The sequence below is a fragment of the Schistocerca cancellata genome, chromosome 1, assembly GCF_023864275.1.
Source record: "Schistocerca cancellata isolate TAMUIC-IGC-003103 chromosome 1, iqSchCanc2.1, whole genome shotgun sequence".
NCBI classification, from domain to species: Eukaryota; Metazoa; Arthropoda; class Insecta; order Orthoptera; family Acrididae; genus Schistocerca; species Schistocerca cancellata.
The window spans coordinates 565,914,651-567,068,083 of NC_064626.1; the positions used below are offsets into that span (position 1 = coordinate 565,914,651).

Here is a 1,153,433-nt window from a genome sequence, read left to right on the forward strand (position 1 = left end):
ATCACACTTTGTTTCTCCAGATGGTTCGCCAGCACAACATATGAGATAGCAGAGTGTTCCTTGATCCATAATAGAACGACACGCTTACACTGGCTTTCATACTAATAGATCAACTTGTTTATCGAGCAATTAGCGATCAGCGTTGGAGTTCCGTAGCTGCTTTTCTAGGTTTTCCAGTTCACTTATTTCCTTGTTCTCAAGCTTGAAGTACAGAGAGGCAACTTCCCTCTTCTTGGATTTTCTGCTGACAGAAATTCACAATGCAACACATGTAGCAGAAATGAGATACAGTTTTACTTGTGGATTTAATTAAGTCTCCAGCGACGGAAGCGGCCAGCCGCTTGGCGCGCCAGGCTGAGAGGGGCGCCATAGGCGCTAAACATTGGTCCGCAAGCGAGTCTTTCGCGAGATCATTGCGAATATATGGTTAGGAGCCGCTACTGGCTTCGGTATCAAATACTGTCCTAGTTAGTAAAAGCGTATCCGAAATACAAACTTTTCAATTCAGTCCCACCTAGTTGGATTCAAATCTCATCTGAGACCTACCCAAACAAGAAATACAATCCAACTTCAGCACGTCACATGCTACAGTTTACTACCAACATTTGCAGGGAACTCTGTACTCGTCTCTGCAGTGATTTGCGAGTTTTTTCAGACTCCCCCAGCTCATCTTGTAAATCTTGACAAAACTGTACAATTCACTACCCCAGTTCTTCAACCGTACCAACTGGAGTGCTATAGACTGCACTTCTGAGATGATCCCAAAGAGAAAAGTCCAGTGGATTGCGGTCATATGACGTTGAAGACCAAGGTACAAGCTGTGCTCAACCTGCCCATCTTGGATCATGTTGGCGCATTAGACACTCTGTCAACAAAACGTGCCTGTGTCCTACCACGCACGTACCACATTCTCCAACGTCGCACAGTGCCGTGGGTGAAATTTCAGCCCAATTGGATGGAGACTTCACCGAAAAGTTTACATTTAAAATATTTTTATAATAGCTAGGACAATATTTCATACTGAAATCAGTGGCATCTCGTAACTAAACATTAGGAATTATCTCACAAAGTGCTTGTTTGTAGATCTATGTGTTTTAGACCGTTTCTGCTTCCATCACCATATACTTTTAGACGTACCAGTTTTCTCTATTAATTGTGATTCACCATGTATATACAGGGTGATTCCATGATGATGTTACAAACTTTCAGGGTTGATGGTCAAGAGCAAATGCATCTATTTGAGGTAAGCGGTCGTGGTCTGGGAACGACTGAGTCGAAAGTAATAAGCGAGAATCTTTCTCATGGCTGTGACAACGGAATACATGTACCGGTGCTGTTGTTGCTAAGACTATAGAATAAACAACTTTCGGGTGGTAGTATCGACCAACAAAAGAAAAAAAAGTCTGTACACATGGACTCTAAAATGCATATCTTAGGAGCTATGAGCACTTGTTCAACTTCAGTACTGTGAAACACATCTCTTCTGCAGCAAGTTCTTTGGTTTCCATATTTTGGAGGGGTAGTACGGACCAAAACAAGAAAAATGTCCAGTAAATGTTGTTGTTGTGGTCCTCAGTCCGAAGGCTAGTTTGATGCAACTCTCCATGCTACTCTGTCCTATGCAAGCCTCTTCATCTCCAAATAAATACTGCAACCTACAGCCTTCTGAATCTTCTTTCTGAAGTCGTCTCATGGTCTCCTTCTACGATCCCCCCCTCCCCCCCCCCCCACACACACACATTTCCCTCCAATACTAAATTAGTGCTCCCTTGATGTCTCGTAGTGTGTCCTGTCAACTAATTCCTTCTTCTAGTCAGCTTGTACCACAAATTTCTTTTCTCATTAATTCTGTTTAGTACCTCCTCATTAGTTACGTGATCTCCCCATCTAAACTTCAGCATTCTTCTGTAGCACCACATTTCAAAAGTATCTGTTCCCTTTCGGTCTAAACTGTTTATCGCCACGCTTCACTTTTGTACATAGTTACACTCCTGACAAATACCTTCAGAAAAGTCTTCCTAATACTTAAATCTATATTCGATGTTAACAAATTTCTCTTCTTCAAAAAAGCTTTTCTTGCCATTGCCAGTCTACATTTTATATCTACTCTACTTCAGACATCATCAGTTATTTTGCTGCCCAAATAGAAGGCTCATCTACTGCTTTAAGTGTCTCGTTTCATAATATAATTCCCTAAACATCATCTGATTTATTTCGAATACATTCCATTATTCTTGTCTTGCTTTTGTTTATGTTCATCTTATATCCTCCTTTCAAGACACTGTTCATTCCGTTTAACTGCTCGTCCAAGCCCTGCCTGTGCCAGGATTACGATGTCATTGACAAACTTCTTCAAATGAGAATGCAGGCCTGAAGATAGCAAGTAAGAAACTTGCTGAAACATTGCCAGAGAACAACACTTTGACTCGGCTGTCAACCCGAGAAGATTTTATCAAACTTCTTCAAAGTTTTTATTTCTTCTCCCTGAGATTTAATTTCTACTCCAAATTTTTCATTGTTTTCTTTTATTGCTTGCTCAGTGTACAGATTGAATAACATTGGGGATAGGCTATACCCTGTCTCACTCTCTTCTCAACCACCACTTCCCCTTCATGCCACTCCAGTGTCATAAATGCCACCTCGTTTCTGTATAAGTTGTAAATAGCCTTTCGCTCCTTGTATTTTATCCCTGCTACCTTGAGAATTTCAAAGAGAGTACTCAAGTCAACATTGTTAAAAGCTTCTCTAAGTCTACAAATGATATAAACGTAGGCTTGCCTTTCCTTAACCTATCTTCTAAGATAATCCGTAGGGTTAGTATTGCCCCACGTGTTCCAAACTGATCCCCCCCTAGGTCGGCTTCTACTATCTTCTCCATTCTTCTGTAAAGAATTCATATTATTATATTGCAACCAAGACTTATTAAACTGATAGTTCGGTAATTTTCACACCTGTCAGCACTTACTTTCTTTGTGAATTGCAATTATTACATTCTTCTTGAAATCTGAGGGTATTTCGTCTGTCCCATATATATTGCACACCAGATGGAAGAGTTTTGTCGTGGCTGGCTCTCTCCCTTTTTAAAATATTGTTTTCAAGTTCATCTCCTTTGTATAGACCCTCTATACACCCCTTCCGCCTTTCCCTTCTTTCCTTAGGACTGGTTTCCCATCTGAGCTCTTTATATTCAAACAACTGCTTCTCTTTTCTCCAAAGGCCTCTTAAATTTTCCTGTAGGCGGTATCTATCTTTCTACTATTGAAATATGCTTCCAAATTCGTACATTTCTCCTCTAGCCATTCCTGCTTAGCCATTTTGCACTTCCTGTCGATCTCATTTTTTAGAAGTTTGTGTTCTCGTTCATCTGCTTCATTTGCTGAAATTTTAAATTTTCTTTTTTCGGTAACTAAACTCCGAATCTCCTGTGTTATCCAAGGATTTCAGCTAGGCCTGGTCTTTTTCCTGTTCGATCCTTTGCTGCCTTCACTATTTCATCTCTTGCAGCTTCCCCTTCGTTTTCCACACTGTTTCTTTTCCCCTGTTCTACTCATCCATTGCCTAATATTCCCTCTGGAACTTTCAACAGCCTCTGGTTCTCTCAACTTATCCAAGTCCCACCTCCTTAAATTTCGTACCTTTTGCAGTTCCTTCAGCTAAAATCTACAGTTCATAACCAATAAATTGTGGTCAAAGTCCACATTTGCCCTTGAAAATGTCTTACAGTTTAAAATCTGGTTCCGAATTCTCTGTGTTACCATTATATAACCAATCTGAAACCTTCGGTTGTCTCTAGGTCTCTACCACGTATAGGACACCGGAATTCGACAATGAGAAAAGAACGAGAAGGAAAAAAATACTAGGTGAATATGGTCGTCCGGTAAACACATGCTTAAGAGTTATGAGCACTTGTTCAGTAGACGAGATGTGTCATAATAGTGAAGATGAGCAAATGCTCATAGCTGTTAAGATATACATTTTAGAACCCATATTTACTGGCCTTTTCTCTTGTTTTAGTCTGTACTACCAGTTCTGAAAGTTTCTTGCCCTGTAATCTTAGCAGCAACATTACCGGTACTCCACTGTCGGAAGTACCAGAACAATTTTCTCTTATAACTCTCGACTCGATCGTTTACGAGCCATGGTTTCTTATCTCATATTTATACATTTACCTTTCTCCGTCGTCCCCTACTGTTTCCAACGTCATCAGGGAATCACTCTATACAATAATAAAGTTCTTCCTACGTATATTGTTTATAGATATACAAATAATAAATCTCATATGACTCACAGCTTCATGCAAATGTTCTCATCTGTCGCCATTCTAGTGATGGTCGGACTGGTTTAAACTGGTACTGTTACCAGTAATCGAAACCAGGTCCTACGTTTGAGAGGAATTATTAGATTCATGAAACGGGCAAAATGAGTATGAGCCCAAGGGAAGGTATCTCAGAGGTGCCAAATTATATGTTGCTTGTGTGGAAAAATTTTCTCTAACTGGCGCTAATGAGTTGACATTACCAGCACTAACTGTAACTGTGCATATGCACTATGTGCAACAGCTTCTGCACGATGGTGAGCTGCCTCCTTGAAAGTTCCTCTCATTGTCAAGAGCGTGTTTCAGATCTTCACATGACAACTCACAGAAAACATTCTTTTTCGGTCAGAGTGTCACAACACTCTGTGAAGATGCCATATGTAGACTTAAATGCACTCAACAAGAGAGTCGCAATGAAATTGAAAGACTCGGTGCAGTATTAGAGTTTAAAATATCAATAAGTGGCTTCAGTTGTGAATTATTAATCCAAGTGTTCCCATACTCAGGCAATGAGAGTAGTGTAGCAGATGTAAGAAACCTGCACCGCCGCTCTAGGCAAGGTCCTAGTCAAGGTTATTTAAAAGGGAGGTTGGGCCCGAAGCTAAATCGGCTGTGATTGGCTGGCGCAGTGACGTCACTGTAGGAGCAAAGCGAGGCAGCGTCTAGCATAGCAAGCGACTCTTATTAAAGACAAGCAACTATTTATAACAGCAATAATTTCTCAAGAACTTATTGGAAGAATAGTGCCGCTGTCTTGATTTCCGCTTCTGTGCTGCTGCTGCTTTCTGCATTTTAATGCTTCATATTGAGGAACCGCATACGAATGAAAAGTCGTGTTCTGACATACAGTTTTATAACTTGTGAAGAAAACTCCGAATATTTAGTTTTGACAGCAGTGCATATTGTTTTCACTATATTTTTTTCCTTGGAAATACTATCCAATCCATTAACTTCATTAAAAATTAGTTCAACCTGAGACCTTATGTAGCCACTCATCTATTGGAACTGTAAGCCCACCGCGAGATAGGGCTTCAATCCAACCACAATTTTCATTTTTTGGAGGACTTAAAATATCACCAGACAGCGTTCCCAGTGTGTTCTCACAGTTCTTTGCACGATATGCAATGTAGCCAGCCAGGTAACGGAGTCCTTCTGCAGAGCAGTCACATCCCTTTTTGACAGCAGATTCTTCTCATGCAGTTTGAAGGGGAAAGTTAATATCTTGTAGCTCTTTTTCACCATCTATCATTTGCAATGCTTCGCTCACGTCGAGCAAAATTCCTGTGAAGAGATGTGACGTCAAAAATCCGTCACACCCATCTACCTCTACTGATGTGTCACTTGACAGAGGAATATCTTGAGCTTTGTGCCCCAGCAGTAATAGCCGTAATCGATATTTTACTTCTGTTGGAGAAGGGTTCAAATGGAAATGACCAATCCCTCTTATCTGTGAGAAAAAATTTTCCAGTGCATCCTGGTTCAATCTTGCAGTCAAAATATATGTCATTTGTAGTGGCTGAAGGTCTGAAAACAGACCAAATAATGACCGAACTGTTGTCATTATGCCTTTCTGGAATGGGAGCAGGTGATTTTTATTCCCTAAGCGCATTTTTTCGGCATACGTATACAGTTTTCTTAACAGTCTTTCTTGAACACCCTTACGTATCCCATAACAACATGATAATGCATTCTTGTTGTACCTCCGAGCATTCAGAATGTCAAATGCTTCGTTTGCTAACTGAAAAAGAATTGCTGCTTCCTCTTCTTCAGGCATTAGGTACTTTATGGCTTTAGCTATGGTAACCGAAAAAAGTTGCATTACCAAATAAACCCTTGGACGCTCTCTCCCCTTAACACTGAGGTGAAGCTGTGACAGTTTAGAACACAACTTCATTTCATTCCTATCTAATGCGTGCAGTCTTTCTACAATAGATTTATTAACAATTTTCTCACTTGGAAGCTTTAGTCCGTCATCCATAAAATGGTTTCTCATTAATTTAAACAAATGTGGAACACCTGAAAACAACCAGATTCGTTTCTTTTCACACTGCGGATTGGAAACGCAGAAATTTGTTTCTGTCACACTAAAATCTTTCCATACAGATCGATTTTTTGTTCCAAGGTCGTACACTACCGCAACAACATCGTAACCAACATCTTGTACGGAGCAGATAATACTATTTAACCGATCAGCTGTTATATTTGTGTCAAAATCATAGTAAATAGGCTGCTTCCATTCAGAAAACAAACCACGTACCATAACAAAAAGCACGTTAGTGTGTGGCCCTACAACACGATCTTCAACAGGATTATAAGCAATATTGCTCAAAAAATGGCTCTGAGCACTATGGGACTTAACATCTTAGGTCATCAGTCCCCTAGAACTTAGAACTACTTAAACCTAACTAACCTAAGGACATCACACACATCCATGCCCGAGGCAGGATTCGAACCTGCGACCGTAGCAGTCCCGCTGTTCCGGACTGCAGCGCCTAGAACCGCGAGACCACCGCGGCCGGCAAGCAATATTGCTATCTACATTCATTTCGTCGAATGATAGCACACACACACATTCAGTTTTTGTCAATACAGATGAGTGGGCTTTCATTAGTTGCAAAACATCTGTCAGCACGCCAGGAAAGCATCTGAAAGAGCGTGACGTCCATCTCCTAAGTGCTGACAGTCCTGGAAGTGGGAAACCGACTTGATTGCTTGAAAACAAATAACACTTCCTAGACACAACACGAAGTGTAACCGCTTTACAAATATCTTCCCTTTCCCACTTTGTTCGTTTTTTTCCACTCAACAAGCAGTTTATCTGTGTTGTTGAAAACAATTTGCCTACTATTTGAGTCACTTTCTCCTCCACTTGCTTCTTTTGACACTTTTGTTGATATTTTATTTTCTCACCACAAGTTTTCACTTTGAGTTTCAAGCACTTCTCACTATACCTGAGGTTTGCACACATAGCTGTCAGTCTGTGGTTCCTGTATTCTATTTCTTCTATACGTTTACAGAGTTCGCTGACCTGTTTACTATCAGTGTCACAGTCATTTCTCGCTGTTGACTGGTCTATTTTTCTTTTTTTCGGAGACATGCTAGACAGATGCTCAATTGCATTTTTCATTGTCTTTTTTGCCTGTAACTTGTCTGCCCTATTTGGAGGAACTACACTACTGGCCATTAAAATTGCTACACCAAGAAGAAATACAGATGATAAACGGGTATTCATTGGACAAATATATTATACTAGAACTGACATGTGATAACATTTTCACGCAATTTGGGTGCATAGATCCTGAGAAATCAGTACCCAGAACAATCACCTCTGGCCCTAATAACGGCCTTGATACGCCTAGGCATTGAGTCAAACAGAGCTTGGATGGCGTGCACAAGTACAGCTGCCCATGCAGCTTCAACACGATACCACATTTCATCAAGAGTAGTGACTGGCCTATTGTGACAAGACAGTTGCTCGGCCACCGTTGACCAAACGTTTTCAGTTGGTGAGAGATCTGGAGAATGCGCTGGCTAGAGCAGCAGTCGGACATTTTTTGTATCCAGAAAGGCCCGTACAGGACCTGCAACATGCGGTCGTGCGTTATCTTGCTGAAATGTAGGGTTTCTCAGCGATCGAATGAAGAGTAGAGCCACAGGTCGTAACACATCAGAAATGTAACGTCCACTGTTCAAAATGCTGTCAATGCGAACAAGAGGTGACCAAGACGTGTAACCAATGGTATCCCATACCATCACACCGGGTAATACGCCAGTATAGAGAAGACGAATACATGCTTCTAATGTGCGTTCACCACGGTGTCGCCAAACATGGATGCGACCATCATGATGCTGTAAAAAGAACCTGGATTCATCCGAAAAAAATGACGTTTTGCCATTCGTGCACCCAGGTTCGTCGTTGAGTACACCAACGCAGGCGCTCCTGTCTGTGATCCAGCGTCAAGGGTAACCGCAGCCATGGTCTCCGAGCTGATAGTCCATGCTGCTGCAAACGTCGTCGAACTGTACGTGCAGATGGTGTTGTCTTGCAAACGTCCCCATCTGTTGACTCAGGGATCGAGACGTGGCTGCACGATCCATTACAGCCATGCGGATAAGATGCCTGTCATCTCGACTGCTAGTGATACGAGGCCGTTAGGATCCAGCACGGCGTTCCGTATTACCCTCCTGAACCCACCTATTCCATATTCTGCTAACAGTCATTGGATCTCGACCAAAGCGAGCAGCAATGTCGCGATACGATAACCCGCAGTCGCGATAGGCTACAATCCGACCTTTATCAAAGTCGGAAACGTGATGGTACGCATTTCTCCTCCTTACACGAGGCATCACAATAACGTTTCACCAGTAAATGCCAGTCAACTGCTGTTTGTGTATGAGAAATCGGTTGGAAACATTCTTCATGTCAGCACGTTGTAGGTGTCGCCAACCTTGTGTGAATGCTCTGTAAAGCTAATCATTTGTGTATCACAGCATCTTCTTCCTGTCAGTTAAATTTCGCGTCTGTAGCACATCATCTTCGTGGTGTAGCAATTTTAATGGCCAGTAGTATATCATCAGCACCTGAATTTCCACTAACACTGTAAACATTTCCTGGTATATTCACACTCGGCACTGTGTCTGGTTTAAGCATTTTCTTCGGGGGAAGATTAAGAAGCTCTGCCCGCAAGTCACGGAGATAATCATCTGATGTGAAATGTAACGAACAAACAGTTTACGTCGCAACATTGAAGCCATCTTTTCATGGTACTTCATTATCCTGACCTTATTCACTTTAACGTCTTTTGGGAACGAATGATAAATTATATCCGTGCCTTTTGTCTTTCTGCTGTACGACAGACTCCCTGTTACAGCACACCCAGGCATTTTAAAGCAAAACTTTTACGAAGCACCGCAACAACACCACAAACTGAAGGAAACAACACTACGACACAACTGGCGCCTCGACACAACGTGCTCCTACGCTCCTGTGCTGACGTCATGCGCAGAACGACGAAATATTCGTAAATCTGCACAGGCCATTTGCCCTCCCCCCCTCCCGCCATTAAGTGTCAAGTAAATGTTGTGTGAATGTGACGACTGTTGCGTGTAAACTTGTATTTGTGTTGTTATGGATGAAGGGAAGGGACAGGGTGAAATTCGGTGCCGGAGCACAGCCTGCTCCTCTCGGAATAGCACCCAAGAGTATCGCGGAACTTAGCTGGCGAACAATCGCGGAATGAGCATTTCGCTCACATAAATTTCGAAACACTCGGTATTTTGTCAACAATGCCTAAAGGATTCTCGTTCGCTCAGTAACTGTTTCCTATACGTCTCCACCCGTGCAAACTATTGTCGATAATTCAGCATGCGGATGTCGCTCACAGAGGTTATACTTCGTTCATCGTAAGAATAACACAAAATCGATGATTGGTCAGCAGCCGTAGCTCTCATACACTGTTGTTGTTCCGCTGTTGGAAGTAGGTCCAACTTTTGTACTAGATATCTTATTTAGTACGTCACTATAAATGAAACTTCAAGACAGTCTGGTGTATTAACAGCCATCAACGTTTTTCTTAATCATACTTTAGCTACGTAATTTCGGTTTCAAAAATCGTGTACAACGCAGTCTCTGTAAGCGCTATTTGGGCTCTGATTGTCTCGCTATTCATACGTACCGTGAAAATAGACGGCGCTACATTGTGCTTCGTAGTGAAACACGCGCGCGGAACACCGTTAATGGTTAGAAATCTGTTGTTCTTAACGTTTTTCACAAGAACATAGAGAAATACCAGCTTTGAACGTTTTCGAGAAACACTATCTACCAAATACAAGGGTGACCATGGCAATTATTTGCGTGGCGTAATCGGTACTGGCATTGATTGACACGGTGGTGAACGGCGGTCCGAAACCCGTTGTGGGTTACAATTTTTTTTTGTTCGGTTTGAATACCTAAATCATTTAAATATAAATTTCATCAAAATATGGAAATTAACTCATACTTAACCATCATTTTTAATTAAAAAAATGCACGTCTTCTAGTTCTAATTACATATCGCACGCAAAATTCCGGTTTAAATTGCAAATACACATTCTTAATTATCGATATTTTATAAAAGATTGTTAACGATTGTCGAAGTTAAGAAAACGTTACACAATTAATTTTTTTGGAGAAAAATGAAAAATCAAATACTCTTAGTTTGAATAAGCTCATTGTTTTGTAGGACAGATGTGGTCTCACACAAACCAGAATGATGAGCGTCGTAGAAATATGGGAAAAATTTTCACGGCGTCGAGCACACTGTACAAAAGCTGCCTTTTAACAGTTGTCCCCTTAACACTGCAATCCGGATCCAACAGAATCGATTTCGAACCAAGTTAAGTGATTTGTCGCGAGAAATAAGAAGACAAGCTGCCAAACGTACTGGAACTAATGGACGAAGATTTGTGAAACTCATTGCCAAACTATGGCGAAATGCAGAACAGCACGTCATAAAAGAAGGGGCGGAAATGTGGATTTTTTGGTGACTTGGGATTCTGTTGCTGATCGCCTCGTTATCAACGTAGCAGTACAGAAATGTATTCCTCGGAGTCCGCGAAAGGAGTCCATCGATTACCAGACGTCTGACTGCAATACCTCCACTGGCTTCAGTGTTTAACTACTTGGCAAAATCCCAGCAGTGCGCTTTTACGCTGCACGTAACTCATCCAGAAAAATTACCCTTGTTAAAGTCAGAAATTTTCATCATTCTTGTTGTTAATTATAATAACATGTTCGCTAACACCGAGAGCATATTATGTTTTCCGTCCGATCGCCTAAGAAACGTATCGCATGAATTTTACCATTGTTTTCCATCTGTTTAAACATTAAATGACGTTCAAAGATACAATCTCAGCTCGTCTGTTTTTACGTCTTTACTGCACCTGTTCACATCACTGCAGGTTAGTTTGATCACTTGCCTGGCCAGTGCTGTCCAAGTTAAATACTGTTGCTGTTACCCCGAATTGTCGCTGAGCCAGTGTGCGCGTGAAGTACAGCATAAAACGTATCCTCATCATCGTACTTGACGGTACTCCAGACAGCTTGGCTTCCGCTACATGTGAAACGAAACCCAGTGAGGTTCCAGCAAACGCGGGTGTACATTGCTTACATGAGGTTTGTTCTTGTGATGAACGGGGTTAGGTCGGTCATCGTCTTGAGGCAATTAGCTCATCCATCGATTGTCGACGTACTGTGAGTCCAAAAAGTATTCGTCTAGTTGTAATTTTTTTTAAAAAACTAATTATATGTCACATGAAAGGAAGGGAACATAAAATGTGAACATCCAGTCATATGCAACTAACGTTGGTAAGTATTTTTATTGATGGACAAGGAAATAAATACATCCATAGCAATAACAAATTTGACAAAATGGAATTTTTTTAAAAATTTACAATCTCAAAATATGATTTCAATTACAAAGATTAATATTTAGTGGGGTTTTCCTTTGCAGCTATTACTGCTTGTAGTCGTCTGGGCGTCGACTTGACCAAATTTGCCGTCAGAGGCTGGAATTTTGTCCCATTGGTATTGGAGTCCTTCTTTTTGGTCTCTCTTGCTAGAAATGTCTTCTCCTGATGCTATCTTCCAGTACTTTCCAAATGTGTTCCATAGGATTAATGTCTGGGCTGTGAGGAGGGGTGTTAAATTGTTTTGGGGTATTGTACAGGAGCCACAGCCTTGTAGATGTAGATGTAGAGTTAGAGCCATATTCTTTGGGTCGTTATCTTGTTGAAAAATGTAATTTCCTTGCAGACCTAATTTTTTGGCGCTAGGATTCAGATTGTCCTTTAAAATGTTGATATACATATGGTGATCCATTGTACCTTTTGTGAAATGTAATTTTCCAACACCTGCAGAACACGTACAACTCCACACCATCAGGGAGCCACCACTGTGTTTAACCGTTGGCACAAATCTGCGTAGCAACATCTCCATATTCTTCTTACGCCGCACGATTCGCCTGCCATCCAACCCGAATACGTTATATTTACTCTCACCAGAAAATATTGCTCTATTCCAGAAGTCTTCCGTTTTGAATCTATGTTCCATAGCAAAATGAAGACGTTTCTTTTTATTCTGTTCACTGATCCAAAATTTCTTGCGCGCTACCCGGCCCTGATACCCTCACGTTTTGAAGGTATTTCTGATTGTGTTGGCACATACCTTCTTTCCCCTAGACTCTAACTCCCCAGCCGTCTTAGGAGCGCTGATTTTAGGTTTCTTCTTCATTTCCATCATGATAAATCTCACGTCTGCGTCAGTCAAAGTATGAGGGCGTCCGGTACGTGGTTGTTTTCTTAATGATTTTGTTGCGCAAAATCGTTCTATTATCGACTGACGCGTCGATCTAGGTCTACCGACTACTTTAGCAATCTCGTAAGAAGATTTGCAGTCATTATGTAAGCGCAGAATAAGTTTCCTTTCGATCAGCGTCGTCTCAGTACCCTTACGGCCCATGGCGCTAATTGCACTGAATCTGCGCCGTTCAGAACCACGACAGGCGATAGAGTGGGGCCGCGCACGGTTGACTCTAGTGTGTTTACCAATGAAACTGAAGTTTCAGGTGCTGAAAACCCTAGTGGTATATGTCAAGTCTGTCCGTGACGGAAAAATCGGAAGACAAAAAATGCATCTATTCATCGTCAAAAATGTTTGTGTGATGAACATGCTGTAACATGTGACATGCGCGAAGCTCCGATAAGTGACAAAGATTAAATCAAAGAAGTTAAATAATAAGAAACAGTTTGTTTCTTTTTTCATTTTTTTAATTAGTGTCTTAGAAGACTGGCGATTTTAATTATCCTAAGATTCTCACCAACAACATAGATATGCTGACTGTTTTGTTCTGCAAATAAATGTTGTAAACGGTAAAATGTGAGTGTCTTATCATAAAAATAACAAAATACGTTCTAACTTACACATATTAGGTACATTTCCGACTGTTTGTTGAGTGTGAGCAAATCGCTCGACGCGCAACCGATGGTGTTGACTTTTAAAGGCGCGTGTTCTCGCGGGTTAACCTCGTCAATCGAGGGGCGGATCATCAGTGTAACATAGCCTCACTCCGTAAGACACTGCCAAGTCGTTTGGAATTGAAACCCGGGCAATGACGCGAAGACTGTTGATCAGGAACCTTACGCCATCGCCTCTGCCCATTTTGCCCTCAAAACAATGGCATGAAAATTTTCCACCACCAAGATTCGAACCAGCTTATCTCCAAGATGTTCCACAAACAAGGATGCTTTAGTGATCACGGGTCCGCAAGCGGGTTCGAATTAGCAAAATTTGACATAATGGGAAGGATATGTTTTAATTTTTCTTATGAACTATTTTGAATACTTCTATACCATGACTGTAAATAACGTACAAAATTATTTATACGTTATCTTTTACGACTAATTGCTACTACACCTATCCTATCTACAACGATAACGAAAAATACACCCCCTGTTGCAGGCTGCCACATTCCACAGTCAGGCGATTTTGCAGGTCCTTCCTGATCAAACGTTAAGTTTTCTTAAAACGTATTGAAGCAGGAACTGACATAGCAATTGCGAACTAGAAGTGTGTTGTACAATTATTGCTACTTAAGACCAAATCTAAGCTCTTTGCGTAAGAATACTGTGGTGACAACAACGTTTTTGAAGCATAGCGGTTTCTGTATTAACGGTGTCGGCTTTACAGTGCGGATTAGCCCGCGTGGGACATGGAGAGCCATCTAGCGAGAAAGTTCCACACAAACGGCACTGCAGCGACCTCTGCGCTTTATGTTCGCTGCGGTAATACCTCGTGGTCACACAAACTTTCCTCTTTCTCCTCCATTATGTAACAAAGAGACGTAACAACCTGCCATGCACAGGTAAAAGTAGGAGATATTCCCACGGTTGACTTAAGGTTTCCGTGACGTTGAGAGGCAGCTTCCTGTTGTGATCCGCACCGCACGCTTTCTCGTAATAGACTAGCTGACGGCGTCTGCCAGCAAGAAAATACGTCGGAAGTACTACGCACTCCCCTAACACAGAGTTTTGGTAGAAACACAAATGTTGTACGTAGCCTGACATTAATGAGGCTATCATTCTAACTGAATTATTTGTTGCAGCGTTTCTCGAGTTGTTTGAACTGGGATGAGCGTTACGGAAGACACTCTGCTAGACATTCCTCTCATCGCTGCCCTACAACAATATCGTGATTAATGTTTACAAATGACTAAAACTGAAACTCCACGACCAGACTTGCAGACCACGCGGACCGGCCGCCGTGTCATCCTCTGCGATGTGGCGTCAGGCGGAAGCACTAGCCAAGGTCATGAGATCAGCATACTGCTCTCCCGGTCGTTACCAACTTTCCAGCCATTGCTTCTCACTCACGTAGCTCCTCAATTGGGATCACGGGGCTGAGTGCACCCCATTCCAGTTCTACCGGCGAGATAAAATCCCTAGCAGTACTGGTAATTGAACCAAACGTGCTGACCAGTCGGCGAACGACTGGTGTTTTAAGCCATTGTAAAATATCAGTACAGCTCAATACAATGAAACGTTATTTAAATGTACTTTAGTTGTTTATTATGAGTAATAGGTAGCAGAAATAAGACATATTTCTTCATTGTCGCAATTAGTATTGAATATTTTATAATCCCACAGTATCTGTAAGACACCATGGAAACGAAAACTGTTAGTTGACCAATAGAGGTTGACGCAGAGATGAACGTGAAGGCCTAGTGCAGACAGACATACTGAAAATTATGGGCAAATACAGCTGCTGCTACTCATTCTTCACATGGTACAGATTACTTAATTAGGTTATTACAACAGCTATAGACAGGGTGTAACAAAAGATATGGCTAACTTTCAGGAACCATTCCTCACACTTAGAAGAAGAGAATATGTTATATGGACATGGGTCTGGAGAAGATTTATTTCTGTGTTAGAACCTGGTATCTACGACTCTTCAACAGATGAATCACGGGAAGAACATAGAAAAAGAACGTAGCAGCACAGTATGAAACACTTTCCTGGATGAAATGTTCAAAATGTCCTCGGTTAGCAAGGATATATACGTACATCAATCCGCCATCTCATTGAATCCGTGATGGGCTGAATGAGTTTAGGTCCAGAGAGCAAGGATGCAAAGGAATTGGTCCACCTTGGGATGCCACCTTTCAAGAAACCGTATGCTGAACAGCTTCTCGATCAAAAAAATTAAGAAAATGCTAAAAGTTTACTACAGATAACATAAGTAATTTAACCAATTTGTTGTACCTATAATTGCTAAAAATTACAATTTAGTTTTAATACTGTATTAACACAAAGATAAAAAAGTCTTTTTCTTTTCATTCTTATTTCTAATGTTTTGGATTTGCCATTTAAACATGAAATGAATTCTTAAACGAACGTTTACAGGCAATATAGTTAGTTCAGTACAAAGTTCACATAAAAAAGAGAAAATAAAAATCTTGAAGAAAATGTCAACAGTAAAATGATCACTGTTTTGTATTCTGAACACATATTTTGCGTTGCTCTTTGCTGCTTTCAGTAGTCCTTCACTGTCCCCTTCTCTTTCAGAAGATTCAAGAATTCACAACATCTATTAAAAAGTTCACTTTTATTTGACGTTCTCTTTTCACTATGTCCATGGACATCCGATTTCTTCTTCTAACCACTGGTACTTCATCATACTGAGGATTCTTTCAGCAAATGAGTTACTAGTAGGAACTGAAAATATGTATGATGTAAGCCTAAACAACTAGAAATGGAAGAAGTCAACTGTGGTCAGCTGCTTAAAGAAATCTTCTTAAATCTGGTCTTCTGCTGTCTTTTATCAATCATCATATGCATTCCGGAAATCGCAGAATTCAGTGTATAACTGTTCATCCAGCATGAGATTCAGTTTGTTGGTAACCATTAAAACATACTACCATTGCAGACGAAAATATTCTTGTTCTTCAAGCGAAAATCTAATAAGCAGGATGAAAACATTGTAATGAACGGGACAAGAAAGATTGTGCATCATTTTGGAAATTCAACCTCTGTGATTTTGGTATTCCTTCCACGATTTCGCGAACTTTTTTTTTTTAAGAATTTATCCTGTCCTCCTCAACAGAAGTAACTGAACAATTTTCAGTTTTCTAATAGCAGTTTCAAACAGGGGCAAGATATGCTGCAGTATCTGAATTTTCTGTTTCTTGAGCATCATGCTCCCCATCTGATGTCATAAACTGCCAAAATCAATCTTGAACAATCTTCCTCGCCATTTGATATAAAATGACTTGATGACATGCCAGTCAGTTGCAGCAAGTGGCGAGAGACATCTTGTACGGACGTGTAATATATCCTTAAACTCTATCTCCATAAACTCTGAAAATTCTCTCAGTGACTGAACACTTGATGGAGAGGAACCAAATTCACTGTATATTTTGACAGCTAATGCCTCTAAATCATAATGAAACGTTTTAAGACCATGTTTTAAAGTATTTTTCATTACATCACAGTTGCAAGTAGCTCTCTACATGGGTCGATTCTCGTTTTGCAGACGAAAATCGAATTGTTTTCTACTTTAGTTTCCTGGACCATTGGCAACATGATATGCCCTTATTTGATTCAGATGAAAGCCACTGCATCCTGTGATGTTCTTTATTGCTTGATGAACGTCTTTGTGGGTTTCTTTGGTGTCTTCATAAGTATCTAACAGTCTCTGACATATCTACACTCCTGGAAATTGAATTCATTGTCCCAGGAAGGGGAAACTTTATTGACACATTCCTGGGGTCAGATACATCACATGATCACACTGACAGAACCACAGGCACATAGACACAGGCAACAGAGCATGCACAATGTCGGCACTAGTACAGTGTATATCCACCTTTCGCAGCAATGCAGGCTGCTATTCTCCCATGGAGACGATCGTAGAGATGCTGGATGTAGTCCTGTGGAACGGCTTGCCATGCCATTTCCACCTGGCGCCCCAGTTGGACCAGCGTTCCTGCTGGACGTGCAGACCGCGTGAGACGACGCTTCATCCAGTCCCAAACATGCTCAATGGGGGACAGATCCGGAGATCTTGCTGGCCAGGGTAGTTGACTTACACCTTCTAGAGCACGTTGGGTGGCACGGGATACATGCGGACGTGCATTGTCCTGTTGGAACAGCAAGTTCCCTTGCCGGTCTAGGAATGGTAGAACGATGGGTTCGATGACGGTTGGATGTACCGTGCACTATTCAGTGTCCCCTCGACGATCACCAGTGGTGTACGGCCAGTGTAGGAGATCGCTCCCCACACCATGATGCCGGGTGTTGGCCCTGTGTGCCTCGGTCGTATGCAGTCCTGATTGTGGCGCTCACCTGCACGGCGCCAAACACGCATACGACCATCATTGGCACCAAGGCAGAAGCGACTCTCATCGCTGAAGACGACACGTCTCCATTCGTCCCTCCATTCACGCCTGTCGCGACACCACTGGAGGCGGGCTGCACGATGTTGAGGCGTGAGCGGAAGACGGCCTAACGGTGTGCGGGACCGTAGCCCAGCTTCATGGAGACGGTTGCGAATGGTCCTCGCCGATACCCCAGGAGCAACAGTGTCCCTAATTTGCTGGGAAGTGGCGGTGCGGTCCCCTACGGCACTGCGTAGGATCCTACGGTCTTGGCGTGCATCCGTGCGTCGCTGCGGTCCGGTCCCAGGTCGACGGGCACGTGCACCTTCCGCCGACCACTGGCGACAACATCGATGTACTGTGGAGACCTCACCCCCCACGTGTTGAGCAATTCGGCGGTACGTCCACCCGGCCTCCCGCATGCCCACTATACGCCCTCGCTCAAAGTCCGTCAACTGCACATACGGTTCACGTCCACGCTGTCGCGGCATGCTACCAGTGTTAAAGACTGCGATGGAGCTCCGTATGCCACGGCAAACTGGCTGACACTGACGGCGGCGGTGCACAAATGCTGCGCAGCTAGCGCCATTCGACGGCCAACACCGCGGTTCCTGGTGTGTCCGCTGTGCCGTGCGTGTGATCATTGCTTGTACAGCCCTCTCGCAGTGTCCGGAGCAAGTATGGTGGGTCTGACATACCGGTGTCAATGTGTTCTTTTTTCCATTTCCAGGAGTGTAGAATTGCGCTCTGTCAAAACTACGGTTCGGTAGTTTTGGTATACTACGTAAATGACATAGTAAATGGCAGGATTATTGTCAAATTGATTCCATATTTTTAGGTTTCCAGAAAGCTTTTGACACCGTTCCTCGCAAGCGACAGTTGTCTCAGTTGTGTGACTGGATTCGTGGTTTCCTGTCAGAAAAGTCACAATTTTTACTGTTATGATCAAAACGAATTGCAAAATGATTTAGACAAGATATCTGTATGGTGCGAAAAGCAGCAATAAAAAAGTGTGAAGCCATCCACGTGAGCACCAAAAACAATCCGTTAAATTTCAGTTACACGATAAATCACACAAATCTAAAGACTGTGAACTGAGTTAAATATAGTATTTAGGGATCACAGTTACAAATAACTTAAACTGGAACGATAACACAGATAATGTTGTGGGGAAAGCAAACCAAAGACTTCTATTTATTGGCAGAATACTTAGAAAATGCAACAGGTCTACTAAAGACTGCTTGCACTATGCTTGTCTGCCCTATTCTGGAGTACTGCTGTGTGGTGTGGGGTCCACATCAGATTGGAATGACAGAAAACATCGAAAAAGTTCAAAGAAGGACAGCTCGTTTTGTATTAACGCGAAATTAGGGAGAGAGTGGCACGGATGTGATACTCAAATTGGGGTGGTAGTCATTAAAACAAAGGAGTTATTGCTGCGGCAGGACCTTCTCGTGAAATTTCAGTCACCTACTTTCTCCTCATAGTGTGAAAATATTTTGTTGACGCTCACCTACATATTAGGAAATGATCATCATAATAAAATAACAAAAATCAGAGCTCTCACGAAAAGATTTAAGTGTTCGTTTTAATAGCGTGCTGTTCAAGAATGGAACGGCAAAGAAGTAGCTTAAAGGTGGTTCGAAGAACCCTCTGCCAGGCACTTAGTTGTGAACTGCAGACTAATCATGTAGATGTAGATGAAAATGGGGATAGAAATAAAGTATTGGTATCATTAGTAGGGAAAGAATGTGTTTCAAGAGAAACTGGAAGCCGACGATCTCTCTTTGTTTTCTTGTTCGTTTGGTTGTTTGTTTATTAGAACCACACATCATTCACCGTTCCTCCATATTTTATTTTATATCTTTACAAAATATAAATTGCGTTTTGTAAGTAGTGGATGTTCGTGGCTCTCCTAACTTCTGCGCTTCTATGTAACCAATTTTTTATGCAATTACAGTTTACATGCACAGGTGTAAAAAATATATATAAATATTATTGTTGTTATTTTGTACTCAATAGAACGGTCTTCATTATGAGCAAAGCCAGGAGTTTCCTGTTATTACTGATAAACGCGAAAGTGATTTATGAAAAACAGGAACATGTTTTACATGCGGTCTCTGTAAATCCATCCTTATACTTGGCAAGTGGTGATTGAAGGGATCACTGTGTCAAAAATCTACGGATACCAGTCAATAAATGCTGGAGTCTATTTTGACTGGATCAGAGGTGGGAATCTTCCTACACGTCGGTCAGATGCGCTGAGAGTGGCGTAATATACTGCCGAAGCCGGTTGCTCAAATAAAATAACAATTGGAAATTTAGGCGTTTGAAAGGTGTTTTGATTCGACATCGTTTTACATAAGTTCGTTGGAGCACTGAAGTAATGTCTGATATATTTTTGTTTTGCGGTTTTTTAATTTTACCTTTTTGTTGTTTTCATTATTTTTACAACACTGAAAGACGGCGGTGCCTTCCGGGCACCCACTGCCGAGGTAGAACCGTTAGGCACCTCCCCTTTTATTTTGTTTAGGCGATTATCATACAGCTTCATTTGCCCTTTGTGTATCTATATTCTCCCTGACTGATATTAATCTGATGGACTATTAGGGTTAGGATAAACCACTGATTGATCTCACAGTACTTGCATGACTTGAGTAGCAGTAGTAGAATTAAACTATAGAGACAGATTTTTGGACGCTGGAGGTGACCATTGCATTAGGGGCAGCCTTAGAACTTTCCTCGAGCAGGAAGCGAATTCGAGGATTCCTTTAAGCTAGGTTTACACTAACAAGTCGCTTGCAGAAGTTATTGCTACAAGTTACTGGGAGCCGCTTGCAGCTGTGTTTGCACAGCAGCGCAGGAATTAAGCAAGATTCTTCCGCAAGTTCTTTGGCAAGAAACTTGCTTCAACAACTTGCTGATACTGTTTACAGATGCTTTCAGTACCACTACGAGTGTCAGTCGAAGTATAAAATGACAAGAAGGCGGGCGATATATGCTGCAGCTCTTGTAATTGTAATGAAAAACGTGAAAAATAAAAAGAGAAGTATTTGGGTTAGAGAGTGAATAATGAAAAGATCGCATAATGGTGCCTATAATAACCTTTTGCAAGAACTTAGTGTCGAGAGCATGAATACTTTTGAAAACTTTTGCAGAATGTCCTCAAATGATCTGGAGTATTTGTTGACGTTAAATAGCACCCGTCATATCAAAACAAGACACAAACTTCCGTACTGCTATTTCAGCAAAGGAACGTTTGCTAGTCACTCTACGATTTATAGCTACAGGTGAGCTACGAATAAAATAGGCATTTCATTTATTTATGTGAAACATACAACCAAAAAAAGTTTGAATTTTGAAATCTTTTCTTTGTAGGAGACTCATACAAGTCCCTAATGTACTTGTTTCATATTCCCGTCAGCACGATATGTAGAGCCATTTTTGACGTCTTGAAAAGGGAAAATTATTTGAAGGTATGTGAAAACACAACAATGAAATTAAATTTGTTTTGAAATAAACTGCATTTTGCAGAATGATATGCTTATAAAAATGTTTTTTTTTTCTAATGCTCATAAAATGGAAAGTGACGAGCTACTTAAATAGAACATGTAATAATTACACATCGTCTTTTTCTAGATTCCTAAAGCAACAAGCGAGTGGATAAAGTGGCAAAGGGGTTGTGTCTGCAAGTTATGCTACTTTCTCTGTAATTCTTTCACAGATGAGTCGAATATCGACGAGATTTCATTTAATGTGCTCATCTTCTTCATTCTATCCTTAAAGTCCCGGTTATGCACGTTCCGTATTTCGGGGTAGCTCTCCACGGTTTCAATAAAATGTTCTGTATCCTGCTTCATCCATTCCCGTTCCTCCTCCATTTCTGAAATTTGTTTGCATATAATACGTAAGACGTTAGCATAAAATTAAGTCGCCACATTAAGTAAAATGTTAAATATGAGTGTTATGCAGACGACATACTTCCTATAACTTGTGCTTCCTACTTAAAGGAAATAGAAATACATCCCAAAAGCTGCAAGTTACTTGCAGATACTTCTTCCGTGGTGTTCACACTGGAAGCGGAAAACGTGCAGCAAGTCACTTCCGCAATAAATTGCTAGGGTCGCAAGTAGACTTGGCGATATGTTTACACTCGCAAATCGCGCGGCAAGTTCCTCCGCGCTAGTAAATTGCTGCAATAACTTGCTAGTGTAAACCGAGCATTACGGAGTGGGCCGTGGCCACGGCAGGGCAGTGGTTTATGGGCCGATATGCTGGCGGTCAGCCTTATTGCGCTGTTGGCCAAGCAAGAGGATGGGAACGCCGTGGCTGAATGCGAAATGACACTTGTTTAGAAACTGGCGGCGCCGGTCATCGTAACGCCGTGTGCGGATGCAGGTAAAGCGGCGTCGGGCTGGCGCCTGGCTAATGCGTTTATTACAAGAACAGTGTATCCTGTGAGACGGAACGTCGAATTTCTCTGGATATAGCCTTTCTTAGATACCGCCCATTAAATCGTTTTATGGACAAGACGGAACTTGTCTTCACTAGGAAGCTTCCCTCATCTTCTGAAATGCGCCGGGGGTTTGGGCTGCATGACCTTCAGGCATTTTGTGCTGTTTTTTCGGAGAACAAAACATGTACTGCACTGCAGTGATTGGGTGAGGAGGATCGGGTCTCCTTGGTGGAAAACATGATTGGCACAGTAACCACTGCTAGGCCATGATAGGTTTATTTGATAACATTGGGGGCGGGGAGGGGGGGGGGTGACCTAGCAAAAGGGAGAGAGGAGGATTTGCTTCTCGACCGTCGCAGAGTACAGTCGCAAGAGCTCTTCCATTTCTACGGAGAGAGCAGTTAGGCTCGTTTCACATTGGGACACTTGTGACGGTCACCGGTGACGGTCACTGATAGAGATACATTCGTTTGAATTACACCGGGACACTGCACTGAGTCACCGAGTCACGGTGACCCAGCAGTGACTCACCCTCGCCACATGTGACGGACACCGACACTGTGTTCGCTGCGGTCACCGCCGGACATGCATTAGCTTGTATTGGAGTGTTCACACTGGGACACCGATCACAGACACAGCAGTGAAGAGTTGCCAACAGACAGGCAGCCGTTGCTGAGCCCAGTGGTTCTCCACACAGTGCAGCCATGAGTTTAGAGTTCATCAACACAGAAGATTTTATAAGTGAAGTAGAAAGTCGTCCCGTTATTTGGGATATGAAAAGCGATGACTACAGTAACAAAGTCATGAAAATGAAAGCGTGGCAAGAAATTATTACGAAGTTTGTGCCTGATTTCGATGAAAAGAGCATAGGTGAAAGAAACAAAATTGGTAAGTTCTATATTCTTTTTTCACTTTAATACCGTGTTTTTCGGACCACAAGAATAGCGAAATATATTTTTTACCCCTGTACCAAACTAGGAGGTTAATAACCTACAAGGAGAATGCTATCCTTCACCCCTTTTCTTTTGCATTACCAATAGCAAGTGTACTGTTATGCAGTCTCAATGCGAGAAGAATGGACAAAATGGATGAGCGCAGAAACCATGTACTCACTCCTACAGGGCTAATGAAAGTAAAATAAAATAAATAGTTTTATTTCAACATTTTCATAACAAAATTAAGGGTACGTCTTTTCGTAGTCTAATAAGGCGCTCCGCCCTATGGTCCGAAAAATACAGTTAAAATATTATTCAAAACAACGATAATTTACGCTTATGTTGTTACTATAATAATGAATTTTATTTATTTACCATAATGCTATTGACTTACAAGTTTTTGACACCCGAATGAGAACAGTGCTCGTGCTCGGGTTCTGTTCAATTAGGTACACACAACTGTAATACAAAAAAGTGCATTGTAATTATAATTTTAATTGCAAGTTTTAATCAGTTCAGTGAACGCAACAGCATGGTTTGTTACAGTTAACATGGTAATAATTGAACACTGCACATTTCAAATACAATTCCAATGAACATTTAGGTCTAACGACATTAATGTTCACATAACATTTCTAGCACTTAGATTTTTTGCAGCTGCCATGGCACTTCGCCTTCAGGGCTGATGAAGTAGTTTGCGAAATCTTCTCTGATACCGTTCGCAATATTTCCTCCACGGACCAAGCAAGGTGACATGTCTTGCAATCCCTGAATAGTTAACGTATCCTCAAACTGTATTCCATCACGAACACGCACAAAGTTATGGAGGAGGCAACATGTCTTCACAATAGACTCTGCCAAATCTAATTTAACATCCAGTGGTCGATAGAAAATGCGCCACTTGTTTGCAAGAATTCCAAAAGAACACTCGATGTACCTTCTAGCTCTGCACAGTCTATAGTTGAACACACATTTTTTAATGTCTAAATACTTTCCACCATAATGGAGCAAAATGAATTTTGACAATCCGAAACCTTCATCTCCTACTAACATGAATGGCATAGGTCTTTCAAGCGATAATGACAGTTGTTTTGGTGCAGGTAAATCTAGCGTACCATCTTGTAGTTTATTATTTAACACTGTATTACGAAACACAGTTGAGTCGGACGATTTCCCATATGCTCCAACGTCTATAAATAAGAATTTGTACGTCGAATCAAAAAAAGCTAACAACAGAATGGAAAAATAGTTCTTATAATTATAGTAGAGTGAACCACTGGAAGTGGGTTTTACAATTCTGATGTGCTTCCCGTCCACTGCACCCACACAATGAGGAAAGTTCTCTCATGGAATCCTTCAGCTGAGACAAGCCATAGATCTTTCGAGAGGTCGGGAAAACATTTTGACTTCATTTTACGCCATATGGCAGAGCAAACGTCTCGTATAATATACGAGATAGTTGATACTCCAATTCTGTACTGAAAATGTAAGTCCATCATGGATGATCCGGCCCCCAAGTACCTGTAAAAAAAAGATAAAGCATATGGAGCAAAACTACAAAATTATGCAGGTTACACACAAGCATACACACGCACGCACACGTAGACATTATAGATAACCAGCTGAAACACCCGGCAACTATAATTTTAATAAATGTTAATAATTGTACTATGCCTATAACTTTCGCGCAAGTGACAAAGTTTCATCGCAATCGGATGAACGGTACGGCTGCGCATAAAATACGAACAAAACCAAACAAACATTCATTTTTATATATTAGATATCACAATACTATGGTGGTTTTTGTTTGTTGCAGGGACAATCCTTCAAAGGAAATGGAAGAGCTTAAGGGCCAGTTATACCAGAGAGTTATTAAGGCAAAAAACAGAAAATTGTGGTTCTGCAGCAACTAGTAGGAAGAAGTATATCTACTTCGATCACCTGCGATTCCTAACAACTGACTGTAAGAGCACTACTTCTAGTATTGACAATGATGATGATGAAGACAGAAATGAGTTTGATGAAGGAGAAAATTTAGAGCAGGAGGCACGTGAAAAAACTGCTGAGCGACGGCAAAAAAGGCCACGTGAAAAGAAGAGTCTTGAAGAAGAAGATATCCTATATAATATTTTGAAGGAAAAGTACGCCAGAAAAGACAATTCATCACAGCAAGCCGACGAAGATAGCTTGTTTATGCAGTCTTTAGTACCTGAATTAAAAAAAAAAAAAAAATTACGCCCGCATCTCGTGGTCGTGCGGTAGCGTTCTCGCTTCCCACGCCCGGGTTCCCGGGTTCAATTCCCGGCGGGGTCAGGGATTTTCTCTGCCTCGTGATGGCTGGGTGTTGTGTGCTGTCCTTAGGTTAGTTAGGTTTAAGTAGTTCTAAGTTCTAGGGGACTTATGACCACAGCAGTTGAGTCCCATAGTGCTCAGAGCCATTTGAACCATTTTTTAAAAAAATTACCCAGTCATGCAAGGCTGAAAGTGAAATCAGATTTGGTGAATGTCATTATTAATGCCCAACAATATTACAGCGCTTCTGCTTCCTCTTCGTCCCAAATAGGATTTGCGCCGGTACCAAATTACGCTACGGGGGATCCGCATCACGACCGTGCATATCATGGAACAGTTCAAGGCTACACTGGAGGACAGTCGAGGTTGTCCGATCAGTTACCAGCTGTGTGCTCGCCAGCGGCCTCCGGGTACAGTGACGAGTCCTTAATACACTTTTCAACAGCACAGGCAGAGAAACAATGAACTTAAAACTATCAGTGAAAGTTTTACAATATTTTGTAATGTATATTAATACCAGTTAAAATCTGTAAAATGTGCTTTCAATAAAATAAAATAATACTACAGTACCTACCTTAATGTAAGAGCAAGTTTTTCCTCTGGTGAGATAGCCTTCCTTAGTATAGTGTCTTTTCCTGTGATTGCTTCTTTCACATTTTCTAGTAGTTCATCAAATGAAGTTTTTGACATTCGAAAATACTGAAAAAACTTCTCAGATTGTCTCAGATCGCCATAAAGGGTGTAATACAATCCTTTCTCCAGCCGATCACGTAGCAGTGGATGTATGTGTAATGAACGTTTTGTCTTCATTCTCCTCCTCCTCCTCCTCCTCATTACAAGTACTAACAACAGTTCCTCCTCGCTCGAGTCCATTTCACCAACTAATCAGTTGGCAACAGCTGCAGTGTGGGACACCAGTGACCCAGGAGTGTTCGCCACAGTCACCGGTGACCGTCACCGGTGACCGTCACAAGTGTCCCAGTGTGAAACGAGCCTAAGTGGTAATGATGTGCGGACACCCGAGCGAAACTTTATATTTTCGCGGACGTGAGACAATCACCGGCGGACGTGGGATCATTTCCCACAGTAAGACGCTTCGGCAGCGCCAGCATCCTGACTAAGTCTCGTCTTTCACCGGCTATACTGGTAACGTTGCGCAGCTTCGACAAATTCATAAGCCTAACAATCGTTTTCACGACCATCTTTTTTCATAGCAGCCTTGTACTCGCAGTAGTCATTCCCAGAGTCCATTGCATGCTTATTGTACCTTGACGCGAGAGACCAATCAGTGGAACGGCACAGCAGCGTGTGCTTGCCTAGATTGGCACCCTTCCACTCACAGTAGCCAGTCTCATTTACACGTAAATTCCGGTTGGGCTCCCCTGGTCTATTGCCAAGCAACATGAATTCGTGTTAATGAAATGTTACTCAGTTGAAGTTTCTGTTTATATATTTGTTCTCTCTTGACTTTGATGTTAATAAATCTCTTTGTGATACCGTAGGTCCTTGTTATTAATTTTTGAACGACACCCATTCTGATTACCTACGATGTCATTTATTTTGTTGTGGGTCTGAAGTAACTAAATTAATTTTATGTCTAGTTAGTCAACTCAGGGGTGATACACACAGGAGCCACTGTTTAATGTCAGATTTCCTTGCTCTATCGATAAATGTGCCACCTCTTGGATATGTTGGTGACGACTTTTAAGTCGTTTGGCAGACGGAGATCTGCCGCCACCATAGGCTAGCTTGCAACAATCCCTTCTGCTTCATGTTACAAAACAACAATTTTAGAATAAAACATGAATTAAACATTGAAAGGTTCAATTTTGCTATAAATACTGTTTACTTTTAAGTAACAGACAGGAGGATAACTACGTAAAACAAAAATGTTCCTAAGGCTATGTAGCCCTTTATATATCCTCACTCTATATCTATAGAGTTTACTGCTTTCGGTTTTTAGGGAAATCTAGCAAGACACTGAACGCATACTTAAATAGAGAAACTGTTATGAGGTAACGCCCAGTAGATATGCAACACACCTAATGTACAGATAATGGGGGTACGACCTTAACTGACCGAAGCTACACTACTGGCCATTAAAATTGCTGCACCACGAAGATGACGTGCTACAGAAGCGAAATCTAACCGACAGGAAGAAGATGCTGTGATATGCAAAAGGATTAGCTTTTCATAGCCTTCACATAAGGTCACACCTACACGTACTGACATGAGGAAAGTTTCCAACCGATTTCTCATACACAGACAGCAGCTGACCAGCGTCGCCTGGTGAAACATTGTTGTGATGCCTCGTGTAAGGAGGAGAAATGCGTACCATCACGTTTCCGACTTTGATAAAGGTCGGATTGTAGCCTATCGCGATTGCAGTTTATCGTATCGCGACATTGCTGCTCGCGTTGGTCGAGATCCAATGACTGTTAGCAGAATATGGAATAGGTGGGTTCAGGAGGGTAATATGGAACGTCGTGTTGGATCCCAACGGCCTCATATCACTAGCAGTCGAGATGACAGGCATCTTATCCGCATGGCTGTAACGGATCGTGCAGCCACGTCTCGATCCCTGAGTCAACAGATGGGGACGTTTGCAAGACAACAACCATCTGCACGTACAGTTCAACGACGTTTGCAGCAGCATGGACTATCCGCTCAAAGGCCTTGACTGCGGTTACCCTTGACGCTGCATCACGGACAGGAGCGCCTGCGATGGTGCACTCAACGACGAACCTGGGTGCACGAATGACGAAACGTCATTTTTTCGGGTGAATCCAGGTTCTGTTTACAGCATCATGATGGTCGCATCCGTGTTTGGCGACATCGCGGTGAACGGACATTGTAAGCGTGTATTCGTCATCGTCATTCTGGCGGATCACATGGCACTTTCAACAGTGGACGCTGCATTTCAGATGTGTTGCGACCCGTGGTTCTACCCTTCATTCGATCCTTGCGAAACCCCACATTTCAGTAGGATAATGCACGACCGCATGTTGCAGGTCCTGTACGGGTCTTTCTGGATACAGAAAATGTTCGGCTGCTGCCCTGGCCAGCACATTCTCCAGATCTCTCACCAATTGAAAAGTCTGGTCAATGGTGGCCGAGCAACTGGCTCGTCACAATACGACAGTCACGACTCTTGATGAACTGTGGTAACGTGTTGAAGCTGCATGGGCGGATGTACCTGCACATGCCATCCAAGCTCTGTTTGACTCAATGCCCAGGCGTATCAAGGCCGTTATTAGGGCCAGAGGTGGTTGTTCTGGGTACTGATTTCTCAGGATCTATGCACCCAAATTGCGTGAAAATGTAATCACATGTCAGTTCTAGTATAATATATTTGTTCAATGAATACCCGTTTATCATCTGCATTTCTTCTTGGTGTAGCAATTTAATGGCCAGTAGTGTACTATGAAAACCACTGTACTCGACGCTTACTTATGAAAGTCTACTCTAACCTGTGATAATTTTATAGCTTTAGACATATGATGTTAACATCAAAGTACTGGGGTGCACAAGGAAAAGTTTTTATATTTCGTCGATTTGAAGCATCTGAAACGCACTGGTTACTTAACTATCCAATAATTTATAATTCCATAGGCAGATGTGTATACGGCACAATGCGGGTGTGTCCCGAGTCCCTTTACCCAGGATCGTGGGTAGAACTTTAAATTATGGGACAACTCCGCCGAAAACTGGATGGATGGCAACCTTACATCCGCCTCTACGTATTCATTTGTCACTGAATCTTTTATTTTGAAGCCTGTGAATATTAACAGTGAAATGAGGAAGAGCTGAAATGAGGAAGAGCTCTATCGTGCACGAATTGCATGTATTGTTGCCTTCAAAATGGTAAATCTTCTTATAGAACAGGTAGAATATTCTGTAAAAAAGCATGATAAGTTTCTACGTCGAACCTGGCTGGGAGAACAAGAGGTCGTAACAAAGTCACCAACAATGTCGGCCAAACGTTGACAATCTGTGTTGATAACATGATTGCACAATTTCGCGAAGTTTCTCAACAGCCAATATCTGTTGACTATGAAGATCTACTATCTGATCACGTTAAAACGAATATGCGACCAGCACAGTGAGCGGTTGACACGTTGAATGAACCACTCACGGAAGTGTGTCCATGCAGGAAAATCATCTGCTGGAAGTGCCTGCACACGCTTTACATGGTACATACACAGCAGGTTCTCATGTAGCACTCTACAGTCATGTAGTCAACATCACTTGTTGCAATTAACCGCCTTGGCACCATCTTTCGTGCTCCACGCACGAATAAAACGGAAAGGAACTTTAATAGAGGGTATAATGGGAAGTACATTGTGCCATGCATTTCATAGTGATTTCCAAAGTACAAATAGAGGGCTGTTTGAAAGGCATTCTACTTACATGAAAGCCACATTTTAGTTACTAAATTACAATTTCCTCAGGGACAGACGCAGCAACGCCGAGTATGTGGTTATTGGATCACCAGTCAACAAGATCTTAGTCGCAAATCAAGCTTTAATACTGAAGATGGAATGCAAACGATCTTATACAGAGTCCTTCATCAGTGACATCGTCATTCAACTAGGTCCAGAGCAGAATGTTCAACAAGAAGCATTGAGACCCACTGAACTATCTATAAAAAGTGTCCAAGCGTTCAAAGTTGTTCAAGCAGGTAATCACAGTTTTCTAGATACAGCACTGAAGCTCCTCTCTATGCTAGCAAAAACAAATTTTGGTTTTCTAGTTGTGACTCTGATCGTCGTCAACATCGTTCCAGTAGCCATTCATACAGCCACAGTCGTATCCCCTGCTGTCTGTTCAGAGACCTGGATCGTTTTCAGAAGCACATTGGAGCAAGCTGCCCACACTGTATCCGTACGAGTTTTGTGGAGCCCATTTTGAAATAAATGTGGCTAGTGGTGATACATACTCTGTTCCCTTACGTACATATGGCCCAGAAACCACTCTATGATCTTAACTAAAATTTTACTTAACAAGGGACAGAATACATTGTTGTAATGGTTTATAGGTCACAGTTCATTTTTATTCAGTTCAGGAAATTTTGTACATATGGTGGTACCTAGCAGTTGAATAGTTACATTTCCACTTTTACATCCACCAAACAGTAGTGAATACAATCATTTGAACATCAAACATTGGAGCCAATAGGCCAGTGCATCACTTACCACTTTCTGGATCCCCAATAGGAGGAATTCCTAAAAATCGTTTACGTATGTTAGATGTCCCTTCAAATGAAGGTCACTGTATACCCCAGCAAATTGCTACGGCCTCTGAGTATACATCAGTTCTCAAACATATTGGAGCCAAGCAGGACGAACATTAGCAACTGTTTCTGAGACAAAACTGCTGGATGAACACCTTCACTGTCATGGAACACAGCTATACACCTAACAAAACTAACTAAATGGTTAGATAGATAGCAGTGTCAGCTTCTGTCTGAGATTTAGTAATTGCGCTGACTGTCATAAAAAGGGCTGCAAATAGGAGGTCCAGGCGGATTGTTGGCAGGCAGGTAGATGGTACCCCATATACGAAATGATTACACTTTCAACTTTGAATGATCAACATTAATGCACTACACAGCCACAAAACGTACACGTCAGTATGGCCTCAGGCACTCATAATTGTGAATTCAAACATTCAGATATGATGGCATGGAGTTGTACAGGTCGTAGATGTAGTCCTGTGAAACCCCATTCCATGCTGCTTGCACCTGAGTATGCAGTTCCCACAGATTGGTGGGTGGAGTCCTAATGTGGCAGCAGTATGAGGACAAGCGTTGTTGTGTTGAAATAGGGTACGGGTGTGGTTGTTCATGAATGGCAGAGCCATTGTTTGTAGGACCTCTTCCCCATATAGTGCAGTTGTCATTGAGCCTGTTAGGAACACTAATGGAGAATGAACACCAGAACATATCTCTCCCCTCACCATTATACCAGGCGACCAGTCATGTGATGGGAGACCACAAACTACCTTTGTGACACTCTCCACTGCAGCTCCAGATATGGAGCCGGTGGTTGTCACTTCCGACGCAGAAGAGGGAACTATTACTAAAGATGACCTGCTGCCATTTTGTAAGGCCCCATGTCTGTTGTCGACACCAGGTGAGTCAGGTGCGACTCCTTTGGGAGGAGAGGGGATGGGGGGGGGGTCGTTGTCATAATGGTCGGTGGTTGGCCAGTAGTACTAGCATTTACTGGATGTTTAACAGAAGACAGAACAGCTCGCTAAATGGCCACTATCACTGCTGTCAGATTTGTTCGTGCCTGGTGGACAATTCATCAATCTCCCCTCCTTGTGGTGCATGTGGGACATTCAGATCCTACATGTCATCCATATGTGCCTTCCTGTATCCATTGCTGCCGACAATGGGCAATGCTGGTGTCCATATGGTTCGAGCAGCCCCTCTTGAACTGATCTAGCTGGCCACCCTCCTGTCAGACATGTCACCTGGGCATGGATCCCAAGCAGGTGATGCTCTGGTGACACTACCCGCTGTCATACTGGCCAGTACAACTGTTGGCTGTTATGTCAGCTGAAGAGGATGGTGTCACAATGCACCCACACTCTCAGAGGAGCCAACCATACAAAGTTAAACATGATATGGCTGATGGTGTGCAACCACCCAGTTTGCAACCGATCACTAGGACCTTCTGGATGCAGCTTTTTTATGGCAGTCACTGTAATACACTGGTGTCCAAAATTAAAGCAACAAACTGTTACTTCCCCATACTGTATCTGATTCACGATATAATCATACAATCTGTCAACCAGATGTCTGTACGATCTTGTTCTGCACGGAATATGTCATTCCAGTCAACAAAAAGCCATACCAATGATGACGTTAGGGCATCTTTGAAACGAGGTAGTGTTTGCCAGGTAGTCCCACATCCACAATCGCTGTGTACGCAGTCACAGACGGTGCAATATGGCACAGAGAAGATGTCTAACAAACTCTCTGCCTTGGAGGACCATAACAAGAACGGAAGCAGGCCAGTCGCAAACTGATGTGGCCGGATGGCTTAGTGTGAATCGGTCTGTTGTTTCTCGGATTTGGCGACGTTTTACAGAGACCGAAACCTGTATCCTGAAGGCCAGGACAGGGCTGATCACCTGTGACTTCAGAAGAGAGGACCGTCATTTGGCTGTAAAGGCACGACACTAAGGCCTTAGTACTCCACGGCAACTAGCGTGTAAACTCGCAGCATCCACTGGACATGTTATATCGAGGCAAATGGTGAGCAGAAGGCTTTGGAAGAGTGGCCGTTCTTGTCAGAGACTTGCTGTATGTCTACCTATGACACATCTTCGCTGGTCTAGAGTGCAGTCATCAACATCCCACCTGGGCAGTCGAACAGTAGGCCAATGTTATTTTCACATATGAGTCCCGATTTAGTCTGGAGAGTGATTCCCGATGGATTCGCATCTGAAGGAAACGTGGAACACGATTTCGGGACCCAAGTATTCCAGAAAGAAACGGATATTGAGGAGGATCCCTAATGGTGTGGACAGGGATTATCTTGTCCACTAGAACACCTCTTAATGAAATTGTACAGGTGAATCAGTAAGGTGTGCTTGTTACAAGGTGCTGTGGGCATAGAATCTGTACTGATGGACGATAATTCCCGACCTTGTAGAGCGCAGGTGGTTGATGTTTTCCTGGAAACAGAAGATATTGCAAATATGGCGTGGCCTACTCGCTCTCCCGATTTGAATCCCGTAGAGTATGCCTGGGATACACAAGGGGGGGTGGGGTGGCTTGCGTCAACAACACACACACCCATGCCCAAAGGAGGACTCGGACCTCCTGTGGGAGGCGCCACGCAATCAGTGACATGGTGCCTCTAACCGCTTGGCCACTCCATGCAGCACTTTAATATCACCTGTTTATACTATTTTGTAGCAAAATAACAGCGACCTTGTAAAATTTCCATTTATTGCTTTAGTTTTGGACTCCAGGGTAGTACACAGATGGTCAACTTAGTGCTTAGTCTGTCTACGTCATTTAATGTCCCACATCCTACAACCAACAGGCCACAGAGACCTTATGATATGGTGGCTGCATCTCATGAACACCTCTGAGGACCCATGACCTCAGGGTCCATTTGGATCCGCCCTGCATCTTCATCGTTATCTGATGCTAATGTAACTGGAATCCCAGTATTGCCATGGCCATCCCCAAAGCAGCAGATACTGTGGGATTCAGTGGCAGCCATCCACCAATATGATCCACCATATTCTGCCCAGTCACACACACCCACATGTCCTTTCCTACTGAGAAACTGGCACAGTGTTGGCAGATTTCGACTGCATATGCTGATGGCAGAGAAAGGGAGCTCATACCCTGTGTAACGTGCAGTACATTTAAAAGTAGAGTAACTGCGTGAATGTTTGCTTTTCTGTCTGATAGTATATGGCACTAAAGCATAGTATTCAAGTTGTAAGTTATAGTAACATTATCTTTAAAGTAAATGACAAAGCTGCGGGTTTGGTCTTTTGCCAAAATAAAATAAGTGTTAACTGACTGCTCATCAGATAGAAAAACAAATGCAGTACAAAATATATATTTCAGTTATCGTATTAATTTCAATGAATGCAGCAACTGGCAATATCTTTCTCATTGAAGTAATAACAAGATAACTAATTATGTTTCTTTTCAGATAAAAAGAAAATTTACCGGAGTGAATTTAAAGTGCTTGGGTTATTTATTATGAGACTATGCTAAAAGTCTTTCCATCACTATTATCAAATGATCAGCAGCAAAATGGCGGGGAGGGAGGTAATTGTAAAATGGCCATTCATGGTTTTATAATATTTCACATCACACAATAAACAAAACAAAAAGGCAAGCAAGATTTAGATTTAGCTCATATAGTGCCTTTGGATTGTACGGAATTATGAACAAACAACTCTGATATCACAGATCAAGACTTCTAGACGTGATATACTAATTTTCCTCGGTGGAGACACTTTAGTTACTCTACAAATAGGTCTGTTGCCATTCTGATGTCACTCTATTCATTAAATGGTTATCTACATTTTTATTTCTCTTTTTATAATGGCCTTTTATTATTTCTTATTGTTATTTTTCACATTATTTCTGTTTTTGGCTCTTGACGGCATGAGCAGGTGTTGATAGGAATATCTAGGGTTACTAAGTTATTTGTTTTTTTTTCTCACATGTACATGTCGTTAAGCATTGATGCCAACTGTGATACTATTACAGGAATAATAAAGACAAGTTTACACAGTACCTTTACATATTCTGAATGCCAGTTAACTAAAGATTGTTAGTTTTTTACACAGTGTACAGTAACAACTCTTATTGCTGGGTTTTTCTATTTGTGACATTGAATCTGGAATTTACTCTGGATTATTTTCTTTGCTTTGTCACACCATATAGTAAGGTCCCACAGAAAACCAGAGATAACAGAGAAGGGCCTTCAACCTCACAAAGCATTTAATTATTTCACGAACAATAGTTTCATTACTGTATCTTGTGAGAAGAACTTTCATTTGTAACATATTGTAAACATATTGTAAAATGGTTATTCATAATTTTATATCATTTCACATAATGCAAGAAGCGAAAGGGATGGGCGACAAAGATTAAAATTTTGTGTGCATAGTGCCTCTGTATTCTAACATGAACATCGGCAAAGATCACTAACATCACAAATCATAACTTCTCAACACAATAAACCTCACCTGATCATAAGAAACGGAATATTTTCTATCTTTCGAGTGTTTGAACCATGATATTGTCAAGAAAAAGTAGAAATATTACAGAAAAGACACTGAAGGAGGTCCATGGTTTTTTATCACATGTATAGGACAGAAAATAGAAGGATTTATTCTACAGCTACATTATTTTATAAAGGTCTCTCGTTTGTTTTGCACTGTTTTGTACGTTTTTTTTTCTTTCTGTGAAAAGTTACTTTTGCTTTCTGGTATGTACTTTATGTGTTTGATAATAACTTAATAACTGAAATTATCAGTAACAGCAAATAAAAAGACATTGAAAAATAAGCCTTTTGTTGGGTAATGTTAACTTTCAGAATACTCATATTTATACTGGCTGAACACCCCTATACAATAAAACAGAAAGCACTGTTGTCAGTTCCCTGTTTATGATATAGCAGTAGATGTTTAAATATGAAGGGGTTAGACATAGGTTCCCACAAGAATGATGCAAATGTATCTGTAAATGTGCTGGATGCAGTTTGCTTCCTCTGCTCCCTGCATTCCTCCTTCAAGAGCGAACGGGGGCAGCTTGATATTTACATTCTTCGCAGTTTAAATTATTGGTGCAGGATGAACTTTATACATAGACTGATTCAAGGTGAAGGTTTGTGTATATAATCTATTACTGCTACACCAGACAAGCTATCCCACTGCCTTTCAGATAAACCTCACTGTTGCCCTTTTAGGGGGCAGTTAAATTAAATATATTGTCTTTCCTTTTGCTTTATTTATTTAGAATGCATTTTCCTGAGATCCTTACAAACATTATTTTCTGTTTTCTCTCCTTCATATAGTTTAAAACAAGAGATATGAACATCAGCAGTACTGTAATTGTTAACATTTTATATGCACACCAATACTGTCCAGCCATTGTACAAAAATACTTCTGGCTAAAGAAAAAGACTAGTAAATTGGAAAGGAATTTAGGGTTCCAAAATGTCTTTGCAAGATAAACATTGGAACATTATCGATCAATACAACTTAACATCATTAATGAAAAGTATTTTGTTTCCTGGAACATATTCATAGGATACTTAAAAGAACTACTGCCTCTAAAAATTAAGCTGTGTAAGTAGTTTCAATGGTTCTAGATCGTGGGTTACAAATAGAATGAGAGTATCATCTAAAGGAAGCATCATGTGACATTGTTGGTGACTGGATTAAATAACATTACAACTTGTATTGTAAGATTTGAAGCAAAGTCATCATCACATCAAAATAGCAGTAGTAAAAAGTGAAACAGGGAAAAGGAAACAGGAATATTGTAAATAGCAGTTTATCTTACAAACTTTGTCAAGAACATCCACTTGAAGTTTGTCCATTAATAAACTCTTTCATTGTTAGGTCCTTAATTCTGGTACTAATTTCGACTTTTTGTGTTATGGATGGCACCTCATACCCTCAGTGTGTGGTAATGGATTAATTGAAGTCATATTGCATTCACATTCTATCTTGTGTGAACATACCACCATTTGAAATTGACATCATCAGCCATTCAGTTTTGTTCCGTTCATGTCTAGTGTGGGTCGGACTTGTAAGGCCCATCCACATACAACGATCTGTCTGTGAAGACACAAGTTCCAATCTACTGCTCGCCTGCCATCTGTTGGACTAGAAAAGAAATCTCAGTGGCAAGTAACTAGACTGTAACAACCTCAAAATTTATTTCATTTACTCAGAAATTCATAATGGAGGAAATTCTGTTAGGACCTATGTTGATCAAAAAAAGACTAACCAGAATGGTCTATACAGTGACAACTTAACTGAAGGCAGTTTTCTCGAGTGCTGCAGAGTGAACCCGACGACTGGTGTAATTATTTGCAATTGGATTTGGAAACATATCATTGTTTTTGAGCCACATAATTGTTTGTAGAGTATAGAAAAATACTTGCATGAGGAGAGCAATTACCCTACAGAGTTGCTGATGCTGACGTTAAGATTCCTGGCAGCAGGAAGAGGCTCCAAGAAGCTAGAACTCTCTACTGCAGTTTCGAAACAAGCAATGACTGCAATCATACCCAAACACAAGAGAAGTTATGTACACTGTCCTGTAGAACGATTTCATGAAGGCAACTAAGGGACCTCAATTCTGTAATACATCAATTCTGGCAAGCTTCTGATAATATTTTTATTGTTTTAGACGTGTTTGGAACTTAGTGTATAAGGTGTGGCCAATGATCTATATTCTAGTTTCTTTCTGAGTCAGAATTTTCAATTCGCTGCCTGAAGGCTACCAACAATCTGTTATAGACTCTTACACCAAAATATGAAAACTCCATTCTGAACTCTAGACAGGGATTAACAGTGTATCTCGAAAGTTCCACTTCCAGTACGGTGGTAGTGTACTCTACAGGTCACCTGCAATTGACTCTTTTTATAAACCATGTATTATTTTGGAAGTAAAACGAGTATAAGAATCTCTATGTCCCTGAAGGCACTACTGCAAGATCTTCCTATCTGTGTCATAGCAAGCCTAGATTTACTTCAGGAGGGGTTGAGCTGGTACTACAAAATGCATAAATATTAGTTAACTTTAGTCAAGCAGTTTAATATCAAATGCTTAACTTGGATGCAATGCGTTCACACATGAATGACAGTATAAGTAGCTATTTCTGTCGCTGAACATGATAATATTACATTATAACACTGAATGAAGTTACATTTAACTATAGCCTTTGATGCAGAGTTAATAATCCTAGCACAGAAGTATGATGCTCATTCGTGACTGTGTCTGACAGCGGCTCTTTTAGCTTGTGGTCCCATTGTGGGATACTGTAACCTGGGACCTCACTCTTTACTCAAGTCTAGAAAAAGCAAATCTCAGTGCCGTTCAGGTGAGCCAATCGGTTGTGCTAGGCTAGCCTCAGGTTTGTAGTTCGATGTGCTTTCTGGTATCAGAGATCAAAAGCTTATAGCAATATTCTCTGTATCATTCATATGTTTTGGTCCTTGTGTTTTTTTATATTAGTACAAGTCACATTTGAAAATGAGAAAAGTAGTTGCAAATTGTACACTACAAGATATGGCAATAATAAAAGTTTACATCACTGAACTGTCTGATACAGGAATGCTAATAAAAATTTTCGTGAAAATTAAAGATATATACAAATGCCTACAACTTTTTTTCTTTACCTCAGGAAAGTGAAAAATCAGCTGAGACACTAGGGAATACAGGTTTCTATTTAACTTGCATGGGCATACTACAGATTACATTGCAAGCTCAATCTCAGTGACTTTTAATCTTGAATGTCTCAGACGTTGCTACCCCAGAAAAGTATGAAAAAATTGTATTGTCACAACATTCTCCTACCCACATACCAAATACTACGCTTCTCATGTGTGTAATTTATACCAAATTTCATCAAAATCGAGACAAATGTATTATACAATTTATTTATTTGGACAGTGTGATATAGAATTTCTCGTTTACTGTATATGCAATTAAAATATATAGAACATATTAAATTTTACAAGTTTACAAACCATATCAAAGAAACATATTCTCAGCTACTTTGTAATGGTTCTTGCCATAAAAAATTGGCTTTGACGGTTTGGTTTAATCTTCTAACTCAGTATCATTAGCTGTGACAATTTTCTTTTGCATTTCATTTATAAGCAAAAACATTAATGGCAATCAGATACTAAAGACAGTTTTTATTCTAAACTCACACTGTTGTACAAGTGTAGTCTCAATATCAACAATCCTGAATTCCTGCAACACAGTTTTCGATAGTGCTGAGCCAACCATGCAATATTTTTTGAAAGAATACATGCCCATTTGACTGTATATTACTGTATTTTTTGGCCATCATGTCGTTATCGAGTTCTGTCCTAAAATCAGGAATATGCAAATAGCAAGAAACATAGGAAAAAATTGAAATTTTAAAACAATACATTAGATGCAACTTGATATAAAAGTAAGAAATATACATTTATTTCTTAAACCATTAACATTACATTGCTGTGTCCTGTGCAGGACAACAAATTCACCATTCAACACATTTCCTTAACATTGATATAAATGGTACAAAACTAATAACTTGCAGGAATGCAGCATATTGTTGCACCAGCATGTCATGTCTTGTAAAATCAGGCCAAAGCAAGTAAACACAAGACTATTGCATGCCTTTAAAATGTAACTATGAAAGTGGTATCAAAGAATGTAGACTCTAGAAGAACTGACACAATGAAATGTAGAAGTATCATAGATATAAGCTTACTAGTGTTAGGTATCTTCTGACCATATGTGATTAGCTTTGAAGGCAGCATTATGAATAATGATCTTTGAATTTACATGTAAACATCATATTATTAATAATATGAAGTGAACATATGTTATGTACCATGAAGAAACTGAGGACAGTAAGGAACGGACGAAATAAAGTACAGAAGGCAATGAATTGCACTTAATGATATAGTAAGTGCCAATAAAATACAAAAAAAGTGCTAAATATAACAAAATGAGTGAAAAATTGGAGAGGGGAAAAGGGAAGATAGGAGTATACAGGATGGTTCACAAAGATATGCAACTATTTTAATTTGTTGTTCTACAAGTAAAACTAAAGAAAAAAGTTCATATAAACATAGGTCTGCAAATGTTTAGTTATGGAGTTACTACTAATAAAAGATTTTGCCTGAAATTTAGCAACTTCGCTACAAAGCCATTGCAAAACTGTACAAGGTTAAAGTAAAGTATGATTTCCATTTATTTTGTTGTTATTGGTCTGATGAATCTAATAAAACACATCCCAGACATGCATCTGCAGTGTAAGATTGAGAAAGAGTAGAAAGTGAAGAGTGTGACTGGAAGGTTGGGAAGGGGGAGGGGGTTGGAGGGGGAAGAGTGGCCCAGCTCTAGAGATCAGTTGGTGGAATGGATAAGTAGGAAATGTAGTGTTAGAAATAGGTATATTTTGTGGGAGGGTAGAGGGGAGTGTAGAAGGAGAGGTTTGGATGATGGAAACAGCAAAAGAAACATGAATAAATATTTGATTGACTGTTAAAGTTGGGTAGATCAGAGTGGGGATGAAGGGGTGGGAGAAGACTTGGGAAGGGGGGGGGGAGTCAAGAAATTATAATGGATACAATGATAAGCAAAGAATTGAAAGCTTGGGTGAGTACAAAAAGAAACTACAATGGACACAATGATATACATGGAGTTTGCAGAAATAGGAGGCAGGGGAAGAAGAGCAGTCCAATGGATTGGAACTGTATAGTAATGATGATGGGGGGAGGGGAGGGTAAGGGATAAGAGAAATGGAGTTGGTGAAGGAAAAGGAAGGGTAGGAAATTGGGGACAGTGGTGTGTGATAGATGAGGGGAATTGGATCAAAGGGTGAGGAATAAGGTGCACCTTTGCAGTGATTTTACCAGACATGACATGCTGGTGCAACACTGTGCTGCATTCCTACAAGATGCTGATTCTTTTTACCATTTACATCAATGTTAAGCAACTGTGTTGAACTATGTATTTGTTATCCTGAAAAGTAAGAAGCAAAATGATATTAATGTTTTAAGAAGTAAATGCATATGTCGTAATTTTATATCAACATCTATTATTGTTTATAAATAAAAATTCAGTTTTTTACTATGTGGCCTACAATTTGCATGTTCCTGCTTTTAGTGTTGTTCTTGATAATGGCATAAAAGCTGAAATCTAAATTGTACGGAAGAAAATTACAGTAAAATGTAATCAAATGGCGGTGTATTCTTTCAGAAAATACTGCAACACAGTTTGCACCTTACTGGCAATGTCTTCACTGAAAACGTCTTGAGCAAGAAAATTTCCTATATCATCGTTACTGAGGTTACACACTATAAAACCAGTTTGCCCAATTTTCCAAATATTTCAAACACTGAAAAAACCTGCATAAACACTGTCTTGCGATTATCTTGCTCTAATAATAGAGACATTAAGCTAACTGGATTATACCAGAAACCTTGCAAAGCTGTTTCTAATATCCAGTCCAGTGCAATACATTAATAAATATTTCTGCGCCTCCATGATTGTGAAAAATAATTGAAACAGTTTTGTGTTACTCAGAGATTCAAGAAGCTGAAAGAAAGGTTACAAAAAAAAAACAAAGCTACTCACAAACTGCAGTACCTGGATATGACCTTCTTGCTAGAAGTACCTAAAACTCTGCTACTTAAATATCAAATTCATTGCCCATTCTGTTGACACAACCATCGGTGAAAAACACAGGATTCATCTGTATAGTAGTCCTATGCAGTCAGAAATATATAGAATTAGTCATTTAAGATAAAAAGAATTGGAACACTTTTCTCATAAGACTACTCATATTTTGGGGAGAATATGAACTTACTGGTACCTATGTTTTTAGTTATGGTATATATTCCCCAGGAATTATTGTAAAGGCCTTTATTACTGTAAACTGCTGCATAAATGGAGGCACTTCGACATGTTGTGAAGATTCTAGCAATGTACACGAAATTAAAAACTTCAGTAGTTAGCAAACAATTTTGAATTTCGTGCAGGATGAAAAAAAATAGCCCCTTATCCTGAAGGTGAATGTAAAGTTCTGGCGCCTGTGCTAGGAGCTGTAGACCATGACCAGTCCAGTGCATCATATTGGTACCAAGAAATAAAGCCTACATTTTTATACTACATTTTTATGTAAGATTATGACATAGGTCAGTACTGAGTGAAAGCGTGCTAACAATCCCTTTTGTAGATCAACATATTTCTAAGTGAAAAGCAGGCAGAACTGATCATTTTGATTAAGTTATACACACACTAGTGTCATCTCAACATGATGAAATGATTTCTGCCAGTAGCATCTAACAGAAAAACTGTCTAAAGCTCTGTGTTAGTACCTACAGTAATTTTACCCAGTTGTCACTTGTACACTTTTTGTCATGTAGAAAGTGAATAGAGTCCAAAACACAGGTTATAGTTCACGTCATTTACAGGATGAAACTTAAACTATGTTTCGTATGATCCATCTTCATTGGAATCAATCAGAAAGTAGAAGGTGTCAAAATAATATTTCATGGTCCCTGGCTCCAGATCGAACAGATCTCTACTTTGTTTGGCTGATATCCTGTTTGCCATAGCGCCAAATGCTCATAATTTCTTCATTAAAGAATTATAAGCAGCTGTCTTCTTATGTCGATCACTGTATTCCTTGTTCTTAATTTTCTTCAACATGTGTGACTACTATACATTTCAACAAAGTCAGCAGTGAACTCTGTAGGACACCTCACGTGTGTGCGCCATTTTAACACACACACACACACGTGCGCGCGAGCGCGCGCGCTCGCATGCACACTCGGCTGATCAAACAGTCTACTCAAACACATTTCACGCCCCAGATTTATGGTGATCTTCGGTTCATATGCTCAAAACTCGAACTCCAACTTCGAGCTTTGCGGACGTCTAAAACTTGCACAAGCGTCCTGTTCACACGCAACGATCTTTCTCCTCAGAAGTGGCGTATGTTGATTAGTGATTGCCTAGACTACAATTTTCCGATATCAGTGTTTTCTGTGAATGTTACTTTTCAGTATCTGTTATTCTTAACTGTGATTTGTCGCAGTTAAGAATCGCAGTTAACGAATCCAGGTCTCGTATTCCTCTTCCCCAAAGCTACAGACCAGTCTCAATTGTTCCAATATTCTCAAAGATATTTGAACCACTGATACACACACACACACATAAGCAGTTTCTTTGAAAAACTCAATATCGTATGTAGCAATCAGTTTGGTTTTCGCAAAGGGAAAAATACAACAGGGGCCATCTTGGTAATCATTGACCAAACCTTAACAGCTTTTGAAAACAATAACATGGTATCACTGATACTATGTGACCTAAGCAAAGCTTTCGATTGCATTCCTGTTGACGTACTACTGGGGAAACTAAAGTTTTATGGGGCGAGAGGGAGCACTTTAACTGTGATAAATTCTTATTTAAGTAACCGAAAACAATTCGTTTCACTCAGAAATGTAAATTCTTGGCGTAATGGAAAGCAGCACAGGTGTACCACAAGGGTCTATCCTTGGACCCTTCTTCTTCATTGTAGCTATTAATGATTTACCTAAAAACATTGGCCACCCTGTCGTGTGTTATGCTGACAATACAACACTACTTACCACACATCAGAACATTTCAGATCTGAATAACTAACAAAAGAAACACTTGATAAGGCCCTGGACTGGTTTGCTGCCAATAAGCTCCTGTGCAATCCTGATAAAGGCCAACAACTTTTAATGGGAACACCAAATGAAGTAGGCAATAAGTCGGTAAAACTCTTAGGTATTCACATTGACTCTAAACTGTAATGGGAGGAACATGTCAATCACGTATGTGAAAAAATATCTCGAGTGGCATACCTTATCTTGAAACTAAGGGAGGTAGTGAGCTTAGAGTACCTTAGGATGACATACTTTGGGCTGTTCCAGTCACATATTTCACATGGTCTGATTATATGGTGGCACTCCATCATATCAAGAACATCTTGAAATTACAAAAAAAATTCTTATGCATAATATGTAAAAGAGGTCATAGGGAGCACTGTCGTCCTCTTTTTTTCCAGACTCAGAATACTCACAATTATAAATTTGTCCATCTACATGTCTGTACTCTATACTAAAAATAATATTTCAGAATTTATTACAACAGGGGAAATACATGAACACAACACCAGGGCTAAGGGTAATTTAGGCATACCGCAACACAGATTAGCAAGAACAGGAAATTCACACAAAGTAAACCCACTCAAAATGTTTAATAAACTGCCAATTCATGTTCAGTCCAAGGATATATTTTTTTAAAAATTAAGTAGTACAGCTGGCTGTCAGATCATCCATTCTATGACATTAAAGAATTCTTTAAGATGCCTGGGGAGGATATTAGCATTTAAAAGTTGTCTGTAGTTAAACATATTATTGTGTGCTGTGGTTAATCGTATGTAATTACATAGTGTATACAATAAACAATACGATAGTATATTATATTACATTATAGTAAAGCTTATTGTATTAACTTTTAGAAGCTATCCTGATGTAATTTGGTACACTGCCATGCTTGAAATGTATTCTATAATGTACAGGGCTATTACAAATGATTGTAGTGATTTCATAAATTCACTGTAGCTCCAATCATTGACATATGGTCACGACACACTACAGATACGTAGAAAAACTCATAAAGTTTTGTTCAGCTGAAACCGCGCTGCAGGTTTCTGCCGTCAGAGCGCTCGAGAGCGCAGTGAGACAAAATGGCGACAGGAGCCGAGAAAGCTTATGTCGTGCTTGAAATGCACTCACATCAGTCAGTCATAACAGTGCAACAACACTTCAGGACGAAGTTCAAGAAAGATCCACCAACTGCTAACTCCATTCGGCGATGGTATGCACAGTTTAAAGCTTCTGGATGCCTCTGTAAGGGGAAATCAACGGGTCGGCCTGCAGTGAGCGAAGAAACGGTTGAATGCATGTGGGCAAGTTTCACGCATAGCCCGCGGAAAATTGGCTCATGCCACAACTGGAGACCGACAGCGCCGACTTCATCTTTCAACAGGATGGTGCTCCACCGCACTTCCATCATGATGTTCGGCATTTCTTAAACAGGAGATTGGAAAACCGATGGATCGGTCGTGGTGGAGATCATGATCAGCAATTCATGTCATGGCCTCCACGCTCTCCCGACTTAACCCCATGCGATTTCTTTCTGTGGGGTTATGTGAAAGATTCAGTGTTTAAACCTCCTCTACCTAGAAACATGCCAGAACTGCAAGCTCGCATCAACGATGCTTTAGAACTCATTGATGGGGACATGCTGCGCCGAGTGTGGGAGGAACTTGATTATCGGCTTGATGTCGGCCGAATCACTAAAGGGGCACATATCGAACATTTGTGAATGCCTAAAAAAACTTTTTGAGTTTTTGTATGTGTGTGCAAAGCATTTTGAAAATATCTCAAATAATAAAGTTATTGTAGAGCTGTGAAATCGCTTCAATCATTTGTAATAACCCTGTACTGACACTTGTTTATTTTATTATTCTCTATGTACTAGTACATCCTGTATGACGAAGCCAATATCGTTGTAAAATGATCTATGGTGAATAAAATTATCAATTCTTGATTGCTATTTCTGTGGCTTCTGCGATTTCTACGACTCTTGCTACTTCTGCAGTTTCTATGACTCCTGCGATTTCTGCGCATCCTGTGATTTATCACCGAATGAAAAAGTTAGACTTGTCCACACAGAAAACTGCATCTCAACAAAAGTGTCATTAGTAAGTATGTGTTACATTTGTTCCTCCGTTGGCTTTAATTTTGTATTAAAGAAACAATTGTGAAAAAATTAATAGTGTAATTAATATATAAGAAGTTGTACAGTACCGTAATAGTTCGTGTTTAGAAAGTGAATTCTAATGTATTGTTATGTTCACAGGTACCCAAACTATGTTTGTCACTCAGTATAGCGATAATTCAATATATCAATGTCAACATATCTGGAGAAATTGCCTCTGCATCTTTAGACTGTCTTTGTCAGACGAGAGGTTAGTTTCTAAGTGTTTCGATGTATTTAATTACTTAAGTAGTGTTGCATAAACTTGTTTCCCTTTTGTGATTTTTATAGAGATTTTTTTAGTTTAACTGAAGTTTTGTGTTGTAACATAAGCAATTAAGGAATTTATAAATAAATATTTATAATGAAAGTAAAGTAAATTAATTTTCATGGATAAAATTGAGTGGTATCCATTTGGACCCCACAACACCATTTATGATTCTAAGAAGTCACCACTCCGTTTGAGGGTTGAGTGAGATCGTTCTTGCAAATGTGAAACGTCCCCCATTGAGTGGCTTTCATTACAGGAAATATTAGCAATACTACTCTGCCAGTTACATTGCTTGTAATTAGTAATAGCAAAAAATGTTTAATAATCCTCGTGATTTTGCAGACGCAGTTCCGACTCTGAAAACTGGTTGCTGTATTCAACTATCCACATCAAGGCTCTTGAGAGAGAATCGTGAAGATTCAAGACAACTCTTAGAGGATTTGCATTTTAAAAGTGCCATAATTATGAAATAAGTAGGCCGAATGAGTGATTAAACTGTGTTGAATTGAAGTTATTATGCGATTTTAAAGGAATGATAGTCGGCGGTGGTGGCCGAGCGGTTCTAGGTGCTTCAGTCCAGAACCGCGCGACTGCTACGGTCGCAGGTTCGAATCCTGCCTCGGGCATGGATGTGTGTGATGTCCTTAGGTTAGTTAGGTTTAAGTAGTTCTAAGTTCTAGGGGACTGATGATCTCCGATGTTAATTCCCATAGTGCTCAGAGCCATTTGAACCATTTTTTTTTAAAGGAATGGTAAATGTTAAATACAGTGAGTGAATAATGAAAATCTCGTTTCCCTCGTGTTAAGCCGTTCTATACCCGTAAATTTTCCGCCATTTAATTACTGGCAAACAGTTGTTGGGGAGTGACATGCCCCCCACTCCCTCTTTTCCCCGTAATCTGGTTGTGGCGACGCTGATCTGTAACACAGCACAAGGTTTAGAGTATGCGTTTTTAGGCTGTTGATATCAAAGTGGGAAGTACGGATCTACCATTTAAATCAGGACTAGTTAAAGTGCAGCACTTGAAAGTAACACCGGAAAAGCTTACTTGTGTAGGTGACCGTAGTGTCGGCAAAAGGTTCTTGTGTGTGCAGTTGGCATGTAGAACACTAGGTGTAAAATTTTTCTTCTTGAACGGTGTCGGAACAAAAGTGAGGCGTTCATATGACTCAATAATATTGTTTTCGTTTCATTACACTTATACATATGTCTGAATTCTGCTGTGTTAACATTGCAGACCTGTAGGCATGAGGAGTATTAACCACAACTGTCATTTTGGAAGCAGAATCAAACACATTTTTATAGGTTAATTGTCTCTAAATGATATTTTCAGGAGAAAAAATTCAGTTATGCTTCTTATTGATATAATACATTCAGAGTCACAGCCATGTTTAGCCAACCAAAATTGGTGCTGAATGTGCACGTTGTCATTTAATATGCACATAGTACATCGATCTCGTCAGGGTCGAGGTTCTTATAACGAAGTACAAACGTCGGTCAACAGATGGCACTAGGCAATGAATGTTAATTGCGCTTTTTAGTCGCAACTTGCGACGTCTAGTTGCGGTTTGTCACAGAAATGGCAGTTGGACTCGATAGTGAATCGCAGAGAAAGAGCGTAGTACGAACTTTGGCCAACGGATGGCACAGTTAACTGCGCTTTTTAGTTGCTATTGCGACTTTTAGTCGTGACTTGTCACTGAAATTGCAGTTGGACTCGATAGCGTATCGCAGACATAGAGCGTAGTACGAAATTCGGCCAACAGATGACACACGGCGTTGAATGTGAAAGATGTGAAATGCTACTTGCGACTGCTAATTGTAACTGAAATCGCAGTTAGATTCTGTAAAGTTGTTATTGTGATATCTGTGACTTTTCAATCACTGTGATTTCTAACATGCCTATTTCCTGCCTACCCCTAGCGCTGATGTTTGCGCAAACAGATGTAGCTTATGGACGGGAATGTATAGATACTTCGAAGTTCCAATTGTCGCCAGAAATTAATAAAAAAATCGTTTTCCACTGAAACCCCAACTGAAAAGTAGTAATTTGTTGGAGCAATGTATGTACAGTAAACGTATTTCGTTTATGAACTTGCTACAGCAATGCAATGTAAAGCTGTTGTGTTGTGTTATATTGGCAGCAGTGTAACGCATACCAGGCCACGAATGGAAAAGGGATGTTTTGGATGAGAGGTTGAAGGTACTAAAATGAAATTATTTTGGGGGAAATGTCATAAATAAATATATTTTCAACATTTTAGTAAATGTCCGCGCCTGACAAGATAAAGAGTTATAACGGTATATAAGATATAAAAGAACGAAAGTAAATAATCGCCGATCTAATTTCAGTTTTTGCACACTTAGGCTACTTGAAAGAATATATCAAATAAAATCTAAAATATTGTCATGCTTTGTACTAATTGGATTGTACAGGACCAAGTCAGTATGCAACTGTCATACACGGAATCCATTTACTAGAAAGTGGATTATAAAACTATCTTTAGTTTTGGGCAGCGTGACTTACATTGCATAGCCTAGTAATAATTGGAAATGGTTTCTGGACCAATTCGTTCACGGTTCCAAAGATTTTAAATTCATTGACAACGAGACTTTATGTCTCCAGATGTGGTAGATAATAATTTGATTTCACCCTCTGTCATGTAATTATTACAATATGTTGCCATGCCATTTCTTGTTTTGCTGTTAGTATCCTGAACATTCCCTCTGGCATCCTTTAACAATAAATTATTATTTCTGTTGTAAATTCTTTTTTGTGGTGTGATTGTGTGGCATTTGCCCTGGCACGTGCATTCTATTTCTTGTAGGAATAGCAATTTGTTCAGAGTTCTGCCCTTTGGAAGGAAAGAGAATTTGTTCAGACAAGGTGGCAACTTGCTCAAAACCCAGGCTAAGAGGGACCCAGCTTGTATCACCTTATGTAATCCTCACAAATTGAAAAGCAGACAACAATAATCTCACAGGAGTAAATTCAACAAAGCACTCAGCCCAACCGGCTCAGATTTCTTTCAAATTTGGTGCTTTTAGTGATCCAAATAAGAGATATAAAACTACCAATTTGTGGAGTTATATGACAATTGTGAAGGAAGTTCCAGGTCAATGAAACTTATATAATTGAAAAGCAGATGAGTAAAACTTTATATTGACATGCAACATGGTGGGTTTCAAACTATTTTCGCATACAAGATCATTGACCTTAACCTTGATCTTGAATATGTGAAATGCCCCTTCTTCAATTTTTTTGAAAAACAAAAAGTTGTATTGCTCCATAATGTTACTATAAACATGGTAAATATCAAGATGGCACCCTACTGGCCTCATGCCCAAAATTTATTTCATCTATGTCACTACACTAACAAAATATAGTAAGCAGCCACATACCTGTTCCATTCCCCTCCCCTTCCTCCCAATATTCTGTCCAGTTGGTGAACATTTCTTGCAGTGAACAGCTAGTCACAGAGACTTTTCGTCAGCCAAACATCATTAGCTTGTTTCATGGATATACGCAATCTGCAGTGTACAGTTGCTGTAGTATTTAGTAGCAGTTTGTGTATATATAAATCTAAATAGTATTTTTACAATCCATGTAAAGGAGAAAGTGACACAAGAATACAGAAGAATTTGAGGAATGCTTGGGAGTGGATAGTAAAAAATGTCCAAATGTATTGCTAGGTGGAAAAATTTGCAGCAAATGTAGCAAGCAATATCACAAAACCTGCCAATCCCAGCAGGTCTTGCCTTAGCTGTGCTAGGTACTTCCATGGAAAATTTAAGTGGAGATGAAATAGTAACAGATCTGGCACTTGACTCTTTAAATACTATCCCTCAGTCTTTAAGTGAATCTCCTGTGAAGAGGAGGCAGCTTCACAGTGAGATAAAGTACCCAAAGCAAGTACTGAAAAGGTTGCCTCTGTGTTGGAGCATACTTATACAGTACAACAAGGAAAAAAGGAGTATGAAAGAAGTGGAGAAAGAGAAATCATAGCTCAGCTGAAAGGCAAGTTTCACAAGTCGGACTGTATGTATGACAAAATACAAATTTTGATACTATTTCCAAAGAGCTAGAGTGTAAGGAAAACCATGAAAGAATTTTCTGCTTCAGATTAGACAGTCCGAAGAGTAAAATGGTTAGTAGCAAACCATGGTATACTAGTAACACCAAATGCAAAGTCAGGTAAGACATTGTATGAGAGAACTGTTCAGCATGTAAGTGGTTTTCACTATGATCATAATGTGATCTGTGTGATGTTAGGAAGAAAAAACTGTCTCTGTGAAAGAAATGGAATTAGAGTACATACGCAGAAGCAGCTAGTGTTGCATAATCTTAACAAAATATGCATATTTCAGAGATACATACCCAGAAGTAAATATTGGATTCTCAACAGTTACAGAGTTGTGATCACTGTGCTGTATTCTTGCCAATGCCAGTGAGACCCATTCTGTTTGTAGGCTTCACACCAGAATTTAATATAATGGTTGAAGGATGGAAATTGAAAGAACTAACAAAGTATGAAGAACACAAATTACCATTGTACATGCATTGTGTAGTATTTGTTACATGCAGTCCTGTACCTCCAATATGTTTCTTAGGCACATGTCCTTATTGTCCGAGGGTGACAAGACAGACTGATCATCTTTTTGAGCTGTTTGCTACAAACTGCATTGACAAAATTACATGCAAGCTTGGTTAACAACAAATAGGGTAGTTCTAGAGACTAGCAAAATCAGTAGATGATTTCATTGAGGTGTTTCCATCAAGTTTATGACAGCTCCTGCTACACTTTATTTATCACCTATCAGCAGTCACAGTTTTTTAAAATCACTAAAGAAGAACATAGAGTAAGTGAATATCTTATTGTTTGTGATTTTGCAAAGAATTGCTCCTTCACCATTCATGATGGAGTACAGGGATTTCATTGGAATAGTTCACGCATTACAATTCACCCGTATGTTGCTTACTACAGAGACACAAACGCTAATGAAGTACGCCATGTGTCTTATGTGGAAATATCTGTCTGCCTTCAGCATGATACAGTTTGTGTGTATTCTTTCCAGCACAATTTCATCAATTTCTGAAAATGTAACTTTCCAACTCCAGAGCACATTTATTACTTTTTGGGTGGATGTGCTGCTCAGTTAAAAAAGCTCAGTAATCTGTCATACCATCAGGGATATTTTGATGTTTCAGCACATTGGTATTTTTTTGCCACAGCACGCAGTAAAGAACCTTGTAATGGGGATGTAGGGACGGTAAAGAGATTAGCCACACTTGCCAGTCCAAACGACCTCATGAGAACGATATTTTGACATCACAACAGTAGTTTCAGTGGTGCAAAGGAAATGTTCCTTCGTATGTGTTCCACCATACATCGGCTTCCCATATGATGAAGAAGTTGCCAAGGTGAAGCAACATTTCAAGAATACAAGGATGATTCCAATTACCCATAAGCTTCATTGTGTAATATGTATTAACAAAGGTATTGTAAAAACAAAGACTATTCTGCTTCCTTAGTAAACAGAGAAGAGTCAGTGATTGCTATGGTCAATTAAATGTTGTTAACAGACATACATGGATTTGTTGCCTGTATGTATGACAGTCATTGGTGGGTTACACATGTGTTGAAAATTTCTGAAGCAACAGATGAAGTATAGGCCAGTTCCTTGCACCCACATGGACCATCTCCATCATTTGCGTTTTCTGCCAAAACTAACACTTGTGTTGTTAGAAAATGTGATGTGCTCACAATACTGGATCCAGTGTCACAACTGGAAGGACATACAGTCTCCCTGCACCATATCTGGTGAACATTAACAATTTTATTGGAGAATTGTGAGATGAGATTTTACCACATTTTATTACCTTTCATTCAAGCTACACTGTAAGTGGTTTGTAAAACCACTAAATAATATAAACCGTGCTTTTTTACAACATGACGTATGAATTGCTGTTTTTAATAATTTGTGTTTCATATTCATTTGTTACCTTCTGCATTTTGATAGTGTACTGATGATGATAAAATAAATTTTTGGGCATGATACCTTTAATGTGCCACCTTGATAATTACCACGTTTATAGTAACATATTGAAGCCATACAACACTTTTTTTTTTCTTCAAAATCATTAAAGATGGGTTGTTCTGAGATATTCAGGATCAAAGGTGAAGGTCAATGACCTTGAATGTGAAACTTCTTAGAAACTCATCATGTTGCATATCAATGTAAAGCATTACTCAATAGCTTTTCAGTAATACAATTTCCGTTGCTGTATCTCGATTAGTACCAGAATTAAAGTAATTTATGCTGAGACAGACATACATAAATTTCGCACAATTTCCAAAATTTGCACCCCTTTAACTTTCTTCACAATTGTTGTACACCTCTGCAAATTGTTGGTTTTCCACCTCTTATCTGGCTCACTGAATGCACCAAATTTGAAAGAAATCTGAGATGGTCAGGTTGAAAATGTGACTTTCCTTTAATAGGATTGAAGCTCGCTTACATGAACTCGTAATTAAGAAAAACTTTTCATCTAAGAAAGCTGGTACAGACATTCTGATTTGGGTCTTCTCTCATGTTTCCTCATAATTCTAGGCAAATGCTGAGACAGTGTTTTCTGATACGCTATGACTGACATTTTTGCTTTCCCTTGACTGTTATTAAGATTTTGTCAAATGAAGCTATATCTTGTTTATTGTTATTTTAGTTTGTCAGTTTACAGTTCAATATTTTATTATTTCAAATGTTTTTGTTGTGGGTGTATTATGATGTGATATGGTTCACTGTGTGTCTCGCAGAGCACAAATGAAATAAAAATTAAATAAAACTACATCATTTAGCTATTGCCAAAGTTATGTTGATGGGTGATTGTGCTGTGTATACATTATTTCAATAAATGAAACTATGATGTAATTATGTAATTCTTTAGACTTTACCAGTGATTTGTTGACATCTTGAGATGTTGGCTACCCTGCCGAATATCAGCATTGTTCATCAGGTGGCCATCTGATGAATCATGTTGTCAGAATATCGTGTATGAATGATACTGATATCCAGCAGAGTACCCGACATCTCAAGATATCAGTAAAACTATACATCGATCTTGCCAAAAGCTGAGAAGTGACTCTGGGTCCTCAGAAAAGTATCCTGTCCTCTGTGATCCAATCTGGATGCTCAATAGATAATGATGAACATAATAGTGATGAACATTGATGACTGATTTTTATTTTCTTTATGTGGTTGTTTATACGTCATTGAAGGTTCAAATATGCTTCATGGCACAGAGCATGGTTTAACTTGTTCATTCATTACAGGACTCCTAAAGTTGCTCTTCACCTTATGATTTTACATGATGTTTTGTCTTTGTTCCAGGTGCTGCATTCTACTTTCACTGTGTTTTGAGAAAGTCAAATAAATGACTCTTGGGAGAAGAAAAGATGCCAAACCCGAGGACAAAATCATACTTTTAAAAATGAAAATAATGTGACAGTTTTGTGCACATACAACAGGTGTAAATCTGTGAATAATGACAATTATTATAGAAAGACTTTTGCACCAGCACAGATGCACACTTTGAAAGTTGCACATTCGTGTTAACTGCACTGTAAAGAATATGAAGTGACACATATTGTTTCTTTGCTAAATTAGATACACAGATTTTGAAGTTGTTTGTAGTGTAAGGTTTGACACAAAAAATAATACCAGAGATTTCAAACCACAAATTAAGATTGGATAAGAAATGTCAGAAATGAATGAATGCCATTGTGTTAACTGCTGGACAGTGATAGCAGATATACAGAAAAAGATAGTGACTCTTGAGCTTACACTAGTGACATTTTCTCTTTCAATGGGAAAAGATAAGATGACAGTTGTGTAAAGAAAACAAAAAATAGGCAGTTTGTATAAAGAACCTAGTGTCACTCGAAAGCCCAGGATTGACATATATTAAGTGCAATGTGGAAGACTGATGAAACAATAGCTACTAACAGGCGAGAGGGAAAATCCAGAGTACTGACAATAAGTTCCAAGCAGTTAATTCATTAAGGATGAGAACTAAAACCTGGAATCATAGTAGCAGGGCTTTGAAAAGGAGGGGAGAAGGGGGGGGGTGATAAGGGGCAGGTATGAAATAATAAAGGAGATTTGGAATTCTGATTGCATACTGAAAAATTGAAGGGGTAACAAAGTAAGGGCAATTGAAGATAGACTGATGATAAAAACTATGGGAACAAGTATGTGTTGGAGTACCAGTTATTTTATATAGCATTCAGAGTAGAAGGAATGTGATGGGGAAAAGGAATGGATTCATCTTGAATGAGCAACAGAAGTGGCTTTTAGAGCCACCTACATTACATTCCAGAGCACATTCAACAGCAGGATATCTAACATTGACTGTGTAAACATTTTGTCTGTGGATTTTCACTTATATTTGGAACTGGATTTTATCATTTTATCACTACTGAAATATAGGATTTTATCACTACTGAAATATATAATGAAACATGCTGGACATAAGACAAACTTGACTATTCTTGCCATAATCATAATGATAAAATTGAAAAAAAAGTAGTTAACCTTTTTTCTGTGGTCGCCCTCTTGAGTAGATTAGTGTCTAAATGTGTGCTCAGTTATGTGATAACCATCAGCATTTTTTGAGATGATGGTGCCCCAGTGACCATACTGTGCTGTTTCAGATTGTTATGTTCTGCTCCATCACAAGAGTGATTTATGTACATTTTTCCCAAATAATCATCTCAGCACTGTACTTTATGAATATATAGGTTGACCAGAAAATGTGTGAAACACTTGTAGGGCTGTTGCAGGGGAGATTGTGCTGAGATGTAAATGTTAAGAAAAAAGTTGATATGTTGTGCCATTTCCAAGTTATTTAGCATGAAGTTAGCCAATCAGGTCATTGTGTGCTCAAATTGGAGTTTCAGCTAACCAAACTAAGCACTCATTGGGCAACACAACCACCCCTATCCCCTCAGCAGACCACTTGAATGTGAACATGTGTCTTCCCAATTGGCTAATTTCAATACTAAATAACTTGTACACAGCATACCTGCTCTGCAACATCCCTACAAGTGTTTCGGGCATTTTCTGATCACCCTGTATATTCATGCCCCCCGTCTTTATCAATTTCAAGGAGAAGTTTCTGTCTTGAAGGAATATTTTCATGGGTTTATTGTCTGCCATTTTTAGTTTATGGTTAATACATTGCCAGGGCCAATTTAAGGCCCAAGCAACACAAGCTGATATTTGTGGTGCCAAATTGAGAGGGGTATGAAAGGCACCTCAACTATAAGATTTCCATACAGGACATATCACAATTAGTAGTGGCCGCTTGTGGCACAAAGATGAGCACCAGAGTCGTCCAAGTGTAGGATATGTATAAAATGCGTATCACAATTAGTAGCAAAAACTGACACAGGTGAAAGTGTAAGAGGGAAAAAAAGGGGGAGGGGTGAGGAGTGCCAAATGATAAGTTGCTTATGTGGAAAAATGTTCTCAAACTGCCCCTGTGCATTGCTTATCTTAAAAAATATGTACTCACATAACTAACTATCATTTCTTTTCACTAAAATGACCAGAAACTCATTAGTGAAAGTCCAATAGATAACCAGAACCCTGTTGGCATTCATTCATAAATTTCTTTAGTGTTTTAGAAACATTTGGGACCATTGAACTTTGCAGTGTTTACAAAGATCCACAAAAGTAAGTTACAGACAGTTGCAGCCAAACTATGCGAAACATGCCTGGAGCCAAATGAAGACATTTAGAAACTAAGTGTCCCCAGAATGAGCCACGTTGCCAGTACAAACATTTAAAGAGATCGGTTAGAAATGTGTAGTCCTACATGCAACAGATGAACTGTAAAAACTGTGCTAGCAATGATGATGACTGTACGCGAAGGTACTCCTCCAGCAGGCAAAGTGAATTACTCATACAATCCTGAAACTGTGCAACAGTGAAAAGGTTGATGGTCTGCAGGTACTTTTGCAGAAGATTACCAAACTTGCTGCTGGAAGGTATTGCACTACTTTATGATTTACAAGATCACGAATGTGCAGTGAGAGGCAGAGAGTAGTCAGTTACCAGTCACACATTCCATGGAATGAAGTAATCCTGGATACAAAAATTGTACTAATAGATGACATAGGCAACTGCATTATTATATTAAATTCAAAAATATTATGGAAACCAGAAAGAGTTATCAGCTGTGCCTAAGTTGTGCAATAACTAGAAAAAAGGATTAACCTTCCAGAAACTTTGCTATCTTCAGGAAAATTGAAATACAGCAGTCTCTGCTTTAAAAATGTAAGTCTTCTTTTATGGAAACATGGCAGTATTGTGGAATAGTGGTAAAAGGTGTGACATGCATATTGATAAAATATGGAGTGACATGCACTCCTACAACAGTTGTTGCCAGAGTGATGGTGGTAGTGAGTGTTCACGTGTATTTATGTTGGCCAACACATCAGATGAGTTCATAATACTTACTGGAGGGTTAATGGATTATATGATACTAAATCTAATTCCATGTGCCATGAGGAGATGAAAAGAAAAAAAGGTTTTAAGTGGCCTCTATTGAAGCTGGTAAAAGGATCACTGGAACACAGTGAGGACATGACAGACTAAAATGGTAAATAAAGGAGCCTCATCCAATTCATATAAATATGAGATTCAGCCAACTTAACCAAAAATACGATTAAACCATAGCTGTTAGTTTTAGTGGAATGAAATTGGCTGTAAGCTGTATTTCAGTTCAATGAAATTCTGGAAACAAAAAGTGCCTTTTTATGATTGCTTCCACACCACTGTTATCTACATTCAATAAACTTGATATGGTGATAGATGTTAAATGGAGCTTGGTGGAAAAACAATTAAAAAAGCAAACATGCCATGAAGGTAATGACACCAGAAACCATTAAGAAAGTTACTGATCATTACTGGAAGGCAGTCATTGTCCCCATATAGGAAACTGTGAATGTGTACGTGAAGAGGAATCCATTGATGAAAATTTCTACAAAAGACATAAGAATCAAAGTGGAATTTGCAGATAGAGAAGAAAATTTTGATAAACAGGAACTGTTGTGCTAACAATGTAGGACATACAATCCTAGGTGCTGAAAGAAACTAGTTCTTCAGATGTAAAAATGGAAGGAGTAAATGTAAGGCCTCACTGTACAGTTGATGCTCTGAGTTGTCAACAGGCCTGTAAAAGAGACTAGGGTCATTTCTAACTTTTGGACGAATACTTCTTCAAAGCTGACAGAATATACCAGCACACCTACATTCTCCTGGCTGACTGTATTGTGCTGACAGTGCAGCTCAGATGTGGCTTTTGGCTGTGTGGGGCAGAGTGGACAAGGGGAGAAATATGGCAGGGAATAAGTGGAAGGGTTCGAGAAGGGTAGCTGACAGCTGGGAGGGAGAGGAATGTGACATTGGTGAGCTCATTCTGTCTGTAGACACTTGCACAGGTCACAGTGAAGTGAAGGTGTGTTGGAAGGGAAGATGGAACAGAGGAAGAGGGAGACAAAAGTGAAGAAGATGTGAGAGAAGTTTGAATGAAATTAGTGTCATGGGGCAGGGGTGGAGGTGAGTGAGGGGCAGAGGCTAGTGGAGACTGAGGCCAGAGAGGTTGCAAGATCAAGGGAACTGTGAGTGCAGTTCCCATGTATGTTACTCAGGGAAGCCTTTGTTAGGATGAAGGATCCAAGTGGTATTGGTTGTGAAGCAGCCATTGAAATCACAGATGTTGTGCTCAGCAGCATGTGTTGCCATTGTGCAGTACATTCTGCTCTTGGGTATAATTTTGAGGTGGCCATTCATTCATTCATGCTGCAGTTATATCCACCTCTCTGCTGTTCTGTATCCCCCTCCCAATCCAATCCTCCAAATCCTTGTGTGTGGCACACAACTCCCCCCACCAGCAATCATAATGAGCTCACTGTTGCCACATTCCTATTCCTTACAACTGCTGCCTCTCCTTCCCCCATTTCAGCCTCTATTTCCCAATCTTTTCCCCTACTCCCTCCCACTTTTCTCCTCTTGCTCATTCCACCCAGCACAACAGCTCGCACCAGTTGTGCTTCTGTCTGAAGACATAATTACGGAAGTTCTGCATACTAGTCTGTCCGGTAAGGGCATCTTCATCTCTGCATAATTTCTACAACCTACATCCAAATGGATCAAAGTACCATACATTAATCCCTTCATTACAAAACTGATGATATTTTTTATGCCTCCTGATGATATTTTTTTATGCCTCCTGATGTCCTATCAATGTATCCCTATCAATGTATCCCTTCAGTTCAGTACCTCCTCATAGTTATCCAGTCTTCCCATCAAATTTTCAGTATCCATCAATAGCACTACATTTAAGAAGCTGCTATTCTCTTCTTGCCAGTACTGTTAATCATCCACATTTCACGTCCTAACACTTAAATTTATGTGTAATGTTAACAACTTCTTGTTTTCCAAACTGCTATTCTTGCTGCTGCCAATCTGCATTTTATATCCTCTCTACTTCGGCCCTCGTCAGTTTTTTTGCTGCCAAACAGTGAAACTCACCTACTACTATTAGTGTTCCATTTCCTAATCTAATGACCTCAACATCTCCTGATTCACTTTAACTACATTGCATTACCCTTATTTTACTTTTGTTGATGTTCGTCTTGTAACCTCTTTTCAACTGATCTTCCAAATCCGTTGTCACCTCTGGTAAAATAATGTCATCATCAAAGAGTGAATTCCCATTAACATTGTCAAAAGCTTTCTCTAAATGTACAAATACTATAAATATTGGTGTGTTTGTCTTCAGGCTTTTCCTTAAAGGAGCTTTTACCACATTTTCCATTCTTCTGTAAATAATTCATATCAATATTATGAAGCAATGACATATTAAAGTGATAGTTTTGTTATATTCACACCTGTTGACATCTGTCTTCCTTCAGATAAGAATTGTTACATTCTTGATGAAGTCTGAGATATTCACCTGTCTCATATATCTTGCGTACTAGTTGGAATAATTTTGTCATGGTATGTTTTCCTGAGTGCCTCAATAATTCTGAGGAATGTCACCTACCCCAGGTGTCTTGTTCCAGCTTAGATCTGTTAGTGCGCTATTGAATTCTGCTTGCAGTATCATACCTCCATTCTCAATTTACTTCTTCTTTTGTTTCTACAATATTGTCTTAAGTTCATTTACCTTAAGCCCCTGTATCACAAAGCCATGCAAGCCACCCACTTCAGCACGGTTTACAGTTCAGGGAGAGGAATGTAGTATTACAGAGTATTTACATTTTCAATCAATAAAGTAATTTCTTCGAAGTTTTTAGCATGTCTAAGACCTTTAGTTCCTTATACATTGTTATGACTTTATGCAGGACAATACAGTGAAAGGTTTTCATTACTGCCCTACTTCTTATTTGCACTGTATATGCAAATAGTTGCCTATCTCTCATTTTCAGTCACAACATAGCACATTTTCCATCATTGCCTCACATGTACTTTGCTTATTAAACTAAACATCATCACTGTGGTCCTGATCAGCTGACAATGTATGTAGTGCTACATTATGAAATAATGCATGTAGTGTGTGCGATGACAGAGAGTGAGAAATAAGTGAACAGTGTAGCACTAGACTTTTACATTACAGTATTCTTTGTGAAACTATTGTACACTAGGGATAAACCAAATGAGTAAGCAATGTTTCAAAAAGACTGCACTTGTATCTGGGAGGGTGGAGGTTCCAATCTCCATCTGGTCATTCTGATTTAGGTTGTCCTTGTTTTCCCTAACCAGGGTATTTTTTTGTTCTTAAATTGTATACCACAACATGTCCAATGTCCTCGTAAAAATGGTATGTGGATAAATAAAACTACTACTGTAGATACACATACATCTCCCCAAATAAAAAATATCACAAGCCACTATTATTATTGACAGTGTGTGCAGTTTAGGCTATATACACAAATTTGTATTTGTTCTCTGCACTGATTTTAATTAACAGCACTTCATTTGTCGTATCGTCGTTTGAAGCCCATTTTTGGAAGCCTTATTGTTTGTAGACCCTGGTCACCAAGTGCACAAGTTCAGTCTTGCTCTAGGCACTGATCATTCTTAGCTGGAGTATTAATTTGGTGTACACATTTGTAATCATATTTGCTCAGTAAAATATTTTTCAGCGAGGTCCTTTTTTAAAAAAGAAAGAAAATTGTAATGTAGTGACTACCGTTCTCCCTTCTTGTGCGATCATTTCACTAGATGGTGACAAAGGACAATGTTTGTGTGACTGCTTGTGCAATAACCATGTGTGAAAGTCATTGAGGCAGAGAATCTTCCATTTTGATAATTTTTTGCAACCTCCTCCCATGAAATTAAGTATATGTTGCGATTTCTGCAGGTTTAAAGTTCCTGCTGTAGATACCTTGCTTATTGTGGAGAAATCCTTCTACATAATTGTAAAAGGCATATTTTGTGAATTATTAATTAGCAATTCATTGTGGTTCGCTGTGTTAAGCTTAAAAAGTCTCTGAATGTGTTTCCTTGTTTTTCTCCTTTATAGATCCTACAGTTCATGATTCTACAAAGTGTTGCTGCATTTTTTTCACACATTGCTACTCCCTGTGCCCTCCATAAGTTTGCAGTTAGTATATAAGCTTTGAAATCTACACTGTGTTGGAAGTTATTCATGCTACTGTTTCTAGGTTTGCTGGAAAGTTTCCAGTCAATTTATTGTTTATCATTCTGAACACTTTCACGTACATTTCTATTGTGATTGTGGGATCTCTACTCTGTTTCGATATCTACAGTTAAGAACTACCTGTGTCCTTGGAGTGATATACTTGTTCATTTTAAACAAGAGAAGTGGTACCATTGGTCATATAAGATTACAAAAATTAATTTTAGTCACTGTGTGACCATTTTCAGAGCTAAAAAAGTATAAGACATAAAATCAGACATGAAGACAGACAGGAAGACCACATTACAAAACATAGGCATAAGTCACATTGGGTAGATTACAATTACGATGTATTGTAGGTACCAAATATTAAAGTCTTGAAGACTTGTGTAATAAAACACGTATTACAGCTTCAGCATGGTGTCAGTACAAGACATAGAATCTAACGAAAAAAATTTGAACTGAGCTTGCAGCTTACAATCATACTCCAGTGCAACTTTTACTTAATTTTCCTGGCCTAATCCTATTTCCAGTGGTCGCCATGTTAACTCAGGATTTGGCAACATAAGTGGTAGAGGGTGATCAGATTGCCATGCCCCCCTCCCCAATATGGATGGAATTTGTGTACCATATCTGTCTGTAACTAGTGTTATGCCATGGGAAAGTGTGTAAACGTGTTTTCTAAATGTTTGCAAATTGTGCAACTGAGGCATGACGTAAGTACTAGCCTGGTGTTCACCTAGTCTAATGTTGAAAACTGCCTAAAAACTATATCTACACTGTCTAGTACAGCAGCCCTCATCATTAAATCTGTTGGACAGGACCAACATGCCTCCCTGAATACTGGAAACAGCATTCTAGCTATCCATGCGGGTCATTGCTTCATTCTATCATTTCCTGAGACTGGTTTGATGCAGCCCTCCATGCTACTCTATCCTGTGCAAGCTTCTTCATCTTCCAGTACCTACTGCAGCCTACATCCTTCTGAATCTGCTTAGTGTATTCATCTCTTGGTCTCCCTCTACGATTTTTACCCTCCACGCTGCCCTCCAGTACTAAATTGGTGATCCCTTGATGCCTCAGAACATGTCCTACGAACTGATCCCTTCTTCTAGTCAAGTTGTGCCACAAACTTCTCTTCTCCCCAATCCTATTCAATACCTCCTCATTAGTTACGTGATCTACCCACCTTATCTTCAGCATTCTTCTGTAGCACCACATTTCGAAAGCTTCTATTCTCTTCTTGTCTAAATTATTTAGCATCCATGTTTCACTTCCATACATGGCTACACTCCATACAAAGACTTTCAGAAACAGCTTCCTGACACTTAAATCAATACTCGATGTTAACAAATTTCTCTTCAGAAACGCTTTCCTTGCCATTGCCAGTCTACATTTTATATCCTCTCTACTTCGACCATCATCAGTTATTTTGCTCCCCAAATAGCAAAACTCCTTTACTACTTTAAGTGTCTCATTTTCTAATCTAATTCCCTCAGCATCACCCGACTTAATTCGACTACATTCCATTATCCTCATTTTACTTTTGTTGATGTTCATCTTATACCCTCCTTTCAAGACACTGTCCATTCCATTCAACTGCTCTTCCACGTCCTCTGCTGTCTCTGACAGAATTACAATGCCATCGGCAAACCTCAAAGTTTTTATTTCTTCTCCATGGATTTTAATACCTACTCTGAACTTTTCTTTTGTTTCCTTTACTGCTTGCTCAATATACAGATTGAATAAGATCGGGGAGAGGCTACAACCCTGTCTCACTCCCTTCCCAACCACTGCTTCCCTTTCATGTCCCTCGATTCTTATAGCTGCCATCTAGTTTCTGTACAAATTGTAAATAGCCTTTCGCTTCCTGTATTTTACCCCTGCCACCTTCAGAATTTGAAAGAGAGTATTCCAGTCAACATTGTCAAAAGCTTTCTCTGAGTCTACAAATGCTAGAAACGTATGTTTGCCTTTCCTTAATCTTTCTTCTAAGATAAGTCATAGGGTCAGTATTGCCTCACGTGTTTCAACATTTCTACGGAATCCAAACTGATAGTCTCCGACGTCGGCTTCTACCAGTTTTTCCATTCGTCTGTAAAGAATTCGCGTTAGTATTTTGCAGCTGTGACTTATTAAACTGATAGTTTGGTAATTTTCACATCTGTCAACATCTGCTTTCTTTGGGATTGGAATTATTATATTCTTCTTGAAGTCTGGGGGAATTTCACCTGTCTCATACATCTTGCTCACCAGATGGTAGAGTTTTGTCAAGACTGGTTCTCCCATGGCTGTCAGTAGTTCGAATGGAATGTTGTCTGTGGTGTCACCGCCAGACACCACACTTGCTAGGTGGTAGCTTTTAAATCGGCCGCGGTCCGCTAGTATACGACGGACCCGCGTGTCGCCACTGTCAGTAATTGCAGACCGAGTGCCACCACAAGGCAGGTCTAAAGAGACGTACTAGCACTTGCCCCAGTTGTACAGCCGACGTTGCTAGCCATGGCTCACAGAGAATTACGCTCTCATTTGCCGAGACGATAGTTAACATAGCCTTCAGCTACAATTACTACTACCTAGCAAGGCACCGTATTCAATTGCTATAATACTTCTGTATCATCAAGAGCAATGTTCTACAAATGTGGATTAAAGTTAAGTATTCCAGAAGCTACGTACTTTTCTTTATAGCATTCATTACGTATCCTGTTTCAGACCTCACGCCAGACTACTTGAATTTAACGCGTGCATTTCGGCCTTCTCTAGCTATACAACATTGTCTACTCCCGGGGCCTTATTTCGACTTAGGTCTTTCAGTGCTCTGTCAGACTCTTCACGCAGTATCATATCTCCCATTTCATCTTCATCTACCTCCTCTTCCATTTCCATAATATTGTTCTCAAGAACATCGCCCTTGTATAGACCCTCTATATACTCCTTCCACCTTTCTGCTTTCCTTTCTTTGCTTAGAACTGGGTTTCCGTCTGAGCTCTTGATATTCATGCAAGTGGTTCTCTTTTCTCCAAAGGTTTCTTTAATTTTCCTGTAGGCAGTATCTATCTTACCCCTAGTGAGATAAACCTCTACATCCTTACATTTGTCCTCTAGCCATCCCTGCTTAGCCATTTTGTACTTCCTGTCAATCTCATTTTTGAGAGGTTTGTATTCCTTTTTGCCTGCTTCATTTACTGAATTTTTGTATTTTCTCCTGTCATCAATTAAATTCAGTATCTCTTCTGTTACCCAAGGATTTCTACTAGCCCTCATCTTTTTACCTACTTGATCCTCTGCTGCCTTCACTATTTCGTTCCTCAAAGCTACCCATTCTTCTTCTACTGTATTTCTTTCCCCCATTCCTGTCAATTGTTCCCTTATGCTCTCCCTGAAACTCTGTACAACCTCTGGTTCTTTCAGTGTATCCAGGTCCCATCTCCTTAAATTCCCACCTTTTTGCAATTTCTTCAGTTTTAGTCTACAGTTCATAACCAATAGATTGTGGTCAGTTTTGTGGCGGCGTTCGTAGCGACAAACACTTCGCTGTAGAAACGTCTTACGAAGTCACCGCCACACTTTTAATAGCGGGCCGACCGGTCCGCTGGAACAGTGAACAGAAAGATGAATACCCAAACACTCTGATTAAATAAAAGTCGGTACTTATCTTTATTAATGAAGATACAGAAACACAGTAGTGAACTCCGTGTCTACAGAAATCTGTCTTGTTCGAGTCGGAGCGGCTAGGTCAGCGTCGGCTGACGACAAACAACAACTCTGCTGCGATGAACACACAACTGACTAGCAAGTACACAAATCGGTGGCAAATATACCACTGAGCGGCGAATACAGAACTGTCCTAGTGCTTGCGACTCCAGCGCTTAAGAAGCCAGAAGCCAGCGGTGGCGCGCGCAGACTTGCGGCGATTTCCTGTATCGCTGGCACTGCTTATGCGGACGGCGTCCGGACTTTGATGCTGCCAACCTTTTGGCAGCGGGCTCGGTTGGCATTACTGGCTAGGATATCACTCCTCCCCCCCAAATCGCCGCACCGTCATTGAATAATGACGTGGCGAGCGTCGACGGCGGGGGAGGGGTCTGGCCGCAGGCGTAGCAGAAGAGACCGGGGCGGAGACTGTTGTCGGTGGCAGTCCCCGGTCCGCACCCCAGCATTGGCTGCGCGGGGCCTCGGGAAACACCGACTGAAAACCGAGGTCAGGGTGCACGCCTGTGACCACGGGCGCAGCTTCTGGTACTGGACGCGACGGGGCGTCGGGACCCACGAAGAGAGGCAGCGTCTCCTGACGCTGCGTCGACGGCTGCTGAGTGGGCGCCGGACAAGGCGCTGCGGTGTCATACTCCTTGGGGGTGCCCAAGGAAAGCGGCTGCAGGACAGGCTGCACAGCTACCGCTTGGGATGGCGGCCCGGCTGAGGGGTCGACATCCATCTGCTCCGAAGGCGGTGGCGACTGAAGAGGGACCGCAGGAGCCGGAGCGACCACCTGGGGCGCTCCCGGATGAAGCTGCGCGGGAGGCATCAACGGGACAGGCTGTCGGCGTGGTAGCGGCGACAGCTGCTGCTGCTGCCCTGGAGTCGGCAGCAAAGTCGGAAGGCGCGGCTGGAACCCGCCGCGGACCAAATCTGTGGACAAAGAATGAGCGGCAGAATCCGGGCGGCCAGCGCGGCGCAACTGGTTCTGATGCCTCCTGTGCACCCCAGTAGCACCTTGAACAGTATAAAAACCGCGACCCTGGACACGTATCACGGTGCCTCGTTCCCAACGACGGCGACCGTGATAAACTCTGAAAAAAACGGCGTCGTTGCGCTGAAAACGCGTGCGATGCTCAGAAGCGGCGGGTCGATCCGGGGGGTGCAACAACCATAGTAGGGTGCGATGACGACGGCCGTGGAGAAGCTCCGCAGGCGAAGGGCCGTCGCGTGGCGTGGTCCAGTACGACGACAGGAACGTGATGAGGGCCTGCCGACGAGAGTGCGTAGCACGAAGGCGGTCCATATGATCCTTGAATGTGCGTACAAAACGTTCCGCTGCACCATTCGATTGAGGGTGGAACGGCGGAGTAAGAACATGGCGAATGCCATTGGCAGAACAAAAACTTTCAAATTCAGCAGAGGTAAATTGTGGACCATTGTCCGACACTAAAACTTCTGGAAGACCCTCAATACAAAAAATTGAAGTCAACGCCTGTATAGTTTGTGCAGACGTTGTAGACTGCATGGGCACAACAAACGGAAAATTACTAAATGCATCTATCACAATGAGCCAACGAGAATTCCAATATGGACGAGCGAAATCAATATGGACTCGCTGCCAGGGACCGGCAGGGCGTGCCCACTCAAAATAGCTTTGAGGCGGAGCAGCTTGGTGTTCGGCACACGTCGAACAATCTGTAGACATCTGCGTAATCTGCTTATCAATGCCGATCCATGTACAATGACGGCGGGCAAGCTGCTTGGTGCGGACCACTCCCCAATGACCTTGATGCAACAAGTCGAGGACCTTGGATTGGAGCACTTGGGGAACCACTACACGAAGCTGGTCATTCTCGGTGCATAACAGCAAAACTCCTTGTGAAACAGTCAACAGATGACGTTGCGGATAATAGCGACGAACCACAGGATCCGATATGGCCTTTGCCTTGGACGGCCAACCACTTTGAACAAAACGTAATAGTAAACTCAGATGAGGATCCGTAGCTGTCTCACGTGCCACCTGACGATAATCAATCGGAAAATCCCGGAGGGATTGATGCTCATCGGTGTCAATCTGATGGCAAGAGTCTTCAGAGGAATCGAAGACATCATCTGCAGCAATCGGCAATCTAGAAAGCGCGTCAGCGTTTGCATGCTGAGCTGTAGGGCGATACAGTATCTCATACTGGTATTGTGATAACAAAAGAGCCCAACGTTGTAGTCTCTGAGCAGTCCGCTGAGGAACTGGTTTAGACGGATGAAACAGTGACGTCAGAGGTTTGTGATCTGTTACTAAATAGAATGGTCTACCATAGAGGTAGTGATGGAATTTTGTGACACCGAACACAATAGCCAACGCTTCCTTGTCCAATTGGCTATAATTACACTGAGCTTTGTTGAGCAATTTAGATGCGAACGCAATAGGACGTTCGGTGTTACCGACTCGGTGAGACAACACAGCACTGAGGCCGAAAGAAGAGGCATCACAAGCTAACACTAGAGGCTTGTTTGGGTCGTAATGGACCAGACAACGATCATTCAATAAAGCCTCTTTAAGCTGCTGAAAGGCTGATTGGCAATCAGCTGACCACACAAACGGAACATGCTGACGGTGGAGACGATGCAACGGTGCAGCAATCTGTGATGCATTAGGTATAAACCTAATATAATATGTCAATTTGCCAAGAACTGCTTGCAATTCATGCAGATTGCGAGGGGCGGGCAAATCACGAATAGCTGCTAAATGTGACTGGGAGGGATGAATGCCTTGAGCATTAATAACATGTCCCAGATACTCCATCTCCGTAAGGAAAAATGAACATTTATCGATGTTGCAACGTAGGCCTGCCTGAGACAACACTGTAAACAAACACTCCAAATTACGGAAATGTTCAGCAGGCATCCGACCAGACACAACAATATCGTCTAAATAGTTGCAACACGATGGCACATTAGCCAGAAGTTGTGACAAAAAACGCTGAATAACAGCTGGAGCTGACGCACAACCAAAAGTCAAACGCAGAAAACGGAACAACCCCAACGACGTGTTTATGACAAAATACTGTTGTGATTGCTCGTCGAGGGGCAATTGCAAATATGCTTCACGGAGATCAATTTTGGAAAAGAACCGAGCTTCCCCTAACTTATCCATCAGCTCGTCCGGTCTAGGCAAAGGAAAAGAATCAATGACAGTCTGAGGATTAACTGTCGACTTAAAATTAGCACACAAACGTAACTTGCCAGACGGTTTCTTTATAATAACTAAGGGAGAAGCCCACTGGCTCGCTGAAACGGGTTGAATAACACCGTTGTTTTGCCAACGACGAAGTTCATCTTCTACAGGTGCCCGGAGGGCGTGAGGCACTGGACGAGCACGAAAAAATCGAGGCTGAGCATTATCTTTTAACGTAATATGAGCGGCAAAGTTCGCAGCACAACCTAGTTCGTCGTTAAATATATCACTGTATTGTTTACACAAATCGGTTATGCTGTCTTGAGGAACAACAACAGAATTAATTTGCAACACATTGTCTTGGATAGACAGGCCAAACAAGTCAAAACAGTCTAATCCGAAAATGTTTACACTGTCTGTAGCGCGGAGCACTGTGAATGAAACTGTTTTTGTATTGCCATGGAATGTGGCTGGCACGCTACATACACCTAACACAGGAATTTGTTCTTCACTATAAGTAGCCAAAGAATGTTTTGCCGCTGAAAGTTTAGGGCGGCCGATAGCCGCATACGTAGCACTATTTATTAGAGTCACAGACGCACCAGTGTCTAATTGAAAATTGAGGGTCATATCCTGGATGCGTAGCTTCACAAATAGTTTATTACACTGTCTCTGGATCGGTGCAGTGGAGTCGGAAGACACAAAATCAGCACGTTTAGCGCGTGTTCGCTGCTTACGACAACTCGTGGGTTGGGCGGGTGGAACAACAACTCCCGCTTCACTTGCAGTCTGTACATTACTTTTTACAGCGTTTGAATTGTGCTTGGGTCGCATAGCAGAGGGCTGGGTGGGTGGCTTATTGCGAACAAGTTTATTACCCACACGAACCGTGGAAGAGTCTTTAAACGCGACCTTCTGGGCGGGCTGGCTTTGAATAACATGAATAGCCATGGGCTGGGCAGCACTAGAATTGTTCTTGCTTTTACGCAAACAAACAGTCTGGATGTGTCCTTTCCTTTGACAAAAGTGACAAACCGCGTTTCTTAACGGGCAACGTTCACGAGGATGAGCAAGAACACACTTAGGGCAAGACTTAACTCTATCATTTTGCACACGCGGCCGACGAATGTGTTTAACATGACGCGGCCGGCTAGTGTTTACAGTCTGACTCAGCCGGTGGGGCCGCGGGCGTGACATAACTTGCTTAGCACAGGCAATTTGAGAAATACATGGCTGATCTAACTCACACTCAGCATAGTCAAAAGTATCTTGGGCTTCAATGATGTTCATCACAGTCTCTAATGACGGGTCAGGCAACTTTAAGATAGCAGCACGAATACGAGAATCTGCAATGTTTTGAGTAATAGCGTCTCGTAACATGACATCACTGTAGGAAGCTCCACACACACAATTAGATCGGCACTGACGGGTGAGGCCCCGTAAATCTGTTAACCACTGTTTATTAGATTGATGTGGCAGTTTCTTTAATCTGAAGAACTTGAATCTGGCTGCTGCCACATGAACTCGCGACTCGAAATACTCAGCAAGCTTGTTAACAACAACGTCATAGTCTAAAGCTTCTGGCTTGGATTCCGGGAACAACTTACAAAGTAGTCGATAGACTTCCACGCCTGCAGTGGAAATTAAATAAAGCTGCCGCTCATTACCTGTGATTTTGTAGACTGTTATGTGCGCTTGCAACTGCGCGAAATATTCTCGCCATTCTTCTCTTGATGCATCAAAAGCACGGAAAGGTGGTGCTGCCTGTGCTTGTTCCTTTTGTGTTGGTGGATTAGCCGCTTGTTTGGCGATTGCTTCCACCAGACTTTGTATTTGCTGACTCTGTAACAAGATCAACTGTTGTAATTCGGCAGACATAGTGAACACAAATTAAACCAGCCCCCAAAATGTTATCTCTAAAATTAGTATAACAAGAAACAAGTTGAACCAGCCCTGCACACGAGTTCGGAAGTCCTCGTCGCCAGTTTTGTGGCGGCGTTCGTAGCGACAAACACTTCGCTGTAGAAACGGCTTACGAAGTCACCGCCACACTTTTAATAGCGGGCCGACTGGTCCGCTGGAACAGTGAACAGAAAGATGAAAACCCAAACACTCTGATTAAATAAAAGTTGGTACTTATCTTTATTAACGAAGATACAGAAACACAGTAGTGAACTCCGTGTCTACAGAAATCTGTCTTGTTCGAGTCGGAGCGGCTAGGTCAGCGTCGGCTGACGACAAACAACAACTCTGCTGCGATGAACACACAACTGACTAGCAAGTACACAAATCGGTGGCGAGTATACCACTGAGCGGAGAATACAGAACTGTCCTAGGGCTCGCGACTCTAGCGCTTAAGAAGCCAGAAGCCAGCGGTGGCGCGCGCAGACTTGCGGCGATTTCCTGTATCGCTGGCGCTGCTTATGTGGACGGCGTCCGGACTTTGATGCTGCCAACCTTTTGGCAGCGGGCTCGGTTGGCATTACTGGCTAGGATATAACAGTCAGAGTCCACATCTGCCCCTGGAAATGTCTTACAATTTAAAACCTGGTTCCTAAATATCTGTCTTACCGTTATATAATCTATCTGAAACCTTCTAGAATCTACAGGGTTCTTCCATGTATACAACCTTCTTTCATGATTCTTGAACCAAGTGTTAGCTGTGATTAAGTTATGCTCTGTGCAAAATTCTACCAAGCGTCTTCCTCTTTCATTTCTTAGCCCCAATCCATATTCACCTACTATTTTTCCTTCTCTTCCTTTTCCTACTGTTGAATTCCAGTCACCCATGACTATTAAATTTTTGTCTCCCTTCACTACCTGAATAATTTCTTTTATCTCATCATACCTTTCATCAGTTTCTTCATCATCTGCAGAGCTAGTTGGCACATAAGCTTGTATTACTGTAGTAGGCCTGGGCTTCATGTCTACCTTGGCCACAATAATGTATTCACTATGCTCTTTGCAGTAGCTTACCCGCACTCCTATTTTTTTTTTTTCATTATTAAACCTACTCCTGCATTACCCCTATTTGATTTTGTATTTATAACCCTGTATTCACCTGACCAAAAGTCTTGCTCCTCCTGCCACCGAACTTCACTAATTCAAAATGCTGAATGTATTGTTTAATTGTTTCTGATATTCTACAGTTGAGTTTGTTTCTGTCCAGCTGCGTGTCTAGTTTTACTGCAATATATATAATATTGGTTTTAATTTTCTTACTTACAATAAAGTCTATGCCTGGATTTCCTCTCAGCTCTGTTCCTCTATAATAGAACATATCATTTAGAGAATGTGAACATCAAAGATTTTCTTGTGGAAGATGTCACGAAGTCTCAGTATGACTTTGTTGTAACTCATGTGAAGAATAGACACAAGTTAAAATTTTTTGTCATGCAAAATCTTATAAAGGAAGAGCAGTGATTGTATAGTACACCAGCATTTCAAGATTTAAAAACAAGTGGAACTTACTTGTAATCCTAAATTATCCATTTCTTCTTTTTTGTTTACAACGAACATTATGGTATTTTTTGTATTCATGTTCAGACACATTTACTATAATAAATGACATAATCTGTTTAATTATGAAATTTAATTTTTCCCTCACTTGTACTATTCTCTTTCAGTTGTACAGTGTGCACGCCTTCTTGTAAAAAAATGTGAATTACTATTTTGTGAGCAGTTGGAACATGTCTAGACAGAAAATACATATTTGTTATTTCAAAACTGTGAAAAGTATAGGCAACAGAAATGGTTGTAGACACACTATGGAATTGGAAGGGAGCTGTTAGAAGTGAAGTCAGAGATTTTTGTCATCATAACTATGGAAAGCTATTTGTGGGAGAAGAAAAGCCTTGATTTAGTTATGGAAAGAGAACTCGATAAATAAGTCTGACTCAAACAATATGAATATCAAATGAAAAGTTAAATGTTTGATGGTCATAAGAACTGCAAGACTGTACAAGTATTTTACAGCAGGTAATGCAGATGAAAAAGAAAGAGAGAAGATGTAATCATAATCATTGTGGTAATCATCATTTTTCATGTCTATTGCAGAACTTAGACCACTTCCTAATTTCCCTGGGCGTTATGAACTTGTGATATGCACTTGTGGTGATTGTGCATATTTTAGTGCCATTTATCCACCTTCCTTTAGATTGTCAACTTTGAAATGCAGCAAAGAACTTTATTGGCTCACCTGCTCTCCATTTAACTGGCCCTGTGCCCTCCTAACTTCATTTTATTCTTATAGCAGACACAATTGATTTAGTAACTTCTTCCATTAGTTGTTGAAATTTACCTTCACTTGACTAAAAAATTAAAATGTCATCATCCAGAGACAGTTGAGTTATTCTTTGTTTTCCACTGTTTTTGTGGATCCGGTAATTCCTCTAGAGCCACTGAGAATAGTTTTTGAGATATGGGATCCATTGCCTGACTCCTCTTCCAGTTCTGAATTTTCCACTAATCCTGATTAAATCCAATTGAAATTATAGCACTGTTGTGTGTACAATATACTTTATAATGTACTAACATAAACTGAACCAATTCACTGTTTTCTCAAGGTGTGTTAGTGCAAATATAGATAATAATGTATGCAATGCCAGGTGACAGAGAGGTAAGATACAGTATCAGAGAAAGTTGGATGAGGTACAATTCATGTTTAAGAAGAAAATCTTAGGAACAAGTGTTTGGTCATGATATTGCCTGAAGAACATCTTATTTACCGCAATGGTAAAGTAAACTTTTGATTTTTTTATTGTTGCTGGTAAAAATGTGGATTTAAACTTTAACCCTGCAACTGCTCTGGATGTGTTAATGTGCAGACCTTTTTACCCGTCCCTGTGTGCTCTGAATGTTCAGAGCACACAGAGACAGGTACAAAGGCACGCGTGTTAACACGTCCAGCAGTTAAAGGGTTAATCACATAACTGAATATAATAGGTACATCTTTGAGAATTGTTGTCCCACTCGAGTAAATGTTGTCATGTGTTTATTGTTACAAGAAGCTTTTGTTCGAAGCACATGTACATGTAATTACAGACTGGCAGGAGGTGGTGATGACCACATGTGGATGTGAATGAAGTGTCACCCCATGTCGGTTGCATTATATGTATCATGGTCCCCATCTGAATTCTTCTAAGAAATGACTTTTTACTTAGCTAATTGCTGAAAGCATTCAGGACAAATAAAACATTGTACATTTAATCCAGTAATTTTTGCTGTTTTCATTTTATCTCTCTTAGGCTAAATGTTTTTGACAGAGTAAGCTGCAGAATAACTCTAGGTACAATTGAGAGAAGTACTAGTTTTGTATATTGCTGTAATTTGGACAGAATCATGGATTTTATAGTGCACTTATTCAATAAAGTTTGCCAGAATATAGGAATCCTCTTAAATACTTTACTGCCAATACAAGAAAGAGGATTTCAAATTATATACTTGCAGAATTATTATGTTTATCAGCATACTGCAGGTAGTCAAAATTTAATCTGATACAGCTTGAGCAGTGCAAGTTAGTATTATTGCATAACTAGTCAATAGATAGGATTGTAGGTACACTATTTAAGACATGGGACAGATCTTTGATTATATGTCGCTTTTGGTATCAAGAGCCAGTATCCCTTACTCTGTATAAGAATTTTATGCCAAGTTGTACCAAACTGTAAGAGATCGTAATGACAAGATCACTTAGAAATATGTGGAGGGTCATTGTCTGTGAGAACTTAAATGTGATCTATTTGTTAGACAGTAGGCTGCTGATCATGCTCCACTAGGGTTATTTTGGTGCAGATTTGAGGTATTCCCCACTGTAAAATTCCCACCAAAATTAAAGTGGCATAACACAGTTCTCATTGGGAACTGCTTTTTAAATCACATTTTCTTTAATAAGTTACATACTGATGTCATAGTAAAAATTTTGCCTGTCAGCAACAGCAAATAATAACAGTGAAAAAACATCCTATTCAGTTGGGTTTAGGAGTGAAAGAAAAATATTATTTGAAAGAATGTGCTCTGAAGAAAAATGGACAGCTTAAAACCTGAGGAATAATGTTCACTTTATTGATTGTGTGTAACAGCCCCAGGCACGCTTATACCTGTCATCCTCACTCTTATCGCGGTTTTGACACAGAGTAACTTTCACATGATATTTCACTGCCAAGTAACACAGCTCAATGTAGTATGATCCTTACATAGAAAGAACTGCTACAGTATAGTACAGAAACTAACTGAAGAAAATATACAGTGAGGTGAATAGAAATGGCACTTTTATTGAAAGACAATAATTACACTGAATTTCGTCACAATTCATAATGGTTCCCTGAAAATTACAAAAGGTGGGACATTGTTTTTAATAGGATGTGTATCACCACATATGGCAATGCAGAATCTGCAGCATGTTTCCAAGCTGGCCAGAATGCTGGTACATAGTTACATTCATCCACCAATGCAACTGACAGCTGCTGGATGATTGGTGGTGCATGCAGACATGATGCATTATGTCTCCCCCAACACATCCCCTACATTTAAGGTGGGGGAACGGGCAGGCCAGTCCAATCACCATTCACTGAGAATCCTCTCATTCCAAGAGATATTGTTTTTATCCAGTACTTCAAACAACATATTAATTCACAGAGACCACTATAAGCCATCTGTATACTGGCAAAATCAGCGTTTTATTACTATCAACATTAGAGTTACGCAGAATTTACATTCCAAAATTCAGGCAATTAGATAAATTGTAGAAGTAGCGGCTAACTGGGTGCTCTTTTGCTTTGTTTTTGAAAAATAGTGTGATTTCAGTTTGCTGTCTGATGTGTTTTAGTAACCTGTTACAGCCATTTGCAGCAAAGTATAAAACTACAGTCTGAAATCTAGATAGTTTGGCATAGTTGATGGAAATTATTTTTACTTTTAGTATTGTGGCTTTAAACTGTGGAGCTCATCCTAAATTCACCCTCATTATTAAACAGAAATACAGTTAGGGAATATATGTACTGACATGTAAACGTAAGAATCCTGAGGTCCCTCAGGAGGCTTTGCAAGAAGATTGTTATTCAGTTTTACATAGTAATATTATTGCACACGTCTGTGGAATACTTTCTGACCTTAGCTGCATTGGTCCAGAAGATTATGTCATAGTACAGTATTGGTTGGAAGTCTAGCACTCATGTTTGCAGGTCAACATAGTAAGAAAGATTTGTAAGAGCAAAGCAGGCAGATCTGAGTTTATGGTTATCATACCCAAATGCTGGTGCCACCTCAGTTTTTCATCTGTATATCTGTGAATGTCACACATGGTACCTCATCCAGTTGGTTTCTAGTTTTGGTACCTACCAGCCATTTTAATACCTTTGGAATTATGTAATATGAGTTTTTGTCACATTAAGGGTTACGCTGTTAACTGTGAACCAGCTTAAGCGTATTCTATTATTCTCTTGACTGTGTCTAATATACCAGGTAAATTATTTAGTTAAGTAAACAAAAGAAGCATGGTAAGCACCAAATATTGTGGGGTACCATACTTAGTGTTTACTCACTCAAAATGTACCCATATTCCTATCATTTTATTTGAAAATGTGACAGTTTCATACTATTAATATACTAGAATACCTTGTATTCCATACTGTTTTAATTTCTCTAGTAGTATCTTATAATTTACATGATCAAAGTCTTTAATATTCTCACAGAAAATGCAAACATGATATTTTTCTTGTTTAATTCTACTAGAGCTGAGGTATTTGACAATTGTGTGGTGAAAACTGATTTTTTTCCAATGTCACAAGCTGCTGAACAATTTTAAGGGAAATGGCATGATTGATGCTGGTCTCTAAATACTGTATGTGCACCATAATTTAAGTCACCACTGTACATGTTGCAGGCACCTCCTAGTGTGGGTCATTGAGTCTTCAGAACACTTTCCGGAAGTGACTGTTGTGTCTTTTGAGCACAGCCTAGTACTGGGCACAGTATATTGTGCTGTAGCCATAGAAATGTCAAGAGTCTGAGTCACCGTTAGGCAGGGATACAAGAAAAGCTGACTTCATGTTACCATCGATTGCTTTTTCAATAGAGAAGCCTTTAGGCAAACCATATTGAGCTATTATTAAAAGGTTATTCCCAGACAGATAGTTCAGTATTCAGTTGTAAACTACTTTTGCAAATATTTGTGAATATAAAGTAAGATGGGAGATAGTGCTAAGTTGTTATCTCCTTTTTTATAAGTGCATAGTTCAGCCTTTCAGGAAATGTCCCTTGACTCATTAACTGACTACAAAGGTAACTTGAAAGGGTGTTGGGGGGTGGGGTTACAGTGCCTGTACAGTACAATGTAGTCAAAGTAACATGTAACATATATATAAAAGTTTGCCCTGTAAAAAATCCACTCGAGTGAAGGTTCTCTCTCTCTCTCTCTCTCTCTCTCTCTCTCTCTCTCTCTCTCTACGTGAGAGTTCTTGATATTTCTACTTCTTTAATTTCCTTTGGTGTACCTGTCAGCAGCATTAACTGCTTTGTGGTGTGCATTATGTTACAGATTTTTTTCTGTCCCCACTTAGCATGTGATTCATTATGGTAAACTGTGTGCATGAGATCTTGTTTGCACAGTTCTGTTTCTACTAGTGGCAGCCCAGCAGAGCATAAAGCAGTAAAATATGTGTGACATACTTGTCTTTTAATTTTTGTGCACTACAATTACTATCCTTTATAATATTTAACACAAATTAATACACTTCTTATTGTTTATCTTTAATAAATCTTCCATCCATTGTAGTGAGGAACTTGAGAGTTTTCTTATCTGCACAGTGTCCTATGGACACATGTCATGTATGTGTAGGTGTGGCTGATGCACAGCAGATTTCAGTTAGGAAGTCTGTTGCTTCAGAAAAGTAGGAAGAAAATTCTGCTGTTAGGTAGCAGTCATGAAAGAGGTGTGGGCCAACTTCTGCAGGGAAAATTAGGTGACAGCAACCAGGTCACAAACTTTTTCAAGCCTAGTGCTTCTCTCATCCAAGTGATAGAGGGCATAGGATCTTTGTGTAAAGGTTTCACCAAGGAGGATCATGTTGTATTAGTGGGTTGAGCAGGGAACAGCATCAATAGGGACCAGGGCTGCAGAATTGAGAGTGACCTGATAAAAATAGCATCAGCAACAAACCATACTAATGTTGAGTTTGTGCCTGTTTTTAAGCAGTACGATCGATCCTAGTTGAACAGCTCTGCGAAGACGGTCAATATGGAGTTGGATCGACTGCTTCGGGCTGGTGCTGGGTCAGTGATTGGTTTGGTTCCTGTTGGTACTATTGGTAGGTGGGACTTTACTTCTCATGGCCTGCATCCCAATAGAATAGGGAAGGATATACTGGGTAGGTTGATAGCAAATTCTTTATGGGGGGACACTGCAACTCGTGGAGGTAGTTCTTTTTTAGGTTAAGCTAATTATCTACACATTCAATATTGAAACAAGGTGTATCTGAAAATGTTAAGCATAATACTTGTGAAGACAAAAAAGTAACAGTTAATTTACTACATCAAAATATCAGAGGTTTAAAAAACAAAATCAATGAATTTCAGATCTGTTTAGATGAGTACAGTCTACAAATCCTGTTGATATTATTTGTATTTCTGAACATCATTTAGGTAGTGAAATTGAAATGCTTAATATGGAAGGGTATACCTTAGCTTCAAAGTATTGTAGAAAAGAGATGGAAAAAGGAGGAGTTGCCATTTATAGTAGAAAGGGTCACAATTACAAAAACATTTACATTCTTAAATACTGTAGTGATCAGCGTTCTGAAGCATGAGCCACACAAGTAGAAATACACAAAAGAAAAATAATTATAGTCACAATATACAGGGCTCCAACTAGTAATTTACAGCTATTCACTAAACTGCTTGATGCAGTAATAAATTTCTTAACTTCTAAAAATAATGAACTCATACTAAGTGGAAATTTTAATTTAAATTTTCTGGAGGATAGTTACTCAAGATCCATACTAGAGTCTCTTACCATTTCTTATAATCTCATCCCCTTAGGACAGTTCCCAACCAGGGTTATGGCTACCAGCAGCACTGCTATTTATAACATTTTCATAGATACTACCACACTAGCAGATCATATTATAAATCCAATATTTAATGGCCTTTCAGATCATGATGCCCAGTTGTTTACATAGTGGGGTCTGATTCGACTAATAATGGGAAGTGGGAAACTATATGAATAATAAATCAAAGAGGAATTGAATGTATAAAAACCTGTTTGAGGAATACAGACTGGAAAGATGTATACAATTCAACTGGGATAAATGAAAAATATAACTGTTTCTCTAATACGGTCACAGGTCACATTGAAAACTGCTGCCCTAAGAAAGTAATCAAAGCAAATAAATTAAATGTTTCAAAACCTTGGATTACAAATGGAATAAAAGAATATTGCAAAGCAAAAAGAAGACTGTACTTAATGTCAAGGGAAAACAATGACTGGAGAGCTAAATCACATTACTAATTATATTGTAAAATTCTGAACAAAGTAATCAGAACCTCAAAATGTATTTATTTTCAAGAAAAAAATAAATGCCTCTAATAACAAGATAAAAACTATATGGAACATAGTAAAAAGTGAAACAGGAAAACCTAATCAGGCAAATGAGGAAATTATGTTAAATGTAAATAATGAGTTGATTAGAGATACCTCCAAAACTGCAGACACTTTCAACAACTTTTTTTCTTTCAGTAGCAGACAACTTCGGTTTGCATAGTTCCTCAGAAGACAGCTTAAAATATTTAAAAAATGCATTTCTGCAGAAGTTTGACAAAATTTCAAATATATCCTACCTCACCGAAAGAGATTTATAATATTATTAGCACTCTTAAAAACAAATGTTCCTGTGGTTATGATGAAATCAGCACTACCATAATTAAATGTTGCTCCTCAGAACTTTGTAACATACTGAGTTACTTATGTAATGAATCCCTCCACAGTGGTACTTTTCCAGATAGGCTTAAATATGCTATTGTCAAACCATTACACAAAAAATGAGACAAATCATCAGTGGAAAACTTCCATCCAATTTCATTACTGGTAATATTTTCTAAAGTGTTTGAAAGGGTTACGTGCAATAGACTTTATAAACACTTAGTACAGAAAAATGTTCTCATTCGCAATCAGTTTGGATTTCGGAAAGGATTGTCAACTGATCAAGCTATATTCACTTTTACAGATGATATATTAGAATTAGTAAATCAAAAGTTATGTCCACTTGGAATATTCTGTGATCTAGCTAAAGCTTTTGTTTGTGTTAAGCATGATATCCTTATACCAAATTTAAAATATTATGGGATAATAGGAGTAGCAGGCTCATGGTTCTCATCCTATCTTTTTAATAGAAAACAGTGTGTGTCTGTATCAAGCTTACCACATAACAATAGTCATTCAAAATATCAAACCATCAGACAAGGGGTGCCCCCAGGGCTCTATTTTAGGTCCATTGTTGCTTTTATTATATATTAATGACCTTCCATATGCAGTGTCACAAAATGCAAATTTTGTCTTATTTGCAGATGATACAAGTATTGGTATAAAAAACAATACCCGTGATCTCACTGAGCAATCAGCTATTGAAATATTTGTAAGTATCAATGGTTGGTTCTAGAGATGGGCAAAACTGTTCTTTTCAGGGATTGGATCAGAACTGTTCACTCCCTGAAATGAATTAGCTCTTTTTCATGACTCACCACTCATTTACAATAGAAAATAAATGGAGGGCACATTGCCCTTTAAACTTGGTTTATTCCAGTACTATACCTGTATTTTGATCTTATTTGATCCTATTTTGAAGTAACACAGATAATGAGTAAGAATTTTGTATTGTTTATTGAAATTTCCACGATATGACAAAGTTTTGGATTATTGATTTATTTTGCACTATCGTGGTTTTTTGGGTGATCGGAAAATGTTGTAACTTGAGATTTACATTAACAATATATTTGGCTATAATGTATTAAAATTTCATTAACCTCATACAAATACATCGCAAGCCATATATTTTTAAAGTGAACGTTTCCTTCCGAAGACGCCTAAAATCGCAAAATCCGTACCAGAATAAGAAAAAAAAATATAAATTTGACTGTAAAACAAAAGTGCTGCATATAGCCTTACGCAGAATAAAACAAGGAAAATATTGGTGTATCACATTTTGCGATACGTTTATCGGTTCGCTCGTAATTAAAGCGTAAATTCGAGTGTCCATAATAAAAATCCTATAGTAAGAGGAGTCGTCAGGAACCTAATCTAATCAGTTTAAACAAAGAAAAATAAAATAAAAACAATTGATGTATACATAACATAATAATGTAATATACATAGCGGTATTACTACGAAGAACAATATCCAGTAGAGACGAACTCCGATGCAGAGGCGCTGAGTCGAGCAGGTCGAGCCGCGAGCTGTATTACTGCGTGAGCTGAGACCGCAGAGACCAGAGTGACACCTGAGTCGCTTTTCTCAACGCTCTGGCTAGAGTCGAGACGGTGGGGCGAGCGTTGAGCGGGCGAGTTCCGTGGGTGGGGGGGAGTGGTGAACTCACCCGCTCCGAGACAAATCGTCCGTTCCCTTGCGAGCAGGTTGTTGCAAGTAGTTCCTATGTTATCCGCTAGGTGGCTCTCTGTCCTGTTGCTCGCATCAACTGCCCAGAGGGCAGGACGTGCGACTGAAACGATCGCCGACAGAGTGCGATGCGAAGTTACGCTGCGCCAGACACTGCAGGCGGCAGACGACGCACAGAGACAGCACGGCATATGTGAAACACAAAATCCAATGGGGCACTGCACAATGCAGGCAGCCAAGGTAGAAGCAGGGCAGAGGCCGGTGCTGGCTGGGTTGTGTGGCGTGCACTGTGCTCTGACCAGCAGAGGTGCTGCTGATATGCTCCGTCTCTCTCTCTCTCTCTCTCTCTCTCTCTCTCTCTCTCTCTGCCGTGGGAAACGTTTGGAGCTACCGTTCTTTTTTTCTGAATCACTGATTGTTCACTCCTTTGAAAGATGCAACTCTATGCATTAGTTCAAGAGCGGATCCCCCATCTCTAGTTGGTTCACAGCAAATGGATTGTCACTGAATTTTGACAAGACCCAGTACATACAGTTTAGTACCTCACAAAGAATACCTGACCCTATAAGTATAATGTATTCAAACAATGAAATTAAAGTTGTAGATGGTGTCAAATTTTTAGGGTTACAAATTGACCACAACCTAAATTGTAAAACCCACACTCTGGACTTAATTAAATGCCTTAGTTCAGCATCATTTGCAGTACGCATGATAGCAGAAATAGGTGATTTAAAAATGAAGAAGTTAGTTTATTCGGCCTACTTCCATTCACTAATAAGTTATGGAATCATCTTTTGGGGAAACTCCTCTCACATAGAGAACATTTTTAAAATTCAGAAATGAGTCATTAGAATTATATCTGGTGTCAGTCCTAGATTATCATGCAGAGACCTCTTTAAGAAACTTCATATTCTAACTACTACTTCTCAGTACAAAGTGCAAAACATGATTATAACACCAGAACCAAAAACAATCTGTATAAGGACTATAAAAGCTTAACACTAGTACGAAAAGGAGTCAAATACATGGGTACTCATATATTCAATAACTTACCAGAGCATATCAAAAGTCTTGTAAGCAATAAAGATCAGTTTCAGAGTGAATATTAAAAAAAAAAAAAAATCACTTTTACTTTTTCCACATCCCAGACACTCCTCTCCAAGGGATTGATGGAAAACGATAAAAGTAATGTACCGTAATGGACCTGATTCCTAGACAACAAAAAGGTAGTGATTATCACTTCTCAGAAGATGAAACAATGGCTCTGAAGCATGAATGTCAAAACCACAGTAAACAAAGTAGGAAAGAGTACCAACAGTTGGTGATGTCTTACCTCAAAACGGTAGACAGTCTACAATTGGTCACATGGGAATTCAGAAAGATACAGCAATTATTCCAGTTTTTTCTCTTAAAAATCTAAATCTTAGCAAACTGAGAAACAGTTTTTGTAAAATTACCTGCACCTAATGAGTACCCCCAATGGAGCAGTAAAAAGTAAAGAAAATGTAGTTCTATATTTTATAACTGTTAGTTCTTTAATGAAGGAGGAGAAAGGAATAGGTTTTGGCAGGAGAAACAAGTCACTCAGTCCCCATAATGTTAGGCACTCATCTGATGTGAGGACAAGAGGAGAGGAAGATCAAAAGAAGAAACAGATTTAATTGCTGCAACTCTTCTATAGGACTTTAGTAGCAACAAACTATAGATAGTGTATGTATCCCAGCAACAAAATGTAATTGTCCCAACAATAAAAATTTAATATTTCCTAACAAGAAGCATATGGTATCTTTCCGCATCAGAAGTCTTTTCTGCTGAATATCACAGAAAATGACTAAATCAGATTTGAAAACTACCCTACTGTTTCCCAGACAGTGCCATTATAAACAGACATCTTATGTTCTCAATGTAACATTAAGTACACAAAGAAATAACATCTTTCTTAAATTCCACAGCTAACCAGTGATTATGTCTGACATGTTGCTGACCAAAACATTTTTTAGGGCATGGCATTGTGTCACTGTGCTATGCTAACCAAGCAACATAACACTTACCTCTGATTGCGTCCTATAAGCAGCTTCCAGACATCAGCAAACAGAGGTGGGATTGTTTAGCAGAAACTAATGTGTCCAAAACTATAGCTAGAATTTTGAGCTGGTAGGAATTCAGCTGGAAACCTAGAGGAGATTCTGCAGGTGCTTCTAGAGAACAACTAGGTTTAACATAAGAAGATTTAATACAACAGATTAAATTATCTGTGGGTTCACTTGGTCAGTTGATGACTTAGTGAAGAACTTATTGAAGAGTGAATACAAGCACACTTGTTACACATTTAGTCAATCCATGTTTGAGACTATGTTAAGAATAGAACTAACTGATACCTAAATTCACTAGATGCTCAGGCAAGACTTAGATGGGCAACATAGCCATGGGCTTACCTAAGCAAACTCATAGGCCCCGTATCCTCTCATATGATGACTTTGCATCATTACTACTATCCCTTAACTTCTTAATTATTATCTCCTGACTTTCATAGTCTCCACTGCTTCTTCTGTAATAACTCCTTACATCATGATTCTTAACTCAAAACTCTGAACTGCAACTAACTCTTAGATTAATACTCTGCTTGATGCCAGTCATGCCTTGTCCATAAAATCCATGGCACATCAGGAGATGTTCATGGAACATCTTGTGTATTCAGAACATTCCTCGGAAAGTTCCATGCTTATGTCACATATCGCCTTTACCAAGTGCAGCCACTTCTGCCTTTGCCAACATTATCTTATTTCATGAGTCTGTTAAACACAGAGTGCTGCTTCTGCCAGTAATACTATTTGAAGTACTGCTCAACAGGAGTTTGCTCTGGAGAACACAGTAAATATTCACAGCTCTTACCCTGGTTCCTTAACCCTTAACTACTATGGGTGGTCTCTCATACTGCTACAGTTTTTTGTCTTCAGATATTTCACACACCGCTGTGAAGCAAAGTAGACTCTTCTGTGTACCTTCCTATTGGATGGCAAGCTAAATTTACCATAAATCTGGTATTATTGCTGCAATTTGTTTCTCATTTTTGGACCCCTGGATGTCTCACTGATGTACCATAGTGTTTGTTTGTCATGTTTTTGTTGAAAGTTATCATTTCTCCACGACGAGAAATGTTTTCTATGTGAGATGGATGCGTGTGTTCAAGAATGCCTCAGTGAATTCTCAGATGAAAAGTTTGATGACTGTAATAGTTACACTGATTTCAAGTATTTAGTTATCACAATACTAATTCGGAGAAGGAAACTGAAAGTGAAGAAGATGTGATAGGTGGTCATGATGGAGAAGCATACTTCTTTGGTAAGAACAGAAAGATGTTTTGGATAGAGAAAACAGAATCCACTAACTAACATAAGAAAAAGGCAACTCAACATTTTCTTGCAGCTGCCTCGACTACAAAAGATTCCGAAAAGTCTCAGAGAAAACTTGCTGTTTTGGAGACATCAGCATCAAATACGGAAATACTGTTTTGAAAAATGAAAAACCCCAACCTTTTGTTGTCTTTGTTTGAAGTGGAAAACAAGATATCTGTGTCAACAATGTGGTGTTCTAATTTGGGTGAAGAATTGTGGGAGGGTCTGCGTGAAATGCGTGCAGACTAAAAGCAATCAGAATTCGATTCAGGGCCTCAGAAGAATACATAAGGTAATTACTTTCTTCTTGATTTTTAAAATAAAAATTGGGCAAAGTTTCTTCTTTGGTAGAATTATGGGGTGGAATAATCACTCTAAGGGTGGAATGATGAGTTGTTAACTCAAAGCTGATTCCAAATCCAATTTGTCTCAACTGAAATGTGCTTTTCCACACAGTTATATTGTGAATCTGTGATACCATCACTCTGATGATAATCTGTGAGTGAGTAGAGAGATAACTATGTAGTGTTATTTTAGTAATACATGAAATAAAAATAAGCTGCAAATTTTGCTTTTTTTAGTTTTTAAAGTGTTTGAAATTCTGCATTATTTAAAAAATTCAAATTCCCATAAAGTCTGTTTCCAAGAAGTGTAATGAACAACAGGAAGTAATGAAAATATATATTCACCAAAACGTTGGTTTTATACGTAAAAAATAAATAGGCAGTCAGAGAGATCCCTCTCTAGTAATTTTGTTCCTATCAACATTCATAGTAGCTAAGGATTAAAGGGTTGTTATCCCTGAGTACACAGGAGACAGTTCGTTGCCAGTGAATCTGTATTACACTTCCACACACTTGATTTGTGTACTAATGCTTGTCATCATTAATTTTAGAAATGCAAATATTTTGCATATATGTGGCAATGAATATTTCTGTTCTTGTGTATAATGACTCATTTGAAACCATAAATGACTTAACTTTTGTCAGTGTTGGTATTGTAAATAATAATTCCATGTGGCTCAATGAGCTGGTGTATGTCTTTAAATTTGAACCAGTTTCGGTTGCTTGTGTGTCATTAATCTATTCTAATTGTAAAACTGGAGAAAGGGGGCCTACTGTTTAACAAAGAATCCAAACCACATTTCGTTTCTGGTGAATCTTCTCATGATTGAGAGTTGAATGCTATGTTAAAGACAGACTGAAAAAACCAAGAGTCCATCCCATGCTCATTCTATTTCCAGGCATGCAGTTTCCTGCTAGACCATCAAGCCCGACTTGGTGTTGTAAAGAAACATATAATGTGTGTGTGTGGGGGGGGGGGGGGGGGGGGGCACAATATCCTGCCATCAGCAAATTCCTGTGGCACCCACCATGTGAGAGTTACAGTATATGATGTGTACGGTATGTTTCTTGGGGGACAAGGAAGAGGAGGAGGAGGAGGAGGGGGGCTGGGGGGGGGGGGGGGTGAGAGGGGGATACATAGGATATGTGACAGACATATATGTGCAGCTGCAGGTATATTTATGCTTGTAGATATGTTCTGTAATTCACACATTCATACTCCCATATATTGACATTTCAGGACAAATTGAAGAAAAATATAATAATGTCTCTATTCAAAGCAAGGGAACTGTGGTCAACACAATGTGGTGCTGATGAAACATTTGATCAGACAAGTATTACAATTGCCAGTATTGAAGGAGCATCAGAGAATATAATTGTTGGCAGTCACAATGGTTTTCTCTACATATTCCAGCCTTCCACAGCAAAATCAGAAGATGGAAAATTCATTGGATACAAACCTTGTGATCTCCTCATTGAAACACATCTTGCACATCCAATTCTGCAAGTGTGTGTAGGAAAACTTGTTTCGTAAGTATTTGTCTTGTAATTTACAGTGTGTTATTTCAAAGCAATAACATGGTAACTTACTCTGCAGGCTCTGACTAATTTGTAGTTATTGTTGTTTTTCTCAAAATGTTTAATATGGTACTTTCTCGAGCACAATTTTTGAACTGGAAAAGTTCAGGACATTAATTTAGGATACTTTAAGACTTTATTTTGTCAAGTTCTTGGACACTGATGTTGCAGAATGGAGTGTTTTGATATGATATGATTTTTGTTGATCTCAGTACTAATGGGTGTCCCACTCAAACCTCCCTGATTTCAAAGACCCAGGGAAAAAAACCACAGTAGATGTGACAATGAAAAATGCACCACATTGTAGAGCATCTCAAAGAATTTATTTATTTATCATCAATACACCTCTGCATGTGAACCAATTTTAGCATGAAGAATATTGAGTGTATATTCAATTTCTTGACAAGTTCTTTGTAACATTTCCTCTGTTATTGTTGCAATCACATTAGTGATACGATGTCAGAACGTGGGAATATTGTCCACTTTGGTCACGTGCATGCGGTCGTTCATGAATCTCCACATGAAGAAATCAAGTGGCATAGTGTCGGGTGAACGTGATGGCGAGGCAGTGGGTCCTCTGCATCTGATCCAATGATTGGGAAATTTCCTATCCATGAACTTGCAAACAGTCATTGACAAATGCGACAGAGCTCCATCTTGTTGAAAAATGATGTTGGGTTGCAAGTCTTCTATCTGAGGGCACTCAAACTGCTCCAGCATGTCCAGATACGCTGACTCATTCACTGTTTGTTCCACAGAGAAGAACTGACCAACAATCCTGTTGTGCATTAGCCCACACCAGACGTTTAGTTTAGGGCTATCACGAACATTTTCAATGAGAACGTGCGGATTTTTTGAACCCCAAATCTGAACATTATGCCTATTAACCCTCCCTGATAGATGAAAGGGTGCCTCATCTGAGAATAAATGTCTTTCCAGGAAGCTGGCATCCATATCAATACACTGCAGCATATCCGCAGCAAATTGTTGTTGGTGTGGTTTGTCGTTTGGCATGAGAAGATGCAGAATTTGCAATTTGTAAGCATACATATGAAGACGCTGGTGAAGTACTCAATGCAATGTTGATTGAGGTACATCAAGTTGCCTAGCTGCTTGACGAATTGACAATATGGGCTTCTGAGAAACATTTGTCTGATGTCCTCCACTGTCTCTTCTGAAACTCCATAACTTGCACTTCCAGAATGTTTCAGAACACCTCCTGTTGCCAGAAACTTCCCATACCATTCCTTAGTTGTTTTCACATTAGGTGGATCACATTCATACAGATGACAATAATTTCTTTGCACAGTAATCGGCAATTTTTTTTCTGCATACCACACTACTGCTTGCGCGCACTGCTGTGGAGATGCCATTTTCACTTCAGGTGACCGTGCTGCACTCTGGCGACGATTCTTGGCACTTCTGACTTGGGTATGTAAATTCTTTCAGATGCTCTACAATATGGTGCATTTTTCATTGTCATACCTACAGTGGTTTTTCTCTCCTGGTTCCTTGAAATCGGGGAGGTTTGAGTGGGACACCCCATACTGTCGTGTGTTGCTACACAAAAATAAGGGACAAGTCACAATTATGACTTGTATCAATATTATAATTAACTCAAAATATTGAAAACAGCAATTACATCTGTAGAGTGAAATAAATCAGCAAAAACCTTGTGGTATATAAGAAATCTAGTTTTGCACCTGTTACTTCACTTGCATAGACTGTATGGCCTGCAGAGATTCTTTTTTTTTTTTTTAAATCAAATTTTTATGTTGGTCACAAATTGCAATTCCTTCTAAGCTTTCCACACTAATTAAGGCCATATAAGCATGGTCTTTTCTGAACATACTTTTGACCAAAAAGCGATTCTGGTTGCTGGAGTCCAAAGTTTTTGTTAGTCATGCCTTTTGCATTCGTGTCAGATAATTTCGTAGGAATTTTCATCCCCTAACAAATAAATTCTTTATATCCAACCAAGAAGTGAAACACCAATTTTCATATATATTTTTTTAATATAACAAAATATTTTCTTAAACTTTATTATCCATTGTTGCACTTCATTAGGGGTTGAATTTCCAGAAGCACTGAAACATGTATTTTTTTTATATTCTAATTGAGAAGTCAAAGACCAATCATCATAGATGTAGCTGTAGGGAGTTTTTTAGTAATTACTTATTTTCAAAACAACTTTCTCTCTCAGTTTACCCCCTTAGTGCTGAATTTCCAAAAATGCTCAAACATATACTTTTTATTTTCTGATTGAGATGCCAAATACCAGTTTTCGTAATTCTAGCTCCAAAATTCCCTTAATAGTGACATACTTTCAAAAAGTCTTTCATCCTCTATTTCACCACCTTAGGAGTGAAATTTTGGACAATCGTTTCTTATTTATTTATTTATTTAGCGTATGGCTCATAACATCACAGTAAAAATTACAGAAACAACACGATTTAAAAAAAAATCACATATGTATAAATAGAGCAATAAATAACAGTTTGTATATAAGGACACCGCCAATTGTAAAGTTACACTCACAGAAGACCAGTCACAAGCAGACGTCCAGCTTAGATAGTAAATAGTCGATTGCCTCTTGGGTCGCCATTAGGAAATCTTTTGGGTCACCCTCGTATGCCCTTAGTGGGCATTCCTGCACGATGTGTTTGACCGTCTGTCTCTCAGCGCCACAGTCGCAAGCGGCCGAAGGAAGTTTACCCCATCTGTGTAAGGAGTCGGCACATCTCCCACAGTTGGTTCTGATGCGATTAAGAGTTGACCAAACTTTGCGAGGGCAATCAAATCCTTTTGGTTTACTAAAGATGCATGGCATACTGTGGCAGTTTACTACTGTTCTGCTCTCCCATTCCTCTTTCCATCGGTCATTTATTTTGAAGTTGGTTTGGTGCAGAGCCTGTGCGGTCTTTAGTGGAGGATGCCTAGACCGGAGTCGGTTTCCTTGGATGTCGTGAGTATCTTCATGGATTTGTAATTGAGGGTTGGTCATGATTTTTTGAAATTCTCTAACCAGAGCGTGTTCACGGCGCAGGTTAGGAGGGGCTATGTTACTGAGAACAGGCAGCCACACTGTAGGAGTTGGCCTGATTGTGCCTGATATAATACGCATTGTTGCATTAAGTTGGCTATCTACCATGTGTGTGTGTTTGCTGTTGAGCCACACTGGGGCACAGTATTCTGCCACTGGATACACCAAGCCAAGTGTGGATGTTCTTAAGGTAGATGCTGTGGAGCCCCAAGTGGTGCCACAGAGCTTCTGCAATATGTTGTTGCGTGTTTTAAGTTTCGCTGCAGTTTTCGTCAGGTGTTCTTTGAATGTTAGTGTCCTATCTAGGGTAACCCCAAGGTACTTTGGGTGTTTGTTGTGATTTAGTAATTTCCCGTCTAGATAGACTTGTAGTTCTCTGTTGGCCATTTTGTTGTTCAAATGGAAGGCAGATACTTCCGTCTTTGTAGCACTAGGTTGTAGCCTCCATTTTTTAAAGTACTCGCTGAGAATCCCTAGGTCACTCGTAAGGATATCTTCGGCAGTTTCTATATTTCTGTGGGCTGTTGCTAGAGCCCAGTCATCAGCATAACCAAGTTTCTTAAACTATGCCTACAGTATAAGATACATACTCTCTCTAAACTTCAAATTTCTATCCTTGAACAGTTTGGGCTGGGTAATAGCGACTCAATGAATCAATCTGATTCTATTTCTACCTCTTAGCAGTTGAATTTCCAAAAACAGTGAAACATGTATTTTCTCATCTCTTCCCAAGAAGCTACACACCAATTTTCATAGACACAGCTTCAAAAATGCTTTCACAATGAAATATTTCCATAAAAACTTTCATCCCCTATCAGCCCCATAGGAGCTCCACTTCCAAAAAACACTGAAACACATTTTTTTTATTTGTAACCTAGAAGTCAAATATCATTGTTCATTGATGTAACTTTAAAAACACTTTAATAGTTTTTTTAAATAATGATATATTTTCAAAAAAAGCTTTCACCAACTATTTCACCCCCACAGGGCTAAATTTCCAAAAATGCTAAAACTTTTATTTCTTTATTTCTGACTGATAAACCATATACCAGTTTTGGTAGGTGTAGCTTCAAAATTGCTTTAAGAACAATATTGTTAAAAAAAACTTTCATCCCCTATTTCACCCACTTAGGTTTGGAATTTAAAAAAAAAAAACCTTCTTACGGTCAGGACATTGACTTTTATATACAGAGATCTTTGGCATGGCTATTTTAGATTGGCATTCATAAATTCTGTTTAGCAACAATTCTTTTGGAGCTACATTTTTAGTTTCACCTTGAATCCTTCTCTATCTGACATTAAACTTTCAGGTAGCTTGTTGTGCAGTGGAACCCACATCTTCCTTATGCTGCTTTGACCTTTACACAGCCACTGACAAATTATAGATACATCATTGAAATGAAGGGTCTGATAATGGTGGATGTCTTTATTTTTTATAAAAACATGTAAATGTTCATGAATAAAACACACTGTTTTGTGACACACTGTTTGGTGAATGCGAATATAAAGCATGTGGGCAGGACGTTGAGCTGCAAAATAGATATTTAGTGGTGGAGGAGAGAAGAACTTGTCTTATTTTCTTAACCATTCTTGTATGCATGTTAAGTCTCTCCCTGTGTGAGATGCCCCAAAAGTATTACAATAGATGAATACTGACTATACTAGTTGACAAAGTATGCATATTTCAGTGTTTTGTTGTCACAGACTGCACTCAGGATGGTAATGCATAGTACAAACTGCTTAGTCTATTTATTAACTATTTTTATTTATGTCCTGCTGTAGAGTGTCATCTATTTACACTTTGAGGAATTTAGTAGTCACCTCTTGGTTTATAGACACATTTTCACCATCTAAAGTTGTCTGTCCTTGATGAATTTATATGTCGTGGGCCAAAATTTATATACACAGTTTTGTCTTTATTCAGCAACAGTTTGTTTGTGTTTAATCACTTTACCAACTTGTAGTTTCTATTTGAAATCAAGATATGGAGCTCATTAACACAGTGATTTGAATGCACTATTTGATGTCATTGCCAAACATTACTGGTAGATATTTCTGAATGCTTTAGGACAAATCATTGATAAATGTAACAAACATAAGTGGACCAAGTATGGAACCATTAGGAATGCCTGACCATATGACTTGTTCCTTGCTCCAACGTATGCTTCCAGCAGTTTTTGAGATGTGCTCTACGAGACTGGTGCAAAACCAATCATTGGATTTTCCACTTATTGTGCATTGTAGCAGTTTCTCCAGAAGTAATTCATGACTGACCATACTGAAAGCTATTGTGAGATCGAGGAATACTCCTGTTGTATGCTTCTGTCATTGAGTTCACTGTAAACTTTATTTGGAAATGAATATAGGATCCCATTTATTGATCTTCCATTTCAAATGCCAAATTGATGAAGGGTCAATAAACAGTTGGTTTCTAGGAACTTAATAACACATTCATATACTGATTTTTCAAGAACCTTGGGTATGCTTGATAAGATTAGTATGGCTCTGTAGTTATTAACATCACTCCCTTCATCCTTTTAAAAGAGAGGAACCTCTTTTGCTGCCTTGAAAATTATATTTGACAGGATATGGGAGACATGATGTCACATTTATTTGAGAGAAGATAACTGATATGCTATCAAAACCACAAGAGATTGATCTCTGCTGTATTTCACCTGGTATTATTTAAATTTTTCTTAATATGATTCGCTACCACTTTAAATGAAGTAGAACATCAAATGCCTTTTTTTATTATTGCGTTACAGACTAGTTTTAAATGTGTTATTAATGCATTTCTTGTTTATTCAATGTCTGTTCCTAATTTATGTATTCCGTATTGTAAGAGTGACACAGTCTGTTGAGTAATGACAGGTGAGTGATTAAGATGTGATAATAAATTCAAATAAATCATGAGATAGTGTTTTTTTCAGCTGCTTGAACACCAGGTCATAATGAATCAGTTTTACCCCAGCACTAATGCAGATAAATAGACCACACTAAAGAGGTTTGATGTATCATAACTTCTTAGCAGATTATGTTAATTATTAGGGAAGATAATTAATAGGTATGAATTTTTTGACACTCAAGAAAAGGAAAATAATAATAATAATAATAATAATAATAATAATAATTTTTCAGCACAGACTTCTTGGAAACCTCATGCAGTATGCTGATATCCTTGCCATGCTGCCACATTTTATAATTTCCCTTTAGAATGCACATCCTTCATCTTTTTGCTCCTTCTAAGTAAATGAAATGGCTTTTGAATTATATAATTACTTTCTTCTTAACTTTGTATTCTGTGTCTGTTACTACAGGGGTTCGCAGAATCTGCAGATAGGTATTTTGCATCCTCAGAGTGTTGCTGTCTATAGTCTCATAACAAGACATGGTGCTGCAGAGCATGGTATGTATCTTTCATTGGTCAGTTAATGACATCTTATATTGAGTATTTGGGTAATATTAAATAAAGGAAGCAGTAAAAGTAACCACTCCGTACATGCAACTCGATGGGGTCCAGAAGCTTAGCAACATTTTCACAATTGCTCATCTTTCTGTCAACCACTCAACACCTGAACAATACACTATTTGGTTATATATGCATTCTATTATCTTTTATAGTTGACACACTTTTTGTGTGGCATCGGATGTTAGTATTCTTTTGCAATCTACTCACACCATGCGATGAATATTTTTGTTGCAGCATTTTATATTAAAGTAAAAACTGTTCAGAAAATAACAGCTAGGGAGACATTTTTTACATGTCTAATTTTGGCTTTTTTCCAGGTGATCAAAGAAGTTTGGCATTGGCATATGAACACCAGCTACGGCGATCAGCATTTAATATGGTCATTGGTCCATTTGGTGGTGCAAGAAACCGTGATTTTATTTGTGTACAATCTCTTGATGGAGCTTTATGCTTTTTTGAACAAGAAACTTTATCTTTCATACAGTTTCTACCGAATTTCTTATTGCCAGGGCCAGTCGTATATTTAGTACAATTAGACGCATTTGTTACAGTCTCTTCACATCTTCATATTGAATGTTACAGGTATGTTATTAATTCAATTTTAATCTTGAAGTAGCATTAACTTGAGTTACTCTCTCTCTCTCTCTCTCTCTCTCTCTCTCTCTCTCTCTCTCTCTCCACTTAAGCTCTGTTGATGTTACAATTATGTTTCTCATATGTCTGTGAAATTATTTCATTGTGGTATTATAGCTCCAACTCGGGACACAGCATTTTCCCCTACTTTGGTGGAATTAAATCTATCCCATTCTTTTATGCTGTTCTTGTTGCCACCCTGGCTGACTCATATATAAAATGAAAACAGAACTTAAGAAGTGGCCATAATATCATTAAACTATGAGTCCTCCCCCCCCCCCCCCCCCACACACACACACTAAAGCAAATCAAGAGATACAACTACATAAACAAACAATGTTTCCTTTTCTCTCACTTAGTTACCAGCAACTTGCTGAAAGAAGTAGAATCAAAGATCAAGATGTCCAAGAAGGGAGAAAATTGGTTGCAGAGTGGTCGTACAATCTTGGAGAAGCTGTTATTGATATTGAAATAGTTTCGTGGACCTCTCATGATGACATAGTGGTGCTGGGTGAAAGAAACTTCTTCTGCGTACAGCAAAATGGTGTATTAAAGTTTATGAAGAGATTAGAGTACAGACCATCCTGCTTTTATCCATATATAGCTGGTAAGTAAGAAGTATTTTTGCGTCGCTGAAGCACTTGATCATTGTGTTCAATGGCATTATGAAAATTCTGCAGTACTTTGTCAATGACCCCTGCTTTATTAATTTACAAATGTACAGTAAGTGATATTATTGCATTTAAATGTGTCCAAAACATACCATGCAGTTATTACACTTTAAAATAAAGATATTATCACACTTTTAAACAAGGCAGTAATCAGCCACAGGCTTCAAGAAATAGAAAAATGTATCCCACATGCATTTGTCTCCATGCTCTCATTTAGCTTGTATATCCAATATTGTAGTGATCTGACAGTAAAGTAACTTATTAAGTATCTAAATCATCATGGAAATATAGAAAATTCGACTGTGGTTAATTTTGGGATGATGTTTTCGAATTTTAACAGAGTTAACGCCAAAAATTATAGTATACTTCTGCACTGATTTCAAAAATCGGTTGTACCCAAAAGTCACTTGTTGAAGAAATGGTTTTGATTTTGCGTTGTACATATTTCTATGTAACAATTGTTGTTAGAAAAACTGACAATTTATGGTAGATTAGACATTGATTATTTTCAATGCAAAACACACCACCACAGTTTAATCTGGTTTTCTGCTATATAATGTTTGCAGTAGTGAGGCATACACTTCAGGGATATGTAAGAAATATTGTACAAGGTCTTTTCAAAAAATTCTATACTTTGTCCACAAAATTTTTCTACACTTACCTTTCAGTTATTGTGTATGGTCTCCTTTGAAATACTAACCTCCACAATCAATACACAGCTCCAAATGTCATTTCCACTTCCGAAAGCAATTTTGGTATGCCTCTTGCTGGATCATGTGAAGCACCATCTGTGAATTTTTTTTTATGTCGTCTGTGTTTGCAAATCTTTATCCTTTCACCAGGGTTTTCTTCTTTGGAAATAAAAAAAATTCCACAGGGCCAGGTCTGGAGAGTAAGGAGGATGGGGCAGCACAGTGATTTCATTTTTTATGCAATAGTCATGCATCAACAGGCATGAATGTAAGGGTGCATTATAGTGATGCAAGAGCAATGAATTGTCTCACCACATTTCAGGCCGTTTCTTTCTCACATTTTCTTGCAGGCATCACAACATGTCCCAGTAGTACCATGATTAACAGTTTGTCTCTGTGGCATGAATTCATGATGAACTAATCCTTCAAAGTCAAAGTCAAAGGAAACTATTAGCATGGCTTCAACATTTGATCTGACCTGATGTGCTGTTTTTGGTCCTGGAGAACCTTTCTTGATGCATTGTGATGGCTGAACCTTGGTGTCAACATCACATCGTGTAGACCCACATATCATTGACAGTTATGATTCTCTTAATGAACACATCATTCTCATTTGTGCAGTCCAAAAGCTTTTCAAAGATTGTAAGGTGAAAGTCTTTTTGGTCTTGAGTCATGAGCCATGGGACAAACTTGGCACCAACATGTTATATTCGAAGATGCTATGTCAGGGTTTCATGACATGATCCAACTGAAAAGTAACATTCTTCTGCAATCTCTTAGGCAGTTATTCTTCAATTGGCATTCACAGTTTTGTTGATGTTTCTGACATGAGCATCACCAGTAGACATCAAAGATTTTCCTGAATGACGGTCATCTTTAACTTCCGTCCAGCCATTTTTAAACTGTGTGAACCATTTTTAACACTAAGTAAAGCTTAAGCACTCATCACTGCAGGCTTCCTGAATCATTTGGTGTGTGTCTGTAAAGGTTTTCTCGAGTTTCATGCAGAATTTAATGCAGGCGCATTGTTCTTCTAACTCTGCCATCTTGAAATTTACGAACTGTACAGCACAACATTCTACTCGATATAGCACTGATCAATAACTAACAGACATACAACTATGAAACTTCCAGCAGTTACACATTAAACACAGGCGTGTGCAGGGATGCCAATCACATGTCACTCTAACACACCATTGACGTGAAATTATGAATGTTCAGGAACTTTTGAACATATATCATAAATAAAGTTAAATGTGCTTTGTCCAATACTACTGAGCAAGATGGCACAATGGTTAAGTCACTGTGTAGTGTTTCTTTGCCTGTCTGTCTGTCTGCCTACCTTTTCAAATTGCAGGTAAGCTATAAAAAGACAACTAACTCTTATACTTCACAGAAGAGGACCAGAAAAATTCTACTACTTGAAGACCCAACAGTCCCTTTAATATTATCTTTATCTTTACAAATGATTCATAGCTTAACTCTTTGGCATAACATGACACACCTTAATGTTCTTCTCAGGCCTTTAAAATTTGTTCATATGCTAATAGATTTCCTGTGCTGTATTGGCTGTATCCCTCATATACCTATACAATCAGGCCTTAGACTGTTTTATCTAGGATACAGATACATCAATGTTGCATTTAGCTGTTCCATTCCACACTAAATATTGCTGTAACATTTCCATTTACCCAATAATTTCTCTTTTCCTTTGGTCTTGTTATGGTTTCCAGATCATAATGTACCCTTCTCAATATTCTTTTCTGGAGTTGCAGATTCAGTGACTGTTTTTATGAAAAAGCAGAATGCAGTAAATATTATATTTTTATCACTTTGAAATGAAATGCAGTGTATGTTATTTTTTCTGGTATAGGAATATATTCTTTCATCAGTATTACATTCTACTTATCAGAGCCAATTAACATGTGATCATTCCCTTTTCTTCAAACATTTCTCTACGAATTAGAAATTGACAAATATTATTTTTAAGAAACAAAGAGCAGAAGTTGCATGCCATTTTGAAGTGCAGCATTGTATGATCTTTGGTCTGTGGAGCAGGAGTAATAATGGCCAGTGTATGTGCCACAGTGGCTGAACTTCAGTCAACAGCACACTCACTTGTCCCCATGAAAATAAAAAATAACATCCCAGGATCAATTCTTACAACCACAAAAATTGTTGTGTATTAAAATACAAAATTTGTTAACTTCACTATAATTTACTGAATTACAAAACATAGCAAAAATTGCATTAAGTGGTAGAAGTATGGGTGTCAGCATCTGCACTCATATTTTGAGAGCAGAGGTTCAGATCCACATCTGAATATCTGTATTTACATTTTCATCACTTTCCCAAAATTGTTTAAGACTGGTGGTGCAATGCTTTCTTCAGAAAGGATAAAGCCAATTTCCTGCCTCAGCTGCAGCTTGTGCACAGTTTTTTTTCATATTGTTACTGTCTTTTAATGTAAATGTAAGTGGTTTATGTCTTTAGAATTTATTTATAAAGAGAGCATCTTTGTTAGTGAATAAATTTTTAAAATACTGAGCTAGAACAATGAAGAATATATTCCTTTTAATGTTAATGTTTCATGGATTCAGTCATAAATTTACTCTCAGTAAGACAATATTATTTTCAGACAGTATCAATAGATTCCTTTTCTTAAACAAAATTTGAATTTCATTTTTACTTAACAAGTTAATGCCATGGTTTAGGCGCTGAACTGATATACAGGAGAAGCAATGTTCCAATCGCTGTCTCACTATCCAGATTTACGTGTCCTGTTTTCCTAAATCAGTTACAGCAAATGCCTGGATGGTTCCGTTGGAAACGATGTGACCAATATCTTTTCCTAACTTTGTGCTATTCAAGCATGTGCTCTTTTTTCTGGCAGTCTCATTATTGATGAGGCTGTCAGACTGTTGTGCTTTGTGATAGACAGGAAACTAACAATGAACAAACACACAGTGTATGTGTGCTCCAAGCTCTCCCGTGTAATATACCTTCTGAGGAGGTTAAAAGGTGTATTGAGTGACCAATATCTCAAAACAGTATATTATGCCCTATTCCATAGCCACATCAATTATGGCCAACTGTTATGGGAACATTCTGCAGGTTGTAAGGATGTGCTAATTCTACAGAAAAAAGCTCTCAGAATAATCACATCAAGCAAAAGACAGGAGCACTGCAGGCCTATATTCAAGCAGTTAGGAATCATGACAGTCTTCAGCCGGTATGTGCTTTTATGCCTCATCAGCGTGAAAGAAAACCAAGGAGTCTTCAGCATGAGGCAAGATATACACAATCACAATACCCATAACAAAAGGAGCATCAAAATACCTAGGTGTCGACTTGATGGGAATGCAAGACAGCTTTCAGTGGTTGCCCTAAAGATGTTCAACTCACTGCCTCAAGAAGTGCAATCCCTGCTGCTAGGAACATTCAGAAGGAGAGTAGCACAGGACCTGAAAGAACGCCCATTGTACTCCATTGGTGAATTCTTTAATAGTGACCAAAGTGAATGGACAAACAAATATTGTTTCTATTAAGTATAAATGTCTTAATTTTGTGAATTTTTTAAAATGTATATATGTAATTAATCTTGACCGCAGTCTGTCCAGTCATGACTGGTAAACATCACAGATCTAGTAATAAAGTAATAATAAAGTGATGGAAAGATGACTCCTCATCTTCCTTCTTCTTTGATCTTCATTTTAATACTAATGTTTGATATGAGATACTAGCATATTCTACTAAATTAAAAAATATATCTACTATCTGATTGGTACATTATCAACTATGTGTTGAGTTCCCTAAGATACCTGACAACAAAAGCCACTGCACTGGACAAGTTTTTTTTTATCAAAATTGTTGATTGATATAGTCACTAATGTTTTAAAAAATGTTAGAACAACATTTTGAAACTAATTCTTTTGTTGCAAACAATTTTGATATAGTTTCTATTTTCTCCAGCAATGCACTGAAAGTATTTTTTTATTGTCTATGTAGTATTGCTGTAACATTTCTATTTACCTAATATTTTCTCTTTTCCTTTGTTATAGTTTCCACAATATAATGTTTCCCCCTCAATATTTTTAACAGAACCTTACTCAGTACTGCTCTGTGCCAGTCATTTCTGTTTCTGCTTTTATAGTTATGAACATGTCTACTTAGATTAGAGGACAGCAGGAAATGTAGATGAGCGTAGATGAAGGCAATAGTTCATGGAGAAGTCTGAAAGCGGTCTTTTTCTAGCAGTGGCTAACAAACAGATGATGCTGATGGTTCCATAAGAACAACTGTACCAGGGCTAACAAGCACATTAGTTTAGATACTAGAGTGTAGCTTTTATATTGTAAATAGTACTGCTTTGTTGAGTTAAAACAGAGACTGGAAATAGGTGCATGTAAATTGAAAGTGTAACACACACAGTGGCCAAAGATGAGAGAAGGGAGAGTCTTAAATTTCAATCAGCAGAGATGCATTGAATCTTATTGTTTAGTCCATTGCCATTGCTGACTTCCATGATTAATAATAATCATACATGGTTCTCAATGGTCAACATCTCCCATTATTCATATTACAGTTTCTTGTTGTAAAAATGACTGTTTCACTGTAGGTACACTTTTCTAGAACAGCACACAGTATCTTATTTAGGTCTAGGTAGTTAAGCTACAGGACAAATTTCGACATTCATTCATCTATGTATTGTGTTCTGGAGATTTTACCATGAATGACAGCATTTGAGATTGTGGTAAGATTCAAGGAACGCATCAATAAAAATAGCCAGTCTAAATAACTTCTGAAGCTGTATTAACCATTAAATATAATTAATAATACTCTGTTTCTACAAAAAGAGGAAAAAAATAAAAGAAAAGAATCAACATGTTAGATTATCAGCAAAACATCACTGCAATGATAAAAGTTTTTCTAATTATATTATACAGTTGCAATTGGTTTACTACTGTACACTTAACATTAACATTAACATGAGTACAATGGTTAATTTCTAAGTATAACAGCTGTCCACCCTCTTTAAGAATGCAAGTCTATTTACTTTTTACAGTATAGCCTATCATACTACTGAGAGAGATTTTCAGCTGTCAGATAATTTACAGACTTAGCTAATAAAAAATGATTTTAAAATTGCAGGAATCTCTTTGGATGATCCAAAATCTACATAGAAATTATTTGATGATGGGATTCTGTTTATTCAGTTCATCAGTACTTACTAAGAACTAGGGCTAATAAGAAGTAAAAATATAGGAAAGTAAGTGTAGATTTATGGTTTTTTGAAGAGTTCTCTGGTAGATATTCAGATATCCAAAAATGTTATCATTTTTAACTCTTGTAGGATAAATAAGTCACTTAATTGGCTTTAGCTGATCAGCAAAGAAGATAATTGCACCACCCAAAAGAAAAATATGCAAACCAACTTGGAATTTCTGTCTGCAGATCAGAATAATGTGAGATACCTCTAAATGCAAAGCTTCCTAATCTGAGTGCTTTTTAACATCATACCATATTTCACTAAGCATGTAAAAGAATTACTATTGTGCAGGCTGTTACAGGAATGTTTCCATGATGTTGAGGCTAGTGAACATGCACTGATAATCATGCCATTGAACAGTCTAAAATCAGTATCAACATCGTAAAATTAATACAAAATTTTGTTCTGTTTATTTTTAGAATCCAGTGGCAAACTAATGGTCCTTATTGGGACTGAGATGAATACTTTGTTAATTTATGAACAAACCACTCTTCGTTGGTCTTGTCAACTTGTTGTGTGCCCTCTTGCTGTGAAGAAGATAAATTTGCAGGTACGTAAGTTAAGTGATACTGTACGCTGCATAAAAACATTGTAAAAACCATAGAATAAAAGTATTCCAAAGAAAATAATGCTTACTTACCTACCAGTTATGAAAAAGTGGTTATATCTGAAGCTACGAGGTAATTTGTAGTTAGGAAAACAGTTGAAACTCAAGATTTTTTAATTTACTGAATTTATTATTGTTAATTGTTATTTATTGTGACAATACTTTAAATATGTTGGATGGAGAGTATCAAATAAAATATTAAATAAGTCTCTAAGTGTAATTTGTTCAAACTATTATCCATTGAGAAATGATTGACCCCTGGTTTTGAATTCCTATTCTGTCTACATCTCGTGATGAATCTCAGTATGTTGTACCTTGCCAGAATACTGAAAATGTTTACTCATATTCTGTATGTGAATATTATATTTTGGTTTAAAATGAGGTGATATAAATGAAAATATTAATGAGACAGTGTGTTTTAACAAACGTATTTGGTGAGAGTCAACTTTGAAGACTCATAGAGCCAGACTACAAATAACTGTACAATTTCCTTTTCATAGCTTAAAGACACAACCATTCTTTATTTGCATGTGGATTTCCATTGTTTTTGATGAGGCATTTCACTGCAATAGTGTCAAATGCAAGACACTACGACCGAGCTTTCCATAATAGCTAACACAGTGACCAAAAAAGGAGGGTAAATCTTGAAATTTTGTTTGTTAATTCAAATATCATTACTAATGAATAATCCCCACATTTGGAAGTTATGAATCTGTAAAGCAATTGTATTACTGATTGCAATTGATAAGAAGTTGTGGTGGAGATCAGTTGTTGTACCTGTATATTGCCAATGTTGTTATGTAATGTAATTGGATAGATAAAAAATCTACTCACCAAGTGGTGGCAAGAGAAAACTTAATCTTTATATGTTTTCCCCTTTCACTGCTTAGTCAGGAGATGTTTTATCCATCCCATTACATTATATTTTCAAAAAATGATTATTTGCATAAATGTTGTAGTGTGCTATAAATGCCCCTGCCAACAGCAAAGAGTGGCAACTTTGTTTTATTCTTCCAATACAGCACTGCAATGCTCAGTGAGTGTTATGTGTATAGGTCAAGAACCTGGCGTTGAAAATAAGTAAAATGAGAAATATCCAGAATTAATCTTTCACTCTGCTGCAGAGTGTGTGTTGTATTTGAAACTTCATAAAAGATTAAAAATTTGTGTAGTGCTGTGATTGTGGTTGTGTTTTAACTCAAAACATTGGATTTTGTGGGCCATATTTTTACCAATTGAGCTATCAATACATGAAGCTTTATGTGGGGGTGCCCGAAAAAATTTTTGTTTTTTTAAAGCTATATATTTTCAAATTATCTACAAAAGAACCTTATCCCCTTCAAAATACTCCTAATTACAAATAATATATCTGCCCCACCACTGCTTCCAAATTTCAAAACATTTTTTGTAGTTATCTTCAGAAATGGCTGACAGCTCCTCCCTCATTTTTTTCTTGACTTCTTCCATGTTGTCAAATCGGTGTCCTTTCATGCCCCTTTTCATGTGTGGAAATAATAAATGTTGCACAGAGCCAGGTCAGGCAAATAAGGTGCTTGGGTCAGTACCATACCATTTTAAGCTAAAAACTGTCTAACAGAGATCGCTGTGTGTGCAGGTGCTTTGTCGTGGTGAAAGAACCAGTCTCCTGTCTGACACAAATCAGGTCTTTCTTGATGAACACCATTCTGCAATCTTCTTAAAATTTCCAACTAAGTTGATTAATTGTCTTTTGACAGTCTGTGTGCACAAGCTCTCGAATTTTTTCAATATTTTCGTTGATTCGGGCAGCTGATGGCCGTCCAGAATGATATTTGTCTTCAATCAATATGTCGCCATTTTTAAATTGAGCAAACCACTTGTACAGTTGAGTTAGTTCCATTGTGTCATCTTGGTAAGCTGTTTTTAACATCAAAACAGTTTCAGCAGCATATTTACCAAGTGAATGAAAATGAAATGTCGTGTGACGAGGGCCTCCCGTCGGGTAGACCACTCGTCTGGTGCAAGTCTTTCGACTTGGCGCCACTTCGGCAACTTGCTCGTCGATGAGGATGAAATGATGATGATTAGGACAACACAACACCCAGTCCCTGAGTGGAGAAAATCTCCGACCCAGCCGGGAATCGAACCCGGGCCCTTAGGATTGACAGTCTGTCGCGCTGACCACTCAGCTACCGGGGGCGGACATTTACCAAGTGGAAAACAAAATTTTACAGCTGTGCATTGTTCACTTAATCTTGCCATCATAAAAAATGAAACAAGAAAAAAAACAGCACTAGCAAAAACAATCACTACAGATGAACAAAACAAGCCAGGTCAGCAACAGAGGTGGCACTGAACTGGCAATGAGTTGCAATATACATGCCTAGCGGCAGAAATGTGTACTACCAATCTCCACCCATGGCAATGTTATTCCAGTTTTTTTTTTTGGATACCCTTTTGTATTTCCACTATCACCCTCTCTCCTACATTCCAAACTTCCCAGCTTTTGAGACTAGCACTTCTAGAAGTGAAGTTTGGAAGACAGGAGAAAAGTGCTGGTAAAACCAAAGCTGCGAGGGCAGGTCATGAGTCATGCCTGGATAGCTCACTCGGTAAAAGTATTTCTCATGAAAGGCAAGGTTACACATTTGAGTCTTGCTTTGGTACACAGTTTTAAGCTGTCAGGAAGTTTCAAATTGGGAAACTGTTCATGTATGCTCAATACACAAGTGGTTATCAATAAATGAATGATGAAATGTGTTGTGCATGTGTAGCTACAAATGAAACGTCATTCTATGATGTGTAGCAATGAGCTGGAAGCAAATTTCTGGGACAGGTTGATAAATTAGGAAAAGAAAAAAGCTACCTTATACGCTTTTGCTGCTGTGAGAAGTCATCCTGGTATTGTACTCAATCTACTTGAATCGGCAATTGTTCTGTAGCCTTGATAGAACAGTGAGCTCTTTGTGCATATCAGTTTATGATTTTGCCTCTGTGAATCACTGAATTCCTCCAGAAAATTTGGAGAATTCTTTGTAGAACAGAGCAGTGCAACTGGAGAGCATCATATATCATAAATGTCTTGTTTTTCTCTAGTTCTTGATAAGAACCTGTTGTGTCTCTACCAGCCATGGTACACAATATTATTTTCAGAGGGTACATGACACCATGCAGTAACAGTTTGACACTTCACATACAGTGTAGTCAGTCTCCTCCTAGATGGCACTGATATTACGAACTACTGTAAATTTTTCACACAAGATATTCACCTGCCAATAGTTACACTGTGTTGTGATTCGCCGATCATTCAAAGCGCCGGCACGCAATTACGCGCGTCCTCTATGTACGGCGATGTCTGCCAGCCATGCAGCAGCTGCGCCACCTAAGCGGCCAACCGAGCAGCGGCCGCTAGACTGGGACTCAGTGCTCATTCAAATGCTAACGTGTACACATGTCTTGCTTGTCAACTTACTCTGTGACTTATATGTGTTGTGTCGTTCTGAAATATATGTGTTAAACTTGACATTATAACACACTGCTATAACCAAGAGCACTGAAACCCAGAAATATTCTTCTGGATCCACTAAATCATTCACAGGATGACATTCATATGCCAAGTGCATGATTTAAGACACTGCATTCTCACTCTCAGCAGTTAACCTGTTCTCAGTTATCACCAAATTCCAGCAGTTCTTCATTTCTACAGTTGCCTACAAGTTATCTACAGTTCCAACCACTTTAAGTCATTGGACAGTTTATGCTGAGTGTTGAACATTACTCAAAGTAATAGTAAAAGTGTTCACTTATTGCGAGACTAAACATAATCTCTTAAAACTGTAGTTCATGGGGTACTCCAGTTTGATTAGTTAGTAATCATCTACAATGTTAGGTTAGGTGCAGTACTTTACATCAGTGCCACGCCCTTCTCTGCAAGCCACTCTGAGTATATTTTGATGTACCTTATTTCAATAACTGATTGTTATTGTTTCTTAGGTGTTGCCGTGAGATTCTGTTTTAAATATCTTGGCCTTTGAATAGCTTGTAGCTAGCATGCAAGCATTCCACTTACATTTAGCTACTGGTATCTGTGGCAGGCACTCTTTTTAATACCACTTTTACATTGCTCACCTACCTTAGGTAAACAGGACCCAAATAAGTTCAATTATATTGAAATGTCAGTGTGGCACAGGCAGTCACAAAAGTTTCATTTCTTTGTGCAGTACACTCCCAAAAATGGAATTCTTGTCATCTGAAGTGCAGTCACTCATGTTGTGTGGCTCAGTATAGTCCCCTGAGATTAGAAGGAAACACCAAATCATTCAGTAACTTCATGATACCAGCTGTATTTTTTGTTATAAGGGTCCTGAGTTACAGCAGTCACCAATCTATTGGGTAACTTTTTAAGAATTCCCCTGAACCTTTCTTCATAATGACTAACAATGTTCTTAAAATGTATCACATTTTTGCCTAGTAAAACATAAACAACCAATTTGCACACACCCATCTTTTTTTCAATGTGGGACATTATAAATCTCTTCCCATAAATACTCTCTGAATTCCACTTTTCTAGCCATTCCGCTCTTGAACATTTCCTTGGGTGTAATCATATTGGTTTTTTTTGAGGCATAAGGCATTTTTTGTTTCTGCTTTCTGGAATGATTTGGACTCTGCTAAGTCTCATCAGTGTAATAAGAGTCCATCCAATGTTTTTAATTTCCTACAAAAATGCATATACACTGAAGCACCAAAGAAACTGGTATAAGCAGGCTTATTCAAATACAGAGATATGTAAACAGCCAGAATATGGCGCTGCAGTCGGCAGTACATACATAAGACTCCAAGTGTCTGGCGCAGTTGTTAAATTAGTTACTGCTGCTACAATGGCAGGTATCAAGATTTAAGTGAGTTTGAATGTGGTGTTATAGTTGGCACATGAGCGATGCAAGGCAGCATCTCTGAGGTAGCGATGAAGTGGGGATTTTCCCATATGATGATTTCATGAGTGCACTGTGAATATCAAGAATACGGTAAAATATCAAATCTCCGACATTGCTGCAGTCAGAAAAAGATCCTGCAAGAATGGGACCAACTATGACTGTAGAGAATCATTCAACATGATAGAAGTGCAACCCTTCCACAAATTGGTGCATATTTCAATGCTGGGTGATCAATAAGTGTCATCAGCATGTGAACCATGTGTTGTGGCACTTCTGTGTGATCATGGGGTCCTACACAATATTAGGCTGCTGTACCAGTTCTTCTGGCTCTTCAGAGAGAGAGAGAGAGAGAGAGAGAGTGTGTGTGTGTGTGTGTGTGTGTGTGTGTGTGTGTGTGTGTGTGTGTTCAAGAGCGGAATGGCTAGAAAAGTGGAATTCAGAGAGTATTTATGGGAAGAGATTTATAATGTCCCACATTGAAAAAAAGATGGGTGTGTGCAAATTGGTTGTTTATGTTTTACTAGGCAAAAATGTGATACATTTTAAGAACATTGTTAGTCATTATGAAGAAAGGTTCAGGGGAATTCTTAAAAAGTTACCCAATAGATTGGTGACTGCTGTAACTCAGGACCCTTATAACAAAAAATACAGCTGGTATCATGAAGTTACTGAATGATTTGGTGTTTCCTTCTAATCTCAGGGGACTATACTGAGCCACACAACATGAGTGACTGCACTTCAGATGACAAGAATTCCATTTTTGGGAGTGTACTGCACAAAGAAATGAAACTTTTGTGACTGCCTGTGCCACACTGACATTTCAATATAATTGAACTTATTTGGGTCCTGTTTACCTAAGGTAGGTGAGCAATGTAAAAGTGGTATTAAAAAGAGTGCCTGCCACAGATACCAGTAGCTAAATGTAAGTGGAATGCTTGCATGCTAGCTACAAGCTATTCAAAGGCCAAGATATTTAAAACAGAATCTCACGGCAACACCTAAGAAACAATAACAATCAGTTATTGAAATAAGGTACATCAAAATATACTCAGAGTGGCTTGCAGAGAAGGGCGTTGCACTGATGTAAAGTACTGCACCTAACCTAACATTGTAGATGATTACTAACTAATCAAACTGGAGTACCCCATGAACTACAGTTTTAAGAGATTATGTTTAGTCTCTCAATAAGTGAACACTTTTACTATTACTTTGAGTAATGTTCAACACTCAGCATAAACTGTCCAATGACTTAAAGTGGTTGGAACTGTAGATAACTTGTAGGCAACTGTAGAAATGAAGAACTGCTGGAATTTGGTGATAACTGAGAACAGGTTAACTGCTGAGAGTGAGCATGCAGCGTCTTAAATCATGCACTTGGCATATGAATGTCATCCTGTGAATGATTTAGTGGATCCAGAAGAATATTTCTGGGTTTCAGTGCTCTTGGTTATCTACTGCAGTCTACTGCAGAATTTGGACTTTTTCTGCCAATATGTCATTTCTGTATTGTTGTTATTCTCTCCAGGACTGCTTTTCAGTTCATTCAAATAATTCTCTGCAGTATGTAAAAGAATAATTGCTTCATATTCATTAGTGATACATTCCTTCTGATAGTCAGTGTGAATGCTTTATTTTTTTAGTTGTGTCACACAAAATATGCTACATTCCTCTTTAATTCTGCAGATTTTTATTATCTCTAGGATCTTAAAGGAGTTCTTGCAGTCCTATCAGAAGATGGCTTAATTCATTGTTGCTATCTTGGAACAGAGCCATCACTGTTTATTCCACCACCTTTGGAAGTGACAGAAATTAATTACCAGGAAGCTGGCAAGGAGCTGGCAGAACTGCAGAAAATCATTAATTCTTATAGCAAGGACAGTAGTAAGTATACCTTTATGCCTCATTTTTCAACATAATTCTATTGCTTTGTACATTGAATAGCACGCCTGTATTGTGTCATATACAGACTAAATGAAGCTAAACAAGATTCCTAATGTGAATAATCTCTAACTGCTCTTAAAATATGCACCCTAACTACATGAGTTACTTTTGAAAATAACCATCCTACAAAAAACTTATGATGTACAGGAGACAAAATGTGTAAACGAACTGACAAAAATATTTTAAAGGAACTATTTATTTAAAGTTTTGAAACATGGAAGAATAACAACCACTTAGTGGATGAAATAATGGATGTAAATGAGTGGACACAGTTTTAATTAATCAGGAAATTACAAGAATATTTATCTTACTGTTTGCAAAATATACAATAAAGCAGCAACCTGAACAGCACATGTCACAATATGTAGACTATAAGATACTCAAAATGTAGAGGTAATGAGCACAGTATGTTCTTTCTAAAAGCAGTCTGGTCTGTCACCTACCATATTGAAAGTGGATATCACATTGACATAGGAAGTTATGATAGATGTAAGCATACATTGTAATGGAGCAAAAGTGTTGTTGTTATTGTTGTGGTCTTCAGTCCTGAGACTGGTTTAATGCAGCTCTCCATGCTACTCTATCCTGTGCAAGCTTCTTCATCTCCCAGTACCTACTGCAACCAACATCCTTCTGTATCTGTTTAGTGTATTCATCTCTTGGTCTCCCTCTACGATTTTTACCCTCCACGCTGCCCTCCAGTACTAAATTGGTGATCCCTTGATGCCTCAGAACATGTCCTATGAACTGATCCCTTCTTCTAGTCAAGTTGTGCCACAAACTCCTCTTCTCCCCAATTCTATTCAATACCTTCTCATTAGTTATGTGGCCTACATCTAATCTTCAGCATTCTTCTGTAGCACCACATTTCGAAAGCTTCTATTCTCTTCTTGTCTAAATTATTTAGCATCCATGTTTCACTTCCATACATGGCTACACTCCATACAAAGACTTTCAGAAACGGCTTCCTGACACTTAAATCAATACTCGATGTTAACAAATTTCTCTTCAGAAACGCTTTCCTTGCCATTGCCAGTCTACATTTTATATCCTCTCTACTTCGACCATCATCAGTTATTTTGCTCTCCAAATAGCAAAACTCCTTTACTACTTTAAGTGTCTCATTTCCTAATCTAATTCCCTCAGCATCACCCGACTTAATTCGACTACATTCCATTATCCTCATTTTACTTTTGTTGATGTTCATCTTATACCCTCCTTTCAAGACAGTGTCCATTCCGTTCAACTGCTCTTCCACGTCCTCTGCTGTCTCTGACAGAATTACAATGCCATCGGCAAACCTCAAAGTTTTTATTTCTTCTCCATGGATTTTAATACCTACTCTGAACTTTTCTTTTGTTTCCTTTACTGCTTGCTCAATATACAGATTGAATAAGATCGGGGAGAGGCTACAACCCTGTCTCACTCCCTTCCCAACCACTGCTTCCCTTTCATGTCCCTCGACTCTTATAGCTGCCATCTGGTTTCTGTACAAATTGTAAATAGCCTTTCGCTTCCTGTACTTTAGCCCTGCCACCTTCAGAATTTGAAAGAGAGTATTCCAGTCAACATTGTCAAAAGCTTTCTCTGAGTCTACAAATGCTAGAAACGTATGTTTGCCTTTCCTTAATCTTTCTTCTAAGATAAGTCGTAGGGTCAGTATTGCCTCACGTGTTCCAACATTTCTACGGAATCCAAACTGATAGTCTCCGACGTCGGCTTCTACCAGTTTTTCCATTCGTCTGTAAAGAATTCGTGTTAGTATTTTGCAGCTGTGACTTATTAAACTGATAGTTTGGTAATTTTCAAATCTGTCAACACCTGCTTTCTTTGGGATTGGAATTATTATATTCTTCTTGAAGTCTGAGGGATTTTCACCTGTCTCATACATCTTGCTCACCAGATGGTAGAGTTTTGTCAGGACTGGCTCTCCAAAGGCCGTCAGTAGTTCTGATGGAATGTTGTCAACTCCCGGGGCCTTGTTTCGACTCAGGTCTTTCAGTGCTCTATCAAAGTCTTCACGCAGTATCATATCTCCCATTTCGTCTTCATCTACACCCTCTTCCATTTCCATCATATTGCCCTCAAGTGCATCGCCCTTGTATAGACCCTCTATATACTCCTTCCACCTTTCTGCTTTCCCTTCTTTGCTTAGAACTGGGTTTCCATCTGAGCTCTTGATATTCATACAAATTGTTCTCTTTTCTCCAAAGGTGTCTCTAATTTTCCTGTAGGCAGTATCTATCTTACCCCTAGTGAGATAAGCCTCTACATCCTTACATTTGTCCTCTAGCCATCCCTGCTTAGCCATTTTGCACTTCCTGTCAATCTCATTTTTGAGACGTTTGTATTCCTTTTTGCCTGCTTCATTTACTGCATTTTTATATTTTCTCCTTTCATCAATTAAATTCAATATTTCTTCTGTTACCCAAGGATTTCTACTAGCCCTCGTCTTTTTACCTACTTGATCCTCTGCAGCCTTCACTACTTTATCTCTCAAAGCTACCCATTCTTCTTCTACTGTATTTCTTTCCCCCATTCCTGTCAATTGTTCCCTTATGCTCTCCCTGAAACTCTGTAAAACCTCTGGTTCTTTCAGTTTATCCAGGTCCCATCTCCTTAAATTCCCACCTTTTTGCAGTTTCTTCAGTTTTAATCTACAGTTCATAACCAATAGATTGTGGTCAGAGTCCACATCTGCCCCTGGAAATGTCTTACAATTTAAAACCTGGTTCCTAAATCTCTGTCTTACCATTATATAATCTATCTGAAACCTGTCAGTATCTCCGCACTTCTTCCATGTATACAACCTTCTTTTATGATTCTTGAACCAAGTGTTAGCTATGATTAAGTTGTGCTCTGTGCAAAATTCTACCAGGCAGCTTCCTCTTTCATTTCTTAGACCCAATCCATATTCGCCTACTGTGTTTCCTTCCCTCCCTTTTCCTACTACCGAATTCCAGTCACCTGTACCCATGACTATTAAATTTTCATCTCCCTTCACTATCTGAATAATTTCTTTTATTTCATCGTACATTTCTTCAATCTCTTTGTCATCTGCAGAGCTAGTTGGCATATAAACTTGCACTACTGTAGTAGGGGTGGGCTTTGTGTCTATCTTGGCCACAATAAGGCGTTCACTATGCTGTTTGTAGTAGTTTACCCGCACTCCTATTTTTTTATTCATTATTAAACTGACTCCTGCATTACCCCTATTTGATTTTGTATTTATAACCCTGTATTCGCCTGACCAAAATTTTCTAACCTACCTGCTCGATTGAGGGCTCTGACATTCCACGCTCTGATCCGTAGAACGCCAGTTTTCTTTCTCCTGATAACGACGTCCTCCTGAGTAGTCCCCGCCCAGAGATCCAAATGGGGGACTATTTTAGCTCTGGAATATTTTACCAAAGAGGACGCCATCATCATTTAACCATACAGTAAAGCTGCATGCCATCGGGAAAAATTACAGCTGTAGTTTCCCCTTGCTTTCAGCCGTTTGCAGTACCAGCACAACAAGGCCGTTTTGGTTAGTGTTACAAGGCCAGACCAGTCAATCATCCAGACTGTTGCCCCTGCAACTACTGAAAAGGCTGCTGCCCCTCTTCAGGAACCACACTTTTGTCTGCCCACTCAACAGATACCCCTCTGTTGTGGTTGCACATACGGTACGGCTATCTGTATCGCTGAGGCACAAAATCCTCCCCATCAACGCCAAGATCCATGGTTCTTGGGGGAGGGGGGGGGGGAGGCAACAAGTATGGACAATAATTCAAACAACTTTTATAGAAAACATTCTGTGCCCAATTTCTAATTTCCTTGTATGCACAAACAAGTATTGTATGATTTGTTTAGCATTTTTATGACTTTAAAAGCATAGAGAATTGTGGGTAATTACATGAAATAAGAAAGTAAAATATACATACAACAAAATAGAATATGAAATATGCAAATGAATACAACTTTAAAAATGTAAGCCAATTAAAATTCCGGATATCTGCCATAGTCCTACATTGGCAGATGATATAGGCCAACAATATGATTTAGGTAAGTTTCTGAACATAATAAGAAAAAATCCTGAAGCAGACAGACTAAGGAAAGTCCATTCATTGTGAGATTGCCCATTTGGCATTGGCGTATAAGATGTCAAATCTGAGATGGAAGTACCAGAGGGTCTCTATGTAGACAAAACAGTGAATATTCACAATCTGTTAAATGTATGGTGAATATTTAAGAAAGTGAATGTCATTGCAGATTGTTCTTCAGCTACATACAATACTGAATGAGACTACTCATTAAGGATGCACAGCGTAGCAAGTATCAGAATGGAGCTGCCACAAGACAAGGGCTGGGGAACTTAAGAAATAGCTTCTAAAGGTTGCGATGAATGGAGATAACATACCATTCATATTAGTATATGTACTATAATCTACAGATGATGTTTGGCTGAGGGGGTCAAATGGGATAATTCATGTATATAACCCATGGATACGTTGCCATAATGCATATTTTACAATTACTGGAAGACGTAGTTGTATTCAGCCAAATCAGAAGCATAACTAGTTTTGCACTGAGTCCATTCTGTATTGATAAAATGGAGGAATTTGTGGAATCAGCTTTGTATGACTTAGTAGCTGCTCACAGCTGTGTATTTATTTGGTCAAAAAATCATTTTTAATGCATTGTTTATTCATATGATATAGAGCAAGGGTAAACATAATTAATTTATGATTACAGTAGTCATTGTGATTAAATGGTCAACACAATCAAAGAGCATAATAATATAAACTGACATACTACATTGCCTCTGCGTATGACAGTGGTAGTTATTAAGTGAGACGACATGATCAACACAAAGTAAATTATAATATGAAGTGACATAATATGTAATTAACAATATTTGGTAAATGAGGCTTACTGACTATGATCTTTCAGAAATTCGGAGACAGAGTAGAGGCAGTGGTCAAGCAAGAACTGTTCCAACTTTACCTTAAATATATTTAATGTCAGTATGGATTTTAAGTAAGAAGGTGTATTGTAATATTGTCACAGAAGAAGCCGAGTAGCACTGTGGTGTAGTGGTTATGATACTAAACTGTTGCTTGGAGGGTCCTGAGTTCTAAAGCTCACCTGGAGTGTACAATTTTAATTTCTATATTCGGTTTGAGTACATTCTAGAAGTATCCACAAATGTCAAGAATCATTGTACTGGAATGTTCTAATGTTCTGTAGCTGTATATATACTGTATGTGTTCTGGCCAGAGGCAGTTTGCTCCGCACTCTTGTATGTGCAAGTGCTGAGTAAACCTTCGTTAAGTGACGTTAGTGTTTGTCATTCATCTAATTACACCTTCTTCTATGTGACATTATTCTGGTGGAGGCGCTGGATATTGGAACTTGCGATAGCACACATTATTGATGACACAGTGGCTCCCATCAGGCCACGACAGAGCTGTCGTTTACATGGCAAGAAACCTGAGTTCAAGCCATATTCAACAGATCACAATCTATCAGAGACAGAAGAAGAAGATGATGTTAATGATGACAGCAACTGTGTACCACACATGAGACATTCTTTCACGTTCTCTGGTGACAATGGCCAACATCCAAACAAGTGGCTGAAGGTATATGGGCATACAGTGAAATTTAACAAATGGGATGACACCGTGTGTTTGGCTAATGTATTTTTCTACTTGGAGGGCACTGCCAAACAATGGTATGAGAATGACGAGGAGAAATTCACAAGCTGGGAAGTATTCCATGCAGAACTGCACAAGTGTTTCAGTGACACACAACAACAGAAGTGCAAGGCTGAAGATAAATTAAAGTGCAGGGCACAGCGTCCAGGAGAAACTACAGCATCCTACATTCAAGACATCTTGGAGCTGTGTAAAATAGTGGATCCTAGAATGAAGGAGGAAGTTAAGGTTGCATATCTCATGAAGGGTGTCGCTGAGGACATGTGTCAAGCACTACTCCTGAAGGAGGTTTCGACAACAGATGACTTCATAAAATGGTGCCAGTATATCGAGGCAATACATCAAAAAAGAACTACACACAAGAAGTTTGAATGGCTTCCAAACATTGTATCAATGTCTGTGATGGAGGAAGCAACTGATTTCACAAGTGTTCTTCGTCAGATAGTGAGAGAGGAAGTTCAGAAGGCACTTGGATTGCATGGCAAGCAAAAAATCGAGACACTTCAAGGGCTCATAAGGAAGGACGTGGAGCAAACATTGAACCCAATCTCTCATCCTTCATTTCCCTTTAAAATGGTGAAAAGTTGAGACCCAGGCAGAGTTACGTTCCTACAATGCTGTCTGAGGAACCTGTTTTGGCACCAAGGAAGACTGATGTCTAGAGGACCCAGAATAACCAGGCAGTATGTTTCCACTGTGGACAACTGGGACACGTGGTGTGCTTTTGTCAAGAAAGGCACGCCAGAAGACAGCAGACAGTTCCTAGCCGACACCATCTCCGGGACGACAAAGATGAACAAGAAGATGTGGGTGCAGGATGACGTAGGTCACCATCGCCACAAGCTAGCCGCTGGAGAGGATGCTCCCCCAACACACTGATCCAGGTCTCCATCACCAGTTAGAAGCTCCAGCCAATCATCTAGCTACTGCAAACTGGAAAACTAAAGGGTGAGACCTCCCTTGGAGGTAAGGCCACCAAAGAGAAAAATCCTCTGCCGTCGATCACTACAAAAATTATAGGAAACTACGTTGATATCCTCATGGATGGCCAGCCACGCCAAGCTCTTGTGGACTCTGGAGCATCATGTTCAGTCATTTCGGAGAAGTACTGTTGCCAGTTGCAGAAAATCGTATTTGTTGACAGCAAAACATCTCTGCTGAAGGTGGATAATGGGAAATATTTAAAACCTACAGGAAGATGTACAATTTGCGTGGGTATAAGTGGCCATACACATCCCACAGAATTCATCATCTCACAAGAGTGTATCATGGCGTCATTCTCGGATGGGACTTTTTGAAAGCTTCTCAGGCAATTAAAGATTGTGGTCGCTCAAAGATTATGCTAGATGAGACGAGATACTGTGACAGGAAGATGTGCATCTGAGTGTGTGAAGACTATGTGTGCTGCATGAACTGATCATTCCTGCAGTCAGTGCTAGATAGGTAACTGTCATGTGTCAAGCCATGCATCAACCCATGGATCTTGTAGTGGAATGTAAGAGAAGCATACCACTGAAGAATAACTTGGTCATCTCAGCCTCCGTTGTCTCATTTAAGAGTGGATTCGGTGAATCGTGGATAGTTAACTGTCACCGAGAAACGCAGATTGTTCCAAGGTGCATGTGCATAGCAAACACTGAGCCATTAATTGAGGAACAGCTGAGCATCATAGAAACCTACCATGCTGTCTGTGGGCGAAATTAGTGGTAACAGTATGAGACAAGATCTTCTAGCTTGACTATCGCCAGATCTCACTAAGGAACAACAGAAGAAGCTACTTGCCATTCTTCATGAGTTTTCTGAATGCTTCAATCTGCAGGTGAAGAGCAAATTAGACAAATCAATGGTGAAGCACCGGATTAGCACTGGAGACCATCAACCAATAAGCCAGACAGCATACTGTGCGTCAGCAACGGAATGTCGAATAATTTGCGACAAGGTAGAAAAAATGATGAAGAATGACATCATTCAGCCTTTGCAGAACCCATGGTCATCACCAGTGGTCCTCATCAGGAAGAAGGATGGCAGTTGACACTTTTGTGTTGATTACAGGAAGCTCAATAAGATAACTAAAAAGGACATTTACCCTCTTCCATGAATTGATGATATACTAGATTGTCTGAAGGGGGCTAAGTTTTTCTCAACCATGGACATATACTCGGGATACTGGCAAATAGAAGTAAATGAGACTGATCATAAGAAAACTGCATTCATCGCCCCTGAGGGCCTGTATGAGTTTAAGGTAATGCCATTTGGTTTGTGTAATGCATCTGCAACTTTTGAACGGATGATGGATAATATTCTAAGTCACCTGAAGTGGAAAATTTGTCTTTGTTTTTTAGATGACATTATAGTGTTCTCAGAGACATTTGATGAACACATGAAGAAACTGAGGGCTGTTCTTAAGTGTCTCCAACAAGGCGGACTGAAACTTAATCCAAGAAGTGTCTCTTTGGAGCAAAAGAAATCAAAATACCTGGACACCTTATGTCAAATGAAGGTGTGTGGCCAGACCCAGAAAATGTGAGATCTATAACGGAATTTCGTATTCCTAAAAGTATTAGAGATGTGAGAAGCTTCCTTGGATTATGTTCTTATTACCATCGTTTTGCCAAAGACTTTTGTATCAAAGGTAGCCCACTCCAAGAATTGTTAAAAGCTGATGCTAAATTTATCTGTGGTGGTGCTCAACGAGATTCTTTTGATGTGCTGCGAAAAGCTCTGACAAAGTACCCTGTACTTGGTCTATATGATGAGAGAGCACCTACAGAACTACACACAGATGCCAGCGGGTATGGGATTGGTGCTGTTCTGGCACAGATTTCAGATGAAAAAGAGAGGGTTATAGCCTATGCTTCTTGGACACTTAAAAAAGCTGAGAGAAACTACTCAACTACAGAAAGAGAATGTCTTGCTGTGATCTGGGCCATGTGCAAATTTCGACAGTATCTCTATGGAAGGCCATTCACAGTTGTTACGGACCATCATTCACTTTGTTGATTGACAGGTCTTAAGGATCCAACAGGATGACTTGCCAGGTGGGCAGTACGTCTTCAAGAGTATGGCATTAACATAGTGTACAAAAATGGAAGAAAACACCAAGATACCGACTATCTCTCAAGAAACCCTGTGCAAGACCATCAAGACTTTGATGAAGATAGTGACTGTCTCCCTACACTCCAGGATCTCTCTGCTGACCACAAGAAGGACGCCAAGATATCTTAAATTATGCTTGCCTTAAATCGGTCTGAGGATGTGAAAGGAAAATTTAAGGTAGTTAATGGATTACTTTGCAAGAAAAACTTTGATACGTTTGGAAAGAGGTGTCTATCATTGATTCCTAAACAAATGCGCTTAGATGTTCTACAGAAATTCCATGACACACCTGAGGCTGGACATTTAGGATTTATTAAGACATACGATAGAATCCACAAGAGATTTTTCTGGCCAGGTTTACTTAAGAGTGTCCGTCACTATGTGACACACTGTCAAGAGTGCCAGAGGAGAAAGTCAGTTTCTCAGGAACCACCTGGTTGGCTCGTACCAATTCCACCAGCTGAAATGCTTTTCCAGCGTGTTGGGATTGACCTCCTTGGGCGATTTCCAATGTCTGCTAGTGGCAATAGATGGATTATTGTTTGCACTGGTATCTGACATGCCATGCCATTACAAAAGCTGCGAAAACAGCTGAAGCATTCTAGGTCATCAAATTCAACATGGAAGACATTGTATTAAAACATGGTGCCCAAGGTCGTTTATTACTGACCAAGGCAAAGTTTTTCAATCGAATCTTGTGACAGAGATAAACCGTTGGTGCAACATTACTCATCACATGATGACTGTCAACCACCTGCAAACTAACGGGCTTACTGAATGCCTTAATAAAACCTTGGCTGACATGCTATAAATGTTCGTCAGTGTTGAGCAGAGCAGCTGGGATGAAGTGCTCCTTTCATGATGTTTGCCTACAACACCGCCAAACAAGACACCACAGGATTTACACCATTTTCCTGGTGCCTGGGTGTGAGGTGACTACGATGATGGACACTGTGTTTCTGTTACAGCCTGATGACATGGACAATGACTACATTGGCCAGGTGCTAACCAGAGCTGAGGAAGCTTGGCAGTTAGCTTGGCTCCCCACGCTGCAGGCTCAAGAAAATGATTGCTGAAAGTATGACGCGAGCCACCTTGCCTGGATCTTCACTTCTGTTTGGAAGGTTGGCCTCTCTGAGACTTGGACCTTATAAGGTAGTAAAACAGTTTTCTGATGTTACTTATGAAGTCGAAGATTTTGACCCCGACACAAGACAATGAATGATCAGAGATACGGTCCATGTCCTTCGAATGAAGCCCTACAAGGATCCTGTAACCCAGAGTAAATTCGTAGCTCCAGCAACAGGCAACAAGCAGAAAGGTCACAAAGAGTGTAGTGTCAAAAGAAGTTCTAAGAAGATTCATGCCAGGGTGAGAATCAGTCATCAGGAGTCAGAGTATGCAGGACCGATGACTCGTTCCTGGACTAGGAGGACATAACACCAAGGCGCTGTTCTCTTAAGGAGGGAGCAATGTCACAGAAGAGTAGCACCGTGATGTAGTGGTTATGATACTAAACTGTTGCATGGAGGGTCCTGAGTTCAAAACTCACCTGGACTGTACAATTTTAATTTCTATATTTGGTTCAAGTACATTCTAGAAGTATCTATAAATGTCAAGAATCATTGTACTGGAATGTTCTAATGTTCTGTAGCTGTATATATACTGTATGTGTTCTGGCTGGAGGCAGTTTGCTCCGCGCTCTTGTGTGTGCAAGTGCTGAATAAACCTTCATTAAGTGACGTTAGTGTTTGTCATTCATCTAATTACACCTTCTTCTAGGTGACAGTATAATACACTCCTGGAAATGGAAAAAAGAACACATTGACACCGGTGTGTCAGACCCACCATACTTGCTCCGGACACTGCGAGAGGGCTGTACAAGCAATGATCACACGCACGGCACAGCGGACACACCAGGAACCGCGGTGTTGGCCGTCGAATGGCGCTAGCTGCGCAGCATTTGTGCACCGCCGCCGTCAGTGTCAGCCAGTTTGCCGTGGCATACAGAGCTCCATCGCAGTCTTTAACACTGGTAGCATGCCGCGACAGCGTGGACGTGAACCGTATGTGCAGTTGACGGACTTTGAGCGAGGGCGTATAGTGGGCATGCGGGAGGCCGGGTGGACGTACCGCCGAATTGCTCAACACGTGGGGCGTGAGGTCTCCACAGTACATCGATGTTGTCGCCAGTGGTCGGCGGAAGGTGCACGTGTCCGTCGACCTGGGACCGGACTGCAGCGACGCACGGATGCACGCCAAGACCGTAGGATCCTACGCAGTGCCGTAGGGGACCGCACCGCCACTTCCCAGCAAATTAGGGACACTGTTGCTCCTGGGGTATCGGCGAGGACCATTCGCAACCGTCTCCATGAAGCTGGGCTACGGTCCCGCACACCGTTAGGCCGTCTTCCGCTCACACCCCAACATCGTGCAGCCCGCCTCCAGTGGTGTCGCGACAGGCGTGAATGGAGGGACGAATGGAGACATGTCGTCTTCAGCGATGAGAGTCGCTTCTGCCTTGGTGCCAATGATGGTCGTATGCGTGTTTGGCGCCGTGCAGGTGAGCGCCACAATCAGGACTGCATACGACCAAGGCACACAGGGCCAACACCTGGCATCATGGTGTGGGGAGCGATCTCCTACACTGGCCGTACACCACTGGTGATCGTCGAGGGGACACTGCACGGTACATCCAAACCGTCATCGAACCCATCGTTCTACCATTCCTAGACCGGCAAGGGAACTTGCTGTTCCAACAGGACAATGCACGTCCGCATGTATCCCGTGCCACCCAACGTGCTCTAGAAGGTGTAAGTCAACTACCCTGGCCAGCAAGATCTCCGGATCTGTCCCCCATTGAGCATGTTTGGGACTGGATGAAGCGTCGTCTCACGCGGTCTGCACGTCCAGCACGAACGCTGGTCCAACTGAGGCGCCAGGTGGAAATGGCATGGCAAGCCGTTCCACAGGACTACATCCAGCATCTCTACGATCGTCTCCATGGGAGAATAGCAGCCTGCATTGCTGCGAAAGGTGGATATACACTGTACTAGTGCCGACATTGTGCATGCTCTGTTGCCTGTGTCTATGTGCCTGTGGTTCTGTCAGTGTGATCATGTGATGTATCTGACCCCAGGAATGTGTCAATAAAGTTTCCCCTTCCTGGGACAATGAATTCACGGTGTTCTTATTTCAATTTCCAGGAGTGTATAACTCCAGTATGATACAATCCTCTTTTGCATAAGTGTGTACTTACTGTGTTTAGTTCTAGGTTCAGCTTCCACATAGTTTCACATGCATGTGTGTCATAATTATGTTTGAAGATGTTTTCTTTTTTTAATATGTTGTGGAATCCCCCCCCCCCCCCAAAAAAAAAAAAAAAAAAAAAAATCTGTACATCAGTAGGAATGGTGTACTACCATGGTACACTGTTACCACCACTGAACAGATTGTATTTTGAGTTAGAATCCTAACTGCATATGTTAAGTATATTCAGTTTTTTATTTAAATTGTTAAGGTGCATCTCCCACCTCAAATCTTCCTGAATATATATGCCTAAAATTTTTGTATGAAGCATGTTTGAGACATTTTTTTCCTTCAATGGTGAAAACGAGTTTGAAAAATGGAGGTTTTGCATGGTGTAAAAATTAACTGCCATAGTTTTTTCAGAACTTGCAACGAATGCATTCGTCCTGAACCACTGTGCTAAGTTATGCATAACCAGTGTTACAGTTCCTGCAGATTTTCCACACTGAGTGAATTATTTAGAATATTAGTGCCATCTGCAAAGAGTACTGTGGTTCCAACACACATTTTATCAGCCAGGTCATTTACATAGAGTAGAAATAAGACAGGTCCCAGAACTGATCCTTGTGGAACTCCTTACTTGCTTTTTTTGCTCATTACTGCAAGAAATAGAAACACCCACCAGGGAAGCCGAGAGCACTAATGCATTGCTTCCTGCACTCAGGTAGGCACACTAACCACAGATTGAATCTACCCAGCAGATTAACAATGAGGGCAGGTATGCCAACCAGCCTGGATGCAGTTTTTAGGCGGTTTTCCACATCCTGCTAAGTGAATACTGGGCTGGTCCCCACATTCCACCTCAGTTACATGACTCACAGACATCTGAAGATTTTCGCACTATTTCATGGCTTACATTAGACGCAGACAGTTGGGGTACGCTACTTACATCCCAGGGGGTTCAAGGTGGCGGCAGGAAGGGCATCTGGCCACCCTCTGCAACTAACACTGCCAAATCCATAATAACAAGACTGACCCTGCGTTGCAGCGTGAAAAGGCCTAAAGAAAGACAGAAACTGCAAGAAATAGAAAAGTTGGGTGTTTCACTGCCTTTGTATTTTATTTCTGTAATCTGTTGACAGTTATTGAGGTATCACTGTGTGATGTTCTGCCTTCTTTGCTTTATTTCTTCATTGATCATCCTCAGTGTCGACTTACCGTTGCTACACTGGATGGAAAATGGAGTGTGGAAGTAAAACACTGACTGCTTTAAATGATGTAGCCGGCAAGTGTTCATTTGTGTTTCACAATATTTTACTGTCACTGTCCACCCCCCCCCCCCCCCTCCCCTCCCTGGTTGCAGCCAAACGTCCACATACTGCTTCAATAGTTTACTGTTGTACATCTATGAGAAGTTAAAACCTAACTCCCCCCCCAGTTCATAAGTCTTGCAAGATATTGCGGTATGTGTTGAACAGATACTGTCATTGTTTTAGCCTAATTGTTTTACACTTATTTCCCAGTTAAGTTGAAGCATTTTTGTGGTTCTAACCAACACACATTTCTTGTCTGAAACTCGGCCATGGACTGACTGTCTCAGGACTGAAAATCAGGCCCTTATATATCCTCACAATAATAGGTACTGAAACTACACATTGTTCAAAGTTAAATTTACAAGAATTACTTCATTCAATTAACCGAATACATCGAAAAATTGGTTCTTTTTAACAGTCTCTTCTACTACAAGAGTTAAGCTGAATTATTTGTTTAAATCATGAAATTAACATATATACTTACACAAACAAAACTTTTGACAAAACTAAAAATTACTTGGGAATTAATTAAGGGCTGGCTTTGCTAACATGTTTTCGACTAGAACCAAATAGATACTTTAAGAATACTAGCATTTCATCTTCCAAATGTTTAAAATTAGTATAGACTTTATATTTGTTTATAAGTCAACAATAGAATTTAAGTTACAAAACAATTACTGATTTCACCCTATAATGAAAGTATTAACTAGGAATAGTCAAAATAAATTATAAAATTGATTACAGACATAAAACTAAACACAAAATTAGATCTATCACATCTTGGCACAGTGTTACACCGTCCGGGTTATCTGGATACTTCCCTCTGACACCAACCTATCAGAACTCCGGAGATGGGAACTTGCCCTTCAATATATCCTCTCTTCCCGTTACCCATCAGGCCTCAACCTCCACTAATTTCAAGTTGCCGCCACTCATACCTCACCTGTCATTCAACAACATCTTTGCCTCTGTACTTCCGCCTCGACTGACATCTCTGCCCAAACTCTTTGCCTTTACAAATGTCTGCTTCTGTCTGTATATGTGCAGATGGATATGTGTGTGTGTGCGCGCGAGAGTATACCTGTCCCTTTTTCCCCCTAAGGTAAGTCTTTCCGCTCCCGGAATTGGAATGACTCCTTACCCTCTCTCTTAAAACCCTCATCCTTTCGTCTTTCCCTCTCCTTCCCTCTTTCCTGATGAAGCAACCGTGGGTTGCGAAAGCTTGAAATTTGTGTGTGTGTTTTTTATTGTGTCTATCTGCCAGCGCTTTCTCATTCGGTAAGTCACAGCATCTTTGAAGGGCTTGCAGTTGGTGTATATCACGAACTGTCTCACCTCATCCTGCAGTCATAAGTACTTGATTGCTCTATAAGTGACAGCTTGTGTGAAAAATAAGCCAGCAGCTGCCATGTGTTGTTCACCCAGCTGCACCAACAGCTGATTGACTGGCATCCAACAGCTGATTGACTGGCATCCAGCACAAATGCCAGTGGAGCTCCAAGCTTGGGCTGCACCAGCAGTGCTACTTGTGCTAGGTTCTTTATGGTTGCTTCAAAACCCATACTCATCTCTTCAGTTCACTGCAGAGGAGAACTGCTTTTAACCTTTGGACCAGCTAGTGCTGCATTCAATGGCATCTGTTGTTCAGCAGTGCCTGATGAATGATGCTGGCGCTAAAACCTGATCATTCCTAAGCATCTGTGTAGCTCTTTTATTGTAGTCAGCTTTGGTAGCTGCAGTATGGCTTCAGCCTTCTTAGTGAGTGGTAGTGAACCTGATGAAGATATTCGATGACCCAGGAATTCAACTTCATGTTGTCCAAACACACATTTCACTGTGTTCAGTACCATGTTGTACTTTTTGAAATGCTCATAAACTTCTCTCAGGTGCTGGTGTTGTTGATCCTTGGACAGTGAAACACCAATGTACCATCCAAATAGGCAAAACAAAAGGTCAATCCACAGTAGACAGAGTCTGTGAACAGCTGCCAGGTTTGTGCAGCATTACATAGGCCTAAAGGTCATAAACTTCTTCTCATACAAGCCAAACAGCACAATAACCATGCTCTTTGGAATGTCCTCTGTTGCCGTGGGAATCTGGGTATATGCCTTTGCATGGCCTGTAACACTGAATATAGTGGCTTCATGCAGTGCATGATAATTGTTGTGTGGCTACTGTGGGCCTCAGCACCAGTACAGACAAGGAAGGAGAGAAGTTGTGATGGCCGGTGGCAGGAATTCAAAATGATCTTATGCATAACACTTGCAGAGTAATAGAACATTTTATTTCTAAAAGGGAAAACACAACTTAACTTCTCATTATGAGGTGGTTTGATGTGATTTCTGTGCCTCCTACATGCAATTACTTTTACATGCTATTACTATTCCCAGAATGCAGGCTAAGTATGGTCTTCCTATTACTCAATACTGATGCTCTGGAAGTCTGAGACTGAATTGGGCCCAACCAACGATGGGCCACTGGCTAAGTCAGCGCTTACAGGGGGCGCTGAACTCTGTCTTCCTGGAGGTATGGCACTGTCCGCTATTTCTATTGGCATGCCAGTGAGCATCTTCTTGATACCATTTCATGGTGCTGTGCTGGTCCATGTGCAGTTGATGCTTTAGGACTGCACAGTTATAACCTCTTAATAACGACATTGGGTAGTGATGAAGCCCAGATCATGAGTTAAGCACTCTGTAATTGTCACATGGTCGCCAGGCTCCTCCCCTTTTGCATACTAAATGCAGTGTGGATATCCATGGGCTGCTGGATGTTTGTATGATGCTTTCAGACAACATCGCACTGGTGAGGCAGCGTGGAGCCAATCTTCTTGGCTGGCAGGACCCAGGCTGTAATTTTTATATCATGTACCGTATCATGCATAACTTGCTGTGGTGTGTGTGGAGATCTTGTTAATGTAGGGAACTCACACAGCAGTGGGCAGCATTCCTTGTCCACAACCTGTGTTACCTGGATGTTGTACCTTCTGGTATCACAATGATCCCCAGTGGCCATAAGTCTGATAATATTGTCGACTGGGTGGGCCTTTGCTATATCCTGCAGGAGCTGGCAGTGAACCAGGAAATCAGCACCTACAATTGCTTTGGCCACTTCTACTACAGTGAAATTCCATGTGAATTGACATTTGAGTCCCAAATCCAATTCTTCACACTATGTGTCGTATGTCTCAATTGCTGAATTACTTGTGACGAACAAGCTAAATGCAGCAGGCAGTCTGCAACAGTGCAGTGACACTCTGGGCAGCATACTAGGGTAGATCCTGTCTCTATTAAATACTTCTGGCCTGATACTCTGTCAGTAATAAATAGGTGCCAGGATGTAGTTGGGTAGTCGGTGGCACCTATGACCAACTGCCGTTTGAATTTGGGTAGGCACAGGGGGATAGTGCTTTTTTTTAGCCTGCTCTCTAAATCTTCTGTGGACCAGCAAGTTGCCGGACCAGCATCTGATACAGATTGAGTCTAGAAACAGCTCCTAGATCACTTGCAGATATGTTCTCTGTGTGCTCAGTGCATTAACTTGGTAGACAAGTCATTGTAATCTGTGCATGAGATGAGAAGGTTCATTTATGTGCCACTGCCAGATATTGTGACTGCACTAACTTGTTTGGAGCAGTGGCTTCTTGGATGTAGACAGTCACTTCTGTAACAGGGTCCTGAGACACATCTATCCACGACACAACAATCACCTTTTCACCTTTACCTGCGGCAGCAAGCATCTGCTCCATAGAGAGCATAGGAGATTGTCGGCACTGTTCCAATGACCACCTTTCTGTGAGGTAATGCAGGAACTGGGATGTTTTCTGTTGCCTATGCCTTCCTGAGTCAGCACTTGTTTGATATAGTCTTTCTGCAGTGGCGCAAGTCTATGAATAAGCCCAGTCTTTAATGTTTCATAGTCATTCTCTGCTGGTGGAGCCACAATTATATCCTGAACTTCAGAAGCATAGCTTTGATCGAGCTGACTCACTGTCAATGCAGATTTAGTCTCATCTGCTGTAATTCCAACATAGCAAAAGCTGGCCTTGACCTGGGCAAACCAGAGAACTGCTTTATGCAGCCAAAACAGTGGGAATTAAATACCCAGTCATGGTACTACAAGCAGTTCCATCCTGTAATAAATATAACTGCGGACCAGTCTTCTCAGTGTTGATCACATCAGGGTCACCACTGATGAGAGTATTAGATTGTGTAGTGCTACCCATACTTAATAAGTGCTCACACACTGAGAATAGGCTTTAACAGATGTATTAATGCAAAGTGACATAAGGAAGAGAATCAGTTGCTATAGGTGACTTACCAATATCAGCAAGCAGAGAACAGAATAAACATCAAGTAAATGTGTTACATCTCCAGGCAGTAACTAATGAACATAAACACAGTACTCCAAGCAGCAAACACAAACTTGGTGGTTGACATAATTCATTTCTCACTGCACAGTCACTCAAATAGTGCCACAACTACATCTCTGGAGTGTACAAACAGACCTAATGTGCATGACCACAGCAGTTGACATGTGTAGTGGTCACTACACACTAATTATCAACTAAAATGCCCAACAAATAATCAGTAAACTATTAAATACTAGCCATCTGAGGTAGTATTGCAGAGATTTACAGAGAGCCAAGTGTGTTTGGGGAATAGGTAATACAATGGTGCTGACATTTCATCATTGTTATGCATCACATGAGAGGGGAAACTAAGTATAATGATGACATAAACAAACTGTCCACTGAGTATGATAGTAGATGTCTGAAGCAGACAAATAATGGAGGATGTTATTGTAACAGAGAGCAAATGAACTGGGTGTAGAATAAACCAAATGGAAAATATGGATAGTTCTTGATTAAAACAAACAAGGACAATCCCAGTCTGCTCTGTGTGTATGTAGTCTGTGGTCTGTGTGTTGGAAGGGGGGGGGGGGAGGAGGAGAGAGAGAGAGAGAGAGAGAGAGAGAGAGAGAGAGAGAGAGAGAGAGAGAGAGAGAGAGTGTGTGTGTGTGTGTGTGTGTGTGTGTGTGTGTGTGTGTGTGTGTAGGGGGGGTATCACCACTGGTCATTGTCACAACTACTTAGGCTTATTTAACTCTTCTGCTTCTTTTTCTTTCTATAATATATTAAGCAACACATTGAGTATGTGTTATATAAACTGAACACATCCCAATCCATCCTATTTAGTAGCATCCACTAAGGATCCACAGTGACTTTGGCATATTGATTTATTAGTAAATAGTCTGTTTCTTTTATTATATAAGTGTGTGTAACTCATAAATATCTTACAGCAATCACACTAGCAAGTGGCGCAGCAGAGCGTGAAGTTTGTGTTGAAGTGAACATGAATTCCCGACTAGAAACAACTTCACATGAACATATGCTGGGAGCAGGGATTGATCCTCCTGCATGCCAAATTTCTGTCCATTTACGTCCACATGTGCCTCTTAATAAGGTGCAAGTTGCAGTCATAGTACAACCACCACTGGAGGCCTCCCAAGTTTCACACACTGTCAACAGCCTGTGTGAGTAAGAGTATAATTAAAATATATATGTGATACATAATTGTTTAAATTGCAGTTGTTTCAAAGAAGATGCCTTTTTTGCATGCTGCACATTGAAATTTTTATTTTTATTTATCCACCCAGACATGTTTCACCTTTTTTACAAGGCATCTTCAGTGGGTGTCCTGAAATATTACATGATTTGTCCATTTTTACAGATAGGTTATGGTTTCACATCTAGGTTATATGTTTAAAAACAGTTCCTTAACTTTTTTATGAATTTGAATGGTACTTACAGGTAACTTCTAATTCATTGCATCTAAGTGCTTTCATTTTTGACAAAAGCTTGCAAATGGGAATGTAACTTCCATATCTGACCTGTAGGAAATGTTGATGGTTACATGTGGTTCATTACATACAGTTTTCATCAGTGATATACCTGTTGCTATTTTCAATGTGGCATTGTTTTGATTGTGACAATATTCTTTGGAGAAAATGTGAATCATGGTAAATATATACTAACATTTGTGAAAACTGCAAATCCCAGAAATAATGGTTTGGATGGATCCAAACTTGAAGGATGTGTAGAAAAAGTAATTGGTTAAGATGGCATACCCATAAGGCCCAGCAGCACCATAAGTTGGTGCATCACATAACTTATTTAGTAAAGAGCCAAAAAATGGGGATTAATGCCAGTTTATGTCATTGATGTTGAAATGTAAAGTATTACCACATAAATGAGATAAAACAGTGCAGAATTATCAGTTTTCAGAAAACGAGATTGCAAGAACAGAACATTTCAGCTCACTCTGGGCATGCTACTACAATGATGCTGTGTTTAAAATCAGTGGACAAAAGAGAATCATGCTAAGTGATGGGTAAAAACAGGGCCATACAATGTGACCACAGTTTGGGAGACTGTAATCTTTTTGCATAGCAATAACAGACTGTATAACTTCATCCACAATGTTAGCTCAGCACTGCAGTAGATTTGGACTTGTTTGCATTGATAGTCTGATGTCACATGTTGTGGACAGGAATTATGCCACATTTGATGTGTTCCACTGTCCAGCCTATTTGCATATTTGTTGCCACTTAGTATCATCGAGAAATGTACCACAAATGTGATAATTTATTTCTCACAAAATGATATTAAATTTTGAGTTTTCAGGAGAATGTTCTACACATCTGGGTACTGCAAGTGGTCTGTTTTGATAATAGATAATTGTGTAGATTCCAGAAAAATGACTGTCAGTTTTCTGTGGGTCATACAGAGGAAATGCAGAAATTTTGTGTTTTCAGGAGGATGTTCCACACATCTGGGTATTACAAGTGGTTTTTTTGACAATAGATAATTATGTAGATTCCAGAAAAGTGACTGTTAGTTTTCTGGAGGATATACAAAGGAAATGCACCTTTGTAATTTTAATTTCATAAGAGAGTCATAATTTTCTGTTACCATTTACAGGCTGCCTTGGGCAGCCGCTGGTGAAGTATCAGTGCAGCAGCAGTGCAGTAGTGAGTCACATATTTAGCTTTCATATTTGTTTTGTAGTTTGATTCTTAATTTCTTTCCAAGTGTTTGTGCGCTTGTGTATTTAATTACATAAAATCCTTGCGTATTCTCGTATTTGAGAGGAGTAATATTGTTTATTGATAGCTGTAGAGTATAAATTCGCGGAGTTGTTAGTCAGTTGTTTGTTTTGGACTGCCAGTGTACTTTTGACACAGCTCAGTGAGCCTTGAGCAGCCACTGGTGAAGTATCAGTGCAGCAGCAGTCCAGTAGCGAGTCGCAAATTTAGCCTTCATATTTGTTTTGTAGTTTGATTCTTAATTTCTTTCCAAGTGTTTGTGCACTTGCATATTTAATTACATAAAATCGTTGCATATTCTCATATTTGAGAGGAGTAATATTGCTTATTGATAGCCATAGAGTATAAATTCGAGGAGTCGTTAGATATTAGCAGTAGGATGGATAGGGTGTGTGCGTGCTGTGTGCGGGCGCAGGAGGAACTGGCTGCGGTTTGCAAGCAGCTGAGCGTGCTGTTGGCCATGGTCAGCCGCCTTCAGGCTGCTGCCTTGAGGTGCAGCGACGGTGGAGGCTCTGGCACGTCACTTGAGACACCCCAGGTGTCACTTGCTGTGTCCGCTGATTCAGCCGCTGAGGCACCTTCTAATGTACCCGGTGCATTCGGGCCACCCTCACCTCAGGGTGAGTGGTGGACTGCAACGTGTTCGCGTCGCTCGAGGCAGAGGGCCAATGTGGAGGCTAACCTGTTGGCCATGCCTGTTCATCCTGTCAGTGGGCAGGTGGCTGCTCATTCAGCATGGCCCGTGCAGGCACACGGGGGCAAAGGCTTGCTGGTTATTGGGAGCTCCAATGTTAGGCGGGTGATGGAGCCCCTAGGGAAATAGCGTACAGGGCTGGAAAGAAATCCAATGTGCACTCGGTTTGTCTGCCGGGAGGCCTCATCCAAGTTGTGGAGGTGGCCTTGCCTGCAGCTATCGAGCGTACGGTGTGCAGTCGTTTGCAAGTAGTTGCTCACGTCGGCACCAATGATGCCTGTTGCTTGGGTTCTGAGGCGATCCTCAGTTTGCACAGGCAGCTAGTGGATTTGTTGAAGACTGCTGGCCTCGCATGTGGGGTGCAAGCAGAGCTCTGTATTTGCCGCATCGTTCCTAGAGTGGATCGGGGTCCTTTGGTTTGGAGCTGAGTGGAGAGTCTCAACCAGAGGCTTCGTCGACTCTGTGACAGTCTTGGCTGCAGATTTCTAGACTTGCACTATTGGGTAGGGAATTGTAGGGCGCCCCTAGATAGGTCAGGGGTGCACTACACAAAGGAAGCGGCTACTCGGGTAGCAGAGTACTTGTGGCGTGCACATGGGGGTTTTTTAGGCTAGGCAGTAGTGCGAGGTGTCCTGATGAACACTCACTAGTTGGTGTGCAGGCAGGGAAATCAGGACGTGCTCAGTGTAAAGACACTTCAGCTATCAAGATATTAGCAGCAAATTTTCAGAGTGTTTGGAATAAAGTTCCTGAATTTACTGCCCTCCAGGAAGCGTGGGGCACGCAAATTATTCTCTGGACTGAAACATGGCTGAACCCTGAGACAGGAAGTTCTGAAATATTTAGTGAGGGTTGGAACGTGTATCGGAAAGATGGATTAGACACCGTAGGAGGTGGTGTCTTCATTGCAGTTGACAAAAATATTGTGTCTACTGAGGTCGAAGTAGATTGTGATTGTTAAGTTATCTGGACACGTTTAACAGAGCTAGGGGAAATAAAGTTAATTTCGGGGTGTTATTACTGGCCACCAGGTTCCACTGTGACAGTTCTACAATCATTCAAAGGGATTCTACATTCTGTATCGCAGAAGTACCCGGATCATGCTATATTAGTCGGAGGCGACTTCAACCTACCTAGTATAGACTGGGATGTCTATGGATTCATTACAGGTGTTACAGACAAGCCGTTGTGTGAATTACTTTTGAACACATTATCCGAAAACTGTCTTGAGCAGCTAAATCGACAGCCATCACGTAATGGAAATATTTTAGATCTGGTAGCCACGAACAGACCAGACCTCATCAACGGTGTCAGTGTTGAGACAGGGTTTAGTGATCACGATGTTGTCATTACGACTATGGTTACGAAAGTTAAAAAGTCAGTCAAGAAGGCTAGGAGAGTATTCTTACTAGAAAGAGCAGATAAGCAGTTGTTAGCATCCCACTTAGTAAATGAATCAACTTTATTTACTTCCGGTACGATGGACGTGGAAGAATTATGGTCAAATTTTAAGCACATTGTAAATCACGCATTGGACAAGTATTTGCCGAAAAACTGGGTTACGGACGGAAAAGATCCACTGTGTTTTAATAGCGCAATTTGGAGAATGCGCAGGAAGCAAAGGCAGTTGCACTCACGGTACAAGAAAGATCGGGAGAATGAGGACAGGCAAAAGTTAGTAGAGATTCGTGCTGCTGTAAAAAGAGCGATGCACGAAGCATTCAACCACTACCACCATCATACCTTAGCAAAAGATCTTGCTGAAAACCCAAGGAAATTCTGGTCTTATGTAAAATCAGTAAGTGGGTCGAAGGCTTCCATCCAGTCACTCACTGATCAGTCTGGCCTGACAGTGGAAGACAGCAAAACGAAATCAGAAATTTTAAATTTAGCATTTGAGAAATCTTTCACACAGGAGGATTGTACAAACGTACCGCCGTTTGAGTCTCATACAGATTCCCGTATGGAGGACATAGTGATAGACATCCCTGGAGTTGTGAAGCAGCTGAAGGGATTGAAAATAAATAAATCGCCAGGTCCTGATGGGATTCCAGTTCGGTTTTACAGAGAGTTCTCTATTGCATTGGCTCCTTACTTAGCTTGCATTTATCATGAATCTCTTGCCCAACGTAAAGTCCTGAGTGACTGGAAAAAAGCACAGGTGACGCCTGTATACAAGAAGGGTAGAAGGACGAATCCTCAAAATTACAGACCAATATCCTTAACATCGGTTTGTTGCAGGATTCTTGAACATATTCTCAGTTCGAATATAATGAATTTCCTTGAGATAGAGAAGTTGCTGTCCATGCATCAGCACGGCTTTAGAAAGCATCGCTCCTGCGAAATGCAACTTGCCCTTTTTTCACTTGATATCTTGCAAACCATGGATGAAGGGTATCAGACGGATGCCATATTCCTTGACTTCCAGAAAGCGTTTGACTCGGTGCCCCACTGCAGACTCCTAACTAAGGTATGAGCATATGGGATTGGTTGCCAAGTATGTGAGTGGCTCAAAGACTTCTTAAGTAATAGAACCCAGTACGTTGTCCTCGATGGTGAGTGTTCATCAGAGGTTCATCTGGAGTGCCCCAGGGAAGTGTGGTAGGTCCGCTGTTGTTTTCTATCTACATAAATGATCTTTTGGATAGGGTGGATAACAATGTGCGGCTGTTTGCTGATGATGCTGTGGTGCACGGGAAGGTGTCGTCGTTGAGTGACTGTAGGAGGATACAAGATGACTTGGACAGGATTTGTGATTGGTGTACAGAATGGCAGCTAACTCTAAATATAGATAAATGTAAATTAATGCAGATGAATAGGAAAAAGAATCCTGTAATGTTTGAATAGTCCATTAGTAGTGTAGCGCTTGACACAGTCACGTCAATTAAATATTTGGGCATGACATTGCAGAGTGATATGAAGTGGGACAAGCATGTAATGGCAGTTGTGGGGAAGGCAGATAGTTGTCTTCGGTTCATTGGTAGAATTTTGGGAAGATGTGGTTCATCTGTAAAAGAGACCAGTTATAAAACACTAATATGACCTATTCTTGAGTACTGCTCAAGTGTTTGGGATCCCTATCAGGTCAGATTGAGGGAGGACGTAAAAGCATTTCAGAGGTGGGCTGCTAGATTCGTTACTGGTAGGTTTGATCATCATGTGAGTGTTACAAAAATGCTTCAGGAACTTGGGTGGGAGTCTCTAGAGGAAAGGTGGTGTTCTTTTCGTGAATCGCTACTGAGGAAATTTAGAGAACCAGCATTTGAGGCTGACTGCAGTACAATTTTACTGCTGCCAACTTACATTTCGCGGAAAGACCACAAAGATAAGATAAGAGAGATTAGGGCTCGTACAGAGGCATATAGGCAGTCATTTTTCCCTCGTTCTGGTTTGGAGTGTAACAGGGAGAGAAGATGCTAGTTGTGGTATGAGGTACCCTCTGCCATGCACCATATGGTGGATTGCGGAGTATGTATGTAGATGTAGATGTAGAACAAAACTGTAAGAGAAAGAGTCAAATTCTTCATTTATGTGAAGGGAGAAATTAGCTTGGTTATGTGATGGTCATTCAATAAAGTATTGCAATTTTGTACTGAATAGAATAGAACAGAATTTATCCATCTTTGAACATTTTACATGTTATTGTTACAATTATTTACAAATAATGCTAAGAGACATGCTATACATAAAAATTTAATGATATTTACATCAGTGACACTTTGTTACATACAATCTGAAAATTATATATGCAGTTACCTTGATTTATTACAACTTAGTATGTCAGTCATTATGTCGCTTAAATCTGATACCTCATACTCTTTTGTGGAGTGGCATGCTTCCTTCTTAAACCATTCTGCTAGAACAATCTTAAATGTAATATAGGGAACAGACTGGGCAGTTTTTGGGAGTCTATTGAAAAATCTGGGGCCTAGCTAGATATTTGTGACAGTTGTGAACCTTGGCTATCCTACTGTAGGGTAAATCAGTTGGTTGTCCAATTCTTATGTTCATTTATAGACATCCTAAGGTTAACATTATTTAACTTCTCTTTAACACTGAGAAGGAAACTACACATACTGATCTGATAGTCTACTGCTTCAGATACTGTTACAGTCAATGACAAAAGTTATAACCAAAAATTAATAAATAATCCTTAATGAAATACAGACTGATCAAAACTTTTTGCCCAACTTCAGTATGGTGAACAATGTGTATGACATGAATTGAAAGGCATGCAAAGGTCCTACATTCCCAGACCAGGTTCTTCATCCAGATAGAATCCAGAGACTGTAACAGATATGTAAATATCATCACTGTCATGCTGAGTGGCAAAATATAGTGTTTTCAGGCAGGTCTTGCTTCAGTCTGTCCTGTAGCCATGGCTCCACACCTGGTGTACTGCTATTCACCAGTCTGCATTGTTCATCATCATGACAGAGAAATGCCAAGTATGAGGGTGCAGTGTTGGGTACAACATGCAGTCTCAACTGTTATGTACTGAAGGTAATCTGCGCAGGATTCCTCTGTTCAGAAGGTTGTAGAGACCTAGCTAATTCCTCTCTTTCAGGCAACTCCATATGTTACATTTCTGCAGGACACGTGGCGAGGTATGTGCAAACCTGCTTCAAAGAGCGCCACTGTGCTGCTATGCCATACATATTCATCTGACATTTCACCCACTGAACACATGTGGAATATGGTTGGTCAGCAATCTGTTTCACTCAGTCCTCCAGTGCCAAGTGTTGATGTACATTTTTGTAGCCCTTATCATTTATGTATGAATCTAATCTGTGCTGTAGAGTACATTTCAGTCACATCTATCCTTCTTGCTTGTGCAATTTTCACAAACGTTAATGTGATATGGTGCAAGTCCTTGTAGGATAGGCCTATGCTTTACATGTTAATCACATTTAGTTTGCTTGCTAAATGTGAAAAGAAACCAAAGTTTCCTAGTTTAAAATGTTATAATCACATATGTGCACTAGACTTGACTAAGGGGGATCAGGTTGTTATAGCTGGAGGGATTGGGAAGATTATTGTTATATTTCAATATAGATGGTTATTTCAATATAGATGGTGACTTTGACAGGATTACTACTGAGACCACTACTGTTAATTCTGTGCAGCTGTTTCAGCATTACAAACAACACCATCTTGACAATGGGGTGTGGAAAATTAATATAGGACATGAGAGGATGCTGATGACTGCTGACAAGGCACTCTTTTTGGAAGTGCCAGTTGAGAGTATCCTTCAGTTGTGATATGATAGACACTATCTACACCTGAATAAGATGGGAAGGGATTGTTGGTTAAGCTTATAAGTGACAATATTTATTTATTTTATTTTTATTTATTTATTTATTTTACTATCCATCTTTAGGCATTAAAAAATGAAATTGATGTCGTCATTTTTGTACATATACAGTTTACATAACTAACAGAAATGGTGTAATATATTGTAGGTCATTATTGTCTAATAAGATACAAAAATTTGTCCTTGATGCTGCACAAGGTATTTGCATTATATTTACATGTATAAGTTTAATCTAAGTGAAACTATATTAGTACCGGTACTTAAGATCATCTTTAGAGCACATTATAAACTCTTCTATTGTATAAAAAGCTTTTCCTCTAAGCCATTTCTTTGTGACACCTTTAAACTCATTCAGTGACACATTATATGCCTCTATTGGCAACATGTTAAATAGTTTTACTCCCATGTACCTGTAACTATCTTGAGTTTTCTTTAGTCCAGCAACTGGGATGTCAATTTGCTGTTTTATACATGTGTCATGGTGATGGATAGATTGTTGTAGTTTGTGAGTGTGTTGGTTTTCTTTTGTGTATCAAACAACTTAGTATAAAGAGGGCTGCAACTGTTAGTATTTTTAGATTTTTGAAATATGGTCTACAAGACTCATTATTTCTGACTCCATGGATGCATCTGACTGCCTTCTTTTGCCAAATGAAAACTTGTTTTGCTCCGGGTGAGTTTCCCCACAACCAAGTGGCATATGTTAAATGGGTGTGGAAAAGGGCATAGTATGCATTGAGTAATAACTTACCACTAACACATGACCTTAGTTTACCCAACAAATATGTCACACATGCTAACTTAGTGCAAATATAATCGGTATGACTCTTCCACGTTAATTTTGAGTCAAGATCCCAAGTAGTTTTTAGCTGAGACAAATCAATCTTATCACTCTTAACACACAAGCTGAAGAGAATATTTACAGTTTTATCATGATTTATATGCAAGTCATTGAGTTGGAACCACTTGATGGCTGCTCTGAGATGAGCCTCACTTTCCTCGTTTAATTTTCCTAAATCTTTCCCTGCTGTAACAAAAGTTGTATCATCTGCATAGAGTGTGGATTTACATAACATGGTGCTGGGCAAGTCATTTACATATATTATAAAAAGTAAAGGTCCAAACACAGGGCCTTGTGGTACACCCTGCATGATATCCAAGACATTTGACCTCAAATTGTTAAAATGCACAATTTATTTTCTGTTGCTTAGATAGGATCTGATCAGAGATAGTTCTGAGCCTCTAATACCATAGCAGTGCAGGTTTTCTAGTAGTATCCTGTGACTGACAGAGTCAAATGCCTTGCTGAGGTCCACAAGAGTGGCATTAACTGATAATCCTGATTCGAAAGATGACAATATATATGTAACAACATCTTCAACTGTTTTGCTGTTGACAGGCCGGACCTGAAGCCATACTGAGAGTTACTAAGAATATTATTCACAGACAGATGTTGACTGATGTGAAGCTGTATGCAATATTCCACTACTTTTGATATGATGGGTACCATGGAGATTGGACGGTAATTATTAGGACAAGACTTGTCACCTTTCCTGTACAGTGGAGTAACGAATGCCATTTTTAAGGATGAAGGGAAACAGCCACTGACAAACATCCGGTTCATAAGATAACAGAATAGATGTGCTATTACATCTGCTATTTTTTTTATTACAAAATTGGAGAGACTGTAAATGTCTTCTGATTTTGAGTAACTTAATTTTGCTATTGCAGTTTTAATATCTGTTACTTTTACTTCTTTCCAATTAAACACAGGAACCATATCCTAAAAATTTTGTAGAAATGAATTTCTATTATTTGAGATATGGTTGTTGTCACATTTATGGATATGTTCATTTGCAGCTCTGTTATTCATACTGGCAGCATTAATGAAGAAGGCGTTGAAATCATCCGGTGTGATACAAGCATCACATGAATTATTTTTGTTAACATCTTTATTTCTACCCAGATGAGTCTTGATAACAGTCCAGGCTGCTTTGCATTTATTTTGGGAATCTGTGCTCACTCAAAACCAAATTCTTTTAGAGTGCCCATTTATCTTAAATGTAATATTCCACTCAAAAGTATTGATATATCAAGACATTGTAAAAACCAAATATTTGAAAAATGTGTACAAGAGTTTGAATTTTCAAGGAAAATAAAAGGTTTCAGTTATAGACCTCTACAGATCTTCCAGTTTTCTTCTCAATGCTTGTGCTGTGCTATGATCACACCTTAAGAAAGACATGAGTGAAGTTTGTGTGGCGCGTTCAATAACAATTTCATGACAGGTTCTCCAGAGATAAGAATGTTTATGACTTTACGTGGCTCTTACAACCTGGTACAGTGTACTTTGCAACCAGAGTTTAGGGAAACAGCAGTTCAATCATAGATAATATCTTCATAGATTGTTCTCTAGTTGGTGGTCACAGTGTGAGTAAAATTAGTAATGGTTTGTCAGATTGTCATGCATAGATAATAATACTGAAAGGAATCAAGGCAAATTCATGTCCTAAAATAGTTAAAAAAAAAGAGTTAGAGATATGAATCAGATTTCAATTATCATGTTCTCTGATATCTTTTTTACCTCTTTCTCATTAAAAATTACTGACAGTTATGTAATACTAATAAGCAAACAGTTTGGATAACTTAATGTCATTAGAATATATGGAGAGTTGCTACATTTATTTATTAAATTATTTATAACGGTATTAAAATATCATGTAGGAGCAAACTGGATGAGTATCGCATTATGGACAGAGACAGATCAATTACAAAATTTCACTACAGAGGGTGTTGCAGAGTGGTTGAAAATGTCACCAGACAGTCTAAAAAATGCATTGTGCCAAGAGAATAGATAGCTCTCAGAACAAAATGAAAACAATATGGTCAATCGTGAAACAGGCATTGAGGCAGAATGTGAGTGCTCACATACTACTATTGTAGAATAGTGTTACTGTTGAATGAACCTATGTTCCAACAGAGTTGTGCAGAATGTTTAATAATCATTTCCTCTCAATAATTAACAACTTGTATAAAAATTGTTTTGGTACTGGTATTGTATTGTATTGTATTGCATGGAAATGGGGACCTAGAAATGACGGAGAGGCTTCGTCCCCGCCACAGTCCTCTGTGGTTCACAACCCCACAACAGGCTACAGCAGTTCACTCACCTCACCGCCACCCCACACCAAACCCAGGGTTATTGTGTGGCTCGGCCACCAGTGGACGCCCCAGGAACATCTCACACCAGACGAGTGTAACCCCAGTGTTTGCATGGTAGAGTAATTATGGTGTATGCGTATGTGAAGAAAGTGTTTGTGCAGGAATCGCTGACATAGTGTAACTGAGGCACAATAAGGGGAACCAGCCCACATTCACCAAGGCAGATGGAAAACTGCCTTAAAAACGATCCACAGACTGGCCGTTACACCGGACTTCAACACTAATCCGCCGGGCAGATTCATGCCGGGAACTGGCATATCTTCCTGCCCTGAAAGCAGTGCATTAGACCACACAGCTAACCAGGCGGGCGTGGTACTGGTAAATATGCAGAAATCTTAACAGTGGGCATTCTGAGACAATTATGTCACATGGAGCTACAAATAAAGTTAAAATTTAATCAGTTATTAAACCAATAAGAAGTAAAGCCTCCCATAGATATGATGAAATATAAAGTAGGATTATGAAGATCAGTGCACTTGTAAAACGGGCTGGTTAATACCGTAGCTAGCACACTCTTCTTCAAATATTATTCCACTACTTGCTATTCACACTGCATTCATCATGACACTGAATAATCAAGCCCAGATTTAAATTTCAACTCAAGTTATTTACTGTTCACTTCTTGTTAACACAACATTATCCACTATAAACAGCAATAATAACAAAAACTTCATGAAAATACTCATTTATGACTGTCCATGCCATCTTCACATGACAGCTCCTCCTTCCTTTATTAGACCTCCAAAAACTGCTGACAACAATGCTTATGGGCGGAACTCACGTGAAATCAAAGACCTCCCAAAACTTAGCAACTACAAAGATATTACAAAACCACATGAAAAAGCATATTATATTAACATTGCATGTGAAGATTCATACTGTTGGCAGCCACTTGCAATGTTTCACTACCCCCTCATTTACTTTCAGTTTGGACTATTGCAAATAGGACACTGTAAAAGTCAGTGGAAAGAAACATATTTCGCAACTACCATGGAATAACACTGAAGTGAAAACAATCCACATACTATGTGTCATACTGATGAAAAATAGCGTGTAATACCAATGAAACTTTGAATAAAATATTCTACCGATGTTTGAAATTTTCCAAATACTTAAGTCTCTTCCTAGTACTTCACCCAATTAACAATTATACATACCAAATGCACAAAAAATAAATACATCCATGCTTTCTGAACTCTAATTTCATACCCCTTCCAGCACTTCAAGAACATGAAATACAACCAGCAAAGACTAACACTGGCATTAGTTTGTGACCCATGATAACGTAGATGAATAGAAAACTCACTCGCCCATGCTAGTTACTTCTTAACCAATATTACTAGTACAACGTATAAACATTACATTATACCCTAAACATGTGATGAGTTGGACCCCTTAACAAAACAGGTAGAGTGTGCACAAATAAAACTTCCTATACCCATCAAATCCCCCTTCAAAATTAATTCATGCAGTACTTCAACATTCCTCAATTCTAACAAGGTAGCAAAATATGAGAGGTGTTGAATAAGTAGATGTTTTTCTCAGCCATTTTCAGCTGATAAAATGCAGAATTTGTTGAGGGACATCATGGAATATTCCCATCTGTAGTTTCGTGAAGTTCCAGAAGGTGGTGACTCTATATGTATCCAGTCTCCTGTGTGTCTGCCAGCCACACACAGCATTGTTGGAATGTGCAGAGGTGATTGACAGATCACAATCAAACACCTCACCACACAACTGGATGTCTCTGTTGGTATTGCTGACACAGTCTTCCACCAGTTGGGGTACTCATAGGTGTGTGCCCACTGGGTTCCATGCCACCTAACACAAGACCACAACAAGCAATGGAAGACCATCATTTCAGAATTGCTTGTGCATTATGAGGCTGATTGTGACAATTTTTTGATAAATATTGCCACAGGGGATGAAACATCGGTTCATCACTTTGAACCAGAAACAAAATGGCAATCCATGGAGTGGTGCCACACCACTTCTCTTCCAAAGAAGATATTCAAAGCAGCACTCTCAACTGGTAAAGTCACAGCATTGATCTCTGGCTCTCTGAAGGGGTTATTCTGTTTGATTTCCTCCCTCATGGTGCAACGATCAAGTCAGAAGTGTATTGTGCTACCTTCAGTAAATTGAAGAAATGACTGCAGTGTGTTCATTGCCCAAAAATGCAAATGAATTTTTCCTCTTCCATGACAACACAAAGCTTCAAATAAGTCTGTGAACCTGAGAGGAGCTCACAAAACTTCATTGGAGTGTTCTTCCTCATCCACCCTGCAGCCCGGATCTTGCACCTTCCAGTTTCCATCTGTTTGGCCCAGTGAAGGATGTGGTCCAGGATGATGATGAGATTACTGATGCAGCAAGACATTGACTCTGATGTTGACCAGTAGAGTAGTACCATGTAGACATACAGGTCCTCCCAGTAATGTGGCATAAGGCCATCAGATTGAACGGTGATTATATTGAAAAGTAGGATTTTATAGCTGAAAGAGTGAGGAATAATATGGTGTATTGGAATCCTGAATAAAACCACCCTGCTTTCAGAAAAAAGAATGTTGCATTACTTATTTAATGCACCTCATAAATGTGTGGCTGCTAATGATTATCACATTAGTAACAAATTATCTTATAATTTACTAAAAGAAATCACAGAGTCAGTTAAGAAACTACTACTCTTACTTATTCTATTGAAAGCTTCTTCCCCCCTTTTTTCACATATGGTTCTAATAAATGATATCAGATTAACCTCATTGGACCACAGTTTCAATCAACCAACATCTTTCCTTTTGCTGTTTTGCTTTACATGACTTATGCCATCTTGAAACCCTTGCTGGTACACCCCCTCCATGCAGACTTCAGCAACCTGTTCTATTTCATCTGACTATCTCTCCAAAGATCCAAATTCCAGTCCTTGTACCCCAAAGGAACTATCTTTCCTCTCATCTAAAACTACATCTTCAGCTACCTGGTTATTCCTATTTGCTGATGACCCTAACTCCTCCTCCCCTTTTGCAACCAAAAGAACTCTCCACTTCGTTTCTACTCTGCTTTCAGTCATTATCTTATTCCCTATATGGTCTTTCGAATTTCCATTTCTTTGTGGCTCTCTCTCCAATCTCACTCCTGCCTGAGCCATGGCAGGAGCTATTCCCAGTTTCCCAGGCCCACTCAGTTGAGATGAGGTTGTCCCTCACTCCTGTCTGGATGTCCAAGGTCCATATCCATATTTGGTGATCATCGCCTTCTGGTTTAGCAGCCTCTGCCCATCATTTCTATTATTCACTTCCACTCAGTTTATTCCATATTGCCCTCAGTCACCTGGTCCATTTGATCTATCAAACATGTGTACCAGCATATCTCATTTGGGAACCATTTGTACCTACCCAACATAATGATCATGACCTTGCTGAACTGCATCCTGCTGCTCACCATTAGACACCTGCATACATCAGCACTGCCATCTCCATGGCACTCCTACAACTGTTTCTTGTTTAACAACCTTCTGTCCTTGGTCTGTTTCATTCATACATACATTGTCACCTCTCACATCCATAGTGACCAATTTCAAGTCCTACAAGCAGCTACACACTGCTTTGCTGTACTGTGTCACATCTGCTGTTCATTTACTGCTGATATGCCACCTCGCACATTGAAATGGTTGTAGTCATGATGGGTGCAGCAGACAAAAACATGCTATTTGTGCAGGTGCAAGTTTGCTCACACAGGATGCTGTGATGGTTCCCAAGGTGCCTTGATTGTTGCAGCCAAAATCACAACATGGCATCTCTGTGCATGCATACTAGGCTCACTCACACTGCTGTGAAGAATTTGAATATGGCAGAACTGCAGCAGCTATATCACTCCGTCCATGACACAAGTGCACTAAGTACTCGGAGCTGCTGACTGTAGCATATTGGCTACACTCATGGTGTCACTCAGTTGCATTAGTGTTCACATTTCACTGATTGAATAATTGGGCCTTATCTCTTATGTTTCTTGTGTTCCTTTATTAAACCTAACAGTTTGGTCATGTCACCAAATGTAAACTAACTGGTTAATATAGTAGCTAGCTTACTCCCTATCAAATAATATTCACTGCTTGTTGTTCACACTGCACTCATCACAACAATGAACAATCAAGGCCAGATTTAAATTTCAGCTCAATTTATTTATTATCACCACTCATTAACACAAAATTATGCATCATAAATGGCAATAGTAACACAAACTTCATGAAAATATTCATTTCTGAATGTCTACGCCATGTTCATATTACAACTCCTTATCCTTCTGTTAACGTCCAAAACCTACTGATAGCAAAGGTTATGCACTGAAATAACATGATGTCAAGGACATGCTAGAAACTTATTGACGACAAAGATATCACAAAACCATGAAAAAATATTGCATTAACATTACAAGTAAAGATTTATACTGGAGGCAGCCACATGTGATGTTCCACTCCATATATTATTTCTGTACTCAGTCATGTGTGGAGGGGATTCCAGGCATCGAGAATTGGTGCTACCAGTGTGTTCTGCTTGCTGCCTCTGTTGCTTTTACATCAGAATGTTTCTGTCATAGTTTTGCTAATGCCACATCCTATGCGGAGCTCAGTTGGAAATCACTGTACCAGTTACATCTGCGTGACTACCTTGCAATTCCGGGTTAAGTGCCTGGGAGATGGTTCATTGAAACACCTTCAAGCTATTTCTCTACTGTTCCACTCTCAAATAACATGTGGAAAAAGCAACTTCTCTACCATTCCACTCTCAAATAGAACATGGGAAAAATGCACACTTAAATCTTTCTGTGTGAACTCTGATTTATCTTATTTTATTATTGTGAATATTTTTCTAAGTGAGTGCAAGCTAAATATTTTCACATTTGGAGGAGAAAGGTGGTGATCGAAATTTGGTGAGAAGATCATACCACAGTGAAAAATGTCTTTGTTTTAATGATTGCCACCCAAAATTGTGTTTCATATCCATGACAATCTCACCCCTGTTCTGTGATAGTTCAAAATGAGCTGCCCATCTTTGAACTTTTTCAATGTCCTTTGTTATCTGCTGCAGGACTGTGCAGCAATACTCCAGAAGAGGATGGACAGTCATGGTGTGGGCAGCCTCTTTAGTAGATCTGTTGCATCTTCTGAGTGTTCTGCCAATGAAACACTGTCTTTGGTTCACTTTCCTCACATTATTATCAATGTGATCAGTCCAATTTAAATTATTCATAATTGTAATCCCTAAGTATTGAGTTGAATTGCCAACTTAAGATTTGCTTAAGTTATCATGGTACTGAAATTTAGTGGATTCCTTTTAGTACTCAGTGTGAATGAGTTCACACTTTTCATTATTTAGAAGAAATTGCCACTTTTTGCTCCATACAGATATTTTATTTATATTATTTTGCAATAGGTTTTGAACTTCTGATGTCTTTGTGAGACGGTAAATGGTAGCATCATTTGCAAACAATCCAAGAGTGTTGCTCAGATCATCTCCTAAATCATTTATGTGGATTAGGGACAGCAGAGGGCCTTTAGCACTTCCTTCGGGAATGCCCGATTCTATTTTACTATAACTTTCTGTTAATTTCTATGAACTGCAACTTTTCTGACAGGAAATCACAAATCCAGTTGCACAACTGAGATGACATTCCATAGGCACACAATCTGCTTAGAAGTCACATGTGAGGAACAGTGTCAAAAGCCTTCTGGAAATCTAGAAATATGGAATCAATTTGAGATCCCCTGATTGTAGCACTCATTGATACTAGTAATAAGGGTATTTAATACAGCAGATTACTCCTATTTCCTTTCTTGAGTATTGGTGTGACCTGTGCAACTTTCCAGTCTTTGAGTATTAATCTTTCATTGAATGAGCAGTTGTACACTATTGCTAAGTATGGAGCTGTTGTATCAGCATACTCTGAAAAGGACCTAATTGGTATACAATCTGAATAAGAGGATAAGTGATTGAAGCTGCTTTGCTACACCAATGACATCTACTTCTATGTTACTGATGTTGGCAGCTGTTCTTGATTCACTTTCTGGAACAATTACTTCATCTTCTTTAGTGAAGGAATTTCAGAAAACTGTATTTAGTAATTCCACTTTAATGGCACTGTCATCAGCAATATTACCACTGCTATCACACAGTAAAGGTATTTTTTGTGTCTTGCTGCTGGTGTGCTCCACGTATGACCAGAATCTGTTTGGATTTTCTATCAAATTTTGGGACATTGTGGAAACTATTAAAAGCATCACACACTAAGGTCAGCACTAAAGGTTGAGCTTCTTTAAAACATTGCCAAGCTTGGAGATTTTGTGTTCTTTTGAATTTGCATGCTTTCTTCATTGCTTCTGAACTGTTTTGTATACCTTGGGGGATCAGCACCATTTCTTGTTAATTTATTTGGTGTATATCTCTCAATTTCTGTCTGTGCAGTGGCTTTGAATTTATGCTGCATCTTGTCACACTTACATAGTTAGCTTGGAAGGAGTGGAGACTGTCACTCAGAAGAATGTCAAGTGAATATTTATCTGCTTTTTTAAATAGATATATTTTGTGTTAATTTTTGGTGGATTTGAATGTTACAATATTCATTGCTGCTACAAAGACATTGTGGTTACTAATCCCTGTATCTGTCATGGTGCTCTCTATTTGCTTGGGATTATTTCTTGCTAAGAGGTCAAGTATGTTTTCACATCCATTTACACTTTGAGCTAGTTTTTGAACCAATTTTTCAAAATAATTTTCAGAGAACACATTCAGTATGATTTTAGGTGATATTTTATGTCAAACACCAACTTGAAACATGTACTTAGATAGATGTAATGAACAATTTATTTCCACTGCCTCTTTGATGACTGAATCCCAGAATCCAGTGGCACCTTTCAGTGTTAAAAAACAAACAAGTGTTGTTTCTTGATTCTGTGCTCTGACTCCACAGACTTATTGCTTTTCACAAGGTGAATGCTTCTCACATGTTCTGAACATTGCTGCGAGATACATTGCTGCATCTGGCCAGTTTTTTGCTTGCGTCACTTCCAACTGATGCTGCCCCTGTAGCCCTAGTTGGTCTTTGACTGACCCAAGCCCAAGCTTATTCCTAATTTTAACGGTTGAGAGGAAAATGTTTGTTATCTTGCGCTTCTCCGTTATCCTGGCAATCTTAACTGTGGCCACCCCTGCGTATGAAGGGAATACCAGGTGCTGTATTTCTTCTTCTGGATTGTTTTTCTTCCTTCTTCTTGCTTGACTGGAGAGCATGTCTTATTCATGTCTCTGAATAGTTGTTTTTGCGAAAGATTTTGTTCAGGCTTTCCTTGTAGCATATGACTCATGCTCTGTGTACCAGGGTGACCAGGGTGGTGAGCACAGATGTGTGTTGTAAAGGATGTTGGCAACTATTGTGGTTTAGGCACAGGTCTGTGTATGTCTGTCCCAGTGGGTGATCAGCATTCTTATTTATCTATTTTCTTCCACATCCATTGTGAACCTGAGATCATGTATGCTATTAAGGTCCCATGGGAATTCTTAACTTTTCTTCACCATGTGCCCAGACCACAAATGTGTCACCCAAATACCTGTAGAATGTATTTGGTTTTAGGCACATGGTTTTGAGAGATGTTTCCTCAAAATGTTCCATATGTGAGTTAGTGATGCCTGGTGCTAGAAGGGATCCCATGGCAACTCTGTCTGTTCATAGAAATTTCCACCACAGTGGAATTAGGTAATGACAAATGTACATTAAAAATTTATGAAATTTATTGACATCCTACTCCCATTTCAGAGCACCATTCTATCCCCATTGCACTCCTCATCAACCCTTCATAACAACCAGACTGTGCTTTGCTCTATGTCTTCCAAAACTCCCTCTCAAAACATTCCGCAAAACACAGAATCTAAAGAAACCCAAAACACAGTTGTCAACCTATCCATCAAAAACCTCAATCTACAGAAGTTCCAGTCCTATCTAAAAGCATCGCCTTCAGCTCTACACCAAGGTTAAACCATGCTGGAGTTGTCAAAGACCTACTCTCCTCATGATCACTACAGTGGAAACACTTATTTGCTGCCAATCCCTCCAACCAAAGCCAAATTAATTCCAACACTGAATCTAATTCATACCACCATCCAACAGTGACCTTCCCCCCTCTCCCACTTAAGCACCCCAAGCACACAAACCTCTCAACAGAAGAAAGAGCAGCCATCTGCAGCCTCCAGACAGTCCCTGCAGACAAAGATTCCATCAGTGTTGTGATGAATTGCAGTGACTACCTGACAGAAATCATCTGCCAACTGTATGTCTCCTCCACCCAAAAGCTCTTTCATATGATCCCATCCCAGAAGTCAAACATAACCACCAGTCTCTACTCAAATCCTTAGACCCATCCCAGAATGTTCCTCCTGAATCCATCTCCCTAAGACATCAATGACTCCTAGCACACCCACCTTCTAAATAATTCCCAAGATCCATCAACACAACAATCCTGGATGTTCATTGCAGCTGGTTATTGTGCTCCTTCTGAAAGAATCTATCCTGTCTTTGACCAATACCTCCAACCAATTGCTTGTAGCCTAGCCTCCAACGTTAAAGAAACAGACTGCTCTCTTCACAAAATCTTGACCATCATCACCCCAATACTGCTTGGATTCTCACTCACCACTGTTGATGCCACCTTCTTATACACAATTATGGTGCGAAAAGTGGCAATTGGCACTAAACAAAGAAAAGTGTGAGGTCATCCACATGGGTACTAAAAGAAATCTGATAAATTTTGGGTATATGATAAATCGCACAAATCTAAGGGCTGCCAATTCAACAAAATACCTAGGAATTACAATTATGAGCAACTTAAATTGGACAGACCACATAGATAATATTGTGGGGAAGGCAAAACAAAGACTGTGCTTTGTTGGCAGAACACTTAGAAGAAGCAACAAACCCGCTAAAGAGACAGCCTACATTTCACTTGTTCATCCTCTGCTGGAATATTGCAGCATGGTGTGGAATCCTTACCGGGTAGGATTGATGGAGAACATTGAAAAAGTGCAAAGAAGGAAAGCTCATTTTGTGTTATTGCACAATAGGGGTGAAAGTGTCACTGATATGATAAGCGAGTTGGGGTGGCAGTCACTGAAACAGAGACGGTTTTCTTTGCGCAAGATGTATTTACGAAATTTCAATCACCAACTTTCTCTTCCGAATGCAAAAATATTTTGTTGACACCCGCCTACGTAATGACAAATGATCATCATAATAAAATAAGAGAAATCAGAGCTTGAACGGAAAGATTTAGGTGTTCCTTTTCCCATGCACCATTCGAGAGTGGAATGGTAGAGAAGTAGTAGGAAAGTGGTTCAATGAACCTTCTGCCAGGCACTTAAGTGTGAATTGCAGAGTAACCATGTAGATGTAGATGTAGATCCCCTATGCCCATGGCCTTGCTGCTATCAAACACTATCTTTTCCAAAATCCTTTTGACTTGAAACTATCTGCCTCATTTCTTGTACATCTAACCAGTTACATCCTCACACATAACTACTTTTCATTTGAGGGGAAGATATATAAATAAATACATGACAGATCCATGGGAACCTTCACGAGATCCTCACATGCCAGTCTATCTATGGGCCATCTAGAGCAATCCTTCCTAGTGTCCCAAAACTCCAAACCTCTTGTCTGGTTCAGGTTCATTGATGATATCTTTGTGATCTGGACCCAGGGCTAAGAAATCCTATCCTCATTCCTCCACAGCCTCAAAACCTTCTCTCCCATTTTCTACACCTGCTCCTCCTCAGTCCAATGTACCACTTTCATGGAACTAACCTCCACTTCTCTGATGATTCCATCCATACTATTGTCTGCATCAAGCTCACTAACCATCAACAGTACCTGCATTTTGACAGAGTCATCTTTGCCACTTTGAAAAATTGCTCCTAGCCTAGACATTCCTTACACACCTGTAATACTCCCATCAGTCCCAAGAAGCAGCTGCAAAGATCACCCCTCTCAATCAACCAATATCATCCCAGACTGAAGCAACTGAACCACGTTCTTCACCAGGTCTATCATCATATCTGGGAATCAGGGACATCCTACACACAATCCTTCCCACACCTAGTAAAGTTTTATTCCGCTGCACACAGCATCCTGTACCATCCCTATGCCACTCTTCCTCCCAACCCCTTGTCACAGTAGTCATGTCCCTGTGGATGACCCAGTTTTAAGCTCTGCCTGATTTCTTCTCCCAGTGCATTCTGTAACAGGTTTATCCTATCCCATCAGATGCAAGGACGCTGATGAAAGCAACCATGTCATATGCCAGCTCTGCTGCAATTTCTGCACAGAGTTTTATGTTGTTATGACTGCCCACCAGAATGAATGACCACGTCCAAACTGTGGCCATGAGCAGAGCTGGACATCCAGTGATGGAACACACTGCTGAACACAACATGATCGAGTTGAATCAATGATTCATAACCAATACCAAATGGATCCTTCCCTGCAGAACCAGCTTTTCTGAACTACCAAGACAAGAGTTACCTTACAGCACATCTTTCATTCCTGCAATCCTCCTGGCCTCAATCTTTGCTAACCTACTTCAGCCTCTACCCATAAGTTTCCAATCCCCCCTTCCTTTGTCCCCACCCCCTCCTGATCCACTCCTCCATACTATTGTCATAATTCACCGCACAAACTCACCGGCTCCAGTGCTCATGTGTCACATTCCTATTTCATGTATCTGCTCTCTCTCCTTTCCTTCCATGCATCTGCTCTCTCTCCCTTCCCCACTCTTATCCCACACATCTGCTGTGTTCCTATGAGCCAGTGGCCACACATCGCAACTCTCCCTCCCACTTCCTGACTCTTTTCTCCCTCTACACTCCCCAACCAACTCAACCTCCTCCTCCTCCTCCTCCCCCCCCCCCCCCTCCCACAGTCTACTTGCTGAGCTGCATTCTCAGGATTGTGTGTTCATCCAGCACAATGTTTCTTGGGAATATCACATTCAAGATCTTGTGCAAAAACTGAATGCTGCTAACTTCATCATAAGAATGAACTCAGTTGTCTCTACAATGAAATGCTAAGACTTATTTAGTTTGCTTACTGTCACTGTATTATCATGTTTGGTATCATAGTTTTGGGACAGCTGTATGAACTCGTCAAGAATATTCTTAGCTCAATAAAGGTTGGTCAGGCAGACCTGCTTGTGAGCTCATGAACTTTCTGTAGGCCATTGTTCAGATGTTTTAGAATTTTAACTTTGCCAAGCCTGTACATACAGTTCACTATGGAAATAGCTATTGATAGTATTGACTCATTCAGAAGAAACTGCATCAATCATTCAGTGAACATTAGACCACAAACAATTTGCACTTACCTAACACTCTGTCAAGTACTGTTCAGAAAGGCGTGCACTATTCAAAATGGTTTCATTTTCAAAATGCTTCCAGCAGAACTGAAAAAATGGTTGCTAAACCCCTAATTTTTAGATCTAAGTTGGAAGATTTTCTTGTGGCTCCCCCTTTTCTGTGCAGGAGTTTCTTGCAATAGCTGACAACTATTCTCAGTACCTATAAGAAGCTATAAAGCTAATCGGTAGAGTGAACACTAGAATCTAAGGATTTCATGAGATTTCCTCTGCAGTAATAGATTTATTACTGGTAGGTTCAAAAGGCATGAAAGTGTTACAGAGATGCTTTGGGAACTCAACTGAGGATCACTGGACGGAAGGCTGTAGTAATCAAGTAATACACAAAACCGATCCAAATCGCACAAATAGAGCTTTATTCATAACCTGTGCACAATAACAAAAAGCCTCTCAGGACTCCACAAGACACAGAACAACAAATGTGCATGATAAAAACTAGAATAGCACAGAGAAATCAGTCAGTGCTACTTTGTGCATACATATATGCGAGTCACCTGCAGATGGTGCAACAGAGACTGCACCACATGTGCGCCTCCCACAGGCAGGCTCTGGCTGCCGGCCCTCACTGATGCAGTTGGTGGCCAATTCAAACACACACGCATCGACACCACACTCAGCACATTCACATGCATTAGTATCAGGATACTTTCCCTTCTGCGAAGTGGGTGCCCAGGTGACAGAGGAGATGCCAGTGGAACAATGAGAGAATACATACTTTGGCTCCAAAACAACAGCAGCCAGTGCTGATGGAGGAGAAGGACAAGTGCTGGGCAGCCATCAGAGCACAGGGCCGGAATGCGCAGGAATGCAGGCGTGCCTGAGGGTGGTGGGCCCACGTGATGCTGGACAACAGCATTGGAGAGGAGGGTGCCATTGCCATCTCTGTGTTGTGATCAGCAGGCAGGTCCCAGTGTAAAGGACACAGTGCTGGACCCACTGGTGATGATGGGTGCGGGAGCTGGTGCAGGTGGCCCAACCAGAACAGCAGGCTGGGGCAATGGATCTGAGGCTGAAGGAGGACTGGAGCCTGTCACCGGGAAGTTGGAAACCCAGGGCACCACATGTGGAGGAGGCAGCCAATGGGACAGGCGCAGCTCCACAGCAGGCAATGATGGGTTCGAGGCAGAGGGTGGCGGAATGGGCTGTGGTGACAGAGGCCACAACCAGGAACCGGTAGCTTCCAGCAGTGAGTGAGGGTACAACTGACCAAAGCAGCATGCCACCAGCCCATTGGCCATACAGACATCACAAAGATGGCATCCCCAGTGGAGGACAACAGCAGCTAGTATCCACTTGGGCTGGTGACCAAATCCACATGTCCACACCGGCGATCCCAGCACAAAGTGGCTAGATGAACCCAACTGTGGCAGGTGTGATGCAGACGACAGAAGGTGGAGGTGTGTACATGGCTGTCAGCTGTGAAGCAGCTCAGTCTCCACTGCCCCATAGGCATGAAATGATAGGAGCTCAGAAAATAGGAAGGGCATTGTTTGATGAAGAATCAACAACAGAATTTTAATTTGGGACTTGAATGTGCACACTAGTCATTCTGCCTTCCCATCTGATTGAGGGTGGAATGGTGGAGCCATAATGGATGAATGCCCTGACTGGAACTAAACAGTTGGAAAATGTTAGAAACTAAATGGGGTCAATTATTGGAAATTAAGCTACAAGGCAACCCCTCAATAGCAAAAACCCTCAAGCATGTACATATTGTGATTTCTGCTGATGTCGACACACACCACAGGATGTAAGGGAACTGGGAAAATGCATCTACAACCAAGAGCCAATAGAAATTCAAGAAGGAACCCACAAAGTCTACATGAATGCTTTCACTTGGCTGGTGGGCAGCGGGCCAGGGGGACAGGGATACCCTGGAGCTGCATGCTATTGGGCACATTGCTCACAAGCTGCAACAAAACAGACAACTTCGCCATCAATCCCTGGACAAAAAATGTGTCTCGTAGACAACATTTTAGTGCGCAAAACACAGTGGGAGAGTGGTCTTCCGTGGACAACAACAATACACATCAAAAACAGTGAGGAATACCATAAGGCAAAATAGTCGTGCAGGGAGTCCGAAGCCTACCTGGCGGTTTATCTGGCCAGCCCTGTTCAACAATCTGAACCACCAGGTGGAGAACCAGGTCAGCAACAATGGCATTTGTTACACGTGAGCTCTTAGTTGGAAAACCCTCGACTATGGCCTGTGCTTCAGTATTAATATGGAAGCAAAGCAATACTTCATTATCAAAATCAGGATCAGGACCCACAGGAACACTGGCATGTTTACACATAGATCAAAAATGGATTTATAATTATAGCAAGACAAGAGCAGCACCCAACATTTTAGGTAGTGTGCTGTCTTGTCAGGCAAGGAAATGTGTGGGTGAAACAAGGAAACCAAAAGTTTATGGTCAGTAATGAGCTGAAACTTGAACCCATACAAAAAACATGAAATTTCTGGAGAGCCTCTTTTTCCAACTGAGAGTAATGCTGCTGGGCCACAGTGAGATATTTAGAGGTGAAAGCAACAGGTCATTCAGAGCCATCAGCATACTGATGCTCTAGGACTGTGCTGAGGCAATCCTGTGAGGTGTCAGCTACTAAAACTATGTGCCGGTATGGACAGAATGAAGCTAAACAAGAGACTGAGAGGCGTTTGGATTTCAACTTTTGAAAAGCATATTTACAAGCCAGGCACCACCAAAAAGGTACATTCTTGCATAAGAAGGCATGTAATGAATGCACCACTGTTGGTGCCTCTGGCAGGAATTTATTGCTGTAGCCTATCTTCCCTAGGAAGGCCTCAAGTTCCTTTGTGGACAAGGGGTGAGGCATAGATGTAACAGCGGAGATGTGGTCTGGTGGAGGGCAAACCTCAGCTCGCAAGACCTTTAATCCCAAATAAACAATAGAAGGTTGAAAAAACTGAGATTCATGTGGTTACACCGTAAGACTGTGGACTGTAAGACAGAAAACAAAGTGCACAAATTTTTCAAATGATTGACCATGGAGGAGCCCATGACAAAAATACATCTAGATAATTAATGCAGTTCAGGACAGGCATAGTCACTTTCTCTAAAAATAGTTGGAAAATAGCAGGGGCGCTAGTCACACCAAAAGGAAGGTGCAAATATTGGTAGAGACCAAAAGGAGTATTCAAAACTAGAACTCCCTAAGACTCTTCATTCACAGGAACTTTAGACAAATCAGGTTTAGAAAAGTACTGGCCACCTGATACCTTTGCCAACAGTTGCTCCTAGCATCAGAGAGGATACGTGTCCATGATTAATAGCACGTTGACAGTAGTATTGAAGTCATCACAGAGGCAAAGTTTCCCAAATGGCTTCCAAACTATGACCAACGGAGATGACCATTCACTAGCCATAACAGGTTTAACCCTTCTAGAGATTGAAGCCTATCCAATAAGGTACCTGATCAGAAAGAAGGTGAACTGGATCAGTGATAGTAGATCAAAATGCCTGAAATGCATCGATCCCAAACAAGCTCTTAATGCCAGTCTCAGCAACAACCAAAAATGTAATGGAACGAACCACTGACTTGTAAGAGGCAGATACCATAAATTGTTCCAACAGTACAATGTTCTGCTTGTTGTAACTGACCAGCTTCTGCGCAATCAGTGTCAATGGCAGTGAACCTTAACTCACATAGGTTTGAGAATTCAATAACATCACTGCAGCACCTGTGTCGACCTGTAGCTGGACCACTTGGCAAAAAACACTTAACCCGATGAACAACTTTTGGGAGAAGTCACAAGCATTGGAGTCATACAGTTTGCATCCATTTCCATTTCCTGAGCAACCTTTGGTGAACAACACATGAAGGGAATGTAGTCTTTCTTCTGGCAAGCATTACAAGTAGCACAGTGCTTAGGGAACACCTAACATTCATGCTGGGAAAAAACAGAAAGGACAAGACGGAAAAGGGAACATTGATGCTGGTGCTGTGGCAGTCGCAGCTGTTTGGTTCAGCCTTGGTCTGCTTGGCACTGGGCCTGCATGCTTACTGCCACCACAGCCACTTCCACATGCAAGCTGTCTGTTGTCCTAGTGTTGTCCTTGTGACACTACTGCCACATCACCCCATGCTTCAATTTGGTCATTCACTGCAGAGAAACTTCAAAGGATTGTGCTATTTGCAAAACTTCTGCCAACTTGGGTTTTTCATAGAGTAAAGCCTTCTACTGCACTTCCTTGTCTGGAGCTAAACAGATAATTGTGTCATGCACCATAGAGTCTGCATAAGAGTCATTATGGGCATCAGTAACAAATTGACTCTTACAGCTTAGACTGTGAAGTTCAACTGCCCAGGCCCTGTATGGCTGGTTTGGTTTCTTGCGGAGCCAATAGAATTCATCTTGTGCTGCTATGACATGCATTCATTTGCAATAGTAGCTGGACAATATGCTGCACATGTGATCAAAAGTAAGAACTGCCAGTTCTTGTAAAGGGGCAAGGTGACACAATAATTGGCACACCATACGTGGAATCTATGAGAGAAAGAAGGCTTTGCAAAAATTCAAGTCACACCAAAAGCCAAAAAATGCTGTGTGATTTATTTATTTATTTTGTAAGTTTCCCAATTCTCTGGCTGAATCATCATACAGAGGAAAAGTGGGTGGATGAACCAGTGGAACAGTATCCTGTCTGTTAATAGAAGCCGACAAAGTGATCACAGCCAAAGTAAGCTGTTCAATAAGGTAGCAATGTGTTCATACTGGGTAAACTTGATGAAATTCCACTTGAAGACTGCAATTGCAGAAACTGTTCCAAAACCATCACCAGTTGTGTAGAAACCAAGTAATACACAAAACTGATCCAAGTCACACAAATAGGGCTTTATTAATAACATCTGCACAATAATGGAAAAGACTCTTGAGACTCCACAAGACACAGACCAACTGATGTGCATGGTACAAACTAGAACAACATAGAGATATCAGTCAGCACTGCACTGCACAGATATACGGTATGTGTGAGTTGCCTGCAGATGGTGTGGCAGAGACTGCACTGTGTGCATGCCTCCCATAGGTGGCCTCCAGCAGCCAGCTTGCTCTGATACAGTTGGCAGCTGATTCAAATAAACATACACAGTGACACTACACTTGGTGCACTAGTAGCAAGACACAGCAAAAGTGACATTCTTTTTTAGGAACACTATTGAGAATATTTAGAGAATCAACATTCAAAGCTGACTGCAGAAAAATTCTATTGCTGCCAACATAAATTTCGATATGAGATATTAGGGCTCGTATGGAGGCATATAGATAGTCATTTTTCCCTTGCTCTATTTGCAAGTGGACTATAAGATGGACCTTAATTTTTAAGCAATTTTTTAAAAAAATAACATTTTTACCATTTTTATTATTAGGCTGCAAAGCCTGAAAAAAAGTTGTCAGCTTATAAAACCGAACTGACATTTAAAATCCCTGAAAATCATCATCTACACTCTCTTCTTCCTCTTTGTAATCATTGTTGTGCTCTTCATATATAAGATGGTCTTCACTGCCATCAAGAGCATTACTTATGCCGCACTTCTTGAAAGATTTAACAGTAATGTTTTCTCTCACTCTAGACCATGACTCTTTTACCCTTAACACACTTATTTGATTGTTGGTCATTTTAAAGCTCCCTTCAGCATGAATTCATGTTAGGTTTCATCCATCATCCATCTGTTCCATTTCTCTCTCACATGCACTTTAAATGGTGTATTTATTGAGACATAGTGAGGTTGCAATTGTGGAGTAAGTGCTCCTGGAATAACAGCAAGCTCTGTATTTTCCTGTCTCAGTTTCTTTCACAGAATTTTTCGAATGTCTACTTAACTGATCTAGCACAAGAAGAGAACTCTTCCTCAATAAAGCTTCTGAATCGCTGCAACTCATGTTTGTCACATTGGTGCACTGCTGCTGCTGAATGAATCCAATGTTGCCAGATAGAATAGGTTTCCCATGACATTGAATATATGGATCTTTTCAAGACTGGCGGGAATTTAAAATCAAACACTGGATATTTTTTATTGTTTTTGAGTATAAGATGCATCTGAATTTTGGAGGAAAATTTTTTTGAAGAAAAATCTGCATCTTGTAGTCCATAAAATACATTATTTAGATGTAGATGTAAACATGATAGTAGGAACCAGTAACATGGAAAAGAGTAATATGGAAAATTGTAGCACATATCAACTAGCTTGAAGTGAAAACAAAAGACAACAATGTGAGGAAAAGGTAAGATGGATACTGGGAAAAAAATGACAGGTAACTTTCATTCTAAGTAGGTACATTTTACATTGTCCTGTTTCACTTCACCCAATATTCATGTGTGACACTGCAGTGCATTTGTAATGCATTTATGCAGGCTTGACATGCTGTCAAGTGGAGAAATTCGTGACAAATGAATTACTAATATTTCTTTCACTGCAGTCTGCTGTCATGCCTTTTCCACAATGATAACCGGATTTGTTCAATTACAAGAGATATTCAGATCAGTAGTAATTATAGAGTAACAGCACAGCAACTTTTCTTTTGATGAGTAGTAATCTGTCTTCATATAATGCTGTATTCTTCTGTAAAAGCAATACTGGTTATTTAAAGACTAAAAGAACAAATAATAGATGTGTATATTACACACGGTTATGGTCTGCTGAGGAAATCTGTGGCATTTCATATTGATATTACAGGTACTGGTGCAATTTTCACTTGGAAAATATTTCGCTTTGGCATGGGGAACATTTAAAGCTTAAAATAGCTAATGTCTTTTGCCTGTGAATTCATATACTTGTTGAGCTTAAAGTCTTTCTTCTTGTCAGCATTATTAATATTTGTTTCAGTGAAACTCTCTTTCCATTGAAAAGTTGCAATCATAATTGGCTACTGCTTCAGTTTCTTGAAAGCCATGCATAGTATATAAACACAAAATGGGAAAAATCTAAGAATGCTGAATTATTTAAGGATACCTTCATAATTACAATCACCATTTCTGAGAAACACTTTTTTGTTATATGGTCTCTGCTTGTGAAATTGGACATGACTGTTTCTTGTGGCCAAATAACAGAGCCTCATATTACTGTAACCATGGGACACTATATTTCAAGAACATCCTTTATGTCACTTTTTCTCTGACAGATTATTACAGTCATGTCCACTTAGGCCTCACGCAAGATTATTTTTGTTTCAGGTGCAGAATTTCATTGGACGACATATATATATTTATCTCAGCCGGGTGATGTCCCTTCTCTGGAGATGAGAGTTGTTACTTCATATGTTACAAACAGCAGGAGCATTCCACGCATCTTGCAACATTTTGCACAACTTCCACTAAAGCTTGTAGCAAAGCCATGTGCCCCAGAAAAAAATGCTGAATTCAAAATAGCAATTAATTCAAATCTGCCTATTGTTGAACCCCTGGTACTTTTTCCAGGTAAGACTGAGAAATTATCTTGTTTGTCTTATAAAGTTACAAGCAATTCAGAGATAACTCAAGGAGATTTACATTTCTAATTTCAGAATTTTCATTTGAAGATTCAGGACCTGAAACTGTTTCTAGTGTTGGATTTGCACCATGTTTTTTGGAAAAAAATATAGTCACAATCTCTACTGTAAAATCTTTGCAACAATATCATCTTCAGTGCAATACATTTTCATCTCTGTGCCTTTTTGTATACCAATTGGTGCACAGACTTAATAAGCATTTTGCTAAAAACAAGCAGTTCTCATGTGGCTACACTTCATCATTACCTCTGCAGGAGCTGTTTGAGGCCATAGAAGCTCGCTTCAGATGTAGAAAGGAATCATTTAAATTAGAGGCAAGTACTTCTTAGGAAAATTTTGTACTCATTTTTAATTTACTATTACTATTTTTATACTTTCAATAAGAATAAGTTATATTGTATATTTGTTACCAATAAATAATGTCCAGAGAAAATCAGAATATGAGTCCTATCCAATTGTTCCCGAAATTTGTATGACTCGCTCTTATAAATCATACTACAATCAAATGCCACTAAGAGCATTGTAATACATGTTTCATGTGTCAGTATGCCTAGCAGCTTTGATCTAAGTGGATGTGTTTATTGTTGGGGGATGGTTTTTCACTGTGACATTTGCTTCTATTTGTGATTTTACAATGACTGACTTGAGAAAACAACCTTGCTGTATCAAGTTCTGTTTTAAACTCTGTAACACATTCTTAGAAACAAACAAAATGTTAGTAATGACAGTTTGGGCCAGGGCCAAATATATGACTCCTCATCATCATCAGAATTTAAGACTGATTATGCCTTTCAGCGTTCAGTCTGGAGCATAGCCCCCTTATAAAATTCCTCCATGATCCCCTATTCAGTGCTAACATTGGTGCCTCATCTGATGTTAAACCTATTACTTCAAAATCATTCTTAACTGAATCCAGGTACCTTCTCCTTGGTCTGCGCTGACTCCTCCTACCCTCTACTGCTGAACCCATTAGCCTCTTGGGTAACCTTGCTTCTCCCATGCGTGTAACATGACCCCACCATCTAAGCCTGTTCGCCCTGACTGCTACATCTATAGAGTTCATTCCCAGTTTTTCTTTGATTTCCTCATTGTGGACACCCTCCTGCCATTGTTCCCATCTACTAGTACCTGCTACTTTCATATCCGTAACCTCAACCTTGTTGATAAGGTAACCTGAATCCACCCAGCTTTCGCTCCCATACAACAAAGTTGGTTGAAAGATTGAACGGTGCACAGATAACTTAGTCTTGGTACTGACTTCCTTCTTGCAGAAGAGAGTAGATCGTAGCTGAGTGCTCACTGCATTAGCTTTGCTACACCTCGCTTCCAGTTCTTTCACTATGTTGCCATCCTGTGAGAATATGCATCCTAAGTACTTGAAACTGTTCACCTGTTCTAACTTTGTTCCTCCTATTTGGCACCCAATCCGTTTATATTTCTTTCCCACTGACATTACTTTCATTTTGGAGATGCTAATCTTCATACCATAGTCCTTACATTTCTGATCTAGCTCTGAAATATTACTTTGCAAACTTTCAATCGAATCTGCCATCACAACTAAGTCATTTGCATATGCAAGACTGCTTATTTTGTGTTCACACATCTTAATCTCACCCAGCCAGTCTATTGTTTTCAACATATGATCCATAAATAATATGAACAACAGTGGAGACAGGTTGCAGCCTAGTCTTACCCCTGAAACTACTCTGAACCATGAACTCAATTTACCGTCAACTCTAACTGCTGCCTGACTATCCATGTAAAGACCTTTAATTGCTTGCAAAAGTTTGCCTCCTATTCCATAATCTCATAGAACAGACAATAACTTCCTCCTAGGAACCCGGTCATATGCCTTTTCTAGATCTATAAAGCATAGATACAATTCCCTGTTCCACTCATAACACTTCTCCATTATTTGCCGTAAGCTAAAGATCTGGTCCTGACAACCTCTAAGAGGCCTAAACCCACACTAGTTTTCATCCAATTGGTCCTCAACTAATACTCGCACTTTCCTTTCAACAATACCTGAAAAGATTTTACCCACAACGCTGATTAAAGAGATACCTCTGTAGTTGTTACAATCTTTTCTGTTTCCATGTTTAAAGATTGGTGTGATTACTGCTTTTGTCCAGTCTGATGGAACCTGTCCCGACTCCCAGGCCATTTCAATTATCCTGTGTAGCCATTTAAGACCTGACATTCCACTGTATTTGATGAGTTCTGACTTAATTTCATCCACCCCAGCTGCTTTATTGCACTGCAATCTATTGACCATTTTCTCCACTTCCTCAAATGTGTTCCTATTTCCATCATCATTCCTATCCCATTCTACCTCGAAATCTGAAACATTACTGATCGTATTTTCACCTACATTGAGCAACTCTTCAAAATATTCCCTCCATCTGCCCAAGGCATCCACAGGATTCACCAGCAGTTTTCCTGACCTGTCCAAAATACTTGTCATTTCCTTCTTACCTCCCTTTCAAAGACTGCTAATTACACTCCAGAATGGTTTTCCAGCAGCTTGACCCATAGTCTCCAACCTGTTTCCAAAGTCTTCCCAAGATTTCTTCTTGGATGCTGCAATTATCTGTTTGGCTTTGTTTCTTTCTACAACATAATTTTCTCTGTCTACCTGAGTTCTAGTATGTAGCCATTTTTGATACGCCTTCTTTTTCCTTTTACAGGCTGCCTTGACTGTGTCATTCCACCAAGCTGTTTGCTTCATCCTACTTTTACACACTACTTTTCCAAGACATTCTTTAGCCACTTCTAGTACTGTGTCCCTGTACCTTGTCCATTCCTTTTCCAATGACTGTAATTGACTACATTCAACTAACTGGTAGCTTTCTGAGATCGCTGTTATGTACTTGTGCCTCATTTCCTTATCCTGAAGTTTCTCCACTCTTATCCTCCTACATATGGACCTGACCTCCTGCACTTTTGGCCTCACAGTCCCAATTTCACTGCAGATTAAATAATGATAAGTGTCATCAAAGAATCCCCTGAATACACATGTGTCCCTCACAGCCTTCCTGAATTCCTGATCTGTTATTATATAGTCAATGACAGATCTGGTTCCCCTGCTTTCCCAAGTATACCGGTGAATGTTCTTATGTTTAAAAAAGGAGTTTGTGATTACTAAGCCCATACTGGCACAGAAATCCAAGAGTTTTTTTCCCATTCCTGTTGGCCTCCATATCCTCTCCAAATTTACCCATAACCTTTTCATGCCCTTCTGTTCAATTTCCAATCTTGGCATTAAAATCACCCATGAGCAGAACACTGTCCTTGTCCTTTACTCTAACAACTACATCACTGAGTTGTTCAGAATATGACTGTGAAAGATCATAGGTGGATCATCCACAATATCTGGTGCTGTCCTATGATGGCTAAGGGAGGATGTGAGAAGGAAACATCCAGAGAAATGGTGCATGAATGATTGGGTCCTTCATCATGACAATGCGAGGCCACGTACAACTTTCATCATGCAGTAGTTTTTTGGTAAAAAAACAACACGGCAGTTCTTCCTCATCCATTGTATTCCCCTTTCTTAGTTCTGTGCTATTTCTTTCTGTTTCCCCTGTCAGAAATGAAGTTGAAGGGATTAAAATTTGGCATGATAGAGGAGGTCGAAGTGGAATTGCAAGTGATGCTGAACACTCTGAGTAAAAAAGATTTTCAGGATGCATTCTATTCATGGCAGAAGCACTGGGATTGGTGTCTGAGCTCCCAAGGGGACTATTTTGAAGGTGACTGTGGCAAATAAAAATCTCATATGGTATGATTTTATTTAACCTTCAGGTAGCATCTTGTAATTAAAGATAAAAGGCTTCTATGTCAGTTACTTATACTTTCAGCAAATGATACATGCCTGTCTTAAGCAGTGTTACAAAGTGTCACTTACAGTACATAAAAGGACATAGTTAATTATATAAAAAGGAAAAATTCACTTGAGAAAATCATAAAATTATGAGATGGCATTGCTAACCAGTACTTATATTCTGTAGCTCAGTGGTCAGCATGTTGGGCTGCTGTGTGGAAGACCCAGGTTCACCTTCTGGTACTGCCGTGGATTTTTCCTTGGTGATAGGGCTGGAATGGGGAACTCAGCTTTGTGATGCCATTTCAGGAGTTACTTGAATGAGAAGTAATGGCTCCAAGGACTAGAAAGCTGATGCCTGGGAGTGCATTGTGCTGATCCCATGCCCCTCTGTGCCACATCCAAATGACACAATTGGTAGAGGATGATTTGTAGTTAGTTGGTACCTATTGGCCCATCTGTCCAAAATGTGGAGCTTTGCTTTTTGCTTCACCTATTTTCATTAAGTGACTTTCTATTACTGGCAATATATGCATATAAAAGTACATGAAACTAGCTTGGATTTTGACACTATTAGTTTCTTTGTTTGGGAGGAAAGAGGTAAAGGTCATAGAGGAATTGCAGGCCACTCAGACCTTAGGGTGAGAGAAACCCACATATTGGTCCTCATTTTTGTATTTATATAGTGTTATCACCAAGTTATTTACATCTACACCCACAGTCTGGAAACCATAGAGAATTGCATGGCAGGGGTTACTTCCAACTGTACCAGTTCTTAGGGCTTTTTCCAATTCCATTCACATATGGAGAATGGGAAGAATGATTGCTTATAAGATATCAGTTATAAATACATTTTTATTTACAATAGAAGACAAATTTCATTTTAATTAATTGTAAGGATATGAGCTCCAACTCTACAGTCAGATCCACTAGATTGTGGCCTTGCTTATCCATGAGATAACTGCTCTTATTATTGATGGTAGGAGAAATTTTCATGCTGAAATCTGATTAGAAAGGAAGTGGCACCATGCAAATCCTAAGATATGACACTATGTAGATCCTGATCACCATACTGTGACACAAAGTCCCTGATTATATTTCAGGTGTTTTCACAGAGCCCTATGAAGTAATGCACAGGATAATGTTGATGATTCTCTAACAGTCACTTGATTCTATTGGCCATTTTGAGAGAAGGAAACTTTTTTATATCACACTATTCATTCCTTTAATTCCATCTTCATCCACAATGACACTGCACTTTCAACCCTTCACAAGCACTTACTGTACTAAATCTGTGCACACTGTAAGTGTCATGGTTCTTCATTGTCATCAGCTTCAGTCACAATTATTTCTCTATTTTAGAAAATTGAGGAGTAAAGAAAATGATTTAGGGAAAAATGGATGCTTGTGGTCTGTGCCAGACATTTGAGAGTACAGAGGTAAATATTTCAACATCTTTTGAGAAAAGTGTGAAGTACATAAATGACAGGATTACGATGATGAGGACATAGTTTCACAATGGCACAAAATATACAATGCAGATCAAAATTAAAACAATGAAGCTGCTGGATACATTGAAAGTCATTTCTATGGCATGATACAAAAGTGACCTAAACAGATAAATGCAGATATATGGGGCAGGCAGAGAAAGAAGGTTAACTAATGTTACATTTGGTGGTGAATGATGAAACAGGTTTGAGAGTTCATGATAAATAGTTCTGGGTGTGCTTCCTAGCAGTCATTATCCATTTTGCAGATGTGGGGTGAGGAATGAGGAATGGGGGATGGGGGATGGCTGATGGCTGCCCTCCCTTGCCCCTCACTGAGGTAAACCCTCAGTGCCATTGAAACATTTGAAATTAATTTGGGACAACATTTTTGAGAAAAGAGAAGATTAGGACTTACTGTCTCTTCAATGATGAGGTTATTAATAATGTAGCACAAGCTCAGATAAGATAAGGATTAGGGTGGCCAGTTACCTGGAGCTCGTTACACCTCAGGGTTCTAAAAATAAAGAGGTGAGAAACATGTGAAGACAGGCACTATGTGGATATCTAATGAGTTACTTAGAAAATTTCTGGGCAGAAATTATAAGTATTCTTGAGTCCTCTGTGTATCAGTCTCATAGACATTGTGAAGATAAAAGTAATAATGACTTGCACACAGGTAGACATTTCAGGCTCCATTCATGAATAAAATGGAATGGAAAGTACTTTAATATTTACCATAATAAAAAGTATCCTTGCTTCACATTTGATAATCGCTCAGAGAGCACAGATGGAGATTACAAGATCCTCAGAGATTTCTTTGCTCATTCTGATTACATTGGCTGTCCCCACATGTAATTTATGTGGGAAAAGAAAGTAAGAGTAAGGTTTGACATCCTACTATTGATGTGGTCAGTAGACACGTTCACAATCTCAGACTGGGGAAGTAAAATTTAGAGAAACCATGTGAAACCTAAACTTGATTGGCTGGATGGGGATTTGAATCCCAATCTTCCTGAATGTGAACCCAGTGCCTTAATCACTGCACCACAATGATTGGTAGGATTCATGTGGACATTGTATGAACACCTTCATATTCTCAAGAAACAACAATGAATTTTGGACTACCATCAATACCACAGCATATAATCTGTATCTTTATGGCAGTAAATGAAGCAATACTATCTCATGTGGAGGTTCAGATATTTATTGATGATGCTATACTTTTAACCACTGGGACGTTCTGTGAAATTTGGAGTATTTGTTTGGCACTTAGTTAAGAGTATATGTGTACAAATAAACCTGTTTTAGGCTATTGTTTCATAATGTCACATTGTGTTTGTGGAATTCCAATATAGCTACAGTCTGAGAAGCAATTGTTTTATTCTAAGTGGAGTATTTGCTGTGATTATTGTACATGACAAGCTAAAACTGTATGTCAGACTGGTATTCAAATCCAGGCCCCATCTTTCATGGGCTGTGTTCTGTCAACCAATATGCCATCCAAGCACACTTGACAGACCAACTGAAAGCTTCAGCTTTTCAGACCTGTTTCTGATTTTCTGCTGTACTCTGGGGAGGAACTTGTGATGACAATTTAAGCTTTGAGTCAGTTTGTGATGTGCACTTGAATAGCGTAGTGGTTGCTAGCATTCAGCTCGTGGAATAGATCTGAATCCTAATCCAGTACACAATTTTAACTGGTTACATACTATCACAGTTACATTTTGTTTCACACTGTTCACCATTTTGGGTGCAACAACTTGGATATTGAATTGTATTAATTATTAACTTATGAGACAGGAAGTATGCCAGATCTAGACTCAACCTTGTTGTTGATGTCATCATTGTCATCTTCAGTGTGAAGACTGGTTTGATATAGATCTCCACACTAGTCTATCCTGTGCAAGTCCCATCATATTTGCATAATTAATGCAACCCATATCCTTTAACCTGGTTACCATTCTCATGCCTTAGTCTCTCTCTATCTTTTTTACCCCCACAGTTTTTTTTCCATTACCAAATTTCTTGATGCCTCAGGAAGTATTCTGCCTCCTAATCTCTTCTTTCAACCACCTTATGCCACAATTTTTTCTTCTCCATTTAAGTTCAGTACTTCCTGATTAGTTATTTGATCTACCTGTCTAGTTTTCAGTATTTTTCTGTAGCAACACATCTCAAAAGCTTCTATTCTAATTTTTTTATTCACATTTTGCTTTGTATCCTAAATTAGCAAACATCAGTCTGGGAATCATAAAATTGGAAAGCATATTTTAGGCAACTCAATATCAGATTCATGACAATGCTCATCCAGTTCTAGGTGACATATTACAAGATAAGCAGTGTTCATCACTCAGAGATTTATTCTTGACATTTTAAAAGCACACTTTCCAAGAAGAGACAAGCAGCTCATAACTTCCTTCCATACACCTCTTGAAAAATGAACACATCTGTAAAATCAGAGAAGTTTGAACTCTTGGAGAGGCTTACTGACAAATGTTCTCACCTTTCATCAATCCTAAATAGAAGAGGAAATGGGGGAATGATAGTGGAATGTACATGACATACCCTCAACCACACACCATAATATGGATTGTAGCATATAAATGTAGATGGTGGTGATGATTCTAGTTCACACAACCAGCAGGGACAGAATACACAAAATGTAATGTGTTATAAGGTTCACAAATAGCTAAAATATACAATTGTTATCACCATGGCAAAATAAAGTGATGCTGTGATATCAGAGTGAGTTTACAACAGAAATGACTGTAATAAAGGCTGTTTTTTATTCTGATAGCTACATACAGGATATAAACTGAAAGTAGAATGCTTGGCCTACATTTCTTTTAATTATTTTACTGCATTTGAACTCTGTGTTTCTCATTAGCTGCTATTACATACGCTAGTAGCCTCTCCAGTGTGAATGTTTCTTTCAAAATTATTCATTCATATAAGTAAAATAGCTACATTTAATAGAAGTGGTAATTTTTCCTGACATTTTCCTTCTTTATAGTAAAAATTATGCATTACAGGAAGATCTTGCGCGAAAAGCTGCTCAGTTTAGAATTGTTCAACGAAGACTTCTTACTAAGTTTAAAGATAAAATTCTAACACCAATGAATAACTTGGAAAATCTTCTGAAAGACACATATACAAAAATTTTAATATCTACTGATCTTCTGGAAGAAAACCAAAAAAAGTTGAAGTATTTGAGTATTCAAGTTAGTTGTTGTGTACGACTACTACTTTTCCTTCTGAAGTTACAAAATCCTTCTTCACAGAACAATGTAGACGATCTTGAATCAGCACTCAGCTGTTCAGTAAATGATTCAGATGATCAGGTATGTATACATGTTTTACTTTGTTCCTTTGTTGTAAATGCTGGAATGGCCATTTTTATAAGATTATGTCCAATAGTGTACTGTGTAGCAAATAATTAATTGTTTGATGTTGTACTGATGGATCCTCCAATCACTGACATGGCTGGGATACAAATTTGTATGCTAACTCCCATTCAGAATAATCAGTCAAGAGTTACCTTCTTCATTTTTTATAGGGCTGGGATGAAATAACTGATGCAGCAGTGTCATACTTACTTCGAACATCACTGGCAAAATCTGTGAAAGACCAACAGCGATCAGCACCAATTTCTCTAGATGCATTGCAGGATATAGCAAGGGTTAAAAAACATATTTCAATGGCTTTTGAGAGAACCTGTAGAGGTAGTCAACTTCCAGGGAAGAAAGAACATAATGTTGAATCAAGCACTCTCCATGTTGGAATTAGCCCTATACCAGAGGCTACTGAAATAAATGAAGATGATGAAGGAACAATACCAAGAGGTTCTCAACTTGCAGAGAAGAAGCAATCTAATTTAGTACCAGGGACACCTGCTGGCCTCCTGACAACAAGACGAGCCAAATTACAACTGCCTGCCATTCCAGGTATGCTTTGATCTTAGGAACAATCTTTTTTTTTTAAGGAGGTGGCAGCTGCAGATGGATGTGTGTGTGTGTGTGTGTGTGTGTGTGTGTGTGTGCGCGTGCGTGCGAGTGTATACCTGTCCTTTTTCCCCCTAAGGTTAGTCTTTCCACTCCCGGGATTGGAATGACTCCTTACCCTCTCCCTTAAAACCCACATCCTTTCATCTTTCCCTCTCCTTCCCTCTTTCCTGATGAAGCAACCATGGGTTGCGAAAGCTTGATATTTGTGTGTTTTTTATTGTGTCTATCTACCAGCGCTTTCCTGTTTGGTAAGTCACAGCATCTTTTTTAATATATATACACTTAAATCAACAAAAATAATCAATTTTTGAATGTATAGTGTAATTGGATAGATAAAAAAATCTACTCACCAAGCAGTGGCAGGAGAGCACACATGTAAAAGGTATTAAAGTTCCTTAGCTTTCAAAGCCACTGGCTCCTTCTGGCAGAAAGGTTGAAGGGAAAGAAGAGGGGTGAAGGAAAAGGACTGGTGAGGTTTAGGAAAAGAGGTCACCCAGAACCTGAGGTCAGGAGAAGGAAAGACATTGTTGGGTCTTGATGGTTGGAGACAAAACATCATTGTTCCAGGTAGCCTGCAAAAACCAGTTCGCCGATGTTGGCCACTGATGAAACACGTATACGACTGGAGTTAACCCCGTCAGTTTCAGTTAATGCCTGAAGATGGTGCACTGAAGCACCAAAACTGGTAGCCATATAACAAATAACATTGTAAGGATGGCTGTAGGTGTTCCATTTTATTAAACTAATGCATTATGGCATCCATTCTAAATGTTACAGAGAATTGTAACTCTAATCATTTACATACGTGCTGATGGTGTGTATTTGTACAAAGTTACATTGACATTTGACCATGTCTTTCTGGTTGCTTCCTCTTTGTATGTGTGTGTGTGTGTGTGTGTGTGTGTGTGTGTGTGTGTGTGTGTGTTGCAGTGCACCTGCAGTAAGTGAAAGTCTTTGGACTAACAAAACTACAAAACTAGAAAAGCTGTTGATGATTTAATGTTTAAGTAATAAATCAAATAATATATATGTTCTACCATGCACTAGCACTAGCAGAGTAGACAGTCTCAGTATTTATATAGGAACCACTTGATTCAATTCATTTGACAGTGCCAATTGTTTGAAATTGCCACTGAAGTCCATGGAGATGTGTTTTTTTTTTTTTTTTTTTTTTTTTTTTTTTTTTTTTTTTTTTTTTTTTTTTTGCTATATAGAAGGAAAAACCTCTAGCAGCATGTTCTAAAATTATATGATTTATATGATTGTATTGAAACCTATTAGCAATGCCAATTACAAATTTGGAGCCATTGTAAAGAAAACTTACTAACATGGAACTCTTACCACTTCACCTATAATATTTCAAGGATAGATAACAGACATTTTGGGAGATAAAGCTCCATGTTAGAGACCTTGAGGAAACCCTTCCATCACAGATGTTTGGACAATGGGAGAAGTGTGTAAAATTATATCTAAGAGCAAGAAAACTTTTTGGATGTGCATTTGCATTAATGAATAAATATAGACTACTGAGAAAAGAAATAGAAACATCAATCAATGTAGCTGATCATATAGTTAGGTCCATTTGCCTACAAAATTGTGTCCTTTCCTATTGATGACAGTATCACATAGAAGCTGAACAGTTTTATAAAAAAGTGGATTTGCAAAAATTTAGTATGAGTTTCAACAGGGATTGCACATTAAATCTGAAGACAGTCAGACATTATTTGGTCAAATATTATGTTAAAAATTCAGCATACATATTATTGATGTATACTTATCATTAATCTTTCAAGATAGCATCAAAAATCAAAAAATGATGCTTTTATAGTTCTGTTTGGTTTATCAGTTCATTGCAAATGAAACAATACACTTCATAATTCAATATAATTTGTAATCACATTTGTCAGCTGTGCTATACCACATTGTCATAAATTCCATAACATGGAACTGATTCACAAGCAGTGTCAGCTGCTAGTCAGTTGCTAGTGATCAGTATTTCCGTGCATTTTCAGTCTGGTGAGGACACTTACAAAAAATCTGGTGAGGACACTTAAAAAACACACACACACCATCAACTCGTGTGATAAAACCATATTCGGTAATGAGACTTGTGCAAAGAACTAAAAATCCATTTTAAATTATAGGCTCTCACAATCAAGGAGGGTCTACTTTGTGCCCCAAAGTGAAGTTTTGCAAATATTTTTTGCTTCAGAGTTGATTAACTCATAAGTGACAGAATGTTTAATAATCAGTGCCTGCTGCATTCATAATATGCTGTGAGATGCCTTCCTTGAAGGGAAAAAAATGTATTTTCAATATTCAGAAATTCAGAAAAACTACTAACAGAAAATGTGACATCATTTGTGGTTAGCAATGCCTTTGGAAACACTGAAAGCTTTACGGAATAGAAGATTTTACTGAGTACTTTAGTAGCAGTTTTGACTCAGTACCAAGGCAAACAAAACAAATAATCAGACCAGACCAACAGAAATGAAAACAAACTATGCTTCTTCTTAATATTGTCATATTAATAAATTGTTACGAAATTATCATAATAAATAAAGTATTCCAACTTCATTGTAGTTTCGGCAATCCTGCAGCATCTAATCTCCCACTATTCATGGCATTAGCAGCTTTGTATTGATAGTATTTTTAGTCATACAACCTTGGATTTCTCACACTAATTCCATGGTACATGTATCATCAATTTTGAGCTGCAAAACTGCCAAAGAATGAGGCAAACAGCAGTGACAGCAATCCCAATCATGCATGAATCATCTACATGATCGCTCTGCTATTCACACTTAAATGTTTGGTGGGGGGGGGGTTCATAGAACTACTTTTGTTTTTGATTTGGGGGGAGTGGTTCATAGAACTACATTTGAACTATTTCTTGACCATTCTACTTTTGATTAGCACGTGGGGAAAATGAAAACCCATATCTTTCCGTGTGACCTCTGATTTCTCTTATTTTATAATGGTGGTTGCTTCTTGCTATGTAAGAGGTAGCAAGAATATATTTTGGCATTTGGAGGAGACAGTAGGTAATTGAGCTTTCATAAAAAGATTTTGCCACAACCAAAAACACTGTTGATTTAATGATTGTCAACTCAACTCAAATAAAAGAACACTGCCTCCCTTATTTTGTGGTAATACAAAATGAGCTGCTCTTCTTCTAGCTTTTTCAATGTTCTCTGTCAGTCCTATCTGATAAGAATCCCATACTGTGTAGTAATACTCCAGCAGAGAGGATCACAATTAATATATATTATTCCATACTGGATTTGGAGTGATTAATTTTTAAAGTGTTAATTATACCAAGTAATTATATTTTTGGGGTGGAAGAAACAAATAATGCTCCATCTTTGACTGTGAAATTTTTATTATTTAAAAATGAACTGGTCTGTAGAAAAAAATAACAATTATAATATTCTGAGACTGAACATCCATACTTCTGTTGCTTCCAGATGGCAGTCAGTATAAGACTGACTTCAAGAAACCTGCCACTCTTCAGGTGTCTTCTCTGGAGAAAGACAAGCCACCCGAATTTCCACCTGAACCTCTAGAGAATATAAAAGTAACGCACACAGCAGAATCTCCTGAAGAAGATGATGATATCTGGTAACCATATATTGACAACAAATGACTGAACATCTTTACTTAGAATCTAAATGGCATCAAGCTTGACAAATATGGGAAAACATGCATACATGAGGGCTTTTATTAGCAGAACTCATTATGTCTGTGTTGTACATTTGATGAGTTTTTATACATTCATTATTAGAATGCACTGTCATAAATTTATTCAATATGTATCAGTACAAAATTTGTATTACACAAACTATAAAATGTTCCTGTAAAGGTCATAACATAACTACCAAGAAAATTATTATTCATTGTTTACTACAGTTTTTCAGCATATTGTGGTTATATTTTCTGAGATTTATATGTTCATCCTTATTAATGAAGGAAAATATGAATACATCACCAGGACTTTTCAACAAATAATTTCAGATAATGTTGGTGAATTAGATATGAAACCATCATTTTACACAATAAAGAACTTGTACTGTAATACAGTAGTTTAATTTATACAACCAGACCTAATAAACATTTGGTGGTATTCTGTTCTATAAGTTGAATTATGTCCTGATTCTCCCTTGTGCCCATCTCCATATTTCCACTACTATTTTTCCCACTATCTATATATAATTTTAAGATATTGAACTTGTCTAATTTAATCTAGTATACCTTCCTGTTCTGTATAACTTATCATAATATATATTTCTGTTTTCTTACAGCTTTGTATTCATTTTTACTCCTCACTTTATTGGTCTATGATTACTTAAAATTTTGAAAATATTTTGGGGCCATCAGGTCCTGCTTAAGTGCTTTAAAAAAATATATAGTCCGTTTAATTTTTAGTTCTATTTAGGTCTTGCAATGCCCATCTGCTACTTGTTTTCTTCTGGAACAATGTTTCCATGTTGGGGCAAATTCTACTGATGTATGACATTTATAATATCTGCTATAACACCTACAGTTACCCAATGGAAAGTCATTATTTAATTTTACCTTTGTTTTTAAGTGCTTTAAGCTATTTTGTGGTAGAAAGTACATTCATTTATCACTCTTAATCTTTGTGGAGATCTTATACATCACCTTCAAAATAGACTTGAACATCTTCCATGGAATACCTTCTGTTTACTTTTAAAACAGCCCTTACAATTTTGTCATATTTCTTCAATATTTTAATTTTCTTGTTTACAATGAATTCTCCACCTGAATTTCCTCCTTGGTCTATTCTTCTGTAATATAATATATCTCAAGATTTTAATTTTTCTTAGTATTTTAATTTTTCTTAGTATTTTAATTTTTTCCCCATACCTCTGTTAACCCTACTACAAGCTATTTGAATGTATTTAATTCCTCTTTTATCAGGCATAGTTTCCCAACTGGTGTAGCACATGCCTGGAAACCAAAAGGTCATGGGGCTGAAGGCCATTTCATCCATGGTTTTTTTCAGTCTGCCTTTACTTTTTAGCCCTCACTTCTGAACCATGTGAAGAGTTGACAGGAATGACATATAGCTTGAATTTCACTTTAAACTGTATTCCCCCTTTCCCCAATAGGGATAATGGGGTAGGTTGGTGACACGCAAGTTGCTGAAGTGGCATCCAATTGAAAGACAACATGAAATTGTTATTATTACTACTCTTGTGACTCTGAAAGCCTATATTTACAACCAAAAGTTCTTCAATGTATTGTCCCTAAATAAAAAGTGATAAAGCAGTTTGGTATCTAAGGTCTATTTTAATGTTTGTGGTGGACATCCTACTCAAAATTCCTACCCTCATTTTCCAAAGTGGTGTTCTGTTGCCCACCCAAACTACACAACTTCTTGGTCCATCCCAGTGCCACTCTTGTTCCCAATCCTAAACCACTAATGTCATTCTCCTGTGGACAACTTAAGTGCTGGGCTTGTACCATAATAACCAATTTAACACCTACTATTGCAATTGTCACAGGAATTTCCTACCCCATCAAAGGTAAGACCATGTGTAAAAGCTGCCACGTCATCTAACATTTGTATTGAAATTAATGTCCAGTTTTCTATGTGGGTATGATAACCAAACATCTGTCCGCAAACTTGCCAATACCAAATTTTGGCTAACCACGATTTATCACACATCTGCTGAAAATTTTGCACAACCATTTATCAAATACTTCGAAAGCTGCTTAACATCCATGCTGTTTGGATCTTCCTATCCTAGAGCAGCTCCTCTGAACTGTGCAAGTGGAAACTGTCCCTTCAGCACATCTTCTGTTCTCACAAGCCATGTCGTCTCCACTTTTGGCCGTCACCTTCCCATTCCCTTGCTCTCTTCTCACTCCCTTGCTCTCTTCTCACTCCCTTGCTCTCTTCTCACTCCCTTGCCCTCATATTTTCCTCTCTTAACATTTTTCAACATGTTTCACCCCATCTCATTATTCTATTCTCCTTTCTGCCTGTTTTCTCTACATTCTCATGCTTGAGTTCCTTAGATTTGTGTTTATACCTCACAATAGTTCATTACTGGCCTCTGGTACCTACTGTGTCAGGTGTCCAGAGGAAGCAAATCCAAAGGATAGAGGTCTGTTTATTGTCAGCAGTTCAGATGTGGAGTGAATACTGATACCTTTCAGTGAAACGTCAGCAAGGGATGAAGAAACGCTAGGTGAACTCAGTGTGTGTGTCTGGGAGACCCATTCAATATGTTGAAGAGACTATTCCAGCAGCCACCAAGAGAGCAGTCTGCAACCAACTGCAGATTGTGGTGCATGTTGGAACAAATCATGCCTGTCATCTGGGCTCTAGGTCTTACTTGGATCATTTCAGTGACTAGCAGGTACAATTTGAGAAGACCATCCTTGCTGAAGGAGTTTCAGTGAAACTCACAATTTGCAGCACTGCCCACAGAATGCATTGTGGGCCCCTGGTTCTGAGTCAGGTAGAAGGATTCAACCAGAGCCTTTCTGTGACAAGTTAGGCTGCAACTTCCTAGACTTATGACACAATGTTGAGAACTGTAGGCTACCCCCAAGTGGATCAGGTGTGCACTATACATCAGAGGCTGCTACACAGGTGGCTGAGTGATGAGTGCACACAAGGTTGGTTTTTTTTTTTTTTTTTTTTTTTTTTTTTTTTTTTTTTTTTTTTTTTTTTTTTTAAGGCAACTCTCATCCAGTCCAGGTAACGATCGCTGTAGGCGATTTGGAAATGTTAGTGTAAGACCCAAAGAAATACCCTTTATAGCTGAAAGTATTAAAATCCTTGTGATTAACTACTAAAGCATTGGCAATGATATGCCAGAGTTTGAAGCACTCCTAAAAAGCAATGGAGCTTACATAATACAAGGCACAGAGACCTACTTAGAACACAAAATCAATACTAGTGAGCTTTTTAGACAAAATTTAAGTGTGTATGAAAAGGATAGGCAAATGGGAAGAAGGCGTGTTGCATTTGTCACAGTAGACAAGACACTCAATTCACAGAGATAGAAATTGAAGCTGCACGGGAGATTGTTTGGGCAAGACTAATTTTCAAGGGTGGACATAAACTTATAATTGGATCCTTCTATTGACCACCAAACTTATCTCTAGACGTAACCAAAACCTTTAAAGAAAACCTCAGTTTGCTAGTAAACAATTTTCCCAATATTACTGTCACCATTGGAGGAAACTTTAATCATACAACAATCAACTGGGAAAATTACAGTTTTGTAAGTATAGGGTGCGACAAGACACCCTACGAAACATTACTAAATGTCTTCTCTGAGAGCAGGTTGTTCAGAAGCCCACTTATGATGAAAATATATTGGTATAATGGCAACAAACAAATATGACCTTTTTGAGGATGTCCACATTGAAACTAGTGTCAGTGATCATGACACAGTTTTGGCAATGATGATTAGCAAAGTGCAAAGAGCAACTAAAACAAGTAGAAGGATTTATATGTACAGAAAACTAGATAAAAAGAGATTAGTCCCATAGTTCAAGAAAGAATTAGAAACATTCATCTCTGGAGAGGATCATGTGGAAGAACTGTGGCTCGCATTTAAAAGAATAGTTGACGATGCACTGGATGGACATGTACCCAGCAGAACTGTTCATGATGGGAGGGACCCTCCATGGTGTACAGTCACTGCAAAGAAACTTCTAAAGAAACAGAGATTACTACATGAAAGGCATAAAACAAAGCGTATAGGCTGTGGATAGAGAGATGCTGAATGAAATAAATTTGGCTGTCAAGAGTGCAATGCATGGAACCTTCAATGATTACCATAGTAGAATATTATCAAAAGATCTCTCACAAAAGCCAAAGAAATTCTGGTCACATGTAAAGGTTGTTAGGAGTTCTGAAGTTAGTGTCCAGATACTTAAGGACAAGGGAGGAACTGAAACTAGGAGCTGCAAAGCAAAAGCAGAAATACTGAACTCCATTTTCAAAAGTTCTTTTACAAAGGAAAATCCAAAGGTATTGTGCCAATTTAATTCTTGCACTGATGTAAAGATTAGTAATATAGATATTAGTGTCAGTGACGAAGAGAAACAAATGAAATCTGCATCTACATCTATACTCTGCAAACCACTGTGAGGTGCATGGCAGAGGGTATGACCCACTGTACCAGTTATTAGAGTTTCTTCCTGTTACATTCACATATGGAGTGTGGGAAGAATAATTGTTTGAATGCCTTCAGTGTGCATTAATTGTTCTTATCTTATCTTCACAATCCCTATGTGAGTAATACATAGGGGATTGTAGTACGTTCCTAGAGTCATCATTTACAGCCAGTTCTGGAAACTTTGTTAATAGACTTTCTTGGGATGGTTTAAGTCTATCGTCAAGAGTCTTCCAGTTCATTTCTTTCAGTGTCTCTTTGACACTCTCCTGTGAATCAAACAAATCCATGACCATTTGTGCTGCCCTTCTCTGTATACGTTCAGTGTCCCCTGTTAGTCGTATTTGGTACAGGTCCGACACACTTGAGCAATATTCTAGAAATGTTCGCTCGAGTGATTTGTAAGCAATCTTCTTTGTAGACTAATTGCATTTCCCCAGCATTCTGTCAGTAAACCAAAGTCTACCACCTGCTCTACCCATGACTGAGCCTATGTGATCATTCCCTTTCATAACCCTACAAAGTACTACACCCGCATATTTGTACGAGTAGGCTGATTCCAACAGTGACTCACTGATATCATAGTCTTAGGATTACACATTTTTTTCATTTTCTGAAGTGCACAGTTTTACACTTCTGAACATGTACAGAAAGTTGCCAATCTTTGCACCACTTTGAAATCTTATGAAGATCTGAACGAATTTTATGCAGTTTCTTTCAGATAGTACTTCATTGTAGATAACTGCATCATCTGCATAAAGTCTGAGATTAATGGTAATGTTGTTTGCAAGGTTATTAAGATACAACATGAATAGCAAGGGTCCCAACGCACTTCTCTGGGGCATACCTGAAGTTACTTCTACATCTGGCAAGTAGTCTTTATCCAAGTAACATGCTGTGTCCTCCCTACCAAAAAGTCCTCATTCCAGTCACAAATTTCACTTGATGTGATTGTACTTTTGACAATAAGTATAGGTGTGGTACTGAGTCAAATGCTTTTTAGAAATCAAGAAATACTGCATTTAACTGACTGCCTTGATCCAAAGCTTTCAGTATGTCTTGTGAGGGAAGCATGAGTTGGGTTTCACATGATCGATGTTTTTGGAATCCTTGCTGATTGGCATTGAGGAGCTCATTCTGTTCAAGATACCTCATTATGTTTGAGCTCAGAACATGTTCTAAGATGCCAGTGATATTGGATGGTAGTTTTGCAGATCACATCTACTACTCTTCTTGTAGACAGGTGTGAACAGTGCTTTTTTTTTCGAGAACTGGGCATGGTTTTTTGTTTGAGGGATCTACAATAGATTATGATTAGAAAAGGGACTAACTCAGCTGCAAATTCAAGACAGAATCTGACAGAGGTTCCATCAGGCCCTGGAGCTTTGTTTAATTTTAAAGATTTCAGCTGTTTCTCAACACCACTGACACTAATATTTACTTCATTTATCTTTTCAGTGACATGAGGGTTACAACTGGGGAAGCTCTCCTGGGTTCTCCTTTGTAAAGGAACATTTGTAAATGAAGTTCAGCATTTCACCTTTTCCTTTTCTACTCTTAATTTCAGTTCTTGTCTCATTCGCTAGGGACTGGACACTAACTTTGGTGTCACTAACAGCCTCTACATATGACCAGAATTTCTTTAGGTTTTGTGAAGTATCATTTGATTGCTATGTTAGTAACTGAAGGCATCATACACAGCTCTCTTAACAGTGAAACACATTTCATTCTGCATCTCTCTATCTATAGCCCTCAGTTTTGTTTTACACCTATTATGCAGTAATCTCTGTTTCTTTAGAAGTTTCTTTACAATGACCATATATGATGGAGGGTCCCTCCCTTTTTTAACAACAATCTGTCGTAGATCTCTTGAGCAAGAAACTGTGCCGTGTAGTTGGAAGAAAGCATACATCACACCCATCTGCAAGAAGAGTAGCAGAAGAGATCCACGAGATATCCTTGACATCTAATTGTAGAATCTTAAAACATATTCTGAGTGCAAACTTAATGAGGTATCTTGAACAAAATGGCCACCTCCATGCCAGCCAGTGTGGATTACAAAAACATTGACCATGTGAAACCAAACCCTCACGTTTCTTAGTGGCATCCTGAAAGCCATGGATCAAGACAGTCAGGTAGCTACAGTATTTACTGATACAGAAAAAGCTTTTGCTCAGTAGCAGTTCTACACTTATTTCTGAAGTTATAATTGTATGATGTATCAAGCAAAATTGAGGATTATTGGAGGGAAGTACATGGCGGTGTGAATGGAATAACAAGATATACGATGTGAAGAAATAGCACACCATTTGCATTAAAAAACAATTTTTAATGGAACCAGTGTGCTATTTCTTCACATCGGCTTCCTTCAAAAAAGTTGCTGAAACTGATGAACAAAAATCTAAATGACAAGATTTATCTTTGCGGTAAGCGGAGACATGTGAGGGAAAATGCTGGTGTAATCGGTGCTTGACATTACCAACAGAAACTGCAATGTTTAACTTCACCATGCAATCTACTAGGTTGCTGGTGTTTGCAAAAAGGAAAGAAACAAGGAAGTCAACATGAAATGTTCCAGATAAGTCCGATATCTGACAAAATCAGACAATGGACCCACTGGACACTTTCTATTGTGGCATTTACATGCAGTTACCATTGCTGGCAAAGTGATTATCACAAAGTGTGAAGTGCATCATTTTCCTTTCAGTTCTTGGTCAGAGGGAGATAAGCAGGTTGATAGCTTGTTGATGCATAGAATATCTAATAATAAATCACTTTTTAAATATACAGCTCTAAAACTGGCAGTATGTTTACAATGTGCAGCTGGTATTTTTATAGGCTGGTACGTTGATATTTCTTCCATCAATATATTGATAATTTTTTTTCAATATACTGACAGCTGACAATGATATTTTTTTAAATATTGATGTATTGGATTCCTGATATTTTTAAATATATTCAACAGCCCTATTCCCATTATTCATCTACACAGGAGCCAGTGCCCATCCTCATTTTTTATTTGTTTGTTAGTCTAAATATAATCAGAAATAAGAACATTGTATTATGTTGCTCTACATTAAGAGTGTTTGTATGCTTTCATGATTTGCTGCCCCTGGGATAATGTGGACGTGTAATCCATCACTGCTCAAGCCCTCCATTACCTGGACAAGACTTTTTGTAATTACTGGATTGGTAAGGCAGACACATCCAGTGATCAGCATAATTGTTACAACTCACTTTTTTTCCTTTTCTTACTGTAGGTGTATGTCAAGTCATTCATGTCCAAATCCCAATTTTATTCTGAACAGGATAGGCTTGCCAAAATACTAGCTACCAACTTGTTTGTGAGCTTTTGGAGCATGATGAGTCACATGTGAAATTTGATACAAGTGGTGAAGTGAGTGGTTGTCATTTATAACAGGTTTCCTCATCAGTATGGGCAACTCTGTCAATGACATTGTCATGTAGAAGAAGGTGTAAGTAGATGAATGGCGAACACTAACTTCACATAACGAAGGTTTATTCAGCACTTGCACATACAAGAGTGCAGAGAGAACTGCCTCTGGCCAGAACACATACGGTATATATACAACTACACAACATTCCAGTACAATGAGTCTTGCCATTTTTTGATACTTCTCCAGGGTGAGTCATAAATGAAGAAAAATATGTTGGAGACCGCACGCTGCTATGCGTAACACGTGACGCACCATTGTTAATTTTGTTCTCCTCGGTGTACTGTGTACATAAAACAAAAACACCTGTTAACCATTGGATGAGATACCGATGAGCCTCACAATCACAACATGTCATTCACCCATAGATACAACACATGACACACCAATGAGCTGATGTGTATCTGCCAGCGTTTGAAAGATACGAGAAAGAACAAATCCCATCGTAATGTATGTGAAATTGTATCAGAACTTGTGAATCACATGTTGCCAGTGGTAAAGGAGTGTATAGTCCCATGTTAGGGAATGTGTGTCCTGTAAGTGGGAAGACTGGTCAACGGCGGAAGTAAAACCGCGGCGCATATGAGGTGTTTACAACACCTCTGCGCTGCTCACTCTGCCTGATACTCGCCGTGTTGACAGCTGGTAACAGCCATGTCACAGTGTTACTACAGAACCATGGCAAGTTTCACAAACGAGGAATATGCTGACATCCACCTCACCTAAAGGCTTGCAGATGGAAGAGCTGATGTTGCAAGGCAACTGTATCACGAGAGGTTTCCTAGCCGGTGCCTTCCATCCACAAAAACGTTTTACTCTGTCGACAGGCGCTTGGGGGAGTATGGTGCATGTGTAGCGCCTCCAGGATTTAGTGGCCATGGTCGACCGTTGATGTATAGTGTGGATGACAAAGAAAAAGTGTCTACAAACTGTTGTGGTGGACCAAACAATAAGCACCAGGTCTCTCACCACTTTGGTCAGAATGTCACAATCTACTGTTAGGCGAGTACTCCGTAGAAACCATTACCATCCCTTTCACATGCAGAAGGTACCGGCATTATTGCCAGAAGACTACCAGAGGAGGCTGGACTTCTGCAACTTTATCCTACAGCGTCAGACCCACGACCAGCATTTTTCACAAACAATACTAGTCACCAACGAAGCCTATTTCACGAAGGAGGGTATAGTGAATTCGCATAATTGGCACAAGTGGGCAGAAGAAAACCCCCACAGCACAGTGATATGAGGGTACCAACAATGATGTGGTGTCAATATCTGGTGTGGTATTATTGATCACCATCTCATAGGGCCACATGTGCTACCACAAAGGCTTACAGGAGAGCGGTACCTGCATTTCCTGGATGCTACATTACCGGAATTGTTGGAAGACGTTAGTTTGGCCTCTCTATGAACATGTGGTACATGAATATGGCGCCCCTGCTCACTTCAGCGACACAGTGTGATGCGACCTGGACAATGCCTTACCTTCAAAATTTGATCAGTCATGGAGGCCCTGTAGTATGGCCAGTAAGACTGCCAGACCTCAATCCACTGGATTTCTTTTGTGGGACCATCTAAAATCTGTGATTTATGAAGGAGAGATTGTTGATGTCAACACCCTTCAATGCAGAATACAACATACCTGTGATATTATGCAAAGAGATACAGACATGTTGGATCGTGTTCAGCAATCCTTCCTGCGAAGAGTTCAACTTTGCCACACACATCATGGTCGTCATTTCAAAGAGTACTTATAAACTGCCACTGCAGCTTCTGGTCATGTGTTTCTATGTTAGTTTTCACTTGTACAGCTATGTTGTATTCGTTTGTATTAACTGCCACATACCTGTGTAGTTGTATTTTGTATTCGGCATCTATGTACTCATTTCTTAAAACTAAGTCTGGGACACAAAGACCAAATTATAAAATAAACATGTACAGTAGTGCAGCCCCTCCTCATGTTCCTTTCCTTATGCCAACTAGCCACGATACATAATACTGGCCAGCGTAATCGGTACGAGATAGATATGGGCACTGTCATTGCTCGCAGTGTCATGCAGACCGTCATTAGACGCTGCATGCCTCACCTTCTCGTGAGCGGCTAGACTACCTACAACATTTGCATTGTTGTTGTTGTGGTCTTCAGTCCTGAGAGTGGTTTGATGGAGCTCTCCATGCCACTCTATCTTGTGCAAGCTTCATCATCTCCCAGTACCTACTGCAACCTACATCGTTCTGAATCTGTTTAGTGTATTCATCTCTTGGTCTCCCTCTATGATTTTTACCCTTCGCACTGCCCTCCAATACTAAATTGGTGATCCATTGATGCCTCATAATATGCCCTACCAACCGATCCCTTCTTCTAGCAAGTTGTGCCACAAATTTCTCTTCTCCCCAGTTCTATTCATTACCTGCTCATTAGTTATGTGTTCTACCCATCTAATCTTCAGCATTCTTCTATAGCACCACATTTTGAAATCTTCTATTCTCTTCTTGTCTAAACTATTTATCATCCATGTTTCACTTCCATACATGGCTACACTCCATACAAATACTTTCAGAAACAACTTCCTGAGACTTAAATCTATACTTGATGTTAACAAATTTCTCTTCTTCAGAAAGGCTTTCCTTGCCATTGCCAGTCTACATTTTATATTCTCTCTACTTCGACTATCATCAGTTATTTTGCTCCCCAAATAGCAAAACTCATTTACTACTTTAAGCGTCTCATTTCCTAATCTAATTCCTGCAGCATCACCCGATGTCATTTGATCACATTCCATTATCCTCATTTTGCTTTTGTTGATGTTCATCTTATATCCTCCTTTCAAGACACTGTCCATTCCATTCAGCTGCTCTCAAAGGTCCTTTGCTGTCTCTGACACAATTACAGTGTCATTGGCGAACCTCAAAGTTTTTATTTCTTCCCCATCGATTTTAATTCTTACTCCAAATTTTTCTATCGTTTCCTTTACTGCTTACTCATTATACAGATTGAATAACATCGGGGATAGGCTACAACCCTGTCTCACTCTCTTCCCAACCACTGCTTCCCTTTCATGTCCCTTAACTCTTATAACTGCCATCTGGTTTCTGTACAAATTGTAAACAGCCTTTCGCTCCCTGTATTTTACCCCTGACATCTTCAGTGTTTGAAAGAGAGTATTCCAGACAACATTGTCAAAAGCTTTCTCTAAGTCTACAAATGCTAGAAACATAGGTTTGCCTTTTCTTAATCTGTTTTCTAAGATAAGTCATAGGGTCAGTATCACCTCACGTGTTCCAACATTTCTACGGAATCCAGACTGATCTTCCCCGAGATCGGCTTCTACCAGTTTTTCCATTCGTCTGTAAAGAATTCGTGTTAGTATTTTGCAGCCGTGGCTTATTAAACTGATAGTTCAGTAATTTTCACATCTGTCAACACCTGCTTTCTTTGGGATTGGAATTATTATATTCTTCTTGAAGTCAGAGAGTATTTCGCCTGTCTCATACATCTTGCTCACTAGATGGTAGAGTTTTGTTAGGCCTGGCTCTCCCAAGGCTGTCAGTAGTTCTAATGAATGTTGTCTACTCCTGTGACCTTGTTTCAACTTAGGTCTTTCAGTGCTCTGTCAAACTCTTCACGCAGTATCATATCTCATATTTCATCTTCATCTACATTCTCTCCCATTTCTATAATATTATTGTCAAGAACATCGCCCTTGTACAGACCCTCTATATACTCCTTCCACCTTTCTGCTTTCCCTTGTTTGCTTAGAACTGGGTTTCCATCTCAGCTCTTTATATTCATGCAAGTGGTTCTATTTTCTCCAAAGGTCTCTTTAATTTTTCTGTAGGCAGTATCTATCTTACCCCTAGTGATATGTGCCTCTACATCCTTACATTTGTCCTCTAGCCATCCCTGCTTAGCCATTTTGCACTTCCTGTCGATCTCATTTTTGAGACGTTTGTATTCCTTTTTGCCTGCTTCATTTACTGCAGTTTTGTATTTTCTCCTTTCATCAATTAAATTCAACATCTCTTCTGTTACCCAAGGATTTCTATTAGCCCTTGTCTTTTTACCTACTTGATCCTGTGCTACCTTCACTATTTCATCTGTCAAAGGTACCCATTCTTCTTCTACTGTATTTCTTTCCCCCATTCCTGTCAATTGTTCCCTTATGCTCTCCCTGAAGCTCTCTACAACCTCTGGTTCCTTCAGTTTATCTAGGTCCCATCTCCTTAAATTCCCACCTTTTTGCAGTTTCTTCAGTTTTAGTCTACAGTTCATAACCAATAGATTGTGGTCAGAGTCCACATCTGCCCCTGGAAATGTCTTACAATTTAAAACCTGGTTCCTACATATCTGTCTTACCATTATATAATCTATCTGAAACCTAGAATCTCCAGGGTTCTTCCATGTATACAACCTTCTTTCATGATTCTTGAACCAAGTGTTAGCTATGATTAAGTTATGCTCTGTGCAAAATTTTACCAGACGGCTTCCTCTTTCATTTCTTCCCCCCAATCCATATTCACCTACTATGTTTCCTTCTCTCCCTTTTCCTACTATAGAGTTTCAGCCACCCATGACTATTAAATTTTTGTCTCCCTTCATTATCTGAATAATTTCTTTTATCTCATCATACATTTCTTCAATCTCTTCGTCATCTGCAGAGCTAGTTGGCATATATACTTGTACTACTGTGGTAGGCGTGGGCTTCATGTCTATCTTGGCCACAATAATGCGTTCACTATGCTGTTTGTAGTAGCTTACCTGCATTCCTATTTTCCTATTCATTGTTAAACCTACTCCTGCATTACCCGTATTTGATTTTCTATTTGTAACCCTGTATTCACCTGACCAGAAGTCTTGTTCTTCCTGCCACCGAACTTCACTAATTCCCACTATATCAAACTTTAACCTATCCATTTCCCTTTTTAAATTTTCTAACTTACCTGCCTGATTAAGATATCTGACATTCCATGCTCCAATCCGTAGAACGCCAGTTTTCTTTCCCCTGATAACAACATCCTCCTGAGTAGTCCCCACCAGGAGACCCGAATGGGGGACTATTTTACCTCCGGAATATTTTACCCAAGAGAACGCCATCATCATTTAACCATCAGTAAAGCTGCATGCCCTCGGGAAAAATTATGGCTGTAGTTTCCCCTTGCTTTCAGCCGTTCGCAGTACCAGCACAGCAAGGCTGTTTTGGTTGTTGTTACAAGGCCAGATCAGTCAATCATCCAGACTGTTGCCCCTGCAACTACTGAAAAGGTTGCTGCCCCTCTTCAGGAACTACACATTTGTCTGGCCTCTCAACAGATACCCCTCCATTGTGGTTGCACCTGTGGTACCTCTATCTGTATCGCTGAGGCACGCAAGCCTCCCCACCAACGGCAAGGTCCATGGTTCATGGGGGAGGGGGGATGGACACTTGCATGTGCAATCTGTACCCTTGGCCGATGTCGGCACACAGTAGCACCCAAAAGTCCACTTCATATTCCCAGATTTTTACCATTCAATTGCACTGTCATTTATTGACACAGGAACATGCGGAGAACGAATTTATATTTTTAGCTCAGTGTGTGACAATTTGTATGACATATTTTTCCTTATTTATGATTCACCGTGTAGAATGTACTTGAACCAAATATAGAAATTAAAATTTTTCAATTCAGGTGAGTTTTGAGCTCACAACCCTCCATGCAACAGTCTAGTCTCATAATCACTACACTACAGCGACTGTGCTACTCAGCTTCTCCTGCAACACTGCACCCTCCTTAGGAGAACAGTGTCTTGGCGTTACATCCTCCTAGTCCAGGAATGAGTCATCAGTCCTGCATACTCTGACTCCCGATGACTGACATTCGTCCTGGCAGTGATCTTCTTAGAACTTCCCTTGCCGCTACAGTATTCATCACCTTTCCACTTGTTGCCTGTTGCTGGAGCTTTGAATTTACCCTGGGTTGCAGGATCCTTTTAGGGGTTCATTCAAAGTACGTGGACCATATCTCTGATCTTTCGTTGTCTTGTGTCAGGGTTGAAATCTTCAACTTCATAAGTAACATTGGGCAACTGTTTTACAAACTTATAAGGTCCAAAGAAGCACCCGAGGAGCTTCTCAGAGAAACCAACCTTCTGAACAGAAGTGTAGGTCCAGACGAGGTCACCAGACTGGTACACAACAGGGCACTGACTCGCGTCATACCTTCGGCGGTCGTTTTCTTGAGCCTGCAGCTTGAGGAGTCAAGCTAACTGCTGAGCTTCCTCAGCTCTGGTTAACACCTGGCCAAGGTAGTTATTGTCTGTGTCATCAGGATGTAACAGAAACACAGTGTCCATCGTCGTCGACACCTCACGCCCATGTACCAGGAAAAACAGCGTAAATCCTGTGGTGTCCTGTTTGGAGGTGTTGTAGGCAAATGTCACAAAAGGTAGCACCACATCCCAGTTGCTCTGCTCACCATCGATGAACATTGATAGCATGTCGGCCAAGGTCTTATTAAGGCGTTCAGTAAGCCCATTAGTTTGAGGGTGGTACGCAGTCGTCATGTGATGAGTAATGTTGCACCGATGGTTTATCTCTGTCACAAAATTTGATTGAAAACTTTCCCTTGATCCGTAATTAATGACCTTGGGGCACTGTGTTTTAATACGATGTCTTCTACGATGAATTTGGCTACCTCGAATGCTTCGGCTGTTTTCACGGCTTTTGTAATGGCATAGCATGTCAGATAATCATTGCAAACAATAATCCACCTATTGCCACTAGCACACATTGGAAATCGTCTGAGGAGGTCAATAACAACACGCTGGAAAGGTGTTTAGGCTAGTGGAATTGGTATGAGTCAGCCAGGTGGTTTCTGAGGAACTGCCTTTCTCCTCTGGCTCTCTCGACAGTGCGACACGTAGTTACAGACACTCCTAAATAAACCTGGCCAGAAAAATCTCTTGCGGGTCCTATCATATGTCTTAACAAATCCTAAATGTCCGGCATCAGGTGTGTCACAAAATTTCTGTAGAACATTCTAAGCACATGTGTTTAGGAATCACTGGTAGCTACCTCTTTTGAAACAGATCAAAGTTTTTCTTGAAAAGTAATCCTTTAACTACCTTAAATTGTCCTTTCACATCCTCTGACCGATTTAAGGCAAGCATAATTTGAGATATCTTGGTGTCCTCCTTCTGATCAATGGAGAGATCCTAGAGTGCAGCTTGACAGCCATTATCTCCATCAAAGCCTTGATGGTCTTGCACAGGGTTTCTTGAGAGACAGTCGGCATCTTGGTGTTTTCTTCCACTTTTGTACACTATGGTAATGTCATGCTCTTGAAGATGCAGTGCCCACCTGGTGAGTCATCCTGCTACCACATCTTCTTGTTTATCTTCGTTGTCCTGGAGTTGGCATTGGCTAAGATTGGTCTGCTGTCTTCTGGCATGGGCATCATCAAATATCCACCAACTTTCTCAACAATAGTGCACCACATTTCCCAGTTGTCCGCAGTGGAAACATACTAGTTGGTTATTCTGGGTCCTCCAGACGTCAGTCTTCCTTGGTGTCCAAGCAGGTTCCTCATGCATCATTGCAGAAATGTAACTTCGTCTGGGTCTCGACTTTTTCACCATTTTAAAGGGAAATGAAAGATGAGAGATAGAGTTCAGTGTTTGTTCCACTTCCTCCCTTATGACCTCTTGAAGCGTCTTGGTTTTTTGCTCGCCGTGCAATCCAAGTGCCTCCTCTCTCACTACCTGACGAAGAACACTTGTAAAATCAGTTTCTTCCTCCATCACAGACATCTATACGACATTTGGAAGCTGTTCATACTTCTTGTGTGTAATTCATTTTTGAAGCATTGTCTCGATATACCAGCACCATTTTATGAAGCTGGATGCTCTGCCCTTATCGTTCTGTGTTGCTGAAATACTTGTGCAGTTCTGCCTAGAATACTTTCCAGCTTGTGATCTTCTCCTCATTGTTCTCATACCGTTGCTTGGCAGTGCCCTCCAAGTAGAAAGATAGGTTAGCCAAACACACAGTGTCATCCCATTTGTTAAATTTGGCTACACGCTCATATACCTTCATCCACTTGTTTGTATCTTGGCCATCGTCACCAGAGAACGCGGAAGGATGTCTTATGTGGTGGCACACAGTTGCTGTCATCGTAATGTCCTCCTCTTCTTCTTCTGTCTCTGATAAATTGCGATCGGTTGAATATGGCTCAGACTCAGATTTCTCGCCACGTAAACAGTGGCTCTGTCATGGCCTGATGGATTGGGTGCTAATGACCATTGAAGTTGTGCGCCCTAAAAAAAAAAAAATGGCCTGATGGGAGCCACTGTGTCATCAATAATGTACTGTATCACAAATTCCAATACATAGTGGCTCCACCGGAATAATGTCACGTAGAAGAAGGTGTAAGTAGATGAATGATGAACAGTAACTTCACTTAACAAAGGTTTATTCAGCACTTGCACATACAAGAGCCTCTGGCCAGAACACATACGGTACATATACAGCTACAGAACATTCCAATACAATGAGTCTTGCCATTTGTGGATACTTCTAGAATGTACTCGAACCGAATATAGAAATTAAAATTTTTAAGTTCAGGTGAGTTTTGAACTCACGATCCTCCATGCATCAGTCTAGTCTCATAACCAATACACTATGGTGACTGTGCTACTCAGCTTCTTCTGCAACATGTTCCAATTATCTTTGTGTTCATTAATTCATTTATGTGCAATCAAATCCTTTTCATAGTTATTTTCTCTTATCCCTACCTTTCTCCCTTTATATGCTTCTCCTACTATTCACATTTTTTGTATGTTTAAAATCTCACTATAATAGAATTGTGATAAGCATTGTGCTAATAGACAATGATGGACAAAGGAAAGGATTCTGGTATTTGTGTCAACAGACAGCCAATTAGTTAAAGTCTAAATCAGCATAGAAGGCCCAACATTTACAACCCACTTGCTTAGCATTGAAACGCATTATTCACTCGTGTCATCTTTATATCTGTACCTTACTACTTTAGCTGCTGAGAGAGCTGAAGTGCCACAGGGCTGTCCCTGTCTAACTTCTAGAATATATTAAATAATAATGGAAAATGGTGATTGTTATAAATCTGGATGACATTTTGTATTTATGGTTGTTGTCTGTATAATGTTATTGCCTAAATTGTTTGTCAAGTTTGGAAAAGGATCTCTTATCTGAAGTGTCAGATTATTGAGTACCAAACTGCTAAATGAGATGGTTCGTCAAAGTGGAAGCCTTCTCATAGAGAGATTCTAACTTCTTTTTAATGTAGTAACAGATTCACAATTCACCCTAAGTAGTCCCAAATATGAGCGTTTTTCATGAACTGGTCAGCGTCACCTATGGTACAGAGGATTCTAGTGTGCAGTGACTGCAGCTTCTTGAGGTAAGAATCAGCTGCCATGGACCACACCTCTGATCTGTAGAGAATCGTTGGAAGGATGATGCACCTGTAAAGCCATAGATCATCATAATTGTTAGCCCTCGGTTCTTGAGAAGTAGATACAAGTGACTGAAAGCAGCACAACCTCTATTTCTGGCCCCATTAATGTGTTTAGCAAAGGTGAGCTACCTTTCCAGAAAAAGGGTGATATAGGTTGCCGAGATTCTCCACATTATGTTTCTGCCGCCCATAGAAATCTGACACTCTGTTAGGGTTATTTTATTTGCATTTATTTTGATCTTCCAGACATTACATCAGTTAGTGATCTCAACCGGGTGTTGCTGCAGTTTTCCTGCAATTAAATTTACATGATTCTGCTCATATATACTGCGCAATTTCTCCACCTGCCAATTATGGCACATTGTTAGTGCAGAGCATGTACAATATGGGATATGGGGCCCAGAACTGAGCCCTGCAGGACCCTAACCACAGCCTTCCTCACTGTGCTAACATGTTTGCCACACCTGATGTAATACTGCCTCCCTGCCAGGAATGAGGCAGTCATGCTGATCATGTGTCTAGGAATGTCTAACTGGGATAGTTTGTAAATTAAACCATCATGCCCGACTTTATCAAATGCTTTCTTGATGGTGAGAAAGACTGTTCCTGTGCTGTGTTTCCTATCTCTTGCTCTGCTTATGTGTTTCCACCAGATGCAGAGATTGGTGGGTAGTGCTACATTCTGTATAAAAGCCAAACTGCTCAGAGGTGGTGATGTTACTGTCTTTAAGGAACTGAACAGGGGCTCTGAGGATAAGACAATCCAATAATTTACCAAGAAAGGAAAAGATTGGAATGGTTCTGTAGCTTTGGAAAAGGATGGGGTTTTTGTTAGGTTTGGGTATGGTTATAATCTGAGTAGTTTTCCATGCAGGTGGGAAGCAGGTTAAGAAAAATCACAGGTTATAGATTATGGTGAGGTAGGTGATTGCAGGAGGGTATAGATGCTTCAGGTTTGGGACACAAGCCTTGTCAGGACTGGAGAATTTGTTGTATCCTAATTGTCTGATGTATGATCACACAAAGCACTCAGAAACAGCTGTGTGAACTCTGTTTCCGGCCTATTCTCTCTCAACTGAACCACTCATCTGACTGTTATTCTGTCATGCCTGTCACACGCTTCATCTTTGACTGTGACTCAAGTGATATCACCATTACTTCTGCTTTCTCCTCTCCTTTGTACACTAGTCCATTTTCTCCTCAGGAAGTCACGGGAGTAGCCTTTGGCAGTTTCATAATCCTCCATACTTGGTTTGTGACTTGTTCTGCATTTATGAAGCTCTCTTCCCAGCAGAGGCCTCTGTGCTCTGTAGCTTTTGCTTTATCTGGCCTTTCAATTGTCTAAGCACGCAATGATCGGTGGGGTAATGGTAACACCGGTAGTCCTTTCTCATGCACAGCTTTGCAGCTATCACATCCCAGATATCAGGGGGTGGGTCCCTTTCCACTAGGTTTGTTGGTTGCCCTGGGCTTATCTCTCAAGCAAGGTCTGAAGGATGTTTGTAAAGTACTTAACTGCTGAGTCTACCTCTCTTTTGTCTCACATTTGTGTTATGACCTCCAGGTGGTGTCCTACCAGGGTATTGTGTTGCTCCCAGTTAGTAATGTAGCCATTCTTGCCATCATCTGGCCTACATCTACACACATACTCTGCCAGCCACCATACAGTGTGTAGTGATGGCTATCCTGTGCTATGACTAATTACTTTGTTTCCCGTTCCACATGAACAGAGTGAAAAACATTTGTGTATACACCTCCATATAAGCCCTAATCTCTCTAATCTTATTTTCTTTGTCCTTACATAAAATGTACATTGATGTCAGTAGAATTATTCTGCAGTCAGCCTCAGATGTCGGTTCTCTAAATTTTCTCAATAGTGCTCATCGAAAAGAATGTTGCCTTCCCTCCAGTGATCCCCATTTGAGTTCCCAATGCATCACTGTAATTTGTTTGTTGTTTGAACCTACCAATAACAAATCTAGCAGCCTGTCTCTGAACTGCTTCGGTGTCTTCCTTTAATCCAACCTGGTGCAATCCTAAATATATGCACAGTACTCAACAATGAATTACGCTAGCATCCTATTTGTGGTTGTCTTTACAGATGAACCACAGTTTCCTAAAATTCCCTAATAAGCCAGTCAATCATTCATGTTCCCTAAAACAATCCTTACATGCTTATTCCATTTCATATTGCTTTGCAACATTGCTCCCAGATTTTTCATCGATGTGACTATGTCAAGCAGCACACTACAAATGTTGTATTTGAATATTATGTGTTTGTGTTTTCCTACTCATCTGCATTACTTTACATTTTCTACATTTAGACCTAGTTGCCATTTATCACACCAACTATAAATTTTCTCTAAGTCATCTTGTATCCTCCTACAGTCACTCACCAATGACACCTTCCTGTACACCACAGCATAACCAGAAAACAGCCACAGGCTGCTGTTTACCCCGTAACCCCGTACACCAGCTCATTTATATATAGACAGAAAATACCAGTTGTCCTATCACACTTCCCTGGGGCGCTCCTGATGATACCCTTGTCGCTGATGAACACTCACCATCCAGCATTATGTTTCTTAAAAAGTCTTCAAGCCATTCACAGACACTATGTGATCAAAAGTATCTGGACACCTGGCTGAAAATGACTTAAAAGTTTGTGGCGCCCTCTGTCAGTAATGCTGGAATTCAATATAGTGTTGGCCCATATCTAGCCTTGATGACAGCTTCCACTCTCACAGGCATATATTCACTCAGGTGCTGGAAGGTTTCTTGGGGAATGGCAGCTGATTCTTCATGGAGTGCTACACTGAGGAGAGGTATTGATATCAGTCAATGAGGCTTGGCATGAAGTCAGCATTCCAAAAAATCCCAAAGATGTTCTATGTGATTTAGATCAGGACTCTGTGCAGGCCAGTCCATTACAGGGATTTTATTGTTGTGCATTATGAGCTGGTGCTCAATCGTGTTGAAAGGTGCCCTCACCATCCCCAAAGTGCTCTTCAACAGTGGGAAGCAAGAAGGTGCTTAAAACATCAATGTAGGCCTGTGCTGTGATAGTGCCATACAAAACAACAAGGGGTGCCAGCCCCCTCCATGAAACACAACCACACCATAACACCATCACCTCCGAATTTTACTGTTGGCACTATGCATGCTGGCAGATGACGTTTACCAAGCATTCACCATACCCACATCCTGCCATCAGATTGCCACATTGTGTACCATGATTCATCACACCACACAACATTTTTCCGTTGTTCAACTGTTCAATGTCTATGCTCCTTACACCAAACGAGGTGTTGTTTGGCATTTACCAGTGTGATGTGTGGCTTATGAGCAGCTGCTCAACCATGAAATCCAAGTTTTCTCACCTCCTGTCTAACTGTCATAGTACTTGCAGTGAATCCTGATGCAGTTTGGAATTTCTGTGTGATGGTCTGTATAGATGTCTGCCTATTACACATAATGACTCTCTTCAACTGTCGGCAGTCTCTGTCAGTCAACAGACATGGTCAGCCTGTACACTTTTGTGCTGTATGTACCCCTTCACATTTCCACTTCACTATCACATTGGAAACAATGGACCTAGGGGTTAGGAGTGTGAAAATCTCACATACAGGTGTATGACACAAGTGACACCCAATCACCTGACCACGTTCAAAGTCCATGAGTTCTGCAGAGGCCCCATCCTGCTCACTCACAATGTCTAATGAATACTGATGCCACTGATATAAAGTACCTGCCAGTAGGTGGCAGTAAAATGCACTTTATATGAAAAACGTATATTTTTGCGGGTGTCCGTATACTTTTGATCACATAGTGTATGTGTGAACCTATTCCGTATGCCTGTACCTTCATTAACAGTTCACAGTGTGGCACCATGCCAAATACTTCATGGAAATCTAGGGATATGGAATTCTCCTGTTGCCCTCCACCCATATTGAGTATAGGCCAAGCTGAGTATCGCACAAGCAATGCTTTCTAAAACTGTGCTGATCTGTGGACAGAAGCTTTTCCCTCTCAAGGAAATTTATTGTGCTCAAACTGAGAATATGTTCAAGAACTCTGCAGCAAATCAATATCAAGGATATTGGTCTGTAATTTTGCAGATCCGTTATTTTACCCTTCTCATATACAGGACTCACCTGTGCTTTTTCCAGTCGCTTGGAACTTTGTAATGGTTGACAGACTTCAATAAATGCAAGCTAAGTAAGGGTTCAATGTTGCAAAGTACTATTTATAAAACCAGGACCTGGTGTCTTATTTGCTTTCAATGTTTTCAGTTATTTCTCAAGCCAGGGATGCTTTTTACTATGTCCTCCATGCGGGAGTCTGTGTGATGGTCAAACAAGGGTATGTTTTTATGCTTATCCTGCATGAGTGGTTTCTTAAATGTCTCTTTTTTGGACATTGGCATATTGCAGGACAACTCAGCTGTGGTCTAAGTCCAGCTCATAGTGGACTGTGATTGCACTCTGCCATAGCAGCTCCTTAGAAAGGAAGATATCTGGTCTGTACAGTGCATAGAAGGGGACACAAGTAGGTTCCTAAGGAGTGATTACTCTTAGTGAGGGACCACTTTTGACAAACCACCTCAATCTCCTCCCACCTTCGTTTCTACACTATGGCAGCCCCAGTCACCGTGTTTCTTTAAGTTTCTTGACTACGTTGCTGAGATTAAACCCAGCAAATACTTCTCTAATTTCTTTAAATTCCCACATCAGGCTTGTGAGTTTGCTACCTGTGCTTGGAGGCTGCTGCGTTGTTGTCGCTATGGGTTCAGGAATGACACTGGCTGTGCTGCCATCAGGAGTGGTAGCACAGGAAGGTGGGGATATCAGTGGTGGGAGTGAGCCCATCTTTGTTGCTGCTGGAGGGGGTGCCATAGTTGTAGCATGAAGGGGAGGCCCATGGATTCTGTCTGGGCAGAAGTGCTGAGAATTGCCCTGGCTGCAATGAGCAGAAACTGTACCTTTCTGCAGTTTGCTGGTCAGATGCAGCATTAGGAATGGAGGCTGTTTCCTGTTGCCTCTGGTAATGTACCAATCTTCGGTATGCTTGGCAGCCTCGGTAATTTGCCAGATATTTGCCTTCACAGTTTGCACAAATAGGAACTGTCATCTTTTTCTTCTTGCATAGCTTAGTCAAATGTGGATCTGTGCACTTTATACACTTTGGTTTCAAAGTACAATTCTGGCTGGTGTGATTCAAACGTGGACAGCAGTGGCACCATCCTAGATCCTAAGGCTTGTTTTATTTTCCTATCCTGAACCAGAAGCTAAAATAAATCTGACACTGAAAACTCTCTTCAATTCATCATTGTCTAAGGGTACAGGATGAAAGTTTGGTTCTTACCTATTCCAGTCTCCCTCTTCCTCTTGCAGAGTTGGTTTGGAGAATTGGTGCACATTTGTGACCTCAAACCCTTCCAACACTAGTGAAGCCTATATTCTGCTGGGATCCATATTGATTGGTAGATCCTTTATAACCAATTGTAATGCCTGCTTTGGTTCCACTGTGTACAAGTAGAACTTGGTCTCCTGCATTTTAAGCTCCTCTTTGCCTTTGTCGCAGTCTTCTATTGTCTCCTCCTGAAACTTCATTGTTCCAGGGTGGTAGACTGCTGTAAGCCACCCTTTCAAAATCCCTGCAATTCTTTGACTAGAACAGTGATCCCCCAGGTCAGGTAGACTACGAGGGTGGTTTGAAAAGTTCTCAGAATGTAATAGAAAAAAAAGTACTTATATCACTGAAACTTTTCTTATTTTTCAATGTTGTTTCCTTGTAGATTAATGCAGTTGGTCCAACGATGTTCCAGTGCCTTGACATCATCTCAAAAATGAGTTTCCTCCAGGTCCGGCTATCAATTCTTTGTTTGAAGGGAATCTTTATCCACCAAGAAAAATTTTCAGTTTTGGGAAGAGAGTGGCAACAATTCATACCTTAGTTTGTTTAATGTGTGTAGGCGTGCATCAGGAGTAGTGGCACCCATCTTGAAGATAATTTGTTAATTTCTTATTCTTCAGTTAAAATGTGATATACCCTTTCAGATGACATCTGGCAAGCATGAGCAATTTCACGCACTTTCAATCGGCAATCCTCCATGACCATTTTGTGAACTTTTGCAATGATTTCTGGAGTAGTGACACATCTTGGCCGACCACTGTGTGGATCATCATCTAAGCTCCCCCGACCAAATTTAAATTCATTTCTCCTCTTGGCAACTGTTTAATATGAAGGAGCAAAGTCCCCCAGTGTATTCTGGAAATTGGCATGAATGTCCTTTGCTTTCATACCTTTCTTTACAAAGTACCCGAATCTCGACTTTTTTCCATCTTCAAAAATCACTACGCAGGAACAACAACAGAGCCACCTCACTGCCACAGCCCTCTTCCAAGAGCACTGATGTGGCATGTGTTTACAGGCAACAAACAGTCCAGTGAATATCATGTGAACAACTCGTTGTGCTAATGCTGACTTCTCATGGTGATTCCGAGAACTTTTCAAATGACCCACATATTATCACCGATACCCACTACTTTTTTCATCTCACTACCTGCATCTCTCCTTCTCCACCTGCTTCCACATTTTCCAGGGCAGAAAATGAGTTTGCATTTGGCATGTTGACTACTATGTTCCCCTTGCTATCCTGTTTTTTTTCCTGTATATCCTTCACACTCTCATCAATCATGAGTCTACCTCCATCCTTCAAACTGTCTGCTTCCTCTTGTACTGATGCCTACCCTCCTTGTCAGAGTTTTCCATTGTCTTTGTCACCCTATTCAAGTTGTGTGCACTCTTGCGAGTTCTGAAATGGACTTTGCTTGTGGATTCCCATGATAAACATGACAAATACATATTATCTGTCACAAGTTTTGCAGTGCCATCAGAGTGCACTGGTTGATGCTTGGTTCTCACCTTTATATGTTAGGTATTCACATCAGAGCCAGTACCTAAAGCCTCAGCAGATGCACTGTCCTGCAAATACCCTATACCTTGTGAGGTGTAGGGAGGATTCCCCATGGAGGCAAGGAAAGAAAAGGGTGTGAAGCAGTGACTTCAAATTGACCACCTCAACTTCATAATTCCCACCTGCAGCCTCCACATTTGTCAGTATACTGGCAAGTGGCAATGCTACATTCACAAAATGTAAATCTTTCAGGCTTACGAATGACAACTTTGCTCCAGGATGATCATGAAACACAACAATTTTGCCAAATATGATATGGTAACTCCCAAGGGAGAGCCCTAAGGCAGCAGTATGATGGTTAACACATTCTGCAAATGCATCTGCTGTGTTTGGCAGTCACTCTGCATCTTAGAACCTTCTCTGGATCTTCTTTTCTCTCCAAGACAACAGCAATATCATATGCATACTGCAGTATGTCTATCTCCTGTCAATTAATTTTGATCCTCAACTCTATCTCCTGAACTTGGTCCATAGCTTCCTGGATATAAGTACTGAATATAACAGCAGAGAGAGTGTATCCTTGTCTCACGCCTTTCTGCTCTCATTCCTTCCACAGGGCTCTTCTGTCTCCCCTATCTTTCTCCTTATGACTTCCCTTTTTTTCCTCCTACATACTCTTACTGCTTCTCTTCTCTTTTCATTATATAGTGCTTGCTGATCTTGTGTTTCACAGTAACCATTTCAGATTTGCTTCCTTTTCCTGTTCCAGTGCCATCTACATTCATCATCATATCATTCTTCATTTATAAGTCTCCTTGTTTCCCCCAGTATTTCACATGCTGTTGACAAAATGGTATTTTTAACAGAGTTCCATTCTTTGCCTATATGGTCTAGATCATCTTTTGTATGTACTTCTGCCTCAGTCTTTTTGATGCTCTTGAACAATAGATATGTCTTTCAGTTGTTCTATATTCCATTTCTTTACTCTGGTACTACAGTACTTCCGCTGACAGCCATAGCATGTTAATGCTTCATTTTGACTGATACTACATAATGGTCAGAATTGGAACTAGCTGCTTGGAAAGTATGCACATTTTCCATATCAGATGCCCACCTGTTTGATACCAATGTATGGTTCACTTGTCCTGATATCTTTCAGGGCCCTTTGCATTTATTTTTTCTTGGGAAACAAATAGTTACTGCTTTTGGCTTGTTCACAGAAGCAAATTGGGCAACCCTCATACTGTTATTACTAGTTTCATCATGCAGACTTTCCTCACCAAATACATTTCGGAAATGTTGTTCTGAAGTTTGGCTGTGATTTGGCAAAGCCCAATAAATGTGATGTCATGAGAATAAATATAATTTTTATTATGGTATGCATTTTATGTATATTGGATTTCATTGGGAGCTTTAAGTCACCATTTTGAAAAGCATTTTTGATGAGCAGTATCGATAGGATCAATATTTCCACCAGCCCGACTATAAATTATCTGATTACCTAGATTCAAAGCTTGAAAATTCCTATCAGCTAAATGGCAAGTGGCAGTGTTCACTGTAAAGCTCCGTGACTTGTAGTAGTGTACCGGTATTGTAAATAGGCCTCTCTTGTTAATATGATTATTTTTAAAAATACCAAATATTTAGCTACCAATAAAAGATAAATAGCTGCTATTTAATATAACTGAAGAGCCAGCAACTGTTTTCAGAGTAGTGGTTCTCCTTTGTATTTGCCCCCCCCCCCCCCCCCCAAAAAAAAAAGAATTATTTTTTGAAAACTATATATTTTCAAACGGTTTAAAAAACAAACTTACCCCTTCAAAATACTCTCCATTACAACTAATACATTTGTCCCAATGGTGCTTCCACTGTTCGAAACATTTTTTGTAGTAATCTTTAGAAACTGCTGACAGTTCCTCCCTTGTTTTTTTCTTTACTTCTTCAGTGTTTTCAAATCGGTGTCCTTTCATGCCTCTTATCATGTGTGGAAATAAGAAAAAGTCACACAGAGACAGGTCGGGCAAGTAAGATGCGTGGGGCAGAGGCACCATGCCATTTTTTAGCCAAACACTGTCTAACAGAGATGGCTGTGTGTGCAGGTGTAGTGTCGTGGTGGAAGAACCAGTCTCCTGTCTGCCACAAATCAGGTCTTGTTTGACAAACACCATTGCGCAATCTTCTTAAAACTTCTCTGATCAAGGATCAATTGTCTGTTGACGGTCTGTGAGCACAAGCTCCAAGTTTTTTCAATATTTCCATTGGTTCATGCAGTTGATGGAGATCCAGAACAAGGATTGTCATCAATCGACATGTCACCATTTTTAAATTGAGCAAACCTCTCGTACACTTGAATTTTTCCCGTGGTGTCATCTTGGTAAGCTGTTTTCAACATTAAAACAGTTTCAGCAGTATTTTTACTGAGTACTGTCCACCTAAACTTGCCATCACAAAAAACAAAACAAGAACAAAACAGCACTAGCAAAAACAGTCACTGCAGATGTACAGAACAAGCTAGGTCGACAACAAAGGCAACACTGAACTGGCAATGAGTTGCGCTGTAAATGCCTAGCGGCAGAGGTGCATACTACACAAGCTCATCCCATTGAAGTGTTATTTATTTATTTTGTTTTTTGGGTACCTCCTGTAAGGACAAATATCACTGGGCAATATAGTTACAGTTTATCGTTAATACATTAAATGGATAAAGTTTATATGAGTTGCTTGCCTTTGGTAATGTACCTTTTCACCTTGGCTCCTTCCTATACCCTAAATGTCCTTCTTGATGGATGGATGGATGGATGGATGGATGGATGAATACCCTGTTCCAGCTGAGATTCAAACGTTGATGCTCAGCTTTCATCTCATTATGTGCTTATATTCCACTTGAAATCTATTGCAACATAGCACATTCATCTGCGCATGAATAGTGAGTCATATATAGGCACACAGATAACTGTATTAACTTTTGAGTATTTGCTCTTCCTTCAACCCCCCCCCCCCCCCTTGCCCCCTCCAAACACACAATACACAGAATAATAATACTTAAATGGTTTTTTTTTCTTGTTAGATGCAAAAATTATACTTATCGAGTGACAATTATCAGCAAAAGATGCAGACAAGGTGAAGGAAAAGGATCCAAATTTTAATATAGCAAGTTGGAATGTGAGAACACTGCTTCAGTATAGCAAACTAGGAAACCTAAAACTTGAAATGGAATGACTGGAAATTGATATCCTAGGCATATCGGAGATGAGATGGCCCCAACCAGGTGATTTCTGGTCTGAAGACTACAGAGTCATTCACATCAGAACTGACCAAGATGGACCAGGAATGGGAGGAGTTGGAATAATTTTGAGGAAAAATTATGGCTCACGTGTCAAGGGATATGTGCAATATAGCTCTCAAATAATACTAGTTAAACTTGAAACTAAACCGAAGGAGACTGTGATAATACAAGTGTACATGCCAACTTCCAAAGAAGAAGGTGCAGTCATTCATGAAATATATGAAGAAATATGTAATGCAATGAGAAATGTTAAAGAAGATGAAAACCTGATTATCATGGGGGACTGGAATGCGATTGTGGGTGAAGAACTGGAGGACAGAATTGTTGGCAAATATGGACTTGGAAGAAGAAATGAAAGAGGAGATCAACTAATTGAGTTCTGCTCAAGGCACCAGTTAGTTGTTGCAAACACACTTTTTCAACATCACAAATGAAGAAGATACACATGGAAGGCTCCTGGAGTCCTGAGGAGACAGCAGATTGATTATATTCTAGTGAAAGCATGTTTTAGGAACCAGGTAAAAGATTGCTAGAGCTATCCATCTGCAGACATAGGCAGTGACCATGACCTGGTCCTGATGAAAAGTTCACTAAGATTCAAATGTCTGAAAAAGAAGACAGTAAAACTTCAATGGGAACTAAAAAAACTGAAAACTGGGGGACTGGCAAAGCAATATGCTCATGAAACAGCCAACCTAGCTACGAATTTTCAGCATGGTGGAGTAAATGAAGACTGGGATCAAATTAAATCTGGTGTATACAAAGCAGCAGAAAAGATAGTTGGAAAAGCTAAACCCAAAAACAAGAGGAAATGGATTACAGCAGATGTTATTGAGCTTACAGAAAACAGGAGATTATATAAAAATGCAACTGATGAACAAGGAAAAGCTGAATACAGAAGACTAAGGAATGTAGACAGTAGAGAAGCTAGGCAAGCAAAAGAAAATTTTCTAGAGGAAATGTGCAGGGAAGTGGAAGAAAATATGCAACATGGAAGAACTGATTTAGCCTACAGAACAACAAATAAATTTTTAAACAAATGCAAAACAACACTCTCAGGCACAATAGAAAATAAAGAGGGGAAAATGCTGTGTGGTAAAGACATGGTGAAGAGGTGTAAAAATACAGTGAGGAGTTGTATGCTGGAGCACCTTTTTCAGAAGAAGTAATAGGAAGAGAGGAGCAAATAGATGAAGATGACAAGGGAGATGACATTCTGCAAGAAGAATTTGACAAGGCTCTAAAAGAACTACGGGTCAACAAAGCAAGAGGTATTGATGACATCCCAGCATAACTAATAAAAATGCTGATGACAGCATGAAAATAATGCTGCTTAAACTTATTAGGTCCATCTATAACACAGGAGAGATACTGACAGACTTCCAGAAATGCATCATTGTTCCTTTAACAAAGAAGGCAGCAGCTAAAAAATGTGAACAGTACTGAACTTTAAGCCTAATATCACATGCATCAAAAATTCTCATAAAAATAATTCTGAAAAGAACTGAAAAGAAGAAGGTGGAGGATACACTAAGTGAAGATCAGTTTGGTTTCAGAAGGGGATTGGGAACAAGAGAAGCGATTCTGGCACTGAGACTCCTTATCAAAAAGTAATTACAGAAAAATATACCAACTTAAATTGCCTTTGTAGATCTTGAAAAGGTGTTTGATAACGTTATCTGGCAAGAGATGTACAGAGTGCTGAGGAAATGTGGAATGAAATACAAAGACATCCGTGCGATATTCAGTTTCTATAAGAATGAGGTGGCAGTGATTAGGAACTGTCACTTGAAACGAGAAGCAAATATTACCACAGGGGTAAGACAAGGATGCACTCTTTCTCCTCTTATATTCAACTCTTACATCCAGGAAGCTATAGACCAAGTTTGAGAAACAACTGAGGTGGGGATCAAAATTAATGGCCAGAAAACAGACATGCTACATTATGCAGTTGATATTGCCATAGTCACAGAGTAAAAGAATATCTAGAGGAATTCCTCAGAACAAATGAAAGGATTCTATGCAATCAGTATGGAATGAGAACAAACAAACAAAAGATGTAAGTGATGGTATGCAGTACAGAAGCCGAATATGAACCTCTGAGAATGAGAATTGGAAGAGAGGAGCCAAATCACAAGGGATGGTAGAAGCTGGAAAGAAATTGTAAGCAGAATAAAACAGGCCAAAATTGCATTTAATCTGAGGAGGAACTTATCTCCAGTAAGAACATCAATCTGAAAATAAGGAAATGTACCATGAAAGCTTTTGTTAGCTTAGCATAGATCATGAATGATGGATGTAACATGTATGTGGAAATGAAAAGGAAGGCAGACAGAAGACAGAAAGGGCGCTCTGCTGCAAACCAACTATGCTGCAAACCAACTAAACTAAAAGAAGAAGAAATGTGACAGCCAACATATGCCTGAACAAAGGATGACAAAACATCAGCTTGCAAAAACATAGATTCCACAACACACAAAGGAGAGGACAGGACTGGCGTAAATGCAATTATACAGCCTCATTTTATATTAACACACTTATTTAATTATTTACAAAATAAATGTCCAATACAATAAATATGTTTTGTATTACAAAGCAAATTCCCCACTGAGATGAGTGTAATACTTTTGTTACACATTACTCGTTAAGTCTCTGCAGGTAATATCAAGTAGTTTTCATTTCTGTTAATATCATGTACCAAATTATCCATTTTTACCTCACAAAGACAGATGATGAGCTGTACAGATTTGCAGTACAGTGCAATGTGTAAAAATTATAATAAAATGTAGTCGAACACCTAAAATGTAACAGAAAGAAGGAAGATTTGGGTTTACTACCATGTTGATGACAAGGGCATTACAGTTAGAGCACAGGTCAGTGATGGAAAGGAAACAGCCGAAGTCTTTCAAAGGAACCATCCCACTATTCCGTTTAAGTGATTCAGGGAAATCATGTGAAAGCTACATCTGGATGGTCAGATGGGGATTTGATCTCAATCCTTCCAAATATGAATTCAGTGTCTTACCACAATGCCACCCCACTCAGTAAATGTGACAGAGCCAGTCATGTAAGTCTATGTATGCAGAAATTTGCTGTCAGTGCTGTTCTGAAAATGAAATAATTTATTTTCAGTGGAATGGTGATAGCACTCAGGGTATGTATGAATGGACATGTCTGGAGAATGAGGCATATAAAAGAAACAGTAAGTTCACAATACACGTATTAATGAGACAGTAGTGTTACTATCATCGAAACTCTTTTCACGTCTGGTGTTCATGCAGTCATTACATGTCTGTGGGAACATGACAGATATCTCCCTATATTTCAAAATTTTACTCATGATAATGTTCGCAAAACAGCATTATTATTTTTGGATGTTAACAAAAAAAAGGTTGTTACTCTATATTTGTTTTAATTAAATAAGTTCACAATACACATGTGTTAATGAAATAATAGTGTTATCATCATTGAAACTTTTTCTCTTGTCTGGTGCACTTGCAGTCATTGCATGTGCCTTACATATACCATCAATAATTTTGATACACAAACACTCAGTATATTTCTAGTATCATATGTCTGTGGTTCCTGGACCTATTCCCATTCAGATTTTTCTCTCTGAGTGAGGCACTATTTTCTTGGACATATATTTATTTGAAATAATTCTTTGAAAGCTTGCTGTTATCTAAGACTGATCCCATACCAATTAAATGTATAAATATCTAAAACAGCAACGACTTTAAGACAGAAGTGCTTTACCCTCAGGTGGCGAAATGTGTAGTACTGCTGACAGACACATACAAAAATCTAGCAATCATGTCTCGCATACTATTTTTCTCAACTGAATTTGCCTTTGATGCAATTGATTAAACATCAAGCAGAGGTACTGTAATGGGGACTTCTTATTCAGATTTCATCTCAGGGTGTGTAGTCATGAATGAAAACTTAATACAGCAAAATAATATTTATATATCTGCTAATATGAGAAAAATAAAGCAGTGGAAGAAACAAATATAGTAAGTAACTTGATGTCTGATATATTGCACTTGGCCAGAATGTAGAAGGAATTGGGAAAAACTAAAAAGAAAGAACATGGCAGTTCAAGAAAGTAATCCATATACAGGTAATTATTGTCACTTTAAGACTACAAATGAAGTGGTGAAGGCAGCAGAGGATCAAGTAGGTAAAAAGACGAGGGCTAGTAGAAATCCTTGGGTGACAGAAGAAATACTGAATGTAATTGATGAAAGGAGAAAATATAAAAATGCAGTAAATGAAGCAGGCAAAAAGGAATACAAACGTCTCAAAAATGATATTGACAGGAAGTGCAAAATGGCTAAGCAGGGATGGCTAGAGGACAAATGTAAGGATGTAGAGGCATACCTCACTAGGGGTAAGATAGATACTGCCTACAGGAAAATTAAAGAGACCTTTGGAGAAAAGAGAACCACTTGTATGAATATCAAGGGCTCAGATGGAAACCCAGTTCTAAGCAAAGAAGGGAAAGCAGAAAGGTGGAAGGAGTATATAGAGGGACTATACAAGGGCGATGTTCTTGAGGACAATATTATGGAAATGGAAGAGATTGTAGATGAAGATGAAATGGGAGATGATACTGCGTGAAGAATTTGATAGAGCACTGAAAGACCTAAGTCAAAACAAGGTCCCGGGAGTAGACAACATTCCATTAGAACTACTGACAGCCTTGGGAGAGCCAATCCTGACAAAACTCTACCATCTGGTGAGAAAAATGTATGAGACAGGTGAAACACCTGCAGACTTCAAGAAGAATAGAATAATTCCAATCACTAAAGAAAGCAGGCGTTGACAGATGTGAAAATTACCGAACGGCTGCAAAACACTAACGTGAATTCTGTACAGACGAATGGAAAAACTGGTAGAAGCTGACCTCGGGGAAGATCAGTCTGGATTCCGTAGAAATATGGGAACACGTGAGGCAATACTGATCTTACGACTTATCTTAGAAGCTAGATTAAGAAAAGGCACACCTACGTTTCTAGCATTTGTAGACTTGGAGAAAGCTTTTGACAATGTCGACTGGAATAATCTCTTTCAAATTCTGAAGGTGGCAGGGGTAAAATACAGGGAGTGAAAGGCTATTTACAATTTGTACAGAAAGCAGATGGCAGTTATAAGAGTCAAGGGACATGAAAGGGAAGCAGTGGTTGGGAAGGGAGTGAGACAGGGTTGTAGCCTCTCCCCAATGTTATTCAATCTGTATATTGAGCAAGCAGTAAAGGAAACAAAAGAAAAATTCGGAGTAGGTATTAAAATCCATGGAGAAGAAATAAAAACTTTAAGGTTCGCCGATGACATTGTAATTCTGTCAGAGACAGCAAAGGACTTGGAAGAGCAGTTGAATGGAATGGACAGTGTCTTGAAAGGAAGGTATAAGATGAACATCAACAAAAGTAAAATGAGGGTAATGGAATGTAGTCGAATTAAGTCGGGTGATGCTGAGGGAATTAGCTTAGGAAATGAGACACTTAAAAGTAGTAAAGGAGTTTTGCTATTTGGGGAGCAAAGTAACTGATGATGGTCGAAGTAGAGAGGATATAAAATGTAGACTGGCAATGGCAAGGAAAGCGTTTATGAAGAAGAGAAATTTGTTAACATCAAGGATAGATTTAAGTCTCAGGAAGTCGTTTTTGAAAGTATTTGTATGGAGTGTAGCCATGAATGGAAGTGAAACATGGACGATAAATAGTTTGGACAAGAAGAGAATAGAAGCCTTTGAAATGTGGTGCTACAGAAGAATGCTGAAGATTAGATGGGTAGATCACGTAACTATTGAGGAAGTATTGAATAGGATTGGGGAGAAGAGGAGTTTGTGGCACAACTTGACAAGAAGAAGGGATCGGTTGGTAGGACATGTTCTGAGGCATCAAGGGATCACCAATTTAGTAATGGAGGGCAGCATGGAGGGTAAAAATCATAGAGGGAGACCAAGAGATGAATACACTAAACAGATTCAGAAGGATGTAGGCTGCAGTACGTATTGGGAGATGAAGAAGCTTGCACAGGATAGAGTAGCATGGAGAGCTGCATCAAACCAGTCTCAGGACTGAAGACCACAACAACAACAAGACTACAAATAATATCTACATATGATTTGACAATCAGCAGCTGTATGAAATATTATTCCAAATTATTCATGTGAATTTCATGAGATCAGTGGCAATACAGATGTATAGCCCAATTGCGACATACAAAAATTTTTGCCGGGCTGTAACTCAAACCCGGATCTTCCACTTATTGCAAGCAGTTACTGTAACCCTTTTGGCTATCCATGCAGGCTCCCCAACCCAATCCAAATTTCCATATGTCATTGTCTGCTTCCTTATATCATAGCCTTATGTACATCTCCCTTTAAGCTCACAAAATTACTTGATTCCCACTCAGAGAGAACGACAACACAAGAACTCAATCCATTTTCATTGTCATAAGCCCCATCTCAACTTACGACACAAGGGGCATTCAAGAAGCAATGAAACACATTTCTTTTTCTGAAAGATGGTTAGTTTTATTCAGTATTTCAATATTCTTTTGGCTAACATAATCTCTATTCAATGTGATGGCTTTACCCAATTTAGTGGGAGGGCCTGTGTGCCCACATGGTACCACTCTACCGTCGACGATGGAGCCAATCATTTGCTGCATCATGTACCACTTCCCATGGGCCAAACAGATGGAAATTGGAAGGTGGGAAATCTAGTTTGTAGGCTGGATCCCATGAGGCACACATCTCTGAGTATCCCAACTGCTGGACTAGTGTGTCAGAACTACCAACAGAGATGTCCAGCTTATGCAGCAAGGTGTTAGACTGTCATCTGTCAGTCATCTTGAATGAAAGTGTCCACATGTTCTAACATAGCAGGAGTTACAGCTGTATGCAGCCAGTTGGCACACAAAAGATTGGACAGATTTGCATGACCTAGTTGCAATAATAACAGATACCGCAACCAATCAGTCAACATGCTTCCGTTCACTGTCAGGTCTCTGCAGATGTAACTCAATGACAGCTCTCTGCTTGGAATGGACCTCTGTTACAGTTGCCAATTTTGAAGACTATGTATAGTGCCACCACCTATCGGAACTTCATGAAACTATAGGGGCTGAAACGGGAATATTCCACGATGTCCCGCAACAAATTCCACTTTTTTTTTTTTTTAAACCAAAATTGGCTGAGAAAAGAAAGTGTGTTGCATTATATATCGAACATCCCATATGTGAATTTCATGGCATCAGCTGCAGTGAATATAGATATTACACAAATTTTCACATGTTACAATTGAGTAATATGCTTATATCCATTGCAACTGATATCAAGAAATCTGAATTCAGTGAATAGTTTGGAATAATAATAATAATATATGTATGATGATAAAACACTACTCATCAAATAGATGCAGTGGACAAACACATAGAAATGAAGGTAAAATGATTAGCTTTCTGACTAAAAATCTGAAGAAGTTTTAGTTGTACATAAAGTTCATCTATTCAGCTGCTCAGTGACCATAATGTCACCACACCAGCAGATAACAGAGAGAAGGTTGAAATACTGTATTCAGTATTCCAAAACTGTTTCACTGTGGATGATCATAATGTTGTTCCTCCTTACAATCATTGCATGAATGCCGATAAGGTAAATATAAGTGATCGTGGAACATGAAATGAACTATAATCACTCATTAGTGCAAAGGCACCTGGCCCAGATGAGTGACCAGTGAGATTTTACAGAGGTTGTATGAAAGGATTTGTTCCCCTTCTAGCAGTAGTTTATAATAGGTCATTGGAAAAATGAAGGACACCAAGTGATTGGAAAAAAAAGCACTGGTTGTTCTGTGTTCCAGAAAGGTTGTCGAACTGATACACTAATGCCTATACTGTTGACATCCGTATGTTATTGAATTATGGAACATATTTTGTGTTCATGCTTTATGAGATTTCCGGAGAACAAAAATCTCCCCTATAAAAACTAAAACGGATTCCATACACAGAGCTCTGGCGAAACACAACTTGCTACATTTGTCCATGAAATCCACAGGCCTTAGAAAAAGGGACCCAGGATGGTGCCATGTTCCCTGACTTCAAGAAGATATTCAGAACAGTTCCACACTGTTCTTTAGTGAACAAAATACAAGCTAACTGACTATCAAACTAGATTTGTGACTGGATTCAGGATCTTTTAAGAGATAGAACTCAATTCTTAATGGGACAAAATTGACTGATGCGAAAGTGATTTCTGGACAACCCAAGCGAGTGTTATAGGTCCTTTAAAGTTCACAATATATACATATAAATGCTCTGCTAGATAACATTTGAAGCTTCAAAAGGGTTTTTGCAAATAATACTGTTGTATACCGGTAGCTGGTATTGCCAAATCACTAGTGAAATACCCAAAGCCTTGTGCAAGAGTGATGATTTGTGCAGGGACTGGCAGTTGACCCTGAATGTAAATAAACGTAATATTTTGTGCATAACTAGATGAAGATATACATTACTGTTCAATTACACTGTTGCAGAAAACTCAATGGTGTAATGCAACAGACAAGATTCAGCTGTTGTAATTTTTGTCATGCCCCCCCCCCCCCCCACCCCCGAACGATACAATGTTTCCAGTGGAGTTACTATTACTGTAGGGAGTTGAAGCACTAATTTATTTTTAATGAAAATTTACATATTTGAGTATTAATAATTAAAGAGATTGATTATGAAATTTAGGATAAAAACACTTTGCACTTAACAAAACAATTTAGTTAAAATGTAGTTTTATTTTAAACTGAGCATGTTATCACATATAAATCATTTTGTACAAGTCTTTCTCATTGTAAATTAGAAAAAATATTAATTAAAGCAATACTGCAAGCCACCCACCTAAACAGCAATGCATGTTAACACACCGTTTCTGGGTGCAGGGAAGCGCTCTGACCCCAGACTGAATCCATCTGGCAGATTAATAACGACGGCTGGTTTTCTGATAAGCCTGGAGGTGGTTTTTAGGCTATTTATGACAACCAACTAGGTGAATACATGGTTAGTACCAAAGTCCTGCCTCAGTTAAATGATTTGCAAAGGTTTAGAAAACATTTGCACTCTTTCACAAGGGATAACACTGTACACAGACAGATGGAGTATGCAGATTCCTCCTGGGGGGAGAAAAGGGGTAGCGATAAAAACGGCATCCAGCCACCATCTAGCACTAAAACTACCAAATCCCAAATTTAACATGTTGACCTCTTGAAGATATGGATAAAGACAGGAAAAAGAAGAATAACAATACTGTATGTACCTATATTGTCAAGATTCTATAGAAGGGCCAAAGAAATTAGTGGCAATTCAGTGCAGCTCAGTTGTTAAAGTTAGTTAGTTGTAAGTTTAATCATGTCAATTATCAAGTTGTAATGAAGATGATGAAAGCAGAAATATCACCAATAAAGGAAAATGTTATGTAATTTGTTTGTCAGAAGATTATTTATGAAGCAAAATTCTCCACGATCATATACATAATTGGAATAATGTTAAAAGACCTCCCAGGGCATCTGAAACAAACAAAACTGATTTACTAATTCGATCAACAATCACTGACATCTCTGATTAATCAAGGTAAGTGTTTGTACATCTACAATAGTTTAATGCTACAAAACTTTTTATGGTTGTAAGTATCTCTGTACGAACAAGAGAATGTTACAATTTATGAATTGAAACTTTCAATTTATTTATATCATAATTGTGAGCAGGAATGTTCCACTGGAAACAGTAACTACTGTAAAATACCATGGAGTAATCATCTGCAGCAGCCTAAACTGGAATGACCAAATAAAGCCAACTGTGGGGAAAGCAGATGATCAGGTTGAGATTCAATGAAAGAATCGTAAGGAAATGTTATTCATCCACTAAGTAAGTGGCATACAAAACACTCATTCAACCCATTACTGAGCACTGGTCGCTAGTCAGGGACCTCTACCAAGTAGGATTACAGAAGAGAGAGAAAAGATCCAATGAAGAGCAGCACATTTCTTCGCAAGATCACATAGCATGAGAGTATTTTGCACATACTCAACAAACTCAGTAGCAATCACTAGAAAGGAGGAATTTTTTGTCAAGAAGAGGGTTTACATTGAAATTCCAAGACCATGTGTTCAAAGAAGAGTTGGGCAACATACTACTTCTTCACTCATAGACAGTCATTCTTCCCATGCACCATTCACGAATGGAACAGAGGAGGAGGAAAATGATAGTGGTATCAGAGGTACCCTCTGTCCCACGACATAAGATGTTTTGTGGAATACAGATGTAGATAAATAATTCTGCAGAGAATGTGTTTGTGCACAGGTGTGTGTGTGGCCCCCTTCCCCCTTCCCACACACCAACACACACACACACACACACACACACACACACACACACACACACACATTCTCTCTCTCTCTCTCTCTCTCTCTCTCTCACACCATTAAAATTGCAGCTCCAAGCAATAAAGATGAAATTATCATGAAATGCACTACATGTTTGGATATGCAAATGATTAACATTTTAGTGCAACCACATGAAGTGTGCAGGAGCACCACTATCTGCATTCAGTGATACTGATGCTCATACTGGTCAGGATCCCACTGTCATCATGTGAACGTGGAACTGATGGATTTAGGATGATCTCAAAGGCTCAACACAAATAGTGCCCAAGTGCAAAGACATAGTTTTTGCTTGCTACTTCAGGACCACAGCAGCAAGACAAATAATCACACAGGCAGTGCAACATCATTTGGAACACCAAGGGTTGTCAGCATGGTGACCACTATGGTGGCTTCTCTCAACACCGCAGCAGAGAGAGGTGTTCTGAGAGTGGTACAAACAACAATAACATTGGGTATAGAAGTGTGAGTTCTCGTTCTGTTACAGCATCATGATGGACATATCCATGTGTGAAGGCTCTGAGGAGAACAAATGTTGTCAGAATGCATTTCCTCATCATCATATAGGCCCAGCACCTGGCATGATGGTATGGCATAGCACTTGGTGCAGAGCATGTTCACCTCTGATTCCCACTGATGTTAATTTGCACAGCAGCCATTATATTTCTGTCATCTTAAGGCCAGAGGCAGTGCCCTATCTTCAAAGTCTCCACAACATTTCCTTTCAACCAGAGACTGGTACACCACCACTCACCAGCCACATCAGATGATGAACTGCAACATAAGAGGAGAAATAACAAGGGACAATCTACCCATATTTATCATCCTAATTCTGTTCAACTTGAAGTCCAGCCAGGTTAGAGCCATTTCTGCTGCCAGATGTGAAAGCTTTATGTACTAAATGTCATACCCTATATATTGCCAAATCACTTAAAACTTTAATCATGTATTTTTACTACTTTAACAACAAAAATAATCAGTTACTGACAATATAATGTAATTAGATGGATTAAAAGACCTACTCACCACGCAGTGTCAGACAAAAAGGTTTAACTTATGCAGGCTTTCAGAGCCAGTGGCTCCTTCTTCCAGCAGAAGAGCAGAAGAGTTGAAGGGGAAGGAAGAGGGGAGAAGGAAAAGGACTAGAGAGACTTAAGAAAATGGGTACAGTTCAGAAAAGTCATTCTGAACCCTGGCTCAGGAGAGACTTATTGGACGGGATAAGATGGAAAGATTGATTGTTGGAGACTGCACCAGACCAGATTTGAAAACCTGAGAGCTTGCAGCTGAAAGTTAGGGAAGTATGCAAGACAGAGATTTCTACTAAAACTTGTGCATTAGTTAATAAGAGTGAAAAGCTATGTGTATTGTATGTAACAAACTTGGGAGGGGGGTGGCAAAAAAGAACAGATCAGAAAATGAAAGATGTAAAAAAGTAAAATGGAGTGAAGAAAGAAGTAAGTTACTGTGAAGAAATGGTGAGATAGAAGGAATTAATGCAAATTAACACCAAAATCAAGGACCTGCTGTAGTGCTAGATCCCACCTGCGAAGTTCTGAGAAATTGATATCTAGGGGAAGAATCCAACTGGTGTGTGTGGTGCAACAGGCATGCTCTACAAGAGGATATTGTATGTTGCCAGTGTACATCTACTTTCTATGCCCATTCATCCTGACTGATAACTGGATGGTAGCCATGCTGAAGCAAAAGACTGCAAGTGTGTTTACATAACAGCTGGTATACGACATGTGTCATTTCATAGGTGGCTCTCCCTTTGATAGTGTTTTGCCATTACAGGGCTGGTATAGGTGGTGGTAGGAGGCTGCATAGGGAAAGTCTTGCAGCGAGGATTGCCACAGGTGTAGGGGCCATAGGGTAGGGAGATGAGTACAGTAGGAGCACAGGGTCTGACAAGGATGTTGCAGAAGTTGGGGCGACAAAAAGCTATTCTAGGTGTGGTGGGAAAAATCTCAGACAAAATGGATCTCATTTCAGGGCATGATATTAGGAAGTCATGGCCTTGTCAAACTAGCTGATTAATACATTCAAGACCAGTGTGCCAAAACAAGCACTGTATCATTTGAGAGATACAAAGGCACGCGAGTGAGCTGGGACTTACCCCAGGTCACTGCTAGCAGCACCACATCACCATGCGATTGTGCCTAGCACACAAGTATCGCACCATAATTAAGAATGAAATTAAAAGTTAAAGTTGTTTTTCACACTTTGTCAGAATGTGCTTTAGTATTTTAATGTTTAAACTGTCAAAACTCAGATTGATCAGATGAATATCTTTCCCTAAATACATCATTTTAAGAAAAACTAAGTGGTGCTAAATAATGAAGCTAGGAACCCAAAAATTTTGCCAGAATGTGCAGATGCATGTCAAAATTAACTGGTACAAGTCTCAAAGTGATTAAAGCAATATTGTGGTCAGAATCCACATTTTTAAGAAAAGTAAAAGGCGCTAAATATTAGATATAGGAATATGAAAATTTGTATGGAGCCTCAGTTTAGTATAAAAATATTAATTATGTAACCCCATTGAGCTACCTCTAATAGTTTTTGAGTAATTTGCTGAAAACTAAATTTGGAACAAAACTTCCTTATTTGTAGTAGATTAAGTATCTGTTATATCAATGCTAGAAAGTTTTGGATACAGCACAAGATGAAACCTATTAAATAATAGAACTATAACAGTTTCTAGGCCTAGATGTAAATAACAACAAATACAAGATTTCTTAAAGTAGTAGTTCAGAGGTCATGTTCTACCGTCAGTTCCGTTCTGAAAATTCTAGATGGCGAAGTTTAAATGCAGGTGAGCTAAAATTTTTCTGTGAATTTAACCAACTTAACTACATTCATACAAAAATTATGAAGATTCTAAATTAATACACAACTGTGTTGTAAAATATTGTGTGTCCAAAAAAGAAGCCATTTAGAGGCTGCTACTGTGGGCACAGAGTGGATAATTGCAGATGTTCTCTTGGCCATTCACTGTGCTATGAATACAGCCCAAGAGGCAAAACTGTTCTTCACATCGCACCCAGCTGCTGTATGATCCACATCAGTCAAATGCCAGAGATGCCTCAGATGACATCACAGACTGCAACTAAACCAATGTTTTTGGTTCAGATAGGAAGTGAACTTGCGAGGACTGTACACCATCCTGGACTGCTTAGATTTCATGGAAGTAACTGCTAGTGTGCCACCTGTAATGTTAACAAAGCTGTGTGGCAAGTGGTGACAAATATTTTCCACTTTTGTGGGGAGCAATTATTTTGATTATCAGAAGTCAGGGCAAAAAAACAGTTTAATAGGAACTTATCATAGAGGTCACCTCTGAACTGCTCATAGTGCTCTTTAGGATAGAGAGCTTTATTATTAGTATTAACATAATGAATATTACAATGTCGAGTGTGTGAAACTTTACAAAATATATCTATCAATTAGAACTCGAACTCTTCATTTATAATTATAGTCCTGTTCCTGCTGAGCAAATAGAGGATAGAAACATTTCTTTCAGTGGGCTGGAAAAGAATGTGGACTTGCAGACTGGGAACTATGGTCAGTATGTTCTCCATCACTTTCTGGCTGACCACAGAAATAGTTTCCAGGCTCTAGTAAAAGATGGCGAACAATAGTCTAATAATATTTCAAACTTACCTATGATTGATTATTATTATTATTATTAACCTGCTGCCCCACACCGGGATAATACTGAGTGACAAGTGGTGTGTTCTGAAGTTGTTTTTTTGAAGAGATCAGGAATATCACGATTAGGCATGATGGCCTGGTAAATATGCATTTGAAATAGGCTGATGGGGTAATTACATCCAGTGAAGGTTGAGGTGAGAATGATGGTATATTGCTGTGAAGAGCCTGCATCCAAACAAATATCTATGCCTCAAATGCCATGGCTGTATGGGAGAAAATGTTTGACATGGAAAGGTTCACAACTGTCAAAATGTAAGTACCGTTGTTTGTTAGTAGGTTTAATATGGACAGAAGTGTGTAGCTGGCATTCCTTGACGATGAAATCAACATCAAGGAAAGTAGCATGGGATTCGGAATACGACATTATGAACTTTAATTGGGAGAAGGTATTTAGGGATCCAAGGAATTTTAAAAGGTCAGCCTCACTATGAGTTCATATGTCAAAGGTGTCATCAATGTATCTAAACCAAACCAGGGGCTGAAGGCTTATGGATCCCAGGAAAGCCCCCTCCAAACGACCCATGAATTGTTGGCACAGAAAGAAGCCATCATGGTTCCCATGGCCATACCCCTGATCTGTTTGTATGTCTGCCCCTCAAAGCTGAAGTAATTATTGGTAAGTAGCAAGAAGGATCTCATAGGTTTGGAATCAGGAGGGTGCTGACTGACCATATAAATCTGCTGCTGAACATTTCCTCAGTCAGCACCCACCTGATTCCAAACTTATGAAATCCTTTTTCCACACCTTAATAAAATTTATACTTATCAACAATTACTTCACATTTGAGGGAAAGACATACATACAGATCAGCTGTACAGCTATGGGAACCATGATAGCTCCTTCCCATGCCAACCTCTTTGTTTGTCACTTGGAGGGGCTTTTCTGGGATCCATAAGCCTTCAGCCCCTTGTTTGGCTTAAATACATTGGTTTAGATACATCTTTGGCATGTAGACTCATGGTGAGGCTGATCTGTTAAACTTCCTGGACTCTCTAAATACCTTCTCCCAATTAAATTTCACATTCTCCTATTACAAATCCCATGCCAATTTCCTTGGTATTGATTTCATCATCAAAGAATGCCAGCACACACTTCTATCCACATTAAACCTACTAACAAACAGTGGTACTTACATTTTGACAGTTTTGATCCTTTCCATGTCAAATATTCCCTCCCACACAGCCTTGGCATTTGGTTCGGATGCAGACTCTTTACAGCGATATACCACCATTCTCACCTCAGCCTTCACTGGATGTAATTACCCCATCAGCCTAGTTGAAAAGCATATTTCCCAGGCCATCACATCCAGTCCTGATACTGATCCCTTCAAAAGCAACTTCAGAGCACACCACTCGTCACTCAGTATTATCCTGGTCTTGAAGGTATTAATCAACTATTACAACAAGGCCATGACTTCCTAAAATCATTCCCTGAAATGAGATCCATTCTGTCTGAGATTCTGCCCATCACACCTATAATAGTTTTCTGTTGCCCTCCCAATCTCCGCAATACCCTTGTCAAATCCTATGCTCCTCCTGCACTCATGTCCCTACTCGATGGCTCCTACCCCTGTAATGGTCTCTGCTGCAAGACTTGCCATATGCACCCTCCTATTACAACCTGTTCCAGCCCTGCAACTAGCAAAACATATCCTATCAAAGGGAGAGAGCTACCTGTGAAATGACACATGTCAATACCAACTGTTATGTAAACACTGTTAGGCGTTTTACATTGGCATGACTACCCCCCAACTATCAGTCAGGATGAATGGGCTTAGGCAGAGGGAGTATACTAACAACACACAATATCCTGCTGCAGAGCATGCTCACAACATGACAGTTGTGACCTCGGTGCCTGTTTCACCGCACGGGCTGTCTGGATTCTTCCCCCATACACCAGTTTCCCAGAACTCTGCAGGTGGGAACTAGCGCTACAGCATGTCCTTGATTCTTGCCACCCACCTGGCCTTAATTTCTTCTGTCTCAGCATTTCTTCACAGTAACTACTCCTATCTTCACTCCATTTTACTTTTCTACATCTTTCATTTTCTGACCTGTCCTTTTTTTTGCCATCTCCCCTCCCAAGTCTATTACATACAAGACACTTAGCTTTTCACTCTTACTAACTCATGCACAATGTTTTAGTAGTAATCTCCGTCTTGCATATTATGCTGACTTCCACCTTTAAGCTCTCAGGTTTTCAAATCTCATCTGGTGCAGTCCCCAACAATCAGTCTTTCCTTCTCATCCTGTCCAGCAAGTCTCTCCTGAGCCAGGGTTCGGGGTGACTTTTCTGAACTCTACCCCTTTTCCTAAAACTCTCCAGTCCTTTTCCTTCATCCCTCTTCTTTCCCCTTTCAACTCTTCTGCTAGAAGAAGCCACTGGCTCCAAAAGCTTGCTTAAGTTAAACCTTTTTGTGCACGTGTTCTCCTGCCACTGCTTGGTGAATGGGTACTTTTATCCATCCTATTACATTATTTTTACTACTTTACTGCATATGTACAACAAGTAAAGTTTCATTATTTGCTAACCTTCCTGTTACTGTAGCTTTAATACTTTCCTAATTTATGGGTATTTTACAGTATTTAAGTAACTGGTATTTTTGTACAGTTTGAAATCTATATCTGTTAACACCTAAGGGCTGAGGATGACATGGCGGCTGGTCAATACCCTTGGATCTTCATGGATTGTTTGGTTGGTATTTGTTTGTTTGTAACTTGTATGTAGATATGTCTGAAGATGAACAAAATATCTCAAAAATATGTCACTATATAATGAAATAATACATGAATATGATGACAGCAGTAACATCACAATACAAATAACGCCATGTGTGTTAAAAGAATTGTGTCTGTTTTCACAGAATTAAAAACTAAGTTAATAATCAAATACAATTTTCTACTGCTATCCCACTTATCCATAAAAGACAAAGCAAGATAGCACAGCAATGACATGATGGACTTCAATTGAGGAATCCCATGGTTTAAAAATTGGATACAAAATGCTCTTTCATGGAATTTGACTTACTTTCATGACAAATGTTTAGCCAGTTCTGCCCTTAATCCCTGTGAAGCATCTCCAATAAATAACATCATTGCATTCTGCTCCAGCTGTAAGTGGTTCATAATGACATGAGCTGTTGCGTCTTAATACAGGTCTAGAGAATATTCTGTTCTAAAAAGAATGTGACTATGTTTTCTTTTCTTACACAACTCTTTACATCTTTAACTTCTTTTTGCTCAATTAGTACTGTCAAGGTATTAAGTAAGTCACACAGAAATCAACACACTCATCATGAAAAGACCTCCTGAAAGCTGTTCACTTGATAAACATGCCTAAAAAATTAAAAAAAATTCACCTCTCTCTGTTATAAACCACAAATTTTACAGTTCAAGTTTGCAATTCATTTGAAGTATGATTAGTAAAAAGACATGAGCTGCTGCCTACAGCTGTAGAATATATTAATTTACGGACAGACAATATTTTTAAAATCCCTAGCTGACAACTGTTGTAGGTAAACACTCTGTGCCTCAGACCATCATTAATGAATATTTTACAGATTACTTGTATGGATACATTTTTAATATTGCCATTAGGTTACAAAAAAATATCAATACTGACGTCAACAAATATACACAGTAAAAAATGAGTTTCACTTCATGGAGAAGCCATTTTTTTCCTTTTCTTCTTCTTGCTGTGCTTTATAAACTGAAAATTAAACAAATACAATTGCTTAAATAGTGCTGTTAGTGTTACACAACACAGTAGACAGAACAAATATTTTAACTGATGTGTGAACCATTAACATTAACAGTCAGTTTCTTTAGCATTATACTTTTATTCACGCAGATTAGATTAGATTAGTACTTGTTCCATAGCTCATGAATACGACACTTCGTAATGATGTGGAACATGTCAGGTTAATAAAAGGTGTCTATACAAGATATTACATTACACACAAAATATTACATGACACTTAATCTTTTTAATTTTTTGTTTTGTTTTTGTGAGGGTTGGGGAAATTACCCACTTACTACATCCAAAAATTCATCTAATGAGTAGAAGGAGTTGACATTAAGAAATTCTTTTAATTTCCTTTTAAATACTACATGGCTAGCTGTAAGACTTTCGATGCTATTAGGTAAGTGCCCAGAGACTTTTATGGCAGCATAATTTATCCCCTTCTGAGCCAAAGTTAGATTTAACCTTGAGTAGTGAAGATCATCCTTTCTCCTAGTGTTGTAGCCATGTACACTGCTATTACTTTCGAATTTGTTTGGATTATTAATAACAAATATATATATATATATATATATATACACACACACACACACACACACACACACACACACACACACACACACACACACACACACACACACACACACACATATATATATATATAAACAAAGATGGTATGACTTACCAAACGAAAGCGCTGGCACGTCGATAGATACACAAACAAACACAAACATACACACAAAATTCTAGCTTTCGCAAACAACGGCTGCTTCGTCAGTAAAGAGGAAGGAGAGGGAAAGACGAAAGGATGTGGGTATTAAGGGAGAAGGTATGGAGTCATTCCAATCCTGGGAGCGGAAAGACTTACCTTAGGGGGAAAAAAGGACAGGTATACACTCGCGCGTACACAGACACATATCCATCTGCACATACACAGACACAAGCAGACATTTGTAAAGGCTAAGAGTTTGGGCAGAGATGTCAGTCGAGGTGGAAGTAAAGAGGCAAAGATGTTGCTGAAAGATAGGTGAGGTACGAGTGGCGGCAACTTGAAACTAGCGGAGGTTGAGGCCTGGTGGATAACGAGAAGAGAGGATGTCTCGTTATCCGCCAGGCCCCAACCTCCGCCAACCCCAAGCTGCTGCCACCCACACCTCACCTGTCCTTCAACAACATCCCCGCCTCCCCACCTCCACCTCAACTGACATCTCCGCCCAAACTTCCCGCCCCTACAAACGTCTGCCTGCGTCTGTGCATGTTCGGACGGACACGGACACGCGTGTGTGTGCGAGCGCACACCCGTCCCTCCCTCCCCCCAAGGCAAGTCCCCCTGCTCCCGGGACCTGAACAACTTCCCACCCTCGCGCCCTCAAAACCCACATTCCCCCCCCCCCCCCCCCCCCCCCCCCCCCCCCCCCCCCCCGACGAAGCAGCCGCTGGCCGCGAAAGCCAGAACCCTGTGTCCATGTCCGCGTCTGTCCGTGTGTCCATCGACCCGACAGCGCCCCCGCCCGGCAAGTCTTTGGTAAGTCACATCATCTTTGTTAACAAAGATGGTGAGACTTGCCAGGCAGGGGTGCTGACGGGTCGATGGACACACGGCAGACGCGGGCATGCACGCAGGGTTCTGGCTTTCGCGGCCAGCGGCTGCTTCGTCGGGGGGGGGGGGGGGGGGGATGTGGGTTTTGAGGGAGAGGGTGGGGAGTCGTTCCGGTCCTGGGAGTGGGGCGAATTGCTTTGGGGGGAGGGAGGGACGGGTATGCGCTCGCACACACACGCGTGTCCGTCCGCACATGCACAGACGCAGGCAGACGTTTGTAGGGGCGGGGAGTTTGGGCGGAGATGTCAGTCGAGGTGGAGGTGGGGAGGTGGGGATGTTGTTGAAGGACAGGTGAGGCGTGGGTGGCGGCAGCTTGGGGTTGGCGGAGGTTGGGGCCTGGCGGATAACGAGACATCCTCTCTTCTCGTTATCCACCAGGCCTCAACCTCCGCTAGGGATAACCTTCGTAACCTCTTAGTTCATCCCTATGAAATCCCCAAACCACCTTCCCTACCCTCTGGCTCCTACCCTTGTAACCGCCCCCGGTGTAAAACCTGTCCCATGCACCCTCCCACCACCACCTACTCCAGTCCTGTAACCCGGAAGGTGTCCACGATCAAAGTCAGAGCCACGTGTGAAAGCACCCACATGATTTACCAACTGACCTGCCTACACTGTGACGCATTCTATGTGGGAATGACCCAGCAACAAACTGTCTATTCGCATGAATGGACACAGGCAGACAGTGTTTGTTGGTAATGAGGATCACCCTGTGGCTAAACATGCCTTGGTGCACGGCCAGCACATCTTGGCGCAGTGTTACACCGTCCGGGTTATCTGGATACTTCCCACTAACACCAACCTGTCAGAACTCCGGAGATGGGAACTTGCCCTTCAGTATATCCTCTCTTCTCGTTATCCACCAGCCCTCAACCTCCGCTAATTTCAAGTTGCCGCCACTCATAACTCACCTGTCTTTCAACAACATCTTTGGCTTCCACCTCGACTGACATCTCTGCCCAAACTCTTTGCCTTTACAAATGTCTGCTTGTGTCTGTGTATGTGCGGATGGATATGTGTGTGTGTGTGCGAGTGTATACCTGTCCTTTTTTCCCCCTAAGGTAAGCCTTTCCGCTCCTGGGATTGGAATGACTCCTTACCCTCTCCCTTAAAACCCGCATCCTTTCATCTTTCCCTCTCCTTCCCAATTTTCCTGACGAAGCAGCCGTTGTTTGCGAAAGCTAGAATTTTGTGTGTATGTTTGTGTTTGTTTGTGTGTCTATCGACGTGCCAGCGCTTTCGTTTGGTAAGTCATACCATCTTTGTTTATATATATATATATATATATATATATATATATATATATATATAGAGGGAAACATTCCATGTGGGAAAAATATATCTAAAAAGAAAGATGATGAGACTTACCAAACAAAAGCGCTGGCAGGTCGATAGACAAACAAACAAACACAAACATACACACAAAATTCTAGCTTTCGCAACCAACGGTTGCCTCGTCAGGAAAGAGGGAAGGAGAGGGAAAGACAAAAGGGTATGGGTATTAAGGGAGAGGGTAAGGAGTCATTCCAATCCCGGGAGCGGAAAGACTTACCTTAGGGGGAAAAAAGGACAGGTATACACTCGCACACACACACATATCCATCCGCATATACACAGACACAAGCAGACATTTGTAAAGGCAAAGAGTTTGGGCACAGATGTCAGTTGGGGCGGAAGTACAGAGGCAAAGATGATGTTGAAAGACAGGTGAGGTATGAGTGGCGGCAAATTGAAATTAGAAATTAGCGGAGATTGAGGCCTGGTGGATAGCGAGAAGAGAGGATATGCTGAAGGGCAAGTTCCCATCTCCGGAGTTCTGACAGGTTGGTGTTAGTGGGAAGTATCCAGATAACCCAGACGGTGTAACACTGTGCCAAGATGTGCTGGCCGTGCACCATGGCATGTTTAGCCACAGGGTGATCCTCATTACCAACAAACACTGTCTGCCTGTGTCCATTCATGCGAATGGACAGTTTGTTGCTGGTCATTCCCACATAGAACGCTTCACAGTGTAGGCAGGTCAGTTGGTAAATCACGTGAGTGCTTTCACACGTGGCCCTGCCTTTGATCGTGTACACCTTCCGGGTTACAGGACTGGAATAGGTGGTGGTGGGGAAGACCTAGGCTGTAGGGAAGGGAGCGTTTGATGTGGAATGGGTGGCAGCTGTCATAATGGAGGTACTGTTGCTTGTTGGTGGGTTTGATGTGGACGGACGTGTGAAGCTGGCCATTGGACAAGTGGAGGTCAACGTCAAGGAAAGTGGCATGGGATTTAGAGTAGGACCAGGTGAATCTGATGGAACCAAAGGAGTTGAGGTTGGAGAGGAAATTCTGGAGTTCTTCTTCACTGTGAGTCCAGATCATGAAATTGTCATCAATAAATCTGTACCAAACTTTGGGTTGGCAGGCCTGGGTAACCAAGAAGGCTTCCTCTAAGCGAGCCATGAATAGGTTGGCCTACGAGGGGGCCATCCTGGTACCCATGGCTGTTCCCTTTAATTGTTGGTATGTCTGGCCTTCAAAAGTGAAGAAGTTGTGGGTCAGGATGAAGCTGGCTAAGGTAATGAGGAAAGAGGTTTTAGGTAGGGCGGCAGGTGATCGGTGTGAAAGGAAGTGCTCCATCGCAGCGAGGCCCTGGACATGCGGAATATTTGTGTATAAGGAAGTGGCATCAATGGTTACAAGAATGGTTTCCGGGGGTAACAGACTGGGTAAGGATTCCAGGCGTTCGAGAAAGTGGTTGGTGTCTTTGATGAAGGATGGGAGACTGCATGTCATGGGTTGAAGGTGTTGATCTACGTAGGCAGAGATGCGTTCTGTGGGGGCTTGGTAACCAGCTACAATGGGACGGCCGGGATGATTGGGTTTGTGAATTTTGGGAAGAAGGTAGAAGGTAGGGGTGCGGGGTGTTGGTGGGGTCAGGAGGTTGATGGAGTCAGGTGAAAGGTTTTGTAGGGGGCCTAAGGTTCTGAGGATTCCTTGAAGCTCCGCCTGGACATCAGGAATGGGATTACCTTGGCAAACTTTGTAAGTAGTGTTGTCTGAAAGCTGACGCAGTCCCTCCCACCACCACCTATTCCAGTCCTGTAACCCGGAAGGTGTACACGATCAAAGGCAGGGCCACGTGTGAAAGCACTCACGTGATTTACCAACTGACCTGCCTACACTGTGAAGCATTCTATGTGGGAATGACCAGCAACAAACTGTCCATTCGCATTAATGGACACAGGCAGACAGTGTTTGTTGGTAATGAGGATCACCCTGTGGCTAAACATGCCTTGGTGCACGGCCAGCACATCTTGGCACAGTGTTACACCGTCCGGGTTATCTGGATACTTCCCACTAACACCAACCTGTCAGAACTCCGGAGATGGGAACTTGCCCTTCAGCATATCCTCTCTTCTCGCTATCCGCCAGGCCTCAATCTCCGCTAATTTCTAATTTCAATTTGCCGCCGCTCATACCTCACCTGTCTTTCAACATCATCTTTGCCTCTGTACTTCCGCCCCGACTGACATCTCTGCCCAAACTCTTTGTCTTTACAAATGTCTGCTTGTGTCTGTGTATATGCGGATGGATATGTGTGTGTGTGTGTGTGTGTGTGTGTGTGCGCGAGTGTATACCTGTCCTTTTTTCCCCCTAAGGTAAGTCTTTCCGCATGGAATGACTCCTTACCCTCTCCCTTAAAACCCATATCCTTTTGTCTTTTCCTCTCCTTCCCTCTTTCCTGACGAGGCAACCGTTGGTTGCGAAAGCTAGAATTTTGTGTGTATGTTTGTGTTTGTTTGTGTGTCTATCGACCTGCCAGCGCTTTTGTTTGGTAAGTCTCATCATCTTTCTTTTTATATATATATATATATATATATATATATATATATATATATATATATATAGGTCGATAGAAACACAAACATACACACAAAATTCTAGCTTTCACAACCAATGGCTGCTTCGTCAGCAAAGAGGGAAGGAGAGGGAAAGACGAAAGGATGTGGGTTTTAAGGGAGAGGGTACGGAGTCATTCCAGTACCGGGAGTGGAAAGACTTACCTTAGGTGGAAAAAAGGACGGGTATACACTCGCACACACACACATATCCATCCACACATATACAGACACAAGCAGACATATTAAAAGGCAAAGAATTTGGGCAGAGATGTCAGTCGAGGTGGAAGTGCAGAGGCAAAGATGTTGTTGAATGACAGGTGAGGTATGAGTAGCGGAAACTTGAAATTAGCGGAGATTGAGGCCTGGTGGATAACGGGAAGAGAGGATATATTGAAGGGCAAGTTCCCATCTCCGGAGTTCGGATAGGTTGGTGTTAGTGTGAAGTATCCAGATAACCCGGACGGCGTAACCCTGTGCCAAGATGTGCTGGCCGTGCACCAAGGCATGTTTAGCCACAGGGTGATCCTCATTACCAACAAACACTGTCTGCCTGTGTCCATTCATGCGAATGGACAGTTTGTTGCTGGTCATTCCCACATAGAATGCTTCACAGTGTAGGCAGGTCAGTTGGTAAATCATGTGGGTGCTTTCACACGTGGCTCTGCCTTTGATCGTGTACACCTTCCGGGTTACAGGACTGGAGTAAGTGGTGGTGGGAGGGTGCATGGGACAGGTTTTACACCGGGGGCGGTTACAAGGGTAGGAGCCAGAGGGTAGGGAAGGTGGTTTGGGGATTTCATAGGGATGAACTAAGAGGTTACGAAGGTTAGGTGGGTGGCGGAAAGACACTCTTGGTGGAGTGGGGAGGATTTCATGAAGGATGGATCTCATTTGCATTTGAAACGTGGGAAAAATATATCTAAAAACAAAGATGATGTGACTTACCAAATGAAAGTGCTGGCAGGTCGATAGACACACAAAATTCAAGCTTTCACAACAAACGGTTGCTTCATCAGGAAAGAGGGAAGGAGAGGGTAAGACGAAAGGATGTGTGTTTTAAGGGAGAGGGTAAGGAGTCATTCCAATCCCGGGAGCGGAAAGACTTACCTTAGGGGGAAAAAAGGACAGGTATACACTCGCACACACATACATATCCATCCGCACATAACACAGACACAAGCAGACCTTATATATATACCAAACAAAAGTGCTGGCAGGTCGATAGACACACAAACAAACACAAACATACACACAAAATTCTAGCTTTCGCAACCAACGGTTGCCTCGTCAGGAAAGAGGGAAGGAGAGGGAAAGACAAAAGGATGTTGGTTTTAAGGGAGAGGGTAAGGAGTCATTCCAGTCCCAGGAGCGGAAAGACTTACCTTAGGGGGAAAAGAGGACAGGTATACACTCGCACACACACACATATCCATCCACACATATACAGACACAAGCAGACATATTGTGTCTGTATATGTGTGGATGGATATGTGTGTGTGTGTGTGTGTGTGTGTGTGTGTGTGTGTGTGTGTGCGCGAGTGTATACCCGTCCTTTTTCCCCCCCTAAGGTAAGTCTTTCCGCTCCCGGGATTGGAATGACTCCTTACCCTCTCCCTTAAAACCCACATCCTTTCGTCTTTCCCTCTCCTTCCCTCTTTCCTGATGAAGCAACAGTTTGTTGCGAAAGCTTGAATTTTGTGTGTATGTTTGTGTTCGTTTGTGTGTCCGTCGACCTGCCAGCACTTTCATTTGGTAAGTCACATCATCTTTGTTTGTAGGTATATATATATATATATATATATATATATATATATATATATAAAGAAAGATGATGTGACTTACCAAAAGAAAGTGCTGGCAGGTCGATAGACACACACACACAAACAAACATATATATATATATATATATATATATATATATATATATATATATATATATATATATTTTTTTTTTTTTTTTTTTTTTTTTTTTTTTTTTTTTTTTTTTTTTTTTTTTGTGAGGCTACAGTGAAGATCTCTAGCTCTTTAAATAAGTGTCTGCAGGATGATCTTGGATGAGCTCCAGCAATTATTCTGATTACACGTTTCCGTGCAATGAACACTCTTTTACTCAATGATGAGTTACCCCAGAATATGATGCCATATGAAAGCAGAGAATGAAAATAGGCGTGGTAAGCTAATTTACTCAGATGTATATTGCCAAAATTTGCAATGACCCTAATAGCATAAGCAGCTGAACTCAAACATTTCAGCAGATCCTCAGTGTGTTTTTTCCAGTTCAACCTCTCATCAATGCATACACCTAGAAACTTTGACTATTCTACCTTAGCTACCAATTTCTGATCGAATTCTATATTTATCAATGGTGTCATTCCATTTACTGTGTGGAATTGTATATACTGTGTTTTGTCAAAGTTTAATGAGAGCCCATTGGCAGAGAACCACTTAATGACTTTCTGAAAAACATTGTTTACAATTTCACCAGTTAATTCTTGTCTGTCAGGTGTGATAGCTATACTTGTATCATTGGCAAAAAGTACCAGCTTCGTGAATATAGAATGGCAAGTCATTAATATATATTAAGAACATCAGAGGACCCAAGACCAATCCTTGCGGCACCCCATTCTTGATTGTTCCCCAGTTTGAGAAATCACCAGTTTTTTGCATATTGTGTGAACTACTTACTTCAGCTTTCTGCACTCTTCCAGTTAGGTATGATTTAAACTATTTGAGAACTGTCCCATTCATACCACAGTACTTGAGCTTATCTAGAAGTATTCCATGATTTACACAATCAAAAGCCTTTGATAGATCACAAAAAACCCCAACGGGTGACTTCCGGTTACTCAGAGCATTTAATATTTCATTAGTGAAAGTATATATAGCATTTTCCGTTGAAAAACCCTTCTGGAAACGAAACTGACATTTTGTTAAATCTTCATTTTTACAAAGATGTGAAGCTACTGTACAGTACATTACTTTTTCAAGACTTTTGGATAAGGCAGTCAGAAGAGAGAATTGGCGGTAGTTGTTGACATCAGACATATCCCCTTTTTTATGCAGTGGTTTAACAATGACATACTTCAGTCTATCTGGGAAAATACCCTGCTTCAGAGGGCTATTACATATGTGGCTAAGAATCCCAATTATTTCTTGGGAACAAGCTTTTATTATCCTGCTGGAAATGCCATCAATTCCATGTGAGCTTTTATTCTTGAGAGAGTTTATTATCTTCCTAATTTCAGAAGGAAAGGTGGGTGGAATTTCAATTGTATCAAATGGTGTGGGTAAGGCCTCTTCCATTAACTGCCTTGCTTCTTCTAATGAACATTTATATCCTATTTTCTCTACAACATTTAAAAAACGTTTTTGATTTCCGGTTTGTTGTTTATCAAGTTTCCATTCGCTTTGATGGTGATGCCATCATCCTGTACTCTTGGTTGCCCTGTCTCCCTTGTAATAACATTCCGAATTGTTTTGATTTTGTTATCAGAGGTATTAATCTCTGACATGATGCACATGCTTCTGGACTTTTTAATAACCTTTCTTAATGTAGCACAGTAGTTTTTATAATATTTGGCTGTTTCTGGGTCATTACTCTTTCTTGTTGTTAGATACAGTTCCCTTTTGTGGTTAAAAGATATTTTTATTCCTTTAGCAAGCCAAGGTTTTTTGCATGGTTTCTTATAATTAGATTTAACTACTTTCTTGGGGAAACAGTTTTCAAATTCTCTTACAAGTGTATCATGAAATAAGTTATATTTTTGTAATTAGCATCGGGTTCCTTGTACACCTCATCCCAGTCTAACTGCTGAAGATTTTCTCTGAAATTTCTAATTGTTGAGTCATTCATTGAACGCACAACTTTGGAGGGCAGTTTTGAATTACTGAATGGAGCTATGTCATATACTATAACTAACTGAGCATCATGATCATAAAGCCTATTCTCAACAGGACAAGAATTTATGTTTTTAAACCTATCTTGGTCTATAAAAGTGTTATCTATCAATGTGCTGCTGTCCTTTACTACCCGAGTAGGAAAATTAATGACAGATGTCAAACTGAAAGAATCGAGCAAGACTTCCAGGTCATTCTTCCTATTACAATCTTTCAGTGAATCAACATTGAAGTCCCCACAAATAACAATTTGCTTTCCCCTATCTGACAGATAGCACAACAAGGCATCCAAGTTTTCCAGAAATAAATGAAAGTTTCCTGAAGGGGACCTATATACTGTTACAATTATAAAAGAACCCTCCTTCAGTTTAAGTTGACAGGCACATGCTTCTATATGTTGCTCTAGACAAAACTTTTTTGTATCTAAGCTTTCTACACAGTGATAACTTTTGACATATATGGCAACTCCTCCTCTCACCTTATTCTCTCTACTCATATGTGCAGCTAGTTTATAACCACTGATATTTACCTTTTCCATATCAGACACAATGTGATGCTCAGACAGGCATAGTATATCTATTACATTATCAGGTTCAATGTCATCTAACAAACCAGGAGCTCATCAAATTTATTCTTCAATCCCGGAATATTTTGGTGAAAAATGGTAACATTATTTTTTACTTTACTTTTGTGAGAATCTACTTTTTTTCTTTAATCCACCAATATTTTGGTTAAATATGGTAACATTATTATTTACTTTCCTGCTGTGAGAATTTTGTGAGTTTTGGACCTCTTTAGCACCTGCCTGTCTGAACTTCTCATTGGACATTGATATTAGTCTAAAAAAGAGGTAGATCCATGAGTACTAGTGTCCCCTCTTATGGATTTTGCAAACAACCCTGCCAGTTTACCCTTCCCTTTCCTATTGAGGTGTAGGCCATGCCATGTGAAATCCCCCCTATCAATAGCCTCGACAGGAACCAATCCAATGTCTGACAGCGTGGCTGCCCTACGCAACTGATCCAACTCCATATTTACCCTCCTGATAGAGCAGTTCAACTGGGGCTGATCATGCCGCACGAAAGCAGGCACCCGCCCAACATTGGTATGGGTCATTGCTGAGGCTATTTTCACCAGGTCACACTCAATACTGTAGCCCTGATCCCTATCAATACTGTTTCCCACTCCACCCACTATCATCACATGATCTTGCTTTGTGAAACCCTTGCACAAGGAACCTATATCCTCTACCACCTGGCTAAGACTTGCACTTGGCTTGAAAAAGCTTGTGACCTGGTACCTGTCACCTAATTTTTCCTGCAAAATCTGGCCCACACCTCTTCCATGGATGCTACCTAGCAACAGAACTTTCCTCTTACTTTCTACTTTTTCTGAAACAGTTGGTTTCCTAGTGAGATTCTGTTGCATCTTAACTACATCTACTTCTACTGGAGCCTCTACCTTACTTAACTGTGGTAGGAAGGCAAATCTATTAGTTGTGCCAATTGGGAAACTGTCAGACACTGTCCTCTTTCTGTGGCCCCTGTTCCCAGCTATCACTTCCCACCGATCTTTACCCTCCTCCCCCCTTAACCTCTTCAGTTCCTCCCTCACTCTGTCCAAATCAGTCTGAAGGGCTCTTATTTTCTCCTCCTGTTCAGCTATAATCCTATCTCTTGAGCAAACCCTGCAAAAGAATGGAAGAGCTTCATTTGCTTCCCCAATTCCCATGCTGGTACAATTTCCCCAATAAAACCATCTGTCACAACAGCTGCACAAAACCCCTGAACTAACTTTCCTATGGCATCTCACACTCTTAGTATCCATGGTAGTTTGGAAATTAGTTAAGAGATTTACTAAGTGATAATGCTAATATATTAAATACAGATGCAAAAGGACACTAAATATGTTTTGGAAACTAATATGTAAGTAAACTATTACCAAATGCACTTAAATTTGTGGTATAATGCTAAATATGCACGATCAAAAATTAGGTCTAAACAGCTGAATGTAACCAAAACGAACTTTTTGCAGTAAGTGGAAGAATACTTAAATAAAAGAAAAACCTTTAATGGTGAGCTTGAAAAGCACCCTAATGATCATATTTAATCAGTTGAACTACAGTAAATGCACTTCCACGCAAAAGTAAATAGCAAGGATTTAATATATCTCATAATTATCTGGTAACAATATAACAATACACTGTTTTCAATAAATGCTTTGATTTTGAAGCACCAGCAAAAATCTGTAAATTTTTTAAGTTCTACACAGATTTACAAATTTCCACCATAATGTCCCCATTTCTTCTTGGGCTCTGCAGAATTATTGTCAGTTTCCAAAAATTTAATGTCACCTCAGAAAGAAAAGTGCAAGTTGTGACGATTTTACAGTTTGAATCTATCATGAGGATGTAAAGAGACTTCAGATATCTCAACTGGAAGTGAGCAGAATAAATATATGAATAAAAGAATGGTGAAGGTTGTATGTGGAATAAAAGGACCAACCCATCACTGATTTGTACAACCTACTACTGGAGGAAATTATGGTCAGCTGACAGACAACAAAATGTAGGCAATCATAATGCTATGGCATGGTACACTGATCATACAAAGTAGCCTCCTAAGAGGATTTACCTGCTCATAATTTCAATTACTTTGCCTTCACACTTACCAAAAATGCACCACCACCAGTGATCTCTATACTACAGAGGTGGAAAACTGTGGTCTAAGAGCTGCTGGTAGGAAATGCATCATTCACATACTACGTGTGAAAAATTGTACTTTGCTATAGACTGAAATGTATGTGCACTTGCAAATGTTAATCTTGGTCTCAACTTAAAGAGTACCGTACCCGTGCATATCATTTAAATGCTGGAAAATCCAGAACGAAATAACGACAATATTATGAAAAGGGTAGATTGCTGCTCACTATATAGAGGAGATACTAAGTCACAGACATACACAACAAAAAGACTGCTATGCAGTTGATCTTTCAGCCAAAAGGCCTTCTTCAAAAATAGAAAACACACACACACATACACACAACCACACAACACACATCCCCACTGTCTCTGGCCACCAAGGCTAGACTATGTACAGCAATAGCATGTGATGAGTGAAGCAGTCTGTGGGTGATGGGGGTAAGGAGGAGGCTGGGGCAGCGAGGGGGAGTGACCGCAGGGTAGGGGTGCGGGAAGGTGTGCTGCTGCTTGTAGGAGTAAGTATTGAGAGCATTGACATGGTGGGGACAAGATAGGGCTGCTACGTGCTGTTGGGAGATTTGATGGGCACCCATGGCCATTGCACCTGTAGTGACAAGCAGTCCCTCTCTAAATATGTATGGAAAGAGTCTCACTGAGGCCTTCAAAGACTGAAATTACACTCCCAATCTTGTACAGAAACAGATCTCCCATGCCTTGTATCTCCAATCACCTAACACCTTCCACATTCCACATTCCAATTATCCAGCCACAAAGGAGCATTCCCCTTGTGACTCAGTATCACCCAGGACTGGAGCAACGGAATCACATTCTCCACCAGGGTTTGGACTATCTTTCATTATACTCTGAAATTAGGAATATCCTACTCACTAGCCTTCCCACCCCTCCCACAGTAGTATTCTGCCACTCACTAAACCTATGAAATATCCTTATCCATCCCTAACCTCTCCTTGCTATCAACCCTTGCCTCATGGCTTATATCCCTGCAATGGACCTGGATGCCAGACCTGTCTCGTGCATCCTCCCACTGCCAGCAACTCCAGTCCTGTCAAAGGCATTACCTACCTGATCAAATGCAGGGCTACCTGTGAGGCAGTCATGTGATCTACAAACTAATTGGAACCACTGAGCTGCTTTCTGCATGGGCATGACAACCAACAAGCTATTCTATCTGCATGAATGGAAACTGACAAACTGTGGCCAAGTGACAGCTGGACCACCTAACTGCTGAACATGCTGTCCAAAACAATGTGCTTCACTTTATTGACTGCTTCACAGCCTGCATCATCTAGACTTTTACTACCAACACCAGCTTTTCCAAATTGCACAGCTGGGATCTCTCACTACAATATATCCTATGTTCCTGTAACCTCTGGGCCTCAATCTTTGCTAGTACCTGTCCTTCACCTACTTATCCCCTTCCCTGCTCCCACTCCAGCACTTCATAGCCTTCTATTCCACCAATGCACCCACTAGTCTTTTTTTCCTCCTCTACCTCTCTCCTTTTCTGCTCCTCTCCCCTGCCCCTCATTCTAAACTCCTAACTGAACCTAGCAACCCTACGCTGTCTCCATCATGTTCCTGCATGCCCTACAAGCAGCAGTACACCTTTCCCCACTCCTAGACTGCTATCCCTCCCCTACCCACTCCAGCTGCCTCCTTACCCCCCCCCCCCCCCCCCCCCCCCCCATCTACAGACTGTTTATCCTGTCAGGTGCAGCTGCTATAGGCAGTTGAGTGCACAATCTGGCTTCAGAGGCTAGAGACAGCAGTCACATGTGTGAGTCATGCTTGTGTGAATGTGTTTCCTACATGAAAATATGGCCTTTTAGCCAAAAGTTCAAACTTACAGCAGTCTTTTTGTTGTGTCAGTCTGCGACTCAATGCCTTCTCTACATGGTGTATACATCATTTGCAATTTTTATTATCAGTACCATCATGCCTAAGCAAATGATATTCCAGAGCAGCTTATGTTGTCAGGTGGACTTGATTTTATGAATTAAACATACTTAAAAGTTTGGCTAATTTAGTATTTTTTAATTTCTACTGCATCACTTGGTATTATTTTGCACAACTGTACTAACGGGTAAAAAGTAAGTGAAAATAAAGCAGAATCAGTTTCATGATGAGTTGTCACTGTCCAAATCACATTCAAGTTTTTAAATAATGAACACTTTCATTTCGGTTCAGAGAGTACAGGGTGTTTGATCAAAAAATCAAACTGTATTGTAGATGCATTATGGTTGCCTCTATTGACATGATGACTCTATAGTACCTACGGCAGGCGATATTTGAAGCATGCCTAACAGATAGCTGGCAATGAGACAATGTTGTCTTGAAATCAATTCTACTTACACGAGATACACATTAAAATAAAACAAAACAAAATACAGCTGTAATTAAACAGACTTTCATTGGAGTATACAAAAAACAATTGAAAGTCTTATGGATATTTGGGATGCAACCAACTCCATGAAAATACCTAAAATATGTTCAACAGGTGAACTGTCAGACATGCAGCCTAACAAAGTAATGAAACTCTTCATTATTTGAAAGTAGGCTTATAGACTCATCACCACATCTGATCAGTCACTTTATAACTACAGTGTGACATGCAGGATTGCCTGAAAGAGCCAGTTTATTGAGGTTTAAAATCTACATGATGCAGCAGTTACCATTCATATGTCCCTCAATAGATGGTAGACAATATCTCATGGTTATCCAGTGGCCACTCACAACATCCCACTTGTCATCTGTCTATTATGCCAGGATGCCAGATAGCAAGTTATCATATTAGCATCTAACATGTATATGAATGCCACTCAGTACACTAATGACAGTATTCACATGCCCATTGCAGTGTGAGGAATTAGTGGTTTCTGGACAATGGGAGATAACATAATGGCCTGCAGCCCAGCAGTCTGACTTAACCAAATGCCATCAAACTAACTGTCACCACAGACAGGTTCACAAATCTTTGCAATGCTCCACCATCAGTGTCTGTAATGGCCATGTATACAAGATGACAATAATTTATTCCTGTGGTCACATTGTATGGCCCACTAAATGTGCTTTTTGTGTGTAACCCTCTTTTATCCACTATTTCCAAATATACATCAGTGCCATAAAAGAACATGTCATGGTATTCCAAATCCATTTCTCAGAGACCTATCATTATGTCTCTTTCAATCTTACTCTCACATTAAAATTTCACCCCTTTATGTTAACAAGTCATACTGGCACTAGTTTTCACATTTTCACTTTGGCAATCTTCACTGACTTAAACTCAGTGTTCCTACATATTTCTACACAATGAGTGGAATGCCTGTGCACCTTCCACAATCAGGCATTTGATTTAATGTGGTGCAGTGGCAGACTAGATAAGTGTCAGATTACAAATCCAGAGATCTGGGGTTCAGTCCTTCAACTGTTGGTATGGATTTTTTTTCTGTACTTCTTTCATCTCTGGAAATGATTTTTAACATGAAAAATGCCAAGTTGCACTGTGTTTTGGAGCCCATATTAAATTGTAGGTCACATACAGCTGGCTGGGTACAGTTCACATCTCAGGAGGAGGAAAGGGCTTACAGTCTCCAGTAGGACAATATGGTGTACAATGCCAACACTGAGTTGAGGATAGCTTTACTATACTGTAATTTAAGGATATTCTTGTCTGTAACATACCTGAGCAGTTCTTGAAAATTATGCCAGGTGTAGCTGTATAAGTCAAGTGACATTTCAGCTGCAGTTGCACTGCATCTACATCTACATACATACTCTACAAGCTGCCACATAGTGCATGGCAGAGGATACCCTGTACCACTACTAATCATTTCCTTTCCTGTTCCACTCGCAAATAGAGAAAGGAAAACACAACTGTCTATATGTTTCCGTACAGGCCCTAATTTCTCTTATCTTCAAGGTCCTTACACGAATGTACGTTGGCAGCACTAGAATCAGTCTGCAATCAATTTCAAATGGCAGTTCTCTAAATTTGTTCATAGTATTTCATGAAAAGAACACTGCCTTCTCCCCAGGGATTCTCATTTCAGTACACAAAGCATCTTTGCAACACTCGAATGTTGACTGAACCCACTGGTAACAACTCTAGTAGCCCGCTTTGAATTGCATTGATTTCTTTCTTTAATCTGGTCAGATGAAGATGTGAAACACTCTAGCAGTACTCAAGAATGGCTCACACTAGAGTTCTATATGCAATTTCCTTTACAGATGAACCATACTTCCTCAAAATTCTCCCAACAAGCTGAAGTTGAGAATTCACCTTCCCTACTACTGTCCTTACATGGTTATTTCACTTCATATTGCCATTCAGAGCAAGCTGTCATTCATAACATCAGCTAGAAATTTTGTTTAAGTTATCTTGTACCCTCCTACAGTCACTCGAAGATGATACCTTCCTGTCTACCACAGCATTGTCAACAAACAACAGCCGCAGACTCTGCTCACCCTGTCCACCATCCCACCATCAAGAATAATGTACTGGTGTCTGTTATTTAAAAAGCTTTTAAGCTGCTCACATATCTGAGAACCTATTTCATATTCTTGTACATTTGTTAACAGTCTGCAGTTGGCATCACATCAAAAACTTTCAGGAAATCTAGGAATACGGAATCTGCCTGTGTCCCTTCATCCATGGGTCACAGGGTATTGTGTGAGAAAACGGCAAGCAGAGTTTCACATGAATGATGATTTCTAAATCCATGCTGACTTGTGGACAGAAGATTTTCTCTCTCAAGGACATTTATTATATTCAGACTGAGAATATATTCAAGAATTATGGAGCAAACTGATGTTAAGAATATCGGTGTGTAATTTCATGGGTCTTTTCTTTTACCCTTATTATATATATGGAATCACCTGCACTTTTCTCCAATCAGTTGAGATTTTGAACTGAGCAAATGATTCATGATAAATGCAACGTAAGTAAGGGGCCAATGCCATATTCTCTTGAAAACTGATGTGGGGTTCTAACCAGACCTGGAAAATTTATTTGTTTTCAACTCTTTTCAGTCGCTTCCCTACATGAGGGATGCCTATTACTAAGCCCTTAATACAGGAGTCTTCTTGGCGCTCAAACATCAATTTGATCCTCCTGCATGAATGATATCTTAAGTGTGAAATTTAAAACTCCAACTTTTATTTTGCTGTCTTCTACTGCCACACCAGACTGGTCAATGAGAGACTGGATAGAAGTCTTTGACCCACTTAGTGATTTTACATAGGACCAGGATTTTCTTGAGTTCTTGGAAAGATCTTTTGCTAAGATATGATAGTGGTGGTTGTTGTATGCTGTTCTCGTTGATCTTTTCACAGATGCATGAATTTCTGTTAACTTTTGGCTGTTGTCATTTGCATATTCTCTTTTGAATTGAGAGTGCAACAGTCTCTGCTTCTTTGGCATTTTCCGAGTTCTGTGATTAAACCAAGATGAGTCTTTTCCATCATTAATCTAATTCTCAGCACATACTTCTCCAAAGCACAATTTATAATCCCTTTAAACTTTTCCCATGATTCCTCTGTGCCCATTACATAGGAACTAAATGATGCCCATTCACTGTCTTAAGTGGGATGCTAACAACTGCTTATCCACTCTTTTTACCAAAAATATGCTCCTAGCTTATTTGATGGATTTATGAACTTTAGTAACCATCATCACTATGATGACATTATGATCACTAACCCCTGTCTTTACACTGACAACCTGTATAAGATCAGGCATGCTTCTAACTACAAGGTCTAAAACATTTCCATAGCATGTGGCCTGTCAAACTAGCTGCTCATGACAGTTTTCAGAAAACATGTTCAAAAGTACTTTACAAGACTGCCTGTCTGTAGCACCTGCAATGAATCCAAAGATGTTCCAGTCTACACTTGGTAGGTTAAAGTCACCTCCAACTAACATAGCATGATCTGGGTGTTTCTGCACTACTGAGCTAAGACTAATTTTGAATGATTCTAAAACTCTCATGGCAGAATCAGGTATTCAACAAAAACATCCAATGATTAATGTGAGTTCACCTAGACCTATTACTAGGTCATACTCAATTTCAACCTGGATACACTAAATATTTTTGTCGACTGCAATGAACATTCTCCCTCCAATAGCATCTAACCTTTCTTTTTGGTATACATTCTACGCCTTGCTAAATATTTTGGAGCTTTATTCTTTGGGTTGTAGCATCTTGATTCCGAGAATAGCTTGAAGGTGACAACTTTCCTGGAGGGCAATAAATTCAAGAAGTTAACTATAAATACTTCAGTAATTTATTATTAAAATTTGATAGTCAAAGTGGCTTTATTTACTTGAGGTCTGATTTCCCTCTCTGCATATCTATTGCCAAGCATTCATTAGAGACCACAAACTACCGCCTAGCCTTAAAAAAAAATCATTTGCACTCAACAAGTATTCTACTAACCAAATAGCTGCCACCTTTGTGTAGTGCCCTCCTGACCTATCAAAGGGAGCCAAACAATTCTCTGCCCCAAAACACATGTCCAGAAATTTGCAGCCAAGACTATCAAAGAATTGACAGAGCCATTAGTTGAGATGACCCTTGCTTGGCTCCAAACCAAAGGATCTATATCAATTCTGGGAACGATGTTGCAAATTGTGAGATCCTCCTGCACTGTGTGATTGAGATCAGCAGTCATCATCATCTTCGCTAGCCACTCATATGAACTGAGGGTGGCCTTAGATCCAAGTGACTGATGTTGATGCTGGTGACGGGAGCCACAACTCGCAAATGACGGCACCACGCACGCTTGATGGCTGCAGCAGGGCCTCTTCCATATCTCAGTTGAGGCCCACTGGTAGACATACTGAGTGCACATTGGTTTCCTTTCTGACCCTGGATGCTATTTCCATATGGGGCTGCATAACGTGCCTAGCATTGGAGCTTCTGATAACTAGCGAACCCCTCCCTCTGTGTGCCTGCTCAAACCCTGCTGAAGGAGCAGCTATGTGTCCAGTCACAGGGTGAACTGGCAAGGTGAGCAAATATACTCCATATTCGTGTATATTAGAGAACTTGAAGCGTTAAAGTACATTTAAAGTATGTGATGTGTTATATCACATGCTGGCAGGAATCAATTATATGTGCCTGTAGGCTTTCCCGGCATGAACTATTGAATAAGGTTTCTCGGGTCTCCAGCCGGGTGATAGCGTTGATATCTCGCGACATTTCGGGAAGTGTCATACTCCCTATGGTGAAGGTAGATCCCCTGTGTGGGGTACACTGGAAGATGCCTCGGCAGCAGAGCCCAAGGGCATATATTGCACTATTATCAGCCATCAGATGCACTTGACAATTCTTTGGGGGGCAGAGAGCTGGTTACACTGGTAAAAATTAGGCACCTTCTCTACAATTTCACTGGAAGAAGACCAGTACACCACCTGTATAAGAGACATTCTGATTATGTTTTTAATTCTCTTGCCTCAGCATGGCATAAATATGAGATAGCTCTACATAGACTATTCAGTGTGGCCTTATCTGACTTGTACAAAACATATGTCAATATGCAGAAGCTCTGTGCTCTTTCCCAGTTATAATGCTAGGAGTTAAATATCATACCTCAATAGGGCAGGCCTCCCCATTTTATGGAGATATGTTTACAATTAATATTTCTACTTCTCATACAGTTAACAGTATTCTTCCGTCCTTGAGTTTACAGACGGTTAATTTTCAGTATGAATGTCTAATAAGGTACGTGCAGTTCTTTCTGCGCATGTGAGGGTAGCTTTTTGATAATCTTTGCACCACAGTACAGAACCCACTATTAAACCTAAACAAGGGGATAAGTCTACAACAAGTTTATTTTTCTGTCTTGTATTGTGTTTGTATGAATCACACCATGTTTGAAACCATCATGTCAATCACAGCTTATAGTCCTTCCATCACTTTCCTGTATTTTAATAACCAAATAAAACTATTTTGCCATGCATGCCTTGCTGCCATTCTTCCCCAGATGAATAAATTGCTTCAATTACAGAACAGTGAGTTATACATTCAGTTAACTGACTACTCTAATTTCACTTGCCAGCACAAATATAATAATACCAGGTAATTATAATTAAGGTGGATATACTCAAGGAGATCTAGTGCAGACTGTAATCATTGTATGGCAAAAAACTTGGTAGATATGCCAATGTATTAAGACAGACTGATTTATGCTTGAACAAAATTGGTTCCAAGTTTGGTCACTAGATGCAAATCTGGTGCTATACAGCATCTTGTCAATGTCTCCAGTTCTCATATTGAACAACCTGTGTTTAAGTGCTGATTAATTATAAAACAACATAATGCCTTTCCCACTTGTTTGACCTTTTCTTCCCATATCCCACTCCCAACCCACTACATATGGAAACATTTCTACACGTCTTTCTTGTGCTCACAGTGCCAGATTTGCATCTGGTGGCCAAAATTGTACTTAATTTTTCTCCAGTATAAATCAGCTCCACATTAACACATTAGAATATCTATCAAGTTTCACTGCCATGTTTTAATTACAGCCCACAATGGATCTGAGTAGCTGCACTTTAGTTATAACTACCCAGTAGAATGGACAGATGATTTTAAATATCATTTTTACATTTCTCTAGTACTACAAAACACTAAATAAAAGCGTATGATCCATTTTATTTTATGTAAAGAACATTTTGATCCACTAACCTGCATTGTATTTTCAAGTGTAACAGGTTGATAATTTTTTGATAAGTTTCTTACAGCTGTACAATATGCATTATACAGAGTGTGATGGCTGTTAATCAAATATTGTGTTATATTGACTTGTTCCATTAAACTTTTATCCAGGAAGCTAACTGCAGGATCAGGATCCTTCTTGATGGGACCTACGGAACATGATGAATGAATGAAAAAATGAACTCTTCATGTTTCCAGTACCTACAATGGTTTAGAATGACAAAAGCCAGATAGCAAATAATATTATGTTATTTACTATGAAACCTAACTGATGAAGTGACTGTAACCAAATAATGGCAGAAAAAAGTTCTTACCAAATGGCTTTGGACTAATAACGAACAAAACAAATATTAATAAATGCAAGAATGTTTGATAACAGATCTACTGCTAGAAAAGAAAGGGTTGAATGAGATCAATAATTAGACTGGAACATTGTCAGAGACCTTGAATGAAATGAGAAACAGTAAGACAAGGCAAAACTGAATACAGTCAATGAAGAACCTGAATTTCTTGTCAATAATAACCTGAGAGAACTGTTGTCAACATGTTAGATACAACTTTTTCAAAAAGGTACGAACTCTGGTCGCTTTTACTCAAAGATCTTTTTTTTCATGAAGGTGTGGACTCAACCTATGAAAAAGTGTAGCAAACTTTACTACCTTGCAGACTGGAAACATACAGATATTTATTAATGTTTCATTTGTAGTAATGTGGAAAGGAAGAGCACTAGTGTCCAGATTGGTTTTGCTTGGCTAAACTATAACATAAAATACTGGATGAAGTAAAATAAATGAAAGACTGTGCATAAAACATTAAATATTATTGCTACAAAGCACATTTTATTAACTTTTAACAGTTCAGTATCTCCACTGGGATGTCTAGGAAAGGGATTACTTCCATATTTCCATAGGAACTGCGCGCTATAAATTTTCATGCCTTTTCATTTGGACCAACAAACTTCTACATCAAGTTTTATTGAAATGAAAGACAGTAAACATGGCCAGTTGACATGGAAGAACCCTCTTAATGTCATTTCTACCACAGACAAATCTGACTCCTACTTTACACACACACACACACACACACACACACACACACACACACACAGTGGTGTTACCACTCACCAAACTTAATTGCGGTGTACCTTCCAACCAAATGACCTGGATAATAACATAGTAATTTCATTTTTAATACATCACAAACACTATAAAAATGTTTCCATAAATATATTGAGTATTATTTACTATTATCTGAGTAAGGAAACAATTTCAAAACATGATTCTTTAAATTCTAGTGTGAGAACCAAAGCAAAATCACATATTGCTAGCTCTAATGGGAAGAGAGGGTAGAATAAACTGATCTTCCCAGTAAAAAATGCCATAGTTGCGAGTGTCTTGTGCTTGGGTGTGTTATTGCGATTTTGAAGCTGACCGCAGAATGATTTTATTGCCACCATCACACATTTCACATAAGGAAAACAAACATAAGAGAAATTAGGGCTCATATGGAAGCACACAGTCAGTCATTTTTTCCTCATTCCACTTGCAAGTGGAAGAGAAAAGGAAATGAATAACAATAGTAGAAGGTACCAACCCCTTCACCCCCCCCCCCTCCCATGCACCATATGATGGCTTGTGGAGTATGTATGTAGATGCAGACGTACAATGACAAAGCCATGAGCAGATCCACTGTTATTCTGAGTACTTTGCTGTGTCTGGCAATTTAAGCTGTTTCATGCTATAGGTTGTTGTTCTATTTCGGTATGGTATCGGGAAATCTAACTCCTGCCATCTGTTATCATCCAAATCCTATCATACAGTTTAAGATAAATTTCTTAGTGTTGATTATTTGGACTAGCACTCAAATGCCAAGGCACAAATTCCACACCAATACAATGTGTTCTATTTCACCATCATATCTCCAGGTAAATGTTACAGCTAATAACAAGTCTGTCCCCAAGCTCGTGGATTAGAGGCAGCATATTCATGGTATATTGTTTTGTTTGTGACCAGTAGCTTTGGACACTCATTAACTTCATTTGGCTTCTGATCTGCTCTGAAAGGAGTTTGCAGTTTCAAAACAGTTGTTTAACTTAGAGATAATCTCCAAACAAAACAGCTTCACAGATCCTAACAGTTGTTTACATAAATGATTTTTTAAAATATAATTTTAAGGAAAAGCTAAGCTAAAAGAATGGCTCTGTAGCACACAACATTCCCTCAGAACTGTTGATATCCTTGAGCCAACCAGCCATGACTAAACTATTCCATCTGGTGTGCAAGATATGTGAGATGGGGGAAATGCCCTTAGACATCAAAAAGAATATAGTGATTCAGCTCCAGAGAAAGCAGGTGCTGATAGGTGTGAATATTACCAAACTCTCTGTTTAATAAATCATGGTTGCAAAATACTGATACAAATTATTTATGGAAGAATGAAAAAACTGGTAGAAGCGGATGTCGGGGAAGCGGAGTTTGGGTTGCAGAGAAATATTGAAACATGTGAAGTAGTACTGACATACAACTTATCTTAGAAGTTAAGGACCTACATTTATAGCATATTTAGAATACACTCTCTAAATTTCTATCAGCAGCCCATGATCTTGTGATTAGCATTGCTGACTCTTCAGTCATGGGGGCCCAGGTTCAATTCCCAACCAGATTGAGAATTTTCTCTGCTCGGGATTGGGCGCATGTGTTGTGCTCATCACCAGTAATCATTATTGACATGCAAGTCGTTGAAGTGGTGTAGGTTTCAAAACCAACCGTTTATTGGCCATGTTACTCTTTATTTGATCTGAATACAGACAGGTACGTCAATTACATTAACTAACACTGGCACTAACATTTACTTTAGATTAAAATATTGTTAGGAAAAGTAGTCACTTAGATGCTTCATAGCTTGAATTCTGATTAAACCTCTATGCAAGTATGCAATATTTGTTGACAGTAATATGACAAGAATGTCATCTTTTTTTTCTTTGAAATGTAAGAGGGGCAATGAAATTAAGAATTCATGAATAGTAAAGAGCAAGGTCCTCATTTACTACTCTCCTCTGATTGCTGAAAACAAACAAATCTTCCAACCTAACAGAACCTCACAAACTTACACAGAAACTCACAAATTTTGCATCTTGGTTAGGAGACTAGAACAAATCAATTTGAATGCTCTGAATGAAGGAGCTTTAGTGAATAAAGAACAGAGAGACATATTTTTATCAAGAAAACAATTACATAAGTTTGCAAGCACTTCAGTGTATAATTATGAATGTGTGCTAGAAAAATCAGACTCAGAATTTTGCTCCTGTAAAAATGTGTAAGTAAAGGAATAATGGGCTTTAAATGCAAGTCTACTTACACTATAGAAGTGTGAGTGCTGATCCAAAATTAAGGATATGGTTTTGCACGAAATGTAAAGGCAAGAAATTAGCCCTGACTCTGAATGGAAAGGACTACATTGGCACAGTTATCTCAGTTTTAATAGACAAGAAATCACTAGTAATACAAAGGTTACTTAAGCATGATCAATTGAGTGAATTAATTATAATTAAGTGTATTAGTGAAACCAAGTGCCAAGAAATTAGAGACATGACTCTTACTCACGAAAGTGAATGCATGAGGTACTGTAAAAAATATTTGAAAACAGCAAAAACTGGTATGATATGTAGCCAACGCAAACAAATTTTTATTTTTGGTGGGCTAAGATGGATTCTTCAGTGAAAAATAATTTAAATTACATTCAGCAGTGGAAATGGGAGTCAAGCAGATCTTGTTCAGATACTGGTAAATGGTTTGCACCTCGTCGCACTGTGAAAGTCAATTCTGTAACCAGGCGTGTGTCTTACATTCCACTGAAAAACAGTTATGATGTCCTCAGTGATATAAAGCCACAAAAACAAGGTACATCAAACTACCTCCAAAAAAACAGTGACACAGTGATTATTAATGAAGAAACATAAAAGCAACATGATGTCCCATGAGTTTTACAAGACAATGACACATGATTTCAATATTATCAGAAAGCAAAACAATAGAAAAAACTTATAGTTCTTGGTGATAACCCTGGACATGACCTGTCTATTCACATAAATGTAAAAAATACTGTGAATGCAATGCGATTCATCAAGCCAGGTGTGTTGATTGCTGATGTTAGTAAACATGTATGGATTTTATTGTCTTGTCTGGTAGCTTAAACGACATTTACGCAAAATAGAATGCATTCTGCCTGTTCAGAATTAAAGAAATATCTCAGTTTCCTAACACACACCAATGTACTACTATTTAACATTCCACACAGATATGACCTACATCAGTGGTCCTGCATAAACCAGGAAATTAAACAAGCAAACAAAAAGATGAGAGAATATGCAAACACTTTAAAAATGTGTCTATTATGGATGTAAACAGGGTAGGCCATGGATTCCATACAATACATGAGTTACATCTAAATGGGCTAGGGGAGAATTTGCTAGCAAAAAAAGCACAAACAAAATGATCATTTTCAACACAACCCATCAACTAATGCTTCTACATCCCATTTTTTAGAATAAACCACTGCTGGACTACACCACAAAAAACCCAATGTGTTACAGGTAAAGAGGCCCAAACAAAAGCTAGGAAATACAAAGAAGAGAATGTGCCTCAATGTACTAAAAATGAGACAATTCTGCTTCACATCAATGTGCAATCACTCAGGGGTAAACTCAATGAATTACAATACTGGATTGAACAATCAGCTGCTGCATATCCAGTGTTAATGAACATTGGTTAAATAGTTCACCTATGGCACTGTATGTCCCATCTGGATACCCACAGATCACGTTATTGCAGAACAAATATTGCACATTGTTGGGTATCAGTCTATGATACAAACAGTCTACATATAAAGCATTCAGTTATAGATGTTAATAGTCTGTGTCTAAAAGGTATATCTGAAGAAGCAGCAGCAGTGGTACTACACACACAAAAATTGTAATTGCATCACTCTATCATACACAATGAAGTGATGAAAAAACATTCATAGATAACTCAATATGGTAATATTATTAGTTTCACAATGCAGACATCACAAACTTCCCACAGTCAGTGACATTAACATAGCCATAAGAGAAAAAGGAAAGTATGTATTTCACTTAATAAATACGATAGAGTCACTTAATCTCTACTGCATCAATGAACAACCCATGAGGTTAGAAGTATACTTAGACAATATAATGACTAATAAACAGAGACTATGCAGAATGCAGTGTGGTTAAATCAGGACATCTGATCATGAGAGACTATTTCTACAAATAAGATAATAACTCTCTGAATGTACTAAAAGTTTTGTAATGTACAGAGTACTAAATAAAAGTATCAAACATAAGATAAAGGAACTAAACTCAGTGGACTGGTCCTATAAATTGACCACTGAGAGAACTATTGATGACTGCACTGCTTTGTTTCTAGACATTGTTCAAAGAATATTAAAGAGCAATTGTCCCACCATCTATAAGAAAGATCTTAATAACACTAAATGCAGACCACAAAACACTAAAACATAGTGTAGACAGTTGTTGTTATTGTGGACTTCTGTCCAAAGACTGGTTTGATGCAACTCTCCCTGCTACTCTATTTTCTGCAAACCTCTTCATCTTCAAGTAACTACTGCAACCTACATCCCCCTGAATCTGCTTACTGTTTTCATTTCTTGGTCTCCCTCTATGATTTTTACTCCCCATGCTTCCCTCCAGTACTAAACTGGTGATCCCTTGATGCCCTAAAATGTGTCCTACCAACTGATCCCTTCTTTTAGTCAGGTAGTGTACCACAAATTTCTCTTCTCCCCCAATTCTATTCAGTACCTTCTCATTAGTTACGTGATCGACACATCTAATTTTCAGCATTCTTCTGTAGCACCACATTTCAAAAGCTTCTATTCTCTTCTTGCCCTAAACTGTTTATTGTCCATGTTTCACTTCCATACATGGCTATGCTCTATACCGATATTTTCAGAAAGGACTTCCTGACACTTAAATCTATACTCGATGTTAACAGATTTCTATTCTTCAGAAGTGTTTTTCTTCCCATTGTCCATCTACATTTTATATCCTCCATACTTCGATCATCATGCATTATTTTGCTTCCCAAATAGCAAAACTCATTTTCTACTTTGTCTCATTTCCTACTTCCTATTTCTTCAGCGTCACCTGATTTACTTCGACTACATTCCATTATCCTCGTTTTGCTTTTTTTGATGTTCGTCTTATATCCTCCTTTCAAGACACTGTCCATTCCATTCAACTACTCTTCCAAGCCCTTTGCTGTTTCTTACATAATTACGTCATTGGAAAACCTCGAAGTTTTTATTTCTTCTCCCTGGAGCTTAATTCCTACTCCAAAATTTTCTTTTGTTTCCTTTACTGCTTGCTCAATATGCAGATTGAATGACATTGGAGATAGGCTACAACCCTGTCTCACTTACTTCTCAACCACTGCTTCCCTTTCATGCCATTCTGCTCTTATAACTACCAACTGCTTTCTGTACAAATTATAAATAACCTTCCGCTCCCTGTCTCTTACTCCTACCACTCTTTTAATTTGAAAGAGAGTGTTCCAGTCAACATTGTCAAAAGCTTTCTCTAATTCGATAAATGCTATAAACATAGGTTCGCCTTTTCTTAACCTACCTTCTATGAGAAGTTGTATGGTCACTATTGCCTCGCATATTCCTGCATTTCCACGGAATCCAAACTGATCTTTCCCGAGATCAGCTTCTACCAGTTTTTCCATTCTTCTGTAAAGGATCTGTGTTAGTATTTTTCAGCTGTGGCTTATTAAACGGTTAGTTCGGTAATTTTCAAACCTGTGTCAGCATCTGCTTTCTTTGGAAATGGGGTTGTTATATTCTTCTTGAAGTCTGAGGGTATTTCACCTGTCTCATACATCTTCTTTGCCAGATGGAAGAGTTTTGTGTTGGTTGGCTCTCCCAAGGCTACCAGCAGCTCTAACAGAATGTTGTCTACCCTGGGCCTCCTTTTGACTCAAGCCTTTCAGTGCTTTGTCAAATTCTTTTCGTAGTATCATATCTTTCTTTTCATATTCCTGTAAGTCCTCTTCCATTTCCATACCATTGCCCTCAAGTGTGTCTCCTTTGTGTAGACCCTCAATATACTCCTTCCACCATTCTGCTTTCCCTTCTTTGCTTAGGAGTGCTTTCACATCTGATCTCTTGATATTCATGCTGGAGGTTCTATTTTTCTCAAAAGGTCTCTTTAATTTTCCTGTAGGAAGTATCTGTCTTACCTCTAGTGATATATGCTTCAACATCCTTACATGTGTCCTCTAGCCATCCCTGCTTATCCATTTTGCACTTCCTGTCGATCTCAGTTTTGAGACATTTGTATTCCTTTTTGCCTGCTTTATTTACTGAATTTTATATTTTCTCCTTTCATCAATTAAATTCAATATCTCTTCTGTTACCCAAGGATTTCTACTAGACCTCATCTTTTTATCTACTCGATCCTCTGCTGCCTTCACTATTTCATCTCTCAAAGCTACCCGTTCTTCTTCGACTGTATTCCTTTCCCCTGTTCTTGTCAATCATTCCCTAATGCTCCATCTGAGACCCTCTAAGGCCTCTGGTTCTTTCAGTTTATCCAGGTACCATCTCCATAAATTCCTGCTTTTTTGCAGTTTCTTCAGTTGTAATCTGCAGTTCATAACCAATAAATTGTGGTCAGAGTCCACATCTGCCACTGGAAATGTGTTACAATCTGGTTCCTAAATCTCTAAGTGTTATATAATCAATCTTAAACTTTTCATTGTCTCCAGGACTCTTCTATGTATACAACTTTCTCTCATGATTCTTAAACAAATTGTCAGATATGAGTAAATTATGCCCTGTGCAAAATTCCATCAGGCGGCTTCCTCTTTCATTCCTTTCTCCCAGTCACCTACTACTTTTCCTTCTCTTCCTTTTCCTACTATTGAATTTCAGTCCTCGATGACTATTATATTTTCAGCTCCCTTAACTACCTGAATAATTTCTTTTGTCTCGTCATATATTTCCTCAATCTCCTCCTCATCTGCAGAACTAGTTAGCATATAAACTCATACAACTGTGGTGGATGTGGGCTTTGTGTCCATCTTGGCTTCAATAATGCATTCACTATACTGTTCATTATAGCTTACCCATGTCCCTGTTATATATTTACTCATTATTAAAGCCACTCCTGCATTACCCTTATTTTGTATTGTATTTATAGCCCTGTATTCACCTGACCAGAAGTCCTATTCCTCCTGCCACTAAACTTCACTAATTCCTACTACATCTAACTTTAACCTTGTTAAGTTTTCTAACCTACCTGCCTGATTAAGGGATATGACATTCCACACTCCAATCCATGGACTGCCAGTTTTGTTTCTCCTGATAACAACATTGTCCTGGGTAGTCCCCACCCGGAGACCCAAATGGGGTACTATTTAACCTCTGGAATATTTTAGCCAAGAAGATGCCATCATCTTATAATGACACAGTAGAGATGCATGCCCTTAGGAAAAATTATGGCTGTAGTTTCCCCTTGCTTCAGCCTTTCATAGTACCTGTACAGCAAGGCCCTTGTGGTTGATGTTACAAGGCCAGATCAGTCAATCATCCAGACTGTTGCCGCTGCAACTACTGAAACGGCTGCTGCCCTCTTCAGGAACCATGCATTTGTCTGACCTCTCAACAGATACCCCTCCATTGTGGTTGCACCTATGGTACGGCCACCTGTATCACTGAAGCACACAAACCTCCCTACCAACACCAAGGTACACGGTTCATTCGAGGGTTGTGTATGTGTGTGTGGGGGTGGGGGGGGGGGGGGGTGGGGGGTTATAGACAGAGACTGAATATAATAAGAATACTGGTTCCTACAGCCAAAGACGGATCTGTTAAAAATGGTGAAGTTAAGAAAATATATGCAAAATTCAAAGATGTCTACCAAACTGAGATTAAGAGAGTCAAGTGCGAAGTAAATGATAGCTACAGCAAGAAATGTCATTAAAAACGAAATAAACCAGTTCAAAAATGACAATACTGTTACCACAGACTGCAATGTACTAAACAAATACTTTATAAAGTGTACAAGCTGTCATCATTCAAGCTCCTACAATCACCGTTACGCTCCACATGTTTGAGAAAGGAGAAAGACACCTCCCCAGTAATTACAGACCTCACTCATTTGTTCCAATTGCATCAGAAATAATAGAAAGCTGTAGATGTTAACAAATATATGACTATTTTGAAAATAATACTGAATGCAAACCAGTATAGCTTTAGATCAAATATGTCAACACTAAAATCAGTCGGAAATCTATTACGTATTATATATGAGGATACTGAAAAGAGAGATGCTACATGTGCAGTACTTATAGACTTGAACAAAGCCTTCAACTTTGTGTCATGTAAGACTGTATAAATAAAATTATCTCACTACAGCATTAGAGATAAAAGATGAAATATAGTTAGAACCTACCTATCTTGATAGGCTACAGTTAGTGTATGCAAATAATCAGGCATCACAGTTGTTGAAAATGAAATGTGGAACATCACAGGGGGCAGCTCTTGGATCCTGTCTCTTCATTGTGTATACAGATAATTTCTTGAGTCACATACTAGGTGAGTATGTGCTGTAATCTGAAGACATCACAATGCTAACAAAAGGCAAAAACTATCAAGATATTCAAAATTATAACAGAGAAACAAACGAGTTGACTAATCACTGGCATCTGGCCAACCGGCTATCCATCCATTCTCAAAACAAAAACAGAAGAACTTTATTGCAGTCTCAGAGCAATTAGGTCTGAGAATAAGAATGTGAAATTACTTCAACTTGTGACTGATACAAGACTGACATGGGATGGACACATAAATTACTTAAGCAGCACACTGGCAAGAGCTTTACTTTTGTTCCATAAATTAAGACAAAATGTCAGTAAGAATCTCCTACTTTACTCTTAATATGTGTTCTTCCACTTACACCAACAATGTAGAATACTGTTGTGGGGAAATGCACCAGAGTGAGCTTACAGCTCTCAATGGCAGAAGAAAGCTGTTCCATGTATTCTGGGTCTGCCTCCCAGAGAGATTTGAAGAAGTCAGTTTAGAACACTTCACATAACAACATTCTTCAGCCTTTACATCTGCAACTGTCTAATTTATGCTAAAGAAAACACAGACTAAGAAATAATGTTCATTTGCACAATACAAAAAATTGCCGCATGATACATTTACTGTTCTCTAGATTCTCACATCTGTAGTAGCCATAAACAGACCTTAAATTCTTCAACCAACTGAAAAGAAAAGCAGCTCAATTGACTCAATGACACAAGTTCAAAGAAGTTTTAGAAACTGAAATGAAACAGTAAGAATTTTACTCAGTTGATGAATTCATGGAGAGTGATTTTCGAGAATTGTGCTTCAGGTAGATGTTTTTATCAGTAGAATCACATGTAATAATCACACAATTAGAATTATGCATTTATAAACATGTAAATAAGTATACAAGTATCATCAATCAACTAGCTATAAGTAACTGAAAACTGTAAATGTATGTAACTGATATATAATTTAATTAAGCATGTACATATGTGTGTAAACAAGTATTCCAGTAACTATATATGTTTCAATAAGTATATTAGCACCTGGGATTGCCCTACTACCAATATGTACTTTTATTAATTCACAAATCTGTTGTATTAATTGTCTTAACTGTATCTTATATGTTGACACAGCCAGCTGTATCAAAATATACTGAACATTCTGTAATGTTGTAGCGTAGAAATGTAATTTCTTAAATGAGATAATCTTTGTGTTACACCAGTTCTCCAGTTTACTTATATCATCCTAAAGTTACCATAACTATTTAATAATCTGAAAAGACTACACTAACAGATGAGCAATTACCATATGTTTTCTTTTGCAAGAGTTACATCATGCTGATTACTTCCTTCTACAAATCTACTAAAAGAAAGACTGAAGAATTCGTACCTTCTGAATACCCATGAAGCAAGTAATGGTAAACAAATAAACTATACGGTGATAACAGCACATCTTTCTCTGCAGTTGTGTTAGAAAGATGAATATTGTTTATGTGATGTACAAAGTCCAAGTTAATATTTGTCTGTGTTGATTTGCTATTGCAATTACAGTAAGTCTTATCTGCTTGAGTCTTACACTGTTTTTTAAAACTTTTTTTACATTTGGAGCACAATGCTGAGATTGCACTGTGCAAATGACCATCTGTTACACTGTTTGATGCCAGAGCAGCGACATTTTTATCATCTGTATTCTGTGTTACACCATCACCTGCGGTAACGGAAGACTCTGGAGTTACCACTGAGTCCAGGTGTAAAGATTCTCTAATATCTATATGAAAAGAACTGGAAATATCAGGAACTTCATAACTTGTTATCTCAGAGTTACTTTCAAATATTTCAGTTCTTACAGTCTCTGGCTCTCCAGGTAGCTTCTCTTTGTTGCTCAAGAGATCACAATTTATTTGTTCTAATGATTCATTTTTGTTTTGCTTTTGACAATATTCTACTGACTGAGACAGTTCCTGCACTTCTTTCATTTCGTCTGTTAGGTATAAGTCAACTTTTTTAATTTCATTCATGTTCTTGGAGCAGACAGATGTTTTATCAACTGCTGAGGTGGAGTTAATATGTGTATGATCACCTGAATCTGTGGGATTATCATTTGGCACTATATTCCTGCATAAATTGTCAATAGAAACAGATGTATCAGACGCACTAGGTTTGTTGTTTACTGATATCTTCAATGGAGGAGACAAGGTCTCATTTTTCTGAGCAGTTACCTTTTCGGCATCAGATTGCTTCTTCCGTGAAATGGTATTTCTGTCCCTACAGGCGTTTGGAAAAGAATTGGTAATCAACTCAGTTTTAGAGTCATCTGAATAAACCACGTCAGCATCATCAACGTTAAGGTCAATAATAAGTGTTCTGTTACGTGGACGTGTATCAGATGATGTGACATTACCGTTTTTCAATGATGCTCGACCGCCAGTCTCTTCGGCCTTCTGAAGACAATGTTTTGATGCCTCAAAGTATGTTGTCAAATCCTGTTGTCTACCTCTTGGGCCGGTGTACACAGGGATAACAGATTTGTATTGTTCTATATCAGACTCACTATTTGCTTCCACCGACTCACTGTTTGTCAGTACAGATGTCAAATTTCGGTTAGTTTTATATTTTACTTCGTACTTCTTTAATTTTTGAAACGCTAAATCGCTGCGTGACATCTTCTTATTCTTCGTAGCTGATATACTGGGTTCATAACAACGGCTTTGATGAAAATCTGTCATCTCTTCCTGGTAATTTCTAGCAGCAATTTCTCTTTTCTGTGCTTTATGGTTAAACTGTGTTTATTTCCACAAACCATTCATCCTCTGCATGAATGGAGGAGGCGTAGTGCTTTATATTTGGATGCATTTAAAACTATAGGAATTAACGCGTTCAGAATGGACACGCTGATCTAACACGGATGTTACCAGTTTTCATCACTTCAGTCTGTTCACTAAATCTCCATTTTCAACAAACATGTGACACTGAGGTGTGAAGCCACGCTACCTTGCGGCCTGCGGGAAGCCGTTTCCATGGCAACCAGTCAATACGTGGACAAGACTCGCCAGCTAGCACACAGATGATAGCATCTGTGATAATCGGAAACCTTGACGCTGTTTCCTCAGCGTGGTTCCCTCTGATTGGTGCACGCAAGCTAACCAATGGCATAGGCCCATCTGTCTGGGTGCTGCGTTGTATGTGAGGCGAAGGAAATTGCGGGTGTTGGTTGTATATTTCTGTGTACGTTGTCAAGTTTGCATCGGGGTGGCGAGTAGGTTATAGCATCCTCCGCAATGAGGTTCCTAGTTTTAGCATTCGCGTTTTTAGCGTTTTCGGAAGTTAATAGTGAAGTTTACTATGAAGAGAAGTTTGCTGACGGTAAGTAACGGGATAACTTACCGCTTGTCACGTTATGACAAATCTATCATGTCTTTACATTTTCTATGATTTCCTCGTTATTTTTCGTAGTTATAGTTTACCACTGACAATATTTTATTTGCCGTGTAATAGAAAAATACAGAATTTTTATGACTAATGTGCAGATTCGTGGGAAAGCAATTGGGTGTACTCGGAGCATCCGGGAAAGGAGTTCGGCAAGTTCGTCCGTAGTGCCGGCAAGTTCTTCAATGACCCTGAAGAAGATAAAGGTAGGAACCCTTATTTTACGCAAAGAATCTATTTAAAATTTTCAATTTTTTAAATTTTGCATGTGACAATTTTCTTTATTTTTGCAGGTATCCAGACATCTCAAGACGCGAGGTTCTATGCACTATCCACGAAGTTCAAGCCATTTAGTAGTAAAGAAAAGCCGCTGGTTATACAATTTACAGTGAAGCATGAACAGAACATAGACTGTGGCGGAGGATACCTTAAAGTTTTTGACTGTGGTTTGGACCAGAAAGACATGCACGGTGACTCACCATACCTTCTTATGTTTGGTAAGTCCAATCCGGCATATGGTACCCATTTCAGGAAGAACTCGTGCACAAGAGCTTTATTTTACATTTTATTTTCTTAGACCGTCACTGCATTCCGTATTAGTTTATATTTATAAGGACATTATTAAAACACGAAAAGTAGATATTAGGTTTAAATGACACGTTCTAGTGTATTAATCAAGGGGCGGGAACATCGTTGCTGGAGATAAACACCTTTAGCAATGTCAACAAATCTTATTCCATGTGACTGCCATCATGGCATATTAGTTTGCGTAGATAATTGGTGAAGCTCACTTGCAAGCAGATTTGAAAATAGCAGAGCTAGTTATTAATTTTTCACTCTTCAGTTTTAATGCTGTGAGCAGAATTTATTGGAAGAAAAGCAAAAATGAAAGTAATGGAAACTTATTTCCAATGAACCATTAAATTTGTACCTTCCAGACCATGCACACAAGAAATAATTGGAATCTTCAGGGATAGGATTGTTTTAGTACTGATTTCATGTTCTCTTGCTGTACTGCTGGTCACATTACTATCCCTGACGATTTGCTTGCTGTTAAAATGAGATGGATTTAGTTTTTGAAAGTGTAGTTTTATTTATCAGAATCAAGGATTTAATGTATGAAAGCAGTTAAATTTATATTTGGGCATTCTGTGAGCCTGCAAAATGTTTTATTAGTGTTATCCACTATGAAAATCCAAAAGTCCTTGAAGACCATCAAGTAAGGTGCATTGTGTGTTTTGTGTGATGCTCTTCCTAAGTTCTGGTTGTACTAATTTTACTGTGCAGCAAATATGTAGTATATTGGAAGAATAGGTAATATGGAACAGTTGTGTGGAAAAAGACACATTTGGCAGTATTGTCTGTATAAAATTAATCAAAACTTCCTTTTATAGGTCCTGACATTTGTGGTCCTGGCACTAAGAAAGTTCATGTAATCTTTAATTACAAAGGAAAGAACTTGCTAATCAACAAGGAAATAAGATGCAAGGATGATGTTTACACACATTTATACACTTTGGTGGTTAAGCCTGACAACACATATGAGGTATGTTTTTGCATTGAAATTATTTTAGTTAACCTCACCCATATATCAGTGTTTCGGAAGTAATCACTAAAATGATTTGCCTTCCAAAGGTGTTAATAGACAATGAGAAAGTGGAGTCTGGAGAACTAGAAGCAGACTGGAACTTTCTGCCGCCTAAGAAGATAAAAGATCCAGAAGCAAAGAAACCAGCAGACTGGGATGATCGTCCTACTATTGATGACCCTGATGACAAGAAACCAGACGATTGGGACAAGCCAGAGCATATTCCTGACCCTGATGCCAGTAAGCCAGAAGATTGGGATGATGAAATGGATGGTGAATGGGAACCCCCTATGATTGACAACCCAGACTTCAAGGGTGAATGGAAACCTAAGCAAATTGATAATCCTAATTACAAGGTAAGATACTTTGCACCTAAATCAAATGTGAGGGCCATGATTTCATATGAAACTATCAATGATGTGCTGGGATGATCGCTTTATTCATGCCTAATAAATGAGATTTTAATTTCTTGGGCATGAGATTCATTCTGTTATAGCTATTGTTCATTGTTTTACAAAGTGAGTGTAAGGTATTTCAAGCTGCTTTAATATATTTATTCATAATTGTCTTTAAATTTATGTGGCACAAATTTAATTTTCTTATTTTATATAGGGGCCTTGGATTCATCCTGAAATTGACAACCCTGAATATTCACCAGACCCAGAATTATATATGAAGAATGAGGTTTGTGCTATTGGTTTTGACTTGTGGCAAGTAAAATCGGGAACTATTTTTGATAACATTCTGATAACTGATGATCCAGACCACGCTAAACAAGTGGGAGAAGAATTGTGGAGGCCCAGATCTGTAAGTGGAATTAAATATTTATTTTCTGAGGTAACACTGTACACACTGTTGTGCTTACATAATTCTGTTCTTGTTCAGGCTGGTGAAAAGAAAATGAAAGAGCAACAGGATGAAGAGGAAAGGAAAAAGAGAGAAGAGGAGGAAAAGTCTTCCAAAAAGGATGAAGAAGATGACGAGGATGAAGATGAGAATGAGGATGAAGATGACGATGAAACGAGTGATCCTCCAGAATCTGGTGAAGAGGTAATACTAGAAGTGTTAGAAAAAATATTTAAATGTAAAATGTACAGGCTTTTAATACAGGGCAAGTCGGGAGGAAAGGTGCATGCTTTGAGGGGTGGTAGTATTAGTGATTCTGAACAAAAAGGAAAGAATGGTTTCAGAGATAGAACACATTTAATGTCACTTTTGTATGTTTTTCTTGACTACCTAGAAAACCGCACACTCCAGCGAAAACGTGTTGCAGTACCAAAATTAAACTATATTAAATTTCCTACAAAAAAGGTCCTATTCATTTTTTTGCTCTAGAACTAATGATTTGTGCGAAGAGAGCATGAGAATGTTGAAAAACTTGCTTGACGTGCATACACTGTTTTGAATGTGTTTTTGTACTGGGACATGTTTTCATTGGAGGGTGTGGTTTTAGTGTTACTCAAGAAAAGCATACAAAAGTGATATTGAATGAGTTCTATCTCAGAAACAAATTGGAATAGGGCATATGTCCATATGAAGTTTTTTTGTTCAGAATCACTAATACTATCATTCCTCAAAGAACATACCTTTCCTCCCGACTCACCTCGTATAGTTTGTAAACTGAATTTGATTATTCAACGAGTTTTCCTTCTTTAGAAGTTATTTATTTCCAACCAGCTGTATGTTTTCTTTTGCATATCTACGTACATACTGTGAACGACAGTTTGGTACATGGTGAAGGGTACCTTGTATCACTACCAGCCATTTATTTTCCTGTTCACCTTACAAATGGAGGGACAGCAGAATTACTGTCCATATACTCCATACGGGCTGTAATTTTCCTTATCTTCATGGTCCTTCTGCAAAAGTATGATGGCAATAGTTTTGTTCTGCTGTCAACTTGGTGCCATTTCTCTAAATTTTCTAAAGAGCCTTCTGCAAAATAAACGTCTTCCTTTCAGGAATTCCCATGTGAGTTCACAAAGCATCTTCATAATAGCGCTTTGATTGAAACTAGTGATACTAAATCTAGTAGCCTGTCTTGAAGTGCTTCAGTGTCTTCCTGTTCTGGGATCCCGAACACTCACAGTAGTAAAGTGTGCGTTGCACTAATGTTCTGTATGCATTTCATTTACAGATGACCCACACTTTTCTAAAATTCTCCCAATAAACTGAAATTGAACATTTGCCTTCCCTGTTACCTGATGTGCTGTTCCATTTAATCACTCTGCAATGTTACATTTAGGTATGTAATAGATGTGACTGTGTGTCAAGCATCATACTATTAATGCTGTATTTGGACATTGTAGGGTTGTTTTTCCTGCTCATCTGCATTAACTTGCATTTTCTTTTTTTACATAAAGAGCAAGTTGCCATCACATTGACTAGAACCTTAGTGCGTCACCTTGTATCCTCTTAATAGTCAGTGACACTATCCAGCACACCAGAGTCATCAGCAAACAGCTGCAGATTGAGGCTCACCTTAGCCATCATTAATGTATGTAGAGAATTAGTGGTCATCTCATACTTCCCATGAGCATACCTGAAGAGACCCTTGAGACATTGACAATGTATTAGGTTCTATAATTTAATCTTAAAGCCACTCCCATGTCAGGAAACCTATTTCATATATTAATACCTTTTAGTCTGGAGTGGGTTACTATGTCAAATGCTTTCAAGAAATCTGGGAATATGGAACCTGTGTGTTGCCCTTCATCGAAGTTTGCATGAGATTGTGTGAGAAACGGGCAAGCTGTTTTTTTTTTTCACATGAGTGATGTAAATGTATATGGATTTGTGGGCAGAAGATTTTCTCTCCCAAGAAAATTCATTATCATCGACCTGAGAACACAGTCAAGAATTCTACATCAAATCAATGTTAAGAGTACTGTTCTGTAATTTTGTGTCAGTTATTTTACCCTTCTTATATTGACAGGGGAAGGGGAAACTGTTGGGTGGAGGGTGTGCAAACAGTGGGTGAACTCAGGAAGATTACGGGTGCGAAGGGTGTGCGTTGCAAGGACAACTCCCACCTATGTAGTTAAGAGTAGCTGGTTCTGGAGGGAGGGATTTAGGTAGCACTGGTTGTGAAGCAGCCATTGAACTGGAGTATGTTGTCCTCAGTACTATAGTGGTGGTACTGTATGGTAAACTGTTCTTGGCCTCAGTTTGTGAGTCACCATTTACTCTGGTGGTCAGCTGCTTGGTGACTATCCCCAAATAAAATGCCATAACTGAACTTGCAGCAGAACTGGTATGACAGGCTGCTTTAGCAGGTGGTGCTGCCTCTGTTGAGATAGGACAAGCCTGACAGGACTGGAGTAGGATGTGCGGTGTCTGTGAACTGGGCAGTTCTCTTGCATCTAAGTCTTCCATAATTGTATGACCACTTGGTGTATCCTTGTCATACCTGTTCCCATATTTAGGTTATTAATGTGTGCACGAAAGATGGAATGTAGTGCAGTTGAAGCATATTTTTGTCTGCTAGTGTTGTTTTCAGGCTGCTGTGTTTGTAGTGTAAATCAGTTAATTCTGTTCTGCATATATACTGTACAAATTTCAGCATGCATAGAAAACATAATTAAGCTAGTCAGTGTCTCAGCAGTTTGAGTGCTACTGGAAGTATCCAACCACTCACACAGTATGCTGTGTGAAAAAGTGTTAGAGGACCCCCTCCTCCCGTCTTCCCTTCTGCCCACCATGAAAGCTGTTGGGAGATAAGAGTTAACAGGTGCTTAAATCTTGTCCAGGCTAAAGTGCACTTATTCACCATTGCTCTTGTGTTAGATGCTGCTGTTGACAATTCATGGTCATTGTTTGTAGCTAGTCTGGTGATAGTATATGGTAGCCAGTATGAATATCTGTCTCTCTCTCTCTCTCTCTCTCTCTCTCTCTCTCTCTCTCTCTCTGTGTGTGTGTGTGTGTGTGTGTGTGTGTGTGTGTGTGTGTGTGTGTCACAGCTTCTATGGTCACTTGCAGCAATGACATTTATGATCTTGGTTGTCACAAATATTTGATTTTCCTAGCGCAATTTCTGATGGAGATACAGTAGCCCCTCTTACATCGCTGTGAGTGAAATAAAAAACCAGCTAACATAATTGGCAAAGCAAAAGGAGTTATGAACAAGCGATGCGGTTGGTTATCCACACCTGTTTAATGATTTATCCAATTCACTTCTCATAATTCATCACCAGAGATGTTATTAATAGCAGCACGCAGTGGAAGAGCTGCAAACACCTTTAATGCACTTTTGCTGTTGTACATGTGGAATTGAAACCAAAATATTATATAAATTGGTATTGCATATCGTTTTGTTTGATTACTAACTTTGGCACAGCCCAGTCCATATAGGCATGAAGTCTTAAGACCTCTACATTTTTGTGTGCATCTCCCTCTTTCTTTCTCTTTCTGGCCAGCTGCTGTATCGTAGGGATAAGAGTGGGAGGGAGAGAGAGAAAGTGAAATGTTTGGTAACTGTCTGTTGAGATAACAAGTGCTTAGACAACTTGTTGGGTGGCTTATTTCTAACAATTATTCCTCTTTTATTTTTTTGCAGGACTCGCACACTCATGATGAGTTTTAATTGAAGTTGCAAAGACTATTTCAGCAAAAGTTTTTCTATTACTGACAGCTTGATATGCAACTTAGAAAAGATGTGATCTTTTTTTCTGATGAAGTGGAGGAAGAAGACTGCTAGTGACAAATATTGACTGTTATTAAACATTAATTCCATGGAAGTAATAGTGAGTCAGTTGTGTAAAGTTGTGATTGAAAGTTGTGTTCTAATGCATTCAGCAGGTAGTGTGATATAGGTGACATACTAATATTCATTGAATAATTGTGTAAACAATCTGAAAATACATCTTTGTATCATTTTTAATAAATGTGATCTGTTTCCTACAAATTTAACAGTATGTGAAGAGCATTTCTCAAAATCAAGCTTCGTTCATGCTGAGGTCAATTCAGAAGTATTATGTTGGCATATTAGAATTATTTATTTCTTTTTGGTACTGCAGTTGTGAACATTTTGTTTAAAGGTGTTAAAGAGTTGTGAATTGTGTAGTTATTGAAATGGATAAGCAATAATTTCACAACTATGTCATTTGTGAATAGCATATCATTAGTGGGTTGAGTTTGTTATGGCCGTCTGATGTTGTTGTTTTAAATATGTTTTTGTACTATTTTTTGTGTGTGTGGGTGACTTCTCATATGTTTTCACTAAGCAGCACATTCATTGTCATGGTTATGAACACTGTAATGCCGTATGTGTGTTTTTGTTATGGGCTGCCTTTTGAGACACATTAAACAAAATTTACTTTCAGTTTTTAGCATTTTGATTATACTTAATGCTTGTATTATTTTATGGAATGTAATTGTTTGATGTAATTAAGTTCTCATCTGTGGCAAACATCAGTGCAAATTTCTGCATGTAGTCAGTTCGGCAGTGATTTGAAGAGCTTAGACACAATGTCAAATATCTTCACTCATTGGTAAATGTCGGTGACATTCTACACCTTAACAACAAAAAGGATTTGTAGTTGATTCAGAACTCATTTCCAATAAGAAAATGATAGTAATGACGTTTACCAAAATACCTTTTGGAAAAGGATTTTCTTGAAACTTTTCTCGGGCATAACACTATCCTTAATTAATATTATCAAAAGTTTGTAAATTCTACTCACATTTATATCTCCTCCGAGGATATGTTTCTCTTATTTTTATGTTGAGAGTACCTAAATGAGAAATTTTCACCACAAAACTAATAATTTAGGCTTCTTTACCATGTAATATAATTTATTGCCTTGAAATTGTTAATGTGATTTTTGGTTTTGAATCCTCTAAACACATTAGATATCTCCACAGCAATGAGAAAATTAACTAGTTTGGAGAAGTTACAGGGTATGAGAAAATCTGTATTGAAAGTTTCATTTTTTGATGTGTGTGGAAGTCATAAGGACATTGTTTCATTCTTGTGTAAATAGTGCCCTAGAAACTGTTTCAGTGCAAGAGTTTCATCTGTATGTCATTTGCTAATTGAATTAGTAATAAACTAATTGATATTGTGTTTACACCATTGAGAATTTTAAGAGCACTTGGTGTTCCAATTTGAACTAGAATTTCTTTAGTTAATAGATTAAAGACAAAATGTGCACATCGACAGAGTAGAACACTGACATGAAGTAAAACAATATTGCTTAATATTTTTTCAAAGTCCATAATCGATCCAAAGTTAAATAAAAACATGTTACATAAATGGAAACACAACACAGGAGGAATACGTAATGTTCTTGGCTTTTCTTTAGTGGTAAGTATTAACGTACGTGTGGATACACATGTGAGTTTGCAATAGTATTTCTTGAATTAGAATGTGATTGAGGCTGTGGTGTCACTCATGTTGGGATATTGCCCAGCAACTGTTACATTCCTTTTATTGTCTCATTTACAGTTAATTCCATAGTACTCTTGGTCAGCTACATATATTACAGAGAAGCTTAAATATTACAGTATGGGGTATTTGTTGGTAAATGGTTTTTGCCATATTTCTCCAAAATGATGCAGAGAGTAGAATTAAGAATACCAGGGAATGTCCATAATGAAACAGCATCTTTGGACTAGGGAATAATCACTGCAGGTGTACCACAGGGATCAATATTGAGTCTGTTTGTGTTGCATATAAATGCAGCCAAGAAGCAGAAATAGTTCTCCTTGCTGATCATGCAAATATTATAATCAAGCCTAACAGTAATGTCAGTGTTTGAAAATGTAAATATCATCTTGAAAATATACTACTATTCAAATGCAGTCATAATACTTAGAGGAGAAATTATTTACAGTATCCATTACTCAGCCTTAGGGTGGGGGACAGAAAGGAATGAAGTTATTCAGCTGAAGGGGGGGTGGGGGGGAAACAAACAAAACTTCCAGACAGCTTCTACTTCGTGGAAACTGTTTGAGTGCGTGTGACATAGTTAAGCATAAGACATTGTATACATGTAAAAAAAGAAAAAATCTAAAAACCTGGAGAGTGGGAGTTATTTAATGTAGTAAAGTATAACCACGTGTATGTTAAGAAACCTCAGATCATGTAAGTGGGCAGAATGTTTGTTTTTTATCCTGAGGCAGTGCACTCTTATTGTAAAGTAGACTAATTCTAAATCATAGGAAGAGGTCACAGTTGTGATATGTGGAACATGAAACTGACTGAATGTTCCAGCCAGAGTATGCAGATCATGAAGTAGGCATAAGGCTTCTAGATTTCTAAGCTCCTTATGCAACAGTCATCAGTTTACTTGTTTTACAGCCTGTCAACTAATTCATAATATGGTAGAAAGTTGTAATAATATACTCTGAAATCACCGATTAAGGTCTTCCCCTCACTGCTGTAAGTCAAATATAGCAATATAACTGTCTTCACAGTATCCACCAGTATAACTGGAAGAAAAAAACTATTTTTTGAGAAAATGGAATGTAAATGTTAAGCAGTCTTATCTTGGCAAAAGAGAAATGCTGCAAAAGGAAACAAAAGTGCACACACCCAGTGTTTTGTTCTTGGTGACTTTCTTGCTTAATTATGTTGCATGTAGGAGTGAAAACAAGAGCTGTGTCAGGTGTGAACTCTGGTATCTTAAAACTTTTGTAGGGCTACTCCCTACACTAAGCACTGAAACTCGTGCTGATCACAGCATTCAGGGACTAAGTTACATATGTTTAGATGTATGCAGGCTGTTTCAAAGTCTTTGTGACAAACATCTGTGTATGATAGATCATGTCACCATGGAGTAACTCTTGTTAGAGACAAAGGATGCTTCCTGGTGAGTAGGTGTCATTTAAGACTGGTTAAATTCCTGAGAGGCAACGGGGTGTAGACACCCGGCACCATTTGTTTGCAGAGTAGCACATGAAAGGTGGTAGACTGAACAAAATTGAAGTTGCTGAATGTTGTTTTCTACTTAGACAAACTTTCATATGGTTTTATTGTTGGAAAAATTACTCGTTTACTGGTGTAGAGTTAGCAGACCATCTAGTTAAGTGTAATCATTATCCTAGGGTCGGCAAATACTAAACAGTGCTTATGATCGCTGCAAATTGTCAGCAAATATTGTCTCCAACAAAAAATTATTCTCCATCATGTGACTGTGATGTCACCCCCAGTCACTTGTGCAAAGACTTTGAAACATCCTGTATATACTCCGTGGAGTTGCCCTTCATGTATACGATAAGAGTTCACAAGTGAGCCATGCTAAATTGTTGCTTATCTGCTTATGTTGCTACACTTACCATTTGGCATGCAGTGAATTGTGGAAGGTCTTGGTCATAAATTAACTTATTGACATGTTTAGAGTCATCATTGTACATAGAATAAAGTACCAAAACACCAAAGTGGACATGTAAGATATTTAAAATCACTTGTGCATTTGGAGCTAGGTGCGTGCCTCTTTCCCGATTTTCATTGATACAGGGAGAAGTTGTTTGTGTACAGGAAGAATGAAAGCTTCTTTTAATATCTGCAGTGCTGACAGGAATACGTAATTTCAGAACTGAAGTGTGAAAGTTGGTTGCAAGTATGCATTGATAACTCTTCTAGTACTATGCAAGAATACAAAGATTGGACATTATTTTGCATGTAGTGTTGGGGCTGTGAAAACCACAGATCTGTGTTTTAGCCATAAATGCCTCCAGGTAGCTAATGTTCTGGCACATGATCTATATGACGACTCCTGAAGTAGCTTTTTCCGATTTTGATTCTTGCTATTTTGAACAAATGCTGAGTCTCTAACATCCTCCCAGAATTTTATAAAATGTTTGAGGAATGATCATATGGTTCTGTTAATGTCAGTCAGTGTTCATTTGTTGTCTTTGCAAGTTGTCATGACCTACATGGAATGTCATAATGAGCTCTCTTTGTAAGTTTAACTTTTTGCGTAGTGGAAGCCTGTCAAAACATGTACAGTAATTAACAGCATAGGAGTTCACTTGCTGTTTTGGTGAAATGACATAAGAAAATACCAGACCACTAACTGAAACATGCAGGCTTCAATCTTATATTTATCCTAGAGTTTTTACTGAAGATAACTTTTAAAAAAGTTGCTTTGAACATGACAAAAAAATACATTGTTATGTCTCTGGGTGCAAGTATTTTGTGAGGCAGTTGTTAGTTACACTACTCTTGTACACTGCAGTTGATGTACAGTATGGTGCTTAATTGCTGCAGACTTCTGTTGGGCCTAACATAAATGTGAACAAATAACAATCTGTTAACATGGTTAATGTGCAGGTAGCCATAAGGTGCAATTATTGAAGGTGGTAATCAAATTAGGTGTGCCACAGTTTTTACTTACCTTCAAATTCGCCATAACATTGACACACGTACTTGGTACAAGAGGGGAAAATATCCTTCAGTGCATGTCACTGCGCTGCATTATGACAGTGTTGTTTGACAATTAGAGCATAGCTATTATTTGGAAAAGGACTCGCTCGTCTTTCGCTAGACACCACAGAAAGCATAGAGTTCCTAATAAATGAGTTTCAGTTGACACAAAAAGTAGCTGGAGAGAAACATTTACTTCCTTAAAAAGACTGCTCCTAAGCATAATTCATTAAAATGTTTCAGAACACTAAATATTTATGTATTTTGTACCATTATCTTGTGTATCCTTCATTAACATTTTAAAAAGTGATGTTCTTTTGTTTTACAATTACTTTATCATTTGTTTCACAAGCACTACTGTATGCACAACTACAATAAGAATTCCAGAATGAGATTTTCACTCTCCAGTGGAGTGTGCGCTGATATGAAACTTCCTGGCAGATTAAAACTGTGTGCCGGACCGAGACTCGAACTCGGGACCTTTGGCCTTTCGCGGGCAAGTGCTCTACCGACTGAGCTACCCAAGCATGACTCACACCCCGTCCTCACTTGCTTTGAAAAGGTGGTAGAATTCCATTGAGTAGTTTGTCTCTTATAGATACACACTGCCACTACACAGTGTCTAAGGATATGCAAGACACAGTAATGACTGAATTCAAAGGCGTCGGTGCATTGCCATCCAGATATACAAAGTCTGGAAAACCTATAATTTCTGCAGTCTCTCTCTTTCTCTCCTCCTGCCTCCCCACACCCCCACCCTCCATCCACTTCTCTTTTTTTAAATAATAAAATGAGTCCAATCTGACATGAGTTGAAATTAATGTGTGCCTGAGGCACTTCTACTACTGAGTCATCTCTTCTTTTAATAGTTATGTACATTTTTCTTAACTTTTTTCCATTTACATATCATATCATTTTATAAATTAAAATGAATAAGTAATAAAGGGGTTCAAATATCATAATAAGCTTTTGTTCATTCTGCTAAATGGCTGGTGAAGGAAACTAACTAGTGGATATGATTTAAACTAGAGATTGTCTAATCTACAATCTCTTTGTGGAACATACTTTCTCTTGAAACAGAACAGAACATTCAAGTGAAATATTTCAGCAACATCTTTCAGCTTTACAGTAGTATTGATAATGCTTTTGGCAAATCTTTACTTCACAGAAGTGTATTATGGAAATGATGTAATTTAATTATTGCGGAACAACTGTTACAGAATTTTTGAGTTGACTTGATGTCTTTAATACTCAAAAAGAATAGACTAATGTGTTACAAAATAAATACATGGACAATACCAGTGATCATGTGTTATATTCAATAAGAAAAATTGCTATAGCCTTCAGCTTTGCTGAAGTGTACAAATATTTTGGTAAAACTTGTACTCTGTGGGAAGTGTACAGTCGCTGGGATGCAAAAATTAAACTGGTGGTCCTGTGACAATAGTAGTCTGTATTGTTGTAGGCATGGTGGAAAGTACCACCAAATTTATTTGTAGCCACTAATAAAAGGAAACATTCATTTTAAGTAATGGTAATTTGTTTGTGTCATGTACTAGAAGCTGGCTTAACTTCTTATTGAAAGGAATTGCATTCTACCACTGTTTTTAAGATTTATCTGTTTTATTCTTCATTTTAAGAACCCGTCTCTCCCTTAATTGAGGCTCTCTACACCATTTTACGTATGAATTTTAAATAGTATACTACATTGAAATTTGCTGCTGTCCCCACTGCTCAGACGAGTGGACCAAGTTGTAGGATGCATCCCACAGACTTGTTTGTGAAGTGCACAGGGGATCCAATGATCTTAGAATCCACACATAATATGTTGTTGCTATTGGAAATGTTCCCTGTCGAGGGCAACAATTGGGCAGTTGGTTCATGTTTAAAAAAAAGGGGGAGGGGCATTTTTCTTCTTTTTGCCAGTGACACAAATGGAATATCTGCATTGATTTCATATTTAATATGAACAAACCAGCTTGTTTAAAATGACTAGTGCTATATTATCCATGGGTAGCCAGATACCAGTGCACCCGTGAGAGAAACAGTGCCTACGCAGGATGGGAAGAACATTTGTGGATGGGCCTCAAACCAACGCTGGAGTCGAGTGAGAGGGATGGCCGAATGGCAGACCTAACACAATAACAAATCAATAGAGACTTATGCAACAACTAAGTGCAATGAACTTTCGACACAAAGCTGTCAACAGGTCAAATATGAGCCACAATTCAAATTGAGATCAAAGAATACCAAATTCAAAGTCATTGACGAGTAGTCAGTAGTGCATCAGAGATAGTAATGAACACTGCCAAACAAAGAACACGACTGACTGAACAGTCGAGGTGCAGTGGTACTTATGCGTGCATTCATGTCTAAGGTGGTAGTGCACTCACTAGGCAAGTGCAGTGCTGTGGCAACACTATCCTCTATTGTCCGTTGAGGTCCATTTGCTCCAACAGGCATTCAACTTCCACACAGCCCCGATACCAGATTGGATGGACACTACCATTGCTTGCATCCAAGCTTTAGCACTCCCATAAGGGTGTGACCACACCGCCATGCCAGGTTGTAACTCCAGGACAAACGAGAGTGAGGTTCCAATGGCAATGGTGTCAGCAGATGATGGTGATGGAGGAACTCTACGGGGCTATGAATGTTCATTGATGTGGTGTGGTAAGTGCTCAAAAACAAAGGAAGGCTGCAAATTGTGGGCCATTGTCGGAGACCAATGTGTGAGGCAACAGTGGTAAGGGTGGCTTTGGCTGTAGTGGATTCCACGCATATGACACAGGGATACTTTGAATAAGCATGTACAATGAGTAACCACATAGAACTCAAGAATGGGCCTACAAAATCGAGATAGATGCAGTGCCAAGGGATGCGAGGAGTAGGCCAGGGCGCAAAGGACTGAGACTGATGGGGGGGGGGGGGGGGGGTGCATGTTGTGCTGTGCTGGGGTCAGGGTTTTGGATGCATATGCTGTTCAGAACCATCCCCATTCCAGTGTGCCAAGACCACTCTGATACCATAGGCCAGGGGCGAGCAGGAATCCTGCACGCGTGCAGCTAACGTGTTCTGCGTGCACACAGGGGCAAGCCAGCCACCCGCTTATCTCCCCTCCCCACCATACCGTCTCTCCACTCCTTCCTCTGTAATGCGGTTTGTTTCCTAGCTTGCTTTACTGAATGAAGGACTAAGGTTAGTAGGAGTGCTTGAAAGAAATCATGGTTTGAAAGAGTGCCTTTTACCTACGATACGTTTTATTTAATTATCACAAGTGGAGTTTACAATACGTTTAATGTCTCGAACAAAATTTCTACATACAGACAAATGCAAACAATTATGTAAATTTTCATCACTGATGTTTGCTCTTAACCGAGACTTATTAATTTTCATAACAGAAAAAAAAATCTCTCTCAAACGTATGTCGAGCCAAACACTGAAATTATCTTCACGATGGAGACGAGTAAACTCTTGCTGTGGAAAGTCGTGATAAAAGTCTATTACACATCTTGCCTAAAGGAACTTGTCTCTCAGATGTGAATTACACTGTAGATCTATTAATTCCATTTGCAAATTGGGATGAATATCATCTACAGAAACAGCAAATGGTCTCGAGAACCAGTCAAATGCTTGGGATAAATATGATATATCCCCAAATCGCTTGAGAAATTCCTCTTTTATTGCACTAAGTACGGAAACATATTCTTTGCAATTCTGTTCTCGCACAGTAGACAGAGTAGGGAAATGGACTGTGTTCCCTGATGAGAGCTGTCTTTCCCACAGATCAAGCTTGCACCTTTTCAACCATTTCACAAATTAGCTGATTTTCTCCTTGTAAACTTGTGTTCAGTGCATTCATGTGTCCCGTAATGTCCACTAAAAATGCAAGGGCGGCAACCCACTCTGGATCTTCTAACTTGGGGTTGTACCTTCCTTTGTCCTTTAAGAACTGATTTATTGGTATTCTCAGCTCAAAAAATCTTTTAAGTACATTACCGCAGCTAAGCCAGCGGACTTCACTGTGGTAAGGTATGTCACCATACTCTTCCCCAATTTCAGCCAAGTATGTGTGAAACTGTCTTTGTGTAAGCCCATGGCATCTCAAATAATTAACTGCCCGAATAATGATCTTGCCATATGTGGACACATCTAGAGTGTATTCAACCTGAATATAGAAATTAAAATTTCACAGTTCAGGTGAGTTTTGAACTCACGACCATCCATGCAACAGCCTAGTGTTATAACCACTACACTACGGCGACTCTGCTACTCAGCTTCTTCTGTGACAATATGCAGGAACTTGTATCCAGTGGCAACACCACAAATATCATAATCAGATATTTTCCCAATCACATTATCACAAACTTGTGTGCTTGATGTGTAACAAAGAGAAAATAGACATTTTCTCAATACACTGATAGATACAAATTAATATATGTTCAAATAGCTGCTACTTGCTTACTTGATGTTGATCAGGTGGGAACAGGAGGCTGTGGTTTGATTAATATTTTGAAACACTACACACCCTTCCTTTGAGCCAATGACCTCATGTTTTGAAATTAGTACATAACTGACAGCTTGTTTTTGTTATAGTTGTTGTGGTCTTCAGTCCTGAGACTGGTTTGATGCAGCTCTCCATGCTACTCTATCCTGTGCAAGCTTCTTCATCTCCCAGTGCCTACTGCAACCTACATCTTTCTGAATCTGCTTAGTGTATTCATCTCTTGGTCTCCCTCTACGATTTTTACCCTCCACGCTGCCCTCCAATACTAAATTGGTGATCCCTTGATGCCTCAGAACATGTCCTACCAACCAATCCCTTCTTCTGGTCAAGTTGTGCCACAAACTTCTCTTCTCCCCAATCCTATTCAATACTTCCTCATTAGTTATGTGATCTACCCATCTAATCTTCAGCATTCTTCTGTAGCACCACATTTCGAAAGCTTCTATTCTCTTCTTGTCCGAACTATTTATCATCCATGTTTCACTTACATACATGGCTACACTCCATACAAATACTTTCAGAAATGACGTCCTGACACTTACATCTATACTCGATGTTAACAAATTTCTCTTCTTCAGAAATGCTTTCCTTGCCATTGCCAGTCTACATTTCATATCCTCTCTACTTCGACCATCATCAGTTATTTTGCTCCCCAAATAGTAAAACTCCTTTACTACTTTAAGTGTCTCATTTCCTAATCTAATTCCGTCAGCATCACCCGACTTAATTCGACTACATTCCATTATCCTCATTTTGCTTTTGTTGATGTTCATCTTATATCCTCCTTTCAAGACGCTATCCATTCCATTCAACTGCTCTTCCAAGTCCTTTGCTGTCTCTCACAGAATTACAATGTCATCGGCGAACCTGAAAGTTTTTATTTCTTCTCCATGGATTTTAATACCTACTCCGAATTTTTCTTTTGTTTCCTTTCCTGCTTGCTCAATATACAGATTGAATAACATTGGGGAGAGGCTACAACCCTGTCTTACTCCCTTCCCAACCACTGCTTCCCTTTCATGTCCCTCGACTCTTATAACTGCCATCTGGTTTCTGTACAAATTATAAATAGCCTTTCGCTCCCTGTATTTTACCCCTGCCACCTTTAGAATTTGAAAGAGAGTATTCCAGTCAACATTGTCAAAAGCTTTCTCTAAGTCTACAAATGCTAGAAACGTAGGTTTGCCTTTCCTTAATTTTTCTTCTAAGATAAGTCATAAGGTCAGTATTGCCCCACGTGTTCCAATATTTCTATGGAATCCAAACTGATCTTCCCTGAGGTCAGCTTCTACTAGTTTTTCCATTCGTCTGTAAAGAATTCGTGTTAGTATTTTGCAGCTGTGGCTTATTAAACTGATTGTTCAGTAATTTTCACATATGTCAACACCTGCTTTCTTTGGGATTGGAATTATTATATTCTTCTTGAAGTCTGAGGGTATTTCGCCTGTTTCATACATCTTGCTCACCAGATGGTAGAGTTTTGGCAGGACTGGCTCTCCCAAGACCGTCAGTAGTTCCAATGGAATGTTTTCTACTCTGGGGGCCTTGTTTCGACTCAGGTCTTTCAGTGCTCTGTCAAACTCATCACGCAGTATCGTATCTCCCATTTCATCTTCATCTACATCCTCTTCCATTTCCATAATATTGTCCTCAAGTACATTGCCCTTGTATAGACCCTCGATATACTCCTTCCACCTTTCTGCTTTCCCTTCTTTGCTTAGAACTGGGTTTCCATCTCAGCTCTTGATGTTCATACAAGTGGTTCCCTTATCTCCAAAGGTCTCTTTAATTTTCCTGTAGGCAGTATCTATCTTACCCCTAGTGAGATAAGCCTCTATATCCTTACATTTGTCCTCTAGCCATCCCTGCTTAGCCATTTTGCATTTCCTGTCGATCTCATTTTTGAGTCGTTTGTATTCCTTTTTGCCTGCTTCATTTACTGCATTTTTATATTTTCTCCTTTCATCAATTAAATTCAATATTTCTTCTGTTACCCAAGGATTTCTATTAGCCCTCATCTTTTTACCTACTTGATCCTCTGCTGCCTTCACTACTTCATCCCTCAAAGCTACCCATTCTTCTTCTACTGTATTTCTTTCCCCCATTCCTGTCAATTATTCCCTTATGCTCTCCCTGAAACTCTGAACAACCTCTGGTTCTTTCAGTTTATCCAGGTCCCATCTCCTTAAATTCCCACCTTTTTGCAGTTTCTCCAGTTTTAATCTACAGTTCATAACCAATAGATTGTGGTCAGAGTCCACATCTGCTCCTGGAAATGTCTTACAATTTAAAACCTGGTTCCTAAATCTCTGCCTTACCATTATATAATCTATCTGATACCTTTTAGCTAACAGCTAACATCTAACTAACAGCTTAGTGCCAATGAAATTGAATTTAATGACTTATTAGTGCCAAGTATGCATCTAAAATGTCATGTTTTGTTTGTTAAGTGACAGATGAAAATATTTAACTATGTATATGATTGTAATCCCATGAAAATGCTTTGCATGTACAACAAAATAAATATTTTTTCTTGACAAAAGGTATTAAATACACTGTATGCACTCTACTCTTTTCAACTTGTTAGTAATTTACAAAATTTCTTGTTTCATTAGGTAACATGAACATATTTGGGTTCTTGCATTAATAGTTGTATGAAAAGTATTAACAAAAATCTGCACTGTCCATGCTTGATATGTGTGTATGCATTCACTAATCTCAGATAGTATGGAATTTCTAATTTCTCTAAAAAATCTAAGCAAATTTATAAGTTAGTGGTACTTATCATCTTTACGCCCTTCTTATTAATTGTAGTAGGATTACAACTTTTGGTTTTATACCTGTCTGAAGAATGATACGTAGTAAATGTGCCCTCCATGTATTTACATTATTCAACAGGTCACTATAGGAATAGAATTCTAGTTACTCTACAAAAAGTTAAACAGCACTCTGGATTGTACATGCTTACTCTCTATTGTCTCTTAAAAACGTTCATAGTAATATCAGGTACTGATAGGTGTGAAAATTACTGACTTATCAGTTTAATAAGTCACGCCTGCAAAATACTAACATGAATTCATTACAGATGAATGGAAAAACTGGTTGAAGCTGACCTCGGGGAAGATCAGTTTGGATTCCATAGAAATGTTGGAACACATGAGGCAATACTGACCCTACAGCATTTGTTGACTTAAAGAAAGCTTGTGACATTGTTGACTGGAATACTCTCTTTCAAATTCTGAAGGTGGCAGGGGTAAAATACAGGAAGCGAAAGGCTATTTACAATTTTTACAGAAATCAGATGGCAGTTATAAGAATTGTGGGGCGTGAAAGGAAAGCAGTAGTTGGGAAGGGAGTGAGACAGGGTTGTAGCCTATCCCCAATGTTATTCAGTCTGTATATTGAGCAAGCAGTAAAGGAAACAAAAAAATTTGGAGTAGGAATTAAAATACACGGAGAAGAAATAAAAACTTTGAGGTTCACTGATGACATTGTGATTCAGTTAGAGACAGCGAAGGACCTGGAAGAGCAGTTAAATGGAATGGGAGCAGTGGAACGGAATGAACAGTGTCTTGAAAGGAGGATATAAGATGAACATCAACAAAGGCAAAACAAGGATAATGGAATGTAGTCAAATTAAATCGGGTGTTGTGGAGGGAATTAGATTATGAAATGAGACACTTAAAGTAGTAAATGAGTTTTGCTATGTGGGGAACAAAATAAATGATGATGTTCGAAGTCGAGAGGATATAAAATGTAGACTGGAAATGGCAAGGAAAGCGTTTCTTAAGAAGAGAAATTTGTTAACATCGAGTATAGATTTAAATGTCAGGAAGTTGTTTCTGAAAGTATATTTGTGGAGTGTAGCCATGTATGGAAGTTGAACACGGACGATAAATAGTTTAGACCTAGACAAGAAGGAAATAGAAGCTTTTGAAATGTGTTGCTACAGAAGAATGCTGAAGATTAGATGGGTAGGCCACTTAACTAATGAGGAGGTATTGAATAGAATTGGGGAGAACAGAAATTTGTGGCACAACTTGACTAGAAGAAGGAATCGGTTGGTAGGGCATGTTCTGAGGCATCAAGGGATTACCAATTTAGTATTGGAGGGCAGTGTGGGGGGTAAACATCGTAGAGGGAGACCAAGAGATGAATACACTAAGCAGATTCAGAAGGATGCAGGTTGCAGTAGGTACTGGGAGATGAAGAAGCTTGCACAGGATAGAGTAGCATGGAGAGCTGCATCAAACCAGTCTCTGGCCTGAAGACCACAACAACAACAACAGTAATCTGAGCACATTACACACTCCATAACTAAATCCTAAATACAATTTAAATAGGTTCTTTCTTCAAACTATCATGGGAATTATGCATTAGGTTGACAACATTTTTTTGTTAAATAATTTTTTATCTGTAATGAATATTCAGGTGCATTTTTCATTCAAACAATACATCTTTAATGTCAAATAGGAGACAAGCATAGTCATACTCAATATCTCACAGGAAAAAAATACAAAACCATTGTGTCTCGAAGAATACTTAACTTCTATTCCAGAAGCATACTTCTTTCAGTCTTTCACAATCTGTTTTGCAACATATATGTGATAGAATAACAAGCAGTGGACAATTGTCTGATTCACCTAAAAGAGTATTAATCTATGATTAATGCTATTTTGAAGGAACAAATTAAACATCATATGTTCCAGCAATGACAATACCTCAGACTCAGGTATCAGGCACTTATATAGCGAGTCACATGGCATTACATGTGTACTTGTGTAAGTATGTGTTTGCCTGTTTAAGAGATCTACATCTACATTTATACTTTGCAAGCCACCCAACGGTGTGTGGCGGAGGGCACTTTACGTGCCACTGTCATTACCTCCCTTTCCTGTTCCAGTCGCGTATGGTTTGCAGGAAGAACGACTGTCTGAAAGCCTCCGTGCGCGCTCTAATCTTTCTAATTTTACATTCGTGATCTCCTCGGGAGGTATAAGTAGGGGGAAGCAATATATTCGATACCTCATCCAGAAACGCACCCTCTCGAAACCTGGCGAGCAAGCTACACCGCGATGCAGAGCGCCTCTCTTGCAGAGTCTTCCACTTGAGTTTGTTAAACATCTCCGTAACGCTATCACGGTTACCAAATAACCCTGTGACGAAACGCGCCGCTCTTCTTTGGATCTTCTCTATCTCCTCCGTCAACCCAATCTGGTACGGATCCCACACTGATGCGCAATACTCATGTATAGGTCGAACGAGTGTTTTGTAAGCCACCTCCTTTGTTGATGGACTACATTTTCTGAGGACTCTCCCAATGAATCTCAACCTGGTACCCACCTTACCTACAATTAATTTTATATGATCATTCCACTTCAAATCGTTCCGCACGCATACTCCCAGATATTTTACAGAAGTAACTGCTACCAGTGTTTGTTCTGCTATCATATAATCATACAATAAAGGATCCTTCTTTCTATGTATTCGCAATACATTACATTTGTCTATGTTAAGGATCAGCTGCCACTCCCTGCACCAAGTGCCTATCCGCTGCACTTGGTTCTGCAGAGATCCTAATGGAACAGCATTGGGCCCAGTGGCAAACTGCTTCCACGCAACTGTCATTTTGGAGTTTGCTTTCCTACATCACTCCTGGTATAAAGAACCTAATAAAATACCAAACTACATATGTAGTCAGTTTGTGTTATCCCTCTACCACTCTTTGGCTCATTACTTTTTCCACTATGTTTAGGACACTACAGGTCTTGTAACCTCATGAACTGCTTTACTATTTATTTGACTCCATACTGATACCAAAAATGTTCATATATTCACCCTGAGGCCTGCTGACCTATTACTCAAACATGTACCAGACATATTCATAGTCACTAAGGTCCTTTGTGACCTAGTAAACTCTTTTCCTAACTCAAACATTCATCTAAATTCGATTTGGTTAATGCATCTCTGTCATAACCACAAACAGTCAGCGCTTCATTCCTCTATCAAATTATCAGTAAAAAATTGACAAAATTATAAAATCCTTCCCAATTAAAATTAACAGCCAGCAAAAGACCTACAAGAAAACAAAAGATACCTTTACACTTTACTGTTATACTGACTGTTATCTTGTGGTGAGGGTCATTTTGTTTTTCAGACTGAGTTCTTCTTGTGTACTTCACTGTAATTTTGTACACTTGAAACACTGTACAATCCTTTAACAGTTTTGCTTCCTGGATCTACTAACAGTAAGGCTTTAGGGTGAGGAATTTCAATCGCCTTCTATGGTCCTTTCTAGAGATGAAAAAGTTTTCCCACCTCTTACTAAATTTCAAACTTCATCCATGCGCCTGACCATAACCTTATCTCCAACTTGGAACTCAAGTTCCATGGCAACTAAATTATAATTCCTTAATCTGTTTTCAGCACTATTTTAGATTATCTTCTACTATCAGTGGGCTGAAATGTATATTTACATAATTTACTCTAGGCCACTTTAACATTGAAAGTTGCTATTCATCCATTATATACTTTCCTACAATTTCTGAAGAAATTAATCCTGTACTTAAATGAGACATTCATTTAAAATATAGTTTCAAATTTGACAACATGTCCACCTACCTGATGTGTCTCTCCAAACAGTAAGTGCGGTGAAGTCTATCCAGCTCTTTCATAACTTCGCCTTGCAAGATTTCTTTAAGGATGGTATTCTGAAATCATCACATGTTTCACATTATGTCTTTCTAAAAATATTTTAAAATATTTGCTACTGCACTGACTTCCACTAGTTGACAGAAGATATTTTGGGGTACTTGTTTTAACAAAATAATCCCGTTTGAGACACCTGGAATTCTTTTGATGGTGGCTGTCTTTAACAAGTACAATAAAAGATACTTAGACCAATAATCAGTTATTACAAAGATATTCTTCAGTCTATTTATTACTAATCTTTACATGTTATACAGGTAGAAGTAATTGTATTTAATCATATGCTGGATACATTTCCTAATTCTGAATTGTCCATACGTTTAATGAATGCACTTGATTAACTTATTTGCTACATGACTTGGAACACCAACTTGCCATCTAGAACACTGAATATTACAGTGCCAGTATAGGGTTCCATAGTATGAGGTATGGCTGTTAAACAATGAGACTGTGAAGTTAAAATCTTCTGGCTTATTAGGCCACGTCATGTTTCTTCTAAAATGATCAATGTTCCAACCCCTTCCTCAGGATCTTCTGGTGTCCACTACTGCTAGAACACTGTCAGAGACAAGTGTCACGTCCTCATATAAAGGGGGAGTTTTCACGCGTTCCTGCTGTAGATTGGATAGAATGACGATGGGCCGCCAATGGTATCCACAGGAGATTAGCTAACAATGCCCCTTCTTCTGCATCAGAGTGGTAATATTAGCCTATGACTATGGCCCACCAATGGTAGCCATACAAATTTTAACCAATACTATCACTTCTCCAGCAAAAACTCATGAAAACTCCCCCTTTAAAAGAATGATACACTCATCTCTGACAGTGTTCTAGCAGTAGTGAACACAGAAAATCCTGAGGAAGATCCCAGCAGAGGGGTTGAAACATCGATATTTTAACTTCAGTGACAATGGCCACGAAAGCCTGCAGAATTACATAATGAGACTATGCATCTATTGCGTAGGAGCATGGAGGAATACTGATACTGGAATTCAGTTGACATTGAACCTTCAAGAGCAGAGACTGTTGGTTTCATCTTTCTGTCTGCTTTGGTTTGCTTTTGAGCCTTGGCTGTGCATTATGTTGTTCTGTAGTAATCTGTGAGCATGGTGAACTTACAACTCAAGCACTGCATTACCCTCAAAACTCTCTGTGAAATTAAAAAAGGCCACCAATGGGATGTTTTCATATGTCAAAAATGGCACATATGGTTTTCAGTAGGTACAGAAGGGAATGAAGACGACGAACAACCAAGTAAATCTGTGAGTTCAAGAATCAAAGCAGATGTTCAGAAAATTAATGAAATTGTGCAGAACAACTGACATCTGAGCATTTGGATGATTGCAGATATGATGAATATGAACAAAGACACAGAAAGACAAAGTTTGCATGATGTTTTAAACATGACAAAAGCTTGTGCTAAAGGTGTTGCAAAAAACCTCCCTCAGGAACAAAAAGGCCATCAGAAGGACATTTGCTCTATGGTCATGGAATGACTCAATGAAGAACCAGAGCTGCTCACCAGTGTCATCACATGTGATGAAACATGGATCTTTCAATATGATGCAGAAACAAAGCATCAATCAATGGACTGAAAGACTCCTACATTGACAGGAAAGAAAGAAGCACGAATGAGCAAGTTGAAAGTGAAGACGATGTTGATCTTTTTTTCCAATATCAGGTGTGTTATCATGACCAAATGGGTGCCTGAAGGTCAAACCATTGATCAGAAATAGTATAAAGAAGTCCTAATCATGATGAGGGAGAGAGTAGGGAGCAAAGACCAGATTTTGGAAGAACAACACATGGATTCTGCAGCAGAACAACACACCAACCCACAACGCCATATCTGTGAAACTGTTTTTAATGGAAAAGTGCATTCCTGCACTCAAACATCATCTACATTCAAAGGATCTGTCCGACTATGACTATTATCTGTTCCCAAAAGTGAAAAATGGATTGAAGGGAATACAGTTCCAGTTTGTTGGAGATGTAACAGTAAAAATGGCAGAATTATTAAAGAATTTGGCAATGGGTGACCTACAGCATTGCTTTGAACAATGGAAGACATTCAAGCAACAGCATATAGTCAGTGGATCGGCATATATTGATGGACATAAAAGTTTCTTTTAAATTTCTTTGCAATAAATCATATTTCTGACAGTAGACTTGTTATTGAGTTGCTGCACCTTATCTAGTAACCATTTACTGTCCTTATCTGCGGGTAAAGTGTTTTCTTGTATTGACTGAATAAACACATTCCATCTGGAGTCTACCAACTATTTTCTCATGATCACTGGAGCTAATTTCCTTACTCATTTTTTATGGTCATTTACCTTTGTAAATCAATTTCTAAACATTGTGCTAGGCCCAAATGTATCATGTAGATTTTCAAGACCTACAGGTAGCCTAGAGAATCTCAGAACTGAACTCCTGTAAAATAATACTCTTCTCATTAATTTGTTGTGAAGTAGTTTGCTATTCATGAGGAAGATGATCAGTATACACTACAGTTTTATTGCCAAACAGAAGAGAACAAAATAATTCAAAGCTCCAGTCGACTGCAAGTACTTCTCTCTTGTTTGTCGAATACCATAATTGATCTCATATTCATTTAATGTTTGACTAGCAAAATCTGTGTTGTAGTTGTCCCTTGCATTATACTCTTATAATTCAACCTGGAAGGCCTTGCATACCAGTCCGTAGTTCAAAGCATGAGTTGAAATCTTGAATACTTCACCCAGGTAAGGATGGTGTAACAATTTTGCATTCAAAGGTCCTCCTTGATTTAATCAAAAACCTTACTTTCCTCTTCACCTGAGAGCCACTGAGATTTTTGTTTTCATAAAATCTTAATAGCTGAATTATTGATGTGATTCCTAGATAGATATCTAAAAGTATTAACTGTTCCTAAAAAGGATTTTAGTTGCCATTTGTTCTTGGGATAATTACATTCAGCAATTGCCTCTACTCTCAGTGGATACGGTCAGGTTCCTCCAGTGTCTGTGTCACGTCCCAAAAATTTAATCTGTTTCCTTCCAAATGAAGATTTAGATAGTTTTATTGTAGTACCTTTGTGATATCATCCAAAGATTGCCATGCTACACCACAGTTGGCAATGCACATTGATACCACATTCATTAGCGATGTGTTGCTGCAACCCGCAACCATGAATAGGGGACGCTAAAGAAGACATACCTCTCTCTCAGTACAGCAGTGCCCTTGCATGGAGGTCAATATAGAGCCAAGCATGGAAGTGCTCTGCCCCAGTTCATGATCTCAGCTGAAACAATCAGCATCATCAAATTATTAAAGTCGCAGACAGAAATGTACCTTTTGTAAATGTTGAACACTGTACTTGAAGAGAAGAGTTTGTTAATTGGGGGAATGATGTTTTAACAGTCAATGACAGTTGTAAATTATCAAACATTCCTGTGGCAAAGGATTGTATTGAGTTATGTAAATATTTTTATTTATTCATGTAATGAACTGAACTAATATTTTGTATGTTGTAACTCCAATGAGCCATCTCCCAGAGTAGTCAAAGAACCTACAGTTTTGGATGGATGAATGTAGTTTTGTCTGGTCAAACTACCTTTCTGTTTGAACTTTCCAAACTCTTCTTGTATTAAAGCAGTGCGATCAGACCATGTTGTAAAGCAATGTGATCAGACCATGTTGTCTAAATAATAAGATCATCAACATATAGAATAATTTTTTGTAACAGTGTGTTACTTATTGTTAAATCTAAAGCTCACATGAACACAGATACTGAGACATCTAAACCAGAAGGAGAAACCTTAAACTGATAAAATCACCCTTTGAATAGAAAAGTTTTGTAGGTTCATGATTCAGGATGGAGTGACACTTGCGAGTAACCAGTGGTCAGGTCCATAGTACTGATCTACTTGACACCATTCAACTTGGCCGGTATTTTTTCCACAGGAAGGTGTTCGTCCATTTCCTTTTCTTTTATCTGATTTAGTATTCTTGCATCTAAAAGTAAGTGCACCCCTCCACCCAGTTTTTTAACTGCTAATAAAGGATTGCTATACTCACTATGTGGTCTTTAGCTTATTCTTTGTTCTAATATCAACAATGTAGGAAAAGATAGATTGCTGCTTATCCTAAAACAGAAACATTAAGTTGCAGACAGGCACAATTAAAAGACAGTTCCACAAAGCTTTCAGCCGCAGCCTTCATCAGCAAAAGAGAAACACACACACACACACACACACACACAAAGCCAAGCACACCTCACACACACATGAATGCCAACCCCGGCTTCCATAGTGTATGAATGGTGTGTGTTTCTCTTTTGCTGATGAAGGCTGTGGCCAAAAGCTTTGTGTAAGTGTCTTTTAATTGTGCCTTTCTGCAACTTAATGTTTCTTTTTTATGGTAAATAGCAATCTGTCTTTTCCTGCATTGTTGATACTCCTACCTGGAGTTTCCTTGTTTGATTCCTTGTCCTAAAATTTTCTCAGTTTGAACAGCTACAGATTCCTTTAGTGACACAGGTACAAGATAAGACTTTCTGAAAAACAGTGTACTGTCTTCAACTTTAAGTTTATGCTCATATCCTTCTATGTGGCTTGGTCATTTGGAAAAAGTTTCCTTGTATTGGTACAATAACTTATGTAATTTGGCCTGTTCTTCCTGGGATATCTGATGATATCCTCTTACTTTGCTGGCTATTTGATCATGGCACAATATGTTAACTGGTTCTATTTTATTCATACCTTCTGTGTTATCTCTTCCCTGCAAGAGATTTGTAGTTGCACACAAATGAACATCCTCACTTACTTTGTTTCTAACCACTTTAGTCTTTATGAACAGGACAGGTTTGTTGTCCCTGGAGAAGGCAGATTAAAGGTTGTTGTTTAAAATACAATATCACTCCTTGTTTATTTAACTAATGTAATCCTAATAACAGAGAGATTTTCATTTGTGGAACTACAGTGTGTATGTTGTACATTCCCCAGTATGAAGGATAACAAAACTTCTTCCCTGACCATTTTTCCTGTACATCCCATTAGTCCCACTATCTGGACTCCTGTAACTGGCAAAATAGAACATTGTTTTCTCTCTTTTCCCCTCTAAATAGTTATTATCTATTACTCATATATTACTTCCAGAATCCAGAATAATGTGAATGGTTTCTCCCTGTACTTTGCCTTGGATAATTGGTTTAACATCACACAGATTCTCTGAGCTACCACCATGGCATTGAATACTGATTTAAAGATAATACAAACCAGACTTGATATAGAGGATAAGAATATCTCAGTAATGAGGTTACTTTGATTACTCACAGATTAATTAGTGGATGCATGGCTAACAGCAGAAGATCTCAAGGAAGCCATCCACCATGCAGTACAGTTGCCAATTTTACTATTGCCAACAAACTTTACATTCATATCGATTCAGATCCATAAACAGTTACCAGAGTCACCACAATTAATCTTCCCTCCAGATAAGGAATACTTGCTGCAGTACTATAACTTAGCTGAAGTACTAGTGGATACAAACAACGTAAAATTACAAATTCATATTTCCTTCCCGGTGATTGGCTAAATAGATGTCTATTACTGTCACACAATGCACTCCTTCCCAGGGAAGTGGGGTCAGCTTAACCAGCTTAACAAATTTGTGCAATTTTGAACGTGTCAAGTATTCCTAATTTCCAAAACATTGAATGCTACTGCAGTAATGACAGCTGCAGAATTAAGTAATTGCATACATGAGCAATTCACCATGTGCCATCACATGTCACTAAAGTGAACACTGATAATTATGAATTCAGCAATTTTTTGGGCAAAACAAAGTCTCAAATTGCCCGCATGACATACTAACTGCTACACCAAATTTTTTCCAGCAAGTAGGAGAAAACTGGCTTTACACAGTTAACCAACTGACCAATATCTTTCCACACCGTTTCAACAATGGTGCCTCTACTACAATTGAACACGTTGAAATCTGTGGTATTGGAATGATAGTTAATGACACATTATGTTCTCTCTCAGGCATAAAATTTTACTTACCTGCACCCATAACTGGTTCGATCATTGTCCCCTCATCATACCCACTGTTTTACTGTCCAGAAGCACCTGGTGCAACTACTGGTGCCTCAAAATTTGTCTTATCTAAACAACTCTCTTGATTCCTCCATCCTGCAGTCATTAGATGTTCTTATCAATGGCCAACAAGGCAAGACTGATGCCAATGCTATGATGCAACATATTGTACAGTTGAAAGAGGAGCATAAATGTGAATTTCTAGAACCTTCTTGTTCATAATTATACTTTGTACTGCTTTCCTGTGTATCAGATGAAAACCGAAGATGAACAATAACATATCACTACATCAAATTCCAGTTGGATGGCTACGAAAATCCTGAGCATACATGTGTACTGCTAAAATGTACATAGACATAATTGTTGCACGCTACTTCATTGTATTGTTACTGATCATCATTTTACCATATTTCTAACATTACTTTCAGAAGTTCTGTAATGCTGATGTATTTCAAGCTATTACATAAAGCATGTATTGTATAATTTTCCTGACAGACTACGATTTCTTTTTGTTTCTTGTGTGTTAGTCATTTGTAGATTGGCATAGGAAAAAACCTGAGGATGAATTTTTCTGTACCAGGGAGGAATGTAGGGTGTATAATAATTGTGTGTTATTTATGGTTGTGTATAATTATCAGATTAGATTAATACTAGTTCCATGGATCATGAATACGATATTTCATAATGATGTGGAACGAGTCAAATTTTCCAATACATGACATAATTAAGTTAATTTAACAACATACTTAAGTTAATATAACAACTTTTTCATTTTTTGTGTTTTTTATTTTTATTTATTTTTTTATATTTTTTTTTTTAATTTATACAAAAAAATTCCTCTATGGAGTAGAAGGAGTTGTCATTCAGAAATTCTTTTAATTTCTTCTTAAATACTTGTTGGTTATCTGTCAGAGTTTTGATACTATTTGGTAAGTGACCAAAGACTTTAGTGCCAGTATAATTCACCCCTTTCTGTGCCAAAGTTAGATTTAATCTTGAATAGTGAAGATCATCCTTTCTCCTAGTATTGTAGTTATGCACACTGCTATTACTTTTGAATTGGGTTTGGTTGTTAATAACAAATTTCATAAGAGAGTATATATACTGAGAAGCTACTGTGAATATCCCTAGATCCTTAAATAAATGTCTGCAGGATGATCTTGGGTGGACTCCAGCTATTATTCTGATTACACGCTTTTGTGCAATAAATACTTTATTCCTCAGTGATGAATTACCCCAAAATATGATGCCATATGAAATCAACAAGTGAAAATAGGTGTAGTAAGCTAATTTACTAAGATGTTTATCACCAAAATTTGCAATGACCCTTATTGCATAAGTAGCTGAACTCAAACGTTTCAGCAGATCATCAATGTGTTTCTTCCAATTTAATCTCTCATCAATGGACACACCTAAAAATTTGGAATATTCTACCTTAGCTATATGCTTCTGATTAAGGTCTATATTTATTAATGGTTTCATACCATTCACTGCACGGAACTGCATGTACTGTGTCTTATCAAAATTCAGTGAGAGTCCGTTTACAAGAAACCACTTAGTAATTTTCTGAAAGACAGTATTGACAATTTCATCAGTTAATTCTTGTTTGTCAGATGTGATTACTATACTTGTATCATCAGCAAAGAGAACTAACTTTGCCTCTTCATGAATATAGAATGGCAAGTCATTAATATATATTAAGAACAACAAGGGACCCAAGACTGACCCTTGTGGAACCCCATTCTTGATAGTTCCCCAGTTTGAGGAATGTGCTGATCTTTGCATAGTATGAGAACTACTTATTTCAACTTTCTGCACTCTTCCAGTTAGGTACAAATTAAACCATTTGTGCACTGTCCCACTCATGCCACAATACTTGAGCTTGTCTAGCAGAATTTCATGATTTACACAATCAAAAGCCTTTGAGAGATCACAAAAAATCCCAATGGGTGGTGTTCGGTTATTCAGATCATTCAAAATTTGATTGGTGAAAGCATATATGGCATTTTCTGTTGAAAAACCTTTCTGGAAACCAAACTGACATTTTGTTAGCACTTCATTGTTACAGATATGTGAAGCTACTCTTGAATACATTACTTTCTCAAAAATTTTGGATAAAGCTGTTAGAAGGGAGATTGGACGGTAATTGTTGACATCAGATCTATCCCCCTTTTTATGCAAAGGTATAACAATAGCATATTTCAGTCTATCAGGGAAAATGCCCTGTTCCAGAGAGCTATTACACAGGTGGCTGAGAATCTTACTTATCTGTTGAGAACAAGCTTTTAGTATTTTGCTGGAAATGCCATCAACTCCATGTAAGTTTTTGCTTTAAAGCAAGTTTATTATTTTCCTAATTTCAGAGGGAGAAGTGGGTGAGATTTCAATTGTATCAAATTGCATAGGTATGGCCTCTTCCATTAACAGCCTAGCATCTTCTAATGAACACCTGGATCCTACTATATCCACAACATTTAGAAAATGATTATTAAAAATATCAGAGTTGCTGATTTCAGACATGATACACATACTTCTGGATTTTTAAATAACTTTTCTTAATATAACACAGTAGTTTTTATAATGTTTGATAGTTTCTGGGTCACTACTCTTTCTTGCTGTCAGATACATTTCCCTTTTCCGGTTACAAGATACACTCCTGGAAATTGAAATAAGAACACCGTGAATTCATTGTCCCAGGAAGGGGAAACTTTATTGACACATTCCTGGGGTCAGATACATCACATGATCACACTGACAGAACCACAGGCACATAGACACAGGCAACAGAGCATGCACAATGTCGGCACTAGTACAGTGTATATCCACCTTTCGCAGCAATGCAGGCTGCTATTCTCCCATGGAGACGATCGTAGAGATGCTGGATGTAGTCCTGTGGAACGGCTTGCCATGCCATTTCCACCTGGTGCCTCAGTTGGACCAGCGTTCGTGCTGGACGTGCAGACCGCGTGAGACGACGCTTCATCCAGCCCAAACATGCTCAATGGGGGACAGATCCGGAGATCTTGCTGGCCAGGGTAGTTGACTTACACCTTCTAGAGCACGTTGGGTGGCACAGGATACATGCGGACGTGCATTGTCCTGTTGGAACAGCAAGTTCCCTTGCCAGTCTAGGAATGGTAGAACGATGGGTTCGATGACGGTTTGGATGTACCGTGCACTATTCAGTGTCCCCTCGACGATCACCAGTGGTGTACGGCCAGTGTAGGAGATCGCTCCCCACACCATGATGCCGGGTGTTGGCCCTGTGTGCCTCGATCGTATGCAGTCCTGATTGTGGCACTCACCTGCACGGCGCCAAACACGCATACGACCATCATTGGCACCAAGGCAAAAGCGACTCTCATCGCTGAAGACGACACGTCTCCATTCGTCCCTCCATTCACGCCTGTCGCGACACCACTGGAGGCGGGCTGCACGATGTTGGGGCGTGAGCGGAAGACGGCCTAACGGTGTGCGGGACCATAGCCCAGCTTCATGGAGACGGTTGCGAATGGTCCTCGCCGATACCCCAGGAGCAACAGTGTCCCTAATTTGCTGGGAAGTGGTGATGTGGTCCCCTACGGCACTGCGTAGGATCCTACGGTCTTGGCGTGCATCCGTGCGTCGCTGCGGTCCGGTCCCAGGTCGACGGGCACGTGCACCTTCCGCCGACCACTGGCAACAACATCGATGTACTGTGGAGACCTCACGCCCCACGTGTTGAGCAATTCGGCGGTACGTCCACCCGGCCTCCCGCATGCCCACTATACGCCCTCGCTCAAAGTCCGTCAACTGCACATACGGTTCACGTCCACGCTGTCGCGGCATGCTACCAGTGTTAAAGACTGCGATGGAGCTCCGTATGCCACGGCAAACTGGCTGACACTGACGGCGGCGGTGCACAAATGCTGCGCAGCTAGCGCCATTCGACGGCCAACACCGCGGTTCCTGGTGTGTCCGCTGTGCCGTGCGTGTGATCATTGCTTGTACAGCCCTCTCGCAGTGTCCGGAGCAAGTATGGTGGGTCTGACACACCGGTGTCAATGTGTTCTTTTTTCCATTTCCAGGAGTGTATTTTTATACCCTTAGTAAGCCATGGTTTGTTACAAGGTTTCTTACGAGTATATTTAACTATTTTCTTGGGGAAGCAGTTTTCAAATGCATTTACAAAAATGTCATGAAATAAATTATATTTTAAATTGGCATCGGGTTCACGGTACACCTCATCCCAGTCTAACTGCTGTAGGCTTTCCCTGAAATTTGCAATTGTTAAATCGTTGACTGAACGTACTACTTTGGAGGACTGTTTAGTATTGCTGAATGGAGCTATGTCATATATTGTAACTAGCTGTGCACCATGATCAGAAAGACCATTCTCAACAGGCTGAGCATTTATCTGGTTAAACTTATCTTGGTCTATAAAGAAGTTATCTATCAGTGAGCTGCTATCCTTTACCACCCGAGTAGGAAAATCAATAATGGGTGTCAAATTGAAATAACCGAGTAATACTTCAAGGTCATTTTTCAGAGAATCTACATTGAAGTCCCCACAAATAATAATTTGCTTCCCCCTGTCTGACAGACAGCACAACAAGGAGTCCAAATTTTTCAGAAATAGATTAAAATTTCCTGATGGGGACCTATATACAGTTACAATTATAAATGTGCCTTTATTTAATTTAAGCTCACAGGCACATGCTTCTATATGTTTCTCTACACAAAACTTTTTTGTTTCTATACTTTTTGCACAATGATAACTTTTGACATATATGGCAACTCCTCCTTTCTCCATATTTTCTCTCATTACATGTGCAGAGAGTTTATATCCACTTACATTTACCTTATCCATATCAGTAACAATGTGATGCTCAGACAGGCATAGTATATCTATTTCATCCTCAGCTTCTAAATCTTCTAAACAAACCAGAAGCTCATCTATTTTATTTTTTAAACTCCCAATATTTTGATGAAATATACTTACATTATTTTTAGTTATACTTTTATGTGAACCTTTCCTTATTCTAACATTTGCAGTACTCTCCTGTCTGAGTTTCTCATTGTGCTTAGGCCTAGTTGCTATACCAGTGGTCACATGGTGTTCAGAGAGGCAGATTATGTCAACTGGGTTGGGTGACTTTAATTCATCAATGCAATTACCTAGGACTGAGATACAACTTGGTGGAGATAAAATTTCTGGTGATTGGTGAAAATTTATAATTGACAGCTGTGATTGGTGATCCAATGTGATATAATTGTGCTGTTTAATTTCTTTCCTAAACTGAAGATTTGTTTCAATCCTGACCTCTCGTAGAACTTGACATCTTTCTGTCTTACCTATCCTAAAAAAGGTGCTGCTCCAACACCTGTAACCACTGGTATTTTACCATTCATGGCAGTGCCTCCCCCCCTTAAATTTCCTGCTATTACCCCAGCCAGTTTCCCCTTCCCTTTCCTGTTGAGATGTAGGCCGTGCCTGGTATAGTCCCACCTACTGAGAGAATCAACAGGAACCACACCAATATGAGCCCCCGCACCCGACTCAAGCAGCCGTTCCAACTCCAAATTAACTCTCCCAACAGAAGAGCTCAAATGAGGCTGGTCATGGCGTCTCAGGACAGATACAAATTCAACATTGGTGTGTCTCGATGCCGATGCAATCTTTACCAGGTCACACTCTATGCTGTACCCAGGATCTCTGTCGATGCTGTTCCCTGGCTCTCCCACAATAACCACGGTGTCTTCCCTGGTAAATCCTTTACAGAGTGAACCTAAATCCTCTGTCACCTGATTCAGACTATCACTTGGTTTGAAAAAATTTGTGACCTGGTATTCTGGTCCTAATTCCTCCTGTAGAATTTGTTATTCATGGTTGTTCAAAGCAGAGATCCAGCAGAAAAATAAGTAAAGGCTTATTATAGGTGATGTGAACATTTGAGAGACTTTGACACGTTAAGCCACAATATTCAGAAATGGCAGCAGTCGAACAAGGAGGCTGATGACCAGCGGGGCTTGGACAGCAGCAGTCAACACTGTGACATGCTGACAACCAAGCTGATGGGCAGTGCCTCCAAGAAGAACAACAACCAGCACAGTTCACACATCAACAGTCAATGCTCCAGGAACTGTCATTACACCGAACTCATCTGTGTGACACACCTGGTGATGGGAAGGAGGATGATAGGGCAATGCCTGACCACACTGGCATAGAGGTAAAATGAGGAAAGCTGGCATTTGTCTCGACTTTGGTCACATTTCTGCCCAACATGAGAAGTATAGATCATAGAGTCAGTCACAATCCTAGAAACTTCACGACATTGGTGAAAATACCGACTAAATACCTCCAACAAATGGGCATGAGGGTGTCCTTTTGAGGGGAGAAAGAAGAGACAAAGAAATGTTGCTTGGATAGATGGACTGACAGTTAGTCAGTGGACGTCATACTTCACTGCAACAACTTAGCTGCTATGCTGCTCAACAGAAGAAGATGTTGGTACCACACCAATAGATCAACATAGAAGATGCCATCCCAGATGTTGCCAGAAAGAAGTTCATGTGGTACTTACCCAGGTGGCTGGTGAGGACAAAGGGACTGCAGCCTCACCAAATGAGTCACCTGTGAGCCTTCAGATTGACGAACTCCACCACAAGATGCCAAACTTGAGGGTTGCTAGTTCTATTCAGGGACGGAGCTGTCTGTGCTACTCTGTAGCTGCTTTTTAACAATGCAACAAGCAAATTCACAAGGAACAGATGAATGGAAGAATACACTGCCCAGCACTCTGCTGCAACACGAGCTGTTACTGCATCAGTGGTCACTGGAATCTCCACACTACAACTTTGCACCGCACTGCTGCCACACAGAATTAAGTGAGCTAAAACACAATGTATTACTCTCTTTGTTTAAATGGTCTTATGTGTCAATAAATCACTGGTAATGGAACCACCAATGTTTCACACACACACCTCACCCATTGAGCCAAGGGAGGAACCCATTCCACACCCACAAAGTGTCGCTTCCTCTCCTGCCATCCCTGACAAAATAATGGCCTTTGCTCCCCTCTGTCACTGGTGCTCAATATCTAGTGCCACAGAACACTGACCCACTACATTGGAAATGTTCAGTACAACTGCTTACATACAGAACTTAAGAAGCCTCTGTCCTCTTCTTTGTTTCTTTTACTCATTTATGTATGTTCCGTGGATCCATACAGCAGTAAGCAATATGATTATTACCATTACAGTTCAAGGTTGGCTTGTTCAGAACAGTTTGACACATGCAATTGTTATACCACAGGGCAATCAATTCCGTAATAAATATGCAGTAAAAATACATTTTCACGCCAGTGACTATACGAAAATAAGCTGATCTATAGAAGATACATACCTTAACACTTGAAAAACTTGAAATTCTTTTGCTACATCCTTTCTTTGGTAAACATTCATTCACAAATTCACAGCAGAGTAGAATGAGTGATTCAAGAGAAATAAGTGTAGTTTAGTTTTGAAAAAGGACTTACTACTCCTTGAATTTTTATCCTTATTGGGAAGAAAACTGAAAGCTTTTGCTCCAGCATACTTAGCACTTCACTGCCTCTGGAACGGAATTTGTGATTGGTAGTGTATGTAATCCTTATATCTATAGTTCATGCATGTGGACTGCTGAGTTGCTTTCAAAGAGACATTGGTTAGTTAGTGTGTTATTTTCATGTTCCATGAATTATTGGTACAGTTAATCATAATGATACAGAATGAGTAATTTTACATTCACATTACACATTCATTTATAAATATGGTTACAGGCTGACAATTTACAAGGTTTTCTTCAATATGGACTTAAATGAGCACTTCTCACAATGAAGCACATAACAGAAAAAATGTAATAATCAGTGGTAAGTATTCCCAGCTGACTAATCACTTTGTAAGAGGAAGTTCTTGGACTTCTTTTACAAATTATTCTAACCACTATTTTCTGAGCCAAGAAGTTTTGTTTAGCACGAGAAGAGACACCCCCCCCCCCCCCCCCCCAAGAAGATAATTACATATTATATGATCGAATGCACCTAATCAAAATACCCTACCATCATCATCATTTACTGTCCAGTAAAGGAAGCACCCTTAATGCAAAAGCAGTGAGCTCAATCTCTTCACAGTTTTTGGTATGTGACGTTCCCAGTTTAGCTTGTACTTTAAGTGAATGCCCAGGGACTTTGCACTGTCAGCTCTCTTGAAATACTGGTTATTGAATGTCACTTTCAATTCATCTGGATTTACTTATGATAAACTGTTATTGGTAACTAACATTGATGAATTTTCTGATACAATGCTTGTGACATTTGCAAATATAGTAAATTTACATTCATCACCTTTCTCAAAATCTATTTACTATCACACCATCTTTTCTTTGTCATATATAGAAACTACATTCTCTCTTACATATTGCATCAATTCCTTGCTGTATTTTCTCTCTTTTAGCATTACTGGCTTGTGATTTTGAAATGTAAGCCTTCACATCATTCTTACCATTAGCCCTATTTAAATTTTGAAAAACTATTTTGACTGAATTACACATACTAGCTCAATCATTCACTAACCACCATATCCATAACTAAACCACTGGATTATATATCAAGACACAAAGGAGTTAAAGACATTAGCTGCCAGTGGGTGTTGATTTATGTCACTTGTGTCTTGATTCACAGTGGCTGCTGGATCAAAATGGTGTCTGTTCTTTTGGACATGTCCAAAAGAACAAATACCACATATATAGGAAAATAAAAGCATTTGCAGAAATTGTTGTTATTACCATGTAGTTTGTTAATTAGAAATATTGGCCTTCTTCTCCTTTTACTTCAAATTAAGTTATATAGTGCAGTGATCATGATACTGACTTGTAGTCAGGGGAAATAGAATCTAACAATCTAGATTTAAATTTTCTACTTTTTCTTCAATTAAATTAATGTGAATTTCAAGATGGTTCCTATGAAAAGAACATGGATGATTTCTTTCCATTCCCTGTTCTATCCAAAGTGTGTACCATTTCTAATGACTATGTTACCAGTAATGTGTTAAAACACTAATCTTACTTCATTTTACTTTGCCAAGTTTAACTTAAATCAAAATATAATCTCTTCCTGCATATTAAGTTCCCAACAGCATTCAGATATCTAACTTTACATATTGTGATTTGTATAAGACTAGTTTACTTTTTGGTCTCCTGAGTATGGTACCCAACCAAAAAAAGGCTAAAGACACTAAAAATCATGCAGGTAACTATTCAGAGGAAATAAAATTCTACATTTTCTGTATGAACATATGTAGTAGTGATCCTCATATCTCCCACAGGAATCTGTGACAGCTGCTATACTAACAAATTAATTTTGCACTTGTGCAGCAAACAAGTACACCACTATTCCATAAAGGAAAATTCCGTCCTGGCATCAATGAGGATTGAGATACACAAAAACAATAATAGATGTAGAATAAATTCAAAATATCAATAAGAGACTAATTGATTGAGAACTTCTATACTATGACTCTGTGAAGGAGTTTCTATGAAAACAAAATTATACTACCATTTGATGTTATCTGTGTGAAGTTTTCTCAATAATAAGATGTTAAGCAATATTGACTAATGCTGAACAAATTTGTATTCGATGTAAAAAAGTTGTGAAGTACTCAAAGAGTGGATCAATGTCTATTGTACAGAGCACAATACTAGATTTACAGTATCATTAAGCCAATCTCATCAATTTCAAAGCATATTTCTTTCTAAAGGAAAGTCACAATTCAATTACTGATGCTAAAAGTCCATGAACTGAGATCAGTGTTTTATCATTCTTAACACTAAATGGGATATTTTTATGGCAATGACTTTATGTATTTGCTTGTTCGTTCTTTCAACTCCTATACATGCTTGATTGTTACCAAGACCTAAAGAGAGAGCCACAAAATATGTAAGTCCCTGTATACACAGACCTCTCCAGAGTGATTCTATAACATAGAATTCTCTGGCAGCTGAGCTGAGTAATAATGCTATTTTATAAAATTTTCAGTCGAGTCAGAAATAGGGTCTCCTATAGTAGCTAAATGGATTAGGCTACTTTTTCACATAAGTTCACAGTTATTTATTATGTGGAAATGTAAGCTTCTTGAATGAAAGTGGACTCCTATCACAGTAGATTAGATTAGATGAACTTGTTGTACAAGCTATACATAGGGAGGAGAACCTCTAGGATGTAGAACATGTCAGAAAAATAAGAATATATAATAAATATTCACAAATAGAAACAAATATGGTGATGTACCTTCCATAGCTCCTAAGTGAAAGAGTCCCCATGGACAAGAAATAAATAAATAAATCTTAAACATATTTTCATTTAAAAGGTAGTAAATAACTTCTCACAAAATATGTGACTGTTCAATACACTGATGTACGTATGACAATTCTTAAGCTATTGTAGCTGTGCATGATCAAATAGAAAAATCATTACAAGGGCTACATTACTGCACTGAATTTGTACAGAAGTCAGATTGTCCTAATACTCACATAATTAATATCATTAGCAACATATCACATCAGCTGGTTCTACCAAGAAATGGAGCAGAAGGAGTTGGCCCTAATAACTCCTTGAAGCTCCTCTTAAATGGAACTGTATTACTAGCTAAACATTTAATTGCTGCTGGTAAGTTATTGAAAATGTTTGTTCCAGAATAACGCACACTTTTCTGGACCAAAGCAAGTGACTTCAAATCTTTGTGAAGATTATTCTTATTTCTGCTACTGATTCCATGAACTGAGCTGTTGGTTCAAAAATGAGATATATTGTTAATGACAAATTTCATTAAGGAATAAGTGCATTGGGAAGCAGTAGTTAAACACATGGTTCCTGAAACAGGTTTCTGCTTGATGTTCTTGAGTTCATACAACAATTAATTATTATTTGTGGAACATATTTTTAGATCCAGAAAACTTTGGCATAGTTTGATGATTTACCCCAAAAAATAATCCCATATGGAATGAAAGTACACATAGTATATTATTTTTATATCACCTATGTCTGACAAGATTCACATCAGAAATAGAGATTTGGTTAGGTGCTTTAACAGTTATGTGGTATGCTCTTCTGAGATGAATTTTTTGTCAAGTTCCAACCACAAAAATTTAACACTGTTATCTTCTATCTGTTTGTCATAATATTTTAAGTACACTCTTGTGAGAAAATTCTAAACTGAATTAGCATCTTTTTTCATAGGTTAATAACAAATAATTGGCTAGGAACCATTTATTAATGTCTGTAAAAATTTGACTAATCAATCTTTCTAAGACCATAATTGATTTGGTATTTATGCAATGTTTGTGTCATCTGCAAACAAAACAAACTTGTCATCTGATTATGTTACAGACGAAAGGTGCTTGATATAAACAAGAAAAAGTAAGGGCCCTTAGCTCAAACCTTGTGGAACACCACATGTAATTAGGTGACAGTTGGATAACGTCTGACATGCTTCTTTCCTAATGACACCCTATGTTTCCTGTCAGAGATATAGGATTTGAACCAATTTGCGGCATTTCCTGTTACATTGCAGTATTATAGTTTACTTAAAATGATATTGTAATTTTCACAGTCAAATGCTTTTGACAGATCACAAAGTATATATGAGTAGTCTGTAATTTACTGTCTATGGATTTAGTACATTCTCACTTATCAATATCAGACCTCTTTCGACTGTGACAATATATTTGTTGTTGTTAGATGGTTAAGAAGCTTACTGTATATTACCTGTTCTAAATTTTTTAGAATGCTGGCAAACTGAAACTGGGGAGAAATGTGTTTGTATTTTTTTACCTCTTTTCTTAAACAGAGGCTTAATTTCAGCGTATTTCAACCACACAGGAAATACTCCACTGACAAATGACTGGCTACACAGAAAAATTATGTTCCTAAACCAAGAAGCACACACTTTAATTAACTTTGTTGGTATTACCACAACCACTAGAATTTTTGATTTTAAAGATTTTATGGTGGACAGTACTTCTACTGACGTACTGAGTGGGATATTGACGTTACTGAAGTTATTTATATTGACTGGTCTGAGATATACCATGGCCGTATCTAACGAACCTGGCAACGCCATCCTCAGTACGGTAGCAGTCATGAATTGCTTGCTAAAGAGTTTTGTAACACTGCACGCATCTGTTACTCATTTACCATTTACTCTAATGCTATGTGCTCCTATTCATTTCTGCTTCTACCAGTTTCCTCCTATACTATGTCTCATAGTGTCTATTTTATTATCTGATGGACCGTAAGAAAATAATAGGCCTATATTTGATTCTCGATTTATACAGGATATACAACTTAATAATTTATTACTATATGTTTGTGAACTAGTTCATGATTCGATGACAAATTGCTGTGACAGATCGGTGGCTACACCAGCAACAGCAGTACTTTTGCTTGCCGGACGAAAGGAGCAACGCCGACTTTCGCGAGCTTCCGCAGTCACTTCAACCACGTGTCTGCTGGCGCGCCAAGCGGCAACCTTCGGAACTGGCAACGGGACAGCGGGAACGCTAGTTCAGATGAACAGCGCTCGCTGACCGGACAAGTCGCTGGAACATCTGTCAGTTTATGTTTTGTGCTAAACTGTCGCTTGAGTAAATCGTGCGTTCGTTTTCACATAAATCCATAAGAGAACGAAGTTGCTTTCCAGAATAGTACGTGTCATCGTGCGCCGTCTCTATTACTCCTCAACCAGTTGTTTTTCAGTGATTTTTGCTAGAGTGAGTATTAATTTACTATTCTTTTTTCTGCCAATACATGACGAAAATTATTGCTTTTTACTTTAAAGATTGGAACTTTATGTTTTCCCTCTTTTCGTGTTTCGTCATCTTTGATGTACTTCAGTCACCCACAAGATGCGACCGACAAAACTGTTGACGAGTATGACAGCCAAGTTTCCGGTACTTTTGAGGGAAGCTTTTTTGCTAACGTGATACTGTCCTTTTCTGTTCAACTGCCACAACGTTACCCCCTTTACTTCGAGTCTATTTCTAATAGTGATATTTGCGCACTGTCTTGTTGGCAGCTTTGTTGCTGTTGTCGCTTAAATAAAAAGGCCTTCTTTCGGTAACAGCCTTACCTTTATGTTTCACAGTTTTAGTGGAATAACAAAAGAAAAAAAGCGTCAAATTATTGTGATCTGTGATCTATTTGGAGCGCAATGTTTGCGTGCTTATCATTGTTGAGCAGATTTCGAAGAGCAGCGAGAAGTGCAGAAACCCTTCAACATCTTTCTAAAAGGGAAGTGCTTGGATATATACGTACAGGAATAAGTACCTATAAGCCGAAACGAAAGTTAAACAACACTGCGACTGTTCGTCGTTTGAAATTGTAGTTCGTCAACTAACGGGAGACACCCCCCTGACGTTTGAAATTTTAGTGGCTTTGCTACTTCTTGTTACCATGACAACTGAAGAATAGAACAGATTAATATGTTTCATTTACTGCTCTTGTTTAAAACTTTTGTTGGAGGATACTACGGAGTCATTATGAAGTGCACCCATTTCTTGCTTGTCGAGGAAACCTACCTGTGTGGTCTAGCACTGTTAGATTTTTCACACCAGGCCTTAAAATATGTATTTCGTAGTAATTTAGCTACAATAAACGCGCTAACTTCAATTAATTTTTTTCAACATTTTATTGACTGTTTGCTGCAGCTTCATTTTAAGTCAGTCCTGCATGGGGCTACTCCGTAGATTGTGTTGTAAGTATCCCCCTACAAACAAGATATGTACTTCCACGGAAGACTGCTGAGATAAATGATTCTTTGGACTATTCCTAGTGACGCAATATTGAGCTTTAGATGTGGACCGCAAATCTAGGATAAGGGACATTACCTGTCAAGTGTGAAACTTTTTGTGGGTATTAAATTGTACCTGAATATTTTCTCGACTCCGTGATGCGCCTCCACCAAAACACCAACTGGTTACTTTACGTATAACTTTTTCCACAGGTCGACGATCCTATGTGGTCACTTCTTATAATGACTAATATAAGAAGCGTGGGTATCGTTGTTCACTGACGGAAACCTTGTTTTCGCAGAGTAATCAAGGTACTAGATGTAGATGCTGCTGCAGTATACCTTTTTTAATCTGAGAAAGGGGGTGGGGGGAGAATTGCCATTTTTAGGAGCGATGTTTTCCGTACTCATCGTTCATACATGGTTTGTACTCTAGCTTTTGGTCCGGTTGACAAAAAACCATAAACAGCTGACTTGCACGTATTTCAATGCTGACTAGCTGTGCCTCTGACGGGCAATCAGTTACTCACTTGGGAGTTGACGAGCTCTTTAGATGACATAGTGCATATGCACTATGTGACCTGGTCATAGTGGGGCAAAATTCTGCCCAAAATATTAGGAAACTAATGAATACAGTTGGTGATTCGTCGTTGACAGATGTGTGTCTCATGTGCTTTAGAACAACAACTTGGCTTTCGATCTGAATCCTTTACTTCTCGTACGTCGATGGGTGGGGAATTTGATTTTCTCCCGACTGGCGAACCTATGTCGTTAACGATGGCAACATCACGTACAACTGCGTCCATAAAACAACAATGCACGTCACATTCACGTACGATTATAAGTCCGCTTACGACGGTACTCGGACACATGTCTATGGTTACCGGCGAAACATGCTGGTACATACTGACAGACGTGTAGGCAGACGGAGTAGGCCTGTTTCTAGAATAAATTGTACAGGTCCTGTCTAAAGGTATTGTCTATTAATCTGTACAGACTTGCACTGTAAAATACAGAAATCTTTTGAAGGGCCGTTGGAACGCAACCTAGTAATCAACAAGTTAGTTTTGTAGTAGCCTATACTGATGCGATCACCCCACTACATTATTGCTTACTGCGGTCGCCACGATTCCGCACGAAGTATGTGATTTCATTGAACACATGCCATGCGGTATCGGTCGAAAGCAATAAGCTAGCCAATTCAGTCGTTACGTTCATTTGTGCTCTCCGTAGCACTAGAAACAGAACTCCAATAGAAAGAGAACTTGTCTAAAAAAATTTCCGAAACACTAATTATATGTATGTAATCCATATAAAATGTGTGTGTGTGTGTGTGTGTGTGTGTGTGTGTGTGTGTGTGTGTGTGTGTTCCACGGCTCGACCACTGAACCAATTTCAGCCCAAACTTCGAAAAACATCCCTGTCTGGCAACAATCGTTGTGAGGGGTAAGAGCCAACTACCTGTCATAGTTTAGGAGATTGACTTCATAAATAATGAGACGCGTGAAAAACTGCCGCTTCATGCATGACGTTTAAATTTATTACCTCTGTTGTACTAACTCTGTTCGCAACAAATTTCGCATATAGTATCCACATATACCGCTAAATGCACATACAAATTATATCACGGTACCACACACAGTTTAGGAGATATGACCTCACGAACACGTAGACGCGTGCAAAACTTACTTCTTTGATACCACCTCTTTTCGCAAGACATTTTGCAAAAAGTATCCACACACGCTGCTGAGAGCACTTACAAAATTACGTCGTTATATCACACATATATCAGGCGATATGACGTAATAAACACTGAGATGCATGAAAAAATACTGCATCGTGCATAAAGTGCTAATACATTTATTCTTTACTACCAAGGCACTGCTACAGTCGAGTCAACACAAGGAAATCCCTAACATCTGGCAGCGTTTTTGACAGCTTTCAGCTTGGAAGAGAAAACGGCTGTGGGCGAAAACAGTAGCCGTCTACAGAGCTATGAAGAGGTGTTGCCAGAGACGTTTACAAAATCGCGTTGTAGAGACGCGAAGCAGTTGCGCCCAGCGTACAGAAACTGTAAGTTTCTAATACAAAATTGGCAAAATGAATACCCGGGCAATGCCGGGTTTGTCGCCTAGTGTAATGACAAATCGTGCGGCTGTAAGTCTTTAACTGGACGCCACTTAGGCCATTTACTTATAGGGGTGGGAAATACCGACCGGTTAAAACCGATAATGGTATTTTGATTCAGAATAACCGGTATTTTTCGGCATTTGTTTGTTCTCTGTTGTACAAGGTGTTTTTTTTTATTTTTACTAATAACCCACTAAAACAACCGAAATATCAATTACTCATAGCAGCAGAGCTAAAATTCTTCAATTTTTAAATAAGCCTTTTTTTTAAAAAAAGGAGTAATTTTTAATTGTAAAATATTGCGTTATTAAAGAAAAGGGGAAAATAGATCAATACTATTGTAACAACACCGTCAATAGAAAGGAGCAACAAACGCATTGTGGAAGAACTGATACAGCATTGCTGAGACAATGATGTCCCTGTTGCCGTTAGTCGTGGCTTTCGGTAAGCGTTTACGTGTGTTAGCCTTGCTCCCGCCTGATCGTCGGACATCAATTCTATTGCAGACCGGCACCAACCCTAGTCTGAAAATATTTTTTCGAAGTGACGTAGCCAAGAAGCACAATGCTTCATTTGCTTTCAGAAATTAAAGGTTTATCTGCCATATCTATGAAATAATAAAATACGAAGACAATAATGGTAACAGCAATAAATTAAAAACTTACCAATTCATTCACAGTATACAATAAAAATGAAAGTAACTGATTTGCTGCCCGTGTCTACGTAATATCCCTTTATGTTTACCTGCTTGTAGCCATTGAAAACAAATTAACACGAGAAAGTGTTTACCCTTTAGCAGTGACTATTGGTTGGTTCAAATGGCTCTGAGCACTATGTGACTTAACTTCTGAGGTCATCAGTCGCCTAGAACTTAGAACTAATTAAACCTAACTAACCTAAGGACATAACACACATCCATGCCCGAGGCAGGATTCGAACCTGCAGCAGTGACTATTCGTTATGCCCAAGTAGTGGTATGATTCCCGATCACAACAGTTTTTAGCAGAGTTTCAAAAAATTGGAATCAGTAGGAGGATACCGGTGACGTTTTTATAGTATTCAACCACTCGTGACTTTTCGAGAAAAGCAGTGAACGGTGGACGGACTACGTTTTCTTTCATTTGCCTCCTTGATTTAATGTTTTATTTCTATGTAGCTTGAAATTAAGGGAGTCAAAATTTTTTCAATCTATGTTCGATTGTCTCGCGGTTCTAGGCGCTCAGTCCGGAACCGCGCGACTGCTACGGTCGCAGGTTCGAACCCTGCCTCGGGCATGGATGTGTGTGATGTCCTTAGGTTAGTTAGGTTTAAGTAGTTCTAAGTTCTAGGGGACTGATGACCACAGATGTTAAGTCCCATAGTGCTCAGAGCCATTTGAACCATTTTTATGTTCGATTTTTACCTTTTTTTGCGGGAATAGTAGGAATAAGAAACTGAAAATCGATTATTTCAGAAACTGATTATTTTGAGCGGTTTTAAGAGATAGGTTAAACTGGCGTGGAACAAAGCCGATATAACCGAAACCGGGTTGTTTAAGTAATAACAGCCATCCTTACTTGCGTGTCCCTGGTCTACCCCTTTCACCCAGGTGGGGAAGAGGACCTGTAGTTTGACTTGGAATCGTAGCAACGTGTCGTTCCTAGTGAATCCTCATATCACTGAGGTTCGAAGGCTAGGCACGCTCTTCACCACCAGATCACCACGCCCGACCTAATACTACATGAAAGTGGAGCACGATAAACATGGAACTGTGGTCCCCCCGTAGTCACTGAATCGCTAGGTTGCGCAGGTGTATGCCACTCGACTCATTTTCGGAAAGATGGCTGTTCAGATTCCTTTCCGGTCATTGAGATTTTATTTTGCGTTATTTCCGTAAAACAGAGAAAGGCAAATACCGGAATCGTTCCTTTGAAAACGGCGCGGTCGTTTTCCGTTCCCATCTTTCCGCAGTCCAAACATGTGCTCCCTTTCTGATAACCTGATCGTCGATGGTACGCTGTACCCTGCGTTTGTTCTTTTTCTTCCTTCTGATCTCGCTCTAGCGATGCTCATTTAGGCTGTTTCCCCTACACCATAACTAGGAGTAGCCGGCACTGCATTTAAGGTCTTGCCATAGCCATATGATAATAAGAGAATGCGGCGTACAAAATTTGGAGCAGTCATAAAAATAAATGCATAGCTCAGGGACTTCGTAGCAGGGTAATATGAAGCGCATATCTTCTTCGCCTTCAGGATTTTGTTTTCTATAAACAAATTTTTTTTAGAAAGAAGGGAAAAACCGAAGGCACAGTATTTTACTAGGCACGATCCTATGGAAGATGGTACGCCGTTGATTTCCCCTGTCCTTTGCTTTGACTCACCCAGTCAGTTTCAGCGTGCACTCTGAATTACGGTGCAACTTCGCATTTTTCGCGAATCGTTTCACGGCAGAATTAGTGTGAAAGTAGACCTGGAAACTCAGTTAAAATAGAACTAAAATGTATGATTAAAACTATAAAAAGAGAACATACAAATTTTTATCATATAACTGATAAATTAATTTATGAATTTAGGGTAAATAAGGACAACAACTGGATGCTCAGGAAAAGAAATAGACAGGTGAGTAAAACTGGCTGGGAGTGCTTCCGATGTGTCCAGGACTGAGTTTGCAGTCAGAGTAACTTACAACCAGGTTCCGATTTATGGCAATGAGACGACTACTATTAATACGAAAACTATTCAGAAACAGAGAATTGCTAAACGAGTGTAGGAGATGTAAATGTTAGGAAATACTGGGAGACATACAAAAACAAATGGATCAGGGAATAAACTGGGGTGCAAGGCATGATTATGATTGAAACGAAATGTAGCTAGGCGAATGCATAGCAGATAAACGAAGAAAGTTCTTTGATGGATTCCGTGCTCGACGGCACCATGGAACGAGGCTAGATGACATGATAAAATACCCAGGAGCAACGCACATTGCTATAGTTGAATGCGTGGAGGCAAGTGGCTGCTGCTGCTGCTGCTGCTGCTGCTGCTGATGATGATGATGATGTGCCGTTACCGACACAGACTCATTTCGAAAAAGTCAAGTGAAGAGTGAAAATGGGAAAGTTGTAAGTGCCAAATCTGACATCTGGCAGGTGAATGGAAAAATCCGACAAATACGAATAGGACTCACTCTCTGAAGGTTCCATACAAACTTAATAATGTATACATATAATAATAATAATTATAAATTCTTGTGGCTCAGTGGCCCGATACAAGTCTTTCTAGTTGATGACTCTTCGGCGATTTGCGCATTCCTAACCTACCCCAGCGATACAACTGGGGAAAGGGAAACTACAGTTTAGCGTGGAATCATAACCACGTGTTGCTTCTGGCGACTCCTCACATCGCTGAGAGGTAAACGGCATGTTACGAGGGGTGTTTGAAAAGTCTGTGCAAAAATAAAAGCTACTTACGTGTTTGGGGTAAACCTTCTTTATTTTTCGACATAGTCTCCTTTTAGATTTATACACTTCGTCCAACGCTGTTCTAATTTGTTGATCTCTTCCGAATAATAGGAATTGTCCAAGTCTGCAAAATAGCTATTAGTTGCTGCAATGACCTCCTCATTTGAATAAAATCTTTGTCCCGCTAGCCATTTCTTCAAATTGGGGAACAAATAGTAGTCCGAGGGAGCCAAGTCTGGAGAAAAGGGGGGATGTGAAACGAGCTGGAATCATATTTCCATTAATTCTGCGACCACAATTGCTGAGGTGTGTGCTGGTGCATTGTCGTGATGAAAAAGGACTTTTTGCGGTCCAATCGCCGGCGTTTTTCTTGCAGCTCGGTTTTCAAACGCTCCAATAACGATGAATAATATGCACCTGTAATAGTTTTACCCTTTTCCAGATAGTCGATGAGGATTATCCGTTGCGAATACCAAATGACAGTCGCCATAACCTTTCCGGCCGAAGGAATGGTCTTCGCCTTTTTTGGTGCAGATTCTCCCTTGATGACCCATTGTTTAGATTGTTGTTTGGTCTCAGGAGTATAGTAATGTATCCATGTTTCATACACAGTGACGAAACGATACTTAAAGTCCTGCGGATTCCTTCTGAACGGCTGCAAACCATCCTTGCAGCACTTCACGCGATTCCGTTTTTCGTCAAGCGTGAGCAATCGTGGAACCCATCTTGCGGATAGCTTTCTCATGTCCAAATGTTTATGCAAAATATTATGACCCGTTCATTCGAGATTCCCACAGCACTAGCATTCTCACACACTTTAACTCTTCTGTCATCCATCACTATATCATGGATTTTATCAATAATTTCTGGAGTCGTAACCTCTACAGGGCGTCCAGAAAGTTGTACCCATATGGCCTCTTCGAAAATTTTTAAACCACTTATAAACTGTTCTAATCGAAGGTGCAGTCACCGTAATGTTTATCAAGCTTATCTTTAGTCTCCTGAATCGTTTTGCCCTTCATAATGTTTAATCACTACACGAAATTCTTTTTCGTCCATTTTTCGACAATCACTCGACTTCCTTGATTCATACGAATGCCAAACACAAAGAAATAGACCAATATGGCTGAAACTTGGTGTGCGTTCTTTCAAAAGATGCTACTAACTAAACATGACTTCGATACGCGCTGTTGGTGCCATCTCTTGGACTTTGCACGGATTTTTCAAACGCCGCTCGTAAAACGAAGACTGAGAAATCCGTGTTCCGATCGGGATTCGATCCCGCGACCCTCTCGGTATCCAGGCACACGCTTTACTGCTAGACCCTCCAGGCCCGACGTCTATATAAACAGTTCATGTATAGGTTCTGATGAGTGAGTTTGCGAGTATCAAAATGTGTGACATATGTGGCTGTGTCTTTTGATTGCATTCACTTAGGAACTTAAATAATTTACACCGCCAACGGACTGTAGACCTTCGTATTTGACATAAATTTCAACCTGATACTTTCACTGGTTGTTGGGAAAAGGAGGTCTGAACCATCCGACAAACATACGGACAACAAATGACAACAAATATTTTTTACATGATTTAATTATAAATTCACAATTTTCGGATTTTTCTTTTATTTGTACTGTAAAGTCTTACTTCTAGTCAAGTTTCTTGATTTTAGGTCAACCGGAAATACGCAATAGGTCTTGCTGACTGAGTTTGCGAACATCGAAATACGTGAGATAAATGGCCGTATCTTTTGACTGCATTGGTTTAGAAGCTTACATTTATTACAGCATCAAGGGATGATTGATATTAGCAGGTGACATAAATTTCAAGTTGATACCTTCACCTGTTCTGAGAAAAAGTAGTCTTAACAGTCGAACAGACAGAACAAAGTGGTCGTATAAGGGTTCAGCTTTTACTAAAACAATATGTCTCTGTTTGTATCCAAAAAATTGAGAAAGTGTTCTGATACCACAGAATTACGCTGCTCACCACACAACCGCAAAAAATAATGAGACAGCTTGTAAAATAAATACTTTATTGAGAACGTTCTAAGCGCCATACAACGAAACTGACTGGTTCTATTGCCAACAAGAATGTCCTTACGAGATGATTGTTTCAAACAATAGAACAGCAACCAGTAAGTGTTAATTATGCTGTTTATTTACGGAAACAGCACAGTTACCGATTTTGAACCGACAGGTTTATCTCCAGACTGATGTTAACGTACATCGTACATTTGTTGTGTATATTGGCTGTTGGCTATTTTTTTCAACTACTACTGTAAACAAAAACAAATGCAATACAAACACGAGCAGCCGTCTACAGGTAAACTTGTCGGTTCGAAACCGGCAGCGGCGCTATTTTGTGTAAATGAACAGTTATATGTACAGTAACTGGTTGTTATTTTCTTCTTTACAGGAATAAACTTATATTTTGTGCACAACTACGGACTCAGAACTGTCAGTTTTATACAAAACATCAGGAAGAAGGTGTTTGTTCCAAGTGCTGTTAATAATGAGGACCTATGTTTTATTTGTGAGAGTACAAGTGCGGAAACAGTGCATTAGATTTTTAAGCAGTAGAACTCTAGTCAACCAAAATTACTTCTCATATCTTTTAAATTTTGGACCTACAGAAGGAAGCAGAGATTGCCACAAAGACTTTGCGCCATTCACTCACGCATATTTCAAAGACCTTCTCCATGGTATGGTACCAGGATCCAGTACAACGACATGCTACAGAATACTGAGAACACAACACCGAAAACGCGTTATGTGAAAATATGGCACTTAGAACTTTTTCCACTTCCATTTTTCTAATGTTCTTTTTCTGATATCCTGGATCAGCAGTACAGAATTTGTTAACCGGTATTTGACTGATGGTTGTTTCGTATTTATTTTGTCTGACGGCTTGTTACGTTATATGGTGTTCGTGATTTTTCAAATTTAGCAATATTAGGCTGCACTGGTTATGAAGAGAGTTGCACGAGGTAGACCAGCATGGAATATTCCGTGGAACTAGTCTTCGGAGTGCAGACGACAACAGCAGGCCACAGACTTGGTCTTGGGCACACTGCACTAAAAGCCAATTCAGCGTGTCTAACCAATACGAAGAATTTTTAACGGCTCTGAACTTCCGTTTCAGCTGTGTACGCTAGGGATTACCACTACATTTTCATTTTCGCTGGAAAGTAGTGAAAGGGCCTGCGCTCCGATATGTAAAAGGAGCTGCGACCCGATATGTCGTATTTCTATCTTACTGAGATCCCTCTCAGAACCAAATAATGTAGTATGACGTCAGACACAAAAATCTATATGAGATTCTGTAGTTCTCACGCAGCACGTTCGCGTAACTGAAAATTACTTTCTCTCTAAGGAATTCAACCATAATATGCGGCATATTACGCTGTTGATAAAATATACCCGGTTCATCAGCGATTAACTATGTCATCAAACAAAGTTCCTGCTCGTCATCGTTAAGACGAGCAGGAAACTTGAAACACTCCTTCCAGACAATGCTTTAACACGGCTTATAAACAGAGAACATTCTCGTCCGTAAATGTCTGCAAGAAAGCCCACATTCACGTATATTGCGATATGTTCTATTGTTTAAAAAACCGCAAACTGCGCATGAGAGATCACGACTCTTCGAATCTCCTTAGCGTGTTCATTGAGTATTTGCTTCTCACAATCGACAACTAATTATTATGGACGATTCACTCCGTTTTTTGTTGGCATAAATATAAAACTAAACTCCACCCTGAATAGGCCATAAAGGCCCAAGGGTACCGACTGGTCGCCGTGTCAACCTCAGCTCATAGGCATCATCACTGGATGCAGATATGGAGGGGCATGTGCTCAGCACACCGCTCTCCCGGCCGTATGTCAGTTTTCGTGACCGGAGCCGCTACTTCTCAATCAAGTAGCTCCTCAGTTTGCCTCACAAGGGCTGAGTGCACCCCGCTTGCCAACAGCGCTCGGCAGACCGGATGGTCACCCATCCAAGTGATAGCCCAGCCCGACAGCGCTTAACTTCGGTGATCTGACTGGAACCGGTGTTACCACTTCGGCAAGGCCGTTTGCTTGTTGGCATAAATACTACATATTTTTCTGTTAGTGACCCAATCTATACAATTTTTATATTATTAGTAATTTTATTATTACTTTAGCTAATGAAGCATTGTGAAGTTAGCTGTAATACTTTAAATACGAAAAGAACTTTCTACAAATTTATCAAGCGTTTTCTTTTGTTTTATTTATGTCTCTCGAAATTAGTGGTAGACATAGCTCAGGGCTTTCAGCATACCTCTTTCGTTTGACTTTACTTTTGGCGCGTTAAAGTTATTGGTGAATTGCTTGCAGCCAGACGAAGAGTTACAAGGAAATCTTAAAAGGTGACAAATATATTTCCATACCTTTTTAGCCGTGAAGATAAACACATCAACTTCCCATTATTTTTATTGCAGTGCTATGTTGCTCGTTTGGTTCCATAATAGAAATTTTTGATGAACAGCTTGTGTTAAGAGTATTTATGAGGTCTGGTAAGAAATAACCGAGTAAAAATGTATATAAAATTGAGACTTTTCCGTTGCTCATGTGTTAGACTGAACGAATTGCCAACTGAAACTTAATGCAACTGTCGATGGAAATAGGCGTCGCCTATACAAGATTTAACAGATCAGTTATCTGAACTATTGCCTGTATAAATCAAGTTTATTGAGAGGTATGCCAAAGCTTATTTACGGAATATTTCTCGTAAAACATTTACACGTTCAAATCGTTAATTCATAAGGAATATCCACGAGTACAATGTTTTTCCTATTTTAACAAAAATATGTTTGATACGGAATTTGTTTATGGAGAGAGTCATAAAAATGCTACAAGACAAAAGAACTAAAAGCGGGACTTGAGTAGTTGCTGTCCAACTCATCTTCGTCGAGCAGTCAACAGACTGTGCGAGGCTAAAAATGTGAATTGTTTCGAACACCTGCAATCAACAGAAGTCTATGAAAGATTTGACCTTCGAAGGAAGCCGCACACAACACGCTAATGCGATCTGTTCTAAAGTAGTGGTGCAATGTTTTCGGTCCTCATCTACGAATTCTGATGGAATTCGATCAGGTTACTCAGGAATGCTCTGTTGGAATCGTAACAGATAGGTGTAGCCCATTCGAAAATGTAACGGAGATGTTCAGGTACCTGATATAGGAATCGATAGAAGAAAGCGACGCTGTTCTAACTAAACCTTGATCTGTATATTTAGGAGATCGAGTTTCGAGTTACATGTCGCAACAACTGCATTAGCTCTGTTGTGTATCTTGTATAGGGACCGTGAGTATAAGATATGCATCTGTATCTATACTTTGTGACGCAGGGCACTTTGCGTACCGCTCATGTTTTCTCCCTTTCCTGCTCCCGTGCCGAGTAGTGTGCGAGAAGAACTTAAACCTCCGTTTTAAGAGAGCGAACCTCTCTCATTTTACCTTCACGGTCTTCGAGTAAGATGTACGTAGGACACAATACATTGTTTACATTGTTCGATTATTCTAGGAACGAACACACTCAGAATATTAACAAGAAAACAGTCCGCGATGCTCTCTCATCTCGCCTACTGTTGGAGATGGATAAACATCAGATCAGAGAAGTAAGAGAACATGCGGAGATATAATTTAGTCAGTTTAGCCTCGCACCATGCACAAATAAAATTAGGAAGGATGCTACTAATATTGATAAGAAATGCTCAAGTCCCCTTCGCGATTAACGATACATTGACTTACGGAAAGCGTGGGTAAAATAAAGTAGACTATTAGCAAAAAAGTAGTAATTTTTGTAACCAAAGCAGTAATCCAAATAGAGATAGATGTTAGTCGAGGAAGAATTTTGTGTATTTTTTATAGGTCACGTTATTACACTTTCCCCGTCTTACTACAGCAGGAGATACGTGGCAGTGATTTATCAACTTCTTAAAGGCTGTTCTTGATGAAAGCATCCATTTCGTTGAGAACAGAATGTAATTTGGTTTAAACACATTATCTTATCGCGGCGATGCATATTTTGGTTTAGAGTGGCTTTAAATTCCTGGTACTGTGTCATCCAACCCGTCACCGACCAACAAAGTAATCCTACTTTTAAATGTTCTTCTTTACTCCATAATTTATCGTGAATTCTACGAAATAGTTACATAATAGAATTCTTATCGAGGACTGTTATTGCGCAAGCAAAAACATCTTAATTTTATTGAAACAAAAAGCTTGATGCGTTAGCTGGGTATTTAATAGCGTCGCGGTAATACTGTTGGTTCATGTGTTAAGAGCAGCTTGTAACTGCTCCACGTGTAAAAAGATTGTGAAAGCTTTTACAATGATGACAGGAGATACTTGAAGTGCATGGATCTAGAGTAGACTGCGTGTACAGGGCGAGTCCCACAGGACGTAACACCCGATTTATTTCGTGGGTGGCTAAAGGTACCGAAACAAGATTTTTGACCAATGATAGTACGCAGAGGTACACGTAATTTTGTTAACTCTTGTATCAATGAGGATACCGGTGCAAGTATATTTTTTAATGGAAATACGTACTTTTTAAAGACGTCCGACAGGTTTTTAAAAAGACGAGCTTGTAAATGATGGCGTTCGAACTTTTCCGGAAAGTATGCAGCAAATGGGCTAAGACTGAAAGGCAAGGAGTTCGGAATAAGCTGTTGCGGTGTAAAAAAGCAACTTGGAGCCAGATATGAGAGCCAGCGAATTAGCCATTCTGACCGCCTTGCCTTCCAGCTTTACATTCTTCCAGGCACGGCCGAACTGGGGGTGAGGGCACACCGTCAGGTGGGCCATGTGTCTCCTCCCCCCTCCCACAGAACATTTTACTACATGAATTTGCATTTTCACGTATATCATTTCCGAAGTCTCTTAGATAAGTTTCGGAAAACAAAAAGCTAAATTTCGGCTTCATCCTTTTCCAGTGGCGTCATCGGATGCGGTAGGAGATATCGTATGGTAAGCACACCGCTCTCCCGGTCTTTGTCGTGTTTCTTGATCCTGGATCGCTAATAATCGGCCTAGTAGCTCATCAGTTGCCACGCGAGACTGAGTGCACCCCGTAGCAGACCTTCCACCAAGGAAAAATCTCTGGCAGTACCGGGAATCGAAGTCGAGTCTCCTGTGCTGACCACTCACCTACGGAGGCTGACTTTCGGAAAATAAAGTTGCATGAAAACTGGTATGGCAGGAGCCGTAGGAAGTGGTAAAGTGCCGGCCTAACATTAATTCAGACATGTTTTGAAAACAAATTTATTAAAAAGAAATTCCTGCTCAACATTTACAAGAACCCCTATGTTTCTTTATAGAAAAGTAACCATTTCAAAACCCTTGATTAAACATTAACCCTGATCCAATATTGATGGCAAACAGCGGTGATTAATGATGTCAGATTTAAGCTCAAGACAATTACAATATCAATTAAAAACTTCAGCTGACATTAACATTTAAATCCCCAAATCTGTCTTAAAATGCATATAGCAAACCGTTAAAAGAAATTCATGATGATAAACGGACATCAATTAAAATCTCAAAACAATCTTCACATAAAGTCAATTTAGCTACGAACTTAAAACACACAATAACAATAACAGGCAGAAGATTTACACATACCAGTTTCAACCGTAGCACAATTTAAGATTTACTGAAGTACAGTACGGAAGTGCCAGGCAATTTCAAAACAAGCTTAGGCGCAGAGCGCCTTAAGAGGAACGCCAAATAAGGAGACGCGAATTGTTCAGTTATAAAAGGTGATTATTTAACTCAAAGATTAATCTGCAGCATTAGAATTCACCTATGGCTTCCTCAGTGGGTTTACAGTGCTGTAAGCTTGCAGTCATATTTTATTTCACATTTCAGCCCTGCGTGCACTTCTTGGCGATACACTATACACATCATTAAAATGGCATGATGACACCTAAAGCATACATCAGTTACCACCGGTGCCACACATACGCACGTCACAAATGGCGCCCACAAGGGCAGACTCAGTGACAACCGTTATAACATCAACAGATAAAATAAACAGATCACCAGCTATTAAATAGTAGAACTGCATAGCTTCACATGGAGTGAACAAGCAAGTACTTGTCCATAAATGTAACAAGGCTATAGTGACAGTGTAGTGAAGGCTGCACAGACCTTTCAGTTCTGCTTTGACCGACAATCTCTTCCGTACAACAGATACAGGATCCGAAAGAGTACACACCATTCACTGTCAATACGTCTACGAACTCTAGTACAGTGCAATCAGAGAACGCCTGAATCCCGAAGAGGTGGTTCTTTTCAAACAAACGCCCCTCAACCCCTGTTATTGTTATTGTGTGTTTTAAGTTCGTGGCTAAATTGACTTTATGTGAAGATTGTTTTGAGATTTTAATTGATGTCAGTTTATCATCATGAATTTCTTTTAAGGGTTTACTATATGCATTTTTAAGACAGATTTGGGGATTTAAATGTTAATGTCAGCTGAAGTTTTTAATTGATATTGTAATTGTCTTGAGCTTAAATCTGACATCATTAATCACCGCTGTTTGCCATCAATATTGGATCAGGGTTAATGTTTAATCAAGGGTTTTGAAATGGTTACTTTTCTATAAAAAAACATAGGGGTTCTTGTAAATGTTGAGCAGCAATTTCTTTTTAATAAATTTGTTTTCAAAACATGTCTGAATTAATGTTAGGCCGGCACTTTACCACTTCCTACGGCTCCTGCCATACCAGTTTTCATGCAACTTTATTTTCCGAAAGTCAGCCTCCGTAGGTGGGTGGTCAGCACAGGAGACTCGACTTCGATTCCCGGTACTGCCAGAGATTTTTCCTGAGGCCGCACTATCACTCCAGGTCCAGACAAGACGTTCACCGACACAAACAGCACCGGTCCGCCTCGCCTCACCTCGCCGCCTCCCTCGTGCCGCTGCTAACCCAAAAACTCTTCACTGATCCTCTCGCGCCCGCCTAGCGGACCACGTTCACACGATTAGTTGCACTCTGGCAAAGAGAATAGATAGCACTACCGAATCCAGCAGAGGGGTACAAATTCGGGAAAATATAAAATAACTTTCAGTAGGATACCGCACACAGCAGTTCAAATGGCTCTAAGCACTATGGGACTTAGCATCTGAGGTCCCCTAGACTTAGAATTACTTAAACCTAACTAACCTAAGGACATCACACACATACATGCCCGAGGCAGAATTCGAACCTGCGTCCGTAGCAGCCGCGTGGTTCCGGACTGAAGCGCCTAGAACCGCTCGGTCACAGCGGGCGGCTGCACACAGCGGAAAAGAGCGTGAAACGGACAATGAAATATAGAAAATTAATAGTACACAGTATACTTTTCAGTTGCTTGCTTGAGGGCTAGCCCAAATGGATTGACTTACAATCCAACCGAACTTGCAGAGAGCCCTGCAGGCTGGTACAGGGGCAGAACTGCAAGCAGCAACAAATCCGACACGGTTCATGAATCCAGAGGCAGAATTTATAAACGCGAGTAAGTTGAGTAAGACAAGATACAAAGGGAAAGGCACACTGCTAAGGATAAAAAGCCCAGAAAAGCCAAATTTCGTGACCAGAGGTGTAAACGGCTGAAAAAGTGTAGTCCTGTCATCTACATGCTCCATTAATCATAGTCTGCAGATCTGTGTTTACAACCATAGTGCTGTGTGAAACACTGATAATGGTGAATGCACTCTTCGATTTTGTATCGTGTAAATCATTCTTCTCACAAGCTGCAGTAAAGTGATATACACTCCTGGAAATGGAAAAAAGAACACATTGACACCGGTGTGTCAGACCCACCATACTTGCTCCGGACACTGCGAGAGGGCTGTACAAGCAATGATCACACGCACGGCACAGCGGACACACCAGGAACCGCGGTGTTGGCCGTCCAATGGCGCTAGCTGCGCAGCATTTGTGCACCGCCGCCGTCAGTGTCAGCCAGTTTGCCGTGGCATACGGAGCTCCATCGCAGTCTTTAACACTGGTAGCATGCCGCGACAGCGTGGACGTGAACCGTATGTGCAGTTGACGGACTTTGAGCGAGGGCGTATAGTGGGCATGCGGGAGGCCGGGTGGACGTACCGCCGAATTGCTCAACACGTGGGGCGTGAGGTCTCCACAGTACATCGATGTTGTCGCCAGTGGTCGGCGGAAGGTGCACGTGCCCGTCGACCTGGGACCGGACCGCAGCGACGCACGGATGCACGCCAAGACCGTAGGATCCTACGCAGTGCCGTAGGGGACCGCACCGCCACTTCCCAGCAAATTAGGGACACTGTTGCTCCTGGGGTATCGGCGAGGACCATTCGCAACCGTCTCCATGAAGCTGGGCTACGGTCCCGCACACCGTTAGGCCGTCTTCCGCTCACGCCCCAACATCGTTTAGCCCGCCTCCAGTGGTGTCGCGACAGGCGTGAATGGAGGGACGAATGGAGACGTGTCGTCTTCAGCGATGAGAGTCGCTTCTGCCTTGGTGCCAATGATGGTCGTATGCGTGTTTGGCGCCGTGCAGGTGAGCGCCACAATCAGGACTGCATACGACCGAGGCACACAGGGCCAACACCCGGCATCATGGTGTGGGGAGCGATCTCCTACACTGGCCGTACACCACTGGTGATCGTCGAGGGGACACTGAATAGTGCACGGTACATCCAAACCGTCATCGAACCCATCGTTCTACCATTCCTAGACCGGCAAGGGAACTTGCTGTTCCAACAGGACGATGCACGTCCGCATGTATCGCGTGCCACCCAACGTGCTCTAGAAGGTGTAAGTCAACTACCCTGGCCAGCAAGATCTCCGGATCTGTCCCCCATTGAGCATGTTTGGGACTGGATGAAGCGTCGTCTCACGCGGTCTGCACGTCCAGCACGAACGCTGGTCCAACTGAGGCGCCAGGTGGAAATGGCGTGGCAAGCCGTTCCACAGGACTACATCCAGCATCTCTACGATCGTCTCCATGGGAGAATAGCAGCCTGCATTGCTGCGAAAGGTGGATATACACTGTACTAGTGCCGACATTGTGCATGCTCTGTTGCCTGTGTCTATGTGCCTGTGGTTCTGTCAGTGTGATCATGTGATGTATCTGACCCCAGGAATTTGTCAATAAAGTTTCCCCTTCCTGGGACAATGAATTCACGGTGTTCTTATTTCAATTTCCAGAAGTGTACTAAGCATGAAGGTAAGCAAGTTATTATTTACTATAGTGGAACATTTCACACAAGGTGAGTTTGCTAAATGGGGACAAACTGTGCTGGCATAAGCTGTCGTCACCACACTGGTTGGCAATGATGTAGCAAGAAGATCGATAGTAGGCGCTAGATCAAGCGCGCCTATCAGGAGAGAGGCCGAAGACAGACTGGCAGGCAACGGCCCGCCAACGCTCTCTCGACCGCAAGTATTTCGATCACCGCCGCGGACTGGAGGGCTCAGTCTCAGTCTTAGTCAGCTCAGTCACTAGCTCAGTCTCAGTGATTAGCTCAGTCACTATTCTAGATTGTGTCTGTCAGTTCATTGCAGCCAGATTAAAGTACATAGCAGGACTTGTACTTCACCAGCAGTGAGGCTACTGTGGACTATTACTGAAGAGCTTGTACCATAACATACGGACTCTTAAAGTTAAATAGCTTCCTGTTTATGTAAATAAAAAACCCTGTTAATACATGTGTGCAGTTCTGTAGTAGAAAGAGGGTACCAGTTACCAAACAATATCCTCTCCCTTGATTCCTATCATACAAGATACAACAGCGGCGACGGGGACACAAGACAAACTGTAGGAAATTAATGACAGAGGAGAAGGTCATATCGGTATATGGCCGGAATTGCATTTCATGTACACTAACTTGAAGGAGGAGATAAAAGATCTTTGACAGCGTACGTTTCAATGACTGATAGAACACATGAGAACAGGTCAGGCAAGTGGGAATGTTCTGTCTATACTAGTGTTTCAGCTCCTCCCTCAACAGGGCAGTCTGTCCCGTTAGCTGAGTGGTCAGAGCGTCCGACCACCATACAGTGGACTCGGCTCCGATTCCTGGCTGGGTCGGAGATCTTGTCCGCTCGGGGACTGGATGTTGTTTTGTGCTCATCCCCATTTCATCATCATTGGTACCCAAGTAGCCCAGTGTGGCGTCACCTGCAAAGACTTGCAACTCGGAGGCCATACGATCATTTCATTTCAGTAAGCTGGAGCATTGTCGTGTAGTAGCCGCATTACCTTTTCGTAACAGCAAAGGTACGTCTCCAGAAGGAAAGGTAGGGCCACCCACAAGAAGTGCAGATATGCTTCGCCTGTGAGAGTTGTGGGGGATGACTGGTCCCACGAGGCGGTCGCCTATAATCCCAGTCCACACATTTTCGCCCAACGATGCGTATTCTTCATAGCCCACAGGTGACTATTGCGAAGGTTAAGTATACCGTCCCTAGTAAGACGTAGCTTCATCTGTGAACAGGATGGATGGCAGATATCCGAGAACTGTTGTAGCCTTTGCTACCAATCAGCATAAAAATGTCGCCGCGGGGGCAAGTCCGTAGTAATAATGCCTGCACGCTTTGTGATATGGATGGTGGCGGTTATCGTGGAGAATGCTGTACCGCAACTGGAACGCATTTAGCACCATGTTTCTTGCTCTTTACCCTCTCGGGGACAGTTTCCTGCTGTTTGTACCCATTTAGCAAAATCACCTTTTATATGTTATCGCTGTTGCAACTGAGGCGCGTTAGAAGTGGGAGTGACAGCAAATTACGTTTGCGGGGAGGAGAAAGTAAGCAACTGTGACTCCCCATTAGAACCTAACCCTGGATCCGCGCCTCATTTCTTGGATGGTTCTGGGAAATAATTCAGTGGCAACATTAAGCAGCATAATATCACTGTACTCATCTTTTTAAGAAAAAACGTTGATCCATTTAAATAAGTATACTGCGTCAACATCACGGTCAATACAGGAGTCTATGCGAGTCGTCTTGCGTTGATCGAGGCAACGGCGCAGCTGTGAGAGACAATGGACTCGTATTTCGATAGACAGCGGTTCAAATCCCAGTCATTCCACACTGATTACGGTTTCCGTTGTTTCACTAAATCGCTTTTTGGAAAATCCTGCGAGGGTTTCTTCGAGAACGACACAGACGTTATCCTTATCCATTTGGATCTTCTGTTCCGTCTCTAGCGACATTGCCGTCGACGGACGTTTTATCCTGATCTCCCTCTCTCCTTCCCTTCATTGAATACACGATGTACAAGGAGGAATAGCCAATATTCAGGGATACGGCAGGAACGATCATTCGAAGCAAAGAAGTTTAGTAAACATGGCCTCTAAAATGCATACGTTTAAGAACTATGAGCACTTGTTTATCTTCGCTACTGTGAAGCACATATCTTCTACTGAGCCTGCCGCTGTGGTCGAGCGGTTCAAGGCGCTTCAGTCCGGAACCACGCGGCTGGTACGGTCGCGGGTTCGAATTCTGCCTGGGGCATGGATGTGTGTGATGTCCTTAGGTTAGTTAGGTTTAAGTACTTCTAAGTCTAGAGGACTGATGACCTCAGCTGTTAAGTCCCATAGTTCTTAGAGGCATTTGAACCATTTTCTTCTACTGAGCAAGTGGTCATAGCTCTTGAAGATACACGTTTTAGAGGCCATGTTTACTAGACTTCTTTGCTTCGAATGATCGTTCCTGTCATATCACGAATCTTGACGTGGCTCCCTGCAGAGAAATGTTGCCGTCGGAAAGCACCGTGGAAGATATCTGCGGTGTTCTTCACTTCTCGTCTTTCGCAGCATTCGGGAGGACGACAGTTCAGTCCAATTTTAGGCTTTCGGTGGTTTCCCTAATTACCCAGGACAAATGCCGGTGCTGTTTCTTTGAAAACGAAACGGCTGACTGCCTTCCCTATTCTTCCGCAATCCGAGCTAATGCAGTGACCGTGATGACGTCTTTGCCGACAGGGAGTTAAACACCAGTCTTCCCTTTTTCCGTCCTGTGAAGGCTCCCAAGAAGCTTGTCGTGTCCTACCGCTACAGAGCTACACGCTGCGGCAGAACGGCGCTGTTTTCCATCGCGTTGCGACCCACCACCGTGGCGTGGGCATCGCTGGTGGTCGTGGGCGTGGCGTGCGCAGCGGGCCCCACGAGTCGCCGCATGTCACACAACAGACACAACACCACTGCCTGTACAGCTGCCTTACTGCCGGAACGCGCATCAAGGGCATCCCCACAGCTGTTTCCCTCGTTGGGCGTGCCTGTTCACTTTTTCAGTTTGTCTGTCGAAGGGAGGGTACTTGGGATGGCTGTTACCTCTACCACGTAAAAATGCACCCCAAATGTTAGCGGTCCGTTTGGTACAATAATATTAGCTTTTAAACTGCACTTTGTTTTACAGCCTTGGTCTATTATCACCTAACTGAAGCTTCAGCACGGACTGCTCCTCGTATTTGGCACTGTCGTCTGTAGAAGTGCAAGTGCTGAAATGTCCTAACCAAGTTCGTCACACAGGAAATGGGATCTATTACCCCAACTAAGATAACACAGTTCTGGCAAAAAACAACTCTGTTCTCAAATTTGTTTCCTCTCAGTGCCGCACTACGCACCCTATCAATCTCATAGCCAAATCACTCGAGTCTGTCGATTGCTTTCTCATGGAAGATATCAAGATCTTTGTGATCTAGTCAATACCACGCAGTAGATACATATTAATAAAACTTTCATTCTGAGATCGTTATCAGATAAGATTGACGAAGGAAATAGAGAAGATCCAAATAAGAGCAGCGCGTTTCGTTGCTGGTTCATTTCGTAAGCGCGAGAGCGTCATGGAGATGCTCTGCCAATTCCAGTGGCGGACATGGCGGACACTGGAAGTGGCGTTCCGCATCACGATGTGGGTTATTTCAAATGGCTCTGAGCACTATGGGACTTAACTTCTGAGGTCATCAGTCCTCGATGTGGGTTAATTGTAACATTCAGAGGGCGTACTTTCCTAGAGCAGTCAGCCACTATATTGTTTCTTTGTACATGTTGTATCTCACGAAGCCCATGAAGGTAGAGAGACTCCAGCTCACTCGAAGACTTAGCAGCAGTCGTTTTTCCCGCGAACCATTCGCGACTAGAACAGGAAAAGTAAATACAAGCTTGCGGACTATATTTGTATATGTAGATAACATGCACGAATTGTCTTAAATTGTGCACTGGACGTAGCGTTTGCACCATTACGCCGTACAAAACGCACCACCAAATACGCTGGTGTCCAAAATTAAAGCAACAAAAGGAAATTTTGTAAGGCTGCGTTTATTTTACCACAAACACTATAAACAGGTGATACTAAACTGAAAACAATGGCCGGCCGCTGGTGGCCGAGCGGTTCTAGGCGCTTCAGTCTGGAACAGCGCGACCGCTACGGTCGCAGATTCGAATCCTGCCATGGGCATGGATGTGTGTGATGTCCTTAGGTTAGTTAGGTTTAAGTAGTTCTAAGTTCTAGTGGACTGATGACCCGAGATGTTAAGTCCCATAGTGCTCAGAGCCATTTTTTTTTAAAACAATGTAAAGAGTACAGAACGTAAACAACTGCAACAAGTATATCAGAAGACAAAAATTTTCTTCGTTTTTTCCAACTTAACGGATTTGCACACAGCTGGTTAATGTACTCAGTGTGGTGTTTGGCCACCCCTAGCAGGAATATGGGCCTGACAACGATAGGGCATACCGTGAATGATGTCATCAAACTTATGTTGAGGTAATAACGCCCATTCTTCTCGCAGAGCTGCTCGCAAGTCTTGGAGAGTAGTTCGTGGATGGTGACGTGATGCAACCCGTCTCGCAAGTGCACCCAAGATGTGCTCTACGAAATTCAAATTGGGAGAGCGAGCAGGTCACGCCATGCGTGCGATATCTTTCGTTTCCAAGAAAACTTGAACCACCTGTGCTCTATCGACCGAAGTCCGGACCCACAGCACCTCGCAGTAACCGCACATGAGGTCCCAAGACCTCGTCACAATACCCGACAGCAATTAAACCTTACCGATTTACCCGTACAATTTCGTGACGATGTGCTCCAGTGGTCAACAAAATTCATGCTCACACGATTAGCAATCTTCCTCGATACCAGTCTCTTTCACAATGTTTGGGTCACAAAATCGCATTCCACGTTCCCTCCAGATGTGAATCCGCCGAGAATCACTCTCCATACCAAATCGGGAATCATTTGCGAAGAGGACATTGACGCACTGCTCGACGGTCCAGGTGCCATGTGGACGACCCAACTCTAGACGTTCCCTTCCGTGAGGACGCGTCAGAGGTACACATACAGCATGTATCCGACAGTAAAGGCCATTCTGCCGAAGCCTTATGTACACCGTTTACTTCGATACAACAGGTCCAGTGGATGCTGGGAGGTCAGATACCAGCTGCCGTGCAGTACTGAGGCGGTACCGTCGTGCCAAATACAGAAAGCTACAGCCAAATAACGGTCCTCTCTTTCTGATGTCATAAGTGGTTGGTCCTGGCCTGGTCTTCGGGATAAAGTTTCGGTCTCTATAAACTGTCAGCACATCCGAGAAACAACAGAACGATTCACATTAAGCTATCGGTCCACACCAATTTAAGACTGTCCTGCTTCCACTCTTCCTATGGCAATCCATCGCAGAGCGCCTGGTAGGCGTCTTCTCTCTGCCATACTGCACCGTCAGTGACTGTCCACACAGCGAATGTGGATGTGCGACTACACGGCAAACTCTATGCCGTTTGGTAGGAGCCCTGACGCAAAAAAAATAGTCGTGTGACTAGGGCGTCCCGTCGGGTAGACCGTTCGCCGGATGCAAGTCTTTCGATTTGACGCCACGTCGGCGACTTGCGCGTAGATAAGGATGAAATGATGATGATTACGACAACACAACACCCAGTCGCTAAGCGGAGAAAATCTCCGACCTAGCCGTAGGGTTGACATCCTGTCACGCTGACCACTCAGCTACCGTGGGCGGACAGCCCTGACGTCATCGTTGGTGTGGTTGTCCATTGACAGGAATGCCTTCTTCCGTACAGAAAGCGATCGTAGCGACATCTGTGATTACATCGCGAATTAGACACAGGACGGGGAAATAGCGGTTTGTTGCCTTTATTTTGGACACCAATGTAATTGCTTTTTTACCACTCAACTACATGTTTTAATTTAACGTTCCGCCCCGTGTACCGCCGAACGAGCGAGGTTTCCATCGCTCAGTATCGAGGGATCCCAACACTCATTTCTCAGCAACCGCCACCGATTGTGCACCAAAGACACAAACGCAACGGTAGCGGCGGACTGTTGATACATACGATATGCAGTTTCCAAATTTTCGAATAAAATCTGTTTCAATTTCTTTGATTTTTACTTTAGTCTACCTCAGCACTTTTATTTTGTCAAATTACTCCTGATTTCGGTGCAAAGTAAAGACGCTGTGTGAATAACGAATTTTATTTTCGGGTGTCGTGTGGGCTGTCGATTTCTAGACACCTAGTCCCTGAAGTAGCGAGCTAGTACAGCGTTTGGCAAAATCAGAATATTAGTTGTAGATCCTCGCCAAGGTTAACGGCGGATTCTAGTGGCAAAAGCCGGAAATCCTGGTTGAGGTGTCGTTGCATAAGTCGGTAACGTGTTCTTGCTGGAAACGTCGTACTTGATAACACGCGTCAGTGGTATAATGGTATGAACGGAAAAGTTTTTACAAACCAATTCGAAATTAAAATTTAAGATACCGTTGATCAGACCTATCTTCTATTCATCGCTCTTTGGGGAAGAATAAATGATACTTGCAAGAAGTGTAAGGATCAAAAGGAGGCTATATCACACATTACATCAGGATGTAAAAGGCGTCTATATCACACATTACATCAGGATGTAAAAGGCGGCATCGACGAAGTATTTGAAAGGCGTGATGTCACCAAAATAATCCATCAGAAGTTCGGACAGCAACATAAATGAAATACTTTCCTGCAGGCTACAAATGCGACCCTCTCGCTGTAGTAGAAATAAAAAAATATTATAACATTATTATTATTATTATTATTATTGTGGTCGTGGTGTTCTATCGTATACAGCACTAGATTCGTTGCCGAGGAGTTTTCCTCGTTCCAATCCTTCCACTCAGCGTGCTATCAAACGGTATCCGGGGATCTTTCCCGGAGTAATAGGCTGCCGGGGCGATGGACCCTCCATCCTCCCTCTCCTAGCGCCGCGGCGAAGAGACGCTGCACTCCACCTGCAGGCACGGTAGCTGCCAGGTCACGGGCCGTGCTCCACAGACTTTATTTTTACCTGTCACTATTGTTGCTGTCATTGTTCCTTTCCGAAGGAACTTGATTTATTGTAGCGATACACGTATTTGGTGGCAGGTTAGCAAAAGAAAGACGAGACTGGAACGCAGTATCTACAGACTTCTAGTCTATCGGCTTAGCCGGTTGCACTGAGGACTTTGGTCGACGGTTGACACTCTCATACGGTATTCAACAGCCCGTAAAACTTTGAACCTCGGTTTCTCCAAGATGCTCTAGAAACGAATCGCGCTAGAGTAGCGTTTGCTTCATTCCGTACGAACTGTGCTGTTGTAGTCTTCAGTCCAGAGACCGGTTTGATGCAGCTCTCCATGCACTCAGTCCTGTGGAAGCCTCTTCATCTCCGGATAACCACTGCAACCTACATCCTTCTGAATCTTAGTCAGTGTCTACGATTTTTACCCTCCACACTGCCCTCCAATACTAAATTGGTGATCTCTTGATGCTTCAGAACATGTCCTACCAACGACCCCTTCTTCTAGTCGAGTTGTGCCACAATTTCCCTTTCTCCCCAATTCTGTGCAGTACCTCCTCATTAGTTATGTGATCTACCCATCTGATGTTCAGCATTCTTCTGAAGCACCACACGTCGAAAGCTTCTATTCTCTTCTTGTCTATACTACTTATCGTCCATGTTTCACATCGATACACGGCTACACTCCATACAAATACTTTTAGAAAAGACGTCCTGACATTTACATCTATACTCGATGTTAGCAAATTTCTCTTTTTCAGAAACGCTTACCATGTCCTAGCCAGTCTGCACTTTATATCCTCTCTACTTCGACCATCATCAGTTATTTTGCTCCCCAAGTAGCAAGTCTCTTACTACTTCAAGTGTGTCATTTCCTCATATAATTCCGTCAGCATCACCTGATTTAATTCAACTACAATCCATTATCCTTGTTTGGTTTTTGTGGTGTTAATCTTATATCCGCCGTTCAAGACGCTGTCCATTCCGTTCAACTGCTCTTCCAGGTCCTTTGCTGTCCCTGACAGATTGACAATGTCATTGGCAAACCTTAAAGTTTTTATTTCTTCTCCATGAATTTTAATTACTACTCCAAATTTTTCTTTTGTTTCCTTTACTGCTTCTTCAATATAAATATTGAATAACATCGTGGATATGCTACAACCATGTTTCACTCCCTTCCCAACCACTGCTTCCCTTTCATGCCCCTCAACTCTTATAACTGCCCCCTGATTACTGTGCAAATTGTAGCCGGCCGGGGTGGCCGAGCGGTTCTGGGCGCTACAGTCTGGAACCGCGCGACTGCTACGATCGCAGGTTCGAATCCTGCCTCGGGCATGGATGTGTGTGATGTCCTTAGGTTAGTTACGTTTAAGTAGTTCTAAGATTTAGGGGACTGCTGACCTCAGAAGTTAAGTCCCATAGTGCTCAGAGCCATTATTACAAATTGTAGCCATGCGGTCTTTGAACTACAACCGTGCAAAAGAAGAGCAAATTCGATGACCCGTTGGGTGTACACTGTCCTTGTGAGACAAGACTATTCTGTCCCCAGCGCATGCAGGCAGTCGTCGCAATCGGACTCAGCGCTGCCTCCGAGTAACCGTGGAGCGCCGCGACGCCGGTTACAATGCGCGCGTCCCACCCGCGCTTGCTCACCACCTCCTGTTGTAACGTCCGGGTTTCCCACCAGCTCCACTTTACCGTCTGCACCCATGTTGCTTTCTCTCTCGTTGCTGCAATTTCCGCCCACCTTGCTGACCCATCTTGGGCTCTTTGCTCTTGCTGTTTACGGATGTTAACAAATGCTTTACAGGTACCTCCAGATACTTCGCTGATTTAAAGATAAAATCGCTCTCGTTAGAGACCCAGATGCCCGCTTGTTACGCCGGGCAAGAGTGGGGAAGGATGTGGATCGTCTCCATGTAGAAGAAGTCACACCGGCATTCGTCTGAAGTGATCTAGTGAAACCACGGGAAATCTAAAGCAGGGAAGGCTGTAAGGGGTACTACTATCGACAGTGGTATGACGTAGTCCGCCATACCTCTTGTAACTATTTTATTTCGTATAGTCCCCCATTCGTAACTTTCGTGTGTATACAGGGTGAAAAGTATTTAAACCGACAAACTCTGGGAGGTTGTAGGGGACATCAAAACAAATATTTTTCCCCAGTCTCATTTTTTCCTAAGAGGAGTATTTAAACCGGTGGAGGCCGTATTACGCTCTTCAGTTGTTAGAGGCCGTATTACGATCTTTAGTTGTTAGAGGTCGTATTACACTCTTCAGTTGTAGGGAACTGCTGTCTACCAGTGTAGTGTTGCATTGTCTCTGTTTACTAATGGAGCGATACACCTGGAATGTGTACACTGATATGATAGGTGGGTACTATGCAGCGCACCACAACGGACGAGCTGCACAGCGGGTTTATCAACAACAATAACTTAATCGCCATATCCCGCATCATACGACCTTTGCTGCTGTGTACCAACGTCTGCGTGAGACCGGGTCATTTAGCAGACAGGGACTCCGTCGCACGGTAAGAACGCTGCAATTTGAGGAAGCTGTCTTGCAGCATGTGGAGCGGGATCCTTCAATCAGCACGTAACATGGGGACGAATCAGACGACTGTAAGAACAGTCCTTTGAGAGCAATTGTTACGTCCATTTCACTTACAGCGTGTCCACAACCTGGAACCAGTTGATTATCCCCCCAGAGCACAGTTTTCGCAGTGGTACCTGGAACAGTGCCAAATGCATCCTACATTTCCATCCTCTGTGTTGTTTACCAATGAAGCAACGTTCGGGCGTGATGGAGTCTTCAACATGCACAATTCGCATGTTTGGAGTGAGGATAACGCACATGCCACAGTTACTAGCGCTCACCAAGTGCGGTTCTTCGTTAGTGTGTGGGTCGGTGTTGTTGGGCACTGTTTAATTGGGCCGCATCTGCTACCTAGGCCATTAAATGGCAGGCACTATTACAATTTTCTCGCCAGAGCATTGCCAGAATTGCTGGAAAACGTCCCGCTCCCTGCAAGACAACGCATGTGGTTCCACCATGACGGGGCGCCGGCACATTTCTGTCGTCGTGTGCGTCGATTCCTGGACCGACGGTTCCCAGAAACGTGGACTGGCAGAGGTGGTCCTGTACCATGGTCTGCTCGATCCCCAGATGTCCCCTCTGGACTTTTTTGTTGGTTTAATTAATTTGTCGCCAGCGAAATCTTCCTCTACCGGTTTAAATACTCCTCATAGGAAAAAATGACATTAGGGAAAAATATTTGTTTTGATGTCCCCTACAACCTCCCAGAGTATGTCGGTTTAAATATTTCCCACCCTGTATGCATTCTAATGTGAAAGTTCTTTCAACTGAACAATGGAAGTGGTATGCTTACATAAACGCTATCTGATGAAATCCATCCGAAATCATGTAACTCCACGCCAATCAACTTCTGCTACAAATAATTAAAAAAACCTAAAACTGAATACTAAAAAATCCGCCAAGTGAAACTCTGCATTATGCAATGCAGTGAACAGTGCTACAATAAGTGACGTCAAAGTATGTATCTTGCATTTCTAACGCGCAAAACTAACACAGTAAAAATTTAAGTATTAACTGTATTTTTCTTACTTGTCACTTCTTCTTCCGTGTGTTTTTGCTTTTAGGAAGCTTTAATTGTCGAGTGCTATTAAGTGTTCCATAGATTTCGTGTTTGTTTTGAATACAGTCAGAGAGTCCCTTTAGTCGGCCACAGTGCCAGTAGTGCTAGTGTTTGTTTTGAATACAGTCCTGAGACAGGTAGTGCTATTGTCATTGTTTTCTACAGGAAGTGGCTAGCAATCACAGTTTAGTCAATAATCAGCCGCCTTTAGTGAATCAGCAGTCTAGTTAAAAGTTGATTAACTCTCTTCAGTAAATTGATTCCTTAGGATGGATAGGATGTGTGACTGCTGTGTACGGACGCAGGAGGAGCTGGCCACTGTTCGCGAACAGCTGAACGTGTTGATGGCCGCGGTCAGCCGTCTTCAGGCTGCTGCCTCGGAGTGTAGCGGCAGTGGGGAGTCTGGTGCGTCGCATGGTACACCCTAGGTGTTACATGCTTCACCCACTGTCCCTGCTGTCGAGACATCTTCGCGGGTACCGGGCGCGGTTGGGCCACCCACTCCCCAAGGGGAGTGGCGGGTTCAGCGGCGTTCGCGGCGCACGAGGCGGAGGGTTAATGTGGAGGCTGGCCGTGTGGCATCGCCCGCTCTGCCTGTGAATGGACACGTGGCCGCTCCTTCAGCAAGGTCCGAGCAGGCACACGGGGGGAGGGGTTTATTAGTTATTGGGAGCTCCAACGTTAGACGGGTGATGGAGCGGGGAGGGGTTTATTAGTTATTGGGAGCTCCAACGTTAGGCGGGTGATGGAGCCCCTTAGGGAAATAGCGGAAAGGTCGGGGAAGAAGGCCAGTGTTAATTCTGTCTGCTTGCCGGGGGGTCTCATCCGAGATGTGGAGAAGGCCCTACCGGCGGCGATAGAGTGCACTGGGTGCACCCGACTGCAAATTGTTGCTCATGTCGGCACCAATGACTCCTGCCATCTGGGTTCAGAGGTCATCCTCAGTTCGTACAGGCGGTTGGCGGAATTGGTGAAGGCGGAAAGCCTCGCTCGCGGGATGGAATCAGAGCTAAATATTTGTAGTATCGTTCCCAGAACCGATCGCGGTCCTCTGGTTTAGAGCCGAGTGGAAGGCTTAAACCAGAGGCTCAGACGATTCTGCGGAGATCTGGGGTGCAAATTTCTCGACCTCCGCTATCGGGTGGAGAAATGTAGGGTCCCCCTGAATAAGTCAGGCGTGCACTACACGCCGGAAGCGGCTACAAGGGTAGCGGAGTACGTGTGGAGTGCACATGGGGGTTTTTTAGGTTAGAGAATTCCTTCCCTAGGTCCGACAAGACGCCTCCTGAGACACGGCAAGGTAGGAGTAGGCAAAATGCAACAGGGAATAACAATATTAATGTGCTAATAGTAAACTGCAGGAGCGTCTATAGAAAGGTCCCAGAACTGCTCTCATTAATAAACGGTCACAACGCCCATATAGTACTAGGGACAGAAAGTTGGCTGAAACCAGACATAAACAGTAATGAAATCCTAATCTCAGATTGGAATGTATACCGCAGAGACAGGCTGGACAGTGAAGGGGGAGGCGTGTTTATAGCGATAAGAAGTGCAATAGTATCGAAGGAAATTGACGGAGATCCGAAATGTGAAATGATTTGGGTGAAGGTCACGGTTAAAGCAGGCTCAGACATGGTAATTGGATGTCTCTATAGGCCCCCGGGCTCAGCAGCTGTTGTGGCTGAGCACCTGAAGGATAATTTGGAAAATATTTCGAGTGGATTTCCCCACCATGTTATAGTTCTGGGTGGAGATTTTAATTTGCCGGATATAGACTGGGAGACTCAAACGTTCATAACGGGTGGCAGGGACAAAGAATCCAGTGAAATTTTTTTAAGTGCTTTATCTGAAAACTACCTTGAGCAGTTAAACAGAGAACCGACTCGTGGCGATAACATATTAGACCTTCTGGTGACAAACAGACCCGAGCTATTTGAAACAGTTAACGCAGAACAGGAAATCAGTGATCATAAAGCGGTTACGGCATCGATGATTTCAGCCGTAAATAGAAATATTAAAAAAGGTAGGAAGATTTTTCTGTTTAGCGAAAGTGACAAAAAGCAGATTACGGAGTACCTGACGGCTCAACACAAAAGTTTTGTCTCAAGTACAGATAGTGTTGAGGATCAGTGGACAAAGTTCAAAACCATCGTACAATATGCGTTAGATGAGTATGTGCCAAGCAAGATCGTAAGAGATGGAAAAGAGCCACCGTGGTATAACAACCGAGTTAGGAAACTGCTGCGGAAGCAAAGGGAACTTCACAGGAAACATAAACATAGCCAAAGCCTCGCAGACAAACAAAAATTACGCGAAGCAAAATGTAGTGTGAGGAAGGCTATGCGAGAGGCGTTCAATTAATTCGAAATCAAAGTTCTATGTACTGACTTGGCAGAAAATCCTAAGAAATTTTGGTCTTATGTCAAAATGGTAGGTGGATCAAAACAAAATGTCCAGACACTCTGTGACCAAAATGGTACTGAAACAGAGGATGACAGACTAAAGGCTGAAATACTAAATGTCTTGTTCCAAAGCTGTTTCACAGAGGTAGACTGCACTGTAGTTCCTTCTCTAGATTGTCGCACAGATGACAAAATGGTAGATATCGAAATAGACGACAGAGGGATAGAGAAACAATTAGAATCGCTCAAAAGAGGAAAGGCCGCTGGACCTGATGGGATACCAGTTCGATTTTACACAGAGTGCGCGAAGGAACTTGCCCCCCTTCTTGCAGCGGTGTACCGTAGGTCTCTAGAAGAGCGTAGCGTTCCAAAGAATTGGAAAAGGGCACAGGTCATCCCCGTTTTCAAGAAGGGACGTCGAACAGATGTGCAGAACTATAGACCTATATCTCTAACGTCGATCAGTTGTAGAATTTTGGAACACGTATTATGTTCGAGTATAATGACTTTTCTGGAGACTAGAAATCTACTCTGTAGGAATCAGCATGGGTTTCGAAAAAGACGGTCGTGTGAAACCCAGCTCGCGCTATTCGTCCACGTGACTCAGAGGGCCATAGACACAGGTTCACAGGTAGATGCCGTGTTTCTTGACTTCCGCAAGGCGTTCGATACAGTTCCCCACAGTCGTTTAATGAACAAAGTAAGAGTATATGGACTATCAGACCAATTGTGTGATTGGATTGAAGAGTTCCTACATAACAGAACGCAGCATGTCATTCTCAATGGAGAGAAGTCTTCCGAAGTAAGAGTGATTTCAGGTGTGCCGCAGGGGAGTGTCATAGGACCGTTACTATTCACAATATACATAAATGACCTTGTGGATGACATCGGAAGTTAACTGAGGCTTTTTGCAGATGATGCTGTGGTGTATCGAGAGGTTGTAACAATGGAAAATTGTACTGAAATGCAGGAGGATCTGAAGCGAATTGACGCATGTTGCAGGGAATGGCAATTGAATCTCAATGTAGACAAGTGTAATGTGCTGCGAATACATAGAAAGAAAGATCCCTTATCATTTAGCTACAAAATAGCAGGTCAGAAACTGGAAGCAGTTAATTCCATAAATTATCTGGGAGTACGCATTAGGAGTGATTTAAAATGGTATGATCATATAAAGTTGATCGTCGGTAAATCAGATGCCAGACTGAGATTCATTGGAAGAATCCTAAGGAAATGCAATCCGAAAACAAAGGAAGTAGGTTACAATACGCTTGTTTGCCCACTGCTTGAATACTGCTCAGCAGTGTGGGATCCGTACCAGATAGGGTTGATAGAAGAGATAGAGAAGATCCAACGGAGAGCAGCGCGCTTCGTTACAGGATCATTTAGTAATCGCGAAAGCGTTACGGAGATGATAGATAAACTCCAGTGGAAGACTCTGCAGGAGAGACGCTCAGTAGCTCGGTACGGGCTTTTGTTAAAGTTTCGAGAACATACCTTCACCGAAGAGTCAAGCAGTATATTGCTCCCTCCTACGTATATCTCGCGAAGAGACCATGAGGATAAAATCAGAGAGATTAGAGCCCACACAGAAGCATACCGACAATTCTTCTTTCCACGAACAATACGAGACTGGAATAGAAGGGAGAACCGATAGAGGTACTCAGGGTACCCTCCGCCACACACCGTCAGGTGGCTTGCGGAGTATGAATGTAGATGTAGATGTAGATGCTTAATATTACAAACTGAACTTCGAAAGAATAAATGCCCAAAATGCTTCTGTTAAAATGCTCTTGAAATTTACTTACCCAAACTGACTAAGCAAAATTCCAAATATTGGGTGACACATACGCGAACATGTAACACAGCGTCGGCCGGAGTGGCCAGTGGTTCTAGGCGCTACGGTCTGGAACCGGGCTACCGCTACGGAAGCAGGTTCAAATCCTGCCTCGGGCATGGACGTGTGCGATGTCCTTAGGTTATTTAGGTTTAAGTAGTTCTAAGTTGTAGGGGACTGATGACCTCCGAAGTCCCATAGTGCTCAGGGCCATTTGAACCATTTTTTTTGTAACACAGCACTGTCAGCGTGAGTGTTTGACAAAAGAAATGAGATATGAACTAAAATTTAACTGAACTGACCCTGACGATAATCTGTAATACTATATTTGACTGTAAATAATCTTACTGTGTCCTAACAGTGATGTTAAACTGGTCCTTAACAAACTTTCATGACTTGTGGCAACGAGAACTCGGTACTGCTCGAAAGTGGTGAATGTTAGAATGCAGCACAGCAGCAAATCAGCTAAATAAAACCTTGCCCAAATATAAGCAATTGTGCTAACCACGTCATACTTTAAGCTTTAAGATACTGTGTTCCGTTAAGTGCAATGCGCTGACACTCGATTACAAAATAATACTTTAGTAAGGGGACAGTGAAAGAAACTAAACCTACTGAATGACATAGACGAGACTATAATTTAAAAAAACTGTATTATGAAACTGACTCTTAACGATTACAATGATCTTTAGAAAATTCAGTTCACTTGCTATATAAAAAAAAAGCGCTGCTATGTAACTCGTTAATGAAATGGTACAGGAGTGGTGGATATATGAGTGAGTCCAAACCATGTGAGTAAATAATTTTATTTAATCTCGCCTCGAAGGTTACAAACTAAACGACCCGAATCAATAAATAAAATTCATACTGAAAATTTGCCTTTCTCAAACTCATTAGAAATTACGTACTAGTAAGCAATTCAGCGGCAACATTACCGAATATCTTCACGCTTCTGAAACCAGTCTTTTCAAAACCATATTTGCAACCACAATATCCTCTGTGTCTGCATATCTGTATTCTTCTAGTTTCTTTCTCAAACTGCTCAGCAACGTTTACCGAAACCAGACTTGTTACTTAATACACACGAATGCCACATTGGCAACGACAGTGCTACTGACAACCAAAGATCACAATGTTTGTATTCAGAACCTCTATGGGTAACATCTGTCTGAAAAGTATCAAGTATATAAATATGAAATATGACTCATCAAATTAAAAGAGAACTCACATCACTGTCATCGACTACCAAATATAAGCTAGAGACCTTACACCAGCTTACACCCTTAGCATCGCTGGTTCTCTGTATCATTTGGAGCTGAGCGCACCTTTCTGACAGAAGGCACTGTCTTGCTTGAGTATTGTTCATCAGTCTGGGATCCACACCAACAGAAGAGATGGAGTAGGTCCAATGAAGAGCAGCAAGTTTCTTCATGTGGTGCAGATTTCGACATTCATTTGTGCGTATCTTGTTCCACCATTTTTAGGTCCTCTCTGTTCTTTTTTTTACCTTTTTGTCTAGTTAATCTGCGATAATCAACGCAATCAAAAAGTGCGGCCAGCTGAGCAGCGACACTTATTACAGCTCACTTTCCAGTCAAAAGCGCGAAAGCGAAGCAATTTTAGGAGTTGCTGCTCTCTCGCTTCCTGTAGAGAAGTTATTTCATCGAAGCGTCATTTCCGGTTGGAAACGTTCCGCAGGGTCATTGAACTTAGGCGGACTGAGCTTCTTGCATTATGAAATGACAATTACTTTTTTTTAACGGCATAGATACCTTGTTTATTTCCTGGGAAAGTATAAGCAGTTACCAATTCAGTTGAATATGTCAGCGTTGTACTAAAAAAAAAAAAAAGTTCGAGTTTGCCTTGCCGACGTCGAGATAATTAGCTCACGTGGAAAAAGGAGTGGCAAGGAAGTGACCATGACCTGTTCAAACAGGCATCCTATCACTAGCCTGAGCTGATACAGAACATTCACGGAGAACCCAAATCAGCATAGTCAGGAGGGGACTTGTAGTCTAGCGTGGTTTTTTTCTAAATATTTTTATTATTTATTTACTGCCGTATTGGTACACGAATACGACCAGTCCAGTTGTATAGGGTTGCCTATGCTCTGAAGGCATCAGTTCTATCTTCTCTACAGTTTTTGAGGAATCTGAGACATAATTTTCGTTGACATGGTTGCTAAAGCGTAATTAAGTACAATGGACTCTTACGTTAATCGATAGGTTTGTAATTAAACGAAATAAACACCTACATACTAACCCAATCTGAATGGTTACAGTTTAATCCCAACTTGAAACACGAATTCCACAAGCAATTAAAAAATTTCAATATTAACTGCTACCAATAGTTTAAACATTTATGACGAAATTTATTAATTCATGCGGACCAGCTCCGTAAGGAGTAAGTCCGATCCTGTTCTGTATCTAGGACAGCCAAAGCAAATGTGGTTGATGTCCTGGATCTCTCCGCAGTCGCAATGTACTGATGATACGACGTGTCCTCTGGAGATGTGTTGGCGGTGGCAGTCGTGGTAGAGTTCAAACCTGGCAGTGGTCCTTTAGAGCTGCGCCTTGTTGCCTATGGCATTTCATATCACACTTTTTAGCCTGCCATGGGACCTTCGGTAAATTGCCTATGGCATTTCATATCACACTTTTTAGCCTGCCATGGGGACTTCGGTAAAATGGGTGGATTTATTTGCACCAGATGCCTTTGTGCAGCCACCTTATTCCACTCGCTTTTGGCCGTGTCTCTGACTGCCACTTTTGGCCGTGCTCCGACTGCAGCAGTTAAGTCAGTGGCTCCCCCTCTGAGGTTCCACGAGGAGGAAAATGTAATCTTCCGATGGGTAAAAACAAAAGGATTCAGTTGTATTTTGGTAACGGAACTATTTTCAAAAGATTATTTCCATTATCACTAGGCAACGGCCTTGTCACGTTGGTAACATCGGTTCCCGTCTGATCACGGAAGTTAAACCTGAGTAGTGCTTAGGTGGGTGACTGGGGAAAACCAGGGGCCGTTGGTTTTAAGGACTTGCAAGTCACCAAAGTGGCGTCCAGTTGAAAGACTTGACCCATACCGTAGTGACACACTACATTCTTATTATGCCATTATCACTAATTCGCAGGACTGTAATACTGAATGCATAAGTTACCATTAATTACATTTTTTTTTCAAATACTAACATTAACGTGTGACACAATTTGGTGATGGATACAGCTTGTCAAACGAATGTATGAACATCTTCTTTACATAGTCCACCCAGTAGACATATACTTTGTATTTTGTACCATGCACATATGACGGTAAGTCTGAGACATGTATATCACACTTGCGTAAGTACCTCGTGAAAATAGGTCCTCCGAGTTGTAGATGCTTTGTGCAGTAGACTAGAAATAGTTCATTATTCACTTCGCAACAATAAAGAAATTAATTTATTGCGCAACAGAATAGAAATAGCCACTGCACTGCCGTAAACTTACACTGTATTATTATTATTATTATTATTATTGTTAGTGGCAGTGGCAGTGGCACTATGAAGTCTTCCAATTTCTGCCAGTGCAAATGTAAGGGGTTCACAAATCAAGTGATTTACAAACATAAAGTACAGTGCACACATTTTTAACATGGTTGGTTTGAAGTAGGAGGTGCAGGGTGGAGAGGAAAAAATGCATCTTGGGATAGGAGTGACACAGTGGGAGCATGCTTTGTAAGACGTGTCTATCCTCAATGTGGGTCGTTAGTTTTCTTTTCTGAGGAGGGGTTGTAGGTAACACTCGCGATGCGCTCAATATCGCATCATCATTATATAGAAAAGGGTTGTTCGAAACAAGAAGAACCGGTTGTCTCATTTACTCATTAGTTCGTGGTTTAATAAAACATCTAAGAAAACTACACATCATTTATCTTCTTTATCTTTCGTCATTTAAAAAATGGAAGTGTTCAAAGAAAATTCTTTTTCATTCTGAAGTTTAGTTAAACTCTAATGTTGATGACATACATGAAATGTATTCGGAACTGCGAATAAGGACAACCATCAGCTGTAGAATTGAATGACAACAATGAAAATTTGTGCCGAACCGGGACTCGAACCTGGATTTCGTGCTTATCGCGAGCGGTCGCCTTACCATTTTATTTTTTAATCTCATTTTGTTCGTTTTCGTTCGTTGTATCTACTCGGGGCGGACGTCGCAAGACACCCGTTTCAGTTCGTCGTTGATCCATTAACTCAGTTTTTTTTATTACAGAGGGCAGCTAACCCTCTGACCGAACACGCTGAGTTACCGTGCCGGCACCCTTTGGCTATCCGTGCACGACTCACAGCCAGCCCCAACCTTACATATGTCATCAACCATACGTCTACGACCTGTACTTGTACATCCATTAAGTATATTTCCGTACTGGTCAGATGTTGTAGTTGAAAGTCTCTTGCCTGTATCGGCAGATAAATCCGGTATGACAGTGCCTGCGTTATTCTGATTACGGTGCAAAATTCCTTTGGACATCCATTTATGTCCAAAGTAACTTTGCATCGCAATCAGTTTAACACAGGCATTGCCACATCGTAATGTTAATGACGGTGGAGAGGAGGGAGTAACAGCTAATATCTCATTGCACTCGGGGGTAATTGTCTGAGGAAAGGTGTAAACCGCTGAATTGGATCAACCGTCCAGAGTCTTGAAGCGCTCTCCTAGACATGGCCCTTATTGGAAGGTGTGTGCCATTGCCTTATTGTGCCCCGGGAAGCATTTCACACACATGGAGACAATTGAGCCCACAGTTTAAAGACATTTTCTGCACTGTAGTTCGGAGTCCACGTTAAACCGTAGGTCCCCGCAATTACTGGCTGCGTAAATCACTTCAAAGGTAGTAAGCAGGCAAGGGCACGTCATCTTCAGTTAATGGACTACTCTAGTAAAGCACTGCGGTGTTGAAACCGAACTCCAGACTGACGATACTGTTAGCGAACCAAGGTGTGTAGGTTGGTTTGGCTCTGAGCACTATGGGACTCAACTGCTGAGGTCATTAGTCACCTAGAACTTAGAACTAGTTAAACCTAACTAACCTAAGGACATCACAAACTTCCATGCCCGAGGCAGTTTTCGAACCTGCGACCGTAGCGGTCTTGCGGTTCCAGACTGCAGCTCCTTTAACCGCACGGCCACTTCGGCTGGCTGTAGGTTGGTTTGCAGGACTGTTGTACGAGGGTCAGTCCAAAAGAAATGCACACTATTTTTGTAAAAAGACAGTTTTCATTCTGCATGTGTCAAAGTTTCACAGTGTGTAGATACAATCTTCCCGCTTGTTGACAGACTTAGTTCAAGCTGTTCACGTGAGTGGCGCCGTCACAGCATGTCTTCAAGATGACTGCTACACTTGACGTTCGTCAGAAGCAACTGCTGTCATAAAATTCCTGTGCTGTAAAAACGAGACAGTGGGAAACATCCACAAGAGGTTGAAAAAGGTGTATGGAGATGCTGCTGTCGATCGCAGTACAGTTAGTCGGTGGGCAAGCAAGTTACGTGATGAAAGTGGGCACGACAATATTGAGGATTGTCCTCGCAGCGGCAGGCCTCGTACTGCACACACTCCAGACAATGTGCAGAGAGTTAACGAATTGGTGACTGCTGACAGACGCATCACAGTGAACTAATTGCCACGCTACGTTGGGATAGGGGAAGGAAGTGTTTGCAGAATACTGAAAGTGTTGGCGTTAAAAAAGGTTTGTGCCAGATGGGTTGTCGGATGGACAACACTGAAACACCCGCCTGACAGTCCCGACCTGGCTCCATGTGACTGTCATCTCTTTGGGAAACTGAAAGACTCTCTTGGTGGAACAAGGTTTGAAGATGATGACTCCCTTGTGCCAAACAGTTGCTCCAACAGGTTGGTCCCGAAGTTTACCGTGCGGGTATACAGACGCTGGTTCCAAGATGGCGTAAGGCAGTTGAGAGGGATGGAAATTATGCGGAGAAATGAAAATATTGTTGCTAAAGGATGTATCTACACACTGTAAAACTTTCAAACATGTAGAATAAAAGATGGATTTTTAAAAAAAAATAGTGTGCATTTCTTTTGGAGTGACCCTCGTATGACGCGAGTTCTCCGATATTGGGAGCTGTGGTTGAGCGCGGTTCGTGCAAGCGGCAGGTGGTGTGCAGCCGGAGGTCGCGTGCTGCGGCCTGAGCTGCGCTGCTGCGAGTGAAGGCGTTGCGCGGCCTTGTGGCGGAGGCCGGCGGCTGCGGGGGCGGCCGAGCGCCCTGTCCCCGCCCGGCACCGCTGCCGTATCCACACACTGGCGAGCAGCGCGCTCACCTGCCGAGAGTGTACCACGTCCGCACGCAGCCACACTTCCCTGTATACTATGCAGACTGTGTCAGGAGGGATAGTAAAATCACTTTAAGGGAAAAAAAGCCAAAACACCACGAACGAATTATGCAGATGGGACAAAAATCGGCAGACGTGATGTATATGTACGGACAAACAAATGATAACAATTTCAGAAAAAAAATATAGCATGATTTATTCAAGAGAAAAGGGTTCACAAATTCAACAAGTCAGTAACGCATTGGTTTACCTCTGGCTCTCATGCAAGCAGTTATTCGGTCTGTTATTGATTGTCAGAGTTGCTGGATGTCCTGTTGAGGGATGTCGTGTCAAGTTCTCTCCAACTGGCGCTCTAGATCGTCAAAATCCCGAGCTGGTTGGAGGGCACTGCCCATAGCGCTCCAAACGTTCTCAATTGGGGAGAGACCCGGCGACCATACTGGCCAAGGTACTGTTTGGCAAGCACGAAGAGATGCAGAAGGAACTCTTACCCTGTGCAGGTGCGCACGACCTTGCTAAAATGTGAGCCCAGGATGGTAAAGGAGTTTTGCTATTTGGGGAGCAAAATAACTAATGATGGTCGAAGTAGAGAGGATATAAAATGTAGACTGGCAATGGCAAGGAAAGCGTTTCTGAAGAAGAGAAATTTGTTAACATCGAGTATAGATTTAAGTGTCAGGAAGTCATTTCTGAAAGTATTTGTATGGAGTGTAGCCATGTATGGAAGTGAAACATGGACGGTAAATAGTTTGGACAAGAAGAGAATAGAAGCTTTCGAAATGTGGTGCTACAGAAGAATGCTGAAGATTAGATGGGTAGATCACATAACTAATGAGGAAGTATTGAATAGGATTGGGGAGAAGAGAAGTTTGTGGCACAACTTGACCAGAAGAAGGGATCGGTTGGTAGGACATGTTCTGAGGCATCAAGGGATCACCAATTTAGTATTGGAGGGCAGCGTGGAGGGTAAAAATCGTAGGGGGAGACCAAGAGATGAATACACTAAGCAGATTCAGAAGGATGTAGGTTGCAGTAGGTACTGGGAGATGAAGAAGCTTGCACAGGATAGAGTAGCATGGAGAGCTGCATCAAACCAGTCTCAGGACTGAAGACCATAACAACAACAGGATGGTTTGAAATGAACGGCAACAAAACAGGAAGTAGAATAGCGTCGACGTGCCGATGCGCTGTAAGAGTGCCGCTGATGACAACCGAAAGGGTCCTGCTATGAAATCAAATGGCACCCCAGACAGTCACTCCTGGTTGTCGAGCCCTATGGCGGGCGACAGTCAATTTCGTGTCCCACCGCTGTCCAGGGCGTCTCCAGGCGCGTCGTCGACTTGGAATCTATTAACTGGAATTGAAATGTCTTCAGTGATGGATCCCGCCTCGAACTGAGCCCCGCTGATTAGCGAAGAGGTGTCTGGAGACGCTCTGGACAGCGGCGGGTTACCACCTCCCTGTCGTCCGCTATAAGGCTCGACACCTAGGAGTGATGGTCAAATGGCTCTGACCACTACGGGACTTAACATCCTAGGTCATCAGTCACCTACATTTAGAACTACTTAAACCTAACTAACCTAAGGACATCACACACATCCATGCCCGAGGCAGGAGTCGAATCTGCGACTGTAGCAGCAGCGCGGTTCAGGACTGAAGCGCCTAGAACCGCTCGTCCACAGCGGCCGGCGATGGTCTGAGGTGCCATTTCTTTTTGTTGTCATCAGCGGCACCATTACAGCACAGCGGCACGTCGACGATATTCTGCGCCCCGTTTTGTTGGCCTTCGTGGCAATACATCCTGAACTTACATTTCGGCAAGGTAATGCCCGCTCGCATACGGCGAGAGTTTCTACTGCTTCTCTTCGTGCTTACAAAGCCCTACCGTGGCCAGCAAGTTCGCCGGATCCCTTCCAAGCTGCGAACATTTGGAGCATTACAGATAGGGTCTTCCAACCATCTCGGGATTTTGACGACCTAACGCCCTAATTGGACAGAATTTGGCACGATATCCCTCAGGAGGGCACCCAACAACTCTATCAGTCGACGCCAAGCTAAATAAGTGCTTGCATGAGGACCGGAGGCGGACTAACACGTTATTGACTTGCTCAGTTTGTGAAGCTCTTTCTCTTAAATAAATCATCCGATTTTTCTTAAATTGTAATCGTTTGTTCGACTGTACATGTACCTCACATCTACTGATTTCCGTCCCATTCGGATAATTCCTTCTGGGGTGTTGTTTTTTTTTTTTTTCTTGTCTTAGAATATATTTTAGGATATGATGCATTTGAATAAAATATTATTGATTACCGAGATACATATGTCGCTTCATGTGTTTATGGCTCTCTGATTTACGGTAGGCAGTCGCACTTGTTAGTTACTACAGCACGGAGGGCGAATTTGCAGTCGAGATGCACGAGCCAGAAAGTTATTAACCGTGTGCCTGCTGAAAAGTGCCGTATCTACATCTCCAGTCATTCTGATGAAAACTCCCACCAAAATACTATCATTAATATGATGAGGTTAAATGACGTTCACACTGATTTGACATTACTCGATTTATTCTATTTTTTCTTTGAATCAATTGGCTTTCGTTACGTGCCTATAGGCTATAGCCTTCTCAACAGTGGATATATGATAGAGGAGTTTGTTTTAACAGTTCAGTATACACATTAGTTTCAGTGGCACCCTGGTACGAAGTTACATGGGCTTAACAAAGGACAGATTCCGACATAAAACAAATTTTACAAACACAGCTGTAGTGAAACGAGTAAATTTATTATACTTAAAACACAAGCAAAATTATCCCTATCAGCCTCGACATATTCCTTCTCTAACCATTGAGTCCGAGGGTCGAGGTCTAGTGGATACTGTTGCTGCCTCTGGATCACTGGGTCCCGGGTTCGCTTCCTGGCCTCGTTGGGGATATTCTCTGGCCGGGGATTGGGTGTTTACGTAGTCCTCATCATTTCATCATCATCATTCGTGACAGTGGCTAGATTAAACTGCGAAAAAATTGGACTGTGTAAGAGTTGGGACTTTGTGCGGGCGCTTATGACCGCGCAGTTGAGCGCCCCACAAACCAATCATCATCATCTTCATCTAACCGTTGAATTCAGTTTGCGACTGCCGGTAAGTTGGTAAGTTGGTCGGCTATAATTTAAGAATCATTCGCTGACTTTTAAATAATCTCAGTTTTATAAATTTATAACTTTTTGTGCCTGATCGCGCACACTCGCGACCCTCTCCTTACTCGCTGGATGAAAGATGCGTAAGGGTAGATACGACCGGTTCTGGACAGGATCGATGGCTGTACCATTACAAACCCGAACAACTACTCCCCTAACGTGTTAAGCAAAGGGAAATAATTAAGTTCAAAGTTAATTTAAAAAAAATTCCACTTGCGACTTGAATGCATTTTCGAATTCTCGTGACAACACCACGAGCTCTTCTGATGTGTTTTATTAGGTTGGCTCTACTCATAACCTAACGATCAGTTCATCTCTTGCGTTTACTTTTTCTTTGTAGACTTCACCTTTCATTCAGCGTCCTCAAGCTAGTAATGTAAAAAATGTGAAAGTACAGTACCAAGAGTCATCCAAATACACCACTCGTAAAGTTCTCGTTTCTCGGATGCCTGTCATGCTGGCCTGTGTCCTCAGTGTGCGACGTCGTATCAATTGCTGTTCCTCTAAGGAAACTAGTTTGATGTAAGTGACTGAAAACTATATCCATCACTTAAGTTGATTTCCTGTATATTCTCCGAGCGGTTCTAGGCTCTTCAGTCCGGAACCGCACTGCTGCTACGGTCGCGGGTTCGAATCCTGCCTCGGGCATAGATGTGTGTGATATCCTTAGGTTATTTAGATTTAAGTAGTTCTAAGTTCTAGGGGACTGATGACCTCAGATGTTGTCCTATAGTGCTCAGAGCCATTTGAACCATTTAGATAAGGATTAGAGTGGTCTTGGTGGTCTAGCAGCAAGCGCGTGCCTGCATACCAAGAGGTTGCGTGATCGAATCTCGGTCGGACGACGTAAATTTTCAGTCTGTCTTGAACCTAGCCTTGACCTATCAACGGTGAGAGGAGGCTGATTCCACGTTAAACTGTAAGTCCCCTTTCCCCGGTTGGATAACTGGAGAAGACTAGTGGCACGCAAGCTGCCGAAGAGGCGTGCAATCGACAGCCTTGCGCGCGGCCGCTGGGCACACGAAATGAAGTGTTGAAGTGTTCGAGTCCCAATCTGGCAGGCTGTATTTAATCTTTCGAAATTTATTCGCTGACTGCGAATTCCTTGGCTTCGGCTGTTTTACGTATTAATCTACTACCCAGTAATGATAAATGAAAATTTATACCAGACCGGGACTCGAACCCCGGATTTCCCGCTTATCGCGAGGAGTTGCCTTAACCGCTTAATCTACTATCTTAGGAGTGTGACATACGGAAGTTTGAGTCGGTACGGGCAGTGTGCACGGATAGCCGAATTGGTTAAGGCGACCGCTTGCGATAAACGGCAAATCGGGGTTCGAGTCCCGCTCCAGCACAAACTTTCGCATGTCACTATTGGTCAATAGATTTCTATCTAATACATCTGGTATCAAGGAATTCACGGATAGCAAATAAATTTCGAGCTGTTTCGTACAGATGTGTATTGTCAACATTGTTTATTCTTTAAAACATACATGTGCACTGAAGCGCCAAAGAAATAGGTGTAGGCAAGCGTATTCAAATACAGAGGTATGAAAACAGGCGGAATACGGCGCTGCGGTCAGCAGCAACAAGTATCTGGCGCAGTTGTTAGTTCGGCGACTGCTGCCGCAATGGCAGGTTATCAAGATTTAAGTGAATTTGAACGTGGTGCTACAGTCGGTGCACAAGCGAAGGGACACAGCAACTTCGAGGTAGCGATGAAGTGGGAATTTTCCCGTACGACCATATAACGAGTGTACCGTGAATATCGTGAATCTGGTAAAACATCAAAACTCCGTCATCACTGTGGCAGGAAAAAGATCCTGCAAGAACGGGACCAAGACGACTGAAGAGAATATTTCAACGTGACAGAAGTGCAACCCTTCAGCAAACTGCTGCAGATTTCAATGCTGGGTCATCAACAAGTGTCAGAGTGCGGACCATTCAATGAAACTTCATCGATATGGGATTTCCGAGACGAAGGCCCATTCGTGTATCCTTGATGACTGCATGACACAATGCTTTGAGCCTCGCCTGGGCCCGTCAATACCGTCATTGGACTGTTGATGACTGGAAACATGTTGCCTGGTCGGACGAGTCTCGTTTCAAATTGTGTCGAGCGGATGGACTAATACGGGTATGGAGACCAGCTCATGAATCCATGGACGCCGCATGTCAGTAGGGGGCTGTCCAAGCTAGTGGAGGCTCTGTAATTGTTTGGGGCATGTGCAGTTGGAGTGGTATGAGACCCGCGACACGTCTTGATACGACTGACAGGTGACATGTACGGAAGCATCCTGTCTGATCACCTGCATCCATTTATGTGCATTGTGCATTCCGACAACTTGGGCAATTCCAGCAGGGCAATGCGACATCCCATACATCCAGAAATGCTACAGAGTGGCTCCAGGAGTACTCTCCTGAGTTTAAACACTTCCGCTGGCCATCAAACTCCCCAGACATGAAAATTATTGAGCATATCTAGTACGCCTGTGTATAAGAAGGGTAGAAGGACAGATCCTCAAAATTACAGGCCAATATCCTTAACATCGGTTTGTTGCAGGATTCTCGAACATATTCTCAGTTCGAATATAATGAAGTTCCTTGTGAGAGAGAAGTTGCTGTCCATGCATCAGCACGGCTTTAGAAAGCATCGCTCCAGCGAAACGCAACTCGCCCTTTTTTCACATGATATTTTGCGAACCATGGATGCCTTCATCCAGACGGATGCCATATTCCTTGACTTCCGGAAAGCGTTTGACTCGGTGCCCCACTGCAGACTCCTAACTAAGGTATGAGCCTATGGGATTGGTTCCCAAGTATGTGAGTGGCTCGAAGACTTCTTAAGTAATAGAACCCAGTACGTTGTCCTCGACGGTGAGTGTTCATCGGAGGTGAGGGTATCATCTGGAGTGCCCCAGGGAAGTGTGATAGATCCACTGTTGTTTTCTATCTACATAAATGATCTTTTGGATAGGGTAGACAGCAATGTGCGGCTTTTTGCTGATGATGCTGTGGTGTACGGGGTGTCGTCGTTGAGTGACTGTAGGATGATACAACATGACTTGGACAGGATTTGCGATTGGTGTAAAGAATGGCAGATAACTCTAAATATAGATAAATGGTTCAAATGGCTCTGAGCACTATGGGACTTAACATCTATGGTCATCAGTCCCCTAGAACTTAGAACTACTTAAACCTAACTAACCTAAGGACAGCACACAACACCCAGCCATCACGAGGCAGAGAAAATCCCTGACCCCGCCGGGAATCGAACCCGGGAACCCGGGCGTGGGAAGCGAGAACGCTACCGCACGACTACGAGATGCGGGCCCTAAATATAGATAAATGTAAATTAATGCAGATGAACAGGAAAAAGAATCCCGTAATGTCTGAATACTCCATTAGTAGTGTAGCGCTTAACACAGTCACGTCGATTAAATATTTGGGCGTAACATTGCAGAGCGATATGAAGTGGGACAAGCATGTAATGGCAGTTGTGGGGAAGGCGAATAGTCGTCTTCGGTTCATTGGTAGAATTTTGGGAAGATGTGGTTCATCTGTAAAGGAGACCGCTTATAAAACACTAATACGACCTATTCTTGAGTACTGCTCGAGCGTTTGGGATCCCTATCAGGTCGGGTTGAGGGAGGACATAGAAGCACCTCAGAGGCGGGCTGCTAGATTTGTTACTGGTAGGTTTGATCATCACGCGAGTGTTACGGAAATGCTTCAGGAACTCGGGTGGGAGTCTGTAGAGGAGAGGAGGCGTTGTTTTCGTGAATCGCTACTGAGGAAATTTAGAGAACCAGCATTGAGGCTGACTGCAGTACAATTTTACTGCCGCACACTTACATATCGCGGAAAGACCACAAAGATAAGATAAGAGAGGTTAGGGCGCATATAGGCAGTCATTTTTTCCTCGTTCTTTTTGGGGGTGGAACAGGGAGAGAAGATGCTAGTTGTGGTACGAGGTACTCTCAGCCACGCACCGTATGGTGGATTGCGGAGTATGTATGTAGATGTAGATGCCTTGCAACATGCTGTTCAGATCTCCATCCCCTTCATACTCTACGGGTTTATGGTGTGAGTTCCCTCCAGCACTACTTCAGACAGTCCATGCGACATCGTGTTGCGGCACTTATGCGTTTTCGCGGCTCCCTACACGATATTGGGCAGGTGTGCCTGTTTCTTTGGCTTTTCAGTGTATGTATTTAATCTATTAGGACAGACTGTGACGTTCTGACACTGCAGGATTACGGCAGTAGTGAGAGCTAACATACTCTGCCGTTACGGCCGTATTGCTGCCCAGTACGGCGTGCGCGCCGGCTGTCAGTCGTCGCCCTTCCGCGGTGCGGCGTTACGACGACGCGTGTCGGGTTCTGCGAGCCGTTGCCCTCGCCAAAGGCAGCCGTGATTAGCCAGCCGGCAGCCAGGCCCAAGGTCACGGTTGCGCGCGCCGCGTTGACATGCCGCTGTCTGCTCCATTTGTACCAGCGCTTGAATCGTCATACCTGTCTTCATTACGTTTGTCACTACTGTGGCTCAAGTGGAGCGGCTCCTCCGTAAGAACGCCTAGCCCTGCGCCAGCTTAGGAACACCAGTTTCGTTGTTTGACAAGCATTTATAATCAGACGCTACTTCATCGTAATTAGATCGCTTGCCTATGAAGGGTGATGTCGCTAAGAGTGATCGTCTAAAATTTATCAGGAACGAGTAAACACATCGACGTGTGGTTGTCACTATTTTGTAGCGGATAACAACTAGTTCCTCATTCGCACTAGGTAATGAGCGTTATCGACGCGGGCTCTCATATTGATTCCATATTTCTATATCTCCAGAAGGCTTTTGACACTGAACCTCACAAGCGAATTCTAATCAGACTGCGTGCCTATAGAGTATCGTTGTAGTTCTGTTACTGGATTTGTGATTTGCTGTCAGAAAGGTCACAGTGCGTAGCAACAACAGAAAGTCATCGGCGAAAACGGAAGTGATACCTAGCGTTCCCCAAGGTAGTGTTATAGGACCTCTGCTGTTCGTAATTTATTTTTTAGTAAAGAATTTAGGAGACTAACTGAGCGGCCCTCCTAGATTGTTCGCAGATGATGCTGTCATTTACCGTCTAGTAGATTCATCAGGAAGTGTCAAAACCAATTAAAAACGAATTAAACAAGACGTGTGTGGTGCGAAAAGTGGCAACTGACACTGAATAAAGAAAAGTGTTACGTCATCCACGTCAGTACCCTTACAATTACGAACAACGTAGATTGAAACGATGACGTAGAGAATGTCGTGGGGAAGCAAAATCAAAGACTGTGTATAATTGACAGAACACTTAGAGGATCAACGGGTCTACTAAAGAGACTGCCTACACTAGCTAGTCCGTCCATTACTAGAGTACTGCTGTGTGGTATGGGATCCCTACCAGACAGGATTCACGGAGGACATCGCAAAAGTCCAAAGGAGGGCAGTTCTTCTTATGTTATCGAGAAGTAGGAGACAGAGTGTCACGTACGATTATCCGATAAGCGATCTCTGGTCGCAATCGTTAAAGCAAAGGCGTTTTTCGTTGCGGGGAGATCTTTTCACGGAATCTCAATCATCAGCTTTCTCCTATGAATGCAAAACTAATTTATTTCCTGCAACATACATAGGGGGGGGGGGGGGACGATCACCGTAACAAAATAAGAGAGATCAAAGCTTATATGGAAAGATTTAAGTGTTCATTTCTCCCACGTGCTGTTAGAGAATAGAACGGTAGAGAAATAATCAGAGGGTGGTTCGAAGAACCCTCTGCCGGGTACCTGAGTGTAATTTACAGAGTACCCATGTTGATGTAGACGAAATGTAATACACAAGTAATTTTTAACGTCTGTTGTTGTTGTGGTCTTCAGTCCAGAGACTGGTTTGATGCAGCTCTCCATGCTACCCTATCCTGTGCAAGCTTCTCCATCTCCGAATAACTACTGCAACCTACATCCTTCTGAGTCTGCTTAGTGTATTCATCTCTTGGTCTCCCTCTACGGTTTTTACCTTCCACGCTGCCCTCCAGTACTAAATTGGTGATCCCTTGATGCCTCAGAACATGTCCTACCAACTGATCCCTTCGTCTAGTCGAATTGTGCCACAAATTCCTCTCCTCCCCAATTCTGTTGTGTACCTCCTCAGTAGTTACGTGATCTATGCATCTAATCTTCAGCATTCTTCTGTAGCACCACATTTCGAAAGCCTCTATTCTCTTCTTGTCTAAACTATTTATCGTCCATGTTTTACCTCCACACATGGCTACACTCCATACAAATACTTTCAGAAGGGATTTCCTGACACTTAAATCTATACTCAATGTTAACAAATTCCAAGAATATAAGAAATAATAAAGCTTCACGTCCTGGCCGAGATGGGACAATCGGTACCGACCGACCGCCGTGTCATCCACTGCCAATGGCGTCATTGGACGCGGTATGGAGCGGCCTGGGGTCAGTACACCGCCCTGCTGACTTTCTTGACCATGGAGCACCTGTATCTCACTTGAGTAGTTCCTCAATTGGCATCGCAAGGCTGAGTGCATCCCGTTTCAGTCCTCCCGCGAAGTAAAAATCACTGGCAATACCGGGAATCGAATCGTGGTCCTCCGCATAGCAGCTTGAGCTGCAAGAAGGTAATAGTAATAATACTCACGAAAATTCTTGCATGCTTCAAGAAATTTGTCACATCGTCCGCCATAGCTTAGCAAAAACGTCACCGAGAAACGTTTAATAGTTCTCGATATTGTTTTTAGTCTTTATTAAGTTCCTCACCCTACGTTTTCCCTCTCTCGATCGCAAGTAGGCGTTATGCCGTCTAGAGCTCGCTGACTACGTTACGCGGATACTAAAATGCGGCAGATGGGAGTTATCGTGTGTTGGTGGGTTTCAGTTTTGGTGGAGTGCTGTTGAGTGCGGTCACTGAGACTGCGTTTATCGGCGTTCGCGCTTGGTCACAGAGTAGCGAGTCTCAGCTGCCGGTTACTGGGCAGGAGCGCGCCGTCTGCAGCCCACCGCTACGGGAAACCTGGCCCTGGGCAGCCGCGCCCGCCGCCGCAAACCGTTATCCTCGCTTCAGAGCGGGCTGCCTCGCCGCGCCATCAGATAAAACTCTCTCTTTCCTTCAAATTAGCGGAACAGCCTCAGCGAACCCGCGTTTCCGGTTCGCCCACCAACATCTCTCGCGCTGCCGGAGCATCTTTCCTTTTCTTTCTTACCACCCTTACTTCATTCGGAGCGTTGCTGTACATGAGTTGTCTTATTTATGGTAGTGAAGCAGTAATTGTATCCTCATCATAAACATGTATGCAAAGAATGTAGCCAAACGATAATGCACCCCTGAATAATCATCAAGGACCTGCAGGGTTTGAGCGAAAAGAAGTAATGGTTGGAAATACTTTTTTGTTTACGTGAATAAGTTGCACATTTCAGCAATAGGTTTCGGTCATAGTAACTATTCAAAATGGCGACCACCAGTCTCGATTCAAACATTACAATGGCGCGTAAAATGTTGCCGCGCTGTCTTAAATGCCCGTCTACAATGACACGGGCATCTAGGATCCACCAACCACGTGTTCTGCACAGCAACGACTTCATGTAAACCTGAAGGGGAAAACGCATAGGAATTATCTTCTGTTATCGCAATGACTATGCGACAGGACCTCTCCTTCCAATCCAATGATGAGGGTGCTTATCGAAATTAATGTCGAACGGAAACGGCGCATTGTCGTGTTGGAAACAATCCTCTCTCTGAGAACAAGACATTCAGCCTTCAAGAACTGTGACAACAAATCTGTAATGAAAGCAAAGTAACCTGCATTATTCAGGCTGGGTAGAGGCCAGAATGAGGTTCTGTTAGTTGATCTTGTATAAGTCCGTTCCGCAAGTTGATACAGACTTGCTGCTGCTGCTGATCTCAGGTGAGCGTGGTGTATGGATTTTCATCACTCCGGCGATGTTTACTGTGGCAGCTGAAAAGAACCATCGTTGTTGAAAAGGACCCATCCATGAGGAGCACAAACTATGAAAATACAGGCAAAGGATTACTGTAATGGATGATCCATTGAGAGACCAGAGCTCTGAGTTCAAAATCGTTTGGTCGCATTGCTTGCACTTATTATTTATGATAGGAAAGCAATTACTTCTCAACCAGTACCTTTCAATGTCCGTTCTTCGAAGAGTGTATCACACGGACAAGTTGACTAGTTCTTATTTGTGAATCTCCCATATGGTAAAAAGTAACGTCTGTGGCACACAGCCGGTGACTGGGATATTGGCCTGACTGTAGGTAGAGTACAGACTTTCTTCGCCACGGCACTAGGAGGGGGAGGGTGGTGGGCCCAGTGCCCAATCACCTTTTACTCCTGGGGAAGATCCCTGGTACTCATTTGATAGCAGGATGATTGAACCTGGAGCTTTCGTAGACGGAGTGAAACGAGGGAAGATCCCCACCCATACTCACGATTGAACCCCTGACTTTCACGGCTACCTGCTAGACCACTCTCACATCACCCAGCGGTAACTTCTCAAATTCTGCTGATCAAGTAGTTATCTGGTCAAGAATCTTGTCCAGTTCTCAGTGGCTTGAATGACTCATTTGTTCATATCTTTGTCTCAACAGTGATAAATATCTTCTAGTCAAGATGACGAATTTTGTGAAACTCATCTGGGTATGTTCTTTTGACTATCTGCACACTGCATCCTGCTGCACTATACATGAAATGCCTGTTTCCAATTTTCTGTAACGTATAAAGCTCCATCTTTTGCAAGCAGTTCTGAATTGTAAATAGTGGAAAAAGCCACTGTGGCGGCAGCCAGTTATTTGTTATGTACCATAACCAATTTACAAACATCTAGAAAGAAGTCATATTCCTGCATAGGCTGTTTATTTACTAACCTTCTCCACACAGATTGCCAGTACATGTGTTCAACGCATACATTGCTCACTCCTCCTCCTGCCCCCTGTGTGTCCACATCGTCCTCCGTCCATCTCTCTGTCCACCTCATACTCTCACCTCTATCTGTCTCATCATCTCCGCCTGACCCCTCCTCTTTGTCCATTTCTTCTCTCAAACCATATTTTACTCCCACCTCTCTCTGTCCATATCCTCCTCCCTCAATCTCCATTCACTTCGTCTTGCCCCTCTTCCTTTTCGACCAGCCCACTACACGACTACATCTTTCACATGCCTCCTTAATCTTCGTCTCCCCCCTCTATCTTCTCCTACCCCTCTTTCTGCACATCTCCTCCTTCTCTCTCTGCATATCCCTTCCTCCCCTATTTCCTTACATCTCCTCCTCGCCCTTCTCTCTGTCCATCTCCTCTGCTCCCTCTCTTTGTTCATGTCTTCCTCCTCCTTTTCCTTCTCACTCTGTCCATCTGCTTCTCCCACCGATCCCTATTCATCTCCTCCACCTCACTCTCTGTCCAACCCTTCCTGCCCCATCTCTCTGTCCATCCCCTTCTTTTTCTATCTCAATCTTCCCCCTGCCAAGTTCACCAAGTTCTTGAAAAACATGTTGGTGAAACAGGCCAATACTACTCCCACAATATGCCTATTGTGCAGTTCAGTCTACATGTCAAGAGCTTGAAAACCTCTTTATCCCATGACATGTGGGTGTCACGAGAAGAAGGTCGATAAAGTAGATCTATATTACTCCAACACAACATGCCTGACGTGCAGTGCTGCCTACATCTTGGGGGTTGCACTACCATTCCTTATCGCCTGACACTTAGGTTGCAAAGTAGGTCGGTAAAGCAAGTCAACACTATTCCCACACAACATGCCTGCCATGCACACTGCATTACATATCAAAAACACGTTTTTGCCAGTATCTCCACTCCTATTACAGGTAGGAGGTTATGAACCTCACAATGCTGATACTCGTCCAATTTGGTGCTTGAGGGTCAAATTTTTGCTAAAATCGACCTAGGGGGTTTTGTGAGGAGATCCTGAACTAACTTACATCCATTCATACAGTTTGCTTTATAATGATGTGCTTATTTGAAATTATCATTTTATTTCGTTATTAGCGATTAAGTAATTTTGATCTCTTTGGAATAATCTAGTTGGCTGTACCAGCTCACACACCCATCTGGGGGTAGCTGGGTGGGCACCAGCACAGGCCAGCAGGGGCAAACAGTTCATGCGTGGACATTCTGCTGCCGAGCTATAGCGTATGCGATCGTACGCAGCTGGGCGAGCACAACGGGTGGTAGTGGCAAGCATCTCGTTCATGAGCAGAACGCTTGCAATAAGGTTATTTGGCGGGTAGCCTGCCTGCGAGTGTAGTGAGCGGCAGGCAAGTGGCGCCTTTGTCTCATGGAGCGCTGTTGAGTGTAAGAAATTGTTACGTTTAAACTATTCATAATCCATACAAAGGTGTGGAAAGGACAGTGTGTAGTGGTGTCAATAACCAGAATTCAGCGCAACAGTAGCAGGTGTGGGAACAACTCTCACAGATGTGAAGCTTTATGTAGAGAATGAAAACAGTTTAGTCGTTATGTGTTTTGTCACTGTATCAGAATCCATAACACAATAAAATGTAAATATGATGTAATGTAGCTTGATATCGCCCAAGGGGACGAAATTGGGTAATCGCTAATGGAGAGATGAAGTGTCCATTTAAAATAAAAAACTTCCCCACACGGAATCTATTATTTCAAGAAATATATAGTGGCTGTAGCCCCATGCATAAAAGAGACTGTTGAGTTTACCAACACATTCTTCACACACGTTATTCGAGACCACATACCACCTGAAATATTCATGCACGGTAATTGGTCCCTTGTATCAAAATACTCGGATTAGAACCATTTACCGGCCGTATCATTTGGACTACACCCTGTGTAGTATGTTCAGTAGGACTATAGACGCTATCCTTGAACAGGACATAAGGTATCGTTTGGATGCTATTCTCTTCGAATGGAGTGTTTGGTGCCCTCGTACAGATCTAGATTAATTTTTCGATATGACCGCCCCCTCCCCCCCCCCCTACCGCCTCTCCCATCCTCCACTTAAGGGAAAGCTTGATTTAATTCGACGACATTTCAATATGCTTCGTTTATTTATATTGAATCTTATAATATCTTTTCAATGCGTTATCGAATTCCGTTCAGTTGCTCTTCCAAGTCCTTTACCGCCTCTAGCAAAATTACAATGTCATCAGCAAACCTCAAAGCCCTTATTTCTTCTCCCTGAACTTTACGTCCCTTCTCAGATTTCTCCATGGTTTCCTTCACAGCTTGCTCAACGCAGAGACTGAATAACATCGGGATAGGCTACAGCCCTGTCTCACTTCCTTCTCATCTAGTGCTTCCCTTTCAAGTCGTTGATCTATATTTACATACACACTCCGCAAGCCATCGTATGGTGCATAGCGGAGGTTACTTTGTACCACTAATATTCAAAATCTTTCCTCTTTCACTGGCAGATAGTGTGAGGGAAAAACACCTGTCTACAAACCCCTGCACGAGCCCTAATTTCTCTCATCTTTTGTTCGTGATTCTTACGTGAAATGTACGTTGGCGGCTGTCAGCTTCAGATGGCGGTTTTCCGGATTTTCTCAATAATGTTTCACAGAAAGAACGTCGTCTTCCGTCCAGCGATCCCCTTTTGAGTTCCCGAAGCACCTCCGTAATACTTGCGAGTTGTTCGAACCTTCCAGTACCCAGTCTAGCAGGCCGCCTCTGACCTGCTTCAAGATCTTCCTCTAATCCGACCTGGTGGGGATCCCAAACACTCCAGCAGTACTCAAGAATGGGTCGCACTAGATCTCTGTACGACCTCTCCTATACAGATGGACCACACTTTTTTTTAGATTCTCTCCTTTGGCACTTCTGAGGATGTCCTTTCCTCTGAAGAACACTCGGTGTCGATGAGAACGTAGTGGATTCGACTCTTGTAACTACAGTCTGGATTCTACACAAGTTTTAGATAACCTTTCTCCCCTGTATTCTATCCCTACCATCCCCGTAATTTCAAAATGTGTATTCCAGTCAATATTGGAACGTTTCCTGAAGAGCTACTTGGAGACTTCTGCAAAAGTAAGTTCCCGCAAAGTCAATAGTTGTTGGGGAAATTGTGTGGCATTGAAAGGTGGTGATGTAGAGGAAGACTAACAGTTTCACCATGTTTGATAGCTGGAGCTTGATTCTTGCGAGAAGATAACGAAAAGTTTGTCTTTTCCTCGAAAGGTAGCTAGCGGACTAGATACACTGAAGCGCCAAAGAAGCAGGTATAGGCTTGATATTAAAATACTGAGATATGTGAACAGGCAAAATACGGCGCTGCGGTCGGCCACGTCTATATAAGAAAGTAAGTGTCTGCCGCAGTTGTTAGATCGGTTACTGCTGCTACAGTGGCAGGTTATCAACATTTAAGTGAATTAGAATGCGGTGTTATAATCGGAGCACGAGCGACGGGATACAGCATCTCCGAGGTAACGATGAAATGGGAACTTTCCCGTACGACCTTTTCACGAGTATACCGTGAATCCAGTAAAACATGAGATCTCTAACATCGCCGCGGCCGGAAAAAGGTCCTGCAAGAACGGGACGAACGACGACTGAAGAGAATCGTTCATCGTGACAGATATGAAACCATACCGCAGATTTCAATGCTGGACCATTAGGAAATGTTAGCGTGCAAACTATTCAACGAGCCGAAGGCCCACTCGTGTACCCTTGATGACTGCACGACACAAAGCATTACGCCTCGCCTGGGCCCCATCAACACCGACATTGTACTGTTGACGACTGAAAACATGTTGCCTGGTCGGACGAGTCTCGTTCCAAATTGTATTGAGTGGATGGACGTGTGCGGGTATGGAGACATACTCATCAATCCATGGACCCTGCATGTCAGCAGGGGACTGTTAAAGTTGGTGGAGGCTCTGTAATGGTGTGGGGTGTGTGCAGTTGAACTGATATGGTACCCCTGATTAGTCTAGATACGACTCTGACAGGTGACACGTACGCAAGCATCGTGTCTGATCACCTGCATCTACTCGTGTCCATTGTGCATTACTACGAACCTGGGTAATTCCAGCAGGACAATGCGACACCCCACATGTCAAGAATTGCTACAGACTGGCTGCAGGAACATTCTTCTGAGTTTAAACGCTTCCGATGGCTACCAAACTCCCAAGATGTGAACATTATTGAGCATATCTTGCATGCCTTGCAACGTGCTGTTCAGAGGAGATCTCCACCCCCTCGTTCTCCTACGGATTTACGGACAGCCCTGTAGGGTTGATGGTGTCAGTTCCCTCCAGCACGACTTCGGACATTAGTCGAGTCCGTGCCGCGTCTTGTTGCGTGCTCTCGGGGACCCTGCACGATATTAGGCAGGCGTACCAGTTTCTTTGGCTCTTCAGTGTATGTTAAGATCGGTGCAGTACCTGGGAGAGGATGTAAGCCGTTTGGCCCGAGTCGACACGTTTCGGAAGCAGACGCGCTGTCGCCGTTTCCCCGAGACGTGTCGGCGCGCAGCGCATCCGGGCCCGGCGCTTCTGCGGGTTGGGCGCGATCAGAGCCCGGGCTCTCGTTTTCCCACTGCCGGCCGCTTTCTCCGCTCAGGCGCCGGCTGCGCTGAGAACCAGATACTCACGACACCTACAATAGCCGAGTCGCGGAAGTCGCACCGAGCCGCGCCACCTTATACAATCCGCGGATGCTTGTAGCTAGCTGTCCGTGTACACCCGTATGTCTTTACCGGCGCCTGCTGCCTCACTGTCTGCTTTCAAACACTGCTTCCAGGATGGCCCCTTTAAATCACGAGGGGACGGCGCCTGTGCGTCATCTTAGATTTCGTCCTAATTTGTAGTAGAGTACAGCGAGGCTATTCCGTTCGCGGCACTAAACTGCCTGCAATAAGAAATGTTGCAACAGTGCGCTAGTTCCACACAGAATCAATGTCGTCTTGCCTTCAATGTGTGGCAGTATCTCTGTATCGCCGCGTGTTGTTGTAGTAAGGGTGTCTTCTGTTACATTATTGACAGGACAGAATGACAAATTCTAGAGGTAAGGGAATTATGATGGATTACTGCTGTAGTTAAAGAATACCCACTAAAACACTTGCGCAGGAGTCCTCACAGTTTTTGGTTGTGCTCCCCGTGTTATTCCCATCGGTTTGTTCATAATAATATTTATGGTAGCTTGTTGTTCAGACAAAGGTGCATAAGATACGAGGTGCTGTCCAGCATAACCTCTGCTCGTAGGTATTTTGTAGCTGCACATAATTCCATTGTTTTACCTCCCCAGCAGAGGCTTAGGCCCCTTTTTTCCTCTCTGTCCGTCAGATGTGTTTGCCATTCAGATTGAGCGGCTGAACTTACCTCCGTGATCTCGCAGCCAACAGTACATACTGTGGTATTCACCACTATTAAATCGCTTCCCACGCCAGGGTTCCCGGGTTCGATTCCCAGCGGGGTCAGGGATTTTCTCTGCCTCGTGATGACTGGGTGTTGTGTGATGTCCTTAGGTTAGTTAGGTTTAAGTAGTTCTAAGTTCTAGGGGACTGATGACCCATAGTGCTCAGAGCAATTTGAACCATTTGAACCACTATTAAATCTCTGCCGAGCAGCGGCGCTCTCCATTACGCGCGGCCGGGAAACGCGTCGTGGGCCGCACTTCCCATTGAGTGGCCCGCTGCTACCATTCCGGGACGCTTTCGCGCACGCGCTTCAACCCACAGCGACTGGCCACACACAACACTCAGCCACTGGCCGCCCAGAAAATATAAAGATTCCAGCCGCTGGCTGCATTAGCTATAGAGCCTTATTCAACGGCGCTACTGACGTCTACAAGCCAGTTCTCATCGTGCTATGTTCTACTCCACAACTCGGAAGTGTTACGCTGCGCTCGACTCTTTAGTCTCTTGGACTGGTGTACCTGCTGTTGTGACTTGGCAAGACAGCCAAGCCACTATGATTGGTAGCCGAAAGGCACGCGTTAAGCTCACTCAGGCTGGCGTGAGGTCTGGAACATTTAAGGAAGTTAGACTTTAGCAAGAAAGGTCGTAGCTGTTGGAATACTTAACTTTAATCCATAATTGGTGAACATCGGACTGGCGGTACATGCATCACAAGATAAATAGCAAATGATAATGGCGCCTTGCTAGGTCGTAGCAAATGACGTAGCTGAAGGCTATGCTAACTATCGTCTCGGCAAATGAGAGCGTAATTTCTCAGTGAACCATCGCTAGCAAAGTCGGCTGTACAACTGGGGCGAGTGCTAGGACGTCTCTCTAGACCTGCCGTGTGGCGGCGCTCGGTCTGCAATCACTGATAGTGGCGACACGCGGGTCCGAAGTATACTAGCGGACCGCGGCCGATTTAAAGGCTACCACCTAGCAAGTGTGGTGTCTGGCGGTGACATCACACCTACTGCTCGATGTTGATTTCTCTGCGCTCTGGACTTACATTCCGGTTACTATACTGGACTTCAACTTTCACTAGACTTGGTATCTTAATGAACTTGTGATTTCCGCCGGAATTCCACATTTCACGTGCACTTCCTGGACATTAGTACAACCACCATCAATTTAAGTAATTTTCATAAAGTGTCCATCAACAACTTGGCTCTTGGTGACAGGATTATTCTTATCAGTATTGTGTTAATAAACTGTAGAAATGTGATATATCTACTGTGTTATAACTAGGAATAACACATACTAATCATTCTTTTCTTTCTTACTGAACAAATTCACTGATGTAACATCATTTGATTTTTAATATCTTACAGCATCCGTATTTCCAGATTAAACTATGGGAATTCAAATCCTTTTTGTGTGGAAACAACTGTTATTCTTTTTTGTGACCGGATATGTTTCAGCCCGTCTGTATTTTTATTACAATCTCTGACTGTGATATTCACCAGACACAGAGTAGCAAACCAAGCTTTGCGAAGAGAATGAATTTTTCACTCTGCAGTGAAGCGTGCGCTGCTTTAAAACATGTTGGCAGATTAAAATTGTGAGCTGGGCTGTAACTCAGATCTGCGGCTTTTTTCTTTCGCGGGCAAGTGCTCTACCGACTGAGCTACCAAGCGCGATTCACGACCAGTGGAGAAGGTAGGGGGTTGAGGAATAGGCTAGAAGAAAACATAGTAGCGGAAGTAAAGCTGTGAGGGCAGATTGTGAGTCGTGCTTGGATATCTCAGTCAGTAGAGCACTTGTATTCAGAAAGGTAAAGGTCCCAGTTTCCAGTCCCAGTTCCAGTTTAATCTCCCAGGATCTTTCAGACTTGCTGAAGTTTCGAAGGTGAACTTGCGAGAGTGATTCAGTAAAATTCTCTTCCTCTTTTCTGTGTAGTTCTGTAACAAATAATCATGCAGATAAGAATAAGTGCCACAAGAATAAATGTAAATAATCGAGAAACAGTCGCAGAATTTCTCGCAGCAAAATTACCTTTAAAAATAAAGTAATTTGTTGACTCTTCAACTTGTCCCACAATACCATTATTTCGCTGCACATGACAAGCGTAGAATAATGAAAAGATGGTCTTACAGCAGCTAACAACGTACAGAATAAGATAAAAACCACAGTAGACTTTGAACTATGCTCAAAATAATGAACAGGAAATGAAGCTCGTCAAATCTTTCTCTAATCTATTTCATTTCTTAATTTTAAACAAAACATTTCACAAAACGTATTATTAAGAATGTTTGAAGACACAGACTTTGGTGACGGACTTGAAACTGTACTAAATTTATGAAATTTATTCGCCATTGTCATATATTTCTGACGTTAGCTGCTTTAGGTATGAAGATACTACCTATTGATGACACATGAAAATCCAACCACTTGGGATAGCGATACGTAATGTCTTCGTACTTAGTGCAGCTAATGTCAGATTCCGCAATTGCCAGTAAATTTCATTTTACAAAACGTGTGACCTATATTCTTTAAAACATTTTTTTAACTTTCAAGTTTTTTTTCAGGAAACATGAAATATAATTTACTTAAATATTGATCGACATTCTATTACTATTAAAAGTTTACACTTGAAGAGAAATCAGCGGCGTTTCAGTTTATGATTTCATTTAATATTTATTTATTTTATTTTTTCAACATGAAAGAAGAATTCCACAATTTCTAAACAGCTTAACTTTTTATGCGCTTAATAGCTAGGCTGTGAAGCAGGAGTTTTCGACATTCCATTTACATACCTACTAGCACTGGTGAAATGTTCTAGTTTTCCCTTAAATCATTAATTAAGTTTACCCTAATTACACTGATTATTGTTAAGCAATTCAACCTTCATTTGCAATCACTAGACCTCGCGCAGGTCAGTTCGATACCCCTATTTATCCACTCTCATTTCTTTGTTTGCTTATGAAAATTCAGACAAAAGTTTTCCCTCAAATCATAAATACTATTTTCTTTATTACGCTGGTTGCTTTCAGGCAATTAAAACTTTCTTTTCAAAGCTAGCTCTCACACTGATCAGTTTGGTACCTCATCTGTCCATTTCCCATTGTTTATTAGTCTACGAAAATTCGGACAAAAATCCAATGTGTAATTTCTTGTGTTCGTTCCACTCAATGACTAAAAATCACAATAGACTTTAAGGTCTAATTTTGTTATAGTTGTTGTTGTTGTTGTTGTGGTCTTCAGTCCACAGACTGGTTTGATGGAGCTCTCCATGTTACTCTATCCTGCGCAAGCTTCTTCGTCTCCCAGTACCTACTGCAACCTACATCCTTCTTAATCTGTTTAGTGTATTCATCTCTTGGTCTCCCTCTACGATTTTTACCCTCCACGCTTCCCTCCAATACTAAATTGGTGATCTCTTGATGTTTCAGAATATGCCCTACCAACCGATCCCTTCTTCTAGTCAAGTTGTGCCACAAACTCCTCTTCTCTGCAATTCTATTCAGTACCTCCTCATTAGTTATGTGATCTACCCATCTAATCTTCAGCATTCTTCTGTAACACTACATTATTGTCTAAACTATTTATCGTCCACGTTTCACTTCCATACAAGGCTACACTCCATACAAATACCTTCAGAAACGACTTCCTGACACTTAAATCTATACTCGATCTTAACAAATTTCTCTTCTTCAGAAACGCTTTCCTTGCCATTGCCAGTCTACATTTTATATCCTCTCTACTTCGACCATCATCAGTTATTTTGCTCCCCAAATAGCAAAACTCATTTACTACTTTAGGCGTCTCATTTCCTAATCTAATTCCCGCAGCATCACCCTATTTAATTCGATTACATTCCATTATCCTCGTTTTGCTTTTGTTGATGTTCACTATAATAGTTAGCAATACAATTTTTTGCATTCGACAGACAGTAATAAAAACACCCGCTGATGATGGGACAAAGGTACTGAAAAACATGTTTAAGCCTAAAATTAATAATACTTGTTCGCATAACAGACGGACCTTATTTTGCACTGAAACAGTTTCAGCATAGCTTTGTCTTCATTCCAAATCAGGGGATATTCGTAATGGGTAAAAAGGAAGAGGTCTGCAGTAACTGTTCCTGGGCAGTAACCAGTACAGCAGGCTGTGATCTCGCACAGCCGCCGCGTGGCCAGGGCCCTAAAAGCGAGCAACGTTCGCCGGGAAAGCGCAGCGGGTTGCGTTACGAGAGCTGCTGGCGTCCGCGCCTTACGCGGAAAGGCAGCGGTCGGTTGCTAGCCGCGCTTTTCCTTTGTTACGCCTGCCCTGCCGTCGCCGGGCAACCGCGGAGGCAGCGCCGCGCCGTCAGCGACCAGAGCGGAAACCCCGCAGCCGCGGCCGCTGCCGTAGTCGATCTTACTGCAACGGTCGACTCAAGGACGGCACCAGGATTCGCAGGTGTTGATAAGCAACACGAGCAGTGAATCTTCCGTCTAGAATGGATGCCTCGAGGCCATTCTGTTCAGCTTGTCCGCAACAAATCCGTGACAGGTAATGTCTTCATGATACACTTACTAACATTTACACGATGTCGGGAAAGTGTAAGATCTACACTTTCGTATTCCACTTTGTGGATAAACTTCTTGGGTCAATTCCAGTGTCCGATTCAACTCGTCGGCTTTGAGCAATGACATCAGAGACGCTACATAGAGGCAATCTTTGAAAGCAACTGATCATATACGTAAAGAAACGAATGTAGCATACGATAAAATTACAAACACAGTTACTTGGCCACAAATTATACCGACAAGTATTAAAGCTAACGAAAAGAAAGAAGAACGGGAAAAGAGAAGTATACATGCCTGAAATAAATTATTATCGTAGTTTATGCGAGTAAGAAAAGCACAGAGAACCTTCAAATCCAGTACAGTATGGTGAAGTCATATTACGAATCAGCGTTAACTTTTAATACTAATTGTTAAATCTAACGGGACGAGTACACATAAATTGACAAAAAGTAGGGTCTAACAAATACTGGAATCGGTAACTGGAACTGACCTATGTAGGTTAATTCTAGTTACCGAGTCCAACCATTCCACGGTTCGTTATTTAGATCGTTCTAGCAACAAGTGTGTGCACTAAAGTGTTACAGGATTTCTACATATGGTATTACTGTCTTCATTACTATGGAAAAAAGAAAAATTGAAAGCTGTACCAACAATATTTATAAGTTTTCCGTTGTAGTTTTGAGATCAATAAGATATAAAGAAATCCTACAGAAACGTAGTCCACAGATGTACTGCAAAAATGCCCAAAATTATGAACCATCCAAAAGTTGGAATCGGTAACTAGAATTGACCTCCTGTATAGATCAATTCTAGTAACCGATTCCAACCATTCGATGCTTCATTAATTAGATCTTTTTTTTCAGCACGTGTGTGCACTGAAATGTGGGCTAATATGATTTCTGCATTTGTAATTGCTCTCTGAAGTACTGCAAAGAAGTTATTAATATTGCAATCGGTAATTAGAATTGACTTACGTAGAAAACAATGTGTGTGTGTGAAATCTTATGGGAATTAACTGCTAAGGTCATCAGTCCCTAAGCTAACATACTACTTAACCTAAATTACCCTAAGAACAAACACACACACCCATGCCCGAGGGAGGACTCGAACCTCAGCCGGGACCAGCCGCACAGTCCATGACTGCAGCGCCTAGACCGCTCGGCTAATCCCGCGCGGCAACTTATGTAGAAGGCCAGTTCTAGAAACCGATTCCAGTTTTTGTTATACACCGTAGAAGTTTTAGAGAGCAATTACAAATGTAGAAATGGTATTGCCTTTCAGTGCATACAACTGCAAAAATAATTTACATATGAATCATGGAGCGATTGGAATCTGTAACTGGAATTTACCTACATTTGTTAATTCTAGTTATCGATTCCAGCGGCTTTGCCTTAGGTATGACGTCATTGCGCAAAGCCGACGAGTGGAATCAGACACTAGAATTTATCCAACTTCTGTGTTAGCCCGAACGGAATGAAAGATGGCAACCAATAACATAGGCTGTGGTACCTCATCCTGATGACAGTTGATACAGTTTCCAATACTCACAGTGTGACGCATCTTGCGGATATGAATGAACAGGATGATGATTGTGGAGCTATTGTTTCGCCAAAAAAGTGCTATATTTACATTACTAATCTTTCTGTTTGTTACTGATTTCAAATGCCACAGTCAAGTGCTAAATTATTTTATAATTATAAAACACAATTAAGATTAATTAGCTACTCAACCTGGGATTAACAAAATTCATGACTGCTTTAATGACGTGTGGAGCGTGGAGCATAAATAACTGCAGCATTATACTTCTAATTTCAATGCACTCTCTATTCCTCTTACAATACACGATTGATTGTTAGGGAGTTGTACAAGTTTTAGTCAGGAATAGACTCGTGTGTTGCGGGCTTGCGCTGCTGGCAGCCTACTGCATTAAAGGCTCCTACGACTGCTGATGGTATGTCAGTTGCAGAAGCGCTGCTGCAGAAAGAGTGGTCTGTAATTTTATGCGGTATACCCTGGTATATAGTTACTGTAGAATTCTGACCTGAGTATTTCCGAGCGAATGAGGTGCACTGGACTCAAATTCAGGAGTAGTGGAGCTCAGTCCCTGTCCGCCCTACCAGATTACTTAAATTTTTCCTTTACGAATACTTGAATTTTTCCTTTGTGAAAGCTGTCACCCATTATATTGCTCCATTCTTGTCCAACACGAGCTTTTACCCCCGTCTGAAAGTGGGTAATCGTCGACGGTACGTTAAACAGTAATCCTTCCTTTCCTTCTCAATGTTTATGATATAGAGTTCGGCTGCTTAATGTGTCTACGTTTAATAGTTAAGTTTCACTATAAATGAAAGGGATTCTCTCTCTCTCTCTCTCTCTCTCTCTCTCTGTTTTTCTGACTCAAGGTATTCTACAGCGTGTAATACAAAGAGACACTGGACGTAGACAAAGTGGAACTTCGGACTCCTAAACTGTAGAAAGCACTGAACAACATTATTCTCGCCTTAAAGAAAACTAGCTTGAGATTGCACACTATCATGTAGCAAACTCTTCTGAGGTACAGAATTAGCTACGAGCCAGTGTCCGAACTGGTCTAAATGTTTTATTTTTGTTTGGGTGACATGTGTCGGTGGCATTTAGTATTCTTTTCGTTTGAATTTCTGTCGAGATCTAATACACTAGTTCGGCGAAAACACTGTGGAGCTGGAGCGCAGGAGGTCTGCAATAATAATTACAGTTTTGTTCGTTCGAGAAAGAAAACTGATAAGGAAGAAATGAAGAGAGGAAATGGTAAACGTTCTAAATGCTATTTTTTTCAAAAGCTCGTTTTCAGTGCAACTGTGGTCTTTGTACCCTGTTGCATGTCGGAAGACTTGTTCCAAGTGTCAAATCATGCAGAAAATGTTTCAGATGTTCATTACTACAAGATGCATGGTCTTTGTGCCAAGCAGTGTTTACCTCAGGAGTCCCAAATATCATTCCAATGTACATAATTGACTTCTTTGATTTTAAAGATGCTGCTGAAACATTTTTGTCGACGCAACTGCGTGTAAGATCTCCAAATGCAGTATGTAGCTATTGAAAATTTTCACTCTGAAACTGAGTAATGGAAAAATGTCTATGTATTCAAAAGAGGAAAGACCATGGCTAATGTATGCCATGCCGTACTTCATTTCAAAGACCAGCTATGTTAATCAGATGCAAAACAGCGTGACGTTGACGATGTTGCCATTTCATCCTCGGAAGCACAAGGTGTTCCACAGTAAACTTCGCAACTTCTGATCCCAAGAATGAAGTTGTGAGACAAACAGAAGTCAATACTGAACAAAAACTTTCCTATAGGCACTTAGAACCACCAGGTATGGCAGTTAGGATGCTTTTAATAATTACTTATTTTTTTGCAGTGAAAGAGATCGTCAGCATATTTCTGTGATATCACAATACCTTCTCAACTTTCTGGATACAAATAGTTTTTGTACAAAAGAGATACATTGTTTTTCGATTTTCATGAGGAATGTGAGGTTTGGCACTTCGAACATTTTTCCGCTTCCACTCTTCGAATAGCTAATTCCAAAATTGTCATTAAAATTAGGGCAGTTTTGCTCAAAGGATTACATCGCAATCAGCTCAGCAACTTTTACTGAAACATATTCAGTAGGAAAGAAATCATAATTACTGTGATTCATGCAAAACTGGATAGATAACTATGATTCACTGATAAGAGGTAACATCGCTGATATAGCAAAGAGTTTATTGAGACTGACAAATGATGGTAGTATTTAAAATGGAGGCGTGTTCCTACAGACCATAATAGATACGGATAGTATTACAGAAAATGAAAGGAGTTATATTTAATATTTTAATGTCAAAGACATAATTTACCGCTATCTAAACATCTGGGATAGGTCGTGGAATTGCGCGTGCGTTAACTACCTGTGTTCCAAAGCAGACTAAATGGGAATTATTATTACAAATGGCTGAAAAAAACTGGTATATATTATAGTCACTCTTAGATATATTTCTTTAACTTAAAAATGAAAAAGAAGTTTTACGTATGGTAGCGAATGCCGCACAGTTCTCAGATCATATGTGTGTACGTCTTCCAATTGCTAATAGAAGGTGTATCTTCCAGCTTTCTTATTTAGTTTATTTGAATCTATTGTCGACTGAAGAACATAATTAGCGGCAGGTCACACTGACAGAGCTCACAAAACACACACACACACACACACACACACACACACACACACACACACACACACAGCTTGCATACAAAGAATCTTACTGCTGAGATATACACAGTTCGTGGTGGCGCACTAGTTGAGACATTGGACTAATGTCAGGGAGGAATGGGCTTTAAATTCCCTTCAGCCACCAAGATTTAGAAATCCCGTGGTTTCCTTAAATCGGTTAAGGTGAATGCTGGGATGACTGCCTTTAAAATTAGAAGGTGTAGTTACTTGTCCAATCATATCCTCTGACACCCTCATCGTTGAGTGGACACTGTGCACTAATTTTGCTTCTTTCCGCATGCACACGTCCTCTCTGATCAGAAATGTCCGGCCACCTATTAATGGATTCCTATGTGCGATGTATCTACCCTTCACTTTTATATCGGCTCGAAACCTGCGGGGGGAACTTTCAGTGAGGTGTCTAAGTGTCTGACGAGGAATGGCAGCCCATTCTTCCTCAAGAAGGTAGTGATGTTGGACGCTGGGGTCTGGAGCGAAACTGACGTTGTAAATATCCCACAGATGTTGCATTGCGGTCAGGTCGGGACTACGGACAGGCCAGTGCGTTTCAGGAATTTTATTGTCCACAGATCATCAAATCACTGCCTCATAGATCGTGCTTTATGACAGGGCGAACTGCTATGATTGTCGTCTTCCTAGGCAGTACATAATGCTATACAATGTGTTCATATCCTTCCACATTTACCGCTTTACTACGAAACACACTTCAATACTGAAACACCATCTACTCCGTACTTTGTTGTTGGCCCTACACTCGATAGCAGGCATCGTTCTGTAGACATTCGCCAAACCCAGATGCTTCCATCGCATTGCCGCAGCGTGGTTCATTACCCTAACCCACTCATTTTCTGTCGTCCACTGTCCAGTGTCACCCCTCCTTACAGCACCTCAAGCGTCACTTAGCATAGACTGCAGATACCTGTGGCTTACGAAGAGATGCTCGATCATTGTGCCCCAGTCTTTTCAACTCCTTGCGCACAGTCACTGTGCTAGCTCGACTGCTGTTAGCACTTTATATAATGTTCGACGGTCCCTGTCCGCCAGTGTTTAAGGTCTGCCTGGTCTTTTCTTAGCTGTGGTTGTATCTTCTGGTTCCCCCTTCACAATCACGTCGCGAGCAATCGACTTGGGCAGCCTTAGAAAACTTGAAACTGGACTGATGTATCTGTTACTCAGGTAACATTCACTAAGGAGAACACGTTCGAAGTCACTGAGCTCTCATGCTCGACACATTCTGCTGTTACTATGTCTCTACCCGCAACATAGTACTCCCAGCATCATTTTATACTTGCGAGTCCGCCTCTCACGACATCTAGTGGTCATTTCCGCATTACACTGGAGTGTCCGGATGTTTCTGATACGGTAATGTACGTCTCATATACAAGATATGATTGTCGTCCACGCAGAAACAAATATCATAGTGGTTTCAAAATGGTTCAAATGGCTCTGAGCACTACGGGACTTAACATCTGTGGTCATCAGTCCCCTAGAACTTAGAACTACTTAAACCTACCTAACCTAAGGACATCACACACATCCATGCCCGAGGCAGGATTCGAACCTGCGACCGTAGTAGTAGCGCTGTTCCGGACTGAGAGCCTAGAACCGCTAGACCACCGCGGCCGGCATAGTGGTTTCGTGGTCATCGAAAACTACTGTATTATAGCACGAGGTCAGTTAAATTTTGTACAAAATGCCCATCCGACCGTGGTCAAGATGCTGTTGGACAAACGAGAGCGCTTAGTCGTACAGCCGGCCGGAGTGGCCGAGTGGCTCTAGGCGCTAAGTCTGGAACCGCAAAACCGCTACGGTCGCAGGCTCGAATCCTGCCTCGGGCATGGATGTGTGTGATGTCCTTAGGTTAGTTAAGTTTAAGTAGTTGTAAGTTCTAGGGGACTGACGAGCTGAGAAGTTAAGTCCCATAGTGCTCAGAGCCAATTGAACCAGCTATTGCTGTACACCTCGTCTTTAATACAACCCCAGAAAGAGGATTCTCATGTGTTCAGATCCGCAGAATATAGCGGCCAATCGAGGCCTATGATAATGGCCTCTGGGTACCCCAGAGACAGAATGCGGACCCAATACTGCTCCTCCAGGTCATGAAACATTCTTTCACTTTGATAGGGTCGAGCTCCGGCTTGCAGGAACCATATCTTGTCGAAATCAGAGTCACTTTGGATAATGGGGATGAAATCATCTTCCGCAACCTTCACGTACCGTTCGGTAGTCACCGTGCCATCAGGGGAATATCGCACCGATTATCCCGTGACTGAACACTGCACACCACACAGTCACCCGTTGAGAGTGAAGAGACTTCTCGATGGCGAAATGCGGATTCTCAGTCCCCCCAAAATGCGCCAATTTTTCTTACTGACGAACCCATCCAAATCAAAGTGGGCTTCGTCGCTAAACCAAACCATACATGCGCATACTAAGTACCATCATGCCCCGCGGCCACCCGTGCACTTGGAACGTCCTAACGCAAACCTTTCAGAAGTTATAACGATTTTATTTCATATAGTTCAATAACTGTCAACTTGTACCTAGCCCGACGTACAGCCTTTGGCTCTGCTCCTCGCCTCGGCCTGTCTCGGTGGGCCGGTGTGCATAATTACATTCCGTCGCCACGCTCCCACGGTTACCGAGAGCACCGTTACGTCTGTAGAGCGACAGGATGTGCTTTTAAATCGTATTTCCCCGCTTATTTTTCTCTCCTTTTTGCCCGCTGCCTCACAATTCAAGGTCACTTTGTTTGCAAAGTGAAGACCTCCCGTTTCGCACAGTAATCGGCAAGGCAGCAAGCTAGACGTAATATTCTTGGCTTACGTTGGGAGAGGCTTGTAACAGCTGCATAAAGAAGCCGACGGAAGTCACTTGTTATCGCTGTTTGCTAAGCCTACTGTCGCCAATATGCGAGTGCGTGTTTGTCCAGTGCTCGTATTTTACAACCGCTTCTCACCATAAACAAAACGGTATTAGAAATATTAACACTGAATATCCACTACAATAAATTCATTGGGTATTAGCAAACGTAGCGTTACGTGGTGAAAGCACTTATGACTCTGGCATCTTTTCTTTTCTTGACGTTTGGAATTCTTTGATATCAACAACCTTTTTTTCCAATCCTTGGCTTTAGAAATCGTGCTGTGAAGTAAAATTTTGTTGTTCAGTAAAATCTTCTTCGATTCAAAGGCTTTTTGTTGAACTGCGATGTGTAGAATAGACACATCTCCGTACTTTAATATCCTTTCGTTCGGCTTCAACCGTTCGAGCTGTAGGGCATCCCTTGCTGCAGTTGACATGGGAACGGTCACTTACCTTTTAGACAGACCCGCATGGCCTGCACGTTGTTTCGGGCCTCCTGTTATCAGCACGCAGCCCAGAGTCCTTCGACAACCGAGGTCGCCCTCTGCCAAGTTCAGCGTCCCGGCAACTCGAGCATTAATGGGCGCGCTTCCTCTTTCAAGCACGTCCTCCTCCTTTTTGTAACTCGAGAGGGAATCCGACCGTGAAACAGACTCATTTTTTCCAGTAGCTCACTGACGGCGGAGATATGGCGAAAAGAGTTTAGTTTGTTATAGCGCGGAGACATTCTTTCATTTGTCAGCCTACCAACTCGAGGTCACTTGATAGAAATAACACCGTGGCATTCGAGGGGGAGATGCACAGTTGAGTTTTAAGTTGTCACAAGTTGCGCGGCTGTATCCTGGCATAAATTACAAACTTCTAAGCTAAATCTTATCGGTTGCAGGTGTAACGCTTGGTGGTCATTCAGCCTATCGGAGCTGAAACTAAGTTCTTTGTCTCCTTTATGGTTTTTGATTCCTTCTGAACAATAGCTTTCATACCTTATCCGTCTCGCCTCATTCCACTGTACAGTGATACAAAGCAGCACACACAACAATAGAACGCAAAGCAATGTCCACAGCAGTGATAACAAAGCCTTCACCAGGATTTTACTAATTCGGTACCCCGCGTCGTCTCCAAAGCTCATTGATGAATGAGCGGACCTTTGGTAAGAGCATTCTTTTTCTTTTTCTTTTTTTTTTTCACTGTAAAGGTAAATGAATACTACGACGTTTGTGGAACAGTGGTGGTGGCAATTTTTGTTTCCAGATTATAAGAATGTGTTCGGAAAAACTCGTCTCCGAACACGAGGTCGCTAACGCACCCCTATGTGGTGACACTCGACTCGCAGATAGCAGTTCGACTCGCAGATAGCAGTTCGACTCGCAGATAGCAGTTCGACTGGCAGATAGCAGTTCGACTTGCAGATAGCAGTTTCGATTCCTGGTCGTCGTCATTAGTGTTCTGCCGAAAGGCAGGTTTTCACATGGTAACTCTTCGTGCCCTTCTGTCTTCTCTCATCTTCTTCAGGTCCGCGTAATTTCGGCTTCCCTTGACGTCGTCTGTCATTTCTTATCTCCTCTTTCCTCTCATTTCCTTCCACAAACTAGTCCTTCCAAAGCGCGTGTTAGCAAGCACTTCCGTCTCAAGGAGTGTCCCATCGCGTTCTTCTTCCTTTCTCTTATAGCCTACAGCAGTCTTTTTCCTCCACTAACCCTTTCCAACACAGTTTCATTGCATCGCCAGCATTTGACGAATCCTTGCCGATCGGCGAGGGCGGTAAAAGTGGCAGGGCACAGTCCCTTGTCGTCAGACTTTGCGTCTATATCGTGGGCGAAATTACAAACCTCTCCACAGTCTATCAAGGAGTGAGCCGGCTGCTGTGGGCTAGCGGTTCTAGGCGCTTCCGTCCGGAACCGCGCTGCTGCTACGGTCGCAGGTTCGAATCCTGCCTCGGGCATGGATGTGTGTGATGTCCTTAGGTTAGTTAGGTTTAAGTAGTTCTAAGTCTAGGGGACTGATGACCTCAGAAGTTAAGTCCCATAGTGCTCAGAGCCATTTGAGCCATTTTATCAAGGAGTGAGGACATGTGACACTGTTGACGGTGTGTCGCCCTTCGGATGGAGACTTGAAGTTCGGAAGCCCCCCTGGCGTTATTCGAGACGAGTAGGCCATGTTCCGGCACGGGTTTCACCTTCTCTCTCTCCTTTGCACCACCCTCATCAGCAACACTAACCATAACACTAAATTACATACTCAGGCATCACAGTCTGCTACACTGAACTGACATGCATAAGACACTCCAACTGTGACACACGACAGTAATTCACTACGTTAAACGAATTAGTGATTATAAACGAGAATATAAAACAAAACTAAAGGAAATACTCACAATCAAAGTTCAAGAAGACATTAAATTTTTAGCCTGCTATGCCCTCTTTTGCAACCTGGCTAACTAGCCGCGGCTCCGAATGTTTCCTCCAGAGAGGCCATAATCGGTTCGTAGCTCATCGACTTGCTCTTGTTCTGCCCGATCAGCCGCTCAGGCACGTTGGCCGCGGATATTCCGCTCCAAGAACCTGCCAACTTCAACTGCAACTCCTGAGATCTTTGAAATGGCAGTTGGATACTAATATTCAGTGCATTTTTCAGAATGGTAGCGGACAGTGGTTTCTGACGATGAAAGTACTCCTGAACGACTTTTAGATACGATTTAATGCAGCACAAAGCACTGGACGATAATTAAACCGTAATCAATTACAGATACGCCTGACCCAATGAGATAGTCTATCCCAGTCTAGCAGGAGAGACGGTGCATCAGGAATTAAGTCTGACAGCCAGTTAACGACCACGCTTCCAAAGCCGTCGTCCTTATATCTCCTGCCACACAATCCACAAAATTCAAATTGTGCTCTCACCCACGTAACTGCTTCAGATAAGGAATTACTTTGGATTCGTAATAATTCCCATGGATCTGTAGTAGTCCCAGGTCTTTCGCGCACTATGAAAATTTTTCTGAATGCAACAATAAGGTAAGGCACCTCAAGGTGGGCTTACAGTACCTGAAATGGATAGCGTAATGTAATAAAAAAAATTTGCGAGTGAAGGCGTTGTTTCAATATACAGGGCGCATCAAAAAGAATCATCCGATTTAACACGTCTATATTTCTGAAGCTAAATAATATATACCACGAATTTTGTTTTTTGATGAACGGCAAACTCAAAAAGTTTTTTTCATACCTTCTCATAGGTGTCCAATATGCCACCCTTGAGATGCAGGGCATATGTCAGTGAGTTATTCAAATTGTTCCCACACTGCAGCGAGCATGTCTTGAGTTACAGCTTCCACAGCTGCTGCTATGCGATGCCTCAGTTCATTCTTTGTTGTTAGTAACGGAGGCACATAAATAGAACATTTTATAAAACCCACAAGTAATAATCACATACAGTCAGATCCGGTGACCTTGGAGGCCAGTAATGTGAGGCTGAATCATTTGGTGCCCGCATCTCGTGGTCGTGCGGTAGCGTTCTCGCTTCCCACGCCCGGGTTCCCGGGTTCGATTCCCGGCGGGGTCAGGGATTTTCTCTACCTCGTGATGGCTGGGTGTTGTGTGCTGTCCTTAGGTTAGTTAGGTTTAAGTAGTTCTAAGTTCTAGGGGACTCATGACCATCGATGTTAAGTCCCATAGTGCTCAGAGCCATTTGAACCATTTTTTTGAATCATTTGGTCCAATGCGGCCGATCCATCGTTCAATAATCATTTGATGTAAAAGTTCCCGCATTTCCAGATGCCAGTGTGGCAGTGCCCCATCTTTTCGGTAAATGAAGTACTTCGTATCAGTCTCCAGCTATGGGAAAAGAAAGTTCTCAAGCATGTCGAGATATGTGCTCCGTGTAACAGTGTTCTCGGCAAAGAAAAATGGACCATACACCTTTTCCCGTGAAACTGCACAAAACACATTAAATTTTGGAGAGTCCCTCTCATGTGTACAACTTCATGCGGTTGTTCCATACCCCATATTCTCACATTATGACGGTTCACCTTTCCATTTAAATGGAATGTTGCCTCGTCACTAAACACTAAGCGTGGAAGAAAACTGTCGTCCTCCATCTTGCCAAGAACGAAATTACAGAACTCCACTCGTTGTCGTTTGTCACCTTCACGAAGAGCTTGCAGTAATTGAATTTTGTATGGTATCATGTGTAAACATCGACGCAACACACGCCAGACGGACATCGGGAGCGTGTTGAGCTGTGTAGCTGCACGGTGAACGTATTCCTGCGGACTCCTTGTGAAACTACGGCGGATGCGTTCGACGTCTGTGTTAGACACTCGGCGATGGCCCGGCGATTTGCCTTTACACAAACAACCTTTTCTTCGGAACTATTCATGCCATCGTCTAAAGCTCTGTGCTGTACGAGGAGCCACACCATACCCAGTACGAAACTCTCTATGAACAGTTCTTACTGACCCGCAGTGCGCAAACCTTGAACACAAAACGCTTTCTGTTATCCCAACACCATTTTTACTAGAACTGAAGTGGTCGCATACTTCTGCCACCTAGCAGGAACCGCGTGAAACTCGAGAGTTTGCTCTTTCTAACAGTATGCTGTTCACGCACGTATCTCAAATAACATAATAGTTACGATTTCTTAGCCCGCATCTCGTGGTCGTGCGGTAGCGTTCTCGCTTCCCACTCCCAGGTTCCCGGGTTCGATTCCCGGCGGGGTCAGGGATTTTCTCTGCCTCGTGATGGCTGGGTGTTGTGTGCTGTCCTTAGGTTAGTTAGGTTTAAGTCGTTCTAAGTTCTAGGGGACTGATGACCGTAGCAGTTAAGTCCCATAGTGCTCAGAGCCATTTGAACCATTTGTTTAAGTAGTTCTAAGTTCTAGGGGACTTATGACCACAGAAGTTGAGTCCCATGGCGCTCAGAGCCATTTTTGTACGATTTCTTAAATCGGACATTTCTTTTTGATACAGCCTGTACTATATACGGAATATTCGGCACAGCCACGAACGCATATGAAAAACATGGGTTAAACTATATGAAACAATATTTATCTTACTTTTTCTTAAATCATAAGCATTTCCACTGGTTTCATGCTACCCAGCATCTTTTTCTATTTTGTGCTAAGCTTTTCAATTCTGCGTTCATGGAACACCATCTGTAACCTGTTTTGCTCGTTATAGTCTTTGTCTCCTCCCACAATTTTTTACCTTTTACTGCTCCTTCCAGCGCCAATTTGACCTTTCCTGGATGCCATAACGGATGTCTTACTAACCAGTCCCTTTTCCTGGTAAGGTTATTCCACAAACTTACTACGTCACGTATTTTTTTTAGTACTTCTTCGATCCACGCTGCATGTTTTACTTCAATTCTTGTACAATTCTGTACTTCGGGTGTACGCTTTACAGGAACATCTCCCTTCTTTCTGTGTCGGCATCTGGTAACAATAACTGAAGAAAGCTCTTTTCCCCTGTGACAATCTACTTTTACTATTCTCCTTTCTTCGGCCAATTCTGTGTAATCATGCTACCTAGAAAGGGTAATTTCTTCACTTCTTCCAGTACTACGGCGTTCCCAAGCAAGTCGTTCTTCTCCTTTCTGCTACTCTTCATCATCTTTTTGCTTTGTTTATCCTTTAGCTCGCCCCCTGCACCGCCCCCCCCCCCCCCCCCCCCACACACACACCTCTCAACGAACCGCGGACCTTGCCGAACTGTGTTGTTCATTGTGTACATTGAGAAAGATTTGAAGGAAACCAAGGAAAACTTTCGAAAGAGAATTAAAATTTTCTGGGAAAAATAATAAAAACTTTGCGGTTTCCCGATGAAAAGAGGTTACGAGATGATCAACAGGAGTAGAACGGGGGTAATTGATTGTAATTGAATTAAATCAGGCGGTGCAAAGGGAATTAAATTGTGAGCGAAGTACTAAAATTAGTCAATGAATTTTGCTATCTGGGCTGCAAAATAACTCATGATGAACGAAGTAGGGAAGATACAAAATGCAGACTGGCAATAGCAAGAAAGTAATTTCTGAAAAAAGAGTAATTTCTTAACGTCTGATATAAATTTAAATGTCATGAAGTCTTTTGTGAAAGTATTTTTTGGGAGTGTAGCATTATATGAAACCACACATGGGCCATAAACAGTAAGAAGAAAAGAGAAGATTAGTTTTTTAAGTTGATGTCACAGAGGAATGGTGAAGATTAAGTAGTTACGTTGGGTAACTAATGAGATGGTACTGAATCGCGCTTTCAAAGTCTGTTGATTCCTGTGTCGCGGACATAATCATGTCTGAAAACTTTTCACATGAATCATCGCTATCCTTTGATTTTTGTCACCTTAGTGTACGAAAACTGTGTGCCGGAATAGGACTCGAGCCCAGAATCTTCCGATACCTTCGATTGTAGCTGTACTTCTCTCCTACTTTCAGAAACGAGTCTTGAATCTTGCCTGGATAGCGCAGTCGGTAAAAGCAACGCAAGGTCTTTGGGTTCGAGTGCCCGCCCAGCACACTGTTTTAATTTGCCAGCAAGTTTCAAAATATCCCACTTTATATTCCACGAGTGTTCTTGCTTCCTCAAAACCCGCATACTTTCAGTACTTCTATAAAATCTACGGTTCAAAGACAAGGCGTTTTTTTCAGCATATGTGTTGTCCTTTAGCAGTACAGTCAAGTTGAGTTGAGGTTGGCACCTCAACTGTGATTCCACACAAGGTACTTAGCAGTGCTGATGTAGAGTAATTAGGGATCAGACGCAACATAGTCACTTCAGGACGAAGAAGTGAGAAATAGTTTTAATATCATAATATAAAATATTCATCGTCTTTTTGCAGCGTCATTTTAAAGTGTAGTGTGAAGTACACCATCACAGCCATTATCTTCTGCACGTATTAGGCTTTTCCTGTTGCATCTACTTATAGAGATTAAATTAAGTACTTGCATTTGGTTTTCGGTCTCCCTGCCTCTTTTCGTCCTGTCGGTTTGTAATTCTATTATGTTTTTGTTAGTCTGTCATCTCCATCCTTCCGTACTATCCTAATTTTTTCATTTAGAGACATTAATCGCATCTGTCCTGTTATTATTGTATTTCGCTTTCGATTTTGTATTTTGTCAGAGAAACCTCACGTTCGCACTCTGGCTTCTTGTAAAACTTGAGGAAGCGTTTCTTTCCTTTGCAAGGTTCATATAATGGTACTATTCATTAAGTTAAATGCCTTATCCTATGTTAAAAATATGTTTAGCGTACTTCTGATACAGTGCAGCGTAGGTATTCAAAATTTTTTTACTTGGTCCATTGTTTTAGAATAGTTGACTTCATTTTGTTTCTTTCATAAAATACCATCACATTTGTTTTGCTATCAGATATCTAAAGTTGCATGGAACACAGATTCCGTGTAGTTGATATACTGCTCATTGCGGATTATTTTTTCTGTTATCTGCAAGTACCTAGTCACCTTAAAATAGTATCGTCTATATATATATAGTTTGAATTTCGAAAATTGAAAGAGTGAAATTGTAGTTCATTTATTCATTCTAAAAGCGTTCAGTTTATGTAGATATTAATAAACCCAGTTTGGTTCCCCATACAGTGGCTCCTAATACTACAAACTGCCTAAAATTTGTTGCGTCGAGAAGACTAGATGTTTTACACAAGGACGTCGTCGCGAGGAACTTGGTTCCCATTTTAAGTAGTGTCCATGAAACTCTAGTAGCCGTAGCACTTGGTCCGTAAGATTAGGTCTGCGAGTAACAAGACCTCAAGCTATGCAAGAAGACCCACCAGACTACCCTGCTCCGTGTACCGGAAATCCGTTTCGAGTTGACACCCGACAATTCCGGCGTTCTGCTGGCGAGTGCGGCCAACCAGAAGCCGGTTCAAGGCCAGCTGCCTGCAGCAGAGTTCGAATTTTCCCCGACCGGCTCGTCAGAACGGCAGTCTCAGTGCTTCCTTCGGTACTGTCCCTTAAAAATAATCATTTAGTGTCTAAGTGTATCAGGTTATGGCCTAACAGCAATAAATATTCCCTGGAGAGACTTTGTCTGTCTGTAGTAAGCAATAAAAGCGGAAGATCACGAAAGAAGGAAGATTTAGTGTCTACGGAGCCGTCGGCATCGACGTCATTAGAGACGGAGCACAAGATCGTAAAGTTTTAAGGACGGGGAAGGAAATCGAGCTAGGAACGGTTTGTGGAAATCACAGAAAACCTAACTCAGGATGAAGGTCACGAGATACATATCCAAGTTAACAAGGGTGTTAGGTAGGGCTGTAGCTTATCACCCCTGTTGTTAAATATACACGTCCCACTGTTGCAGGCACCTAAAGAACGGGTTCAGCGAAACCTAGTTATGTGGACACAGTTTGCTCAATTAACACAGGGCATCTTACAAACAACAGATACAAGTGAACAGAATATATTATAAGAAAGTTGTTATGGTTGTGATCTTAAGTCCGAAGACTGGTTCGACACAGCTCTACACGCTAGTTCATCTTGAAAATCTCCTTCATCTCTGCCTGACTACTGCTACGTATATCCATCTGAAATTGCGTACTATACTGAAAGTTTGATGTCCCTCTACAACTTCCCCCCATACACTTCTAGTACCAGAGTGATGACTGCTTGATGTCTCAGGATGTTTCCTTACCAACTGATCCCTATTTTTAGTCGAATTGTGCCACATTGGGAGAGAGGTACAGCTGAAATGGAAGGTATCAGAAGATCTCGGGCTCTAGTCCTATTCCGGTACGCTGTTTTGATACACTGAGGTGACAAAAATCATGGGATAGCGATATGAAGATATACTGATGGCGGTATTATCGGGTGCACAAGGTACAAAAGGATAGTGCTTTTGTGGAGCTGTAATTTTCACTCAGGTGATTCATGTAAAAGAGTTTCCTACGGTCCGCAGCTCGTGGTCGTGTGGTAGCGTTCTCGCTTCCCGCGCCGGGTTCCCGGGTTCGATTCCCGGCGGGGTCAGGGATTTTCTCTGCCTCGTGATGACTGGGTGTTGTGTGATGTTCTTAGGTTAGATAGGTTTAAGTAGTTCTAAGTTCTAGGGGACTGATGACCATAGATGTTAAGTCCCATAGTGCTCAGAGCCATTTGAACCAGTTTCCTACGTAATTATGGCCGCTTGACAGGAATTAACAGACTTTGAACGCTGAACGGCAATTGGAGCCAGACGCATGGGGCATACCATTTCAGAAATCGTTAGGGGAGTCAGTATTCCAAGACTCATAATGTCAAGAGTGTGCCGAGAATGCAGTGACCGACGGCCTTCACTTAACGACCGAGAACATCGGCGTTCGCATAGAGTTTTTGGTGTTAACAGACAAGCAACACTGTGTGAAATAATCACGGAAATCAATATGGGACATACGACGAACGTATCGATTAGGACAGGGCGACGAAATTTAACATTCATGGGCTGTGGCAACAGACGACCGACTCGAGTGCCTTTGCCAACATCACGACATCGCCTGCAGCGCTTCTCCTGAGTTCGTGACCATATCGGTTGGATCTGAGACGTCTGGAAAGCCGTAGCCTGGTGAGATGAGTTCAGATTTCAGTTGGTAAGAGCTGATAGTGGGGTTCGAGTGTGGCGCAGATCCCACAAAGCCATGGATCCAGGTTGTCAACAAGGCACTGTGCAAGCTGGTGGTGGCTCCGTAATGGTGTGAGCTGTGTTTACATGGAATGGCCTGGATGTTCGGCTGCTTGGAGGCCATTTCCGGTCATTCATGGGCGTCATGTTCCCAAACAACGATGGAATTCTTATGGATGACAATGCGCCATGTCTCTGGGTCACAATTGTTAGCAATTTGTTTGAAGAAGATTCTGGACAGTTCGAGCGTATGGTTTGGCCGCCCACGTCGCTCACATGAATGCCAACGAACATTCACGGGACATAATCGAGAGGTTTGTTCGTGCACAGAATTCTGCATCGGCAATGGACGGCCATAGAGGCAGCATGGCTCAGTTTTTTTGTAGGGAGCTTTCAACGACTTTTTCTTTCTATGCCACGTTCACTTGCTGTACTACACCGGGCAAATGAAAGTTCAAATGGCTCTAAGCACTATGGGACTTGACATCTGAGGTCATCAGTCCCCTAGACTTAGAATTACTTAAACCTAACTAACCTAAGGACAACAGACACATCCATGCCCGAGGCAGGATTCGAACCTGCGACCAGAAGCACGGTTCCGGACTGAAGCCCCTAGTGTTTCGCGCTAAGAACGTCGTCTTCCAACAAGGGATTCTCATTTGAGATCGCGAAGCATCTCCGTAATACTCGCGTATTGATCAAATCTACTAGTGACAAATGCAGCAGCACGCATCTGAATTGCCCCAACGTCTTCCTTTAATCCGAACTGATGCGGATCCCAAATACTCGAGTAATACTCAAGAATGGATCACACTAGTGTTATGTACACTAGAAGAGCTACACTTTCCTAAAATTTTCTCAATAAACCGAAGTCTACCATGCGCTTTCGGTACTATCGACGTTGCTCGTCCGTACGATTTCAAATCTCACTGAAACGTTACGTCTACATATTTAATCGATGTGGGTGTATCAAATAGCACATCACTAATATTGTATTGGGACATAGCAGAATTGCTTTTCCTGCCCATCCGTATTACCTTACACTCCTCTACATTTAGAGTAAGCTGCCATTATCACAACAAATAGATATTCCATCTAAGTTAACCTGTGTGTTCTACAGCCACTTTCCCCTCTATTACAGAGTCATTAGCAGTCACAGATGGCTGCTCATCCTATCATCGTTGGGAAAGATGTTTCGGATGCAAAATCTAAGCAAATCATCAACGTGGTGCCAAACGGTTTTCATCAGTTAACCTTTTGCTCCTCTTTGAGCATTTTCTTTTGTAGACACAGCCTTGTGCTTTATGAAAGCCTCTGCTAAATGGAGCAGTAGGCAGTTTCCAGTGTCAGCGCTTGAATTTCTATGGGAATCTCCGGTGGGCGGTGCGTAGAGGCTGAAGAGCTGTACTTCCTGTTCCCAGGACGGACAGGCCAGCAGGTGGAGAGCGCGGCGAGACACGCGATACGCACCACGCACCGGGCAGCGCGGGCCAGCTGCCTGCGGCTCCTCTTACGCACTTGTCACCTCTCGCCTGCTGACGGCGCCAATGACGGGCCGACAAACACTCGATATGGCGACGCTGTCCACAGTCCGTTGTTTCTGAGCTTACACCATCTGCGGCGCACTTCCAACTGTCGCTACAAACGCGGCTGAACCAAGAAGAACATATAGGGGCAGACTCTTGAAGGAGAAGAAGCGCTTTTCGCAGAACTAAGACACTTCGATCACAGACATGTTCAGTAGATAGTTTCCGGCACTATCTGTTTAAAATATAAACCAAAACTCAACGTAACTGGTCACTAATTTTTTTTATGTTTCCTTACATCCATCGGAAGAAACAGAACCCTTATAGGATCATTACTGGGTGTGTGGTCCTCCTGTTATTCAAAACACAGTTTTTTTTCATGTAGCTAAACATGTTTCAGCATCTCAGTGCCAACATCAGTGGGTTTTCTTTCATCAAGAATGTACATGTACATCTCCATGGTTACGCTGCAAGTCACACTTAAGTGCCTGGCAGAGGGTTCATCGAACCATTTTCATACTACTTCACTACCATTCCACTCTCTAACGGCCCGTGGGAATAAGGAACACCTAAATCTTTCCGTTCGACCTCTGACTTCTCGTATTAACTATAATTGTGCCTCATAACGATTTCAAGTGAGCCGGCCGGGATGGCCGAGTGGTTGTAGGCGCTTGAGTCTGGAACCGCTCTGCCGCTAAGGTCGCAGGTTCGAATCCTGCCTCGGGCATGGATGTGTGTGATGTCCTTAGATTAGTTAGGGTTAAGTAGTTCTAAGTTCTAGGGGACTGATGACCTTAGAAGTTAAGTCCCATAGTGCTCTGAGCCATTTGCACCATTTGATGTCAAGTGAGGTAAACAAATTATTATTATTGAAGGGTAAATGTTTCGGTTACTTATGATGAAGAAAACAATAAGTGCTTTAGTACAGCATTACCGTTGGACGTAGTCTCGACGAGTGGAGTTCGTCCACCAGCCCAGCTTGTCTGATTTAGGCTTTTCCGTGTGTTTCGTTCATCACTTCAGACGAATATCGCGATGCTTCTTTCAGTAAGACTCGCTGATTATTGCGGTGCGAAATTTCTTGAGCAGGACATAAATCTACCGTTCTTCTTCGAAGGATTAGCCTTCTGGTCTGTGAATTCAGACGTTCGTCGATCAAATTCTACCGATTTTTCTTCTCACCTGTTGATATAAAATACGAAGAATTATGTTACTATGGGAAATACGGAAACGTCCGATCCCACCCGTCTGCTTTGACCCATGACATCACAAATATGGCGGAAACGACCATAAACCACGATTCGAATATTGCGCATATAAAGTCGTTACGTACACATTATGGGGACGAAAATACATCGAAACACACACACACACACACTTTCCACAAAAAGCCTAATGACACTAACGGGACAAGCGCGGGGATTGGGGTGTTTTTGGGTGGTGGTGGGGGGGGGGGGCAAACTAAATATAAACAAATTTAGACACCCACCCCCATACAAAACCACACAAAAAGACGAAAAAAACCGACATCACAAAACTCCCCAAATACCAGTAAACACAATATCATCTGGAATCGGACACTTCCCTTGACCTATATAGCTCAACAGCAGCTCCCGATCCCATAAATTAGGATCAAACACTTCCCATGGCCTATATAACGCAAAGACATCTCCCGATACCAATGCCAACAATCACAGCCACACACTGGGATCGAACACTTCCCTTGACACGACGACATCTAGAAACACGCCACACTCACTAACCAAAATCCGCGCCGTCATGACGCCACGCACAACAACACCCTTACGTCACGGGTCAAAGCCGACGCGTGGGATCGGACCACAAACCAAACTCCGCTCCGTCATGACGTCACACACGACAACACCCTTACGACACGGGTCAAAGCCGACGCGTGGGATCGGACGCTTCTGTCCACCCTTACTACGTTGTAAAGACAGCGTTAGTATATGCCGCCAGCAGGTGTTTCAAGCTGGTGAACCCTAGCTCTGTGATATTTTACTGTTCTTATGGACGTCATCGACCGTCCGCGAAACCTCTCCCAGAGGTTAGGTATTTCGGCTACCTCAAAGAGCTCCGTCGAGAAATTCCGTGATAGGTACAAAGCTAATGGCGGTCGATATGAGAATCCGACCTTTCCCCCAGGCAACTGCGAACTCCAAAACCAGACGTAGGAGCGTCATGCTCATAAAAAATTCCTACGTCCTGAGTGAGTGTGGCCGTCGGATTTAACAGGGAGTGCAGCGGGCGCAGCTTTCCCACAGCTTTATCCCTCATTTTTTTTGGAGATGTTGATGCCAAGTAAGACCCATGTCGAAACTGACACCTACGTACTTGCTTCTTCCTACCGAAATTGTCTAACTGCGTCCATTCCACTGCAACAAGGCCGCTTCTTAGACCGCCTCCCCCTTTTCTTTTGTGCTATCCGAGCACCCTCCGACCACAGTAATACCCACATCTACGGGACATGCATACAAACATTCTCCGCTTCTTTCCCAGAATGTACCAGAAAGTTAGCAAACAGTAAAACTATTTCCGTTAAGTGTTCATATTTCATCGGAATCCGTTCGTTACTGGGCATTAAGCAGCTGAACGTGGACACGGCTAGCTAAAGGAGTCCATTCCCTCGCAGCACGAATCCCTGGTAAGATGTGCCTCAAGCATTGTTTCGCTTGCGTCTTATCTTTTCGTCTCTGGCAGACGGAAATGATGTCCCGATTTCACTAAACGCTATCGCATAATCTTACCGTACGACTTTCACAGGGCCCGAAAACCTCTATACGTCAGTTTCTGACATTCAGAACTTTCAAGATCTCTGGATATTTGGTCTTGCAAGTCATTCCGTCTCGAAGATGTACGTGATAGGCGAAAAGAACTGATTATTTCAATCGAGTGTACTATGACGCTATACTTTCAAGTACCTGCGTCCGTAATTTACTCACAAATGAATGCAAAATAATAGGGAAACAAAGCATTTTAGTAGTTATTGTACAAATCGTAAACTTATTAGATACGACAGAAAGCATGAATTAACTTTTGGCAATGTCTTTATTCAGGGAGCTGAAATTAATTTTATTGATGTACTCTGGACGATAGTCAGGTTCGATATCCATTTGGAGCAATCACGCAGAACTAGTTATTCTTTTTTTCACCTAATTTGGTTCTTTATAGGAAAAATAGTAACGGCATATTAACAACCTCTACACATGATCGATGTGGGGCTCGTAGCTTCGATCTCTGTTTCGCGAGGCAGTAGGCCTAACGCTCTTCTCAGACCTTTTGATACGGGCGATGGGCTGCTTAGTATATCAGCGTATTCATTCAACCCACCCCCCTGCCCCACTCACCACCCTTTCGCTAACGCTAGCCGACTAACGATGTACGTCTCTTGTATGTAAATGAAGTAAATCGTTAAATGATGTGGCTGTGACCACTATTAATTTATGATGCTATAAAATGTAATATTTCTTTATTGAGCTACTTCCGTACAAATAATTAAGATCCGCAGGAATTTCTGAATACTGAAAGATGGAACGCTGTATCGGTTATAAATCGTAATACAACGACAAGAAATTGCCAAGTCTGTGTAATAATGAAATCTCAGAACTCACATTAAAGCTGCTGTTAATAACTAAGTTGCCCAGTAATGGGTTACATAAATCGATTTCTTGTGACACTGCACTAAAATTTTTGCGGTCCATGCTGACGGGCATAGCTTGCGCTTCCATAGGACTCCATCTTACGAGTTCGTACCCATTCACGAAACGCGCCCTATTTTGACTTTCCCTACTTGAACGAAGATTTAATTTGAATTTTTAATAGTCACACCAGAGTTCATTGACAGCTCTGCATATCTCCCAGGTGCTGTGTCTCAACAACTGCACTGACTCATTCGTTCGGTCGCTATTGCACGTTGTCCTTTGATTTACATTCAAGCTGCCCCAGATACCTTAAAATAGTTTTGCTCTTCGTCGCCTCACACACGACCGACAACTATTGGTGACTTCCGAATCACGGCCATGCTGCTGCGCCCCGTACGGAAAACTACATTCAGGCCCGTAAGCATGCAACTATACCCCCGCACATCTTCCTCTGTGCGCACGATATGTTTCTTTCGTTTCTGTGGATCATTGGCCCCTACTAGGTTCTAGTAGCCAAGTATTCGGAAAACCAACAAATATTTGCAAAGATAGTGAGTACGATCCTATCTCTGTTAGTAGTGGGCGGTATGGTACAGAATCGAACGCCTTTCGGAACTCTGAGAAGATAGAATACACCTGTTATCGGCATCTATTGTTTGCAAGACGTCGTGCACGAATCAACTGAACTGTGTTTCACACGACTGCTTTTTCCTGGATGCTAGATCTGTGGCTGCAAGATGAATCTGCGCAGCTATTCCTGGAAGTAATAACCGTTTGATGGCGGGGCGTTGGCCACGCTCCACGGACTAGAGGATCCTGTAGAGACGTGGTGTTTTTTCATCAGGTCAGACTCCAGCGGATGCTGTGAACTCCCCGGCTGCTGAGTTTGCAGTGGGTGTCCCGGCCCGCTCCTCTTTCCCACGGGATGTTCCAGGTTTTTGCTGTTTTCCTCCAGCCTGGAGCCTTGAACCACGCCAGAGGGCGCGCATCGCCTCCGTCTGCACCGCTCGGGCAATTACAAGCCTGTGCTGAACCGTGCCGTGCAATCTGGCATTACGCGCCATTGCAGCTCCGTCCCGACAGACATTTCTCTCGGCTTTCTGTAGCTGTTTTTCACCGTGTTCGCAACAACGTGGTTGTTAAGGCACCCGTCTTGCTTCTTGGGCATCAAAAAATTTCTCTCTCTTGTTCCGAAGTGACTAATTATTTCTGTACGGGCATAACAGAAGAGTAAACTGTTCAATAAATTACCAAAAGAGATTAAAGAAATTGCAAAAGTGCATTTATTTAAAAAGGCAGCTAAAAAGGTGCCTGTTATACAATACTTTTTATACATTGAAGGATTACTTAGACAAAACAGAGTAGGGGTCTGATTGAAAAAACTTAAATAAATAAATAATAATAATAATGATTATAAAACATGCAACATTCCAAATAACACCTTCACACTATGTTTTTCCTCCTTTTTCTTCCTATTCTAGAAAAACTTACCCCAAAGCTATGCATAGCACAATACTAACACCTCTTCCTCTTTCTAAGCTCAACATCTCACTCATTATAGAGGGATGCTGACTCAGTTTTTCAATATAGCAAATGGGAAGTTGCGGTACAGCAAATGGCCCAGAGATCACCAGTGTGTGTGTGTGTGTGTGTGTGTGTGTGTGTGTGTGTGTGTGTGTGTGTGTGTGTAGTGAGTGAAGTGTTATGAAACAAGACTAGACTAGACTAGAAGTCTGTAACTGTATGTGTATACGAATTAGCTTATTTTAAATTTGTCTAAGCTTGTAAATATTTTGGCATGTCCTATATCCTTGTAAAAAGGGATCTACGGATGAATAAAGCTACTACTACTACTACTACTACTACTGCTAGTACTACTTTGTGGTTGTCGTAAGGTTTGTCTGTGCACATACGTTTGTCAAAACTGCAACACCAAGAGCTACGTACTCACCAGTTTACTGACCTCTGGTAAGCCTTTGTGCCTGTAAGACAGGATAGCATTTCGTTTCGAGAATAAGTACAAGACATTACTGCTGCCCTCCACCCTCTAAAAAGTCGTAAATATAAAAATTACTAGGATATTGCCAATTTTAGGAATGAAAGGGGAAAAAAGACGCACCACGAAGGAATTATCCGAATGGGACGGAAATTCGTAGATGTTATCGCACATGTACGGACAAAGAAATGATTACAATTTCAGAAAAAATGAATTATTTATTCAAACGAAAGAGCGCGGTGGACAGTTACACTTCTTTAATACAAAACAAACATTTGGTCTTGCAAAGATATGTATAATATTTCCGTATTGCACTGATTTAAAGAGAGAAAAGAAAAGAAAAAAATAATCCGCTTAGAATTAGCAATATCTTCACATACCCCAGCAGTATACCCAAAACAATTGCGTAACGTGTATTGGCTGAAGGTGCGTTACTACCTGTCTAGTATCGCACGCTTCAATTCCCGTGTACCCCCATCTCGTCTTCCATGGTTTACATGCTCAGGACAAACACGTCCATTTTCTCGAGCGCGTCGGTGAAATGTTCTTTTGTTGGCTGATTTTAGGAAACCTGTATCCGTGTGTCTCTTACGATACTTCACGCCTCCCCTTAACACGTAATAATTCAAATGTTCAAATGTGTGTCAATTCCTAAGGGACCAAACTGCCGACGTTATCGGTCCATAGATTTACACACTACTTAAACTAACTTACGCTAAGAAAACACACACACACACACACACACACACACACACACACACACACCCGTGCCCGAGGGAGGACTCGAACCTCCGGCGGGAGGGGCCGCGCAGTCCGTGCACGGCGCCTCAAACCGCTCGGCTACTCGGTGCAATCGTAAAATTCTAGTGAACTCAAACGATTTGCAATGCATACTAAACCAAGAATATAACGTGTAAGCAGCAACAATGACAACTGATACGGCACGATGAAGGCATAGAAGCAGAACCTTTACGAACTACCAGTTGACTACAATGCGTTTGTACCATCATCAGTGCTTCCCAGTCATTTAAAACCTGACAAACGACATAGTAAAAAGATACGTCCCTTACCAAAATATATTCTCTGTGTGTAACCTGTCGTTACTCAGAGCTTGTCGCTGAGGTCCTAAAATACTCTACAGAAATATTTGCGCGTGACACTCATTTGGCTTGAGTAACTCAGGGAATTTCTCTGCAAGCATTTCAAAAACACGTGTAGTTGAATAATTAAAGTTTTCGTCGAAGAGTCTTCCTACAATGCAAATCCACACAGAAGCGTACAGTCTCAAACCAATATTTCATCAGTTCTTTGAAGAACTCTTGTGCCAATGTTAGCTATGTAATTACCTAGGAGTGAAGATGATTGCAAGGCTGATGCATAAATAAGCATATTACTGTTAAGTAACTATAAAAAGGCGGGTGCATCATTTGCTGCTTTAGCGGGTGTTGCGAGTGGTTATTTCCATACTGCTGAAGTTGTCTGGGTCACAATGAAATTACATCTTTGCTTATTGCGATAAGTGATGCATGTCCCACTTAAACTATAAGAAATGAAACTGTACCTAGAGCTTCTTACAACTATTCCACCGCAGAAACTTCCTATGATTATAATTTCAGACCATTCAAAGCCAGCGTGGTACAAATTTTAGATAATACTCCATAAGTACACACTATCCTTCTCCGAAAATAATCCAGTTCTCGTAGCTCAAACATACTTCCATCTTCGATTATAATTTAAAAATTGAGGCGATACGACGTTATGTGAAGGAATTAACAAATACTGCCTCGAAATTCAGTTATAAATCTTTCGTAGCACCAAATCCAGTATTACCCCGATGTGTGTAACATTGTGCGTGTTGGCGAAAGCCTCCCACGCTCGATATGCGCAAATTCATCTTGCTAGAAAACGGAACTAGCGTCCGCATTATGAGATAAATGCTAGCAATTCCTGAGGCCACTTGCTGACAGGAAAACCTGCTCAGCGGGAGTCACATGAGCAGATAAGGCCGGTGCTGTTTACTCACCATGTGACTGTTCGTCACGAGGAAAGTGAATACGTCCTCAAAAGCTCTGAAGCAAGCCTGGCACCACCTCCTCTTATATTGTAACAGCTTTAAGAGGAAAGTACTTTGGCTCAGTTTTCAAGAGCATAAAAAGGTATTGCTACGGTGCTTCTTGCAACAGAATGGGTTCATTAAAAAATTCTCGTCAGCTTCTGTTACACGTGATATGCGCGTAGTTCATACACACACAGTACTAACGGTCAGAAAGAAATTTTCTAATTTATATTGCATCTGCATAAACATACATACTCCCCAAGCTATCTTGTACTGCTACCAGTAATTTCCTCTCCTGTCCCACTCGCAAGGGGTCAGGGATTTTCTCTGCCTCGTGATGACTGGGTGTTGTGTGCTGTCCTTAGGTTAGTTAGGTTTAAGTAGTTCTAAGTTCTAGGGGACTGATGGCCATAGCTGTTAAGTCCCATAGTGCTCAGAGCCATTTGAACCATTTGAACCCACTCGCAAACAGAGCGAGAGAAAAACAACTTTTTATATGTCTCCGCACAAGCCAAATTTCTCTTATCTTCGTGATCCTTACGCGAAATGGACGTCGATGGCAGTAGAATCTTTCTGCAGTCAGCCTCAAACTCTGGATCTCCAAATTTCAAAAAGAACTTTATACGCTCTCCAGGGATCCCCATTTGACTTCACGAAGCATCTTTATAACACTTGCGTGTTGGTCGAACCTGTCGGTAACAAGTCTAGCAGCAAACTTCTGGACTGCTTCGATGCTTTTCTTTAAACCGACCAGTAGTCAAGAATAGGGTGTACTAGTGTTCTATACACTGTTTTCTTTATAGACAACCTACACTTTCCTAAAATTCTTCCAATGAACCGAAGCTGACCATTCACCTTCACTACTATCGTTCTTACGTGCTCGTTTCATTTCATATTACTTTGCAACCTTACGCTCGGGTATTGACGTGACTGTGTCAAGCAGAACACTACTAATGCTGTATTCGAATATTATAAGATTATTTTTCCTACTCATCTGCATGAAGTTGCATTTTTATATATTTAGTGCAGACTGTCATTCGTCACATCCTGTTTCCTCCTACAATCGCTTAACGGCGACATCTTCCCGTACGCCATAGCGTCACCAGCAAACAGCCGCAAATTGCTGCTCACCCCGTCCGTCATATCATTTATGTATATAGAGATTAAGAGTGGACCTATCACGTTTCCCTGAGCACTCCTGACCATATCCTTGTCTCTGATGAACACTCGCCATCGATGACAGCATATTAGGTTCTATTACTTGAGAAGTCTTAGAGCCACTCACGTATCTGGGAACCTAAACGTATGCTTTGATCTTCGTTAACAGTCTTGCAGTGGGGCATCATGTGAAACGCTTTCCTTAAATCTAGGAATATGGAATTTACCTGTTTCCCACCATCCATGGTTTGCGGGGTACCGTATGAGAATAGTGCAAGCTGAGTTTTGCACGAGCGATGTTTTCTAAATCCGTACTGATCTCTGGACACAAGCTTCTCTGAAATTTATTGTATTAGAACTCAAAATAAGTTAATCCTTAGTCCGTGTGATATCGTATATAACGGACAATTAAAAATATTCGTAAATTCTTATGTTTCATAGCACAATGTCTTTCATCCTTTGCGCGCTACCACTGGCGTTTGATATTGCGGTGAAAGATTTTAAACCACGACTAAGGGCAGTGTTTCAAGAACCAGAGGAGCACTTTGCCTCTATTTGAGGATAAATGTTTACGAGGGGAGGTCCACACGCTAAACTTGAGTGTATGCTGCCAACTTCTGAATAGATTAGGGGAACTAAGACGACGGTAAAGCAGCTGATGTTCAGTACCCAACAATTTCCTTTCGTTCGAGGGAAAATCAGCTATTGCTCAAGGGAACTTTAGATATGTAATTTTGTAATGAGCTACTATCGTAACAGTTAGATGCTGACATTTTTTTCCTGCGAAACTAAACCAAACTGCAACCTCGAAAAGAGAGCGAGAAGAATGATGAGGAAACAATATAGAGTCTTTCAGACCGGCCGGTGTGGCCGAACGGTTCTAGGTGCTTCAGTCTGGAACCGCGCGACCGCTACGTATCAGGTTCGAATCCTGCCTCGGGCATGGATATGTGTGATGTCCTTGAGGTAGTTAGGTTTAAGTAGTTCTACGTTCTAGGGGTCTGATGACCTCAGATGTTAAGTCCTATAGTGCTCAGAGCCATTTGAACCAGTCTTTCAGGAGATAGTGAATATTTTAGGAGCTCGTAGTGGCGGATGATTCAAATTAAACACTCCATATAACATGTGTACAATTTTTATTAGTTAGAGTGATACATATGTAACAATGTAACGAAAATAAATGACCACTGAAGATGTTAACCAAACCTAATAATGAAGTTCAAAGGGGATTGCCGGCCGGTGTGGCCGAGCGGTTCTAGGCGCTTCAGTCTGGAACCGTGAGACCGCTACGGTCGCTGGTTCGGATCCTGCCTTGGGCATGGATGTGTGTGATGTCCTTAGGTTGGTTAGGTTTAAGTAGTTCTAAGTTCTAGGGGACTGATGACCTCAGATGTTAAGTCCCATAATGCTCAGAGCCATATTTTTTTTTTTTTTTTTCAAAGGGGATTTACGTAAATTGTATTCCGACTGCGTTCTTGCAACTGAGTAATGTCTTCTGTTTAGTCCTCAGTCTGTCCATTTGCACTTTCAGGTTGGATATGACTGCTGTGCACTGCAGCCATGAAAACACAAATAAACAGTTTTAAATCTGCTGTTCCGCGGATAGGCAGTCATCTACCGTCTGCAACAAGCAGCAACGTTTCCATTACAAAAACAATCAATAAATAAGCCCATAACAACTGAAATACGAACACGCGAAATTGAAACTTCTCTTGGATACGCATTATATGGAGTATTTTACTCCAATCAGTCTATACTACCACCTCGTAAAATGTTTACCATTCCGCCTGATACACACTGTAGATACAGGATGTTTCAAAGTCTTTGCTTGAAAGGTCTAGGTGTGATAGATCACGTCTTGAGGAACAACTTCTGATAGACACAGAAAGTCCTCTAATCCTTTCCTACGACGCAAGGAGTCATTCTGTACTGGTTATGCGAATGAGGGGCAGCAGGCCCTAGTCACTCTGCGGCGTGTGCACGCCATGTGTATTCCCTATAATCCAGTTACCTGCTCCGTACTGTAATGGTACTTGAATTATGTAACCATTACGGCACCTCACCTCAACCTCTCGGTACCAGCAATATTCTACTGTGTTTCTGTAAAACAGTTAACATATTTCTGTGACAACATTCAGATTTGATTTCATTAATGTAGAGGTACTTCGATACATCGATATGTATATATTGCAATGATATTATTGTTATGTGTATTCTTTCTTTTGTCACTATGACCTTTGACGCACTTGTAACTCTGATTTTTGGGCGCGCAAGCGGTTATTAGAGAGTCAAGCTTTGATCGTCATGTTAAAAAGACGCAAATTGTAGTCAGTTTATGAAATGTGAACTTTAACAGTGAGGAAGATGTTTCCAAGTATGTTTTATATTGTGAAGTGATGTTTTGGAACGAGTTACGTAATATTGCAACAAAAGTAATAAAAAAGAAGTGTAACTTCAATTCGGAGGGCTGAGTACTTTTTTACCTCACCATTGTCCTAACTTGCAAAAGTTTAATCTTCAAGAATGGTTTATGAAACACATCTATAAAACTTTTGAATATCGCAGAATAACAGCTAGGCCTCTTTGTATTCGAGCTTGGAATCATCACTAGGTGGACTTTCGACGATTGAGCCATGATTTCACAACGAGACCAGCGTGGGAAACACGAAAAGATGAGTGCCTAGTTTATCCATTATTTCAAGAAATTACTTTATTAACTGTGCTCTAATGACACCTGCCACATAATATATCTTTGTTGTTGCCCGAAAATGCAATATTTAGCAGCGTGAGCAACACTACAATCATAATTAATTTTTGACCTTTGTTGTGGTAGGGTTTTTAGAGTACGAAGATGCTGCAAAATTAGAGTTTTCTGAAATACCTTTCTGCGCTTAGAAACCATAATTCTTTTAGATTTTCTTGTTGAAAATCACTATGAGTTTACTGGGGTAGGTATACGCAACACACGTGATTATCAGGACCTCTTAGTTTGGCGAAATCCCGTTGTCGCAGTGCCTAGCGTCGCTGTGAACCATCAGGTAACATTCTGTCTCTAACAAAAAACTTTGAAACACCAGATGCAGCACTATCAGTGAAGCGTATGTATAGCGTGTTGGGAGGGGGGGGGGGGCACGGAAAACAGTGCAGTCGTTGCCGTATTGCGGAAAAGGAAAGATTTATCTGACGTACGAAATACCATCATCGTTGGGTTTCGGACCACGCCTGGAAGCATTTCCCAATCAGCTAAGTTTGTAAACTGTTCGCATGGCGTCGTAGATAAGAAATACCGTGCATGGGAAAAAGGCGCTGTCCAAAACCGGCGCCGAGGCAGCTGTGGTGCATCACGGGCCACAGATGACACGGGATGAGCGACGGCTGTGTAGGCGTGTACGGGCGAATAGACGTTGTAATGTTACTTGAATTACGCAACCATTACGGCACCTCACCTGAACCTCTCGATACCAGTAATATTCTAATGTGTTTCTGCAAAGTAGTTGACATATTTCTGAGACAACATTCAGATTTGATTTCATTTGTGATACATCGATATGTTTATATTGCAATGATGTTATTCTTATGTGTATTCTTTCTTTTGTCACTATGACCTTTGACGTACTTGTAACTCTGATTTTTGGGCGCGTAAGCGATTGTTAGTTGGTTGTTATCTTCTTAGAGAGTCGGACGTTGAGAAAGTCAAGTCTTGGACGTCACGTTGGAAAGATGAATATTGTAGTCAGCTTATAAAATGTGAACTTTAACAGTGACTGTGAGGAAGACGTTTTCAAGTATGTTTTGTATTGTGAAGTGATGTTTAGTGCGTCGCGTGATTTTGCAATAAAAGCAATTAAAAGGAAGTGTAACTTAATTTCGGAGTGCTGATTATTTTTTTACATCACCATTGTCCAGCAAAAGTGTAATCTTCAAGGATGGTTTGTGAAGCGCATGTACAAAACCTTTTGAATATAGCAGAATAAAACCTAGGCCTCTTTGCATCCGAGCTTGGAATCATACATAACCACCTAGATTTTCAACGATTGAGTCATGATTTTACGACGAGACCAGCGTGGGAAACACAAAAAGGTGAGTGCCTAGTTTTTTGATTATTACATGAAATGACCTTATGAACTGTGCTCTAATGACACCTGCCACATAATAACTTAGTTGTTGTCCGAAAATGCAGTATTTAGCAGCGTGAGCAGCACCACAATTGTTGTTAAAATTTTGACCTTTGTTGTGGTAGGGTTGTTAGAACGTGCAACTGTCTAACAGCTTCTCGCCCATATGAACCAGGGGGCTACCAACAGTGCCTCATAATCGACCGTTGGTGCCTGTGGACCTGTCTCACGCACCCGTGCTGACTGCTGTTCATCAGCGACAGAGACTGGAACTGGCACTCCAGTACCGCAACTGGAAGGCCACTGAGTGGCGACAGGTGGCCTTTCCACACGAATCACGTTTTATGCTCTTTCGGACAGACGGTCGTTGGGATGTACCCGCTCGAAACGTCTGAAAGCAAATGCCATCTAACAATTATTGGAAGTCTCCAGGCTGGAAGAAGGAGATTTTGGTCTGGGGAATGTTTTCGTGACATTCCCTAGGTGATGCCATCATTCTGGAAGGCCCAGCGAATCAACAAAATTATGCATCTGTCCTTGGTAACTATGTCCACAGCCACACGAGTTTTTTTCCTTGGCACGATGGCACCTACCAGGAGGACAACGCAACGTGTCACACAGCTCGCAGTATACGTGCGTGTTTCGAAGAGCACCTTACTCCCCTGACCACCAAACTCCCCGGATTAAAACCCAATCGAGAATTTGTGGGCTCCATATCTACATCTAGATTTATACTCCGCAAGCCACCCAACGGTGTGTGGCGGAGGGCACTTTCGTGCTACTGTCATTACCTTCCTTTTCTGTTCCAGTCGCGTATGGTTCGCGGGAAGAACGACTGCCGGAAAGCCTCCGTGCGCGCTCGAATCTCTCTAATTTTACATTCGTGATCTCCTCGGGAGGTATAAGTAGGGGGAAGCAATATATTCGACACCTCATCCAGAAATGCACCCTCTCGAAAGCTGCACAGCGAGCTACACCGCGATGCAGAACGCCTGTCTTGCAGAGTCTGCCACTTGAGTTTTCTAAACATCTCCGTAACGCTGTCACGCTTACCAAATAACCCTGTGACGAAATGCGCCGCTCTTCTTTGGATCTTCTCTATCTCCTCTGTCAACCCGACCTGGTACGGATCCCACACTGATGAGCAATACTCAAGTATAGGTCGAACGAGTGTTTTGTAAGCCACCTCCTTTGTTGATTTTCTAAGGACTCTCCCAATGAATCTCAACCTGGTACCCACCTTACCAACAATTAATTTTATATGATCATTCCACTTCAAATCGTTCCGCACACATACTCCCAGATATTTTACAGAACTAACTGCTACCAGTGTTTGTTCCGCTATCATATAATCATACAATAAAGGATCCTTCTTTTTATGTATTCGCAATACGTTACATTTGTCTATGTTAAGGGTCAGTTGCCACTCCCTGCACCAAGTGCCTATCCGCTGCAGATCTTCCAGCATTTCGCTACAATTTTCTAATGCTGCAACTTCTCTGTGTACTACAGCATCATCCGCGAAAAGCCGCATGGAACTTCCGACACTGTCTACTAGGTCATTTATATATTGTGAAAAGCAATGGTCCCATAACACTCCCCGGTGGCACGCCAGAGGTTACTTCAACGTCTGTAGACGTCTCTCCATTGATAACAACATGCTGTGTTCTGTTTGCTAAAAACTCTTCAATCCAGCCACGCAGCTGGTCTGATATTTCGTAGGCTCTTAGTTTGTTTATCAGGTGACAGCGCGGAACTGTATCGAACGACTTCCGGAAGTCAAGGAAAATAGCATCTACCTGGGAGCCTGTATTTAATATTTTCTGGGTCTCATGAACAAATAATGCGAGTTGGGTCTCACACGATCGCTGTTTCCGGAATCCATGTTGATTCCTACAGAGTAGATCTGGGTTTCCAAAAACGACATGATACTCGAGCAAAAAACATGTTCTAAAATTCTACAACAGATCGACGTCAGAGATATAGGTCTATAGTTTTGCGCATCTGCTCGACGACCCTTCTTGAAGACATTCCCCTGTCGGTATCTTCCAAAAGCTTTTCACGATAATTAAGGCCTATAAGCATGGTCTTACCAAAATGCGATTCTGGTAGCCGGTGTCCTAAGTTTTTCTTATGTATGACTTTTGCATTCTTGTGGATATATTTCTATAGCAAGTTCTTTTTTCGGGTAAAATAACTACAAATTAACAATTTTCTGATTTTTTTCCCTTTTGTAGCGTGAATCCTTGCTCTATGATAAATTTCATGATTCTAGGTCAGTGCGAAGTACCCTGTTGATTTTGATGTCAAAGTTTGCGAGTATCAAAATATGCCACATAAATGGCCGTATCTTTTGATAGCATTGACTTAGAAGCTAACGTTTATTATACCGCCAACGGACTCTAGACCATAGTATGTGAAAAATTTCATCTTGGTAGCCTACCCTTTCCTGAGAAAAAGGGTTTTAAACAGACGGACAGACAGAGAGACAGACAGATGGCTAACATAGCTAAAACGGTATGTCTGCGCGTTATGATAGTGTATAAAGTGCGGGTAGTATGACTACCTAGGTGGCTCTGTGCAGACTGAAATCAGTCTTCGCGGCCCCTACGAGACAGATACGTAGCGGTTGTAGTATATACTCCTAGGTTCTTTAGTTGATATTGGTTCTTCAGAAGTGGTAAGTATACATTCAAAGGGTAGTTGACGTCTATCTTCAAGTTAGTAGGAATACTTGTTGTAGATCTGCAGCTAATAGAAAACGGCAGTTTTTCATGGCGTTCTCCTCTGAGCGAAACAAACATGTGAGCGATTATCTTGACCTTATTTTTATTCGTTCAGTCCCCAATTACTCCTGTTTGGGATGGCTCTCATGCAATTGAGCAATATTCTAGGATGGTTCGCACGAATCTTCTGTAAGCAATCTCCTTTGTAGACCGATTGCATTTTCCCGGTAACCTACTAGCGAACCATAGTCTGTCAGCTGTTTAACCCACGAGTGACGCCGTATGACTACTCAACTTCCCACAAATTGTTACAAACCGCGGTGCAACATGACATTTTTTACATTAACCAGGCGAAACCGTTCGTAAGGGCAGAGAAAAATTCTTAGAATCGGTGGGGGATCGACCCCGGACCTCTGGATTTGAAGTAAAACACTCACCCACTGATCCACCGAGTCACATTCATCCGCGTGAAGAAAGCACGCTTTAGACGGGCGTTGACTGAACTCGCTGCGGGTTTCCCAGACAGTAATGTCTTACGAACTTTACTTCGTAAAACGTTCGAGTAGAAACGCGCGGAGGAGCAGTGCTCTTGAAACCGCACGGAGCGCCCCTCGACACGAGCGCGTGGGCAAACACTGCCTTCGCGGAGGCAGCGGCGAGACGCTGCGCTGTTTGCTCGCGCGCCACCGCTGCATCTGCGGCCTGTACCAACACGCGCACGTGCTCTCCATTTATTACTAGCTGGAGATCTACAAGAAGTGCACCTAAAGTTGTTTTATCCCCAAAAAAGAGCTGCAAATCTTTTTCAGAGGAAATATTGTTGCCGTAGCTTTCCGTGTAGCGCATTGGCGACGAGCGACAGTGTGTTGCTGTTGCTGACGTAATCGATTAAACACTGAGGTGACAAGTCATAGAATGCCTCCTAATATTGTGTCAGATCTCGTTTTTCCCGGGGCACTGCGGAAATGGACGTGGCATGGTCTCAACAAATCGATGGAAGTCCCCTGCAGAAATATTGGGCCACGCTGCCTGTTTAGCTGTCCATAATTGCGAAAATGTTCCAGGTGCAGGATTTTGTGTACTAATCGAACTCTCATTTATGTTTCATAAATGTTTTGTGGGACTCATGTCGAGCGATCTGGATGGCCAAATCATACACATGAGTTGTCCAGAATGCTCTCCAAACCAATCACGAACAATTGTGGCCTGGAGACATGGCACATTTTCATCTATAAAAATTCCAACGTTGTTTGGGAACATGACGTCCATAAATGGCTCAAAATGGTCTCCAAGTAGCCGAACATAACCTTTTTCAATCAATGATCGGTTCAGTTGGATCAGAGGACCCAGTCCATTCCATGTAAACACAGCCCACACCATTATGGAGCCACCACAAGATTGCACAGTGTTTCGCTGACAACTTGGGTCCATGGCTTCGTGATGTCTGCACCACACTCGAACCCTACCGTCAGTTCTTACCAACTGAAATCGGGGCTCGTCTGACAAGGCCACGGTTTTGAAGTCGTCCAGCGTCCAACCGATATCGTCACAAGCCCAGGAGAGGCGCTGCAGGCTGTGTCGTGCTGTTAACAAAGGCACTCGCGTCGGTCGTCTGCTGCTACAGCCCATCAACGCAAAAATTTCGCCGAACAGTCCTAACGGATACGTTCGTCGTACGTCCCATACTGATTTCTGCGTTTATTTCACGCAGTGTTGCCTGTTCGTTAGCACTGACAACTTACGCAAACGTCACTGCTCTCGGTCGCTAAGTGTAGCCTGTCGGCCACGGCGTTGTCCTTGGTGAGAGGTAATGCCTTAAGGGGCTCCGGAGCGCCCTATACTTGCAATGTTAAAATAACGCTTATAAATTACATCTTTCCTCACAAAGTATTTGAGGTAGGAAGTTGAACTTTTTACAGATTATTTATTGGAATATGGGCTACAACTTAACACAGGGATTTTACAAAATTTTAGTTCAGTTATTAAAGATGATTTTTTTCAATTGTAATGAAAATTAACAACACTTTTTTGCAATTTTTTATTTATATATTCAAAAATATACAGATTTTTGGAAAAAGGCTGTGTTAAATTATGCAGAAGGTACTGTGTAACATTTACTGAAATTTTGAAACAAATATGTTTGGAAGATCCTTAGAAAACATGTAATTAGTATGAGAAAATAAAAGTTTTGGGAATCGAGCGACAAAGATTGGATTAACTTTTTAGTGCATTCCAGGTCCATAGGATGGATTATCTTCATCCTCTGCAAACTCCTCCTCCAGCTTCCTCTTGTTCCTCCTCCTGTTTACTCTTGCTTGTATTTCTAGACTCTTTACAGCCCTGTCTGCAGCCCGAAGGCGTTACTTGTCTAAAGCAAGCATCGCTCGTACCATGTTAGAACCTATCTTCATTCCCATATTTCTAAATACCTTGCACCTTACAATGTTGCCATCATTGAAAGTCGCAACAGTATCATACACACCAAAGTGAAGTGTTTCTATTCCAACAAATACAGTCTTGGGGATTCTCGACCATATAACACTATTTACACTTTCATTGCGGTTTTGAGTTTTTCCGTGAATACACTTTTTCAACAGTTCAGGTGCTGCTAAGTCTCTGAAAATAGGTTTTATCACCTCCATCACAGGTTAGCCACAACACATACTTTATCTCACATCACTAAAATGTACCTGATGAACACGGACGTTAATAATAACACCATTTGACAGCAGTTTAACAGCGCCACAGTGGGTCACGCCTATGTAGAACACATTTCAAAAAAAAATTTAATAATAGTTGTAGTCTTCGGAATTGAATAAATTATATATCTATTAAAAGGTAGTAGTCTGCAGATTCAGAAAACGCAAAAAAGTAAAAATTGAGCTTTTCATGATTTTGAGCCTTTCCGGAGCCCCTTAAATGCGGTATTTTCGGCATACTGTTGACCCTGTGGATCTGGAAATATTGAATTCCCTAATAATTTTCGAAATAGAATGGCTCATGCTTCTTCGTCCAACTACCATTCCGCGTTCATAGTTTCCTAATTCGTTTCATGCGGCTATAATCACGTCGGAAACCTCTTCACATGAATCACCTGGGTACAAATGACAGCTTCTCCAATGCACTGCCCTTCTTACACCTTGGGTATGCGATACTACCGCCATCTGTATATGCGCAAACCGCTATTCCATGACTTTTATCAGCTCATTGTACATCACAATCGAAACACGTCTGTTTCCACAGAATAATGCAACCGTTAAATCAAACAGTGTTTTATTTTCATTGCACATTACAATTTTTAAAAATTTGGAACTTGAAGTATAAAACTTCACCACGACTTATCATGACAGAACGCATTGCTAAGATACGATTTCCTAGACTGATTGCCGGCCGGAGTGGCCGTGCGGTTCTAGTCGCTACAGTCTGGAGCCGAGCGACCGCTACGGTCGCAGGTTCTAGGCGACTGATGACCTCAGAAGTTAAGTCGCATAGTGCTCAGAACCATTTGAACCATTTGAACCTAGATTGATTTTTAATCTTTTAATTTTTGAACGCTCGAATAACTCAGCACTACATGTTTTGATTTATACCCATCCTCCATACACGTCGTCACATACTTATACTAACAAATATCTAAAGTTCTATTCACTCTCTTACTCTCTTATCATCTTGATAGGTACATAATCACCTTGCTTTTGTGGTGGGGTGTTTTCTTAAATGTGTTTCCGTGTTTGAACGTTTACCGGAAGATTTCAAATTTTTAATGAAGATTTTTCACTTCACTTCATTAATATCTAGTTTATCGAAATACTGCCAAGTTTCGTTTTTGGCAGGCGCCTTCTGTGTTCTGTTTGAATAATTCTTGCATTTAAACTATTTTAAGCAGGAATACAAAACGGTTAAAGTCTAAAAAAAAGCAGATTGCAAGCGAACGAAACGTTGTCGAGGTTGGCGAAGCGTTGCAAATGTTTTGGGATATTCAGTCGGCCTGTTATCATTTGAAAGGTGCAAATGGTTCAAATGGGCCTGAGCACTATGGGACTTAACATCTGAGGTCATCACTCCCCTAGAATTTAGAACTACTTAAACCTAACTAACCTAAGGACATCACACACATCCATGCCCGAGGCGGATTCGAACCTGCGACCGTAGTGGTTGCGCGGTTCCAGACTGAAGCGCCTGGAACCACTCGACCACAATGGCCGGCCATTTGAAAGGTATAGATTTAAAAAGTGTTGATTGAGACAACAGACCGTACAACGCCATTAGGAAATTTTCTTCCAAGCTTTAAAATCAGTTCAAAATTCGGAACGCTTGTTGCGATTGTTTGTTTGTGTGTGTGTGTGTGTGTGTGTGTGTGTGGACACAACTTGATTGCAAGTCGAGGTATGTAATGTAAGATTATATTTGTTGGGAGAGCCGTGAGAAAGTACAGTGCATCCGTAAACGAAATCGAATACAAGATGCTAGTGCACCCAATGGTGTTGTTCCAGAGTTTAAAAGTTTTATAAAGTTTGCGTGGCAGCAGACATTGCTGCATGGAACAAATTCAGATTCAAACTGCTAGGATTGTAACAGGTCGATACATGCCATGCGAAAGTGCAAAAGAGATTCTAGTAGACATGGGATCTGGAAAACATACCTTGTGAGCAATGAGCACTTGTTGACTGGAAGAGATGTGTTTCACAGTATCGAAGATGAGGAAATGACGATATATGTTAAGGTATGCGTTCTAGTACCCGTGATTACTGGACGTTTTTGCTTCGAATGGTGGTTCTTCTCATATCCCTGTATATTGACCTGGTACACCCGTATATGTATAGTTTGGTGAAAGAGAATAACAGATCATAAATACTATCACGTCTCTCATGGCACAAGACCAGTGGCGGAGAATGGGAATGGGTATATTTTCACCGGTACCACTGGTCTCGATTTGGTTATTCACGACTGTCCGACACCGGAGACGAGGGCAATGAATGTTTGAAGACGGCCGTTTGGGAAGATCCCCGATGCTCTCCTGTTGTTTATCAGCAAATGCCGATGCTGATTGCCTCTCGAGCTAAGTACACACAGCTGAGTCGTTTGCCGCCAGCTATTAGTGCCGGCAATCATAACAGCCTAATGGCTTGTCGGGACGGCCTGACATCCAAACCGTGCTGCAGCCCTTGTAAGGGCTCTCGCGTGTAAACAACGCCCCGGAGCACCCAAATAAAGTTGGGCGTTTCTGTAGAAATCAGCACCGCCGGTAAATGTTTTATTACGATACTGGAAGTCAATCTCCTGTCCTTCGAGTCGGAGACGTCGGTGTGTAGTTCTCTATCTAAACGTTTGCCACAGCGTACTGACGTTATAGGTCGTTTGCTTGGACGGCAGTTGAGAAATACTAGGTGCCCTGTCATTGTGTTTTAACTATGAACGCAACATATACGACATTTCTGTCCCTATCGGTGTAAGCTACTGAAAATATTTTAATTTTTAAAAACCTCAATATACATTATTGATGTTCGACGATAATATTTACTTTATAATTAGTTATTAACCGGCTTTCGGCTTTCTAGGTCATCCTCGGACGATTTAAGACTAAACAGATAGTCCACAGAGCATCAGCGAGAATTAATCGCTATACAAAGATTTTTTTTTCAACGATATGTAAAATTTTACAAACATGTGCACATTTGCAACTACATATCTATTCAAAAACTAGAGCTTAATGAAGTTCACAAAGCAGCTATGAACAAATAAATATTATATTAGCTTATACTCAAAATTAAAACTATAACAATCACCATTTATCTTTACATCTGCATTATATTAAACGTATATGCACAACAGTGAAAATGTCGACAGTATGCTCCGTCTGTCTTGTTTGGAAACAAACTTGTTCCTTTCGCTGATGGTAAAGTACAACCCACTTTGCCCTTCGCCCTCAGGCTTGCAGTCAGTACTGCTCGGGTTTATTTTTCCAGCAATGTTGGCTGTGCTTTAGCAGTGATACACAGCAGTGATGTTGAGTCAGCCGAGATGCACCTCGTGAATGGGTTTAACGAATACACTGAAAGAGCGGCACTAAATGCTATGCTGAATTGCTTCTGCAGTGGGGGCAACCACTTTACAGCAGACAGAACCAGGCAGTTCTGAATACGAGCTTGAGGGCAACGAGTGAAGTGGGTGTTACTGTCGTCAGCAACAAACAAAATGAGTAAGTACAAGGAGTTCGTTTCCAAATAAGATAAACAACGCGTTCCGTCGGAACAAAAAAAAAACTATCAAATAAATTTTGGTGACCAGATGGTACTACAATCGTCCAGCCAAAACTGTGGGTTCTTTGAGTGCCCTGGGAGAGGGTTCATTTTTAACTACAACAGATGAAATATTAGTTCAATTTATTACATGAATGAATAAAAATATTTGTTTTAACTTGAAACAGTTCTTTGCCACAGGATAGCGTAGAATATTTACAACTGTCATTAACTGTTCTCTTGAGGTACAATGCTCATCATGACCAAAACTACATGTTCGACTGAGATTTCAAGTAACACTGTCCTATCAGATGATGATCACTGCTAAAGTAGAGTTCACAGACTGGGAAGAGCTTTTGCATGCTCGTCACTGTATTAACCTCAGATGAGGACGCTGCTAATGCTGAGAGGGAGGTGTGGTCTTTTGGAGGGTCTTCCATATGTCGTTGTAGATTGCAGCGAGTTCTCGTTAATATCTGTGGTATCAATTCGTGCTGCCAACTCTGCCGTAGCTCTGCCGTCTCCGGACGATACCACACAAATGTTTATTAGCTACCAGGGCACATACACCAGCATGCTTGGCTTTCTTCTAACTCTGTTCAAGATAAAGATATTCCCAGCAGTACATCTTTTTTTAAATATCATCCCATATTTTTTACTCGGCATTCTACTTCCTCTCGTTGGGACCTCTTCCAAAACTCATCGCAGTGTACCACGCAATCATGACGTTATTAAAAACGTAACACAAAAATGACTTTGAATCCACAGCACTAGCGCACAGTACAGTCACCCAGAGTGACTTAATTCGTCCATTTTTTGTAGCTGACAGTAAACGTGGGTAAACGCAAATAAAATGCACATCCGTCATTCAATCAACCGTCCTTGCTTGAATGTTTATGTCAGTAAAATTTACACGAATGGATAGAAGGTAGTATGCTACAAGCCGTTTAAATGTACTACAATACTCTATTAGCTGTACCTGTGTTGTAAATAAGAAAAAATTGCTGTAATTATGTTCTGATGACTGACATTCTTGATAGACGAGTGGTATTTCCACTTTCTCGTTGTTGGTGTACATTGCACTCACACACACGCCTTCAGCTGAAAACGGTTGGCTGAATAGCCGGCGTGCGTTTTTCTTGTGTTTCTACATTTATATCTACAACTATATAGATAAAACGCAAGTCACCGTACAGTGCGTGGCAAATGGTACTAGTCATTTCCTTTCTTGTTCCACTCGCAGACACAGTGAGGGAAAAACGACTGTCTATATGCCTCCGTATGACCCCTAATTTCTCGTATCTTATCTTCCTGGTCCTTACGCGCAATGTATGTTTACGGCAGTGGAATCAATCGGCAGTCAGCTTCAAATGCCGGGTCTCTAAATTTTCTCAGTACTGTTTCACAAAAAGAGCGTCTTATTCACTCCAGGGATTCACGTTTGACTTCCCGAAGCGTCTCCGTAACACTTGCGTGTTGTTTCAAGTTCTGCTAACAAATCTAGCAGCCAGCCTCTGAACTGCTTCGATATCTTCCCTCAATCCGACCTGGTACGGTCCCAAATACTCGACCAGTACTCAAGAATAGGTCGTACTAGCTTCCTATATGCAGGAGAACCACTCTTTCCTAATGTTCTGCCAATAAACCATAGTCGACCATTCGCCTTCCCCACCACAGTTCTCACATCCTCGTTCATCTCATACCGCTCTGCAACGTTACGCCCAGATATTTAAATGAGGTGACTGTGTCAAGCAGGACACTGGTAATACTGTGTGCGAACATTGAACATTTGATCTTCCTACTCATCCGTATCATTTTTCCACATTTAGGGCTAGCTGCCATTCATCACGCCAACTGGAAATTTTGTCTAAGTCGTCTTGTATCTTCCTGCAGTCACTCAACTTCGACACCTTACCGCACACCACTGCATAATCAGCGAACAAACGCAGATTGCTGCCCACCCTGTCCGCCAAATCATTTATGTATTTAGAGAACAAGATCGTTTCCATCACACTTCCCTGGGGCACTCTCGACGATATATTTGTCTCTGATGAACACTCGCCGTCGAGGACAACATACTGGGTTTTGTTATTTAAGGCGTCTTAGAGCTACTCACATATCTGGGAACTTATTACATATGCTCCTACCTACGTTAACAGCCTGCAGTGGGGCACCATATCAAATGCTTTCCGGAAATCTAGAAATACGGCATCTGTCTATTGCCCTTCATCCAATAGTTCGCAGTGTATCACGTGAGAAAAGGGCAAACTTAGTTTCGGACGAGAGATGCTTTCTAAAACCATACTAATTCGTGGACATAAGCTTCTATGTCTCAGGAAAGCTTATTATATTCGAACTGAGAATATGTTCAAGGATTCTGCAGTATCCGTTTGTTTATTGTCAAGTACAGCAAGTGGACGAGTTACGGTACCCCGCGAACCTGCACCGTGTTCTGGTACACCATTTTCACGACGTCACGATTACGAGAGCTGTACACTGTGAAACGTTCTCGTACAGATCTTCAGGATAGGAATTCGACTACCGAATAAAAAATACGGAGTACTATTTCACATAGACGTACTGCTCTCTGTTTATTCATAACGAACAAAGATACAAGAAAGTCAATCGTGCTGCTTAACATTCCCCTTGTGGTCAAGCAACATTTGCTTGACATATTTTTATTTTGCTTCTGGACAAAAATATATTTTTGGTTGTCAGGATAAATTAGACACTCTGTATATAGATACTTGTAACCGGCAAAGCAGTAGAAGAGCGGACGTGTAGCAGTGGTTGGCTCCATCGAGTTACGGACAAACGTTTACAACATTAGCGATCAATATCCGTATCGTGAAGCCAGGGTTCAATGGACCAGAAGTGGCTGAATATTTTATCAGAAGTTCTATTTCGGAAATGGGACGCGTTGGATGTTAGAGAGTGGGAGTAATCGATAGGCTGATGCAACATGCTGGTTGTTGGTCACGACACAGATGATGGAGCGGCCCTCCTTGAAGGAAGTGGGGGGAGGGAGGGTATGGAGGGAGGGGGAGTCGCTTTTGTGTTGCAAAGCTGGCTGTCAGCGGTCTGAACCGAGGTGGGAGCGGGTGCAACACCAGCGCCCGGCCTTCTAGGCAGACTTTCTGATACGTGTGCGATAGCCACTCGGCTGTACTTGTTGCTGCACTGGCCCAAAACCTATCTGCTTACCTTCCGATACAATCGCTCCATAAAAGTTCGCTGCTACTCATGTAACCGAATCGTGTTTTGTGTCTTTTACGCTACACTGTTTTTCGGTGGTATTGTGGTGATGGTGGTTGTCTTACGTACGCGGATTAGGAATCTGCCTACCCCGTCACAGATTACTCACAACGAAGAAATAAATGTTCACGTTTTTAACTACTGTACTCTGAAATACTTCAAGCAACTGGTCGACAAAATACCTTCCATCTGCTCCCGTGAGCTACATACTCCAGCTACATGCAAAACGTGTCTACTCTTCACAAACGAATTTACACCACTTTTTCACCACTGCTTTTCCCCACAAGCGACTAAGAACAACGATTTCATTGGGAGGCAAAGCATCTAATTACTTCGCTGGCAAACACATTATTTAAGTTACCTTATATGTGATCTTTACGTAAAGATTAACAAAAATCACTGGAAATGTTATAAAAAAACTCTATAAAATTTTCAGTTATGTTCCTAATCACATCGAATGTAAGCAGTAATGCACGAAATATGACTTTCAGATACAAATAATTTTGTATGACATTTTTTTTATTCCGATTTTGGCCGTCTAGGGACCGCGTTAAACAACTATTTTTCAATGTACATTTCTCCTATTGCGCTCCTCCTCTTTTCTCTTCTGCCAATATGTCTTCATCCTCTCTCTGTGCTGCTCCCTTCGGTCTTCTGTCCACACTGTTCCTCCAGTTCTTCTCTTCTTCACTTCAAATCCTTCAAAATGTTGAATTTTGTCTCTCATTAAGTCTCTGTTGGTTATATCATCTTCTCTTATACCCATCTCCTCTAAGTCTGCTTTGACTTCTTTGAACCAGGTGATTTGGGTTCTGGGGTTCTTGTCAAAAAACATGAATATTTTCTTTGTCAGCCTTTCATCATTCATTCTTTTCAAATGGGCGTAAAAGCTTACTCTTCTCTTCCTCATAGTATCTCCCACTTTCTCAATTTTGTCATACACTTCTCTATTACTTCTAAGCTTCCAAGTCCCATTCTCAAACCTCGGCCCAAGTACTCTTCTAATGATTTTTCGCTCCTTTTTTGCTATAGCTTCCATTTCCTTGTTAGTGTTCATTGCTAAACATTCAGATGCATACAGACACTCTGGCTTAATCACAGTGTTGTAGTGCCTTATTTTTGCGTTAATTGATACTGACTTCTTGTTGTACACATTCTTTGTTAGCTGGAATGCCATTTCCATTTTTCTTGTTCTTGTTTTATTTCCTTCTTTATCTGAAGCATTGGGCTGGATGATTTCCCCTAAGTATTTGAAATTAGAAACCTTCTTTATCTGGCCATACTTTGTAATCATATTGTTCGGTGCCTCTTTTACATTGGTTAGGTACTCTGTCTTTTCAAAGGAGATTTTCAGTTCTGCTTTTTCTGCTGTTTCATTCAGAATATTGATCTGTTTGACTGCTTCTTCCAACCTTCCTGCCAGAATCGCTAAGTCATCAGCAAAAGCGAGGCAATCTACTTCTAATCCATCCTTTATTCTTCCTAATCTGATTTTTTGTATTCCTTCTTCAGTCGTTTTCTTCCTCCACTCTCTAATAACTTTTTCTAACACACAGTTGAATAGGGTAGGTGACAACCCATCTCCTTGTCTTAATCCTGTTCTGATTTTGAATGGTCTGGATACCTCACCACGGAACTTTACTTTTGCATAGGTATCCGTAAGTGTCTCTTTGACGATTGCGGCTGTTTTCTTGTCTGCTCCAAACTCCCTAAGGATGTTAACCAAGGTTGTTCTGTCAGCGGAGTCGTACGCCTTCTTGAAGTCAACAAACGTGATAAAGATGTCTTTTCCTCTTAATCGTCTATATTTAATAATTAACTTCAGGTTTAAAATTTGCTCCACACAAGATCTTCCCTTCCTAAAGCCTGCTTGGTATTCACCAATTTCTTGATCAAGTTGTTTCTCCAATCTGTTTTGTAGGGCCTTAGATAGAATTTTATACGTTACCGGAAGTAAAGATATCCCTCTGTAGTTATTTGCATCGGTTTTATCCCCTTTCTTGAAGATGGGCTGGATTAATGCAGTTTTCCATTCTTCCGGTATACGTTCCGTTCTCCAAATCTCATTGATTATTCCCAGTAGTTTTTCTTGAGTTGTATTATCCACACTTTTCCACATTTCTGCAATTATCATGTCTTCCCCTGGTGCTTTATTGTTCTTAAGGTTTTTAATGATTTCTCTGATTTCTATGAGGCATGGGGGTTCAGAATTATTGTTTACTGTGTTTGGGGTGTTGGCTGGTAATTTTTCAATAGGTTCCTGACAGTTGAGGAGTTGTTCAAAATATTTTGCTAATATTTCACAATTTTCTTCATTATTCATTGCCAGTTTTCCACTGGTATCTTTAAAACACAGATTTGGTGCTATATATTTTTGTAGTTTTTGTCTGAATGTGCTGTAAAAGGATCTGTTATTGTTTCTCTTAAAATCTTTATCCATTTGTATAAGTTGGTTCTTTTCAAATAGTCTTTTTACTGATCTAATGAGTTTTGCTGTAGAAGATCTTTGCTGTTTGAACCCCAGGTAGTCCTTATCACTTTTGGTTGAGTGCCATTTCTTCCATGCCTTCATCCTTTGTTCTATTGCTTCCTCACATATCTCATCCCACCATTCGTGTTTCTTTCTCTTTTCCATTTTTGCGACTTCTTGAGCAGATCTTATCATTCCTTCTTTTATATCTTCCCATTTATCCGAACATATAACTATGTTTTGACAGAATTCTTCTCTTTTCTCTTTCAAGATGTTTGCGTCTATCTTTTGAGTTTTCCTGTTTTGTATTTGTTTCTTTCTTTGTGGTATGACATTTAATTTGATTGTCGATAAGTAGTGGTCAGTTACAATGTTTGCCCCTTTCCGAACTCTCACATTCATTATTTCTTTTTGATTATAGTGTGTGATGGCTATGTGATCTATCTGGAACTCTCCAATACTTGTGTTTTGTGATTTCCATGTTTTCTGTTTCTTAGGAGGTTTTTTGAAATTTGTAGACATTAATTTTAAGTTATGACCCTTGCATAGTTCTATTAATCTTTCTCCATTTCTGTTTGTCCTTTTGTGAGCCGGGTAGTTTCCTATTGTTTTTTTGTATTTTTTTCTTGGCCTATTTGTGCATTGAAGTCCCCAAACAGTATTTTCACATTTGATGTTGGGATTTTAGAAAGTTCGTGGTCTAGAGATTCCCAATATGTATCTACTTTCTGAGGGTTTTTCTTATTGTCATTGTTGATGGGTGCGTGGCAATTAATAAGTGTATAGGTTTTATTTAGGGCGCGGAATGTGAGAAAAGACAAGCGTTCATTAGGTGACTGGAAGTCGGTTATTGAGTTTACCCAGTTAGATTTCACGATGAAGCCTGTTCCAAGGTGGGGAAGGCCTCTTCCACATGGGTTCCAGCCTTTCTTTCCTTTAAATATCCTGTATCCTTCATAATCCATTAAATCTTCATCTGTAAATCTGGTTTCCTGCAGCGCACATATTTGGATTTTATATACCTTCAAGACTTTGGTGAGCTGCTTCAGTTTTCCCGGCTTCAAGAGCGAGTTAATATTTAGGGTTCCAAAGAAATGTACGTTGTTTTTCTTCAGTTTAGAGGATTTTGACTTTTTTGAACGACATGGTGCTTCAGGCTCTCCAGAATCCTTAGGCCTGATTGCGCTGCTGTTAGCGGCGGAGGACTGGTTACCTCCTGGAGTAGTTCTATCTAGAGAAATTGACATCATGCATAGTTGTTTGAAATTCAGGGGGGAGATGGCTTTTTGGGCCATTCCGAGGTTAAAACTAGGATTGTAAGTTCCAGAGCGCGTGTTCAGCCGCTCCTAACATGGAGAACAGACGCTGTTTGTAGCCGCTCCTCTAGGAGTTCAGACGCTACATTTCGTTAGTTTTTGGTCCGCCCTGGGTATTTCATTTCCCCAGTACCACCTATATCTAGGAGGCATTCCCCTATCCGCCACCTGGGGAGGCGCCCGATGGGGGTACTGACATTATAGCCTTACAACTGAAATTATCGATACTAGACAGTTCATAATGTTCATGAGAGGCTTGATTATATCAGAATGTCCATCGTTTTCTTGCTCAACCTATGTGTGTGTCCTTCCTTCGGGTGGTAGCGCGGTATATACTGAGGTAGATTTTCTTCTCTAATTCGTTTCACATGTTGTTTGTAATACCTACCTCTGCTTTCAATTATTTCCTCATTAACAGAATGTGCCTTCAACTCATTTACAACGTCTTCCTTCATTATTAAGTCTCTTCTTGCGTAGCCCTTTTCTTACCTCAAGAATCTCAACTCTGCTACTTGTATTTTGCTGTTGTTTTTCTTCTCCAAATATGTCAACTTATTAACTACTCTCCAAGCAGGTTAATCAGTCTTAACGAACTAGGAGTGCCATTAATAAAATGATTTGCGCGTTGTTTTCACGCACCGTCTACACCGAGCAGTATGTTCGTCATATTAATAGCATGGTGGGCAAACGTTTCTAAACGATAAGGGCCCACTGACGATTGTGCAGATGTGCTGAAACATCTATGTGCGATAGAAGTGAAAATAATTTATGTTTTAGAAAAACAGGAGGTTTACTGTCCCCACTGTCTTCCTGCAAACAGTTCTGCCTTTGGAGGATGACAACCCAAAAGACATAAATTATCAAAATTCATCTTTTATATTTTCAGTCTTTGAAAGTTCCTTGCATTATTGAAACTGTGTGTCGCACCGCGGCTCAAATCCGAAATCTAGCCTTTGGCGAGAATTGGTTTTGCCGACTGACCCACTCACGAACGACTCGCCACCCGGCCTCACAGCTTCTGCCTGGTCTATGACCAAATCGTTACTACCTGACGCCTTTTCTTCTCGGACTGCTAGTCGCATGACCTGTGCAGTTAGATTTGTATAAAATTTGGAAAGTAGGAGAGATATCGACAGAATTTAGTCTCTGATCATGGGTCGTGGGTTGTGCTTAAGTTAGATCAGTCGCTGAGAGCATTGGCCGCCGAAGGCAAGGTTCCGCATTCGAGACCCAATGCGGCACACAGTTTTAATCTCTCAGAAAATTTCTAAGGGTGACAGATCACACCATGGGAACAACATTTTTTAGAAACAAAATGTTCATTGGCACTTCCTGGGGGCGCTAGGCGTCTTTTATTACCGGTATGCCCCTGAGAAGTGGCAGGGTGTAGACAAACTGACATACACATGCAGTGTGTGTTGTCTATAAGCCAGTCGTCTGCTCCGCATGAAAGGACGTAGCCTGAGCAAAATTAAAATTTCTGATCTGCTTGTCAAATATTCTTCTCCTCTTAGCGGTACTCATTCTCAAGGTTTTCTTGTTGAAAATCACTCTATAAATTTACTGGGGCAGATAGTATGCTGCACAGCTGGATAAGTGGACCCTGCTATTTCGGTGAAATCTCGCCGTCCCAGAGGTGCAGATTTCAGTAAAAATACGCCTAGCGTCGCCGGGAAGCGTCAAGATCATTTATCCTCTTACAAGAATTGTTCCCCATGACGAGATGTACCATCCTGTATATTTGTACGGCACAGAGAAGTTACTAAAACCACGGATGCGGTATTATCTTCTAAACTTGTTCTTTATCGTAATTATATTCACTGCCAATGAAGTTAGAGCACCACAGAAGAACTAGTTCGAAGAATATATTTTAGTCAGTTGTGAACATAAAAATCAAGTGCCCCATTTCAGTATCATTCAATCAGGCCAATCTAGCACTACATAAGGCTTGTGGTGGTACGGTAATGTTGAATCTCCTCAATTTTCTCTGTGAGTGAAATACGTGTTTGTGTGGTATCGCATGCTCTGAACATAATCTTATTTTGATGGTTTCGCAGCGTGAATGGTGACCTAGCTCCGTAGAAGATTCTACTCATATGCGCAATTTTTCGTTTTCCGCTAAATATACTGCGTGGAAAAAAAGTGAAGCACACAGAAGGGGAGGAGAAAGTAAAATCATAAAATTAATACGTGAACACGAAAATGAAAAACCAATTTCTGATATTAATTACCCAATGAGGCCAATGAAACGCCGGCCGTTGTGACCGAGTGGTTCTAGGTGCTTCAGTCCGGAACCGCGTTGCTGCTACGGTCGCAGGTTCGAATCCTGCCTCGGGCATGGATGTGAGCGATGTCATTAGGTTAGTTAGCTTTAAGTAGTTCTAAGTCTAGGGGACTGATGACCTCAGATATTAAGTCCCATAGTGCTTAGAGCCATTTGAACTATTTGAAGCCAATGAAACTTATATAATTCAGAAGTATTTTGCGATAGATGTGAACAAAGAAAAAATTGCGTTTGCACGTAGCCGTTAAGAGTGGTAAAAAGGATGCCGATGCTTCTTATTCGTAACTCCGACGACATCTTCTCTATCACACATTACAGTCTCGAATATGTGAACATCGAAAGGTGGAGTAATACCCAAATCTGCCCTGCGTACCGATCAGGTGCTGTAGTAGAAATGAGACACGAAAGTAGCAACGGTTCGTGAAATCGCATTCTAGGGACGTTCATCTTTAAATGTTGTAGACGGTTCATTTGCAGTAACACACGCATACCGGGCAGCTAAAATGCCACACCTGTTATGATGTTCATGCAGTCAGCAGTGGAAAACGAAACGTAGTAACGAAGCCTTCGGGGGCAACAAACGCTGTTTATTAGCGTCGTTTTTTCAGTTGTTTTTGTCTGAAAGTATATGGAACTAACTTTGAGTTCGTTTGCCGCCGTCGTCACAAAATCTGATGTGTTCCTAAATTTCAAAGTCTTGAATAGCTACAGCTTTTCTTATTGTATGGAAACTACACCCCTGGAAATGGAAAAAAGAACACTTTGACACCGGTGTGTCAGACCCACCATACTTGCTCCGGACACTGCGAGAGGGCTGTACAAGCAATGATCACACGCACGGCACAGCGGACACACCAGGAACCGCGGTGTTGGCCGTCGAATGGCGCTAGCTGCGCAGCATTTGTGCACCGCCGCCGTCAGTGTCAGCCAGTTTGCCGTGGCATACGGAGCTCCATCGCAGTCTTTAACACTGGTAGCATGCCGCGACAGCGTGGACGTGAACCGTATATGCAGTTGACGGACTTTGAGCGAGGGCGTATAGTGGGCATGCGGGAGGCCGGGTGGACGTACCGCCGAATTGCTCAACACGTGGGGCGTGAGGTCTCCACAGTACATCGATGTTGTCGCCAGTGGTCGGCGGAAGGTGCACGTGCCCGTCGACCTGGGACCGGACCGCAGCGACGCACGGATGCACGCCAAGACCGTAGGATCCTACGCAGTGCCGTAGGGGACCGCACCGCCACTTCCCAGCAAATTAGGGACACTGTTGCTCCTGGGGTATCGGCGAGGACCATTCGCAACCGTCTCCATGAAGCTGGGCTACGGTCCCGCACACCGTTAGGCCGTCTTCCGCTCACGCCCCAACATCGTGCAGCCCGCCTCCAGTGGTGTCGCGACAGGCGTGAATGGAGGGACGAATGGAGACGTGTCGTCTTCAGCGATGAGAGTCGCTTCTGCCTTGGTGCCAATGATGGTCGTATGCGTGTTTGGCGCCGTGCAGGTGAGCGCCACAATCAGGACTGCATACGACCGAGGCACACAGGGCCAACACCCGGCATCATGGTGTGGGGAGCGATCTCCTACACTGGCCGTACACCACTGGTGATCGTCGAGGGGACACTGAATAGTGCACGGTACATCCAAACCGTCATCGAACCCATCGTTCTACCATTCCTAGACCGGCAAGGGAACTTGCTGTTCCAACAGGACAATGCACGTCCGCATGTATCCCGTGCCACCCAACGTGCTCTAGAAGGTGTAAGTCAACTACCCTGGCCAGCAAGATCTCCGGATCTGTCCCCCATTGAGCATGTTTGGGACTGGATGAAGCGTCGTCTCACGCGGTCTGCAAGTCCAGCACGAACGCTGGTCCAACTGAGGCGCCAGGTGGAAATGGCATGGCAAGCCGTTCGACAGGACTACATCCAGCATCTCTACGATCGTCTCCATGGGAGAATAGCAGCCTGCATTGCTGCGAAAGGTGGATATACACTGTACTAGTGCCGACATTGTGCATGCTCTGTTGCCTGTGTCTATGTGCCTGTGGTTCTGTCAGTGTGATCATGTGATGTATCTGACCCCAGGAATGTGTCAATAAAGTTTCCCCTTCCTGGGGCAATGAATTCTTGGTGTTCTTATTTCAATTTCCAGGAGTGTATATTTGTTTTAGGCTAAGCCTCGAAGAAGAACACTAACGGATCGAACTGAAACACGAAGACCTAGAGAGAGAAGTTTTGTGTATACAAAGCAATAAGAATGTTGTACTCGTTGATAACGTTAATTCTATTGTTCTTCTAAATGATAAATTAAAATGTGCCGCTGAACGTTATTTCAAATAATTTTGAGAGTTATAACTGCGACGTGATGAATTTGCAGTGCAGATTTTGTAATGCAAGTCATTTTGCATCTGATGTTGCTTTACGCGATCCAACGGCTTCACAATGTGTTGTCTGTCATAAGAAAAAAGTTTGCTTTCAAATTATAGGAAAAATAAAGAAAAATCAAAGAACTAAATGAAACAACAAGTTTACTGTTACCAAGTTTACTGTTATCAGTCACTGTTATTTTATCTCCACGACGCGTTTCAAAGGTTTGAATCTCAAATCATCAGGTGGATTTACATTTGTTAGTACGACATATGCGTGTGTGTTGTGTTACAATTTATTTTGGAGGAAATTGTGGCATTGTGTAGTGGAGAAACAAAACACTATTTCATTACATGGTTTTTAGTTTCTGTTGAGAAAAAATTAAACGTATATCTTATGGTAAACATAAGATAAGTAAAATAGAGTACCTCCAGTGGTCAGAGATTCCTTTCTCTTTCCATATTTACATAATATGACAGCATGCATGTGATGTGCTACTACAGAGAACGGAACCTGTGACCACTGGAGGTACTCTATTTTACTTATTTTATGTTTACCAATAGATATACGTTTAATTTTTTGTCAAAAGAAACCCAAAACGATGTTCTGAAATAGTGTTTTGTTTCTCCACTACCAGTGCCACATGTCCCTCCAAAAAATCATAACACAACACACACACAACTGTCATACCGACCTGATGATGGAGGTTTAAACCTTTGAAACGCATTGTGGAGATAAATAAACAGTGACTGGTAAGAGTAAACTTGTTGTTTCATTTAATGTCAATAACAGTCACGGTAAAACCTAACCTAAAATGTTCGAATTTAAAGCAAAATCAAAGAATTGTTGCAAGAATACTCGTAGTTACAATGCAATATTTGCTACGTGTAAGTTCTGTGAGTAAAATTTCAGACACGGTTTTACGTGGAGTGTATCACCATAAATGCATGACATTTTTTATCATAGATATGGTCTACTCACTCAGTTGATGGAATTTCGGCTCAAGTCATACCAGTTAAACTGAATGTAGTGAGAGGGTTTGCGTTGTTAGTTCAGCGATTACTAAACTGCGTCAGATTTACAAAGGAGTTGGTAGTATGAGCCCACTTACGAGTATGACGCTGCACCTCCTTGGCCTGGATACATGCGCTGATTCAGTCACAATGCCGTTGCAACGCTCTCCTGAGGCAAGCTGGTCCACAACTTTTGTAACTGATCCTTGTAATCCTGGATTCTGCCACCAAGACAGAGTTGTTGTTTGAGCTGGTCTCACACACATGTTGTACCGGGGATAGATCTAAGGAACTTGCTGGCCACAGGAATATGGCTCTGAGCACTATGGGACTTAACATCTGAGGTCATCAGTCTCCTAGAACTTAGAACTACTTAAACCTAACTAACCTAAGGACGTCACACACATCCATGCCCGAGGCAGGATTCGAACCTGCGACCGTAGCGGTCGCGCGGTTCCAGACTGTAGCGCCTAGAACCGCTCGGCCACGGCGGCCACAGGAATAGTCCAACATCACGCAGACAGTTCACAGAGACAAGTGCCATACATGGAAGAGCATTGTCTTGTAGAAAAATGGTCCGCGATATTACGTCCGCGACGTACCACTGTGCTGTCACAGTTCCCTCAACCACTCTCAGAGATGACCTCAAATCACACCCAATGGCTTTCCACACCACGAAGCCAGGAACAACACCGCTGTGCCTCTCCAAAACATTGGAAGAATGGGTATTACTCACCGAAGACGGTCTTCTGGGCAATATTGTACGTGGCTGCTCTGTTTTGGGTTTCCCCTTGCCAGAGGTGGATCATCATCAGGGAGCCCCGAGTTTTCGCGCATCCTCGCTTCAAGTCCACCCCATGTATCCACTACCCAACTCCACCACCACGAAGGGAATCAGCTCGGAAAAACTACCCTCTTTATAGAGGAACGGGCCGTCCTATTGAAGAGCGCCTTTAGCCACCCTGTTGGATGCCCCCGGGGAAACACATGGAGGAGGCGCCGCCACTGCTGACGGCGACCCTTTTCGCCAGCAGAACAGCACCCGCTTACAGCATGGTCGTAATTACGGAGGTACTCAGGGGGACAACCTGTAGTCCCCAGGCTGGCGAGGCCCACATGTTGTCTATAGTTTCCCAGGATCCCGTGCGGTTCTAGGCGCTTCAGTCTGGAACCACGTGACAGCTACGGTCGCAGGTTCGAATCCTGCCTCGGACATGGATGTGTGTGATGTCCTTAGGTTAGTTAGGTTTAAGTACTTCTAATTTCTACGGGACTGATGGCCACAGATGGTAAGTCCCATAGTGCTCAGAGCCGTTTTAGCCATTTCTCCCAGGATCTCGGTCAGTCCCTGTCCGTACGGCTAATTTTCTTGCCCTCCAACATACCCTTCTCGCCATGGTGTCCCAGGATCCATGTAGAGGCGTCATCGCTGGTTCTGAGAGGTAGTTAGTCCCCCTCCATACTCAGCCATGATTCCTCCAAGTGCGCGAGATTTGAGGGTTGTTTCGAAATCACTGGGTCAGTGAACATATTTAGTTGTTTCCCGTTGGTGCTGGTTGCTGTCTTTGGTCGCAATCATAGCTGTTTAATTTACTTAGATTATTTTTTAGGATCCTTCACTGACTATTCTTGTTAATTCTCTGATTTCAAACGCTTCCTCAGCAAACGCCTTTATTGCTGAAAAGCTGGCTATTGTTTGGAGCAGTGTCTGGGGCAGTGCAAAACCACGGTTCATCGCTGAATACAATACAACGCCACTCAGCAGCAGTCTATGCTTCTTGGTCAAGGCACAATTCGAAACGCAACCGTTTGTGTTGTGGTGTTAACGTCAGCCCATACATGGGCAACAATTCCCTAGTGCGCCTGCTCTTGGTGCCCGTCAATGGTACTGGATAACACAGAGCATTGCAGGGCATCCACTACTTGTTATCGCAGGGCAGGTGCAGCTGTGGATGGATTACAATGTGATCGGTGCACAATACTGCGATACTCCCGTGTGGTGGTTAGACGTGGTCGGCTGGGACCTCGACGGCGGATATGCATGCGCTCACGTTCCCAAGCGGTTCAACATCGAGCCACTGTGGTATCCGAATGCCCAACAAACTTGGATATTGCACGTTTAGACCAACTAGACAAATGAAGAAGCACAATAACACCCCATTCACAACTCTGTCAGGTGATGATAACGCTGTCTCAAACAATTATGTCGCATCGCCGTGCCCTTCACATTGATTGCTCCACATCTGGCTCCGTTCACGCCCCCCATGTACACTACTAGGCTCGGTAACAACACTGAACAGGAACAGTAGTAATGTGCTCTGGCGATAGTCCTACCTGTCACAGGTAATTTTTTGCTGCTCTAATCATTTACATACCCGTGGATAGAGTGCACACGTACGAAGTTATATTGACATCCGACTATGTCTCCTGGGTGCTTCAATTTTTTGGTGTGGCAGTGAAATTTCATAAAACTAGGACGCTAATGCTGCCGCAAGGATAAATTTTGCAGGATGTGAGAAAAACCTTCTTTTCCCATAGGATGAAAAAATTAAAAATGGATTGAAACAACTGCTGAAGTGTCAACGAAAGTATCTTTTCATAAAATTTGTTATTTATTACCAAATTTATGAAACTGTTGTCGATTGTGTCTGTGTAGTAAGGTTACAAAAGCGGCGTCTGTAGTCATTTCTTCGAATTCAGTTTAGATGTAGGTAGCCCTTAAGTAAATGCATGATTCGTCGTCGAAGATAATACCTCATCAACCCGGAGCATTCTACATTAGTCTCGGATGACGCTATCACAGACGAAGGCGACAGCGAGAATGTGAATATGCTAATGGGAGAACGTGCGGAGGTTGTCGAGATGGCGGTGCTGGCTGCGCTAGGAAGTTGGAGCTGCCTCCTACTGGAGATGAGAGATTTCCTAGTGAAGCTGTCAGTTGTTAGAAATTACACGAGGAGACTGCTTTCTGCGGCTCTGTCTGTGTGAGAATCTCGCGATCTTCCCACTTTCTTTCATCGCTGTTTAAAACATGAAAGCACTGCATGATACATCGATAAAACTACACGTAATTATTCCTTCCAGCGCCGCCATACTATGAATCTCATATAGTCTTTCGCGTAGGAGATATCACATTCTGTAGCTCATAATACAGTAGTTCTCCTCCGTACATTATTAATATTTGACACTTTGGTTCCAATAAAAATTTATTGTTTATGATTCATTGTAGAGAAACAATCTACTTCTGTGCGTTGGCTGCTTAACATTAGCTGTTCTAGAGTGAGGACCTACAAGCATGGAAACGCTCCGGAACTACTTCGTACGATGTATCAAGTGTAAGCGAAAGACTCATTGAGATTTTATGTGACTTAATTGACTGGTCTGTAGCCTCTTTCGTGGTACGGATCTGTAATGGAAATCATTGTCTTTACTTGGACAGGAGAAATAGTAATGCTCTGGCGATAGTTTAGTCTGTATCGTTTCATATTCCTTGAACAGTCAGTGTCTTCCTGTAAATTCTCTTCAATATTTCCAACGTAACAATGAGTTTCTTCAGCGATGCTGCGTGTGAGTAGTTTAATGGATCATTGAGATAAAGTGCAATATAAATCTGTATGTGAATGGAGGAAAAATACTATAAGAGGAGTAATATTCGAGAACTGCATTACAATATCCGGAGAAGCTCTGATTCTAAGTTGAAATACTATTGATTCCCCAAGTTTTGTCCTGGTACCTTTGATCCAGATATACTCACGTATCCCTATTATATTATTTGGTATCGTCCAAAGATTGTACTGCCACACCATAGTTGGCAACGCACATCGATACCACAGAAATCCGCAACGAAGCATGGGAGAGGCTGAAGAAGACATGCCCTCTCTCTCGGCATAGCAGCAGCGCCCTGGCACAGAGGTCAATATAGAGCCGAGCATGGAAGTGCTTTGCTCAGTTCGTGACATTTGTAGCAATCAACATCATCGAGAAAGACTAAAGAGTTATGAAAGTCTCAGATGGACATGTACTTTTATAAGTGTTGAGGATTATTGTTCAAGAGAGAAGTTCGTTAATTATTGCATCAAGCGATGCTTTAATAATCAATGACAGTTGTAAATTACCAAATATTCTTGTGACAAAGGATTGTATCAGATTAAGTAAATCTTTTTATTACTCACGTAATAAAATGAACTAATAGTTCATATGTTGTAGTTGGATGAGCATGTACAGAAAGATATACACGAACAGTGAAACTACCACCACTAGGCACTAAGTGGTTGGACATCCACGACTCTTCACAGAGCGTCGAGTTCGGATGCTTGTCTGCTCTGAAAAGTAGGATAGATGGTGACCTGTGGCATCTCTGCCGAAAGAGCACGGCACGATACTGGTGTGTTTCGGCGAATACTGTTCATCGTACACTGTTGAACTTGGAGCTCCGCAGCAGACAACCCCAACGTGTTCACATGTTGACCCAACGACATCGTCAATTATGGTTGAGATGAACGCCGGCTCTAAACGTACAGCGCACCACGGACACTAACTGGTGGGAGCAGTGTTACGCTGCGGGGAGACACTCTCCTATGTTTGCAAGGGACCTGTGGTAGTAACCGAAGACACGCCGACAGCTGCGAACGATCTGCATCCCTTCATACTTGATGTGTTCCCTGGCGGCGATGTCATCTTTCAGCAGTATAATATTCCGTGTCTGGAGCCAGAACCATGCTACAGTGGTTGGAGGTGCTTTATAGTCAACTCACATTGATGTCTCGGCAACCAAATTCACCTGACGTGGATCCTATTGGGACCATCTGGGTCGTTATCGGGCTCCATAGCCGCGTACGCAAATCAGCGGCCCGTTATTTACGCAGATTACATGATCTTTGCATAGACATCTAATGCCACATAGCTCCGCAAATCTACCGACAATCAGTGATGTATTTCGTTCCAGAGACGGACAAACAAGCTATTGAGCAGGTAGTCGTAATGTTTTGGCTCATCAGAGTTGGTCTCTGGTTTCAGAGCGCAAGACTTCCTGCGCTTTACTTCGTCCCCCGTGTTGTAGTTGGGCAAAAAGTTTCGACCGGGCTGTGCGTGAGCGAGGATTTATTGCCGATTTTAAATTATTAACTTTGGGTCATTAACTACAACAGTAACTGAAGGGAATTGTCAAATAAGTATGGTATCGTAGTACTTCATTAGAAGAGTCATACGTAACCATAATGAGGGCTTACTTCACGTACAGTATGCTACGAGTTTTACAATCTCTCTTGCGATTTCATTCTAGCAACTGGTGACAGATAATTTTGTGCTCCAGAAATATTTCGTGTGCTTTGTATCTTTACTGAATATGCACTGCGGGAAGCAGACATGCATTTGCAACACTACTGCCGACATCGGTCACCTTGTACATTAATGGCATCCGTCCATCCTTGAAGGATGATGGTGTAGCATGCTTGGTTTAGAGTCTGCAGCGTCTGCTGTGGCTAAAAAGTCCCACTCGAGAGTGGCAGTCCCTACTGCAGTTTGGACATGTGAAATTTGAGGGACTTCGAACAGAAGCCGCTCTGTCTCTTCGCTTTGTCCTCTTCCTGATTTGTTCCTGTGTGCGTTCATCCTCTGAGAGCTTGACGCCGTTGCGCACAGTTACTCGCCACTTGACACGGTCATCTGCAATGCTTTCCCAGCGACTTGGATTGATTCTGGTCTTGGTCAGGTCTCTCTTGCAGACATCCTTGAAACGAAGATGCGGTCGTCCCACTGGCCTCACACCTTCCTGAAGTTCGCCGTACAGCAGCTGTTTCGGTATCCGTTCAGGATCCATGCGCCTGACATGTCCCAACCATCTTAGACGTCGATGACTCAGGAGTGCAAAGATGCTGGTTGTGCTTGCACGATGAAAGACTTCGGTGTTGGGTACTCTATCTCTCCAAGAGATCTGAAGGATCTTCCGGAGACAGCGGAGATGGAAGCTGTTGAGTCGAGATTCATGCCTAGAAAGAGTTGTCCATGTCTCACAGCTATAGAGAAGGGTGCTTATAACAAAAGCGTTGTAGACTTTTAATTTAGTTTTTGTGGTAAGCAGTCCGTTGTTCCATAATCTGTTTTTCAATCTAGCCATGACAGATGATACCTTTGCGATTCTGTTAGTAAGTTCAGTGTCCATAGACAAGTTGCTACATATTGTAGATCCCAAGTAGGTAAAGTCATCAACTATCTGGAGAGGATTGCCATCAATGCTAATGGATGGAAGGTTGGTAGTGCTCTGCGCCATGATCTTAGGCTGATGAGTAGACCAAACTGTGTTAAAATACACCACATGTCGCACCTGTAAGCGAAAATAATTTTCCTGAAAACTCGATACTGAAGCCTTTTTCGAAGGAAATATCGTGCGCCATTTGCAATACGTGTCTCTATAACAGTAAATGGCAGCATAAATGATAGAAGGCGATGCATTACTTATATACCAAGTTCAAAAAAGTGTATTTCGTTTCAGGCTGAGATGTAGCTGCAGTTCCACATTTTAACATCAGTTTATACTTTACTCGCGCAGTTAGCCTCGCGCGTTAGCACGCCGCTTCCAGGATGGGGGGAGGGGAGGCACGCCGGCTCTAGTCGTTATACCAGCCGGTGTATTAATGACGAGGGTTCCTGTGCCAGCCCGCCTACATATCTTTTTTAGACGATTTCCTACATCCGACTAAGTGATACCACGCTGGTACCCAAGTCCCGCCTCAGTAACACCAAATATTTCGGAAAAAAAAGTTTTCACTCTTTCACGCCGGCCGCTGTGGTCGAGCGGTTCTATGCGCTTCAGTCCGGAACCTCACGCCTGCTACGGTCGTAGGTTCGAATCCTGCCTCGGGCATGGATTTTTGTGATGTCCTTAGGTTAGGTAGGTTTAAGCAGTTGTAGGTTTAGGGGAGTGATGACCCCAGATGTTAAGTCCCATAGTGCTTAGAGCCATTTGAACCACTCTTCCACGCGGAACAACACTACGCACAGACAGATAGAGTGCACCCTGTAGCACTGACCCTACGAAATCCAGAGTAACATGTCGACCCCGTGAAGATAGGGGATAGGGCCAGGAAAAAGAATATCAGTTTATATTTAATAAGTACGTGCTTTATTCATGCGTAATATTCAACAGTTTCTAAGCAAACCATGCCAACTTTTTTCAAGAGGCGTCTTCATTGTCTGCAACACTTCATGTTACGAATTACTCGTATTTAAAGGTTTGGCTAACACAGTACCTAATTTAATGACTTCTCTTAACTGAGTACAATGTCAGTGTTCAGAACGCAGCGAATTCTTTTTTTGCACTAGTCTTCAAAGAGTCCATCTTTTTCTTGATAAATGTGCAATATGCTATGTAACTGGTTCACAAGAGCTCCGACTTGGAAACGACTTGCTTTCGTGATCTAGTGACACTTTACGGTCGCCATGTTGTAGCTGTCCCAGATACGAAGTATGAGGGCCTTCGGTCGGCGCCTGAGACAGATTTTGTTCGACGTCCAGTTTAGATACAAATCGCTGCCTTCAACTGACTGGGATTCGCACCTACAACGACAATACTTCTAACAAGAGTTGAGGAAACATAAAATCACGTTTTCACCATAAATTTAACCTTGTAGGCAGGAAAAAATTATCAATGACAATGAAACGTGTGCAGTTTTTTGACGAAAGCCGTACTGCACTGCGAACCAGTTTTACTTCTCTCGTTCCTCCTCCTCTGCGACAGCTCCTGGCATTAACTGATCGTCGGTATCTGCCGTACAATGCTGGGACTATTGACTGTCTAGGAGAGGTGTGAATCCAGGGTTCGATTCTGTGAGGGGTCACACTTCGCCACTCCCTCTGTCTATTCCCACAATATAATTAACAATATAATGTATACAATACTTTAAACAAGAATAAACATTATTTAGGTACAATAAAACGTTGTAATGTAAGTGTAGTTGCTGCTGAATCTTCTAGGTTGTATAGTCGTATTCACCAAGAACTAGAACAACCGCTCGTAAAAGTCTTAGCTGTATGACTCATTTCCTTATCTGAGGAGCTTAAATCAGAGAATTTTAAAAGTGGATGTGCTACGCAATTAATTTAAGAAGTGTAATAACAACGAACTCTCACAACTTTGATAACGTCAAAATTCGCACAGTAGTTCGTAATCTTTCATAGCTAACGCCGTGTCTTATGGTACGTTATCTCGTTTGCTATAATAAATGAAGAAGCACCATCTGGATCCCAACGTCTTTTACTGTCGACTATCGGTTATGCCAAACCTGACGATCTGAAGATGATCTACAGGGCAGATTGAAACCGGCAGTCGGCAGTAAAAGACATTGTGATCGAGACGGTGTTTTTTAGGGTTCCGTACCGCTATCGGTAAACACGGAACCTTAACAGCATCACTATGTTTTCTGTCTGTCTGACTATCCATCTGTTAAAAACACTTTTTTCTCAGTAACGGGTAGCCGCATCAAGTTGACATATATGTCCCATACTGTAGTCTATAGTCCCTTGGAGGCGAAAAATGTTGAAGCTTCTAAGCCAATGCAATCAAAATATACGGCCATTTAAGTCACATATTTTGATAGTTGCAAACCCACTCATCTAAATTTGTAGAATCATGAAATTTGGCAAGAAGCAAGGTTTCAAGTACGAGTAAAGGAAAAAAATCAAGGAAAAAATCTGAAAATTGTTAATTTGTTATTGTCACACAAAAATAGTTCTTTTGCCAGCTGCTATCCGAACTGAAACTCTCATTCTCGAGTCTTGAAATAACCCGGACAGATATCGCGCCAGTGTTGTTATCGCTAAGTGGCAAAAATCGTAGAGATTCCCGAGTCCCGCGATGGATAGACTGCCCGTATACATAATTAACTTAATACGGAATCTTTAGAGCGCGCGCCCTGCTCGCACCTGGCCAATTGTTTTCCATTTAGTTTACGGTCTGGTTGAAGATCAGGCACCGAGCACATATAACAACGAAACTCGCAGCACCCGAAGAAGACGGCTGGGTCATTCGTTCAAATATTGTACGTAAAATGGGACCACAACCACTCGGAATAACACCCGGATGCTCACCGACAAACAATGAAGCCATGAAAATCTGAGAGATCACAATTAGAGAGTTGTTGTTGTTGTTGTTGTTGTTTTTGTGGTGGTCTTCAGTCCTGAGACTGGTTTGATGCAGCTCACAGTGCTACTCTATCCCGTGCAAGCTTCTTCATCTCCCAGTACCTACTGCAACTTCTGAATCTGCTTAGTGTATTCATCTCTTGGACTCCCTCTACCATTTTTACCCTCTACGCTGCCCTCCAATACTAAATCGGTGATCCCTTTATGTCTCAGAACATGTCCTACCAACCGATCCCTTCTTCTAGTGAAGGTGTGCCACAAATTTCTATTCTCCCTAACTCTATTCAATAGCTCCTTATAAGTTATGTGATGTACCCATCTAATCTTCAGAATTCTTATGTAGCACCACATTTCGAAAGCTTCTATTCTCTTCTAGTCCAAACTATTTATCGTCTACATTTCTCTTCCATACATGGTCACACTACATACAAATATTTTCAGAAACGACTTTCTGACACTTAAATCTATACTCGATGTTAACAAATTTATCTTCTTCTTCAGAAACGCTTTCCTTGCCATTTACAGTCTACCTTATATTTCCTCTCTACTTCCACCATCATCAGCTGTTTTTTTCCCCAAATAGCAAAACTCCTTTACTACTTTAAGTGTATCATTCACTAATCTAATTCCCTCAGCATCACCCGAGGTAACTCGAATACATTCCATTATCCTCGTTTTGCTTTTGTTGATGTTCATCTTACATCCTCCTTATAAGACACTGTCCATTCCATTCAACTGCTCTTCAAAGTCCTTTGCTGTCTCTGACAGAATAACAATGTCATCGGCGAACCTCAAAGTTTTTATTCCTTCTCCATGGATTTTAATACCTACTCCGAACTTTTATTTCGCTTCCTTTACTGCTTGCTCAATATACAGATTGAATAGCATCAGGGAGAGGCGACAACCCTGTCTCACTCCTTTCCCAACCACTGCTTCCCTTTCATACCCCTCGACTTCTATAACTGCCATCTGGTTTCTGTAGAAATTGTAAATAGCCTTTCGCTCTCTGTATTTTACCCCTGCCACCTTCAGAATTTGAAAGAGAGTATTCCAGTCAACATTGTCAAAAGCTTTCTCTAAGCCTACAAATGCTAGAAATGTAGGTTTGCCTTTCCTTAATCTACTTTCTAAGATAAGTCGTAGGGTCAGTATTGCCTCACGTGTTCCAACATTTCTACGGAATCCAAACTGTTCTTCCCCGAGGTCGGCTTCTAGCAGTTTTTCCATTCATCTGTAAAGAATTCGTGTTAGTATTTTGCAGCCGTGGCTTATTAAACTGATAGTCGGTAATTTTCACATCTGTCAACACCTGCTTTCTTTGGAATTAGAATTATATTCTTCTTGAAGTCTGAGGGAATTTCGTCTGTCTCATACATCTTGCTCACCAGATGGTAGAGTTTTGTCAGGGCTGACTTTCCGAGGGCTGTGTCATAAGCCCAGTGACAGCCTCCCCTCCCCTCCCCTTCGCCCCTTCGCACTGGATTTCCGCCGAGAGTTCGAAGCGGTAATCAGACTCCGTCTGAACGACGCTCGTTGAGGCTGTGGCGGCTGCTGGTACTGGAGTGTTGCCGTGTAGCGGCTGTGGGGCGGCCTTGCGGTGAGCGCGGAAGCGTTAGGCGCGGCCTTGGCTCGGCTCGGCGCGGCGCGGCGCGTGGGCCTGCACTGGCTGGAGCCGGGCGGGCGAGGCGCTCCACCCCCGCACTCGGCCGCAGCTCACATCTCGCCCACCTCGGCTTTGCTAGCGCTCCCAAGGACCACTAAGCATTTCCGACTGTTTACTCAACGTGCGCCAGCGGTTGAAGTTTCCTCTCGTTACTCGTATGATAACCACTACTACCACACAGAAACGAACTTAGTCGTAAACTTGAAAGCTAAATGAAGACAAGACACTGTGGAGGCTCTCTGTAAATATAGACTCGGTAACTTCAGTTTACCACTGCATCAGGCTGTACTATCTACTATTTCGAGTACAGTTACGTACACAAGATCAGCAACTCTGTGAAACCGTTAACCAACTCTAAGCTCCATGTATTCTTGACTGAATCGAATAACAGAAATCGTGTCGAAGAGGATTCGGACAAACGTCCACTACCGATCATCCGTAAGATCACGTCGGTACCACATTGTAAATTGCAAAAAATTGACAAATTTCATCCCATTGAACAAATTTATGACTGTGAGAAGACATTGTGAATAATGTCAGAGAGGAGTAGGTACGGGATCAGGGTTCAGTTCTGGGAGGGGGCTGGGGGGATAGGGAGAGGGGGAGGGGGACGAGGGGCTCGTGGTTTTATCGCTGGATTCGAGACGCGTTAAAGGGAAATATTATCAACAAATACAGCAAAACGTTCCTTCAAAGCCATGATTCCACACAATTATCGCCACTAACAAGTTTAGAAGTTCTGTGATTCGCATGCGATTTAATCAGGGTTCATTTCGTAACCATCTTCACCGAATGCACATTCGAGACAATCCTTATCGTGAATCTGGTGGAGTAACAGTAGGAGACATCAATCACATTTTTTAAAATGTAAACTGTATAAAAATCAGCGTACTGGTTTCATACAACAGTTAATCAGATCTCATCAACCACACCAATTGATATATCAACTCTATCTCTCGTCAAAATAATATAATAATTTTAAAATTACTTCTGAAATTTTTATACAAATGTGCCGTACTAACTGAGAGATGGTAGCATAGTCTTCGGGAGAAACCGGGGGAGGGAGCGGTTGCAATGCTGCTTCTTTCAGTCGTTTCGGCCTATGTTCAGTACTGTCAATCTCTCTGTTAATTTTTTCTTTGAGTCGGACCTTTCTCTTCCTGTCTTACCTCTACCACCATACTGTTCCTCGACGGTTCTAATCAGTGGACTCGCGAACTGTGTAATATTTGCTGGTTTAGTTTTGACAGCAGGAATGGTCAGATTGTGGCCTGGCAACTCTATGTGGCTGCAATGTTCTTTGCAGTGGCCAGGCTTCAAGATTATCCAAGTAGCCTAGCGCCTGAAAAGTGTACTGTTTTCAGCTACGCTTGTAATTTTCTAGAATCCTTGCCATTTTAGAGACTCGATTTATTGACGCTTCTTAATTCTCCGAAAGTTACTCGAGAAATTTGGAAATGGATATACAGGCCCGGGAAATCTTCATATGACAGGCGCGGAACAGATCCTCGTTAACGAACAGGAGAACTGCCCATCACAGAAAATGCTGGAAATTGTGATTTCGATGGACTGGTCGGCTGCTGTCAAACGTCTGCGCATGCGCCTGTCCCACGCGCTCTGTCCCAACTACTTCGGTATGTCATTAGTTTTGAGTGAGTGAGAGGAGCAGACGTCTTTAGCGACCAATTGAAAGCAACACAGAATGGTTCTCACAGAAAACCAGCACGCATCATTGTCCAGTGTTATGCGAAGCACAATTCGTGAAGAACGTGTGCGCAACTGTTTGCGCAACATCTGATGGCAGAAGTGTTTCGGCAATGGAAAAGTTAGTAGAAAAATCGTACGCAGTTGGCTCTGTAGCGAATAACAGCCGTAAATATGCGACAAGAGTTCGGATACCAGAAGAAAATTGCTCGAAACGAAAGCGTGGAACAAAGTCCGACGAAATCTCAACGGCGTTTTTCTGTGCAAGTGGGTATTGAGAGATCATTGGATCGAAACATTGTCAAAAACGACTTGCATCCATATCCTTACAGATTTACTGTTGTGCGTGAGTTAAGGCGTGCGGACAACTTTCACATGTTGAGTTCTGTCCCTGGTCTGTGATTGAAGGGGAATCAAAGATTTTATATCCTTGGTTGGTTTGTGGGATTAAAGGGACCAGACTGCGATGGTCATCGGTCTTTTATATCCTTAGTTCTGTATTTCTTCAGATGAGACCTTATTCAGCCTGTCAGAGTATGTGAACTCCACAAAGTTCACGATAATATCCACATCGCTACTTTGAAGAGTCTTTAGAAAATCTCAGTTTCGGTGCTTGGTGCGGAATGTCTGGTGTCCACATCGTAATCCTATTCTTTCACAAAACTGTTACCTCTAACTGGTGTGTCCAGGAACTGTTTAATCGATATGTGACTCAACTCTGCGAAGATGAACGACTGTTTGGATATTTTCATGAAGACGGATCAACAGCGCACACCACCTTGGCTACCTTGTCACGAGTGCATGAGGTGTTCGGTCAGGAGGGGCAATCAGTAGATGCAGAGCAACCTCCTGGCCATCTTGATCGCCTGATCTCTCTCCCTGTGAGTTTTATGTGCGGGGCAAGTTCAAGGGTCAGGGGTACTCAAATAACCCTCACAGTGTGGAAGAGCTACAGGCGGAGCTACTACACGTGTCTCACAGTTTGGTAAATCGATCACACCGCTGCATCGACGTAAGTGATAACCATTTCCAGCATTTTCTATGATGTTCATTAACGAGCGTCAGTCTTATTGTAAATATTTTCCGGGGCACTTTTATTTTGATCTTCCCGTACGTAAAAATACATTGCCGAGAAGAAAAGGTTGCAACATCCTCAAGGACTGTATTCAGTTCTACCAGGGTATAAGATGTTCATACTCAGGGGTTGTAGTGTTAGTGATTCATTTGTAACGGTCATCGGACGATCAGGTGCCGCTATGGAGGGCTGTGGTGTGCCCTTTATTTTGACACGTCAGGCAGTAACAGTGCTGAGGTAAGAAGTGACCAGTGTTTGCAACATTCATTTCAGGGTAACACCATGCTCCACCGACGAGTACGTATTCCTGATGTGCCCCTGTCGACGCTACCACTGACGCCACGACACCACCAAGCATCCTTACTCTGTTGTCATCAGACAGTTCACCGGAGAGTGGAATGGTGCTCTGTTGTCTTCAGTGATGAGGGTAGGTTCCGCCTGTATTCGAGTGATGGACGTACAGGTATATGGCTTAGACCTGATGGGAGTGGCCTATTCCAGAGTGCATTCACCCATAACAGACAGGTATCACCCCAACCTTCGTGGTAGGGGAGGGGTGGGGAGGCTTCGGTTGCAACTTGCGGCATCATCTGGTGATTCCTCAGAGTAAGGTAACCAGTGCCTGCTACATTGCACAGGCTGTTATCCCAGTGCTACTGCTTTGTTTTGGCATGAATGTGGTGTGCGCTTTTTCAACAAGACATTGCATGTCCACATACGGCTCTTCGTGGTGCACAACTGCCCTGGCTAATAAGATCACCAAATGTCTCGCCAATTGAACGCGTATTACTTGTTCTCAGGTGGGTGGGTGTGTGTGTGTGTGTGGGGGGGGGGGGGGTTCCAAGAACCACTGCCGAAATGCAACAAACCGCTGAAGACGCTTGAGGCAATCTCCTGCAGCTATACGATCGTTTGCACAAGAGAATACACACCTGCGTAGCCGCCAGCTGAGGCTACACTATGTATTGATGCGACAGTTGCCGGCCGGAGTGGCCGAACGGGTCTAGGCGCTACAGTCTGAAACCGCGCGACCGCTACGGTCGCAGGTTCGAATCCTGCCTCGGGCTTGGATGTATGTGATGTCCTTAGGTTAGTTAGGTTTAAGTAGTTCTAAGTTCTAGGGGACTGATGACGTCAGAAGTTGTCCCAAAGTGCTGAGAGCCATTTGAACCAATAAAACTACTTTGTCCTCGAGGGCTTAGCACTTTCTTCCGGCAGTGTGTTTCAGTGAAATACTTGTTTCGGGCGGGGTTCATACTCCCACGACAGCCCCAACTCCCCCTCCTCCTCTGACGAAGTGCAGACTGACTCGCAAAAGTGCAGTTGAAAGTCTGCCGGGGTAATTAGCGGTTCCCAGATTAAGCCGGAATAGGACGGCACAGTTTCCTCGGCTGGATGTGCGCAGAAAGTGTGCAGCCGGCGACTTTTCCCCGCGGTGCACTCTCATTAGGCGGCGTGGGAAGCAAGAATAGGAGCAGAGTACGTTTCTGCCCGCGTGCTGCGTTATCAGGAGACGGGGCCGCCCTCCTGCCGGGGTTGGCTCATGCATGCATGCCTGCATGCCTGCTCGGCGCGGCTTGCGAGGTAACTTGGCCGTTGTAGGCGCCCGTACAAAGTGCACACTCATGTTAAGTCATTACACGCCGAGTGTAACCGGTTCCGCTCCAAATGGACGCGCTGATGGGCCTTATTGATTCCCAATAGACACCTAACTCGCAGCCTGTCCGCTGCCATCGGGCTCCACGCAGATGTCGCCCGCCGGTAGCTGCTAGTCCGCCTGCTAGCTATTACAAATACAGGGTGATCCAAAATGAATAGGACAACAAGAAAGTATTCCTGTCACTTTAGTAATGTTTTCGTTTTAGAAATACATGCATATAGGGTTTTAAAAAGAAGTGTCGAATATTTTGAGAGGTTGGAGTTTTAACAAACCAGAATTACGGGATCTTTGATCAATAGTAGATTACGGTACTAAGCCTGTATTACGAAATTTGCGATCCCACTCTTTTTTTCAGCTGAGTTTTACCTAGAACTGCAACTCTGTGGTTCAAGAGGCGAGTCTGTGGGATCAGTACAATGTATGGAAATATTTATTTATTTATTTATTTATTTATTCTGCAATACTTTGGAACTTTATTTTTATTTTGGATTTTTAAAGAAGTCCTATAAATTCCATTTTTTATATTGGGGCATAAGTGGCATATGTTTCACTCTTTACAATATTCTGGTTAAGAAATTTCTAATAGCTTTTTTGTTATCTGTTAAATCCAGAACTATTATAATTTTTGGGAAGCAAACTCAAGTTTTCATAATTAAAAGCGTCACATGAAAGAAAATATAAAATGTTTATTATTTTGACGATGCCTAACGTACTGTCATTTTAACAAAACTCTATTACAAAAGTATATACAATAATTTATATTTATTTTTATAAGTTATATTGACCTTAAGAGGCTCGTATTCTTTATAGCTGTGCCCGCATCTCGTGGTCGTGCGGTAGCGTTCTCGCTTCCCACGCCCGGGTTCCCGGGTTCGATTCCCGGCGGGGTTAGGGATTTTCTCTGCCTCGTGATGGCTGGGTGTTGTGTGCTGTCCTTAGGTTAGTTAGGTTTAAGTAGTTCTACGTTCTAGGGGACTGCTGACCATAGATGTTAAGTCCCATAGTGCTCAGAGCCATTTTGTAGCTGTTTATTCATGTAGAACGCAAAACAATACTTACAGAAGTAAAAAGCAAAGTTGTATGGCATGAATGGCTGGGAGATCCCGAAGTGCAGGTTGAGCCGCGTACTTGGAAAGGTTTTCCCTATCTCCCGCTCACGCAGGCACCTTTCCATCTTTAAGAATGAGATGCTGTGTATGTAAGTGTATCCGTTAAGTGTTGGTGACTCTGATGTTGCGTGTGTGTGTGAGGTGGGGACGGGGGGGGGGGGGGAGAGGAGGAAAGGGCGACGTTCCTTTTGGAGATGGTGAGAGAAGGGAGAGGATGAATTGTAATTTAATGCAAAACATTGGCACAAAGAATGGTGATCAGAAACCTTACGCCACCTCCTGTGTTCCTCTTGCCGCTAAAATAGCGGCAGCGAAAATTTCATCCACCACCAAGATTCGTATCGACTTACCCCATAGGCGTGCGTTCGCGAACTCGGCTACGGAGGCGGGTATACAGGAGCCAATTTGACCAATCGCTGATAATGCTGTGATGTATCGTTTGTCACACGAGCCAAAACTACAGCTCGGAACGCAGGGGTAATTGTTTGGATTCACGCGATCGCCTGTTTTCGCGCCGCGTGAGTCACATGTCACGCGATTGTTCGAGCAGCATTCGATACTGTAACGTACTGGGATATCGCGAGCTCGTTCGAAAGCGAGAATCGTTTTTCCAGCCCCAGTTGTCATCACATGGGGTAGGGACGCCACGAGGCCGTGGCTGGCACAGATGCTTACGCACAGTGCGGCCGTCTGGTCGGAGCAGTGGGTGGGAGCTGCCGAAGTAGAGGGCGACTGCTTTGCGCGGTTCGCTGACCCCTGCGCTCTGTTTCTTATTAGCACCTGCCGCGTAGACAAAACACTGTAGCACTATCTCGCGACGTGCGCCCCGGGCCACCGTGTCGGGGTGAACGACTCTGCGATAGCCGGGCGGGTGGCGGCTGGAGTCTGCGGAGTAGCAGCCCGCCGCTAAAGGCCGCGTCCTACGGAAACGACAGAAGCGACCGACAGCGCGCGACAGCTTCGCACGACGAAACGCCACCGCAGGTACTGATACGGAAGTGGCATACGTTGGCCACGTCCGTGGCGCTGCCTATCCTCCGCTACAACTAGCGACTTTTGAATTTAAAAGTGTTTGAATTTTTTCTACATCTACATTTATACTCCACAAGCCACCCAACAGTGTGTGGTGGAGGGTACTTTACGTGCCACTGTCATCACCTCAAAAAAAAAAAAAAAAAAAAAAAAAAAAAAAAAAAAAAAAAAAAAAAAAAATGGTTCAAATGGCTCTGAGCAGTATGGGACTTAACATCTTAGGTTATCAGTCCCCTAGACTTAGAACTACGTAAACCTGACTAACCAAAGGACATCACACACATCCATGTTCGAGGCAGGATTCCAACCTGCGACCGTAGCGGTCCCGAGGTTCCAGACTGAAGCGCCTAGAACCGCTCGGCCACCAAGGGCCGGCTGTCAGAGAACGTGTGATGGGATAGGATAGGTCGTAGTGTGTGTGTGTGTGTGTGTGTGTGTGTGTGTGTGTGTGTGTATGTGAAGGGGGTGGGCGGTAAAAATCTGTAGAGGGAGATTAATATTACTGCTTGAATACTCTTTGAAGTAAGTAGCTTCAAATGGATTCATAGTGTAGAAGAGAGTAGCAGAGGACAGACTAGCGTGGAGAGAGCTGTATCGCCGGCCGGGGTGGCCGAGTGGTTCTAGGCACTACAGTCTGGAACCGCGTGACCGCTACGGTCGCAGGTTCGAATCCTGCCTCGGGGATGGATGTGTGTGATGTCCTTAGGTTAGTTAGGCTTAAGTAGTTCTAAGTTCTAAGGGACTGATGACCTTAGTTTAGTCCCATAGTGCTCAGAGCCATTTGAACGAAGAGCTGTATCTAACTAGTTTTAGGACGGATAACAACAGCTTATTCATTGCTGGAGAAGATCTAGTCTTATAAAATCCTACAATGATCTCTTGCGATATGTTTTCAAAGGCCTACCAAAGTTTGCTCATTCTGTGGGAGGAAGGCAAGAACGTACCATTTCCAGTATTACCATTCACAGTAAACTTACCGGACGGTGTATGCTAATTTTTTGACGAGTGTAGCTTTTTGCTAGTGCGGAAAGGCGCTGCGAGAAAACACCAGGTCTCTGTTTGGGTAGTGGAGTGGCGGCGGAGAGGTGGTTGCCCGCCTGGGTTAGCGCACTGCATCCATATGTAAACGATGACTGGGGGCTCTTGTCCCGGCCGGCTAGCGCTGTGGGAACGGAGACGCCACGCGCTTCCTGTTTGCGCTACCTTCAACTGTTCCTCCCTGACGCGGTGTAAACAGAGTGCCTCGAGAGCTCGCTGGCGCGTCTCTTGTGAAAACTGAGCGAGCCGAGGAATGCCGCCTGTCTGCGCTCGGCTTTGTGGGATTATCCTCCTCGCCTGGTCCTGTGGGAGCCACTCACTGGACACGACGGCTGCCGCGTGCTGTGGCAGCTGGTTCGCGGTTTTGCGGTGGCTCACTACTCGGGTCCCCGGTTCAGTCCCAGGTGATGGAAGATATTGTTGTTTCCAGTATCTGGGAGAAATCGAGTGTCGAGCTATCGGTGACTGTTCCTCATCAATTTGTGTGAACGTGTCATTATCATAATTGGATGCAGACTTTATCATTCCAAAATCTCTATATCTGTATACATGTACCTCTATACCCTGCGAATCGCTATTTACTATGTGGCAGGGAGCACATTTTATTATACGAGGGTAGTTTGAAAGATCGGAATGGAACAGAAAGAAACGACTTACCTCAGTGAACATTTTTATTTTCCAGTGTGTTTATTTATTGCTAATGTAGTCTGACACTTTCCAGGAACAACACACATTAAAAGACATTCACAAGAATAATAATGATATTAATAATAATAATAATAATTTACACAAAGAACCACTCCGTCTACAGGCCACAAGTGGCCCATCGGGACCATCCGACCGCCGTGTCATCCTCATGGAGGATGCGCCGGATAGGAGGGGCGTGGGGCACCACACCGCTCTCCCGGTCGTTATGATGGTATTCTTGACCGAAGCCGCTTCTATTCGGTCGAGTAGCTCCTCAATTGGCATCACGAGGCTGAGTGCACCCCAAAAAATGGCAACAGCGCATGGCGGCCTGGATGGTCACCCATCCAAGTGCCGACCACGCCCGACAGCGCTTAACTTCGGTGATCTCACGGGAACCGGCGTATCCACTGCGGCAAGGCCGTTGCCAATTTACACTAGTAACAATTGACAATAATAATAATGAAAAGAGTAGTTCATACTAATAACAATAATTATAGTAATAGAAAATGGGATTAAGAATGATATAGATGAATATAGCACATCTGAATACATGTTTAGTATTATAAAGCGGAAGGGATGAAGAAAGAAGACTGAAATGACGGTTACGAAAGAATAGAATTTAAATAAAGAACTCTGCCAACATAGAGTAGGGGAAAGTGATTGGGATTGACGAGAGTGAGGTGCAGGCTAGTACATAGGAGAGATGATGACTTCATATAGGTGGACCATTAAATGTCTTTTCAAGTTTGGAAGGAATTTAACTTCTCTAACTTTTGAAGAAGACTGTTCCAAAGTCGGGTACCTGATACAGAAGACCATTTAGAGAACTTGGTAGTGTGGTGTGTTGGTACAGACAGGATTTTCCTTCGTTGAGAACGAGTATTTCCGCTACGCAGTTCACAAAGTAGTGTAAGGGTTGGAGTTAGATAAGAGGTACTGCAAAGACTAAGAATACTACAGAGCACACACAAGAGTGTGATAAGTCTCTGCGCCGATATTCATATTGGGTCTCCAGCTGGAACATAACGTCATCTTTGCGCTAGAGTGCAGTTATGTTCGCACACGCGCGGTAGAGCGACAGGCGGCGTATAAAGGAGCCGCCACTGCGTGTTTGATTTCCCCGCCCGGATGAGGAATTGAAAATACAATAAGGGATAAAAAGTGTTTGATTTCAGTTGCGAAGAGTTAATGGGACGGCTTACTCACCTGAACATGGTGGCCAGGTGGACCGCCGAAATAATAATAAAAAAGTCAAGATGACATAACGTTCCGACTGGAGTTCCGATATTAATATCATCAATTACTACGCCAGGAAAGTTTACGGAGGCAGATGAAGGCTCTACGCATATCGGCACGCAGCCATGCTAATTGTTCTTTACGAATAAGTTTTAAAGCTGTATCACCCAAATTTTCCCCTTTTCTTTTAATAGAATTCTGTTTAATAAATAGTCCGGAGGTAGTGTGTGGTCACGATCGTCTTGCAGGCGTGAAAATAAGTTTCCGCTGCTACCAAATCTTGTGAAATAAATTAAAAGAGTACAGCGAATTCTTACCATAGCGTCTCCATAGTACCTCAGATTCTAGAACGCTTCGAATTGCAGATTAAGTGTACGTTGTAGCGATCACTAGAAGCGCTGCAAAATCTTAAACAGCTGACCGCTGTGGCCGAGCGGTTTTGGCCCTTCAGTCCGGAAGCACGCTGCTGCTACGGTCGCAGGTTCGAATCCTGCCTCGGGCATGGATGTGTGTGATGTCCTTAGCTTAGTTAGGTTTAAGTAGTTCTAAGTCTAGGGAACTGATGATCTCAGATGTTATGTCCTATAGTGCTCAGTGCCATTTGAACCATTTTTGAAATCTTATACCGCTAACTTAAATTAGACAACGAAACATTATGTAATTTTGCGCAGATGGCTAACCAGGTGGGGATCGGACGTCCTGCTACCCGAGAAAAAATTTTCCAAGTCCTAGTATGGATGTAATTGATCAGTTTCATTGAACTCTTGGGGTGTTATCCATAACTGTGATTAGAACTGTTGTGTTGTTGTGGTCTTCAGTCCAGAGACTGGTTTGATGCAGCTTTCCTTCCATGCTACTCTATCGTGCGCGAGCTTCTTTATCTCCAAGTAACTAGTACAACCTACATCCTTGTGAATCTGCGTAGTGTATTCATCTCTTGGTCTCCCTCTACGATTTTTACCCTCCATGCTGCCCTCCAATACTAAACTGGTGATCCCTTGATGGCTCAGAAAATGTCCTACCAAACGATACTTTCTTCTAGTCAAGTTGTGCCACAAATTTCTCTGCTCTCCAATTCTATTCAGTACCTCCTCATTAGTTACGTGATCTAACCATCAAACCTCCAGCATTGGTCTGTAGCACCACTTTTCGAAAACTTCTATTCTCTTCTTGTCTAAACTAGTTTCCGTCCACGTTTTACTTCCATACATTGCTACACTCCGTACAAATACTTTCAGAAATGACTCAATGATACTTAAATCTATACTCGACATTAACAAATTTCTCTTCTTCAGAAACGGTTTCTTTGCTATTTCCAGTCTACGTTTTATTTCCTCTCTACTTCGAACATCATCAGTTATATTACTCTCGAGATGGCAAAACTCATCTACTACTTTGTCTCATTTCCTCTGTACGAGTTTGTTTTTCTATATAGTCAAAATGGATCTCTCATTATTACAGATATCTCATTAACTGTTATATGAACGAAAAATGTGATTAAGTTTTTCTCTAGAACTCTTGGGGAGCTGTTGAGAATTGTGATCATTATTTTTTTCGCAAATTGGCAAATAATTTTTTTCGAAGATAAGAATTTTCCCGAGTGCTGCTGTTTTCTTCTCGAAATTCTGCGAAACTGTTCAAATTTTGTACCGGGAGTGCCAGAACTATGGTTGATTCACGGAGAATTCTAAAAGAAATGTATGTTTCTCGACAGTCGGGTGTTAAATTCGCCAGAGTTTATGCTCTCGACCAGCTACAGATGCGCAGTTGAAAGTTATTACATTTAGTTACATTTAAGGAATGTGATTGGACGGATGCATGGGTAATGCCGCGCGCCTTGCGTCGCCACAGCCGGCGCACTGGACTCGCAGGTTAACAGGAAACCACGAAAAGTCAGCATCAGTTTCCCAGTATGAATACGTAGGTGTCCGTAGTCGGTGTCAATCTCATTAATATACTCCTGCGTGTGCTGCCGCAGCAGTACACCCAGAAGGATTTTTAATGAGATAGGTTTCCGAAATTCCGTTTCTACCTTCGGCAAGCTGCGCCGCTTGTGAGCCTAGCGAATAAGAGAAAGGCCCGGCCTCCAGCGTAACGGTTCGCCATTATGATCGCCGGAGCGGATCGGTAAATAAAAGCGAGGGTCGCGTGGTGTCGCTGATCACAGGGGAGTGCGGGGGCGCGGTACACGCCGGTGAAAGGCGCTATCGCCGTCAATCAGCTAACTGTACTGTACTGTACCGGGCCTACCCGCCGTTGCCACAGACCGCCTGGGACGCCGCGTCCCTACTCTCTGTGTTACTGGGGACCGCGTGGTGTGCACTTCGACGTCGTGTGTATTCCAGACCTCCCCCATAAAGTGATAGGAGAAGATTTTGAACGTTGGCAGCTCACACTTTCAGGAAATAGAGTCGGTATGCAAAGGTTCACGAAAAGTCCCTTTACAACTTCAAAATATTATTACAACGGCAGTCGTTGAAATATTTTAACAACATTTCTGTTATTGTGATCAGTGTTTATAAACGTCTTTTTGACAGTGTTTAATAGACCTCTATATGGGCGCCTTTAGTTGCACGATGCACATCAAGACGGTATTCGATTTCTTGCAATGATGGTTGTAGCATAACGTCATCAATGGTGGCAATGGCATTACGAATCCTTTGCTCCAAGTCAGAAATGTCCCGGATCTGTGTTTGATAAACGATATGTTTTACATACTCCCATAAAAAAGTCCAAGGGAGTGATACCTGGCGAACGCATTGGTCAAGGAATTGGCCCATCCCTCCCAATCCATCTGCCTGGAAACGTTTCATTGAGGAACCGATGAACATGCAGTTCCTAATGTGGTGGTGCACCATCTTGCTGGAAAATTATTGTTGGTTGTAAGTCAATCATTTGTGGTGCTACATATTCGGTCAGAAAGTCGAGGTAAACATCTGCAGTAACTGTTGACTCGCTGAAGAAAAATGGACCAATTATTCGGTTGCACATGATTCCACACCACACGTTCACTTTTGAACTATCCCGGTGAAGCTCCCGAGTCACATGGGGGTGTTCAGATCCCCAGATTCTCACATTTTGTCTGTTTGATGTCCCAGAAACATGAAAAGTTGTCTCGTCACTGAAACAATCTCGCTTGAGGAATGAGTGCAAACTCTGTCCGTTTTGGCTTCTCATTGGGCGCAAGTGTCTGTAACAGTTGCACTTTGTAAGCGTACAACCGTAAGTTCTTGTGGAGGACCTTATGCACTGTTGAACGTGGTAGTTGCAACTGTCTAGTGACAGTGTGGATGGACTACGTAGGTGAATGAGTGTAGACGTTCAAAACGCGATCGATGTTTTCCTCGGATGTTCTTGGTCGCCCGCTCCTCCCTTTATCCAACACTGTCCCTGTATCCATACATTTCTTTGTGTCATGCACGGATTGAAGTTTCGTTGAGTCTGAACATCCGATTTTGTCACAATAAACCAGGACACACATTGTGGCTTCTCTTGAGGAATTGCCATTTTATAGAGGTTCAGTTCCTTCCATCAACAGAGTATCTGAAACACAAAATTTTAGTATATATAAAAACTTTAGTAAACAGTGATTACAATAAAAGAAATTTTGTTACAATATTTCAAGAACTGCCGTTGTACTAAAATTTTGAAGTTGTAAAGGGACTTTATGGACACGCTGTATATTAATCAATACCGTAGTGCACAAGGTCGCACAGTTACAATTTGAAATTCTGTTTGTTTCTCAAAGTTGTAAGTGAGCGTCCTTGTGCGCCACCTGCCAGTATTAATGGGCAAACCACGGCGGACGCGAGCAAGCAAGCGTGACGATTAGCCTCCTGCTGATGTTCTACGCTAGAAGTCACGCTGTGACCAACCCTTTAATATTGGCAAGTTACGCTAACTGGCGACGTTGTTGCGGTCAACACTGTAACTAGGTTCTAATTCTAGTGCAAACATAGTAGGTTAATTACTATTTTTTATGTTCTAACACTTCCTAAAAACGTACGTTTTTAAAGCACAGGGTGATCATTAATAAAACCGACAAATTGCAGCGACGGACTCCTGACTCGAAGTGGAGAAACAAATGTCCTATAAACATGTGTCTGGAAATGCATCGTTGCCACGGTAGATGACGCAGACTAAATGACAGTTCCTTTCACGACGTGCCGTGTGTTCCTTGTGTTTGTGCAGGCTGTGTGATTAACGCAGCCTACCGTAAGCAGCGCAATGCTCCGGTATTCAAGTCGGGAACAAGCCGAGACAGTGTTTATGTACCGCCAAGTAGATGGAAACGGTCGAGAGACAGCACCGCTATACCAAAACAAGTACACTTACAGACAGTGACGACATCACAAAACGTTTCAAGCCCTTTTTCGGCATTTTTGTGAGTATGGTTCCCTTCAGAGAGACGAACATGCAGGGAGGCGGCGAACTGTGCGTACAACAGATTTGGAGAACGATGTTCTACAGGTTATTCAGACGAAATGATTCAAATGGCTCTGAGCACTATGGTACTTAACATCTGATGTCATCACTCATCAGTCCCCTAGAACTTAGATCTACTTAAACCTCACTAACCTAAGGACATCACACACATCCATGCCCGAAGCAGGATTCGAACCTGTGACCGTAGCGGTCGCGCGGTTCCGGACTGAAGCGCCTAGAACCGGTCGGCCACTCCGGCCGGCAGTACATCGGTTAAAGACAACTTCCAACAGATCGTAATGTAGAGAAATATGTAACTTGAAAACTACTCTTCCGGAAATTCGAGACTTACACATGTCATTCAGTTGATTTCAGGAGTGTAATAGCTACAAACTCTCACAACTTTGACGTCGTCATTATTCAGACAATATGAAATGGAAGTGTGCGCTCATCAGTATCAGTATTTCACTTAGCAGAATGATTGTGAACACAGATGAGCGGACTGTCGCACGAAGAAGAGGAGTATCCTTTTACTTTTTCAGTTGTTTCCGGTTACATTTGGGGAAACTCAGCTTTTTTTCCCCACCTTCCTCTCCCTTCCCCCTCTTCCCTCCTTCCCTCCCTCCTCTCTCCTTGCTTCTCTATCGCTCGCGTGAGTGGTGCGTCTTTCGATTTCTGTCTTGTCTTACGCAACTGCCTGTGATTGCTGGTTGTGCAAGGTGGGCAAAATGAAACTGGCTCGGAAAATGTTTCCAATGAAGCTGAAGTGGGATTGGTCATCGTTGATGAAAATCGAAAAGAATGCTGGAAATGGCCACCGTCGACGTCGATGCGGCGCTATGCTCGATTTATCAAACTGTGAGACACGCGTGCCAACTGTGGTTGAGGAATAGGAGAACGGAGTTTTCAGTGCTACGCTGTAGTTCTCGCAGTATGTGAAGATCATTTGAGTACATCTGAGCCTTCAGTCTGTCTACGCCGGCCGCGGTGGTCTAGCGGTTCTGGCGCTGCAGTCCGGAACCGCGGGACTCCTACGGTCGCAGGTTCGAATCCTGCCTCGGGCATGGGTGTGTGTGATGTCCTTAGGGTAGTTCGGTTTAAGTAGTTCTAAGTTCTAGGGGACTTATGACCTAAGCTGTTGAGTCCCATAGTGCTCAGAGCCATTTGAACCATTTTTAGTCTGTCTAACAGGTAAAAGCTACAGGGTGAGAGAACAGGCGATCGAGGTGGCCAGGAGAGTGCATTGCCTCTGCGTATGGTCCTTTCCTCACCCAACACTTCACGCACTAGTGACAGGGTTGTCAATGCGGTATGTACTGCTGTCCCGTTTTGGTGAAAGTTGCCACGGAATCGTTGAGCTGCTGTGAGTTGTTCTACATATGGATTACACAGTTTCTGGGCACACCGGTCAGCATTAACTGTTTGATGAAAGAATCGTGTTACGATGCAGACACTCTGACTGGCCGAACAAGGCCTCGTCTGGAGAAATCAAAAACGGAGGCTCCAAGGCTTTGCAGTAAACGTTTTGCTGTGCTTCGAAAAAACTGCACGAAAACAATAAGTGATGTACATCTCTTTCTTCTGACACTCGCAGAAAGGTGTACCCTTGTTGCCTAGCTGCCGGTGTGGCCGTGCGGTTAAAGGCGCTTCAGCCTGGAACCGCGTGACCACTACGGTCGCAGGTTTGAATCCTGCCTCGGGCATGGATGTGTGTGATGTCCTTAGGTTAGTTAGGTTTAATTAGTTCTAAGTTCTAGGCGAGTGATGACCTCAGAAGTTAAGTCGCGTAGTGCTCAGAGCCATTTAAACCTTGTTGCCTACCCGAAGTACGTGGAAACTACGTATTCGTACCAAGTTAGTTATAAACTTGCTGCTCGCCTGAAATTTTCGAAATGAGGGGAGCTTATAGTTATTGGTTGTATCGCAGCATAGTATTGACCATTATGGCAGATTAAAAGGCACCAGTCCTGAGCCCTTTGTTCCTCGGCCAGTGCTTGGCTGACACAGCGAGTCGCAGCGTTCTGGCCGCGATGCTGGAAGCTGTAGCACCGGTAGACGGGAAGCAGGGACGCGGAGGCATCCCCAGCCCATCACGGTCCTATCTGGCGGCCCATCTCTTGCGCCGCCGCGGCCCTGTGTGCAACAAGCCACCGCCTGCTATCCACTCCGGCCACAGGTCGCAGCCGCCGCTACTGTTCTCCCACCGGCGATAAAGCGGCCGCCGTACGTCAGTAGACGTACCCGCTCGCGAAACTGCTCGTTAAACTCTTATCCGCCGTTTAAGGTGCCCCACGTTAAAACAACGCAGCCTGCAAGAGAGGCGGCTCTCGGAGCTTCTTAAAAAACACTCCACGCTAAAGACCCCCTCAGAATCTGTAGGAGGTATCGTTTCCGAGCGCTTGGGAAAGAGTATCCGGAGGGGTGGTTATCTGACTTGAACACTAACTGGGGCAGAGACTGTGCCAGTAGACGTCCGCTCGTTGTGACGCTGTCTTAGTTGTCAGCTATGCTGGACCCGGAGACCGGCGGACGTTCTCACGTCCTGTGGCGTATGTAGTCTCACTTTCGTGACTGTTCAGCTTTATCCTGGCGTATATTATGAAGAAAAAGTTCTCGGGAGAACGGTCGGAAAGTCGTGTCGCACATGCACAGTACTCCGACAACAGCTGAATTATCAGCAGCCACTTCGTTGGTCTGATGTCAGGAGACCTGAAGCGGCTACTACTAATGTCTGCATATTTGGGTAATGCTTTCAGAAACTGTTTCGTTAAGCTGCTAACAGCTCCTTTCGGATTTACCATATTCTCCCGCAAAACCTTCTCCTCTGTAAGCTTCAGGACATTTTATTCTGACCATTGTTCGTTCCTACTATGCCATTCAGTAAATTTTGCAGTAATTGTAATAATGTGCGGAATACAGAGGGTGTTTCAGAAAGATTAATTCGATTTGTCAAGAGTACATGGGACTTCAAAAAGTAAGTTACAGATTATTATGACAGGCCAAGTAACTTTTACTGAATACTGCATTACACTTCAGAGTGATGCAGACACATGACACTGTTTTTCAGCATAGTCACCAGGTTTGTGTAGAACGTTCTACCAACCGTTCAGTTGATGCATGACAGAAATCAGCTCGTGGTTCACGAAGTCATTCGTCAACCGCTGCCTGAACGTCCCCGCCGTTGGAAAATCTCTTACCCTCGAAATGTTTTCCTCATCTTGCCGAAAAGTTGGAAATCGGATAGTGCAAAACCTGGACTTCCCTATCAACATAACCCACGTCTGTGAGGCCTTAGTACTATTGGCACCATTTCACTACGGCTGGATGCGACACTGCATTTGGGCCGTATACCGCCAGAATTTCACGGTGAATCTGTGTGCAATTTAGACGTCTCTCCCACGAGAACCGTAGTGCCCTCTGTACTTAAACTTTGCAGTACGTTTCCAGTTGCTGTGCCATTTCACTCCCTCACCGTGATGGACCTGTTGTCCGTACAGCAGCAGAACTGTCTGCAGGAAACCCGGAGCGTATACTCTATTTGACAATGCGTCACTCTTATTGCGGAATCGTCTTAGAGCGGAACGACACGTCTAACTTCCTGATCGTTATTCTTGCACTGCCGGCCGTGTGGCCGAGCGGTTCTAGGCGCTACAGTCTGGAACCGCGCGACCTCTACGGTCGCAGGTTCGAATCCTGCCTCGGGCATTCATGTGTGTGATGTTCTTAGGTTAGTTAGGTTTAAGTAGTTCTAAGTTCTAGGGGACTGATGACCTCAGAAGTTAAATCCCATAGTGCTCAGAGCCATTTGTACCATTTTATTCTTGCACTACAGCTGCGAGATGTCTCAGTTGTTAACAATAAATGTCGGCAGCGATGTTACACCATCGGAAAGCAATTTGTAGTAGAGAACACCGTCGTTGTTCGACCAGATGCGTAATATTATATTTTGTGAATGCGCACTGCTCTTTGTGTGGAGAGAGGTTGCATTATTTGGGCTCAGCCATTCCTTTATTATCCTTATGTTAGCACAAAGACACATTTCTCGTCACCGATAACGAGGTAGGATATGAATGGTCGGTGTTGTTCTAGAGCCAATTGATGAAGAGCAAGCAGAGGTGTACATATGGCCACCCGCCGTTTTTTGTGCTTTTGGCTTAGAGCATGCGGTACCCGTACAATCGATTTTTGAACATTCCCCATTATATGCAAATGTCGCACGGTGGTGGAATGATCATAGTTCATCGCATTTAGCAGTTCTCAAGTACACGGACGGGGATCATTGTGGTGGTGGTGGTGGGTGGGGGGGGGGGGGGGAGTGGTGGTGGTAATTTGCTATGGGACCAAACTGCTGAAGTCATCAAAATGGTTTAAATGGCTCTAAGCACTATGGGACTTACCATCTGAGGTCATCAGTCCCCTGGACTTAGAACTACTTAAACCTAACTAACCTAAGGTCTTCACACACATCCTTGCCCGAGGCAGGATTCGAACCTGCGACCGTAGCAGCAGCGCGGTTCCAGACTGAAGCGCCTAGAACCGCTTGGCCACAGCGGCCGGCGAAGTCATCGGTCCCTAGGCTTACATACTACTTAATCTAACTTAAACCAACTTACAATAAGGACAACACACACATCCATCCCCGAGGCAGGAGTCGAACTTCCGACGAGGGGAGCCGCGCGAGCCGTTGCAAGGCGCCCAGACCATGCGGCTACCCCGCGCGGCGACCATTGTGGATAAATGCGTTCAAACGATGGTCATGAGCTTCCAACGTCTTCCTGAATGTGGAGAATCACGAATGTCAAAACTATCCTCCTTGCCGTGCTCTGTCCAATGGCGTTACCCCCACACGGCCCAAATGTTTCTGGTTGCCTCCACTGCTGTCACGCCTCCACCAAACTCAAACAAAAGAATATGTCTGAAATGTTCCAATTTCTCCACTTGGCACTCCATTTTCTAACATCCACAATTCCGGTAACTATCTGCATATGACAAGATGACAACATCTAAACGCTAATAGCAAACGTTAACTACAAATAAAAAATGACGATCGACAAATAAATCCATAGCAACCGGAATACCAAAATGAAAAACAAAAACGCTACGAACCTATTTACCAACATAATATTTTAAAACTGGCGCCAAGATAAACCTTTACTTTCAATATGTAGGTTGAAACTAGCTCAAGGTTTCTGTCTTTACTCACGTTCAAGATATGGTATGAATGTTTTTGAGACAACCTGTATATTTTTAATATAGCAAAAAATGATGTTTTTAAATATTGTAGAAAATGTTGGATAAAATGGACTTTTGCTGTCATATTAGGAGCAAGCAGACTAAAAATCATAATAATAAGCCACTTTGATTTAAAAAGTGTTTTCGCCTCCGACTTACCACTTCGACAAAAGATTTGTGCAGCTGGTTCTTTAACTTTGTTTCCGATGAAAAGCGCCTCCACCACATCCGAAATACACAGGCGAGGAGCCAATGAGAGCTGAGGCGTCAACAGAGACGGCGGAAGCGGGCAGGTCACAGAGTGACTGCGGGCCGCTGGCTAGCTACTCCAGACACCTGTTCTGCAGGACCCGTTACCGCCTGCCCGCCTTCCGCCCTGCGCGCACTCTCCCATCACGTAACGAGAGTTTACTTGTCAGACGCCTCTACCCCTCCAGGGGGCTTTGAGTTACACAGCTTGTATGAATACTGCATCTGATTTGAACGAGAGTCGTTCTAGAAGCAAGGAACATTTTGATGTCACGGTCAGCGCAATACTACACCCATCCCCACCGCCGTATCATAGACCTTCCTTACCACTGGCGCTAACAGTGAGGAGCAACTGTTGTTTACTGTTTATCTGCATGAAAATGTGTGACAAAAATTACGTGTATGTCACTGTATCTGAATGCCATAAAAAGGGCCCTAATGAAATTTACCAACAGATAACCGAAGATTACGGAAATGTGACGAATTAGGCTTCAGTTCTAAAACGGTGCTTCATGTATAATGGCATACGAACGAATATTCATGATGAAGAACGATCAGGCTGACCAAACTCAAATCAAGGCTGGACGAAAAATTTGAGTAGAATAGATGTTTCGCTACTGATGGAGTGACGTTGTCTTTCCTGAAATTTCGCGATCAGTTCTTTATCAAATTGGTAGTAATCGCCGGCCGTTGTGGCCGAGCCGTTCTAGTCGTTTCAGTCCGTAGCCGCGCTGCTCTGCTACGGTCGCAGGTTCGAATCCTGCCTCGGGCATGGATGTGTGTGATGTCCTTAGGTTAGTTAGGTTTAAGTAGTTCTAGGTCTATGGGACTGATGACCTCAGATGTTAAGTCCCATAGTTCTTAGAGCCATCTGAACCATTTTTGGTAGTAATGATTTGGGCACTACAAAAGCATGTGCCAGGTGGGACTTACGACAAATGAACACGAAAATAACGAATGGAAGCTGTACTGACTATTCTCGCCCGCAACGACAAGGATGGCGAAGAGGTTTCTGAGTCACTTGGTTCCAGACGTAGGGTTCGCTTGTAAGTCAGAAACAAAGTGCTGGTCAGTGGAATGGCATCATTCAGGATCCCCAGCAAAACAAAATAATAGGGCCAGACAAATTCTAAGCATTAAAAAGATTACGGCCAGTGTTCTTGAATCGAAAGGACGTCCTACATACCGGCTCTACGCCTAGAAGAGAGACCATAAATGGGGCGACCTATTGTCAGATCCTTAATCCATTACACCGCACTGTTCAAAACAAATGTCGTGGGTCGTTGTGAAGTTGCATCGTATTTCTTCACGACAACGTTCGCCCGTATTCTGCTGTACTGACGAAGGATTTGCTTCTGCAGTTTATAAGTGGGATGTTTTCGAACATCTACCTTACAGACCAGATTTAGCTCCAAGTGATTACCGTTGTTATCCGAAATTTGGGACAACCTTTTTTTTGGGAGGGGGGAGGGGGGGGGGGGGTACGGAAGGCGCTATGGACTTGACAATGAACTGAAAGAGGACGTTAGTGGCTGGTTCAACATCTTGGCGGTAGTTGAGTATGCAGACAGCACGGGAAAGCTTATGGAGTACTACGACGAATGTTTAAATTTGAACGACGACTACGAATAAAAATAATTAAGATATCAAAATATGTTGTCTCTTTATGTTCTCCAAGTTTTGTCCGTCATGTGTCATTTTCCCTCGAAAGTAGTACAATTGCTTCACTTCGTCTACTACATTGTTCTAAATTTTGCTCCTCAGTAGCAACGTCTTTCTGTGATTTACTCTGAAGCAATATTCTATGCTTAGCAGAATGTTCACTGCATTTAATTTGACCCTTGCTTGTGCCATACTTTCACAAACGGTTGCAGTACCATCAGACACTCTTATCATTGTCATCCTTTCAGCATGAATTGTAATTCCACCTCTGAATCTCACTTGTATTTGTTTCATTGCTTCTTCGGTGTACAGTTCAGGCGAGTAAGTGTCCATCCCGACCTTACGCCCATTTCAATGCGAGAATTCTTTTGGTTTTATTGTTTCTTCTCGGTTCTTGTACATATTGAATTTTTACCAGTACCATAGACCCGTTTTTCACAGGGCTTCAAACATATTGCACACATTACGTTGTCGAACGCTTTTCCTAGATCGAAAAATCTAAGAAAACGTCTTGATTTTAATAAGTCTTACTTCAATTATGAACCACAAAGCCAGAAGCGTCTCTCATCTCTCAACTTTCTTTTTGTAACACTCCCTATTAATTTTTTTTACGCGTTCCCGCTCGGTCGGGATCTGATAGCAGCCCAGATAATAATTAATTAATGTGACCGTGTGCCTAATGGGGCTGGCAATCGGAATGGACTGCTACGGAGTTGTTACATTCCATTCTGTCCTTCTCAATGCTGTAATAATGTACTGTTTGGTGGCAAGAAGAACAACAAACACAGCTTCACTAAACAAAACCTATATTCTTACCAAAAATCACAAAGATAAGGAGACAGCCACTGCCTTCGTCAATACACTGTTAATAACGGCTAATCTCAGCACAGGCTTCCTCGCTATTCATTATCGTCACACGCTAAATACAATCATTGCCATCCAACACTGCAATACAACACTGCAATCCAAATGATGCCGGCGCGGTAGACGCGAAATCTCAAATATCGGCACAGAAATATCACTGATCACTCTACTAATTATACTTTATCACTTTCCCGTATTATACTAACACAAAGGGGTTGAACCGCGGCGATGGCCACTCCCTTTGTCGGTAATTTCTATCAATTGCTGGCTTCTGCTCAGCTCTGCCCGCCTCGCGGGAACCTACAACACACACTGACTGACTCAACTCTCGCTCTCGCGACCCGCCACACTAATCGATAGTTGCCCTGTCGATCTGTGTGAGTGCAAACCTAGAAGCAAGGGCCTGCGGACCCCTTACATTTTCCACTAGTTTGTACATTATTCTGGTCATCAGTTTTGATGAATTATCTGTGAAGTTGACCGTGAGACAGTTACCAGCATACGCTCCTACATTCCGTATGGCTCCCAGGCACATGACAGCGATATTACCAGCTTTCAGCCATAAAGTGCCAAAGGCTACCACCACACTGGCTGGAGGCCTAGAACAATGGCAACACTGAGGCGTTGGCCGCCACGGGAAGGTAAGCAAAATTGCGTTACAGGATTGGCCGTGGTAGACACGTGACGATGCAGCCTTCCAAGTCCACTTTAAATGTCAGGCATCTTCTTTGGCAGTACGGACCGCAGCTAGGTGCGTGAGCGACCCGCGGTAAACTTAAGCGAGAAAGTCAGCCGTGAAGCAACAGCTGCAGGCCTCGCGCCGTCAAGCGTGTCTGCGGCGCGACTGTCGCCAGTGAGCATGCGCCAGCTGTTTGTTCTGTCAGGCCTCCGCGGTCTGCAGGCCACCGTCTCGCTGGTGGCCACTTCCGGAGGCTGTTACCAGTCAACACACAGATAGACAGGCAGACAGACAGACAGACAGACACAGTCGTCTGCTTCCGATGCCGGTTGATTACCCTGCGTAGCGGACACGGGGCAGGTGGAAAGCGAGATGCTAGTGGCTACATTTTGAACACAGTTTCGTCAGGGAGAATCGCGTTTGGGTTGAGAGTTTCGATCAGTAAGACAAGCGATAATTTTGTCGATAACAGTGATTAGTATTCATTTCTGTACCTGCTGATTCCAGCAGCTAAGATTTTCGACAACGAGGTATAAGTAAAGCTGTCGGCACACGGACCACGCATGCGTACGTTGAGCGTGCCGAGTTTCTGATGTCACAGCATGGAAAAAACACTTTCGGTAGTCTTTGGAAACGTGCAGAGCAATTTCTAACATGACATATATTCTGAATGTGCCTTTCAGTGTTGGCTAGTGAGATAGAAGATGGCCACCTACACGCCATCTCTTCAGTGCACATTCGCGAGACGCCGTATTGGCTTTCACGTGAAGCCCATATCTATATATGTCGTTTCCAAGCATCAGGATCTGTCGAATACTGGACGATAATTGTTTCATTTGTAATTAAATTTTCCCCGAGACTATTCTCATCTTTACCTGAAGTAATGAATTAAAATTTGTGTCACGGCCTGGACTCGAACTTACATTTTTTTTGCTGATCTCATAGTGTTCGTTGGATATGTTCGGGGAGGACGTTCCATGACACCTGTTAAAGTTCATAGTTGATCCGTCCACTCAGTTTTTTTTCCCCTTACTGAGGGCAGCTAACCCTCTGACTGAGCACGCTGAGCTATGGTCCCGGCACGTTGCGCCACCGCAGCACTGTGCTTGATTTTGCTGCGGTGGTGTAATGGTAAGGAAAGAGACCCGGCTTCCATCATTATGTTTGATTTGATGTAATAAAATGACGGGAGACGTCATATTGGTGATTAAATAACTATTGTAATTTGGTATTATGAAAGTATGCCGTTTCATAGCAACAGCACACTGAGGACCAGTAAGAAATACAGTTTGTTATAGTTAAATGTCCGTTAATGACATGTGTACGATTAAAGCTTTCAGTAGGCGGTAAGATACAAGATAATGTTCACTCAAAAGTTATGGTGGATTAGCTGTCACCTTATTTATGTCATTTCATTGTAAGCTAGTCATTCTTGTTACAGTTTTTGTGGAATAACAAGAAAAGTTGCTAGGAAAAGGGAGCATCGCAGAATGGCAAGGTAACGGTTGATCTGTTGCTGGTTCGCGCCTCACAAGGTGCAGATATTTTTATCACTAGCGTCCGCGTTTTTTTTAATAGGTTCTGATAGTTTATTAGTTTAATAAAAGTATATTCTATAACATTCATTGTTATGTAAATTCGGTGCGCTCTTTCTTAGGAGTGAATTTGATCGATTGGCCTTATCTGCAAAAAAAAAAAGAGGATGTACTGCTGAAGGGTACAGTGATCAAGTGAGAATCGTATCATACGATTTGTAGTGGAACTTTTATAAGCCGATGTCCTTTATGACTGGACATGATGTGCTTTTCTTTTAGCCTTACAACTTCTCCATGGATAATCAAGTTTTTATTTGTGTATAGTACATGTAGAACAAAATGACTAACGTATGGACAATTCATTTTCATAGGGGTAACGTAGGAATTTTACGCCCGTCCATTTCGTAAACAGTTTTATTTGCGAGCCACTTGCAACCAACAGCTACCGCTGGAGCGCGCTGCAATCACGTATACCATGTTGAAGCACACGTACCGCCTGCACAAGTCGCATCATTTCTGAGCTTTCAAATGGTTCAAATGGCTCTAAGCACTATGGGACTTAACATCTGAGGCCATCAGTCCCCTAGACTTGGAACTATTTAAACATAACTAACCTAAGGACATCACACACATCCATGTCCCAGGCAGGATTCTAAGCTGTGACCGTAGCAGTAGCGCGGTTCCGCACTGAAGCACCTAAGCCAGGCGGCCGGCTTCTGAGCTGTCAGCAGCACGTTGAACTCGGCACGCTCACGTTGACGTTTGACAGTACAGTCCGAGTGCCGACGGCTTAAGACAGTGAAGCTGTCCTCAATCTCTCTGATTGTTTTGAACACCGTAATGCATTCTAGGATGGTTTTATTGAATGTGGCCTGCTCTTTTCTTCTACATATACATATGCACTTGTAGTTTGCAAACCACTGTAAAGTGCATGGCAGGGGCTACCTCTCATTGTACCACTCACGGCTTTCTAGTTCAAATCGGAAAGCGGAAGAATGACTTTTTAAATACCTCTGTGTGCGCTGTAATTAGTAGACTAGTTACAGCGCACCTTTAAAACCCAAGCGACACAAGCTGGCGCTTGGATCGGCTAGCTGAGGGGATCACAGTTGTAAGATTTCTGAACAGGTCGTATCACAATTAGTAGCGAAAACTGACACTGCTGGAAGTCCACAAGGGAAGCGCGGGAGCGGCAAAAGATATGTCGTTTGTGTGGAAAAATGTTCCCGAACCGACCCCGTACGTGGGCGACTCGTAAGGACACCTGCCAGTCCAAATGTTTCGAGACTGGATTAATAAAAGTATAAAGAAAAGTTAAGACGGCAGACTTAGTGCTTCAGTTACTCTATACAGTCTCCACCTCACTTGAGTACGAAGCACGGAACATTCATACAACCACGTGAAACTGTCAGAAAGATCCTTCTTCGGGATGATGTTCAACTCGAGCGTCACTTTCGCACCTCCTTCGGTCTTTGCGAACCATCAGAGACCCATTCTCCACTTTGTCACCTCGCGGTACATTCGTGCTGACGACGTCAAGTCTCGTCACCCGCTATGATATTTTCCGCAAAAGAAGTTGTGCGCGTTTTATTAGGGAGTCGAAGTGTACGGGACTGACTTATTACACACTTTTATCTTCTTCAAAACTTTCTGGGGAATGTCTTGACACTTGATTGACAGACATTCAGTTCGAAGCGCCCTTGCGACCTGTGACACAACAATGTTGACTACCGTCGCACGTCGACAATTTAACACTGCCTGCCAGCAACCGACTGGTCGAACGCACATCTGTCGTTTACAGATGCCAGCTCAAGCTTCGTAAGGAGGTTTACGCAGTGCAGGTGGCTTCTATGTTCAAGTGTATGCCACTTTGTTTTTAGCGTCTCTGTGGCGCTCCCCCGTGGATCAAACAAACCTCATCTCACTTTTTAACTAATTTACCCAGTCAGTCACAGAAAGAAGAGGGGCCTGTAGTTTAATAAAAACTGCAAACCACGGTGTAACTTGGCATTTTTCACATTAACATAGTATGGTTAGAGGTAAAAAAAAAGCGCTAAGTGAGAGGAAAAAATCGTAGAACCGGCTGGGATTTGAACACGGGACTTCAGGATATGTAGCCTGGAACTGACCAAACGAGCCACATTATTAGAACCCATATAACCGTAAAAAATGCTGTCTCCGTAGAATTAAATTTTTCTGACCATGTTTCCATCGCGCGTATAAGGTCTTACATCTGTCTATGTAATGATACAGAAATTTTCCCTCATACAAGTGAATTTTCTTTTTTTAAATTGTAGTAGGTTACCTCACTTTCTCCTGGCAGCGATTCCTACACAAGGACTTAAAAGTACCGAAAAATTTCTTAAGGAGACTTGAGTTTCTCATTCAGAAAAAGAGGTTGTTCACTTAAAGAAAGTGCTACGGAATACTGCTCTCTTTCAAAGACGTCCCTTTGAATTTGCAAACAATGAGAAGAAAGCGCTTTTCTTCTTCTAGCTTAGCTCGAGGATGTGAAAAGGAAAAGTTGTATCTTTCCGGGAATTCGGTAACAGCCGAGGTGCTCTCAGTGCATTTTCGGTGATGTTGCTACCATACGGCAGATAAGATTCGACCTGCAACAGTTCCGAATGCCGTTTGTGGTTGAACAGTCGCAGCTGTGGCCGAGGTAGGACTTGCGTATGGCTCCTTACCGTGACTTCATCAACAAGTATCCACTGCGAACTCTTAAGTATAATTCTGTAAGAATCGCAATACCTTTCGCAATAAGTCATCCAGAAAAAAACATGAGATGATTTAAGAAAAAATTTGAAATTTGTGATAAGTTCCTATGGGACCAAACTGCTAAGGTCATCGGTCCCTAGACTTACACACTACTTAATCCACTTACGCTAACGACAACACACACACCCATGCCCGAGGTAGGACTTGAACCTCCGTCGGGGGTAGCCGCAGATGATTTAAGGATTGTGGGTTACATTGGGCTGTTTGTAGTGAAGAGGGTAATAAAGTAGGAGACGAGGGGATCTCATGAAATTGTAGATTGTGTAGGCAAGACAACAGCATCTTGGAAAGGTGAAAGACGATTTGTACCCTTCAGGTAGCATTAGTGTCGTATTTTGAATTAGATATGTTGAAGGAAGAAAGAGACACTGAGAGCCGAGAAAAGGTAACAAGTAAACAGCGTCAGGAAAAAAGTTCATAAATCACTTTTAAAAATATAGAAAGCAATTAGTTTGACTTCTCTGAAATAGGTAGCGAAAGCCTCAGCAGTTTTAGAGCAAAATATAAGGGGCGATCAAAAAGTTTACGTTTGAGAGCATTGCTGCAGCGTATATGCAACGTAGCTCGATTCCGATGCGGGTATGTAAGCAACGACGTGCAGGCAAGGGATTAATATGACATTCGTGTCTTTCCAGTGTGCGCGCGGTAAATGCGGAAACGTGAATTACGGCTAAGTTATTACCCAATGCGTCCAAAGATGACTAACTTGCTATTATTCTTTTCTTGGTTGCCCAAGGACAAACACCGGAAGACATTCATTGGAGAATGTCTGCTGAAAACCACGGTTGTGAAATGTTGCGATTAGGGGTGCTGCTGCTTCACGATAGCGCACTTCCCCGTGTCACACATGTACGCAGAAGTTGCGCTAACTCAAGTGGGATACATCCAAGCACCCGCCGTATAATCCACATCTGTCCTCAGCCGATTATTAGGCCTTCGGTTCCTTAAAAAAGGTCTTGAAGGGTCGACGATTCCTGTTGGACGAGGATGTGCAACAGGCAGTTACGTACTTCTTCACGCAGCAGGACACGGTGTTTAACCAAACGGGTTTCTTCAAACTTGTACGTCGGCGGGATGATTGCTTCAATGCTCACGACGATTTTGCCTATCATACCGTCATAACGATTCTCGATTGTACGGCCTTCGAACGGAAACTTTTTGATCGCCCATTGTAGGATGCAGCAGCCTCGTAGGTATGAAATTAGGGCTAGGTTGGAAGAAACTCAAGTAGAAAGAAAAGAGTCTTGCTGTAAGGCAGCAGTTATGGGAGGGATGTAGACCACGTGATACAGACAAAGGTAGGTGTAGAATACCAGGCCACCAGCAGTGTGAAAGATAGTGACAAAGTTAGCCAGGTGACAGGAAATGTAGGAGCCTTGTACAAAGATTTTCATGATGATGATCAGATGCTTATAGTAGGAGAAGCAGGAAACAACCAGGCCAGTGACTTGAATTACAGCGCTAAAAATTGCCTAGTTATAACAGGATCGACAAAACCAAACAAATTTACGTTTTCTGGAGATTTTGCTGCGCAGTGGCCGGTACTGCGTAAACACAGCTGTCAACCGTGTAAACAACGAGCTGAGTCGATTGATGTTGACGGCAGTAAAGTCTCATATCTTTGCTGTACCTGTTGCTGTAACAGGGAAATGGGGGTGGAAACCATGGCCTGCACTTAAACGGGAGGCGGAAGAGCAAATTAGTTTAACTCCTTGCAGGAAGTGTAAGGGAGACTACAAGCGTCAATATAAGTACTGGAGACGGAGAGGCACATATTTCTGAGGATAGAGTAAGATTATAGAGAGGCAGATACAAAACAAAAACCTGAGCAGAACAGTATCACTAAATAGATACTAATTTTCAAAAAGTAAAAGCTCTTAGTTTCAACATAAAGAGATTTAAGAACAAGGTAGATGAGCTTCTTTTATGTTTGGGAGACTTGGAAAGTTCTGAAAAAATAATTGTTTTTTTTTGCCTGTCTGAACCCCGTGTATACATTGGCACAGATAATATAATTATGGTGTTATAAGATAAAATAATTTTCATTGGAGTCAATACTGAAAAAGGACGACTTGCAACATATGTAAAAAATTGAACGCAGCTAAAAATATTGAAATAAGCAGTTCTTCTGCACATCAGAAACTAGGAGCACATATTCGTGAGTTTTATTGCAGTACTTTTGTTGTAAGACAGTGGCGTGCGGAACGAGGCAGATATCTTTCATATAACTGTTCATGTGTGTAGTTCGCCGTGCATTATAAGGAGCTCTAGGGGCTAACATGAATCGTAATGAGTCATTCAGTCGTCTTTAATCAGTTCTGCAATGATTAATGAGCAGTGTAGCCCATCCAGACATCCAACAGTCTCGTCATGGACAAGGCGAATTGCGAGAAGTTTCTCTTGTACTCAGTCATATTATCAAATTCACGTTAAATGTCGAAGGGGTAGCTTAGATGCAGGCACCGCCTCTGCAATTGCAATGCTCTGAATCGTACCTAAGTTACGTTTGCGAACACGGGTAGTCGTGTTCAATTTGTTCGTCAAGGCACCATCTAGAACCTTTCGAAATTCGCCACTATAGTTTTGTTAACGTCCAGTAGTAATGTATACGTACATATGACGATGCAAGATCGATTTTGCTCCCGTATTTTTCCATTTGCTTATGGTGCAAGGGAAGGGAAGGGAATCATTTGTATCAATGAAAGTCGCCTACTAGTGGTTTCACCGTCGTTCAACCACTCTCCGTAGATGCTGAGAACAGGAGCTCGGGAAGAGCCAAGCAACTTCATCGTACCCGAGATGATGGTACCAGGCGCCGGGCTATAGCAATGTGCCCTTTGTCATACTCGCTTATGTCACTGGATATATCCCATTTGCTCCCCATATCATCACTGGAATGATTCTTCATTCTTTTTTCTTCTTCATTGTTATTTCATCTCCCTCGCCCCATATAGGCGGGGTGGGGCGTTGTAAGCGATACAATACTTCACTCTTCAGCCAAGAACATTCTTAAAAATACAAGAGATGAGAAAAAAATGTGAGGACTGTTTTTCGTTACCGATCAAAGTTTTCTTTTTTCATCTATTGTTAGTTCAATTCCCCAAAAAAGGGACGGACCTGCAGCCGTATAAAAACCGCTATTCCTCCAAAGGTTACATAAGCTGTATTTAAAAGTTGTTAAAATATACACAAAGATGACAATAACAAGATTTTATAACAACACATTGGTGGGTGATATTTACGATTTTTACATAAAAACAAATGATAAATGAGCGAGGTTTTTGTAAAGTACACATACTTGGAAAATATTGATAGTTTTTAAAACTTGATTGATGATTTCATGTTATAGTTACAACATATGTCACTGATAAATGTGAATGATGCTGTGGTACAACCAACGGTGATATTAGGTGATACATGAAAATAATTTTTATGATGAGGGTGCAATGATGAGTATGACTATGGGGCCCTGTAAAATCACAAGTAGCGACTAGAAGTCAGCAAAATGGATAAAGGGGGAAGGACAATTTGGAAGTATGGTGTGAGGTGGAGCGTTGCGATTAGGGTTGGAAAGAGGGCTATATCTTGGGACGGATTTCATTGTTTTGGAGTGAGAGTTGGTTAAAACTCCTTCGGGAGAGGATGGATAAGGCGTGAAGGTGCATGAAGGTGTAATATGGATGCAGTGGCGCAGCGGGATACATGGATTCGTTATTCTTGGATGGGAGATTGGGTGCGGGATAAGTTTTGCGATTAATTTGTCGGATACGAAGGGGCTCTGGGAAGAGAAGAACGTGTGGCAAGTGGGTGAGTTGAGACAGGATGTGATTTGGGGAAAGTAGGCGCATGTGGAAGGCGAGACGGAGTTCATGTCTTTCCAGGATTTCGAGGGACTCACAGATAACAAAATTTAGCAGAGGGAGAGATCCAGGGCATGAGAACCTGTGTTAGGATATTGTGGATGAGGAAGCTTTAGGTGAGAATAATGGTAGAAGGTTGTAGACATCAGGTACGGCGTGTTGGTAGTCTTAGTCGGCTCCGTGCTTTGTTTTGGAAGATAAGGAGATGTACGTTCCGTGTTAGTTTTCTATCGAGAGTTAGCCCTACATACTTTACTGTGTTAGTCCGAGGGATGGGTTGGCTATAGACAGAGACGTGAAAATCTGTTCGATGGAAACTCTGAGTGTTATGACCAAAGATGGTGACTTGGCTCTTCTGTAGATCCACTTGAAGTTTCCACGTATTACACCACTCGATCAGGAGACTGAGGTGGCGCTGGTAGGGGGTATCAGAGAGTTGAAGGGTGTGGTGGGTGGCCAGGTGGGCGTCGTCGTCAGCATGTTGCAGGAGGTACGTCTGGGGCTGGCGGTTTGGGAATATCTGAAGTGACAGGATTTAAAGGTGGTGTGGAAAGACAGAGCCTTGAGGCAGGCCTGCAGTGGGGTGAAAGATACGGCAGCAGGTGTGGTTGACTGTGACACATGTAGAACAGAGGTGAAGGAAGGAAGCTATGAGGCGGACACAGATCCCCCATTCGTCTCTGCCCTGCTTATATATTTTCCTTGCCGCGTCACGTGCGCGCAACGTCACCAGGCGGCATTCGGTCATGCTGAGGGCAGTGGTCAGAATGTTTTGCCACATCAGTGTATGTGTAAAGGCATTTAAAGTCTAACTCATTAAAAGGGAAGTAACCAAACAGTTTAGGCTTCGGCAGCGAACGAATCGCACTTAGCACTAGCCGTCAGGACTTTCGAAGGTGAAAGTGAAACAGCGACGCGCTTCCCGACTCTTCCGCACTGCAGGAACTGGAAGTGCATTGCGGAAATGGTTTCGAAAAAGTATCTGTATTGTTATATTATAGAAACGGAAGAGGACGCAGACCCACATGAGATGCGAGATATGATAGTGCGAGACGAATCTGACGGAACACTGAAGTATCTAAGTCGAAACAAGACCCCGGGAGTAGACGACATTTCGTCAAAACTACTGACAGACTTGGGAGAGCCAGCCATGACAACACCTTCCATCTGATGTGAAACACATACGAAACAGGCGAAATACCCTCAGATTTCAACAAGAATATAAACTTCCAATTCAAAGGAAGTAGATGCTGACAGGTGCCAATTACAGTACTGTCAGTATAATAAGTCATGGTTATAAAATGCTAACACGAATTCCTTACGGAAGAATGGAAAAACCAGTAGACACCGACCTCGAGGACGATAAGTTTAGATTCTGGAGAAATGTAGGTACACACGTGGCTAAACTGGTCCTACAACTTATCTTAGAGGATAGGTTAAGGAAAGGGAAATCTACGTTTATAGAATTAGTAGATTTAGAGAAATCTTTTGACATTGTTGAGTGGAATACTCTGTTTGAAATTCTGTAGGTAGTAGGGGTAAAATACGGGGACCGAAAGGCTGTTTACGACTTCTACAGAAAGCAGATGGCAGTTATAAGACTTGAGGGGCAGCAGTGTTTGAGAAGGGAGTGAGACAGGATTGTAGGCTATACCAGATGTTAATCAGTCTACACATTGAGCAAGCAGTAAGGGAAACCAAACATAAAGTTGGAGTAGGGATTTAAGTCGAAGGAGAAGAAATAAAAACTTCGAGGTTTGCTGACGACACTGAACTACTGTCAGACACAGCAAAGGACGTGAAAGAACAGTTGAACGCAATGGACAATGTCTTGAAAGAATGATGTAAGATGAACATCAACAAAACCAAAGCAAGGACAATGGAATATAGTCGAAGTAAATCGGGTGATGCTGAGGGAATTAGATTAGGAAACAAGACACTTAAACTATTAGATGAGTTTTGCTCTTTGGGAAGCAAAATAACTGATGATGCCCGAAGTAGAGAGGTTATGAAATGTAGATTGGCAATGGAAAGCAGAGGTTTCTGAAGTGTGAGGAAGTCTTTTTTGAAGGTATTTGTCTGGAGTGTAGACATGTATGGAAGTGAAACATGGACGATAACCAGTTTAGACAAAAAGTGAAAGAAGCTTTCGAAATGCGGTGCTACAGAACAGTGTTAAAGTTAAATGAGTAGGTCACGTAACTAATGAGGAGATGCTGAATAGAATTGGATAAACAAGAAATTTGTGGCACAACGTGGGATAGGTTGATGGGACACATTTTTGGACATCAAAGGATTACCAATTTAATACTGGAGGGATATGGGAGGGGGGGAGGGGGGCTGAAAATCGTATATGGAGACCAAGAGAGGAATACCCTAAGCAGATTTAAAACGATGTAGGTTGGAGTCGTTATTCGGAGATGAAGAGGCTTGCACAGGGTAGAATAGCATGGAGAGGTGCATCAAACCAGTCTTCGTACTGAAGGCCACAGCAAAAGCATCGGAATTGAATTAAACATTTGCAGACACGCGTAGCTGCCAATGTTTACGCCGCAATAAGTGCCGATCATAATAGTAAAGACAACTGGAAAAAATGAATAACCAAACACTGAGATGGAGGGTACATGTCAGGTAGTAATAGCAGCTTTTGGTGTCATTTCTCAGGTTTTTCTGACGCCGCGCAGCCTTTTTTTTTTCTGGTCCAGTGAGTGAGGGCGGTAGCCGGCGGCAGTGACAGCGCTTAATCGTCGCTGGCAGGACAGGGAATTACTTAACCCGCAGACAGCCGCTGCCGTGCTGGCTCCAGTCTGACTCGGACACGCGATGCACTGCTCTCGTGGTCAACAAAAAGGCCCGTTTCGGCAGCGGCGCTGCGGCCACAAATTATCGACGTGTGACACCGCAGACGAGACGCCGGCGCGGCTTTCCCTGATCTGCAGTAATAACAGGGCCGGCGAGACACGGGGGACGCCACAGCCGCAGGCAATTACCGGCCAGTGACCGCGCAGTAGGGGTCACGGGCGCGGCAGGCAGGGGCCAGATTACACGCCGCTCATTACGTGGGACCGCCTCGGATACACACAGCTCGGCTCAGCTCTTTGAGCTCTCCGCGAGCTGCACTCTTACCTTTCTCCTGCAACTCTCACGCTTCCAGAGTACAAGGGAAATACCGCACCATTTCCTCCTTTTGTACCTGGTAACCTAAAACTAACACTAAAAGTGAAACATCAGTGATGTATTGTTGTTGACATCTACCTAAGTTTCGTTTCTGGTACTTAAATCAAGTCCACATTCTGCACTTAAATTAACAACTCCCGTAAATCCATGTTGCCTTCCTACCTGAGTGATCAGTGCGGCTGACTCCCATGCAGGGAACCCGTGTTCCACTCCTGTTATTGCTAGGGATTTTTCCTTTGTGGAAGGAATGATATGGGGTGCACTCAACCTCGCGAGGCCAACTGAGGAGCTACTCCACCGATTAGTAGCCGTTCCAAGGTCAAGAAACCCAACAACGGCCAGGAGAGCGGTGTGCCGGCCACATGCCCTTCCACACCGCATCAGACGACGTCATTGGCAGAGGGTGATACGGCGGTCGGCCGGACTCGATTGGCCCGCCTACGACTGGAACGCAGAACTTTACGTTTACCTTGCTAAACGGCTAACTAGGGACACCAATCCTGTTAGAGGTTGCCTATCTAGCGGCTTCCAGGGGCAACAAAAATTTCATTTTTACTGTTTCATACGGCTATAGATAGAGTTTAAAAATATAATATGCCATCATTATCTACTCATTAACAACTAGAATTTTATGTTAAAAGTTTAACACAATAACTCAGTTATTTCTGCCAGGAACTTTGTATTTGTCTTACGGCAGCCTAACTCATAGCGCGTAAATTACCCACACTGTTTTTATCCATTACTTGAGAACGAGAGCATTTAGCGGCTTCCAACGAACTTTACATATAATTTCAAACTTCCTCAAAACATTTCCTCGCTGACACCCCCCCCCCCCCACCTCGCTCTACGCACTATAATGACGAAAGGAATAAAGTTTGTCACTTGTCGCATTTTCGCTGTTCGTGCAGTAAAACTACATTATCAGGCATTACGTTTTAATTTATTCCTTCTTTACTGTTAACTCTATTCGCAACACATTTTCCAGACATTGTCGACATATACCATTTAGTCTACACATGAAACTATGTCGTTGTACGAAACATGTTCGCCCGCATCTCGTGGTCGTGCGGTAGCGTTCTCGCTTCCCACGCCCGGGTTCCCGGGTTCGATTCCCGGCGGGGTCAGGGATTTTCTCTGCCTCGTGATGGCTGGGTGTTGTGTGCTGTCCTTAGGTTAGTTAGGTTTAAGTAGTTCTAAGTTCTAGGGGACTTATGATCACAGCAGTTGAGTCCCATAGTGCTCAGAGCCATTTGAACCATTTTGAAACATGTTCTGGGTATGTGGCGATTTTTACATGGGAGTTCAATTCTTTGAAGAATCGCGGGTTGCGTTTCACTGATACGCTACTGACTAATAATATTGCAAAAGCGTCTAGGCGACATGCAGCGAAGGTAAAACTGGTATCAAGTGTGCTTTGTGCTTGGGTGTGGAAATCATTAGCATTGCAACGTAACCGCATAAGGTAGGTAAAGAGTTCGCCATTTACATTCTGCAGCTAAGACAAGATTCTCATTGAGAATTGGCAATTAGATGATTATCGTTCGTGAAAACATCGTGTTTAGCCTCAAGCAACAAGGAGAAGCGTCTACAAACATATATCGCAATTGGACAGCGGCAGGATCGCTATTTGTAGTGACTTCGGTTTATCGTTCCACGATATGGTGCTCGCATTGATTCCTGTTCTACGACTGTCAAGCGATGAAGGCATCGATGGTTTCAGAAGGGCCATACTGAGCGTCATACAGGATTTCGATTGCTTCACGCTTCTAGCTTCCGAGAGGACGTGCAGGATAGTACAGCCACGTCACCTCCTCTGAGTCAGGAAATGGGCTTGTTTGTAGCGACACGAGGTAATTGTCTGCGCGGACTGTGCACCACGACAGCCACTGTTACGACTTTCCTTGGCGCGGCAGCCGACAGATTCACACCGACAACGGTACGCCAGACAAAAACACTGGACAAAGGAGTAACACCACGACCTCTTTCTCAGACGAGTCCTGGTTCTCTGTATAGCATCGCGACGGACGTGCTCGTATGAGGAGGCTCCGAGGAGAATAAATATTGCCAGATTACATTTCTCGTCGTCATAAGGATCCAGTATCTGGCGTGATGGTATGGGCCGCCATTGGATACACATTTCGGCTCTCACAGCCGTGAAGTTCTACAGCAATCGTTACATTTCTAATGTGGTCGGGTCTCCGTGACTTTATCTTTCAACAAGATAACGCAAGACCACATGTCGCCTGTGCTGTCCTGACGTGTCTCGATACAGATGATGTTTCGCTGTTGCCCTGGCAAGGATGTTCTACAGATCTCTCACCTGTTCAAAACATGTGGCCATGGGTTTCCGAAAAACTGGCTCACCTCCAGTCGCCAACTGCAGCGACTGATGAACTCTGACATAAGAGTAGTGTACTGTAGAATGAGGTGGCGGCTCTCTTCAGTAAATTTCGCACCCTTTATACCTCCAGATCACCTACAGAAATGTAATCATGTGTGCTTTCTGATATTCTATGCAGACATTATAATTTTCGCTGTTTTCTATCCTTCCAGGTGTTGCAAATTAAACCCCATAAATATCAAGGCATTTTCCAAAACGTGCATTACCAAGGGGCGGGCGGGTACTTTGTGCCTACTTGAAAAAAATTAAAAAAAACAGATTTTGTTAATTGTTGTTATAGTATATTAAGAACATACCTTTTAAAGAAACGTTGATGTATAAGTATGGTCGAGAATGTGAAAATACCTTTTAGCGCACTCTTCGTAATATAAATGCACTTTAAATTACGGGCACTACCGACCTCATTACCACCACAAAAAATTTAAACACTGCAAGTTTCGTTCATTGTTGTTGACTTATACTCTCAACAGACTTTTTAAAGAGATATTGATGTGTAAATAAGACCCTGAACCTCGAAATGTTAAATACGACATTCATTGGGGAAAGTGAAATCTGCTACTGAGACTTAAATTTTTGGATTAAGTTTAACTTAAAAATTTAAAAGATGTATGGAATCTGGTTGAAGAATTCACTAACGCCAATAAAAATATTTTTAACGTTTTTTTCAAAACATGGGCATGAAGACTCGCCACACTTGGTATTGCGAGGGTTAGTGGGTAGCAGTGTACTTATCTTTTTGTGGTCGTTTTGTCTAGGGTTGCTGGTCCACGGCTTCAAATGATGTCCGAAATGATTTGAAAGCTTCAATAAGAAACAAAATCGTTGGCGTAATGCTTGTTTACTGTTATTGATATTACCTCGTAGCACAAGAATAAAAAGATTTCTGTGCTCCATTTCAATATTGCCATTATCATTATTACCGCCCTACTATTCCTCAGAAATGAATATACACCGTGTCATCTGAAGCTATCAGTGCAAATCACCACGCGTCACTCAAGTCACTGAGATAGTAACTGTCGTAATTTACCGAAAAATTACCCATTTTAAGTTGAGGCTCCTTTTATTATGGTGACTTGTTGTAATACTTTAGCGTCTACGTTGCCATACGTGACAATCATAAAGAGTCTTTTGAATCAGACACTCGATGCCAGAACTCTGGAAGATTACCGCTTCTGATTGCATTCAAGTCATATTTGTAATATATTTATTGAAACGGATTGACAACAGGATAAATACTTGTACACGAAGTGTGAGTATCTTCATTCTAAAACGTGGTTGAAAGTTATCCAAATAAAGTGGGAAGTGACAGATCCTCATATACATGAAAATCCGAATCATGCCGACAAAATTTCGTAGATTGCACAGGGATATTTTCTGAGTATTTTGGTATGGAGGACACATGCTCTCTTGTCGCTCGTTACAGAGTAATTGCATGTAGTTTCATTTCTTATTCCCATTTATCTTTGTATCTGTATTGCACTAAAGTATCTGCTCAACAGTGTCGTTGTCGACGCTACGACCTATGTGGGAAACAAAATTGTTCCTTTCACTCACGTTAATGGCTGTTGGCAGCAGTAGTTTCCATTTCAGTCTTCGCCCTTAAGCTTGCATTCCGTGCCCTTGATTCAGTCTCGGGGATGTTTTTTTCCGATAGTGTCAGTTGCACGTAGCAGTGTGGGTAGACTTACCGGTGAAGAGTTGCCCGATACGCACCTCGTGAGTGGATTCACTGAACGCTATGGAAGGGCGACATAACGACCCTATTACGGCCAAGGGACATCGGCTGGTAGGTATTTTTCGATTCAAAAAAACTTTACCAACAGCCGTATATTTTTGGTTACTTCATTTTTTATATCAAACGGATCGGATTTACGGTTCCAGTTATATGGCACTACGATAGGTTTGTTAATACGACATAAGCGTGTGGAGCCTGAAGATGGCAATATTGTACTGCCGAAACTGGTAGCATTTGATATATAAAACAACGTAACCCAAAATATAAGGCTGTTGGTAAAGTTTTTTTGAATCGAGAAATACATTATTAGTCTGTAACGAAGCACCGAATTTATACACACTTCAACAAAAGTTTAGAGTATCATAGAGTTTACTGCAATGACTTCTTGTAGTACACCCACTGAGGTTTGTACAATACCTTATTAAAAAAACAAACTTAATTCCTTCTGAACACAAGAAAAACTTTGCTTAGTTACAAAAAACCATTAAAAAACAAAGCAGGCTCTCCCCTAAGTCTACATCTTGAAAACAAAAACAGTGGAAATCTTTATCTCATGATGTTGATCATCAGTCTTTAGTAGTGAGTGTGTCCTTCCCGCTCATGGATGAGTTCTTCAACTCTGCGAGGCATGCTCTGGATAAAACTATCAAGTTTATCTTGGGATATGAGGTCCCACTCCTGAATGGCAACTTCAGTGAGAGCCTGAAGATTGTCAGGTGGATTTGAACGCTGTGCAACGGTCACCTTCAACAGATCCCACGTATACTCAATTGCATTCATTTCTGGGGATTGTGCTGTCCAGTGCATTCGGTTGATGTTGCATCTTTGAAGATACAGAGACACTGCTAGAGTACAGTGTGGCGTTGCATCGTCATCAACTAGGATGAAGTTGTCATCGATGTCACGTCTGTAAGGCCTTAGAATTGTGACTGGTTTGTAGGAACTCTTGGAGGCGAGGGAGACCGGTCAAATTGCCGTAGGAGGGAATTAGAGGATTATTGTTGCTGCCCAGAACATTACACTTACATCTGCAAAAGGCTGTACTTCCTGAACATATCGGTGTTTCTGGTGTCGTCTAGCGCTTCAACAAACCCTAACACGTCTACTGTCCGGTCGTAAACCGATCCTGGTCTTGGCAAACATGACGTTACTCCATTGTGCAGTGGTCCGGTGTTGATGTGTAGGAGTCCAGGTCCTACGACTGCGTTCGTTCCGATGGTTCAGTGCAAAACTTCTCATTCATATTCTAGAATGAAGATCACCGTGATGCAATCTTCTACGCACTGTTTAGTATGAGTTGCCCGGGAGAAGTCATCTCCAATATTTCTGGCACTTGATGTTGGGCGCCTGCGAGCCCACAGTTGGAGGAAACGATCCTCGATTGGTGTTGTCATACAAGGACGATCACTGAGAGGTCTATCGTTCACATTTCCCGTCTCTCTGTATTTTCTTCACATCTCAGACACACCACATTGAGTGTCACGTAACCGACCGGTAACATCTTGATGTGTATGACCTGCTGAAAGTAAATGGACCATCCTGACTCTATCAAAGTGTTATATGCCTCTATCTGACATGTTACTGCAGTGCTGGACACAAACGGAATGAAACTGTTGCTGATACTGGACTGCTCTCGGCGTGCCGTTAAGGCAGCTGCATGTTTACATGGGTGGGAAACGGCTACAAAGCATGCCAGTAGTGAGAACGTCCACGTGTGGGCTCTAAATGGATAGTGACGAAGTGCCTAGATTAGTGGGACCTCTAGTATCGTAGACTACATTTTACGATAGTATGCCAAACTTTCATTGAGCAGTATAAAGAAATACTCATCATCTCCGAAATTATGTCGGTGGTGTTCATGTTCATTCTGTATACTCATCTGTAATACATAAACACCGCAAAATTTACAGAATATGTTAAAGTGAGCTATCGGAGTCCCAGTCATTACAAATAAATAAATTCAAATTATCTAAATGATTCGTTTCTCGTCCACTCTCTGCCATTTCTGAAACTACAGTCCGTAAGATATCATTACTTGTGAGTTGCGGTCAGTAGTGAGCGCTCGTTCTCCGGAGCAAATGAGGCGCACGTACTTCAAAGGTTCTACCAGCATCACACCCGACACCCAGGACAATTTGCTCAGATTAAAGAAACATGAGAAATTACCAGGCAGCCAAAAGGGAAGTGGAGAGAGAAAGCGAACGAGGATGGCCTCATATCCGAAATAGACAGTAGGTGACGCCTTCCAAAGCCTGACCTGGCGGTCAGTCTGCGTGAAAGTGTTGCGGTGATGAAATTTGTATTCCGTTAGGATTCTCTATTCAGCGACTGCAGCCGTCGTGCAGCACGGTTCTAACGAATAATGCTGACCCGCCAAAAAAGCTGCTCCCTCTTGACATCGCAGCTGACTGTATGGTGAAAGATAAGGTGATCTGAAGGCAAGAGAAAAAATGAAAATGAGTAATTGCTAAAAGCGCGATGTTCCTTTAACGGGGGTACACATGAAGAAAAGGAAACTATAGTTTTTATAACGCGAAAATATGTTGCCAGAATATAACAGCAGAGGCTTTTAGATCGTAATAGATACAAAAATAACCAAGACTCATTTTCAACAACGAAATCTTTCAGCAGTCCACTGCAGTAGTTTTTGTGGAGCACGGAAAATGTGACACGGTATACAGTTTCTTAGTCACCGTAAGCAGTTTGAAGCAATACTCCTCAGCGAGAAACTGCCAGTGCTCTGATTGGCCTTGGTATTAGTTATGAACGTAGACAATAAATCGCACGAACTTTAAAGGTGCTAAGAGTCTCACAACAGAGACTATTTGCTCATTTTAACATTGTGTAGATAAATACCTGATCGCCAAAGAGAAACAGAGAACGAAAGGAAACGAGGATGTCACACTCTAAATAAGGAGACAGCGATGCCTTCACAGTTTTAGCGTAATGTCCCGGACTGTATGCAGACGGTGCAGTCTCTAAAAGACTCTTAGGGAGAGTATGGTCAGAGTCGCACTAAGTTAGGGCGGCAGCTGTGTAGCGTTGTGCATTTAAAAGCTGTACTGTTGCGCCGCGCACACATCTGTACTTCGTGGTAACGTCACAACATTGAACCATATTCAAAGGTAGCTGAAAATACGGGAAATCAGTATTCGAGAAATACTGCCAACACCACCACGTGGTTTTCACAGAAACAGAGCGCTAATGAATCTTACTTTTGTAAGTTCTTACTGAATAACTCTTATAAACGAGGTAAAGCAGCAGTTGCATATGTCTGTTATACAGAGATGTGTTGCTCCTTTATACTTTTATTATCTAATCCTGTTGCCTGATCGCTTAAAGGAAGTTTAACAGACATCCATATCAATCCACATTTGCAGCAGCCAGAAAACCTGGCCAAATACCAACGGACAGCAAATCACGGAATAGCGTAGTGCCACCTACCGATGCACTGTGTGTCAGCTTTGCAGCATTTTCATCTCCAAAACCTTATATTTAACGCAAAAGTTTAAGAAGATGTGTAACATGTGACATTCGGTTCATGTTCTTATCACTATAAACACCTAAGAATTTAGAATATTTTATTTCGCCTATTGATTTACCCACAGGCATTATTTCTAATGGTCTGGTCAGGCCTCGTGCAGCACTGAATTGCACATATTGTGGTTTATCTAAATTCAGTGACAGTCAACTGGCAGAGAACCAGTTATTAATTTTCAAGAAAATATTATTTACATTTTCAAGTGTTGAAGTTACTGCTTTGGACTTGACCATAATAATTGAATCGTCAGTAAAGAGAATAATTTTTATTATTTGAATATAAGAAGGAAGATCATTTTTAAACAACAAAACAAAAGCGGACCCAGTATCGATCCCTGTGGTAGACCTGTAGTTATTATTCCTCATTCTGAAGTTGCTGTTTTATTCTACATCTACATTTATACTCCGCAAGCCACCCAACGGTGTGTGGCGGAGGGCACTTTACGTGGCACTGTCATTATTTCCCTTTCCTGTTCCAATCGCGTATGGTTCGCGGGAAGAACGACTGTCTGAAAGCCTCTGTGCGCGCTCTAATCTCTCTAATTTTACATTCGTGATCTCCTCGGGAGGTATAAGTGGGGGGAAGCAATATATTCGATACCTCATCCAGAAACGCACCCTCTCGAAACCTGGCGGGCAAGCTACACCGCGACGCAGAGCGCCTCTCTTGCAGAGTCTGCCACTTGAGTTTGTTAAACATCTCCGTAACGCTATCACGGTTACCAAATAACCCTGTGACGAAACGCGCCGCTCTTCTTTGGATCTTCTCTATCTCCTTCGTCAACCCGATCTGGTACGAATCCCACACTGATGAGCAATACTCAAGTATAGGTCGAACGAGTGTTTTGTAAGCCACCTCCTTTGTTGATGGACTACATTTTCTAAGGACTCTCCCAATGAATCTCAACCTGGTACCCGCCTTACCAACAATTAATTTTATATGATCATTCCACTTCAAATCGTTCCGCACGCATACTCCCAGATATTTTACAGAAGTAACTGCTACCAGTGTTTGTTCCGCTATCATATAATCATACAATAAAGGATCCTTCTTTCTATGTATTCGCAATACATTACATTTGTCTATGTTAAGGGTCAGTTGCCACTCCCTGCACCAAGTGCCTATCCGCTGCAGATCTTCCTGCATTTCGCTACAATTTTCTAATGCTGCAACTTCTCTGTATACTACAGCATCATCCGCGAAAAGCCGCATGGAACTTTCGACACTATCTACTAGGTCATTTATATATATTGTGAAAAGCAATGGTCCCATAACACTCCCCTGTGGCACGCCAGAGGTTACTTTAATGTCTGTAGACGTCTCTCCGTTGATAACAACATGCTGTGTTCTGTTTGCTAAAAACTCTTCAATCCAGCCACACAGCTGGTCTGATATTCCGTAGGCTCTTACTTTGTTTATCAGGCGACAGTGCGGAACTGTATCGAACGCTTTCCGAAAGTCAAGAAAAATAGCATCTACCTGGGAGCCTGTATCTAATATTTTCTGGGTCTCATGAACAAATAAAGCGAGTTAGGTTTCACACGATCGCTGTTTCCGGAATCCATGTTGATTCCTACATAGTAGATTCTGAGTTTTGTGTAAGTACCGTGAGTTTACTAACGTAATACTGTTCATCCCTTTAGTTAGACAGGATGAAAACAGTTAACAGCAAGATCTCTAATACCATAACATCTGAGATTCTCTAAGACAAAAGTATGAACTGCGCAATCAACTTCTTTCGACAAGCCACAGAAGATATCAGCTAGCAATATTTTGCCATTCAAATTTTGTATATTCTGATTCGTAAGCCGGGTACTAACCAGGGAGGACTTTTGTACTGGGTAATCGCAGTCACTTGCAGCACATAAACCGGCTGACAGCATCGCTGCTTTAAGCGCGCGGTAGCCTGAGCTGGGTGTGCGCTGCCTGCGGCCGGAGGCTCGCCTGTTACGAGCGGAGCGGCCCGTTATCAAAACTGCTCAGCCTAGCTCGGCCTGTAAAGCAAAGCAAAGCGCCTGACGCCCGCTGCTCGTGTTGCAGGAGCTGATGATGCACAACTGCCGGCCCGCCCGCCACTGCGAGTGAACCTGTCGCGCGCAACTCAGGTGAGTACAGGCCTCTCATACTCGCACCAGTGCACCAGAAATGACTCCTGACATTGGAAGAGAGTACTTACTCAATTACGTAGACAATATAAACAAAGAGAAAAAAAAGAAAAATCGTCTTCGTGACTATTGGCGACGTGCTAAACCTGATGTGGCCTCATTTCTACCAAGACTTACGCACTGTTAAAAGTAGTCCAGTTTCATTTAATTTCGTTTATACATACATATGCAATGCAGTATCGTACAGATATCATCAAATGAACGTAGATATAGAGCGCGATAAAAAATATTAAGACGTAATTCAGTGTATCTATCTATACATATCACTATATTAATGTCCCCGTTGCCTTTTATGTCTGCTACGGTCGCAGGTTCGAATCCTGCCTCGGGCATGGGTGTGTGTGATGTCCTTAGGTTAGTTAGGTTTAAGTAGTTCTAAGTTCTAGGGGACTTATGACCATAGATGTAAGGTCCCATAGTGCTCAGAGCCATTTGAACCAACCTTTTATGTCTGTATATGAAGGCTAATCTCAGGAGCTACAGCAGAAATTTCGATACGGTTTTCTCGGGCTTCTAGCCGCGTCAAGTGGTTAAAATCGCATGAGCTTTCGACCGAGCTCTCCTCAGTCATTGTCAAGTGGTAAGAATGACTGCTGTGTCGCCGTGGCCGCGTCTCCCTCTTTTCAGGTGTTCCAATCAAAGACTGTATTGATCTCCTCTCCCAGTAACACGTAGACAGATTGATTCAAGAGGAACATTTACGTAGATAGGACGGTGAGAGATAGTTCGGAAACTTTGTAAGGGTATTGTAGGGTAGATCACGCTGAGACAGAATTGTTACGAAAAAAATCCGATACGTTGTGTCGTTTCCGACTTGACGTTAGCCATTCAGGTCGTTGCGCGCGGAGACTGAAGCACTTGCTCGCACTAAAGTGCGGCAACGCATAGACTTCTGTCGGTCCATGAGTTAGGCGTACCACTTGTTCAAATGCTCATTACTAGTTAAAATGTGACCTTTTTTGAGGTGATAAATGTAAGGTTGGTGGGCAAAAGCTTAGTTTTTTCGGTTTTAGGAAACCAAATAAAGAACACCTTTGGCGATACTGTCTCTAGCGGGCTTGTCTCGGGTTCCGGGTTCGATTCTCGGCCGCTTCGGGGATTTTCTCCGCCCGGGGACTGGGAGTTCGTGTTGTCTCATCATTTCATCATAATTCCGGAAAGTGGCGAGATTGGACAGTGAAAAGATTGAGACTTCATGCGGGCGCTGATAACCACGCAGTTGAGGGCCCCAACATACCAATATCATCATCATCATCATCATCATCTGGCAGGCTGCTTAAATTTGCGCGCGCGACGACAGGATTGGATAACTTCAACGTTAATTAAGTCGGATACGGCGCAACGTTCCCAATTTTTGTCTTAATAATCATTTCCCAGCACAGTCACCCTGAAACATCCTTAGCAGTTTTTCATACTGTTTTTGACCACCATGTATAATTTTTATTGCTGTGCCAAACTGGTCACGCAGCCGTACACACTTTGTGTTTGCTACCTTGCGGATCAGAGGAGGATCGCTAGTACAATAGCATAATATAAATAAAGTATTTTGATGAGAATTGTGTCCACGGGCTTAGTGTAGTTAATATAGCTTTTAAAATACGTATTGCCACTGCAGTTTAGATCTTTCGTCACCGTCAAGCGTTGATGGACGTTAAAGCCCCCTCTACAACATTACGTTGCGACATTCTACTACATAATTCCCAGTAGTTTCAAATCAGATACATGATGGAATTCAAGCACCATGTTGCTATACGAGCGTTATCCTTCGATGCGTATTGTGGGTGTGTTTCTACTAGCTGACTGCTGTTACTGTGCTAGCTACAAGGCGTATGCTCACATGGTGTGTGGAATAGCGGCTGGACTTATATCACCACATATACTTGGTTTAAGAGTGCTGCCAACTATGTTCCACCATGTCGCAACGTAACGCTGTAGAATGGAATTCATTATTCCACAGCGCCTGACGATGACGAAGGATCTAAATTGCAGTCGCAACAAATATGTTTAATGGCCATATGCGGAAAGCATCCACTCAAAAATTAAACATTATCAGGGACAACTTAGGTAAACAAAACTATCTGATTTAGTAACAATACAATAAAACTAAAGAGATATGCAGTATATGAGGTATGGAATAACAGCGGCAGAAAAATTTACATAATTACTTAACAAATCCGCTGCTCATCGCATGGTGGTTAGCGTCAGTGACTCTAGATCTCTGGGTCCCGAGTTCGGTTCCCGATCAGCTCGGAGATATTTCTTCTTTCGAAGACTGGGTGTTTGTGTTGACCTAGTCATTTCATATCATATTCATTGACGAAAAATCGCCGAAACGGCATCAAATAGAAAGATTTGCACTAGCTGGCCCAACAGCCCCCTACCATCAATTCATTTCATTACTTAACATTAAAATTAACAAGCAGTGCAGATGATGGCACTATACCCTTTTCAGATAAGACTGCAAAACTATTCATTGCTTCAGTCCAAGTAATCACTCAGTTATACTACCTAATACCCGAGATGTTTGTATCTCTTAGTGTGATGGCGTTATTTGCTCTTATTACGTGGAAGTAGTTACATGACCCTGTGTTGTGTGGATCCATGCCACAATTAATTATCAACTTATCCTCATTTAATATTATGTTAATTCAACTTTTTTGAGTACAGAGACAAGGAAAAGGAAGTACGCTTATGTGAACAAAAAGCAATTTCGAGGGTGCTGATCTGAAACAACTTTTTCATCATTCTTACAGCACGTTTTTGTAATGAGGCGATACTGTTTTCAAATTCGTTTTGACGTTCACCAAGAGCGTGAGCGCTTTCATGTTAAATGGTATTGTACAGAAAATACTGATCGCCTATTATACAATATAATGACGATTACTGCATGACCTCAGAAAATGCAAGGAGATGTCTACAATATTTCAAGATCGAAATGGCAGAGGCTGATGAAGAAGAGCACCTGTTAACCTGCCTTGCTGGAAAAAATGGCTCAAATGGCTCTGAGCACTATGGGACTTAACATCTGTGGTCATCAGTCCCCTAGAACTTAGAACTACTTAAACCTAACCTAAGGACATCACACACATCCATGCCCGAGGCAGGATTCGAACCTGCGACCGTAGCGGTCACGCGGTTCCCGACTGAAGCGCCTAGAACCGCACGGCCACACCGGCCGGCGCCTAACTGGAAAAAAGTGGCTCTTGTTGTTGGTGGAATCGCATTCATTTATGTAATTTGTAGCCATTAATAGAGGGCATGCTGCTTTATAATAATTGTTAGTTGAATGAATGTCGGTTTATCCTTTCCCAAAAGTTATCCTAAGGATAGTACAGGTTAGATACAGTATAGTTTCTGAATGTGAAACTAGTGTATTATGGAAACATTCGAATTACAATAATCTTGAAAGATTATCATGGCTAATGATCAATTTCACAAACTGCAGTTCTCAAATGAAACCGAAAGACACGACAGCGTTTCGATGTGTTTTCGGCAATCTAATGAGTTCACTGTACGCTTTTGTTGTCTGTATGGCCTTATACAGCTCAAAAATACTGATGTTTCGGTTTCTGTAAGAAGTACACGGCTTAGACTTTGACACTGACTGTTGTTTGTTTAGAATGCAGAAATATTTCGTTTACATTATTGGGAATAACAGAGTATGCCTTCCAGGAAATTTTAGTCATATATTTGCTCAGACATGATTCAGCATTGTTGTGGCATCATGAGTGGGCGTTTATTTGCTTTGTCGTTAGATTACACTTCATTTTTCTGTGGTGTATACCCATTTATTCACAAATCTATAGCTAACAAAGCATCCATTTTTGTTGTAATGGGTCTTTTCTGATCCTTCCGAGATGAGTTTTTAGGCTTGATTAGTCTCATTCTATACTTCTTTTACCGTGACGAAGTTTTCCTCAGGCTCGTTCAGTCTTCTGCTGCTCACTCAAGTACCGTAAATTAGCGGTTCAGTTGAAACTATCGACATGGGGCGCCGTCATTGAACAGTGATGTAGGCGATGCCATGTGATGTCATACGTCCACAGACAGAGAAGGAAACACTGGCAATATTTATTTTTACTTCTGTATTATGTATTAGAATGTAGATTCAGGTGACAGCAGATCTGTAGCGCAGGCCGAGGTCTAGGTTAGATCGGGAGATGACAGATTGTGAACTGACGGAGCCAACGAATTCAATGTCATGTGGAAATTACAGTTCTTGTTACGACCCGTATTTTAGGCATGTGGGGTTCTATGAGTGGCTTGCAGGCATGTCTCCCAATTTGATGGCGTCATGGGTCGAAGCAGATGTGTGGTATCGATAGGCTCAATATTTACTAATTAATCTGGAACTCGTGTTGCAAATCGAGTAGTAGCAGAAAACTGTAGTCGAGTACTGTCAAAATATCATAAAGATAAAAGAGTTCAATAAGACTAGTCAGCTGCAACATAAGGAGGGTCAGAATAGGCACACAACAGCTGCTGCAGTGACCATATAGATCTGTGGCTCATATCAGTAGTGTCCCCAAAAAACTAAATGTAATCTGAACAGAAAGTAAATAAGCTGGTACTGACGATTCCACAAGTGCGGTGAAGCGTAGTTTGAGAAAGACAAATATATAGGGTGAACGTTAACAAAACTGAAAACTGCAGGGACCGATTCCTGACTTGAAATGGGGGAAAAATGTGCTATGAACATGTGCCCCTAAATGCATCGTCGCCACGGTAGGTGGCGCTTACGAATAACAGTTTCTCTGACCATGTACCGTGTGTTCCTTGTGTGTTGCAGGCTGTGTGACTGACGCATCGTACTGTAAGCAGCAGAATGGTCCGGTATTCATTTTGGGAACAAGTTGAGATGGTGTTTGTGTACGGTCAAGTAGACGGAAATTGTCGAGAGGCAACATGGCTGTACCAAAACAATTACCCTCACAGACACCAATCACATCACACAACATTTCAGTGCCCTTTCGTGCGTTTGTGTGATCGTGGGTCCTTTCAGACAGACGAACGTACAGGGAGGCGGCGGTATGTGCGTTCACCAGATTTGGAGGATCGGATTCTATAGGTTATAGTACAAGCTTCAGGCAAGTAGCCTGCCAATATAGTACATAAGCCGAAGTACGTTTATGTATCCTTCATTACAACAGCTACTAACCCTATCACCTGAAATCCCATGGAGGGCACTTTGAACACCTGTTGTGACGCGGATGAGATGCAGCTCTGTACTGTGTTTCCGGACGATTTGTCATCGCTGCACGCACACCGTCCGTTTCCGGACACTTGTTCATGAGACCTTTTTTTCTCCATACCCAGTCAGGAATCCGTCTCGCAGTTTGACAGCTTTATTAATATTCACGCTGTATAGCTTCACTTTGCCAGAAAACAGATCCTGTTAATATTTTCAGAGCTAGAAAAATCCAAGATGATACATTACTGGGATATGATGAACACATCACGCTCTCCACTTTTGCTACTGCCTCTGTTCCGCGAAAATGTGGGAGCACTGCAGGCAAGGACCTGTCCCACGTCTCCCGTGTGATTGGCGTCAGCAGTCAGTTCCTGAGTGAGCGTAGAGAGGAGACAGCGTGGGTCATCGAACGGTACCCGTCTCCGACCAACGACCCTCGTTCACGATGACATTTACTGGCAGTTCCCACTCTTGCCATCACAGGCACGTATGTGCGCTTAGATACACGTACCGCAATCACATCGCAATTGACCCTTACAGAAGGATTGCTTCTGTCACTGTAGTTGTTAGTTCCTGCCAGTAAAAACGCAGAACAATCGATCACTAATTATTCTTTTATAGCAGCGTGCAAAAGAAAATTAGCTTTCTTTATTGTATTTTGCAGCGACAAGCAGGTAACTACTTGAGCTTTCTTATTTTCCTTTTTTTCTTCTTTTTATCACCATCTTCATCACTTTCAGGCGCAGTCGCATCTTGATCACCCCGAAATTGCTTTGCCCAGGAGCAAAATAAGAAATATGTCAAGTTAATGATCTTTAGTTACCGGGAAGGCAACTTTGTTCTTTACGAAGTTATGGAATCCAGTACGTCTTTTTTTTTTTAAATAACACTCTAGCGAACGGTGCAGGTATTTGGAGTAAGTTATGTCGTCCACTTGCTGGAGTTGACAGTAAACAGATTTTAACATACCTGGCATTCAGTCCCCAAAGATGAGCAGCAGTTCCATCTTCTCTTCGTTGGTGCTCACTGCACTTACACAAACTCACACAACTGAGGACGGTTGACTGAAAGACTGTTGTACATTGTTTTGTGTTTCTATTCGTTTACTGTCATCTTCTGCAATGGACGACTTAAGTTAACCCAAATACCTGCAGTGGGTGCTACTAGAGGGGAGTAGAAGTCACTTTTGTGTCAAGTTTTTAATAACGTCATATTTACGTGTTACTGATGCCGTTGAGGACATGTCTTGACGAGAGGAAGTGGATCACCCTGTATCCTTTTATTTTCCGTAGTAACAATGTTACGAAGTTTCGTTCATTTTCTGGAGACCTCGCGGACGGAAAATATTGATAGTGGGGCCAACAGTAATTCAGCAATATCATCTAGTGAATATATTTGACCAACATTATCATACAGGGGAGTGGTAACATGACTCCGCGTCAAATGTTTTTTATTCCAGTCTTTGATCACATTATTAATTCTTTTGACAATGACCGGTTTCAGTCAGTAATGACAATCCTCAGATCTTTTCAATACCATCTCCTAAAGTGATAAGGCCGTAACGGCATCGTCAAAACATATAAATATACTCAGCACAGCACGATATGGCCTATTCTACAGCTTATTTTAGATCTATGTGACGATGCTGTGCTGAGTATATTTATATGTTTTGACGATGCCATTACGGCCTTATCACTTGAAGACATGGTGTAGGAAAGATCTGAGGATGGTCATTACTGACTGAAAGCGGTCATCGTCAAAAGAATTGATATTGTGATCAAAGACTGGAATAAAAAACATTTGACAGTATTGGATCACTGTTCATAGAGGCGATTATGTCGCAGCTGGTATGACGCTCCGTATTCATGTACTGGATGGCAGAAAGAGCATTAAAAGTTTGCAAAGGTGTTGCAGAATAGTTTGTGCTAAGAAATAATTGTTAAGAAAAAAATTCCAAACGTTTAAGAGCTAATTAGCAATGAAATTAGCAGGTCAGGTCGTTGTGCACCAGATGCGAATCTGCCCAGCTGTTGACTCGGATTCGATCCTTACTAACGTCCAATGTCCAATTTCTGAATCGCCCTCTTGTTCGGTTTTAGAAAACCAAACGAAGAACACGTTTGGCGACACCATCTTTGGCGGGCTGCTTGAATGCGCGCGCACCACGGCCTGATTGGCTAATTTCAATGCTAATTAACTCATAAACGGTGCAACGTATCAAATTTTTCTTAACGATTATTTCTCAGCACAGCTTAGTCTCCAACTAAGGTTTTCAGGCTGTTTTTGACCACCCTGTATACACTATCTCACCAAAAGTATATAGACACCTATTAGTGGACAGTAACGTGGGGTGCCTTTGTGACGGCGTGAACGCTGCTGGTGACACTTTCAATTAGGTGTCTGAATGTCCCGGGATGAAAGGTAGGCCATTCCCCCTCAACAGCGAAAACCAGACAAGGTTGGATCGTAGGGTGTAGAGCAATCTCGATGTTCTAACTCAGCCCAAAGGGCTCAAGTCGGAACTCGGGGGAAACCAGTCCATTTCAGGAATGCTATTGTGCACAAACCATTGTTTCACAGATGCTGCTTTATGATAGGGTGCCTTCTCCTGCTCATAGAATCAATCATCGTCTCCCAACTGTTCCTCTACTGTATGCACTACACAGTACTGAAAAATGTGTTCACATCCTTCCGCATTTAGCGTTTTGTTAATCGCACCCTAACCACGAAAAATACTCCCATACCGTAACACCACCTTCTCTGTGCATCACTTTGTTACTAGACGTAACGGGAGGTAATGTTCTCCTGGCATTCGACAAACCCAAACTCTTGTATCAGATTGTTACGTCACTTCAAACCACTCGTTTCCAGCAATCCACCATCCAGTGACGTCATTCTCTACGCCACCCGAAACATCGTTTAGCACTGACTACAGATATGTGTAACTTGTGAGGAGGTGCTCGACCACTGTGCGCTACTCTTTTCAACTCTCTACGCGCAGTCATTGTGTCAGCTGGACTGCTGGTAGCACACTGGATCTCACAAGTGATTCCTTGCGATGATTTCATGTGATTATTTACAGCCACCTTCCATAATGCTCGGTGGTCCCTATCCATCAGTACACGAGGTCTGCCTGATCGTGGATTGGCTGTGCATGTTCCTTCACGTCGCACTTCACAGTCATATCACCAACAGTCGATCTGGGCTGCTGCAGAAAAGGCTGAAATGTCCCTGATAGATTTGCTACTCAAGTGACTAATCTACAATGGAAGTCATCGAACTCTTCTGACCGACCCACTGTGCTGCTACTGCTTCTCTAATGACAACACATCCTTTTACACTTGCTGAGCCGCCTCTCGTGACATCTAGTAGTCAGTTCTGTATCAGATAGGGGTTTCGGTATACTTTCTATCAGATACAGGGTGTTACAAAAAAAAAAAAAAAAAAAATATGGAATGAAAATTAACACAAAGAAAACAAAAGTATTGGCACTAGGAGGAAATAAAGAAATAAAAATTATGTTGAATGGAGAAATACTAGAAGAGGTGCAAAATTTTAAGTATCTTGGAAGCAGGCTAGACACGGAATGGAAGTGCACCACAGAAATTAAAATAAGGATGGCAGTGGCAAAAGACGCATTTTATAAGAAAAGGAGAATTTTCTGCAGCGGTCTAGACAGAGAACTCAGGAAGAGACTCATAAAATGTCTTGTATGGAGTGTTCTTCTATATGGCGCTGAAACATGGACTTTGCGGAAGAAAGACAGATAAAGGCTGGAGGCTTTTGAGATGTGGACATGGCGCAGGATGGAAAGAATAAGTTGGATGAACAGAGTAAAAAATCAAGAGGTACTGAGAAGAGTGGGAGAGAAAAGACAGTTACTAGAGGTAATGAAAAGAAGAAAAAGAAATTGGATTGGGCATATATTAAGAAAGAATGACGGACTGATGAAAACAGTTTTAGAACGTTATGTAGAAGGGAAAAGGAAGCGAGGAAGGAGGAGATTTTAGATACTGGATGACGTGATGGACGATACAACATACAGCAGCCTTAAGAAGGAAGCAATGGATCGCAGAGAATGGAGAGGCAAAGGACCTGCTAATATAGCAGATAACTGATGATGGTGACTAAAAGGTACCGGCTAACCTCCAGGATAAGTTGCTCACACGAAGAAGAAAAGTGATTCATACTTCCACATTAACACTCCTTTTATACAACTCTAACGATTCAGTAATGTGCTTCAGAGGAATTCATCACCACCAGCTCTCTACTTGAAACTCCTTGTAATGTCAGATGTTAAAACTGTCCATCTTTACCACTGACTCGAGTAAGGCACCGTCGGATGCGCCGGTGTGTCAAAGGCTACTGGATGTAATTCCAGAGAGCATGTAGACAAGGGAATTGGTCCACATCTTCCGATCCATCTGTCACGGAATCTGTTATTTAAAAGACGACGGGAGTAAATACGTAAGCAGAAGTAAGCAAGAGGCATTACGTACATTTCATGTGCGGAAGAGTTATTTGGTATAATGGCACGCTTTGTTCCTGTGTGTTCCCAGTGCATAATGTACTACGAATGGTTGAAGAAAATGCCCATACAACATGCTTCTTTTCTGTGCGTGAGAATGCATCGTGGCAATTTGTACCTTTTCACTTCACGTTGTATGTGATCAGTGTAGCCTGATGAGCCTGGTGATGTCAGACTGCGGATCCAAATGTCTGACCTTCGATCCCCAGTCGGTCCTGGCACCTTTTCAGACTTTTATTGCGCCACTGGCAGTGATTGATTAATGTGAAAGATGCGAAGTTGTAGTGTGCTTTAGAGTCCATGTTAGAGTGTACGTCCCCTATAACTGGGCGGGTAAGTCAGTGAAGGTCGGAGGAAAGCACGGCATATCATCTCCAACAGCACCACGCCTAGCAAAACACTGCAGTGTTCAGGCCAGCCTTCGGGTTGAGAACAACTTTACTTATAGACGGAGACGAGTCAATGAACGGTTAAGTTACTGTTGTGCAATACAATCAACTCCTGTATGTTGTTACCGTATGAACTTCAGAAGCTGTGAAATATTCCCGAATACAAGTCCAGTGGTGCCGCCTCGCATCGTCCTCTCTGTAGTAAACAAATATTCTGCAACAAATTTCTGTGGCAATCGTTAAAATTCCGGTCCTTAATTTACATCCAGAAGTAGTTCAAGCAACGAAAGAACGCAGAGCAATGAATTTGTCCAAAAAGAAGAATTTAAAATCAGTTCATACTGTGGATACGAATATGGTGTGATACTGCCACCTTCTTTATGGTTTGTTTATTTAATTTTTAAAAAGCTATTCCTTGATTAATGTAATAATTTAAAGAATGAATTGGTAGTGGTTAAGTTTGTACGAACTTTTGTAGAGCGTTGTAATTCATTGTATTTTAGCACAATAAAACATTTAATAAGAAAATGTAGCGTAATTGGTAGCGTGGTGAAGTACGAAGAGAAAGGTAACATGTTTGCGTATAACTATCGTTTCTAAAATATTCCGGGACTTTCTTATGGACTTAATTGAAGTGTGATGTTCAATACTCAAAGTTATTTATTTACTGTTAATAATACCAGGAATTTCTCCGCAGTGACTGCCAGTCTACGGCATAAAGTAAACCCAAGTCACAGAATATAAGCTTTTACTGTTATGAAACTATGTGTAAAAAGAGATGATAATTCTACAGACTGCCTCATGTTTGTATCTTGCCTGTGAATTTTTTTTCAGTGATGGTGAGCAGCAGAGTCGTAAGGTCTGAGAGTGCCAGCAGTGGCAAAGGTTCTCAAGAACGTCTTCCTGTTCCTCACCGCACTGCGAACTGTCATTTGTGATTGCGAAATAATGTGGGAATCAATGTCCCAGGAAAAGGGGTGGTTTCACTGACGCCTTTTATGTGACCCTTATCACTCCCCCTGAGGTCTTTCCGTGCCTATTCAGAGCGACAGTGTGTCTCGAATGTTTTCCTCGGCAACACAAAAGAAAACCGTGCGATTTCAACGCTAGGCGTTGCGGATCTGACTGTCATCGGAGAGGCGTCACCTTTCCATCGCGTGATACATCTGCGGTGGCCCTGGGCAGAATTGTGGTGGTTCAAATGGTTCAAATGGCTCTGAGCTCTGAGCACTATGGGACTCAACTGCTGAGGTCATTAGTCCCCTAGAACTTAGAACTAGTTAAACCTAACTAACCTAAGGACATCACACACATCCATGCCCGAGGCAGGATTCGAACCTGCGACCGTAGCGGTCTCGCGGTTCCAGACTGCAGCGCCAGAACCGCGCGGCCACTTCGGCCGGCAGAATTGTGGTGCAGCTTGGTGCAACGTGACGTCATTAACCCGTCGTACACGTCACACGAACATCTGAGCTGCGAACTCTTTCTCGCTTGTGTCGACGTCATGCTGTTTGGAGTATCGTCGAGCCCGAGGCTGGAGTCGACGGACGCCGCGCTTTTGCGCCATTACGGAAAACGATTGAGGGCACCTCTGAACCAAATTTCAAAGTTACGCATCGCAATGAGAGACAATTACGGTGTTTCAGAAAAATGATCCTTTAATTCTGTTGCGCAGTGTATTTTACGCGCGCTTTTTTCGTAAACAAACTGTGTGACTAGCGAGCCAGATGGAGCCGAGAATTGCCACTGGAGAGCGTTGCGTCCACAAAACGCGATGAGCAGCACGTTCCGTGAGATGTAGCAGATCGTTTCACAGCGTCCAAAAGCCACGGCCGATACCACGCCTGGCGTGCTTCACGATGAAAAATACGTCCGCTGTGAGGACGGCACGAAGTCTGAATGACGACCGTGCTCGGCCCAGCATTGCGGGACCAGTTTCTGGTTAACAGCGGTGCCCACAGTGACTGTGACGCATTGCATGGACCGTCAGTTTCATTACTGGTGGGAAAAACGGAAATCGTTTTGCCCGTAAAGCGGCTCTCATATTTCTCCGACTATAAAGGCGCAGACTGCTTAATGAGAGCGGCGGGTTTGTAGGAAGGCGAGGAAACCCGGCCGGCCCTAAATCCCGTCTCCTAATTGCTGGCGGGACGAGGCGCCGTTCTGCAGCAGTCGCTGCCTGTGCGGTGTACAGGCAGTCGACCCACTCCGCCTTTGTGCTAATTGGGTTTCCGGCGCCGAATTAAACAGCGAGGCGCGCGCGTTCTAACGCCCGCCTTTTACTGCCTCGCCGTCCAAACAAACAGACGGGGCAGAAAACCGGGCTAAGCGCTACACCAGCAGGAAGTCGTAAAGCAAATTCCTACTTTCCGGGGTATCCGCACGAGGTGCCGCAGCTACCGAGCAGGGGGGGGCAACGAACTGGCGGCGAACGCAGCTGTGCTCTCCATTATGCACGCACCTGTCTCAAACTAGACCTTTTAGTACGTAAATGCGTGTATTCCTCTCCGTTCGTTGCAGGCCTGCAAAGGATCATGTTTAAGCTACTACATTACCTTTTTGCTTTCTCAATTACTCCTTAACCTGTGCACATTTTTCTTTCCTCTTTTCTGACAGCCATTTTCTTCCCTCTCTTTTCTTCCCCCCCCCCCCCCCCACCCCCTCTTAATTTTATTTATATATTTTGTTCTTTTTTTCTTGATTATTTAGGACAATTCCTTCTAGATGTCTTTTCACTTTCCTAAGCCAGTAGAAAAAAAATGGCACTGAACACTATCGGACTTAACACCTGAGGTCATCAGTCCCCTAGAACTTAGAACTACTTAAACCTAACATAAGGACATCACACATATCTATGCCCGAGGCAGGATTCGAACCTGTGACCGTAGCGGTCGTGCGGTTCCAGACTGAAGCGCCTAGAACCGCTAAGCCTGTAGAGTTTTTATTTTAATTTTTCAAATTTGCTGTACAATTTTACTTCTCAGTGTGAAAGGATTTATTCTTTTTGGATGCCCCTTTAGGACTTCAGTGTTTAGTGTACTTGAGTATTTCCTCCTTCCCCTCTCTGTCCACCACCTCCTCCTCCTTATCTGCGTCCATTTACTGCTCCCCGTTCTCTGTCCATCTCCTCTCCCCACCTTCTCTCTCCATAACCAAGTTATCACATCCATCCCAATAGCAGGCTGGTGATTTTTACCTCGACAATATTTCTTTCCATATAATAAGTAATATGTCTACCAAGTTTGCTTGAAATCGATCCAAGGGTTCAGGAGGAGCTTTTTACCCGCTGCTTTGCTGGAGCACGCACATATCAATTACATATTTAACGTATGTTTAATTTATTTCACACAGATTTATACACATATTTCACCTGTATCTGTAGCGAATGTCACCCTGGAGTTACGATTTAACTTAGTTCAATTTTTATGACTTCATATATCCCAAACAACGTCGTACAATGATATAACTTTGCATGTACATTCATTGGTATATTTGAGAACTTTCTGCTAAATTTGTACTGATTATAATTAGTAGTAAGGACGAAACAAATTAAAATTAATGCATGATGCGACAGTTAGTGACGTGCCTCAGTGTTATGCCGCCATTTCTCCTGAGCTATGTGTGGTATACTGATATAATTTTGTAGGTACATTCAGCAGCATATGTGGATACTGACTGCGAAATTTTTTGCGAATAGATTTAGTAGTAAAAAAGTAATAGTTGAACGACGTGCATCAGGCGGCAGTTCTTCGCACATCTCAGTGTTTATGAAGTCATACCTCCTGAACAACGCGTAGTAGAATGATATATCTGTCAAGGTACATTCAATGGTATATGTGAATATTGTCTGTAAAATGTGTCACGAATACAGTTAGTTGTGAAGAAGTAATAAATTAAAACGTCACTCCAAATGCGTCAATTTTACTGCACGAACAGCAAAAAAGTACTAAGCAATAAAATTTTCTCGTCACTTTATGGGAGTCGCCAGCGAGAAAAAGTTTCGTGAACGTTTGAAATTATGTGTAAAGTTTATTGGAAGTGAGTAAGTGGTACAGTGGTAGAGGATGAATAAAATCTGGATATTCGTGCGTCGTGGGCTACACTTCTTTCTCGCCCCCAACTCAACCCCCTTGATAGCTAGGCAGTTTTACCCTCAGAGCGATTCTTTGCATATAGTAAGTGGTATGTGTACGAAGTTTGGTTAAATCGGTCCAGTGGTTTAGGAGAACATGTGAAACGTACAGACATATTTTTGTGTAATAGAGAGAGAGGCAGGAGGAGATTGACAGCACAGAAAGGGGAAGACAGACTGACAGATGATTGAAATATCAACAATGTAGGAAAAGACAGATTGGTACAGTCATTTTCAGAAACAGAACGACTGGAGATACGACGTTCATGTTCACAGGACACGTACGTGTATGTTCTACAGAAATGATTAGCATTTGAAGTATGTCGGCCCGCGGGTTCAAGGTCAACATCGATATCGCGGGGCCTACCGGTAAAATGAGCCTACGGCGCTCGTTGTCGCTATTACCCCGAAGGTAACGGATCAGTGTGACCTGAGCATGCCTCGCAGACGTACCGTCAACTCAGTGAGTTTGAAAGAGGGCGCATTATTGGCATGAAAGAATGTGATGCGTCCATCCGGGAAAATGCTCGTGTGGGACGAAGTATTTCGGCAGCGCAGCGGGTATGTGCAGAAGAATTCACGGACGGCCGTAGAACACAACGAAATGGGTCAGGTCGCACCACCGAGCCCCCCCCCTCCCCCTCTCCCCCCGAGAGGATCGACACTTCTTACGAGTGGCATTGCAGGACAGATCTGCCTCCTCCTCGGCTCTAGCGGAACAGTGCGATACACCGTACAGTATCAGGTGTGACAGTCCGTTGGCGATTATTACTGCACGGGTTACGTGCGTGCCGTCCACTTCTCCGCCTATCTTTGACGAATCTACATCTACATCTACATCTATACTCCGCGAGCCACCTTACGGTGTGTGGCGGAGGGTACTTATTGTACCACTATCTGATCCCCCCTTCCCTGTTCCATTCACGAATTGTGCGTGGGAAGAACGACTGCTTGTAAGTCTCCGTATTTGCTCTAATTTCTCGGATCTTTTCGTTGTGATCATTACGCGAGATATATGTGGGCGGTAGTAATATGTTGCCCATCTCTTCCCGGAATGTGCTCTCTCGTAATTTCGATAATAAACCTCTCCGTATTGCGTAACGCCTTTCTTGAAGTGTCCGCCACTGGAGCTTGTTCAGCATCTCCGTAACGCTCTCGCGCTGACTAAATGTCCCCATGACGAATCGCGCTGCTTTTCGCTGGATCATGTCTATCTCTTCTATTAATCCAACCTGGTAAGGGTCCCATACTGATGAGCAATACTCAAGAATCGGACGAACAAGCGTTTTGTAAGCTACTTCTTTCGTCGATGAGTCACATTTTCTTAGAATTCTTCCTATGAATCTCAACCTGGCGCCTGCTTTTCCCACTATTTGTTTTATGTGATCATTCCACTTCAGATCGCTCCGGATAGTAACTCTTAAGTATTTTACGGTCGTTACCGCTTCCAATGATTTACCACCTATGGCATAATCGTACTGGAATGGATTTCTGCCCCTATGTATGCGCATTATATTACATTTATCTACGTTTAGGGAAAGCTGCCAGCTGTCGCACCATGCATTAATCCTCTGCAGGTCTTCCTGGAGTACGTACGAGTCTTCTGATGTTGCTACTTTCTTGTAGACAACCGTGTCATCTGCAAATAGCCTCACGGAGCTACCGATGTTGTCAACTATGTCATTTATGTATATTGTAAACAATAAAGGTCCTATCACGCTTCCTTGCGGTACTCCCGAAATTACCTCTACATCTGCAGATTTTGAACCGTTAAGAATGACATGTTGTGTTCTTTCTTCTAGGAAATCCTGAATCCAATCACAAACCTGGTCCGATATTCCGTAAGCTCGTATTTTTTTCACTAAACGTAAGTGCGGAACCGTATCAAATGCCTTCCTGAAGTCCAGGAATACGGCATCAATCTGCTCGCCAGTGTCTACGGCACTGTGAATTTCTTGGGCAAATAGGGCGAGCTGAGTTTCACATGATCTCTGTTTGCGGAATCCATGTTGGTTATGATGAAGGAGATTTGTATTATCTAAGAACGTCATAATACGAGAACACAAAACATGTTCCATTATTCTACAACAGATTGACGTAAGCGAAATAGGCCTATAATTATTCGCATCTGATTTATGACCCTTCTTGAAAATGGGAACGACCTGCGCTTTCTTCCAGTCGCTAGGTACTTTACGTTCTTCCAGCGATCTACGATAAATTGCTGATAGAAAGGGGGCAAGTTCTTTAGCATAATCACTGTAGAATCTTAAGGGTGTAGAAACGTGCTAGATGGCAATGGTGTATGGAACGACATCACTGTGGATAGCAATGTCATCAGATCCAGGTTCTGCTTGTTTGAAGATGATGGTCGTATTTTGGTTCGCTGCAGACAGGGGAGCGGCATCGCCGGGCTGTCTGTTTGCACTTTTGTAATGAAGTACCACTGGGCTGTGCCCGTCTGACTTCTAGGAATGCGCTGGGGGGTTCATGAAGATGGTGGTTTGGTTTGTGTGCGTGTTTTTGAGTAAATGTTTGTTCAGTGTGTGTGTGTGTTTGTGTGTTTTAAATGTCCCTAAAGTGGCGCGTGAGGGTTAATTTTGGTCTCTTATGTTGAAGGTCTGGATGTTCGCAGCCTAAATTTCGAATGAGGTGATGGGGCGATGTTTGTGTTCTCTCATAACGTTTGGCAGATTTTTCCTTTATGAGGGAATAGAAGAACAGCCCACCATGTGACTGATTCACGCAAGACATACAGCGCACAACTCAATGGCTTATGGAGTGGGTTCTATTGGGTACAACCGTAAATCACAGTTGGTGCACGTCCAAGGCACTGGGGACCAGCGTGACCTGTATGAATGACATCCGGCGACCCGTAGCCATACCTTTTCTGGCACCATTTTTCTGCCCAGGCGCCATTTTTCTACAAGATGATGCCCGACCACATGTTGCTGCACGAACACGTGCCTTCTTGGTATCAGAAGATGTCAGCCTCTCGCTCTGGGCCCCCAGATCAGGAGACTTGTCGCTAGTCTAAAATGTGTGGGATATGATGAAACGACGGCTGTGGCTCTGTGACCCAGTGCCAATCACCACGGATGAACTTGGAACCGTGTGAACGCAGCGTGGATAGCTGTACCACAGGATGCCATTCACGCCTTATACGCGTCGATGCCATCACGCAAGGAGCAAGTTATCAGTGTCCAGCCCGCATCTCGTGGTCGTGCGGTAGCGTTCTCACTTCCCACGCCCGGGTTCCCGGGTTCGATTCCCGGCGGGGTCAGGGATTTTCTCTGCCTCGTGATGGCTGGGTGTTGTGTGCTGTCCTTAGGTTAGTTAGGTTTAAGTAGTTCTAAGTTCTAGGGGACTGATGACCATAGATGTTAAGTCCCATAGTGATCAGAGCCATTTGAACCAATCAGTGTCCATGACGGACCCTTTCACTACTAGGCAACAGGACACGTACTGAACCGAGGTGACTGAAATGCTAATCATTTCTGCAGAATACACTAACGTACTTTCCTGTGAATATGAACGCTCTATTTCTAGTCGTTCAAGGTGTTCTGTTTTGTACTGAACATGAGTGCACTTATCGTAAAAATAACATTTTAAGTGGCAGACAAGCACAATTCAACAACACTTAAACAGCCTTCGTCAGAAAAAGAGAAACACTCATCGTTCATTCACACAAGTAAGCACTCTTCACGCACACATGACCGCCAAATCCGGGAGCTCGGGCCAGATTGGAATACGCCGGACAGTCATCTAGTATTCTAATAATTGTGATCCATGGATTCAAAATGGTTCAAATGGCTCTGAGCACTATGGGACTTAACATCTGTGGTCATCAGTCCCCTAGAACTTAGAACTACTTAAACCTAACTAACCTAAGGACATCACACACATCCATGCCCGAGGCAGGATTCGAACCTGCGACCGTAGCGGTCACGCGGTTCCAGACTGAAGCACCTAGAACCACACGGCCACACCGGCCGGCTCCATGGATTCAACTACTGCTGCTGCTGCTGCTACTACTACTACTACTTCTACTACTATTACCCTTACTAAGGATGGAAGACAGGCATGCAGTGTTCATCCCACACAGTTCAATCTATACATTGCCAAAGCAATGTCAAAAAATAAAAGATACTTTCAAGGACGGGGTTAAAATTCAGTATGAAAAATAACAATGATAAGATGACTGACGACACTGCTACCCTCAGTGAAAACGAGGAAGAATTACGGTCCATATTGATTAGAATGACAGTCTACAGTAGCAATAATGTGATTAGTGAGAAACTTAACGTCAAAATTCGGGTCAACGAGGTAGACGAAGTGAAGAAATTGTGCTACTTTGGAAGCAAATAACGTATGACGGATGGGCATAAAAATTAGTCTAGGGCAGGTAAACAGGGCATTCGCGGCCAAAAGTAGTCTACTAGTAGCAAACATTGGTCTCTATTTGAGGAATAAATTTCTAAGTGGATACGAGTGGAGCACGGCACTATATGGAAGTGAATCATGGACTCTTGGAACACCAGAAAAAAACGGGAATCTAAGCGTTCGAGATGCGGTACTCCAGAAGGATGTGGAACATTGGGTGGACTGGTAAGAAATGAGGTGGTTCTTCGGAGAATCGGGGAGGAAGGAAATATGTGGAAAACACTGCCAAGAAGAAGGTACAGGATGATAAGACTCGTGTTAAAAAATCAGGGAATGGTTTGGGTGGTGCAGAGGGAAATGTGGTAGGTTAAAAGTTAGAGAAAGACCTATCAAACCAGGACAGATGACCAAAAAAAAAAAAAAAAAAAAATGTACGTACATCGAAGAGAATATACGCGTTAATTTTTGGTGCACTTGATTAGTTTACACCTTGTTAACTGAAGTATTTCGATGCGAAGGCAAGGAACCAATGGTTTTATCGTGGCAGTAGGGACAAACACAACTTGGAAAGCCGTGCGGTTAAAGGCGCTGCAGTCTGGAACCGCAAGACCGCTACGGTCGCAGGTTCGAATCCTGCCTCGGGCATGGCTGTTTGTGATGTCCTTAGGTTAGTTAGGTTTAACTAGTTCTAAGTTTTAGGGGACTAATGACCTCAGCAGTTGAGTCCCATAGTGCTCAGAACCATTTGAACCACAACTTGGAAATGTTTAAATGTGTGTGAATTCCTAAGAGACCAAACTGCTGAGGTCATCAGTCCCTAGACTTTCACACTACTTAAACTAAATTATGCTAAGAACAACACACACACACCTATGTCCGAGGAAGGACTCGAACCTCCGGCGGGAGGGGCCGCGCGATCCGTGACATGACACCTCAAACCGCGCGGCCACTCCGCGCAGCACAACTTGAAGAAACTCAATGTAACGAGAAGTAATACGAAGGTGGACTTGTCAACATAATTACATTTAAGTCGTCATACACACTGTAATCTGTGAGAGGCAGAAGTGCTGATTGCTAGTGTCAAAGAGAAAGCAATGCTTGAACTAGCACCTGACATTCACAGGCAAGATCTAGGAGGCCGTTATCTCTAACTTGCATTCACTCCAATGCAAAACATCTTAACGACGCTGCGGAGAGATTCGCACTCTTCCCTTCAATGGACACGTCCGTCGTTGAAACCTGACTCTCTTTCGTTCGTAGATTCTGTTATTATGTTACACGTGTTTCTTGCTTACTAACTAGTAAAAGAGAAGGAAAGGGAAAAGACGAACTCCAGCTGGCATCAGCAACAGAATAAAAGTGATTGACATTTGATAGTTCCTACTACTAGGTGCACATTTTTGTTTCACTACAGTAATGATAAGGATGGGCGTTATCGGACGAAACACCGCTGGAATACTTTTTGTTCGGACGTATCTGTCTAAAAGTGAGAACAAAAGCTAATTCTGACGTCCCCAGCAGGAGCTTTGTTGAAGCAATCGTCTTTGACAGTCATGCAGAAAAGATTAACATCGGCAGTGATTCTTGAGTGCCGTTCTTGTAAGTGGCACATACATATAAAAGTTGATGCTCTCTCTCTCTCTCTGTGTGTGTGTGTGTGTGTGTGTGTGTGTGTGTGTGTGTGTGTGTTTTCCAGTATAGCTCTGTAACGCCAGAAGCATTTTCAGTTACAAAAAAAAAAAAAAAAAAAAAAAAAAAAAAAAAAAAAAAAAAAAAAAGTACTGTGGAGCTGGCGTTCGTTAAGAAACGGGAAGGAGAATCATAAGGTGTAAAATGTGAATATAATCGAAAATGACTTATAGTAGTGTCGTTTCCACAGTTTTTGGGGTCGCTTGGGCGGTTGGTGACAGACGCGGTGCCTTTAAGCTGAAACGAACAGAACAAAGTACTGCGTGTTTGGATATGAGATAACCACGTTTCTCCCAGGGCAGACCTGTATTGCTTGCTCAGAAACTGGTTCACGTAAGAACTTACTTAGCTCTTCTCACGAAGGAGAAAATAAGCATATTCTTTATAACGCAATGGTAAGTTAATATTGTGCTGAATTTGAATATGATTTTGGTTTGTAATTTGTACAATGCACTTATGATTTTATATATGTATGAATAAAATTACACGTATTTTGCGTTGTAGACCTATTTCATTGCTTTTCGTGCATATCTGAAAACCCATATAAATAAGATTCAAACAATGTTGACTAACCAACTTGAAACTTAGAAAGATGTTAGCTCTTTTTGCGACGGAAAGAAATTGTCCTTAACTGCTTTGTATCATCAGTTCACTAACTGGTCACTGTTAGTGGCAAGGAGAAGAAATTTTGCCTCAAACCTGAGACCTGGATTCGTGGTTATACCCTGGAAACCAAGCAACCAACGAAACACTGGGTTTCCTTAGGCGAATATACCAGAAGAAGGCGAAGACAATCTCATCGGGAGGATAAGTTGTGACGACAACGTTTTTGGGATGCGAAGAGCGCCATATGCATTGACTTCTTAGAGGAAGGAAAAATCGTTTACTGTACTATATTACTGCGAAATACTGGGCCAATTCGACAGAAAATAAAGAGAAACACCACCTCATGTCGCAAAGAAGACAATGTGGTTTGACCAAGAGAAAGCGCCAGTGTATTCATACGGAGTTTTCACCGAAAAAATTGCGTGAACTGCGTTGTGAATTGCTGCAGCACATTCATATTCGTCCGAGCTGAAGTGTCTTGCAGATGAAAAAAGAAACTATACTCAAATTATGCACATCATAGAGACAAGAGGCGTGTTATAGAGAGCTTGACCGCTGATGTGTTTGCTGCAGAAACAATAAAGCACCAACCTAGAGGTATTTGGTTTTTCATGCACTATCACGTGATTTTTTGTTAAAGAGCTCTTACGTTCTGTCCAAGAAAGATGGAACTCTAGTCATTAATGCTTTGATACCCAAAACGAGAAGCTGCCGGTTTTGTTAGTTTGTTGCGAGAAAGAGGAAGCTGCTAGAGTTCACAGGTTTCCAGACACGGTCGCAGCTGTGATTACGCCTCAGATAAAATGTGAACAAAGAAACTAGATACAGATTATCCACAGCGTGAGTAGACTGGCATTATAGAGATGACGAGTAAAAACATTTTGTGTCTGAAATTACTCAAGGAATGATTTTCAGTTTGTGTGACGTATGAAGAGGTTACTTCCCGAAAACTCCTTAATTAATTTTAATGGCCCCCAAAGCGCGAAGCTTTTCGGTACAAAACATAAATCTTTCGTTTATGAAACATCTCACATCAGTGCTGCAAACATCTAATGTTGTGGATACTGAGCAAAATGTTCAATATCTAAAATAGAACCACTTTAACTTTAAAATTACTTCGGCAAGCACTCCCTCTCACTTAAAATTGCAAAATACATACTCATAGTTGCAACGGAAGTACCACAGATACGTCGCGCCGAATGATAAATTGTTTCACGTTGGACTACACACTAACAACCCAACAGACGGGCTAGACATTACAGAGATGGAATGCGAAGATTGAAAAACGTGTTTTTGTTTGTATAGCACTTTTAACTTTTTCATTATATAAAATATAGTGACTGTTGAGTGTAATATTTTCTGGAATGTGTTTCCTAAAAATAGTCAGAACATCCGTTTTGTACCTCAGCAATGTCACCTGCCTCGAGATCTGGAAGATATAGTTTTCAGTGGAAATACTGTCGTAATATTTAGCACCAATAAGGGACTTCAACAACAATAAAAATTTTTACAACTTAGAATTGTGATTTTAAAAATGTTTTCTCGGTTTACAAAATTTGGAAACTTGACCTACCTCACTGAGGCAGCAAACCTAGCAGTTCCTAATTTTTAGAGATGTTAGTGAAATGGCAGGGACGATGGAAGAGTATACATTTCCCAAAATTAAATAACAAATGAGTTTGGAAGAAAAAGCGTCTTCATTCCTTATATTTGTGCTTACTGAACCATCCAGATGCCATCGTTTGGTTCTGAGAAGAGGGGCCACATTTGCTCTATCCCCACCACCTCATAGATGCATAAAATTTTAACTATAATAACAATGAAAAATATAAACTGCTTTAATGTAGCGCAGCAACTGAAGAAATCGTTGGAAGCTCTTCGGAAATACTGAGGCGTGCTGCTTCTCTGTAACCGTCGATAATCGCGGAAATGTTACCAATGCAGGATTTTGTGTACGAACTGATCGCTCGATTATGTCCCATAAGTGTTCCATGGAATTCATGCCGGGGAATCTGGGTGGCCAAATCATTCTCTCGAATGGCCCGGAATGTTCTTCAGAACAGTCGCGAACAATTGTGGCCCAGTGCCATGGCGCATTGTCATCCATAAAAATGAAGTCCATGAATGGCTGCAAATAATCTCCAGGTAGCCGAACATTGCCGTTTCCAGTCAATGATCGGTTCTTTTGGCCAGATAACCCAGTCCATTCCACGTAAACACAGCCCACACCATTATAGAGCCGCCAGCAGCTTGCACAGTGCCTTGTTGACATCTTAGGTCCACGGCTCCGTGGGGTCTACGCCATACTCAGACGCTACCATCAGCTCTTACGACTTGAAATCGGAACTCATGTGACCGGGTCACGGTTTTCCGGTGGCCGAGAGTCCAACCGATATGGTCTCGAGCAGAAGAGGCGCTGCAGGCGATGTGTTGTTAACAAAGGAACTCGCGCCGGTCATCTGCTCTCATTAACCCATTAACGTCAAATTTCGCCGCACTGTCATGAAGGATACGTCCGTTTTGTGTCCTACATTGATTTCAGCGGCTGTTTCATGCAATGTTACTCGTCTGTTACCCTTGACAACTCTACGCAAAAGGCACTGATCTCGGTCGTGAAGTGAAGGACGTCGGCCATTGCGTTGTCCGTGGTGAGAGCTAACGCCTGAAATTTGATATTCTTGGCATACTCTTGACACTGTTGGTCTCGGAATATTAAATCCCCTAACGATTTCCGAAATGGAATGGCCCATGCGTTTAGCTCCAAGTATCGTTCCGCATTCAGAGTCTATTAATACCCGCCGTGCGACCATAATCACGTCGGAACATTTGAAATGAAACACCTGAATACATACGACAACTCCGCCAATGCTCTGCCCTTTTTATACTTTGCGTACGCGGTACTGCCGCCATGTGTATATGTCCATACCGCTATCCCACGACTTTTCACCTCAGTGCACTTCCACAGGAGCCATGATTCTGTCTTATCTTGCATTCACGGTCCGTACTCGGGGATATGCGTTGGTGGCAGTGGAATCATTTTGTCGCCTGTTGCAAATGCCAGTTCCTCAAACTTTTTCAACGGTGTTTGGCGAAAAGAACGTCTTCTCCCCTCGATGGATTCCCATGTGAGTTGACGAAGCATTCCCGTAATGGTCACGTGTTGATCTAACCTATGGGTAATACATGTGGGAAAACGCCTCCATATGGATACTCAAGCAGCTAAAAAGTCACTTCCGTTAAAAATAGTTTGTCACTTGTACACCTCCTTGGCCTTTATTAGACTCTTAGTTTTCATTCTAAATTAAAAACGTTCAAATGTGTGTGAATTGGCTCTGAGCACTATGGGACTTAACGTCTATGGTCATCAGTCCCCTAGAACTTAGAACTACTTAAACCTAACTAACCTAAGGACAGCACACAACACCCAGCCATCACGAGGCAGAGAAAATCCCTGACCCCGCCGGGAATCGAACCCGGGAACCCGGGCGTGGGAAGCGAGAACGCTACCGCACGACCACGAGATGCGGGCTGTGTGTGAATTCGTAAGGGACCAAACTGCTTAGGTCATCGGTCCCTAGACTTACACACTACTTAAATTCTCTTATTCTAAGAACAACACACACACCCATGCTCAAGGGAGGACTCGAACTTCCGGCGGGAGGGGCCTCGCAGACCATGACATGACGCCTCAAACCGCGCGGCTACTCCGCGTGGCCATTCTAAGTTGGCTGAGGCGTTTGGAAACTTGTATACACTCCCTGACAGTTAAAGTGATGCACTCAGAAGGAGAAGAGGAAACAAAATGAAGCTATTCGGGTTGAGAGGGTATGTGTTGTTGTTTAAGTTATTTCAAAATCGAGAGCAATTGACTAAGAACTAGGCAGTATCAGTCCACTTATCAGTATGGCGTTGCACACCGGCTGCTTTGAATGCATACATTGATTCGGTGGGGAAGGGTGTCATAAAGGCGATGTCTCCTGAGGCAAGCTGCTCCACAGCTGTTGTAACTCGTCCTTGAGATCCTGGATTCTGGCGCTGGAAACTGAGTTGACGTCCAAGGCTGTCCCACACATGTTCTATCGGGACAGATCCGGCCACGGAAGTATCTCAGTATCACGCAGACAGTTCATAGAGGAACGTACCATGTGTGGATGAGCATTCTCCTGCTAAAAAATGGCACCGCAGCACTGTCGCATGAGTGTTAGCACATGAGAATGCGAAATATCTGTGACGTATCGTTAGGCCGTAAGGGTTCCCTCAATAATTACTAGCCGTGATCTAAAATCATACCTGATTGCTCCCCAGTCGATTCTGCCATCAGTAACCCCGCTGTGCCTCTCCAAAACACTGGTTCAAATGGTTCAAATGGCTCTGAGCAGTATGGGACTTAACATCTATGGTCATCAGTCCCCTAGAACTTAGAACTACTTAAATCTAACTAACCTAAGGACATCACACAACACCCAGTCACCACGAGGCAGAGAAAATCCCTGACCTCGCCGGGAATCGAACCCGGGCGCGGGAAGCGAGAACGCTACCGCACGACCACGAGCTGCGGACCAAAACACTGGTAGGATGAGATTTCTCCCCTTCTCGCTGCCCTACTCGCCGACATTGGTTATCTGAGGCAGTACAGAACCGCTCTTCATCGGTGATCACGATGCAACGCCATTCATCTGTAGTCCATGCTTCCTGGTAATGCTAAGAACCCGAAGGCAGCCGTTATCGTCGTGGTGTTAACAACAGTCTATGGCATGCTACAATAATTCCCTAATCCGCCTACTGCTACTGTCCGATCAACGGGAGAAAGTTGGAGAGAGCCCATTCTACACTCTCTCGTAGCAGGCGCGGATTGGAGGGGGTTACGATATGCTTAGTGCACAACGCACCTCTCTTGTGGTGGTCAGAGGTGGTCGACCGGAACCTTTAGGACGAGTAGGTCCGCCCTCTGCAGTCCAACATCAGAACACTTTCACACCCAAATGCGTCACAAATCTGCGTACAGCACAATTCGACCAGCCGGACAAATGGAGAAATACAACGAGGCTTCTTTCAGGCTCTGTCAGGCGCCGGTAACGCTGCGTCACACGAGTACGCAGCATCTCCGTGTCCTTCACAGTGATCATTCAACATATGCGCTTTTCATTTCCTTAACATACCCTGCTTTGATTCGTGACAAAACTAAACAAGAACAACGCTAATGCACTCTGGTGACATGGTACCTCTAACAGAGAACTGTAGCTCCAATAATTTACATACTGGTCGGTCGTGTGTATACGTACGAATTCACATAGAGATACGACCAGGTCTTCTGGGCGGGGTTCGCTTTCTTTGTCAGAAAGCTACACTGAAGCGCCAAAGAAACTGTTATAGGCGTGCGTATTTAAATACAGAGCTATGTAAACAGCCAGAAGAAGCCGCTGCGGTCGGCATCGCTTGTATAAGACAACAAGTGTCTGGCGTAGTTGTTAAATCGGTTACTGCTGCTATAAAGGTAAGTTATCAAAATTTAAGTGAGTTTGAACGTGGTGTTATAGTCGGCGCACGAGCGATTTGTCATTAGCGGCTCTCCACGTTCAGGACGACCTACCGGGTTTGATGAAGGTCGCTTAAACGCATTAATCCACAGCGATTCACGTCAGTGTACTGGGGAACTAGCAAATGTGAAGAAATGTGATAATTCCACCATCGTGTGCCATTTGTACGCAATGGGGAAGGTCCAAAAAATCGAGTTTATGAGTACTGCATGCTCTAAGCCAAAATCACGAAAATCGGCCATATGTGCATCTCTCCTTGCGCGTCATCAATTGGCTCGTGGACAGCACCGACAATTCGTATCATGTATCGATAAATTGTGTCTTTATGCTAACATAAAAAAAGAAAAAAATGCTTAAGCCCAAACAATACAGCAGCTACCCGTGTAAAGACCTGCGCGGAGACACAAAAGCTAATGTTATGCATCTGTTGAAACAGTGACGTTGTTGCGTGTTAAGAATTGCTTCCCCGAGGTGTAACCAACACTGCTGACATTTATTGTCAACAACTGCGACGTCTTGCAGACGCAGCCCAAAAACAAGGACCAGGAAGACAGGGTGAAGTGATGCTATTCCACGATAACGCCCGTTCGCACTCTGCCACTCTGACAAAAAACACTACACAGGAATGGGGTTGGGGAGTCATTCCGCACCAGCCATATTCATCTGATCTTGCGCTCTGACGTTTTCATCTTTTCCGTTCTCTATCGAACAAACTTCAGGGAACTTACTTTTCACATGAAAATGCGCTCCGTACATGGCTCGACGAGTTCTTTGTCTGAAAACCACGTGATTTCTACAGACGCGGAATCGAAAAGTTAACCCAACTTTGGCAGACTGTTGTAAGTAGTGGGGGACAATATATTATTGATGACTGAAGTGTCTATTATGTGTATCTGTTGTGTTTATTAAACTTACGGAAAACGCTGGGGCTTTATGCTCTAACCTAATATTTGCAAGTGACTACCGTTGGATCGGGCACGCGTACGAAAAACCCAGCTGTCGCGTCGCCAATGGAAAGCGTATAATGAGGTGTATCGTACGGACTGCACTCTCCCATGACGGAACAACCTAAACGGTGTAGCGGTCGTCTCCTGATAAGCACCCAGTCCATCCTGAGCGTCGGAGGAAAGTGCCGCCGAGCGCGCCGCTCCGCTTCCCTGGGCGTCAAACAATGACTCACCTCGATTCACTTCTGCGGTGGCGGCGGCGGCGGCAGCAGCAGCAAACCGTTAGGGCATATGAGGCGCGTGAGAAGTGCGATGGATGATCATAAATATTCAGAGATTCCCTGGAAGTGTAACGGAACCCCAGGCCTCGCGTATTGTCTGCAGGCACACGCCAGTGGTGGATAACCTGCACCAGCCACGGCTGTTTGTCTGCCAGCAAGTTTTTCTCCTGCCGTCTTGGGATACAGTTCATGAAAGGTCACGTCTGCGGTTCACGGTTCACTAAACATCGTGTGTAGAGCAAAACTGCGGTTCTGTAGTTTTGGTACAGCACATGTATGACGTGGTAAATGGTAGGATCACCGGCAGTATTGGTAGCATTTGTAGGGAAGGGAACATAAATTAAAATGTGAGAGAGGAACTGGGAACCGAAGATTTATTTTTGTTTTTGGTTTGTTTCTTTTGCATATCACTAAAGCAGTACTTCGTTCAACGTTAGTCTGTTGTATGAAGATGGTATCTGTCCTTTGGACATGTCCGAAAGAACAAATACCGTCTTCATACATTCTGATTTAGGTTATTGCCTCGAGATGACTGGGTGTTGTGTGTCCTTCATCATCATTTCATACTCGCTTCGGCGGTACATAGACTAAAATTGGAACTATACCGAGAAGATTAGCATGGCCCCTGCCCAAGGCTGATACGCAAAAGCCGGCATGGTAGCTCAGCGTGTTCGGTCAGACCATTTGCTGCCATCTGTAATAAAAAAAACTGGGTCAACGACTCAACACTGAACTTGAACAGGTGTCAGGGGACATCCGCACCGAACAAATGCTACGAACAAAATCGAACAAATTGGGAACAATAAAAAAAAAGATGGATAGAGCGTCTGCCTTGTAAACAGGAGATCCTGGGTTCAAGTCCAAGTCAGGGCACACTTTTCAATTATCCCCGTTGATGCATATCAACGCCTATCGACAGCTTAGGGTCTTGATTTAATTATCATTTAGTTTATTCTGTATTTCATATCCTTACATAATGTTGATGTTGTGGTCTTCAGTCCTGAGACTGGTTTGATGCATCTCTCCATGCTACTCTATCCTGTGCAAGCTGCTTAATCTCCCAGTACGTACTGCAGGCTACATCCTTCTCAATGTGTTTAGTGTATTCATCTCTTGGTCTCCCTCTACGATTTTTACCCTCCACGCTGCCCTCCAATACTCGTCCAAACTATTTATCGTCCATGTTTCACTTCCATACATGGCTACACTCCATACAAACACTTTCAGAAACGACTTCCTGACACTTAAATCCATACTCGATGTTAACAAATTTCTCTTCTTCAGAAACGCTTTCCTTGCCATTGCCAGTCTACATTTTATATCCTCTCTACTTCGACCATCATCAGTTATTTTGCTCCCCAAATAGCAAAACTCCTTTACTACTTTAAGTGTCTCATTTCCTCATCTAATTCCCTCAGCATCAACCGAGTTAACTCGACTACATTCCTTTAAATTGCATTTTATAAGTAATAAAATTAGTTGAGCACGTAACTTATGCGCTCTTATGTAAATAAAGTAATTATTTTTGTTGCAAGTACAGATTATAGGCAAAAACAAACAAAAATCTATATAATTATTGTTGTTATTTTGTACTCAGTAGTACGTTCTTGATCATGGTCAAAGGCAAGAACTCCCTGTTACCACTGATAAGTGCGAAAGTTGCTTAGCAATAACAGAAACATGTTTTATATAAGCTCGACGAAATACTGAAGTGATGTTTGATCCTTTTTTGTTTTGCGTTTTTTTTTAAAGTTTACGTTTTTCGTGATGAAACTACGTTTACTAGCGCTATGTCATAAATCTCCATTTTTTCATTTTTACCACAATGTTCCTCTGTTCCATGTTAAAAATCAATAATTTTAGAATAAAACCTGCATTAAACGTTGACGATTTAAGTTTTACTACAAATACGGTTTATTTTTGAGTAACAGAGCAGAGGATAATTATGTACAACAAACATGTCTCGTAGGTTACGTGGCCCTTTATATATACTCACTGAGTTTCTAGATAGTTCACCGCTTCCTGTTCCAAGAGGAATCTAGTAAGACACTGATCGCATAAGCGACCAAAGTGATCGAAATGAGACAACGCCCAATAAATATGCCAGACACCAAACGTACAGATAATATGGTTAAGAGCTAAAGTGACAGAGGGTACTACAGTAGGGAAACTGCCGTAGTCCATACTTACTTACGGTAGTTTACGGTAGCCTACAGTAGATCTACAGCTTCAAAATGGTTCAAATGGCTCTAAGCACTACGGGACTTAACATTTGAGGTCATCAGTCCCCTAGACTTAGAACTACTTAAACCTAATTAACCTAAGGACATCACACACAGGCATGTCCAAGACAGGATTCGAACCTGCGACCGTAACGGTCGCGCGGTTCCAGACTGAAGCGGCTAGAACCTCTCGGTCACAGCGGCCGGCTCTACAGCTCTAATAGTGTTCCATCAAAGCAGCCGTGACCACTTGACCAGTGCCACAGTCAACTACTGGGCATTTTTCCTAATAGAAGTAAAGTGCCTTTACTCTATCAGTTTGGTATATAATTTGAATTTTGTTTTTGTAATGGGTTACCAAGAAATTAAGTCTTATCAGGTGTTTCATCAATGGTTGTTGGCTACTAAAGACGAAGCGCCACATAAACTATTGCATTTTCTTAATGTGAACATCACACTAAAGGTAACTGAGCTATTACGCCACTAAAACTTCTGCAATACCTTCAACATACGTAATACATTTAGAAGGACAACCAAAAAATTCGTTCCTGTATTTTAGGTAGACTTACACTCTGTGTTAAATGCAGACTAAGTCTGAAAGGGTTTACATAATACAGAAAGATAATATTGTGAATTTATGTTGTACTGCTAAACAGGCTACTGGATCGATAAAGTTACGTAACTTCGTTGTTGAATAACAGTTGTAGAGTTATAAGGCTGTTTCTGGAGGAATAATAAATATTTTAGGTGGTGGTAGTGCAGAGAAATTCGAATAAAAAAATCTATATAACTTGTGTTCAAATTTTATTGGTTGCATAGATACAGCTTTTAGAATGTAACCCAAACAAATATTTCTAAACAGTCTTAAGCAAAGGTAAATAATTAAGTTCAAAGCTAATTTTCATAAATTCCACCTCCGATTTCAGTGCCCTTTCGAATTCTCTTAACGACACGGCGCGCAGCTTTTGTGAGATCGCCGGCCGGTGTGGCCGAGTGGTTCTAGGCGCTTCAGTCTGGAACCCCACGACCTCTACGGTCGCATGTTCGAATCCTGCCTCGGGCATGGATGTGTGTCATGTCTTTAGGTTAGGTAGGTTTAAGTGTTTAAGTAGTTCTAAGTTCTAGGGGACTGATGACCACAGATGTTAAGTCCCATAGTGCTGAGAGCCACTTGAACCTTTCTTTTTTTTTGTTGTGAGATCGTCTCGGCGTTCATTTTGAACGATCAATCTATCTTCTGTGTTTACTTTTTCTTTGTTAGAATTCACCTTTCAGCTATCAAATATCTAAAGCGGTAACGTCCAGGTACCTTGGTGGCGAGGAAATGTGATTATATCCACCGATACATCTTGAGGAGAATGTTAGGTTCAGATCATGTCAGTTGACACCTAGAACGTGCAGGGGGGCCGCCACGCTGGAAAAGAAATATGCATCCTTGTATCCAAAGGAACTTCTTCCAATAGTACTTCCATTACAAAACCCGTACACAAATACCATACCTGCATACACAGCTCCTGTAAATATGTGCGACATTCTTGGGCGATACCGCAGAACAGACCAAAATATCAACAACACAGTTGGAAAAAACAATGATGTAATCTCAAGTACAATTACACAACCCGAACTTCAAAATGAAAATGACCACCGAGATATATGTAGCCTATATAATGTTAAGAAATTATAAAACCAGTTAGAAGATGATAGTATGGACAAATTCCATCACCATAGGCAAATATGTAAATTCAACTCGAGTAGATTGTTGTTTTAACTGTCAGCTATTACAGACACCTCACTCGGTTCGTCATGTGGCTGTCCAAGTAATACTCCGTATTTTATTGTTGTGCAGCTTACTTTCTCCAGGTTACGACTCTCTAGGGGTACTGGTTAGCGCCGTGGATCTGCCGAATCTCTTCCTGCATTTCAGTTGTTAATTAGCTCAAACATAGCCTTTCAAGGCCCCGATCTTCCTGTAGACTTTTCCGTTCCCGTTAGCAGGTGAATTCATGACAAGCAATATCTTAGGCGCCGCTGTGCACCAAAGAATTTGGAGTTTGTTTACACCATTTTCTCATAAAGGGTCCATAATTAGCATACTGGATTTAGTGCGATGTGGATGACGACAGTAATGTGTGCAGAACTGCAGGTTCGGCAGAAGTCCGCTTAGTGACAGCAGAATCGCTTGCGCAGTGGGGAGCCAGGTTGCCTGAAGGTCCCGCAGCTGCTACGATTTCCACTTTGCTGCCCACAGTTGCGTCACTGCTGTACTGGCTGACAGTGGGAAGGTTTCAATAGGCGGCGCAGATCGAGTGGAAAAACGATCAGGCGACAACCGTTCGGGCAGCAGACACGCTTTCCCTGCCCTGTCTAGGTGGGACCATGCAGGAGGCGCGCTGTCGCCATTTTAGCTGCAGGGAACTGGCTAGCTGTTGTGATGTGCTGCTTCCAAAGGGATGACAATTCCAGTGACGTACCAACGGTATAGATATTAGTCATTTTTTCGTAAAACTGAAAATAGTCATGCCCACATTAACCCAGACATATTACAATGAACGTATTTATGTATGTATATGTCTGTGTGTGTGTGTGTTCCACACCTCCACATGAACTACTGCATCGGTTTGAACCAAACTTGGTACACATATCACTTATCGTTTGGAAATAAGTGCTGCGGGGGGGGGGGGGGGGGTGAGAGGGGGGGGGGGGGAGCACTGTCTGCCTATCAAAGAGTTCGGGGTCGAAAGGAAGTGTAGCTCACGACGCGCAATACCCATATTTTACTCATCCAGTATTTGAGAAAAAGAGCATTTAGCGACTTGCAACAAACTTTACACATAGCTTCAAACGTTTCTTAAAGTTTTTCTCGTGAAATACCGTACAAAATAGTGAAAGGGAAGAAGTTTATCGCTTGCTACGTTTTCGCTGTTCGTGCAGTAAAACTGCCGTATCAGTCGTGACGTTTTAATTAGTTACTTCTTTACTACATGTCTATTCACAACACCTTTCGCAGACATTATCCATATATGACATTGAATGTACCTGCAAAATTACGTCATTGTATAACAGGTACTTAATAAAACAGGACGGCATAAACATTGAGCTGTTTGAAAACGAAACTGCAGGAACAAATTCGTTAGAGACTGAGGTGAAATATGTGTAAAATTTGTGTGTGAAATACGTTAAAATGTGTAAAATATATGTGATATGTGTACACAACTGCAGGTAAAAGGGACCCCCTAAACCACCGGATCGATTTCAACAAAACTTGGTACACATGTTACTTGCTATCTGTAAAAGAGTACTGTGGGGTAAGAAACACCAACCCCTTGTTGGGGTGGGGTGATAGACAGAGAAGGGTGGGGGAGGAGGAGATGGAGACACAGAGAAGTGGAAGGAGCAGATGGACACAGATAGGGCGGAGGAGATGATGGACAGAGAGAGGAGACTGAGGAGATGAACAGAGATAGGGTGAGGAGGAGGTAGTCAGACAAAGGGAAGAGGAGCAGATGGACAGAGAGAGCGAGGAGGAGATGGAAATGAGGAGGAGAAGATGGACAGGGCAAGGAGGGGAAAGACAGAGAGGGGGTGAGGTGGGTAGAGAGACTGGGAGAAGTTGGACTAATGAGAGGGGGAGATGGGCAGAGTCAGAGGGGAGGATGAAGAGGACAAAGAGTGGGAGGTAGAGGAGGTGGAGAAGGGGGGGGGGGAAGAGATGGCGAGAGAAAGTGGGAGATATGAGCTGGACATAGAGAGTGCAGATTGTGAGATGGACAGAGATAGTGGGAGGAGGAGATGGACAGAGATGGGGGACGATGAGGTGAGGTGGGCAGAGAGAGGGGAAGGAAGAGATGGACAGAAAGAGAGGGTGGAAGAGAGGTGAAGGAGATAGGCAGAGAGAAGGTGAGTAGAAAATGGACAGACACAGGGGGAAAGAAAAGTAATAGAAGACTGGAATAAATGCATATCTGGGCAACGACAGGTACTCAGATATTAAATTACAAATCTCGTACTTTCCTGGTTGTATGTTGGCTTCATTGACTTCTTCCGGTTATGATGGTTGTCTCCAATTTTCCCTGTACAAAGAAATCTGGAATTTCCAAAATCGTAATAGCTCAATGGGTAACTTTAATTACTAGATAATAAAAGTTCATTGATTTTAGCTTCTGTATTTTTTGAACACTCAAACATCTGGTTCACAACAAGTATTCAACTTCCATGGTAATATAATTTCCACGTGCTCACATGGGCTACAAAATTCCAAACATTTACTACGACTGCATAAACGAGTCTGACTTTATCACAGTCTCTACCCACCAAGCGAAAGAGATCAGAGAGATCACAGTTGTATACAAACAATCTAATCATTTATGTAGCTGGCAACAGGAATATTTAAATTGACTTTACTTTTTTTTTAATGCAACAAAGTTCATGTTTCTTCTCAGTTAGCTTCAAAATTATTCTAGTCACGTTCAATGAAAGCGGTAGTTCATAGAGTACATAATTTACATATTATTGAATTTACACAAGACTATATTTTTTTTGTAAATGAAGTGGACGATACCCATCTATATCGAAGGGTTCTTAATATGCGTCGGGCTTGACTACATCGGTGCCACCACACACGTGCTAAAAGCAAGTGCTCAGTTGTGGCTGATGTAATGTTCGCCGGCCGGAGTGGCCGAGCGGTTCTAGGCGCTACAGTCTGGACCGCGCGACCGCTACGGTCGCAGGTTCGAATCCTGCCTTGGGCATGGATGTCTGTGATGTCCTTAGGTTGGTTAGGATTAAGTAGTTCTAAGTTCTAGGGGACTGCTGATCTCAAAAGTTAAGTCCCATAATGCTCAGAGCCATTTGAACCATTTGATGTAATGTTCTCGAACAGAAGTAGTAAACTGCCCGCACGCTTAAACTACTTTTATTCAAGTACAGAGATTTTCTTGTCTCGAGTGGTCACTTTTATTTACCTGTCTACGCCAAAATTGCGTGTGCTCAGGGTGCTGTCTCTGTGAAGTGTACATCTTGAGTACTGAAAGTGAGATTGTGGGGGACCATATTTCTCTCAGAAAGATGGAATACAGTAACAGCTTCAAGGAGCTAGGAGTGATGACAGATTTTTATTAATTACTAAAGCGAAATTCATGTTAGTACTGCTTCCCGAAGGTCGTGTGATAAATTCTCTACACTGCACAGAACGGAAAGAATAAGAAAAGTGTCGTCCAAACATTTAAAAACATCATTCATGCGGTCTCCGAAATGTGTCCGTACAAACACACAAAACAAGATACAGAACGCAGTCTATATATATATAGACCCGCCAGGGTAGCCGAGAGAGCTAACGCGCTGCTTCCTGGCCTCGGATAGGTGCGCCGGCCCCGGATCGAATCCGCCCGGCGGATTAACGACGAGGGCCGATGTGCCGGCCAGCCTGGATGTGGTTTTTAGGCGGTTTTCCACATTCCGCTGGGTGAATACCGGGATGGTCCCCATGTTGCGCCTCAGTTACACGGCTCGCAGGCATCTGAACACTTTCGCACTATTCCATGGATTACACTCGACGCAGACAGTTGGGGTACACTAATTCCGTACGGGGTGGCGGCAGGAAGGGCATCCGGCCACCCCTTCACCATTAACCTTACCAAATCCTATTAACGATGGCTGACCCTGCGTAACTGCGGGACAAGGCTCATGCGATAGATAGAAGGCAGTATATAGCGCCTTTGCGCTTTTTACTTCGTGTATTCTCTTCTTTCTAAATGCGTAGTAGCTAACACAATCCAAAACTATTGTTGTCCTTCAATAGAGCTGACCTTTTTACTCTTGAAACAACTTCATTAAAATATGTTTTTCATCTGTATGCTTATTTGTGCACAACGTAGGCTTTTTCTTTGTTTAGCAATTGTGAAATTTGAATAACATTTTGCTTTCTGGTATTTCGGCTCTCTCGTGGGCGAACACTTTTAACAAAAATAGTAAAGCCCTCTTGCAACTTTTTCAACCTGCCGCCTAGTAGGAAGTAAGTAATAAAATAAAGATGAAGAAGACACAAAAAGACGTTAGCAGACGACGTCTCGGCACTCTGTTTCTGCGCGTGCGCAGTTCATAGCGTACTCAGAATTTCAGAACCCGACAGTGAGCACAATCATTTTATCATTGCAGTCAGTGAACGGCTTGCGACGTAATTGGGGGCTGGTTTTTCACGCAGCTACGTGACGCGCACCCAGCACGAGAACTCGGTAATGGTCACAAAGTCGGTCGTATGAAGCGGGCTTTACTGTCTGCAGCGTCTCTTGCGGCAATTTACAAGCGCGCGAAACAACCGTACGATCATTGCAACATTCTTTTTCAAGGCTCCGTCCGTCGTCATACTGCCCAAGTGCATCTCGCAGCTTCCGTGCACCGCCATACTTACAATCACTTAACTGTCGTTTCCGAGTTTAATCTTAATCAAAGACATACGTCATCCATTACGGATTGTTTGTGAAGGACTGTGACTAATAAGGTAATGGGCTACACAAGCAACAATCGATTTAATGCTTCAGTCACTTCAAAACAATGTTCAAATTCAAATGGCTCTGAGCACTACGGGACTTAACACCTGAGGTCATCAGTCCCCTAGACTTAGAACTACTTAAAGCTAACTGAACTAAGGACAGCACACACATCCATGCCCGAGGCAGGATTCGAACCTGCCACCGTAGCAGCAGCGCGGTTCCGGACTGAGGCGCCTAGAACCGCTCGGCCACAACGGCCGGCCAAAATAAAGTTAATTAGCAAGTTTCAACGGTCAAATTATCATCGTAAGTTGAAGTTTTTCTTGAGTTTTCTGACAAGTATTATGTGAGTAGTGACAAGCACTGCACGTGTCCTCTGTTCATGATTACAAAGTTGTAGCTACAGGTACACTGTAAACTTTAGTGGACATGTTTACCTTCCAGACACAGAAGTGTATTACAGACTTCATTTTTGTCGTGCAGTGGTTCAATTACTACTTACTTCTGCCGTGTTGCAGAGGCTCCACAATATACTTACAAAGTGACTTTTAGAACTAAACGTAAGCACCACTCACGAAACAGGTCTTAGGGCAGTTACGACTGGCCGAATCCTACTTACAGGGCAGTATGAGGAGCGACCTATGATCGTGAAACACGTGATCAGCATGTCGCTAATCCCTCGAGCCATTACTGCCAGTAGACGAATCCTAGTGATGCCTGTGCTTCTGTATTCTAGCACAGTCGTTCCCAACCTTTTGAGAACGAGATCAGATGATATCCAGTACCGAGAACAAAGTTTGGGTCCTAACTAAACATCAAATTGTAAATAATTAACGCCCGTCTTTCAAAATGACAAATTATTTTCAATCCTTAGCTAAACTTCAAACAACTGAATCTAACATGTTCTCTACGTTTTTCACTGCACCAAGAAATAATGTGAATTCAGTTCTACGCTTTTGTTTCCGTTGCCACCGTAGTCGCAGGTGTACGTTCACACCCGTATGCTGCGAATGGAATCGGCGTTCTTAAGAGTTCTTCCAATAATAATAATAGCTATTAACCACCGATCCACTACTATTCATCGGACTTCCGCAAAACTGGGATCTATTTCGTTTCGAACGAATTTCATTGTCTGAAAATATTCCGTCAGTACAGTGTTTGATCTTAGAGCCCAGATATTTACTTGCCACTTTCCCATACCAGAAAAATAGTTGCTGTTAGAATTTATTAATGACAATGAGTGATAACTGCTACCACCGGATGGACAATAAAAGAAATAAACAGAAAAGTTAAAACGATTTCGAGTGCTCATCACTCTTTACAGTGAGCTCTGGCCTTTTAAAGTGAAAACCATTCAGACTTCGAGGGATACTCAGCGACAAATGGAGAAGTGTACGATGCATATTACTGGGAAAGACAAGAAAGCGAATAAACGGGTTGGAGAACAGACTAGAGTCGAAGACGTGATTGTAATAGATACAGTGGAATGGACAGCAGTCAGGAAGGTGGATGGTACATCGGCAAAGGAATTTTTCTTGTGATTCCAAGAAATAACCGAAGACAGAGAAAAATTAACGGAAGGTAGGTAGATAGGTAGATGGCAATAGGAAATAATTAGGATTCTTATCACTCAAAGTCACAGTTCATGGAAATATCTAGAAGCGGCTTGTGTCCAACAGTGGATGTCAAATAACAGATGATGATGCTCCATTACATATTAGAGTGTACCACAATAGTGTTTACTTTTAAAAAAATCGTTTTGAGTATTCACTAAATCATCAATGAATTCATTTTGGTTACACCATTCAGAAAGTTTCATTTTACCCCTCAGCTGATGATTACCCCTAGATTCGGAACAGCTATCTAGCAGCTGCTTATTTGGCCTCAAGAGTCTCGGTGGGCCACTTTTCAGACCTCTCTACCTCAGCAAAAATTTGTGGAAGTATCGAGAATCGAATCCGGGTCCTTCCGTACCGAAGGCAGCGGCTCTCATTTTTTTTTCTTCTTGTTTATTTTTTGTTCTATATATTCCCAATTTTTCATGAGCAGTTCTGTGGGCACCCTATCGATGCAAACTTTACTCAGACTGAGTGCTCTTGCCGGCTTCATTCGACTACGGAGGAAATCGACATTGGGAGATGGCACTTACTTCTCCAGATTCGTGGCAATTTCTTGTGATCAGACAGCCGGATTCAGTCGGTACCTCAATTTCTTCTGGCGAAGAAAATTCTCTTGTTATAACTATGATTGTATACCCAAATACTTAAAACTCTCGTTTATGTCATTGAACAGAAGCTCAGATTTGACAATGATTTGCGGGTCGTTACGTGACGTTGATGAAGAAATCACTTCGCTAATCAGTTTAACACAATCAGAGGTAGAGCTATTCGGGTATGAAGTAGAACCCTCACAGTATCGCAAGTTTTCAAAAATTTAATGATTAGATATTTTGGAATAAGACGAGCGTGTATATCGTTTAACTTTATGGAGTTTGAAAACCAGTTGTTCTATTCTCACGGAACTAACACTGTTCCTGAATAGGCGACAATATTTTATTTAGTTCGTTTAGAAGTCCGAAGTAGGCGCAGACAACGAATACAAGAGAAACAGTCAATTGAAGGTTTGCTCCTAAGGAGAACAAGGCTAAGCCGCAATATTCGGAAAAGTTAAGAGGAAAAATCATAATAAATCATTGGGATGAACACAGGAAAATGTGCTCGATGGAAGCGGATATAGGATATCGATGCAGTGAGAACACTTATACAGGAACGGTGTGGTGAAATAACAGCTCCAAGCACGACCTTGATGACATCAACGGTAGCAGCAGAGGTAGCTGTCAGCTATGTTTCTACGCTATATCCATCAATGTGGAAGTATTGGCGGCAATGTGAAGTTCGTTATCTGGACGATATCAGCAGCAACCTCTGTCTCTCTGCCCATACGTTCACGTAGTTGTTTCCCTCACAATAATAACGTCCAAAATAAATGCTAAGCTGAAAAAATACCAATGCAATTAGCTTGCTCAGGGCGGCTAACACTGTATTTTAATAGGTGCGGCGAAAGAAGATCTCTGACAACTAGCAGCATTGTTGCCAGCGCTGAGATGTTGCCGTAGAAACCTAAACAATGGCGCGTTACGTGATTGGGTCTTGCTAGAGGCGCGGAGGGCCCACACTAAGCCCACTTTAACCGTGAGGGGTCTTCTATCGCTGTACGGGCTGCAGGGCACTGAGTGATTGAGGTGGAAATCCGGAGGAAAACGAGGTGTACAATCAGATGTGACGGACATCGAGCCATTGCAGGAGAGGAGCAGATTTCTCTTGCCCGCTGTGCGCTTTGGGCCGAAAGCTGCAGACGACCCTGCAGGCGTTCAGCATTGCCGAACACGGAACGAGAACCCAACTTGCCGAATGTCAAGCAGTCAGCGAGGCGTTCTCGTAGCGGATGGGCGGACAGCTGACTGGGTAACGCAAATTGTACTGTGAGTACCAAACATCTTATGGCCATTGACTGCTATCCAGTCACCAGAATTTATGGATTTCCAGGCACTAGACTGCTAGCGTATGATTCTGTTATACATTTTTTTATTGCTCAGTTCACACTGAGATTTAATTACATATATATGGCTGGGTTTCTCCCCCCCCCCCCTCCCCCTCCTCTCCCCTTCCACCACCCACTCTCCCCATACTTCTCGCTCATCCTCGACAAATTAAAATTATACATTTGAAGGGGTCGGAGAGATACAGTCATAAGCCACATTCAACTAGTTTCGAGATACAGCGACTTTAAAGTTTCATGGAAGTATAAAAATGTTGATGACAAAATAGACACTTCCTTCTTGCTTTTAATTCTACTTTAATACATTGCAAACCTTGCGTAAAATATACGATCTTTCTGTTATGTCATTTCAATTACGACGTGGTCGAAAACAACTAGTAACCTTCAATGATTTTTGAACTTTCACATACACACATACATAACAGATAAGTCAGTCTAATACTTTATTTTACAATGTAAATGTGAAATCAAGGAAGTTCTTCTATGTCGTCGTCGTTCACATTATTTCCAGCACATGACCAGAAAAAGCATTGATATGCTGTGGGTATGTATACCATAAGAGACAGTATGTCATCAGTCTTTTTCTGATTAATTTGAGGTGGCTTTCTATATTTTATTGGCATCTGAAATTTATCTGGTTCAGCAGGTCTTCCTTTCCTCTTGCTACCTAGGTCCACTGACATGGACTGAGTAGCAGTTCTTCACACTTAGAGTGAAGGAGTCTTCATACTCAAACTTAAATTGAGTCGCTTCACTAAAACGAATGGGATCTCCAGATCTGAATAGGGTGGGTATCGAGATTAATGACTTAAGATCGCCCAAGCTTCTGAAGTCTTGTCTGTGCATTTTCGTCACAATGAAATTTTTGGACTAGCAGATTTGACTACTTCTGCCCATTCATCTGGCGTGTATACTATAGGACGTCTGTTCTCGCATAAATTTCAATGCAACCAAAATCACGATCGCAAGGAAGTCTAGTATAACCTACCACGGGAAAATAATGCTGCACAGATTCAAATCTTTTGGTGGGAACGAGAGTCCTTTCCAGGGCAATAAGAGACCAATTCTTTGCATGGCCCTTACAGTTATCTGAGATTATGTGCAGTTATTTGGCTTGAGTGTTAATTATCTCCAAGTATTTTAATAGACAGCTCCCAACTTCATCTTGTAAGTAGGCTGTTTAGGTTTTCTTATTGGCAACGTTACATAGCGCTCTGTATGAAAATCACTGGTTGTGCTGTGTGCAGTCTGTGGCTAGTTTGCATTGTTGTCTGCCATTGTAGCGTTGGGCAGCTGGATGTGAACAGCGCGTAGCGTTGCGCAGTTGGAGGTGAGCCGCCGGCAGTGGTGGATGTGGGGAGAGAGATGGCAGAGTTTTGAAATTTGTAATACTGGATATCACGAACTGCTATATACATTATGACTTTTGAACACTATTGAGGTAAATACATTGTTTGTTCTCTACTAAAATCTTTCATTTGCTAACTATACCTATTAGTAGTTAGTGCCTTCCGTAGTTTGAATCTTTTATTTATCTGGCAGTAGTGGCGCTCGCTGTATTGCTGTAGCTTGAGTAACGAAGATTTTTGTGAGGTAAGTGATTTGTGAAAGGTATAGGTTAATGTTAGTCAGGGCCATTCTTTTGTAGGGATTTTTGAAAGTCAGATTGCGTTGCGCTAAAAATATCGTGTGTCAGTTTAAGCACAGTCATGTATAATTGTTCTAAGGGGACGTTTCAATCTGAACCCCTTCCTCTGTCCTCCTCACTCCACAGAAACATGTATTCCTTATTTGGCCCACAATCGTGGATACTGTAGTTATACGACCACATTTTTCTCGTGTTGAATGCTGGGCCAACTGTAAGTTTTGGCGTGTGAAGCGTTTGTTGCGTGTCCATGGCTATTAAGTGGTTGTCTTTCACATTCTCTTTAGCCAGAGAAGTTAAAGACACGATCATATTGTGCCCGCTATCAGCCTTTCTTAGATGCAACTCATGTTGGTTTTTTTTCCCTTTGTGTATTTTTTTCTGTACATAATTCTGGGTTACTCGTTGCTGTTAGAAAGGCATCACATGTTGAACATGTGTCGCTTTTTGGCAGTTTGAAGCCTATATTACATTCGGACGCAAAAATTGCCATGAATTTGCTTTGTGAGACAGTAGGGACACCCTTTTCCTGGCAGGTATTAGGGGTATTTGTCCTTAAATAAAGATGCAATTGTGAGATCACATCTAAAATATACTTTTTTGGGGTTCTGCTGCCTGCTATAGTGACTCATATACTTCGCAGGGTGTATACGACCTGGGACAACCGGGAAATCCGGGAAAAACCCGGGAATTTTTTCATCCGGGAGAAAACCGGGAAAAACCCGGGAATTTTTCGGAATTCCGGGAAATTTTCATTGTTTTAGCTTTCATTTAAATTTTGACTGCAGAATTGATTCTGTAGTAAAGAATATTATTGTATCCTGCTACTGGAGAATGATACTGCAGCAATAAAATATAAACGATAGGGAAAAAATAAAACTTTAGTGGCAAAGGAAATGTGCGATTTACAACAAAACACCGTGCACGCACAAGCGTCTGCAGATAGCAAAAGTATATCAAAGGCCGTAGGGCGCAGACTGTAATTCTTCGTAACAATAAACTGCTTGCTATGAGCATGACGTCACAACTGTTCACATTAGGCTCGTGTGACCAGTTGCTAGCGGTCTGTTGCGCATGCGCATTTGACTCGCGTATAAGCAGTACCTACTCCCGCTTCCCGCTACGGCGCTACTTGTAGTTTGGCTGTTAGCTGTATCGGTAGTAGCTGCAAGCAGCCAGATGCAAACGAGAAAAATTTTTCCCGCGCGCCCTAGATGCCAGATTCGCGCTTGCACAGATAGGTCTGAGTTGTAGTGGGGAGGGGGTTAGTTTCCACGTGACCCGTGTTTACGTGATTTCGCTGCTTCTCTTCGTGTACAGCTCCCACGTCAAATGAAAACAAAACGGATTTCTGTGGCCGGGAGCTATCAAGTGAATTAAAATACATTCACATAGTTACGGAGGGCAAAAATATATTATTAATTTCAGTTTTCTGATTTTATTTTCTTTCCTAGTTAGTAGCAGTCAAGCATATTAATCGCCTTGCAGAAGAATGAAATTATTTTTGCAAGTTTGCTAAAGAAATTCCGCTGGGGCAATCATTTTATTTGAAACGAAGTGTTTCATTCTACAGTATTGGCTAGTTCCAACTGTTCGGTGAATTTCAAGTGCACGTTATCATCTTCTGCCATGTATGGCATTATGCCACGATAAAGAACCAAACATGAGATCGTAGAGTACTGGTACATCCCAAAAACCACACTGAAAAGCTTAATATCAGATGGAACCTACTTCATTGTGAATCTGGAAAAAGCCAATTTGCACTTCAAGCCGAATTATGCATTTTAGTATGGTTTAGGAAATTTCGATGCTCTTTGGAGTATCCTCTGATGACCTGTTTCTTTTTTGGTGTAATGTAAGCTCTCTTAGTGCTTTATACACACGAACATGCGGGCTTCCTACACCACTGCAGTTGCACACGCACAATAATGCGTTTTCTGGCGCTCTCTGGCAACTGGTAAATCGAACCTATTTCTAACAATATTGCAAACGGTTGTTAGAAAAGCGTTACTTTCAAAGTAAATTTCTTTTTACGCAAGATGAATTATGTTACGTGTGAGAAAGTAGGATGGATATCTAAATCACAGAGCGTTCGAAACTGAACAGATTGAGGACCAGCCACTTACAAGAATTTCGAACCGAGGCATTTATGTCATAATTTTAAATTTACTGGCACATTTGTGTGATGTATCTTAAAGTATAACATACGCAAAAAAATATCAATATTACATGTGAAAGCTTAGCTTCTATTGTAGCGTGTTAATCTTAGAGACCAATATTATATGTGAAAGCTTAGCTTTTCTTGTAGATATACGGTACTGTGTACATTAATGTAAACCGTTAACTTTTCCTCTTGTGTGTTCGCGCTATGTAACCAGTAATCTTGCTATTGGCTGACTATAACACGTGTCCTATGCTCTGAATAGCTGCTGTCATCGGCTGGCGAGATCTCGTGGCTTGAGATATGACTCGCTTACAAAAGGACATCGCAACCTCGGTTGCAACGCTCCGGAAACTAACGCGCTGTGTTTGGTGCAATTCGAATTTGTACTTTCGTAATACGAAATTATGCAGCGTATATGTTGCTGCAAATCAAAGGTCTTTCCAAAACTTCTCTCCTTTTTTTAATTAAAAGTCTCTCCAAAACTTCTCTGCTCCGTCTTTTTCTTTTTCTTTTTTTTTTCTTTTTTTCGGGAAGTTCTACGCGATTATATAAAACGTTAACCATTCAATGGACTGATAAGTTTTACAGTTCCGAGGGAAAATCTACGGAAAACCTACTGTCACTTAGCACAGAAAAAGTGTATTTTCGCCCGGGAAAAAGCATATTTTTTAAACGGGATATCCGGGAGAAATCCGGGAATAATCCGGGAATTTTTTTTCCTTGTCCCCGTATACACCCTGCTTCGGTATAGCATTGAGGAAGTCTCTGACACCTTGAACGGCTTCGTCTTGAAATTTATGTGGATGATTGCCATATTTGCCTGAAAGAAAAGAGCACATGAGTTGATAGATTACGTCATGTTATTATTATACTTCAACATTATTTTATTTGGTTAAAATGGATACCTTTTAGTAAAATGTAATATACAATCCTCTTCCTTCTTCTTTTGGAACTGCGCGACCCAACTTCATTTGCTGTTGCAAATTCCTCACTCTTCTTGTGTGGTTCTGTAAACCATGAACCCTGAGGAAAGCTTCTTGCATATCATGACTTCCATTCCATTTACTTTCACACTGTATGAAAATATCAAAGCTCTAGATGAAATTTGATTTATAGTCTTTTTTGGATAGCTGTGAGAGACAGAAATGTGAAGCAGAACAAGGTAAAGTAAATTTGTGACAGACGGTGCATTCGTGTTTAAAAAAAGCGAAACGAACCTTCGCTTCTTTGGTAGCATTTTCATAGAACATATTAGGTAGGTATACTGGGCGTTAAAGTTTCCTATGTCCCAAAACGAGTGGAAAATATTTTCTTCTTCTCTGATTAGTTTCCTGTAGCACTTATTTGTACAATTACAGGGACTTCCCAAAGATGCTGCTTCAACAGTTTCGTTGGTTTTAGAAGATACATAATGCTGACCCGCGTTACATCGACGTAATTTTGGCCTTAATTTTTTCATTTCCGCTTTTAAATCGCTCGTACCACTTATAAACAGTCTTCAGAGTTACAGCATTATGGTCATACACCAGTTTCCACAGTTCATGAGTTTCTTTAGAACTTGAATGCAATTTCAAACAGAAGTTAATGTTCAAGCGTTGTTCGAAATCCATCTGCGCGACAGGAGCGGTAAACACAAGCTCAGTCTAGCGTTTCTGGACGCTCACTGAGACGTCAGATCGTGTTCCGACGTGACGCTGCCTGTCTCAGCGGATCAGGCTATTACGTCAGATGGTTGTAGCGTCAGCAGTTGATGCTTACAAAAATCATTCACAGTGACTTTGTTAGATTTGCCCATCTTCCAAGACAGTTACGATTTTGCTGAAGACAGACTATCCACTCAAAACGTATGAAAGTGCTGCAAACAACGGAAGTGCCTCGGCTTAACTTTCTATCACCATTGTTATTTTTCAAATATCTGAAAGTAATTTAAGTAGTACAGGTTTACTGGTAAATGTGTGGATGAAGAAATCGAAAATAAACGTGATTTGCTGAAGCAGGCTATCTGTTCACATAACGAATTAATTACTTACTCATACAGCATCTGAGCATTGACTTTAGGCCTTGAGAATCCTTAAGACCAACAGAAAAGTCAAAATATGTAGATATCTAGCTGGGCCACCGTTTCTATTGAAGGACCAGTATCCGGAACAAGGCCAGGAAAATTAACAATTGATCAAAGTAAAACAGGAACATTGGAATATTGCTAGGATTAATCAGTGTATCAACAGACTTAACTGACCATCCGGTTTTGACGGCCTCTGAAGTGGTGTGCAGGCGGAAATCGAGGGTATGCTTTGTAGGAGCCGGTTGTCTGAGAGCTATTGAAGTAATCTGAATGGAAGATAATCCACTTGCTCTTATTCAAAGGACTGATTCCAGAACCCACTTGTTGACCACCAACATGCTATGGATTTTTGCAACCTTATAACGATATAGGCAGTTTTTTCACTTTCCTCTTTTAATTCTTACTTTTTTCTTTCTTTTGAGGCTGGGAAAAGTATTTCAAAGGAACAGATACATTTAAAAGAGGCAAAGGTACAAGAAACGCAATTGAACAGTTGAGAATTATAGGCGACAGATACGATGAAAGACGAAGAGAAGTCTATACTGTTTTAATTGACTTTCAGGAAGCCTTTCATAGATTACAGTGGAATAAATGACTGAACATTGTAAGAAAGAATGGTGTCGGCTGAACGAATGGAAGGCTGATTAAAAATCTATACCTACAACAGAAAATGAGGAATGAAATAGTGAAGGCAGCAGAGGATCAAGTAGGTAAAAAGACGAGGGCTAGTAGAAATCCTTGGGTGACAGAAGAGATACTGAATTTAATTGATGAAAGGAGAAAATACAAAAATGCAGTAAGTGAAGCAGGCAGAAAGGAATACAAACGTCTCAAAAATAAGATCGACAGGAAGTGCAAAATGGCTAAGCAGGAATGGCTAGAGGACACATGTAAGGAGGTAGAGGCTTATCTCACGAGGGGTAAGATAGATACTGCCTAAGGAAAATTAGAGAGACCTTTGGAGAAAAGAGAACCACTTGCATGAATATCAAGAGCTCAGGTGGAAACCCAGTTCTAAACAAAGAAGGGAAAGCAGAAAGGTGGAAGGAGTGTATAGAGGGTCTATACAGGGGCGATGTTCTTTAGGACAATATTATGGAAATGGAGGAGGATGTAGATGAAGATGAAATGGGAGATATGATACTGCGTGAAGAGTTTGACAGAGCACTGAAAGACCTGAGTCGAAACAAGGCCCCAGGAGTAGACAACATACCATTAGAACTGCTGACAGCCTTGGGAGAGCCAGTCCTGACAAAACTCTACCATCTAGTGAGCAAGATGTATGAGACAGGCGAAATTCCCTCAGACTTCAAGAAGAATATAATAATTCCAATCCGAAAGAAAGCAGGTGTTGACAGATGTGAAAATTACCGAACTATCAGTTTAATAAGTCACAGCTGCAAAATACTAACGTGAATTCTGTACAGACGAATGGAAAAAATAGTAGAAGCCAACTTGGGGAAGATCAGTTTGGATTCCGTAGAAATGTTGGAACACGTGAGGCAATACTGACCCTACGACTTATCTTAGAAGAAAGATTAAGGAAAGGCAAACCTACGTTTCTAGCATTTGTAGACTTAGGGAAAACTTTTGACAATGTTGACTGGAATACTCTCTTTCAAATTCTGAAGGTGGGAGGAGAAAAATACAGGGAGAAAAAGACTATTTACAATTTGTACAGAAAGCAGATTGCAGTTATAAGAGTCGAAGGACATGAAGGGGAAGCAGTGGTTGGGAAGGAAGTGAGACAGGGTTGTAGCCTCTCCCCGATGTTATTCAATCTATATATTGAGCAAGCAGTAAAGGAAACTAAAGAAAAGTTCGGAGTAGCTATTAAAATCCATGGAGAAGAAATAAAAACTTTGAGGTTCGCCAATGACATTGTAATTCTGTCAGAAACAGTAAAGGACTTGGAAGAGCAGTTGAACGGAATGGACAGTGTCTTGAAAGGAGGGTATAAGATGAACGTCAACAAAAGCAAAACGAGGATAATGGAATGTAGTCGAATTAAGTAGGGTGATGCTGAGGGAATTAGATTAGGAAATGAGACACTTAAAGTAGTAAAGGAGTTTTGCTATTTCTGGAGTAAAATAACTGATGATGGTCGAAGTAGAGAGGATATAAAATGTAGACTGGCAATGGCAAGGGCGGCGTTTCTGAAGAAGAGAAATTTGTTAACATCGAGTATAGATTTAAGTGTCAGGAAGTCGTTTCTGAAAGTATTTGTATGGAGTGTAGCCATGTATGGAAATGAAACATGGACGATAAATATTTTGGACAAGAAGAGAATAGAAGCTTTCGAAATGTGGTGTTAGAGAAGAATGCTGAAGATTAGATGGGTAGATCACATAACTAATGAGAAGGTATTGAATAGGATTGGGGAGAAGTTTGTGGCACAACTTGACTAGAAGAAGGAATCGGTTGGTAGAACATGTTCTGAGGCATCAAGGGATCACCAATTTAGTACTGGAGGGGAGCGTGGAGGGTAAAAATCGTATAGAAAGATTAAGAGATGAGTACAGTAAGCAGATTCAGAAGGATGTAGGTTGCAGTAGGTACTGGGAGATGAAGAAGCTTGCACAGGATAGAGTAGCATGGAGAGCTGCATCAAACCAGTCTCAGGACTGAAGACCACAACAACAACAATAACAACAACAACAGAAAATACGAGTACAGATTGGGAAGAGGATGACAGAGGAAAGCACAATTGCAAAGGGAATAAGGCAAGCTGCTGTCACTCCCAAATACTGTTTAACACAATTTGCTGGACATGGAATGAGAAGAAATTACTTACTGATGGATGCTATGGAAGGGAGGATGAATTGAAGAAGATGAAAAGCACGCAGAAGATACCAGATGGTGGGTAGTATAAGGATAGAAAGCTATTATGAGAACACGAATAGGGCCGCAAATGACTAGTCTGCACGGAGAGCTTCATACGAAGACATGTCCTAAGGCAGATCACTGATGATAATGACGTTCATGATGACAAGCGTCAGTGTGTCCTTTGTCCTCAAGTGCCCCGGGGCACTGCCCTAAAGTAGTCACGTCCACGCCGCAGACCCCATGGGTTTAATGCTAGAGTGGCCTCCGGCAGTCGCGCCGGTTGCGCTGCGATGGAGAGGAATGCGGGGGTCGGCATCGCAGAATGCAATTAGTGGGCGACGCAGTGCAGCTCCCACGGGTGTCCGGTGCCTGGTAGCGGCCACAGCCCGGCCGGGTCGCCAAATTCCGTGTACCGCCCGCCCGCCCGCCCCAAAGCGCTCCGGTGTCCCCACAAAAACTCGCGCTGCCGCCCGCTGTCCGGCTGACTACAGCAACACGTTGCCCTCTCGGATTACGGCACTCCGTCCTCACAACGCTCGTAGTCATACAGTCGAGTACTTGGGCCTTGCTGACACGAAACCTCTAAAGAGAAAATAGGATGACTTGAAAATGTAATCTAAAAAAAAAAAAGGCGATGCACAACGAACGAATTATCCGCATGGGACGGAAATCGGTATATGTGATAAACATATACAGACAAAGAAATGATTACAATTTCAGAATATTTGGATGTTTTATTTAAGAGAAATAGCTTCCCAACTTGAGCAAGTCAATAACGTGTCGGTCCACCTCCGGTCCTTAAGTAAGGCTAAAATGGTTCAAATGGCTCTGAGCACTATGGGACTTAACATCTCAGGTCATCAGTCCCATAGGTCTTAGAACTACTTAAACCTAAGGACATCACAGACATCCATGCCCGAGGCAGGATTCGAACCTGCGACCGTAGCGGTCGCGCGGTTCCAGACTGAAGCGCCTAGAACCGCTCGGCCACCAGCGGCCGGCCTTAAGTAAGGAATTATTCGTCTTGGCATTGATTTAAAAGAGTTGTTGGGTGCACTCCTGAGGGATATCGTGTCAGATTCTGTCCGAATGGTGCGTTAGATCGCCAAAATCCCTGGAAGACTGGAGGGCCCTGCCCACAATGCGGGAAAATTCCCAGTTGGGGAGAGATCCGACGACTATGGTGGCCGAGGAACCAAGCGGAAGCGGAAAGACAAGCAGTAGAATCACTCGCCGTGTGCGGGCGGGCATTATCTTGCTGAAATACAGGGTGATTCAAAAAGAATACCACAACTTTAGGAATTTAAAACTCTGCAACGACAAAAGGCAGAGCTAAGCACTATCTGCCGGCGAATTAACGGAGCTATAAAGTTTCATTTAGTTGTACATTTGTTCGCTTGAGGCGCTGTTGACTAGGCATCAGCGTCAGTTGATGCTAAGATGGCGACCGCTCAACAGAAAGCTTTTTGTGTTATTGAGTACGGCAGCAGTGAATCGACGACAGTTGTTCAGCGTGCATTTCGAACGAAGTATGGTGTTAAACCTCCTGATAGGTGGTGTATTAAACGTTGGTATAAACAGTTTACAGAGAATGGGTGTTTGTGCAAAGGGAAAAGTTATGGACGGCCGAGAACGAGTGATGAAAATGTAGCACGCATCCAGCAAGCATTTGTTCGCAGCCCAGGAAAATCGACTCGCAGAGCTAGCAGAGAGCTGCAAATTCCACAATCAACTGTATGGAGAGTCCTACGAAAAAGGTTAGTTATGAAACCTGAACTACCCGAGGCGATGGATCGGCCGCCAGGCAGCCCGTGACAGAGCACTTCATCACTGGCCTCCAAGAAGCCCTGATCTTACCCCCTGCAATTTTTTCTTATGGGGGTATGTTAAGGATATGGTGTTTCGGCCACCTCTCCCAGCCACCATTGATGATTTGAAACGAGAAATAACAGCAGCTATCCAAACTGTTACGCCTGATATGCTACAGAGAGTGTGGAACGAGTTGGAGTATCGGGTTGATATTGCTCGAGTGTCTGGAGGGGGCCATATTGAACATCTCTGAACTTGTTTTTGAGTGAAAAAAACCTTTTTAAATACTCTTTGTAATGATGTATAACAGAAGGTTATATTATGTTTCTTTCATTAAATACACATTTTTAAAGTTGTGGTATTCTTTTTGAATCACCCTGTATAAGGCTAGGATGGCTTGCCATAAAGGGCAACAAAAAAGGAAACAGAATCTCGTCATTGTACCACTGTGCAGGTTTCAGTAGATGACGATCGAAAGGGGCCCGCTATGAAAAGAAATGGCATCCCAGACCAGCAATCGTGGCTGTTGGGCTGTACGGCGAGCGACAGTCATGTTGGTATGCTGCCACTGTCCGAGGCGTCGCCAGACGCGTCCTCGATGGTAATCGAGGCTCAGTTCGAAGTGGGACTCATCACTGAAGACAATCCTACTCAAATCAATGAGAGTTCAGGCCGAAGACGTGCGTGTAGACGCCTCAGATAGCGGTGGAATACCAACCTGACTGCCGTCTGCCCTATGGCCTGATTACCACGAGTGATCTGGGGTGCCATTTCGTTTCATCGCAGGACCATTTTGGTTGTCTTCCGTGTCATCCTTACAGCACAGCGGTACGTCGACGATATTCTGCGCCCCGTTTTGTTGCCATTCATGACAAATCATCCAGGGCTTACATTTCAGCAAGATAATGCCCACTCGCACGCGACGAGAGCTATTACTGGTTGTGTTCGTGCTGGTCAAATCCTGCTTTGGCCAGCAAGGTCGCTGGATCTCTTTCTAATTGGGAACGTTTGGATCATTATGGGCAAGGCCCTCCAATTAGCTCGGTATTTGACGATCTAACGCGCCAGTTCGACAGAACGAGGCACTATATCCTACAGCAGGACATCCAGCAACTCCATCAGTCAATGTCAAGACTAATAACTGCTTGCCCGAGATGGACCAACACGTTATTGACTTGGTCGATTTGTGAAGCTCTTTCTCTTGAGAACATCATCTAATGCTACGGTCGCAGGTTCGAATCCTGCCTCGGGCATGGATGTGTGTGATGTCCTTAGGTTAGTTAGGTTTAAGTAGTTCTAAGTTCTAGGGGACTTATGACCATAGATGTTAAGTCCCATAGTGCTCAGAGCCATCATCTAATTTTTGTGAAGTTGTGATCGTTTATTTGTCTGTATATGTACATCACATCTATCGATTTCCATCTCATTCGGATAATTCCTTCGTGGTGCGTCGTCTTTTTTTTTTTTTTTTTTTTTTTTTTTTGCCTTACAGTTTATATTAGAGTTTGAAATGCTTCCACGGGTGAGCCCAAATATCAAAATACTACAACCATATGATTAATAGCGTGTTGTTTCAGCTTTGCAACGCAATACAGAATGATTTTTCGTGTCACGGATTCGACGAGTTCCAGATAGGTTTGCGGAGGTTTGTGGCTCCAGAAGTCTACGCGCAGAGCACACAATTCCCGTAGTTACGGGCCGATGGTTTGAGAGCCCGGAGTTGGTGCCCAACAGCGTTCAAATGGTTCAAATGGCTCTGAGCATTGTGGGACTCAACTTATGAGGTCATCAGTCCCCTAGAGCTTAGAACTACTTAAACCTAACTAACCTAAGGACATCACACACAACCATGCCCGAGGCAGGATTCGAACCTGCGGCCGTAGCGGTCTCGCGGTTCCAGACTGTAGCGCCTAGAACCGCACGGCCACTCCGGCCGGCCCCGATAGCGTGGCCCGGATTCAAATCAGGCGAATTTGATCGCCAAAACATCAACCCATGACGATTCTTAGGAGAGATTATCACTGTATATAACCTGTGATATTTTATGGTAGTCTAGTAAGATACCAGTAACGCCATGCCTAGTTCTTTAAAGAATCGAACTCAAATATATAAAGTAGCTTCAATAGAAGCGTAGAACATAAAACTTTGAAAATATAAGAAAACACACGAAGAGAAGCGATCGAGGGTATCCATGAAGGAATATTTCTCGTACTGACTGACAGCAAGACAAGAGCTTTTTCCAATTTTAAACGCTGGGAAACTTACACAGCAGTTTATAATAGATAAGTATGTTTGATCAGCGTGAAATGATCTTCACTGAATCAAACAAACCAACCAATTAAAACGTCATGCCTGACTGCTGAAGTTTTATAGCACGAACAACAAAAATGTAGTAAGCAATAATCATGTTGCGTTTCATTGTTTTTTTATGTGTGTATGTGTTAGGGGCGGGGGGGGGGGGGGGGAGATGAATGCAAGAAAGGGTTTCGAAAAGGTCTGAAATTACGCATAAAATTGGTTGAAAGTTGCTAAGTGCTCTCATTCTCAAATACCGAATGAACGTAATCAGGGTAATTCATGAGCTGTGAATTACGCTCTCAGGACTAGTACTCAGTTTCTATCTTTAATACTCGCCTAGTTGTGTTAAATGGTTAACGTAAAATTGTACCGCTTAAAGAGTAGATAACAACAGTATTTTAAATTTTTAAATTCGGCGTCAATGTGTGAAATACTGAAAATCAAAGCCGTCAGATAGACAGCTTGCAAGTGCGTCTGTGGGACCTTTTACCCGTTTAATGATATAAATTAGCCTCTCTGGCGATATACACGAGAACATACGCTGTTAGAAAGTATAACAGTTCTTACCTTGATTACATTCATGGGTCCCGGCGGAGGTTCGAGTCCTCCCTCGGGCATGGGTGTGTGTGTGTTATCCTTAGGATAATTTAGGTCAAGTAGTGTGTAAGCTTAGGGACAGATGAACTTAGCAGTTAAGTCCCATAAGATTTCACATACATTTTTTACATGTATGGTATGTAAACTTGGAAAGAATAATTTGAGAAGCCTTTAACTGTTGAAGATGGAAGTACAAAAATGCAAGAACCCCATAATTAAATATAATATACAGTTGCACCGCCGGCATTGAAAGAGACCGTAGGCGCAATCAGAATACTAAAAACCAACTAAGCTCCAGGGAGAGATAAAAATAACAGCTGAACTGCTTAAGAAGGGAGGAGATACAATTGCGAAACAAGTACATAAATCCATGACCAACGTTTTGAACGAAGAAACAACGCCCTCTGAGTGGAAAGAAGCGGTCATAGCACCAATCCATACAAAGGGCAACAAACGAGGCTGCAGAGATAATAGAGGCATCTCATTTATTAGCACAGGCTACAAAGTGTTTTCTTAGATTCTCCAGAAAAGATTGGAGCCATATGTAAAAGAGATAATATACCAGAATCAAGCGGGGCTTATGAAGAATCAATCCACCACTGATCAGATATTTGTGTTGAAGGAAGCCATATCAAAATATTGGGAATACGACAAAACAATGGCATTGTTGTTTGTTAATTTTAAGAAAGTTTGTGATAGCATAAAGAGAGAAAAGTTGCGGAAGAAAATGCAGAAGTTTGGAATGACAAAGAAGAGTACAAATCTTGTGAAAGTTACACTGGAAAGCGCAAAAAGGATAGTAAAAACGGATGGAGAGTATTCCATGGCTTTTAACATAAAAACAGGAGCCAGGCAAGGAGATGGAATATCACCATTCCTCATCACTGTAATAGTACGGGAGGCACTGGATGCAACAAGTGAAGCAGAGGAGGGATTTAACGTAAGAATAAAAATGTAGCTGACCTTTGCTGATGACGTAGCTTTAATCGCTGAAAATCTAGATCACCTGAAAATATTGGTAAGAAAAGCTGATTAAAAAGCAAAGGAAGTTGGATTACAGTTAAGTGACGAGAAAACAAAATTCGTGAGGGAAGAAAGAATTTCCAAGACAAAAAGGCGGGAGACCATACAGATTAATGAACACGTTTTTGAAAAACAAAAAAACAAAAAAACAAAAAAAATCCAGAAGTGTTTCCATGTCTGGTGGTTGCAGTAAATAACAGAAATGATGAGAAACAAGAAACAGTAGCGAGGATAAAAGCGACATACAGAGCGTCACATTTGTTCAACAATTTACTGTCATCCAGAAGTCTATTAAAAGGAACCAAAACAAGGAATAATAGACAAAGTAATTACAGACATTGTCTGCGAGTAGGCACTGGTTTAAATGAATGCTGAAACCTGAAAATTGGTGCAGGGATTTGAACCTGGCTCTCCTGCTTATTATGCAGATGCGCTGACCACTCGCCGTCCGGACACAGTGGTCATCGCAACTGCACCATCTATCCTGTCACGACTCCCGTCAGACTCAAATTCTCAACTTAACTGCACGCTACTAATGTGGTGCCCTTGCCCATTATCCTCATTACTCGCGGCATTTCGCCGGTTACCGTAGTAGTTCGCCCCAGGTGTGCATTTGCACTGAAGAGATCATGTATGTGATGTCTGTTTTTCCGAATGCCGGTCCGGCGCAAATTTTCAGTTTTCGCCGTTGATTTAAATCAATACCAACTCTCAGCCAATGTCTGTAATTGCTGTGTGTCCTAATTCATAGTGACTGCTGGATCAAAATAGTGTGTGTTCTTTCGGACATGTCTGAAAGAACTGACATCACATGTATACAAAACTATAACTAGACCAGTATTACTAGATAGGGCTTAATTGTGGAAAACAGACAAGTATACAGCGAGAAAGATAAAGGTTTTAGAAAATAAAATACTGTGGAAGATATTTGTACCAATTTGCGAGGAAGAGAGCGGCGTAGAAGGAAGGACTGGAGGCTCTGGAAGATATACACTGACGGAAAAAAATCTCAACACCATAAAATAATTAACGTTGAGTAATGGAATTTTGGGAATATATTTGCCTAGGTAACATATTTAAGCGTGTAACATTGCAAGATCACAGGTTAATGCAAGCGCGAGATAACCCACTGCAAATTTGAAATGCTGGAACATTAATGACCGATGTAACCACCAGAATGTTGAATGCAAGCATGCAAACGAGCATGCATTGTGTTGTACAGGTGCCGGATGCCAGTTTGTGGGATGGAATCCCATGCCTGTTGCAGTTGGTCGGTCAATACAGGGGCGGTTACCGCTATTTGTGGAGGACGCTGGAGTTACCGTCCGATGATGTCCCGCATGTGTTCCACTGGAGACAGATCTGGTGATCGAGCGGGCCAAGGCAACATGTCGACACTCCGTAGAGCATGTTGGGTTACATGAGCGGTATGTGGGGCAGCGTTATTCTGTTGGAAACCATGTCCTAGAATGCTGTTCATGAATGGCAGCACAATAGGTCCAATCACCAGACTGACGTACATATTTGCAGTCACACGAAATGCTGCCCCACAGCATGGCTCCAGATGTAGCCGCAGTGTGTCCAGCACGCAGGCAGACTGGTCGCAGGCCCTCAATCGGCCTGCTCCTAACCAACACATGGCACCGAGGCGGAACCTGCTTTCATCAGGAAACACAACAAACCACCTCCAATAGCTCTCGCCTGACACCACTGAAGCTGCAAATGGGGGTGGTTTGGGGTCAGTGCGATGCATGCTACAGGGCGTCTGGGTCGGAGCTGTCCTTGAAGTAATCGATTTGTAGCAGTTCGTTGTGTCACTGTGGCGCCAACTGCTGCTCAGATTGCTGCTGCAGATGCAGTATGATGCGCCACAGCCATACGCTGTGCACGTTGGTCTTCCCTCTCGGTAGTGCTACGTGGCCGTCCGGACAACGGTCTCCTTGCGACCACATTCTCGTGACCATCGCCACCAGTCATCATGGACAGTGGCTACGCTGCTCCAAGTCTCTGCAATATCGCAGAAGGAACAATCTCGTTCACACTCAGCGAGGTACTGATAATGGCATCTTTGTCGCCTTAAAGGCATTCTTGACTAACATCAACTCACCACGTCCCATCTCAAAGGTAAATAACGGCCACGGCCACTAAAGCGTGTTATTAAGAAAACAAAACTGGTTTGCACCCTCATAGTGGCGCTACTACCGAGATGTAGAAACACGCCTAACAACTCTCGTTATGTCACACAACTCCTTCTTGGTGTCGTGATTTTTACCGTTACTAGCCCTATATGATGAATCAGATATTTTTGCGGAGGGAGTCTGAGATGGATCGGGCACGTCTATAGAAGAGAGGAGGGGTCAAGATTGAGAGAAGTTTCGGAGGAGAAACCCGAAGGGCAAAGACCTTTAGACAGACCGAAAATAAGACTGAAAGACAAGGTGGCCAAGGATCTTCAGATACTTGGAACAAGGGAAGAGGATGCCAAGGTCACAACGCGGTGGAGGAGGCTATTTGACGAGGCCAAAAATCGACCGCGGTTTGTCGGTCCAAGAGAGTAAGAGTATGCTTACGTGTATCAGACATTTCATAATCCTTCAGCTGTGGAGAGTCTAGACCACGGTCCCCTTGTAGTGTGGCGGCTGGGGGGTCGCGCCGGTTCTCTCCGCCTTGTCTCCCTTTCCTGGATCCTCAACCGTGGGCGTGGAACGAGCAAACAGTTAGTGCGCTACGGCGTCTTGCACGGCCGCTTACGAAATTCTGCGGCCGGCTGCTCGCTCTAATTGCCTTTCGCGGTAGGTGTGACGGCGGTGTATTCTTAGAGCGCTGGCGCCGGCGGCGGTCAGCGAGAACGAAGATGCGGAAGTCGGGAGCGCGAAAGTGAACGCGCCTCTCGCCTCTGCTGTACACTATCGCTAGGCTAGTGACTTCAGCACAGGGCCAAGCAGCTCTGTGGTTTCCACACTGGGCTTGTATGAAGGGGGAGCGGGACCAAAAAGCCGCCGCACGTCTCACAGGGGGTTGTGTCAACAGTTATTACGTCCTTTCCCGTCCAATTCACAGATGCTGTGTAGGAAGAAAGATTACACAGGTCTACGATGAACAAAACTTTGACTGAAATTTCTCATAATGAGAAGGAGCGATCTGTAGGTACCTTGAAGAAATTCTTTATATTTTAAATGCGAACATTTTTAGGTTAGGCTTTACCGTGATTGTTACTGACATTAAATGAAACAACAAGTTCACTGTTACCAGTCACCGTTTTATTTATTTCCACGACGCGTTTCGAAGGTTTAAACCTCCATCATCGGGTGGATTTACATTAGTAAGTATTACATTTGTGTGTGTGTTGTGTTACGATTTTTGGAGGAACTTGTGGCATTGCCTAGTGGAGAAACAAGACACTATTTCAGAATATGGTTTAGGATGACTTTTGACAAAAAATTAAACTAATAACTAATGGTAAACATTAAGTAAGTAAACTAGAGTACCTCCAGTGGTCACAGGTTCCTTTTGCTGTCGTAACACATCACATGTATACTGCCACATTTGTAAACAAATATGATGTCTGGAATCAGCTGGGTGCAAGGTTCGTATAGCAGAAGAGAAGACATAATCGCAAAGTGCAAAGAATATACATCGTAACAACATTATTACAGAATAATTGTTTAAGCATTTGGCGGTGTTTGTTTTGAGGTGTCAAATATATGTGTGTGTACTTCAGGTGGTATATAAATCCAATTCTGACAAGTTAAAACGACTAAACATTCGTACTCATTCATACAATCAGGTGAAATGTTAAAATGGCTTAAACTTCATACTTGTTGATAACAATTAGGTGAAATGTTACAGACTTTAATTACTTTGATCATATTGGCTACAACAGTAAAATCATACATACATTGCACCCTTTGATTGGGATTAATAAACAGATGTGAGGTGAGGGGCTGGAGGCAGAAGGAGAGGTAGAGAGAGAGAAAAGTGTGTGTGTGTGTGTGTGAGAGAGAGAGAGAGAGAGAGAGAGAGAGAGAGAGAGAGAGAGTGAAAGAGAGAGAGAGAGAGAGAGAGAGAGGAAAGAGTGATTATATGAGAGCAAACATTTACATGGCAAGGAGTCTTAAGATTGCATGTTGCGTATATTAGCTTCCTAAAGGTTGGGGTAATACATTGGTTAATGCTATAAAATATGCAGATAAATATACATTTGTGCCAGTAGTTGATGTACATACAGTTTTAAGCTGACAAGGGGTACAAGCTGTTGGTGTGATGAATTATCTGTGAATGAGGTCAATCTCCTGTACTCTTGGCAGCTGTCAATATTTATGGTAAATATTAGGTGTGTGTGTGTGAGTGTGTGTGTGTGTGTGTGTGTGTGTTTGTGTGTGCATTTTTAAGAGTGTAGTCAGTTGCTGAAAACGGAGATGATGCTATTGTAAATATTGTCATTTTTGTCATTTAAGATGGATTCTGGTTGTTTCATTTGATGTTTGTATATTTGGAGTGTTTCAAGGATGTCTAGTTTTCTGCCTTTTGGTTGGATGTGTAGGATGCTAATACTTGTGTTGTTAACATGGTGTTTTGTTTCATGCAGGTGGGTAGCTATTGCTGATGTGTGATATTTTTTGTTTTTTAGTGCTGCCATGTGTTCCTTGAACCTAATCTCAAATGATCTGCCGGTCTGGCCTATGTAGAAGCAGTCACAGTCCAAACACTCAATTTTGTACACACCTGTGTGATGAAGTGGGTTTCTTGTGCCGATGTTGTGGGGTAACTGCTGTCCAATCTTGTTGTCTGTTGTAAAGGATGTAAAGGATATGCTTATGTCTTTTCGTTTGAAGACATTGGCAATCTGGTATGAAATGTTACCCAGAAAGGGGATTGTATGGAAGATGTTATTTTCTTTTTGTTTTTTGTGTTGTGATTCCTTTGCCATTATTGAGTGTTTTAGGGTGTCTACTATGGAGCTGCTATAACCATTTTCAATAGCTGTTTGTTTTATTATTTCAATTTCTTGATCACATTTACCTTCTGAGAGTGGTAGTTGGATAGCTCTATTAATCATGTACCGAAATGCTGCCATTTTGTGTGCTGCGGGGTGGCAAGAGGAGTTGTGGATTGTGGTACGTGTTGTGGTGGGCTTCCGATACATTTCAGACTGATGTCTGTTATTCTTTATTCTAATGGTAAGGTGTAGGAAATTTATACTGTCATCTTTTTGGTGTTCAACTGTGAATTTTATGTTTTCATGGGAGTTGTTGAAAAACTGATTCAACTCACTGATGTCATCTTTAGTGCCTTTGATTAAAATGATGGTATCATCTACATATCTGTAGTAGTAGATTATATTTTTGAGGAGGTGGTGATTGGAATTCAGGATTTTGTCTACTAGGTTACTTATAAATATTTCTGCTAACAATGCGGAAATATTTGAGCTCATTGCCAGACCATCCGTTTGTTTGTAGATTTTATTGTTAAATTTAAAATAGTTGTGTGAAAGTGTGAATTCAAGCAGGTCCATTAGTTCATTAATGTGAGTTGAAGGGATTTTTTTGTGTTTATGTAGGTTGGCATTAATTATCTGTAGTGTGGGATCTATTGGCACAGAGGAATATAGGTTTTGTATGTCAAATGAGGCAAGTGTGGCTCCATCAGGTACTTGTATGTTTTTGACATATTGTGTGAATTCTGTTGTATTTTTAAGTGTTCTCTCATTATTGAATGTGTATGATTGTTTGAGAATTCTGAAGAGTATTTTATTGAACTTGAATGTTGGGCTGTTCCTACAGTTCGCTATGGGCCTGATGGGGGTCCCATTTTTGTGGATCTTTGGTTGTGATCTAAGGCAAGGTGCTCGTGGGCTCATTGTTACAATGTTTCTTGCTTCTTGGATGATGAGTAGAAAGTTAATGTTGTTTGAAATGTGTTTAATCTCCTTTTGTATTCTGGCTGTTGGATCTTTATGTATTTCAGTTATGTTGCTGGTTTGGAAGAAGTCTAAAGTTTTTTCTATGTATGTTGTTCTGTCCATTACAACACTTGTGTTGCCCTTGTCAGCTTTTACAATTATTGCATTATTCACGTTTAATTTAGTCTTAATGGTACGTGTAAGGGCTTCTTCTCTTCTCTTGTATGCTGGGAATGGTTTTGCAATTTCCTTTTCAATGATTTCGTTAATTTTTTGGCAGGCTGATATTCTGTCAGTTTGCTTCTTAAAGGCGATGGTCGAGATTGTGTGGCACAAGTGATGAGCTTTTCTTGGTTCTTTTGATCCAGCGGAGCTTGAACATTGTGTTTTAAGCCTTTGCACAGTAGTGCCTCTTCTTCTGCAGTGAATGTTATGTTCGTGTTGTTGAGGAAAGGTGTGTAGAATGTGTGTTTCTTTTGGCTGTTTTGGTTCGGTTTGGGAGGTAATTGTTGCTTTATAAGATTATAAATTATTTTATTTCCAAGAATATTTCACAGACGACTACCGCGTTCCTTACGAAGTCGTTTGGCTTATTATCTGCGCTATTCTCGGTTGGCGTAGCATATATAAAACAAATATGGAAACTCTCCTTGTTACGTAATTAAGGACAACAGCAAAAAACGGCCAGTCACTGAGAAAGATTGGCCTCACCTGCTAATAACGTCTTCCGGACCTTGACATTGGGTGCACAAAAACATTTAGAGGACGTAGCTGCTCAAAATAGTTGTGATTGAATGGTAGCCACTTTACGCTAGCTCGCACCTAATTTGTCAGCAAGGTTTGCATGACTCGCGATATTACGGCGTCTGGGCATCTTCTCTACAGTATTAAGAAGATGACTTTGCTTCGGAACTTATGTGACTGCTGCCTCTTACAAAATAAGTTAAAGGCAAGGTTTTCCCTTTTCATTTATTTTTTTGTTCGTAGAAAAGGAGTGCGTCTGCACAACAGCAATAACATTTCGCCGCGTAGTTTGTATCGTCGATGAAATTTGAGAAACGGCCCATAACAATCTCTGTCTGAAGTATGAAATATGTGCACAATAAATGGAATTATATGAGCAAACTAGAAGACACTAAGACCTCGGCAGTTTGGTACGTAGCAGAATTAATTACAGCTGGAGCCAACAAAGATAAAAGGCCTTTCCATGACCGCAGCACAATCACATAAACATCATCTGCTCCTCCTCCTCAACTCATCTTCAGTTATGAATGCGACGCTGGTACCAGCAAACATCGGATGAAATAAAACTAGTGGCGTAAAAGCGTGCTTGTACTTGGCTGTGCAAGGGAACATTATAACCCGTGCTACAGTGCCTCGAATTTAAAATTAAGATATTTAATAATTAGGGTAAAAAACCAAATGTATCCCAATAATGTAAGTGATATAATACTTGGTAAACCTAGAGCAAAGGCTTCCTAAACATATGAATGGCGAAGTGTTTAAGGAGTCTCTTTACGGGTTGTAACTGAACCAACCACTTCATGAACGATCTGTCACCTTGGTGTTGTTCAGGAGGCCATTTACCGTACTCGTGTTTTGTTGAAGCGGTGGACCCACTATGCCGTGCCACTGATTGTACCGTGGGACGTCGTTTATAACTGCAGAGGGCCTCAGGCTGTAAAAGAGCTCATATCTACGCCAACTCAGTACTAAATGACGTAACTGCGCTTCGCTTTTGAGAACTTTTGGTATTGGTATTTGGCTGTTCTGGTATTTAACATTTACGACATTTGGTGAAAAATCTCTTATTACTCAGAACAAGATATATGAAGTGGAAACTGAAGATACCGCTTCAGTTGTAAGCTTCAGTTGCAAGTTCTTATTTTTTTATTTTTCAGTGATCAGAGCACGACCGGTTTCAGGCTGCTACATGCCTATCATCAAGTGTGATACAGAAAATAAACAGGAGACCTAAGTTAATAATAATTTTTACACGCAGTAGTACACATGAGAGAACATGAAGGAAGTACCACATAACATTTTAGAAAACAGCGGTCGGGCTAGATGTGGCAAAACATAAGTCAATGCCAAAGCGGCTCCAGACAACACACCGGACGACTGGGTAAAAAAGTATGGAATGAACACCAACAGACGTAGTTTTAGTGCTGCGAACCCGAGCGCTGCGTTAGAGAGTATAGGACACGGTGTACCACTAGCGAGCGCAGAGCACGTAGTAGCGCAAACTGGTAAACCAGATTGGCAAAAGTACTGCCACCTGTTGACGGGAAGAACAACGCGGGACCTACTATCCCGGCAGTTCACAATTCGAACTAGTGATTTACATGCAAAAGGAAAAAATATTACAAAAAAGTCGCACGACAAGTGTTAAGAGTACATTATAGATGGTAAAGGAACATATTGAAACAGAGACAATACAGAACCGTAGTAAAACTCCTAACCGTGAATCGGTGACTTAAAGCTTATGCATACCGTTTGATGTTGCTTTGTCACTGACTTACAGTTCAGCGCGCCTAGCCAGACGACTGTTTTCTAAAATGTTATAGGGCATTCCTTTTTTTGTTTTCTTATGCGTGCTAGTGCGTGTAAAAATTATTAGCTTTGTTCTCTTGTTTATTTTCAGTATCAGAGCTGACGATGGATGCGTAGTACCCCGAATCCGATCGTGTTCTAAGCAATGAAAAATAAAAAAATTAAAGACCTTAAAATCTGAAGCGGTATTTTCAATCTCTACTATAATTCTCACTTACAGATGTCCCTACGGCAGGATTGTTTGTATATCTGAATTAAATCTCAGAACAACACGTAAGAGAATGACAAAAAAAAGATGGCTCTAAGCACTATGGAACTTAACATCTGAGGTCATCAGTCCCCTAGAACTTAGAACTACTTAAATCTAACTAACCTAAGGACACCACACACATCCATGCCCGAGGCAGGATTCGGACCTGCGACCGTAGCGGTCGCGCGGTTCCAGAGTGAAGTGCCTAGAACCGCTCGGCCACTCCGGCCGGCAGAGAATGACATTTTTAACAGTTTCCTATTAATTCTTTATGGCTGTTTACATTATCAGCTGAGGAGCTTCTTGTGTACTTCCAAAGCACCGCCAAGCAGCGACGCCTAAGTACACTGATCAGCCACAACATTATGACCACCTGTCTAATAACCGCCTTTGAAACGGATAACAGCGGCGACGCATCTTGGCATAGAGGCAATGAAGCTTTGGAAGGTCGCTGGTGCAAGTTGGTATCACTTCTGCACACACAAGTGACCTAACTCCCGTGAATTCCGCGGAGGGGCGCGCCGTGCTCTGACGTCACGTTCTATCACATCCCACGATGTGCTCGATCGGATTCAGATGTGAGACTCGCCACTGTGTTCCTCGAACCACTACATCACACTCCTGTCCTTGTGACACGGCGCATTATCCTGTTGAAAAATACCACTGCCGTCGGGGAAACATGATCGTCATGAAGAGATGTAACCAGTGTAGGATACTCCTTGGCCGTCATGACCCTTGCACGACCTCCACTGGACTCGTGGATGACCACGTGAACGTTCGCCAGACCGTAATGAAGCCGCCACCAGCTTGTCTACATCTACATCTACATCTACATCCATACTCCGCAAGCCACCTGACGGTGTGTGGCGGAGGGTACCTTGAGTACCTCTATCGGTTCTCCCTTCTATTCCAGTCTCGTATTGTTCGTGGAAAGAAGGATTGTCGGTATGCCTCTGTGTGGGCTCTGATCTCTCTGATTTTATCCTCATGGTCTCTTCGCGAGATATACGTAGGAGGGAGCAATATACTGCTTGACTCTTCGGTGAAGGTATGTTCTCGAAACTTTGACAAAAGCCCGTACCGAGCTACTGAGCGTCTCTCCTGCAGAGTCTTCCACTGGAGTTTATCTATCATCTCCGTAACGCTTTCGCGATTACTAAATGATCCTGTAACGAAGCGCGCTGCTCTCCGTTGGATCTTCTCTATCTCTTCTATCAACTCCATCTGGTACGGATCTCACACTGCTGAGCAGTATTCAAGCAGTGGGCGAACAAGCGTACTGTAACCTACTTCCTTTGTTTTCGGATTGCATTTCCTTAGGATTCTTCCAATGAATCTCAGTCTGGCATCTGCTTTACCGACGATCAACTTTATATGATCATTCCATTTTAAATCACTCCTAATGCGTACTCCCAGATAATTTATGGTATTAACTGCTTCCAGTTGCTGACCTGCTATTTTGTAGCTAAATGATAAGGGATCTTTCTTTCTATGTATTCGCAGCACATTACACTTGTCTACATTGAGATTCAATTGCCATTCCGTGCACCATGCGTCAATTCGCTGCAGATCCTCCTGTGCCGCAGTACTGGTGTCAATGAGCTGTGTCCCTGGAAGGCGATGGATTCGCGCCCTCCTATGGGCATGATTGAAGAAGGTATCGCGATTCACCACTAACATGCAGTGCCGATGGTAACGTGGCCATTTCAGTCGTAGTTGCCGATGTCGTGTTGTTAACATTGGCACATGCAAGAGTCGTCGGCTGCGGAGGCCCATCGTTGGGAGTGTTCGGTGAACTGTTCGTTCAGACACACTTATACTCTGTCGAGCATTAAAGTGTGATGTTAATTCCGCCACAGTTCGCCATCTGTCCAGTTTTACAGTCTGCCCATACTACGACGTCCGACATCTGTAATGAGGGACGGCCTCCCAACCTCACGACGTCTCCGCGTGGCTTCACCTTGGATTCACCACGTGTTGAAGACACTCTCCACAGCACTGCTCTAACACCTGAAAAGTCGTGCAGTTTCCGAAATCCTCGTGTCGAGCCTCTGGGCCATCACAATCTGTCCTCGGTCAAACCCAGATGATCGCCCGCCTTCCCCATTCTACACACGGATAGCACGCTCACTGATACTACGAGGGCAGTTCAATAAGTAATGCAACACTTTTTTTTTCTCGGCCAATTTTGGTTGAAATAACCGGAAATTTCTTGTGGAATATTTTCAAACATTCCCGCTTCGTCTCGTATAGTTTCATTGACTTCTGACAGGTGGCAGCGCTGTACGGAGCTGTTAAAATGGCGTCTGTAACGGATGTGCGTTGCAAACAACGGGCAGTGATCGAGTTTCTTTTGGCGGAAAACCAGCGCATCTCAGATATTCATAGGCGCTTGCAGAATGTCTACGGTGATCTGGCAGTGGACAAAAGCACGGTGAGTCGTTGGGCAAAGCGTGTGTCATCATCGCCGCAAGGTCAAGCAAGACTGTCTGATCTCCCGCGTGGGGGCCGGCCGTGCACAGCTGTGACTCCTGCAATGGCGGAGCGTGCGAACACACTCGTTCGAGATGATCGACGGATCACCATCAAACAACTCAGTGCTCAACTTGACATCTCTGTTGGTAGTGCTGTCACAATTGTTCACCAGTTGGGATATTCAAAAGTTTGTTCCCGCTGGGTCCCTCGTTGTCTAACCGAACACCATAAAGAGCAAAGGAGAACCATCTGTGCGGAACTGCTTGCTCGTCATGTGGCTGAGGGTGACAATTTCTTGTCAAAGATTGTTACATGCGATGAAACACGGGTTCATCACTTCGAACCTGAAACAAAACGGCAATCAATGGAGTGGCGCCACACCCACTCCCCTACCAAGAAAAAGTTTAAAGCCATACCCTCAGCCGGTAAAGTCATGGTTACAGTCTTCTGGGACGCTGAAGGGGTTATTCTGTTCGATGTCCTTCCCCATGGTCAAACGATCAACTCTGAAGTGTAGTGTGCTACTCTTCAGAAATTGAAGAAACGACTTCAGTGTGTTCGTAGGCACAAAAATCTGAACGAACTTCTCCTTCTTCATGACGACGCAAGACCTCACACAAGTCTTCGCACCCGAGAGGAGCTTACAAAACTTCAGTGGACTGTTCTTCCTCATGCACCCTACATCCCCGATCTCGCACCGTCGGATTTCCATATGTTTGGCCCAATGAAGGACGCAATCCGTGGAGGCACTACGCGGATGATGAAGAAGTTATTGATGCAGTACGACGTTGGCTCCGACATCGACCAGTGGAATGGTACCGTGCAGGCATACAGGCCCTCATTTCGAGGTGGTGTAAGGCCGTGGCATTGAATGGAGATTACGTTGAAAAATAGTGTTGTGTAGCTAAAAGATTGGGGAATAACCTGGTGTATTTCAATGCTGAATAAAGCAACCCCTGTTTCAGAAAATAAAATGTGTTGCATTACTTATTGAACTGCCCTCGTACATCCACCGTGCATATGTCTGACTAGCAGTCATTCCTCCTCAGGTGACGCTGGTATCGCCTGGTCCGGTTTATACCTATAGTATGTCGGTGGTCAAAATATACTGGCTAATCAGCGTATAAACACCACATCCAGAGCAGCTAGAGACTGTTGACTACCAGAAGTAAATCCCAACGAACACGTGTGCGATGCGTTGAGTAAACATACTGCAGCACGTCCACATGCACCAATGACCATCTAGCAGTTGTCAACCGCTCTTTTGGAGAAGCGGAACTCCCTATTACAAGAACTAGTTAGCAGCCTCGTGGCCAGCATGGAAGCAGGTTCCAGAGCGTGCACTGTTATCCGTGGTGATCACACAACCCATTAATAACCACGTCACACCTTTTGTTATGTCCAGGGTACCACCTACATCGCAGTGTGGCATCCTTACCAGATAGGATTGACGGAGTACGTCGAGAAAGTTCAAAGAAGGGCAGCACTTTTTCTATTATCGCGAAATAGGGGAGAGAGTGTCACTGAAATGAAACAGAATTAGGGTTGGTCATCATTAAAACAAAGGCGCTTTCCGTTGCGACGAATACTTTTCACAAAATTTCAGTCAGCAACTTTCTCCCCTAAATGCGAAAATATTTTGTTGACGCCGACCTGGATAGGGAGAAACTAATCATAATAAAATTTGGAAAATCAGAACTCGCACGGAAAGATGTAGCTGTTCGTTTTTTCCGCGCTGTAAGAGATTGGAATAATAGAGAATTATTGTGAAGGTGGCTCGATGAACCCTCTGCCAGACACTTAAATTTGATTTGCAGAGTATCCATGTAGATGTGATGTAGATGTAGAACTTAAGTGTGATTATTATCTTTGAATAAAAATAACTTATCTGTTCGTCTCATTGAGTATTCCTTTCGGTTACCTTCTACTGTGGCAGTTCTTTGTATGGTGCAAGTTTAATCGACCTGTGTTACGTGGTGGAGATACATCATCGAACGCTACATTCCTTGTTTGGTTTTTGCACGGTATTCTACAACCTCGGCTCCGCCAAGTCATCCATACCAGGGAAAAGCGTCTTTACGACTTCCCATCGTGTTGTGTTGCTTATGGCTGTAATAGGAGTTACAGCTATTTCCTACACAAAACATTACGTACAGGCGGCACTGAGCAATGAAGAGCCGTAGTTCATGGATCACTTTTCCTTTACAGACGAAGCCGTTTTCACACACACCAGAATAAGAAAATTACGGCAGTTATCGCGTGTGGACAAATACGAATAATCTAGCGACGACGGACCGAAAAAGATTCGGTTTAGTCTCATTTAGCAGGCGATGCCTCCACTTCTTGCAACGCCAATGGATCGACAAGAATATTGTAGAGATCAAGAGCACAGTGGTTGTAAGCTTTAGCTTTGAGTTTTCTGAGGAGCACGTGTTGCATCACGCCCTGCCGCTGTCGTATATAGGTGGCTTAAAACGGATAGCGGCGGTGGCTGCGCCTCGCCCGCGGGGTCTGCAAGGGCGTAGCGTGCAGCAGTGTGCAGAGCTCGGCTCCAGGCGGGCAAAACACTGGCCGTGCAGCGGAGAAAGTGAGCGGCCTGCCCGCTTTTTGCTGCCGAACGGCGCGGCGCTGGAAAACCAGCGGCCACTGCGCGGAACGTGGCCAGGTTTTCGTGTTTGCTCCGCTCGTGTCGCCGCCTATGATTAATACGCTTGGCTGGCTGTCCGGGGGCCGCCAGATGTGTCCGGCACTCCTCCACTCAGGCAGGCCACGTTTGTCCGTCTAACAGCCGCGACAGACCTTCTCGTTTATTCTTTGGTGTAACTTGACTTACGAACGGTTTCAACGGGAGGCTCTCCATCCTGTCCTGTGCTGGGCATCTTCCTTCATCTGTCTGGAGCACGTTGCACGTCGTCCGTCATTCAGATTCTCTTCCTGCCTCTCCCTCTCATTCCTTCCATTTTTCTCTCAATAATTCTGTCTTGCAAACAATTCCTATGCAGTACATGTCCCAGTCAAGTTATTTTCCTCTTTCACACCACATACAATAACCGTCTTAATTGCCCTATTTTTTCATTACTTCTTCATTCCTAAGTCTGTCAGACCGTTTCACCTGAACAATTCTTCTCCATACCCACATTTCAAAACTTTTTAAATATCTTTCTTCTCTTTGTTTTTCAACTGTCCATGATTCACCGCTGTATAAAACTGCGCTCCAGACACAAAGTTAAGCAAATAATTTTTTTCTGTTACACTGGGAGAAGAGAAGTTTGTGGCACAACTTAACTAGAAGAAGGGATCGGTTGGTAGGACATGTTTTGAGGCATCAAGGGATCACAAATTTAGCATTGGAGGGCAGTGTGGAGGGTAAAAATCGTAGAGGGAGACCAAGGGATGAATACACTAAGCAGATTCAGAAGGATGTGGGTTGCAGTAGATACTGGGAGATGAAGAAGCTTGCACAGGATAGAGTAGCATGGAGAGCTGCATCAAACCAGTCTCAGGACTGAAGACCACAACAACAACACTGGAATTCTTCCAGCTGTTTAATAACTGCTTCGCCTTTTCAAACGCTTATTTTCCATAGACGTCCTCGTTCTTATTTCTTCTTTAAAGCTTCGACTCCATGTCATTACTTTTTATATCTTTTTTCCACCTAATAATGTGTTACATTTGGAGTCACGAACGATGGCGGTCGAGTTTAGCCTCGTTCTGCGCTCCTACCTCGTCACGCATTCTCCGACAACCAATGAGCGCTCATTAGTGTTCTGAGCGCTCTGCTGTGAACGTAGAAGCCAACGCTGCCATTAAACGTGATCGCAGCGAGCTATTTAGTGAATATAATTGTTTCATTTGTTGCGAGCTGACATCTCCGATGGTGGTAGTTATGCGCGAACCGCCATCGTTCGTGAATCGCACTTTTAACTGTCTCTTCCTTCTCGTTTATTCTCATCATTCTTCCTTTTCCTATGTTTACATTCATTCCACACTCCGCGCCCCTTCTTGCAACATTCTACAGTATCTGCTGTAGCTCCTCTTCTGATTCCGCCTGTACTATTTGATCATCGGCGTATTTTATTCTTTCCTGTCACTGCGACCGATAACTACACACAAGTTTGAGTCAGTCCCATATTCAGGATACGAGTACTGGGGACAGATGTGGGTACTGTATTGCCGCCGTGGGCTAGGCCGTAGTGGAGTAGATTTGCCGTCGCCTTCTTCCGACATCTTATGGAGCGTAAGTTGTGAACTCGTCTCGTGCGGTTGACTGCGATCAGTGCTTGTATTGTCCGGTAAAACGAAATTACGATCTGACCAGGATATTAAACGTCGAGCAACTGGGAGGGGAAGTATGACTAGCACACATTCTTGCAAATGGAGCACCGTAACATGCCTATAAAAGACAGTGCCCTGCAGAACACAATAAATAAACTTTGAAAGGCACTTTTATTTGACAGTTCTCTTCGCACACCATCACTCTGGCAACATTCATTCACACTCTAATGCAGTGATTCCCAAGTTTTCTGAGACCATTATTCGGAGTGCTATGAGATATTATTAGTTTGTAACCGCCTCCCCCTCCTAGTCCCCTCCATCACCACAAAATTTTCAACATCAGCGCCTAGCTAAACTTTAGAATGAAAGGAATTCTTTGCACACTATTTATAAGGATGTCGAAAGATAAATCATAGTTAGTTTTTGTGGGTGTTTCATTAAACCACAAACTAATGTGTCAATTAGTATAGTTTATTTCTAACACCTTTTTTGTAATAGCATTATAGAGCAATCGCATCGCGAGTGCTACCTACGGCTCCTACTCAGAAAATTAAAGCTAACTATCCACACAGAAGTTAGACAATTTTATACAAAACACGCATCCTCCGCACCATTCCTCTCCCTTACTGCAACCGTTTCCTGCAATCCAACTTAAAATTAACCAAGTAAACTTGTGTGCACTGCGCTTACTGTTTGTAAATAGCTTGATTGCTGGACTTCTTGCTTCCGAGCTGGCAGAAATTGGAAGACTTCAGGCTTCCAGTGACGCCTATTTGACCATTGCCACTGCTACTACTACTACTACTACTACCACTACTAATAATAATAGTGATGATAATAATGATAACAATACATTCGTTTCACAGGCTACACTGTGACACGCACCAGTGGTAGTAATTGGGGAATAAGTGTAATTGTTGGTGCTCTAGAAAGAAATATTGATAATAGTAATGATATTTTAAAAAGAATGTAGTGTTCCGCTTTTAAAACCATAGCGTGTATTTTGTACAAGATGATCCGTTTATTCTGACACCTTTTTGGAACCTAACCCCAAACACAGCATTTTTCTTTTCTTTTTTCAAAGTTTCTTTGCTGAAATGAAATCCAGTTCTGAGCGAACAAATCTGTGAAGTTTTCACGAAGCTGGTATTCCCTTGTAATTATAATTGCGCAGAAATTTCAGAATAATAAACAATTCATTTATATTGTGAAAGATATATTTATTCCTTTATATGCACGTTGCTGCTTCTTCCGTCATCGAGGTACTCAAGTTTAACATATTTTACTCACTCGCTGCGTCACCTTTTCCGTCACTGTTGTTACTCCTTTCTCCTTCTCAGCGTCACTAAACTTAGTAACGCTGGTAAGTAGCCATCACGGCTCCCCACGATCGTTTTGCTGCTTGGACTTCGAGGTAACAACGGGCTCCACTTTGAACTGGAACGTGTCTGTACCTAGTCGCGTGAACAAGTTACGTCTTGCTAGGTGTGGGTCTACAATTCGTTTTCTCGAGTAACACGTTTAGTCAAAAGAAACTATATGGTTCCGGAGACCTTTTCAGGTCTCAAAAATTTATGATGTATATGTGCAGAGTGTAGCGAGAGTGAAAATCACTACGCCAGCATGGTACCGTAGTTACGCACAACAACACGGACCACCCTAGTACGCCTCCCTCCTCAACCCAAATTCCCATTCATGTCTTGGCCCACTTGGTATTCCCCTTGAACTCGAACAGCACTGCAGTGAGTCTCCAGCTGTACTGAAATAGCACCTCAGCACCGAACGAATAGTGGGGTCTTGCTTGAAACCCAGGCATAGGTGCTTTACTCAAATGAAGCTATATGGTTCCAGAGAGCTCTAAAACATCTACACTACTGGCCATTAAAATTGCTACACCAAGAAGAAATGCAGATGATAAACGGGTATTCATTGGACAAATATATTATGCTAGAACTGACATGTGATTACATTTTCACGCAATTTCGGTGCATACAGCCTGAGAAATCAGTACCCAGAACAACTGCCTCTGGCCATATTCTGCCTTCATACGCCTGGGCATTGAGCCAAACAGAGCTTGGATGGCGTGTACAGGTACAGCTGCCCATGCAGCTTCAACACGATACCACAGTTCATCAAGAGTAGAGACTAGCGTATTGTGAGGAGCCAGTTGCTCGACCACCATTGACCAGACGTTTTCAGTTGGTGAAAGATCTGGAGAATTTGCTGGCCAGGGCAGCAGTCGAACATTTGCTGTATCCAGAAAGGCCCGTACAGGACCTGCAACATGCGGTCGTGCATTATCCTGCTGAAATGTAGGGTTTCGCAGGGATCGAATGAAGGGTAGAGTCAAGGGTCGTAACACATCTGAAATGTAACGTCCACTGCTCAAAGTGCCGTCAATGCGAACAAGAGGTGACCGAGATGTGTAACCAATGGCATTCCATACCATCACGCCGGGTGATACGCCAGTATGGTGATGACTAATACACGCTTCCAATGTGCGTTCACCGCGATGTCGCCAAACACGCATGCGACCATCATGATGCTGTAAACAGAACCTGGATTCATCCGAAAAAATGACATTTTGCCATTCGTGCACCCAGGTTCGTCGTCGAGTACACCATCACAGGCGCTCCTGTCTGTGATGCAGCGCCAAGGGTAACCGCAGCCATGGACTCCGAGCTGATAGTCCATGCTGCTGCAAACGTCGTCGAACTGTTCGTGCAGATGGTTGTTGTCTTGCAAACGTCCCCGTCTGTTGACTCAGGGATCGAGACGTGGCTGCACGATCCGTTACAGCCATGTGGATAAGATGCCTGTCATCTCGACTGCTAGTGATACGAGGCCGTTGGGATCCAGCACGGCGTTCCGTATTACCCTCCTGAACCCACCGATTCCATATTCTGCTAAGAGTCACTGGATCTCGACCAATGAAAGCAGCAATGTCGCGATACGATAAACCGCAATCACGATAGGCCACAATCCGACCTTTATCAAAGTCGGAAACGTGATGGTACGCATTTCTCCTCCTTATACGAGGCATCACAACGACGTTTCACCAGGCAACGCCGGCCAACTGCTGTTTGTGTATGGGAAATCGGTTGGAAACTTTCCTCATGTCAGCACGTTGTAGATGTCGCCACCGGCGCCAACCTTGTGTGAATGCTCTGAAAAGCTAATCATTTGCATATCACAGCATCTTCTTTCTGTCAGTTAAATTTCGCGTCTGTAGCACGTCATCTTCGTGGTGTAGCAACTTTAATCGCCAGTAGTGTATTATGTATACTCATGTTCAGAAAAACAGAACACCTTGAACGATTAGAGATAGGACTTTAATACTGACAGAACGTGTATGCTCTGCAGAAATGATTAGCATTCGAACCACGTCTAAGCGCGGGTTCAAGATCAACATCGATATCGCAGTGCAACACCACCTACCGATAAAATGTGCCTCCGGTTCTCGCTGTCGCTATGAACCAAGGATAACGAATCAGTGTCACTTGAGCAGATGTGCAGGAACCTCGGAATCGTATGCGCGAACCGTACCGCCAAATCAGTGAATTTGAAAGAGGGCGCATTATTGGCATGAGAGAATGTGATGGCATTATTGACATGAGAGAATATGATGCATCCGTATGGGAAAATGCTACTCGTGTCGAACTAAGTGTTTCAGCGGTGTAACGGGTGTGTGTAGAATGCCGTAGAACACGACGCCGGCCGGAGTGGCCGAGCGGTTCTAGGCGCTACAGACTGGGACTACGCTACCGCCACGGTCGCAGGTTCGAATCCTGCCTCGGGCATGGATATGTGTGGTGTCCTTAGGTTAGTTAGGTTTAAGTAGTTCTAAGTTCTAGTGGACTGATGACCTCAGAAGTCAAGTCACATAGTGCTCAGAGCCATTTGAACCATTTTGAACCAACACGACGAGATGGGTCGGGTCGTACCATCCAGACCACCCCCGGGGAGATCGACATCTCATCCGAATGGCATTGCAGGATAAATCTGCGCTCTCCTTGGCTCTGGCGGAACAGTGGAACGGTGTAAAAAATCGTAGAGTATCAGCGGAGACATTCCGTCGCCGTTTGTTGCGGCCTGGGTGACGTGCATGGCGTCCGCTTCTCCGTCTACCTTTGACGAATGTAGAGGAGCATGCTAGACGGCAATGGTGTAAGGAACAACGTCACTGGGGTAGCAGTGTTTTCGGACGAATACAGGTTCTGTTTGCTTGAAAACGATGCCCGCATTTTGGTTCGCCGCAAAAAGGGGAGCGCCGCGCGGGATTAGCCGAGCGGTCTCGGCGCTGCAGTCATGGACTGTGCAGCTGGTCCCGGCGGAGGTTCGAGTCCTCCCTCGGGTATGGGTGTGTGTTTGTCCTTAGGATAATTTAGGTTAAGTAGTTTGCAAGCTTAGGGACTGATGACCTTAGGAGTTAAGTCCCATAAGATTTCACACAATTGAACATTTTTTTTTTTTAAAGGGGAGCGGCAGCACAGTGATTGCATTTGCACAAGACATACAGCGCCTACTCGAGGTCTTATGGTGTGGGGTGCTATTGTGTGCAACCACAAACCAAATCTGTAGCGTGTCCAGGGCACTGTGACCAGTGTGACCTATGTGAATGACATCCTGCGACCCGTAGCAATAGGCTTTCTGCACAACACCCCAGACGCCATTTTTCAGCAGGACAATGCACGAACATGTGTTGCTGCACGAACACATGCCTTCTTTGAGTCATAGGATGGCAGACTTTTGCCCTGGCCCGCCAGATCACCAGACTTGTTGCCAATCGAAAATGTGTGGGTTATGGTGAAACGGCAACGCTCTGACCCAAGACCAACCATCACAGATGAATTTTGGAACCACGTAAATGCAGCAAGAACTAATATACCACAGCACGTGACTTGCGCCTTATACGCATCGATCTATGACGCATGGAACACGTTGTCGGGGCCCATGGCGGACCCTGTGCCTTCTAGGCAGCAGGACGTTTGCTGAACCAAGGCGACTGAAGTACTAATCATTTCCGCAGAACGTACTAGTGTACATGTCCTATGAATATTACCGTCTATCTCTAGTCGTTCAGCGTGTTCTTTTTTTTTCAGAGCATGAGTATATATACAGAATCCTGGCCTAGGTACAAATTTTCATTTGCCGCTTCAGTCTGTATGCACACAACAAGTTTAGTATTTTGTTTTTCTTGTTGTGGATGAAGGGAAGAAAGAGAGGATGACGTCTAGATCGACACAGAACGTGATCTCCTAGAGCAGCCCGAAAGGCACCTCCAGTCTTAACGCTCCCATCATACAGATGGGTGACCATCAACAGTATTATACCCCATCATTCCAAGAGCGCTGCAGAAAGGTCTAGGATTTAACCCAGGCTATTGGTACAAACTCTGGTGCCAACCAGAAGCAACTGCCTCTTAGTTGAGCCCTACGGCAAAAGTTTGCTTCAGCGACCTCGGCTGTCTTCATCGTTTGATTTTTCCCCTTTCTTCTATGGGGTCGGCGTTGTTACGTGGGTTGCGGCAATGTACTGATATCTGGTGGCCGGATACCTTTTCTGACGTCACTACTCACGCCGGGATGGAATCTGTGTACTCCAGCTGTCTGTGTCTAGCGTGTATCCGAGTCGGGACTGGGCACCAGCCCGGTACTCACCTAGCTGTATGTGGGAAGCCGCCTTAGAAACCACATCCATGCTGGCTGGCTGACTCACCAGCCCTCGTCGTCAATCCGCGAGTCGGATTCGATCCGGGCCAGGCTCGTCTCCACGTACCCCGGAAGCGGCGCTTCAAAGCGCCCGCTAGCAGGGCCAGTATTAGCGATCTCGGCTATGGGTAACGGGTAATTGGTAATTACTACACAAATATCTGAATATTCTGAGGGGAAGAGAATTTGAAGGTCAGCGATGTCCAACAGTCTTGCTTCACTGAAGACCCTGCACCAGAGCAGAAAATGCAGATAAATATTGTCGTACTCCTACCCTGGCTAATTTGTTTCGGGGGGGGGGGGGGGGGGGGGAAGAATGATGTCCTCAGAACATACCTGGAATTCCTACTTAAGAGTTCCTGAAGGGTTCCAGCAATTCTGGCGTGATCAGAGCTTATGCACTATCTACCACCGCTGTGTCCTCTGGAGTATAGGGAGCACCACCATACATAGAAGAACGCCGAGATGCCTAAAATTCAAGGGGCAACTGAGTTAAGTTCAATCTCTAGAGATGACGTGACAAGGCAAGGACTATTTTAGGCTTCCGCCGTATGCTAAATAGTTCCCGCTGACATGTGTCCGCCAAATGTGGATATAAGCCAACACAGACTTCCAATAAGTCAGTATCCGCACAGAATCGATAGCAGCTTAAAATAGCATCAGGACCATGTCTACAGGTGCCACAAGAAGAGTTGTACTGGACGTTCTACAAGTGACCGTAGTTATCATTAACTGGTTTCAGTACTAGACCAGAGTGATCCGTACCAGATAGGACAGATAGATGAGATAGAGAAGATCCAAAGATAAGTGTGTTCGCTACAGTGTCACTTAGTAAGCGTGAAAGCCTCACGGAGATGCTTAGCCAATTCCAGTGACACACGCGTCGCCTTGTGGTTTACTGTTAAAGTTACTACAGCGTACTTTCCTAGAAAAGTCAACTAATAAATTTCTTCCTCTTACGGAAGGTAAAGTTACAGAGATTCGAATTCACAAGGAGGCTTACCAACCATCATTCTTTCCGCAAACTACCCGCGACTGGAACAGGAAAAGGGGAATGTGACAGTAGTGCACGAGTTACCCTCTGCCACACACCGTAAAGTGGCTTATGGAGTATTGATGTAGAAGCATTGGTGAAATCAAGCCTATATTTAGCAACTATGAATATCAATTGTTAATGACTTAACAGTTAAAGTACGTTTGTTAGCATATCGTTAATTGTGCGATAAAGAGAGTTGCCTACTGCTCCGTAAATTTTTGTTTCATTCAGAGCTTTACCTTTAGATTGCTAAAAACACTGTAAGTAGCAGTTAGACACCTCTGGCACTGAACCATCCAAATAATTTTAAGAAGTAATTAATGTTTTATCTGTTTCATATCTGTTGGTAATAATTCCCTACCCAGTGATAATGTACTGAATCAGAGAAATCATTTAAATAAATATGTGGACATATGTCCGACATAAGACGTTTGTGATTTTTGAGTGTTCTCTGTGTTTAATATTTTGAAGAGTTCAGTGGAAATGAGTTACGCAGCGATAAACTGAAATTTATTAGTAGTTCAGAAATGAAATTTATTTCACGTACAAACGGTGCAAGACAACATTCTTAATATTTGTAGCCATATCCACGTGATAAACATAACTGATTCAAAGAAAGTTACAACACAAGAGGACGTTGCGGAGGGTTCAGATGGTTCAAATGGCTCTGAGCAATATGGAACGTAACTTCTGAGGTCATTAGTCCCCTAGAACTTAGAACTACTTAAACCTAACTAACCTAAGGACATCACACACATCCATGCCCGAGGCAGGATTCGAACCTGCGACCGTAGCGGTCGCGCAGCTCCAGACTGTAACGCCTAGAACCGCTCAGCCACTCCGGCCGGCTACACGCAGAGAGTTGGAAGACATATATATTCCGTCCCGCGGGGGTGGGGGGTTAACGGTTTGGTGACAGGACGGCATCCGGCCACCCCTTAAACTATCCATGCAAAATCTGTTCACAACCATGCCGACTCTGCGCCGATGTGGGACAAAGGTCCAAGAAAGAAAGGGGGAAAAAAAGAACAAGACTGTACGAAATATGAGAGTCCGATCCGTGACTCAAGTGCCGTAGAGCACTTAATTTGACGAGCTAGTCGTATTTGGACGGTTGGATGTCACCAATGATGGATAGAATCAACAATACGCAGTTCCTAGTGTTTCAGAGTTGTCTGCTCGATCTCGGTATTTCTCGGCTCCCTAACTTACCAACTCACCACTGCATCACACTGTATCGAGCATTGAATTTCACTTCAGCCCGAAATCTGACGGGGTGGAGTGATGGAACTGACGGACACTACAAATTATGACTCTTTCGGCCGTAGGCGATTCTGGCCGTGCTTCAGTGTCGAACGCTGTATTCGTAGCTAATAAACACACCGACGGAACGCGGGCGGTGCTACAGAGCTTCGCGGTCCGTTTGAGCGACGGGATGACCGTTTGTGTGGCCCATTCCTTAATGGAAAGTACCGTGCCGACGCTCATCACTATTGTTGTTGTCTTCAGTTTAAAACTAGTTTGATGCACATCTTCACGTTACTTTATCGTCTGTTAAGTCCCTGTTCATAACTACTGCAATCTTAATCTATTTGAACCTGCTTGCTATAATCAGTCTTTGCTCTCACTCTATCACCAAATTAACTTTTACTAGATGCCTCACGACGTGTCCTATCAACCAGTCCATTCTTTTAATCGTGGTATGCCATAAATTTATTTTCTCCCGGATTCGATTTCGTACGTCACCAAAACTACATATGGAAGATGCTACAGGTCTACTAGAAAGACTGCTAACAGTACGCTTGTATTTCCGCTCCTGTAGTATTGCTCCGCGGTATGGGATCCTTACCAGATAGTTTTGATGGAGGACAGCGAAAAAGTACAGACAGGGCTCGTTTTGTATTGTCGCGGAAAGGGAAAGGAAGTCTTATTGGTATGATAGCAAATCGGGATGGCAATCATTAAAACAAAGGCATGTCCAGTTGCGGCAAGATCTTTTCACGAAATTTCAGTCAACAGCTTTCTCCTCCGAATGCGAAAATACAGGTTTATCAAAAAGAATCATGCGATTTGGCACGTCTGTATTTTTGAAACTAATAAACATATACAATGAATTTTGTTTTTGATGAACGTGAAACTCAAAAACTTTTTATCATACTTTTTCCTTGAGATGCACGGCATATGTCAATGCGATACTCAAACTCTTCCCACACTGCAGCGAGCATGTTTTGAGTTACAGCTTCCACAGCTGCTATTATGTGATATCTCAGTTCATTCGTTGCTTTTGGTAACGGAGGCACATAGTCTTTTGTAAACCCCACAAGAAATAATCACATACAGTCAGGCCCAGTGACTTTGGAGGCCAGTAATGTAAGTAAATGAAGTCTTTCGAGTGAATCTACAACTGTCGGAAAAGAAAGTTCTCAAACATATCGAGATATATGCTTCCTGAAACAGTGTTCTCGGCGAAGAAAAATGGACATACACCTTATCCCGTAAAACTGCACAAAACACACTAAATTTTTGAGAGTCCCTCTCATGTTATACAACTTCATGAGGCTTTTCCATACCCCATATTTTCACATTATGACGGTTCACCTTTCCATTTAAATGGAATGTTGCCTCACACTAAACACTAAGCGTGTAAGAAAACTGCCAGTCCTCCATCTTGCCAAGAACGAATTTACGGAACTCCACGCGTTGTTGTTTGTCACCTTCACAAACAGGTTGCAGTAACTGAATTTTGTATGGTTTCGTGTATAAACGTGGGCGCAACACACGCCAGACGGATGTCGGGGGCATGTTAACCTGCCGAGCTGTACGACGAACGTATTTCTGCGGACGCCTTGTGAAACTATCGTGGATGCGTTGGACGTCTGTGTCAGACATTCGGGGACGGCCCGGCGATTTGCCTTTACACAAACAATCTATTTCTCGGAATTGTTCATGCCATTGTCTAATGTTCTGTGCTGTAGGAGGATGCAAACCATACCTAGTACGAAACTCATGCTGAACAGTTAGTACTGATCCGCACTGCGCAAAACGTAGAACACAAAACGCTTTCTGCTGTCCCGACACCATTTTTACTAGAACTGAAATGAATTGTAGGGCTAGGTCCTCCCGTCAGGTAGACCGGTCGCCTGGTACAACTCTTTTTAATTGACGCCACTTCGGCGACTTGCGTGTCGATGGGGATGTGACGATGATGATGAGGACAACACCCAGTCCCTGAGGGGAGAAAATCTCCGACCCAGCCAGGAATCGAACCCAGTCCCCTTGGCATGACAGTCCGTCGCGCTGACCACTCAGCTATCGCGGCGGACTTTACTAGAACTGAAGTGGACACACGCTGCTGCTACCCAGCAGGAACTGTGTGAAACTCGTAAGATTGCTTTTTCCAACAGTACATTGTTCACGCACGTATCGCAAATAAGGTAACAGTTTTGATTTATTTTTTTTAATCGGGCGATTCTTTTTTATAGACCTTGATTTTGTTAACTCCCACCTGTTGTTGTTGTGGTCTTCAGTCCTGAGGCTGGTTTGATGCAGCTCTCCATGCTACTCTAAGCTTCTTCATCTCCCAGTACGTACTGCAACCTACATCCTTCTGAATCTGCTTAGTGTATTCATCTCTTGGTCTCCCTCTACGATTTTTACCCTCCACGCTGCCCTCCAATACTAAATTCGTGATCCCTTGATGCCTCAGAACATGTCCTACCAACCGATCCCTTCTTCTGGTCAAGTTGTGCCACAAACTCCTCTTCTGCCCAATCCTATTCAATACTTCCTCATTAGTTATGTGATCTACCCATCTAATCTTCAGCATTCTTCTGTAGCACCACATTTCAAAAGCTTCTATTCTCTTCTTGTCCAAACTATTTACCGTCCATGTTTCACTTCCATACATGGCTACACTCCATACAAATACTTTCAGAAACGACTTCCTGACACTTAAATCTATACTCGATGTTAACAAATTCCTCTTCTTCAAAAACGCTTTCCTTGCCATTGCCAGTCTACATTTTATATCTTCTCTACTTCGACCATCATCAGTTATTTTGCTCCCCAAATAGCAAAACTCCTTTACTACTTTAAGTGTCTCATTTCCTAATCTAATACCCTCAGCATCACCCGACTTAATTCGACTACATTCCATTATCATCGTTTTGCTTTTGTTGATGTTCATCTTATATCCTCCCTTCAAGACACTGTCCATTCCGTTCAACTGCTCTTCCAAGTCCTTTGCTGTCTCTGACAGAATTACAATGTCATCGGCGAACCTCAAAGTTTTTATTTCTTCTCCATGGATTTTAATACCTACTCCAAATTTTTCTTTTGTTTCCTTTACTGCTTGCTCAATATAGAGATTGAATAACATCGGGGATAGGCTACAACCCTGTCTCACTCCCTTCCCAACCACTGCTTCCCTTTCATGTCCCTCAACTCTTATAACTGCCATCTGGTTTCTGTACAAGTTGTAAATAGCCTTTCGCTCCCTGTATTTTACCCCTGCCACCTTTAGAATTTGAAAGAGAGTATTCCAGTCAACATTATCAAAAGCTTTCTCTAAGTCTACAAATGCTAGAAACGTAGGTTTGCCTTTCCTTAATCTTTCTTCTAAGATAAGTCGTAAGGTCAGTATTGCCTCACGTGTTCCAACATTTCTACAGTATCCAAACTGATCTTCCCCGAGGTCGGCTTCTACAAGTTTTTCCATTCGTCTGTAAAGAATTCGTGTTAGTACTTTGCAGCTGTGGATTATTAAACTGATTGTTCGGTAATTTTCACACTCCCACCTATATACGGAAAAATGATCATCGTAACAAAGTAAGAGAAATACCGGGTGATCAAAAAGTCAGTATAAATTTGAAAACTGAATAAATCACAGAATAATGTAGATAGAGAGGTACAAATTGACACACATGCTTGGAATGACATGGGGTTTTATTAGAACCAAAAAAATACAAACGTTCAAAAAATGTCCGACAGATGCCGCTTCATCGGATCAGAATAGCAATAATTAGCATAACAAAGTAAGACAAAGCAAAGAAGATGTTCTTTACAGGAAATGCTCAATATGTCTACCATCATTCCTCAACAATAGCTGTAGTCGGGGAATAATGTTGTGAACAGCACTGTAAAGCATATCCGGAGTTATGGTGAGGAATTGGCGTCGGATGTTGTCTTTCAGCATCCCTAGAGATGTCGGTCGATCACGATACACTTGCGACTGCAGGTAACCCCAAAGCCAATAATCGCACGGACTGAGGCCTGGGGACCTGGGGACCTGGGAGGCCAAGCATGACGAAAGTGGCGGCTGAGCACACGATCATCACCAAACGACGCGCGCAAGAGATCTTTCACGCCTCTAGCAATACTTTTTTTTTGTTCTAATAAAACCCCATGTGATTCCAAGCATGTGTGTCAATTTTTACCTCTCTATCTACATTAATCTGTGGTTTATTAAATTTTCAAATTTCTACTGACTTAGAATGAAATTTTCAATCTACAGCGGAGTGTGCGCTGATATGAAACTTCCTGGCAGATTAAAACTGTGTGCCGGACCGAGACTCGAACTCGGGGCCTTTGCCTTTCGCGGGCAAGTGCTCTACCAACTGAGCTACGCAAGCACGACTCACGCCCCGTCCTCACAGCTTTACTTCTGCCAGCCGCGAAAGGCAAAGGTTCCGAGTTCCAGTCTCGGTCGGGCACACAGTTTTAATCTGCCAGGAAGTTTCATATCAGAGCACACTCCGCTGTAGAGTGAAAATTTCATTCTAGAAACATCCCCCAGGCTGTGGCTAAGCCATGTCTCCGCAATATCCTTTCTTTCAGGAGTGCTTGTTCTGCAAGGTTCGCAGGAGAGCTTCTGTAAAGTTTGGAAGGTAGGAGACGAGGTACTGGCAGAAGTAAAGCTGTGAGGACGGGGCGTGAGTCGTGCTTGGGTAGCTCAGTCGGTAGAGCACTTGCCCGCGAAAGGCAAAGGTCCCGAGTTCGAGTCTCGGTCCGGCACACAGTTTTAATCTGCCAGGAAGTTTTTACTGACTTTTTGATCACCCGGTATGAGCGCTCACGCAGAGATTTACGTGTCCGTTTTTCCCACGTGCTGTTCGAGAATTGAGCGGTACAGAAATAGTCTGAATGTGGTCCGATGAATCTTCTGCCAAACGCTTAACGATAAATACCAGAGTAGACATGTAGATGCAAATTTTCCCACAGATCCGCTTCTACGAGTCGTTCCATTCTTCTGTAAAAAAAATGATTCAAATGGCTCTGAGCACTATGGGACTTAACATCTATGGTCATCAGTCCCCTAGAACTTAGAACTACTTAAACCGAACTAACCTAAGGACAGCACACAACACCCAGCCATCACGAGGCAGAGAAAATCCCTGACCCCGCCGGGAATCGAACCCGGGCGTGGGAAGCGAGAACGCTACCGCACGACCACGAGATGCGGGCCATTCTTCTGTAGAATACCTCTATATAGCCACTAATAATATCGTTTTGAAACACTTTTTGTAAAAGCATAAGAGAGCCAGAGATTTGTCCGTGACCTGCTTTCTCGAAGGATAATGTCGGGTCGGTACCTGCCAAATTTCTCAGTCGAAGATCGAGCCCTACCGCAGGCACAGCACGAAGAGGGGGAATGAATGACAGGAAAAACGGTGGGCCATAACGATGTAGCTGGTGGCTCGCTAGCTTCGTGACTTTCCAGATTGGGAGCCATTACGGAGGACGTCGTTTCACTCATCCGCCAAGGTCTGCGGTCGGGAGAAGCGGCCGCGGACGTTAGCGGCGCGGGAAATCCCTCCGCCCACGCTGGTTGGGCTGCCTGATCGCCAGGGACGCGGGAGAACCAGAGGTCGGATCAGTACTGGATGGAGCCGGTGGCGGTGCGCCACCTAAAGTCACAGGCTCATCCTCGAAGCCGTCCTGACTGTGACCTTGGGAACCGCATCAAACAGATACAAAAAGCGGGCCTCCGCTAACCGCGACTGCCTTCGCCCTCTACAGGCTCCCGACAGCTTCATCTTCGCGCGCCTGCTTAATTCTCCCTACAAACACGCTACCAGGTAATCGCTCTCCGCGAAATTTGCTGCGAACGCGAAGCGCCGTTATTGGTTTCTGCACCGGAAGGTGGGGTAATTTCATGGCTACAGGCCCCTGAAGAAACGCGTTAGGTCGCTTATAATCGATTTATACGCTGAGTACAAAATTGCTTTCGGATAGCTACACGCTGGTAGGAAGTAAAGACTTGGCGCTGGATTTCGATTGATCACCTACCACCGTACACTTCCGCTAGGCTATTGTACTTTTGTAAAGATACGAGGATTCATGTTTATATACGACTAGAAATTATTTTCAGAAAGAAACCTGTTCTGTGAACTTACTAGAGTCAAACACTCTACAAGACTTCACACACACTACAAGACTTCTGCAAAGCAACTGATACTGTCTACAGAAAAAAGAGGAAATGAAAAAAAATGCGGCACTTAAAATTTTCAGATAATTCTGTGAAGTGTCTCGAAATCTGCTTGAGGAACAGAGAGCATCGAATGAAAAGTGGTCCGGAAAGCATTTTCTCACAGAAGTGCCACAGGGTCCACTGTTGTCCTCGTTGTAATGTATGTGAGTGATACCTTGTCGAATCTGGTCTTCTGTATATCTCATTTCTATGCTGACAACATCCAGTTCGTTAGTAAGTCTTAGGTTGTTTGCAGATGACGCTATCGTTTATCGACTGATGAAGTCACCAAAAGATCAAAACAAATTGCAAAACGATTTAGAAAAGATATCTGAATGGTGCGAAAAATTTGTCAGTTGACCCTAAATAACGAAAAATGTGAGCTCATTCACATGAGTCCTAAAAAGAATCCGTTAAACATCGGTTACACGATAAATCAGTCAAATATAAAGACCGTAAATTCAACTAAATACCTAGACATAACAATTACAAACAACTTAAATTGGAAAGAACACATAGAAAATGTTGTGTGGAAGAGCTAACCAAAGACTGCGTTTTATTGGCAGGGTACTTAGAAAATGTAGTAGATCTACTAAGGAGACTGCCTACACTATGCTTGTCCGTCCTCTTTTAGAATACTGCTGCACAGTGTGGGAGCCTTACCAGATAGGACTGTCGGAGTAGATAGAAAAAGTTCAAGGAACGGCAGCTCGTTTTGTATTATCGCGAAATATGGGAGAGAATGTCACAGAAATGATACAGGATTTGGACTGGACATCATTAAAAGAAAGGCGTTTTTCGTTGCGACGGAATCTTCTCACGGAATTCCAATCACCAACTTTCTCCTCAGAATACGAAAATATTTTGTTGACACTGACCTACATAGGGAGAAACGATCACCACGATAAAATAAGGGAAACCAGAGCTCGTACGGAAAGATATAGGTGTTCGTTCTTTCCGCGTGCTATACGAGATTGGAATAACAGAGAATTGTGAAGGTGGTCGAAGAACCCTCTGCCAGGAACTTAAATGTGATTTGTAGAGTATCCATGTAGATGTTGATGAAGTCAGGAAAAAATAGAATTTCTGGCCCGAAACGGGTAAGGCTTGAGGCATTTATGACAGCGTCGTTTCCATGCAGCAGTTGGCGCAACGGAAGAATACTAAACGGTAATCCGAGAGTCGTTGGGTCGAGTCGCTGGGTGGAACTTTTTTTTTCAATTTTGAATTTTTACGTTACTTACACTGCATATAAATGAAACTAATGCTCAACATATTATATTCATTGATATTTTCAAGAAAGTTATGGAAAGGAAAGGCAAAATAATTGGTGGATGAAAGTATGGCAAAACAAAGGAATGTCTTCATTACTTCATCAAAATCTCGGTAACTTACAACAACAATAATATTTTGGGTGCTGTGATGAAGCCTTACACGCAGGAGAACAAATTTCTTCTACTAAACGACTCGAGGGGAGAAAAGACAAATCCACAGTTATACGACGAGGTTTTTAAAAACGCAGGAGGTCTGCCATCACATAGCACTTAAGAGATTCCTCTCCCCCCTAACTCCCCCACCCCCTCCATAAATGCACCCGCTAGGGCATCCCTACTTTTAGCGTCGGGTAAAGAATTTGATCAAACTATTTAAAACTGTTGTTACTGAGGAAGAAAATGAAATCACTTTCCGATAAGACTACGACATAATACATTCCATTGCCAGTATTTGATTAAACGATGTGTTACGTGCGGTTTTATTCCACACTGTCAGATGAGAGAGACTCTTTATGATTGCAATGAATTTTGTTTTTTCTGTAGAAACTCTGAAACAAACGTATAATTGTAAAAATGTGGCGTTTATAACGTGTGAAAGATTCCTGGAAAAGTACTCCTACCCAATTTTTACGATTAATGTCATCCCAGGATGTGTAAATCGCCAAATGTGTAATAGTAAAGGTATGTAATTTTTTTAAAACGTCCTCTTGTACTCTTTACAATCCCTTTCTGGATATTTGTTTGCAATCTTAAATTTTCGTCAACCTTTCATTTTCATGTCTGTTATGACAATATTAATACATTCAATTATATATTGAGAATTATTACTGTTTATTTGCATGCTAGCCGCTGCTTGAAAACTGTACTCACATGAAAGGGTCATTCCGACCACCCCCAAAAATGTTGTGTTTCTTGAACACTTGGAGATCTAGAGCTAGCACATCTGTCGCTTTCATTTCAGCTCAGGCCCTGCATATACCAGAGATTTGGACGAAGTCGGTGATGACGAGTACGCCCAGTACCCTTGTTACTTGTAATATATGTTGCATCTGTGTAATCGTAGTCTAGCCATGTATACTGGTTAGACAGAGGTCTAAGATTTTGCGTCACGTATGCCTGGAACAGAAACATTTTATCTGCTTGCTTTATTTAGTTGTCACCGACACACATGTCACCCCTAATTCGTGCTAGACAGCATTGTTCGTTTATAAGGACAATATCTGTGCTGAAGATTTCATATTTTGATAACTGCTGTTCCATAAAGATGTTTGGACTTAGTACGCCTTGCTTTTAAGACTGTTCATGCATACGCAGCTGTTTTATTTGATATAGGTACATTAAACTGACGTAAGCAATGGATAAAACTACCAGCCGTAAGTTTTATATCATCCAACATTCTTACAGCAAAGAGAATAGAATTATAACAATTTGATAATCTGCGCAGGGGATGCCTGTAAAATGCACATCTTACGAAGTCACAGCGCACTGAACGATTTTAAAAATTACATACGCGCAAATTTGTGCTTTTTCTTTGCACATCCCTGAAAATGTAAACTTAAAATTAACGAATCGCTTAAGATTTTAACGCAACTGCGCTACGCTAGGTAGAATGTTGGCTGTTGTTCAGTCCAACATAAAACAAATGAATAAATAGCATTAATTGCAGAAGAAGCTGCCTATTTGTTTCAGCGAGGAAAATTTATCGCCACTGATGGTAATGGATACACAGTGCGATGCTATGAGGAAAAATGTTTGACATTTTCATGATTTAAGAAAAATCGATATACTCACGCGACATCTCATTAGAATATTGTTTTGTTTTACTGCAAAAACGATTGGTTTCTTTTTTTTTTTTTTTGTTTTAGAATGAATTGAAGTTGCGGTACCTGTATAAATATCGACTTTTTCTTTAATATTCAGTTTCTGTGTCTGATTATATTAGATTATTTCCATTTGGTTCCGGGAAAAAAGTGAAGCGAGAGGGAATGACAGACCTCCTTCAGACAGTTTCCTTCCGTCTTGGGGCCCACGACTAAATTTAGCGGTTCCCATTGTTCCGAAGTGGCGGACGCGTGGAATCACCTTAAAGCGTGAGAGCATCTTCGCCGTGACAAGTGCTAGTGGTCGAAATGAGCACAGCTTCGAAGAACAGAGTGAGAGGACAGGCTGCCGTTTGTAAAAACTATCCAGGTTTGGCAGCAAATACTAGCAGGGAGGGTTGAGACCGATTCCGGCTACAACTGTAGCACTATGCGTAAGGAGGAGCAGGCCATGGTTTTAGCTGTCACAAGATCAACCTGTGTCCATTAAGACACTGGCTGTTATTGTTGTGTGTTGTAGGGTATCTGACAGCGCGTTCATTAACTCTCAAGTACTTATAGCTATAAGGGTACAGAAAATAAAGTACATAATCAGTCACAGTTGTTCACACATTTCGAGTGTAATACAAAACTAATAAATTTTATACTATTTTTTTTTATTACAGTCTACTTTCGAACTTTTTACACAATGATAACCGTTTTCGTTCAATTTCTGAATATCCTTAGCTACATGTTAAAAATAAATAAGAAGCTTATGCTAAACGTGTGGTTCCTCATCATTGTCTTCTTTTTCACTAGTATCCAGCAACTGTCTGAGTTTGCTTGGGAGATAAGCATTTTTATCTTTCCCCGTCCTCACGCCAAGTTCCCCTCTCCATTCTGTCTCAGTTTTCTCTCTTCTTCACACATTCTTCACTCCAATCAGCTATCTGTCTCTCGGCCTTCCTCCAGCTTACTGGCCTCCTATTGTCATTTCATGAACCTGTCTTGGTATTCTACCGACTTTTCTATGGTCTCCTTCGTGGACTTCTCTTCGCCCTCTCATTCCTCACTACACCCATCCTGGGTAGTCTTATCTGGCGTCTTTCAAATTTCTTGTAGCGAGTATGTATCTTGCTCACCGGCCTTTTCGTCATTACCCACCCTATTCGATGCATACGTGAATATTAGAGCTTAATACGCTCGGTGTAAAAGTTATATTGTTTTTGGTATACAACGGGCTTCTTAAATTCTGCCGGAAACTATGAGCCTGCTTTCCTCTTTACTAATGTGCTTATCGTTCTACCTGATGATTCTTTTACGTTTCTCAATTACTTACTTGAAACTTTCGGCTTTTTGTAGCACTTGTCCGCTAATACAGTCAGGTGCCAGTAGTCATGGGGTAGCGATATGCACAAATACAGGTGACAGTAGTATCACGTATCCAAGGTATAAAAGGGCAGTGCAGTGGCGCAGCTCTTATCTGCACTCAGGTGATTCATGTGGAAGGGTTTCCGTCGTGATTATTGCCACACGATGGCAATTAACAGACTCCGAATACGGAATAGTAATTGGAGCTAGATGGATGGGACATTCCATTTCGGAATTCGTTTGGGAATTCAATATTCAGAGATCCACAGTATCAAGAGTGTGCCGAGAATACCAAATTTCAGGCATTACCTCTCACCACGGACAACGCAATGACTGACGATCTTCTCTTAACGACGAGAGCAGTGGCATTTGAGATTGTCAGTGCTAACAGACAAGCAAAGCCTCGTGATAGAACACAGAAACCAATGTGGGACGTACAACGAAGGTATACTTTATGACAGTGCGGCGAAATTTGACGTTAATGGGCTACAGCAGCAGACGACCCACACGCGTGCCTTTGCTAATAGCACGACATCCCCTGCAGCGCCTCTCGTGGGCTCGTGGCCATATCGGTTGGACCCTAGATGGCTGGAAAATCGTGACCTTGTCAGTTCAGTCCTGATTTCAGTTGGTAGGAGCTGATGGTAGGGGTCGAGTGTGGCGCACACCCCAAAAAATGGCTCTGAGCACTATGCGACTTAACTTCTGAGGTCATCAGTCGCCTAGAACTTAGAACTAATTGAACCTAACTAACCTAAGGACATCACACACATCCATGTCCGAGACAGGATTCGAACCTGCGACCGTAGCGGTCGCTCGGCTCCAGACTGTAGCGCCTAGAACCGCACGGCCACTCCGGCCGGCCGCACACCCCACGAAGCCATGGACTCAAGTCGTCAACAGGGCACTGTACGAGCAGGTGGTGGCTTCATGATGGTGTGGGCTGAGTTTACATGGAATGGACTGGGCCTTCTTGTCCAACTCAACCGAACATTGATTAGAAATGGTTATATTCGAGTAGTTGGAGGGCATTTTCAGCCATTCGTGGACTCCATGTTCCCAAACAACGATGTAATATTTATGGATGAACTGCGCCATTTCGCTGGCCACAACTGTTCGCGATTTGTTTGAAGAACATTCTGGACCATTCGAGCAAATAGTTTGACCACCCAGGTCGCCCGATACGAATTCCATCGAACGTGTATGGGACATAATCGAGAGGGCGGTTGGTGGACAGAAACTTGCAGCAGCAACACTTTGGCACTTATGGACGGCTATAGAGGCAGCATGGCTCAGTATTTCTGCAGGGAACTTCTAACGACTTGTTGAGTCCATGTCACGTCTAGCTGCTGCACTGCGCCGGGCAAAAGGAGGTGCGGCACGATATTAGGAGGCTTCCCATGATTTTTGTCTCCTCAGAGTATATCCGTTACTTCTTATTCCTCGTTATTACCACCACATCACACTGCTTCGCTTTAAATTTCAATCTGTGTATCCAAGCAATTGTTCCCACACATTTAGGCTGTCTTGTGCCTTTCCTCCTTCATTTTCCCTCACCATTGAATCACCTGCAGACGACATTGCTTTCATACTTTCATCTCCTATCGGCGCTGCCACCCCTGTCATTGTTTCATCCATAACGGTGATGAGCAGCAGATACGATAGTACACTCTACTGCTTCAGCCAATTTTTCTGATCTAATCACTTTCCTTGTCCCACTTTTACACAACTGACTCTTCCTTGTTACATTTCCTTTATTCTTCTCGTAGTAAACCTTCCAGTGCCCCCTTTATGAAGGGTTTCCCAAATTGTGGTCCTTTTCACACAATCATAAGCCTTCTCAGTGTCCAGGAAACCCATTACTAAATCCTTACCACGTTCGTGCTGTCTTTGTTGGAGCTGTCTTACGCTAAATTAGATCTGTTGTTGATGTTGCTGGTCTTAATCCATATTGTTTCTCGAAGGAGGTCATGATTTACGTCAAGAGCTGCGGCGCAAATAAATCGTGACGTTCTTCAAATATGTACAAGCTGTAGGACACCACCTTCCCAAAACATATTGTTCTGTCTTTCTTCAAAACGTATTGTTCTCCGTCTTCCTCCTACGACCTTCCATACTATTCTTTCCAGTATCTTTGCAAATATCTTGGCAGCATCACAAATCAAATTAACTTCCCTATAATCTTAGCATATTTTTCTGCAACCCTTCTTAAAAATTGGCACTATGATTCCCTTTTTCCAGTCTTTAGGTGTCCTCGTGTCTTCCCATACTGTCCTCGTGACCCAGTAGATCCACTGCACTCCAACAATGCCAGTTGTTCTTCTCACATAACTAACCTTATGCACGATTTGAACTGATTACCTCCGTATTGATTGTTTCCGTAAAAGTATGCCTTAACGACTACGCAAGGACGGTTGTATAATTGCAGTGCTCATTTCATGTTTTATAAAAGCTTGCTTTAGCAACATAATACGGCACATTGACCTTCTGGAAATAATGATGGTGTGGCGATCCTCTAGAGTATACAGGGTGACAGTCAACCCCCAAGCCCATTCCTCAGAAAGCATTGAGTTTTGGTCCACGACAAGGGCCGCTGCGTCTACTGCCCGCTAATCCCAGATGGCTGAGGTACGCTGGTAGACAGGTCAGCACTTACCTTCTGTTCTTTGGAGGTTGTGACTCTGTGGATAAGTACTAAACGGTGCATCCAAAGGTTCTAGGTTCGACCCACAGTCGCTCTCAGTTTTCACTGATCACTTAATGCGCCTTGCGTCTTTGATTAACGACTTAATCAACGCCAAACTGATAGGATGCGCTGTGGTTCGGAGATCACGTTACACTATACGTCTCCCTACAACTGCCTGGGCAACTTTCTACGAAGACCCATGCCTAATAAAACAGTGCGGTGTTGAAACAAAGCTTTTGGTTGAAAACAGCATAATATTGCAAGAATTTTCTGGAGGCAGTGAATATTGACAGCTCACTGAAACAGTATTTATGAAATAACTGATACTGTTAATCAGCGCATGTTGTTGTTGTTGTTGTTGTTGTTGTTACATTAAGTTCAAAATACTGGTTCGTGGAAGCTCTCCAAACTGCTAGTTTTTCCTACGCAGGTCTCTTCGTCTCTGTGTAGCTACGGCAATCCACAGCCATTACAACGTGCTTACAGTACTCGGGATTCTGACCATTAGGTAAACTGCTAAGATAAGATGTGAGGAGGCATACTGCAGAATCGGCGTAGAAAGGAACGTGTCGTAAACACTAACTAGAAGAAGAGACGTAATGAAATGATATCTGTTAGGACACGATGTAATAGCTTCCATGCTGCTAGAGGGAGCCACAGAGGCCCAACTCTTAATGGGAATACGGAGATTAAAGTATACCCATCTGATAACGGAGCATGTTAGGTGTGGATGCAGCTGTGGCGTCTAGAGGTTGATACACCACAGAAAATCTTTGCTGGCCGCGTTACACAAGTCAGAAGACTGATGCTCCCTTTTCCTCTACAATTTTTAGATCTTCCCCCTTCGCCCCCTTCCCTTAAACACAGTAAAAAAAACCTATCTATTCCTTAATACCTCAGGATGTCCCCTACCTCCATATCCCTTCTTTTACTCAAGTTGTGCCATGAATCTCTTTTCTCCTCTGTTCAACTCAATACCTCTTCCGTAATTACTCGATATACCAAACTAATCTTCAGCATTCTTATGTGACTTCTTACGATTTAATCTAAGACGCAGATGTTGTGCCCATCGTGATATTAAAGGAAGATTGACATTTATACCTGAAACGGCAGCAATAATGTTCTATGGGGCTGGCACTTAGGTACAACTGGATGTCATGAGCATATAGCGGTAGTTATAAGAATATACAGGGTGAGGAAAAAATCGCGCACCCGAACTTCACAACGCGATTCCTCACATACTAGCAATACAAAAATATGTGTCACAAAATTTCGTCCTGCGCATAATTCCGGCAGTAAATCGACGTTGAAGATTGGCAATCTGGCAACACAGTAATCACATGTACGGCAGCTACATGTGTCAGGTGATGGGAGTAGTGCTTTGCAATTGGTGCAGTGGATAGTGTTTTGGGTTGGTACGCATGAAGTCAAGGATGCGATTCTCGGTCGAGGGGTATTTGTTTTTATTTGATAAAGGTAGTCCGCGTGGTACTTGCACTTAATTACTACAAACACGGGGCCGAACCGCACAATAACTCTGGGTTCGGTGTGGGGCGGTTGTGGGGTGAGTGAACTGCTGTAGCCTGTTGTGGGGTTGTGTACCACTGAGGGCTATGGCGGGGACGAAGCTTCTCCGTCGTTTCTAGGTACCCAGTTCAATAAATATATACATACATACATACATACATACGTATATATGGAAATCAATATCAAAAGCAATTTTAAAGTGTTTTCTTCACGGCTGTGCATGGCATATTTCGTGTCATCAGCCACTTTAATTAATTTATTACGGTTTATTACTTCCAGAGGGCTACATAACGTCTATCGTGGATATTATAAGTTTTAAGGTAGTCCCTTAGCTGCTGACGGACAATGTACCTCACGTGATATGCTGATCAGTCTGCACTCTACATCAGGCTTGGGCAACCTTTGGTGACACACGGGCCTGATTCACACATACCTACTTAAGCTCGCCAGTCGCGTCGTCACGTGACACAGTAGCAGCATTCCTGACTTTAATGTTTATGGCGTAACACACCGATATGAATGGCACCACTTTCTCGACACGCTGCACCGCCAAATTATACATCAAAACACTTGGTTTTCAGAGTGCATTCATTTTCTCTTGATCCATAATGCTTTTGCAGGCCGGATTGAAACCAATCTGGGGCCGCTCTACTTCCACACATATGCTCCACAAGGCACTGTACTGTTCTCGGCGGAGGTTACATCGTACCAGTATCGTAAATTTTCTTTCCTTTCCATTCGCATGGTGAGCGAGAGGAGAATGACTATCTGTGTGGCTATATACGTGGCGTAATCCCTGTCATCTTATTCTCGGTGATCTTTACGCAAGAAAACGCAGGTCGCTGCACGCAGGTCACGCAGTCCTCTCCGTATATGGGTTCTCTAAATGCACCCAACACGTATTCAAGTGAACTACATCGTCTTTCTTCCAAGGACAATCATTTAAATTCTCGGAGCACTTCGATTAAACATTCGTAAGGGCCGTGTTGAACTTTTACGATCCTAGCAGCGCATCTCTGTATTCGTTCGCCGGCCGGTGTGGCCGACCGGTTCTAGGCGCTTCAGTCTGGAACCGCGCGACCGCTACGGTCGCAGGTTCGAATCCTACTTCGGGCATGGATGTGTGTGATGTCCTTAGGTTAGTTAGGTTTAAGTAGTTCTGAGTTCTAGGGGACTGATGACCACAGATGTTAAGTCCCATAGTGCTCACAGCCATTTGAACCATTTTTTTCTGTATTCGTTCCACGCCTGTTTTCATGTCTACCTGAAAAGGCCTCCACACTGGGGATGGGTGTATCTGTACTGCATATTCATGAAAGTTGGCTACTTCCGTGTGCCATTTCTACCTTTGCTAATGACAGGTACGAGGTGCGGAATGAACACGTTTGATCACAGCACTATATGACAATGGCGCAAATGACCACTCCCTCCTCCCAACTATGAGACAGAATGTGGGTGCGCTCTCCTTACCCCCTGATGAGGGCCTGGATCAAGAAAAGATAGACGCACTGTAAAAGTAACCTAGACTCGACATAAGGCCACACACTCTACTGTACTGCTGTTTAACGAAAAATGGACTCTATTTGTCCGGAATTTTGCGGTGAGTAAAATATTACATGCGCGGAACACATATCAGAAGTGTTTCATTTCCGAGACTTCTCTCGCTACGAAAAACACCGATATTTCAAATATCGATATCTTTGTGTCGATAATATCGATATCTTTCACAAAGATCGATACGATATATACTACATGTCACTCCCATTCTACTCCAGACGCAGGCACAATACTCTAGAACTGGTCACAGAAGCGTCTTGTAAGTAATTTCCTTTACAGATACACTGCATTTATCCAGAAACCTTCCAACAAATCTACCTCTTATATTCGCTTTCCCATATAGTGATTTTATTGCTCGTATTATATCATAAAGCTTCTTAGTATTACCCACAAATACTTATACGATGCGACGTGCCCAAATTATCAATCAATAATATTGAATCCGCAGATCGTGGTCTTGCGGTAGCGTTCTCGCTTCCCGCGGACGGGGTCCCGGGTTTGATTACCGGCGGGGTCAGGGATGTTTCCTGCCTCGAGATGACTGGGTGTTGTTGTGTCGTCTTCCTCATCATCATTCATACCCATTACGGTTGGAGGAAGGCAATGGCAAACCTCCTCCACTAGGACCTTGCCTAGTACAGCGGTGCGGGGGTCTCCCGCATCGCCCCCTACGCCTCCTCGGAGTATGAGACTACATCATCAACATCAATTTGGAATCAGATATTATCGGATTCTCTGTCTTTATTATAGACGCTATCAAGGCTCTGTCCACTTTTAAAGCGAGCTACGTTCTTTACCCCAAGTGGAATTTTTGTTTAAGTCTTTCTGCAGTTCCTTACTGTTGTCCCTCTATGATAATTTTCTGCGTACAACAGGACCGTCAGGGCACGGGCGTGGTGATTTTCTAAAGCTTCCGTTCTCTACTTGTCTGCACTGCTCATTGTTAGCGCACGTTCCACCTGTTCCAACTTCTTCGGAGATGAGCGACCTCAGGTTTTTGACAGCGCCGCTTGGTCACCGCGTCGCTCTTCGCCGGCTTCGTGACACCGCCAAGAGCCCAACAAACAGGCCGCGCCGCCGCTGCCAGACAAGACGAGGAGGCATTAGCTGGCTGCCGCCGCTGCGCACTTATTAGCGAGGGGCCGGTGTGACAGGTGCTTTTTGTCCGTCCGCAGATATGCTAATAGTGACGGGGGTTCTGCGCCAGGCGCGACGGGTTGCGCGAGTCTTTTTGTACCCCGTCTTGGCCCAGCGCGGGCACCTGTGCGGGCGCTTCCCAGTGCAACAGCATCCTGCTGTCAGCCAGTCCCTGTGGTCTTTGTCTCATTCTTAAAATACAACATAGTCAAAGTACAAAAAACAAAGTTTCTGTACATAAACTGAAGAGCCAAAGAAACTGGTACACCTACCTAATGTCGTGAAGGGCCCCCGCAAGCACGCAGAAGTGCCGCAACACGACGTGACACGGACTCAACTAACGTCTGAAGTAGTGCTGGAGGGTATTGACACCACGAATGCTACAGGACTGTACATAAATCCGTAAGAGTACGAGGAGGTGGAGATCTCTCCCGAACAGCACGTTGCAACGCATCCCAGACATTCTCCATAATGTTTGGTGGCCAGCGGAAGTAGTTAAACTCAGAAGAGTGTTCCTGGAGCCACTCCGTAGCAATTCAGGACGTGTGGTGCGTCGCGTTGTCCTGCTGGAATTACCCAAGTCCGACGTAATGCACAATGGACATGAATTGATGCAGGCGATCAGACAGGATGCTTACGTACATGTCACCTGTCAGAGTCGAATCTAGACGTATCAGGGGTCACATGTCACTACAACTGCACACGCCCCATGCCATTACAGAGCCTCCACCAGCTTAAACAGTCCCTGCTGACATGCAGGATCCACGGATTCATGAGGTTGTCTCCATACCCGTACACGTCCATCCGCTCGATACAATTTGAAACGAAACTCGTCCTACCAGGCAACATGTTTCCAGTCATCAACAGCGCAATGTCGATGCTGAGGGGCCCAGGCGAGGCCTAAATCTTTGTGTCGTGCAGTCATAGAGAGTACACGAGTGGGCCCTCGGCTCCGAAACCCCATATCGATGATGTTTCATTGAATGGTTCGCGCACTGACGCTTATTGATGGCCCAGCATTGAAATCTGCAGCAATTTTCGGAACGATTGCATTTTTGTCACTGTCAACGATTCTCTTCAGTCGTCGTTGGTCCCGTTCTTGCAGGATCATCTTTTTCCGGCTGCAGCGATGTCGGAGATTTGATGTTTTACCGAATTCCTGATATTCACGGTACAGTCGTGAAATGGTCGTACGGGAAAATTCCCACTTCATCGCTGCCCCGGAGATGTTGTGTCCCATCGTTCCTGCGCCGGTATAACACCACGTTCAAACTCGTTTACATCTTGATAACTTGGCATTGTAGCAGCAGTAACCGATCTAACAACTGCGCCAGACGCTTGTTGTCTTATACACTCCTGGAAATGGAAAAAAGAACACATTGACACCGGTGTGTCAGACCCACCATACTTGCTCCGGACACTGCGAGAGGGCTGTACAAGCAATGATCACACGCACGGCACAGCGGACACACCAGGAACCGCGGTGTTGGCCGTCGAATGGCGCTAGCTGCGCAGCATTTGTGCACCGCCGCCGTCAGTGTCAGCCAGTTTGCCGTGGCATACGGAGCTCCATCGCAGTCTTTAACACTGGTAGCATGCCGCGACAACGTGGACGTGAACCGTATGTGCAGTTGACGGACTTTGAGCGAGGGCGTATAGTGGGCATGCGGAAGGCCGGGTGGACGTACCGCCGAATTGCTCAACACGTGGGGCGTGAGGTCTCCACAGTACATCGATGTTGTCGCCAGTGGTCGGCGGAAGGTGCACGTGCCCGTCGACCTGGGACCGGACCGCAGCGACGCACGGATGCACGCCAAGACCGTAGAATCCTACGCAGTGCCGTAGGGGACCGCACCGCCACTTCCCAGCAAATTAGGGACACTGTTGCTCCTGGGGTATCGGCGAGGACCATTCGCAACCGTCTCCATGAAGCTGGGCTACGGTCCCGCACACCGTTAGGCCGTCTTCCGCTCACGCCCCAACATCGTGCAGCCCGCCTCCAGTGGTGTCGCGACAGGCGTGAATGGAGGGACGAATGGAGACGTGTCGTCTTCAGCGATGAGAGTCGCTTCTGCCTTGGTGCCAATGATGGTCGTATGCGTGTTTGGCACCGTGCAGGTGAGCGCCACAATCAGGACTGCATACGACCGAGGCACACAGGGCCAGCACCCGGCATCGTGGTGTGGGGAGCGATCTCCTACACTGGCCGTACACCACTGGTGATCGTCGAGGGGACACTGAATAGTGCACGGTACATCCAAACCGTCATCGAACCCATCGTTCTACCATTCCTAGACCGGCAAGGGAACTTGCTGTTCCAACAGGACAATGCACGTCCGCATGTATCCCGTGCCACCCAACGTGCTCTAGAAGGTGTAAGTCAGCTACCCTGGCCAGCAAGATCTCCGGATCTGTCCCCCATTGAGCATGTTTGGGACTGGATGAAGCGTCGTCTCACGCGGTCTACACGTCCAGCACGAACGCTGGTCCAACTGAGGCGCCAGGTGGAAATGGCATGGCAAGCCGTTCCACAGGACTACATCCAGCATCTCTACGATCGTCTCCATGGGAGAATAGCAGTCTGCATTGCTGCGAAAGGTGGATATACACTGCACTAGTGCCGACATTGTGCATGCTCTGTTGCCTGTGTCTATGTGCCTGTGGTTCTGTCAGTGTGATCATGTGATGTATTTGACCCCAGGAATGTGTCAATAAAGTTTCCCCTTCCTGGGACAATGAATTCACGGTGTTCTTATTTCAATTTCCAGGAGTGTATAAGCGTTGCCGACCGCATCGCAGTATTCTGCCCGTTTGCATACCTCTGTACTTGAATACGCATGCCTACACCAATTTCTTTGGCGCTTCAGTGTATATACGCACGCAGTTTTAAGTTTTGTTTGGCGGACAGTCGACCACGCTGTCCTAGAAATAAATAGAAAATAGTTCCCTTGGTTGTAAGGGAAATGCTGGAACAGGTACACAGAAGCTTTGTGCAACTGCACAGACTACCCTAGGTGGCCTCCCTTCTCGAACCAAATTACCAGTCACGTCTCAGCCCACCTGGTATCTCCCCGTCTTCATATGTACACCATAGATATCTGGGACTCAAAAAGGTGTCTGTAAACATGTAATTTCATTTGATAAAGCACTTAAGTCTGGGTTTCAGGCAGGATCCCCCATTTCGTTCGATGCTGAGGCGCTGTTTTGAATATAGTTGGATGGCCTGTGCAAAACTGTTCGGATTTACAGGGAATAATAAATGTGCTGAGGCGTGAATGGAATTTTATTTAAGGAGGGAGGCTTCGCAGGGTAGTGCTTGCAGTTGTGTAAAGTCCCTGTGACACGGTGGCATAATGGCTGGCGCATTTGCGTAGTGAGCAGGAGACCCGGGTTCGAATCCTGACCGAGGGTACGTACTGTCATGCGTCGCTTCAGTCTGCTTACGTACAACATAGGTATTTGAGACTTGAAAGATCTCTCGACCCATTTAATTTCCGTTGATCTTCAATACGTTTTCGCTAGACGCCAAGCGTTACGTGAGAGTGAATTGTTGTGTTGGGTTGTTTTTGGGGGAGGAGACCAGACAGCAAGGTCATCGGTCTCATCGGAGTAGGGAAGGACGGGGAAGGAAGTCGGCCGTGCCCATTCAAAGGAACCATCCCGGCATTTGCCTAGAGCGATTTAGGGAAATCACGGAAAACCTAAATCACGATGGCCAGACGCGGGATTAAACCGTCGTCCTCCCGAATGCGAATCCAGTGTGCTAACCACTGCGCCACCTCACTCGGTGGTTGAGAGTGAGTTGTTGATGTGGCAGCACACGTATATCTGCAATACATTAAATTTTAGTGAATGCCAACCTAATTTAAGTAGGGAATTGTGTATGAAAATGTCCTGTGTCAGTTGCGACTGGAAGCGTTTTTTTCAGTTGTTCACGACATAAATATTGAGCTATGGAAGCACATTTCGGTTTATTATGATTTACATTACACGTAGCTACAAAGACCTAATAGCACGCTTGAACTTCCGGACCAGAGACAGGAATAGACTGCACATTTTATACTCATCACATTACACTGATGGAGTAAAAAAGTTGTTTTTAATGCACGCTATACTGAATGAAGAGTCAGATTTTATTTTTATCGACCGTAAGCACAGATAACGTCACAAGGTCCAGTTTTCGATCTCAACACTTTTCACAGAAGGAACTGTGCTCATTCTTTCAAAGGCATTTAGGAATAGGCAGAGCAACTGATACAGGTTCAGGGCACTCTGCAGCCTTTGTGATGGAAAGCTGCCCCAAAAAATGGTTCAAATGGCTCTGAGCACTATGGGACTTAACATCTGAGGTCATCAGTCCCCTAGAACTTACAACTACTTAAACCGAACTAACCTAAGGACGTCACACACATTAATGCCCGAGGCAGGATTCGAACCTGCGACCGTAGCAGCAGCGCGGTTCCGGACTGAAGTGCCTGGAACCGCTCGGCCACAGCGGCCGGCGAAACTTGCCCCTCGAGGAAGAAGAATCACCAATGAGCTACAGAAAGCGACGAGAACGGTCACATTAAAGACACGAAATGTCGATCCGCAGGTCGAACGATATGACAAGCTATCCCGAACATGACCATTTCTTTCGCAAATAACTTCGGAGGCAAAATAATCCCCCGTTTGGATCTCCGTGGAGAGGGAGGAAGTAATGAGAAGTATAGCGACTGAAGCTCATTTTCTATACTTGGCAGCGAACAGTGTTAGAAGTTTGAGTTTTGCATGAAAATTGGAGAATCTGAAAAGAGAGTACGGCGTAATGACGTGGTACTTAGTAGGGATAAGGAAAGTGAGATCAAGAGAGGATAGATTTCTAATTAGGACAGTAGAGGCTAATAACAGCAACCCGTGTTGGCATTGTTATGACAAAGACGATGGATAGAGTTAAATTACGATGGAAACAGGGCGAGGGAATCTTTTTGACAACAACTGAAACGAAGCGATCACCGGTCACCAAAATGTTCAAATGTGTGTGAAATCTTATGAGACTTAAGTGCTAAGGTCATCAGTCCTTAAGCTTACACACTATTTAACCTAAATTATCCTAAGGACAAACACAGACACCCATACCCGAGGGGGGACTCGAACCTCCGCCGGGACCAGCCGCACAGTCCATGACTGCAGCGCCCAAGACGGCTCGGCTAATCCCGCGCGGCAACAGTCACCGTTCTGCACATTTAAATGATCATATCAGAAGCTTATGATGTGCAAAGGAACACAATAACACACGAAGAAATTTAAGAATTAACAAATGATTCTAAGGTCGACGAAAATTTAGCAGTCCTCAGTGATAGCTACGGTAAGGTAGTGAGCGGAAGTCCACTGACTGCTTGACTGAACATAATGTTGGGCGAGCGTGGTGTCACAGTATATAATTACATTTCTACAAGATCGAATATCTTCATTTCTTGCTGGTAGCATTGCTTCAATGACGCTGAAAACCAATCTATTTTTGCGCGAGCTCCATTTACTACGTAACTTAGATAAACTATTGGCATCTATGTTATACACATTTTCGTCTCTATTGCAAGGAAAATATGCGAGCGACATCTACTGCAGGATAGTGGTACACTTAACCGTCTGCTTCTGCCATTTTGGATACTTCTGATTAGAAGTATGTACACTGTGGTCATCTGTTGCTATGTGGTTCATAGAATGATGTTGTACAGGGCGTCTTGACCTGAGAAGTATTGTGACTGGTAAAATCAGACTGAAAAATACTTTGCTCTTTTTCGTATTTTGGAGTGCTAAATTATGGCGTGGTGGTGAACTTGTTAGCAGACAAAAAGCAGCAGCGCTTTTTAAGTTTTAGTTTTATTGTTAAAAGATATTTTACATACGTGTCAAATGTCATTGATGCTGTGACTGAATATTACGTAGCACAAACAATGCTTATAAAGACTCTGAAAGCAGTGGAATTATTTATCTTGTCGGGGAGTGTAACTTTCTCACAAGTTCCAATGGCAGGCTTGAAAGAGTTATAGAGGGAAAAAGTGGACACGAAGTGCAATTAGTGGTTCTGTGCTGAGGGTGCTCACTCGGACAGATAGAATGGGACGGAAAGAAACTTGATGTGTAATTTTGCTTTCGGAAAGACATCCGACGTGAATATAAATGCTCCTTGTGACATCCGTGACAGACGAAGGACAAGCTGCTGGAGGGGACCACAAAAAACTGGAGAGACGAGAACGACGCCTCGTCCGGGCGCGACCGTTGTGTGGGCAGTTGCGCGGGGAGCTGATTCAGGGGAGCCAGTCGCTGCAAGTAGCCTTGCACTGTGCCGCGCTCCTCCTCATCCGCTCATCTTGACTTCCTGGGGTGCCACAACTCTGCGGCACTTCATACTGTGCGAAAGAATTTCGTTAAAGAGCTCGTCATATATATGGTCTCAAGCTAAGCAAACTGTGCGCTCATGGAGGCTATACCTGACAAATGAAAGTGTATGCCGGAAAGGAGACTGCACCCACTGATCGTTCTCAGTGTACCTGAAACTTTGTATAACACAGCGTATAATATCTTATTACTCTCACATGCAGATATGAAGTACAGTTGGAATAAAATAATTAAGATAGATTAGGAATTTATTTCTCGTCTATGGGAATGTCATTATTACGGTATTACAGTGCCTGTGTTGTTCATAAGTACGTTGGCACAGCGGCGACTACAGGCTTTATGAAAAACATGAAATGTATTCGCAGTTGCGAATACGGACAATCATCGGCTGTATAATGAAATGACGACAGTGAAAATTTGTGACGGATCGGGACTCAAACCGGTTTTCCCGGCGGGTCGCCTTATCCACCTCCGCTACTCGTGCACGAATCACGGTCAGACCCAGACTTCCATCTGTCGTCATCAGACCATCTTTGGGGAACAGGTGTGCTGAGCAGACGCATGCTTAAAACGGCTGATCAAATCTGTTATTACTGAACATTGCCTAGGTACAGTTCATTCAGTGGAATATAACAACACAGGAATCCTGGCTTGAATTTCCAGCTTTTGGGATAGTGCTGCTAAGGAAGCATTTGAGATTAAATAAACAAGTGATCGTAGAACTAGAGACGCAATTTCTTGCTTAAAATTTGATTTGAATCCTATTTTCTCCCTGGTCAAATAACGGAGAGTCAGAGCTAAGGCTACGTATCGACCCACTGGAAATTATTGTTCACTATCGATAAATTCTGAAGTTGGTCATTTTTGGTTGTGTGGTGGTACAAGGTGTTTACCGGGCGTGTGTTATTTATCTGTTTGTTTAAATTGGAAATTTGTGGTAAGGTCTTATGTCATCGGTCCCTAAGCTTTCACACTACTTACTCGAACTTAAACTAACTTACGCTAAGGACAACACGCACACCCATGCCCGAGGGAGGACTCTAACCTCCCGAGCGGTTCTAGGCGCTATAGTCTGGAACCGCGCGACCTCTACGGTTGCAGGTTCGAATCCTGCCTCGGGCATGGCCGTGTGTGATGTCCTTAGGTTAGTTAGGTTTAAGTAGTTCTACGTTCTAGTGGGCTGATGACCTCAGAAGTTAAGTCCGATAGTGCTCAGAGCCATTTGAAACAACTCTAACCTCCGACGGGGGGAGCCGCGCGAACCGTGCAAGGCGCCTAAGACCGAGCGGCTACCGCACGCGGGTGTTTGTTTAAAGCAGAGGTTGTGTGGAGGATTACCGAGAGTCACTCTTCAACCGCGCCATTCACAAATGGAATAGGGAAGAGGGGATTAGATAGTGGTACCAGAAGTGGCCTCCACTACACACCATCAGGTGGCTTGTGGAGTGCTGATGTAGATGTTGACATGCCGCATTATGGGTCTTGGTCGGCATAGCCGAGGGTTTAAATTTTCTTACACGGGCACAGCTCTCTCTCCTTGCACTTGTGACTTGAAAATGACAGTATGTTTACCTATCGAAATATCGTCGACTGTCGGAGACGTAACCCGGATGCATTTCCGTAAATGATGTGAACATTTTATACGCCGGGTGCGAAAGGGAAATAATGGCACTTGTGAAAAGACAGAGAAAGGATGTCGACGAGCGTGGTTTAACCCGTTGGCTCCCGGACCTGAAAATGTTCAAATGAGTATGAATTCCTAAGGGATCAAACTGCTGAGGTCATCGATCCCAAGATTTACACAACACTTAAACTAACTTATGCTAAGAATAGCACACACACCCATACCCGAGGGAGGACTCGAACCTCCGACGGGAGGGGCCGCGCAATCCGGGACATGGCGCCTCAAACCGCTGGGCCACTCCGCGTGGCTCCAGGACCTGAATCACCCAAGGTATGTACTAGGCCGAGGTTGTTTCAGGTGTGAATAATTGTTAGACACATGGCCTGTGAGGTTAATTTCTTCAATATCATACCTGCTAGGCCAAGTGTCGCGGGATGATGCACAGCGTTTAATAATAAATAAACACTCCTTTCAGTGTTTCAGTTGAATGACATTTATTTTTTGGAAGAATAGAGCAAAACTACTATAAATGCGTAATGCTTATTAACTCAGCAGGTAGGTTTACAGATTCACAGAGGATGTAACAACGCATTTAAATTAATTATTAGGTTTATGCTTTACATGTGTATCAACGAGATGGATTGAATGTTCGTTCAACATATGGGCTAAGGCGATGCTTGTATAGTAATTGCTGACGTACAGATTGCATCCGGCACTCAACAGTGGAACCGTCAACTCCACCACTACACTGGTGAACATGTCATTATCAGCGGGGGGATTTCGTTGACAGTATTGTCAATAATTCGTTGCTCGGTATAACGATTCGTATCGGTGGTCTTCAAAAAACGATCGCTGAAAATCCAGTTAATCGCCTCTTCCATTCATTTTCGTCGTCACATGATCAGCAATTCCCTCGTTACAAGTTGTGGTAAAAGCATTCATATTCCCAGTTACATCACGAAATGTAACTTCGGAAAAATCTCTTTCAGGCACAGTTGCTGATTCCCAACAGGCTTGTAAGTAGGCTGTTTATGTGTTCTCCTATGTAAATAGGCTGTTTATGTTTTCTTATTAGCAAAGTTACGTAGCGCTCGGACGTTTCGTATGTATAAATTGTTCTAAGGGAACGTTTCAAGCTGTCCTCCTTCCTTTTTCTCGGACAGCCTGCATCAGAACTCTCCGATCGGTATTCAGGATCATCGCCGTCAGAAATGTGATCGAATATACTGGTGTTCTATCACAGATTTCGCTTTTCTCGTCCAACCAATCTGAAATTGACTCCGTGCCGGACACTGTAACAAACTTACAAGAAAACAAGTTCAAATTTTCAAGGGAACACGGGTTCAAGCACGAATGACCCGTACCAAAGTTGCCGCGCGAGTTATCGCGAACATAGCTAGAGGTCGCAACCGCAAGGAAACAGTTGACTGTAGGGTCAAACTACAATAGTCGACTGTCACACTATCCGTCAACGAAATTCGGAAACAATCGTGCACGGCCTCTCCAGGAGGCCAGAGGGCTACTAATTATCCATTTGAAATCATTGTTCTCTGCCGCGTGGTGACTGGGTGTTGTGTGATGTCCTTAGGTTAGTTAGGTTTAAGTAGTTCTAAGTTCTAGGGGACTGATGACCATAGATGTTAAGTCCCATAGTGCTCAGAGCCATTTGAACCATTTTTGAAATCATTGCAGTTGTTTATTCGATTTATGCACTCGGTCTGGAACGTTTGTATCAATTTGATGCACATGGCCTGCCAAGGAAGTCATCTAGTCATCTTGTGTGTAAATTTGATATACACGGCAGCTACAGTGTTCAGAGTGATACGTTTGAAGCCCTGTTCACAAGTGCATCAAAAGGAAGAGATGCTGCTAAAAGGCGTGCTGCACGCACGTGGTGGAATCAAATGTTGCAGCGTCACCGCAGTCTGCCTACGTCACCACTCACGGTGCCGGCACAGCAACGTAGTGTTGCTGCTGCCCAGTCAGCACGTGCGTCACTCTTTCTGCAGCAGTGAACTGCGACGCTGAAGTTGCACGAGTTCAGAATGGTAGTGTTTGGGTCTAGTTGGATGGAGAAAATAAGTACTTTATCGTTAAATTTCATGACTGACTACAGTATTCTAACTGCGTGATAAACGCTGTTTTGTTGCAATATCACAACGTGGATTTATGTATGTCTTCCAGATATCATCCATCCATTCATCCAACCATATTCTAACACCGAAAACAATGTACGAGGTATCTGACAACACTGCGAGTGATCTGCCAACGCTGCGTTGTTCTGCTTTTGTTGACCGCTGTGTTCATCCCTCCCAAATGCTCAGTCCGAGTTTTAGGACTGTACAGCCGTCACCTGATTTTTGAGACAGCCTTCAATGATGTTGTGTTTTTGTTGTGTGTTACGAAAATTTAACAGCAGAATTTAGAGCAACGTTATATCATAACTTTTTGTGTTAAACTTGGGGAGTCCGCGTGTATGACCTTAGAAAAGTCGACACACGCATCTGTGGAACATTCTCTATTAAGAGCACAAGTTTTTCGCTGGCACAAATCATTTTCGGAAGGGCATGAACATATTGAAGATGAACGTCGCTCAGGGAGACCTTCAACATCAAAAACCGACGAAAATGTCGAAAGTATGCGTGCTCTTTTCAGGTCAGACCGACGTTTAACAATAAAACTTTCGCCATACATCAAATTTAGGCCGAAGATTTGTACATGCGAAAGATTTTTGCCAAAATAATGCCGAAAACCAGCACAGGTGAACAGAAAGACAATCGAAGGAACGTGTTCGTTGATCTTCTTGAGAGGTTGGAATACGCTCCTTGAACAAAGAGGCAAAGTGATGAATGGCACACTAAGACGTGTCCTCGACCGTAAAAAGCTCGAATGAGCAAATCGAAACAATGCTCGTTTACTTTTTTGAGAGTACGGGTATAACCAAATGCTTTACAACGATGTTCTCGAAGACTCAGAAAAAGGGTGAATCGAGTTAGAGTGGGCACTGCAGACAAGTGGATACTGGATCATGGCAACGTCTCAGATGGCCACGTCCATCACGGAATCTCAAAAGGCATTTCTGTCGTTCCGCACCCTCAAACCCTCCCCCCCCCCCCCAACCCCATTTACCTGATCTGATTCTATATCTACATCGATACTGTGCAAATCACATTTAAGCACATTTAAGTTCCTGGCAGAGGGTTCATCCAACCACCTTCACAATTCTCTATTATTCCAATCTCAGGTGCGCGGGTTAGCCTGCGGTCTCACGCGTCTTGTCACGGCTCATGCGGTTCCTCCCGTCGGAGGTTCGAGTCCTCCCTCGGGCTTCGTGTGTGTGTGTGTGTGTGTGTTGTCCTTAGCGTAAGTTAGATTAAGTAGTGCGTAAGCCTAGGCACCGATGACCTCAGCAGCTTGGTCCCATAGTGCTTACCACAAATTTCCAAAAATTTTCCAATCTCGTATAGCGCGCGGAAAGAATGAACACCTATATCTTTCCTTACGAGCTCTGATTTCCCTTATTTTATCGTGGTGATCGTTTCTCCCTATGTAGGTCGGTGTCAACAAAATATTTTCGCATTCGGAGAACTAACGTTCACGAGCGCTACATCGCGTGTTTAAAGCAAACCTGATTTGCATCGTCATAGTGGCGCTACCTGCGCCACTCTTATGCGACTGGCGCCAAATTTGAATAGACAACTCCGACTTGGTATTGCGATTTTTTCCGTCAGTGTATTTAGGAGTAATACTGAGAAGCACTCTGAAGTGCGATGTGCATTGAATATCGGTATTAGGGAACGAAAATGGAAGACTTCGATTTCTCGAAGTGTTATGGATAAGACCAGTACGTCCCTACAAGAAATCGCGTACGAGAAGTTAGTGCCAGCAACTCTAGACGACTGACGCAGCGCTTGGACTCATGAAGTGGGCATGATAGCAAACAAAGAATAAATTCAGGTATAGGACGTAGCGTTGGTCAAAACTAGATGAAAAGTTCTTGTAGTCCTGAAACCCTGTTGAGATTGCGTCAATCTGTCGTCTCATTTCCATCTGTCTGATACGTAGAGGTAGAAACTGTAGAAACTGCTGTATGAGATTGCCACGTATCCTGACAGAACCTCCAGTCCTTATTCAAAGTGAATCAGGAACAATTTTGAACGCACCTGGCTCCATTCAGATTGAGCCCCACGCATTGGCAAACACCCTTGTAACGCCTGCACAGAGCAGAAATCTAACGGATTCGCGTACGGTGAACGGGGAGACCATCCTACTCGACCTCCTCGACCAATCCATCAACCATGAAATGTTTCGCCGAGGTGATGTCGCATGTGCTGGTGCTCCGTCGTGCGTAAACCACAGTCTTCTTTCTGCAAGGGAAACGTTCGCGAACAGCCCTCGTTCTTCTTGGAGCAGAGATCGATGATACACAGCACTTGTTAATCAGTTTGGTAAAGTATATGGTCCTATGAATCTGTCATCACAATTCCTGCGCATACACTGGTGCTGAACGCAACCCTGATACCTCACGTCCATAATCTGTCAAGGATTTGCATCTGCGGACACGTGCTTATTTTGGTAATCCACTACGCCATCCCTTGTAAATCCCGCCTTATCTGTGTCTCAACAGGTATTAGTTTTCGAACATAATAATATGGAAAAAACACTACCTTGTGTAGGGTTATCTTGTGTATATAGGTCATAGTGTGGTGATGGTTGTGGTTGTGGGGGTTGTGGTGGTTATTGTAACAGTCTCTAATGACCTATTCATCGGCGCGACGTTAAACTGATAGCTACATCTCTCTCTTCCTGGATCGTTTACAGAGACACAGCATATTGAACCAGTAAACCCAGTACCGTGCATCCTGTCGAACCTTTTGGAACTAGACCCGCAGTAAGGTGTTTAATAACTTAGCCTAACGACTCGAGTTTAGGATGATGCCGGGTTGTGGGAGGTATGGACGAACGTCGGTTTTTGCTATGGCTCGCGTGCGCTTTCTCCGTCGAGAAGAAAGTAATAAAGCGCTAGAAAGCTTGCGGCCAGCGGCGCTAGGCACCTGTTGATCTGGCCTGCCGACCGCCGCTCATTAGGGTGGCGCCGCAGGCGGGCAGCGGCCGCGCCGGGGCGTCTCCTGTGACGCTACGCTAGCCGGCCGGCGCCAACACGCCCTGTCCGCCCGCCGGCACAGTCCCACTAGCGCTCTCCGCCTCCAGTGCACGGCGGCCGATACCCCAACTAAAGCTCAAGTATACCTCGTTACTCCGTTCTTGTTTGCACGAAGCGGTATGCAAAAGTTCCAGAAATATGCATTTATAATACATATAATTATTTCACTTTTTTTGTTTTTTGAGAGGTTGGGGGAGGTTCACTAGTCGTCTGACTGATTTGATGCAGCCGTCTTCTTCTGTGCCCACCTCGTCATTTAAGAGTCGCTCTTGCACTCAACATTCTCATACTCCAATCTCTATCCAACTCTACAATTTTTACTTTGTACAGGTCGCTGTAACACCATGCAAGTTTTTCCCTGTTGCCCTGTTCTGTCATCCTTTCCATTTCTTGTCAGCCTTTTCCACATGTTCCTTTCGCCGCCGTTTCTGCGAAGAACTTCCTCGGTTCTATCTTTCCAGTCCACCTAATTTTCGACATTTTTCTACAATACCACACATCAAACGTTTCGATAGCCTTCTTTTCCGGTTTTCTCACAGTCCATGATCCACTACTACACACGTTACAAAAACTTTTGCGTCACCTCGGTTCCGAGAGTTCCAGAACCTGTACAAAAAATTGCAATAGAGATCAACATAAACATCATTTCCACCCCTTTTATTGCTCATGAAAACCAGACATTGCATGTTGTACCAGCCGGCCGAAGTGGCCGTGCGGTTAAAGGCGCTGCAGTCTGGAACCGCAAGACCGCTACGGTCGCAGGTTCGAATCCTGCTTCGGGCATGGATGTTTGTGATGTCCTTAGGTTAGTTAGGTTTAACTAGTTCTAAGTTCTAGGGGACTAATGACCTCAGCAGTTGAGTCCCATAGTGCTCAGAGTCATTTGAACCAACCATGTTGTACCACCATACAACGAGACCTTCGGAGGTGGTGGTCCAGATTAGTGTACACACCGGTACCTCTAATACCCAGTAGCACGTCCTCTTGCATTGATGCATCCCTGTATTCCTCGTGGCATACTATCCACAAGTTCATCAAGGCACTGTTGGTCCAGATAGTCCCACTCCTCAACGGCGATTCGGCGTGGATCCCTCAGAGTCGTTGGTGGGTCACGTCGTCCATAAACAGCCCTTTTCAATCTATTCCAGGCATGTTCGATAGGGTTCATGTTTGGAGAACATGCTGACCACTCTAGTCGAGCGATGCCTTTATCCTGAAGGAAGTCATTCACAAGATGTGCACGATGGGGGCGCGAATCGTCGTCCAAGAAGACGAATGCCTCGCCCATATGCTGCCGACATGGTTGCAGTATCGGTCGCAGAATAGCATTCACTTATCGTAAAGTCGTTACTGCGCCTTCCATGACCACCAGTGGCGTACGTCGGCTCCACATACTGCCACCCCAAAACAGCAGGGAACTTCCACCTCACTGCAATCGTTGGACAGTGTGTCTAAGGCGTTCAGCCTGACCGGGTCGCCTCGAAACAGGTCTCCGACGATTGTCTGGTTGAAGGCATATGCGACACTCATCGGTGAAGAGAACGTGAGGCCAATCCTGAGCGGTCCATCCCGCATGTTGTTGGACCCATCTGTACCGCTCTGCATGCTGTCGTGGTTGCAAAGATGGACCTCGTCATCGTCGTCGGGAGTGAAGTTGCGCATCATGCAGCCTATTGCGCACAGTTTGAGTCGTAACGCGACGTCCTGTGGCTGCAATAAAAGCATTATTCAACATGGCGTCGTTGCTGTCAGGTTTCCTTCGAGCCATAATCCGTAGGTAGCGGTCATCCACTGCAGTAGTAGTCAATGGGCGGCCTGAGCGAGGCATGTTATCGACAGTTCCTGTTTCTCTGTATCACCTCCATGTCCGAGCAACATCGCTTTGGTCCACTCCAAGTAGCCTGGACACTTCCCTTGTTGAGAGCCCTTCCTGGCACAAAGTAATAATGTGGACGCGATCGAACCGCGGTATTGACCGTCTAGGCATGGTTGAAGTACAGACAACACGAGCCGCGTACTTCCTTCTTGGTGGAATGACTGGAACTGATCGGCTGTTGGACGCTCTCCGTCTAATAGGCGCTGCTCATGCGTGGTTTGGTGACATCTCTGAAGAGTCGAAGGGACTGTGTCTGTGATACAATATCCACAGTCAGCGTTTTATCTTCAGGAGTTCTGGGAACCAGGGTGATGCAAATTTTTTTAATGTGTTTATGTAATTTTGTGTTCCGGATGTATATTCTCACAAATTTCTTCCTCAGGTTAAAGCCGATATCTGTTATGATATCCGCATCCGTAGCTGAGTGGTCAGCGCGGCTCACTGCCATGCAGAGCGCCCTGTACTGCCAGAGATTTCTTCCTTGGTGGGAGAACTGTGCAGACTTGTGATGCGAGGCGAGCAGCCGCTTGATCTAGTAGTACCGTCTTCAGGCAACGAAAACTGACAACGGCCTATAGACTGGTGTGCTGATCCCAGGCCCCTACATACCGCATCCAATGACGCCATTAGCAGAGGGTGACACAGTGGTCGGTCGGCACCGATTGTGCCCTACGTCACGTGTGGGCGGTTTTTGTTTAGATTTGGTACAGTAGACTTCTTTTGATGAAAGGTGCCCTCCTTCGCCCGTGATAGGTTGTTTTTTATGTAAATACATAAAACTGTAACCAGTCACTTTTTTGAAGAATTATTTATTACTGGCTGGTTGTAGTTTTATATATTTACATTCAGTTAACTGTCACAGGTTCTAAAATATACTTAATGGATAAGATTAATCTGCTTTTTATGTGTTTCTGGCTTAGTCCGTCACATGTTCAAAAATCAATGGCTCTGAGCACTATGGGACTTAACTTCTAAGCTCATCAGTCCCCTGGAACTTAGAACTACTTAAACCTAACTAACCTAAGGACATCACACACATCCATGCCCGAGGCAGGATTCGAACCTGCGACCATAGCGATCGCGCGGTTCCAGACTGTAGCGCCTAGAACCGCTCGGCCACCCCGGCCGGCCGCGTATGTTATTTTGCATTCAGGGTAAGAGTACTCACCTATTTTGTCAGCGGTTGACCTTATGAAGACGCTATGGCTGTACTATAAGATACGTTATAAAACACCCCTCTAGAAGTAGTCACGCGGTTTGAGGTGCCCTCTCACGGATTGTGCGGCCCCTCCCGCCGGAGGTTCGAGTCCTGCCTCGGGCATGGGTGTGTGTGTTGTCCTTAGCATAAGTTAGTTTAAGTAGTGTGTAGGTCTAGGGACCGATGACCTCAGCAGTTTGGTCCCTTACTATTTCGCACACATTTGAACATTTTTACACACTGTATTGTTCCTTCCCAGTACCCGTTTCGAACCTTTGTTTAACATCAGATGGCCGCGTTACGTGACTATTTTTTAGTCATATGTAGGGTGTTTTGCGTGCCGTAGATCACTGTAGTGGAACTATTGTAACTGATAAACATTTAAAACGAAAATGAAGATAAATTTCCGTGGAAATCTCATAGTTGCTGTGTAGCACAAGTATTTACGGTGAATTTGTTCTGATTTCTTTAAAAGCTTGCACTTTTATTATTTTCCGTGTTGTATGCAGTGTTATCATATTACAAACATAATATCGAAAACGCAGAGTACCTTTTGACGACTGTCATACTCGTCATCTTCTAGCGAAATGTTGAGAACTTTTCATCAGATTTATATATTCCGAGAAAGTCTACATTCACCCATCATCGAAGTTCAAACCATTACATAATTTCTGTATCAATGCTATCTGTTTCTTTAAAATGTCTGAAATCGTAACCCAAGCTTTCCTAGTTATCATGTTCTAGCTCTTACCTAAAGTCAGACACTGAGTCGGTGTTTATATGCAGACTGAAGCGGCGAAAGAAAATATGCACCAAGACCAAAATCTGAACTCGGGTCTCCTGCTCTCTAGGCAGATTTATTTGCTAACCAATACGCCGCCCGGGCACAGTGGCTTTGTACAACAGCAGGATAGTCCGCGCAGTCCTGCAAAGCCACTGTGCCCGGGCGGCGTAGTGGTTAGCAAATAAATCTGCCTAGAGAGCAGGAGACCCACCTTCAGATTTTGGTCTTGGTGCATATTTTCATTCACCGCTTCAATCTGCATATATACATCACATATGTTTGAGATCTGAAAAGGTCTCCCTGGAACCATATACTTTCGTTTGATTAAAGCGCTTACGTCTGGGTTTCGGGCAGGATCCTCCATTTCGTTCGAAGCCGAAGTGCTATTTCCGTATAGTTTGAGAGCCTCTGCAAAGCTGTTCCGACTTACAGGCAATACCAAGTGAGCTGAGGCGTGAATGGGAATTTGAATTGAGGAGTGAGTCGTCCCAGGGTAGTTCGAGCAGTTTTGCGAAGTCACTGAGCTAGGCTGGAATAGTGCTTAGCGCATGTTACCAGTGAGCAGGAGACCCGGGTTCGAAGCGTGGCCTTGGTGCAAATTTTCAGTTATTACTTTAGTCTACGTGTACATATCGTACATGTTCGAAACTGAAAAGTCTCTGGGACCATATAACTTCATTTGAAATCGATCTACGACTACCACTTTGAAATATTGCATAAACATTTATTGATGGATTCTTCTCGGGTTATCAGCCGAGTGGTGGTATAATCTTGTCGCAACGTTTCAATGAGTTTCGTGCTCATCTTCGCCAGAAGATGGGTACGAAACTCATTGAAACGTTGCGACAAGATTATACCACCACTCGGCTGATAACCCGAGAATATTTCATCGTTGGAATACGCCGAGAGAGACTGAAATCGCATAGAAACGTTTATTTCCTTTTTTTGGAAATTGGAAGTTTGTGGTAAGTTCCTATGGGACCAAACTGCTGAGGTCATCGGTCCCTAGGCTTACACTCTACTTAATCTAGCTTTAACTTACCCTAAGGACACCACACACACCCAAGCCCGAGGGAGAACTCGAACCTCCGATGAGGGGGTGCTGCGCGAACCATGGCAAGACGCCCATAGACCGCGCGGCTACCCCGCGTGGCTATTTTCATTTGACACAACCACAAAACGCTTCTATCGAGTAGCACAAAGTAGCTGTTGACCACTAGTCGGTGCCGGCCACTATGGTCGAGTGGTTCTAGGCGCTTCAGTCCGGAACCGCCCTGCTGCTATGGTCGCAGGTTCGAATCCTGCCTCGGGCATGGATGTGTGTGATGTCCTTAGGTTAGTTAGGTTCAAGTAGTCCTAAGTCTAGGAGACTGATGCCCTCAGATGTTAAGTCCCGTAGTGCTTAGAGCCATTTGAGCCATTTTTTGAACCACTAGGCGGCGCTTACATCTGGACACACACATGAAAATTAAGTGTTTACAATTTAGTCGATCGCGTTCTCCGGCGACGCCTTCTTTACAAACACATGCATTTTAATTGAGAAAAATTAATAATGTCTCGTAAAATTAGCCTTTGTAAGAGCAGAACCTCGCTAGTTACTGTTGCAAGTTTGCTCGCTTCCACACGCAAGCCAAGAATGCTCTGCCCGTTTATCTCGTCGTACAAATGGCCAGGCAACAAAGTTGGAAAGCGGGGAACACTTCAGAATGAAGCGTACATGTCACCGTAGTACGGCAGTCACAGAAGAAGTAAAACGGGAGTTGCATTCCCAAAGCGCCAACCCCGTTTTCCCCTGCCTGTGTTTTTTGAAGCAGCGCTGCTTTTGTTAACCCGTCTGGGAATCCTGAATCGGCGTTCGTCTTCGTCTCATTAGCGGGAGGCACCTTCACGCGCATCAGCAGCAGTTGTGCACGGGGAGAAGGGAAGACAACGGAATGGCGACTGCTTTGTCTGGCGCCGACAAGCTTGTTCCCCGCCTCATTCTGCACGTCAGAGGGAACTACTTTGTTGCAGCGCCCGGCGGTACAACATTCTTTGAGCGAGGGAACAATGTCTGGAGGTATCTCTTGAAGCAAGTTCTCAGAAACAGCTACGAATGGTGTTCCAAAAACTTAAGAACATCATTGTTCGTTCTAGAGTAGAGTGAACCGAAGTTGTTTGAAAGACATTTTCTTATACCATCAAATGTAGCTACGAAAAAACTTTATTCTGCTGCCACTATTTTCAACATAGTACACTACACTGCTCAGACTGGTTTAAGCCACTGTCAGTGATCTCAAAAGTACCTCAAATATACGTGTGCTGCTAAAAAGTAATATCTCGGAATCTTGACGTGGAAAGTCTTAAAGTCTTTTGAATAAAACAAACGTTATTAACATTCTACGTCTTTGTTTTTTATGGCTACATATTTTCAGCCCTTTGCCGCTAGAGGGCTCCGAATTGTAGCGTGTAACGTGGCGATGTGTGACATAACTACATCGGTGCGTGAGATACAACGTGCTGAACTCGAGTTTCGAATGCGAAGAGTTCGTCCACACATGGAACACCTTCTCCTTGAGCATGACAATGCCAGATCACACATGAGTGCGGAGACACCTGCAACAATCCAATGCCTTGGTTTCACTGTCATCGATCATCCTCCATACAGTTCCGACTTGGCCCCATCCAATTTTCATCTGTTTCCAAAACACATTCGAGAATTTCGCTTTAGTAGCGATGAAGCTGTGCAAGCAGAGGTGATGGTATGTCAAGAAAGAGTTTTCACATAAAAGAATTGGAGGCATTTTTTTAAGCACGCCATTGAATAATCAACACAGTGGAAGGAAGTGGGGCCAACTCAAGCGTAATGCACATCAGAACGATGTTGCTTCAAGCTAACTGTTGTTTGGAGATACTCGATGATACTTTCATAGTGTGGCCCCACCGAGAAGAAAAGTTCATGGAGTTTTTTCATCATCTTAACTCCACCCATGAGAATATTAGATTTACTACGGAACTAGAGAAAGATGTTTGCCTTCCATTCCTGGATGTTTTGGTTAAACGGAAGAGTGACGGCACGGTGGGAAATTCGGTTTATCGTAAGCCCACTCACACTGATTTGTACCTGTATTCTTCAAGTTGCCATCACCCATCCCGAACCATGAGTGTACTTAAAACCCTTGTGCACAGGGCACATACGGTGTCGGATGCAGAGAATTTGCCTAAGGAACTTGCACATTTAAGGACGGTGTTCAGAGACAATGGCTACTCGACCCGGCAAATTAACAGGGCTTTCTCAACTAGAGCCAGGAACCGGGAAGTGGATATAGAGGAGAGCCAAGTCCCTAGCTTTTCTTCCCTTCGTTCGCAATTTCTCCTTCAAAATAGCGAAGATTCTTAATAAATTTCATGTGAATGTGGTTTTTCGTCCACCTGCTAAGATTTCAGATTTGCTGGGAACGGTGAAGGATCATTTGTTACTGCGGAAGGCGGGAATTTACAAAATACCGTGTCAATGTGGTATGACCCATATACGACAGACAACGCTTACAGGGGAAGAGCGTTGTACAGAACATCAACGTTGCACTCGCCTACTGCAAGCCAGTAAGTCTGCAGTTGCAGAACGTATTTCCAACGGACATTCGATGGAGTACGACAAAACTTCGATTTTGGCCACTGAAACAACTTTTTGGGACTCCACTATCAAAGAATCCGTTGAAATACGCATCGCGGGAAATCTAATGAACCGTGACAGGGTTACCAATTGAATAACGCGTGGAATCTCGTCATCTCCGAAATTTGCTTGGGACGAAGACGCCAGAAGGCTTCGATAGCTGCGGTCAGCAACAATACCGACTGCAGCTGAGTCTTGCAGTTCCACTAGCGAGGGCGCTGCAACGCATGCGCGACAGTACCATCAGCGCACTATATAAGACGGAGCGAAGAGCGTCTTCGTCGACTCGTACACCTCAAGTGAACATTGGCGCGCCGGAGACCACCGCCATCAGTTCTTTGTGTGTGCCATCGTGTTAGTGCTTCAGTGTTTTCACCGCCCACGCTCCATCGTTCACGTTTGTCATTTCAGTCATCAGTGTTCGTGTACAAGTGCTGAAGGATTTTTATTTTACTACACCTGTGAACGGCTCCGTGTTTTTTACTCATGTGTCTACTGTTTTTTGTCCATCATTATGTTTTGTTATTCTGCGTCTTCCTTGTTTCTATTTGTACTGTCTGTGGCCGAAGAGCGGCGTAGTATTGCCACTGCCGGCCCACATTTTGTATACGGTGTTAAAATAAGAATAAAGAAAAAAAAACTTCTTCGTCAGTCCTTGTTCGGCTCACCTGAATATGGCTGGCAGTTGTCCAGCCGAAATAGCGTGCAATGAAGTTTACGACGACCAGCTGCAAGCCCGAAATTTCTTTGAACATGTTGCTAAAAGTTAACATCAATATAGGCTACATTTTCATTCAGTATTTAATCTCTAATCTCAAGGAGTATGGGAAGAGATCATCCAGCAGACAATCACAAGAAAGTTGTGGTTCTATGCGCTGTCCATTTTCAAATGCAAAAAAGATAAATAGACGTAAAATGTAATGAGCATATAGCCTGACAAAAAATATAGAGAGATTATGGCAGGTAACATTCTGCACGCATTCGCAAAACCCAAACCCTCCTATTGGATTGCCAAACGGTACAGCGTGATTCATTACTCAAAATCACTCATATCTAGTCATCCGCTGTCCAGTGGCATCGCTTTTTAGACTACATCAAGCGTCGCTTTGTAGTATTATGGGCTGATACCAACCTCACCAGAATCTTACAATTGGCAACGGAAAAGCACGTTTCCGAAAGCGCCGATAGCAGTCACGCAGGGACCTGGCGGATCCAATGGTGTGCAGATGATGAGTCACGCCTTCAGCGGCTACGACTATGGACGCCCTCTTCCACTGTGATACGTGATGGCTGGCGGCACCTGCGGGCCCAGCCTAAGTCACAGTCACAGCGTGTGACAGTCTACAGCGGAGGAGGCCAATATTCTGGCTTGTGGACCACACCTGGGCCGCGGTGCCTAAGCTCTCAGCCTCGCTTCACATTTCCCCCACCACCACGCTGCGCTGTCTGTGTACGAGGAGGGGTAAGAGGGGAAAACAGGGAACGTGCCATATTTAAACAGCAGTTCAGTCGCACTGCATATGACACGGTTTTATATTTCACATTTCTCAAGAACATAGGTGACAAAGAAAACTAATTTTCAGTGTTATTTAATTATTTTTGGCGCTGAAAACATAATATAATCTTTATCTGGTGCAAACTGTCAACATGTGGACAGAGGCTGACAATTTCACAGAGTTTTGCACTAAAATTGCCATATAATCATGACTTATTTAGTTTCATAATCGAAAAAAAGGTGTTTCGCACAAATATGTCGATCAAAATGTCAAGCACTTTTGGGGCCTCATTATGGAGACCTGGAAAATATGCCTGAGAAAAGCACGTAGACGTCCTGGAAAGTTTTGGCGTAAGATATTTGTAATTAAAACTGGAATTACCTTGCACATGCAGAGTTGTGCTTCCAAATGAAATGGAAAATTGTCTCTAAAACAGCTCGAAAACAGATGTAAAACTGACAATGTCCTCAAATCCTTCACGAAACTATAGCTGTAAATCTTGCAAGGCCACAGTGAATTCTTCAGGTATCGCGGTTTCTTTAACGCTAGTAAACTTAGGGAACTGGATCGCCTATGTAAGAATGTGTCCCTTCTATAAAGCGATTTTCTTTTTAAATGCAACCCCCTGAAAAGACAAAGAAGCTAACTTGCCATATCTTACTGTGGGCAATGTGCAGTTAAGTCCACTTAATATAAGAAGCCTCCAAACTAGTTTGGATCTTCTAATTTTCGTTCTTGCACTCCTTTTCCCTTCATAAATTCAACAATAGCGAGATTTAAATGGAAAAATCACTCCAAGCATGCCACTTGACTTAACCAACGCACTTTGCAGTAACATATGAAGTCTCCATACTCTTTGTTCATTTGCACTGAAAATTTGCATGTGAAAATGGGGTAAGGGCGCGACTTCAAAAATTTTACTGTTTGTACCACCACTTTCTTCAAGTGCTCCATGACTGCAAATTTAGCACAAAGTGCTTCTTGATGCACAGAACAATGTATCCTATCTGTTGAGCATCGTAATTTAGTGCTCCTTCATTGTCCCTAAAAGTTTAAATTATTTCTGCGTGGTACTATAATGACGTTTCGTAGCAAATACGCAGTACTCATCGCTTATACGAATTGAAAATTCTCAGCCATATCTACTGTCGTTCTCATTCATTTAAAAGGATTGTGACGATAGATTGATAGACTACCTCTTTTTGTGCAAACAGCCACTAAACCTGTCCATGTCCTTGATACCACGAACAAATAGCGAACAGTAAACAGCACTGACACCACGATTCTGCCGAAATCAGAGAGTTTTGCCGACTGAAAAGCGCCGCACCGCAGTGCTAAATGAAATGTAGCGCTGTTCCTTGTACTTCCGAGGAGGACAGGGCAAAGCCGAGTGACAGGACGGCCTTGGCCTGCACACGTTGCAAGTGTGAAATTTGGCACGCCGTGGCCGGCCCTGCTCCATAGTCTTTAGTCAACCATCGACAGTCTGTCCGCCCCCGGTAGCTGAATGGCAACCGGCACGGTAGCTCAGCGTATTCGGTCAGAGGGTTAGCTGCCCTCTGTAATAAAAAAACTGAGTTAATCGATCAACAACGAACTTAAACGGATGTCTTACTACGTCGGCCCTGAGCAAATACAACGAACAAAAGCGAACAAAAATGAGATAAAAAAAAGGGCCGGCGCGACGGATTGTCAATTCTTTGGGTCTGGGTTCGATTTTCGGCTAGGTCGAGGAATTTTTTCCGCCCAGGGACTTGGTGTTGCGCTGTCCTCACCATCACCCTATCAGTCTCATCGACTGCAGGTCGCCGAAGTGACGTCAAATTGAAAGACCGGCACCCGGCGAACGGTCTGCCCGACGGGTTCAAATGGCTCTGAGCACTATGGGACTTTACATCTAAGGTCATCAGTCCCCTAGAGCTTAGAACTACTTAAACCTAACTGACCTAAGGACATCACAAACAGCCATGCCCGAGGCAGGATTCGAACCTGCGACCGTAGCGGTCGCGCGGTTCCAGACTAGCGCCTAGAACCGCTTGCCACACAGGCCGGCTGCCCGACGGGGGTCCTAGCCATTCGATTAAATAAAAATCGACAGTCTGCTCGTGCACTGGCAGTGGGAGCCTCACAGTGCAGGACGCTCTTCAGTTGGTTATTGCAATAAATGGCTCTGAGCACTATGGGACTCAACTGCTGAGGTCATTAGTCCCCTAGAACTTAGAACTAGTTAAACCTAACTAACCTAAGGACATCACAAACATCCATGCCCGAGGCAGGATTCGAACCTGCGACCGTAGCGGTCTCGCGGTTCCAGACTGCAGCGACAGAACCGCGCGGCCACTTCGGCCGGCTGGTTATTGCAATAACTAGACTTTATTGCTGTCTGTTCTTTTGAAAAGTTTCTACAAAACGCTTGGAGAAAGTTACAAGTTAAGTAGAAGTTCTGTTTCCTGTATTTATATGTTCGCTAATCATTTTTGCTGATGAACGAGAGCACGCATAGCATTCGCTAGAGAAATGTGTGACTTATGAGGAGCTGCTCGACAATTGTACGCAATTCTTTTTAACCCACTACGCATAATCATGACTCTACTGGACTCCTGGTAGCACTTCGGAACCCACGAGTCATTCTTTCCGCTGGTTTAACGCGATTTCTCACAGTCACTCAACACAATGCTAGACGATACCTTACCGTCTGTACATGGGGTCTGTCTGGTCTTGGTTTAGCCGTTGTTATTCTCTGGCGTTCCCGCTTCACAATCACATCCGGCAAAGTCGACTTGAGCAGCTTTGGAAAGGCTGAAAATATGTCCAGGTCTGATTTATTTCTCAAGCGACGTAAAGTGACTAGTTCTAAATTACTGAGCTCTCCTGACCCAAACATTCAGCTGTTTCACTGACAGCAAAATAGACAAATATCTTTTTAGGTGACAGCCTACAGCATGAAAATATACCGAAGACCCAAAGAAACTTGTACACCTGCCTAATACGGTGTAGAGCACCCACGAGCATGCAGAAGTGCCACAACACGACGTGGCGTAGACTCGACTAACGTCTGAAGTAGAGCTGGAGGGAATTGACACCATGAATCCTGCAGGGCTGTCCATAAATCCGTAAGAGTACGGGGGGGTGGAGATCTCTTCTGAACAGCACGTTGCAAGGAGTCCCCGCTTGCCCATTAATGTGCATGTCTGGGAAGTTTGGTGGCTATCGAAAGTGTTTAAACTCAGTAGAGTGTTCCTGGAGCCATTATGTCGCAATTTTGGACGTATGCAGTGTGCCATTGTCCTGCTGGAATTGTTCACTTTCGTCGGAATCCACAATGGACATGAATGGATGCAGTTGATGAGACAGGACGCTTACGAACGCATCACTTGTCAAAGTCGTGCCCCAAACCATTGCAGAGCCTCCACCAGCTTGAAAAGTCCCCTGCTGACATGCAGGGTCCATGGATTCACGAGGTTGTCTCCATACCCGCACACCTCCATCCACTCGATACAATTTGAAACGAGACTCTTCCTACCAGGCAACATGTTTCTAGTCATCAAAAATCCAATGTCGGTGTTGACGGGCTCAGGCGGGGCGTAAAGCTTTCTGTCGTGCAGTCATCAAGGGTACACGAGTGGCCCTTCGCGGCTCCGAGAGCCCATATGGATGATGTTTCATTGAATGGTTCGCAGGATGACACTTGTTGATGGCCCAGCACTGAAATCTGCAGCAATGTGCGGAAGGACTGCACTTGTCACTTCGAACGATTCTCTTCGGCCGGCCGCGGTGGTTGAGCGGTTGTAGGCGCTTCAGTCCGGAACCGCGCGACTGCTACGGTCACAGGTTCGAATCCTGCCTCGGGCGTGGATGTGTGTGATGTCCTTAGGTTGGTTAGGTTTAAGTAGTTCTAAGTTCTAGGGGACTGATGACCTATGATGTTAAGTCTCATAGTGCTCATAGCCATTTGAACCATTTGTTTCTCTTCAGTCGTCGTTGGTCCCGTTCTTGCGGGATCTTTTTCCGGCCGCAGCTATGTCGCAGATTTGATGTTTTACCGAATTCGTGATATTCACGGTACACTCGTGAAATAGTCGTACGGGAAAATCTCCACTTGATCGCTACCCCGGAGATGTTGTGTCCCATCGTACGTGCGCCGGTATAACACCACGTTCAAACTCACTTAAATATTGATAACCTGTCATCGTAGCAGCAGTAACCGATCTAACAACTGCGCTAGTCACTTGTTGTCTTATATAGGCACTGCCAGCTACACCGCCGTATTCTACCCGTTTACATATCTCTACAGGGTGGTCGGAAATTCCCGTTACAGACTTCTAGGACTTGTAGAGGGGAGTGAGTACATCGTATTTTGAATAGGAACCCATGTCCTGAAACATCATCCAAAGAGACTACAGACCTATGAGTACAGCTATGAACACTTGCTTAGTAGAGCGAAGGTGGACGAATGGTCATAGCTCCTCAGGTATGCACTTTACAGCCCACGTTTATGGGACATTTTTCTCGTTTTTGTCCACACTACCACCACTGAAAGTTACCAGCCCTACACTCCTCGCAACACAAGAACCGGTACATGTATTCAACTGTCAGAGGTATCAGAACGGTTTTCGTTTATAAATTTCGACACGTTCGTTTCCGGTACAGGGATCCTTACTTCATATTAATACATTTATAAAACTTCCTGGCAGATTAAAACTGTGTGCCCGACCGAGACTCGAACTCGGGACCTTTGCCTTTCGCGGGCAAGTGCTCTACCAACTGAGCTACCGAAGCACGACTCACGCCCGGTACTCACAGCTTTACTTCTGCCAGTACCTCGTCTCCTACCTTCCAAACTTTACAGAAGCTCTCCTGCGAACCTTGCAGAACTAGCACTCCTGAAAGAAAGGATATTGCGGAGACATGGCTTGGCCACAGCCTGGGGGATGTTTCCAGAATGAGATTTTACACTCCGCTGCAGAGTGAAAATCTCATTCTGAATACATTTATAGTTCTCTATCATCCTAGAAAGTCTGTAACATCATCACGGAATCACCCCGTGTATACGTACATTTACAGACGCCCGCGCCTATAACTTTCACGCTCTGTAGTCTCTTTGGATGATGTTTCCGGACATGGGTTCCTATTCAAAATACGATGTACTCATTGCCCTCTACAAACGGTTCAAATGGCTCTGAGCACTATGGGACTTAACATCTGAGGTCATCAGTCCCCTAGAACTTAGAACTACTTAAACTTAACTAACCTAAGGACATAACACACATCCATGCCCGAGGCAGGATTCGAAACTGCGACCGTAGCGGTCGCGCGTTTCCAGACTGAAGTGCCTAGAAACGCTCGGCCACCCCGGCCGGCTCCCCTCTACAAGTCCTAGAAGTCTGTAACGGGGATTTCCGACTACCCTGTATATTTGAATATGTATGCCTACACCAGTTGTATTGGCGCTTCAGTGTATGATGTTCAGTACTCAACGACTATGGGTTGTCTATTTTTTGTCAGTAAGATGTATTGTTCATTTTTGTTGACTGGTTTAGACCTTGGACGTTGGATGAAAATCGAAAGCGGTCGGAATAAATGGGAAAAACTCAATACAGCAAAGTTAACATGCATTTTCTAAAACAAAATAGTTCCCGCATCCTTTTATACCGCCTCTAGTGACATCTAGTGGCCAATTCTCAATTACATATGGCGGTAGGATGATTTTGATCAAATAGTGTTATGTGAGCATCGCGCCTACGGGAACACTTGCTGGCTGAAGTGTTCGCGTTGCGCAAATTCCCTCTGCCCGGCTGGTGACTCCCGCAGAAGCAGCGGCCGCTGCCCGAGGCGCTTTCTCAGACTCATCCTCATTTCCTGCTCTCGGCAGCCGCGGAGCGTGACCGATCGCTCGGCCGGGCTGTTGCCGCGGAGGTTGGGAAGCCGTGCCGACGCCGCGGGGAGCCTCTAATTTCGTTATATCCGCCTCCGCCGCGTTTAACCCGCCGGAAACCTGACTCCTAAAAAGCGAAACTACAGCCGGCCCTCTCCGTTACGTGAGATCGTGTCGTTATGTGGCCCTCGTTAATTGAGCCCCCTTTTACTTGTTGATACACCACTCCCACGCTCACTTGTTTTGATGCGTACCGCCCGCGTTGACACGGAGGTAAGGTTTAATAGGCGTGTTGCTAGCGTTTCTCCCTGCAGCGTTGATCGAGTATCACCCAGCGCAGTACTCACGCGTACGTTCGAGGCTCGACTTCCGGTTACTCCTTCTGCTGCCCTGAGAGTGTGTAGTGGTGTCGGTTAAGCCGTCGGCACACGCACCGTGAAGTCGAACGTCAGCGTCGGGCGTGCCGAGTTCAACGTGCTGCTGAACGCTCAGGAACGATGCGACTGGTGCATACGTGGTCCCCAACGTGGTATACGCGATCGTGACGCACTCCAGCGGCAGTTGTGGGATGTTCTGTTCGTAAATCACACTGTTTACTCAACGGGCGCGCGTGAAATTCCCACGTTAGCCCTATTGAAACACACGTTTCCTCCATTTTCCATATCTTAGTTGTTCTATATGTAATATGCACAAAAACTTCAATATCGATGTACATGTTTTAAGACAAAAAGGAAAGTACCATGTACAATTAACATGGATACAGGCTTATAAAAGTTCCATTACAAACAGTGTGACACAAATTTGCAATAGTTCTCCACGTAAGATAAACGTTATTTTATCTTTCCCACATATTGGTAAAACCCCAAGGTCATTCTTACTTTATCACTGTTGCTACCCAGTAGCAGAATCTTTAAAAGACGTGAATTACGATACTCAAAGGAAAGAGGAACAAAATATCTTTATACAAGTAGCGCAAGCTCTCCTGTAGATTAAGCCAATCGAACAAACTCACTCCTCATAAAAAGGTGAACTTATATTTACGTAACATCAAATATGTAGTATATACTTACATTAAACTAATAATAAGGCATCAGAACCTATTAAATACGTGAATGTAGGGAAAAAAATATTTTGAGACTTCGCGAGACACGAACCATAGTTTTCCCACCCAGCTGGTCGTGCATCATTCACACTACTCACTACGCCTTTTTTAAAAAAATTTTTAAGCGATAACAGTTCATGAATGGCGAAAGCTAACCCGTTACCACATGCTAAATGCTTTAATCGTAGCTATGTTACTATCTGAAATTGGATTATAACAAATTGTACCGAGAACAATGGATTTTTGGTGGATCCTCAGTGTGTCGCTACCTTCAAACGATATACTCTCATAATACGCAAGTTACAATAATTCTCTTGCCACGAATATGACTTCTCATTATGTTATTCCCGGCGGGGTCAGGGATTTTCTCTGCCTCGTGATGCCTGGGTGTTGTGTGATGTCCTTAGGTTAGTTAGGTTTAAGTAGTTCTAAGTTCTAGGGGACTGATGACCATAGCTGTTAAGTCCCATAGTGTTCAGAGCCATTTGAACCATTATGTTATTACAACGAATCATACAGTTAACAAGGGGTTTTCTAGTGATTCTCAATTTGCTGATGCTCAGAAACGGCACATATACGTATAGGCTTGAACTGAATGCCAATATGGCATCTCACAGCTCAATGCTGAAGGGAGATGGCGTGCGTGTGACTTACGTGGTGTTGTGCCATCTGATTGGTCAACTCTCAGACGCACGCTGAGAATATCTGACGTGCTAGATATTGCTCTGCACGTTCGGAAAGACTTCCGAACGTGCTGTTCCACGCTATGACGTCAGAAACTGGGCACGCTCAACGTTCGGATGCACGGTCCGTGTGCCGACGGCTTTACGACCTACTCAGAAGCGAAGCACACGGCCGCAGGGTCACCAGTTTTGCTTAAATCTTGCGTTGTTGTAATTCATAGTTAATTGTAAGAAATGCTTTCTAGTGCGATTCGCTTCTAAGGCATTTTCGTGATATCGAGGTTCAGAGTTTCCTGGATCTGTAGGATACCATACGAGAGCACCAGCCATCGAGACTAGTCTTTCCACATTGCATTACGTCTCGACACATTCTTTCTCTATCTACTCTTCCACTGATATCGTCACGCCGTGGGCCGATTCTTGTTTCAATATGGAATCCTTACCAGATAGGACTAGCTTATACACTCCTGGAAATGGGAAAAAGAACACATTGACACCGGTGTGTCAGACCCACCATACTTGCTCCAGACACTGCGAGAGGGCTGTACAAGCAATGATCACACGCACGGCACAGCGGACACACCAGGAACCGCGGTGATGGCCGTCGAATGGCGCTAGCTGCGCAGCAGTTGTGCACCGCCGCCGTCAGTGTCAGCCAGTTTGCCGTGGCATACGGAGCTCCATCGCAGTCTTTAACACTGGTAGCATGCCGCGACAGCGTGGACGTGAACCGTATGTGCAGTTGACGGACTTTGAGCGAGGGCGTATAGTGGGCATGCGGGAGGCCGGGTGGACGTACCGCCGAATTGCTCAACACGTGGGGCGTGAGGTCTCCACAGTACATCGATGTTGTCGCCAGTGGTCGGCGGAAGGTGCACGTGCCCGTCGACCTGGGACCGGACCGCAGCGACGCACGGATGCACGCCAAGACCGTAGGATCCTACGCAGTGCCGTAGGGGACCGCACCGCCACTTCCCAGCAAATTAGGGACACTGTTGCTCCTGGGGTATCGGCGACGACCATTCGCAACCGTCTGCATGAAGCTGGGCTACGGTCCCGCACACCGTTAGGCCGTCTTCCGCTCACGCCCCAACATCGTGCAGCCCGCCTCCAGTGGTGTCGCGACAGGCGTGAATGGAGGGACGAATGGAGACGTGTCGTCTTCAGTGATGAGAGTTGCTTCTGCCTTGGTGCCAATGATGGTCGTATGCGTGTTTGGCGCCGTGCAGGTGAGCGCCACAATCAGGACTGCATACGACCGAGGCACACAGGGCCAACACCCGGCATCATGGTGTGGGGAGCGATCTCCTACACTGGCCGTACACCGCTGGTGATCGTCGAGGGGACACTGAATAGTGCACGGTACATCCAAACCGTCATCGAACCCATCGTTCTACCATTCCTAGACCGGCAAGGGAACTTGCTGTTCCAACAGGACAATGCACGTCCGCATGTATCCCATGCCACCCAACGTGCTCTAGAAGGTGTAAGTCAACTACCCTGGCCAGCAAGATCTCCGGATCTGTCCCCCATTGAGCATGTTTGGGACTGGATGAAGCGTCGTCTCACGCGGTCTGCACGTCCAGCACGAACGCTGGTCCAACTGAGGCGCCAGGTGGAAATGGCATGGCAAGCCGTTCCACAGGACTACATCCAGCATCTCTACGATTGTCTCCATGGGAGAATAGCAGCCTGCATTGCTGCGAAAGGTGGATATACACTGTACTAGTGCCGACATTGTGCATGCTCTGTTGCCTGTGTCTATGTGCCTGTGGTTCTGTCAGTGTGATCATGTGATGTATCTGACCCCAGGAATGTGTCAATAAAGTTTCCCCTTCCTGGGACAATGAATTCACGGTGTTCTTATTTCAATTTCCAGGAGTGTAGTAAGCGCGAGAACGTTACCGAGATAGTCAACAAACTCCAGTGGTAGGGGTTACGATTGAGGTGTAGTGCGTCACGAAGTGATTTAAAAGTTTAAATTTCGAGACAGCACTTTCGGGGAAAAGTCGGACAACACATCACTTCCTCCCAAGTACATCTCGCGTAATGACAACGACAAGGGAATTATAGAAACTTGAGCCATTAGAGAGTCTTACGACAGTCATTCGTCCCACGCGACAGTCGCGAGTGGAACAGGGTAGGGGAGATCAGTTAGTCGTACCAGAAGTACCCTTCGCTACACACCATCAGATGGCTTGCGGATCCGGTGACTCCCTGAGCAGTTTACGAGCTATCGACTAGTGTTTACCTCGCTCTCGTCTGGTGATGACTATCCAGGAGTCCCTCCATACTCTTACCCGTTGCGGCCGCTCTGTGGTCTTTGTGTGGACCCCGGGTCATGTCGGCATCCCGGGAAATGAACGTGTTGACACGCTGGCCAAACAGGCTGTCGGTGCACCAGCCTTGGAGATTGGCCTTTCGGAGAGTGACCTCAGGTCAGTTTTGCGGCAGAAGATACTTCGCACCTGGGGTGAAGAATGGCGCACCCTTTCTTCACCCAACAAACTTCGGGCCATCAAGGAGGCTACCGGTGCGTGGCGCTCCTCCTTGCGGGTCTCTCGCAAGGAGTCTGTTGTCCTCTGCCGGCTGCGCGTTGGCCACACTTGGACGACACACAGCTATTTATTGCGCCGCGAGGACCCACCTTCATGTCGCTGCGGGTCAGCTTTGACGGTGATCCACATCTTGTTGGACTGCCCGCTTTTAACTCCGCTCAGGCAGACGTTTGCACTGCCTGATACGCTTCCTGCACTTTTATCAGATGACGTTGCGATGGCAGATTTGGTTTTTAGTTTTATTCGTGCAGGGGGTTTTTATCGCTTGATGTACGTGTTTGTCCTTTTTTGTGTTGAGTCTGGCCTTTGGCCTACGATTTTAGACTGGGATTTTTAGTGCGTTTCTTGGTGGTTGGCTTTTCCTTTTTCGTTTCTATGGTCGGCCAACAGCTGTCACACGCTGTGTGATTTTAATTCCTTTTTTCTTGTCTCTGTCTGTGTCTTTCTTGTGCTGTGTCGTCTTTTGTCATCTCCATTGTTTGTTTTATTCCTTGTGGGTTTTTCAAGTTCGTGGAAAAAGGGATGTATGGCCCTAGTAGTCTGGTCCCCTCAATCCCTCAAACCAACCAACCAACATCTTGTAGATGTAGATAAATATAGAAATAAGTATATGTTCTTATCATTACACTTTCTTGTAATAGCTCCCCACTAAAGTACTGCTACGATTATTGTGACGATACCGGTGTGAGGAGCAAGTTTAGGAAGAAAGAGGAATATCACGAGACGTAGCGAGGCACGTGCGGACTTCTAGTTTGACGCCTTAACCCTTTCATGGATAAAATTCATTTTTTACAGATTTTTAAAATATTAAGGTGATAACAGTTTCTTTTCAGTCCCATTATTATATTTTCACCACCAAAATATTTTTAAGTTCTCCATTTTTTCACAACAGGCAGTGGGACACACATGTCCCATGAACCAACGCGAGATACCTTTTCTGCTGACTGACTGATTTTGTAATTTTATTTTTTTAACCATAAACAGGATTTTGCAGAGAATAAAATAACTACAAATTATACATGCATGTAATCTTTTTATTTGTTTAGAGCCAGTGTAAAAAATATTCATTACATTTCAGTTTTAATGATACATGATCAACACTTACAGAACTTTACATGCCATCAAACTTGGAAAAACATGGTGTGGCACGGAGTGGTACAGCACAAGCAGTGCAAACAACTTCTGTTCTCTTCTCTTTAGAGTTTGTGCTGCAGAATCTGCATCGCTTCCTAGTGCCACTGTCTTTCCGTACATGTTTGCCTACGTTCACGAGCCGGACGTCATCTGGCACACTAGAGACTCCTCTCTTTGCTGGGAAGAAAGTGGGCATTGATCCCCTCTTTTTCCTGGATGTATACCCATTAATCAATTGTCTTGCTAATCTTTACAAATAATGTCTGCTGGGACACATGCGTCCCACTAATTTTATTTCGATTATAAGATAGTACAGTCGCTGAGAAGTACATTCCACACTGTATTTGTACTACAAAAATGATTATTAAATGAATAATAAGATGAATTACTTACTTCAGACATCGCTGGAAAGTGAGAAATGATGAAAACTGAAGAATGACACAAATAAGTGGTGTTGCAGCGGCCATATATACACGCCAGTCAACAAAGGTAGTCACCGCTTCTCTATTGCCTTTGCAGTGCAGTCCCGATTTTTTTCTTAGGTTCTGTTCAGTCGTCCCTAGATGGCAGCACCATGCAGAGCTGGGTAACATATATCCCGACACTCGAACTGGCGCTCAAAGTTAATGGGACATATATGACCCATCAACCACGAAAGGGTTAACCTGTTGCGCTGACGCCGCTGTTCGACGGGTGGCGCTCGCGTGCGGTATCCTATTGGCTCGTAAAACTTTGAACCTCGCTTTCTCCGATGCGCTTCAGAAGTGCTTTGTACTACAGCAGCACTCCTTATGCCTAAGTATGTACTACAACCGTACGGAAGATGAGCGAAATCGTTGACCTATTGGTAGAAGAAATACGTACGACATTTGCGTTCCACCAATCCGGGAATTAAACTCAGATCCGAAGGTATTGTCTCACTCTCTTAGGACACCTGCTTAGCCGGCTACTTCGATAACATTACTGTATTAATTTATGCGTTCCCGTGAGTGTAATTAAAGAAAAAAAGACTTCTGTAAATGTTATGCAAAAACTAATTACATTTACAATTCGATCTACACATAAACCCTACAAGCACAGTACGTAGTTCATAGTAAGAAGGCCTCACAAACAATACGATTTAATTGTTTATTGCACGTCCTGATAACTGACAATATTTTAAGGTAAAATTTATCCAAAGGTCAATTTTATATTTTGTAAGTGGAAGAACGCGGGGTATTTAATATTCAAGGCTGATTTTGGCCAAAATCTCGCGCGGCGCGCATGCGCTGTAGCTTAGGCGGCTTTCGAAGTCAGTCTTTAATACCGCTGCACAACATTCATGCAATATTTTTTAAAGGAACACACCGCAATTAGACTGTTTTATTGTTTATTTAAGTACAACCCATGTTTCGGCCTCTTATGCCGATTTCAGGTATTTGCTTATATGTGTTTAAAATATATTGCAGGACACTTAACATGTTGTGAAGCTCAAAGTTGGCCGTAAAGAAAAATATTGGCCCCCCACGAAATCCCAGATTTAAAATCACCATCTTGTAACAGATAAGATCACTATCATTACGTTTTAAGGACCTGTGCTCATCTTTTACTTACCAGCGTAAGCCTGTTTTTACTAAATATGACGTGCTCCCATGATTATTTACTGTTCTGTTACAAGATGCTGATTTTACATCTGGCATTTCGTGGGGGCCAATGTGTTTCTTAATTTATGGCCAACTTTGAGCTTGACAACACGTTAAGTGTCCTGCAACATATGTTAAAAACATAAAATCAAATATTCCAAAATGGCATAAAAGGCCGAAAACTGGCTTGTAGTTAAATAAACAATAAAACAAAGTGTGATGTATTCATTAAAAAAATTTTGTAGTTCAGTTTGAGACTTCCGGCTCGATAGACCAAAACTTCCCTATATCGTATAGATTTGTTCGTCTCGCCTTCACCTGCACCACTGCAGTACGCTGCAACCACTTACTGTTTACACCGTGTATGTACAACGATTTATTATGTCGTATGGGTCAGCTGTTTTACATGATTTGACAATTTTTATTTTAACTTTGTGGGTGGAGATACATACAACCTGTTATGGCGTCGTATTAAGTTTGTGGCCGGGCCAGTTAACCTAACGGAGAGATGTCGTGTGCACCCAGAGTCTGTGAATCGTGTAAACTTTGTTCTGCGTCGTATCATATCTTAACTCTTTGTTTATCGTATCTTATGAGGCGTAAGTTGGGTATTCAACGTAGTTTTTGCCTAAACGAGCGTGTAAAACTGCCTAAAACCCAAATTCAATGTACCAGACCAAACGGTTGTTGATCTGCTGCTTGGGTTCAGTCCGGACATGGTTTACCACCCTGGCTCACAAGCTACCACTCTATGGGCTAAGCTACACGAGCAGGCCGTTTCTGTTGCTTAACTGGGCAAACGTTTTTTATCTTCTAGATCGACAAAGTGACGTCAAGCCGGAAAAGACTTCCTCTAGACTCCCATCTACGTAAGGCTTACTTTCTTCAAATTTTTAGAAAAACCTTTTGACAATGTTGCCTGGTCTTTCAAGTTCTGAAGTTATCAAGTATCAAATACAGGGAGCGAGAGGTTATCAACAATTTATACAGAAACCAGACTGTAGTGCTAAAATTCGGTCATGAAAGGAAGCTGAGGTCGTGAAGAGAATGTGACCGGCTAAAATCCACCCGTATTGCTCAATTTGTGCACTGAGCTCACATTAATGGAAACCAAGGAGAAAATTCGAAAGTGTATTGAAGTCCGAGGTTTTGCCGATGACACACTAATTCTGCCAGAGACGGAAAACGACTCGAAAGTCGGTTCAACAGAATGGATTGTGTTGGAAAGAAGTTGGAGGACGAACGTCTGCAAAACTGAAACAAGCGTATGGCATGTGGTCGAATAAAGTCACACGATTCTGAAGGAATTTGATTGGCAAATGAGACACTGAATGTAGTAAACGGGTTTTTTTATATACACATCAAAACAACTAACGGAAACAGAAGTAAAAGGACGTAAAATATAAACTCTGAGTACAATAAAAAATATTCCAGAAATATTGAATATCTAAACATGGAATATACAGGGTGACAGTTATTGAATTATATGAAAAAAATGTAAATTAGTTACAAACTCGGCGTGCACACACTTTATTCAACATGTAAACGTCACTATAGATATTCGGATTTAGGTTATGACATGTTAGATATCCCTGCCATCATTGGCGATGAGTAGCGCAGACGAGTAGCGAACTCTGCATGACCCGCTGAAATGTCGGAACATCGATGCTGTCAATGACCTCCTGAGTAGCTGTTTTCAGCTCAGCAATGATTTTGGAGTTATTGCTGTATACCTCGTCTTTAGTATAGCCCCACAAAGAGGAATCTCGTGTGTTCAGATCCGGAGAATATGGCGGCCAATCGAGGCCCATGCCAGTGGCCTCTGGGTATCCCAGAGCCAGAATGCGGTCCCGAAAGTCCTCTTCCAGGACATCAAACACTCTCCTGCTTCGATCGGGTCGAGCTCCGTCTGGCATGAACCACATCTTGTCGAAATCAGGGTCACTTTGGATAATGGGGATGAAATCATCTTCGAAAACTTTTACGTACCGTTCGGTAGGCACCGTGCCTTCAAGGAATATCACACCGATTATTCCGTGACTGGACATTGAACACCACATAATCACCCGTTGACGGTGAAGAGATTTCTCTATTGCGAAATGCGGATTCTTAGTCCCACAATGCGCCAATGTTGCTTATTGAAGAACCCATCCAAATGAAAGTGGGCTTCGTCGCTGAACCAAATCATAGTAATCCCCTGATGCTCTGCAACCGTCTAGTCTGCACGTCCTAACACAAACCGTTCAGAATTTATGAAGATTTTATTTCGCATAGTTTAATAACTGTCACCGTGTAAATGTTAGTATGTCTTCTATCAAAGCATTTGTCTGTAATGTTCGCGTTTATTACAAGTGACAGTACGGACAAAAAGATAAAATCTTTTGAAATGTAGCGTTACTAAAGAATGCTGAAGATTAGACAAGTAGATCGAAAAACTTAGGAAGAGGAACTGAATTGAATCCGGGAATGACATGCAATCCTGTCTTAACTACTGCCTCTCTTTTCTGTCACCCGACGCTCACAACTACAGTCTGGGTCCTGTACACATAATTCTGCCTGTGATATGAATATACGCTTGCCTTTCTTCAACCTAGCTTCTAAGACAAGTCATGAAGTCAACATTGCTTGTGTCTTCCTACATTTACCCATTACTCAAAATAATTTTCTCCTCTTTCGGCTTCTTCCAGTCGACCATACTTCAGTTGATAATTATTGTTGGTACAGAAGTCGCTGATTACAAATTTTGCGAGGCGAAAAGTGTCTGTAACGAGCGTTACGCTGTTTTCAGTTGTGCCGAAACGCTCATACTTTACTTGAGAGTGGCACTCGTATTTACTCAAAATGAACTGGCGCGACATAAACGCTGTCGTTACTGTACCCTGAAAAACTGTAACAAGCTGTGCGAGGTAAATATTAGGAATTTGCCGACTTGAGAGGGCAGTTTCAAGCAGAGCGGCGCTGTCTGATGGTACAGTATACTGCTAACTAGGACGTTCCTTCCAGTAATTAAGCTAGTCGTACCCGGGAACTCGCCACAGCCTCCGTGATTACTGTTTGTAGGATATCATTGCGAGGCAGTTGCGGTCAGTATGCATAGCTCGTTCTGGACAGAAAATGATTCGCACGTATTTTACACTCATTCACGACCTAACACCTCGGACAGTTTGCTCACATTGAAGGAGTGTATCAACTTTCCAGACCACAAGCCGACCGGGAAAGTGAGATAGGCTGCCCTCGAATCCGAAATACGGAAACAGCATGCGGTCGCACCTTTCTAGTCTTGATCTGACGGTCGGTGTGCATCAAGTGCTGTGGTTAGCAGAAGACGGAGATGTACTCTTCCGTCCAATGATAGTTGTCATTAATGGAGAGTGGACGTAAACACACGAGGGTTGCCCCAGTGAATGTTGTGCCTGACGGCTAGAACGAAGTACCGGGAAAATCTTGTCCAGAGCGACACGAATCCGTTCGCACGTCAGCCGTCAGAAGCTGCAGAGTGCGGACCGACCGGCGGCCCGTCCTCCGATCTTTACGCCTCGCAAACTCTCAAGCTCGGTAAAGGTTGCTACTACTCCGAGCACGTAAGCCTTAAGGGCAGGATTTTCTCCAACAAAGCACCTAGCACAATGTCCTTTGTTGTGGGCACTGACCACACGACGCTGGTGTTCAGAAAACTGACAAAAGTGAAACGCACGACTGGAATTAACAGACTTTCAACACGGATTGGTAACTGGAGCTAGAAGCATGTGACATTCCATTTCGGAAACCCTTAGAGAATTCAATATTCCGAAATCTACAGTGTCAACAGTGTGCAGAGAACACCAGATTTCAGGAATTACTCCTCACTATGGACAACGCAGTGTCCGACGGTCTTCACCTAACGACAAAGAGCAGTAGCGTTTGCGTTGAGTTGTCTATCCTAACAGACAAGCAACACTGCGTCGAGTAACCACAGAAGTGAATGTGAATCTACGACGAACGTATGCTTTAGGTCAGTGCGACGAAATCTGGCGTTATTGGGCTAGGTCAGCAGACGACCGACGCGAGTGCCTTCGCGAACAGCACGACATCCCCTGCAGCGCCTCTCCTAGGCTCGTGACGATATCGGTAGTACCTTAGACAACTGGAAAACCGTAGCCTTGTCAAATGAGTTCCGGTTTCGGTTGGTAAGAGCTGTTGGTACGGTTCGAGTGTAACGCAGACCCCATGAAGCCATGGACCCAAATTGTCAACAAGGCACTGTGCAAGCTGGTGGTGGCTCCATAATGGTGTGGGCTGTATTTACTTGGAATGGTTTGGGCCGTAGTTACGTTCGGCTACATGGAGACCATTTGCAGCCATTCAAGTTCCCAAACATGGATGACAATGGTCCATGTTACCAGGCAACAACTGTTTGTGACTGGTTTGAAGATCACTCTGGACCATTCGACTCAATGATTTGGCTATTCAGATCGCCCAACGTGATCCCCATAGAACAATTATGGGACGTAATCGAGATGTCAGTTTGTGCACAAAATCCTGCACCGGCAGTACTTACACAGTTATGGACTGCTATAGAGGTAGCAAGGCTCAGCATTTCTGCAAGGGACTTCCAACGACTTGTTGAGTCCATGGTACGTCCAGTTGCTGCACTACACCGAGCAAAAAGGAGACCGAACAGGATATTAGGAGATATCCCATGACTTTTGTGACATCAACGTACAGTGTAGTAGGAAGATTTGTAGATAATTTGGAAGTTTACAGGGTGCGAAATTTAGGACACTGTCACCTTTGACAGCAATAGCAAGTCTAGCCCCACTTGGCATCCAGCCAAACTGAGCTTGGATCATAGATTCAGGTAAGTCATCACATGCTACTTCAGCTCTGTTCAAGAGTTCATCAGTAATAATGCTGGGGAGTGGTGGCTTGCCGGGCTCTTGGAAACCCACAACCAAATGCTTTCAGCAGATGAGAGGTCTGGAGAGACCACTGGCCAGGTCAGCATTTCAGTACCCTATGAACTACGGTATGACAGGAGAGCACGATAAACATACAGTCTTGTTTCATCTTCTTGAAGATAACACCATGACGATCCTCGACGACAGGGCACAATTACCAGCCTTAAGACGTCAGAAATGTAACGTCTTCTGCCCAAATGATTGGCTGTGTGAACCAGAGGTCGTCCTGTTTTGAACCCACTGCCACCCCATACGATCATATCAGATGGTTGGTCGGTTGATTCAGGGGAGAGGACCAAGCAGTAAGGTCATCAGTCCCATCGGATTAGGGAAGGGTGGAGAAGGAAGTCGGCTGCGCCATCCTCGCATTTGCCTGAAGCGATTTAGGGAAATCACAGAAAACCTAAACCAGGATGGCCAGATGCGGGTTTGAACCATCATCGTACCAAATGCGGGTCCCGTGTGTTAACCACTGCACCACCTCGCTCGGTCAGTCAGATGTTGGGCTAGTAGGACGATGAAGAATGCAGTCTGTCAAAGTTCGTTCCTCTCAGAGCCTCTACACATGTGCACTGTGATTATGTACTCGTAGTTGGGACTCGTCTGAAATCACGACATGGTGCCACTCCTGTGTCTAGTGTTAAAGTATGGTGCACTACAGTCTACGTGCCTTCCTCTGATACCAAGTCCAAGAAATCCGCAATAAAGGTCGTCATGCAAATATTCCGTGAAGCTCCGGATGATGTCGCGGTGTCCGTGTGGATACGAGATGTGTAAGAAAAGTAATGAGACTGACAACGCTGCGAGCGATCTGGCAATGCTGTACCGTTCTGCTTGTGAAGACAGGTGCTTTCATTCTTTTCAGATGCTCAGTCCGAGTTTCAGCTCCGTGCACCCGTCACATAATTTCTGACAGCTCTATCAGTGAAGTAGTGTTTTTGTTGCGTGTTACGAAAGTGGAGCAGCGGGACTGAGAACAACGTTATGCCATTATGATTTTAGTTAAACTTGGGTAATCCATCAGTGTGAATCTTGGAAAGTTGAAACCGTCCTATGATGAACATTCAAGAGCACAAGCTCTTCGATGGTACAAATCATTTTGGGAAGGCCGAGAACACTTTGAAGATGAATTTCGCTCAGGGATCTTCAGCATAAAAAACCGACTAAAGCGTCAAACGTGTGTGCGCATAAAGAATTTATTCCTCTAGGAGAAACTGTCAAGCAAGTGTTTAACAAAGATGTCGTTGAAAGGCCCAAGGACAGGATGAATCGAGTGAGACCAGATATTGAAGACAAGTGGATGCTGCATCATGACAACGACCGATGTAACAAGGCCACTTCCGTCACGAAATTTTTCATCTTAAAAGGCATTCCTGTTATTCCACAGTACCCCTATTCATCAGATCTGAGTCCTTCCTGGCTTTTTCTTTTCCCGAAATCGAAAAATGTCTTAAAAGGCCGCCGTTTTCGGATTCTGGAGAACGTTCAAAAGAAAGTGACTTACATGTTAAAGGCCCTGCTAGTTGAAGCCTTTCAGCGCTGCTACCAAGACTGGGAACGCCAGTGTGTAGCTGCTGAAGGAAACTACTTTGAAGGGGAGAATATTGTTGTTTGAAAGAAATAAAAATTTTGGAAGATAAAACATTAGTCTCATTACTTTTCTCATACACCTTGTACTTGTCTTGCTTGAGACAATTCTCTTTGCTGACTCAAGGCATGTGGCTTGGCTGTAGGCTACAATTCTTCATAAGTGTGCTTTCGGGCGGTAGTAGTGTGGGAACGTTGAGAGCCTGCATGCCGTCTAGTATGGCCCTCCAAAATGCATCGATTCCATATTGGCGTGGCATTAGTGGAATCCAGACCAACACGAGGAGCAATATCGCGGGTCAATAGACTGCAATCTCGATACGCCACAGTCGAATCTGATACATGCTGACAGATGTTTATCATTCTTATATGCAACAGAATACTATGTTCTGACAAACAAACAACAGTTGAAAGCGTAATTTTTCCTTACATGCGGAATGTCTTTGGCATTACTGCTACCTACATGGGAGGTTGCACTGAAGTGCTAATCATTTGCGTATCCAAGTATGAGGTACATTTTATGCCTGCTTCTACATCTACATCTATACTCCGCAAGCCACCAAACGGTGTGTGTGGCGGAGGACACTTTACGTGCCACTGTCATTACCTCCCTTTCCTGTTCCAGTTGCGTATGGTTCGCGGGAAGAACGACTGCCGGAAAGCATCCGTGCGCGCTCGAATCTCTCTAATTTTACATTCGTGATCTCCTCGGGAGGCATAAGTAGGGGGAAGCAATATATTCGATACCTCATCCAGAAACGCACCCTCTCGAAACCTGGACAGCAAGCTACACCGCGATGCAGAGCGCCTCTCTTTCAGAGTCTGCCACTTGAGTTTGCTAAACATCTCCGTAACGCTATCACGCTTACCAAATAACCCTGTGACGAAACGCGCCGCTCTTTTTTGGATCTTCTGTATCTCCTCCGTCAACCCGACCTGGTACGGATCCCACGCTGATGAGCAATACTCAAGCATAGGTCGAACGAGTGTTTTGTAAGCCACCTCCTTTGATGATGGACTACATTTTCTAAGGACTCTCCCAATGAATCTCAACCTGGTACCCGCCTTACCAACAATTAATTTTATATGATCATTCCACTTCAAATCGTTCCGCACGCATACTCCCAGATATTTTACAGAAGTAACTGCTACCAGTGTTTGTTCCGCTATCATGTAATCATACAATAAAGGATCCTTCTATGTATTCGCAATACATTACATTTCTCTATATTAAGGGTCAGTTGCCACTCCCTGCACCAAGTGCCTATTCGCTGCAGATCTTCCTGCATTTCGCTGCAATTGTCTATTGTTACAAGCTGCCTTCATGGCGTTGACATTTTAATAAACACACGACACTCAGATAACAGTAATTTGGTTTCTCAGAACTTCACACCTCACTTTTGTCTCTGTTGCTCTATTAGTGACTACAGCCCCCAGAGAACTTTGCTTTTCCACCCCTCTGCACCGCCCTCGCAGCTTTTAAATCAGTGGCCAAACCCGCGTACAGATGGCAGAGAGCCCCCGGAGCGGCGGTTATTGCGACGCCCCGCGGGCTGGCAGCGGGCGGCCGCGTAACGGGTTTCCGAGGCGGGGCCCGGGGCCGCTCCAGTGGGCGCGCTGCCAGGATCGACTCCCGGGCAGGGTATGTCGACACCGACCGGCGCTGCTCAGAGGCCGGCGCGGCCCCGCCCACCTTCGCTGGCCTACAGCTCGCCCCAGACTCTACTCTTCTCGCCTATCGTTCATCACGAATGTCAACATTACGCTATGTGTTCGCAAATTTTGTTGCGGTTAGGATTCTTCTGCCTGCGGAATGGAAAGTCCAATACAGTCGCACACAATTACACTACTGGGCATTAAAATTGTTACACCACGAAGATGACGTGCTACAGACGTGAAATTTAACCGACAGGAAGAAGATGCTGTGATATGCAAATGATTAGCTTTTCAGAGCATTCACACAAGGTTGGCGCCGGTGGCGTCGCCTACAAGGTGCTGACACGAGGAAAGTTTCCAACCGATTTCTCATACGCAAACAGCAGTTGACCGGCGTTGCTTGGTGAAACGTTATTGTGATACCTCGTGTAACGAGAAGAAATGCGTACCATCACGTTTCCCACTTTGATAAAGGTCCGATTCTAGCCTATCGCGATTGCGGTTTATCGTATCGCGACATTGCTGCTCGCGTTGGCCGAGATCCAATGAATGTTAGCAGAATACGGAATCGGTGGGTTCGGGAGGGTAATGCGGAACGCCGTGCTGGATCCCAACGGCCTCGTATCACTAGCAGTCGAGATGACAGGCATCTTATCTGCATGCCTGTAACGTATCGTGCAGCCACGTCCCGATCCCTGAGTCAACAGATGGGGACGTTTGCAAGACAACAACCATCTGCACGAACAGTTCGGCGACGTTTGCAGCAGCATGGACTATCAGCTCGGAGACCGCGGCTGCGGTTACCCTTGACGCTGCATCACAGACAGGAGCGCCCGCAATGGTATACTCAACGACGAACCTGGGTGCACGAATGGCAAAACGTCATTTTTTCGGATGAATCAAGGTTCTGTTTACAGCATCGTGATGGTCGCATCCGTGTTTGGCGACATCACAGTGAAAGCACATTGGAAGCGTGTATTCGTCATCGCCTTACTGGCGTATCACCCGGCGTGTTGGTATGGGGTGCCATTGGTTACACATCTCGGTCACCTCTTGTTCGCATTGACGGCACTTTGAACAGTGGACGTTACATTTCAGAATGCACGACCGCATGTTGCAGGTCTTGTACGGGTCTTTCTGGATACAGAAAATGTTCGACTGCTGCCCTGACCAGCACATTCTCCAGATCTCTCACGAACTGAAAACGTCTGATCAATGGTGGCAGAGCAACTGGCTCGTCACAATATGCCAGTCACTACTCTTGATGAACTGTGGTGCATGGGCAGCTGTACCTGTACACGCCATCCAAGCTCTGTTTGACTCAATGCCCAGAGGTATCAAGGCCGTTATTACAGCCAGAGGTGGTTGTTCTGGGTTCTGATTTCTCAGGATCTATGCACCCAAATTGCGTGAAAATGTAATCACATGTCAGTTCTCGTATAATATATTTATCCAATGAATACCCGTTTACCATCTGCATTTCTTCTTGGTGTAGCAATTTTAATGGCCAGTAGTGTAAGAAACTCGACATAAAATAAGTCACCCTCAGGAGAAATGACGCAATAATCGTCTAAAACCGCTTGTAACCTTGATAGCTGCCTTAATTAGGCGAGGAAGAGAGTCGAGGAGTTTATTCAGATGTGCTGTATCCAGCTGAAGCCACTCATTTACGCTTACATCTCGTAGAGTTGCCATATTTTGGGGATGTTAATGGCTGCTTTTCACCCACTGTTCCAAATAGTTCCACACCTTTTCAATGGGATTAAGATCGGATGATGTATCAGGCCAGTCGAGATGTGGTAGGGTACTTGAGTTTTCGTCAAACCAGGGACGTCTGCGTGGAGCCCTGTGAACAATGCTGCTGTTTTCTCGGAAGACACGAGTATCCGCAGTATACTCACCAGAAAGATGAAGAAGGAACGTTTTTTCACTGAGAATTTTGACATAAACAACCTGGTTCACGGTGACCTCAGTGAGTAGTGAGTGAGTCCAAGTCATGGTACAAAGAACACTTCCAAAACATGAGACAACCTCCTCCGCCCTGACCTACACCCTCACACCGTCGTTGGGCTGCTGGTGCGCTCGACACCTCGCATCATCTGAAAACAGGTGAAATCGCCACTCGTCGGACAAGACTACATGCCTCCATCCATCTACTATCCAGATTCTGTTTTATTTGGCCTACTGGAATGTGCAGTACATGTGCAACTATGAGCAATTTCCAATTTCAGGGTACTGTTGTCTATCAAAATGGTTCAAATGGCTCTGAGCACTATGGGACTTAACATCTTAGGTCATCAGCTCCTAGAACTTAGAACTACTTAAACCCAACTAACCTAAGGACATCACACACATCCATGCCGGGGGCAGGATTCGAACCTGCGGCCGTAGCAGTCGCGCGGTTCCGGACTGAAGCGCCTAGAACCGCTCGGCCACCGCGGCCGGCTACTGTTCTCTATCCAGTTGTTTAGCACTTGCATTTCCCTTCGCAATGTTTACTCGGAATTTTATTTACAAGAACCCTACGTTCACTGGTAGCAGAAATTCCTTTAGAGTTTGAAACCGATTTTCATTGATCACACTCGTCTCTGGCCATTCTCGTTCAGTATCTTTTCACTACCTCTGTTGGCAAGCCGTGTCACCTGGGTAGAAGTGGTCCGCCACGCCTTGTAGATACGGTGGACAGTCTACGTTGACGTTCCAGCGAATCAAGCAACTTCGTTCACGGTGTGATCATGGACATCTCCAAACACTCAGGTTCGTTTCTGTTATTCTGTCACGTCTTCAAGTCGACTCATCCCACTCTAATGATTCGACTGGCACATACACAGCACTTTCGTCAGTGGTGGAAGATCACATGACAGCCTGGCACATTTTCACACCGCCTGAAGTTCTCCAAAGCGACCAGTCGTTCTTTCAATGGGGTGACTAATATTTTGTCTGGTCAGCTTACAGTGGTACTTTAATGCTGCAACCTTACGGCTTGCGCACCGCCATGTTGGCACATTCAAGGGATTCCACATAGGATCGATATATCTCTGGCAGTTTCGGCTGTCATCTGTCGCTCACTTCGAGCCCGCCACACATGAGCGATTTACGAAGCAGTTTCAACTCGCATTTTGAACGCTGATGCGTCGTGAAGCTCTGCTGTCATAAATTAACTGAGATGTTTAACGGTGGTGGCAAGAATCCTCGTAATGAAAAGAAATGTGTATGGAAATTTATCAAACTTGCTTTTGCCGCTTTCCCTGATAAATATGGTTATCCACTAGAGAAGTGCTCAGACCGAAATTACAAGTTACTTAAGGAACATAGTTGTTGAAGCTGGCTGCAGTTTTGTAGCATGCGTGATCAGTCCATTATTTACCTTTGAAGAAATTTCCTCATCTTTCTGAATCCTTTTTCTCACCTCACTATCAACAATGTTGTAAATGGTTTTCATCTTGTTACTGGAGGAGCTTTTTTTGCACCCAGAAAATACACAAATTTTGATAATCTGATTTTGCTTGCAATTTCACATTATAACTTTTAATTTTCGTTTAACGCTCTCTTCATCCATGTCTCTTGATGCTTAGTTCTCATGATATCCTGGTTCTATTTGTGGCCCACGGTTTACGAGCATGTAATCTACTTACATAGATTAATTTTTTAGGACAACGTTTTTCAATGTATCCAAAGAATATATTAAAGAATACGTTATATTTCTCGCTAAAGACTGAAGGGAGGCGTAAATATTCCAAGAAAAATTGTGTCGTATGTAATGCACATAAGTTGATGTGAGTACGGCATTGTCATCATTGGGTAAATATGTGCCCATTACTACTAAATTTCCACAAGTTTCATTTAATTAACCAGTAAATTACTATACACTTGTCGAAATATAATTTTTTTCTTTTAGATTTTGAACGCTCCAAGTACTACTGAACCGACTACTTCCTAATTTTTTGCTAGGAAGCTATTTTTGGTGGAACCAGATAATGAACCGCTTCAGTTGTAAATAGTTTTATTGGTTCAGTGACGACCTGTTTCGGGCGATTATAGTTGTAAAGCCCATTCTCAGGTGTACAAGACTGAAAAAAGAAAATGAAGCAACAATAATAAGAAATTATATACTACTTAATAACGAATGAAACTATTTACAACTGAAGCGGTTTGTTATCTGGTTCTACCATGAAGCTCAGTTGCGGATGTTGTTTTAACCAAATCTTATTTTTGGTAGATTGGACAGCAATAACTTATGAAAAGCTGTCGGATTTCCACTCATCTTTTCATCAGTAGTTTACGCCGAGAAAGTCTACATTCTCATAGGGCAGAAACAACGAGTTTTTCTTGACATACCCTAACTCCTCTCTTTTGATGCCATCGGGGCGTAACAACGTTTCCATCGCTATATCTTTAAACTGGCCTGTGAAACAATGGTAGGCTTAGCATATTATAATCGCCTAAGATGCCAATAATGGTCAATTTTTTAATGGCTACTTTTTTTATTTCAGGTACGTACTGAGAACTTGGGACGAGGACGAGTTGAGCTTCTACGAGTGAGTAAACTTTTCAGTAGAAGATAAAATGTATCTGAATTTTGTCTTCGATGTTACAAATTTTAATTGTTCTTCGTGATATTACAACTGATCTGAGACGCTGCAAGATCTCCTATCAGGAATATTTGTCTTTCTTGTCTTTCGTTGTTTACCTTTATACTAATATTACGCGCAAGGTGTCGATATAAAAGTGCCATATAAATTGTAAAATAATTAATATCAGTCGTTTAACAGCCGAGAGACATTAGACAGCGTGCGAGTAATTGGTTGCTGTGACTAAACTCCTGATGGACAATCGTGTTGTTTCAAAATGTATTCTATTCACAGTCATTAATGGTTTAGATAAGACAAGTAACTCCTCCCCGATTCTTTAAAGAACTTAACTTCCATGTATAAAACATCTTCATACGTTGATTATTTTACAAATGTGTTAACGTATTATGGAGCTGTAACCGGAGAAAATTAGAAAAGCTATGAAATTTATTAAAGTTTATTAGAAGTCGCCAAGTGCTCTTGTTATGAAAAACAGGACGAGTATAATCTGGTTAATTTGCGCGTCTTAAGTTCTTCTGTCTCAAGACATATACTCAATTTCTAACATTAATATTTACCGTATTGTGTTAAGCCTCTGACGTAAGATTATACATATTGAGGAAGGGATAATGGCAGCATTTTAAACTTTTAAATTCACTCAATAAATGTATTAAATACGACGATTGAATTTTTGTTCCACTTGGTACCCATTAGATCGGCAACCAGCAATTGGGACTTGTCATCGGTGACTGTTTGAGCCCTTAGTAGTACAGATAAACAAATATCCTATGACTAAGGCCTCTCGTCGGGCAGACCGTTTGCCGGGTGCAAGCCTTTCGATTTGGCGCCACTTCGGCGACTTGCGCGTCGATGGGATGAAATGATGATCATTAGGACAACACATCACCCAGTCCCTGAGCGGATAAAATCTCCGACCCAGCCGGGAATCGAACCCGGGCCCTTAGGATTGACATTCTGTCTTGCTGACAAAGTTTTTTTTTGCTCCAGGTTTTCACCACTAAGCTGTTTTTCCTTTGTCAGTTTCGTCCGGCGATTCCAGGTATCCACACCAGTGATATGCACATATTTTCATACACATTAATAAATGTGATATCTTTTTTTCCTTCTGCTTACTTATTTTTTGCCAAACATTTATGCCTGCATTTCAGAGAAGGCCGATCGGAGCCATATTTCCTTCAGCACAGGACGGCTGGGGGTCGAACTAGTTGCCCGTGCATTCAAAGTAAAAGTCCCCACGTTCATAAACTTTCGCTGCTGCGCCTAGTTGGGTTCACTTCACTTTCAAACAAACGCGCCTTTCACCATGGGGTTCACTGTGGAACACCCTTTCTCCCATGGTGTGATTCGTTCTGAACTGAACAGCACGAACGGCAGTTGGTCAGAAAGAGAGAGAGAGAGAGAGAGAGAGAGAGAGAGAGAGAGAGGACGAGGAGGAGCAGGAAAGAGAATGGCCCAACACAGCGGTCTTTCTTCCTTCTCAGACATTTAGATGAGATACGGCGTGTTCTTATCAAAATCTACAACCTACCTTGTTCAGAATACTGCAATCTTGAACATGCTTACCGCATGTAGTCAGGCTTCAGTCTCCATTTACAGTTTCTATACATCTGCCGCCCTCGCCTACCGTCACTCCCCCCTCCCCCTTCCCTATTATAAAACTGGCGACTCCTTAGTCCCTTAGGGTGAGTCCTCTCAACATTTCTCTTCTTTTACTCCAGTTGCTTCGTAAGGCTCCTCTCTTCTCTAGGCGATGCAATACACATCTTCATTATGGGCTGCATTACCTCTTCATTATTTATCCGACCTATCCATTCAATTTTCAGTATTCCTTTCTAACCTCTTCTTGTCTGCAGAGGTTATCATCCGCATCACTCTTCGTTATATCGCTCTACTCCTGGCAATTTTTAAAAAAAAAAAAAGAAACTTCCTATCACTTAAATTTACATCCAATGTCCACAAATTTCAGTTTAAAAAAAATGCTTATCGTACTATACCAGTTTGTGTTTTATAGCCTGTCTACTGCGGCTATCGTCACTTATTTTGCTGCTCAAATAGCAAAACTCACCTACTTCTTTTAGTGGCCCATTTTCTAATTCCTTCAACATCACCTGATTTAATTCAAATACATTCGATTACCCTGATTTCACTATAGTTGGTGTTAATCTTGTAACCTCTTGTAAAGAACTATCCAATCCATTCGACTGCTCTTCCCAGTGCATCGCCTTCTCTTGAGAGAATAAACCGTCATCGACAAATTTCAAGGATTTTATTTCTTCTCCTTAATTTTTAATTCCCTTTCTAAACGTTGCCTTGGTTTTACTTATTCGAGGTACAGATTGAGTAACACGGGGACAGAGTGCAACCTAGTCTAACTTCCGTCTCAGTTAATATCTGCATATCATATCCTTCCACTCTTAAAACTGCAGTCTGGTTTTTCTTCAAGTTGTTCGTGTTGTTAGCCAACAAAGGCCAGATCAGTCATCCAGACTGAAGCTCCTTCAGCAATAAAAAAAATAATCGCTTTCATGCCTTTAAAAAAATCTCTACGACGCCTTTTCAGAAATGAGTGTAGCCTTTCCACCGATATCCTACATTGTGGATCACTTGTGGTACGGCTGTCTGTATGGTTGAGGCACATGTGTCACCCTACCATAATCCTTGGTTCGTGGGAGACAGATGGTACATAAAAAGTGAAAAATTATGAGTAAAGAATAAACGTGATCAGGGTGATATGAGCGAGGAAGGTTATGAGAAAGAAAGTAAAGCTATGTTAAGACAGAAAAATGTTCAAATGTGCGTGAATTCCTAAGGGACGAAACTGCTGAGGTCATCGGTCCGTAGACTTGCACACTACTTAAACTAACTCAATCTAACTTATGCCAAGAACAACACAAACGCCCATGCCCGAGGGAGGACTCGAACCTCCGGCGGGAGGGGCCGCGCAATCGGTGACATGGCGCCTCTAACCGCGCGTCCACTCCGCGTCGCATAAGGTAGAAAAAATTATTTTAGATCATTAATAACAAAATATCTCACTGAGGAAATCTGCGTACCTTTAATTTTTTAAGGAGGACTGACTAGAAAATTGTAAGCACAAATACTCATTTAGTGTCTTTTTTATCTTCTAAGTGCCACTGTGCGCCTACGTTGGTATAGTTTGTTATACAAGGGCGTGGCGATAGTACAGTAACAAGGATGATTGAATTCTGATTATCCTTAAAAATGAAATCCTCCACACCTTTGTTTCTCAAAACAGTAGGTGCGGGCAGGAAACATCACTAAATCTGCAAATTGTGGTGGCGAGTAACATAAAAGAGATGCATTATTGATGGTGCTGCCTAAAATACTCGTGCAGACACGGAAACACTGGAAGAAAGCTAGAAAGAACTAGAGGATCGATGCAGACCAGGCATAAGAGTAATTATTTTAAAAATAAAACTGTATTTTTTCCGCAAATATAACGTATGTAATTTCAGCATTATTAGTTTCTTAATTCTTATCGGCTTAAGAAAGATGACAGAAAGAAAAGACAAAGTGGTACATAATAAAAGGTAGGCTGCCGAAAAACACTATGGGAGAGAAATCTTTGGCAGAAATCTATTCCATAGATAGGGAACGCAACGTTTGTTGCCCAGTCACTAACGAACTGTGATGATATACAGTGTAAAATCATGAGGGAGCATCGATTCTTGTGTATTTACAGTCTTGTCAGGATGTTTTTCTGTTTTTCTGCAACTTATAGGTTCGGTCTACAAAGTTATGTTTACGTATATGTAAAAGCAAAAGTTGTGCACTTCACCACACGAAAAAACGTAGTAATTTATGACTATAATATCGACGAGTCACAGCTGGAATCGATCAACTCTTACAAGTACCTTGATGTAAAACTTAATATGGACGTGAAATTGAATGATCACGAAGGCTCATTCCTGGGTGAAGCAGGTGGCATACTTCTGCTTATTGGTAGAGTACTGCGTAAATCCAAACAATCTGCAAAGAAGACTGCTTACAAATCAGTGTTTTGATCCATCCTAGAATATTGCTCAAGCGTGTAGGATAGGACTAACAGGGAATATTGAACGAATACAGAGAAGGGCAGCACGAACGATCACAGGTCTTGACGATGTCATTGTTCTATGAACCATAAAAGTCATTTGTATATAAAACTCTCTGTTTGTGTGGAACGTATGTTTGAAGAATTGCAAATCTACACATTAGAGATGCGCAAATGACTAAAGAAGTAAAACAGAACAACAGACATTTACGACTAGCAGATACATATGATCCACAGATGAGGTATTATTTGGCAATAGCTTAACATTTGCCTGAGACAACATACAATGGTGTAGGGACAACATTATGACGACTGTACATCGCGAGACTGAATACCGCGTGGTGGGGTTGCGGAAACGTCAAGCAGTAAGCAAAGTATATAATTGGAGCTGAGATGAATGAGGACTTATTATAGCCGATTTTCGCGAATTGCGTTACATGTGCGTAGACATCTGATGCACATACCTCCAGAAACCTACCGAGTACTTGGCGAATCCATACCATGCAGAATCGCAGCTGTATTGCGGTCCAAAGGTGGACCAACACACTTTTAACAGGTATTTATTTATTTTTTTTTGCTCCATCTGTGTGTGTGTGTGTGTGTGTGTGTGTTGGTACATGAAGTACTTGCAGAGTTAACTTTCCCAAAATGGAAACTTCCATATTGACGTGCGGTCTTCACTTATTCGCCATCGAATTACAAACATAGGGTTTCAGTGAAATGATAAAAACGCAGTGGAATGAAACAGTATGTATTCTTGACAGGGACAGCATGTGGATAATCACATCGTAGTCTAATCTCAAAAGCCACTACTTGCGGAGTACATAGTGATTTTGCTAAATAAACTACAGGAAACGAGAGAATAAAGAGCAGAAAAAGGTCATTTGGAGATGCGACCGGCAATGCGTTCCAAGAGATGTACAGTCATTTGCAACTGCTGTTATCAGTATGACTTAATAACGCGTGCAGGCCTCATTACCTACGGAGTTGCCTCCTCGATGACGGTTTTGTCGCTGCTTCGTGACACAGGCCACCACGGGTCTGGGATTTCTCTCATCCATCCTCCTCACAGATGAGGCTACCTTAAAGAGTGGGGGAGGTGGGGAGTGGACGGTGTCGTCAACCTACACAACATCCTCCTGTCGGCTGTGAAGAATCCGCACGGTTTGATGGCAGCAAACCATCAGCACCGGTTCAGTGTGAGTGTGTTGACGGGGCTATGAGCGACTGCCTCGTTATCCTTCCACAGTGCTTCACATGAGAAACATGTCTGCACTCCCTGCTGGTGACACTGGCTCCCCTGTTGGGAGATGTGCGTTGCGTTTCGTGGTACGAGGGGTAATGTGGCTACTACGTGGTGGTACTCCAGCTCACCAGCCCTCTTCAGTATGGGTCTAAAAAACCAGTGCGAACGGGACTTTCCTACTTGCCTGCTGTGTTGCCACGTGTACTTTCAGTCATTGTAACCTACACCGTCAAAGATCTTTCTTCTCTGCCTTCAAGCCTGTGTACCTACCTTGCAACGCATTTCCGACGATGGGCGAACATCGACATGACCTTTCCCGCTCCTTACCCTCTCACTTTGAAGCTTTCCCCCATTTAGTAAAATCATACTATATTTGAATATGGAGAGACAGAGGGACTTAATGCATCGAAGATGTCGACATAACAGAATCTGTTTGCAGTTAATCTCTGTGCTCCCGCTGGGTAACTGGCTGAATGTAAATTCTGGCTGTTGGTCAATTACCCTGCGATCTCCTTGCGAGGCATGTCAGCACCTGAGCACGTTGAAATCGGGGAAGCCAAAGTGGTGACGATGCAGATACCTTGCGAGTCGACGCTGTGGTAACAGAGGACTCGTATTCGGCAGGAACGGGGTTCAGTTGCCGACTGTAACTTTTACCTGTGGTTACCCTAAACCAAAATTAAAAATGAGAAGGCCGATTTGTCCACCATTCCCTGATACGAGTTTGTGCTCCGTCTCTAATAACTGGGTTGTCTCCCGAAAGTTAAATCTTAGTCTTCCCGTTCTTTTAGCAAATGAGACGCACGCACTGGTTGTAGGGTTCTGCGGACGCCCGTACCACCCACGTGTCTCGCTGAGTCAGGCTGCTTTGTGCGGCGATGAGCGGCCCGTGCAGAGGTTGAGAAGTTGCCTAACGCTCGCAGCGAACGGAGACGGGTCCCGCCGCGGTTCTGCGAGTGAAAGGTCACAGCCGAGCCGCGGCCAGCTGGCGGTCGCCACCCCCACACCACACCACACCACACCCAGCAGCTCGTAAAAGAGCCGCGACTGCCCACAAACTCGTCACTTTATGAAACCCTTGTGGGGCAGCTCTACGAGGTTCTTGACAAGCGCCGCGTAAAAACTTTTCTTCCAAGTTTACAGCTGTCATGCAACATTAAACCTATCTCCGATGTTATCATCATCGTTATCGTAATAAAATAATAATAATAATAATAATAATAATAATAATAATAATCGCGATTAACTGTCTACTTTATCCTGGACGGAAACACAACGAAAGGAAACGATGAAAGAGCAGAACAGGAGAAATTAACCGTAAACTGGAGCCGGGAGGGTGATGAGGATCAAGTTTATATTTAGATCGAGTTCACATTTGCAAAGTTCTACAGAAAAGATCTTGAGGATACGAACCCTGATTGCCAGTGGTGTCACGTGAGTACACATTCTGGGTGTTCACAAATTTTTAGCTTCACGTAACTCTCAGAGTGCGAAATTAATAGCATCTGCTGTGTGACAGTTACGCTTATCAACAAGTTTATACAACTACAGCCACTGCCAATAATAATAACAACAGTAATAATAATAATAATAATATGAAGAAGAAGAAGATGCATAACTTATCTGACAAAAGGAAGAATTGATTTTTGGAATTTCGTTGTTTTGTACATAATCAAGTACAGTTTAGATCAAAAACGAAATAATGTTTAAGCTTTCGCAACTCTCCATTTCACATTTTTGTGTAAATGGGAGTTTTCGTGCTTGTCCATTTTTTCTGACAAATGTACAAGATCACTAACAGATGTTTTAGTTCATGCATTTACTTGCGGGCTCAAAATCGGATATTCGTACCCTACATCCACACAACAGCTTGTCCTTACTGCACATTTTCTTCTTAAATAGTCGCTTGTAGTCACGCTTATTTGATTTCGTCACTCTCTCAATCAAAGGATGTCTTCCTGGAGGCCCTAGTTACTTTGCGACTAACTTTTCCTGCTAATTTACTTTTCTGTTCCTAGAATGAGATATTCACTCTGCAGTGGAATGTACGCTGATATTAAACTTCCTGGCAGATTAAACCTGTGTGCCGGACTGAGACTCGAACTCGGGACCTTTGCCTTTCGCGGGCAAATACTCTACAGACTGAGCTCAACGTAGTTCACGTCTACACTGCACACGAAAGCCGATACCCGCACGGTTAACAACCAACTCCATGCTCAAAGTGCCGTTTGTGGAAATGATTAAACTCAAGCTGTAATGTCTACCAATATGGTCGCTTGACTAGAACGCAGATGAGGCGCCGAGATATATAATGGCCAAAAGCGCTCTCTCGTCGATTCTACATATCAGTGAATATCAGAAAAACCAGTGATACAGCTTTTCGTGAATTTTTATATATACAATTTGGACCTACAGCACAGATAAACCTGACTTACAGTAGATCAACACATTTCCGAAGCATGAATAACTACTACAGTCTCACAATCGCCGATGATGTTCTTTAGCCTCTTATGATTCCTACTGCCGCAAATGGGTTATTGTATGAAAAAATTCATGATGTAATGTTCTATAACTCACTGAGTAACTGACAAAACAGGTTTACTGTCTGCACAGCTTTAACACATACTGGCGTCCTACCTAAAATATAGTAAGTGAATTAGCATAACTGCGGAGCGTGCTATCATCTATCAGGATTTACGCCGAGCGAGCGGGGATAAAAGTCTGCCGCAGTGTGCTACCAACCGGTGGCACTGGCGTAAACTTGTACCTTAATAGCGAGGGCTAGCTGTGCGCACAGTGAACCGCGCACTTGTGTATATATTTGGCACATAAGGCGATTACGTCACGCGAGTTGCGCATGCGCAAAAGCTCGTTAAAACGTCACAATTGAAGGTGTACAGAGTGTAGAGGAGCAGTAGCGCGGTAGATTCAAGTGCCGCATCTCTCAGATTGCAGCATCTGTGTTTTGTTTAACAGCATAAAAAAAACCGCAAGGTGTTGAAAGTTAGGGTGTGCACACGCTCTTGTGATCTTACATAACAGCCGTCACCTCTGATTGCACATGTCCTAAATATGTGCAGATGTCAAGGCTGTCATGTGCTGTAAGTCGCTGGAGTCCTCTGTCTATGACACTTCATTCTTATTGGCGACTTTTTGGTCGACGTACCAATACGAAAGGCTGAACAACCGTTGTACAGCAGTTAGGTGCATGGCGTTGACTGTTTTCAGAATCACCGAACTGTTTTTCTGTTTCACCGTGCCCCAGAATTCTCTTTTGATATAGGTTCCTGGGTGACTTTTCCTGTACCCTTCAGAGTTAAGTGTCTCTACGTCCCGCTAATTCTTCTCTTCTGTCGGTAGAAGGAATCCCTGCTTCTGAAAGCTTTCAATTTTCACATCTTTCTACCGATTTCTATCTGCAGTTGCAGAGTGAGTCGATTTTATAGACCGCTCGAAAGCAATTTGCACCACTACTTACCTGCGAAAGGGGATGTGCTTAGATTCAAGTGAAGCAAGATCGAAAGCATAAGACTTATGAAACTAAAAAACAATTTTGCTACGAAGTAAGAACAAAATAATAACCAAAATAAAAACAGTCTTTTCGAAAGTCCGCGCTTTTGCACATGTATGAGATCAAAATGTACTGTTGGCCAGCTTGTTGCCCCATCCAATGTGACATAACGTGCTAGGATCCTGCTCGTCATGCTGTGTTAGAGACGGTGCAGCTCAACCCTGACAGGGCAGTCTTCAGTGGCGACCTCACTGAGGCCATCCAGGGTGTTAGGAAGAGTCGTGCTACCACACACACTGTAATTATCAACTGACCCCAAGCATGCTGTAACGTCTCTAATAAAAAAAATTCTAACAAGTTAAGTGGAACTGAGCAATCAATTGAAAATAGGAATAAACACTTGAATGATATACTTTATGTTTGAATTTCTTTTACCGCTTCATGTACATACATAAAAAAAATTGAATCACCTTGGTTCCTAGAGTTCCGGAACCTGTACAGAAAATTGGAATAGAGATCAACATAAACATCATTTCCGCCCTTTTTATTGCTCATGAAAACCACACATTGCATGTTGTACCACAGTACAGCGAGACCTTCAGAGGAGATGGTCCAAACTGCTGTACACACCGGTACCTCTAATACCCAGTAGCACGTCGTCTTGCATTGACGCATGCATCTATTCTTCGTGGCATACTATCCACAAGTTCATCAAGGCACTGTTGGTCTAGATTGTCCCACTCCTCAACGGCGATTCGGCGTAGATCCCTCAGAGTGGCTGGTGGGTCATGTCGTCCTTAAACAGCCCTTTTCAATCTATCCCAGGCATGTTCGATAGGGTTCATGTCTGGAGAACATGCTGACCACTCTAGTCGAGCGATGTCGTTATCCTGAAGGAACTAATTCACAAGATGTGCACGATGTAGGTGCGAATTGTCGTCCATGAAGTCGACTGCCTCGGCAATATGCTGCCGATATGGTTGTATTATCGGTCGTAGGATGGCATTCATGTATCGTACAGCCGTTAAGGCGCCTTCAGTGACCATTAGCGGCGTACGTCGCCTCCACATACTACCACCCCAAAACAGCGGGGAACCTCCACCTCGCTGCAAACGCTGGACAGGGTGTCGAAGGCGTCCACCCTGACCGGGTTGCCTCGAAACACGTCTCTGACTATTGTCTGGTTGAAGGCATATGCGAAACTCATCGGTGAAGAGAACGTGATGCCAATCCTGAGCGGTCCATTCGGCTTGTTGTTAGACCCGTCTGTACCGCGCTGCATGGTCTCTTGGTTGCAAAGATGGACCTCGCCATGGAAAGGGGAGTGAAGTTGCACATCATGCGGTCTATTGCGCACAGTTTGAGTCGTAGCACGACGTCTTATGCCTGCACGAAAATCATTATTCAACATGGTGGCGTTGCTGTCAGAGTTCCTCCGAGACATAATCCGTAGGTAGCGGTCATCCACTGCAGTAGTAGCCCTTGGGTGGCCTGAGCTGTCTTTCTCTGTCTCTTCCATGCCCTAACAACTTCGCTTTGGTTCACTGGACACTTCCCTTGGCCGGCTGGAGTGGGTTCTAGGCGCTACAGTCTGGAACCGAGCGACCGCTACGGTCGCAGGTTCGAATCCTGCCTCGGGCATGGATGTGTTTAATTAGTTCTAAGTTGTAGGCGACTGTTGACCTCAGGAGTTAAGTCGCATAATGCTCAGAGCCATTTGAACCACTTCCCTTGTTGAGAGCCCTTCCTGGCACATAGTACTAGTGCGGACGCGATCGAACCGCGGTATTGACTGTCTAGGCATGGTTGCACTACAGACAATACGAGCTGTGTACCTCCTTTCTGGTGGAATGACTGGAACTGATCGGCTGTCGGACCCCCTCCGTCTAATAGGCGCTGCCCAGGCATGGTTGTTTACATGTCTGGGCGGGTTTAGTGACATCCCTGAACAGTCAAAGGGACTGTGTCTGTGATACAATACACACAGTCAACGTCTAGCTTCAGGAGTTCTGGGAATCGGAGTGATGCAAAACTTTTTTTGATGTGTGTACATTACTACGCGCAAATGTACGCACGTATGTGAGGACAAACATGTAAGCAACTTCATAAAATGCTAATAGTTCTCTTGCACAACAGTGGTCGCTAAATATGTAGACACCAAAGACCCTAACACATAGAACAGGACGAACTGACCAGTGAAATGAGAACAGGGTTAATCTTTTAGCTTTGTTTCGTTAACATAACGTTGCACTTCAAATATATTTGAAAGCTTTAACTGCTGAGACAACGATCCAGTGTCTGATATTTCTCTATGCAATGAAATTACAATGTCAGAAGTAATAGCCAGCATTCGTAACGCTCTCTCTAGATCATCCAGACTTCTGATAACGGCATATTTAATTTAAAACATGTGGCGGACTGGCACCAGCGAAGTAATACCTCTGCCGTCCCGAATTATATAGATATAATGTTGTAATGAAAATAATTTCGTAGTAAAATTCCAATAAATAAAACTAGGCGTGTGCTGTCGAAATAGATAGTACTATGTTCTGTCACCTTCATATCAACAGATACCTCAGGGCATTCCATTCAGTTGATTCCTGTCTCCTGGAGGAAGGTGTTCACGGGGTGCGTCCAGTGTCTTCTTGACAAACGAACCCGTCGGCAAACTTCCAGGAAACATTCCTGTCACATAGAGGGACAAAACGTGTTATGTGGACATGAATAGGGAAACGCTTTATTTCCACAGTGGAGCTCATTTTCTACTTCTCTTCGTAATCACTATTACACACGCTTTATTTCCACAGTAGAGCTCATTTTCTAGAATGAGATTTTCACTCTGCAGCGGAGTGTGCTCTGATATGAAACTTCCTGGCAGATTAAAACTGTCTGCCGGACCGAGACTCGAACTCGGGACCTTTGCCTTTCGCAGGCAAGTGCTCTACCACCTGAGCTACCCAGCACGACTCACAGCTTCACTTCTGCCAGTATCTCGTCTCCTACCTTCCAAACTTCACAGAAGCTCTCCTGCGAAGTTTCTTTTCAGCTCGTTTTCTACTTCTCTTCGTAATCACACAGTGGGAAGCACACAGAAACAGAAGTTGCCAGCATTACATGAAGGTTTTCTTGCATTAAAAGTTCGAAATACCGTCTTGGTTACGTTTGGTTAGGATATCCAGGAAGCTGTGATTGTAGGTATGTCGCCTTTGTCTGTCGCCCCAATTGAACGGAGGTATTATTGACATGTGGCTCAGTTCGTAGCTTGTGTTGACATGAGACTAACTTCTGGGCTGCACTTGTATCAGCTACGTAGCATCAACTGTTCAGTGTCCAGCACTGACTTGGTTTCCGGTACAGTGAAATTGTAGTGTACTCACATGCAGTGGTGAAAAGAGCCCATTTACTGTACAGATTAGCAGCCGTGGCGTTCAAAGTTTGTCTGGAGAAATTTCTAGAACGACGTTTGAATCAATTGATCTTCGTCTTACGAAACATGGGAGCTTAAATCGACTATTCGCGACTGGCAGTGGCATAGGACAAGGACACCTCACCTAGAGATGGAACTACTTCGGGCAGCTGACGAAAATGCTAGTGTCAGCTTAAGACAATTAGCAGTAACAAGTAATGTTGATTACGTGACTATCTGGAGACTGCTACATGAGAACCTACTGCATCCCAGCATGTGTACAAATTGAGGTCTAACCTGGAAATAAAGCGTTTGTGTACCCATCTCCTTATAACATACACTGAGATAACAAAACTGATGGGATAGCGGTATGCACATATACAAATGCCGGTAGTATCGCCTACACGGGGTATAAAAGGGCAGTGCATTGGCTGAGCTGTCATTTGTACTCAAGTGATTCATGTGGAGAGATTACCGACGTGATGATGGTCCCACGACGGGGATTAACACACTTTGAACGCGGAATAGTAATTGGAACCTGACGCATGGGACATTCCATTTCGGGAATTGTTAGACAGTTCAGTATTCCGAGAGCCACAGTGTGAATGGTAAGCCGAGAAAATCAACTTTCAGGCATTACATCTCACTTCGGACAACGCAGTGGCCGACGGCCTTCACGTAACGACTTAAGAGCACCGGCGTTTGCGTAGAATTGTCAGTGTTAACAGACAAGCAACACTGCGTGAAATAACCACAGAAATCAATTTGGGATGTACGACGAGCGTATCCGTTAGCATGGTGTTGCCAAATCTGGCAGTAATGTCCTATGACAGCAGACGACCGACCCTAGTGGCTTTGCTAACAGCACAACTCCTGCAAAGCCTCTGCTGGGGTCGTGACCATATCGGTTGGGCCCTAGACAACTGGAAAACTGTGGTCTAGCCAGATGAGTCCCTATTTCAGTTGGTAAGAGCTGATGGTAGGGTTCGAGTGTGGTGCAGGCCCCACGAAGCCATGGACCCAGGTTGTGGTGGCCCCATAAGGGTGCGGGATGTGTTTACATGGAATGGACTGGGTCCTCAAGTCCAATTGAACCTATCATTGACTAGAAAAGGTTATGCTCGGCTACTTGGAGACCATTTTCAGCCATTCATGGACTTCATATTCCCAAATAACCCTGTCACGTCACTGGACCACAATTGTTCACGACCGGTTCGAAGAAAATTCGGTTCGAGTGATTGGTTTGGCCAGCCAGCTCGCCCAGCACGAATCACATCGATCATTTATGGGACATAATCGAGAAGTCAAGTTGTGCACAACATCCTGCAGAGGCAACAGATTCGCAATTATGGAACCTATAGAAGCAGCGTGGCCGCGCGTGGTCTGTAGCGCTTGCCACGGTTCGTGCGACTTCCCCCATCGGAGTTTCAAGTCCTCTTTCAGGCATGGATGAGTGTGTGTGTGTTGTCCTTAGCGTAGGTTATTTTAAGATATATTAAGTGATGTGTAAGCTTAGGGACCGATGACCTCAGTGGTTTGGTCCCATAGGAACTTACCACAAACTTCCAAATTCCAAGCAGCATGACTCAATATTTTTGCAGGAGTCTTCCAACGACTTGTTGAGTCCATTCCCCGTCGAGTTGCTTCACTACGCCGCGTAAAAAGAGGTCATACTCGATATTTGTGGGTATCCCATGACTTTTGTCACCTCGGTGCATTTTCTTCCTCTAGATGTGAGAAATCTTATTGAAAGTTTGGCCGAACGTTTTGTTGCGCGCTGTATAGGGAGTGGAAACAGGTTGTAGGCTCTTATACTCTTTATACTGCGCAACTATGAAATTACTCTTGATAGCGGTGAGAGCCTTTCGAATCCGAATGTAACGCAGGCCCGGAAACATGAATGACACACCCGCCTGCTGAACTCCACGGACCGCATCCCCGGAACGTGGGCTGGTAGCCACCCACTTCCACACTCAACTGCGCCGATTATCAGTTGACAGCCAAGTTTAGAAGTCTTCAGTGAAGAGTGCCCGAGGCCGTGGATCAGGCTCGATTCCACGTGTTCCTGTTCCTACATTTTACGCGCACCGCGGTGCTGTGTATTTTGTACTATTGTTCAGAACAGACACTTACTCTGCTTGTGTCTTCGGTCATTATTTGTAGGCAGAGTGCATCAGTTGGTGACGGTGACAGCATTCGACCAATACGAGGCACTTTTTTTTTCTGTGTCGCAATAGCGGTTGAATGTTCGATGACACCGCTTGGTGTAAGCTGATTCAGCGAGCTACTTCGCGTGTTCACAATCCGTCTTAATGCAACACGTAAAGTTGAGCAGTTCATTTTTTGCTTCTTTTCATGTCTGGTGCTTTGGATATTGAGATTATCACTGTCCGGTTATTCTTTTTTCAAGCGTGTCTTAGAAGCCAATATGACGAAGCCTTTTTTCTGTCTAATTGGAATAAAGAAATGAAAACGAATCTCCCGTCAAAACGCGTGTTACGGAGAATTTTCAGGAAGAAGACGTATACAGTATACAGTTAATGCAGTTTTCACTTTGCGCTGTGCTCTGTCGCCTAGGAAATAAACGCACGCGATCATTCATAGTTGTCAGTATATGAGTACTTTTTCCGGAGTGGGAAGGAGCGCCTAGTCCCCGGTACGAATCCGCCCGGCGGACTTGTGTCGAGGTCCGGTGAGCCGGCCAGTCTGTGGGTGGTTTTTAGGCGGTTTTCCATCTGCCTCGGCGAATGCGGACTGGTTCCCCTTATTCCGCCTCAGCTACAGTATGTCGGCGATTGCTGCGCAAACAAGTTCTCCACGTACGCGTACACCACCATTACTCTACCACACAAACATAGGGGTTACAGTCGTCTGGTGTGAGACGTTCCCTGGGGAGGTCCACCGAGGCTCGAACCGCATAATAGCCCTGGGTTCGGTGTGGGGCGGCGGAGGGGTGAAGTGGACTGCGGTAGTCGTCGTGGGATTGTGGACCACTGCGGTTGCGGCGGGGACGGAGCCTCTCCGTCGTTTACTAGGTCCCCAGTTAACATACAATACATGAGTACTTCAGAAAGTTACACATGTATCTATTACTAACACCATTTTCCAACAAGAGTGGCGTATTGTCAGAAGAGAGCACATGTACCGGGATTCCTCTGCAGTTCTGCTGTGGTACGTATGAGAGATGAATCACAGTGTGCGAGCAAAATCGCACGGCAACTGGAAATGTACTGCAAAGCTGAAGTAAGCAGGACAGTACAATGGTTGTTCGCAAAACGTCTACACTGCGCAAAGATTCACCGTGAAATTCTGGCAGCACATGACCACATTAAATGTCGTGTCAAGCCGTTGTGAAATGGCGACAACAATTTGATAAAGGCAGAACAGACGAGGGTGAAATTGATCGGGAAGCCCAGATCTTGCACCATACGATTAACATCTTTTCGACGTGCTGAAACAACATCCGGGGAGCAAACATATTTTCAAACGATGAGGACAATGCCACAGTGATTCTCGAATGGTACCGTGACCGAGGAGCTGATTTCTACAGTGGAAGAACTGAACGATTAGTAGAATGGTCCGACAGTTGTTAACAGAGACTTGCCCTGTACGTTGAAAAGTATTGTCATGTGTTTGCGTCACTTTGAAGTGAAACATTCAATAAAAGTTAGAGGGCCTACCATAGTAAAGTATGACTTACTTTTTGAACTCTACTCATAGAACCTCGCAGGACCGTCAACGTGAAAGGAGACCCTTAAATGTAAAGTCACGAAGGAGGTTCGAAATCTATCATGCCCCAAAATATTGGCGATGGTTCAGAATATGCAGATAAAGTTCACAGACTGAACGAAAAACAAAATTAACGGCCCTGTGACAGAACCAAAGGTCTGTGTCTTGCGGATTTCACTAAGAGTTTTGGTAGAGGTTGTAAGGTAGGGAAGGAAGAGTGGCTACTGTTTGGTGTTTAATGAAAAGAAGCGCCTGTTTCGAGTTAATTGAGAAGTCTTCTCGTGACGCGTGGGGCGACCGCGGCGCGCTCTCAGCCAGCGACCACGAGGAACAGGTCTAACCGGCCGCGGCCGGGGTGATCGACAGCTGATTCCCATCTCTGCTGAGTGGTCGCCACCGGCGCGGCATCCGACGAGGGCGGCCGCCACGTCGCCAAGGTGAGACGAGCACTAAAACGCTCCTCACTGCGCACCACTCTTTCGCAACACTTCGATTTCTCTCGAGCCGCATTTAACGCAACATTTAATTAGTGTTGCGTAGTGTTTTGTGTCGTTCGGTACTGCTGCTTGAATCTAACAAGGGGAGGCCGCCAATTGTGAAATTCAGATTCGATTCATACTGCGCATAATAAAAGCTCATGGCCAGAGGTGTAATGTGGCAAAGCACCAAGATGCACTTCTCAACCGTTGTCGAGAAAATATAATGATGTTCGAAGCCGCCAGTTTTTCCACGACAAACGACTTTCAACAACTAATTATATGCATAATTGTTGCAACTGATTACCGGGAATTATATATATATATATATATATATATATATATATATATATATATATATATATGTGTGTGTGTGTGTGTGTGTGTGTGTGTGTGTGTGTGTGTGTGTGTGTGTGTGTACACACATTTGAATTACAAAAAACAAATACTAAAAAATAAAAAAAATTGTATGGCGCGAGATTCGATCCGGCGACCTTCGGATTACGAACCCGAGCGCTTACTGCTGCGCCACGACGCTGAAGAAAACTGTTAATCGTACAGAGTATTTCACCGCAACGGTTTATTTTAACTGTCGATTTTCTCGACAACGGCTGAGAAGTGCATCTTGGTGCTTTGCCACATTACACCTCTGGCCATGAGCTTTTATTATGCGCAGTATGAATTGAATCTGAATTTCACAATTGGCGGCCTCCCCTTGTAAGTTCAAAAATGGTTCAAATGGCTCTGAGCACTATGGGACTTAACATCTGAGGTCATCAGTCCCTTAGAACTTAGAACTACTTAAACCTAACTAACCTAAGGACATCACACACATCCATGCCCGAAGCAGGATTCGAACCTGCGGTCGGAGCGGTCGCGCGGTTCCAAACTGAAGCGCCTAGAACCGCTCGGCCACCGCGGCCAGCTGAATCTAAGTACTCCCGTGGAGATAATCTACTATGTCCAGTGTGGTTGTTGAGGTGGTGGCACTGTTAGGAGCAATAGTAGTAGTAATAGCAGTAGTAGTCATACCGGGTAAAATGCGCAGCCTGATAAAAAATGTTATATCCTAGCCAGTAATGCCAACCGAGCCCGCTGCCAAAAGGTTGGCAGCATCAAAGTCCGGACGCCGTCCGCATAAGCAGCGCCAGCGATACAGGAAATCGCCGCAAGTCTGCGCGCGCCACCGCTGGCTTCTGGCTTCTTAAGCGCTGGAGTCGCGAGCGCTAGGACAGTTCTGTATTCGCCGCTCAGTTGTATACTCGCCACCGATTTGTGTACTTGCTAGTCAGTTGTGTGTTCATCGCAGCAGAGTTGTTTGTCGTCAGCCGACGCTGACCTAGCCGCTCCGACTCGAACTAGACAGATTTCTGTAGACACGGAGTTCACTACTGTGTTTCTGTATCTTCGTTAATAAAGATAAGTACCGACTTTTATTTAATCAGAGTGTTTGGGTTTTCATCTTTCTGTTCACTGTTCCAGCGGACCGGTCGGCCCGCTATTAAAAGTGTGGCGGTGACTTCGTAAGCCGTTTCTACAGCGAAGTGTTTGTCACTACGAACGCCGCCACAAAAAAAAAAAAAAAGTTAAGGATCAGTATACAAGGCCGGATGTCCACGTAAGTATCTGCACATGCAAACCAGCCCAGGGCGTGTAAATGATTAGAGTTGCAATGTTCAGTGACAGGACGGCCACTAGAGCACATTAGTGTTGTTACCACACCTGGTAGGATACATAAGGCTCGTGAATGGCAGTTAGCCATAAATGTGGAAAAATGTAAGTTAGTGGCCATGAGTAGGAAGATCGAACCTGTAATGTTCGTGCACAGTATTACTAGTGTCCTGCTTCCCACAGTCAAGTCGTTTAAATATCTGGGCGTAAGACTGCAAAGCCACTTGAGGTGGAATGAGCAATTGAGAAATGTGGCAGGGAAGGCGCATGGTCGACTTCGGTTTATTGGGAGACTTTTAGAAAAGAGTGGTTCACCTGTAAAGGAGACCGCATAAAGGACGCTAGTACGACCCATACTTGGGTACTAGGTGTTTGGGATCTGTATCAGATTGAACTGAAGGAAGACATCGAAGCAATTCAGACGCGGGCTGCTAGGTTTGCTACCGGTAGGTTCGAACAAAGTGTGTTACGGAGATGCTTCGGGAACTCAAATGGGAATTCCTGGAGCGAATGTGACGTTCTTTTCGAGAAATACTTTTGAGAACATTTAGAGAACCGCCATTCTAATGCTGCTAAGGTACATAGCGCGTCAGATACCATAAGTTAGGGCTCTTACGGAGGCATATAGACAGTTGTTTTTCCCACGGTGTTTGCCAGTGGAACAGGAAGGAAATGACAAGTAGCGATACAGGGTACCTTCCACCACGCACCGTACTGTGGCTTGCGGAGTATCTACGTATATCTAGATGCAGAATAGCGTCAGATATCGAGTGATCACTGTGAAGGACACAGAGATGCTGCGTACATGTGTGAGACAGCGTTATCAGCACCTTACAGCGCTTGAAAGGGGTCTCATTGTGGGTCTCCAGTTGCTGGTAGAATTGCGTAACAGGTAGGTTTGTGGGGCTTTCCTGTGTGACAGTAGACAAATGTTGGACTGCATCGGAATGTGAGGGCAGGCATACTCGTCGTCAAGGTTCCAGTCGACCACTCCTGACCACTACAGCGAGGATCAGCGTATTTTGCACCATTGTGACACATTCTCGCTTGTTACTGCCATCCGAGTGGGCTCCTTGTCACATTTTTTATTGACCAGAGACTAGTATAAGATAGGCTGGCATTAACACCACAAAAGGATTTGTTTAGAGTACTGCCGTGAATGGGAAGCATGGGCTCCTGACGAACGGCGTTGCAGTGTTCAGCGATTTATCACGGTTCTACACTACGTCGGATGACCATCGTCGTCGTACATGGAGGCGACCCGAAGAAAGGTACCATTCTTACAATGTGTTGGAGAGCCGCAGCATCATGATGTAGGTAGCCATCGAGTATGACCTCTGGTCACGACTGGCAGTGCTTCAGGGAACTGTGATGCCACAATGGTACTTCACAGGCACCTTGCATCTTCATGTCTCACCCGCCATGCGACGTTACCGTTGAGCCACTTTGCAACAGGACAGTGCTCTTTCACACAGGGAACATGCATCAGTTAACTGTCTGCCTGATGCTGAGGCACTCCCGTGGCCAGAAAGATCCCCCAGATCCGCCCACAATAGAACATGGGCGGGACCAGCTGGGACATCAACTCTGTCACAATGCCCGTTGAAAGGTCTCTGTTGGATTCCTTTCATGTTAATTTCTAAAATCTGTTGTCATTTACGGTATAAATTCCTCTTCTAAATTTACTGTGGCTTTTCTGACTATCTGGGAGGAGACTGAGTAGTGGAACGTGTTACTTTTACACATAAACAAGAACGATCTGTCACACTACTACACTTTAAAACACAGTTTATATGTAATTCATGTCACACAGTCTCCTACGGAACCTACATCCGCTTTCTTTTATATACTGTATATGATAAGATACTGTCATCCCCTATCCCGTCTGTGTGAGAGGATGAATGAGCAAATGTATTTCTAGTTGCATGCTTGAGGGTAGCAGACAAGCCTGTCTGCTACAGAACAGTAGGACCAACGTCGGAACAGGTAGCTACGCTTTTTAAAAGCAGAGAGGTTTCTATCCTTAGTATGGTCCTGTCCGTCCCTTGTCATGTTGGTATAGGAAGCTGCCCCTCTGGCCACTTCCGCTTGTATTTGTGAGCCACCCTCAGGAAGGGACCAGGTCAGTCTGTCCGTGGCGAGCGTCTGAAGTGGTAAGATCTCCGGCTAAGCGCGTCTCTGCTAAGTCCGTAGGACAATGGATTTCTTAAGTTCAGCCTAACTGAAAATTTAATCACCTTTATTTCAGGTTTAGCTCTAAAATATCTAATGTTATCTTAAATTGCAACGCAGTGTGATTCGAGTGTACAGTTCAGAATATATTCCGGTAGTTGCTTTGTCACTACTTTGTGAGTAAAGTGGAACCACGTGTTGATCAGTAACTCTAACTAGCATCATCAATCTTCAATGCAAATGTGCGTGAGATTATAACGTCTCGTCTTGACAATATTTTTCAATATAGCAACTTTTCTTTATGTTCAACCCACGTAAGGTGTACTTTGTGAGATCAGTACCACATGCTTATACAATTGTTTGACCCATCAGGTTAATAGTAAGACGATAGTAACCAGTTCGAGGTTTTTCTTTTGTAAATTGCTTTTCGATCTAATTTATTTTAATTATCATAATTATTGTGGAGTTACACTCTTTGTGTAAACCAACTTGACCACGTGAAGCATGTGGTGTAATCATCAAAGTAGCCCTCAGCTATTCTTTTCGGGAAGATTTCACAGAGAGTTAGTATGAATTTAGTATACCAGTGTGTGGTAATTACATGACGGACAGGATTGCGCTATGAACGTAACTTCTTTGGGGAAAATTGAATCGGTTGGTTGTGGTTAATTTCCTCTTGCATATGTTTCAACGTTCTTCGTGTGTTATTTTATGAATGCAGTGTTGTATGCAGTCTCCCAATCTTGCCTCCATAATTGATGTGTTCCGTAAGATTACAAACTCACATTTTCACAGTCCTAAATAAGGCACCAGCTTAGTTATGAATCAAGTTTAATATGCTGAAATTTCAATGATCAATGTTAAAATAAATTTCCAAATATAAACTGATTTATTTCTTTTTATTTAAATTCTCTTTATATATATATCACCGGTTGTCGTATGACTATTAAAAGATTATAATTAATGTTAGTCTGGTTGGGAATTTGGTAAGCTAGACTGGGTACCTGGTGAAACAGTTGCGCAGTAATGCAAGGTTAACTTCCCCAGTCAGCTCACAGCTTTTAACCCGGCCTTTATTGTCTATCAGCACCGCTTACACCACAAAATAAAGCAACAACGTTACACCGCATCGAGGGCATCAAGGTCCAGTTACAACACTTTTGGGCCAGCTCGCCTCAGTAGAGGATAAAATGGCTTTATGACTCCCTTGTCCGCCCCGATAGCCGAATTGGTCAGCGTGACGGACTGAAGTCCTAAGAGGCCTGGGTTCAATTCCCGGCTGCGTCGGGGATTTTCTCCGCTCAGGGACTGTGTGTTGTCTTCATCATCATTTCATCCCCATCCAGCGCGCAGGTCACCCTATGTGGCGTCGAATGAAATAAGACCTGCACCAAGGCGGTTGGGCCTGCCCCGTAAGGGGCCTTCTGGCCAATGACGCCAAACGCTCATTTGCATGACTCCCTTCATGCATAAATCAGTGCGAGCATCCAGGCCTTGTAAAGCTGCCCGGCTGTTGTAATTACTGAAATGACATCACATGTCCTCTCAACGAGTGAAGTTTCATTTCGTTTCTTCCTCCCTTCTTGGTGCTTAAGTTTTTCACGAGCGGTGTATTAATCCCCCTCCCGCTTTCAAAGAGAACACTGAATTGTTAGGATCGCTGTGGATGGTGTAGAACCGGGATCAGGCGGTCATGTGACCCTCCACTGCTGACGTAAGCTGTGACACTGAAGTAGTGTGTACGTGCCAGACGGCTGTATAGAAGCAGCACAGTGAGATGGTTCGAAGTGAAGACGTCATAGAATGTCAGAAAGAAGCTATCATGTGTAGCTGTGTTCTCAGCCACAGCCTGAATGAAGTTGGTGTATCGACGCGGACTATCCAACATGTCTGCCATGAATGGTGTACCACTAGCAGCCAAGTAACAGTACGGGCAGTGGCAGGAAAAAGAGCCTAACCGTCAGGGACCGGAAATCAGTGATACGCCTTGTACTTGAATCGCTTTCAAACCAGACAGTAAATTCTGCTGTCAGTGTGTGTAGGTTCATCCTGTCCAGTATCCGAGCTAACATTACAAAGGAAACTCCATGGAATGGACATCTGGAGTAGAGTGCTACTCGGAAGGCTATTTCTCGCAGCGCTACGTAAACTGCAAGCCTGCACTCAGCCAAACTATACAAAAACTGGACAGTAGTTGACGGAACACGTCTAATGGGGTACGCCGAGCCTCTGTTTTGTCAAATGATGCAAGGCGACGAGTGAACCGACCGGTTAATGGGACCCTGAGCTCACACTGCGTGCAGGATGTACTTCAGGCCGGAAGTATTTTGACGTGTTTTGCGGGTGTTTTTCTTACCGTGAACGTGTACCAGGATTTTTACTTCAACATTTTATTCGCCAACTATTACTCTTCCTTTTACGTCTTCTTGATGAGTGCGAGGTGGACATTTCGGTCTGCCAAGATAACAACAACCGTGTTTACAGGAGTGCACGACTCCGTTTCTTGCATAACGAACACTCAGGCGCACAGTCGCTTCCCAGTTGGTGCGCTAAATCACCCGAGCTTAATCCAATAGAAAATATCTGGCAAATGTTTTTTATTCCAGTCTTTGATCACAATATCAATTCTTTTCACGATGACCGGTTTCAGTCCGTAATGACCATCCTCAGATCTACAATATACAAATATATACACCTAGTGAGCAGTGTGTCCTTCAAACCAATATAGCAATATTGGATCAGTGTTCACATCTTTTCATATACGCGACTATGTCGCAGCTGGTAAAAATATCTGGGACTACTGCAATTTCATTACAGAATCCAATAGGTATACCATCGGGTCCTAGAAATATGTTCAAATTTACCGATTTTAGGTGTTTCTCAACACCACTGACTGTAACATCTATATAACTCATCTTTGCGATGTCCCGAGAGTTAAACTGAAGAAATATTCCTGGATTTTCCTTTGTAAATGAATATTTGGAAACGGAGTTCAGCATTTGTGCTTTTGCTTTGAGACCCTCGCCGGCCGTGGTGGTCTCGCGGTTCTAGGCGCGCAGTCCGGAGCCGCGCGACTGCTACGGTCGCAGGTTCGAATCCTGCCTCGGGCATGGATGTGTGTGATGTCCTTAGGTTAGTTAGGTTTAAGTAGTTCTAAGTTCTAGGGGACTGATGACCACAGCTGTTAAGTCCCATAGTGCTCAGAGCCATTTGAACCATTTTTGAGACCCTCAATTTCGGTTTCAGCCTCTCCCTTGAGTGTGTGAAAACTAACTTTGGTACCACTAACAACCTTTACAAATTACAAGAATTTCTTTTGGTCTTGCGAGAGATCTTTCGATAATATTCTGATACGGTATTGGTTGAAGGGTTCACGCATTGCACTCCTTACAGCCAAACGTCTTTCATTCAGAGACTATTTATAGCGCTGTGCTTTTTTTTCACGATTATGCAATTGCCTCTCTTTCTTTAGAAGTTTCTTTACAATGTGTGTATAGGTGTGTAGCATGGAGGCTTCTTCCCATCCATGAACTAATCTACTAGGTACATATCCATCAAGTGCATGGTCAACTATTCTTCTAAACCTGAGCTACGGTTCTTAATGTTTCGAATCCCTGATTGAGACGCGACACCAATGTTCCTTCATCTAGTTTGTTGAACATATGAATCCTTGTACTTGTTTCGTTTGCACTTTAGGTCACAGATGTATGTTGCCATTGCATGTAATATATTTCCATCATGAGTCGTCTTCCGAAATGTTTGTTCTAGGTAGTTTTCAGAGAAGGCATTCAGTAATGTTTCGCGGGACGTCTTGTGAGGATCACTATTTATAAGCTCTAATTTTCCCAGTTGATAGTTGTTTGTTTGAAGTGTGATGACAGTATAAGTGGGTAATTTAATAATCTGTCAAATATCTCTAAAGTTTCCGGTTGCATCTGGGGCTGAGTCCGGTGATCAGCACAAGGACCCAGTTAGAAGCTTATTTCCACCCCTGATGCTGAGGGTTTTCCCAAGCAATCTCCATGCACCTTCAGTTTCTATGTCTGTTTTTGAGTTCCTTGTCTTTAGTGAAAAATAAACCACGTCCGTCCCTTTCCTCAAAAATCTCGCCGCTGTCAACTTTGTGTTTTAACCAGCTTTCTTGTGTCTACTTTTATGTGAGCTCTACTTCGTGGCTCTTTGTTATAACTGTTTCGGCAGTTTATCACTACAATTTTAAAAGCGAATATGTCCTTTCCGTTAACAGTTCAAAAGTAAGAGAATGATAGCCACAAAAAATGAAGTGCCTTAGTTTATGTTGAATCAACAAGGTTTATTTCTGCTTTAACATACATTGGCAATTCTGTTCCTTGTATGAACTCGTTGTTCAGGTTACTACTCTCTCGGCAATCCAGCCCAAAGCATCCTCCAAAAATGCCACACACTTAAGCTAAAACACATTGAAATGCGCAAACAGTACACAAGAGAGGGAGGAAACGTTACTAGAATTTACACTAAGTCTGTCAAAATGAAGTAAAGTGTTCCGTATCATTCAAGTGTTTCTACAGTCAGCAAGGAAAATTAATTAATATGCCGAAGAGACTTTATCAAGGTGACAGAATTTTTATGGGCATTTGCACTCTCTCGCCAAATGTAGTTGTTTGCGTTTACATTTTCAAAAGTCTTAGAAACCTAACATTTTCGTAAGTTACAAAAAAGGGGCATCTTAAAGTATTGTAGCTATTTTATATATTAATTGTAAGAAAAATACTGATGATGTGAGGCACCCTTAGTGTCCATGGAACTCGGCGTGATAACGGAAATTGAAATGTAGAAGTAGGAGCTTTTTTTTAAACTTGGGATACCTTGAATAAAACTTTATAGATATGACTTCGAACATGAGGACAAGTAATTCTTGGATAATAAACCCATGGTATCCGTTTTGGTAATCATGGAGGCGGAGAGGAAATGACACTTGAGAATAATCGAAAACGACTGACACTACACTCAAGCGCCAAAGAAACTAGTATAGGCATCCGTATTCAAATACAGAGAATCGTGAACAGGCAGAATACGGCAATGCGGTCGGCAACACTTATATAAGTCAATGAGTGTCTGGCGCAGTTGAGATCGGTTACTGCTGCTACAATGCAGGTTATCAAGATTTAAGTGAGTTTGAACGTGGTGTTACAGTCGGCGCACGAGCGATGCTACGCAGCATCCCCTTGGTACCGATGAAGCGGGGATTTTCCCGCACGACCATTTCACGAGTGTACCGTGAATATCAGGAATTCGGTAAGTCATCAAATCTCCGACATCTTTTCGGCCTGAAAAAGATCCTGCATTATTGGGACCAACGACGACTGAAGAGAATCGTCCAACGTGACGGAAGTGCAACCCTTCCACAAATTGGTGCAGATTTCAATGCTGGGCCGTCAACAAGTGTCAGAGTGCGAACAGTTCAATGAAACTTCATCGATATGGGCTTTCGGAGCTGAAGGCCCACTGGTGTACTCTTGATGACTCCACGGCACAAAGTTTTACGCCTCGCCTGAGCCCGTCAACACCGACATTGGACTGTTGATGACTGGAAACATGTTGCCTGGTCGGACGAGTCTCGTTTCAAACTGTATCGAGCGGATGGACGTGTACAGGTATGGAGACAGTGTCATGAACCGATGGACTATACTGAAGGTACCCTCCGCCACACACCGTCAGGTGGCTTGCGGAGTATGGATGTAGATGTAGATGTAGACCCTGCATGTCAGCGGTGGAGTGCTCAATCTGGTGGAGGCTCTGTAATGGTGTGGGGCGTGTGCCGTTGGAGTGATGTGGGACCCGTGATACGTCTAGATACGAGTCTGACAGGTGATACGTACCTAAGCGTCTTGTCTGATCATCTGCATCCATTCATGTCCATTGTGCATTCCGACGGACTTGGGTAATTCCAGCAGGGCAATGCGACGCCGCCCACACGCCCAGAATTGCTACAGAGTGGTTCCAGGAACAGTCTTCTGAGTTTAAACACGTCCGTTGACGACCAGACTCCCCAGACATGAACATTATTGAGCATATCTGGGATGCCTTGCAACTTACTGTTCAGAAGAGATCTCCACCCCTCGTACTCTTTACGGATTTATGGACAGCCCTGTAGGATTGATGGTGTCAGTTCCCTCCAGCACTCACTATTTCAGACATTAGTCGAGTCCGTGTCACGTCGTGTTGCGGCACTTCTGCGTGCTTGCGGGGCCCCTACATGATACTAGGTAGGTGTACAAGTTTTTTTGGCTCTTCAGTGTAGTATTGAATGCACAGGCTTCAGGATGGCCAGACTGATTGCTGACAGTGCCAAAAGCAATTAAACTCTGGTTTCTAGGGCAGTGAATAGATTTTAGAGGAAACTAAACTTGTGAGAAGTCATTGCCCCGTGTCCTTACGTTCGTAGAAATTCGTACAAAAGAAGTAGCAGAGCAATGGTGTTAATCAAGTATTAATGATGATAATTGCGAAACGCGCTTACAGTAGCTTCTAGGGTGCAGTTCATGTGTAAAAACTGCCACAAAAAAATAAAGTTTAGTTCTAGGACTCGGTACAAACATTTTCCCTCCCAGCGAACAATTTGTTTCCAGAACGAATCATTCACAGCAGTTGCGAAGAATCAATACTTTTTTATAAAGACGGCGTTCGCATCGCTGCAGGGACGACTGGTACTTCGCCAGTAACAGTCACATACTCTGCTACGTGTTTCACCAAAGAGAGACGAGTCGGAAAGGTCAGAGACATCTAACGGTCTAATTACGTATGCACCGAACCCACACGCAGTAACGACGGTGACTGCGGGCCCGCATCTCGTGGTCGTGCGGTAGCGTTCTCGCTTCCCACGCCCCGGTTCCCGGGTTCGATTCCCGGCGGGGTCAGGGATTTTCTTTGCTTCGTGATGGCTGGGTGTTGTGTGATGTCCTTAGGTTAGTTAGGTTTAAGTAGTTCTAAGTTCTAGGGGACTGATGACCATATATGTTAAGTCCCATAGTGCTCAGAGCCATTTCAAGATGACTGCGGATACTGATACGTTAATGCTAAATCTTAGGCTGCATGTTGGGGCGTTTGCTTTGTCACGATAATCAGACGGGCGGTAGTGAGTCGCCGAGGCTAACAGTCGCCGTCGTCACTTCTGTCTGTATAAACGAGCGCGGCCCGCCACGCTACCTGGGCCGGTCGCTCACTCCAGCCAGCTGCGGCTGTCCTGGACACGGCCACTCCATTAGGCCCGCCACGCGCACTGCCCACCACCAGCCGTCAGCTTGCCGTCCGGCTCCCGTATTTAATTAGCTGGGAGGCCCTCGCCTCTCTTGCCTTCCCTAGTTGCCGATTCATTCAACTTCATCTGAACGCCAGTGTAATTATTCAAAATAATTGGCGAGTCTTGCTGACATACGCACAAGTCCTTTTCGTCAGCATTTCTCCGACTTCGCCTGACGATTTGTAACTTTTCTCAATAAAAATGTTAGTTGTAAACTAAACCTTAACTTTCCTATCTAAAACTTCGGTTGTCTGTGATCTTGACGTAAACAATACAAGTGGTGCAATTACGAAATATTACCTGGTAAAATGTGTCGCCTAAAGTGTGAAACTGTGTAACTATATACTTCTATTGCAATTACCTTCAACCAAATTAATTAGGATACGTAAAACTGAAAACTAAATAAGTTGTCTCGTGAATGTATTGTACAGCGCTGTGAACAGTGATACAATGCGTGACGTCGCAGTACAGGACTTGCAATTTCAACACACAAAACTAATCGAATGAAAATGCTACACGAGATTAGAAAAACAATGTATGAATAACCAAAAATGTTTTCCTAAAATTGCCTTGTGCATTTACATACACGATGTGAATATATAAAATTCCGAACACTGGATAAGACTCACGCAAATGTGACACTGCATTGTAAGAATAAAACTATCTGTAAAATAAATGTAAATTGTACCTGATGATAATTTTGGAAAGAAAGCTAATTGTGAATTATCTATCTTAACCATAATGCGAAACTGGTCCTAACTAACTTTCATGCCTTGCCCGTGGCAACGGAAACTAGGTACTGCTCGAAGTGAAAAAAAAAGAAAAACAAAAGACAGCGCAGCAGCAAAGGAAAGAAAACATTGTGCTGTGCAATGTAAGGACATGACACTATCGTAAGTAGGTCATGCTTTGACCATAACCACTGTATTCCGCAGAGTGCAGTGCGGCAATACACACAATAAAAAAATGAAATCCTTTCGCGAGCAGACAGTAGTAGAATTTGAATTCGCTAAATGATTGAAAAGAATCTTAACTTTTAAAAAACTGTATTGCGAAAACTAAAACTCATCTTCTAATAATTACAATGATCTTTACGAAAATTATTTCTTATGTCAAATATTATTTTGCCTTGAAATTAATTATTGAATTGGTAAAGGAGTGGTAAATCTATAACTTTATCGCGTTCAAACGATGAAATTAACTCAAACCAATAAAGATAGATTCCATTGAAACCTTCCATTATTTAGATACGTCATCACTTTATGTGCTAGCAAGCAGTGCAGCAACAACATTACCTTCACTTGTCAAATTAATCGTTAGCAAATCAAATTTCCGAAATTCACCATCCTCTATATCTTTATCTCTGTGTCTTCAAGCTATATCCAGAACGCTCAGCACCATGACCATCACCAGACTCACTCACTAGCTTCTCTTAGAATGCTACAGCAACGGTAACACTAATAGCAACCAAAGATCACACTGCTTGTACTCAGAACCTCTGTGGCAGAACGTATCGACTACTGAACACCTCTGTTTGAAAGATGTACAGTATACAGAAATGAAGCATCATACGTTGAATGAAAATTCACTTCTCTTGAATACCAAAAACAAGCTAGAAACCTCACACGTCTTCTCTTAATGCTGTTTTGTCCCATGGCCAGATTGCTAATCTTGGCAATTACATTAATGGTTTCGTCAGCAGCTTGTCGTCCGTCCCTGGAATATATTCCAGTGGATGGCTTTACCTTCCTTCGATCCTTACGCTTTTTCAGGGCGATGCATAAACTGTTGTAGTGCAAATAGCATACATAAAGTGCCCAAGACCGGTCCCGTATGTTTTTAAAAAACAGAAAATAGGAAAAAATTGTGTCTTAAAAGTTGGTAGTATTTACTTCATAATGCTGTGCGCCATTTACATGTCACCCTTAGAAAAAATCAAGAAAAGGTCTTACGTAAAGTAATTATTTTCAATAATCGTACACTCAGCGAGTTAGAAAAATAGGTGTCAGAATCGTACCCTTCTAAAAATAAGCAAAATAGCATTATACACAATTGGAAAAAGGTATTAAATTAGAGAAAAGGTAATCTTGTTTCAAAATAGGTATAATATAACATCTTCCAGAAGGTTATATAATTGTTCAATGTTTTCTTTGCTGAAACCAAGAAGTTGTTCTAATAGGCTTTTTTTCTGTTTTGTTTTTTGACATTTAAGAAAAAGACTAACCCAGCAATTTCGTCTTTGAGAGGATGTTCAATGCTATTTCTCTCTGCCAATTGTACGGCTATTTTTCACAAGTCATTACGAGTAAGCCCAAAGGAAGAAGCTTCCGTAGCTACACATTAATAAACCAGCTCTCCTTCACGATCTTTACGCAGAAACGTAGGTCTGCCTATTTTGTTTTGACTGCTTCCCCTGCTGCACCGTACTTCATCTTGGACAACCTCACAAGTATTCATTTAGGAACATTAATCTGTTTACTGACCTCCTCCCAACCCATTTTTTCTTTCTGAACTGCATCAGTAGGTTAAATCATTTTATGATGACTCCACTTCCCTTGATCAACCTTCCCCATTATACTCTCGAATATCAAATAGATTTCCAAGACAGTAAGCCAGACTATAAACCTGGAAAAGCAAGAGGTCCTGTTCAAGCAACTAAAGGGTGTCCGGTTTACGCAACTACAGCCTCCATTTTATTAACCAAATAAATTTGTAACCATACATCCAAATGAAACCGTTTAGTCATAAATATTAACCTTAAGCATTATTATTGAAGAACACTTACAAATCGAAAGGCTTATCTGACAATATACACTCCTGGAAATTGAAATAAGAACACCGTGAATTCATTGTCCCAGGAAGGGGAAACTTTATTGACACATTCCTGGGGTCAGATACATCACGTGATCACACTGACAGAACCACAGGCACATAGACACAGCCAACAGAGCATGCACAATGTCGGCACTAGTACAGTGTATATCCACCTTTCGCAGCAATGCAGGCTGCTATTCTCCCATGGAGACGATCGTAGAGATGCTGGATGTAGTCCTGTGGAACGGCTTGCCATGTCATTTCCACCTGGCGCCTCAGTTGGACCAGCGTTCGTGCTGGACGTGCAGACCGCGTGAGACGACGCTTCATCCAGTCCCAAACATGCTCAATGGGGGACAGATCCGGAGATCTTGCTGGCCAGGGTAGTTGACTTACACCTTCTAGAGCACGTTGGGTGGCACGGGATACATGCGGACGTGCATTGTCCTGTTGGAACAGCAAGTTCCCTTGCCGGTCTAGGAATGGTAAAACGATGGGTTCGATGACGGTTTGGATGTACCGTGCACTATTCAGTGTCCCCTCGACGATCACCAGTGGTGTACGGCCAGTGTAGGAGATCGCTCCCCACACCATGATGCCGGGTGTTGGCCCTGTGTGCCTCGGTCGTATGCAGTCCTGATTGTGGCGCTCACCTGCACGGCGCCAAACACGCATACGACCATCATTGGCACCAAGGCAGAAGCGACTCTCATCGCTGAAGACGACACGTCTCCATTCGTCCCTCCATTCACGCCTGTCGCGACACCACTGGAGGCGGGCTGCACGGTGTTGGGGCGTGAGCGGAAGACGGCCTAACGGTGTGCGGGACCGTAGCCCAGCTTCATGGAGACGGTTGCGAATGGTCCTCGCCGATACCCCAGGAGCAACAGTGTCCCTAATTTGCTGGGAAGTGGCGGTGCGGTCCCCTACGGCACTGCGTAGGATCCTACGGTCTTGGCGTGCATCCGTGCGTCGCTGCGGTCCGGTCCCAGGTCGACGGGCACGTGCACCTTCCGCCAACCACTGGCGACAACATCGATGTACTGTGGAGACCTCACGCCCCACGTGTTGAGCAATTCGGCGGTACGTCCACCCGGCCTCCCGCATGCCCACTATACGCCCTCGCTCAAAGTCCGTCAACTGCACATACGGTTCACGTCCACGCTGTCGTGGCATGCTACCAGTGTTAAAGACTGCGATGGAGCTCCGTATGCCACGGCAAACTGGCTGACACTGACGGTGGCGGTGCACAAATGCTGCGCAGCTAGCGCCATTCGACGGCCAACACCGCGGTTCCTGGTGGGTCCACTGTGCCGTGCGTGTGATCATTGCTTGTACAGCCCTCTCGCAGTGTCCGGAGCAAGTATGGTGGGTCTGACACACCGGTGTCAATGTGTTCTTTTTTCCATTTCCAGGAGTGTATATGAGAAACAGCGAAAAATATAGCCCAATATTAAATCTTTTTTTCTTTGTCAAAAGTTGAAATGGCGAAGCTACGAGTGAAGCGAGCGACTTGTAAAGCGCGTTACAGAATGGTAGAAGCCTCAACTCCTGTTTACACTTGCTTTTACACTTGTAAATGGTTCAAATGGCTCTGAGCACTATGGGACTTAATATCTGAGGTCATCAGTCCCCTAGAACTTACAACTACTTAAACCTAACTTAACCTAAGGACACCATACACATTCATGCCCGAAGCAGGATTCGAACCTGCGACCGCAGCAGCAGCGCGGTTCCGGACTGAAGCGCCTAGAACCGCTCTGCCACAGTGGCAGGCTTTTACACTTGCTTCCATTAGAATGTCTGCAGCTCGTGGTCTTGCGGTAGCGTTCTCGCTTCCCGCGGGTCAGTGATTTTTTCCTGCCTCGAGATGACTAGGTGTTGTTGTTGTCGTCTTCATCATCATCATTCATCCCCAGTACGGTCGAAGGAAGGCAATGGCAAACCACCTGCACTAGGAGCTTGCCTAGTACGGCTGTGCGGGTCTCCAGCATCGTCCCCTACGCTCACCGGAGTATGGGACCTCATGATCATCATCATCATCCATTAGAATTCAGGAGAACGCAGAATTAAGAACCATCGTGTCCACTTTAGGACGGAGGGGAGTGGGGGAGGGGGGAGAGTCCATGTCACTTTCCTCTACCTACAATATATCCTCTGTCTATATATACCGTATTATAAATCCCCCCACCCCTCGCCTCCCCCCGGCACGGAATTTGTGTACGCCATCAGTCAGCAGTATGCGTTTAGTATTATCCACATGAAAGCGTGCGAACGTTTTCGTTTTCTAAATGTTTGCAAAAGCGTGTAACTGCTGCAGGACGTGGGTGCCAGACGGATATTCATCTAGTCGGATGCGAGAAACCGCCTAAAAACCACATCTAGGTTGTATACAATTTATTGCCGCTAAGTAATGATGAGTGTGTAATGTATATATATTTGGAGTGACATCTCGTGGCAGTGATGGACGGGAACTACGGGCTGATCAGCTAGAGAGGAAGCGATATGTTGAAAGGTAATCAGTAATACAAACATCCGCCGCAAATCCAGAGAACAGCGAAGTTTGACCAGAAGATACACCGGGCCAGCTGGTCTAGTGGTAGCCGGCACGGTATTTGAGCGTGTTGGCAATCGCATGGCCCCACTGACATGTTAATTCGATTACTTCTTTCGTCTTGTTTTAGTATCAACAGTCTCAAGAGATGTCCATTACGTTTTTAGTCTTCTCACTTCTAATGTGACGACTCTCCAGGATAGAAGGCATTCTTTACTTCGTCACTGTCTTCACCGTTAACCTTGTTGGCGTAGGCGTCAGGTGCGGGTTGGATTTCTCTCGGCACGATGAGTGCTGGAAGATCTCTCGTCTGCTCTGAACTATGTACCTGCCCCATCCGTACACTTCTATATTTGTCTGATGTTTCAAATATCGAAATTTATTCCTATTTATCCCTGAAATTCAGCTAACTGTAATACGTATAGAAGTACTACCCAAAGCGACATATGAAAATTTGTGCCGGGGCGGGACTCGAACCCGGATATCCCGCTTAGCGCGAGCAGTCGCCTTACCGTTTGGCTATCCGAGCACGCTCTCCGAAACACCCAAACTTCCACGAACGATACACCAATATACTTCTTCTCATAGATTGTCAGTTCATTTACACACACTCGCACATCTCGTGATTCCCGTGCAAGTTTTAGAATCAAGACAAGGAGAAGTCATAAACTATAGTTGCCATTTACTTCACAAGACCGTTTTCGTCTTATACGCATTCGTGTTTGATGACGAACTACAATTTCAAATAATGAAATTTATTCTTGAACTTCAGTTTCACTGCAGTAGGTACACATCTACTGCCTAAGGCAAAATAAAATATTCCGCACCATGACCGGACTCGCTCTGTTACAAATTTTCGTACATCGCTTTAGGTAGTAGGTGTGTACCTATTACAGATAACATGAATTTCAAGAATAATTTCCATATACTTTTATTTCTCCTGAATTTATTAATCAGTTCTGGCATCGATACTGGCTTTCAGTGGTTCGATTTTACCACTATGCACGTGCACAATCCGATTAGTGGTATTCCCTAGGGGAATACCACTAACTCCAGATGAACTACCTCCAGCCAACCAACCACCTAACCAATCAACGAGTTCGACGACGGACAATCATCTAACTGTAATAGATGAATGTGGCGTCAGTTTGTGCACGCTGAGACGTCTCGAACACCGTCTTACAAAGAGGCACGCCGTGAGAAGTCCTATCAAGTTGTAGGCGTGTCAGTTCGCGCCGACGCCACAGCTTGAACTCCCTTCATTGGTCCATCTACCTCACCAACAATGAGACGGCAGATGCTTACCCACCAGGTCGTTATAATTGAAGGGCAGCTACTCACGGACGTCCAGTTTGGGATGTGATTATCGCGTGTCAGCGAAGCTTGGTATATATGCTAATGCGTTAACGCCGAACCTATTTTAACTGAAAAAAAAAATTAGTTCCAATTTTGGCCACCAAGAGCAAATCTGGCACTGTATAGCATTTCTGTCCACATCCCGTTCCTAACCCTTTAACCCTTCGGTGGGCGCGGCTTTCATACTTCCATGAGCGGGCGCGTTGCGGCTTTTGCACCGCAATTAGTTTTACATTTTTAACCTAAGGAAAAATAATCACACCGTCATTAATAAGTAGGTAAAATACATCAATTTCTTTTTCCGTAATTTCAGCACTTGCTTTTGGACCTGGAAAAACTTTTAGGGTGTTCTTGGCTTTGGTTTTAGGAGGAGGAGGAAGCGGTTTACTTATCCAAGTAGTTTCTTTATCTTTTCCTACGTAAAATCGGTAATCCTCTGTCGTATCTCCTCTTCATCCAGGTGGTCATCTGTTTCCTCTGTTGATTGTTCGGAGTTACTGCTGTGGTTTTCTTCTTCAATGACTTCCTCTTCAGACTCAGATTCACATGAATCTGACAATTCTTGTAATTCGTCTTCTAACAATTCTCGCAGTAGTTTCTCGTAGTCTTCAGGACGTACAATTAGACGGTGCCCGTCTAATGCCTTCTTTTTCTCCATTTCCACGCTGTGAGTAGCTGCACTTTAATTATAACCTCCCGATACTGTATAGTTTCCTCTCAACAAGCCCCCCGCCCCTCTGACAGCGGCCATGTCGAGGCGCGACCAGAGCACCGCAGCCTGGGTGGCCGTGCGGCCTTGTCGAGCTCGTGGAAACGCGACCCGCCGCCGCCGCCGCCGCCTTGCCCTGGAAAGCCGGCCCCCGCGTGGCCTTCCAGGGGACACGGAGGCGCGGATCACCCGCCACCCGTGTTGCCAGCAGCGCGCGCTCTGCAGTTTGCAACTATGACGCTACAGCGCTAGCAGGCACAGATCCAAGGGACGGGGCGTGACATGGGTGTCATTACTTCCCTCCCAAACAACATTCTACTAAAGGCGGTTATCGTTATTACTACTGTTATTATTATTATTATTATTATTATTATCACACACGTATAGACTGCTAGAGGACCACTTGATGTGAGATTGTCTCTGGCGCCAATCTTCTTCATCGAGCTATCTTGCGTTTTTCCGACGAAGTTGTTCATGTCTAGAATTTCTTGATCTCTTGCATCACTTTCTACTTCAGTATCGAGTCTGTTATGCCTGCACACTTGAGATCTTTCGTGACTTCGGGGATCCATCTGTTCTTAATCCATTTTGTGTAGTCCAACATCCGTTTACTTTGTCGGGTGTCTGGCAGTCTCTTGATGGGTACGTAAAATTTCAGTCCCAAGGAACACTGCATCGTTCTTAATAACACAGGCACTGCAGTATTGTATCGTTTGATAATGTCATTTAGTATGCGCGTATCTCTTCGGTTATTTGTAAGTCTGTGGTATTCTTCTGTATTACTGGGCCCAGGGTTCTTTCTGTTAATTCTTCTCTCTTGGTTCTTGATATTTTCTAGTGCTTGAAATCGTGTTGAGGAATGAGAAGGAGTGAGGTGCTTCACTTGGCAAAAAACTTTCTGTAGCCAAGATCGCATAAATACATATTTATTTTCGTCAACCGGTTTCCACAGGTTTTGCTGTCATCTTCAAGTCTTCAAAAATTTTTGTTACAAAACGTGTTCATTGTGAGTTGGAACCTGAAGTCAAGTTTTAATCTTGGCGGATAAAATGTAGCACATTATGCAAAGATTTATCAGAAATGAGACGTTTACAATCAATTATTTCTGACAAGCTTTTGCATAATGTGCTACATTTTATTCACGAACATGGAAACTTGGCATGATGTTCCAGCTCACAATGAACACGTTTTGTAATAAAAATTTTTGAAGAGCAGAAGATGACAGAAAAGCCTGTCGAAAACGGTTGTCGAAAATAAATACTTACTTATGCGATCTTTACTATAGAAAGTTTTTTACCAAATCTTCTAGTGCACCTATCCGATCTCTGACGAGCGTTTCTGGTTCTACTTCTACATTACATGATAGGCATGGGTTATTGTGGATGTTTCCAGTCCTGCAAATGCTCTCCTAATCTTTTAATTTCTCTGTTCATGAGCTTCTTTCCTATTCCATTTGACTGCATCATCTCCCCAACATACTTAAATATGTGAACTATCTCGAGCTACCTGCATTTTTTCATAATGTTTTTCTGTTGTATCTCTTCAGTTTGAAGCGTATTGTATTTATCACAAGCTGCGACATGGTCGCGATTTGAATAGTGACACGAAAACAGAATGAATTTCCTTTGCTTCACGTCTATGGTTACAATTTTTTATGTCATCAGACTCTAGGTTACGGTCTATAATGACCATCTTCATATCTGCAGCAAAATATGGAAAAAAAGACAAATACAACTAGGAGATTGTCTACAGATTAAAACAATAAAATAGACCGTGATGAGAAGTGTAACTGACATACCTGTGCATTTGGGCGCTTTAAATATAATAAGACATACCTGTTTTATAAAAACATGTCCTAATATACTGGAATCATAGTGGCATCGTCAAATGCTAAACACAGAATGAGTGCCAACATCTTTAAACATATATAAATAGTAGTATACACTTGAGTCCTCTTGGCAGCAGCACTACTGTTCAGAACAAACTTCCTAACAGTAGCCACAAAATGTTTATGTTGCAAGCTCGCCATATGTCGCTACTGTAGGCGTACACATGTTCTTCACTGATAACTGTACGATGTAAAACAAAAGGGGATACAATCAGTAAGGTCTGTAATGGGCTTATAAGGTGTAAGAAGCATCGCAGTAATAAAAAGAAATCAAATAAAACACGACAAAGGTTAGATTGTTAAAAAGGAGAAGTTAAGAGACAGTAATTGACATCCGCTCAAGTGGCGATTTTACAGACAATGACATAAATAATAAACAGCTTTCCGAGTACACAGAATAATATAAAAATTATAAAACAAATAGCTAAAAAAGCCCAATGAATGAAAATCGATTGCCGCACATAATCAGCGCCCGCCAGAACGCCGCATGGGCGAGAGAAGTGGTTAGAGGAACGTGACCGCCGAGGCCCCTCGTAACCTGCGGCACGCCGTTCCAGCAAAAGAACGATAAAACCCCATACTGGTGCATGAGCAAGATTATCTAATTAATGAAGTACATTATATAAACAGAGAAGGAAAAAGGAAACACTAGAGTTATGCGCACAACGTAAGCAAACGAAGTAAATACGTAAGGCACTCTATAGTGGGTGAAACTATCAGCAAGATATATAAAACAGAGGCGTTCAGTTCAAAAATGGTTCAAATGGCACTAAGCATTATGGGACTTAATATCTGAGCTCATCAGTCTCCTAGACTTAGAATTACTTAAACCTAACTAACCTAAGGACATCACACACATCCATGCCCGAGGCAGGATTCGAACCTGCGGCCGTAGCAGCAGCACGGTTCCCAACCGAAGCGCCTAGAACCGCTCGGCCACAGCGACCGGTGGCGTTCAGTGGTTGATGCATGTCCCCGTATTAGTGTACATTTTAACTAACATCATCTCCATTTACTGTGTTTTTTATGTCCCCCTTTTTAGTAAGCGTTTCTCTTCATGTATTTTGTAAATGCGTTTGGCTGAACACCCGTGGACTGTGCTACTGCCAGCCCTCCCCTGCCCATATTAGGAGGGGAATGAAATTACAATAAAGAAAAAAACAGTGATTCAAGTAAAATACGTCCTTTTCAGTTTATGTTTGTCGTAGTTTTAGGGTGTTGTTAACCTGAAAGCGACATCTAACATCAGATTTCCGAAAACATTTTTCTATTTGTAGCGACATCTAGCCGTTAAATTTCATAAGAATGGTTTTCGTTCTATCTGTACTGGTTCTATTTGCTGTGTGATTGTGTTTCTGCCTGCTGTTTTACGCGTTTATGTGGCCTACTGTGAGGGCGCGTGACGTCATTTACAGAAAAGCCGATAGCTACAGCAATCTGTTTTAAAATGCTGAGTTCTTGACGTATTTCGCTTTCGGCCAAAGGTAGATGAAGCAGCCAGTGAATCATGGAGGTGAAGAAAGCTTTTTTCGTATCGGGGAGGATGGCATGAAGTGGCATAGTGGCATTGATGATACTATCTGTACAAGTAGGTTTTCTGAAAATCGAAAACTTACGTTTGTTGTCAACTTTCATAATGGTAAGGTCAAGGTAGTTAATGGAGCTCTCTTCTTCAAATTCAGTAGTAAAAGTTATTTTTGGTTGCATGCTGCCTATTGCTCGGGGAAATGCGTTAACTTCGCTGGTGTCGCCATCTATCAGTAATAAAATGTCAACATACCGTTTATAACAAATCGTTTTACCTTTTAGCTGTGGAAATGTGGCCAAAAATTTACATTCTAAACCGTTCACAAAAAAAGTCTGATAAAGTACCAGCTAGACTATTTCCCACACGAAGCCCAACTTTTTGATGATATATTTCGTCATTGAACGTAAACAATCTGGTAGAAAACCTACTAGTTACATATTATGTTTATGTTTTTACATATAATAATTTCCAAATTTTCCGCCAACTTTCTCGACATTGCAGTACCACGTGAACTAAGAGTCTCGGTATTAGCAAGAAATTCTTAAAAAAAATACAAGCTTCATTTAAAACAGGATACATTTAAGTTGCGTTCGTGATGGTTAGCTCACGCGGACTGGTTTGCACACCGAATTGGCTGTAGAAAATATTGCACCTAGTAAAAGGCGGCTATTTACAGCCTGACCACACCTGCTGTCAAGGAGATATCTGACATGGTTCCTGAGTTGACAGGTGGAACCGGCAAAGTACAGCAAGTTAACGGAAGGCAAGACAGAATGGGAAAGACTCTCTATAACATAAACATAACAGAAAGACTGACTCCCCAGAATATGGGTATTAACAGCAGGAAGATATTGAATTCTCCCAGTCATAAGCGTCCATTGGTGTAGTCTTCAAACCTGTGTTCGCAGTCTTTGAGCTACATGAAATATTGACATACACAGCAAATGTATTAATGCAATAAAAAGTATTATCATCTTTAAAATCTTAGGCATTTGTGTCTCATTAAAACTTAGGGCGACGGCACTAAGATACTACACAGGTTCTTAGAGAAAGTGGTAAAAAAAGAATAGAAGCAGTAGAATTGAGAGCACTCTAACGTCTCTGTTGGTCAAGAGTTATAAGTGATGTCTTTGGGAAATCACAAGCCTTATACTGGAAACTATGTAACACCACCAGCATAAATGGTTCCAACACCTACTGAGAAAGCCGATTCCTTCCCTTATCCTTCACCTATTAATCCTCCTGCTTTCGACACCACAAGTACAAGGTGACAATTATTGAACTATATGAAATAAAATCGTCATAACTTCTGAACGGTTTGCGTTAGGACGTTCAAACTGCACTGTTGGCCGCGGGGCATTCTGGGAATTAGTACGTGAATATAGTTTGGTTTAGCGACGAAGCCCACTTCATCGGGATAGGTTCGTCAATGAGCAAAATTGGCGCATTTGGGGGACTGAGAATCCTCATTTCGCCATCGAGAAGTCTCTTCACCCTCAACGGATGATTGTGTGCTGTGCAGTGTCCAGTCACGGAATAATCGGTGCGATATTCCTTGATGGCACGGTGGCTACCGAACGGTGCGTGAAGGTTTTGGAAAATGATACCATCCCCGTTATCCAAAGTGACGCTTAATTCGACAAGATGTGGTTCATGCAAGACGGAGATCGACCCCATCGAAGCAGGAGAGTATCTGATGTCCTGGTGCAGCTCTTTGGGAATCGCATTATGGCTCTGGGGTACACAGAGGCGACTGGCATAGGCTGCCATATTCTCCGGTTCTGAATGAATGAGACTCCTTTTTGTGGGGCTATATTTAAGACAATGTGTACAGCAATAACACCAAAATCGTTGTTGAACTGAAAACAGCCACTCAGGAGGTCATCGACAGCATCGGTGTTCCGACACTTCAGCGGGCCATGCAGAATTTCGCTATTCGCTATTGCGCCACATCATCGCCAATGATGACAGACATATCGAACATGGTTCAAAATGGTTCAAATGGCTCTGATCACTATGGGACTTAACATCTGAGGGCATCAGTTCCCTAGAACTTAGAACTACTTAAACCTAGCAAACTGAGGACATCACACACTTCCATGCCCGATGCAGGATTCGAACCTGCGACCGTAGCAGTGGCGCGGTTCCGGACTGAAGCGCCTAGAACCGCTCGGCCACCGCGGCCGGCCATATCGAACATGTCATAACCTAAATATGAATGTCTGTAATGACGTTTATATGTTGAGTAAAGTGTGTGCACACCGTAGCTTGCACCTAATTTACGTTTTTCTCATAGAGTTAAATAATTGTCACCCTGCATGTACTTTCAATTCTCCTGCAGTTCTTCGTGTGCACATGACCATCGCAACACAAGAATATGCTCGATCTGATACATTCATGAGAAATTCAAGTTCTCGCATATAGTCCGAAACGTAAGGAAATAGGCAAGTGATTTCATTTTCTTCGAGGCACTGAAATGGGAAGGAGGTTCAGTGTAAGCGCAGACGATTTGAATAAGAACGAAACATTTCAAAACTTCCAAGAGTTTTACATGGGGATGAAGCTGTTGAGAAAGCTCAAATGATAAAGTGGAGTAAAAATATTGAATGTTTTCAATGTTCGTCCTTCTTCAGTAAAGTAACAGTTTCTGTAAGAAAAAAGAGGTAATAAAGGAAAGATTATCATTTAGGACGGCACCGAGTGAGCTGCTGCATTTCGCGCACTGGACCCTCAGAAGGCAAAAACAACCGATGCGTAGTTCAAATGGCTCTAAGCACTATGGGACTTACCATCTGAGGTGATCAGTCCCCTAGGCTTAGAACTACTTAAACCTAATCAGCCTAAGGACATCACACACATCCATGCTCGAGGCAGGATTCGAACCTGCGACCGTAGCAGCAGCGCGGCTCCGGACTGGAGCGCCTAGAACCGCTCGGCCACAGCGGCCGCCCCGACTGCCTGCCGCCTCCTTTCCTTAATCCGAGTTTGCGCGAATAATTCCCTATCTTTCTTCTTTATTATCCGTAACATCACCGTTGTCTCAGAAAAAAATAATTTGTCCTCTCAAGCTGACATTATGTGCCGGAATTCTCAAACTACATACGTCCGCAGTACTAATATAAGTGCGGTTTTTTCGATACTTACGCAAAACAGGTGATCGTCGAAAGTAAGAAGAATTATATCATTACACTTACTTTGAAAGAATACTCACGCTGCATCGCTTACACGTGACGTAAGAGAGTGCAAGTTCCAGAAGAACTGCATATAGCCTTGGTTCACGAAAATGCTCAAACAGATACATCTTGAATGGTGACTTGGAGTTGCAGACGCTGCTTTTGCCTCGGGCGGTGTCGGCTGTGTGCGAGTACAGGGGCATTGTTCTCAGCCGACGGTAGGACGCTTGCGTCAGGAGTCTCGGAGTGTTGACCCGGACACGCACGGAGCTGCGCAGGCGAGAGAAGCGACTCGCAGAGCGGCCAGTAGCCACTACCGACGCAGTGGGCAACCACGCGACGCAGCTTCCGTTGCGGCCACTAGAGATCGGCTCCCACCATCAAGGGCAATTGCCTACCAAATACAGCATAAACACTTACATTTATCCATGTTGTATGGAGTCGGTTGTCCTCGGCGACTGTACTATAACTTTAAGAGATAATTTCTACTGTTTCAATGGCTTTTTACTAATTAGCATGACACGTTTCGGTGCCATGCTGCCATCACCAGGTGCATTACAGTTATGTGTGCATTACATTAATCTTAAGTGTAAAAGCGGATTCTTTGCTGGGTGTGCCACTGACATTATGTACCAAAATTTAACACTGTACAGAAAGATTCGTTATTTTAGTGTATCCTTCAATTGAGCTGTGTATTTAAAACAGTTCATTAATGTATTTAATTACATTTTTGCTTGAAATTTCTTTGCCTGGCACACAGAGCACAGTATTAAACACATACTCTATTATTACTTTCACACTGAGACTTTTACATTTCAAAGAGAGATAAACTTTTCACAATTTGCTGAGATAGTACTAACAATGAAAATACAATGTCTTTGATATAATCACATTAATGACATGGTACTTATTAAATAGTATGATTATGTGGTATTTCTTGTTTATCAAGTTATGTTAAGACAATTTTTCAGTTAACTATTTACATTAATAAAAGCAGCATTCCACACTCGAGAAGTCTTTGAAGAAATTTAAACTCTTACGTTCTAGCTTATCATTTGCCAGCCTATTACCCTCTGCTGTGCCGTCGATGAAAATTTTTTAGTTCTTCATACAAGTCCATTTTCTGTCCTTCATAACAAAGTCTTAACATTACTGATAAACCAAGAAATTCCAAATAGTCATACTATTTAACCTGTGCTATGACGTAAGTATACTTATATTAAAAACTGTGCTACTAACTTATCAATGAAAATTTTTTATCTTAGCAGTTAAGAGCGTCTGGAACGTAAAAATCTTAATGTGAAATTGCAAGTGATATTTATGTGTTTATTAGTATAAATTTCCAGCAAAAATGCAAGTTAATACATTAATGAAATGATTTAAACATGTAACTCAGTTGAAGGAAATGCTAAAATAAGTTCCTCGTAAGTCTTCTTGTAGGGCTGAATAAATTATGCGTTCCAGAGCTCTCGAATTAGAACAGCATGTGTTCTACTAGACTGCGGTCGGTAGGGCCGTTGCTACCTGCTCTGTCACCCTAGGCGACAACTGACAAATGATGCCCCTCTTTTTTACTACCTTTGGCGTTCGAGATATCCCCGCCCCCTCCAAAACCGCCAACATCCAACGGCACAGCAACGCCAATCTTCTGTTATACATTTAATCATTAAACTAATGTGACCAGACATCCTCATTTTCTGGGGACAGCCTTCAATTTTCGTGCTTTCTTCTCAGTTCTTTTAAAACTCATTGAGGACAACAAATTTCTCCAATTTCGTATTTCTTGTCATGAATTATAGGAATTTACAAAAATAATTCAAATAGAAAGAATGTCCCGAACATTTTCAAGTAGAACTCAGCTAACTAAATCAGTGAAACCAAATTTGGTGTCAAATACTTATCTTAATTAATTGCAAGAATCTTTGATTACATTTTGCTCTCAGTAGCAGCTGCTTCGGTTTTTAGTTAGGTAGAGACAATGTGTTTACTTTCATCAAAGTAAGTAAAGACTTATTAAGTAACGGTTACGTATGCTCTTGAAAGCAATCTGGTGTGTTAATTTTTCCTCTCTTTCTTTTTTTTCCCTCCTGATTTGCTCAACTTTTTCGCCGTTTGATTTGAAATTAATTTTTTCCGCCCTTTGCCGCCCCTAAAGTTTACCACCCTAGGCGGTCGCCTAGTTTTGCGTTATGGTAGAAGCGTCGCTGGCGGTCAGTTAGCTGTAGCTGTGTTTTGACAACTTACAAATCCGAAGATTCGATCCCTACGTGATCCTGCTACTTCATCTAACTCCTGAAACTACGCGTTGCTATGACGACATTCTGCGCATGAAGATGCCGACTTGGAGCGTCCTACGGTTCCGTTTTAAACCTGTAACTGGTTGAGTGCTTCGTTTTACACGTCGCTAAAGACACTGGTTTATAATTTTATCAATGACAGATGATTCTCTTCGTGGAAGTGACTTTTAGAGACAGGAACAAGTCGCAAGTGGGAAAGCAGTAAGGCTGCGTTAAGAGCGCAGATGCTGAAGACGAAAAGTGGTGGTAAGAACTAGCTTGCTGTGCTGGGCTGACTACAGTGGCGCCGCCAGCACCTTGTCCCGGGGCTTCCCCGCCTGTTGCTACCCACCCGGCTGCGCCCTGCCTGCCCCCACTCTGACGCAAACTGCATCTCTTTCTCACTCGCTGCACCGCCATCCTGATTGCGTATGTGTGGGTCATCGCTCTGCGAGCCGTGCGTATCTAGGTAAATTTACAAGGCCCCACAGTCCTTCAGTCGAAATGCGTTATTATCCGTACAAGTAAAAATCTGGAAGTTATCTGAAGGGAATTGTGTAGGCTACATTCAACTTTCCTCCCAATTTCATTCCCCGTTCTGGCGTTTCGTATAGTGTTCGTGACGATAAATTTTTAACGGGTGACGGGAAAAAGAGAGCCACAATTTCTTGTGTCGCTGCACCTGTGTTGCTTCTATATTTCCCATAGAGGGTTACAGCTTATTTAATTTCTTCTTTGGACTGACTGCTGTCACTCCATCCTCCAGTTTTTCTATTAAAACATCGTACGAGGCTGCTTTTTTACACGGTTCTAATAGAAACACATACTATGTCCGAAAATTCATTAAGATTCCGGTAGCCTCAAATAAAAGTCAAATTATCATCATTTTTTTCATGGATTACAAAAGATTGAAGTTCAGATGGCTGGCGATGCAAGCCTGTGCGAACTGTACAGTTGCCGAAGGGAACTGCGCAGTTTGTCATCGCAAAAGACTAGTCTTACGCACAGAGGAGCGGTGTGCACGAACTGCGCAGATGTCTCCGGCAGTGGTACATTTTTTTCACTCAAATGTAACGTCATACGTGACAAACTGCAGAATTTAAACTGAGGGTTTGTGAGCCCTCTTAATAATTTGATACGGTCTTTCTAGTTCCTGTGTGTCGCATAACGACAACTCACCCATTTAACGTACAAAAGATCCGGGATCGTCATCTCGAACCAAGCATACTTTCCGCATACGTCGCAATCAAAAAAGAAGGAAGAGACACGGTGACGGTTTAACTTCGGTTCAGATCTTCCTCCAGTCACTTTAAGTGACATTTTCAGCTCCTTCTCCAAATCGTCTCAGACGGTAGCTGGGATATTTTCTAAGCAGGGCGACGGCCGATTTCCTACAGCCATTCTCGTCCGACTATGTAGCGCTCCGCCACTGAAGACCACCACTTCGAAACCCTCAGCTACGTTTTTTCATCAGAACTCGTATTCCGCCTCGACTTGTATCTCGACCAGGAGGGAAGAGGGGAGTAGGCAGCAGTTATGACTTTCATTCCTCTAATCAAAGAACATTTTATCTTATTTTATATTTTTGCATGGTTATATTAATTTCCAAATTTTCCAGCTGAGTTTCGGAGAATAAAGTAACAAGAAAATTAAGAATCTCAAGGGCCGACCGGAGTGACCGTGCGGTTCTAGGGGCTTCAGTCTGGAACCGTGCGACCGCTACGGTCGCAGGTTCGAATCCTGCCTCGGCCAAGGATGTGTGTGATGTCCTTAGGTTAGTTAGGTTTAATTAGTTCTAAGTTCTAGGCGACTGATGACCTCAGAAGTTAAGTTGCATAGTGCTCAGAGCTATTTGAACCATTTGAACCAAGAATCTCAAGGATGGGAAGGAAGTCTAGAAAATTACAAGCTATGGTAGTAGTGGATACTTTTCAGTTGCCTACTTAAGGGACGGCCGAACCGAATTTACAGGGTGGCTATAATTAAACTTTTGCTTCTTGGGAGGGCCCTCATGACAAACGACAGATCGTAAAACGAGGAAACATTGTAGATACATTTTTACGGTCATGAGGGAGAGGGAGACGAATAAAGCATTGAAACAAAAACATTTTAATTTCCACATGGGAGGGTAACAGTCGTTAATTGCGTACCATGTTTACGCTCCAGGTTACAAAGGTTGCTCAATGTGACGACACCTTGCATCCGCCACAGCGTTGAACCCCACCATTGGGGCTCCTACTGTAGCCCGACTTTTCGAACGATGCTCGAGTTGTCGCGACACAGCTCGAGCACTGCTCCAAGATCACACATTGTGTCTAGCATTCTCAGCCATGGCAACAACGACTTCTTCAACAATTTGTGGCGCAATTGGCCGTCAGCCTGCCCCAGGAGAAATTCCCAAATCGCCAGTTAATTCCAACTTTCAAATCACGTTCTTCAGCTCCCGAGCGAAAAGAGAACCTCTCAGAATCCCTCTAATGCATCGATACTCGCGAAGAGGAGCAGCACTACTGCTGTTGTTTAATAACACAGCTTTACGAGTAAAGCCCTGCTCATCCTGTTCAGACCCGTGTTGACTGTCTGCAACTGCACTGTCTGCTCACTGCTGCTTGTGTTTCAACCCTACGTCTCGACGTATTAGTATCGTCGACTAACGGCAAGTCATGACAGTGACACTACTAACAACGGAAATCCCGCAGCGCACCGTCCGAACATCGTTCCTACGAAGTTGGGTACCCACCAGTACAGTACGTAGTTTTCCGTCTACACTGACTCAAACAGCGAAAGTTTAATTAAAACCACCCTGGACTTTTGACCTGACCGGTTGCAGAAAACAGTCCAGCCAGGAAAAGACCGCGCATACCTGCTGCCAACAACAAATCTGACAGGGATCGCGAGTCTACAGATGAAAGCGACAATTTGCAGGAAACTAAATAATGCAAGGCAGGAAGAGGAATATCCTCTACTACCAAAAATAATTACAGAGACTGACTTCCCCGATCTTTGGGGATGGAAACATTTTACTTTTTACTCGCTAGCTTATCCGTATTCTGCAGACCTGTGTTGACAATCGTAATGCTAAGTAAAATACTAATAAAGATGAGTGCATAATTCGATATTAAATCTCACAAACTATGGTGTTATGACAGTTGTGACAGTTCGTTGCTATTTCAGTCCTTAAATGAATTGCATGAAACATGAACTTTTAAATTTCCTGACGAATTCTTTCAAAATATTCCAGCCCTCGATGGTCGCCTGATACCGACGAGCCACTAGACTCTGACCATCTTTACGCAGACCAACTGATGAAGGTTGTGTTTGAGATCCTACTCTCACAAAACTCCTGGCTGGTCGATACAGCAGTGTCGTTTGTCAGTTTCTGCTACGTGGATTTACAAAAGAGATTTAGAAGATTCCGGAAAGAAATGCGCGTTTCTCACTGGCTTCTTTAACCACTACGAGAGCGTCGTGGAAGTCATCCGCAGCGTCCACCAGAAGACGGAAGACATTGTCATATATAGTTTTGCTCTTACAATTACGAGAGCGTACATTACGAGACAATTCAAGGAACACGCTCTTTCCATCCAAATATTTCTCTTGTGATAACGGTGGTCATAATGTGAGGGACGTTGTTACTTGTGTCGGAGGTTCAACGACTGTCGTTTTTCAGGCACACCATCCACGACAGAAGAAAGACACCGAGCGAGGTGGCGCAGTGGTAAGACACTGGACTCGCATTCGGAAGGACGACGGTTCATTCCCGTGTCCGGCCATCCTGATTTAGGTTTTCCGTGATTTCCCTAAATCACTCCAGGCAAATGCCGGGATGGTTCCTATGAAAGGGCACGGCCGACTTCCTTCCCCATCCTTCCCTAATCCGATGAGACCGATGACCACGCTGTCTGGTCTCCTTCCCCAAATCAACCAACCAACCAACAGAAGAAAGACAGAGTGACTGTCTCGGTCAACGCTGGTGAGGTCGGAGCGAGTGAATGTGGCTCATTTCATATGTTTCCTCCTCACAGCATGAAAAAAATTTTGGTCATTTTATCCACATTCGTTTCCTTTAATATGTGTAAGGGCACTGATCACCTAGGCGTTGAGCGGCCGTACGTTTCAAATGTGTGTGTGCGCGCGCGCGCGCACACACACACACACACACACACACACACACACACACACACAGAATAAAGAGAGGAAATAGGAGAGGGGAGGTAGGAACTGATATTGGTGCAACTGTTGTGTAACGTGATACCCTCCTGCATTCTCAACATCTCGTATTTCATGTACGTACAGCAAAAGAAAGTACAGAGAGGTGGCGCAGTCATTGGACATTGGACTCGCATTCGAGAGGACAACGATTCAAATACACTTCCAGCCGTCCAGATTTAGGTTTCCCGTAGTTTACCTAAACTGGTTAAGGCAAACGTCTTTTTCTTATCTTTGAAAAGAATAGGGACAATTTTCTTTTTTTTCCTTTCCCAATCAGAGCTTGTGCTCCATCTCTAATGATTATGGCAATTTCTTCGGATGTAGAGTAGAAAGTTGTTTGACCCCAACAGCAGCTATTACACTGTACTGTGGAAAATAAGCGTGAAGGGGAACCAAATAGTACATAGGCTTTTTCTGCGAGCTTGGCACCTGCCGAAATTGCTAACCAGGCCTGTAGCAAATCGTACGTATTCGTTGCCGAGTACCGAATGTTCTATGGAGCTCGAAGTAAAGACTCCAAATTACACACGTCGTCTTTCCCGCACGGAAATTCGTGCCCGTCTCGGGTCTATTCTGTAGCCTTCGTATTCCACCTGTTCGTTAAGTCACGAGTAACGATACAGCGCACTCTGGTCGTGATCGATTATGACCAAATCGGTAGCTACACGGAGTAACGAATACGTATCCCATTTCGTTACTCTTGATGCGTTTCTTTACGACCGTGAGTTGACTCTCGGCATACGCGCGCCCTGCCACTAACAACTGCTTTGCGACAGGAAGATGATTCTATAGTACCGAATACATAAGGTTTAAATTGAAGTCGTTAATTTTACAGCCTAGGTGTGTGACAGTGGTAGTTACACAGAAAAATCAGTTTCACCAAATCAAACAATTAGAGAGATATAGAGTGCAGTACACCAACAATATAATAGCAAAGTTGAAACTGAGAGTAACTGCAGGGACTGGAAAAAGATATGGGCGAATAGTTCATATACACGATCTCTGTGTTATCCACCAAAAGATTACCACAAAAGCAATCTACATAAAATAGAGCTTAGCCCCTCGCCAGTGTGTATTAGCTGCAAATAGAGCATCTTTGTCACCCACAGAAAACATTATATTCTCGGATAAGTGTAGCATTTCTCTGGTTCCTAGCCATTTATACTTACTATTCAATTAGCAAGAAAATGGAAGTGAGTCTCGAAGGATATTGGTATTACCTGAAAATGGAGCACAACAAACAGCGAAATACAAAGATAATTTCGCCCGATTTTCGACTGTTGTACTGCCTTACTGACCCGTGCTAGGGAACAGAATGATACTGATAGTACTCGGAATGAGCGAAAGTCGTTAGTGCAGCAGAATGAACCTAAACTAAATGAAATTATAGTGAAACCCAGACCATTAGCTGTTTACAGGCGTTGATAAATACCAACGAGGACAGTTGAAAATGTGCTCCCCGCCCGGGACTCGAGCCCGGGATCTCCTGATTACATGGCAGACGCTCTATCCGACTGAGTCACCGAGGATACAGAGGATCGTGCGACTGCAGGGACTTATCTCTGGCACGCTTCCCGTGAGACCCATAATTCCAACTTACTGTCCACGCACTACATTTGTAGTGGCCCAACCCACTATGCTCATTACTCGCGGCAGCCAATCTACCGATTCCCGTAAGAGTTTGAGCAATGTGAGTGCATGCGCACTGAAAAAGATCATTGGCCGGTAAGCCTTTTCTATATGAATATGGTATCTGCTCTTTCGGATATGTCATATTCTGTGCAAACGTCCGAAAGAACAGATACCATCTTCATATAGATAAGGCTAACAGGCCAAAGACCTTCTTCAGTGCTAATGCACTCACATTGCTCAAACCCTTACGGGAATCGGTAGATTGGCTGCCGCGAGTAATGAGTATACTGGGCTGGGACAATGCAAATGTAGTGTGTGGACAGTAAGTTGGAATTGTGGATCTAACGTGAAGCGTTTCAGAGATAAGTCCCTGCAGTCGCACTATTCTCTGAATACTCGGTGGTTCAGTCTGCCCTGTAAGCAAGAGATCCTGGGCTCGAGTCCCGGTCGGAGCACACATTTTCACCTGTCCCCGTTGATATTTATCAACGCGTGTAAGCAGCTAATGGTCTGGATTAGATTGTAATTTCATTCTCCGAGAGCTGCAAGATCACTAATTGTATCTGTTCTTTTGGACATGTCCGAAAGAACAGATACCATCTTCATACAATAAATGAGTATTTACGTTACCCACTATTAATTCAAGAAGATTACTTTAGTTGAAATTTAAAAGAAAGTCCCTTGTTTGCCTTATGAAAGGAGTCTTCCTGTTTAAAAACAGACGTCTTGGTTGTTCTAGAAAGCGAGCTTGTATGTTAGACAAGAAATGCTTGTCTGATTCAGAAGAATGGGTTCAAATGGTTCAAATGGCTCTGAGCACTGTGGGACTTAACATCTGAGGTCATCAGTTCCCTAGAACTTAGAACTACTTAAACCTAACTAACCTAAGGACATCACACACATCCATGCCCGAGGCAGGATTCGAACCTGCGAGCGTAGCAGTCGCGCGGTTCCGGACTGAAGCGCCTAGAACCGCTCGCCACCGCGGTCGGCAGAAGAATGGGGTCGTTGGTGTTTGAAAGAGGAGTCGGGCTTGTTTTAGACGACGGGTCTTTGTTTTTGACAAAGAAGAAAGGGTTACTTTAAAAGAGGAATTTTCGTAATCTTATTGGGAAGTCTTGGTTGTTCTAGAAGAGGAGCCTTGTTTGTCTTTAAGAGGTGTCTTGTTTGCGTTTGGAGAAAACCGCTGTTCTGAAAGAGGAGACACTTTGCTTTAAACAAAGAAGAGAAGCACGGATCGCGGTTTGTTTTAAAACAGAAGCAATGTTTGTTTTAGAAGAGGATATTTATTTTACTTTAGATGAGGAGCTTTTTCTTAAAGTACTGGGATCTTGCTTCCTCCGGGAAAAGAGTTTTATATGATTTGGGAGAGGAGTACTATTTGTTGTGAAGAGGCATCATGTTAATGTTTCGAAAGTGAACTTTCTTTTGCTTCGAAGAGGAACCGTGGTTGTTACATTAAGTTGCAGAGGAGTATTATACGTTACGTATTAACGAAATGTATATGAGAAATATGTGGTGAGAAACTATCCATTGAAGGCATTTTTGAAAAGAGACACAAAAAATAAACAAAAAAAAGTAGTAAGTGGTAGACCATAGCTGCAAAGGACTTGGGTTCGAGCGCTTGTTAGTTCTGGGATTTTAACTTGTTACTTCTTACACCTTTTGCAATGATTGTTAATGTGAAGTTCGGAGTCCACGTTAAACTATATGTACCTCTATTAACAGTCTGGGTAAGACAGTTCAAAGGTCGCAGGACACCACCTTCAATACGATCTTGTCTGCTCGTCCACTGTCGTGTTCAAAGAAACCTTCGGGTTGATGGCAACTTCAGCTTACTTAAAACCAGGCACCTTCACCTTACTGATCAATCAACCAGCTGGTGGTCGCCTCGGAGTCACACTTCACCTCGAGGGAACGGTCTGGCTGCAAGACATTCGCTAGAACTCCCGGAACAGTAACGGTGACGTCACGGGCAAGAGTTGGCGCACAGGGCCTTGAGAGCCTGGCAAAGCGGGCCACGGACTCTGCCAGCGAGCAGGCGGACACACCAGCTGACGAATCGCTACAGGCGCCACTCTGTTCTGCGTTGCGAGTATTCGCAGCGCCCTGCATTACTTCTATACGGTTGCCCCAATTTTCCGTAAATTGGTTTCCCCTTTGGTCACGTAAACTGTCCATTACCGATTCTGGAACTGAGATTGTTATTGCTTGATTTCAGATTCAGTTCGTGCCATGTCAACATTCTACCGCAATTCAGTTGTGATTGGGTTGTCAGGCAGCTATCTTCATTTTAAAATGTTATTTAATATGCCTGAAGCTTTTCATGTTATGCAGAATGAAGGAAGAGACAGCTACTTATAAAGCTTAAGGCGCAACGTGTTGTCTTGCGTGACAAGTAGGTCAGGCAGAGCTGTATCAAACCAGCAGGGTATCTGGTACATCCACCGACCAGCCTGAGTATAGTCTGCTCGTTTAGCAAAATTCTGGACTGGTCTCCAGTCTGCGCCCCAAAATGTGATATACAAAAAGTTAAAACACGATGACACAAAGAACAAAGTTTACTCGATTAATAGGTAGATAGAGCCACGAATTCCCTCCCGTAGGTTATTTATCGTATGGCAATACATATACAAAGATTACAAATTTCTACACATTAACGCTTATGCACAGCTCTCCAGCTTAGAATAACACAAAATGAAATTTTCACTCCGCAGCGGAGTGTTCGCTCATATGAAACTTCCTGGCAGATTAAGACTGCTACCCAAGCACGACTCACAACCCCTCCTCAGATGGTAGAGCACTTGTTCGCGAAAGGCAAAGGTCCCGAGTTGGAGTCTTGGTCCGGCTACACAGTTCTAATGTGCCAGGTTAAAAAAAATGGTTCAAATGGCTCTGAGCACTATGGGATTTAACTGCTGAGGTCATCAGTCCCCTAGAACTTAGAACTACTTAAACTTAACTAACCTAAGGACATCACACACATCCATGCCCGAGGCAGGATTCGAACCTGCGACCGTAGCGGTCGCGCGGCTCCAGACTGTAGCGCCTAGAACCGCTTGGCCACCTCGGCCGGCAATCTGCCAGGAAGTTTCATAAAAGAACACAAATAACAACAGCTATAGACGGATATCAAGGTCTTTAATGTATTTCGTTACATCACTCGTTGCTGTGAGGAAATCTTCGAAAGGACCCTTGCAGGCACGTGCGGGACACGTCGGTACATCGTCAGCAACTGTCTGTCGTACCGCACCATAGTCACAGGATGGTGATGAAGATTTGCCCCACTTGTAGAGAGTGGCTGCGCATCGTCCATGACCTGTTCGGATGCGGTTCGAGACAGTCCATATAGCCGGAGGCTGGTCGAATCCACGGGGTTTCTTCTGGATGTAGGGAAACTTCAGGCATTGTGGGGAATCGATGGGATTGAATTCAGTTTCCATGAGAGTCCGAGCTGTGATGAGAATGGGATGTCTTGATGTTGTTAACTGAACATTGGTGACAGGAAGAGCGTCAGCCCACAGAGTTTAAATAAATCTGATAAATCATGAAAATTACTAATCACGTACGATAGGCTAAACGGTAGGAAAGGGAAAGAGAGTGAAGGAATGTTGGTTTTCGACTGACCAGGCAGTTGATCATTTCCTCTATTTAAGTGAAGAGAAGCAAATTTTATCTGTGTTTGGACTAGATACATAAATGATGATATATTTCCCCTATTGGAAAATACGACCTGACTGGCAGTAATCCTGTATTCTGCATAGCCTGCTAATTTGTAAACTGCTCAGTCACTCTCTCTTTTAGTGGGAAAGGCTCTCGTATTCAGTCAGTGGTTGATGACAATGTATCCTCCAATTCTACACACAGGAACAGGTATGTGTCTTTCTCATTCGAAAATTTTTGAGCCATTACAAGGCTTCTCTGTGCGCCTGAACTATATGGTAATAATGAAACATTTTCTAATGCTTTAATTGAAGTACATAAGATTTTTAAACATTTCATCTTTCACAGACTGCTTCTCTTGCTCCTTCATAACAATTCGCCGACATCCGTAAGGAAATATTGCAAAAGTACTGATAACCTCACTTCATCGTGCTGAGGAAACTTGAGTAGCAGATTTACACACATCATTCACGTGTAAAACAAATGACTCTCGGAAAAAGGATATTTGATCAAGTTAGCAAAATCGATTCCGATTTGAAACTTTACAGCGAAAAAAGTTTCTGCAGTCAGTTTTTCTTCTTTCGGAAGTTGTGCTGCATGAAGACGCAGTAGAAAGCATATGTGGCCCAGAAACGTTTGGCTCCCTGAACGTACTCTGGCTTCCTGCCACGGGGTCCGCCTTTTGCTGCGTAGCGCACATAACCTGCTTCTCTCGGCAATGTCCGCGGACCTGATTTAGCTTTGTGCAGCTCACATCCCACAGCCTCTGAGCAAGAAGCAAAGTCGAGCACATAGTGAGCACCAAGCGCTGTCTCCAGAGCGGGCCACATGTGCAGAACTCCACCTACGATAAAAATAAGTCGCTGTCTCCAGAGCGGGCCGCATGTGCAGAACTCCACCTACGATAAAAATAAGTGTCCAAGGCAGCAAATGGGCACTTGTAAGCTTCGTTCCAGGTGATGTGCTGCAATCCATATTCGTCAATAATCCAATCGGCCAGTCTCGTCCGTTACATCTGGAGAACATCCAGACATGGCCAGTCATCAGTGAGTCGTCAGGGAAGTACACTGGGTGAGTGGAGAGCGAAAAGTGACTTTTACCAGACTGTACCTCGTGAGACACTCCCATACACACTAGGCTCGCCGGCCGGATTGGCCGAGCGGTTCTAGGTGCTACAGTCTGGAACCGCGCGACCGCTACGGTCGCAGGTTCGAATCCTGCCTCGGGAATGGATATATGTGATGTCCTTAGGTTAGTTAGGTTTAAGTAGTTCTAAGTTCTAGGGGACTGATGACCTCAGAAGTTGAGTCCCATAGTGCTCAGAGCCATTTTTGAACACTAGGCTCGAAGAATTTCGTAGTTTACATGAACAACTGAAGGGGTACAGGCTTTGATTTTCCGGCTGATGTAAGAAGAGCGTGTAAACCTTCCCGTATATCCTTGTAGCTGTATAGTGCGCAGGTACCAAATTATCGAATTTGTACACCTGTGATACTGATACCTGGCCTGGTATCTAACATACCCCACAGTGACTAATGCTGTTCTGTTTGAGTCCTTATTTCTCTAGTTTTAGCATGTCGTCAATAAGGGAGATGTATGTCAGGGGAAACGATACGTTTTTTAACTCGTTCTGAAAAGCGGAATCTTGTACTTTTGTAAGGCTCCTCGTGAAGGACAACCATCTTTCTTGTCACACCCCCACTACAGATGTGGACACTACAGTATTTTAAATATAAATAAACCATTAGATACGAGTTATCATGTATTACATCCTTTCAATTGCCTTCTAAGAGAGCACGAAAGTCTGCTTCATGGGATAAGTGCAAAATCTGAAAATATAGGCTTTCGTTAAAATTAATTTAAAAAAATTACTTTTTCACTTTTCGTCTATTCTACCACACATCTCTGAGTGGAGAGAGCTCTTTCAGGCGTCCTAGTCTGAACAGAACTTAATTTGGAAATACAGCGCAAACTTTCTAAAAATTAGAAAAAATAGAAAATCGTTTAAATAAAATTGAAGTCATGTCAGCAAAAGCATATCAAGATAAAAATGTCATTATTTTCCCTCATGTTACAACGAAACGATCTAGTCAAACAGCAGGGTAATTACGTAAAAATATAGTCTGTTTCAAAAATGCAGCGTGACTTGACTAACCGTCGCGCACTCATTACTAGACCTTAAATTTTATAATTTTAATATTACTCACAGACACAGCCTTCACAAATCTCTGTATGTCCATCTTTTCAGAGATATTTGTAAGACTCAGCTATTCGCTACAGGATGTCAAATCAAACACCTTTCAGACGTCTAACTTATTTGGCTACCAGTTTCGGCGATTTACTACGCCATCTTCAGGCCCCTGACCGACGTGTAGGAAGATTCCACCCGATCGGTTCTGGTCTGGCAGCATTCAAATACTGGTATCTGTAGATTTCTGCTTGCTATAGCGATCACTTCAACCAGCAACTGTCAACTGTCGGCATATGTAAGTTTGTGTCTGGCCGTTGAGTCGTGCATAGATAGTGAAATGGTAAGGCCGCCGCTCGTGATAAGAGGGAAATCCGGGTTAGAGTCCCGGTGCCGCACAAATTTTCATTGTCGTCATTCCATTCTACAGCCGATGGCAGCCATTATTCGGAACTGCGATTTCATCTGATGTGTTTCGTAACGGCTGTGATCGCCGCGGTGCATCGTCGTCTGAATAACACAGGCACTGCAATATTGTATTTGTCTGCCGATACCGGGCATGCGACTTTCACGTACAACGCCTGGTCTCTAGGGGAATACACACAATGGATGTGCGAGTACAGATCAGAAACGTGTGGGTGACGACATTCGGTAGTTTGGATCAGGCTGTGAGTCGTGCGCGGATAAGCGGGAAATCCGGGTTCGAATACTGGTCCGGCACAAATTTTCATTGTCGTCATTTCATTCTACAGCCGATGGCAGCCATTATTCGCAATTGCAAATTCACCTGATGACCTTCGCAAATGGTTACGTGGAAGAAAAAAATGAACAGGTACTGAGTGAAGACTTGGGATTCAAACCGAAGTTAATTCCATTTTTTTCTGTCAGTTATGTAAACTGCAACTCTGCTAACATTTTACATGTTTCTGCTTGTGGTCCAACGCGAAACTAACAATACTTTCCCATCCCGAGCTTGTAACTGACCGCTGTATAAGGTTCATAGGTTTTAGGAATGGAAACGTGAACCACTTCAAATTAATCACACACCCTGTAAATTATTCCACTGTTCAAACTAACCTAGTTGATGTACGGCTTGTTTGCACAGTGCAAATATCGAACTGCACCTGTGAAAAATGGTTCAAATGGCTCTGAGCACTATGGGACTTAACATCTGAGGTCGTCAGTCCGCTAGAACTTGGAACTACTTACACCTAACTAACCTAAGGTCATCACACACATCCATGCCCGAGGCAGGATTCGAACCTGTGACAGTAGCGGCAGCGCCGTTCCGGACTAAAGCGTGCACTTGTGAAGTTGGACGACACACCTAGAGGGTGAAGTGAAAATGTCCTGTTAGTTCCGTGACCTCTCACAACCTGTTGAATTATGTTTGGCATGGAGCTAATGTTTTCCTTCGTGAGACAGATTCGTGTTGTTGGACCGCCCAGGCTGTCGGGTCGGGCATTGTTACCGCGTGTGCTGACGTCATCCTCATGGCCACCACATAGGGTAGCCCAGTGGAAGACGCGAACGGACGGGGCCGTGTGGAGTGAGTTACTTTGCGGCGCTGAGAAAGCCGCGACCACAGTCGTGCGGGGGCTGGCCCGGTCTGAGAACGCGCCTGCCAAACACGTCGCAGCAATGGCCGCCATCGCTTACCGCGCCATTGTGCGCAATCATTGTTTCCTGTTCGTTCGCACCTTACGTAAAGCCTGGCGATGAGATACGACCTGCGCGCCCGGATTTAGTGCTGACCTTCCCCTTCTTGCGGTTTGCACTGCGTGGCTCTGTTGCCAGCTAGGTAATTTCTGCCTGTGCCGGAGGAAAGAGGTAGTAGGCAGCGGCTTTTTACAACCGTTAAGATTATAGTGTACCTCCATAGCAGCAATCTGCACAGTGAGCTGCTTACTTGGTTGTTTTGCATATTAAAATCCTCTTACACAGTAGCCGGGAGTGACTTTGTGGTAGACGATGCGAAATAGGTCGCAAACTGCACGAAAAGTGTTAGTTCCCCCCTTAAGAAAACGCACTAGCGTTCCACAGATGGTGCAGAATTGACAAGTGATCGTGTAACCATCTACCGCTCACATATGATTTATAGCATTGGTGTTTAAAACTGTTTGTACACAACTATGAAATGTGGAATTGTCCACTAGTGTCACGGGAGACGAACCCGGCAGTATACAGGGTGGTCCATTGATAGTGACTCGGCCAAATATCTCACGAAATAAGCATCAAACGAAAAATCTACAAAGAACGAAACTTGTCTAGCTTGAAGGGGGAAACCAGATGGCGCTATGGTTGGCCCGCTAGATGGCGCTGCCATAGGTCAAACGGATATCAACTGCGTTTTTCTTTAATAGGAACCCCCATTTTCTATTACATATTCGTGTAGTACGTAAAGAAATATGAATGTTTTAGTTGGACCACTTTTTTCCGCTTTGTGATAGATGCCGCTGTAATAGTCACAAACGTATAAGTACGTGGTATCACGTAACATTCCGCCAGTGCGGACGGTATTTGCTTCAAAATACATTACCAGTGTTAAAATGGAACGTTTACCTATTGCGGAAAAGGTCGATATCGTGTTGATGTATGGCTATTGTGATCAAAATGCCCAACGGGCGTGTGCTATGTATGCTGCTCGGTATCCTGGACGACGTCATCCAAGTGTCCGGACCGTTCGCCGGATAGTTACGTTATTTAAGGAAACAGGAAGTGTTCAGCGACATGTGAAACGTCAACCACGACCTGCAATAGGTGTTTTAGCTGCTGTCGCAGCTAATGCGCACATCAGTAGCAGACAAATTGCGCGAGAATCGGGAATCTCAAAAATGTCGGTGTTGAGAATGCTACATCGACATCGATTGCACCCGTACCATATTTCTATGCACCAAGAATTGCATGGCGACGACTTTGAACGTCGTGCACAGTTCTGCCACTGGGCACAAGAGAAATTACGGGACGATGACAGATTTTTTGCACGCGTTCTATTTAGCGACGAAGCGTCATTCACCAACAGCGGTAACATAAATCGGCATAATATGCACTATTGGGCAGCGGAAAATCCACGATGGCTGCGACAAGTGGAACATCAGCGACCTTGGCGGGTTAATGTATGGTGCGGCATTACGGGAGGAAGGATAATTGGCCCCCATTTTATCGATGGCAATCTAAAATGTGCTATGTATACTGATTTCCTACGTAATGTTCTACCGATGTTACTACAAGATGTTTCACTGCATAACAGAATGGCGATGTACATCCAACATGATGGATGTCCGGCACATAGCTCGCGTGCGGTTGAAGCGGTATTGGTTCAAATGGCTCTGAGCACTATGGGACTTAACTTCTGAGGTCATCAGTCCCCTAGAACTTAGAACTACTTAAACCTAACTAACCTAAGGATAAGACACACATCCATGCCCGAGGCAGGATTCGAACCTGCGAGCGTAGCGGTCGCGCGGTTCCAGACTATAGCGCGTAGAACCGCTCGGCCACTCTGCCGGCGAAGCGGTATTGAATAGCATATTTCATGATAGTTGGATTGGTCTTCGAAGCACCATACCATGGCCCGTACGTTCACCGGATCTGACGTCCCCGGATGTCTTTCTGTAAGGAAAGTTGAAGGATATTTGCTATCGTGATCCAGCGACAACGCCTGACAAAATACGTCAGCGCATTGTCAATGCATGTGCGAACATTACGGAGGGCGAACTACTCGCTGTTGAGAGGGATGTCGTTACACGTATTGCCAAATGCATTGAGGTTAACGGACATCATTTTGAGCATCTATTGCATTAATATGGTATTTAGAGGTAATCACGCTGTAACAGCATGAGTTCTCAGAAATGATAAGTTGACAAAGGTACATGTATCACATTGGAACAACCGAAATAAAATCTTCAAACGTACCTACGTTCTGTATTTTAATTTAAAAACGTACCTGTTACCAGCGGTTCGTCTAAAATTGTGAGCCATGTGTTTGTGTATTACAGCGCCACCTATCACAAAGCGGAAAAAAGCGGTCCAACTAAAACATTCATATTTACTTACGTACTACACGAATATGTAACAAAAATGGGGGTTCCTATTTAAAAAACGCAGTTGATATCCGTTTGACCTATGGCAGCGCCATCTAGAGGGCCAACCATAGCGCCATCTGGTTTCCCCCGTCAAGCTAGAGAAGTTTCGTTCTTTCTAGTTTTTTCGTTTGACGCTTATTCCGTGAGATGTTTGGCCCGGTCACGATCAGTGGACCACCCTGTATAAGGAAGCGGGGAGTATTAGGCTGTCAGGAAAGAAGCGGAAACAGCAGAATGAGGGGTCACTAGAGCTCAGAGATTTCGAACGTGGTCCACTCATTGGAAGTCACTTGAGTGACAAATCCATTTCAATCGATAAAGTAGAGATCATCCTCGGGAACCAGTTCACTGGTGACTGCTCTTTTTTAGGAACCGTTCATTGTGCTTGGTGTACGGTTCTTATCAAAAATTGACAAATAGTATCATAGGTGACTGAAGAAGGAAGGCGCCAAGAGGGGCACTTGCCTCCCCCTGGAGCACAGTGTGTTTATTCATAATACTTGTAATTTTCGTGAGTCTGCAAAACATCTCGTTTAGCCAACTGCAGCGTTATGTGGCTGACCGCAGTGAAATAATATAAGGTGGTGCACGAAAAACCGGCCCCGAGTACAGACTGCTCGCCAATTACGCACCATTTGTTGACCGCTGCAAACAGAATAGATAAACATGTAATAATTAGACAGTGAAGAAATAACAAATGAGCTAATGCAAACAACTTCGAAACAATAGATGACGATTGGTAAGCGACAATGAGCAGTATAGTACTCGGGGCCCATTTTTTGTGCGCCACCCTGTACCACTGAAATAATATTGTAGGAGTTATCATATTCTCTTTACAAAATGTGACACCATATACTCGATTACGAAGCGTGGGTTTCATTCGGTTGTAAATCGGTCTGCCTTCCACAACATGCTCTTTCACCTTGGATCAAAAAAAGACGGAAAATGGCCACTCGTGTGTGCCGTGCCGGTGTCCTTTGCACGTGTACTAACAAAAAATCTTGCCGTTTTACAAATATTTCTTCTGCTGTTTATCGAAATAGTGAGGTATATATATGACACACCACGTAATTTTTATGTAACTGACGTAATTATAAAATATATTTTAATTACTGGTCGTGGACGCTGAATAGAATACGTAAAGGACCAGAAGTTCAGAGTTCAAAACAGGTCTGAAACAGATCTAGAATGAGCGTGCGAAGCGAACGAAACAAACAACAACGTGATACTGAACTAACTATCGGCAGTCGGCAGTGGAACTGCGACGAGTGGCCACGCGAAGGAGGACGAGTGCGGCCAAGTGAGACCGAGACCGAGACAGACGGGAACGGCACCGAGGCTGGAACGAGAACGGCCGACGTGCCGTTCGGGAACGAGACCGATCGTTTCGCGTTCCCGGGAACTACAAGTAGAAAGCCGCGACCGAGGTCAACTATGAAAGACCGTTCCTTAGAATTCGTTCCTCGTTTGTTCCGTTCATCTTGGTGAACTGTTCCTTTGGACCCGTTAGTTCGCCAACGACCCATCTCTATTAAAAGCTGTCCAAGCCGACTATGGCGATGTGATTGTCAAATGAAAACGCGAAGGAACAGCCACGGATAAACCAAGATCAGCAGACATCATGTACTAATAGGCATTGGGTTTAACGTCCCGTCGACATCGAGGTCATTAGAGACGGAGCACAAGCTCAGATTGTGTCAGGGATAGAGAAGGAAATCGGCCGTGCCATTTCAAAGGAACCATGCCAGCATTTGCCTGGAGCGGTTTGGGGATATTACGGAAAACCTAAATCTGGACGGTTGGACGCGGGTTTGAACCGTCTTCCTTTCGAATGCGAGTCCGTGTGCTAACCACTGCGCCATCTCGCTCGGTAACAGATAGGAACCGTCGACTATTGCGGGGAGTGATTGTAAAAATGGGGTATGAAATTATCAGAAAGAATCATTCGGGGTTCCAAAATACTAAAAGCAGGCCAGATAGCACAAAGATCGTGCGCAGAGGCATCACGTAAATCTTCCGGTCTATTAGGCTGTGATCGGTGTATAAAACTGTCTCCTAATGTTTCCTCTCCGACTGCGGGAGACATCTTCAGAAGTAAAATGGCAAACTGCAGCCAGAATTCGAGTGAGCGCCGATTATATAGGCAGTGAAGAGAGTTCAAATGGTTCAAATGGCTCTGAGCACTATGGGATTTAACATATGAGGCCGTGAGTCCCCTAGAAGTTAGAACTACTTAAACCTAACTAACCTAAGGACGTCACACACATCCATGCCCGAGGCAGGATTCGAACCTGCGACCGTAGCGGTCGCGCGGTTCCAGACTGTAGCGCTTACAACCGCTCGGCCACTCTGGCCGGCCAGTAAAGACGGCACTACAGTCTATCACGTGACGTCGGTTATAAGATTATTGCAGGTATTGCCAACATTCTCGATAAGTTCATTAAGTGAGGAACTGACGAAAAGTGAGGTCAGCATCTTATGAAAGAGCACAACCTCGGTACAAAACAAATGTGTAATGACTTCATTTATGTTGTTCCAAAACCCATAGCATTTCTCGTTTCACCAGCTATCAATGGAGCTTAAAATTACATACTTTCATCAGAAAAGTCTGTAGTTAATGGAATTACATCGTAGGAAATGAAGTTTCCATACTAACCATATAGAAAAATACTCTCCTTTTTGTGTTCAATCATTTGTCAAGATCTCATTTTGGTATCTCAAACCATATATGAAATACAAGACATATTACGGATATTTCACTCTGGCTTTATCACTGGGGCAGTGCGACCGCAAATGAGTGCGCTACGTCAGGTCAATTTTCTCGAGGTTCGTGACAGACAGAGACCTCCACCAAATCTAAAGAAAACTTCAGTATGTTAGCTAAACTTCATACGCAGCAACATACTATTTAATATAAACCAAATGCAAAATCATAGTGACCCCTATTTTTCACCGCAAACTTTTTCGGATTTCGCGCATTCTCTTACTTCCATGTAAATATCACAATAACTATGACCATTAACGAAATGATAGACACATTGTAATGAATCTGACATATAAAGCTACAAGTAAACCAAAATGATTTTTTTTACCGAATGGTTTCTGTAAAATCGTTTGAGAAAGATTGTAGGACGTGTGCGTCGATTCTGTCATCGCTGACAGGCCGGAAGGTGGCAAACGCTTGTCGGCCTCCCCTTCTGAACAAACTAATGTACTCGCCCAGCGCTTTGGACGAAAACTCACCATAGCGCATCGCCCACCGTATCCTGCGCGTCCTATAAGTACTGCAGAGAGGGGAAGGCCATATATACAGGGTTAATGAATCTCGTGTGACTAGGGCCTCCCGTCGGGTAGACCGATCGCCGGTGCAAGGGTGAACATTAATGACACCGATAAACTGCAGAAATGGATTCTTGTCTGGAAATGGAGGAAAAAAGGTCCGGAAATGCATCGTTGCCATGGTAGATGGCGGTGACAGACGAAAACTCCTCTGACTGCTGCTGATAATCCTTGCACTCGTTGCAGGAGACAGGGATACTTCCACAGGAAACACATAATCGTACTTTGGTTTATACCATGTTGGCAGGCCACTTGCCTTGAGCTTGCAATAGGGTTCATCGCAGATCCAGTAGAATGCGGTCCTCCACATCTGGCGTACGCACAGTCCACCGCCTCCCTGCACATTCGTCTGCCTGAAAGGATCCATGATCACACAAACGCCCAAAAAGGGCTTGAAATGTTGTGTGATGTCGTTGGTTTCTGTGAGGGTATTTGTTTTGGTATGGCCATACTGCCTCTCGACCATTTCCATCTGCTTGGCCATACACAAACACCGTCTCGGCTTAAACCTGACATGAATACCTGACCATTCTGCTGCTTATAGTACACTTCGTCAATAACACAGCCTGCAACATACAAGGAACACACGGCACATGGTCAGAGGAACTTCCATTCGTCAGTGCCATCTACTGTGGCAACAGTGCATTTCCGGAAGCATATTCAAAGGACTTTTCTTCCTCCATTTTCAATCAGAAATCGATCACTTCAGTTTATCGGTTTCCTTGGTGTTCACCATGTATAGTGTGTCTGTCAGTAGTTTAATGTTCCTATACAACTTCTCCGCACGAACAGCGCCAATTTGCTCTCTGTCTGAACCACACCTCATGCAGATCTTCTTTCCTCTGGCAATGACAAAAAAATACACACGTGGACTTGATAAACATTCAATAGCCCAGAATACACACGAATGTCGGAAGACTCAATCCAGTGGATTACCTTGTCGGATAATTCATGGAGACCCCTGATACCACTAGTGAAACGTCTGTCAGAACACTCATTTAGAATTTGGCTCATTGAATATTACCATAATCAGACCTACTGTCACTGCAGACGGCCCCAATTGTGCATGTGTTATTTGCACATACCTCCTCCAACCTGAAATCTATTAAGCCATACCGACACCATCATAGGGCGGTGAAAGCCTGGACATTAACAGTTGGGTTGTTAATAAGTTTGTGGTTCCGGGTTTCCGTAACTTGCCACTCACGTTTCCATTCAATGTCCTGGTTAAACTCAGTGGGGAGCATTTGGACTCCCATATTCTGGTGTTATGGTTGTGAGGCGTTTCCTGGGCAGTTAGAGTAATACTTCATGAAGAGCGATTGATTCACCTTTAGGAAGTTCCTGGTCAAGATTGCAGAGAGCCGCTTTTCGACAAAGACGAGTTGGACAGATGTTCGACTGTATTAGAAGCCAGCACGTAGGCGTAGATCTGACTGTCCCACTAATGGTTCTCATGGCTGCTGTGGTGAGCGTACTGTAAGACCTTCGGTACACACACCATCAGATTATTTGACTTGTCGCTCTAACGAAGTAGGCGAGTGTCAGCAATATGTCTCATGGTCTTATCGTGGCGTGTTTATCTTCTGCCGTTAGGTCAGACGATAGAAATGCCACTTGCACGCTTAGAGTAGCAGATTGACGGTGACCAACTTTAAACAGAACTTGATTAATTTTCACACACATTTATTAAAATAATAAAAATCGTAGATATTACGTAACTTGATTCTGGATGCTGTTTACAATTGACAATCTGAAGTTCCTTTGGTCTTGGTACGTTAATCTTATTCTCACATATCTCTGATACTTGACAAAGTGTCTATACATTTCTCTTCATGGCTATGTACAGGAATATGATAATCTTATTAGGCGCAGCCTGAAACTTGACTATAGACTGGTACAGACTAATGCAGAGTGACTAATCGGAGGTCTGTACACTCGTTATAATACCTCGAGCGATCAGGTATCACTGCGCGAGTGTGATCCGCGAGGACAAAAGGTTCTACGTTAGCAGCAATCTCACTGGCTGCGTTACATATTAATACGGGGATCGGCGGAAGCAGAATTTGGTCCGTCTCTAAGACAGCGCCATCTCGTAGTGCGGAGACGGACGAGCGCTGCGCCTGCGCTGTTGTGCTTAGCGGGGCGCACTCTATTAGGAAAGTTGTGTACGCGCTGTCTACGCGGATATATGTACACAACAGCTGCTTTCAGATGAATGCCAGCTGCTTTTCACAGAAAGGCGACGGAACCAAGCTGGTGCAGTGGATGTAGTATTCCATTTGTATCCATAATGAGTACTACATTACCATTGCACGAGATGCATTCAAGTTATAACACTTTCCATTTTTTATCAGAATTGGAAACAGATAGTAAAAAAAAAAATGATTCAAATGGCTCTGAGCACTATGGGAATTAACATCTTAGGTCATCAGTCCCCTAGAACTTAGAACTACTTAAATCTAACTAACCTACATCAGACACATCCATGCCCGAGGCAGGATTCGAACCTGCGACCATAGCGGTCGCGCGGTTCGAGACTGGAGCGACTAGAGCCGGTCAGCCACTCCAGCCGGCGAAACAGATAGAAACATGCGGTTTGTTTTAAAATACACACACATTCGTGAGTAGTGATGGCAGCACTGCATGGTACATGGAACTCTATTGGTAGCGATGAGAGTGAGGACTGTTTTTTGTACTGAAAATGGCTACCATTCCTTTATAAGAAGAGCGTGTAAGCATTCGTTTCTTCCATTGGCGTGGTGTGACAGCGAATCAAATTCATCAGCAGTAGAGTGAAACATTTGGTGATAGAGCCATGAATGTGTCTAATGTGCGTTCGTTTATGTGTCAGTTCAAATAAGGCAGAACGTCGTGTCACGACAAACGGAAACAATCTCGGCTGCAAACCAGCCGGACTGGCGACATGATGAAACCAGTGAAGAAATCAAATAAAACTATATGAGTCCCGACACCTTTCCAGGTGTCAAACATCTATAATGCATGTATACAAACTGAAGTGACGAATGAAAATGAACCATGGCTGGGATTCGAACCCGGGTCTGCTGCTCACTAGGCAGATGCGCTAACACTACGCCACCCTGGCATAGTGGCTTGGCGTAACTGCACGGACTACTCGAGTACGCCTTCTTCCTCATTTCAAATTCCCATTCATGCCTCAGCCCGCTTAGTATTTCCCATAAACTCGAACAACATTGCAGAGGTTCAACAACTGTACTGGAATGATTGGAAAAGAGCACAGGTAGTCCCAGTCTTCAAGAAGGGTCGTCGAGCAGATGCGCAAAGCTATAGACCTATATTTCTGACGTCGATCTGTTGTAGAATTTTAGAATATGTTTTTTGTTCGAGTATCATGTCGTTTTTGGAAAACCAGAATCTACTATGTAGGAATCAACATGGATTCCGGAAACAGCGATCGTGTGAGACCCAACTCGCTTTATTTGTTCACGAGACCCAGAAAATATTAGATACAGGCTCCCAGGTAGATGCTATTTTCCTTGACTTCCGGAAGGCGTTCGATACAGTTCCGCACTCTAGCCTGATAAACAAAGTAAGAGCCTACGGAATATCAGACCAGCTGTGTGGCTGGATTGAAGAGTTTTTAGCAAACAGAACACAGCATGATGTTATCAATGGAGAGACGTCTACAGACGTTAAAGTAACCTCTGGCGTGCCACAGGGGAGTGTTATGGGACCATTGCTTTTCACAATATATATAAATGACCTAGTAGATAGTGTCGGAAGTTCCATACGGCTTTTCGCGGATGATGCTGTAATATACAGAGAAGTTGCAGCATTAGAAAATTGCAGCGAAATGCAGGAAGACCTGCAGCGGATAGGCACTTGGTGCAGGGAGTGGCAACTGACCCTTAACATAGACAAATGTAATGTATTGCGAATACATAGAAAGAAGGATCCTTTATTGTATGATTATATGATAGCAGAACAAACACTTTTGTAAAATATCTGGGAGTATGCATGCGGAACGATTTGAAGTAGAATGATCATATAAAATTAATTGTTGGTAAGGCGGGTACCGGGTTGAGATTCATTGGGAGAGTCCTTAGAAAATTTAGTCCATCAACAAAGGAGGTGGCTTACAAAACACTCGTTCGACCTATACTTGAGTATTGCGCATCAGTGTGGGATCCGTACCAGATCGGGTTGACGGAGGAGATAGAGAAGATCCAAAGAAGAGCGGCGCGTTTCGTCACAGGGTTATTTGGTAACCGTGATAGCGTTACGGAGATGCTTAACAAACTCAAGTGGCAGACTCTGCAAGAGAGGCGCTCTGCATCGCGGTGTAGCTTGCTCGCCAGGTTTCGAGAGGGTGCGTTTCTGGATGAGGTATCGAATATATTGCTGCCCCCTACTTATACCTCCCGAGGAGATCACGAATGTAAAATTAGAGAGATTAGAGCGCGCACGGAGGCTTTCAGACGGTCGTTCTTCCCGCGAACCATACGCGACTGGAACAGGAAAGGGAGGTAATGACAGTGGCACGTAAAGTGCCCTCCGCCACACACCGTTGGGTGGCTTGCGGAGTATAAATGTAAATGTAAATGTAAATAGCACCTCAACACCGAATGAAATGGTTGGGGTGAATAGGAATATGGATGGAGGAGAAAGGTGTGCTAGGATAGCCCATGCAGTTGTGTAAAGCCACTATGCCAGGGTGGCGTAGTGGTTAGCGCATCTGCCTAGTGAGCTGAAGACCTGGGTTCGAATCTGGGCCTTGATACAAATTTTCATTCGTCTCTTCAGTCTGCATATATACACCAGTGGAGAAAAAAAATTGGTTCAAATGGCTCTGAGCACTATGGGACTCAACATCTTAGGTCAGAAGTCCCCTAGAACTTAGAACTACTTAAACCTAACTAACCTAAGGACACCACACACACCCATGCCCGAGGCAGGATTCGAACCTGCGACCGTAGCAGCCTCGCGGTTCCGGACTGCAGCGCCAGAACCGCACGGCCACCGCGGCCGGCACCAGTGGAGAAAGTTGTTCTGGAGTATCGCCGAATAAGTGTGAATGAAACACATTGCTTCCAAATTTGGCGGTTCTGTCGGATCTCTGCACGCAATGCCACATGAAGACCTGAAGATGTGAAAAATATCCTCCAGGTGAGCGCTACGAACGCGACGCTGCAGTTTCTTCGTGACAAGAACTTTCAAGTGATTTCTGATGCTCTCTGTTCAACCTCACTTAGCTTCTAGCGACTTTTGGCTGTTTTCAGCCATCGAAGACATTCTCTTTGGTCTCACATTCTCTAGCCGTGGAACTATGGCTTCAGCGAATTTTCAGAGGTCAAATCGGACTCCTGAAGAAGTGTTCGCAACTGCCATGGAATCTTGGCGTCGACGATGTGAAAAATGTGTACGGCTGCTGAGAGAGAACTTGAGAAGCGACACAAATTTCATAGATTTCGTGTCATTAGTTTGTGAGAAAAAAAAATCGGAGGTATTACGAGAGGTCAGCATACGTTCACTCACACGAAGGTCAGTGCCGAATGTCCAACACACTCATTGAAGACGCAGGTAGCTCCTCGGCGTTGAGCCCTCGTAAACTCCTGCACCCCATGAAGAGTTCGGGCAGGACGGATACGGTGTCACGAGACATTTATTTAGCTGCTTGTCGGCGGTGCGTCCCTCCAGCTGCCACCACTCGCGTCGTCAGGGAGGAGTTGTCGGTGGCGCCGGCCGCGGCCCGCGTGGGCGACTCTGGCCTGCCGGCGGCTGGCGGCCTTGATGGACGCAAATAGCCGGCCGGGTCGGTCCAGGCCGCGGCGCGCTGGGCCCACACGGCCGACGCCCATTGTCTGCACGCCCTCCGCGGCCCACACCGCGCAGGCCGCGAGGGACTGTGGCGCATGCGCACTGCGACCGCCCTACTCGCCCGCGTTGCGGTCGCTCCCGCCTGCCACCAAGCACGGTAGAGGTGGACAGAATGGAAATTTCGGAGTAGGGATGGGAATAACCGACCAGTTAAAACTGATACCGGTATTTTAGTTCTGAATAACTGATATTTTCGGTATTTAAAGACAAATGTTGATGGAGTTGGGACAGCAACCAGCCACAAATTTATCTTCAGTTCCTTTATTCAAAGGGTTCCGTTACCGGTTTAGAATCATTACGATTGTCTTCAGACGGTTTTCATACTTTCATTATAACATCTGCTGCGGTTTTTACAGATTAATTGTCCTAAAATATAAGTAATACATAATTATAAGCACGTCACACAGATGGCTGCGTTACAGATTTTCATTGGATGTGACTTACGTGAGATGTCGGTTTGGGGTGTTTGTTTTCATAACATTCGTCTAACGGATGTGAATACATTCCCACTGCGTTCTTATCGTTGCACACGTAAATTTTTCTCACTGAACACTTTAGATTTGTCACAGAATAGATTTCTAACACGCATCGCATGTTTTGATACATACAAAGTGCTTACAAATATATGAGTGTCAAAGATGCTATGATATATCGTAACATTATGAAGATGTCCCATGTTTGGAAAAAGATCCTATATTCACTTATGCAACTGAAACGCCTTTTACACTAGTATAGAGAGACAATGATTTTGTGAGTTTTAGAGCAAAAACTGTTACATTAATTATAAAGTTGTTCCTTTTTTTTTAGTATTGTATAGGTAAGACAGTACGTTATTTATTTACATTTAGCATCATGAGAATTGTAGTAACATATAAATTTGCTACTTGGTCTGCAGATAGGCGTAGGAATATTATTTGTTTTGGAGGGTGGATAGTGTGTGTGTGTTTGTGTTTGTTTCTATTTCTTCTAATATGTTCATAGTGGCTCCTTATTGCATTTTCGGTAATTGTTGTTTAGTACCTGGCCGCTGTGGCCGAGCGGTTCGAAGCGCTTCAGTCCGGAACCGCGCGACTGCTACGGTCGCAGGTTCGAATCCTGTCTCGGGCATGGATGTGTGTGATGGCCTTAGGTATGTCGTGTGACTGGGTCCTCCCGTTCGCCAGTGCAAGTCTTTTGATGGAACGCCACTTCGGCGACTTGTGCGTCGATGGGGATGAAATAATGATAATTAGGACAACACAACATCCAGCCCTGAGCGGAGAAAATCTCCGACCCAGCCGGAATCGAACCCGGGCCCTTAGGATTGACATTCTGTCGCACTGACCACTCAGCTACCGGGCACGGAAAATGTCCTAAGGTTAGTTACGTTTAAGTAGTTCTAAGTTCTAGGGGACTGATGACCTCAGATGTTAAGTCCCATAGTGCTCAGAGCCATCTGAACCACTTTGTATTAGTTTGGTCTTGGTTGGAAAAGCCGTTTTTTTTTTTCAATTTTTTTATCAATAACTGGGTAAAAATCGAAACATCAATTCGTCATAGCCGCAAAGCTAAAATTTTTGGTTTTCAAACAAATAGTTTTTTTTTAAATGTGTAATTTGCGTTCGTTAAATTACGTTATTATGGAAAACTGGAAATGTGATCGGAGCTATTTTAATCACAATGCTGACACAAACGAGCAACAAACACATGACGTAAGAATTGGAACAGCATTTGCTGAGACAATAACGAATCTGGTACCGTGTAGTGTAGCCTATTAGATGATTCGCGAGCACATGCAATCAGCAAGACTAGCCCATCTGTTCTATATCGTAGTTTCTCGCTGTTGTCGTACGTAATTGTGTTACAGAACGACACCATCCCTAGACCGGAAGTATTTGACGGAATATGGTATCAATGGAGTACAGTGCTCCATTTGCTTGAAAGATTAACAATGGAAGAAGCCATAACAAACTTACGATATCATATAAGGAGAAACTTAACGATTAATTTATAGTTGACAATAAAAACTGAACGTAGCGGCTCTGTTGCCTGTGTCTACATAATATGCCGTTATCTGCGTGTAACCTTGAAAACGCACAACCTAACACGAAGAGTGGAGCTTTTCAACCTTAGTTTTCTGCTTTTGTCACTGACTACTCGTAATCCTCAAACAGTGGAATTACCCTCGATTAAACGTGATTTTTATACAGTTTCCAAACAATACAATCAGTAACAGAATTCTGCTGCTTTTCGCAGTATTCAACGACCGATCACTTTTCGAGAAAAGCAGTGATTGGTGGACAGACTAAGATTTCTTTAATTTGTCTATTTAATTTAATATTTTGCTTGTATGTATCTCGAAAGAGAGACAGTCAAAATTATTCAGTTTATGTTTGATTTGTACTTTCATTAGAGGAAGTAACAGGGTTAAAAAACCGAAAATCGGTTACTTCATAAACTGGTTATTTCGAGTGTTTTTAACAGTTAGGTTAAACTGGCATTGGAAAAAAAAACGGTACAACCGAAAACCGGTTGTTTCAGCGATAACCACCACCCTTATTTCAGAACATCAGATATCGCGGTTATTTTATTTTTATACCAATTACTTTTAATAGTTATTGATAACTGTCTGTTATTTTTACTACCGAATTCCCTAGACGGGGGTGCAGTTATCTCTGAGCGCCCGTGAAACGCGATCTGCTATATTTTCCTCAGCTCGTGTATGCGCTTAAAAAAAAAAAAATCTCATTTGGTTTGGCAGTCGTGCAATCTGATTCTGGCGCGCGGTAACTGGCTAACGGCTACTGTAACTGGTGCTTTATTGGCCACAGGGACTATTAACAGGCGGTTCACAGTAAGGGGGCTGAGCTCATGGCACCCCCTGCGCCGACTGGCAACTCCATTTGCAATGGAGACGGGCACATTCAGCATGGAATTATTTTCAGTGATGAGTCCCGCTTCTAACTGAGTTCCAGCCAGCAGTGAAGACTTTTCTGGAGACCTCTAGACAGCAGTCGGATACCAATCTCACTGTTGCCCGTCATGCGGCCTGACAGTCAGGAGTGACAGTCTGTGGTGCCATCTCATTTCATAGCAGGACCCCTTCGGTTGTCATCCGCGTCATCCCTACAGCACAGCGGTACGTCGACGATGTTCCACGCCCCGTTTTGTTGCCGTTCATGGCAAGCCAACCTGGGCTTACATTTCAGAAAGGTAACGCCCGCCCGCACACTGCGAGAGTTTCTACTGCTTGTCTTCGTGCTTTCCGAACCCTACCTGGGCCAGGGAGGTCGCCGGATCTCTCCCCAATTGGGAGCGTCTGGAGCGTTGTGGGGAAGGGCCCTCCAACTAGCTCGGGATTTTGACGATCTAACGCGCCACTTGGACAGAATTTGGTACGATACCGATCAGGTGGACATCCAACAACTCTGTCAACCAATTCCAAGCCGAATGACTGCTTGAATAAGAGCCAGGGGTGGCCCAGTGCGTTATTGACTTGCTCAATTCGTGAAGCTGTCTCCCTTCTACAGATTTCCTTGCATTCGGATAATTTCTTCGTGCTGCTTTTTTGGGGCAGTGAAATAACTGATGATAGCCGAAGCAAACAGGCTATAAAATGTACGAGGCATGTTTTTTAAGTAAAGTCCGTTTTGTTGTAGACACTTGTAGTTCGCGCGCATACCGCAACGAGCGCGTGCGTCGTGTACCAGCATGCCTCAGGAACAACTGTGCTCAGTTTCAGCTCTGTAGCTAACCTGTACAGTTCTGTTCTGTGCTTTCAAAATGCTTAAGACTATCAACTCGCCCGCCGCGTGTGAGGTTCGTTCAGTGATACGGTTTTTGCTAGCAAGGAACCTGTCTGCTGCAGAAATTCATCGACAGATTTGCAGAGTGTACGGTGTTACTGTGGCCGAGCGGTTCTAGGCCCTACAGTCTGGAACTGCGAGACCGCTACGGTCGCAGGTTCGAATCCTGCCTCGGGCATGGATGTGTGTGATGTCCTTAGGTTAGTTAGGTTTAAGTAGTTCTAAGTTCTAGGGGACTGATGACCTCAGCAATTAAGTCCCATAGTGCTCAGAGCCATTTGAATCATTTGAACGGTGGTACTGTTATGAGTGAAAGCAAAGTGCGTAAGTAGGTACGAGAATTCAAATATGGCCGTGACAACGTTCATAATGAACGGTCGCCCTTCTTTGATTGCAGACGATTTGGTGGCTTCAGTTGAAGCGAGGATTCGTGAGAACAGGCGCTTCACAATAACAGGTCTCTCAAACGAATTTCCTGACGTGTCGAGATCAGTGCTTTATAACATTGTTTCTGAACACCTAAAGTTTAGAAAACTGTGCTCCCGTTGGGTCCCGAAACTCCTAATAGAGGACCACAAAAACCAAAGATTTGAGTGTGTGATGAAGTTCTTGACTCGTTATCACGAAGAAGGTGACGGCTTCTTGAGTCAGATCGCAACTGGAGACGAATCATGGGTTTCGCATATCACGCCCGAATCGAAGCAACAGAGCATGGAATGGAGACACATACACTCCCCTGTAAAGGTGTGTGTGCGTGTGTGTGTGTGTGTGTGTGTGTGTGTGTGTGTGTGTGTGTGTTTTGGGGCTTATGGGCGCTCTACGTCGAGGTAAGGTGAAGGTCAAAAAGACTCTGCCTCAGCGCAAAATCATGGCGTCGGTGTTTTGGGATCGGCATGGTGTTTTGGTGGTCGACTTCATGCAACGAGGAACCACTATCAATTCAGAAGCATACTGCCAAAACCTGAGAAAGCTACGCAGAGTGATTCAAAACAAAAGACGTGGCATGCTGACAAAAGGGAATTGTCCATATCCATGACAATGCAAGACCTCACACAGCAAGTCAGACCCGCGATTAATTGGACAGTTTTGGCTGGGAAGTTTTAGACCATCCACCCTACAGCCCTGATATTGTCCCGAGCGATTACCATCTGTTCCTCCACCTCAAACAACATCTCAGCGGCAACCGTTACAATGATGATGACGACGACGCGAAAACGGCAGTGAACTCTTGGTTATCGGAGCAGGCGGCAAGTCTTCATGAAGAGGGTATTTTAAAATTGGTTGAGAGGCATAGATGTGTTTCAACAAACTTGGCAACTATGTCGAAAAATAGAGTGAAGGATGTACTTTCTGAAAATAATTTACTTTTCTGAAACAACCTTTCGTTGTGTACTTATGTTCAAACGGACCTTACTTAAAAAACACACCTTGTAGACTGGCAATGACAAGAAAAGCATTTCTGAAAATCAGACTTTGTACGCTCACAGACCATAGGCAGAACGTCTCGCAATGTTGCTTGTTATTCAAGGATTTCGACTGATTGCCATGATGCTAGTGGAGAAGATGGAGATAGCTGCTGTGTAGAGAGGCCTTGTCTCCTATGAATGTGATGCTTTACTTCAGTGCATGGCAGCTTCAGACATGGGTTTCTACCCACAGTTAATTTTTCTTCTACAATCTTCTAAAATCTCCATTGTTATTCGGTATATAGGAGAAAAGTAAACTGTGGATAGAAACTGTGTCCAAAAACGTCATTCACCAAGCCAATAGAGCACCGAATCCATAGGAGAAAGGGCCTGTCTACACAGCAGCTAGCTCCATCTTCTCCACTGGCGACCATGTCAGTTAGTCGCCTTCACTGAATAATGAACAAAAATGCGAGACGATCTGCGTACGGTCCGTGCGTGCACTGCGAAGTCACATTTGCTGCCGAAGGGGTAGCCTAGTGACAGGCGTCGGCTCCTATAACTTCGGCGTTCTGTAGCGTCGTTGGATGATGTTTCCAGACAGGGGTTCCTACCTTCGATTTGTTTCTCAAGGCATCCTCCGCAACTCCTTGAAGTTTGTCGCAGCATTTTTGGGACACCATGTATAAGAGGGTGTACAACATCTACATGGTTACTCCACATGGTTACACAAGTCACATTTAAGTGCCTGGAAGAGGGTTAATCAAAGCATTTTCATACTACTTCTCTACGATTCCACTCTCGAATAGCGCATTGGAAAAGGAACACCTAAATCTTTCCATTCAAGCTCTGATTTCTCTTATTTTATTATGATGATCATTTCTCCCTACGTAGGTGGGTGTCAACAAAATATTTTTGCATTCGGAAGAGAAAGTTGGTTTTGTAAATAGATCTCGCTGCAATCAAGGCCGCCTTTGTTTCAATGACTGCCACCCCAGCTCACGTATCATATCAGTGACACTCTCACCCCTACTGCGCGATAACACGAAACGAGCTGCCCTTCTTTGCACTTTTTCGATGTCCTCCGTCAATCCTACCTGGTAAGGATCCCACACCGTGCAGCAATATTCCAGCAGAGGACGGACAAGTGTAATGTAGGCTGTCTCTTTAGTGGGTTTGTCACATCTTCTATATGTTCTGCCAACAAAGCGCAATCTATGTTTCGCCTTCCCCACAGTATTATCTATGTGGTCTTTCCAATTTAAGTTGCTCGTAGTTGTAATTCTTAGGTATTTAGTCGAATTGACAGCCCTTAGATTTGTGCGTTTTATCGTATACCCAAAATTTGTCGGATTTCTTCTAGTACCCATGTGGATGACCTCGCACTTTTCTTTGTTTAGTGCCAGTTGCCACTTTTCGTAACTCATCAGCAGTCATTCTACTTGACAATGACCGAGGAGTGCTAGTCGATAGCTCGTGGCATTTTAATCACTTGACTTGGCTGGAATCCCGACAACATTTTATTAGATAACAAAATAGCCTAAACAGGTGTTTCCGTTACTTTGATAACTTTCTGCGTGAAGAGCGTATGTTTTACATGCTTAGTGATTTTGTAGCAGGTTATGAATTGCTGTACCGTACCCTGGACAATGGATGGAGATGCCGGCACAGATATAAGTGGGGAATCGCTTGTGATGTCCCTCCGCTCCGCGGCAGCAGCAGCAGCAGCCTTCCAGATGGCATCAGCGGCCTCCCCGGTAACAATGGCGAACATAAATCAGTGCGCCCTGCCGTGCCCAGACCCGCCCCCTAGCTGCCCCGACCTGATGAGGGGGCGGTAACAATGCGAAACAACAACAGCGCACAATAGAAGCAGATCTCCCAACTAGGTGGGTCGCTGGAACACTTCATGACGTCATTTATAGTAACGCCGAGTAACGAATGTTTTCACAAATAAGGTAACGTCGGTATTTTCTCGGAGAATCCTAGTGAGATCGCCAGTAATGTTAATTAACACAAAGGCTTTATCAGGCACGCATTGGTAACCTGCTACAAAAACACTTAGCATATAAAACCTGTATTCTTTCGCCCATATGTTCAGTCTCTACATCGAAGAAGCAGTGACATAAATAAAAGAAAGGTTCAAGAGCGGGATTAAAATTCAAGGGAAAAGGATTCCAGTGATAAGGTTCACTGATGACATAGCCATCCTCAGTGAAGGTGAGGAACAATTACAGGATGTGTTGTATGGAATGAAAAGTCTAATGAGTGCACAATATGGACTGAGAGTAAACTGGAGAAAGACGAAAGTAATGAGAAGTAACAGAAATGAGTACAGCGAGAAATTAAACATCTGAACTGGGATCAGAAAGTTAAGGAATTCTGTTACCTAGGCAGTAAAATAACTCGTGACAGACGGAGCAAGGAACACACAAAAAGAAGACCAGCACTGGCAAAAAGGATATTCCTGGCCAAGAGAAGTCTTTCAGTATCAAATATAGGTGTTAATTTGAGGAAGAAATTTCTGAGAATGTACGTTTGGAGCACAGTATTATGTAGTAGTGAAACGTGGACTGCGGGAAAGCAGAAACAGAAGAGAATTGAAGCATCTGAGATGTGGCGCCACAGAACTAAGTTGAAAATTAGGTGGACTGATAAGGTAAGGAATGAGGAGGAGAGAAAAGGAGTATGTGGAAAACGCTAGCAAGGAGAAGGGACAGATTATAGGACATCTGTTAAGGCATCAGAGAATTACTTCCGTGTACTAGAGGGGGCTGTAAGAGTGTAAAAGCAGTAGGGGATGACAGAAATTGGAATACATCCAACAAATAACTGAAAACGTTAGGTGAAAGTGCTAGTCCGAGATGAAAAGTTTGGCGCAGGAGAGGAAGTCGTGGCGAGCCGCATCAAACCAATTAGTCGACTGATGACTCAAAATAAATACATAAAAAATTAAAATAAAAAAAGTAGCTCCTCTGACAGCAGGCTACAGGGTGGTAACTTCTGCGACTATTTCCATCTGTGGATGCACAATTGACTCTCGACAATTCAGAGTTAAAGGAACCACAGAAAATATTCGAATAGCTGAAAATTAGTATCAACAAAAGTATGACTAACGAAGGTGGAATCAAGAACAAGGTCAATTACGGGTATCCGATAAACATAAAAACAACAATCTGTCTAAAACTAAACTACTGGCCATTAAAATTGCTACACCAAGAAGAAATGCAGATGATAAACTGGTATTCATTGGACAAATATATTGTACTAGAACTGACATGCGATTAAATTTTCACGCAATTTGGGTGCATAGATCCTGAGAAATCAGTACCCAGAACAACCACCTCTGACCGTAATAACGGCCTTGATACGCCTGGGCATTGAGTCAAACAGAGCTTGGATGGCGTGTACAGGTACAGCTGCCCATGCAGCTTCAACACGATACCACCGTTCATAAAGAGTAGTGACTGGCGTATTGTGACGAGCCAGTTGCTCGGCCACCATTGACCAGATGTTTTCAATTGGTGAGAGATCTGGAGAATGTGCTGGCCAGGGCAGCAGTCGGACATTTTCTGTATCCAGAAAGGCCCATACAGGACCTGCAACATACGGTCGTGCATTATCCTGGTGAAATGTAGGGTTTCGCAGGGATCGAATGAGGGGTAGAACCACGGGTCGTAACACATCTGAAATGTAACGTCCACTGTTCACACTGCCGTCAATGCGAACAAGAGGTGACCGAGACGTGTAACCAATGGCACCCCATACCATCACGCCGGGTGATACGCCAGTATGGCGATGACGAATACACGCTTCCAATGTGCGTTCATCGCGATGTCGCCAAACACGGATGCGACCATCATGATGCTGTAAACAGAACCTAGATTCATCCGAAACAATAACGATTTGCCATTCGTGCACCCAGGTTCGCCGTTGAGTACACCATCGTAGGCACTCCTGTCTGTCATGCAGCGTCAAGGGTAACTTCAGCCATGGTCTCCGAGCTGATAGGCCATGCTCCTACAAACGTCGTCGAACTGTTCGTGCAGATGGTTGTTGTCTTGCAAACGTCCCCATCTGTTGACTCAGGGATCGAGACGTGACTGCACGATCCGTTACAGTCACCTCGACTGCTATTGATACGAGGCCGTTGGGATCCAGCACGGCGTTCCGTATTTCCCTCCTGAACCCACCGATTCCATATTCTGCTAACAGTCATTGGAGCTCGACCAACACGAGCAGGAATGTCGCGATACGATAAACCGCAATCGCGATAGGCTACAATCCGACCTTTATCAAAGCCGGAAACGTGATGGTACGCATTTCTCCTCCTTACACGAGGCATCACAACAACGTTTCACCAGGCAATGTCGGTGAACTGCTGTTTGTGTATGAGAAATCAGTTGGAAACTTTCCTCATGTCAGCACGTTGTAGGTGTCGCCACCGGTGCCTACCTTGTGTGAATGCTCTGAAAAGCTAATCATTTGCATATCGCAGCATCTTCTTCCTGTCGGTTAAATTTCGTGTCTGTAGCACGTAATCTTCGTGGTGTAGCAATTTTAATGTCCAGTAGTGTAAGAAGTAAAATGATTAGACAAACATCTCAAGCGCCTTTGAATGATGCTCGAAATCCTATACTGCAAGTGAGATGTTGACTGAGAAATTAAAGTTCTATGTTTGACTTAAAATCTTGGAATTTTAAAGAGTACCAGAGGATTTTTGTGTGATAGATTATGTCGACGGTGTAGTCTGCTCTTTCGTGGTCTTGAGATTATATTGGTACGTGAAATCAAGGTGCGTCAACTGTCTCTTTAATCTATTTTATTTCATACTTTGAGACACATTTCACATAACATATGGCCATATTTGTTTACAAATTGTGACAGCACACATGTGATGTTTACAACAGCGAAAGGAACCTTTGACCACTGGAGGCAGTGCCACAAGTTCCTCCAAAAAATCGTAACGCAACACATATACAAATGTCATATTAACTAATGTAAATCCACCCTATGATGGAGGTTAAAACCTTTGAAACGCGTCGTGGAAATAAATAAAACGGTGACAGGTAACAGTAAACTAGTTGTTTCGTTTAAAGTGAAAATCTTAATTCATTATGTAAATTGATCAACGTTGTAGATTTAGACAACCAACTAAGATGTTCACTTTAGGTAAGGTACTTCATATTATTTATCATATATTTATACAATGTTTATTGTGTCATGTTGTAAAACTGTCTCGTTATCGCTATAGGATTTTAGCTAGGGCGACTTAGCTCTAAAAAATACGACGATGTGTAACGAGTGTCACATACTGAACAACATTTTAGACTAGTATGTAGTGCATAATGGAAATTCAGGTACAGAATATAATTTTTATTGTTGGCTTTTTGTACCCAATTTTCTGTATTTTTAGATCTGAAGATGGCTCGGCAGTGACCCGAAACCGGTACTCAGTAAAAAAAAAAAAAAAAAAAATTGACGTCTTGATAGAGGATTTTTATCCAGGAATGATGGGAAGTAGTGCCACTATCGTCATGGAGTTGTTGCTGAAGTGTGGATCATTTTGCAGTGTGGACTGCCGTGAATCGTATCGACATAAATCGAGAGAAAGTAAGCGAATAATTGCCGATCACGAAAGCGCAGCCTTGCAGCGAATATGAGACGGCAGTTGGTGTCGCCAGTGGTCGCCGGCCGCTCTGTGTTGTGCTCGGGGCCCTTCCGCACGGCTGGGAAGTCAGCGCCGGTCGGCCGGCCGTCGTTGCGCCAACGACGGCGAAATTCCGCGGCTGCACACGCCGTCGCGTTCGCTGCTTGCGCTGGCCTCCCGTCGGCTGTCGCACGGGGCTTCGGGTTACGGCCGCCGCCGCAGCAGCCGCCAGCCTTCTGGTTTCGGGCGTGGCCGCAAACCTGCTTTCTCCCGCTCCCTCACTCCCCCTCCCCACCTCTCCTCCCCTTGTCCCTTTCTTCGCAACCTATCAATCTGCACAACGTAGCCTTAACTGAAACTTCTCACTGTGTGTTTACACCTATACATGTAAGCAACACGAATAATCATACCCAGCGTATGTACAGTATACAGGGCGTTACAAAAAGGTACGGCTAAACTTTCAGGAAACATTCCTCACACAAAAATAAAGAAAAGATGTTATGCGGACATGTGTCCGGAAACGCTTAATTTCCATGTCAGAGCTCATTTTAGTTTAGTCAGTATGTACTGTACTTCCTCGATTCACCGCCAGTTGGCCCAATTGAAGGAAGGTAATGTTGACTTCGGTGCTTGTGTTGACATGCGGCTCATTGCTCTACAGTACTAGCATCAAGCACATCAGTACGTAGCATCAATAGGTTAGTGTTCATCACGAACGTGGTTTTGCAGTCAGTGCAATGTTTACAAATGCGGAGTTGGCAGATGATGTATGGATTAGCACGGGGCAATAGCGGTGGCGCGGTACGTTTGTATCGAGACAGATTTCCAGAACGAAGCTGTCCCGACAGGAAGACGTTCGAAGCAATTGATCGGCGTCTTAGGGAGCACAGAACATTCCGGCCTATGACTCGCGACTGGGGAAGACCTAGAACGACGAGGACACCTGCAGTGGACGAGGCAATTCTTCGTGCAGTTGACGATAACCCTAATGTCAGCGTCAGAGACGTTGCTGCTGTACAAGGTAACGTTGACCACGTCACTGTATGGAGAGTGCTACGGCAGAACCAGTTGTTTCCGTACCATGCACAGCGTGTGCAGGCACTATCAGCAGCTGATTGGCCTCCACAGGTACACTTCTGCGAATGGTTCATCCAACAACGTGTCAATCCTCATTTCAGTGCAAATGTTCTCTTTACGGATGAGGCTTCATTCCAACGTGATCAAACTGTAAATTTTCACAATCAACTTGTGTGGGCTGAAGACAATCCGCACGCAATTGTGCAATCACGTCATCAACACAGATTTTCTGTGAACGTTTGGGCAGGCATTGTTAGTCATGTCTTGATTGGGCCCCATTTTCTTCCACCTACACTCAATGGAGCACGTTATCATGACTTCATACGGGATACTCTACCTGTGCTGCTAGAACATGTGCCTTTGCAAGTACGACACGACATGAGGTTCATGCACGATGGAGCTCCTGCACATTTCAGTCGAAGTGTTCGTACGCTTCTCAACAACAGATTCGGTGACCGATGGATTGGTAGAGGCGGACCAATTCCATGGCCTCCACGCTCTCCTGACCTCAACCCTCTTGACTTTCATTTATGGGGGCATTTGAAAGCTCTTGTCTACGCAACCCCGGTACCAAATGTAGAGACTCTTCGTGCTCGTATTGTGGACGTCTGTGATACAATACGCCATTCTCCAGGGCTGCATCAGCGCATCAGGGATTCCATGCGACGGAGGGTGGATGCATGTATCCTCGCTAACGGAGGACATTTCGAACATTTCCTGTAAAAAAGTGTTTGAAGTCACGCTGGTACGTTCTGTTGCTGTGTGTTTCCATTCCATGATTAATGTGTTTTGAAGAGAAGTAATAAAATGAGCTCTAACATGGAAAGTAAGCGTTTCCGGACACATGTCCACATAACATATTTTCTTTCTTTGTGTGTGAGGAATGTTTCCTGAAAGTTTGGCCGTACGTTTTTGTAACACCCTGTATACCACGTGTACCGGTATGAAATGAGTGTTTTTTTGTGAAAATGAAACACTAATTTTGAATTGAAAGGTAAAAACATCTTATTCAAAGTACTGACCATTGCTTTCTATACATTTTGACCACCTTTCTGGCAATTTGTGGACACCACGGCAATAGAAATGTTCGTCTTTTGAAGCAAACCAATCAGACACCCAATTTTCGACTTCTTCGTATAAATCGAAGTGTTCCTCAGCCAATGCTTGTCCCATTGATGAAAACAAATGGTATTCGGAAGGGGCCAAGTCTGGTGAATACGGCGGGTGGGGTAGCAGCTCCCAGCCAAGTGTTTTGATTGTATCCTGAACCAGATTTGCTTTGTGTGCAGGTGCATTGTCGTGTAAAAAAATTACTTTGCCTTGTCTTCTGGCTCATTCTGGTATTCTTTCGATCAATGCATAGTTCAAATTGATCATTTGTTGTCTGTCGCGATTAGTTTCTCAGTTTCGCCGGGTTTTAGAAGCTCATGGTACACCACACCTTTCTGATCTCACCAAACACAAATCGATCTGGTTTTGCAGTCGATTTTGATGGTTGTCCCGTATTAACCCATGATTTTTCCCGTTTAGGATTCTTAAAATAAATCCATTTCTCATCGCCAGTAACAATTCGATGCAAAATTGATTTTCTTTCATGTCTCTGAAGCAAAATTTGACAAATGGTTTTTCGGTTTTCCATCTGTCTTTCATTCAATTCATGTGCCACCCATTTTCCACACTTTTGGATCTTTCCCATAGCTTTCAAAGAGTCAGAAATTGTTTGTTGTGCAACATTTAGCATTGCTGCCATTTGCTTCTGATTCAAAGTATAATCTTCATCCAATATTGCTTGCAATTCGACGTCTTCGAACTTTTTTGGTGGTCTTCCACGTTCTTCATTTCTTACATCAAAATCATTATTTCTGAACCATTGAAACCATCTTTTGCATGTTTCTTCTGATGGAGCATGTTCACCATATGCCTCGACAAGTATTCGATGCGACTCTGCAGTACTTTTTTTCAAATGAAAACAAAAAATTAATGCTTTCCGCAAATCATCACTTTCTGGTACAAAATTCGACATTCTTAACACGAAGAAAACATATAATGATGTTTGTTCCATGACTTGATGTATACTAAACATCTTTGACAGATGTCATACCAACCAAACAAAAAAAAATTAAGGCTCGTTCACAACAAATGTCCCCTATCGACAGATTTGTATCTTAACGCTCATTTCATAACGGCACACCTGGTATGCACCTGGTAGTTATAATTATAGTGCGCTTATTCGCAGAGGTCTAGTGTGGGCTGTAACAATCGTATGGCATCGAAATTTGCTAGATATTTTAATGCGTTACTGCGGAACCGATTTACGCCGGAAAGCATTAGTTCCAATTTCGGCCACCAGTTGCAAATTTGACGCTATGAATGCAAGACAGACATCTAGAAATGTTCCGTATGGAATGGATTGGGAATGGAACGTGGACAGAAAAGGTCAAGCAAGTGAGAAAGGCATAATGTTGATTTTATTATTAACCGATGCTTACACAGTTTCTTCAATATGAGCAACGGAGTCGTCGATGAGATGCTGTACAGCGCCAGACTTGTACCTCGTGGGCAAAATTGGAACTATCTTTTTCCAGTGTAAAGCGATTCCGGATTAACGCAATATAGTATCTATCAAGTTCCGTTGCCATACAATATTAGCGGCCCACACAGGACTTCAGTGAGCAGGTGCATTTTAATTACCACCCGGTATGCTCCACATATCCTTCTAAATCACTGAATCCATTTGAACCGAACTTATTAAACAAATCACCTACTGTTCCGAAAGAAACATTGGGCGGGGAGGGGAAGCACCTCCTTCTCAAAGGCGTTGTGATGAAAAAGTGGCGTAGCTCACGCTGCAGAAATAGCGTGATTATATTCAACCAGTATTTGAGAATCAGAGCACTTAGTGGCCTGCAAAAAACCTAACACGTAATTTCAAACCTTTACGAAACTTTTTATGGCTGACAACACCCACAAAATGATGAAAAGAAAAAGTTTACCGCTTAGCGCATTTTCGCTGTTCATGCAGTAAAACTGCCGTATCAGGCATGACATTTGAATTTATTACTTATTTAGTATTATCTGTATTTGCGACAAATATTGCAGATAGTATTCACATACGACACTGGATGTACTAGCAAAATTATATCGTGCACGACAAATAGTTCAGGAGGTATGACGTTATAAATAATGAAATGCGTTAAAAACTCTCGCATAATTCACGATGTTTTAATATATAAAGTCTTCGGTACTAACTATACTCGCAACATATTTTGCTGAAAGTATTCAGACACCACTGAATGTTCTTGCAAAATTATATTATTTTACGACTCACAGTTCACGAGGTATGACGTCATAACCACTGAGATGCCTGAAAACGAAACTGCAGAGTGAAATTTACTAGAGATACTGGTGAAGTATGTGTGCAAATACGTGTGAAATATGTTAAATATAGGTGAAATCAGTGCTGTTTTTCTGGGGGAACGCTGGAGGATGCGTACCCCTAAACTTTTTCGTCGACGAAGTAAACTTTTTTTAACTATGTTGAGAACTTGGAGGAATGCCAAAGATTTATTTCAGGGACGTAAATATTTTATTTCATTTTCTCGTGTTGGTAATTGCAATACGAACTATACCAGCGCAGTTTTTGGTGGGAAAAGCGATGTCATTGACTGTTTCAAGCATTTCGAAGCTGCGGCAACCGTTCTCGACAACTGAATCGCTGGCAGCCAGTTCGACAAGTATGTATGCCCTCGTCCGCTAATAGTGGGCGATGGTAGTGCTAAACGGATATGTGTATACTCAAATACCGACCTCCGATAGATGTCTCTACCGTCCCGCTACCATGATGATGATGATGATGATGATAATGATGACGTCTTGGCTAAAAGCAGACGGGTGGTATCCCATGCTTCAGTTATAAGTAATTTTCGCTGCATTATATTCAATGTCGGAGTACCCTCAAACATTTTTTGGAAAAAAAGCACTGGGTGTAATACATGTGACATATGCAAACCCGAGCAAAGCCACGAGTCGTCCTAAACTCCAGGATCGTTTTCAACCAAACTTGATACGCATCTTACTATCTGTAAAAAATACTGTGGAGGTGAGACTCGCCATTGTCCTATTGAAGTGGGGCTGATAACGTGTTAACGGAGAGAGAGAATGACGGGGGAGGATACGGACATGCAAAGAGGGGGGAGGAGGAGGTAGGAGGAGGAGGAGATGGAAGGGAAGAGGAGGTTATGACAGACAGAGAGCGAGACATATATAGACAGCGGCAGTGAAAAGGGGATGCTGAGTACGAAGGCGTAATCACTAAGAGAGGCTGGGTAAAATAATTTAGAATGTTCTGAGTTAAAAGAGCGCGAATATGTTCGCATGCCAAAATTTTTTGTGAGGGACGTGGAATCATAATTGAAGCAACTCGTTCCCCCTTTTCTGTCAGTGTCTTTTAAAGAGGAACGTATTCGCCATTTTAGTCTCTGACAGCAGTATTTGTCTGCTGGTTTACTAATATTACTTCTCTGAAACTGTTTTGTTTATGTTTTTGTTACGTACGTGTGAGCACTAATAAATCTGTATGTGAGAATATTTAGCATGTGTCACTTGTTGCGTAATAACTAATAATGCCATATACATAATACTGTATAATTTCATGTTTTCTCGTATCTATAGAACAAGAAATATCCACAACCGTCACGAACACTAAACAACAGAATTACCATCTAGTAACAAAATTGCACGCGTGAACGGAAATATTTTCGTGAATTTACATTAACGCAAATCGTTACAGCTTACAGAAAATATCTTTTGATGTCACTAGCGAAAACAAAGCATGTTAAAACCTATGTTCTGATAAAGACATGAATTTCTGAACAGATTTATTTTTCTGTTTTTGCAGGTAATTGCACAACCCATAACATTCACATCGTCGATGCTGGTCATTTGAAATCTCTCGTCGTGACAGGTAAGACGCACCACCAAAAACTATCATACTAATGTGTTCAGATCGAACTGTACCGCTTTTGGTGATCTGAACAATCCCCTGTACTCTGGGTGACTGGCGAAGCAGAATCCAACTGCTACCAAGAAGCACCGACAGTAACATAAATTCGCAGATCGTTTATGGATTCTTGGTTGCGATGTGTTCGTATGTAAAACGTACTACGAGATGTACAACAAATGACGAACAACGTGTAGTTTACAATTCTTGTATCTGGCTGGCTATTCTTACAGCATCCATTACGAGCTGTTCGTTCAACACGAGGATCTCGTACGACCTGACGAATTATCAATTTTGTCACGATAGTGGCAAATTATCTAATCTGCTGCTGCGAGTTTCAACAATGTTCGACTGTTAGAAGGGATGGAAAGACATCAATCCTTATACGCACTTGACAAAACAGCAATAAAAGAGAGTTAGAAATTGCATCTTCTCGCCAGCAAAAACAAATCTCCTTTTCCGTATCTGGAGGTTTTAGAATAGCGACGTACCAGGTAACTGCATCAAAGCAAACATGTATGGGGGAGGAAAGGGACATAAAAAGACATGACATACAGAATTGTATGTATATATATTTTCTGAATCTGCTTTGTTTAAAAATGGCGCAGCTAATTCACTCATCACTTTATGGTACGACTTCCGTCAGACAGTACTCGAAATAGTGCAATGGACTCTAGGTTGTGCACTTGAGTGTCTAATAGAAAAATTTATACGATTTCCGAGGAGGAATGGCCAACATTCAAGGATATGACAGGAACGACGATTCGAAGAAAAAAAAATCCAGTAAACATGGGCTCCAAAACGCATACCTTAAGAGCTATGAGCTCTTGTTCATCTTCGCTACTGTGAAATACATCTCTTCTACTGAACAAGTTCTCATAGGTATTAAGGTCTGCGTTTTACAGATAATGTTTACTTGACAATTTTTTATCGTTTTTGTTGATACTACGTCCTTCCAAAGTATTGAAAGCAAAGATCTTGCAGTAGAAGAGTTTTGTTTCACACTGTCGAAAATGTAGAATTGCTCATACCTCTTGAGGCATGCAATTTGAATTCATGCTTACTAGTCGGCTTTGCTTCAAATAACCATTAGCGTCATATCTGTGAATATTTATCAGAGTGGAACCCAGTATTTTGGTGTGCGTGTTTTTGTGTGTGTGTGTGGAGGGGGGGGGGGGGGAGGGGGGGAGTACAGGGGCTCAGCTCGTGCAAATTTTATAACATCGCCGTCTCCAAATTCTCAAGAGCTCAAGAGGAAACGAATGCGTTTTCTTAATTTGTCATTAATACCAATTGCTTTCCATTAGGACGTTCTAAACAGGGTACTAGCAGTAAAAGGCAGCCTGGGCGTTGACTAGTGGGGTAAGGATATCATGTAGAACAAAGCGGGAATTACATCAAAATGTTAGAAGTAGTCACAATCAAGCTACAGTAGCCCATTACAAACAGTATTGTAAGGTGCTTAAAAATGTTTTTAGCAAGACAAAGAGTATGCAAACTGACTAGCTAATTCACAGGATAAAATCAAAACCATATGGTCGCTTGTGGTGGAAGTGTCTGGTCACCAGCACAAGGTCGTCGATATAAAGTCAGTTCGTAGTAAAACTATTTCTGTTACTGGTAAGTCAGATATATGTACAGTACTTAACAATCATTTTCTGAGCACTGCTGGTGAATTAAATAAAAACTTAGCTTTTACAGGGAATCATATAACTCTCTTGGAAAATGCCTTTCCAAGGTTGATGTCTGAATACACCTCTGTGATACTGACGGGGGAAGATTCAGTCAATAATTAAATTACTGAAGATTAAGGACACCCATGGATATGATGGAGTGCCTAACAGAATATTCACGTACTGTGCTGCAACATGTTAGCCCACTACTTAGCCATATTTGTAATTTTTCATTTAAGAATGGTGAGTTTTCTGAACGATTAAAGTACTCAGTAGTAAAGCCACTTTATGGAAAGGGAGAAAGGGATAATGTATACAATTTTAGAGCCATCAGTATTTGCTGAAGTTATTGAAAAGGCTATGTATGTAAGGATAATTATTGATCATCTTATATCACATAATTTGCTATCAAATGTACAGTTCGGCTTTAGAAGTAGCGTAACAAGTGAAAATGCTATATTCTCTTCTCTCTGTGACGGAATGGATGGATTAAACATAAGGTTTCGAACGCTAGTCGTATTTTTTGATATAACTAAGGCGTTTGATTGTATTGATTACAAAATATTGCTCCAGAAGTTGAACCATTAGGGAATACGGGCAGTAGTTCACAATGGGTTCACCTCTTACTTAAGCAACAGGCAGCAAAAGGTCATTATTCAAATTATTGGGAATGGCTGTGATGTGGGGTCTAAGTGGGACATGGTCAAGTGGAGGGTGTCCCAGGGATCAACATTGACTCTGTTTCAAATAGTGTAGTTTATAACATAAGTTAATGCTATGTAGAAAATGAACTAATGTAAGACTCAGTTTTTACAGTTTCTAATACACAATTCAACAAAACCCGACGTCTTAATTTCACAGAATGGGCATATGATTAGTGAAACTGAACAGCTCAAATTTCTAGGTGTTCAGATAGACAGTAAATTGACGTCGAAAGCCCACATTCAGGATCTTGTTCAAAGACGTAATGCTGCCATTTTTACTATTCGAACGGTATCTGAAGTAAGTGATTCTTCGACACAAAAATTAGTCTACTTTGATTATTTTCATTTGCTTATGACATATGGTATTGTATTTTGGGGTAACTCTTCCCAATCTTAAAGGGCATTTTGGCTCAGAAACGGGCAGTTCGGGCAATAACTGGTCTAAGTTCGCGACCCTCTTATCGACCCCTGTTTACTAGTCTGGGTATTCTGCCATTGGTCCCTCTCTCTCTCTCTCTCTCTCTCTCTCTCTCTCTCTATATATATATATATATATATATATATATATATATATATATATATATTCTTTACTGTCATTTCTTGTTAACAATATCAGCTGAGTCCCAGGAATTAGCAGCTTTCACTCAGTTAATATTAGGCAAAAATCCAATCTGCATTTGGATCGCACATCCTTAACTCTTATACAGAAAGGTGTGTAGTATACTGCGACATCCATTTTCAATAAACTGAAACAAGAATTCAAAACTCTTAGCAGTAATCCACGTGCTTTCAAATCGAAACAGAAGAGTTTCCTCGTGGGTCACTCCTTCTATACAGTTGAGGAGTTCCTTGAAAAATTAAGCTGATTCCTAGGATATATTGTTGATTACGTTTACTTAAACTTATGGCTTGATTTTTTTGGATTCATAATATTTTATCTGTTATTACTTTTACATTGTAATTTCGTGTACTGACACGTTCCATGACCTTGGAGATTTGCCCCTCAATTTGGTCTTACGGAACTAGGCGTGTAAATAAAAAAATAAAATAAATAGCGAGAAAATTTTCGAGGCAGTGTAGCTATGTTGCAAATAATATCTCTCTTTTAGTTATATATTTGCGAATAAGCAGAAACAGATTTAATTCTGGGGTGAGGGGGTGGTTGAGCCTCGTAGGCCCCTCCCCCCCCCCCCCCCTCTTCCACCCGGTTTTGGCTCTGCAATGGACCCATGTATAAGTAACGGGTAGTGTTGTTAGATTTGTGTATATCTATAATGTGTACACACACACACACACACACACACACACACACATATATATATATATATATATATATATATATATATATTATGTTTTTAATGTCTTTACTTATATTATGTTTTAACTGCTCAAATACTGCATGTTAGAATTTAATCTTCGGTGTAGTACAGCCGTTTCGTCTGAGCACAACTGTTCGAACAGTTTCGTCTTCAGATTGACATTGTTCTACCGTAAGTGGCATGCAGTTGTAGGAAACGTCAGACTGATACAGCAAAACAGTTTTTTCTATTCAGCTTGGCCTGTGAGCTGTGTGTAACTACCATTTGACACACAACCCATAAAGCGTTGCAGACTCACTCTATCCAACTGAGGATAGAAATTCATACTTCAAAACGCGTAGGTCAAATTTAGTTTCTCATCGAAAAAGACATTACTGTTAATGATCCTGCAGCGCATAGAATACCTCATCATCCAACATTTGTCTTCACTTGTAGTTGTGTGTGTCATTCTAATTAAATCTGTCATCTGTACCATGCAATGACGTTTAGAAGTTACAAATGCGTTTCTGGGTGCTGTAGATCCTGCTTAATACCCTCAGTTCTACATTCGAGGCGAAAGTTTGAGAGAATCGAAGGGAACGGGCCATATGAATCTAAAGTGTCCGCAGAGCGACGGGAGACAGGTTTTCAGAAAGTGCAAGGACAGAAAGTAGGGAGGTCGTGGGCGGACCACTGAGCTTACGTAAGAATTGCCAGGTGTTAGCTACGCCCCGTATCAGCCGCCAACAACTGTTCACCGCCAGCGTGGGAGGACGAGATCTTGATACAAGTATCAGTGCATGGCGTAGCACGGTGGAGCTGTTTCTCTTACGAGAATACGGACCAAACAGAATACTCCTGTATTTATAACTCAGTGTTTTAATTGTCGCAACACTTCCAAGAACGTGCAGTGTCTATTCTTGTGAAGCACATCCCGCCCCGGGCATGGATGTGCGCTGCAGTACGCCCTTACTACGAGTATGTTCAACACTTGTACCTATAATGAGTTAAATACATTGACACATCGGACGATGGAGGCTACCGGAGGACTAGCGAGGCTTTCGAAGATAGTAAGCTGACTGTATAGCAAGCAGGCGGATTACATAAATATAAAAAATAATATAGTATGAAAATACTGCGGCGTGCGTCTTCTTCTCTTGGTGTGACATTGTACACGACTGCAATGTTAAACTGAAAGTTCTTCCGTAATGTAAGGCTTACATATAGCAAAAAGATGATAATCACATGTACGTGACGGGTATTCAGAATTCAGTAAATTTATAAAAGACGGTGATTAATGTCTGCTTGCATCAAATAAATGCCTAAATAATGAGAACAAACATGTATGAAAGGCCCGCGCGCAGAATCGTAGAATCGTGGTGTGGCGACGTCTTGGTTCTCGGTTTCTATTTGAGCTAGGAACAAAGGCTAAGAATTTTTTTGTTTAGCACGAAAAAAGCAATCTTCTTCATCCAGTAATCTCTTTCTGTTTTCGAGGTACGAAGGTTTAAACTCGAGCTAAATGTAACACGTAAATAACGGTTTTTCTGGGAGGTTTTTGATGAGCGCCACTTCTATACTTAAAACTTGTAGGAATCAGTTCGAACTCCAAGTTGCATGTATGGTGAGGGGCGTAAGAATAAATAGAAATTTATGTGCTTCTAGAGAATGGGTTGCAGCTACAATAGGAAATGTCAGAAGTAGGGGTGCATCGATAACAGGAAGTATCCCAGAGTGCGGATGCATGCTTCCCAAATTTCAATGACACGTTGTGTCATACTGCACTACATGACAAATGCCATGTTGGATGACTTGATGGCATGTATCATGTTATACAACATGACATTAGGTATCATGTTACTTTGCTTCATACAATTGCATTACATAGGTACTTATACTCATAAGTAGAAAAGCGCAGAGATGCTAAGATGTTTTCATTTCGTTGTCTTTGAAGCTGACATATAATTGAAAAGCTTTTTTTTTTTTTACATCCCTAGCTCTGACCAGGACATATCCGACTTTTTGTGCTATGATAGAAACATTTTTCATTTTGTAAATACAATGATAGAAGATACACTTAAGTTTATAATTTTTTATATTGAGGGAATAGCATAATCATACCAAGCTACTAATAAAAATCTCAACTTCGAGTACTATAAGTTAAAAATTTGTGTCAAGTACTTTAGCTCGGGTAGGCATAAGTTCCATGTGTCATTAGAATGAGTCATTCTACGCGTTATCTCTTCTTCTCTTCATTTCTCTCTATATATAGAAACTGAAGCTCTCTGCTCTCTTCTGTCTGTATATTGGGGCTAATTTCAGGAACGGTTGTAGGGAGTTTGATGCGGTTTTCACTAACAGATAGGCTGATTTGCGAAGAAGGTTTGTGTATTTAATTTATAAGTATTTTATACAAATTCGATTAACTGTGACGAATTAAAGTCAACTGCCGCTATGAAAGCGACGCTATTGCCATCTAGCAGTGAATGGCAGAACTCACAACAAGGCTATTGCTGCGCGATCAAGTATGTCCGTATCATCTCACCGCTCCAGTAGCGAAGATGGTTCTCCAACTCGCGCCGAGGCAACATCATCAGGAGTGTGTGGCCTATTGTCATTTTCCGTTCTGCGGTTGGCACATTTTCTGCTGCCCGCGCATCTTCGAGGATCAAATCAATGTTGTCCAGAACGGACAGCAAGTACAATATAGTTGAAAGATCGGCACTAGGCCACTGAGCCACACAAAACTATTACAGTGTATTACCAGACTGTCTACATCTATACACTTCCTCTTCTTTATATTTTATAAATTTAAGTCCCATACCCAGTATTTCTGTGTATATGTGAAGGCTATTCTAGAGAAACACTGTTGATATTTGAATACAATTTTCACTAGCAGACGCATTGATTCGGGATGGATCGGGAGGTGTGCTACCACGCACCTGCAGTCATTGCTATGAGACGTCACTTTGAGCACCAATTAAATGTGGAACACACAACATTCGTGCATCCCGAGAACGTCCATGGTAAGCGCAGCGTACATTGTTTAAGTTACGTGAAAGTGACATTATTCAGTTGCCTGACGCTGTTCTCAGAACTTTAATCATGACTCTACGCAGTGGCCCATAAATAGAATTACCGTTGTACCAAAGAAGTCGTCTGGTCACAGACACTCTGTTTTACCTGTGCAAAACGGGGCAGATCGCTAGTTTAATACTCGTAATCATATTTACACATGACTGAAATCTGGCCTTTATACGATTATACCAGGGTGAACTCAAACACCAGATAAAATTCCGGAGGTTATTCAGAGATATTTTCTGAGTATCTTGGTGTAAGAGTCCTTGGCCTCCAGTGATTCGTTATAGAGAAATAATGCAATTATGATTTATTCGGTTTGTTGCACCAATTAGCATCGTTTCTGTGAAAATACTTCCATGGCAGTTTCAGAATACACGTGGTAGCAGACATAAATCCAGAAAAGCACCAATGACAACGCAAGATGCTTCCTTTATATATGATGTGTATGTCAAAAGTGGAGATGGCTTTGGCAAAAAGGTTCCTCCAGCAAATTCTCGACTCATTGTTGATCCTAGAAAATATGTAAATGGATTTAATCTCCCAGGAATTTATGGGCAGCTCTGAATCGATTCTGTACAAGGCATGGAATGCGTAGTGCCTGTTTGTATGGACTGGGGGTTCAAGGGTGCCCCGACGTGCGACTGTGGAGTCACTGTGTAAACTACGCAGCACCTGACTGGAGAGTGTCTCTTATGAAAATTTCCTGGTGGAGGCTGTGAACTGTATTTGGTGACACCAAGATCTGTGGCTGGTTAAGAGACCTAGACATACAGTTATAAATTTTTCGAGTTTTTGGTTCGCGGGCAAGTGCTTTACCAACTGTCCTACCCAGGCACGAATCACGACCCGTCATCACAGCTTCAGTTCTGCCAGTACCTCGTCTCAGGGACGAAGAGTAAAGTGAGTATTTCCGTCATCACCAGCTAGCACCGTGAGCGAATGGGAAAAGTTTGTTTCCAACCAAGACACACGGCGCGTAGCCAACACTTGGCCTGTTGTGCAGATATTTTTAGTGCAATAAAGATACAAAGGTAAATAGGGTTAAGAAATCTAATGAAATGCCATAACTCTGTATGGATCCATTGGAGACCGCGATTCTACTGTATGAAAATACTCAGAAAATATACCTGAAGAAATTGCGAAATTTTGTCGAAGAAGTCCGGTTCACCTTGTACAGTAATACAAAGTAAAAATGGAAAAAAATATGTGTTTGCTTTCGCTGTACAATCTATAAGAATCAAAAGAAACATTCATACGTGGAGTAGAAGAAGTTATCTATATTAATACGTGAAATGAACTCGCAGTTTGCGAATACATTTAATATTAGGTGTACCATTTACTAAAAATACGTGAAAAATTGTGCCGGAGCGGGATTCGAACCCGGAATTCGCGCTTTTCGTGAGCGGTCACCTTAACCACTTCGGCCAGTAAGTGCAAGGAGAAAAAATAAAATAACAATTATTCAGTTTTTGAACTGAGCAGCAAGCAGCGCTCAGAATATTTTTTTCTGATTTATTACTCACCTTGCTTAATTGAAAGGGATTTGTTCTGTATATGATCTGATTTGTTTTTCATTGCCAACGCAGGTACACGAATAATGTCGTGGGTGTGTTTGTCATAATGTAACATAGGGGCGCCCATTGTGTGTGCTTGTGTGTAAACTGTGTGAGATAGAGAAAAGGGGGGGGGGGGATGAAACATAGTTGTAAAGAGCCGCTTAGCACGTGACGAAGCAGCACAATGTCCGGGCCGCTTTGAACGAAGCCATTTAGTGCGGAAACAGCTCGTTTGCTAGCTTTCCGCTGCAGGAGCGGAAACCAGACTCCAGGAGGCAAGAACTGCAGTTGCCTTGCCTTGCCTAGTCGGTTCGCTTTGTAGTTGTCGACCACCCGCGGAGGCAAATTTCGAAATATTGCTGGAGTCAGACAAAAAGGCCGTTCCGTTCGGCCCCTCGAAACAGTCAACCTGCGGGGAAGACCAAGAGCCGCCACACGCCGTTCCGCCATACGCTGTTTTTCTTCTTTTTCCTTTTTATCGAGGTAGGTGCTGTAGAATGGCTTTGCTATCTTCTGGAATCAATCGGTTAGCACTCACAAGGGAACATTCCCAGGTGCCAGTAAACTTAATGAAACTTGGCGGCTGTGCAGAGGGGGCGAAATAATGTGAGGGGTAAAACACACACTGAAAGGTTATTCTTCATATTAGTTTTAGAGAGAATATCTTCGAAATGATGAAATATAAAAATGTTTTCCATATATACGTTGATTCCTAAGTAATGTTCTTGAAAACTGTGTATTCAACTTTTGAAATAATTTGAAATTTTGCGTAATACCCCACCACCTTTCCTCAATTTTGAAAAACGGAAAACTTTTGTTACAACGTAAATTAAAGAAGCTTTTAAGCCACCTAGATCCATGTGTAATACAACTAGTTTCTGAAATATTGTTTTTTTAAAAACAGGTTGTACACAGTCTACTGTCGGAGTGTTTCCAACATACCTCATTAAAATATCTAAACATACATTACTGATCTAATTTGTAATTTACTTATATTTCGTCCGCAGCCCGTGGTCGTGCGGTAGCGTTCTCGCTTCCCGCGCTCGGGTTCCCGGGTTCGATTCCCGGCGGGGTCAGGGATTTTCTCTGCCTCGTGATGACTGGGTGTTGTGTGATGTCCTTAGGTTAGTTAGGTTTAAGTAGTTCTAAGTTCTAGGGGACTGATGACCATAGATGTTAAGTCCCATAGTGCTCAGAGCCATTTGAACCATTTGAACATATATTTCCTCTATGTTTTAAATTGATATTTTACGTTTTACATTCATGAATTTTAGTTTACCGTTTCACATACGTGTATTTTGTTCCTGGAAGATAATAAGTAACTCATTATGTCAACGTAAAGTCGCTATAATAATGATAATCCATAGAAAAATGCTTAAAACATAAGGTTTTTTTTAAACCATGCACATAAAATGAATGAAATTTCTTCACGTTAAATACACAACGGAGGACACAATATAAAACAAATGTCAGCAGGATTTCAGATTGGCGTGGGTGACCTTTAAATATTCTGACTTGTATCAGGGATATTTCAGTACATCGGTAAGCCTTTGCGAAGAGAACTGATTATGAACTACTGACTGCAGCTTAATTGTATTGTTTCCTAAATGGCTTCAGACAAGTGCCGGAATGGTTCCTTTGAAAGGACACGGCCGACTTCTTTCACCATCCTTCCCTAATTAGATTTGACCGATGACCTCGCTGTTTGGTCGCCTCCCCGAAGTCAACCAACGGGCTTCACCGTGTTTATGCTAGAACTGCACTGCATTTTATTTATTGATATAACTTATATCAATACTGATAATGTTTCCTCATTATAATTAATAATTTTAATGAAATAATCAGCTAGGACTCAATGGATTCCAAAGCTTTTTAATGCATTGCTTGTGAATAGATCTTAGCTCAGTTTTGAATGTAGGCAACGGCTTTCAAGAAGGACGTAACAGTTTGTGAGTTCCGCATCCTTCTTCGAGCATTCCACCCAACAACTGATTCAGAGTTGACATTTTTCAATAATTTTATTTATTTTGTTGTGCTACGCTTCGACATCATTAGTCATTCGGCGCCTTTTTCCGTAGCAATTCCACTTTCTGGCAGTAAAATCCTTATTCTGTAGCCAGGTATCCTCAAACTAGTCAAAAAATTGAGAGTCTATCGTTATCATGAGCTTGCGCATGAATCTCAACCCAGCCGTTACGTACTGTCATCCTTCATTATGAATTGCTACCAAAGAATGAAATGATAAAACCTGTTGCATATACTGAACAGCTGAGACGATTTGCTGTCGCTACTGAAAACAATACACCTGGTAAATCTGTGTTGTTACTACGTGGGAGAGACAAAGGACTCCTACCTGAACGCTGGCCGGCGGCTATTGACAAAGATGTTGATTACATCACTGAGTAGTGTATCAGGCTTGTCATTGAGTATTATATTGCAATGTATCTTATAGTAATAAATTTTATATTGTACTGTATCTTACGCTAATAAAATGAAATCATGGCTCTATAAAAACGACACGAACTTATGCACCGATAGTGTATACTTCTTACTGAGTAAACATACACCGCAATCTTTATTCTTACTGGTTTGTGAGTAAACACTCACAGCAATCTTTACCAACAAGCCTTAAATCTTAGCCACATTTTAACTCCCTGCCAACTGTTTTCCCTGAATCCTAATCATTATCTCTCTCCTTCCAGCGCCTAGAACTGTGTTGACACTGACGTCGTAAAATTTTTCGGTATCACCTCCTCTCACAGAGGGCCACCGCAAACATCACAATAGCAGCTCATTACCATAAAGAAAAATACGTAGCCAGGGAAAAAAGGAAACTGTGGTTCTCGCAGCAGGAGCGGTTCCAGAGATTGTGACTCTCGCGGAGGCTGACCCGTGGGTGGCAGCATCTGCGTAAGCTCGCAGCTTTCCGCCGCTTCCGTATCGGGTTTCCGGCCGACCGAGCAGGCTCTTTCAGCATATTTGTTGCCTCGGCTTGCCTAACAGCGTGGAAACACGATACTACGATCCCGGGGGCCGCTTAATTTATAGATTAACGGCAAGCGACTTTTACCGAGGCGGAACCGACGCCTTTCCCTTTAGCTGCAATATACGAAACCGAAATATACCTACCTTGCTAATTATGGCGCGTGCGTGGGCCAACCGTTTTCTCCGTATCCCTGTCCGTTTACTTTGGAACACTCTGCAGCAAGAGGGTGACCAGTGTGTAACATACCGCCCAGCACACAGCTGATCTCTTAGGGCTCCCACTTTCTGCCCGAAGAGGTCGAGCCTGCGGATAATCGTCAAGCTCATATTACAGGGTAAACTATTCCTCAGCAATCACTCTCAGTGAAGTAGGTGGCTCACTGCTAAGACTCACATTTAGGACAACCATTCAAATACCATTGCAGCCATACTGATTTAGTCTTTTTAAGGTTTCTCCAAACCGCCTAATATAGGTGCCGATAGTTCTTTTGGTAACGTCGCTACGAATCTCCCTCCTCATTCTTCTTTAATCCGATCTTCTGTTTCATCTATTATTTATTTTATTTTACTTCTTGATTTATACGTCCTGTCATATTGTGGCCACTAGGACCTTTCTTATACACTACTGGTCATTAAAATTGCTACACCAAGAAGAAATGCAGATGATAAACGGGCATTCACTGGACAAATATATTATGCTAGAACTGGCATGCGAATACATTTTCACGCAATTTGGGTGCATAGATCCTGAGAAATCAGTACACAGAACAACCACCTCCGGCCGTAATAACGGCCTTGATACGCTTGGGCATTGAGTCAAACAGAGCTTGGATGGCGTGTACAGGTACAGCTGCCCATGCAGCTTCAACACGATACCACAGTTCATCAAGAGTAGTGACTGGCGTATTGTGACGACCCAGTTGCGCGGCCACCATTGACCAGACGTTTTCAGTTGGTGAGAGATCTGGAGAATGTCCTGGCCAGGGCAGCAGTCGAACATTTTCTGTATCCAGAAAGGCCCGTACAGGACCTGCAACATACGGTCGTGCATTATCCTGCTGAAATGTAGGGTTTCGCAGGGATCGAATGCAGGGTAGAGCCACGGGTCGTAACACATCTGAAATGTAACGTCCACTGTTCAAAGTGCCGTCAATGCGAACAAAGAGGTGACCGAGACGTATAACCAATGGCACCCCATACCATCACGCCGGCTGATACTCCAGTATGGTGATGACGAATACACGCTTCCAATGTGCGTTCACCGCGATGTCGCCAAACACGGATGCGACCATCATGATGCTGTAAACAGGGCCTGGATTCACTCGAAAAAATGACGTTTTGCCATTCGTGCACCCAGGTTCGTCGTTGAGTACACCATCGCAGGCACTCCTGTCTGTGATGCAGCGTCGAGGGTAACCGCAGCCACGGTCTCTGAGCTGATAGTCCATCCTGCGGCAAACGTCATCGAACTGTTGGTGCAGATGGTTGTTGTCTTGCAAACGTTCCCATCTGTTGACTCAGGGCTCGAGACGTGGCTGCACGATCCGTTACAGCCATGCGGATAAGATGCCTGTCATCTCGACTGCTAGTGATACGAGGCCGTTGGGATCCAGCACGGCGTTCTGTATTACCCACCTGAACCCACCAATTCCATATTCTGCCAACAGTCATTGGATCTCGATCAACACGAGCAGAAATGTCGCGATACATAAACCGCAATCGCAATAGGCTACTATCAGACCTTTATCAAAGTCGGAAACGTGATGGCATGCATTTCTCCTCCTTCACGAGGCATCACAACAACGTTTCACCAGGCAACGCCGGTCAACTGCTGTTTGTGTATGAGAAATCGGTTGGAAACTTTCCTCATGTCAGCACGTTGTAGGTGTCGCCACGGGCGCCAACCTTGTGTGAATGCTCTAAAAAGCTAATCATTTGCATATCACAGCATCTTCTTCCTGTCGGTTAAATTTCGCGTCTACATCACGTCATCTTCGTGGTGTAACAATTTTAATGGCCAGTTGTGTATGTAACGAGGCATAATACAAGGGGGGTTCAGTAAGTAATGCAACACATTGTTTTCTCGGTCACTTTCGGTTGAAAAAATTGCAGGATTTGTTGTGGGGCATCGTGGAATATTCCCGCATCAGCCCCTATTGTTTCATGAAGTTCCGATAGGCGACGGCGCTCTACGTAGACTTCAAAATATCTGTAACGGAGGTGCGTTCCAAGCAGAGAGCTTTGATTGAGTTTCTTTTAGCGGAAAACCAGAGAAAGATATTGATAAGCGCTTGCAGAATATCTGTGGAGACCAAACAATGAACAAAAGAGTACGGTGAATCGATGGACGAGGCGTCACCCATCGTCGCAAAGCTGTCCGATCTAGCGCGTGCCGTCCAGCCGCATACAGCTATTTCTACTGAAATGTTGGTACGTGTGGACACTCTCGTTCAATTTGATCGTCGGATCAGACTCAAACACAACGCTGCGCTACAGGACGTTTCTGCTGCTAGTTCTGACGCATTCGTCCACCATTTGGGGTACTCAACGGTGTGTGCCCGCTGGGTTCTTCGCCGTCTAATGACAGACTATAAAGAACAACGGAGGACCGTTTGTACTGTATTACTTGAGCGTTACGAGGCTGATCGTGACAATTTTTAGTCGAACATCGTGTCAGGCGATGAGATATGGGTTCATTACTTCCAGCCGAAAACAAAACGGGAACCCATGGAGTGGCGCGTCATCAGCTCTTCTCCGAAGAAAAAGTTCAAAGCCGCACCTTCAGCCTTTAGAGATATGGCGGCGGTCTTCTGGGACTATGGGGGGATTATGCTGTTTGATGTCCTTCCGCTTGCTGCAATGATCAACTCAGAAGTGTATTGTGCTACTCTGAGGAAACAGAAGAAACGACTTCAGCGTCTTCGTCGCCACAAAAACGGAAGCGAACTTCTCCTTCTCTACGACAACTCAAGGCCTCTCAGAAGTCTGCGGACCCAAGAACAACTCAAAAGACTTCACTGGACCGTTCTTCCTCTTCCACCCTGCAGCCCGGATCTCTCACCTTCCAACTTGCGTCTGTTTGGTCCAGCGGAGGATGCACTCCATGAGAAGCAGTACGTGGATGATGTGGGAGTTACTGATGCTGCAAGACGTTGGCTCCGACGTCGCCCAGTAGAGTAGAGCATGCGGTCATACAAGCCTTACTGGTAAGGTGGCGTAAGGCCATCACACTGAACGGAGATTATGTTGAAAAACAGTGTTTTGCCGCAAAAGGAAAGGGGAATAATATGGTGTTTTGGAATTATGAATAAAACCAACCTGCTTTCAGGAAAAAATGTGCTACATTACTTTTTGAGCACACCTCGTACATGCTCTCCATTACATTCATTACAACAATCGTATTATGAAAGACCTTAAATACAACATTTATGAAGGACTTCAGAAAGTAAGTTATACAGGCCGTCCTACACTAAGACCACTACGCAACAAAATTCGCGCTTCCTCAGAAGAGAATACGTGTTCTCTATCTGTTGCAACCAGAGTTCTTTTGCGATACCGATAACAGTCGTATCACAGTGGGGGGGGGGGGCTAAATGGCACGGTAACTGGAAACGTACTCCAGGCCTGAAGGATGTGCGGTTGAGCTATTCTTGGGGACGAAACGTGAAAATTGCAAACAAATTCACATTAAGTTTCTGGCAGTATATGGACCAAAGCAGATCACGTAAAATCGCAGTGAAGTTCGACCAAGGCTGCCTAGGCGCGGCTGATGCCGATAGGGAAGTAAGGCTATCAACAGTGACCACAGAGAGAATGGATTGCATTTGTGGTAAGGTCTTACGGAACCAAAGTGCTGAGGTCATCGGTCCCTAACCTTACACACTACTTAATCTAACTTAAACTAACTTGCACTAAGGACGACACACACACACACACACGCACACACACACACACACACATACACACACACACACACACACACACACACACACACATATATATATATATATATATATGCACGTGGGAGGACTCGCACCTCCGACGGGGGGAGCCGCGCGGACCGTGACAAGAATGTTGCAACTTGCTTCAGCGAAGCGCGAAAGCATACCGAGTAATCTGCATAACATGCAATATCTCAATCGATATTGAGAACAAAATAAAAAATTCGGAGACATTACTTTTCAGCACGCCCTCATAATATACCTGTAAATTTAAATGATTTCTGTTGCCTATGACAACGTAATTCTGTATGTTCCACACATTATTTTTACTTTTATATGTGCGTACATAGTTATCAAAGATGACACCACAAGTTTCAAGCAATATCGCAGATTGAAAGTATATTTTAGTAGATCAAAGATAATACTCAACTTTGATGTCAACAAGTACGATATAACCTGCATGATGTATTGTTGGGACGGTTTGAGCTATAAGGCTCATATAGTTAGATGTTAACTGTTTCAATGTTAATCAAAAGTTGTTACATATCTCGATACATCGTAGGCAATCGAGCGCCAGAGGTTAATCGTATTTAGCGTTTCGACAACCTTTATATCAACGAGAATAAAATTATTCCAGTATAACGATGTTCGTACGTTGCTTGTTTAGTTTACAGTTAAAAAAGAGTAACATGAAAAGCTCTAGTCAGTTCTGTACAAAAAATGTCACAACTCTCTGTCGGAGACTTCAACGATCGAATAGAAGAGGAACTCTAATTTTTTGTGGTGCGAGTATCGATAATGGCAAACGAAAGTATGCATAACTTCCATTCAGATTGACCATTCTGATAATCACATGAGTTTCAGAAATTATTTAATATTAAATTTCAGATTACAACAGGTTGCAAGAATTAAAAAAAAAGTGTATTTGTACAGCAAGTTCACTATTGACCGAATTCTTGTTCAGTTTGGAAAGAATTTGGTAGAAATCGGTTGTGATCTGTGTAAGTAAGACCGCGTCAGTCATCAGGACTGCTGTAGCACAAAACTCAAATCACGTTAGTTTCACAAATTTTTGAACCACCTCTTTCGAATAAAGGGTACAGCGTTGTAACACCGCGACATTGGCTCGGTTAAATGATAATAAGTGAAATTCATGTACGATGTTCTGTCAGTTTTGTAACTTCTTACCGATGTCTGTTAATTCTTTGCAAGATTAATATAAGACATTAGTGTTCCACAATGTTTAGACCATTTGCTTTTTACCTGTTGTATTTAAATTTTGACTAGCTTAATGTAGTGCGATGGTTGTAATCAAAAAGGCCGGGCCAGTTTCTGGTGCACGATCACAGATAAAGACTGCTTGTGACTGTAGAACATGTCTTAATCATTAAATTTAGTATTTATTGTCGAGTAATCCTTATAGATTTCCTTTATGAGTTACAGTTTCTGTAAGTGTTTATGTCCATACGTTTGCAAATCGTCATTTGTAAGACCAGTTTGATGTGACTGTCATCATTTCAAGGCTTCAAAATATGGCGAATGTTCATTGTCACATGGTACTTACCGCGTCTAACATTGAGATTCCAGTCATGGTTGCAGGAGGTATTAAAAAAAAGGAATAGGAAGAAAAACGTAAATTTTTTTCTGATGAAAACAATTTGTTTGGCAATCTGTGCGCAGCGCCTAAGTGATGCTCAAATCATCACAACTGCGCTTAAAAGGCTACGCACAACGTTTCTAGCCAATGGCTACAGCCATAAGTTGATCCACACAGCCTTGTCGACGAAACCAAGAAAGACCGTTACTATTCACAATATACATAAATGACCTTGTGGATGACATCGGAAGTTCACTGAGGCTTTTTGCAGATGATGCTGTGGTGTATCGAGAGGTTGTAACAATGGAAAATTGTACTGAAATGCAGGAGGATCTGAAGCAAATTGACGCATGGTGCAGGGAATCGCAATTGAATCTCAATGTAGACAAGTGTAATGTGCTGCAAATACACAGAAAGATAGATCCCTTATCATTTAGCTACAAAATAGCAGGTCAGCAACTGGAAGCAGTTAATTCCATAAATTATCTGAGAGTACGCATTAGGAGTGATTTAAAATGGAATGATCATATAATGTTGATCGTCGGTAAAGCAGATGCCAGACTGAGATTCATTGGAAGAATCCTAAGGAAATGCAATCCGAAAACAAAGGAAGTAGGTTACAGTACGCTTGTTCGCCCACTACTTGAATACTGCTCAGCAGTGTAAGATCCGTACCAGATTGGGTTGATACAAGACATAAAGAAGATCCAACGGAGAGCAGCGCGCTTCGTTACAGGATCATTTAGTAATCGCGAAAGCGTTACGGAGATGATAGATAAACTCCAGTGGAAGACTCTGCAGGAGAGACGCACAGTAGCTCGGTACGGGCTTTTGTTAAATTTCGAGAACATACCTTCACCGAAGAGTCAAGCAGTACATTGCTCCCTCCTACGTATATCTCGCCAAGAGACCATGAGGATAAAATCAGAGAGATTAGAGCCCACACAGAAGCATACCGACAATCCTTCTTTCCACGAACAATACGAGACTGGAATAGAAGGGAGAACCGATAGAGGTACTCAGGGTACCCTCCGCCACACACCGTCAGGTGGCTTGCGGAGTATGGATGTAGATGTAGATGTAGAGAAAGATAAGCAAGAAGTAGACAAAATGCAGCCAACAGTGCGCTTACCTTATGTGAAAAATATTACTGACCGAAAAGGCAAACACCTTCGCCGCGTTGGGGTGCAGTCTGTCTTCTATAGTGGTCGCAGGATCTAGGTCGTGCTAGGCTCCACTATGGACAAGGTGGATGCATTACATACTGAAGGCGTGTACAAGGTGGAAAAATAATGTGGAGAGGCATATATAGGCGAGACTGGGAGGCCAATAGCAATGCGCATTCGGAAACACGAGCGCTATATTCGTCTAAGGCGACACAACAAATCTGCGGTGGCAGAACATCAGCAAGACTGCGGAAAAGAAATAAAAATTCAGAGAAGCCTGTGTGTTGGTCAAGAAGCCGGCTATGACGGAACGCAAAATCAGAGACGCCATAGAAATACTTAAACATCCTAATAACATGAATAGAGAGGATGGACTCAGGCTTGCCCCATCTTGGCTACCAGCAATCAGAGCCCAACAGACCGCACTGTCAACACGAGGCATGAGCACTACCGGCGAGTAACTGCCCCCGCGTGGACGACGTCCAGCATTTGATAAACAGCAGCTAACTTCTCATTTCGGTGGTGACCACCAATCATGGCACGTAACACAAGAGCCAATAGGCAACAGAGGTTACGTTCTCCCTCCTCCGCAATAACCTATTAAAATAAAGTTCCCTCTCCTTCTTCCCTAAGTGACCAATGAAACCAACTATCTTTTAAAATTATGACGTAAATGGCATGCGCAGTGAACAGTAACAACAAAATATATGAGACACTGCGTAGCTATAACGCACGAGTAGGCTCAGAAGAAGGCCGCTGCAACCGTGACTGAAACGTTGGCTTTTCTCCAGCAGCAGTAGTTTTATACATTATGACACGGTACCATACCCAGAAAACTTTTATGTCGACTGACACTGGCCGCGGAAGCCTACGTGATTATAAATACGCATGTGCATTAAAGCATAAGAATTTGAAACTGTTGTTGATGGCAAATTGTTCGATATTGACAAATTAAAAAAAAAAAAAAGAAAAAGAAAACAGAACTGATTTTATACAGGGAATGTACAGGGTGTTTCAAAAATGATCGGTATATTTGAAATGGCAATAAAAACTAAACGAGCAGCGATAGAAATACACCGTTTGTTGCAATATGCTTGGGACAACAGTACATTTTCAGGCGGACAAACTTTCGAAATTACAGTGGTGCTGCAAGTGATGTGAAAGATATAGAAGACAACGCAGTCTGTGGGTGCGCCATTCTGTACGTCGTCTTTCTGCTGTAAGCGTGAGCTGTTCACAACGTGCAAGTGTGCTGTAGACAACATGGTTTATTCCTTAGAACAGAGGATTTTTCTGGTGTTGGAATTCCACCGCCTAGAACACAGTGTTGTTGCAACAAGACGAAGTTTTCAATGGAGGTTTAATGCAGCCAAAGGACCGAAAAGCGATACAATAAAGGATCTGTTTGAAAAATTTCAACGGACTGGGAACGTGACGGATGAACGTGCTGGAAAGGTAGGGCGACCGCGTACGGCAACCACAGAGGGCAACGCGCAGCTAGTGCAGCAGGTGATCCAACAGCGGCCTCGGGTTTCCGTTCGCCGTGTTGCAGCTGCGTCCAAATGACGCCAGCGTCCACATATCGTCTCATGTGCCAGAGTTTACGCCTCTATCCATACAAAATTCAAACGCGGCAACCCCTCAGCGCCGCTACCATTGCTGCACGAGAGACATTCGCTAACGATATAGTGCACAGGATTGATGACGGCGATATGCATGTGGGCAGCGTTTGGTTTACTGACGAAGCTTATTTTTACCTGGACGGCTTCGTCAATAAACAGAACTGGCGCATATGGGGAAAGGAAAAGCCCCATGTTGCAGTCCCATCGTCCCTGCATCCTCAAAAAGTACTGGTCTGGGCCGCCATTTCTTCCAAAGGAATCATTGGCCCATTTTTCAGATCCGAAACGATTACTGCATCACGCTATCGGGACATTCTTCGTGAATTTGTGGCGGTACAAACTGCCTTAGACGACACTGCGAACACCTCGTGGTTTATGCAAGATGGTGCCTGGCCACATCGCACGGCCGACGTCTTTAATTTCCTGAATTAATATTTCGATGATCGTGTGATTGCTTTGGGCTATCCGAAACATACAGAAGGCGGCGTGGATTGGCCTCCCTATTCGCCAGACATGAACCCCAGTGACTTCTTTCTGTGGGGACACTTGAAAGTCCAGGTGTACCGCCAGAATCCAGAAACAATTGAACAGCTGAAGCAGTACATCTCATCTGCATGTGAAGCCATTCCGCCAGACACGTTGTCAAAGGTTTCGGGTAATTTCATTCAGAGACTACGCCATATTATTGCTACGCATGGTGGATATGTGGAAAATATCGTACTATAGAGTTTCCCAGACCGCAGCGCCATCTGTTGTTGAAAATTGTAACTACTGTAATTTCGAAAGTTTGTCTGCCTGAAAATGTACTGTTGTCCCAAGCATATTGCAACAAACGGTGTATTTCTATCGCTGCTCGTTTAGTTTGTATTGCCGTTTCAAATATACCGGTCATTTTTGAAACACCCTGTATTTGCGAGACCAGAGATTGTCAGCGTCTACACTTTTTCTTATTTCCTTGTCATATAGCTGAAGAGAATGTTCGCCAAAGTCAAGCCGTCGACTCACACATCAGAAAATATTAACAGCGTTAAGTGCGTCATCATGTGCGGATAATTCAGTCATGTCGTAATCTCTGATGGTGTACTTCGGCCTTCCCACAAGAAGACGCAGGAAAACTTCATGCTAGAAGAATAGAAGCCGTCAGTATTCACTGTGTTTTATGTACTGTGGCAGATTTTCTAAGTCGTCGACTCAACAAAGAAGACAATTAGGAGAAATGCGTTGTATTCTGCAATCCATCAAGTGACCTGACACTACAAGCCATTGTTCCTCCGCGCTCGACATCTGTTTTTCACTTTGGCAGACAGCGGTCTCATTAAGTTTGCAACTACAGAGGCGGAGAAACAGCGAAGCATTATCCTTCGTAAGTCAAAGCGGGATATACCGTCCGCCAGTGTGCACCGTAAATGGGGTCTCGGATATCAGCGCTATAAATAGCCTAAAGCAGTTGTAGCACCAGTAGCTGTAGAAAGTGATTAACCGCCTTTAAAGTTCATGTCCCGGTTTACCTGGCGTTCAGTTAATGCGAAAAGCTACCAGTCTCCTAGTTATTAGCCACTTAACTTCTATGAATTTGCAGCCAAAACACAGAGTTGATGAAACACTTTCAGCCGTCCATCTCTCTCCCTCTTTCTCTCTCTCTCTCTCTCTCTCTCTCTCTCTCGTATAAGTACGTGAGAGGAGAGACATAAAGATAACCATCACACGCCGCTAGTATTACGTAACGCGTTGCGCAGGAATAATTGACGGGGTAACGTTATTGGGCAACTTGCATCGCAAAATCTACCTGCCAGTGTATGCTGTTTAGTTGCAGAGAAGATAACAAGTACCATAGCGTTGGAGTCTACCATTAGCAGTTTCATCATTATGATTATAGAGTTATTTCGAGAAGCTACTTGTAAAGTTTATAATTTAAGCAGCAGCGATAAGTATGGTTTGAAAAAAGTTTTTATATTTATGTTAGGAATTAAAAACCCATGACGTCAAGATCGCACATGAAATCCTTTTTATTTGGATGGAGTACTAGTTTCGGCTAACAATCAAGCCATGTTCAGATTATAAAACATTCTTCATTAGTGTTAGTGCCGATGCGGCTTCGCTTATCGTTAAAATTTTTCTTGAACTGACAATATCCATACGTGGCACAATTAAGAACAGCTTTTCATTGTTCGTGGCCAATGTAATTGAACGATGGTCATAAAACATGCTGTTAAAACTTAGTAAATAACATTATGAGCATTTACAACATCTCATAACATAGATCATCATACATATGTTGCTGTAACAACAGAACAACCTAGTGACCATTAGTTTCCTTTTCGCTACTGTACCGGCCACTGATGTGCATACTATATATATATCGAATGTTGTGTTTCTTGAACGTTGTAATGGGCATCAGTTGCCATAGTATTTACATGTACCACGTTACAGTGACACATACATGGCGATCTTTGTTACGAGATGATGTAAATACTGATTCTGTCAGTTAGCAAGTTTTAACTGCATAATCCCTTTGTTTTATGACCGTCCTTGAATTACACCGGCCACGAACGATGAAAAACTATTTTTAATTTTATCGTGTGTGGGTGTTGTCATTTTAAGAAAGATTTTAACAATGTGTGGAGTCATAATGGCACCAACACTAATCAAGAATGTTTTATGATTTGAAGATGGCTAGATTGTTAACCGAAACTAGTAATCCATCCAAATAAAGAAGATTTCCTGTACGATCTTGACTTCAGGGATTTCAATCCGTAACACAAATAAAAAATTATAACAGATCGCGTATCTCCTGGTTAATAATATCAACAAACTTAAAAAAACGTTTATTTAACTTAAACCATTACCGTTTTCGGTTTCTTACAAATCCATTTTCGTATGGATTCTTGTAACTTTCCTTTCTGTCCTGCTGGTTGCTGCGTAAATTTTAAACGTTATAATTGTACTACACTTACGTCTCCCAACGTGTCAGCTTCTGACAAGGTGATGAACTCTTTGATAGGAGTGTTCTCCACTCCCAGAGATTGATGATCGTTGTGTGCGACAAGCAATATGCTGTACACGTAAATGCAAACCTTCCTGGCATGTATTTCCAATGGAAAGACCTAGGTTATCATCTGATGAAATTTCACCACATTTCGACTAGTGTCATACTCACCATCTTCTGGAGGGACAGTATGACATTCATCGAAATTCGTTAACAACCCTAGAACAGCAGTATACGCCGAGAAATCATACCTTCACAAATACAACAAATGATACTCGTCGAAACGTCGCGAAATTTCATCGCTGCAACCGGTGTAGTAATCGTAGATCTTTTCATCAGGAAATTATATGCTGTTAAGTTGCATATACGGAGGGCTCATTGGGCTGTATCGGGGATATTTTGTTGTGTTTATGTTGTGAATAGCTGGTAACCCGACTTTTGTTGTGTTGTATTGGAGGCCGGCCGCGGTGGCTGTGCGGTTCTAGGCACTTCAGTCCGGAACCGCGTGACTGCTACGGTCGCAGGTTCGAATCCTGCCTCGGCCATGGATGTGTGTGATGTCCTTAGGTTAGTTAGGTTTAAGTAGTTCTAAGTTATAGGGGACTGATGACATCAGATGTTGAGTCCCGTAGTGCTCAGAGCCATTTGAACAATTTTTTTGTTGTATTGGACCATGGGTTTTTCCAAGGACTGTTTCCCGATAGGATACTGATCTAAGAGAGAAGCTGAAGGCTCTAAACTTCGCTACAAACAGCTTCACAGCAACTATTCTTATCTATTTTCCACTATCCTCATTATGTCCAAATAGTTTTGTCGTTTCGCCACCTCCAACAAATTTTCAAGTATTTCCCTTCTTCGTTTCCTATTTGCTTTCTTTCTACAATTTTTTCCGCTCAATGTATTTGTCAAAGCCGTATCGTGCCTAAATAAGTACTCAGAAAGTTTCGTTTTCCTTTATATAATTTAAAGCCATACTGACTCTTAATCGACCGTGACTGTTTCAAAAAATCAAATGATTTAACAAATACCGTTACCAGCCACAAAATTTGTTGATTCCTTAAATTATTTGATTAGCAGCAAGGTTATAGGATAGACCTCATCATCACGCTACAGTGGCAGTACATAAAACATGTAAGACAAGTGTAGTTAGATACTAAATTTTCTTCGTTTGTCTCCACAGGATGATCACAGAATACACCAAGACTATATACAGAAACTTTAATATCTGTGTTCATTTGTGTTAAATGTTTTTGTACTGCCACATTAGCCCGATGATGTCTAACCTCAAAGCGTGTTGCTAATTAAATAATTTAAGGAGTCAAAAATTTTGTGACTGGTAGCGGTATTTGTGAAACCTTTCAATTGAAAAGGTTCTGTGAGGTTTCTTCACTCATTGATTTTTTTCAAAACCTTTTCATTGGATTTTATATCTGTATAGTAGATCTCTTTAGCCTTCTCCCCGGCACATTTCCATATTTTTTAAGCGCTTTCTCTATGTTTTCAATAGTGTCCAGCCATGCAGAAGTACACTACAGTTGAAAATCTTGACAAATTAGCACTTTTCTTTCGTGTGCTACACTACTTGCCTGTTATATTATAGTCTAGTGAGGGTAGATTTTCACGGCGTGTACTATTGTTGAAAAGCTCCAGGGCTTCCAGCCGGGTAGTGGTGTTAAAATACCGCAACGTTTCCAAGAGTGTCAGATCAGTTTCTGGAGAATTTTCCCACACTATTTGCAATTTCTTGAAGCCCGTTTGTTCTTTAGATGGAAAGCACATGCCTGGGTTTTTCGTGGGTTAGGCTTCAACTGATTTTCTCCGCAGCGATCAGTTAGTTCAGAGAGGAAAGAGAATCTTCGCCAGAATATGATGAGTATGATACTCTTCGAAACGTCGTGGTATTTGAACACTGCCACCCGCCTGGAAACCAGAGAGCTCATTACCGGTATTACAAGTGCCTCAATTCATTGAAAGCATGCCGCAATTTCTAGGATGGACAGGATGGGTCAGGGATGATACGGGAGTGTAAGACGTGATTCTCAGTATAAAGAAAATGACGTGGAGATGGGTCACGTAGCCAGGCGAATTGATGGTAGATGAACCAAAGTAATTGTGTGCAAGATTCCATGAGATGAGATAAGAGAGGACCTAAGTGACGACCTGTTAATGGTAGACGGGCAGGTAACATCGGAAAACACTCAGGAACAGCGTGGACTCATACAGCTGAAGACCGCGATCCAACAAAAAGTCTAGATGAGGATTTTATCCAGCAATGTTTGTCAAATGGCTCATGATGGTAAATATTTAGAAGTGGAATGAAATGGAACTAATGTGCCAACTCGGTAGTAAGTAATGGGCATGGAGTACTTTCATTTCTAGAAAAAATTTCGTGGGGCAATACGTCTGTTAAGGTAACCGCACACTACCGTACAAGTGCGACCAGCTCCAAGCTAGGCTCATGTTTAGAGTCTTTATCAATTCTACGCAATGACGGACGACCAAGGGATTCATAAACGTGCTGCCACGCTTGTAATAGCTCGTTGTAGCGCATTCGAAAGTGTAACAGAGATGTACTTAACCCAACTCTATTAAATATTTACAAGAATGACCAGCCTTACACAAATGGTACCAGCAGCTTGGTATGTACGGATGATCGAGCTATTTCCGCTCAGGCAACCCACTTTGAGGCTATAGAAGAAAAACTATAAGAAACCCTATATGTACAGTTTAGCTACTACAGAGAATATCCGTTTAAGCTTAACCCATAAAGAGCTCAGCAATGTGCCTTCCATATAAAGCACAAGAAAGCTTCAAGGAAATTGCAAGTAGCTTGGGAGGTCGTACAATTAGACCACCGCTCAGCATTTAAGTATTTAGGTGTAACAATGAACCACACCCTCACGTACAAAAAGCACTGGATAAACACCAAACAAAGTGTCAGCCAGAGGTAACATCGTTCATAAATTGACTGGAAACACAACCAGAGACGCTGAGAACTACTGCCCTGGCTCAGCGCTACTCTGCCGCAGAATATGCTTGCTCTGTCTGGTAAAGACCCAGTCTTTCCGCTTCTCTGAATGAAACATATCGAATCACCACTGGCTGCACATGACCATTCCATTGTATGGATGTCAGGATGCCCACCAACGACTGAGGTATAAGAGTATTTTCATACAGCCGAAAATCTAAACGAATCGTGACATGAGGAACACTGGTCGACTTGGAAACCATTAAACGGTCTCCGTACTGATTTTGGCAGATTGAGAATTAGTATGTCAAAGGGGGCTTCCTTGGCATATCTAGGCTCTGCGAATGTGTGAAAATCGCACTCTGTGTCATGAACTGCAAGAAATGCATTTAGAGATGCACAATGGAGATGCTGATAGCAGTTACACCTAATGCACGTGATTTGTTAAAATTCAGGGCAGATTCTGTTTCATATGTTTTATATTTTTTTGTCATTAGGTACCATTATGTACAGGGCTATTACAAATGATTGAAGCGATTTCATAAATTCACTGTAGCTCCATTCATTGACATATGGTCACGACACACTACAGATACGTAGAAAAACTCAAAGTTTTGTTCGGCTGAAGCCGCACTTCAGGCTTCTGCCGCCAGAGAGCTCGAGAGCGCAGTGAGACAAAATGACGACAGGAGCCGAGAAAGTGTATGTCGTGCTTGAAATGCACTCACATCAGTCAGTCATAACAGTGCAACGACACTTCAGGACGAAGTTCAACAAAGATCCACCAACTGCTAACTCCATTCGGCGATGGTATGCGCAGTTTAAAGCTTCTGGATGCCTCTGTAAGGGGAAATCAACGGGTCGGCCTGCAGTGAGCGAAGAAACGGTTGAACTCGCGCGGGCAAGTTTCACGCGTAGCCCGCGGAAGTCGACGAATAAAGCAAGCAGGGAGCTAAATGTACCACAGCCGACGGTTTGGAAAATCTTATGGAAAAGGCTAAAGCAGGAGCCTTACCGTTTACAATTGCTACAAGCCCTGACACCCGATGACAAAGTCAAACGCTTTGAATTTTCGGCGCGGTTGCAACAGCTCGTGGAAGAGGATGCGTTCAGTGCGAAGTTTGTTCTCAGTGATGAAGCAGCATTTTTTCTTAATGGTGAAGTGAACAGTCACAATGTGCGAATCTGGGCGGTAGAGAATCCTCACGCATTCATGCAGCAAATTCGCAATTCACCAAAAGTTAACGTGTTTTGTGCAATCTCACGGTTTAAAGTTTACGGCCCCTTTTTCTTCTGCGAAAAAAACGTTACAGGACACGTGTATCTGAACATGCTGTAAAATTGGCTCATGCCACAACTGGAGACCGACAGCGCCGACTTCATCTTTCAACAGGATGGTGCTCCACCGCACTTCCATCATGATGTTCGGCATTTCTTAAACAGGAGATTGGGAAACCGATGGATCGGTCGTGATGGAGATCATGATCAGCAGGTCATGTCATGGCCTCCACGCTCTCCCGACTTAACCCCATGCGATTTCTTTCTGTGGGGTTATGTGAAAGATTCAGTGTTTAAACCTCCTCTACCAAGAAACGTGCCAGAACTGCGAGCTCTCATCAACGATGCTTTCGAACTCATTGATGGGGACATGCTGCGCCGAGTGTGGGAGGAACTTGATTATCGGCTTGATGTCTGCCGAATCACTAAAGGGGCACATATCGAACATTTGTGAATGCCTAAAAAAACTTTTTGAGTTTTTGTATGTGTGTGCAAAGCATTGTGAAAATATCTCAAATAATAAAGTTATTGTGGTGCTGTGAAATCGCTTCAATCATTTGTAATAACCCTGTAATGCAATTTGTATTTTTGCCATTGTTTTCTTATGATACGACTAAACAAATAAAAAGGAATTTAAAGTGGAATCGACTGAAGAAAGATGATATGTCCTCACCAAATTCAAGTTTAGAAAACTGGTTTCCATATAGAGCCTGTACCACTGCTACTTTCTGCGACATGTGATCGAATAACAAGGTGATAGAATTAGGACTCACGCAGAAACACTGTGTCAGTGATTTTTCCCTCCCTTCAGACGTGAAAGGAATGGAAATTATTTCACCGCGGTTCCTCCTCTTAATCGTCGCATGAATGCGGAAAAGACAGATGAGATGACAGATTTCGGAGTAGGGAATGAACTGAAACTGCCTCACGGTGGACATACAAATGGACCGGATGAGATACCTGTGGAGTTCTACAGATATTGCGTGCGAGGAAACTTGCTTCCGTTGTGGCAGCAGTTTAACGTAGATCTCTGGAGCAACGAAGGGTGTCTAGCGATCGAAAAAAAAAAAGCCCAGGTCATTCCGGATTTCGAGAAGGGTCGCCGTACTTATAGGGTTATATCACTGATAAAAATCTGTTGCTGAATTATGGAACATATTCCATGCTCAAGCATTGTGATGTTTCTGGAGAACGAAAATTTATCTGTAAAAACCAAAACGGATTTCCTAAAAAGATATCTTCCGAAACACAACCCTTGACTTTCGGAAGGCATTCGACAGTGCCGTCCTGTTTTTAAGTGAACGAAATACGAGTTGAATGAGTATCTGACGAGCTTTGGAATTGGATTCAGGACTTACTAGGGGAGGGAACTCAATCCATTATTCTTAACCGGACGAAATCGACAGATTTGTTGGTAGGGTTTTAGTGTTTAGGGTCATTAGTGTTTACAATATATAGGGTTATTCCAAAGTCATGTCCCGTAGGACAAAGACTACATTAGTGCTTCAGTAGTCTTGACCCGTAGTATAAGGCTGTATTCAGGCATGTGACAGGAGCTATCATTCGAAGCAAAAAGGTCTGGTAAGCATGAGCTCTAAAATGCATATCTTAAGAGCTATGAGCTCTTGTTCAGTAGAAAAGATATGTTTGACATTAACGAAGACGAACAAATGCTTATATTAGAGCCCATGATTACTAGATAACTATTTCCTTCTTTTAGTCCATCTACCTCCTCTCAAAATACGGAAAGCAAAGAGCTTGCATCGGAAGAGATTCGTTGCACAGTGCCGGAAAAGAAGAGGGCTCATAGGTGTTAAGGCCTGAATTTGAGAGCTTACGTTCACCAGCCTTTTTTGCTTGGAATGACACTTTGTCATATTCCTGAATATGACTTTGACCTATAGACCAAGACAACTAAATCGCGAATGTAGACTTCGTCTTATGGCACATGACTTTGGAATCATCCTATATATAAATAGTTTTGTGGATTACGTCGGACACTCGATTAGGCTTTATTCGGAAAATGTTGTTGTGTATAGGAAGGTTTCAATGCCAGAAGACTGTATCGAAACGCAGGAAGACCTGCGGGGATCGATGATTGGCACAGGACCCGACAGTTGACCGTGAGCATAAATGAACTTAAGTTGACCATGAGGATAAATAAACGTGACGTTCTGGCATAAATAATGGAAGACAACCATTATTGTTAGATTACGACATTGGTGAATAATCACTGGAAAGGGTGATAACCGTAAAATACCTAAGAATAGCTGTTCGGAGGGACTTATAGTGGAGTTACCACACAAAATTAATTGTAGAAAATAAGATGGTAGCCTAAGATTCGTTGGAAGGATCGTAAGGAAACATGTGGCTTCAAAAACAGTCCTTCGACTGATTCTTGACTATTATTCATCATTTAGGGCCCTCACGAAGCAGTATTAACAGAAGATCGAACGAACGAAGAGCTGCAAGTTTCGCCAGGGGGTCTTTTTGTAAACGCGAGAGCGTTAAGGAAATGCTGTACAGGCAGTCTCTACACGAGAATTGCTGTGCTTCACGAAGGGAGCTTCTGTCGAAATTGCGAGAGCTTATATTCAAACAGAATCGGAAAAATATTAATGCGACCCGCATGTCTCGCGAAATGACTACAACGAGGAAACCAGAGAAATTAGAGCTCATGCGGAAGTTCATCGACTGTCGTTCTTCCCACGTTCGATTCGCGAATTGAACAGAGAAGCGGGAATATGGTAGTGGCCTAGAAGATCCTTCTTGTCAGCCATACACCACAAGAAGGCTTGCAGAGTATAGATAATAGACTTGACACTGGACCAGTTGTACTGTCTGCGTCGCGTTATCTCAGTTATCTCATAGATACACTCCCAGTCACATTAATGCGACAATTTGTCAAAAGCCTGATTAACCACCTTTCGCAACGCTGATCTCTGCGAGTCGTGCAAAAAAAGAGACAGATGAGGTTCTGGAAGATACCGACAGGGATGTGGAGCCATGCCAACTCCTGTGCCGTGGCCAGCTGATATAGGTTTCTTGACTGAGGATTCATGACGCGAACATCCCGATCGATGTGGTTCCACAGATTCTCGAGTGGGTCTAAATATGGGGAGTCTGGTGGACAGGTGAGTGCACTACGAACTATGAACGTAGACTGCGAGCTGTGTGACACGCTGCCTGGTAGATGCCGTCGTGCCGAGGAAAAAAAACTGACTGTAGGGGTGGACATGCTCCTCAAGAAGTGATACTTGCGTCGATCCACTGCGTCTTCTACAACGACGAAAACATCTCCCAGACCATAACGCATGCAGGGTGTGTGCTTTGAGATATTTCATACCGTACACACCAGCGGTCATCTGTCCGATGGAGCATTCAGAGTGATTCATCTGAAAAGGCCACCTGTCGCCACTCCTTCGTCGCCGACGCGGAATGACACTCTCGGCCGCGGCCGGAATCCACTCACCCTTGGCGGTGTGCGGAGCCCGAGACAAATTACGCACGTCTTGCTTTACAAATTTAAACGGAAACGTCTACTGGCAGACCCGGATTACTTATCCCCACGACTACAAATGTATATATAAGAAAGGACTTCTCATCAAAAATGGTTCAAATGGCTCTGAGCACTATGGGATTTAACATCTGAGGTCATTACTCCCCTAGAACTTAGAACTACTTAAACCTAACTAACCTAAGGACATCACACACATCCATGCCCGAGGCAGGATTCGAACCTGCGACCGTAGCGGTCGCGCGGTTCCAGACTGTAGCGTCTAGAACCGCTCGGCCACTCCGGCCGGCGACTTCTCATCACTCCGAAGTAAATAATTGAAAGAAAGATTCAGATCAGTGCATCGCTTTCAACCGGTTACTGTCAACTCCCAATGCCAATCACAACAACGAAACAGGAATACACTTCAACGTCAGTATGGAAAGAGTCACAAAAAAACACCAAACTCACACTGTCTTGGAAACAAATGAAGTTTTCTCGTGTCGATTAACAGCAGCCAATACCGTCACTTTTACCAACCGCCACCTCCAGGTAGCTAATGGCTACACGCTCTGCTCTGAGGTCTCTTTCTTCCAAGGAGGTCCACGCTGACTAATCCGAGAAAACCAATAGAGTGCCCAAACGGAAATCTACTTCCACGCACGGGAACGCTCTTTCTAAGGCATTTTTAGCTTTTCATACCGAAAAAGTGATCTCGTTTGTACGCAGTTACATTAACTCCAAATCCACTACGTGATGACCAATTTAAAACATGAACTCCGCCTCAGGGGTCCACAATTTGCACCCTCAAATCCACGGGCGCTGCCGATCGACTTCTCGATTTAGCGAGCTCCAACATGAAAGCCTTTCAGCCAGTCGGAATCAGGAACAGGATGTAGGCATTGTCATTCGCCATTCACTGCTTCTGCTTACAGCGCTTATGTAAGGTATTACCTCCTGGCAGAACTTTAACGACCTCTTTTGCAATTGGAAACACTGGCCGTCTTGAGGAAGTTTCTCGGCCTGTAAGGCAGTCATGTAGGCTCCGACCATAACCCATTTAGGAGTATTAGGGAAGACCGATCTAGCACATCCAGGCTGAAGAAAGCGTCATTCCCCAAAATTTGACCTTGTCGTATACAATGCCCAAAGGAGATGAGATGTTAGAAATGGAGTGGACCAAGCGTCTGGAGCTATCGTGTTTGGCAGTGGATCTCTACGAGTGACTTGGCTGGTAACTCTTGTTGGCCGAGTAGGGAGGCAGTAAGGCTTCTAAAGCCCAGTGACCGCTTAGGCGTGCCGTTAGTGCGACCGCGGAGAGCCGGCGGGCGCGGCTTAGCATGTGGACGAGACGGCGTCGAGACGGGCTCGCGTCCCGCCCGCTGGCCGGGGTCGTCCACCGCAGGAGCCGCCGGCGGCCGCGGGCAGGGGACACACCGACCGGACCAGGCCGCACCGTCACTGCACGTGTTTTTCCGTAGCCGCGAGCGACAGGCGGGTACGTGCGTACGGAGCGCAATACAGTTAAAGGCTGCGCGACCGGTCCGTCTGTCTTGCGGAGTTGTCTTGTCTTGTCTTGTCTCGTCTGGGAGGAGAACTCTGCCCGGACGCGACGGGTCACCAGGCCCCGAAGCGTTCGCCGCTGCGACCCGAGTAACTCGGTACTGTCTGAAGGTGCGGCAACGTGGTGGTGGTAGTGCTAGTAGTACAACCACATCTACATGTTTACTCTGAAAGCTACCTTAAGGTTTATAATGGAGGGTGCTTTGTACCAGTGTTAGTTCAACTTTTTCCTCTTCCAGTCGGGTATGGTTCGCGTGAAGAACGATTGCTGCTAAGCCTGTCTGTGTGGTCGGATCGCTCGAATTTTATCTTCATGGTCTTTTCGCGAGACAAACGTAGCAGGAACCAATATTTTGGTCGACTCGTCTAGGATCGTACGGAACACCTCTCTTGCAGCGTCTTCCACTGGACTTCACTTATCATCTCCATGACGCTTTCACGCTTGCTAAATGAACCTGTAACGAAACGCGCTGCTCTTCTTTTTATCTTCTCTGTTTCTCTCTAGATTTAGTAGTAGTAGTAGTAGTAGTAGTAGTAGCAGTACCAGTATTCATCAGTGACCTCTACAATACTTGACATCTCACACTACGACAGTTTAAGAATAACAAAAACAACATTATTCGTACACAGTCTGATCAAAATTTTCCGGACATCCCTATGTAGGAGGAGGCAGAAATTAGTGTTTAACGTCCCGTTCATAACGAGGTCATTAGAGACGGAGCATAAACTCAGATTAGGGAAGGATGGAGAAGGAAATCGGCAGTGCCCTTTCAAAGCAATCATCCCGGTATTTGCCTGAAGCGAGTTAGGGAAATCACGGAAAACCTAAATCAGGATAGCCGGAAACGGCTTTGAATCGTCACCCTCCCGAATACAAGTCCAGAGTGCTAACCGCTGTGCTACCCCGCTCAGTGACAACCCTACGTAATGCAGAATTGACCACGACGTGTCACGAGAGGCAGACCCTTCAATATAAAAGGAGATCGGGAGTACTGTGTTTTCAGCAGAGAAGCAGTAACGAGCAGAATGGGTAGCTCAGGGGAACTCGGCGACGTCGAGCGTGGACTGGCCATTTGATGTCAGCTGAGTCACGAATCCATCAGGGGCAGCCTTTTGAAGCTGCCCAACTCGATGATTCTGATATGGGAGCGCGAAGGAACAGCCACAGCTAAAGCAAGTCCAGGCACACCTCATGAATTGACGGACAGGAACCGTGGAGCATTGCGGAAGGTGGTTGTAAAAAAATCGCAACAAATTAGCGGAAGGAATGGCTGCTACCAGCAGTCCGGCTAGCACAATGACTGCACGGAGGGAGCAGAAGGTGTTGGCTACAGTGGTGGCGCAACTCCTCTTAAACACGGCGTCCCTAGTTCGATTCCCGGCGGGATCAGGGATTTTTACCGGCCTCGAGATGACTAGGTGTTTGTGTTGTCCTCATCATTTCATCATCATTCATGGAAGTGGTGAAACTGGACAGAGCAAAGGTTGGGAATTTGTACGGGCGCTGATAATCGCGCAGTTGAGTGCCCCACGAACCAAACATCATCATCATCATCATCATCCTCTTAAACACACAGTTCTGTAGTGAGTGCTAATGGACGCTTGAGGTGATGTAAAGAGCGTCGCCACTGGACAGTGGATGGCTGGAAATGAATGATACGGAATGATAATCAAGCTACACCCTGCGGCAATCCGATGGAAGGATTTGGGTTTGGCGAATGTCTGGAGAATGTTACCTGCTATCATTTGTAATGCCAGCATTGGAGTGCGGAGGAAGTAGTTTAACGGTATGGGTTTTTTTTCCTGGTTATGGCGTGCTCGCATTACTGCGCTCAAGAAAACGTTAAATGCTGAAGGATAGGAACACATTTCACATCATTGTGTACTGTGTACAGTAGAGGAATAGTTCAGAGACGACGATTATTTCTACCAGCATGACAATGCTTCTTGAAATAAAACAATATCTGAGAGCCATGATTTGTGAAAAATACCATTACTGAAATGGACTGCTCTGCCCAGAATCCCGACTCGCTCATATGGAAAATTTTGGGATGTGTTAGAAAGTAGACATCGCTACAGATCCTAGCGTCCAACGTGATTATCTGCTGTATTTTCGCGCCGGCCCCTGTCGCCGAGCGGTTCTAGGCGCTTCAGTCCGGGACCGCGCTGCTGCTACGGTTGCAGATTCGAATCCTGCCTCGGGCATGGATGTGTGTGATGTCCTTAGGTTAGTTAGGTTTAAGTAGTTCTAAGTCTAGGAGACTGATGACCTCAGATGTTAAGTCCCATAGTGCTTAGGGCCATTTGAACCATTTTGCTGTATTTTCGTCTCTTGAGGAAGAACGGGCTGCCATTTCTCCAGATGGCTTCAGGCACCTCACTGTAAGTGTGAGGCTAAAGCCGTCATAAATGCGAAGGGTGGACACACCTCATATTAAAGTCCACTAATACATGTCCGGATTCTTTTGATCGGATAATGAATATACAAGGATTCACATATCTAAGGATTGCTGCGACTCCCTTTCTTAAAAATGAGGGTTGAATTTAAGTAAATGTTATTCAGTCCCCACGTACCAAACTGCAGTAATGATTTAGATCTTACATTTTGTGTCAATGAACCACTTCGATTAGAGCGTAAAATAAAGATCAGGTCACAAATTTAAGTTGACACTATGAGAATCACGATTGGGGCCCTGGATTTGGTATCTGATTCCATTGAGGAAGTTCCACCACTACGGTTGCCTCTCATAAAACAATTGAACACAAAATGATAAATCGAAGAGTGAAATTTTTTTCATCTTCACGCAGCGATTTAAAAACCCCATAGTGCCCAAATCTACCAAAATTAATTAACTGTGACGTCAGATGATTTGATTCTGTAAATTAAACTATTATATGTATGTATTAAACAGGGGATCTAGAAAGAACGGAGTCGCTTCGTTCCACCGTAGCCCTCAGCGGTTCACAACCCCACAGCAGGCCACAGCAGTCCACCCACCCCACCGCCGCCCCACACCGAGCCCAGGGTTATTATGCGGTTCGGCCCCCAGCGGACCCCACCCCCGGAAACGTCTTACACCGTCCGAGTGTAACCCCAATTGTTTGCGTGGTAGAATAATTATGGTGTACGCATACGTGGAAATGGTGGTAGCGCTGCAATCGCCGACACAGTGTAACTGAGGCGGAATAAAGGGAACCAGCCCGCATTGGCCGAGGTAGACGGAAAATCGCCTTAAAAACCATCCACAGGCTGGCTGGCACACCGGACCTCGACACTTAACCAGCGGACGGATTCCTGCCTGGGACCGGCATGTCTTCACGCTCGGGAAGCAGCGCGTTAGATCTCTCGGCTAGCCGGGCGGGATAATTAAACTATTGGTCACTGAACTAAAAACACAACATATCCTGCAGACAATATATCAGACTCTGCGCCTCGTAGAAATGACTTCTTAACAGTCTGAAGAACGTCTGTGGTAACTACAACAGCCGTGGTTCAGTTGCAAATCAGTCAGTCCAGAATGAATACAATGCAAAGACTGACAGTTAAAAAGTCCGAATTTGTCTTTGTTTCCTGCAAACAACCACCATTCGTGGTTGCTGTGCTTCTTAGGCCGCTGTTCCGAATCATCTCCACATGCACATCACCAGTCTTCCAGATACTGCATTCCTTGAAACGCGAAGTTGATCAGCAGCTCGTATTTTTTATTTTTTATTAATGTATTGGCTTTGGTACGTGCCCATACACCGATGTGAACAGTGGAAAGACGATACGACGGTGTGCTTCGATAATTCGGAACATTCGTTAGGGTCAAGCCGTGCGCTGTTAAGAAGTTACATAGGCTTCTCATGTGACATACACTTGTCAAGTGACATCGTGCAAGCGATTTTCGTTTCGGTTATGACGATGCCAAGACAAGGACAACACAACATAGAGTCCCCGTGTGAAGAAAATCTCCGACCCTACATGGAATCGAAACTGGGCCACTTCAGTTAGCAATCTGCCGCGCTGAGCCCACAGCTACCGGGACGGACCGGGCGTTCTTTATATGAAACAAATACTTTCCAAAATTATTAATAAAAGGATTTTACGCGGATGTCACCGTTCTCCCATCACCCAGCAACAGTATATCATATCCCTAGTCTTATATTTCAAATTAATATTTAAGAGGAACTAGACCGTTACAAGATCTAGTTTAACAAGGATTGGACTGGTAACTGACCGTGGTCTTAAAGTAGAAACCATTCCGGCATTACTATAGTAGGATGGCCGGGTGAGAATTGGAGCTTCCACCCTCCAATTACACCTCATTTGGTTTATCCCTAGTGTGCATAGTTTTGCAAAGAAGTTATTTGAAAGCCTGAAAGGGTAGTGTTACACTGTTCATTCACTTTTCGCTCGCAGTCACTGCACACACTACAAACACTAGCAGCTCACATCAGGACGATATCGAAGATGTTTGATTCCCATTTTATGTGCCGAAACTTCACATTTGATAGCCTGAGAAACAGAGTCACATCCCTCTATAAAAGTGAGTTGTTGAGGTCAGAAAGACAATAAGATGTTAGTATTACACACTGCAGAGTTTCAGGAGCAAGGTTTTCCAGAAAAAATGAAAGAAAAGAAACCAGAAGAAACAGACGGGGGACAGGCGGAAAATCCGGCACGGTTGAGATATCAGCAACAACCAAAATGAAAAACTCCAACTTAGTGTGGAAATTTTGAGACAATATAGCGTCGGATCATCAGTTTCGTGACTATGCGACATGAGCAAGAGGACAAATAAATGATGGCTTAGTTGCGACCTCACACGTTTCTCTAACGCATCACCTGACTCTCCCAAGATGTAAACATGGGGCTGGAACTGCCGTAACAATACTACTAGTATCGTCACCAGCACAGAACATAAATTCACAATCTTACCAAAATATGAAAGTAATGCACTCTGTGTGTATCCAGGCAGACATCAACACTATAACCCTATTTGCGACAGAGTGATTACTTGGATTGACATGGTGTAGTGTAACAGATTATACTTGTCAGGAACAAACCGCCAAAAAAAACATATTACTAAAATCTTTCGAGGATGTTACGAGAGGCTGTCAAAACGATGAGTCGCAGGAAGCTGTCAAGGGAGGTGTTTTTGATCCACAATACTGCCCCAGTTCAGTCTTCACAGAACACTATCACATAAGCGGATGAAGAAATCATTGTGTCGTGGGCATTTACAGAGGCAAGACAAAGTCATTCCGAGCTGAAACTTTTCCTGAACAGCCAAAACGTTGACTTCTACAATCAATGTCCCCGACAAGTGATCCATCGTTTGGAAAAATGTGTCACATTGAATAGTGTGTATGCAGGGTAGGATTAAGAGCCACCATCAAGATTACTGCCGCTGGTTGATTTTTTCGAGATGTTAGTTGATACTTCATGACTAAGCCTTCTATATATGCATGTTTTGTTAAGTCCTAATCGTGTTTTATAGTTGAAATAATCTAAAGTGTAAAGTAATCTGTAGCGGAAACAACAAGTAACTAAGTAAAATTATAGATACTGAAGAACTGTTTTAACTTTGAAAACTGACATCACAAAATAACCGGTTAGTCCATATCTGTCTGGTACCTCGTAGAATAGAAATCATTAGGCACGATACAGGTCGTCGTCGGTCATCGCTGTCAGTCGGCAGCATATGTGACGCGAATTAAGTCATGGCCCACACTGGACACGACAGTGTTGCTCCAAGAGCTATTTCAACACAATGCCCGTGACGCGTCACGGGCGGCATAAGCAGCAGGCGCCACGCATTGACGTGGCCCCGCGCCACAGCCAGTACGGCTCCTTACGGGTTGCGCTTGTGCAACGCGCCGAGAGCAAGGCCGCGGGTCAGAACAAAGGAAAGATGGCGCCACTTTCTCAGGGCCCGAAAAAGCCCTCCTAGCTGAGATGCAGCTGTCTCTAGCTCTTCATTTGCCTCTTGAAATATTCTGGTCAGTACAGGAAGAGTCTTACCTAATATTGGAGGCCCAGCGACATATACCGGTAGCTTTCAACGGCCCAGTACGTCGACACACCCCATGGACATCTCATGGTGTCAGTTGAAGCAGTACATACTCTAGGAGAGAGATCTGAGAAATGTTGAAAGGGGTTAATTTCAGCGAGAAGATACGAACATTTTAAGATTTTCAGTGACACTTGTAATACTGTCAGACGACAAAAAACTAGAAAGATCAGTTTCATGGAATGAATACTATCTTGAAAAGACGCTAAAAGATAAATACTGAGAAAAATAAATCTCGAGTAACAGAATGTAGTCGAATTAAATCAGGCGGTGCTGAGGGAATTAGATCAGGAAATAGGACACTGAAAGTAGCTGACTTGTTTTACAATTTGAGCTGCAAAATAATAGGATGTCCAAAGTAGAGGAGATATTACATATAGACTGGCAATAACAGGGAAAGCGTATCTGGAAAAAGAGAAATATTTTAACATCTGATATGAATTTAAGTGTTAAGAAGTATTTTGTGAAAGCATTCGTCAGTGAGTAGCCTGTTGCCTTATACGCAAGTGAAACGTCGACGAATAAGAGTAATGACAAAAAGAGAATGGAAACTTGTGAAATGTAGTGCTATAGAGGAATGCTGAAGATCGCATCGGTTGGTAGGATAATAAATGAAGAGGATTGAATCTAACTGAGGAGGAAAGAAATTTGTGGCATTAAAGAACAGTAAGAATTTAGTAATGCAAGCTAGCGTGCAAGCGGGGAGGAATGGTGAGTACAGACATGTCGTCAGCGATTCTTATCATTGATATCCATTCACACTGAATTTATCCCACTCTTGAAACTTTATTTTATTTCCGCCATCGCTTTTTCGATATATAGCTTGATCATTAGAGACGCAAGACTGCATCCCTGCATTACAGTCTTTTTAATCTAAGAATTTCGTTCTTGGTATTCTATTGTTACCGTTACCTCTCTATTCTTCTACATATTGTATATTACTCATCTTTCTCTGTTCTTGTACATAATGTATATTACTCATCTTCCTCTATTCTTGTACATATCGTCTATTACTCATCTTTCCCTATAGCTTACTCTTTTTTTTCAGAATTTAGAACATTTTGCACCAAGTTACATTGACGAACTCTGTTTATAAGTCCATTAATCGTATGAAGTGGTCTTAATTTCTCTTACGTCTTGCTTACTTTATCGATCTCCATCTCTGGTGGCTTTATCTTAACTAAAGCCAAGCTTATCGGCATCTAACAAACGCTCAGTTTTCTTTTCCGAACGTCTTTACACACTAGCGTGCAAAACTTAAGAACGAAAGTAACATCCACATGATCTGTCACTGCCAAGTAACATAACTCGATGAAAGTTTGACCATTCATAGAAAGAAATGCTGCAGTGTAGTACAGAAGGTAACTGAAAGTAATATGCAATTGGACGAACAGCAATTACACCTTTCAAGACAATAACGACAGTGAAGTCCCCGCGATTTATGATAGTCCTCCGGACATTAAAAAAGGCGGAACATAATACTTAACAGGGTGCATGGCCACCAAGGACTGTAGTGCATGCTTTACAACGTGATCCCATACTGGCCACAAGGCTGGTAAGGAGTCCTTGAGGTACGATTCGTTCACCAGCGCTGTTGAGTACATTGTCACAAGCCCGTTGAAAGATTTAGATAGCAGTACGCCCAGTAATATGATCCTTCCCCACACCAAAACACCTAAGCCATCGAAACGATCACCTTCCATAATTTTGCTGGAAGCATTACGTGTTCTCACTTCTTGTCGTATAAGGGTGCGACCAGAATCACAACTTAGACTCAGTCTGGTCTCATCCGAGAAGAGCAGGCGACCTCACATCAGGTTGGTTCAGGCCCTATGCTTTTGGCACCATCGTAAACGATGCTGCCGATGTGCGGGTGTCAACAGAACACAACGTTCTGGTCGTCGTGCAAATGAATCACCCTCATGCAGTTGCCGTGGCGCGGTGGAGGGAGAGATTGCGTACTTTTCGGTCGTGTTACATGTCGTTGCAATTGCACACACTGCTTGACGTGGGTTCCTTCTTACCTGCTACACAATGTAGCGGTCATCTGCTGCTGCAGTTGACCGTGATCGAGCACATCCTTTCCTTCGGGCAGCAGTGCCTGTGGTTCATAAAGCTCCTCATGCACATGAAACGGTGGTGTCATCAATACCAAACTCCTGCGCTACACTCGTGGCACTTCGTCCTTCAGTTTCCCGATGATTCGCCAACAGAAGTCATCCAGATGTTGTATCCGGGCCATGTTGTAATGAAGAACGCCGGTAACAGCTACCTTACTGACATGCTCTCTCTTTTCCCGTGCCTTCCGCTGCCTCGTGTTGCCAGCCAGCCCCACTTGGCGCTGCAGTCACGCTGATATCACGCCACGTGACGTCCAGCTTTTTGTGTACGACTGGGAGACCAAAAATGGTTCAGATGCTCTGAGCACTATGGGACTTAACATCTGAGGTCATCAGTCGCCTAGAACTTAGAACTACTTAAAACTAAGGACATCACACACATCCATGCCCAAGGCAGGATTCGAACCTACGACCGTAGCGGTTGCGCGGTTCCAGACTGAAGCGCCTAGAACCGCTCGGTCACCACGGCCGGCGACTGGGAGACCTCTGGCAACATTCTCCCGCACTTTCGTTCACTTCCACCGAGATGTTAATATGTAACGTTACTTCATCTATCTCGTCATTAAGTTTTACAGAGCAGTGTGTTGTTATTGTCAGGAGCTTGGATGCATGAGCTGTTAAGCAAGCTCATTGCGCTACAGCTCTCGTCGGCATCAGACCCTGCCATCTTTGGGATTATGTGAACGATCTTTGTCCGAAAGTCTGGTGGTATATATCTAGCCTCATCGATTCTAAGCGCGAATTTGAATAGTCGTCTGTTTGCCATTTCCCGCAAAGATTTTAGACATTCTGAGAGAAAGTTATCTTTCCCTTCTTCCTTATTCGATCGCAGGTGTTTCAGAGTTCTGTTAAACTCTGAGTCTGATACTGGATCCCACACGTTTTCCACATCGAGACCCATTTCTTCTTCGATCACGGGACGAGGTAAGCTGTCCGCGTAGAGCCTTTCAGTATACCCTTTCCACCTATCCTTTCTGTTGTGTACATGTAACAGTGAAATTTCCACTGCAGTTTTGTTGTTGCCACTCTTGCTTTTAATGTTACCGAAAGTGCTTTGGACCTTTTTATGTACCATTTCTTTTTCAATTTATTTCAACTTTTCATGCACTTCCTGCTTTCTTCGCAGTTATATTACTATTCTTCATCACAGCAAAGTTGTGATTCGAGTCTGTAACTGCTCCTGAATGCACCTTAAGTCCACTATCTGATTTTGGAATCTCTCTAACCATGATGTAATCCAGCTGGAATCTTCCCATGTCTCCGGACTTTTCCAAGTATACTTCATCCTCTCGTGATTTTTAAACAACATATTCACTGTGCCTGACATTTATTGCAGAACTCAGTGTTTCTCCTTATCATTCATACTCCCAAGATTGTATTATCCTGTAACTCTTATTTTTCTTCGATTGGTACAGCCTTCCAGTCCGTCATGGTTATTAGATTTTCATCTCCCCTAACATGCTAAATAATCCGCTGAAAGTGTTCATTTACTTTGTCTGTCTCTTCATTTTCTGCCTGTGACGTTGGTATGTGTACCTGAATTTATTTTGTTGGTGTAGATTTGCTGTCCATTCTGATGAGACGTACCCTATCACTGAACTGTACACAGTATCTCACTCTCCGTCCTACCTTCCTGCTACTAATTAATCCTATACCTTTTCCTGCTGCTGTTGATATTACCGTATATTTGATCAGAAATCTTCCCATTTCACACTACTGACTCCACTGTATCTAAATAGAACTTGCATTTTCATTTTCAGTGCTTCTAGCTTTCGTGCCACATACAAACTTCTGACATTCCACGCCCTGACTCGTATAATGTTACGCTCTCATTAGTTACTGAATCTTTTACTCAAGGTCACCTGCCCCTTGGCAGTTCCCTCCGGGAGATACGATGTGCGGACTAATTCTAAATCTTTTGCTATTGGAGAGATCATCACGACATTTTTTCAATTATTGGCTACATGTCCTGCGGAAACACCATATGTGGTTTTAATATAGTGGTTTCAATTATCTTCTTCATCCTTTTGCTGTTGATCATTGCTGACTCTTCTGCCTTTTAGGGGTATTTTTGCACCGCAAGGGCTAGAGAGTGCTCTGAACCTCTGCTCACGCCTCCGCTTTCTTTGAAAAGCTCGACGGCAGAACGGACCTGCCTCTTTATATAAAAGGTCTTCGGTCGCCATTGCTGATCATTTTCATTCAAAATTTAAGCAGTGGCTGGGAGCGGACCAGGGACTCAGGACGTTATGATTAGTAATCATAGACGCTGCCCCCTAGAGCAGACTGTAATGTGGTTAGTAGGGCTCCTCTGAGAAAAAATTGGTTTTGTGAGTGCATAGTTTTTTTCTGTCTTAATAATGACGCATTTTCCGAAATGAAAAAATGTAGCTTTGCTAAGTGATATTATCTTAGTGCCTTAAAAACTGAAGTACGCAATTGAAATAGAGCTCCTTCTCTTTCAATTAAAAATATTTTAAGAAACAGAAACCTTATCAGTAGTGCGATAAACCAGCCACTTATGTCTGTTGAGTAGTTTAGGAAGTTATCTGTGATAGCTTTCCGTACGTGAAACAACAATTATCTCTATTTCGATCTTTATCAGGCGCCTGAGCGTAGTTCCCGCAATTGCCTAGTCTTAGCTCGATTATGTCAGGTAATAATACTGTTTCATAGCAATATATACACTCATGTTCCAAAAGACCATGACCATCTGATTGACAGCATGTTGCTCCACCTTTGAAACTGAATAAAGCAGGGATTCTGCGTGGCATGGATTCAACAAGTCGTTCGCAAGGTTTCCAGAGGTGTGTGTCACCAAACGTCCACGCGCAGGCCATGCCGTTCCCGTAATTATGTACCTGTGGTTTGTGGTTGCAGACCTGGTGCGCGATAGCGGAACAGATGTATTCCATCACGTTAAGGTTAGGCGAATCTGGTAGCCAAGGCATCAGTGTGAGTTCACTATCATGTATCTGAAACCTCTGTAGCACGATTCTGGCCTTTTGACACAGACAGTTATAATGCCTTAAGATCCCATCGCCATCCAGGCAGATGCAGATGATCCGGAATAATGTCCACATAATCCTCAACGGTCGTGGTATCTACGTTTACCACAACACGTTACACGGAAGCCCAGGAGAATGTCCCCGTAACACAACACTGCCGCTACGGCCTCGTGGATGTTTGAAGCAGCCATTGGTGTGGATGTCGACGTATCTGGACACGACTCCCTATCTAGTGTAACAAAAAACGTGATTCATCCGTCCAGGTGAGACTTTTCCATTGATCCACGGTCCATTTCCTATGATCCAATGCCCATTGCAGTCGTAATTGACGATATCGCTGGGTGAACACAGGAACACGCAGCTTAGCTGCTTGGGAGCCCCACGTTCACCCACTGTGCGCTGAACAGTGTGCTCCGAAACGCTTGTGCCTGCACCAGTACTGTGCTCTGCCTGCAGATCTGGCTTCATAGAGCGGACAAGTCCCCGATCGATTTCCTCGTTGTGTGATGTCACGTGGACGTGCAACACCTTGTCGTCTCATCGTGGCTTCACTGTCCTTCAACCACTTTCCTTAGATGGTCCCGAAAGTAACGGGTGAACAGCCGATTAGCTTCGCCGTTTCCGATGCCCAGGCGCCGGGCTATAATATTTGTCATTGTCACAGTAGCTTATGCTAATATACGGGCCGTATCGTCGCTATGCTGATTCTTTTGCTTTCGTGATCGTCTCATGGCCCGCAGGAGTATTCGTTCGACCTCGCTGTGCACCTGATGGTGTTCTGGACACGTGAGTATAAATACAGGGTGGTCCATTGATAGTGACGGGGCCAAATATCTCACGAAATAAGCATCAAACGAAAAAACTACAACGAACGAAACTCGTCTAGCTTGAAGGGGGAAACCAGATGGCGCTATGGTTGGCCCGCTAGGTGGCGCTGCCATAGGTCAAACGGATATCAACTGCGTTTTTTTAAAAATAGGAACCTCCATTTTTTATTACATATTCGTGTAGTACGTAAAGAAATGTGAATGTTTTAGTTGGACCACATTTTGCGCTTTGTGATAGATGGCGCTGTAATAGTCACAAACGTATACGTACGTGGTATCACGTAACATTCCGCCAGTGCGGACAGTATTTGCTTCGTGATACATTACCCGTGTTAAAATGGACCGTTTACCAATTACGGAAAAGGTCGATATCGTGTTGATGTATGGCTATTGTGATCTAAATGCCCAACGGGCGTGTGCTATGTATGCTGCTCGGTATCCTGGACGACATCATCCAAGTGTCCGGACCGTTCGCCGGATAGTTACTTTATTTCAGGAAGTGTTCAGCCACATGTGAAATGTCAACCACGACCTGCAACAAATGATGATGCCCAAGTAGGTGTTTTAGCTGCTATCGCGGCTAATCCGCACATCAGTAGCAGACAAAATGCGCGAGAATCGGGAATCTCAAAAACGTCGGTGTTGAGAATGCTACATCAACATCGATTGATTCCGTACCATATTTCTATGCACCAGGAATTGCATGGCGACGACTTTGAACGTCGTGTACAGTTCCGCCACTGGGTACAAGAGAAATTACGGGACGATGACAGATTTTTTTGCACGCCTTCTATTTAGCGACGAAGCGTCATTCACCAACAGCGGTAACGTAAACAGGCATAATATGCACTATTGAGCAACGAAAAATCCACGATGGCTGTGACAAGTGGAACATTAGCGACCTTGGCGGGTTGATGTATGGTGCAGCATTATGGGAGGAAGGATAATTGGCCCCCATTTTATCTATGACAATCTAAATGGTGCAATGTATTTTGATTTCCTACGTAATGTTCTACCGATGTTACTACAAGAAGTTTCACTGCATGACAGAATGGCGATGTACTTCCAACATGATGAATGTCCGGCATATACCTCGCGTGCGGTGGAAGCGATATTGAATAGCATATTTCATGACAGGTGGATTAGTCGTCGAAGCACCATACCAAGGCCCGCACGTTCACCGGATCAGACGTCCCCGGATTCCTTGCTGTGGGGAAGTTGAAGGATATTTTCTATCGTGATCCACCGACAACGCCTGACAAAATGCGTCAGCGCATTGTCAATGCATGTGCGAACTTTACGGAAGGCGAACTACTCGGTGTTGAGAGGAATGTCGTTACACGTATTGCCAAATGCATTGAGGTTGACGGACATCATTTTGAGCATTTAATGCATTAATGTAGTATTTACAGGTAATCACGCTGTAACAGCATACGTTCTCGGAAATGATAACTTCACAAAGGTACATGTATCACATTGGAGCAACCGAAATAAAATGTTCAAACGTACCTAAGTTCTGTAGTTTAATTTAAAAAATCTACCTGTTACCAACTGTTCGTCTAAAATTGTGAGCCATATGTTTGTAACTATTACAGCGCCATCCATCACAAAGCGAATAAAGTGGTCCGACTAAAACATTCATATTTCTTTACGTACTACACGAATATGTAATAAAAAATGGGGGTTCCTGTTAAAAAAAAAACGCAGTTGGTATCCGTTTGACGTATGGCAGCGCCATCTAGCGCGCCAACCATGACGCCATCTGGTTTCCCCTTCAAGCTAGACAAGTTTCATTCTTTGTAGTTTTTTCGTTTGACGCTTATTTCGTGAGATATTTGGCCCGGTCACGATCAATGGACCACCCTGTATGTAAATATATTGTTGTGGTCTTCAGTCCAGAGACTGGTTTGATGTAGCTCTCCATGCTACTCTATCCTGTGCAAGCTTTTTCATCTCCCAGTATCTACTGCAACCTACAGCCTTCTGAATCTGTTTAGTGTATTCATCTCTTAGTCTCCCTCGACGATTTTTACCCTCCACGCTTCCCTCAAATACTAAATTGGTGATCCCTTGATGCCTCAGAATGAGCCGTACCAACCGATCCCTTCTTCCCAGGAGGAATGGTCAATATTGAGGGAGAAGACAGGAATCATCATTCGAAACAAAAAAGTAAAGTAAACATGGGCTCTAAAACGCGTATCTTAAGAGCTATGAGCAATTCCTGATCTTCAATACTGTTAAAAATAACTCTTCTACTGGAAGCTCTTTGCTTTCCATATTTTAAGATGTATGAACCAAAACAAAAGTGTCTAATACACAAGGGCTCTAAATGCATTCCTTAACAGCTATGAGCACGTGTTCATATCCGCTACTTTGAAACACAACTGTTCTAATGAACAAGTGCTCATAACTTTTAACGTATGCGTTTTAGATCGCATGTTTACTGGACTTTTTTCTTGTTTTAGTCCATACAACCATTTCTCAAAATATGGAAATCAAAGAGCTTGCAGTGGAACAGATTTATTTCACAGTGTCGAAGATCAAGAATTGCTCACAGCTCTTAAAGTATGTATTTTAGAGCCCATTCCCGCCTGATCACCTACATTTTCAGGAACTTACGATACGTGGCGGCATTATATGTAGCTTTCAAAATGGCGTCTGTAACGGAGGTGCGTTCCAAGCAGAGGGAGATTATTGAGTTTCTTTTGGCGGAAAATCAGAGCACAGCAGATATTCATAGGCGTTTATAGAATGTCTAAGGAGATCTGGCAGTGAAGAGAAGCAAGGGGGCCAGGTGTCTGTCATCACCGCAACAAGGCCGCACAAACTTGTCCGATCTCCCGCGTGCAATGTTGGAACATGCGGACATTCTGGTTGTAGGTGTCTGTGGATCACAATCAAACACCTAGCTGCTCAACTGGACGTCTCCGTTGGTTGTGTTGACACACTCGTCCAACAGTTAGGGTACTCAAAAGTGTGTATCGAGCTAGGTGGCACAGTAGTTAACAACTGGTCTCGGATTCGGGAGGACGGCGGTTCAAACCAGCGTCCGGCCCTCCAGATTTAGGTTTTCCTTGATTACCCTAAGTCGCTCGAGGCAAATGCCGAGATAGTTCCTTTGAAAGGGTCCGGACGATTTCCTTTCTCATCCTCACACAATCTTAGTTTGTGCTCCGTCTCTGCCGGCCGGAGTGGCCGTGCTGTTCTAGGCGCTACAGTCTGGAACCGAGCGACCGCTGCGGTCGCAGGTTCGAATCCTGCCTCGGGCATGGATGTGTGTGATGTCCTTAGGTTAGTTAGGTTTGATTAGTTCTAAGTTCTAGGCGACTGATGACCTCAGAAGTTAAGTCGCATAGTGCTCAGAGCCATTTGTGCTCCGTCTCTAAGGGTCTCAATGCCAACGGTATGTTAAAGCCAATCTTCCTTCCTCCTACCTTTTTCAAAGATATGTGACCGCTGGATTCCTCGCCCCACTAACAGAAGACCGTAAAGAGCAACGAAGAACCATCTGTACGGAATTGCTTGTGCGTTACGAGGCTGACGGTGACAATTTTTTTTCGAACATTGTCGCCGGCGATGAAACATGAGTTCATTACTTCCAACCGGAAACGAAACGGCAATCCTTGGAGTGGCTCCACATCACCTCTCCTCCGAAGAAAAAGTTCAAAACAGCGCTTTCAGCCGGTAAAGTCATGGTGACGGTCTTCTGGGTCTCTGGAGGGGTTATTCTGTCTGATGTCCTCCCTCACGGGGCAACGATCAACTCTGAAGTGAACCGTGCTACTCTTAGGAAATTTAAAAAACGACTTCAGCGTGTTCATCGCCACAAAAATGCAAACGAACTTCTCTTTCTCCATGAAAACTCGAAGCGTCACAGAAGTCTACGCGACTGAGAGGAGCTCACAAAAGTTCATTGGACTGTTCTTCTTCGTCCATCCCACAGCCCCGCTCTTGCACCTTCAGACTTTCATCTGTCTGGTCCAATCAAGGATGCACTCCGCAGGAAGCGGTACGTGGATGAAGTGGAGGCTATTGATGCAGCAGTACATTGGCTCTTACGTCGACCAATAGAGTGATACCATGCGGACGTACAGGACGTCCAAGTAAGACGGCGTACGGCCGTCGCATTGAACGGAGATTATGTTGAAAAACAGGATTTTGTGGCCAAAAGAGTGAAGAATAAATTGGTGTATTGGAATCCTGAATAAAAGCAACATGCTTTCAGAAAGAAAATGTGTTTCATTACTTGTTCAACGCCCCTCGTATACCAACCTGAACCAGAACTCCACCAACAAAGTTTGAGACGTGGTAGTATGGACAGAAACAAGGAAGAGATGATTGGTAAACATGGTCTCTAAACTACAGTACATGCCTTAAGAGATATGAGCAGTTCACTAGTAGAAGGGATGTTTCACAGTGGCGAAGATGGTTAAAAAATGGCTCGAAGCACTATGGGACTGAACGTCTGAGGTCATCAGTCCCCTAGACTTAGAACTACTTAAACCTAAATAACCTGACACCACACACATCCATGCCCGAGGCAGCATTCGAACCTGCGACCATAGCAGCAGCGCGGTTCCGGACTGAAGCGCCTAGAACAGCTTGGCCACAGCGGCCGGCTGGCGAAGATGAACAAGTGCTATCAGTAGAATAGATGCGTCCAGCTGTAGCGGAGATCGACAAGTGCTTGTAGTTCTGAATTTGTTTGCTGCATATTTTTTGTTTTTGTTTTGGTTCATACTACGAACTCCCTCTGAAGGTTTGTCGGTAGAGTTCTGATTCACCTTGTATATAATTTGAGTGTGCCCGCGCACGTGGATTTTGTCCCTTGCCACTGGCTGATACACTCATGCTTATAAATTAAGGACAATGCTGATACATGGTGAAACAACGCTCTGGTGGGCGGTTTGCGGGTTTAAATCACCTCGGGGTATGACCATGCGGTGCATTTGACCTGCGGTCATCGAACGGTGGCGCTGGAAGCAGTCCACATACTCAGAGGTGTGTTGGTGCATATCAGAGTACGGTGCAGCGAGTAAGTGTGCAGACGTTTTCACACTTGTTAATGGTGACTGTGTGTTGAAAATGGGGGGTAGAATACTAGGACGACTGGAGGCTGGTCAAATACAGCAGGTCGTAGCACGGGCCCTCTGTGTGCCACAAAGTGTGATCTCAAGATTATGGCAACGATTCCAGCAGACAGGAAACCTGTCCAGGCGCTACTGTACGGGACGTCCACAGTGTACAACACCACAAGAAGACCGATATCCCACCATCAGTGCCAGCAGACGGCCACGGAGTACTGCAGGCAGCCTTGCTCGGGACCTTACCGCAGCCACTGGAACAGTTTTCTCCAGACACACAGTCTACAGACGACTGAACAGACATGGTTTATTCGCCCGGAGACCTGCAAGGCACATTCCACTGACCCCTGGTCACAGGAGAGCTCGTAAAGCCAGGTGTCAAGAACACAGTACATGGTCATTGGAACAGTGGTCCCAGGTTATATTCACGGACTAGTCCATGTATAGTCTGAACAGTGATTCTCGCCGGGTTTTCATTTGGCGTGAACCAGGAACCAGAATCCAACCCCTTGATATCCTTGATAGGGACCTGTATGGAGGTCGTGGTGTAATGGTATGGGGTGGGATTATGATTGGTGCACGTACACCCTACGTGTCTTTGATAGAGGAACTGTAACAAGTCAGGTGTATCGGGACGTCATTTTGGACCAGTATGTCCGCGTTTTCAGGGGTGCAGTGGGTTCCACCTTCCTCCTGGTGGATGATAACGTACGACCCCACCGAGCTACCGTCGTGGAGTAGTACCTTGAAACAGAGGATATTAGGCGAATGGAGTGGCCTGCCTGTTTCCCAGACCTAAGCACCATCGAGCACGTCTGAGATGCTCTCTGTCGGCGTATCGCTGCACGTCTTCGAACCCCTATGACACTTCAGGAGCTCCGACAGGCACTGGTGCAAGAATGGGAAGCTATACCCCAGCAGCTGCTCGACCACCTGATCGAGTGTATGCCAACCCGTTGTGCGGTCTGTGTACGTGTGCATGGTGATCATATCCCATATTTATGTCGGATACATGTGCAGGAAACAGTGGAGTTTTGTACCACAAGTGTTTCGGGATTGTTTTCTCAACTTATCACCAACACCGTGGACTTACAGTTCTGTGTCGTGTGTGTTCCCTATGTGCTTATGCAATTAGCGCCAGTTTTGTGTAGTGCCACGTTGTGTGGCACCACATTCTGAAGTTATCCTTAATTTATGAGCATGAGTGTAGTTCCGCCGTGTGCTGCACTGTCTGCGCCTGCCTCCGCGCCTACCAGAAGGTCTTTGGTCTTGAGCCGGATCTCGCAGAGTGCATGACGTCTGCGGCGTGATTCACGCCACGGCTCAGCTGTTCGCGCCGCCTGCAGCGGCCTGTCTGTTCAGCAGCCAGTTGCCTTCACACACATTGTACCTCGTCCCTGTACATGTAGGTCACGGTAGCCGTCTGCACGGTGTGCAGATAGAAATCGCTGAGCTAATCGATCGGTTCCGACAATTTTGGCTGTGTCGCATTAACGCCATCAGATGTTTCGCAAACTGTGCAGATATCAAGATGAAGCAATAACTTCTTCATTTTTCGAAATTTCTTGCGTGGATTTCGTTGTCTGTCGAATTTCTTTATCGCTTATCTTGTCCTGTTTATTTTAGTTAATGTTCACTAACACCAAACTGACTTCAACAGTACTTTCCGAATCCTGTAAGCAAAATGTAATTCTGACCATAAACGTGACTTTCCGATGCAACCCAACATGCCAGTCGGCAACATGACAGATGCCGCTCTCTTTCTGCCCGATACGCAAAGAAAAAGTGTTTGTCCCATGATTGTAAGTGGAAAGTAAGTACATCTAACAAGTAATACATTGAAATATAACACGCGAGAAACAGTAGATAAACAAAATGTTAATTTTCACAAGCCAGCAGCAGAATCCATATCGAACTGATACTCTTAGAGACGTACTAACTGAAGATTAAATATGCATTACGCCCATTGAACATGCCTGAAAGCCTGAAACTCTTATAGGCATAAATAAAAATACATAAAAATGTTGCTGATTGCTGTATTTCTTAAAATAATGCTGGCTTTTTACCTGCAGCCAAGTACATGTATGTCACGTATGTTGCTCAGATCTCATCTTCCCCCTCTCTCTGCCTATCGCCTACTCCCTGTTGCCCCTTCTCCTCGCCCATCCGTACCCGTTCGCTTGCTCGCATACAGCCCTGAAACACATTCTGATACTATACACAACGCACCGGTTTTGCAGGGCAGCCGAGATCCCAGGCATTACCAACCTTTCTCGTCCTCATCCCAACCGCTACCAAACTGACCGATGAGAAAGAGGGTTAATATTGCATTGCCATGCATTTCTGAGGTGATTAAAAATTTCAAATCTCTTGCGCATTAGGAAGTTTGTTTAAAATCAACTACAAAACCTGTACCAAGCAGACAGATAAGAACGCGACTTAAGAAAAACGTGTTAAAAAGTCTATAATTGAGGCTTGCGACAATATACCTTTCCACGAATTGTGCTTTTTATAATTTTACATTGCATTTCCTTGCTTTGAGTGAAACAAGATTATTGATTATGTCATTGGAACCAACTTTAGCAGCTGAGTCGTAATCGATAAGGTAACTAAATGTTACCGTGTTTAATTTGTGGAAATCGTTTTACAACTTGAGAGCAGCAAAAGTACTGCTGAAGGGGCACATTAATTATGTGCCCCTCCACCTTCTTTACTTACCTCTTCCACTTCTCGATCGGCAGACGTTGTCAAAAACTGGCATCCTTCCGTATTTGCTTCAGCACCTTTGAGATACTACATAATACGGTAGCGAAGTAGAAGAAAGAGCTTCATTGTTGGACACAAGCGAGATTTGTAGGTCCATGCTGCGTGAACCGAGTGCAGTGTTACCACATCAGCCATGGTAGGAATGTAGTATTTGTTTCTTCGTGATTCTACTTCTTCGAAATGACACTGTAGAAACGACACTGTGAGAACAACGTGCATTTACAATCGGGGACCAAGGGGAATGCTCCTTATCGTTGGCAGAAAACAGGAACACAAGGAATTGGAGAACTCTCCTACCTCTCCTGGTTTATTCTTGAACAGCTCTTTGGGTTGTTATGATGTGTAACTGAATGCCACTCTTAATTGAGCCCAAACATTAACGGTAGGAGAAAACTTGTTTACTGCTATAGTTCTTAAAATCAGTGGCAGGTTGCATCCTTGTATTACCAGTTCAACACTTGCTTGACAGGGCAGCACTAGAGCAGAATTGTGGCAGCACAATAAGAAATAACCAAAAACATTTATTAAGAGCTATGATTGAAACTTTACTTAACTTTTGGTAACAGTCTGTTACTGGTAGTTGATGTCCTATACCTAATATAATGAAATCTAAATAACTTTGCCCTCTTAGCAACCTATGATATGATCACTATGACTGAAAGTAATTATGCAGACAGTCGCTGACTGCATCTATTGCTCTATAAGTAGTGACTGCTTAATAGGAACTGTTGTGTTACGCATCGAACTCACGGAACTGTGCTCCAAAGCGTAATTGCAGGAAATGTTAGCAAAGTGGGAACGGCTGAGCTGCAGGTACTTAACTGAGCTTTTTTTCTTTATTATTTCATCCCACCTCACCCCATATGAGAGGAGAGGGGGGAGTGGGCTGTCACTAGTACAGCTAACCTGCTCTTCACCCAACTGGCAAGAAATACTAGGTGAAATAATAATAAACAGAAACGTGAGATATTTACAATGAGTTTAAAAGTTTTCAAGGGTGAAAATAAAATGGTAGTTTTATATATGCGAGACATGACCTTTACTTTTAGTTAAAAGCAGTTGTAAAAAAAGGGAGGGAAAATCAGAAACACAAAAAAATTACATTTAAAAATATTTAAAAACATATGAAAAAACGTTGACGCAGAACACGTTAATAAGAAGTACTTCATTGCTACTAAAGCTGGAAGGACCTGCTTTGGGGCAGCTAGTCTGTGGTTGAAAGGGAAAGATTGGTAGTTGAGGAGGGCAGAATGGGCGTGATATATGGATGGAGGACGGAAGCAGATGTATCGATCGGGTAGTTGTGGCTGTTAGGATACAAGACGGGGTGGAGTAGAGGAAGTATCAGTGAGGCTAAAATCTGATGAAGAAAGGGACGAGACAAAGAAGGATGGAAGAGGGAAAATATGTGGAAGGGAAAGAGAGGGATCCCTGATAGGTGGAACGGGTTGGGGGAGGGGGTTTAAAGTTGGTAGGAATGGTAAATGTCGGGTGGAATCCAAGATCTGGCAAAAGGATGTGGTTGAAGTTCCTTTGGGGGGCTATGTAGAGGGTGCGCAGGTGGAAGGGGAACGACAGGATTACTGGAATCGAGTTTGTGGATGCTGTAGGTTGTTCGGAGGTGTTCAGTGTGAGTGAGGAGAGCTGTGAATTTAATGCGTTGGTAAAGGATGTATATGGGGGGAGGTAGATGGATGTGGAAGGTGAGATGGAGTGCATGGTGTTCAAGGATCTAGAGAGACTTACAGAACTTAAGTGGAGTGGGCAGTCACACGACGTCTAAATAGCAGAGGATGTCTCTGGACCTGAGAGTGCGTCGTCGTTTTTTGGGCCAGTTGGCTAGGTGGAAGCGGAGTAGTCCCCAGTTGACAGTGTTCTCTTTGACGGCTGGCAGGACTACTGGCATACGAATACTAGGGGCTGTTGGAAGTGGTGCCTCAAGCAGAAAGTGCACACAAAGCTTTACGCCTCACCTGGGTCAGTCAACACCGACATTGGACTGTTGATGACTGGAAACATGTTGCCTGGTCATACGAGTCTCGTTTCAAATTGTATCGAGCGGATGGACGTGTACGAGAATAGAGACAACCTCATGAATACATGGACCCTGCACGTCAGCATGGGACTGTTCAATCTGGTGGGAGGCTCTGTAATGGTTTGGGGCGTGTGCAGTTGGAGTGATATGGGACCCCTGATACGTCTAGATACGACTCTGACAGGTGACATGTACGTAAGCATCCTGTCTGATCACCTGCATCCATTCATGTCCATTGCGCATTCCGATGGACTTGGGCAATTCCTGCAGTGCAATGCGACATCCCAAACGTTCAGAATTGCTACAGAGTGGCTGCAGGAACACTCTTCTGAGTTTAAACCATACCGCCGGCCACCAAACTCCCGCCGGCCGTGGTGGCCAAGCGGTTAAAGGCGCTACAGTCTGGAACCGCGCGGCCGCTACGGTCGCAGGTTCGAATCCTGCCTCGGGCATGGATGTGTGTGATGTCCTTAGGTTAGTTAGGTTTAAGTAGTTCTAAGTTCTAGGGGACTGATGACCTTAGAAGTTAAGTCCCATAGTGCTCAGAGCCATTTGAACCATTTTTGAACCAAACTCCCCATTGTTGTTGTTGTTGTGGTCTTCAGTCCTGAGACTGGTTTGATGCAGCTCTCCATACGTGAACATTATTGAGCATATCTGGTAAGCCCTGCAACGTGCTGTTCAGAAGAGATCTCCACCCCCTCGTACTCCTACGCATTTATGGACAGCCCTGCAGGATTCATCGTGTCAGTTCCCTCCAGCACTACTTCAGACATTAGTCCAGTCCACGTCACGTCGTGTTGCGGCACTTGTGCGTGGTCGCCGGGCCATACACGATATCAGGCAGGTGTACATGTTTCTTTGGCTCTTCATTGTATCTCAGCTGCTGTGGAGAGCAGAACAAAGTATTTGGAGGCATTACTTTTCAGTACACCTTTGTAAATTTCGTTAATTGGTATCCTTTTCGGCGTTGCAATTTTAACGACCAGTAGTGAAACAAAATACTAGGCGACCGCGGTGTCGTCAGTAGTTGTCACGTGGGAACAGTAAGGGACGCGCCTCGCCCGCTTGTGGTGAGCGCGGCCTGGAGCTACCTGGGCCGATAGCCGCCTATCAATTCTAACTGCCGACGTGGCGCGGCGCGGCGCAGCGCCACAAATCAGCCGGAATCCGACCGCCTGTTTACATGTAAACGAGCCGGTCCCGTCGGGGCAGCGCGCGCGTTATTAAGAGCGCTGGCTGTGGCGGGCGAGCCGCCTGCCTGTGGCCGCGCTGACCTTTGCTGCCTACCGACCGGCCCGTGACTCACCGCCCACGGAGCAGCGCCGGCCGGTGCAGTCGCAGCGACCGCCACTTTCGCTGGAGCGCAAGCCTATACCTGGGTCAGAATAAAACAGTGATTGACGTCTGGGGATGCAAGTGGCTGGGTGGGAGAGGGGGCGGGGGATGTTGACAGGTCACCATTACAAGGCTCCGGTGGCAGCAGCTCAAAATGGTTCAAATGGCTCTGAGCACTATGGGACTTAACATCTGCGGTCATCAGTCCCCTAGAACTTAGAACTACTTAAACCTAACTATCCTAAGGACATCACACACATCCATGCCCGAGGCAGGATTCGAACCTGCGACCGTAGCGGTCGGGCGGTTCCAGATTGAAGCGCCTAGAACCTCTCGGCCACAGCGGCCGGAAGTTCCTAGCAGCAGCCCCCAGATGTAGCCCATATCGATGAAAGCCCATATCGATTATGTTCCGTTGAATGGTTCGCACGCTGACACTTGTTGATGACCCAGCATTGAAATCTGTAACAATTTATTTAAGGTTGCAGTTCTATCACGTTGAACGGTTCTCTTCAGTCGTTGTTCGTCCCACTCTTGCAGGATCTATTTCGGGCCGCAGCGATGTCGGAAATTTCATGTTTTACCGGATTCCTGATATTCACGGTACACTCGTGAAATTGTCGTACGGCAAAATTCCCACTTCAACGATACCTCGGAGACACTGTGTCCTATCCCTCGTGCGCCGACTACAACACCACGTTCATACTCTCTTAAATCTTGATAACCTGATAACCTGCCACTGTAGCAACGGTAACCGATTTAACAACTGCGCCAGACACTTGTTGTCTTATATAGGCGCCTCGTGATGACTGGGTGTTGTGTGATGTCCTTAGGTTAGTTAGGTTTAAGTCGTTCTAAGTTCTAGGGGACTGATGACCATAGCTGTTAAGTCCCATAGTGCTCAGAGCCATTTGAACCATTTTTTCTTATATAGGCGTTGCCGACCACAGAGCCGTATTCTGCCTGTTACGTATCTCGGTATTTGTATATACATGCCTGTACAGTTTCTTTGGCGCTTCAGTGCATTACATGCCATGAATTTTACTCGGTCGATTTTCCCATTTCAATGGCTTCTTAAGGTCAACCCCCCCAAAACCCACGCAGTAGTTATAGGAGGAACCACCCACACCTTTTGCCTCCGTGATTTCTACGTTACCTTTTATGACCGTCCTATCCAGTTAACTAACACACAAAAACATCTTGGATTAACCCTCGATCGGATCTAGCGTGAAAACCTACCTACTAACTAAGTAATAGAAATACCACAATAGACTAAAACTTCTAAAACCATTAGCAGGCGCCGGCCGTTGGTGGCCGAGCCGTTCTAGGCGCTTCAGTCTGGGACTGCCGGACCGCTACGGTCGCAGGTTCGGATCCTGCCTCGGGCATGGATGTGTGTGATGTCCTTGGGTTGGTTAGGTTTAAGTAGTTCTAAGTTCTACGGGACTGATGACCTCAGATGTTAAGTCCCATAGTGCGCAGAGCCATTTGAACCATCTATGTGGAAAGTGCGACGAATGTAGCCGCTAGAACAGTGGGGCGAAATTTGGCGTCAGCTGGCTATAGCAGCAGACGAAAGAGACACCCGACTCGAGTGCCTTTGGTAACAGCAAAACATCACCTGCAGGTTAGATAGGTTTAAGTAGTTCTAAGTTCTAGGGGAATGATGACCTGACATGTTAAGTCCCATGGTGCTCAGAGCCATTTGAACCATTAACAGGCTGAAATTGCGGATTACACTCCTGCAACCTTCTCCACACCTACAGAACCCTCATCCGACCAATGCTCGGCTACACAAATACTGCATTGATCTTCCTCACCAAAGTTCTAAAACACCCTCCAAATTCTCGAATGCTGTGCAGTCCGCCTCGCTTTTCACATCCGTTTACCTTCCCTCACATGGATCCTCTACCATCTCATCACATTCCCACCCCTCCTCTCTCACATCGAACACCTTTGCATCTCCTGTAGTATCCGCAAACTAAATTCCAAGTACTCGATTGTCTCCCTTCTGATCATCAACCCTGGTATGCTGCCGCGCCTTCTCAAACACATCTCTCTGTCACTATATCTACACATATTCCATCCCAACACAATTTCAACCAACTTACACTCCCAGATAATAACATCCAGGCTGATAGTTGTCACTTGCATCAACTTCAACTCCACCCCAGCTATCCCCCACCACATCAGAGCTCCTCTCTTCTATTCTGTCTCCACCCATCCCCGTTCCTTTCCTGTTGTAATCACCACCCTACTAACACACACTACTTGTCCTCACACGCTGTCTCTCCTACCATCTGTATTCCTAATATCCATCTTGTCTTCTACCTATCGTGTCCATAGTTTTCCTACCTGAAAGTCCCCTATGTTTTAACACACATAAGGAATATATTTTCTTTTCCCGCAATACTTCTCACCCAGCACATATCCTTCATATTTTAAATGAAAATGAAGTGCTCCAGTGCTTTTTCGTAGAATGCTATCAACACTTGTAACTATTTTTCGCCCTATTAGGTGTGCATCTTTAATCTTTTTTAATTTAAAAACAAACAGTCCTCCAGTCCTCATATTTTTTATTGTCTTCTTTGACACCTTTTTAAGAATGTTCTTGGCTGAAGTGCAGAGTATTGCACCATTGACATATGGCGAGAGCGGGATGAATTAAAAATAAAGGAAAAAAGCTTTCCTGCTTCAGTGACGTAAGTTGCACCCGCTGCCGCTAGAGGGCTCCGAATTATAGCGTGTAACACGTTGATGTGTAACGTCGGTGTACTGCGAGACCCTCAGAAAACTGAAAGCTGGAGTTCGAAGAATTCGTCCACACATGGAGCACTCTCTCCTTCAGCATGACAACGCTGGACCACATACGAGCACTGTGACTTCTGCAACAATCCGGCGGCTTGTGTTCGCTGTCATCGATCGTCCTCCGTACCTTACGTTTACATGCGTTATATCTTCCGAAAGACGAAACCGAATTACAGAAAGCCGGCCGCAGTGGCCGAGCAGCTCCAGGCGGTTCAGTCCGGAACCACGCGACTGCTACGGTCGCAGGTTCGAATCCTGCCTCGGGCATGGATGTGTGTGATGTCCTTAGGTTAGTTAGGTTTAAGTAGTTCTAAGTTCTAGGGGACTGATGACCTCAGATGTTAAGTCCCACAGTGTTCAGAGCCATTTGAACCATTTTCAATTACAGAAACCGCTTGTCGCTGTCGTGTTTCTATGTTAAGCCCTGTAGAGGATTTGCTAGTCCAAATATGGCGTCTGGAAAACAGCTGCTCCAGTTTCTGGTTTAGGGAGCACATTCGCAATATCTCTACACTTAAATATTAGAGGTAGACAGCTTCATGCTCAGTCTCATATTTTTGCTTCTCCTTCATTGCGCAATAAGCCACTTCGTCCATATTACCCGAACATTTTGAAGATTAACCTTAAAAGCTCAAGCACGTTTCAAAAACAGTTGTGCGTTTATATGGGAGCAAAAATCGATTGTGAAAATGGATAATCGGCAGCTAGAAAACTAACAAATGTAAATCCACCTGATGGTGGAGGTTTAAACCTCTGAAACGCGTTGTGGAGTTAATAAACAGTGACTGGTAACAGTGAACTTGTTTCATTTAAAGCTAGAAAAGGACTTCCACAAACGATTTTGGGGTGTTTAACGGGAGGCTGTGTTCGTGAAACGATTTGCGAAATTCGGTTTCGGGAGAGCCTGTAGAAACACTAATACAATCTCGACTCGGCCCCATCCGATTTTCATTTGATCACCTTGGAGAAGTTCACTTTGATAGTGATGTAGTGATGCAAGCAGTGCTGATGTTATGGCTTCGTCAACGAAGCCAAACATTCTACAGTGGCGGTATCTACAAAATGGTCTCTCCTTCGGATAAATGTGTTTGTCGCCAGGTTGACTATGTTGAGAAATAAATACACAGACAAATAATAAAGATGTAGAATATTAATAAAGCTTGTTTTGTTTGAAAAGCTGTAAGGGTTTTGAGATAAAAATAGTCAGAGGTATTACTTTTCTGCACGCCCTCGTTACTTGTAACATATTTTATTATGGTCTACAGCGTCCTGTTCAAAAGTTCCGAGAGCGATTTTATCACTGTCATATAAGCGACAACAGCGGAGTAACTTTGGTGGCGCTTTGAACAGGCAGTGTTAAGTAACGCAAGTGCAACGTTAGTCTGTCAAAGTTGTGGTGTCACAAAGCGCAATAGAGGAACAGCGCTGAATCAGGTGTTCAGGATGTACACTCCACAATGTTTGGAAGAAGAGAAAAGTGTGTGCCAAGTTCGTCCCGCACACCTTGACTCCAGAAGGAAAAATAATGTGGACGCCTGCCGCGACTGAACTGAAATACAAATTGCGAACAATTATTTTCTAGCCGGCCGCGGTGGTCTAGCGGTTCTGGCGCTGCAGTCCGGAACCGCGGGACTGCTACGGTCGCAGGTTCGAATCCTGCCTCGGGCATGGGTGTGTGTGATGTCTTTAGGTTAGTTAGGTTTAAGTAGTTCTAAGTTCTAGGGGACTTATGACCTAAGATGTTGAGTCCCATAGTGCTCAGAGCCATTTTTTGAATTATTTTCTGGGAAAAAAGTCATCACGGATGACAAGACTTCCTGCTATCAATATGAAAGTACCACAGAACGACAAAGTGCAGAAGTTCTCGTGAAGGCTCAACGCTTTGACGATATAACCGACATTCGCGACAATGTGACAAGCGAGTTGAACAACATCCCAAAGAAGAACTCTGCTGACACTTTCACATGTTTGTACGAACGTTCTCTGCCCTGCACTCAAGCGAGGGGAAACTTCGTAGAATATGTTAGATATAAAAACCATCACCTTACCTCTTCTCTACTTTTTATTAATCCAGTGTTGAAACTTTTTGAATCGACTGGGTGTTCTGAACATCTTCAGATCGATTGTAATTGTAGAGCAACACGCCAGTTTTATGTGCTCTGTTCAGTCTCCATAGGTATATAATTAATGAGGCTGTGCACAGCACATAAACTAGCGTGTTGCTCTACAACTACAGTTTACGCAAAATGAAACTGTCTCGGAAAATATTTGCAATAAGACTGATACGAGACTGACCCTTGATATGAATAGTTGATGGTTTCATTTGCTATAGAGCCGCTCTGTTGACAATTCTTTACTAAGTTTTGCTGGAGGTACGTGAGAATGCAAGCAAACGATTACAGTTCAACTAAATTGCATGATTTATTCTAGAGAAAGAGCTTCGGAAACTGAACAAGTCAATAACGCGCTGTTCCACCTCTGGCTTTATCCGCCCCGATAGCTGAATGGTCAGTGTGACGGATGCCGTCCTAAGGGGCCCAGGTTCGATTTCCGGCTGGGGCGGGGATTTTCTCCGCTCAAGGACTGGATGTTGTGTTGTCTTCATCATCATTTCATCCCCATTCGGCGCTCAGGTCGCCCAATGTGGCGTCGAATGTAATAAGACCTGCAGCAAGGCGGCCGGACCTACCCGGTAAAGGGCCTCCCGGCCAATGACGCCAAACGATCATTTCCATTTTCCACCTCTGACTTTCATGCAAGCAGATATTCGGTTTGGTGTTTATAGACAGAGTTGTTAGGTGTCCTCCTGAAGGATATCATGCCAAATTCTGTCCAATTGGTGCATTATATCATCAAAATACCGAGCTGGCGCCGCGTGGGGTAGCCGCGCGGTCTAGGGCATCTTGTCACGGGTTCGCACGGCTCCTCCCGTCGGAGGTTCGAGTCCTCCCTCGGGCATGGGTGTGTGTGTTGTCCTTAGCGTAAGTTAGTTTGAGTTAGGTTAAGTAGAGTGTAAGCTTATGGACCGATGACCTCAGCAGTTTGGTCCTATAAGATCTTACCACAAACTTCCAACTTTTGCGAGCCGGTTGGAGGGCCCTGCCCATAATGTTCCAAACGTCCTCAGTTGGGGAGAGACCCGGAGACATTCTGACCAAGCTAGGGTTTGACAAACACGAAGCGTGCGGGCGGGCATTATCTTGCTTAAATATAAGCCCAAGACGGGTTGCCTTGAAGGTAAACCAAACGGGGCGTAGAATATCGTCGACGTACCGCTGTGCTCCAAGGACGCCGCGGATGACAACCAAAGGGGTCCTGTTATGAAAAGAAATGGCACCCCACACCATCACTCTTGGTTGTTGGGCCATTAGGTGGGCGACCGTCAGTTTGGTATCCCGTCGCTGTCCAGAACGCATCCAGAGACGTCCTCGGCCTAGAATCTCATTGACTGGAGCAGATTTATCCTCAGTAAAGAGTCCCGCTTCGAAATGGGCCCTGATGACCAGCGAAGACGTGTCTGGAGACGCCAGGGACCGTGGTGGGATACCAGCCCGAGTGTCGCCTGGCATGTGACTCGACAACCAGGAGTGATGGTCTGGGATGCCATTGCATTTTATAGAAGGACCACTTTGGTTGCCATCCACGGCACCGTTATAACACTACGGTACGTCGACGATATTCCAGGCCCCGTTTTGTTGCCCTTCATGGCAAGCGTCTTGGGCTTACAATTTAGCAAGATAACGCCCGCCCGTACATGACGAGAGTTTCTGCTGCTTGTCTTCCTGGTTACCAAACGATACCTTGTCCAGATAGGTCGCCGGATCTCTCCTCAATCGAGCACTTGTGGAGCATTATGGGTCTCCAACCAGCTCGGGAATCTGCCGATCTAACACGCCAATTGGACATAATTTGGCACGATAGCCCTCAGGTGGACATCGACCAACTCTGTCAGTCAGTACGAAACCTAATAACGGCCTGCATAATGGTCAGAGGTGGACCAACGCATTTTTGACTTTCTCAGTTTGTTAAGCTATCATCCAATTTTTCTGAAATGGTAATCATTTGTTTGCCTGGACATGTACCTCTCATCTACCGATTTCTGTTCCATTTGGATAATTCTTTCGTGGTGTGTCTCTTTTTTATCGCAGATCGCATTTATCAAACCGACACGTCAATGACCTCTCGCATGCTCTGCGCAGAGTATTTCCCTGTGCCATTACTTTTGCCTTTGTCCAAGATTGGTCCACATATCTTCCTCGTACTCTTCTGAGGGAATACTTACATTTCCACTGCTAGTCTTTCGGTGATGTCCATTTCTGTCCTGTCGTTGCTAGTAAACCGAGATCCCTAGTATTTGAACTGGTGAACTCTCTTGAACCTCACGCCATGTATGTCAAGAAATTCTTCCTGCTCTTGTCTTTCTTCCAATTTGCATGAACACCGTTTTGTCTTGATTCATTTTAGCCCAGTTGTCCATTTTATCATATTCTCTTTCAACTCATCGTTTTATTCAATTAGCAGTACAATATCACCTGCGTCCGCAGCTCGTGGTCTTGCGGTAGCGTTGTCGCTTCGCGCGTACGGGGTCCCGGGTTCGATTCCCGGCGGGGTCGCCGGCCAGTGTGGCGGAGTGGTTCTAGGTGCTTCAGTCTGGAACCGAGAGACCGCTACGGTCGCAGGTTCGAATCCTGCCTCGGGCATGGACGTGTGTGATGTCCTTAGGTTAGTTAGGTTTAAGTAGTTCTAAGTTCTGGGGGACTGATGACCTCAGATGTTAAGTCCCATAGTGCTCAGAACCATTTGAGCCGGCGGGTCAGGAATTTTCCCTGCCTCGAGATGAGTGGGTGTTGTTGTGTCGTCTTCGTCATCATCATTCATCTCCATTACGGTCGGAGGAAGGCAATGGCAAACCACCTCCGCTAGTACATTGCCTAGTCGGCGGTGCGGGTCTCCCGCATCGTCCCCTACGCTCCTCGGAGTATGGGACCTAATCATCATCATCATGTGCATACGCGAGACAATTGAAATGACATCCGTCTGTCCGACAGCTATAAATAAATGTGTGGATAACGCCGGGTTTCTCCGGTATTTAAAATAATAAAATGCCTCTCGCAGATTTTCCTATTAACAGCAACGATATCAAGCTCGGGTAACACACAGCTTTAAACGCACGTGCTTGTTCTTCCTAATGCGTGAAGTTTTTTGGGACACGCACAACTTTATTAGTTGCTAAAAATAATTGTTTAGCTGTACGGTCTGCAAGCTTACATATTCGCTGCTTCAGAGACAAAGTGAGATGATGAAGCAGGGCAATGTGAGGCAATGAAGCAGGGATGTGAGGAACGAAACAGTGCGGCGCGTGCAGGGGAGTCCTTTGCATGCGCGATAAGGACGGCCCGACCCGTGCGTCGCTGCACGTGTTCAGGCACTGCTGAGAAGGGACGCGGGCGTCCTCACGAGCAGGGCAGACGGAAGAGGGGCCCTCGCAACAAGAGAAAAGCGCCGAGCGAGGTTTAACGGGGCAGGAAGCCCCGAGTGAGGAGAGTTGCGCGCCCGCGCCGACTACACAAGCATTCCGGAGGCGGGCGCGCCGATAGCATCGCGGCCGCTTCGCTGCCCATCCCGTCCGCTCTGCGTGGCCGGGCGGGCCCTGGCACCTCCTCATCTCGTCCAGCACCCCACACTCCAAGAGTTGGCCGCGGGATTTTCGTAAGTCGAGCACTGCTTGCGCAAACGTGAGGTAAACAAAAACGGTTGTCAGTGGAATCTTCTTTGCGTGAATCAGGAATATTCACGTGTAACTCCTTCCAGCGGAGGTAAAACGTTAGAACGTACTGGTTAAATGAGTACAGAAACCTTCGAGCTCTAGAACTAAGTAACCACTAAACTCCGTGAAACGTTTGTATTCATCGGTGGATAAATTCCCAGCGTCTTTCTGTAAGTTTAATGAATACAACAACTGGCTCTGAGCACTATGGGCCTTAACATCTGTGGTCATCAGTCCCCTAGAACTTAGAACTACTTAAACCTAACTAACCTAAGGACATCACACACATCCATGCCCGAGGCAGGATTCGAACCTGCGACCGTAGCTGTCACGCGGTTCCGGACTGAGCGCCTAGAACCGCGAGACCACCACGGCCGGCAATGAATACAACAGACACACATTGTAGAGACTTTAGTCATCAATAATACAGGGCTATTACAAATGATTTAAGCGATTTCATAAATTAATTGTAGCTCCATTCATTGACATATGGTCACGACACACTACAGATACGTACAAAAACTCATAAAGTTTTGTTCGGCTGAAGCCACACTTCAGGTTTCTGCCGCCAGAGCGCTCGAGAGCGCAGTGAGACAAAATGGCGACAGGAGCCGAGAAAGCGTATGTCGTGCTTGAAATGCACTCACGTCAGTCAGTCATAACAGTGCAACGACACTTCAGGACGAAGTTCAACAAAGATCCACCAACTGCTGATTCCATTCGGCGATGGTATGCGCAGTTTAAAGCTTCTGGATGCCTCTGTAAGGGGAAATCAACGGGTCGGCCTGCAGTGAGCGAAGAAACGGTTGAACACGTGCGGGCAAGTTTCACGCGTAGTCCGCGGAAAATTGGCTCATGCCACAACTGGAGACTGACAGCGCCGACTTCATCTTTCAACAGGATGGTGCTCCACCGCACTTCCATCATGATGTTTGGCATTTCTTAAACAGGAGATTGTAAAATCGATGGATCGGTCGTGGTGGAGATCATGATCAGCAATTCATGTCATGGCCTCCACGCTCTCCCGACTTAACCCCATGCGATTTCTTTCTGTGGGGTTATGTGAAAGATTCAGTGTTTAAACCTCCTCTACCAAGAAACGTGCCAGAACTGCGAGCTCGCATCAACGATGCTTTCGAACTCATTGATGGGGACATGCTGCGCCGAGTGTGGGAGGAACTTGATTATCGGCTTGATGTCTGCCGAATCACTAAAGGAGCACATATAGAACATTTGTGAATGCCTAAAAAAACTTTTTGAGTTTTTGTATGCGTGTGCAAAGTATTGTGAAAATATCTCAAATAATGAAGTTATTGTAGAGCTGTGAAATCGCTTCAGTCATTTGTAATAACCCTGTACATTGAAGCGCCAAAGAAGCTGATACAGGCACGCGTATTCATATACAGAGATATGTAAACAGATAAAATACAGCGCTGCGTTCTGCAACGCCTATATAAGACAACAACGATCTGGCGTAGTTGTTAGGTCGGTTACTGCAGCTACATTGGCAGATTATCAAGAGTTGAGTGAGTTTGAACGTGGTGTTATAGTCGGCGCGCGAGCGATGGGACACAGCATCTCCGAGATAGCGATGAAGTGGCAGTTTTCCCCTACGACAATTTCACGAATGTACCGTGAATATCAGGAATCCGGCGAAACATCAAATCTGACATCGCTGCGGCCGGAAAAAGATCCTGCAGGAACGGGACCAACGACGACTGAAGAAACTCGTTCAACGTACGGAAATGCAACTCTTCCGAAAATTGCTGCAGCTTTCAATGGTAGGCCATCAACAAGCGTCAGCGTGCGAACCATTCAACGAAACATCATCGATAAGGGCTTTCGGAGCCGAAGGTCCACTCGTGTACCCTTGATGACTGCGCGACACAAAGCTATACGCCTCGCCTGGGTCCGTCAACATCGACAATGGACTGTTAATGATTGGAAATACGTTGTCTGGTCGGACGAGTCTCATTTCAATTTGCATCATGTGCATGGACGTGTACGCGTATGGAGACAACCTCATGAGTCCATGGACCCTGCATGTCAGCAGGGTACTGTTCAAGTTGGTGGAGGCTGTGTAATGGTGTGGGGCGTGAGCGGTTGGAGTGCTGTGGGATCCCTGATAGATCTAGATACGACTCTGACAGGAGACACGTACGTAAGCATCCTGTCTGATCACCTGCATCCATCCATGTCCATTGTGCGTTCCGACAGACTTGGGCGATACTAGCAGGACAATGCGCCGCCCCACACGTCCAGAATTGCTATAGAGTGGCTCCAGTAACACTCTTCTGAGTTTAAACACTTCCGCTGGCCACCAAACTCCCCAGACGTGAACATTATTGAGCATATGTGGGATGCCTTGTAACGTGCTGTTCAGAAGAGATCTCCACCCATTCGTACTCCTACAGATTTATGGGCAGCTCTGCAGGATTCATGGCGTCTCCTCCCTCCAGCACTACTTCAGACATTAGTGGAGTCTTGCCACGTCGTGTTGCGGCACTTTTGCCTGGTCGGGGCTATACGATATTAGGCAGATGTACCAGTTTTTTTCGCTCTTCAGTGTATATTCTCCTTCAATTTTTACAACAGTCTGCCAACGCTGCGGTAACTGTTCGATTCCGCGACTGTAGAAATCACGTGGTTTTAAGCCGAAGAACTCGTCGAGCCACGTTCGGAGCGCATTTTTATCCGGATAGGAAGTTCCATGATTGTTGTTCGATAGACATTGGGAAAGGTGAAAATCTGGGGGTGCAAGACCAGGTGAAGAAGGTGGGTGCGGGATGACTTCACAGCGCAACTCCTGTATAGTGCTTTTTGTGTCTGGCAGAATGCGGGCGGCCGTTATCGTGGAGTAACATCACTTCACACAGTCTTTCTGGTCGTTATTGTTGGGATGGGTCTGCAAGATGTCTCTGTTGTTGGCAATAAGTGTCAGCAGTGATGGCTACACCTCAGGGATGCAATTCGTAGTACACGACATCGTCACTGTTCCACCAGATGCACAACATTATCTTTTGTGGATGAGCGCAGGTCTTTGTACGGGCAGTCTTTCTTTTTGCTGAACCATTCCTTTCCCTTCCCCGTGTTAGCGTAAGGGCAACATATGTCGACACAAGTAACCATACAGGATAGGAATTGTCGGTGTCGTTCACTAGCCAATTGACGACGAGAAGCAGAGATGCACATGTGGCCACGCGCTGATTTTTGTGATTTTAGCTTAGAGCATGCGGCGCCGATACGCCCTCTTTTTGAATCTTCCCAGTTGCATATAAGTGTCGCATGATAGTGGAATGATCACAGTTTATCACATTTTCCAGTTCTCGAGTACACTAAAATGGATCATTGTGTATTAATGCGCTTCAACGATTTTCATAAAACCCCGAAGGTCTTCCTGGACTCGGAGAGTCACTAATGTCAAAACGATCCTCCTCAAAATGAGGAACTCATTTTCTTGCCGTTCTCTGTCTAATGGCATTAGCACAATACACGGCGCAGATGTTTCTGGCTTCCTCCGCTGCTGTCGCCCCTCTGCTGAACACAAACAGAAGAATGTGCCTGAAATTCTCCACTCGGTACTCCATTTTCTAGCGTCCACAGTTCCACTCACTATGTCCAGATGACAAAATGACAATGTGGAAAGTCAAATAGCAGCAATCGATAAATAAACCCATAGCATTTAGAATACGGAAACGCAAAACAAAAACACTACGAACTTATGCACCAATCTGATACACATTCTTCAGTCTGCATGGCCACACTCTACAGACACTGAAATTTAAGCAGGCTTATAACGAGGTGTAAAATTACAGTCAGAGATGTCATCGTACTTTTTTCACCTGTATTGGAACAAGAGCTGTAGGACATTAATGTTAAAGTTATGTAGAAACGCCACTGCTAATCTATTTGTATTTGCTCTCTCTCTCTCTCTCTCTCTCTCTCTCTCTCTCTCTGACACACACACACACACACACACACACACACACATTCATACACGTCAGTGTGCCACTGTACGAGAGTCATATAAGGTTTTAATTATCGCTCTGGAAAAATAAAGTGACGTAATTAGATTTTTGCTCGTTTGCAAGTACATGTATAGAGTCGTCTTACACACTGAAATTCTCGTGCTAATATATCGTAGCATGTTGCTAGATGAGCCAAAATAAAATGGGACAGACCATCTCCACTTTATCAGTGGTCTGCTCATCTCCAACAGTGGTCCGCACCATTTTGTTGTAAATGGAGATATGTAGTGGCTGGTTATAGTCAAGGTGTAGCTACCCACGGAAGTCCACTGTGGGCTGTAGTTATCGTATGGCAGCGAAACTTGGCATATATGCTAATACAGTAATGCAGAACCAATTTACCCTCGAAAAGTTAGTTACAATTTTGGCCACCAGGTACAAATTTGGCGCTGTACAACATCTCGTCGATGTCTCCCGTGCTCATATAAAAGAAATTGTGTAAGTGGTGATTAATAATTCAGGCAACATTGTCTCTTTCTCACTTATTTGACCTTTTTTGCCCACGTTCCGTTCCTAATCCTTTACATATGGAAAAATTCCTATCCGTCTTCACGGCGTTAGATTTGTACCTGTTGGCCAAAATTTGAATTAATTGTTTTCCAGCGTAAATCGGTTCCGCATTAAAGCATTAGAATATCTATCGAGCTTTGCTACCATACGCGAGTTACAGCCCACAGTGGACGTCTGTGAGTAGCTGCACTTTAATTATAACGATCCTGTACCTGAAAAATAACAAAGTAAAAACTTTATTTTTCCGAAGTGATAATTACAACTTCCTGACTGTTGCTCCTACCTCCTCTGAAATTCCATAGTGGGCAAGAGTATTCGAACAGCGTTTCCAAGCCATGAATTGCATTTGATAAAGATGCCTCTATGCAACTGTAGCAAATTAACGTCGTCGTAATTATAGAAACGCTCGACAAACGAGTTGCATGGCTAAATTATCATAGGATAATTTACCAACCCGGCATGATCGGGGTATTCAATTTGAAAAATTTCTGTTAGAAAGAAAAACAGACAATGAACTCTGCTTGTAGTTGAGGATCGTAAAAATTTCATTTCCACGTATTCGTGAAAACACCTTAGAAATTTTGAAACAGTCGTACAAATAAACGTACAAATGTATAATGTACTAATATATAAATACAGTACCCAAATTAAGAAACATGACCTGTGACAATTTCTGTAGGCTGGGTGCGCCTGGTTCGTGTACCTTAACGCGATTTTGTAAAAGTCTCTATAGACAGCTACCGTATTCGTCTACAGCCACTTGCGGTTCGCAGTTGAAAGCTTTCAGAAGCGCTGCCGGGTGTCACGGGTTTCCTTAAGTTCACCTGACTGCAGGAATCTCTTAATAGTAAAGAATAGATGTATCAAATCTTCACACATTATACAGCATTTTGTCACTCTGGTGTCCATAGCGACGTATCTTCTGAACTAGTGTCGTACAATGATATATATTTATGTAGGTACATTCAGCAGCATAGGTGAATACTATCTGGGAAATATGTTGCGATAGAGTTACTAGCATAGAAGCAATAAATTTAAACGTCATGCATGATGCGGCAATTTTTCACGCATCTCAGTTTTCATGACGTCCTGTCCTCTGATTTATGTGTTATACGTTGATATAACTTTGTAGGTACATTTAGGGGGATATGTGGACACTGTCTACAAACTGTGTTACGAACAGACTTAGTAGAAAAGAAGTAACAAATTCAAATTTCGTGCTCAACGCGGCAACTTTTCACGCATCTCAGTGAGGACGCCGTATCTTGTGAGCCATGTATGGTACCATGATAGACACTGAGGTAACTAAAGCCACGAGATGCCTCGTAACATCGCGTCGGACCGCCTTTTGCACGGCGTAGTGCAGAGACTCGAGGTGGCGTGGACTCAACATGTCGTTTGAAGTCCCACGCGCAAATATTGAGCTATGCTGCCTCTATTGCCATCTATAATTGCGAAATTGTTACCGGTGCAGTATTTTTGTGCACAATCTGTCCTGGGGTCATGTCGAGCAATCTGGGTTGCCAAATTATTCGCTTGCATTGTCCAGAATGTTCTTCAAACCAATCGTGAACAGTTGTAGCTGGGTGACGTGGCACATTATTATCCATAAAAACTCCTTCGTTGTTTGGGAACATGAAGTCCATGAATGGCTCCAAATAGTCTCCAAGTAGCTGATCATAACCATTTCCAGTCAATAGTCGGTTCAGTTGGACCAGAGGAGCATCCATTCATTCCATGTAAACACAGCCCACACCATTACGAAATCACTACCAGCTTACACGTTGCCTCGTTGACAACTTGGGTCCATGGCTTCGTGGGGTCTGCGCCACACTCGAACCCTACCATCAGCTCTTACCGACTGAAATCGCAACTCATCTTATCAGACCACGATTTTCCAGTTGTCTAAGGTTCAATCGATATGGTCACAAGCGCAGAAAAGGTGCTGCAGGCGACGTGCTGTTGGCAAAGGCACTCGCGTCGGTCGTCTGCTGCCATAGCCCATTAACGCCAAATGTTGCCGCACTGTCCTAACTCATACGTTTGTTGTACGTCTCACATTGATCTCTGCAGTTATTTCACGCAGTGTTGCTTTTCTGTTAGCACTCACATCTTTACGCAAACGCCGCTAATGCCGGACGTAGAGCGAAGCCGTCGGCCACTGAGTTGTCCATGGTAGAGGTAATGCCTGAAATTTTGTATTCTCTCGACACTGCGGATACCGAAATATTGAATTTCCCACCGATTTCCAAAATGGAATGTCCATGCGTCTATCTCAACTACCATTCCGCATTCAAAGTTTGTTAGTTCCCGTCGAGCGGTCATAACCACATTGGTCACCTTTTCACTTGAATCACCTGAGTACAAATGACAGTTCTGCCAATGCACTGCCACTTTATAGCTGGTATACGTGAAGCTTCCGCCACCTGTGTATGTGCATATCGTCATCCCATGACTTTAATCACTTCATTGTACTTTCGTAGGTTCATTTACCGGCTTCCGTGGATACCGCCTGTGAAATTTACCGCGAATACTGTTAAAAGCACAGAAATAATACATTTAAAGTCATGCATGATGGGGCAGTTTTTCACGCATCTCTTTGTATATGCTATTATATCTGTTGAACTATGATAGATGGGTGGTTCTTACCTTGACAACGACTGTTGCCTCACGTAAGAGATATATGTACCAAGTTTCGTTGAAATCTGTGTAGTTGTTTAGGAGGAGATGTGGAACACGCACACACACACACACACACACACACACACACACACACACACACACACACACACATCCGTTTTTATAACAAGTGTGGATATCATGGAGAAATCTTGAGACGGTATACATGCTGGATAAGTACGTTGAATTATGCGTGTATTTAATGTCCTGGGAGTAGTTTGTTTCTTGTGCAAACCTTTTGGGAGAACCTTTTCCTCAATTATTTTCTAATTTATGATTTGTCTATAGCAGCACACATTATTTGAAAAGAGCGAAATTATGGACGAAACTTGTGGTTACTTGCGATCATTGTGTATTCTTATAGGAAATCCAATATTCGCATTTTCTTAAATTAATGTCTAAATGCAAACCCTCTGTTACAGCGTTCATTGTGCTGAACTTTTCCCATACCGTGTTCTATGTGAATATTGGCTAAGGTAGCATGGTTCAATGAAAGCTTCGGTCTCACGCTTCTATAGAAGGTGTTTGGTCTTATTACAATATCACATGATTAAGGCCAGCTTCTGAAACAACAAATTTTCCGATATGGTTTTAAAACAAAAGTAGTTTCTTCGTTCGTAAACACACATTATTTGATGAGAAGATAGTAGTGTTTGTCGCAGGGAGTCATTTTACTTATTACGCCAGTTTTACTTGTGTAATCGAGTACTTTTACGTTATCGACTGATAGCCATATGGATAAGTACGGCCGAAGAATCACTTATTTTGATTACATAATGTTCTGCGCGGTATCAGCTGTACATGCTTCTTAAGGTTGGGAGTGCCATCACACAGATTGCTGTGGTCAAGACGTTTCCTATATGTTCGTCAAACTTAATGCTCCATCGCCTCTAGTGCCTCTTACGTGGACTGGTGCTGACTTCCACTTTTCCTATCTGTTTAGGAAACCCTCCTTGTCGTAAATGGGAGAATTTTGTATCTTTGTTCTTTCAACACTTGCGACTGATACTCCTTGGGACAGTTCAATGGAGTGAATTTTCTGTTATTAGAAGACGATTTGGTACAATGGACCATTTACAAGTCGTGAATGAAGTTATGGAGAAGAGCAAGTAGTACGAATTATCATTTTCTCTGGGATTAAAAGGATTAGAGCAATCCTTGAGAAACAAGGCACTATTGATGTAACCAAGACTATGTACGTCAGTGCTACAGCTTTCTTTAAAATTAATTAGGGCATTGAATCACTTAGGTGAGTCAGATACGTATCCGAGAGGTTCAGATTTCGTATCCTACATTGTTACTGCTGTCAAACCGGAAGTATGGGGACGAGAGTTGTCGAGTTGCAACAAAACAGTTGCAGTTAGAAGTCCTCGTCGGTTAACGTCTAGTTGCACGGCGAAGGCGATTTCCTAGCAGATTTGAGTATTAATTACTCCCCTCCCATAAATCAATCAAAAAACCATCATTCATCCCATTATCTTGTTTGGGCTTTTATCACCGCCTAACAAATATGTGGTATGCTCCATGAAATCTACGGATGTCACCAGTGGTTTCCGTTCCCAATCTTCAATGACAGGTGGTGGAACAGGACAACGGCCAACACGACTGTCAAGCATGGCGCACACTTGCTCAACAGGATTTACGGGGCTCACCACGGGTCATTTCATTACATCAATGTCCAGGCATTTCAAAACATCATGGTGACGTCCCGCAAGTGGGCTCCAGCATAATCGTGCATGAGAAGGAATTCTGGGCCACCGCCGTCTCTAGCAGCCACATGATCCCACAGCATCTGTTCGATGTACTGCCTAGCGGTAAGGTGAGTACGGACAACGACAAGATCCGTACGGCTGTCAATGCTGATGTGTCCCACAGGATCACAAGGCTTTGGCCGAATCTGTCATTTTCGTGGACAATAATTGGCAGGTACCGCTCACCATCGCATCTTCACACACGAACACGGCCATCACCTTGCGGCAGTGCAAATCTGTCCTCGTCTGTGGTGGTGGTAAGCTCAAATGGTTCAAATGGCTCTGAGCACTATGGGACTTAACATCTGTGGTCATCAGTCCCCTAGAACTTAGAACTACTTAAACCTAACTAACCTAAGGGCATCACACACATCCATGCCCGAGGCAGGATTCGAACCTGCGACCGTAGCAGTCGCGCGGTTCCGGACTGAGCGCCTAGAACCGCATGGCCACAGCGGCCGGCGGTGGTAAGTTCCTTTGGGACCAGACTGCTGAGGACATCGGTCCTTAGGCTTACACACTACTTAATCTAACTTAAACTAACTTACGCTAAGGGCAACACTCACAATCAGAACTCGAACCTCCGACGGGGGTAGCCGCGCGAACCGTGGCAAGACGCCCGCGATCGTGCGGCTACCCCGCGCGGCGACTCGTCTGTGAACAATACGTCTAGCCAGTGACGAGGTTGCCAGTTGACAGGAGAACGGCAGAGCTGAAGTCGAGCTGCAGGATATTGTCGTGTCAAGCGGGATACTCGAACAGGACATCTACATCGTAAGGTCCTTACAGTCTGATCGGATTCATCGACTCCTGTGGCCCTTTTGACATCACCTTGCAGTGCTCTGGCGATATCCATACGCCGCTACAACACAGAGATGACCAGATGTTGTTGGTCTTCACGTGGGGTTATAATGAGTCGTGACCCTGTCCAACTAGTCTTGTGTACTGACCTGTCTCACTGTAACGTGACCACAACCTATGGATGACAGACGGAAGGACATTGGCATCTGCAGCAACTCGATGGAAAAGTCAATCCTTCTTGGATCAAACAGACTGCCCTTGCAACTTACACCGAGGAAAGAAGTCGCATTGTATGTGCTTGGTTGAATGCAGCATCCACAAATGACAACTGCCTCACTTGAGAACACTGCGCACTGATAGTCACCTCCTTCTGAGGGGTCAGCTGATACAGTAATGCAAACAACACACTCGATAGATGGCGAATGATTCTAGTTTTTGCGTGCATTGAAAGCGAGGAGCTCAAGCTATTTAATAAGACCACAGGTACCACCTGTATCAAAATAGTTTTACATAACCGTCATTGATACACGTGTTTTCGTAATTCTTTTGAGCAATGTATATTCAAGAGGGGGTGAATTATGTTGTTACACTTCGTGTTACTCCCCTCTCGCCTCCTTTTTTTGTAACTGTGGTCTGTAGGAATTCACAGAGTGTTCTCTCTAATGTAATTACCAGGTAATTTGGAACGATATACACTCCTGGAAATTGAAATAAGAACACCGTGAATTCATTGTCCCAGGAAGGGGAAACTTTATTGACACATTCCTGGGGTCAGATACATCACATGATCACACTGACAGAACCACAGGCACATAGACACAGGCAACAGAGCATGCACAATGTCGGCACTAGTACAGTGTATATCCACCTTTCGCAGCAATGCAGGCTGCTATTCTCCCATGGAGACGATCGTAGAGATGCTGGATGTAGTCCTGTGGAACGGCTTGCCATGCCATTTCCACCTGGCGCCTCAGTTGGACCAGCGTTCGTGCTGGACGTGCAGACCGCGTGAGACGACGCTTCATCCAGTCCCAAACATGCTCAATGGGGGACAGATCCGGAGATCTTGCGGGCCAGGGTAGTTGACTTACACCTTCTAGAGCACGTTGGGTGGCACGGGATACATACGGACGTGCATTGTCCTGTTGGAACAGCATGTTCCCTTGCCGGTCTAGGAATGGTAGAACGATGGGTTCGATGACGGTTTGGATGTACCGTGCACTATTCAGTGTCCCCTCGACGATCACCAGTGGTGTACGGCCAGTGTAGGAGATCGCTCCCCACACCATGATGCCAGGTGTTGGCCCTGTGTGCCTCGGTCGTATGCAGTCCTGATTGTGGCGCTCACCTGCACGGCGCCAAACATGCATACGACCATCATTGGCACCAAGGCAGAAGCGACTCTCATCGCTGAAGACGACACGTCTCCATTCGTCCCTCCATTCACGCCTGTCGCGACACCACTGGAGGCGGGCTGCACGATGTTGGGGCGTGAGCGGAAGACGGCCTAACAGAGTGCGGGACCGTAGTCCAGCTTCATGGAGACGGTTGTGAATGGTCCTCGCCGATACCCCAGGAGCAACAGTGTCCCTAATTTGCTGGGAAGTGGCGGTGCGGCACTGCGTAGGATCCTATGGTCTTGGCGTGCATCCGTGCGTCGCTGCGGTCCGGTCCCAGGTCGACGGGCACGTGCACCTTCCGCCGACCACTGGCGACAACATCGATGTACTGTGGAGACCTCACGCCCCACGTGTTGAGCAATTCGGCGGTACGTCCACCCGGCCTCCCGCATGCCCACTATACGCCCTCGCTCAAAGTCCGTCAACTGCACATACGGTTCACGTCCACGCTGTCGCGGCATGCTACCAGTGTTAAAGACTGCGATGGAGCTCCGTATACCACGGCAAACTGGCTGACACTGACGGCGGCGGTGCACAAATGCTACGCAGCTAGCGCCATTCGACGGCCAACACCGCGGTTCCTGGTGTGTCCGCTGTGCCGTGCGTGTGATCATTGCTTGTACAGCCCTCTCGCAGTGTCCGGAGCAAGTATGGTGGGTCTGACACACCGGTGTCAATGTGTTCTTTTTTCCATTTCCAGGAGTGTACATTTCCTTAGTGAACCATTCCACTGAGCTGAAGCTGATGGATAGTTTGTGAAAACCGTAGTTTAGAATATATTCTGCTGTATTCAATGACTTACGATCACTGAAGTAGCAGAGTAGCAGATTTCGGTAATGTTAATGCAAGTAGATCGGTGTACGATTATACTGGTTAAAGAGGACAGGAGCCATTACTGAGCTTGAGAAGACCATGAATCAGTACTTCCTATTTATCGCTTGTGTCAATCGTAATTTCCTACTGCGAAATTACCTTAAAAATTTAGAGTTCCGTTCGCAGAGTCGGTCACATTCCCGAAATCAGAGCAGAATCCAGAAGTCATAGAATCCTTGAATCTTCTGAGTACGAGGAATAAGAAAAATTGTAACGCAGAGTCGATCTAATGCAAAAAATTACCTGCTGCAGTCGCCAGTGAGGACGTTAGGTTAAAAATTTAGTCTTTAAGGGTAATGCAGTGATATTACTCAGCAAAAGAAGGATATAATGAGACTGACAATCTCGGGAATGCATTTTGCTGAATTTAACCCGTTTTGGTGAAGCATGAACAAAAACATTCATCATTTATCTGTATTCTTAGTTTCTGTGCAGAAGAAAATCTTACTAAAAATCGAAAAATTAATAGCTTTTTTTAAATTCACCAGTTAGTTGTTATTATTCTGCAAGCACTGAAAGAAAGAAATAACACACACATTTTGTCTCCTGTTCAGACTAGCGCAAAGGCTCTCTAAAGGGGAACCTCATGTCTGTGCTCAACTTAAAAACAGACGTCTGGGAAATAAGATTCTACGACACTGATAAAATTTCAATCGCTTGTTCTCCAATATCTGTAGACGCACTGAAGAATCACTCGCCGTATTTTCTCACAACGCGGCGAATAGCTTCTTGTAGTAAGCAGATTTACGATCACACTTTGAAGTTAACTTATTAAAAGAGTCAAAAAGTTTTCATATTTTAGAACCGTATGATCTGAAGAGTGTGCCTCTTAAAATCTGCTCGTGAGGATGCTTCATTATATCGCAGAAATTGACGTTCTGCGCTAGTCTTTTCACATTTCACTGTGTGACGCTTGAGCGATCTACAGGCGTCTGTGCTTTAAAAGGTTGCATCTTCATCTTGAGAGCTAAACAAAGTACGTCTCTGTCTTTCCACTTGGCATTGTTTATCTTTAGCAAGTTTATCACAGCTTACGACGACCGCTGTTATCTGTCATCACAAACAGCCAAACGACGTATTGCGCTGCCTTAGAGTTTAGTAAGATATGAAGCTATTGACTGTTGCGTAGCAAATAATAGAGTAGGGAGTAGCAAGCAAAAATAACAAAATTAATGAGTTTCTTCGTGCAGATTCCGAAGCGAGAAAAAAATTTAGAATGCAAACAAAATAACAAATGTCAGATTTTTATGTGACGTATACAGGGTGTTAGAAAAGGGACTATACAAGTTTAAAAATTCATATAAATTTATTGAAAGAAGATTTAGAGCTGGGTTTAGTGTTATTTTGTAGGGAAACACAGCACTTTTTTTTTACCTGGAACTAAAGATGTGTATGCCTTCCGTTGATTATCCTGCACACATCCCAGCGGAAGTCAATTTCTTCCCGAACTCGCAGTAGCATTGTAGGTGTAACTTGCTCAGTGGCGGCATAAATTCTTTTTCTAAGTTCTTGTAGAGAAGCCGGCACATGATCTACAGACACGATATCCTTGATAAATCCTAATGAAAAGAGATCAAGTGGTGTCAGGTTTAGGGAACGTGGGGGCTATGCAATAGGCGCATCACGGCCAATCCATTGACCTGGAGAGCGGTCACTGAGAAAATCCCGGACGTCAGCCAGGTGGTGGGGTGGCGCACCATCTTTCATGAAGTAAATATTTCGTTCTTGGTTATCCTCATCGATCTGTGGCATCAAAAATTGTTGTGTCATATCCAGGTACACTATCCCATTGATGGTTCTCTCACAGAAGAAAAGGGCCGTACGCTTTGTTCTTGTTCAATGCACAAAAAACGTTCAGTTTAGGGCTATCACGAACATGATGCAATATTTGATGTGGATTTACGCTGAACTGTTGTCGCCGACTTCGATTCTTGAAACCAAAACACACAGCTAGCACGCTCGCGTCCAGTGAAGGCAGTCATCTTTAACTCTATTGCCACTAGCACTACTTAACAGTGCGATTCGGCTCTAGCGACCTACGCGAGACAAAACTTGATGTGTTTCCCTACAATTTCACACTACAATCCCCTCAGTAGGTACAATAAATTAATTTATATGAATTTTTAAAGTTGTAAAGCTCTTTTTGAAACACCCTTTATTATGCATTAAAAGTTTACGGTGGGAAATCAACCAACCAACTGGTTTATAACAGATTGGATGCTCCGTGTTGATTAGCAACTCCATGTACAGTAGTTTGTAATACCATCTGGAGATGCTGCCTTGCGATGAAATGAACAGGATGAGCTTTAATTTGTTTTCTTTTTATTTTTGATTATGCAGGTGTAATGGGCATAACTGCTGATATTCCTATTGATGACTGCGGACGGTGAACTGAAAAACATTATATCAGTATTTACATCATGTGCAGACTAATAATTATAGCTATCACAAGTCGTTTGTTTTTAGGTTGGGTAGTACCTCCAAGTACATGTGGCAAGAGCAAGCCATTAATGCTCATTTTCCCGTGGGCAGCAGGTCAGATGTAGAAGTGCGGACATGTGGACGCAAAAAGGCGTAGTCCAGTTAGAGGTGCAGTTACGATCATGCAGAAAACATCAAGTCGTAAAGTTTGTGGAAAGACTGTTGGATGCAGAAAAAAAACCAACACACTGACTTGTGTACATATTAATGTACCACTTATAAAAATATCTGCACTCATACTCTTTACACATTGTATATTACCGCATGATGTGCTCCCAACGCCACCGCAAGATCGAATACCGTCTGGCCACATGACACGGTAAGGAAAGCATGGAAGCAGAGAAGAGACGAATGGGGAATCATTCTAACATTGGTGACTGCGGTCGGTGTACTGAACAACATTATATCAGAATTTACGTCATGTGCTGACTAAATGAAATAATAATAATGAGCTTATGGCATTGTGGGCCGGGAGGCCCGTCCGGGGAAGTTCGGCCGCCGTGTTGCAGGTCTTATTTCATGTGACGCCACATTGGGCGACTTACGCGTCGACGATGACGAATGTACGATAAGGACAACACAACATCCAATCCACGGGCGGAGAAAATCTCCGATGCGGCCGGGAATCGAAACCGGGCCCGCTGCATGGTAGGCAAGCACGTTACGACCTAGCTAAGCAGGCGGACATGTGCAGACTGATAATTACATCTATTACATCTATTTCATCTATTTTTAGGTTGGGTAGTAGCTTCAAGTACATGTGGCCGCAAATGGGGAAATCCACTGACGTAAGCGACTTTGACAAAGGGCAGAATGTAATGGCCCGGCGCCTAGGAACTATCATCTCGGAAACGACGAAGCAGGTTGGCTGTTAGCGTACTAGTGTCGTGACATTTTTGGGAAGTGGTTGAAGGAAGCTGATACCTCGAGTAGGCGAGAAAATGTTGGACGTCGAACCTCATTACAGAACTTGGAGGCTGGAAGCTTACCCGCTCTGTAACGCAAAACTGGAGCCGGTCTGTAGCGGATTCGATGACAGAGTGCAGTACAGGATAAGTGTTTCGTAGCACAGCGTTCAGCGGACATTCTCGAACGTGGTTCTCTGCTACAAACGAGTAATATACTTACCGTGTTGACCCAATGACATCATCAGTTATGACTGCAGTAGACACGGGATCATGAAAATTTAACTTTGGATCAATGGAAACGTAGATCCTAGTCCGATAAATCACGTTTCTTGTTACAACATCTCGATGCTCCTAGCCAGATACGCTGTCATCTAGGCGAAGGCCTGTTCGAAACAAGCACCGCCTGCGGCAGCAATATTGTGCTATGGAGGGACATTCACCCGGTCTTCCGTGAGACCTGTAGTAGCAATCGAAAGCACCGTGACAGGCGAGGGCTTCGTGGACGCTACTGAGGACCACTTGCATGCTCCACTTTTAGTGCAACCCTCCATAGCGGTGGCGTATTGCAGCAGAATCTGTCCGTGTCGGCCGACCACTGTGGCCGAGCGGTTCTAGGCGCTACAGTCTGGAACCGCGCAACCGCTACGGTCGCAGGTTCGAATCCTGCCTCGGGCATGGATGTGTGTGATGTCCTTAGGTTTAAGTAGTTCTAAGTTCTAGGGGACTGATGACCTTAGAAGTTAAGTCCCATAGTGCTCAGAGCCATTTGAACCTTTTTTTTTTGTCCGTGTCGCAAAGCCGGAATCGTGCTACAGTGGTCTGAGAAGCATGATATTTAACTCAAGTAGCTGTCTTGGGCGCCAAATTCGCGTGATCTGAAGTCAATGGAAAATATTTGGGATGGTATCGGTGGCCAACACCGCGCCCACAGATCCACCGCTCTGTCATTTACGGGAATTGCGTGATCGGTAAGTAGACATCTGGTGTCACGTACCTTCGGAAACCTACCAATTACTAATATAATGTATAGCACACAGAATCGCTGCTCCAAAGGCGAAAAAACACGCTGTTAAGCATGTAAAATGCAGATGGTCATAATGTTTTGGCTCATCAGTGCGTAGACATACGTTATAAAATAAGAAGTTAGCACTGTAATTCCAGAGGAATTGTGGTGTATAAAGGGCTTTTAGTTTTACAGGAACTAATAAGTCTTGTACACACATCAAAAAAAAGTTTTGCATCACCTCGGTTCCGAGACTTCTGGAACCTGTACAGAAATTTGCAATAGAGATCAACATGAACATCATTTCCACCCTTTTTATTGCTCATTAAAACCACACATTGCGTCTTGTACCACCATACAGCGAGACCTTCAGAGGTGTGGTCCATATTTCTGTACACACACCCCTAATACCCAGTAGCACGCCCTCTTGCATTGATGCATCCCTGTATTCATCGTGGCATATCATCCACAAGTTCATCAAGGCACCGTTGGTCCAGATTGTCCCACTTCTCAACGACGATTCGGCGTAGATCCCTCAGAGTAGTTGTGGGTCACGTCAACCATAAACAGCCCTTTTCAATCTATCCCAGGCATGTTCGACAGGGTTCATGTTTGGAGAACATGCTGGCCACTCCAGTCGAGCGATGTCGTTATCCTGAAGGAAGTCATTCAGAAGATGTGCACGATGGGGGCGCGAGTTGTCGTCCATGAAGACGAATACCTCGCCAATATGCTGCCGATATGATTGCACTATCGGTCGGAGGATGGCATTCACGTATCGTACAGCCGTTACAGCGCCTTCCATGACCACCAGTGGCGTACGTCGGTTCCACATAATGCCACCCCAAAACAGCAGGGAACCTCCACTTTGGTGCAGTCGCTGAACAGTGTGTCTAAGGCGTTCAACCTGACTGGGTTGCCTCCAAATACGTCTACGACGATTGTCTGGTTGAAGGCATATGCGACATTCATCGGTGAAGACAACGTGATGCCAATCCTGAGCGGTCCATTCGGCATGTTCCTGGATCCATATGTACCGCGCTGCATGGTGTCGTGGTTGGAAAGATGGGCCTCGCCATGGACGTCGGGAGTGAAGTTGCGCATCATGCAGCCCTATTGGGCACAGTTTGAGTCGTGACAGGACGTCCTGTGGCTGCACAAGAAGCATTATCCAACATGGTGACGTTGGTGACAAGATTCCTTTCCGAGCCATAATCCGTAGGTAGCGGTCATCCATTGCAGTAGTAACCCTTGGGAGGCCTGAGCGAGGCATGTCATCAACAGTTCCAGTCTTTCCGTGTCTCCTCCATGTCCGAACAACATCGCTTTGGTTCGTTCCGAGACGCCTGGACACTTCCCTTGTTGAGAGCCCTTCCTGGCACAAAGTAACAATGCAGTTACTAGTGTTGACAGACCGTCGGAGTGTGAAATGGGCTTCGTCCGTCCATAGTACGTTAGACAAGCAATCTTTATCTTTTCCCAGTTTTCTGCAATGCCCACGCTGCAAATGCTCTCCGCACCACGAAATAGGTGGCTGTAGTACAAGACGACGTTAGGTTTTGTTCGGATAGCAGTGGAGGGTATGACTTAGTGTTCTACAAACAGTAGTGCGTGGAATGCCGATGCGACGTGCGACTTCACGAGCGCTGACTTCATCATATGGAGATGAACCCGCAAAAGTCTCCATTTCTTCCTGAATTGTCCAAGCAGCAGTAGCACTTGCTTCTGGTCGCCCACTACGGGGACGATCGTCTAAACAACCAGTGGCCTCCAACGTAATTATCAAATGGTTCAGATGGCTCTGAGCACTATGGGACTCAACTTCAGAGGTCATCAGTCCCCTAGAACTTAGAACTACTTAAACCTAACTAACCTAAGGATATCACACATATCCATGCCCGAGGCGGGATTAGAACCTGCGACCGCAGCGGTCGCGCGGTTCCAGACTGTAGCGCCTAGAACCGCTCGGCCATCCCGGCCTGCACGTAATTATCATTGTCTTCATAGCGACACTTGTCGTAGGTCCTTCACGCGTTCGAATACGCTTCCCATGGACACAGGATCATAAAGCTACGGTAATGGATTCTCCATTCCGATATTAAGGCTTCACTAAAACGGTGCCCTTTCTCGTAAAGTCAACTTGCCGCGATTGCGGCGCATTAGACTCCCTCTCACCTTACAGTACATTTTGTACACAATTCTCATGCGACGTCACTGATGTGTTGCTGTCCAGCGCCACCTGTTGGCCGCTTTTTCCATTCGTTTTTGTTTTCAATAAATCCCGTATCATTTCAGGTATGTGTGTCAAGTTTTACCTCTCTACTTAAATTACTCCGTGTATTAGTGCATTTCAAATGTTAATGGACTTTCCAGACATCTTGTGTTTCTTAACTCCATTACAATCTTATACAGAGAAATGACATGAGCTTAAAGGTACGTGACTCCGTATAGTGTTAAAAATGAATAACGAAGTATCTCAATAGATATAATTTTGCGACTGAAGCCGGATGTATTTCAAATGCACGCCTTTCAGTCACCTGCCTAGTAAGAGGCATATTGTCCCCGTTAAGTCTCGACATTGAGCTCGTATTTAATTTATCATAGCGAAAGTGCATGCGTCGTTGATGTCACATATCAGAGGGTCCGTCTTTATACAGAGGCTTCGACACCTTGAAGCGAATAGTCTATGCGCCTGACTACTAAAACGCCGTGTAGTCGATACATCACCACGTCTTAGAGAAAAGTAAAGGTAGGTGTAATTACATTATTCGTCAATAAGATTTCCATAGCGCTGACTTAACAGTTTCGTGCCGTTTTTCGTATGTGAAAATTGAGTTTAATTTGTGACGAAGTAGGGCTCTAAGTCTTCTTTTACATATAGAACATAAGGAAACAAGGAAATTTAGAGTTGCGATTCCCGTCGAAATCAAAGTCATTATAGACGGAGCTCAGGTGGAGAAGAATAGCGTTTAAAAGTGGTCTGCCCTTTGGAAGCAACCATCAGGACAAATCACTTGCAATGAAACAGAGAAACCACGAAAAACGTAAATTATAATGGTCAGACGAGCGTTGGTAGACCGCTCTTTCTGAACATGAGTCCAATGTCCAACTGTCGTAACCACTGCGGCAACTAGATTGATCAGAACATCGAAGCCAACGGTTCTACTAATAAGAAATATGGGTTTTGCGTTTGGACATCATTTCTTCCGTAAGTATCATGTTTCACTTCAAGAAGAATTCTTGAAACAAGCTTAAAAGATATTGTCAATGTCACAGGTAATTTATTACGACAAATGCCACGAATATTGGTTCACTATGAGAGTACATCCCATATATAAACCCTTTCCCTGTGTTGACTTACGCGGAAAGACCGCAGGGAGCGAACTATATTTGCCTATTGTGAGATGAACAGCTATTTCTGTGACGTGTTTTAAGTTAATGAAAAGAAGCACTACTGTTTTCAATATATATTGTAAGTTACAAAAAAATCAGTAACTAATTGTAGTGACATTTATTGTGACTTTACGAGACAGACGCGTTAAGCGTCACAGGAATGCCATAAAATGCGCAGCAGTGATGCAACGAGACTGTCGAACTGAAATCGGTGAAGTTAAATCTCTTTCTGTGTGTAGTGGAATAAATAATAAGTATCAGCAAGTGTAGGTGTTTATATTGTTTACCATTTAGCGCATTATGATTTCATAGTTAGTTACATGTTCAATACGCCATTTGCATAACTTCTGTAGAAATGATGTGGAACGCTTCCTCTTATGGAACTTAGTGCGCTAACAATCTATTTTCCACAAGCTCAGAGAGTGATAAATTTATTAAGTTGCAATTTATGGTTTATGGACGGACGTGGGAGACAATGGAAGGAGAGGACGTGAAACAGACTGCTTACAGTTCCACAATATCAAACAGTCTCTGATGAATGCTGAATGCATGTAAGAAAAATAGTGGTTTGAATTTATACACAGGTCGATAATTCATCCGAAGTATTCCGTACAGTTGGATACCCTGTACACAAGTAAAATGTTGAGTGCACAAGGGACTATCAGGAAATAGTGCATTCTGATTTATGTCTTCTTTTACTCGCGAGACAATGAAGTGACATTTTTACAACATGCAATCACAATTTTCACGAGCTTCGTTCAGTTTTCTATGTAATTTCTGTCCTCAAAAGTTGTATCGACCTCTGAACGAGCGCGTGTATTCATCTATTTGAAACGTCATGGAGTGCGTTCTTCTGCTTTGGCAATGGGAATTCTGGAGTGTCTTTGCATCTTCAAAACGGTGGTCATGATAAGCCTCCAATATTATGCTGAACAGATTTTAATCTGGTGGCGCTATGCATGGTCTGTAATGTGGAAGTTGCGGGAATTCCCATCCAAGCTTTTCAGTCTCAGCAGTGTCTTGTGCTGTCGTGCGTGTTCTCGTATTTTTAGCCAAGAACGTGGAAATTTTAATGATTCAACTCAGTGAAGACGTTCTGATACATCGTTCACACTTGACTGTTTACCCCTTCACTAAAACTTGTTTGACGTATTTACTGTGTTAGAAGTCAACCACTTCACTTTTCATCAGTCAAGTCGCTCATGCTCACAATAATACAGCCAGCGTCTAACGAAAGCACGCAGGATTTCAGATTCAGCTTTCAGGAATTCTGTGTCAATTCATTATGTACTATGTACGACAACATTGATCATTTGTTCAAAACTTAGTGCTGCCACCTGTTGATGCAACGCGATGGTGTTTGATTACGTAATTTTACAACGCAAAAAAAGGAGACATTTCCTGGCCGCCCTTGAAATTGATGAAGAGCAAATTCTGAAGTGCCAGTGCTGAGGCCTGCAGGACGATGTTTATCTGTTACGGTGAGGATCGATCGCGACAGATCGACAGCGTTGATATCGAGAGCTTAACTGGTGCGCGCGTGCGCAAGTGGTGCCCTCGGGCGACGGCTTTCTCCGCAAGCGTCTGCAGCACTGACACCTGATAAGCGCCGAAGTGGCGCCCAGCCTTATCGCCTTTTTACGCACCTCCTGACCTAGCGGCTGAACCATACATCGGTCGATAGCTTAAATAATATCCGTTAGAGTATTCTTCGCATAGGTACAAGAGTTCGACCTCACTATGTATCTTTTACAAAGAGATGATCTTATCCTTTCGACCTTGGCACCAGGTGCATTATCACTGTCTAACATAACCGTATTTTTGTTGCCCCCTGCGATAGTAGCGCCCCAAGCGTCCAGAAAGCTATACTGTTGAGCGCGGCAGGATTTTGTGAAAGCGAATGCGAATCGCAGTTGTTTACATTGATTTATACAGGGGTGTCCCACATAAAACCAATGCGTCTCATGCGCCGGTTGGTCATTTCAAGTCAAACTGCTTGTGAAGTGGCACCGCTGTCTCGAAAGTTGGCTACACTGCATTTTATCAGAAAATTGAACGCAGCTGTGTGTTCGTGTGTCAGCTGTGAGAAGCTCGTAATGTTGAGTTGTTGCAGAAATGAGACACTTTGCATTAGAACAGCGAATTGCTGTTGTGGAGTGTTATATAAAGACAGGCCCCAACAAGGTATGTAAAGAAGTGTTTCAAGCGAATTATCCTGGTTGGAAAGTCCCCATTCAAGTCCCGTACAAGAAATGGAGAGCTGTAGCATCCATTCAGAACATGCAGAGGAATAGGCGAGCGACAATGAGGACCCCTGAAACTATAGACAGAATTCCCAGTGACAGTAAGAGAAGTCTCTGAAACTCGGTAAGAAGGTGATCACAGCAGGTTGGTGTATCTCGTACGCCGTGTCATCGTATACTAAAAGATATGAAATTAAAAGCCTATCTGAAATCTGAGTGTCAGGAAAAAAAGAGTTAATTACTGTATGTGGCTGTTAACATCAGTTGCTAATCGTTGCTTGGGCTCCTAGCTTTTCTTCATGTCAGACGAGGTCTCGTTTCATTTATCAGGTTAGGTAAACTCACAGATTTGCAGATACTGGTTGCACGAAAATCCACATATTCTGCATGAACAATCTCTCCACTCAGAGAAGATAGGTTTTTGGTGTTTGTTGTCCGATGTGCGCGTTATTTGTCCCATATTTTTCAATTACGCCTTAAACAGTGCCAGATATCTAGAGATCTTTGAATGTATGGAAAATCTGAGGTAAGTTCCTATGGGACCAAACTGCGGCCGCGCGGGATTAGCCAAGTGGTCTATGGCGCTGCCTGCAGTCATGGACTGTGCGGCTGGTCCCGGCGGAGGTTCGAGTCCTCCCTCGGGCATGGGTGTATGTGTTTGTCCTTAGGATAATTTAGGTTAAGTAGTGTGTAAGCTTAGAAACTGATGACCTTAGCAGTTAAGTCCCATAAGATTTCACACACATTTGAACATTTTTTGACCAAACTGCTGAGGTCATCAGTCCCTAGGCTTATGCACTACTTAATCTAACTTGAAGTAACTTAAACTAAATTACGCTATGGACGACACACACACACACACACACACACACACACACACACACACACACACACACACGCTCGAGGGATGACTCGAACCTCCGACGGGGGGAGCCACTTTGAATGTTTCTGTGCGCAGAGACTGCGTGCAGTATTCCAACAAGATGGGCCAATCGCTTGCACATTCAACCAAAGTATGGCCCTTTGGTGATGAGCAACGTGTCCCGCGAAGACAGTATCGGTAGCGAAAACAAAGTGGGCAACAAAAATAAAAATTGAGAAGACCCAAAAGTACAAGGTCTACTACCATAACACGAGTAAACACGGCGAGCAGACGCCGCCACCGCCAAACATAACTCCCGGTTACGAACGGCAGGCAAACCGGGCATGCAACCGCAACGTCCCGTCGCGCGTGTCGCCCTGTGCGGGCCACACAATGGCGCGCGACGCTGGCGGCCGTAAAGTGCTGGAGCGGCTCACCACGCACCCGCACACACAGTCACTTGTCGGGCCTTTTCCCAAACCACCCCGTTCTTTTTGGTCGCGCTCGCTGACCGCTCGAAGGCCAAGGACGCGCAGAGGCGCGTGCCAAACAAAGGACAAAGGAGCGCGGCACGGGGCCCGACACCCACGCCACACATGGCTCCCCAAACAGGTCTTGCCACCATAGCTGGCCAATGTTAATCAAAAAGTTAACTTGTTTAACCGTTAATCCGTTGATAAACAAGTTAACTTCTTTAAACGTCAAAGCGTTACTTCACAGTAATTTAGAGTTAATTGTTCACTCGTAATATCAAACTTATGTTGTGGGTGTAGTGAAATGAGCAAATGAATCAAACGTATTATCATTACTTACATAAGAATTTTTAGTAGGAAAAGTTTAGGTAGGACATCGAAGACAAATATAGAAACAATATGCCCATTTTGTTTTATAATTGTGTAATTATCAATGTTAAATCATGGCAGAATCAAAATACAGGAGATTCAGAGAGCACGTGAGGTAATGTGCACATTTCCCTTCTTGAGTACCAGCATGTTAAAATTCTGATTCGAGAGTGAGGCTCGTTAAGGAGACAAAACTTCTTGCCCGCAGAAAAACGTCGTCCGACTGCAGCACTCGTCGGTAGAGGCGTATTATGTTTCATAAATAAATTTTCTGGAACCTTTCCCCCAAAAAATACAGTATCGTTGAATGAGTCTTTCGACTTCATGTTCAAGCACATTTTGACTAGACTCTGGGTTTTAAGCTTTACAGATATGTTGCTACTAACCCGCCAGGGTAGCCGAGAACGCTAACGCGTTGCTTCCTGGACTCGGGTAGGCGCGCCGGCCCCGTAACGAGTCCGCCCAGCGGATCAACGACGATGGCCAGTGTGCTGGCCAGCCTGTATGCTGTTTTTAGGCGGTTTTCCACATCCTACTAGGTGAATACCGGGCTGGTCCCCATGTCCCACATCAGGTACACGACTCGCAGACATTTGAAACACATTCACACTATTTCACGATTTACACTGGACACAGAGAGCTGGGGTACACTGATTCCGTCCCGGAGGGTATGGGGTGGTGGCAGGAATGGCATCTGGCCACCCCTTAAAATTAACCATGCCAACTCTGTACTTAACACTGCTGACCCTGCGCACAGTGCGGGATAATGGTGGTAGCAAAAGAAGGAAAGAAAGAATATGTTGCTACTAGGCTTCTCTTCAGCGGATTTTAATCAGTTGTAGAGCTAGACTCCGATTCCATGATTTAGTTTCCAAAGTCAGTCCACCAACAAAAAGTGTTACTCAAAGCGAACTCGGCAAACAAACAACAATAAACAGTCAACACATAGTTATCCTCTATCGCACTCGATTGTTCTGTATTAATCGCGCGCACCTCGGCGTAGCCACACACCTGCATGACCAGAACTTGTCAAAACAAGATTTCCGAGGGCGGCCCATCGTAATTTTTCTCATAAATAGTAGATACCTAACTAATAATCCATGAACTCAAAGAAGGTAACAGGAAGTTAAAGAGCCCGTTAAACCTTTTTTTTAATTAACTTAAAACTTAATCCGTTACTCGAAAAGTTAAGTTCCTTAATAACGATTAGCGGAATAACGGTCTTGAGCCAAGCTATGCTTGCATTTGAGCAGTAATCGAGACCAATTAAATAGCGAGCTGTTTCTTACGGGTATGACGTGGATGTAGTGCAGAAAGGACACGCATTTTTCAGGTGATTGCAGCTCTGTGGATTCTCACCGCAGAAAGTAAGGTACCTCTTTGATCTGGTCCACAGGACCGCGCGATGCCGACCGACCGCCGTGTCATCGTCTGCCATATTGGCGCCATGCGGATGCGGTATGGAGGGGGCAGGGAGTCAGCACACCGCCCTCTTTTCTTACGTTGGAGCCGCTATTTTCCGTACAAGCAGCTCCTCAGTTGGTATCACGAGGCTGCGTGGACCCCATTCCAGTCTCCCACGAAGAAACAATCCCCGCCAGAGGCAGGATTCGAACTCGGGTCCTCTGTATCGCAGTCATTCACGCTGCCCAATCAGCTACTATTTTTTACTAAAGTTTATATTATATTCAGATACAATGAATTACCACTTTGTACAAAAGTTGATGTGAATCTCAAGCACTACAAAAGTAGAAGATGGCCAACTTCTACATTAACATCCATACTTCGTGAACCACTGAGATGCTTGTGGCAGACGGTACGTCCCATTTCCCGATTATTAGGGCTTCTTCCCGTTCCGTTCACGTATGGAGAGCGGGAACAATGACTGGTTAAATGCCTCAGTGTGCGCTGTATTTAATCTTGTCTTCACGATCCCTGTGGAAGAGAGGCGAAGGTGGTTGCAGTGCATTCCCAGATTCATCATTTAAAGTCGCTTCTTGAAACTTTGTAAGTAGGATTTCTATCGATGTAGTTTGCACCCTGTCTTCAAGTGCCTGCCAGTTCAATTTCTTCAACATCTCTGTGACACTCTCTCAAGGATCAGCCGAACCTGTGATCATTCGTCATGCCCTTATCTGTATACGTTCAATGTCTCCTGTTAGCGGCCGGCGGGAGTGGCCGAGCGGTTCTAGGCGCTATAATCTGGAACCGCGCGACCGCCCTAATAATCGGGAAGTGAGACGTACCGTCTGCCACAAGCATCTCAGTAGTTCACGAAGTATGGATGTAAATGTAGAAGTTGGCCATCTTCTACTTTTGTAGTGCTTGAGATTCGCATCAACGTTTGTACAAAGTGGTAATTCATTGTGTCTGAATATAATATAAACTTTAGTAAAAAATCATAGCTGATTGGGCAGCGTGAATGACTGCGATACAGAGGACCCGAGTTCGAATCCTGCCTCTGGCGGGGATTGTTTCTTCGTGGGAGACTGGAATGGGGTCCACGCAGCCTCGTGATACCAGCTGCTTCGGGCATGGATGTGTGTGATATCCTTAGGTTAGTTAGGTTTAAGAAGTTCTAAATTCTAGGGGACTGATGGCCACAGCAGTTAAGTCCCATAGTGCTCAGAGCCATTCTCTTGTTAGTCCTGTTCTGTACCGGTCCCACACACATGACCAATATGGTAGGAAGGGCTTTGTAAGCACTCTCTTTTATACAGTGAGTGCATTTCCCTATTATTCTACCAATAAACATATGAACTCCACCCGCCTTGCCTACGACAGAGCCTATGTGATATTTCCATTTTATATCCTTACAAATTTTTACATCCAGGTATTTGTATGAGTTGACCGTTTGCAGTTGTGACTGACTGATGTAATAATCGTAGGATATTACGTTCTTTTCATTTTGTGATGTGCGCAGTTTTACATTTCTGTACACTTCAAGCATGTTTGCAATATTTGCCTCATGTTGAGGTCTTACCAAAATCTAACTGAATATTTGCACAACTTCTTCCAGATGGAACTTCATTATCGATTACTGCATCATCTGAGAAATATCTGAGGTTAGTATTAATAATGTCTGCAGTGTCATTATTACCCAACATGGACACCAAGGTTCCTAACGCTATTCCTTGGGGGTATGGCTTAAGTCAGTTCTACATCTGTCGATGACTCTCCACCCAGGATAACATGTTGTGTTCTTCCTACTAAGAAATCCTCAGTCCAGACACAAATTTCATGTGACACACCATACGATCATACGTTCGATAATAATCGTCTTAGTCGATCTAAGACTGACGGAAGTCACTCACTGTTCTGAAAATATAGGAAATCGTGCGGAAAGACAGACCTCTGTGCATTTGCTCAAGCGATTTGAGGACGCGATGAAAACCCCCTGCGGTGAACACCGATCCTCATTGTATCACCATGCGGCATCTTACTCCGCGTAGTATTCAGTGGTCTTGGATGTAAAACTATGTGCGCTGTAGAGGACGCCATTTATGTTGCTACTATACAGCCGACCTGGCTGCCACTATGGTTTGTCAGTAACGATGACTGGAGTAATAGTGACCTCAGTAATGAAATAGGGTGCAGAGACATCTCGTGTGCGTGTGCTTGTGTATGTGTCTGTCTGTGTGTGTGTGTGTGTGTGTGTGTTGCTCCGAAGCTCGTCACGTGGGCCTGGTGCCATTAGCATTCATATTTCGTGGAGCGTACTCAGCCCTCGCATCGAAATTTTTTGTGCCTTCAGAAATATTGTTTACTAGGCATGGAACAGGTTCCTACGTGCGGGGAGATCTGGCGTCTTTCGCTTGAGTCCGGAAGCCGGCATGGGAACGTTCCTGGAACACGTGTCGGACGCGGTCGATGGCCGAAGGTTTAACGAGCAGTTAATATTCATGCCGGATTAACACCAAATAAAATTTAGGATGGCCATTACTCGCTAATCACGGCAGCCTGTTGTCTGGTGCCTCTGTACCTCGCCGGCGCCTTCAATGGCATCGTCGTCTTTATTTACCAACACATAACGCATTTGCCATTGTTTGCTACAATTAGACTTGGCTTTCAACGGGTGACTCACCTCATTTAAAAAAAAAATCGAGAGCCAGCGTCAAAAGTAGTGCCGTGGTCGCTTTTTCTTTTTTATTCTTGTGAGAGGCATCGATCGCGATGGAGGTAAGAAAAAGCTTAACAATTATAAACACGTGTGCATAGACCATAGAGATTAACACATTTAATCATGGAAATAGATAAACATGTCAGTAATTAAATCACTTTCTTCCATTAAATCATTTTCACGCATTAGAATTAGTATACAGTCGTAAGTATTGTACAAGAGTAAACAGTCACAGATACATTTAAGGATAGACGAACTATCAAACGTTAAATTAAATTGTTTTCGCCCAAAAACGGGTAACGTCCAAGGCATTAAGGGTTGGCCAGCATTATATATTCTTCGGTGCACGATGGTCGGTTGGTTGATTCGAGGGAGGGGACCTAACAGCGAGGTCATCGGCCCTATCGGATTAGGGAATGATGGGGAAGGAAGTCGGCCGTGCCCTTTCAAAGGAACCACCCAGGAATTTGTCTGAAACGATTAAAGGAAATCACGGAAAACATAAATCAGGATGGCCGGGCGGGACCTGAACCATGTGTCGCATCAGCAATCACATGTTGGGAAAATCTCCTACTTTCGCGGTTTCGACTACCCATTTCCATATTTTCAAGAATTTTCGTGATGTGTCTTTCTTCTTCAGTTCTCCTTAGTCTTGATGTGTGTCTGTGCGTTTGTAGATATGTTTTCTTCAGTGTATATCCTCCCGCTCTTAACTACAGCCGGCCGGGGTGGCCGAGCGGTTCTAGGCGCTACAGTCTGGAACCGCGCAACCGCTACGGTCGCGTTTTCGAATCCTGCCTTGGGCATGGATGTGTGTGATGTCCTTAGATTAGTTAGGTTTAAGTAGTTCTAAGTTCTAGGGGACTGATGACCTCTGGAGTTAAGTCCCATTGTGCTCAGGGCCATTTGAACCATTTCCTCTTAACTACATCTCCTCATTCCTGATTAAACCATCTTGTTCTTCTCTCTTTTTATTTTTTACTCAGTACTTTATTCGCAGCGTTTGTCACGGCTATCTTCTCAGTTTGACACACTTTCTCCACGTCTTTTACAGCATCTGCATTTTTTAGCACAGCGAAATGGTTATTTCTTTGTAACTCATACTCTTGACGTTTTCCCTCTATTTTTAGTTTTGTCACGTCAGACTCTGGTTTCCAGTCTATGAATTTCAAAGCAAACTTGAACTTTCCTAGGTCTAGTTCTACTTGCACCAGGAGATGGTGTGTCCCACACTCTGTTCCTCATCGGGCTAAGATGGCGTTCACTATTTTCCTGTGCCGAGCGTCTATCATTACATGATCTATTTGACACAATAGTTAGAGAAAATACCTGGTCTCGGTGAGCAACGGAATCCCAAAGAAGGAAACTGAAGGACTGACATTTACTGTATAGAAAAAGGCCATCATAACTGATGCCATCAAAACAAGATTCGGGAAATCGGCAGAAGAACCAAAGTTGCAGACTCGACAAAGAAGCTGAGGAAACAATTGACTACATCTTCAGCTGTTGTAGAAAGATCGCCCACATTCATTACAAGCAGAAGCACAATACTCTAGCACAAATGATGCACTGGACATTGAGCCAAAATTGTTAGCTGCCGATGGCAAAGAACTGCTGGGACCGTAAGCCAGAAAAAGATGGTCGAAAACGAACACGCCAAGGAACTGTAGAGCTTTCGACTTCAGACCAATCGAAGTGGTCCCAGCTGTTCTCGGCAACTGGGAGCGGTGCCAAAATATGTTAGCGGGCAGTGGTAAAATGTCCATCCGACTATTACAAAAACCAATTTTAGTGTGATCTGCACCAATTACCTTCCGATACATCACGCAATTCTAAACGCTTGGGAAATATCTGGCAAGTAAATAAAATACGATATCCAGCATAGTGATCTCATTCGCTGTTTTTACTGTGTAATAATAGCAATAATAAGAATAATAGTGACCGTGGGAAACACAAAATGTATTCATGAGTGTACATAAGTGAGATGTTATGACAAGAGTTCTGAGGCACAGAAAGTGAGATTGACATTGGGAAACGAGGAAGATTTGATGGAACAGAAGGATACTTAGGAATTATGGGTAAGTGAAGAGTACTGCAGAAAGGCGAGCACTATTGTTGTTTTAGTAGATAGTTCATTAAATATCTTTTTAAGCTGGAGGCGGCCTGGGTGGCCGAGCGGTTCTAGGCGCTACAGTCTGGAACCGCGCGACCGCTTCGGTCGCAGGTTCGAATCCCGCCTCGGGCATGGATGTGTGTGATGTCCTTAGGTTAGTTAGGTTTAAGTAGTTCTAAGTTCTAGGGGACTGATGACCTCAGATGTTAAGTCCCATAGTGCTCAGAGCCATTTCAACCATTTTTTAAGCTAGAGACGGATTTAGTTCGATAAAGCACAGTAAATTTTTCTAGTCCCTTGTCAGGGATACAGTTACGTTCGTGCATCTTAGTGAGTTTGTCCATTGTTGTAACCGCGGCGTTTTCTTTTGCAGGTACTTGGCTACAACGTAGCCGCCGCCTGCGGTGCCAGCCCACACCAGTAGCCCGCGTGCCGGGTGAGATAACATTCCGCGCACTGCCATATCCTGAGGAATGCAGATGGGCATGAGCCGGTCCCGAGCATTCGCGGCACGCTCTTGCGCTGACAGAGCGTCTTTCACACGCTGCTACACTAACCACTTTATTTACAGGACAACTCTCACACTGTTACATTTTGTTCTCAACGGCTTGTTGCAGAAACTGCACTGATATCTCTCTTATGGACCTCTAGGATTGAAACATTCCCGGAGTGCACTAGGTTACATTCATGAGTTCATCTAAATTAGAAACGTCATTCCAATCCTAGTGGCATGCTTGCTGTTGGAATCTGGTAGGTTTTGTGCCTAGTTATTTATACAGGGTGTTACAAAAAGGTACGGCCAATCTTTCAGGAAACATTCCTCACACACAAAGAAAGAAAATATGTTACGTGGACATGTGTCCGGAAACGCTTACTTTCCATGTTAGAGCTCATTTTATTACTTCTCTTCAAATCACATTAATCATGGAATGGAAACACACAGCAACAGAAAGTACCAGCGTGACTTCAAACACTTTGTTACAGGAAATGTTCAAAATGTCCTCCCTTAGCGAGGATACATGCATCCACCCTCCGTCGCATGGAATCCCTGATGCGCTGATGCAGCCCCAGAGAATGGCGTATTGTATCACAGACGTCCACAATACGAGCACGAAGAGTCTCTACATTTGGTACCGGGGTTGCGTAGACAAGAGCTTTCAAATGCCCCCATAAATGAAAGTCAAGAGGTTAGAGGTCAGGAGAGCGTGGAGGCCATGGAATTGGTCCGCCTCTACCAATCCGTCGGTCACCGAATCTGTTGTTGAGAAGCGTGCGAACACTTCGACTGAAATGTGCAGCAGCTCCATCGTGCATGAACCACATGTTGTACTTGTAAAGGCACATGTTCTAGCAGCACAGGTAGAGTATCCCGTATGAAATCATGATAACGTACTCCATTGAGCGTAGGTGGAAGAACATAGGGCCCAATCAAGAAATCACCAGCAATGCCTGCCCAAACGTTCACAGAAAAACGTGTTGATGACGTGATTGCCCAATTGCGTGCGGATTCTCGTCAGTCCACGCATGTTGATTGTGAAAATTTACAATTTGATCACGTTGGAATGAAGCCTCATCCGTAAAGAGAACATTTGCACTGATATGAGGATTGACACGTTGTTGGATGAACCATTCGCAGAAGTGTACCCGTGGAGGCCAATCAGCTGCTGATAGTGCCTGCACACGCTGTACATGGTACGGAAACAACTGGTTCTCCCGTAGCACTCTCCATACAGTGACGTGGTCAACGTTACCTTGTACAGCAGCAACTTCTCTGACGCTGACATTAGGGGTATCGTCAACTACACGAAGAATTGCCTCGTCCACTGCAGTGTCCTCGTCGTTCTAGGTCTTCCTCAGTCGCGAGTCATAGGCTGGAATGTTCTGTGCTCCCTAAGACGCCGATCAATTGCTTCGAACGTCTTCCTGTCGGGACACCTTCGTTCTGGAAATCTGTCTCGATACAAATGTACCGCGCCACGGCTATTGCCCCGTGCTAATTCATACATCAAATGCGCATCTGCCAACTCCGCATTTGTAAACATTGCACTGACTGCAAAACCACGTTCGTGATGAACACTAACCTGTTGATGCTACGTACTGATGTGCTTGATGCTAGCACTGTAGAGTAATGAGTCACATGTCAACACAAGCACCGAAGTCAACATTGCCTTCCTTCAATTGGACCAACTGGCGGTGAATCGAGGAAGTACAGTACATACTGATGAACCTAAAATGAGCTCTAACATGGAAATTAAGCGTTTCCGGACACATGTCCACATAACACCTTTTCTTTATTTGTGTGTGAGGAATGTTTCCTGAAAGTTTGGCAGTACCTTTTTGTAACACCCTGTATACTGAGCGCTCACATACTGCCTTATGCAGACTGTGTTGTGTGTTTGGGCCAAAGGGTTAACGCGCTAGTGGATAAATGCCTGAAGATTGTATCACACATCCTGAAGCTCCGCGCATTAGTAAGATATTTCTGTTGCTGCAGAAATACGCTGCTGCCCACGGAAAATGGAACACCCTGAAGGGAAGGCGAAATTTGCAGCATGCGTTTGGGGCGACGAGAGATGCACATGCCAGTAGCCCCACCTGCAAGCGCTATCTACACTGAAGCTCCAAAGAAACTGATGTAGGCACTCCTATTCAAACACAGAGCTATGTAAACAGACAGAATACGGCGCTGCGGTCGGCAACGCCTATATATGGACGACAAGTGTCTGGCGCAGTTGTTAGATCGGTCACTGCTGCTACAATGGCAGGTTATCAAGATTGAAGTGAGTTTGAACGTGGTGTTGCTGTCGGCGCGCGAGCGATGAGACACAACATCTCCGAGGTACCGATGAAGTGGGTATATTCCCGTACCACCATCTCACGAATGTACCGTGAATATCAAGAATCCGGTAAAACATCAAATCTCCGACATCGCTGCGGCCAGAAAAAGACCTTGCATGGATGGGACCAACGACGACTGAAGAGAATCGTTCAACGTGACGGAAGTGCACCCCTTCCGCAAACTGCTGTAGATTTCAATGGTGGGTCATCAACAGGTGTCAGCATGCGAACCATTCAATGTAACATTATCGATACGGGCTTTCGGGTTCGAAGGTCCACTCGTGTATCCTTGATGACTGCACGAAACAAAGCTTTTCGCATCGCCTGGGCCTGTTAACACCGACATTAGATTATTGGTGACTGGAAACATTTTGCCTAGTCGGACGTGTCTCGTTTCAAATTGTATCGAGCGGATGGACGTGTACGGGTATGGAGACAACTTTATGAATCTATGGACCCTGCATGTCAGCGTGGGACTGTTCAGGCTGGTGGAATCTCTATAATGATGAGGGGCGTGTGCAGTTGGAGAGATACGGGACGCCTGATACGTCTAGACACGACTCCGACAGGTACACGTACGTAAGCTTGGTGTCTGACCACCTGCATCTATTCATGTCTGTTATGCATTCCGACGGACTTGGGAAATTCCAGCAGGATAACACGGCACTCCACACGTACAGAATTGCTACAGAGTGGCTCCAGATCACTCCTCTGAGTTTAAACACTTCCGCTGGCCACCAAACTCCCCAGACATGAACATTATTGAGCATATCTGGGATGCCTTGCAACGTGCTGTTCAGAAGAGATCTCCCGTCGTACTCTTACGGATTTATGGACAGTTCTTCAGGATTGTGGGTATTAATTCCCTCCAGCAGTACTTCAGACGTTAGTGGAGTCATGCCACGTCGTGTAACGGCATTTCAACTTGCTAGCGGGAGCCCTAGGCGATACTAGGTAGGTGTACCAGGTTTTTTGGCTCTTCAGTGTAAAAGGGGAGCAGACGGCTATGTGCACAAACTGGAGTTGTTCTTTCTTGCAGTTGTTTTACGTAAGCCGGCTGCGGTGGCCGAGCGGTTCTAAGCGCTTCAGTCCGGAACCGCGCGACTGCTACGGTCGCAGGTTCGAATCCTGCCTCGGGCATTGATGTGTGTGATGTCCTTAAGTTATCTTCAATACAATTCTTCAGGGTATCAGACCGCATCGTCATAATTTAAAATGCGCCAACGTTTCGGCCAGCGTTGCAGCTAGCCTTCATCAGGGCCTTACGTTAACGTAAGGCCCTGATGAAGGCTAGCTGCAACGCTGGCCGAAACGTTGGCGCATTTTAAATTATGACGATGCGGTCTGATACCCTGAAGAATTGTATTGAAGATGACAACGGCCGCGGAAGCCTACGCTTACATCCTTAGGTTAGTTATGTTTAAGTAGTTCTAAGTTCCATGGGACTGATGACCTCAAATGTTAAGTCCCATAGTGCTCAGAGCTATTTGAACCTTTTTTTTTTGTTTCTCGTAAGCAGCTACAGTATGCCTCATAGAAGACCGCGAGCATCTTTCGAGTACATTTCAGAATTCGACCAAGGAAGTATAGTTGCCTGTAGGGATTGCGAATTATCCTTCAGAGAAATCGATGATGGTGTCGGACGGAACCAAGCAACTGTGATGCGGATCTGTAACCGCTGGGTGCAGGAGGGAACGGTAGTCCGACGGGACCGATTGGACCCACCTCTTTGTACCACAACACGTAATGACAGGCATATTGTGCACATGGCAGTGACGGATCGCTCTACCACATTACAACAAATTCGGTCTGTTGCGCAACAAGCATTGTCCGCGTGTAGAATTGACGTCGCTTGCAGCAGAGTGGACCGTTCGCAAAGAGTCCATTGCTGCGTTTACCACTGAGTCAACACCACAGGTGTCTGCGCCGGCAATGGTGTAATGAGCGACAGAAATGGACAACTGAGTGGAACGACATTGCTTTTACTGACGAATCGCGATTCTGTCTGCATCACCACGATGGTCGGCTTAGACTCTGGAGATACCGTGATAAGATGATGATGTTTGGAATGTGGAGCGCTCAGCTGCGCGGTTATCAGCGCCCGTACAAATTCCCAACCTTTTCTCGTCCAATCTTACCACTTGCATGAATGATGATGAAATGACGAGGACAACACAAACCGTGGTAAGAGATAGTTGAACTGTTGCCTTATGCATACTGGTCCTCCATCGATTTTTTTTTATGATCTGGGGCGGTAGTGGATTCCACTCTCGCACCCCCCACCCCCACCCCCCACGCTATGGCCGGTGCACTAACTAGCCAGCGTTACAGCTCTGAAGTGTTGGAGCCTGTTGTCCTCCCATACCTTCGGAGCTTGCCGACGGACACATTGCAAAGCACGTTCCACGCAGTGTTGAAGACTTCTTCGTCGCCCATTGGATTGCTTTGCTGCCTTGGAGCCCCTCTTCGCCCGATTTTCGACCATCTAAAACAGCTGTTCGGTGCCTGCGGAACGACTGTCCAGGGATGTACCATCCGCTGCTACATCTGATCAACCTGATCAACTTTGGCAATATATGAAAGCAGCATGAACTGCTATACCCAAACAACACATCCAGAGCTTCTTTGATACAGTGCCGAAGCGTGTAGCTTCGGTTACAGTCCGCAGTGCAACACTTGATACTGATTTCATCATTTTCGCACTTCACGTGGGGCTGTGTTTTCAATTATGTGACTTCTGTACAAATTGGCTATGATATGTGTGGTCCATCTTGGTGTCGTATTTTGCATGGCCAGCAGTATAGTTTATTGCTAGTATATTCCAAGCCTTTCTGCATTTATTAAACGTATTCGAAATTGCGAATAAGGTTGGACATCAGCTGAATAATGGATTAGTGACAATGGAAATTTGTGCCAAACCGTGACTCGCACCCGGATTTCCTATTTATCGCTAGCGTCGCGTTAACCACTTCGACTATCCGAGCCCGCCTACAAAGCCGACCCAAACTTCAATATGTCACTGTGCTGTGATTGCCGCAGAGCGACCGACATTTTTCACGGCCTTGTCTATGAATGAAATGGTATCTGCATTGTTTGTGTTGTACGATGTACTATGCATGAATTTCTGAAGAACTTTGCGTATTACATTGTATATCGCAGACATTGTAAATACTCTTTGTGCATGTCTCCATACTCATTGTTTGGTGAATAGATTTCTCCCAACCTCATTAGAAATGTTTTCAATCCGCTGGTCACTTTCACAGACGTATTTTAACTTACAAAGGAAGTTTCCAGATTGAATGCTGAAACTAAATAAAGTGCTTTCAAAACAATGAGTTCTGGCAGTTTTACCACCCATCTAAGTCATTTATCTGTAAAATTTTGCATTTGCTTACTTTTGACGACGAAATATAACAAACCTAAAGGATTTAGAAGCGAGAGTGGCTAGGAAAAAAAAGTGTCACATAAATAATAACCAGCACATTAACTATTCACCAGAATATTGAGTTTCACTTGCCGAAGTTGGAGCTGGAGGTATAGCGGTAAAGCTGGTGTCTTTAAACCTTAATGTCGCGGGTTTCAAACCGGGTCAGTCCACGGATTTTCTTTTTCCACTCTGTCTTTAATATTGACTTCATCTCTCAACGATGTTTAGATTCACCACGGACGACGCGTTTTTCGCATTTCACATTAAACTGTAGGTCTTTTTTTTTATTACTGTTACTGAAGTAGGTTAGGAACACAAGTCGCCGAGGTGTCATCCAGTTGGGAGACTTGCACCAGTCCGTTGAGCTACAGAAAATTGTCATTATTTGACAAAAATCGAGACATTTACTTGGAACAATATATGTTGAGGCATGCAGTGCTTACAGTATCATATTTCACGAAATCGAAGTAATTGTGTTATCGTATATTCTTCCCTCATTCGTTATCGAATTGTAAATGTGGAGTTTCAGTGAAGTGACTAAAACACATGGGTATGGAGTAGTAGGCACACATGAAAAGGGCAACATGTCGATATACGACTGTACATCATTTTCGCTGTATCCGCACTGCAGTAGCCCAGCATCAAAAGCCGCAGTGATCACATTACCCAGATCTTCGCTACGAATTGTCCAAACCACTGTGTTTTAATAACTTCATTTAAACTCCACGTTTCTAATTTGATCGCGAACAAGGAAAGAATGTATGATAACGCAGCGTCTTCAATTTTGGGTAACTTTCTAAGCACTGAAAGCGTTAACGTACATTGCGTCAAGCAAACGTTTATCTTTTTGCCAAACAACACCTCATGTGTGACTACTGTGACTCTGCTTGTCAAAATTGTGTGTTACACGTTATTGTTAAGTCAATGACTTGTGCTCTTCTAGTCTTTTAGATTCGTTAACCTTCAAACATCGACTGCTTATAAATGACTAGATAGGCAGTAGAACAGACGCATCTCTATTTTAAAAATAATTTTATTCGGTTTTAGGAGTTACTTCTGGTGCAATTTCTCTGTTAGACACATAGATAGGCAGCAGCTGAAGTCTATGAATAAGACGTGTACGTCGTCTCCGTGAATATGAACATCTGGCAAGTACATTTTACTTCGGTATATTGATACCATTCTGTAGACAATCTCCAGACTTCCATGTTTCAACGTCTCTTACTATAGTGTTATTGTGTGTAAAGCTCCTTTGCACAGAGGCAGAGGGTTATCATAAGTACCTCTGTGGTTTCAGAAGACAACTGTGTGCTAACTAGAAGACTTGCAGAAAAATGACACATACCATATGATAGAACAACCCTCGAGGTTTTCGATTCGTAACACGTGCTACGGTCTACTTGCACTAGAAGAAGAACCAACGACAAATCGTCCACTCCGTATTGTCGCATAGAATTAGTTCGCACATGCATAGTTTTTGCGTGCGGTAGTTGTTTTCTGAAACCCCAGAGACATTTATGAATAATCTTGTACATTTTAGGGTCTTACACCACACACTACACGCTCTACAGTTGCCCAGTTGTCAGTAGTATACTTGACCGACACTCAGTTGCTCTCCCACGGAATTACACTATGTGATCAAAAGTATCCGGACACCTGGCTGAAAATGACATACAAGTTCGTGGCGCCCTCCATCGATAATGCTGGAATTCAATATGGTGTTAGCCCAACCCTTAGCCTTGACGACAGCTTCCACTCTCGCAGGCATGCGTTGAATCAGGTGTTGGAAGGTTTCTTGGGGAATGGCAGCCCATTTTTCACGGAGTGCTGCACTGAGGAGAGGTATCGATGTCGGTCGGTGAGGCGTGACACGAAGTCGGCGTTCCAAAAGATCCCAAAGGGGTTCAACAGGATTCAGGTGAGGACTCTGTGAGGCCCAGCCCATTACAAGGATGTTATTGTCGTGTAACTACTCCGCCGCATGCCGTGCACTATGCACAGGTGCTCGATATTGTCGAAAGATGCAGTCGCCATCCCCGCATTGATCTTCGACGGTGGGAAGCAAGAAGATGGTAAAAACATCAATGTAGGCCTGTGCTGTGAAAGTGACATGCAAAACAAAAAGGGGTCAAGGTCCCTCCCCCTACGAAAAACACGGCCAACCATAACGTCACCGCCTCCGAATTTTACTATTGGCATTACACACGCTGGCAGATGACGTTCGCCGGGCATTCGCCATACCCACACCCTGTCATCGGATCGCCACATTGTGTACCGTGATCGTCACTCCACACAACGTTTTTCCACTGTTCAATCGTCCAATGTTTACGCTCATTACACCAACGCGAGGCGTCGTTTGGCATTTACTGGCGTGATGTGTGGCTTATGAGCATCCGCTCGACAATGAAATCCAAGTTTTTTCACCTGCCGCCTAACTGTCATAGTACTTGCAGTGGACCCTGATGCAGTTTGGAATTCGTATGTGATGGTCTAGACAGATGTCTGCCTATTACACATTACGACCCTCTTCAACCGTCGGCTGTCTCTGTCAGTCAACAGAAGAGGTCGACCTATGTGCTTTTGTGCTGTACGTGTCCCTTCACGCTTCCACTTCACTATCACATCGGAAACAGTGGACCTAGGGATGTTTAGGAGTGTGAAAATCTCGCGTACAGACGTATGACTAAAGTGACGCGCAATCACCTGACCACGTTCAAAGTCCGTGACTTCCGCGGAGCGCCCCATTCTGCTCTCTCACTGAGGTCGCTGATATGGAGTACTTGGCAGTAGGTGGCAGCACACTGCACATAATATGAAAAACTTTTGATCACATAGTATATGTTTACCTCTGCCCCGCTCACAACACCCGTGGTAGCATGGATCCGCGCCTGTGCTGTTACTGTGTAGGGAACAACTTGTCTTCCCGTTTTTGGGGTTCCACTACAGCCGTTCCCGTTACACCGGTCTGTAGTGTTTCGGGCTGCTTGCTTTTCGCTATTGCAAGGGACAGGTAGCTTTTGGAGTATCAAGGAGATTACTGTTTAACCAAAAGTGCCTTGACGCAGGCCCACGAGCCTGTTGGTTTCTGGCAGTGACACAGTAGTTTTCCCTCAAGTTGGAACGAAATGAGGCTGAATTTCCTGCTGGTATCGGTCGCAGAATCGATAACCCGCCTCATCCATAGACACCATATGAGGAAAGTAATTATGTAGAGCCCCATAGCTTTAAAGACTCCAAAATGTCAAATTCTTACTCATACTTACTTTCTCGGAGAAAAGCTTTCGATAAGCCTACCTCTATTTGTTCCCAAGTTCCATTAGATGAATACCGGCCTGGTACCCAACTCCCGCCTCAGTTACATGATTCCGAAACATATGGAAGACTTTGGCTCACTTTCCCGTGGATGACACTACACATAGTCAGTTGGGGTACCCATCTTCTGTCCCGAGGGTAACGGGGTGGTAGCAGGAAGGACATCCGGCCACCCCTTAAATTAACCACGGTAAGTCAGATCTAGACCATGTCGACCCGGCGCCTGTACAGAACAAAGGCACAAGAAAAAGAAGCAGCAGCCTCTGTGTGATAGTTTCCTGCAAAATTCTGTGCCGCCCTGCGACTCTCCATTTGCTGTGTGGCTCTTTAGCCAAGCTATGACTCTCGACCTGCGTGTTTGATCTCGCTTTGGCGGTGCCGCTAGAGAAGCAGTGCTCTGTACCGCACCACCTGTAGCCTTCAGTTTGACACACATTGCTGGCCTTCCCAAAGTCTATATTTTCGAAATGATGGAATGATTAACCAGCCGGCGTAGCTCACTGTCTGATGGCTGCTAATGGCGTCTGCGACTAACGCAGAGAAACGAAGAGTTCGGTACTGAGAGAGAGCGAGAGAGAGAGAGAGAGAGTGAGAGGATAAATTGCCATGTCGCCGCTGTGCCTCTTTCACACGGCGTGCTTCCAATATCCTCTCTGGTAACCGGCAGCTGTGCGGTATGATCGTCGTGGGAACTCAGTTTCTTCTCCTGGCTCTCTCTTGTGAAATTGATTTACCCGGAACATTCATGGGATTTGGAGGTCTGGCCCGGCTAAGTATGTCTTTCAATGACCCGTTAAATCAGGACTCTGTTACTCTTTCTGTGATGGAGATCGTGTACCACACTGAAGACCACTATCTAAGGGTGTGTCTCTGCTAGGAAAAAAGAGGAACGGGAAGTTTAATTTCATTCTTAGTCACAACTGTGGTGGTAACTATTTATTAAGGCATGTGCAAGCACGCACAAACCCCCTTTTCCTCCACCACAGTCCAAACATACTTGTGAAACATCAGTTTGTGCTTAGAATACGTTGAGCTCATATGGACCGGCTTTATCGTTATAACGCGAAAGACATGAGAGGAAAACAGACAGTAGAAACGAAACATGTGGTTTCAAGACTAATTAGTGATTCGAAAACTTGCTTACGTTACTGTGTGAGTGGAAGATACGTCCACATGAGTGGACATAAAATGATTTCAGCATCATTGGATAAACTTATTTAAACCTCTCATCACTCGCAACACCATTGATTAAAAATCAAGATAAACTCATGAGAGAAGCTATAACGCTGTACGAAAGACACAATAACATTGTGACTTCTCGGGAGCAGTAGGAGCTGTGAAATACCGGTTGATCAAGAAGTCAGTATAAATTTGAAAACTTAATAAACCACGGAATAATGTAGATAGAGAGGTTAAAATTGAGACACATGCTTAGAATGACATGGGATTTTATTAGAACAAAAAAAAAAAACAACGTATTATTGCTAGACGCGTGAAAGATCTCTTGCGCGCATCGTTTGGTGATGATCGTGTGCTCAGCCGCCACTTTCGTCATGCTTGGCCTCCCAGGTCTCCAGACCTCAGTCCGTGCGATTATTGGCTTTGGGGTTATCTGAAGTCGTAAGTGTATCGTCATCGACCGACATCTCTAGGGATGCTGAAAGACAACATCCGACGCCAAGGCCTTACCATAACTCTGGACATGCTTTGCAGTGCTGTTCACAACATTATTCCTCGACTACAGCTATTGTTGAGGATTGATGGTGGACATATTGAGCATTTCATGTAAAGAACATCATCTTTGCTTTGTCTTACTTTGTTATGCTAATTATTGCTATTCTGATCAGATGAAGCGCCATCTGTCGGACATTTTGTGAACTTTTGTATTTTTTTTTCTAATAAAACCCCATGTCATTCCAAGTATGCGTGTCAATTTGTACCTCTCTATCTACATTATTCCGTGATTTATTCAGTTTTCAAATTTATACTGACTTTTTTATCACCCGGTATGTATTACGCATCTATACTCATATGTATTACTCTAGTTGCGACTTACGTAAGTGCCTTATCTCTTTCTGTCCTAGATTAATAAATACCTGCCATTTTATTTACCTCACGTAATCCGTGAGAATTGTTTCCATAACCACATGTCTATCTGTTGTGAGCTCCCTTGCCTTGCTCACTTCGTTGATAATTGCTCCTCTTTCTGTCGATTATGGATTATTTCATTACTACTATTCTTTGAAAATCTGTTGGAAGGAGTTCATTAAGCACAATGGACTGATATGTCACTATTAGTTCATTATGCCATTTGTCGAAAGCTATTGCAGAAGTAAAGTAACAAATTATGCAAACAGACTGGAATAAAACTTCAATTTTTATGGGTTTTTCAATCTTGGATGACATTTCCTACTTGCAAATTCTTTATGCATCTTGTGGCTGAAAGTCACTTATTATCCGCGTTTACTTCCAAATTTATAGTTATGGAAATATGACTCTACCTCGGTTGTTAAGCAAGAATAATTTGTTTTTGCTCGAGGAACTGGATGTTAAACGAGAAATTGTGGAGAGATGAATTTGTGTTTTCTCAAGACAGAACCGTATTTGCATAACTGCGGATTACTGTACAATACTCTTTCGACAGTTTACTGTATACTTCACTACACTATTTGGCGATCTTTCGAGCATTTCCTCCGACCGAATATTCACGACCGACCACCTCTGCAGACTCCTTTCTAACGACTGCCGCACTGGCACGCGCGCAAAAGCAAACAACAGAAATACTACTTGTTGAGCCCATAGGTGTCCAACAGCGCGTTGTCCCATCTCGCAGTGGATGTATTTCTTCTCTTATCAATCGAGATGAGACACCGGTGACTTCACACTCTGACATCTACACTGATAAGCCAAAACTTTACGACCACCGCCCACCGCGACGCTGGATGCCGCCTGGTGGCGTTGCAGGGACGTGACGTCGTAACAAAGGAATGTAGCGGAGCAGACACGGACGGCGGTTCACCCTAGCAGAAAGTGGGGAAATCCATTGAGATAAGCGACTTTGCAAAAACAGACATAATGTCTTATGGGATAACAGCAATCAGTGATTTTATAATGTTGCTTAAAATCCGTCTTGATTGCAAAATTTTTTTTTGTTATTCATATGACCGGTTTCGGTTCATTCAGAACCATCTTCAGATTTGATATTTCAGTTACAGGAGTAACCCGTCCAAATCCAGCAACTTTCACATGCTACGTCACATCTTGCTTAAAATCCGTCTTGATTGCAAAAATTTTTTTTATTATTCATATGACCGGTTTCGGTTCATTCAGAACCATCTTCAGATCTGATATTTCAGTTACAGGAGTAACCCGTCCAAATCCAGCAACTTTGGACGGGTTACTCCTGTAACTGAAATATCAGATCTGAAGATGGTTCTGAATGAACCGAAACCGGTCATATGAATAATAAAAAATTTTTTTGCAATCAAGACGGATTTTAAGCAACATTATAAGCGACTTTGACGAAGGGTAGATAATTATTACGCAGAGCCTGTGAGCGAGTATCTCGAAAACGGCGAAGATGGTCGAATGTTCATGTGCAACTATCGTGAGCATCTATGGAAAGAAGTAGGACAATAAAACTGCCACTAAATGGCCGGATGTCCACGGCTCTTAAGAGTGCGTGGATTTCGGAGGCTTATCTGGCTCTAAACTAGGATAGATAGTGATATGTGGCATCTCTGCCAAAAGAGTGCAATGCTGGTGCAGGCGCCAGTGTTTTGGAGCGCACCGTTCATTATACATTGCTGACGATAGAGCTTCACAGCAGACCACGCTTAAGTATTCACATGTTGACAACATCGCCAATTGCGACTGCAGTGGGCACGGGACCATCAGGATTCGACAGTCGATCAATGGAAACTTGTCAGCTCTTTGGGTGAATCACATTTTTGCTACTCTAGGTCGCTGGTCGTCTCCACAAACGCCCTCATCGAGGTGGACGGCAGCTCGAAATGTGCAGCGCGCCGCGGTCGCAGGCTGGTAGGTGCAGTATTATGCTGTGGGAGACCTTCTCCTGCACTTCCATGGGACACTTGTTAGTAATCCAAGACACCCTGAAAGCTGCGAACCGTCTGCATCCCATCATGCTTGATGTCTTCCCCGACGGCGATGTCATCTTTCAGCAGTAAAACTGTCCGTATCTCGGAGCCAGGACAAGGCTGCAGTGGTTTGAGAAGCATTATAGTGAACTCACGTTGATGTCTCGGCAACCAAATTCGCCTGATTTAAATCATATGGAACCCGCCTGGGTCGCTATCGGGTGCCATCACCGTGTACCCAATTCAGCGGCACATTGTTTATGCGAATTACATGATTTGTACGTAGACATCTAATGCCACATACCTCCACAAACCTACCAGCAAACTAAGGGATGCCTGGTAAACAGAATCAGTGACGTATTTCGTTCCAAAGACGGACAAACAAGCTATTAAAAAAGTGGTTAAAATGTTTTTTTTCTCATCAGTGTACATCTGCATCTATACGCTGTAAGTCAACTTGCGGTGTATGGAGAAGGGTACTTTGTATACCGCTGTCTTTTTTTTCCCTTGTCTTGTTGCAGTCGCAAATGATTCGCGGAAAGAACCGGTGTTGGTAAAACCCGTGTGACCTCGAATCTCTCTACTGTTACAAGGCCTATTGTGAAAATAATGTCCGACCGAGCACGAAATGGAAACTACAGTGAAAATCCAATGAAACTTTGCACAGATGAGTTGAGCAGTGTCTCTGGCATGCCCGACGATGGCGTCATGTCGATCTTTTCAGTTCTGAGCCTAAAGAATTTTGTCTCCCACCAAATATGAGAACCTTGTGAGAGATTTTGCCTGAAGTCATGTGGCCCACATTACATAACTGTCATGCGTTTCCTTCTTCGTGATAATTCTGGGCCGCACTCTCCAGGGGCAACGGAGACGCTCCTAGAGCCTTTGGGATGGGAAGCGCTTGATCGCCCACAACACAGCCCGTAATTGGTTCCCCTGAGCTTCATCTCTGTTACCATGAACCGCTGGCTCTGAAGACAGCATTTTGGCACAGGCAACGAGCTGTAGACCAGCGTAGAGAATTGCCGGAAAGTACAGGCGGCTGCCTTCTTTGACGAGAGTACTGGAAAATTGGTACAATACTACGACAGATGTCTCAATCGGAGCGGCGACTATGTAGAGAAGTAGCTGGAAGTTTGCAAACATCGGTTGTTTCCGCGCATCATTTGCGACTGCAACAAGACAAGGAGAAAAAAAAAGGGCAGAGGTATACAAAGTACCCCCCTCCATACACCGCAAGTTGGCTTACAGCGTATAAATGCAGATGTACACTAAGAGGAAAAATATTTTGACCATTTGTTTAATAGCCTGTTTGTCCGTAACTTTAGAAAGGAATACGTAACTGTTGCAAACAAAACATTTTTGATTTCCACAGTGGTCTCCATTTTGCTAGCTATCGGCTCTTACATTCCGAGTAGCTTCGTACTTTCGAGGCTTTCTCGCGAGATGTATGGTCAGTCCTTGTAAGAAAGTACCCTCTCGCAGTTTTAACAGTGAAACGACTTAGACAAAATTTGTAGTTCGTGTTATGATTGTCAGCTAGCTCTAAATGTGGGAAAATGTAAGTTAATGAGGATGAGCAGGAAGATCAAACCTGTAATGTGTGGATACAGTATTACTAATGTCCTGCTTGACACAGTAAAGTCGTTTAAATATCTGGACGTAACGTTGCAAAGCGATTTTAAATTGATGAGCATTTGAGAACTGTGTTAGGGAAAATGAACAGTCGAGTTCAGTTAATTGAGAGAATTTTGGGTAAGAGTGTTTCATCTGTAAAGGAGTCCGCAGCTCGTGGTCTAGGGGCTAGCGTTGCTGCCTCTGGATCACGGGGTCCCGGGTTCGATTCCCGGCCGGGTTGGGGATTTTCTCTGCCTGGGGACTGGATGTTTGTGATTTCATCATTTAATCATCATTATCATTTGTGAGAGTGACTAGATTGGATTGTGAAAAGAAAATGGACTGTGTTAAAATTGGGACTTTGAACGGGTGGTGATGACCGCGCAGTTGAGCGCCCCACGAACGAAACAACATCATTAGCATACCTGTAAAAGAGACCACATATGGAACACTATTGCGACCTGTTATTGAGCACTGCTCGAGTGTTTGGGAATCGTACCAGATCGAATTGAAGGAAGACATCGAAGCATTTCAGAGGCGGGCTGCTAGATTTGTTGGTTGGTTGGTTGTTTCGGGGAAGGAGACCAGACAGCGAGGTCATCGGTCTCATCGGATTAGGGAAGGACGGGGAAGGAAGTCGGCCGTGCCCTTTGAAAGGAACCATCCCGGCATTTGCCTGGAGCGATTTAGGGAAATCACGGAAAACCTAAATCAGGATGGCCGGACGCGGGATTGAACCGTCGTCCTCCCGAATGCGAGTCCAGTGTCTAACCACTGCGCCACCTCGCTCGGTATGCTAGATTTGTCACAGGTGGGTTCGAACAACATGTAAGTGTTGCGGATATGCTTCGGGAATTAAAATGGAAATCCCTGGTGGACAGGATGCCGTTCTTTTCGAGAAACAATATTGAGAAAATTTAGAGAACTGGTATTTGGAGCTGACTGCCGAATGATTCTATTGCCGCTAACATACATTGCGCATACGGATCACGAAGATAAGATTAGGGCTCCTACGTAGGCATATACACTCCTGGAAATGGAAAAAAGAACACATTGACACCGGTGTGTCAGACCCACCATACTTGCTCCGGACACTGCGAGAGGGCTGTACAAGCAATGATCACACGCACGGCACAGCGGACACACCAGGAACCGCGGTGTTGGCCGTCGAATGGCGCTAGCTGCGCAGCATTTGTGCACCGCCGCCGTCAGTGTCAGCCAATTTGCCGTGGCATACGGAGCTCCATCGCAGTCTTTAACACTGGTAGCATGCCGCAACAGCGTGGACGTGAACCGTATGTGCAGTTGACGGACTTTGAGCGAGGGCGTATAGTGGGCATGCGGGAGGCCGGGTGGACGTACCGCCGAATTGCTCAACACGTGGGGCGTGAGGCCTCCACAGTACATCGATGTTGTCGCCAGTGGTCGGCGGAAGGTGCACGTGCCCGTCGACCTGGGACCGGACCGCAGCGACGCACGGATGCACGCCAAGACCGTAGGATCCTACGCAGTGCCGTAGGGGACCGCACCGCCACTTCCCAGCAAATTAGGGACACTGTTGCTCCTGGGGTATCGGCGAGGACCATTCGCAACCGTCTCCATGAAGCTGGGCTACGGTCCCGCACACCGTTAGGCCGTCTTCCGCTCACGCCCCAACATCGTGCAGCCCGCCTCCAGTGGTGTCGCGACAGGCGTGAATGGAGGGACGAATGGAGACGTGTCGTCTTCAGCGATGAGAGTCGCTTCTGCCTTGGTGCCAATGATGGTCGTATGCGTGTTTGGCGCCGTGCAGGTGAGCGCCACAATCAGGACTGCATACGACCGAGGCACACAGGGCCAACACCCGGCATCATGGTGTGGGGAGCGATCTCCTACACTGGCCGTACACCACTGGTGATCGTCGAGGGGACACTGAATAGTGCACGGTACATCCATACCGTCATCGAACCCATCGTTCTACCATTCCTAGACCGGCAAGGGAACTTGCTGTTCCAACAGGACAATGCACGTCCGCATGTAGCCCGTGCCACCCAACGTGCTCTAGAAGGTGTAAGTCAACTACCCTGGCCAGCAAGATCTCCGGATCTGTCCCCCATTGAGCATGTTTGGGACTGGATGAAGCGTCGTCTCACGCGGTCTGCACGTCCAGCACGAACGCTGGTCCAACTGAGGCGCCAGGTGGAAATGGCATGGCAAGCCGTTCCACAGGACTACATCCAGCATCTCTACGATCGTCTCCATGGGAGAATAGCAGCCTGCATTGCTGCGAAAGGTGGATATACACTGTACTAGTGCCGACATTGTGCATGCTCTGTTGCCTGTGTCTATGTGCCTGTGGTTCTGTCAGTGTGATCATGTGATGTATCTGACCCCAGGAATGTGTCAATAAAGTTTCCCCTTCCTGGGACAATGAATTCACGGTGTTCTTATTTCAATTTCCAGGAGTGTAGATAGCCGTTTTTCCCTCACTCTGTTTGCGAGTGGAACAGGAAGGGAAATGACTACTAGTGGCACAGGGTACCTTCCGCCGCGCAGTGTACGGTGGATTGCGGAGTACCTATGTAATGTAGTGTAGATGTAGACTAGACCTATGACGATACATTCTGACCTTCTTTGGACCTTATCTACTTCCTCTATCAATCCTATCTGGCACAAATCCCAAACTGACGAAAAGTGGTCTAGTATCGGTCGAACGAGGTTTTAATCGCTGGACTACTTCTCTATGATTCTTCCAATCAATCCCTGTCTAGCATCTGCCTTTCCTGTGATTAATTTTACATGGTCGTCCCTTTTAAATCGCTCCGAACGCGTACTCCCACGTGTGTAATGAATGTGACAGGAACATCTGCTGTGTATTTCGTTAAAAGTTTAACGGACGCTACATCCCTCTTTGTTTTTCGATTTAGTACCCTTCACACAAGGCTGTCTTCCATATAGTCGAATAACTTTTCCAGCAATTGCAAATGATTTGCTTCATATAGGTCGAAGTAGTGCCGTTGGGGACACTGTCCGACAGTGACGTTTGCTTGTACAGGCCTGCATATTTTCGGTACACACGCTCGAGCATCGGCATCCTTGCACAGGCCTAAATAATTGAAAAGCGATCAAGCCCCACGCACCCTGAACTCTACGAATGCTTGCTTAAAATGACGCTACAGACGGTCAACGTCTCCGCACAAAGTGCTAGATCATACATCTTGGCGAGGCTCACTGTTAGGTGTGCGGCCGCCGTTAAACACAGTGCAGCCGCGTGCCGTGTCCACTGGCGTTCGCGGCACGCCAGGTGTCGGGCGACACAGGGGCGGAATGCGCTCGCCGCGGCGTGTAATGACGGCGCAGCGTGCCTGCAGGGCCCATCCCGGCTGCAATTGGGCGCCGCACGCCTCGTTACGCCCGCTCGTTACCTATCGATACCTCCCTGCCGACCAGGGCCACTGTAGCTAGCGGTGATGTCGATACTGACGCGGTGCCTGACCTAGCCTATCCGAGACCACTACACAAGAGTACAACCGACACAGTATGGCCAATCCGGTCTCATTGTACAGCACCGCCCTGCAAAGAGCCGAGCTGACTGCTGCCTCAGGTACGGAATAGGGATGGGAAAAATCAACCGGTCAAAATCGATACCGCTATTGTAGTTCGGAATAACAGGTATTTTTCGGTATTAATTTCGTCCCGATTATAAAAGTTGTTTTTCTCTTTTCACAAATAACGAAGTCTCGAAATATTTTTACGAGGTGACTTAGCAAAGAAGCACAATGCTTCAGTTCCTTTAAAAGATTAAAGATTCGTCTGGTCATTTCTATGAAACAATAAAAGCGGAAGAAAATTATGATAACAGTAATAAATTAAAAACTCAACAGCAATTCATTCGTGAGATACAATACAAATAGAAAGTAGCTGATGTGCTGCCCATGTGTACGTAATATGCCTTTATCTGCCCTTCAGAACAGACAAATTAACACGAAAAACAGGGTTCTTCAACGTCAGTTTTCACCTTTTAGCACTGACTGTTCTTTATGCTCAAATAGTGATATGATTCCCAATTACAGCATGAATTTAGAGCAGAGTTTCAAAAAAGTAGAATCAGTAACAAACACCAGTGATTTTTTGCAGTATTCAAGCGCTTACCAGTTATCGAGAAAAGCAGCAAACGACGGACGAGCTTAGTTTTCTTTTATTTGCCTATTTAATTCAATAACTTGATCTTATGTATCTGGAAACTGCGAGAGGCAAAATTTTTCAATCTTCGTTCGATTTCTCCCTTTATTAAGGAAATAATAAGAATAAAAACTGAAACTCGGTTATTTCAGGAACTTTTAATTTTGAGCGGTTTTAACAGTCAGTTTAACCCAAAACCGGTTTTTTCAGCGATAACCGCCCTCCCTGCTGTGCCAGCTAGGTATGCTTGTAAGCAGCTTACCTTCTGTTTACGTTCGGATTATAAGCAAATATGAGGGCTGCAACTTCAACAGTGGCAACTATTTATTCATAAGTTACACAAAATAGATACTTCTTTCAATGTTTACTGTCCTTCAGAGCACTCACCAGCGACGTGGAAGTCATAGGATAGGCTTAGTAACGCCAATTGTGTTGATCGAGTGGAGCGATCTATTGCCCGATGAATCTGTGTAACAGTTCTCAAGCGAATTCAGTGAACTGCTTCGTTCATTTTTTGGAACACAAACTGTGATTAGCTTAGAGAAAAAATCAGCGATACTTTCTACGGGAAGCGGCCATCATTTAGCAGGCAGTGCTAGGGCCTATATGGCACAAGTTGTGTCTGATTTGTTCGAGCGATGGCGCTGGGAAGTGCATTAGCACAGTTCGTTGCCTTCGCTTCAGATACGTCGCTCCACTCGAACAGTCCACGCAGCTGGCGCTGCTGAGGGTATTCTACCACTTTCGCATCGTTGGCAAAGGGTTGTACACACTGCTGCTGGGCCGGCCGGTGGGGCCGTGCGGTCCTAGGCGCTTCAGTCTGGAACCGCGTGACCGCTACGGTCGCAGGTTCGAATCCTGCCTCGGGCATGGATGTGTGTGCTGTCCTTAGGTTAGTTAGGTTTAAGTAGTTCTAAGTTCTAGGGGACTGATGACCTCAGATGTTAAGTCCCATAGTGCTCAGAGTCATTTGAGCCATTTTTGAACACTGCTGCTGATTACTTTGAAGGTAAATAAAACTACGAAACACGTATTTATGTTGTGTATGCTGTAAACAAATAGTTGGCAGTATTAAAGTACCAACTATGGTATTTATCCTGAAAAATGCCCTGAATACATACTCTCTTCTATATAAAGTTTTATAATGCTATTTGACTGCAGTTTCAAAAGTAATAGAACATACTGAAGTATAGTAAAACATATCTTGCACCAAGAAAGAATAACGACCATGAATGAACATTGGAATGATTTCTGAAATCGTACAGAATGCGATATACAGGCAGCTCTCCCTGCATCTCCACATGATGACTCAGCATTTGACTGAAAAGCATGAAAAATTGCTGAGGCGTATTGTTATTGCAGTTTTTAGAAACGTACGTATTGATTATAACAGTGGTTCCTAAAGAATGGTTTCCTTGCTAACGGCAGAATGTATGAAAAAATACATATTATAATTCGATGGGGTTGCAAAGTGCACACAATACCGTGAAAATAATGGAAGCATCGAACAGCAGCACGCGGCTATGAATAAACCATATAAACATTCTTTCAGGTGATTATTATTTCATCTAAATTTTACTCATTACTCTAATAAAGCATGCAATCGTCCTTGCATGGAACACAAGGTATAACTCATGCGACAAGAGAAAGAACTGAATAACAAGAACTCCATACGCATTAGAGACTACTGACAACATTTTAGTGGGCGAGGGCGTGACGGATTCAAGGGTGGTAGTATTCGGATGGAATAATGTGAATCCAATTCTGTACCTTGCCTCGAAAACTGTTCACCTCACCGGACAACGAACGTCAAGGTTGAGCATCGATAAATGCACATTAACGATCAGGAAATGCAGTAAACGGTATGTTACGCCAAGCTAAGCGATGCAAACCAGAATCTCGCCGAGCTTCTGTAACACGCAATCTGATAGTGATCAACATAAAACGAGTTTAGTGCAACTCAGTTCGCAGCGTTACTGCAGCGGGAAAGAGCAGACAGGAACCCAGGACAAGAACAGACTAGTCTCCACTCGCAATGTGCTTTTGAAACGGCCAGTTCGCAGTGAAACACGCCGTCGTGCCCGCATCCCTTGGCTAGTTCAGTATCTCGATAAAGTGTTTCTCTTGAGATAAATTTTCTAAATTCATCGAAGACAGAGAATTCATCTGCTGCGAATCCAGGTGGAGGAGGGGGCGCTATGGGGCAACAGAACCTGCCCCCCCCCCCCCCCAGGCCTACATATGTTTCTCCTTAATAATAATAAAAACAACTACTTTGCAAGTTAGCTTTCACATTTAACGGCCTCGAAAATTTTCTCACTTTTGTAGTTCGTATTATAACAGAAGAAAAAAAGCAATTTCGTTTACTCCACAGGACTTGGAGACGGCACAGTAATACAAAATTCCTATGAGCTCACCCGCTCACCCACCACTCACAAGACCAGAAACCTGGATTCGACGCTAATCTGTGGTACATGAAGTGATCGAGTGCCTGGTAGAGAAGCGTCTTTGTAATATGTCTGCAATTTTAGAATACGCAGAAGTAAAAGTTCTGAAAGTTGTCACTATGACAGGCAATATTTCACGTTTCTTAACTATAGCGTCTTAGGTATCGCCCTAAACTTTTACGTGCATTACATGCGTATGCGCAGAACCTCTAGAATCGATAACACGCATTTCCTAGTAGAATGGCGGTCGCCTCCATTGATTTCGATTTTGCAGTGCCTTTGTTATTCCGAGTACGACGCAAGGTTCCTTTCAGAGGAACATTAAATACACACATTAAATGTATTCGCAATTGCAATAATTAAAGAAATGAGGAATTTCAGTATGGAAAAGTAGAAACTACAGATTCTCTCTCTCTCTCTCTCTCTCTCTCTCTCTCTCTCTCTTTCTCCCCCTCCCTCCCTCCCACCCCCCAGCGTTTATCCCGTATCTCATCATCCCATCGTTCACTGGAAGTTAATATATAAAGGAAAGCGCAAAGTAGATCGTGATTGGAAGGATAGACGATTAATTCTGAGTGTATACCCAACTGGAAACTGGATACTAATGGTAGCAAGATAGAGGCAAAAATCAGATGGGGAATAAGTCAGGGGTGCCCTCTGTCACGCTACTTATTTCAGGAATTCATCGAGAAGGTAATAATGACAGCTATAGAAAAGAAGACTGGAATCAAAATTAATGGTATTCATATTCACCGCATCAGATTTGCAGATGCCGCTGCAATAGTGGCAGACTCAGAGAAAGAACTAAAAAAATGCTTAAGATATTATATCAAGAGACAACGAAACTAAAACCAAAAATACATATCAAGGAGGCAAAAGTCATGGTTATAGACAAGAAAGGAGATGGCGGTAAGACTGATATAAAAGTAGTCACCGAGCAATTTGTAAAAACCGAATATCATTATCTCGGTATCACTGAGAAGGAAAAGAACAGATGTCTCAAGAAAACAAAGAGTGCCTTTCGAAATAAGAAAAACCTTCTACTGAACAACTAAATCAGCTTCCACGCTAATAAAAGATTTGTAAGGACCTTTGTGTGAAATGTCCTGACATACGGAGGTGAAACCTGGACGTTAACAAAGCAGGAGAAATCTCGGCTAGAATATGTGGAAACGTGGTTTTGGAGCAGAATTACAAGAACTAGCTGGACTGACAGAAAAACGAATGCGTCGGTTCTGACAGAAATAGGAGACAAGAAAGAACTACTGAAAGTGCAAAGCAAAACTCATTGGACAGTTAATTGCACATGATGTTTTCTACAGAACTTTTTCGAAGGCAAGTTCATAGGAAAGAAAACGAGGGACGGCCGAGAACATCCTGTTTACAAAATATTATCTGTGAGATGAGATGTTCTTCATATATGGAGATCAAGAGGACTGTTGAAGATGGGAAGCTGCTGTTGCAGAGATTGGGTTTTGCCTTTTGAAAGAAGAGGAAATTAATTTTCTTTTAACTGTGTGACCAGATACAGTCCCTGACGGCACAGTCGTCCGTGAATCAAGAAGTGCGTGTACACCTGCGCAACCTTCCGTGCGCCCTAGGTGTATACGGCCGTTGCAAGAAGAGGCAAGGGGGCGCATGCAACAGTGCAAAGTCATGCATGCCTCTCATTTGTACGCACGAGCCGCCGTGCGCAAGCGCAGGAGTCTCCCCACCCTGGACGGGGAGACATGTGCAACAGTCGTGTGCAGCGGCTCCAGGTTGGGATTTTTTTTATTGGTTACTTCGGGGAAACGGAAATCTTGTGGAAAGTTTTGGGGAAGAAGTTTTTGGTTCCCGGGGAAATTGTGTAAGTATTTTATCTACTTAGTCTTACTATTAAAGCCAATTTTGATACTTTTGTTCAAACAACACATATTTAATTTTCTAGATATTCACTAGGTGTCACTCTTTCTTCAAATCAATATATAAACGTTCCCATACATGGGAAATTCGAAGGCTGTCCAGAAAGGAAGTTCCGATTGATCGCGAAATGGAAACCACAGTGAAAATCAGAAATGTTTTATTTGTAAGAGTTAGCTACACCTTCCAGCTACTACTTTACGTAGTCGCCGTTCTGACTTAGACATTTGTCGTAGTGTTGTACCAACTTTCTGATACCCTCATCATCGAAGGCAGCCGCCAGTGCTTTCCACCAATTCTATACGCTGGCCTACAGCTCGTCGTCTGTGCCAAAATGTTGTCTTCATAGCCAGCGGTTCATGTGAGCAGAGTTGAAACTCAGAGGCAGACAATTACGGGCTGTATTGTGGGTAATCAAACTTTCCAATTGAAAACGATGCAAGAGCATCTTCATTGCCCCTGCAGAATGCGGCTGAGAATTGTCTTGAAGAAGAAACCGCACAAGAGTTATGTGATGTGGGCTATAGTCGTTTCTATTTTGCGACCGGTCGGAACTTACTTTCTAGATACCCCTCGTACATGGCAATTGGCACTGAGGCGGACATATCTCGGGGACGCGTTCAGCGATATGAAGATAACTCCAGCTTATTCCTGCCTCGTTAGAGACGCATGCCACGCGGCAGTGCAGACAGCTCCTGCCGGTGTGAAGGGCAGCTCGGGCTGTGCCCGGCCTCTGCCCTCACCTCAACCTGCAGACTCGGTTCCGGCGCGGCCGTCGGCGCTACTTTCACCCGCGCAAGCGGAACTTACGTCCAGTTACGCTGCAACCTGTACTCATCGCGTGCGGCGCGCGCCACTTTCCCTTTCATTTTCCACAATTTCTATCCTTCTTTCTCCCTATCGACTTGCATAGTTGGTAAAGAGACATAGCGATCGCAATAAAGGATTCCTCTATACCCTCTGCCAGGCACTTAAATGTGATTTGCAGAGTATCCATGTAGATATAAGGGCATAAGCATCAGGCTCCTTCGTTAATGAAATGCATCAGTCATACCAATCTGTGTAGACAAACTACTGGATAAGCCAAATTACATAGAACCAACTGAAAGTTCCTGCCATTACTGGTAGTACACAGACTTCTACGAAACTGTCAACTGATAGTTTTAATTAACTCATACGTATGACGAGCAGTGGAAGGTAGACTACAGACGTGTCCGATGTAGAGCATCATTCATAAGTGTCTTTGGGGTTTCAGAAGATAACGGTGCGAAAACTACAAGACATAAAGACAATTGGTACATATAAGTGGATAGAACATGTCTCGGAGTTCTTAACTCACATTGAAGACTCTGACAAGAAATGCCCGGGAAGGAGCGACGACAGCTCGCTTTCTGTTGACTGGGTTGCCTGTCTCTAGGCGCGAACTAATTCGATGCGGCAATACGGAGCTGATGATTTGCCTGCACGTTTTAACATGCCTGCCCCCTAGCATAACTACACCTCAACATATACTATGAAACAATACTTGAAGAGGTGCTCTGTTTATATATATATATATATATATATATATATATATATATATATATATATATATATATAAAGCAATACCTGACTGACTCATCATCGCCCAGCCAAAACCGCTAAGGATAGAAACTTGGAATTTGGCAAGGCTAGCCGGCCGGTGTGGCCGAGCGGTTCTAGGCGCCACAGTCTGGAACCGCGCGACCGCTACGGTCGCAGGTTCGAATCCTGCCTCGGGCATGGATGTGTGTGATGTCCTTAGGTTAGTTAGGTTTAAGTAGTTCTAAGTTCTAGGGGACTGATGACCTCAGTAGTTAAGTCCCACAGTGCTCAGAGCCATTTTTTTGGCGAGGCTGTTGATCTTACACTACAGGCATTGTTTAAGAAGGGATTTTTTGAAATTCTGCGTCGAAGGGGGTTAAATAGGGGATGAATGGTTTTATGAAAACGTCGCTATTAAGACAATTTTTAAGCTAGAACTACGAAACTTGGCATTTGGTTTCTCGATCGGAAACAAAAGATACGTGTTAGAGCATTTTTAAAATTCAACCCTTCAGAGGATGAAATAGAGGATGAAAGTTTCTTTTACAATAAATCTTAGTTAAAGAACTACTAAAGCATTTTACAGATACATCTATGAAAATTGTTATGAGACTTCTCGGTTAGGAGTAAAAAAAAATGTTTCATTTTTTTTTTGGAAATTCTGCACCTAAGGGGGAGAAACAGGGAATGAAAATGTTTATGAAAATATGTCTTCGTATTAAAATATTTTTAAGGCTAAGTCTGTGGTAACTGGTATTTGACTTCTCGCTTAGAAATGGAGAAACTTGTGCTAGGGGATGAAAGTTTCTACGAACATATATGAACATATCACCACAAGAATTCAAAAGGCAGGATTAAGAAACACCTCCGACTCCAGTTACCAGAATCACTTTTTGATCGGAAGTACATTCAGGAAATACCATGCTTCTTTGCCCTTAATTAGCGTGAAAGATTTAGAAAGTGTTGCAATTTGTAAAATAAATCAAAGAAAGTTGTTTAACAGTCACAACGACAAATCGGCTTTGTAGATTTACACATTAGCAATGGGCGTAACAACACACAAATTCGATTTAGGAAAAACAATAACAAAAAAAGTCTAAGCAGACCATACAGTCTATGCGAGCGAAGCAGCGGGCTCTAAGCTAGTCCTCTGATATGTGTTATTTTTCAGTAAGTCTTCTACTTTTCGTTGTCTTCTGAAAGTCCACAGGTACTTATGGATAACACTGTAGTGCGCTAATGGATATATTGGCATGTAGGACATTACTAATGCGAGAGTCTTCACTAATATACCTTTAATGGAAGTGTGCAGTATACAATAATAGCAGTACCGTGTCATAAAAATGTGGAATTACTACGATTTTCAATCACAGCAATATCAATTTGCAATAGTATTCCTTGATAACAGTATTTTGCACTGCACTAACATTCAGTTACAACAGTTTCCTTTCAAATTCTTATTACATTAAGAATCTCTAAACTCTTCTGAAATCAGTATGTTGTGACAAATGAAAATATGTGCCAGACTGGTAATGGAACCCTCTTATCGTGAGCTGCTGCCTGACTACATTTGCATGTGTGACTGAAAACTTTCGCTGGCACCTATGTTTCGAGGTATGATTTCTGAACACTGTGACGAAGGGTTACCGTTCAACAGGCGATTGCCTTAGGACACGAAATGTTCATTACCTTGCAGTTTCAACATTTGTGACCCGATTTCAAGGACATAATTTCATTGATGATCCAGTTGACTGCATTCATTTCTGTAAAGCTAATTCGCTTAACATTCATGCCTGTGGCAGAGTAATCAATGGTCCTCCATCGACTTCATCCCCCGCCCCAGTGATGCTGCTTCCACATACTTTGCTGTGGAAGAACTTCTGGTCTACATAAGAGACAATGACAAGTGTGTATCAGGCTCAGAGATGTGATCAGAGCCACGCTGGGTAGCCGCGCGGTCTAGGGTGCCTTTTTACGTTCCGCGCGACTCTTCCCGTCGGAAGCCCTGCAGGCACTTACAGATCTAAATGAAATGAAATGAAAACCTCCTCAGCTTATCCGTGTTCCAACTATTGTTATACTCAGGTAGAGTGATATATTATCAGGGACACTGTTCTTCAGTAACGAAGTTTCGTAACGAAAACATGTAATAATTATCTAACATTTACATTTTCCGCGAAGAATGGACACAGAAAATAAGCCAGATCTACATTAACTATGTAAGTTCTTCTTGCCAAGACAGAGGTCATATTCACATTTGTATTAATCGTTTGATGTCGTATTTTCCACCTCATGTTTTCGTGAAATGCAGTACAGTATGCTTGACTCCAGAGTAATGCGGTACTACCATCGCTGTAGAGCGGCTTTGGCTTTGGTTGTGAACTCCCCGTGTCGCTTCCCCACACTCCACACTACATTTAACGTCCGACCACAACAGCAGCTACTCCATGGTCTTGACAGATCTTCTGCTGTCACCGTAACGTCAGCGCAGCGCTCATGTGCGTCGAGCCTTGAAGACACTCTCCATTGGAGAGGTGATAACCTAGCACTTATCGCTGAGTCGTAATTGCACACTCCTTCAAGAACATGTGTTGTTACACCTCGCATGCCCACCGCCTACGCTAACAATCTGTACGCAGTGAATGTGATATATGAAAGCGTGTGCGGCCTCGGAAGCGTATGATTCGATCCTACTTGCAGGTGTGATTCAAGCAATCACTTTCAACACTGCTTAAGCTAACTCATTAACAGGCAGGGCAGTAACATAATAGTAACAACGGGAAGACCATAAATTCGACCCATTAATTGCGATATACTTGGTATTCAAAATTTACAAAGCAACAGAAAATGGGTATTAAGCATTGAAGTCGGTAGAAAGAGGGCACTAGTGATCAATATCAGGTTCACATGTTATCAAACATCAATTAAAATAAAAGTTACAAAAATGTAATCAATCAAGTCACTGGAACGTGACGGCGCGTTATCTAGCCGTAGAGTCTCTGTGTTGTGCCGACGGCGCTTTTCCATGAGGTCTTCTGTGACGGTCATTACGCGGACGCTGCAGGTTGACTGCTTCAGGACACCGACAACACTGCGGCTAACTGAGCCTCCTGCTGGGTGCTGTTTAAAAACTCGGTCCCAGCAATAAAACAGCAAACTGATAGGTTAGGCACTGTTCGTTGTTGCTACCCTGAAAGGCCGTTTCTACGAAAAGCTGTGTCTCTCTTACCAGCAAGTTCTGAGAGAACTCTTCAGATCTGTAGGCTGCCATTACCTGGCTGCTGCTGACAGTCAGCCACCTCCCACGAATGTATCGCTGCGCTCCTGCCGCCCTTCCTCAAACGAAAGAGCCTCTCTAACGGCCACCGTCACATTGGTGACCATCAATAATCGTAGTTTGAAAGACGTTACCTCAAAATTAACAGCCCTTGTATTTTTACACCAACATCTATGGATATCCTACGCAAGCCATAGTGCACAGCAGAGAGGATTTCACACCGTAATTAGTGACTTCCTGTCCTCTCAGTTTGCGCCAAGAGCGACAGAAAAGTGGCTTTCTTAAAATCTCTGAACGTAATTTGCACTTTTTTTGTCACTGTCCTTCAGCGAGACATGCGATGACTGCTTCAAAATCGTTGCAAAATCTGCCTCTAACAATGGTTTTCTAAATGTGGCCAACGGCATTTAGCGAACTTTTAGTCACTTTTCTCCCAGGACTTCCTGTTTAAGCTTTGAGACCATCTCCGTTCTACCTGCCGGTGGGCTACACCGATCTGTTAGGAACCTAGCAGGGCACCTCTGGATTCCTTTGAGATGCTCCGGTAGGTTCATTTGATATGGACCCAAACACTTTCGTTGTACTCTCGAACTATAACCAGCGACCATACTAAAGTCACCTACATGATTATAAGTCCCATCAGCTCAATGAAATATTTAAAATTCTAAATCGCATAAATAACCGTTAATAATTGTGTGTTTTCTACGCCACGGAACCTTCTTTTATCCTGATGTAATGTTAATAAGTGAATATCTGCTATATAGGCCCACAATGGTCCACTGCAACTATTTTAGCACTTAATATTCCTTATACATTTTATTACCATGCAGGTGGCTTAATAAATTGACCTCATCTCGGTGTCCGTGAATAAATGCACATTTGGAGCAGATTTTGGTGGTTCTTTGACATCGTTCTTTAAGGGGGGTAGGACGTGAAACGGGCCGACTTGGAGCAGGAGAGGCACCACAGGACATTTTAATTTACACTGTCTATTCTTTTACAAACAAATTCATAAAACTTTGTTAGGATGACCAGGAAGGATTCAGGATTCACACTCATAACAGAGGAAGTTCAAAAACATAACAAAACAATTTTTTTACGTGCGAAATTTCATCATTTTTTCATTTGGTATTGGCTGCATTTGTTGCTGTAGCTACACTTTTCTTCATAAGTAAGAGAGATTCTTCGATGAATTTTGCACAGCATACAAACCATACTTACAGGTGTATGAAACTCTAGAATTTCCCAAATCTGTTAAAAACTGTGGTAAAAATTGAGATAATCAACTATAAAATTCGAGTTTTCTCTAAACACAAAGCTTAAAACGTAACAGCCCACTCATTTTTCCATAGATTAAATAAATTCTAGAGTTTCATACACCTGTAAGTATGGTTTGTAAGTTGTGCAAAATTCATCGAAGAATCTCTCTTACTTATGAAGAAAAGTGTACCTATAGCAACAAATGCAGCCAACAGTAAGCGCAAAAAATCATGAAGTTTCACATTTAAAAAATATTATTTTTCGTGTTTTTTGAACTTCCACTGCTATGAGTGTGAATCCTGAATCCTTCCTTGTCATGCTGACAAAGTTTTATGAATTTATTTGTAAAAATATAGACAGTGCAAATTAAAATGTCCTGTGGTGCCTCTCCTTCTCTAAGTCGGCCCGTTTGACGTCCTACCCCCCTTAAATACATTGAAATTGTGCAGTAATGTCTACAGAAAATGACGAGAAAGAATTTGTCTGCGAGCATTCTCAAAATGCCGGAATTTGCCTGAGTTTATTTAGAGAAAGTACGGAAAACGTAAATTGGGTAGATAGAGAGCAAAAATTACGGGTGTTGTCCAAAGATAAGCTTTTTTTTCGGGATATCCAAAACATAAATCTTTGCACCGTACAAAACGAAATTACCCTACGTCTGAAAGTGTTGGTAGAGTTGAATGGCCCCACATCTTCAGAGACACTTTTTTTCTTTTTTCAATAGTTTCGGACGTAGTTTTGGGACATTTGTGCTCACCTGTGAAAGGAACATTTTCGCTGTAGCGCTGGACAGACAGCAAAATCCTGTGGCTTTGTGCGGAATGCGCGCGGATTCCAACCTTGACCCTCCCGCTGAATTTGTAACGCTCATGGCACCGGCTCCAACTCGACGGCTGCGTGGTAATCGCCTCCGTGAGCTGCTTCGAGATTTATTCCCTTCTTTGGCGAACGTGCAGACGCCGGCATCAGACAAGGTGCGGAAAACGGAGCGGCGTTGTGTTCGCAAGTACGCAGTAAGAGTGGTCGTGGAAGGGTTTCATCCTGCAAAGAGTTCATGCTTCGTCGTCATACAGACCTTTTCAGTTTTTCATGTCTGGGTGCTTTTTACTTACATTTTTAAGAATATGAGTTGAAATATTATGACCCACCAGCAAGAAAGTGACGCTATTGTTGGAAATTAAAATAATGTGGAACTCAACTCCCTCTCGTCATATTTGATATTCTCAGTACTGCGCATACAGGAAACCAGATTGATTCGGTGTTTATAGATTCAGGACAAGCAATTGATTTAGTACGATATCGATGCCTTAGAAATAAAATATGTCCGTGTGGGATACTTTGCGACCTGGATGGAGAGTAACTGGTGCATGGAGAAACTATAAAAACGCAACAATTGAAAAAGACAAAAAAGAATATAGACATCAAAAAATTGAGATGACGGAAATGCAGGACTGGCTAGAGGTGAAAAGCTGTAAAAGACGCATGAGGAAATTAAAATACATGTCATGTATGTAAAAATAAAAACAAAAACCTTTCGAGAAAAGAGGAAGTACTGTATAATCATGAAGATTCCAGATGGAAAGACAATACTAAGCAAGGAAACCAAGGTCGAAGGTTATAGTAATTTCTAATAAAAATCATTAATAAGAAATGTAATAATAATTAAAAACATAAAAGAGTGAGTAAATAAAAATAATACATTCATTAGGTAATCAGATCCATATCGATCTTTATTTATACGTAATAGATAAAGGGTATATTAAGGAAAGAAAACTGAAGATTCATGAAGCCTCTGTAAGCCTTAGATACATCGCAAGACATGACCAGAGGCCATATTAACCCTTTAAAGTTCTGCATATTTTAGTCTGAGTGTGAGGATGAATGTGAAGCAACAACGTGATATTGATATTGTTTTTTTTATTATTTATTTTGTCAGTATCCATACCTAAGCTCGTTAATACACGTATTTGTAATTTGTGGAGACATCGCTGTTTACCTTGTTATTGTGACTTGCATTACATAGTGTCCAGAGTCAGCACCAGCAATAGCGAGTATAGCGGTCGTAACATGCGTAACATAAGGCCACGGCCAAAATTTCAGGACAAACTTCTCTGACATAGAAGACAAACGTGTGATGTTTGAACCTGTATCCACAACTCTTCATTTTATGTTACGACTCATTTTCTACAAGAGTTCGTTGTATACTGATGTTTATCACATAGATAAGAATATGTATTATCCATCTTCCGCAACAGTTTTTTTATGATTATGGAAAATTTCCAAATTTAATTCAGCCATATTCTGTACCCTCACAGAAGTTAGGATGCGGAGTGATGGAGGAATGGAGGGTGGGTTGGTGCGCGGGTGATGGCCTACAGTCCAAGAAGTGCAAATTAATGATACGTAACCAGCAGGGCGTTTTGAACATGTCAGGAAAGAAAAAAAATATTATGTGATATTCTGCTACGAACTGTTAATTTGTCTTTCTCGTACAACCTATTTTCTTCCTCTGTATGTTAGGAATATGTTCTAAAAATTGGATCCTATCCTTGTGTATTCGCGAGGCGCTTCTGTTTCGGGGATCACAACAACAGTATATTGGCGACCTCCCCGAATTAATTACGGGTGAGTCTGCTGAACGAATGAACGTCTAGTGTCGACAAGATGAAAAAATTCCTAGAAGCTCATCTGTTCTTTCACATTCAATACAGCATTCGACGGCACATTCGAGACTCAACAACACGAAACTTAACATCTTTGTGTTGAATAACGTGTCGAGCGGTGGTTTTAATCTCTGTCTTGTTGCAAGCAGGGCAATTAAAATCTGATGATTCGGATAATGAAGCTAATCAAATAATACACGACCTGTAGTGGTTTAGCTGCACATTAATTGTAACAGGCGACGCCTGCATATGCCATACGAAACTTAAAAATTTTCAATATCTTGTGTTGCTACAGCCTCTGACGCTCTAGATGTCAAAAAGAAAGGGGATAGTGACGGCACCTGTGCCTTCCTTGACAAAGAAATATGGTCAAATGTTCGTCAAATTTCTGTGACAAAGATCTTTGACGTGGCACTAAAAACGGTATTACACTTCGTCATATTTTTCCTGATATTTCAAGATGGCTGAGAACAACAACTTGTTATTAGACGCTGTAGTTGCTTGTATGACAGTTGAACTGTGTGTGCATTTGGAAGAAAAAGAGGCGGAAGAAAAGGAAACATACCTGGGTGAAGCCGTGAGTATTATGTCGAGATAATAAAAGCACTCAGCAAGCTTTGTTACAAGAGCAGCAAGGGGAGGACGTCAAGTCTTACATAAATTACTTACGAATGGATGAGGTGCATTTCAGTATTTGCTCAGTAAAATGGCTTCTCATATTACAAAACAGAATACTCACTTGGAAATGCTATATGAGCAGAAGACAGACACACCGTGACACTGCACTTTCTTGATACAGGAGAGAGCTACTCTAGTTTACAATACAGCACTCGAACATCACAGTACGCATTAACCAAAATAATTCCAGAAACGTGTGAAGCGATTTATAAAACACCGAAGGCGGAATATCTGAAGGCAAATAAATGTTTAGTACGCTATATGGGCAATAAGAACTATTTTTATTTTTGGATAATTTAATTAATAGACTTAATAAAAGTACGAAACAGATGAACCGGTTTTTAACTTTGGGCATCCAGAGTTCAAAAATAGACAAAGTGTAATGGGAAGTTAAGATTTTTTGTTTTGTTTCAGATTGTGACCACACACTCTGTTTCGGCTTGCTGAAAAGGTGCCTGGATGTATAGATGAATGGATGTAGCTATGATTGTGGATATGAAATCGCCTGTAGCATATTCCACCTGCTCATCTCCACACAATTAATAGCATGTACTGTGCCCCTTGTCCCTTGCTCCCCCGCCCCCACCCTAGTCAAAGTATGGTTATTAAAGAGAGTCTAAGGAACACACCAACTTTGAGGCCATGTTTACAAACATACTACAGGTACGCCAAATAGCTGTAGCGATGAAAGCGCTCTAAGCGGTTATATTTTACGCTGTAGTGAACAGAAGACGAACGACTTTTATGATCCAATCTATGGCGCGGCTCTAATAGAATTTAATTAATAGAATTAATAAAAGTACGAAACAGATGAAGCGGTTTTTAACTTGGGGCATCCAGAGTATATATATATATATATATATATATATATATATATATATATATATATATATATACGAAAGACGAGATTTGTCAAAGTTTTCTATTACATTGTCAAGTTTTTTTTATGTTAATATTTGACACATCAGTCGGTGGGCCTTGGACGCGATCCGATGCGCAACTCTGGCTGGGTCGGTGGACAGAAGCGCTGACCTTAGGCTGTCAGCGGCTGGGCTAAGCACAGCTGACGTTGTCGCAAATCTCTCTGTCTGTTCTTAATCGCTCTGTCTGTCAATATGGGTGCTAAACGCTAGCGCGCTCACTGGGCGCGACCTGGAGTTGATCCAAATCGCCAGTCACATTCTGTCGGAAAACCATAGACGAAGTAGCTTCCGTACACTTTCCAGAAATATTTCTATAAACTTTTTGTGGGTTCCACACCGCGCCGAGTTGTAAAAGATGCGGCCGCTATTGCAGCGGACTTCATCAGCTCATCCACATTACTCAACCGCTGACCTGGCGCAGTGGTTTATGTTACACGTTCACACTTGTAAGTGTGTAACTAATGGCTTCCAGTAGGAACAAAAAATTTGATTTTCCCTATTTCATGCAATTGCTGACCGAAATTCGTATGCTGCCATAATCACTCTACTAAGGGATATAATCTTATGCTAAGAGCTTAACACAGTAATAGGAGTATTACAGTTAGAAGGAAAGTGTGTATCTAAATTTTGGCAGTGTAACGCACAGCGCACCATCTACCCAAAATACGCTCATCCCGTATTTGAGAATGAAAGAACTTAGTGACTTGCAACAAACTTTATACGTAATTTCAAATATTTTTGAATTTTTTTTGTCGCTAACACCTCCTGCAAAATGATGAAGGGAAAAATGTTTATTTTTCGCTGTTCATGCAATAAAACTAACAGCATCAGATATGAAGTTTTAATTTATTACTTCCTTACTACTGACTGTACTCGCAACACGTTTTGCAGACAGTATCCACATATACCAATAAAATGTAGGCCTACTGCAAAACTATATCATCGTACGACACACTGTTTAGGACATACACTGAAGAGCCAAACAAACTGGTACACCTGTCTAACATCGTGTAGGGCCCACGCGAGCACGCAGAAGTGCCGCAACACGACTTGGCATGGACTCGAGTTATGTCTGAAGTAGTGCTGGAGGGAATTGACACCATGAATCCTGCAGGGCTGTCCTTAAATCCGTAAGAGAACGAGGGGGTGGACATCTCTTCTGAACAGCATGTTGCAAGGCATTCCTGATGTGCTTCGGAACAGCATGTTGCAAGGCATCCCTGATGTGCTCAATAATGTTCATGTATGTTGCCTGATAATGTGAACAGAGACGTTTTGTTGCTAGTAACAGATGGTGCTTCACACATATATGACTAAAGCAGCCAATGGCCTTCGAATTCTCTACCCCAGTGTATTGTACGTTACTTGCCTTGCAAATGCGTTACACAGAGTTGCAGAAGAGATGAGATAATTTTACCCTGATGTGGACAAATTAACTTTCTGTTACAAGAAAATCTACGTGAAAGCTCCGCTACTTGTGCATAAATTCAAGGAACAAGCACCTTCACTGCCCCTCTCCCCTCATGATGCGATGTAAAACACTTATCTTAAACAGAAGCACTTCAGTGTCACTAAAACTGGAAGGATCTGCCTTAGGGAAGGTTGTCTGTCGTTGAAAGTGGAGAAAGTTTGGCGTTGAGGTGGGTAGGAGGGTGCGGGTATAAGGATGGAACACTGATGGATAGTATCAATGGAGAAGGAGTGGATATTGGGAGACAGGAAGGTAGGAGTTGTGGGGGGGGGGGGGGGTAGGCGGAGGGGGGGGGTGTCGTTAAGACCACAATGTAAAGAAGAAATGGGGATTAGGAAAGGAGGACGAACGGAAAAACGGGTAGGGAAGGAAAAGGGAGCCCTTATGAGGTGGAACTGGCGAGGTGGATTTGTAGGTCGTAGGATGGGGAAATGCTGGGGAGAGGATGTGAAGGGTGTGCAGGTGTAGGGTTGGTGAGATGTATCTGTAGAGGAGCGGGTTGGAAATTAGAGGGGAGACAGTAGGATTATTAAAGTCGAGTTTTGGGATGGTGTACATTGCCCGAAGGTGTTCAGCGTGAGTGAAGAGAGGTGGGATTTTGATGAGATGGTAAAAGATGGCTATGGCGGACGGTAAACAGATGCTGAAAGCTAGGCGGAGTGCATGACGCTCATGAATCTGAAGGGACTTACAGAACTTAGTAGGGCGAATATCAATGCAACATTCGCATAGGAGCGGACTGGTCCTATCAAGGTTTTGTAGGTGTGGAAGACAGTGGAGAGCTGCAGTCAGCAAGTTCGGCCAATTAGTAGTTTTAATGGTTTAAGTCTGTTGTGAGCTCTCTGTTGGATGGTTAGTAGATGAGGTTTCCGTGTCGATTGCCAGTCTGTGATTAGTCCAAGATATTTTAGTGTATTAGTTAACTGGATTGGGCAGTCGTGAATGGTAAGGTAGGAGTCAAGGAGGAGGAAGGTGCTGGTGGTTCGTCCCATAATATTATTGCCTGGATTTCGCAGGAATAGATCTTGAGGAGCTATTGGTTACACCACGAGGTAAACTGACTGAAAAGGAGTTGGAGGGATCACTGTCATTTATGGAGCGAAGGGCTGAGGGCGAGAAAAGCTCTTCCATCAGCGTTCTGAAGGAGGTGGACAGGCGGAGGTGGCTTGGGCATATCGGCAGTGTGAAAAAGATAAAAGAAAGGAGAGAGGGCGGGGTCTTGAGGCACACCTGCAGTTGTATGGTGGGTATGGGAACTGGTAGTGTTAATCAGTAATTCAAGAACAGTCTTAATCGCATTTATTATTGTTATAATACCGCCAACCGGTTTCAACCGAACGTAGGGGTCATCTTCTGGGCGTTTACACCATTGGTCGACTGCTGGTGGTGTCACTCCTGTCTACTAACGGCAGGAAACTATGAGAGATTAGTTCGACAAACTATGATAGTTTCCTACCGTTATGTAGACAGGAGTGACACCACCAGCAGTCGACCAATGGTTTAAACACCCAGAAGATGACCCGTACGTCCGGTTGAAACCGGTTGGCGGTATTATAACAATAACAAATGCGATTAATACTGTTCTTGAATTATTGATTAATAGTACTAATCGATGCTTCTCTCCACAACCATGTTATCCAAAAATCTATGGTAGTGTTAACATTGACGAAGGATGGGCGAATAGATAAGAAAGAAGCAATATGGCGTACGTAGTCAATTGGAAGTGTGTAAGTCCTGAATTCGAAAAGAAGACCGGAATGCCAGACACGTTCGTAGGCTTTCTCTAGGTCGAGGGAGGTAAGAGCAGTGGCATCTCAATTTGACTTCTTATATACTGTACTGCGTTTCCTTCTACCCCTATAATTTCTTGGAAGTGAGCTTTAATAATATTCGTCATATGACTAGACGTCGCAGATAGAGAGGAAGAGATGTGATATTCTCCTCTGACGGTAGTTTAGAAGGAATTTTACTAGCCCACATTAACGGATTAGGAGGAAGCTGAAGCTGCATGGGCAGCTGTACCTGCACACGCCATCCAAGCTCTGTTTGACTCAATGCCCAGGCGTACAAAAGCCGTTATTACGGCAAGAGGTGGTTCTTCTCGGTACTGATTTCTCGGGATCTATGCACCCAAATTGCGTGAAAATGTAATCACATGTCAGTTCTAGTATATTTGTCTAATGAATACCCGTTTATCATATGCATTTCTTGTTGGTGTAGCAATTTGAATGGCGAGTAATGTACATCTTTACCACATTCCTTATGGTACTCTTCCATCTCGAATTTGATATTTTCAGAGCTGTATGGGACGCTTGTGTTCTTTCAGAGCTGATCTGATAGGTCGCGGACGTCCCGTTTCGCCATTGTAAACCAACCCCGCGCTAGGAGCTAACCTCACAAACTCCAGACGTGCGCAGGGTATTGACGGTGTCTTTCTTTGGTGGAGTCGCGATCTTCTTCTTGCTCCGACATATTAGTTTCCGCACATGATCGCTGCACGTATGTTGGAAGAGCAGTGCGTTGTTATTCCACCTTCTTGTCACTGTCACTTTTGGTCTTTATGCACATGAATTTACGTTCCAGGAGTTTCCTTCTCTTACGAGCATTGACAGCTCGAAGCACCATGCTCATACAACACACGCGATGAGAAAAGTAACTCTGGAACGAAGTGAAACTACTGTTTGTCTGTCACTCCGATTATGTGATATAAGCTACTCCTGATGTTAAATTCGTCCTAGGCACACTCCTGTAGCTCACTGCCTGCTTCACTCCAGTGAACGATAAGACCCAATCCATCAAAAGGAAATGCACCAGCGAGACCACTGAGTCAGGACCGGTTCTAGGTGTTTGGCGCCCTAGGCGCGAACTGAAAAATTACACCCACTCCTTTTTATTACCATCGGTCTCCCCGATAATTCCCCCTCCCCCGCATGCCACCCACCACCATCAACATCCAACGGGACAACTATGCAAATCTCCTACTATACTTTCAATAAACTAAGGTGACCAGACGTTCGAATTTGCTGAGGATAACCCTCTGTTTTCAAGCCTTGTCCTCAGTTCCTTTAAAACAGGATTTTCCTCTTCTCATTTCCTCAGTTCGTACGCTGTCGGATTTTAAAATTAATTTTGATCGCCCTTTGCCGCCCCTAAAATTTTGTCACCGTAGGCGGCCGCCTGGTCTTGCTTAGTACTGAGTCATATACGAGTTGTCTTGCAGACGCTGTCCGCCTTTCCGTGCAGGCACGACTATCGGCGAGCTTTTCAGTGGAGGTGACTTGACGCAGAAAGTGTCTACATGTAGGCCTACTTGTAACACACAATACGCTGTTGCATAACCATGACCTCGGCCTTTGTTTCGAAACGTGCACACCAGTACTCCAGAGTTTCTCAGACGGAAAGATGTTCACAATAAGTGCTTGAGTTGTACCACTCATGTGGCCTCATTACGCCAGCTACTCCCGTCGTCGTCCACCGCCATTCCACGTCTGCCTCTTCCACTCTACACAACATACTGGTTCAAAATAGCTCTCATCAGCCCGAAGTTTAGATTGAATACTTGAATACTTTAATGCTTTACTAGGCGTGGTGCTGTTGGAGGTGGTACGCCTTTGTCTTCCTTTGACTTACATAGCCACCACTTACACAGGAACTTCAGTTTACCTCGACCTCTGAACAATGGTGCAACTCGGCATTTTTCCCGCACGCTAATCATTGTCAAATATTAACGTGATAGAAAATAAATCTATGTGCCGACTGGGGATTAAACCCCGAATTTATAGTCAGGCACTTACTTTTTAGAATAAAACGATCATCGCGATGATAACAATGATCCTCCATAAACATGATCCTGACTGGAACTAAACAACCCAATTACATAATTTTTAACTTAGTAAAATCTTTCGATTCAGCATAGAACTGACACTTCTTGTAGAAAATATAAATGAGATATTTACCAAGATCTGTGGGCGTACTAGCCGGCCGTGGTGACCGTGCGGTTCTAGGTGCTGCAGTCCGGAACCGCGGAACTGCTACGGACGCAGCTTCGGATTCTGCCTCGGGCATGGATGTGTGTTATGTCCTTAGGTTAGTTAGGTTTAAGTAGTTCTAAGTTCTAGGGGACTGATGACCTAAGATGTTAAGTCCCATAGTGCTCAGAGCCATTTGAACCATTTTGTGGGCGTACTGAGATTTTTTTTTGCGCATGTCTCCCACACAAAAAAGTCCAGAGGGGACATATCTGGGGATCGAGCAGGCCATGGTACAGTACCACTTCTGCCAACCTACGTTTCTGGGAACCGTCGGTCCAGGAATCGATGCACACGACGACTGAAATGTGCCGGCGCCCCGTCATGTTGGAACCACATGAGTTGTCTTGTAGGGAGTGGGACGTCTTCCAGCAATTCTGGCAATGCTCTGGGGAGAAAATTGTAGTAGTGCCTGCCATTTAATGGCCTAAGTAGCAGATACGGCCGAATTAAACAGTCCCCAACAACACCGACCCACACAGTAACGAAGGACCGCACTTTATGAGCGCTAGTAACTGTGGCATGGGGGTTATCCTCACTCCAAACATGCGAATTGTGCATGTTGAAGACTCCATCACGCCCGAACGTTACTTGGGGGGTAAACAACACAGAGGATGGAAATGTAGGATGCATTTCACACTGTTCCAGATACCACTTCGAAAACTGTGCTCTGGGTGGATAATCAACTGGTTCCAGGTTGTGGACGTAGCAATTGCCATCGAAATACTGTTCTTACATTCGTCTGATTCGTCCCCATGTTACGTGCAATTGCACGAGTGCTCATTGAAGGATCCCACTCCAGATACTGCAAGACAGCTTCCTCGCCTTGCAGCGTTCTTACCGTGAAACGGCGTCCCTGTCCAGGTAATCTTCTAAATGACCCTGTCTCACGCAGACGTTTGTACACAGCAGCAAAGGTGGTATGATGCGACGATTAGGATATTGTTGTTGATAAACCCGCTGTGCGGCTCGTCCGTTGTGGTGCGCTACGTAGTACGCACCAACCATATCAGTGTACTCAATCCAGGTGTATCGCTCCATTAGTAAACACAGACAATGCACTACTACACTGGTGGACAACAATTGCCTACAACTGAAGAGCGTAATATGGCCTCCACCGGTTTAAATAATCCTCATAGGAAAAAATGACATTAGGGAAAAGTATTTGTTTTGATGTCCCCTAGAACCGCCCAGAGTTTGTCGGTTTAAATACCTTTCACCCTGTATACTGAGACAACATTGTCCACTTGTTACGGGTTCCCGGGTTCGATTCCCGGCGGGGTCAGGGATTTTCTCTGCCTCGTGATGACTGGGTGTTGTGTGCTGTCCTTAGGTTAGTTAGGTTAAGTAGTTCTAAGTTCTAGGGGACTGATAACCGTAGATGTTAAGTACCATAGTGCTCAGAGCCATTTGAACCATTTTTTTCCGCTTGTTAAAGAGACAACAACCAAATTCGTAACGGAACTGAACCGTACTACGGCCCGAATGTGTTGGGGTCCCTGTCGCACATCGTGAAGAGGAAATATAGGGATGTGTAGAAATAAGGGCTGCATATTTGTTTGATTAATGAGAGAAAATGTAATAGACGTTGACTAAATAGAGTTAGAAGACATCTGAAGAAGAATCCTTACAAATTCTCGAAATCACTTCACAAAACCACTGATTTTAAATGCTGAACCCGTGAACAAGCATAAGCTTCTTCAGATTGCTTGTGTTCAGTTGTGAATGTGAACTAAGAGCTCCTGCGAAGATACACACGTTAGTTTACAGCAGTACAAGGCACAGCCTCTTTCACCAGCCAAAAAGCAGTAGCATGGTGTGATTTACGTTGGTACTAAACTACTCGTACAAAAATAAAAACATTGGCAGATGTGACGTCACTGACCTGGCATATATAGCCTTGAACAGCGAGGGAAAAAGATTTGTATAGCAGGTCCAGAGCATGTTTTACTAAATCACGTTGAGATTTAGTGGGACGCTTAACGTGCCCCGAGTCAAGAATATCAGTTAACAAAATGATTCAAAACGTTCTACAGTACGTAAGTATCCTGTCTGATCACCTGCATCCATTCACGTTCATTGTGCATTCTGACGGACTTGGGAAATTCCAAAAGGACAATGCGACCTCCCACACATCCAGAATTGCTAGAAAGTGGCTGCAGGAACACTCTTCTGAGTTTAAGAACTTCCGCTGGCCACCAAAGTCCCCACACAAGAACATTATTGAGCATACCTCGGATGACTTGCAACGTGCTGTTCAGAAGAGATCTCCATTCCCTCATACTCTTACGGATTTATGGACAGCCCTGCAGGATTGATGGTGTCACTTCCCTGCAGCACTACTTCAGACATAAGTCGAGTCCATGCCACGTCATGCTGCGGCATTTCTGCGTGCTCGCGGGGCCCTACACGATATCAGGCAAATGTAACAGTTTCTTTGCCTCTTCAGTGTACGTAGAAAATAACAGCGGTCCTATGACACCTCTGACGATACCTTTGCTCTGATAAACGCTCGCCGTCCAGGGCAACATACCGGGCACTGTAGTACCCTAGCACCTGTCAGTGCTCAGTAGCACCTGTTTGAAAACACTGAAAGAGGAGACGTGACAACTGCACATTCCTTTACGAAATAGGGCACTGCTTCAGGTATCAATTTACACGGCTGCTCTGAATTGGCTGTCTGATGGTCTAAGGCGGTCACCGTTAACAGAGGCAACCGGTAGGCGTAATGTCTCGCGTTGCGGAGAGCCACACTCCGAGCTGCTTGGCCTAAAGTTCGTCTACTCTCTTATCAAAACAGGGGTATCCTAATGACGCACCTGATTCTGAGAGCGAATCTGCAACATCCTGGGCGAAAAAGCTTCCGTTTCCACCGTAAGTCTCGCAGTCGTATTAATTTTCTCCCCAGCGTGGTAAAAAAAAGCCTGTGCGTTTACAGGCAAGGGGAAGTTAACAGGCACACCTTGACAACCATTGACTGGTTACTGTCAAAGAACCTATCTCTCATATGTAATTTCCTGGAAACAGCTGTTGAAGGTAAATGCATCTTAATATCGTGTTCACTCTTTCACCACGACAGCATTTGCTGTGATCATGCCAAATGATGTAATCACGTTGTCATAAGTCGGTGATTTTTATTTTTTTTCCAGTCATGACTTTCGTGTAATTTGACCATCCTCTGATGCCTTCATTCGTCTTTAGTGTAAGGTGCTTGAGTTAACACTACGTTGTATGCCGTGTCGTGGAAAGACAACAGAAAGCAGAATTTAACTGAGAAGATATTGACTGCGTGATACACTTGAAATGTATTGTGTCAGTTGGTGCCGAGTGAAAAGCAGAAGATGCTAACTTAGCGGAATTTTACTGTCTCGTGTTTTGGCATTGTTCAATCTGTGTGTTCCGATCTCATTTCTGCCATCCAGATCTTGTTTTTACATGTTTGTCCCAAATTACTTACGGTGAAATCTAGGATCCTCCGTCCCTCAGCTGATGGTCGATTATTTCCATTACCCTTGACCATCTGAACGACAAGTTCTGTAAATAAATAGATTCGATTGAGAAATGATTTTTTTTTACATTCTGAATTACTGTCCCTCCTTCCCTACATCTTTATGGATCGAGGCTAGCGATGTAGCCGCGCGGTCTGAGGCACCTCCCGTCGGAGGTTCGAGTCCTCCCTCGGGCATGGGTGTGCGTAAATTAGTTTAAGTTAGATTAAGAAGTGTGTAAGCTTTGGGAATGATGACCTTGGCAGTTTGGTCCCACGAGAACTGACCACAAATTTCCAAACTTTTTCCAACAACGAAACATCTGTTTACCAACGTCTCTACAGCAACTTTTGTTCCTGAGTATTGTTCTCAGTGTTACAAACAAGAGGTTAATTAACAGTGTACAGTATAGTACACAACAGAAGAGTACAAAACTTAGCAGTTAATGTCTTATTGTTACCTGGCATGATATTTCAACCTATAGAAAAACTTCAAGACTTTGGCAAAGAAAACGAAGGACAATATCTGTTTACAGTTACGGAGTATATTTTCTTTTGTAAGCGCTAAGAATAATGTTATCTTAAACTTTCCACCTACGTTTCTTTATCGCATTTGAACACATTTTTCTTCTTTTAAAACGTAATCTTATCTATAAGTAAACCAAAGTAGTTCATCTACTTTGTAGCAAATAAACTCTTTACTTGAGTAATACCGCTACTAATTATCTTTTTAGCAAACCTCCTACCTGAATTAAAATTATCGTCGATAGTTCAATTTTCGCCAGATAAATAAATCTGAATACCTTGGTTGCGGCTTAGACTATGATTATGATATACAAAATAAAAAGAACATGTTGTACACGATACGTCGAAGTCAGTGGAGTCCTAAAAACAAAAGGATGCAAAGAAACCCAAATATCGGTTAGTTTTCCGACAGTGTTATCTGAGTCTTGGGTTTCAAGAAACAATAAGGACATATTCAAAGCGCAGAAATGAAATTTTAAGAGCTACCGAAGGCCGTAAAGGGACACTTGAAATCAGAAATAGCAACAATAGGAAGTAGCTGCCGATGGATAGTGAAAGGAGAGTTAAAAGACAAAAACTCTGAGTAAAACAAGAAATTGCAATGATCACTCTACAGAAAATTTATACAGAAAGACTGTCAATAAAGTTTTAAAAAATCAAGCCAAAGGAAAGAAACATATTCTCATACCACGGAAGCAATGCAAACTGTCACCGGAAATAAACTGACTAATACAGAAATGAAGAAGAAAGAGGAAGAAGAACACACTAGAATTTATTTTAAATGATTCACGTGACATGTACACGTCAAAAGACATTTCATAGTTTTTGCCATAAACTAGGAAAGCCATCTTCTGATACCTACAAAGAACTGATCAGAACTATTACCGTTCTCTGTCTTGAGTAGACAGTTTTACAAAACGTGATACGACGTACAGTACTACCTCATTACACCAAATTTTAATGACGTTTTCTCTCTGTAGGAATTCACTAATGGGGTATTTTTATATTTTCCCAATTATTTTAGTTAATTGAGTAGTAAGTGCTCTCTTTAAGTGTTTTGCCTCATTTCATTTCTCATAATCTTTCCGCTCGACTTATTCGGTTCAACATATTCTGTCGCTTTTTACTATGTGTATTTTCTATTTGAATAACAACTCATCCAATGCATTTTGAAAATAACTTCTCTTGTATATTTTTTGTTCTAACGTCTCGTACGTCTAGTCTTTGATGTTGTACATGTAAATTTTTACAGAATCTCAAATAGAATGTATGATTTTTTAGATGAAGTGAGTAGTCATCATATGAGTTCTTTAAAAACTGTCCTAGCTCTGTGCAAATGCCATGACTGTGTAAGCATGAAATTAACACTGACTTATGATGATATATAATTCAGTTCGAGAATACCAGCTTCAACTCGTTTTTAAGTAATCTATAGGACTAACACAATATCAATCGAATGTGGGAACGCATAAAATCAAACATGAATTTCGTAGTAGTCTTGAGCACCGCGGAGACTATATTTCACAGGGAATAACTTGTTTTAAAGAAATTGACAAAGGACACGAAAACGGTTCATTTGAATGTGGTTGAAGACATTCAGCTATTGAACTAAAATTATCAATTAAATGTAAGTGGGTTATACTTTTTGTGGGCATTAGAGGGGAAAAAGTGGCCGCGTAACACAAAACTGAATTCGTTTATTAGGGAAACAGCCCCTCCCTAAACGAAAGGAATGAGATTCCATGGCTACATATTCAGACTCAGAAATCTACAGGTCTTGCAGAATTCCCTCCGATCACGATAGTTTTCCCGTGTAATAGTGCCAGAATCATACGTGACGCTAATAGTATTGTGCTACGGGGAGTTTTGCTCATTGGTGAGCCGAATATCGACCTTTCTCGCCTTAACATTTCCAATCCGGAACCGTGTTTCCTTCATGGTCGGCTAACTCTCTCGTCAGTAGAAAGTATACACCGAAGGTCGCTCCCTCAGTCGTAAAAACGCTTTTCTTATTTGTCTGTGCCGGTTTAATTTCTTTCACAACCGTCGCGAAACTGATCTACAGCAGTTCCACCGAAGCAGGCTGGGTATCACTGAAGAGGCTGCGAGCTTCTCTGAAGCTGCCCATGTAGAATGTTTCTCATTGCGGGTCGTATTACGGTTTCTTCAAGTTAACGAGTGAGAGCAACGAAAACACTCCCAATCAGTTACGAACCACTACTATTTTTATTTATTCTACAGCACGGTTCTACGAAACCTAAAACTGTTAGACGTTCTACAGTCCTGTCTCATCTGCGACGTGTATTCCCCTGGTGATCTCTGCGACTGAATTTCATACTTTTAAACAAGCATTTGGGTTACCAAGCGTTTCCGTTGTTTTACCATACAGTCCCTGTCACCTTCACAAATACAGTTATCCGCAAGGTTCTTCCCATTATATTCATGAGATGGAGGTTAGGCGAAGTAGCATGTGATAGTACTCATGCTTCGGGCATGGATGTGTGTGATGTCGTTAGGTTAGTTAGGTTTAAGTAGTTCTAAGTTCTAGGGGACTGATGACCTCAGATGTTAAGTCCCATAGTACTTAGAGCCATTTGAACTAAAGACTGAGTCATATGTTAATGTTTGTGGAAAAACAGGTGTGTGTGTCGGGGGAGGGGAATTGGTATATCCAGCCGTCTAATCGAAAAGGGCCTTGTTGTTAGCGGTGTGTGTGAGTTGGATCTTAAGTTTGTAGAGGACGGTATTGGCTGCATGCATAGTGCAATGTCTTTCTGTGTAGCTTGTTGATGAGAGAAAGGAGACAATAGCTCCGTGTCGGCTTATAGCCTTCTCGTCTCAAATAGCACCAAAAGATTCACCTCACTTAATGTTCCCTCCACCAATAGATCACCATCAATAGTTCCACGTCTGCTTCTTTCGCTTACGCCATAGTCCCGCAGCGATCGCAGGGTCGGCGTGGTTAGAACGGATTTGCCGCCACCCCGTACCCCTAGGGATGGAGTCAGTGTACCCAAGCTGTCTGCATCTAGTGTAATTCGTGAAATAGTGCGGACGTGTTTCAAATGTCTGCGACGCGTGTAACACAGCCGGAACGTGGGGACCAGCCCGGCATTCACCTAGCGGGATGTGGAAAACCGCCTAAAAACCACATCCAGGCTGGCCGGCACACCGGCCCTCGTCGTTAATCCGCCGGGCGGATTCGTTCCGGGGCCGGCGCGCCTACCCGAGTCCAGGAAGCAGCGCGTTAGCGGTCTCGGCTACCCTGGCGGCTATCAATAGTTCCACGTGCCCGCACTCAATGATACACTGTGGAGAGGTTTGGAATTTAATCCAGGACATAGGCACAGAGTCTGTTGATCAGCAACTTTATACCACCACCTCCGCTCCCTTGACGGTCAAATACTGCCACTGAAAATTTCCTACGCCACCACGTGTGCGTCTGCTACCTCGACTGTGGTGTGTGGTTGGTCTCCCTCTGAAACTTCTGTCGTTCCTCCTTGACACACACTTCCCTACATTACCAACTTCACTATTCACTGACGCTTCAGGACATGTCCTATCAGCCGATCCATTCTTTCAGTTAAGTTATTAAATTCATCTGCCCGCCGTTTATTCGATGCAGTATGTCCTCATTAGTCATTTCCCTACCCATCTAATCTGTAGCGTTCACTTATAACGCCACATTTCAGAAGATTAGATTCTCTTTGTGTCAGCCCGCATCTCGTGGTCGCGCGGTAGCGTTCTCGCTTCCCGGGTTCCCGGGTTCGATTCCCGGTGGGGTCAGGGATTTTCTCTGCCTCGCGATGGCTGGGTGTTGTGTGCTGTCCTTAGGTTAGTTAGGTTTAAGTAGTTCTAAGTTCTAGGGGACTGATGACCATAGCTGTTAAGTCCCATAGTGCTCAGAGCCATTTGAACCATTTTTTCTTTGTGTCTCAACTGTTTATTGACCATGTTCCAATGCTGCACAAGGCTGCACACCAGAATAACACCTTCAGAAAAGACTTTTAACATTTAAATTTATGTTAGTGTTATCAAATTTCTCTTTTTCAGAGATGCTTGTCCTGATATTGCCATCTGCATTTTATATCCTCCCTACCTCGGCCGTCCTCAGTTACTGTGCTGCCCAAATAATAAAACTCACCTGCTACTTTTGCGTCTCATTTACTAATCTAATTTCCTAGCGTCGCCTAATATAGTTTCCTACATTATATAATCCTTATTTTACTTTCGTTGACGTTCATCCCACACCCTCTTTTCAAGTCACTATCCATTCCATTCACAGGCTCTTTCAAGTCCTTTACCATCTCTCACAGAAGTAAAATGTCATCGGCAAGTCTCAAAGATTACATTCTCTGGGAACTTCAGTGCCTTGTGCAAATTTCTCATTTGTTTCCCTAACTGTTTGCTCAGTATACAGACACACTAACGTCGATTGCTGTATTTCGCGTTTGTGGACTCAAATGCAAGTCCAGCCGCCCAGATTTAGATGATCTATGGTTGCCCTAAATCACTTAAGGGAAATGCGGGTATGGTTTCTGTTCAGGAGGACACTGCAGATTTCCTTCCTCACTTTCTCCTATCCGAGCATGTGGTTCATATCTAATAACCTCGCCATCAAGGGGCACTAAACCCCAAGCTCCCTTCTTCTTTCACCTCTTCACATTATGAGCTCATTTTTATTCCTGTACTGGACGATGGTTTGTTTGGATTTGAGTGCTAACGGGTACAACTGTATCGGATAACATTCCATAACAATAGCACCAACTGCAGCAAATGTGCCTCTTCAGTTTAGAAACAAACCGCTCAGTCATGGTACAGAAAAAGCAAGGTCGTCTGCAACTCGTACAAAAACCGGACAGCAGTTATGAGTCGATGAAGATGAAAGAGAAGGAAATGAGGAGTAACTGTAGCCTCTCCCGAAGGCTATTCAGTCTGTTTAACGAATAAGGAGTCCAGGAACCGAAGAGGAATATGTAAAGGGAATTACGGTTCAGTTAGAAGAAATGGAAATTTTGACGTTTACCGATTGCAATATAATTATGACAGAGGCGGCAAAGGAGTTAAAGATCAATTGACTGGATGGATAGTATCATGGAAAGAGGTTATAAGATGAATATCATCAACGGTAAATTAAAAGTAGTAGGTGAGTTTTGCTAGTTGATGAGCAAAATAAATGACAGTGTCCGAAGTAGTGAGAATAAAATGTAGACTGCTACTATAAGAATAGCGTTCCTGAGAAGAAAGAAGTTTTTGTCAACATCGAATTAGGAAGTCTTTTCTGACGGTATTTGTCTGGAGTTTAACCTACAGATGTGAACATGGAGAATAAACAGTTGACACGAGAACGAACCAGAATATTTTTAAATGTGGTGCTGAATATTACATGCGTCGGATGATGAGGTAGTGAACCGAATGAAGGAGAAACTAAGTTTTAGTCACAACCTGACTAAAAGTAGTTCTCTCTCTATAGGACACCTTCTGACGAATCAAGGAATCGTCAGGGGAGGGAGGGAGCGGGGAACGGCAGGGGGGGGGGGGAGTTTTTCGGAAAAGGGGGGACGGAATTAAAAATTATAGAGAGATAAATTGTTAATAGTGGACAGGAACCAGCCACAAAAAATAGGTTTTAGGTTACTTTATTCAAAAAGTCCCGGTACCAGTTTCGAATTTGTACAGTTCATCGTCATAAGGCTTTCGTGGTTTCGTCAAAGAAATATAATGCTTTGATTTATCACTAAGTTGCCGTGAAATGTCAGTCTGAAACATTTTTTTTTATAGTGTTCCTCCTACAAATCATATTCCTAATTCTGGTTGTATTTTTAAAATCACTTTACGTTGGCTTGCATTACTAAACACTTTCGTTTGGTCACAATACAAACTTACATTGCACACCACGTGTTTCGATGCATTTACAAAACATGTTCGCAAAATACACGGTGTCCATCATTCATCATGCCTTTTTGCTCTTTTTTAAGAAAAAAAATGATTTGTAGAGGGGGACTAAGTCTGACTACGGTAACCGGGTTAAAAAGGATGTAGGTTGCAGTAGTTACGAGGAGAGAAAGAGGCCTGTGCAGGATAGACTAGCTTGGAGAGCTGCATCAAATCAGTCTTCAGGCTGAAGACCACAAGAGGAAGTGTCTCCTCGAACGTATTTATGAAATAGCTGCAGAATAGCGGAAGAAAAAGAGCGGATATGAAATCACATCAAACAAACACTGCTTCACACCGCACCATCACTGTGTGCACTGGCGGGAGCTCACGTCACGGAGCAAAGTGGTGAGGCGCCTGCCACGTGCTGACGGCACGGCTGCGGTGGACTGCTGTGTTCCGCTGTTACTGCACAGCTGCCCGCATCTACTGACCTTCAGCTGTGTCCCCTCTCCCACTCCCAGTGGCCCTTCCCTCCCCTCTCCCTTCCCCCAGAATCATAAGGCGACTGCTTTCTACTAATGCGCGTTGCGGCAAGCGCGAACTCTCGCCCGGCAACTGGAGTCGCTATTTTTGGCCTCGGCTCTGCACGGGGCAGCTCTACCGGTCTCGCACTGCGGAGGTGTCCGTGACAATGCCTCGTTCATTGAGGACTGTTGACGGTGGTGACGCGTCCGGCGGATGGGGCCGTTGAGGTTCGGCTGACCCCTCGGTGGTTTTCCAGAGGAGCAGGGTATGTCACGACATTAGATTTCATAATCTCACCCCCCCTACCCCACCTCTCTCTCTCTCTCTCTCTCCCTCTCATATCTCATCAACACAAACACGACACTAAGACTCTGCATGTTCTCATCTCGGTCACCTACACTCAACAAAGAAACAGGGTAGCTATAGTTAAACTTTGCCGCGCGGGATTAGCCGAGCGGTCTTAGGGGCTGCAGTCGTGAACTGTGCAGGTGTTACCGGCGGAGGTTCGAGTCCTCCCTCGGGCATGGGTGTCTGTGTTTGTCCTTAGGATAATTTAGGTTAAGTAGTGTGTAAGCTTAGGGACTGATGACCTTGGCAGTTAAGTCCCATAAGATTCCACACACATTTGAACATTTTTTGAAGTTAAACTTTCACTACTTGAGCCAGAGTAGACGGAAAAATACGTTACCTTCCATTAGGAACGTGGGTGCGCTCAACGTCTGCGATATGACTTTCAAGTGATAGAGCACAGCAGTCAGTAGTCCTTTTCTTTCACGTTTTAGTAGGCAAATCTAGATTTTGGCTGCTGCCTAGTGATTATCAATAAACTATTTCATGGTATCAATACATGTCCTAGTACGTCAGTCTCCTGTTGTTCGGGCTTCAGTCTCGAACGAACTGCGATATAAGCGCCCTATCCATTGATACCATGAAACAGTGCATTGATAATGGCTGGGCACTAGCCAAAATCTGGATTTGCCTAATAAAACCTGAAAGAAAAGGACGACTGATCGCTGCGCTCTATCATTTGAAAGGAAAATTATTTACTGTATGGCTACCCAACTTTATAGGGATGATGTCAGACTATGCGCTGTAGGATTTGTGTTCGATAGAAGCCTCATTCGCGAAACACGACCGTAATCCAAAATGCTCTTGGCGCGCGAGACAAGGTGTGCCATCTACTGTTCCAAAGATTAACTATGAAAAACATATTGGCGTACAAGGATCAGTATCATACATTGCCTGTTTCAGAGATCAGGCCGGTCTGTTTGAGAGCCTCTCGCAGAATGCTCCTTGCAGCCATTGTGTGAGCTTTCAATATCGTCACACGTCGAGATTGTGGGATTTCTGATATTTTTTTCGGTTATTTGCATCTCTGGTGAGTAATACGTCATTTCTGGCAGATCTTTGACTAACGATACTGAAGTATTCATTGACTGTGTTGCACGCTGCTGACAGGGCAGTTGCTGTATCCCGTTGTAGTGTAGTATGAATCAGTTCGCGGAAGTGATCGGGTTCAGCGTGGAATAGAAGAAAAGCGATTATTGATATGTCGAGCGTATTTTCTAAATATGCCGTAATTTGATGTGATTTTTACGGTATATGAGTGCCGGGGGCATCCTTTGTAACACAACTTACTTTCAGAAAACATCCTGCCGGCCGCGGTGGTCTAGCGGTTCTGGCGCTGCAGTCCGGAACCGCGGGACTGCTACGGTCGCAGATTCGAATCCTGCCTCGGGCATGGGTGTGTGTGATGTCCTTAGGTTAGTTAGGTTTAAGTAGTTCTAAGTTCTAGGGGACTTATGACCTAAGATGTTGAGTCCCATAGTGCTCAGAGCCATTTAGAAAACATCCTGCTCAGGTCCGATCGTAAATAAGAAGACTGTCAATGATGAATGTTAAATTAACTCACGTTCGTTAGCTGTGATAGATAACGGATTAATATGGCTTGTAATATAGGCAGATAGCATCATAATTTGGCTCTGGAGAGGCTATTCTATTTTGTATCTGTTAACGTTATTGTTATTATTATTAAAACTTGTACGTTGAGGAAACGAGTATAAATAACCGTCGGCATCCTCGCTTTGACCGGATTAAATATGTCACTGCTCCAGAACGAACGCTTCATGCCCCAGCTATCGATCTGCAGTCAGGAAGATTCTGAGATCCGTCCGAGAGCTGGACTGGAAAACGACAGGTGACACTAATGTGACTGGGCAGTGTATGAGGAGAGAAAAGGATACGTGCAAGATATCAACCCCAGTAGTCGATTCGACGTAAAAATTTGGGTCATAATTGTGACACTACGCGTTTATTACCTTCTGAATGCTCAGTTTTTAAATGGTCGACCGCACCCATTGTTCGTGACTCGCTCCGCCCCGCCGCAACCGCCTAATGCCTGAAGGCCGAGTACTGCAGAGCGGAATCACAACCAGCGCTTCCCCCCCACCCCCTTCACAGGAAATTGAAGGCGAGGGAAGAGGAGCGATAGGGGGTACGTCTGTTCAACTTGTTTTGAAATCTTGTTCGATAGCACGTTGTTTTACACGAAAAGCTTAATTCTTATGAAATAGCGTTATTGACTTTTCGATTTACAATTTAATCATACCAGTCACGTCGAGAACAGCACAACTCCTGCAAATATACTTCACTTTAGCAGTGTCAGCTTTTCAACGCAAAGAGAATTACTCACAGCAGCGATGTTAGAAGTCAAACAGCGCTACGCTATTTTTAATTACCTATTCATTTCATTAATTTACACTGCATTTGTAAATCACATGTAAAAGCGTCCAAAGCAAAGACCGAGCGAGGTGACGCAATGTTCAGCACATAGGACTCTCATTCGGGTGGACGACGGTTCAAACCCACGTCCCGCCATCATGATTTAGATTTTCCGTGATTTCCCCAAATCGCTTCAGGCAAATGCCGGGATGGTTCCCTTGAAAGGGCACTGCCGATTTCCCTCTCCACCCTTCTCTAATCCGAGTTTATGGTCCGTTTCTAATGACCGCGTTGTCGAGGGTACGTTAAACACTAATCTGCTCCTGAAAGTAAAGAGATCTCTCACACCGGTTACAGGTTAGAAACCGCACAGTTTGACGTTAGGGACTAAGCACTATCGCATTTTGGTTCAGTGACATTATGGACGCGAACCTCACTCCGGTGTAGAGTACTTCGCGCTCGGGCATCAGGCGGCTGCAATTTGGCTGAGGGAGTGACAACAACCGATGCGCGCAGAAGTTAAAATGCTGTACTTTCACAAGGCCATAACTTCGTACTATCAGAATTATGGCGCAAATTTTCGCACGGAGTCTACACTCGGGCTGAATCTTGCAAGCGTGATTTCTTCCCCTAAAAATATGAAGTCAATTTGATTATTTTTCCTTTTAAGAGGCGATCACGAAAATTTTGCATGAAGTATTATACTAAGGAATACTGTGCCACAAACTACCATAAATTTCCACATATGGCACCGAAGAGTCTATGCGAAATAGAGTGAAAATCTAATGTGGTGTCAGATATTTCATTCTAAACTCTAGGTAAATTTTGTTGTTAGCTTGTAGAAGGAGGTAAGAGAGCTACAGTTACTTGATACGTCTGAAGAATTTAAGACTGCCTTCTACTTACTATATTAGCCTGTAAACAGCCCATGATAAAAATTATAAGTCTCTTGTCTGGGATCGTCACTGGAGATTGTGATGAACCGTTTCATGAACCAATAGACACATTCACTGTCTGTTTTACCGTGACGTATGTCAAATTATTTAACTTTGAAATGGCTGATTCATGTGTACCCTGTGCGCTATGTTAAGCATTAAGAATTACAGGAAAGATCGCCTGAAACTAATATAAAAAGTCTTCGCTTTAAAAATTAACATTAACAGCTCTTTTTAACTAAGTATTACTTATATTTTCCACGAGAGCTAACGTGGAAGCAGTGGACACACGTTCCAATAAACGGGGTGTCGAACCGAGCAGGGGCGGAGGGGGGGGGGGGGGGGGAGGCGCTGGTGGTAAGGCGCGCAACTGGAAATCGAAAGGTTGCTGGGTGGAATCATGTCGGATCATGGAATATTTAATTTACCTTTTACGTAACATTCGCCTCGTAATGATGTGTAAATTTGCCAGGCACGATAAGTGGTCCGAATTTCATTTCGAATTGCAGGATCCCTTTTCCCGGTGGGATTAGTGGGCTAAATTAAGGAACGCAGGTCACCAACGTCGCATCCAATTGAGGGACTAGCATCAGATCGTTGGCCAATAGTATACAGAAGTAGTCTTTAATCTGAAAAATCTGAAAAAAAATTGACCGAGCGGGGTGGCGCAGTGGTTAGATACTGGACTCGCATTCGGGAGGACGACGGTTCAATCCCGCGTCCGGCCATCCTGATTTAAGCTTTCCCTGATTTCCCTAAATCACTCTAGGCAAATGCCGGGATGGTTCCTCTGAAAGGGTACGGCTGACTTCCTTCCCCATCCTTCCCTAATCCGATGAGACCGATGACCTCGCTGTTTGGTCTCCTTCCCCAAACAACTCAACCCTTTCCAAATACTGCCACATAAGATTTGCCGACCGAGTGCCTTGTTAAGAAAGCACAGTCTTCAGATGGACGTTTTTGACAGGTTCTTTGCTGCCGAGCGCAGACAATTTGGAGCCTTCCAGAAACAGCGCGTTAGTCAGCAGCTCCATAATGTTGAGGGGCGACCGCGCCTCCATTGCGTGCAAATGCGTGCCCGCGTCGTGCTGGAAACGCGTGCCGAGCTAGGACCCCAGAACGGACGCTACGCGTCACGACACTGACACGTGGGTACCAACAGTGACACGGGTCGCCCAGATAAGCACACTGCACGCGCGGCCCCTCTGCGTGGGCGTGGCCACCACCGCTACTGCCAAACAATGCCACATTCCTACTGCGAGCCGATTGATATTTGTCGATATTATTTTTATAAGCCGTGTGGGAACGACCGTGTTAGCTTATATATACAACCGGCACAATCAAAATAATCTTTACATACAAACAGTGTCGACCGTCTCCAACGACCATCTCTGGACTGAAATAAAAAATTAAAACTTCCATATAATTTGAAATGTGACATGTACAACACATTTAGCATTACGCAGTCCAGTCACATTAATGTGACCACCTGTGAAAAGGCTGAATAACCGCCTTTTGGAGCGCTAACTGTTGCGAGATGTGCACGAAGAGTGTCAGTGAGGTTCTGAAAGGCACTGACAGGGATATCGAACCTCGAAGTCTCCGGTGTCGTCGCCAGCCGCGCGAGGTTTCTCGGTTGAGGATCCGTGGCGCTAACAGCCCGATCAGGGTCGTCTGTCAGTTTCTCGACTGGGTTTAAACACGGGGTATTCGCTGGCCAAGGGAGTGCAGCGATCTCATTCCGTTTCTCTTCGAACCACGCACATACCCTGCGAGCTGTGTGAGACGTCGCATTGTCCTGCTGGTACATGCCATCGTGACGAGGAAAAACAAGCTCCATGTAGATGTGGACATGGTCTCCAGGGATAGATCCGTACTTTTGTTGATCCATTGTGCCGGCCGGTGTGGCCGAGCGGTTCTAGGCGCTTCAGTCCGGAACCGCGCGACTGCTAAGGTCGCAGATTCGAATCCTGCCTCGGGCATGGATGTGTGTGATGTCCTTAGGTTAGTTAGGTTTACGTAGTTCTAAGTTCCAGGGGACTGATGAACTCAGATGTTAAGTCCCATAGTGCTCAGAGCCATTTGAACCCTTTGTTATCCGTTGTGCCCTTTGGAATGACGAGATCACCCATGGAATGCCACGCGAACATTCCCGAGAGCACAACGCTTCCTCCTCATGCGTGGGACCTTTGTTCCCAGACATTTCACGCCGTACACGCCCACTACTGTCAGGCCGTTGGAGCATGAAAGGTGATTAATCTGATTACGCCACATGTCGCCACTCAGTGCACATGCAGTTTGCGGTATTGGCGTGCGAAGTCCAGCCTTCGCCGCCGATGAACCGCAGTCAGCGTGGCTGCATAAACCAGGCGCCTGCTGCCGAGGCCCATAAACAGCAACGTTCGCCGAATGCTCGTTGAGGAGACCCTGGTGGTAGCACCTTGGTTCGTCTGGGCGTTCAGTTGCTTAACTTTTGCACGTCTTTTCTCCCGCACACATCTCTGCAGCCGTTGTTGCCTGCCATCTATGGCACCTTAGTGAGCTGCAGTTGAATTGGCGCCGGTTTTCGATAGCGCCATTTTGCCAGACAGGATACACGGCGGCACGAGAACAGCTTACAAACTTAGCCGTTTCGGAAATGCTTCCACCTTTGTCCCGAAAGCCAGTTATCACGTCCTTTTGAACATCATATAAATCGCTCGTTTCCGTATTAGGACAACGACTGCATTGCCCCCACCCCCCTCCCATACGGTTTATGTATCATCCATTGCTAGTGCTGGCTGCTGTGAGTGGTTATTGGACGTTGACATCGAACATAGATGGTGCTCACATTAATGTCACTAAACTATGAATATTATAAAATAATGACATAATGAAAGTCTTGTATACAATTGCTGCAGAAGATGATCATGAGTTGTCACTGACATTATGGTATTCTGCTGCATTTTATACAGTAGAGCAGCTATCATTCTCTTTTTTACTGATCGGGATTTCCTGACAGCTATGGGTGTGTTGCCACCTTCAAAGACCCAAGCTTTGAGTCTTGTGTGTATTGTGTCTTTGTATTGAACCGGAGACTTGGAAACGACGGAGAGGCTTCGTACCGCCATAGCCCTCAGTGGTTCACAACCCCACAGCAATCCATCCACCTCACCGCCGCCCCACACCGAATCCAGGGTTATTGTGCAGTTCGGCTCCCAGTGGACCCCCTCCTCCCCGCCCCCCTTCCTCCGAGAACACCTCATAACAGACGAGTGTAACCCCAATTGTTTGCGTGGTAGAGTAATTATGATGTACTCGTATGTGGAGACTGTTTGCACAGCAATCGCCGACATAGTGTAACTGAAGCCGAGTAAGGGGAACCAGTCCGCATCCGCCGAGGCAGATGGAAAACAGCCTTAAAAGTAATCCACAGGCTGGCCGGCACACCGGACCTCGACACTAATCCGCCGGATGAATTCGTGGCGGGGACCGGCACGCCTTCCCGCTCGGGAAGCAGCGCGTTAGACGGCGTGGCTAGCCGGGCGGGCTGTTTTGAGCCTTAGAAAGCACGTCACAATACTGTAGTCAAATCTCGCCACCTATCACGATGTCATTCACATTCTGAGATTGTTCCCTAGAAAAGTTCTTTAACATCTCCACGCACCAAGTCACATTTTGTGTTACCTGCTCTTCTGCCAGTCTATGGGGCACCCAGAGAGACAAAGCTTTTTCTTTCTTTTTTTTTTTTCTTGCAAGTGACTGTGCAGAATCGAACGAGTTGCTGGTGCATTTAGCCCTAAGGTATCCTTTATCTGCTTGTAGGTCACCGTCTTCTCTTTGTCCAGCATTTTTCTCACAGCATCAATGTTTTCCTCCATAACTGATGATCGTAACTTGCCCGTCTTCTCAGCGTCCTCCAGAGTGAAATTTCCGCTTTGGAATTCTCTGTACCACCTGAATGCAGGTTTACGATGTGGACACACATCACTGAGTGCAAGAGTAATTTCTTCTATATTTAAACCACGCGTGAAGTTGTACCGCAAAACTGCCCAAATTTCACTTCGTCACCACGGCGGCACAGCAAGCACTTCAGACTATTACTGCTAGTGAACGACTGCGCGCACACATAGCGGCTACAATGCAAGGATGAAGTATTCTCAGAACACAGCAACAATCAGCCTCTTGCGACTTATTGTTGCGTCCTATTGCAAGACTTTCCTAGTACCCCTGTGTATTTCGTGAAAAGATAATGAAGATAAAATTACAGGGATTCCTGTTCACGCGGAGGCTTACCAACAATCGTCCTTTCCGCGAACCGTTAGCGAATGGAACTGGAAAGAGGGGTAAGTGACAGAGATGCCTAAAGTACCCTCGCCACACACCGTAAGGTGACTCACGGAGTCTAGATGTAGACGTAGATTTAGAAAGTCGCACGTATAAGACAGGCGGTGCACTCCGGCGGCAGCAGGGCTTCTGGAGCTATGCGAGCGATGCTGCGACTTTTTGCGGCTCTTTGCTGAGTGGCCGGCAGTGCAGAGCGCGACCGTTAGGCGTGCAGCGGAACGGTTATCGCGGTGGCCGCCGATTGGCGGGGCCGGCGCTCATCCGCGGAATCTGGCAGGCGCACGTCCGTTACCTGTTGCGCGCTGCTCGCTGCCTGTGCCCCAACACAGAGCTGCGGCAGGGCTCGCGCTAAAAATAAACGCCGAAGCCGCCGCTCGACGAGGTACAGGTGTTGCCGTCTGTGGAACTAATGCGGTGTCCTAGACACGGCCCTTGCTGCCATATAAGAGAACTACGCAACCACTTGGGCACCAAACCCAGAAAATGACAACAGATTTGCTTACTGTGCTGGTTTGTAAGTAAATAACATAATGAGGGTGTGGTATCACAAATCGATACCACCCTACCGGCGTTTTAAGTTTCCCTCGTACGCCAACACCGGTCGTGAGGGATCCGGCGAACCCAATGGAGCATGCCTGCTGAGCCACACTGCAACGGCTGTGGACTGAGAGCGTCCTCTGCCGCCGCAGTACAGGCGGTCCGACGGCAGCCACTCAACCCACTCGCAATTGGAGCCTCTTCGCTACGTATTGATACACACACACTTCCTAGTTGCGACTCCGACACCATCGTTCATGTTGCACTACTGGACATTAAAATTGCTACACCACGAAGATGACGTGCTACAGACGCGAAATTTAACCGACACGAAGAAGATGCTGTGATATGCAAATGATTAGCTTTTCAGAGCATTCACACAAGGTTGGCGCCGGTGGCGACACCTACAACGTGTGCTGACATGAGGAAAGTTTCCAACCGATTTCTCATACACAAACAGCAGTTGACCGGCGTTGCCTGGCGAAACGTTGTTGTGATGCCTCGTGTAAGGAGGAGAAATGCGTACCACCACGTTTCCGACTTTGATAAAGGTCGGATTGTAGCCTACCGCGATTGCAGTACCGGTTTATCGTATCGCAACATTGCTCCTCGCGTTGGTCGAGATCCAATGACTGTTAGCAGAATATGGAATCGGTGGGTTCAGGAGGGTAATACGGAACGCCGTGCTGGATCCCAACGGCCTCGTATCACTAGCAGTCGAGATGACAGGCATCTTATCCGCATGGCTGTAACGGATCGTGCAGCCACGTCTCGATCCCTGAGTCAACGGATGGGGACGTTTCCAAGACAACAACCATCTGCACGAACAGTTCGACGACGTTTGCAGCAGCATGGACTATCAGCTCGGAGACCATGGCTGCGGTTACCCTTGACGCTGCATCACAGAAATAAGCGCCTGCGATGGTGTACTCAACGACGAACCTGGGTGCACGAATGACAAAACGTCAGTTTTTCGGATGAATACAGGTTCTGTTTACAGCATCATGATGGTCGCATCCGTGTTTGGCGACGTCGCGGTGAACGCACATTGGAAGCGTGTATTCGTCATCGCCATACTGGCGTATCACCCGGCGTTATTGTATGCGGTGCTACTGGTCACACAACTCGGTCACTTCTTGTTCGAATTGACGACGCTTTGAACAGCGGACGTTACGTTTCAGATGTGATACGACCCGTGGCTCTACCCTCCACGCGATCCCTGCGAAACCTTTCATTTCAGCAGGATAATGCACGACCCCATGTTGCGGGTTCTGCACGGGCCTTTCTGGATACAGAAAATGTTCGATTGCTCCCCTGGCCAGCACATTCTCCAGATCTCTCATCAACTGAAAACGTCTGGTCAATGGTGGCCGAGCAACTGGCTCGTCACAATACGCCAGTCACTACTCTTGATGAACTGTGATATCGCGTTGAAGCTGCATGGGCAGCTGTACCTGTACACGCCATCCAAGCTCTGTTTGACTCAATGCCCAGGTGTATCAAGGCGGTTATTACGGCCAGAGGTGGTTGTTCTGGCTACTGATTTCTCAGGATCTATGCACCAAAATTGCGTGAAAATGTAATCACATGGCCCGCAGCTCGTGGTCGTGCGGTAGTGTTCTCGCTTCCCACGCCCGGGTTTCCGTATTCGATTCCCGGTGGGGTCAGGGATTTTCTCTGCCTCGCGATGGCTGGGTGTTGTGTGCTGTCCTTAGGTTAGTTAGGTTTAAGTAGTTCTAAGTTCTGATGACCTCAGAAGGTAAGTCCCATAGGGCTCACAGCCATTTGAACCATTTTTTTGAACCTATCCCATACAAGTCTCACCAGCGCCCCAAGCGTTCAAGTCTGGAACTGCCAACTTTTCCGTTAGCCCTATTCGAAGACCTTGTAAAAATAGCTAGACTCCCTGAGGGCGCAACAAAGTGCAAGTGCGGGGTGTTTTGAAGCGTCGGCTGGACGCCGTTTTGGTAGTGAGAGTCTGCTAACATGAAGTGTATTGTGCCTTATAAGGACACAGATCATTTATTATTGCATACGTATAGTATGTCTTAGTCATAACTGTACTGTCTACACATTCCAGTGTACATGAAGAACAGTGGCGAAGAGTTGTGCAGGGTTGAATTGCGTTAATAAATTCGTGAGACGATCCGATATTACCTTTCACACTTGCCTGTATATGGTTAAATTTTGTATGTCAGGGGCTTTCAGTCATAACACCGCTAACTTTAACAATCTTTTTCTTTTAACTGTAGCTGCTATTGTTGATTGTACTGGAGGACATGAGGCTCAACACGTTTCATTTTGTGAAGCTGTATAGTAGGTCAGATGTTGGTGAGAACACCACACAGCCCGAAATCAGGATTCACCCGAATACTGCGGCACGAAACGGTAATAATGCAGCGCGTCAGATACCGGAGAAATCATCCGATGCTAAATAGCACTTCGAAAATTTGGAACACTAAACAACGAAATGCTACAATTCGCGTCTATGCTAATGTTATAAGCTGCATATTCGGACCTACAGACTTTCTTACGTCATTGGATGTGAAAGTTGATGTTTTTGTAAAGCTGGTATTTACTCATACTGAAACTTCGGAGAGGTTTAGCTTCCCATTTATTAAGTAGTTATTGTTATCTTGTGCAGCTGTAATTAAATAACGTTATGATTATACAGAATTATGGACTAAAGTGTTCGTTTTGTGTCCTGGTGGTGCATTTAAATGATTAACGACGAGGGCCGGTGTGCCGGCCAGCCTGGATGTGGTTTTCAGGCGGTTTCACAGCATTTGAGACATGGTGGACAGAATTATCTAGGCGCTGTTAGCCATGGCTGTGTCCGCCTTTAGTAGTTACGAGAAGGGTAGAAAGACGACATAGCGACGGAAGTAGGAACTGGGCTCGACACTCACTGGGAAGAAGGGGTGAAGACAGGGACATATACTCCCAATTAATGAGAGTTGAAACCCGCAGGTCCACAGGATTTTAGGAACTTCGTCTGAATGGATGTACCTTTTTTGAGAAGATGCTGTCAATCGCATATGAAATGATTAGCGTAAGTGACACAGTAATGAGGGAAGCACAACTCTATCATTCCTGGCATGCTGAAATAATAAAAAAGATGTAATCAAATCAAACACGTGCAGTACTTTCACAAATTAACGGGATACGTACACATAATGCGAGTAAACTTATATGCACATTTACGTAAAACATACAAACTCAGAATCAAACATTTGTAGACGTACCCTATTACGCTAAAGCTTATCTAGAGGATCATATACACATCTTTCCCTGTTGTACACCACAATATACTTTCTTTGTTGCTCTAATTTCTACAATAAGAAGATATAATTAGAAACCGTCCGCCCCCGGTAGCTGAGTGGTCAGCGTGACAGACTGTCAATCCAAAGGGCCCGGGTTCGATTCCCGGCTGGGTCGGAGATTTTCTCCGCTCAGGGACTGGGTGTTGTGTTGTCCTAATCATCATCATTTCATCCCCATCGACGCGCAGGTCGCCGAAGTGGCGCAAATCGAAAGATTTGCACCAAGCGAACGGTCTACCCGACGGGAGGCCCTAGCCACACGACATTTCATTTCATTTCATTAGGAACATCGCTTTTCTCAACAGAAATATAAATAACAGAATTGTAATTTTGTTTTATTACTGTATTTATAAAAAATTACTCACTGACAAATTCGTAGAATAGCTCGCGAAATAGTCAAAACAGGCTTCTAGAGCTCGCGCACTACTCGAACACAATATTATTGCAATTGGCTTCCCGCAGCCGTTGTGGAAAACGCATGATGACGTCACAGTGAAAAAGTGCAGTGGTGACTAAGAAAAGCACATCGCAATGTGAATGATCTCAAGACAGTTGTGCATATGCTATGAACCGGTTGATCGTGTCCTCGTGAAATATCGAGATAAAAGCTCACCATAAGCCGACCGAAGCGTGTTCAGTGCCAGGTGCACTAATGTTGTGGTCGACTAGTATTTCTCGTCTGCTGACCTTAATTGAAAACAATAACAAGCACAAAGCCCGCTCGAAATGCAGAGTTTTGTTCATGCGCGTACACACCTTCTCTACTGCGCCCTCGCGAATCCCCCGCAGAACAGAAAGATTCCTATTTCTTTCCGGCGGATAAACCGTCTGCTACGATTGCAACCTGACCCGTGCTGTCGCTAGGTAGCAGGTCGTCTACAGCCGTATTGTATACATTAGGTGTGCCCTGTAATATCGGCTTACTAAAAAAAAAATGGCTCTGAGCACTATGGGACTTAACATCTATGGTCATCAGTCCCCTAGAACTTAGAACTACTTAAACCTAACTAACCTAATGACAGCACACAACACCCAGCCATCACGAGCCAGAGAAAATCCCTGACCCCGCTGGGAATCGAACCCGGGAACCCGGGCGTGGGAAGCGAGAACGCTACCGCACGACCACGAGATGCGGGCATCGGCTTACTGCTCGCTCAATCATCGCTACGCAGCGTGCATTCCGTACCCATTTCAATACTGCGCCCCGTGGTCGTGTTCCTGGCCGACAGTAGATTGTTTTATGGGTAAACAACCCCATGAAAACTGGGGATGTGAAGAGAAAAAAAGAAATCTGGGCTTCACGAACAGCAAGGTCACCCCAAAACCCTGACATGAAAAGACTTTCTGTTTCACGATCTCCTCAGCGTTCTGTCCGGAAACATGCGACTGCTGTGGGTTGTCTGCTCGCTGTGTGAGGCAAATCCTTCGTGAAGAACTAAAATCTCGTCCCTGAAAATCGGCAGTGGTGCAGGCACTTAATCCGCGCGGTATTGTTGCTCGGGAAAATGCATCTGAGGCGTTTCTCGGCATGCTTCACGATACACTTGGTTTCTTCAGTCCTGAGGCTCACTTCCATCTCAAGGGATCTGTAAATAAGCAGAACATGCGCTGCTGGAGCCGTGATACCCGCAGACAACTTCATTAGCTTCCCCTACGTTCACAACGTGCAACTGTTTGCTATGCACTACCGCGAGTTGTAATGACTGGTCATCGTTCTTTGAAGGAAACGAACAGGTAGTTTCGGTGACTTCTGATCGGTTTGTCCACATAATTCAGGACTTTTTCCTGCCAACAACGAGATGGTTGTGGTAGACGTATGGTTCCAACAGGACGATGCCGCAGCATACACAGCGCGTGTCTCAATGACTTTTTTGAGGCAACACTTCCCAGGACGCCTCATCTCCTTGAGGGGCCGTACGCAGTGATCATCACGGTCGTCCGATTTAGCCCCTTGCAACCATTTTTTTTTTTCTACGGGCATTAGGAATATGGCTTTGACATTCTGTAGTCTCTTGATGTTTTTCCTTGGCGGATACGTCCGTATTAACTGAATTCCGTATGTGGCAGCTGCCACAGCTTTGAGCTTGAACAGCGTTATCGAAATCGGCAGGAATAAATTTTCTACTTTAGGCGTAAATGGCTTTTGTTACGGCTGTCGTTGTTCGCTGTCGTAGATAGAGGAAGTCGTTCCATAGTTTGTAGCGTTACTCCCAAGTGTTTAAAGCTGAACACTAATTGTAAGCCGGCCGTGGTGGCCGAGCGGTTCTAGGCGCTTCAGTCCGAAACCGCGCGACTGCTACGGTCGCAGGTTCGAATCCTGCCTCGGGCATAGATGTATGTGATGTCCTTAGGTTATTCAGGTTTAAGTAGTTCTAAGTTCTAGGGGACTGATGACCTCAGAAGTTAAGTCCCATAGTGCTCAGAGCCACTTGAACTAATTCTAATGTTGATCCACCACATGTGAGATGATCTATCTTTGATTTTCTTCTTCCTTTTCTAAATTGCTGTCATGTTTGAGCTGTTCGTTTCCATCGAGTTTTCTAGTGCCCACTTAAGAACTTTCTTACAGTGCTACTGATCCTATCCCAGAAACAGTTGATGTCTACTCAAAACATTTCAGGTCCTATAACGGTCCCTTGACGCACACACGTCAACTATTCTGCGACACATTCTCCATCCATTATTACGCGCTGATCGAGCAAATCGTTTTTTTCGAATATACTTCAAAAATGATTCAAATAGCTCTAAGCACTATGGGACTTAACATCTGAAGCCATCTGTCCCCTAGAGTTAGAACTACTTAAACCTGACTCACCTAAGGATACCACACACATCCATGCCCGAGACAGGATTCGAACCTGCGACCGTAGTAGCAGCGCGGTTCCGGACTGAAGCGCCTAGAACCGCTCGGCCACAGGTTGGTTCAAATGGCTCTGAGCACTATGGGACTTAACATCTATGGTCATCAGTCCCCTAGAACTTAGAACTACTTAAACCTAACTAACCTAACGACAGCACACAACACCCAGCCATCACGAGGCAGAGAAAATCCCTGACCCCGCCGGGAATCGAACCCGGGAACCCGGGCGTGGGAAGCGAGAACGCTACCGCACGACCACAAGATGCGGGCCGGCCACAGGTGCCGGCGAAGATACTTCGTATGATCGTATTTTGGTTACTAGTCGAACTCCTTTCGGAAATTTAAGAAGACGGAATCTGCCCGTTTTCATCCATCTGTCATTTGCAAGATCACTTTTAGACAAAAAGACGGTGATAAAATAAGATGCGTTATATGAAATGTTTTCCTGCTGTTAACGAGGCACTTCAGTGCAAATGGGTGAATGATCTTCAAAACGAGTTAGTGTTCTTTGGCCCCGATAATACTGGACGGCGAGCAAGAGCTAGCAGATTCCCAAGTTGACGTGCCGACTTCCTATTGCTTCATCGGATATCCCTTCGATACTTACCAGGGAAGCGTGCACGAAAGCGAGCAGCCCCGCAGCGTTGCTCACGCCTTCCCGAAAGACTGGCAGGTGGTGACTCAGGGTCAGGGGAGATTAATGACCAGCCGTGAGTCCTGGCGTGAGTCAGCCCCTGCGGCGGGGGTGGAAGCCGTGCGGGGGCCACTCCCGCACCCCTCATGGCCTGTCCTGTTCCCACTGCCATATCATAATCTTATCTGGCACAGCTCGGTGCTGCTCCAATTAGCAACCACTGACTCATGGGCACCGCCGATGTGTCCGAAGAAGGTGCCTACTCTCTGTTTCTGGGTACTTTGCCGGTCATTAAAACTGACACATTGAAGACGGCATAAAACAAACGTCAAATTGTCATAAAGTGTACTACATAATTGGATACGCAAATGATAAACATTTTACAAGCCATAGAAAGTAGGTAGAAGTAATCCCATCTACATTCTTTGTATAATGGATGACTGCACAGCGGGTTTTTCATTCGAAACTACCATTTGAATGTGTGCTGTTTGTAACAAGATTGCCGGCCGCTGTGGCCGACCGGTTCTAGACGCTTCAGTCCGGAACCGCGCTGCTGCTACAGTCGCAGGTTCGAATCCTGCCTCGGGCATGGATGTGTGTGATGTCCTTAGATTAGTTAGGTTTAAGTAGTTCTAAGTCTAGGGGACTGATGACCTCAGATATTAAGTTCCATAGTGCCTAGAGCCATTTGAACCATTTTGAACAAGATAGTCGTATACATCGCCTGAGGAGGAGAAACGTCTAGGAGGCCGGTGGGAGGATCATGACGTATTCAGACAGCAGTTTATAGTTACGCGATACTGCTGTTCGCATTGGTCTCGATCCCACGACTGCCTTGCGAATATGGATTCGATGGACTGAGGAGGGCAATACTCAGCGCCTGCAGAGTCTCTACGGGCTCACGCAACTGACTCTCGAGAAGACAGTCGTAGTTATCCTGTTTGACTGTGCTCGGATCTCTTCCTACCAGAGTGTAACTCATAGCTAAATTATGAATTAAAATCATTTAATTTCAATTTGTAGTTTATTACCAGATTCGTTTGTGCAGGGAGACTAAATTAGCGAAGTATTGCTAATTTTGCCGATATAGGTCAAAGATGCTGTTTATTCCTGCAGCTTACTTCAATTAAAATGATCTCAGGCTCAGATCTCAGTCTTCTATATAAGTCACAGCCTGACCATGGAGGTAAAAAAAAGAGGGAGTTGTCATTACATAACAAAATTGAAACCGACGTCCGCCATCTTGTGTAGCTCAAAAACATCAGGTTCACTGCATTAGTACCAACATGTTTTACTGCGGTGGTACTTCCCCGTGACGTCACTCTGACGTGCCCATGCCCAGTTTCAGTTGTTGGGAATAACTCGTCATCGTCCAATAAAACAATACCAATCGCCGTTATTTAGGTTTTATTTTTAGGCTACCAGTTTCACGATACACTACGTCATCCTCAGGCCTATACAGTGAAGGCTATAACAGAGCAATAAGTACATATTAAAATACAGAGTGTATTGTCTAAAAGATGTAAGTGTTGCATATTAATGTACGTAATTAAAATACATACAGTGAAATTTATAACAGAGCAATAAATACACATTAAAATACAGAGCGAATTGTCTAAACGATGCAAGTGTTACATATTAATTTACACAATTAAAAGAACTCAATCTTAATTAAAATCTACATGATACAACGTAATATGTACTATCATAAATTAATTAGTTATTCATGCATGTTGTGAAATCTTCAGTAACCTAATGCAAGTATTTATAAAATATAGAGTACTCCCTTTACTTTATCTGATGTATGATCCCATTACCTAATTTACATATGATTAGTCGGTCCCTTTACCCGTCTTTTACTTTTTGACAAAACCAGTAAAGTCTGCCACGTATAACAATCCATTTTTACAGACAATGGATATACTGGACTGATGGTTGCATTACTGTGACACTTCTGTTTTAGAAATAGTTGCATTAGGTTACTGAGGATTTCACAACATGCATGAATAACTAATTAGTTTTGATAGTACATATTACATGATATTATGTAGATTTCAATGATGACTGAGTTCTTTTAATTGTGTAAATTAATATGTAACACTTGCATCTTTTGGACAATACGCTCTGTTTTTTAATATGTTCTTATTACTCTGTTATAACCTTCACTTTATAAGCCTGAAGATGACGTAGTGTATCGTCTAAACTGGTAGCCTAAAAATAAAACCTAAATAACGGCGATTGGGATTGTTTTATTGGATATTGACCAGCCGTAGTCCTATACTCCAGACAGAAGATGGAGTTGCATTCATTTCGTCATCGTGTCCCACATAACATCTAGTGCCTTGATTGTGTGTAGATGTAATTGTTTCTTAAAAATCTTTATTCTGCATGCAGTTCTGTTTCCTTGAAATTTTTGTAATTGTTCGCTTTCTTTACATGCACCAGATACGATAGCATGCATTACTTCTTTCCTCTTTGCACACGTTTCTGGGCTAGCAAAACAAAAAAAAAAAAAAAAAAAACGTAAATACGTTGTTTGCAAACTTGAACATTACAAATATTGTGTACACGAGCTGAAAGCTGAAAATGTAACGCACAAGAAGCAGTACCAGTAAACAAACAAGCACTGGTTTCGAAGTTCCAGTTTCTTTGCTATCGATACAAATACAGTTAAGAATTATATGGAGTACGAAAGCATCCTTTTCACATCACAACCTTCTCTTCTTAGTTATTCGAAATATATCAAGAAAAAACAAGTTACATTCACGAGACCAAATGTGTCTCCTTACTACAGCAAATACGCGTTCAAGAACAGGAAAACTTTCGAAATTGCCTTCTTGACACTATGTTATTCGTGTAAGAATTGTAATTTTTAGCATTTAAAAGAGCTGTTGCGTGCACACGACAGAAATAATGAACAAGAAGCAATCGTAAATAATAGTCTGCTATTGTTTTGGGCTTCTTAAGATGGCGGCAAGCCCCACTCACTCTGGCTTTAAAACAACGTATAGCGTAAGTACACTCCCTTAAAATTGTTCCCCACATATTAGATATTCACTTTTGCAGGGTGTTTATAATCAGTTATGCAAAAGCAATCTTTAGTTGTGAAAGGATAAATAACCTACATAAATGTTTGATACAGCACTGAGCGAAGTATATCTTCAAGTTTTATTCTCGACTAACACTGTTAGTTCCCGACAGATGGCTTGTGTGAATGAGTTATTCCTACAGTCATCATGGGGTCACGTGACGGTAAATAACGAGCGCAGTGTTGTTTATGGTTTCATGATTTCTAATGTGCTGCTACAGTTTAGAACAATTCAGGACTGAATGTGACAAGCTACCACCTCAGTGACAAACTGCTATTACTTGGTACAATCGTTTCACCGAAACTGGCTGTGTATCACATAGGACGCCGGATCAGCGTCGACCAACAACCTCTGATTGAACCAATTCGGCAGTCTTACAATCGTAGTCCGAGTAAATCAATGAGACGTGCCAGCTCAGACTTCAATATGCCTGGCGTTGCAGTGTGGATGGTATTACGGAAACGCCTGTCTTTCAAACCCTGCAAGTTGCATTTGTTGCAAGCTTTAAAAGAAAGTGACAGAGACAAATTAGCTGAGTTTTGTGTAGAATAACACAAAATGGAGACAGAAGATGATTTTTATAAATAAAATTGTGCAAAGTGGACCGGCACAATGTTCGGATATGGGGTGAGCAGAAACCGCTTCACATAATCGGGCATGTACGGGACTCGCATAAGGTAAATATTTTTGCGCTGTAGGCTGTAACTAGATTTACGGTCCTTCCTTTTTTGCCGAGTCAACTGCAAGTCGCGTATCGTATCTGGACGTGCTTGAACGTTATCTAATGCCTCAGTTACAACAGGATATGGGCTCAGAATTTCTTTTACAGCAAGATAACGTGTCATTACGTTATCATCCTGAAGTTGTCGCGTATCTCCGTAAGAATGTGCCGACTTGACTTGGATGTGGTGGGACAATATCCTGGCCAGCGCCATCACATGGTTTAACCCTAATGTATTTCTGTGTATGGGGCTACATTACAGACAGTGTTTGTTCCTCTGCTTAAGGGAAACGTTGAAGAGCTGCAACAATGAATAACACAATCAAGTCTCATCAAGACTTGCTTTATACGATTTGGGAGGAAAATGATCACAGGTGGGACATATGTCGAGTTAAAAAAGGTAGCTACAATGAATGTTTGTAAATGAAACTCGAGGATATATTATACTCAGTGCTGCATCAAACATTTCCGTAAGTTATTTACCTTTTCCGCAATTAAAGGTTACTTTTGTATAGCTAATTTATAAACACCCTATATTTCTTAATTGAGTAGACAGCGAAATAAATTCCACTTCTTACTACTTTTATTAGCGTTTATGTTATATAGTAGTATTGACAGAAGGACGTCAAAATGCAGCGTATTTCACAATATCATTACACGTACATTTCCAGTTACATTTATTTATTCATCTTTCATTAAAATATTGTTATTGTATCAATTTTATAATGAGATCGAGAGGGAAGCAACAGTCGTCGGCAGTAACTTCTTCTCGCCGATGGCTGTCGCTGCGGTTGCAGAAGCGGTCAGCACTGGCGGTGGCGACGAATACTTCTTCTAGAACACAACTGTAACAAAACTACAAAGAAACAAACAGACTTTAAATTCATCAACTTAACGAGGAATCAATATATTATAACGCTTTCTCATCTGTACCGGCGGTGCGGTGAAATACCGATTTGACAGCTGCTAATTTCTCCGTTATACCTCAAGAGACGCACTCAGCCGTAACACTAGATACACGAGTGGCACCACACCATTTTTTCGGACGAGTTCCGGTTCTGTATACGACATCACAATCGACGTATCCGTGTGTGGAAGCTCCGAGGAACATGAATGTTGCCGTATTACATTCGTTATCGTCGAAAGGGCGCAGGACCTGTCTTGATGATACGGGCTGCGATTGAATAAAGAACACGAGCACTTCTGCTTCACCCAGCATACTTTGGACAGCGTTTGTAGCGTATTAAGATTGGCGAATGTGTCCTGGCTTAGAGGTCTCAATGACATTATCTTTCAAAAAGATAACCCAAGGTCAGTTGTTGGCCGTGCTCTCCTGACCTACGTCGGTAGAGAGGGTATTCGACTGTGGTCCTGGCCAGCACGTTCTCGAGATCTCTCGCCCATTGAAAACATCTGGTCGTGGGCTGCCGAGAGACTGTCAACGTCGTTCTGCAGCCACGACGACTGATCAGCTCTGGCAACGAGATGAAGCTGCATGGGATGACATATCTGTTTCTGCCATCCAATCTCTGTTAGGCTCAATGCCCAGCCAGTTTACAGCCACCGCTTCTGCCAGAGTTAGCAGCTCTGTATACTAAATTTGGTAGTCTGTGTATCAGAAATTCGTCTACAAATCTAATATCTACATGGACGATAAGTAAAATTTAATTATTTGCTAGCCATCTTAGTGCAGCAACTTCAGTGTCCAGCACTATAATTCACACACTCGTGAGATGATATTCTGTGTGTATTAACCGAACATAATATCTAAATCTACACTTGCATCTGCATACATACACCGCAAGCCAATGTACGATATGTGGTGGAAGGTACCCTGTTCTACTGCTGGTCATTTCCTTTCCTGTTCCACTCGCAAACAGAGTAAGGGAAAAGAACTGTCTATATGTCTCAGTAGGAGCCCTAATTTCTTGCGTCTTATCTTCGTCGTCCTTTCGCGAAACCTACGTTGGCGACAGTAGAATCGTACTGCCATCAGCTTCAAATGCCGGTTCTCTACATTTTCTCAATAGAGCTTCTCGAAAAGAACATCATCTTCCCTCCAGGCATTCCCATTTGAATTCCTGAAGCATCTCCGTAACACTTACGTCTTGTTCAAACCTACCGTTGACAAATCTAACAGCCCGCCCCTGACTTCCTTCGATGTCCTCCTTCAATCCGACCTGGTACTAGGTCGCACCAGCGTTCTATATGCGGTCTCCTTTATAGGTGAATCTCTCTTTCCTAAAACTTCTCCCAAAAAACCAAAGTCGACCCTTCTTCTTTCCTATCACAGTTCTCACATGCTCGTTCCATTCAGTATCGAATGTTCAAATGGCTCTGAGCACTATTTTTATTTATTTATTTATTGCCAAATTATAGACCTGTTACCTGATGTTTAAAACAGGTCGTACATCTTACAATTTTCGATTTTCATCTTTTTACAGTTTTCTTTCCTTTTGTTTTATCTACAACATTTACAAAAAATGATTCAAAATAACAATAATTTGAGATTGAAATATAAATAAAATTTTGTTGTTTTTAAGAAGAATATAAAAAGAAGATAGGATAGATGAGAGATTTGTTAATCTGAGCACTATGGGACTTAACTTCTGAGGTCATCAGTCCCCTACAACTTAGAACTACTTAAACCTTACCAACCTAAGGGCATCACACACATCCATGGCCGAGGCAGGATTCGAACCTGCGACCGTAGCAGTCGCGCGGTTCCAGACTGTAGCGCCTAGAACCGCTCGGCCGCACCGGCCGGCCCATTCAGTATCGCTTTGGAACATTAAGCGCAGATATTTAAACGACTTGACTGTATCAAGGAGGTCATTATAGTTCTGTCATTTTTACTCATCTTCGTTAACTTAAATTCCTCACACCATCTAGAAATAGTGTCTAAGTCGTCTTCTATCATCCTACTGTAACTCATCTTCGACACATTTCCTTACACCACAGCATCATCAGCGAACAATCGCAGGTTGCTGCTCATCCTGTTCGCAAGATTACTTATGTAAACGGAAAATAACAGTGGTTCTATCACACTTCCCTGGGGCATATCTGACGATACCCTTGTCTCTGATGAACACTCGCCGTAGAGGATAACGTAATGCGTTCTGTTACTTCAAAAGTCTTCACATATCTGGGAACCTACTCCGTATGTTAGTACATTCGTTAACAGTCTGCACCGCCGCACCGTGTCAAATGCACTTCGGAAGTCCAGGAATACGGAATCTACCTGTTGTCCTTTATCCATATCTCCCAGGATACCATGCGAGAAAAGGGGAAGCTCTGTTTCGTGCGAGCTATGCTTTCTAAAAGCGTGCTGATTCGTGGACAGAAGCTTCTCGCTCTCAAGAAAGTTTATTATATTCAAACTGAGAGTGTGTTGAAGGATCCTGCAGCAAATCGACGTTAGGGATATTGGTCTGTAACTTTGCGGGTCCGTTCTTTTCCCGTTCTTATATACAGGAGTCACTTGCGCAGTCCCTTTGAACTTTTCGCTGGGCGAGAGACTCACGATAAACGCAAGTCCAGTAAGGGGTCAGTGCCCTAGTGTACTCTTTGCAAAACGGAATTGCGATTCCATCTGGACTTGGCGACTTATTTGTTTCCAACTCTTGCAGTTGTTTCTCTGCGCCAGAGATGCCTTCCACTATGTGCTCCATAAGTGGAAGGGGGTTTGTGCGACTGTCGAAGGACGGTATGTTTGTACGGTTCTCCCGCGTGAAAGATTTCTCAAACACGAAATTTATGACTTCGGCTTTCCTTTTGCTATCCTCTACTGCCACACCAGACTGGTCAACGAGTGACTGGACAGAAGCCTTAGACCCGCTTAGTGATTTTATGTACAATCAGAATTTCCTCTGGTTCTCGTCAAGATCTTTCGCTGAGCTACGACAGTGACAGGTGTGCACTTCGCGCGTCAGTCTTTTTAAGATGCACGAATTTCTATTGTCTTTTCCCTGTCGTCATTTGCGTGTTCTTTTTTGTATCTATAGTGCAGTCTTTGCTTCCTCAGCATTTTCCAAATTTCGTTGTTAAGCCACGGTAGGTCTTTTCCGTCCTCAATTCACTTATTCGGCACATACTTCTCCAGAGCATGATACACAACCCATTTAATCTTTGCCTATAATTTCGCTACGTTCATCATACTGGAATTGTATGACGTCAATCCAGTCTAAGTTGGATACGGAGACTAACAACTGCTTATCTGCAGTTTCTAGCAGAGATTCTCTCCCAGCATTGTTGACTGCTTTATTAACTTAAGTAATCACAGTTGCTGTGATGATACCATGGATACTAATCGCTGTCTTTACACTGACGGTGTCGACGTGCATCAAATATGGTGCGTTATTATTCTTGTTACAAATGAAAATTTTTGAAACTACATATTAATCTGCTAACATTTTTTAATTTAATTTTATTTTTTTTGTTTTTTGTTTTTGTTTTAAAGTTGCACTAGGGTTCTGGCTGCTGTCTTAAATACTTCACCGATCCGTCTGCAATATTATTGTTATACACAGTAGTCTTTCTATCGAAGTATTTCTTGAAATTTGAAAGTAAATGAAAAGCAACTTTGTTTGAGATCTGGACTGTCAAGTACGTTATCTACAACTTGTCTCAGCCGAAGGATAAGAGTAGTTACCGTCAGCCGCACGCTGTATACTAACCTGCGCTATTAGCGGTAAACAAGTTGAACTCCGCTGTGTTATTATGATTATGTTTCCGGCAACGAACAGTCTTTTTACTTGTAGTAGAATTCTGTGTATTCGAAAACTTCCACGTTACTGTTTGCGTAGTTTCACAGGTCGGTGCAAGGCAAGGGATACCAACTCTCTCTCTCTCTCTCTCTCTCTCAGACACACATACACACACACACACACACACAAAGGGGTGGTTCAAATGGCTCTGAGCACTATGGGACTGAACATCTGAGGTCATCAGTCCCCTAGAACTTAGAACTACTTAAACCTAACTAACCTAAGGACATCACACACATCCATGCCCGAGGCAGGATTCGAACCTGCGACCGTAGCAGTCGCGCGGGCACAGGGGTGTTGTTGTACGTATTTTATAGAGACAACACCCCATTATACAGGGTGTCTCTCCTAGGAGTCACCAATTGCATTTTCTGTAGTCTTTCTACAGATATTTTCAATTTAGTTTTTGCACTGTGCAGACCAAACAATTACTCCTCGTCAAGTCCTTCATGCGGCAGCAGAGGCGTCGGTTTGTTTCCCAGTACTAAGAAAAAAAAAGTTCAAATGTGTGTGAAATCTTATGGGACTTAACTGCTAAGGTCATTAGTCCTAAGCTTACACACTACTTAACCTAATTTATCCTAAGGACAAACACACACACAACCCATGCCCGAGGGAGGACTCGAACCTCCGCCGGGACCAGCCGCACAGCCCATGACTGAAGCTGTGATGATGATGTTTGGTTTGTGGGGCGCTCAACTGCGTGGTTATCAGCGCCCGTACAATTACCCAATCTTTGCTCAGTCCAATTTCGCCACTTTCCTGGATGATGATGAAATGATGAGGACAACACAAACACCCAGTCATCTCGAGGCAGGTGAAAATCCCTGACCCCGCCGGGAATCGAACCCGGGACCCCGTGCTCGGGAAGCGAGAACGCTACCGCGAGACCACGAGCGGCGGACATGACTGAAGCCCCCCAGACCGCTCGGCTAATCCCGCTCGGCCAGTACTAAGAAAAATGCTTTTAAATTCTGTGTGCCAATACGATAGAGGGTTCCCAAGTTAGTCTAGTCTGATATTCGTTTTATCGAGATGTATTAACAGAGACAGTAGAACTCGAAAAATAAACAGCATCGACTCAGTAGCGTTGCGTGTTGGCTGTAGCAATCAGCGCGTGCCAGGGCAGTTCTGTCGCTGCTGGGGTAAACTACTGGTTATTCTTCGAGTTTTACTGTCCCTCTTAATACATAACGATAAAACGAATATCGCACGAAAGTAAACTGGGACCGCTCTATCAAATGCGACGTAAAATTCCGCTTTAAAAATAATTTTGTTTTTAGCGGGAAACAAACACACACCATCCGTCGACAGTGGGTGTCGCGTGAAAGACGTGATGAGCAGTATTTGTTTGGACGGCTGCACCTCCACAATTCAAAAACGAAATCGGAAATATCTGTCGAAAACCCAGAGAAAATGAGTCTGACGACGCTTAGGAGAGACACCCTGTATATGGCTCGAGAAATTTTACCTAGGAGATTAATCAATGAGAATTTGGGTAGGTGTTGTATATTCTGTACTTCGGAGTCAGATATTGCACTTTAATATCTCCAGCCATTCTCAACGCGACACAGAGGCTTGAGTCAGAGTGAAACCAACAATACCGCTAAACCTTGTGAAATACATCTCTGATTTGGCGTGTTGACGTAAAAACTAATTTAACGTATGCGTTAGTGGCATTTAACCCCTATCATTCTATTTGTTTTCTTAATTTCTGCATTATGGGGATTTTCGATAACTCGGATAACCTACGATCCCACCTAGTCCGGATAAACGAGGTGCCACTATACCGTGAGTGAATGGGAAAAGCTTCTTTCCCTGAAAGATACACATCACAACGTGTACCGTCGACATTACACTGTTCTACAGAGATTTTAGGTCCATTACCGATGTTGTTGTTGTTGTGGTCTTCAGTCCAGAGATTGGTTTGATGCAGCCCACCATGCTACTCTATCCTGTGCAAGCCTCTTCGTCTCCCAGTACTTACTGCAACCTACATCCTTCTGAATCTGTTTAGTGTATTCATCTCTTGGTCTCCCTCTACGATTTTACCCTCCACGCTGTCCTCCAATATTAAATTGGTCATCCCTTGATGCCTCAGAATATGCCCCACCGACCGATCCCTTCTTCTTGTCAAGTTGTGCCCCAAATTTCTCAATTGTATTCAATACCTCCTCATTAGTTATGTGATCTACCCATCTAATCTTCAGCATTCTTCTGTAGCACCACATTTCGAAAGATTCTATTCTCTTCTTGTCTAAACTATTTATCGTCCACGTTTCACTTCCATACATGGCTACAATCCATACAAATACATTCAGAAACGACTTCCTGACACTTAAATCCATATTCGATGTTAACAAATTTCTATTCTTCAGAAACACTTTCCTTGCCATTGCCAGTCTACATTTTATATCCTCTCTACTTCGACCATCATCAGTTATTTTGCTCCCCAAATAGCAAAACTCCTTTACTACTTTAAGCGTCTCATTTCGTAATCTAATTCCTTCAGCATCACTCGATTTAATTCGACTACATTCCATTATCCTCGTTTTGCTTTTGTTGATGTTCATCTTATATCCTCCTTTCAAAACACTGCCCATTCCGTTCAGCTGCTCTTCCAGGTCCTTTGGTGTCTCCGACAGAATTACAATGTCATCGCTGAACCTCAAAGTTTTTATTTCTTCTCCATAGATTTTAATTCCTACTCAAAATTTTTCTTTTGTTTCCTTTACTGCTTGCTCAATATACAGATTGAATAACATCGGGGATAGGGTACAATCCTGTCTCACTCCCTTCCCTTTCATGCCGCTCGACTCTTATAACTGCCATTTGGTTTCCGTACAAATTGTAAATAGCCTTTCGCTCCCTGTATTTTACCCCTGCCATCTTCAGAATTTGAAAGAGAGTATTCCAGTCACCATTGTCAAAAGCTTTCTCTAAGTCTACAAATGCTAGAAACGTAGGTTTGCCTTTCCTTAATCTATTTTCTAAGATAAGTCGTAGGGTCAGTATTGCATCACGTGTTCCAACATTTCTACGGAATCCAAACTGATCTTCCCCAAGGTCGGCTTCTACCAGTTTTTCCATTCGTCTGTAAAGAATTCGTGTTAGTATTTTGCAGCCATGGCTTATTAAACTGATAGTTCGTTAATTTTCACATATGTCAACACCTACTTTCTTATTGCAGATACAATGATAAATGGTGATAAGAAACCTAACAAAGTGGCGAAGCTCTGTACGGAGCCACGGTAGATCATGGGTTCCTTATACCAAAATACTGAGAAAATATCCCTGAAGTGCATCACAAATTTTGTCGATGCTGCCCGGGTTCACACTGTATACGCTCTCCTATTCAAGCAATGTTTTTGAAAATGTACCTATTGCCGCAAAGCTGTCAAGTTTAGTGGAACACGAAGGAGAGAGTAGAAGACTGAAGGTGGTTTTATGACTTGTTTCTAATACTTTCTTTGCGATGCTGTTGATTCCATCATGGTGTTCCATTCTTTTTAATCCAAAATTTGTACGCCAGTCAGACGACCGAGCCGTCATGCTTAACTGTTAAAGGCGGCGATGCGAGACGGTGCGGGCAGAAATTAAAAACGGCCGGAGCGGAACACGTGAGCTGGGCGGCCGCTGTTAACATCGCGACGCGCACAGGGAAGCGATGCGCGCGGCCAGATAGGGCGCCTGTTAATTCGGCAGCGCTGTGAGGTGCCGCCCGCGGCTGCCTTTGCCGTCCAGTGAAGAGCTGATGGAGCGCCGATCTGCCCGCACAGCTGCCGCTAGGGCGCCCGTGCTTTCCACTCGGGCGAGAGTGAGCAATGCGAATCAATGAACTGTGCAGCTCCGTCGACTTGCCATAAAAATAAAAAGTGCATTATATCGCAAAACACTATCAGCAACAGCGATTGTGTTGATGCTTATAACCGAAGAGATACACGTATGGGCAGTGTGGCAACTGTGACTTAAACTGAGGTGGCTAACGTCATGGGAAAGCGATATGCACATATACAGATGACGATAGTATCGCGTACACAAGGTATAAAAGGGCAGTGCGTTGGCGGAACTGCCATTTGTACTCACAAGGGAACCTCCCCATCGCACCCCCCTCAGATTTAGTTATAAGTTGGCACAGTGGATAGGCCTTGAAAAACTGAACACAGATCGATCGAGAAAACAGGAAGTAGTCGACTGGAACTATGAAAAAAATAAGCAAAATATACAAACTGAGTAGTTGATGCGCTAGATAATTAAAATCAAGGACTCTATGAACTCAGGAGCGCCGTGATGCCGTGGTTAGCGTGAGCAAATGCGGAACGAGAGGTCCCTGAGTGAAAAGTTTAATTTTTTATTTTCAGTTTATGTGACAAACTCTTATGTTTTCATCACTTTTTTTGGAGTGATTATCACATCCGCAAGAAAACCTAAATCGGGCAAGGTAGAAAAATCTTTTTACCCACTCGCCAAGTGTACAAGTTAGGTGGGTCGACAACATATTCCTGTCATGTGACGTCGTATAGAATATATCAGACGTGTTTTTCTGTGGAGGAATCGGTTGATCTATGACCTTGCGATCAAATGTTTTCGGTTCCCATTGGAGAGGCACGTCCTTTCGTCTACTAACGCACTCTCGTGGTCGTGCGGTAGCGTTCTCGCTTCCTACGCCCGGGTTCCCGGGTTCGATTCCCGGCGGGGTCAGGGATTTTCTCTGCCTCGTGATGGCTGGGTGTTGTGTGCTGTCCTTAGGTTAGTTAGGTTTAAGTAGTTCTAAGTTCTACGGGACTGATGACCTCAGATGTTAAGTCCCATAGTGCGCAGAGCCATTTGAACCATCTATGTGGAAAGTGCGACGAATGTAGCCGCTAGAACAGTGGGGCGAAATTTGGCGTCAACTGGCTATAGCAGCAGACGAAACAGACACCCGACTCAAGTGCCTTTGGTAACAGCAAAACATCGCCTGCAGCGCCCCTCCTAGGCTCTCGTGACCATATCGGCTGAACCCTAGACGACTAGAAAACGGTGGCCTGGTCACATTATAGTTTTTAACATTTTTATGCAGCGACAGCAACTGATATTGATTATATAAGAATATACAGCCTACAGTTGCAGGCTAACTTTATCGTTTACCTAGGTTTCAACATTAGTAATAACGTCTTCTTCAGAACATAAAATATTGTTTAAATGTTTGCCTAAAACAAGCCATGTCCTAAGTCAACTTCATAAAACTTTATGCATAACCATAAGGTTTTGTCACTTCCATTAAACAAGCTGTAGCAAATTCACTTTAAGCCCGTTGTATGGGCCTCGTCGTGTAGCTAGAGACTGCGCAGTAGTGCGTAGATAGTTGACATTGGCTGTTTGACGTTGTTTGTTGTTGTCTAAGAAACAATGAATAGAAAGTCAACTACAGAACAGCTTCTACTTGTTTTGCGAACATGGTGGGGACATGGCCATAATTACGATGATGTTTGCAGTATCTCTGTGGAACGTTTTCCAAACATCCAATATCCCTATTGACAAGCTATTAAGAGTTGAAGACTACAAGGGAAAAATTTATTGTTGTCGAACAATGTTTTGTGCAGTCAACGAGTAAATCTCAAGAAAAAGCGACGAAAGAGTATGGAATAGAAAAAAAAATCCTACGAAAGTTTGAGGAAAATCTGTCATTGAAATTCTGTAGTTCTCTAGGCCTTTACTTGAAGGCATAAAGGCAGATGGTCCGCACTAGCGCACCGTTATCTAATCTCGCTTCAGAATCTGGACAGAATAGAAAGAAAAGGGTGCGCGTTTCGACTTCGGTCCCTCGAAATCTTGTGTAGACTGCACTGGTACACACTTGCCTCATTGTGCGGCGTTATTCCTGTCTCCAAACGATATGATACGTGCCGTGATAGTTGTCCGTAAACAGTGAACTGGACGACGACATAGTTTTCAGATATTATTCATGTTTCTGTGTAATATATGACAGTGGTCCTACCAAGTTGTCACGATAAAATAAGAAGGGTAGCACTCCAGAAGGTATATTTATGACATTTTTACCCGGTGTAATGACGCATATAGACTATAAAAAGTAAAGTGCTACTGATATTATTCGAAATCGTTCGGTACAAAATTTCCTTTGCGTGGCCCCACTTTTGTAGATGGCTCTCCTGTTACCTTAACGGGATAATTAACGAGCTGATCGTATTTGCGTGCACATGTTTGCACATTTTTAGTGGACGGTCGTTTTTCTACCGTGCCACACGGTAAAAACGGGTCTCTAATTATTTCAATTATCTTATAAATAATTATCTGCACAAAAAGTGTCACTAGGGTTTTCCGTAGAATTCTAGGGGAACTGATCGGAATTGTGATCATATGTTTTTTTTCGCAAACTGACAAATTATTCTTTTTTCCAAGACAGAGAACTCTAGAACAAAAACGGTTCTATTAAGAACTCTTAAAATTCTGTAGGCCTACAGTTCTCGAAAGTTGTGTGCCATCTTCACAGGACTGTCAACATTCTGCCCCGGCCTCAATCCACATTGTTTTAATGCTCTGAAATACCATACAGGAAGCTGCTGCGTTGACGATTGGCCCGCTATCTGAAGATGCGCAGGAAGCTCGTAGTTAGGATACCGGGCGTTACCGAGAAGATTTTACACTCAAATATTTCCGTGAGAAAACTATGCAAGTCTTTCTCCACCGGCTTTTGGTATCTTCGGACCCATTCCTCTCGATAGACTAGAAAACGGCGACTGAAGAAGATAAACAGATCCACCTGAGGTAAAGTGTCGGCTTTTCGAACCATCTCCCAGTGGACAACCCGACAGCGACCCTTCTAAAATCGATAATGATACGAGCGACGGATGTGACCATGATTTCGATTGAAAAACTTAAAATCTCGACAAAAACATTCAATACGGCAATTTTGACTTCTAATTCGTTATCAGCGACCTCACAATACTTTTTACCCGAAATTTCGTTTGAATATGCTAAATTTTTGATACGCCAAATTAGACCCCCTGTTCTGAATTTCGTAATTCCGACATCGGATTCTCAGTGACCCAAAGACTCTAAAAAGAATAAAATTTTGTAGGATTTTATATTCATTTTTCTATCATATCGAGGTTTTGTTTGGTCCACTATGCGGCGTATGAAATTCCGCGAGTTGTACACAATCTGACAAGAAACAGATTTCATGTTTTACAAAAGCATTCTTCGGAGCGACGAAGCGATCTTTAAGGCGAGTGGCAGGTTGAACAGACACAGCTGCGCCTGCTGGGAGTCTAAGAATCCCCAAGTGCGACGGAGTCAGAGTTAAATTCTCATGGCGTCAGTTTTTGGGCAGGGATTTTCAGCGGCAGCCTAATTGAGCATTACTTCTTTAATGATCTGTTCTTTCTGTAGACAGCTAGTTAAGGCCTAATAAGTATTGTTAGGACTGGAAAATAGGCCACTTCTTGAACATCTGCAGCAGGCAAAGGAAATGGTGATATGGGGAGAAGATGGAGCACGCTCCCCCCCCCCCCCCCCAATTATGGACTTATTGTGAAAGATTTTCTAAATGAAAACTTTGATGAGTAGAGTGACCCCCATGACCCCAGGTATCACAGTCATCTACTTTTGAGTGTGGCGCGTACTAAGGAAAGAGATTCATTCCATCAAGGTTCCTGACGTTGAACATTTGAAGGAGTGAATCCAGTCAGAACTTAAAACATAGCGTTGATAAGATGCAATATTTGGTTCAAATGGCTCTGAGAACTATGGGACTTAACTGCTGAGGTCATCAGTCCCCTAGAACTTAGAACTACTTAAACCTAACTAACCTAAGGACATCACACACAACCATGCCCGAGGCAGGATTCGAACCTGCGACCGTAGCAATCGCGCGGTTCCAGATTGTAGCGCCTAGAACCGCTCGGCCACTCCGGTCGGCTGCAATGTTTGCTTAGAACAGCAACCCTCTGTAGGTTAACTGAACTCTACATTTAGTTCTGTGTTGATAATAAATTTGTATTTGCATTTGGTAAGTATTATTGCACCAAATGCACTTTTGACAGTTGACTTATGGCCCACCGTGTATACACTCCTGGAAATGGAAAAAAGAACACATTGACACCGGTGTGTCAGACCCACCATACTTGCTCCGGACACTGCGAGAGGGCTGTACAAGCAATGATCACACGCACGGCACAGCGGACACACCAGGAACCGCGGTGTTGGCCGTCGAATGGCGCTAGCTGCGCAGCATTTGTGCACCGCCGCCGTCAGTGTCAGCCAGTTTGCCGTGGCATACGGAGCTCCATCGCAGTCTTTAACACTGGTAGCATGCCGCGACAGCGTGGACGTGAACCGTATGTGCAGTTGACGGACTTTGAGCGAGAACGTATAGTGGGCATGCGGGAGGCCGGGTGGACGTACCGCCGAATTGCTCAACACGTGGGGCGTGAGGTCTCCACAGTACATCGATGTTGTCGCCAGTGGTCGGCGGAAGGTGCACGTGCCCGTCGACCTGGGACCGGACCGCAGCGACGCACGGATGCACGCCAAGACCGTAGGATCCTACGCAGTGCCGTAGGGGACCGCACCGCCACTTCCCAGCAAATTAGGGACACTGTTGCTCCTGGGGTATCGGCGAGGACCATTCGCAACCGTCTCCATGAAGCTGGGCTACGGTCCCGCACACCGTTAGGCCGTCTTCCGCTCACGCCCCAACATCGTGCAGCCCGCCTCCAGTTGTGTCGCGACAGGCGTGAATGGAGGGACGAATGGAGACGTGTCGTCTTCAGCGATGAGAGTCGCTTCTGCCTTGGTGCCAATGATGGTCGTATGCGTGTTTGGCGCCGTGCAGGTGAGCGCCACAATCAGGACTGCATACGACCGAGGCACACAGGGCCAACACCCGGCATCATGGTGTGGGGAGCGATCTCCTACACTGGCCGTACACCACTGGTGATCGTCGAGGGGACACTGAATAGTGCACGGTACATCCAAACCGTCATCGAACCCATCGTTCTACCGTTCCTAGACCGGCAAGGGAACTTGCTGTTCCAACAGGACAATGCACGTCCGCATGTATCCCGTGCCACCCAACGTGCTCTAGAAGGTGTAAGTCAACTACCCTGGCCAGCAAGATCTCCGGATCTGTCCCCCATTGAGCATGTTTGGGACTGGATGAAGCGTCGTCTCACGCGGTCTGCACGTCCAGCACGAACGCTGGTCCAACTGAGGCGCCAGGTGGAAATGGCATGGCAAGCCGTTCCACAGGACTACATCCAGCATCTCTACGATCGTCTCCATGGGAGAATAGCAGCCTGCATTGCTGCGAAAGGTGGATATACACTGTACTAGTGCCGACATTGTGCATGCTCTGTTGCCTGTGTCTATGTGCCTGTGGTTCTGTCAGTGTGATCATGTGATGTATCTGACCCCAGGAATGTGTCAATAAAGTTTCCCCTTCCTGGGACAATGAATTCACGGTGTTCTTATTTCAATTTCCAGGAGTGTATTACTAAACGGCTAAGTTGCAGGTTGCCTATCTAGCTACTTCCATGAGCAACAGAAATTTCATCTTCCATATTTCGTAATAGTTATTGACCGATTTTGAGAATATAAAATACTTTCATGATCTGCTCAGTAAGACGTATAATTTTACATTAAAGGTTTAACACAGTACGGCAAGTGTTACAGTTAGAAACGGTGTATACGTCTGAGGCAGCATAACTCACGGAGCCCAAATTAAGAAAAAAAAAAAGTAAACAGTGACACCTGCGAGCTGAGAATGACGCGGCGGCCGGTACTGTCGTACTGTGTGGTGGGCATGTAATTGATGGATGTATTGCAGTGTTTCTGCTTAGGCACAGACAGCATGCGTATGTATGTATACATATGATGAGCAGCCAAATGAAAACCGAACACCCGCCACAACGGGACCACGGGATGGATCCATTCAAAAGTAATCACCATGCGTGTTAAGACATTTATACCACTAGAAGACGAGACGATCATTTCTTGTGTCGTAGCATGCTGCCGGCCGCTGACGGATCCACAACCGCACCCACACTTGCACTTGTACGTTCGACTGAAACCAACGTCCACGCATGTATTTCTTCATGTCGCCAAAGATGTGAAAGCCCCACGGTGAAAGATCCAGGCTGTATGGAGGGTATTTACGGTGATTACCAACCAAATCGTTAAACCGTAGCCTTCGTCCGATTGGCAGTGTGGGGGCGGGTATTATTGTATACAAGATGGTTCCGTCTGACAGCATTCCGACAACCCGAGTGCAAACGGCAAAGCCAATAGTGGAAACATCGCGTATCTCCCCCTCCTAAGCTGTCCACCCCGGTGACCTCCTCCTTTGAGTGCAGGAACCCCCCTGCTCGTCGAGCTCCTCGAACGTCGAACCACAATCAATGCCAAGTGCTATGAAGACAGCAGAAAGAGCGACGCCCCATAGAGTCAAAACGTCCCATGAATGCTGTCAGAGGGACTCATCATGTTGCACGATAACGCCCGCCACACACAGTCAACCGGACGGAGGCTAAGTTTCAGCGATTTGGTTAGGAAACACTGCAACATCTTCCGTACTGCCCGTATCTTCCACAGTGTGATTTTCACATCATTTCCGACCTGAAGAAAGACATGCGTGGACGTTGGTTTCAGTCGGACGTAAAAGTACAAGAGTGGGTGTGATTCTGTATCCGTCAGCGGCCTACCACATTCTACGAAACAGAATTGATCGTATCGGCTCCGACTCGGATACATTTCTTAATGCGTGTGGTGATTACTTTTGAATGAAACCATTGCAAAAAAATATGGTTCAGATGGTTCTGAGCACTATGGGACTTAAAATATCAGGTCATCAGTCCCCTAGAACTTAGAACTACTTAAACCTAACTAGCGTAAGGACATCACACACATCCATGCCCGAGGCAGGATTCGAACCTGCGACCGTAGCGGTCGCGTGGTTCCAGACTGTAGCGCCTAGAACCGCTCGGCTACCCAGGCCGGCTCCATTGCCATTGCCTCAGCTTTGTCGCTAATCACTTTCTATGTTTTCTATTGCGAACGACAATTTCCAACTCTTCAGAGAAATTTGCTTTGTGAATTCGGTTCAGTTTATGAAGTATTATTAGATTACAGTTTGTTCTGTCAAAAGTATGCCCTATTTCATTTTTGTGGGCAGGTATGGCAGATTTTTAAAAAAATTTCTTAATGTGTGTGAATTCCTAAGGGAACGAACTGCTGAGGAGATCGGTCCCTAGACTTACACACGACTTAAACTAACTTAAACTAACTTGTGCTAAGAACCGAGGGAGGACTCGAACCTCCGGTGGGAGTGGCCGCCCAATTGGCACATTTATTCGAGGTATTGTATCTAAGTGCATTTATATGCTTTTTAAATATAATTCGGAAGCTTCGCACAGTTTGACCCATATATTGTACTGAGTACCCGTTGCATTTCATCTTGTAGCTACCCGAATAGGAAAATTTGTCTTGGTTTTTAGTTTGTTCGGCAGCCTATTACATGATTTTATGCTAATGGAAAAAGAAACTCTCACATGATATGGTCTCAGTGCATGAGCAATTATCTGTGAAATAACAACAAAACGTCGAATGCGCACTGTGTCGGTGTCTGACTGTTGGCCTTATCTTTGCTTCTACCTACCTCTTTCATACTGTTCTCCGTAGGTACAGATTCCTCCAACTGCTGTTGCGTCATCACTGAAAATAAAGATGGGATCTCGTAATAACACCTTGTTAGTCTCCGCACAGTTCCACTGCCAGCAGTTCTCCGACACCTAATTATCTCACAGCTGTCCTAACATTGGCAGCAGGCAGCTCGCTCACGACTTCCGCCGACATTTTCTGCCTCCCGGAGCCCCACGTATAAGGACACGTTACGCGGAATCACAGTGGACCAAAGATCAGATTAGTTTCTGCAATCTGTTGTCTGTGTGCAGGGTGGAAGACATCTGCGGCTGCTATTTGTGTAATTATTCAAGTTCCAGTTTGATGCATTTCAGTGCTCAGTCGTATTTTGTGTGCTCTGTGCAACATCGGTCTATGTGCTGTTAGTTTTTGTGTGTGTGATGGTGGCATGAATATGCATGGACATTTATATCTGTAGTGGTATGTTTCCTGTAGATGTTAATATGTTTACTGTTTATTTTCGAGATACTGAGGTCAAGAAAGTTTAGAGAACTCTGACATTCGTATTCACTTGTGAACTGAATGTTCTTGTTTTCTCCAGCAATATCGTGAAACTAAAAAAAATGAAGTGTGTACATTTCTATATATGGCGCTCCACTTACTAGTATTTTTCTTAAAATGTAAGCAACATCTTTGCCATAATGGATTTTGTGCTTTATTTAACTGTTCCCTTGTCGATCATCACCGTACTTCTGAGAGCGTAATTGTTAACAGACACACAGGAAATATCACAGGTATGAACGAAGATATAAGTAGAAATGACGGAAACCCGTGAAGACAACCTGCTGCCGCTGTGGATATTCGCAGGAAAGACCAATATATTCAATATTTGCGGAGTTCCTATTAGCAAATATGGAGCGTCCTGCCTACAACGTAGCTCGCGAACACTCCTGTTTGCCCTTCGAACTCGGCACGCTTTGAGATCGTAAGGTGGTACCATAGCAAACAGGTCACAGAAAATTGATTTGATCTGAGTTACACAGTAATTCCACGTACTGTATCCTTATAGATGTGGCTGCGGACGGCAGAAAATGTCGGCAGGAGTCGTGAACGAACTATGAACTGCCTATGTTAGCATAGTTACGAAATAATATAGTCTTGAAGAACTGCCGACGATGGAATTGTGCATAGACTAAGAAGATGTTATTACGAGATCTCATTTTTATCTTCAGTGATGACACAATCACTATCGGGGGAATACCTGTACACGTCCATCCACTCGATACTATTTGAAGCGAGACTCGTCCGACCAGGCAATTTGTTTCCAGTCATCTACAGTCCAATATCGGTGTTGAGGGACCCAGGCGAGGCCTAAAGCTTTGTGTCGTGCACGGATCAAGGGTACATGAGTGGTCCTTCGGCTCCAAAAGCCCATATCAACGGTCTTTCGTTGAATGGTTCACACGCTGACAGCTGATGTTTCCAGTCATCTACAGTCCAATATCGGTGTTGAGGGACCCAGGCGAGGCCTAAAGCTTTGTGTCGTGCACGGATCAAGGGTACATGAGTGGTCCTTCGGCTCCAAAAGCCCATATCAACGGTCTTTCGTTGAATGGTTCACACGCTGACAGCTGATGATGGCCCAGCATTGAAACCTGCCGCAATTTGCGGAAGGGTTGCACTTCTGTCACGTTGAACGATTCTCTTCAGTCGTCGTTGGTCCCGTTCTTGCAGGATCTTTTTCCGGCTGCAGCGATGTCGGAGATATGATGTCTACCGTACTCCTGATATTCTCGGTACATTCGTGAAATGGTCGTACGGGAAAATCCCCACTTCATCGCTACCTCGGAGATGCTGTGTCTCATCGCACTCGCGCCGACTACAACACCACGTTTAAACTCACTTAAATCTTGAAAACCTGCCATTGTAGCAGCAGTAATCGATCTAACAAATGCGCCAGACACTTGTTGTCTTTCAAAGGCGTTGCTGACCGCAACGCCATATTCTGGCTGTTTTCATATATCTGTATTTGAATACGTATGCCTATACCACTTTTTTTGGCACTTCGGTGCGTGTCATTAATTTCTACCCATATGTACGTTATGAAGTAATACTTGTATTATTATTCTGATTTATGTTGCGAACTCAGTTAAAACAATAACTTTGTTGTTTATTTACCGGAAGCTGAAAAGCCGAGTGCATGTGATTCAAAAATGTCATTGTCTTTGAAAACTGGCTTGTAACTTCGAGATGAACCATTTAAAAAAAGTGGGATCGCTAACAATCCAGTCCAATAACTTATTTTATTGTGCCATACAAATAGTGTTTACTTCATTCTAGTTGGTTTCTAGCACATCATATAAAGAGAATGTTATTACTCGACAGTCGCAATTTACGTCCACGAGCACTTAAACCTCCACAGCACAATATCGTAACATCTTCTTTCTCTTCTTTTTCTTGTCCCAGTCTCCCGCATCGGCGCTGGGTTGACATGGTTATGGACGGATTTGGCATGGCTCAATCAAGAGGTGTCCGGATGCCCTTCTGTCGCCACCGCATTACACCCCGGGACGGAATATTTTCACCCCAACTCTCTGCATGTAACATTATTAATGGGAGAGTGAGCGAAAGCTTTCTAAATGTTTGAAAAATGGCTCCAAGCACTATGGGACTCAACATCTGTCGGCCGCTGTGACCGAGCGGTTCTAAGCGCTTCAGTCTGGAACCGCAGGATCGCTACGGTCGCAGGTTCGAATCCTGACTCGGGCATGGACGTGGGTGATGTCCTTAGGTTAGTTATGTTTAAGTAGTTTTTAGTTCTAGGGGACTGATGACCTCAGATGTTAAGTCCCATGGTGCTCAGAGCCATTTGGACCACTTAACATTTAAGGTCATCGGTCCCCTAGAACTTAGAACTACTTAACCCTAACTAACCTAAGGACATCACACACATCCATGCCCGAGGCATGATTCGAACCTGCGGCCGTAGCAGCAGCGCGGTTCCAGACTGAAGCGCCTAGAACCGCTCGGCCACAGCGGCAAGCATAAATGATTGCGAGTCAATAACCAAGGTGTCCTCAAAGTTATCCATCGCCGCTTAAAATGCGTCGCACTGCTAGGTGAAAACAAAGAGGACGAATAAATCAAAAACTTTCCTGGTCGCAGTTGGAAGTTTTCGAGGCAACACTGAACACTCTATGGCTACCTGTCGCAGTGGCGCCGATGCGCGTGTAGCGGAACTTGTCGAGTGATCGGCTGTGTCCCGCCGGCTGGTGAGAGGGGGGGAGAGGGAGGAGAAACGGGAGACGTGCAGTAACAGGAGCCAGCCAGCCCGCTCTGCGCTTCCCGGAACGCCGCCGGCCGGCATCGCTTTACGGCGAAAACTGGACGCTCGGCAGGGGGACGGTCCAGCGTCAGTCCCGAGCGCCAGCGCCGGTACGTCCGTCCTCCAGTTCTCTGACCCACTGGCGCCACGATCCGCTCTGTTTCACGTCTGTGCAGTGGGCGGAATGTTCAGCGGATTCCGAGCTCTGTGTCCAGTCCTGACTTCTGTACCCTGGAGTTAGCAGATGGTAACTTACACACGAGTTCTCGCAAAGTAAAATGAAATTTTGTTTCTATGCCGTAAAACAACAGAGGATTCGTAGAAATAAACAGCGTCTGTAATCTGGCAGAAACGCTGTGTCCGGCGTTGCGCGGGAAGCAATACAGAAGAGGCAGGCTCCGAGCGCCACACGTGCTCTGGCCCATTCCTCGGATTGTGTTGGTGCCGTACCGGTAGTACTTGAACAAGAATGCACTGTCGAGTCACATTAATGGGACCACGTGTCAGAAGCCTGAATGACCACCTTTTGCAACGGGAGACGTGCAGGAAGAGAGTCAGTGACGTTCTGGAACGTATTGACAGGGATGTGGAGCCACGCCGACTCTAGTGACATGGCCAGCTGTGCAAGGATTCCCAGTTGAGGATCTGTGGTGCGAACGTCCCGATCGAAATGATCCACAGATTCTCGATTGGCTCTAAACCCGGGGACTTCAGTGACCAGGGGAGTACGGGAAAATCATCCTGATGCTCTTCGAACCACTCACAAACACTGTGAACTGTGTGACAGGTTGCATTGTCCTACCGGTAGAAAGCATCGTGCTGAGGAGAAACAATCTGCATGCATCTACATCTACATCTACATTTATACTCCGCAAGCCACCCAAAGGTGTGTGGCGGAGGGCACTTTAGTGCCACTGTCATTACCTCCCTTTTCTGTTCCAGTCGCGTATGGTTCGCGGGAAGAACGACTGTCTGAAAGCCTCCATGCGCGCTCGAATCTCTCTAATTTTACATTCGTGATCTCCTCGGGAGGTATAAGTAGCAGGAAGCAATATATTCGATACCTCATCCAAAAACGCACCCTCTCGAAACCTGGACAGCTAGCTACACCGCGATGCAGAGCGCCTCTCTTGCAGAGTCTGCCACTTGAGTTTGCTAAACATCTCCGTAACGCTATCACGCTTACCAAATAACCCTGTGACGAAACGCGCCGCTCTTCTTTGGATCTTCTCTATCTCCTCCGTCAACCCGATCTGGTACGGATCCCACACTGATGAGCAATACTCAAGTATAGGTCGAACGAGTGTTTTGTAAGCCACCTCCTTTGTTGATGGACTACATTTTCTAAGGACTCTCCCAATGAGTCTCAACCTGGTACCCGCCTTACCAACAATTAATTTTATATGATCATTCCACTTCAAATCGTTCCGCACGCATACTCCCAGATGTTTTACAGATGTAACTGCTACCAGTGTTTGTTCCGCTATCATATACTCATACAATAAAGGATCCTTCTTTCTATGTATTCACAATACATTGCATTTGTCTATGTTAAGGGTCAGTTGGAACTCGCTGCACCAAGTGCCTATCCGCTGCCGATCTTCCTGCATTTCGCTACAATTTTCTAATGCTGCATCTTCTCTGTATACTACAGCATCATCCGCGAAAAGCCGCATGGAATTTCCGACACTATCTACTAGGGGGTAAACACTGTCACTAAGTCTAGTAGCATACTTGTCTTGATCCATTGTGCCTTTCAGAATGTCGAGATCACCCAGGTTGTGCCACGAAAACATTCTCCAGACCGTAACGCTCCCACCTCCGGCCTGTACCCTTTGCTTCAGACGTTTCGCTCCGTACGCACCGTCGCTCGTCTGTCCGATGGAGCATAAAACGTGAGTCATCTGAAAAGGCCTGCTGCCGCCACGCAGAGCAAGTGCGACGGCGTGGTTCTTTCCGTCCCTTTACGACGAACCTGCGCCTTCCTGTGAACATTGTCTCAGCACATCATCAGTAGGGAAGCCGAGCGAAACCTGCTGTACTTCGACGTGAACCAGGTTGCAATTAAAGTCACTAATCTAGGTTTCTGGATAAAGTTTTCACATGAAATGAAACGTTGCAAATTTTGTGCTTAATTAATATATTCTGAAACTTAGGTGAACAAGTATCACTGCCAAGCCCGTGCTAGTCTTAACACAGTCACTCACAATACCTTTCACTCACTTAAGCAAGTTTATGGTGTTGCATTTCCCGAAAACGTAATAGCTACAAAAATACGGATTATTTTTGATTGAGAATGCTCGCCAAATATTAAGTCTGTCGGTACCTAATGTAGTCACAGCTTTTAGCCACCGACCTGCTCGATACGCCACGCGGAATTTATGTCTTTTCTCGTCACAAAATACACCTAAAAATTCCGAAATTTCTACGCTCCCATCGGAATAATTATGCCGTCATTTAACAACACTTTTGATGTATGAAACACTGCTACATCCGGCAACTTATCATTTCCATCGGAACTACTACTACACACGTCCGAAGTGTTTCATGGCTAGGCTCCGACTCCTCTCTAGAGTACTCTAAGTCTTCTCTACCAGCAGAGAAAGGCGCGCGAAGAATATTGCTTTACCATTGGTCAGTTTACTCAAGAGCCAATAGCAAAACAACATTCTCCCGCGTCAGTCCGCGCTTTTCGTCAATAACCAATCGCAAATTAGTAAACCTATCGATTACACTTTTTACCGACGTAATTATCTAATATGCCGAAGTTTTTCTTGATGTATAAAGTCATTTACTATTGTTATTTATACCTGAATTAACTTTCCCTTTACCATAAACTTACTTTACAAATCTATTCTACAAAAATCCCCTTTGTCCACATCCATACTTCTTCTAAATGTTCCAACACTAAATCCCACTACATAACACGTTAAACAATTATCTTTATATTAACCTTAAACCACACTCACGCATCATTCATATTGCTAAAACACATTTATAATATTTTACCTACACAAAAAGACATAATAACACTTTATGAAAATACTAGAACAGTTTATGAAAAACATTCTATTACTTTAGTGCACTCTAGTGGGCACAATCGAAACTAAATCAGTCCGCTATCCAATATTGTCCTCTGTCGACTGATACATAAACTACGTGCGCGTCCAGTCTCGCGTCACCATCTGTCACTATCTAGCTCTGAGACACATCTCCCACTTAAGCGCCTCCAAGGCAGGAGCGGTATACGGCGCTATGCCTCAGAAGCCCAGTTGCAGTACTCATGTACGAATTCCAGCCTTCATCGCCAACGAACAGCAGTCAGCGAATGTGCATGAATCAGGCAGGCCCTCATGCAGCAATGTTCGCTGAACGTCGTTGAGGAGATACCGTCGGCAGCTCATGGTTCATCGGGGCGATCAGTTCCTCAACAGTTGCACGTCAGTGCGCTCGTACCCACCTCTGCAGCTGCCGTTCATCCCTGTCACCTATGGCCCGTGGTACACCACAATTACCTCGGCGCCAGTCTTGGGTGACGCCATATTCCCATGCACGGTGTACTTCAAACACGAAAATACGTGAACAGTTAGAAACTTAGCCTCTTCGGAAATGCATCCACACTTGGCCCGAAAGCCGATGATCATGTCCTTCTGGACGCCAGATAAATCGCTCCGTTCCCGCATTACGACGACGACTGCACTGTTTTCTGCGCCCTCCCCCACACGCTTTATATACCCTCTACTGCTAGTGCTGCCACCTGTCATCTGTTACTGGTAACTGCACGTTGACGTCGAACACAGGCAGTGATCACATTAATGCAACGGGGCCGTTCACTAGAATTAGATTACATAGCAGCGGCCTTGGGAAGAAGTCCGAGGATGTTGCTGCGCCTTTAGGCATTTCAGCGTCGGGTTTTCTTCTTATAGGAACTGTCCTCGTAAGCCGGCCGGGGTGGCAGAGCGGGTCTAGGTGCTACAGTGTGGAACCGCGCGACCGCTACGGTCGCAGGTTCGAATCCTGCCTCGGGCATGGATGTGTGTGATGTCCTTAGGTTACTTAAGTTTAAGTAGTTCTAAGTTTTAGGGGATTGAAGACCTCAGAAGTTAAGTTCCATAGTCCTCAGAGCCATTTGAACCATTTTTTTTTGTCCTCGTAATCAGTCATAGACGCGTTGGCAGTGTGTGCTCTTGGATTATTCTTAACGAAATAACCGTAAGTCTTTTTGTTAGTTGTTGGTTCTTTGAAAAAAAAAAGGTTGTAATATAGGATGATTCAAAATGAACGGAACGAAAAATATTCCTGTGACTACAATAATTACTTAATTTCAGAAATACGGAGAGAGGCCGATAAACTGTCACATTTCAGGCTCGCAACAATGAAACAATGGAAAGTCGCCGCTGCTGTTCATCGCCAGTTCTATTATTCAAAACGGTGAGATACGCGATAGAAAAGGCGTATTGTGTCATAGATGCCGTAAAAAACATCATGAATAATCGTTGTTTAAAAATGTTTTCGGATCAAGTTTGGCAAAGTGACACCACTCCGATACCGTCACAAAATTGCTAGGTGGGCAAAGCAATTAGAGGAGACAGAGTGCATATGCAAGAAGAAATCCACAGAACGATCATCCGTCGAGGATAAAGCGGTGGAAAACATTTGCACGATCTACAAAAGAAGCCCAGAAAATTCACGCGTGGTGCCCATAGAGAGGTGAATGTGTCACAGTGTGGCATGCCTCGCTCAAGCGTCCGCTCCTCAGAGCCTACAGAATACAAATCTTGCAGGCGCCGATAAACCAAGAAGGAGATAATTATGCATTGACTTTCAAGTACGGATGGAGGTGAATGGTTTCGCAGACAGTCTTGTGTTCTCTGACGAAGCTACATTACACGTAAGTGGCAAAGTGAACGACCATGATTTGAGAACATGGAGTATAAAAGCCCACATGTCTCTCTGGAACATGAATTTGATTCTCCGAAACTTAATGTTTTCTGCGGCATAACCAACCACAGAGTCTTTGGTCCTTTCGTCTCCGCAGAATCGACCGCTACAGGCGTAACCTCTCTCGATATGTTTCCTCTCTCGATATGTTTCCTCTCTGGTTGCTGCCTCAGTCGATGGAAGAGGTACCCGACTTGATTTTGCAACAGGAAGAGCCCCGCCACACTGGCATAATCTCGTACGTAGTCCCCTTAACGAAAATCTTTCACAGCGCTGGATTTTAATGGTGGGTCGAATGGTGTGCCGTTCGTGTTGTGGTTCCCAGGTTGCTGATTTTATACTCTTTTTTTTTCTTTTGGAAATGTATGAACGACATAGTTTGCGTACCCATATTTTCGCAGGACTTGGCTTGTACGTTGGCACTCGACTCGGAGGTGAGCTGCTTCGAAACCTGGTGGTGGGAAATTCTCGCTGCCAGCATTTGGCCGTCAAGGTGAAGGAAGGAGGTGGGGCAAATTTTTCAGACCACCTGTCTTTGCGTTAGGTCCTGGATTAATTTCTAAACCTCTCCACAATGTCTCATTAATGACGGCATGTGACACTGTTGATGGTACTCCGTCCGTGGAATGGGGGCGTTCAGCTGCACTATCCTGCATCTGCTTCCCTGCGCTTATCGGCTCACTACTGTGACTTAACTGACGATTACAAGACTTTCACGCTATACACTCAGCTACCAGCGAATATGTGAAATGCTGGGATTGATTTATACTTAAAATACACTACTGGCCATTAAATTGCTACACCCCGAAGATGACGTGCTAAAGACGCGAAATTTAACCGACACGAAGAAGATGCTGTCATATGCAAATGATTAGCTTTGCAGAACATTCACCCAAGGTTGGCGCCGGTAGCGACACCTACAACGTGCTGACATGAGGAAAGCTTCCAACCGATTTCTCATATACGAACAGCAGTTGACCGGCGTTGTCTGGTGAAACGTTGTTGTGATGCCTCGTGTAAAGAGGAGAAATGCGTACCATCACGTTTCCGACTTTGATAAAGATCGGATTGTAGCCTATCGCGATTGAGGTTTATCGTATCGCGACATTGCTGCTCGCGTTGCTCGAGATCCATTGACTGTCAGCAGAATATGTAATCGGTGGGTTCAGGAGGGTAATACGGAACGCCGTGCTGGATCCCAACGGCCTCGTATCACTAGCAGTCGAGATGACAGGCATCTTATCCGCATGGCTGTAACGGAGAGTGCAACCTCGTCTCGATTCCTGAGTCAACAGATGGGGACGTTTGCAAGACAACAACCATCTGCACGAACAATTCGACAACGTTTGCAGCTTCATGGACTATCAGCTCGGAGACCATGGCTGCGGTTACCCTTGACACTGCATCACAGACAGGAGCGCCTGCGATGGTGTACTCAACGACGAACCTGGGTGCACGAATGGCAAAACGTCATTTTTTCGGATGAATCCAGGTTCTGTTTACAGCATCATAATGGTCGCATCCGTGTTTGGCGACATCGCAGTTAACGCACATTGGAAGCGTGTATTCGTCATCGCCATACTGGCGTATCACCTGGCGTGATAGTATGGGGTTCCACTGGTCACACATCTCGGTCACTTCTTGTTCGAATTGACGACTCTTTGAACAGCGGACGTTACATTTCAGATGTGTTACGACCCGTGGCTCTACCCTCCACGCAATCCCTGCGAAACTTACATTTCAGCAGGATAATGCACGACCCCATGTTGCGTGTTCTGTACAGGTCTTTCTGTATACAGAAAATGTTCGATTACTCCCCTGGCCAGCACATTCTCCATATCTCTCACCAATTGAAAACGTCTGGTCAATGATGGCCGAGCAACTGGCTCGTCACAATACGCCAGTCATTACTCTTGATGAACTGTGATATCGCGTTGAAGCTGCATGGGCAGCTGTACCTGTACACGCCATCCAAGCTCTGTTTGACTCAATGCCCAGGCGTATCAAGGCCGTTATTACGGCCAGAGGTGGTTGTTCTGGGTACTGATTTCTCAGGATCTATGCACCCAAATTGCGTGAAAATGTAATAAGATGTCAGTTGTAGTATAATATATTTGTCCAATGAATACCCGTTCATCATCTGCATTTCTTCTTGGTGTAGCAATTTTAATGGCCATTAGTGTAGTTCGGGAATCTTCTGCTCTTCAAAGGAGATAATTATTATTAGATTTGCATCATGTCGCTTTAGGCACAAACTTCGAAATCCTATAATGAATAAGATAACAGAAGACTCCAGAGCGGTCCGTAAGGCCTCCTTGTTCGTAACTGTGTTATTTCACTGATCAAAAATGTTCTGTTTCCTCGAAGACGCCTTGTTTGTTTCCTTACGTTCTGAATCACCGTCGGAATTTGTCTCTGTAAGTTGCGCAGGAAGCAGGCTCCATCAGTTGGCAACAGGCTCTGCAAAAGGACTGGCGAGCAGATTCCAGCGGCCCGTTCCGTTGCATGTGGATGTCGGAGAGCGTAGCGCACGCCACTCTGAATGCCGTTTTGTTTTCTCATTAGGTGCGCTTCTGCCCAGTGCCTTATAAACACTGTACACAGCCTCTGGCGCCTTGCGAAAAACAGTCTTTCTCAAAAGAGAGGCGTTAGTTTCGGCGGTGACGGCCGCCGATACAAAGCGACTCTTCTGGGAAAAGATCCTGCCTGGGTTGCGGGCACGTCCCGGCGCGCGGCAAACACGGCCGCCACGGCCGCGTCTGAAGATTAGTCACGCAGCGGTGGGCCCGCTCGTATTTCTTTCCTCCGGCAGATTTTACACTCTCGCTCTCTGCGACAAAACACTCTGGAATATTTATGAGTTTAGTGACCTTAACTCCAGAGTATTTCGACACCGCGAAGACGCCTTCGGTTTAATGCGTTTTGTGGAGAGAAATACGAGAGCATCTGCATAATCACTATCGATCTCGGAGAATAATACCAGCTCTCCGTAGAGGCCGGTACTGCTTAAGGCACCCACATTTTCCCTACAAGTTTATCACTACTGTACAGATTCCTTCAAATATACGGGGTGAACCCTTGATGATATTAGAAGTTTTCGGGGAAGGCGGTGAACGGTAAATGTATCATCAATTTCAGGTAAGGGACCCTGGCCCGAAAACGACAGAGTCGAAACTTATAATAAACAAATTCGTTCTGATACTTCTGATAGTGGATCTCTTCTAAAAAATGCGACGTTCACTAGAAGAGCTGTTTTGCAGTGCAGCGAAGACAAACAATTGCTCATAGCTCTTACGGTAAGTATTTTAGAGCCCTTGTTTACCGAACATTTTTTCTTGTTTTGGTCCTTGCCGCCTTTTCCCAACTTAAGTGAAGCAAAGAGCTTGTAGTAGAGGAGTTCCACCGTCAGTGGTATCAGAAGGATTTTCGCTTATAACTTTCGACTCGATCTTCTCCGGACCCGGGTCTCCTACCCCAAGTTGATATATTTACCCTTCTCTATCATCCTAAAAGTTTATAGCATCATCACGGAATCACCCTGCAGTTATGCTAAGGGCCCTATCACAAGACTAACTACAAGAATGAAGACTGAAGCATGGGGCAGACTTTAACTATTACATAGAAGCGCAAAGTTTTTATTTTCAAAAGAATCATCTGATATTGCAAATATGTAGCTTGTAAATTCATCTACACATATATTTGAGGTAGCCTGCAGTTCACAGTTACGTATATGATCAGAATGCCCATTCAGCTTTCACAAATGTTCAATGTGCTTTCCAACGGCCGCACGACGAACGTCCACACCAGAATAGAGCTCGTCCTATACGTTCGTGAGCATGTCTGGAGTCACTGCATTCACTGTTGTTGCTACGCCACGCCGCAGTTTACCTAAAGTTGTTGGAACTGGAGAGACCGAGTCTTTCACAAACTTTCCATAAAGAAAACATACCCTGAGATGAGGCAACCTTGGAAGCCAGTGGTGTAATTAGGGAGTCGTATCTCCTTTACGCCCGATCCATCGTACAGTAATCTCATCTCGTAAAGTAATCTCTGAGTACCAGTGGTTTCTGCCTGAAACCGCCATTTTATTTGTCTTACTTTATTTTTCGAAGTACCAGTGCCTTTAGTATGAAACCATCGTCGCTGCTGCAAGATAGAGACATCTAGTGGTACACTACCGTACTTCCTATGTATAGTGGATTGTAGCAGGCACTTACAATCAACTATGGCTCGGAGATCGTGCAACTTTTTTTTTTTTTTTATAATGAGATCATTGACAGTCAAAGGAAGAATATCTAAAGTTACTGTAACGTAAATTTGATTTGATACTACTGCTTTTACGAGTGCTTTCGAAATGAAACAACTGGGGCAGTGTGTAGTTTTGATACAAAAGCTATCAAATATTCGGCCCATTGTTGTTTGTTGTTTAGGATTATTAATTCATGGACGTCTCGAGATGTGGGATTGTGTCTAGGAATAATGCGAATTTACTTTCAGATATATCACATGAGACGATGGGTGGCTGAAAGCTGTATTTCGTAGTGGGCGCAAATTGAAAACCACCTTCTTGAAACGATTGTCCACTTTTTGCCAATGTCTTTTTGTATTCGTTGCTCACTATGATGATAAAGGTTAATTTTCCAAAAAACTTTAGAATTATACTTGTTTTCATATTGTTGAGACTCTAAGGATTAAGAAAATCACGCCAGGCCTTGTAAATGAAGTGCTCCTGTTGAAACAGAGAATGCGAAATGCCTTTTGTTGCTGCGGTACCACCATCACGGTTCGGCACACATTGGCTAATAAAGGGGCGAGTAACAACGTGAATGGGCAACTTACAGCAGGCACCAAGATCACCTTTAATTTAAAGCGTAAATCACAATCTACAACAAGTTTCTATCTTCATTTATGCAGAAGATACTCTTGTGAACTCGGATAAATCGTATTAAAACTTCCTGTGCTACGTGGAAGTGACTCGTTGGAGGGTCTTACATCTATGCCTACGTCCGTCAGCCTGATTGAGAGTATCTTTCATCGTGTGATAAATTAATGCTACTACCTGTTCCCGTTCCATTCGTAAGGGGGAGAGGGGGAGAGGCGACAGGGATGGATGTGTGTTGGAAACTGATGCCTCTTGTACGCTAGATATTGTTAGTCAATTTTTTTATCTTCACGAACTTCACGGAAGAGATGACGGAAGGGCTGAGAAAAATTCTCAAAAACATAAGTTTTCTAAAGATGTCTTTATGAGAGTGGCTACCAGTTCGAATGTTGCACCACTCTTGATATACTTCAACGCAAGAAAAAGGAGTACGTAGCCATTGAGTATGTAACCAGTCCCTGTGTGCTTCGTTCACGCTCAACGTTCCTGTCAGTTCGACCACACACGGGTGCCACTTGGACGAGCAGTAGTGCGGCATAGGAGAGACAAGTCTTTAGCCTGCCGTCTCATAAACGAACTGCAGCACCCACTATACTCCTAATAATAGACGCCCACAATTCGTTTTACACACAACTGTAAACATCCGCTACTTCACATCCTCAAACTGTTACTTGCTATTATCTGTAGGCCTTGGAAGACCCCAGCTGTGAATAATTCTTTGTTTCGTCCACATTTTCGGGTGATAGGTATACACTGATGAGCCAAAACATTATGCCCACTTGCTTAATAGATTGCTTGGAACGAAATACATCACTGATTCTGCGTGTCAGGGATCCGACAGTTTGTTAGTAGGTTTGTGGAGGTATGTTTGCATTAGATGTTAGGCACAGGCCATGTAACTCAAGCAAACAATGGGCCGCTGTTTTGAGTACGCGGTGATCGCGCCCGATAGTGACCAAGATAGGTTCCATAAGATTTACAGCAGGCGATTTTGGTTGTCGAGACATCACCGTGAGTTCACTGTACTGCTCCTCAAACCACTGTAGCACGGTTCTGGCTCCGAGACACCGACAATTGGGCGGCTTCCGCCAGGGTCTCTCTACGACTGATAATCTTGTGTCCCTCGAGTCTGCCATCCGAACAGCCTCTTCCAGACGCCAACATCTGGTTGCCGTCTTTTTTTACTTACGTAAAGCATACGACACACGACCTGGCGACATCATATCCTTACCACATTGTATGAGTGGGGTCTCCAAGGCGCGCTCCCGATTTTTATCCAAAACTTCCTGTCGCTCCGTACTTTCCGTGTCCAAGTCGGTGCCTCCCACAGTTCGTCCCGTATTCAGGAAAATGGCGTTTCGCAGGCCTTCGTATTGAGTGTATATCAATTTTTAGTGGCCATTAATGGCCTAGCAGCAGTTGTAGGGCCGCCGGTCTCCCCTTCTCTGTATGCGGATGACTTCTGCGTTTCGTAGTGCTCCTGCAGTACTGGTGTTGCTGAGCGGCGCCTACAGGGAGCCATTCACAAGGCGCAGCCATGGGCTCTAATCCACGGCTTCCAGTTTTCAGCCGCGAAGTCGTGTCGGCGTCGTACCGTTCATCCGGAGCCAGAAAGTTACCTTAATGACGATCCACTCACTGTAGTGGAGATATATTGATTCTTAGGACTGGTTTTCGACGTCCGATTGACTTGGCTACCTCACCTTTGTCAGCTTAAGCGGAAGTGCTGGCAGCATCTCACTGTCCACTGCCTGAGCAACACCAACTGGGGTGCAGATCGCTCTACGCTGCTGCAGCTCTACAGAGCCCTTGTTCGATCCCGCCTTGACTATGGGAGTCTGGTATACGGTTCGGGCATGTGTGGCGTCCTGTAACGGTTCACGCGGCTCCCCCCGTTGGAGGTTCGAGTCCTCCCTCGGGCATGTGTGTGTGTGTGTGTGTGTGTGTGTGTGTGTGTGTGTGTGTGTGTGTGTTGTCCTTAGCGTAAGTTAGTTTAAGTTAGAGTAAGTAGTGTGTAAGCTTAGGGACCGATGACCTCAGCAGTTTGATCTCATAAGATCTTATCACAAATTTCCAATTTTTTTTACGGTTCGGCGGCGCCCTCAGCGTTGCGTTTACTCGACCCAGTGCTCCACTGTGGCGTTCGCCTAGCGACGGGAGCTTTTAGAACGAGTCCAGTTACCAGTGTGCCGATGTATGCCGGAGTCCCTCCATTGCGGATCCGACGTGCACAACTGTTCACCAGTTATGTTGCACACATTCTTAGTTCTCCTGAGCATCCGAATTACCGTCTCCTTTTCCCACCCGCGGCAGTTCATCTCCCACATCGGCGGCCCAGGTCAGGACTCACGATTGCGGTTCGTGTGCGATCCCTTCTCTCCGAACTGCTGCCCTTACTTTTACCGCCTCTACTTGAGGTCCATTCACGTACACGTCCATGGTGTACACCTCGGCCGAAGCGTCGTCTGGACCTTTCGCATGGCCCTAAGGACTCCGTTAACCTCGCCGCTCTCCGCTGTCAGTTCCTCTCGATTCTTGACGTGTTGCGGGGCTCTGAAGTTGTTTACATCGACGGCTCGATAGCTGATGGTAATGTTGGCTTCGCCTATGTCCACAGAGGCCATATTGAACAGCATTCCTTGCCCGCTAGCTGCAGTGTATTCACTGCAGAGCTTGTGGTCATATCTCGTGCACTTTAGTACAACCGTTCCTGTTCTGGTGAGTCGTTTCTTCTCTGTTCTGACTCTCCGAGCAGCTTACAAGTGCCACCCTCGCCATCCTTTGATAGCGAACATCCATGAGTCCATCTCTGCCCTGGAACGGTCCAGTCGTTCTGTGGTGTTTGTGTGGACCCCATGACACGTCGGAATCCCAGGCAACGAATTTGCTCACAGGCTGACCAAACAGGCTACGCGGAAACGGCTCCTGGAGATGGGTATGTCTGAAAACGGCTGCAAAGGAGGCCTAATCTCTCCGACCTTCCCATTGTTCAGTCCCTCTGTGAACAGTCACCGGCCGGCCAGAGTGGCCCTGCGGTTCTGGGCGCTACAGTCTGGAACCGAGCGACCGCTCCGGTCGCAGGTTCGAATCCTGCCTCGGGCATGGATGTGTGTGATGTCCTTAGGTTAGTTAGGTTTAATTAGTTCTAAGTTCTAGGCGACTGATGACCTCAGAAGTTAAGTCGCATAGTGCTCAGAGCCATTTGAACCATTTGAACAGTCACCACGCATGTAAATAGGTGGCTCATGTGTGGCTCATTCACGGGCTGGAAATCTACTGTACGGCATTGGCTTGCCTCTTTCCCTCCACGACGAACGGAACTCGCCCGTAACTAAAAGTTGGTTATTGTATCATGATACATGGTTTTTCCCTACGTCGGCAATATGTGAAACGTGAGCAACACAGGTGTCGTTAAATCATGTTGTAACTGAGTTTCTTTTTCTCCCAGACTGAGGCCTGGTCTGTTCCTTCCACAGGACCTGACTACTAATTCCAGTGACAATTAGATGAGTTAGTCACGGATTTTAAAGTTTTGTGTGGTGTCTGTCTCCTTCCCAAAATATTAATTCTAAGATTTTCGTGTGTTGCAGAGTGGATGGATCACCCATTGCTATTGAGTGGTCACCCAATCACAGTAACAGATCCCCTTTCTAAATGTTTTTGTCCTGATATTTCATAACATTGGCAGTTTTTTTGTTTTCGTCGGTATTTTTTATGATCTCTTTTATGTCAATATCATATTTCAAATCTTGTAGTTGCGCCCGTTTTGCCGGCCGGGGTGGCCGAGCGGTTCTAGGCGCTACAGGCTGGAGCCGCACGACTGCTACGGTTGCAGGTTCGAATCCTGCTTCGGGTATGGATGTGTGTGATGTCCTTAGGTTGGTTAGGTTTAAGTAGTTCTATGTTCTAGGGGACTGATGCCCTCAAGTGTTAAGTCCCATAGTGCTCAGAGCCATTCTTTTTGTGCCAGTTTGTTGCTCGTTTTTGGTTTTAAAGTTTACGATAACGCTGTCATCAGCCTGTAGGTTGGTTCGAACACCACAGTTCGTCGGCGAAGTGTGGTAACAGCGTTACATCTACATTTATACTCCGCAAGCCACCCAACGGTGTGTGGCTCCATTTCCTGTTCCACTTGCGTATGGTTCGCGGGAAGAACGACTGCCGGAAAGCCTCCGTGCGCGCTCGAATCTCTCTAATTTTACATTCGTGATCTCCTCGGGAGGTATAAATAGAGGGAAGCAATATATTCGATACCCCATCCAGAAACGCACCCTCTCGAAACCTGGACAGCAAGCTACACCGCGATGCAGAGCGCCTCTCTTGCAGAGTCTGCCACTTGAGTTTGCTAAACATCTCCATAACGCTATCACGCTTACCAAATAACCCTGTGACGAAACGCGCCGCTCTTCTTTGGATCTTCTCTGTCTCCTGTGGGCGTTCAAAAAGAAACGAACCGGAGGCATAATAACAGAAAGCAGTACCTGTATGTTAGAAGTATTGACCCTGGCTGTTGAGATACTTGTCGCTCTGTGACACAAGGCGGTGAATGGCTGTCTCATAGAATTCCCGGGGCTGCGATGTTAACCAGTTCCGCACGTTGCGGTGTAAGAATTTTGAGCCATCTCTCATTTATAGATCAGTTGCACTATGAGGGTGAAGATAATGCTAAAAATGCAGCCCGTTCAGGGGCGTGTCGCCTTAAACGAAGAACTGGAGGGGGGAGAAGGTGTGGGAACGCTCGCAAGGAGCTGTGGCGGTGGAGTAGCTTTTGCTGCCACTCGGGGCTTCCCCGGCGTTCCGGCCGCTGCGCGCCTCGCCCGCGGCAGGCAGTTACTTAGGCAGCTCTGCCGTGGCGCCAGGAGAAATGAAGACTGGGCCGGCGCGATGCACCCGCCCGCCAGTATGAAATTACAGTTTCGCAACGGCGCCCCGCCGGGCCGCGCCGTGACAAACCGGTTGGTCCAGGTCCGGCCGCCGATAAGAACTGCCTGCCGCCTGCTTACCCGACGCGCACGGCGACAGCCTTGTCCAGGTCTGGCCGAAACACGCCGCTACTGCCGCTGCTGTAGCAACCCAGGTCTGCGTTACCGTGCCTGGCGTTGCGTCTGTCGTCTCCCTCCGGAACGTTCTTCGTCTCTACCAAAACGCCGACGAACCGATAGGCTGGAGAAGCGTTCCTTTCGTCCGCTCTCGGCACTTCCGTGGCATCGCACGAATTCCCCTCTCAGCGCTGCGGTCATAAACCACGCGTTCTTAAGTCTTCCTCGCACGGGACGTGTTCGTCATATAATACTGTACAAAACATAGAAAGCAAACATCAGAACTCATGAAGTTATTGGGCAAAAGATAACATCAAAACTGAAAGCTAATTATCCAGGATTATGGATACTACATTATAATGGAAACTTAGCATAGACAACAGAGTAGTAAAAGCAAGAAACTACGCAGACTTTTACACGGAATCGCCGAAGACACCCTGCCACAGGCATGCGTCTTCAAATGCAAAGATACGTAAACAGGCAGAACACGGCGCTTCGGCCGACAATGCCTATTATAAGTGTCTGGCGCAGTCGTTAGATCGGTTACTGCTGCTTCAATGGCAGGCTATCAAGATTTAAGTGAGTTTGAACGTGGTGTTACAGTCGGCGCACGAGCGGTAGGACACAGCATCTCCGAGGTAGCGATGAATTGTGGATTTCCCCGTACGACCATTTCACGAGTGTAGCGCGTATATCACGAATCTGATAAAACATCAAATCTCCGACATCGCTGCAGTCGAAAAAAGATCCTGCAAGAACGGGACCAACGACGATTGAAGAGAATTGTTCAACATGACAGAAGTGCAACCTTTCCACAAATTGCTGCAGATTTCAATGCTTGCCCATAAACAAGTATCAGCATGCGAACTATTTAAGGAAACATCATCGATATGGGCTTTCGGAGCCGAAGGTCCACTCGTGTACCCGTGACGACTGAACGGCACAGAACTTTACGCCTCGCCTAGGCCCGTCAGCACCGACATAGGACTGTTGATGACTGGAAACATGTTGCCTGATCGGACGAGTCTCGTTTCAAATTTTATCGAGCGGATGGACGTGTATGGATATGGAGACAACCTCATGAATCCATGGACCCTGCATGTCAGCAGGTGACTGTTCAAGCTGGTGGAAGCTTTGTAATGGTGTGGGGTGTCTGCAGTTGGAGTGCTATGGGACTCCTGATACGTCTAGATGCGAGTCTGATAGCTGATACGTACTTAAGCGTCCTGTCTGATCACCTGCATCCATTCATGTCGATTGTGCATTCCGAGGGACTTGGGCAATTTCACCAGGACAATGTGACACCCAATACACCCAGAATTGCTACAGAGTGGCTCTAGGAAGATCCTTCTGAGTTTAAACACTTCCACTGGCCACCAAACTCCTCGTACATGAACATTATTGAGCATATCTGGGATGCCTTGCAGCGTGCTGTTGAGAAGAGACCTCCACCCCTCGTACTCTTACGGATTTATGGACAGCCCTGCAAGAATTTATGGTGTCAATTCCCTCCAGCACTACTTCAGACATTAGTCGAGTCCGTGCCACATCGACATTCCTGCGTGCTCGTGGGGGCCCTACACGATATTAGGCAGATGTCCCAGTTTCTTTGGCTCTTCAGTGTGGTTTGTAACTGCAGCACTTCCCAGCGAATGTCCTGGGCTATATCTGACCTGCAAACCACATAGCACAAACACTGCTCAATTTTCACTGCACATATTAAAACGTACGTTTGCTCTCTTGTTCACAAACTAGCCGTGTTCTGTCTGCTGTGTTCACCACCGAATTGGCAGGGATCAGCCAGCGCCGTACACAGCAGTCTTGTAATTCATTGGTCCATGCTGCCTGCTATGTTCACAAAATCGAACAAACTCGCTCGTGAACGGCGAGCGCCCTCATTTATATGTAACTTCGAATATTCCACAACATACTTCTAGTAAATTAATAAGAAAGTGCCAGAATATTTTAGAAGACATCATACTGGATAAATAATATTTACAGAAACTAGGTTCTGAACCAGTGGCTTCATCCACTACACTGCAACTGACAGCTGTCATTTGATTCTGTGGCTTTGGTCGTATGTCCCAAAGGTTCACCCACCGATATGACATTACATGACACTTAATTATCACAGATCGTAACTAAAACAACGCGTTTTCGAGAGATTGAATATGCTGATGCTTTGGAACAGTACAGGATTTCCGAAAAGAATGCTCGGTTTTTGAATAGATGGTACAGAAAAGCTCTGCCTACCCAACCATTCGGAAATCTGTTGTTTAGTGTGTTGCGCAGTTAGAGGTGGTGATGAGACGGGGAGCCATGTTGAACGAAAATCACTCCTTCCCCTGAGTGTTGTTGTGGTTCTGCGATTTGAGGAAACAAAAATAACTGAAGCATATCTAGATAAATTTTTCCTGTAATTTTTCTTCTGGCGAAAAAGAAATGGCCTACAACTCGGCCATAAAGTAACGTACAACACCCGTTCACTTTTTGTGAATCAAGGACATGTTGGTGCACAACGTTCTGTTTTTCTAAACCTCAAATCCAGCAGTTGTGACCCTTAACACAACCATTCGTATGGAATGTTACTTCGCCTGAAAACAGCATCGTTTCAGAAAATTTGGATTGTCATCAATTTCTTTTAGCCCGAAACCGGCGAAGTTTGTAGGCGCAGGGCGATCGGTCGATTTTATCTCTTGTCTGAGCAAAATTTTTTACGCACGAAGTGATACACTATTATGCATGAATTGCAGACTACGTGGGGAAAGAGATTCGTTCGAGCTTCTGATACAAGACTGCTGGATTTCTTCAACTTTTCTTCACTTGTTCTCGGCTGGCCTGGTGAATGTCCTCTCAACACACTTCCTGTTTCTCAAAACCGGTTGAACCATCGACAAATAGCTTCGTCAGTGATTGCTTCCGTCCTGGATAAGTTTTTCGAAAGTGTTGCTGCACACCAACAACTGATTCAGATTCAGTGTACCAAAGAACGCACTGTGCCCTTTGTTGAACCGTCAACATCGTACTGGTATGTGAGTTAAGGTGGCGGCTCGCCAGTGTGCAAGTGTTTCACGAATGCCACGGTCAACGTTTGACCCCATTCGGCACGATAGCTAAAACTTAGTTATTTTATCTTCAGTTGAACAGTTTTTCGGTAGCACTTGTTCAAAATCCCGACATCCTTTTGGGAACATCCGGCTTATATTCATAGCACATTTTTGTACTCATAATATAACAACTACCAAATGACAACGAAACAACCCAATATGTTGTCTCTTAAGTTGTAATTGTTACCTAGAAAGTCACAATGCATCTCACTGACCACGTTCCTCTCACCAAAGCAAAAATCTGGCGTGTCTGATTCTGCCTTTCACGCTAAGGAATGCTCAGCAAAGTGAAGTTCCACGTTGCGACGCTATAAAACACAAGCTGCACATCAGCGTTCGTTTTCATGTCCCATGTGAGGACGGCTTTACCATACGCGGCGACCGCTAGACGAATTACGCGACATATTGCTCCTCAAATTTACGGGAAAACTTTTATCGGCAGATTCGGATTAAGCTTTTGAACTGGCACATAATTACATCAGTCTAAATAAGGGTTTTCATCCTCGCTTTCACGCGCAAAACAAGGTTAAAACTACCACTACTCCTGTAGCACCAGTAAATACTCTGTAGCACCTACTTTCAGAACGATTCCGATACCCGATCACTGGACTGGAAAACGTAACGACAGATTACACACTGCCACCAGCTGGCTACCAGCGACTTACGCCGATAGTCTCCGTAACAACAAAACAGGAACACAGTTCAGTGTTTATTGGTCAAAACACACAGACATAATTACAGCATCCAAGTTTCCGCAGAAACAAATGGAATTTGTTGGCTTCAATTAAAAGTCGTCAAGTCTGTCACCTTTGCCTAACAGCACTTCCAGACAGCTTCTGGCTCCGCGATCGGGTATGAGGCTTTTGCCTACCGGACACTTTACGCGCACGACACGCCTAGAAAAGCGGAAATGCCTCGATCACAATTCCACGCCCATGCACTGGAACGCACTGCGGATATTTACAGGCTTTCAGTATTTAGAAATGGGGATCAGTGAGTGCCGGCCGCGGTGGCCGTGCGGTTCTAGGCGCTGCAGTCCGGAACCGCAGGACTGCTACGGTCGTAGGTTCGAATCCTGCCTCGGGCATGGATGTGTGTGATGTCCTTAGGTTAGTTAGGTTTAAGTAGTTCTAAGTTCTAGGGGACTGATGACCTCAGAAGTTAAGTCCCATAGTGCTCAGAGCCATTTGAACCATTTGAACAATGGAAAGCCGCCCATGTTGTTCGTCACTGGCGTTAGTATTCAAAATAGTGGCATCCGACATAAAAGAAGGAGCATTTTCGTAGAATACGTAAAAACGTTATCAATAACCGTTGTTTAAAGACAGTTTGGGACCAAATTTCGTAAAGTGGCCCAACACCGTCACAACACTGCTACATGGACAAAGCAATTAGAGGAGGCAGGATGAATATGCAAGAAGCAAACCACGACACGACCATCCGTCAAGAATGAAGTGGTGGAAAACATTCCTAAAACCCGCCAAAGAAGCCCCAGAAAATCCGCGAGGTCTGCCGGCAGAGAAATGAATAAGTCGCAATCAATAATGTGGCGTTTGTTGCAGAACCATCTGCAGTTCAAAACTTAAAATCTTACAGAATTCAAATGTTGCAGGCGCTGAATGCAGCCGACAAACTAAAACCCAGACAGTTATGCGTTGATTTTCAATTTCATATGTAGTTGGATGGTTTTGACTTGTAATCTCTGACAAAGCCACATTGCATTTAAGTGGCACGTGAACACGCATAATTTGAGAATATGCGGTACACAGACATAACCTATGTCGATGTCGTTTCTTTCTGGTTGTTGCCGCAGTACAGAAGAGGCACCCAACTTCATTTTTACAGCGTCCGCCGCTCGTGATCTCGCGGTAGCGTTCTCGCTTCCCGAGCACGGGGTCCCGGGTTCGATTCCCGGCGGGGTCAGGGATTTTCGCCTGCCTCGAGATGACTGGGTGTTTGTGTTGTCCTCATCATTTCATCATCATCCAGGAAAGTGGCGCAATTGGACTGAGCAAAGGTTGGGTAATTGTACGGGCGCTGATAACCACGCTGTTGAGCGCCCCGCAAACCAAACATCATCATCATCATTTTACAGCAGGACGCTGCCCCACCGCAGCGAACGTCTTACACAGTGCTGGGTCGAATGATGTACCGTTCATGCTGTGCCCCTCTGCAGAGCCCGTCTGACTTACACCACTGGATTTTTTTCTTTGGGGAATGTGTGACGGGCATGGTTTACATACGCCAACTCCTGCAAGACTTGCAGCAGCCTAGGCACCTGATGGTCGGCGCATTTACTTCTTTTGATCGCGTTTCTTTGGAACGAGTATGGCAGAAAATGCAGTACTGGACAGACATTGCAGTGTCACGATTGGAGCCCACATCCAACTTCTGTGAATGTCCATAGGAATTTTAAGAATTAACCTTTGAATCTATGGGCGTATCTCTGTAATAAAGTCATTGCTGTAGTCACAGGAATGCTTTGTTTTTGGCCCATTCGTTTTAAATCACCCTTTACTGTTAACATATAGCCGTTCGAGCCAGTTAACCTTAGGAATAGAATTCAGACATTCCAGTGCCAGTTTGTGCCCTCACCAACAGCACTTTTCAGCAAAGAGCTGCTTCCCGGCACGGCTTTCCAACCTTTATTTCCGACAGGAACTGTAAATCACCACCCACCCTTGCAAAATCACTCGCCGTTGAAATCGACTTGCCAGGCCCCGACCACAGCCCATTTGGAAAGATTGTAGAAAGACCAACCCGCAGCTCCAGGCTGGGCGAAAGCACCCACGCCCCAGATACTGGAAACCCGCTCTTGGCTCCCCAATAGCCGGCGGCCGAACCGACGGGCGCTGCCAGGATGCATGCTACACTGGTGTCTGTGGCGGTTGCGCATTGGTTGTGACGTGACTGATGTTTGGAAGGAGTGGGTTGAGGCCACTGTCTGGCACCCGAATTTAACGGGAGGCTCCACCCAGAAATTAACTTTTCTTCTACTATACCTGTTTCAACTAAATTTTAAAATCATGTCTGTCACGTAAAGATGTAGCAATAACCAAGCTTTGAAATCCAGAATTTCATTGTTTTTTGAGTTTTAAATTGTTAGTATGATTTTAGTGGTATTTTTGAAAATCAGCTTTTGATACTTATACATCAATTTTGACATCCAGATTTTTGTAGGTACATTCAGAAGACACTGTTCAGTAGTTCTAAGCATTCATTTTAGGAGAAAAGTTAGTAATTTATTTTCAGAGTTTTTTTTTAAGTTTCAAACTAAAATATTCTCTAATTATCGATACGTAATTGTGATAATAAAATAGTTAAACTATATTTTCGATAATATTAATGCATAGAAGTGCGTAAATACCTCTATACTACTTCTTGCAAAAATTACAATTGGAATGTTTAATATTTAGGATAAAAAGTTGGGATTTAAGTTAGAAAAATAAAACGGATTTTAAAATGTTACTAAAAAAAGTGAATGCTAGTACAAGAGACATCCCCATGGAAATTCACCACCACAGTACCTTTCCCCTTCCCTTCCTGCTCCTGTAAGGATTCTTCTTGTTGTAATTTCAAGACTAGGTCAATCTTTTCCCTGAATATTTTCTTTCTCCAGCCAGCGTCTTGTGCACAGCTTGATGCTTCGTTGATATCTAGACAAGCAGATCTTCTTCTGGGAGAGTGATGGAGTACTGGGACTGTTGCTTTCTTCAGTATTAAAACATATCATACCGAACTGAGAAACAGCTTCCACAAGACCCGAAAGTATCTTTTTTTTTTTCTTTGGGACACCTGGACCAAATGACAGTGTGCAAAATTTCATTTGCATTTTGTGTCTTTCCATCTGCGCATATGCGTCAGATGCAAGTCTCTGATACACAGGTACTACCTTGACCACTTTGGTAGCTGTTAGTGTGCTGCGGCCCCTCATGCAGTCCTTATTTCTAGCGGCGCGGAGTGGCCGCGCGGTTAGAGGCGCCATGTCACTAATTGCGCGGCCCCTCCCGCCGTAGGTTCGAGTCCTCCCTCGGGCGTGGGTGAGTGTGTCGTTCTTCGCATAAGTTAGTTTAAGTAGTGTGTAAGCCTAGCGACCGATGACCTCGGCAGTTTGGTCCCATAGGAATTGACCTTATTTTCAATATTTCTTAGACGTACTTGTAATCAGAAAACAGCGAAATCGTTTTGGAATCTAAGAGTAAACTCACCAAAGGTTTTAAATAGCCATTCAAAAATTTGTTTTAAGAAATTGATGTTTTAGAGTGGAGTCTCCCCGTAAGTTTTTATAATTTACCACACTCGTTTCACGTGATTACATTGATTATTGCTGTCCCTTTTCGGTCGAAATGTTAGTCATACTCGATCTCTACCTAGTACATCGTTGACGTGACGTTAAACTCTAACCTTGCGTCTTTCTTTCTGTAGATTGTATCGATCGCCATAATTCTTTACTAGTTACTGTCGTGGTAAATGTGGTATACCCTTGCGGTTCTACATATTGTAAACTGAAGTCTGTAGGTAATCTTATTTCCTTTTGATCGTCAAAATCCGTTAGTAATCAAATCTGTGACAAAACAACAGCATCAAGTAAAATGTACCAAAATACGAGCCGCGCGGGATTAGCCGAGCTTTCTAAGGCGCTGCAGTCATGGACTGTGCGGCTGGTCCCAGCGGAGGTTCGAGTCCTCCCTCGGGCATGGGCGAGCGGTTCTAGGCGCTACAGTCTGGAACCGCACGACCGCTACGGTCGCAGGTTCGAATCCTGCCTCGGGCATGGATGTGTGTGATGTCCTTAGGTTAGTTACGTTTAAGTATCTCTAAGTTCTAGGGGACTGATGACCTCAAAAGTTAAGTCCCATAGTGCTCAGAGCCATTTGAATCATCGGGCATGGGTGTGTGTGTTTGTCCTTAAGATAATTTAGGTTAAGTAGTGTGTAAGCTTAGGGACTGATGACCTTAGCAGTTAAGTCCCATGAGATTCCACACACATTTGAACATTTCTGAACCAAAATACGCAGTAGTACAGATCAGAATAGCACTTGGCGAAAGGTACCAAAATACACCAGCAAAAAGTATCACTTCATGCAGTACGTGCTGCATCACCATTAGTGCCGTGATCTCGTCGGTGGCCCGGTAAACACCTTACAAGGATAACAACCTACGCCTCCAATCGACTCGTTTTGTTGTTTTGCTACAGATCGGATTATGAGGTTAGCCTAAAACGCGTAATGTAAAGTGGTTAATAATTAATGTTGCCATTCAAGAAAGAAAACGGGCTACTAACAGTGCTATATGATGGTTGCAGATCTCTTCAGTCTTTGACCAGAGTTAACTGACTTCCCTATCTAGCTACAGGGAAAAATTCCTTGTATCATATCCGAACAATAGTGTAACTGAGTGCTTTTTCTCTTATACAAAGCATATCACGAGTCGGAAAAATCATAAGTGGCAGAAAAACTATCTGAGAACAAATGATGTAGTCAGAACTCTTGGATTTGTAGTTTGACATTTACAGAGCCCAACTGAATTAAAGGAATAAATTTATAGATTACTAGGCCTATACTGAAACTAATGCAGTTTCACCAACCGTTCAAGAAGGAATCCAAACTAAAGTGCAGCATGGTACTTTTCGCACATACAACGGCAAGGAGAAATTTACTTTGATAATGTCCTAATAGAGCCATAAATGCAGAATTACTGTGTCAAGAACGGACATTTTAACGCTATTCCGAGATACAGTAAGGCTTTCCTTGTATCACAGTGTCAAATCGGAAAAGCTTTCACCGTGGTTTCTGCCACGGCTGCGCAATCTTCGAGTTGATGCTAAAGTTGCTTTATGAGTTTATCCCATACGTTTTCAATAGGAGGCATGTCAGACAACCAGGAGACTAGGGAAGAAGCGACATATGTAGTGCTATGAAGAAAACACGAAGAAACTTTAGAATATAACTTCTAATCGTAGGTCACTAGAGACTGAGCAAATGTTGGGTTTAATATCGGCAGCTGAATGAACAGGCTATGACCGCTTTTAAACAAAGATCACAACAGTCGCTGATAAAAATTTGAATCGAGAGACAGCGATCAGTATTCAACTTTAATTAACGTATTAATTTCCTATATTGCTTGATTCACTGTTCTCTAGGTTACCTGTGTCGAGGAAAGTCACACTAGCATATTAAAACAAAATACACTTTTAACGAAACATACGAGTAGATGATACATTCTACAACAGTAATAACTGAATAAAACACTGGGAAAAAAAGAACACTTCTTTTCTCCAGCGCAGGACACAAGTGTATATCGTCACATTGCTCTTTCACACGAAATTAATGCATGTGTATGCTAGCGATTCACCAGGGTGAGTCCGCAAACGGCACTAATTCACTCACATTGAGCGATCAAAGTTGAACAACAGTGCCATCGGTGTGCTTAATGTATATGATTTTTGGTTAGTTTTTTTTTTTAGGGGGAGGGGAGTGGGAGTGAAATAAATATATGGCATCATTGGTCGGAAGACCGCATTTAGGTGGGAGTCTTTCGCTTTGACGCCACTTCCGTCGCTTGTGCGTAGATGAAGATGAGATGGAATAATAAAGACGACACAAACATCCAGTCGTCATCTAGTGAAGGAAATCTGCAACCCAGCCGGGGATCCAGCCCAGGACCCCATGCGACGCTAATCACTAGATCACTCTTTCCCGATCTGTTTCTTCGCCGTTTTCATCAGAGGTCCTTCACGGACGTTGCATAGCATCTTTTAAATTCTATCGATGAGAACTATCAGTTTCTTTTATTACAAGGGGTTGCCGATCTCCTGACCGGACACCGTGAGCTTCCGTGCCAGCACGACCACGAGCTCTGGACTAGTTGTAGGAAATATGGTGGCGTATTAATGCTCTTTAACGTATAAATATCACGTTTTAAAATAATATTGTAACGCGATACCTGTCATCATTTTAGTACATTATTATTAGACGTTGATTATCAATAGGTGATGTAAACAGTTAACATACATTAATATGGTTTGCAAAGCACAGATGCAGTTGTCGATGCTGGTTGTACCTGCTGGACGGTGATTTTGTAAGCGACCCCTTCTATAGATAATTTACAATTCCTTAGTGTTGTTCCAAAGAGTTTGTCTGACCTCCGCTTTCCTTATAATTAAATTTGTGTTGCTATTTCAGCTTCAGTCATTTTGGATGTCTACACCTAGATATCTGATATGCGTTTATTCTAGTGATTGACTGTTTAGAATTATTTAATCAACCAGTATCTTTTTTCGCCCTTAACATAGTTTACGTTACTTGGTTAATAAAGAACAACAACTTATCTTTGAAATTGTAGACAACTTTCAGAAATTCGGGAAGTAATATCTTACATATATAATAATTTTATTTTGGTTCCATCTGTTTTACGCCTATTTATTGCTAATACATCGCTTAGAAATATTACAATAAATCATTGTCGTTCTTTAACATATATTATATGTATCGTTGCTATTTTGACCGGTCAACTGTAGTACCCTAGTTACCCATTCATGTGTCTAGTACAAAACGTGTGATAGTTTTATTACACTTCAACAAAGATAGGGACAAAAAGACGTTGTACCTGTACCTTTGGATGCCAAGAGAGGATCGAAGGACGAATAACAGCGTAGTTGAATACTTTATATTCGTAATCGTCATCATAATGTATCGTTATTTCCGTTTTTAGGACAACATTGGATCCCAGTCTTCATTCGTATTTTATTCCAGAAACTAATAACACTACAGTCTCCTTTACTGTGGCGTGCAGCATTCGCTCGCAACGCATGAGGCATGAAGAGAGAATTACATGTTAAGAGAAACCTACTTCACACGTGTTTTACGGTCAACTGACGGAGTGTTAGTTTTACGTAGCGGTGCCGCATTGTGCCAATTTAGGTAACAATGCCGATCTTCTCGATAAACACCCACCGGGCAGTGGTGCATAATTACGGCGAGGGCCGTTGTGCGCGCGCGCTCTAGCGCGTCGGTTGCGCAAGTGCGGTGAAAGTGTAGCGGAGACTGCGATGCGCGGTTGGGAGACGAACCCCGCAGTTCGCGGCCGGCCCTGCTTGCCACACTCGGCGCCATTGTTCCTCGCCGGACGGCGCTGTGTGGCTTTCAACACGTGTGTTGGGACCTTCTTTTGCGCCTCCTCCTGCACTGTATTCTGTAAAAAAGCGCGTCGTAAATGTGGGAGAACACAGCTAGGACTAGTTTTATGAGAACGCCTACCGCCTACTCCAAAGAAATCTCATGCGCAGTTGAACAATATGCAGTGTACCCCATTGTAAAATACTGCTCGGCTGTTTAGGGCTCATATCGGATTGTATTAACAGGGAATGTTGGCAGTATTTGAAGAAGGGTAGCACAAAGCTGAAATTCTGTAACTAGCACATGCCTAAAGATAGACTACAATTATCCCAAAAAGTCTACTTACAAAATTTTAAGAAGTCTAGAAACATATTTCCTTAGGCACCTCGAAGACAAGATTATAAAAATTACAGCGCACACAGAATTATTTAAGCAGTCACTCTTCCCAACCTCTATTGAAATGGGAAGAAGCCCTAAAGCACCGTCTGTAGTAGCAACGGACAGTTTTGAATAATATCCTCAATAACATTGTTAAGGCATGGACAATGGCAGTAGAAAGGATGTAAAATCCACTAGAGAAGTTTGACTACATTACAAAAAGCGTACTTCAGAAAGCCCACAGCTGAACTGCTTCAAAATACACGGAACATGGAACAAGACGCAAATTTGACATGTCTCTTTGCTATAAAATGATCACATAATTCACGATTTATCATACCCTGCAAAATTTTAGGGTTCGACGAATGACGTTGCTTTAGCCTGTTTTCAAAGTTCTGTAACACAGTATTGTTCTTTATTTTCCTTTTCTGTGCAACACTGTTGTCATTTTCAGGCGCGGTATCATATCAATTGCTAATCCAGGACGATACAGACGAGGAGAATTAACATTTCCTTCTTTTTCCCTTGTTTGTTTTGTCCTTACCTTGTACGCATCAGTCAGATATCCGCCTGGGACCTTCGTCCGTTTGCCAGGAGGTGATGGCTGATAAGATGAATCGCTGCTTCCCTGGAAATCCGGAAGTGGTGACATTGCTTCATCCCTCACTGCCATGGAACCACAATTTTCTTTCTCTGACGCCTCTTCACCCATTAAAAGTGTAGCAATCTTTGCTATTAACAGCACCTTCTTTTGTCAGATATTGCTTGATTCGTTTATAAATAACACGCTCTTCGCCTGTAAGTATATATTCTGCAGTGCAAAACTACTCCACCAACAGTTTCACAGCTACTGCCTGTCTCACTTTCCAGGGTGAAATACTAACTCTATAAACACACTTCCACACCGCAAAGACTATTTGCTCCACTGTAATAGCAAACACAAAGGCAAGCGACTTATTGTGAGCACTGCGCTGCTTGCAGAGCGACACGTAAATGTGGAGGGCTTTAGTAGAAAGGGCAAACCTATCGCTGCGCAACTTATTCCTCCGTCTCTTATCAATACCGTTGCAGCTAGGAGCTAAAACTTTACAAACAGTTTTTTCTTTTTAGTCTGCAACAGAACAAAAGTGGTTTTGTTCTGTTATCCGTGACCTTCCCTTGTGAATGTATTACGAGTATGTCGGAGCTAAGTGAAATCGAACGTTGGAAAATTGTTGGTGATCGTATGGTGGGTGCTTCTGTAACAAAGGTAGCAGAAGTGATTGGTGTTTCAAGAGGCACAGTATTGTAGATTTATACCACATACCGGGTGCACTGAAAAACATCATTAGCTAAGTCACAACGTCGACGAAAGTGTGTGGTGAGTGATCGTGACAGACGGTCATTGGAAAGAATTGTGACGAAAACTAAGCTGCAAAAGTCACCACGGAACTGAATGTCGCACTCACTAACCTTTCAGCGTCAAACATGAGCAGGGAATTGCAGGGCGATCTAGAATTATGAAACCACTCATCAGTGATGCAAATGCCCGTAATAGAATAACGTGTTGCCGAAGAGATAAAACTTAGACAATGGAAGAAAGTCATTTAGTCAGATGAGACTTGTTTCACACTGTTTCCAACTTCTGGCTGAGGTTACGTTCCAAGATTCCCTTGAAAACCGTACAGGACCTGTATTTATCCACTCCAAGACGACTGGAATGTGTTTTAAATGCGATCGATTTTACTACATCGTATTAGGCACAGTAACGTGTTGCATTGTTGGTGTTTCCATATATTTGTCCACCCACGGCACATCTAGCGACGTGGTTCCACGACCTGATCTAAAATGCCTCTTCTTACCGAGCACTTGCACACTGACCGAAAGGTTTACGAAAACCGCAAATTATTCAATCTGATATCCACACCCACGCACAGGAAACCCATTTTCTGATTCTCTCTCAGCTTTCCGCATGGCAAGAACTATTTGCGGCGTCAAAAAAATTATTAGCACTACAGTTTTTTTATGTTCACAGGAACCATTTTATGAACAAACGAATACAGATTACACACGGCGTATCAAAAAGAATCATCCGATTTGCCACGTCTATATATCTGAAACTAATAAACATATGCAATGAATTCTGTTTTTGGATGAACAGGAAAATCAAAAAGTTTGTTTTTCTCATGCCTTCTCATAGGCGTTCAATATGCTCCCCTTGAGATGCACGCCTTATGTCAATGCGGTATTCAAATTGTTCCCACACTGCAGCGAGGATTTCTTGAGTTACAGCTTCCACAGCTGCTGTTATGCGATGCCTCAGTTCATCCATTGTTGTTGGTAACGTAGGCACATTAACAGAGTCTGTTATAAACCACCACAAGAAACAATCACATACAGTCAGGTCCGGTGACCTAGGAGGCCAGTAATGTAAGGCTGGATCATTTGGTCCAGTGCGACCGATCCATCGTTCAGTAATGCTTTGATTTAAGAATTCCCGCACTTCCAGATACCAGTGTGGCGGTGCCTCACCCTGTTGGTAAATGAAGTCTTTCGAATCAGTCTCCAACTGTGGGGAAAAAAAGTTCTCAAACATATTGAGATATGTGCTTCCTGTAACAGTGTTCTCGGCAAAGAAAAATGGACCATACTCCTTTTCTCGTGGAAGTGCACACACACTCATTAAATTTTGGAGAGTCCCTCTCATGTTGTACAACTTCACGTTGTTGTTCCGTATCCCATATTCTCACATTACGACGGTTCACCTTTCGATTTAAATGGAATGTTACCTCGTCACTAAACACTAAGCGTGGAAGAAAACTGTCATCCTGCATCTTGTCAAGGACGAAATTACAGAACTCCACACGTTGTTGTTTGGCACCTTCACGAAGAGCTTGCAGAAGCTGAATTTTGTATTTACACAAACAACCTGTTCCTCGGAAATGTTCATGCCGTCGTCTAATGCTCTGTGCTGTAGGAGGACTCACACCTTATCTAGTACGAAAGTCACGCTGAACAGTTATTACTGAGCCGCGCTGCACAAAACGTAGAACACAAAACGCTTTCTGTTGTCCCGACACGTATTTTTACTAGAGCTCAAGTGGATGCACACTGCAGCTACCTAGCGGGAACCATGTAAAACTCGAGAGTTTTCTCTTTCCAACCGTACGTTGTTGACGCACATATCTCAAATAACATAACAGTTATGATTTTTTAAAATCGGATATTTCTTTTTGACATATTCTGTATTACAGATATTCCCCGTCGATTTCAATGCAGTTTTGCCATCTTTCTGACAACTTCTATATTTGCGTAGCAAACCATTCACTGTGAACAATTGCAGGAAGTTCGTCACTGTAGGTGAACTTCGTAGCCTGCGTGACTTCTTGACCTCTTTCAATACGTCGAATAGGGCGTAGTCGCTAGGAGCCAGATATGGCGAATATGGAGTATGCAGCAGCCCAGTAAACCCTACTTCGCGCACGGTGGCATTTTTCTGGCGACTAGCATTTGGCCGCGCATTGTCATGTTGGAACATAATGCTACGACCTCTTGTTCCGTGGTGACGTTGTTGAATGAATTGGTGGAGTTAGTGCAGTGAACTGCAGTACCTATCACTGGTGAGGATCGTATTGGGAGGGAGCCAATCCACGAGCAGTATCCCTTCATGATCCTAAAACATAGTCGCCATTCTGCTCGAGTAGTCCCAGCCGTGACTCCTCGGGATGAGGGGTTTTAATATGCTTTCACTCCGTAAACTGGCGTTCCTTTTATGGAGTCTCGTGGAAGAACCATGATTCATCAACGATAACCAGACGCTGAAAGAACTTTGGTGCATCTGCACCGTACTTTTGCACCAGCTGTTGGCATATTTCCACGCGCTTCTCTTTCTGAGCAGTGGTGAGGGAATGGGGCACCCATCGGGCACACCCTTCTTCATCTTCAAACCCTCATGGATGGAGATGTGGAAGATTTCTCCGCGATAAACCTGTTGTCTTCTCTGGTTCATCATATGTGATTCACCTGTGCCCCACGCGCCGTTATCAAGTGATTGACACACTGGACATTGGTTGGTTTCCTCCCTGCCGTCTCTGAACTCTGATGCCCCATGAAACACGGATCTGTGGATTGGTGCTGTTTCCGCACATTTGGCTACTAATCTCTTGTACACGTCAGAAGCAGTCACTCCTTCCCATCAGAGAAACCACACTGTCCACCATTGCCGATGCTGTCTGCTTCCATGATGTCTTATCGATGTTCACCAGCGTACTCGAAAGCCGAAACAAGTGCTGCTGCAATGTGCCACTTACGGGAAGCAGCAACACCATCTGGTGGCGGTAGACAGTACTAAAGTCTATCTTCACGCACATAACAACACGCATTTCATACTGCTACTTGTAGGAGTTGTTGGGCGAGTGACAATCGGTATTGAACAAATTTAATAGCTCACTTAATTACAAAAGATCGCCATCTCCCGGCTCCTGCGATACACTACCTCCGCCACAGATGGCTGCCTCGTGCTCCGGATCCGTCCAAGGAGTTATTTAACATTCAGGTCTTTCAGCCAATCGGATTCAGTAGCCACACGCAGAAACTTTCTCTGGCCTTTTCCCGTTCGCACTAACAGCGCTTCTGTAAGGTGCTGCTTCCCTGCTAGAGCTTTTAGAAGTTTCTCTGTAATGGACTCGACCTTGAGCCTGCCTTCTGTACCCAGACCACTGTCTGCATTGGATTATTTGGGAAAGGCCGGTTAATCAAGTCCAGGCGGAAGAACACGTTCGTCCCCACAAATCCGACCCTGTTAGAGACAATAGCCACAGGACAATCACAGAGGTGTGGCTAGGAAATGAGACTTAAACCAAACCAAGAACTCTTTCAGTGGTTTCCCTGGTGGTGATCTCAACTGCACTGCCCCAGCACGCTTCACACTCTGTCTGTCTGGATCACGAATGAACTCATTGGTGCTGTAGCATACACTGAGAAAAATCAGTGCAGAATCCACATGACTGATAGAGTTCAGTGCAGATCCGCGCAGCTGTCGGGCCCGTCAAGTAAAAATATTTAACAGCAGCTCGAAAATCGCTATCTTCCGGCCCCTACGCTGCACCTTGCAGTAACAACCTGCTCGTTATATCAGTTCGAAAAGATCAACTGAAGTTTACTGTGATCCGTGTTAACCAACATTGACGCAGTTGAACTAAAATTTCGTGATCTTTTACTGTCATTCCCTGATATGGTAATCTAACCTCGTATTGTTCTGGTGCCATGTTTTGTTCTAAGACGATTCAGTGTTGTACGTGCACTGCGTTACCTGGAAATGCTATTTAAGCGGCCTGAGTGGAAATATTGTCATTTAGTATACACGCACTACAATGAAAGCTGCTGGTCAGTGTCTGTGATCCTGGTTCTGCTGCGACATGCTCCTGTTCCACCAATGGCACGCATCCCTGTAATTAGCTAATGTGTGCAAGATTGGGGACAAGGCACAAACGCCGGCCGGAGTGGCCGAGTAGTTCTAGGCGCTACAGCCTGGAACCGCACGACCGCTACGGTCGCAGGTTCGAATCCTGCCTTGGTCATGGATGTGTGTGATGTCCTTAGGTTAGTTAGGTTTAAGTAGTTCCAAGTTGTAGGGGACTGATTACCACAGCAGTTAAGTCCCATAGTGCTCAGAGCCATTTGAACCAAGGCACAAACTGAAATCACTCAGACAAAGCTCTGGTGAAAATGTTTTTCATCTTTTGATACAAAAGGCAAATGTGGACTGCACTATTCGCAGTCTAGTTACATGTAAGTTAATTGTATCAAGTTCTAAGGATAACTGGTATCCACTGGTCATCTTGTCTGATAGATTTTGCGCTCTACGTAGTTAAGTGCACAGTTCACAATAACTGCGTGACACTTAGTCCCTGTTATCGAGAGAGTGGGTAAATCCTCGCGACGTAGATGAAAGTAGTCTTTTCGACACGATAACAAAGCGACTGTCCAGCCAGTCGTGAAATATTATCATTTAGTGTACACTTTCTCTTACATTGATGTATCACACAAAAGCATCGAGTCCGCAAGTTCTCACGTTTCGTGAAAAACGCTCAGCACGGGTGATTGTTAATTCCACGAGACGATACATGTACTTCAAAGTCAATAATATCTATCTGATCATTGCCCCACTTATTCCAGATGGAGCACCTGTATCCGACGTCTCGGCATAAAATCTTTCGGTATCATTCCGAAAATTTAGCAGTGACTTAATTGTTCATGAACAACAAGCTGTTGACATGTCCGATAGCGAGCACGTCCCAAGACTCATTACTCTTAAACTGTATCTCCTAGTCACAGAAATACACTCCTGGAAATTGAAATAAGAACACCGTAAATTCATTGTCCCAGGAAGGGGAAACTTTATTGACACATTCCTGCGGTCAGATACATCACATGATCACACTGACAGAACCACAGGCACATAGACACAGGCAACAGAGCATGCACAATGTCGGCACTAGTACAGTTTATATCCACCTTTCGCAGCAATGTAGGCTGCTATTCTCCCATGGAGACGATCGTAGAGATGCTGGCTGTAGTCCTGTGGAACAGCTTGCCATGCCATTTCCACCTGGCGCCTCAGTTGGACCAGCGTTCGTGCTGGACGTGCAGACCGCGTGAGACGACGCTTCATCCAGTCCCAAACATGCTCAATGGGGGACAGATCCGGAGATCTTGCTGGCCAGGGTAGTTGACTTACACCTTCTAGAGCACGTTGGGTGGCACGGGATACATGCGGACGTGCATTGTCCTGTTGGAACAGCAAGTTCCCTTGCCGGTCTAGGAATGGTAGAACGATGGGTTCGATGACGGTTTGGATGTACCGTGCACTATTCAGTGTCCCCTCGACGATCACCAGTGGTGTACGGCCAGTGTAGGAGATCGCTCCCCACACCATGATGCCGGGTGTTGGCCCTGTGTGCCTCGGTCGTATGCAGTCCTGATTGTGGCGCTCACCTGCACGGCGCCAAACACGCATACGACCATCATTGGCACCAAGGCAGAAGCGACTCTCATCGCTGAAGACGACACGTCTCCATTCGTCCCTCCATTCACGCCTGTCGCGACACCACTGGAGGCGGGCTGCACGATGTTGGGGCGTGAGCGGAAGACGGCCTAACGGTGTGCGGGACCGTAGCCCAGCTTCATGGAGACGGTTGCGAATGGTCCTCGCCGATACCCCAGGAGCAACAGTGTCCCTAATTTGCTGGGAAGTGGCGGTGCGGTCCCCTACGGCACTGCGTAGGATCCTACGGTCTTGGCGTGCATCCGTGCGTCGCTGCGGTCCGGTCCCAGGTCGACGGGCACGTGCACCTTCCGCCGACCACTGGCGACAACATCGATGTACTGTGGAGACCTCACGCCCCACGTGTTGAGCAATTCGGCGGTACGTCCACCCGGCCTCCCGCATGCCCACTATACGCCCTCGCTCAAAGTCCGTCAACTGCCCATACGGTTCACGTCCACGCTGTCGCGGCATGCTACCAGTGTTAAAGACTGCGATGGAGCTCCGTATGCCACGGCAAACTGGCTGACACTGACGGCGGCGGTGCAGAAATGCTGCGCAGCTAGCGCCATTCGACGGCCAACACCACGGTTCCTGGTGTGTCCGCTGTGCCGTGCGTGTGATCATTGCTTGTACAGCCCTCTCGCAGTGTCCGGAGCAAGTATGGTGGGTCTGACACACCGGTGTCAATGTGTTCTTTTTTCCATTTCCAGGAGTGTACATTAGCGTTTTCAGAGCGAGTTCGGTATTGATATGAGCCGCAGGTAGCAATTTGTCTATACGTTTACAAATATTCGAGGGCTATTTTTCTTCTTTTTTCCAAGGCCCTGTCAGTCGCGAAATTAAAACCACGGTCGAAGTCCTACGAGGCGTTGCTCAGATGTGTTGCGCAGCGTCTCTTAGTATGGCCGTCGACTGCGTCTCGTCGCACTTTTTTCAGTTCCGAGCGCACAGTGATCACGAAAAGACGCATAGAATAGTAGCGTCTCCCGCGAAGTGCGAAATGCGTGCTGTCATTCGATTTCTTCGTGCTGAGGTACTCCGCCTGATTTCTATGCAGCCCACATAGCGTAATTGTCACGCGCGACAGCAAAGTGTGGCAATGGTGCAGGGACTTTGAAGCACGGCGTACAGACGTTCTCGATGCAGCGGTCAGGGAAGGATGTGAGTGTCAACCGATGATCTTGTTCAGCGAATTGATCAGCTCATTCGAAAAAATCGCCTCCGAAGAGTAGTTCAGAACAAGCGAAGAGGAATGTTATCATCAAGCATTATCCTTCTTCATGACAATACTAGACCTCACACTGCAACTGCAACAGAGACGCTCCTGCATCGTTTTCGATGAGAAGTATTTGATCATCCACCATACAGCCCGGTCTTGGCTCCCTCTGATTTTCATCTTTTTGCTCACATGGAAGGCTGGCTATGGGGACAGCATTTGTGCACAGACCAGACCAGCGTGAAAAATTGGCGGAAAGCACAGGCGACCGCCTTTTATGACGAGGATATTGGGACGATGGTACCACGTTGCGACACAAGTCTAAGTCGGAGCGGCCACTATATAGAAAAGTAGTTGGGAGGTTCCAAATAAAACATTTTTCTTTTCGGTGTGGTTTCCTTTCCACGACCGATCGGACATAGAAAAAATGGGCGTCGTACTACAATTATAGCATCAGTGAAAGAAAGGGTGGATATAAACTTGTCCACCGATGATGTGTAGAGTCTCTCGATAACTGCGAAAGAGTTTTCGTGAAAAGATCCCATAGTTAAAATACGCTAAGAGAATATAGTCGCCAATGGTGAGGCGCTGTTGAAACAGACAGTAAAAACGACGTGTCAGGAAGAAGAATCGTGAAGATAGCGAGCGCAGTTTGTGAAAAAGCAGAAAATCGGAGGGTCAGCTGTTAATGAGGGCGAATGAATACCTGACGCACAAAAGACAAAAATCGAAGTTTGTTCAACGGGAGCAGGCGGCGCGGCGGCTGTGGCCGAGGTCTGGCGCAACAAGCCGCTCAGTAAGGACGACCGGCGGTGAGTCAACCCCAGGGCTCGATGCAAGGTCCCCGAGTTGTTGACCCTCGGCTCCATTCGGTTTCTCTCGGCCGCCTTCGCCGATTCCGCCAGAGGAAGATACCAGTACCCGACACTGAGCAGAGCGGTATCACGAACACTATGAATTCTCATATCCGTCAACCGCTCAAATGAATACCAAGAAAGGTTTCCGTATCACATTACCAATTTTCACCTGGTATCGAATTCCCTATGATTCCTTTAATATTCCATCTTCCCTTAAGTATTAGTATCTGATTAACACCGCTTTCTGCACTTTCAGTGACGATGTATTTAATGGACTTCGAAGGTATGAACCGCGATAAATCGCAACAACGTGAGGTAATTCATTTTTGATATAAATTGCCTTGAATAAGCTGCATGTTATATTGCATTCTTTCTTTTCTTGCCGGTTCGTTTGTCTTGCTTGATACAGAATCTGGAAGAATTCCCATAAGACTTCCACTCTGAATAACAATATTCTTTGTCAAAACATTTGCCATTTGTCTCTGCAATGAACTGCGAATAATATCTCTTCGGATCACAATATCTTAAAATTTAAAATCACTGATTTCATGCAAATTTCCCATGCTTCGGTACGGTAATTCTCAGTTATACAAAAGAAATATTTTTCAGAAAAATGACACTGTTCTAATTTTTTTAACAGGTTTGTTTTGAACCGCATGTTTATTCATTTTCTCATTACAGATAATTACTATTTTTGTAATTACTGGAGCCTTAGCTACATTTATTAATAATACATGTTTGACATTTCCGAATCGTCTGTCTTTTGTTTTTCCATTGCAGTCAACTGACAGTGGAATACAGGGGGGGGGGGGGGGGGGGGGGGGAGCGTACGCATAAGAGATGTATTGCGCAAGCTGACTTCACCCGCATCTGCGCCGGGAAGACAGTACCAAATGCTATATTGCCCAGAAACATACGCCAGTCTCACAAGCCGACATTGTTACAATTCAAGTCAGTATACAGCTTTTGGTAATGATTTGACTTACGTGATTCATATAGCATTGTCGGTTTCTCAGACAATTGTTTTCGTTCAAGAATTACCTTCAGGCCATTATTTTTTTACGATTGGTGATGTATTTAGACAATAAACGGAGAAAAAGAATTAGCTAATCGCTCGTGAACTTGGAATTTCCAGTTAAACAGACAGCGTATAGCTGCACGAACGGAAATGAGATGCGAGAGATCGAGAGGGGTGGGGAAAGTGGCAGAAAAGGAGAGACTGAGGGCGGAACTACCTGATAACAGCGGAAAATATTGCCAAACAAAAGTGCTCCGTGTTAAACACAATCTTAGCAAAGTTTGAAAGCAATGAAAAATCATACAGCTTTGTTCCTTGAACTGTGTTTAAATTTTTGGTGGCGTGTATGCCGATTTAAATTGCGATTTAGTAACAAACTAGACCATTGGAGCGTTAAGATGAAGATGACTGCTTCATTCTGTCTCGATGGAAAACCCAATCAACAGAAAATGACTTATAACTGTTGTCTATCCTTTTAACATTACAGCACAAAAAGCCTGTTCGGGAAGTTGTCAGTTGTGTACTGCAGCTAAGCTGAGGCGTTTAGCAGCCGAATGGAACGAGTTCTCCTGGTAGCAGTGCTCGGCTAACGGTTCCCCCCACGTACAGAGGGTAAAAATAACTGCACCGTGTCTAGCAGACCCAGACAACAAGAGGTCATCAGAAGTGACTAGAGTTGCGCTCTATCGAAACTAGAGTTCGGTAGTTTTGGTACACCACATGAATGACGTAGTAAATGGTAGATTATCGGTAGTACTGGCAGCATTGGTTGGGGAAAAAACATAAATGAACGTGTAAAAGAGAAACTGGGAGTCGAAGAACTTCTGTTTTTTTTAATTTTGTTTTTTTGGTTGTTTGTTTGGCGGTATAATTAGCACCGCAAATCATTCAGTGTTAGTCCGTTGTGTCTTTTATATCCTGACAGAACATAAACTCCATTTTGTAAATAATAAAAATTATTCGATCATGTAACTTCTGTGCTTTTACGTAACCAAAGCAATCGCTTTCGATGCAAACACAATTTACATGCACAGACACAAAAAATACAAGTTATTATTATAGTTATTTTGTACTCAATTGAACGTTCCTCACCATGATCAGGGCAAGAGTATTCAGTTATTCTTGATACATGCGGAACTCGTTTATGAACAACAGAAACATTTTTAATATAATTTCGACGACGTTTGATGTATTTTTGTTTCACAGTCTTAATTTCATTTTAGCTTTTTGTTGAGAAAATTGCGATTTCTAGCGCTGTATGATAAATTTTTATTGTTTTCCGTAGTCTTACTACAATTTCAATGTTGCTATAAATACTGTTTACTTTTAAGTAACAGACAGGAGGATAACTATGTAGAACAAAAATGTTCCGTTCGTTACCTGCCCCATTATATATCCTTACTCAGTTCCTAGACGGTTCGCCGCTTCCCGTTTTTAGGGGAATATAGTAAGACACTGAGCGCATACTTAAAGAAAGCAATTGGTATGAGATAACGCCCGGTAGGTATGCAACTCACCAAACGTACAGGTTACGTGGGTACGACCGTAGCTACCGTAGTCTACACTTACTTAGGCAGTCTGCCGTAGCCTACGGTAGTTTTCAGCTCAATACTTGACGTTCCTTGCGGCAGCTCTCTTAAATCTCATGATTTCAGTGTTACGTTTCACTACAAGAGAATGTCGGGAAATCACACAGCTGAATTGAAGATTTCCAAGCGTCTGGCGTACTTCAAGTTAGTGTGGTAAGGTCGCTGCCGTTCACAGTATAAACAAATGCCGTGCCACGTAATTTCTGTACTGTTATAAGCTGTTCGCAAATGATCCAACTATGTACAGGAAAATTATAGTTTCAGAAGGTTACTAACGACTTGTCCCGGCTTCACACGGGTAGTACTCATTATCTACGGCCAGATGACTTGTCTGACGCAGCGGTTATACATTATACAGGGTGTTACAAAAAGGTACGGCCAAACCTTCAGGAAACATTCCTCACATACAAAGATAGAAAATATGTTATGTGGACATGTGTCCAGACACGCTTACTTTCAATGTTAGAGCTCATTTTATTACTTCTCTTCAAATCACATTAATCATGGAATGGAAACACACAGCAACAGAACGTACCAGCGTGACTTCAAACACTTTGTTACAGGAAATGTTCAAAATGTCCTCCGTTAGCGAAGATACATGGATCCACCCTCCGTCGCATGGAATCCCTGATGCGCTGATGCAGCCCTAGAGAATGGCGTATTGTATCACAGCCGTCCACAATACGAGCGCGAAGAGTCTCTACATTTGGTACCGGGGTTGCGTAGACAAGAGCTTTCAAATGCCCCCATAAAATGAAAGTCAAGAGGGTTGAGGTCAGGAGAGCGTGGAGGCCATGGAATTGGTCGGCCTCTACCAATCCATCGGTCACCGAATCTGTTGTTGAAAAGCGTACGAACACTTCGACTGAAATGTGCAGGAGCTCCATCGAGCATGAACCACATGTGTCGTACTTGTAAAGGCATATGTTCTAGCAGCACAGGTAGAGTATCCCGTATGAAATCATGATAACGTGCTCCATTGAGCGTAGGTGGAAGAACATGGGGCCCAATCAAGACATCACCAACAATGCCTGCCCAAACGTTCACAGAAAATCTGTGTTGATGACATGATTGCATAATTGCGTGCGGATTCTCGTCAGCCCACACATGTGACGGTGAATCGAGGAAGTACAGTACATACTGACGAAACTAAAATGAGCTCTAACACGGAAATTAAGCGTTTCCGGACACATGTCCACATAACATCTTTTCTTTATTTGTATGTGAGGAATGTTTCCTGCAAGTTTGGCCGTACCTTTTTATAACACGCTGTATAGCCAAACCTTCCTCGGGAATCAGTCAATTTATTATTTAAAACCACATCAAAATCCCTACAGTACAGTAATCCCTGAGATTAGTGTCCACATACAGAAAGAAAAACGCGGGAAGGGACTTAAATTTCTGGTATGTATATATTAGGAAATGCACAGAGACTTGCACTTGATCAGTGCTAGGGCAAAGATTGACACCTGCCGCTAATGATTAATAAATTCAGTGTAATCAGAGAATTTTATGGAGCTGAAATTTCACGCATGAAATAAATCTTTTATATAAGATTTTTTCGACCAATCCTTCAGCTCTGTTCGTCGGTATCGGATCTTTATTGTGTTGGATTAAAAGACAGATAGAAAAGATTCAAAGAAGAGCAGCATTATTCGTCACGGGCTTGTTCAGTTAATGAGACGTTGTACGCAAAATAATAACGAAATGCAATAGTAGACGTTCCAGGAGAGGAAGAATGTATATCTCGGATGCTTTCTCCCAACATTCGAAAAGCCCAAGTTCCAGTATAAGTACTTCCTGCAACATACAGTCCACGATTTAAAGACGACGCTGATAGTAGAGAAATTATTGGTCATACAAAGGGATAGCGACAGTTTTTCTTCCCGCGTACTGCAGTTTCTGACAACTGCGTGGAGTAATATAGGAAGAGGCGGTGTAGTGTCCCCACCTCCTTTCTTTGTACTTATTGCCACGATTTCTTTTCTACCTGCTTTGCCCTTGCCGAGGACGTACTGTGACATGTCTTTCACTTACGTGTCATACAATTTTGAGGTGTCACGTATTACACAAAAAAATAATTTGTGCTACGGAAGCTTATACAATCTCTGGAAAAAACTGCTTGTAATATTAGCCCACGTAATGCATTTAAAAAGTCGCAAGAAAGGCACTTTTATTAATTCAAATATAGTTATCAGACTGTACATTGTAGAAAGTTTCCCCACATTTTGTTACCTTGTTTAGGTCCATTCTTTGCTTGACAGTTCCTTTAGAGCTCTTACGATGTCTTGTTTATCACAAGTCTTTCCTTCCTGTTTTCTCCTTGGTCTCAACTAAGTACGAATCTTCTGCAACTTAAAATTTAACTGAAGTTCCGTAGTGGTTATAATGTGAGGCTTTTTTATACTGGGGCTCGTACTGCCAGTGTCAAAGTGGCTCGCAATACCGACAAGGCCATTTTTGTAACCAAAATTTTATCATCGTCTAACAGTAAGTATAAAGTATAATATTAATATTGCAACATAACCCTTGATATATGTGTAATACAAGGAAAATGTCATAATGATTATTCATACAGGCATAGCTGTGGTCGGCTGTGAATAGAAGATAACTCCACTGTTCACTGGTAAAATTAGAGGGCTTGTATATAGGCTCTCTAAATAAAACTGCGTTAGGGTGCTCTAAAGGCGTAACTACGGACTAATATGTGCAATAGATACGTTCAGCCGGCCGGAGTGGCCGTGCGGTTCTAGGCGCTACAGTCTGGAACCGAGCGACCGCTACGATCGCAGGTTCGAATCCTGCCTCGGGCATGGATATGTGTGATGTCCTTAGGTTAGATAGGTTTAATTACTTCTAAGTTCTAGGCGACTGATGACCTCAGAAGTTAAGTCGCATAGTGCTCAGAGCTATTTGAACCATTTTTAGATACGTTCACCACCAGAACGCGCAGCTTCGTTTATTATAAACTGAGGGGACCAAAATTACTGCCACAATAACGCCCCTGCCCCTACTTGTGCGTTCAGGGGAGCCTAAACACTTCAGGAACTTTTTTGCTTTCATATTCGTTGGTTTCGCAAAGTCACAACCGATCTATCATATCCCAACGTCACATAGACCTCGTGCTAAGCTACAGGTCATTTTGTAACAACAACCAGGTGTTTTTGCTTTCGCATTTGTTGTCTTGCCAACAAGACTCCAGGTTTCACAAAAGTGTCACACCCTACGACGCCTTGCGGAATACGGACATAGATGTAGCATGTCATTTTTTACGCATCTTCAGTTGATGTTATAAGTATAGAAATAGCTTTCTGTTTCCGAGGAGTATATTGATGGGTTTTCCTCCATTGCATAGTCTACAACGCTGATTGCTGTAATTTATTTCATCGCTAAAAATCCTAATCATTTCGGTACCCCATAGTTAACTAACGAGGAATAACCTTCACCTTATTTGGACGGGAATTACCCAAATAGCGACACTATCATTACGTACGTTTTTGGCGGATGAAACAGGAGCAGCCCGTTGGAACTTGGGCATAAAGGAAGTTGTTCTCCTTTCTAATGGCTTTCCAGGTTTAAGTCAAAATAAACCTGTTCCGATTTCTCCTCTTGTCACCGGTCTGTAAACTGATCACTGATCTCCTAAAAGGTTTACGGTGCTTTGTTATCCTGGATTCCGACGTAAGCACAATTTGTTCCTCCCATTCATTAATTTTCTGTCATTCTGCTCTTATGTAGATTCTTCTGATTTTTATTTTCTCTGCTGCAATCTTTTATATCTATGAGGCACTTCATTTCTGATGATTCAAATTGGCTAACTGCTTTCTTTCTACCAGCCCAATTTCCTGCTTCGTTCAACAACGTGAGAAATGTCGTTACTTCATAAAACTTCACTAGTGTCTCTTTTCTCTTGCAATTGCTCGACATATTCTTCGATAACTGCTTCTTTAATTTATATATACTTGTATTATTCGAAGGTTATGTTGCAAACGAGAATATGCTCCAGTATTTTACCATCGTAACAGTTTTTTTTATATCTGTGATTGCGTTCCTAGGAAAGTCAGTGCCTTAGTTTTAATTGCTGAAATCTTAATTTTACATGCTCAGCTCAACAAATGTGGCTTATGTACTGCCCTTTGCACGTTTCCTACATTTTCTCGAATTATTAATTGATCGTCAAGACAGCTTATGACATCCACATACTTTTGACTTCCTACTCTGATTCCCAAAGGAGCAATGCCATCTACCCTGGATATAGTAAAGTAATATACATGTTAAACAGCGACAGAGACCTACGTCAGGGAAACAGTGAACCTATAGTGACAATTTTGCACAGTAAAACAAAGAGCTAAAAAAAGACGGGAATTTGACGTAGAGATGTAAGTAGGTTACATGGATTTACAAAAAGATTTTGAACTTTGACAGGTAGAAGTTACAGGGAATTATGTCGGCGAGATACTACCCAAAACACTTGATCCAAGTGATTCAAAAGTTTAAATAACAATATTTGCACTATTATAGATACCAAAAGCAGATCTAATACAAGCCGTATACGTACGCCTTGAACAGTTTGTTTATTGTATGGCGTCCTATAAACGCAAATACAGTCCTGAAAGCGTTCTTACGTATAATCGCAGAGGTTTCTGATGCTTGAAAGAAAGTGTGGCAGTTGTTGAAAAGTTGTTACGGCGTCAGACTTCGTCCATCATGCTACGCGAATATTTAATGATGGCGACGTGGTGATATTACTGCTCAGAGGAGCTAACCAACATCTTGGAGACGTGTCTACAAAAGTATTGTCTAACTGGAAGAATATAACTCCCACTCGTGCAGCTATACAGAGTTGCATAGGCGCTCAGGTTAACTGTACAGGGCGTTTAGAAGAGCACTCACCCAACAACTTTACTAATTCGATTAACGCAGACATGATGCCGAAGTGATCGCCACAACATAATTCACACGCTGTTCCTGACGACGACAGTGGATCGGCTTTACTATATGATGGAGCAGATATGGTTGCGGAAATTAACTACACCCAACTCGGCGCATTTTTCAGTGGTGCACCCGGGGGGCCAGACTTTCCCCAGTTAACGCCACGCGGGACGCGGCTCGTTGTAATGCTTTGCCGTAAAAGAACTTGGGACGTAATTCAGGCAGTCGTAAAAGCGTGCGTTACGAGGCGAGAGGAGGAGCCAGCGTCGATGCCATGAACTTCAGGCTCGGTCGATACGGTTATTAAGACTATCCACCCGCTATGGTAAAAAGGATGGACGCCCGTTAATACGCCCCTAGACGCTAATTGAAAGTTGTAACATGTGTCGTAAAGGCCGCGGAACTTCGATCACATTCAGCTGTGCAGACCTCATCTTCTTTCTGCAAAGTGCTGAGGCAAAAATTCCTCACCGGTAGCTAAGAGTGTGAAAGTCATCTTAAGTGTACCACATTCTTTACCACGGTTTAAGAATCTCTGATTTACAAGACACGTGTCAAACTCATGGTCGATCACGTGTAAATGTGGTTCAAAATGTTGCTTCGAGCATGTGTAATAATTTCAACTACCCCGTTGGAAATGTAACCTTCATTTAACTATCAACTCACTGTTGTGTGGGACTCGCTGGCTGGATGCGAAACTGTTAGACTCCAGATCGAAAGGTCTGAGGTTCAGTCGACAGTCGGTCCAGTTCATTTCGGGCAACTCGTTGATTTGAAAAATATCAAGTTGCACCGTGGTTACGAGTCCAGGCTAAACTGTAGTCCCCCTTCGACTACACAAAACTGACGCTAATAGCATAGGCACATAGGGAACACACACGACACAGATCTGTAAGTTCACGGTTTTGGTGATAAGTTGAGAACACCGTCACGAAACACATGTGCTACAAAACTCCACTGTTTCCTGCGCATGTACCCCGACATCAATATGGGATATGACCACCATGCACACGTGCACAGGCCGCACAACGGGTTTGCATACTCTGGATGAGGAGGCCGAGCAGCTGCTGGGGTATAGCCTCCCATTCTTGCACCAGTGCCTGTCGGAGCTCCTGAAGCGTCCTAGGGCTTTGAAGACGTGCAGCGATACGTCGACAGAGAGCATCCAAGATGTGCTCGATGGGGTTTAGGTCTGGAGAACGGGCAGGCCACTCCATTCGCCTGATATATTCTCTTTGAAGTTACTCCTCCACGATGGTAGCTCGGTGGGGCCGTGCGTTATCATGCAGCAGGAGGAAGGTGGGACTCACTTCACCCGGGAAAAGGCGGACATACTGGTGCAAAACTACGTCCCGATGCACCTGACCTGTTACAGTTCTTCTGTCAAAGACATGCAGGGGTGTACGTGCACTAATCATAATCCCACCCCTCACCATCAAACCACGACCTCCATACAGGTCCCTTTCAAGGACATTAAGGGGTTGGTAACTGGTTCCTGGTTCACGCCAGATGAAAACCCGGCGTGAATCACTGTTCAGACTATACCTGGGCTCGTCCGTGAAGATAACCTGGGACCACTGTTCCAATGACCATGTACTGTATTCTTGACACCAGGCTTTACTGGCTCTCTTGTGACCAGGGGTCAGTGGAATGCACCTTGAAGGTCTCCGGGTGAATAAACCGTCTGTTGAGTCGTCTGTAGGCTGTGTGTCTGGAGACAACTGTTCCAGTGGCTGCAGTAAGGTCCGGAGCAGGGCTACCTGCAGTACTCTGTGGCCGTCTGCGGGCACTGATGGTGAGTATTGGTCTTCTTGTGGTGTTGTACAGTGTGGAAATCCCGTACTATAGCGCCTGGACACGTTTACTGTCTGCTGGAATCGTTGCCATAATCTTGAGATCACACTTTGTCGCACACGGAAGGCACGTGCTACGACCTGCTGTGTTTGACCAGCCTCCAGTGGCCCTAGTATTCTACCCCTCACAACATCATCAATATGTACTCTTTGAGCCATTTTCAACCCTCAGTCACCATTAACACGTCTGAAAACGTCTGCGCACTTACTCGCTGCACCGTACTCTGACATGCCCCAACACACCTCTGCGTATTTGGACTTCTGCCAGCGCCACCGTGCGACGATCGCAGGTCAAATGCACCCCATGGTCACTCTCCGAGGTGATTTAAACCCGCAAACCGCCCACCAGAGCGTTGTTTCACAATGTATCAACATTATCCTTAATTTATGAACATGGGTGTTGCTGTCTAAGTCAGTTGAAAGACCGAAGGTCGGCAAAGTCGTTCAATAGGACTATGGTTAGTAAAGTAATGTGGCGTTTAAACTAACCTGCGAGGATGACAGCTTCTCCCTTAATTTTGTGGCCTTTGCAAGACTGTTTAGATGCGTGCTCATCTACACTGTCCAGACACGCTAATATAACCAGCCGTCAAAAGACAGAAAAACCGCGTTAAGCCGTTCGGACAGCTGCAAGACGTGCAAGAAGAGAGTCGGTGTGGTCCTGGAATGTGCCGCCAGGGATGTGGAGCCATGTGGACTCCAGCGCCGTGGCCAGCTGCGCTAGGTTTCTAAGGCCGGTATTACACTATCAAATTTCTTTGTCAAAGATTTGATCAAAGATGTGATCCAATATTCCGTCCAATATATTTGACAAAGATCTTTGACGTAGCGCTAGAGGGGGTATTACACTGTCATCAAATTTTTCGTCAATGTTCAAGATGGCTGACAACAACTTGTTACTAACCGCAGCAGTTCTACGTACTCCAATGAATTGTGTGCACATGCGGAAAAGAAGTGAGGGAAAAAATGGAACCATACATACGAGGTTGACAGTCTTAAAAGTCCTGGGATTACAACTTGATAATAAATTCAGTTGGGAGGAGCACACCACAGAACTGCAGAAAGGCCTTAACAAATCTGTATTTGCAATTCGAGTGTTAGCAGACATAGGAATGAAAAAGCTTGCATACTTTCATTCCATAATGTCATATGGGATAGTATTTTGGGGTAAATCTTTAAGTCAAACAAGTTTTCAAGGTCCAAAAGCGTGTAATACGTATTATTTGTGAAGTAAATTCACGGACTTCCTGCAGAAACCTCTTCAAAGAACTGGGTATACTAACTACTGCCTCTCAGTATATTTACTTCTTAATGAAATTTGTCGTAAATAATATATCTCTTTTTCCAACAAACAACTCAGTTCATACATACAATACCAGGAACAAAAATGATCTGCACAAGGACTTAAAAGCGTCTGTGATCTATTCTGTTACTCGTTTTTATTCTCTGTGGGTGTTTTTAGTATTTGGAAAAAGGGACCGATGACCATCGCAGTCTGGTCCCTTTAATCCCACAAACCAACCAACTTACTTTAGTTCAAAAAGGGGTCCACTATTCAGGAACACTCATCTTCAATAACTTGCCAGGAAACATAAAAAAATTTAGTTAGAAATAAAGATCAGTTTAAAAGGAGCCTGAAAGACTTACTACTGGCCAACTCCTTCTACTCCATTGGCGAAATTTTTAATAGAAACAAATGATGTATTGTATTTATTCATACTATTAGTATTGTAATTTCAGCTTAAAAAAATCGACATGTTCCACATCCACGAGGCTCTCCTAAGCACGGATCTATGGAACGAAAAACTAATATAATCTGGGTGAAGCCGTGGGTTTTACGACGACACGATAAAAGCATTCAACAAAACTTGTTACGTGAGCTTACAGTGGAAGACGTCAAGTCGTACATCAATTACTTAAGAATGGATGAGCATACTTTTCTGTATGTGCTCAATGAAGTGTATCCTCATATCACAAAGCACAATATTCACTTAAGAACTGCTACATCTTCAGAAGACAGGCTCACTATAACACTCCCATTCCTTGCTACAGGAGAGGGTTATGTTAGGTTAGGTTAGATCAGGTTAGGTCTCCAATCTTCTTAATCTATTTTTGTATTCAGGGTGCCTCACGTTGTAAAGCGCCTCATCAGCTTCAGACATCTCTATTAATTTTGTAGTTGTCGGCACACACCAATTGTATTTACCGGCAATGGTTATAAAAACACTACAGACGACAGTACGCTGCAGCGATGCTAGCGCTCCATGTGGTAACATGTCACATTGCAGTGAACAGAACACAAGCGGATTCTTTGATCAAATATACAGCGAGGCCCTAGATTTGATCAAATATTGGACGACATTTGACAAAGTCCCTATTACACTATCAAATATCTTTGACAAAGATATTGGACAAAGAAATTTGATAGTGTAATACCGACCTAAGTCATGGAGGCAACGCGTGAAGAGCCCGACCGAGATGATCCCAAAGATTCACGATTGCGTTTAAATCTAGGGATTTAGATGGCCCTAGGTTCGAAATGGCTCTAAGCACTATTGGACTTAACATCTGAGGTCATCAGTCCCCTAGACTTAGAACTACTTGAAACTAACCAACCTAAGGACATTACACACATCCATGCCCGAGGCAGGGTTCGAACCTGCGACCGTATGGCCAGAGGAGTTCGGTAAACTCACCCTGGTGCTCTTCAAACCAAGCAGGTACAATGCGAGCTGTGTGGCACGTTGCATTGTCCTGCTAGTAGATAGTAACGTGCTGAGGATAAACAGACTGAATTTAGGGGTGGGCATGGTTTCCAAGGATGGATGCATAGTTGTGTTGATCCATTGTGTGTTCCAGAATGACGAGATCATCCAGGGAATGCCACGAAAATATTCCCGAGACCATAAAGCTCCTTCCTTCGGCTTGGACCCTTCCGAAGATACAGCTGCCATCTGTCCGATGGACCAAAAAATGTGTTTCACCTGAAAAGACCACCAGTCACCAGTCAGTGAACGTCCAGTTGCGGTACTGGCGTGGAAATTCCAGCCTCCGTCGCCGACGAGCAGCAGTCAGCACGGGTGCGTGAACCAGGCGAGTCCTGCCAAGTCCCATGAGCAGCAACGTTCACTGAACTGGCGTTGAGGGGAGACAGGTGATATAGCCCCTTGGTTCATTTGGGCAGTCAGTTGCTCAACAGCTGCATGTCTATTGGCCCATACACGCCTCCGCAACCGTCGTTCAGCCCTCTCATCTATGACCGTGGTGGCCCGCAGTTCTTTCTGCGCCGATTTTGATTAGCGCTATTTTGCCATGCCCGGTATACTTTAACCAGTGTGGCATGAGAACGGTTTACAAACGTAGCCGTTTCGGAAATTCATCCACCCTTGGCCCGAAAGCCAATGATCATATCTTTTTGGACGTCAAATAAATCGCTCCCCACTTTATAACAACGACTGCATTCCTCCCGACACTGTTTATTTACCCTCTACTTCCAGTGCTGCCGCCTGCCGCCTGTGAGTGGTTATTGCTCTTTGACGTCGAGCATAGGCGGTGGTCACATTAATGTGGCTGAACCGTGTAGTCCCAGCAGCAGACGCAACAAGAGAAGCGTTGTGTTACACGGGAAGGCTTACTTACGGTGAAACCAGAGATTCAAGTTTGTAGTCTCGTTTCTCCCGTCTGCCATCGCGAATGGAACAGAAACCTGGGAATTGATAGCGGTGCACTAAGCACATACCGTGCGGTGATTTTGGTGCATAGAGGTTGTCTAGAACTTTTAAAGTAAAAGCAACTAATGTTCGGAAATGAGTGCTTATCCATCAGTTTCCTCCACACTGTATTCTTCGAAGTGAGCGTTTCACAGACAAGTTTCCGGATGCTTCTTGATTGATTCTCACCCACATGACGGTCTCCTCAAATTCTACTGTGTGAACAGTTATTTGCCTAGAATCTTAGCCAGCTATCTGTGGCTTCCTACCCACTATCACAAATTTCTTGCAGGATGATGCCTGTTGCGTACTTTTCTCTGCACATTCGTGCGTTACCATCTGTTGTCCCATACATCACATGCGCACTTTCAGGTTCCCGTAATGCACTACGTGATCAAAAGTATCCGGACACCTAGCTGAAAATGACTTACAAGTATGTGGCACCCTCAATCGGTAATGTTGGAAATCAACATGGTGTTGGCCCATCCTTAGCCTTGATGACAGCTTCCACTCTCGCAGGCACACGTTCAGTCAGGTGCTGGAAGGTTTCTTGGGGAATGGTATCCCATTCTTCACGGAGTGCTGCACTGAGGAGGGGTATCGATGTCTGTCGGTGAGGCCTGGCCTGAAGTCGGCGTTGCAAAACATCCCAAAGGTATTCTATAGGATTCCGGTCAGGACTCTGTGCAGGCTAGTCCATTACAGGGATGTTACTGTCGTGTAACCACTCCGCCACAGACCGTGTATTATGAATAGGTGCTCGATCGTGTTGAAAGATGCAATCGCCATCCCCGAATTGCTCTTCAACAGAGGAAGCAAGAAGGGGCTTATAACATCAATGTAGGCCTGTGCTGTGATAGTGCCACGCAAAAGAATAACAGGTGCAAGCCCCCTCCATGAAAAACACGACCACACAATAGCACCACCGTCTCCGAATTTTACTGTTGGCACTACACATGCTGGCAGCTCACGTTCACCGGGCATTCGCCATACCCACACCCTGCCATCGGATCGCCACATTGTGTACCGTGATTCGTCACTCCACACAACGTTTTTACACTGTTCAATCGTCAAATGTTTACGCTTCTTACACCAAGCGAGTTGTCGTTTGGCATTTACCGGCGTGATGTGTGGCTTATGAGCAGCCACTCGACCATGAAATCCAAGTGTTCTCATCTCCCGGCTGACTGTCATAATACTTGCAGTGGATGCTGATGCAGTTTGAAATTCTTGTGTGATGGTCTGGATATACACTCCTGGAAATTGAAATAAGAACACCGTGAATTCATTGTCCCAGGAAGGGGAAACTTTATTGACACATTCCTGGGGTCAGATACATCACATGATCACACTGACACAACCACAGGCACATAGACACAGGCAACAGAGCATGCACAATGTCGGCACTAGTACAGTGTATATCCACCTTTCGCAGCAATGCAGGCTGCTATTCTCCCATGGAGACGATCGTAGAGATGCTGGATGTAGTCCTGTGGAACGGCTTGCCATGCCATTTCCACCTGGCGCCTCAGTTGGACCAGCGTTCGTGCTGGACGTGCAGACCGCGTGAGACGACGCTTCATCCAGTCCCAAACATGCTCAATGGGGGACAGATCCGGAGATCTTGCTGGCCAGGGTAGTTGACTTACACCTTCTAGAGCACGTTGGGTGGCACGGGATACATGCGGACCTGCATTGTCCTGTTGGAACAGCAAGTTCCCTTGCCGGTCTAGGAATGGTAGAACGATGGGTTCGATGACGGTTTGGATGTACCGTGCACTATTCAGTGTCCCCTCGACGATCACCAGTGGTGTACGGCCAGTGTAGGAGATCGCTCCCCACACCATGATGCCGGGTGTTGGCCCTGTGTGCCTCGGTCGTATGCAGTCCTGATTATGGCGCTCACCTGCACGGCGCCAAACACGCATACGACCATCATTGGCACCAAGGCAGAAGCGACCCTCATCGCTGAAGACGACACGTCTCCATTCGTCCCTCCATTCACGCCTGTCGCGACACCACTGGAGGCGGGCTGCACGATGTTGGGGCGTGAGCGGAAGACGGCCTAACGGTGTGCGGGACCGTAGCCCAGCTTCATGGAGACGGTTGCGAATGGTCCTCGCCGATACCCCAGGAGCAACAGTGTCCCTAATTTGCTGGGAAGTGGCGGTGCGGTCCCCTACGGCACTGCGTAGGATCCTACGGTCTTGGCGTGCATCCGTGCGTCGCTGCGGTCCGGTCCCAGGTCGACGGGCACGTGCACCTTCCGCCGACCAGTGGCGACAACATCGATGTACTGTGGAGACCTCACGCCCCACGTGTTGAGCAATTCGGCGGTACGTCCACCCGGCCTCCCGCATGCCCACTATACGCCCTCGCTCAAAGTCCGTCAACTGCACATACGGTTCACGTCCACGCTGTCGCGGCATGCTACCAGTGTTAAAGACTGCGATGGAGCTCCGTATGCCACGGCAAACTGGCTGACACTGACGGCGGCGGTGCACAAATGCTGCGCAGCTAGCGCCATTCGACGGCCAACACCTCGGTTCCTGGTGTGTCCGCTGTGCCGTGCGTGTGATCATTGCTTGTACAGCCCTCTCGCAGTGTCCGGAGCAAGTATGGTGGGTCTGACACACCGGTGTCAATGTGTTCTTTTTTCCATTTCCAGGAGTGTATGTCTGCCTATTACACATTACGACCCTCTTGAACTATCGACAGTCTCCGTCATCAACAGACGAGGTCGGCCTGTACCGTTTTGTGTTGCACGTGTCCCTTCACTACCACATCGCAAACAGTGGACCTGTGGATGTTTAGGAGTGTCACGTACACACGTTTGACAGAAGTGACACCCAATCACCTGACCACGTTCGAAGTCCATGCGTTCCGCGGAGCACCCCATTCTGCTCTCTCACGATGTCTAATGGCTACTGAGGTCGCTGATGCGGAGTACCTGATAGTAGGTGGGAGCACAATGCACCTAATATGAAAAACATTTGTTTTGGGGGATGTCCGGATCCTTTCGACCACATAGTGTACTTAATGCTCATCCTTTGATAACCAGTCCTGAACTATACACTGTGAGACGCCTACCTTGTGTGGTGTGTACAGCTGTACGCCACGCGCGAACGCAGTGCGTTTTATATTTTGACAAAAGGGCATATGTTTGGTATCAAAAAATGGAGGAAAACATTGATTCTCACCGACGCTAGAAGAACTTTCGATCAATTAGAGCATCGGAATTGAAAAATGTGATTACAACTGTACTCATGACATGATAGAATAAATAATGAAAGCCAGAAACGAAAATAAACCATTCATCCGATGTGACTGAAAGGGTATTCGGCACAATGAAGTAGTAGATCGTCTTAAAAAATATAGAATCAAAGTAGAGAATACCTACCAATGCGGCTTCCATATTCATACTTACTCCATAATTTAAGAAAGGTGACATCTCAGTTTCCATGCACGCCTCTCCAGGACTACCTCTCCCACATGCAGTAAAGAACTAGCGAAAACGACAAAGATATAAAGCAAGCCATATCGGAAACAACTTAATAATAAAAAAAACTGTGGGAAAACCTCGCATTATAGCGGAATCCGTGGCCAATAAATACCATAACTTAGAGCACAAACGACGTCAAAATTAATCGTTTAAATGCATGTTACTATCAAGAAGCGGACACACTCGTAAATCTTTAACGTTTGTAAATTTATATAAATAAAGTAACTGTAAACTTAAAATTTAAACGTCTTCACTAACCTTAAATAATACTTGTAAATGGCTGTCTTGCTTGCAGCAAAAAGCTGATTTAACTTAATTTTAAGAAAATATCTGATTGACCTAAACACATCGTACTACACACAATACTGAAAGTCTCACCAACTGATAAATTGTCACACAAACAAAGAAGATAAGTATCAATAAACCTTAAATTACATTTACTCAAAGATTTAAAGTATGTGAATATAAAAGGTAAAACAACACATCAAGTGAGTACTGGCAAAGACTGCTATGGTACATGGATGACAAAAATCCAGAGATTGGGGCATTTTATAAATAGGAAAGAAGGGGCGGGGTGGAGGAAGCAGAGGGAAAAAAGAATACCGTGCAATGTGACGAGTGGGAAACTGTTACATAAGTTACAAGTGGCATGTCATCTTACAGTGAGAACAATGGCTGCTACTCATTTAGCAGGGGTCAGTAATGGATCTGTATTGGCTCATAATCAAGATGTCCCATAAAAATCAAATAAGTGATATATAAGTTACTACATCCCATTACAGACGTATAGATGTGAAACATGGGTAATGATGAAAAGAGATGTAAGCAGATTACATGCATGTGAAATTAAATTCCTCAGAAGTAGGTTAGGAGTGACAAGGAGACGCAGGATGAGGAATGTAAGGGTAATGATGATGATGATGATGATGATGATGATGAAGTCCCTTACTCATTGACAGAGCGTAGTGGACGATGCGAGAGACCCGCAAGGTCCTAGAGTAGGTGGTTTGCCATTGCCTTCCTCCGACCCTACTGGGGAGTAATGATGATGATGATGATGATGATGATGATGATGATGATGATGAAAAAGAAGACGACACAACACCACCCAGTCATCTCGAGGCAGGTGAAAATCCCTGACCCCGCCGGTAATCGAACCCGGGACCCCGTGCTCGGGAAGCGAGAACGCTACCGCGAGACGACGAGCTGTGGACTGTTAGGGTAAGGGCGATAGTACAAGTGGAAACCTGGCAGAGCAGGACTGAAATATCAAGGCACTTAAAGAGAAAGAGAAAGCAAGAGAATTCCCAAGAAGGTACATGAAATGGAGATGCGAAGGAAACTACCAAGAGGAAGATCAAGGGATAGATGGCTGAAAGGTGTGGAGGAGTGTGTTGAAGAAAACAGGGGAGGACTGGACCAAAGGGAACACAACGATGGTGGGAAAACAGGACTAGACGGCGAGGCTTATGTTCCAAACAGACCCACTCTAGGGCTGGAAACTGTGATAATTTGATTACTAAGGTTCACAACAAAGTATAAAATAAATATTAATGTCAAACATTAATACTATGAACGTCAGTTTTTCATGTGTCAATGTTCCTCCGAGGACCAACGCAATATTCAGTAAGTGTTAACGTGTTAATATTCACGAATATTTGATTTAATATGGGCATTCAATAAGTAATGAAATATATTTTTCGTCGGCCAATTTCAGTTGAAAAAATGCGGAATATTGCCGCTTCAGCCGTTATAGTTTCATGAAGTTCCGATTGGTGGGGGCGCTACACGTAGCCTTCAAAATGGCGTCTATAAAAGAGGTGCGTTATAAGCAGAGATATGTCATTGCGTTTCTTTTGACGGAAAACTGGAGCATCACAGATATTCTTAGGTGCTTGCAGAATGTCTACGGAAGCCTGGCAGTGAACAAAAGCACGGTGAGTCGTTGGGTGAGGCATCGGTCATCATTTCAGCAGGATGGCCGGCCGGCCGCAAACAAGTGTGACTCTTGTTATGTCGGAACGTGCGGACATTCTCACTCGAGGTGATACATGGAACACAATTAAACATCTCGCTGCTCAACTAGTCGTGTTTGTTGGTTGTGCTGACACACATGTCTACCAGTTGTGGTACTCAAAGATGTGTGCTCTCCGGGTTTCTCGCTTCCTAACAGAAGAACAATAAAGAGCAAAGAAGGACCATCTGTGCGGAGGTGCTTGCGAGTTACGAGGCTAATGGTGACAGTTTTTGCCGAACATCGGTCACAGGCGATGAAACATGGATTCGTCGCTTCGAACCGAAAACAAAACGGCAGTCCACAGAATAACGCCGCACCACCTTTCCTCCGAAGAAAAATTTCAAAGCCGCACCCTCAGCCGGTAAAGTCATGGCGACGGTCTTCTGGGATTCTTAAGGGGTTATTCTGTTTGATGCCCTCCGTCGTGGTGAAACGATCAACTCTGAAGTGAAGTGTATTGTCCAACGCTCCGGAAACTGAAGAAACGACTTCAGCGTGTTCGACGCCACAAGAATGCAAACGAATTTCTCCTTCTTAACGACAATGGTCTCACACAAGTCTGTGCACTCTAGAGGACGTCACAAAACTTCAATGAAGTGTTATTCCTCATCCACCTTACAGCCCGGGTCACGCACCTCCCGACTTCCATCTGTCTTGCCCAATGAAGGATGCCCACTGCGGGAAGCGGCACTTGGACGATTGGAAGGTTATTGATGCAGCAAGACGTTAGCTCCGACGTCGACCAGTAGACGGTATCATGTGGGCATACGGACACTCCGGGCCGGTTTCTCCAAGGGCGCTCCACCACCGACAACTTGGCCCATCTGAAGTGTGCCACTCGATCGACCAACACCTTATTGCTGTTTTTTGACCTGACGAAGGCCTACGATACCACTTGGCGACACCATTTCTTCACTACTCTTCATGAATGGTGTCTCCGGGGCCCGCACCCGATTTTTATACGGAATTTCTTATCGCTCTGCACTTTCAGAGCTCGCGTTGGTGCTTCCCACAGTCACCCCACATAGAGTGACGTCTGCTGGGATCTGTCCTGAGTTTCCCACTTTTTTTAATTGCCGGCAATGGTCTCGCACTAACAGTAGAGTCATCAGTATCTCTCCTCCTATATGATGACTAATTTTGCTTTTCCTTCTGTTCTTCTATTGGTGTGGCTGAGCACCGGCTGCAGGGTGCCATACGCAATGCACAGTCGTGGTTCCTCACTCACGGCTTTCAGTTTTCGGCCGCCAAGACGTGCGTCATGCACTTCTGTCGTCGTCGTACTGCCAATCCCCATCCCGAACTTTATCTCGATGACCAACTAATTGATACAGTGGAGACTTACCGCTTTTTGGAACTGGTTTTCGACGCCCACTTACACTGCTGGCCATTAAAATTGCTACACCACGAATATGACGTGCTACAGACGCGAATTTCAACCGATAGGAAGAAGATGCTGTGATATGCAAATGATTAGCTTTTCAGAGCATTCACACAAGGTTGGCGCCGGTGGCGACACCTACAACGTGCTGACATGAGGAAAGTTTCCAACCGATTTCTCATACACAAACAGCAGTTGACCGGCGTTGCCTGGTGAAACGTTGTTGTGATGCCTCGTGTAAGAAGGAGAAATGCGTACCATGACGTTTCAGACTTTGATAAAAGCCAGATTCTAGCCCATTGCGATTGCGGTTTATCGTATCGCGACATTGCTGCTCGCGTCGGTCGAGATCCAATTACTGTTAGCAGAATATGGAATCGGTGGGTTCAAGAGGGTAATACGGAACACCGTGCTGGATCCCAACGGCCTCGTATCACTAGCAGTCGAGATGACAGGCATCTTATGCGCATGGGTATAACGGATCGTACAGCCACGTCTAGATCCCTGAGTCAGCAGATGGGGACGTTTGCAAGACAACAACCATCTGCTCGAACAGTTCGACGACGTTTGCAGCAGCATGGACTATCAGCTCGGAGACCATGGCTGCGGTAATCCTTGACGCTGCATCACAGACAGGAGGGGCTGCGATGGTGTACTCAACGACGAACCTGGGTGCACGAATGGTAAAACGTCATTTTTTCGGATGAATCCAGGTTCTGTTTACTGAATCATGATAGTCGCATCCGTGTTTGGTGATATCGCGGTGAACGCACACTGGAAACGTGTATTCGTCATCGCCATACTGGCGTATCACCCGGCGTGATGGTATGGGGTGCCACTGGTTACACGTCTCGGTCACCTCTTGTTCGCATTGACGGCAGTTTAAACAGTGGACGTTACATTTCAGATGTGTTACGATCCGTGGCTCTACCCTTCATTCGATCCCTGCGAAACCCTACTTTTCAGTAGGATAATGAACGACCGCATGTTGCAGGTCCTGTACGGGCCTTTCTGTACACAGAAAATGTTCGACTGCTGCCCTGGTCAGTACATTCTCCAGATCTCTCACCAATTGAAACCGACTGGTCAATGGTGACCGAGCAAATGGCTCGTCACAATACGCCAGTCACTACTCTTGATGAACTGTGGTATCGTGTTGAAGCTGCATGGGCAGCTGTACCTGTACACGACATCCAAGTTCTGTTTGACTCAATGCCCAGGTGTATCAAGGCCGTTATTACGGCCAGAGGTGGTCGTTCTGGGTACAGATTTCTCAGGATCTATGCACCCAAATTGCGTGAAAATGTAACCACATTTGAGTTCTAGTATAACACATTTGTCCAATGAATACCCGTTAATACATTTGTCCAATGAATACCCGTTTATCATCTGCATTTCTTCTTGGCGTAGCAATTTTAACGGCCAGTAGTGTAACTTGGCTTCCCCATCTTCGTCAGCTTAAGGATAAGTGCTGGCGTCATCTTATTATTGTTCGATGTCTGAGCCACACCGACTGAGGTGCCGACCGTCCTACACTGCTGCAGCTTTACAAAGCCCTCGCGCCAGCCGGAATGGCCGAGCGGTTCTAGGCGCTACAGTCTGGGACCGCACGACCGCTACGGTCGCAGGTTCGAATCCTGCCTCGGGCATGGATGTGTGTGATGTCCTTAGGTTAGTTAGGTTTAAGTAGTTCTAAGTTCTAGGGGACTTATGACCACAGCAGTTGAGTCCCATAGTGCTCAGAGCCCAAAGCCCTCGCACAGTTCCGTATTGACGATGGGAGCTTGCTGTATGGTTCAGCATCGCCCTCCGCGCCTCGTCTGCTGGACCCTACCCACTTTGGAGTTCGGCTCGCGACGGGAGCTTTCCGAACCAGCACAGTGAACAGCCTCCTCGTGGGACCTGGCGTTCCTCCCTTGCAGCTCCGGTGCCGACTACTGCCTGCAAATTGCACCGCCCACATTCATAGTTCGCATCGCCATCCAAATTACCGCCTCCTTTTCCCTAACACGGCGATCCATCTCCCGCAACGGCGGTCCAAAACTGGGAATCCCCTAGCCGTGCGTGTCCGGTCGCTTCTCACTGAACTCGACGCTTTCCCCGTGCCACTTTTCCTGCGGGTCCACTTACGTACGCCTCCATGGTCCTTGCCTCGGCCACCGCTTCGTCTGGACCTATCGCAAGGCCCAAAAGGCTCCGTTCCACCTGAGGCCCTTCACCGACAATTTTTCTCTCTTCTCGTCGAGTTCCAGGGCTCAGAAATGGTCTACATCGATGGATCAATGGTCGACGGTCTTGCTGGCTTCGCTTACGCTCACGTTGGGCATACTGAACAGCACTCGTTGCCAGATGGCTGCAGTGTTTTCACTACAAAGTAGGTAGTCATCTATCGCGCTCTTGAGCAAATCCGCTCCTGCGCCAGTGAGTCTTTCGTCATCTGTAGTGACTCCTTAAGCAGCCTACAAGCTCTCGACCAGTGCTTCTCTCAACATCCTTTGGTAATGGCTGTCCAGGAGTCTGTTTATGCCCTTGGCAACAGTGGACGTTAAGTGACCTTCATTTGGACTCAAGGACACGTCGGGATACGGGGCAATGAACTTGCTGACAGCGTGGCCAAACAGGCTACCGGTAAACCAACTCTACAGATCGGACTGTCGGAGACTGATCTCTGATCGGTCTTCCGCCGTAAAATTTTCGCGATCTGGGATACTGAATGGCGCATCTTCAGCACACCAAATAAACTCTGTGTTATCAAGGAGACAACGAGTGTGTGGTGGTCATCATGCAAGCCACTCGCAGGGACTGTGTTGTCCTTTGACGGCTCCGCATCGGCCATACTTGGCTAACATATGGTCACCTCCTCCATTGCGAGGACTCACCTCAGTGACGCTGTGGCTCCCATAGACTGTCGTCCACATCTTGTTGGACAGCCCAATTTTACCCGCTTTTAATCTTCCCAGCACGCTGCCTACGGTGTTGGGCTACAATACCTTAACGGTTGAATTAGTTTTACGTTTTATTCGTGAGGGGGTGGGGGGGGGGGGTTATCATACAATCGAAGGGTGGACGTCAGGCCTTCTCCCCCAGGTCTCCATCCTCCCTCCATTTTACCTCTTCCTCACTCTTTCTTTGCTATTTGTTCGCTTTGGTATTGTTCTTGTCCCTATATTTGTTTAACTCACCTTGTCTTTTAGGTTGGAGATTTTAGTGTGTTGCAGAGTGGCTGGCTCATCGTTTTTTATTCTGGTGAAAAACCAGCCCAGGTCATCTGCTATATGATTTTAATACTTTCCTCTAGTTTTCCTTTTAGCATACATTTTCCCATTTTGGTTCGCTTTTTTCGTTTTATCTTTCGGTGCGATTCCCCGTTAGCTTTATACCCTTTTACTTTCTCCAACTCCTTTTGAAATTGTTTCACCTTGAGACTTGTTTGCCCGAGAAAAAAGGGACTGATAACCCTGTAGTTTGGTCCCTTTACACCCCAAACCAACCAACAGGCAATCCCAGTAAGGTGGCGTATGCCGTTGCATTGAATGGAGATTATCTTGAAAAATAGGATTTTGTAGCCAAAGGAGTTGTCAATAATACGGAGTACTGGAATCCCGAATAAAACCAACCTGCTTTCAGAAGAAAATTTACTTCATTACTTATTGAACGAACCTTGTATGTGTTATTTTACTCTTTCACATGTCAAATTTTACTCCAGGTTTTGCCTTACTCTCAGTAAATAACAGTGTACGTAATTTTTAATAAATTGTATTTTTTCTGTTAAGTGATGGAATTGTGCGGAACGTTCAAATCTGAGTAAAAAAACTAAAAAAGCATGGGTAAGTGCCAGGTTGGAAATTCAAGGGTGCAGGGTTCGATCCGCAGACAGTACTAAATATTTTGCTTGCCAGTTATCGCCTTTACCTATGGCACTGCTTTGATAATGTGAGAATTGGCAAATTGCACTGTGATTATAGCAAATTGCACTGTGATTCGGAGGTAAAGTTAAGCTGGGCGGGCGAGTCAATTCGGAGGACGGTGGAGGCAACAGCATACCACCTCCAGCAGTGCTACGCCTACTAAAGCTTTGTAGTTGAAAACAGCCTCGTGTTAGCAGCATTCCGTCATCAGGTCACAAGTGGCCCATCGGCACCATCCGACCGCCGTGTCATCCTCAGATGAGTACGTGGGGAGGAGGGGCGTGTGGTCAGCACACCGCTCTTCCGGTCGTTATGATGGTTTTCTTTGACCGGAGCCGCTACTATTCGGTCGAGTAGCTCCTCAGTTGGCATCACGAGGCTGAGTGCAACCCGAAAAATGGCAACAGTGCACGGCGGCCTGGATGGTCACCCATCCAAGTGCCAGCCATGCTCGACAGCGCTTGACCTCGGTGATCCGACGGGAACCGATACAGCCACTGCGGCAAGGTCGTAACCTCAAGTTAGGGACAGCTTAATTGTATTTTGTGCGTTACTTGTTTGGCCGCCCATCTCGTTACATTACCGGCGGCGTGTACGTGCAGTACACACACACGGGTTCCAGACAGCGGTGGCCCCTCTCGCGCGTGTGGAGCGCGCCGAGGCCGGCCGCACTGTTACGTTAATTACGCAAAAAACTCCGCGTAGCGGTCCGCCCCGCTGCAGCGCGCCGGCCCAGGCGCCCGTCTGGTCTGCGGTTCACTGACAGCTGCGATCAGCCGGGGGCTCGCAGCCGCCGCTCGTCAACGCGATTGGCACTGTGCTCTAGGTGCTGGCGGCAGAATCTGTGGCCCACTTTCCCTTATACAAAGCGCATTTTATCAATAAATTGTCAAGAGCTCTCGGTCTTCTGGTTAGCGTTCCTGACTCTCGATCACGGGACCCCCGGTTAGATTCCGGGCCGGGTCGGGGATTTACTCCACTCTGACTGTGTATGTGCATGCTGCGTGAAGAAGACCGCAACTGCCTGATGGACACCCTCTTCCGGCAGGAATCGTCGGCCCTTCGAGGCTTTTTATAAGGGACCGAAGCGTGACTGTTGCGAGGGGAGAGTACAGGACTATAGGGCGGGTCCTCTAGTGTGTATCACTTGAACTGAAAATGCCTCTGAGCACTATGGGACTTAACATCTGAGGTCATCAGTCCGCTACAACTTAGAACTAGTTAAACCTAACTAACCTAAGGACATCACACACATCCGTGCCCGAGGCAGGACTCGAACCTGCGACCGTAGCAGTCTCGCGGTCCCGGACTGAAGCGCCTAGAACCGCTCGGTCACAGCGGCCGGCTCACTTGAACTGGCGTAACTTCTGCGTTCCGACATTTGCGGTACGTGGACGTGCCTTATCATGAGGCAACAGCACCCATTCTCCACAAAGGTGGTTTTAGACGGAAATGGTGCCGGATATTCATTATTCGTTGTCCGTTGGATATCTACCGGTGTTTTTTCTTCGGCAGCCAAGAAAATAATAACAGCGTGTAGGTCCTGTTTGGACGCATTTGGTATTAACGTCGCAATAGCTCACGTTTCCGCAGTTGCTGCACACACTTCGGAAAGACACGAAAGCCACAGTAATCCCTTACCTAGATGTCGATGCAAATATACCCGCATCGGACTCACGCTACATTGCATATACGAGGCGTGTTTTTTTAAGTAAGTACCGTTTTGAAATTAAAAAAAGACGTGCTAAGATATCTCAATAATTTTATTTTTAATGAAAGCCTATACCTTAATCTACGCACTGAAGCCATTACAGTCTGATTCTTCCTTGTTTACGTTGTGTACTGAGTGTTTAAGATGCCTTGATAATCATGAGTCCCGCAGACTGTGAGGTACGAGCTGTTATAAGATTTCTTTGTGCTAAAGGACTAAAAGCGTTCGATATTCTTCGTGAGATCTGTTCAGTTTACGGAGAAAACATTATGAGTGATGGAATGGTAAGAAAGTTGGTCAGTGCATTTAAAGATGGCCGCCACAAATGTGCATGATGAACAACGGAGTGGGCGTCCTTCGGTCGTTAATGAAAGTTTGGTGCAGGAAGTCGACAATAAGGTGAGAGACAACAGACCCTTTACTATTTACTCCTTCAGGGATGACTTTCCTAATGTTTCTCGTAATGTTTTGTATGGCGTTGTGACCGAGCACTTGAATTACCGAAAAATGTGCGCACGTTGGGTACCGAAAATGTTGACGGATGTGCACAAAATCAAACGTTTAGACAGGGAATTGACTTTCCTTGAGCGGTACCACAACGAGGGTGGTGATTTCTTAAGCCAAATTGTTACGGGCGATGAAACATGGGTGGCCTACGTCACACCAGAATCAAAGCAACAGTCCATGGAAGTTGAGCAAGGGCATCGTTTTGCTGCAAGACAATTCACGTCCGCATGAGGCGAATCAGACCAAAGATCTCATCACATCTTTTCGATGGGAAACTCTAGATCATCCTCCGTACAGCCCCGATCTTGCCCCCAAAGACTACCATCCGTTCCTGCACTTGAAGAAACACCTGGGCGGTCAGCGTCTTCAAGACGATGACGAAGTCAAAACAGTGGTGATGCAGTGGTTAACAAGTCAGGCGGCTGACTTCTATGAGGAGGGTACTCAAAAACTGGTACAACGTTATGACAAGTGCCTCAGTACTGACGGAAATTATGTAGAAAAGTAGATTAAGGTACAGGCTTTCATGTAAAAATAAAATTATTGAGATATTTTAGCACGTCTTTTTTTTAAATTTCAAAACGGTACTTACTTAAAAAACACGCCTCGTACGCTGCAGCAACGCCCTCAAGCCGAAACTTTGTGATGGCCTCTTATGAAAATAATTGCGCTATAAAAAAAATAGGCGCGCATTTCATTTCAGCATCACCAAATCCGATGGCATCAATAATTTTATTATAAGATACAGCGGCTGGGCAAAATGCGAGAGGTAGTAATAAAACTCTAATTGTAACTTCGCAAAACTGAAGCTGGGACCATAGAAACTTTTCTACAGATTCGTCCTTCACTGCGACACATTTTTCCCGACTACGTATGCCTTGGCGGAGACCCCGTTTGTAGAAGTCTGCACTTTGGCTGTTTCGGGAACGTTTCACAACAAAAATTATCTCGTCGTCGTTCTGGCAATGTATACCACGCAATGGTTTCTTTATATGGGGAAAAATAAGTTAATGAGCCCACGTCAGGACAATGTACGGGGCGACGAAAAATTTCTTCGCCCAAAAACGTAGCGTGCGTGACTCTGCCCTGTGGAAAATGAGTTGGGACGTTGTCGTGGAGCAAAAACACACCCTTGCACGTCTTCCCGGGACGCTACATTTAGACAGACTTCGGTAGCCTCGTCTACAGATTTCCGTGGTGTCCTCCTGTGACGCTTTGCCCTTAGGCGGCTAAAGAAGTGATGTGTATTAGCTCGACACAACCGCAACAATTCGCTAACTACCACGGTTCGGCTCGCTTTTTGAACGGATGTCGGCAGTCACCGAATCCCGCGTGTGACAACCTTCGTTATGTTCAAATGTAGTGCAAGATGTTGAACACCGATCCACGGCTGATATCGCACTTTTTCCACCATCGCTTCGACTGTGAGTCACCGGCATTCGAGCTGCAGGGCTTCCCTCTTCTCTTGCGACTCACGATTCTTCACCGAGGGGTGACCTGCCACTTGATCGTTCACACTTGCTGGAGTACACTGCTGGCGTCTCCGTCATATTATGGTGCTTTTTTGCCGTAGAATTCCAACAACTCAGCGTCGATTTTTGTTGTGTTGTTTCCCTCCAAACGGAGAAAATTACCGCACTATACTCCACTTCATCGACGAAGAGCGTCATTTTGTTTTACTGAGCGAGGTGGCGCGGTGGTCAGCACACTTGACGAGCTTTCGGGACGACGACGGCAAATCCCTAAGTCGGTCCATGAAAATGCAGGGATGGTCCCTTTGAAAGGGTACGGCCAATTTCATTTCCCATCCTTGAGACAATCCGAGGTTGTTCTCCGTCTCTAGTGACAGCGTTTCGACGGGACTTTAAACTATAATCTCCCTTCTCCCTTCCTCCAGTTTGTTTTGGCTTCTCTAGTGGCGTGTTACGGTACTGTGGCGCGGAGTTGCAATATACAGCGTGGTCCATGGATAGTGACCGGGCCAAATGTCTCACGAAATAAGCATCAAACGAAAAAACTAAGAACGAAACTCGTCTAGCTTTCAAGGGGAAGCCAGATGGCGCAATGGTTGGCCCGCTATGGCGCTGCCATAGGTCAAACGGATATCAACTGCGTTTTTTAAAATAGGAAACCCCATTTCTTATATATTCGTGTAGTACGTAAAGAAATATGAATGTTTTAGTTGGGCCACTTTTTTCGCTTTGTGATAGATGGCGTTGTAGTAGTCACAAACGTATAAGTACGTGGTATCACGTAACACTCCGCTAGTGCGGACGGTATTTGCTTCGTGATACGTTACCCGTGTTAAAATGGACCGTTTACCAGTTGCGGAAAAGGTCGATATCGTGTTGATGTATGGTTACTGTGATCTAAATGCCCAACGGGCGTGTGCTATGTATGCTGCTCGGTATCCTGGACGACATCATCCAAGTGTCCAGACCGTTCGGCGGATAGTTACGTTATTTAAGGAAACAGGAAGTGTTCAGCCACATGTGAAACGTCAACCACGACCTGCGACAAATGATGATGCCCAAGAAGGTGTTTTAGCTGCTGTCGCGGCTAATCCGCGCATCAGTAGCAGACAAACTGCGCGAGAATCGGGAATCTCAAAAACGTCGGTGTTGAGAATGCTACATCAACATCGATTGCATCCGAACCATATTTATATGCACCAGGAATTGCATGGCGACGACTTGGAATGTCGTGTACAGTTCTGCCACTGGGCACAAGAGAAGTTACGGGACGATGACAGATTTTTTGCACGCGTTCTATTTAGCGACGAAGCGTCATTCATCATCAGTGGTAACGTACACCGGCAGAATATGCACTATTGAGCAACGGAAAATCCACGATAGCTGCGACAAGTGGAACATCAGCGACCTTGGCGGGTTAATGTATGGTGCGGCATCATGGGAGGCAGGATAATTGCCCCCCAATTTCATCGATGGAAATCTAAATGGTGCAATGTATACTGATTTCCTATGTAATGTTCTACCGATGTTACTATAAGATGTTGCACTGCATGACAGAATGGCGATGTACTTCCAACATGATGGATGTCCGGCACACAGCTCGCGTGCGGTTGAAGCGGTATTGAATAGCATATTTCGTGACAGGTGGATTGGTCGTCGAAGCATCGTACCATGGCCCGCACGTTCACCGGATCTGACGTACTCGCTGTTGAGAGGAATGTCGTTACACGTATGTCCAAATGCATTGACGTTGACGGACATAATTTTGAGCATTTATTGCATTAATGTGGTATTTACAGGTAATTACGCTGTAACAGCATGCGTTCTCAGAAATGATAAGTTCACAAAGGTACATGTATCACACTGGAACAACCGAAATAAAATGTTCAAACGTACTTACGTCCTTATTTTAATTTAAAAAACCTACCTGTTACCAACTGTTCGTCTAAAATTGTGAGCCATACGTTTGTGACTATTACAACGCCATCTATCACAAAGCGAAAAAAGTGGTCCAACTAAAACATTCATATTTCTTTACGTACTAAACGTATATGTAATAAAAATGGGGGTTCCTATTTAAGAAAACACACTTGATATCCGTTTGACCTATGGCAGCGCCATCTACCGGGCCAACCATAGTGCCATCTGGTTTTCCCCTTAAAGCTAGACAAGTTTCGTTCTTTGTAGTTTTTTCGTTTGACGCTTATAGCGTGAGACATTTGGCCCGGTCACGATCAATGAACCACCCTGAATACCAGAATTTCAGACGTGTACGTACAAAGAAACAAGCAATTAATTACATAACTTTATTTTCTCGCAGTGATAGTTAAAACTCAGTGGCCCTCCTACAGACTGTTCAAAACATGACGCTATTTTATGAGAGGATATAAGTTCATAGTAGCCCACGCCAGCGTCAATTTGAATAAAAATCTTTCGGTTTAATTTCCTTCAGTATGACCCCTGCAAAGTTGGTTTAAAGGTCGGTGACATAGCTGTCTTACTGTTTTATAGCAAAGCTGCCTGAACTCAAAATTATTTTATTCAGATTTAAAGGAGAATGTATTTCTTCTGCTACAGGTATGATCCTTGATTAATTCAGAAGACAATGCGTTACACATTACAGTAAAGGCTATTAATTGTCACTTTATACAAATGACTTGCCAGTTGCGCCGAGTCTCAGAAAGCCATAACAGAAATGTATGGTAATGATAAACCCAATAAGTCCATTATCGAGCTGTTGTACAAGATCCAGAAGACAAGAAATGTGACAGCTGCAGCCCAAAGTGACCTACCAACAGTTAATGCCCATCCTTGTTCTTCCCTCATGGTTCTACTACATTTCTAAATTACCCGCATTTCCCTGCAGTAGTGTTTTCAGAGAATTCAAACATTTTCCACCTTTTTACGTTGTGGAACGGTTTTTCCAGGTAGACAAATCCCATCCAGTCATCCGTACATGCCGTCAATGGTGTCATTGACGAAACGACACCATTCGACCAAATAAACTGTCGCATACGTTTTCTGTATCTGCCCGCCTTAACTTCCGTCCTCTTGTGTTAACAAAATATTAAATTTTTTGCATAAATTAATTTTTAATTTCGCCCAAGTTATTACTAATTTCGCAACTTCACCGAAGTTATTAGGCCTACAACTTTGTATACGCCGTTTTTTCTCGAAGTTCGAGGCTCTATTTGCCGTTCGGTGTGGCCGCGAGGTCTAAGGCTTCTTTTCACGGTTCGCGCGGTTGCCCCCGTCGGATGTTCGTGTCCTCCCTAGGACATGGATGTGTGTGCTGTCCTTAGCGTAAGGTAGTTTAAGATAGATTAAGTAGTGTGAAATATTATGAACCGATGAACTCGGCAATTTGGTCCCATAAGATCTTACCACAAATTTCCAAATTCGAGGCTATATTGTGAAAAATCTACAAATCCCGCGGTGGAAAAACTGGGCGTCTTTTGAAGAGATTCATGAATCGATCAAATTTTGCACTCGTTCGTATGACCAGAAGTGCTGGACAGCCAGGCGGACTGTCATTGATCGAAAATGATGATAGTCAGAGGGAGCAATGTCTGGAGAATAGTGCACGTGTGGCAGAACTTCCCATCTGAAAGTTTACAAGTACGTTTTGACGGGTTTTACGACATGGATCGAGCGCTGCCACACTACAAAATCGTCTTTTCGTGTCTATCGCTGTGCTGTGGCCGTTTGTCTTTCAGTACTCGGCTCAAACGCATAAACTGCCTTCGATAACAATCTCCTGCGATTGTTCCCGTCGGTTTCAGAAGCTACGAAAACCTTCTCTCTGCCACCGCCATATCGGTTTTCGATGTCAAAATCATCGTTCTTGAAGCGCTGAAACCTTTCTCTGCACGTTCTTTCAATAACAGTTGCCTCACCGTCGGTCTTACCCAGCATTTTATGAGCCTCAGCATAAAATTAAAGTTTCCGCAAATGACAAGAACTGGGCTCGTAAAGTGACATATTCGACCGAGCATAACTTCACGGATCAATCACATTGGACTAATATTTTGATGGGGTTGTCTTTAAAAATGCCTCAGCTTATTATATGATACTTAAGAGTTACCAAGTGCATCACCCTTTGCCGCTACTGTCATCTATTGCAAAACAGCGGAAACAAAGTTGTAGGCCCAATATGTAAAACAGAGCCTATATTTAAAGATAGTGGCTAGGAGCGGCGCCGACCATGAAGTGCTGCTTGAATTCAAATGTAGTTCGATAACTGGTTGGTTGGGGGCGAGCTCGCTGTTTTCTGCGGCTGAAGAAAACAGGTTTGCGTCATCCTCGCCCACGCGGCTTTCAGCACACTGGGAGCGGGCTGAGCGAAGGTCGTGCCGGGAATTACTGGAAGCCGATCTTTCCTCCGCCGAGTTCGCTGCCGGCCGTAGGCGCCCTTTGTTCTGTGCGTACGATCGGCGTTGCTGGACGCTTCTGAACCTGTAGCGTTGACAAGACTGCAGAGATTCGGTGACGAAAGATTTACGTCGCTTGTTAGCAGGTAACTCCAGAGGAATATATTTTGTAGCTGAGCCAACCATCTGTAAATGCCGGCCGCTGTGGCCGAGCGGTTCTAGGCGCTTCAGTTCGGAATCGCGCTGCTGCTACGGTCGCAGGTTCGAATTCTCCTTCGGGCATGGATGTGTGTGATGTCCTTAGGTTAGTTAGGTTTAAGTATTTCTAAGTCTAGGGGACTGATGACCTCAGATGTTCAGTCTCATAGTGCCCAGAGCCATTTCAATTTGATTTGTAAATCGTAAACAAAGCAAGGTTAGTTTCAATGTTTTATCCGTAGTAGGTGAATTATTTTGTATATATGTTCCGAAATAAACATAGTAAGAGCTAAAGACATTAATAATGCTTGCACATGGACACACCACCATAAAGTATTGCTTACAGCCAAGCTACACTGAAGCGCGAAAAAAACTGGTATAGGCAAGCGTATTCAAATACAGCGATATGTAAACAGGCAGAATACGGCGCTACGTTCGGCAACACCTATGTAAGACAACAAATGTCTGGCGGAGTTGTTAGGTCTGTTACTGTTGCTACAGTGGCAGCTTATCAAGATTTAAGTGACTTTGAATGTGGTATTATAGTCGGCGCACGAGCGGTGGGACAAGGCATCTCCGAGGAAGCGATGAAGTCGGGATTTTCCCGCACGACCATTTCACGAGTATACCGTGAATATCAGGAATGCGGTAAAACATCAATTCCGACATCGCTACGGACGGAAAAAGATCCTGCAAGAACGGGACCAACGACGACTGAATAGAATCGCCCAACGGGACAGAAGGGTAACCCTTCCGCAAATTGCTGCAGATTTCAGTGCGAACTATTCAACGAAACATCATCGATATGGGCTTTCGGAGCCGAAGGCCCACTCGTGTACCCTTGATGACTGAACAACACGAAGCTTTACGCCTCGCCTGGGCCCGTCAACACCGACATTGGACTGTTAATGACTGGACATATGTTACTTGGCCGAACCAGTCTCGTTTCAAATTGTATCGACCGGATGGACGTGTACGGGTATGGAGACAACCTCATGAATCCATGGACCCTGCATGTCAGCAGGAGAGTGTTCAAGCTGGTGGAGGCTCTGTAATGGTGTGACGCATGTGCAGTTGAAGTGCTATGGGATCCCTGATACGTCTAGATAAGACTCTGACAGGTGGCATATACGTAAGCATCCTGTCTGATCACCTGCTGCCATTCATGTCCATTGTGCATTCCGACGGACTTGGGCAATTCCAGCAGGACAATGTGACACCCTACAAGTCCAGAATTGCTACAGAGCGGCTCCAGGGACACTCTTCTGAGTTTAAACACTTCCGCTGGCCACGAAACACCCCAGGCATGAACATTATTGAGTATATCTGGGATGCCTCGCAACGTGTTTTCCATGAGAGATCTCCACCCCCTCGTGCTCTTACAAATTTGTGGACAACCCTGCAGGATTCGTGGTGTCAGTTCTCTCCAGCACTACTTTATACATTAGTCGAGCCCATGCCACGTCGTGTTGCGGCACTCCTACGTGCTCGCGGGGGCTCTATACGATGTTAGGCTGGTGTACCAGTTTCTTTGGCTCTTCAGTGTATAAGAGATACTAGTGTAGCCTTGATATTGAAATACTGGAAGCATTCGATAACTCTCTGTTGAGATGCAAGTTCAGCGTTGGTGGGCAGAGATTTAGGGACGCTGGGAAAAACAGGAATCAACGTAGATGGGCAAGAGTTTGAATCACTTTAACCAGTTTAAATGGTAATAATATAAAGAATGGTAAGAACCAACATAAGTAGAACATTATGTGTAGTTTACAGTCTAGATTAGCGGTAGACAACTTTCTTTACCTACCGCCTACTTTTGTTTATCTGTTAGTAGTCAAATTTTTAACACTCACCAGTTCTACAATATGGGGACTCATAAAGTAAAAAAGTAACTTTATGTTATCAGATTTATAAAGCAGAGTTGTAGCAAGTTAGAGTATATAATAGTAATAATAACTTACCAAATACTTGGTCAAAATTTTACGAAAATGAAAATATATTTCATCCCCAACCGCCTCCTGCCTACCATTAAAGCTGCTGGAACGCCCACTATTGAGCAGTAGGTCCCCGGTTGCCTACCACTGATCTGGACAGAACTGCAGCTTCAATCAAAACATACAGTTCTGCGTATATTCTGCATACAAGTTTTTTGTTTACTGGGCGCTGTTGTGGGACTGTAGCGAAAGCTTCAAGGCTTCCTAGACTGCAAGAAATTCAGCGTCAGATGTCCGCAGTCTACTGTCCTCTGGATCTCAAGAACGAACAGGGAAAATTCGGTTTCATAGATCGGTCCTTGCTGAAACCACATTGATTCCTCCAAAGGAATCGTTCGGTTTCCCTAAATATTGGCGACAAGTAAATGCAAGAATAAAATTGGACTGGATATGTCGAAGATTGTTTTGTTGGTATGAGGCATGAAATTATTACCTGCCATCCAGCATTATAAGCTTTTAATATCATCGTATGTATTTTCTTAAATAGAAAAATCTACTCATTGAGAGGGCAACCATTCGAGACTTATATGTATCCACCCGCAGAATGATAATATTCAACTAGGAAAAAGACTAAAATACAAAAGTTGTCGAAAGTGGCCATGAATACTCTTTTTGTGCTTGCAGGTGGCTTTCCCATAAGCCAAATGTGTGAGTTCAGTGCATTCACACAACCATCAATATCGAATCAAGCGTCGTCAGTCCGAACCAATCCAGTTTTTCCCACCCGGCGTTACAGAATTCACGAATCACTGAAAGAAAGAGACTCGTTTCGTAGTGTTTACTAGTTGCAGCTCTTAAACGGCACGATTTCTGTACGGGTGCGTCTTCCATAACACGGTGCGGGCACTACCAACGGAGAGACGAGCTCGGCTGTACAGCTGCTGCACAGAATTGGAGCGGTTCAAAGAGCATGCAGCTTCCATGTTGATCAGAACTTCTAGTGTTGACATTTTCGGTCGACCACTTTAGGCTACATCAGCCATATTTCCTGTCCTCTGGAACCTACCGCCCAGTCGTTTGATGGTGAATTTGTTTAGTGCATGCTGTTCTTGCCTTCCTGAGACGTGTTCAGTCCCAGCACAGTTGGAACAATGTACTGGATAACAATATATACTTTCTGCTCTAATGTGTAGCTCATTTGTAACTGAATGAAACAAGGTTTTTTTTAATAAACAAATAATCTTCGATGAGGCTGTTGCTCTTCTGGAACTGCCTCTACATTTCACCTATACCCACACCATGTAAACGACTGTGAAGTGCATGGCTGAAGAGCTTTCCATGCTGTAACATATTAAGGTTATTTTCCATTTCATTTGCGTATGGAAGGCAGCAAGAATGAGCGTTTAAATGCTTCTGCGAGCGATATAATTAGTCTAATCTTGTCTTCTCTCTTTCTACGGGAGTGATATATTGGGATCTGTAGTACATCCTTCATTTAACACTGGCTGTTAAAACTTTGTAAGTAGGCGTCTACCAGTTTAGGTTTCTCATCATTTCCACGACGCTTTCCCGCGAGTCAAATAAACATGTGACGGTTCATGCTGCTCTTATCTGTGTACGTTCATTATATCCTGTTAGACCTATCTGTTGTTCAAAATGTGCGTGAATTCCTAAGGGACTAAACTGCTGATGTCATCGGTCCCTAGACTTACACACTACTTAAAGTAACTTAACGCTAAGGACAACACTCACAACCTTGCCTGAGGGAGGATTCGAACCCCCCTGGCGGGAGGGGCCGCACGATTAGTGACATGGCGCCTCTAACCGCCACTCCGCGAGGCACCTATCTGTTGTGGGTCCCACACACCTGAGCCACACTCTACAGTGGGATGCGTGGGACTGCAGTAAGCATTCTGATTTCTACATTGAATGCATTCGCTGGTATTCGTGGCTCAGTTCGAAGCGGGACCCATCACTGGAGATAAATTTACTGCAAATTTACCCGGCCGAATACGCGTCTAGAGACGCCCCGGACGGTGGTGGGATACCAACTTGACTGTCGCTTGCCGTACGGCCCAACAACCGGGAGTGGTGGTCGGGGGCGTCATTTCTTTTGATAGCAGGACCCCTTTGGTTGTCACTCGCGGCTCACCCTTACAACACAGCGGTACGTTGACGATACTCTACGCCCCGTTTTGTTGCCCTTCATGGAAAGCCATCCTCGGCGAGAGCCTCTTCTGCTTATCTTCGTGCTGGCTAAACCATTCGTTTGCCAGTAAGATCGCCGGACCTCTCCTTTATTGAGAACGTTTGGAGAGCAATGGGCAGGGACTTCGGAATTTTGAGGATCTAACGCAGCATTTGGACAGAAGTTGGCATGGTATCCCTCAGGAGAACACCCAACAACTCTGTCAGTTAATACCAAGCCAAATAACCGCTTGCATAAGGGCCAGAGGGGGACCAACGCGTTACTGACTTGCTCAGTTTGTGAAGCTTTTTCCCTTCAATAAATCAGCCAAGTCTTCTGAAATTGTAATAATTTGTCTGTACATGGATATCACATCTACCGATTTCCGTCCCCGTTAAATAAGACAGGGGTTTACAAAATCGGATCTGACGATTGCGACAAAGTATACATCGGAAAAATTGGTAGAAACTTTCGGATACGTTTTAAAGAGCACAAAAAATCTATCAATAACAATACAAGTGCCTTTGGACTGCATTTCCTAAGCGACAACCGTACAGCCAAAAACATTAACGAAAAGCTCAATTTTACATTATGCTAAGAAAGGGAAACAAATGCATATCTTAGAAGAAATCGAAATTTTCGTTTACTTAAGAAGTAGATACTTATCTTAATGAGCAAACAGATCTACAGAACAAAAAGTTCCTCACTCACTTTAGCAACATTGTGTTAATGACCAATCAGAAATCATCTGTACAATAAAACGAGATTTAAAGTTCAATCTTATCTCTCCATATTTTTTAATATTTCTTTTTGTGCCCAAATTTTCTGTCATTATTAGGCTAATTAATACGCTCTAAATCAGCACCGGAGGACAGTAGATTCAGAGTTGAAATAACACCAGTTTTCAACTTGCGTTTCGAAGGAATATTCAACAGTCCACTTTTCAAATCCAAATCAGAAAAATGTATTGAGCAGATACGAGCGTTTTCAACTGAAACCGAATCTGCACGTTTACAAGTATTTATCCATTTTCGCTTCGTCTAATTGTTGTTATGGAATATATTGAACTTAATTCTAACCTAGTTTTTTTGTCTGCTGCTGTTAGTACAAGTGGCGATCGCTCAGCAAACCATTATTTTTCCACTTAAAAACTTATTCTTAAGAATCCCTCAATACACTGATAATTGCGGCGCAGCTATGTACTGAATCGCCAGTGACCTACAAAAATTCGCACGTCGTTACCAAACTTGTTTCCACTTGTAAACGCAATTACAAGGTGTTGTGACTGACAATTCGTAACTTTTCACAAACACAACTTTTAATGATGTAAGTTCACAAGGTTGATGACTGAATATACAAACGAAAGGTAACAATAACGATGCCGGTAAAAGTCTCCTAATTGAGGCAAACAAAAGTTCACTTCTAATTTTCCACAAAGGTTCGTGGTAACACACTCTCACACTAGTGACAGTCCAATTCCGAGACGAAGACGTAATATTCAACAGTCGCAGTACACAAGGTTGGCATCCGACGTGAACTGAACTTCGGGGCTGGTTCTTGCCCCTATGTAGCTGTCTCCAGCCAATCAGGTTTTGGCGTAGTGATACTTCCTGCAGGCCGTGGCTCGAGCTCCCCTTGCAGGAAGTAGTGCTCGGAATGTCTGTTTCCATTATCTTGTATGTAAATAGCAGGTGTTTACCATGGTGTTTTTGGTACGCCTTGGGCATAGACAACCTCGTTCTCTGTGGAGTAATATGGGTTGCCGGCCCTCAGGGGTCACCTTGGCTCCGGTATAAAACAAGGCATTACATGTAAATTGAAGGTGCAAAGTGGAAGAAAGGAACGGAAAGGGGAAGGATCACTGCTTTCAGCTGCATTGGGATGCTAAGCGGAATCGGCGGCGACGAGAGAAAATGTGTACCGGACCGGAATTCGAACCGGGGTGCGGTAACCACTGTGCCATCCGTGACACAGTGTTGTCACAACTGCCGGTCCTATATCGGCTCGCCTGACGGCCGATACACACTCCCATCGAGCAGCACCTACCCGCTCTCCACCTTCAACTTACATATAATGTATAACAGCTACGGATTCTGCGTGCTGTCTGTTGTTTCGGAAATGTCCGAAAGAACAGACACGACTCATTCATACAGTTAGAACAGGTTACGGCACTTGCACTGAGTGCCAGTTTGGTTCAATCCATGGATACTGTATTCTAGTATCGGTAGTTCACCATGACGTCAGCGACCGGGTTGCTACTGCCCTTACACCTCCTAATCCCTACCGTGTATTTTAGTATCCGTAGTTTCATCAGTTAGAAGCTGGTTTCAGCCTTCTAAGCCATTCGCAAGCGATGTTTACTCCTATTACACTACTGACCATTAAAATTGTTACGCCAGGAAGATGTGCTACAGACGCGAAATTTAACCAACAGGAAGAAGATGCTGTGATATGCAAATGATTAGCTTTTCACAGCATTCGCACAAGGTTGGCGCCGGTGACGACACCTACAACGTGCTGACATGAGGAAAGTTTCCAACCGATTTCTCACACACAAACAGCAGTTGACCAGCGTCGCCTGGTGAAGCGTTGTTGCCGATGCCTCGTGTAAGGAGGAGAAATGCGTGCCATCACGTTTCCGGCTTTGATAAAGGTCGGATTGTAGCCTATCGCGATTGCGGCTGCGGTTTATCGTATCGCAACATTGCTGCTCGCGTTGGTCGAGATCCAATGACTGTTAGCAGAATATGGAATCGGTGGGTTCAGGAGAGTAATACGGAACGCCGTGCTGGATCCCAACGGCCTCGTAACACTAGCAGTCGAGATGACAGGCATCTTATCCGCATAGCTGTAACGGATCGTGCAGCCACGTCTCGATCCCTGAGTCAACGGATGGGGACCTTTGCTAGACTACAACCATCTGCACGAACAGGTCGACGACGTTTGCAGTAGCATGGACTATCGGCTCGCAGACCATGGCTGCGTTTACCCTTGACGCCGCATCACAGACAGGAGCGCCTGCGATGGTGTACTCAACGACGAACCTGAGTGCACGAGTCGGCCGGAGTGGCCGAGCGGTTCTAGGCACTACAGTCTAGAACCGCGCGACCGCTACGGTCGCAGGTTCGAATCCTACCTCGGGCATGGATGTGTGTGATGTCCTTAGGTTAGTTAGGTTTAAGTACTTCTTAGGGGACTGATGACCTCAGACGTTAAGTCCCATAGTGCTCAGAGCCATTTGAACCATTTGAGTGCACGAATGGCAAAACGTCATTTTTTCGGATGAATCCAGGTTCTGTTTACAACATCATGATAGTCGCATCCGTGTTTGGCGACATCGCGGTTAACGCACATTGGAAGCGTGTATTCGTCATCGCCATACTGGCGTATCACCCGGCGTGATGGTATGGGGTGCCACTGGTTACACGTCTCAGTCACCTCTTGTTCGCATTGACGGCACTTTGAACAGTGGACGTTACACTTCAGATGTGTTACGACCCGTGGCTCTACCCTTCATTCGATCCCTGCGAAACCCTACATTTCAGCAGGATAATGCACGACCGCATGTTGCAGGTCCTGTACGGGGTCTTTGTGGATACAGAAAATGTTCGACTGCTGCCCTGGCCAGCACATTCTCCAGATCTCTCACCAATTGAAATCGTCCAGTCAATGGTGGCCGAGCAACTGGGACGTCACAATACGCCAGTCACTGCTCTTGATGACCTGTGGTATCGTGTTGAAGCCGCATGGGCAGCTGTACCTGTACAAGCTCTGTTTGACTCAATGCCCAGGCGTATCAAGGCGGTTATTACGGCCAGAGATGGTTGTTGTGGGTACTGATTTCTCAGGATCTATGCACCCAAATTGCGTGAAAATGTAATCACATGTCAGTTCTAGTATAATATATTCGTCCAATGAATACCCGTTTATCATCTGCATTTCTTGTTGGTGTAGCAATTTTAATGGCCAGTAGTGTATTTTATCCATGCTACCTGCAAACGTTTTGAGTGTATAGCCTAGTCAGAGTTGTCAGAAGTTTACGCAGAAAGTATATGTGTGGGTGTGTGTTGTGTTGCAGAGCCCGCCCGCCGCCACTGACAGCCAGAAGCTCGCGGCCTCCGCCCCCGGGCAGCAGCAGCAGCACCATCAGCAGGGCAGCATGTCCCGCCAGCAGACGGAGCGCTCCATCCCGCACCTGCGCGACATCTTCGGCTTCCACGGCTGGGAGCCGCAGCCGCAGCAGCCCGACCCGGCGGCCGCAGTCGCGCAGAAGCTGCAGGAGATGCGCGTCGACGCCAGCAACGACAGCGCCGTGTCCGTGGGCTCCACCAGCGAGGACGACTCCCCGCAGAAAGGCGGGGGCGGCGGAGGCGGCGGCGGCAGCGGCAAGAAGAAGAAGCAGCGCAACAGCCGGCGCGACAACGCGCGCACCCTCACCGAGCGCGACGTGAAGCACCTGGAGCGCCACCTCTCCATGAAGAAGACCATCCGCAAGAAGATCATGCGCGACCTGCAGCAGGCTTTCGTAGAGGTGCGCACCCTCCTCTTCAGTCGTCCCCCTTCCTACACAGTGACAAGTAGCGGATATTTGCCTAAACATTACCACTTTTGAGATTTTATTTTTTACACTCTAAACAGTACACTGAGGTGACAAAATTCACGGGACAGCGAAAAAATGTTCAAATGTGTGTGAATTCCTAAGGGACTAAACTGCTAAGGTCATCGGTCCGTAGACTTACACACTGCTTAAACTAAATTAAAGTAACTTTGAAACTTCTTTATTTAATATTTTACTCAAACTGCTGAGTGAAACTGAATGCAAGTGAACCTACTTTCTCTTTACTTATTCTTATCACGTCAACACTGACCCACAATATTCTAGCGCAACGCAATCTGACTGCTCAAAAAAAGGATAACCTGACTTCAAATAATTAATTCAAAAGAATGGCCCTGACTAAAAAGAAATCTTAACAATAACCTATACATTTCATTAAGCACTTGCCTCACAAAAATCGTCATTACGCGAACTAGTGCAGTACAGCGTGCGTCAGTACTGCCAGCTAAATAAAAGATTCTAACTACTAAAGCCACTAACTACTAATAGGCATGTGGTTAGCAAAGGAAAGATTTTCTTGCAAACCAAATAATGTATTTTTTGCCTCAATAATGTGACATCCATTTCAGACACAAACATAAATCGTCATTGGCGTCTAGTACAAAGGTATATACTCATGAATAACATTCAGTCTCCAAGTCGAACATGTGCCTCTACCCTCCATCAACGCTAACTTCTCACATCTAACATCCATCACTGCTGGCTGTTCACCTCCAACAGCCCAGCACTACTTCCATCACTGCTGGCGACTAACTTCCAACTGCCCAACACTACTGGCGTTTATCTTCCAACAACGAGTCCAACCAGCCAGAGTCTCTTACAAAGAAAGCGCAGTCAGAGAGCTAATGCAAAGCGCTACACAGCGCTGCCAACTCAGAAGCAGCCCACTTACAACTTGTGCTAACAACAACACACACACTCATGCCTGAGGGAGGAGTCGAATCTCCGGCGGGAGGGGCCGTGCAATCCGTGACATGGCGCCTCAAACCGCGCGGCCACTCCGCGTGGCTTCAGGACAGCGATATGCACACACGCAGATGGCAGGAGCATCGCGTGCAGAAGGTATAAAAGGGCAGTGCATTGGCGGAGCTGTCATTTCTATTCAGGTGCTTCAGGTGAAAAGGTTTCCAACGTGATTATGCCCGCACGATGGGAATTAACAGACTGTCAACACTGAATGGTGGTTAGAGCTAGACGCATGTGACATTTCATTCCGGAAATCGTTAGGGAATTCAATATATCGAGATCCACAGTTTCAAGAGTGTCCCCAGAACACCAAATTTCAGACACAGACAACGCAGTGGCCGATGGCCTTCACTTAACGACCGAGAGCAGCGGCGTTGCGTAGAGTTGTCAGTGTTAAAAGACAAGCGACACTGCGTGAAATGACCGGAAAAATCAATGTGTGGCGTACAACGAACGTATCCGTTAGGACAGTGAAGCGAAATCTTGCGTTAATTGGCTATGGCAGCAGACGGCCGATGCGAATGCCTTTTTTTTTTAAATTTATTTATGAACACAACATCGTTACAACAATACATGAACACGTAAATGTAATAGTGAATAGCTGGTCAATATTTCATATATTCGAAATCCTTTAAGAACAGAAATAAGTACAACTGAAATGTGTGACAAGTTATGCATAGAGAACTTTTAGTAACAATTCGAAAAAAAATCAGTATGAGTTGTGAAATGTAAACAAAAATTGAAATAAGTGTAGCATGTAAGAAACTAAGAGAAAATGGAAGACTCTAATGAGGAAAGAGAGACAAAAGGGATACTTCTAGCTAAAGTATTCAATGTAAGTGAAGCGCCCTCTGATATCCGTACAATAACGCAACCGATAAAGCGTTGGCAAAATGTTCGCGGTACTGCGCTAAACGTTGCAATCGTTGATGACATTCCCACAGGTAGGCCATGTACTGCACGACGTCACTGATTTGTAACTCAAAAATGGCGTAAGCAGTGTGTCCCAGTAGCCAGGCCACGGCATTGTACTTCGTTTTTGGGTGCAGTTTAAGGTCAGGAAGGATAATCCACATTGGTTTGGTAACAGCACATCGCCCGCAGCGCTTCTCCTGGGTTCCTGACCGTATCAGTTGGACCACTGACGACTGGGAAACCGTGGCCCGGCCACATGACGCCCGATGTCAGTTGGTAAGAGCTGATGGTAGGGTTCGAGTGTGGCGCTGACACCACGAAGCTATGGACCCAGGTTGTCAACAAGACATTGTGCAGGCTGATGGTGGCTCCATAATGGTGTGGTCTATGTTTACATGCAATGGACTGGGTCCTCTAGTCCAATTCTTGTGGTAGCTTATTGAAAATGGATGCAGCAGTATACTGCAAACCCTTCTGCATGAGAGTTAAGGAAGTCCGATTCAAATGCGGGTTGGATTTCTGCCGAGTATTAACTGAGTGAAAGCTGCTAATTCTTGGGAATAAGCTGATATTGTTAACAGGAAACGACAGTAAACAATATATATATATTGATAGCCCAATGTCAAAATACCCAGACAAGTCAACAGGGGTCGACAAGAGGTTCGCGAACTTAAACCAGTTATTGCCTGAACCTCCCGATCCTGAGCCAAAAATATCTTTTTAGAATGGGAAGAGTTACCCCACAATATAATACCATACGAAATAAAGCGAAAGAAACTAAGCAAAGTAGACTAATTTTCGTGTCGAACAATCAGTTAGTTCAGATACCGTTCGAATGGTAAAAATGGGAGCATGTAGTCTTTGAACAAGATCCTGAATGTGGGTTTTCCACGACAGTTTGCTATCTATCTGACCACCTAGAAATTTTAATTGTTCAGTTTCACTAAATATATGCTCATTCTGCGAAATTAAAATGTCGGGTTTTCTTGAATTGTGTGTTAGTAACTGTAAAACCTGAGTGTTACTGTGATTTAGCGTTAGTTTATTTTCTACAAGCCATGAACTTACGTCATGAACTGCACTATTTGAAACTGAGCCAATGTTGCACACAACATTCTTTACTACCAAGCTAGTGTCATCAGCAAACAGAAGTTACCCGTAATACTAGAGGGCATATCATTTATATAAATAAGGAACAGGAGTGGCCCCGTACTGATCCCTGGGACACCCCCATTTGACCGTACCTCATCAGATCCCACATCACAGCCATTCTCAACACTATGAATGTCCGGTGAACTTTACATGCACCGACCTTCAGTCAGAAAAAGTGGAAAGTAGATATACTTCATTCTACAATACGTTTTGAGCTCCTTTGTTACATCGCTGCTACTTGCTACACATTTCACGGTCCTGAGTTGTTAAGCAATTTTCAGATGTATGGTGGTAAGTTCCTATGGGACCAAAGTGCTGAGGTCATCGGCCCCTAGGCTTACACACTACTTAATCTAACTTCCGCTAAGGACAACACACCCACCCATGCCCGAGGGACGACTCGAACCTTCGACGGGTGGGAGGGAGGGGGGTGGGGGCAAGCCTTGCGAACCGCGGCAAGGTGCCTCAGTCCGCGCAGCTCCAAACGTATGCTTAAGTGGAGCCCACCAGAATGTTCATACAAGGGACAGTCAAATGCTTACATGGAAAAAATGATGGCAGCTGCCTACAGACCGAAGCAAATCGACGGCCACGAATGTCTTTCTTCAGGGCTCCAAAGATATGGAAATCGCATGGGAAGAGATCGCGAGTGTGTAGAGAATGTGTAAGGGGTTGCGCAGCATCGTCGAAAAAAACAGGAACACCAGCTTTTTCTTTGTGTGCAAAGTGATCAATGAGTGACTGCAATGGCCCGCTGCTCATAGACTTTCTGGATCACGGCGCCACCATACAGGCACACCGGTACGTGGACACTTTGCAAAAACTGAAGTGCGCCATAGACTACAAACGCCCAGGAATGTTGACGGACCATTCTGTAGCGGGATAATGCCCGACTCCATGCTGCCAAACTTGTTTCGACTACGCTGCAGAAGGTTCTCTGGGAAGCCTTTACAATCCTCTCTACAGTCGCCAACTCTTCCCATGCGATTTCCGTATTTTTGGAGCTCTGAAGAAAGACACTAGTGGTCGTCGATTTTGCACGCCTGGGTACATTTATGGTTCGGTAGGCAACCGCAAACATTTTTCCATGAAGGCGCTGACCTTTTTTTTCTTTCTTTTTTGTCGCAGTGGGATAAATGTATTAACAGTTGTGGAGATTATTTTTGAAACAGTAAACAGTTTACTTACTTTTTTCCGTCTGTCTCGTTTTCATTTGATTGCACCCTTATACGTAATGGTTACATGTTCCATGGATCACTTTGTACTCAATATCGTATAAATAAATGTAGTGTGACTAGAGCCCCCCGTCAGGCAGACCGTTCGCCGGGTGCAAGTCTTTCGATTTGAAGCCACTTCGGCGACTTGCGTGTCGATGGGGATGAAATGATGATGATAAGGGCAACACAACATTCAGTCCCTGAGCGGAGAAAATCTCCGACACAGCCGGGAATCGAACCCGGGCCCTGAGGATTAATATTCTGTCGCGCTGACCGCTCAGTTACCGGGGCCGAACAATATCGTATAGAAATGGAACGAGTCAGCTTACAGAATATTATCTTAACTGATATTTAAATATGATTTTATGCTTATCATTTACCAGTCCAAACAACAGAAAAAAATACTTTGTCCAGTGACAGAAGTGAGCAGTAAATGAGCTACAAATGTCTGAAAAAAGTCATCTCTAGAATAGGAGTTGCACAGAAGGAACTTAGTGTGCTTTCAAATTTAGTTTTGCTATCTGTCAGAAACTTAATTCCATTGCGTAACTGGTCTAAGATTTTTCTACTGGCATTAATCGGCTCTTTCCAGCACAGTAACTGCAGGTGTCATCGTTTCTTGTCAGTTCTAATGGATGCTTCGCAACAAATTTCGTGAGATGTACTGTGATGTTTCCACGCCCGATTTGGTCGCTAAGTGCTCAGAAGACTGCCTCCTGTCGACGCAGCAGCTCCACAAACGACGTACCAACTCGACAACTATCGCTATAGAAGTCATCGTCGCCACAACATATTCACATGTTTTTAACAACATTTCTTACTTTCTTCAACTGCGTCGATTTGTTGTTTTACAAATGTCTGTACGGCCACAGAGCAGCACCCCTGCTGCTGTCCTTACAAGGGAATAATAGGATTGTTAGTAATTTACATAATCTTAGCTTTGCTGTTCCTGCGGCAGCGACATCTAGGGGACTGTAGTATATTCCTAGACTAGCTGAGTACATGGCATCGCCCAGGTATTTATTTATCCCAGTCTTCTACTAGTCCATCTCCTGCTCCCCCTTTCTCTATTCATCCCTTCGTCTTTCCTTTCTTTGTCCATCTCCGCCTCTCCCCTATCTGTGTCCACCTCCTCCTCCCCTTGTCTACATCCATCTCCTCTACCTCTATCTCCTCCTCCGTCTTCCCTTTCCATCACCACGTTATAATCTCCACTACAACAGGAAGTTGGTGGCCCTCACCCTCTCAGTGATTCTTTCTAGACAGTAAACAACACTTTACCAAGTTTGGTTGAAACCGATCCAGAAGTTTAGAGGAGCTTCTTCCCATGACTTTGCCCGGTTTCGCACATGTCACATATATCTCACCTACGTTTAACATACTTAATGTATATTTTTACACTTATTTTACCTGTAACTCTCGCGAATTTCAGTCTGCAGTTTAGTTTCCACGCAACTCAGTATTTATGGCGTCATGTCTTCTGACGATTCAGTGGTATATCTGAATACTGTCTGCAAAATTTGTTGTGAATAGAATAGTAGTAAAGAAGTAGTAAATTAAAGAGATATGGGCAACGCGACAATTTTACTGCATGAACAGCGAAAATCTAGTAAGCGATAAAATGTTCTGCTTTCATCATTTTCCCGGAGTAAGGGGGGAGGGACGGTGTCACCGAGAAAAAGTCTCGTTAAATATTTGGAATTATGTGTGTTAAGGTTGTTGCAGGTAGTAAGTGCTCTCATTTTCAAATAGTAGATGACTATAACCTGCCTACCTACGCTTCTTTTTCACACCCACCCCTTTCTTACCTCCTATCGTGGTTCTCTCCACATAGTAAGTGATATGTCCAGAATATTTCTTGCTTCCTTCAACTGCGTCGATCGGTTGAAAATGATCCAGTGGTTTTGGAGGAGATGTGGAACGCACATACATTCACTTTTATAATATGTATGGATTCCTCACCTAATAATGAATTTTGAAACTTCATAAGAAAGCCCTCGCGGGCTAGTTTATATCTTCCTTTAGTCATATACAATCTCAGGTTTTTCTGCATTCTTCCGAAGCCTTCTGTTAGTCAGATCAGTCTCTCACCATTCGTGCTGCCCTTCCTTGTATACGTTCAATATCCCTTCTAGACTTATTTCCTATTGTTCTCCACACACTTCATCAGTATTCTAAGATCATCATCATCATCATTAGTGTTCTGCCAAAAGGCAGGTTTTCACATGGTAATTCTCCAGGCTGTCCGGTCTTCTACCATCCTCTTCAGGTCCGCATAATTTCCTCTTCCCTTTATGTCGTCTATCGTCTTGTATCTCCTTCTTCCTCTCAGTCTTCTCCCACAAACCAGTCCTTCCAAAGCATCTGCTAGCAAGCACTCCCTTCTCAATGAATGTCCCAACCAGTTCTTTCTCCCTTCTCTTATAACCTTCAGCAGACATCTTCTCTCACCAACCCTTTCCAATACTCTTTCATTACTTACTCTTTCCATCTAGCTTATTCTCTCCGTTCTCCTCCACATCCACATCTCAAATGCTTCTAACTTTTTTTCGTCCTCTCGTCTCAGCGTCCATGTTTCTGCTCCAAATAGTGCCACACTCCAGACAAAACATTTGCCAAGCCTCTTCCTTGGACCTTTATCTAATTTGGCACATATCAGTCTCCTCTTTCTGTTGAATGCCTCCTTCGCTATGGCAGTTCGAGTTTTCACCTCCTGGTGACATCTCAAGTCTTCAGTTATTGCGCTTCCAAGATATTTAAATACACTTACTTGGCTAATGGTAGATTGTCCTATTTTAATATAGCACAGCCTGCGTCTTGTACTGATGACCATACTCTTTGTTTTTGCTGTATTTATTTGCATCCCATAGTCCACGCAAGCTTCATTCAGATCTTTCAGCATGTCATTCACTGTCCGCTCACTTTCTGCCACTAATACCATGTCATCGGCAAAGCTTATACATTGTATTCTCTTTCCACCAATACATTCTCCTCTTTTCCCATCTAAGCCTTTCGCTATAATCTCTTCAAGGTTTGCGTTAAACAACAGTGGGGAAAGGCAGCAACCTTGTCTAACAACTCGTCCAATGCTGCTTCCTTCTGACATTTTATTTCCAATCCTTATCCTTCTTTCTGGTGTAAATATAGATGCTGTATCAGTCGTCTCTCTTTCCGATCTACTCCTTTCCTTTCTAAGATCGCTCCCACAATTATTTTGTAAGTAATCTTTGTAAACTGAGAGTGTTTTCCCAGCATCCCACGAATGAACGAAGTCTGCCTTCTGCTTTATCTACTGTTGAGTTTATGTGATCATTACGTTCCATATCCCTAACGAATCGTTATACCCAAGTATTTTTATGAACTGACAGATTCCATTTGTGTTTATTTTGTACTCAAAGGAGATTGAGATTTCGTGAAGTGCACTTGTTTTGCATTTATATCTACATCTACATACATAGGGTGTAAGTCTGAGGACAGGTTCCTTACACAAAAACAAGGGAAAAAGTTCGCATAACATGTGTCCAAAAATCGTTCATTTTCGATTTATTATTTAAAGTTTACAATTTAGTTGATTTGTGCTCATCAACACAAAAACTACTAATAAATGCTCGAAATGTCCTGCTCTTGCCTCTAAACATGCATACACTCCTCGAATCATAGACAGTCGCACCCTATCAGATGCTCGCTGACAGTTTCGAATGGTTTGACAAGCTTCCACGATATGTCGGTAAAGAGTTTCTGCATCCTGATGATATGTTGCATAGGCCAATTATTTAGGACGCCTCCGAGAATAATAATCCAAAGGACTGAGGTCGGGGGAACGTGCAGGCCATGGGACTGATTCTTCTCTACTATCCGTCTGTCACGATAGTACCAGCCAGTGCAACTCGAATACCGAGACTAAAATGTGCTGGAGCTCCGTCATGCACGAACTACTTGTTTTTCTTCCTGTTTGCACGGTCACGTCTTCTAGTAAGTCTTGGAGCGTGTTCTGGATAAAGTCTCTGTAGGCAGCACTTGTAAGACGTGCTATGAGAACGTATGGCCCTGCCAGTCACCTACAGTTCCAGCCCACACAGTTATCTTAAAATGATGCTGATGTCTTAACCTGCACTGTAGCACGAGGATTGCGATCGCCAATGTGTTCTGATGGTGGAAATTTGTTATTCCGTCTCTTCTAAACATTGCCTCGTCTGTGAACAAAACTGGAGAGACTAGCAACGGATTGGCAGTTTGTGCAACAAAGCAAAAGTTCTCCAGTCGTGGGGTATCGGCAGGCGTAAGGTCCTGTGCACGTTGAAGATGATACAGACACACGAGTTGCTGTGAAGTATCCTCCATGCTGAACTTGAGGTGTACCATGTGCCAGGATCACTTGTCTTGCGCTGGTAACCTCGCCTTTCTTCCATAGTTCGCAGAACGTCCTCTTCCTGGTCAGGCGTACGAGCAATGCGTGGTCTTCCTCGGGTTTTGTATTGTATGTTAACCGGGGACCTAGAAACGCGGGGAGGCTCCGTCCCCGCCGTAGCCGCAGTGGTCCACAACCCCACGACGACTACCGCAGTCCACTTCATCTTTCCACCGCCCCACACCGAACCCAGGGTTATTTTGCGGTTCGGCCCCCGATGGTCCCCCCTCAGGGAACGTCTCACACGAGACGAGTGTAACCCATACCTTTGCGTTGTAGAGTAATGGAGGCGTACGCCGACATAGTGTAGCTGAGGCGGAATAAGGGGCACCTGCCCGCATTCGCCGAGGCAGATAGGAAACCGCGTAAAAACCATCCACAGACTGGCCGGCTCACCGGACCTCGACACAAGTCCGCCTGGAGGATTCGTGCTGGGGACCAGGCGCTCCTTCCCACTCCGAAAAGCTGTGCGTTAGACCGCTCGGCTAACCGGATGGGCTCTTCCTTGGGTATAGTCTGTGGTTCTAGGGATCCCGTATCAGCAGTGCGACGATACACAGCAGCAAAAGTTGGACGGCTCACCTGTCTTCGGTCTGTAAACGCCGTCTGATACAGCCGCGCAGCTTCGTGTCCATTACCATTCGCGCGGTCATATACACTGAAGAGCAAAAGAAACTGGTACACCTGCCTAATATCCTGTAGGGTCCCCGGGAATACGAAGAAGTGCCGCAACATGACGTGGCGTGGAGTCGACTAATGTCTGAGTAGTGTTGGAGGGAACTGACACCATGAATCCTGCAGGGCTGTCGATAAATTCGTAAGGGTACGAGGGTTCAGCTCTCTCCTGAACAACACGTTGCAAGGCAACCCAGGTGTCCTCCATAACGTTCATGTCTGAGGCGTTTGGTGGCCAGCAGAAGTGTTTAAACTGAGAAGAGTGTTCCTGGAGCCACTCTGTAGTAGTTCAGGTCGTGTGGGGTGTGGCATTGTCCTGCTGGAATTGCCCAAGTTCTCAGAATGCACAATGGACATGAATGGATGCAGGTGATCAGACAGCATGCTTACGTATGTGTCAACTGTCAGAGTCGTATCTAGATGTAGCAGGGATCCCATATCACTCCAATTGCACACGCCCCACATAATTACAGAGCCTCCACCAGCTTAAACAGTCCCCTGCTGACATGCAGGGTCCATGGATTCATGAGGTGGTCTCCGAACCCACTCGATGCAGTTTGAAATGAGACTCGTCAGACAGGCAGCATGTTTTCATTCATCAACGGTCCCATGTCGGTGTTGACGGGCCCAGGCGCGGCGTAAAGCTTTGTGTCATGCAGTCATCAAGGGTATACGAGTAGGTCTTCGGCTCCGAGAGCCCTTATCGATGATGTTTCGTTGACTGGTTCGCACGCTGACACTTTTTGATGACCCAGAATTGAAATCTACGGCAGTTTGCGGAAGAGTTGCCTTCTGTCACGTTGAATGATTCTCTTCAGTCGTCGTTGGTCCCGTTCTTGCAGGATTTTACCGGCCGCAGTGATGTCGGAGCTTTGATGTTCTATAGGATTCCTGATATTCACGGTACACTCGTGAATTGATCGTACGGGAAAATCCCCACTTCATCGCTATCTCGGAGATGCTGTGTCGCATCACTCGTGCGCCGACTATAACACCACTTTCAAACTCAAATCTTGATAACCTGCCACTGTACCAGCAGTAACCGATCTAACAACTCCGCCAGGCACTTGTTGTCTTATATAGGCGTTGCCGACCGCAGTGCCGTCTGCCTGTTTACATACCTCTGTATTTAAATATGCATGCCTACACCAGTTTCTTTGGCGTTTCAGTGTATAAAAATCATGTCAGCCTGTTCACAAAATGAATATCCCGCCATTTTGAACGGAGCACTTTCAGTGAACTCACTACCTGTTGTACATGTACACAATGGACATGTTAAAGACAGACGACTGACAGATGTAAACAAGTCTTCCTGGTAACAGGCCCATCCAGAATACAAGATAAGTGAAAAAATGGCTCTGAGCACTATGGGACTTAACTTCTGAGGTCATCAGTCCCCTAGAACTCAGAACTACTTAAACCTAACTAACCTAGGGACATCACACACATCCGTGCCCGAGGCAGGATTCGAACCTGCGACCGTAGCGGTCGCGCGGTTCCAGACTTTAGCACCTAGAACCGCTCGGCCACCCCGGCCGGCCAGGATAAGTGAAGTCGTTGCGTTGTATCTGGAAAGCCGTTGAATGTCAACTTTCATTAATAACTAGGAAAGGAAGTATTCTCAGACATACATTTATATGAATTTTTTCCTTGTTTTGGTGAAAGGAACGTGTTCCCAAAGTTCGGAAAAGCACTTTTCAAGCACCCTGTACATACTCCACAAACCACTGAACAATGCGTGGCGGAGCGTTCATCATATTAATACTGCATTATTGATTTATCATGCTGTTCCGTGTCGTGCGAGTGAAAAATTGTATTCTGCATTCCTTTGTACACACACTAATATCCCTCATCTTACTTTCGTGGTCCCTAGGTGAAATTTACGATTGTGGCAGCATAGTGGTGGCACAGTCTTCTTCAAATAGTAGAGAGGTTCTCCAAATTTACCCAACATGGTTTCGTAAGAACTAAGTCGCCTTTCTTCCGAATGTTCCCATTAAAATTCCCTCAGCATTTATATTACACTTTCGTATGGGCCACACACCGACCCTAGAAGCGGCTCTCTTGAACTTGGTTCGATGCATGTTGTCACGTCTACTTGATAGGCAATCTCAACACGGGAACAATTACCCTATAATTGGTCGCACTATGATCTAGTATATGACTTCCTTTACAAATGGGAAGAACTTCCCAGATCCTATCCCTTCACGTTCCATATGACTTATTGTACTGTATGTCAATGCCCTGTTCCATATCGCTTCATTATTTATTTTGTAATCGGATACTATAGAGTTCTTTCAGTTTATAAAAGGCATTATCTAACATTTCTGAAAATGTAGCGCAGTTGCCAATATCTACACATTTTTGCAATCTCATCAATATCTTACTGGCTATTTATAAGTATTTATAAATATTTTTATAAAGAAATAATAATTATCTTTTGTTTATAATAAATTATAAATAAATATTTTTAATACGTTACTGGGGTCACCGTTAACAAAATGCTGCAGCCAGGTGCTCTACGGTTGAAAAATAAATGAGCCTTCCCTTTCGCTATCCGCAGGACCCGAACGAGTTCCGCGTGGAGGACATCTCGCCCGAACAGCTGAAGGCCGAGATCAACATCCAGAGCTTGAGCTTCGGCGCCCCGCAGAAGCGGCCCGGGAAGAAGGCCGCCGCAGAGCCCAACTTCCTGGACATGCTGCGCGCCGGCAGCGCCCCTGGCGGCCGCGTCGTCAACGACGACGAGGACTCCGGCCACGGCTCGCCGACGCGCGAGTCACCTGGCGGCCGGTTGGCAGACTGCGGCTACGCGGATGACGACGACGAAGACGTCGGCGAGGGCTACGAGCCGGAGCCCGAGCCTGAGGCGGCGAAGAAGACGAGCTTCTGGCGGCGGTTCACCATGAAGGGCCGCAACAAGCGGTGAGCGGCGAGCGGCGAGCGGCCGCCCCTCGCCACCACTCGAGTCCTTACCGCGCACGCTCTCGAAGCACGGGCCTGGATGTCAGAGTACGCGTGCCTCCATCACAGACTTCCAATTCTTCCAGATGCCGTCCAGGAGGCGCGTCGTTTTAAAAATAAAACTAATTTTTGACAAAATTTGTTTCATTTCATTGCATTCCCTTAAAACCCAATTTTAACAAACAAAAATTCCATTTGTAGTTCATAAATATTACATTTAACAGTAACATCCATTCCAACTGCACCCAGGGCCAGCGATATTAGACCTACAATGAACTTTATTTGTTCTAGTACTGCACATATCTTTCTCCTGAAGGCGCGAGGAAAAAACTGAATTACGAAATTTTGACAGGATTTTCTCAGGATATCCAACACTTGCTCTTGTAAAAATTTGGGAACTAGAGATTAGAAATCATTTTCCATTATTTTGTCGAGCACTGTATTGAACCAGATTTGTTTAATGTCATACGCCTCTTCATCGACGACAGAGTAAAGGTAACGAATTACCTCACCTGATCACCCATGATTTGGCACTGAAAAGAGAGTCTTTCATAGCAACTCCTATGGCTCTGCAGGTGGAGGACAATTCATGAATAACAAAGGTTTGTGAACAAAAGTTCTGAAAACTGTGTCATTCCATGATCTGCTAGAGTTTAAACAAATCTTGTTTTGTGACTACATTTTATACGTCTTATAGTAGTTTATACTTCTGAACTACCTGTTCAAAGTTGGTAATTCCATACTGATGGTGCTGGAATCAAATATAAGGCATTCTGCCTATTCCTCCAGTCCCAGGATCCCCCCCCCCCCCACCCCCTCATGAAATACCAAATAATTTCATTTTGGCATCATTGATGACTAAGGTATTTGGGGTATTCACCGCCCCAACCCCCACCTCTTAAAAAAATACCCAATCTTACCCCCTTCTCCTAAATAAATATGTCTAAATGCTGTTTAACTGTATAACACAACAATTATAATGCATTCAAGAACAAGAATAGTTTTCTGATGCACAAAGTACATTTGCTACCAGTCAATATCCATTACATGTTCTTTCTTTCTTTGACCTGTACTGGACTGATATGCCTGTGTTTGTTTGGGCAAGATACATGTTCGGTTGATGAAAATCCCTTTCCGGTAGTGTAGCGGCCCTCCCTTCCCCAAAGTTCATATAGTAACAATTTTTTAGATCTACTTATACAAAAAAAGAAGCAGGAGGACAATAAAAAGTTAATAACTTGTCAGAATTAAGAAGGGAGGTAACAGGCGGATATGTCCATATGCCACCTCACCTTACATGTAGGTCATTATCTGATTTCTCATAGCCGTTCACAAGGGATACAGAAGGGGGCACTTGCATCCCACTCCCTGGAATCTAGAGTACAGAGTTTTTATTCATTGTAGAAATGCCTTAAACTTTTCTCTGAGGTATGATGAATTATTTGTCCCGCCTATAAGATTTAGTACTTCTTGCATGACATGTCTTGAAAGTTCCCTACTTATTTATGTCATAAATGACAGGCAAGTTCAGAGTCTCCATGTCCTCCACCCCTCCCTCCCCCCCTCTTCCTTCACCATAGAAGTTTCTGCAGATGCACTTGGGAATAATGGTCTCTGTTAGAGTGATGTGACATTGCATCAGTGTCAAGCAGTGTCATAAGAGTAATGCTTTTATTTTATGCTGGGCAAGAGGCACACATGCTAATATGGAGAAAACTCAATTTGTTAAAATGTTCAAGATTTCAACCTAAAGCTAAGCACGTTCCCCTCTTCCCAATTTTGGCACCCTTGGCAGCTGCCTAGTTCATGAAGAAGGTTGAGCTGACAGTGGTTGCATGTGATCTGGGAACTACTGTTAGCTGCATGCTCTGCAACCTTAACTCCAAAATGCCTCAATAAAGATAAAAAGTCAGTCATCAGCTGCACAAGAAAACCTTTATTTGGTCAAGTGAAACAAATGAAGATTATCTTGTGCAGCTGATGACTGACTTTTTCTCTTTGTTGAAATATTCTGCAGTTATGAACAAAATTCAAAGTACCTTCTTTTCCATAAATTATTTTTATATATGGTGACAGGAAATTCTTTTAAGAAGCAAAATTTATCCAATTTCAGTTGTTTATGATTTAGAAACTGCAACCACCAAGGCTTTGTGTATATGTATACCAGTATAGATAATGACATTATTCTTCTTTGTCTGTCAATAATATCATGACAGTTGATCATTGAATCATACCCAGAACACAGGATGTTAACATAATTTAAGATATCTTTATAAGATGTAGCAGTACATACAGATTACATAATTTTGAACATCAAGGGCTAGGACATGGGATCAAAACTGAGAAAACAGGAGCTTAGGCTCCTTTCTAGTGAACAAAATATTCTTTACCTGTTCTGAAATCTATTTCATAAAGAAATACAAAGAGTGCTATAATCATAGTACATCTCTTTCAAGACAAGGGAAAAAATCACATGGGGAAGCACACACTGTGGTGTTTAAAAAAAAAAATCTTGCCAACTTACTTGACCCGTAGCTCTGCAGTTAGAAGATAAACATCCAGACCTTTGCTTCAGGCTGTGCAATAGTAATTACATCTACTTTATGTGTTTTTCTTTAGTATTATACAAGAGAAAACCACAAAGAGGACTTTTTGTAAAATAATAGCCGCTGTGATATATATAAAATTCCTTTTCCATTGTTAAGATAATATAGATTTTGTTGGTTAAAATTATGTAGCTAGTCAATGGGAATTGAGGCTAATTTACTTGAAATGTGTCTTGCACATTTTGCTTACATAATGATGAGGGCTGCAAAAAAAAATAGTTATGTATCATATTTAACTTTTAATTAGTGCAATGTCAATGAATGCTTTGTAGTGATTTGGTGTGTTGGGTACCTCCTAATTTTATTATTTGTTTAATAATGTTCCTATAAATTCAGTGCTGATGATGAATTAGCAATGTGCAAGAGAGCAATAGTTAACCACTGATATGATTTCAGCATTCAAGACTGTTATTTGCATGAGAGTGATTAACAAAACTGAAGGTATTAATGTTTTGCATTGTATGTCTAGAAGTTCTCTTTGTTTGACATGAGTCCTAAGTGATATGATTGGCAGCAGGTGACTAGCTGTATGATTTGACTGCACATCTGTGTACTAAATAATCAGTGCAAGTGAAATGTAAGTGAGCAAAGACTTTTAAGTTTTAATGTAAGAGATAGTGTCAGTGAAATAACTGTGTGTAACTTATGTGCTAAATGAAGTGAAAGATAAGCAGAAATATTTGCAGAATGTCTTTTAATACTGTGGTTCCAACTTAAACATAAAGCCAATGTGACTTGTAAAGATAGTTAACATATTTTATTTAGTATAATGTAATGACCACCTGCAACATGTAGTTACATGTTTTTAAATGTAAGGAATCAGATTCTCAAAGTAAAGACTTTAGTATTAAGGTCTAGATTCCTCAGATAATTATAAATTGGATTTTCAGTAATGAAATGGTCATTTTTATAAAAGATAGTAAGAAATAACAGTTGCTGTATTTTACAGGAATGATGCAATAAAATCATGTTTTGAAAACTTACTTAGTGCTGCATTCTTTCATTTAAAAATTTAGATGTTGTGAATTCCTTAAGGACTGCACTCCCAGCATAGAACAGAAGTCAATCTAACCACCATGTTGGGACCAAGTATGATAGTTTCCCAAACACATCAAGTTATTGGTAAAGAATAATTACATACTCACCAAAACTAGAAAAGAAGAGAACAGAATAAAAAGTAATGGGATGCTTAATATGAGGCAACATTATGAGTGCTGAGTGACTGCTAAAACTTTTTCAGTATAAAACTATCAACCACAATACTGTGCTGGTATCTTCAGTCATTTATACTTTCACATGAAATAGTCAAATAAGGGAAAATCCAGGATGAAATGTAACAATATTGTGAAAAGGAAAGTTGCTACTCATAATACAGTGGAGATGCTGAGTAGCAGATAGGTACAACAAAATGACTGTCACAAATAAACCTTTTCGCCAGTAAGGCCTTCTTCAGAATTAGATGACAAACACATGCATACACACTCATGCAAATGGAACTCACACACACATTCTTTTGTTACAAAACAGATTATGATGGCTGTGTGAGAGCTGCAGGCTGAAGTAGTAATGTTTGATTTTTGTTCTTTGCTGAACCCCAGTATCAGTGTGTACATAGGCATTGTTATGAAGCAATGAAACATCATATTCAAAAACATACTATATTACTTACAAAAGATTACACATGCAGTGATTTTGTAGCATATAACAACACGTATGTAAATGTCTAATCGTATACCAGAATCATCCAAATAAAACTACTACTGTTTTTCAAAAAGTGTCATACTTGATTTTTTGATAAAACAGTTTGCTAGTATTATATGGTTGCTGAATAAGAAGTGTGTTTCCAGTATGTACTCTAATGTTCCAATCAAAGATAGGTGCAATGGTCACACATCATCCCAGTTCTCACACAGTCTCAGAAATTATTGCTTGTTCCTCATGCTGTGTGAAAAGGAAAACCACATTGTGTGAGCATCCACTGATGACATCTCAAATCTTCAGGGGTTGTACCTCTGAGATATTTAAATGCTCTTACTTGGCTAATAACAACTTGACCTGTCCGCCCCCGATAGCTAAGTCCTCAGCACGCAGAATGTCAATCCTAAGGGCCCAGGTTCGATTCCCACCTGTGTCTGAGATTTTCTCCACTCAGGAACTGGGTGTTGTGTTGTCCTAATCATCATCATTTCATCCCCATCGACATGCAAGTCGCCGATGTGGCATCAAATCAAAAGACTTGCACCCAGCGAACGGTCTACCTGACAGGAGGCCCTAGTCACACGACTTTTATATTTTACAACTTGACCTGTCTTAAGTGCTCTGGCAGAACACAGTTTTCAACAGAATGAAATATGTCATAGTGTTCTGCCTAAAGAGAGGTTTTCACACGGTAACTCTCAATTTTCTCCTTTCTTCTGCCATCCTCTTCAGGTACACGTCACTTCCACTTCCCTTTATGTCATCTATCATTTTGTATCTCCTCCCACAAACCAATCCTTCCAAAAGAGTGTGTCAGGCAGCACTCCTTACTCAGTGAAGATCTTATCCAGTTCTTCTTTCTTTCTCTTATAATTACCAGCAGGCTTCTCATCCCACCAACCCTTTACAGCAGTTTTGTTACTCACTCTATCCATCCAACTAACCCTCTCTATTCTCCTCCACATCTCAAATGCTTCTAGCCTTTCTTCCATCCTTTCATTTCAGTCTCATTGTTTCTGTCCACAGAGTGCTACACTCCATAAAAACAATGTGCCAATCCTTTTCCTCATACCTTTATCTACTTTAGCACATAATAATCTCTTCTTTCTTTTGAGTACCTCCTTCACTATAACAATGCAAGTTTTAATCTCCTCATGACATCTCGAATCTTCAGTGGTTGTAGTTCTGAGATATTTAAATGCTCTTACTTGGCTAATAACAACTTGACCTGTCTTAATATTGGATGTCAAATTAAACACCTTTAATGTAAGTTTTGTTTTTTGCTTTATTGATTCTCACAAGCTTCATTTAGATCTTTTAGCATTTCATTTACAGTTCTGCCACAAATACCGCATCATCACCAAATTTTATAAATTATGTTCTCTTCCCATCAACATATACTCTTCTTTTCCTATCTAAGCCTTTCACAATAATCTCTTCCCGGTGTAAATTGAACAATGAAGGAGAGAGGCAACAACCTTGTATAGGACCCCTTCCAGCTGCATCCTTCTGACATATCATTTCCAATCCTTATTCTTACTTTCTGTTGTGTACAGATTCTGTATCAATTGTCTCTCATTCTAATCTACTCCTTTCCCCTACAAAATATCCATCAGCTTGTTCCACTGAACTCTGGTAAAGCTTTTCCCAAATCAATAAAAACAGCATAACTTTCTCTACCTCTCTCAATACATCTTTCCCCTATTATTCTTAACATGCCAATAGCATCTCTTGTTTTTTTTTCCTCTTCTAAATCTGAACTTTTACTCCTCAGTCCATCTGTCAAATTGCCATATAGCCTTTTATTTAGAACTCTTAGCAATACTTAAGCTGCATGAGAAATTAGACTGATAATACTACCCTCTTCACATATTTTAGTACTTCTCTTTTTCTCAGCTGGTGTCACTCCCACTGCAAGGAAGTCATCAGGCTGTTCCCCTATGTCATATATTTCATTACAAGGACAATTTGCTTCATTTCCCTGTTTCCCAAACTTTTCAACACTTCTGCTGGCAAGTTCTCAATTTCACATGTCTTCCAGTTCTTCATCTCCTTCAGCATTTTTTCTTCTTATGCTTCCAAGGTGTTGTACACCTTTCTGTCTTCTGGCACATAGTCCTCCTCTTCAGTCTTGATTTCAGTTGGTAATTGATTCATCTCTTGCAGACATTCTATCATTCTTTCCATCTGCTCAAAACCTTCTGTGGTTCTTCAGCTACTGTGTTGTCTGCTCTTTCTATTTCCATGTTGTTATTCACTCTTTTACTTTCAAAAACTATCTCAGAAACCATCCTTACATCATTTCATACTTTCCCCCTCTCTCCATTTTCTCTATTTTCCAACATTTCTCTTTCATCTATTCTCTTCTTAATTGTTTACTCAGTGCATGTGTCTCTTTTTGCCTCCATCATTTTCCATATTTTTCCTTTTTCTCAGATTTCAATGTTTTTCAACATGTTTTCCAGTATCCATTCATTCCAGATACTTTTGGACTCTCTAATTCCTAGTACTTCTTTGGCAGAGTCCATGAGTCCTCCCCTCATTTTTATCCACTGGCCATTTAAATGTTCTTCAACTCCGCTTGTTTCCCATTTTACTACAAATCTGTCTTCCAGCTCTGAAACTGTATCTACCTCTTTGAGTGTTTACAAGTTTAATTTTACTTTTGCTTTATCTCTCCAAACTTCCTTCAGCTTCACTTGTATTTTTCTCCATAATGAGGGTGTGGTCTGAATTCATGTCTACTCTGGGTAAGCTTTGGTATTCTTAAGACATTTCTTAGATATTTTCTGTATCAGGATGCTATCCAGCTGATACCTCTCTCTATTCATATTTGAGTTCCATGTATAATGTCTCCTTTTGTGATTTGCAAACAATGTTACCCACCACAAGTGACTTTCCTTTGTAAAAGCTAATTAGCCATACATCTCTCTCATTTCTCATCTCTAATCCAAATTTTCCTACTGTATCTTCATCTCTTCCTTCACCCAACACTGCATTACAGTTCCCCGAAATGATTATGCAATAATTTCTATTTTCTTTCTTTATAAGTTCTTGAGTCTTTTCATAATATTCTTCCACCTCCTCTTTCCTGTGCTATCTGGTTGGCATGTATACCTGTGTGACCATGGCATCTTTCAAACCACACTGCAGTTGTATTACATTCAATCTTCCAACAATACATTGCACCTTCTTTACATAATTTTCTATTTCTGTCATATCACTATTCCTACTTCATTTTCACCATGCCTAGTTTCCTCTGAATAGAAAAGCTTATAGTCTCCACTTTCTACCTCACCATTCTCTCTCCATCTCATTTCACATGTGCCACCCATATCTAATTTGTTTCTTTTCATCTCCTGTTTTGCATTTTCTAGCTTTCCTACTTGCAGCAGCATATGGACATTCCATGTTCCAGTCCTTCTCTTTCCTTCATTCATTCTGCCCTTGTTTCTTTCACAATGCTTCCTCTCAATGTGTTCCCCTCCCAGAGCCCTGAATGAGGGGAAGCTTACAGACTCTTTCACATGGAGAGACATACCATGTACTGCTTTGGAAATTAATGTTGTAGTGTCCCATTACTTTTCACAAATAAAATACTGCCACATAGTTATATTCAGAGTCAGAGAGAGTGTCATGCTAGTTCAACAGGCTATTAAAGAGACAACCATTCCACAGTCCTGAGGTCAAAATATAGAGCACGGACAGAGTGATATTTTGCTACTGAGGCCAGGTGAATGGCACTATCATAGTTCAGAATGAATCCATCTTAAGAGAAAATCACAGCTTTTGTGATGTAAGTAACATATTTATGCATCACTAAAGAAACCAGTATCCATACACGGTGTGCCTGTTTTCTGCTCATAACCCAACCTGTGGCATTAGCTGTTGCTGGAAGCCTCTGACCTGCGCAGTGCTGAGCTGGCTAGTACTGCACCTGCAGTGTTACTGAGGTATGCCCCTCCCATAAGGAGGAAGAAAATGACAAAGGCTGCCTTCCTCAATGTAGACAGAAATGACATAAGGAAACACCATTCCCCTCATTTACATGCTCTCATAGCCATAGTCTTCAGAAACATGTTCTAAATGGTAGTGTTAAGTGAAATACTTATAATAGTAAGTACAAACTAAGATTTTATATTGTGTAAATTATTACATCAAAGTTTTAAGGTGTGCTGCTGTTATATGTCTTACATCAATTGGATGACATACATTCACATCTGAAATATTGGGATCAGTCTTTTTCGAATGCCATGCTTCTTTGAACTGCAGTTTCTGGATAGTTACGCTAAAGGGATGTAGTGGGCACTCAAGTGAACAAATATTATTATTATTGTTATTACTACATTAAAACTTTTACATTTTTATTGATATTTCTGTTAAATTCAAAGGCACATTAAAAGCAGGGGTGATGGCAAATTCTATTTACCGAATTGAAGGGGAGGGGGGAGAGGTAATAAAAAACTGTGGTACCCTCCCCCCCCCCCCTCACTCCGCCACCACCACCACCACCACACCTAACACTAGATCTGCAACTGAGTAAGCAAATCGACTGGCACATGTGACAATCTATGGACTTGAGTTTCAATGGTTTATGACAGTGTTACAGATAAACTTCAGGGAAGGCTCTAACAGCAATAGCTAACAAACTCCAACTTGAGTATACAAGGAGGACAAATATTTCCCTTGATATTAATTGTAATAATTACTTTATTTAAACAAAAACACTGTGCATTAAAATACTGGTGATAGTTTCAATTAAACTGAAAATAGTTGGTTCATTTTCTTGGCCCAGTTTTCTCCAAGAAACTGTTACCTACTCAGCTCAAAGCCAAGTTTTACTTTCCAGAAGCCTATCTCTTTCTTGAGCTTCTCAGTGCCTAAACTCAATAAATTACACTCCTGGAAATGGAAAAAAGAACACATTGACACCGGTGTGTCAGACCCACCATACTTGCTCCGGACACTGCGAGAGGGCTGTACAAGCAATGATCACACGCACGGCACAGCGGACACACCAGGAACCGCGGTGTTGGCCGTCGAATGGCGCTAGCTGCGCAGCATTTGTGCACCGCCGCCGTCAGTGTCAGCCAGTTTGCCGTGGCATACGGAGCTCCATCGCAGTCTTTAACACTGGTAGCATGCCGCGACAGCGTGGACGTACCGCCGAATTGCTCAACACGTGGGGCGTGAGGTCTCCACAGTACATCGATGTTGTCGCCAGTGGTCGGCGGAAGGTGCACGTGCCCGTCGACCTGGGACCGGACCGCAGCGACGCACGGATGCACGCCAAGACCGTAGGATCCTACGCAGTGCCGTAGGGGACCGCACCGCCACTTCCCAGCAAATTAGGGACACTGTTGCTCCTGGGGTATCGGCGAGGACCATTCGCAACCGTCTCCATGAAGCTGGGCTACGGTCCCGCACACCGTTAGGCCGTCTTCCGCTCACGCCCCAACATCGTGCAGCCCGCCTCCAGTGGTGTCACGACAGGCATGAATGGAGGGACGAATGGAGACGTGTCGTCTTCAGCGATGAGAGTCGCTTCTGCCTTGGTGCCAATGATGGTCGTATGCGTGTTTGGCGCCGTGCAGGTGAGCGCCACAATCAGGACTGCATACGACCGAGGCACACAGGGCCAACACCCGGCATCATGGTGTGGGGAGCGATCTCCTACACTGGCCGTACACCACTGGTGATCGTCGAGGGGACACTGAATAGTGCACGGTACATCCAAACCGTCATCGAACCCATCGTTCTACCATTCCTAGACCGGCAAGGGAACTTGCTGTTCCAACAGGACAATGCACGTCCGCATGTATCCCGTGCCACCCAACGTGCTCTAGAAGGTGTAAGTCAACTACCCTGGCCAGCAAGATCTCCGGATCTGTCCCCCATTGAGCATGTTTGGGACTGGATGAAGCGTCGTCTCACGCGGTCTGCACGTCCAGCACGAACGCTGGTCCAACTGAGGCGCCAGGTGGAAATGGCATGGCAAGCCGTTCCACAGGACTACATCCAGCATCTCTACGATCGTCTCCATGGGAGAATAGCAGCCTGCATTGCTGCGAAAGGCGGATATACACTGTACTAGTGCCGACATTGTGCATGCTCTGTTGCCTGTGTCTATGTGCCTGTGGTTCTGTCAGTGTGATCATGTGATGTATCTGACCCCAGGAATGTGTCAATAAAGTTTCCCCTTCCTGGGACAATGAATTCACGGTGTTCTTATTTCAATTTCCAGGAGTGTATAATAGATTTTCTCATAGTTAAGCTGTATTCTCTAGAATCACCATGTTGTGCTCTACTGGAGTACCTTGGCACTCACATCAGAACCATGCAGTGCCTGAATGTCAAAGTGAAAATATTACACAAGCACAGCATAGGTGGCACTATGCATGGCTTTGGTGTAGAATACATTAATATGTAGATTTTGAATTGTTCTGATTTTATCTCAGTGAGCCCAAGGTTGGAGTTTTCATTTTTAAGATACAGTGAGGCTCTTGGCCTCATTCATTGTTTCTTTCTTTTTTTTGGGGGGGGGGGGGGGGGGTACAATTACGTTTTAAGTAAGACAGTGAGGTGTCTTACAGGTAATGAGTGTTCTCATTAAAATATGTTGCGGGGAAGGGAGCAGCATAGATGGATGCAATTTCTAGCAGTTCATTAAAATTTTTGTTCATTTGCATCTAGAGTACGGATGAAGAGAGAGGGAGAGAGAGAGAGAAAGAGAGAGAGAGAGAGCAAGAGGGAGAGGGAGAGTGCACCAGCTTCAAAACATTGTATGCAGGCCACAGTGAGGCTGGCAATACAGTCTCAAAGAACTTGGTGCTTTTTCAGTCTCAGTGCCGAAGCTGATTAGCGGCCGCTATTTTACAACAGCTCCACACAAGATATTTGCTTGTGACACACTATTGATCCAATATCCTCCTGAACATAACTCAGTTGGCCATTCAGTATGATATGACTCTTCACCATGTACAGGGTGGTGCACGAAATGTGTTACCAATTGTTTCTTTCAGAATTTACGACGCACATTAGATATCCCGCTGGGATCTCTACAGCAGTACCAGCAGAGCTTGGAAAAACAAATGAGTTATGAAATGACGTGTAATCCATGACGTAGTAAGCGGCAATGGCTGACAATGGAAGACTGACGACACAGCAACGATCGGCAATTGTGTTACTTTTTCATGACACGAAAAGTCTTGTTGTGACTCAGAGGCATTTTTGACAACGGTTTAACACACGATGGGTCCCTTGCAAGAAGACCATCCACAGGTTGTACGATACATTTGTACAGGAAGGAACAGTATTGGAAGCAAAGCGACCTTGGCCTAAGCCTGTTTGTTCACCGGAGAATATTGAAACGGTACAAGTTGCTGTACAGAGAAGTCCCGGGAAATCGTGTAGAAAGGCAGCAGTGCAACTGGGAATATCCAGACGCTCCGTGCAACGCATCCTTTAAAGTGACCTCCATATGTACACATACAAGATGACCTGTGCACAGAAGCTCACTGAAGAACACAAGCAGCAGTGGGCAGAGGATAGGGAAGAAACTCTCAACAACGTTTGGTTTTCAGACGAGGTGCATTTTCATTTAGACGGTGTGGTTAACAAACAAAATGTATGCTTTTGGGCCACTGAAAACCCACAAGTGCTTGATGAATGACAACATTATGCTCCGAGGATTACAGCGTGTGCAGCAGTTTCCAGTCACGGACTTATTGGACCCTTTTTCTTTGAAGAAACTGTGAAAAGCGAGCTTTATTTGAGCATGCTTCGCAATAGCTTCATTCCACAGCTTCTTGCTACTGCCTTGCCCTTCAACACACAGTGGTTCAGGCAAGATGGAGCAAGGCCACATACTGCAAACACTGTGTTGGAGTTTTTACACGAGCATTCTGACATGCGGATAATTTCACTCAGGTTTCCAGGTCGCTTCAATGATGGACGAAATTGGCCCCCCAATAATCCAGACCTCAATCCATCTGACTTTTTTCTTTGGGGGTACCTAAAGGAAAAAATTTTCCCAAAACATCCACGTGATTTAATGGAGCTTAGAAGACTTATTCTTCAAGCTTGCACAGAAATTACAGAAGACATGCAGTAGGGTAATCACTAACTTCAGTGTTCGTTTGAAGTAAGTTAGGAAATGAAATGGTGGACATATTGAGCATGTGCTGAGTTAGAACAAATTTCCATGGATGGCTCTTCATTGTAGTATATGTTCCTTTTAGATTGAATTGACAATAAAGTTTATATTCAAAAACAAAATGGTAACACATTTTGTGCGCCACCCTGTAATTAGGCTACCTCTGGTTAGGATAAAGGCCTGTCTTGCAGAATTAAAAAGTCCACATGTTTATCTCATTATCTGTTATTAGAGTGAATTGTCACTCTACCACTAATTATTAAATTAATTTTACATTTAAGGGAATATAGGAAACTCTGTATTCTGCAATGTTTTAGTGAACCATTGACCTTTTACATTTGTTAATATTGATGAGTCAACGCAGATGTATGTACCTGGCTGTTTTTTCTGACTTTGTCCTCAGGCTATGTATCCTTGACAAATTTACAGTCTTTGATGTAACATTCATTGTGCTCTTGAGAGAACTGAACTGAATGAAGATTGCCAAGGTACAAACTGTGTAATTTGCTCAAAAACTCTAGTCTGCCTTTCACACTATTAACAATATTTGCCTGGCAAATAATATCTTCCAATACAGTAATTACATTCTCCTCACCCTCTAACAGTGCATTTCTCAATCTGCTGGCAGAAGCTGAAAGCATTCAAGGATGCATATATGAGGACAAGGAAGCACAATGGATCTTTCTCCTGTACATTATTTCCGTGGTTTTAAAGGTGAAAGCCATATGTAAATGTAATAAAAATATCCTGAATGTTGTAAATAACTGGTCTAGATTCATAAAGTGACGTCTAGACAACTTGAAACCTCCTGTGAACCTGAAAATGGCTAAAGTTGTGTGTTGTGTTATGACATACAGCAACCTCCAACTGTAACAAGACACAGTAGTGTGTGATGTTTAGTACACCATTTTATATCTACCTCATTTTAAGTGAATGCATTTTACTCTAACAGGAGAATGTCCCTGAGACAATCTGAAAGTGTGCCATGTGCTCCAGTAAAAGAAGAATCAAATATGGTTTTACATGGTACATATGTTTTTTAAACCACTTTGAGATTGATATTAGCTTGTCTGATTGGCTAACTTAAACCTTTTTTGTACCATTTATCAGTCACAAAGCCTGAGCTTACTTTAAAACAAAGTTATAAATGATTTTACTTACAGAGAAGTAAAGGTGGGGTTGGGCTGGATGCATTTATGGGATCACTTGCTAAAAAACCGTATTATTTTTAAATTACTTGTAATTATTTTGAATATTTCACCTGTTTGGATCATTTAAATTCACAAGGACTCTTTGAGTGGTGACCCTGAAGACAGTGATATAAGAACTATTACTACCACTATACTTTGATTAAAATAGGTTTGTCGCTGACAGATGTCAGCAGAGGGGAGCAGAATTGCAGGCTTATACACAACATGCTCGTGGTATTGACAGTTCATCCCTCCCATACCCTCTCCTTCTGTTCTGTGCAGCCTGCATCGCCTCAACCCCTCTCACCCCACGCAGCTGCACTTGGCAAGAATCTGTTACTAGTGGCTGCAGAACAGGCAACACAGTGAGCACATTGAGCCTGAGGAAAAGCTGTGATTGGCTGGCACTTGGCCCCTACCACTCAATTTACTGACGCTTCAATCAAAAAGTTATTTTAATAAAAATATACTACTACTGCAAACACTCCCGGAAACTTCAATGAATGAGTTTTACAGATTTTTCCCCTTTAGTCTCCTCTATTGCATCCACTGTGCTAGTATTAACGGCTGATAGCTGCTGTGTCATTCATCTAATTAAATCCTCAGCACACTCCCAATCAGCCACTGTATTCTTTCCTTGTGCTGAAATACAAAAACAGTTTCATGAATCATATTTTTCTTAAGGAATGAATCATGAGGTAGATGTTAAAAGAAGTACCTTTATATCCTACATTAGAAAATATTTGCTAAGCCATCAATACTGAGTACATCTTTTTCACACCTTCTTTGTTAATTAATAATAACAGTCCATTTCTTGAAACTTTGTTTACATGTTTCCTAATATCAGATAAAAGAATTAATACAGACAGTCATGTCACACAATACTTTGGATTAAGTCCTTTATGTGACTTACTGTCGATGGGCTACATCCAAAATGTGTAAACAAGTGAAGTTTTAACGAGTGGACTGTTGTTTTTTAGCAATAAAAAAGGAAAGAAACAGTGAAAGAGATGTGCTCAGTATTCATACAATGGTCATATGCCTCCTGCACAACTTTATCACAACTTGAGCTCACCCAGGAAATGAGCAGCTCAGGGACATATTTCTACAATCTCCACTGTAGTAATGTTATGGTAAGTCTGAAAATAACTATATGTCTTCTAACAACTAAAGCATCCATAATGTATTGTGCTGTGAGGAATGCATGTTGATCTCCCTCTATGCTTTAAGGGTGTGATCCATGTCAAGGTGGATGGAGGGCCCTTCTTCCTTGATGCCATTGTAAGAAGAAGTTCACATGGTATGCTGGGCCACAATGTGCTGGAGGAAGACGAGTTGACTAATATATGCATACCAATGGTTGCCATCACCTTTAACATATCAATGTAGTGAACTCAACAAATGGCTCACACTTCCTCTGACATGGAATGTCTCACCATGGAATCAGAGTTCCTGGAGATTTTTTCTATAAGAACAACTATATCCCATGACAGACTGAAAAGAGGAAAGGGGGTAGGGGGTAGGGTGGGAGGGAATATAGTGAAATCACACAAAAGGGAAAACTGCAAACTGGTGTCAGTGATTCCAACCTGGTTTCCCTTTCCTTCCTCAAATATTTCCTTAATGAGTCTAACATTATGACTGAGGAAGAAACAGATATTCACAACCTTTGAACCAATCCTTATATAACTGATTAACTTCTCATGGTCAGGATTCACACTCATGTAGAATTTTTTAAAGGACATCATTTTTGCTGTTGACTGTAGAAATTATTTACTTGGGTCATTGGGCCTGTTTCAAGTGGTACTGCAAAAGATTTTCCTTCATCACATGATACTTGATGAGAGAATGGTACAAAGAGAATCCTAAAAACATAACAATTGGAACCAAGAAAGTTGATATAAACCTAAATGGTTTGGGATTCTCAGATGACTTGGCACTACTAGCTAATAATGCACTAGAAGCTAGAAATCAAATAATGAGCCTGCAAAATAAAGTGCAAAAAGTAGGACTCCAGATATCTTTCGAAAAGACCGAATGAAGGTAACAGACCTGCTGGTAATAGACCACATAACAGTAAACAAAAGAAAAATTAAAATGGTGAATCATTTTAAATATCTTGGAGAGATTATAACACACAACTTGGATGAAAAACCTGCTTGGCAAGAAAGAAACAATAAAATGATAAAAGCTCAAAAACTAACATGGTCTACATACAATAAGAAATGTCTATCAATTCAAACAAAATTTAAACACTAAAAGACAGTTGTTCAACCATAGGTAACATATGCAAGCGAGACTCAAGTCACTCTGAGAAATAGAGTCGACAGAATACTAACAGTAGAGAGAAGAATAGCCAGAACATGCATAAATAAAAAAATACCAGAAGGAAAGACAGTGGTGGATAGTGCTGAATGAAGCAGTGTACAGGGAACTGGAGCCCATCACGGATACTACCTGTAAGAAGAGGATTTCTTCCTTTGGCCACATAATGAGGACACCAGAAACCAGATTAGCATGAAAAATTATGCAGAAACTGTGGAATCTGAAGCAAACAAGTAGGATGGATCAAGGAAATTAAAGAATATATGGGAGAACTAGATATAACCTTAGATGATCTGCAAAACAAGACAGAAAATCTCAAGAAACCAAAAGACAAGAAAATAAGATTTAAACCAAAAGTAGACAAAGACACACAATGAAAAGGGTATTTACAGATGGGAAAAGATGGGAAAGATCAGAATGAATGAAAAGATACTGGGCATTTAAGAAAGATTGAAACATGCACTTACTGAAGAAGAGGACAAGGAAATGATAAAGTGGTCCAATGAGGCCGTAAAAGCAAATAATAATAATAATGAATAATTATAATTATTTGATACAGATAATTATTATTTCTGCTGTATGACTTCACTAGTTTTGTCATGAAACTACACTAGTTTTGTCACGAAATGCTGTACTACCTAAAGGCTTTCTGACACCTTGCTAACAAACATTACCACTATGAGCCCATCCCAGAAATTCAAAATGCTCACCAGCCTACAACACTGCACTGCATCCATTTACTTTCTTTCATATGCTACCAAAGCTCAACAAAACTGCTACTGGTCATCTCATTGCAGTTGGCTATAATTCTCCTGCAGAAAGATCTTCTGCTTTGATTAACCAATATCATAAACCAGTTGTCTTCAAACTCCTGTCCTACAGTCAAAATTCTAAGCACTTCCTACATCACATTTCCATGATTTCTGTCTCTTTACTATCAAATCCTAGTGTGTCACTGTGAAAGGTTTATCACTGAACACCAGCATACCTATGCCCATGTCTTTATGGCCATGATATATTACTTTTCCCATTACTCTCCTTCCTAATCCTTTTCATCAGTAATGTCTGAACCACAATTAATTCTCCTTTGAAATGCAAGTGTACAAACACCTCTCAGATGGTACCATAAATTTGCCTGTCCTTATAAAATGTACCAAACACAATACAATGCTGTGAACAGTGCCATGTCAGATAGTTCCTTCCCCACATCCTTGGCAGGGGTGGACACCATCCTGCAGTGGAAGTCAGGAAATACTAACAAAGAGTTGCCACAGTGAATCAGTCATAGAATAATGCTCTCCTTATTACACAAGACAATCCAGATGTTGAAAAACTTAATCACATCCTTGGCCATGGCCTCAACTACCTCTTGTGGCATGCTGAGATGAGAAATACCCCATCCAAAACCCTGCTTTCATCCCCCGGGGTCACTTTCCATCAGTCAGCCAACATATCCAATATCCTGATCCACCACCATGGCATCTCTGATTCCAATCCTGTGAATCATGGGTCAATTACAGGCTGCAAATTCTGTCCCATCCTCCCATTCATCACGATCTACTGCTGTCCAGTCACAGTCAAAATTATCCAACCGAAGTTCAGATCATGAGCGAAAGCTGCCATATGTAGAGTTCTTTATGGTTATGATAGCTAATGTGATGTCAGTACAAATGAGTGGCTACAACAAATGTATGACTAACTGCAGACTTGGCCACCTAATTGCTGAAAATGTCACAAACCACAACAACCAGGTTTCCAAACAGCAGCTTCAGTACTTGTGGCTTGGGGATCCTCTCTCCCAGTACTTAAATCCACAGGTTAGAGCAGTATCTCCAGAAAATCTGTTCTTCTTGCAATCCTCCTGACCTAACCAGCCACTGCCTACCTTTTCCCTCACCTTCTATTGTCTCCCAATGCTACCATCTTAATATCTTAATGCCCAGTGTGTGTGTGTGTGGGGGGGGGGGGGGGGGGCAGAGGAGAGATGGACATTGATATGTACACATGAAGGAGACAATGACCTGATGGTAGGAAAAGTAGGATTTGCCTCTCATTTTGTTCTGTAATGCATCAAATATTATCTTTATTTCAATCTATACAAGAGCACACAAAAATCAAGTAACATGAGAAAGTTACTTCAAACATTATGAAACCTAAAAGAATCCAATGGTCCAGGCACTCATAACAAAACACAATATTAACTAGATTTCTAGCCGCAGATCTTCTTCTGGCAGAAAAAATCCTCATTCACACACACACTCAAATAGACACTCAAATGCCCTCTACAGTTGTGATACAGTTTATTAGATAGCAGTTGCCTAGGTTGACACATGTAGGGAGAGGAGAATGGAAGGATACACAAGGCAAGGAGGAAGTAATGGGATGGTATGAGGCAGAACAGGAAGGACAGATGACTCTGTGGCTGCATAACAATACAAACAGAGTTCTGACAGGGCAGATGTAGAGAGAGGGAGATGCGAGGAAAGTGTGGAAAGTGGATACAGAGATGGAAACAGAGGGCAGAAAGAAGGGGAGAGGGGTCGTGGAAAGGTGGAAGGGAGAGACGAGGGAGGGGAGGAGGGAGAGAGAATGTGTCCAAGTTGGGAGCAGGAAGAGTTGTGGGAAAAGACAGTACATGACCTGGATGAAGAAAGAGTGGTGTGGACAATCATGGAAGATGATGATGATTGGCTTGTGGGGCATTCAACTGTGTGGTTATCAGCACCCGTACAAATTCCTAATCTTTACTCAGTCCAATCTTGCCACTTTCATGAATGATGATGAAATGATGAGGACAACACAAACACCTAGTCGCCGGGCAGAGATAATCCCCAACCTGGCTGGGAATCATATCTGGGGCCCCATGATTGAGAGGTAGCAACACTAATCATGGAAGAGAATAGGGAAAAGATTAGGTGTGGCAGTGGGAAGCAGGTTAACACCAGCTGAGACAAGAGGAGACTGCAAGAATGCAGGATATGCTGGAGACATAATTTCCACCTACATAGAAACTTGTGCAGGGAGGGGTTATCCAAATAGCAAGCATAGTGAAGCAGTTATCAAAGTCATTTGTGATGTGATGTGCAGCACGTTTGGCAAATAGATAGTCATATTTGCAGTTTGCCACAATTTGGCACTGGCCATTCATGTGAGTAGACAAATGGTTATCTGTCATGCCCACACAAAATCTTCTTCTTCTTCCTGTGGCTTCACAACCCTGTGTGGATCTTTGCCTTCTTAACAGTTCCTTCAGTTCTACCTGCTTGTTTACCTTCATTCTCCATTTTCTGATTCCTAGGGCTCTGATATTTTCTCACACATCAGCCAGTCATTGCTTATGTTCTCCTGCTTTTAATCTTCTTCCTGTTGCATTTTGCATTGGAAGACCTCCTTTGTAGTTCTTGTGTCCTCCATCCTTAGGGCGTGTCCCAGCCAGGCTGTTTTTCTACTTTGAATTAGTCTTAAAATATCAGCTCCTTGTATGAGATGATTCAACTCACAATTGGTCCTTGTTCTCCAAGTACCATCATTATTTCAGACCTATCCATAAATTTTCCATAGTATTCTTTGAGCAAATACTCTGAGTCGTTGTTTATTGCTGCTTGTTAATGTCCGTGCTTCACATCTATATGCAAGCAATGGCTTGATCATAATTCTATAAATAGTCTTTCAGAGCTGTCAGTTTGTCACCCTAGATGTCATTAGCTTTTTAAATGTATGATAACACCTATTACCATTTAAAATGTAGACTATTATTTTAGTGGACATGGAATGTACTGTACTTTAATAATGTTAGCCCTGAACTATTCAAAATCCTCTACATGCTGAAAATTAAAAACTGCTCCTGACAAATTATCCAAGGTTACTGTCCCCTGTTCTATGGAATTTCATGTATTTAGTTTTAGATTTGTTAATTTCCTGTCCCATGTGCTGTGTGGCTTCTTTCAGTTCCACCACTACCCCCTCCAGTGACATTCTCCATCTGCTAATAACTACATCATGAGCATATGCAGCCAACTGTGTGGTTCTTGTACCTATGTGCCCAGATATTTTCAGGTTTTGTATAACTGCTTCTAAAGTCAAATTGAAAAGCATTGTGGGAAGAGCATCACCGTGTCTAACTCCTTTACTGATATTGAAACTATCAGTTTAATTCCTCATCCACTCTTGTCAATGCCTTGGAACCTGCCAAGTTTGCCTTAAGAACTGAAATACTGTACATCAAGCAGTTTTAAATCTTTAAAATCCAGTATTAGGGAAAACAGTGACAGTGAAAAAGTGTGTAGGCCATTCACTGCACATAAAAATGAAACAAATGAGAAGAACACTATCAACAAAAACATAAAACAGCATGTTTATGAAAGTAGTGCATTATTTTTAACCGACAGCCACGGCAAAAACGTGACAAAACTTTTCAAAAAACACAGGAAATGCTACGCAACAAGTATTGTTAAGCCTGGAGCAACAACAAAAAATATTATTGGTGTCAATCTGCATGACAAATTGCTAAGAAAAAATGACTTTGTGGTGTGTATTGGGGGTTCAATCGATCAATGACCTATGTAAAAAACTGAATTTAGCAGCATTTGCCATTCGCTCAACTGCATCTATTTGTGACAGCATATGTTGGTAATTTTCATTCACTTATGACATGTTGTTGTTGTTATGGTCTTCCGTCCTGAGACTGGTTTCATGCAGCTCTCCATGCTACTCTATCCTGTGCAAGCTTCTTCATCTCCTAGTACCTACTGCAACCTACATCCTTCTGAATCTGCTTAGTGTATTCATCTCTTGGTCTCCCCCTACGATTTTTACCCTCCACGCTGCCCTCCAATACTAAATTGGTGATCCCTTGATGCCTCAGAACATGTCCTACCAACCAATCCCTTCTTCTGATCAAGTTGTGCCACAAACTTCTTTTCTCCCCAATCCTATTCAATACTTCCTCATTAGTTATGTGATCTACCCATCTAATCTTCAGCATTCTTCTGTAGCACCACATTTCGAAAGCTTCTATTCTCTTCTTGTCCAAACTATTTACCGTCCATGTTTCACTTCCATACATGGCTACATTCCATACAAATACTTTCAGAAATGACTTCCTGACACTTAAATCTATACTCGATGTTAACAAATTTCTCTTCTTCAGAAACGCTTTCCTTGCCATTGCTAGTCTACATTTTATATCCTCTCTACTTCGACCATCATCAGTTATTTTGCTCCCCAAATAGCAAAACTCCTTTACTACTTTAAGTGTCTCATTTCCTAATCTAATACCCTGAACATCACCCGACTTAATTCGACTACATTCCATTATCCTCGTTTTGCTTATGTTGATGTTCATCTTATATCCTCCCTTCAAGACACCATCCATTCCATTCAACTGCTCTTCCAAGTCCTTTGCTGTCTCTGACAGAATTACAATGTCATCGGCGAACCTCAAAGTTTTTATTTCTTCTCCATGGATTTTAATACCTACTCCGAATTTTTCTTTTGTTTCCTTTACTGCTTGCTCAATATACAGATTGAATAACATCGGGGAGAGGCTACAACCCTGTCTTACTCCCTTCTTAACCAATGCTTCCCTTTCATGTCCCTCGACTCTTATAACTGCCATCTGGTTTCTGTACAAATTGTAAATAGCCTTTCGCTCCCTGTGTTTTACCCCTGCCGCCTTTAGAATTTGAAAGAGAGTATTCCAGTCAACATTGTCAAAAGCTTTCTCTAAGTCTACAAATGCTAGAAACGTAGGTTTGCCTTTCCTTAATCTTTCTTCTAAGATAAGTCGTAAGGTCAGTATTGCCTCACGTGTTCCAACATTTCTACGGAATCCAAACTGATCTTCCCCGAGGTCGGCTTCTACCAGTTTTTCCATTTGTCTGTAAAGAATTCGTGTTAGTATTTTGCAGCTGTGGCTTATTAAACTGATTGTTCGGTAATTTTCACATCTGTCAACACCTGCTTTCTTTGGGATTGGAATTATTACATTCTTCTTGAAGTCTGAGGGTATTTCGCCTGTTTCATACATCTTGCTCACCAGATGGTAGAGTTTTGTCAGGACTGGCTCTCCCAAGGCCGTCAGTAGTTCCAATGGAATGTTGTCTACTCCGGGGGCCTTGTTTCGACTCAGGTCTTTCAGTGCTCTGTCAAACTCTTCACGCAGTGTCGTATCTCCCATTTCGTCTTCATCTACATCCTCTTCCATTTCCATAATATTGTCCTCAAGTTCATAGCCCTTGTATAGACCCTCTATATACTCCTTCCACCTTTCTGCTTTCCCTTCTTTGCTTAGAACTGGGTTTCCATCTGAGCTCTTGATGTTCATACAAGTGGTTCTCTTATCTCCAAAGGTCTCTTTAATTTTCCTGTAGGCAGTATCTATCTTACCCCTAGTGAGATAAGCCTCTACATCCTTACATTTGTCCTCTAGCCATTCCTGCTTAGCCATTTTGCACTTCCTGTCGATCTCATTTTTGAGACGTTTGTATTCCTTTTTGCCTGCTTCACTTACTGCATTTTTATATTTTCTCCTTTCATCAATTAAATTCAATATTTCTTCTGTTACCCAAGGATTTCTACTAGCCCTCGCCTTTTTACCTACTTGTTCCTCTGCTGCCTTCACTACTTCATCCCTCAAAGCTACCCATTCTTCTTCTACTGTATTTCTTTCCCCCATTCCTGTCAATTGTTCCCTTATGCTCTCCCTGAAACTCTGTACAACCTCTGGTTCTTTCAGTTTATCCAGGTCCCATCTCCTTAAATTCCCACCTTTTTGCAGTTTCTTCAGTTTTAATCTACAGGTCATAACCAATAGATTGTGGTCAGAGTCCACATCTGCCCCTGGAAATGTCTTACAATTTAAAACCTGGTTCCTAAATCTCTGTCTTACCATTATATAATCTATCTGATACCTTTTAGTATCTCCAGGGTTCTTCCATGTATACAACCTTCTATCATGATTCTTAAACCAAGTGTTAGCTATGATTAAGTTGTGGTCTGTGCAAAATTCTACCAGACGGCTCCCTCTTTCATTTCTTAGCCCCAATCCATATTCACCTACTACGTTTCCTTCTCTCCCTTTTCCTACTGACTAATTCCAGTCACCCATGACTATTAAATTTTCGTCTCCCTTCACTATCTGAATAATTTCTTTTATTTCATCATACATTTCTTCAATTTCTTTGTCATCTGCAGAGCTAGTTGGCATATAAACTTCTACTACTGTAGTAGGTGTGGGCTTCGTATCTATCTTGGCCACAATAATGCGTTCACTATGCTGTTTGTAGTAGCTTACCCGCACTCCTATTTTCCTATTCATTATTAAACCTACTCCTGCATTACCCCTATTTGACTTTGTGTTTATAACCTTGTAGTCACCTGACCAGAAGTCTTGTTCCACCTGCCACCCAACTTCACTAATTCCCACTATATCTAACTTTAACCTATCCATTTCCCTTTTTAAATTTTCTAACCTACCTGCCCGATTAAGGGATCTGACATTCCACGCTCCGATCCGTAGAACGCCAGTTTTCTTTCTCCTGATAACGACATCCTCTTGAGTAGTCCCCGCCCGGAGATCCAAATGGGGGACTATTTTACCTCCGGAATATTTTATCCAAGAGGACGCCATCATCATTTAATCATACAGTAAAGCTGCATGCCCTCGGGAAAATTACGGCCGTAGTTTCCCCTTGCTTTCAGCCGTTCGCAGTACCAGCACAGCAAGGCCGTTTTGGTTATTGTTACAAGGCCAGATCAGTCAATCATCCAGACTGTTGCCCTTGCAACTACTGAAAAGGCTGCTGCCCCTCTTCAGGAACCACATGTTTGTCTGGCCTCTCAACAGATACCCCTCCGTTGTGGTTGTACCTACGGTACGGCTATCTGTATCGCTGAGGCACGCAAGCCTCCCCACCAAAGGCAAGGTCCATGGTTCATGGGGGGGACTTATGACATATGGCATCATATTCTGGGAAAATCAACCACAAGCAAATAAAGTATTTGTTGAACAGAAGAGAGTTATCAGGATTATGAGTAGAGTACATCCTAGATCTTCTTGCAGAAATTTATTCAAACAGCTGGGGATCCTCACCATGCCTGGTCAATACATTTTGTCACTAATGTGCTTCGTGAACAAAAATTATGCAACTTACAAAATGATTACAATACAAGAAGTAAACATGATCTTCACAATGATTTAAAAAATCGCAGAATGGTACAGAAAGGAGTTCATTATGCAAGTATAAAATTGTACAATAAACTTCCTGTCCATATCAAATCAGTCATTGGGGATCTTACTAAATTCAAAACAGAGCTAAAACTTTATCTTTTGGATAATTCTTTCTATTCTATACAGGAATTCTTTGATAATGTGTAATACTTCTTGAATTTGTGTTTAATTTCATGCATTTCTAATAGAACTGATTATGTAGATCAGCATATCACTTGTTGGCAGAATATTTTTTGGATGAATTACTTTAAATTTGTTACTATTATTTAAGCAATCATCTATGTCATTACTGTACTATTATCTGTGTTGTTACCTGAATTTTTGTGTGTAATTATTTGACATGTGGATGTCCTTTTTCATGTATCTGCTTATATATGTTAAATTGGTTGTTAATGATCACCTACATGTGGCTATTAGTGTAGTAACCTGACATGTTCTACATCCTAGCGATACATTCACGTCAAGGCTCCACGGAACTCGAAAATAAATAAATAAAAATAAATAAATGAATAAATAACATCTCTTCCCTCTAGACTATCAAAGGCCTGCTTGAAGTACATGTAGATATTGTTGAGTTCTATATTATCTTCATATACTTTTCCCTGTATTTACCTCGGTACAAACATTAGGTCCACAGTTGATCTGTTAGGCCTGAAACCACACTGATAATCACCAAATGTATCTCCCACACATGGTATTGGTCTATTGTATAGGGTTCCAGATAAAACCTTTCATGTCACATTCAGCAGAGTGATCACTCTTTAGTAACAGCAACATGTCTTGTCACCTTTTTTATGTATGGGTTGGTTTACACCTATAGTCGACTCTTCTGGATTTCTTTCTTGATTTTGGATTAAGTAGGTGACTTTACACATCAATTTCTGTAAAGCGATGCCTCCTTTCTCCAACAGCTCAGTAGTTATTCAATCATTTCCTGTAGATTTGTGACTTTTTTGACAATTCACTACCTCCTGTACTTCTGCAAGAGCAGGCTCATTTGTTTTTGGGTCTAATGTGTGATATATACATTGCATGCCATCAGTGTAATCACCCTCCATCATTTTTTAAAATATTCCATCCATCTGTTAATCACTTTTCCATTTTATGTCAGCAAGTTTCCATCTTTATCCTTGTAGCTTATTGTTTTAGGTCTATATTTTTGTGTTCCTCCTTTTAACTTCTTAAAAAACTTTTTATTTTCATACCTATTATAATGCTCTTTCATGTCTTCTATCTTTCTTTTTAAGGATTCTCCTTTCTTTCTTCTGTATACCCTTGCTGCTTCTATTCTGTTTTCATTATATTATACATAGCATGCTTAATTTCCATAAATTGTTGAAGACATTTTAGCCTTGCTTCTCTCTTCTGCTGCACCACCTGTCTACATTCATCACCTTACTGCTTCTCATTTCCAGGTTTTCTGGATTCCTCCATTACATCCTTCACCACAGTTATGATATTATTCTTAACACATTCCCATACCTTATCTATGTCATTAATATGCTCCACTAGCTGTAGTTTCTATTTCAATTTATTCTGATATTCAAAAACCATATCTCTGCCTCCCAATTCATCTACATTCCATTTCAGAATTTCCCTAGTTAACCCTTTATATGCCATATCAATTCTTTACCACATTTTTGCATCTGCAAGGTAGTGGTCTGAGTCTGAGGTTGCTCTGTGAAACGTGCATACATTTTCAGTGTCACTTGCCATCTTTTGGACACCAATATATTGTGAATTTGATTTGTATAGTTCATTCCTGGAATTTTCCAGATACCTTCATGTTTTTGTTTTTTTTTGGTGGTGGTGGGGGGGGGGGGGGGGGGGGGGAGACATGTGCTTGATCACTGGAAGCTGCAAACTGGGCAACTATCAGCCCATTAATACTTGTTTCCTAATACAAGCTCACCTTACCTTGTAAAGGACATGGGAAGATCCTTCTTTTCCAAGCTTTGCAGTATATGATTATTCTTGAATCATGTGCAGATATCGTTTCCTAGAATTCATGCAGTTGATCATAAAAGCTATCAACCAGATCCCCATCTGATCCTTCAGTTGGAGTGTGTGTGTTCATAAAAGTTGTATTACAGACTCTTCCTTTTACTCTGAGGGTGTGTACTCTCATTATATTGTGTAAAGGCAAGGATAGATTCATGCATATTTTTTGCTACAGTGAACCCAAAAGCATGATCTTGTCTATCGTCTCTCCCACAGCAATATAAAGTAAAATTTTGCTTCCATATCTCTCCTTACCCTGTCATATGATCTCTTGGACAGCAACTAATTCCCATCCATAATTCAGCATTTCTTCAACTACTCTTTTTGATGTTCCTGGTTGCAGCAGTGTAAATATAATTCTTGTTCCAAATTTGAGAATTCTGTTCATATCCTTGTTCCTCAGATTATGTTTTCATCAGGAAGGCAGTCCCACTTTCTTGGTTAAGCTATTCAGAATGATAGTTTTTTTTTTCCCCCAAGGGAGGGATGTTAGTGCTGCATTTAACCCCCTATTCTTCAGAGGACCATTTCTTCCACTCTTGTCTGCCCTGAGCCTGTTTCCCACTGGGGCTGGGTACCCAGTTTTCCACAGGGTTCCTCATACTCACAGGGTTCAGCAACTAGGAGGTGAGAGATGGGACAGAGTTGAAGAGACTATATGTGACTTTATCTTGTATAAAATCACTACCTGCCATCACAAAATGCTGTACAGTAATTGCAGCACAGCTGATGTATAATATGGCTGCTTTCACTTATGGCAGTAATATATATATATTCATTCCACGTGGGAAAAATATATCTAAAATATATCTAAAAACAAAGATGATGAGACTTACCAAACCCAACGGTTGCCTCATCAGGAAAGAGGGAAGGAGAGGGAGAGACGAAAGGATTTGGGTTTTTGTGTGTATGTTTGTGTTTGTTTGTGTGTCTATCGACGTGTCAGCACTTTCGTTTGGTAAGTCACATCATCTTTGTTTTTAGATATATTTTTTCCCACATGGAATGTTTCCCTCTATTATATATATATGTGTGTGTGACTGCGTGTGTGTGTGTGTGTGTGTGTGTGTGTGTGTGTGTGTGTGTGTGTGTGCGTGTGTGTGTCTGTTCTGTATACCACAATCTGGAAAGATTTATAGGATGAATCAATAAATCAATAAATAAATCAATTTCATGGAGATATTGAAGAAACTGAATTGGCGGAGCCTTGAAGATAGGCATTAACTGTCCCAAGAAAGCCTAGTTACAAAGTTTCAAGAATCAGCTTCAAATGATGAGTCTGGAAATATACTATAACCCCTCATGTATTGTTCCCATAGGAAAGTAGAATGTAGGGATCATGAGGACAAGATCAGATTAATTATAGCACACAGAGACATTCAAACAATCATTCTTCCTATGCTTCAACTCCATCTACATTACATCTTCATTCTGCAAACCATCATGAGGTGCATCCCATTGTACCAGTTATTAGGGTTTCTTCCAGTTACATTCACATATGGAGCGTGGGAAGAATGATTGTTTGAATGCTTCTGTGTGCGCAGTAATTATTCTAATCCTATCCTCATGATCACTATGTGAGATGTTGGGGGTTGTAGATATTCCTAGAGTCATAATTTAAAGTTGGTTCTTGAAACTTTACTGACAGACTGTCTCAGGACAGTCTACACTTATCTCCAACAGTCTTCCAGTTCAGTTCCTTCAGTATCTCTGTGACACTCTCCCATGGATCAAACCTATGGCCATTCATGCCGCCCTTCTGTGATTACATTGAGTATCTCCTGTTAGTCTTGTTTAGTATGGATCCCAGACACCTGAGCAATGTTCTAGAATGGGTCACATAAGTGATTTGTAAGCAATTTCCTTTGTAGACTGATTGCATTTCGCCAGTATTCTACCAATAAACTGAAGACTAACACCTCCTTTAGCCACAACTGAGCCTATGTGATCATTCCATTTCATATCCCTATGAAGTGCTACACACAAGTATTTGTGTGAGTTGGCTGCTTCAAACAGTGACTCAGTGGTATTATACTATTAGGATACTACATTTTTTATGTTGTGAAGTGTACAATTTAACATTTCTGGACGTTTCAGGCAAGTTGACAATCTTTGCACCACTTTGAAATCTTAGCAATATCTGATTGAACATTCATGCAGCTTCTTTCAGACAGTACTTCATCACAGATAATGGCATAATCTGCAAAAAATCTGAGGTTAACATTAATATTGTCTGCAAGGTCATTGACATACAACACAAACAGCAAGGGTCTCAACACACTACCCTGGAGCACATCTAATGTCACTCCATCTCTCAATGACTCTCCATCCTAGATAATTTTGCTGCATCTTCCTACCAAACAAATCCTCCATCCAGTAACAAATTTGACTTCATACACTATATGATCTTGCTTTTGACAATAAGCATAGGTGTGGTACCGAGTCAAATGCTTTTTGAAAATCAAGCCTTGATCCAAAGCTTTCAGTAAGTCATGTGAGAAAAGAGCAAGCTGGGTTTCATATGACTGATGTTTTTGGAATCCATGCTGGCTGGTATTGAGGTCATTCTGTTCAAGGTACCTCATTATCGGCAATTTATCTGGTAATAAATATGCAGTCAGTCTCTCTTTTTAGTTTTTGATGTGATTTATTCAACCATAAACATGTTTTCAAGCCACTGCAGTTTCATCATCAGGTGGAGATGTTACAAGAACATTATGCTGTGGACAAAGTGTAGTGTTGATGAGTGCACTGCTTTGTGCTATCCACAATAAATCTGTTCATATAATGTACATTATCAAGCTACATACACTCTAACAACAGATTTGATATGGGTACCACTCATCAGCACTGCATCTAGTTACACTTTGTCCACAGCATAATGTTCCCATAACACCTCCAACTGACAATGAGCCTGCAGTGGCTCCAAAAACGATTTTATGGGTAAATAAATTGCATCAAAGAACTAAAAAAAATGTGACTGGTTGCATATTTATTACCAGATACATCACCAGTTTAAATCACAGTCATAGTTCATCATCCACAGTGGATATACTGAAACTATCTCATTATGTTTGAGTTCAGAATACATTCTAAGATTCTACAATAAATGAAAGTCAAGGATATTCGACAGTAGTTTCGTGGATCACTTCTACTACAGTTCTTGTAGAAGGGCCTGACCTATGCTTTTTTCAAAGAATTGGGCACAGTCTTTTGTTTGAGAGATCTGTAATGGATTGTAGTTAGAAGAGGGGCTAACTCAACCAAAAATTCAGCATAAAATCTGACAGGTATTTAATTGGGTCCTGGAGCTTTGCCCAATTTGAACAATTTCAGCTGTTTGTCAACACCATTGACACTGATACTTATTTCATTTATCTTTTCAATGGTATGGGGATTAAATTGGGGCAATTTTCCTGGGTTTCTCTTTGTAAAGGAACATCTGAAAATGGATTTAGCATTTCAGCTTTTGATTTGCTTCTCTCAGTTTCAGTTCCTGTCTCATGTGCTAGGGAATGGACACTAACTTTGGTTGCCACTAAAAGCCTTTACATACAACCAGAATTTCTTTGGGTTTCGTGAAATATCATTTGACAACATCCTGCTGCAGTAGTCATTGAAGGCATCACACATTGCTCTTTCAACAGCCAAACATTTTTCATTCAACAACTCTTGATCTATGGGCTAAGCTTTGTTTTACACCTACTGTGCAGTAATCTATGTTTCTTTAGAAGTTGCTTTACAGTAACCGTATACCATTGAGATTCCCTCCCATTATGAACTGTTCTGTTGGGTACATATATGTCCAGTGCATGGTCAACTATTCTTTTAAAATTGAGCCATAGTTTCTCTACATGCTCCTGCCCTGTGCTGAAAGTTTCAAGATCCTCATTGATGTATGACACTACTGATTTTTGTATCTAGTTTACTGAAAATATATATCTTTCTGCTTGTTTATTTATACTTTGTACTTTGGTAATCATTGATGCCACGACTACATCATCGTCATTGATACCAAATTTGATGTGGACATCCTCAAAGAAGTCAGATCTATTTGGTGCCATTAGATCCAATATAGTTTCATCATGAGTGCAGTTTCGAACTATCTTTTCTAGATAGTTTTCAGAGAAGGAATTTAGTAATTCTTTGCAAGATGTCTCAAATGTGCACCACTAGCAAAACTGTAATTTTCCCAATTAATTGTTAGATGATTAAAGTTTCCACCAATGATTACAGTATGACTGGGGAACTTATGCACAAGTGAACTGAGGTTTTCTCTCTGAGGTTAGTTACATCAGGAGATGAGTCTGGTGGGCAACAGAAGGGTCCAACTGTTATTTTATGCCCATCCCTGATATTGAGTTTTGTCCAAACAGTCTCACATGCAACTTCAATTTATGTCTAATGGATTTGAGTTTCTTGTGTACTGAGACAAACAACCACCTCCATTTCCCATTAGCCTATCCTTTCAAGATACACTCAAATTTCCCCCAAAAATTTCACTGCTATCAATTTCAGGTTTCAACAAGCTTTCTGTAACCAGTATTAAGTGAAATTCACTGATGGAGCACTTCAAACTCTGGCAGTTTGTTGCAAATGCTTTGGCAGTTTAACATTAGGATTTTAATATTCTCACCTTTGGGAGGCATTTCCTTCTATGTTACACTGATACTTCTAGTTTCCTAGAGCTATCAATTTTTGTATTGGGTGGAGAGCTGCCTATACTAAAAAACCTTTTTGTGCACCCCACACACAGACAACTACCTGAATAGCAGCCTATGACATGTAGTGCATACCTGACCCATTAAGGGGAGTTGGAATGCCGGAAAATGGAAAAAATTCACATTTTCAGTTTTTAACCTTATAACTTAATTTGAAATTTTCTGCTTAAAATGGTGCAAAATTTGTTAAGAAATTCCAATTGGAAGTATTTTTATTTAATTTTTCAAAATTACATGTGCGCCCAGCAAAGTTACCCATCTTGTGATTTGTACACATTTAAATCTTCGCATTTCCGAAAACATTACATATAGAAGGCTGTGGATTTCACTCTTCAGTTGTAGAATCTTTGATCCTTCCATAGGTACCATTGTTTTTACGACTAGCTGTGTTTATTGTTCAGTTTTTGATCTGTGAGTGTTTGTTTTGAGCCTCGAGTTTAGTTTGTCGCTCATTTGGAGTTTGTTATCTGTCTTGTTTTGACTTTCAGTGGTGAGTGCGTAGTTTCTACGATGCCTAGGAGTGCATCATTATTTAAAAAGCGAAAGTTTCGCGGTAATAGATTTACAAATAACGTTTGTTCAAGTGATTCTGCTTCAGCACCTGTTGATGCTGGTGAAAGTTCTGACGTTTGTACAGCTGAGATGTGTGAAGGAGACACGCCCACCAGTGCATCAAAAAAGAAGTTATCAAACTGTGCAAGTGAAATTACAGATGAAGCTTCTAATGAACAATATGTTTTAGTCGACTTTCCTGTTTTTACTGAGTTTATGAAGAAATGTTTGTGTTGTAATCTTTGTGGAGGTTCTTTTGATATGAACATAACAAAATCTATAGGACTTTCCTGCAAAATTGCTATAGTTTGTGCCAGTTGTGAAAATGAGACCTGTTTTTGGAGCTCTAAAACATGCAGTAGCAATTTGTTTGAGAGTAATATCAGGCTAATGTATGCAATGAGAGCAATTGGTAAAGGACATACTGCTGCTCAAACATTTTGTGCCATAATGAATCTTCCACCTCCACCTGCTAAAATTGACAATTACACTGAAGTGATAGGAGATGCTGTTCAGTCTGTAGCAGATTTATCAATGAAAGCTGCTGCCAGTGAAGCAAAATATATAAATGAAGGAAACCCAGATATCCCTGTTGCTTTTGATGGAACCTGGCAGAAAAGGGGTCACACATCCAAAAATGCTGTTGCTACTGTTACTAGTGTGGACAGCGGTAAAGTTTTGGACTATGAAGTGCTCACTAAACATTGTTACCATTGTGCATCTGGTAAGATAGAAGCAGCTCACATATGTAGCAAGAATTATGAAGGTACGAGTGGAGGCATGGAGGCTGCCGCTGCTGTGAAAATGTTTAGCAGATCAGAAAAAGAACGGGGAGTATTTTACACAAAATTCCTTGGAGATGGGGACTCCAAGGCATACAAAAGTGTTACAGAATCCATGCCATATGTCAATAAGACAATAACTAAACTAGAATGTGTCGGTCATGTTCAGAAACGAATGGGCACTCGTCTAAGGAAACTGAAACAGAATCTGAAGGACAAAATTTTGTCAGATGGTAAAACCATTAGAGGTCGCCTGTCAGATAAAATTATAAATGAATTACAACAATACTATGGTATGGCAATAAGAAATAATGCAAATAATTTGCAGGAAATGAGACAAGCTGTATGGGCCACATATTTACATCGATCATCAACTGATGATAATCCTCAACATTTTGCTTGTCCAGATGGTCCTCAGTCATGGTGCAATTATAGAAAATCTCAAGCTACTGGGGATCCTTATCACCATAAAAATTATATTCCATTGGCTGTTATGGAAGTAATTAAACCAATATATAGAGACTTGGGGCATCCTGATCTTCTGCGAAAATGTCTTCATGGTTGTACCCAGAATCAAAACGAGTCGTTCAACAACCTCATTTGGACTCGTGTACCTAAGAATGTATTTGTTGGGATAAAAACATTGAAATGGGGAGTCAGTGATGCTGTTATTTCATTCAATGATGGTCATATGGGTAGGCTAAAGGTCATGGCAAGGCTCGGCATTGCTCCTGGTATCAACACCATCAGAGGTCTTCAGCTTCTGGACAGCGTGCGAGTAAGGAAGGCTCAGTATGCAGCTGAATTTAATACAAAAAAAGCAAGGGCAGCAAGGAGAAGAAAGCTTCTAGGTGAAGAAGAAGAACTAGAAGATGACCCTGATTACTCTGCTGGACACTTTTGATAATAGAATAAAAGGTATTTGTGAATTTTCATAATAAATTACTTTAATCGCATTTTCTGGCATTTGACATTTTTAGTGTTACATGTACCTTTATCTCATAAACCACTCAACCAACAACATTCAAATTTTCAGAAATGCTGCAAAACAGTTCAAAGAGGCCACTGAACTAGAATCATGACAAGAACTGGCTTATTCTCTGAACTAGGGAAGTTTATGTTATACTTTTTCCAATAAAAAATGGCTTAATGGTAAAAAATTCATAAATACTATACCAACAAAAAGAAAACATTGGTTCTAGTTCAGTGGGCTCACAATATATGCTGAAAACCTCTGCCAGAATTTCAAAGTTCTGAAGATAATAGTTCCAAAGAAAAAGGTACACAAAGTTAGCAAATTTAACATTGGCGAGATAGGGCATTCCAACTCCCCTTAAGGGGGACCCTATAGTTCTCAGCCCTACAACGCAAGTCCAGGAAGGCACACCTTAGCTTGTCACAGAACTTTCAAAGTCTCTGGTTCAGTCCCTCCACTCAAGTCAGAACCAAAGGGGTATGATCTTTTCTGAGGACAATGCTGCAAATTGCGTGCTCCATTAAAATTCCATGCACAAGGTTTGTCTTCTCAGCCCTCTCTGCTGGTCACTGGAATGACCCAAGTATGATGAGAGGCATCATTTGTTCCAATGTGCACCACAATCTGCAGTTAGTTGCACCCTGTCCCCTCAATGATTGCTGGAATAGCCCATTCAATGTGTTGAATGAGGCCCCCAGGTATACATACTGAGTGCATTTTACAAATGAGTTGGCGTGTTAAGTATTAGACGTTAAGTGTGTAAGGAAGAAAAAGATTTGTAATAATGTCTAAAGTCTGTTGGAAATTGTTAAGTGCTCTCATTATACACTGGATAAATATAATCTGGTTGATTTCTGCTCCATTTTAACCTTAATCAAGTGTTTCACACATCTCAATGTTTATGATGTCATATCTCCTGAACTGTGTGTTGTACAATGACATAATTTTGCAGGAACATTTCAGTGTTATATGTAGATACTGTTTGCAATCTGTGCTGCGAGAACATTTGTAGTAAATATATAATAATAAATTTAATCATTATGTCTGATACTGAAGTTTTAACACATGAACAGTGACAGTATAGTAAGCAGTAAACTTTCTTCATTTCATCATTTTGTGGTAGATGTCTGTGAGAAAAAGTGTTGTAAAGGTTTAAAATTATGTGTAAAGTTTGTTGGAAGTCACCAAGTGCTCTCATTCTCAAATAAGGGATAAATAAAGTCTGGTTATCTGTGCAACATCAGCTGCTCTGCCTCAACAAAACACACTGTTTCTACCTGTAATACTTGTCTTATTGTTTTAAAATTTTAACATAAGATTATACCTCTAAATAAGGAGATTTTTATAGCATTTTAAATTTTTAAGGTTGGTCAGTTAGCAAGTGAAGTATTGAAAATCAAATTTTTGTTGCCCATGGAAGCTGTTAGATAGGCAACCTGCAACTAGTTGTAGGTTCTGGAATAAACTCTCATAGAGATTTGTTGAACAACCTTCACAGGTTACCAATGTAGATGTACCAAAGATTACAATAGACACTTCTAAACAGATAAATTCATGAGAAAGCATTAAATATAAATACTAAAGACATATTGGTAACAGTAAATGAAAAAAGAAAGTAACTCGCTTGTAAAAAAGTCTTCTTTGCAACAGAAATCACAGTTATTGATGGTTTTGAAGGGGCTAAACTCCAAGTTCATAAGCCCTTTTGTATTTCCAGTGACTCATGAATGGTGAGATTACTATCAAGTCTCTCTCTCTCTCTCTCTCGGCCATATGACAAGTGAATACTAAATAAAAAAGGGAAAGGTGAAAGGAATAAATAGATGAGCAGAATAGTTAGGAACTACAAGAAATAACCTAGCATGTGTGAGATTTACTATCTGTGTACAACGTTTTTTTATCCCTATTCATTGGGGAAATGTATTACCTTTTTCACAACAGGTATTACTAAATTTCATACTCGTTTCCAAATTTTGACATAAAACTTTAAATTTTTCCACTAGTGAACAGTTTATCTTGTTTTTCATTTCCCGAGTTCAATATTTATTTTACAAACATTCCAAGCAGAAAATGGTTTTATAAAGCTTCAAATCAGTAACGTTATGTAATCTAATCAGCTTTCTTAATTTTGGGTAAATTAATCTGAATGCACTGGGGTGTTGATTCTCTATTATATTTGAAAGGACTTATGTAGATATTTCTCTTGAGTTTTTACCTAAACTAAATTTCCAACTTTGAACTGAGTTTTTTCCTTCAAGGTCAGTCCCCATTTTTTAATGCACCCTATTTTTTCATGATGACTAACAATTTTTCTCTTTCTTATGACATCATGTGTTTACAAACTGGATATTCAGTATTTTCAGAAATAAAGTTAGCTGTTTTTTTTCTCACGCAAAATTTCAAAAGGGGAAATCCAGTGCAACAAGTTGCAAACTATTCATTATATCCTCAGAATTATTGACATATGCAATGCATGTGGTATGGTTTTTCCTACAGTATGTCTTACAAAGTCTTCTTATTTCTCTTAAACATCTTCCGGCAAATTACTATAAGGGTGATAAACAGAAATCGAAACATGTCTTATTTTTTCTTGGTCAACAAAGACTTTCTGTGATTTAGATGTGGGCTGTATCACATTATCTGAAGGTATTGGTTTTGGAATGACAACATTACAAAAATAACTTCCTGTAATTTTAAAAATCATGTGTTTTCTTGTGACTTTCTTAAGAGGATACAGTTTCATAAACTCCAAAAAAAGAGGGAACCATTTCAAAGATGTAGTAAAATCCACTTTTGGTCTTTTGTAATGGACCATATAACTTCTACAGCTACAAAATCTAAGTATTTGCTTAGCAAGATGTTCTGCATTAACCCTCTGGATGTATGGTTGCTAACCATTACTCATTGGCATCTACAACTATTGTTCTAGTGTGCAAACCACCTTGCACTGTGTGGTGGATGGTAGCTTATGTAGCATTGCCACTTCCCCCATTTCTTGCTCTTGTCATGAACGGTTTGCGGGAACAACGATTGCTGGTAACACTCCACGAGGGCTTGAATCTCTCTAATTTCATCTTTGTATTACTTTCATGAGACATACATAGGAGGAAGAAATATGTTTGTTCACTCATCCAAGCACATACACTCTCAGAACTTTAAAAGTAGACCATACCATGATGCAGGATGTCTCCCTTTCAGCATATGGCACTGGAGGTGGTTGATCACCTCCAGATGCTTTCATGCTTATTAAATGTGTCTCCAATGAAATGCACTGCTCCTCTCTGGATCATCTCTATTCGCTCTATGTGTCTTATCTGGTACAGATCCCATACTGAGAAGCAGTTTTCAGGTACTGGTCAGAAGAGAGTTTTGTAATCTGCCACATATGTTGATGGTATACATTTCCTGGAGATTCTTCAAATGAATCAGGCATTTGCCTTTCATGCTATTTGTTTTATCTGCTCATTCCACTTTAAATCGCTCTGTATGCATACATGTACTACTAGATATTTTATGGAACTGCTCCCAGTGATGGTTATGAAATTATGTAGTCATACAATAATGGGTCTTTCTGTCTATGTATATGCTATTGTTACGCACATTACATTTGTCTTTGTCACAGGGGGCAAATTTCTCATTTTCCAAACAATGTTACAGGACAGATGCTTTCTTGTAACTTTTGGATATAATTTGTTGGACCACGACAATCAAAACTTTGATGTACATATTTAATTAAAGCACAATGTGTTGTTCAGGCCAGAACAATTTCCAGTTATCATAATCCAGGCTTGATCTTCTAAATAAAATCCCTTTATAAATCTTGTAATACTAATCAACATATCCCATTTTCCACCCAAACATCTCTCAGCTAACTTTTAGCTTTTATTGTAATTTTAATTCCTCCTAATGTCACTGCAAATTTTCAGAATTTTCCCTTCTTCTTTTACTGCTCTTTTATATACAATTTTGAATTCCCTTCCCCCTTCCAATTATTGTTTTCTGAACTATTCCTCAATGGTTGCCTAGAAAATGTATCAGTAACAATTTTCTCTTTTCCTTGGAATGTATTTGATTTCATATTTATACTGTTGTAAAAATGAGGGCCATCTTGTTAGTCTACTATTGTATAACCTGCATTCCTGCAAATAATTCAGTGTTTTATGGTGAGAATAAACAATTGATTTATGGCCCAAAGGATGAACTTTGAAGTTATTGAGAGCCCAGTGTACAGCCAAAAGTTCTTTTGCAGTGAAAGTGTGCATTTTTTGTATTTTTGCAAAAACCTACTGGTGAATGCAATCTACTTGTGTTCACTTTTTCCTTCCATTTCCCTTTCCTGAAACAAATGTGCACCCAAGCGAGTATCACTGCAATCAGTCATGAATCAAAAAGAAAGAGACATCTGATTTGTATAGCATCTGATTCTGACTAGGCTCATTTTCGGTTTCATTAAAGGCATCTTGCCAATCTTGATTCCAACCCCAGATTGTAGTTTTCTTTAATTAATTAATTTATTTATTTATTTATTTGTCCATATAAATCTCTTTTTAAGTAGATATATTGTACACAGGATACTGGACAGAAAACCTTTTTAGCTATTGGTTTTTCAAATGTCAAAAATACATTTTATAAAATTTTATGACAAATTGGATCTATACAGTTAATAATTACAAATTTTTGAAATACTGTATATTTATAACTTATTTCTACAATTAAAGACACAAATTACATTTTCTCTTGCATACATAAGATACTGTGAGATTGAATAGTAGCAGTTTTTCAGAAGGTAGGATGTCACAGACTTTTTAAAGCTTTGTAGTTCAGTAAGAGATTTTATATGTCTTGGTAATCTGTTGTAAAGTTTTGTTCCTGCATGATATATACATTTTTGGCATAATGTGGTGTTACAATGATTAACATGTATGTCACTGTCTGACCTGGTACTGTAATCATGGACACTTTTGTTTTGATGAAAAAGGTTTTCTTTTCTCAGTATGATTTTTTTGACATGCGTGACTACTTCCAGTATATAAATGCAGGGAAGGGGTAGGATCTTTAGATCTTTAAAGAAAGGTTTGCATGATTTTCTTCTGCTCACTTGTTTCATTATTCTTGTAATTGCCTTTTAATTCCTGAAAACTGTTATGGCCTGATGTACATTTCACCAGAAAATGATACCGTACTTCAGTATTGAATGTACACGAGCAAAGTATACAGCCCTAACAGTTTCTGCACTAGTACTGTTGCAGAGAATTCTTACCAAATAGCTCATTTTTGGTAGTTTTGAATTTACGGCTGTGATATGAGTGTTCCATTTAAGATATTCCTGGATATGAGTCCCAAGAAATTTAGTTTCATTGACAGCACTAATGTTTTGGTTATCTATATATATATTACAGGTTGTGCCAGATTTTTATTTTGATCAGTGTGGAAATTCATGAGTACCGTTTTTTGGGGATTAACTATTAGCCTGTTTCTGGTAAACCATTCAGACATTCCTTTTGTAATATCTTTTGCAGATACAGTAAGTTTTCTTCATTATTCCCTTCAATCAATAGACTGGTGTCATCTGCAAACAGTATTGGTTCAGAATCCCTAACATGTGACGGGAAATCATTAATGTAGACCAAAAAAAGAAAGGGACCTAAAATGGAGCCCTAAGTTTGTTATACAAGTTGCATTTAAAGCTCTTCTATAAACAAAATTTCTATAGTACCCATTTTACACTTAGAATGATTTTAATTGCTTTTTGTTTGTAGGAGCTAGGGATTTTGCAATAGCCTCAATTTTTTTCTTTATCTGGTAAAAATTCCTTTTTCAGAAAAGTTGTGTCCTAAAAATTTTAATTCAGTCACTCCAATTTGACATTTTTAAAATTCTTATGTCACCCACTTCCCGTTAATTTCAAAGAAACTTCCCTTGGTAAGCCAAACTGTTTCTCCCAAGTTTTCTCAGTAACTAAGATGTCATCAACATAAACAGTTAATTTAAATGAAATTTCATGAGCCAAAACAAAATCCATTGCTTTAATAAATCCAGTGACTGAAACATATAACCCAAAAGGAACAATGTAAGTTTGATAGCATTCATCCCTGTATAAAAATGCTGGGTAGTTTCTGGAATCAAGGTCAAGAAGAATTTGTCTGAAAGCAATAGTTAAGGTGAAATTGGGCATAAGCTTTTCACACTGTGTTTATATATAAGTTCATCAAAACTTTTGCTTTGAAGAAATTTATCAAATGTCTTGAATCAACAGCAATCTCCAATCCCCATCTTAAAGACAACTTCAAAACATATTGTCATAATGTTCAGGAACTTAAAAATAAATTAAGTGAAACTGAAATTCTTACCAGTGATAACAACATGTTGTCAGCGATGCACTTGCCATGCTTTAACCCTTTAACTGCTCTGGACGTGTTAACGCGCGCAGCTTTATATCAGTCCCTGTGTGCTCTGAATGTGTTTACGCGCGCCACCAGTCCTTCTACCTGGTACTCTGAGTGTGTCTGGTGGCGCGCATAAACACGTTCAGAGCACACAGGGACAGGTACGAAGGTGCATGCGTTAACATGTCCAGACCAGTTAAAAGGTTAACGAGCACTGGCAAAATAAGTCTGAGTTAGCATGCCTTGATATTCCTAATTTTAGATTAGTTCATCTGTATTTCAGGTAAGATTTTAAAAATGGAGGAACTTGTGTAGTATACTCAATATTATGACTGAAATCTGACAATGATTGGTAGCAGCTCAGAACCAGCAGCAGCTGGCTGACCAGCCTGAAGTTATCACCAGTGCACTGCTGAGTGCAGTTGAATGACAGGAATGAAGAATATACAAGTGGCAATGGCACCAGGCATAGGAAAGTATAGCAAGCAATCCAAACAGAGTACCGAGCCATAGTCAAGCAGAAAAGCACGAACAATGGTGCATTACAACTAGCAATATGAGTGCAAGACGAACACACCACTGAAGCCAAATAGTACAACTGCAAACATCAACTGGCTGCCAAGATGGGTGTGGTGCTATGGAACTGAGGCCAGCACTGCAGCACAGCAATAGTAGCACTCACAGATGTAGCAGTGGTGTCTAGTAGACATAACCATAATCCATGCCCAGGCCAGAATACCAGATCCCTCCCTCCTCCTCCTCCTCTCCCCTTTGAAACAGTCACAGAGGGCGAGAAGTATCATGGATAATGCTTTACAAGGTGAACTGGCACAGCTGGTGACTTGAAACTTAACCCCAGCTGGTGTAAAGATCCAGGAGTGTCCGGTACCTTGTTGTGTGTAGAAAAATGGACGATATTGGCCATATCCGTGAAGACTGCAGGGAGAGCTCTACCTTCATGCCATTTCCAGTGAAGCTGCCACTGGCTTTCTGAAGCACAAATTACAGCTGTACAGTCATGAGACTGGCAAAGCTAAGCTTTCAGGGTCTGGATGGACCACCAGTGGCAGTCCAGTTGGTAGCTGAGGATTCTGTTAGTTGGTATGATGGTACTCTGAACCTCTCAGAATGTCATCTCTCTTAAGGCACCAAACGTGGTTGGTAGCGACTGCAGCCATCGTTCATATGTCTTTCACCCCACACTAGCATGCTCACAATGGTAAGTTTGGGGCATATCACCTGGCATGTCAGACCCAGTGTTCCCTGGGCCAGGAAATGGAAGAGAAATTGTGGCTGTCTCCCACAGAGGATCTCTGCTGGGCACTGTTAGTGGATGGGAGTGATCCAGTATATGCTCAGTAACATTGTCAGTGCTGCTGTGGTGATGGTGGCTCCCACCACTTTCAAAATTCGCTGCCTCAAATCAGTACAATATGCTGTGCTTTACCATTGGAGGATGCGTGAAATGGTGGACTAAAAAGGTAGTTATGCCATTTGAGGTGCAGGAATATGCAAAAGCTGACACTGTGAATAGGGACCATTGCCCGATATGATGATTTGGGGAATGCCTTTGATGGCTAGATGTCCTGTTGTGGTGGACATCATGCTGACGATCTATGGGGAGTTTGAATAAGCATCCACAACAACTATGAGCCATATCACATAGTGGCCTAAGAAGGGGCCCACAAAGTTGAAATGAATGCGACCCCAGGAGGTGTAGGGGATGGGCCAGTGGAAAAAGATTAGGATGGTATAGCCTGATACCAAGTGCAAGTGAAACAGTTGCGCATCATGACTTCCATGTTCTTGTTTAATCCAGACGAATAACAATGTTGCTGCACTAGGGATTTCATCCAGGACATTCCCCAGCACCTGCAATGAAGGAGTTGTAAAACCTGAGTCTGCAGGGCAGCTGAGAGGATGGCCCAGTGTCTGTCATGAAGACATCACTGATGACTGCCAGACTGTGGTAGAGCTGTGCCCAAGAGCTCTCAATAGGCACTCTCTGAAAAGGTTATGGACCATCCACAGAATGCACAGTGCAAGACTCACTACACAACTTCATCACAAAGCACATTTGTAGTGATTCGTGCATCTGTAATGGGAAACGCGCCCACATTTTGTCTCCATTGTGTGTCTATGTGGAAACACAAGATTTCGTTTTGGTCAAAGTGTGACATTATTATTGGTTCAAATGGCTCTGAGCACTATGGGACTCAACATCTTAGGTCATTAGTCCCCTAGAACTTAGAACTACTTAAACCTAACTAACCTAAGGACATCACTCACACCCATGCCCGAGGCAGGATTCGAACCTGCGACCGTAGCAGTCCCGCGGTTCCAGACTGCAGCGCCAGAACCGCTAGACCACCGCGGCCGGCCGACATTATTATTAACAATGCTTATAATTTTGTAGCATGTATTCATCCATTTGCTTTATATCTGCTGCTGCCACAAGCTCATGTGTGGGAAAACTGCTAAAAGTGGTATAGCATGTGTAAAATGTGAAACAAAATTCCACTTTCGATGTGCAAAGGTGGACAGCTCATTGAAAGGAAATGAGAAGTTTACAAAAACATTTAAGTGTAATACGTGTAGGCCTACTGATATAGTAAGCAGGGCTGCAAATATCCCGCTAACAAACAGATTTGAAGTGCTTGATGTAGACAGTAACGATGATGCTCTTGAAGCTCATACAGAACATTCTCAATCATCAAATGCTGTAGTAACTCTTCCTGGAAGCACTACCGCTTCTGAACTTCAACAAGGAGATCTTCAAGTTCCGTCTGATGCTGCTGTTCCTGTCCCGAAAACCATCTGTCAACATAAATCACATTATGGTATTCTGAGGAAGCTCGTGATTCTTGCCGATAGTTATGGTCGAGAGATTGCTTCTCGAATAAATGAAACTGCTGAAACTGTGAAGGCAACAGGATTTGTCAAGCCTGGAGCATCTCTCTCTCAAATATGTACGTATATGCATTCAGAAGAAAATGGTAAGTTCTCATCCAAAGATTTCATTGTACTACTCGGCAGCTTTAATGGCGTGTACTGCAATGAAACATCAATAGCCTGCCAAGAACTAAACAAGTGCTTGTGATTGATTTATTTATTTATTTATTGATCGATCCATCTTTAAGCATTTTTCATGCAACTGATGTCGTCATTTTACATACACTCCTGGAAATTGAAATAAGAACACCGTGAATTCATTGTCCCAGGAAGGGGAGACTTTATTGACACATTCCTGGGGTCAGATACATCACATGATCACACTGACAGAACCACAGGCACATAGACACAGGCAACAGAGCATGCACAATGTCGGCACTAGTACAGTGTATATCCACCTTTCGCAGCAATGCAGGCTGCTATTCTCCCATGGAGACGATCGTAGAGATGCTGGATGTAGTCCTGTGGAACGGCTTGCCATGCCATTTCCACCTGGCGCCTCAGTTGGACCAGCGTTCGTGCTGGACATGCAGACTGCGTGAGACGACGCTTCATCCAGTCCCAATGATGCTCAATGGGGGACAGATCCGGAGATCTTGCTGGCCAGGGTAGTTGACTTACACCTTCTAGATCACGTTGGGTGGCACGGGATACATACGGACGTGCATTGTCCTGTTGGAATAGCAAGTTCCCTTGCCGGTCTAGGAATGGTAGAACGATGGGTTCGATGACGGTTTGGATGTACCGTGCACTATTCAGTGTCCCCTCGATGATCACCAGTGGTGTACGGCCAGTGTAGGAGATCGCTTCCCACACCATGATGCCGGGTGTTGGCCCTGTGTGCCTCGGTCGTATGCAGTCCTGATTGTGGCGCTCACTTGCACGGTGCCAAACACGCATACGACCATCATTGGCACCAAGGCAGAAGCGACTCTCATCGCTGAAGATGACACATCTCCATTCGTCCCTCCATTCATGCCTGTCGCGACACCACTGGAGGCGGGCTGCACGATGTTGGGGCGTGAGCGGAAGACGGCCTAACGGTGTTCGGGACCGTAGCCCAGCTTCATGGAGACGGTTGCGAATGGTCCTCGCCGATACCCCAGGAGCAACAGTGTCCCTAATTTGCCGGGAAGTGGCGGTGCGGTCCCCTACGGCACTGCGTAGGATCCTACGGTCTTGGCGTGCATCTGTGCGTCGCTGCGGTCCGGTCCCAGGTCGACGGGCACGTGCACCTTCCACCGACCACTGGCGACAACATCGATGTACTGTGGAGACCTCACGCCCCACGTGTTGAGCAATTCGGCGGTACGTCCACCCGGCCTCCCGCATGCCCACTATAAGCCCTCGCTCAGAGTCCGTCAACTGCACATACGGTTCACGTCCACGCTGTCGCGGCATGCTACCAGTGTTAAAGACTGCGATGGAGCTCCGTATGCCACGGCAAACTGGCTGACACTGACGGCGGCGGTGCACAAATGCTGCGCAGCTAGCACCATTCGACGGCCAACACCGCGGTTCCTGGTGTGTCCGCTGTGCCGTGCGTGTGATCATTGCTTGTACAGCCCTCTCGCAGTGTCCGGAGCAAGTATGGTGGTTCTGACACACCGGTGTCAATGTGTTCTTTTTTCCATTTCCAGGAGTGTACATTATATAATTACAAAATAAGTCATACATTTTTAACATTCTGAATGAGTAAATATGTTTTATACTGCACATGTTTAGTAGTCATTAAACATAAATGTGTCGTGCAGAATGACAAAAGGAGATACTGTATGTGTAACACAATACACATGCTAAGAAAAAACATTTTAACAAATATAAATGAGACAGGCTTAATACATGTTAACCATTGGGGAAAATGCATTATGTAAATAAAGCACAACAGCATGGTACAATTACATTTTCAAAAGAACTTATGTAATAGGGTGGTCATGTCATACAGCAGTTAACTATTGAGTAAAAATACATTATGTAAATAAAGCACAACTGCATGATACAATAACATTTTCAGAAGTGCTCATGTAATATGGTGGTCATGTCATACAGCAGTTTTAATAGATTAGATCATTTTTATTACATACTTTGAATTCTTCTATTGTATAGAATACTTTTTGTCCAAGCCACATTTTTGTAATATTTTTGAAGACATTCAGATAGACTGTGTGCTGTAGGTGGTAGCATGTTAAATAATTGTATCCCTGTGTATGTGTAACTGTTTTGGGTTTTTTTAAGCCTAGGAACTGGCATGTCCCTCATCTGCCTTTGGTGTGTGTAATGACTATGTATAGACTCATGCAGTTTATAGCTTTCTTGGTTTTCCTTTATGTGCACTAAGCAACTGAGAATAAACAGTGAAGTAAGTGTCAGTATTTTTAACTCTTTGAAATAGTCTCAAAATGATACATGGTTTCTCACTCCAGCAATACACCAAATGGCCTTTTTCTGCCAAAGAAAAATTCTTTTTGCCCCAGAGGTGTTGCCCCATAACAGTACTGCATATGTGAGGTGGATATGAAAAAAGGCATAATAGGCATTTAGCAGTAGCTCGTCCGTCACACAAGTCCTGAGCTCAGTTAGCAGATAGGTGACTCGGGATAACTTTTCGCATATATAATTGGTGTGAGTTTCCCAGGTTAATTTTGGGTCCAGATGAATGCCAAGAAGCTTAACTGAGGAACTACAGTTGTCATTGTTACATAGGCTGAATAGAATGTTTACAGTTTTAGATGGTTAATTTGTAATTCATTTGCTCCGAACCATACACTAGATATTCTGAGTTGTTCTGCACTTTTGTGCTTGAGTATGTCCAAGGCCCTATCTGCTGTAAGGAAGGTGGTGTCATCTGCACATAGTATGGACTTACAAGGCATCATATTGGACAAATCATTTACATAAATTATGAAAAGCAAGGGTCCAAGCACGGACCGTTGTGGCACACCTTGTGTTACACCCAGTGTGTTTGATTTGGTTCTGTTAAAATGTACTATTTGTTTTCTCTCGCTCAGATACGATGTAATCAGAGATAGTACTTTGCCTTCAAAACCATATGAGCAGAGCTTATTTAATAGAACTCTGTGGTTGACAGAGTCGAAAGCTTTACTTAGATCTACAAGTGTTGCATTTACAGAAAGTTTGGATTCAAATGAAGACAAAGTGAAAGAAATAATATTTTCCACTGCCTGCACAGTTGATAACATAGGTCTGAATCCAAATTGAGAATCACTAAGGAGGTTGTTGGCAGATAGATCCTTATGGATTTGGAGTTGCATGCAATGCTCTATTACTTTTGATAGAATGGGTATAAGAGAAATTGGTCGATAATTACTTGGACATGACTTGTCTCCTTTTTTGTGTAGTGGTGTGACCACTGTCATTTTTAAACATGTTGGGAAACAACCACTAGTAAACATCAAATTTACAAATACACAGAGTGGAAATGCTGTTATCTCTCCTATTTTTTTAATTACAAAATTAGAAAGACCATAAATGTCTTCTGCTCCTGAACTTCTTAATTTTGCAATTGATCTCATGATATCATTTAACTGGACCTCTTTCCATTCACACGTAGGAGAAATGTGTTCCAAATGTTGTAGGAAAGATACAGCTTCCTTTAGGTTCTGTTGAAATTTATTATTTGACTCAGCTGCAGCAGAGGAACTTATGTCACAAGCATTAACGAAATAGGCATTGAATTCATGTGGTGTGATATTCACATTACAGTCATCACTTTTACAGTTCTTACTTCTCCCCAGTTCAGTCTTTACAACATTCCATGCAGCTTTACATTTGCTGTCAGAATTATTAATGTAATTGTCATTTGCCTCACACTTTGCTAACCTGATTTCTGATCTGTATTTACTCTTTAACTTAATATAACTAGCTTTGTCTGCATCATGATTTTTATATTTATCATAATAAATCATAACCAATGCTCTAAGCCTCTGCAGAGTGGGTGTGAACCACTTGGGTGTGTAGTCATGTTTTCTGGTTGTTGCCGTATTTCTTTTCAGAACTTTTGGACAACAGGTCTTAAAAATGTCTGCAAGTATATTGATAAAAACTGTAAATGCATCCTCGACACTTTCACTATCAAGTAAGATGTCATTCCATCTGCAACTGTGTCCTGTAGTTGTCAATATTTTGATCATACAGTAGCCTGATATGCATTGCTTTGGGGCAGTTAGATATAGGTTTATTGATTTTTAATTTTAACCATATCCCCTCATCGTATGAAATAAAATAAGTACTGAACAACCCTAGCTCATACAGATCTTTTTCAACATTGGTGATAACATTATCAAGACAGGATAACTGCCTTGTTGGATTGTTATTAATGCAATATACACCCCTGGAAATGGAAAAAAGAACACATTGACACCGGTGTGTCAGACCCACCATACTTGCTCCGGACACTGCGAGAGGGCTGTACAAGCAATGATCACACACACGGCACAGCGGACACACCAGGAACCGCGGTGTTGGCCGTCGAATGGCGCTAGCTGCGCAGCATTTGTGCACCACCGCCGTCAGTGTCAGCCAGTTTGCCGTGGCATACGGAGCTCCATTGCAATCTTTAACACTGGTAGCATGCCGCGACAGCGTGGACGTGAACTGTATGTGCAGTTGACGGACTTTGAGCGAGGGCGTATAGTGGGCATGCCGGAGGCTGGGTGGACATACTGCCGAATTGCTCAACACGTGGGGCGTGAGGTCTCCACAGTACATCGATGTTGTCGCCAGTGGTCGGTGGAAGGTGCACGTGCCCATCGACCTGGGACCGGACCCCAGCGATGCACGGATGCACGCCACTGTACTAGTGCCGACATTGTGCATGCTCTGTTGCCTGTGTCTATGTGCCTGTGGTTCTGTCAGTGTGATCATGTGATGTATCTGACCCCAGGAATGTGTCAATAAAGTTTCCCCTTCCTGGGACAATGAATTCACGGTGTTCTTATTTCAATTTCCAGGAGTGTAGATCATGTGATCTTAACATATTCTGTAGATAAAGCTGCTTTGATGTCTTTAGCCTTATATCAATGTTTATGTCTCCAAATATTAATATTCTATATTTGCTTAACTTTTCAAAGTGTAAGATCATTTTTTCTAAGACCTGTGTAAATAATTCACTGTCACTATCTGGAGTATGGTATACTGACACTATTATGAGTTTTAATGGTGGAAGTAGCATTGCAGCAGCTTCAAGCACACTCTCTATACGGTATTCAGCAATGTTAAAGACACTATATTACAAATCTAGATCACTACTAATATAAATTGAAACTCCACCATGCTGTTGTGTTTTTCTACAGAATCCTGTAACTAAATCAAAGCCGGGTGGTACATACAAATCCAACTGACCTTCACTTAGCCAATGTTCATTAACACATAGTATGGTGGTATTGTTCTTTCCTAAAAGAATACTCAAGTCATCAATTTTATTTCTTAAAGACATGATATTTATATGCATGAATAAAAAGGATTAATTTTTACATGATGGTAGGTCTAAATTGTTCTGCAGTTGTACTTCAGTTTGTGAACTTGCCTTGTGAAGTCTTCTGTTACTTGGAGTTGGCTTGGCTTGGCTTGGAGTTATCTAGGACACACAAATGTAATATATGTAAACATTCCACAGAGGTACAACTTACACCAGTCATCTTGTGCGAACAGAGAGATCAAACTAGCAAATGAACAGCTCTCAAACGTATGTAAACAGTTTAAAAATGTAAACGTTCTAGATGTAAGTGGTGTTGGTCGAAGATTCCATACCTCACATGGGCTTCACTTGAACAGTCTTGGGAAAAGGTTCCTAGCACAAAGAAGCGCAGGCAACAGTTTTACTACAAATTCAACAGTAATGACAAAATTTGTTTCATTGCCAAACACAGAAAAGAAAAATAGTGATTTTTTTCCGCAGTAACTCATTCCAGTAATAGTCAACACTCAAATAAGATCTTTTTTAGGCTAAAGAACAGAAGAGAGCACAGTGTAAATGTTGTGCCTTTTGATAATTTAACTTGTGTAAAAACTAACATTAAGGAACCAGTTAAAAATACAATTGATAAGCTACATTGTTTAAAAATATTTCATCAGAATATAAGAAGTCCTTTGAATAAAAAAGAAGAGCTGCTGCTTTCACTGCAAGAAACAGCTGACACAGACAGAATTATTCCTGATGTGCTCTGCTTAACTGAACATCATTTGGAAGCCACAGAAATTAATCAGCTACATTTAAATAGTTATAAAATTGATTGTTCCTACTGTTGGAGCAATTTAAGACAAGGCGGAGTGGCAATTTACACACTCAATACTATTAGGTCACAAGTTATAGATGTATCTAAATACTGTATTGAACAGCACTTTGAATGTTGTGCAGTCAAATTAGAGCTTGAAACACAGTTAGTGATCATAGTAACAGTTTACAGGTCACCTATGGGAGACATTCAAAAAGTTCTCTCTCAGCTGGAAATAGTTCTTACTAAACTTTATAGAAACAATAGTAATGTCATTGTATGTGGTGACTTTAACATAAACTTACTCACAAAAAATAACAACCAGAAACTATTAGGAGCACTACTGTTAACCTTCAATCTGCTCCCCATGATCTCATTCCCAACAAGAGTATATGGGCACAGCAAGACCCTGGTTGATAATATGTTCCTAGATCCCACAAATTACAATGAAGTGATGACACTGGCAGTAACAAATGGTCTGTCTGATCATGACGGTCAAATGACAACCTTTAAACTTACCAGCAGAAAAACAACACATGGCCATTGTAACCAAGTTGAACATGTTAGATCAATAAATGCTGAATCTACTTGCTTGCTCAAAAATAGTTTATGCCATGAACAATGGGCTGACACAGTGAATGAGATGTTCAACTCATTCCTGAACTTATTCCTTAAACATTTTGAAGCTTCTTCCCCCAAAGACAGATTAAAATCAAACCAACCTGTAGTAAAAGGAAAGAGTGGCTAACTACTGGCATAAAAATATCATGTAACAAAAAGAGAGATCTGTATGTACAACAGAGGACTAGTACAGACCCAGCAGTAAGGTTACATTACAAGAAATACTGTAAAATTCTAACAAGTGTAATCAAGAAGGCCAAACACTTGCACTATGCACAAAAAATTAGCAATTCAAACAATAAAATAAAAACGATATGGCACATCATAAAAAGTGAGACAAATAGGAACATAAAACCTGACAATAATAAACACAAAGTTGCAGCCTCAGATTTCAACAATTTTTTTCTCTCTGTAGCTGAAAAAACAGTGAACCATAATAAACAGGCTCACATAGAAGCTGTTGAACTACTTAACCACATGCAAATAACATTTAAAGTAGCACTTCATTTCAGAAGTACAACCCCTAAAGAAATTGAAAAAAACATAAAATTACTCAAAAACTCAAATTCCTGTGGATATGATGGCATATCAAGTAGGATTTTAAAATCATGTGCAGACTTAATCAGTTATATATTGTGCTATTTGTGTAACCAATCTATGGAAACTGGTGTGTTCCCAGATAGATTAAAACATGCAGTAGTGATGCCGATCCACAAAAGTGGAACAAGGGATGAAATATCAAACTATCGGCCCATCTCCCTGCCACCAGTATTCTCAAAGGTATTTGTGAGAATAGTGTAGGATAGGATCTATAGTCACACTACACGAAATGGCTTACTGGCTCCTACACAGTTCGGCTTTCATAAGGGCTCCTCCACAGACAGAGCTATGTTTAACCTAACAGATGAAATTTTAGGTGAACTAAATCACAAAAGGTATCCAATGGGGATATTTTGTGACCTTGCCAAGGCATTTGATTGTGTAGATCACAACACACTCTTAAAAAAGCTTCCACATAATGGCATTAAAGACAAATCTTTGACTTGGTTAGAATCATACTTACAGAACAGGAAGCAAAGGGTTGTCTTGAGGGGAACAGGAACAGCGTTAACATCAGACTGGGGAAATATAAAGTATGGAGTCCCACAGGGCTCGATTCTTGGGCCATTAATTTTCCTGATCTACATTAATGATCTACCAATCACAATTAACAACAGAGCAAAAATAGTAATGTTTGCCTACGATACAAGTATCCTCGTAAAAGGACCCAACTCCACAATGCAGGATACAGCCATGACAGTCTCTACTCAAGTACACAAATCGTTCACTGCGAATAGCCTAACCTTAAATATTTCAAAAACCAATATGATACAGTTTCTGACAAAAAATAAAATAATAAAGCTGCTGAAATACATGTTAACAATCACAAAATTAATGAAACCACACATACAAAATTCCTATGTATCCAGATAGACAGTCACCTAAGATGGAAAGAACAAATTGATCTGCTGGTCAAGAAACATTGCTCATCATGCTTTGCACTAAGAGCTCTCCATCAGTTAGTAGACAGAGAAATAATGTTGTTTTCATATTTTGAATACTTCTATTCTGTTCTCTCCTATGGCATAATCTTCTGGGGAAATGCTGCAGGTGTTGAAAAAGTCTTCAGAATACAAAAACGAACAGTGAGGCCAATATGTGGGGTCCCTAATGGGACATCTTGCAGAGGTCTCTCCAAATCTCTCAGGATACTTACCATCACAGCTCAGCTGATGTTATTTGTAGCCAACAACAGGGAACTGTTTCAGAAAAATTGTGACATCCACAACCATGACACAAGACAGGTGAAAAATTTTCATCAAGGCTTTGCAACCCTCACTAAAGTACATAGGGGAGTTACTGAGTCAGGTACAAAGGTCTTCAATAAGCTCCCCATCAATATAAAAAAAGAAATAAATAATGTACAGGTTTTCAAAAGGAAACTAAAGTTATTTCTCATCGAACAAACTTTCTATAAAATGAATGAATACTTAAGAATTATGATGTACGAGGGTGGGGGAAACTGCCTAAGAAAAGTACTCCCTTAAAGATAAAGTGTGATGCTGTTACTTGTAGTTTAACTGAAATTGTGGTGATAAAATGTAAATTTATCTGTTTCATTACGAGAAGATGTGAACTCCCATGTATCCCACTCTCTTGAGCATTCACTTAAACCTCTTCTTAAGAAATGCAGTTCAAACTTGCATTCACTCAAACCATGACCATGAAGAAAATTTACTTCCTTATATATGTCAGTAGTATAAAAACATGCACTGTCACTTATTCTACTATTTTAAACAATCACTTAAACTGTTTTTGGCATAATGCAGGCTTTAATACTGCATGCAAGTAATTGTTGTTGTAAAATAAACGAATTTCTGTGCAATGTGATGTATAAATGTTAATGTACTACTGTAATTGCATCAATTGACTTGTCCTATATTACTTGTACACGGCTGTATAATATGTAATCAACAGGACCAAATAAATAAATAAAATAAAACTGTAACATGGTTTTTACACCATGAATGATCAATACTAACATTATGTTTCAAAACCTGTATTCTAAATCACGTCATAATTATACTGACATGCTTAAAACACTGATGTATATCTTACTTAAGTAATTACATGCTTCTTGCAAAATATCTTCTAAGACACTGCTCTCTCATTCCAACATAGCTGCCCCTTTATATATAAATCCGAACAATCCTCGGTATTGTTATAAAGGGTTTTTTAATAAAATTACAATTAAAATTGCCTTAAAATTAATGATATATTTCAACAGTTGCACTGGCTTCAACAGAGCAAATACATTTATAGATTTTTAAGTATTTAACATATTAGGAGTGTGGGATAATCAGAAATGAAATATTACCAATACTTTTACTATTTTCATAAAACGCAAAAGATACATGGTTCCGAAAATGTTCCTACCAATGTATATGTTTCCAAGTCTCCCATTGAATGTGGCAAAATAGGTCTTTTGTTTATTATTGACAAAACACCTCAAGAACTACCTATGTTTACATGCCACTTATAAAATTTGCGCTAATTACATTTTAATTTTCTAATCAGTTTTGATTCTCACAGTTCGTTTTTCTTTTAAATACCACAGACTTAATCTAGATACCGTTTTAACACAAATCCATCTCAGTTTCAAAGAAATATCTTTGACCAATGTACTCGATCATTTGTTCCAGATTTCACCAAATTACGTTAATCCTAAATATTCCTACCAATTACAGGACTTATATACTTCAATACAATTTAGTAAACAGTCTTATGGTATCAATTTTGTAAGTATAGGTTTATACCACTGTCTTTTGTTTACATAAGTGTTTATTTCAAATTGAACCGAAAAATACGTGTTTCAAATGGGTTTCAGTGGACTGTTACGCATCAAAAGGCAGGGTCTGATCCCACAGATAAACGAGATAATGTGTCTGCATTTACGTGTTGTACCATTGGCTTCTATTTAATGGTGTAATTGTAGGAGCTGAGCGAGAGGGCTCAACACTGAAACTGTTGTGCTGTCTGTTTTGGGAAACTGTAGCATGGTCAAGGTCTACCAGCGGTTTGTGGTCCATGATTAATGTACATTTAATCCTGAAGAGGTAAACAAGGAACTTCTTACAGGCTAAAACTATCACCAAAGCTTTCTTTTGATGTGTGACTAGTTCTTTTGAGCGAGTGTCAGCATCTTTAAGTCATCATCATTCATATGCACCACCACTGTACCACTGCTGTATGGGGAGGCATTTGCAGCTAGAACCAGTGGACATGAGGGTGAAAGGACATAACGCAGGGTGCTGAGCATAGCATTCACTTCATCTGCATGAACACGCACTCAAGGTAGCCATCCACCTGCACCAAATGCCATTCTTCTGTAACTGGTGAAGTGCATGGATGATATGGGCCACTTGTAGGCTTGGAACAATAATTCATTTTTGCGCTCAGCGTAGAGAGTCGATAGCTGTATCACTGCAGTCAGTAGGCTGGATTCCTTCTTTGTTGAGTAAGCAACCCATTTGCTCCCGAAAAAAACTAGCTCTTGTCTAAGCAGCACTTTAACCCTGCATCATGTAACATATTAAATAACATGCAAAGGTTTTGCAGGTAGTCCTGACGTGTAGTGTCTGCAACAGTTGTTTTTTATACTGTTAATATGAATGCTACCTTTTTGATTCAACTCACTCAAATTATATCCTACTTATGAGTAAATTCAAGGTATCCAACGAGTTATTCACAAAAACAATGTGTAATTAGAATACCAATAATGACTAATTTGGCAGAAAAATAACAAAACTGAAAACAGAAAAAAAGAACTGATTGACAAAATCGTATTGGGTAGCAACAAAAGTAACCAGCAAATATGCCACATTAATACTTCTCACAGTGAGGAAACAGGAAATAAGCTTTAAATAAAGGCTTATTTACCACATAAAACTGCATTCACATAAAAAAGTCTTTATAACTAGCCATGTTATTAATATGATGCTCACGTAGCTTGGTGATATCCGAAAACCATATCCAAGGGACACGAAACTCTCCCCTGTAGCTAGAAACCTGTAACACAAACCATAATTATTATTAATACTCAAGTGCCAAAGAAGGTGGTATAGGTGTGCGCATGCAAGTATAGAGATATGTAAACAGGCGGACTGTGGCGCTGCAGTCAGCTACGCCTATATAAGACAAGAAGTGTCTGGCGCAGTTGTTAGATCAGTTAAGGTACTATTTCGCTGCAACTGCCGGCCGTAGCGGCCGGCAGTGACTGCGGGCAGTTGTCTACTGCTCTTAGGCAAAGCAACGGAACTGCTCGGCAGTCAGCGGTCGTGACGTCATCGCGACTGCCGCGTCTCGGCCGCTGCAGAAGCAGTCAAGCAGTTGGGCCGCGACTGCCAGGTGTGTGACGACTGCAGAAATCAACGACGCGCTATGTCCAAGAAAGGTGGAGTATGTGAGCAGTTACTCTATTCTGTATGATCATAAGCATACAGATTTCAGAAATGTGATGGCAAAGGATAAGGTGTGGGAGAAGATAGGAGAAGTGTTCTGCATATACACATTCATTTATTTATGTTTTTTTCTACTGTGACAAATTGTACAATATGGAGGCTACAACAATGCTTCCATTCTTTCTGTCATCAAACGGTTACAACAATAGTTACGACTAGTAACAATAATTTATTTCCTTTATTTGAGCCTTAGTTCTTTTCCAGGTTGTAATCATTGATTTGTAGGTTCACAGAAGTAATTCTTAAATGCATCTCTACCTGAAACCCTTCACTTTGGTAGAATCCCCCTTTCGGGGCAGGGGTAAACTCACGTCATGGTCAAGTTCATAAAAAGTTCGTCCTCTTTTTTTTCTAAATAGGTGTCCCTGAGGAGATTGTGTAGGCAGCAACAAGCTGTAACGAGTTTATCACATGTGTTAGGTCGCAGATTCAGATTTGTGTAGAACACTCGAAATACCTGACACAAAAGTCCAAAAGCGTTTTCAGAAACTCAGCGCGCTCGTGACAATTTATAGTTGAAGGTCGCTTTTGATTTATCTTGCTGGGCAGACGAGCGATTCTCGAACTGAGAATATGCTTTCGCAGCGGAATGCCTCGTCGCCTACTATAACAAATGGCATCTTGATGTCAGTTAATGGAACCTCTTCATCTGCTGGAAACACGTCTCCTTTCATGATCATTTTCCCCATTGCTGACTTATTAAATATGCCACTGTCTCCTTCCTTCCCATATGAACCTACGTCTATCGCAACGAATTTACAGTTCGCATCAACCAATGCCAAAAGTACTATGGAGAAGTACCCTTTGTAATTTCAGAAAAGGGAACCACTTTTTCCAGGACACCGTATCCTTATATGTTTCCCATCAATCGCAGCACAGGAGTTAGGGAAACACGAAAGAGCATAGAATTCTTTCGCACCTTCCCTGAAAAATTCTCGAGATGGAGGAGGCAGGAAGATAGGTGACAAGTGTTGGCACATAGCTTCTACTCTTTCACGAACTATGATGCTCACGTAGCTTGGTGATATCCGAAAACCATATCCAAGGGACACGAAACTCTCCCCTGTAGCTAGAAACCTGTAACACAAACCATAATTATTATTAATACATGAAACATAAATAATATGTCTTGTCCTAATTACACAGCTAAACAAATGCCATTCCGTTTCAGGTAACCAATGTAAGAAGAGATGGAAAGACATCAGAGATAACTTCTGAAAACAGTTCGAAAAGAACAACTGCAAACAGGTTCTGCAGCACAAAGTTTAACAACAAAATGGGCGTTGTTCAACAGACTAGGCTTTTTGAGAGATGTAGAAAGGGAACGGTCGTCTTTTTGTAGTGTTCCGCTAAAGGAGCCAACAAGTGTTGATGGACTGCTATCTGATGAAGACGGACAAAATGCCAATGAAACAGGGCCTGACACTCCACAAGCCATTGCTTCCTTGTCCTCTAGTGACGCAGCTGCTGCCAACTCTTCCATCTCAGCTCGCAGATCGAGGAAAACACACTGGGATTCAATCAACCAAAGGGGCCAACAACGATTGGAATTGCTGCAGCGCTTGGCTAATAATCGGGAGCCGAAGATGATGTGGGGCTGTTCATGAGAAGCATCGCAGCGTCCATTAGGAAACTACCACGTCACCTCATTAATAAAGCGAAAATTGACATTTTAAACTATGTTACGGGACTTGACAGTTCTTCAGAATCGTCTCTTGTGCCACTACCTGTCAGCATCAGTCCTTCCGGCTCGTCTTCCCCTTCATCCCCCTTCGAACGAACTTCATCGACTGGAGACGATACGTACACTTTCACCCCATTAATAAACGTCGAACCACAAGCAGGTGATACTACTTTTGAAAATAATTACTAATCATAATGTAAACGTAATGTAAAGATAATGTAAAAATAAACAACAAACCTTACAGGCCTTGAGTCGTTTCCAAATAAACCTATTATTTTAATAGAAATTTATGTTATTTCATAGAGATACAAAATTATCCAATTTAAGCCATTGTTGATAAATACGTATGTTTTTATACATCTACTTACCGTAAAGTCACTGCCATTTTTTCGTCGGCTTCTACTGGAGTTTGCACTGCACTGGTAGCTGTCCCTGCTGTATCTTCTTTCACCAGACTTAAAATCGAACTGAGATGGGTTAAACCTAAAGAAATTTCTGAACCTCTCTTCATCGTTTCGCAAGTGACCGGTTACTAAGTTAGCACAAATTCCTTCACTTTTCCGTGTTCGGAAAATGCTGTGGGGACAAGATCTTGTAAGCATTGCAATCATTTCCTCTTCTTCTTTCTCGTCCACCAGAAAACCTAGAACGGTGTTAGCATCCATGTTGCGAACTTGCGTGCGTGTTCCTCTGACAGAGGTAACTCACTGAGTGGCGTGGCCGCTGCGGTCAGCAGCCTCAACGAAACACACAGGCAGTGATGGTCGGCAGGAACGGCGGGCAGTCGCAGCGAAATAGTACCTTTACTGTTGCTACAATTGTAGGTTATCGAGATTTAAGTGAGTTTGAACGTGGTGTTATAGTTGGCGCACGAGCGATGGGACATAGCATCTCCGATGTATTGATGAAGTGGGAGTTTTCCCGTATGACCGTGAATATCATAAATCCGGTAAAACATTAAATCTCCGACATCGCTGCGGCCAGAAAAAGACCATGCTAGAACGGGACCAACGACGACTGAAGAGAATCATTCAACGTGACAGAAGTGCAGGCCTTCCGCAAACTGCAGCAGATTTCAATGCTGGGCCATCAACAAGTGTAAGCATGCAACCATTCAACGAAACATCATCGACATGGACTTTTGAATCTGAAGGCCTACTCATGTACCCATATGACTCCACGACACAAAGCTTTATGCCTCGCCTGGGCCTGTCAACATCGACATTGGACTGTTGATGGCTGGAAACATGTTGCCTGGTCGGACGAGTCTCTTTTCTAATTATATCGAGCGGATGGACGTGTATGGGTGACAACCTCATGAATCTGTGGCCCCTGCGTGTCAGCAGGGGACTGTTCAAGCTGGTGGAGGCTCTGTAATGGTGTGGGGCGTGTGCAGTTGGAGTGATATGGGACCTCTGATACGTCTAGATACTACTCTGACAGGGGACATATACGTAAGCGTCCTGTTTGATCACCAGCATCCATTCATGTTCATTGTAGATTCTGACGGACTTGGACAATTCCAGCAGGAAAATGTGACAACCCCCCGTCCAGAATCGCTACAGAGTGACTCCAGGAACACTGTTCTGAGTTTAAACACTTCCGCTGGCCACGAAACTCCCCAGGCATGAACATTATTGAGCATATCTGAGATGCCTTGCAACGTGCTGTTCAGAAGAGGCCTGCACCCCACGTACTCTTATGGATTCATGGACAGCCAGGATTCATGGTGTCCATTCCCTCAAGCACTATTTAAGACATTAGTCGACTCCATGCCACATTGTGTTGCGGCACTTCTGCGTACTCGCTGGGGCCCTACATGATATTAGGCAGGTGTACCAGTTTCTTTGGCTCATCAGCGTATGTACTGAGTTTTTTGTGGTGGATCTTGAGAACTCCAAAGTCGTTGAGCATCGTTGGTGAAGAACAAAAACAGCTTCTAACACTTTTAAAAAGTTTTGTTTTAATGTCATTACCGGTCTTGGTCTATCATGCACGTCTTCAGGTGGCAAACGTTTCGAACTACAGTAGTATACTGTGAGCAGCATGTTGTCCTCTCCTGCACCGCATAAGAATGTTAAGCGTTAATATTTTTTTAATAGCATAAACATACTAATTTATCACCATTTGGTGAGATATAAAGTGACAGCTTTAAACTGAGAGCCGACTTTTAAACCTCTGATCGTTTGCTAAATGGGAACTACAGTGAAAATCACAGTCTCCACTCCGATTTAGACATTTGTCGTAGTGTGGTACCAATTTCCAATTCCTTTGTCAATGGCAGGCAGCCGCCTGTACTTTCCGCCAATTCTCTACGCAGGTATGCAGCTTGTTGTCTACGACAAAATGTTGTTTCTATACCCAGCGATTTATGTGAGTGAAGAGATGGAAATCTGAGGGAGCCATGACCAGGTTGTTTGGCGGGTGATCGTTTTCCATCAAAAAACGCTGCACGAGCGTCTTCGCTGCACCTGCAGTGTGCGGCCGAGAATTGTCACGAAGAAGCAAATGCGTGACAGTTTCGTTTTTGTGGGCTGCACGAAATCAGGCGATATCCCTCAGCAGGCGCACTTGTCAAGGCACAATATTGTTCTAGGAATCTTTACGTGCTCACTGTCCGCCCAGAAATAAAAAATGATACGTGATGTGGTAGATAGGCTTACTAGAGACACTGCGCGACGATCTGTGCAAAGCTTCACTGAATTTTCACTGTGCTTTTAATTTCGCGACCAACTGGAGACTGAAAAAAAAAATCCCTCGTAAAATTAATTGAAACTGTTGCATTTACTTACAAAGGTAATTGTACGAAACTCTTCCACTTTAGATGTTATCAAACGCAAGCATGTTAACATGTTTTGCGATCCACACAAAATATAAAAAAATTTAAGTTGACTCTAAATACTCAAATATTCTTATGTAGTGCAAGAGAGGATGGCATGCTGCTTACAAATAATATATTTCTGTAGTTAGAAACACCTCCCGTCTGAATGTGTACATGATAGCATGAAACTGGTAATGAAATAATAAAGTTTTATAAAACCGTTCATGGCTGGTTGCGTCCTTGACTAATCATTTACTGCATTATTCTCTTGCCTTTCGGCACAGGCTTGCGAGACTGGGAGATGTGCTACTGCTTGCGCCTCGAGAAACCATGCCAGATTTCACAGCTACGTTTCGGAGTATTAAGGATCATGAAACTAAGATTTTAGAAAATGGCAAGGAATTATAAACATAAAGAGTGTCTCATAAAGAGTCAACTTTTAAGTGCATAATAACGCACAAATTTATTGAACAAATTACGCAATTTACATGCCATTGCAGTGTATGTTACCTGGTGATTATGTATGGAATGTGATAGTATTCAGATTCCTTCCACGACACTGCAGGTACACTCTCGTTCTTTTGCTGGAGTTTTCCATAATTTTTCGCTACACTCCCACCTCTAGTTCTGAAAACGACGCACTGTATCTCGGCCTTGAGCTCTGGAAATGATCGTGGTTTGTTGACATACACACGACATTTCAAATACTCCAACAGAAAGAAAACACATGGTATCAAATCATAGAATCTCGGTGGTCAATTCACGTCCCGGTTGCGAGAAATCACCCGGTCAAGGAACCTCTCTCGTAACAAGTCCTTCGTTGCAATAGATGTGTGACAGGTTGCACCATCTTGTTGAAACTAAATCTCTTCAGCATTCACGCAATCCAGTCCAGACCACAATAATCTTAATGTATGGCGGTAGCGTTTACCGTCCGCTGTTAATGCAGTTCTGGTGTTATGATCGAAGGCTCTCAGCCCAAATACCACCCTACACAGCCACTCATTGTGGATGTAAGAGCTTCTGCATAATTACTGGTGGGTTTTCTGTGTTCCAAATCCCGCAGTTTTGTTTGCTCACGAAACCATTCAGCTGAAGGTGCGCCTCATAACAGAACATTTTTCTCTTGATGAAATTTTTGTTCGCTCTGTGTTGCACAAGCGACCAATAGCCAAATGCTCGTCGCTTTTCGTGATTGTTTGGTTTCAGTTCTTGTGTCATTGGATTTTGTAAACCCAAAGATGCATACCTTCTTTCAGAATTCGTTGTATGCTGATTCTGAAAATATCCAGTTGTTGTCAACGGCGACGAATAGTTTTCACAGGACTTAACAGCATTATCTCTCACAACGGCGATGTTTTCCGCAGAATGACAAACACGAGGACAGCCTGAAGCTTTAAAGTTCATAACCGAACCGGTTTCCTCAAATGTGGCAATCAGTGTTATCACAGCTGACTTCTTCGTTGCTCTACATTGATAAAACATTCCATGGAGTTTGCGAACTGTCCTTGTACAACATTCATCAAATTTGTAATAAGTTTACGCCATGGCAACATTCCCCTGCGGCGTGGATCGCTCCTTTACTAACCAAAAGGAAAACAGATGAAAACGTTCAGAACTGACAACTTACAAGAACAGAAAGGACAGGCGTTTCAAAACTTGCTTTCGCTATTGAACTCCCTTTAGTTTCGTAGGGATGAAAATATTATCACCTGGTAGAAAAATATGGAGGACACTAGCAAATAAATTGAAAGTGGCGGCCTAAAAAAATGCTCTACAATACGATAAGACGTCTAAGAGTCTGTGTAGTGCCGTTTCACGGAACGTATCGCTTTTATGACTAATGACCTTATTTTTTGGATGCTGCATTATCTTCTTTAAATGATCTGCTGCTCTTTGTATTCACGTGGCGAGATGGAAACATGCACTATGTGATCAGATGTATCCGGACACCTGGCTCCAAATGACTTACAAGTTCCCAGCGCCCTCCATCGGTAATGCTGGAATTCAGTATGGTGTTGGCCCACCGTCAGCCTTGATGACAGCTTCCACTCTCGCAGGCATACGTTCAATCAGCTGCTAGAAAGTTTCTTGGGGAATGGCAGCCCATTCCTCACGGAGTGCTGTACCGAGGAGAGGTATCGATGTCGGTCGGTGCACGAAGTCGGCATTCCAAATCATCCCAAAGGTATTCAGTAGGATTCAGGTCAGGACTCTGCGCAGGCCAGTCCATTACAGTGATGTTGTCGTGTAACCATTCCGCCACAGGCCGTGCATTATGACATCGTGGTGAAAGATACAATCGCCATCCCCGAATTCAAAAATGGTTCAAATGTCTCTGAGCACTATGGGACTCAACATCTTAGGTCATAAGTCCCCTAGGACTTAGAACTACTTAAACCTAACTAACCTAAGGACATCACACACACCCATGCCCGAGGCAGGATTCGAACCTGCGACCGTAGCAGTCCCGCGGTTCCGGACTGCAGCGCCAGACATCCCCGAATTGGTCTTCAATAGTGTGAAGCAAGAAGGTGCGTAAAACATCAATGTAGACCTGTGCTGTGATAGTGCCACGCAAAACAAAAAGGGGTGCAAGCCCCTCCCCGACCACACGATGACACCACCCCCTCGTAATTTTACTGTTGGCACACGCTGGCAGATGACGTTCACCGGGCATTCGCCGTACCCACACCCCGCCATCGGATTACCACATTGTGTACCGTGATTCGTCACTCCACACAACGTTTTTTCACTGTTCAGTCATCCAATTGTTACGCTCCTTGCACCAAGCGAGGCGTCGTTTGCCATTTACCGACGTGATGTGCGGCTTATGAGCAGCCCCTCGATCTTGAAATCCTAGTTTTCTCACCTGCCGCCTAAGTGTCATAATACTTGCAGTGGATCCTGGTGCAGTTTGGAATTCCTGTGTGATGCTCTTGATAGATGTCTGCCTCCAATGTTAGGCGCGTAATGGGGCCCCTTAGGGATATGGCGGCTAAGGAGGGGAAGAAATCCAACGTGCACTCCGGGTGCATACCGGGTGGAGTGCCAGCCGGAGTGGCCGAGCGGTTCTAGGCGCTACAGTCTGTAACCGCGCGACCGCTACGGTCGCAGGTTCGAATCCTGCCTCGGGCATGGATGTGTGTGATGTCCTTAGGTTAGTTAGGTTTAAGTAGTTCTAAGTTCTAGGGGACTGATGACCTCAGAAGTTAAGTCCCATAGTGCTCAGAGCCATTTTTTTGAACCGGGTGGAGTCATTCCTGATGTGGAAAGGGTCCTTCCGGATGCCATGAAGAGCACAGGGTGTAGCCAGCTGCAGGTGGTGGCACATGTCGGCACTAATGACGTGTGTCGCTTTGGATCTGAGGAAATTCTCTCTGGATTCCAGCGGCTATGTGATTTGGTGAAGGCTGCCGGTCTTGCTTACGAGATGAAGGCAGAGCTCACCATTTGCAGCATCGTTGACAGAACCGACTGCGGACCTTTGGTGCAGAGCCGGGTGGAGGGTCTGAATCAGAGGCTCAGACGGTTTTGCGACCGTGTTGGCTGCAGATTCCTTGAGTTGCGCCATATGGTGGTGGGGTTTCGGGTTCCGCTGAATAGGTCAGGAGTTCACTACACTCAGCTGGCGGCTACACGGGTAGCGGAGGCTGTGTGGCGTGGACTGGGCGGTTTTTTAGGTTAGAAGGCCTCGGGAAAGTACGGGGTGGGCTGCAATCTCAAAGGGTGCATGGCAAATACAGGACGTGCTTGGATCAAGGAACAATCGGAATTGTAGTTGTAAATTGTTTGTAGTTGTGCTGGGAAAGTCCCTGAGCTTCAAGCGCTAATAGAAAGCACAGAAGCTGAAATCGTTATAGGTACAGAAAGCTGGCTAAAGCCTGAAATAAGTTCTGCAGAAATTTTTACGAAGTCTCAGACGGTGTTCAGGAAAGATAGATTGGGCAGAATTGGTGGTGGAGTGTTTGTATCTGTCGGTAGTGGTTTATCTTGTAGTGAAGTCGAAGTAGATACTTCGTAAGAATTGGTATGGGTGGAGGTTTTACTTAACAGCCGAACTAAGTTAATAATTGGCTCCTTCTACAGACCCTCAGACTCCGATGATATAGTTACTGAACAGTTCAGAGAAAATTTGGGTCTCGTAACAAATAAATACCCCACTCATACGGTTATAGTTGGTGGGGACTTCAACCTTCCCTCGATATGTTGGCAAAAATACTTGTTCAAAACCGGTGGTAGGCAGAAAACATCTTCCGAGATTGTCCTAAATGATTTCTCCGAAAATTATTTCGAGCAGTTAGTCCACGAACCCACGCGAATTGTAAATGGTTGCGAAAACACACTTGACCTCTTAGCCACAAACAGTCCAGAGCTAATAGAGAGCATCATGACTGATACAGGGATTAGTAATCACAAGGTCGTTGTAGCTAGGCTCAATACCGTTTCTTCCAAATCCACCAGAAACAAACGCAAAATAATTTTATTTAAAAAAGCAGATAGTGTGTCACTAGAAGCCTTCCTAAGAGACAATCTCCATTCCTTCCGAACTGACTATGCAAATGTAGACGAGATGTGGCTCAAATTCGAAGATATAGTAACAACAGCAATTGAGAGATTCGTACCTCATAAATTGGTAAGAGATGGAACTGATCCCCCATGGTACGCAAAACAGGTCCGAACGCTGTTGCAGAGGCAACGGAAAAAGCATGCGAAGTTCAGAAGAAAGCGAAATCCCGAAGATTGGCTAAAATTTACAGACGCGCGAAATTTGGCACGGACTTCAATGCGAGATGCCTTTAATAGGTTCCACAACGAAACATTGTCTCGAAATTTGGTAGTAAATCCGAAGAAATTCTGGTCGTATGTAAAGTACACAAGCGGCAAGACGCAGTCAATACCTTCGCTGCTGGTACTGTTACCGACGACTGTGCCGCTAAAGCGGAGTTATTGAACGCAGTTTTCCTAAATTCCTTCACCAGGGAAGACGAATGGAATATTCCAGAATTTGAAACACGAACAGCTGCTAGCATGAGTTTCTTAGAAGTAGATACCTTAGGGGTTGCGAAGCAACTCAAATCGCTTGATACGGGCAAGTCTTCAGGTCCAGATTGTATACCGATCAGGTTCCTTTCAGATTACGCTGATACAATAGCTCCCTACTTAGCAATCATACACAACCGCTCGCTCACCGATAGATCTGTACCTACAGATTGGAAAATTGCGCAGGTCGCACCAGCGTTTAAGAAGGGTAGTAGGAGTAATCCATCGAACTACAGACCTATATCATTGACGTCGGTTTGCAGCAGGGTTTTGGAGCATATACTGTACTCAAACATTATGAATCACCTCGAAGGGAACGATCTATTGATACGTAATCAGCATGGTTTCAGAAAACATCGTTCTTGTGCAACGCAGCTAGCTCTTTGGATCAAATGGCTCTGAGCACTATGGGACTCCACTGCTGCGGTCGTAAGTCCCCCAGAACTTAGAACTACTTAAACCTAACTAACCTAAAGACATCACACACATCCATGCCCGAGGCCGGATTCGAACCTGCGACCGTAGCGATCGCGCGGTTCCAGACTGTAGCACCCAGAACAGATCGGCCACTCCGGCCGGCAGCTAGCTCTTTATTCGCACGAAGTAATGGCCGCTATCGACAGGGGATATCAAGTTGATTCCGTATTTCTAGATTTCCGGAAAGTTTTTGACACCGTTCCTCACAAGCGACTTCCAATCAAGCTGCGGGCGTATGGGGTATCGTCTCAGTTGTGCGACTGGATTCCTGATTTCCTGTCAGGAAGGGCGCAGTTCGTAGTAATAGACGGCAAATCATCGAGTAAAACTGAAGTGATATCAGGTGTTACCCAGGGTAGCGTCCTGGGACCTCTGCTGTTCCTGATCTATATAAATGACCTGGGTGACAATCTGAGCAGTTCTCTTAGGTTGTTCGCAGATGATGCTCTAATTTACTGTCTAGCAAGGTCATCCGAAGACCAGTATCAGTTGCAAAGCGATTTAGAAAAGATTGCTGTATGGTGTGGCAGGTGGCAGTTGACGCTAAATAACGAAAAGTGTGAGGTGATCCACATGAGTTCCAAAAGAAATCCGTTGGAATTCGATTACTCGATAAATAGTACAATTCTCAAGGCTGTCAATTCAACTAAGTACCTGGGTGTTAAAATTACGAATAACTTAGACTACATAGATAATATTGTGGGGAAGGCGAGCCAAAGGTTGCGTTTCATTGGCAGGACACTTAGAAGATGCAACAAGTCTACTAAAGAGACAGCTTACACTACACTCGTTCGTCCTCTGTTAGAATATTGCTGCGCGGTGTGGGATCTTTATCAGGTGGGATTGACGGAGGACATCGAAAGGATGCAAAAAAGGGCAGCTCGTTTTGTATTATCACGTAATAGGGGAGAGAGTGTGGCAGATATGATACGCGAGTTGGGATGGAAGGCATTAAAGCAAAGACGTTTTTCGTCGCGGCGAGATCTATTTACGAAATTTCAGTCACCAACTTTCTCTTCTGAATGCGAAAATATTTTGTTGAGCCCAACCTACATAGGTAGGAATGATCATCAAAATAAAATAAGAGAAATCAGAGCTCGAACAGAAAGGTTTAGGTGTTCGTTTTTGCCGCGCGCTGTTCGGGAGTGAAATGATAGGGAGATAGTATGATTGTGGTTCGATGAACCCTCTGCCAAGCACTTAAATGTGAATTGCAGAGTAATCATGTAGATGTAGATGTAGATTACACATTACACCCTCTTCAACTGTCGGCAGTCTCCGTCTGTCAACTGACGAGGTCTGCCTGTACGCATTTGTGCTGTATGTGTCCCTTCACGTTTCTACTTCCCTATCATATCGGAAACAGTGTACATAGGGATGTTCAGGAGTGTGTAAATCACGCATACAGACGTATGACACAAGTGACACCCGATCACCTGACCACGTTCGAAGTCCGTGATGTCCGCGGAGCGCCCCATTCTTCTCTTTCACGGTGTCTAATGACTACTGAAGTCGCTGATATTGATTTCCTGGCAGTAGGTGGCAGCACAATGCACCTAATATGAAAAAGTATGTTTTTGGGGTGTCCGAATACTTTTGATCACATTGTGTATTTAGAGAGATGACTGAACCAGTCCCAGTGAATTCATACAAGCACAGATTGTATATTTTTTACGTAAAACAAACCAAAGACGCTTCAGTTCTCAAAGACCACTAATATTTACCTTCTTCATACTTGTCAGGCCCAAGCTAGGATTCCTGCCCCCTCCTCCCATCCTATGGCACCGTAGTTGCTGGTTTGTCCAAAAGGGAGGGAGAAAACGTACTTCACTGCACTCTAGCTCCTGCTGACGCGAACATATGATAACGAAGCCAGATTTCTGTTCATTGCTGTTTCATAGACTGACTACTTTTGTTCTTGTCCTTCTTTTGCCTTTCCACCATTTTTACTACGGTGCTGGCATTGTTATATGGATGTTGGCACTGTTGGTAGCAGTTGGTGGTCGGATGCCCTTCATGAGGCCACCACTTCATTTGGACTGAATCTATCTGCGTTCAGAGCAATTCGTGACGGCTTCGGTACATTATTCCGATGATTTTTCCACAGAATTTGCGAACAGTGTCTGCACAACACTCACTATATTTATAATAAGTTTTCGCTACGGAAACATCCTGTTCCATCGTGAAGCGCTGCATTACTTAAAGAAAAAGAAACCAGATGAAAATCGTGCAGTGTTCAATGCAGCCAACTTACTAGAACAGAAATGATAGGTATTTTAGAAGTTGATTTCTTCACAGAACACCCTTTAACTACATAGCGATGGAAATATTAGCGCGCGATGGGAAATTTTTGAATCCAAAAGTTGCGTTCTTCATGGGATACTGTCTACAAGCTACGTTCAACACAGAACACCCTTCCATTTGGCCTACCGACGTGGATGGTCTTGCTGCCTGCCCGGTCATATTCAAGCCAGTCAAACGCAGACATTCAGAGGCTGACGGTACTTGCTGCCAAAACAAATCCGACATGATTCGTGAGTGTGAGTCCACAGATACACCAGCAAATCGCGTGAAGTTGAGTAACGAAAGACAGAAGGCGAAAAATTCTGAAAAGAACAATTTTTCCCTCTTTTACGTGCCCGCATAGCCATAGTCTGGAGACCTGCTTTCATAATGGTACCGGTTAGTGAAAGACTTCGATTTCACATTTTGTAAATCATGACATCGCTACACTATTTGAATTAAATGCATGGCACATATGCACTGATGTAACGCTCTTGACCGTCCTGGAATGTGGGATGTTAATTGTTCAGTACAAAACTGTCACACATTTAAGGCAATGATTGTCTGTGATACTTCTAATTCACAGATTTACAACTACCGAGCGCGATGGAAAGTACTGTGTCTTTAGTAGTTGCTTTAAATGTTTCTTTTGTGTGTGTGTCTTGCTATCGACTAGTAATTATGCCGTATTTTTGGTGCAGCTTCGGCGCAGTCCTGCAGTCGAAGCGGATGAGGACCTTCACAGCCCTTATCGAACTGCAGAAAAGCATTCGGGGAGCAGATTCTGTCGACAATTTCCACCACAATGTAAACATGGCTGCATTATATCTGTCCATAATCAATATCCAGTTCCCACACGGAAGTTACCTCCCTACACTACACACCGTAACCATAACAGTAGTTTGCTGTTTGTCTGTGGGCTAGGAAGACCAGTAACAATTTATTCAGTCTACATTCAGGTTTTCTGTAAGAGAAAAACCATGAAGAATTTCACTATCGAAAAAAGTCCTCGAGGAACTGGCAGCTTCTAAAAGTGTTTCAGGCGCAACACAGCATGACTGTAGTCATTAGAGTGCTGTAGAATTCTGCAGCCCAGTCGGCATGGCTGCCCAACAACATTTCAAACTGTCAAAGCGTCACTCTTGCGGACCAGTTTGAGCGCGGTTTTGGAAAGTTTCCCACATTCACATAATCGAATTTTTGCCCTGGGTTACATGTTCACCAAACAGACCTAAACATGTAGCTTTCAAAAGGCATTTGTTCAACTTGTTATGCCAGTCAACATTGGACAACTGAAGGCACGATAATAATGCAGTAAATTATTGGTGGTGGTTGCAACCAGCCATGCCAGTTTTTGACAAAGTAGGGATTATCCGTAAATAGTTTTATAGCACTTTCTTGTGACATTACCAGTTTCACTCCATCACACTGTAACGCTGGAAATGCATATCCTCCTATTTCCATCTATTGTACTATAATTTTTTTCCTTGTTTTGTTACCTCAAGATATGACATTTCTGTCTCTTTATATATTGTAATTGTTTCACTGTTTGTATATATATATATATATATATATGCATTTATGTCGATGTATAATTGGTTGTTTTGTAAATATTATTTGTATTTTTACGCTGGGTCTTGCCTAGGGAAAACTATGCTATCGAACGAATACGTCGATAGGTCGTGTGGAGAACCAGATTGTTTAGGATCTTTGGTAGTGTTAACTCTGTCGCGTGGAGCGCGGGCAGAGGGAGTCTGGCTGGAGTAGCGAGTGGAGCAGATGTGTTGTGTGAAGCTCCCGCGAGTTGCCGCGCTTTCGGGGTTTGGCAGAACGTAATTGCGCTCGACTTGCGATGATAGTTTCTGACACGGTGTCGCGGACGGGAAGCATTAGCTGGCGCACATCAAGAGCCCGTTTCGTCTGGTGACCGTGTCGAGAAGATGGCGCGCCAACATCCAGCTTCTGCAACAGCGACGGCCGACAATGAGTGACTGTCGCCACCTCCTCGATCGACGGCTTCAAACCTTCAATCAACCAACAAGGAAGACAGGAAGCACGTAAAGTTTTAGAACTGTATGGCAGACCTCAGCTTTTCAAACTTTTAGAATTGTTGCATCACAAAATTACAGCTACTTAGCATGAACCTTTGTTGCTCATTGTCCCAATTGCATTACCAAGCAGGGTCCCTTCCTTTTCCGGAATGAACCCGAGTGTCGTTCAAATTCAGACGCCAGCATTAAAGTACAATCATTCCATTTCACTACTTTAATTTCAAAGTTCAGGTAAAGTATTCATAGCTGGCTACAATTCTTAGATTACACAAGCACAAATTAAGAGTGCGAGTTTTGTTACCATATTTTAGCTTACCTGTGACTGCAGCTCAGCTTGGTACGTACTAAATTTTACTATTGTTAATTGTTCAGAATCATTTAATTCAAGTTCAAAGTTAAATTTCTTATTTCTAAATTGCGTAGATTCAAGTAGCTTTTGAAATGATTGTTGTGGTAGTCCAAGACTAACCATATTTTACTGAATTTCTATGTGCTTCAGAAAGAAAGCTCGCTATTAATTTCAGTCACCAAATTAACTTTCGATTTTCCGGTTTTATTAATTCTTTTGCTAAATTAAGTCAGAGTGTAGCGAAATTTATTACTTCTGACAAACTTTCAGTTTTCACACTAAACGTGTCAACCTTCAGTTGCCATGCTTCTAGTGCTAATTATATGTGTAATAACCTTTCTTCTTCAGTTACTATAGTAATTGTCCTTAGGACTGGCGACCGTGATTTCCCCCAAATCTCAAATACCTAATTACCGCTAGTTAATTGTTAACGTAACGGCTGCACATTTACTTTCTTTATTAACTTTACCCCTTTTCAAAATTATTTTCCAGCAGCTTCATTTGCATTTTTCCTTTCATTTAGATGTAACCCTTTCCTCCCTCTTTAGCGACAGTTTAACTTTGGTGACGATTGCTTTTCCCAAATTTCCATTAGGTACACGCGGTTTAATTTTTCACTGTCATTAAGGTCGATAAGTGAGGGGGAGGTTACAACACCCGTCTTCAGTTGGGAAACGTTTCTAACTACAGTAATATATTCATAAGCACAATAGCGTCCCCTACTGAACTACATAAGAATATTTATGTATTTAGTACCAATTTATATTTGTGTGCATGGCTAAAACATGCTAACGTGCCTGCATTTGATAAGATGTGAAGTGAAAGAGTTTCATACACTTAACTTTGTAAGTGGATACAACTGCTTCACTTACATTCATAACTACGAAGGCTTCTTTTTTTCTGTCTACAATCGGTCGCGAAATTAAGACCACAGTGAAGCTTTGCGTAGTTGGGTCGCGCAGTGTATCCTGTATGACCGTATATCACGTCACGTCGCGCTTTTTAAATTCTCAGTATACATTGAGCACGTAAAGATGCCTAGAACAATAGTGTTTCCTGACAAGTGTGAAGTGTCTGCTGAAGGGTCTCGCCTGATTTTGTCCATCCTACAAAACGTAACTTATGCGTTTCGTTCTTCTCTCGGCCGCACAATGTAGTTGCAATGAAGATTCTCCTGCAGCGTTCGATCACCCACCATACAAACCCGGAGTTGGCGCCCCCTGATTTTCGTCTCTTCGTCTCGTGAACCGCTGACTACGAAGACAGCTTTTTGCCATAAGCAACAAGCTGCAGACCAGCGTGGAAATTCTTCACGCGGAAAGCCTGTTATGACGAAGGAATTGGAAATTGGTATCACACCTCGACAAATGTCTAAGTCGGAACGGAAACTATGTAGAGAAATGGCTGCAAGTTGCAGCTAAATGTTGTAAATAAAACATCTGTGATTTTCACTACGGTTTCCATTTCGCGATCGATCGGAAGTTGAAATAAAAAAAAAAAAATAGCCCTCGTATATACTGGGTGAGTCAAGAGGAATGGTACACGCTTTGAGGGGTGATAGCATTACTCATTCTGAACAAAAAAACTTCATATGGACATGTATCCTTTGTCTGAGACGGAACACATTTAATGGACATTATTATTATTATTCTGTATTATTCAAACATTTTCATTGTTTACAAGGAACCACAGTAGTGTACAGGCGGTTGAGACGAACAATTTGATACATGTATAACTCCATCACTTTACGGTATATCTTACCAATTGGAGGCACAATAGCATGTTTTTGCTATCCACACAAAATATAAACTGGCGCTAAACATTCTTAATCAGTGCAGCACACATGTTGTTTACGAATATATTACTGCAGTTCGATGCTATCAGTCGGGAATGTACCTCAAATTGGCCTACAGAAATTAAGGTACAGCGCAAGCTCATCGCCCGAGATTTTCAATATTCTCGCGCTCTCCTCATGTCAACTACTAGTTCTGGAGAAAAAAAGAATAGGACCTTTTTGGTAGAAAAATTAATGTAGATTAATTTTTTACTGTGACACGTTTTCGTTGGAGGGTGTGCTTTTCGAGTTATCCACGAAAAACGAACAAAAGTGCTATTAAATTTGGTGTCTCTCGGAAATCATTCGCAGTATGGCGTACGTCCATATCAAGTTCTTTGATCAGAATCACTATTATTATCACCCCTCCCCCCAAAAGCATGTAGCTCTTATCCTGACAAAATATGTATAACTCTGTCACTTTATACTACTGCAACTTACAGCTTTCTGAATCTGTTTACTGTATTCATCTCTTTGTCTCCCTCTACTATTTTTAACCTCACACTTCCCACCCGTACTACATTGGTGATCCTTTGATGTCTCAGAACTTGTCCTATCAACAGATTCCTTCTTTTGGTCAAGTTGTGCCGCAAATTTCTTGTCTCCCCAATTCTCTTCAGTACTTCCTCATTAGTTTACGTGATCTTCCAGTCTGATCTTCAACATTCTTCGGTTGCACCACATTTCGAAAGCTTCTGTTCTCTTTTATTCAAACTGTTTGTCGTCTACGGTTCACTTCTGTACAGGGCTACACTCCAGACAAATACCTTCAGAAGATTTCCTAATACTTAAATCTATATTCAATGTTAACAAATTTCTCTTCTTCAGAAACGTTTTTCCTGCCATTGCCAGCCTACGTTTTACATCCACTCTATTTCGGCAATCATCTGTTTTTTGCTGCACCGATAGCAAACCTCATCTACTACCTTAATACCTTGCTAGCTAAACCCTTAGCATCACCTTATTTAATTCAACTACATTCCAGTCTCCATGTTTTGCATTTGTTGATGTTCATCTTACATCCTCCTTTCAAGACCCCTGTCCGTTGCATTCAGCTGCTATTTTGTTTCTGACACAATTAGAATGTCATTGGCAAACCTAAAAGTTCTTATTTATTCTCCCTGAACTTCAATTCCTACATCAAATTTTTGTTTGGTCTCCTTTACTGCTTGTTCAGTGAACATACTGAAAACATCTGGATGGGTTACAACCCTGCCTCACTCCATTTCCAACCACTGCCTCCCTTTTATGCCCCTCGACTCATAACTGCTGTCTGGTTTCTGTACAAGTTGTAAGTAGCCTTTCGCTCCCTGTATTTTACCCTTGCTACCTACAGAATTTAAAAAAGGGTATTCCAGTCAGCATAAAAAAAAATGGTTCAAATGGCTCTGAGCACTATGGGACTTAATTGCTGTGGTCATCAGTCCCCTAGAACTTAGAACTACTTAAACCTAACTAACCTAAGGAGATCACACACATCCATGCCCGATGCAGGATTCGAACGTGCGACCGCAGCGGTCGCGCGGTTCCAGACTGTAGCGCCTAGAACCGCTCGGCCACTACGGCCGGCCAGTCAGCATCATCAAAAGCTTCACCTAAGTCTTCAAAGGCTATAAATGTGGGTTTGCCTTTCCTTAAGCTATCTTTTAAGATAAGTCGTAGGGTCAGTATTGCCTTGTGTGTTCCTACGTTTCTCCGGATTCGAAACTGATCTTCCCCTAGATCTCATTCTACCAGTTTTTCTAGTCCTCTGTAAAGAATTCGTGTTAGTATTTTGCAACCATGACTTATTAAACTGATATTTCGGTAATTTTCACACCTGTCAGCACATACTTTCTTTGGAATTATTACATTCTTCTTGAGGCATGAGGGTATTTCATCTGTCTCATACATCTTGCACACCAGATGCATGAGTTTTGTCATGACTGGCCTCCAAAGGCTATGAGTAGTTCTGACGGAATATCATCTATTCTCAGGGCCTCGTTTCGACTTAGGTCTTTCGGTATTCTGAAGAAGCCTTTGTTTAAAGCTCATCTCCTGGTTCCTCACGTTGAGAAGTTGGCACTTTTGCTGGTTACTTTTATTGATATACAGTGCGAGTTTGCCAACTGTTTATTTTTCTGTTTTCAATTTTGTTATTTTTGTGCCAAACTAATAATTTCTGGTATATTAACATCATTTTTATTGTGAGTAACGCATTGGATACCTCGGATATACTCATAAGAAGAATATAATTTAAGACACTTGAATCAAAAAGGTTACGTTAATAGTGATTTATTGTACATTGCATACACTAATGAAATACGCTTACCATTTATACATGAAAGCAATCTGATTTAAAAAATATTGGGTGAATAACTACGAATTGTTTGATATATAATAAGTTTTGTGCAATACATTTAGTTTTTGTGGCAGGATACTTTCTCAAACTTTTTGCGAATCAGCTGCGTCAAAAACGACAACTTAATACGAGGGGCATTTGAAAAGTCTGTGCAAAGTCCGAGAGATGGCACCACTGGCGCATATCGAGGTCATCTTTAGTTAGTAGCATCTTTGGAAAGAACGCACACCAAGTTTCAGCCATATTGGTCTATTTGTTTGTGTTTGGCATTCGTGTGAACAAGGAAATCGAGTGATTGTCAAAAAATGGATGAAAAAGAATTTCGTGTGGTGATTAAACATTACTTTATGAAAGGCAAAGCGCCTCAGGAGACTAAAGAGAAGCTTGATAAACATTACGGTGATTCTGCGCCTTCGATTAGAACAGTTTATAAGTGGTTTCAAAATTTTTGGAGTGGCTATATGGGCACAAGTGATGCTGACCGTTCTGAACGCCCTGTGGATAAAATCCATGGTATGATAATTGATGACAGAAGAGTTAAGATGCGTGAGATTGCTAGTGCTGTGGGCACCTCGAATGAACGGGTACATAATATTTTGCATAAACATTTGGACATGAGAAAGCTATCCGCAAGATGGGTTCCGCGATTGCTCACGCTTTACCGAAAACGGAATCGTGCGAAGTGTTGCAAGGATGGTTTGCAGCTGTTCAGGAAGAATGTGCAGGTCTTTAAGCATCGTTTGTCACTGTGGATGAAACATGGATACATTACTATACTCCTGAGACCAAACAACACTCTAAACAATGAGTTACCAAGGGAGAATCTCCACCAAAAAAGGCGAAGACCGTTCCTTTAGCTGGAAAGGTTATGGCTTTTGGGATTCACAAGGGATAATGTTCACCGACTATCTGTAAAAGGGTAAAATTATTACAGGTGAATATTATCTATAGTTATTAGACCGTTTGAAAACCGAGCTGCAAGTGGTTGCAAAATTAATGGAAACTGGTTTCCAACTCGTTTCACATCCCCCTATTCTCCAGACTTGGCTCCCTCAGACTACTATTTGTTCCCCAATTTGAAGAAATGACTGGTGGGACAAAGATTTTATTCAAACGAGGAGGTGATTGCAGCAACTAATAGCTATTTTGCAGACTTGGAAATGCCTATTATTTGGAAGGGATCGACAAATTAGAACAGGGTTGGACAAAGCGTATAAGTCTAAAAGGAGACTATGTCGAATAATAAAAAAGGTTTACCCCGACCACGTAAGTAGTTTTTATTTTTACGTCAACTTTTCAAACGCCCCTTGTACCTACTATTGATACGTGTTTAAACAAATTTGTGCAGACAACCACGAATGCTACAAACAATGTTGTTATTGTTAAATCTGTAATGTCTGTAATAGTCATACGTATCACTAAGAGCCCAAAGTCTATCGACTACTACCGTTTCAGAAATATGGAACCAGGCGATCAAGAAAAGTTCGATAAATAGTACAAGCGAAACAGCTCTGTTCAGTGTGTGTGTATGTGTGTGTGCAACCGCTTCGCTGGACGAGATTTACTTCGATCGTACGAGCGGCAAATTGGAGCCAACGAAGCGGTCGGCCTTGGTTGTGGTTCGGACTGCCTCGGTAACATCAAAGCGTTGCGGTGGGTTGGCCTTGGGACCCCACTCCTCGTGCCGACGCCCGTCGAATGTTCGTTGGCTCAGTAGAGGTTTGCTGTGTCTGTTGGACGGATGTGAATACGTTGTGTTTAAAAATACTGGACTATGGAGTGGAGTACGGAGACGGCATTAAAGTTAATAGAGTGTTTTCGCGAACGGGAATGTTTATGGGACCCTACGAACTGCGATTATAAAAACAAATTGAAAAGATTAGACGCTTGGAGGGAAATAAGTGAGCTGTTAGAAAGAAATGTGAACGATGTAAGAAAGAAAATGGAGTCTTTACTGACATCTTTTCGCCGTGAACGACAGAGAGAAGCGAACCAAACTGGGAGTGGTTCTGATGAAGTATACAGATCGACGTGGTTTGCATTTAGCAGTATGGGCTTCCTGCACGATAAAGTCGCAACGAAAAAATCAGGAACACAGAGGTAAGTGAAAAAGTTTTATTTTTCTTTTGTACATTTTATTTCAAGCCTTATGAAAAATTAGGTTATTCAATGTAAAGGGAGTTTTTGAACTCAATATAAAACACAGAAAATTTAAAATTACATTATTTCGAATTGTTGTAAAAACACGCAATCATATAAACTGTGAAACATGTTCCAATTCACTGCGCATTTAATTTTGAATGATCAAGTTAAATATAGAGGTAAGTTGCATCCTTTTTCACTCAGATTTTTCATTTTATTACTGCCATTTTACTCTGCCTTCGTAATAAAAATAGTCACCGATTTTCTCCCTGACAGTTTCGCTTTTTGATTCACTGTTATAGCTCCTTCTTTTAATGAAAGAAAAGAGCGTAAATTGTTTTTTGGTTTACTGTTCTCCATACTCCTTGGATTGTTACTCCTGTTCAGTGTTCACAAAAATCATCAGTTGACATACAAGCGTTGAATGGTGCTTTACTTTTTCTTAAAGTTGTACAAATATACACATGGCAGAACTACTGTTCTTGCTTTGTCTGGAGTCAGTAATATTGGGTTGCAAAGAACTCTGAAAACAACAGACATAATTCTAAAAACGTTCTCGATAATCCTACTTGCTTTGCTCCATCTGTAATTAAAATTTCGTTTCTTGTAACATTTTTAAGATTCCGTACCAAAGTCGGTAAAAACGTTGTTCGTGTTCGTCTGTCCGTCTCGCTGTTAAAACTCTTTTCCTCTCCAAAATGTAAACGTATCAATTTGAAATTTATGCCATATACTGAGATCTATGGTCCCTTGGCGATGTTAAAAATTTAAGCTTCTGTGTTAGTCAAACGATGCGGTCATTTACGTCACATACTGTACAGGGTGATTCAAAAACGAAAGAACAAATTTCAATTGTTTGTTACAAACTATGGTAGAAACACATTGCCCATGTCACTGGGCCGGCCGGTGTGGCAGAGCGGTTCTAGACGCTACAGTCTGGAACCGCGCGACCGCTACCATCGCAGGTTCGAATCCTACTTCGGGCATGGATGTGTGTGATGTCCTTTGGTTATTTAGGTTTAAGTATTTTTAAGTTTTAGGGGACTGATGACATCAGAAGTTAAGTCTCATAGTGCTCAGAGCCATTTGAACCATGTCACTGGATAAAGGAAGGTTGAGTGTTTGATGTTCACACACACGATACATACACTCAAATTGAGCACATGTGTTGCTCGAGATACATTGAAACAGTAGTGCATTTCATTCCACTCACGAGTCAACATTTCCCTGCTTACTGAACCCGATTTCTCAGCTCTTAAGAGTAGCTGCTACAGGTGTTACAAAGACTCTGTCTTTTACGTACCACCACAGAAAAAAGTCGCAAGGTGTGAGGCCTCGTGGCCTGGGAGGCCAAAAGCAATGAACAAGATCTTGTCTAGCTCTTCCTATCCAGCGTTGTGGGATGGTGTTGCTAAGATAACGCCGCCCTTCAACGTGAAAGCGAGACGCGGCGCCGTCATGCATAAAACTGAAATCATTGGAATCCTTGCGAAATGATGAAACAACCAGTTTTGCAGCAATATCCAAATATATATATATATTCCTGTCACGGTTTCCTCCGGGAAAAAGTAGGTCCATGAACTCTGCGAACGGAAACGGCACCAAAGACATTCAGTTTCGGTGAATCTCTTTCATGTTGGACGACGACGCCAGGGTTTTATGATCCATATTTTCACTGATGATTTTTGACAACCGTTCGAAATTAGTTCGAAATAAATTCGCCGTATGCAAATAACTTGGCGTCAGCTGTATTAGGTACAGATGTTCTGCTTGTTGTGGCATATGTTGTGACTTCCAAATTCTTACTTACAACTGTTTTCTTTATCCGATACGTGAAACGTCGATTCGTCAAAAAAGATGAATCGTTCGGGAAAAAATGTCCTCTGCCATATCTTGGAGAACTGAAATGCAAAATTCGTACATTCTGTTATCGTCACCAGAACGCAATCTTTGTAGTGACTTGTAAGGCTTTATATGCAGTCGTCGCAGTAGGGTTATTTTGCCCTAAAAGCTGGCTAAAACTACACTTTTCAAATGAGAGTGATTACCGGATTGCACAACTTCCTGCTATAGTCGTACAGAAGTGGCATTGCTGAGGCAGTGTGTTATTTGCCCACTGCTTCGATAGGCGGCAGAGTTAGCCTGTATCTACATCTAGCTTGCAGTGCGTCTGAAGCTTCTCTATTGGTCTGAAATCACTCTGCGTTCGTGAATGTGTTAAATCATGTTTTTACTTGTGTGGCGAAAAGCAATATGGATTCTTAAGATCAGAGTAGATACTGTTATTTATGATTATTTTCATTCATTTTATTTATTAATTTTGTTTGTAATCATTCTTCATGTTATAGTTTAGGGTGTTTCCCTGCATATTTCTTAATTGAGCGTGATAGAAAAACCTTTCCTCTACTCTAAATATAAAAAAGTGGCCGCTGAATACCGCAGTTTGACTTTGTCGGACTGTTTTACATTACTCAGTTGTCAGCTATAAATAATGTAATCTCCGAAATCAATCCCGAAAGCATTTTTGTTTTTATGCTAGGTCCTTTCAAAGGCAAAGTTACGACAACAAAAGGCTTCTATGACCTTATGAAGAGATCTACTGAAAAAGAGTTTGTAAAAGGATTGAACATTATGGAAAACTGTGTACTATCTGCTCCTACCTTCCCTGATGAAGAAAAGAAAGGCTTTCAACATAAACTATCTTATATACAGTCACAGTTAAAGAGACGATGGATTGCTTTTCACAAAGCTGAAAGTACCTACTTGAGGCATGGCTGCGAAGTGCCATTACAATTCTCTGTTGTGAAACTCGAGTTTGTAGCTTACCAAAGTCGTCCGTTGAGTTACGTGAACGCTGTAAAAGGCGTAAGACACAGCTACTGAGAAACAATTTTGGAGCCACAGAATCAACGTATGCCAGTCAAATTAAGCTCCGAGAATTTGGAAATGCTGAAGCTTACAAACTGGTTAAAGCCTTACAAACACAAAAACTACTTTCACATATCCACGCCTTGTCAATCTGTGTGGAAGCATCGCTGACAAGGAAGCAATTTGGAAAGATCCGAACAGCTGATAAGATGTATCACTATTACAGTATCCGTTAAGAGCCTAAAAAGCAGTGCTCTCCTGTGACTGAATCCTATCAGGTGACTGCTACATGTGCGGGTTAATTATAAATGTGAGCGATTAATATTATACATGGAAAAGGTTTTGAATGATCTTTCAAATGATGACGCAAATGCATTGGAACTTATCTATAAATGGGGTTGTGTTCGTTCACAGCATTTTCAGTTTAAACCAAAATCTGGAAACAACTATGTTTGTGATGTGAACATACTTCAGTCTTCTTTAGTGTCTCACCGACATTTTAGTCGCACGAATAAAGATCTGATTGTTTGGAAAAATCCTACGCCATCATCTCCTCGCTGTTGCGGACCAATAAGAATTACAATTATTCATGAAACAGCTGATGTTGCTAATGATCAAGAGAAACAAGAACTGCAAGAACAGAGGGTAATTTTACTATAAAATACACATTGCTGATGCTATACAGCAACAGAGACGGCACTGACAATGAGATTTTACATTTGCAAAGCTACCTCAAAAGACTTCTAGGGCTTGTCAAAAGCCAAAGTAGTAAATACGGAAGCTTTTTAGTTCAGCCTCCCTACACTTCATGCCCGAATTAGATGTTTCGAATTTTTGTTGCATTTGTCCTACAGAAGAAACACCCAGAAGTGGCAAATCCGTTCGAAAGAGGAAAAGAAACTTCTTCGAGAGAGGAAAAAAGTCACATAATAAATGTTCAGAAATCGACTGGTATTAACTGTAGATGTTCCCAAGCAAGGGTAAGGAAACAGAAACGATGGAAATACCAATAGAACATCAGCAGAAATAACGTGTGTTGATCTGCAACTCATCTGTTCAGGGTTATTTTAGAAGTTATTTCCAATGGACATAAGATAGACGTAGACAAATTTGCCGCTTTTACTGTTGGAACAGCGAGACTGTATGTTGATTTATAGCCATGGCATCCTATGTCTCCCATTGCACACAAGATTTTCGTGCGTGGCCCAAATGTCGTTGAACATGACCTCTTAGCCATAGGCTGCTTATCAGGAGAAGCCGCCAATGCTTGCAATAAGCACTGTCGTCTGTACAGACAAACGTTTGCCAGGAAATTCTCATGGGAAGAATACAATCTGGACATTGTAAGTAGGCTGTTTAGGTTTTCTTATTGGTAACGCCACATGGCGCTCTGTATGAAAATCACTGGCTGTGCTGTGTGCAGTCTGTGGCTAGTTTGCATTGTTGTCTGCCATTGTAGTGTTGGGCAGCGGCAGCTGGATGTGAACAGCGCGTAGTGTTGCGCAGTTGGAGGTGAGCCGCCAGCAGTGGTGGATGTGGGGAGAGAGATAGTGGAGTTTTGAAAGTTTGTAAAAATGGATGTAATGAACTGCTGTATATATTATGACTTTTGATGGCTATTAAGGTAAATACATTGTTTGTTCTCTATTAAAATCTTTCATTTGCTAATTATGCCTATCAGTAGTTAGTGCCTTCAGTAGTTTGAATCTTTTATTTAGCTGGCAGTAGTGGCGCTCGCTATATTGCAGTAGCTTGAGTAACGAAGATTTTTGTGAGGTAAGTGATTTGTGAAAGGTACAGGTTAATGTTAGTCAGGGCCATTCCTTTGTAGGGATTTCTGAAAGTCAGATTGCGTTGCGCTAAAAAATATTGTGTGTCAGTATAAGCATAGTCTTGTACAATTTTTCTAAGGGGACGTTTCAACATAATAAACAGGCTGCTACTGACATTTGATCCATTAATAAGAGGTATGTGACCGAAACCAAAGAAAACCAGCAAACCTTTCCTAGAAGAGACATTATATTTACTGCTCTCAAGCGAAGGATCTACATCTACATCTACATCCATACTCCGCAAGCCACCTGACGGTGTGTGGCGGAGGGTACCTTGAGTACCTCTATCGGTTCTCCCTTCTATTCCAGTCTCGTATTGTTCGTGGAAAGAAGGATTGTCGGTATGCCTCTGTGTGGGCTCTAATCTCTCTGATTTTATCCTCATGGTCTCTTCGCGAGATATACGTAGGAGGGAGCAATATACTGCTTGACTCTTCGGTGAAGGTATGTTCTCCAAACTTTGACAAAAGCCCGTACCGAGCTACTGAGCGTCTCTCCTGCAGAGTCTTCCACTGGAGTTTATCTATCATCTCCGTAACGCTTTCGCCATTACTAAATGATCCTGTAACGAAGCGCGCTGCTCTCCGTTGGATCTTCTCTATATCTTCTATCAACCCTATCTGGTACGGATCCCACACTGCTGAGCAGTATTCAAGCAGTGGGCGAACAAGCGTACTGTAACCTACTTCCTTTGTTTTCGGATTGCATTTCCTTAGGATTCTTCCAATGAATCTCAGTCTGGCATCTGCTTTACCGACGATCAACATTATATGATCATTCCATTTTAAATCACTCCTAATGCGTACTCCCAGATAATTTATGGTATTAACTGCTTCCAGTTGCTGACCTGCTATTTTGTAACTAAATGATAAAGGATCTATCTTTCTGTGTATTCTCAGCACATTACACTTGTCTACATTGAGATTCAATTGCCATTCCCTGCACCATGCGTCAATTCGCTGCAGATCCTCCTGCATTTCAGTACAATTTTCCATTGTTACAACCTCTCGATACACCACAGCATCATCTGCAAAAAGCCTCAGTGAACTTCCGATGTCAGCCACCAGGTCATTTATGTATATTGTGAATAGCAACGGTCCTATGACACTCCCCTGCGGCACACCTGAAATCACTCTTACTTCGGAAGACTTCTCTCCATTGAGAATGACATGCTGCGTCCTGTTATCTAGGAACTCCTCAATCCAATCACACAATTGGTCTGATAGTCCATATGCTCTTACTTTGTTCATTAAACGACTGTGGGGAACTGTATCGAACGCCTTGCGGAAGTCAAGAAACACGGCATCTACCTGTGAACCCGTGTCTATGGCCCTCTGAGTCTCGTGGACGAATAGCGCGAGCTGGGTTTCACATGACCGTCTTTTTCGAAACCCATGCTGATTCCTACAGAGTAGATTTCTAGTCTCCAGAAAAGTCATTATACTCGAACATAATACGTGTTCCAAAATTCTACAACTGATCGACGTTAGAGATATAGGTCTATAGTTCTGCACATCTGTTCGACGTATGGATTAGGCAGATCCTTCAAGCTGAAAATAATGATGAAGCGGAGTCCTCAGTAGAAACAGACTTCTCAGATGAACATGACTGGAAGGAATCATCAGAATAATACTAAGTATTGTAGCTAAGATATAAAGAATCTATTAAAAAGACCACAATTTTGTTTTATTTAATGTTACGAAGTATGTACATACATTATTATCCTTACAAATTTATACTCTAGGGTCTCACAGTATGGGAAATGCCAAAACTATTTTTGTCCGACTTTTTCCATGAGAGACCCCTATGTGCGTCGTTTCAGAACACGCCACACCATTGTTTGAGGAAACTAAAGTTCCTGGTGCGCCTGTCTTGTAGACTACCGAGAGCTCGACATTTTCACAAGACGTGTGTGGCTGGCCAGTCCTCTTCCCTTTGCATATGCAAACAACGTCCAAGAATTCTGCGTGCCAGTCATAAATCTGCTTGTGCAGGGGCGGCTTCTTGCCGAATCCATGGCAGAATATACGTTGGTCTTAAACAGTGGATTGACTTCGCGCAAATTCCAACACACAAAATGATTTTTCTTGTGGTGCAATCCTCGTGTTGCTACAAACGAACAATAGTAAAGCTGTGTTAAAACCTTGAACCTTCCTCTAGCCGATGACAAGCGCAATGTGTTTCTATCTTTTATAATTTGTGTGTAATAAGCAACTGAAAACCGTTCTTTCTTTTTGAATCACCTGGTATTTGTACTCGTATATGTGAATGACAACGCCTTCTACTCAGTAGATGAATTTTTAGATATAAAGTAGTAACTGTAAAGAAAAAATTCATATTGGGGAAAGAAAATATGTTAAACTGATACGTTCCACATCATTACGAAATATCGTATTCATTATCTATGGAACAAGTATTAATGTAATGTCTTGCTAGTATCGACATCGATAACAGGCAAAAATCGTAATTTTTCTTTTATTTTAGCTACAGGGTAACCTTTCATTAAGATATCTTGCAAAGCAAAAGCATCATGACCCACAAGGAAGTATAGAGTCTTGATTAGCCTAATTGGTTGGGCTTCCTCTGGAGGCAAGTTCAGCTTTTTATTTTGTAATGATTTCCGTAGATGCGAAGGTTTAAAACACCACCATCAGAAATTCTTCCTTGACAACCAACGTCGGTGAACAAGAAACAATAATCTGTATCGGCAACACCTTAAACAACAATATCAAAAAACCAGGAGTAAACACAAACGTGGAACACTAGAATCACAACGCATTACCATGCGTAACGCCGCCTAGGAAAACCGTTGGCAATAGCTTCCAATCGTCTCGGAACGGATGAAAACAAGTCATGAATGCTTTTCAAGCGAATCTTCTACCAGACTTACCGCAATACCGAGCAAGGTGGCGCAATGGTTAGCACACTGGACTCGCATTCGGGAGGACGACGGTTCAAATCCGCGTCCAGCCATCCTGACTTAGGTTTTCCGTGATTTCCCTAAATCCTTTCAGGCAAATGTCGGGATGGTTCCTTTGAAAGGGCTCGGCCGATTTCCATCTCCATCCTTCCCTAATCCGAGCTTGCGCTCCGTCTCTAATAACCTCGTTGTCGACGGGACGTTAAACACTAATCTCCTCCTCATTTACTGCAAAATAGGACACGTTCAAGTAAGGATGATGGAGATAGATAGTGATCAGGTACCCCTATCTCCAAAGTAAACCGCAAAGGCTCAATAATATTGAGGCACGGCGACTGTGGTGGTCAGGGGAGATGGGACAATTCATCCTCGTGCTCACAGAACTAGTCCTAAACAACGCGAGCCATGTGAAGGGGGGTCCCGTTATCTTGGAATACAGAACCACCATTCTGGAAAAAATATTGTACCATGTGATCGAGCTGATCAGCGATAATGGTCACATGATTCTTGAAATTAATGCGACCGTTCAGAGTCACCAGTAAGGTCCGTGCAATACCAGGATGCGGCTACCCAGATCATCACCGAACCCCAGTCATATTTCACTCTTGGGACGTAAACTCGGCCAGATATTGAAAGCCATGGCCAACAAGACTCAACCAAACAATTTACTTTTTCCCATTGCCCCATAGTCCAGGTTTTATAGCTTTGGCAGAACGTTTTCCTGTTACGGGTGTCTGCATCGCTGGCGAATGGTTTTCTAATTCCAGGTCGCCCTGCAATTCCCTGATGATGGAGCTCCCTTCATGTTGATTTGGTGCTGACAAGAGTTTGCCATTGCTACATTTAATTCTGCAGTGACTTTTGCAGCTGTCCTTTTATTTTTCGTCTCCATCCTCTTCAGTGAGCATTTACCACAATCATTCAACACACACTTTCATCCACGCAGGGATTTAGTGGAAGATGTTTTTCCTCTTTGTTTGTATGCGGTATAAATCTTCGATTCGGTGCCTCTTAAAACACGAAACACTTCGCCCACATTAGTTACTAAAGCAACCACCATACGAGCACCAACAATTTGCCCACTTTCCAATTCACTTATCTTCGTTATAACTCTCTCACACCTACACAGAACACTGTTCTGGCAAGACTGAATGGCTAAATGGCTCTGAGCACTATGGGACTCAACTGCTGAGGTCATCAGTCCCCTAGAACTTAGAATTACTTAAACCTAACTAACCTAAGGACATCACAAACAGCCAGGCCCGAGGCAGGATTCGAACCTGCGACCGTAGCGGTCGCGCGGTTCCAGACTGAAGCGACTAGAACCGCTCGGCCACACTGGCCGGCTTTTGTTGCATATCCTGGTGAAATTTGGAGTCTGTAATTATGTTCTATGTATGTTAATGTTTTCCCCATAGTTACAAATAATTATACAAATATGAACCCAAAAAACTATGCTGAAATTCTGCTTATAGTTGTAATATTCACCTTCCTGATGTCAGAAATATCTTCTAGCGGTGAGAAAATTCTACTTACTTTCGAACTCGCGTTCTATCTGCGCCCATTTTTCCGCTTTGGAAGGCACCTGTCGAGAACAAAGATTGATGTACTCTGTATTTAAATATGAGTGGTTTAAAAAATCACTAATTTCCATTAACATATTTAAAGTAGCACAAATGGTTATCTCATTCTATTTTTAAGTATCGTTTACTCCCTTTCAGGAGTTTCCATAACAGGACACTGAGGAAAGACATATCAACACCGAGGGGAAGCGGCAATGCTACTGCAAAACGAAGCTATAATGAAGAGACAGATGGTGACGACAAGGGCAAAGATGAACCAGCGACAACACCAGACAGCTGTAAGAAGTCTCGCATCTCAGATCCCTCTGCACCGAACCAAAGTAATCATTCAAGGGCAGACATGGCTTACGACTTAAATCTGGAACTCAACGAAAAGCGATGTCTACGTGATGAAAGTTCTATTTACGGGGACTATATTGCAGCCAAACACAGAAAATACAGCCAGCATACCAAAAGTGTAGTGGAGCATTTGGTCGGACAAATCCTTTTCAAAGCTGACATGGGTTTATATGAGACGGAATTCACTACACCGCATCCGCAACCTCAAAATAGGTTCTATAATTCTAATAAGCAACATGTCAGTAGTACCCATACCAGGCCATCTCCTTCATTGCTACAGACATACAGTGCCCAATCCCCATCCACATCCAATGCTTTCCAAACCAACGATGCTGAACTACACCAAAACACTTGCACGCCTAGAACCGATACACCACCACCACAGTCGATTTATAAAGTTTCACCAGTTCCCCCTGAAGACTCAGATCTTTCACCGTAGTAACAATATACAACAAAAAGTAAATGTAACTACAAAATGCTCAATTTTCTAAAATTAGTATCTTACTTTTTACTGCAAGGGTTATTCAATAATTAGAGACAAATTGGTCTGGAGAAAAAGGCGTTTATTTTTACAAAACAATACTTTTTCTACGTTCCAACATAATCCCCCTGAACATTTATGCAGTTGTTCCAACGGACTACAAGCTTTTTTATTCCGGCTGCAAAGAACTCTTTATCTTGGTGTTTGAACTAATTTCCCACAAACTTTTTCAAGCCCTCGTTGTTCTGGAACCTTTTCCCACGTAATGCCTCCTTTAGTTCACCAAACAAATGGAAATGACTAGGTGCTAAATCAGGATTGTAAGGGGGATGAGGCAGTACTTCCCATCCCATTTTGATGATGGTGTCACGGATATTTGGGCAATATGAGGACGTGCGATGTCTTGCTGGAGAATCACACCTCTCCTCTGAGATCCACGACGTCTCTCTCTGATGGCTGGCTTCACCTTGTTTAAAAGCAAATCCGAGTAGTATTGGCTGTTGATTATACACTGCTCTTCGAGATAATCACAAAAACTGGACCTTCAGTATTCCAAAACACCGTCTACATGACTTTTCCTGCTGATGCTTGGGGTTTGAAGTTTTTCTTGAGGGGTGAGTTGGTGTACTTCCACTCCATGCTTTGTCTTTTTGATTCTGGCTCTTAATGGTGAAGCCAAGTTTCATCACAAGTTAAAATTTTGTTGAGGAAGTGCTAACCTTCCCTTTCATAACGTTCGTTTAGCACTGTGCACACTTTCAACCTTGTTTCCTTGTGTAGCCGGGTCAACTCCTTTAGGCGCCATCTTACACATGTTTTGCGGTACTTCAGCTTCTTATAGATAATGTCACGAACTGTACCAGTACTAACTTCAGCCTTATCAACTATCATTTCCACAGTCACACGGCGGTTGACACGAATAATGTCATCAATTCGACTTTCAAGTGAGGGAGTAGAAACTGCAACTGGTCGGCCAGAACGGTGTTCTTCAGTCACTGAGTCGCGACCACTTTTGAACTGCTCTACCCACTTGTAAAAATTTGCACGATTCATACAATCTTCACCATGAACTTTAGACAGCTTTTTCCCCGGAACAATTTGCCTCTTAAATTATTGAATGACCCTCGTACATATGTGTACAGTTACAGCTTATGTTGTGTTCCGTTTCGTGAATAAACGCAATAGTACCAATCTCTAAGAAAAATGTTCACTTACCTTAACATATTCCTGTAGAATCTGAATTATAGTTGAATAAACTTATAGTACAATCTTGCACATGAGCTCCTTTCATATTTTAAAGGTGCTCATTAAGCTGGCATTAGAATCCCTAATAGCTAAATATCTCAGAGTGATCATTAATCTTTCTGCTCCAGGTTCAGATTTCCTAAAACAGGTGTCATCTTTGGTAACTTTAGGGCCTACACAGGTCAATAACATTTCGAAATCTGGAGCTTTCAGTCGGAAAAAATTATGTCATAGTCCATATTCAAATTCAGTCCGAGGGTCAGACATTAATTTTGTCCTATCACACTGCTATATATTTTTTAAAAGAAAGTTCGTCCGCCAGCGTGATTTCTTCTTCCTCTTTTTCTGATAATCAGCTTCTTGCAATAAAATCAAAGCTTTATAACAGTACCAAAATGGAAGCAACCTCTACAAGTTACCCAGCGAGACAATGAAATTTGCCGCAGTACAAAAATATGTGGTTGTTACGTACGAGGGTCGTTCCAAAAGTAATACTTCTTATTTTCTTGCGGTGACTTTGGATGTACGCACCAGATGTCGTTGGTGTATTGCTAATGGCTGAACCTTCCTCTTTCGTTTACAGGTGGTTCCGTTGTTCTGCAGTAGTTGGCACCAACAGAAGAGTGTTCCAAAGTGGAGTCTGATATGGCCACACGTATAAAACAGCGATGAGTGATTGAATTCCTTACATCTGAAGAAATTGCGCCGATTGAAGTCCGTCGACGCTTGATAAAGGTGCATGGAGACGATATAATAGACGTGAGCAATATGAAGCGATGGGTGAGGCATTTTCAAGGTGGTGAAAAGGGAGTGCATGACAAGCCACGGCCCGGTCGACCCTGCACAGCTGTCATCCCTCGCAATGATGAGCGTCTTGATCGACTAATCGGTGCTGATCGACGGATAAGGACCAAACAATTGTGTGCAAAGCTGAATATCGATTTAATGACTTGGAAACAATGTTGGAACATCTTGGTTATCGCAAAGTCTGTGTGAGATGGGTCCAACGGATGTTTACAGAAGAGCAAAAAACTCATCAAATGCAAATTTGTCGGGACCTGCTGGACCAATATGAAGCTGAAGGTGACAATTTCCTGAAAAGCACCAGAGATGAGACTTGGTTTCATAACCACGATCCGGAATCCAAAAGACAGTCCATGGAATGGCGACAGGCGAATTTTCCGTCAAAGAAGAAATTCAAGATACAGCCATCTGCAAGCAAAGTGATGTGCACAGTCTTCTACCATAGCCTGGGTGTGGTTCTTTTGGTTGTCCTGGAGCCTGGGCAAACTGTCGATTCAGCACCCTACGAGATGACACTGACTTAGCCGAAAGGCCGAATTTCCAGGGTAAGGCCAGAGAAGAAGACCAACTTTCACCTGCGACATAACACCAGGTGCCACATCAGTTTTGTGACCACGCAACTCACTGCAAACTTCGGCTGGACTCTCGTACAAACCCCAGCTTAGTGCCTTCAGACTTCCGTCTCTTTGGGCCTCTGAATGATTTTCAAGATCCAGAGGCTGTTGTCAAACCTGTAAGGAAGTGGTTAGCCTCAGCTGGTTCCGATTTTTACAAGCACGGCATGCAGGCTGTGGTTAATCGTTGGCAAAAGTGCATAACGAATGGTGGTGACTATGTGAAAAATTTCAGTCTGTAGCTGAAATATTGCTGTATTTAGCTGAGCTGTTGCGATTTCTATATCTCTTGTAGTTTCCATGAATAAAAGTAGGAGGCATTGCTTTTGGAACGACCCTCGTAGTTCATTGCCCTAATGACAATGGTGAAAACCATTGTTCGCTATCACCTAAACTTCCTTCTGGAAACGCAGTTTCATCTGCCCTCGGCTGCAGAATTTATGTTGTCGCGGCGATTAACACATACTGTATGTTAGGAATATCATTGTCTAGCGGTGGAAGTAGAGAAGGGGAGGAGGTGATAGCTACTTGGAATAAGAATAGGGGGAGCTGCAGTTGCATTAGTCAATCGACGTCAACCATCGACTATCTCACTATGAGGTCACAGTATCGAGTCTTGATGTGTGAACATCTACTAACATGAAAAATATTGTTTTATGTCTTCACGTGTTTCTTATACTCAGTGATGTCCAGGAAGTGTATTACTTCACCAGATGTTTTCCGTTGGCGACTAAGTCTCAAAGTCATTCCATTTCATCAATCGTCAAAACGGCATACGAGTTGTTTTTTGAATAAAAGGTAGATGAGGGTAGTTGTTAGGAACCACAGAACTGTTGCTCCTGCTATTTAACAGGCTGGTTGCATTGAACCCACCATCTACGTCATTTGCCATACCACAGTTGAGGGCGGAACCTGGAGACGACTTTACAGATTGCTACTTTTGTTTAATGAAAGTAAAAGGAATCTCCAATAAATCAAAACACAACGTTCTTATTCAAAGAATCTGCAATTCGCCCAGTTCTGCATTCTGATTCTCTCCCAGTTCCAAAACCAACAACGGAATGGACACTGGAAAATGAAACAGACGATGGTAGTAACATACCAACATATCATGAAGATCTTGAGCTGACGTCATCTGCAACACAACGAACAGATCTAATAAATCTTTCAAAGAGGCAAGCAGAATTACTTGGGTCTCGTCTTCGAGCAAAGAACCTGTTACAATCGGACAGTAGTATTATATTCTGCACAGAGTTTGGGGTTAAATTCAGGCTAGTCTAGGAAACCTGGTTTCTCGGATCGCTGGACGACATTCAAACAAATCGTATGAAAGAGTTTTATTACAAAAGGAAAAGACTACAATACTGAACTTTGTTACACAGATGAGGCGCAAGCAAAGGGCGAAAGACAAAATAAGAAATCTCTTCCGTATAGCAATTCCCAAGTCTGTGTTACATAGACAGTATAAGCAAGTGATTAGAGTTGTCGCTTGTATCCAAGTTGTTGGTCTTGAAGCTGCTGTAGAACTGGGCTTCAACCAGTCGGGCGCGGCGCTTATGTCCTCTTCACATAGGGGCCGTTGCTGTCGCGTTGTCGTCCTGGAGAGGGGTCGGTCAGCGTGCGATTGGCTGACGTCTTCTCACAGCTCTCTCTGCTCCACCGTTCCCGACTGGCGTGCCGGCGCTTGACTTTACGCCGTAACATTTGGTGTATTGTAGTGACATATATGGACTGCTTAAAAAAATTTGGGATGATTCACAATCCGGAAGAATGGATCCTGTTTATAGAATCCTCAAAGGGTAGTCTCAAAGCTCTTCTCATACATAACGTGAACGAGAAACTTTCGAGATCAGTGGCTCATTCCGTTCAGTTAAAGGAAACCTATGAGAACATGACGCTACTTCTGAAATATACTGGCTATTTGAATCACAAGAGGAACATTTGTCGTGATCTCAAAGCTCTGGGGCTTCTTCTGGGAATGCAGACAGGTTCATAAAATATTGTTGTTTCTTGTGTCACTGGGATAGTAGGGCAAGGAAAGACCATTATGTAAACAAAGTGTGGCCTTTGAGAGAAATTTTCAATCCTGTTGGAAAAAAAGGTGTTGCATGAACCCCTTGTTGACAAAGACAGTGGGCTGTTACCACCATTTCATCTGAACTTGGGTTATATGAACAATTTTTTGAAAGCAATTGATAAAGACAGCCATGGTTTTCAATTTTCACTATCTAGTTTTCCTGTAATTAGTACTCCAGAAATTAAAGAAGGAATTTTCATTGGGCCTCAGATCCGTGACTTGATGAAGGATGTTACCTTTGAACAGTTGCTGATATAATGAGAAGTCAAATTGACTTGCTTTTAAATATGTGTGCTACAATTTCTTGGGAAACGTAATGTCTGGGAATTGCAGGGAACTGATGAAACGCAGGCTGAACTGTTACAAGGCCATTGGGAGCAAATGTCTCTGACATTACATTTCCTTCATTGCCATTTGGATTTTCTTCCCGCCTCATTTTGGAGATGTGTGTGACGAACATGGCAAGTGATTTCACCAAGATATCACTGCCATAGAAATACGATAAACGGAAAGGTGGGCTACTGCTGAACACTTCTACAAGAAGTTTCAGCATCGACCCACAGACAGAAAGATTCCAGGAAACGTTTCTCACTTGTAAGTACATTTCAAACTCTATTCAACTTTCTCGTACTATTTTCATTTTATTTTATGTTTTGTAATGCAAAGAATTACTTTCGTTACATGATCTGTATATTTATCAGCTACAGACTCCTCCCGTACTCTACATTTCTCAAAAGTGGTGTACACTGATCAGGCAGAACACTATGACCACCTACCTAATAGCCAATAGGTCCATCTCTGGTGACGCATCGTGGCATGGAAGCAGTGAGGCCTTGGTAGATCGCTGGAGGGAGTTGGCACCACATCTGCACACACAAGTCACCTAACACCCGTAAATTTCGAGAAGGGGGCGACGAACTCTGACGTCACATTCAATAACATCTACATCTACATCTATATCCATACTCCGCAAGCCACCTGACGGTGTGTGGCGGAGGGTACCTTGAGTACCTCTATCGGTTCTCTCTTCTATTCCAGTCTCGTATTGTTCGTGGAAAGAAGGATTGTCGGTATGCCTCTGTGTGGGCTCTAATCTCTCTGATTTTATCCTCATGGTCTCTTCGCGAGATATACGTAGGAGGGAGCAATATACTGCTTGACTCTTCGGTGAAGGTATGTTCTCGAAACTTTAACAAAAGCCCGTACCGAGCTACTGAGCGTCTCTCCTGCAGAGTCTTCCACTGGAGTTTATCTATCATCTCCGTAACGCTTTCGCGATTACTAAATGATCCTGTAACGAAGCGCGCTGCTCTCCGTTGGATCTTCTCTATATCTTCTATCAACCCTATCTGGTACGGATCCCACACTGCTGAGCAGTATTCAAGCAGTGGGCGAACAAGCGTACTGTAACCTACTTCCTTTGTTTTCGGATTGCATTTCCTTAGGATTCTTCCAATGAATCTCAGTCTGGCATCTGCTTTACCGACGATCAACATTATATGATCATTGCATTTTAAATCACTCCTAATGCGCACTCCCAGATAATTTATGGTATTAACTGCTTCCAGTTGCTGACCTGCTATTTTGTAGCTAAATGATAAAGGATCTATCTTTCTGTGTATTCTCAGCACATTACACTTGTCTACATTGAGATTCAATTGCCATTCCCTGCACCATGCGTCAATTCGCTGCAGATCCTCCTGCATTTCAGTACAAGTTTCCATTGTTACAACCTCTCGATACACCACAGCATCATCTGTAAAAAGCCTCAGTGAACTTCCGATGTCATCCACCAGGTCATTTATGTATATTGTGAATAGCAACGGTCCTATGACACTCCCCTGCGGCACACCTGAAATCACTCTTACTTCGGAAGACTTCTCTCCATTGAGAATCACATGCTGCGTCCTGTTATCTAGGATGTGTTCAACCGGTTTCAGATATGTCTAGTTGGGGAGCTAGTACACCAACTGGAACTCGCCACTGTGTTCCTCGAACCACTCCATCGTACTCCTGGGCTTGTGACATGGCGCATTATCTTGTTACAAAATGCGACTGCCATCGGGAAACGTGATCGTCATGAAGGGGTATACGTGATCTGCAACCACTGTACCTTACCCCTTGGCTGTCATGGTCCCTTGCACGAGTTCCACTGGACCCATGGATGCCCTCGTGAATGCTAAACAGAATGTAGCCAGCTGTCCCCCTGGAAGAAGAGGGATTCGCGCCCTCTTATCGGTATGATGAAGAAAGTATCGGAATTCATGAGACCATGCGACGGTCTGCCATTGGTCCAACATCCAGTGCCGATGGTCACGTAACCATTTTAGTCGTAGTTTCCATTGTTGTGGTGTTAACAATGGAGGCCCATAGTTAGGAGTTTCGGTGCACTTGGTGTTCAGACACACTTGCACTCTGCCGAGCATTAAAGTCTCATATTAGTTCCTCCACAGTTCGTCGCCTGTTCTGTTTTACCACTCTCCCAAGCCTGCGCCATCCGACATCCGTAATGAGGGATGATCGCCCAACCCCCTGATGTCTGGACATAGTTTCACCGTGGTTTCGCCACGCGTTGAAGGCACTCACCATAGCACACCTGAACACGCGACAAGTCGTGCAGTTGACGAAATGCTCGTTACAAGCATCCGAGCCATCAAGTCTGCCCTCAGTCAAACTCAGATCGCGCGCCTGCCCGATTCTACACACGGACAGCACGCTCACTGATACTAAATGCAGCGTTCGTGTGTCTGAGTAGCAGACATTCCTAGCCAGGTGATGCTGCTATCACCCGGACAGGTTGATATCGATTGTAGGTCGCCAGTGATAATGTTCTGGCTGATCAGTGTATGTGGCGTATCTTCCCCAGAAAAACTGGTATCTGATGGAACATTTCTGATTTCATTTTCGCAGTCAGCGTATGTGATTTAGGAAAGAAAACATACCCTCGTAGTTCGCGCAAGACACAAAAGTTCAAATCTGTTGCGTTGTTATCAGACCCAACTGCGATTTCACATAGTCGGGTCCCCTGACCCCAACCGCTTGGTTTTGTGAGGACGAGACGTCGAGCGCCTATGCTTTGGCGACCGAAACTCGCTGGCCCTTGTTGACCGAGTGAGTATGCGTCTGAAGGCGCGAGACGAGCATGTCGACGGAGCGCTCGGAACTTGTCAGTAGTCATCCATCGTAGCGAGTAGCACTCGGTCTGTAAATGAGACTAAAAGCTATACAGATACATACATGCAATTACTGTCCTGGATGGTAGTTGACATCACTTATGAGTACCTGTGTACCTGTCGAGTGGTCTGACTACGCTATCAAGTGGGCTACCGGGACTTTTCTGGACGACCTATGTGTTTAGTGAGTCATTACTAAAAAATGCGTATTTCACGCACAAGTGACCATCACTTTAAGCAGAAGAAACATCGTTAAATACAAGCAAACGTGGCCTTCTAATGCTGACTGCCTCCTTGATTTCTTTTAAGTGGTGCTGTTAGAATACACACAAGTTGCACCACATTTAGTCTTTACGAGTTATCGAAATGAATAACTACGAATTTAATTGTTAAATGCATTTTAAACATATTTATTGAAACACAATGGAAAGAAGGGATTTATTACGGATGAACAATGCAATACTCAAATTGCGTTTGTATATAGAGCATTGGAATTCTGGCACATTTGGACAGTCAGATGTAATTAAAGTATGCTGTAATATTCATTGCAATAGTTATGATGATATTACTTTATCAGCGGTGAGAAGTCACACATACAGTTATTACTGGGAGCCTCATTTGCGATTGTGGCTGCATGCATCTGCGTGTTATTGATTTTTGTACGAATTTTGAGTATTCATGATTTATGCAAGCTCTCATGACTTTCCTAATTTCTGCCATTGCCTTCTTAATTTTAAATAAAACTTTAGGCTAAGTAGCAATTAATTTGTCATAGATAAGGACGTTTGGTATATTTGGACGTCCTATATGATTAATCGAATATGGACTTCGAACAATGATTTTTTTCTTGCGTTGACATGAGGTCAATCATTAGGGCTTCGCGCGTTCCCTGGAAGCTGTGTAGGTCACTTCCGTTAGTAGGCAATTCCGAGGTAACTAGCAGCGCCGCTAGTGTCTCCGGTGACTAGTGGGGCATTGTAGACTGCTATCCGTTAAAATTGCAACCCCATGAACACAGCACACAACAAAAGTCAGCCGACCGCGGTGGTCTAGCGGTTCTAGGCGCTCAGTCCGGAACCGCGCCACTGCTACGGTCGCAGGTTCGAATCCTGCCTCGGGCATGGATGTGTGTGATGTCCTTAGGTTAGTTAGGTTTAAGTAGTTCTAAGTTCTAGGGGACTAATGACCACAGATGTTAAGTCCCGTAGTGCTCAGAGCCATTTGAACCATTTTTACAAATAGACAGCTTAGCCTGCACCCCGCGTGCAATTATAGTTGCTTTCACAAAATAAGCCAGCCGCAGAAAGGAGCCGAGGATGCCCTCAGAACTCAAGCGGCTGGCGTCACTCATGCCGACATGTGCCATCAGAAGCATCCGGTGCGCTCGACAGCCGTCGGCAGGGCCTCCTCCACATCAAGGACGGCAGACATACCGAATGCACGCTGGCATTCTTTCCCGCTTGCCCGCTATTCCCCTGAGGGGCCCCATCACCCGCTCTCAATGACAAGCATGCCCTCTGCACTTGTCGGGACTGTACAGGAAAAATCACTGCTGGCCCAACAGGGGAGGTATCCCTTGCTGGCTCAGAGTTATCATCAATACTGGGTAGCACATCGCATTAAAATGTTCGTTGTTCATCCATATGCATTGCTCTCCTGGCATTCACATGGATGTTCCCTAATAGCAGCATGTGAAACAGTGTACTTTAAATACTTGCCACTCCTATGGTTCCTAATCTTTTTGAGTCCATTACCTTTGACTGCAATCAGATATTAGCTTGTACTCACCTCTCCCATCACCAACAACATTAGTTTTTACTGAGCCTTACGGCTCGTTGCTCGCCGACAGGACCCAGCGATGATGAAACAAACCCAGCGTCCCTTAGCCGCTCGGCCCGCTGCCCGCCACGATCCTCGCCTGGATATCCTGGACTGGTTCGCGTTGGGCGCCGCGACCATCGCCGCATGTCCTGAGACTTTAGTTGTGATTGGCTGCTTTAAGGTCGCTCTGAAAGTGCCGTGTTTGACTGCTCCTCGTTGCGCGATTTCTCGCGCAGCGTACTCTTCTCTCTACATCAACGTCTACATCCATATTCTGCAAACTACTGTGAAGTGCGTGACAGAAGGTATATATTAAAGTATGGAGTGTGGTGGTGCACGGCCGCGCGGGCGTCTCGCTTCTCCCTGGGCACCTCTACCCTGCAGCTGTTCACATCGCTAGTCGAATGGATTACTTGCAGTACGCGAAGCAAAAATTATATTCTGTGCAATGTCTGATGATAATAACAGTGGTTCGTTCACACCAAAAATGTGATCATTGACAAGGAGAAAGAAGAAGAGGTATAGTGAGTGCATGTAGACCATCCACAATTCACTAGTTGTAACAACAGCTCAGAAATTATCCAGATCATTTTATCAGTCAGTTACGAATTTTGTAACAAATTCTTCAGTTTATTTTAAATATTATTAAACCAGAATAGTGTAAGACATGAAGCTTCAGCCCAACAATATTAATGTAATTTCCATTGATTTCGTACGCCTATTCACTGTGAGGACAGTTTTCATTCACATCTGCTACATATACTACATACTATCCTAGATTTTCGTGCTGATATTCTACCGAAAAAAAAAACAAAATGATGAATTAGGTGAAACGGAGCTGCAATTAAATTAATCTTTTTTTTTATCACGATCACTGCAAGATCGCCACTTAGTGAACGATTCCTAGATTCCTCAGTTAATACTGGTATTTGTAACGTTATAAGTACACTTTGGAGATATAGTTAGCGTCTAACTTCAAGTATCTTCCAGCTCAGGTTTTTCTGCAATTCCGTGAAGCTTTCTCATAATCAAACAAACATGGAACCATTGGTGTTGCCATTCTTCGCATACTTTCAATTTCTGCTCATAGTCTTGTTTGGTACGGAGCCCACACACGTGATCAGTTTACGACGATGGTTCGCATGAGTGGTTTGTAAGCAATCTCCTTTCTAGAGTCACTCCATTTTCCCAGCACCCTATTAAATGAAACCACCGTATTCAGACAGTAATGCTGTGAGAACTACAAATGATGATTTTAAACAGGCACTTATTTCAGCCATTCTTGGATGCGAAGCTCAGTGGAGTCATGGGCATACAGATCATAATAACCGCTTCAAAATGGTTCAAATGGCTCTGAGCACTATGGGACTTAACATCTATGGTCATCAGTCCCCTACAACTTAGAACTACTTAAACCTAACTAACGTAAGGACAGCACACGACACCCAGCCATCACGAGGCAGAGAAAATCCCTGACCCCGCCGGGAATCGAACCCGGGAACCCGGCCGTTGGAAGCGAGAACGCTACTGCACGACCACGAGATGCGGGCTAATAACCGCTTCATGATGGATAAAACTGGCTGCAGTAAGTTTTGGAAATTAGTTCCTCTGTTTCGCCTAGTTTTTCGTTTTCTTTTTTTCAGTAGACTATCAGCACGAAAATCAACAAGTGGCAGATGTAGTACATGTAGCAAATGCGGATAAAAACTGACAAAATGTTACCTCACAGTGAATAGGCGTATGAATTCAACGGATATTACATTAATAATATTGGGCTGAAGCTTCATATTTTACACTGTTCTGGTTTAATAATATTTAAAATACACTGAAGAATTTGTTACGAAATTCGTAACTGGCTGATAAAATGATCTGGATAATTTCTGAGCTGTTGTTGGAACTAGTTAAAATATCTGAATTGCGGATGGTCTACATTCAAAGAGTGCATCTATACCTCTTTTTCTCTCTCCCTGTCAATGAATATATTTTTGGTGCGCAAGAACCACTGTTTTATCGCCAGACATTTCAAACTGCAAGTAATCCAATAAACTAGCGATGTGAAGAGCTGCAGGGTAGAGGTGCCCAGCGAGAAGCGAGACGCCTGCGATGCCAGGGACCAGCGAAGTACCAGCAGTGAGGCTGTACGAAAATGTAACAAGGCTCCCTGCAAGCAGCGAGATCCGATTTGCCAGCAGCGAGCAGGGAAACAGCAGCGTAAACATACCCCAACAAAACTTTAGAATAAAAAGGAATTTGCTTTGAATACTTTTATTTTCAAAATGAAGAAAGGTAAATGAGATTTAGTTTTTGTAGCTGTTTTAGGAAGCCATGAACTAATGAGTCATTAGGACAACTGGTACTATTTATTTCTAACAACGTTCTTTTTGATGAACGACGAAACAATTCTCAGAGCATCGCGAGAGGTACTAATAATGACAATAATCCATTATACAGCTACTATTGTGTTGTGCTGTGAAGTTGTTAATTTATTTGTTGCGAAGTTGATACTGGGACAATTTTTAGTCCATTGAGGCAACTACCTACGAATCAGAGAAAGTATTTTTATAATACGTGTGTGTGTGTGTGTGTGTGTGTGTGTGTGTGTGTCTCAATCAATTTTTCTGTCGTAGGTGCATGACACAAAGTATTTGTACCGGGAGTGGTGGGTGTATTGTGTGAGAAAGATGCTGTTCATACTTAAGTTTCACAACTGTATCCTCCACGACATTGTGTCCTGTGTTAGCGCTTGTATTTCACATCATAACGAAACAATGATAATAGTAGTGATGTCATGACCTTTAAAAAGAATAGTTTCATGACCGAAACACAATCGAACCGTTTTGTTCTTACCCCAGAGAAAATTACATTTTACCCCCTCATGGGGTAATCATTCCCAAGGGGAAAATCACTGTGCTAGTCTCTTCTGTAATAAGTTAAAGTAAACCCGCCGTAAAATAAATTCTGGATGTTTCCCAAGAATCTGTGCCTCTCTATTGGTGTAAAATTCAGCATACTGTTTAGTGAGTCAGTGTTATGTATCACATGACACAGTTCCTTTCCCTGCGACACAGTTCCTTTCCCTGCCACTGCGAATTGTCCACAGACCGGAAGGGAAGACTCATTGTAGGTTACATTTTCTTTGAAACTTCCTGACAGATTCAAACTGTGTTCCGGATAGAGACTGGAACTCGGGACCTTTGCCTTTCGAGGGCAAGTGCTCTACCATATGAGTTACCCAAGCACGACTGATCCCCCCTCCCCAGATCTTTACTTCCGCCAATACCTCGTCTTCTACCTTCAAAACTTCAGGTCCCGAGTTCAAGTCTCGCTCCGGCACACAGTTTTAATCTGCCAGGAAGTTTCATGTCAGCGCACACTTCGCTGCAGAGTGAAAATTTCATTCATTTTCTTTGTCATTATCATAAGTTTCACTCATGAAAACAAGTGCAGATAACTGGAAGAACGATCTTATGGGCTCAGAGATACTAGAAGGCCAAAATCGACAACAGTCACAGTATTCTCATCCGAAGAAGAAGGCCAATTTAATTTATTCTTTCTGTCTCTATTCACAAATAACTTTTCTACTTCGGCGTTTGACACTCGGTGTCTGTACATCTTCGCACAGCTTCGTAACTCTCACTTGCACTGTAATACCGCCAAAACGAGCGAAAGATACTAACCCTTTCGCTGCTGCAGACGAGCTCTTTGACTTCCGTGTTAAGAGCAACTACCGTTCTCGCTGTTCTGCTCGCCAAATATTCCTGCCTGTTCTTTCCGGCCGATATGAAACATTTATCATCCGATTTTTCAAAAACTATTAGTGAAAATATCTGATTTTTGTACACCTTACAGTCTGACATCTTCGTTTTATAAAGGACTGACTTTGTAACCTCCCCCTCACTTATCGACCTTAATGACAGTGAAAAATTAAACCGCGTGCACCTAATGGAAATTTGGGAAAAGCAATCGTCACCGAAGTTAATCTGTCGGTAAAGAGGGAGGAAAGGATTACATCTAAATGAAAGGAAAAATGCAAATGAAACTGGTGGAAATTAATTTTGAAAAGGGGTAAAGTTAATAAAGAAAGTAAATGTGCGGCCGTTACGTTAACAATTAACTAGCGGTAATTAGATATTTGAGATTTGGGGGAAATTACGGTCGTCAGTCCTATGGACAATTACTATAGTAACTGAAAAAGAAAGGTTATTACACATATAATTAGCACTAGAAGCGTGGCAACTGAAGGTTGACACGTGTAGTGTGAAAACTGAAAGTTTGTCAGAAGTAATAAATTTCGCTACACTCTGACTTAATTTAGCAAAAGAATTAATAAAACCTGAAAACTGAAAGTTAATTTAGTGACTGAAATTAACAGTGAGCTTTGTTTCTGAAGCACATCGAAATTCAGTAAAATACGGTTAGTCTTGGGCTACCTCAACAATCATTTCAAAAGCTACTTGAATCTACGCAATTTAGAAGTAAGAGATTTAGCTTTGAACTTGAATTAAATGATTCTGAACAATTAACAATAGTAAAATTTAGTACGTACCAAGCTGAGATGTAGTCAAAGGTAAGCTAAAATATGATAACAAAACGCGCACTCATAATTTGTGCTTGTGTAATCTAAATATTGTAGCCAGCTATGAATACCTTAACTGGACTTTGATATTAAAACTTTAATGCTGGCGTTTGAATTTCAACGACACTCGGGTTCATTCCGGAAAAGGAAGGGACCCTGCTTGGTAATGCAATTGGGACAATGAGCAACAAAGCTTCATGCTACGTTGCTGTAATTTAGTGAGAAAAATTTAACAATTTGAAAAGCTGAGGTCTGCCATACAGTTCTAAAACTTTACGTGCTTCCAGTCTTCCTTGCTGGTTGATTGAAGGTTTGAAGTCGTCGGTCGAGGAGGTGGCGACAGTCACTCATTGTCGGCCGTCGCTGTTGCAGAAGCTGGATGTTGGCGCGCCTTCTTATCGACACGGTCATCAGGCGAAACGGGCTGTTGGTGTGCGCCAGCTAATGCTTCCCGTCCGCGACACCATGTCAGAAACTAACATAACAAGTCGAGCGCAATTACAAGCTGCCAAACCCCGAAAGCGCGGCAACTCGCGCGAGCGTCACACAACACACCTGCTCCACTGCCCTCCTCCAGGCACACCCTCCATGCTCTGCCCGCGCTCCACGCGGCAGAGTTCACACTACCAAACATCCTAAACACTTTGGTTCTCCACACGACGTATCGATGTAATCGTTCGATAGCATAGTTTTCCCTAGGCAAGACCCAGCGTAAAAATACAAATAATATTTACAAAAGGAACCAATTATACATCGCCATAAATATATATATATATACAAACAGTAAAACAATTACAATAAAGAGACAGAAATATCATATCTTCAGGTGACAAAATAAGGAAAACAATTATAGTACAATAGATGGAAATAGGAGGATATGCATTTCCGGCGTTACAACTTTCTTTTCGTTGTATGTCGTAGTTATTGCGTGGCATCGAACTAAGTAAAGCATTACGCGAAATTTTAAAGGTTTTGCACAGATAAAAACGCATTGCGTAAATTTCACGTATCGTTGGTTTTAGCTCATACATTCCAACGAATTTCAAGTAGTTAAGATATCGAAATTTTATTTGAAGCCGGCCGGTGTCTGGAACCCCGCGACCGCTACGGTCGCAGGTTCGAATCCTGCCTCGGGCATGGATGTGTGTGATGTCCTTAGGTTAGTTAGGTTTAAGTAGTTCTAAGTCTAGGGGACTGATGACCTCAGATGTTAAGTCACATAGTGCTCAGAGCCATCTGAATTTTTTTAAATTTAAAATTGAGAGCAGACGAATGTCTCATTTCGTTCTCTAATTATTGGGTTTTACATCCGAAAGACGGACGAGCATGACAGGCCTCTTCACGTCATTGCGCATTCATGTGGTGATCAAAATTGTTATGTCTCATAAGCGATTCAAGATACCAGAGCGAGACATTTTGTAAATGACAGCACGCAATGAGGCATATATGTTGTATGATAAATGCTCGTAACTTTTTCATTCACCAAGATATGGAAGTAACTCGTCCGCAACAGTTTAGGTCGGTGGCTCAGCACGGTGCATCGCATTGTAGGAAAACCCAAGCTGCGTGCGTAAACACGCCTACAATGCCTAGTGAACGGCGTAGCAGGACGTGTATGCACGCCGCAGCAGCGAAACGGCTACTAAAGCTTCGTCTGTTTCTTATAAGCAATATTAATGTAGTTATTAGAGCAACAAACAACTGTCTGACGTGTATGTAGTTCAAAGTGTGGGTTCAACGTTGCATTAAAACTACGAAAATTATATACAGGGTAGGCAAAATGACTGACATGGGAAATATTTCATGCACCTCAAGGTAGGCAACCCAACTTACGCCTTCTCCATCTAGGTACAAATTATCTACGTTGTGAAAGTTTCCTTTAAAAATTCTTTTGGTCCTCCACCTAAATGCAAATTACGTAATTTGTGAAAGTTTCCGTTAAAAATTCTTTTCGTTTGGTTTGATTTTAAACTCGTACTGGCGTGGTTGGTTGGTTGTAAGTTTGCTGTTGTTTAGCTTTGGGTGACTTCGTGCATATCCATATGCGAGAGAAACGAAATTTATCTACCTGTGAGAATACAACATTAATTTGGCCTTGCTTTATAATCTTTCCAAAACCATATGTCTACTGATTTTGCTATTAATCTCTTTAATTAAACAAAGTGGCCCCTGTGCGTTAACGATGTGCCTAACAATGCTGTTCATGAAATTGTCTCTGTAATTTTTGTAGCAAGTTGATCCTGTACTGAAAATATCTTATCTTGTAATGTAAATGCTTGGAAACGGGGTGCATGCTGTTCTATGTGCGCCAGCTGCAAATTTCTAACTACAATTGCTGAGAGCTTAGTGCAATGCTCCAGACAACAAGTAAACTGGTTTATACCCATCACTGAGTGAGGCACTCTGAAAAATGATTTGGATTGAGGATGTGGACAATGCTCTTAGGCGAAATATTCCTTTAACAAACTGTTTTTAAACTGTTTGATATTTTATTAATTGTGTGAAATTCATGTTGCAACACTCATTAACATTGACAAAAAGCAACATTGATATCAAACTCTTATTCTCACAAATGTTAGACAAATAATTGATAAACATAAAAAATACCTTACAGTGAAAATTACACAACCTTTAATGAAAAATCTTAGTTCCCTGATACGGATGTCTCATTCGACAATGATTCTAAGCTACGTGCCGCTTCAGTGCCACTAAATAAAATTATTACATTCATTCTCTTCATACTCTTTTCTAATTCCATTCTAAATCACTAATGAAATCTTTCTCCTCTGTTTCACAATATTCAGACAGAAATCATTTTACTTCAACACAGATCTACATAACTTTACGTCTACACTGCCACGAGTCCTCTGCTCAGCGTCTGTCTCACTACTCCTCTAAAGATAGAACTCTCCTCGCTGTCAAACAGCGATGACAAAACAAGCACATCTTCCAGCGATACAGATACTCTGACCAAAGACTGCGCGCGAACAATAAGCGATTCAAAATTGTCACTTAGTGTCTGACTCATCCAAAGTAAGCACAAATTTCAATAATGCAAATACCAAACGCCCAATAGACCTGTTTCAGTTGGGTTGCCTGTTTTAAGACGCATGAAATATTTTCCAGGTCGTCGTTACTTTGTCCACCCCATATGTGTGACTTTTGCGTTTCTGGCGTTACTGACTCACGCTGCACATATATGTTGTTGGCATAGGCTTTGCGTAAATTCGTGAAAGGTATATAAGTCACAAGTCGTAAAAGAGTTAACAGAAGTACAAGGAGAAGAAGTTTTTCGTAGAACATCATTCTAAAACTGTCTATTCTAGGACAAGTAAAGTTTGGAACTTAACCTGCCACAGCTGGCAAGTATTGTAGTATGTAATACGTAGGTTTAGTGATGCATCCTGTACCTCCGTATTTCTGGGGGTTTGGAAGTGTCATATGATTTTAACAATTCCTTGAAATTATTTTTCATAAATACAAAAGTTAATAATGTCAGAAAAAAATTCAGAAATCTGGGGCCATGCACTGATTACATAATATAAATTCACAAATTTCGCGTTAAGTGTGGCTCTTCTATTTAAAAAAAATATCATGTGTGCGAATGTTGAAGCCTGATATTAGCAGAAAAATTACTGACATTGCATAAAATCAAAATCAATATACCAAATTTGAATATTAGACAGTATTATTGCCGTTTTGTAACGGAAAAACGTAATTTTTCAAGAGAAACAACGACTAAGTGTTGTACAATATAAAATTGTTGGAATATGGCATATTTAATCGAAAATGAACTAACCAAAAGTGTTATATGTGATGTTAATTGTTATACCTTTATAAAAACAAATGCTGTGGAGGTCATGTGTCCTATGTTTTTTGGACTCATGTGGTGTAAACTGACTGGACTGTATATTTTCGCATCGCGCAATAAACTGAAGTCGAACGTATTTAGTGTCACGTTATTTCAAGAAAAACACAGTTCCAACACATGCTGCAACTGAGTTAAGAGTCACGTCTTTTCTTTTACATTTGCCAGATCCATCACTGACATATACCATTATACCATTATATATACCAGTCAATAATTTTCCTAAAAATATTAATTTGGATCTATTTCGATCGAGTATGAGTGTAAAAAGTTGCGCCATCAGTTGACGTCTTTACGAGCCACTATGAATTCGCAACACCACTTGGGGGACTGATGACCTTAGCTGTTTAGTCCCCCTTAAACATCCCAACAACCACCACCACCACCAACACAACTAGTTGCGCTCTGGTAACAGCTCTCATATGATGGCCAGGAAATACTAGAGCTCAAGCTCTTGGATGTCTACCGACCGACATTGCTATTGTTTCAATATTAATTGTTCCTCATTGTTAGAACAGTGGTAGCACAGAAATTTGCGAAGTAGTACATTTACAGTGAGCGTCTAAGGGAATAGTACGGTGAAGAATTGGGAGTTTCACATGAGAGTACCCATTGTTTTATTTCTTACAACTCTCGTAAAAGCCTGAAAAACAATTCATCCAATCGCTTCGTTCAACTATTAGTAATCAATCATTTCCCGAAAGACTGTTTACTATTGGTTAGCAGATTTTTGTCACGGCCGTGTTTCTAGCAGCGATGGATTTCTTGATGGTCGACCAAAAACTGTTGTTATTCCTAAAAACATCGATGATGTGAAGACATAATTGTGAAATAAAGGCACCCTGAGGCATCCAGTACACCTACAGGACATCCGATTTTTCGTGGGCGTTCAGCAAGAAAGACTGGTTCCCAACGGATTCAGCACACAGGCCTAACTAAAGCTCAACAAGAGGCTTGTATGTATGTTGTTAGGAAATGCTCAAAACATTCGACCGCAGAAATATGAAATACGTATACAATATCCCAACAGAGGGAGAAACTTAATCCACTCATACGAACCAGAGACTGTGAAAGTTTATATTTTTGCAACATTGCTATTTACTCATACAGGTACTTCCAAAAAGTATAGATAAGTATCTATTAAGCAGTTATTGTTATCTTGTGCGGCTAGAATGAAATTACATTATGGCTATAGAGTGTTCGTGTATTCATTTTATGTCATACTAGTGCAAGTAAATGATTATCTATGTTTATATTTCGCAGCATTTTAGACACGGAGGACACTATTATCCATGCAGTATTTGCGGTGACAGTCTTCAACCAAAGATCACAGGAATTTACAAACTCCGTCAGAATGGATGTGCCTTGTCAATCATACATGACAGAATTCGCACAAGTGAGACAGTAATAAGGGAAGGATTTCACAATAGTGTGATCACAAAGATACAAAACAGTTTTTACAGTCCTCACAAGTCGCAGCCGTCACAACTGTTCTGACTCGTGTAGCTATTCTCTCAGCGCTATCCTTCCTGAAATACATTGAAGAGCCAAAGAAATTGGTATACCTGCTAAATATCGTTTAGGGCCCCTCGAGCACTCAGAAGCACATCAACACGACATGGCATGGACTAGACTAAAGTTTGAAGTAGTGTTGGACGGACTTGACACCACGAATTCTGCAAGGCTGTTCATAAATACGTAAGAGTATGAGTGGGTAGAGATCTCTTCTGAACAGCACGTTGCAGGGCATCCGATATATGCTCAACGTTGTTCATGTCTGGGGAGTTTGGTGGAAAGCGGAAGTGTTTAAACTCAGAAGGGTGTTCCTGGAACCATTCTGCAGTAATTCTGGACGCTGGGATGTCGCACTGCCCTGCTGGAATTGCCCAAGTCCGTCGGAATGAATAATAGACATGAATGGATGAAGTTGATCAGACAGGATGCTTACATACATGTCACCTGTCAGAGTCGTATCTAGACATATCAGAGGTCACATGTCACTCCAACTGGCAATGGCCTTGCTGCAGTGGTACACCCGATCCTGTCAGATCACCGAAGTTAAGCGCTGTCGGGCGTGGCCGGTACTTGGATGGGTGACCATCAGGGCCGCCATGCGCAATTTTTTGCGTTGCATTCAGCCCTGTAATGCCAATTGAGGAGCTACTCGACCGAATAGTAGCGGCTCATCTCACAGAAAACCATCATAACGAGCGGGAGAGCGTATGCTGACCACATGCCACTCCTATCCTCATCCTCAGCTGAGGATGATACTGCAGTCGGACGGTCCCGATGGGCCCCTTGAGGCCTGAAGACAGAGTGGTTTTTATCACTCCAACTGCACACGCCCCACACCATTACAGAGCCCCCACCATCTTCAACAGTCCCCTGCTGACATGCAGGGTCCATGGATTCACGAGGTTGTCTCCATACCCGTACACCTCCATCCACTCGATACAATTTAAAACGAGACTCGTCCGATCAGACAACATGTTTCCAGTCATCAACAGCGCAATGTCGATGTTGATGGGCCCAGGCAGGCGCATAAAACTTTCTATCATGCAGTCATCAAGGGTACATGAGTGGGCTTTCGGCTCCGAAAGCCCATATCGATGATGTTTCGTTGAATGGTTCATATGTTGACACTTGTTGATGACCCAGAATAGAAATCTGCAGCAATTTGCGGAGGGGTTGCACTTATGTCATGTTGAACGATTCTCTTCAGTCGTCGTCGGTCCCGTTCTTGCAGGATCTTTCTCCAGCTGCAGGGATGTCAGAGACTTGATGTTTTACCGGATTCCTGATATTCATGGCATACTCGTGAAATGGTCGTATGGGAAAATCTCCACTTCATCGCTATCTCGGAGATGCTGTGTCCCACCACTCGTGTGCCGACTATAACACCACGTTCAAACTCACTTAAGGGGAGTATGTATGGTGAAATTGGTCAAAAAGTGACATTTTCTGATTATTAGATCTTAATAATATTTGATGCATCATTTGTCGATTAATTCCAATTGGAAGTGTACTTTTTATCATTTCAAAGTTAATAGTGCAAGTGTAAAAAAATCCGGTCTTTCTGCATTGACTTGCTATCTCTGGAACTATTCAATCAACAGGACTGCGGTTTCCAGCTAATTATTCCTTGAATTCATGTTAAAAGGTTGGATGCACAGCGTAAACAGAAACGGCAGTATTTCTGATGCATCTTATGGATTTACTTTGTGGGTGTAGTGTGTTATGATGTTGAACTGTAAACGTAGTGGTTTGGTGTCCTATTACACGTTCCTACACCTCACTTCAACATGAAAGAGCTCTTTTAAGAAGCGACGTTTCCATGGAATTCAGCATACGACTGGGTCTGAACCCAATGCTGATCCTGAAATAATTGTTTCACAGACACATTAAAAGAACACGCCTACTAGTGCTTCGAGGAGGGAACTTGGAAACCATGAGGATTTATTTACTGACAAAGGAGTTCATGTAAATAATTTAGGTCATGTTTTATTAGATTTGAGTGTGTTAGGACAAGTTTTAGAAGATGCTTTATCATGTAAGGTTTGTGGTGGGCAAATTAGCATCTTTGAGGACACCCCTACAAGGACTGGACGATCTAGCAAACTTGTTGTTCACTGCAAAGTTTGCAGGCCCTCTACATCATTTTGGACTTCTGAAAAGTGCAAGAATGACTTGTTTGAGAGCAATGTTAGGTCCTTATATGGACTGAGGAGCATAGGTAATGGATTGACTGCAGCTCAAGTATTACGTGCGACGCTAAACTTGTCAAACCCACCAACCAGATGAAGTAAGTACACAGAAGTAATTGATAAATGTGTCAAATCTGTTGCTGTTGCTTCTATGAAAGCCGCTGTTAAAGAAGGAGTAGAATCAAATAAAACAACAGACTTATCTGTGGCAGTTGATGGTACATGGCAGAAGAGAGGCCACACATCTAAAAATGTAGTTGCATTGCATCACTAGTGCAGACACAGGAAAAATCTTAATACATCGAAGTGCTAACTAAATACTGCCATCAGTGTAAATCAGTTGACAATGAAACAAGTGAAAGTTATAAAACAAATTGTGCCAAGAATTATGAGGGAACTAGTGGGGGTATGGAGGCTGCTCCAGTTGTTTCTATGTTCAGCGCTCACAGTGGGAAAGAAGTGTGTGCTACACTGTGTACTTGGGGGATGGTGATTCTAAGGCCTTCACGTCAGTCATGGAAAGCCAACCTTATGATGAAAAGCGTATTTTGAAGATTGAAAGTATGGGCCACGTTCAAAATCGGATGGGAACACGCCTTCGAAAACTGAAGCAGACAAAAGGAAAACAGAAGTTATTGTATGGAAAGACTCTAAATGGTAAAGGAAGACTTACAGACAAAAACATTGATGCACTTCAGCAATGTTATGGAATGGCAATAAGGAACAACACACATGACCTACAAGGAATGAAAAAAGCAGTGTGGTATACATTCTTCCGCAAATCATCCACTGATAATACACCAATACATGGTCTTTGCCCACCTGGTGCTGATTCATGGTGCAAGTACTGCAAAACTCAGGCAGCGGGTACAGAGAAACATTTTAGGCACAAAAGCATCATACCATCTGCAGTGATGGAGGTAATTAAGCCAGTATATAGAGTGTAAGCTCATCCTGATCTTCTTTCCAAATGTCTCCATGGTCGAACGCAAAACCCGAATGAGTCTTTCAATCATATCATTTGGACCCACATACCAAAAAATGTCTTTGTAGGCATGAAAACTCTATGCATTGGTGTTTTTGATGCTGTAACAACGTTTAATGATGGCAATAAGGGAAGAATTAGGGTACTAGAGCACCTTGGTATCACTCTAGGACCCAACACACTGCAAGCCTTCCTGTGAATGGATCAACTCAGGACATAAAGCGCAGCGTGCTGCAGAGGAACTGACTAAAGTAGCAAGAGACAGGAAAAGAAGGAAGCTTCTAGGTTTGCAGGATGATCAACTACACGATCCACATAATGGTGATTATGGGTCTGGTTGTTTCTAGGAGCTGGCATGGCTCCATATGTGAATTAATATAAAATAAAATGTTTAAACTTGATTTCACGGAAACCACATTTTTTAAAATATTTGACCCATTAACTCAAGAACTATTATAGATACATGTCTTATTTTACACTACGTTACCTCTTAGTATACTGCACCTGCTGAACCACCAAAACATCTCTACTTCTAACGGTTTTTACTTAGAGAAGGAACACGGGACTCTTTTTCTAAAAAAAATTGTACACAATTATTTGTGTTATATAGGCGTCGCCGACCGCAGCGCCCTATTCTGCCTGTTTACATATCTCTGTATTTGAATACGCATGTCTATACTAGTTTGTTTGGTGCTTTAGTGTAACACAAAATGTGCAATCAAATCAAACACAAACGATAGTTTAACCAGGTGATATGCATGCATACGGAAAGTAAAATTATGTGTACATTTGTATAAATCATGTAAACTCAGAATTAAACATCTGTAGATGTACATTATTACAGTCGAGCGTATCTAGAGGATCCTTGCTGTACGCCTCATTAAGAACGTCTATACTTTTTTTGCTACATTCAATTTCTACAATAAGAAGCTATCATTAGATATACAGCTTTTCCAAATAGCAATATGAAAAAGAGAAATTTCAGTTGTTTTATGACTGTATTTGTAACAAATTACTCAAAAAAAAATGTGCAGAATATCACGTGCAACAGCCAAAAGAGTCCCCTACAACTCACGTAATTCTCTTCTGCTGACCCAACATCAAAACAATAACAAGCAGAAATCACGCTCGAAATGCTGCATTCTTTGTTGCATTCCATCTCTGCGGCTTCTACTGCGCATGCACAGATCCACGGAAAAATACAACGATTTCTGTTCCTCCCCTGTGGATTTACTCTCTGTTAAAATCGCAGCTTCACCCGTCCTGCCGCTAGGTGACAGGCAGTCTACACCTCACTTGTGTACCTTATTGTGTGTCGTATAATATCGGTTTAGCAGCAAGCTTCTAGCTGGCTGATCCATGACCGACCCGAAACGAACTGAAATGGTTCGTCCCCGAAGCACTCTCAAGAAAAAAGATCATTTGTTTGATTGTTACAAAAACATATCACGAACGTTGTTGTAGAACATTGTAGAATAGTTAAAGCTAATTCGTATACGACAAGTTGTTTGCGATTTAGACATTTGTAAATGACTTCTCCGTGGTACAGGAAATGTAGTGAAGGAGATAGTACATCAGTTTGGTTAGAAAACACAGCTTCTGTGAAGACATTTTATTTCTATAATTCGATAGATAAATAACTTAATAGTTGGAAATTTTATTTCTTTTAGTGCAAAAGTTAGATGCACTTAACAGTGCAGATTATGTTTAGTTGGATTATGGTATTTATAAATATATGTATTAATCTCAAACTCAAACGAATCGTAACAACAATTCTAAACAGTAATAACAATAACTGTGCCTACTTGCCTGTAATTACGTCTCTAATTTTGAAGTGTGCGTGCGTGCGTGTGTGTGTGTGTGTGTGTGTGTGTGTGTGTGTGTGTGTGAGTGCGTATTTAGTTAGGGTGACCATCCCACAGATAGACATCTTTAAAAATCCAATGCATGGCATTTACCCTGGTAATTTAGTCACATTAGGAAAACTCATGATCACAGTCAACGGACCGACGTCCTCCAGTATAATGGACGCTATATCGCACTACGTATCGAAACCAAAAGACGATAACACCGAAACGTTTTCACATTCAAAATCATTTAGTCTATCATTTTAGCGCTGTTGCTGTAGTAAACAGAACGACAGACTAATAGTTGATTTGCGTTCAGCAGCAGAGACCATCCAGATTTAATGATCTGCTTGGTTCAAATGGCTCTGAGCGCTATGGGACTTAACTTCTGAGCTCATCAGTCCCCTAGAACTTAGAACTACTTAAACCTAACTAACCTAAGGACGTCACACACATCCATGCCCGAGGCAGGATTCGAACCTGTGACCGTAGCAGTCGCGGGTTCTAGACTGTAGCGCCTAGAACCGCTCGGACACACCGGCCGGCATGTTTTGCTTCTTTTTCGTAAATAGATTAAAGGCGAATGCAAAGATAATCCCTTTGAAAAGAAATTATTTTATTGCCTGATAATGTTGAAGTTGAATATTAATGAACGTGATTTTGTGAAGAATCATCGCTGGTACTAACATTAACTTCGACACTGAAAAATCCGATTTTATGGGCCCGGTGCAATATTAAACAGACACGTACAAAACAAGTAACTCAGTGTTCGTCTAAATTAGGAACGGTTTTACTCCTTAGGGGTAAAGCCCTCTTTGAACCAAAGAAAAATAAGTAATTTTTGTGATTTTTCAAATAAAAAGAAAATTAATGCTAAATCTGATCATATAGATTTATTCCTTATACTTTTGTTTTTAAGAAATCATTTTTGTATCCACATCGGATGCTCCCCGTATCCGCTGCATCAAGCGGAAGAACCGTTTGCAGCCAGAACACCGACAGGAATTCTCAAAACCCTCCTATTGGACCTGTAACAAAACAATTTTTATCAGTAATTTTAAATATATTTTTCGTCAGCATGCATAGAATAACTGAAAAATATTAAGGTCTAACAAAATGGCCACGTTTTGAAACAAATGTCATTTTCTTCGCCCACAAAATCGAGACAAAAGCGTGCAACGACAATATGGGTTTGTAGATATCGCAGAACGCCTACGCACGCTAACACAGAATTCAATTAAAAGTGCCGGCATCAAATTCCAATCAAAAGCTTACGTACCATTCTGAAGCTATGTTTCCTGCCAAACTGAAAAATACGATTTTGGGTTACATCTTTTGTATTTAAGTTAAACATACCTCTAGTCAGTGATCCCTGGTCCATACAGCAATCCTTCCAGATCCAAGTTCAGAAGATGTATCTTCTTCGTGGCTGTGGTGTCCTGCGGGCCCCTTTGTCAGCCTGTGTCATCTGCCAACCTCCAATGTGTTTTGCGGGATCCTACACTTCTGAAGCCAACGGCAGAAATCGAGAAATTCCCAGCGCAGCTTGTTACAGAACCATCTAAGTCTCTGGTTGAGGCCTTCCACTCGACTCAGAGCCTCTCGGCCACCATCAGTACTGTGGGCAATGTTGGAGATTGTGAGCTTTAAGAAAATTCCATGCACAGGGCTGCTCTTCTCAACCTTCTCTACCAGTCATTGGAAAGATCCAGGTATGACCTCAGATGACAGGTATCATTAGCTTCAAGGTGTGTCGCAGTTTGCAGTTGTACCCTGCTCCCTCAATGCCTGCTAAAATGCTTTTATTCATATAAAGGATCTGTCAAGTACAACTGCAGCGGACTCACACATAATGAAAAATTTTAACAACAGTTGTGGATGTCCCACAAAAGAGCATATTATGCCCGCCAAAACAGCCTCTTCAACATAATGAATGAGACTTCCAGACATAAACATTTCCCTAGTTACCATCTCCTTAAGAGAGATGAGACCTCTACCGTTTTGCGCTTGCTTTTTTCTGAAAGGACACAGCAGGCTTTCGAGTAGGTGAAATGTATCTCACTGCTCAGTTTCACTTTCATCATCTCAGTCTTGTTGGCTCTCTTTGCCTCCCCTGTGCAGAGCTGCTAGACCCGCTGCTTACACGCCGCTCATACTCACGTGGCCGAGTTGTGAGTTTCACGACTGATAACTCTGGAATAAAATTTTCTGAATACATAAAGCTGTTTGGAACTTTGAATTTAGAACTTTTGTTTTGCCGAGGTTATGTCCAATAACAACTCGTCTAACAAACTCGAAAAGAGGGGTAATTTACGACAAATGCATATCATCTATGCTATTTAAACAAGGAAGTAACTAAACAATGGTACACGAAGAACCCATTATGTGTAACTAAACGATGGTATGCGACGAACATATTATCATGTGAAAACCGTGTAGTTCGTAAATGCTATATGCACGTTGCGACTTTGAACTTCCAAACACTTCCTAGGAGCAAACTGGCCAACGAACGAAAAAGAAGGTGGAAATATTGCAGCTATAACGTAAATAGCTACATTGTGATTATAGAGAACATTGTTTTTCAATCCAGATATGGCTGCTGATTTTCATAGAACGCACAACTGTAACTCGTAAACGTTGCTTTATTGCGAAATACTCTAACATATACGCTACTTATATAAGTATACAATGAAATTACGTGAAACGATTGTCTGGATGATAATACTACTATCAAAATTGTATAAATCACAAACGAAGCATAGCACGAAATTTGCTTTTCAGTGTTCGAAAGTACGCATGGTATTCCGATACGTGCTCTAGCTTTGATACAATCAGGTTGAAAAACGTGTTTAAACTTTACATTGGATGTTAAGACCTAGATGTTCGAAGCGGACTTTTGTGTCACACTTGGTGTCTTTGGTACACAATATGTAAATAATTATTATTGTTTTTATTTTTAATCAGCGAAATTCCCTTATTCTGAATGATTTTACGTCTGTTGAAGTTTTTCTTTGTTTTAACTATAACTTCTTTCAAGTTAATATATTATCTTCATAATTAAAATTATTATTATCACTACTTATTGTTTCGTTTCTTTTATATCGCCAAACTTTTGTAAGGGACTATCCTGATGCAAAGTTTCCCTGTCTTCATCGTTTCTCACATTCTGTCATGCACCCACTGAGTTGTAAGGTGTTTCTTCCCCTCAAAGTCTGTAACAGTAAGAGAGCTGGCATGCTGAAAAACTACGTTCTTTGAGGGGAGAGTCATGCGGTGGTTAAATTATCTCTGACAGCCACTTCCGCGGTAAGCTCTGAATAGAAGGCGTGATGCTTTGGCATTCGTCTTCTTTGACCTGGTCGCGTTCGCGTCGCCCGAAATGCGGTGCCCGAGAAAACAAGGCTTTCCAAGAAACACACGCTAATCTGATTTACTTCTTTCATTTTATTGTTTCCAATTGGCCATAAGAGCTACAGATATTTATTCTTCGTATTGTTTTCTGAAACTTGTTAAATCGAACAATGAGGCGATGCATTCATGTTAACCTGAGAATGGTCAGAGTCACGCGGAACGAGAGGGGGAGAAAAATTTGCATAATTAATGTGGAAGCAATATAAACATTTCCGTCATTTTTGTAGTTACCTATTTGTTGTTAATTCTGCATGTCGAAAAGAGAACATGGTCTGACTCTGGGCTTAAGATTGAGTTTTGGGGAGCAGCTACATATGCTTTTCATGACTTCATCAATTTCGTGTTGAGACCACAAGGATATCACGCTTAACATAAATATACAATAATTGTGCTTCTAAAGTACTGCTAGTCTGATTTGCAATCGTTTAATATGTCATGTGTAGTCTCTACCTGAACATTATTTACGTATTTATGCCCTCATCCAACCTCCAAGACTAAAACAACATGGTAAGTACATAATTTAGGGCACTAAATCCCACGTAGTCGTAATAGCAATACAAGTAATGCCTAAAATAACTTCAGAAATAGGCAGTGGTTACTTTCAAAAATTTGTGTGTAAATCAATAATCTTAGCCCTTTAGTACAACAACATCAAATAAAAACTTTTTTCAAATAATAATCACGTTTTTGATATATCAAAAGCAAGTCCACTTGCTCTAGGATTATAAGTTTGTTGTGTGTTGTTTCATGACGATTTGGCTAATGACCTTGCAATATTGAGACGTAATAAGCAACAACATTTTATAGTAACGTCATAGTATAACGCAAGTCTAGGGTCACTGCCTGTACAAACAGCTGAAACTTCCCACTGACGCACATACAAAATTTGTGACTGGAGCCCATTTTAAAAATGAAAACTGGCTACAGTGCATAACAGAACTTGTTGCACACTGAAATTCGATTGCTTCTACGAAAACAACATTTTAGAACTCAATGAAGGATTCCATCCTGCTAATTGTAGTATACCGAGACATGGTTCCATTTAAGGAACAAAGAAACATGAATTTCTATTTTAGCACTACCAATTGTTTGTTCCAACCCCGTTAACAGCTGAATAGGTTACGGTCAGGTAACAACCATTGTTGTTCAACGATGGGCAACAAGCTGAAAATCGTCTTGCAAGAAATAGATGCCGGTGAAGCATAATTTGTGCGCTTTTTTTTATCTGCAAACAAATATATTCTGCCAAGAAATAACGGAACAGTCCACCTGCAATATCGTACCACACGGCGCATGTCAAGTCGAGAAACGTTTTAGATCACTGATTGCAAATTTGAACATGGAATTTAGGATTTGTTGTGCTAAATTGTCTTTAAAGATGGCACGAGATCCCTGTACAAGTATAACTGCCAAACCACTAAATGATCAACGCAGGACAAAATTGACTCGTTTTTTAAGATGGATATGAGAGTTGGCTGTTTATGTCAGTGTAACAGCACTCTCTGTTCCATCCCTCCAATCTCTTTGCCAACAGCCGAGCAACACAAACTTTGTGGGTGTTGATCAAGGGGTAAAGAAGGACAAGTGGAGCTTGATAAGACTGAAAGCAGAAATACGAGTCAAGGTCTTTTATCAAAAAGCAAACTTTGACCGTATGCCTGAGTCACTCAAAAAAATTCGGTTCAAGTATCAACTTCCTTCCATTGTAGAAGCAGTGACGTACTGGTAGAAGATAAAAAGACTACCTCTTGATGGAGGTGCCTCAGACAACACGCTGCAAGATAAACCAGTGTCGTAATCATGTCTTTGGTCTGGGACAAAGTCCTTGGAAAGAGATATGCGCTGTATATATTTTTTCTAGTTCCAAGAATTATAAGGTATAGATGGAATTCAAATTACATGATGCTTCAGAGGTCTGGAGATAGTGACGGATTGTGTGTATCTAGGATCTCTGATCAATGACACAGAAATATGTGATAAGGAAATAAATCGATGAATCGTCTACGGCCGAGCCGCAAGGTTAAACTCACTAAGATCTGGCAGAACAGTTCAGCATCCAAAACAACGAAGATGCGCTTGGTGGAATCGTTGATGTTCCCTGTGTTCCTGTACGGCTGCGAAAGCTAGTAACTAGAGCCGAATTGATGCCTTCGAGATATAATGCTGGCGGAAGATGTCACCCATGCCATAGACAGAAAGAAGAGCCAATGCTTTCCTTATAGAAAAATTTAGTATCACAAGAAGTTCACCTTCCAGCGCAGACGAAAATGCTTCCAGTTCCTTGGGCACATTTTGAGGAGAGAAGGGGATAATTCAGAAAAGACCATCTTGAAAAACAGAATCTATAACAGAAGACGACGAGGAAGCGCAGCAAGTAGATGGTTGGATGAAGCGAAGAAGGTTACCGGCCTACATCTTCACATTATATTACGAAGAGCTGAAGATGGCTTTGGATGGAGAGGTCTAATCGAAGATTCAGCTGGTTACAAAATGAATGAACAAGTAAGCATATGACTCTCAGCAATGAGTAAACCGACTAATGGTGATAATAATAATTGAAAATGCCATAGGTGCATTACCTCAGTTAGCACCAAGGAGGTGCACTTATATCCCTCACCCCCCCCTCCGCCGCCCCCCCCCCCCGCCATCATCGAAAATACCGAAAATAGGAACTAATATTCTTTTCAGACGGGTGCTCGAAGTTTTGTTCTGCTGATCAGACCTCTATGAAGAAGAGAAAGCCGAAGCTCGCTGAGCAATCACACAACTTCTTTTTTCTGGTTGCCTTTAATGACTTTCCCATAGAGCACTTAATACGGAGTTACTCTCTAACCTAGGTTCGATCCCTATGAGAGGACTGGGTCGGATCCGCCCAAACTCGTCAGAAAGCTATTAAAAGGTCTAAGCGCTCTTATGTCCAGTATGTAACGATAATGCCATAAAGCTAATTAAATCTAGGCACAACAGGAGCCACATGCATTTAAGAAGCAGCAGAAGTGACAAATACAGATGACATCAATCGTGTCTACTTTTGCGTATTGTTTCTCAGTATCTGACGCAGTCAGATATGGTGTACGACAGGGTATTATTTTGTGTCTGATATACATAGATAAGTTTCCACTTGCATTGTCTTAAACTGCAAATTATGACTTTTTGCAAAGGATACAAGCTTACCAGGGGCATTCGATAAGTAATGCGACACATATTTTTCTCCGCTGATTTCGGTGGAAAAAATGCAGAATTTGTTGTGCGTGTGCTGCAGAACATCTAAAAATTAGACAAAAATTTCCAGTGTGTAACACAGAAAAACAATGATGTGTTAGCAGACTGCATTTCCCGATGTAAGCGAGAAATCAGCCAAAAAATCACCGGAAGTACAAAGCAACCTAGTCTTAACGAACTAAAAGCAAATCAAAATGTAATTAACTTAATTACATACCACTCATGACGCTTTACTTCAATAAAGTGATATGTGTCTGGTGAACAAAATCATGCATTTCTGCAACGACAGAACAAAAATACCCTCAAGAATTATAAAGCAGCTACAGACACTATGACCACACAAATGAAGAATTTAACGTCGCCTTGCCAAGCATTTCCAGTTGGCCTCTATTACCAGTTTAAGGAGATTCATTTTAATTTGTATAAAACAGTTGAAAGCATCAGATTCAACAACCATTGTAAACATAAAGATCTTATGCCATAGTACATAAATGTAAAGATCAAAACCAGTTCGAAAGTAGCAAAACTTGCCAGACAGGCCGCTAAAAGTGCTTGGCTGAAACACGAAATTAAATCACTGTATACGAAGGAACAGACATTAAACGAAGACGTACACGAAATTCACCTTCAGCTAGCACAAAAATTAAATAATCCGGCTAGTTTTGCTTCCATTGTGGAAAAAGGCGAACGCTGCGCATGCAGAACTATAACAAAACGCGACTAAAGCATAAAAAGAAAACTGAGAATCTCAAATTGCGCCACGCAAAACCCCATAATGGCAAACACACTCACACACATAATTTCTATCCTAGGGTGGTCAATATTACGGATATAACACTAGCTGAAAACGAAAAACAGCTCTTAGAAAAAGGTCTTAAACACAATGTTGACTCACCAGCAAATGAACAACAGATACAAGATCTTATTATAGAACCTGAATATATTCTCACTATGAAAACAGTTGTGTGAACACAGGGCTAACTAGGAAGTTAATAAAAGAAGAAATTGAAAAAACTAGCAACACAGATTAAAAAAGAAAACAATAAATTAAAAATAATTGTGATAAACGCAGCTTAAAAATCTAAAGAAGAAACTGTCATTATAATAAAATCTGACAAAGGTAATAGTGTTGTTCTCGTGAAAACAAAAGAATACTTAAAGAAGACAGAAGAATTCATCAGCAAAACCAACATAAAAAAGTTAAAATCAAACCCAACTAACAGATTTCAAACACATGTTAAAAACACACTCAAAAACATAGAGTATACTTTTACAGACAGGGAGAAACAGAGACTTGTACAATAAAACTGTCAGGCCCTCAACATAAGATGTCAACCAAAGGTCCATAAAGAAAATTATCCAGTCCTTTTAATAGTAAATTTCAGAGCACCTCCTACACAACTACTAGCAAAACAAATGCAGTCACAGCTTACCCAGTATTATAAACTAGAAACCCAGTATTATAAACTAGAAAATCATAGAACAATCTGAAATACCTCTCAACTGGTAGAACATATAATACACACTAAAATCCCTAACACAGCAACATTGCTCTCCTTTGATGTAGAAAGTATGTACAGTAGCATCCCTGTTGATTAAACCATAAAAATAATTGAAGAAAAACTGAAAACACAAAACCAGCTACCTCATGAACATATAGATGAAACCATAAAATTATTAAGATAATAACACAACAAAATTATTTTGAATTCAATCAATAATACTACCTACAAGGAGAAGGTTTACATATGGGTTCACCTATTTCTGGAACATTAAACATTTACATGAATCGCATAGAAAAATTAATATCTGAAGACATGATAACAAAGAAAAGATACGATGTCATCTAGTAGTACTGATACATAGATGTCGTAACATGCATGGTAGATGAATCTAAAAGAAGTATACAGCAACTACACATGGACAAAAATACAGTACACAAAAACATAAATTTCACAATAGAAGAAGAACAAGAAAACACATTCAACTTTTTAGACATAACCATAAGAAAAGACAATAATAAACACACATTTGACATATACAGAAACCCCACTACAAGTGACATTATCTTAAATACAACTTCAAATCACCCACAGAACCACAAACAAGCAGCAATCAGATACATGTTAAACAAGCTGAAGACTTCTAGTTACCTGAAAGATTTAGCCATTATAAAATAAATAGCATTAAAAAGTGACACAAAGAAACAATGGTAGCCAAACTAGACAGAAAAACAAAGAATGAGAAAAACTAACCAAACCACACTAACTCATACAACTTGCACTACAACAAAAAATGTATACAATGAACTACCACAACAAATTCACCCATAAAATAGGTAACATATTAAATAAAGAAGGCATAAACATTGCTTACAAAACAAACAATTTGATGCAAAAGCACATCCCTAAACTAAAATCAAAATCAGACAGATGCAAATAATGTGCAGAGATTGTGAGAAGATATACATTGGAATGACTGGCAGGACATTCAAGACAAGATATAAAGAACACATCGGAGCATTTAAATACGGTACAAATCATTCAATATTTATGGATCATCTAAAAGAACACCATAGACCAAGCAATATTGAAAACAATATGAATATCATAAAAATCAGTAAAGACAGACACCTCCTCCCTTTCCAAGAAAATTTCCACATACAAAAAGCATTAACACAAAAAAACAGTCGCTCAATGACCAGATAAATATTGGAAACCAGACTCTATATAGAATAATTGATGAAATTACATGATAAAGAAAAGAGCCTTTTCCATCCTTCACCCTCTTCCACTCTCCCACAACCCCCCCCCCCCCTTACACTCACAGTTTCATTTCATTACTTATGTCCACTCATCATAGTTTCCCCCTCAGCTAAAAAGAAAAAATCCTCCATCGCTATCTACTCTCACACAGTACATAAATACACAGAAACATAATTACAAAAATTACATACATACAATAATGTAATTAAAAAAAAAGGATGTTGTAGGTCAAATACAAAGTAGTGGAAAGGTTATGTTGGCAATACTACAAAACACAAACAACAACACATACTTGAAGCACAAAAACAAACAGAATACAGTGGTGTGCGTAAAAGTGTGTTTTGGGAAACATAAGAAATGCATAGTGTTGCAGAAGATCTAAAAATTAGACCAAAATTATCAGTGTCTAACACAGAAAAACAACGATATGGTAGCAGACGGCATTTCCCGATGTAAGCGAGAAATCTGGCGCAAAATCACTGTAAGTACAAATCAACCTATTCTTAACGATCTGTTTTTCGATCTTAAAGCAAATCAAGATGTAAATAACTTAATTACGTATTACTGATGATGCTTTACCTCAATAAAGCGAAACGCATCTGGTGAAAAAATCGTGCATTTTTGTAGTTGCACCGACAGAAAAAAATACCCTCAAGAATTATAAAGCAACTACGGACACTATGGCCACACAAATGAAGAATTTACTGCTTACAGTAGTCGAGTCTTGTTCTCCCTGTGCAGTTTTCACAGTTCCTTCCATTACCAAATAGACTATTCTTTTATGCCTCAGGATGTGTTCTATCCCTTCTGTTAGTCAAGCTGTGCCACAAATTTCTTTTCTACCCAGTTCTGTTCAGTACCTCCTCATTAGTCATCGAATCTACCAATAAAATGTTCAGCATTCTTCTGTAGCATGGCATTTCCAAAGCTACTATTCTCTTCTTCCTTGGGCCGTTTATCATCCACGTTTCGCTTTAGTACAGAGCTGCACTCTTAACAAATACCTTCAGAAATGACTTCAAACATTTAAATTTCTTTTCGGTGTTAATTCTTATTTTCAGCAACGCTTTTGTTCCTATTGGCTGTCTGTATCTTACATCCTCTCGACTTCTGCCATTGCAATTTATTTCATTGCTGAAATAGCAAAACTCGTCACCTACTTTTGTTCTCTCATTTCCTAACCTAATTCTGTCACCATCGCCTGATTTAATTTGACTGTATTCCGTTACCCTTGTTTTACTTTTGTTGATGTTTATTTTATAGTCTCTTTTCCAGACATTATATTCCATTAATCTTCCAAGATCTTCCGTTATAAGTGAAGACAAGAAAGAAACAAACTAGTGAATCAAGGAGTGAGAAACGGTAATTATGATTATTTATTTAACAGTAGGTAAGATGTACCACACTACGCTAATAATTCTGTAGTCATTTGAGATTATGTACACGAAGACGAAAGAGGCAATAATTTAACAAATGTACATACACAAACAGCAGAAAGTTGTTGCTGTGCCGAAGAAAGGATAATAAAAACAGTTCTTAAATGAAATAGACGACTATTTAAAACATGGAGAGGGTTCCAAGCTAACTATAACAGGAATCAAAAAAACGTATATGGAAATTTCTTAGAGAGAACATGAAAAGTTAAAATTACAAATTAGTAAGAGAGATAAAAGAAAATATTCAAACTTATGTACGGCAGATATCACGTTTCGTCATTTAAGCAGGCAGGTGGCGCAGTCTCATAGTGAAAACAGTAAAAGTATTCGAAATTATCTTTCACATTTTGTATAGTTTAAGAGGTGAATGAAAGACACAAGTAGTTAATAATGAAAATATTGACATTTCGGAAATAATACAAGACCAGCCTCCAAGCGATTAGAGATACGAAAAGGGAAACAACACCAGAAGAGGATGATGTTTTAAGAGAAAAAATTATACGAAATGAACTTGCCAAATTGTTTATAGAATTACAAGTTTGTTTGTATGGTCACTGTAAAAAGAATGTATAGAAAATGTCTACGAACCAAGACGTTCCCAAAAAGTGGAGTAATCCCAGAAATGTTCTACTTCACAAACAAGCGAGACCCATCAACCGACTTTCTTATTTTTCAGTTCTGTAATCACCAGGTGCACAGACAAATCATTGCCTTTCAGTTAGGAAAAAATACTCTTCACAAGTAAGTGCAACACAATTGACCATTTGTAAATTGTTAACGAGTGAATAGGAATGATTAACCCTATTTCTGAGATTCATTGATTTTCACAAGGATTTTGGCTCGCACAAGTTTTAGGAAAATCTGTACTAATAGCACTAGAAAAAGGCTACAACTTCCGCTTGCCTTTATCTAATTGCTAGTGAAATCAAGCAAGAAGATTCATATCACACAAAAATATTACCACCTTCCCCTCCCACCCCGACTTCACCCATACCTACAAGAGGAAGTTTCCACGTTAATAAACTGGGCAAAAGAAAAAAGGAAGACGCCTTAATGAAGCATACTTGAGCGACTTCCGATTCGCTGGGACGTTGTACTCCTCACCTCTAGTGGAGGTAACTTCAACAACGAGTAGAAGAGCCTAATAGAGCCTATTTGAAAGTAAGCCTAGAAATCAGTTACAACGAAACTAAAATAATCTACAATGAACTAGTGAAAAAATAGTACAATGAAGGCTTACAACAGGTAATGAGTTTAGTAATTATGGCAGTTAAAGACAGCGACTGGATGAGTGGAAAAAGAAGTAAAGAGAAGAGTAAATAATTATTTCAATAAAAATAAATTTTTAATATAATACGTTTTTCAATCGCACTAAAAAGCATAAAATAATATCTCCTAGCTCCATAAAGAGTCATAGAACCACACAAATAGTCATGAAAATGCGTAATTGTGAATTTTTAATACCTATGAAAATGCTTGTACGATTCACAACGAAAAACGAGGGGCTCATGCAGCAGATAACGGTAAGGGGGTGAACTATTAATGCATCAGTTACGTATCGCACGTGCCCCACGTGTTTCTTTATAAACCATACAAGTACAATGTTTCCATAGCTATTAAAAATTCAAAGTCAAAGATTTTGAGGACTATCTGTACGGAGTTAGGAATCCTTATGGGGCTAGGAGGAATAACTTTATGCTATTGTCCAATTTAACAACATTTTGCACTACAAATTTATTTTCATTTAAATGATTATTTTCTGCCTTTAGTTTTGAGTGTGCGTATTTGTTAATCGGTATTTCAAACGTTTTGATAAGATTATAACAGAGACATGCAGTAAATATCAGGTTTATTTCAGTTTCTCGGCACCTCATTTAGCCAACATACAGCTTCTGTACATCTCGCAAAAAAGCCCTTGAAGGTAAAAATTAGAGAGATTAGAACTCATACGGAGGGTTACTAGCAATCATTCTTTCCGCTTATAATTCACAGTTGGAACAGGAGGAAAGGGGGAAAGGGGAAAATGCCACCTGTACCCAAAGTAGTCGTACACCGGACAAGAAAGTGAGTTGATATTGCTGTTAATGAAAATATTGGTAAAACGAATATCGCGCTACCTAAATTGGGACCGCTTTGTCGAATGGAAATTTACAAATCTGATTTAAAAATAATTTTGTTTTTAACAGGAAACAAATCGATCTTTCCATCGACGCCAGGTGTCGCATGAAAGACTTGATGAGCAGCATTTGTTTGGGCTGACTCCAGTTACACGTTGCTAAAACAATATTGTAAATATCTGCCAAAACAGCAGAGAAAATGCTCCTGACGAGTCTTAGGAGGGACACACTGTATACTAACGATCCAGTGGATATTACTGGACCGTTTCTTAGGCGTTTCGCGGACTATGCTGTTGTCTATAGAAGACTGAAACTCTGCTGGGAGACGTGCAGAGAATCGACGATTGGTGAAAGGAATGGCAGCTGAAAATGAACGTCAGTAAATGTCACACATTGCGTTTAAATAGTCTAACAGATCCATTGCTGTCGATTACGCTGTTGTTGTTGTTGTGGTCTACAGTCCTGAGACTGGTTTGATGCAGCTCTCCATGCTACTCTATTCTGAGCAAGCTTCTTCATCTCCCAGTACCTACTGCAACCTACATCCTTCTGAATCTGCTTAGTCTATTCATCTCTTGGTCTCCCCCTACGATTTTTAACCTCCACGCTGCCCTCCAATACTAAATTAGTGATCCCTTGATGCCTCAGAACATGTCCTACCAACCGATCTCTTCTTCTGGTCAAGTTGTGCCACAAACTTCTCTTCTCCCCAATCCTATTCAATACTTCCTCATTAGTTATGTGATCTACCCATCTAATCTTCAGCATTCTTCTGTAGCACCACATTTCGAAAGCTTCTATTCTCTTCTTGTCCAAACTATTTACCGTCCATGTTTCACTTCCATACAAGGCTACACTCCATACAAATACGTTCAGAAATGACTTCCTGACACTTAAATCTATACTCGATGTTAACAAATTTCTCTTCTTCAGAAATGCTTTCCTTGCCATTGCCAGTCTACATTTTATATCCTCTCTACTTCGACCATCATCAGTTATTTTGCTCCCCAAATAGCAAAACTCCTTTACTACTTTTTTAAGTGTCTCATTTCCTAATCCAATTCCCTCAGCATCACCCGACTTAATTCGACTACATTCCATTACCATCGTTTTGCTTTTGTTGATGTTCATCTTATATCCTCCCTTCAAGACACCATCCATTCCATTCAACTGCTCTTCCAAGTCCTTTGCTGTCTCTGACAGAATTACAATGTCATCGGCGAACCTCAAAGTTTTTATTTCTTCTCCATGGATTTTAATACCTACTCCGAATTTTTCTTTCGTTTCCTTTACTGCTTGCTCAATATACAGATTGAATAACATCGGGGAGAGGCTACAACCCTGTCTTACTCCCTTCCCAACCATTGCTTCCCTTTCATGTCCCTCCACTCTTATAACTGCCGTCTGGTTTCTGTACAAATTGTAAATAGCCTTTCGCTCCCTGTATTTTACCCCTGCCACCTTTAGAATTTGAAAGAGAGTATTCCAGTCAACATTGTCAAAAGCTTTCTCTAAGTCTACAAATGCTAGAAACGTAGGTTTGCCTTTCCTTAATCTTTGTTCTAAGATAAGTCGTAAGGTCAGTATTGCCTCACGTGTTCCAACATTTCTACGGAATCCAAACTGATCTTCCCCGAGGTCGGCTTCTACTAGTTTTTCCATTCGTCTGTAAAGAATTCGTGTTAGTATTTTGCAGCTGTGGCTTATTAAACTTATTGTTCGGTAATTTTCACATCTGTCAACACCTGCTTTCTTTGGGATTGGAATAATTATATTCTTCTTGAAGTCCGAGGGTATTTCGCCTGTCTCATACATCTTGCTCACCAGATGGTAGAGTTTTGTCAGGACTGGCTCTCCCAAGGCCGTCAGTAGTTCCAATGGAATGTTGTCTACTCCGGGGGCCTTGTTTCGACTCAGGTCTTTCAGTGCTCTGTCAAACTCTTCACGCAGTATCGTATCTCCCTTTTCATCTTCATCTACATCCTCTTCCATTTCCATAATATTGTCCTCAAGTACATCGCCCTTGTATAGACCCTCTATATACTCCTTCCACCTTTCTGCTTTACCTTCTTCGCTTAGAATTGGGTTTCCATCTGAGCTCTTGATGTTCATACAAGTGGTTCTCTTATCTCCAAGTCTCTTTAATTTTCCTGTAGGCAGTATCGATCTTACCCCTAGTGAGATAAGCCTCTACATCCTTACATTTGTCCTCTAGCCATCCCTGCTTAGCCATTTTGCACTTCCTGTCGATCTCATTTTTGAGACGTTTGTATTCCTTTTTTCCTGCTTCATTTACTGCATTTTTATATTTTCTCCTTTCATCAATTAAATTCAATATTTCTTCTGTTACCCAAGGTTTTCTACTAGCCCTCGTCTTTTTACCTACTTGATCCTCTGCTGCCTTCACTACTTCATCCCTCAAAGCTACCCATTCTTCTTCTATGGTATTTCTTCCTCCCATTCCCGTCAATTGTTCCCTTATGCTCTCCGTGAAACCCTCTACAACCTCTGGTTCTTTCAGTTTATCCAGGTCCCATCTCCTTAAATTCCCACCTTTTTGCAGTTTCTTCAGTTTTAATCTACAGGTCATAACCAATAGTTGTGGTCAGAGTCCACATCTGCCCCTGGAAATGTCTTACAATTTAAAACCTGGTTCCTAAATCCCTGTCTTACCATTATGTAATCTATGTGATACCTTTTAGTATCTCCAGGATTCTTCCATGTATACAACCTTCTATCATGTTTTTTAAACCACGTGTTAGCTATGATTAAGTTGTGCTCTGTGCAAAATTCTACCAGGCGGCTTCCTCTTTCTTTTCTTACCCCCAATCCATATTCACCTACTACGTTTCCTTCTCTCCCTTTTCCTACACTCGAATTCCAGTCACCCATGACTATTAAATTTTCGTCTCCCTTCACTATCTGAATAATTTCTTTTATTTCATCATACATTTCTTCAATTCCTTCGTCATCTGCAGAGCTAGTTGGCATATAAACTTGTACTACTGTAGTAGGTGTGGGCTTCGTATCTATCTTGGCCACAATAATGCGTTCACTATGCTGTTTGTAGTAGCTTACCCGCATTCCTATTTTCCTATTCATTATTAAACCTACTCCTGCATTACCCCTATTTGACTTTGTATTTATAACCCTGTAGTCACCTGACCAGAAGTCTTGTTCCTCCTGCCACCGAACTTCACTAATTCCCACTATATCTAACTTTAACCTATCCATTTCCCTTTTTAAATTTTCTAACCTACCTGCCCAATTAAGGGATCTGACATTCCACGCTCCGATCCGTAGAACGCCAGTTTTCTTTCTCCTGATAACGACGTCCTCTTGAGTAGTCCCCGCCCGGAGATCCGAATGGGGGACTATTTTGCCTCCGGAATATTTTACCCAAGAGGACGCCATCATCATTTAATCATACAGTAAAGCTGCATGCCCTCGGGAAAAATTACGGCCGTAGTTTCCCCTTGCTTTCAGCCGTTCGCAGTACTAGCACAGCAGGGCCGTTTTGGTTATTGTTACAAGGCCAGATCAGTCAATCATCCAGACTATTGCCCTTGCAACTACTGAAAAGGCTGCTGCCCCTCTTCAGGAAGCACACGTTTGTCTAGCCTCTCAGCAGATACCCCTCCGTTGTGGTTGTACCTACGGTACGGCTATCTGTATCGCTGAGGCACGCAAGCCTCCCCACCAACGGCAAGGTCCATGGCTCATGGGGGGGGGGGGGGGGCAATTAACTGGACACGCTAACTACCGTAAAATACCTGTGAGTTACCATCCGCAGCGACCCAGACTGGAATGAACGCAAAGAACTAGTGACAGGATAAGCGACTTACCAGTCTGAAATTCGGTTCAAGAATCTCAAGGAAATGTTATTATCAACAAAAGAAGTGACTTACAGAACACTAAATACTTGTAAGACCTATTCCTGAGTATTGCTCATCTGTGTAGAATCCTTACTATGTTGAGTTAATAGCAGAGACAGAGAAGACGCAGAGCGTCGCCTTTCATGGCGGGATCGTTTAGTCAACGAGAGAGATTGCGGAAATGCGTAACAAACTCCAGCGGTAGAAGATAAACAAGAGACGCTGTGCATTACGGAGAGGTGTACGGTACTCTTGAAACTACAGGAACGTACGTTTCATGGAGAGTAGAGTAACATATTGCTTCCAGGTACTCAGGTCTCGCGAAATGACCACGACCGGGAAATCACAGAAATTACTTATTATACGGAGACTCAAGACAGTTACAGCTACATCTACACTCCGCAAGCCACCTTACGGTGCGTGGTGGAGGTTACTGTCTGCGCCACTGTCCCTTCCACTTGCGTTCCATTCGCGAAAGATTCGCCGGAAAAACGATTGTTGACAAGCCTCCTTATGGACTCGAACCTTTCTAATTTTACCTTCAGGGTCGTTTCGTGAGATGTACGTAGGAGGAATCAATACTGTCTTCTTGGAATGTACACTCTCGGAACTTTGAGAGTAAAACACAGTGAAATGCAGAGCGCCTCTCTTGACCCGTCTGCCAATGGAGATAGCAGAGCATTAGATTAGACTAGGTTAGTTTTACGTTCCATAGATCCGTGTTGAGGAGATCCTCGTGGATGTGGAACATGTCACTTTTTTTTTAAAGCTGAAATAACAATACTAATAGTATGAATATATACAATACATTATTTGTTTCTATTTAAAAATTCGTCAATGGAGTAGAAAGAGTTGGCCACTAGTAAGTCTTTCAGGCTCCTTTTAAACCGATCTTTATTTGTAACTAAATTTTTTATGTTTGCTGGCAAATTATTGAAGATGAGTGTTCCTGAGTAGTGGACCCCTTTTTGAACTAAAGTAAGTGCTTTTAAGACCTTGTACAGATCATTTTTCTTCCTGGTATTGTATGTATGAACTGAGCTGTTTATTGGAAAAAGAGATATATTATTTAGGACAAATTTCATTAAGGAGTGAATATACTGAGAGGCAGTAGTTAGTATACCCAGTTATTTGAAGAGGTTTCTACAAGACGTCCGTGAGTTTACTCCACAAATAATATGTATTACACGCTTTTGGACTCTGAAAACTTTTGTTTGACTTGAAGAGTTACCCCAAAATATTATACCAAAGGACATTATGGAATGAAAGTAGGCAAAGTATGCAAGCTTTTTCACTTTTATGTCGCCTATGTCTCCTAACACTCGAGTTGCAAATACAAATTTGTTAAGGCGTTTCTGCAGTTCTGTGGTGTGCTCCTCCCAACTGAATTCATTATCAAGTTGTAATCCCAGGAATTTAAGACTGTCAACCTCCTCTATCTGCTCTTCTTCGTACTTTATGCACATGCTGGGTGTAAACCTCTTACAGGTTCTGAATTGCATATAGTGAGTCTTTTCGAAGTTTAATGTCAGTGAGTTGGCTTTAAACCATTTATTAATATCCATGAAAATATCATTAGCAGATCTTTCTAGAACTACACTCGACATACTATTTATTGCAATACTTGTGTCATCTGCAAACAAAACGAACTCTGCTTCTGGCAGTGTAACTGATGAGAGATCATTAATGTAAACAAGAAAAAGCAATGGCCCTAAGATGGATCCTTGTGGGACACCAAATGTAATTTTTTCCCATTCTGATGATGACTGATGACTTAATTCACTAGTCCCTTGCACTGACACCCTTTGTTTCCTGTTAGCGAGGTATGACTTGAACCATTTTGCAGCACTGCCCGTGACACCATAGAATTCTAATTTATCTAAAAGGATGTTGTGGTTTACACAATCGAATGCCTTTGACAAATCACAGAAAATACCTGCTGCTTGTAACTTGTTATTTAATGAATTAAGTACATTTTCACGGTAGGTGTAAATAGCCTTTTCGATATCAGAACCCTTCAGAAATCCAAACAGTGTTCTTGATAATATGTTATTTGTGGACAGATGCTTGAGAAGCTGCCTGTACATTACTTTTTCTAAAACTTTTGAGAATGCTGGCAAAAGTGAAATCGGTCTACGTGACGAAAACGCTCTTACTAAAGGAACCTGTAATCTTGGATCTTCTCTATTTTCTCTCTCAAACCTATCTGGTGCGAATACGATCCTGACGAATAATATTCAAGTAGGTTAACTGGCCGAACGAGTGTTTTGTAAGCTATCTCCTTGGGGGTGGACAACATTTTCTTATTGTAAACTACCCCATTTATCCACGGACTACGTTTCCCGAGGATTCTTCCAATGGATATCAGCTGGCAGATGCATCTGCCTTATCTGCGATTAATTTTATGAGGTCGCCCCATTTTAAACAGCTCTGCACGCATACTCCCATTCGTTTTATGGATGTGGCTGATTCCAGTGATTCTTTTAAAAGCCGGTAATCATCATCAGTAATGGGTCTTTCTGCATATTACTTTGTTTATGTTTAGGGTTAATTATCAGTCTCTGCATCAAGCCTCTGTCATCTGTAGCTATCCCTGCACTTCTCCAGCATTGCGACTTCTCTGTCTACAGTAGCATCACCGCGACCCTGCCCCTCCCGCCGGAGGTTCGAGTCCTCCCTCGGGCATGGGTGTGTGTGTTGCTACTAGCATAAGTTAGATTAAGTAGTGTGTAAGTGTGGGGACCGATGACCTCAACAGTTTAGTCCCTTAGGAATTCACACACACAGACACCGCGACGTTATACACTTGGTCGTTTATACATACCGTGGAAATTAAGGGTCCAATTCCACTGCCTTGGAGTACGACCGAAGTTACTCTTATGTCTGAAGATTTACCTCTGTTGAAAATGACATACTGTGTCTGTTTGCTAGAATTTATTCAACACAGTCACACAGCTGGTCCGATGCTCCGTGCGCTCGTATTTTGGTCATTAGGCGGCAGTGAAGATCCCTATCGAACGCCTCCCGGAAGTCAGGAACACGGCATCAACTTAGGCGCCGATATCTACCGTTTTGTGGGTATCGACATTCGTTTACGAATCAATCAGGAAAGGGGACAAATGATAGTGTTATTCGAAATGCACTCTGTCATACACTTTTTAATGGCTCGCGAGGTACTGATGGTAATGTACATGGACAGAGGAAGTTCTTTGCTAGATTCAAAAGAAGAGACCGAGAAGGGGACCTATTAGAAGGGAGTAAGCGAGTTTAAAAATGAAACCATAATTCATAGAAAAGTCATGGGAAAGAATTTTTGTAGCATTTGATTCATAATGACTGCCAGTGATAATGATATGATGATGATGATGATGTGAATGTCACAAGAACTGCTACGTTTCTACGATAGGTATTTTGGAATGTTTATCTTTAATTTTCTACTACGCATATTGTACTTTGTGTAAACAGATGAAATGACGAAATGCTTTTTTATTGAAAGGGTTGTCATTGGAAACGATTTTTCGTGCAATAAGTATATAGAGTAGCGGGAAGAACAAAAGTGACATACAGACTGAATGTGAGAAGGCTAAGAGTGTCTGCAAAGTAAGGAGATTACGAAACTCGTCTCGTACCAGGTTTTGCCACTTTTAACGGAACTCGGATGCCGAACAGGATGAACAGAAGCAATTCCAAAGGTTCAGAATATCAGCGTTAGGCTTTAACGATTTTTTTGGGTGTTACGGATAGTGCACCATCTCAGACAGTACAAGAACTGAGACGGAAAACAGTTCGTCCGTTTTAAAGAAGTGGTAATAAGGGAACCAACAGAAAACTTATATTAGCACGATTGGACGGGGATTCGGAATTTGTTCCCCTCTAACAAAGATCGAAGAAGAGTTGCTCTATTTGTTGCTGATTTTAATAGTGGGAAAGTTTCAGAGGTACACTTAAAAATTCTAATGGAAGATGAAACCAAATAAAAGCACTGACAGAGTTTGTTTCAAAATTCTGAAAACCTGTCTTTGGTGAGGGGAGAAGTAATATTGTTCCGAAGAGCATAATGCATGAAGAGCCGCACTGGAAATATTATGTCCTAAGTTTTTCCATTCTATACAACACAAACATCGGAGCTGTCAGTTATTATACTGTTCTAGCAATAAGGCTGTCGGTTTTACGCCTCTAAGATTAGGTCGTTCTTTTTTTGGAATGATTTCTGTTAGATCTGTCTCTTAGCCGTTGAGAAATGAATTTTGGCTTCAGACTTTAAGATGATTGGCCGGATTTGTCCTACATCTTTACTCAGCGGCCTCTTCTGCATAATCCCATGTATACCTCTGTAATGTGTCGGGCAAATCCAACACCTTCCATGAAAACCCTGACATTATAAGCAAATCCAGAAGGATGTCACATAGCTCCGAATAAATCGTGACATTAAATTAACCAAAGTAATACGAGTAACGAGTGAGCTAATGGAATACGCATGAAAACCCTGACATGCTAAGCAAATCCAGTAGCATGTCACATAACTCCAAATAAATCGTGACATTAAATTAACCAAAGTAATACGAGTAACGAGTGAGCAAATGGAATACCACAGACTAACACAAGAATGCCTAAATGCATGTCATACCTTCCCACCGCGAGACAAACACAGTTCTGAGGGGAGAAACGAGAACAGAAGCCGAGAGCAGAACCATGTTAAGCTAGAAGGCCCTACGATAAGGGACGGACACCCACGTTACCAGCTAACCGACAGGACCACCCCCCAGCCCATGTTAAAAGCTAGAGCCCTCCGGAAGAACAGTATAGATCTTACGATAACACTAAAAGGGCCACACCAGCTGCAAGTTTTAGCGTGAGACTTTTTCGTGTCTCTGTTACGTTGCAAACGTTAAAAACATTGCCCCACCACGAAAAGCAACCGACAGGACCACCCCCCAGCCCATGTTAAAAGATAGAGCCCTCCAGAAGAACAGTATAGATCTTACGATAACACTAAAAGGGCCACAGCAGCTGCAAGTTTTAGCGTGAGACTTTTTCGCGTCTCTGTTACGGTGCAAACTTTAAAAACATTGCCCCACCACGAAAAGTATAACGTTTCTCATTGGATAGACAAAATTTTTGTAGGCGGAGCTTAAGGTTAACATTGAGACCCTGATTGGTCAGATGAAAACACAGCCAGATAGTTTTTTTAAAACCAACTTCGGTAAGAAGAAGTTAGAAGGTAGTTGCTTCGGAGATGGCGAGCTGGATGGAGCTGCGCCGGCCGCCGCGCCCTGACGAACACCGACAAGGTAATGAACGCACGTGATGCTGCATTTTGAGCGCATAAAGCTTCACTCAGAACTGTAGAAGTCTCATCTGTTACATCCCCTTTTTACGTAATACTAGTGTCGATCGTCAATTGAAGCTCATGGTATTCACATTTGCTACATAAGTTAAAATCTAAAGCGCGATGATTTTTCTGTTATGTAATTATTGAGAAGCCACATCAGCCACTGTAATTTACGACAAGTTAGATAAGTAACTAAAGATAATTGAGGGTCACTATAGACCATTTTGATAGTTTTCTCTTTTGTGAAACTTAATTTAAACCTAGATTATAGATGTGATATGGCATAGGTCATCCTTTGATCCATTGTAGTATTTGGAAACCCATTCAGGGAATATTCGTTCACATTTTTGTTGAACGCAGTTGGTTTTTATCATCCTGTATTAAAACATTTCCTTTTATCAATAGTGCAATTTATAAACAATGTTTTGTGAGTAGAATAAAATTTCCAATGGTAAACTTAACTGCTTTTTCGACGTTATTTTACCAGATAACTAAAAATAGGAAAGCCTTGAATCCCTTCCACTAAATTTAGTTAGTAGTAAGATTCTTTTGCCGGCCGCGGTGGTCTAGCGGTTCTAGGCGCTCAGTCCGGAGCCGCCTGACTGCTACGGTCGCAGGTTCGAATCCTGCCTCGGGCATGGATGTGTGTGATGCCCTTAGGTTAGTTAGGTGTAAGTAGTTCTAAGTTCTAGGGGACTGATGACCACAGATGTTGAGTCCCATAGTGCTCAGAGCCATTTGAACCATTTTTTTAAGATTCTTATACAGGGAGTGCAGTGGAGCTGACGCTGAAATCATTAAGTATTTGGTTATATCATCGCTAGTCTCACTGAACTCTTCTGAACTCTACATGTCATGTGTGGTCTGGCGTCTCCTTACCAGCAACAGGTCCCAGGTTCAAACTAGTCAATTCCCTAAAAAACACGATCAGAGCGTCGTTGCGCGAAAGTGGTAGGGAGACACGACTTAGAACAACAGACACCACGCAGAATGTTAGATCTCTATTGTTTTATGAAACAGTTCCGATTCGCCCTTCCTCCTTCGCCATCGCTTCTAAAATGTGTCTGTAGGCTTTGGACGGAAAATGGCAGAAGTTTGTAGTAACAAAGAAGCGTCTAAGATAACGCAAAAAACATTTCGGAAATTAATTTTAATATTTCGCCAATATTATCGGCTTTTGCTGACCCAAGGAATTTAATTAAGTTTGTGCACGTGTGGACAAGGTGATATGATCAATGTCTAGATCATTTCTGGTGGAAGGCAACACAGTTGTTATACAGGACGTATCTCGTAAGACGCTAGCGCTTGCCCGCAGTTGGCACCCGTTGTGTGCATCAGCTATTGTACGTGGGGACTTCAATAAGTAAGTTAGTCAATATTATGACAGGCCAAGTAATTTTTATAGAATGATACTCTAAACTTCATAGTGACGCAGATACATGACTCTGTTTTTCAACATAGCTACCAGCTCTCTATGAAAAGCGATTGGAACGTTCTGCCAATCAATCAATTCCTTGATGACAGAAATCCAATCCTTGGTCACGGTAACAATCGTGAATCGCTGTGTGAACGTCCTCATCGTTGGAAAATCTCTTTGCGCACCAGATGTTCTTTCAGCTTGCCGAGTAGAAGGAAATCAGATGATGCAACATCTGGACTTCCACATCAGCACTACCCACGTCTGCGCGGTCTTGGTCAAACTGTTTGCATCATTTTCTTACGTCTGGACGCGACATTGTGTTTGGTCCACAAACCTGCAGAACTTCGCGGCAAATATGTGTGCAATTTAGAAGTTTTGGCACGAGAATTGTACTATCCTGCGTACTTCAAGTTTGGAATAATACGTTTCTATACTGTGTTCATCATAAGAATAAACCTGATGTAAACATTAAACCATGTGTTCTTCCGCATTTGCTTGAATCTCATCGGGTTTTGTTTCGCTTGGAGCGGAAGACAAGCTGTGTCCAGTACAGTCAAGTACGGTCATAAGGTCATGTTTCGTGCTCTGTTACATGCACACAGACTGACCGATAGTGCGGGACAACAGCTTTGCGGCATGTTTAACTTGGACAGCATTGACCAGCCAGCTGGTCCAACTAACCTGTAATGATGTGAGCTGTTGCAGTTCAGACGTAAAAAGAGACGAACAGACAAACAATATAGACTACGTGATCAAAAGTATCCGGACACCTAGCTGAAAATGACTTACAAGTTCGTGGCGCCATCCATCGGTAATGCTGGAATGAATATGCTATTGGTCGACCCTTAGCCTTGATGACAGCTTGATGACAGCTTCCACTCTCGCAGGCAACGTTCAATCAAGTGCTGGAAGGTTTCTTGGGGAATGGCAGGCCATTCTTCACGGAGTGCTGCACTGAGGAGAGGTATCGATGTCGGTCGGTGAGGCCTGGCACGAAGTCGGCGTTCCAAAACATCCCAGAGACGTTTCGTAGGATTTAGGTCAGGACTCTCTGCAGGCCAGTCCATTACAGGGATGTTATTGTCGTGAATTATAAACAGGTGCTCGACGGTGTTGAAAGATACAATCACCATCCCCTAATTGCTCTTCAACAATGGGAAGCAAGAAGGTACTTAAAACATCAATGTAGGCCTGTGCTGTGATAGTGCCACGCAAACCAACAAGGGGTGCAAGCCCCTCCGTGAAAAACACGACAACACCGTAACACCACCGCCTCCGAATTTTATTGTTGGCACTACACTCGCTGGCAGATGACGTTCACCGCGCATTCGCCATGCCCACACCCTGCCATCAGATCGCCGCATTGTGTACCGTACTTCGTCACTCCACAAAACGTTTTTCCACTGTTCAATAGTCCAATGTTTACGCTCCTTACACCAGGCGAGGCGTCGTTTGCCATTTACCGGCGTGATGTGTGGCTTATGAGCAGCCGCTAGACCATGAAATCCAAGTTTTCTCACCTCCCGCCTAATTGTCATAGTACTTGCAGTGGATCCTGAGGCAGTTTGGAATTCCTCTGTGATGGTCTGGATAGATGTCTGCCAACTACACATTACGACCCTCTTCAACCGTCGGCGGTCTCTGTCAGTCAACAGAAGAGGTCGACCAGTACGCTTGTATGCTGTACGTGTCTCTTCTCGTTTCCACTTTACTATCATATCGTAAACAGTGGACCTAAGGATGTTCAGGAGTGTGTAAATGTCGCATATAGACGTATGACACAAGTGACACCCAATCACCTGTCCACGATCAAATTCCCTGAGTTTCGCGGAGGGCCCCATTCTGCTCTCACGATGTCTAATAACTACTGATGTCGCTAATATGGAGTACCTGGCAGTAGGTGGCAGCACAGTGCACCTAATATGAAAAATGTATGGTTTAAATGGCTCTGAGCACTATGGGACTTAACATCTTAGGTCATCAGTCCCCTAGAACTTAGAACTACTTAAACGTAACTAACCTAAGGACATCACACACATCCATACCCGAGGCAGGATTCGAACTTGCGACCGTAGCTGTCGCGCGGTTCCAGACTGAAGCGCCTAGAACCGCTCGGCCACAATGGCCGGCTGAAAAATGTACGTTTTTGTGGGTGTCCGGATAACTTTGATCACATAGTGTAGCTTCGAATGTCATTTAATTTTTAAATTTAATGAAATAACATTCGGCAAAACTCCAGCAGTAAGGCAGGCTTCGTAAGTGACAAGACGGCCAGACGGAAAGCATAAAATCTCTCGTTCTCACCTTGCATAATATTCCAGTTACAAACAAGAGCGATGAAAATCCCTAGCTTAAACACAGGGTAATTTTTCTAAGCGAGCTATGTGTGATGCAAAAACATATTGCAGGGGTTCCACCGTATTGTTGAACACTGACGCCACTGAAGGTATTAATCACAGCCAGTCGCCTGGTAATGTGTTAGCTCCTTCCCTATAGGAATCCGAGGAATACATTTCAGTTCTGGAACTGTCCTCCTCTATGTTGATAACGAGTCGCTCAACAACAGAATCCACGAAGCTACCCAGGCGCCGCATTTTCTTCTTTTATGACGCGCCGTTCTATATCCCGCCAGCATTCGGCCTTGACATGTGAAAATGGTCAGTGCGTTAGTTCCAATACGTCTGGCAGCTTAAATGTCTTGTTATCTCTCGGGCCAAATCCCTTAACTTGGCTCCAGATCAGTTCTGTTGGGTTCATAGTGTAATGGTTCAGAGGCAAATGGAAAAATACAGCATTTTTATGGTGTGCTCGATACTGCGAATATGGTTGTTTTTCATATTTCTGCAACACTTATCACTCTGGTTCGTTTGAGACTACAACTGTGGTATAAAACAATGGACATAGTCTAAACAGAGAGTATTTGTATTTTAATTTTTATCCTAAAAATTAAATTGTTATGTTTCTTAATTTAAGCAACCTTTACTAACAATCTTTCATAAAATATCGATAATTAAGAATTTATGTTTGAAATGAAAACAGGAATTTCGCGTGCAGTACGTAATTAGAAACAAGAATGTGCTTTATTCATAAAAAATGATATGAATTTCACAATTAAGAGGTGTAGGTATTTCAAATTGAACGAAAAAAAGGACGACCACCGCGAGATTTGAACCACCGCTACACGAACTACTATACATCAGCAGTCTACTACGCTAGCGATTCCGCTGTAGATTTGAATTTTCAATTGTATCAAATACAGTCCTTCGGAAAACTTCAAAGCCGATTTTCTTCTGTAAATTTACGAAACACATTAAAAACAACCTATTTCAAGGCACTTTTTAACCATGTTCCACACGCGTGTTCCACTACGAAGCAGGAAGCAGCGTCAGCCGTTTTCATGCTACGTATTGTTAGTGCGACAATCAAAGCACAATAGTACAGAGGCTATGATTGTACACGATTTTTTAAATAAAAACTACATACCTAAGGTGTGATTAAGAAAAACGTTGATGGGCTGTTAATGCATTAGAATATCTTAAAGTTTCATTTAACGTAATTTAGTAATTAAATATCTAATTCATAAGCAGCACCTTCTTACAAGAGCGTAACAACACCATTGTAAGTGTGTTACTGCTTCTGACCAACCATCGCGTGTGTGTTTGTTTATTTCAGGTATATTCTGATGATGAACAGTGTATAGTTGCAGCGCCATTTCACTCTCACATTGTGAAGCAGGTGTTATATGTACCGTAGCAGAGCTGTCCCTACAGGAAACACGGAACATGCACTCTCTTCTGACAATACGCACTCACGTTGTGCAATGGTCTTAGTGTGGGACGACTCGTGCAACTTACTTCCTTTGTAGTTCCCTCGTCAGCTGCGTGGCGTGACGGATTGGCGCATCTTCCCTGACTTGTGAACAAACTCACACCCAATGCCACTAAAGTAGCCTCGCCTTCATTTACTGCAGGTATTCAAAGATACGTCTCCCTACAGCTGCCTCTGTGTGAGACCGCGTGTACAAGATCGCTTGCCGATTTGAAGTCCTAGATTCGCGTATTTTACTGTTCGTGTCGTTTTTGCTTAGTCTTTCGTCGACTGTATCAGTACCCATTTGTATTGTGATACACTGCTTAAGTTCGAACATTAGCGAATGCCGCGATAAACTCACATTATTATCGTTAATAGGAGGCTTAAACTTATTGTGCCCTTTAAAGTTTCGAGAACAGTAGGCCTGTTCTCATTCAAAACAATCCTCCTCTAATTTAATTCTACAATTATTATTATTATTATTTACATTTTATGGCCTTCATTGGACCACTCCAGCCAACTTTATACAAAGAATTTTTCAGTTTCCTGACAGCCCAGTCATTCTCTCGGATCTCATCCTTTCTTCATCGTAAATCACCCTTCCTATTGTCTGTCTGTTGATCGCACTCTAGTTTGTTTGTCGGTGAGTTTCCTGATTTTGTCAGTTTTGTTTCTTAGGTCTTCCAATGTAATCTGTAGCTCATCCATATCTTCCTTGATTTCTGTAATCCACAATTACTTGAGAAATAAGTTATTTTGAGAATTTTCGGATGCTTACGAAACTATATTTTTGTAAGTTATTGGTACGTTTATTACGGATACGTGATATATTTCGTAGCAGATCAGCGTTTGTGGTTTACTTTCTGCCAAAGAATACATGACCCGTGAATTTATTGTATATCAAGGCAAACAAAAGCGCGACTTTGAGAATCTACCACTGTCCTTTGCATAATCTACGTGCAATTTGTAACAAATCAGCGTTCGTGTTTTAGTTACTATAACAGATTTTGTAACTAATGTTATATTTAGTTTTCCCTTAAAGACGAGTCGCTCTATATATCATGTGGATTTATCGTAAATTAACTCTGTTTCCGAGTTTGCCAACAACTATAATTAACTTTAAAACGCTTCAGACAGCTAGTAGTTTTTGCCACAGATTTTTGCGTTACCTTAACAGAAATCCCGTTTTTGTGTAGTTGCTTCACTTCTTACAGGGAATTAGCAGCTTTTTAGCTCGACAGATTAAAAAATAATCTGCGGGTTTAATTTAAAGTTATTTGTTCACTGCCTTGTAAAACATTGCACCAGCCAAAATGCAGCCCCACTGTGAATGCTGTTCTCGAACACGGGATGAGTTGGTTGACGTTCGTAAGCAGCTGGAAATCGCCCTGACTACGGTCCAACAATTGGCAGCTGCTGTGAATCGGTGGGTTGGAAGAGCTCACGAGAGTCGTGTACCTGTGATACCTGTACCAGGGGTACAACAAGCACTGTCCTCTGCTGTCGATCTAGTCTCCTCTGCAGAAAGTACAGGATCTGTCATTACCCGTCCACTTGACTGTGAGTGCAGTGTCAAAGATAAATCTAGGCGTCCTGTAGTGGGTGGGTGTGGACCAGGGAGGACTCAGCGTGTTGTACAGATTCCTCTAACCAACTAGTTTGAGGTACTGTCTCTCACTGAAACTGAGCCAGGAGGACTCACTTCACCTGTTTTAGGGTGTAACCTACCTTGTCTGGTGTCAGGAGAAGGCAAATGCAAAGGATAGGGCTATATTAATCGTTGGCAGACTAAGCGCACGGCGAATGAAGTACCCCTTAGCGAAGAGGCAGCAATGGGCAGGAAAGGACACCTGATGCACTCAGTGTGTATGCCTTTTTCTTCCTTACATACTTAACGTCAAATATTTAACACAGCAACTAATTTGTAAAATGCATTCAGTATGTATACCGGGGGCCTCATCAACATCTTGAAGAGGCTATTTCGGAAGCCATTGAGGGAACGGGGTGCAACTAACTGCAGATTATGGCACATGTTGGAACTAATGGAGCTTGTCGTTTGGCCTCCGAGGTCATACTTGGCTCAATCCAGAGACTGGCGTAGAAGGTTGAGAAGACCGGCGTTGCGAAAGGAGTTTCAACGAAGCTCGCAATTTGCAGCATTTTCCCCAGAGCTGATCGTGGCCATTTGGTTCTTGGTCGAGTGGAAGGACTGAACCACAGACTCTGAAAGGTCTGTGACAAGCTAGGGTACGACATCCTGGACTTCCGCCACAGGTTTGAGATCTGTAGGCTCCCCCTAACTGGGTTAGGTGTGCACTACACATCAAAGACTGCCATTCAGGTAGCTGACTGTGTGTGGGGTGCACACAGACGTTTTTTAGATTAGGCGACTCTCCGTCCAGTCCAGATAACGATAGATGTAAGAAAGACAGAAGCATCAGTGTAATATCGAAAGAAATGCCTCCCACAGGTGACTATTAAAATCCTAGTGGTATACTGCCGAAGCATTCGCAACGAACTGCCAGAGTTTGAAGCATTCATAAAAAGCAGTGAAGTACACATAATAGTAGATACAGAAAGCTGATTGAAACCTAAAATTGATATCAGTTAGATTTTTGGGGAAAATTTGAGTGTTTCTCGGAAGTATAGGCATACGGGAAATGGAAGTACTGTATTTGTCGCACTAGACAAGGAACTCAAATCCACCGAGGCAGAGCTCTGTGTGAGACAATTTGGGCAAGACTCAGTATCAGGGGTGGGCATAAAATGATAATACATCCTTCTATTGCCTATCAAACTCATCTCCTGATGTAACGGAAAACTTTGGAGAAAACCTCAGTTCACTTGTACGTAATACTGTAATCATCGGTGGAGACTTTAATCATCCAACAATTAATTTTTTTTTTAGAAGGGTTTTGTGGGCGCACGACAGCAAGGTCTTCAGCGCCCGGTCAGTATCATAGTGAGACGGGTGTCAAGAAAAAAACTCAGAACATTTACATATAACGGAACATAAAACACGGGGAACAATCATTGAAAAATATGCGCTCACCCACACCGAAGCGTGGGATGAAGCAGGGTGTCAGCAGTAAAACATGGACAACACAGGAAGAAAAAGATAGAGGGTGCTAAAACAATGTAGCAGATGGAAGTGGCTGGCTGACCGCAAGGAAAAAAAGGGAGGAGTCAGCCACTCTGCAATACACTAAAACCTCCAGCCTAAAAGTTTAGGCCAGAGTCCAGACACATCACAAAACTTAAAAACCCTAGACACACACGTCTCATCGTTAGCTAAAACATAGGGCAGATCCCCATCAACTTGTGCTTCTGCCCTTGCATCACGGTATAAAATGCAGTCTGTTAAAATGTGCCGGACAGAGATGTGCACACCACAAGCATCACAAAACGGAGGATCCTCCCGCCGTAATAAATAGCTATGCTTCAGAGGACAGTGCCCGATCCGCAGACGTGTGAGGGCCACCTCTTCCCGCCTGAGCAGCCGGCAGGAGGAACGCCACGACCGAGTGGTTGACTTTACCGACCGCAGTTTATTGGCCGTCACCGCCAGCCATTCGTCCTCCCACAACTCCATGTACTTCCTGTGGAGTGCAGCGATGACTGACTGCAAGGGGCTAGGACACTGGACCACATCCTGCTCTCTGCAGGCCTCCTTGGCAGCCCGATCAGCCTGTTCATTGCCCAATGTGCCGACATGACCAGGCACCCAGCAGAAGGATACCTCTTTACCCCGCCGTTGGAGCAAGTACAGTTGGTCATGTATCAGCTGGACCATCTCCTCAGTCGGGTATAGGTTCTGCAGTGATTGTAAGGCACTAAGAGAATCGGAGCAGAGAAGAAACCGATCGCCCCGAACACGATGCATCTGCTCCAGTACCTTCAGGATCGCGTGGAGCTCCGCTGCGAAAACGGTATATTCAGCAGGGAGGCGAATCCGGGTAACATGATCAGGGAACACCACAGAACAGCCAAGGAAAGTCTCCTGTTTGGAGCCATCAGTATAAACGACAGTGAAACCGTGATGCACATCTAAAATGTGAAGAAACAGAGATTGAAACGTAAAATCTGTTGTGCCATCTTTTTTAAAATTAGTCAAATCTAAAATAAGTTTGGGTCTCCGGAGGAGCCAAGGTGGAGATCTGCTCCAACCGCGACGTAAAACACGAAGACCAGCCATAGACATCGCACCGAGGCAATCCTGTGCGCGAATCCCATAGGGCTGCGTGGCACGTTGCCGGTTATGAAACAATCGTGCCAGAGGAGGCTGAGCAACGGTATGGTATGCAGGGGTGTATGGTGTGGACAAAGTTTTATACGCCAGGCGCACTGTAAGTAGCCGTCGCCGCATATGAAGTGGCGGTTCACCAGCCTCTGCACAGAGGCTTGGTATGGGGCTAGTTCGGAATGCCCCAGTGGCCAACCGAAGCCCTTCATGGTGCACAACGTCCAACAACTTTAAGTAAGAAGGCCGCGCAGACCCATACACCGTGCACCCATAATCGAGCCGAGATCGCACAAACGCCCTGTAAAACTGGAGCAGACAAGTCCTGTCAGCTCCCCATGTACTGTGGCTAAGACATTTTAAAATACTTAAAGCCTTAAGTGACCGCCGTTTCAAGTCTTTAAGATGAGGTAACCACGTGAGCTTCGAATCAAAAATGAGCCCCAGAAATCTCACCGTGTCCTTAAAAGGAAGAATAGTCTCCCTCATCCTCAACTCAGGAAAGGTTAAAATCGAACGAGAACGGTTAAAAAGAACACATACAGACTTCTCGGTGGAAAACTTAAAGCCACTCTTCTGCGCCCAGTCATCCAAACGCCTAATAGTAAGTTGCAACTGACGAGTTGTCGTTGCAAGGCTTGAAGAAGAGCAAAACAAAGAGAAATCATCCACAAACAAAGAACACTGGACAGGACTTCACTATGGACGTAATGCTATTAATAGCGATGGCAAAGAGAGTCACACTTAAAACGCTACCCAGAGGCACAATTAGGAAAATTACAGTTTTGTTAGTGGTGGATGCGATATGACATCCTGTCAAACTTCACTAAATGCCTTCTCTGAAAACTACCTAGAACAGATAGTTAGAAACCCCACTCATGATGGAAATATATTGGATCTAATGCCAGCAAATAGACCTGCCTCTTAGAGGATGTCCACATGGAAACTGCTATCAGGGATCATGACTTGGTTGTGGTCACAACGATTGCCAAAGTACAAAGGATAACTAAAAGAAGCAAGTATATACACATGTTCAGTAAACTAGATCAAAATCAGTAGTGTCATTTCTCAATGAGGAATCAAACTTTCAACACAGGGCAGGAGCATGTAGAGGAACTCTGGCTCAAAGAATAGTTGAGAATCTACCGGATAAATATGTATGCAATAGAGCAGTTGATAATGGGAGTGAACCTCCATGGTATACAGTCACTGCAAAGAAACTTCTAAAGAAACAGAGATTACTGCATAACAGGTGTAAAACAAAGCGTAGGCCTACAGAGAGAGAGAGCCTGAATGAAATACGTTTGCCCGTCAAGAGAGGAATCCTTGATGCCTTCAATGACTACCATAGCAGAATATTGTTAAACGACATTTCACAAAATCCAAAGACCAGAATTGGTCATATGTAAAGGCTGTTAATGGCACCAAAATTAGCGTCCGGTCCATAGCGAATGAGACAGGAACTTAAATAGAGGACAGCAAAGCAAAAGCGAAATGCTTAACTCCGTTTTCAAATGGTCCTTTACAAAGGAAAACATCGGCGAATTGCCCCAATTTAGCCCCTGTGCCGCTGAAAAGATGAATGAAATAAGTATGAGTGTCAGTCGTGTTGAGGAACAGCTGAAATCGTTAAAACTGAACAAAGTTCCAGGCGCAATGGAATCCCTGACGGATTCTATTCTGAATTTGCGGTTCAGTTAGCCCCTCTTCTAGCTATAATCCATCATATATCCCTCGAATAAAAAGCCGTGCCCAGTTCCTGGAAAAAGACACAGGTCACACCTGTCTACAAGAGGGGTATTAGAAGTGATCCTCAAAACTACCGCCCAATATCTTTGACATCGATTTGTTGTATTTATAGAAACTTAGAACATTTTCTGAGCTCAAACATAATGATGTATCTTGAACAGAAAGCCCTCCTCAGTGCCAAGCGGCCATGGATTTCGAAAACATCGATCATGTGAAACCCAACTCGCACCTTTCTCACATGACACACTGAAGGCTTGGGGTCAAGGCAATCAGTTACATGCAATATTTCTTGATTTACGAGAAGCATTCGACTCAGTACCGCACCTGGGCTTATTGTGAAAAGTACAATCATATGGAGAATCAAGTGAAATTTGTGACTCGACTGAGGATTTTTTGATAGGAAGGACGCTGCAGGTTATCTTGGATGGAGAGTTATTGTCAGATGTAGAAGTAACTTTAGGTGTGACCCAGGGAAGTGTGTTAGGACCTTTGCTGTTCATGTTGTTTATAAATGACCTTGTAGACACTATTAACAGTAAAATCAGGATTTTCTTTCTTTTTTTTTTTACAGATTATGCAGTTATCTATAGTGAAGTCCTGTCTGGAAGAAGATGCTAAATATTCAGTCAGATCTTGATAAGATTTCAAAAAGTAACTGATTGTGTGCACATTGAAAATTTTTAAACTGAAACTCAATACTGAAGTACATTATGGAAGTTACGAGGCATGAAGTGTAGTTTCTGACTTGAATGTCCACAAAAAAAAAAAAAAAAAAAAACTGCTCTGCTGAGGAGCAAAATAACAGTTTGAGATTCCCTACACTGTTCACTGTAAATTAATCTGCTTGCATGGCACAACACCTGATAATTCTCACTAAGAGCTGTTTCCTCATAAGAATGCAAAGAGAGATCTACCCTGAAATAAAAATAACTTCCCTCATGCTCAGCGTGTTGTCTTCGTGTCCGGGGTACCGTACTGACATTCCCGAAATGCAGTAGAAATCAGGAGATACAGCAGCCAAAGTAAAAATAAACTACTCGTTACAAAATTTGTATTTTGCTTGTCAGAAGCGATCTGTCGCTTCGTGTGGCGTAAGGTACAAGGCACACACAACCAAATATTTAAAACTTTACTAACAATGATGGAGACGGGTTTTACTTTAAAGAGAAACGTTCTTGATAAATTAAACTCTGATTATTGTCAAAGAATACTGTACAACATAAGAAGACCTTAACAATTACCAAATTCTCTCAGTACAAAAATTACAGACATTCCAACCAATTTCGTTATTTGTGACACAATGAAAGGTAATTTCCAAGAATGATTGGCTGGCGAAGTCGCGGGGTCCAAACGATGTACATCGAACGTGCGATCGTAAATCGATCATGCGACTCTGGTGGCGGGCGTTATAAGTATGTTTACGGTGGTCACTACAGCAACAATAAAAGAAGAACGTTATAAAAATACTTGTAATTACAAAGGAGACGACTTACCATACACGTCGTAGGTGTTGTCGTCATGTGAAAGTCCATTACGCTGGTGTGGATGGATAATTTGGAAGAATCGAACTATGTATTATTCCTGATTCTCGTTCGTTTTCCACATTGTCTGCAATGAAACTGTAACGGTATTTCAGCATCGAAACTGTTCTTACGAAGTTGTACACACTTCGCACCACCACAGTCTACACAGTCCCTCCTTTCCTCGTTCGGAAGTACTTCATATTTGCGACAAAAAATCGAACAGTTTTCTACGCTGGATAATCATGGAAATATATTTTTCCATGTGAGAGAATCCTCCAAAGAAACGTCAAGAACACCAGACATCCCACTCACTACCGACATAGATCGTCTGGGTTTCCCTAGCAATGCACAAACAATTCACGGAGGTATGTAATTTAGAGCAACTAAGGGTACGATGGAAAATAGATAAAAATGACGATCACAAATAACTGATGATAACGCCCACCACCAGAGTCGCATGATCGATTAACGATCGCTCGTTCAATATGTATCGTTTGGAGCCAGTGACATCGATAGGCAATCATTCTTGGAAATTACCCAATGAAAACAAAGTGATCAAATCAGAACTGATTATTAGTGTTGTTAGTTATCTGAGGGACTAAGATTTCCTTCAGTTGGTAGTTCTGGCAAACAAACATTTCATTCTTACGCATGTATTGGTTACCTTGAAAAATTCGGGTCAATTCTAGTGTCCGATTCCACACGTCGGCTATGATTAATGAAGCCATACCTAAGGCAGAGAAGCTACATAGAGGCACTCTCTGAAAGCGACTGATCATATTCATAAACAAACGAATATAGCCTACGATAAAATTACAGTCCCCGTGATTAAATACTTAGCCACAAATTGTACAGTCAAGAATTAAAGGTAACGAAAATAAATAAGAATAGCAAAAGAGGAGTATACATGTCTAAAAAAAATAATTATTGTCATTTATGCGAGTAAGAAAAGCACAGAGAACCTTTAAATGGTTCAAATGGCTCTGAGCACTATGGGACTCAACTGCTGTGGTCATAAGTCCCCTAGAACTTAGAACTACTTAAACCTAACTAACCTAAGGACATCACACACATCCATGCCCGAGGCAGGATTCGAACCTGCGACCGTAACGGTCGTGCGGTTCCAGACTGTAGCGCCTTTAACCGCTCGGCCACTCCGGCCGGCGAACCTTTAAATCCAGTACAGTATAGCGCATGGTGAAGTCATAATATTATAAATCAGCGTTAAGTTTTAATACTAATTGTTAAATCTACACAAGTAAAGAAATTTGACAAAAAATAGGGTCTAACAAATACTGAAATCGGTAATTGGAACTGACCTATATAGGTTAATTCTAGTTGCTGATTCCAACCATTCCACGGTTCGTTATTCAGCTCGTTTTAACAACAAGTGTGCAAACTAAAGTGTTACAGTATTTCTGCATATTTCTTACTATCTTCATTACTATGAAAAAAAGAAAACTTTGGAAGCTGAACCTAAAATACTTATTAGTTTTCGTAGTGTAAGTAGGCTGTTTAGGTTCTTATATTGGTAACGCCGCCGCCACGTAGCGCTCTCTGTATGAAAATCACTGCCTGTGCTGTGTGCAGTCTGTGGCTAGTTTGCATTGTTGTCTGCCATTGTAGAGGGGCAGCTGGATGTTAACAGCGCGTAGCGTTGCGCAGTTGGAGGTGAGCCGCCAGCAGTGGTGGACGTGGGGAGAGAGATGGCCGAGTTTTGATAATCTGTAAGACTGGATGTCAATTATGAATATTAAGGTAAATACATTGTTTGTTCTCTAATAATATCTTTCATTTGCTAACTATCCCTATCAGTAGTTAGTGCCTCCAGTAGTTTGAATCTTTTATTTAGCTGGCAGTAGTGGCATTCGCTGTATTGCAGTAGTTCGAGCAGCGAAGATTTTTGTGAGGTAAGTGATTTGTAAAAGGTATAGGTTAAAGTTAGTCAGGGCCATTGTTTTGTAGGGGTTATTGAAAGTCAGATTGCGTTGCGCTAAAAATTATTGTGTGTCAGGTTAAGCACAGTCTTGTACAATTGTTCTAAGGGGACGTTTCATATGTCGACCCTTAGCCTAGGATACCTCACTGGAATCTTCTGATTTTTTCTTGTAGTTTGTGTATTTAGTGTAGCTTTTGTTTATTGCTAGCGCGTAATTGTAGAGAGAATCTCCTTTGTAGTTGCAGTCTTTCATTGTTGTAATGTAAAACAGTTGTGGCATGCATGTAGATTTGCAACAAGTATTTCGCAGCTGCGCTTGTAATTAACTAGATATTATTTTCAGTGCTATGTTAATGTGTTCTCTTATTTTTGCTCTTCAAATTGTGTTTTTCTGTGTTATCGTGTGAAATATTGTCTCAATAATGGCGTGTGAAAAACGTAACACTCGGCTCCAAAGTAAACTAAGAAACGACAGTGAAGACGAAAGCAATGTGTTAGCGCCACTGTGTAATGAGTTAACTAATGTTCAAAGTAGTAATTTGGTAACTGTGCATAGGGAAATGGAGCGGGCGTCAAACAATGGCGTAGACAGTCAAACAGGTAGTGAACAGGGAAGCATTATCGATCGATCGGTCGGCAACAGCTCGCCTCAGGAATCCGAAATGATAGGACACAATTTTGCAAATACTGTAGATTCAGGTTTTGGGTCCTCACCTTTTTCTCAAATGAGTCAAGACACATTTTCTGCTTGTCAAAATGTGAATGTTGCCGGTCAAAATGCACTGCTAAAAAGCATAGAGAAACAGATTCCAGACACTAATACATTATTATTGCAATTAATGCAACAAATGGAACAAAATCAGAGACAGATGGGACAAAATCTTCAAAAGTTAGACACAATGGAACAAAATCTTAAAAAATTAGACACAGTGGAACAAAATCTTCAAAAGTTAGACACAATGGAACAAAATCTTAAAAAATTAGACACAGTGGAACAAAATCTTCAAAAGTTAGACACAATGGAACAACACCAGAGACAAACACAGCAAAAGTTAGACACAATGGAACAAAATCTTCGGAAGTTAGACACCACACTTGAACAAACACGTGAAGATTTAACTACTGAATTACATAACATTGAATCGAAATGTCAAAAAGTCTGTAATGACGTAAAAACACAAATTTGTGAGCATTTTCAGCCTATTTTTTCGCGGCATGAAAATGCATTACAGGATCACGAAGCAGCCATAAAAGAGCTGCAAACCATTGTTCATGAAAATCATGAGACCTTGTGGGCTAAAATTGACTCAGTTGCATCTACCGATTCGGTTACGCAACTGGCAAAAACTCAGGACAACTTAAAGAACACAGTAGATTCGATTGCAACACAAATGGACACTCTGAAACTTGGTTCAGAAAAACACACTGAGGAAATGTGTTCACTATCGGAGAAAGTAGCTGAACTTTCGGATCAGGTCACTAACTTATCTACAAAGGTAGATGATGATCTGAATGACACAAGACCCGTAGCCTTCACGGACACAGAAGAGTATGAACAAATAAGAAAATTCAAACAAAATCAGAATCAAATTAATACGCAATACAAAAGAGAAATGCGGGAAGTACAAGATCAGCTGACAAAGGTAATACAAGAATTACGTATTTCAGAGGACACTCGCGCCCCAATAAGGGAAGAGGGACATATAAATACGGAAAAGCCACAAAATAATAACACAGAGCATTTCGGAAGTTATGAAAGAAATTGGCAATGGGCACCGAATTTTGAGATCGAGTCGCCGACACGACGTAACAATGACCGACATGCTACTCGCCGACACGATGATTTTGATTATAAGCTGTTCATAACTACACGTAAATTTAAAACATTTAAGAATTCTGCCAACGACATTCATCCACAAGCGTGGCTCCATCAATTCTCTCATTGTTTCCCTCCCAACTGGTCATTGGAGCACAGGTTAGAATTTATGTGTGGTTACTTAGAGAATGAACCAGCTGTAAGAATGCGATCGGTCATTCACGATTGCCACAGTGAAGGAGAATTTTACCATGCCTTCCTCTCAGCATATTGGTCTCAAGCCACACAAGACCGGGTAAAACATAGCATAATGATGATGAAACACTTTGAACAATCTGAATTTTCCAGTCTTGTGAAATATTTTGAAGACATGTTGCACAAGAATCAATACCTGTCAAACCCATACAGCCCCTCAGAACTCATCCGCATTTGCTTAATCAAACTGCCTGAAAATTTACGACATATTATTTTAGCAGGACGTTGCAAAGACGACATTGAAGCTTTTCAGGGACTGTTACAAGAATTAGAAATTGACACAGACAGTCGCGGGATGCGAAAACAGGAAAACAATCACTACAGGTCACATCCGTCACAATTCCGTGACGACAGAAACGATAACTGGACGCGACAAGGCTATTCTCACCACACAAATCGTGACCAAAATAGACACCACCCGTATGACAACCGTTGGCAGAGTAGTAATAATTACAGGGAAAGATCACCTCTCCGCAGTAATGACTATCACAGAGACAATCAGAGAAACAGACAATATGGGAACCAAAACAATTATTATCAAGGGAGACAGAATAACTTTAGACGCAACGGTCCAGCACGCAGTTACGACTCAGGGAGAAATCCTCCACCACGTGACAGACAAGAAAGAAACTATGTAAACTACCGACAAAACGACAGACGTGAATTTCATCAGAACTGGCGGGTTTCTAACAGAGCTGGGCCCTCTGGTCAACGTGAATTTGTAGAAGTTAGGTCTCCAAATCCCAATAACGACGCGCGCCAACAAAGAGACAATAGGCAGTGACTCACACCATTGGCAGCCACAATACGTACTTATGAAACTGACGACGGAGCTGCCGTAGCTAGTAATTACGTAAAAATGGAAGATATTAGGGACATCTTACTCCAGGAACACGACGTAAAACGTAACAACATTGCATATCCTGTGATTCACATTACTGTAAATGACGTAAAATTTACGGCAGTACTTGACTCTGGCAGTCCCATTTCAGTAATTAGTGAAACAGCTTTTAGCAAATGCAACAAATCGAACGATTGCCCCACACTTCCGTTACGTAAGATTAAATTACAAGGTGCAATCTTTGGAAAAAGTGTAGATGTACGCCAACAAACCAATTTAGAATTCGTTTGCCAAAGCCACAGCTTCTCTATGAACTTTCTTATTGTTCCATTATTGTCGACGGAAATTATACTGGGAGTAGACTTTTTGAATGAATACAAAGCAATCTTAAGCTTTCACGATGCTGAAATAAGTTTAGAGAAAGAAGGTAAGTCAATAGCTTTGAAATTTGAAGACTGGCTCTCAAACCATGATGAGGAAATTAATCGGCTTTACGTTCTGTTAGACAACAGTTCGGAATTTTCTACGGAACTAGACACCAACAATCACTCTGCAAGTACTGACAGGGATGACATCGACGGCATATTTGAAATTAATGAGTTAATTCAGAATAAAATTCAGACAATTGAGAATTGTAATGACACTGATAGGCAGGACCTTTTTGAGATTTTACAAGCACATTCCACAGTTTTTACTCACAAAACAGGAACAATCAAGTGATTTCAATACCAATTTCGTGTTCGTGAGCATACTAAATTTTGTGTTAGACCTTACGTAATTCCGGCGCATTATAGGGACCGTGTTAGAACAGAAATACAATCTATGCTTGTCGAGGGCATTATTGAGCCTGCAGTAAGCTCATACAACAACCCATTACATGTTGTTGAGAAGAAGAATGGATCGATCAGGCTTGTTTTAGATTCGAGACAAATCAATACTATCATCATTCCTGAAACAGACAGGCCGCAGACGATGGAAGAACTTCTTCAAAATTTTAATGGTGTAAAAGTGTTATCTTCCATTGATCTCAGATCCAGCTTTTATCAGATCGAACTTCATCCAGAATGCAGAAAATACACAGCTTTCCTTTGTTTCGGCGTTTGTTATCAGTTTCGGAAACTTCCTTTTGGTTTGAACATTTCTTCAGCGGCATTCATTCGGGGGCTAAATTCCATATTACCTGAGTTCTTAAAACGTCACATCACTTTATATGTGGACGATATTCTAATAGCAGAAGCTTCATGGGAACAACATAACCGCATCCTCAACAGTTTGTTACGTATTTTTGCAGAATCTGGAATTACAGTTAACTTGGAAAAGTCTGAATTCGGTAGGACAAAGAGTCTTGTCTATTTGTAAATTTTGTCAAAAGGCGAAACCATCTACTGTCTCACATCGTGCTCCGCTGTTTCCTATCATTCCTTCTAAATTAAAAGAATTTGCTGCTGTTGATCTCTTGGGACCACTTGTCAGAACATCTAATGGATTTGCGTACGTTCTAGTCGCTGTTGAACTTACTTCAAAATTGTTTCTTTCACTCCGTTACGTAAAGCCACTGGACGGTCTGTATCCAACGCCTTTGTTAAAAATTTCTTACGTGAAGTGGGACACGTTAGTAAAGTCATTTCAGGTAACGGACCGCAATTCAGATCTGCTGTTTGGTCACGCATGCTTCGGAATCATAAAATCAAACCTGTTTTTATTTCATTGTATTCACCACATTGTAACCCGTCTGAACGGATTATGAAAGAAATCAATAAGCTTTGCAGACTTTATTGTCACAGAAAGCATCAGCATTGGGACAGATATTTACACTTATTTCAAAATGTGCTGAATGAAATGCCTCATGATTCCACTGCTTTACCACCTACTCTTGTACTGAAGAATGTAGAACCTCCGAACAGAATCAGAGAGCTTGTACCTTTCCCGAATACACGTAAACTTCGACACAAAGACATAATTGATTTGGCTCTTAAAAATATAAAATCTGCAGCAGACAAAAGGAGAAAACTACACGATAAGCAAATGCAAAGAAATTATGTATTGGTCAGAAAGTTCTCATTAAAGCTCATTCATTGTCACATAAGAAGAAACACTTGAGTCACAAATTCTTTCTAGTTTACAATGGACCTTACAGAATCCGACGTATACCACATGATAATTGCGTTGAAGTTGAAACTCTGCGTACTAGGAAGAGTAAAGGTTTACACCACATTTCTCATGTAAAACCATTTATTGACAGATAATCTGCTTTTTAACTTAGTCTTTGCAATTTTCACTTCACGCTACTTGTACAATTTGTCACACTGAGAAACTGTTAACACGCAACATTTTGGTTTGCTTACGAGTGGATTCTGGATTTGAGGTGCTTTATGTGAAATGCCAGATGACACAGTGGTTAGTTTATGTGACAGCTACACGATTATATCACGATGTTACTAATGAGTGACAATTTACAATGTCGCTTTTGCGGTGTATCTGTTTTATATCTGCACAGTTTTTTCTGAATTCTTCTATAAAGTGAGACATGTTTTAGTGGTGACTTTTGTGCTATTGCTACAAGGAGACAGCCTTTTCCGTAGGACAACAATACGTTACAGCACAGTACTTTCCTCATCACGGCAATAAGCGTAATAACTAAGAAATCTATACGCAAAGCATTTCACTTTTGTGTATCATGAGGTAAGTACATTGACTTCTGCAGAACTTAGCTTTCGGAGGACAATAACTACGACACTTCCCAGAGATTATCTTACAGCAAGACGCATATTTAGCGCTACAGGACACGTATTTGAGTGATTAATTTTGTACTTAAAACATTTATTTTTAAAGAGTTTTGAATTACAAAGAAAGTTTTTCGTGATACATTTCATTCCATTGCTGTAATCTGTAACACCTGAGGGTATAATTACAATAAACCTCAGGGGGGTACACGCCTACTTTGTGTACCATGTGTCTGGCAAGCACAAGGAGCCCTAGCTAATATGGTATTTGCTTATACAATTTAACACATCGGTACCATATTTATCTAACACATAAATTACACTGCTATCTGATCATTTAACAGAGAAACAAACATCTTTTTACTACGTCAGTGACACATGTTTACGCAATTACAGAGTTGGATTACTTCACATTTAAGAAATTGTATTTTGTCTGTACTTTGTGCACTGTTCATATTTTTTTGGAACCATTGTGATACTATGAGAGCTTTGAATGATGTATTTGGTATGAGATCATGATTTTTAAAGTACGTTTGAGGTAGATGACACTACTGAAATGAGCATAGAATTTTCTTTAGGTTTTGAAATCATTGGAGGAAGCTACGACGTTTTTGACATTTGACTGAGGTGTTATGATGTTATTTTTACGACGACGATGTGTATTATGCTGTTGAGGTATGTTTATGTCAATAAAATTCTTGACCTGTGAAATGTTTTTATATGAGACTGTCACTGTAGCGGAAACTACTGTCGTAAATATTTCCGTAAGAAAGTTAAGTGACCACCTGCACATAATGTGACGTGGGCACCCAGGTGTGTCAGACACCTGGGGAACAAGCCTTTTCAGACGCTCAGGTAGAAAAGAAAGCCATTAGGGTGTGCCAGAGGCACAGGTGGAAGAGAAGGACAAAGAGAGGCCTAAACCTCTGTTAATGACATTCCTTTGTAGAGGGCATCGCTAATGCGACACCCTCGTCACTTAAAAACATATGATTTTTGTAATGCGTTGTGGGCACACAGCTGTGTCAAACACCTGGAGAATAAGCCATTAGGATGTGCCTTTCATCGCTAATGCGACACCCTCGTTACTTAAAAACATATGATTACTCGCACTTTGTGCTAATTATTGAAATGCTTATGAATTGATGGGAAATATTCGTACATCTGCTCACCTGATTATGACAAGTGTCTTTCTACGAGAGTTGAGAGAATTTCTACTAACTTATGAAATGTCACATGACTATTGAATGATATTTTTATGCTTTGGTTTGCGTAATTGCTTATTTCATTTGATATCTGGTTTCCAGCTGTGTTGCAGCATTGCTTTTATAAAATAAAATGCATTTGCTAATGTGAACACTTTCTGTCAACAGATCTATTAAATAATTATTTTATGATCCACATTCTTTAAAAAAGGAGCACTTGGAAAGGAAAGAACAATAAGAAGGAACTAGTAACAGTAACACATAATTTTCTTTTCAAGTACATGGTAATATTTTTTTTACACTAAGTTTTTGTGGTGCACCACTTTAATTACATAGACATTAAGATGTGAATAGACATGTCCCTTGTCTGCATTGTTGTTTTTACTGTAATATTTTTTCTGCTTGAGCTATGTCATGTTTAGGTATAAGTTGTTGCTGTTTGCCAGGCATAGTGATACTGAATTTGACTTTGTATTACGCTGTTAAGCCAGTTTACTACTAATTTATTTTTATTGTTTGCTGCACATTGCCTTATATTAGTTGTAATATTACAATTGCTTTGCTAATTTCTTAATGCTGCTTGCTTCGCAAATCTGCGTTTTTTTTCATTGCTGTTTATATTAATTGTTTTATGTGATGCTGCATTGCCTCGTCCCTTGGTATATATATCTGAGCTCAGTAGATGTAAGTTAGCTTAAGAGGGGTAGACTATATAAGAAACTAACTATAATTACTTGGAAGAAATGTATTGAGAAGCTATATGAAAATGGTTTGGGCAAAAGAAAAAAAAAAAAAAAAAAAAAAAGGTTACTGTACAGTGGAGAAATAATTATTTTGAAAGAAATATGAATAGAATACAGGAAGGAGGTATAGATAGGACTTTTTGGGAATAATGATGAAGGAAGGGAGATCTCCAAGAAGCAAAGAAAGTTTTGTTTGCAAAATACTGCAGTACCAAATGTTACACTGAAAACGAACCCTGTCCTTTCCTTTTGTGTTATCCCTCTATATGTTTGCGTACCCTTGAGTATTTGTGTTTTTCCTGTCTTTATATGTTTATCTGATAAGACTTATGTTGTAGAATTTTTCTAATACTCCGCTACATGAACTATGATGAGGAATACTGTTATCCTCAAATATAATTTGCATTAATAATATGTTATTTACCTTGTAAAGATGCTTAGACATTATTTATTCTGTTTTGTTTTAATGCTAATGTGTAAAGTTGATGTTTCAAAAGTTATTCTGATCTTTTATGTATTTACTTATGTCATAATTCCTGTAACACTGATGTATATGTCTATTTCTATTCTTTTGTAAAGCTTATACTACAAATGTTATCTGTATTGTTATGTTCTTTGATGATGTTTTCTGTACCTTTGTAATTGTATTCTTATGTTATAAAATTGTAATTGACACCAGTTCATCAAAGTAAGTAACTTGTAAGTTACATTTCACTGCACACAGTTCTGTTGGTCATACTATATGGACACTATGTCAGAAGTTGGGACTGTTAGTGTTTGCACATGTGTTGATAATTCAGCAAGGGACTGGATAACAGCATTGCTGGTTCTAAGGACAATTCCAAAAACTTTGTGAGTGCACAAGTGGTGGTTTATGGACTTGCTATATTCTCCGCAAGACTCTTCACTGGTGATTGTGCACCCGCACAGTCACAACAGATGGCTGCTGGCCATCTCTACAAGGACTACAGTGGGTCAACACCTTTGCTGACTCACCAATACCATTATTTCTACAAGGACTGCAGTGGGTCTGCGCCTCTGGTGGCCCACCAATACTCTCTACCAGGACTGCAGTGGGTCTGCTCTGTGATGACCTACCTACCAATCTGCTTCAAAATGTCGAATGACTCTGCTGTGGGTTTGCTCTGTTGTGGCCCATTACCTGTCAGCATGTCAAGAGTGAGCACTGTCTTTCCGTTGGAAGGACAACACTACTTCTTCAAGACTGCATGGAAATCCACTACTTCTGTGTGCAATTTCTTTTACTAATGAGAAACTGTAATCACTATTATGATGAATGATCAGGATTATCTTTATGGACTGTGAGAAAATTTTAGCTTTTGACCAACATTGTTTCAATAAGTGTGTGCATTTTATATCTTTGTTACTGTAATTGTGAAAATTTTTTTTCAAATCTGTATTGGCCAGTGCCAAATACCATTTGTAAAAATTTTTTGTGGGGAGCATGGGGGCTATGTAAGTAGGCTGTTTAGGTTCTTATATTGGTAACGCCGCCGCCACGTAGCGCTCTCTGTATGAAAATCACTGCCTGTGCTGTGTGCAGTCTGTGGCTAGTTTGCATTGTTGTCTGCCATTGTAGAGGGGCAGCTGGATGTTAACAGCGCGTAGCGTTGCGCAGTTGGAGGTGAGCCGCCAGCAGTGGTGGACGTGGGGAGAGAGATGGCCGAGTTTTGATAATCTGTAAGACTGGATGTCAATTATGAATATTAAGGTAAATACATTGTTTGTTCTCTAATAATATCTTTCATTTGCTAACTATCCCTATCAGTAGTTAGTGCCTCCAGTAGTTTGAATCTTTTATTTAGCTGGCAGTAGTGGCACTCGCTGTATTGCAGTAGTTCGAGCAGCGAAGATTTTTGTGAGGTAAGTGATTTGTAAAAGGTATAGGTTAAAGTTAGTCAGGGCCATTGTTTTGTAGGGGTTATTGAAAGTCAGATTGCGTTGCGCTAAAAATTATTGTGTGTCAGGTTAAGCACAGTCTTGTACAATTGTTCTAAGGGGACGTTTCAGTAGTAGTTCTGAGATCAATAAGAAATTCTCCAAAAACGTAGTCCATAGATTTACTGCAAAAATGTCCAAAATTATGAACCATTGAAAACCTGAAATCGGTAACGGAAACTGACTTCCTATATAGGCCAATTCTGATTATCCATTCCAGACAGCCGATGATTCATTAATTATGTCGTTTTTTCAACACGTGTGTGTATTAAAATGTAGGCTAATATGATTTCTGCATTTGTAATTGCCCTCTGAACTATTGCAAAAATGTTACTAATATTGGAATCGGCAACTAGAATTGACCTATACAGAAGTTCAGTTCTAGTTACCTAGTGCAGTTTTTGTTATACACCGCAGTAGTTTTAGAGAGCAGTTACAAATGTAGAAATGGTATTACGTTTCAGTGTATATAACTGCAAAAATAATTTACATGTGAATCATGGAGCGGTTGGAATCTGTAACTGGAATTTACCTACAGAAGTTAATTATAGTTATCGATTCCAGTATTCTGTATTTTTTTTGTAGATATTCTTTTGGTAAGACAGAGATTTAGGAACCAGGTTTTAAATTGTAAGACATTTCCTGGGGCAGATGTAGATTCTGACCACAATCTATTGGTTATGAACTGCAGATTGAAACTGAAGAAACTGCAAAAAGGTGGGAATTTAAGGAGATGGGACCTGGATAAACTGAAAGAACCAGAGGTTGTAGAGAGTTTCAGGGAGAGCATTAGGGAACAATTGACTAGAATGGGGGAAAGAAATACAGTAGAAGAAGAATGGGTAGCTCTGAGGGATGAAGTGGTGAAGGCAGCAGAGGATCAAGTAGGTAAAAAGACGCGGGCTAATAGAAATCCTTGGGTAACAGAAGAAATATTGAATTTAATTGATGAAAGGAGAAAATATAAAAATGCAGTAAATGAAGCAGGCAAAAAGGAATACAAACGTCTCAAAAATGAAATCGACAGGAAGTGCAAAATGGCTAAGCAGGGATGGCTAGAGGACAAATGTAAGGATGTAGAGGCTTGTCTCACTAGGGCTAAGATAGATACTGCCTACAGGAAAATTAAAGAGACCTTTGGAGAGAAGAGAACCACTTGTATGAATATCAAGAGCTCAGATGGCAACCCAGTTCTAAGCAAAGAAGGGAAAGCAGAAAGGTGGAAGGAGTATATAGAGGGTTTATACAAGGGTGATGTACTTGAGGACAATATTATGGAAATGGAAGAGGATGTAGATGAAGATGAAAAGGGAGATACGATACTGCGTGAAGAGTTTGACAGAGCACTGAAAGACCTGAGTCAAAACAAGGCCCCGGGAGTAGACAACATTCCATTAGAACTACTGATGGCCTCGGGAGAGCCAGTCATGACAAAACTCTACCATCTGGTGAGCACGATGTATGAGACAGGCGAAATACCCTCAGACTTCAAGAAGAATATAATAATTCCTTCCCAAAGAAAGCAGGTGTTGACAGATGTGAAAATTACCGAACTATCAGTTTAATAAGCCACAGCTGCAAAATCCTAACGCGAATTCTTTACAGACGAATGGAAAAACTGGTAGAAGCCGACCTCGGGGAAGATCAGTTTGGATTCCGTAGAAATGTTGGAACACGTGAGGCAATACTGACCTTACGACTTATCTTGGAAGAAAGATTAAGAAAAGGCAAACCTACATTTCTAGCATTTGTAGACTCAGAGAAAGCTTTTGACAATGTTGACTGGAATACTCTCTTTCAAATTCTGAAGGTGGCAGGGGTAAAATACAGGGAGCGAAAGGCTATTTACAATTTGTACAGAAACCAGATGGCAGTTATAAGAGTCGAGGGGCATGAAAGGGAAGCAGTGGTTGGGAAAGGAGTGAGACAGGGTTGTAGCCTCTCCCCGATGTTATTCAATCTGTATATTGAGCAAGCAGTAAAGGAAACAAAAGAAAAATTCGGAGTAGGTATTAAAATTCATGGAGAAGAAGTAAAAACTTTGAGGTTCGCCGATGACATTGTAATTCTGTCAGAGGCAGCAAAGGACTTGGAAGAGCAGTTGAACGGAATGGATGGTGTCTTGAAGGGAGGATATAAGATGAACATCAACAAAAGCAAAACGAGGATAATGGAATGTAGTCGAATTAAGTCGGGTGATGCTGAGGGAATTAGATTAGGAAATGAGACACTTAAAGTAGTAAAGGAGTTTTGCTATTTAGGGAGTAAAATAACCGATGATGGTCGAAGTAGAGAGGATATAAAATGTAGACTGGCAGTGGCAAGGAAAGCGTTTCTCAAGAAGAGGAATTTGTTAACATCGAATATAGATTTAGGTGTCAGGAAGTCGTTTCTGAAAGTATTTGTATGGAGTGTAGCCATGTATGGAAGTGAGACATGGACGATAAATAGTTTGGACAAGAAGAGAATAGAAGCTTTCGAAATGTGGTGCTACAGAAGAATGCTGAAGATAAGGTGGGTAGATCACGTAACTAATGAGGAGGTATTGAATAGGATTGGGGAGAAGAGAAGTTTGTGGCACAACTTGACTAGAAGAAGGGATCGGTTGGTAGGACATGTTCTGAGGCATCGAGGGATCACAAATTTAGCATTGGAGGGCAGCGTGGAGGGTAAAAATCGTAGAGGGAGACCAAGAGATCAATACACTAAGCAGATTCAGAAGGATGTAGGTTGCAGTAGGTACAGGGAGATGAAGAAGCTTGCACAGGATAGAGTAGCATGGAGAGCTGCATCAAACCAGTCTCAGGACTGAAGACCACAACAACAACATTCTTTTGTCATGTACTGGCTTTTCTTTTACAGTTTAGTGGGTCGGTTTGCCCATATATTATGCTACTCTTTCGTATTTGGTGTGATTCATTTAATTTTACCGTTTCTCTGATACATTCTAGTATTTCCCCACCCAAAACCCCAACTTTCCTGCCCTTCTCCCGTTAGATTCAATAATTAACATGAAATTAATGCTATTTTATAACAGTATGACTTTACCATGTGCAATACTGTAACGCAATTTAAAGGTTCTCTGTCCTTTTCTAGTCGCATAAATTACGAGAATACTTCTTACCTGAAATAAAAATTTGTTTTTAATTCTTGTTCTTAATTGTTTTCGTTATCTTCAGTTCGTTTCGATGTAATTCATGACTAAGTAAATAACTGCGTGAATGTGATTGTAATTTTATCGTATGCTACATTTGTTTGTTTACGAATATGGCCCGTTGCTCGCTACGGTCGCTGGTTCGAATCCTGCCTCGGGCATGGATGTGTGTGATGTCCTTAGGTTAGTTAGATTTAAGTAGTTCTAAGTTCTAGGGGACTGATGACCACAACAGTTAAGTCCCATAGTGCTCAGAGCCATTTGAACCATTTTTTTGACCCGTTGCTTTCATAGATTGATTATACATAGCTCTTTGCCTTAGGTATGAGGTCATTGCCTAAAGCCGACGAGTGGAATCGGACACTAGAATTTATCCAAAAATTCCTCCAAAAAAATCTTCTCCATCAGCAGAGTCAATAACGTTATGTTTACAGACATAATTTCTCTCAGATTAACAAATATTAAATATCCTTCTTAAAAAATGCAACTGTTCGCTACTATACTTATAATAAGGATGCCCCAGCGCTTCACAACTGACTGGTAAGCAAGCTAACCACAGATAAACACAAAGTGAAGGATCTTATTCACTACTCTGCAGTGCGTTCATTCATCTTTGTCCCAGTTCACTAAACGTAAATTATTTACAGTGGTAGAAAACATATGAAAACCTTACAACTATGGTTCACAAACCTATGAAATGTTACGGTTTCGTGGAAAAAGATCGCTCCAATAATTCGTGTTACACTAATGCACACCACATTCCAGTTTCTATATCAAGGAGAGGCTCTTGATGTAATTAATGATTATCAGAACTCCAACGCAGATTCTTCTGCGACTTCACGTAATGCAATAAATAAAGCGACGCGTTATCATACAAAGGAGCATTTCACGATGAACCTCGACATTACGCACAAACTACACTATCCAGTTGCAGTGCTGAACTTACGCAACAGTATCTAAATTGGTCAGTCGATGTATACTTTTTAAGGATTCTTGACATAATAGTGTGAAGTGCTAAAAGGTGAAACGAGTTTTTCAGACTTTTATGTGTTCTACAGGGTGTTTGCCTAGTAGAGGTACGAACGAAAGGCGCGAAAAGCAGCAAGCAAGTAACCTTAATATACATAGATCCGGAAATGAATGGTTTCCCCGAAAGAACGTATTAGGTGTGCGTACGCGAACACCTTATAACCGAGCTAACGAGGATTGAAGCTGCATATATGTAGTTGAGGACAAAAACATTGTAGTGTTTCAGATGGCCACCGTTTCTATGAAGGCTGGCCGCAGCGTGTCTCCTCATCGATGTCCGTGATAGTTAACACACTGACTGCCACGTAAGTCAAAGACGACTCGGAAAATTTCTTCTTTGGGTCACGTGAAATAAATACAACTCTCTGACATATTTTCATTTAAAGGTCCGTGGCGCCGTAGCAGCTCACAGCAGCAAGCTGTGACCCTGTGTTACAGCGAATCATATCCCCGGTAACAAATCATACTCGCGGCCTACAGTTTTCAAGAGCTCAAGAAAAGTTAAAGATAACTGTAACTGTGAGTTATATACGACGCACTAGCTCAGTTTTCTTGAGTTTTCTTCTTTTTATGACTTAATTAATCTTTTCTTTTACTTATTACTTACACTGTTCAATACAAACGGCAAGTAGTTTCTTCTTACGTTCTCCAATTGTAAAATAAATACAGAAGCTGATGGCATTTTCTACCTATAATACCTGTATATGTCGTACTTTATGAAGAAACGTTCTACACAAAAATTCAATCACATTTTTTACATCCCAGGCTTTTTTTTTTTTTTGCGCCTAAACTGGTAGAAATTTATCGAAGTTAACACTACATAATTACGCAGGATCTTTATCATTCATGTGCATAACTTCAGTTAAAAGCGTCTGCAAACGGCTTTGTTCCTCTTCATCGCTTCTGCGAGACATTTTCTTGATTCTTATTATCAACAGGTTACAGGACGAATGAAGACTGTGACAACAATGATGTATAGCAATAATGTGACTGTGCACAAATAATAATATGAAATGAAAGACTGACAAGAGCACCAAACCAAAATTGTTAGCCACATACTAAATGACACACCTGGCATACTTACTTTGGCGCCACATGAGTCATATGTAAGTCACACAAAAAAACTGTAATCTAAGGTTCTACACTGAAACTTATTTACTCATAAATAGTTCGTTTTGTGGAAAATAAAGCAGTAAATGAGATACTTGTGACGTTATCTATTAGGTCATTTATATACACGACGACAAAATATCGGAACCAAAATGGTGCTACGCCACATAAACGAAAATTGGTAGGCGTTTTCTATAACACGCCAGCTGCATAAGAGTGGCGTTAGTAGCGCCACTAAGAGGATGCAAATCAGATTTACCATAAATACAGACTGCAACTGTTATGAGCGTTAGTCACTTTTCAGATTGGATGCGGTTGATGTTAGTGAAGAATGTCTTTAACGCGATAAAGACGCTGTAAGAGGTCGTGGTCTCCTGACCTTCATTGCTTACATAATCCGCCCTCACAATCATATTTCGCACATCAGGACGCTTCATTCGAACCCAAACTCAATAAGATAAAGACACGTTGTATGAATTCATGTAAACGATACGCAAATAACAAGTGCGCACCGGGGTTGAGATACTCGAGGCTGGCGTACACACACACATTCAAGACACGACGGCCACAAGAGCTTTTAGTTCAGGAGAGGTGGACCGCACGCCTAGAGGCCGGTCCCTTCTGAGGACGATTCAGCCCATCTACGTCGGCCGGCGACCACCCGTGGAGAGGACAGCGTTTGCCCGAGTGAAAGGGGAGAACGATCCCATTTTCGGCTTGAAAGCTAATTCCGCTACACATGTGGCAGCGCCCAGCCTACGCATTCTTTACAAACAGAGCACGCAATTTCAGAGGTTTTCACAGGGAGACAGCAAACGCCAAACGCCGACGCTACACATTTCCGCATTGGTCGCCTTAAACGAAACGTCATTCTCCCGGTTTAGAAGAGCAATGCTGATTGGCAGACGATATTCCTGACGCCTTGAGCTGAAGGAGTAATGGAAGAGACCGAAAGATATACCCCTTCACATCTGGCGTGGAGAGGGGCCGTTCCGTTGACACTCTTGGAGCGAGAACACGTAACGAGAGCGTGTGCGCTCGTACATGTACTCAAAGAGCGAGGAACAAGTCTCTCCTCAGTACTTCACTGGGAGAGCACCTCTGTCGAGAGCGAATCGGAGTGCGACTCTATATTGAGTCCTTGCGATTAAGTGTTGTTCACTGTGTTGGCCGCCACACATATTGTGCGGTGTGAACGGACAGAGTTATAGTTAAACGCCTGCGAGCGAATTTTGTGGACTGGTTATCTGACTGGTGTACCACGCCAATAGTTAGACTAGGGGCGAATAGGAGTCCTCGACTTCATTAAGGCGTAGGGAGAGTTTGATTGGCGAAGGTCAATCCAGATAGAACGAGAGTTATCTTATTTGTCAGCAGCGAGCGGCGCAGACAGCAATCATCGCAGCTTACGGTATTGTGCGCTACAGATCTTGTGAGCCCCATATTTCCTCCACAACAGCACACTTAACTGCATTTCACACGCGACAGCCTCGAACGTACCTAGCAACATTCTAACGGATAATTATTCAAGTTGAGTAGGTGTGGCTCTCAGACATTCTGCCAAGTCAATAACAATCTTAAACTTTGTATAGAAATTTCATTAGCGAATCCTGTCATTAAGAGGTAACTTAACATTCCGAAAAAAAACCGGAAATAACTTGTTCAGTTCATAACTAAAAGTGCCATTGTGATTTCTCAGAATTTTTGCAAAATAAATAATAAATTTCTTTAGTTTCATGTTTTTATTACACTAACTAGCACTACTCCAGTACCCAAGTATCCCGGCCATGGTGGTCTCGCGGTTCTAAGCGCTCAGTCCGGAACCGCGCGACTGCTACGGTTGCAGGTTCAAATCCTGCCTCGGGCATGGATGTGTGTGATGTCCTTAGGTTAGTTAGGTTTAAGTAGTTCTAAGTTCTAGGGGACTGATGACCACAGATGTTAAGTCCCATAGTGCTCAGAGCCATTTGAACCCAAGTATCCCACTAGTTACATAAGAAAGTTCGTGGATTTTTGTGTCATTTGCTTACAGTGGACGACTCCAGAAGATATTTATTGCTGAAAGTTTTTCAGGCATTTCTCTTTAGAACGTTAGGAGCGTCTGTCTACTTCGGTAGTAGTGTGGGGGTGGAAATTGCATCTTGCAGGAGCCACAGGGTACAGGGTATAGCTCAGATTAATCCGTTGCGCAGGAGGACAGAATAGCACCCACACGCTCACAATGCCATTATCAACACCTCACTGAGTTTGAACGAGATCGTGTAATAGGGCCGCGACAAGCTGGCTGTTCCTTCTGCGATACTGCAGAAAGACTTGGCAGGAATCTTACCACCGTACATGGCTGCTGGCCGCTGTGGTCAAAAGAAGGTACGGTGGACAGAAGACCGGGCACCACATGGCCACGTGGTTCTACCGAGAGAGAACACCATCGTGTTCGGCGTATGGCTCTGGCGCATCCTACTGCATCTGCAGGAGCAATTTGAGCAGCAGTTGGGACCACAGTGACAGAAAGACCTGTTACAAATCGGTTACTTCAAGGATAGCTCCGAGCCAGGCGCCGTGTAGCGTGCATTCCACTCAACCCAAATCACCGTCATTTGAGACTTCAGTGGTGTCAAGCGAGAGCTCATTGGTGGGTGGGGTGGAGGTCTGTTGTGTTTTCTGATGAAAGCTAGTTCTGCCTAGGTGCCAATAATGGCCGTGTGTTGGTTACTGAGAGGCCAGTTGGGGGCCTGTGAGCAAACTGTCTGTGGGCTAGACACACTGCACCTACACCTGCAGTTATGGTCTGGGGTGTGATTTCGTATGGCAGCAGCAACACTCTTGCAGTTATCTCACACACCCTGACTGCAAATTTCTACGTCAGTCTGGTGATTCGACCTGTTGTGCTGCCATTCATGAACAGCATTCCAGGCGGTGTTTTCCAACAGGGCAACGCTCGCCCACATACCGCTGCTGTAAGCCAACATGCTCTAGAGATTAACGATGTGTTGCCTTGGCCTGCTCGATCACCAGATCTGCCTTCAGTCGAGCACACATGGGACATCACAGAACGACAACGCAGCGTCATCGACAAACTGCACTGACCTGTATTAACCGATCAAGTGCAACAGGCATGGAACTCCATCCCAAAAACTGATATGCAGCACTTGGCATTCAACATTCTGGCAGTTAGACCGGTTATTAACGTAACAGCATTTCACATTTACAATGACTTATCTTGCAATGTTTAATCACTTAAATTTGTTACCTAGACTAATATTTTCCGGAAATTTCATTACTCTACATTATGCTTCGGTGTTGCGTATTTTTTTTTTTTTTTTTTGTCAGTGTATATTGCGAAAAGTAGTGGTGCTATAACACACTCTTAGGGCACGCCCGAATTTACATTTACGTCTGAAGATTCTTTCCGTTCTATTTGTTATGATTTCTTCAATCTAATCGAATCCATTAACACAGTTAGTCTCGTATTCCGTACGTTCGTAGTTTTTTCATAAGGGTCAGGCACCTCGTAGGACATACAGTTGCGTTTTTTGAGTGCAGATGAATATTGTATACTTTGCAGCTTTTACAACAGAACAGCCAAACAAATCAGCACTTGCCAATCGTTTATTTGAAACTGAACGCATTGTTAACAATACTGAATTGCCTGAAATATTCTGTATGTAGAACCCTAAAGCTAAAAGTTGGACAATATAGATCTAGAGTATTTTGAAATTTTCAGACATAAAATTACATAACTGCGCCTTAGGTGTTATGATAGAATAGGTAATAAATATACATGAGGTGTCAAGACTTTTATACCCACCTGTTTTATATTTTTCTTGTCTTCTGTTCCTTGTAAAATCAACTTATCCCCATTTTTTGTAAAAATATTAACGTAAGAAACTTTCATGTTTTCGTTTCATTATGATTTAATATTCGTAGCTGTAAAACAATTGTTAAGACCTTGAGAGTAATCCTTTTGGTCCAATGCACTGTATCTGTAGCAGAAAACTGCCCTAAGCGAAATGTCCAAACTAGAGAGCCCATGTGGCCTATGATTTCGTACGTCAGTTTAATATGGTTACATGTGTGTGGTTGAGCTGAGATAAAAAACCTAAACTAATAAAAACTCCGCCCGAACTGGCCATGAAGGCCCAACGGTACCGACCGGCCGCCGTGTCATCCTCAGCCCACATGCGTCACTGGATGCGGAGAAGGGAAGGGCAGGTGGTCAGCACACCGCTCTCCCAGCCGTATGTCAGTTTTCGAGACCGGAGCCGCTGCTTCTCAATTAAGCAGCTCCTCAGTTTGCCTCACAAGGGCTGAGTGTACCCCGCTTGCCAACAGCGCTCGGCAGACCGGATGGTCACTCATCCAAGTGATAGCCCAGCCCGACAGCGCTTAACTTCGGTGATCTGGCGAGAACCGGTGTTCCCACTGCGGCAAGGCCGTTGGTTAAGCTGAGATAACACTTAAGAATTTCACCACGGACTAATAGTGAAGCAGATTTTCGCAAAATTCGGGCCTTTATAGCGGTGTTCTTTGTTCCCCACTAAGACTCGTACATCATATCCATTTATTTAACAACATACCACCATCAGCAGAGACTGTTTCAGCTAACATGATAAAAGCTTCGACTGAAACTCGGACGTAGCTTTCACTCTGAAATACGTATAGCACCGCCGTTCTGGCCGCAAACGACCTAGTCAGGGCCGATCGACCACCATCTCGTCCCCAGCCAGTGGCGTCATTTGGATGCTGTATGGAGGGGCGAGGGTCACCACACAGCTCTCTCGACCGATATCTGCCCTGCAGATCCTAGCTCCCCTACTTCTTGTTCAAGTACCTTCACAGTTGCCACCGTGAGGTTGAGTGTAGCCCCTGTAAGCTTTCTATTAAGGTTTATCTATAAATGAAAATGCTGAATACTCTTTTTTCAAAAACTTTCTGTTTGTGCTGCGTGTACTTTTTTATCGTGTTCTCAACTGCTGAGCAATGGTTCAAATGGCTCTGAGCACTATGCAACTTAACTTCTGAGGTCATCAGTCGCCTAGAACTTAGAACTAATTAAATCTAACTAACCTAAGGACATCACACACATGGACGAGGCAGCATTCGAACCTGCGACCGTAGCGGTCGCTGGGTTCCAGACAGTAGCGCCTAGAACCGCACGGCCATTCCGGCTGGCTGCTGAGCAATACTGACCGTTGTTGGCCTTGTATTGCGCATGTGAACAGTGTCGTGAAACAAAACTTTAATCTGAATGCAACACGGAACTTGACATAATGAAAATGAATCTGATGAAATGCGAGAATAAACTAATTATACGCTCAGTGAAAACTAACTAAAAGTAGCCGGGCAGTATGAGGCGCCTAGCCACATTTCGCGCGGCACCCCCTGTCGGAGGTTTGAGTCCTCCCTCGGGCATGGGTGTGTGTGTTGTCTTAGCGTAAGTTAGACTAAGTTAGACTACGTAGTGTGTAAGCCTAGGGACCGATGACCTCAGCAGTTTGGTCTCATGGGAACTTACCACAAATTTCCAAAACTAAAAGTCAATACTGAAGTACTTTATGAAAGTTGCTTAACATTTATGACTTGAAATTTCCGCAAAAACAAAATACTGCTGCACTCGAAAAGAAGTATTGAAATTACCTACACTGTTTACAGTAAATTAATCTGCTTATTTGGCGCAACTCCTGTAAATTCTGACTATGTACTGTTTCCTCATAAGAATGCAAAGTGTGATCTCTTCTGAAATAAAAGTAAGATACTTCATGCACAGCATGTGTCTGGTGCACTAAGCGAATAGAAATCAGCGGATGCACCAGCTAAAGAAATGTAAACTACTCACTAGTAAATTTGCTTTTTGTTTGTCAGAAACATTCGGTGGCCTCGTGTGGCGTAAGGTAAAAAGCATACATAACAAAATATTAAAAGCTTTATTAAAGAAAATCGTTTTTGAAAAATGAAACTCTAATTATTGACAAAAAGACTCTACAACAAGAGAAGATTCTAACAATTAATTAATTCTCTCGTTACTAAAAAATACAGACATTTAAACTAATTGTGCTACTTGTAACATGATGTTAACACAGGGATCAAACTAACACTAATCATGAACATTATTAGTAATGTAAGGGACAAAGATTTCCTTCCATCAATTGTTCTGACAAAGAAACATTTCATTTTTATGAATGCACTGGTTACCTTGAAATATTCCTTCAAAAACCTTTTCCAGCCATAGAATCAATTGTTTATTTTAGTAACAGTTTTCATCGCCATAATAAAGTATTCCACGTAACTTCTCTCAGATTCACAAATCTCAACTGCTCGCTACGATGCCTGAAATAAGTATGCCGCAACACTGCACAGCTTACTGGCGAGCAGACGAACTACAGATTACGTTCGACACAGAGTAAAGGGTCTTATTCACTACTCGTCTATCGCGCTCGTTTACCTTTGTCCCAGCAAAGGTGAATTATTTATAGTGGCAGGAAACACATGAAAACCTTATACGCGTTCCAGTCCTCCCACCAAGGATAAATCTCTAGCTGTACTGGGAACTGAACACGGGTCCTCCGCATGGTAATCAACGTGAAACGTCCCCTTTGAACAATTATACACGAATGTGCTGATAAACCTCTTACACTATTTGCTTTTCAAACAGCTGAGCAAAACTGAACGTACTCAAACATTCACTAAAGTGACACACAATATTTTTAGCGCAACGCAATCTGACTATCAAAGATCCCTGCAAAAGAATGGCCCTGAGTAACATTAAACTATACCTTTCACAAATCACTTACCTCACAAAAATCTTCATTACTGGAACTACTGCAATACAGCGAGCGCCACTACTGCCAGCTAAATAAAAGATTCAAACTACAGAAGACACTAACTACTGATAGGGATAGTTAGCAAATGAAAGATATTAATAGAGAAACAATGTATTTACCTTAATAGCCATAATATATATAGCAGTTCATAACAAATTACAAAACTCCGCCATCTCTCTCCCCACATCCACCACTGCTGGCGGCTCACCTCCAACTGCGCAACGCTACGCGCTGTTCACATCCAGCTGCCGCTGCCTAACACTACAATGGCAGACAACAATGCAAACTAGCCACAGGCTGCACACAGCACAGCCAGTGATTTTCATACAGAGCGCTACGTAACGTTGCCAATAAGAAAATATAAACAGCCTACTTACATAAAGAAAACATAAACAGCCTACTTAAATGAAGAAAACAAACAGCCTACTTACATAGCCCCCATGCTCCCCACAAAAAATTTTACAAATTTTTTTTGGGCAGTGGCCAATAATGATTTGATAAAATTTTTTCATAATTACAGTAAGAAAGATATCAAATGCACACACTTATTAATACAATGTTGGTCAAAAGCTAAAATTTTCTCACAGTCCATAAAGATAGTCCTGATCATTCATCATAGTAAAATTTCAGTGTTTTTTTTTTTCAAAGTCTGAGCAGTAATATTATTTCTCAGTTTACTTTGAAGCCTAGTGTTACGTTTTTCACACGCCATTATTGTGACAATATTTCACACGATAACACAGAAAAACACAATTTGAAGAGCAAAAATAGGAGAACACATTAACATACTTGGTGCAAATCTACATGCATGCCACAACTGTTTTACTGTGCAACAATGAAAAACCACAACTACAAAGGAAATTCTCTCTATAATTACGCGCTAGCAATAAACAAAAGCTACACTAAATACACAAACTACAAGAAAAAATCAGAAGATTCCAGTGAGGTATCCTAGGCTAAGGGTCGACATATGAAACGTCCCCTTTGAACAATTATACACGACTGTGCTGATAAACCTCTTACACTATTTGCTTTTCAAACAGCTGAGCAAATCTGAACGTACTCAAACATTCACTAAAGTGACACACAATATTTTTAGCGCAACGCAATCTGACTATCAAAGATCCCTGCAAAAGAATGGCCCTGAGTAACATTAAACTATACCTTTCACAAATCACTTACCTCACAAAAATCTTCATTACTGGAACTACTGCAATACAGCGAGCGCCACTACTGCCAGCTAAATAAAAGATTCAAACTACAGAAGGCACTAACTACTGATAGGGATAGTTAGCAAATGAAAGATATTAATAGAGAACAAACAATGTATTTATCTTAATAGTCATAATATATATAGCAGTTCATAACAAATTACAAAACTCCACCATCTCTCTCCCCACATCCACCACTGCTGGCGGCTCACCTCCAACTGCGCAACGCTACGCGCTGTTCACATCCAGCTGCCGCTGCCTAACACTACAATGGCAGACAACAATGCAAACTAGCCACAGACTGCACACAGCACAGCCAGTGATTTTCATACAGAGCGCTACGTAACGTTGCCAATAAGAAAATATAAACAGCCTACTTACATAAAGAAAACATAAACAGCCTACTTACATAAAGAAAACATAAACAGCCTACTTACATAAAGAAAACATAAACAGCCTACTTACAAACGACGCAGACTATTCAGCTACGGAGGCGGAAGTGAAATACGTATAGGTAAATAAAAAATCGAAATACATACTGATGACGGATTTTCAGTTCAGAAAATACGTAACAACGGCTGTTTTTGATAGATGACGAGTGGCACTTCGCGTATATTTCCCTACCGTACCCTGGGTAGGCGAGTAAACACTTGGACTTTGCATAGAAAACGCGACGCGAGCGAAGCTCACGGAAGTTGTCCAAAGTACAAGGCTTTCTCCGGGCGTTGCCATTACCCCGTCCTCGATCGAGAGAGGAACTTGCGACGCTGCGCACGACGAACTGCGCCGTCGTCGCCCTAGTGCAGAACGGCCAGGTGAAAGCGAACTTTGAGTTTTGCGTGTTGCGTAACACCATAGCACCGTCATCTGTGTTGTGGCGCCTGGATGAATTTCTCTGACGATATTCCGTCTCATCTTTATAGAACATAGCAAGTTTCTTATCCGGAGAACACAGGATTTTACCCTGTTAACGTGGCCAAAAAAGTGTACTAGCAGCAAACGTAGATCTTAATTGTAGGAAGAAATTTCTGAGAACGTATGTTTGTAGCACAATACTGAGTGGAAATGTATCGTGAGCTTTGGGAAACTCGGAAAAGAAGAGAATCGAAGCATTTGAGATGTAGTTCTATAGAACGACGTTGAAAATTAGGTGGACAAAAATTCGGTGTAGGTATTAAAATCCGTGGAGAAGAAATAAAAACTTTAAGGTTCGCCGATGACATTGTAATTCTGTCAGAGACAGCAAAGGACTTGGAAGAGCAGTTGAACGGAATGGATGGTGTCTTGAAGGGAGGATATAAGATGAACATCAACAAAAGCAAAACGAGGATAATGGAATGTAGTCGAATTAAGTCGGGTGATGTTGAGGGTATTAGATTAGGAAATGAGACACTTAAAGTAGTAAAGGAGTTTTGCTATTTGGGGAGCAAAATAACTGATGATGGTCGAAGTAGAGAGGATATAAAATGTAGACTGGCAATGGCAAGGAAAGCGTTTCTGAAGAAGAGAAATTTGTTAACATCGAGTATAGATTTAAGTGTCAGGAAGTCATTTCTGAAAGTATTTGTATGGAGTGTAGCCATGTATGGAAGCGAAACATGAACGGTAAATAGTTTGGACAAGAAGAGAATAGAAGCTTTCGAAATGTGGTGCTACAGAAGAATGCTGAAGATTAGATGGGTAGATCACATAACTAATGAGGAAGTATTGAATAGGATTGGGGAGAAGAGAAGTTTGTGGCACAACTTGACCAGAAGAAGGGATCGGTTGGTAGGACATGTTCTGAGGCATCAAGGGATCACCAATTTAGTATTGGAGGGCAGCGTGGAGGGTAAAAATCGTAGGGGCAGACCAAGAGATGAATATACTAAGCAGATTCAGAAGGATGTAGGTTGCAGTAGGTACTGGGAGATGAAGAAGCTTGCACAGGATAGAGTAGCATGGAGAGCTGCATCAAACCAGTCTCGGGACTGAAGACCACAACAACAGATGAGATAAGGAATGAGGAGGTTCTCCACTGAATCAGCGAAGAAAGGAACACATCAAAACCCTGGAAAATAGGGACGTGTGTTTTTATTTTACTTCGTGTCAAGAGCAAACGTTATTACATACATTACTGCATTACATTAATACATACATTACAGTTTATAAATTAAACCAATCAAAGAATTGCACACAGTTGGAGGTAATGTGCGTTGTAGCAGACGTGATGATGGCTGCACGGCAGCTCCACAGTCACACTTGAGAGAGTCCACCTGGGAGCCCCACCTCTGCAGGTTGCTTCTCAATCTTGTGACACAGGAACGCAGGCGATTAAGTGATTTCCGTGTGGACCATTTATGTGTGTGGCCTGCGGGAAGAGCTTCTTGTGGAATCAGCCACTCCTCCAGATGCTGCCATCTGGCCTGCCATCTCTTCTCCTCGTGTTGGTGTTGAGTGTCTGCGAGTGCTTCTGTGCTGCGAAGAAAGCTCTTTCTAGACAGAAGTCTTTGCTGTACCGGTTGATGACCGTGTAGAGGATGAACTTTAGATGTTAATGCCTTTTTCATTTCATTTTGTGCTGCTGTATCCCGTGGGATGTCCGGAGGGGCTCTCAGACAACCCGTGATGATACATGTCTCGTTCAGAGCAACATCAACTTTTTTGGTATTTGTGGAGCTGTACCATACTGGGCAAGCGTACTCAGCTGCAGAGTAGCATAGGGCTAATGCGGATGTCCGCACTGTATTTGGCTGTGCTTCCCATGTTCCTGTCAGCTTCCTAACAACGTTGTTCCTGGCAGCCACTTTTTGCTTTGTTTTTAAGCAGTGCTCCTTGTACGTGAGAGCATGGTCCAGAGTAACCCCGAGGTGTATTGGTGTCTTACAGTGTTCTAGAGATGTTCCTTCTCAATCTATCTGTAAGGCTCTACTAGCCTGTTCGTTTCTAAGGTGGAAAGCGCAGGTGTGGGATTTAGATGGATTTGGTTTCAGCTGATTGTCCTTGTAACAAACAGCCGACCAGTGTGGCCGAGCGGTTCTAGGTGCTTCAGTCTGGAACCGCGCGACCGTTACGGTCGCAGGTTCGAATCCTGCCTCGGGCATGGATATGTGTCATGTCCTTGGGTTAGTTAGTTCTAGGGGACTGATGACCTCAGATGATAAGTCCCAGCTGGGTGTTGTGTGATGTCCTTAGGTTAGTTAGGTTTAAGTAGTTCTAAGTTCTAGGGGACTGATGACCATAGATGTTAAGTCCCATAGTGCTCAGAGCCATTTGAACCATTTTTTTTATAAGTCCCATAGTGCTCAGAGCCATTTTTGTAACAGACAAACAATTTTTTCATAGCGTCAGTGAGCTTCTGCTGTACACTTTCAAAGCTATACCCTTGAGCTGTGATTACATGGTCATCTGCATACATGAGGGTTTGTGTTCCTACTAGTAACGGCTGGTCGTTAGCGTATATATTAAACAGAGAGGGTGCCAGCACACCTCCCTATGGCAACCCGTTTTTCTGCTGCCTCCATCTGCTTCTTTGTCCTTGATATTCCACAAAATATCTTCGATTCTGCAGTAGATTTCTAATCATACAGGTTAGCTGGTAATCCTTGGTGAGGTTGTATAACTGCAGCAACAAGAGTTTATGTTTGACAGTGTCGTAGGCTGCTGAGAGACTTATAAACACAACAAACATGCGAGCAAACAAACGGGGCGAGTATTAAGGCATCAGGGAACAACTTCCGTGGTAAGGTGAAGATGTTGGTACAAGAGAGCAGTTTGTGGAGGAACACATCAAACCAGTCCCAAGACTGATGACTTAACAAAAAAAGCGTCATAAGACGGACGTACGATCGTTCGATAAAGAAAAATTTAGGGTACATACTGATTTCATGTGCAGAGTAACTTACTTGAGTTTGTGCAGTCAGGCTTACTTCGAAATATACCACTCGAAACACAATTTTTAATTTATTTAGTATTTTCGACGTAGAGCCAAAAAATGTAACCCAGACAATCAAAGTTTCAATTCCTTTCTCTTATTTCTGCATTATGTAACGATGCATTTTGAGTCAACTAACACGGGTACCGTTTTTGTTATTTTTTCTTCAGTTTTTGTCTATTGTTTGACAATGAAATGACACTGTAGGTAGAACAGATCATACAGTAGTGTAATGACATGTATACAAAGTAAAACTGAATAATAACAATTACTCAGGAAAAATAGTGACTTATCCACCCATCAAATAATAGAGAAAAACATTTTTGATATTGAAGTAACTGGAAGTTCCTTTTCAGAGGGGAGATTTACTAATATGTTTTCGTGTCTGTTAAATAAAATTTACTACATATTTCATGTTAAAACTGATAATAATAAAGTAATAACAATGATTTATAAGTTATAAAATAATCAAGAGAAATACACGCTAAAACAAAAAAAAGACATTAACCGAATGGAACGGAATCGGTACATGTGATGTAAATATACAGACGAACAAATGGTTACCAGTTCAGAAAAACTGGGTGATTTATTCAAGAGAAAGAGATTCACAAGCTGAGCAATCCAATAACGCGTTGGTCGCCCTCTGGCCTTTATTCAAGCAGTTATCCGTACAGCACAGCGGTACGTGGACGACTGTATTTACCCTGTTTAGTTGCCCTTCAGGGCAAGCCATCTTCGGCTTACAATTCAACAAGATAATGCCCACCCGCGCACGGCCAATCCGTACCTTGGCCAGTGAGGTCGCCGTATCTCTCCCCAGTTGAGAACGATGGAGTATTAGGGGCAGGACCGTCCATCCATCTCGGGATTTTGACGATCTGATGCGCCAACTGGAAAGAATTTGGTACCAGATACCTCAGGAGGAAATTCAGCAAATTCCCATTCGAATAACTCCTTCGTGATGTGTGTCCTTTTTTTCCTTTTTTTTTACTTAGAATTTGTGCTTCATTTCGTCGTTCCTGTTCTCGTGTCGAGAGTCCATTGGCTGACATATTATCCCAGTGTGCAGACGAAAAAGATCAAAAAATTCAAATCGCTCTGAGCACTATGGGACTTAACTGCTGTGTTCATCAGTCCCATAGAACTTAGAACTACTGAAACCTAACTAGTCTAAGGACACCACACACATCCATGCCCGAAGCAGGATTCGAACCTGCGGTCGCGCGTTTCCAGACTGTAGCGCCTAGAACCGCTCGGCCACTGCGGCCGGCGAAAAAGATCGCGCAGACAATTACATAGCATGTGAGGCCACATCTTGCTACTGTCACACGAGCAGGCAGCATTTCTTCTGACACTGCTCTTCAAACAAACAATGGACGCCTAAACCTTGAACGATTTCCGCTGGACGCAAAGAATATGCATCGGCAAAACAAAGACCTCTCAGAAATTCATAGCACGTGCCTATTTCACACAGCGGACGCATAAGCCTGGGTCGAAACTAGCGGTTGTGTTAACGAACGAGTGAGGGCCTCGATCGCCGTCCTAGCTGTGATTCGAATTAATTATTTCCAACCTTTCTGATCGATACAGGGGACGGGCACCAATATACACACATCAAACAATGTTCTGCATCACGTCGGTTCCCAGAACTCCTGAAGATAGACGTTGACTGTGGGTATTGCATCACAGACACAGTCCCTTTGACTGTTCAGAGATGTCACTAAACCCGCCCAAAGATGTAAACAACCATGCATGAGCAGCGCCCATTAGACGGAGGGGGTCCGACAGCCGAACAGTTCCAGTCATTCCCCCAGGAAGGAGGTACACGGCTCGTGTTGTCTGTAGTTCAACCATGCCTAGACGGTCAGTATCGTGGTTCGATCGCGTCCGCATTATTACTTTGTGCCAGGAAAGGCTCTCAGCAAAGGAATGTCCAGGCATCTCTGAGTGAACCAAAGCGATGTTGTTCGGCCATGGAGAAGATTCAGAGAGACAGGAACTGTCAGGCCACCCGGGCTACTACTGCAGTGGATGACCGCTACCTAACGATTATGACTCGGAGGAAACCTGACAGCAACGCCACCATGTTGAATAATGCTTTTCGTGCAGGCACAAGACGTCGTGTTGCGACTCAAACTGTGCGCAATAGGGTGCATGATGTGAAACTTCACTCTCGACGTCCACGGCGGGGTCCATCTTTGCAACCACGATACCATGCAGCGCGGTACGGATGGGCCCAATAACATGCCGAATGGACCGCTCAGGATTGGCATTACGTTTTCTTCACCGATGAGTGTCGCATATGCCTTCAACCAGACAATCGTCGGAGATGTGTTTGAAGGCAACACGGTCAGACTGAACGCCTAGACACACTGTGCAGCGAGTGCTGCTGTTTTTGGGGTGGCATTCTGTGGGGCCGAGGTACGCCACTGGTCGTCATGGAAGACGCCGTAACGGCTGTAAGATACGTGAATGCCATCCTCTGACCGATAGTGCAACCATATCGGCAGCATATTGGCGAGGCATTCGTCTTCATGGACGACAATTGCGCCCCCATCGTGCACGTCTTGTGAATGACTTCCTTCAGGATAACGGCATCGCTCGAGTGGAGTGGCCAGCATGTTCTCCAGACATGAACCCTATTGAACATGCGTGGGATAGATTGAAAAGGGCTGTTTACGGACGACGTGACCCACCAACCACTCTGAGGGATCTACGCCGAATCGCAGTTGAGTGGGACAATCTGGGCCAACACTGCCTTGATGAACTTGTTGATAGTATGCCACGACGAATACAGGCATGCGTCATTGCAAGAGGACGTGCTACTGGATTTTAGAGGTACCGGTGTGTACAGCACTCTGAACCACCACCTCTGAAGGTCTCTCTGTATGGTGGTACAAGATCCAATGTGCGCTCTTCATGATCAATAAAAAAGTCGGAAATGATGTTTATGTTGATCTCTATTCCAATTTCCTGTACAGATTCCGGAATTCTCGGAACCGAGGTGTTGCAAAACTTTTTTGATGCGTGTAGGAATACTGCGAGAAATGCACGCTTGAACATAAATCCAGATTCTAGCCTAGCCTGCAGGTCGCGCTGCTATATTTTACAACGAACGGCACCTGTGGATCGTGTTCAGAACAGTGTTCTGCACAGTTATGAGTGCATTATGTTGCAGCTAAGTGAATGCGAAAGTGTGCAAACTGTTCGTGCTTGTATGATGGGTGCTTTCATAAGCTAGGTGAACGAACTGTTTGGTGCTTTAAGAGGTACCGCATCGAAGACTTATACCGCATACAAGGAAAGCGGATAAAAGATCATCCACTAAGTCACAACGTAGACGAATCTGTGTGTGTTGAGCGCTCGTGGCGTCCGGCCACTGAAGAGGATAGTGGCGAAAAATAAGAGACGACAGCGCAAACGTCACTGCATTACTGAACGTCACACTCACGAACCCTGTCTGCAACAAAACAACACTGAGGGATCTCCAGTGGCAGGAAAATGCGGAGTGAACTGAAATTCCAAAACCAGTCATGAGCAATGTAAATGCCTGTAACAGAAGAATTTGGTGTTGAAGCCATAAAACTGGAGTACGGAACAATGGATGAAATTCATATGGTCCCATGAGTCTTGTTTCACACTGTTCCAATTTTTGGCCGAATTTACGTACCAAGAGTGAAATATGGCGGGGGTTCGGTGATGACTTGGGCACCCATATCGTGGTATTCCGTGGGCGCCATAGCTACTCGGCAATGTGGCATTACTGCCAAGAAATATGTTACCACTTTGGCTGATCAGGTCCATCTCATGTTACAGTGTTTGTTCCCCAATGGTGATGCTGTGTTCCAACACGACATGCCCCCTGCTCACGCAGCTCGCATTGTCGAGGACTGGTTTTTTGAGCACGAGGATGAATTGTCACTTCTTCCCTGGCCACCACAGTCGCCAGATCTCAGTATTATTGTGCTTTCGTGGTTTACTTCGGAGAGAAGGCTGCGTCATCGCTATCCACCTCCATCATCGTTACTAAACTTGCCACAGTTTTGCAACATTACCTTGAAAGTCGGACAGGATCTGTATTTATCCATTCCGAGACGACTGGAAGTTGTTTTGAATGCCAACAATTTTCTAACGCCGTATTGGGCATGATAATGTGCTGCGTTTTCAATGTTTCCATACTTTTGTCCTCCCCCTGTAGCTCTTGTTGGTTCGTATTTTCCTGTTCATCCTGTAATTCACAAAGACGTGAAGTTGCAAACAGTGATACTAGTACATATGTCGCTGACAGCTTTTCATTCTGGTAGAAGGCTCGGTTAGCACTCTGGTTGGAGGAAACCAGTTCCAGCGCCTGAAGTGTCAACTGTCATGTAATTGTAATCGGACCATAGTGTTACCTCCGCACCATCTTATGCATGTGGAAGAATGATGGCGTAGAAGTCAATCAAGCACTCACCTAGCCGTCACGCTGCCGCTGAAATTCTTTTTTGCTGTAGTGCCTGCAACGATAGTAATAACAGTAATAATTCCATGTGGGTCGACAGCCAGACTGAAGTCTTTAAATTGGGCGCCACTTTGGCAACGTTACATATCCCTTCTCTATTCCAGTAATCATAAAGCAGGAAGGGGACCAATAGTTTAATGTGATATCATAACCACATGGCATTATTGGTGAATCTTCAAATTATTGAGAGGCGATTCGATTACACGATCTTTCGATTTTCGGGCACGCACTTTACCGCTACACCATCTGGCCTGACAGCAGTGCTTGTCGTTTGCAGTTTCACGGGTGTCCAGCATTTCTTTTTCTATCCTTCTGTTTCAGACGACTCTATGTTCTCTCCGCATAGTGCTTCGGCGCTAAACCGCTCGTTATCAGAATGAGTTCTCTGTCTGCTGGCAGGCACTTAGTGTCCTGGTAATCAAGATGAGAAGCTCCCTCCACCAGCTCCACACACTGTCTGTTCAACATTTCTCACGTTCTTTCATCAAATACATAACTTTTAATTTGATAGATTCTTTTCCTTCTTGCGCCTGAGCATATCGAATTCTTCCATACTAAGATCTTTGGAGCTATATTGTAGCAAAGTTACCTTCGACCGCGTTACCAGCATGTGCCCATCGAATATGCAATCAGCAGGGTGTTCTCGCCTGCTTCCTCGTTGGCCGCGCGGGATTAGCCGAGCGGTCTTGGGCGCTGCAGTCATGGACTGTGCGGCTGGTCCCGGCGGAGGTTCGAGTGTGTGTATTTGTCCTTAGGATAATTTAGGCCTTGGCAGCATAAGATTTCACACACATTTGAACTTTCTTTTTTTTTCATTTTACTCACTTGGACGAACCGGAATCAAATGGAGGCAAACTTGGCAGCTATTAGGTCTTTATCGATTTATCTGTCTTCGGCAAACTTAAAACCGATTCGTACACGTCTGAATTACAGAAGTGCCGCGCTTCAAAAATCTCTCAGAGAAACGTGGGTTTGTGCACGTAAAATCCAAACAAGCAAGATTTTTTTCAAACCCTTAAAACTTATCTTAGACCAAGGTCCGACATACCAGCGGACAAAATCTGAACCATCGATCTCGTCCAAGCCGGAGTTATTTGAGGGTGACTGTCTGCACGTGAAATACGAACGAGGGTGACTTTTTGCATGAAAAATCCTAACAGTACACATACAAATGGTGCCACTAGCTGAGCGCTAATTTCAGCCAATCAAAATATTTTGTAAAAGGAGTTAATGGACTCACACAATTTATCTGGGTGCCAGATTAACATTCTGTAACGTAGCTGCAATAAGATAGATGTTCGAATGACTATAAAAATGGCCACTAGTCCGAGCTAAACCAAAGACTTTGTACCCCACGTTCCTAAATAGGAATCGAGTACCGAGACCACCTCCCACCCCCTCCTCCCCTCCCGCAAACCCGCAAACCGCGATTCTGGGCGCACTGTACGTCACAATGAATATTGAATGTGTACGACCTGTTCAGAGGTTCCAAATAAAACTCTAAAATTCATGATAATAAATTCACTTACATGAATTACTCATTTCAGTGTGTGACGCCGTAGAGTCAGAAATTCGCAAACTTGTCGCTACCTAGATGTTGACTCTGAAATTATTGGTATATCGGAGCACCACTTAAATAATTTGACAATTCAGAGGCTTCCTTTACCAGGATACAAATTAGCTGGCTGTTTTTCAAGGAGTTTCTTGCGGGGTGGGGGAGTGGTCAAGTATGTAAAAAACAGTATTCCATTTGAGTCCACAGACGTATCACGGCAGTGCACTGAACAGATATTTGAATGTTTTGCAGGGGCAGTTGAATTTAGTGAAACTAAACTTCTAATTGTTGATGTTTATAGGTCCCCTAACTCTGACTTCAGAGCATTTCTGCTCAAGCTAGAGAAGTTTCTTGGTTCACTTTATAGGAATTACCAGAAATTAATTATATGTTGTGACTTCAATATAAATTTTGTATATGATGCTGCAAGAAAAAGGTTGTTGGTAGGTCTCCTAAATTCATATGATCTGATGCAGACTGTTTCTTCCAAATAGGGTGCAGGGGAACAGTAGCACAGCCATAGACAATATTTTTATTCATTCTTCATTATTAGATGGGCATTCTGTTAGTAAAAGGGTGAATGACCTTTCAGACTATTATGCGCAAATTTTACAACTAAAAGGCTTTTCTACTCAAACAAATGTCACATATAATTACGAACTGCGTAGGAAAGGTAATCACACAGAAATAGAGAGGTTTTAAACCTCGTCAAGGAACAAGAGTGGCAGGATGTTTATAGTGCTGAAAACACATTTCTCATGCTCTTTGAGAGTTACTTTCCATTAGAACGTTCTAAGCGGGGCACTAGCAGTAAAAGGCAGCCCGGGTGACTGACTAGTGGGATAAAGAACAAAGCGGGAATTAAATCAAAATGTTAGAGGTAGTTACACTCAAGCTACAGTGGCCATTTACAAACAGTACTGTAAGGTGCTTAAAATGTTATTAGGAACGCAAAGAGTTTTTGGTATGCAAATACCGTAGAATAGTTAATTCACAGGATAAAATTAAAACCATATGGTCAGTTGTGAAGGAAGTTTCTGGTCAGCAGCACAAGGTCGACGATATCAAGTCATTTCGTAGTAAAAATATTTCAGTTACTGATACATTAGATAGATGTACAGTATTTAACAATCATTTTCTGTGCAGTGCTGGTGAATTAAACAAAAATTTAGTTTCTACAGGGAATCATACTACTCTCTAGGCAAATGCCTTTCCGAGATTGATGTCTGAAATACTCCTCTGTGAGACAGACAATGGGGAGACTGAGTCAATAAGTAAATCACTGAAGACTAAAGATTCTCATGGATATGATGGAGTGCCTAGAATTATATTAAAGTACTATGCTACACATATTAGCCCTGTAATTAGCCATATTTATAATTTTTTCTTTAAGAATAGTCAGTTTCCAGAATGATTAAATTACTCAGTAGTAGAGCCGCTTTATACAGAGGGAGAAAGGGATAATGTAGACAATTTGAGACCTTTTTCTATACCATTAGTGTTTGCTAAAGTTAGGTATTGAAAACGCTGTGTGGTCCGAACTCGGGACCTTTGCCTTTCGCGGGCAAGTGCAGTTGGTAGAGCACTTACCCGCGAAAGGCAAAGGTCCCAAGTTCGAGTCTCGGTCCGGCACACAGTTTTAATCTGCCAGGAAGTTTTATATCAGCGCACACTCCGCTGCAGAGTGAAAATCTCATTCAGTAAACGATATGTCTGCAGCCTTACAGTTCTCCTAGCTGAAACATAGAAAAGCTGGCAGGCAAGGTTAATGTTGTTCAAATGAAACACTGGTTAAACAATAACAGTTATTCATATATTGACGATACTTTTACATAAATATATATAAGGAAATTTGTAACAACAGTAGACGAGCAAAATGTTTTTGGGCGTCTCTTGTAAGTGAAGTTATTAAAGTTTTGGACTTTCGTGTTCCACTACGTACGTGTATATTTCTTTAATAAATTGTAATTAATCGCATCGCAGACGGGTTAACATTCTTGTGTACTCTACAGACGACTTCTCTGACGACAGAAAATGATAAAATATCGCAAACAAGAATAGAGTCGTGTAGGAAAGTGTGCGGGGCACTGCGCATTGGTTGAAACAAGATGGCTTTTACACAATCTGAAGCACGAATTAAACCTCGAAAATTGTAGACAATATTTCTAACATACTACAGAACTATCTGGTAGAAAAAAAGACTCAACGTTTTTGATCAGTTTTACATACATCCACCCTTAAACTGTACGCCTCCTTATAGCGGCTGGGGAGCCAGCTCAGAGATCTGCGGAAGGCAATGGGAGACCACCTCCAACAGGACTGCGCCTAATAAAGCACTGCTGTGTTCAAACCAAGTTTCAGGTTGACAACATTTTTGCTTTACGTCGTGAAATGATTACCACGAGAAAACTAGAGATATATGAGGTCTTAACTGACATTCGTTCTTCCCGCGCTACATTCACGAATGGAATAGAAAAGTGTTGTGGAGGAGTGACAGTGGTCCTCAAAGTACCTTCCACAACGCACCATTAGCCTCGCACAGTACAGATGTTATAATGTAGGCCAAACTGCGAAACCATACGACACGTGCATGCTGGCAGCAGAAATAATCGAATGTGGTCCAAGTACGAAAGAAAGTCCGCAAAATTTTCATGATAATCAACGGCGCTAAATTGTTAGCTCTCATTATTAAAGAACTCGCCATCTGCGATCAAAAAAACTTTTACTGATAGTAAGTTTCAACCCGAAGCACCGTCCATCTTCAGATCATCTACTGCGAAAATGCCGTTGTCCTAGAGTACTGACATCTGCATAGCATGCACAATTAAATCCTGTCTTAGCTATTAGTTTAAAATAGTCTGTAGGTGTCACTGCTCTTGGACAAATATTTTTTTCGCAGTAGCTGATCGAGGATAATCCATTACTGAAGCTGAAAGATGTTATCAGGTTTTGTGATACAGGCCGTAAATTCTCTCATAGCAAAATCACGATAATCATAGTTCCATGACATTGTTTTGCTATTGATGTAACAGCTTTCAATTACGGTATTAAGTTAACACGTGATTTAGTAATTGTTACCGTAAGTTACTTCTCCATGGCGCTGCAGGGAGAGAAAATGTACCACGGCAACCTCAATCCGTCCATTGTGCACTTCAATTGTGTGAACTCAAGTTGCATGGAATGTTCTCACCGCATATGTATGAGCACATTTGTGTGGCTATTGCACCCACCTGAAAGCTTTATTGCAGTCATAAGAACCAAACGACAGAGCCCTAATGGACTTTTTCTCCGTTTTAACAATGGAAATCGACGTCATGATTTTCTGTGTGACGGATTTAAGGGGACATGCTCGTGAAAATGACCAAAAATTTGAAAAACAAGTTCTTGCTCTATAGAAAAGAGCATTTCATGCTGATCTCAAAAATGTATATTTTATGGGCATTATCATTTTCCGTTCATTCTGAAATTAAGGATGAACGTAATGTTGCACAGGGGCTACGCCCATCTGTCAGTTTGAAGTGTGTCAGAATACGTGATGCATTATTTTGTTATTCTGTTTTTTCCGTCGTTAGTTGTGGATCGTTAACACAGGTGTATTCTAGAAGGCACTGACTACCGGAACCAAAGTATAGGCATGTCTAGAAGGCTATGGTTCGAATTTAAACAAAGATCTGATGATATATGATTTCGGAATTTCATATGTATGTGGTTTTGTAGTTATTGTGTGTTGTTTTGTTTCCGTGTGTGTGTTTCCTGTGCTACAAATGTCGAGAGTAAAGAAATTTAGCCCCAAACGAAAGTTTCGCGGCAACCAGTTCCAAACAACCGAATTATACACATCAGTTGCTTCAAAAGTCGCCTGTAGAAACTGTGTCCACAGGCAATGCTTCTAGACCTAATGGTTCGCTTTCTGAATGTAATAAGAACAAGCCTAGTAGTATTGTGAGCAGCAATAACGACGGAAATGTTACTGTGAACCTAAATATGCTGTCAAGACTGTTGAAGAGTGCTGTGAAATGTAAGTACTGCAATTGTGAAGATAGTATTGACGTTTCGGATAAATTCTAGTGTCCGATACCAACCGTCGGGTTTGACCAATGACGTCATATGTAAGACAAAGTTGCTGCAATGGACCATCTATGAATGGAACGGATCATACTCTTAAACAAACGAATGTAGCATGCCATAAAATAATACATTTAACGCGACTATTATTTACGCGCGAATTTTATTTAAATAAGTTGAAGATGACTGAAATAAATAAGAACACGAGAGCAATTACGAGAGCATATATTATATTTTCCACACGTACTGCAAAAACGATTTAAATAATGAACCGTCGAATAGCTGGAATCGTTAACTAGGAGCAACCTATGTAGGAGGTCATTTCTAGTTACCGATTCCAATATTACTGTTTGTTTCGCAAAAATCTTACAACATATCAGAAACCCGCTTAAAAAATGATCTTGTCAGTGAACTATAGAATACGACTAGACTTTCGAAAGATGAAAATCTTTCCACACATTACTGCACACGCAAAGAAATAAAACGCAAAAATGACCAAACCTTGCAACCGATAACTATACTACACGGAATTCACACAGCTACAGTAGCTGCTTCGTTCGTGACAGATTTGCAAGAATATTTATAGCAAAAACAGTAGGTTAGCATGACAATTACGTCTAAATTCAGTCTCGATCTTTCGAACCGCGTCCCCCTGCGTATGGATCTCCATATGTTATTTTTTCTGGGCCTCCACATGAATTCGTCGGAAGTTCGTCAAAACCATATAATTTCGACAGACACTGCACTCGCAAAATTCAGCAATGACGCCCAATGACTGCAAAAATTTTATAGTTTATTTACGGTCAGTCATTTTCTGAAGCAGAATTTCGCAGTAAAACAACTGATTCATTCATAACGAACAGCGTCAGAAATCAAGACCTTATAAGTCACGACTACTTTCATTAACAAAAGATGCCGAAAACAAATCACGAGATGAAAACAAAACAATCTACATCGAATTTTTAATATACACGAGTAACGAGGAAATCCAGAGAAATTAATACATAATGCTTTATGTTGTGTAAGTGAACATTCAATGAAAAGAGGAGCAGAAGAAGCAGTAGCCTTTTCTGAGAATACAGACATTGTAGCAGCATTTGATGGATCCTGGCAAAAGAGAGGTCATACTTGTCTGAATGGGGTTGTAACTGCCACATTTATTGAAGTTGGTAAGATACTAGATTATGAATGTCTAACAAAGCACTGCCAGGGTCGTTTAAGTAAATTTATTGGCACCCATGTTTGTGCAAAGTCCAAGTGGAACCATGGAAACGAAAGGAATTCTAAACATTTTTAGAAGATCAGAGGTCCATCCTCGTGTGAGGTATGTAGGCTACCTTGGGGATGGAGACTGTAAAGGACACACTACTCTTGTTAATGACAGGCCATATGGCGACACTATGATAATAAAGCTTGAATGTGTTTGGTATGTACGAAAAAGAATGGGAGCTCGGCTGAGAAAATTATGTAAATACTTCAGTGGAAAAAAACTGTCAGACGGAAAACGCATAGGTAGTCCAGGTCGTCTTACAAAACGTGAAACTGACTCTTTGACTCAATATTATGGACTAGCAATAAGGAGAAATGTAGGAGATTTGGAGAACAAGAGGCGAGCTGTTTGGGAAATATGGTATCACGGAGTGTCAACAGATGAAACCCCACAGCATGGTTTGTGTTCAAAAGGGGAAGATTCGTGCTGCAAGTACTGATTGAGCAATGCTACAGGCATACAGTATACCCTCAAGTATACCTTACCACTTGCCGTAAAGGAGGCAATTAGGCCTATATATAGAGATCTGGCAAATAAAAATCTACTTAGGAAATGTATGCATGGTCTCTCTCAGAATGCAAATGAAAGCTTCAGCAGCTGTATATGGGAGAGAATACCCAAAACTATATTTGTTGGGCTGATAGTGCTGAAGATTGGTGTAATGGATGCAAGAATAATATACAATGATGGTGCAATTTCAAGGGTCAATGTTATGAAGAAATTTAACATCCAGATGGGAAGGAATATGGCTTCAGCCCTAACTGCTATTGATAAGCAGCGGGTAACCGAAGCAGAGACAGCTGCAGAAGCTGATACCAAGGAGTCAAGGATAAAGAAAAGAATGAAGAAAAAGAGTATGGACATTAAGGAAACAGGAGGACAACTGGAGTATGCAGCTGGAATGTTCTAAACAAGCATAGTGGTAAGTTAATAAATCTGTAAATCTTCTTTTGCGATTTACCGAAAACTTGAATTTTCATCATTCATGTGCACTTTTCTCCTAAATTACTGAAGTTAAACTCACAAAAATTGGTACAGATATTTAGAATGACGTCTTCTACCTCCCTTGCCTACTATTTCCTGAAAATTTTATAACATGTTGATGATGTCGGTGATATTTCAGCTACATTTTTAAATATTTTTATTGTAGTAAAATAAATTACTTGTCTTTTTCACAGATGAGCATCAGGAATGGAAATTGGCGGCATAAAACACTTATGTGAATGTTGTCTGTACTCTGACTCTTTTTCCAAGGTGTGCAGTCAGTGGTTTCAAAGAAAATGGTACCACAGTGAAATGATGTTCCCTGTTTTATACTATTATAAATATTGTTGTCAGTACCAAAATATAATAAATATCTCAATGATTTTTTGGGAAATGCTTTGACTTGTAATCCTAATTGTGTGTAAGAATTTTGAGCATTTATAGATCAGTTGCACTACGAGGGTGAAGATAATGCTAAAAATACCGCCCATTCAGGGGCATGTCTCCTTAAGGGGACACGGAATAGGATTTTGGGAGAAAAAAATCAATTTTTGTTTTATCGCCTCATTAGATTCCTCCAATTTTCCTCTTTAGAATGACTTACCCATACATGGCTCTACTAGAATTATAACTGTTTTATTTTTATATATTTGTGAGATCTGGAATGCGCTTTTGTCATACATTTCTGTCGTGGCTGGCCATAATCTTTCTGGCTGTATATTCATGTGACATGAATTCAGATTTCTGTTTTCCAGCGACTATTTTTACACTAGTTGTACAAAATTGTTTGTCTTTGGTTTCATGAAGTTACTGTTTGATTTTTTGACTTTGGATAGTTTGTAAACCGTGCATTATACGAAAGTTGTTGTGTCGAGTTTTTTCGTATCTAGTGCTTCATTTTCCATACTGCAAATGTCTAGAGCTAGGGCAAAACTGCTTTTTGATTCACTAGCAAAAGCGAAACATTTCTTTATCATCATTGTTGGAAAATGTGTGGCCACTTAGTTCTGATTTGCAGAACGAACTTACTCCAAATGAAAGCAGTGCTTCTCCTATAAAACTCAGAGATTTGGACGGGAAACATAATTTATTTGATAAAGAGAAGGAAGTTTTTGAGCTCATTGATACGAGTATACTGCGCGAAGCTCTTGAAAATAGTGAGTGCTGAAAAAAAAGTCAAAGAAAGGTTTCTCTGAAAGTAGAATCCCATGTTGACCTGGCTGTCCAGTTTAATTTAATATGCAGTGTTCGTAACTACAGCTATAAGTTTCCAAGTTCTGTTTCAGTAACTGTAAATAATGGATACAGGTAAATTGAAATTTATAATGTAAGTATTAGGTTTGTCTGTGGGTTGTGAGCAATTGGTAAGGGCAAAGCAGCAGGTGATATGCTATGTGGTGTTCTAAATCTTGACAAAGTACCTTCAAAGTTTGATGCTTACAACTATGTACTAGGATCTGCAGTTGAAGATGTAGCACAGAAGTCAATGCAAGAAGTTGTGGAAGAAGCAGCGAAAGATGACAATCATGATCTCGTAGTAGCTTTTAATGGCACGTGCCAAAAAGGGGCACACCTCCAACAATGGTGTTGTCACAGCAACTAGTGCTGACACTGCTAAGGTTATTGATGTTGCAAAATGGAAATGAGCGTACGGCATTGTGGGCCGGGAGTCCCCCATTCGGGGAAGTTCGGCCGCCGAGGGTAAGTACTTATTGTATTCGACGCCACATTGAGCGACTTAGGGATGAAATGATGATGAGGACAACACAATACCCACTTCCTGAGCGGAGAAAATCTCCTGCCCCAGCCGGGAATCGAACCTGGGACCGTTGGTGTGGCATTCCGCCGCTCTGACCACTCACCTAACAGGGGCAGAAAATAAAGTCCTCATACAATCGATGCATAGATAGGGTGAAAAATTAATATGGTGGTGATTGTCTTTCTTATTATACTATTAGCGGTGGCATGGAGATTGCAGGGGTGAAAAAATTTTCCATCGCTCTTCTGAGTGGTATGATGCTATGTCCAGTATTTGAGGAATGCTGACTCTAAAGCATTCACAGAAGTTTTGGAAAGTAAACCATATGGGAACAACGCAAGTGTAAGAAAACTTGAATGTATAGGACATGTGCAGAAGAGAATGGGTGTCAGACTGAGAAGGCTGAAATCAGTTACGAAAGGAAAAAATGCTAGATTGTGGGAAAACCTTGGATGGGGAACGAAGATTTACTGATTTCATGGCAGACCACATTCGGAATTACTATGGCCTAGCTATCAGGCACAATTCAGGCAATCTTGAAGAAATGAGGAAAGCTATATGGGCTTCGTAGGAGGGTCGTTCAATAATTAATGACTCAATTTTTTTTCTGAGAACATATTTATTGTTAAGAGTCAGAATTTGGTGACAGTATACACCAACATATCTTGTCCTTGTCATATTTTTCTACGTAGTCTCTATCACATTCTGTGGCCGTACGCCAACGTTGTGGAAGAGCATGTATTTGCTGCTGTCCTGTAGGCGTAGCCATGTTTTCACTGCATGACTGACACACTCGTCATCTTCAAAGTGTGTTCCCCGTACAGAACCTTTAAGCGGCCCAAAGAGATGGAACTCCGAGAGTGCCACGTCTGGACTCTAGGGTGGATGAGGCAATGATGTCCAACACAACTTGGCGCTGTGTTCCCGGGTTCTCAGATTTGTGTGTGGGCGTGCATTATCGTGTTGGAGCAAGATTTCTACTGGACTCTTGACCGATCGAACACGTCGAAAACGGTTCTCAAGTTTATTCAGAGCCTTCACGTATGTCTCTGAAGTGATTCTTGACCCTTTTGGCATCACATACACGTGAAAGGCGCCATCACAATCTTAGAAGGCTATCAACACGACTTTCCCGGCAGAGGGGGTTGTCTTGAATTTCTTCTTTTGTAGTTAATGAGGACGATGCCACTCCATGGACTGCCTTTTCTTTTCCGGCGCAAAGTGGTGCACCCAGCTTTCATTCCGCGAAACGATCCGTGACAGAATGGCCTCTCTGTCTGTCTCAAAACGCTCCAACAATTCAGATGAAATGGCCTTAATTTGAATCTTGTGGTCCGCTGGGAGCATTCTTGGAACCCATCGTGAGCACCTCTTTGAATATCGGAGAGTGTCGACCAGCCGGTCGGAGTGGCCGTGCGGTTCCGGGCGCTACAGTCTGGAACTGAGCGACCGCTACGGTCGCAGGTTCGAATCCAGCCTCGGGCATGGATGTGTGTGATGTCCTTAGGTTAGTTAGGTTTAATTAGTTCTAAGTTCTAGGCGACTGATGACCTCAGAAGTTAAGTCGCATAGTGCTCAGAGCCATTTGAACCAAGTGTCGACCATTTCAGATGCACTTCCAGTGCTGACCGACATCTGTAGAGCCAATTGTCGAGTTGTGATGCGCTGGTCGGCACAAATAATGGCATCTGCACGATTCATCATGTGCGGACCAGTGGAGCTGTGTCTGGACCTCTATTTCTGCATTTCCTGAGGCTGTCACTTTCTTTACTCATCGCCCAACTGTACTCCTATCAGTTGCAGCATCACCATACACTGCACACAAACGTTTATGGATGTTCACCACGGTTACTTTTGCTGCACACAATAATTCCATAACAGCACGCTGCTTCTGACGTGAGTCGTATGTAGACGCCATTTTGACGCTGTACTACAGCTCTGCCATCTGCCAGAACGGTTCGAAACTTCACCGGTGCAAAGAACAAACATCAAATGTGTAGCACCAACAAGGACTTTGTCTATGTATATTAACAGCTTTTTTCTTATTGAAATAGTCTCGTATTTCCACATCGCATCCACAGATGAGCATCTGGAGCACGGTTTGTGCCCCAAAGGTGAAAAAAGCTGGTGTAAATACAACAGGGGACCAATAACTGGGCAGAAATACAGCCATCACCAGAGTCTAACAGCAGCTATCATAGAGGAAATAAAGCCCATCTATAGAGATCTGGCTGACATAACTTTTCTGATGAAATGTGTTCATGCAAGAACGCAGAATCCCGACGAGTGCTTGAATAGTGTGATATGGTATCGCCTCCCAAAAACAGTGTTCTTTGGAATTAATACACTGTATTTGAAGTGTACGATGCTCTGGCAACGTTCAGTCTTGGGAATATTACTAAATGCCAGGTCCTTGAAAAGTTGGTTTGCGTGTTGGTTCCTTCACGGTACTGGTGGCATAGGTTAAGGAAAGCAGACAGTACAATCAAGACATTAGTGAAAAAAGCGAGGCAGGTGCACACGGGTGCTAAAAGAAGAATTGAAAATGATGATGAAGATTGTGAAGGAGGTATTAACTATGGATCAGGAATGTTTTAATCTTCTTTCTCTGTTTCCCGTAAGTTTATTTTTTATTTCTCCTAGGAAGATTATTTCAGCTACTGTTGAAATTTTTATGACGTAGTCACATGGAATTCTTGTACATATTGAAACAATGATTTTTGAATTACTTGATTTACATAAGATTTAGAGGTGATAATGTAATGAGAAGTGATGGAAAAAATTTACTGTAAGGTAAATATAAAATCTCTGTAAGTATTACTTTGACAAAAACTATTGTTTCAGTATTGCTGTAACATGTCAATGCACATACAGTAAAAGCTTTATCTCTCTACCTTCAGTCGTTCGTGAGAAAATGTTCCATATATTAGGCATTAGCGATTCTGTATCCCAGTAAGGGATGTTCTGACTGTGACACACTGGGTATACCTGAAGTGAATGTAGAAAATGTGATGGCTGGTAGTGTGCGTCATAGTGAACTTATTTCGCATAGTATACTTTGTCCGCATTCCTCCGCGTACGGCGCTAGGCGTCGTTGAACGGCGTCGCGCGCCGCCAGCAGGTTAGACACACAGCACGTCATCCGGGCCGTCATGATACAAGGTCTCTAGGGAAAAGTTTTCAGTGTATTTGTGGTATCAAGGTGAATGAGAAGTCGGGGTAAGTTTTATGACCTTTATTCGAAAACAGCTACAAAAAGTGCTCGAAATTACGCTCTCTTGCTTCAATGTACGCCGTGCAACGATGCTGTAGTGACTGTCGCATTCTTTCAAACACTCCTTGCAAAGTGGAATTTGCATCGGAGGCTGCCATAATGCGCATTATCAGCTCTTCATCAGTCTCAGTGGGGGTTTCGTAGACAATAGATTTCAGGTTGCGTGCGACGTCTCCTGGCAAGACATTTATAAAATCGTAATTATATATATATATTATCTATATGTTTGTGCAATATTTATGTATCTATATTTCACAAAAAAAAGTCTTTGGTCGGCGAATGTATGTATCGAAGCAGACAATGAGAATTAAAAATAATCACAAAGACGCATATTAAATTGCCTACAAATAGTGGAGGTTAAAACATTACTGTCTCTGTCTTCTTGTAGCCGTTAAAGTTGTAAGAGCTTGTGACGCTCGCTTGAATGCTTCGGTAGCGTTTGTTTGTCATTTGATCGAGATAGATGCTATTGGAGGCTGATATTTGTAAAAGGTGTGTTACGTTCAATTTATGTTGATTTTTTTAATATAACAATTGTTAAAATTATTACCTGTAATAATTTATTGCTGGCTTGTCCGAGATTTCATTCCAAATTCTTAGCCGTTTTCAGCATATTAGGAATTTTTCATGACGCAGAGCCGTGCAGCGATCGCGGTAACGGCTGCCGCGGCAAATTCAAATTAAATTGAATGAAAGCAGTTTTCCCGCAACATAACGGGCAGTAACGGTACATTAAAATAATCTCTTTCACCTTCCTGGAAACTTCAGATGGAAATTGTGGATTTTATTATGTCATTTTCAGATGGACATGGGCAGCTGCTGTTATGTTATCAGTTACGTAAATAATTCATGAGTGATTAAAATTTTACTTGTGTGTGATCAAAGACTGCTGTGCAAAACCTGTTCTGGCTAATAACATAAGAATCAAATGCCATTTTTTTTAGTCTCATGCTCTCATGTTAGTCGTGGCAGTTAATAGTGTTCATATATTTAAAAAATCCACTGCAGCTTTTACGTTTACCGAACATAACAGACTGTAATTCAGTACAGGTCATAAGAGTAATTTTCAGTGCATTCAAGAAATGAAAGTAACGAAGGGCATTTTTTTATTTCATAATTAGTTACAGTAATGATTCCATGTTCCATATCTAACAAGCCAGATCAGTGTTATATAAAAATAGTTTGCAAATTAAAGATCGTACGTCCACAGCAGGAAATCTTTCAGTGTTGTGCGTATCCCCACATAATAGGTCAAAGTGCATAAAGTTAAAATATTTTCAACTGCGGAAACTAATAGTGAGAATTGTATTTTATCTGTCGTGCTCGCAACAATAAGCAATATAAAATTAATTAAAATATTATGCAATATAAACTACATATAAAGTAAGAGTATGCGATGGGGATTACGCGACACGCCCCAGAAGAAAAAATCAGTGGGCGACAAGTAGGGGGAACGTGCAGACCATGTCACCGGCCCACCGCGCCCTATCCAGTTCCCACCAAAGGTTTCATCCAAATGGCTTCGCACTACATGTGCCAAGTGCGCAGGTTCACCATCGTGTTGGTCCCACATTCGCTGTCGCACGTTGAGGGGAACATGTTCCAACAACTCTGGCAGAGTTTCTCGGAAAAATATTTAGTATCTGTTTGCGTTCAGTCACCGGAAGAACATGTTTCGACCAACTAGATTATCGACTGCCAAGCCGCCGCAAATGTTGACAGCGAAGTGACCTTGGTGACCACGAACGAAGGTGGTGTGCGGATTTTCCCGTGCCCACGCGCGTTGATTGTGGCTGTTGACCATGCCCTCGTGTAAAGGATGCCTCATGCGTAAAAAGTACACTATTCGGAAAGTTCGGTTGAATGGCATACCTTTATAAAACCACTGGTAGAATTCAGTTCGACATGGAAAATTGTCGAGGTTAAGGGCGTGAACGTTTTGGAGGTGGTAGGGGTGCAAATCATCTTCAAGCTGTTAACGTCGCGAGTCAATACGTAATAGCGTTTATTGCACTAGTTTGCAGTACGGCTCGAAGCTTCGGAGCCCTTAGCGGTGATAGAAACAGCCGCTTGCATCTTAGCGTGACTCATTCGCACCTGTCGCTAGCCTAGCCGTAGGAACCTGTGTCAATGCGAGCGACTATTCTGGCCCCTAAGAGTCTAAATAAACTATATTAAATATTTTTCAATTTAGTTAAAAGTCAATAGACAGCCCTTTGTTATTAAAAGGAAGGTCGTGTTAAAATCTCAGCTATCTAGCTGAGATACTTTCAGATTTAGAGATAATTACCTAAAACACCAATAACCGACACTTATAAGATTAAAGTCAGTTAGGATTCATAGCAGTTTGTCTTTTAGTATCATTTGGAATTATTACTGAAGTTAACTGAATGGCAGAACAGTTTATTTAGATTTTTTATAATTAAAAACGTTCACTATTTTTCATTTTCGTAGCATAGCATTCAGAAAGGATTAATATTTATTTAATAACTATTTGTTTTGTTGTATGAATAAATGAGAGTGAGTGAGAGTGTATATGTGGCACATATGTAGATTCAATATTATCTGATGTGAAACATTAGGTAACTATGTCATGGGGGAGTGTGAAGCAAGCAGTTGCAATGAAAGCTGTAATTTCCCTATCTTGCTGATGACGTATGTCCAAGGGTAATTGCTTTTGTAAGAAGGCAGCCAGAATGTAGCCATTTGCAGGGTAATGATTTTCTAAAGTTATTTCAAGATTAGTTTTCGTTTGGTTTTGTTAAACATTTTATTAAGATTTGCATGATGAAGTGAAGTAAATGCATCTGTGAATGTTGATTGGCGTTAGGAAGTTTTAGCGCGAAAAAGAACTCGAAGGATTGTTTTGACTGGCTGGTCATTTTGAAAAACCAATCAGAGTTAAGCATTTCCCGCGCATTGCAGGCCCTGGAAGGAACGGCAGTGAGTCAGGTCATGTTGGACGTGTCCGTCTACGTTATGGGTAAAATGAAGAAGTTACTGGTATTTCGCGTCCGGATTGTATTGCAGTGAAAACAGTTGCATTTACGGACAGTGCATGGGGGCTTAATTTAAATATAATGCAAATATTTTTTGTATCTGTACGTCCGATTACGCTGTGTCTCGTAAACGGTTGGCCCTGACTAGTTTTAGTACGCAATCTGACTGCTTAGAATGACAACAAGAATGTAAGAAAATTTCTGTTAGCACAATTAATTAATTAAGTCCCCAGCAACTATAAAACCTACGAAACAACAAACACAAGTGTAGCTGTTCTGTATGTGGTAGTATGACTCAACGTACACATCTGGCACGGTTCTTCTCCAATAAGACAAGAAATTTCAAGTACCATTTATATTGAAGTAATTAAAAAAATTAGAAATACTATAATTGCGCAAGAAAACCAGAATTACACCCTAGTACAAGAACACAAGCCAGATGCTTTGTTGACTGAACCTGTAATGGTGCATTATTTGAGACACACAAATAATAAAAAGAAAAAAAAACAGGGAATTTGTTACCTTCAGATATATTGACGAAAAGCACTCTGATCATTACAATCTCTCCATTAGAACAAAATCTTCTATCTCTCCCATCAAACAACTGCATAAAACATGGAACAAACACTCACTACTACCACATCTCCACTCCGACTTCACGACAAACAGAGTCCACCACAACTTCTCAGCAAGAACTGCCTGCCGCTACTTCTCAATAATCACTGCCAGTGGAGGCGGCGGAACAATACTCTCTGGCGCGATCTCTGGCGCTGTGGCTCAGTGTAGCCACCTTTCATATGCCCTTCCTCCACGGGCTAGAATTTGATGGTATTTTTGCCAGCATTGGTGGTGAAAATACCACCAAATTCGTCAAAAAAAATACAGACAAAAATAAAAGATAATATTAATACGTAAATATCATATAACTAGATAAAATTTTGGCTTTGCACTGACCTTACAATAGCCTAATACATAAAATACAGTAAGGAATACAAATTCTTTCATACATATGACTTTATATAATAGTTTACACAAATATCATGTGGTTAAACTATTCAATCGATAGCGTCAGCAATGACGAATATGTGCAGGTAAGAGTCTCATAACTTTTCACAAACAGTAATACACAAAAATCAGTTTATACAAATATTCACATAAAATGCTTTCACAACAAGTAGTTGACAGTTCCAGCAGTAGCACCCAGCAATGTTGAATAGGTGCTACAGCAACAAGTGACATCTCAGTAGAAGCAGTCCATCAGTGGCACCCAG

General features: G+C 42.6%; 5 protein-coding genes, 2 non-coding genes and 1 pseudogene across 10 annotated transcripts; 5 read left to right on the forward strand and 3 right to left on the reverse strand.

Annotated features, from left to right (window-relative positions):
* The first annotated feature begins 47,723 nt into the window (after positions 1-47,723).
* LOC126181322 (protein PTHB1) lies at positions 47,724-168,616 on the forward strand. 2 transcript variants are annotated; one of them, XM_049924763.1, is made up of 14 exons: positions 47,724-47,974; positions 53,161-53,297; positions 84,936-85,225; positions 91,634-91,722; positions 92,103-92,367; positions 92,778-93,025; positions 99,470-99,600; positions 106,274-106,454; positions 125,173-125,406; positions 154,863-155,105; positions 155,192-155,494; positions 163,526-163,830; positions 164,046-164,433; positions 167,961-168,616. In XM_049924763.1, the coding sequence occupies exons 3-14, from the start codon at positions 84,960-84,962 to the stop codon at positions 168,116-168,118; spliced, it is 2,811 nt and encodes a 936-aa protein (XP_049780720.1). In that variant the 5' UTR covers positions 47,724-47,974; positions 53,161-53,297; positions 84,936-84,959; the 3' UTR covers positions 168,119-168,616. The 2 variants fall into 2 exon arrangements, with proteins under 2 accessions (XP_049780720.1, XP_049780719.1); XM_049924762.1 differs by having other exon boundaries at positions 47,726-47,974; positions 53,161-53,307.
* A 44,885-nt stretch (positions 168,617-213,501) lies between these two features.
* On the reverse strand, positions 213,502-247,190 carry LOC126181348 (uncharacterized). The gene is made up of 3 exons (XM_049924764.1): positions 245,515-247,190; positions 234,472-234,650; positions 213,502-213,645 (listed from the first exon to the last, which is right to left on the reverse strand). Exons 1-3 carry the CDS (start codon positions 246,848-246,850, stop codon positions 213,595-213,597), a joined length of 1,566 nt encoding a protein of 521 aa, XP_049780721.1. The 5' UTR covers positions 246,851-247,190; the 3' UTR covers positions 213,502-213,594.
* An 89-nt stretch (positions 247,191-247,279) lies between these two features.
* LOC126181364 (calreticulin) lies at positions 247,280-254,458 on the forward strand. The gene is made up of 8 exons (XM_049924765.1): positions 247,280-247,487; positions 247,652-247,756; positions 247,844-248,047; positions 248,945-249,096; positions 249,186-249,494; positions 249,751-249,945; positions 250,024-250,188; positions 253,694-254,458. The coding sequence occupies exons 1-8, from the start codon at positions 247,403-247,405 to the stop codon at positions 253,718-253,720; spliced, it is 1,242 nt and encodes a 413-aa protein (XP_049780722.1). The 5' UTR covers positions 247,280-247,402; the 3' UTR covers positions 253,721-254,458.
* A 33,911-nt stretch (positions 254,459-288,369) lies between these two features.
* Positions 288,370-961,475, forward strand: LOC126181380 (uncharacterized). Of its 3 annotated transcripts, XM_049924767.1 has the most exons (5): positions 288,370-288,581; positions 600,600-600,644; positions 686,334-686,399; positions 945,053-945,505; positions 957,486-961,475. In XM_049924767.1, exons 4-5 carry the CDS (start codon positions 945,134-945,136, stop codon positions 957,849-957,851), a joined length of 738 nt encoding a protein of 245 aa, XP_049780724.1. In that variant the 5' UTR covers positions 288,370-288,581; positions 600,600-600,644; positions 686,334-686,399; positions 945,053-945,133; the 3' UTR covers positions 957,852-961,475. The 3 variants fall into 3 exon arrangements, with proteins under 3 accessions (XP_049780724.1, XP_049780723.1, XP_049780725.1); XM_049924766.1 differs by lacking the exons at positions 600,600-600,644; positions 686,334-686,399 and adding an exon at positions 457,257-457,321; XM_049924768.1 differs by lacking the exons at positions 288,370-288,581; positions 600,600-600,644; positions 686,334-686,399 and adding an exon at positions 830,340-830,511.
* LOC126104699 (5S ribosomal RNA) lies at positions 422,148-422,265 on the reverse strand (annotated as a pseudogene).
* LOC126097191 (U6 spliceosomal RNA) lies at positions 485,625-485,732 on the forward strand. The gene has a single exon (XR_007522096.1). It is a non-coding gene; the product is annotated as a U6 spliceosomal RNA (small nuclear RNA).
* On the reverse strand, positions 612,399-612,472 carry Trnas-cga (transfer RNA serine (anticodon CGA)). The gene has a single exon. It is a non-coding gene; the product is annotated as a tRNA-Ser (tRNA).
* Positions 961,476-1,033,007: 71,532 nt separating the features above from the next.
* Positions 1,033,008-1,044,621, forward strand: LOC126161811 (uncharacterized). The gene is made up of 2 exons (XM_049917909.1): positions 1,033,008-1,033,357; positions 1,042,741-1,044,621. Exons 1-2 carry the CDS (start codon positions 1,033,032-1,033,034, stop codon positions 1,043,378-1,043,380), a joined length of 966 nt encoding a protein of 321 aa, XP_049773866.1. The 5' UTR covers positions 1,033,008-1,033,031; the 3' UTR covers positions 1,043,381-1,044,621.
* The last annotated feature ends 108,812 nt before the right edge of the window (positions 1,044,622-1,153,433 follow it).

Coding starts and splice junctions, on each gene's coding strand:
- LOC126181322 (XM_049924763.1), top strand. CDS start 84,960: ATGTCTCTATTCAAAGCAAGGGAACTGTGGTCAACACAATGTGGTGCT. Junction 92,368..92,777: donor CTTCATATTGAATGTTACAG/GTATGTTATTAA, acceptor TCTCTCACTTAG/TTACCAGCAACTTGCTGAAA. Junction 106,455..125,172: donor TTCTTATAGCAAGGACAGTA/GTAAGTATACCT, acceptor AATATCTTACAG/CAATCACACTAGCAAGTGGC.
- LOC126161811 (XM_049917909.1), top strand. CDS start 1,033,032: ATGGAGTGGAGTACGGAGACGGCATTAAAGTTAATAGAGTGTTTTCGC. Junction 1,033,358..1,042,740: donor AAAAAATCAGGAACACAGAG/GTAAGTGAAAAA, acceptor ACTCCCTTTCAG/GAGTTTCCATAACAGGACAC.
- LOC126181364 (XM_049924765.1), top strand. CDS start 247,403: ATGAGGTTCCTAGTTTTAGCATTCGCGTTTTTAGCGTTTTCGGAAGTT. Junction 249,946..250,023: donor AATTGTGGAGGCCCAGATCT/GTAAGTGGAATT, acceptor GTTCTTGTTCAG/GCTGGTGAAAAGAAAATGAA. Junction 250,189..253,693: donor CTCCAGAATCTGGTGAAGAG/GTAATACTAGAA, acceptor ATTTTTTTGCAG/GACTCGCACACTCATGATGA.
- LOC126181380 (XM_049924766.1), top strand. CDS start 945,134: ATGTCCCGCCAGCAGACGGAGCGCTCCATCCCGCACCTGCGCGACATC. Junction 945,506..957,485: donor TGCAGCAGGCTTTCGTAGAG/GTGCGCACCCTC, acceptor CGCTATCCGCAG/GACCCGAACGAGTTCCGCGT.
- LOC126181348 (XM_049924764.1), bottom strand. CDS start 246,850: ATGACAGATTTTCATCAAAGCCGTTGTTATGAACCCAGTATATCAGCT. Junction 234,651..245,514: donor GCTTCATGGGTATTCAGAAG/GTACGAATTCTT, acceptor CATGTTCCGTAG/GTCCCATCAAGAAGGATCCT. Junction 213,646..234,471: donor CACTTGAAAATACAATGCAG/GTTAGTGGATCA, acceptor TTTAATTTTCAG/TTTATAAAGCACAGCAAGAA.